A 1102782-nucleotide genomic window follows, 5' to 3' on the forward strand; every position below is an offset into this window, starting at 1 on the left:
TACATCATGATTACCAGCCCTGATGTTGAGTTTCTCGCTGTCATCATTTCTGCTACTTCTAGTTACTTTCGTTTTTCTTCGGTTTACTCTCAGTCCATATTCTGTACTCATTAGACTGTTCATTCCATTCAGCAGATCATTTTATTCTTCTTTACTTTTACTGAGTATAGCAACGTCATCACCGAATCTTATCATTGATATTCTTTAACTTTGAATTTTGATTAGAGTCTTGAACCTTTCTTTTATTTCCGTCATGGCTTCTTCGATGTATAGATTGAACAGTGGGGGCGAAATACTACATCCCCTGTCTAACACCCTTATTAATCCGAGCACCTTGTTCTCGTTGTTCAAGTATTATTGTTCCCTCTTGGCTCTTGTACACTATATTACCCTCTTTCCGTATAGCTTACTCCTATTTTTCTCAGAATTTCAAACATCTTGTATATTCTGACGTAGTCGAACGCTTTTTCCAGGCCACAAATCCTATTTAAGTCTCTTGATTTTTTTAGTCATGCTTCCATTATCAACCGCAACATTAGAACTGCTTCTCTGGTCGCTTTACTTTCCTGAGCGAAACTTCTCGTCGTCTAATACAAGGGTAATCCCAAAAGTCAGGTCTCCTATTTTTTTATAAGTACATAGACCTGTTTATTTCTACAATGGTTCACATCAGTTTACAGCTTGAACATTTAACTATTTTTCGACATAATCACCGTTTCTGTCGATGCATTTTTGTAGACGCTGTGGCAGTTTTTGTATGCCCATGTCATACCAGTTCGCCGCCATGCTGATCAGAAAGTTAGGAATCTTCTTTCACCTCGTGGTCGTAGCTCAATCGCTTGGACCACAATTAACGCTGACAGGTACTGTGAGACTCTGAAAAAACTCAAAGGGGCAATGCAGAACCGGAGAAGAGGAATGTTGAGCAAGGGCGTACACATTCTACATGACAACGCTCGCTCACACATCGCTCGGCAAACCGTTGCTCTCCTTCAGCAGTTTCAGTGGAACATAATCACCCAACCACTCTATAGTCCTGACTTGGCGCCTAGTTCCGGAAAGCCATTCAGCTCCGACGACGAGGTGAAAGAAGAAATTCATAACTGTCTGAACAGCATGGTAGCGTGCTGGTATGACATGGGCATACAAAAACTGCCACAGCGCCTACAAAAATGCATCGACAGAAACGGTGATTATGTCGAAAAATAGCTAAATGTTCTAGCTGTAAACTGGTGTAAACCATTGTAGAAATAAACAGGTCTATGTACTTACAAAAAAAATAGGAGATGTGACTTTTGGGATTACCCTTGTAGCATTCTTGCTGTAATGCAAGCCCAAGATGGATTGCCTTGAAGGGCAACGAAATGAGATGCAGAATATCGTCGATGTGCCGCTGTGCTGTAAAGGTGCTGCGGATGCGGATAACAACCAATGGGATCCTGCTATGATTGTAATGGCACCACAGACCTCACTCCTGGTTGTCAGGATGTATGGCAGGTGGCAGTCGGATTGGTATCCCACCTCTCTCCGAAGAACCTCCAGACTCGGTCTGTAATCTCACTGACTGAAGTAGAATTGTCTTCAGCGATGAGTCCCACTTCCAAATGAGCCCTGATGACTAGTGAAGATGTCTGGAGACGACCCGGCATACGGCTCGACAGCCAGGAATGACTGTCCAAAGTGCCATTTCTTTTCATAGCAGGACCTCTTTGGCTGTCATCCGCAACACCTTTACTCCACAGCGGTACGTCGACGATATTTTATGCTCTACTTCGTTGCATTTCATGACAAGCCATCCCGAACTTACATTTCAGAGAGATAATACCCGCACACACATGAGAGTTTCTACTGCTTCCTTAATGCTTGCCAAACCCTTTTTTGGCCAGAAATGTCACCGGATCTCGCCCCAACTGAGATCTTTTTGAGCACAATTGGTAGGTCCCTCCAATCATCTCGAGATTTTGACAATCTAACGCGCTATCTACATCTACATCTACGTGATTACTTTTCTATTCACAATAAAGTGTCTTGCAGATGATTCAATGAACCACCTTCAAGCTGTCTGTCTACCGTTCCACTCTCGAACGGTGCGCGGGGAAAACTAGCATTTAAATTTTTCTGTGCGAGCCCTGATTTCTCTTATTTTATCGCGATGATCATTCCTCTCTACGTAGGTGGGTGCCAACAGAATGTTTTCACAATCTGAGGAGAAAACTAGTGACTGAAATTTCATGAGAAGATCCTGTCGCAACGAAAAACGCCTTTGTTTTAATGATTGCCACTACAATTCACATATCATCTCTGTGGCACTACCTCGCCTATTTTGCGATAATACAAAACGAGCTGCCCTTCTTTGTACTTTTTCAATGTCATCCGTCAGTCCCACCTGATGCGGATCCCACACCGCACAGCAATACTCTAGAATAGGGCGGACAAGCGTGGTGTAAGCAGTCTTTTTAGTAAACCTGTTGCACCTGTCGGTTTGTTCTACCCACAACATTATCTATGTGATCGTTCCAATTTAGGTTATTTGTAATAGTAATCCCTAATTATTTGGTTGAATTTACAGCCTTCAGGTTCGTGTGACTTACAGCATAATCGAAATTTAGCGGATTTATTTTAGTACTCATGTGAATAACTTCAAATTTTTCTTTATTCAGGGTCAATTCCCACTTTTCGAACCATACAGATATCTTATCTAAATCATTTTGCAATTCGTTTCGGTCATCTGATGACTTTACAAGACGGTAAATGACAGTTTCATCTGCAAACAATCTAAGAGGGCTACTCAGATTGTCTCCTATACTGTTAATATAAATAAGGAAAAATAGAGGGCCTTTAGCACTGGTCAGATTTTGACACGTTATCTCTCAGCAGGACATCCAACAACTCTATTAATGCCAAGTCGAATAACTGACTGCGTAAGGCCTAGAGGTGGACCAACGCATTGCTCAATTTGTGATGCTCTTTCTCTTGAATTTTTCATCCAAGTTTTCTGAAACTGTAATGTGTTTGTCTATACCTGTACATCAGTTCATCCGATTTCCGTCCCATCCGTATAATTCCTTCTAGGTACTTTTTTTTATTTGCAATGGGAACAATTCTCCTGAGTGGTGCGAATATCTGCATGTACATATCTACATCCCACAAGTGTGTAGCGGAGGGTACTTGTGGTACCACTATCTGAACCCCTTTCGTGTTCCATTCACGAATGGCACGTGTGAAGAACGTGAAAGTTGCCTGTTATAATAGTCAACTTCCAAGTTACCATGTATTTCGCGTCTGTTACTCTCTTACAGTCTTTGTTACGATATCTTTGCCCACTAATCGATACCTATGTAGTCACTCTTGACCCAGCTACCATGGTTTATCTTAACTTGGAGCGAGGGGTGGCTCTGCCAATGAGAAGTGAAAGGCGCTGTGTGGACAGTATGACCAGTGGTTTAAAACCAAAGGCAACGATTTATATTCTGTTCTGGCTTCTGCTCTGTTCGTTTCTCAAATGTGCTACGATGGCTGTTCTGAATTACACTGAAGAGGAAGAATGGCTATGCATTACTGTAGACTGTGTGAGTGAGAATATAATGAGACTTGTAAAGAGCATTTGTCTATGAAGAGCGCTGGAAAACGAGGTAATATTTGATGTAAATGCGAGCTGGAATGAGAGGATAGGAAAAGAATACGCGAACTCGAAAGAGATAAATAGGCTGACTGAACAACTGAATAAGGCTCTCGATGCTCGTGATAAGCATATCGTGGACCACATAAAGGAGGAAATGGATAGAATACGAACACAAATGGGAGAACTAGATACTCAAAATAATGGATAGCCTACTAAAGCGAGTGAAGTGGACTCACAAGCACACTAGAAGAAGCTCACCGAACACTTGAAGGCCAGGTCAAAAAGATTATTAGTACTGTGGACGATTTGTCCAATAATCTAGACAAGAAAATAGCAGTAAATCGCGAGAGAGATGACCTAATGCACGACTGCCACAGGACGTGCTTGAAACACAGCAGCGTGTGGTTAGGGCAAGCCGTGAGACTAACGAAAACAGATTTAGAGCACCTAATGAAAACCCAAATACTAGTTACCGGTATGGTAACAGCCCCATTAACTCTGCACGTTACGAGATTTTAAACCGCAATCAAGCTGGCAGATACAGCCCGAGCAGTGAAGAGCGTATTGTGAGCGACAACCGCTGACGTTGCAGTGCCAATGTTGGCGTTTATAAAGCGCGAAGAGTCGTTTGTAAAACATAGACAATTCCAGACGTTCTCGGCAGAGAAAGAAACGGTAGATCCCGTAACTTTCATTAAGAGTTCTAGGAATGTACTGCCTTGTTCTTGTTCAGAGAGAGGGAAAAGGTTCCGTTTTTGATTTCTTTCATCACTGTCGATGCAGAATTGTGGGCGATGGAAATCGCCGACGTCTGTCAGAACTTTTCAGAATTCAAAAAGTTATTTCTATCACGCTTCCGATAGAAGAGTGTTCAAGAACGCTTGAGGAAGCAGGTTTAGAATCCGGACCATATAACCTTAGACAGGGAAACCTACGAAAATACTTTGAAACATATACAAGACTCGGTACTGGGATGCGACAATACTGAAAGGCAGACTGCCAAATGCTATTAAGGAAAGCTTATCCGTGAACTGAAACAGTTTATAGCCACTATTGACTCACTTGAGCTTATACAGGAGGATGCAAAGCAGCCGGCCGAAGTGGCCGTGCGGTTCTAGGCGCTGCAGTCTGGAACCGCGAGACCGCTACGGTCGCAGGTTCGAATCCTGCCTTGGGCATGGATGTGTGTGATGTCCTTAGATTAGTTAGGTTTAACTAGTTCTAAGTTCTAGGGGACTAATGACCTTAGAAGTTGAGTCCCATAGTGCTCAGAACCATTTGAACCATTTGGTGCAAAGCAAACTGAGACAGAGAACAGTGGTAGGTAATACAATAATTTTAACAAAAATACGAGGGTTGGAACTTAAATAGTAGCAACTATTTATTCACAACCGATACTAAAGAGTTACGTGTTTGCACCTGTTACTGTCCTTCAAAGTAGTCACCAGCATTATGTAGAACCTGTTGCCAGCGATGTGGAAGGCGTAGTACATCGTTAGCAGAGCCTGTTCTGTTGATGTGCGAATGGAGAGGTCTAAAGTTGTGGTGATTCTTGTGTACGACTGTGATGTTGTTATCCTAATGCTTACGTTCCTCCACGGCAGACCGTCAATGCACAGTATTACTGTTCGTTTCTGGAGCATCACCTGCGACCAGCTTTACGAAAGAAGCGGCGACACTTTCTGCGCAACCCACCCATCATTTCGCACGATAAACGGCGGGCGCGTACAGCGCAAGATGTGGCTGCTTTGTGCGGTCGATGTGACTGGGAAGTACTGTACCATCCACCATACTCCCCCGACTTAAGTTCAAATGGTTCAAATGGCTCTGAGCACTATGGGACTTAACATCTTATATTCAGTGGAAGTTAGGAATACAGCTGTATAAATCACTTGGGAATGAAAGTGATAGGAAGTGCAGATAATCAGGAAAAATGTGAAGAAATCGAAAGAGACATGATCATCGGAAAGACTGACTCAGCATATAGAAAAGTAAAAAAAAACCTCGGTGAAATTAAAAGCAAGGGTGGTAACATTAAGAGTGCAACGGGAACTCCAATGTTAAATGCAGAGAAGAGAGTGGATTGATGGAAAGAGTACACTGAAGGCCTATATGAGGAGGAAGATTTGTCTGCTGTGATAGAACGGGAGTCGATTTAGAAGAGAGAGGGGACCCAGTATTAGAGTCAGAACTCAAAAGAAGTTTGGAAGACTTGACGTCAAATAAGGCGGAAAGGTTGGACAACATTTTATCGGAATTTCTAAATTCATTGGGGGAACTGACAAGCAAACGATTATTCAGGTTGACGAGTAGAATTTGTGAGACTGGCAACGAATGATTAGTCTTCGGGAAAATATTATCTACACAAGTCTGAAGACAGCAAGGGCAGAAAAGTGCGAGATCTACCACACAGCCGGTCGGTGTGGCCGTGCGGTTCTAGGCGCTTCAGTCTGGAACCGCGTGACCGCTACGGTCGCAGGTTCGAATCCTGCCTCGGGCATGGATGTGTGTAACGTCCTTAGGTTAGTTAGGTTTAAGTAGTTCTAAGTTCTAGGGGACTGATGACCACAGATATTAAGGCCCATAGTGCTCAGAGCCATTTGAACCATTTTTGAACTACCGTACAAGCAGCTAAGACTTCCGCAAACATTCTGTGACAAGGACAATATACAGAAGAGTGGAAAAGAAAATTGAGGATCTTTTCGATAACTATACGTATGGATGTAGGTCAAAGAAGACCTTAGACGTAAGCTATTAATTATCTGGAGATAGCTGGAGGAAGTTAAAGTTAGAGCAGTAGGTCCGATACTATCAGTAGTATTGTACCATTTTAACTTGGACGTGATTCTACAAGTCGAAGCACAATGAAGAAAATGGAATAAATGTTTGGAAGTGGGACTGAAATGCAGGGTGAACCGATATCGATGATAAGTTTCACTTATGATAATTCTATCATTTGTGAAAACAAGCAAGAAATACAGGGGCTTTTGAATGGTATGAATAGTTTGCTGAGCATTGCATTTGGATTGAGAGCAAATCAAAGAAAGTATGGCGAATCAACAGAAATGATATTAGCAATAAACTTAACATCACACTTGTGCCCCAATCAGACGAAGTGCTACCGTGGAAGCAAAATAACGGATGACGAATGAAGCAAGAAAGACATAATAACCAAAGTACCACAGGTAAGGCGACCATTTCTCTTTCAAATAAATCTACTGATATCAAACATAGGCCCTAATTTGAGAGATAAATTTCTAAGAACGTAAGTCCGGAACACAGAATTGTATGCCAGTGAATAATGGCCTGGAGGAAAATCGGAAAAGAAGGGCTTTGGCGTTTTAGAAAGATGCTGAACATTAAATGGATGGGAATGGTCTGATAAAAAATGAGCTGGATTCTGCAGGATCGGCTAGGAAAAGAAAGTGATGAAAACAGTAATTAGAAGAAGGAACGGGTTGACAAAACACATGTTAAGATATCAGAGAATAACTTCCATGTATTTAGAGGGTGTTGTAGAGTGCTAAAAATTGTAGGGTAAGATGATGTATTTGGAACATAAGGACCCTTAGAGTAAATAAATAAGGACGTAAGGTTTAAGTGCCACTCCGAGATAAGCACATGGTACAGGAAACGAATTCGCGCGTGGTCGCATCAAACCAGTCAGAAGACTGATGAGATCGAGCATTGATTCTTAGTTGCCGTCGCAAATGTTTTGAGCTGCTCGTCTGCAGCACACCAGGTGGTGTTATCGTGGGTTCGGTTTCCACTCTGTTTTGCCGGCACGTCTGTAACTCCGATCGCTCCTGCCAAGTCACTGAATGACTAGCACATATTTTTTCTCTGTTGCGCAAGTCATTCAGTGAGTCACGAGGAGAGGTTCTGCAATCGCAAAGCTAGCTCCAAGGTAAGCAGCTTCACTGTTTGGCGACATAACAAAGCTCAGAGATACAAATTACAGTTTGAGGTCTCCCTATGTTTATCAGAACCCACTAATAATACAGAATCTCAAGTCCACTACTCCTGTGGTTATGCTTGTCTTCTGATAGTCGTTTGCTGTCCTGGGTTGCAGGTGAGCCGCGCGGGATTAGCCGAGCGGTCTCAGGCGCTGCAGTCATAGACTATGCGGCTGGTCCCGGCGGAGGTTCGAGTCCTCCCTCGGGCATTGGTGTGTTTGTCCTTAGGATAATTTAGGTTAAGTAGTGAGTAAGCTTAGGGAGTGATGACCTTAACAGTTGAGTCCCATAAGATTTCACACACATTTGAACATATTTTTGGGTTGCAGGTGAACGGATCTATTTTTTATTTGACGTGATCTGAACTGCGAGGTTTGGTGTTACGAAGGACGCTGATAAGAGAAGAGGTGGTTTCTCCAGAATCGACTAGGAAAAGAAAAAGTGGAAAACAGTAACTACAAGAAGGGACAGATTGGTACGAAACAAAAAAATTAGTTATTTTTGTTGATCAATGTTCGGTACAAAAACAATAATGCAAGTGAAATATCTCGCATCAGTGTTGCCACCTACATACTAGGAAAAAGCAGTATAGCGTCATCCTGAAAAGTTTGCACGTCTGCAGTTGTCAAAGTGCCTGCTTGCTACACCGCCATTATCGTGCCAAGACTCTCACAATTGCCCTCCTTCAGCTGACGCTTCTCCTTTTTTTCTGGTAGCTTCTGACGTCATACCCAAGACGTCAAACAAGCCCTACGTCAGAATTACGACATGTCTTACGCATCTACACTCCTGGAAATTGAAATAAGAACACCGTGAATTCATTGTCCCAGGAAGGGGAAACTTTATTGACACATTCCTGGGGTCAGATACATCACATGATCACACTGACAGAACCACAGGCACATAGACACAGGCAACAGAGCATGCACAATGTCGGCACTAGTACAGTGTATATCCACCTTTCGCAGCAATGCAGGCTGCTATTCTCCCATGGAGACGATCGTAGAGATGCTGGATGTAGTCCTGTGGAACGGCTTGCCATGCCATTTCCACCTGGCGCCTCAGTTGGACCAGCGTTCGTGCTGGACGTGCAGACCGCGTGAGACGACGCTTCATCCAGTCCCAAACATGCTCAGTGGGGGACAGATCCGGAGATCTTGCTGGCCAGGGTAGTTGACTTACACCTTCTAGAGCACGTTGGGTGGCACGGGATACATGCGGACGTGCATTGTCCTGTTGGAACAGCAAGTTCCCTTGCCGGTCTAGGAATGGTAGAACGATGGGTTCGATGACGGTTTGGATGTACCGTGCACTATTCAGTGTCCCCTCGACGATCACCAGTGGTGTACGGCCAGTGTAGGAGATCGCTCCCCACACCATGATGCCGGGTGTTGGCCCTGTGTGCCTCGGTCGTATGCAGTCCTGATTGTGGCGCTCACCTGCACGGCGCCAAACACGCATACGACCATCATTGGCACCAAGGCAGAAGCGACTCTCATCGCTGAAGACGACACGTCTCCATTCGTCCCTCCATTCACGCCTGTCGCGACACCACTGGAGGCGGGCTGCACGATGTTGGGGCGTGAGCGGAAGACGGCCTAACGGTGTGCGGGACCGTAGCCCAGCTTCATGGAGACGGTTGCGAATGGTCCTCGCCGATACCCCAGGAGCAACAGTGTCCCTAATTTGCTGGGAAGTGGCGGTGCGGTACCCTACGGCACTGCGTAGGATCCTACGGTCTTGGCGTGCATTCGTGCGTCGCTGCGGTCCGGTCCCAGGTCGACGGGCACGTGCACCTTCCGCCGACCACTGGCGACAACATCGATGTACTGTGGAGACCTCACGCCCCACGTGTTGAGCAATTCGGCGGTACGTCCACCCGGCCTTCCGCATGCCCACTATACGCCCTCGCTCAAAGTCCGTCAACTGCACATACGGTTCACGTCCACGCTGTCGCGGCATGCTACCAGTGTTAAAGACTGCGATGGAGCTCCGTATGCCACGGCAAACTGGCTGACACTGACGGCGGCGGTGCACAAATGCTGCGCAGCTAGCGCCATTCGACGGCCAGCACCGCGGTTCCTGGTGTGTCCGCTGTGCCGTGCGTGTGATCATTGCTTGTACAGCCCTCTCGCAGTGTCCGGAGCAAGTATGGTGGGTCTGACACACCGGTGTCAATGTGTTCTTTTTTCCATTTCCAGGAGTGTAATTAGTTTTCATGTACTTTTAAGTCATACTGATGGCCAACTACACTCCTGGAAATTGAAATAAGAACACCGTGAATTCATTGTCCCAGGAAGGGGAAACTTTATTGACACATTCCTGGGGTCAGATACATCACATGATCACACTGACAGAACCACAGGCACATAGACACAGGCAACAGAGCATGCACAATGTCGGCACTAGTACAGTGTATATCCACCTTTCGCAGCAATGCAGGCTGCTATTCTCCCATGGAGACGATCGTAGAGATGCTGGATGTAGTCCTGTGGAACGGCTTGCCATGCCAGCCCTCTCGCAGTGTCCGGAGCAAGTATGGTGGGTCTGACACACCGGTGTCAATGTGTTCTTTTTTCCATTTCCAGGAGTGTATATCGACAATTAGATGCATCTAAATGGCACTCGAAGTCTGTCGCAAACTGCCAGATCTGCTAGCCGGTAAATCGTGTTTATTATATTACGTTTAAACCGGGTACATATGGGAGTGCAAGTGCTGAAAATATACAAAAACAAAAAAAGTCAATAGAGAATTGGCAAAATAAAAATCAGTCGGAATGTTATTGTGATGTATATCAAATGATTGCGTTCAGTCAGAGGATTACGATACTGAAATTGGATTTTGTTCAAGCAAAGTATTACAAGAGTTATTTATGTTTCTTTATTAGTGTTTTTAATTAAAATATCAATTTTAAGTAAAATTAGTTATCAGAATCGCGGTACTCTTACCTCGTGCTTTGACTGAAGTAATTTAATTGCGCCAAAAGTCTTTTCTAAAAAATGTCAAACTTTAAGCAGTGCTCTCATGTCAGACTTGATAGCTTTAATTGATGAAAGTTGTCCACTACAAAACTTATCGATGTCAATGCTAGTAAAAGGTGGTTGTGACTTCCAGCACAGTAAACTTGGGGATAATTTCGAAAAAAGAAACCAAAAACGAAGAAAGCTCATAAAGCAAATACGGTCGTGACAATTTGAAGCAATTTTATGTTATGACAGAGTGTCCACTATGTTACGTAAAATTTTAGGTGATACTTTACAAACGAATCAGAGAGTGAAGAAATCGATTACGAACAGATAAACTGCTCGCAGTCGATGTCAGATTTCTGAAAAGAGTGGTGAATTCAAAAGTTTTATTTGCCAACATGAAGATCTGAGGTTGATTATAGTAAGAAATTTAACATTATGGAATTTTTATAAGCTGTTCCTCTAAATTGTCTGGACGTGTTCGGACTGGTATAATAATCTTATAAATATTACATGCGTCGAGGACCATGCGCACCTTGCCATCTGGCTTACTCACAGCCAGGATAGGTCTACAATAATGGAAAAAAAAATCCAAAGAAATATTACAGGTGGCCAAATAAATTAATAAGACATGACACTGATCCCTCATGCTACACAAAAGCATACCAAATTTAAAAGAACATAAAATTTCCAAGACTGGAGATGATTTACTGAAGTTCTAAAGTCAGTGCAGACTTCAATGTGAGATGTGTTTAATAGTCCCCACAACGAAACTCTGTCTCGATAACTCGCAAAAAAGCCAGAGAGGTAAAATACACCAGCGACGAGACAAAATCAATACCTTCGGAGGTGTTGTTGTTGTTGTTGTTGTTGTTGTGGTCTTCAGTCCTGAGACTGGTTTGATGCAGCTCTCCATGCTACTCTATCCTGTGCAAGCTTCTCCTTCTTCTCCCAGTACCTACTGCAACCTACATCCTTCTGAATCTGTTTAGTGTATTCATCTCTTGGAATCCCTCTATGATTTTTACCCTCCACGCTGCCCTCCAATACTAAATTGGTGATCCCTTGATGCCTCAGAACATGTCCTACCAACCGATCCCTTCTTCTAGTCAAACTGTGCCATGAACCTCTCCTATCCCCAATGCTATTCAATACCTCCTCATTAGCTATATGATCTACCCATCTAATCTTCAGCATTCTTCTGTAGCACCACATTTCGAAAGCTTCTATTCGCTTCTTGTCCAAACTACTTATCGTCCATGTTTCACTTCCATACATGGCTACGCGCCATACAAATACTTTCAGAAACGATCTCCTAACACTTAAATCTATACTCGATGTTAACAAATTTTTCTTCTTCAGAAACGCTTTCCTTGCCATTGCCAGTCTATATTTTATATCCTCTCTACTTCGACCACCATCAGTTATTTTGCTCCCCAAATAGCAAATCTCCTTTACTACTTTAAGTGTCTCATTTCCTAATCTAATTCCCTCAGCATCACCCTACTTAATTCGACTACATTCCATTATCCTCGTTTTGCTTTTGTTGATGTTCATCTTATATTTTCCTTACAAGACACTGTCCATTCCGTTCAACTGCTCTTCTAAGTCCTTTGCTGTCTCTGACAGAATTACAATGTCATCGGCCAACCTCAAAGTTTTTATTTCTTCTCCATGGATTTTAATACCTGCTCCGAATTTTTCTTTTGTTTCCTTCACTGCTTGCTCAATATGCAGATTGAATAACATCGGGGAGAGGCTACAACCATGTCTCACTCCCTTCCCAATCACTGCTCCCCTTTCATGTCCTCGACTCTTACAACTGCCATCTGGTTTCTGTACAAATTGTAAATAGCCTTTCGCTCCCTGTATTTTACCCCAGCCACCTTCAGAATTTGAAAGAGAGTATTCCAGTCAACATTGTCAAAAGCTTTTTCTAAGTCTACAAATGCTAGAAACGTAGGTTTCCCTTTCCTTAATCTTTCTTCTAAGATAAGTCGTAGGGTCACTATTGCCTCACGTGTTCCAACATTTCTACGGAATCCAAACTGATCTCCCCGAGGTCGGCTTCTACCAGATTTTCCATTCGTCTGTAAGGAATCCGTGTCAGTATTTTGCATCCGTGACTTATTAAACTGATTGTTCGGTAATTTTCACATCTGTCAACACCTGCTTTCTTTGGGATTGGAATTATTATATTCTTCTTGAAGTCTGAGGGTATTTCGCTTGTCTCATACATCTTGCTCACCAGATGGTAGTTTTGTCAGGACTGGCTCTCCCAAGGCCATCAGTAGTTGTAATGGAATGTTGTCTACTCCCGCAGCTTTGTTTCGACTCAGGTCTTTCAGTGCTTCACGCAGTATCGTATCTCCCATTTCATCTTCATCTACATCCTCTTCCATTTCCATAATATTGTCCTCAAGTACATCGCCCTCGTATAGACCCTCTATCTACTCCTTCCACCTTTCTGCTTTCCCTTCTTTGCTTAGAACTAGGTTTCCATCTGAGCTCTTGATATTCATACAAGTGGTTCTCTTTTCCCCAAAGGTCTCTTTAATTTTCCTGTAGGCAGTATCTATCTTACCCCTAGTGAGATAAGCCTCTACATCCCTACATTTGTCCTCTAGCCATTCCTGCTTAGCCATTTTGCACTTCCTGTCGATCTCATTTTTGAGACGTTTGTATTCCTTTTTGCCTGCTTATTTACTGCATTTTTATATTTTCTCCTTTCATTAATTAAATTCAATATTTCTTCTGTCACTCAAGGATTTCTACTAGCCCTTGTGTTTTTACCTACTTGATCCTCTGCTGCCTTCACTACTACACCTCTCAAAGCTACCCATTCTTCTTCTACTGTATTTCTTTCCCCCATTCCTGTCAGTTGTTTCCTTATGCTGCCCTGAAACTCTGTACAAACTCTGGTTTAGTCAGTCTATCCAGGTCCCATCTCCTTAAATTCCCACCTTTTTGCAGTTTCTTCAGTTTTAATCTACAGTTCATAACCAATAGATTGTGGTCAGTCCACATCTGCCCCTGGAAATGTCTTGCAATTTAAAACCTGGTTCCTAAATCTCTGTCTTGCCAATATATACTCTATCTGAAACCTGTCAGTATCTGAGGTGATAGCGCCACTAAAGTAGAGTTACTAAACACAGTTTTGCGAAATTACTTCACCAAAGAAGACGAAGTAAATATTCCAGAATTGGAATCAAGAACAGCCGCCAACGTGAGTAACTTAGAAGTAGATATACTCGGTGTAGAGAAGCAGGTTAAACCACTTAATAAAGGCAAGTCCTCCGATTCTGAGCATTTACCAATTAGCTTCGTTTCTTAGTATGCTGGTGCTATAGGTCCATGCTGAGCAATCAATCACAACCGCTCGCTCGGTGAAAGATCGGTATCTAAGGACTGGAAAGTTGCACGGGTCTCACCAATACCAAAGAAAGGAAATAGTAGTCGGCTAAATAACAAACTCATATCAGTAACGTCGATTTGCAGTAGGATTTTCGAATATATACTACATTCGAACATTATGATGTACCTCGGAGGTAAGAAACACAGCTGCTCTTTATTTACGTGAAGCAATGAGTGCTATCGAGAGGGGATCTCAGACTGATTCTATGTTTCTAGGTTTCCAGAAGGCTCTTGACACCGTTCCTCACAAGCGATCTGTAATCAGATTGTGTGTCTACGGAGTATCGTCTCACTTGTGCGACTGGATTCGTGATTTCCTGTCAAAAGGTCACAACTCGTAGTAATTGACGGAAAGTCATCGAGTAAAAGAGGAGGTTCATAGGTCCTCTGCAGTTCCTAACCTATATAAACGATTTAAAAGACAATCTGACCAGGCCTGTTAGATTGTTTGCGGATGATGCTGTCACTTATGATCAAAATCAGTTGCAGAGTGATTTAGACAAGATAACGGTTCCGTGCGAAAGTGTGAAGTCGTCCACATGAGTACTAAAAGAAATCTCACACAAATCTAAAGGCTGTGAATTCAACTAAATCGGAATGATCACATGGATAACGTTGTGGGAAAGCTAACCAAAGACTGAGTAACACTTACATGATGCAACAGATTTACTAAACAGACTGCATACACTACTCTTGTCTGTCCTTTTCCGGAAAACTGCTGCGCAGTATGGGATGCGTATCAGATAGGGCTGAAGGAGGACATTGAAAAAGTTTAAAGAAGGGCAGCTCGTTTTCTATTATCGCGAAATTGGGGAGAGAGTGTCATGGGTATGTTTGCGAGCTGGGGTGCCAATCATTAGAACAAAGGCTTTTTACGTTGCAGCACATTCTTTTCACGAAATTTCAATCACCAACTTCCTTCTCCGAATGCGAAAATATTTTGTTGTCACCTATTTACATAGGGAGAAATGATTATTGTAATAAAATAAGTCAGTTCGAACGGAAGTATTTAAGTGCTTTTTTTCCACACGCTTTTCGGGAGTGGAATGGCAAAGAAATAGCTTGGAGGGGGTTCGCTGAACCTTCTGCCACTTAATTGTGAATTGCGGAGTAGTCATGTAGATGTACTTCTGCTCCAAAGTATCCGGACACCTATTATTGGTCATTAACATGGGATGTACATCTTGGGTATTAATAACCGCTTCAGCTGTATTTAGCCCTTTATTACTGGATCACTACCGGTTTCGTGGCACTAAAAGCCACATCTTCAAGTGAACATATGTTATTAATGCCCAAGAGTGGTTGCTCCACCTTCAAGGTTGTCTGCAATACAGGGTGTGTCCACCCTCCATCTTTATAAGGCTTGAGCTCTGCTGGGGACACTTTCAATGACGTGTCTGACTGTCTGTGGAGGAACGGCAAACCATTGTTAATCAAGCACCCAAACCAGAGAAGGCAGTGATATTGGACGCTGTGGTCTGTATTTGTCAGTGTTTTCCATATATGCCTTTCCTCGTCGATTCTGCGGAGAACCTCCTTACTTTCTACCCTATCAATCTAATTTTCGACATTATTCTGTAGCACCACATCTCAGATGCTTCGATTCTCTTCTTTTTCGGTTTTCTCACAATCCCTCTTTCAGTACCATACAATTCTGTGCTCCAAATGTACATTCTCAGAAATTTCTTTTCAAATTAAGGCCTGTGTTTGATACTGGTAGACTTCTACCAGCCAGGAATGACCTTTTTACTAGTCCTAGTGTGTTTTTTATGTCTCGTTTGCTCCGTCCGTCATGGATTATTTTGATGACCCAGTAGCAGAATTCCTTAACGTCATCCACTTCGTGATCACTAATCCTCACATTAAATTTCCCGCTGTTCTCATTTCTGCTACTTCTTATTACTTTCGCCTTTCTTCGATTTTCTCTCAATATGCATTCTGTACTCATTATATTGTTCATTCCACCTAGCAGATCCCGCAATTCTCCTTCACTTTCACTGACGATAGCAATGTCATCGGCAAATCTTATCCCCCTTTCACGTTGAATTTTAATTCCACTCTTGAACCTTTCTTTTCTTTCCATCATTGCTTCTTCGATGTATAGATTGAACGTAATGGGTGAAGACTACATCCCTGTCTTGCACCCTTTTTAATCCAAGCACTTCGTTTTTGGTCTTCCCCTTCTGTCATTCCCTCTTCGCCCTTGAACATATTGTATACTACCCGTCTCTCCCTATAGCTTACTCCCATTTTTCTCAGCATTTCGAATATCTTGCCCCATGCTACATTGTCGAACACTTTTTCCAGGTCTATAGATACTACTAACGTGTCTTGATATTCCTTTAGTTTTGCTTCCAGTATCAACTGCAACGTTAGGACTGACTGTATGGTGCCCTTGTCTTTCCTAAAACCAAACTGATCATCTGACACAACAACTTTCTTTTCTATTCTTCTGTGTATTATTCTCGTCAGCAATTTGGATACGTGGGCTGTTTAGCTGATTTTTCGACAATTTCTGCACTTGTCAGCCCTTGCAATCTTCGGAATTGGGTGGATGATCTTTTTCCGAAAGTCAGATGGTAAGTAAAATTTATCTAAGCAGTCTGCGACTGCTTTTCGCATTTGTTCGTGCTCCCTAGCCTGCTATGTCGGTTCCTCTGGTTCTGCGCATGCTCTGCTGTGCGTTCTTCGTTGACCGCTGCAGTCGGGAAGACGTACCTTAACGTCCGGTAAGCTTATTTCGGTTTAGAGTTCTTTTCCTCGTTTTATGACGCCGTTTCTTATTTAATAATTTTTGTTCCCAGCGTTACGTCCTTTTGTAGCTGCACTGGGTGTTTTATACATGACGGTTGCGTACTTTATGACGCCAGTTTTGTGCATAAAGACAGAGGACTTCTGTTATTTACCCCTGTGCTGGTTTTATAGACATGTATTTAAAGGTCTGCATGCCTCACTTGGTAATCTACATTATATTAATTCGGAGCTCTTGTTTTAAGAGATATCCTATTATGATTTTTGTATCTTCTTTAGGTAATCAGTTTGTTAACTAAAATGTAACTATAACGTCGTGCTTAATAAATCATTTCGACGTAGCTCTTGCTGTTTCCATGATCTGAAGAAATTTATATATTTATTAAATTATGTAGCTGTATAACGCGTGGACAGTTAAGTAAAACTTTTTCGGTCGTCCTCTATCTTGTACCTTAAAACAGGAAAAGTTCTGTTAACGTGAAACATGTGAATTTTGCAAATGAACTGAATTTCGTCAAGGCCTTAACAATTTTACCTGTCTTGAAAAAAGAAATTTGTGTTAGTTTCCAGGAGCTTCAGTTTAAAAATGGATTTAACTTGTAACTGGTTTTTGATAATTCTTCTGCTTAATTTGATTTCATTTATGGATTAATGGTTTTTTAGTAATATCATAATGTAATAGAAATAGACTACAGCACATAAAAGGTGAATTCCATTTTTTAAATATGGAATAACAAACTATGTTAAATTTCTATTACAGGGCTGCCTAGAGGCAAAAGAATGCAAAATGTTCCAAATTATAAGTTTCCGCTACTGATACTTTAGCAAGTATCTACATCGACATTTACATCTATACTTCACAAGCCACCTTGCATTGTGTAGCGATGGGTACTTTGTGTACCACTGTTGCATCCCCCCTCCCTTCCCCCCGCCTCCCTCCCCCCCCCCCCATCCCCTCCTCTTTCCTGCTCCAGTCGCGAATAGAATGCCGGTAAGCCTCCGTGTTGGCTCGAATCCCTCTAATTTTACCTTCATGGTCTTTCGGTGAGATATACGAAGAAAGAAGTTATACACTTGTTGCCTCTTCTAGGAACGTACGTTTTCGGGACTGTAGGAATATACTACACCGTGATGCCCAACGCCTCTCTTGCACCGTCTGCCGCTGGAGCTGGTTGATCGTCTCTGACAATTTTGTAATTAGCACATGTAACGAAACACATCGCTTTTCTTTGAATCTTCTCTGTTTCTATCAATTCTAGATCCCATACTGACGAGCAGTATTCAAGTATTGGTCTAAAGAGTGTTTTTAAGCTAATTCCTTTGTTGGTGGACTGCATTTCCTGAGAACACTTTCAATGAATGGCATGTGCCTCAGCCGCCATTAATTTTATGTGGTCGTTCTATTTCACATCACTCCGTACGCATACTCTTAAATATTTTGTGGAAGTAATTGTTTCCAGTGACATTTCTGCAACTGTGTAATCATACAGTAAAGGGTCTTTCTGTCTATGTATTCGTAATACGTTACATTAGCTTACAATGAGGGTCAACTTCGACTCGACTGCCTGTACCAAGTTTCGATTCTCTGTAGGTCTTCCTGAATTTCGCTACAGCTTTCTACATATAAAAAAAAAGTTTGTATCGCCTCAGTTCCGAGAGTTCCGAACCTGTACAGAAAATTGAAATCGAGGTCAACATAAACATCATTTTAGCCCTTTTATTTGCTCAAGAAACCCACACATTGCATGTTGTACCACCATACAGCGAGACTTCAGAGTTTGTGGTCCAGATTGCTGTACACACAGGTACCTCTAATACGCAGCAGCACGTCCTCTTGTACTGATGCATGCCTGTATTCGTCGTGACATACTATCCACAAGTTCATCAAGGAACTGTTTGTCCAGATTGTACCACTCCTCAGAGTGGTTGGTGGGTCACTTCGTCCACAAACAGCGCTTTTTAATCTATCCCAGAAACGTTCGATAGGGTTCATGTCTGGAGAACATGCTGGTCACTCTAGTCGAGCGATGTCGTTATCCTGAAGGAAATCATTCACAAGATGTGGACGATGGGGGCGCGAATTGTCGTCCATGAAGACAAATGCCTCGCCAATACGCTGTCGATATGGTTGCACTATCAGTCGGAGGATGGCATTCAAGTAACGTACAGCCGTTACGGCGCCTTCCATGACCACCAGCGACCTACGTCGGCCCCACATAATGCCACCCCAAAACAGCAGGGAACCTCCACCTTGCTGCATTCGCTGGACAGTGTGTCTATGGAGTTCAGTCTGACCGGGTTGTCTCCAAACACGTCTCCGACGATTGTCTGGTTGAAGGCATATGCGACACTCACCGGTGAAGAGAACGTGATGCCAATCCTGAGCGGTCCATTCGGCATGTTGTTGGGTCCATCTGAACCGCGCTGCATGGTGTCGTGGTTGTAAAGATGGATCCCGCCATCATGCAGCCTATTGCGCACAGTTTGAGTTGTAACACGACGTTCTGTGGCTGCACGAAAAGCATTATTGAACATGGTGACGTTGCTGTCAGGGTTCCTTCGAGCCATAATCCGTAGGTAGCGGTCATCCATCGCCGTAGTAGCTCTTGGGTGGCCTGAGCGAGGCATTTCATCGACAGTTCCTGTCTCTCTGTATCTCCTCCATGTCCGAACAACATCGCTTTGGCCCACTCCGAGACGCCTGGACACTTCCCTTGTTGAGAGCCCTTCCTGTCACAAAGCAGCAATGCGGACGCGATCGTACCACGGTAGTGACCGTCTAGTCACGGTTGAACTACAGACAACACGAGCCGTGTACCTTCTTCCTGGTGGAATGACTGGAACTAATCGGGTTTCGAACCCCCCTCCGTCTAATAGGCGCTGCTGATGCATGGTTGTTTACATCATCGGGTGAGTTTAGTGACATCTCTGAACAGGCAAAGGGGCTGTGTCTGTGATACTATATCCACGGTCAACATCTATCTTCAGGAGTTCTGGGAACCGGGATGATGCATAAATTTTTTTTGACGTGTGTAGACTCCTGTGTTCCGCAAAAGTAGGTCATTTATATATATTGCAAAAACTAATGGCTCTGTAACATTTCCATGCGGCATGCCCGAAGTTTACGGCCGCAGGCTCCTGTCCGTTCAGAATGATGTGCTGTGTTCTGTTTGCTAGAAACTCTTCGGTCCAGTCATACAGCTTGTCTGATATTCCGTACGCTTGTATTTTGTCAATTAGGTGTCAGTGCGGAACTGTACCGAATGCCTTCCGGAAGTCAAGGAGCACAGTATCTACCTAGGTATAACTGCTTCTTGGATCTCTTGGACGAACAGAGCGAGCTAGGTTTCACACGATCGTTGTTTTCGGAAGCCATGTTGATTCCTACAGAGGAGATTTTCGGGCTTCATAAACGTTATAATACACGGGCATTAAACGTGTTCCAAAATTGTACAATTGATCGACGTCCGAGATAGAGGCCTACAGTTTCGTGCGTCTGTTAGACGACCCTTCTTGAAAATGGGAACGACCTGTGCTTTTTTCCAATCATTTGAAACTCTCCACTCCTCGAGAGACCTAAGGTACACTAGTGCTCGAAGAGGGGATAGTTCTTTCGCATACTCTTTGTAGAATCGTACTGGTATACCGTCAGATCCAGTGGCCTTCCCTCTATTGAGCGATTTCAGCTGCTTTTCTATGCCACGGTCACTTCTTTCAATGTTAGCCACTTTGTCTTTCGTGCGACGATTTAAAGTAGGGACTACAGTGCGACTTTCCTCCGTGGAACAGTTTTGGAAAAAGACGGTGTTTCGGCCTTTTCTCTGTCGTCCTCTGTTTCAGTGCCATTATGGCCACAGAGTATGTGGACAGACAGCCTGATTCGTTTCTTGGATTATCATAAGACCAAAACCACTTAGCGTTTTCTGTCAAGTCGGTAGACAGAATTTTACTTTCGAATTCGTTGAACGACTCGCGCATGGCACTCCCTATGGTAATTTTGGTTTGATCTGATTTCAGTTTGTGTATGATGGCTTGGCTAAGTTCAGTTTTACAGCGAAGCTCCTTGTTTCGTAGGAGTTCTCTGGCACGACTGTTGAACCACAGAGGCTCTTTCCCACCCCTCATAACTTTGCTCGACACATGCCCGTCTAAAGCCTGTTGTACAATGCTCTTTAATTTCGTCGTTAGATACTCCACGTTGTGCTATTGCTGTTAGTGCTGGAGACAAAATTTTCGTGCTGTTTGGTCAGGTAATTTTATGTCTATTTTATTAAAGCACTTGCTAAGGAGAAAGATCTTTCTGCCTTTCTTTGTATTCCTGTTTAAAGCCGTATTCAGTGTTGATGTAACGGTCTACTGATCAATGCTTCCATGTTCTAGGCTGAATCGAATAGTTCGGGTCTGTTTGTCACGAGCAGATTTAAGATGTTATCTCCACGAGTCGTTGCTGTGATTAACTGTTCAAGGTAATTTTCGGATAAACACTAAGAACAATTTCACATGATTCTCTTCCCCTCCTCCCCGTTCTAACCACTTGAGTCTCCTAGTCTATAGCTGGTAGGTGCAAATCTGCACCTAACTCTATTATACGACCAGGAAATTTACGCAAAATATTCTCCAGGTTTTCTCTCAGCTATTCTGCCGGAACTGTCGCTGAGGCAGGAGGTCTATAAAAGTTTCCAGTGACAATGTTTGATCCACCTTTAACACTTTTTCTTGACCCAAATTATTTCGCATTCAGAATCTGTACAAATCCCATTAGGTATTATCGCAATTTTTATGACTACAAACACGCCTTCCCCACTAGCATTCAACTTATCTTTGCGATATACATTCCAATCGGAAAAGAGATGCGCGTTCCCGTCCTTGTATCATATTAGTACAATAAATTTTTGAGTGTTACCAAGCGTTGGTGTGTACTCACCAATAATTTGAAGCATTTAATCATAGTACAGTTATATGAGATATGGCGAAGTGCTTCAAGGCTGAATTTTGGAATCTTTGAATTCAATATTTGGTATAACTAATGTAAAATAATAATAGCTATATTTTATTTACGTGCTAACTAGTCCACACACATTGATTTTCTATGCATAGGACTCCAACAATAATGAGCCGTGCCACGACCTATCGATATATCAAAGCACGTCTTTGAGGCAAAGTTTCTGGTGCTGAACGGGTCGGCAAGAGGTCGTGCGTGTGCTGAAAAATGGGAATTCGACAGTACAGTACGAGGCGTCGCAGAGGGAGCTGAGTGGCGATTGTTGACTGAAGCGGTGCGGTGTTAGCTCGTGGCCTTCTAGCTTCCAAGGCTCCTGGATCCCACAGGAGACCTCGTGCTCATATAATGCGCGGGACATGAAGAGTGTGACGCTCTCTGGAACGTTTGGCTGGAAAGGAGCAGAGCGCTCCGAAGAGTCTGGTCTGTCTGCAGTAGGATCGGTTGTTGGAGGTGTGCCCTGTTCGAATTATGTCCGCTGATCTTTCTGCCGCCGCCACCCACATCAACTGTCTTCAAGATAATTTCCAAGAATGATTGCCTAACGAAGTTGGAGGGCTCCATACGATACATATCGAACGTGCGATAGTAAATCGATTATGGAAGTGTCGTGGCGCGCGTTACGAGTATGTTTCAAGTTGTCATTAAAGCAACGACAAAAGAAAAGCGTTAGAGAAGCACTTGTAAACTCAAAGAAGACGACTTACCTTACTCGTCGTCGGTGTTGTCATCTTGTGACAGTCCGCGTAATGTATAAGCTACAGGGACAATTCCTTTTTTCCCGTACCCAGGGTAAACTCTGTCAATATCGCGCAGGAATATCGGCAGAGTGTTGCGTGCGTCGACTTTCCCCTGCAAACGCAAGTTGTGAAAGCATAGGTACTGGAACAAGTACAGTTCCCTCTGTCCTGGACGTCCTTCTCTTTTTATAGTAGACATGACAGACTTCCACAGCGTTCTATATTTTGGGTACGGACACTGGGGTCATCTGAAGAGACGAATGAAATTGCAATGAAGTTGCAACGGAATCTCAGTGTCCACACTCCTCTTACGAAATTTCACAGACTTCGCAGCACCACAGTCAACACAGTCCCTCCTTTCCTCGTCCGGCATAACCCATATTGGCGGCAAAAAGTCAAACATTTGCCTATGCTGGATATGCGTGAAATTAGTGTTCCATGTGAGGCAATCCGCAGAAGAAACGTGAGAAGCAGCAGACATTACACTCGCTACCATGAGAAATCGTGTCGATTTCCCAATCGAATCACAAACAATTACGGCCGGAATGTAATGTACACGGACTGAAGAAACAACGTAAAACTGATAAAAATGACGATCACAAATAATTGATCATAATGCGCGCCCCGAGACTTCCATAATCGTTTAACTATCGCACCTTCGATATGTATCATTTGGAGCCCTCCAACTTCGATAGGCAATCATTCTTGGAAATTACCGTCTTCAACGTCGACTAAGAATCCGGTGATGATATACTTAGTGTGGAATTATTCGAACTACGGTTCAGTTTTTGTGCTGCATTTAAGGGGTCGATGCAAGATTATTCGACTGCTGGTTCATGGCTCCGCGGTAACCGTTCCCGTCTGAATCATACCAGTCGCTAGTTGCACTGTCGGTAGCCTTTATTTGACGAAGTTTTATAGAGTGGTTCTGCCCGGCCTCCCTGTATTTAAAGTGTTCTCGGATTAGCGGAACTTGTGTCCACTCTGAGGCTTCTATGTATGATGGATCATTGTGCTTGTTTCCACCAGGCCGTTAACCTGCGGGTCCCGGTCGTATTAACCTTGCTGATTATTTTCTGTGGATATTGACTTTACTGTTGTATTTGTGCATCTTAAACTGAGAAACAGAGCAGGCCTACTTGGTTGGGGCCGCTGTGTCGTGTACCATGCTTCCATTTCGCGGGAAGGTAAGGTGCAAATTAGGCGGTAGAAAAGTAACGCATTCGCCCTGGGACGTGCTCGTTCAGTTTGAAAAGCAGTGTGAACGAGTCAACTTAAATTTTCTGGCACCTTCTACTACTTTTGTGCGCTCTCTCCTCCCGTGTTAAATTTTGTCGTTAGTTTAACCTGACCTCTTTCTGGAGCTCTTCCGGAGTCGTTTACTATTCGGGGGAAAGAGAGATGGATAAAATCTACATATTCATTGTGTTCTTAGCTCAATCAACTGAAGATTTTGTATCATCGATCTATCCTCAGCTGAACTCACACGCGATATTGCGGCCGGAGCCTTGAATTGTTATTTAATTGCTATGTGTATTTTTAAGAGTCGTTTGTGTGTTAGTCATGTTCTACCCCCGTGCTTAGCTTAAAGGTCAGTGCGGCGGGTCTGTTGGCCAGTCGACGCCGGACGTGATAGTATACTCCCGCCTGGGCAGCTAAGGCGGTTTGTATTATTTCTGGTTTTGGTGTATTTCTGATAACGCTGTTATTCTGTAACTGCTCTGGGTGATAAATTTTATTTTAACTTTGGTTCATCTCTTGGAACACCTGATCCTTCCCCTTTTGGGTTTCTATATACTATTGTTGATCATTCCCGTAAACTCTAAAAACTGCTTAATAATCCTTGTTAAATTGCATTCAATTTGGACGGTAGTTTGTATTAGAACTTAAGAATAATTATTAAGTTGTCGTTTCAAAGGTCTAACGAAGTCTAAATGCTTTGTTCTGTATTAATCGAAGTATCGTTGTCACTATTGAAATTGTTTTAAATACTGTACTAAAATAGCTCTTCGATCTTGTGATGTAGTTTTAAACAAATTGTCTCTTGTATTTTATGAGTGGAACTTAATTTTCATTTGGGCCCAAACCTTCCGAACCCTTGAGGAATCAATAAACCGCAAGAAGCGAACCAAATAAATGTCGAGAGTACGCATTTGCCAACATAGAAGGAAAAAAGGTATACGGGTCGTTCCACCAACAAACAGTACATTAATGCAATAGACAGTGTTACAAAGAAAGTTAACTCTCCAGTTTACATCACACTGTTGTATACAGTACACTGTATTTCAAAAACGTCATGGAACACTGTGTGTTTACTAAGAGAGTCTGGCTTTGTTTTGAACAAACAGGCTACGTTTACAAAACGGAACCAAATTACCGTTCGTGTTGAGACCATTGCAAACACTAAATTGTCGGTGCAGGTACCAAGCGCTATTTGAGCAGTGATGTCAACCCGTGTATTTAACTGCGACTGGCCCATCAGCAGTAATAACAACTGGCTGTAACCGTTCAAATACGTTCGAGATCCATGACAGGTACTTCACATTTCCAGGAGTCCCAGACTCAACCTCTTTACTGTCAGTACTGATAAACACAGATATTATATTTGGTACAAAAAATAATGATTTTGTCTGAGAGTATCGGTGAGCACGTTATTTTTCACTGTAAGTCGATGCTGACATAAACTGTTTAGTTACTATACCGGTTTCGACCCCCCATGAACCATGGACCTTGCCGTTGGTGGGGAGGCTTTGCGTGTCTCAATGATACAGATAGTCCTACCGTAGGTGCAACCACAACGGAGGGGTATCTGTTGAGAGGCCAGATTCAGTAGTGGCAGGGGCAACATTCTGGATGATTGACTGATCTCGCCTTGTAACACTAACCAAAATGACCTTGCTATTCTGGTACTGCGAACGGCTGAAAGCAAGGGGAAACTAGAGCCGTAATTTTTCCCGAGGGCATGCAGCTTCACTGTATGATTAAATGATGATGGCGTCCTCTTGTGTAAAATATTCCGGAGGTAAAATAGTCCCCCATTCGGATCTCCGGGCGGGGACTACTCAAGAGGACGTTGTTATCAGGAAAAAGAAAACTGGCGTTCTACGGATCTGAGCGTGGAATGTCAGATTCCTTAATCGGGCAGGTAGGTTAGAAAATTTAAAAAGGAAAATGGATAGGTTAAAGTTAGATATAGTGGGAATGGGTGAAGTTCGGTGGTGGGAGGAACAAGACTTTTGGTCAGGTGAATGCAGGGTTATAAATACAAAATCAAATTGGGGTGATGCAGGAGTAGGTTTAATAATGAATAAAAAAAATAGGAGTACGGGTAAGCTACTACAAACAGCGTAGTGAACGCATTATTGTGGCCAAGAAAGACACGGAGCCCACGCCTACTATAGTAGTACAAGTTGATATGCCAACTAGCTCTGCAGACGACGAAGAAATTGATGAAATGTATGATGAGTTAAAAGAAATTATTCAGGTAGTGAAGGGAGACGAAAATTTAATAGTCATGGGTGACTGGAATTCAAGAGTAGGAAAAGGGAGAGAAGGAAACATGGTAGGTGAACATGGATTGGGGCTAAGAAATGAAAGATGAAGCCGCCTGGTAGAATTTTGCGCAGAGCATAGCTAACACTTAGTTTAAGAATCATGAAAGAAGGTTGTACCTATGGAAGAAGCCTCGAGATACTAAAAGGTATCAGATAGATTATATAATGCTAAGACAGAGATTTAGGAACCAAGTTTTAAATTGTAAGCCATTTCCAGGGACAGATGTGGACTCTGACCACAATCTATTGATTATGAACTGCAGATTAAAACTGAAGAAACTGCAAAAAGGTGGGAATTTAAGGAGATGGGACCTGGATACAGCGAAAGAACCAGAGGTTGGACAGAGTTTCAGGGAGAACATTAGGGAACAATTGACAGGAATGGAGGAAAGAAATACAGTAGAAGAAGAATGGGTAGCTTTGAGGGAAAAAATAGTGAAGGCAGCAGAGGATCATATAGGTAAAAACACGAAGGCTAGTAGAAACCATTGGGTAACACAAGAAATATTGAATTTAATTGATGAAAGGAGAAAATATAAAAATGCAGTAAATGAAGCAGGCAAAAAGGAATACAAACGTCTCAAAAATGATATCGACAGGAAGAGCAAAGCGGTTAAGCAGGGATGGCTAGAGGACAAATGTAAGGATGTAGAGGCTTATCTCACTAGGGGTAAGATAGATACTGCCTACAGGAAAATTGAAGGGACATTTGGAGAAAGGAGAACCACTTGCATGAATATCAAGAGCTTTTATGGAAACCTAGTTCTAAGCAAAGAAGGGAAAGCAGAAAGGTGAAAGGAGTATATAGAGGGTCTATACAAGGGCGATGTACTTGAGGACAATATTATGGAAATGGAAGAGGATGTAGATGAAGATGAAATGGGAGATATGATACTGCGTGAAGAGTTTGACACAGCACTGAAAGACTTGAGTCGAAACAAGGCCCCCGGAGTAGACAACATTCCATTAGAGCTACTGACAGCCTTGGGAGAGCCAGTCCTGAAAAAACTCTACCATCTGGTGAGCAAGATGTATGAGACAAGCGAAATACCCTCAGACTTGAAGAAGAATACAATAATTCCAATCCCAAAGAAAGCAGGTGTTGACAGATGTGAAAATTACCGAACTATCAGTTTAATAAGTCACAGCTGCAAAATACTAACGCGAATTCTTTACAGACGAATGGAAAAACTGATAGAAGCCGACATCGGGGAAGATCAGTTTGGATTCCGTAGAAATGTTGGAGCACGTGAGGCAATACTGACCCTAAGACTTATCTTAGAAGAAAGATTAAGGAAAGGCAAGCCTACATTTCTAGCATTTGTAGACTTAGAGAAAGCTTTTGACAAAGTTGATTGGAATACTCTCTTTCAAATTCTGAAGGTGGCAGGAGTAAAATACAGGGAGCGAAAGGCTATTTACAATTTGTACAGAAAGCAGATGGCACTTATAAGAGTCGAGGGGCATGAAAGGGAAGCAGTGGTTGGGAAGGGAGTGAGACAGGGTTGTAGCCTATCCCCGATGTTATTCAATCTGTATATTGAGCAAGCAATAAAGGAAACAAAAGAGAAGTTCGGAGTAGGTATTGAAATCCATGGAGAAGAAATAAAAAGTTTGAGGTTCGCCGATGATATTGTAATTCTGTCAGAGACAGCAAAGGACTTGGAAGAGCAGTTGAATGGAATGGACAGTGTCTTGAAAGGAGGGTATCAACAAAAGCAAAACGAGGATAATGGAATGTAGTCGAATTAAGTCGGGTGATGCTGAGGGAATTAGATTAGGAAATGAGACACTTAAAGAAGTAAAGGAGTTATGCTATTTGGGGAGCAAAATAACTGATGATGGTCGAAGTAGAGAGGATATAAAATGTAGACTGGCAATGGCAAGGAAAGCGTTTCTGAAGAAGAAAAATTTGTTAACATCGAGTATAGATGTACGTGTCAGGAAGTCGTTTCTTTAAGTATTCGTATGGAGTGTAGCCATGTATGGAAGTGAAACGTGGACGATAAATAGTTTAGACAAGAAGAGAATAGAAGCTTTCGAAATGTGGTGCTACAGAAGAATGCTGAAGATTAGATGGGTACATCACATAACTAATGAGGAGGTATTGAATATAATTAGGGAGAAGAGGAGCTTGTGGCACAACTTGACTAGAAGAACTGATCGGTTGGTAGGACACGTTCTGAGACATCGAGGGATCACCAATTTTGTATTGGAGGGCAGCGTGGAGGATAAAAATCATAGAGGGAGACCAAGAGATGAATACACTAAGCAGATTCAGAAGGATGTAGGCTGCAGTGGGTACTGGGAGATGAAGAAGCCTGCACAGGATAGAGTAGCATGAGAGCTTCATCAAACCAGTCTCAGGACTGAAGACCACATCAACAACACCAGTTTCGACAGTGTTGATTATCAACCTACAATGAACAGCCGAAGAAACTGGTATAGGCACGCGTATTCAAATACAGGGATATGTAAACAGATAGAATATGGCACTACAGTCGGAATCGGCTATATAAGACAACAAGTGTCTGGCGCAATTTTTAGGTCGGTTACTGCTGCTACAATGGCAGGTTATCAAGATTTACGTGAATTTAAAAGTGATTTTGTAGTCGGCGCACGAGCAGTAGGACACAGCATCTCCAAGGTAGCGATGAAGTGGGGATTTTCCCGTACGACCATTTCACTAGTGTACTGTGAATATCAGGAACCCGGTACAACATCAAATCTCCGACGTCGCTGCTGCCGGAAAAAGGTCCTGGAAGAACGAAACCGAGGACGACTGAAGAGAATCGTTCAACGTGACAGAAGTGCAACCCTTCCGCAAATGGCAGCAGATTTCAATGCTGGGCCGTCAAGTGTCAGCGTACGAACCATCATCGATATGGGCTTTCGGGGCCGAAAGCGCACTCGTGTACCCTTTATGACCGCACGACTCAAAGCTTTACGCCTCGCCTGGGCCCCTCAACACCGACATTGCACTGCTGGTTGCTAGAAACATGTTGCCTGGTCGGACGAGTCTCGTTTCAAATACGCCTACGGGTATGGAGACAATGTCATGAATCAATGGACGGTGCATGTCAGCAGGGGACTGTTCAAGCTGTTGGAGGCTCTGTCATGAAGTGGGGCCTCTGCAGTTGGAGTGATAGGTAACCCGTGATACGTCTGCATACGAATATGGCAGGCGACACGTACTTAAGCATACTGATCGCCTGCATCCATTCATATCCATTGTGCTTTCCGACGGACTTAGGCAATTCCAGCAGGACCATGCGAGACCCCACATGTCCAGAATTGCTACAAAGTGGCTCCTCTACATCTACATCTACATCCATACTCTGCAAGCCACCTGACGGTATGTGGCGGAGGGTACCATGAGTACCTCTATCGGTTCTCCCTTCTATTCCAGTCTCGTATTATTCGTGGAAAGAAGGATTGTCGGTATGATTCTGTGTGGGCTCTAATCTCTCTGATTTTATCCTCATGGTCTCTTCGCGAGATATACGTAGGAGGTAGCAATATACTGCTTGACTCTTCGGTGAAGGTATGTTCTCGAATCTTTAACAAAAGCCCGTACCGAGCTACTGAGCGTCTCTCCTGCAGTCTTCCACTGGAGTTTATCTATCATCTCCGTAAAGCTTTCGCGATTACTAAATGATCCTGTAACGAAGCGCGCTGCTCTCCGTCGGATCTTCTCTATCTCTTCTATCAACCCTATCTGGTACGGATCCCACACTGCTGAGCAGTATTCAAGCAGTGGGCGAACAAGCGTACTGTAACCTACTTCCGTTGTTTTCGGATTGCATTTCCTTAGGATTCTTCCAATGAATCTCAGTCTGGCATCTGCTTTACCGACGATCAACTTTATATGATCATTCCATTTTAAATCACTCCTAATGCGTACTCCCAGGTAATTTACGGAATTAACTGCTTCCAGTTGCTGACCTGCTATTTTGTAGCTAAATGATATGGGATCTATCTTTCTATGTATTCGCAGCACATTACACTTGTCTACATTGAGATTCAATTGCCATTCCCTGCGCCATGCGTCAATTCGCTGCAGATCCTCCTGCATTTCAGTACAATTTTCCATTGTTACATCCTCTCGGTACACCACAGCATCATCTGCAAAAAGCCTCAGTGAACTTCCGATGTCATCCACCAGGTCATTTATGTATATTGTGAATAGCAACGGTCCTATGACACTCCCCTGCGGCACACCTGAAATCACTCTTACTTCGGAAGACTTCTCTCCATTGAGAATGACATGCTGCGTTCTATTATCTAGGAACAACTCAATCCAATCACACAATTGGTCTGATAGTCCATATGCTCTTACTTTGTTCATTAAACGACTGTGGGGAGATGTATCGAACGCCTTGCGGAAGTCAAGAAACACAGCATCTACCTGTGAACCCGTGTCAATGGCCCTCTGAGTCTCGTGGACGAATAGCGCGAGCTGGGTTTCACACGACCGTCTTTTTCGAAACCCATGCTGATTCCTACAGAGTAGATTTCTAGTCGCCAGAAAAGTCATTATACTCGAACATAATACGTATTCCAAAATTCTACAACTGATCGACGTTAGAGATACAGGTCTCTTCTGAGTTTAAATACTTCCGCTAGCCACCAAACTCTTCAGACATGAGCATTATTGAGCATATTTGGGATAACTTGTAACGTACTGTTCAGAAGAGATCTCCATTCCCTCGTACTCTTATGGATTTATGGACTGCCCTGCGGGATTCATGATGTAAATTCCCTCCAGCACTACGTCAGACATTAGTCGAGACCGTGCCACGTCGTGTTGAGGCACATCTGCGGGCTCGCAGAGACGCTACACGATTTTAGGTAAGTGTACCAGTTTCTTTGGCTCTTCAGGATATCTCTACGTATTACTTAAGTCCCGGCATCTCATTACTGCCTGTATGTGAAGAGTAATTACAGGAACGACAATAAAGGTTTTGGTACGGTTTTCTCTAATAGGTTCATTCACGAGGAAGATTTCTGTGTATAATTTATTACTGCTAAGTAATGATGGGTGTATAATATACTTGTTATTATCTATTCCACTTCTGTCTAGCGTTTGCAGTGACATCTCGTGGCCGCGATGGAAGCTAAAAAGGTCAGCTGCAGGAGAGGCCGTATATGGTGGGAAAAACGGTAAACAGCCGTCGCAACTCCAGAGAGCAGCGAAGCTAGATTGGAATCTACACATACTGCCTCTGTACATATCATAAATTAGCCTCCACTGCGAGTCGGCCGGGGTGGCCGAGCGGTTCTAGGCGCTACAGTCTGGAACCGCGCGACCGCTACGGTCGCATGTTTGACTCCTGCCTGGGGCATGGATGTGTGTGATGACCTTAGGTTAGTTAGGTTTAAGTATTTCTAAGTTCTAGGCGACTTATGACCTCAGCAGTTAAGTCCCATAGTGCACAGAGCCATTTGAACCATTTGATTTTAACCTCCACTGCGTTTTTCTGTCTGTGTGTGAAGGCAATCTAAGGAATTGTTGCCACGCGGAGTGGCAGCGTGGTTAGAGGCGCCATGTCACTGATTGCGTGGTCTCTCCGGCCGGAGGTTCGAGTCCTCCCTCGGGCATGGGTGTGTGTGTCGTTCTTAGCATAAGTTACTTTAAGTACTGTGTAAGTCTAGGGGCCGATGACCTCAGCAGTTTGGTCCCATAGGAATTCACGCACATGTGAATATTTTTTAAGGAACTGTTTTTTATACGATTTTCGCTAATGATAGATTGATTCAAGAGGACCGTTTGTGTACATAGTCTATTACCGCTACGCCAGATAAGACGTCTGACCGTAGGTGCTTAGCGCTACCCAGGCGAAAACGGAGCGGGTCGCTAAATATAAATAAAAATGTAAATGTTCCTTTTTGTCGTTAATTCACGAACGGTCTTGACCAATTGCTCTGAAATTTGACACAACTTTCCAATCTAATACAAGTGTATATATATCTTTTTGAGATTTTTTGTATCAACTTTCCCCTGTTATTAAATTTTTACAAATTACGCGTGACACACATTTAAAAATAGCTATATAAAAGCACACTCATTTTCCAGTGCAATATTGTGTCAAAATTTCAAAGCATTCGGTCAAAAAATTTCGGAAATTTGCGATTAAGAAAACGTAGTTTCTATACAAGCACAATCGTAGATGTTCGTTTATTCGGAATCTCAAATCTTTGAAAGTCTGTCACAGATTGCTTTGAAATTTTCACACAACATTGCGTTCGAATACTCATGTGTTTTTATAACCCTACTGGTTGCAGTCTGATATATACGTAGCATATATGTATTAAAAAAGGAATCGTTACAAAAATGTAAATGTTAGTTTGTTCAAAATCGTTAATCTCTGAAAGTTTTTGACTGATTGCTTTGAAATACTGACAATATTTAATTCTCATATACATATATCGAGTGTGTTTCCAAATGAACATACCGGTTTTAAGGCGTTGTGGCATATATTAGGTTCAACTTACAATTGTAAATACGAAGGTTATTCGAAAAGTAATGAACGATCGGTCGCGAAATGGAAACAGTTGTGCTGGGCAGTTGTGTTGGGCAGTGTCTTGTATGTCCGTCGATGGCTTTACGTCGTTCTTTTTAGTTCTGACCACACAGGGAGCACATAAAGATACCTAGAACAATAGTGTCTCCCGCCAAGTACGAGGGCCTTGTGAGAAATTTCGCTTGAAGCTATGCAGCCAACATTACATAACTGTCGTGCGTTTTCTTCTTCAAGACGATTCTCAGCAGCATTCTGTAGGGGCAATGAAGATGCTCCTGCATCGTTTTCATTTGGAAATGTTTGATTGCCCACAATACAACCCGTAATTGTCTCCCCCTGAGTTTCATCTCTGCTCACATGAACCGCTGGCTATGAAGACAACATTTTGGCACAGACAACGAACTGTAGGCCAGCGTGGAGAATTGGCAGAAAGCACTTGCGATTGCCTTCTATAATGAGGCTATTGGAGAGATGGTACAACGCTACGACAAACGTCTAAGTCGGATTGGCGAATATGGAGATAAGTAGCTGGAAGTTTTAGCTAACTTTTGCAAATAAAACAGTTTTGATTTTCACTGTGGTTTCCATTTCGCCAGCTATCGTTCCCTACTTTCCGAATAGCCCTCGTAATACACCAGATGAAAGAGCAACTCAAACAGTTTTGTTTGTATAACTGTATGCAGTGGGAAGAGTGTGGAATGACAAAGAGTGACTGAAAAACGTGTTTAACGAGTACGAGTCTTTCACGCTTAGCCCCAATAAATATCCCCGCGAAAAGTTTATGGGCATTTCTTTTTCGGTGAATAAACTGTAACTGATGTTTCTTATCTTGATGTGCTACAGCTATGGCCCGTGCCTCAATGGGAAGAAGCTGAACACCACATACGAGGTGCGGCTAGAAAAAAACCGGACTGATGCTGGAAAAAACATTTATTTACAATTATTTACAATTTCATGTTATCTCCTTCAATGTACTCTCCTCCTCGGTCTCTACACCACTCCATACGAATTTTCCACTGTTCATAGCAATGCTGCAGATCATTTTCGGTAAGTCCATACATTACTTCCGTCGCTTTTTCTTTTACTGCTTCAACAGTCTCAAATCTAGTTCCTTTCAAAGCTGACTTGACTTTAGGGAAAAGAAAAAAGTCACAGGGGGCCAAATCACGTGAGTAGGGTGGATGATCTAAGATGGGAATGTTGTGTTTTGCCAAAAACGTCTTCACTGACAACGCACTGTGAGCTGGGGCATTGCTTGGTGAAGGATCCATGACTTTTTTCTCCACAAATCGTTCCGTTTTCTCCGTACTCGCTCACGTAGGGTAGCCAGGACGCTAATGTAGTAATGCTGATTCACTGTTTGTCTCTCTGGTACCCAATCAATGTGTACAATCCCTTTGATGTCAAAAAAAAAAACAATCATCATTGCCTTGAATTTCGATTTTGACATTCGTGCTTTTTTTTGTCATGGAGAACCAGGAGTTTTCCAATGCATCGATTTTGTAAGAAGGTGGGATCACTTTCAATGTTTTCCAGGATGTCAGAACAAATCATTCTTCGGCGTTCCTTCTGTTCAATTGTGAGACACTTTGGAACCATTTTTGAACACACTTTGTTCATGTTGAAACTTTCATGAAGAATCTGCCTAACACTATCCTTGTCAACTCCTGTTAACTCAGACACTGCTCTGATCGTTAAACGGCGATCTTGTCGAACAAGTTTACCGATTTTTTCAATGTTTGCATCAGTTTTTGCTGACAATGGTCTGCCAGTGCGAGTGTCATCACTGGTGTCTTCGCGGTCATCTTTAAATCGTTTAAACCACTAAACACTTGTGTTCGCGATAAACAATCATCGCCGTACACTTGTTGTAACATTACAAACGTTTCACTTGCAGATTTTCCTAGTTTGAAACAAAATTTGATGTTAACACGCTGTTCTTTCTGTACACTCAACATTTTCCGACGCACAGACAAAACGTCAACTACTTAAAACAGACGCCACGGGCAGACTGAGTGCAGGAGGCAGATGAAACTCGAGCAGTAGGCGGAGCGAGAGTCACGTGACACGCCACGCGACTTTCAGCCTTATTGCATTCGTTTTATTGTTTCACCAGTACTAGTCCGGTTTTTTTCTAGCCACACCTCGTATTTATTTGGGAGCGAGATGGTGCGTCGCCTCAGTGGCATAACTCAGTACGCGACGGGTTAAACGACGTTGTATCTGACCGGTGGCCTGGGCGCAAGGGGCCGGGGGCCGGTTGACACAGCATTTTATGCATGACGTTCACGTTCGCACACGATCCGACGCGAACATGTGTCTGTGCCTCCGATACCAGCTGATCTATCCGACTTTAGAATCACTGTTATTGCAACAGTTACCCCTGACACAGTGATCAAGGCTTCGGAACAACTCGCCTATCGACTCTATGTGTGATCGGTGTTCACACTGAATAATTGTAAGAAAAAACTGTTTGTGTTTCTTTTTCATTATAATGTGAATTTACAGTAACAACAAACAAGGCTAAAGGTCAGAGAGAGGAGGAAAGAGGAGATGGACAAAGGCGTTGGAGGAAGTTGACACAGAAAACAGGAAGGAAGTGATGGACTGAAAGAGGGTGACAGAGGGGAGGCAGGAGGAGATGGAGAGTGGGGAGAAAAGAAGATGGACAGAGAGGGGAAGGACGACACGGACAAGGAAAAGGAAGAGGGAGATGACACAGACAGGGGAGAGAAGGCGATTAGAATTAGCCTATAAATATTTCCCAGCCGATGGCTGCGTCAGAGCGTTCTAGCAGTAAACATTTCATTCAGCTTCCTGTTGTTCCAATTCCTCTTGATTAGTACCGTCTCATCTCCCTTTTTCATACTTTATTACCCTTTCATGCCATCTTGTACTCTGTCGAGCTCCTCATTTTCTACATATAACGTCGGCATTTAATCTTGAACTGTTGTTGTTGGCTTGGTTTGGTTCGACTACCGCGAAAATAATCATAGCACTGAACTTTTCACAGTAACGCATATGACGGCAAGGAAAGATTAATACGGATTCGTGCGTCTATGAGAAGCGGAGTGGGGGGGGGGGGGGGGCATAATTTTGCTGAAGTAGTTAAACACTTTAAAAGAAAATGTGAATTTTCTTGCAGTAAGAGTTAAATGTTCTGTTAATTTGGTTTGAATAGTTAGTTTATGACAGCTTTTATCAGGTTCCATAAATACGCTTAACTTTATGATTTATTCCTCAATAAATTTTAATAAGTCTTTTACAATAGCAAATAATACACATAATTCAAAACTTCAGCATGACTTCAAAATCACATAAGATATTAAATTCAAATTCATATAACTATTTACAAAATCATTATATATGCCTGTTCCCTCTTACCTTTCACACCTGGTAGCATTAGTATTAGTAATATTTTGGTTGTCGTCTCTATCGGTTTATTTTATTAGTCACCTCTGGTAAATTTCATTTCATTTTTGGGATAAATTCATTTTCCATTATGACCATGCATCTTCATGCAAATCATCTTACTCGCTTTCCATTAGTAATCAAATGCTAACTAACACCCTTTTTTTTCAAACATCAACTTTTGTAACAACACTCCACAATTCCTTTACCATTTTCCAACAGGATAACACTCCCTTCTACAACAAGTTACGCCCTTCCTCCTCATTACTCTGAGCCCTTTTATTATACTCTATAATTAGTCATCTCTGTTACTTCTCCCACTACTACAAAACGTATACCTTCATATACAACATGACTACACCTCACTACTGCAAAATCACCATAACACATCATTTTATTTTTCAAATTATATCCGCCTGTCTCATTACTCTAAGTTTCTCAACTCCTTTTTCGACACGTTCATCACAACAACACCCCCTGCTAGTCCTTCTCACTTCCAATAGAGTGAAGAATATGAAAGATGACAGATAAGTTCATAAAGATAGAAGAGGAAGATTGACAACACGAAAAGAAAGTGAAGTAGTATTGTCAATAACTCGAGCACCTGCTGATCGTCGGTCACTTAGCATTGCAAAGAGTACAACGCCCAATGAGGTTTTAGTAGCCCCAGATCCTATTCTACATGATCTTTTCAGGTCAATAATATTCCGCAATCCCAACAACCTTCCTGATTTCCAATATGCCAACCTATATGCATTTGGGTGCGGCTTTCAATAACTCTGAACGGACCCATGTACTCGTCGGTAAACTTTTTAGTTTCCGAAGTTATCTTTTTGGACTTTTCTCTGGTTTTAACAAGAACTAGGTCTCCTATCTTAAAGCTTGTAGGCGGTGCCCTTGCATCATGCCTCCTCATTTGCTCTAATGCCTTCTTCTTTATCTTCTCTTGAGCTACAGTTTCCTTCTGATCCTGGGCTAAATCAACGATAGCTGGAAATTCCACAACATGGAATAATAAGTCATTAGGTCTTACACCACATATCAGTTCACAGGGAGCAAAACATGTTGCCTCATACTTCAGATGGTTTATCACTTCCTCAAAATATTGTAAATATTGTGCCCATGCACTATGCTTTCTGTGGCAATACGTTCGACACAGTCTGTTGAGCTGCTTCATAATTCGCTCACACATATTCCCCTGAGGAAAGTATGCTGAAATTTTAATATGTTTAACATTTTTACTTTCCAAACATTCATTAAATCTTTTTGACACAAACTGCTTACCATTGTCCGATAATATTGCTTTTGGTTCCCCTATTGTAACAAAATAGTCTTTCTGCAATTTACTTACTAGTATCTTTGCATTTGCTTTCCTAATTGGATAGAACTTCACAAATTTAGTAAAGCATCTACCAAAACGAACACATACTCACACCCCCCTCTAGATACAGTCAATGGTCCAAAAAGGTCCACCGTGACTAGATCTAGTCTATTCTGAGGCTCTATCGAGTACATTTCGCCTTGCACATTTCTGTTATTGGCTCGAACTTTCTGACATCGGTCACACATTTCTACTCTCTTCTGTACTCGACGCCACATGTTATTAAATATTACTGTCTCACTCAGCTTTGCTATGCACTTCTTTGCCCCATAATGTCCAAACTTTTTATGTACATAGTCAATACATAGGTCTACATGCTGCCCAATAAAACAAATTTTCCACTGACTGACTGTATTCTACTTTCTCCTAAATAGAATGCCCTTATGTACTTGGTAGTAGTGCGCTACTTTAGGTTGTGCAGGATCACCCAGATAACTCTTTACCAACTTGATATTGTCATCTTGATTCTGCTCCCTTCGTAAATTGTTACAAATCTTTTTCAACTGTCCTTCCTCATCTATTTTCGTCATAACTGCAAAATTACATTCCCCTGCCTTACTCAACATTGGACTTTCACTTTCTTTCTCATTCTCCACACTTCTAGATAATGCATCTGCTACCACATTTTCAGATCCTTCTATATATATATATATATATATATATATATATATATATATATATATATATATATATATATATATATATATATATATATATATATATATATATATATATATATATATATATATATATATATATAATTTCTATGTCAAATTGCTGTACATACATTGCCCACCGGGTTAGTCTCTGGTGCTTAACTTTACAAGTCTGTAAGTAAGTCAAAGCCCTGTGATCGCTATATACAGCCACTTTATATCCCAACAAATACTGTTGAAACTTATGCAAACAGAAAACAATAGCTAAGGTTTCTTGTTCTGAAATGCAATAATTTTTCTCAGGCTGCTGTAAGGACCTACTTGCAAACGCTATAGTCTTATGAATTTCTTCTTCTCCCTCCGAATCCACTTGAAATACCTCAACAGCAATTCCATACCCACATGCATCCGCTACTAAACAAAACGGTTTTGTAAAGTCTGGGTGGTGTAGTACTTGACTATTACATAACGCTGCTTTCAGTTCTTCGAATGCTGACTGACGCTCAGCTGTCCATTTGTACAGTACATTTTTCTTTAAAATGTTCCTTAAGTATGGAGTATTAAACAGTTGACCTGGCACAAAACGACGATAAAATCCAAATAATCCGTAGATAGCCTTCAAATCTCTTCTATTAGTAGGGGCCCTATATTCCCTAATTGCTTCCATTTTTCCAGGATCTGGAAGTATTCCTTCCCCACTAATAATATGTCCTAAGAACTTCAACTCTTTCTTCACAAATTCTGTCTTGTCCAACTTCAATTTCATTCCCCCCTTTTCAATAGCTTCTAAAACCTTGTCTACCAGCATGCAATGTTCATCCCAAGTAGATGTGGAAATCACCGCATCATCAACATATACTGTAATTTTTCTAAGCAGCTCATCACGTAAAACCTGTGACTTTGCTCTAACAAAAGCACAAACACTTATATTTAATCCGAAAGGAACGACTTTGTACAGATAACACCGGCCTTCAAACAAGAATGCCGTGCACTTCCTTGATTCTTTAGCCAGAGGCAAGTTCCACTAACCACAAGTTACGCTATTGATCTAAAGAATTTAGCTCCCTTAAATTTTTGCAGCAGTTCGTTAATGTTTTCGGGTCGGTCACTTTCCGGTAAAACCACCTTATTTAAAGCTCTCGCATCTAGTACCAACCTTACTGACTTATCCTTCTTGATCACCACAACTAATGGATTGTTAAATACACTTACTGCTTTCTCTATTATGCCCCATTTAAGCATGCTCTGTATTAAATCCCAGGATCTACCTCCACTTCTTCCCCATATTCGTTATACCCTTCCAGATCTGTTCTCTTCCTACAACATCACCTTCCCTCTTTGTAAGCTTTCTTTTCTTAGAGAAAGGCACTATAATGTTTTTCCCACACACTTCCAGGCTTATACCGTCATTTTCAAAGTCCCGCCTCCCCTTGAACTTCATTAAGAAATCAATTCCCACTAACATATCTATATTTAAGCCCTCAATAACTAGAAAGTTATGATACAACTGGTTACCGTTTATACTGATAGGCAACATCGCATCATACTTTACATGCTTCTTCACTTTTCCTGTGGCTACAATTATCTGAATACCCATGACAGGCATAATTACTAGCTCTCTTTTACTAGGCAAAGCATCTAACCAGCTGACTAACAGCACAGAAATCACTGCCACTATCAGCTAGGCACTGTACTTCTTCCCCTTGCACTAACAGATTGATTACTGGTCGAACTTTCTTTTCTTCCTTAATTGTGACTTTAACCTCCTGAAGCAAGTCGTGTACAATTTTACGCCTTTCGAAAACTTCCTTGTGCGCAGAGATTATACAAATATCTACAGGATTGCTTTCACTACTCCTACATTCTTTAGCCTATCCACTATGGATAGATTAAAACACTTCTGCAAATCTGTAGCTCCCTTTTCTACAGTAATTAGTTTCTCCACTAATTCCTCTACCTCATCATCTCCTTCTACATTATTTTTACTCGGCTGACCCCCATTCTGGTCATCACTACCATGAAATGCTTCCATAGCTTCCTCTAAGTCCCTATTTACTGACATGAATAATTCTTCTTCCCACTTCTCATCTAGCTCCTGCAATCCCTGTATATTCGTATCTCCTCCTCCTCCCTGGCAAGATTCCTCATGCGCTCTACTGTACACTTCTCCCTCACTGCTAGATTTTGCATCACTTTCAACATCTTTTCCCACGAAACAACCTGCAGCTCAGTGCTCCTTTTGTATGCTCCCATCTACGTAGCCACCTTGTAGCACGCCTATTCTATCATCCTTCGCTTTACTACTTTCAATTGAATCATTATTGTCAATAATTTGGACTTCAGTTACTTTATTCTTATTGTATACAAAAGGGATGGCCAGCGGATTCAAATTACTGCTACCCGTGCTGCAAATGCCAGCCCCTTCACAGACGGGATCTAGTTTCCCGTGCCCTGTGATTCTGCTTCATTTTTGCCTCGCATCCCCACCTGATCTCTTTCCTGAAAATCATTGTCATCATGAATTGGCGATCGCGATCTGTAAGCGTGCCCCTGATCATTATCAATTGTCCTTGGAACTGGAGCACAGCGCCAACCCCTTCCTCTCCTTCCTCGGCTATTATGTGACACACCCATTCTGTTTACATTAACGTTCTGACCTCTCTCAACTGTATTCTGAGGCCTAAAACTACGGTTTGTCTGCTCCTCTTCCTGTATAAGCTTCTCCACCCTTTCCAAATAGCTAATAAACTTATCAACATTGTCCCTAGGAGCAGCAACTATTTTATTTCTCCAGCTTAGACGCAACTTTCCATCTAACCCCATAATTATTTGCTCAAGCTCTAATTTGTTCGTCAAATATGACAAATTAGTCACCCATTTTAAAGCAAATCTTTTTATATTCTCTTTCCTGGGATTGAACTTTTCCCCAGACCAGAAACTGTTATGCAGTTCTATTTGCTTTTGCTTGCTCCAATATTCTTTGAAAAACGCTTCTTTAAACTGCTCTAACGTCTCATATTGTTCCGTTGCAGTCGTTCCCCATATCCTAGCATCACCCAAAAACTTCGATGTTACGAAACCAATCTTCTGTCGGTCACTCCACAAACTAGGCAAAACATTTTCAAAATCGTTCCAGAACTCTTTCGGATCAACATTTCCAGCTGGATAAAAACGAAGAAACTGTCTGTTTGTAATATAAGACACTTCCGCAGTTTCCGTCACCATACTACAGTTCACACCGTTAGCACCCAATCTAATATTACGTTCCACTTTGTTTAGCCTACTGTCATGCTCATTTAGTTTACGGGTTATTTGTTCAGTTTTGTTAGTGATTTGTTCTAAACCACTCCCAACCGCATTCACTCGTTCAGACACAACTTTAACACTGTCCAAACAATTTTCATTCACAGAATCAAATTTTTTATTTAAATTTCCGTGTGCAGTTTGACACATAGATTTTACTGATGCCAGATTTGACTTGACTTGACCTACTTCTTTTCTTATCTGATCTATATTCTGTTTGCTTCCAATAGCAACCTTGCTAACCAGCTCTGTTAATTCACTTTTTACATTTTCTGAAGACTTTTTACACCTACTTTCTGCATCAGAAATTCTCTTATTTACATGAGTATCAAACACCTGCAAATTCATTCTCCACATCTTCTTAAGTTCAACAGCCTGTTGTTCTATTTTCTCATTAACTTCAGCCTTAAACTGTTTCAGATAATTAGCTAGCTTGATAATACTACCAGACTGTTCTTCAACTTTCTGATCTAACTTCCCAAAATTTTGTTTTACCTCAGTGAAATTCTGATTAATATTACTGAAATTTTGATTCATATTCATCATTAAAGCTGCAAACATATCTTGTAAATTTACTGGTTTGTTTTCCTGTTGTGCAATTTTTTGTTCAGCTAATTGTACTGGCACAATACCAAATTTGGTATCTGTTCTGTCAGCCTCCTCACTCACATTAACACTACTGACATCAAAGAAACTATTAATACTGAAATCATTTAACTGACTATCGTAAAGATTTAAGCTGTCACCCATACCAGAATCGGTCGGAACATTATGTTCCACTTCCATCTTTACAACTGGAGATATCTGAGGCACACCGTTACTTAATACCTCCACATTAACGGTATCCCCTACTTGCTTTTGTTCAGGAGTACTTGCCTGACTGGCACTCACATCAAACTGATTTACGTTACCCTCTGCCACAACCACAGAATTATCATTCCCACCCATACTAGCAGGTCTGTTTACACATGCAAATAATACACTATATAAACTTATCTTATATTTCTTCGCCCGACGTCGTCGCAGCGTGCTGAAAACAGCAATCTGTCTTTGTCCCCGCGGTGTACCAGATGCAGGGCCCCCACGCGCTGCCACTCCGATGGAAGCTGCTGCGCCTTGCTGTCCGCTTACTGTGCCATCTGTTGCTCAGCGGACCAATTCTACGCTGCGCCCTCAGTCCCGTAGCATCCAGTTCGCTATAAAATCTCCGTTCCACAGGTTCTCTCCTTGTTGCATCTCAAAACGTATGTTCGTCTTCACAGCAATATCTCACTCGCACCTACAGTCACTGTTGCGAAGTTGCTTATTGACCGTTCCTCTTATCACGAATTCGGTTCCTACAGCTATATAGTTTCCCGGCCGATGCACCATGTGCGGCGCGGCACGTTACTTTTTACCGCCCTGCCAGTGTCCAGCAATGTTCATTTGTCTATCTAAAAGCTTTAGTAGAAAATACTAGACCACTACTGTCTATTGCAGGTCGCAACATACAAAGAATTGTCCGGTAAACGGGATGTGGCTAGCTACTGAAATGAAGGTTTGAACTTGGCAATGTAGATTTTCAGGTGTATTTTTACGATAAAGATCACAGTTAATACTGCCAAGTCCGTACTAAGTTGCAACACAATGCAAAGTTCACACGCACTCCACAATCACACACGTAGCCAGTTTATGGTATTTACATCCGTTACCGAAGTTAATAGAGTTCACTTTCTTGTTTAGTTATGAAAATGCTCGCTCAAATGTTGTGCACTCTGCTCTACACGTAATACCTGTTCCAGTCTTAGATCGAACAACACGCCACGCGGTTTTAACTAACAGTCAAAAGCAATAATTTTGATATTCCGTCCGAAATTGCACACAACTTCCATTTTGCCGTACTTTGTACTACTTCGCGAACTCGTAATTAGCATTTTCCCGCGATTTTACAGTACTTTCGTCTGAGCTGCTTTCAATGAGATGTTACTAGTTCGAACCCTCAGCCCCGACCCCACTAGATCACACCAAAGGCTGTGTCCCAACCATAGATTGGCGCGAGCCTGCATTTTTCTGATTGGCTGATATCACATACAGCAAATCAGGTTGCAGTATTATCCCGCGCTAACCCAAGCTTTACTTCAATGACCAATCACAGTAAAACATTTCTTTCTATGGCAATTGCTAAATAAATAAATTTAGAAAAGTATCAAATATAAAATTACTCCTTCTGAAATTACCAATTAATTTGTGTTCTACTCACGATTTATTAGTACCATAAACTGATTGCACATATAATTATAGTAAATCCCCATATAGTTTAACTGGTGCTTCGTGAATAAACAAAACATTTTTATTTACTTCTGTTCTTCTTCACTCATACAACACTCACACTGCTAATTACTACACATATAAACAATTATAATTATGCAGATACATTAAATATTAATCAAACATAACTTTACAAGATTGTTTTCACTACGACTGCTAGCACTGTCCGTCAACTGCTGACCTCTGCCGCCTAGTAGTACAACTACGTGCAGCTCTGTAACTCAGGTCCATGTCAGCTGGTGACATCTGTCGATGACTCATCCCTATAACAATATCGTCCTAACAAGTGACAGGAGCGATGCGAAGGCGCTACGCCTCACGCCCCCTGTAATTATTAAAATTGCTGAAAACAGCTTTTTATACTTTACATCACGATTGTCTCATTACTCTCAAAACAAATGTGAAATTTGAAAATTACTAATCTAAGTTACAGAATTGGCATACTAGCCTAACTAAGTCTAGTATTTTACAAAACTTTTTGTTTTTTTTTAGGGATTTCTTTTATAAAACTTTACAACTGAACTAATTAATTTTTTTCCTTCAAAACCAAACTTTCCACAAATTGTGACTTTACATTAAATAGTTCTTGTATATTACAATTAAATTTTTCGCCTTTTACCTCCTCTTATTTACATGAACTCAATATTTCATTGAATCTCCACCCGCACTTTGATTGGTGTTATGGTGTAATTTTGAAATCATTCCTACCTTACACGTTGCACTGCATAAGTGTCCTCTACCTAACGATTTTTTCTCTTAGCATGTCACAACATCTTGGTTGTTTGGCGTCCATAACATTGCACATTGGTCCACTCTCAGGCCAGTCATTGTACAGTGGTTTTTACCTACAAAACATAGTTTCGTCTAAGACTACTAATATACATAAGCGTCTCAACACATAGTATAAAATTGTTCTCCCTATGCTATACTCTTTAATTAATTATATTTTAACTATTAAAAGCAAATTAACAGAACATTTAACTCTTACTGCAAGAAAATTCGCATTTTCTTTTAAAGTGTTTAACTACTTCAGCAAAATTATGCCCCCTCCGCCCCACTCCGCATGCTTCAAGCATACATCTTCTCATAGACGCACGAATCTGTATTGATCTTTCCTTGCCGTCACATGCGTTAGCTGCACGTAGTTGTACAGGTGTCGGCCCCCGGTAGCTGAGTGGTCAGCGCGACAGACTGTCAATCCTAAGGGCCCGGACGACCAGCAATACCTGCCGCGAGTGAGGAGAATCAAGGCAAAACTCCTTCAAATAAAGAAATAGCAAATAAGAGGCGTCCTCACCAGAAGTAAAACATATGGCGAGGAGGATGAAGAGCCACTCACCATGCACCACCTAAATAGGGAAAGGGAGAGAGGCGCAGGAAAGTGCGTAAGTGAGCTTCAGGACAAGCAGGGAAAGACGCTCACGACGAAAACGGAGTTAACAAAACACATCGAGGACTATTTCCGAGACATGTTCCGTCGAGAAGCGACAGACGAAGCGGCAACTGCTGAAATCCTCCAGCAGACGAGGAGCGTGCTCACAGACGCAGACAGGGCGTTGCTGACAGAAAATGTCGACGTGGATGACAGCAAAGAAACGATGAGGACCAGCGCAAGAGGAAGAGCACCCGGCGCCGACAGCATCCCGCTCGAGTTCTACCTCGCATATTGGGACGTGCTAGGAGGGCAATTCACGGAAATGGTGAACGAGACACTCGATGGGGCGGAAATTCCACCTGGGCTGACCGAAGGGACCATAACACTCATCCCTAAGAAGAGAGCCGCCCGCCGCATTGAAGAGTTTCGTCCGATTACGCTCCTCAACGCCGACTATAAAATAATAGCGAAATGCATCGCAAACAACCTGAAATCGGCGATGAGGAAAGTCATCAGTCCGTGGCAAACATGTGCGGTACCAGGGAAAAATATAATTGACGCCACATGCACCTACAGGGACATAATGCCGGCCGAAGTGGCCGTGCGGTTAAAGGCGCTGCAGTCTGGAACCGCAAGACCGCTACGGTCGCAGGTTCGAATCCTGCCTCGGGCATGGATGTTTGTGATGTCCTTAGGTTAGTTAGGTTTAACTAGTTCTAAGTTCTAGGGGACTAATGACCTCAGTAGTTGAGTCCCATAGTGCTCAGAGCCATTTGAACAGGGACATAATAGCACAGGCAGCCACCACCATAAGCGCAGGTGCCATAATTTCGGTGGACTTCAACAAAGCCTTCGACAGGATCGACCACAAATATCTCGTAGAGACACTAAACAGACTCGAGTTTGGGCAAAAATTCATCGCAATCATCCAGAAGATACTAAGTACTGCGAGATCGACAGTAATAATCAATAGTTGGGAAACAAAACTGATAAAAATGGACAGATCCGCGAGGCAAGGCTGTCCACTGTCAATGGCTCTATTCGCTACAGCACTGGACCCGCTGCTGCGGAAACTCACAAACGACATCAGAGGCCTCTCCGTAGGAGGCAAAGCAGTAGCATGTATAGCCTACGCTGACGACCTAGGCATCTTTATTGAAGACCAGGAAGATATTGGGAGAGTAGAAACCATCATGAATACACTCCAAAAAGCGTCAGAAAAACAGTGCTACTGCCGATAGGGAATCAACGACTCAAACCAGACAGCCAGTGGTATAAAATAGCAGAAAGCCATAAAGTTCTTGGAATATATATACAGTCTTGTCCACTTAGAATGGCCGCATACAACTGGAGGGACGTGCTACACACCATAAGAGGTCTCTCCAGACAGCACGCGAACCGGAAGCTAACAATCCACCAGAAAACAGAACTGATAAACACGACGATCCTGTCGAAAGCTTGGTACCTGGCGCAAATCTTAATCATCCCGACAGAAATTGCGCGAGCACTAACGAGCGCAGTGTACTACCTGTTGTGGCGTCGAAATATATTCAAAGTGGCGCAAGCAACGTGCTCGCTGCCAACGAAAGAAGGGGGACTAGGTCTAGTTGATATAAAGACCAAATGTGCAGCCCTTCTACTGAAACGAACGCTCGCCATCCAGGACAAAAACCCTGACGGCGTCACAGCCAAGATAATTTAAGGATACAAGCCCGTATCACAAGAAGCGCCGGTCGACACGAGGCACATTCCCTTCAGAATGCGACACGTCAGGCTGCACTACGCCAACAAAAGTTACGTTCTGGACACCGTGGCGAACCCCAGCCACAGAACAGCCAAGAGAATATACTGGGCCCTCAGGGGGAAGCCGGCAAAAAACAAAATTGAACAAAAACTCCCGCAATACAATTGGAAACAAATATCGGGGAACGTCTCGGAAAACGTGTTGCCTAAACATGCGAAGGAGACATGGTACAAAATAATTAACAGAACGGTACCAACCAACCAAAGACTGGCGGAGATAAAACTCGTCGCAAGTGACAAGTGTGACGTATGTGGCATGACCGACACCCTCAAGCACCGATTCACCTGCGGGAATGCCATCAACATCTGGGAAGCGTGCCAGCAGATGGTGACCCACATCAACAGAACGGCGCTGGGAAGCATCACAGTGGAAGCAATCACCGCCCCAGACTGCAACCCATTTCCACGACCCAAGCTACCGGCGACTCTCTGGACCCTCGCTATGACGGCACACGACATCGTAGCGCGGAGGCAGACCGACCAGCTGGCCTTCCTGATGGACCTCTGGGAGGAGAACAAGACAGCCCAGCAGCACAGGCGATACCACGAGAACTTCAAAAACTTCCTACAGATTCCACTGCAGACAGCAATCGCCAGAGTCCTTCCCAGCCTGTGACCCTCAGCACCGCCACCAGCCACCTCACCACACTCACCACAAGAATAACGTGTGCAGTGATAGTGAACAAGTGCAACAAAAAAGATAAAGTGCTTTCTCTTCTCGCATCAAATAATGAAGTATAGTAGTATAAAGTGTTTCTTCTTAGTGAAATCAGTGACACAAAGTGCTCCTTAGTGGAAAGTGCCAACTACTCATTATTATTATTAGATATTTTTTTAAATGATTTCCTTTACTTTGTGCCTATAAAATTCTATTGATTACTCACACTATCCTTTCTGCTTCTCTTATGTTATATGACAAAAATTTTCTCTCTTCTTCAATTTAGGTATATTCTGTAGTATATGTAAAAAACATAGTTTCTTCCACTTCTGCTCCACCTATCATGGTGACGTTTCCTTCATACTGTCCCACTTAACAGTGTAACTAGAGGAAGAGATCAAACCAGAATACACAATGTGCCTGTGGCATCACAAGTGCATCACATACAGAAACATAGACTCAAAATTAGTGCATCGATGCCAAATATAAACTGTTATGCCTGTCCTGCAATGTCTACCCCCCTCAAAAAAAAAAAAAAAAAAAAAAAAAAAAAGACGACGACAAATGGCCATGTAAAAGGGTTTAAGGAACAAAAAATAAGAGAAAAAGGAAAATATAAAAACGAAAACGTATAAAATGAAAGTAATATTAACCATCACTAGGAATATAATAGATTAATAGAATAAAATGACTTTTTTTAAAATGTGTCGTTGTTAATATATTTAAATAAATATATATGGTTACAAAAAAAAAAGGTTCGATTCCCAGCTGGGTCGGATATGTTCTCTGTTCAGGGGCTGGGTGTTGTGTTGTCCTAATCATCATTATTTCATCCTCATCGACGCGCAAGTCGCCGAAGTGGCGTCAAATCGAAAGACTTGCACCAGGCGATCAGTCTACCCGACGGGAGGCCCTCGTCACACGACATATATATAGTTGTACTAGTAGGTGGCAGAGGTCAGCAGTTGACGGACAGTGCTAGCAGTCGTTGTCAAAACAATGTTGTAAAGTTATGTTTGATTAATATTTAATGTATCTGCATAATTATAATTGTTTATATGTGTAGTAATTAGCAGTGTGAGTGTTGTATGAGTGAAGAAGAACAGAAGTAAATGAAAAATGTTTTGTTTATTCACGAAGTACCAGTTAAACTATATGGGGATTTACTATAATTAAATGTGCAGTCAGTTTATGGTACTAATAAATCGTGAGTAGAACACAAATTAATCGGTAATTTCAGAAGGAGTAATTTTATATTTGATACTTTTCTAAATTTATTTATTTAGCAATTGCCATAGAAAGAAATGTTTTACTATGATTGGTCATTAAAGTAAAGCGTGGGTTAGCGCGGGATAATACTGCAACCTGATTTGCTGTATGTGATATCAGCCAATCAGAAAAATGCAGGCTCGCGCCAATCTATGCTGGGAACAAGGCCTTTGGTGTGATCTAGTGGGGTCGGGGCTGAGGGTTCGAACTAGTAACATCTCATTGAAAGCGGCTCAGACGAAAGTACTGTAAAATCGCGGAAAAATGCTAATTACGAGTTCGCGAAGTAGTACAAAGTACGGTAAAATGGAAGTTGTGTGCAATTTCGGACGGAATATCAAAATTATTGCTTTTGACTGTTAGTTAAAACCGCGTGGCGTGTTGTGCGATCTAAGACTGGAACAGGTATTACGTGTAGAGCAGAGTGCACAACATTTGAGCGAGCATTTTCATAACTAAACAAGAAAGTGAACTCTATTAACTTCGGTAACGGATGTAAATACCATAAACTGGCTACGTGTGTGATTGTGGAGTGCGTGTGAACTTTGCATTGTGTTGCCACTTAGTACGGACTTGGCAGTATTAACTGTGATCTTTATCGTAAAAATACACCTGCAAATCTACATTGCCAAGTTCAAACCTTCATTTCAGTAGCTAGCCACATCCCGTTTACCGGACAATTGTATGTGTGTTGCGACATGCAGTAGACAGTAGTGGTCTAGTATTTTCTACTACAGCATTTAGCTAGACAAATGAACATTGCTGGACACTGGCAGGGCGGTAAAAAGTAACGTGCCGCTCCGCAAGTGGTTCACCTTAGTGTTGTATCTTCCCACAGACATTGCCGTCAGCTTTCTTGTGCCGCAGCATTCTGGAAAAGTGCTTTGGCAATAAGACGTGACAAAAATTTTGCAGGTTAAGTTGTGCGCGTAAGTGTTTCTAAGGATTTTACATTTAATATTTTATTTTATATTTAGTTCGCTTAACAGAATTTTTCTGCATTCAATATATGTTCTACAATTTTGTTTCATATTTCCATGTCGAAATAACACGGAGGGAAGAATTGCTTGTACGATCTAATTATTAAGTACCTCCTCGTGAGAATAACGTCATTTTCGTTACATAACTGTGGTTTGGTTAAATATCTATTAGTACTTATTCTATAGGCATTTATTAAGCTTTCCTCTATCAAATTTTATTCAGTTAAATGGCTTAAGAGACATTACCTTCTCCAACACTACGCATTCTTGATATTTTGTAAATTTGATTAAAGATAAAGTTTTGAAATTTGGTGGCATATTAAGTGGCCGTCTGCTGATCGTTTCTCGAGAAGATGGCCATTAACATTTGCTCAATTTGTTTGTTTGGCCTATGTTTAACCTAAGTGGTGTTACACACCGCCTTGGTGTTTATTGGCTGCCTTTATGGCGCGTCCGCGATTACCTTAGCCTGCTGGCTCATGCTGCCTGCTAATAAATTTTAAGTTAAGTAGTGGCTATATTACTTAGTGTTTTGCTCTATATGACGTTATTCAAAGTTTTATGCAAAGTTGTACATCTCCTTTGGAATATGCTTAATGCCCATGTTATGAACTTCGGGTAGCCAAGTTTTCTCTAAACCTTCTTAAGCACAGAGTACTGTCGTGATTATTATGTTATGCAAATATTTCCAATCATTTAATCATAGTTACTGATTTAAGCCAAAATTAGGATAGTATTTGCTTCACGTGTGGACAACCTTTATCTATTTTGGCCTTTGGCACTTGATAAAATATTCAGTACATTTTATGCTGATTTTAGAAATGTGTGTGTCTTTCTTACGTTTTAGGAGCTTGTTTGATTAAAACAATTAATTAGTTTTCTGAAAATACTTTTCTTAAACCGTTTTTTTAAAGGTATCTTTGCTGTTTTCTTTTGGGCAGCTTCTTTTGTGTAGGCAAAGAAGTTTTTTTTTTTTTTAATTTGTTACCGTTTGATACTTTTTCTGGTGGTGAGTTTTGTGGCTTGTTGAGGTAAAAATCATTTGTTGAAGCTGATTATTGCTGTAAGCAACTAATTAGCCTTGCCCTGTCGCTCATAACTATTTGTGATTATTTTAATTATTTATTCACGCTATTATGTGGCGCTTAAATAAATATAGCCATTCAAACGACAAATGGTGCTGTTAGTCCGGGTTCGCCCTTCCCTGTCCGACCCCATCCTTTTTTGGGGGTTTCAACCTCGACGGCGAGTATTCTTCACAGACCAGGGTATCGTCTGGAGTGCCTCAGAGAATTGTGACAGGAACGCTATTATTCTCTAAGCACATAATTGATTTGGCGCACAGGTTTGGCAACAATCTGGGGTTCTTTGCTGATGATGCTATGCTGTACGGCAAGGTATGGAAGTTAAGTGATTGTTGGAGGTTAGAAGATGACCTCTACAAAATTTCTGGCCGGTGGGATTAATGGCAGCTAGCTCTAAATGTAGAAAAATATACGTTAAAGCAGTTGAGTAGGAAAAACAAACCCATAATGTTCGGATACAGCATTAGTAGTGTCCTGCGTGACACAGTCACGTCGCTTAAATATCTGAGCGTAACATGGTAAAGCGATACGAAATAGAAAGAATATGTGAAGACTGTGGTAGGAACGGCGAATGGTCGACTTCGGTTTATTAGGAGAACTCTAGTAAAGTGTGGTTCATCTGGAATGGAGACGGCATATAGGACGCTGGTGCGACCTATTCTGGACGCTGCTCGAATGTTTGGGATCCGTACCAGGTTGGATTAGACGAACACATCAGAGTAATTCAGAGGCGGGCTGCTAGATTTGTTGCTGGTAGATTCGAACGTGGACGGTCAGATCCCTTAATCGGGCAGGTAGGTTAGAAAATTTTTAAAAGGGAAATGGATAGGTTAAAGTTAGATATAATAGGAATTAGTGAAGTCCGGTGGCAGGAGGAACAAGACTTTTGGTCAGGCGAATACAGGGTTATAAATACAAAGTCAAATAGGGGTAATGCAGGAGTAGGTTTAATAATGAATAAAAAATAGGAATGCGGGTAAGCTATTACAAACAGCATAGTGAACGCATTATTGTGGCCAAGATAGACACGAAGCCCACGCCTACTACAGTAGTACAAGTTTATATCCCAACTAGCTCTGCAGATAACGAAGAAATTGAAGAAATGTATGATGAAATAAAAGAAATTATTCAGATAGTGAAGGGAGACGAAAATTTAATAGTCATGGGTGACTGGAATTCGGTAGCAGGAACAGGGAGAGAAGGAAACGTAGTAGGTGAATATGGATTGGGGGTAAGAAATGAAAGAGGAAGCCGCCAGGTAGAATTTTGTGCAGAGCATAACTTAATCATACCTAACACTTGGTTCAAGAATCATGAAAGAAGATTGTATACATGGAAGAACCCTGGAGATACTAAAAGGTATCAGATAGATTACATAATGGTAAGACAGAGATTTAGGAACCAGGTTTTAAATTGTAAGACATTTCCAGGGGCAGATGTGGACTCTGACCACAATCTATTGGTTATGAACTGTAGATTAAAACTGAAGAATTTAAGGAGAAGGGGCCTGGATAAACTGAAAGAACCAGAGGTTGTACAGAGTTTCAAGGAGAGGGAACGGGAACAAATGGCGGGGATGGGGAAAAGAAATACAGTAGAAGAAGAATGGGTAGCTTTGAGGGATGAAGTAGTGAAGGCAGCAGAGGACCATGTAGGTAAAAAGACGAGGGCTAGTAGAAATCCTTGGGTAACAGAAGAAATACTGAATTTAATTGACGAAAGGAGAAAATATAAAAATGCAGTAAATGAAACAGGCAAAAAGGAATACAAACGTCTCAAAAATGAGATCGACAGGAAGTGCAAAATGGCAAAGCAGGGATGGCTAGAGGATAAATGTAAGGATGTAGAGGCTTATCTCACTAGGGGTAAGATAGATACTGCCTACAGGAAAATTAAAGAGACTTTTGGAGAAAAGAGAACCACTTGTGTGAAGAGTTCGACAGAGCACTGAAAGACCTGAGTCGAAACAAGGCCCCGGGAGTAGACAACATTCCATTAGAACTACTGACGGCCTTGGGAGAGCCAGTCCTGACAAAACTTTACCATCTGGTGAGCAAGACGTATGAGGCAGGCTAAATACCCTCAGACTTCAAGAAGAATATAATAATCCCAATCCCAAAGAAAGCAGGTGTTGACAGATGTGAAAATTACCGAACTATCAGTTTAATAAGTTACAGCTGCAAAATACTAACGCGAATTCTTTACAGACGAATGGAAAAACTAGTAGAAGCTGACCTTTGGGAAGATCAGTTTGGATTCCGTAGAAATATTGGAACACGTGAGGCAATACTGACTGTACGGCTTATCTTAGAAGCTAGACTAAGGAAAGGCAAACCTACGTTACTAGCATTTGTAGACTTGGAGAAAGCTTTTGACAATGTTGACTGGAATACTCTCTTTCAAATTCTGAAGGTGGCGCGGGTAAAATATAGGGAGCGAAAAGCTATTTACAATTTGTATTGAAACCAAATGGCAGTTATAAGAGTCGAGGGGCATGAGAGGTAAGCAGTGGTTGGGAAGGGAGTGAGACAGGGTTGTAGCCTCTCCCCGATGTTATTCAATCTGTATATTGAGCAAGCAGTGAAGGAAATACAAGAAAAATTCGGAGTAGGTACTAAAATCCATGGAGAAGAAATAAAAACTTTAAGGTTCGCCGACGACATTGTAATTCTGTCAGAGACAGCAAAGGACTTGGAAGAGCAGTTGAACGGAATGGACAGTCTTTTGAAAGGAGAATATAAGATGAACATCAACAAAAGCAAAACGAGGATAATGAAATGTAGTCGAATTAAGTCGGGTGATATTGAGGGTATTAGATTAGGAAATGAGACACTTAAAGTAGTAAAGGAGTTTTGCTATTTGGGGAGCAAAATAACTGATGATGGTCGAAGTAGAGAGGATATAAAATGTAGACTGCCAATGGCAAGGAAAGCGTTTCTGAAGAAGAGAAATTTGTTAACATCGAGTATTGTTTTAAGTGTCAGGAAGTCGTTTCTGAAAGTATTTGTATGGAGTGTAGCCATGTATGGAACTGAAACATGGACGATAAGCCGGCCGCGGTGGTCTCGCGGTTCTAGGCGCGCAGTCCGGAACCGCGCGACTGCTACGGTCGCAGGTTCGAATCGTGCCTCGGGCATGGATGTGTGTGATGTCCTTAGATTAGTTAGGTTTAAGTAGTTCTAAGTTCTAGGGGACTGATGACCACAGCTGTTAAGTCCTATAGTGCTCAGAGCCATTTGAACTATTTTTGAACCATGGGCGATAGATAGTTTAGACAAGAAGAGAATAGAAGCTTTCGAAATGTGGTGCTACAGAAGAATGCTGAAGATTAAATGGGTAGATCACATAACTAATGAGGAGGTGCTGAATAGGATTTGGGAGAAGAGAAGTTTGTGGCACAATTTGACTAGAAGAAGGGATCGGTTGGTAGGACATGTTCTGAGGCATCAAGGGATCACCAATTGGAAGGCAGCGTGGAGGGTAAAAATCGTAGAGGGAGACCAAGAGATGAATACACCAAGCAGGTTCAGAAGGATGTAGGTTGCAGTAGGTACTGGTAGATGAAGAAGCTTACACACGATAGAGTAGCATGGAGAGCTGCATCAAACCAGTCTCAGGACTGAAGACCAAAACAACAACAGATTCCAACAATACGCAAGCGTTACGGAAGTGCTTCGGGGACTCAAATGGGAATCCCTGGAGGGAAGACGACGTTCTTTTCGAGGAACATTACTTTAAAAAATGTAGAGGACCGGCATTTGAAGCTGACTGCAGTACGATCTGTTGTCTCCATCATACATTGCGCATAAGATCCACGAAGATGAGATATAAGAAATTAGGGCTCATACGGAAGCATGTAGACAGTCGTTTTTCCTTCGTTCTGTTTGAGAGTGTCGGCCGCTGTGATCGAGCGGTTCTAGGCCCTTCAGTCCGGAAACGTACTGCTGCTACGGTCGCAGGTTCGAATCCTGCCTCGGACATGGATGTGTGTGATATCCTTAGGTTAGTTAGGTTTAAGTAGTTATAAGTCTAGGGGACTGAAGACCTCAGATGTTAAGTCCCATAGGACTTAGAGCCATTTTTTGTTTGAGAGTGGAACAAGAAAGAAATGACTAGTAGTAGTACGGGGTGCCCGCCGCCGCGCGCAATAAGGTGCATTGCGGAGTACCGGTGTAGATGTAGACCGTACTCTTTATCCTACCTTCCTATTCAAAAAGAACCTTACTCCCCTCATTTTCAGCTGCTGTTTTTATTATACCACATAGTCCAGCGACGATATTGCTGCGCTGTCCTCCTGTTATGGGAAACACGTGTGACCTGTAGTAAACAAGAATCAGATCCATATTTTCGACTGTCGTCTGCACTGTGCAAGTCAGTCCTTCACGAGCAGGCAATCTGCTCGGCAGAACAGCACGGCAGCTGTTGATGGTCTTCAGGTGCTCAGAGAAACACACAAGCCGACCGAAGCGCCCTCTCTGCCAGGTGTAGTAATATCGTGGTCCACTAGTGCTAGCGACTCGCCGCGGCCTCGCTGGGGTAAGCACTAACTGTACCACACGTTTGGCGTAGTGGCAATGAAGCATATAGACAAACCCTCTTCGTGAATCAGTCTATCTACACTGATGTCCAAAATTAAATCAACAAATCCTGTGTCCTGTGTCTATTTCACTACTATAATCTGTTCATCATAAGAATAAGCCTGATGTAAACATTGCGCTATATATTCTTCAGCGTTTGCTGAAATCTTTTTAGGTTTCCATTTCACGTGGGATTGCAGCCAAGCTGTCTCGAGTACTGTCAAATACGATAATAAGGGTACGTACCGTGCTTTGAGTTACGCACACATCGACTTACCGATAGTACGGGACAACAGCTTTACCGGCACATTTAATTTGGACAGCACTGGCCTGTCAGCTGGTACAGCTAGCCTGCAGTGACGTGGCCAGCTGCGGTTTACACGTGAAAAGAGACGAGCAGAGGAGCAAAGCGGCTACGAATGTCATTTAATTTTTAAGCAGAATGAAATAATACACTGAAAATCTCCCACAATACGCTCCTTAGACTACTAGACGAAAACCGCAACACGTTATAGTTTTCAGCTAACGTACTATTGTAATTACAAACAAGAACGATGAAAATTTTACTGCATAAGTTGTATGTAACGTAAGAGAGTATTGAAGGATTTCACCATATAGTTGAATATTGAAGCCACTGAGGGCATTACTTACAGTCAGTCGTCTGGTAATCTCTCAGCTGCTTCCTTATCCGAATCCAAGAAATACATTTCAGTTCTGGAAGTGTCACCTGCTACGTTGATAACGAGCCTATCAACAACAGAATCCACAAAGCCAACCAGGCGCAGCATTTTCTCTTCTTCTTTTATGACGAGCCGTTCTGTGTGCCGCCAGCGTTCGGCAGTGACGTGTGAAAAAGCTGCGTGCGTTAGTTCCAGTACGTCCGGCAGCTTAACAGTCTGCTTACTTCTCGGGCCAAATGCCATAGCTTGGCTCCAGATTAGTTCTGTTGGGTTCATATTATAATGGCACAGTAGCAAACGTAAAAATGCAGCATTTGTATGATGTGCTCGATGGTGTGAAAATGATTGTTTTTCATATTTCTAAGATATACTCTGTGGTATAAGACGATGGACATAGTCCAGATAAAGAGGATTTGGTTTTCCATTTCTGCCTTGAAAAGTTAAATTATGGTTTCTTAATTTAAGCCAGCCGCGGTGGTCTAGCGGTTCTATGCGCTCAGTCCGGAACCGCGCGACTGCTACGGTCGCAGGTTCGAATCCTGCCTCGGGCATGGATATTTGTGATGTCCTTAGGTTCGTTAGGTTTAAGTAGTTCTAAGTTCTAGGGGACTGATGACCACAGATGTTAAGTCCCATAGTGCTCAGAGCCATTTTTTTCCTAATTTAAACAACTTTTATGAACCGGAACAGTCTTTCCTAAAACATCGATAGTTAAGACTTTGTATTTGAAATGGAAACAGAGATTTCGCGTCCAATATGTAACTGGAAACAAGAAGACGTGCATTATACATAAAAATGATGATGAGTTTTATAATTACGAGATGTGGGTAATTCAAACTGAACGAGAAAAAAAAGTGATACTAAGGGGATTTGAAGCAACGCACGAGTACCCATATGCTGACTAGATGCCCACTACGCTACCACCGGCGCTACAAGTTCAATAACGTTACGTTATCAATTGCGGTATATACACTGCAGGAAAAAATTCAAAGACGATTATCATCCTAAATTTATGAAAAACGATAACAACAGCCTGTTTCTCGGCACTTTTTAACTGTGTTCCACGCGCGTGTTTCACTACGAAACAGAAAGCAACCTCAGCCAATTTCATAGTGGGCATTAACAGCGCGACAATCAGAGTACAACGCTGCAGAGGCTGTGACTGTACACTATTTTCGAACTAAAAACTACGTAGCTAAAGCGTGATTAAGAAAAACGTTGATGACTGTTAATACATTTGAATATCTTATAATTTAATTTAACGTAACTTAGTAATAAGATATCTAAAACATAAGTAGGACCTACTTTCAAGAGTGTAACAACACCAGTGTACGTGTGCTACGGTTTCTGGACAATCATCGGTTTGTGTATGTTTACATCAGGTTTATTCTTATGATGAACGAATTATAATCATAACAAAATGTCAGAAGATATACGTACGATCGTGTTCTGCACGGCAGGTGGCATTCAGGTCAACGCACAACTAAGCCAACAATGACGTCAGGGTACCTGTCAAACGGAGTAGTGTTTGTCGGGTAGACCCACATCCACAATCTCTCTGCACACAGTCATAGACGGTGCTGTACGGCACAGAAAAGACGCCTACCAGACTCTAGACAGTGGATGGCCACAGGAAGAATGGAAACAACACAGTCGAAAACTGATGTGACCTGACTGCTTATTGTGAATCCTTCTGTCGTTGCTCGGATGTTCTCAAGGCGAGGGCAGGGCCGACCACGTGTCACACCAGAAAGAGAGGACCGTTACTTGACTGTAAGGGTACGACGGTACCGCCTTAGTATTGCACGGCAACTGGCATCTGACCTCGCAGCATCCACTGGACATGCTGTATCGAGGCACAGGCTGTCCAGAAGGCGTCCACAGAGTGGCCTTCATTGTCGGAGACCTGCTGTACGAGTACCTTTGACACGTCGTCACGGAAGGGAACGACTAGAGCGCAGTCGTCAACATGCCAGCTGGACGGTCGAACAAAGGGCCAATTTTCTTTTCACAGGTGAGTCCCAATTCTGTCTGGAGAATGACTCTCGACGTATTCACATCTGGAGGAAATTTGGAACACGATTTAGAGACCCAAACATTGTGGAAAGAGACCGATATCGAGAAGGGTCCTTAAAGATGTGGGCAGGAGTTATGTCGGCCACTCGAACGCCTCTTCATGAAAATGAATCGGCAAGGTTTAACTGCTATTAGGTGTCGTGACGAGATCTTGGGATCTCACATACTGTTACTGCAAGGTGCTGTGGGATCCGACTTCGTATTGACGGACGATAATCTTCGACCTCATAGAGCATGGACTGTTGTTTTCTTGGAAACAGAAGCTATTGAACGCGTGGCGTGGCCTCCTCGCTCTTCCCATTTGAATACCATAGGGCATGTCTGGGCTGCATTAGGGAGACGGGTTGCAGTCACTCTCCAAGAGTTGCGAGCAGCTCTTCAGGAAAAATGGGCGATATTGCGTCAGCATGAGACTGATGATATCATTCACAGCATGCCCTGTCGTTGTCAGGATTGCATTAATGCCAGAGGTGGTCACCACCCATACTGAACACATTTTCAGTTGTCGGAATGTGTGTGCAAATCCATTCCGTTGGAAAACACGAAGAACGTTTTTGTCTGCCCTCATGCATGTTGCAGTTATTCATGATTTGTATGGTTTACAGTGTTTCTGCTTTACTATCACCTGTTTGTACCGTTTTGTTGCAAAATAAGCGCAACCTTGCAAAATTTCCGTTTGTTGCTTTAATTTTGTAGGTTAGGTTAGGTTAGGTTAGTGTTGTTCAACGTCCCGTCGACAACGAGGTCATTAGAGACGGAGCGCAAGCTCGGGTTAGGGAAGGATGGGGAAGGAAATCGGCCGTACCCTTTCAAAGGAACCATCCCGGGATTTGCCTGAAACGATTTAGGGAAATCACGGAAAACCTAAATAAGGATGGCTGGAGACGGGATTGAACCGTCGTCCTCCCGAATGCGAGTCCAGTGTGCTAACCACTGCGCCGCCACGCTCGGTTTTAATTTTGTACACCAGTGTATTAGTGAAAGCCTTAGCAAAACCCACACAGCAGTTCCTGAGTTTAAACTTCTCGTATACACAGAAAAACGAGACGGAGCGAGATTCGTCTGATCAGAAATGCTTTTCTTTCAACTCATTTCACTTACTCCTACTGTATTTAGATTAAGTATTTTCATTTCCCTTTTCAGACTTCTGAAATTACACGCTTCAATCCGTAAAATGTCACCCCTCCGTTGTTTTTTCAGTTTTTCTTGCTAGATTCCAAATGGCGAACTTAATCTTTTGCAATGGAGAGCTTATCATGCCCACATCCTGTCATTTTTAAGTAAAACAACAACTAAACTCGTAAACATTAGCAGAAATATGTCTATTTTCTAGCTCTCTTCTAAAGCATGTACGCTAGTGGCCATTAAAATTGCTGCACCAAGAAGAAATGTCGGTGATTAACGGCTATTCATTGGACAAATATATTATACTAGAACTGACATGTGATTACTTTTCACGCAATTTGGGTGCATAGATCCTGAGAAATCAGTACCCAGAACAACCACCTCTAGCCGTAATAATGGCCTTGATATGCCTGGGCATTGAGTCAAACAGAGCTTGGATGGCGTGTACAGGTACAGCTGCCCATGCAGCTTCAACACGATATCACAGTTCATCAAGAGTAGTGACTGGTGTATTGTGACGAGCCAGTTGTTCGGCCACCATTGACCAGACGTTGCAAGTTGGTGAGCGATCCGGAGAATGTGCTGGCCAGGGCAGCAGTTGAACATTTTCTGTACCCATAAAGGCCCGTAGAGGACCTGCAACATGCGGTCGTGCATTATCATGCTGAAATGTAGAGTTTCGCAGCGATCGAATGAAGGGTAGAGCCACGGGTCGTAACACATCTGAAATGTAGCTTCCACTGTTCAAAGTGTCATCAATGCAAACAAGAGGCGACCGAGATGTGTAACCAATGGCACCTCATACCATCACGCCGGGTGATACTCCAGTATGGCGATGACGAATACACGCTTCCAATGTCCGTTCACCGCGATGTCGCCAAACACGGATGCGACCATCATGATGCTGTAAACAGAACCTGGATTCATCCGAAATAATGACGTTTTGCCATTCGTGCACCCAGGTTCGTCGTTGAGAACACCGTCGCAGGCGCTCCTGTCTGTGATGCAGCGTCAAGGGTAACCGCAGCCATGGTCTCCGAGTTGATAGTCCATGCTGCTGCAAACGTCGTGCAAATGGTTGTTGTCTTGCAAACGTCCCCATCTGTTGACTCAGGCATTGAGACGTGGCTGCACGATCCGTTATAGCCATGCGGATAAGATGCCTGTCATCTCGACTGCTAGTGATACGAGGCCGTTGGGATCCAGCACGGCGTTCCGTATTACCCTCCTGAACCCACCGATTCCATATTCTGCTAACAGTCATTGTATCTTGACCAACGCGAGCAGCAATGTCGCGATACGATAAACCGCAATCGCGATAGGCTACAATCCGACCTTTATCAAAGTCGGAAACGTGATGGTACGTATTTTTCCTCCTTACACGAGGCATCACAACAACGGTTCACCAGGCAACTGCTGTTTGTGTATGAGAAATCGGTTGGAAACTTTCCTCATGTCAGCACGTTGTAGGTGTCGCCACCGACGCCAACCTTGTGTGAATGCTCTGAAAAGCTAATCATTTGCATATCACAGCATCTTCTTCCTGTCGGTTAAATTTCACGTCTGTAGCACGTCATCTTCGTGGTGTAGCAATTTTAATAGCCAGTAGTGTAGTATTTTAAGATCGTTAAGGTCGTTTCCTATTGCAACAATGTGTCCTGTTTCGTTTAAGTGTTTCGCTGTAGTTGACTTATTAGCTTTATGAAGTCTGAAGGAGTCAATGTGTTCTTTAGAATAGGTTTTAAAATTTCCTCCCGTTTGGCCATGTAGTGTTTGTTGCAATAACTGCTTGTGACTACATATATTCTTGATTTGCTCTTTTTCTCTGTTGGTTGTGAAATGTTGAAAGGTGGCGACACTGAGTCACAGCGCCAGAGATCGCGCCAAAGAGTTTTATTTCGCCGTCTCCACTGGCAGTGCATGTTCAGAAGTTGTGGTGGTTAGTGCTTTGCTGAGAGGATGTTGATAGCTGTATTATTTGAGGCCATGTCGTGTGCAGTTGTTTTGATGGGCTAGACAGCAGATGTTGTTCGAATGGAGATGTTGTAATGATCAGAGTGTATTTTTAGTCAATATATATGAAGGTAAAAAACATTTTTTTTTTAAATTTCCTAACTAACAATGTCTCTTGGTCACAGGTTCAGTCAACAAAGCATCTGGCTTGTGTTCATGTGTTAGAGTGTAATTCTAGTTTTTATGTGCAATTATAGTATTTCAGTTTTATTTAATTAATTCACTGTAAATGGAATTTAAAATATCTTGTCTTTATTGAGGAAGAACCGTGCCAGATGTGTACGTTGAATCACACTTCCACACACAGAACAGTTACACTTGTGCCTTGTTGTTTCGTAGCTGTCATAGTTGCTGGGGACTTAATTAATTAATTGTGTTAACGGAAATTTCCTTTCATTCTTTGTTGTTATTCTATGCAGTCAGATTGCGTACTAATACTAGTCAGGGCCAACCGGTTACGAGACTTCGTAATCGGACAGTCAGCTACTAAAATTAAAAATATTTGCATTACATTTAATTAAGCCCCCATGCAATGTCACGGAGCAGTTTCTTCCTTAAGTTGCTTTTGGTGGCAAATAGTAATCCTGATGTATGTGTTTTTAATCAGGTTGGTTATTTTATCTGAAAGGGTTCCTAATTATACAAGAAACATAGTTACGTACTTGGGTTTTTGTATGTTGCGGGGAATAGCTGTGTCGGTTTTTTTTTTTTCATTTTGTTTCTTTTTAGTGTTCCGTACTTAACCGGTAAAAACGGAATCCGTATAGGATCATTTTGATGTCCATTCATCCGTCTGTCTGTCTGTCTGTGTATCTGCCCAGCTGTTAAAAACCCTTTTTCTCAGGAACGAGTACACTTATCGAGATGAGATGTATGTCGCATACTAAGGTCTGTAGTCCCTTGGCGGTGTAATAAAAATGTAAGCTTGTAAGTGAATACAATCAAAAGATTCGTCCATTTGTTACAAATTTTGATAGTCGTAAATATACTCATTAAAGCCTATAGGGTACTTCCTCTCGACGCAGAGTCATAAAATTTGTCAAGAAGAAACATTTCACAGTACAGAAAAAAAAGAAAAGCAGAAAATTGTTAATCTGTAATTACGAGGTGGAGTTGGAAAATAAGTTTCTCCTGTCGACTGTGGGCAGAGTTGTGTGATATGGGCGAAAGACGACACGGCAGATGAAAGCGCACGTGCAAGACACCGATACGCCATTGGGTAGAGGCCGACCGCGATCAAGCAGATGGCGCTGTCGCAGTGCCTGCGCAAAGTGGAGGCCAGCCGCTCAGTCTTTTCCTGGAGCTACGGAGAGAAGGTACGTTTAGGGGTCGTGGTCAAAGGCGGAAGTGAGAGCTGTTATCTGCTATGAATGGACACGTGGAGTATCAGGCACAGAAATTCATAATGGCCTTGTTGAGGTGTATGGGTCAGGTGTGATGTCGAGCCAAATGGTGCGGAGATGGCGCCAGCAATTCAGTGATGGACGTCAGAAAGTGCGGGACATACCGAGACATGGACGGACGCGCACGGCCACTACAGATGCCAATGTCAGGAAGGTGGATGACATGATTAAAGCGAACGGGCGTATCACCGTCGATGGAGTAGCGGCAGAACTTGGAATCGGACATGAGCGAGCTCACAAGATCATCCACGACATTCTTAGATACAGGAAGGCGTCAGCACGATGGGTGCCCCGCCAACTGACCCCGACACACATGGAACAACGCATGATGTTCAACCTGGAACGGCTCGTGCGTTACCATGAATCTGGCAATGACCTTCCGTTTCGGATTGTGACGGGGGATGAAACGTGGGTCCACCATTACACGCCCGAATCGAAGGCCGCATCCATGGAGTGGAAACGTCCGTCATCACCTGTCCGAAAGAAGTTCAAAAGTACTCAGTCTGCAGGTAAAGTGGTACTCACCGTTTTCTGGGAAGCCAAAGGAGTTTTTCTGCTGGACTTTCTGGAGGATGCAACCATCAATGCTGCGCGGTACTGTGCCACTCTGTCGAAATTGAAAGAGGTGATTCGGAGAAAGCGGCCTGGCCTTCTCAGATCTGGCGTTCTGCTCTTGGATGACAATGCGAGACCACACACGGCGATGGCAACGCAAAACCATATTGCAACTCTTGGTTGGGAGCGCCTAAACCATCCGTCTTACAGTCCTGATCTCGCACCAAGTGACTTCCATCTGTTTCCTGCTTTGAAGAAGACTCTTGTCGGAAGGTGCTTTGGCAGCAATGCTATTGTCAAACAAGCCGTTCAACGCTTCTTCCGTATTTTTTCCTGGAAGGCTTTTTGAAGTTTATAAAGCGGTATGACAAATGTCCCAAAGTACTAGGAAATTATGTAGAAAAATAAAGATATGTCTTAGCTTTAATGTCTCATTCTCTTTTTTTTTCCTTTCACACACAACTCTGACCACAGTCGACAGGGGAAACTTATTTTCCAACTCCCTCTCGTACATCCGCGAAAATATTTCTTTTGTCATTTGTTATTCGACTTCAGATTTGAAATTTAAACATTGTCGAATTCTTGGAATCCCTGGGACCGGTATCTTGGCAGTACCAATGCCGATTGCAGGCAAAAATCATCGAAATTCTCGACTTCTGAAATGGATCAATTTTCTGTATACATAATTAAGTTTGTACGGACCCCTCAGTGCGTGAGTCCTACTCGCACCTTGTTTCTTATGCGTTGTGTAAGGGTATCTATTTCATGTTCATGATAGGCACATTTTCACAACACTTAAAAATAAATTTCTGATATGCGAGTGCCGAGGAGGACAGAAAGAAGTGGGCGGACGGCTAAAAATCAATCGGACAGATGATCGCACCAAATAATTGCCTTTGCACCATCTCACCAGTCGGTTTATAATGTTCCACAACTTTTTTCTTCTCTTGACGGATGTACCAAGTGATAACAAGTTTGTTTGCGTGGCCATCCTCCGCAGCAAGCACAGTAATACGTAATACTCGTTTGCTAAATAAAACCGCCTTTTCTTGCTGCAATTTATTTATTTTTCCTAGACGCGTTTCTCCTTTTTCTTACTCTAAGGTATCTGCAGTGAGGTCTAGGACGATACAGTTTCGTTATTTTTAGATTGTCAGACAGTTCACGTCGCGGTTTTTTTTTTACATAAATAAGTAATTACTTACAGTTTGTTGGCATCTGTGTTTCGGAAATGAAGCGGTAGTGTGACCTCCAGACCAGATGAGAAGAAACATAGATGCCAGCAAACTGTCAGTTATTACTTATTTACATAAAAAACGCGACGTGAAGTGTTCGACAACCTAAAAATAACAAAACTGGAGCGTTCTGGATCCCACCAAAGATTCCTTAGAGCAAGAAAAACCCGAAACGAGTCTGGTAAAAATAAATGAAGTTGCACTAAGAGAAGGCGGTTTTATTTACAAAACAAGTACAATGTGATCTTAGATTATGTATATCTACCATTAATTCTTTAGGTCCTCCTTGGCCAATAGTTCTCCATAGGCAACAAATTGCTTGAGTTATACACTTTTAGCCCATGAATGCTGCAACGGAACCGCTCTCTTTTCCCAGTTTTTTGTTTTACATTCAATATCACTTACGCGTGGATCAGTTCTTTTTTGTTGTTCATTCTCTGTCACAAACGTGGCGCTACCGCATACTCGTATGTGCACACATCTCCATATCGCGTTAACACTTTAGTGGCTCATAAATCGCCAGTTTTATATTCGGTGTAAGCAGTACTCTTGAACTCCGACCGGGCTATTTTTCTGGCGACCTAAAGGACAGAGGAAGGAAACTGGGGCTCAGAATAACGTTGTCGATCGATGAATTTATCTCGAACTTTCCGGTCCAGTGGCACCGCTGATTAAAAGAGCTGCGGCAAGCAGACATGGATTTACGGCAAGCGGTACACGCTCACAGCATTCACTGCGTTGTACTCGTGCGTGGGCCAGGCTGTGATAAACAATGTGGCGTTTAGGCATATAGAAAGACTACCAATTTTATACCGTTTAATAGTGCATTAAGCACCCTGCAAGTTAAAGTTATTTGGTTATATAAAGCCACCACATACGAAATACACAAAATAGCGAATTAAAAATAATAAAATAAGAGAAACAAGAGAGTTGCCATAATATTTGGTTTGAATAGCATCACGCAACAGAATTAAAGGAGCACTTTATCGAAGCCACTAATTGTCTCCCGTTACGACTATAAGTTTGTAATTTGGCTCAAAGGAACCTACAACTTTCCTCTGCAATGGTGCAAAAAACATGGCGCCCTGCGACATCACACTCGGGCTCGACGACGCTTGAGTCAACAAGGTGGCGACAAAAGCGAAAAAACAGCCAGAGCTCAGAAGGACTTGTAAGGTAGGTTAATGATGCCACATTGACACCAAATTTCACCACGGTTCTGCTCAAAGGCACCGTGTATCACACGATGGGAAGGCTGTCCACTCCCTCTTACTCACATTTCATCCCTTCTTTTGATGGCTCTGCGATGGAGGTCACAACGCCGACACGCAGCGTTGAAATGACGCTGTTTTTCTCATGGATGGCCCAGGAAAATATTTCAGGCAAATTGCCGCTCAGAATCGACACCGAAAGGCCTCAGTGAATGACATAAAGGACGTAACGAAAACACACCTTTCCTTGAGGAGTTGATTCCGGCGCATTTCGCGGTCGAAAATGACTGTTGGCTGTACGATGAACAACAGGGATACGTTCCTCACAAACTTTGTTGACACCCTCGGGCTTTACAACTCTAAGCTATGAACATTGTGGGGCTGCATCCCTATCGAACGCGACAGCATCCGTTTGGAGAGCAGCATGACTGCAATTTTTGCCTTTGTGTATAGGGTGGAGACTAGGGACAGTTCAAAATCATTCGATGAAATTTGAATGTGATCCAAAACAGCAAGGGTGCTAATGGCTTTTAAGCCCTCCTGTTCCACGCCCTTCTGTGCCGTGATAACAGAGGGGTGCGACATTGACACATGCGTGAATAAAAAGTCTATTAACAAGAAATAATGCTATAACAATAAATGAATCATCAGTTAAGTACTTTATCGTCCAAGCAATAACATCGACAATATTGTTATTTTCAATTTTGCTGATTCAAATAAGATATCCCTCTAAGATCTCCCAGTTCGGCAATGGTCTCAGTAGCACCCGCCCATATTTTAAAAATGTGCCTTTACAGAGAAAATTTGCAAAATATTCCTAGACACCTGCAGGCCCGCAACGCATAAGAAAGTTGTCAAATGGTTGACTGCTTCCAGGAGCCTAGAGCTACTTCGCAGGTTTTCTATGTAAAGGCACATATTTAAAATTGTCAATAAATGTGGGTGGGTGCCACAGAGGGTTTTGCTGAACTAAGGGGCTTCAGAGGGACCCTTTGCCGTTGTATTCAGCCCTGTCTCAATGTCAATGACTATGGGGATGCAACCCTACAATGTCCGTAGTGAAGGCCGGCCGGAGAGGCCGAGCGGTTCTAGGCGTTTCAGTTTGGAACCGCACGTCCGCTACGGTCGCAAGGTCGAATCCTGCCTCAGGCATGGATGTGTGTGATGTCCTTAGGTTTAAGTAGTTAGGTGACTGATGACCTCAGATGTTAGGTGACTGATGACCTCAGATGTTAAGTCCCATAGTGCTCAGAGCCATTTGAACCATTTGAGTCTTAGTGAAGGGTTGAAAATCCGGAGGGTGTCAGTAGTCTCAAAGATTGTCAAGCACATCTCGCTGCTCGTCGCATTGAGATGCGGAAATCAGCGCCCCGAGGAAAGTGCAAGGAAAGAAGCGGTTTCTCCCCCCCTCCCCCCCAAAGTCTTTTCGTGTCGACTCTGATTGTAAATGTGTCTGAATTCTTTTACTTGCCCCCGCGTCAGAGAACAACTTGATTTCAACGCTGGGTATCGCTGTTCTGACCTCCATTGCAGAGGCGCCAAAATAAGGGATGAAATGTGTGTAAGAGGGATGTGACAACCTTCCCATCATGTGACAAGGGGCGGTTTCCCATCCCCTAAAGTCTTTTCGTGTCGACTTTGATTGTAGATGTCTCCGAATTCTTCTACTTGCCCACGCGTTACAGAACAGCTTGATTTCAATGCTGGGTGTCGCTGTTCTGACCTGCATTGCAGAGGCACCAAAAGAAAGGATGAAATGTGTGTAAGATGGATGTGACGACCTTCCCATCGTGTAATACGTCCACGGTGGGGTTGGGTAAAATTACGGTGAAGTTTGATGCCAATGTGACGTCATTAACCCATCTTACATGTCACATGAAATTCTGAACTCTGGTCTTTTTTCGATGTGAAATTATAATTAAATCAAGACCCTACGCTACCGACAGGCGTTGATATACATCAACGGGGACAGTTGAAAATCTGTGCCCCGGCCGGGGCTCGAACCCGGGATCTCCTGCTCACATGGCAGACGCTCTATCCATTTGAGCCACCGAGAGCACAGAAGAGAGTGCGACTTCAGGAATTTATCCCTTGCACGCTCCCCGTGAGACACACATTCCCAACAAAATGTCCACACACTACATTCGTAGGGCCCTTGCCCGTTACACTCATTACATGTCATGTCCGAAAGAACAGATACCACCTTCATATAGTTAAGGCTAACCGGCCATCGACCTTCTTCTTCTGTGCTGGATGCACACGCATTGCTCGAACTCTTACGGGATTCGGTAAGATTGTCTTCCGCAAGTAATGAGTGTAATGGGCAGGGGCATTACGAATGTAGTGTGTGGACATTAAGTTGGGAATGTGTGTCTCACGGGGAGCGTGCAAGGGATAAATCCCTGCAGTCGCACTCTCTTCTGTGCCCTCGGTGGCTCAGATGGATCGTCGGCTCCGTAACTCAGCGTGTTCGGTCAGAGGGCTAGCTGCCCTCTGTAATAAAAAAACTGAGTTAATGCATCAACGACGAACTGAAACGGCTGTCTTGCGACGTCCGCACCGAACAAATGCAACAAACGAAAACGAACAAAGTTAGACTTAAAAAAAAAGATGGATAGAGCGTCTGCCCTCTAAGCAGAAGATCCCGGATTCGAGTTCCAGTCGGGGCACACATTTTCAGCTATCCCCGTTAATGTATATCAAAGCCTGTCGACAGCTTAGGGGCTTGATTTAATTACCGTTTCATTCTAAGAGAGCTGCTTGGTCACTGATGGTATCTGTTCTTTCGGACATGTCCGAAAGAACAGATATCATCTTCACATATTTTTTTCGATGTGTCGGTGCCTTGCTGTTTGAAGTGTCGCCGACCCCGAGGGCGAAGTCACAGAGCGCCACGATTTTCCACCAATAGAGAGGAAGGCTGTAGGCACATTCGAGGCAAAATATTAAATTACAGTCTCAATGCGTGACAACTATGGGGATTTGAAAAAGTGATCTTAATTTGCATTCCGCAGTGTATATTTAGCGAAAGAGTGTAAGCCAAATCATGGAATTCCTTCTGGTAATGACAGTAGGATTCTGTACACCTCCTATGAAGATCTTTTGCGCCTTAGTGGCTGGTGTCAAAAATAATATGAATGTACCTCGAGGAATAATCCCGACTCAGATTTTGCGTCCATCGGCTCAAATTTTCCGTTCCTTTTGGAAATCAATTGAAAATTAAATATAGCTCACTATTATAGATCGCCGTTAAAGAAGTGCTTTCCAAATGTAAATAGTTTTTCTATTTTGTACTCAATGAAAGAATTGCGCAGAATCGGTAATTATCCAATATACTTCCACACTTTTTGATCCACAGAGAATAAAAACGCAGTTTTTCTACAAATGGAATCTTATATCGAAAACAAAAATATAAAACGATGGAAACGATCCTCGATAATTTTTTTCACGAAATCACTCAGAAACATGTTATTTTAAGATTTTTCAATCATGTACAAAAGTAGAGAAAGCTAAATGAGGTGTAGATGTAACAAAAATATATTGTGTTGAGAAGAAATATTACTGTCTTTCTTGAATTATGACATTAAATAATCGTTCGATACATCGATGATATGGAAATTATAAAATAAAGGAGAAACATCGGCTTCACTCGCAAATCGAAGTCCATACTGAAGTGTGTGTCCATTTCGAAGCCTTATGTCCCATCTTTAGGTGCTTAACATTGTCGTTGATTGCGCATAACATTTTTCACTGGCCACATTACTAGGATACAGTTAGTTTGATGACGATATAATGAAGACTGAATTAATTCTTCTTCACAAAAAACACGTACTATTTTTCCGATCAATTGCACTGATTCGAGACAGTGACAAATTGAAGTAAAACGCAGTTTTCGCGCATTACAGTAGTTTTATTACATATGTCAGCACTTCGAATACCTTACAAAAATTGTAAAATGTCATAGAGTAACTATGTGTAAAATATTACATTTTTTTCTATTCAAGGACTATACTTACGATGATAGTTCCCTATGTCAGAGCTAACATATGCTTTTTCTGGTTGCAACTGATAGTATTTGTTCTTTTAGAAGCAAATAAGGCTGTAAAAATACCTTTAAAAACAGTACATTTTTAAATGAATTTACTTATTTGAAATGTTTTCGGAAAATTAGACTTTATTGGAAAATAGTTCAGACTGTACAAAAACGACTATTTCTTGCTTATACAATGAAAAGCCAAAGAAACTGGTACACCTGACTAATATCGTGTAGGGCCCCCGCGAGCAAGCAAAAGTGGCGCAACACGACGCGGTATGGAATCGACTAATGTTTGAAGTAGTGCTGGAGGGAACTGACACCATGAATCCTGCAGGGCAGTCCATAAATCCGTAAGAGTGTAAGGAGGTGCTGACCTCTTCTGAACAGCACGTTACAAGGCATCCCAGATTTGCTCAATAATGAGTTTGTTGGCCAGCGGAAGTGTTTAAACTCAGAAGACTGTTCCTGGAGCCACTCTGTATCAATTCTGGACGTGTGGGGTGTCGCATTGTCCTGCTGGAATTGCTCAAGTTCGTCGGAATGCACAATGCACGTGAAAGGATGCAGGTGATCAGACAACATTGCTTACGTACGTGTCACCTGTCAAAGTCGTATCTAGACGTATCAGGGGTCCCATGTCACTCCAACTGCACACGACCCACACCATGACAGAGCCTCCACTACCTCGAACAGTCCCCTGCTGACATGCAGGGTTCATGGATTCATGAGGTTGTCTCCATACCCGTACACGTCCATCGGCTCCCCACAATTTGAAACGAGATTCGTGCAACCATGCAACATGTTTGCAGTCATCAACAGTCCAATCTCTGTGTTGACGGACCCAAGCGAGGCGTAAAGCTTTTGTGTCACGCAGTCATCAACGGTAGGCGAGTGGGCTTTCGACTCCGAAAGATGATGTTTCGTTGAATGGTTCGCACAATGACACTTTTTGATGGCCCAGCATTGAAATCTGCAGCAATTTTCGTGAGGGTTGCGCTTCCGTCACATTGAACGGTTCTCTTCTGTCAATGGTCCCGTTCTTGCAGTATCTTTCTCCAGCTGCAGCGATGTCAGAGATTTGGTGTACATTCGTGAGATTGTCGTACGCGAAAGCCGCCATTTCATTGCTACCTCGGAGATGCTGTGTCTCCTCGATGGTGCGCCGACTGTAACACCACGTTCTTGACAACCTGCCATTGTAACAGCAGTAACCGATCTAATAGCTGCGCCAGACGCTTGTTGTCCGGTCGCAGGGCCGTATTCTGTCTGTTTATATGTTTCTGTATTTGAATACACATGCCTATACCAGTTTCTTTGGTGGTTCAATGTAGTTTCTGTGTGAACACTGGGAGTCAGTCGTGGGCTCCATTTTATATGTCTTTTTGATACATCTGGTTCGCTGCAAAATTGCACTCGTAAGGTTTGAATTGCTTAGACATGCGCGCACAGCCTCAGCAGAGAAGCTGTCCTGCACAGAGTTGAGTTTTGAGGTGTATTTATCTGTTGATCAGACAGATAGTAGAGCTTTGGTGTCAGATGTGGAAAGTGGAGTTTGGTTTAGTAGCAGTAAGCAGTAAGCAGCAAACATTGGAGATTTTTTGGGAATTACATTATGAGCAATGGAAGACTTATTGTGGAGGAGAAAAAGAGTTGATTTTACATTGGTACGACTGTAGTCCTTGTGAAGAATGGCTTGTAGGTAATGATTAAGTTTTTTTATTTTAGGCAGTGTTTTGGTAACGCAGCGTTTTTGGTTCATCAGACATCCAGATGAGGAAAATTCTTGCTTTTCATTTTTTTGTTAGGTTTTATCGATCTTTGTGCGAGAAATGGATTTATCAATTAGATTTTGGAAAGGTTATATATCTTAAATTTAACTTTCTAAATTCTTGGATTATAGTTACGTGGTTGCAGAGAAAGCTTAAGTATTATTAAAGTTTCATTAAATGTTATTAAGTGACATGAGATTGCTACTGAGTTCATTTAATCCAGAGTCATTCTCCAAAACCCTAGAGTCAATTAATTTTCAATTTATTTGGAACCATTATCAAAAATTATGAACCAAGAATGATATCAATGGTTTTACAGAAAGCATTGCACCTTTACGTAGCTCAGTACGTATCTCTTTACGTATCTGCAGCTCTTTTATCGAGAAACGCTGTAGCTACGATAGCAGTTTGCACGGCGTTATACCATACGACTTTGACCCAAATAAGCCGAACAGTGTAGAAAACAGATTCTTTCTTTAATCTAATTTCAGAGAGACGAACTTTCGTTTCAAAGTAATCAGTTTTGCATCAAAATTCATAGTCAGATTTTGTAGTAACGATAAGTTTCAGACAGGACATGAGTTATTTAGAATTCTCGCAGCTAGGTTTCTCATGCATTCTGGCAGTGCAGCTAATTTCAATATTCATTCTCGCAGTTGAATTTCGTCACCAACGGTTAGCGTTAAGCAAGCTATCAGTTTTAATGTGCGCTATGCGCACCATCCAGAGCAGGTAGCCCAAAGTTTAGGATGAAAAACACAATCAAAATTACTGGCACTAAAATAAACTTAAACAGTTAATTTTCATTGCAAAGTTTTCATAGTCGTTGAGCCTAATAGACAATTTAACATTAAAAACGTAATCAAAACTACTTTTATTAACAGAAAATTCACGTCTACTTGCTTCAGTAGTCTCTTATCATTTTTGCTAATAGGTATTTTGAGGTGGGAGTTGCAGAAATTTTCTTTGCTTTTGTACTTATTTTTCTTGCTTGCCTTGTATGCTTCTTGCATTTGTCTCTTCCAACATACCCACCCCACCCATCGCACCCCATGCTCAGGTACCACAGCTGCCAGCGTCAGATGTGACACAGGTAATGCAGATGTTTCCCTTTCAGACCCGTCAAATATCTACACTGATCAACACTCCGCAGAAGCAACTGGCCAACGCTGCATGCCAAGTGGAACAAGCAACACCTACAGCAGCTATACCGCCTTTTTGCCAGTTTCATGAACAAGAAAAGGAATGGCTCGAGTGGTTGCAACAGTTGAAACCCATGTACTTGCTCATAACGTACCAGGTACTGTCAAAAGCCGTTACTTTCTCTTAACAGTAGGAAGTGGAGTGTTCAGGCTCATAAACAAACTGTTCCCTAACGGTACTCTGATTGAACTTTCGTGTGAACAGCTTGTAGATTCGATGACCAACTATTGTGACCAATACGTTAATGCAGTAGCAGCTAGGTATCAATTCTTTAATTGTAAAAAACGGTCAGAACAGATTTACAAGGTATCTCGAAGCAAATTCAAATGTGCTTGTGGTGCTTTATATTCCAATGTTATATTGCATGATGCAATCGTGTACAATGTAACCGATGTCAAACTCAGAGAACAGCTTCTGAAACAGTCCGATCCATCATTTCAGCAGGTAGCACAAATACTAGACCAGTATGGTTCAGGTGCCCCGTCAGCCGAGAAATCTGAGCAGCCAGCAGTTCGTCCAGTTGAGTCTCTTGTTTGCGATTGGCCCATTCAGCAACAGCTTGCGCTCGTCACGCCGCATAGACACCTCTCCACACCATGTAAGCAGCTCACTAAACCGGCAGCTACACAGGTGAACAGAATTAAGTCTTGCCCTCGGTGTTATTCATGGCATAAACGCCAAGGTTGCCCCTCCTGACAAATTCAGTGTTACGCTTGTTGCAGGAAAGGACATGTACAATCCGTATTTTTGCAATGGAACAAACATAAGAATTCGGCCAACTCACAAAAATCTTGTCAACAAGGCCCATATCATTAATGCAGAATATTCGAAGTCTGCAACAGGCATTCGCAAAACTGGCATACGAGCAGTTTCTTCAGTGATACGCCAGTCCAACAAACTTTTTTTTTCATTTTCTTCTTTGTGGGAAACGTGAGAAATTTCAGTTGGACACGGGTGCGTCTGTCACATTGCTGAATCGTCACAGATATGAACTGTTAGGCTCCTAGTGCCTGTCCAAAACTAGCACGCAGCTGCCAGCTTCTAATGGACAAGACATTCCCAGTGACGGAAAATGTACTTTGCCTGCCATATAACGCTCGGATACGTGAACAGTAACTTTTGCAGCGCAAGTCACACGATAGTGAGAACATATTTGGTCTTGATTCATTTGATTTGTTTGACTTCAACATTCAGGACAATATGTTGTCAGTGTCTGCATTCCATGCAAACGACAATGTAGCTAGCTTGCTAAAAGAATTCCCAGAACTCTTTTCTGAGATTTAGGCAAGGCTAACAATTTTGTTGCACATATTACTCTGCAAGACAATTCTCAGCCGAAATTTTACCGGGCCAGAACTGTTCCCATTGCATTACGGGACAAAGTCGCTGCTGAACTTTAAGAATTGCAAATCAATGGGCAAGTCCACTGGTTTTGCTCCCCAAATCTTCAGGTCGCATTCACCTCTGTGTTGATTTTAAGTCTACAGTCAACCCACAAACTGTGATTGATACTTATCCATTGCCATGCCCTGAGGATGTCATGGACAGATTTGGCGCTGATCGCTACCTCTCAAAAATTGATTTGCGTGACGCGTATCTTCAAATGCCACTCGATGAAGAATCTCAAAAAGTATGTGTAATAAATACTCATTTGGGCTTGTTTAAAAATTTGAGTTTGCCTTTTGGCAGTGCTTTCGCACCCGCTATTTTCCAAAGGTATTTCGAACAGCTAACTGCGCAGGTACCAAACTGTTCAAATTATTTGGACAACGAAACATTGTCTCGAAATCCGGTAGAAAATCCGAAGAAATTCTGGTCGTATGTAAAGTACACAAGCGGCAAGACGCAGTCAATACCTTCGCTGCGTAGTGCCGATGGTACTGTTACCGACGACTGTGCCGCTAAAGCGGAGTTACTGAACGCAGTTTTCCGAAATTCCTTCACCAGGGAAGACGAATGGAATATTCCAGAATTTGAAACACGAACAGCTGCTAGCATGAGTTTCTTAGAAGTAGGTACCTTACAGGTTGCGAAGCAACTCAAATCGTTTGATACAGGCAAGTCTTCAGGTCCAGATTGTATACCGATTAGGTTCCTTTCAGATTACGCTGATGCAATAGCCCCCTACTTAGCAATCACATACAACCGCTCGCTCACAGATAGATCTTTACCTACAGATTAGAAAATTGCGCAGGTCGCACCAATGTTTGAGAAGGGTAGTAGAAGTAATCCATCGAACTACAGACCTATATCATTGACGTCGGTTTACAGTAGGGTTTTGGAGCATATACTGTATTCAAACATTATGAATCACCTCGAAGGGAACGATCTATTGATACGTAATCAGCATGGTTTCAGAAAACATCGTTCTTGTGCAACGCAGCTAGCTCTTTATTCGCACGAAGTAATGGCCGCTATCGACAGGGGATCTCAAGTTGATTCCGTATTTCTAGATTTCCGGAAAGCTTTCGACACCGTTCCTCACAAGTGACTTCTAATCAAGCTGCAGGCCTATGGGGCATCGTCTCAGTTGTGCGACTGGATTCGAGATTTCCTGTCAGGAAGGTCGCAGTTCGTAGTAATAGACGGCAAATCATCGAGTAAAACTGAAGTGATATCAGGTGTTCCCCAGGGAAGCGTCCTGGGACCTCTGATGTTCCTGATCTATATAAATGACGTGGGTGACAATCAGAGCAGTTCTCTTATGCTGTTCGTAGATGATGCTGTAATTTACCGTCTAGTAAGGTCATCCGAAGACCGGTATCAGTAGCAAAGCGATTTAGAAAAGATTGCTGTATGGTGTGGCAGGTGGCAGTTGACGCTAAATAACGAAAAGTGTGAGGTGATCCACATGAGTTCCAAAAGAAATCCTTTGGAATTCGATTACTCGATAAATAGTACAATTCTCAAGGCTGTCAATTCAACTAAGTACCTGGGTGTTAAAATAACGAACAACTTCAGTTGGAAAGACCACATAGATAATATTGCGGGGAAGGCGAGCCAAAGGTTGCGTTTCATTGGCAGGACACTTAGAAGATGCAACAAGTCCACTAAAGAGACAGCTTACACTACACTCGTTCGTCCTCTGTTAGAATATTGCTGCGCGGTGTGGGATCCTTACCAGGTGGGATTGACGGAAGACATCGAAAGGGTGCAAAAAAGCGCAGCTCGTTTTGTATTATCACGTAATAGGGGAGAGAGTGTGGCTGATATGATACGCGAGTTGGGATGGAAGTCATTAAAACAAAGACTTTTTTCGTAGCGGCGAGATATATTTACGAAATTTCAGTCACCAACTTTCTCTTCCGAATGCGAGAATATTTTGTTGAGCCCGAGCTACATAGGTAGGAATGATCATCAAAATAAAATGAGAGAAATCAGAGCTCCAACAGAAAGGTTTAGGTGTTCGTTTTTCCCGCGCGCTGTTTGGGAGTGGAATGGCAGAGAGATAGTATGATTGTAGTTCGATGAACCCTCCGCCAAGCACTTAAATGAGAATTGCAGAGTAATCATGTAGATGTAGATGTAGATGTAGATATTGTCTTAGCAGGTCGTTCACCTGAAGAACATATTGCAAGTTTGCGTGCTTTATTTCGTGTGTTATCTGATACAAGATTAAAGTGTAGACTGGACAAGTGTAATTTTTTTAAACCTCAGTTGCAGTGTCTAGGTCATGCCATAAACAGTCAAGGTGTACATCCTCTTCAGTGGCCCTTGTTAGCCAGACGAAATCTGACAGATCCTTGCAATGTCACAGAATTGCAATCAGTGTTAAGGGAAATGAATTATTATATTTGGTTCACACCGAATGCTGCACAAATCGCGGCTCCATTACATTGCTTGCGTCGCAAGAATGTCCCCTTTGTTTTCACATATGAGTGCCAATTAGGTTTTAAAAGACTTGCACCGCTCAGTTACCTATGCTTAGTTCACTTTGATTCTGACAAACCAGTTGTACTGCAAGTTGACACTTCCTCTTACAGAATCGGTGCAGTGCTTTCGCACAGAATTGGTAATACAGACAGGCCTATTGCTTTCGCATCAAGAGTGTTGTCCAAAGCTCAGTGTAACTATTCACAAATTGAGAAACAGGCTTTGGCTATTGTGTATGGTGTCACCAAATTCCACCATTATTTGTATGGCAGAAAATTCTACTTAGGAACGGATCACAAGCCTTTGCAGTCCTTGTTTCATCCGACGAAACCGGTTCCTGTACGAACTGCACAAAAAATGCAAAGATGGGCTTTGTTGTTGTCTCAATACCAGTACGAGCTTGTGTATCGCCTGACAGCTCAATATGGTAATGCGGACGCACTTTCACGTCTGCCGATTGGCCCTGACACAGACTTTGACGCTTCTGCTGCATCTTGTTGTCACATCGCTGTTCAGGATTCTGAAATGTTTCAATCTTTTCTGCTAAACTACAGACAAATCGCACAGGCCACGGAAGCTGATTCATATTGCTAACATACGTTTTGCTAACATACATTCGCACATCTTGGCCTCGTTCCTTGCATAGCATAAAGTATTCTGTAGTGCGCCGATACTTCAGCCGTTGGCATAGCCTCGCTATACAGAAAGGTGCGACTCTTGCTCAAAATGACAGTGGACAGTTAGGTGTGTTTGTCTCCAAAGCTTTTCAAAAAGAATTGTTGCAGTTACTTCACCAAGGACACTGGGGTATTTCACGTACGAAACAGCGCGTCAACACTGTACTTGTCAGGGTATGGAAACTCAAATAGAACAGGTGACGTCATAGTGTCATGCATGTGTGCAAAATCAGTGCACTTCGCCACAAAAATTCTCTGCTTGGCCTAAGTCGCAGTCACCTCGGCAACTCATGCAAACAGACTTTGCAGGACCTTTTTGAAACATTCGTTGGTTGATTGTGGTTGGGTCGTATTGCAAGTTTCTTCTGCTGTGCCAGTGAACTCAACAACGTCACGTGGCACAATTCAGGTGCTGTCTTCTATTTTTTTTTTTTTTCTTCGAAGATTTACCTGAAGTTATAGTGTCAGACAACGGCCCTCAGTTCACATTCCATGAATTTGAAACATTCTGTGAACGCAATAGCGTACAGCATCTAACTAGTGCACCGTTCCGTCCACAGTCAAACGTCAGAACGGAACGTTTTGTCAGAATCTTCAAGCAGCAAATGGCCAAACTCCGCTCCACACATACCATGGATCAAGCATTGCAACTGTTTCTCGTCTCCTATCGTTCACACCTACGAGATGGGCCATCGCCGATGGAATTGCTTCACGGCCGCCGCCATCGGACACTGCTCCATCTGCTCCATCCTCCTCAGCATCCGGCACCGAAGTGTTTTCCAGGCAGCAGGCGGTGGGCGCGAGGCGAGATCCTGCGCCGACTTGGCGCATGCATGTATCTCCTTTCAGGTCCAGACGGCTTGGAGCGCTGACATCACAGTCAACTTCGCCACTGTAAAGTCTAAGGTGATCCCTCTATGTCTCTTCCCCCAGATCACGGATCCAGAGGTCAGCGCGGCCACACAGCCACCAGAGGGTGTCATCACGACACCACAGGACGACCCATGGAGCCTTCGCCTCCTCCGCCTCCTCTCGTCCTACCGATGGAGCTGGATTCGCCAACACTGCAGCAGCCGGCGCCTTCCAGATCTGGTTATTGGCCTCCAGAGGTGGACGCGTACCCTTCTGGTCGTTTTCCGGGGGACGTTTTCGCCAGAGCGATGGCCGGATGGCGGGATACGACCGGAAGCTTGACGTCCCCTACAGCTACAGATTCCGGTCCGGCGATGCATCCATACTCCTGCCTCCCCTGCCGTTGTCGCGCACCCTACACGACGACGGACCATCGCTTTGAGGGGGAGGAATGTCCCGGCGTAACATCAAGCCCCGGCACCTCAGCCTGGAACGTAACAGCGGAGAAGCCTGTGAGACGACGTCAGCCAATAGTACGCTGACTAGGATCGCACCACGACAGGAGCGGCCCCTATATGAAGAAAATACAAGCGCCGCTCCGCGCTAGCCACGGACACACTAGAAGACGGGCACTAGAAGAGCCGCACTAGAAGACAGGCCGTGATCCAAACGATTTAGCCGTCACTTGTGATCTATATTAATTGCCTGCATGGAAGTTGTATATATCGAGGGACATTGGTTATTTGCATGTCGCCAATTGCTTGCGACGTATTGTCAATTTAATTTACTGTAATAAACTTCATTAATAAGATTTGCTTGAATTGTTGTCTAGCTATAGGAGAAAATAGCTTCCTAGGCACTCTAAAATAGACATGTGGGCCGGACACGATACCGAAAGCCCATGTCAATGACGTTTCGTTGAATGTTTCAACGCTGACACTTGTTGATGGCCCAGCATTGAAATCTGCAGAATTTTGTGGAAGGGTTACACTTCTGTCACATTGAACGATTCTCTTCAGTCGTCGTTGGTCCCGTTCTTACACGATCTTTTTCCGGCCGACCCATGTCGGAGATTTGATGTTTTACCAAATTCCTCGTCTTCACGGTACACTCGTGAAACGGTCGTACGGGAAAATCCCCACTTCATCGCTACCTCGGAGATGCTGTGTCCCATCCCTCGTGCGCGACTAATAAAACACCACGTTCAAACTCAGTTAAATCTTGATAACCTGCCATTGTAGCAGCAGCAATCGACCAATAACTGCGCCAGAGCCATGTTGTCTTATATAGGCGTTGCCGACCGTAACGCCATATTCAGCCTGTTTACATATCTCTGTATTTGAATACGCGTACCTATGCCGGTTTCTTTGGCGCTTCAGTGTATATAGTCTTATTATTAATACTCACATAATTAACCTGTAACGTTACATGACCTAATCTCATACCGTCCTTGTATACAATATCCTCGTCATAGCACTTGATACTGTGCCACTAGTACCTGCTGCCTTTGCCATTGTCAAAAGAACAATTCGCATCCGCTAAAATTAAGCGTGACAGGAATGTTTCCCCATTCACATCAGTTTTCTTTTTCTAGTATTTCTTCATGAAAATGAACGGTGAGCACCTAATAATACCTTTTCATCAGAATGAATTGTGAGTACCTAAAACCACGAAGAGTAAGAACAGAATTTTTCTGGAGAAAGGAGCAGACCGCATAAGAATAGAAATAGTGTGACAGGAGCTAACTACCACAGTACTGTGCCGAACAACACAATACTTCTCAGATTAGCATTGGGTTATAAACCGACAGAAATGGCGTATGTTGGAAACACAAGCAGAAATCAACAGATAATTTTTAAAGATGGATCCAGTTTTCAAGTCTAATCCCTGAACTGATTTCCACAACTCTTTCACCTGGTTTTCAGGAGCATTTGGTTTACGGTGTTAGATGTAATGAGGCTTATTACCAGATATCCTTAACGGAGGAATCTAAGCATCTCACCGCCTTCGCCACGGATTGGAGTTTATATACTACTGGCCATTAAAATTGCTACACCAAGAAGAAATGCAGATGATAAACGGGTATTCATTGGACAAATATATTATACTAGAACTGACATGTGATTACATTTTCGCGCAATTTGGGTACATAGATCCTGAGAAATCAGTACCCAGAACAACCACTTCTGGTCGTAATAACGGCCTTGATACGCCTGATCATTGAGTCAAACAGAGCTTGGATGGCGTGTACAGGAACAGCTGCCCATGCAGCTTCAACACGATACCACAGTTCGTCAAGAGTAGTAACTGGCGTATTGTGACGAGCCAGTTGCTCGGCCACCATTGACCAGACATTTTCAATTGGTGATAGATCTGGAGAATGTGCTGGCCAAGGCAGCAGTCGAACATTTTCTGTATCCAGAAAGGCCCGTACAGGACCTGCAACATGCGGTCGTGCATTATCCTGCTGAAATGTAGGGTTTCGCTGGGATCGAATGAAGGGTAGAGTCACGGGTCGTAACACATCTGAAATGTAACGTCCACTGTTCAATGTCCCGTCAATGCGAACAAGAGGTGACCGAGACGTGTAACAAATGGCACCCCATACCATAACGCCGGGTTATAAGCCAGTATGGCGATGACGAATACACGCTTCCCATGTGCGTTCACCGCGATGTCGCCAAACACGGATGGGACCATCATGATGGTGTAAACAGAACCTGGATTCATCCCAAAAATGACGTTTAGCCATTCGTGGACCCAGGTTCGTCGTTGAGTACACCATTGCAGGCGCTCCTGCCTGTGATGCAGCGTCAAGGGTAACCGCAGCCATAGTCTCCAAGATGATAGTCCATGCTGCTGCAAACGTCGTCCAACTGTTCGTGCAGATGGTTGTTGTCTTGCAAACGACCCCATCTGTTGACACAGGAATCGAGACGTTGCTGTACGATACGTTACAGCCATGCGGATAAGATGCTAGTGATACGAGGCAGTTGGGATCCAGCACGGCGTTCCGTATTACCCTCCTGAACCCACCGATTCCATATTCTGCTAACCGTCATTGGCTCTCGACCAAGGCGAGCAGCAATGTCGCGATACGATAAACGGCAATCGCGATAGGCTACAATCCGACCTTTATTCAAAGTCTGAAACGCGATGGTACGCATTCCTCCTCCTTACACGAGGCATCACAACAACGTTTCACCAGGCAACGCCGGTCAACTGCTGTTTGTGTATGAGAAATCGGTTGGAAACTTTCCTCGTGTCAGCACGTTGTAGGTGTCGCCACCGGCGCCAACCTTATGTGAATGCTCTGAAAAGCTAATCATTTGCATATCACAGCATCTTGTTCCTGTCGGTTAAATTTCGCGTCTGTGTCACTTCATCTTCGTCGTGTAGCAATTTTAATGACCGGTAGTGTATGTTCAACCAGTGCAGCAGTTTCTTCCCGTTTATTGGATAAAATTTTAGGTGGTTTAAAGTTTAATTGGGTCTTCAATTATTTGGACGATGTGGTCATATTTAGTGCCTCCTTTGAAGAGCATTTAGAGCACATCCGGAAGCTACTATCCAGACTCAGGGATGCGGGGCTGAATGTGAAACCCTAAAAGGCAACCTTGGCTTAGCGCCAGGTGTCATTTTTGGGTCACTTGGTGTCCGGAGACGGAATTAGCATTGATCAGGAATGCACTAAGGTGTTGAGGAATTTCCGCAGACACGAAATAACAGGGAGGTTGCCTGATTTGTAGGGATGGTTAACTATTTCCACAGATTTGTCCCAAACGTTGCGCAACTTGCAGCTCCGTTAAATTTGTTACTAAGAAATTATGAGAAATTCGCTTGGGCTGAAAGTCAGCAGGCAGCCTTTGAAGGAATTAAAACTGTCATTGCCAAACCAGCGGTTTTCGCGGCACCTGACTTTAAGAAAAGATTTCTGGTCCAGTCTGATGCTTCCAACACTGATGTGGCGGCAGTTCTTTTGCAGGAAGATCAAGGTATCAGGGGTCCGTTAGCATTTCCTTCCAGCCGTCTGGAGGGGCCTGAGCTCAATTACTCGGTATATGAGTGCCAAGCGTTAGCTGTATTATTTGGCCCCGAAAAATTTCAGTTGTATCTCTAACGTCTTGAATTTGACCTGGAGACGGATAATCAGGCCCTTAGTTGGGTCCTAGCTCGTCCTAAGAAGACAGGGCGATCCGCGAATGGACGGTCTGCATTTCGGCTTCCCATTTTAAGGTTCTATACGTTAAGGAATCTGATAATCAGGTTGCTAACGCCCTTAGCAGGATGTTCGAACAGCACGAGTTTGATGAGGAAACGCTGGACAGTCTCCCAGTACGTACAATCCTTACCAAGGTACCCCAACTGTTTAATAATTTGAAAAATTAACAAGACCCATTGTGGAGGTGCCTCAGGAAGCAAATACTAGATGGACAGGAATCCAGTGACTATTTTCTGAAGAACGACATTCTTTGTAACCGCAGGGGTAAGTCTGGGGAAGTTAGAATATGTCTCCCGCTAACCTTAGTTATTCCGGTTTTCCAGTACTTCCATGACTCAGTAGGAGGGAATTTAGGTCTTTATAAAACTTTAGAGAAGGTCAAGGAACAGCTGACCTGGCCGATACGTTATAAAGACATTAGAGGTTTATTCAAAGAATGCAGAGATTGTAAGAAGGGAAAACCAAGTAACTCCCCGGCGAGGGGATTGCTGCAGCCAGAATGGGAAGAGCATCCATTGGACAAATTGTTTGTATGTTATATGGGCCCGCTTCCCCGGACGAACAAGGCAATTCGTATATTCTCCTATTGGTGGACACCTTCTCCAGGTTCGTCTGGTTGATACCTAGCTGGGGTGTGACCGCTCTTATCACCATCTCTCATCTTACTAATATATTTAGGTGGTTCGGGTCACTGCGGCCGTTGGTTAAAGATAACGTTCTTGGCTTTCTGGCAAGGTGGTTTAGACAATTCTGTTTTTGCAATGGGATAAAACATGTTACCACTGAGCCGTGGTAAAATTTGCTGTTTTGAAGGGCGCGCCGCAGCGCGTAGTGTAAAGCAGTCGCCTTCAGTTTCTGGCGGTGGCGCCGCTGTGGCAATCGCAGCTTTGGTGTCTCCCTCTGGTGGGAAAGGGGAAAAGTTGCCTGTTTACGTGCATTTGAGGGATGCTATGAGCTCGGCAGATGGGGGTCAGTCTGCCAGTCTCGGCGAGTCGGTCAGTCGGGTCAGTGTGGGGCAGTCAGTGTCTGTCTGTCATCCGGAGTGCTAGTATGTGTTAGGCCGCAGTCTGCTCGAGTTGCTCAGGCGACGGTGATTGGCGGTTGGATCGATCGGTTGGTCGGTCGCGCACTGGGACACAAGATGACTTGTCCGTCTTGAGCGGCGGCGCATGTGAGGTCGCCACGTCAGTCCAGTGGGCCGCGCCGTATAGCGAGGGGTAGTGGCTTCGCGGCCAACACGAGAGCAACAGGAGCCAAACCACGACATCGGTCTGGCCGGAGCGAGCTGCGACGCCGTGAGATGGGAGATCGGCGCCCCTTCTTGCGTCCGTTGAAGCGGCTGGCAGCGGACGGTTCGGGAGAGCATTTTGAGGGTGCTGCGCCAGGTCTTCGCCAGACATCGCAGTTTATTAGAAGTTAAGTGATTCGTGATAAGTTGTTTCATTGCCTTGTTAAATTCTACTACTTTTCTTGGTCAGTCTCTCGTCACCAGCTTGCTCGTCTGTCTCCCGTCCGCATTTGTTAGGCAGTTAGTGTCCGTCTGTCGGCCTGCCGTACGTTAATAGCTGCCTCTGTCATGTTTGTCGGATTCGGTGTTAACGAATTTATTGCTTGAAGTGTAACGGCCGAATTCCTGAAATATGTTTTTAACTTGCCTATCATCTTGAGAGGCGGTATATGTGTAATGTAGAGCATGTTTGTATATTTTATATAAAACTGCATTTCATGGGTTTTCTATTTAAATTGTCATTTTAGTATATAAAGTTGCCACCCTTCTACCGTAAGAGTTTTTTTCTTTTTAAAATCAAGTTGCACCTTTGGTGGCAAGTTAATTTTTTTTATGTTAGTGTTTTGTATCATTTCCATCCCTCCTACGAGGTGCATAGTTTATGTGCTTGTGTGAGTTGTTAAAATTTTTAGTTTAAAGTAATCTGGTGCGTTGCAGAGTTGCACCAGTGTAGTCTTTCAGAGGTTGATGTGAGTGGTCGTGACTACGGCCGTGTCAAAAGGGAGCGGCAAGGTTTTCAGCCCGAAAGCTCATACTGTCAAAATTTGTTCTTTCTGCCTCTGAATAAAATTGTGACTTGATATTTAGAGAATGCTTTCTGATTATAATTTTAAATCTGTTTAAAAAAAGGGGCTTTTAGGAATAAAATTTCCATTTGTTGAAAGAAATTTAATTTGTTTTCATCAGTTACCCACTGGCGACTACTTCCACGCTCACATAGTGTGATTAAGTGAGTTAATGTTCTTGATGAATCGCTAGAAAATAAAGTAAATTCTTAAGAAAAAGTTTCGAAAGTAAATTCACGGTTTAACCACCACACCTTATTATCCTCAGGCTTCCTTTGCTGAAAGAATTAATCGCAACTTGAAGTCAGCGTAGATTATTTACCACAATAAATCGCCCAAGAAGTGGGATACCATCTTGTCCTGGTTAAACTTAGCATTTAACTCCATGTGGCATGAAGCATCCCAGGCCCCCCAAGCTAGCCTAATTCTCGCATATCCCATGAATTCCCCGCCCTCCAATTTATGGGACATAATAGATCTTTTACTTCCATCTATCGCTCCGGATGTTCTTTGGGAGAAAAGGGGGCGAGCTCCGGCAAATATTGCGAAGGTTCACGATCGTCAGGTCTAATAGAAAAAGGCGCCCCTTTCAAGGGAATATAGGGGACCTTGCCTACATCAGGAACGTTCTTGAGCGGTCTTCCCGGGATAAACGCTCAGGTAAGTTTGCCCCACGTTTCCTAGGTCCATATTCCATTGTCAAAATTTTAAGCCTGGTCAGTCTTTTGATCAGGGACCCGGGAAAGGGGAACCTCGTAAAGGTTCACCTCAGCCAGATTAAATTCCAGCAGAGTGAGGGGTTCTTAGTCCTGGGGGGAGGCTTGTCCAAGTTGGAGAGGGGGAGGTTCAGCCTTGGTGCCATTGAGTTAGCAGACTTCCGTCTGGCACCACTGGCTCAGGTGCACTATCGACTATCCACTTGACCACATTGCAAATATCTATGAGGAAGAGTTGGTATCCGTGGGTTGTGTCCTTAGAACGTCTTTGCTTGCTGATATACACACATCAAAAAAGTTTTTCATCTCCCCAGTTCCCAGAACTCCTGAAAATAGACGTTGACTGTGGATAATGTATCACAGACACATTCCATTTGACTGTTCAGAGATGTCACGAAATCCGCCCAAAGATGTAAACAACCATGCATGAGCAGCGCCTATTAGTCGGAGGGGGTCCAACAGCCAATCAGTCCCAGTCATTCCACCAGGAAGGAGGTATATGCCTCGTATTGCCTGTAGTTCAACCATGCCTAGACGGTCAATACCACGGTTCAATCGCGTCCGCATTGTTACTGTGTGCCAGGAAGGGCTCTCAACAAGGGAAGTGTCCAGGCGTCTCGGAGTGAACCAAAGCGTTGTTAAACTTCATGGGACATTAAAACTGTGTGCCGGACCGAGTCTCGAACTCGCGACCTTTTCCTTTCGCGGGCAAGTGCTCTACCATCTGAGCTACCCGAGTACGACTCACGTCCCGTCCTCACAGCTTTACTTCTGCCAGTACCTCGTCTCCTACCTTTCAAACTTTACAGAAGCTGTCCTGCGAACCTTGCAGAACCAGCACTCGTGGAAGAAAGAATATTGCGGAGACATGGCTTAGCCACAGCCTGGGGGATGTTTCCAGAATGAGATTTTCACTCTCCAGCGGAGTGTGCGCTGATATGAAACTTCCTGGCAGGCTAAAACTGTGTGCCGGACCGAGACTCGCACTCGGGACCTTTGCCTTTCTCGGGCAACTGCTCTACCATCACCCCTAGTGTCACACAATAATACAGAACTATAACGGTTACTATAAGGTTGTGCAGGTCTCGCGCCATTAACGATAGGATAAAGATTCATTATCGCGCGCCTGGCACGACCATTGCACGCATGCCACCGATAATAGTAATAATCATTTTCAATTATTCCCCATTAATAAACTGGGAAGTGTTCACGGCTAAGTGTGAGTACGTGAGCACTAAATCCACTTGATGTGATGGAAGTAGGGGCCTCTGTTTTACCTTGCTGGTTTAGACAAAACATCAAAAATCACAGCGCCTACAGCAAGGAGTAGTAACCTGAAAATAACGAGCCACCGCTTTTAAGCTCTCCAGCGATCCTTGCAGAACCAGTACTCCTGAAAGAAAGGATATTGCGGAGACATGGCTTAGCCACAGCCTGGGGGAGGTTTCCAGATGAGATTTTCACTCTGCAGCGGAGTGTGTGCTGATATGAAACTTCCTGGCAGATTAAAACTGTGTGCCGGACCGAGACTCGAACTCGGGACCTTTGCCTTTCTTGGGCAAGTGCTCTACCAACTGAGTTACCCAAGCACGACTCACGCCCGATCCTCACTGCTTTACTTCTGCCAGTATCTCGTCTCCTACCTTCCAAACTTTACAGAAGCTCTCCTGTGAACCCTGCAGAACTAGCACTCCTGAAAGAAAGCATATTGCGGAGACATGGCTTAGCCACAGCCTGGGGAATGTTTCCAGAATGAGATTTTCACTCTGCAGGGGAGTGTGCGCTGATATGAAACTTCCTGGCAGATTAAAACTGTGTGCTGGACCGAGACTCGTACTCGGGACCTTTGCCTTTAGCGGGCAAGTGTTTTTCTTTCAGGAGAGCTGGTTCTGCAAGGTTCGCAGGAGAGCTTCTGTAAAGTTTGAAAGGTAGGAGACGAGGTACTAGCAGAAGTAAAGCTGTGAGGACGGGGCGTGAGTCGTGATCGGGTAGCTCAGATGGCAGAGCATTTGCCCACGAAAGGCAAAGGTCCCGAGTTCAAGTCTCGGTCCGGCACACAGATTTAATCTGCCAGGAAGTTTCATATCAGCGCACACTCCACTGCAAAGTGAAAATCTCATTCTCAAAGCGATGTTGTTCGGACATGGAGGAGATACAGAGAGACAGAAACTGTCGATGATATGCCTTGCTCAGGCCGCCCGAGGGCTACTATTGCAGTAGATGACCGCTACCTACGGATTATGGCTCGGAGGAACCCCGACAACAACTCTACCATGTTGAATAATGCGTTTGGTGCGCCAAAGGACGTCGTTTTACAACTCAAACTGTGCGCAATAGGCTGCATGATGCGCTACTTCACTCCCGACGTCCGTGGCGAGTTCCATCTTTGCAACGACGAATGGACTGCTCAGGATTGGCATCTCGTTCTCTTCGCCCATGAGTGTTGCATGTGCCTTCAAGCAGACAATCGACGAAGACGTGCTAGGAGGCAACCCGGACAGGCTGAACGTATTAGACACACTGTCGCGAGTGCAGCAAGTGCTGCTTTGGGGTGGCGTTATGTGGGGCCGACGTATGCCGCTAGTGGTCATGGAAGGCACCGTAACAGCTGTACGATGCATGAATGCCTTCCTCCGACCAATAGTGCTACCATGCCGGCATCATACTGGCGAGACATTCATCTTCATCAACGACAATTCGCGCCTCCATCGTGCACTTCTAGTGAATGACTTCCTTTAGGATAATAATATCGCACGTTCTCCAGACATGAACGCTATCGAACATGCCTGGGATATATTGAAAAGGGCTGTTTATAGACGACTTGACCCACCAACCACTCTGAGGGATCTACGCCGAATCGCCATTGAGGAGTGGGACAATCTGGACCGACAGCGCCTTGAAGTTGTGGATGGTATGCCACGACGAATACAGGTATGCATCAATACAAGAGACCGTGCTACTGGGTATTAGAGGTACCCGTGTGTACAGCAATCTGAACCACCACGTCTGAAGGTCTCGCTGTATGGTGGTACAACACGAAATGTGTGGTTTTCATAAGTAATAAAAAGGGCGGAAACGATGTTTATGTTGATCTCTATTCCAATTTCCAGAACACGTTCCGGAACTGATAGAAAACTTTTTGTGATGTGTGTATATACGGGGTTCGATGGCCCGAGGGGGAGGCACTAAGTTTGGGGGTTGGCGGTAGTGTTGCGTCAAGAGGTGGTGACGAGGTCCGAGTGGCCATAGCCACGAGCTGCAAAGATCGCATAGTACTTCACGGGGGTCAGTGTCGGCTACAAGCAGCAGGCCAACATCCCGTCGGTTGGTTGGCAACATTCGTGTTGGACGACCGCTCGTGGCTTGGCTGCCCTCTTCTACCTGGCTTTCATCGCCACCACACAGTAACCGCTGTGATGCACCGTGGATCCATGGAACTGCTTGTTGATAAAGGGTAGTAACATTCTGTAATCCTCGTGGTGATTTGTGTCATTGTGTACATGCCCTTCTTATTGGTTCAAATGGTTCTAAGCACTATGGGACTTAACATCTGAGGTCATCAGTTCCCTAGACTTAGAACTATTTAAAACTAACTAACCTAACGACATCACACACATCCCGCTACCGTAGCAGCAGCGCGGTTCCGGACTGAAGCGCCTAGAACCGCTTGGCCACAGCGGGCGCCTACCCTCCTTATTATTTTCTGGTTTGTACCCGACCCTCAGAGTTTTACTCGGTTGGCTCTTTGATTTTAAATATAGGCCGTAGTATTGTACTAAGACACTAGCTGTCGTTTGAAAATTCGTCACGGTGTTATATTGCCTTTCCTTTCTGGTTGTACCCGACCATTAATGTTCCAATGAATCACCTCCTGGTCGTAAATACAGCTGGAACAATTGTACTAAGGCACAGTTGCCGTTAAACAAAATAGGGACCTTGTGGTTAGATTTAGATGTTAACCTGTTCAATTCTTTGATTGTAATAGCATTTCTCAGTCATTAGGTATAATCAGAACAACCTGTTGTACTAAGCTATGCGTTGCTGTGTTTGAAAGTCCGGGACATTAACGGTGTATTTTAGCTGGATCTGGTGGTTCCGCCGAGTGAGTTCTCTTGTAATAAGTGTTCACAAGTAATGTTTTAAGACGTTTCATCAGAGCGGTCTTAATATCTGACAATCAGTCTAAATTTAAAAATATTAATAGCCAACCGTCACCAGGGCGCGTTAGTCAAAATAAGATTGTCAAAAGGGACGGGTTGAGATCCAGTCGCATCATGGTTGCCGACTGAAATTAAGAGGTTGGTTGCTTTGAAGTAAGCCTTATCATTGTCATATTGTTTCCTAAACTGTTTAACCTTTAATCACGGGTGCGCATCTTAAGCCTGAACTTTTGGGCATACAGCTTTCAAATTACAAGTTACGCCGTCTGTTTTGAGTAACTGAATCATTCTTGTCATCAGTGGTGCTTCTATAGTTTTACTGTGTTGCAGAAGAGCATTTAATAAAAGAGGCTGTGTCCAGAGTGGTAGTAAAGACCGCTGTTTCACCCAATGACGCCCGGGCTGCAGGTCCGGCCGTCTTGTAATCATTGTCTATTGTTTGCTGTTTTGAATTATTTTGCAAAGGCTTATTCATCTTAAGGTTTAAGGTCAAAAGATTTTTGAAAATTTGTTCATTCTGTAAAAAATTTTTTAGTTATATATATCTTTAAATAAACAGGTTGTGTGAAAAGAAAGTTATATTAGTGGGCCTTCCTTACACGTTTTCCTTAATTCCAGTGAGTACCACGTATCAGCGGGGAACGCTTATCCCTTACGGAAATTACGTAAAGGATGTTAATATGTTGACATGAAGACTATCTCATCTTAATAATAGCAGTACGGACGTGCTTGAAAATGGCACAGTAGCCGATAACAGTGATGGTAAATAAGTACATCTAATAACAGTCCAGGGGGAATATGTCGTTTGTAAAATACTGCAGGACAGTCGACAGAAGGAACAGAAAATAATCTCTTATTGAAATATAAGTCAAATTTAATGCGATAGCTCCCGTATCGCTTTTCCCTGCTGCGTGCATTTGTGAGTTCTCCGGACAGAATGAAGGGAGGAGGTTGTTCTGGGTGAGCTATATCCTGGCCCTTACGGCTCCGCCAGGCAGCACCACGTATCGGGTGTCTAACGTCGGGAGCGTAGTAATCGAGCCGAAACGGCGCGTATCGGATTCAGCAAGTGTATACTCCTCTCAGACCAAGGTGCTTTAAAGGCAAGCTGTCTTGTGCCTCGTGCAAGTCTACATACCGCGTGCAGACGACGCGAATGCTCAGCTTTGAATACCTTTACCATCCTGAGACATGGCGGGTTGTATGAGATTTGGTCACTGCAGTGCTGGATTTGTAATGCACTTCATTTACCTCTACTAATCACGCAATATACATCTGTAATTATTTTTATTTTGAAATTTCGGCCGTAATCTTACGAGGTGCCGGGGCTAGCAGTGTGTTTAACACTAAATTCTTCTTGACTCTTCATATGGAAATGATGCTCTGAGCCCCTCCCCCCTTTTTCTAAATCCGACTTTTGCTGTTGCACATGGCTTAACAAGAAACGCGAACTGACTGTAATCGACCCTGCAAGTGGAGTAGAAAAGAGTTTGGTACCTGCAATAATTTTATTTGATAGAAATTAATTTGCTAAAGGAAAGTTTCATTGACATTGTGAGAAATGAAAGGGTTGCTCTACCGATCAACAGAATGAAAGTTCTGTCCAAAATAACTATTTGATTTATTATGACTAAACTCAAAATAATAAACAAAACACATGAAACATTTACAATCATCAAATTGGATACTCAAATAAATACTGTGAAAGTGAAGTTGTCCATAAACTAAATTATGATTTTAAGACCAAGTGGTATGTGGAACCAATTCCTTGCAATTCAAATCTTAAGAGAAACACCCAGCCAAACCAACATTAATTGCTGCCACAGTAGTGAGAACTCAGACAATGAACACCCAAGACAGAACCACATTAGAAAAGACTGGAACAGGCGCGCTCTGCTGAGCTCTGACTGTCACATAGCAAAATTCCCTGATCTGCCAGTGCTCCAGACATACATTACCAAGCTGTCTTCTTAACTGCAAGGACACGATGTGGCATACCGGAAGCGATGGCTGGTTGCTACGACGTCCCGTCGTGGTGATGATAATGTCGAGAGTATAGCCCGAAACAAATTATCCTGGTCTGGTTGTTCCAGACTGAAGACTTCCCAGCAGCTCAAATGCACCTCTGAGGGAGACGAAGAAGGCTCGCTTCACAATCACATTACAGTGATTGATTTTAACAAGCGAAGTCACACAGTAACTCCGATACAGTCAACTTTAGCCAAAACTGCTCAAGACGGACAACATAGGCTGCTTGCCAACTGTACTCGGAAAGTTACGTTGAAGTCGAAACTTCAGCAACTTCGTCAAACAGTTACAATTAAATGAAAGTATATTAGACAGCCAACGGAAGGCAGGCTGTCGAGAGCAGCGAGAGCTCAGTCTTGTAACCCACTCCGACCGAAAGGCGAGAGCCGACTCTTTAAGAGCACACATACAGACTGATCACAGAACATTACCGCCCCCACGACCATGGTCGTGGTTAAACGTGCCAATCAGCAACTCGAAAACCGGCTGAAAATTCCACTCTATTGCCGAAGCACTACTACTCCACCAATGAAGATACTTGGCGCCAAATTCTGCGCCAATTTTGCTACGTCACGGAGCAATCCCTTGAGCAAGCCAATCGCAATTATGATTTTGCAGAAAACGCGGGACTGCCTGCCAAAACTGCCCGGGAACACAAGTCATTCCCACGCCTCGTTCATAGCACGTCAGAAAGTGTTTTCACTAAGTTTCTGCAAAGTAACAGAATCTCTAACCCGAGCCTCTTCTTCTGGCCCCTGTGGGCGTGTCGCCCCTGCTCTTATGACAATGTCGGCGTCTGGAAAGCATCCACTCGACTCCCTCACACCAGTCGGCATAACCCTTTCAAGATCAGTAGAACCCGCCTGTCAGTGGACCACCCGGGTGACGAGAGACGCTGCGTGGGAAGTCCGCGTGTGAAGGAATAGCAACTTTTCACCGCATGCAATTAGAGAGGAAAACATTCATATTTTCTGAGTTTTCAATACTAGCCTTGTAATGACCATACTCGGCTATACTTCCCCAAATCGAATTACTCATGCCACCTCTCAATCTGACCATTTTCTGGCCATAACATACTTATTTAACTATCGATTCTATTCAAGATCTTGAAATGCTCCATTCTGGTATAGCTTGTGATGTAACTAACCACGTACCTATGTCTCCCAGTGAACACTCTCAATACGCTTGAAGCAACCCCTAATGCATTGTCTGCTGCCACAATTCAGCACAAATACAGATAAGTGCATCTCTGTATTGCACTAAGCAGTTCCTAACTTTAGCTGTTAAATTTTATCAGTCTAGTAGCCATTCTTCGCTTTAAAATTTCGTTTTATTATTTTTGGCCACTGCGCCGTGAAAGTGAATTTTTCAGTACAATTGCCTTTTTTCCCCACCCAGCCGGCCGCAGCAGTGTTGGGATGGCGGCGTTTGAGCTGCAGCAGTGCCACTCTGAGCCGAGCTGGAGCGGCGAGACACGGAGGAGGAATCAGCTGCAACGACCCGTAACGATTACGTAATCTGCAGGACTGTGCCACCGCCGCCATGAAACCGGTGGACAGGTCTGTGATGTGTGAGCGGGGACAAGTATCGGCGTGACAGTCGATGTTGGAATTGGAGGACTGAGTCTGGATGTGTAGGTCAGTGTGACGGGGAGATGAGTCGTGTACAACCTCAGCCAGCGCCGGAAGCCGCAGTGGTTAGTGGCGAACGAGTCATGGGGCGGCCCCGGTCCTGCTATGGGGAAATGTCTGGACTTGCTTTACGTGCGACGTGGTGGGCCCAAGTTGTGGTCGCTAGCCACAATTGGAACAAACCAGAAAGTTGGTTGGTGACCAGCAATTGACGGAAGTTACAGGCTGCAACGTGATTTGCCATGGAGCCAGGCAACCTACACAGAGTAACAGGGCGTGGCAAAGCTGTCGTCGACATCGCGTACCTGGAGGCTGGACAGTGCCTTTTCCCAGTGGCCAGAGATGACAACATACACGGCCAGAGATGTGTTACTGTTGCGATGTACAGAGAAAGTACTTTAGTTGTCGACATTCATTGGTGAGCAGCCCCCAAGCTGTCAGGCTGATGTTATTGTGTGGCAGTACTGGGCACAGTGAAGGCAGCTAGTGGCTAGTGTGTGTCTGTATACAATACATACTTTACAAGTGCCATATTGTACGGAGGTGGCCATGAGGGCGCAAGAGTGTTCATTCTATATTTTTTTTTATTTTCACACAGAGAATATGTTCAGCCTTGTACTTCATTCTGTATTGTGGTTTACAATCACGCTAAAGGAATGTTCAACTTTTGTACGTTGTTGTAGGTTTTCTGAGTTTTATGTTCGTGTTTGTTGCCCGTAGACTATGTGGTATAGTGTAGTCCCTACTGTCTGGTATAGTAGTCAGTAGCTGATGGAGGCTACTTGTAGTAGAGATGGGTTCTGAGTTGTTATGGTTGCTCGATTATAACGTATCATGGGCTGAAATTGTGAACAATGTGATTTGTATTCTGTTGTTTCCTGTTGGTGCCCGCTTATGTGACAGAGGCTGAATCAGAACTGAATCGTACACATTGTATCGTACTGAAAAATTCACATGAACCATGGACCTTGCCGTTGGTGGGGAGCCTTGCGTGCCTCAGCGATACAGATAGCCGTACCGTAGGTGCAACCACAACGGAGGGGTATATGTTGAGAGGCCAGACAAACGTGTGGTTCCTGAAGAGGGGCAGCAGCCTTTTCAGTAGTTGCAGGAGCAACAGTCTGGATGATTGACTGATCTGGCCTTGTAACAATAACCAAAACGGCATTGCTGTGCTGGTACTGCGAACGGCTGAAAGCAAGGGGAAACTACGGCCGTAATTTTTCCCGAGGGCATGCAGCTTTCCTGTATGATTAAATGATGATGGCGTCCTCTTGGGCAAAATATTCCGGAGGTAAAATAGTCCCCCATTCGGATCTCCGGTCGGGGACAACTCAAGAGGATGTCGTTATCAGGAGAAAGAAAACTGGCGTTCTACGGATCGGAGCGTGGAATGTCAGATCCCTTATTCGGGCAGGTAGGTTAGAAAATTTAAAAAGGGAAATGGATAGGTTAAAGTTAGATATAGTGGGAATGGGTGAAGTTCGGTGGTAGGAGGAACAAGACTTTTGGTCAGGTGAATGCAGGGTTATAAATACAAAATCAAATTGGGGTAATGCAAGAGTAGGTTTAATAATGAATAAAAAAATAGGAGTACGGGTAAGCTACTACAAACAGCGTAGTGAACGCATTATTGTGGCCAAGAAAGACACGAAGCCCACGCCTACTACAGTAGTACAATTTGATATGCCAACTAGCTCTGATGATGACGAAGAAATTGAAGAAATGTATGATCAAATAAAAGAAATTATTCAGATAGTGAAGGGAGACGAAAATTTAATAGTCATGGGTGACTGGAATTCGGTAGTAGGAAAAGGGAGAGAAGGAAACGTAGTAGGTGAATATGGACTGGGGCAAAGAAATGAAAGACGAAGCCGCCTGGTAGAATTTTGCACAGAGCACAACTAAATCATAGCTAACACTTGGTTCAAGAATCATAAAAGAAGGCTGTATACATGGAAGAAGCCTGGAGACACTGACAGGTTTCAGATAGATTATATAATGGTAAGACAGAGATTTAGGAACCAGGTTTTAAATTGTATGACATTTCCAGGGGCAGATGTGGACTCTGACCACAATCTATTGGTTATGACCTGTAGATTAAAACTGAAGAAACTGCAAAAAGGTGGGAATTTAAGGAGATGGGACCTGGATAAACTAAAAGAACCAGAGGTTGTACAGAGTTTCAGGGAGAGCATAAGGGAGCAATTGACAGGAATGGGGGAAAGAAATACAGTAGAAGAAGAATGGGTAGCTTTGAGGGATGAAGTAGTGAAGGCAGCAGAGGATCAAGCAGGTAAAAAGACGAGCGCTAGTAGAAATCCTTGGGTAACAGAAGAAATATTGAATTTAATTGATGAAAGGAGAAAATATAAAAATGCAATAAATGAAGCAGGCAAAAAGGAATACAGACGTCTCAAAAATGAGATCGACAGGAAGTGCAAAATGGCTAAGGAGGGATGGCTAGAGGACAAATGTAAGGATGTAGAGGCTTATCCCACTAGGGGTAAGACAGATACTGCCTACAAGAAAATTAAAGAGACCTTTGGAGATAAGAGAACCACTTGTATGAACATCAAGAGCTCAGATGGAAACCCAGTTCTAAGCAAAGAAGGGAAAGCAGAAAGGTGGAAGGAGTATATAGAGGGTCTATACAAGGGCGATGTACTTGAGGACATTATTATGGAAATGGAAGAGGATGTAGATGAAGATGAAATGGGAGATACGATACTGCGTGAAGAGTCTGACAGAGCACTGAAAGACCTGAGTCGAAGCAAGGCCCCCGGAGTAGACAACATTCCATTGGAACTACTGACGGCCTTGGGAGAGCCAGTCCTGACAAAACTCTACCATCTGGTGTGCAAGATGTATGAGACAGGCGAAATACCCTCAGACTTCAAGAATAATATAATAATTCCAATCACAAAGAAAGCAGGTGTTGACAGATGTGAAAATTATCGAACTATCAGTTTAATAAGTCACAGCTGCAAAATACTAACGCGAATTCTTTACAGACGAATGGAAAAACTGGTAGAAGCCGACCTCGGGGAAGATCAGTTTGGATTCCGTAGAAATGTTGGAACACATGAGGCAATACTGACCCTACGACTTATCTTAGAAGAAAGATTAAGGAAAGGCAAACCTACGTTTCTAGCATTTGTAGACTTAGAGAAAGCTTTTGACAATGTTGACTGGAACACTCTTTCAAATTCTTAAGGTGGCAGGGGTAAAATACAGGGAGCGAAAGACTATTTACAATTTGTACAGAAACCAGATGGCAGTTATAAAAGTCGAGGGACATGAAAGGGAAGCAGTGGTTGGGAAGGGAGTGAGACAGGGTTGTAGTCTCTCCCCGATGTTACTCAATCTGCATATTGAGCAAGCAGTAAAGGAAACAAAAGAAAAATTCGGAGTAGGTATTAAAATCCATGGAGAAGAAATAAAAACTTTGAGGTTCGCCGATGACATCGTAATTCTGTCAGAGACAGCAAAGGACTTGGAAGAGGAGTTGAACGGAATGGATAGCGTCTTGAAAGGAGGATATAAGATGAACATCAACAAAAGCAAAACGAGGATAATGGAATGTAGTCTAATTAAGTCGGGTGATGTTGAGGGAATTAGATTAGGAAATTAGACACTTAAAGTAGTAAAGGAGTTTTGCTATTTGGGGAGCAAAATAACTGATGATGGTCGAAGTAGAGAGGATATAAAATGTAGACTGGCAATGGCAAGGAAAGCGTTTCTGAAGAAGAGAAATTTGTTAACATCGAGTAGAGATTTCAGTGTCAGGAAGTCATTTCTGAAAGTATTTGTATGGAGTGTAGCCATGTATGGAAGTGAAACATGGACGATAAATAGTTTGGACAAGAAGAGAATAGAAGCTTTCGAAATATGGTGCTACAGAAGAATGCTGAAGATTAGATGGGTAGATCACATAACTAATGAGGAAGTATTGAATAGGATTGGGGAGGAGAGAAGTTTGTGGTACAACTTGACCAGAAGAAGAGATCGGTTGGTAGGACATGTTCTGAGGCATCAAGGGATCACCAATTTAGTATTGGAGGGCAGCGTGGAGGGTAAAAATCGTAGAGGGAGACCAAGAGATGACTACACTAAGCAGATTCAGAAGGATGTAGGTTGCAGTAGGTACTGGGAGAAGAAGAAGAAGCTTGCACAGGATAGAGTAGCATGGAGAGCTGCATCAAACCAGTCTCAGGACTGAAGACCACAACAACAACAGGATAAGTTACTACTCTGTTTCTAATTTTTACATAGGAAATTGTTCTGGGCATAATTCTAATGATTTATTGTTAACTACGAATCATTTCTCTTGATGTCATTGTGTTTGTGTGCTAATACGTATATTGTTAGATAAATGCTGGTGTAAAGTAAGCGATCGCTTCCACAACCCCCTGCTCAACCCCACTCCACCCAAAACCTGCGCTACACCAGTACATATACTTACAGGGTGAAGAATACAATATGTGATCAAAAATGTGTTTACAGATGGAGCAACGTTCGTGCTTGAGGGTGTCTCCATCATTCACGGTTTGCATGTTTGGAGTGAATTTAATACACACGCCAAATTTACTAGGGCTCAGCAAGTGCGGCTTCTATGAGAACGTGTGCGTCCAGGTGCTGTTGGTAATTGTTTAAATGCGCCATATCTCTCACCTTAGCCATTAAATTACAGGCATTTCATCGCCAGAGCAAAGACAGCGCATGCGGTTCCAGCATAACCGGGCGCTGGCACATTTCTGTTGTCGTATGCGTCGATTTCGGACCGACAGTTTCCAGAAAAGTGAACTGGTAAAAGGTGGTCCTGCACCATGGCCTTCACAATCCCGTGATTTGATTCGTTTTGAACTTTTTGTGAGAGGAGAGAGAGGCGCAACCCTGTTTACAAAACCTCTGTTCGATCATAAGAGGATTTGTTTGCCGGATGGTAGAAACAGCTGGAGAAATTATAGACACTCCTGCAGTTTCGGACGTGTTGGACAAAACATGAGCCGCCGGCGTAACATTTGCTTACAAGTCAATGGAGGCATTTCTGAACCTCTTCTGGAATTGAAGTAATTGTGTTGTGTCAACGTTGTAGTCTCTTGGTAATAAAAAATTAAAAATTGTGGTACTTCTTGTCTGCTATAAGTAAGATTTGATGTGCCTCAGCCGGCCGGGGTAGGCGAGCGGTTCTAGGCGCTAGTCTGGAACTGCGCGACAGGTACGGTCGCAGGTTCGAATCCTGCCTCGGGCATGGATGTGTGTGATGTCCTTAGGTTAGTTAGGTTTAAGTAGTTCTAAGTTCTAGGGGACTGATGACCACAGAAGTTAAGTTCCATAGTGCTCAGAGCCATTTGAACCATTTGATGTGCCTCACTGTTTTCAGTGTCCCGTTCATCCTCCCTCAACCGGTTCAGAAAATCTGCAAAGGAAAATATGACATTAAAGAAAAATATTTGTTTTGGTGTCACATGCAACCATGCCAGAGGTTGCCGGTATAGATAATTCATCCTGTATAATCTCTCAATTAGTGTTGCCACTAATACACTAAATTTTTTATTGTCACTAAATCATTATTACTATTATTATCATTATCATCATCAGTATTACTATTATTATTATTATTAGTAGTAGTAGTAGTAGTAGTATCATTATTATTATTGTTAGTATTATTATCATATTGTTTATAACAATAAACACAACAAATTAGTTCATTCTACTGGATATCATTAGTTTGACTCTTCGCAAGAGTGTGGGATTGCGTGTCTGCAGCTCGTGGTCGTGTGATAGCGTTCTCGCTTCCCGCGCCCGGGTTCCCGGGTTCGATTCCCGGCGGGGTCAGGGATTTTCTCTACCTCGTGATAACTGGGTGTTGTGTGATGTCCTTAGGTTAGTTCGCCGGGACGGTAGCTCAGCGTGTTCGGTCAGAGGGTTAGCGGCCCTCTGTAATAAAAAAAAAACTGAGTTAACCCATCAAAGACGAACTTAAACGGATGTCTTACGACGTCCGCCCTGAGCACATACAACGAACGAAAAACGAACAAAATGAGAATTAAAAAAAAAAAAAAAGAGGTTAGTTAGGTTTAAGTAGTTCTAAGTTCTAGGGGACTGATGACCAAAGATGTTAAGTCCCATAGTGCTCAGAGCCATTTGAACCATTTTTTTTTTTGTGGGATTGTGTGATGTATATGGATGTTCTGTCAATCCAAATGGTATTCAGTTGCGTCCTAATTTTTTTTGGCAGTGTTTCCCGTCTGCCGAGACTACCGGGACCACTTTCTCTGGTTTACACCAGAGCCGCTGTAGTACAAGTTCTCATATCTGACAAGTTTTTCAAGTTGTTTCTCGTCCATTCTGCTATCACTTGGGATGTCAATGTCAATGATCCACTCTTCCTTTTTCTATACAGCTGTGATGTCTGGTGTATTGTGTTCATGCGGCCGAGGTGTCCGAAGTCGGAAGGCGCAAAGTAATTTGGCAAGTTCATTTTCGACAACTTTTTTAAGCTCGTCATCTCTCTGGCATATAGTAATTATGGCACCCCGCGGATCATTCGTGCCACATCACTGTGCCTCCTCTCTAATCAGTCACAGTCACTCTTTTCGCAACAGCTCAAGATACGGTCAACTATTTCGTCAGTTTCTTTGCATGATCAGCATTCTGTGTCTTTCGATGACCTCTCGTTTCTAGCTTTGATGGTGTTTATTCTGATGAACAGATGCCGTACAGAAAACATCAGTCCTTCAGTTTGCTTTTTCAGCATTCCGTCGGTCAGCCAAGACCAGGCCTTTTCGTTATCTATTTTGCCTTCAATCCTCTTCCAAAACTGCCCATGCATTGCTTTCTGTGCAGGCGGTCAGTCCGCCATTGGAGTGCATCTTTCCGTTATTGATTCTTTGTTTGCTATACCTTGAGAAGATTCTTTGAAACGGTAATAATTATGGCTTCTTAATTCAGCCCGGAAGGAAAACCGGGAAGCGCTGGACCAGTGTGGATTTTGTACAATACGTTCACCGGAAGAAAACAAATTTATTTTACATAGCTTCAATCACATAGCAGCCAGTTAACCTTTTTTTAATTAATTAAGAGGCCAAGCAATGAGAAACTCATTTACAGAAAAATTTAAAGGTAATTTTAAGCTAAAAAACTTTGTATTATATAAGGCGAAGACACGCGCTATATAAAGCACAGAATGTAATAAAGCTAAAGACGCAATAAATGCAGACGTAAACCTAAACAACAGAACACGAACACACCAGAATTACCTAAATTATAAAATGATGAGAATAAAACAGGTCTTAACTTGACTGATTAAAAAAGCTAAAATAATACACAAAAACAATGAAAAACAATTTAACTCCAATACCTAGACAAGATACACAACTGGCCATTAAAATTGCTACACCTTGAACATGACGTGGTACCGACACGAAATATAACCGACAGGATGAAGATGCTGTGATATGGAAATGATAAGCTTTTCAGAGCATTCACACAAGGTTGGCGCCAGTGGCGACACCTACAACGTGCTTACTTGAGGAAAGTTTCCAACCCTTTCTCATACACAAACAGCAGTTGACTGGCGTTGCCTGGTGAAACGTTGTTGTGATGCCTCGTGTAAGGAGGAGACATGCGTACCATCACGTTTCCGACTTCGATAAAGGTCGGATTGTAGCCTAACGCGATTGCGGTTTATCGTATCGCGACATTGCTGCTCGCGTTGGTGGAGATCCAATGACTGTTAACAGAATATGGAATCGGTGGGTTCAGGAGGGTAATACGGAACGCCGTACTGGATCCCAACTGCCTCGATTGACTAGCAGTCGAGATGACAGGCATCTTATCCGCATCGGTGTAACGGATCGTGCAGCCACGTCTCGATCCCTGAGTCAACAGATCGGGACGTTTGCAAGACAACAACCATCTGCACGAACAGTTCGACGACGTTTGCAGCATCATGGACTATCAGCTCGGAGACCATGGCAGCGGTTACCCTTGACGCCGCCTCACAGACAGGAGCGCCTGCGATGATGTACTCAACGACGAACCTGGGTTCACGAATGGAAAAACGTCATTTTTTCGGATGAATCTCGGTTATGTTAACAGCATCATGATGGTCGCATCCGTGTTTGGCAACATTGCGGTGAACGCACATTGGAAGCATTGACGGCACTTTGAACAGTGGACGTTACATTTCAGATGTGCTACGACCCGTGGCTCCACCCTTCATTCGATCCCTGCGAAACCCCTGCATTTCAGCAGGATAATGGACGACCGCATGTTGCAAGTCCTGTACGGGCCTTTCTGGATACACAAAATGTTCGACTGCTGCCCTGGCCAGCACATTCTCCAGATCTCTCACCAATTGAAAACGTCTGGTCAATGGTGGCCGAGCAACTGGCTCGTCACAATACGCCAGTCACTACTGTTGATGAACTGTGGTATCGTGTTGAAGCTGCATGGGCAGCTGTACCTGTACACGCCATCCAAGCTCTGTTTGACTCAATGCCCAGGCATATCAAGGCCGTTATTACGGCCAGAGATGGTTGTGCTGGGTAATGATTTCTCAGGATGTATGCACGTAAAGTGCGTGAAAATGTAATCACATGTCAGTTCTAGTATAATATATTTGTTCAATGAATACCCGTTTATCATCTGCATTTCTTCCTCGTGTAGCAATTTTAATGCCCAGTAGTGTAAATTTAAGCCGAGGAAAACACATCAATTGAAGATTTAATACCAGTTTTTTCAATAACACAAGAATAACTAAGTTACAACGGATTAAGGTATATGTTGGGCGGCTGCAGTTGAAGGAAACAGCGCGAAAGACAAACAGCGGCGAGAGCTGCATAGTGTATGCACTCCAAATGACGTAACCAACCTGCAAAGGAAGACAACGAGGCTTAAGTTGGCCGATCCTAGGCAGCACCTAGCAGCAATGAGAACAAGAAATTACCAGCAACAATTTCTGCAGCACAAATAATTGCAATCAGACAGAATTCCAACACACAGTCTTGCATCAAATAAATACTTTTAAGGTAAAATTAATTAGTCTCAGCTCTTATCGAAACCATTATAACATATCGTCTTTTAACAAGTTAAAAATTAATTTCAGCAGTAACATAATAATATCAGAAAAATTTTCGTTTCTGCCAAACCATTACTGCATCCGCAGGGACACTCGCATGACATTCAAAACTCATCAGTACACACATTAGTCCACAGCAGTTCACAGAAAACCAATCCGTCCGGGAACAAACTAAAATTTATCTGAACCACTTAAAACAGTACAAACGCACTACATAATTTCTCAGATAACGTAGGCCTTTGGCATTAGCTTCAAAGAAACCAGAACGCAAAAGCAAATTGTAAATAGGCCAATAAAACAGCAAAACACACACACACACACATTCTGAAACGAACAATTAAACAACCGTGTAAGTGATAATAGTAAACATTTCACTGCGCCTCCAGTTGAAAATTACATGACCAATATTTACTTTAAAAATCAGAGGAATTAAGGGAAGGCGGACAAGAACAGGTAACGTATATACCGATGCACACCCCCAACTTTCGAAATAACATTTCTTCTGGAACACGGCATTTAAGACTGGCTAAAGGTCCACAAGTACCCTATATACATATGGTTAACGCGTACGAGTTATAATGAGATATCACCCAAACAAATCAGTTTAATATGTCTACCAGATCTTGCAATCACATTGCCCTTCGAATACCACCGAGACACGAAGATCCATACCCCACAACCAGCAGGAAGACATACCAAAATGACATTCACTTCTCTGACAGCTCGGCACCCTACTGATAATTCGCAGGACAAACCACGTCGTTACTCGATAATTTACACGAGATAACACCACCCCAGTATTTGGCGCCCGCCGACTGCTTTCAGCACGGCGAAGGGGCCCCATGGAAAGCTCGTTACAGCATCGTTCCCCAGATCAGTCTCCCACCAAACCGGCCACCACGCCCGGAGCAGCCGTACCAGAGGGCGTTGCGCTCCATTGGCAACATGTTACTCAAAGATCATATGAATAGTAAATAAATGTAAATGTCGTGTGACTATGGCCTCCCGTCGGGTAGACCGTTCGCCGGGTGCAAGTTTTTTCGATTTGACGCCACTTCGGCGACTTAAGCGTCGATGGGGATGAAATGATGGTGATTAGGACAACAAAACACCAAGTCCCTGACCGTATAAAAACTCCGATCCAGCCGGGAATCGAACCCGGGCCCTTAGAATTGACATTCTGTCGCGGTGACCACTCAGCTACCGGGGGCGGACATACGAATACGAATCAACCAAGTAGTGAGGGATCACCAATTCAGTATTGGAGGGCTGCGTGGAGGGTAAAAATCGTAGAGGGAGACCAAGAGATGAATACACTAAGCAGATTCAGAAGGATGTAGGCTGCAGTAGGTACTGGGAGATGAAGAAGCTTGCAGAGGATAGAGTAGCATGGAGAGCTGCATCAAACCAGTCTCAGGACTGAAGATCACAACAACAACATCGATACACTGCGAGAGAGCCGCCACGGCTCAGCCTTCCCCACCAAAGCTAATATGCCGCACCCTAGTGGGTTTAGAACTAAAACTCGTGACTTTCCTTGGCATGGCTAGCATGTACATAGGTAACGTGCCAGTCTTAAGGTTATGCACTAGTAAATTTTAGCCCAGTAACTGAAGAACCCGACAAGGGCCCACGAAGCGGGGACAATTTACCAGAAGGTTCTAACTGTGGTCCTCAGCCCATGGCTAAGTTTCGTATAAACATCTTATCACCAGTTTTAATCTTACAGGGATGTCTGCCGCGGTTATATCTGAGACGCTGCCTTCGATAGGCTAAGTCTATGTTCTTCCTTGCCTTACTCCAACTACTTGCTATAACGCCCGATTCGATCATGTCGGGCGAAATTTCATCAAGAGACCATAAATTGACCAAGGGCGAGTTAATAAGCTAAGACAACGTCGAGGAAGCTTGAGCGGCTTTAACAGATTCATGCTGAGCGATATTAAACAAAAAATTAAGCCAGGGGATAGAACTGTCCCACTTCTTCTGGGCCTAATCATGGAAGATGGTAAGCGCCGATTTAAGGTTCCTATCAACCCTCTCGGCAAAGGATCCTTGGGAATAATGAGTAGTTTTAACATGCTGAATGCCATTTTGAAAACAAAATCTTGTGAACGCCTTAGAGACAAATGCAGGAGCATTGTCGCTAACCAAGCTCTTAGGTGGGCCAAAATCAGAAAATATCGTAGATAAATGTTGAATGGTCAAGTCAGCAGTGACTCCCCGACTACGAATCAACCAAGTAAACCGGGTAAAAGTAGCTACTAGCACGAGAACATAACGATACCCATTCCTGGTACGAGGGAAGCGACCCACATAATCAATATAATTTTTGTCCATGTGGCGATCATCGCGAGTAAAATGCAAGAAACTGTTTCGAGAATTGGGGTTAGGCTTAGCTATTTTGCATTTTTGCACTCCCCCACCAAACGCCGATCTTTATACAGGAAAGCCCAGGTAACATGTTTCCTAATCTTAACAAGGATTTTGTATAGTCCCAAGTGACCCCCTATAATAAAACACGGCAGGTGTTAACTCACTAGGGAGATAAATCTTTAGTCCAATGCCTTGGCTGTCCTTACGACGAATAATGCCCTTGCTCAAAACACAAACGCTAACCTGCTCTCTCTCTTGTAAGTGGCATTTAATAGGTCGAATAACTGGGCCTCGGTCTTGCTTAAGATCAGCAAATAACTCCGGAATTTTCTTGACTACGGCTTCCGTATGCCCAGCTTTATGAACAACATCCCTTGGCTCAGTATGGCAAAATCCTTCGAACATTCTACTAAGGGCATCGGTGACTTGAATGTCAGTGACTTTAATGTGCCTAACCATAAGTTTAAATGCGAATTTTACTGGTTCCCCCCAGAACCGAGCTTAATGCCTGATAATCTGTTTCAAGCTGAAACTACCTATGCTCTAAATAAAATTTGAAATTCTCTAGGGCGAAGAGAACAGTGAGTGCTTAGCATTCACACGCTGAATATTTTAATTCGGCATGCGATAATCCTCTCGAGGCATAAGCTTAGGGCGTCGTTGCCCCTCAAACTCCTCCAAAGGTGCAGCAGTTTGAACGATAAAGGGAAGTTCAGAATTAGGAATCCCTAGAACAGGAGCGTTAGTCAGAGCTTCCTTAATGGCTTCAAAGGTGGTTTGTTGGCTTTCACCCCAAACAAAGACTTCGCCTTTCTCATGTAACTTTTCGAGCGAGGTGGCCAGCTGAGCAAAATTTGGGGTGAATTTCCGAAAAAAAATTGGCCATGCCAATAAACTTGGCCACCCCCTTCTTATTCTAAGGTGGTGGAAAGTTACACAGATCACGCGTACACCTTTATGTATTCTGATTTCATCAGCCGAAGCTAAATGACTCAGAAAGGAAACCTACGATCAGACTAAGCTGACCTCATATGCTTTGACCGGAAGATCTGCCTCTCCAAAACGAAGTAACACCTGCTGAAGATGAACCAAGTATTCATCGAAGCTCGCACATCGTCCAGATAGGACGTACTTAAATTTAATGTCCCCGAGCACGTTATCTAACAAGCGAGACAATACCGCGGCTCCTGCGGAAAGCCAGAATGAAACACGATTGAACTCGTAAGGATTCCAATCAGTACAGAAGGCGCTTGGATGTTTACAGTTCTCAGTTAAGGTTATCTGATAATGAGTCTGTTTCGAATCTAAAACAGTAAAATAATGCACCCCCGAAAACCAAGTAAAATAAATCTGTAGTTCTGGAAGAAGGAACAGACTGCAAGAAGCGAAGTCTATAATCGACAACAGCTCCGTAATCAGCTCCCTGCCTCTTGGGAACCAAACAGACAGGAGGGGCATAAAGGGAGGTGGACGCCCACGAATCATACCATTGATTATTCGACTAAGGACCTTCATAATCTATAAAGAGCTTGCGTAACAGATACGTCATCTTTCAAACGAATCTTATACTCAGTGCTACTAGTAACACAAAGTCTCTACTTTAGAACATCGGGCAAACCCTGAAGGACCTGCAACAACTACCTACTTCGGCCAATGTCCAAGTGAACAACACCGAAACCATGAGTTTGTTCGCACACCATTAACAAGAAAACAAGCGTGACAAGAGCAAAGAGCAATACGTGCACTAGGACAAAACTTGAAATAAGACATGTTATCCCCATAATCAAGAACAAGTCCGGTGCGATGTATAAAATCGCACGACAATAGTAAATTAACAGTGAGACCATCAACTACCAACAGATTAACGGGCCATGGAAACCCCAGGATACTAAGTTTCCCCCGCACTTCACTTATCAGAGGCAACATTTGCCCATTGACAGCACGACGTCCCTGATCGGAAGCACTCAAGGAGGGCAACTTGCAAGTGGCACGAAACTCAAGATACCATTGAAAATCAAGCAAGGAAAAGCTACTACCAGAGTTAAGAAGAGCACAAATAGGCTCCTGATTAAACTGCACGCAGACATAAGGAAATCTTGCGCTGTTTAGGTGGTTTAGGGGCATTATCCACGCCTCTGTTCAGCTACTTAGACGTGGACCCCGCTTGGCCGTGCAGTCTCGCACCAATTGCCCTGGATTACTACATTGATAACAGTTCCTGATCTTAGGCTGAACTTAAGGAGCTCTTTCTGAGCTCTCAAGATTCCGGCAGACACTAGGATGGGCATTCCCAGTTCAGTCACTAGTCACGGCAACTATTGGCCGACCGCATTTCTTCGGTAGAGATAAGCAAATGATCCAGTCCAGCCAGAGAAATGGGTTTAATGAAAAAAGTAAACCACAAACGGTCCTCTGGTTTCATCCCCCCCCCCCCCCCAGAACATAACGAACAATACACAACTCTGTGATCAGTAGCTCTAGGGTGGTCACGGTGGCGCAAACCCTCTCAATATAGTCTTCTAAGTTCTCATCAATAGATTGCACACTCCAAAAATATTTATTCTCAAGTTCTCTTTTAATTCGAGGGGACAATTTAAACTGTATTATTCTTTTCCTGAGTGCACTTAATGAAGCTTTATTTGAGGGTACCTCAGAAAAAATTCTAGTTAACAACCCCCAGAGGATTCGGTACTTTAGCATACTCTTCACCGACACACCCACTTGTCCGTAATTCTGCAATATCAATGGTACTCCGTGAAATGTGTCGAGTAATTCCACCCCGATCCTGAATAGCACTTCCTTCCTCTTCTAACCCAAGGAGACTAACCTTAAATTGCAACTCTTTAATTTGGCTAAGCATTTTTAGCACCGAACTATCCAGTTCTTCTTTTAGGTGTAATTATAATAAGTCCGACATTCGGTTACTCCAGTGTGCCTATCGCGCTTGCACCCAACACCACAGTCTACGAGTAGGTTGATTGTCACTAAGAAAGGCAATATTTTGAGCCAGTTCTAAACAGGCTGAAGAGTAATACATAATAGCCAAACCTAACTCAGTGATGCTGTCAGTAGCAGGACGTAAACGTGCTGCCAGTTCATTTTACATTCCCATCAGTTACATGGCCACGTGTTTTTAACTCATACTCGAGTTGCACATGGAGAAGCAGAGCTATTCCAGGACACGCTCGAGTCTCCATAGTATCTGAAACAGTACAATAATTAATACAAAGCTCGTTACAGCTTCGTTCCTCAGCTCAAACTCCTATCAAACTGGCCGCCACGCCCGGAGCTGCCACACCAGAAGGTGCTCAAACGGCAACATGTTAGTCAAACATCATATGAATAATGATATCGATACGGCCACGGCTCACTGTTGTTGATTTGAGGCCGACCTAATTCTTAGTTATCTTTCACATAGTCTGCATAGCTACATAGGACTGCACCCGTGGTCTAGGGGTAGCGTCATTGATTCAAAAAACGTCTTAAGTTCCGGGTTCGAATCCCGCCGCTGCTTAAATATTGATTAATAATCAGCATTGTCGGCTGAAGAATTCTGGCATAAGAAGTCAACCCCATTCTGCCAACAGCCTTGTCAAGGAGGGTAGTGGAGCGGACAGAGGTTCAGGGCACTCTCTTGTCCTAGGGGTGGGAAACTGCCCCTTAAAGCTGGAAGAATCACCAACTATCAACGGTATGAGGATGCAGAAGGCAATGGAAACAACTTCATTAAAGACACGTAACGCGTATCCACAGGGCGTGTGGCCTGTAATTGAAGAGGTGTCATGATAATCTCTCCATTGGCAAAAGATTCTGGAGTAGTCCCCCATTCCGATCTCCGGGAGGGGACAGCCGAGGGAGAGGTTACCAGGAGGAAAAGATTGAATATGGCTCTGAGCACTATGGGACTTGACATCTGAGGTCATCAGTCCCCTAGAACTTAGAACTACTCAAACCTAACTAACCTAAGGACAGCACAGACATCCATACCAGAGGCAGGATTCGAATCTGCGACCGTAGCGGTCGCGTGGTTCCAGACTGAAGCGCCTCGAACCGCTCGGTCACACCAGCCGGCAAAGATTGAATAATCAACGAAAGGATAACGTTCTGCGATGTGGGGCATGAAATGTGAGGAGCTTCAACGTGGTAGCGAAACTAGAAAATCTGAAAAGGGAAATGCATAGATATAGTAGTGGCCAGTGAAGTCAAGTGGAAAGAAGACAAGGGTTTCTGATCAGATGAGTATAGTGTAATATCAACAACAATAGAAAACGGTTTAAGGGGAGTAGGATTCGTTATGAATAGGAAGGTAGAACAGAGAGTATGTTACTATGAACAGTTCAGTGACAGGCTGGTTCAAATGGCTCTGAGCACTATGGGACTCAACTGCTGAGGTCATTAGTCCCCTAGAACTTAGAACTAGTTAAACCTAACTAACCTAAGGACAACACAAACATCCATGCCCGTGGCAGGATTCGAACCTGCGACCGTAGCGGTCTTGCGGTTCCAGACTGCAGCGCCTTTAACCGCACGGCCACTTCGGCCGGCAGTTCAGTGACAGGGTTGTTCTTATCAGAATCGACAGCAAACCAACAACGACTACGATAGGTATAAATGCCGACGTCGCAAGCTGAAGATGAAGAGATAGAGAAAGTGTATGAGGATATTGAAAGGGTAATACCGTATGTAAAAGGTGATGAAAATCTAATAATCATGGGGGACTGGAATACAGTTGTAGGAAAAGGCGTAGAAGAAAAGGTTTCAGAAGAATGTAGGCTTGGGACAAGGAATGAGAGAAGAGGAAGACTAATTGAGTTCTGTAACAAGTTTCAGCTATTAATAGCGAATACTCTGTTCAAGAATCACAAGAGGAGGAGGTATACTTGGAAAAGGCCGGGTGACATGGGAAGATTTCAGGTAGATTACTTCATGGTCAAACAGAGATTCCGAAATTAGATACTGGAATGAAAGGCGTACCCAGGAGCAGATACAGACTCAGATCACAATACAGGTGTGATGAAAATTAGGCTGAAGTTTAAGACATTAGTCAGGAAGAATCAATACGCAAAGAAGTGGGATATAGAAGTACTAAGAAATGACGAGATACGGTTGAGGTTCTCTAAGGCTAGAGATACAGCAAAAAGGAATAGCTCAGTAGGCAATACTGTTGAAGAGGAATGGACATCTCTAAAAAAGGCCATCACAGAAGTTGGGAAAGAAAACGTAGGTACAAAGATGCTAACTGCGAAGAAACCATGGGTAACAGAAGAAATACTTCAATTGATCGATGAAAGGAGGAAGTACAAAAAAGTTCCCGTAAACTCAGGAATACAGAAATACAAGTCGCTGAGAAATGAAATAAATAGGAAGTGCAGGGAAGCAATGACGAAATGGCTGCAGGAGAAATGTGATGACATCGGAAAAGAAATTATTGTAGGAAGGACAGAATCAGCATACAGGAAAGTCAAAAAAAACTTCGCTGACATTAAAAGCAAGGGTGACAACATTAAGAGTGCAACGGGTATTCCACTGCTAAATGCAGAGGAGAAAGAGGATAGATGGAAAGAATACATTGAAAGGCTCTATGAGGGGCAGATTTGTCTGATATGTTAGAAGAAGAAACAGGAGTCGATTTAGAAGAGACAGGGGATCCAGTAAGAATCAGAATTTAAAAGAGGTTTGGAGGATTTAAGATCAAATAAGGCCGAAGGAATAGATAACATTCCGTCAGAATTTCTAAAATCATTGGGAGAAGTGGCAACAAAACGACTATTCACGTTGGTGTGTAGAATATATAAGTCAGGCGACATGCCATCTGACTTTCTGAAAAGCATGATCTACACAATTCCGAAGACGGCAAGAGCTGACAAGTGCGAGAATTATCGCACAATCAGCTTAACAGCTCATGCATTTAAGTTGCTTACAAGAATAATGTTCGGAAGAATGGAAAAAAAATTGAGGATGCGCTAGATGACGATCAGTTTGGCTTTAGGGAAGGTAAAGGCACGAGAGAGGCAATTTTCACGTTTCGGTTAATAATGGAAGCAAAACTAAAGAAAAATCAAGACACGTTCATAGGATTTTTCGACCTGGAAAAAGCGTTCGACAATGTAAAATTGTGCAAGATGTTCGAAATTCTGACAAAAGTAGGGGTAAGCCATAGAGAGAGACGGGTCATACAGCCAAGAGGAAATAATAAGAGCGGACGACCGAGAATGAAGTGTTCGTATTAAAAAGAGTGTAAGACTAAGATGTAGCCTCTCGCCCTTACTGTTCAATCCGTACATCGGGGAAGCAATGATGGAAATAAAAGAAAGGTTCAGGAGTAGAATTAAAATTCAAGGTGAAAGGATATCAATGATACGATTCGCTGATGACATTGCTATCCTGTGTGAAAGTGAAGAAGAATTACATGATCTGCTAAACCTAATGAATAGTGTAATGAGTACAAAGTATGGGTTGAGAGTAAATCGAAGAAAGACGAAGGTAATAAGAAGTAGTAGAAATGAGAACAGCAAGAAACGTAACACCAGGATTGATGGTCACGAAGTAGATGAAGTTAAGGAATTCCGCTACCTAGGCAGCAAAACAACCAACGACGGACAGAGCAAGGAGGACATCAAAAGCAGACTAGCAATGGCAAAAAAAGCATTCCTGACCAAGAGAAGTCTACTAATATCAAATATCGGCCTTAATTTGAGGAAGAAATTTCTGAGAATGTACGTCTGGAGTACAGCATTGTATGGTAATGAAACATGGACTGTGGGAAAACCGGAACAGAAGAGAATCGAAGCATTTGAGATATGGTGCTACAGACGAATGTTGAAAATTAGTTGGACTGATAAGGTAAGGAATGAGGAGATTCTGCGTAGAATCGGAGAAGAAAGGAATATGTGGAAAAAGGCTGATAAGGAGATAAGGTTGATAGAACATCTGTTAAGACATGAGGGAATGACTTCCATGGTAGTAGAGGGCGCTGTAGAGGGCAGAAACTGTAGAGGAAGACAGAGATTGAATACGTCCCGCAAATAATTGAGGACATAGGTTGCAAGCGCTACTCTGAGATGAAGAGGTTAGCGCCGGAGAAGAATTCGTGGTAGGTCGCACGCATCAAACCAGTCAGTAGACTGATGACAAAAAAAAGTCTGCCAATGCATGTTTCTATTTTTCCACTTCCAAGAATCCTCTGCCACCTGCTTTTCTGGGCAAGCTCAACTGTCGCCTTCACTGCGAGGCCACAGCGCATGGTGCATTTTCATGAGTTTTCTTATTTTCCAGTCCGGATTATCCAGTTCTGCTTGTATCCGGTCCACAGTGCGTGCAGCTTATCTGATAAGGGGTATGGTCCAGGTAATGAGTACCTTGATGATATTTCCGCTATTAAGTTTGCTTTTCAAAATTTTCCTGCCCTTTGAGTGTTCTCTTTGCTGACCTCATTTTTACATTTTCGTGCTTGATTTTGTCCAACTGGAAAATGACTAGGTATTTGTAGGCTTCTGGCTGGAGATACATGATAGTTTGTCCACTTGGCGTTTCGATGCCTTCATTCATGAAATTTTGCACTTCATTAGTGGCAGTACGACGCACTTGTGTAAGCCGAATTCCGTGTTGATCATAGCTAAAGATTCGAACTGTATTTGTCAGCGACTGGGTTTCAGTTTCATATTTTCCACAGAGCTTCAGGTCATCCATGTACAACAAATAGGATACTAATCTTCCTGGCAGATTAAAACTGTGTGCCGGACCGAGACTCGAACTCGGGACCTTTGCCTTTCGCGGGCAAGTGCTGTACCAGAGCACACAATTTTAATCTGCCAGGAAGTTTCATACCAGCGCTCACTCCGCTGCAGAGTGAAAATTTCATTCTGGAAATGGGATACTCTCCTGAGAATTTTTCGCTGTTTGATAGCCAGGTAAGTCTTCAGTAGGATGGTTGACGTTGGAATTAAGGTGATAATGAACATCAGTTGGGACAACGAATCCTCCTCTGTAAAATGTCTCTCTTGATGTTGACTTGTCCATAATTTTCTTTTCCGACCTAGAGTTCTGTTTTCCAGTGTTCCATCGCGTTTTCTACGAAATTCCTGAATTTTTTGTTGACCCCGACGGCTTCCAGGCACCTTATGATGTAACTGTGTAGCATTGGATCAAAGGCCTTTTTGTAATCCATTCAGGTCATAAAGATATGTTTTGCGGCTTTTGCAGTGTTCCAGAATAATTTTGTCGATCAGGTGCTGATCTTTAGTTCCCCTGCCTCTTCACTTATTATTATTATTATTGTTATTTCTTTCCTTTCTCAGACGTTATGTCTGGTTAAAAATGGAAAGTGATGCGGACCTTCATCAAGCGTGACTTCCTTTCAACTGTGCGGTATGTTACATTGCATTTAGGAACTTTCGGGTAATTGAACATGTATCAATAATTACAGATTTCTGTAGTTGTATATATATGTTTGGATGTAGCTGTATTGCGTTGATGTACTGGTGGATATTGTGTGGTATGATTCCTGTAGTTGACAGTATAATTGGTACAATGTCAACTTTATCCTGATGCCACATGTCCTTGACTTCCTCAGCCAGTTGGATGTATTTTTCAATTTTTTTCTCCTGTTTTCTTCTGTATATTTGTTGTATTGGGTATGGATATTTCGATTACTTGTGTTAATTTCTTCTTTTTGTTGGTGAGTATGATGTCAGGTTTGTTATGTGGTGCTGTTTTATCTGTTATAATGGTTCTGTTCCAATATAATTGGTATTCATCATTCTCCAGTACATTTTGTGGTGCATACTTGTATGTGGGAACGTGTTGTTTTATTAGTTTATGTTGTATGGCAAGTTGTTGATGTATTATTTTTGCTACATTGTCGTGTCTTCTGGGGTATTCTGTATTTGCTTGTGATGTGATCTACTGCTTCTATTTGTTGTTTGCAAAGTCTGCATTTATCTGTTGTGGTATTGGGTTCTTCAATAATATGCTTGCTGTAATGTCTGGTGTTTATTGTTTGATCCTGTATTGCAATCATGAATCCTTCTGTCTCACTGTATATATTGCCTTTTCTTAGCCATGTGTTGGATGCGTCTTGATCAATGTGTGGCTGTGTTAGATGATACGGGTGCTTGCCGTGTAGTGTTTTCTTTTTCCAATTCACTTTCTTTGTATCTGTTGATGTTATGTGATCTAAAGAGTTGTAGAAGTGGTTATGAAATTGCAGTGGTGTAGCCGATGTATTCATATGAGTGATTGCTTAGTGTATTTTGCTAGTTTCTGCTCGTTCTATAAACAATTTTCTTAAATTATCTACCTGTCCATAATGTAGCTTTTTATGTAGATAAATCCCCTTCCTCCTTCCTTTCTGTTTAATGTGAATCTTGCTGTTGCGGAATGTATGTGATGTATTTTATATTTGTGGCATTGTGATCGTGTAAGTGTATCGAGTGCTTCTAGGTCTGTGTTACTCCATTTCACTACTCCAAATGAGTAGGTCAATAATGGTATAGCATAAGTATTTATAGCTTTTTGTCTGTATTCTAGATATTTATAGGCATCCGTTTTTTCCATCGCTTCTATGCAGTCGCTGTGGTTATCCAATATGTAATCTTCTTGTTTAGTGTGTTTTCCCTTGACTATGCTATTTTTCTTACATTTGTCTCTTCCAAAAGCCATACTTATATCATTGCTGAATCCTTCTGTTATCTTTAGTAATTGGTTGAGTTGTTGATTTGTTGCTGCCAGTAGTTTTAGATTATCCATGTATAGCAAATGTGTGATTGTGTGTTGGTATGCTCCAGTAATATTGTATCCATAATTTGTACTATTTAGCATGTTGGATAGTGGGTTCAGAGCAAGGCAGAACCAGAAAGGACTTAATGAATCTCCTTGGTATATTCCACGGTTAATCTGTATTGGCTGTGATGTGAAATTATTTGAATTTGTTTGGATATTAAGTGTGGTTTTCCAATTTTTCATTACTATGTTTAGGAACTGTATCAATTTATGATCTACTTTGTATATTTCCAATATTTGTAGTAACCATTAGTGGGGTACACTATCAAAAGCTTTTTGGTAATCAATGTATGCATAGTGTAGCGACCTTTGTTTAGTTTTAGCTTGATATGTCACCTCTGCATCTATTATCAGTTGTTCTTTACATCCTCGTGCTCCTTTGCAGCAGTCTTTTTGTTCTTCATTTATAATTTTGTTCTGTGTTGTATGTGTCATTAATTTTTATGTAATGACTGAAGTTAATATTTTGTATATTGTTGGTAGGCATGTTATGGGGCGATATTTAGCTGGGTTTGCTGTGTCTGCTTGATCTTTAGGTTTCAGATACATTATTCCATGTGTAAGTGTATCAGGGGATGTGTATGGGTCTTCAATGTAACTGTTAAATAATTTAGTTAGATGTGAATGTGTTGAGGTGAACATTTTTAGCCAGAAATTTGATATTTTATCTTTTCCAGGGGCTTTCCAACTGTGAGTGGAATTAATTGCTCGGGTGACTTCATGTTGCAAAATTATCACTTCACTTATTATTATTATTATTGTTATTATTATTAATAGAATATTATTATTATTTTAACATCGCAGGTGTTACTATAGTGAATCAGATTTCGTAATCAGTCATAACATGTAACAGTTTCAAAATAATATTGAAGACACAACTTATTTTAAAAATACCTTTATCATATCTAAAGGCTGCAGTAAATAAATAAAAGCTGAGGCTTCTCGTGCTAGACAAGACCTTGATGTTTGTGGAAGGAGACCAGACAGCGAGGTCATCAGTCTCATAGGATTGGGGAAGGACGGGAAAGGAAGTCGGCCATGCCCTTTCAAAGGAACCATCCCGGCATTTGCCTGGAGCGTTTAGGGAAATCACGGAAAACAAATCAGGATGGCCGGAGGCGGGATTGAACAGTCGTCCTCCCGAATGCGAGTCCAGTGTGTTCATGAACAAGCATTTAGAATTTCTCCTGCCTGTTCCGCATAGCATTCTTCCGATGGTGCCCTTACCAGTTGGTGCCACCATCATGCTAGTAAAGTATGGCTTCTGATAGGTTTGTGTGTTGCTGTCATTCACAAATGAAAAGTTGGCATAGTATTGCGGAGTGTACATAATATATAAATACTGGTAACTTTACAGTAGTACGTAATAACAATCATAACTAACTTGAAAATGGGAAAAGATAATGTTCCTAACAAATATGGATATCTCGACTGAATTGAGCAAAATTGACTACTTAAAGTTGTACCATTTCATACCTCCTCGCATATGCAAGGGTGACGCTTTTCTTGTCATTTATTTAGCAAAATCAGAAACTTACTGCACTAAAATATGGCACAATTTTGGTCAAGATATATGCACTCCTAAAGTTCTTTCCGACAATTAAAGCAGCCTCCAGCAACAGTTTGACAGCTCAATAACCTAATGTTTGAGACAGTATTGTATGGTCTGAATCTCTGTTTAGTTTAGAAACATCTAATTAAAGAAAATCTCTCCTCCAGATTTTTCACATAAAAACTGCGATTAACTTGCGTGACTAGGAGAAAGATAGATGCACCCTTTAGGAAAATTAAATGGGTCTGAATATCGAGAGTTCAGATGGTAAAATCAATACTAAACAAAGCAGGGAAAGCTAAAAAGTTGCAGGAGTAGTTAAGAGAATTATTTGACAGCACTGATAGATTTAAGTTGATATATGGCTCCTGCAGTACACGACATTTCCATAGAATTTCTCTCGAGAAAGCCAGCCACAACAAAACTATTCCACCAGGTGTGCAAAATATGTGAGACGGGGAAATACCTTCAGACTTCAAGAAAAAAAATTATTCCAATGCCAAAGGAGGCAGGTGCTGAATGGTGTGCATACTGTCGAAAAAGTCATGTTTACCAAAATACCATTGCACTGGTGAAGCTAATCTTGGGGAAGATCAGTTTGGGCTCCAGAAAAATATGTGAATACATGAGTTAATGTTGTCCCCAAATCTTGTCTTAGAAGATTAATATTATTTGTGCAGCTCATGCTTGTGCCCTATTTATCGTCAACATTTTTTTAACTGTTTGCCAGATATCCACTACATTTGTACCACAACCAGCCATTATTTTTTATAAATTTATAAGAAGTTAAAAAACTGTTAAATTTAAATGATATTGACTCGATTTTAGTTTAGCTATTTTCATAGGAAATTATCATTTTCAAAGATCCAGAATATCAGCATAGATATTTCAGGACTGTTTAGTAATGTGAAACATAAAATAAAAGTTTCTTGGTGAACTAAAACCTGTAGTTCTTGAGCAGAACATATGTAAATGTTAGTCATTGAAATACTTATGTTATTTAGCAGGAAATTTGACTTTTAGAACTAATTTGTTACAGTTCATATTTTACGAAATTTAATTTTGGAAATTTCTGTATTTTAGAACATTATATGTGATTAACATGTTTACGGTTACCACTGAGTGTACAGTTATGAATAAATAATTTTGTAAAAGTTTTTCTCCGTTGCACATTACATAAAATACTATTTGCTGTAACCTAAAATTGATTGCATTGTCAAAGCTTTATATACGAGATATGACTGTATAATGGCAGTTTAGCAGTTGCTAATGTTACTCATACCAAGCAATTCAATACACTTGTAAAACTTTGTTAATGGCAGTAAGCTACATTAACTATATGGAGGAGTTATCAGTTAAGCAAGCTAAAAAAATAAAATCACGTACCAAAGGGGGAGGGGGAGGGGTACCAGAGTACCTCAAAACAAGATGTGTTGTTAGACATGGTACGTGTACAGAATCAAAACTAACCACATACAATAACACAGTAATGGAAAAACAATAATCCTTTACAATTACAATGTAATCAAAAAATCTTACTTCAAGTGTGTTGGTAAAAAAAATATAAATTATTAAAACATTTTTTTTCAGCTGTGGTGTCTGTTGGTGAATACTCTCATTTCAGTCCTTATCACTGCAATATTCGCATACTGTTCTCGTTTTCGTAAGTATATGTTCATTACATGCAAAAGAATAGAAGCTGCCACATTTTATTTTACACTTCCGATCTTTTTTCTTAAGACACAGTCTGCAACGTCCAACACTAGCAATCCCTTGCAGAGGTTCCATTGAACTTTGTTATGTCACTGGGCTTGCATCTTCACCAAATAATAATTCCTTCACTACTGTTCTCGTCCTTACGGCATTCGATTCGGCTTCTACGTTCTTTGCTTCATTCGAAGCTTTATAAGTTCTTGTCCTAGATCCAACAAAAATTTTCTTCTTTTGTCGTTTGGAAGAGCCTTCCATTCAGAATTTTTTGTTTTCTAAATAACGTAGGCATTTGAGTTCAAGAATAACACAAACGGCTATTGCCTGGTAGTCCTACTGCATGAACCACCACCATTGCATCAACAGAACCTTTGTTTCTATTGTAGTACAAAATAACATCGAGTCTGAACTCATTTTCTGTTTCACAGCTGTCTTCGTGATGTTCGGAACTCAAAAGGATTACTGCATTTTTCTTTTTAGGCACGTATGACACTAAGGTTAGATTCTTACTGGATGCAAATACAGATGAAAATTGTATTTCATGGCATTGGTTGCAGTTCATGGGATTTGGGGCTTGTTTTCATTAAGAGTACCAGTCAAGGTTAGCCCTTGCTTCAAGAGCTCTTGTGCAAGTGGAACAGTCGTAAAAAAAGTTGTCCGCTGTAATACCAAATCGAGTTCCCAAAGAAGATGTAAGGTGTGTTACAACTCTAGCATCTTGATTCTTGTCCGTAGATCCTTATTTACCAGTGTATACCGGCAAGTTGAAAGCATACAGAGATTCAGCGTCACAAAGGGTCCAAATTTGTATGCCATGTCTAGCTGGTTTGGACTTCACGTAAACCCGAAACAGAAATTTCCCACGAAAAGCTACCAATTGCTCATCTACTATCAAATGACTATTTAGATAATAGTGTGCACAGCATTCGGTACAACAGTTGTAAATATTTCTCTAATGCACAAAATTTGTCCATTTGTCTCCGTTCCTCTTTAGTGGTCATGTCGCCGAATCTGATGTAAGAAAGAAGTTCAAAAAACCAATTTCTGGAAAATCAAGCAGGAAATATTTTCCTTTGGTACAAGGGGTCCGTGGGCCATCAGATACAAAATGGTTCTCTTTTAGCTTTTAGCGCTCCCGTAGTTACAAGGCGCCCTAAGAAACCGAATATTTCTGTTGTACTTGTTGGTACCCACTTATTTTCTTAGAAGGATGAGCTGCGTTTCAAAAATTATGCTTTTTAGTTAGTATATTTTACAATTTGATCCACTATTTTAGATGTAAGAAACAACATAAAAGTCTACATAATCGAACATACACTTCTGGAACTCATTGTGAGACCTCTAGATTTAGACAAAATATCCCGTTTCTGACGCCTGCATGATTGTTTGTACATTTATTGCCATATCATTCCATTTTTATGTATGTATGTATGTCTCTCTGGCAACTGAATCTCATCAATCATTACTTCACTGGACCTAACTTCAGTAAAATCTTCAACCACGTCCATCTCTTTTACACTGTCTTCTGTTTATGAACACACAGACTCCACATCACTATCTTCTGGTTCCATTCCGTTTCTGTTTTTTCTTTACTTTTCTAGACATCGTTCATTGCGTAAATCGTATTTCTTCTGCAACATTTTTTTCCGACGTATTCGTTACCAACACAACGCGATATATCAACAGAACTGAAGGAAATGACTGAACATTATTCATAGAACAATGCATTAAAATTTCAAACATTCATTTCACACTTCTGCATCTATAAATACGTGTTTTCACGTCACACGGAATTCCAGGTGGGGTACCAAAGGACCGCAATCAACACTTCAATTATTATTTATTACATAGTTAAATTTACTTAAAATTTCAACAAAGGATATATATAGTTGGGACAGTTTAACAATGACACATATTATGGAAAATCTAAACTATTTCAAAAAGCTACAAATAATCATATAGTTATCTTGGGGTTCTGGAGACCTTGCTTGATATTAAGAAGATTACATAATGTCAAATTAGTCCGTTTCAAAAAATTTGTGAATTGCAAAAATGATTCAGCGATAACAGAATTTCTGCTGTGAACCAATATGGACAACAATATGTATGCTAACGTGGAAGTTAAAAGAAATATTTCTTCTTCTAGAAAGCATATACTATTTGCAATTCGCCTCAGTTAGTAGTTGAGGCACATACGATCTAAAATCAGAATTTTTGAACTTAATCTTCTTTTACGTCTTGCTTGAGAACAGATATGTTATATCAGCGGGCGATGTGGGGACACTGAAATTAGGGCTAGCCTCACTAAATTCCCTTGTGCATCACAAATTGCTTCCATAATTCCCAAATGTGCCCCTACAGTTACGACAGAACAGGTATTCTTCTTAACACAGGTTCTCCGTCATTTCAATCCTGACGTCAACAACATAAATTACAGCAAAGCCATAACATTGTATCCTGTCCACATGGATCACAACAGCCCATCAATGGTTAAACATCAGAAAGCACCGTAGCCACAAACAGAAACAATTCAAAGTAGACAAGCTGTATCAGATGCTAATGGGATTCTAATTTTAGGCTACAGCATTTCCTACGAATTAGGTAGAGCTCTCTCTTCCTAAGGTAAGGTACTTTTATCCCAGGAGTTATCCATCCCTTATCCTTGCTACTGTTTACTTACTATTATATATTTTAGAGGGAAACAATACTTAAAAGCACTGCAAAATATTTTTTAGAAAGAATTAAATTTTACATCTACACACTCTGCTTTATATATTTCGCCCCAGCGCACTTCCCGTAATTTGTGACCTAGTTATTGCTTATAATACTGCTATTCAAGACTCTCCTCGTATGAGCTGCTCCTAATTGGTCAGTTCTAGCAGTAGTGGACACCATAAGATCTGAGGAAGATCCCAGCAGAGGGGTTGAAACGTCGATCATTTTAGTAGAAATATGACGCGGCCTAATAACCAAGAAGATTTTAACTTCAGTGTATTTTATTGTTAATATTTGACCATCATTGTCAGATAATCCACTGCTTGTTGGTTTTATAGGTAAATCACTGCATGTTATTGGTTCTAGAAACAAATTGTCAAAGGGTATTGGACTTCACACTACAACTGTCGTAGGGAATTTTATGGTGAAAATAATTTATGTTTCATCAGTACAAGCAAATCAACTTTAAGTCTCCACAAACATAATTCTCTAGTTAAGTCCGCATATCTTACTGAAACTTTCGGCTAGTGGCCTACGAAAAACTATCCTTAAGCTTGTATGTTTTCTGATCCACTACTGTGGTGTAGCGTTCAGCGATCTATTCAAGATAATATTCATTGATCTGAAGGACCGTGACTTCTTTAGTTTTTTGCATATATTGCCACTACCCCTTTCTTTTTGTTCTACAGCACTATGTTATTAGGTTGCTTTCATCAAGATAATACTGTTCAGTATCAGTGACAATTGTGTGAATATCTAATACAAACTAAAAGTTTGCTAAAATCCCATCTACCTTTTCATTTTTCTGTGTGAATATGGTAAATTCATACTTTTTATTAATGTTTCTAATATTTTGATGGAAGACGTTAAACACAGTTTGTTTAATGTTCAGGTCAGTGGCCAAGCTGTGGTAGTTTGAATTGCTACAAGCTGTTTCAGCTGTCAATATATGTATTTTTCTGCTCTGTTTTTCAGTTTAATTTACCCTGACAAAGGTCTAGGCAAAACCTTCGAAATTAGTGGAATGGGCTGTGCATTACTTTGATCATAATGGGTGCTTCTGGAAATTAGAGATGCAAATAGCCTCTTACCAGAATTATTCAGAAGCAAAGCGTCCTGTGTATGATGTGACCATGAGAGTAAATGCATCAGTCAACACCTTTCTATGTGTGTTATATTTTTAAATTACAGTGATAGACGTATTTCAGTAAGTGTATGATCTGATAGAGAAATGATTTTCTTTTTGTTATATTTTACATGGTTTTGGCCTTCATTGTTTGGAGTGGGGCATGCATTGAGTAAATGCGTTTTCTGTGAAGATTTTAAAAATGTTTAAGTTTATTCCATACAATGATAGATTTTAAATTTTTGTGGATTTTCTCATAATTTATTGCCCACTGAATATTGTTGCCGATGGTTGGTACTGCTTTGGCCTGTCAGATTTTCTGGTTGTCATTAGCTGTTGATATCACAGCTTGTTGATTTCGTGTTGTTCGTGTTAGTGACATGGTACTTTTCAGTGTTTAATCAGTAGTATATAATTGTGATCCATATGGGTAGGATAAAGCCATTCAAATCACTGGGCTTCAAAGTCAGTGATTACTTTCTCAGAGTGGTAGCAAACACTGCAGTCACTAACAGCTATCCAAACACAGACGCATTACGTTTAGTTCGCACACACTGGATGCAACACTGGCAGATATTAGTTTTACAGTTAGAACACCTAACGAAGGAAAAAAATTCACAAAGTGACTAAAATTAGTAATTATGCTGGAAATGGTGATGTTTATAATAGAATATTAAAAGCCTATACTGACTCGATACGATTATCTTAAATCAGTCAATGACTTAGAGCAAACTTCCTGGCAGAATAAAACATGCAGTAGTAAAACAGGATATAAACAAGCCAGCTCTAACTAAAGACCTGTTCCAGATAAATCTTTCCAAAGTGTGTGAGAAGTGGACTATGACGGAATTTTGACTCAGAACTTGTTAACTGCCTCTTAGTTTAGCTTTTTTAAAGGATTCTCTACAGAGAATGCGATACATCGCACAAAGTTGTCGCAGACATTTAAAAAAAAATTGTTAGGCCACTGTATGAGCTTGCCAAAGGCCTTGACTGTGTCAGTCAACAATTCTATTGGCAAGTTAAAGTATCGTGGCATAATAACAGTAATAATAATGATCATATTGTGTGTCTCAACGGGCTACTGCAAGTCTTTATTGACCGCCATTTGGCCGAGTTGTGTATGTACCACAGCAATCCTACTGGGGAGAGGGGGCCTACTGTTTAACGTGGAATCTGAATTCTTGCTGAATCTTCACATCATTGAGAGGTCAAGGTTAGATTAAAGGCCAACTGAATATTTGCAAGATCTGATGAGATTTGATTCCGTAACCATTCGTTTTCCAGGAAGGCATTTTATCAGTAGACCACGGGAGAGATATTGGGCAGCCGCTTAGATGTCTACCATGCACCAATAGAGAATCATTGGGCATTTATAACCTGTTCAAAATGGCTCTGGGCACTATGGGACTTAACATCTGAGGTCATCAGTCCCCTAGAACTTAGAACTACTTAAACCTAACTATCCTAAGGACATCACACACATCCATGCCCGAGGCTGGTTTCGAACTTGCGACCGTAGCGGTCTCGCGGTACCAAACTTTAGTGCCTAGAACCGCTCAGCCACACCGGCCGGCTTGTAACTTGTAAACTTCAAGACTTACTATTTCCGTCTGTATATGCAAAATTCGTATCCAATTTGCATTTCAAGATATAAAAAAATGTCCAGGTTCGAGCAGTACTCGTGCACTGAGGGTTCCATTCCAGGAAGCGGGAATTTCGACCATTTTTACCTGATGCGATTTTGATACTGCCAAGATATCGGTCGCACGGATTCCAAGACTTTCGAGGATGTATTAATTTCAATGATATAAATGTGACACAAAGTCATGCTGGAGGCATGGATAATAATCAGCAGTTCTGCATTCAGATGGACTGGATCGCGATGCTAAAAGTCAAACTTCAGGCAAGGAATGGCTTTACCATTCATGTGACACGTTCTGGACTTTATCCAACATCAGGTATACAGGAGCGATTACTGCACGTAGATATGGTTTTCGAACTGTATGTGAAACTTTGCTCACCTTTAACTTTTACCATTGTGACCCAATCAGTCTGAATGCAGAACTACTGATTGTTTTAATTTCATGTTTGACGATGGATAACAAATGACAAAAGAAAAATTTTTTCCTGTGATATAATTACAAATTAACAATTTTCAGATTTTTTCTTTACTTGTACTGTGAAACGTTCCTTTTTCCCATTTTTCATAATTCTAGATCAATTAGAAGTACCCCGCAGATTTTGGTGAGTGAGTTTGTGAGTATTAAAGTATGTGACATAAATGGTAGTATCTTTTGATTGCATCGACTTAGAAGCTTCAATTTTTTACACCGCCAAGGAACCATATACCTCAATATGCGAAATAAATTTTGACTTGATATTTTTCCTGAGAAAAGGGGTTTTTAACAGACAAACGATAAGACAGACAGACGGACAACAAAGCGATACTATTAAAGGTTTCTTTTTTACCGACTGAGGTACGGGGCGTTAAAAATTAATAAAATTGGACCCATCCTTTTTAATAAACCAATTTTTGCATGTATACCCGAAATTGTAACGAGAAGAGTACAACGGACGTACCATATTTTCGCATAATGTTGTGTTGGGCATCATTCTCTGTATTTTTCGCCCTAACTCAGTGCTTAGTTCACCCTAACTCAGTGCTTATTGTGTTTATATCGTCTTTGATAGTCGCTGGTAAACCCGAATCTGAATTAATTTCGAAAACTGCCGCAATCGTTGTCACAATAGGTGGGTAGGCGAAGTCCGATTGATACTACATCTTACAAAGACAGCCGGCCGGAGTGGCCGAGCGGTTCTAGGCGCTTCAGTCTGGAACCGCGCGACCGCTACAGTCGCAGGTTCGAATCCTGCCTCGCGCATGGACGTTTGTGATGTCCTTAGGTTAGTTAGGTTTAAGTAGTTCTAAGTTCTAGGGGACTGATGACCTCAGAAGTTAAGTCCCATAGTGCTCAGAGCCATTTCAACCATTTTTTGAACCCGTCGTAGAACTATTCTTATTCCAAATACAGTCATTATTTAGAACTATAAAAGTGCGAAAGTTTCCTACCTACTATATGAAATATTACTGTCACGTTCGGACGCGTGCACGTAACAGCGAGGCCCGTTCCGCCACCGTCAGCATGAATAATCGACATCTTTATCTACATACAGTCATGGAAAAAGTATTCATACAACGTTTTTCATCTAGAATACCTTTATTTATTAAAATTAAAGGTTACTACGAGAGATATTATTTGTTAAAATAACAAAATGGTTCAAATGGCTCTGAGCACTATGGGACTTAATTGCTGTGGTCATCAGTCCCCTAGAGCTTAGTACTACTTAAACCTACCTAAGGACATCACACACATCCATGCCCGAGGCAGGATTCGAACCTGCGACCGTAGCAGTCGCGCGGTTCCAGACTGTAGCGCCTAGAACCGCTCGGCCACAGCGGCCGGCGTTAAAATAACAACATGGTGTTTCCTTACTAGTCTATACCTATAAAAGCGTTAAGTGTATTAGCCTTCAGCAAAAAGTAAATACAAATTCTGTACTAGATGGCTTCACACAGTGGGGAAAAACGTGTTCATACACTACCAGATACGTAAACACAGAAACGACTAACAAACCGCTTGCAGCAACGAACGGTTTCAGGGGCAAACAGCGCTTCGTGCATGTTGGTTCTGATACGCGGTGAATGCCGTGCAACAGCAAAATGGGCCGCTAAGGGAAGGGAGCAACTGCAGAGGAAAGGCAAATAGTACCCTACCAATAAGGGAAAAATATTTTCAGACATAGCTGTTATTATTGGAAGAAGCCAGGCAACTGTGAAATTCGTAAAATCGCAGTTTAGAGAAAGAAATATTCTAATTAACAGTGAAAGAAGAGTTCGACCTCAGAAGCTAACGTGAAGAGAACGAAACATGTCAATAAGGACGGTCAAAAAAGATCCTAAATTGACAGCTTCTGCATTGTCTGCCCATGTTAATGATCAGTTCGAGAGAGAAATCACGCCTAGGCCTGTTCGCTAAATGTTAAGTGGTGCAGGTTATGGAGGTAGAGTACCTGGAAGAAACCGATACATCAGCAAGAAGAACAAGAAATTGAGACTTGAATTTGCTACAGAGCATAAGCAAAAACACAAGTTTCTAGGACAAGGTACTGTTCGCAGATGAAAGTACATTTAACGTATTTGTAAATAATGGCAGAATTTTGGTGTAGAGACTACCAATGCTGATCTGTATCCCAAACACATTCAGCTAACAGTAAAGCTCATTAGCGGATAAATAGCGATATGGGAATGTATGGTTACAGCTGGTATTGCGTAACTTGTTTCTGTTGAAGGTAACGGACAGATCCCAGCATTTAAGTATCTCAAAGAAAAATCTGCAAAAAGAGTGTCGATAGATCAGGTTTATGCCCAGATTACTACTTTCAACAAGACAACCACCATAAGCACAGTGCGAAAATCGTTCGTCTGTGGCTGTTGTACCATTCTTCCCATATTCTCAGATTTCCAGAACAGAGAGCAGATCTTAATCCAATTGAACATCTTTGGATTACGTTTGAAAGCGTGGTCAGAAAACATGAAATAGGAAGTAGGGTTTCTCTGAAACAATGCCTACAACAAAAATGCCAAATATTATCTCAGAGACTACCAAAACAATGGTTCATAGTTACCATATAGCATCTCTGGCTGTGGTATTTAGATCTGACAAATAAAATTATTCTACCTGAACCACGGGGAATGAAAACATTCTTCCATGAGTGTACATACTCCGCAAACCGTTATGAAGGGCATGGCAGAGGGTACTTCCCAATAGATCTCATACTAGAATTTCTCAAGTTCCATTAGTGTTTGGAAAGCGGGAGGAATGGCTGCTCAAATTATTGTGTGTGCCATGTAAGTACACTAATCTTGTCTTTGCGATTCTTACGGCACAGACATGTAAATGAGGAAATCGCTGTCTAGGGTCATCACGAGAATAGCCACAAATACAATATGATAAATGTCGACCAAGTTTTGGACCAGATGGTAATTTTTTTTGCTAGCTTGGACACTTCATGTTTTTCTCGCCAAACTCAGGGGCACTGATACACGGGAATTTATCGACTACCTGTCATTTCAACAGTGAAGTCTTAAATCTCACCTAAGAGTCAGATAACGATAGTCGATGCACAATTCTCAGCGTGTGATTCTCGATACATGTTAAGAATGTAAAATGACGATGAAAAAGTAAGCATTCAAGCCAGTAACACAAACACGTAACACAACAAAACAGTTGGGAAAACCATGTTAAGATACAAAGAAGGTAGACTTAAAATCTAGACTATTTCGAGATTGTATGTGTGAATTAAAAAAAGGACAAACCATAGGTTAGTGAAACTATGTTTGTTTAAGAATTTTATTCTTAATATTATTAAAATTTTTAATTGTAAGAGATTAAAATGTGTTTCGAGGAAAAAACTAAAAAAATGTGTCGTTGACTAGTAATCCAAACGTAGTGCGTTCTGGGTTCATTCCTACACACCGCTTACAATTTGAGCAAAAATCATCAGCAATGACGGCTAAAGACTTCCGTTGCAAGAAGACACCCACGCAATGCCAAAGGTATTGTCGAAAGGGGTAGAGGAGTGGAGAGAGGTTCAGAGCATTACCTTGCTCTTGGGATAATAAGGCGGAAGAACCAGCAATTATAAACGGCATGAGGACGCAGAAGGCAATGGAAACCACTGCTTAAATACACTAAACATATATCCATAGGACATGTAGCGTGTAACTGAACACGTGTGAGCCGGCCGAAGTGGCCATGCGGTTAAAGGCGCTGCAGTCTGGAACCGCAAGACCGCTACGGTCGCAGGTTCGAATCCTGCCTCGGGCATGGATGTCTGTGATGTCCTTAGGTTAGTTAGGTTTAACTAGTTCTAAGTTCTAGGGGACTAATGACCTCAGCAGTTGAGTCCCATAGTGCTCAGAGCCATTTGAACCATTTTGAACACGTGTGATATGAGCTCGCCACTGGCAGAAGATTGCGAATTAATCCCCCATCCATACCTCCGGGAGGGTCTACCAAAGGGGAGTTAACCATGAGAAAAAAATTGAATAACCAACGAAAGTATAACGTTCAACGAGTCCGGGCGTGAAATGTCAGAAATCTGTATGTGCTAGTGAAGATATATTTTGTGGGGGTCAGTGATGTCGGGAGAAGATATGAGTTTTTGATGAGACGAATAAAGGATAATACCAACATGTAACGGGAGTAGGATTTGTTACATGTAAGAAATTACAGCAGAGAGCGAGTTCCTTTGAACAATTCTGTGATAACATTATTCTCATCAGAATCTACAGCTAACCAGCGCCGACAGCAATAGTTCGCTTATACATACTAACGCCGCAAGCAGAAGATGAAGGGAGATATTGTATTAAGATATTGAACGCGTAACTCAGTGTGTAAAGGGAGATGATAATATAGTAATCATGGGTGATTGGAACGCGATAGTAGGGGAAGGAATAGATGAAACAGTTACGGGAGAATATGGGTTCGTTAGTAGGAATGAGAGAGGAAAGAAACTGAACTGAGTAATAAATTTCATCAACGAGTAGTAACAGTGAATGTGCTGTTCAGGAATCACAAGGGGAAAGGCCCGGAGACGATGGAAGATTCCAACTGGACTACATCATGGCCACACAGTGATTCCGAAATCAAATGCTGGAATGCAAGGCGCACCCTGGAGCAGAATTTAGAAATGATGAAGAGTAGCCTGAAGTTTAAGAGAATCATCACGAAGAATCAACGTGGAAGTGGGGTACTGAAGTACTGAGGAATGATGATGTGCCTTCGAAGTTCTCTCAGGCTGTAGATACGCGATAATGAATACCAGAGTAGGTGGTTCACTTGAAGAGGAATGGGCATCGTTAAAGACGGCAATCGCAGCACAAACATAGATGCAAATAAGGTAACTGAGAAGAATCCTTGGGTAACAGAAGGAATACTGCAGTTGACCGGCGAAAGAATAAGCTACAGACATGACCAGGAAAAGACAGCCGCGCGGAGTGGGCGTGCGGCTTGAGGCGTCATGCCACGGACTGCGCGGCCCCTCCCGCCGGAGGTTCGAGTCCTCCCTCGGGCATGGGTGTCTGTGTTGTTCTTAGCATAAGTTAATTTAAGTAGTGTGTAAGTCTAGGGACCGATCACCTCAGCAATTTGGTCCCTTAGGAATTCACACACATTTGAACATTTGAAAAGACAGGACTACATCAACATCAGTCATTTAGGACTGAAATAAACAGGAAGTGCAGGGAAATTAAGGCGAAATGGCTGCAGCAAAAATTTGAGGAAGAAGAGATGGTCATCGGAAGACCGATTCGGGGTACGTAAAAGTCAAAAGAGCCGTCGGTGAAATTAAAACCAAAGAAACAATATAACGAGTGCAATGGATAAACTCAGACGAGAACACAGATCGGTCGAAAGAGTACAAGCACGTCTTCTAAGAGAGGGAGGAACTCTCGGGTTACGTAATAGAAGAAGAACTGGGGGTGGTTATGGTTGATCCAGTATTACAGTCAGAGTTTAAGAGATCTTTAGGAAAAAAAATGGTTCAAATGGCTCTGAGCACTATGGGACTTAACTGATGAGGTCATCAGTCTCCTATAACTTAGAACTACTTAAACCTAACTAACCTAAGGACATTACACACATCCATGCCCAAATCAGGATTCGAAGCTGCGACCGTAGCGGTCGCGCGGTTCCACACTGTAGCGCCTAGAACCTCCCGGCCACTCCGGCCGGCGTGCTTTAGGAGACTGAAGATAAAACAAGGAGGAAGCTACATGCAAGAGTCCATCGGAATTTCTGAAATAAGTAGTAGAAGTGACAACCAAACAAGTACTCAAGTTCCTGTATACCTGCAGAATCAATCAGACTGGAAGATAGCAAGGGCAGACAAGTGCGAAAACTATCGTACATCATAATCATAGCGTGTAGGCGTCTTCAGTAATTAAAACTTCCGGGCTAAGAGGCCGTGGTCCAATAGTAGAAATAGTTCTCCCTGACGTTTCGTTGCCAGCTGCGGGCAACATCATCTGAGGTGAGTCTACGACGGACTGCTAGGCCGTGGAGGTCGTGTTTATATAGAGCGCGTAGATGGCGCCACCACTCGTCACGTGTTGTCAACAGTAAAACTATCTCTGGCTGGCGTCATTACTCTCGATCGAAGGTAATCGATTGTCACATCTTTGGTACAGAGTCGATCGCCATATCTTATCTATCTTCAAGCCTTCTTCTTTCCTGTTAAAATTATTGTAGTGTTTAAAAATCTCTACAGCCTCTCTATACATACGTGCATAATAATGCGATGTTTTAGCTAGCACGCTCGTCTCACTAAATTTTATTTCATGGTCACCCGTTTCAAAAACATGTTCCGCTACAGCCGATTTGTCCGTGTGTCCCAGTCGACAGTTCCTTTTATGTTCAGTTAGGCGGGTATTGATACTTCTTTTTGTGGTTCCAATGTAAACCTTCCCAAAACTACACGGAATCTTATAGACACCAGGAGTAGCTAGAGGGTGTCGTGCATCTTTCGCCGATCTTAAGCATTCACTAATCTTCTTGGTGGGTCTGAAGATTGTTTCAATTCTGAACTTGGCCAGCACTTTCCCGATACGGTCAGTAATATTGTGGATGAATGGAAGAAAAACTTTCCCCACCGATGGTTGTTGTTGTTGCACGTTTTCGGACATTTTTCTTCTGGGATGGAGTGCTCTATCTATCTCCTTGGCAGCGCACCCATTTTTCTGGAAAGCGGTTCGCAAGTGGTTTAATTCCTCTTGCAAATAAGCTGGCTCACAGATTTTATTGGCCCTGTCCACCAATGTCTTGATAATACCTCTCTTCTGCCTGGGATGATGGTTTGAATCCTTATGAAGATAACGATCGGTATGCGTATCTTTTCTGCAGACTTTGTGACCCAGAGTCCCATCTGCTCATTTAATTACTGAGACGTCCAAAAAATTTCAAACCATGACGCCAGCCAGAGATAGTTTTACTGTTGACAACACGTGACGAGTGGTGGCGCCCTCTACACGCTCTATATAAACAGGACCTCCACGGCCTAGCAGTCAGTCGTAGACTCACCTCAGATGATGTTGTCCGCAGCTGGCAACGAAACGTCAGGGAGAAGTATTTCTACTATTGGACCACGGCCTCTTAGCCCGGAAGTTTTAATTACTGACTATCGTACATCAGCTTAGCAACTCATGCAACCAAGTTTCTGACAAGAATAACGTGTAGAAGAATAGAAACGGAAATCGAGGATCTGTTAGCTGAGGATCAGTTTTGGTTTTAGGAAAGGTAAATGTACAGTGAGGTAGTTCTGACGTTGAGCTTGATAATGGAAGTAAAACTTGAGAAAAATCAAGACAATTTCACAGGATTTGGCGACCTGGAAAAAGCGTTCGATGATGCAAAATGGCGCAAGATGATTGAAGTTCTGAGAGAAAGAGGTATAAACTATAGGGAAAGCAGGATAATATTGATATGTATAAGAACCAAGAAGGAACAATAGAGAGGAAAACCAAGAACGAAGTACATGGATTCAATTAGGATGTAAGACAGAGATGCTGTCTCTCTCACAGAGTCGAATGTGTATTTCGAAGAAGCGATGACGAAATAATGAAAGTTAAGTACAGGAGTGGGATTAAAATCCAGGATGATGGAATATCAATGATAAGATTCTCTGATTACATTGCTATCCTCAGTGAAAGTAAAGAAAAATTACAGGACGTGATGAATGGAATGAAGAGTCTAATGAGTACAGATTATCGGCAGAGAGTAAACCGAATAAAGATGACAGTGATGAGAAGTAACAGAAATGATAACAGCGAGAAAGTGAACAACAGAACTGGCGATTGCGAAGTAGACGAAGTTCAGGAATTCTGCTACATAGGCGGCAAAATAACTCATGATGGACGAAGCAAGGAGGACATGGGAAGCAGACTAGCACTGACAAAAAGGGCATTACTAACTGAGAGAAGTCTACTAGCACCAAACATAGGCCTTCATTTCAGGAAGAAATTTCTAAGATTGTACGTTTGGAGCACAACATTGTGCGGTGGTGAATCATGGGCTTTGGGGAAACCGGAACAGGAGAGAATCAAAGCGTTTGAGATGTGATGCTACAGAAGAATGTTTGGTGGACTCATAAGGAGCGAGGGGATTCTCCGCAGAATCAGCAGAGAAATAAATAGATCGAAAACACTGACAAGAAGACAAGGAGACAGGATGGTAAGTCATGTGTTAAGATATCAGGGAGAAACTTTCACTACAGCAGTGGTTCCCAACCTGGGGACAGTTACCCCTGAGCATTGAAAACAAAATGGGTTCAGTGATTCTTTAGAGACCACTCTAAATTATTTTCTTGAAGTAATTACTGTCAGTATTACTGTAGACTCTATTATTCAGGGTCTAACAGGTATAAGTGCAGATATTTTTATAAGTGGTAGGCTACATTAACATGTGCACTTATCAGTGTGTTGGTTGTTCTTTCTCCGCGTCGAATAGTCTTCTCACAAACACGTTACCAACTTTATGCGCAGATGTTCTCTGCACAGCTGTATCTGCACCACTAAGTGGACTACTCCGCTTATCATCCACGTGTCCAGACTTCAACACCTGACCTGCTGCCCAGTAGAAAATAAGCATTAAAGACTTGCTTGCTCTTTCCACATGTAACTGTACCCAACCGTAGTGGCCGAGCGGTTCTAGGGGCTACAGTCTGGAACCGCGCGACCGCTATGGTCGCAGGTTCGATCCTGTCTCGGGCATGCATGTGTGTGATGTCCTTAGGTTAGTTAGGTTTAAGTAGTTGTAAGTTCTAGGGGACTGATGACCTCAGTAATTAAGTCCCATAGTGCTCAGAGCCATTTGAACCATTTTTAAAAACATAACACTTGTAAAAGCTATAATTATTAGTCTGAAAATGACGTAAATACTGATGTAATAGTGTTCAGTACATCGTCCTCAGTCACTAACAGAAATATCTACACTTGTACTCGATACACCCTGTATAACAGATCCTCATGAACCATTTGAGATCCATAGCTGGCTAAACGTCTGCTGTAGATATTTCCATGCATTGTTCCCTCAGTCTTCTGTTATTTCCTGGAATCCAGAAGAAACTTCTTTTGGCCATGTATCACATATCTTCTTCTATTGTCCAGTTCACATCTATTTTTCCTTTATCACTATCATAGCTATATCTTCCCTTCCAGTTCGTCCCCCAAAATAATTTATCTGGTATCCTGTCTCTCGCAGTAATTTGCAACGTGCTTATCTACATTGATCGCTGAACCACTATCAAATTTTTAAAAGGCTCCGTGTTAAGAGAACACATCTAGCTATCTTGAGTAAAAACTGGTCATACAGACCGTTTGCAAACGTCTCCTTTCATACCTTTTGAAAACCTCACTTCGAAAACTTACTTAATTTTGCAAGATCGTTCAAGTCTGTTTTTGCTTTCCCATTTATTTCTTCTGCTATCCATTCAGTGGTAGTAGTTAACTCTCGCCATCCTTAATAAATTCTAATAGAAACTATTTTTCTGATTTGGAAAGCTCAGAAGTAAGTTCTAAGACGAGATCCTGTGATTCAAAGAATATTGTGAAACGAGAGCGAAAGAAGTTTGTTGGACATTGAAAAAGCAACATGATCGAAACAGATTTTCTTGAAGAAGAATGGCAATATTTTAGCGAACGGTATGTGGTATGGAGCTATTATTATTGGAAGAACTCGTAAGGATACCGATTCCATTCGCCAGAGGTATGGAAGTAGAGCTTTGAGGACAGTAGCAACGAAAACGAAAGATGAAGAAATGAATTATATCAGTGCATGATTTACGATGTCCAAAGGTGGACACCAAAACAAATATCAAAAAAATATTGTCAGAAATAAAAATAACCAAATACCTCTTTCACTCACTATTTCCTGATGCAGTGTAAAACGTAAAAACGTAGCTAAAGCATGAGTTTTAGTTAGCATTAGCGAAGTACACTCTAAGGTAAAAAAAAATGACGCACCACGAAGTGATTGTCCGAATAGGACGGAAATCGGTAGATGTGATGTACATGAGAAGAAAAACAAAGGATCAGTTTCAAAAAAATTGGATGATTTATTCAAGAGAAAGACCTTCACGAAATGAGCACGTCATTTATGCGTTGGCCCTTATGCAAGCAGTTATTCGGCTTGGTATTGACTGACACAGTTCTTAGATGTTCTCCTCAGGAATATCGTGCCAAATTTTGTCCAATTGGCGCGTTCGGTCGTCAAAATCCCGAGCTGGTTGGAGGGCCCTGCCCAGAAATTCTCCAAACGTTCTAGACTGGGAACAGATCCAGCGACCTTGCTGGCCAAGGTATGGTTTGGTAGGCAACTCTCGTCGTGTGCGGGCGAGCACTAGTTTGCAGAAATATAAGCCCAGGATGGCTTACCATGAAGGGCAGCAAAACGTGACGTAGAATGCCGTCGGTGTGCCGCTGTAAGTGTGCCAAAAGATGGCGACCAAAGTGGTCCAGTTGTGAAAACAAATGGCACCCCTGACCATCATTTCTAGTTGTTTGGCTGTATGGCGGGCGACAGTTGGTACAGGTCGTCGCCGGTCATCGGGACTCCATTTGAAGCAGGACTCATCGCTGAAGACAATTTTACACCTGTCAACGAGATTCGAGGTCGTAGACGTGTCTGGAGACATCCCGGACAGTGGTGGATTACCAAGCTGACTGTAGCCAGCCGTAAGACCCGACAAGCGGGAGTGATGGCCTAGGGCGCCAATTCTCTTCATAGTGTGGTCCCTTCGGTTGCCATTCGCGCCTCCATTACGCCACGTCGACGATATTCTACACCCCGTTTCGTTGCCCTTCACGGCAATATATCCTGGCTTCCATTACAGCAAAATAATGCCCGCCCTCACACAACGAGAGTTTACTGGTTGTCTTTGTACTTATCAAACTCTCCCTTAGCCACCAAGGTCACGGGAAATTTCCCCAATTGAGAACGTTTGGAGCATTATGGGCAGAGTCCTCAAAACAGCGTGGGATTTTGACGATTTAACGTGCCAATTGGAGAGATGCCCTTCAGGAGAACTCTCAATAACGCTATCAATCATTGCCAGGCATAAGGGCCAGACGTAGACCAACGCGTTATTGATATGCTTAGTTTGTGTAGCTCTTTCTCTTGAATACATCATCCAATTTTTCTGAAATTGTAATAATTTATTTTTCTATAAATGCGCATCATACCTATCGATTTAAGTCCCATTCGGATAATTCCTTCGTGGTACGTCGTTTTTTCTTTTTCTTGTCTTAGACTCATATTGCCATCATTAGTCTTACTAATCAAATTTTTGGTCATTAAGTAAATAACGAAGTCACTGGAGAGTAAACCAGAAATAGAAGTAACTGTTTTGCAAATTCATGCCAACATTTATCTTTACATCTACATTTATACTCCGCAGCCCACGTTATGGCGTGTTGCAAAGCGTGTGTATCACTGTCACGAACCCCATCCGTTCTCCCTTCACTAACTGTGCCCAGTAAGGATATGGTTGATAAACCTCCATGTGAGTTCGAATCTGTCTGATGTTACCTTCACGGTCTGTTTGCGAGACATACTCGTACGTAGGAGGAGACAACGTATTGTTTGACTCATGCTCTCGAAATTTTCGTTGTAGGTAAACCGTCGCCGGAGTACTGCATCTGCCACTGGTGTTAAGTGAGCATCTCAATGACGCTTTTGCGCTGTGAGGAAGTTCGATGCTCTTCTGCGGATCTTGTTCCCACTATCAATCCTATTTGCTAGATCTCCCAGACTGACTAGCAACAACAAGTATCGATCGAACGGGGTACCTGTAAACTACCTCTCTCGTGAGTTGACTATATTTCCTAGGAATCTACCTGTGAATCCCAGTGTGGTACCTGCCTTCCCTACCGGTAGTTTAGTGGGGTCGTTCTTCTTTAGATTTCATTAGCGTAATCTCAGATATTTAACGGGTGTGAATGCATGCAGTAATTCTTTGGTAATTGTGTAATTACACAATAACGGGCCTCGTCATCTATTTACGAGCCGTTCGTTACATTTATTTCTGTTGAAGGTCAGCTGGCAATCCGTGCACCAGCCGTCCATCTCATGGAATTTAAGAGTTTATCCAATGAGTCATTCGAATGTATTCTTGAACCGTGCGCGGCTCGCGGTCATGTCGTTTATTGCCCATCATCTTGTTTTTATGGTTCGTCGTCTCTTTCTTATTCAACCTTTTTTTTGTGTCACTAAGTTGCTGGTTTGCTTGCTCGTGAATGGCAGCACCAGCGCTTATCGATAAGTGCACTGTCGTACTGTCTCTGGAGCGACCGTTAATATTTCCGGGTCGTCGTCTGTCTAGAGTTCAGTCAGGGACGGAGCGCCAGTAAGGCGTGGACAGCCAGTGCTTGCCGACCGCTGGCCACACACATGAACTGTCCGACGGAAGGAGACTGGAGCGGGAATGACCGTTGGTTGGTCGTTCGGTCGGTCGCCTCATCGGGCGACGTGTATTCGGTCTTTTGACCATTTCTTGGCCTTGTCAGTTGGTCATCTTGCCGGACGTGGGTCGATTCCTTCCTTGTGCAGAGATGTCGGGAGGCCTATGGGCAAGTGTTCCCTCTGCATGGTTGGGTCCGAGCCAGTGTGCCCGGGTCACCGTGTCTCCGAGTTCCGAACGGACATGGAGTTGAGTTGGGACTGAGCTCCATTGAGGTGCGGCCAGCCAGTACTCGCCGACCGCTTATGGAAACTCTGTGTGTGTCGACTTGTGATTCGTCCTTGTTGTTCCACAGTGATTGATTTTAGGATTCTCGGAGTTCTTGGCGCAAGTGTCTACGTGGAACTGTGTGTAGCTTGTGTGATTTCCACTGAGCAGTTATGAATGCTGTCTGCGTACTGGAGTAGGGAGTTGGTCGGGTGGGACAGAGCGGCAAATGTGTGATTCCTCGCCGTGTTGATGCTGTCCGGAGTGGCGTGTATTTCGTCAGCCTTGGTGTTAGTTCATATTTTTGAGTGGTTATTGTGCCTTGGCTGCATTTAAACGCCAATTTTGAAGATGTAGAGCTGCTGGTCTCTTCGTCCTCGCTGACGTTTTCCGTTGTCGTGCCGTTGGTCGGGCGAAAGAGGTTGATTAGGTGCTTGGTTGGTCCTTCAGCCAGCCCTGCGTCGGGTTGCGGTCCGATTATTTAATCCCACTTTTGGCTGCCTGTCTCACCTAAACTTATGTTACAGTTACCTCCTCAGGACGACCCTTGGAACACTTCTGAGCACCAGTGTTCTGTTTTTTGTGATTGTGATTTTCTTTTGTCGCAAGTACTGTGCCAGGCCTTCAGCCGTGTTTTAATTTTGTCTGTTCTATGTTCAGTATATGGCCTTCAGCCGAACCTTACGTGAAGTATTTTAAGATTAGGCCTTCAGCCGTGTTTTATTTAAAATTCTTGTTTGTTCTGTATTTAGGCCTTCAACCGCGGTTTTTTTAGAATCTGTGGCTTTCAGCCGTAATGTGTAAATTCCCGTTTGTAAGGTTTCTCTTTAATTATCTTGAATTCTTAAAGTGGCCTTCAGCCGTACTGTGTAAATGCTTATCTTATGGTTTGTCTTTAATTATTTTGAATAATTGTTTGGGGCCTTCAGCCGTCAAGATATTTCAAGTTTTCTTAAGATGGTTTTCTGCTGTACTGTGTGAATGGTCTTTAAAGGTTACCTCTTAGTATGTTGAAATGTTATTGGGCTTTCAGCCGAAGAATTAATTTAAATTTTCCTAAATATGGCTTTTAGCCGAAATTTGGAAATGCTTGCCTTTTGAAGAGTTTCCTTTGTAGACCTGAAATATTATTTGGGCCTTCAGCCGAGAAGATATTTTAATTTTACTTAAGTAAAAGATCCTTGTTGTTTTAAAGAGAAAAGTGTGCATTGTATTTTGGAGAAATAAAGTTGTGTATTCTTGTGTAACTAACAGTAACTGATCTTGGCCCCTTTCCACAACCTGATCCGCTCTGTCCTGCGAAAGCGGATTTCAATTCCTTATATTGTATTGTAACAGTAAGGTCCTATAACACTCCCTTGGAGTCTCCAAGAAGTTACTTTTAGGTCTCAAGACCTCTCTCTGTTAAAAGTGGCATGCTGTAATATATTTTTTGGGAACTCTACACTCCGGTCACAAAGCTGGGCAGATTTCAATACTCTCGTATTTCTTCATCAGGCAACAGTGCGGAATTTGGTCACGTGCTTTCCAGGATTCTATGATCACTGCATCAACCTAGATGCCGGTATGTATCGCCTTCTGAGTCTCGTGGACGAACAGAACGAGCTATGTTTGGCAACGTCGTTGTTCGCTGGAATCCATTTTGGTTCCTGTAGAAGTCTTCGGGCGGATTTGATGCGGCCCGCCACGAATTCCTCACTTGTGTCAATCTCTTCATCTCAGAATAGCACATACAGCCTACGTCCTCAGTTATTTCCTGGACGTGTTCCAGTCTCTGTCTTCCACTATAGTTTTTGCCCTCTAAAACTCCCTCTAGTACCACGGAAGTTATTCGCTGATGTCTTAATAGCTGTCCCACCGTGTTATCGCTCCTTCGTGTCAGTGTTTTCCGTACATTAACCCGTCCTTGCGAATTTGAGGAGAATTTCCTCATCAGTGCACCGAATTTTCAACAGTCCTCTGTAGCACCACATCTGAAATGCTTCGATTTTTGTCTCTCCTGGTTTTCCCACAGCGGACGTTTAACTACGATACAATGCTTTGCTCCAGACGAACATTCTCAGAAATTTCTTCCTCAAATTAAGGCCTATGTTTGACACTAGTAGACTTCTCTTCGCCAGGAATGCCCTTTTTCCCAATGCTAGTCTGTCTTTTATGTCCTCTTTGCTCCATCCGTCATTGGTTATTTTGTTGTGTTGGTAGCAGAATTTCTTGACTTCATCTACTTTGTGATCACCAATCCTGGTGTTAAGTTTCTCGCTGTTCTCATTTCTGCTATTTCTCATTACTTTCGTCTTTGTTCGATTTACTCTCAATCCGTACTGATTAGACTGTTCATTCCATTCAACAGATCCTGTAATTCTTCTTTACTTTCACTGAAGATAGCAATATCATCAGCGAATCTTAGCATTGATATCCCTTCAGCTTGAATTTTAATCCCACTCTTTAACCTTTCTTTTATTTTCATGTTTGCTTTTTAGGTGTATAGGCTGTACAGCAGGGACGAAAGTCTACGTCCCAGTCTTACACCCTTTTCAATCCGTGAACTTCTTTCTTGGTCTTACACTCTTATTGTTCTCTCTTGGCTCTTGGACATATCGTATATTACCCATCTCTTACTATAGCTTACCCTTATTTTTCTCAGAATTTCGAACACCTTGCGTCATTTGATATTTTCTAATCCTTTTTCCAATTCGACAAATCCTATGACCCTCTCGATTTTTCTTTAGTCTTGCTTCTATTACCTACCGCAACGTCAGTGCTACCTCTCTGGTACCTTTACCTTTCCTAAAGTCAAACTGATCAACATCTAACACATCCTCGATTCTCTTTTCCGTTATTCTTTTTCCAATTCGACAAATCCTATGACCCTCTCGATTTTTCTTTAGTCTTGCTTCTATTACCTACCGCAACGTCAGTGCTACCTCTCTGGTACCTTTACCTTTCCTAAAGTGAAACTGATCAACATCTAACACATCCTCGATTCTCTTTTCCGTTATTCTGTATATAATTCTTGTCAGCAACTTGAATGCATGGGCCGTTAAACTAACTGCGCGATAATTCTCGCACTTGTCTGGTCTTGCAATCTTCAAAATTGTATGGATGATGTTTTTCTGCAAGTTTAACTGTAAATCGCCAGTCTACACATTCTACACACCAACGTTTTGTTACCACATCGCCCAAGAATTTTAGAGGCTCTGGCTCTAAGCGCTATGGGACTTGAGGTCATCAGTCCCCTAGACTTAGAACTACTTAAACCTAACTAACCTAAGGACATCACACACATCCATGCCCGAAGCAGGATTCGAACCTGCGACCGTAGCAGCAGCGCGGTTCCGGACCGAAGCGCCTAGAACCGCTCGGCCACACCGCCGGCTAATTTTAGATATTCTGATACAATGTTATCTATCAAAAAAATGTGTGTGAATTCCTAAGGGACCAAACTGTTGAGGTCATCGGTCCCTAGACTTACACACTACTTAAACTAACTTATGCTAAGAACAACACACACACACCCATGCCCGAGAGAGGACTCGAACCTCCGGCGGGAGTGGTCGCGCAGTCAGCGACGTGGCGCCTCTAACCGCGCGGCCACTCCGCGCGGCTGTTATCTATCCCTTCTGCCTTGTTTGAACTGAAGTCTACCAAAGCTCTTTTAAATTATTGAAATAGTGAATCTCCTGTCTGTCTGTATCGACTCCTATTTCTTGTTCTACCACGTCATCAGACAAATCTTCCCCTCATGCATGTCTCCAATGTACTCTTTCCACCTGTTCCCTCCCTCCTCTGCATTTAGCAGCGGAACTCCCATTGCACTTTTAAGGTTACCACTCTTGCTTTTAATTTCAGCTAAAGTTGTAGTTATTTTTCTGTATACTCAGTGAGTCCTTCCGAAAATCATTTCTTTTTCGATTTCTTCACATTTTTCATGCAGTTACGTCGTCTCAGCTCCCCGCACTTCCTATTTATTTCGTTCGTAAGTGACTTGTATTTATATATTCCCGAATTTCAATGAATATGTTTGTGCTTCCTTCTTTCTTCGATCAGATGAAGTATTTCTTCTGTTACCCATGGTTTCTTCACAGTTACTATCTTTGTACCAACGCTTTTCCTTCCAACTTCGGTAATTGCCCTTTTCCCAACGGTGCGATCATGATGACACTTTTTCAATTAAAGCCAAATGTCCTGTGGCTACATATTATGTGTCTTCAATGCAGTGGTTTCCATTGCCTTCCGCATCCTCATGCCATTCATCACTACTGATTCTTCCGTCTGTAGTGGTAGTTTCCCGCCCAAGGGAAAGAGAGCACACTGAACCTCTTGCCGCTCCTCCACCCTCTTGACAAGGCCGTTGGCTAAATGTGGGTGACTTCTTAAGCCGGACGTCTTGATGATTTTTGTTCAAAATTTAGGCGGTGTCCCGGTTCGAACTCCAGACCAATGACATTTTGATTACTAAACAAAGACCTTTCCCCAGACCAAGGGTGCGTATTCGATCTCTAGAAAGGTCATAATACGCGAGCAAGAAACGTATTTTAAAAATATACAACAGACTGACGCCGGCAGTATAGACCTGTAGTTTGTGCACCTCTTCCATAAGCCTCCTTGAAGACGGGAATTACCAGGGGAATTTTCTAGTTACCAGGAATGCTTCGTTCCTCCAGGGGCCTACGGCACGTTGCTGTTAGAAGAGGAGTAAGTTCTTTCGCTCACAATATAGGCGTCTCGTTAGATGCAGTTGCGTTTCCCCTGTGTCCTGTTCTGTGATTTTAGTTGATTCTTGATTCCGCACTTGTTTCGAAATCAGTCATTCGGGCATTCGCTGAACAAATGAAGGGATGAGCCGCTAAACAATCTTCCTGTGTGTAATAAGAGTCACTGAGGCTGAGCCAAATGGAAAACGTTTAATAACGATGCGATATCCATAATTAATAAAAGAAAGTGTTACACTGATTCGTATGATCTTTGTAGCACGAATGCTGAGATTGACACGGGATAGACAGGATACAAGGTAACAAATCGTAGCTCGAAATTTTCTGAAATTAGGTCCGCAGTTGCTATGAATTTTGGCGTCCGTTCATATCTGTCTAGTACATGTCTCGCGCATTTTTGACTGGCGACAACGACGCTTCTCATCCGACCGTGTTACGTCGTGTGGTTGAGGTCTTCAGTAAGAAAACTGGTTTGATGGAATTCTCCACGCTAGTCAGTCCTGTGCCAGTCTTTTCATCTTTGCATTACTATTGCAACACACATTCTTCTGAATCTGCTTACTTTATTCATCTCTCCGTCCCCCTCTACAATTTTTACCCCCCACAGTTTACTAAATTGATGAGCCCTTATTGTCTCAGAATGTGTCCTGTCAACCGATTCTTCCTTTAGCCAAGTTGTCTCTCAAATTTCTGTTTCCCCCCGTTCGATTCAGTAACTCCTCATTGGTTACTCGATCTAACCACCTAATATTCGTGAATCTTCTGTAACACAACTGATGTGTCAGCACAGCATGTAATTCAGCCTTTTACACGACACAAGCTCACCACAATAGGTTGTGGAGTGGTAGGATTGGACCAAGTGACATATCAGCCATTCACCATCGATAGTTGCACTGAACATTTATTTGGCACATTTAAACAAGATAAATAACAAATAAAACCATAAACACATTTTTAAAATTACCACACATCTTTAAATTTACCATTTAAATGAGAGCAAGTTACTTCAAAACTTTAACATTCATAAACCACGGCGCTTATGGCCTATTACGCATTTAGTGAAATGAGTTAAAAATTATTTACTCAAAAACTATGATCAACCTGAAGAACAACTTACTAAAATTTAACGAGAAAATGTAGTCTTTTGTTACTGCAGTGATTGGTATTACCAAAGTAATTCAGAGCACAGGCAACAACAAATCATATGCCATGGCACACAACCACGTTACTTAAATGGCAGGCACCCTACAATGTAGGGAATAAAATATAAAATTTCATGTGACCAAGCAACCTCGTGGGAGTCAACAAACTACGCCCACAAGCGGACGCCCGCTCTCTCAGCTGTTTCCAATACAGGTTCGGCATGGACCCCCAAACGGGAGCAGCGACGATCACGCATAGGCACGAAAAATCCCAGAACTAGTCGATATCTACAACAGACTGACATCTGCCTTAAGTAAGCAGAAACACAATAATTCATTACAGTGCATCATCTGTAGAATTGATCATCCTATTAATGAACATCAGCTAAGCAGTACAAATCTATTACCTTATGTGCGTAAGGCCAATTATACATTAAGCCGCGAGCTGACTAGATACACGGCCAGCCGGCACTTGCGGGCAAAGTAGCGGAAAATACACAACAGCACAAGCAGGACGCCACCCAGGACCCCGCACCCGCTACCAAGACAAACAGCAGACGCCACGATAAAATTAGTAACTAGCGTGCAGGCTAACAGTATATCGAGTCCCCCCCCCGACGCAAAACACAAAGCGACTTACAGCAAATAGCCACACTAGGCTAACGGTACATCGAGTCGTCCCCCTCCCCCCCCCCCCCCCCCGACGCAAAACACAAAGCGACTTACAGCAAATAGCCACACTTCAATTTGTGATTAAATCAAAATTAATTACAATATCCATATACAGTCATTGAAGGATTTTTTTTACTTTCATTAATAGAATCAGTTTCAAACTATTTAAACACACAATAACAACTGGTCTCTCAGTAACTCGTAAGAATTTATGAAACTATTCCTTTAGAATTAGACACGTGTCTCTCAGATACACTATTACTTCAGATGGAAACGTAACAGGAATGTTATTGCAATTCACGGCAAAATATATTCCGAGGAATTTAATCCATGTATATCTATAGCAACTGGCCAGCTTAAGTCCGTCATGTGATATATATACCAGGCGGCACTTAGACAAGGAACAGCCAACCTGTTTCCAATGACGGTTAAACATTGACAGTAGCAACATACAAAAAACGCATCAGCACTCCCGGCCCTAGTAAATGTTAATCATCACATCCCATACAGCTCTCACTAGATCATTGCGTACTAAGCAAGTTGAAATTAAACATATTCGAGGACAGACTCAGTAGGAGTAGCAAAGGCCGGCCAAGAAAATGAAGTCAACAGCACTGAACCCAGTAGTCGATTCCGGCCACAATTTATAACACAAGCAAGGCCCTTACCCACTTGCTCGTTCGACGAAGCCAGCCGCCGCAGATTCCGGTGCCAGGAAACATGCAGGAAGCGAAATACACCAACGGCTTCCCAGTGACGTGACTGCTTCCACGCCGGCGATATTTCCTACGGCGCCGTCACCCGGGTAAACAGCCCCTTCTAGATGTTCTCTTCCTGTTGCCTCGCACGGCACCTGTATTGGTTCAACTGGCTGTGAGCACTATGGGACTTAACTTCTAAGGTCATCAGTCCCCTAGCACTTAGAACTACTTAAACCTAACTAACCTAAGGACATCACACACATCCATGCCCGAGGCAGGATTCGAACCTGCGACCGTAGCGGTCGCGTGGTTCCAGACTGTAACGCCTAGAACCGCTCGGCCACCCCGGCCGCGGCACCTGTACTGTCCGCCAGACTTGGCGAAGTACGTTACTACTAAGCGTCCCAAAGCACAAAGCAAAATTCCTCGCTACTTGGTAGAGCTTACACTTGCTCCCCGATCGCCCCGGTAGGTGGCTCCACCGCGCGCTCTGCGCACACCACCGGAAAGATGACCCGTACCGGCGGCGGGAATATCGCTGATTGAACCACAAGGCTAAACAACATTTCAAAATTCTCTAGTCGTCTGAAATGTTTACCGTCCACATTTCACTTTCGTACAAGTCTACACTCCAGAGAAGTACCTTCAGAAACTACTTCATAGCACCGAAATTTCTATTTATGTTAGCGAATTCCTCATTTTCAGTAATGCTTTTTGTGCTGTAGCCAGTCTGCATTTTACATCCTCTCTTCTTTGTCGATCTTCAGTTATTTTGCTGCCTAAATAGAAAAACTCATTTACTACTTGCAGTGTCTAATTTCCTAATCCAGTTCCCTCAGGATTACGTAATTTAATCAAACGGCATTCCACTACCCTTGTATTACTTTTTTGTGTTCATATTGTAATCGCCGGCCGCTGTGACCGAGCGGTTCTAGGTGCTTCAGTCTGGAACCGCGCGTCAGGTACGGTCGCAGTTTCTAATCCTGCCTCGGTTATGGATGTGTGTGATGTCCTTAGGTTAGTTAGGTTTAAGTAGTTCTAAGTTCTAGGGGACTGATGACCTTAGAAGTTAAGTCCCATAGTGCTCAGAGCCATTTGAACCAGGTACGGTCGCAGGTTCGAAACCTGCCTCGGGCATGGATGTGTGTGATGTCCTTAGGTTAATTAGGTTTAAGTAGTTCTAAGTTCTAAGGGACTGATGACCTCAGAAGTTAAGTCCCATAGTGCTCAGAGCCATTTGAGCCATTTTCATCTTGTTATCTCTTTTAAAGACACTACCCTTTCCATTCAACTGATGTCTGTGACGTAATTACAATGTCATCGGTAAACCTCAAAATTTTTATTTCTTCTTCTTGTACTTTAATTCCTATTCTAAATTTCGCCTTGTTTTCCTTTTTTGCTTGCTCAGTAGGCACAACCTTATCCTCTCTTCTTTGTCGACCTTCAGTTATTTTGCTGCCTAAATAGAAAAACTCATCTACTACTTGCAGTGTCTAATTTCCTAATCCAGTTCCCTCAGGATTACGTAATTTAATCAAACGGCATTCCACTACCCTTGTATTAATTTTTTGTGTTCATCTTGTAATCGGCGGCCGCTGTGACCGAGCGGTTCTAGGTGCTTCAGTCTGGAACCGCGCGTCAGGTACGGTCGCAGTTTCTAATCCTGCCTCGGTTATGGATGTGTGTGATGTCCTTAGGTTAGTTAGGTTTAAGTAGTTCTAAGTTCTAGGGGACTGATGACCTTAGAAGTTAAGTCCCATAGTGCTCAGAGCCATTTGAACCAGGTACGGTCGCAGGTTCGAAACCTGCCTCGGGCATGGATGTGTGTGATGTCCTTAGGTTTATTAGGTTTAAGTAGTTCTAAGTTCTAAGGGACTGATGACCTCAGAAGTTAAGTCCCATAGTGCTCAGAGCCATTTGAGCCATTTTCATCTTGTTATCTCTTTTAAAGACACTACCCTTTCCATTCAACTGATGTCTGTGACGTAATTACAATGTCATCGGTAAACCTCAAAATTTTTATTTCTTCTTCTTGTACTTTAATTCCTATTCTAAGTTTCGCCTTGTTTTCCTTTTTTGCTTGCTCAGTAGGCACAACCTTATCTCCGTCCCTTCTAAACCACTGTTTCCCTTTCATGCTCTTCGACTCTTATAACTGAGTTCTGCTTTCTGTTCAAGTTGCAAATAGCATTTCGTTCCCTGAATTTTTCCCCTGCTATCTTCAGAATTTCCATGATAGTATTCCAGTCAACATTGTCAAAAACCTTATCTAAATGTGCAAATGCAATAAACGTAGGTTTCCACTTCTTTAAGCTATTTTCTAAGAAAAGTCGTAGAGTCTGTATTCCCTAGCGTGTTTATACATTTCTTCCGAAACCCAAAGTAACATTCCTCGAGGTCGCCTTCTACCAGTCTCCTGTATATGATTTCAATCAGTACTTTGCAAGCATGACTTATTAAAATGATAGTTGGCAATATTCAGACTTGTCAGCACCTGCCTTTTTTCAAATTGTAGTTACTACATTCTTCTTTAAGTCTGATGGTATTTCGCTGTCGCATATATTTTACACTTGAGGTGTAATAGTTTTTCGTGGCTGGCTCTCCCAAGGCTGTCAGTAATTTTTAAGAAATATCGCCCACTCCAGCGGTCCTGTTTCGACTAAGGTCCTTCCAAGCAGTGTCAAATCCTTCTAGCAGTATATCTTTTAGTTCATCTTGATGTGTAGGGTGGTCCATTGATCGTGACCGGGCCAAATATCTCACGAAATAAGCGTCAAACGAAAAAACTACAAAGAACGAAACTTGTCTAGCTTGTAGGGGGGAAACCTGATGGCGCTATGGTTGGCCTGTCAGATGGCGCTGCCATAGGTCAAACGGATATCAACTGGCTTTTTCTAAGTAGGAACCCCCTTTTTTTTTTACGTGATACCACGCACTTATACGTTTGTGACTATTACAGCGCCATCCAACTAAAACATTCATATTTCTTTACGTACTACACAAACATGTAATTAAAAATGGGGATTCATATTTCAAAAAACGCAGTTGATATCCGTTTGACCTATGGAGGCGCCATCTAGAGGCCCAACGACAGAGCCATTTGGTTTCCCCCTTCAAGCTAGACGAGTTTCGTTCTTTGTAGTTTTTTCATTTGATGCTTATTTCGTGAGACATTTGGCACAGTCACTATCAATGGACAACCCTGTGTAAGGGGCAGTCAAGTGAAGCCAAGAGAGATGTATAAATGTAAAAGAAGTGGGTATTACTTTAAATGTAATAGGCGAAATATGGTTATCCCACTGCGGTCAATGCCTTCGTGGAGATATATCTGCGGTTGCTTATGGAACCATTTGAGTATTTTCTGGGAATCATCTTATGTTCATAACATGCTTCTTTCCATCATGAAGTGCAGTATTTTGAAAGCTCGCTAAAACGCTCATTTTGAATCGTGATTCCCGTGACGTCACTGGTTAGCATGCCGCTCCTGCTGTCGTATAGCTAATTCAACTTATTTTGGAATTTACTGAGCCGTGTGCAGCGCGCGGTCATGCCGTTTATTGCTCGTCATATTGTTTTTGTGGTTCTGTCGCCTCCTTCTTCTTTTAATTCGATTTACTGGAGCGACCGCTAGTACTTCCGGGTCGTCGTGTGTCTGTAGTTCAGTCGGGGACAGAGAGCCAATGAGGCGCGGACAGTCAGTACTTGCCGACCGCTGGCCGCACACATGAACTGTCCGACGGAAGGAGATTGGAGCGGGAACGACGGTCGGTTGGTCGTTCGGTTGGTCGTCTCATTGGGCGACGTGTATTTAGTCGCCGACCGCTTATGGAAACTCTGTGTGTGTGTGTGTGTGTGTGTGTGTGTGTGTGTGTGACTTGTCATTTCTCCTTCTTGCTCCACGGTGATTGGTTTTAGGATTGTCGGAATTCTTGGTGCAAGTGTTTACGTGGAACTGTGTGTAACTTCTGTGATTTCTGCTGAGCAGATTTATGCTGTCTGCGTACTATAGTAGCTGATATTTTTGTTTGTTGTCCCGTTGGTCGGGTAGAAAGGAATTGATTAGGTTGTTGGTTAGATGTTCAGCCGTCCCTAGGTCGTGCTGCCACCCAATTATTTGTGTTACGCTTGGCTGCCTGCCTCACATAAATTGTTGTTAGAGTTTCCTCCCCAGGTCGATCCATGGGACACTTCGCAGCATCACTGTTCTGTTATTTGTGATTGTGATTTTCTTTTGTCGCAAGTACTGTGCCAGGCCTTCAGCCGTGTTTTAATTTTGTCTGTTCTATGTTCAGTACATGGCCTTCAGCCGAACCTTATGTGAAGTATTTTAAGATTAGGCCTTCAGCCGTGTTTTATTTAAAATTCTTGTTTGTTCTGTATTTAGGCCTTCAACCGCGGTTTTTTTAGAATCTGTGGCTTTCAGCCGTAATGTGTAAATTCCCGTTTGTAAGGTTTCTCTTTAATTATCTTGAATTCTTAAAGTGGCCTTCAGCCGTACTGTGTAAATGCTTATCTTATGGTTTGTCTTTAATTATTTTGAATAATTGTTTGGGGCCTTCAGCCGTCAAGATATTTCAAGTTTTCTTAAGATGGTTTTCTGCTGTACTGTGTAAATGGTTCAAAAATGGTTCAAATGGCTCTGAGCACTATGGGACTTAACTTCTAAGGTCATCAGTCCCCTAGAACTTAGAACTATTTAAACCTACCTAACCTAAGGACATCACACACATCCATGCCCGAGGCAGGATTCGAACCTGCGACGGTAACGGTCGTGCGGTTCCAGACTGTAGCGCCTAGAACCGCTCAGCCACCACGGCCGGCTGTACTGTGTAAATGCTTGTCTTTAAAGGTTCCACTTTATTATGTAGAAATATTATTGGGCTTTCAGCCGAGGAATTAATTTAAATTTTCCTTAATATGGCTTTTAGCCGAAATTGGTAAATGCTTGCCTTTTAAAGAATTTCCTTTGCTGATCTGAAATAATATTTGGGCCTTTAGCCGAGAAGATATTTTAATTTTATTTAAGTAAGGCCTTCAACCGTTTGTCTAAATTCTTGTGCCTTAAAAGGAATTATTTAAGGATATTTTAATTTTACTTAAGTAAGGCCTTCTGCCGTTTATCTAAATCCTTGTGTTTTGAAAGGAATTATTTAAACTTTATTATTGAGATGTTACTTGGGCCCTCAGCCGTAAATTGATCCTTGTTGTTTTAAACAGAAAACTGTGCATTGGTTTTCGAGGAATAATGTTGTGTGTCTTGGGTAACTAACAGTAACTGGTTTCGGCCCCTTTCCACAACCTGATCCGCTCTGTCTTGAGAAACCGGATTTCATTTATGTTTCGGAAAATCTATAACAACTGCCTTGATTTGTTGTTACGACAAGATTTAGCAATTAAACGGTATCGTGGCTGACAACCTGCAGGCGCCATATACCGAGTGTTTCGTTTATTATGCAGACACTATATGGTGGCAGTTTTAGCTGGAGAGTGTTTTGAATTATGATTGAGTAAGATTACCGTTGGAGATCGAGACTGCTCTACCTGCCAACCGCAGCAAACAATTGCGCTCTAGCCACTACCAAATGCTGTGCATACTTCAATTTGCTTTGTGTTGTGTATTGCTCGTTTGTTTTCTTTTTTCTTATTTTAAACCGGTTGGTGCATAAAGGGATTCGTATGCGACTCTCACCACAACGAAAGGAATCAGCGATCCGTGTGACCGTTATGTCAGTTCTGCTTTCGTGGAAGCGCAGAACACGGACGTAGGATGCCAGCCTCCTCTCCCCTGGAACAGTCCAAATTCTCATTTGTTTACGGTCGCGGTCCACTACCAAGATGTACCGTCTTAGAGGCTTTGTAGTTTTTTTGTCGTGTGATGTGTGCAGCCAGAATATGCCCTTCACTTCCGGCACGTTATCTGTATAAAGAGTTACTGTAGGCCTGATCCCGTATGACTTGCATTGGACTGGGCCACATGTCGTGAAAAGCTTGTCTGCTGCTTCTTTCTTATCTCTAGTATGCGTTGTCAATTTAGGGACAATGCAGGTTACATATATTTTTTTTAAAAAAAGTACCTTTCCGTCATTAACCGTTTTATTCTATTTTACAGGACACCGCCTGCTGGGATATTTTTATGCGCGGTATCTCATGTACCCAGAAAAACCGCCATGTCTAAAGCAAACACATGTAGTTGCCCAAATGTGTTATTATGCTGTCTGAAAATTTGAAAATTGAGAAAAGAAGTACCGGGAAAACAGTAGTAATTGTGGCAAACATCCGCAGCAATTGGCAATCAGAATTATCTTCTGAAAAAAAAAAAGTTTCCGCTGTGTTTTACTGTGCAGGCTTTCACAAGTTGCCCTGGAAAACCTTTTCAGCATTGCTGAACGAATAATCCAGTTCCAGATTCCCTCAGTCTTAAGACGATTCTGCCATTTATTGCTGTGTCACTGTACTCCCATCCCAGTTGCTATGCAGTGCAATTGTCATCGTTCTCATTTCTGGAACACAGAAAGAACAAGGAGGTCATAAATACATCAACTTCGGAAGTTTTCCATTGTCAATCGCCACAAAATTCCTTCCCGCTGTTACGCAGAGTTTGTAAATGGATTTTGCGTCTCTAAATAACCAAACTGTTAGCAGAAAAAGTATGGAGAAACGTTAGTGACAACGGCAAATACTCGTATGACACAGATATAGTAGCACGTTTACTCGTAGCCTGTCTCTTCACCAGAGCTTAAGCAAATAACAGAGCGTTCTATATCACGTACCAAATTTAAATTTAGGGTTTTTTGAACTTAAATTACCTAAAAATAACAGATATCTTTTGAGAATACTGACCTAAAAGGCTATTCAGTGTTATAATCATTCAGAACAACAACTATCCAAACCATATTCTTAACAGAAAAAAGCAGCCTATTGTACCCAGGCGTGCACCTTTTCGTCTGTAGCAAATAGAAGGCCACGGAGGTCTTTTTTCAGCGCTCCAAAACATGGAAATCGCATGGGGAGAGACCTGGACATCCTGGGTGTGTAAGGGCTTCCCAGCGATACGGCTGCAGCGTAGTTGAAACACCCTTTGGCAACATGTGGACGGGCATTATCCTGCAACAGAATGGTGCGACATTCCTGCGCGTTTGGATTGATGACATTTTGACTACGCTCGATACGGTCCCGATACATACGATTTTTAACGCCCTGATGTAAGACATGTGGCCTATTGTGTAAATTGATGGCGAGGTGAGGGGGAGGGAGGAAAGGAAAGGGAAATAACTCATGATATCTGCATAAGGACTTCATGCAGAGTCAGCAGCATCGAGTGCAAATGTATCCCAGACCGGGATTCGAATCCAGATCTCCTACTTACTGGCAATTTCGTTAACTACTGCACTTTCCGGAGACAGTGTTTGATACAATTGCGCCGACTATCTCGGTACTCCGCCTCAGCCGATCTATACTCCCATCTAGGATCTAGGGCCACCTATTCGTAGTCCCCGCGGACTCTGAGATTCCTGCAGGAGGTCGAAAGTGATTGGGCATTCGCACTAAACGTGGTGGATTCATTGCCCATCGAGGCGACTTAATTATATGTTTGTGTGGTGTCTGCTCTTTTGGACATGCATGGAGCCCGTGGGCAGGGATTGCAGTTGTGAATGCATTGCTAATTACGTATATAAAATTTTTTCGAGATTTTCTTTAGATTTCCATTCTTTTTCTTTTGTTCATATGGGCGTTTCTAATTGTGATTATGTAACATTCTACTGTGGTTTTTAAATGTAAAGATGTAATTGTGATTATTTCGTTTGCCAATGGATAAGTATGTTTCTTGCTTTGTACCTGTGGTAAAGTTTGTAAAGTTCTCTTTTGGAATATTATTAGTTGTAAAAAATGCAGTCAATAACATTTATAAAGATTTATGTAATTTACGATAACAATATAATACCTATAGACAGGGGACAGCGATAGTGATATCGATAGTCGAAAGGTTGTTGTGTAGTAGAGGGGATGGTGGATGGTGTGTCTGTGAAGCGTGCGCGGGAAAAATGGTACTGTGTTTTATGAAAAGCATACGTAATTGTATGGACAGTCATACCGAACTATCAGATTGTTAATTCTCTTTGCCACTGCGGTATGTAATGCCATCGCCAGCAAACTTTAAGAGCAAATAAACCGAACTTCGAAAGTGCCGCTAACATTACTTTGTTGTGGCCGACACGAACTGTGCTTTAATGCGAATGAACTGTGCTGGTATTGGTTTTGGGTGGTGGAACTCTAGTATTTCACATTCTATCAAGCCGTGAATGTGAAGACTTGAATTAACTGTGCAATATAAATGACTTTCAGTGACGTAGTCGAAGTTTGAAATGCGAGGACAGAGTGGACATTGTTTTCGGTGTGCTTCACACACAAGAACAATTCTATGAACTGTGTATTTGTGGCTAAGACTATATGAATGTGACGAACTGTGTAATTATGGACGATAGCGTCACGGACAGTGCATGAAGTGTAAAACGAGCGATGTCTACGTAATGTACTTTGAAAGAAAGGCCATGTGAACAATGGTCCTAGACTGGCGTCTTTTGGTTTGTTAATCACCACGGGGTTAATGATACAGCTGTGCCGGAAGTTTATTTTCGTTTCGCCGGAGAAGATTAACCAGCGGAACTGTCTGCATCCTGCTCTCATCATCGTAACCCGCCGACATCGTGCTGCCCAACGTAACGCTTCGTATGCAACAAAAAGTTAACGAGATTTCGCCGAACGCTATACCCTGACCTAGAAACTTTCTTTCTCTATTAAAAGTATAAGAATTACAGACTCTATTTAAATAAATTCTTTGTTTAGTTTATGTTAGCTTTCTGCTAACGAAAATAAAATTACAATCAGTGAATTAAAAGTTGCCTGGTAGTCATTGTTGAAACACCAGTAAATATAAACTTCTTCCTCTCATTAGAACTAATTCTCCTTGCATGTCAAAATTATTGTAGTTATTTTATGTAGTTTTATGTATTGTTATGAGACTAGATATATGACAGTGACCAATAAGAGTATTTTGTGGCGAAATATGGCTTCGCGCGAAAATTACGGCGACCGCCATAATTGCTTGCGTTCTGACCAATAACGTAAAAGCTGCTATTCCCGTATTGGTGCATTTCCTGACGTGAGCGGAAATTATAAATGTCAGCTGTCAAATCACATAGGGACTGTTTACTCAGTAATAAAAGTTTTTGATATTGTATTGCTACGAGTCATAGTATTAAGAGACACTGGTTATACTCAAAAGTGGGTAGATGTATGGTGAAATCCCCCCAGTGTTCGTGCGATTATTAACAGTATTGTGTGTGATTCACGAAATTTTGTCACTTTTTGTAATTCGTTTCAGATACTGTCTTAGATGTCTTTGAAGTTTCAGAGAATATATGCACAATTTTGTCGGTTCAGGTTAATTTCAGAGCAGTTTCTCGTGAATATTAGAGTTTTCAGTGCATAAACAAAGTGGGATCGTGGCCAATCGAGAAGTATAACAAAGAGTGTGGTTTTCCAACTAGTACTTTGGATGACTTCACAGTTCAGATTTTGATAATTATTTTTGTTGTAGGTTGAGGTCATCACACAGTCTGGTGGTGCTAGGCGGGAGTGCGATCAGCCGAGGGGCGTACTTAGATTGTCCGCATATTAGCGGTAAACATTATGTCTGTGTGGCTCAGTGGTTAATGTAACTGCATAGTACCGGTATGAAATGAGCGTTAAGATACAAATGTGTCGATAGGGAACATTTGTTGTGAACGAGCCTTAATGTTTATTTTTTGTTTTTTTGGTTGGTATGCCAACGGTCAAAGATATTGAGTACACATCATGTCACGGAACAAACAACATCATACGTTTTCATCGTGTTAACGATATCGAATTTTGTACCAGAAAGTGATAATTTGCGGAAAGCAAAATTTTTTGTCTTCATTTGAAAAAAAGTGCTGCAGAGTCGCAACGAATGCTTGTCGAGGCATATGGTGATCATGCTCTGTCAGAAGCAACATGCAAAAGATGGTTTGAATGGTTCAGAAATAATGATTTTGATGTAAGAAATGAAGAACGTGGAAGACCACCAAAAAAGTTCGAAGACGCCGAATTGCAAGCAATAATGGACGAAGATGATACTTTGAGTCAGAAGCAAATGGCAGCAATGCTAAATGTTGCACAACAAACAATTTCTGACTGTTTAAAAGCTGTGGGAAAGATCCAAAAGTGTGGAAAATGGGTGCCACATCAATTGAATGAAAGACAGATGGAAAGCCAAAAAACCATTTGTCAAATTTTGCTTCAAAGACATGAAAGAAAATCAGTTTTGCATCGAATTGTTACTGGCGATGAAAAATGGATTTATTTTAAGAATCCTAAAGGGGAAAAATCATGAGTTAATCCGGGACAACCATCAACATCGACTGCAAACCAGATCGATTCGGCAAGAAGACAATGCCCTGTGTTTGGTGGGATCAGAAAGGTGTGGTATATCACGAGCTTCTAAAACCCAGTGAAACTGTGAATACTAATGGTTCAAATGGCTCTGAGCACTATGGGACTTAACTTCTGAGGTTATCAGTCCCCTAGAACTTAGAACTACTTAAACCTAACTAACCTAAAGACATCACATACATCTATGCCCGAGGCAGGAATCGAACCTGCGACCGTAGCGGTCGCGCGGCTCCAGACTGTAGCGCCTAGAACCGCTCGGCCACATCGGCCGGCTGTGAATACTAATCGCTTCATACAACAAATGATCAGTTTGAACTATGCATTGATCGAAAAAAGACCAGAATGGGCCATAAGACATGGCAAAGTAATGCCACGACAATGCACCTGCACACAAAGCAAAACTGATTCAGAATACTTTCAAAACACTTGGCTGGGAGCTGCTACGCCACCCGCCGTATTCACCAGACTTGACCCCTTCCGACTATCGTTTGTTTTCATCAATGGGACACGCATTGGCTGAGGAACACTTCGATTCCTAGTAAGAAGTCGAAAATTGAGTGTCTGATTGGTTTGCTTCAAATGACAAACATTTCTATTGGTGTGGTATCCACACATTGCCAGAAAGGTGGTCAAAATGTATAGAAAGCGATGGTCAGTACTTTGAATAAAATGTTTTTACTTTTCAATTCAAAATTAGTGTTTCATTTTCACAAAAAAACGCTCATTTCATATCGGTACACCTGGTGAGCAGGAGATCCTAAGTTCGAATCCCACTCCAGCACATATTTGAACTCGGCGCCGCTGATTCCGTGATAAGACCTAATGGAGCTGACGTCATGAGTTCCTTTCCTTTCCCTTCCTTTCTCTCACCTCCATCTTCAGTTTACGTAATATCTTTCACAGCTGCGATTGCCCTTTCGAAATAATACACAGTTTTTCTACATCTGTCTCGTTTTCATTTGACTGCCCCTTTTATTTCATATACCCTAGCTATAATAGTCCAAATTCTATACAGTATGAATATAACCCTTCTGCTTTCCCTTCCTTGCTTAAAAGGTGGAAGGAGTGTACAGAGGGTCTGTACAAAGGCGATGTACTTGAGGACAATATTATGGAAATGGAAGAGGATGTAGATGAAGATGAAATGGGAGATACGATACTGCGTGAAGAGTTTGACACAGCACTGAAAGACCTGAGTCGAAACAAGGCCCCGGGAGTAGACAACATTCCAATAGAACTACTGATAGCCTTGGGAGAGCCAGGCCTAACAAAACTCTACCATCTGGTGAGCAAGATGTATGAGACAGGCGAAATACGCTCAGACTTCAAAAAGAATATAATAATTCCAATCCCAAAGAAAGCAGGTGTTGACAGATGTGAAAATAACCGAACTATCAGTTTAATAAGTCACGGCTGCAAAATACTAACACGAATTCTTTACAGACGAATGGAAAAACTGGTAGAAGTCGACCTGGGGAAGATCTGTTTGGACTCCGTAGAAATGTTGGAACACGTGAGGCAATACTGACCTTATGCCTTATCTTAGAAGAAAGATTAAGGAAAGGCAAACCTACTTTTCTAGCATTTGTAGTCTTAGAGAAAGTTTTTGACAATGTTGACTGGAATACTCTCTTTCAAGTTCTAAAGGTGGCAGGGGGTAAAATACAGGGAGCGAAAGGCTATTTACAATTTTTACAGGAACTAGATGGCAGTTATAAGAGTCAAGGGGCACGAAAGGGAAGCAGTGGTTGGGAAGGGAGTGAGACAGGGTTGTAGCCTCTCCCTGATGTTATTCAATCTGTATATTGAGCAAGCAGTAAAGGAAACAAAAGAATAATTCGGAGTTGGAATTAAAATCCATGGAGAAGAAATAAAAATTTTGAGGTTCGCCGATGACATTGTAATTTTGTCAGAGACAGCAAAGGACTTGGAAGAGCAGTTGAACGGAATGGACAGTGTCTTGAAAGGAATATATAAGATGAACATAAACAAAAGCAAAACGAGAATAATGGAATGTAGTCGAATTAAGTCGGGTGATGCTGAGGGAATTATATTAGGAAATGAGGCACTTAAAGTAGTAAAGGAGTTTTGCAATTTGGGGAGCAAAATAACTGATGATGGTCGAAGTAGAGAGGATATAAAATGTAGACTGGCAATGGCAAGGAAAGCGTTTCTGAAGAAGAGGAATTTGTTGACATCTAATGTTGATTTAAGTGTCAGGAAGTCGATTCTGAAAGTATTTGTATGGAGTGTAGCCATGTGTGGAAGTGAAACATGGACGATAAATAGTTTGGACAGGAAGAGAATAGAAGCTTTCGAAATGTGGTGCTACAGAAGAATGCTGAATATTAGATGGGTCGATCACGTAACTAATGAGGAGGTATTAAATAGAATAGGGGAGGAGAGGAGTTTGTGGCTCAACTTGACTAGAAGAAGGAACCGGTTGGTAGTGTATGTTCTGAGGCATCAAGGGATCACAAATTTACCATTGGAGGGCAGCGTGGAGGGTAAAAATCATATAGGGAGACCAAGAGATGAATACATTAAGCAGATTCAGAATGATGTAGGTTGCAGTAAGTACCGGGAGATTAAAAAGCTTGCACAGGATAGAGTAGCATGGAGAGCTGCATCAAACAAGTCTCAGGACTGAAGACCACAACAACAACATGAATATAAACTAAAAATTAACAGTTCAGGCAGCAAGGAGTCACTCAAAAGAGTTACTTCAGTACTTTTGATAGAACACCAACTTCATCACACGAAGCACGGCATCCTGCGTCGGCCGAATGCCGCTGCGCGCTGGGTAGGTGATATCAGAGAAGCAGCTCGTTTGGCGGTGCTTGAGAGGGTGGGAGACCTTGCCCGAGTCGGCGCCCAATAGGTCAATAACACGGTCTCTGGCTTCCGGTCGCCCGTCTGGCACCAGCCGCACGCCCGCGCACGCGGTGCCGCAGCAGCTGCTAGATGGCAGCAGTGTGCCAAAGCGCCGCGCGCGCCATCTGCGGCCAGCCGCCGCAACCGGACGAGTACCATTCGCCATTTTTGGACGGAGTGAGCTGTGGGCGGACGCGCGGCATTTCTTCGCCGGACTCGAGCGTACTCGGGCCGGCCACGTGTGGGTGCGCGTGTGTTTTGTGTGCGCGGACGCAGCCGAGTGGGCGCTCGCAGTTTTTGGAGAGGACGCCGAGCACACGCACATCAGGAGAATGGAGTCCACCGGCGCCGCGTGCTGATCCCCGTGCCGAGGGAGGACGGCGCGTACGCCGAGCGACTGTGGTGCGGCGGAGCGCGAACACGCCTGCAGCTGCCAGCACGCCGTCGATAGAAGTCGTCATCCACTAGCAAGGTGAGCCGCCGGCCTAAATAGCGCTTAGCCCACTCGCGGGACGCTCATTGGCCCACGCCGCTCCTTAAAGCAGCAGCACGTGCGCCAACCCATTCAGGTCCAGTTAAAGAGTTTCGTTACCCTCGTTTCAGTTGCCCTCAGTACAATACATCAAAATAAACGCATGCGGCGCGTCGACTACAAATGAAAATTTTCAGATAGGGACAATTTTACATAATTTTGTTTTACTCCTTTCGAACTATCTGTTTCGGACACTGCTCCCATCATCAGTCAGTCAGTCATTCATAAATGTTGCAAAACAGTTCATACCCAACTAAAAGCAATTAGTTTGAATTACGTTCCACGTTTTGCCGTTACGATAGTACGGTGTTGCACGAAATTAGTACCGTTAGTATGTAGTTAAATAGGTAACAAACAATACCAGACAGTATGAGGATGGAGCTGAGATAATTTACAGTCCAGTAACTTCATTTTTAGACCTATATTTCCTCGCAGAAACTATGTTATAGTAAAAACATTACTCTCTGTACACTTTTTCACCCAAGGCAGACAGCTACAAAAACAAACAAATGTGCAGTCCTAAGTTTTTTTTTTTAAATGCCTTCCGCAATTGTAGTGTAGAACCACAGACACCCATATTTGCTCAAAATTAATAACCATGAATCTGTGTTTCGCTCTAGGCAGAATATTGTCATCTTCACAAATTTTTATTTCATTGTGGGTGCCGCCTTTAAAATATCAATTTCGTTACAGAGCTTTATTGTTAAGTAGTCATTTCTGGTTTTTCAGTTTGTTTGTTTTTTTTTTTTTTTTTAAATAGCATGTCACTTATCTACTCTGTAGCAAATGTGCGCATCGAATGTAACAACAAATGTCTAACAGTGGTAGAGGACATTTATTTTTATGTAGTGTACAGCTTACGCCGGGCGATAGGTTTTCTTGATTCGACAAGTGTTAACGAGCTCCAAGATTGAAACGCATTGCGAAAAATCTGCGTATATCAACGTCGCGTTTTTTTGGCGACCGTTCCGGTTGTTTCTTAGTAGATATGAGTCACTACTCTTTCTGAAAAATCATTTTCAGAAGCGTATGCGACGACATATTAATCCAATTACTTAAGTGAAACAGTAAAAAATGGAAAAAAATGGCCATGTTGAACATGTGTAAGTAGTGCAGTGTCAGTAAGTGGATAAAGATAACACACCTTTTTTAACGACCTACGACAGAGCGTATAAGTTGACTAGAACTCTGGTAGAGATAACGGCATATCAGAGCAGTTGCACAGTTTTACATCTTTCCCGTCATGAGTCACACCGTAGCCTTACACAGTCACAGTACGACGCTCGCCAGGCTTTGCCTTGGGGAAACGAGAGAAGTTGTCCATCACGTGTTATGACTGCCTTACTGATGAGTGGGCTTTCACTTACGCGCTGGTCCGTCTCTCGTACTCTCTCTGTGTCTCTCTCAGACACACACACAATTACGTAACGTATGACTCTCCCACTGCCGTCGCACGTATAGCCATCAGGTTTACTTCGATGCTGGGCACGAAAAGCTATTAGTTTCCGTGCTCATGCTTTAATTTTCACCTAGGTCGGGCAGGAGCTCCTAAAATTCCAAAAACCGAAGCAACATAAATTGAGAGCTATCGTAGTCGACATAGTCAGCCGGATTTTTACTACATTTTATCATTATTTACAGATTGTAGAGAACCAGTTAGAACTCTTTTGAATGCTTCTGCGTTATTAGTAAATGTAAACACACTGAATTTTTCCGGCGACCTAATTTACACCTGTTTTTGTGCCTTCTGAAATTGAGAAGGAAAACAAGTTTATAATTAGGCTTGTCGTCAACTTACTTCCAGTGATAAATATTCGTATTTCATCTAGATAAGTCAATCAAAGTAGATTTATTTTTGGCTAATCTTAGTGCCCCAGTTTTATCAGTGTTTTAGCGTCTACATAAATATTAGCGCCTCGGGCGAAGTGATAAGTGCTACGGTCCGAAAGACTCCGTAGTAAAGTCAAAGAGTGTTCCCTCCGTATGATTTCACACGCTGGACACGTTTCGCTCTCTTTTGAGAAATCTAATACTCCTATATTACCGTGTTCTGAGAGGAACACACTTCTTGACGATAGAACTACCTCACGTGCAAGTGCAACAATTTAAAAGAAAGATTACACCTGAATGTTCCAATGTGCACGTCGTAATACAGTAAAACGCAGTGTTTGTAATTGAACGTAGTTTTGTTATACTCCGTGTATTCTATACAGATGCAGCTCTCAGTGATGAGTGAAACTAGATCTTGCAATTACTTTCGAATGCCATAATTTCTTGCTCTGTACGCAGACCAGGATATCAGTTCAGTGAGTAACTGGTAAACCTTCCTAGGTAGGCCAAGAGTCAGTAAACCTCATCGATAAGACGAAGAGCCTTACTTAGGAATAACAAAACCCCATCCCTGTAGCAGTATTTACTTTCCTCATGCGAAAACCGTGTCTTTTAGCCGTTGAATCTCGATGTGTACTATCATCACGGATGAAAGATGGCCGGACACGCTTGGCGGCGGTTAGTTCTTGTTGACGGTGATTGTCCTGAATGAAGCTGTGTGGGCAGCTAACACAATATTCAGGCGAACGACATCTTAGCATAGCCGGTTTTTGCATTCTCGAAGCATGGACACATCTCTTACTGTCTGAATGGCCAAGATGGAGATAGGCGATCTGTTGCATTGAAACTTGGTAGTCATCATCGCAATTTATTTTGTTCGATAACTCGTTTCGATTTATAAGTAAGCCATCTGCAAATATGTGATATAAAATATTCATCTAAGAGGTACAGAACTTCAAGTCGTTAATATTGAAGTTCCGTCGCACGCTACATACCAGCCGGTGGTGTGGCCGAGCGGTTCTAGGCGCTTCAGTCCGGAACCGCGTTGCGGCTACGGTCGCAGGTGCGAATCCTGCCTCGGGCATGGATGTGTGTGATCTCCTTAAGTTAGTTAGGTTTAAGTAGTTCTAAGTCTGGGGTACTGATGACCTCAGATGTTAAGTCCCATAGTGCTTAAAGCCATTTGAACCATTTTATACACACCAACACAATGTACGCTGATTAGTCTACTGCAGGATAAATGGTCATGATTTGCGTGAGCAGACTCGTGAGTTGTGCAACCCAATGGAACAATGATGTAAAATATCCGGAATGTAAATCGTGGGCCGGCCGAAGTGGCCGTGCGGTTAAAGGCGCTGCAGTCTGGAACCACAAGACCGCTACGTCGCAGGTTCGAATCCTGCATCGGGCATGGATGTTTGTGATGTCCTTTGGTTAGTTAGATTTAAATAGTTCTAAGTTCTAGGGGACTAATGACCTCAGCAGTTGAGTCCCATAGTGCTCAGAGCCATTTGAACCATTTTGTAAATCTTCACAATAATTTTGCTGTGGAAAAATGCATAACAAAAAATTAAAGGCTAAAACTACAACTCTTACCCAGAATAATAGGTCTTCATATGAGAAGGACAGAGACAGAATCAGGCACTTTACGTACGGGGGGCGTTTGAAAAGTCCATGCAAAAATAAAAACTATTTACGTGTTTGGGATAAACCTTTTTTATTTTTCGACATAGTCTCCTTTTAGACTTATACACTTCGTCCAACGCTGTTCTAATTTGTTGATCCCTTCCGAATAATAGGAACTGTCCAAGTCTGCAAAATAGCTATAGTTGCTGCGATCACTTCCTCGTTTGAATAAAATCATTGTCCCGCCAGCCATTTCTTCAAATTGAGGAGCAAATAGTAGTCCGAGGGAGCCAAGTGTGGAGAATAGGGCGATGTGAAACGAGCTGGAATCCTATTTCCATTAATTTTGCGACCACAACTGTTGAGGTGTGTGCTGGTGCATTGTCGTGATGGAAAAGGACTTTTTTGCGGTCCAATCGCCGCCGTTTTTCTTGCAGCTCGTTTTTCAGACGGTCTAATAACGATGAATAATATGTTCCTGTAACAGTTTTACCCTTTTCCAGATAGTCGATGAGGATTATCCCTTGTGAATCCCAAAAGACAGTCGCCGTAACATTTCCGGCTGAAGGAATGGTCTTCGCCTTTTTTGGTGCAGATTCTCCCTTGGTAACCCATTGTTTAGATTGTTGTTTGGTCTCAGGAGTATAGAAATGTATCGATGTTTCATCCACAGTGACGGAAACACGCTTGAAGTCCTGCGGATTCTTCCTGAACAGCTGCAAACCATCCGTGCAACACTTCACATAATTCCGTTTTTGGTCAAGTGTGAGCAATCGTGGAACCCATCTTGCGGATAGCTTTCTCATGTCCAAATGTTTATGCAAAATACTATGTACCGGTCCATTCTAGATGCCCACACCACTAGCAATCTTACGCACCTTAATTCTTCTGTCATCCATCACCATATCGTGGATTTTATCAATGATTTCTGGAATTGTAACCTCCACAGGGCGTCCAGAACGTTCAGCATCACTTGTGCCCCTATGGCCACTCCGAAAATTTTGAAACCATTTATAAACTGTTCTAATCCAAGGTGCATAGTCACCATAATGTTTATCATTCTTCTCTTTAGTCTCCTGAGGAGTTTTGCCTTTCATAAAGTAATGTTTAATCACCACACGAAATTCTTTTTAGTCCATTTTTTTGACAATCACTCGACTTCCTTGATTCACACGAATGCCAAACACAAAGAAATAGACCAATATCGCTGAAACTTGGTGTGCGTTCTAGTCAATGATGGTACTAAATAAACGTGATAAACTCCGGTGGTGCCATCTCTCGGACTTTGCACGTACTTTTCAAATGCCGCTCGTATATGGACGCTGTGATCATATTTTTCACGTTACCTGTTCTAAAGTAATGTCAGACGTCTCACACTAGAACACAAAAATCAGGTGCCACTCATGATACAAGCGCCAGTAAACATATCTTAATGATGTCGATTAATCAATTGTTTCGTCCCACTACTCTCTCTCTCTACGTACCTTGAATAAATAAACAATGAAAACTTAATTCTTGCCAATGGTGGAAGTTCCCCGTTGTTGTGCCGTTCCCGTCGCTGGAATACCTCGGCGGTTGTTTTCGTGGTTTCCACGTCTGTAATACGTTGAACAAAAAATTAAAACAACTCTATCAATCATCTTACCATGGCACTTATACAGCAAGCGACGCGTTATATGGACTAACCGACCTTTTTCGAACAAAGCGCATTTGACAGCTCTCTTCTGCTGTGGAGAAATTTTCTTAGTTCCATCGCAGCAGAGCGCCTACAGATATCGTACAAAACCCCACCGTCGTTCTGACATAGATAAGCTATCTTCAGACTAAGGGAAGAAACACATCCTAAGCATACTATGAAACACAAACATGTTTCAGCCAGTGTATCAGGAAACACATACTTTTCAAATGTTCGAACTTTCGACTAGACAAAACGCGAAGCGTGAATAAGTAATAAAGAGGCAGTAATACACAACGTAACTGTGTCGGTCTAAAATAGTCATTCCGTTATCCGCGCAGACCAAGTTGACACAATGCACATTAGCTGATGGGAGCGACTGTAAATGGTTAATGCATTTACGGTCGCTCCCATCAGCCATTGCGCCGAGTGTCAACTTGGTTTGCGCGTAGAATTAAAGTACACATAAACTCCGTTAGCCACCATCAACTTTTAGTTTGTGGCGAAGCGAACATCGTGTACCACTATCACATTTCCCTATTCCATTCGTAACACTGTGCCAGAACGGCTGTCGGTAAGTCTCTGTGTGAACTCGGAACTTCGCGAAATACTGTGGTGGCCTTCAGTCCAAAGCCTGTTTTGATGCAGCTCTCCAGGCTACTCTTTTCTGCTTACTATATCTCTTGGGCTCTCTCTACAATCCCCCCCCCCCCCCCCAGACACACACACTTCTCTCCTATACTAAATTCATGATCCTTTCATCCTTTCGTGTCTCAGAATGTCCTATCAGCCGATACCTTCTTTTAGTCGAACGCTGTCGTAAATTTCTTTTCTCCCGAATTCTATTCAGTACCTCCTCATTGATTACATGATCTACACATCTCATCCTTAGCAGTCTTCTGTAACACCACATTTCAAAAGCTTCTGCTCTCTATTTCTATGAACTGTTTATCGTCCACGTTTAATTTCCAAACAAGGCCGCACCTTCAGAAAAGACATCCTAACACTTAAATCTGTATTCGATGTTAACAAACTTCTCTTGCTTAGAAACGCTTATCGTGTCTTTGCCAGTCTACAAACTCTACTTTACTAACCAAACAGCAAAATTCGTCTACTACTTATCAGTTCAATGATTAATTTTCTCAGCATCACCTGATTTAATGCGACCACATTCCATTGCGAAATGTATAGCCTCACTGTGCTTGAAACGTAAGCTCACAGATGTTCGGAGCGAACCAAAGCGATTTTGTTCGGGCATGGAGATACAGAGAGACAGGAACTGTCGATGACATGCGACACTCATCGGTGAAGAGAATATGATGCCAATCCTGAGCAGTTCATTCGGCATGTTGTTGGGCACGTCTGTACCGCAGTGCATGGTGTCGTGGTTGCGAAGATCGAACTCGCCATGGACGTCGGGAGTGAAGTTGCGCATCATGCAGCCTACTGCGCACGGTTTGAATCGTAACACGACGTCCAGTGGCTGCAGGAAAAGCATTATTCAACTTGGTGGCGTTGCTGTCAGGGTTCCTCCAAGCTATAATCCGTAGCTAGCGGTCATCAACTGCAGTAATAGCCCGCCGGGCTGAGCGAGGCATGTCATCGACAGTTCCCGTCTCTCTGTATCTCCTCCATGTCCGAACAAAATCGCTTTGGTTCATTCCGAGACGTCTCGAGACTCCTTGTTGAGAGCCCTTCCTGGCACAAACTAACAATGTGGACGCGATAGAACCGCGGTATTGACCGTCTAGGCACTGGTGAACTACAGACAACACGAGCCGTGTACCTCCTTCCTGGTGGAATGACTGGAACTGATCGTCTGTCGGACCCCCTTCGTCTAATAGGCGCTGCTCATGTATGGCTGTCTTTGGGCGGTGACATCTCTGAACAGACAAGGGACTGTGTCTATGATACAATGTACACGTCAATGCCTACCTGGCTGAATTCCCGTAATTGTATTAAAATAAAACGTAATCTTTGGTTCGCCTTCCCCACAACATTTCCTGAGTGTTATTTCCAATTTAAGTTGTTCGTAACTGTAATTCCTAGGTATTTAGTTACATTTACAGCCTTTAGATTTGACTAATTCATCGTGTAACCGAAGTTTAACGGATTCCTTTTAGCATTCATCTCGAAATCTCACACTTTTCATTGTTTGGGGTCAATTGCCAGGTTTCTCACCATATATCTTTATAAATCGTTTTGCAATTCGTCTGATCTTCTGATGACTTTACTAGATCGACGGCATCATCTGCAAACAACCTAATACGGCTGCTTAGGTTGCCTCCCATTTCGTTTATATAAATAAGGAATAGCAAACGGCCTATAACACTGCCTTCGGGAACACCAGAAAATACTTTCTGTTTTACTCGATGAATTCCCGTCAGTTATACGAACTCTGACAGGAAATCACGAATCCAGTCACATAACACAATCTGATAACAAGCCATTCATGAGATACAGTATCAAAAGCCTGCCGGAAATCTAGAAATACGGAACCAATTTGATATTCCTTGTCAGTAGCACTCAACACTTCGTGTGAGTCGAGAGCTAGTCATGTTTCACAAGAACGATGTTTTCCAAATCCGTATCGATTGTGTGTCAATAGACGGTTCTCTTCGCGGTAATTCGCAATGTTCGAACGCAATATATGTTTCAAAATCCTGCAGCATATCGACTTAAATGAAATGGACCTGTAATTTAGTTGATTACTCCTACTGCCTGTCTTGAGTGTTGGTGTGACCTGTGCAACTTCCCAGTCCATAGATACGGATCTTTCGGCGAGCGAGCGGTTGTATATGATTGCTCAGTATGATTGAAGTTGCTTTACTACTCAGAGGATATCTACTTATAAGTTACTCTTGTTGGCAGCTGTTCTTGGTCCGAATTCTGGAATATTTACTTCGTATTCTTTGGTGAAGGAATTTCGAAAGGCTGTTTTTAGTAACTCTGCTTTCGCAGCACTGTCGTCGATAGTATTTCCTTTCCTGTGGCGCAGAGATGGCATTGACTGTCTTGCCGCTAGCGTAGTTCAGATACGACCAGATCTCTTCGGATTTTCGACCTGGTTTCAAGATGAAGTTTCATCGTGGAAACTATTATACGCATCCCGTATTGAAAGTCCGTGCTAAATTTCGAGCTACTGTAAAATATCGCCAATCTTCGGATTTTGCGTTTGTTTAAATTTGGCATGCTTTTTTCGTTGTTTCCGCAACAGTGTTATGATGTGTTCTGTGTATCAGGCAGGGTCAGCTCCGTCGTTTGTCAGTCTACTTGGTGTAAATCTCTCAATTGACGTCGATACTATGTCTTTGAATTGAGCCACATCTTGCCTACGCGTACATTGTTAATATGAAAGGACTGGAGACTGTCGCTCAGGAAGGCGTCAAGTGAATTTTTATCTGCTTTTTTTGAGTACGTATATTTTCCGTTTATTTTTGGAGGATTCAAAAAAATGGTTCAAATGGGACTTAACATCTGAGATCATCAGTTTCCTAGAACATAGAACTACTTAAACCTAGCTAACCTAAGGACATCACACATATCCATGCCCGAGGCAGGATTCGAACCTGCGACCATAGTGGTCGCCGGTTTCAGACTGAAGCGCCTAGAACCGCTCGGTGACAGCGGCCGGCTTTGGAGAATTTGGTGGGTTGCAATATTCAATCTCGCTACGACAACCCTGTGTTCACTAATCCCTATATGCGTTTTGATGCTCGTCAATAGCTCGGATTATTTGTCGCTAAGAGGTCAAGTGTGTTCCCTCAACCGTTTACTATTCAAGTGGGCTCATGAACTAACTGTTGGATATAATTTTTAGAGAACGCGTTTAGCACAATTTCGGATGATGTTTTACGCTTAGCCGGCCGCTGGTGACCGTGCGGTTGTAGGCGCTTCAATCTGGAACCGCATGACCGCCACGGTCGCAGATTCGAATCCTGCCTCGGGCATGGATGTGTGTGATATCCTTAGGTTAGTTAGGTTTAAGTAGTTCTAAGTTCTAGGGGACTGATGACCTAAGATGTTCAGTCCCATAGTGCTCAGAGCCATTTTTTTACGCTTTCCCCCGTATTTAAATATGTATTTTTGCCAACATATCGAGGGTAAATTGAAGTCGCCACCAACTATACTTTGGTGAGTCGTGTATGTGTTTGAAATTAGACTCGTTTTCTTTGGACCTTTCACCAATTGTACCATCTGAGATGGGAGGTCAGTAAAAGGATCCAGTTATTATTCTCTCCCGGTTGCCGAGAATGACCTCTACCCATACTAACTCACAGGAACTATCTAATTCAATTTCGCTGCAAAATAACCTGCTTCCAACAGCAATAAACACGCCACCGTCAACTGTGTTTAACGTATCCTATCCGAACACCGTTAGGCAGTTCGCAAAAATTTTCTCTAACTTATCTCAGACTTTAGCCAGCTTTCAGAGCCAATAACGATTTGAGCATGAATGCTTTTAATTTTACTACATGCAGTACACGAACGAAATCGGCGCTTGGTGCGCTAAGCTGAGAGGGTCGCCAATGGTGCCCAAATGCAGTAGTTGTGTACAGAGCGTATCACAATTACTAAGCGGAAACTGATTGACAAGTGAAAGTGTATGATGGGAAAGGAGAGGGGGGAGGGCGCGCAAAGTAATAAGCTGCTTGTGTTGGAATGCTCTCGGGCCGGCCATTTATCTCTCACCGCTTGGCAGATAAAATGTTCCAATTGTACCAAATTCCCTGCTGGTGGTACCACTTTTCTGAGCAGTTTCAATACCGCTGTTTCGAGAAAAAAACTGCACCCCACATACAGGGTGTTCCGAAATTCCCGTTAGAGACTTCTAGAACTTGTAGAGAAGAGTGAGTATCATGTATTTTGAATAGGAACGCATACCCGGAAGCGTACCGTTTCCATGCTACAGCCGTTTGAAAGTATGAACTTTAATTTCAATAATGAACAGCCTCAGTGCTGTACCGGAGTTCCAGTACAGCACTCGTGGCTGCAGCATCGCGGTCTCGAAGTGGGGCCGAGGCAGTGCCAGGTAAGTTTTACAGCCTGGATTTGTAGTTTTAGCTTGACGATGTCCACTATGAACAAACGATAAATACTGTTATACTGAAGAAGGTTGGGTTGTCCCGACTGAAACCTAGGTAAATTCTAGGTAAACGGTGCAACTGAGGCTATTCGTTATTAAAATTAATGTTTATACAGTTGCTGACAGGGCCGCGAAATGTTGAAGATATTTAAGTTTGCTAAGTAGTTATGCAACAGGGTAGCCATGATTTGGGGGGGGGGGGGGAAGGGTGCTTACTCCGACTGGCTGACGTAATTTTCTCTCCTACCCCTCTGTCAGCCGATCCGAGCCTCATTCACATGTCTATGAGTGCCAAAGGTGGTGATATGGTGTGGATGGTGCTATGGTATGGATGGAGCTATGGTGGTGGTATGGATGCAGTTGTTCATACACTTATAGACGGGTCCTCTTCAATGCGAGGCAGTACGGGTTCTTTCGATTGAAGTGAGCGGTGCCACCCTGGAGCATCACAGTCACGCGTGCTGGTGGCGAGTGTACGCTATCTCGAAGCCGTTGCGTAATTAGGGCGAAAAGGGTATGTGAAGGAGTTGGACGTTGTGCATAACGATCTTGATAAAGGCGACGAGCCCCCATCTCGTGGTCGTGCGGTAGCGTTCTCGCTTTCCACGCCCGGGTTCCCGGGTTCGATTCCCGGCGGGGTCAGGGATTTTCTCTGCCTCGTGATGGCTGGGTGTTGTGTGATGTCCTTAGGTTAGTTAGGTTTAAGTAGTTCTAAGTTCTAGGGGACTGATGACCATAAATGTTAAGTCCCATAGTGCTCAGAGCCATTTGAACCAGAGAACCAAAGGCGACGAGCAGCTCTTCCATTACCGTGGGCTCCGCCATCCGGAAGGATAATGTCGATGTGTTCTGCAAACTTGTACTCAACCATGTTGCTCTAACACTCACAGACACGTGAATGAGGCTCGGACCAGGTCAGAGAAGTAGGATAGACCTCAAATGACGCTATCCAATCAGACGTAAGCACCCCAACCATGACTATGCTGTGGCAAACCTACTAAGCAAACATGTTTTCAAGCAGCCGCAGCACGGAAACGGGTTCCTATTCAAACAATTATGTACGAACTCCCCTCTACAAGTCCTAGAAGCTTGTAACGGGAATTTCTGAACATTCTGTATGTCGATACGTAAGCTAAATCTGCAACGAGGCCTACGAGAAAGACAGGCTGCGGCGCGTACGTCACGAAGGTAGTCCTGCGCTCGCTCGCTCGCTCAAATCAGCAGACAAACTACGTTTCTACAAATGTTAACTCGTAACTAGGCGTGTCCGTACAAATGAAAACTGAATCTTCTACTGGAATCCGCTATTATGGAATTCTCTAATGATGGGAAGTCCTTGGGCCTACTTATAATTTGTTTCGGCTGTACTCGCGTACAATAAAATAAAACCATGCTAAAATTATTATCAGTTGCATAAAGCACCACTTCCAGGATGTAATGAGTTCTGTTAAACAGAAGAGACTAAATGCTATAAACAAGGCGTTATACCATTTATATCGGGTATTGATTTTAAATTAAATTTTTGCTGTAGTAGTGTTAATCAGTAAGATTTCATAATAGCACATTCCAGTGGAAGATGCAATTCTTGTTAGTACTTACACGCCCAGCTGCGAGTTAACAGGTTTAGAAACGCATTTTGTCTGCTGAGCTGAGCGAGCGAGCGAGTTCAGGACTACCTTCGTGACGTATGCGCCGCGGCCTGTCTTTCTCGTGGGCCTCGATCTGCAAACACACATAGCTAACATAAGCAGTATATAGCGGACGGGCAAGCAAACTATTGCTTTGGTTCCCCCCCCCCCCCCCTTCCTATCACCGACCCCCTTACAGTTCTCCAGTTTGTTGTTTGGTTCTTACTGCCGCTTAACCTGCTTGTTTATTGAGATCAGCGCAACGTCGAGTAAACGATACACATTTCAGTACGTTTTTGTATGAAACAATGTAAGACCTGGAACAGTACATGTCCAAAGTCTCGATTCGGTTTTCATTGTTTCACAGTAGCACAACCACAATGCAAAGCCGTAACAAACAAAGCAACAATCCCAAGAATAATCTTTACACTTTCGTTGCATTTAGTCTCTTGGCATAACGACACTAGCTCCAGAGATAGCCGAGAATAAGACGCAAGCTTAGAGCTGCCATGCTTCCAGGTTTCCTTCGTCCTGAGGGATTGTTATGCATCTGTCCCAGGTAATCCCGGACCTTTTTTGTGTCTGGAGAAATTCGATTGATAGGAAATAAATAGATTTTAATAAATCTCAGTTAAAATTCATTAAATGAGGATTGGAACGTTGGTAGTTTCGATCGTGTTATCTTACGGAACTTAACCATCGACAGGCTGTAAACGTCCGGGAAAATAGCCCGGTTTGACCTATAAGTCCGGGGTTTTCCTTGTCTGGGGTCGGCAGTTTAAGTGATATGACAGTCCTAGATAAGCGTCTTCACATCAGGGAAAGAAACTGTTACCAGTTCCAGTATGAATCTCCTTGTGATTTCCTTCCACACTTCATCCGAGACTCATTTTGTACCTTCCTTTCCTTTCCCTGCTTATTCTTTTTCTTTCTTTCTTTCTTTCTTCTTCTTCATCGTCCTTTTACTAGCCGCGGTGCCCACGACACGCGCCCCTGGCTGCCAAATCCTCGTTACGCCACTGCACGTGAAGTCTAGGGATGGCGGTTATCGTAGAAACAAATGCTTTTCGGTTATATCTCTTTTTTTCACTCCAGCTCAGCCTGACTGTTAAAATCGCTTAGAATAGCCAGTTTCTCAAATAACTGATTCTCGGTTTTTTATTGGTGTTACTCCCTGTAATAATCATAGAAGTCGAACAAAGATTGAAAAGTTTTGACTCTCTCTGTTTCAGGATACATAGAAATCAAAACATTAAATTAAATACACAAACAAAAGAAATATTAGTACGTCCACCGTTCGCTGTTTTTCATGAAAAGTGGTTGAACACTACAAAAAAGGAAGACAAGGTTTCTTCTATTCTAATCTTTTGAAACTCTGCTTAAAAATCATTTCCTAATCGGGGAACATACCACTATTTAGGCATAACGAATAGCCGGTGCCCGAGCTTGAAAACTGAGGCTGAAGAACTCTGCTTTTCGTGTTGATTAGTCCGTTTTAAAGAGCTACAAGTAGATGAAGTCCTATTATGTAAGCACAAGTAGCAGCCAAGCTACTTTCTATTTTTGTATTTTCAATGAATCGTGTTGTTAAGTTTTTAATTTGTTACTGTTACCATAATTTCCTTTCTCTTTTATTATTTCATAGAAATGGAAGACAAATTTTAATCTTTTAAAGCAAATGAAGCATTGTTTACGTCACTTCGTAGAAGTATTTCCACCCCAGTGTTAGTGCCATTCTGCAGTGCAAAGGATTTCCGGCGATGGTAGCGCGAAACTACCGTGTAGTCCAGGTGTGAGCAAGTCTTATACACGGGACGTATACCGATGTTAGGCAATGAAAACCTCGTAACTTCATCCGTCTGTGAAAACTTCGTAATTACATGAACCAGTAACTCCAGCGTCAAAGACAGATTTGAAAGTGCGTGGATTTCTCTTATCTGTAAATAACTGAGCTTCTACTACGTAGCTAAACATTCAGCAACATTATCTGTGTCACTTTATATAAATATATTTTAAGAAACCATTTTAGCTTCTCCTGTAAAATTTAATAAAATGAAGTTACGAGGTTTTCATTGCCGCCATCGATACGCGTACTTTAAGCTTCGCCACACGGCAACATGGACTTAAGCAATGCTGTATCATTTCTTACGCCGTGTGTTTGTTGCCCGTTGCTGTCGGCATTATTATTAAAATAGCACGGACCGCTTCTCCTATTTTCCATAATAACGCAATATTTCAACCCAATTCAGATTTTACGTATAAAAATTACTCCATTTAAAAAAAAGTTTAGTAAAATATGAACAATTTTGGCGCTGCTGCTATGGCTAATTGACCTTCCGGCTTTACTCGGTTATTAGTAAAAAATAAAAAAATACCTGTTACGACCGACACCAACAAATACCGAAAAATACCGGTTATTCAGAACTAAAATGCCGTTATCGGTTTTAACCAGGCGGTTTTTGTCATCCTTAACGTGAACTGCAACAAGTATTTCGATTAGCGATCGAGATGGCATCGATATGTCTAAAATACACGAACGGTAGTATAAGAATTTTAATTATCAGCTCGGAAACGTAATGTTAGGCATACAGTTTTCGCTTGTTTGCAGGTACAATATATGTCATCAGTTGTAAACACTGCCGGCCAGAGTGGACGATCGGTTCTAGGCGCTACAGTCTGGAACCGCGCGACCGTTACGGTCGCAGGTTCGAATCCTGCCTCGGGCATGGTTGTGTGTGAAGTCCTTAGGTTACTTAGCTTTAAGTAGTTCTAAGTTCTAGGGGACTGATGACCTCAGAAGTTAAGTCCCATAGTGCTCAGAGCCATTTGAACCATTTCAGTTGTACACACTGAAATCTCAGCCGCAGTACCGTAGGTAGAGGAGACGAAACAAAAGAGGAGACGCAGCCGACTGATAGAGAAGATACGGGGTCCTCCGTTTCGTTTTCGCCCCAATGGTAGCTTACTTTGGTATTACGGCGATGGGGTTTAGATGTATATCGGGGCTACAGATATGTATGTACCCAAACACAAACAAAAAATTGATTACATGACTGAGTGGTGAGCGGGGCGAGGGGGGGGGGGGGGGGGTCGTTTTCTAAAGTGTCGCAAAGCTCTACGTCAGTGCATAAAACCTTAACCATTGAAAAGATTGATGGGTTTTACGGTTCCAAGGGAAAGTATAATGTCACTTAACACGGGAAAGGTGTATTTTGTACAGGGAAAAATCCGGGAATTTTTTTCTCTTGTCCGAGTATACACCTTGTCAAAAACAGTTGCTAAAAATGATGAACAGAAATCGAAATGACAAGATTGGTCTTTATTGTGGGCAGACGCGTGACGTGGTCGACATTCGGTGCTACCAACAGAAACTGCAACGTTTAGCTTCACTACGCAGTTTTCCTACATCGGCTTCAGAACAGGTTTATTCCGACAGGTAACCAATGATAAATTAAGAAAATAGCGTACGAGAAGTTAAATGGAATGAAATATTGCATGACATAGCACCATGTACACAGTTGTTGACTAACAACACAACAGTAGATCAAAAAATAATTGTAATGCAAGCCCTTCACCAGCACAAGGTCGCATGATTGACTTACAGATTTTCAAATTAAGTTTTTTTCCATCAATTTTTGCTCTGATGAGGATAGTCAGGCTGCTAGCTTGTTGATGTACAGAATATCTAATAATAAATAAATACTCAAATATAGAGCTCTAAAATCGGCAGTATATTTAAAATGTGGAGCTGATGTTTTTAAAGGCCGATATTTCGATTTTTTCCTTCGATATAGTTATACCTTTTATCGATATATCGAGAGTCGATAACGATCATTTCTAAATATTGATATACCGGATTATAGAGATTTTTAAAAATATTAACAGAACTAATTCTCAGTCGTCTTCAAAATTATTAGGACCTAACTTCGCTTATGTCCAGTTTTTTACCATCGGCAACTTTCCAAGCAAAAGTATGGTGTGATGAAAGTAGAGTTATGAGGTATAAATGCAGTGCCTGACAAAAAAAAAGTGAAACTCCAGAAGTGGAGGAGGAAACGAAACGAAACTTGATGAACTGAGCGGTATGTGATTTTACTTCAGTGAGCACAAAATCGAGTTAAATCTACAAATAACTGGGTAGTATGAGCCCAGTTATCAGTATGATTTTGGGCTCCCTCTGGCTGCGATGCATGCACTAATTCGGTTGTGAAGGGTGTCGTAAAGCCGTTGTAACCCCTCCTGAGGCAAGCTGGCTAACAACTATTGTGGTTGCTCCGTGATACCTCAGATACTGCTACTGACGAAGTTGATTTCCTACCTGGTCCCGCATATGTTTTATAGAGGACATATCTGGGGATCTTGCTGGCCACGGGAGTGTCTCAGCATCAGACACAGATTTCTTGGAGACACATGTAACTTGTGGACGAGTATTGTTCTGTTGAAAAATCGCACTATGACACTGTCTCACGAGATGTGATGCGCGAGGACACAGGATGTCTGTCGCATTCCGATGTCCCACAAAGCTGGATATTACCTGATTCGACCAGCCGGTCATATGAATACTCATAATGAGGTACGTTTCAAACTGTCAGGTGCTGACAATGCTCTCTCAAACGATTACTCAGCATCTCGGTGTCCTTCATTCTGATTATTCAACAACCGAAGCTGCTCACGCTCCTTATATACCGTAGCAGGCTTGGTAAGAAAACTAAAGACAAACAACACTAATGCTCTTTGGTTCCTTTTCTACATCTCACAGAGAATTTCAAAAGTCGTCGTGGTATAAACTATATGGAGTTACATTGGTATCAAACTATGTCTTCTATGTGCTCCACCTTTTTTTATTTTATTTTTTTTAGGCACTGTAGAAATACAGAAAACTGTGACGCATTGAGGGACATGATAGGAACGCTTTTAAGCAAAACACTTCATTATTATGAATCAGCTTGACTTACTGATGCGTAACCAACACGGATTCAGAAAATATCGTTCTTGAGTAACACAGCTAGCTCCTTATTGCCATGAAGTAATGAGTGCTGTCGACAAGGGATCTCAGATCGATTCCATGTACCTAGATTTCCAGAAGGCTTTTGATAACGTTCCTCAAATTGGGTGCATATGGAGTATCATCTCAGTTGTGTGACTGGATTCGTGATTTCCTCTCAGAGAGGTCAGCCGGCCGCGGTGGTCTCGGGATTCTAGGCGCGCAGTCCGGAACCGCGCGACTGCTACGGTTGCAGGTTCGAATCCTGCCTCGGGCATGGATGTGTGTGATGTCCTTAGGTTAGTTAGGTTTAAGTAGTTCTAAGTTCTAGGGGACTGATGACCACAGCTGTTAAGTCCCATAGTGCTCAGAGCCATTTGAACCATTTTTTTCAGAGAGGTCACAGTTCGTAGTGATAGACGGTAAATCATCGAGAAGAACAGAAGTGATATTTGGCGTTCCGCAAGGTAGTGTCATAGGCCCTCTGCTGATCCTGATTTATATAAATGACATATGTAATAATCAGAGCAGCCCCCTTAGATTGTTTGCAGATGACGCTGTAATTTACCATCTAGTAAAATCATCAGACGATCAATTCCAATTACAAAATGATCTAGAGAGAATTTTTGTATGGTGTGAAAAGTGGCAATTAGCACTAAACATAGAAACTGCGAGTTCATCCACATGGGTACTAAAAGAAATCCGATAAATTTTCGGTGTACGGTAAACCGCACAAATCTAAGGGCTGTCAATTCGACTAAATACCTAGGAATTACAATTACCAGCAACTTAAATTGGAAAGACCACATAGATACTATTGTGGGGAAGGCGAAACAAAGACTGCGGTTTGTTGGCGGAACACTTAGAAGATGCGACAAGCCCACTAAAGAGACACCCTACATTACACTTGTCCCTCCTCTGCTGGAATATTGCTGCACGGTATGAGGTCCTTACCAGGTAGGATTGACGGAGGACGTCGAAAAAATGCAAAGAAGGGCAGCTCGTTTCGTGTTATCGCGCAATAGGGGTGAGTGTCACTGATATGATACGCAAATTGGGGTGGCAGTCACTGAAACAAAGGCGGTTTTCTTTGTGACCAGATCTATTTACGAAATTTCAATCACCAACTTTAACTTTCTCTTCCGAATGGGTAAATATTTTGTTGACACCCACCTACGTAGGGAGAAATGATCATCATAATAAAATAAGAGAAGTCAGTGCTCGAACGGAAATATTTATGTGTTCCTTTTTACCACGCGCCATTTGACAGTGGAACGGTATAGAAGTAGTATGAAAATGGTTCGATGAACCCTCTGCCAGGCACTTAAGTGTGAATTGCAAAGTAACCATGTAGAGGTGGATATGCCCTATTCCGAATGGTTTCAGAGATAGAACATGTGCAATATTCGTTTGCTTTTGGGCTCGTGGCGCATACGTATGTGACTTGCCCACCCAGCGTCTTATACGTTTTGTTCTAGCTCAACCTACCTCGTTGTTTTTAACCTATTTGCTCGAGGTGTCTCTGTGCCATTAAACTAACCCCTTGAAGGCGCTGTTGTCCATGCTGTGTTGTGAATGATGAAGTGCGAAGGACTGAGAGTGTTTCAGAGAGAAGTATCGGTTAGCTGCGTTTTTACACGTCTGGTTTAAATGTCGCACATCTACACTAATGAAGAGTATGCAGATATGGTGTACGTTTACGGCTTCTGCAGTGGTAGTGATGCTGCTGCTGTCGGTCATTCGAAATAGGGGATATGTCTTTGTGCAGCTTTTTGCTTCAAATCATCGTTGTTGTCATATCCCGGACTATTGATCATTTCTGCTGTACGTACGGGGATTTTCTGAACCTGTAATTACTATAACGCCATTTTTCGGCATATTCGCACCAGATTAGGTCAACGTATTTGACCACATGTCGACTGTAATACATGCACAAAAACCAAAGAAAAATTTCCGACCAAAGTATGTTATATACCTTAAGTGAAGATCTTAGTAATATACATCGGTTGACAACACATGTTGACTAATAATACACTACTGGCCATTAAAATTGCTACACCAAGAAGAAGTGCAGATGATAAACGGGTATTCATTGGACAAATATATTATACTAGAACTGGCATGTGATTACGTTTTTCACGCAGTTTGGGTGCATAGATCCTGGGAAATCAGTACCCCGAAAACCACCTCTGGCCGTAATAACGGCCTTGATACGCCTGGGCATTGAGTCAAACAGAGCTTGGATGGCGTGTATAGGTACAGCTGCCCATGCACCTTCAACACGATACCACAGTTCATCAAGAGTAATGACTGGCGTAATGCGACGAGCCAGTTGCTCGGCCAGCACTGACCAGACGTTTTCAATTGGTGAGAGATCTGGAGAATGTGCTGGCCAGGGCAGCAGTCGAACATTTTCTGTATCCAGAAAGGCCCATACAGGACCTGCAACATGCAGTCGTGCATTATCCTGCTGAAATGTAGGGTTTCACTGGCATCGAATGAAGGGTAGAGCTACGGGTCGTAACAAATCTGAAATGTAGCGTCTAGTGTTCAAAGTGCCGTCAATGCGAACAAGAGGTGACCGAGACGTGTAACCAATGGCACCCCATACCATCACGCCGGATGATACGCCAGTAATACACGCTTCCAATGTGCGTTCACCGCGATGTCGCCAATCACGGATGCGACCGTCATGATGCTGTAAACAGAACCTGGATTCATCCGAAAAAATGACGTTTAGCCATTCGTGCACCCAGGTTCGTCGTTGAGTACACCATCGCAGGCGCTCCTGTCTGTGATGCAGCGATAAGGGTAACCGCTGCCATGGTCTCCGAGTTGATAGTCCATGCTGGTGCAAACGTCGTCGAACTGTTCGTGCAGATGGTTGTTGTCTCGCAAACGTCCCCATCTGTTGACTCAGGGATCGAGACGTGGCTGCACGATCCGTTACAGCCATGCGGATAAGATGCCTGTCATCTCGACTGCTAGTGATACGAGGCCTTTGGGATCCAGCACGGCGTTCCGTATTACTCTCGTGAACCCACCGATTCCATATTCTGCTAACAGTCATTGGATCTCGACCAAGGCGAGCAGCAATGTCGCGATACGATAAACAGCAATCGCGATAGGCTACAATCCGACGTTTATCAAAGTCGGAAACGTAAATGTACGCATTTCTCCTCCTTACACCTGGCATCACAACAACGTTTCACCAGGCAACGCCGGTCAATTGCTGTTTTTGTATGAGAAATCGGTTGGAAACTTTCCTCATGTCAGCCCGTTGTAGGTGTCGCCACGTATGAATGTTCTGAAAAACTAATCATTTGCATATCACAGCATCTTCTTTCTGTCGGCTAAATTTCGCGTCTATAGCACGTCATCTTCGTGGTGTAGCAGTTTTAATGGCCAGTAGTGTACTATATTTTTTCCTATATTTTTTTTACAAACCCAATATCCAGAATCACGCTACAGAATCATGTAACTTCTGTGTACTGTGTCTGAAGATTAGCCTGAAAAGTCTCGAAAACTACTTCATCGGGTATAAAGAAATGTTTAAAAAAACTCGCTAGTCGAAGTCTTCTTTATTTATATTCAGTACACAGTAACAGGTGCTAGAATATCCGAAATAGTAAGCTTGTTTAAAGTTATGAGGAATAAAGGCAGCCGTAAGTTTCTACATGTGATTCGTGATAGAAAAGCGAGGGAGGCAAAATGATTCCGGCGCCAGACGTTCTCTCCAGACAAAGATAGATGGCTCACGGGACCGATATATAAGGACGTCTGGTAAAGTGTTCTGTGACGGGTCACCCTTTTGTTAGTGGACGTCGCGTCGTATCGCTGGCTTGCCGGAGCCTCTCCCTCCACCGCAGGCGATATCTTTCACTGGCGCCCGAAATTCCACAGAGGGCAATGGGTACGGCTTGTTAAAGCCACAATTGCTTTGTCTGGGACACAAAAAGGAACGGAACGAATGGAAACGCTGTTATTCTTGTCGACCTCACAAACACCGTATGGCTTATCGTTGCTTGGGTTGTAGTAAGGAACCAGTTGTTGCACTTTACTGGAATGGGCAGATATGATGTCGGCCAATTTACAAGCTGTGTACCCCAGGCGGAATAAATATCCTCGCTCCTCTACGTAGTTGCCTGAGACAGAACTACACCAATTATGGGACGCCATTGAGAGAATTTGTACCAAAGATGGCTTAAGAAATCGGTCTGAATATGGCTGGCGTGGTTTTGTGACTAACGTGCGATCGCGGCGCTTCAGTTACGGAAATCCGTAACAACTATATATTTTACACAGAATGTCAAAGAGTTTAGGTTAAAGATAAACCAAAGAAAAACTAAATCCATGAAGAGATGTGGAAAGGAACTTTTCTAATTAGAAATCATCAATTTTTCGACTAGCTTGATGCTGTTCTGTGCGTCCTCTCTCTTTCCCTTCGTCACTACTACAGGACTGATAATCTGCTGTACATATTTTGATTTGCCTTCAGCTTCAATAATTCCTTGTAGTACTTTTTTGACATTTAAATTTTTGTATTCTGAAATCTTTTAGAAAGTCTCGCTGCCGTTTCATCTGCTAACCACAGACTTGCTCCCTCACACGCCAGTGATACATTTCCATTACGTATTTGTACTCACCTCACTATGAGAGTAAGAATGCTGAGAACGCTGACTGTCTGCAAACCGTAAAAATTCTGTACTGGAGTGTCAAAATATTATGATCACTTTTAAAATATTACTGCCGCCATTTGACTGTTCGTTTTTATTATTGTCGCCGGCCGGAGTGGCCGAGCGGTTCTAGGCGCTTAGTATGGAACCGCGCGACTGCTACGGTCGCAGGTTCGAATCCTGCCTCGGGCATGGATGTGTGTGATGTCCTTAGGTTATTTAGGTTTAAGTAGTTCTAAGTTCTAGGGGACTGATGATCTCAGCAGTTAAGTCCCATAGTGCTCAGATCCATTTGAACCATTTTTTTTATAATTATTGACACTGTCGATGTTTCGGCTTTTGAAGGGCCACTGGACATATGCACATAGTTATGGGCCTATATCGCTGACGTCAATCCGTTGTGGAATTATGGACTATGTTTTATGCTCACGTATTGTCATGGGTTTGGAGAACGAAAATGCCCCCCCTAAAAACTGACATGGTCAGCTCGCTCTGTCCCACCGTGAGATCCACAAGGACGTAGACATCGGCACTCATGAGGATGCCGTGTTCTCAGACCTCAGGAAAGCATTTGACACCGCAACGCACTATCGTTTCTTGAAAAATGCGAGCTTACCGAACATCAGACGAGATTTGTCACTGAATTAAAGACTTCTCTCAGAGAGAACGTAACATATCGCTCTTCACGGAACAAAATCGGCAGCTACAGAGGTAATTTCACAAGTACTCCAAGAAAATTTGACAGGACAGTTACTGTTCACAAAATACAGGGTGTCCCAAATCGTGGCTGAGCTGGCACCCAGCAGTGGGTACTCCAGATCCTGTGCGACCACTATCGGCATTTAACAGAAGCTTCCAATCCCGTTATCAACTGTAGAACACCAATGGAGTGGTAATTATATGTGATACCACAGGATAGCTGCGCAAACTTCAGTGGAGCTCTTTTCCACACCCTACTGGACTAGCACTGTGCTCCTCAAGATGAGCTCCTGTGATGTTTGGGGTAGTAGGAAAGAGACGCTGCCAGAACTGAAGCTGGGAGAGCGAATCGTGACCTGTGTCTGGATAGCTCACGTGGTTAAGATCGCAGCAGCCTGTGAAAGGCACGGGTCCACGTCTGTTAGGCAGAAAGTTTTTGATCAGACGAAACAACCGAACGATTGCGTCTTTCTTTTTATTAGGCAGTATATCGTGGCGACAGGGGGCGCTTGTATTCCAGAACCTCTAGAGGGGAGGGCAGTAGTAAAAATGCAGCAGGAAGAATGTTTGTTTCGTCATTCGGGCCTCCGAAGTCTGCGTGTATAGCAGAGATTTGTAGTAACTGCTTACTGCAGCTCTTAAATGTCCCATCCATAAAAAAATGCGAAGTCGTTTTTAAACTTTCTTTTCCTTTTTTTCCACTAAAAATTATTATCCTCTGCTCTCTAATCTGTCGTCTTATAGAAGAAAACTACCGTCGTCTCCCATTTTTAAGAAAGCTTCATGACGATAAATTTCACAATAGTTCTTGGGCCCCTGTTGGTTTCCGCGCTCTTACACCGCTGACGACGCAAGGTTCTCTTTATAAATTCTGGGTTAGGCATCAATGTAACAAAATCATAACCTTTGTTATAGAAATATCCCATTTCATCCACGTATATCTCGAATAACTGCATAATTTCTTCTGAAGCCTTCTGCTTCGTCCTCTCCACCTGCTTCACTTCAAGAGCTGCATCATCTCGTGGTCCACTGACATGTTCTGAAACGTTTAACTCCTCTCCGTACGTCGAATGCATCCTTCTCTTGATGTGATCCTTATTTCTGGCGTATTCACACCCACCTAAAAACACCTTCTTTAGAATCCAGAATGAAATTTTCACTCTGCAGCGGAGTGTGCGCTGATACGAAACTTCCTGGAAGATTAAAACTGTGTGGCGGACTGAGACTCGAACTCGGGACCTTTGCCTTTCGCGGGCAAGTGCTCTGCCAACTGAGCTACCCAAGCACGACTCACTCCCCGACCTCACAGATTTAATTCCGCCAGTACCTCGTCTCCTACCTTCCAAACTTGCAGAATCTCTCCTGCATACCTTGCAGAACTAAGTGGCTAAGCCATGTCTCCGCAATATCCTTTCTGCCAGGAGTGCTAGTTCTGCAAGCTATGCAGGAGAGCTTCTGCAAGTTTGGAAGGTAGGTGACGAGGTACTGGCGGAATTAAAGCTGTGAGGACGGCGCGTGAGTCGTGCTTGGGTAGCTCAGTTGGTAGAGCACTTGCCCGCGAAAGGCAAAGGTCCCGAGTTCGAGTCTCGGTCCGGCACACAGTTTTAATCTCCCAGGAAGTTTCTTTAGAGTCCTTCACTTTACTATAACTGTGATCACCGTGATAATCAGAAGGCCAATCCTTCGTCGTGGTAACTTCCATGCTGATGGCCACACTAGGAACTTCGGAAGCAAAGTGAGCATAAGGGCCTATGTTTCGACCTGCAGAACAGGGAGAACCGCAAGTGTCCACATTCGCAAGTGCCCAGGCACCGTTGTACACCATCGCCTCGTACCGGTTTTATACTATTTACGACGCTACGAAGCACCCCGTGTGCTTTTCTGAGCGCTATCATTTTATCCGGTGAGCTCAAATTGCTGTCCTGTAAACGTAGCTAACATATTGCTGGAAGCAAATAGCAATAAATTCCGAGGACAGAGAACCTTTACGGGCACAAGCAACAAGTCTTGTTCTTTTCTCGAGTGCTGCTGACAAGACCCTATTCCTCACGTTGTCGGGCTCGGTGTTCGGAAACTTGACATCAGATCTCGAGAGCACAGAGAACATGTTGTAATCGAGAACTCAGCTCGCGGTTCTCGTTCTGCACAACAGAACTTTTTCTCGCAAGTCCGTCGGTTTCGCAAGCAGTGGTCCTGCACTTGAGCGAGGGCGCAGTCGAGGCGTTACCTCGCCTTCATGCAAGTCAGATCCGGCGGCACGTAAATATGCAGCTGGAGGCCTTCCGGCGTCTGTTGGCGCTTCCAGCGCTTTGTCTGCGACGTCCCAACGGCAGCCGGCGGGTCGTAAAGGAGACGCGGTTTGCCCGTCGCTCTCTCTCTCTCTCTCTCTCTCTCTCTCTCTTCCGTGGCGAACACGCGAGGCCTTGTCCCCACGCTTCTGCGCATGCGCCCCTTGGTGTGCTTCCGCGCAGCTTAATGTTGAGCAGGTGTCGGATCGCATGCAGATGAAACTTCCGCCTACTGCTACCGCAGTGATTACGAGTAAAGGTCTTTGCCGCTACCTGCTTCATATGCATACACTGCATGTCATTAAAATTGCAATACTAAGAAGGGCACAGACAAAGAAATTATATTTTATAGTAGTCACGGGCACAAGCTAATGAAAACAACATATTCAGTCGGTTGTTGGAAAACAATCGATCCCGTTCTTCTGTACTTTTACGTACCGACTGAATCAGTAATTTCTTCTTTTGAGTGAAACCAGTCCACGGCAGCCTCAGAATGAAAATAATCTATAATCAGCTATAATTTTACGTATCATTCAGTCTTTTGAGTAAAACCAGTCAATGGGAGCAACCGCGTGAAAATCGATTGGGTCGTTTGTAGTTTTATGTACCTGTTCGAGATGGCGCAGTGGCTAGCACACTGGACTCGCACTCGGGAGGACGACGGTTCAATCCCGCGTCCGGCCATCCTGATACAGGTTTTCCGTGATTTCCCTAAATCCCTCCAGGCAAATACCGGGATGGTTCCTTTCAAAGGGTACGGCCGACTTCCTTCCCCGTCCTTCCCTAATCCCCTGTTCGATGATTATTCGTTCATTTCTTTCAAGTAAAATTAGTCTGTTGGAGCAAGTTTATGAGAAAAAGGAACAGTTGCAGTCGGTTAATCCCCGGAGCATCCAGTTCTGAGCGGAAACAATCGGTCGTTTTGGCAATGTTAAATGATTATTGTTGACAACATTCTGTTACCACGACGTTATGATATTTGCCTTTATTGACTGGCAATAAATATCTTTCAGTTTTTTGTACATGTTTATGAATAGTCGTTTGCTACTAGGGAACTTTGCATCTGGATCAAAATACCGAAACGATCAGTGGCAGGCAAATGCAAAAAAATATTACTGCTGGATAAAATGTGTTCCTCAAGATATATTCAATGGAATGCACGGTTTCTGTAAGGATCAGTCATATTCTGAAACTATATTAATTAAAAAACTTTCAAGACTAATGATAAATATTTCTCGCGGAAAAAATCCTTCCGACAAGCGACAGTATATACTTAAAAAGCAAGTTGTATCTTGTATACCTCCTGTTCACATCACCTCAGCATTTACCGAAAGAGAGAAACAGAGCTGTAATAAATGTGAATAAAAAGTAATCTTTAACATAACTGTATAATGCAGCACCCTTGCGGGGCAGGTCCGGCCGCCTTGGTGCAGGTTTTATTACATTCGACGCCACATTGGGCGACCTGCGCGTCGAATAGGGATGAAATGATGATAAAGACAACACCCAGTCCCTGAGTGGTGAAAATCTCCGACCCAGCCGGGAATCGAACCCAGGCCCATAGGACGGCAATTCGTCACGCTGACCACTCAGCTATCGGGGCGGACAGTACAGCAGTACAAATACCATTATATTTGTAGGTGATTTGGGGGTGTACAGAGTACAAAATTCGGTTTACAGAGATGTCACCTCTAGCACCAGCTGTTTCCCTAACCCGGCTGGGCATCAAATCGAACAGAGCTTGGACTGTAGATACGGGCACATCATTCTGCTTCTAGTCTATACCTGGATTTAACAATCGCAGTGGCTTGTCCGTTGTATCTTGCCAGTGTCTTAGCAACCTGTGACCACATTTTTCTGGGGTGAGAGATCTGGAGATCGTATTGTCCAAGGTGACAATCGAACATCCTCTGTATCGAAGTAGATCAGGAGAGCACGGGCAACGTGTGGTCTTGCGTTATCTCGTTGAAAAATGTGACGGAGACCGCGAAGGCGTGGTCTTTAAGATAGAAGAGACGCAAAGGCTGTTGTCCACATAGGGGCTGTATATACCAGAGATGTTCGAGCTGTGCGCCCAGTTGCTTTCTGCACAATGGTGCCAGATGCTGAGCGGTAATGACGATGACAGATGGTTCAAATGGCTCTGAGCACTATGGGACTTAACATCTGAGGTCATCAGTCCCCTAGAACTTAGAACTACTTAAACCTAACTAACCTAAGGACATCACACACATCCATACCCGAGGCAGGATTCGAACCTGCGACCGTGGCGGTCGCGCGGTTCCAGACTGTAGCGCCTAGAACCGCTCGGCCACCCCGGCCGGCAATGACGATGACGTTTGTTCTTCTCTGAGTCTGCACAGACACTTTTTATGGTGCAGTAAAAGCCACAGCATGACACCAGTAAATGACGACTATGGATTTTTAAATCTCAAACCAAGCATGGTAGCTTTTATTTATATTTTTTTCATTCTTGGGGTTGTTTGCTGTTTGAACCGCAGTCCTTACTATCATAATCATTCTGTCTGGCTCTTTAAAGAGGACTTCGAACCGCTAGTTACTTTGCTAGTCGTTGTTCTGATGTTTCCAAAACTTTTTCATCTTTTTTAACTTCATTCTGTTAGTTACTTGGACGCGAAATCGCTAAAGTGTGTCTTGTGTCATGTCGTTGACAGTCCAGTAGCCCATGTAGTTGGCAGAGTGTCCATAGTAACTTTCTTGCTGTCAGTTTTGGCGTCGGCTAACCATTGTACTTCGATTTTTCGGGTCCCTTTTATTATGTTTAAAAATGGTTCAAATGGCTCTGAGCACTATGGGACTTAACATCTGAGGTCATCAGCCCCTAGAACTTTACTTAAACCTAACTAACCTAAATACACCACACAAAGCCATGCCCGAGGCAGGATTAGAACCTGCGACCGTAGCAAGCGAGTGGTTCCGGAGTGGAGCGCCTAGAACCGCTCGGCCACAGTGGCCGGCTTTTATTATGTGGAAGGTCTTTTTGGCTAATGGTGGGTCGTCCATCACTGCTAGAAGTCCGTAAAATTTCAGACATCTTTTCCAAGAAATGAAACTAAGTCGTTCCGTCAGGTGATATAATTGTTCTGCAGTTCTGAACATTCGGATACAATCCTCTGTCTTGGGTCCGAATATTTTCCACAACATCTGGCGTTCCAATCTTTGTAATTTTACAGCGCCCACGTTTCGCAATCTTTATTTTCGCTAGATACTGATAAGTTGTATGTGTGTGAGTATGAGTATTCCGATTTTTGCCTCAGCGATCTAAATTTTATGTCTATATATAGCAGGGCACTCAATTCTGGTGGGCAGCAATGTGTGAACTAAGGGCAGCCTTTTCCCCAGGTGTCAGAATACAAGCTGAATATTATGACCACTGAGATGGATACGTACACGTACTGGGAAAAGTAAAACAGCGCCATCCCAGGAATTCCTATTTGCTTCACACCATCCCCCTAGCTCTTTCCCGGGAAAGAGCTCGCAGAAAGTTTAAGATAGCAAAAAAAAAAAAAAAAAAAAAGGGTTAGGGGCGTAAAAAAAAGAAAGGGCAGCAGGCTGCACTGATGCTTCAGCTACAGCTGTGAAGCTCAAATATTGGAAAGAGAGAGCGAGAGAGAGAGAGCTGGAAAGAGACGGTGAACTTCGGTAGTGAGGACGCAGAGGCGCCCCCGTCGTCCGAGTATCCTCTGGAGCGTGGCGACAGTTCACGCTCGCGGGAGCATGAAAGCTTGGGCCAGATCAGGGCTCCACTACTGCAGGAAAGGCCAGCGGAAGGCGCCGAGAAAGTGACAATGCGCCAGCGTGCTGAAACAAATGCGTCGGCAGAAGGCAGCAGCGACCGGACACCTGCCGACAAGTACAGTCGCGGGGCAGAATGCCCAGTCGGGAAGGTGTGGAGGCATACTCTGAAGACAAAAGAACTGAAGCACCCACAAGACATGGTGGGATGTCAGTGTAGCTTGGTACAAGTGATCACTATCGACAGGTGAGTAAATGATGAGAGAGTTACAATACCATGTAACACCTAGAATGGCCACCAGAGTGCATTAGTCTGTTCACGATTAGAGTTGTCGCTAGATCCGGCAGGCTATACAGGGTGGTCCATTGATCGTGACCGGGCCAAATGTCTCACGAAATAAGCGTCAAACGAAAAAAACTACAAAGAACGAAACTTGTCTAGCTTGTAGGGAGAAACCAGATGACGCTATGGTTGGCCCGGTAGATGGCGCTGCCACTGGTCAAACGGATATCAACTGCGTTTTTTAAGTAGGAACCCCCATTTTTTATTACATATTCGTGTAGTACGTAAAGAAATATGAATGTTTTAGATGGACCACTTTTTTCGCTTTGTGATAGATGGCGCTGTTAACCTGCGCAGTTAACCTGCGTACCGGTGAAACGTTGCTAATGTAACAGTAGTAAGAGCGAACAGTGTACGTGCATTTTTTTAATGTCACAGGATTTACACTTATACTACAAAAATGAAGTTTTTAGAGGAAGTCGAACCGTCACCTCATACGCGTTCGTCTTACGAAGCTCGAAAGCTAACCACTTCACCACCATGAACTCTTAACGTCTGGCACCTACTCACGGATACATCAGTTATGCGTAAAAGTTCTCTTGCGAGTTTCTCGGAATCGCCAGAGCAGTGCACCTCATTACTTGCACATTACGTTGTTTTAATGGTCTACTAAAGGTGCACAAAGTTGTAAGTAACTTCGCTTTAATAGTCCGAGCTACTCATTTAATCTTCATCTTTTTCTGTAGCACTACATTTCAAAAGTTTCTATAACCTTCTTGTCTAGACTGTTTATCGTCCACGTTTCACTTCCGTGTGAGACTATCAGTTTCTATTTCTTCTTCTTTAATTCCCTTCCCAAATTTCTGTTTTGTTTCGTGTACTGCTGCCGAGTGACATGGCGCAGTGGTTAGCACTCTGGACCCGCTCTCGGCGAGAACGTCGGTTCAAATCCGCGCCTGGTCATCCTCATTTAGGTTTGCCGTGATTTCCCAAAATCGCCCCAGATAAATGCCGGGATGGTTCTTTTCTAAGGCCACTACAGATTTCATTTCCCATCCGTGAAACATTCCTAGCCTGTGCTCCGTCTCTGATGATCGCGATGTCGACGGGACGTTAAACCCTAATCCTGCTCCCTTTTTTTTTCTTTTTTTCGTTTCCTGGTTGCTCAGTGTACAGATTGAATAACATTGGAGATAGTTACAAACCTGTCTCGCTCCCTTCCCACCTACTGCTTCCATTTGCCTTACTGGGAACTGGTTGGAGACCGGTTTCTGTACAACTTGTAGATAGCATTTTCCTGGAAAAATTGAATCTTTCAGAGTTTTCGGTTTCTGTACAACTTGTAGATAACATTTTCCTGCTAATATTGAATCTTTCAGAGTTTCAAGTAGTAGTGACTGCGCTGCCTGTAGTATAAATACTTTATGCAGTTGAAAATTACACGCGATAGGGTGAAGACCCATTGTGTAAATAAAACTGACTACATAACTCACAATTTGAGCGTTTGATTGCATAAAACTCAGTCAAGTGTTATCTGTGTTGTTACAACGTTCAGCTAACCTTATCACTATGAACGCATTTATCTGAAGATTATCTCAGTGCTATACGCCTTAACTAAGCTTCTGATTTCAGTACATTCCCTTTATCAGGTTTGTCCCATAGAGCTTTCTGGGGCAATTGAATATCTTGTTCTGTAATTAGGGCGGCGCGTGAGTGAGGGCCTATGCCCCTACAATTTTAATTAATATTGTGTTTATACTGGTTGCTGGTGAGGAGGAAAGTTAGTTATTAGTATTTTATTTATGATCTCATTCATAAACAGCCATATCACAGTCGCTCAAGAAAGTTATAATTAAGCTTTACTTGTTTAATCAGAATCGGACGATGGCTCTCCTTGTCCGCAGTCTCGATGTTTCCAAGCGATCTGCAATCCTGTGTAAATAAAATGTCTTGGTTTTCTTGCGTTGCGTAGTCAGTCGGGAAACCTCAGATCAAGTGGAAAGTTTGCTTTGATAGAGTTTAATTATCCGATGAAATAATGGAGCTCTTGGATCTAATAATTGCAGGTTCGTTTCCAATTCATCGGAAGTTCCCTTATGATTACCATCTAAACGACACCTCCGTGCAAATTTGCAATTAGAGAATACACATATAATGGAATTTCCTTACACACCTTTGATTTAAATGCTCAGTATATATTTTCTGGAGTAGCATACAATATACTTTCAATCTCTTTCTTCCAATAATCTCGATAGCAAAATTACAGTTATTCAATGTGGCTATTCGGCACGGAGAAGATCCTAGAAGTCCCCCCAACACACACCAGAGAGATTATTATAAAGAATAATTATGCGCTCATGGAATAGTAATAGTACTGTACTACTCTGCGCATCAATTCTGCGAGTATATAGATGGTCAAGTAGGAAACGTAATTCACTCATAGAATTGTGCAGCCGGCCGCGGTGGTCTAGCGGTTCTAGGCGCTCAGTCCGGAACCGCGCGACTGCTACGGAAGCAGGTTCGAATCCTGCCTCGGGCATGGATGTGTGTGATGTCCTTAGATTAGTTAGGTTTAAGTAGTTCTAAGTTCTAGGGGACTGATGACTACAGACGTTAAGTCCCATAGTGCTCAGAGCCATTTGAACCAGAATTGTGCAGGGATAATTAGTAGAATATAAAGAGATATTACACCCCGAATGTCGTCCGCCCTCTACCATTACAAATACTCCACACGGTACGTGGGCGTTCAACGTGTAATACATAATGTTACAAACCCTCCCAAAAACATCACGTGCAGTGACGAGAGCATGAGCGGCAGCGCAAGGCCAGAAACAAAGAATGGGTCGATAGTAATTAATGAATATGAAATTAGGTGACAGATTAGAGACATTTGGACGAGTAACAAACCGCTGCTCTATCCATAATTCGCTTATGAATTCTATTTTAAAATGTCTAAAGATTCAGCCCCGAATTGCAGCAGTTAAGTAATTACAGAAACGAAAGGAACCTTATAATAATAATTTTGTGCATGCAGAGGAACCGAAATCTGTAAACAGATCTCATCTGGCATCATTTTGAGAAAAAAGTAGTAAATTGTTCAAAATGGCGGCGGCCGTAAGAAAAGTTTAAACGGAGTGTCGTCTTCGCCTTGAGGCTCGCACGAACACAGAACATCCCTCCGTCCTAACGGCCGATGCTACGTCACGTCCATCTGCATCTACATCTACATCATACTCTACAAGCCGCCTCGTGGTGGTAGGAAACTTCTGGGGCTGAAAGGAGGCGGTCGGGTCTGTAGCAACTTGACAACCGGGACTGATTCTTTGAAGCGTCACTAATGTGACATGCCGACCACCTAACAAAACCCCTGAGCATCGCCGCTCCAGCCCCATCTGGAACGTCTTCTTGCAAGTTCCTCTAGGTGCCGTCTCGCCCGCGACCGCCTATTGTCCACAGGTACGCTCCACCATGCGGCGGTAAAGCTTAAAAGGTTCGTCATTTTGGGCACAGTCTAATGACGATGCTCGGACTCGATCGCCGTTTCGGCATTTTGGTGATAGCTAGTATTTCGCGATACTACGGGAGAGGAGCAGCGCCTGCCAAGCGGTAGGTTTTGTTGGCGAAACCTACCTCTTGTGGGTCAGTATTCTCTCTCCTAAGTGCTCTCAGTCAAGTTTCTGTAGCTGTGAATATATCTGTGTCAGTAGAGGCTGCCTTCGGTTAAGAGTACATTGTTCTAGTTTTAGAATATGTCTCTTAGTGCTAGTTCCGAGATCTTTTATTTGTGTTTCGATTTCTACCACCTTCCTTCAGTATCCATTCAAATCAGTGGCTCTCTGCAAGTATGGTCTTAGCTCATGGCTACCCACGATCTGATACTGAGTAGAATAATAACATCCCGATGGCCTATCAATATTTATCTCGTCCGCTAACTGGGGCAAACTCTTTTCATTCAGGCCGCCTGGGAATCGAAAACTGTGACTTTCAGTTTAGACGTGGTTGTACAAACTTGCCAACGACGAGGTCCCCGACGTTTTGAAACGCATGGCACTCGCCTGTCAACTGGAATTGGCGACTACTGTAAACTCTTTCCTCAGTTATTGTAATAACCACCAAATTTTACGAATATATGATATGAAGAGAGAAACATACTAGAGATGCTTCAATGGTGATACTGAAAAGGAAGCTTACAAACACTGTGCACAACTTGGAATAAATTCAGCAAAACAAAAAAATGGCTCTGAGCACTATGGGACTCAACTGCTGAGGTCATTAGTCCCCTAGAACTTAGAACTAGTTAAACCTAACTAACCTAAGGACATCACAAACATCCATGCCCGAGGCAGGATTCGAACCTGCGACCGTAGCGTCAGCAAAACAGACTGTCAGCATATGCGTGTAAACCAATGATACATTTTAGAATAAGATACTTTGATCACCTAAAGCACTGGAAGGTGGAAACACGTACACCACATTCGCAAACCATCTTGTGTAACATGATCATCACCCTGGCCATATAGAAACTACGGTGAGCAATGACAACAACTCGTAGACACCTAACGACCAGTTATAGCATTTTTCATTCTCAGGATACCACAAACTCCATCCTTCTTGTATTAAAATTTCCCACAATTCGTGTTTCGCGAGGGGATCGTCGCCTGATTCGACAGAAGAAAGCAAGCTGATTTCAGTTCTGTCTGCCATTGTCCGATGTATGCACCTTTTTCATTTCCAAACAAACTTTTGTTACTATCTTATGAACTTACACAGTTAATTCAACGTTGTAATCTGGGAAAGAGCTGATACGTGACACAGTTCATTGGGGCTGGGTATTAATAGAGGGCGCTAGCAGCTTGGTCCTTACTTTCTTCCCATGACTTGACGCGCCGTGCTGCTGCGTCTTGATGTTGGGAGAAGCCCGCCGTTTTGTTGTTTTGTTAAACAGTTTTTTGACCAGTGTGGTCGCCGATAATCACCGCAGTTTTTTAAAGGTAGTGTCCAATCACTGATTAAGAAATTCATAAAAAGTTCTTCATGTTTTAGTATTTCCTCATGTTGGTCCCTTTGATAAGGATTGAAACTGGGATTTCCCAGTGTGTCGCAGATGGTGGTTCGATGCATATGGTCTAGACACAAAGGAATTACAGACATTGGGCCGGCCGAGCGGTTCTAGGCGCTTCAGTCGGGAACCACGCCGCTGCTACGGTCACCGATTCGAATCCTGCCTCGGGCATGGATGTGTGTGACGTCCTTAGGTTAGTTAGGTTTAAGTAGTTTTAAGTCTGATGACCTCAGATGTTAAGACCCATAGTGCTTAGAGCCATTTTTGAACAGACATTGGCTGCAAGTGGGGATTGACTTAAGTCAGTGGGGAAAGTTGAAAATTTTTGCCGGACCGGGATTCGAGCAAGTGTCTGCTGCTTACTGGGCAGATGCTCTGACCACTGAGCTATCGGGACACAGTGGTCATCGCAACTGCATGATCTATCCAGGAAGACTGTGGTGTCACCGCCAGACACCACACTTGCTAGGTGGTAGCTTTAAATCGGCCGCGGTCCATTAGTGCATGTCGGACCCGCGTGTCGCCACTGTCAGTGATCGCAGACCGAGCGCCACCACACGGCAGGTCTCGAGAGACTTACTAGCACTCGCCCCAGTTGTACGGACGACTTAGCTAGCGATGCAACACTGACGAAGCCTCGTTTATTTGCAGAGAAGATAGTTAGAATAGCCTTCAGCTAAGTCAATGGCTACGACCTAGCAAGGCGCCATAGCAATTGATAGTTATCGTATGAAGCATGTCTCATCAAGAACGATGTATACAAATGATGGATTAAAGTTAAGTATTCCAGAAGCTACGTACTTTTCTTTATAGCATTCATTACGTGTCCTGTTTCAGACCTTACGCTAGCCTGCGTGAGTTAACGCGTGCATTCGGCCTCCTCAACCAAGTAGTGTGCGTAGTGTTGGCTACCTGCTAACACTACAAAGACCGTGACGAATAAAAACACCTACAGCCGTCCTTAAGATTTTATTTTGTTTTGTCGCTACCAGTTTCAACACTCCAGTGCGTCATCTTCAGGCTGTTTTTGATGCGGTACAGGTTGCCAGTTGGCAGTTGATGCTTGGAGTGTAACGCACCAAAAACAGACTGGAGATGATGCACCGAAGCGTTGAAACTGGTAGCGACAAAATAAAATAAAATCTTAAGGACGGCTCTAGGTGTTTTTATGTGGCACGATAGTAAACGGCCGTCGTGCCAGAGACCTCCTGCTAAAAGGATGGACATACAAAATCCTGGAAGAGCTCCAGTCAGAGCCCAATTCTCAACTTGTCCACGCACTACTGACCTAGTGCCCCTTGTCCATTATCCTGAATACTCGCGGCATTTCGCCGATCCTAGTGAGAGTTCGAACCTAGTGTGCACCTGCAGTGAAGAGATCACTGCCCGTCCTCGTATATATTTGATGACTCAACCCGCCATGTTAGCCGAGGGCACTAATGCGCTGATTCCTGGAGTCAGGTAGGTGCGCCAGCCCCGGATCGAATCTGCCCGGCGGCTTAAAGATGGAGGCCGGTGTGCCGGCCAGCCTGCATGTGGTTTTTAGGCGGTTTTCCACATCCCACTAGATGAATACCGGGCTGGACCACACGTTCCGCCTCAGTTATATGGCTCGCAGACATCTGAACCCATTCGCACTATTCCCTGGATTACACTAGACACAGACAGTTGGGGTACACTAATTCAGTCCCGAGGGGTACAGGGTGGCGGCAGGACGGGCATCCGGCCACCCCTTAAATTAACCTTGCCAATTCCGATTAACCATGCCGACCCTGCGTCATTGCGGGACCAAGGCACAAGCAAAAGAAAGAAGAAAAGAAAGTATATATTTGATGACTTATCTCTTGCAGGCAGAGAAAGGCTTAAAGTCTCATGACGTGATTGGAGTTGCGCCGAAAGGGATCGGTACGGTTCTGTTTATGAGGCTGATTATTAGTTGACTGTCGCCTGATAAACAAAGTAAGAGCCTACGGAATATCAGACCAGCTGTGTGGCTGGATTGAAGAGTTTTTAGCAAACAGAACACAGCATGTTGTTATCAATGGAGAGACGTCTACAGACGTTAAAGTAACCTCTGGCGTGCCACAGGGGAGTGTTATGAGACCATTGCTTTTCACAATATATATAAATGACCTAGTAGTTAGTGTCGGAAGTTCCATGCGGCTTTTCGCGGATGATGCTGTAGTATACAGAGAAATTCCAGCATTAGAAAATTGTAGCGAAATGCAGGAAGATCTGCAGCGGATAGGCACTTGGTGCAGGGAGTGACAACTTACCCTTAACATAGACAAATGTGGTGTATTGCGAATACATAGAAAGAAGGACCCTTTACTGTATGATTATATGATAGCGGAACAAACACTGGTAGCAGTTAATTCTGTAAAATATCTGGGAGTATGCGTGCGGAACGATTTGAAGTGGAATGATAATATAAAATTAATTGTTGATAAGGCGGGTGCCAGGTTGAGATTCATTGGAAGAGTCCTTAGAAAATGTAGTCCATCAACAAAGCAGGTGGCTTACAAAACACTCGTTGGACTTTTACTTGAGAATTGCTCATCAATGTGGGATCTATACCAGGTCGGGTTGACGGAGGAGATAGAGAAGATCCATAGAAGAGCGGCGCGTTTCGTCACAGGGTTATTTGGTAACCGTGATAGCGTTACGGAGATGTTTAGCAAACTCAAGTGGCAGAGTCTGCAAGACAGGCGCTCTGCATCGCGGTGTAGCTTGCTCCCCAGGTTTCGAGAGGGTGCGTTTCTGGATGAGGTATCGAATATATTTCTTCCCCCTACTTATACCTCCCGAGGAGATCACGAATGTAAAATTAGAAAGATTCGAACGCGCGCGGAGGGTTTCCGGCAGTCGTTCTTCCCACGAACCATACGCGACTGGAACAGGAATGAGAGGTAATGACAGAGGCACATAAAGTGCCCTCCGCCACACACCGTTGGGTGGCTTGCGGAGTATAAATGTAGATGTAGATTTAGTTTTCCAAACGTTTGCGATCGTCCGACACAAAATCCTGTGCCGATGCCGGTGCCATTTCCGAACGAACTTTTTTACTGTCTGTACCTTAGGAATACATAGTTGAAGTGACACCCACTGTTATTGAAACACCCTGTATAGAGTCACGACCCTCGTCGCAGAAAGTTCACAGACTTTCTGTAGTACTTCTTGTCTCCCCCGCCGTTTAACGAACAGCGGGTTCCATTCACTACAACAGCGTAGCGAACTTATTTGAGAAGTGCCTCGCGCCAGCTGCGACAAGCGAGCAGCTTCCTGTTCCCACACACGCGCCCTTCTGTTCGGCGGAACATTCTTGCCGTGTCAGGAGCAGTTTCCTTCCTTCCCAGCCTCTCTCTTCGCGGTCCCGGAGCCCCGCGCTGCCGAAAGAAGGGCAGTAAAACGGTCGAGCCGACGCGCGGGCTGCAGTTTGAGAAATACTTTACGGCGGCTGACGGTGGGCAAACAGAGGAGAACGGGCCGCGATTTACCGGCTGCGAAAGACGGCGGCGGCGGAGGAGGCGACGGATTTAGCCGGCGGGCGGAAGCGCGAAGCGGCCCGCTTTTAGAACAATGGCAGGCCGCGTGGCGTGGCTGACGCCGGCCCGGCGGTGCGTGCGGCCGGCGCCACGGCAATTACGCCAGCGCCACGCAGCACTCGCTCCAGACGGGGACGCTCGCTCCTACACAGAGGCGGCCGCCGCAGTGGTCAAATGGCTCTGACCACTATGGGACTTAACATCTGTGGTCATCAGTCCCCTAAACTTAGAACTACTTAAACCTCGCTAACCTAAAGACATCACACAACACCCAGTCAGCCGCAGTGGCGGTCGTGGTGGTGGTGGTGCGCGTCGTTCGCATCGCCTGCTCTCCACTTACAGAGCAACTCATCGACTCTGCTCTGCTTGCTCTATCTCTGTTGGTCCGTCATGGCGAGTGGGCATTCGCTGATAAGTACACTACTGGTCATTAAAATTGCTACACCACGAAGATGATGTGCTACAGCCGCGAAATTTAACCGACAGGAGGAAGATGCTGTGATATGCAAATGATTAGCGTTTCAGAGCATTCACGCAAGGTTGGCGCCGGTGGCGACACCTACAACGTGCTGACATGAGGAAAGTTTCCAACCGATTTCTCATACACAAACAGCAGTTGACCGGCGTTGCCTGGTGAAACGTTGTTGTGATGCCTCGTGTAAGGAGGAGAAATGCGTACCATCACGTTTCTGACTTTGATAAAGGTCGGATTGTAGCCTATCGCGATTGCGGTTTATCGTATCGCGACATTGCTGCTCGCGTTGGTCGAGATCCAATGACTGCTAGCAGAATGTGGAATCGGTGGGTTCAGGAGGGTAATACGGAACGCCGTGCTGCATCCCAACGGCCTCGTATCACTAGCAGTCCAGATGACTGGCATCTTATCCGCATGGCTGTAACGGATCGTGCAGCGACGTCTCGACCAAGAGTCAACAGTTGGGGACGATTGCGAGACAACAACCATCTGCACCAACAGTTCGACGACGTTTCCAGCAGCATAGACTAGCAGCTCGGAGACCATGGCTGCAGTTACACTTGACGCTACATCACAGACCTGAGTGCCTGTGATGGTGTACTCAACGACGAACCTGGGTGCACGAATGGCAAAACGTCATTTTTTCTGTTGAATCCAGGTTCTGTTTACAGCATCATGATGGTCGCATCCGTGTTTGGCGACATCGCGGAGAACGCACATTGGAAGCGCGTATTCGTCATCGCCATACTGGCGTATCACCCGGCGTGGTGGTATAGGGTGCCATTGGTTACACGTCTCTTGCTCGCATTGACGGCACTTTGAACAGTGGACATTACATTCAGATGTGTTACTACCCGTGGTTCTACCCTTCATTCGATGTCTGTGAAACCCTACATTTCAGCAGGATAATGCATAACCGCACGTTGCAGGTCCTGTACGGGCCTTTCTGCATACACAAAATGTTCGACTGCTGTCTTGGCCAGTACATTCTTCAGATCTCTCACCAACTGAAAACATCTGCTCAATGGTGGCCTAGCAACTGGCTCGTCACAATACGCCAGTCACTACTCTTGATGAACTGTGGTATCGTGTTGAAGCTGCATGGACAGCTGTACCTGTACACACCGTCCAATCTCTGTTTGACTCAATGCCCAGGCATATCAAAGCCGTTATTACGGCCAGAGGTGGTTGTTCAGGGTACTGATTTCTCAGGATCTATGTACCCAAATTGCGTGAAAATGTAATCACATATCAGTTCTAGTATAATATATTTGTCCAATGAATACCCGTTTATCATATGCATCTTATTGGTGTAGCAATTTTAATGGCAAGTAGTGTAAAACCTCGGCGCTGCGTTAACATTTACCGCGCTCGCAAACTGGGATAGGCGCCTTTCATTTTGCCGCCTGTGACTGCAGGAGCTGTGGAAGACAACTGGGTGAAGCAGCGCAACACGCCGTAAGTCGGCTTGCTAAGTACAGCTGTAGGTGTGGGCTACATTATCAGGACTTGCCACTTGTTCTTGGCTGTCCCTCGCTTTATTGGCTCGCCGTTAACAGGACGGCCGCTGAGACTCTGCGGCCAGGTAGGGCTGTAATGAAACCGGCTCTGCAGCGAGGTGTAAACAGAGAATAGCGGCGACGCAAGCTGCTGGCAGTGCGGGCACAGGTGGTGCGGGGGTGGCCGTTAGCCACCACCTAACGGCCAGTTTAGCGGCAGGGGCGGAGCAAGTGGCCGGCCATTGTCCGCAGTCCGAGGCAAACAGTGGCGGACCATAATAGTCAGTCCTCCAGCAAGCTGCGCGGCCGAGAGGCTTGTGACGTAACCGGGATCCAAACTGGCCACGGTCGAAGGCAGCTGAATGCATTTTTTGCTGCGGCAGGAAGTGGTTTCCTTTGATTGTTACTTTCTCTCTTTTTATATTTGTCAATCAATTTCTCTGTCGCTTTTTCGATGAAGAACTCAATAACATTAAATGAAAAGCACCAAATTCTGGATGTTGCTGAACCAGCTTACAGGGTCGTCATCAGACCATAACTACCGTCTTGGAAACTGGTAAACAACATCGTTGTTGTTGTTTTACCTTAATTTTATCCGTTGTTTTTCAGTGTTTCGTCCTCGACTGTTTTACTTTCGTAAAATGAAGAACAAACCGCTTTCAGCCACAAGTTGTGTTTATTTACTGCACTATGCATTTCGAGCTCTGGAGGCTCATTACAGGTGGGTTTTAGCGATTTACATCAGGTTTTTTTTAGTTGTTTGCCTGTTGATATTACATTTTTGTGTTACAACGTGGTATATTGTAGATATAAGTTTAACAGCTTTAATAATATCAAACTAACTTACAGTGTAACATTGTATGATGCCTGCTTCTGTTGTGCAGTTGGTATACACAATATACATCTTTCATTTTGCAGTACATACTAGGATATATACATAGTCACACACTTTTTCGTACATTGTAGTAGCAGAACGTAAACATGCCAAAGATTCTCGTTCATACAGGTGTTCTACTTCTAAATATATTTGATTTTCTTATTTCAGCCCGCATCTCGTGGTCGTGCGGTAGCGTTCTCGCTTCCCACGCCCGGGTTCCCGGGCTCGATTCCCGGCAGGGTCAGGAATTTTCTCTGCCTCGTGATGGCTGGGTGTTGTGTGCTGTCCTTGGGTTAGTTAGGTTTAAGTAGTTCTAAGTTCTAGGGGACTGATGACCATAGATGCTAAGTCCCATAGTTCTCAGAGCCATTTGAACCATTTGAATCTTATTTCAGAGAAGATAATATGATACAGTATTACTAGTACACAGATATTATTAAAATAAATCTTTGGCACCATGTTGTAGGTTGTCAGCTGTTTGTACTATTATAGATTTGATTCCTTAGGAGAAAATAAACTTTTAACGGTGTAGAAAAATTGTGGCTGTTAAACTCTGTTTGTTCATTCAACAAGTTCTCGGAATATTTTTCTTTGTGCAGCATTATTTCTAACTGTTCTAGTAGATAAAGTTTTTTACTGTTGGATTCTGTGTGAAAATGTAATATCAACAGGCAAACAACTAAAAAGAACCTTATGTAAATCACTAAAAAGCACCTGAAGATGAGCCTCCAGGGCTCGAAATGCATAGTGCAGTAAATAAACACAACATTGTTGTTGTTGTCTTCAGTCCTGAGACTGATTTGATGCAGCTCTCCATGCTACTCTATCCTGTGCAAGCTTCTTCATCTCCCAGTACCTACTGCAGCGTACATCCTTCTCAATCTGTTTAGTGTATTCATCTCTTGGTCTCCCTCTACGGTTTTTACCCTCCACGCTGCCCTCCGATAGTAAATTGGTGATCCCTTGATGCCTCGGAATATATTCTACCAACCGATCCCTCTTCTGGTCAAGTTGTCCCACAAATTTCTCTTCTCCTCAATTCTGTTCAATACCTCCTCATTAGTTATGTGATCTACCCATATAATCTTCAGCATTCTTCTGTAGCACCACATTTCGAAAGCTTCTATTCTCTTCTTGTCTAAACTATTTATCGTCCACGTTTCACTTCCGTATATGGCTACACTCCATACAAATACTTTCAGAAAATACTTCCTGACACTTAAATCTATACTCGATGTTAACAAATTTCTCTTCTTCAGAAACGATTTCCTTGCCATTGCCAGTCTACATTTTATATTCTCTCTACTTCGACCATCGTGAGTTATTTTGCTCCCCAAATAGCAAAACTTATTTGCTACTTTAAGCGTCTCATTTCCTAATCTAATTCCCGCAGCATCAATCGATTTAATTCGACTACATTCTATTATCCTCATTTTGCTTTTGTTCATATTCATCTTATATCCTCCTTTCAAGACACTGTCCATTCCGCTCAACTGCTCTTCGAGGTCCTTTGCTGTCTCTGACAGAATTACAATGTCATCGGTGAAGCTGAAAGTTTTTATTTCTTCTCCATGGATTTTAATTCCTACTCCGAGTTTTTCTTTTGTTTCCTTTACTGCTTGCTAAATATAGAGATTGAATAACATCGGGGAGAGGCTACAACCCTGTCTCACTCCCTTCCCAACCGCTGCTTCCCTTTCATGTCCATCGACTCTTATAACTGCCACCTGGTTTGTGTACAAATTGTAAATTGTCTTTCGCTCCCTGTATTTTACCCCTTCCACCTTCAGAATATGAAAGAGAGTATTCCAGTCAACATTGTGAAAAGCTTACTCCAAGTCCACAAATGCTAGAAACGTAGGCTCGCCTTTCCTTAATCTATTCTCTAAGATAAGCCGTAGGGTCAGTATTGCCTCGCCTGTTCCAACATTTCTATGGAATCCAAACTGATCTTCCCTGAGGTCGGCTTCTACCAGTTTTTCCATTCGTCTGTAAAGAATTCGTGTTAGTATTTTGCAGCCGTGCCTTATTAAACTGATAGTTTGGTAATTTTCACATCTGTCAGCACCTGCTTTCTTTGGGATTGGAATTATTATATTCATCTTGAAGTCTGAGGTATTTCGCCTGTCTCATACATCTTGCTCAACAGATGGTAGAGTTTCGTCAGGACTGGCTCTCCCAAGGCTATCAGTAATTCTAATGGAATGTTGTCTGCTCCCGGGGCCTTATTTCGACTTAGTTCTTTCAGTGCTCTGTCAAACTCTTCACGCAGTATCATATCTCCCATTTCATCTTCTTCTACCTCCTCTTCCATTTCCATAATATTGTCCTTAAGAAAGTTATTACACCTGGAGCGGTAGGTTCCTGTTCCTCCATTTTTCCGTGTATTTCTTTATTTTATTGTGATTGATATAGTCAATGCCTATGTTATGTGCGCCATAAATCTTCCCATACATCTTCCCTAAAGTAATTCTTCGAACCAGTGATCTACACTCCTGGAAATGGAAAAAAGAACACATTGACACCGGTGTGTCAGACCCACCATACTTGCTCCGGACACTGCGAGAGGGCTGTACAAGCAATGATTACACGCACGGTACAGCGGACACACCAGGAACCGCGGTGTTGGCCGTCGAATGGCGCTAGCTGCGCAGCATTTGTGCACCGCCGCCGTCAGTGTCAGCCAGTTTGCCGTGGCATACGGAGCTCCATCGCAGTCTTTAACACTGGTAGCATGCCGCGACAGCGTGGACGTGAACCGTATGTGCAGTTGACGGACTTTGAGCGAGGGCGTATAGTGGGTATGCGGGAGGCCGGGTGGACGTACCGCCGAATTGCTCAACACGTGGGGCGTGAGGTCTCCACAGTACATCGATGTTGTCGCCAGTGGTCGGCGGAATGTGCACGTGCCCGTCGACCTGGGACCGGACCGCAGCGACGCACGGATGCACGCCAAGACCGTAGGATCCTACGCAGTGCCATAGGGGACCGCACTGCCACTTCCCAGCAAATTAGGGACACTGTTGCTCCTGGGGTATCGGCGAGGACCATTCGCAACTGTCTCCATGAAGCTGGGCTACGGTCCCGCACACCGTTAGGCCGTCTTCCGCTCACGCCCCAACATCGTGCAGCCCGCCTCCAGTGGTGTCGCGACAGGCGTGAATGGAGGGACGAATGGAGACGTGTCGTCTTCAGCGATGAGAGTCGCTTCTGCCTTGGTGCCAATGATGGTCGTATGCGTGTTTGGCGCCGTGCAGGTGAGCGCCACAATCAGGACTGCATACGACCGAGGCACACAGGGCCAACACCCAGCATCATGGTGTGGGGAGCGATCTCCTACACTGGCCGTACACCACTGGTGATCGTCGAGGGGACACTGAATAGTGCACGGTACATCCAAACCGTCATCGAACCCATCGTTCTACCATTGCTAGACCGGCAAGGGAACTTGCTGTTCCAACAGGACAATGCACGTCCGCATGTATCCCGTGCCTCCCAACGTGCTCTAGAAGGTGTAAGTCAACTACCCTGGCCAGCAAGATCTCCGGATCTGTCCCCCATTGAGCATGTTTGGGACTGGATGAAGCGTCGTCTCACGCGGTCTGCACGTCCAGCACGAACGCTGGTCCAACTGAGGCGCCAGGTGGAAATGGCATGGCAAGCCGTTCCACAGGACTACATCCAGCATCTCTACGATCGTCTCCATGGGAGAATAGCAGCCTGCATTGCTGCAAAAGGTGGATATACACTGTACTAGTGCCGACATTGTGCATGCTCTGTTGCCTGTGTCTATGTGCCTGTGGTTCTGTCAGTGTGATCATGTGATGTATCTGACCCCAGGAATGTGTCAATAAAGTTTCCCCTTCCTGGGACAATGAATTCACGGTGTTCTTATTTCAATTTCCAGGAGTGTATAATTTAGCTTGTATTTTCGTATACAACTATTTCTGGATCACCTTCTATAGGTTTGTACAATATATTTTCAAGTTAATGTTTAATATTCTTGTGTTGCTTTATTCTATTCTTCTTCGTGTTCTTATTATGACTTTGTCCCACATCGGCGGAGGGGTGTCATTGTTATTTATTTGGCGTGGTTAATTAAAGGGGTGGCCGGATGCCCTTCTGGTCGTCACTGGACGGAATATGTGTACCTCAAATTGTCTGCGTGTTGTGTTATTCATGTGGAAGTGAGCGAAAGTTTTCTAAATGTCTGCAAATCGAATAACTGGCTGGGCTTGAGTACTCGCCCGGTGCTCACGTAGTGAGATGTGGGGAACCGCCTAAAACACGGATCCAGCCGCGCGGGATTAGCCGAGCGGTCTCAGGCGCTGTAGTCATGCACTGTGCGGCTGGTCCCGGCGGAGGTGCGAGTCCTGCCTCGGGCATGGGTGTGTGTGTTTGTCCTTAGGATAATTTAGGTTAAGTAGTGTGTAAGCTTAGGGACTAATGACCTTAGCAGTTAAGTCCCATTAGATTTGCCACACATTTGAACACGGATCCATATTGGCCGGCACACATACCCTCGTCGTTAATCCGCCGGGTGGATTCGATTCGTGACCGACACACCTCTCCGTCCCAAAAGCGGCGCTTAACACGCACGAATATCCGTGCGGGTTTGTATTAATTTCATTTGGCTGACACTGTTAATTTAATTTACACTGTTATACAGGTTTCTATGATCTTTTTACGACATGTACATCTTCTGTACTGTCGATTATAATTCTTTGAACGCCTTTTCCACCTTTGCCACCATGCTCGTACTGCGTACTCACACAGACGGTTTTTCTTTGCTTAGCATTATGTTTTCCATTATGTTCCCTTTACATTAATTTACTGTTTAACATTTTCAATTACGTTATTATTGCACTGTCAGAGATGTCATTTACTGTATGTTTGCACCTCATTAACAGTGTTCACCGGTACTGTTTCCTCTTTGAGGATGATAGTCAGTTAAAATCTGATGGCAGCTTTGTAAGCCGAAAACTGATTAACGAACTAATGCCATTTCAAGGCCCAAACATTTCTGCTTTTCATTAATAATTTATGTATCAGCTTCCATTGGGCTATGCTAATAAAGAGAAGTTATAAACAGAACAACTAATCAATTAATAAAACACTACATAGAAATTTCGTGAGAGAATACACGAATAAACAAAAAAACAACACGGTACAGCGAAACGTTCTCAACTACTGCGATGAACTCCTGTACAGAATAGGAGTGTGTGACAAGGAAAGCTTGCAAATTAGATTTGAATACTTGGAGTTCTTCAGTCTTTCTCATATTCTGCTGGAAGCCTATGGAAAATGAAACCAACTGAATAGTGCACACATTTCTGTATAGTATTCAGGGAAGTGTTACCCAAGTAAAAATCGGTTTTCCATGAGTGAATGTTGCACTGTCTTCTGAGTGAGCCAGTATTGTCAACAAAAAATAACATGATTGAATTTATGTACAGAGATAGCAGACTTGGAATTCTGAGACCCTTGATCAGTGGCGTTCATTAAGTCCCAAATTATCACCGCAGATCAGAGAACTTGATACCTCCAGGAAAGCTTATCATTTACCTACAGTCGTAACAGCTTAAAAATGCTCAACTTCACTGACTATTTGACCAAGTGCGGAAAGCAAGATTTCGCATTTACAAGAGTTGCGTGATAGGAACTGTATGCGTTGCGTTGTGTTACAGTTAAGCTCTAACTTGTGCCACGTGCTGTTGTCACCAATTACTCTTTTAGCTGGATCAATTACATCACGTTTTTCGCAGTAATACTTCCGGCATATTTTACGTCTGTACCTACATTTAAGCTCGGCATGCCACTTTTCGGTGTGTGGTTGTGTGTACACTTTACAATGCTGTCGCCTTACTCTAAGGACGAGCATGTAAACTTTTCTGTACCTCTCATCTCAAGGTGATCCTGAAAGGAGTCGTAGCAGTTAAAGAAAATAGTGACTGATCCAGCTAACCTTTGATATAAGTCATTTAATATACAATGACAAGAACGTTTATGATGGATGCGCGTATATTTTCGTAGTTTTCATGCTGACAGACTTCGGACCTGCTGGTGTATTGTGAAAATATGTCACCATTTAAGTACCCGACTTCGTGGACGAAATCACTATCGCACACCTGTGCGGCGGTGCTCGACTAGGAAATTAAAGAGAGCGCCAGAAAACAGGCCGTACTGCGCATGCGCAGCTATGATGACGTAGGCAGCTCGTGCTTGGTGTTTGCTCTGCTCATACTCCTTCCGTCGCATTTCTGTTTCCAATTTCGTGCGTGGTGGGACATCACGTGGCCATGTACAGCCCTGCGGCATGTTGTTGAGAGGACATAAGTAGTCGCACCTGGAGCAATTGTTTTATCATGTCCTACCCAGTTAAGGAACCCAAATAAGGTAGCAGTTCATGGCGTAATACTCATTTCAAAATTAGACCCTACAGCTCAAAGTTTCCTGACCTTTTGCTATGAGGTGACTTTAAAAGATATTTTTACTCATGTCTGCAGTATTGTTATGTAGCTTTTCCAATCAGGCTTACATCTACACAGAACTGCAAAAAGGTAGTAGGAAGAAATTTTCTTGCAGAAATAAACAGTTCCTTGGGTTACTTACACCAGAGTAAAGGACAATAAATTATTTTATGACTGTTTCAAATTGTGTAAAAAATTAACAAGGTTGTCTGTGAGGCAAAGAAACTGTACAAGTAACAGTTTATATTCTACTCTAGGAATAAATATAAAGCCATGTGGGGAGTTAAAATGATAAAACACGGTATGCTGCCAGTCTACAATTTAGCATGGAATGGCATTCCATGAATTTAAGATGTAAAAAACAGAAATTAAAATATAACGTAAAGCCTAGATGAAGTACTAGACAATTGTCCTGTGATTCAAAAACATCGTGTTTCACGGAAAGCAGATTTGTAAATTTCTACTAAAATCGTCAATATATTTGAAACGAAGTATTTAATTCAAAACTACTGTCCAAATTTGCCTGCTTAGTCAGCTTCAAGTGAATATTTACGTATATTCGTACTTATATAGCGTTAAAAGATCTTACAGTGTCATAAAAGAAACAGGACATCAGAGACTACTCCAAGAGCGTCGAAATTTCGTAAACCAAACAAAAATGCTTAATACGGCTTAAAGTGCACGTTTGTATGTCCAGATGTACACTGAAGTACCTGACATTCAGCTTTTCTATGTGTTTTCGGGATACCAATTTTCTTGGGACACCAGTGTTGTACAATCTCGTGTTTGGTTCTTTATTATGGTTTAATGCCATTCGTGCCAGAAAAAGAAAATGTGCACTTCAAACTGAACTAAGTTCAAACTAGCCAATAGTGTGAAATGAAACACTTCGTTTCAAATGAATTGACTGTCTCGGCGGAAAAGATTAATAGAAGCAAATTTCTCCAGGAAACCGACAAAAATAACTTCTTTAAGACGATTAATAGTTCATTGCTAATAATGTGGATACAATACAAAATCAGAAAATTGAAACCACTAACTTATTTTAGTCTTCCATGATTGTTGTGTTGTTGTGGTCTTCAGTCTTGAGACTGGTTTGATGCAGCTCTCCATGCTACTGTATCCTGTGCAAGCTTCTTCATCTCCCAGTACTTACTGCAACCTACATCCTTCTGAATCTGCTTAGTGTATTCATCTCTTGGTTTCCCTCTACGATTTTTACCCTCCACGCTGCCTTCCAATACTAAATTTGTGATCCCTTGATGCCTCAGAACATGTCCTACCAACCGGTCCCTTCTTCTTGTCAAGTTGTGCCACAAACTCCTCCCCAATTCTATTCAATACCTCCTCATTAGTTATGTGATCTACCCATCTAATCTTCAGCATTCTTCTGTAGCACCACTTTTCAAAAGCTTCTATTCTCTTCTTGTCCAGACTGTTTATCGTCCATGTTTCACTTCCATACATGGCTACACTCCATACAAATTTCTTCAGAAACGACTTCCTGACACTGAAATCTATACTCGATGTTAACAAACTTCTCTTCTTCAGAAACGCTTTCCTTGCCATTGCCAGTCTACATTTTATATCCTCTTTACTTCGACCATCATCAGTTATTTTGCTCCCCAAATAGGAAAACTCATTTCCTAATCTAATTCCATGGTTATGAGAATGTATATTAGTTCACTTGATGACTCCCGGTCACAGAAATCTGTTTTGTTTTAATTTGACGTGGGAGCTGTAAATGAAGAGAGAACAGCAATATCACGAAACATATGCACGGGTCACGTGGAGAATGACGCCCTACTATAACTCAGATTGTTCTGCGAATGCGCGAATGTGGCACCTTGGGCGCACCAGAAAAATGTTTCCGGTTAGTATCTGGCTACTTGCTGTTACTGCTCGTACGGCAAACAGCCACACTTCAAATAGCCAGAAGCGGGAGGCGGCATTGGTCATACGTGAAATCAGCTCTGCTCAAGCGCACGAGCCCGCTGCCAGCTGCTCAAACGAACCTTAGTCGTCAGTGTCAATAAATTCACAAACAGCAGTGTACTTTAAGGTATTGTTTTGTTTTATTCTGAAGGCAACCAGTTTCGGCAATTCATTAAGCCATCTTCAGGCCTCTACGCACAATGGCATAATGAATTGCCGATATTAGTTGCTTCAGAATAAAATAATACCTTAAAATACACGGCTGTTGGTGAATTTATTGACACTGACAATTACTTAATCAGCCGATGTCCCCTGGCCATGATAGACCAACAGAGAAAGAGGAAATTAGATGGTCGGTTGGCTGATTCGAGGTCATCGGTCCCATCAGATTAGGGAAGAATGAGGAAGGAAGTCGCCCGCGCTCTTTAACAGGAACCATCCTGGCATTCACCTGAAGCGATTTATGGAAATCACGAACAACCTAAATCAGAATAGCCGGAGGTGGGTTTGAACCGTCGTCCCCCTGAATGCGAGTCCAGTGTACTAACCACTGCGCAACCTCGCTCGGTGACTAGGAAATGTGCCGATTAGAATGCTGGCGATGGATGAGATTTTTCACTGATATAATTTGGCCGGAAAGGGGAGGTGGTGGCGTAAGGATCCAGATCACCTGTCTTTGCTCCAATGATAATTAAATTACAAAACTCACCGCAGTCCCTCCTGAATTGAGGGAAGGCGACAGTTGAGGGTGATGCGTCCGTCAGATGGGGAACTTAAGTTCGATGGACCTTTGGTGTTATTTGAGACGAGTAGGTCACGTGCCTGTAATGGGTTTCTCCCTTTGTTCATGAAGTTCGTCACTGAAAGCCTCATATGTTGCCAGTTACCTTCCGTAGATGTAACTTTGGCCTCATCTCTGCGATCAGAAGTAACAAATACACTACTGGTCATTAAAATTGCTACACCAAGAAGAAATGCAGATGATAAACGGGTATTCATTCGATAAATATATTATATTAGAACTGATATGTGATTACATTTTCAGGCAATTTGGGTGCATAGATCCTGCGAAATCAGTGCCCAGAACAACCACCTCTGGCCGTAATAACGGCCTTGATACTCCTGGGCATTGAGTCAAAGAGAGCTTGGATGGCGTGTACAGGTACAACTGCCCATTCAGCTTCAACGCGACACCACAGTTCATCAAGAGTAGTGACTGGCGTATTGTGACGAACCAGTTGCTCGGCCACCATGGACCAGACGTTTTCAATTGGTGAGAGATCTTGAGAATGTGCTGGCCAGGGCAGCAGTCGAACATTTTCTGTATCCAGAAAAGCCCTTACAGAACCTGCAACATGCGGTCGGGCATTATCCTGCTGAAATGTAGGGTTTCGCAGGGATCGAATGAAGGGTAGAGTCACGGGTCGTAACACTTCTGAAATGTAACGTCCACTGTTCAAAGTGCCGTCAATGTGAACAAGAGGTGACCGAGACGTGTAACCAATGGCACCCCATACCATCACGCCGGGTGATACGCCTGTATGGCGATGACGAATATACGCTTCCAATGTGCGTTCACAGCGATGCTGCCAAACACGAACGCGACCATCATGATGCTGTAAACACAACCTGCATTCATCTGAAAAAAATGACGTTTTGCCATTCGTGCACCCAGGTTCGTCGTCGAGTGCACCATCGCAGGCGCTCCTGTCTGTGATGCAGCGTCGAGTGTAACCTCGGCCATGGTCTCCGAGCTGATAGTCCAAGCTGCTACAAACGTCGTCGAACTGTTCGTGAAGATGGTTGTTGTCTTGCAAACGTCCCCATCTGTTGACTCAGGGACCGAGACGTGGCTGCACGATCCGTTACAGCCATGCGGATAAGATGCCTGTCATCTCGACTGCTAGTGATACGAGGTCGTTGGGATCCAGCACGGCGTTCCGTATTACCCTCCTGAACCCACCGATTCCATATTCTGCTAACAGTCATTGGATCTCGACCAACGCGAGCAGCAATGTCGCGATACGATAAACCACAATCGCGGTAGGCTACAATCAGACCTTTATAAAAGTCGGAAACGTGATGGTACGCATTTCTCTCCTTACACGAGGCATCACAACAACATTTCACCAGGCAACGCCGGTCAACTGCTGTTTGTGAATGAGAAATCGGTTGGAGACTTTCCTCATGTCAGCACGTTGTAGGTGTCGCCACCGGTGCCAACCTTGTGTGCATGCTCTGGAAAGCTAATCATTTTCATATCACTGCATCTTCTTCCCGTCGGTTACAATTCGCGTCTGTAGCACGTCATCTTCGTGGTGTAGCAATAATGGTCAGTAGTGTATATAGCATCCACTTGTACTGTTTCCAGTGATTAGCGGAGCGTACGACTTGTGTCTGAGTTTTAGATGGAAAATACACAGTCGGACTTTAGCCGATGTGATGTGGAGGCCTTGCGCTGTATGTGGGTAGGAAAAGAGCGGTTGGAGTTGCCTAGGTGTAAGGTATGGGTGGCCGCGGCTCGCCGGGACGCAGTCGAAGCGTGCACGGGCTGACTCAGGCGGGCGGAATGTCGGTCTCTCCACACATGGCTGCTTCCCCAGTCCCAGTCGCCGCTGCCCAGAGGAATTCCTCCGGCTTATCTCGTCACACAGTGGATACTTATACTCCGGCAAAGCACCGCCCAGTTCCGCCACGCAGTTTGTCAGGCGACCTCAGGCGCGGAATGTGCCGATTGAATTCTTAAACAAAATTAAGACATTGCTAGCTTTTTACGCCACCGGTATCCACGGTGTTAGCCACTTACAGGAATCGTCACCTTAGTTGGCGCAAGTAATGAGTGGAGGGGCAAATATCTATTAGGAACATTACGTATGTAGATTGTGGACAGTTGGAAATGTGAGTCTCACGGGAAGCGTGCAAGGGACAAGCCCCTGCAGTCGCGCTATTCATATGTGTCCTCGGTGTCTCAGATGGATATAGCGTCTGCCATGTAAGCAGGAGATCCCGGGCTCGAGTGCCGATCGGCGCACGCATTTTCAGCTGTCCCCATCGAGGTATATCAACAACACCTGTCGGCAGCTGAGGGTTTCAATTAATTATTATTCATTCTAGAGAAGCTGCACAGTCATCAGTGGTATCTTTTCTTTCGAGGACAGTTACTATCTTCATATATCATTCCTGGATCTCAGGTGTGCTAACTGGTCATGTCGATGACAGCACGGTCGCGTAACATAAGGAACAAACTCGGAAGGCATGGCTTCGTTGCCAAAATTGGTGACCGGCCGCTGTGGCCGAGCGTTTCTAGGCGCTTCAGTCTGTAACCACGCGGCTGCTGCGGTCGCAGGTTCGAATCCTGCCTCGGGCATGGATGTGTGTGATGTCCGAAGATTAGTTAGGTTTACATCGTTCTAAGTCTAGGGACTGATAACCTCAGATGTTATGTAGAAAATGGTTATAAGAACTACCGGACTTTTTTAAACATCTGAGGTCATCAGTCCCCTAAACTTAGAACTACTTAATCTAACTAATCTAAGGACATCACACACATCCATGCCCGAGGCAGGATTCGAACCTGCGACCGTAGCAGCAGCGCGGTTCCGGACTGTAGTCAGATGTTAAGTCCCATAGTGCTTAGAGCCATTTGAACCATTAAAAATTGGCCAAGGCGTATAAGAAAGATTATGAATGAAGTGTCTGTCTTTGCTTCTTTGGTTGACCTGAATCTTCTTCACAATGACTGCACTATCTAAAGTAAAACAATAAACTGGTAGTCAAGCTCGCAGAAATTCTTTCCGTGCCATGGAATAAAAAGAATTCCAGTGAGCTTGGCTACTAATTTATTGTTCTATAAGCATCTATATCGCTCCCACATGAGCACAATGTCCTCCCTACAAAACTACCTAAAGTGTCGCATCACTGCAGGAACAGCTGCCACGTAAACGATTTGATGTGGACGTTACTGAGGAATCGCGTAGTGCCAAACAAACAAGGAATAATGACACTGTAAACCATTTCCATGTATTTCTGATTTCTGCTTAATACTGCATCTTGTTCCGCCGAATATTAAAAACGGAATCTGAGACAACTTTTTTCTTTTTGTTACAGGTTAGTATGGCTTGGCACTAGCTTCTGAGTACGTCACGTGTCTCTATCTCCAGATAAAATCCTTCAGGTAAATGTATCATCATTATAGATTCGTAGAAGCAGTAAAATTTTATTCGATGTTATTATTTCCTCTGCTTCAGCAAGCAAACTCGAGCGGTAGTAGAACAATTATTCATTAATGTTCCTTGTGGTATTTCTTTTAATTTCTTCAATTGCTTCATTCTTCTGGTATCATGTCTTTTCGATTTTCAATTAACTTTCGAATTTTTGTTACTATAATTATCATTCTAATTCTTATTATTTCTGCTGCTGCTGCTGTTGTTGATGATGATGATGATGATGATGACAACGTTGTAATATATATTTTCGTTTTGACAGTAGCTGAAAAGGACCCGCTTCGTCAAATTTACTTGTCTTTTATTCCCTGCATTGGAAAAAATGTACAATTAATCGTCACTATTATATAGCATTTAAGTAATTCAAAATATGTTCTTACAAATTACATTCTGTGTTCTGCTTTTGGATGCGAAGACGAATAAGTTTTTTGGTTGTGCAATACGTGATCGCGCTACGTACAGCTGTCTGTGAGAGAAAATGATTCTTTTAAATTCATTCCAAAACAGTCGAATGTTTGCCTATTCTGAATTTCATAATGTGTTGTTGAACAAAATTATGTTTTGCTGCAAAAATTTTTCGTGTCACGCATTCATAGTTAAATGTTGCTGTTGTTGTGGTCTTCAGTCCTGAGACTGGTTTGATGCAGCTCTCCATGCTACTCTATCCTGTGCAAGCTTCTTCATCTCCCAGCACCTACTGCAACCTACATCCTTCTGAATCTGCTTAGTGTATTCATCTCTTGGTCTCCCTCTACGATTTTTACCCTCCACGCTGCTCTCCAATACTAAATTGGTGATCCCTTGGTGCCTCAAAACATGTCCTACCAACCGATCCCTTCTTCTAGTCAAGTTGTGCCACAAACTTCTCTTCTCCCCAATCCTATTCATTACCTCCTCATTAGTTACGTGATCTACCCATATAATCTTCAGCATTCTTCTGTAGCACCACATTTCGAAAGCTTCTATTCTCTTCTTGTCCAAACTAGTTATCGCCCATGTTTCACTTCCATACATCGCTACACTCCATACAAATACTTTCAGAAACGACTTCCTGACGCTTAAATCTATACTCGATGTTAACAAATTTCTCTTCTTCTGAAACGATTTCCTTGCCATTGCCAGTCTACATTTCATATCCTCTCTACTTCGACCATCATCAGTTATTTTACTCCCTAAATAGCAAAACTCCTTTACTACTTTAAGTGTCTCATTTCCTAATCTAATTCCCTCAGCATCACCCGATTTAATTTGACTACATTCCATAATCCTCGTTTTGCTTTTGTTGATGTTCATCTTATATCCTCCTTTCAAGACACTGTCCATTCCGTTCAACTGTTCTTCCAAGTCCTTTCCTGTCTCTGACAGAATTACAATGTCATCGGCGAACCTCAAAGTTTTTATTTCTTCTCCATGAATTTTAATACCTACTCCGAATTTTTCTTTTGTTTCCTTTACTGCTTGCTCAATATACAGGTTGAATAACATCGGGGAGAGGCTGCAACCCTGTCTCACTCCTTTCCCAACCACTGCTTCCCTTTCATGCCCCTCGACTCTCATAACTGCCATCTGGTTTCTGTACAAATTGTAAATAGCCTTTCGCTCCCTGTATTTTACCCCTGCCACCTTCAGAATTTGAAAGAGAGTATTCCAGTTAACATTGTCAGCGATGCCTATTAAGTGCGATTTAAGCAGTGGATGAAAAACAGAAAAAAATTGGACGATTATTATGCTACAATGAACTGGAGAAACGAAATACAGTATCTTTTAAGTGTGATTTTACAAGTCAGTTTCCGGTGAATATCGCGGAGTAGGATTTCAAACGTCTTAGAGCTCTGAGGCAAGCGCTTTCCTCGTTCAGGCTGCACTTCCTGCTGTTGGCCGTGAGAGACTACGTCCGTTTGTGTAAACTTACTGCCATGTTGCTGACGAAGCCCGTTGCCAGGGAGATACCATCAAAGAGAATATAGAATGGACACCCTCAAGGATCAGTATTAGCTCCACTCCTTTTTAATGTTTGCTTCAGTGACATGCCACATAGTAGTTCACGTAAATTTTGCTACGCTGACGATGGAGAGCTGGAATGACGTGGTTGCGCAAAAGACACTCATAGCGCTTACCAATGACGGTACAGGTAACAGGACCGGAAACACCTGTCTCTTCGAAAAAATATGGCCCTATGGTAAATGATGCCGTAAACCCGCACAACACAGAGACCTTGTCAGGATGAAGTGGTACTGGTTGATTTCCGTGTGGATTTTCCGTTGTCCATATTCGACAATTCTGTGTATTCACATATCCTGTCAGATGTAAGTGGGGTTCGTCTGTCCACAAAATCTTCCACGGCCAATCATTGTCCCATGCGAGTAAGAAATTCCAAAGCAAGGATCTCTCTTGCTGGCAAGTCAACAGGAAGCAACTCGTGCTTATGGCTAATTTTAAATGGTTAGCAAAGAAGGACGTTCTGTAAGATTTTAGGCACCTTGCTCACGGATATGTCCAATGTTTGGGCAATTCTCCGTGTACTACACGTTTGTCCATCACCACTCGTCTCCTCTTCCATTCCTGTGACCACTGCTTCCACTGGCGTCGAATCAATTCGTTTCCTCCACCAGGTTGCACACCAAAAGAACCTGTCTTTTCGAAATTCCGAATCATTTTCAACCAGACCCACGGCATTCATCGGACCAACGCCTTTTTTCAAACCCTTCAGTGTCCAGAACTTCTGCAAAACGTCGTGTGCACAGTCATCATTCTTGTAATAAAGCTTTACGAGCAGAGCGCAATCCTGCATTGAGACAGTCATGGCAGACGCGAAAGGAGGAAAAACCGTGTACCCGGCGTGCTTATACCAACTTCAGTGGGTCATGCGCATGACAGGTGTTTTCATTTACGTATTATGACACATACAGCGCCATATATTCATCAGTTTTCACACTGATTTTCTTTTCTTCTTCCATACGTTTTCCCCGTTCTCCGATAATATTCTGTTGCAGTTTGATGTCATTTTCACCAGTGTATTATTTCTACAGCGTTTTGAAAGTTTAATTTTAATTGTAATCACCCTATATATAACCGATTGGCAGACAAGGAACTAAACGTAACCTTTTGCGGAGAGGGAGTCAAATACAACAAATATCCCATATATATATACATATATAGGCATAGCTCTTGGCAGATCAGTTACCTTCAAAAACACCTTGGACTAGCTAGCCAGAAATTGGGAACTCGAAATAACATCATTGCGAAGTTGGTTGGTACGGTATGGGAAGCAGATGCAATTATACTACGCCCTTCAGCACAAACACTGGTCGACTCCATGGCTGAGTGCTGTGCCCTTTGTGGTGTAGGAGTATTTCTGTGAAGAAAATTGACGCCCAAGTCAATGAAACTACGAGAATAATAACAGGAAAGTTAAAGTAGACTCCACGAACTTGGCTTCATACCTGCCAAATTTTCCACCTCCAGAAATCCGAAGAGAGCTGGCAACGATCCAGGAATGACAAAACACATCCAGGCATGGCAAGATGCTGCCTGTACACCAAGTACTAGATGAATATTGCTAAACTCGCCTGAAATCAAAAGTGCCCATATGGAAAGATAGAATACTTGCCCAAGGAACTACTTATGGCAGCCGTAAATCCTGGAAAAAAAGTGGAATAACATTGACGTTAACCGAGAAGACCCTAACCAACAAGTATCGGGAACCCAGCTTCCCCGCAAAATATGGTGTCAATTAAACCGTGTAAGAACTGGAAGCGCAAAAACTAAATCCATGATGCGCAATTGGGGTACTACTCACAACCCAGTGTGTGACTGTGAAACTGCCAACAAACTTTGCTACATACAGTACAAGATTGCTCGTTGCATAGAGTCTCTGGAAAATGGGAGAGATCGTATCGAGGCCAGCCCGGCTGCTATTGAGTGGCTGTCTCGTTTGGATTTAGCTCAGCTGAAAGATAAGAAAACAAATAAATCACCAGGTCCGGATAGAATCCCGTTTAGTCCAGGAAAGAGTGAGTTTGTGACATCCAGCGGATGAAGATGTAATCCGGATATAGTTTGGAATCTATGGGCTGAAAGTTTATTCGAAACCTCAAAGAGTACTCTACGGAACTAGCTCCTTGCATTTACCGTGAATGTCTTTCTCAGCGTAAAGCCCTAACCGCGTGGGAGAAAGGGCAGGTGACTCCAGTATATATGAAGGGTAAAAGAACGGACCCGCAAAATTACAGACCAATATCCCAAACTTCGTTTTGCTGCAGAATCCTTGAACATTTTCTCAGTTCGAATACAATAAACTTCCTTGAGACTGAGAAGTTTATGACCACGAATAAGCATGAATGTAGGAAGTATCGCTCGTGCGAAACTCAGCTTGTCCTTTTCTCACATGATATACTGCGAACATAGGATGATGGGCAACAGGCAGATTCTGTATTTTTAGGTTTGCGGGAAGCATTTGACACTGTACCACATTGCAGGCCGTTAACGAAGGTACGATTGTATGGAATAAGTTCACAGATATATGAGTGGCTCGAAGACTTCTAAAGTAATAGAAATCAGCATGTTGTCCTCGACGACGAATGTTCGTCTGGGACAAGGGTGTTGTCAGGAGTGCCCCAGGGAAGGGTGATAGGACCGCTGTTATACACATAAATGATATGCTGAACATAGTGGGCAGCAATCTGCCGTTGTTTGCTGAACCGCTCGGCCACTCCGGTCGGCAATACTTGGAGGAAAGGCGAGGGTGTTACAAAAAGGTACAGCCAAACTTTCAGGAAACATTCCTCACACACAAATAAAGAAAAGATGTTATTTGGACATGTGTCCGGAAACGCTTAATTTCCATGTTAGAGCTCATTTTAATTTCGTTCTTCCACCTACGCTCAGTGGAGCACGTTATCATGATTTCATACGGGATACTCTACTTGTGCTGCTAGAACATGTGCCTTTACAAGCACGACACAACATTTGGTTCATGCACGATGGAGCTCCTGCACATTTCAGTCGAAGTGTTCGTACGCTTCTCAACAATAGATTCGGTGACCGATGGATTGGTAGAGGCGGACCAATTCCATGGCCTCCACCCTTCTGCTGACCTCAACCCTCTTGACTTTAATTTATGGGGACATTTGAATGCTCTTGTCTACGCAACCCCGGTACCAAATGTAGAGACTCTTCGTGCTCGTATTGTGGTCAGGTGTGATACAATACGCCATTCTCCAGGGCTGCATCAGCGCATCAGGAATTCCATGCGGCGGAGGGTGGATACATGTATCCTCACTAACGGAGGACATTTTGAACATTTCCTGTAACGAAGTGTTTGAAGTCACGCTGGTACGTTCTGTTGCTGTGTGTTTCCATTCCATGATAAATGTGATTTGAAGAGAAGTAATAAAATGAGCTCTAACATGGCAAGTAAGCGTTTCCGGACACATGTCCACATAACATATTTTCTTTCTTTGTGTGTGAGGAATGCTTCCTGAAAGTTTGGCCGTACCTTTTTGTAACATCCTGTATATTAGTATTTGTAATGTATCTGTGCCACATTCGAACATTATATATGAAGGGCTTTTTCCAACAGTGGTACAAGTCCATTTTTGTTCATTGTGAGATACAGAGTCCTAAAGTTAATTGAGCGCTGAAAAATCTGCAGTTGAGATACCAGAAATATTCAAACATATGGCTTCTTTCTGTTTGTTTGGATCATAAATTTCAGAAGCATTATAGGCAGAAAAGTGGAGGTAATGGACTCGTATCACTATTTAAATAAGTCCTTCATGTATTACATGCATCTGTAAGGCTATACGATAAATAAATAAATAAATTTCAAATGTGACATGTAACTTGTTTCATAAATACAGTAAATAGCGGTTTCCGGTGGAAGCTCGTGTATTTTTGATTACTCGTGCTTTTCGGTTATCCGTGCAGTGACGTGTCCGTGTTGATACCCGTATATTCGGGAAGTTACAGTAAATGTATTTCTCATTCCTGTGACGAAAGTCGGCGGGAAAAACTGTGGACGGTTGCAGCAACCGTAGACTGGAATGGTTTCGCTACGGTTCGCCAGCAAGCAAGACAACGCTGCTTGTCCCTGAATGCCTAAAAGGCGAGCGCGGCAATGTGGCGGCTTATTCATATGGCGCGCCTTCACTCTCTCTGGTCGCCTGGTACTCAGGCAGAAAATGGGTGGAGGGGTGGGGGTGTAAAAAAGAAAAGGAGCGGAATGAAAGGGGAAGTGTAGGGGCAGCGAAGCACGGCAAACCGGCGCATGTATTACCGGCGGGCCATTGATTAAATCCGCGTCGTGCTTTGGGAATCTGCAGAGTGCAGCGACGGAACAAAGGACGTAGCGGAGCCGCCACCCCCCCACCCCTTCCACCACCCCTCCTGCTCTCCCCCACTCCTCTCTCCCAGCCGCCGCCCCGCGAGATGGATCTCTCGCCTTCTCCTCTCTGGCTGCCGGAGCCGTCACAGCAGAAGCAGCTGCCTGCCTCTTTCTGCTTTCGCAGAAAGACGCGGCTCTTGATGACACGTGCTCACCCAACGCTGCCTCTGTGTCGGCAGGGAACACTTCCTCTCTGTGACGCGCGACGCCGCTCAGTTTACCGATTCCCTCTCTCAATTGTCTGCAGTGAAAGTTTTGACCAAGTTTGCGCGCGAGAATGGGAAGGCTCTTCGCAGTTGTTGCTTTCCGTAACAGTTGTTCTCCGATGCTTGTGTTTTCAGGCAAGCAACATGTAGCTAGAGAAACATCCGACATGTACACGTTGTAATGCACCTCTTTCTCCGGGGGACAAATATTAATTATTATCAGTAGTAGTATATTAAGCTACAAATTATTATTTTAAACCTGTGTGGTCTGCCTGGTGTGCCTAGTCGACCACAAGTCCCCGTCACGCTGTTCACTCTAAAGCCCGGTCCACACGCAACGATCTGTCTGCGCAGACATCGGCGCAGATGTCTGTACATGCAAAAGATCGCTGCAAATGTGGTGTGTTCACACGACACAAACTCCAATCTACTACTCGCCCGCCATCTGTCGGCGTAGAAAAGAAATATCAGTGGCAAGCGACTACGCTCCCCGTAAACGTCAAACATTTAATTCAGTGATTTTGAAATATAGAAATGGAGGAAGTTCTGTTGTGGTCTGTGTTCGCAACTTGTGTTGCAAAAAACATTCAGACCAACCGCAGGAAACAGAGAAAGCGGGCAAAATGGTGTAGACACTGGCTGCTAAATCGAAAGCAGTTTCCTCACGTAAATTTACTGAGAGAGTTGCAGGGCGAACCTAACGACTGGCGAAATTATTTGTGGATGGATGTCAAAACTTATAATTATCTCTTAAAGCTTGTAACCCTTCATATTATGAGCAAAAATACATGTATGAGAAGGGCAATTTCTGCTCATGAACGGCTGGCGGTAACATTGACACTCCAATTTCATGTTCAGTTGTACTCCTGCTTGGTCTTGGCGTTTGTTGATCACTAAGAAAGCCAAGCAGATCAAAATCCCATAACGTTGGCTGGTATACTTGATCTACTCCTTCACCAGATCTTCTAGATTTCTGAACTTTGGATAACTCTTTTCGGTAAACAGTTCGCAACGAACTTTTTTTTATTTTTTTTTTATTTTTTATTACTGCTTCTCTGTTTGCCGAGGCGTCAACTGCCCGCAGTTTTTCAATTAGAGCATTGTATGGTGCTGTCTTTTTGTCTCGGTCACTATATTCTTTACTTTTAATGTTCCACAAACATTGGTGGTTTCTACATATTTCAATGAATTCACTTACAAACTCTCGAGAACACTGACGAGTATCAGCCATTTTAATGCCCTGTGCGTACAAACACTAGATTGAGCAAACAGCAGTTTCGCGCCAGATTTGCGGCGATCTCCTGTCCACACGCTCCAACTTGTCTGCGCAGATGTGGTTTGAACCCACAGATTTGAGAGGTTTCGCTCAAGCCTCCAACTCCAACTTCCAGGTTTGCACACACCTCAGGTTGGTGCAAATCTTCTGTCCACACGCAACGATCTGTCTGCGCAGATGTGATGTGCGCAGACAGAATGTTGCGTGTGGACGGGCCTTAACAACAGAGTACATACAGGGTTGAAGACATGGAGAAAGAAAGGTATCATCACAATTTGAATTTAGAGTAATATAACTTTCTTACCTTTATTGGTCGTTGTTGCACGCTCGTGGTTCAGTGATGAATCTCGCCATCCGCTGTTTGTTAAATCAATTTGAGGTCCTGGGTGTGTATTCTGCTGCGTAAAAACTGACACATATTTAAACTTTCAGCTTTTATTTTATAAACGCTGATCGTGACGATATTCAATAATTTTAAATGTAACACCTTTTCCAATACATCATTTCGTTCCCTCTATCCTTGACCTTCTCAAAGCAAGCGTATTGCAAGACAATTTTGTCGTATGATGACATGATGGAGACCGTGGCTGTTGTTTGAAGACAAATGTTGATGGTGTTAGGACAGCAACCAGCCACAAATTTACTTTCAGTTCCTTTATTCAAAGGCTACCGTCACTGGTTTCGAATCGTTGTGATTCATCCTCAGACGGTTTACATGCTTTCTTTATGACATGTGGTGTGTTTTTTACAGATTAATTGTCGTGAAACGTCGGTTTCGAGTGTTTGTTTTCATAAAATTCATCCAGCAGATGTAAATGCATTCCCTCTGCATTCTTGTTGTTGCACACGTCAATTGTTCTCACTGAACACTTAAGATTTTGCACTGAGATGATTTCTACCACGCACCACCATTTTATGAAAACAAACACTCGAAACCGACTTTTCACGACAATTAATCTGTAAAAAGCACACCACATGTCATAAAGAAAGCATGTAAACCGTCTGAGGATGAATCACAACGATTCGAAACCGGTAACGGTAGCCTTTGAATAAAGGAACTGAAAGTAAATTTGTGGCTGGTTGCTGTCCTAACACCATCAAGTATTACAAGACGTCTCCACACCAACTGCCCATTGTCTCTACCCCCGCCAACAACCGGCTCCTGTTCACAGAGCTTACAAACTGTGCAGTACTGCCAACCTTGGTTGTATATCGATATTTTGCACATCGCACGTATACATATATGAAAACATGGTATGAAAAATGAAAAGTGTTTATAATATAGTTCTGTGGCAATATATCTCATGATTGTCCTCATATTAACAGTTTTGTAACAAAATAATAATATTTCAGTTTTTTTTTACGTAGTTAAAGTTCACTTGCACCTTCAAGTTGATTGACGGCACCGCACACCTCACCAGCCGATGGTATCGGTAGTTTCAGTAGTCCGTTACATTACAACGTGCTGCTTAGAGCATTTCGCAGGCTGAATGTTCACTCTTCAGCGGAGTGTTCGCTGTTTTGGAACTTCGTGGCAGATTTAAACGGCGTGTCGGGCTGGGATCCGAGCACGGAACATTTGCCTTCGCGGACATCTGCTCTGCCAACTGAGCTATCCAGGCGCGACACAGGGCCTGCTCTCATAGCTTTATTTCCGTCACTATATCTCCCCTCTCCAAACTCCACAGAAGTGCTCCTACAGACCTTGCGGGAGAGAGTTGTCGTGGTGGCGGTTCTTGAGTTTGGCTAGCTCAATGCCAGCACGGCAGCTCAGCGTGTACGGTCCTGGACCTAGTCACCCTCTGTAACAAAAAAAAGAGAGTGATAATCTCATCGATAGAATTTGAAAGATATCATGCCATATCCTCACAAGAACCTTATTAATTAATTAATGTTCATTAACAGTACAGAGTAACCTACAGAGTAACCCACCGCCTTGAAATCTAAAGTGGCTTGGATGCTTCTGAATCCAACAGCAAAGACTTCTCATTGTTACAATCTTAATTGGGTTGTTTTGGGGAAGGAGACCAGACAGCGAGGTCGTCGGTCTCATCGGATTAGGGAAGGACGGGGAAGGAAGTCGGCCGTGCCCTTTGAAAGGAACCATCCCGGCATTTGCCTGTAGCGATTTAGGGAAATCACGGAAAACCTAAATCAGGATGGCCGGACGCGGGATTGAACCGTCGTCCTCCCGAATGTGAGTCCAGTGTCCAACCACTGCGCCACATCGCTCGGTTTACAATCTTAATGGTAAACAATTGTTAATGCTTTTTCTAATAAGTAATATAAAGAACATAATACATAAATATTTCTCTGAGGCTACAGCGAACTGATTGCTTAACAATTGTTAAAATGGTTCCACATAATTTGTATAATGCAAATGTTAAAGAAAAAGAAAAAAAGAAAATGTAATACAATGAGTGTGGTGAAAATAATTTGTAGTGTGTAGAGGGAAGTGGTAGACTGTATTTGGATGTGTAATATAGTCTAAGTAGCATGTTGGTTGATAATCTCCTATTTCTACCTATTTCAGATGAGAAGGTCTTTGTAGAACCTCGAGCTATTCTCATCTGAAATGGTTTGTGTTAATGTATGTTTACACAGATTATACAGATTAAATACTGATTGAGCACTTCATACATGGAATACATGAATTTTAGCTCTGCATGAGAAATACACTTATGTTTGTAATTTGTTAGTAGATTAGAATGTAGTTCATTGGTACTTGAATACATTGTACCATAAATAACTTAATACATTACATTTTTAGTGTTATGCACACTTTATATAGAAAATACTTTTTATGTATAAAATTCATTTACTGTAGCTTTGAATAGAGAATAGTGTATAAGACGAGCAATACATTACTGCTTGTGTGCAGTATGTTTTAAACACTATGCAGTATGTCTTTGGGAAGGACGAGAGTCGGAATAAAAGTTCTTCGAGCCTTCTCCTCCCAAGCGACGTTGCCTTATTACTACAGTCTTAGTATGGTGCTGGTGTTTATTTGTTTTATGATTGTTATGTTGTTTGTGACCGTGTTATGGCCTGCAGTGTCATGCATTGTTGGTTTGGGTCTCTTACATGTTGATCCCTTCTGAGTCATGTTCACTTAGTGTTCCTTCCCCGGTTTCGGAATCTGTTGTCGTGCTTGTGTCCTCCCATGTGGTTTGTTGTTTGTGCTTGTCTACGCCTCCTTCCATACGAGTTTTGGCGCTTGTATTCTTCGTGCAGAGTGTTCGATACAATATCGGCTACCGCGCGGGATTAGCCGGGTGGTCTTAGGCGCTGCAGTCATGGACCGTGCGGCTGGTCGCGGCGGAGGTTCGAGTCCTCTCTCGGGCATGGGTGTGGGTGTTTGTCATTAGGATAATTTAGGTTAAGTAGTGTGTAAGCTTAGGGACTGATGACCTTAGCAGTTAAGTCCAATAAGATTTCACACACACACACACGATACCGGCTACACTATTTATTGTGTTCCAGTCATCGGGATTACGTATTATTCTGGCGATGTCATTGTCGTTCTGTATAGGTCTCACTTGTGCTAGCGTGTTGCATAGCAGTGTAACATGTTCTGGTTTCCCAGTTTCTCCGCGAACACATACTTCATCCTTAGTTAGTCCGATGCTGTTTAAGTGTACCGGATACGGCCCGTGGTCTGTCAGGGAATGTACCATCCCCCGGCTTGGGTTGACGTGTTTCAGTTGTAATCTTTCGCCCACGTGAGGAAAGAAAGCGTGCACTCGTCGACCCTTATCGGATGCACCCCTCTCTCTCTGCCATGTTTGTGTTTTGTTCATAATGTTGGTTCCCGTAATTTCGGTGACTTTATCAAGCCTGTCCTTCCTAAGTCAGCAAAGTGCAGCTCTGTAACGTATTGTTATGTCTATAGGGCAGGTTCCCCTCACAACGCAAAGTGCCTCTAGTGGTGTTGAAGGCTCCGCTTATTCTCAGGAGTACACTACGTTGACGTCGTCTTGCAATTGTCTTGTTAGTCTGTGAATGTTCAGGCTGTGAGACCAAGCACTTGCGGCGAAGCATGCGATGGATTCAAATTTATGTGGTAGGTACTTATCATCTTAACAGGTAATTTGTTCTGAGTTGTGTGTAGTCTTGCTAGTTTGTGCATAATTTTCGAGGCTTTGTTTATTGTCAATTTGATATGATGGTTGGAAGTCTGTTTTTCGTCAAGATGCAGTCCTAGATAACGTTTGGCTTGCTTCCTCTGTATGCTTTTATTGTCTAATTTTAGAATTGGATTCCCCTGTAGCGTCCCTCTGAGCAGTAAGTATACAGTTTTGCTGGGAGCTATTTCTAATTTATTTTCTTTGCACCAACTGTTAATTTTTTGAAGCAGTTGCGTGCCTTTTGTCTCTAGTGCTGCTCTAGAGTAGGCTGAAACCACTACGAGCAGGTCATCTGCGTTAGGCACCACACCTCTTACACTGTCGTCACTGCCCAGGGTGTTCAGCAAGGGCTCGATTGCGATATCCCAGAATATTGGTCCGCAGATCTAGCCCTGTGGATAGCCCTTTGCTATTCTCTTGACAACCTTCCGTGTACCAGCCCTCCACTCCGCCACTCTGCCTCTACAGTAATCGAGGAAGCTATTGTAGAGGGAACCTGATAGCCTCATTTCCCTTAACCTGGCGAAGAAGGACCTCAAGTTGTCAAAAGCCCCGGCTATGTCGATTAGTATGGCGGCCACATATTTGTCGCTGATGCTATTTGTAATTGTCAGTGCTTGGTTGAAGGCGTCTTGTATTGATCTTCCTTCCTTGAAGCAGAATTGATCGGGCGTTAGGGCGAGGAGGCGTCTGTGCGATTGTAAACGGTTACACAGCAGCCTTTCCTGTACCTTGTCGAGAGTGTTTATGAGGCAGATCGGTCGGTACGTTTTGGCGTCTGTTGGCTCTTTGTCTTGTGATTTCCTGATTATTGCTACATTAGCAGTTTTCCAGAGGTTTGGAATTCTGCCTGTTGGTAGCGCCTCGTTGAACATGTGTGTAAGAAAAGGTGTGATTTGTGTTACTGTTTGTTTTAATGTTGTCCGCAGCTCGTGGTCGTGCGGTAGCGTTCTCGCTTCCCGCGCCCGGGTTCCCGGGTTCGACTCCCGGCGGGGTCAGGGATTTTCTCTGCCCCGTGATGACTGGGTGTTGTGTGATGTCCTTAGGTTATTTAGGTTTAAGTAGTTCTAAGTTCAAGGGGACTGATGACCATTGATGTTAAGTCCCATAGTGCTCAGAGCCATTTTTTTGTTTTAATGTTTCTGAAAGTATTTTGTCTGGGCCGGGTGCTTTTCAGTTTTTAAGCCTGCTGATTGTCGTCGCGACTTCTTCTTGCGCGGCATGGTTACACTGTCACTGATGTATGATTGCCTCCTGCTCTCTCTTAGGTCAGCGTGGTGTCGCTCATCTTGTGTGAGGTCGTCACCTGGGAGCAGCCTGTCTAGGAGATATTCTGTGGTGGTTCTCCATCCTCTGGTCATTGTGCCTCAGTTTGTTGTAGTGTTGACAGAACTGTCGGTGTGCCGGCCGAAGTGGCCGTGCGGTTCTGGCGCTGCAGTCTGGAACCGCGAGACCTCTACGGTCGCAGGTTCGAATCCTGCCTCGGGCATGGATGTGTGTGATGTCCTTAGGTTAGTTAGGTTTAAGTAGTTCTAAGTTCTAGGGGACTAATGACCTCAGAAGTTGAGTCCCATAGTGCTCAGGGCCATTTGAACCATTTTTTGAACTGTCGGTGTCTTAATTCGTTCTGTTTCTATCTTGAATGGTTGTCCCCAGATGCCGTTCTGTAGCTGGGTTTTGACAAAATTGGTCCTGTAGGCTTGCCTTGTTGTGTTTAGTTGTTTTTGGTATTTCTGTTTAGCGTCGCCATGCAGAGCAAGTCTTATCTGTCTTTCAGGAGCTGTCTTTGCTTGTTGGTAGTACTTTCTTTTGTCCCGTGAATCCTTCCTTAGTCTTGCCAGTACTGTCGACCACGGTTGTTTCTCTCCCCACCCAGTTTTTGCTCGTGGTATAGTTGCTTCCTGTGCTCTTTGTAGGACAGCACATGCGTTTTGTAATCTGTACTCCCTACTCAGTATGAAGAGGTTTCATTCATTTACCACGTCAAGCACTAGCTGCCCTCTGTCGTCAATTCTATCCGAGTTTCACAAGGGGTTTTTTGGGTTGATATCAATTAGAATGATCAGCCTTTTACTTTTTGCGTGTCGTGCAAAGACTTATTTTGTCTCAGAAAGGTTCTATATCATACGAGTACTGAGCGTTAACAGGCGACATGAGACATACATCCTGTCCGTCAGTTATTTTTGCTGTGGCAATGTGTTCAGAGCAAAACTGAGTGATCTGTGTTACCACGAGGTTTTTATTAACTACTATTATCGCGACTTCCGCGTTTGGTGTTCCTGCTATTATGATGCAATGTGAGGGGAGTCCTGAAATCTTCCCGCCTCACAGGTGTTCTCTGCTTTTGTTTCTTCTAAGAGCTTACCTAGTTCCATTTTTACTAGGATACTGCCCTGGCAATTTATTTGTATTACCTTCAGAAGGGATATCTAGTGAAGGAAAAACACTTGGGTGGGGTGTCTTTAAAATCCAGAAACACGCGTCCATGTGCTCTCACGAAGTCCTTGTATCCTTTCTCTAGGTTTAGGCCCTCTCCCTTTCGCACACATGCCTCCCCTGGAACCTTACACAGCTCTTTGGGGTTCGTTGGCATATTTTCAACTCTTAGGATCATCCTGCCAGTTTGTTCTGTAGTTGGGAAGCAGTTTCTATCCCCGTTTTCATTCTTATTTTGTATTACATAGCGAAGAGCTGTTTGGAATATATCCTTGTTTTGTAGTCTGCTAAGCCATGTGTTAACTTCTAAGTTTTCGTACTATACTTAATTAACGGTATTCAGCTTGCGGTCTTTGGTTGTGTCTAGTTGGTGTTCTTGACTGTTTGTTTGTTGCTCCGATTTCGAGTAATTTTCACAAGAACCAATGACGAAACTATGACAAGCGTACATATCAAAGAGAAGGAGGGGGGGGGGGGGCGGGTGAAATCGGTTGAGCACCTCCCTCTGCAAGGCAACGCCGAAGGTTCTAGGTTCGAGTACCGGTCCAGTATACCATTTTAATCTGTCACGAAGTTTTAAACCCGTATTAAATTCGTAAATATTTGACAACCCAGAAGCATCAGATTATTTATTTGTTTCCATCGCTCGTTTTGCGATACGCCGAACCTCCAGTTATAAACGCCGATTATTATTTATTATTTGTAAGTATAAGCCGCATCAGCAGACATTCATACCGATTTGGGTTCCGTCTTGTATCAGTTTGTGCTGCAATTGTTTGTTTACTGTAGTCAGTTTCTTCAGCGATCTTACTCTGCAACCGCCTACATTTCTACAGCAGCAGGTTTTTCACTTCAGGTTGTACACTGTTTGTAGTCATTATGGCTTTACTTCCTAGAACTGATTAATGCTATGACTGATGGTCTGCCCCTGTTTGTTATGGTGTCACTCTTCCAGGCCAAAAGATTACATTGCCGAATCGGAAGTTTCGCATAACTGATCCTGTATCGGAAGACCTCCGTATTTCACAGTTTTCATTGCTATCTTGAGTCTCACATCTGTTCAATTTATGCTGTACTGTTTTTATTTTAAATACTGTGTTGATATGTTTAACTGTGTTTCTGCATCTCTCTTCGTCTAATTGTTAACTTTGTTCTGTTTTCCTAAAGTGTTAATTTGTTTGTCTATTACAAGCTCTCCTACAGACAAGTCTTTTCCCCAAGTTGTCGAGGGAGTTCCTTAATATTTTCTTGCAGGTTGCTATCAAGTCCAAGCTCTGTAGCCACTGGCCGCACCACACTAATGGAATATGACCTGATGGCCTGTGGACTGTCTCTAACGGCTGGAAATCCTCTACCGCTTTGTCCCTCTGCCAGGCCTTGAGCCATGGGCCCGAAGTGCTGTCAGAGTCATTCAGTCTGCGAGTATGGGGCATGGGCTGTTCTATCCTTGAACTTAAACTTCAGTGACGGACCTCTACATACATCTTTGAGACCCACTCTGATGCTCCCTACACAACATCTCCAGCAGCGTTTGTTCCCTGGAGGAGTCGCTCTTGTGTTGTCACACGTCTGCTGGAATGCTGTAGCCACTCTGGGCCTTGTGGAGGTCCACCTTGCAGCAGTGTGTACTGGCCCAGTGGCGGTCCACCTTGCAGCAGTGTGTACTGGCCCAGTGGAGGTCCAGCTTGCAGCAGTGCGTACTGGCCCAGTGGAGGTCCAGATTTCAGTGGCAGGAATGGTTCTGGCCGAGATCCAGGTTTCCCCAGTGGGTACGCGCCATGCAAAGCTCCAGGTTTCCCCTGCGAGTACGCACCATGCGAGCTCCAGGTTTCCTCGGCGAGAACGCGCCATGCGGAGGTCCAGGTTTCCCCGGCGAGTATGCGCCATGCGAAGGTCCAGGTTTCCCCGGCGAGTACGCGCCATGCGAAGGTCCAGGTTTCCCCGGCGAATACGCGCCATGCGAAGCTCCAGGTTTCCCCAGCGAGTATGCACCATGTGAAGGTCCAGGTTTCCCCGGCGAGTATGCGCCATGCGAAGCTCCAGGTTTCCCCAGCGAGTATGCACCATGCGAGCTCCAGGTTTCCTCGGCGAGAACGCGCCATGCGAAGGTTCAGGTTTCCCCGGCGAGTATGCACCATGCGAAGGCCCAGGTTTCCCTGGTGAGTACGCGCCATGCGAAACTCCAGGTTTCCATAGCGAGTACGCGCCATGCGAAGGTCCAGGTTTCCCCTGCGAGTACGTGCCATGCGAAGCTCCAGGTTTCCCCAGCGAGTATGCACCATGTGAAGCTCCAGGTTTCCTCAGCGAGTACGCACCATGCGAAGGTCCTGGTTTCCCCAGTGAGTATGCACCATGCAAAGCTCCAGGTTTTCCCAGTGAGTTCACACCATGCTTGGCGCATACTTGCTGGGGAAACCTGGAGCTTTGCATGGTGTGTACCCACCGGGTAAACCTGGAACATTGCATTGCGCGTACCCGCTGGGGAAACCTGGAGCTTTGCATAGCGCATACCTGCCGGGTAAACCTGGAGCTTTGCATGGCGTGTACCCGCCGGGTAAACCTGGAGCTTTGCATGACACATACAAGCCAAGTAAACCGGGAGCTTTTGATTGCGCGTTCCCACTGGGTAAACTTGGTGCTTTGCATGGTGCATACCTGCCAGGTAGAGCTGGAGCATTTCATGGCGTGTAGCTGCAGGGTAAACCTGGATCTTTGCATGGCATGTTCCCACCGAGTAAACCTGGAGCTTTGCATGGCACATACCTGCCGGGTAAACCTGGAGCTTTGCATGGCGCGGACCTGCCGGGTAAACCTGGAGCTTTACATGGCGCGTACCCACCAGGGAAACCTGGAGCTTTGCATCGCACGGACCCGCTGGGTAAACCTGGAGCTTTGCATGGCGCGTACCCATCGGGTAAACCTGGAGCTTTGTATGGCATGTACCTGCCAGGGAGACTGGACCTCCGCCAGACCCATACCTGCCACTTCAACCTGGACCTCCATTTGGCCAGTACGCGCCGCTGCAAGCTGGACATCCACTGGTCCAGTACATGCCGCTGCAAGCTGGACCTTCACTATGCCAGTACACGCCGCCACAAGCTGGACCTCTATAAGGCCCAGACTGGCCACAGCATTCCAGCAGAGGTGTGGCAACACAAGCAACTCCTCCAAGGAACAAACGCTGCTAGAGAAGCTGTGTTGGTAGCACGAGAGTGGGTTCCAAAAATGTGCATAGGGGTTCATTTCTGAGGTTGAAGGTCAAAGGTAGATCAGCGTACACTCCATACTCGCAGACTGACCTAGCCTGACAGGCCTTTGGGCTCGTGGCTCAAGGCCTGGCAGAGTGGCAAAGCGGTAGAGGAATTTCAGCCATTAGAGGCAGTAAACAGTCCGTTTGTGTGGTGCGGCCAATGGCTTCAGAGAAAGATCTACGAAGGACAACGTGTGACAGCTTCCTAGCTGGCTTGCACCAAAGGTCCAGATTCTACACCCCTCCAGAGCATGTCGCCAGAAGCAATGTGGAAGCAACGTACAGCATCGGAACACTGGGAATGGCAGCAGCGTATCAAAGGTGCATAAGCAAGTGGCGTGCCACAGGTGCTAGTTCCCAGCACCTACCGTGGCATGCGGGAGCTAGTCCCAGGCACAGCCAATGAAGAATACTACTCCACGACACAAACCAGATTCATTCCAACCTCAACGACTGGACAAGGCCACCATGATGAACGCAGCACAGGAAGCGACGTGGAGTCAACGTACGGCATCGGAACAATAACGAACATTTTATAAATAGTGTGATGCAAACTGACGAATCTAGCTTCACTCATGAACGTATTTTCAACCTCCACAACAAACATTATTGGTCGGAACACAACCCACATGTCAACCATGAAAGTGGCTTTCAGGCACGCTTTGGCCTGAACCTGTGGGCTGGAATCATGGAAGGACTGCTTTTGGCCCCGGACAAGTTGAATTCCCGCGTATCTCGTACGTGTCTTTGCAATACTTCGCCTGACAAACTAGAAAATGTTGCACTTTGTGTTCGTCGACTGCTGTGGTTTTAGTACAATGGTGCACTGCCATGAATGTGCATAACTATTTAAATGCAGCATTTCTAGGGACGTATCTTGGTCAAGGAGGTTCAATGTTCTGGCCTCCACGTTTCCCCGACCTTATTCCACTACATTTCATTTGTGGGGACACTTAAAGGAAAAATTTTATAGTACTCCGCCCACGCGTGTACATGACCTTGAACACGTTCTCTAAGGTTAACAATGCCCATATGTGTACGTACCAGCTCCGTGAAGATAAGACTCGATATCAAGTGTACAGAATATAATTATTGTGCGCAGCAATGTGCAGTCTAGTGCAGCCTGCCTATTGTGTTTTTGGTACCTCACTGGATACAGCCGATGTTACTGTTTCCACTATTACGTTCTATTCACTTTATTTGTGTCATGGACGAAACGAAGTGGTTGTTTACGCCTGTAAGAAGCTCATGTTACATCTTAATATTTGAATAAAGGTAACTGTAACAGCAAGAAATACACGAGAACCACATTGTGAAGTCTTGAATTGGATACAATTTGATGCTGTAACTGGAAAAAATGTTTGGTGTGAAGGCGACTCGAACTTCTGCGAATATGCATATCATTTCCCCCACAGCATTGCCAAACCTCACTGAGCTAACGGGGCAGCAACGGCACCGCACAGAGCTCATCGTACCTGTTCTTGGCCACGCTGCACGTCGTTACAGCGTTTCCAGAGCCCCATTTCGTAAATCGAGTTTATGTTAACCTATTGGCGGGTCCTGGTTTTACTAATTACTCTGTTTTGAACTAGGATGAGGAGTCGCGTGCCGACCGTCAGGTGCGGCATACACTACTGGCCATTAAAACTGCTGCACCAAGAAGAAATGCAGATGATAAACGAGTATTCACTGGACAAATATATTACACTAGAACTGACGTGTGATCACATTTTCACGCAGTTTGGGTGCATAGATCCTGAGAAATCAGTACCCAGAACAACCACCTCTGGCCGTAATAACGGCCTTGATACGTCTAGGCATTGAGTCAAACAGAGCTTTGATGGCGTGTACAGGTGCAGCTGCCCATGCAGCTTCAACACGATACCACCGTTCATCAAGAGTAGTGACTGGCGTATTGGGACGAGCCAGTTGCTCGGTCACCATTGACCAGACGTTTCAATTGGTGAGAGATCTGGAGAATGTATCCAGAAATGCCCGTACAGGAAGTGCAACATGCAGTCGTGAATTATCCTGCTGAAATGTAGGGTTTCACAGGGATCGAATGAAGGGTAGAGCCACGGGTCGTAACACATCTGAAATGTAACGTCCGCTGTTCAATGTGTCGTCAATGTGAACAAGAGTTGACTGAGACGTGTAACCAATGGCACCCCATGCCATCACGCCGGGTGATACACCAGAATTGCGATGACGAATACAAACTTCTAATGTGCGTTCACCGCGACGTCGCCAAAACCGGATGCGACCATCATGATGCTGTAAACAGAACCTGGATTCATCCGAAAAAATGACGTTTTGCCATTCGTGCACCCAGGTTCGTCGTTGAGTACACCATCGCAGGCGCTACTATCTGTGATGCAGCGTCAAGGGTAACCGCAGCCATGGTCTCCAAGCTGATTGTCCATGCTTCTGCAAACGGCGTCGTACTGTTCATGCAGATGGTTGTTGTCTCACAAACGTCCCCATCTGTTGACTCAGGGATCGAAACATGGCTGCACGATCCGTTACAGCCATGCAGATAAGATACCTGTCATCTCGACTGCTAGTGATACGAGGCCGTTGGGATCCAGCACAGCGTTCCGTGTTACCCTCCTGTACCCACCGATTCCATATTCTGCTAACAGTCATTGGATCTCGACCAACGCGAGCAGCAATGTCGCAATACGATACACCGCCATCTCGTTAGGCTACGATCAGATCTTTATCAAAGTCGGAAACGTGATGGTACGCATTTCTCTGAGGCATCACAACAACGTTTCACCGGGCAACGCCAGTCAACTGGTGTTTGTGTATGAGAAATCGGTTGGAAACTTTCCTCATGCCACCACGTTGTAGGTGTCGCCACCGGCGCCAACCTTGTGTGAATGGTATGAGAAACTAATCGTATGCTTATCACAGCGTCTTCTTCCTGTAGGTTAAATTTCGTGTCTGTAGCACGTCATCTTCGTGGTGCAGCAATTTTAATGGCCAGTAGTGTATTTTCTTCACCCTGTATATGCAGTAGACGGGCGACTGCAGCTGCGCATTTGCCTTTTGTCTTTCCCCTGAAAGTATGAAGAGGTTTCATTCATTTACCACGTCAAGCACTAGCTGCCCTCTGTCGTCAGTTCTATCCGAGTTTCACAAGGGGGTTTTTGGGTTGATATCAATTAGAATGATCAGCCTTTTACTTTTTGCGTGTGGTGCAATGACTTATTTTGTCTCAGAAAGGTTCTATATCATACGAGTACTGAGCGTTAACAGACGGCATGAGACATACATCCTGTCCGTCAGTTATTTTTGCTGTGGCAATGTGTTCAGAGCAAAACTGAGTGATCTGTGTTACGACGAGGTTTTTATTAACTACTATTCCGTGTTTGGTGTTCCTGCTATTATGATGCAATGTGAGGGGAGTCCTGAAATCTTCGCGCCTCACAGGTGTTCTCTGCTTTTGTTTCTTCTAAGAGCTTACCTAGTTCCATTTTTACTAGGATACTGCCCTGGCAATTTATTTGTATTACCTTCAGAAGGGATATCTAGTGAAGGAAAAACACTTGGAGGTTTAGGCCCTCTCCCCTTCGCACACATGCCTCCCCTGGAACCTTACACAGCTCTTTGGGGTTTGTTGGCATATTTTCAACTCTTAGGATCATCCTGCCAGTTTGTTCTGTAGTTGGGAAGCAGTTTTATCCCCGTTTTCATTCTTATTTTGTATTACATAGCGAAGAGGTGTTTGGAATATATCCTTGTTTTGTAGTCTGCTAAGCCGTGTGTTAACTTCTAAGTTTTCGTACTATACTTAATTAACGGTATTCAGCTTGCAGTCTTTGGTTGTGTCTAGCTGGAGTTCTTGACTGTTTGTTTGTTGCTCCGATTTCGAGTAATTTTCACAAGAACCAATTACGAAACTATGACAAGCGTACATATCAAAGAGAGGGGGGGGGGGAGGGTGAAATCGGTTGAGCACCTCCCTCTGCAAGGCAACGCCGAAGGTTCTAGGTTCTAGTACCGGTCCAGTATACCATTTTAATCTGTCACGAAGTTTTAAACCCGTATTAAATTCGTAAATATTTGACAACCCAGAAGCATCAGATTATTTATTTGTTTCCATCGCTCGTTTTGCGATACGCCAAACCTCCAGTTATAAACGCCGATTATTATTTATTATTTGTAAGTATAAGCCGCATCAGCAGACATTCATACCGATTTGGGTTCCGTCTTGTATCAGTTTGTGCTGCAATTGTTTGTTTACTGTAGTCAGTTTCTTCAGCGATCTTACTCTGCAACCGCCTACATTTCTACAGCAGCAGGTTTTTCACTTCAGGTTGTACACTGTTTGTAGTCATTATGGCTTTACTTCCTAGAACTGATTAATGCTATGACTGATGGTCTGCACCTGTTTGTTATGGTGTCACTCTTCCAGGCCGAAAGATTAATTTGCCGAATCGGAAGTTTCGCATAACTGATCCTGTATCGGAAGACCTCCGTTTTTCACAGTTTTCATTGCTATCTTGAGTCTCACATCTGTTCAATTTATTGCTGTACTGTTTTTATTTTAAATACTGTGTTGATATGTTTAACTGTGTTTCTGCATCTCTCTTCGTCTAATTGTTAACTTTGTTCTGTTTTCCTAAAGTGTTAATTTGTTTGTCTATTACAAGCTCTCCTACAGATAAGTCTTTTCCCCAAGTTGTCGAGGGAGTTCCTTAATATTTTCTTGCAGGTTGCTATCAAGTCCAAGCTCTGTAGCCACTGGCCGCACCACACTAATGGAATATGACCTGATGGCCTGTGGACTGTCTCTAACGGCTGGAAATCCTCTACCGCTTTGTCCCTCTGCCAGGCCTTGAGCCATGGGCCCGAAGTGCTGTCAGGGTCATTCAGTCTGCGAGTATGGGGCATGGGCTGTTCTATCCTTGAACTTAAACTTCAGTGACGAACCTCTACCCACATCTTTGAGACCCACTCTGATGCTCCCTACACAACATCTCCAGCAGCGTTTGTTCCCTGGAGGAGTCGCTCTTGTGTTGCCACACGTCTGCTGGAATGCTGTAGCCACTCTGGGCCTTGTGGAGGTCCACCTTGCAGCAGTGTGTACTGGCCCAGTGGCGGTCCACCTTGCAGCAGTGTGTACTGGCCCAGTGGAGGTCCAGCTTGCAGCAGAGCGTACTGGCCCAGTGGAGGTCCAGATTTCAGTGGCAGGAATGGTTCTGGCCGAGATCCAGGTTTCCCCAGTAGGTACGCGCCATCCAAAGCTCCAGGTTTCCCCTGCGAGTACGCACCATGCGAGCTCCAGGTTTCCTCGGCGAGAACGCGCCATGCGAAGGTCCAGGTTTCCCCGGCGAGTATGCGCCATGCGAAGGTCCAGGTTTCCCCGGCGAGGACGCGCCATGCGAAGGTCCAGGTTTCCCCGGCGAATACGCGCCATGCGAAGCTCCAGGTTTCCCCAGCGAGTATGCACCATGTGAAGGTCCAGCTGTCCCCGGCGAGTATGCGCCATGCGAAGCTCCAGGTTTCCCCAGCGAGTATGCACCATGCGAGCTCCAGGTTTCCTCGGCGAGAAAGCGCCATGCGAAGGTTCAGGTTTCCCCGGCGAGTACGCACCATGCAAAGGCCCAGGTTTCCCTGGCGAGTATGCACCATGCGAAACTCCAGGTTTCCCCAGCGTGTATGCGCCATGCGAAGGTCCAGGTTTCCCCGGCGAGTACGCGCCATGCAAAGCTCCAGGTTTCCCCAGTGACTACGCACCGTGTGAAGCTCCAGGTTTCCCCAGCGAGTACGCACCATGCGAAGGTCCTGTTTTCCCCAGTGAGTATGCACCATGCAAAGCTCCAGGTTTTCCCAGTGAGTTCACGCCATGCGAAGCTCCAGGTTTCCCCAGCAAGTATGCGCCAAGCTGGGGAAACCTGGAGCTTTGCATGGTGTGTACCCACCGGGTAAACCTGGAACATTGCATTGCGCGTACCCGCTGGGGAAACCTGGAGCTTTGCATAGCGCATACCTGCCTGGTAAACCTGGAGCTTTGCATGGCGTGTACCCGCCGGGTAAACCTGGAGCTTTGCATGACACATACAAGCCAAGTAAACCGGGAGCTTTTGATTGCGCGTTCCCACTGGGTAAACTTGGAGCTTTGCATGGCGCATACCTGCCAGGTAGAGCTGGAGCATTGCATGGCGTGTAGCTGCAGGGTAAACCTGGATCTTTGCATGGCATGTTCCCACTGAGTAAACCTGGAGCTTTGCATGGTGCATAACTGCCGGGTAAACCTGGAGCTTTGCATGGCGCGGACCTGCCGGGTAAACCTGGAGCTTTACATGGCGCGTACCCACCAGGGAAACCTGGAGCTTTGCATGGCACGGACCTGCTGGGTAAACCTGGAGCTTTGCGTGGCACGTACCCATCGGGTAAACCTGGAGCTTTGCATGGCATATACCTGCCAGGGAGACTGGACCTCCGCCAGACCCATACCTGCCACTTCAACCTGGACCTCCATTTGGCCAGTACGCGCCGCTGCAAGCTGGACATCCGCTGGTCCAGTACATGCCGCTGCAAGCTGGACCTTCACTATGCCAGTACACGCCGCCACAAGCTGGACCTCTATAAGGCCCAGACTGGCCACAGCATTCCAGCAGAGGTGTGGCAACACAAGCAACTCCTCCAAGGAACAAACGCTGCTAGAGAAGCTGTGTTGGTAGCACGAGAGTGGGTTCCAAAAATGTGCATAGGGGTTCATTTCTGAGGTTGAAGGTCAAAGGTAGATCAGCGTACACTCCATACTCGCAGACTGACCTAGCCTGACAGGCCTTTGGGCTCGTGGCTCAAGGCCTGGCAGAGTGGCAAAGCGGTAGAGGAATTTCAGCCATTAGAGGCAGTAAACAGTCCGTTTGTGTGGTGCGGCCAATGGCTTCAGAGAAAGATCTACGAAGGACAACGTGTGACAGCTTCCTAGCTGGCTTGCACCAAAGGTCCAGATTCTACACCCCTCCAGAGCATGTCGCCAGAAGCAATGTGGAAGCAACGTACAGCATCGGAACACTGGGAATGGCAGCAGCGTATCAAAGGTGCATAAGCAAGTGGCGTGCCACAGGTGCTAGTTCCCAGCACCTACCGTGGCATGCGGGAGCTAGTCCCAGGCACAGCCAATGAAGAATACTACTCCACGACACAAACCAGATTCATTCCAACCTCAACGACTGGACAAGGCCACCATGATGAACGCAGCACAGGAAGCGACGTGGAGTCAACGTACGGCATCGGAACAATAACGAACATTTTATAAATAGTGTGATGCAAACTGACGAATCTAGCTTCACTCATGAACGTATTTTCAACCTCCACAACAAACATTATTGGTCGGAACACAACCCACATGTCAACCATGAAAGTGGCTTTCAGGCACGCTTTGGCCTGAACCTGTGGGCTGGAATCATGGAAGGACTGCTTTTGGCCCCGGACAAGTTGAATTCCCGCGTATCTCGTACGTGTCTTTGCAATACTTCGCCTGACAAACTAGAAAATGTTGCACTTTGTGTTCGTCGACTGCTGTGGTTTTAGTACAATGGTGCACTGCCATGAATGTGCATAACTATTTAAATGCAGCATTTCTAGGGACGTATCTTGGTCAAGGAGGTTCAATGTTCTGGCCTCCACGTTTCCCCGACCTTATTCCACTACATTTCATTTGTGGGGACACTTAAAGGAAAAATTTTATAGTACTCCGCCCACGCGTGTACATGACCTTGAACACGTTCTCTAAGGTTAACAATGCCCATATGTGTACGTACCAGCTCCGTGAAGATAAGACTCGATATCAAGTGTACAGAATATAATTATTGTGCGCAGCAATGTGCAGTCTAGTGCAGCCTGCCTATTGTGTTTTTGGTACCTCACTGGATACAGCCGATGTTACTGTTTCCACTATTACGTTCTATTCACTTTATTTGTGTCATGGACGAAACGAAGTGGTCGTTTACGCCTGTAAGAAGCTCATGTTACATCTTAATATTTGAATAAAGGTAACTGCAACAGCAAGAAATACACGAGAACCACATTGTGAAGTCTTGAATTGGATACAATTTGATGCTGTAACTGGAAAAAATGTTTGGTGTGAAGGCGACTCGAACTTCTGCGAATATGCATATAATTTCCCCCACAGCATTGCCAAACCTCACTGAGCTAACGGGGCAGCAACGGCACCGCACAGAGCTCATCGTACCTGTTCTTGGCCACGCTGCACGTCGTTACAGCGTTTCCAGAGCCCCATTTCGTAAATCGAGTTTATGTTAACCTATTGGCGGGTCCTGGTTTTACTAAATACTCTGTTTTGAACTAGGATGAGGAGTCGCGTGCCGACCGTCAGGTGCGGCATACACTACTGGCCATTAAAACTGCTGCACCAAGAAGAAATGCAGATGATAAACGATTATTCACTGGACAAATATAATACACTAAAACTGACGTGTGATTACATTTTCACGCAGTTTGGGTGCATAGATCCTGAGAAATCAGTACCCAGAACAACCACCTCTGGCCGTAATAACGGCCTTGATACGTCTAGGCATTGAGTCAAACAGAGCTTGGATGGCGTGTAGAGGTACAGCTGCCCATGCAGCTACAACACGATACCACCGTTCATCAAGAGTAGTTACTGGCGTATTGTGATGAGGCAGTTGCTCGGTCACCATTGACCAGACGTTTTCAATTGGTGAGAGATCTGGAGAATGTATCCAGAAAGGCCCGTACAGGAAGTGCAACATGCAGTCGTGAATTATCCTGCTGAAATGTAAGGTTTCACAGGGATCGAATGAAGGGTAGAGCCACGGGTCGTAACACATCTGAAATGTAACGTCCGCTGTTCAATGTGTCGTCAATGTGAACAAGAGTTGACTGAGACGTGTAACCAATGGCACCCCATACCATCACGCCGGGTGATACGCCAGAATTGCGATGACGAATACAAAGTTCTAATGTGTGTTCATCGCGACGTCGCCAAAACCGGATGCGACCATCATTATGCTGTAAACAGAACCTGGATTCATCCGAAAAAATGACATTTTGCCATTCGTGCACCCAGGTTCGTCGTTGAGTACACCATCGCAGGCGCTGCTGTCTGTGATGCAGCGTCAAGGGTAACCGCAGCCATGGTCTCCGAGCTGATTGTCCATGCTTCTGCAAACGGCGTCATACTGTTCATGCAGATGGTTGTTGTCTCACAAACGTCCCCATCTGTTGACTCAGGGATCGAAACGTGGGTGCACGATCCGTTACAGCCATGCAGATAAGATACCTGTCATCTCGACTGCTAGTGATACGAGGCCGTTGGGATCCAGCACAGCGTTCCGTGTTACCCTCCTGTACCCACCGATTCCATATTCTGCTAACAGTCATTGGATCTCGACCAACGCGAGCAGCAATGTCGCAATACGATAAACCGCCATCTCGATAGGCTACGATCAGATCTTTATCAAAGTCGGAAACGTGATGGTACGCATTTCTCTGAGGCATCACAACAACGTTTCACCGGGCAACGCCAGTCAACTGGTGTTTGTGTATAAGAAATCGGTTGGAAACTTTCCTCATGTCAGCACGTTGTAGGTGTCGCCACCGGCGCCAACCTTGTGTGAATGGTATGAAAAGCTAATCGTATGCTTATCACAGCGTCTTCTTCCTGTAGGTTAAATTTCGTGTCTGTAGCACGTCATCTTCGTGGTGCAGCAATTTTAATGGCCAGTGGTGTATTTTCTTCACCCTGTATATGCAGTAGACAGGCGACTGCAGCTGCGCATTTGCCTTATGTCTTTCCCCTGAAACGCCACGCTGACGTCTTCGTGTACTGCTTACAGAAGACCTACTCTCAGTGTGTAACTACGCATCGTGGTGTCAGAAACCATCTGCGCCGCCTGTTCGTGCCGTCGTATTTAATTTATCCGCGCACTCTACGCAGGTTCCTCCTTGCCCTCCAGCTGTCAGCTCGCGGAAACGCGTGCTGCAGCAGAGATATTCCTTGATAAATGCCGACCGAGGTGAAATATGTGCTCCTTGAGCACTTCTCGTGCAGTGTCCCCGCGACTGAGACAAATGCAGAGTGTAATCTGTCGCTGTTCTGGAGAAGTGGCGGAGAGTGGATGTATGAATTGTCTGCGTGGCGGTTTTCTTTGTTCTTAGAGCACGAAATCATAGTGACGGAAAGCAGTGTTGTCACGCTCTGGAAATCTAACCACTCAGGAACAATATCGCCAAGAACTGCTGCATATATATTAATTCCAAATCGGTGTTGATGGCCTCCAACTGCGTGTGGATTTGCATCAGTCCACACATGTTCTTTGTCAAAATTGACGATTCCATCTCCATGAAATCAGCCTCACCTGCGAACGGTATCTTCGTTGTGAAAGTGGATCATCACCACATCTTTGCAAATCAATTTGGCAGAGCTGTTGATCTTACAGCATAAGGGCTTGAACACTCTAACGTAATACGGGTACAGCAACTTTTCGTGCTGGATGGCCCAGACTGGAGGATGAGTATCTACGACAGATGCTGGGATTCTACGTACACCAGCTCCAGGACCTTCTTCGACTCGTTCCAATACCCGCTCCTCCACAATAGGAGTGGGAATGGTGCGGGATCTGCAGCGATTCGTGGTTGTTGGAAATGCCTCAGCTAGAATCCGCTAGTCGCTCAAAAGACGGCTGAATAATTGTGCCGGTGGTACCCTGCGTTTCGGATATTTTTCAGCATACAGGACACGAGCGTGATTGCTGCTACCAAGTGCCAGACCGTAACAGATCATGTCTGCCACTTCCTGTGTGGAATAATTGGCTTCCATTATGCTGGGAAGTGCAAAATTAAAGCTACAAGGTACATATTAACAGAATCTTCCGCCGGGTCTTTGTAGAACAACATTATAATAAATGAAAAGCACCGGTTTGCTTTTGTTCGGCAATATTACTTTTATTGTTAACCGGTTTACGGCTTACTAGGCCATCTTCAGACATTTACGGAGTATTATCACCAAAGTAGTTAAATATTACCAAACAACATTGGAAGAGAAGTTCTGTTCTGATTGTGACAAATTTTACATTGGTCAGTCAGGCAGAGACATATCAACTAGGCTGGCTGAACATGAACGCAGCTGGAGGTTGCAGAATTCAGACTCTGCATTTGCTGAGCATGTACTGAGTGAGGGTGACAACTACCAGCCAGTGTCCCATGTACTTCATTAGCAAACAAAGGCCATAAACTCAACCTGCTGGAAGCCCTGGAAATTAACAAACATCTTGCTCACAGTCCAGATCTCATCCTAAATGACCGGACACAGCTCAACACTTCCCCTCTCCTAAATTTCATATAATCATCTTTGTTGTTCATTACTTCCCACACTCTCTCTTCCAGCATATTCCCGTTTTCCTGTATTCATTAAGTTGTTTTGTTTTGTTGAAGTTGTCTTTGTATTCCACATAGAATGTAGTTTCAATAGTTAAGGCTTTCTTTTAACTGGAACTTGTATTAATATGTTTAACACCCCTTGTAGTTGTCTCATCAAATACTGTTCATATTTTACTTTGCTCATTTATTTAATGAAAATTGTTACACAACCACTGCTTTGATTATAATGTTAATGTTAAAATACAGTACCACCACACTCTCAAACTGTAGATTCCCTCAAACACCTTCATTTTTCTACATTTATTTATTTCTGTTTATCTAATGATATTGCTTAAGTTCCTTATGTATTCTGTAGTTACATTGATAACTGTCCCTTTAATTGGTTGTGTATCGCTCTCCATGTTTCATACCTCCTGATGCAGCCTTGTCTAGTACTAATTTCATTTTGCTTTATTAGTTTTGTTTATTAATGTAGGCATGCTATTCCTATTTCGTGCTAAAGGTTTTCCTGTCTACTCCATTGTTATTTATGTACTGTTCAGTTTTTACTTTTTCATTGCAAAGATGTTACTTACTGTATGTTTCTACTTCAGTCTAGATGTGTTACTTCTCTTCCAATGTTGTTTGCTAACATTTAACTTCTTTGGTGATAATACTCAGTAAATGTGTGAAGATGGCCTAGTAAGCCGAAAACCGGTTAACAATAAAAGTAATATTGTAGAACTAAAGCAAACTGGTGCTTTTCATTTACTACATGGTACAGTTTACGGTACTGACACTAACAGATGTTCGAGTGTATGTTCGCTTGTTTGCTGCATTTTGTAGGTCGTTCGTAATCGAAAAGAGCTTGCAGTAGAAGAGATATACTTCACAATAGCGAAGAAGAACCAGATTTAGGTTTTCCGTGATTTCCCTAGATCACTTAAGACAAATGCCAAGGCTGGTTGGTTTGAAATAGCTTAACCGATTTCGTTCCTCATCCTTCCACAATCCGAGCTTACGGTCTCTTCGTGGGACTGTAAATCCAAATCTTCATGTTATATATTTTCGAGTTCGTCCTACGGAGGATTTTACATCTGCAGTAGGGATAAAAATTATGCTGTCAAGTAATCGATATGAAAATAGTAATAAATATGCCCTGTTTGGGCCATTAGTTACGTCTAAAGAATAGCAAATAAATTAGATAATATAAGTACTGACAGTAAAGGACTTAATAAATTTTCAGTCTCATAATATTACCTGCTGTTATAGTAAAGGAACCAGCAACAAACTCAACCAAGTGAGCTGCAAGGTGTTTATTTTCTATTTATCGAACGAGTCAAAAGACTGATGACCAAAAAAAGTGTTGGTGAAATCGGTTACAGTAATTTCCCCTTTATGTGTGTGTTTCCTCTGTATTAGTTAGTGTTTCATTGATCAATCTCGCGGTAACCGCTATGATGTGTCAAGTGCATAAAAAAAAGCTTAAAATTTTTCTTACCTACCTCACGCCCTTAAATGGCACAAAATACATGTATTATATCTATAGATTTGTTTCTTCTTATTCAAGAATTCATCTGTGGTATAGAGGGAGTTGTCAACGAGACTTCTTAAGTAATAGAACCCAGTACGTTGTCCTCGATGGTGAGTGTTCATCTGGAGTGCCCCAGGGAAATGTAGTAGGTCCACTGTTGTTTTCTATCTACATAAATGATCTTTTGGATAGGGTGGATAGCAATATGCGGCTGTTTGCTGATGATGCTGTGGTGTACGGGAAGGTGTCGTCGTTGAGTGACTGTAGGAGGATACAAGATGACTTGGACAGGATTTGTGATTGGTGTAAAGAATGGCGGCTAACTCAAAATATAGAAAAAGGAAATTAATGTAGATGAATAGGAAAAAGAATCCCGTAATGTTTGAATACTCCAATAGGAGTGTAGCGCTTGACACAGTCACGTCGATTAAATATTTAGGCGCAACTTTTCAGAGCGATATGAAGTGGGACAAGCATGTAATGGCAGTTGTGGGGAAGGCGGATAGTCGTCTTCGGTTCATTGGTAGAATTTTTGGGGAGGATGTGGTTCATCTGTAAAGGAGACCGCTTATGAAACACTAATACGACCTATTCTTGAGTACTGCTCGAGCATTTGGGATCCCTATCAGGTCGATTCAAATGGCTCTGAGCACTATGGGACTCAACTGCTGAGGTCATTAGTCCCCTAGAACTTAGAACTAGTTAAACCTAACTAACCTAAGGACATCACAAACATCCATGCCCGAGGCAGGATTCGAACCTGCGACCGTAGCGGTCTTGCGGTTCCAGACTGCAGCGCCTTTAACCGCACGGCCACTTCGGCCGGCCCTATCAGGTCGGATTGAGGGAGGACATAGAAGCAATTTAGAGGCGGGTTGCTAGATTTGTTACTGGTAGCTTTGATCATCACGCGAGTGTTACAGAAATGCTTCAGGAACTCGGGTGGGAGTCTCTAGAGGAAAGTAGGCGTTCTTTTCGTGAATCGCTACAGAGGAAATTTAGAGAATCAACATTTGAGGCTGACTGCAGTACAATTTTACTGCCGCCAACTTACATTTCGCGGAAAGACCACAAAGATAAGATAAGAGAGATTAGGGCTCGTACAGAGGCATGTAGGCAGTCATTTTTCCCTCGTTCGGTTTGGGAGTGGAACAGGGAGAGAAGATGCTAGTTGTGGTACGAGGTACCCTCCGCCACGCACCGTATGGTAGATAGCGGAGTATGTATGCAGATGTAGATGTAGATATGATTTCAACTTATTTTTAAAACTGTTACTGCTGTCTGTCAGACATTTTCTTTCATCTGGTAATTTATCGAAAATTTTTACAGCACCATATTTTACCCCTTTCTGTGCCAAAGATAGGTTAAGAACAGGATAGAGTAATTTTTTTTATTCTGGTATTATAATCACGAATCTCGCTATTGTTTTTAAACTGGTCCATGTTGTTGAGAACAAATTTCATTACTGTGTAAATGTACTGCGAGGTTGTTGTAAGAATTCCTGACCTTTTAAGGAGATGCCTACAATATGTGCGACTATGAGCAGTGAATACTTTTTGCCTAAGTGTTGAGTTACCCCGAAATATTATTCCGTGTCACATCAGAGAGTGAAAGTATGTTAGCTTGCTAATTTCTATATCCTCAAAATTAGCAATTCTTCTGATTACAAAAGTTGCTGAACCTAGTCGCTTTAGGAGATCCTCGTCTTGTGCTCAAAATGAAGAGAAACTAACTGCAAATAGTGTAATGGGAGCGAACAGCGAGGTAGCGGCCCAGAAATCACGGCTGCAAGCGCCAAGGTAGACTCGAGCGCTTCGAAATCATTTGTGAACATAAATCACATGCATGGCAGCACTCTCAAACAATAATAGAATATAAACTAACAAGTGATGAGATTCGCTTTATAAAGATAAATACAACTCTTAATCTTATAAAACAAATAGTTAAAGTCAAACTTAAATTAATAAACTAAGTATATATATATTGATATATTGTTGTTGCGGGCTTCAGTCCTGAGACTGGTTTGCTGCAGCTCTCCGTGCTACTCTATCCTGTGCAAGCTTCTTCATCTCCCAGTACCTGCTGCAACCTACATCCTTCTGAATCTGCTTGGTGTATTCATCTCTTGGTCTCCCTCTACGATTTTTACCCTCCACGCTGGCCTCCAATACTAAATTGGTGATCCCTCGATGTCTCAGAACATGTCCTACCAACCGATCCCTTCTTCTAGTCAAGTTGTGCCACAAGCTCCTCTTCTCCCCAATTCTATTGTATACCTCCTCATTAGTTATGTTGTCTACCCATCTAATCTTCAGCATTCTTCTGTTGCACCACATTTCGAAAGCTTCCATTCTCTTCTTGTCCAACCTGTTTATCGTCCATGTTTCACTTCCATACATGGCTACACTCCATACAAATACTTTCAGAAACGACTTCCTGACGCTTAAATCTATACTCGATGTTAACAAATTTCTCTTCTTCTGAAACGCTTTCCTTGCCATTGCCAGTCTACATATCATATCCTCTCTACTTCGACCATCATCAGCTATTTTGCTCCCCAAACAGCAATACCCTTTTTCTACTTTAAGTGTCTCATTTCCTAATCTAATTCCCTCAGCATCACCGGACTTAATTCGACTACATTCTATTATCCTCGTTTTGCTTTTGTTGTTGTTCATCTTATATCCTTCTTTCAAGGCACTGTCCATTCCGTTCAACTGCTCTTCCAAGTCCTTTGCTATCTCTGACAGAATTACAATGTCGTCGGCGAACCTCTAAGTTTTTATTTCTTCTCCGTGGATTTTAATACCTACTCCGAATTGTTCTTTTGTTTCCTTTACAGCATGCTCAATATACAGAATAACATCGGGGAGAGGCTACAACCCTGTCTCACTCCCTTCCCACCCCCTGCTTCTCTTTCATGTCCCTCGAGTCTCATAACTGCCATCTGGTTTCTGTACAAATTGTAAATACCCTTTCGCTCCCTGTATTTTACCCCTGCCACATTCAGAATTTATGCATTAAGGAAAGGCAAACCTACGTTTCAAGCATTTGTAGACTTTGAGAAAGCTTTTGACAACGTTGATAGAATGCTCTCTTTCAAATTCTGAAGGTGGCAGGGGTAAAATACAGGGAGCGAAACGCTATTTAAAATTTGTATTTGTTACTATATATATATATATATATATATATATATATATATATATATATATATATATATATATATATATATATTCGTGTGTGTGTTCAAAAATGGTTCAAATGGCTCTGAGCACTATGGGACTTAACAGCTGAGGTCATCAGTCCCCTAGAACTTAGAACTACTTAAATCTAACTAACCTAAGGACATCACGCACATCCATGCCCGAGGCAGGATTCGAACCTGCGACCGTAGCGGTCGTGCGGTTCCAGACAGAAGTGCCTAGAACCGCTCGGCCACAACGGCCGGCTGTGTGTGTGTGTGTGTGTGTGTGTGTGTGTGTGTGTGTGTGTGTGTGTGTGTGTGTAATATACACAGCCCTTCACAAGGCTTTTTTTTTAAATCAGATTGGGGGAAAATCGCTAGATTAACAGAGATAATTAGAATGGACTTTGTCGTACACAATAAATATATACGCCTCTTTCTAAATAAAATAAGCGAGTACATGTAACGGACAGGGTGCAGGTATGAACAAAGCAGTTGCAGGTAAACCCCCTAAGGCATGGCTAACTGTGCTAAAACGCCTTAAGAAAAACTAGATAGGGTGAGTTTAAGCAAAGCAGAAAATCTGGCTCAGTAGTAGCGCTACGTAATTCAGTTATGACTAACAATGTAAGATACATCAACGGAGGTTAGAATAAATACACCTTACTAAATCGCAATTAGAGTACAGAGTCGTTCCCAGTACCCGACACAGTACCGTGATATTGCTCCCGGGTACAGCGCCACTCAGCGGTGTTACCACTTGAATTCATAACATCGCACCCCAAACGGATACACACAGTTTACCAATTAACAGAATCACTTGGCTTCAAAGGAGACGCTCTAACAACCATTGGTCACTCTCAAGCAGAGGCACGCTGCAGAACAAACAAATACATGCTATTCACTGAACAAGACGCAATAATATTGCGTAAATTTTCCTTTAATCAATAAAACCACAGGGCCAGAATGTCCATAGGCAGTATGTTACGGTGCACTCTCCCCACCGTGGATTATCCTTTCAGAAGCACTCCGTCTTCAGGCCTACCGAGACCATCCGACCGCCATGTCATCCTCAGTGTAGGATGCGGTTAGAAGGGGCGTGGGGTCCGCACACCGCTCTCCCGGTCGTTATGATGGTATTCTTGACCGATGGCGCTACTAATCGGTCGAGTAGCTCCTCAATTGGCATCACGAGGCTGAGTGCACCCCGAAAAATGGCAACAGCGCATGGCGACCTGGATTGTCACCCATCCAAGTGCCGACCACGCCCGACAGCGCTTAACTTCGGCGATCTCCCGGGAACCGGTGTATCCACTGCGGCAAGGCCGTTGCCTGAATTATCCTTTCAACTCCTCTTCAGATAACAGGAGGCCCCGTCACCAGAGCTCGAGAGCATGACCTTCGTCACCTTCTTCAGCGGCTGCCCAACATTCGACATTCGGCGATCCGGCTGGGTACATGCGTTGTCGAACCCAAATCGGCTCAACCAAACCCCCCGCCAGGCACTGCTGCTCCAGCCCTCCTCCTTCCATCACGCGCTGTTTACAGCTCACTGCCCGTGCACGTCACCCAGGAAAACCAAAGATAGGTTACAGGGGAGGTGACTATCAATACCGGTTAGGCCAACAAACCAAACCGCCACGGCTCATTGGCGTTTACCATACCCAGTAATGGCCCAATTCCATGACTGAGCTCGCTAAAGTACCCTACGAAAACACAGGTCACAGTCGTGGCGTAGTTGGTTGAAATCTTAGTTACACCAGAAATTTTCATCACGAAAATATGGCTAGTAATGGGCAGAGAGACAGTGGCGTAATAACCAGACTACGAATCATGCCCCGAGTTTGATCCCAGACCTATCAGCAGTGTCCCATAGTGTGGGAACTGGTCCCAACGGAACACACTACTTTTAGGAGGAGAGCGGTTTCCCATGGGCCACAAGTGTTTTGCTGAAAACAGGAGGCACAGCTGCCGTAAAGCCGTTCACACAGTTCACTCTTCGGAGGCAGTAAACCGAACAGGTATCCACTGTTCTTGAATGCCACGGGGGAGAACTACTATACTATCAGGTCAGCGACCTTTGAAAGGATAGCCACGTTTCTACTTACCATTCTTTCAGCGTAAACGGCCCTTTGTTTTAGGAATCGTGTGTGAAAAAACTGTTCAGATAATGTTTTATTCACATTAATTGTAGTTAAACCTTTCGGATAGCGGAGTATGTATTCAGCTGTAGACTGCCATCATCAGACTCAAGAAGAAAGTAATATTTAGTATAGAATAGGCCATCAAATTTCATTTTTAATAGTTGCATGCATATGTGGAAATTTAGTTGCTGCTATGATTCAGTACAAAATCTGACATGTTATGCATTGATTATTTCACTCTCCTTAAGCCTGATGATGTCAGCCTGCCGAAATGCCAAATTTTTAATTTATGTACACCAAGTGTAGTCTAGACGCTGTTACATCGTGTAACTGCGCCATTATCGCTGACCTCTTTCAAGACTTTCTGTCTTTCATCTTCGCAGCAGAGATGGCCAACATGTGTTTCAAATGGCTCTGAGCACTATGGGACTTAACATCTGAGGTCATCAGTCCCCTAGAACTTAGAACTACTTAAACCTAACTAATCTAAGGACATCACACACATCCATGCCCGAGGCACGATTCGAACCTGCGACCGTAGAGGTCGCGCGCTTCCAGACTGAAGCGCCTAGAACGGCTCGGCCACTGCGGCCGGCGCCAATATGTGCTAGTGTGGTAGTGGTGGCGGTAAAAATTCACATGCTTGATATTTGGCTCCCAAGAAGATAATAAGGCCAACGGCCTTGCCGCAGTGGTAACACCGGTTCCCGTCAGATCACCAAAGTTAAGTACTGTCGGGCTAGGCTAGCACTTGGATGGATGACCATCTGGTACCCCGAGCGCTGCTGGCAAGCGGGGTGCACTCAGCCCTTGTGAGGCAATCTGAGGAGCTACTTGATTGAGAATTAGCGGCTCCGGTCTCGGAATCTGACATAGGCCGGGAGAGCGGTGTGCTGACCACGTGCCCCTCCGTATCCGCATCCAGTGACGTATGTGGGCTGAGGATGACATGGCGGCCAGTCGGTTCCTTTGGGCCTTCATGGCCTGTGCTGGAGGAAGGGGATAATAAGAGGTATTGCTCAGTTTGTGACTTTTAGACACAACTCCAATGACCTTTGTTAATCCTAAATCATCTCTGTGGTTTTGTAATGGGGTGAACGATTGTGGTGATTTTAATAGTGATCCTTCTGTTGAACTGGGAAGTTAACCTCGCTCATTGCTGGTGTTTGAGAAGTTCCTTTCGTGCTTATCTGTATCAATGCACAGAAGCAACAAGGATGCCAGTATTGAATTCGTACAAGCACTTCTCAGAGTTATTCATGCGAGAAAGACTCGTAGTATACACTTCATAACAGGTAGAAAGTAAAAGCTGAATACAAGGTCTCGTTGCTATATAAATCAATAAAATCCTCTCCATGTTAAAATCACACTTCAGGAATAATGAAGAACACGTCAGAGCTTTTAGTTAGCGCTGGGAGATGGTGTCTCTAAGAATCTTACCCTCAGGCCCATGCGCTACTTTCAGCTCTGTGAGCTACCCAGAATACACAAAACAAAAGTGCTCCTTACACCCATCGTGAACGCCATTGGGACGTCTTCTTATTCTGCATATGCATCGTATCAGGAATAAGGATGGTGTCATCAGCGAAATTAAGCATCTGCGTCTTGAAGAAAGATATACAGTACTCTCATTATTTACACGTGTCAAAGACAACATAGAATGCTCGCCCAGTTCTTTTATAGTACAGGATGTCCCACACAAAATCGTCACGCCTCTCGCCCGATATTCAAGTACCACTGAACTAACTAAAAAAATAGATAATAGTAACGTTAAAGAACAAGTTGTTCTTGTTTACAAGAGATGCAGGAAGTGATGCAAAAAATGTTCAAATTTGTGAAATCTTATGGGACTTTGCTGCTAAAGTCATCGGTCCCTAAGCTAAATTATCCTAAGGACGGACACACACACCCATGCCCGAGGGGGGACTCGAACCTCCGCCGGGACCAGCCGCATAGCCCATGACTGCAGCGCCCTAGACCGCTCGGCTAATCCCGCGCGGCCGGAAGTGATGCCCATGGACATTTAGGCATCGCTGGCTTCGTGTGTTGTCGTTACCAGTAGTAACACACTGTAATTCTATAGGCGTGATGCTGTTAATTTCTCTAGTAATGTTCCATTTAAGACTGTCTATTGTGGGAGGACTGTCAGCATACACTTCGCTCTTTACTCTGCCCTATGAATAAAAATCAGACGATGTTGAGTCCGCGGACATTGGCGGCCAGAGGTCTCTACTGACAAGTCTGTCTTCAGAGAACACGTTGGTGCTGTGGCTGGGTGTGTGAGCTGTTGTTCCATCTTGGTGGAATACTGCAAACTGCCTCTTTGTGAACTGTGAATAGAAAGAGTCAAAGATCGCTAGATGTCTAGCACTGTTTAAGAATTAACTGAAAAATATGGGTCTAGTAATGCGCTTGCTGGACAATGCGCACCAAACACTTAGAGAGGTTCTTTATGCAAAATATGCAATTCTGGGAGTTTACATAACCTGAAAAATGAAACCACGCCACACCTGACATGAAGAAAAGCAAGGGGTCCAAGTGACTGTTAGCAATTAATGTCAACAGCCAGTTGCAAAAATGAACTCTTTTTTTTTTTCCTGATCCTCAAATTTCAACTCTCCACTACACACACACGAGAGGCTTTTAATTTCATACCTTTAGTACACGGTGACACGATGTACGAGATACACCAATCTGCTGTGGTAACCTCCTTACCGACTTTGCGGGAACTTCTCGTAATGTCCACGTGAATTCTATTTATAGTTCCCGGGTTTCTCATTGTCGGTCGTCTTTTCCTCTGTACATTCTGAACGGATCCTACAATCCTCCATTTCTTGTGCAGATCTTGAATAGTGCTGGTCGTGGGGCATTTTCTATCAGGATCCATCGCTTCATATATTTCATCGATGGAGACGTCTTTAAGTAAGATTCAACAATATCAATTCGCTGTTCTGATCCAAGATTGCCCATTTCTTTAACAACTCAATAACACGAGCTTCTCGTAGCAACGGACGCACGAACACGCAGCTCGCCTCGACTTCCCGATAAAATGTAGTGTAGCCAACGTTCCGGGTAGCATACATTTCACGCCAGGTGAGGGGAACCCTACGTCATAGTGACGTAACCCTACGTCATCGTGAAGTAAATAAACCTAAGCCAACTTCATGAGTACGTATATCGATCTTTGCAGTTGTACTACAGAAGTTGCACCGATAACGTGAAAGCTAAATATGTGGTATGCTCATCCCAGTTAAATTATTTATTAAGCTGTAATCTCAACAATTTTGGATGTTATTGTGTGTTTCTTGGTGTAATGAATGTCTGAACGAAGGTACCATAACAATAACGAAAGCCAAAAATAGCTTCTAATCATTTTTTTAAAGAAATCCCATTAATTGTGCACAAATCATGTGGATAGAAACGTGAAACAGAGAGAAATTAGAGTGTTTCGTGTTTTTATAATAGCCAATGGATTGTACATAATTCTTCTGGGTAGAAACATTAAACTGAGTAATTAATGTGGTTCCAAAGATAATTCCAAATGTTGCTAGAATTTTAATTTTGCCTTCATGCTATAGATCAGCAAAGAAACTTTTGCTCTTCAGAAATAAATTATAGCTGTTGATTGTAATGCACTGACTTGTTATAACACGTGTCATTATTTTCCTTCATACGTTGTATATTGTGAAAAAACAGTGACATGCAAGTCACATTTACCAGCATTTTAAGCAACTGAAAGCAGTGAGTGCTATTGCCATTTTCAGCTACTTTTTGTATGACACTCTCGGCAATATGGAAATATCTATAGTAAACACCCCCAAAATTTATACCATGTCTATTGAGAGAATAAACAAACACAGTATTCCACCATCGCATATGAAACATCACTTAGAGCTGCTAAAATCTGTGGGTTGTTGAGGGTTTTTTGTCAAGTAGGTTACCCATTGTGACAGTCAGTGTTCAACATATTTGGCAACTACTAGGAAACTTACTTTTTTATAGTTGACACTCCTTAAATATTAAAATGTAACAATTGTAGACGAAATATCATTGTTTTTTCACAGTATACAGCATATAAAGAAAAATAATGACGTTTGTTATAAACAGGTTACATAATTCATTATAATCATCAGCAATAATTTATTTCTGAAGAGAAAAATTTTCTGAGTTGATCTGCAACATGAAGGCAAAATTATAATTCCAGCAACATTCGGAATTATCTTTGGAACCACATTAATTTCTCAGTTTAACGTTTCTGTCCAGAAGAATTATGTACAATTCATTGGCTTTTATAAAAATACGAAACATTTTAATTTCTCCCTATTTCACGTTTCTGTCCACATGATTTATGCACAATTAACTGGATTTTTTTAAAAAATGACTACTAGCTTTTTTTTACTTTCGTTGTGGCTATGGTTCCTTCGTTCAGATATCCGTCATGTTCATGAAACACACAATAACATCCGACATTCTTGGGACTAGAGCTTCATAATTAATTATTTCGCGTTTCCGTCGACACAATCATGCACGATTCATGGGATTTTTTTGAAATGATTACAAGCTTTGTTTGACTCTCGTTATGTTCATGAAATACCGAATAACATCCCAAATTCTTTGGATTACAACTTAATAATTAATTACTTCGAGTTCCTGTCCACATGATTTATGGACGATTCACCGGATTTAAAAAAATGACTGCCAGCGTTTCTTTTTTTCTTTCGTTATGGTTCCTTCTTTCAGACATTCATTATGTTCAAGAAACACACAATAACATCCCAAATTGTTGGGATTCCAGCTTAATAACTAACTGAACTGGACTGAACATACCACACAACTTCTGTAACTTCGTTTCTACACGTGTATTTACATTTTGCTTTCACGTTACCATGTAACCTCTGTGGTACAACTGCAAAGATCGATATACGTACTCATGAAGACGATTTAGGTTTATTTACGTCAGTATGACGTAGCGTTACGTCACTATGACGTAGGCTTCTCCTCACCTAATGTGAGATGAATTCTACCCAAACTTTACGGGCAGTGTTGCCACTTCACAAGCACTTCGAACAGAGATGTTTAACTGGCACGTGAGGCGTACAGCTGTTATGTGGGAGACCCTGTGTGTTAGTTTTCAGCACACCTTGATATCATCGCATTTTGTGTATGACAATCAGTGTTTCAGTCAGATGGAAGGCGATCCAGTCGACAGTCCGTTAGCTCCATCCGTAGCAAACCTTTTTACAGAGTAATTTTATGACTTCACCTTTGATGTGTCTCGAGCAAAACCTAATTGCTGTTATTGCTAGGTCGAGGACACATCGTTTAACTCGCCGTGTGAGCGTGAACAGAATTCATGACCGCATCACCTTTACAACACAGTAGGATACAGACGGTGCGTTGCCATTCACAAATTGATGTGTCACTCATAGTGTGCACAGGAAACCCACCGGTATGTACCAGTGGCACCGTGGCACTCATCAACATTTGAAAATCATGTAACTGTCAAATTTTCTCACACTGCAGATGTTTATTGAAGCGTCGTGTACGATAAATAAAAAATTGCTATCGCTGATTGGGGTACTCTGATTTTTTGGGGAATGTTTTTGAAATTCTGACGCTTTTCTCAGCATTTTAAAAGTGTGAACACAAAGTTTGTACTGGTAAAAAATAAATTCTGCGGTTCTGATCGTTTTTCGTCAGAGGTACAGGTACGGTGTTTCCGGCGCATATAGTCACAAATCAAACAGTTTCGGATGAAGCGTCACTGCCAAGTAGAACAGATCGATGAAATTTGGACCATACGTAGAAAGATCTATTGCAGCAGTATAGTGAAGGAGGTAACTGAAAGATATACGCAATGAGACGAACAGAAATGATGATGTATTCTTCATTCCGAAGACTGGCCAGACGCAGCTCTCCATGCTACTCTATCCTGTGCAAGCCTCTTCATCTCCGAATAATTACTGCAACCTCCATCCTTCTGAATCTGGTTACTGTATTCATCTCTTGGTCTTCCTCCACGACTTTTACCCCTCAAACTTTCTTTCAGTACTATATTGGTGAATCTTTGATGTTTCGTAATGTTTACTACCAAAGGATTCCGTCTTCTAGTCAGTTTGTGCCACAATTTCTCTTTCCAGTTCTGTTCAGTATGTCCTCGTAAGTTACGTGATATACACATTTAATCTTCATTATCCTTCTGTAGCACCGTATTTCAAAAGCCTCTGTTCTCTTGCAGCTAGAGTCCACATCTATCCCTGGAAATGTCTTACAGTTCCTAATCTCTATGCCGGCCGCAGTGGCCGTGCGGTTAAAGGCGCTGCTGTCTGGAACCGCAAGACCGCTACGGTCGCAGGTTCGAATCCTGCCTCGGGCATGGATGTTTGTGATGTCTTTAGGTTAGTTAGGTTTAACTAGTTCTAAGTTCTAGGGGACTAATGACCTCAGCAGTTGAGTCCCATAGTGCTCAGAGCCATTTGAACCACTTCAGTTCCTAATCTGGTTCCGAAATCTCTATCTTACCATTATACAATCAGTCTGAAACCCTTCGTTGTCACCAGGTCTCTTCCACATGTACATATTTCTTTCATGATTCTTAAATCAAGTGTTACCAATGATTAAATTATGCTCTGTGCAAAACTCTTCCTCTTTCATTCCTTTTCCTCAGTCCATATTCACCTAGAAGTTTTTATTCTCTTCGCTTTCCTACCATCGAATTCCTGTCCCTCTTCACTATTAAATTTTCGTCTCCTTTAACTATATGTGTGATTTCTTTTATCTCGTCACACATCTCTTCAATCTCTTCATCGCATGCGGAGCTAGTCGGCACATAAACTTGAATTACTGTGGTGGCGTCGGTTTCGTGCCTGTCTTGACAGGGTTTACTATGCTGTTCACAGTAGCGTATTTTCTTATTCATTCTTAAATGGACTCCTGCAATCCCCTATTTGATTTAGTGTTTATAACCCTGTATTCACACGATCAGAAGTCCTATTACTCCTGCCACCAAACTTCACTAATTCCTGCTATAACTAACTGTAACCTAACCACTTCCCTTTTCAAATTTTCTAACGTAGCTGCCCGATTAAGGGATATGACATTCCACGCTCTGATTCGTAGACCGCCAGTTTTGTTTCTCCTGATGACAACTTCAAAATGTTCAAATGTGTGTGAATTCCTAAGGGACCAAACTGCTGAGGTCATCGGTCGCGCTTCAGTTCGGAACCACGCGGCTGCTACGATCGCAGGTTCGAATCCTGCCTCGGGCATGGATGTGTGTGATGTCCTTAGGTTAGTTGGGTTTAAGTTGTTCTAAGTCTAGGGGACTGATGACCTCTGATGTTAAGTCCCATAGTGCTTAGAGCCATTTGAACCATGCCCGAAGGAGGAGTCGAACCTGCGGCGGGAGAGGCCGCGCAATCCGTGACATTGCGCCTCAAACAGCGCGACCACTTCGCGCTGCGATGACAACATCCGCTTGCGTTGTCCCTGCCCAGAGATCCGAATGGGGGACTGTTTTACCTCCGGAATGTTTTACCGAAGAGGACGCCATCATAATTTAACCATACAGTATTGCTGCATGCCCTTGCGAAAAATTACGGATGCAGTTTCCTCTTGCCTTCTACTGTTCGCGGCACTAGCACATCAATACCGGTTTGATTGACGTTACAAGGCCAGATAGTCAATCATCCATGCTGTTATCCTTGCAACTACTGAAAATGTTGCCGTCTCTCTGCAGGAACGACACGTTTGTCAGGCTCCCCAAACGGCAAGGTTCATCTGAACGGGACAGAAATGATTCATTGAAAGACAATAATTACACTTAAGTCACTGCGATTAATGGTGATTCCCTGGGAGTTAAAAAAAGGCGGGACATGATTCTTAGTAGCGTCTGTTATCACCACAGATGACAACGCGTGCTCTGTGACTTGCTCCCATGCTGGTCACAAGATTGGTAAGGAATTAATGAATTTTTTTTTTAATTTTTAATTTTTTTAAATTTGTCGTAAGTTCCTATGGGACTAAACTGCTGACATCATCGGTCCCTAGACTTACACACTACTTAATCTAACTTAAACTAACTTACGCTGACGACACACACAATCATGGCCGAGGGAGAACTAGAACCTCCAGCGGGGGGATCCGCGCGGGCCCTGGCAACGTTCCCTAGCCCGCACCGCTACCCCGCGCGGCGATTGGTAAGGGATTCTTGTGGTACGGCGTTCCATTATTCTTCCAGCGTGGTTGAGAAATGCTGGATGATCGTTGGTGCTTGTGGAAGTGCTACAGCACGTCTCCCCAACGCATTCCACACGTGCACGAAGTGATTTAATTTGGAGGTCCGGGTATGCCATTCCATTCCCAAAATGTCCTATTGTTCCTAGAGCCTCTGAGAAAACGCACCTGCGTCTGGAGCACAGTGTCATAATAACATTGACCGGCGAGTGTACTGTGTGCTAAGTACTGTTTACCAAATTTAACTATATTAATATCCCATCTGTTAGTAACCATTTACTTTTACCAATATAAGAACCAGGAAGTGGAAGCAGAAGTGCACAGAATTTTTTCTGAAAACACGCTAGATCCATTATGTGTTTGTGATATAATTTATCCCACATCACTCAAAAATTAACGACATTTTTCTTTTTAAATATTTTGGGATTGTTCTCCGTGTTGATAAGCACCTTCCTCGGTACTTCGTAGGAAAGAAATGATTAGTTGATAGATGAGGAAGTAGTGGACTGGTCTCGTCTGTGTGGACTGCATGGAATTGAAGTGTAGAGCTGTTCTAGGAAGAAGCATGCAAACTCTTCTGTCTTATCGATCACGTTCCTGGAATACTCTGCTGCTTCTGCGCAGCATAGGAAGATCGCGTGACGAAATGCTGTCAGCTCTCGGTAATACACGAACGACTTGATAATCTAAAGAGGAGAGATTTCCACCTACAACAGTTCTTTCTCTAATACGTCATTCGTGGCTAGATAATAGGTGCCGACATGACCTAAATATTGAACTAGAAACTCCCAGTCCTGCTTATACGGAGTGTTCAAAAAGTCCCTCCGCAGCGCCGTATGATGGTTAGCCATGCGTGCCGTATGACGCAGTGAATATACTCAGCGAAATACAAGTTATTAATTTATTGAATATTCATTTTTACTTACAAATTTTCACATTAAATGTTGAAAGTGTCTCCCCTGTTGTTGAATTCACAATTCAGTTTGTCTAATCATGTACACAAGCTGTAACATTTCTTCTGTAACATGCACAGAAAAGCAAATGGTTCTAATTTCAGAAAAATTCGATGAAATATTCTAGGGAAAGAGCTTCACGAACTGAGCAAGTCAGTAACACGTTGGTCCACCTCTGGACATTGCGCAAGCATTTATTCGGCTTCTCATTGGCTGAGTTGCTGGATGTCTTTCTGAGTGATGTGCCAACTTCTGTCCAATTGGCGCGTTATATCGTCCAATTCTCTAGCTGGTTGGAGAGCCTTGCACGTAATGCACCAAACATTCTCAATTGGGGAGAGATCCGGAGACATTGGTGGCCACGGTAGGGTTTGGCAATCACGAAGACAAGTAGTAAAAACTCTTGCCGTGTGCAGCAAGCATTATCTAGCTAAAATGTCAGCCTAGGATGGCTTGTAAGCCTAGGATAGCTTGCCATTATGGACAACAAAAGGGGCGTAGACTATCGTCTGCAAGAATGCCGCGGATGAAAACGAAAGGGGTCCTGCTATCACGTGAAGTGGTACCCCAGACCATAACTTGTGTTTATTGGGCCGTATGTCGGGCGACAGTCAGATTGGCATCCGACCGTCCTCCTGGGCGTCTCCAGATGTCTTCGCTGGTTATCGGGACTCTATGGCAAGCGGGACTGTTTACTGAAGACAATTATATTCCCGCCAATGAGATTCCAGGCGTTTTTTATATATTTTTTAATCTTATGGGACTTAACTGCTAAGGTCATCAGTCCCTGAGCTTACACACTACTTAACCTAAATTATCCTAAGGACAAACACACACACCATGCCCGAGGGGGACTCGAACCTCCGTCGGGACCAACCGCACAGTCCATGACTGCAGCGCCTAAGACCGCTCGGCTAATCCCGCGCGGCCAGGCGGTGTTACTTGCGGTTAAACTGTTATACAAAAACAAGTGTTAATTTCGAAATTCGCTTTTGATGCACCTTCACGAAAGTTATTACTTGGAGGTATCGAGGCGAGCCACTTGCGGCCCAGCGAAACACGCATCGTTGAAAAAAAAAAAAAAAAAAACACCAGATCTTGAGACGATAGGAGAAGCTTTCAGAATACATGTCGCTCACAACTCACTCGTTTACTTAAGGAAAAACAAAATAATCGACCGACTGGCGAAATACGAAATGTGCCAGAAAAAGGAATAATTAATTTCACTACTGTTTCCGATATGCCTAGCACGGAAAAGAAGATCGTAAGTGCGTATTGAGTGCCACAATTTTACTGTAATATGTGTCTGTAAACAACATTCCGAGACTTCTTGCTCTCTGCGTGGGACGTAGAGATTTCTGACTCTCGATACATGCGGGCAGCCGAGGTACAACAGTCTGTGCGAAAATCACTGTGTGCCCAGATGAGTGCCTACCACTTTTAACGTTTGTCCTTGACTCTTATTTAAAGTGATTGAGAAGACCAGTTTCCAAGGGAACTGCGAGCGTTTGAACTGGGAAGGCAACTTTGTTGGGATGATAGTTAAGCCGGCCGCAGTGGCCGGGCGGTTCTAGGCGCTTCAGTCTGGAGCCGCGCGACCGCTACGCTCGCAGGTTCGAATCCTGCCCCGGGCATGGAAGTGTGTGATGTCCTTAGGTTAGTTAGGTTTAAGTAGTTCTAAGTTCTCGGGGACTGATGACATCAGATGTTAAGTCCCATAGTGCTCAGACCCATTTGAACCATTTTTTGATGATAGTTAACTTTTATGGATGACTTTTAGTCGCGTTGCCTGTCCCATGGGAACAGTGATTTCTTTTCCAGAATAAAGGGCACCCTATGTGTTAATTCAGGGTATAGGCTATCTGCATTCCGAAGTTCATCAAAATCCGTCCAGCCGTTCCAGCGTGAAGGTGTAACAGACATACGCACAAACTCTCGCATTTATAATATATATGGGATTCCCTTCCTACATGAGGATGAGTTTAACTAAGGCGATGTTGGCCTGATATATTCGACGATGCCCTTTGGCTGCACTGACTGAAGGATTCTTAAGAAATACCGAGTTAAGATAACCTGAAGATTACTAAATAAGACGAAACGCGTCGTTGAAAAATTTAAAAATCTAAAATTGCAACCATGACTGTTTTTAACCAATACTATTAAACACTGGTTGCTGTTATGCCACATATGGACAGGAAGAATTTCTGAGGGGTGAGGTTATTGGCTCAAGGAACAAAGACATGCAGTGCAGTGCAGTTCTAGGCGAGCAGAGTGGGAAACGACTTGCGAACAAAGCCAGATCAGCATCTTCAAAGATGGTAGCGAGAACTGTCGCCGACAATGAGACCGTCTGCCGTAGCAAAAACGCCGCAGACATATCCTGATAGCGTTACCGAGCGAGGTGGCGCAGTGTTTAGCACACTGGACTCGCATTCGGAAGGACGACGGTTCAATCCCGCGTCCGGCCATCCTGATTTAGGTTTTCCGTGATTTCCCTAGATCACTCCAGGCAAATGCCGGGATGGTTCCTTTGAAAGGGCACGGCCGCCTTCCTTCTCCATCCTTCCCTAATCCGAGCTTGTGCTCCGTCTCTAATGACCTCGTTGTCGACGGGACGTTAAACACCAATATCCTCCTCCTCCTCCTGATAGCGTTTTCATTTTAGTGGCTGAAAGGTCCGTCTGGCTTCATTCTCGGAAGCAAAAGGTCGTACGCTGCACGTCCCAGTTTTATGGCAACAATAAAAAAGATGGTTGGAGCTTGGAGCGCCCTGCGATGTTGCAAGAGACAGGAAGGGAGGGAGGGTGAGAGAGAGAGAGAGAGAGAGAGAGAGAGAGAGAGAGAGATGGCTGTTTGTTCTGTTCTGTGTCTTTGAAGGCGTAGTTAATAGGCTTGGACAGGGACTGCTTGAAACGTGACTGGGACAAAACTAAGCATCCGTATCTCTGTAAGTCATGGTAGGTTACTGTCAAAGTGCCAGACTAGGGCGGCTGACGTCTGGGGATCGACACCAGGTCAGTCATCACTTCTTTCGCCACTGGCAATATTTGTCAAAGTGAAAAAAAAAAAACACCGAGATTCACCACATAAACTATAGTCCCTGAGCAAATGGCTGGGTATGTCAGTTCAATTGATCAGTTTATGTGATCGCTCTAAATTTGTTGACACCAGTGCCTACCAATTGTAATTGTATATTACAGCACTGAGGATGGTCAGTAAGTGACCGAAAATCGATTTTTCGGATAATAAAACAAAAAAAAAATACGGCCAATGCTGAGTCTCCTTCCAATTCTATCCACTATTTGGTCGTGGTGCATAGAACACTCCATGGAGTCGCCAATCAATATGTAGAAGTCATTACAGAACTGAATGTCGAACTCGCGAACACTGTCAGCATCAGGACAACATGAAGGGAGCCCCGTAAACAGGGAACTGCAGGGCGTGTTGGAAATCCAAAACCACTCACCAGTGATACAAATGCCGGTAACAGGAAAACGTGGTCCCGAAACCGTAAAACATGGATTGCGGAGCATTGGAAAAAAGTTATATGTTTAGATGAGTTATTTTTCACGCTGTTTCCAAATTCTGGACGAGTTTACATCTCAAGTGTGAAATTTTGCGCGGGTTCGGTGATGGATCGGATAACCATATCGTGGTTTTCCGTGGGTTCCAGGGATACTGTGTAAGGTCGGATTACTGTCAAAGATTATTTGACCAGTTTGGCTGATCAGGTCCATCCCATGGTACAGTTTTAATCAAGGCTGCGTAGTCAGCGACTGTTAATAAATTAGATTTAAAGCAATTACTGCCCTCAGTCACACAGTCAGAACTGTCTGTTTCTACCTGTGGTTTTATATGTATGAGCAGCCCATAGTGGCTCGCCTTCCATGTATTCTTTTTTAAATTTTTGTGACGAAGACCTTTATCGCTTGATATTTGTCTTATACGTGGCATGCCAACTTGAATATCTAGTTTCTGATGAAGGCACTCATGGAAGTGTTGAAACCTGGTCAAAAGACTTAAATTTTTGTGACCGAGGGCTGTAATTGCTTTAACTTTAATTCCATGGTACAGTGTTTATTCTCCAATAACGATGCCGTGTTTCAGGATAACAGGGCCCTTGATAACACAGCTTGAACCGTCCGGGACTAGTTTTGTGAGCACGAGGATATATCACAAGCTGCGAAATCGTCGCGAAAAAACACAGTGACTCGTATATGTAATAAGTTTCCTTTAATTTACGTCTATGGTCACAATCTTTTTTGTTTAACAGATTACCGGTTTCGGTCTTTAATGACCATCATCAGATCAGTTTCATAAAAACAAAGCCCTAATGTACTGCAGCCATAGTGGAGGAGGCTATATTGTCGCATCTGCGCTGGTCAGTCAGTCACTATATCGCAATATTATTTAGCCTTTCCGGTCTACTTCGGAGAGAAGGGGGCTTGCTCGCTATTCACCTGGATCATCGTTAGCTGAACTTGCCGCTGTTTTGCAGGAAGAATGGGAGAAGATTCACATGAAAATCTTGTAGGACCTGAATTTATCCATTCTGAGACGACTGGAAGCTTTTTTCTTACACCATATTAGCCATTATAATGTGTTGTGTTTCCATATTTTTGGTCACCTCCTGTACATTGAGAATTATTTTAAGGTGTCGGGCCCTCGTAGGCTCCCTTTCACCGTTTACTACTAGAGACGTCAGGTTGACGTACAGTGTAGGTGGCGAGCGGTATTCCCAGAACTCGCAGCGCCTCGAGGCCCCCTCCCCCCCCCCCCTCCTCCCTTTTCCAAAACTGCTCCGCCGTGGCGCCGTGTTCCTCGCGAGTTGAGGCAGGAGGTAAACGGCTTTGTGGCCCGTCGTCTTTGTCAACTCCCGGTGAAATCCACTCACAATGGAGTGGGGGCCGTGGACCTGGCGGCTGTTCTGCTCACAACTGCCGGAGCAGTTTCAAACTCAGCCAGCCCCCCCCCCCCTCGCCCCCCCCCCCCCACCCTGCTCTCTGCCTGCATTATTCTCAATCGGCAGCGGCGAAAGTTAAGCACTACTGATCGCGGCGCAGGCCTGCTAGACAAATGCAACGAACCCACCGGTAGTATTTCCTGGCGCGAACTGTGTTGGGATTGTGGAATAAGTCACGCAGAACGATCGTTACTTATCGCTATGTAACGTTGCTGAGAAAGGCGATCTCAGCTGTTCCATCGTACGACCTTTTTGCTTCAAATAAAATACTGAAATACTGGATATAAATAAGATAACTAGTAACGGCCGGAAGGTCATAGGGACGCTTAGCTCAACCTTACGAAGCAGGAATGTGATGAGGAGAGCTGTACGAATCATATTCACGTGGAAATTAGAGAGTATAGTCTTACATGGTCTATAGGCCTGGACAACTAATCAAGAACAACTGACATTATTCGAAGGAGATTTCAAGAAAAGAAGTGAGTTTAAAAAGGTCTGTAAGACTATTTTGTAAACGATAGCAGAAGTAACAACTTCAAAATGCCACGATCGCTTCGTAAAGCATTTATTCAGATTACATGGTTTCTGCAAACTATGTTGGCATCGCCGGATCTTACGAACTACACTTCAAAGTACCTCGTCCGCTTGTACAACAACTTGTGTCACATGAGAAACAGACATTCCAAAAACATGCACTGCATAGTGCATCGGTATGTCAAAACTAAAATAGTCATTATATGAAATATATTACACAGTGTACGGAATATATACTCTCATGTTCGCTTAGAAATCGCATGATTATTGGTGCTTCTTCATCTCAGCCAGTGCATGGCGAGCGCTGCTAGCTCTGGATCACAGAGTCCCTGGTTCGATTCCCGGCCGGGTTCGGGATTTCACTGCCCGAGCACTGGGTGTTTGTGTTGTCCTTATAATTCTATCATCATCATCATCATCCCTGACAATGGCTAGGTTGGATCGGGTAAAAAAAAAAGGTGTAAAAACTGAGACTTGGTACGGGCGCTGATGACCGCGCAGTTGAGCGCCCTGCAAATCAAATATCATCATCTCACCCAATGCGATATAAGACAGCATATATCAATAAAATATCAATAACAGTTACGTTTGGACACAAAATATAGAAAACAAGAGCTAATAACATCAAAACACATCGCTGTTACTAAAGGCTAATCGATGACCTTTGAAGTGTCTCTGGATGAGCCGCTTCATGATTCAGCCATAGCACTCAGCTTCATTTGTTTGCCTCTTGCACCTCAGTTGTTGGTTCAAAATGGCTCTGAGCACTATGGGACTTAACATCTGTAGTCATCAGTCCCCTAGAACTTAGAACTAATTAAACCTAATTAACCTAAGGACATCACACACATCCATGCCCGAGGCAGGATTCGAACCTGCGACCGTAGCGGTCACGCGGTTCCAAACTGAAGCGCCTAGAACCGCACGGCCACACCGACCGGCTTCAGTTGTTGGTTCAAATGGTCTGTTACCATAGATGTAAAGAAGAAAAGGGAAAAGACTGGGCAGCAGAGTGTGTTTGTGGTGGCCACAGTATATTATCCATATTTAGTTTTAATATTTCATTAGGGTATTGGTACTTGCCGGAGCTCCACACGCATGTTTGATACATTTAAGTGCCATATTTCAATGTATCTATTAATTCCTCTTCTTGTCCGATCAGTTGAATGTATGAATGAGAGTGTGCAAGGATTTCAGTGTGTACATCCTTGGAAGTGTAGTAGTTGCCACTGAATCAGAATAGCCAACTGTAGGAAACACGTATCAGGTAGTAAAGAGGTTTCTGTTTTGCCCTGGACGAACCTTTTGTGTAGTTTGGCACCACAATAGGGGCTCCTCTGTCCACTTCCATAGGTGCTGCGGCGGTTTTGGTTGGAGAGCGAATGCTTGTGGAGAGTTTCGTGGGACGCTAATCAAAGTAAATGATTCCTTTCATCGTTCATAGTTCATTATCGTGTGTGAAAAATTTTACTTGCTAATTTGCGAGTGTGAAAAGCGTTAAAATCCAGGGACGGTGTAGGCTTTTGTTCAGTTGAACTGTTAATCAAACACGTGGAGCCATGCTGAATTTATTCTGATTCAATTCATTTTGTTTAGTATCCCTTCCACGAGAACATATAGATTGCGTGTGATTTCCGTGATTTTATGGTTGAATTTTGTGGAATTCATCTCACTTGATAGCTTTCTTTGTGCACCATTTTGTTTGTGAGGACCACGTGGTCGTGATCTAATGAGGAAGTTTACAGTGCCAAGGCCACAGTGATCTTCCGCTGTAGAGCATCTGAATTTATTGTGAACCTTCATTATGCTTCATTTTTATAGCAATTCACTTTAATAGAAATTTCATTCATTTACGCCGCATGTTAAAATCAAGAGAACGGCCCCTCCTGCTACCCACGTGTGCTGTGGTAAAGGTTTTTAGTTCTTTTCCTTCTTCTAAGTCTCTCATGTGCGTGTGAATGTAAGTGTTCGTGATTAAACCATCCTTTGATCTTTCCTCTTCCATAGATCATAGACCTTGCATGGGACTCCAAAGTAAAGTTCTAGGCTTAATTAATATGCGACGTAATAGATTGCAGGCAACAGCGACCATCATATTACTCACTGTATACCACCATTAAATTTACTGATCTAATAAATGCTCTAATGCCAGAATCTTTGTTTACGCTTTCACTGCTAAAATTCCACTCCATCTTCATCCAACAGCATTCCGTTTGCGTGACAGTTGTATTGAGGCCACACTTTACCCCCCCCCCCCCCCCATACGCAGGTTAATTTTAAAGATACCCCTTAATTGTAAAGATACCTTTCATATGGCGACCCAGACCTCCGAGTACTCTCTTCCTAGGAATTTTCTGTGAAAAAGTATGTTTCCGTAGGATGTAGCAATGCATTAACATTCAAAATTTCTTCCCTTTAGCACTTGATCAATTTCTGCGTTGTTTCAAGTGACAGCGTTGTGATCTATAAAGCGTTGTTTCTTTCGTTTTATTTATGATTTTATATTTGTATTTCTGGTGTGTTAAATCGTAGTCCCATAGTAGGATCGTGTGATAATATCAATTTCCGGGGAAATATTTTATGTATTGATAATTTGTTATTGTTTTGCGTCCAAATGGTTCAAATGTCTCGGAGCACTATGGGACTTAACATCTGAGGCCATCAGTCCCCTAGAACTTAGAACTACTTAAACCTAACTAACCACACACATCCATGCCCGAGGCAGAATTCGAACCTGCAACCGTAGCGGTCACGCGGTTCCAGACTGAAGCGCCTAGAAATGCTCGGCCACTTCGGCCGGCGTTTTGCGTCCGAAAGATATTATTTGTGTTAGACAGTTTCAATCTCGTTGTCGTCTACGCGTAACGTTTAGTAATTTTGGTGCTAGGAGCGTATGAGAATTTTCGCATATCAAGCAGTAGTCTTGTATAAGTGACTGGTGAACGAAATTAGTCAGCTATACATGATGCACACGCTCTAAGAGCAACTCGAGACGTAACGAAACAGAAAATACCGTGCCTTCCGGAGAGATTTCACCTAGGGGACCGGAAAACATCGCAAACGAACTAAACAATATTTCCGCTTCCCAAAGTGGTAGCGAATCAAACGATTCGTTCTGTGCAACTGACTTCAGTAGTGTTACTGGAATATTAACCTCACAAAGTGCGAAACAGCTACTACCAGTAAGCTCTAAGGAACAATGTGCAACACAGAGCCGGCCGTTGTGGCCGGGCGGTTCTAGGCGCTTCAGTCTGGAACCGCGCTGCTGCTACGGTCGCAGTTTCGAATCCTGCCTCGGGCATGGATGTGTGTGATGTCCTCAGGTTAGTTGGGTTTAATTAGTTCTAAGTTTAGGGGACTGATGACCTCAGATGTTAAGTCCCTTAGTGCTTAGAGTCATTTGAACCATTTAGCAACCCAGAGTTTCCAAAGTGCACACAACATATTTGCTGGATCCTTCAACAGCATAGCCACGGACCAAGTGCCGTGTTTACTTGATTGGTCGCAGTTCATGGTGCGATTTGAGGCGCTAATGATCGCGAACAGTGCACACATGATTGAAAATTAAGGGACGCAGATGACTACGAATAATAAAACCAATAAGAGGCGTGGATCTCCGCTATCAATGAAGATTTAGGAGCGCAGATGATGGGGAATTCGGAGCAAATGGGTGATGTACAAGGCAAATTATGAGACGTAACAACGAACATTATGGAAGCTATCGTCTCTGAACTTGGGCCGAGATTTGAATGCATTGAACAGCGTCTCTACACAATAGAAGCGACGCAGGTATGCGTGACAAAGGCGAGCGAAGAATTCAGCAACCGAATAGAGCGGGATTTCCAGGCTTTTAAGGAATAGTGTCAAAACAAACGCTAAGTAGCGTTAGCGTTGCTGGAAAGCTGGAGGGCGGAGGACAATAGGGCCGCTGATGCCGGGATAGATAGCAAAATTTGGCTATTTCTTCACTGGAAGAGCGTTTCCTACAACTCACACTAAATTGCAAGGAGGGAATCTCTAAGGTGAAGTTTTATGTGGAGAGCGGAGTGCATCTGCGGGTGGGTAGTGGATAAACCGTGCCGACACCAGTAAACGTAACAGAGAAAGTGCGGTCCCCGTTAAGATTTCACCTAAGGCAGTGTGAAGTCAACAGGAGACAAAGAGAGGCTACTGAGGGCTTAAATGAGCGCGTATCTTTATTAGAGAACCGGCTCAAAGTTAATGAAGCGAGCGAATGATACAGGCAAAGACAGGCGATACAATGAGGACACAGACTCGGCCCGTGAGGACGACTCTGATCTCAGGCACGAAAGTGAAGTGGCGCCTGGACGAACGAAATGCGATAATTTTCGCGCGCTTTCTACGAGAGAGGAAACGTACGATTTCCACCATAAACATTTTCTCACCATCAGGCGATTTGAAGTGGTCAGAGACGATAAGAACGGAATTCATCCTCAAGCCTGGGCTCATCAATTCCAGTTTTCGTTTTCTCCCACATGGCCTCGCGCACAATAGATAAGAGTTTATGTCCGGCTATCTCGAACGAGAACCGGCATTACGAATGAGATCGGTTGCGCGAAACTGCACCACGGATTACGAGGTCTATGAGGCATTCATGCCGACTAGGCAGAAGCGGTTCAGAACAAGTGAAACATGGCATCATAGGCACTTCAAAAAAATGGCTCTGACCACTATGCGACTTAACTTCTGAGGTCATCAGTCGCCTAGAACTTAGAACTAATTAAACCTAACTAACCTAAGGACATCACACACATCCATGCCCGAGGCAGGATTCGAACCTGCGGCCGTAGCATCTAGGCGCTTCAGTCTGGCACCGCGCGACCGCTACGGTCGCAGGTTCGAATCCTGCCTAGGGCATGGGTGTGTGTGCTGTCCTTAGGTTAGTTAGATTTAAGCAGTTTTAAGTTCTGGTGGACTGATGACCTCAGATGTTAAGTCCCATAGTGCTCAGAGCCATTTTTTTGATGACCTAGAGTCTTTCAAAAACTTCCTACACGAGCTGGAGTACGACGCGAATGAGAGTGCATCAAATGGTGGGCAAGCCCCACGAAGTAATTATGGGCCGCGCCTACACGATAAGAGTCGCGAACACAGTAGGACGAGCGGAAAGAATCAGCATGACAACCGACAACAACCATACCATATCAGTTGGCAACTTAATGGTGGGAATGATCGGAATGCTGACGCGAGGAGCAATAGACGTGATGAACGAAACGCCGCAAGCGATACTAGACGCACTTACATCAATCACGACCAATTCCGCAACGAATAGGCAGGCAGCAAAATCAAAACATTTCTCCGGGACGTGACGTTGAAATAACGTCAGCTAATCCCCGCTACAATCGGCCAAACGACAGACCCCGGACGCCGCAGTGACGTTTGTTGGATGCGGAGGGCGTCGTCACCGAGCTGTCACGTGCGTAAACGACACTGGGAGTCCGTTCAATATTCTGAGATAAACGGCGTTTCAAAGATGTGAGGAGGCAGGGGAATTGCCCACTCTTCCGTTGCATGGAACGACGGAAAGAGTTTCGAAATCAGAAAACAGACTCGAATTACGAGGGTAATCCCAAAAGTAAGGTCTCCTATTTTCTTTCATAAGTTCATAGACATGTTTATTTCTACAATGGTTTACATCAGTTTACAGCTTGAACATTTTAGCTATTTTTCGACGTAAACACCATTTCCTTCTATGCATTTTTGTAGACGCTGTGGCAATTTTTGTATGCCCATATCAGACCCGTGGTCTAGGGACAGTCTGCCTTCGGCAGGGCAACAGAGCGGACGCGTACGTGTTGACTTCGTGCGGCGCGCGAGCTCGCCTTGTTTACTTTCTGACGGCCGTTGCTTAAGTGCCGGCTTACCTTGTACGATCCATGGCGAACCGTTACCGTAAATCAACACTCCGATTTACTTTCTGCAACGATTATGCCCGACCCAAAGCACTTGAGGTGGAGCGTTTTCTGCGAGAGGAAGTGAAGATCCCGGCGACCGATATTATAGGCATACATTTGTCCATCGTGAGCAGCACGGTCTATGTGAAAATCATTAACGACGCGGCGTGCGAACGCATACTACGTGAGACCAAACAGGGGCTCCGCTTCTGTCACGCTGATGGCAATGTGGGAGAGGTAACCGTCGACCACGCAGGCTTAGGTATGCGAACGATACGCATTTTCGAATTGCCATTCGAACTTCCAGCTGAGGAAGTCGTCGCGGCACTACGCCCATACGGCACAGTCCACGGCCACACCGCGGAGAAGTGGACACAGTTTCGGACGTATCCTGTCCTAAACGGGGTCCGACAGGTCACCATTGATCTCCGAAGCCACGTCCCGTCCTACTTACAGATCGGCGGATGCCGTGCCATAATTATATACGATGGCCAGCCTCGGACCTGTTCCGGGTGCGGCAAAGAAGGCCACCTTAGATCCGAATGCCTACAACGGCGTATTACGCAACTTCCAGCTGCCGAAAAACCACCCACGTCGCAACCTACAGTGCTACCGGTGACCTATGCCGCTGCTCTGGCTTCTCCTACCACTTTGCAACGTCGCCCGGTCACCACAAACGACGCCACCAACGAGCCCGACCAGACACTGACGGAGAGCGCCTCGGACGACCCGCCGCCTCGGCCGGCCATTGACGCCGCTCCGAAGATGTCGACGCAACCAGACGCTGACCCTGATCTCGGAAACACGATGGAGATCGACTCGCTCATCGTTCCTACAGCGGCCTTTCTGCCAGAACGACGTGACTCCCTTCCGTCGTCGGACACGGAGGGTCGCACAAGGAAACAACGTTCCCCGAAACGTCGCAAGCGAAGACGTCGCACCGTTTCCGGCCAAGAGGAGACGTTACAAGTCGAGGAGGACGTACCCGTCGACCAGCACGAAGCCTCAGAACCCGCTACTGCTGACGAAGACGTCATGAGCGCGGAGACATCTATCGGTGTGCCTGCGCCCCGTGCTGACGCTGAACTAAATCATGAACGTCTCACAGGCGACACGACACCACGCACAATTACAACATCTTCTGAAGACAAAATGGACGATACACCAGTTTCCGCTTCCACGGCGTGGCACGAGGAGGAGGTCACGGAGCAGGAGCCGTTACGGGACCCTGCGCCGTCACGGCCGCACCACTAATCATACTCTCCCCAGACTCCCCTGCGGCCCAGCGGGATAACGTTCCGCTGCGACGTCCACACCCTTGCGCGGACGGCGGAGTGGACCAGCCACCAGCAATCCGACACCAGGCCTACCGGATAGCAACCATCAACACCAACAACATCCGTTCCAGGGTGAAAATCCGCCTTATGCAGGAGATGTTCTGGGCTTCGGATATTGATTTCGCCCTTCTGCAGGAAGTTCACTTGGCTAGTCTCCCGGATATTAATGGCTATACCGCCCACGCCTCTGCGAGTGATCCTATAGGCCGCGGGGTGGCCATCTACGTCCGCCACGGGATTTCTGTGACCGATGTCGCCTTCCTTCCATCAGCTAGGGGCATGGCACTCACTGCCATGGGGACACGCATCATTAATGTCTACGCTCCCTCAGGCACCGAACGACGGCGTGAAAGAGCCCAGTTTTATTCCGAGGAAATCGCTCCCCTGTTTTTAGGGCGTTATGACCATTGCCTACTAGGAGGTGACTTTAACAGCGTTCTGCATCCTAAAGATCAGATTCCCCACTATACTACATGCCAGGAGCTACGTATAGTGGTGCGAGACCTCCTGCTTCACGATACCTGGGAAGTACAACACGGCGACCTTTCTGGCCATACCTTTCTTACAAGTCATTCCGCAAGCCGACTAGACAGGATATATGTCTCACAAACTCTTAGATCTGCGATACGGGGCGCCGAACGCTGGCCGCTGGCCTTTTCCGACCATTGCGCTTACATCTGTACGGTCCTCCTTCCGCCGCAATCAGTATGGCGCAGCCGTGCGCCATGGAAACTCAATACCTCACACTTGCATGACCAGGCGTGTCGCCAACAAGTCACTGACACGTGGACAGCCTGCGAACGACGCCTTCCCCGCTACCGCTCGACATTGACATGGTGGTTGGACTGCGCCAAGCCGGCGATCCGGAGGACACTGATGACATACGGGAAGGACATGGCCGACTGGCATCGCACCACTGTTGACTTCTATTACGCGATTCCCCGAGATCTGGATGCTCAACCGCCAACCCCGGACAACCAGTTGGAACGGCAAAGAACTAAGGCGAAGATAATTGCGCTGGCACGCCGGAAATTGCAAGGGGTCGTGATACGGACGCGGCGCCACGATCACGCGGATTTAGAAATTCCATCCATGCATGATATAGTGTCCGACAACCGAAGGCGTCGTCGGCAGATCATCAGCACGTTGACAACGCCTCATGGAACGCAGGTGACCACTCAGAATGACATCGTCCGCGCATTCGTCGAGCACTACCGTCGTACTTATAGCGATGACGACTCTGAAACTGCAGCAGACGACTCCATTTTGAATTACGTCACGCGCACCCTCCCCCACACGGAGGCGGATGCTTTGACAGTGGCGGTCACGCTAGACGAAGTCAACAACGCAATCGCCAAAGGTGCAGTCAACAGATCACCCGGCATTGACGGCTTACCGATTGAGTTTTACCGTACCTTTCGGGACCTCATGGCCCCACGGTGGACGACTATGTATCAAGAACTGATAACATCTGACCAAGCAATCCCACCCGCCTTTGCTGAGGGCATCATTATACCAGTCCACAAACCAGCCCGTGGCTCGATGGTCACGAGTTACAGACCGCTCACCCTCCTCAATGCCGATTACAAGATTTTCGCGCGCTTACTGGCAATGCGGCTCCGAACTACACTCCCTCATATCCTCTCGCCAGAACAAACGACGCCTGGCGGACAGATTAACATACAGACTGCCACAGGGGAATGCCGCGACTTAATTGCGATAGCGGCGGCCTGCAGGCTCCGGGCAGCGGTCGTCGCTATAGACTTCGACAGCGCCTTCGATAAAGTGCGTCATCGTTTCCTGTTTTCGGTGGCAGCCCGAATGGGCATCCCCCCTCCGTTTCTCGACGTCATCCGGCGTCTTTACGACAGTGCCGTTTCACGTGTCCAAGTCAATGGACGTATAGCAGGGCCGGTACCTATCTGCCGTTCGATACGGCAGGGGTGCCCCCTCTCTACCCTCCTGTATGCTATTGCCCTTGAGCCCCTTATTGGGGGCTTGACGACCAAGCTTTCTGGCCTCACCCTACGCCAACACACTTTTCGCTGTCGGGCATATGCTGATGACCTCCTCCTCCTCATTCGCTCCGGCTCTGAGATTCGGGATGTCCTCGACTTGATTACCCGTTATGGGGCTGCCGCTGGCAGTGCCATGAATGTCGCCAAATCTTCTGCAATGCACATTGGACGAGGCCTCCAGGAGGGTGAAGTGGCACCACTGCCGCTTGTGCGGACTTTCCGGTACCTGGGCATTACCTTTACCCCCACGGTCACACGCACGGCGGCAACGAATTTCCGTCGCCTGTTACACGTCATCCGCAACGACGTCCGCCAGAACCTCTTGCGCCGCCAGGACACACTTCAAAGGGTTGCGTTTATTAATCTTTATGTGGCATCAAAATTGGTTCACATCGCGCAAGTTCTCCCTCTGCCAACTGCAATTGGGCGCAACCTTCAGGCGGTTTTTGGCTATTACCTCACGGCTGGTTCAATGTTTAAAGTCCGTTATGAGACACTTACCCTGCCCACACGGTATGGTGGCGTCGGGCTCGTCAATGTCCGTATGCGATCTGCAGCCTTGTACATGAGTACCATGAGAAAACAGTGGATGGGCCAGGGTACATCTCTAACACGCAGCTTGCTTGAGGTCCTCCTACCAGCTTCCACCTCACCACCAGTGTCTGTCGGCCATATCGTGCCTCATTTGTCCCATCTTTCGACCTTTTTCGTCGACTACAGTTATATACATACCAGTCTCCCAGATACACGCCCACCTAGGACTAAGGATTTTTACAGCCTGTTGCTGCGCTGTGTTCCCCGGAATGTGATGGAGACCAAACACCCCTCCATCCAGTGGCCCATAGTATGGACTACCGTCCACCAGCCCTTCCTCCCTACGAACGTCCGGGCGCTGTGGTATCACATAGTCAACAGGAAATTTGCCACGAAGCAGCGCCTGCACAACATTGGCTTGTCAGAATCCCCTCTTTGTCTCCTTTGCCAGCAACTGGACACTGATGAACACCGTCTGACATGCGCCTCATCGCAAGATGTATGGCGCTTCGTGCAGCAAATCATTGCCTGCTATCTCCGGGTGCCACCAGACACAGTCGAGCCTCGAATGTTTCTATACCCGGAGGACCGACATTTTCCCGCCGCCAAATGTCATGCTATTACGTGGGTCAAAGGGTGGGCGGTCGCTTATCTCTTTAATGAGGGACCTAAATCCCGCCTCGACTTCTGGACCTATTTACGAACAGCCCATGCAGCTCTCGAAAACACGCCACGTTACCGAACATTATTTGCTAACTATCTTCGAGCGGTCCTTGTTAGACCTCCACTGAGTTGGGGGGTGCCTGGCACAGAGGGCACCCTCCCCTCCTCCCCCGGCGGTGTCTGAGTTTCAACCGCCTACGATCTATTCTACTTCTGACCTCCGCGGATGGGAGAGCGCGTCGCAGATTGCGCGGATTTTATTTCTTTTTGCTTTTCCTTTTTCCTTTCTTTTTCTTTACCTAGAATTTATATTTCTTTATCTTTCGCATATGTGTTCCCATAATTTCATGCTATTAGTGAATATTACAAAAAAAAAAAAAAAAAAAAAAAAAAAAAAGGGGGTAGCGTCTTTGACTCATAATCAAAACGTCTTCGGTCCCGGGTTCGATCCCCGCCATTGCCTAAATTTTGATAAATAATCAGCATTGGCGCCCGAAGACTTCCGGCATAAGGAGTCAGCCTCATTCTGCCAACGGCCTTGTCAAAGAGGGCGGAGGAGCGGATAGAGGTTCAGGGCACTCTCTTGTCCTAGGGGTGGGAAATTGCCCCTAAAGGCGGAAGAATCAGCAATGATCAACGACATGAGGATGCAGAAGGCAATGGAAACCACTGCATTAAAGACACGTAACGTGTATCCACAGGACATGTGGCCTGTAATTGAAGAAGTGTCATGATGATCTCTCCATTGGCAAAAGATTCCGGAATAGTGGTGGTGGTGGTTAGTGTTTAACGTCCCGTCGACAACGAGGTCATTAGAGACGGAGCGCAAGCTCGGGTTAGGGAAGGATTGGGAAGGAAATCGGCCGTGCCCTTTCAAAGGAACCATCCCGGCATTTGCCTGAAACGATTTAGGGAAATCACGGAAAACCTAAATCAGAATGGCCGGAGACGGGATTGAACCGTCGTCCTCCCGAATGCGAGTCCAGTGTGCTAACCACTGCGCCACCTCGCTCGGTCCGGAATAGTCCCCCATTCGGATCTCCGGGAGGGGACTGCCAAGGGGGAGGTTACCATGAGAAAAAGATTGAATAATCAACGAAAGGATAACGTTCTACGAGTCGGCGCGTGGAATGTCAGAAGCTTGAACGTGGTAGGGAAACTAGAAAATCTGAAAAGGGAAATGCAAAGGCTCAATCTAGATATAGTAGGGGTCTGTGAAGTGAAGTGGAAGGAAGACAAGGATTTCTGGTCAGATGAGTATCGGGTAATATTAACAGCAGCAGAAAATGGTGTAACAGATGTAGGATTTGTTATGAATAGGAAGGTAGGGCAGAGGGTGTTACTGTGAACAGTTCAGTGACCGGGTTGTTCTAATCAGAATCGACAGCAGATCAACACCGACAACGATAGTTCAGGTATACATGCCGACGTCGCAAGCTGAAGATGAACAGATAGAGAAAGTGTATGAGGATATTGAAAGGGTAATGCAGTATGTAAAGGGGGACGAAAATCTAATAGTGATGGGCGACTGGAATGCAGTTGTAGGGGAAGGAGTAAAAGAAAAGGTTACAGGAGAATGTGGGCTTGGGAAGAGGAATGAAAGAGGAGAAAGACTAATTGAGTTCTGTAACAAGTTTCAGCTAGTAATAGCGAATACCCTGTTCAAGAATCACAAGAGGAGGAGGTATACTTGGAAATGGCGGGGAGATACGGGAAGATTTCAATTAGATTACATCATGGTCAGACAGAGATTCCGAAATCAGATACTGGATTGTAAGGCGTACCCAGGAGCAGATATAGACTCAGATCACAATATAGTAGTGATGAAGAGTAGGCTGAAGTTCAAGACATTAGTCACGAAGAATCAATACGCAAAGAAGTGGTATACGGAAGTACTAAGGAATGACGAGATACGTTTGAAGTTCTCTAACGCTATAGATACAGCAATAAGGAATAGCGCAGTAGGCAGTACAGTTGAAGAGGAATGGACATCTCTAAAAAGGGCCATCACAGAAGTTGGGAATGAAAACATAGGTACAAAGAAGGTAGCTGCGAAGAAACCATGGGTAACAGAAGAAATACCTCAGTTGATTGATGAAAGGAGGAAGTACAAACATGTTCCGGGAAAATCAGGAATGCAGAAATACAAGTCGCTGAGGAATGAAATAAATAGGAAGTGCAGGGAAGCTAAGACGAAATGGCTGCTGGAAATATGTGAAGACATCGAAAAAGATATGATTGTCGGAAGGACAGACTCAGCATACAGGAAAGTCAAAACAACCTTTGGTGACATTAAAAGCAACGGTGGTAACAACGGGAATTCCACTGTTAAATGCAGAGGAGGGAGCAGATAGGTGGAAAGAATACATTGAAAGCCTCTATGAGGGTGAAGATTTGTCTGATGTGATAGAAGAAGAAACAGGAGTCGATTTAGAAGAGATAGGGGATCCAGTATTAGAATCGGAATTTAAAAGAGCTTTGAAGGACTTACGGTCAAATAAGGCAGAAGGGATAGATAACATTCCATCAGAATTTCTAAAATCATTGGGGGAAATGGCAACAAAACGACTATTCACGTTGGTGTGTAGAATATATGAGTCTGGCGATATACCATCTGACTTTCGGAAAAGCATCATCCACACAATTCCGAAGACGGCAAGAGCTGACAAGTGCGAGAATTATCGCACAATCAGCTTAACAGCTCATGCATCGAAGCTGCTTACAAGAATAATATACAGAAGAATGGAGAAGAAAATTGAGAATGCGCTAGGTGACGATCAGTTTGGCTTTAGGAAAAGTAATGGGACGAGAGAGGCAATTCTGACGTTACGGCTAATAATGGAAGCAAGGCTAAAGAAAAATCAAGACACTTTCATAGGATTTGTCGACCTGGAAAAAGCGTTCGACAATATAAAATGGTGCAAGCTGTTCGAGATTCTGAAAAAAGTAGGGGTAAGCTATAGGGAGAGACGGGTCATATACAATATGTACAACAACCAAGAGGGAATAATAAGAGTGGACGATCAAGAACGAAGTGCTCGTATTAAGAAGGGTGTAAGACAAGGCTGTAGCCTTTCGCCCCTACTCTTCAATCTGTACATCGAGGAAGCAATGATGGAAATAAAAGAAAGGTTCAGAAGTGGAATTAAAATACAAGGTGAAAGGATATCAATGATACGATTCGCTGATGACATTGCTATCCTGAGTGAAAGTGAAGAAGAATTAAATGATCTGCTGAATGGAATGAACAGTCTAATGAGTACACAGTATGGTTTGAGAGTAAATCGGAGAAAGACGAAGGTAATGAGAAGTAGTAGAAATGAGAACAGCGAGAAACTTAACATCAGGATCGATGGTCACGAAGTCAATGAAGTTAAGGAATTCTGCTACCTAGGCAGTAAAATAACCAATGACGGACGGAGCAAGGAGGACATCAAAAGCAGACTCGCTATGGCAAAAAAGGCATTTCTGGCCAAGAGAAGTCTACTAATACCAAATACCGGCATTAATTTGAGGAAGAAATTTCTGAGGATGTACGTCTGGAGTACAGCATTGTATGGTAGTGAAACATGGACTGTGGGAAAACCGGAACAGAAGAGAATCGAAGCATTTGAGATGTGGTGCTATAGACGAATGTTGAAATTTAGGTGGACTGAAGGTAAGGAATGAGGAGGTTCTACGCAGAATCGGAGAGGAAAGGAATATGTGGAAAACACTGATAAGGAGAAGGGACAGGATGATAGGGCATCTGCTAAGACATGAGGGAATGACTTCCATGGTACTAGAGGGAGCGGTAGAGGGCAAAAACTGTAGAGGAAGACAGAGATTGGAATACGTCAAGCAAATAATTGAGGACGTATGTTGCAAGTGCTACTCTGAGATGAAGAGGTTAGCACAGGAAAGGAATTCGTGACTGGCCGCATCAAACCAGTCAGTAGACTGATGACCGAAAAAAAAAAAAAAAATCATACCAGCTCGCCGCCATGCTGTTCAGAAAGTTATGAACCTCTTCTTTCACCTCGTCGTCGGAGCTGAATCGCTTTCCGGCCAAATGTTCTTTTAACCTAGGGAACATGTGTTAGTCACTGGGCTAAGTCAGGACTATAGGGTGGGTGGGTGATTGTGTTCCACCGAAACTGTTGCAGTAGAGCAACGGTTTCAAAATGGTTCAAATGGCTCTGAGCACTATTGGACTTAACATCTGAGGTCATCAGTCCTCTAGGACTTAGAACTATTTGAACCTAACTAACCTAAGGACATCAGACACATCCATGCCCGTTGCAGGCATTCGATCAATGTTTTGCCGAGCGATGTGTGGGCGAGCGTTTTCACGGAGAATGTGTACACCCTTGCTCACCATTCCTCTTCTCCGGTTCTGAATTGCCCGTTTGAGTTTTTTCAGAGTCTCACAGTACCTGTCAGCGTTAACTGTGTTCCCAACGATTCAGCTCCGACGACGAGGTGAAAGAAGGGATTCATAACTTTCTAAACAGCATGGCGGCGAGCTGGTATGACATGGGCATACAAAAACTGCCACAGCGTCTACAAAAATGCATCGACGGAAATGGTGATTATGTCGAAAAATAGCTAAATGTTCAAGCTGTAAACTGATGTAAACTATTGTAGAAATAAACAGGTCTATTTACTTATAAAAAATAGGAGACCTTACTTTTGGGAATACCCTCGTATGTTTAAGTGTCAAGGGAGAGAATTTGAATGGAATTTCTTAATCGTGCCGCTGCTTAACGTCGAAGCAATTCTGGGCACTGGTTTTATGCATGCCCACCAGGCGGTAATTGACTTGGCCGGAGGAACCTTGTCGGTTAAAATTGGGGAAGGCTCCATGATACCTTGTTTTTAATGAATGCGTCCTGCGTGACGAGTCTGAGGTAAGCTGCTTGAAATTTTGTACTCGGTCCCAATCGCGACCTGAACTGGAGATCCCTGTGTGTGTGTTTGTGTGTGTGTGTGTGTGTGTGTGTGTGTGTGTGTGTGTGTGTGTGAAATTTAATGGGACCTAACTGATAAGGTCATCAGTCCCTAAGCTTACACACTACTTAACTTAAATTATCCTAAGGACAAACACACACACCCATGCCCTAGGGAGGCCTCGAAACTTCGCCGGAGATCCTTGTCACTACGTTAGTCGGTTGAGCTATCCATTCGACGAGCCTAACAGAGATCCTGTTTTCGTGAAGATTGCGGAGAGGTGTATTGTCGACGTCGGAGCGTTGGAATTTGACCAACAGAGGCTAGAACACATTTTGCGGAGTCATTCGTGGGTATTTTCGGACGCGTCTGGCGCGATCCAAGGCTTCATATATCAATTTATGGTACATGAACACAACCCATTCTTCGTGAAGTCATACCCCATTCCACTGACGTATAACGTGCAAGTGGAAAAGGAGATTAATGACAAGCTGGACCAGGGCGTGATTGAACGAGTGCTAAGCTCGTACAATTCACCATTACTTGTAGTTTAAAAGCGTGACGGGTCTGCACGCTTAGTATTAGACTCAAGGCATGTGAATACCATTATTATACCCGAAACGGACAGACCACAGAGCTTGGACGAGTTTTACAACGGTTACATGGTATAGAAGTTTTGTCATAAATTGATTTTATGGGAACTGTTAGTAGTTCAAACGCCTATCGTTCGGGCTGAATATCTCATCAGCCGTCATTATTCGAGGTCTTAACAACATCATTCTGGAGGATCTGCGATCACGCGTTACTCTATAAGTGGACGACATGCTCGTAGCAGAAAAGTCATGGGCTGACCACAATGAAGTGGTGGACCGTTTATTGGAAGTCTTTGAAAAGGCGGGAGTGACTGAAAACTTAGACGAGTCACAATTCGATACAAAAGAGATTAAATTCATAGTACACGTATCTGCGGACGGGATACGACTCGATCCGGACAAAATTAGTGCGATTGCGGAACGCGCAAGTCCAAGTAACAAAAAACAATTAAGAAGTTTCTTAGGACTCTGCAATTTCTACAAGCCTTTTGTGATCCTAAACTTGACTTCCACACCACGTCTTTGTGCCCTGACTAGGAAGAATGCCCAGCAGGCGCAAGACGAATTTACGAAACTCAAAGAGGCACAAGTCAATGCAGCTACTTCTTGCGCACCCCGACCTATCGCAGGATTTCTGTGTCATGTCTCACAGCTCATTGTCAGGCTTGGGCGTTATTTTATCCCAGTCAGAGGATATCAAATACTCATCTTCTAGGAAAACAATTTCTCGCAAGTCGGGTGTACACTCGCTGTGAAAGAAATTAGTCGGTTACAGAATTGGAGACGCTCGCGATCGTGTGGGTGTTTACCCAATTCCAGCACTACCTTTTTGGTCGAACGAGAAGGGTGTTTACCAACCACCGGGCTCTGCAGTTTCTGCTGACCGCTAAACTGTCCCACAAGAGACTAACAAGGTGGCCGTTGCACCTCCAAGAATTCCGGTTTACGGTGGAGCATATGCAGAATATGGTGGTCCTGGAGAGAACAACTTCAGCATCCTTTATCTGAAAGGTCTGGGCCGGCCGTTGTGGCCGAGAGATTCTAGGCGCTTCAGTCCGGAACCACGCTGCTGCTACGGTCGCAGGTTCGAATGCTGCCTCGGGCATGGATGTGCGTGATGTCCGTAGGTTAGTTGGATTTAATTAGTTCTAAGTCTCTGGTAATGATGAACTCAGATGTTAAGTCCCATAGTGCTCAGAGCCATTTGAACCATTTGAAAGGGGCGGCAGGAGAAAATTCCATAACAACTTCTCTAAGGAACATCGCACACGAGCAGGACAGAGGTGAGGTGTTGAAGGATATCAAAGAAAAATGGGGCGATCTGTTTAATAAAATACGGCGTTCTATTCCAAAGACGTGGTCAGACGGTACGCGTTGGTTGCTAGCAATTCCCAATGTACTTGTGGGCAGATTAGTGTGGTACATACACCGCCGGGCATTTCGGCGCGCGGAAATGCTTCGAGAAATTGCGTGAGACCTGTTACTTTAATGACATGCTCAGGCGAATACGTCGCGTCAGTAGAGTGTGCGGGCCATGCCAGCGAGCTAAACCAGCTGCAGTGGCGTACGCTGCAGCTCTCCACCCAATAATCCCCACGAAGTTATGTGAGATTGCCGCAGTCGACTTGTTCGGGCCAGGAACCCGCACTAAATCAGGCTTTCTCTATGTACTGATGGCTGTGGAAATGACGTCCAAGTTTGTTTCCCTCAGGCCACCGAGGAGAGCAACTGGCAACACTGTGGCAAAGGCGTTCGCAAACAACTTCTTGCGAGAAGTGGGAACTGTGAAGAGGTTGATTTGCGACAATGGGCTGCAGTTTCGTTCTAATGAATGGTTACAAATGCTGAGGCGTCGGAGAGTAAAGCCTATATGCATTTTAATCTACCAAGCGAGCTGTAACCCCGCGGAACGCGTGATACGAGAACTCGTAAAGTTATGCAAAATCTATTACCGCATTAACCACAGAACGCGGGACAAGCATCTGAAGTCGTTTCAGGACATACTAAACGAACTGCCGCATTCATCGTCCAGGTTACCCCAATCTTGGTACTAAAACACATGGAACCGCCGAGTAAGATCAAAGAGGAAGTTTGCTGGCCAAACGAACGGAGACTGCGGCGTCAAATAATTGTAGACTTCCCACTAAAGAACATTAAACAGGCTGCCGAGGATAGAAAAAAGGCTTATATGAAAGTTGTTAGAACGATTGTATTTCGGATTGGATAAAAGGTCCTAGTCAGAAATGTCAAGCTCTCAAATAAACGTTCTGCCCCATGCAAAAAGTTTCTCAGTGTTTTCAGTGGACCATATGGGGTGCGGCGCATTCCACATCCCAACACACTGGAAGTGGAGACACTTCGATCCAATCGATCGAAAGGTTCGCACCACATCTCTAATGTAAGGCCAGTTCTCGAATGTGCGGAAGCGGCAGATGAGGGAATCGCCGGATGTTGGGGTGACAATAGACTTAATCACAACATTCTGTTGTCCTCATATTCTTGTACATAGTAATTAACATAGTGCAATAATAATTAATAAACAAGTTATGTATCCACATGGAGAAGCTGAAAATATGTGTACTGAATGACAAGAAAAAAAAATGTGTGTGAAATCTTTTGGGACTTAACTGCGAAGGTCATCAGTCCCTAAGCTTACACACTACTTAACCTAAATTATCCTAAGGACAAACACACACACACACACACACACACACACACACACACACACACACACACACGCCCGAGGGAGGACTCGAACCTCCGCCGGGACCAGCTGCACAGTCCATGACTGCAGCGCCCCAGACCGCTTGGCTAATCCCGCGCGGCTATGACAAGATGTTATTCCTCTTAAAATAAATTTTTTAGATAATGCTGCCACATTTCTGTCGTTCATTCACCATCTTGACGTGAACCTACGAGCATCTCGATGACCATCAAGAAGCATAGGGCCATCGTACGGAATAAGGGAGGAAGATCTATGCTTAAAGAGAACAGAGAGTATTCTAGAAGGTGTTCGATGTGGTAATATGGGTGTTGTATGTATCTGTATGCGTCATGAAGTAGTTGGGAGTAGGTAGCATGTGTTCTGTGTCGTACTGTAAGTGTGTTATGTGCCTGAGTACGTAATTAAGTAGTTGGTACTAGCCAGAGTATATGTGTAGATAGCAATATTTAGACTGGGTGAATGTTGATTGTGTGACGCCATGAACGCAAACAGCAATAAACAAATTAGATTTCTGATCTGAGGTTTTTCCGGCGTACAGAAATCAAAATTTCTCGGGTAATCAGCCGGGTAGCGTCGTCCAAAAGGCGTGATATTTCGGCAAGCCGACTTCTTGCCATCTTCAGGCGTTCAAGAACTTTTCTTTTATAAAATCGTGATGAAACTAATATTATACCACATCAAGGTAAACAGGCTCGATTAAGGTTTTTTTCCCTATTTAAAGCAACTGGGAACATTATATTTTTACACCGCATCACGGTGCTTAGACTAGATCCATTTCAATGCCCAATTGTAAAGTTTCTGGGGCAATTCATTATATTGTTTCATTAGTTCATAGGATTAATTAAGTTTTTGTTTTATCGCATTTTGTCGTCACAAGTACGGATTTCAATCTAGTTTGCAGGATCCATCTGGTGGCATATTTCTGTAAGTTTAGATCTGATATCTCGCGGCGCGGCTGCAGACAGAGGGCCAACAGCCAGCGGCGCTGTCGTCACATCATTGGAATGCAGCTTTTACCGGTTCCTGTGAATGCGGTGTCCCGCGGCCATCAGCGAGTCCACGTGAGCCGATTAGCGCCGTGGCCGCCCAGAACAAAGAGGCGCGCGACCGACCCTTCCTCTGGACAGAACACCGGACCTCACTACCTGGACGCACTTTGGCTGACCTGTAACAGACGACAGGTGACTTCACACCCAGTGTAGACTGAGCATGGCGTACTGAAGCGCCGACAACACCGCTAGGTACACCCGACCTGCACCTGACACCTGTACTACTGGCTGGCAAAATTGCTACACCACAAAGATGACGTGCTACAGACGCGAAATTTAACCGACAGGAAAAAGATGCTGTGATATGCAAATGATTAGCTTTTCAGGGCATTCACACAAGGTTGGCGCCGGTCGCGACACCTACAACGTGCTGGCATGAGGAAAGTTTTCAACCGATTTCTCATACACAAATAGCAGTTCACCGACGTTGCGTGATGAAACGTTGTTGTGATGCCTCGTGTAAGGAGGGGAAAGCGTACCATCGAGTTTCCGACTTTGATAAAGGTCGGATTGTAGCCTAACGCGATTGCGGTTTATCGTATCGCGACATTGCTGCTCTCGCTGGTCGAGATCCAATGGCTGTCAGCAGAATACGGAATCGGTGGGTTCAGGAGGGTAATACGGAACGCCGTGGTGGATCCCAACGGCCTAGTATCACTGGCAGTCGAGATGACGGGCATCTTATCCGCATGGTTGTAACGGATCGTGTAGCCACGTCTCGATCCCTAAGTCAACAGATGGGGACGTTTGAAAGACAACAACCATCTGCACGAACAGTTCGACGACGTTTGCAGCAGCATGGACTATCAGCTCGGAGACTGTGGCTGCGGTTAACCTTGACGCTGCATCACAGGCAGGAGCGCCTGCGATGGTGTACTCAACGACGAACCTGGGTGCACGAATGGCAAAACGTCATTTTTTCGGATGAATCCAGGTTCTGTTTACAGCATCGTGATGGCCGCATCCGTGTTTGGCGACAACGCGGTGAACGCACATTGGGCGCGTGTGATAGTCGTCGCCATACTGCTGTATCACCCGGCGTGATGGCATGGGATGCCACTGGTTACACGTCTCGGTCATCTCATGTTCGCATTGACGGCACTTTGAACAGTGGACGTTACATTTCAGATGTGTTACGACCCGTGGCTCTACCCTTCATTCGATCCCTGCGAAACCCTACATTTCAGCAGGATAATGCACGACCGCTTGTGCAGGTCCTGTACGGGCCTTTCTGGACACCGAAAATGTTCGACTGCTGCCCTGACCAGCACATTCTCCATATCTCCCACCAATTGAAAACGTCTGGTCAATGGTGGCCGAGCAACTGGCTCGTCGCAATATGCCAGTCACTACTCTTATGAACTGTGGTATCGTGTTGAAGCTGCATGGGCAGCTGTACCTGTACACGCCATCCAAACTCTGACTCAATGCCCAGGCATATCAAGGCCGTTATTACGGCCAGAGGTGGTTGTTGTGGGTAATGATTTCTCAGGATCTATGCATGCAAATTGCGTGAAAATGTAATCACATGTCAGTTCTCGTATAACGTATTTTTAAAATGAATACCCGTTTATCATCTGCATTTCTTCTTGGTGTAGCAATTATAATGGTCAGTAGTGTATCAAAAGCGTCGCGGGCAGTGCTTCTTCACGAGCCGGCCTCCTGCGATATCAATGGAGAAGAGTGCGCTGAAGAACAGTGTGTCACTGCAATACACGCGGTGCACGGAGAGGGTGTACTAAGCATGACTGTGGCCATTGCGAGTCGGCAAACGACGCATAATATCGCGGACAGTGGACAGAGTTCTCTGTTGCCTAGGAGGGCACGCAGAAGAGCTCTTTAGTGCCACCCTTGCATGGAAACTCGCCAGTGATCACTCATCGAGCCACGGCAACGCGAGCGTTACCTGGCACGGCTTCCATCATGGAGAGGGCGCACACGAGCCGTCGTGGAGAGGACCGCAAGATTTCAATGACAGGAGGGTCGGGTCTCGTACATAAACAGTCATGCCCATTGACATCTGCGGTGACGAACCTTCTCCTCCTCTTCCCTCGACAATGGACTCCACAGGAATGCCCCCCGACCGAGCGAGGTGGCGCAGTGGTTAGACACTGGACTCGCATTCGGGAGGACGACGGTTCAATCCCGCGTCCGGCCATCCTGATTTAGGTTTTCCGTGATTTCCCTAAATCGCTCCAGGCAAATGCCGGGATGGTTCCTTTCAAAGGGCACGGCCGACTTCCTTCCCCGTCCTTCCCTAATCCGATGAGACCGATGACCTCGCCGTCTGGTCTCCTTCCCCGAAACAACCAACCAACCAGGAATGCCCCCTGCCCCCCCCCCCCCCTTCTGCCCTATGTGCGTTGTGTTTGTGCTGTGACAGATATCAATCTCTAGTACAGCAAAACCTATATGGAAAGTGATTTTTTTAACGTAAATTATATTAATTAGGTGTATAATCTGTGTCATGAACTCACTAAAACTGAGTCTGTCAACTGTCACTGTTTCATGTATTGCTTTTTAGCGGATAATAATTTCCTTTAAAAAAGTGCAAAGAATTGCGTCTTACATAGTGGCACTTTAATATTTCTCACACTTCACTATGATTTTACAATTACGTGCTTAACCATCATTACACTTTTGTGTCATTACTCGCTACTCAGTCGATCATGTAATTGAATTTGTTTACTAGTGGCATATTATTTTTTATCACGTTACACACTATTCATTTATTACTCAGTGATTTGTGTTTCAATAGCATTTCTTTTTGTTTTATGTGTTTATTTGCTATAACTGTGACACGTTTGATCAAAAGGTTCAAATGGCTCTGAGCACTATGGGACTTAATATGTGAGGTCATCACTCCCCTAGAACTTAGAACTACTTAAACCTAACTAGCCTAAGGACATCACACACATCCATGCCCGAGGCAGGATTCGAACTTGCGACCCTAGCGGTCGCGCGGTTCCCCTCTGAAGCGTCTAGAACCGCTAGACCACACCGGCCGGCGTGACACGTTTGCACCTCATTGTTTTTTCGTAAATACAGGGTGATTCAAAAAGAATACCACAACTTTAGGAATTTAAAACTCTGCAACGACAAAAGGCAGAGCTAAGCACTATCTGTCGGCGAATTAAGAGAGCTATAAAGTTTCATTTAGTTGTACATTTGTTCGCTTGAGGCGCTGTTGACTAGGCGTCAGCGTCAGTTGATGCTAAGATGGCGACCGCTCAACAGAAAGCTTTTTGTGTTATTGAGTACGGCAGAAGTGAATCGACGACAGTTGTTCAGCGTGCATTTCGAACGAAGTATGGTGTTAAACATCCTGATAGGTGGTGTATTAAACGTTGGTATAAACAGTTTACAGAGAATGGGTGTTTGTGAAAAAGGGAAAAGTTCTGGACGCCCGAGAAAGAGTGATGAAAATGTAGCACGCATCCAGCAAGCATTTGTTCGCAGCCCAGGAAAATCGACTCGCAGAGCTAGCAAAGAGCTGCAAATTCCACAATCAACTGTATGGAGAGTCCTACGAAAAAGGTTAGTTATGAAACCTTATCGTCTGAAATTGGTTCAAGCACTGTCTGCAGCTGATAAGATTAAAAGAATCGATTTCTGTGATTTTATCCTTGCTCAAATGGAAACAGATGAATCTTTCGTTTCAAAGATTGTGTTTAGTGATGAAGCAACTTTCCACACTAACGGGAAAGTCAACCGTCACAATGTCTGTATATGGGGCACTGAGAATCCGCGGGAAACAACTCAGTATGAACGTGACTCGCCTAAGGTGAACGTTTTCTGTGGCATTTCAGCCAATAAAGTTTTTGGTCCCTTTTTCTTCGAAGGTGCTACTGTAACTGGACTACAGTATCTGGAGATGTTAGAGAATTGGCTGTTCCCTCAGCTCGAACAAGAAGCACAACAATTCATATTCCAGCAGGATGGAGCGCCACCACATTGGCACTTATCTGTCCGTAACTACCTGAACGTCAACTACCCGAGGCGATGGATCGGCCGCCAGGCAGCCTGTGACAGAGCACTTCATCACTGGCCTCCAAGAAGCCCTGATCTTACCCCCTGCGATTTTTTCTTATGGGAGTATGTTAAGGATATGGTGTTTCGGCAACCTCTCCCAGCCACCATTGATGATTTGAAACGAGAAATAACAGCAGCTATCCAAACTGTTACGCCTGATATGCTACAGAGAGTGTGGAACGAGTTGGAGTATCGGGTTGATATTCCTCGAGTGTCTGGAGGGGGCCATATTGAACATCTCTGAACTTGTTTCTGAGTGAAAAAAAACCTTTTTAAATACTCTTTGTAATGATGTATAACAGAAGGTTATATTATGTTTCCTTCATTTTAATACACATTTTTAAAGTTGTGGTATTCTTTTTGAATCACCCTGTATTTTCTGTCTTTTTTGTGACATACAGTTTTCAGTTTCATAACAAAATTCATTTAGATTTTCAAACCAGTATCACAGAAACTGATGACGAATTTGTAAAATGTTATATTTAAGTACTGTGGTGGTTGCCTGTTATCACTCTTGGTTATATTTCATACTGTTCCTGTTTCTCTTATACAACTGTTTACAATTCTCTGTCGGTGAGATGGGTTAAAGCCTGCTTGGGTGTGCCCTTGCATGGCAAAACCACTCCCTGCACAGTATTTTCTCTGGTGTGTGTGTGTGTGTGTGTGTGTGTGTGTGTGTGTGTGTGTGTGCGCGTGATAAAGAGTCCCTACATCAGCCTCTTCATGATCCTGCCATACCACACAGCTTCGTTTGTTTGCCTCTAGCACCTCAGTTGTTGGTGCAAAAGTTCTGTTATCATAGATGTAAAGAAGAAAAGGGAAAAGACTGAGCAGCTGAATGTGTTTGTGGTGGCCACAGTATACTATCCATATTTAGTTTTAACATTTCATTAGGGTATTGGTACTTGTCGGAGCCCCACACGCATGTTTGATACATGTAAGTGGCGTATTTCAGTGTATCTATTCTTTCACCTTCTTGTCCGATTAGTTGAATGTATGAATGAGAGTATGCAAGGATTTCAGTGTGAAGATCTGTGGGAGTGTAGTAGTCTGCCAATGTATCAGAACAGCCAACTGTAGGAAACACGTACCAGGCAGTAAAGAGGTTCCTGTTTGCCTTGTACGAATCTTTTGTATAGGTTGGCACCAAAATAGGGGTTCCTCTGGCCACTTTCGTAGGTACGGGGGCGGTTTTGGTTGGAGAGCGAATGCTTGTGGAGTGATTCGTGGGACGCTAGTCAAAGTAAATGATTTCTTTATTCGTTCATAGTTCATTATCGTGTGTGACAAATTTTACTTGCTAATTTGCGAGTGCTAAAAGCGTTAAAACCCAGCAACGGTGTTGGCTATTGTTCAGTTGAACTATTAATCAAACACGTGGGGCCTTGTTGAGTTTACTGTGATTCGGTTAATTTTGTTTAGTATCCCTTTCGCGAGATGATATATATTGTGTGTGTTTTCCATGATTTTATGACTGAATTTTGTTGAATTCTTCTCACTTGATAACTTTTTTTCTGCATCCTTTTGTTTGTGACGACCACGTGGTCGTGATTTAATGAGAAAGTTTACAGTGCCAACGCCACAGTGATCTTCCGCTGTAGAGCTTGTGAATGAACTGTGAATCTTTACTATGCTTCATTTTTATAGCAATTCACTTTAATACAAATTTCATTCAGTTAAAGTCAAGGGAACAGCCCCTCTTGCTACCCACGAGTTTTGTGGTGAAGGTTTTTAGGCGTAAACAGAATAAAAATGGAGTGTCCGTTTCTTTTGCACGCCTTTTGGCATTAGCCACGTGTTTTCCCACTTCATTAGCCGCGACGTCCGGAATACATGTATGGCTGCCTTCGCCTAAAACTAAGTTGTTTCTGGTGGATAGTCTTCCTCTAAACTTCTTTTTTACGTTTACGCACCGCCAATAACTTACACCTTTATTGTTGGTATAGTCCACTACATACTGGTAACTGTTATAAATCACTAGAGGCTTCCCTTTCGTTGTTGTGGTGAATTCCATCTTTAGAACAGCAGTACGAACTGCGGTGCGCTACCTGTTTGGTGTCCCTGTAAACCGCCCGCTACCTATTCGGCCGGGTCTCCTCACGACTGTCACTCCTCACAAGTGTCCCAACCCCAATGTAACATGGACTATGGGAAAACAGCAACAGAAGAGAACCGAAGCATTTGAGATTTGGTGCAACAGACGAATGTTGGAAATTAGGTAGACTGTTAAGATAAGGAATGAAGATGTTCCCAGCAGAACTGACCAGGAAAAGTAGATATAGAAAACACTGACAAGAAGAAGCGACTGGATGTCAGGACACCTGTTAAGACATCAGGCAATAACTTCCAAGGTACTAGAGGAAGGTGTCGAGGGCAAAAACTGTAGAGGGACACGGAGATTGGGATACGTCAAGCAAATAATTGAGGATGTAAGTTGCAAGTGCTACGCTGAGATGAAAGGGTTGGCATAGGAAAGAAATTAGTGGCGGGCCACACCAAACCATTCAGAAGGCTGACGACTCATAAATAAATAAAAATATAAATAAATAAAATAAAAAAGTGGTTCTCTTCTCGGTGGATCTATGGAGCAAGGAGTATATTTCATGTAATGCAACCTGTCCTTTTAACTTTTCTTTTGTCTTTTCTCTTTCATTTTGACTCACTGTCGTCAATTACTGATCACAAAGTGCAGTTCTCTTCATGTAATACAACTTAACGCTGCCAGAAGCAGGATTTCTAGGCCGCAGACAGCTGCTGTGTGACTTCCAGAGCGCGTATTGTCAGCGGCGGGAGTCGGCGCCTCCCGTGTACCGCACCAGCTGTAGGTCCTCGTCTGCGTGGCCGGGCTCCATCTCGACGCGGCCGCCAGCTAAACGGGAGGCGTTTAGCGGCGACGGCTCTAATGAAATTATCAGCGCTGCCTGCGACTGCCGCCGGCAGCCGCGTTACGCCTTATCGCGTATAAGGCGGCTCTCGCCAAACGCGACGCTCCCTAATGCCGAGCTGCGGATCTTCTCCCGGAAGCTCCGCTGTGTCTGCCAACACTGCCTTCCACCGCCGTCTCAGGATGCTCGCCAAACACTGGTACAGGACGTGCTCCGGCATTCACACACAGCGGCGTATAATAAGTATACCGTGCAGATACTAGGGACGTTCGATGAATAATGCAACACTTTTTTCCGGGAAGTAGATTTTTTTTTTTTCTACACTAGTGGCCATTAAAATTGCTACACCAAGAAGAAATGCAGATGATAAACGGGTATTCATTGGACAAATATATTGTATTAGATCTGACATGTGATTACATTTTCACGCAATTTGGGTGCAGAGATCATGAGAAATCAGTACACGGAACAACCACCTTTGCCCGTATTAACGGCTTTGATACGCCTGGGCATTGAATTAAACAGAGCTTGGATGGCGTGTACAGGTACAGCTGCCCATGCAGCTTCAACACGATACCACAGTTCATCAAGAGCAGTGACTGGCTTATTGTGACGAACCAGTTGCTCGGCCACAATTGACCAAACGTTTTCAATTGGTGAGAGATCTGGAGAATGTGCTGGCCAGGGCAGCAGTCGAACATTTTCTGTATCCAGAAAGGCCCGTACAGGACCTGCAACATGCGGTCGTGCATTATCCTCCTGAAATCTAGGGTTTCGCAGGGATCGAATGAAGGGTAGAGACACGGGTCGTAACACATCTGAAATGTAAAGTCCAAAGTAACGTTCAAAGTGCCATCAGTGGAAATAAGAGGTGACCGAGACGTGTAACAAAAACCACCTCATACCATCACGTCGGGTGATACGCCAGTATACCGATGACGAATACACGCTTCCAATGTGCGTTCACCGCGATGTCGCCGATCACGGATGCGACCATCATGATGCTGTAAACAGAACCTGGATTCATCCGAAAAAATGACGTTTTGCCATTCGTGCACCCAGGTTCGTCGTTGAGTACACCATCGCAGGCGCTACCGTCTGTGATGCAGCGTCAAGGGTAACCGCAGCCATGGTCTCCGAGCTGATAGTCCATGCTGCTGCAAACGTCGTCGAACTGTTCGTGAAGATGGTTGTTGTCTTGCAAACGTCCCCGTATGTTGACTCAGGGATCGAGACGTGGCTGCACGATCCGTTACAACCATGCGGATAAGTTGCCTTTCATCTCGACTGCTAGTGATACGAGGCCGTTGGGATCCAGCATGGCGTTCCGTATTACCCTCCTGAAACCACCGATTCCATATACTGCTAACAGTCATTCGATCTCGACCAATGCGAGCAGCTATGTCGCGATACGATAAACCGCAATCGCGATAGGCTACAATCCGACCTTTATCAAAGTCGGGTACGTGATGGTACCATTTCTCCTCCTTACACGAGGCATCACAACAACGTTTCACCAGACAATGCCGGTCGACTGCTGTTTGTGTATGAGAAATCGGTTGGAAATTTTCCTCATGTCAACACGTTGTAGGTGTCGCCACCGGCGCCAATCTTGTGTGAATGCTCTGAAAAGCTAATCATTTGCGTATCACAGCATCTTCTTTCTGTGGGTTAAATTTCGCGTCTGTAGCACGTCATTTTCGTGGTGTAGCAATTTTAAAGGCCAGTAGTGTATTAATTGTCTCGGAGTTACATTTATGTTTGGTGACAAGCTACAGTTCCAAATACGGAAATTTATTTCTGAGATTAATTCTGTCATAGGTAAAGATGAACTCCCTAGAGCGACATTTGAAAATCTGTGCAAGACCGGAACTCGTACCCACGATCTCCCAGTAAAAGCGAACGGTTGCGATCTCTTTCTCCTCGTAGATTATCAGTTCCGTCACTCGCACATCTTGTGAATATACATATGTATACATCGAAGACTGGCCTGTGACGAAATGGATAACGATAGTCTATTACTTCTCGTTCTCTTGATTCTAAAACCTGCATGAGAACCATGAGACGTGCTAGTGTAGATAAATGAATTTATAATGTATGAGAAGAAGTAGATAGCTATGTAACGTATGGAAGTTTGTGTTGGCCCGGAAGGCGTAATCGCGACAAGTGGGAAATCCTGGTTCGAGTCCCGGTCGTACAAAAATTTTCGTACATCTATACCTATTACAGTTAAGCTGAATTTCACGAATAAATTTCAAAATTTCTCGGAGAGCTCTCTAAGAAAGTTTTCATAGCGTACACCGAAAACATTTAATAAAAAAAATCAGTTGCAGAAACTTGATGGTTTTGTGAGACGAATGTGTTGTTCTTACGTCTCACGTGTTTTGGTTCTGTACGTGTATTTATGGCGTGAAATATACGTTCTTATTGATGTAGGCGCACCTTAAATGCCGCTGCACAACTCGGGCTCACGTGTTGCGATGTTTAGCCTGTTGTCATTTTCCACACAAACGGGAAACATTTTCTGCCTTGTCGGCTCTGCTCTGTTGGCCGCTCCAAAGATAGCGATGCGCGTGTTCTCACTGACGTCAGAGATAACACTCCGAGTGGCTCACTGCTTCAGGTTATTACTGAAGCTGCTGCTTTGATGCTCACACAACAGTGGGCAAATGCATCCGAAGGCTGCTGCTCGTTATTCCTTGGCGGTGCTGGCGGTGTTTCCCGTTTCTTTTCCAATGACAAACCCTCAATCGGAATAGTTCAGCTACAAGGTGCGTTTTATAAGAGTTTCTGTAGCGTAAACCTTAAAAAAAAATTGTCCTGCCCATCACAAACATCGGCTATGGGAGACTATGTGTGTGTGTGTGTGTGTGTGTGTGTGTGTGTGTGTGTTTTGGGCGCTCAACTGTGAGGTTGCCCTCGCTACAATAATCTGCGACGAATGTGGCCATAACAGATGAAATGAAGTTTGTATAGTATACACTTCTACCCATTATAACTGCGGCACTAGAAATGAAAGGAAATAACGATGTTTTACTTATCGTAAATATATAGAATAGTAGGAGGATTACGTGAATAAATTTGTTGGTGTTCCAGGAGGCGGGGCATACGGAAGTGTTTATTAAAAATGTATCACAGTTGCAGCACATATATGTTTTTGCCTATTTTCGGACCTACTGAGGCTGCATGAAAGTGCCTGATCTTAATGACAACCATCTAAAACTGTACGTGAATCACACATTGACGGTAGACAAATGTCACTATATTCGTAAGCTCATTATACAAGTGAGATTCAAGTTCGATTCGGACTTGCACAGTGAGCGTATGAATATTGTGACATTTATCGACGGTCACAGTGTGATACATCCAATGCCAGTTTTAGATGCTTGTATTAAGATCAGACACTCCATGAAATAAAAAGATTGCTAGTCCTACATCAACAAAACTTTGAAAGTGCTTAAATGTTACTAGTCACTACCCGATTTGGCCGCTAGGCTGGTGCCGATGCAGCGCCCCTGCAAATGCCTCCAACGTCTGCCTGATCGGAATGTACGTCGAGTCCCACATTATGCGCGTGAAGATGCATTTTTCTGGTTTCCAAATGGATTGAAATTATATTGGAAAGCAGCAATTACAGATGTTCAAATAAATAATGAAAACTGGCTTGATTATACAGAGAGTTCCAGAAAGATTCATACGTTTTCTCAAGACTAAACCTTGTAGATGAATGAAGACAGAAACTTGAATTTTAACTGACGCATAGAAGTACAGTATTTTTGTATTCAAACTAGCGACCTGTCTTAGCTTTGCACTGTTAGCACTAACTATGTGGGGCCGGACCACTTGTCTGGCGTAGTAGAAATAAATTTAATACACGAACCTTCCTCGTGAAACAGTCTGTTAGTGAAAACCGTAACAAAATTCACAGACAGAAAAACCAGGCAGGGGCTTTAAGTTACAATATGTATACAAGAAGAAGATACGTATAGATTCTGTCAACAATAATTTTGTATGGGTCAGTGTCGTGCTAATCTTTCAACTGCACACTACTTCGGCGACCTGTGTGTCGCTAACTCACCCCAGTTTTCGACCTGGGGAATAGGGGCCTACACTTTAACGTGAAATCCGAACCATGACCCATTTCTAGCGAGTCTCCTCATCATTGAGAAGTGAATGCTAGATTAAAGGATTGAAAAATCCGAGGTCTGAGGGGGATTCAGTCTCGCGACCTTTGGACTTGCAGGCACGTGCTTTACCGCTAGACACCAGGACCATCACGGATAGTACTCAAGCTTCGCTGCGCTCGGGACTCGTGGTGGCTGTTAATTACTGCTTTTCCTGCCAGATACTGCCACCTCTGTAGCTAACCAGTTTTTAACTCCCGTCGTTGTCACAAGATGTCACTCCACACGCGAGTTGAATGTTACAAACAACAATACACAAATTACACTCTCTTCAGTAATTAGCGGTAATAAATTGTACACACAAAGCTTCCTCATGACTCAGTCTGTCTATTAGTGAAAACCGATCTTACTTCCTACGGTAGTTCCTGATAGTATCCTTCACACGCAGACAGGAAAATGCAGCGGAGAACTTTGATTTATAGTTGTAAAGAAGAAGGGTATATATTTTACTTGCATGCCCATATGACTGGGACGTACCTTTACAATTACGCTTAGAATCAAAGTTTTTATTACCTTTGACCAATATTCAGTGTGCCTTCCGCTGGATTCACGACAAACATCCAAACAATGTCAAATTCGTATCATACTTCTGCTAGCATGATTGAAGTTGCTGCATTCATTACCAAACAGCTTTATTACCCATCTCGAATGCATTAGATTTTTTTTTAGTGTACCATACTGAGATTTGAATGTGTCAGTCACAAGAATAACTTGAAACTCCCTGGCACATTAAAACTGTGTGCCGGACCGAGACTCGAACTCGGGACCTTTGCCTTTCGCGGGCAAGGGCTCTACCAACTGAGCTACCCAGGCACGACTCACGCCCTGTCCTCAAGCTTTACTTCTGCCAGTACCTCGTCTCCTACCTTCCAAACTTTACAGAAGCTCTCCTGCGAACCTTGCAATATCCTTTCTTTCAAGAGGTTCGCAGGAGGGCTTCTGTAAAGTTTGGAAGGTGGAAGACGAGGTACTGGCAGAACTAAAACTGTGAGGACGGGGCGTGAGTCGTGCTTGGTTATCTCCGTTGGTAGAGCACGTGCCCGCGAGAGGCAAAGGTCCCGAGTTCGAGTCTCGGTCCGGCACACAGTTTTAATCTGCCAGGAAGTTTCATTCAGCGCACACTCCGCTGCAGAGTGAAAATCTCATTCAGGAAGAATAACTTGTCCAACTATCAGCGAATTTGCATGCTACAAACCGAAGGTGGTGGATCAGTGTGTCTTCAGCAGACGTGCAGGATGCCCCCGCAGACGTATGCGCGAACCATACCGTCAAATCATTAAGTTTGAAAGACGGCACGTTATTGGGATGAGAGAATATGATGCATCCACCCTGCAAATTGCTACTTTTGTGGGACAAAGTGTTTCGGTAGTGCGACAAGCGTGTGCAGAATGGTTCACGGAAGGCCGTAGAACATGACGAGATGGTCAGGTCGCACCAGTCAGACTAGCCCCCTGGAAGACTGGTACCTCACCCGAATGGCATTGCAGGATAGATCTGCGTCCTCATCGGCTCTGGCGCAACAGTGGAACACTGTAACACATCACACACAATCAGGTGCGACAGTCCGTCGCCGTTTGTTACGGCATGGTTACGCGTCGTCCACTTCGCCACTTACCTTTGACGGAGGAATATGCTAGACGGAAATGATGTATGGAACGATGTCAGGGGGGATAGGAATGGCATCAGACAGTGTTTTCGGACGAATCCAGGTCTTGTTGTTTGAAAATAATGGCCGGATTTTGGTTCGCCGCAGACGTGGGGAGCGGTGCCACAGTGATTGAAATCGAAGGAGACCTACTGCGCCAAATCACGGCCTTATGGAGCGGGGTGCTATAGGGTACAACCAAAAATCAAATTCGTACGTGCCCAGGGCACTGTGACCAGTGTGACTTCCCTAAAGACGTTTCTGCGCATCACACCAGACGTCATTTTCCAGCAGGACAATGCATGACCACAAATTGCTGCACGAACACCTGCCTTCTTGGTGTCACAGGATACCATAGTTTTGCCCTGTCCCGCCAGATCACCAGACTTTCCACCAACCGAAAATGTGTGGGATACGGTGAAACGACGGCTGCAGTGCTGTAACCCAGCGCCAACCGACATAGATGAACATTGGAACCAGCTAATGCAACATGAATGGCTGTACCATATGGCGCTACTCGTGCCTTACACACGTCGATACCACGAAGCATTGAAGTTATCGGGGCCCATGGCGACACTGTGCCCACTAGACAAAAGGACATAGGCTGAACCGAGGTGACTGAAATGTTAATCTTTCTTGTAGAACATACTACTGTACACGTCCTGTGAATGTGAACGTCCTATCTCTACTCGTTCAAGGTCTTCTATTTTTTCTGTACATGAGTGCGTAAGAAAAAAGTTATGTACGTAAAAATCAGTTCACTGTTGGTTAACAAATAAAATAAGAAGAGTGCACTTGTACGACATTGTCCAAATCATAGATGATACTGCGTTTTATCTACATCTACATACATACTCCGCAATCCACCATATGGTGCGTGGCGGAGGGTACCTCGTATCACCACTAGCATCTTCTCTCCCTGTTCCATTCCCAAACAGAACGAGGGAAAAATGACTGCCTATATGCCTCTGTACGAGCCCTAATCTTATCTTTGTGGTCTTTCCGCGAAATGTAAGTTGGCGGCAGTAAAATTGTACTGCAGTCAACCTCAAATGCTGGTGCTCTAAATTTCCTCAGTAGCGATTCACGAAAAGAACGCCTCCTTTCCTCTAGAGACTCCCACCCGAGTTCCTGAAACATTTCCGTAACACTCGCGTGATGATCAAACCTACCAGTAACAAATCTAGCAGCCCGCCTCTGAATTGCTTCTATGCCCTCCCTCAATCCGACCTGATAGCGATCCCAAACGCTCGAGCAGTACTCAAGAATAGGTCGTATTAGTGTTTTATAAGCTGTCTCCTTTACAGATGAACCACATCTTCGCAAAATTCTACCAATGAACCGAAGACGACTATCCGCCTTCCCCACAACTGCCATTACATGCTTGTCCCACTTCATATCACTCTGGAAAGTTACGCCCAAAAAAAATCGACGTGACTGTGTCAAGCGCTACACTCCTAATTGAGTATTCAAACATTACGGGATTCTTTTTCCTATTCATCTGCATTAATTTAAATTTATCTATATTTAGAGTTAGCTGCCAAATCCCGTACACCACAACATCATCAGCAAACAGCCGCACATTGCTATCCACCCTCTCCAAAAGATCATTTATGTAGATAGAAAACAATAGCGGACGTACCACACTTCCCTGGGGCACTCCAGATGATACCCTCACCTCCTATGAACACTCACAATAGAGGGCAACGTACTGGGCCTTAATCCCGCCAAGCTTGAGTAGATCTGTGTGTGGCTTGATTTTCTGTCGGGCATCTGCAAGAGGACGCTAGATCGGACGCTCCGGATTACCACTTCAACGCACAGAGCTGGGACTGACTGCGTGTGTGTTTCGCGCCACCACTGTGTAAAGCAGTGGTTCCGTGGCGGCAGCTGTTGGGCTAAAGTGTCTGAACACGGCAGGCAGGCTCCAAATAGACTGGTGGTCGCATGCTGGGGCTAGCGCGCCTGCCGAATAGCCGACAAGGCCCGCTTTGAGCAGGCGGCTGTCCGTGGGAGATTTACGGGCAGGGGTCCAGCCACAGGGCGGGCATTTAGGCGCAGGCGTCTGCACACGGCAAAGGCAGCTCCCTGTCCGTGCCCGATGGCTCGAGCGCATGCGTCAGGCGCAGCGAGTAACACTGCGGAGCTGTGTGTAAGCCAGCGACTGTGGGCTGCCCCGACAGCGGTGGAAGTACAATGCCAAGGCGAAAAAATCTTTCTGTGTGTGTGTGTGTGTGTGTGTGTGTGTGTGTGTGTGTGTCAGTCAGTGAAGTGCTGTGCTAATTGTCAAAGGTTCTTCTGAATAGAATGAACTGTCTACAGAGCACAGAATGTGGCCTGATTGTAAATCAAGAGCCGCGCGGGATTAGCCGAGCGGTCTTGGGCGCTGCAGTCATGGACTGTGCGGCTGGTCCCGGCGGAGGTTCGAGTCCTCCCTCAGGCATGGGTGTGTGTGTGTGTGTTTGTCCTTAGGATAATTTAAGTTAAGTAGCGTGTAATCCGAGCGGTCTAGGGCGCTGCAGTGATGGACTGTGCGGCTGGTCCCGGCGGAGGTTCGAGTCCTCCCTCAGGCATGGGTGTGTGTGTTTGTCCTTAGGATAATTTAAGTAGCGTGTACGCTTAGGGGCTTATGACCTTAGCAGTGAAGTCCCATAAGATTTCACACACATTGGAACATTGTAAATGTTAAAGATGAGCTTAGCACCAAAATTGTGGATTGTGAAGCGGGTAATGTGCTACTGTGGAAGCAAAATAACACGTGCCGGGCGAAGCAAAAGAGGATATCACATGCAGACGAGCACAGGCAAAAAGGGCATACCTCGCGCAAAGACCTTATTTTGAGGAAGAAAATTCTGAGAATATACGTTTGTTGTACTGCATTGTGTGTAAATGAACCGTTGACTATTGATAAGAGGAGAATCGAAGCGTTTGAGATGTAGTGTTACAGAAGGATGATGGAAATTAAGTAGACTTATAAGGAATGAAAACGTTCTCCGCAGGGTCGGAGAGAAAAAAATATGTGGAAAACAGTGACTAGAAGAAGAGATAGTACGCTGGAACAGAAGTCAAAAGCTGTAGGGCAAGACGGAAGTTAGCTTATGTATGAGTACCATCTACCTGTGGCTGAAGTAATAATAAAATTTACATAGCGGGCCCTGTGTATTCATAAGTCGATATGCCCAGTGTGTGTTATCTCTAAGAAGTTCTTCGTAATTGTAGTGTGTCTGCACTAGAGGTGAACAGAAAAACAATGATGATCGAGACAGATTTAATTTAACAGAATTACCACTTCGTTTCCGCAGTTCAAGGGACTGAAAACAAGCCCTAGGATACTAAGACTTGTTCTGGTGATACGGAGTCTGTTTGGCCGACTCCTCGTTCAATTCGGTATTTCTCACAACCCTGTTGTCGTTGGAAATAATCAGTAGCATTCAAGTCTACAGTATACATTCTCAAGTGCATATAGTATAGATTTGATTGTTGTAATTGAGTCAGCCGGCCGCTGTGGACAAGCGGTTCTAGGCGCTTCAGTCCGGAACCGCGCTGCTGCTACGGTCGCAGATTCGAACCCTGCCTCGGGCATGGATGTGTGTGATGTCGTTAGGTTAGGTAATTCTAGGGGACTAATAACCTCAGATGTTAAGTCCCATAGTGCTTAGAGCGATTTGAACCATTTTTAATTGAATCACAAAACTCTCAGAATCCGTCAGTGTCAACCAGAGTGATGATTCATACCCTACAGTCTCGTACTTTACATGAAAATGACCCATTCTGCTTTATGCACTTAGAACTACAGCCTACTAATTTGCTATATTAAAATCCTTTTTTTCTAAAATAATATCTTGATAATAACGTCATTGATAACAATGCATTATGTGAGTTGGAGAAACAAGTGTACTTTGTAAAACTCTAAATCCGCTACCTGGCTACCTATCCGCTACCCCTCCTTAAGTGCTAAGTGTAGTATAGGCAAGCTGGTTAGGATAGTTGTCCGAAGCTCGTGGTTTAGTGATTAGCGTTGCTGCCCCTGGGTCCCGGGTTCGATTCCCGGCCCGGTCGGGGATTTTCTCAGCCCGGAGACTGGATGCTTGTGTTGTCCTCCCCATTTCATCATCATTCAGGAAAATGCCGAGAATGGACAGCGAAAAGATCAGGAATTTGTACGGGCGCTGGTAACCACGCCGTTGAGCGCACCACAAACCAAAATCATCATAATTGGTCTTCTGAGTGTTCTTTCAATAAAAAACTATATTTGATTCACCTTTCTCACAACATTTTCTATGTGGTGGTTCCAATTTTAGTTGGTCGTAATTGCAATCCCTAGATATTTAGTTGAATCAACAACCTTTAAGTTTGTGTGATTTATCGTCTAAAATAAATTTTACAGAATTATTTTTAGTACTCGTTTGTAAGACCTCTCACGTTCTATTTTTTAGGTTCAAGTGCGGCTTTTCGCAACGTAAAGATATCGTGTCTAAATCGTTGTGCAGTTCGTTCTGAACTTTTGATAACTTTACTAGACGGTGAACGATATCATCTGCAACCAATCATGTCGTCTCCTAAATCGTTTGCATAGATTAAGAGCAGCAGAAGGTCTGTAACATTTCCTTTGGGAATCGCAGGTATAGCTTGCATTTCACTAGATGACATCCCGTCAGTAACTTCGAACTGTGACCTTCCTGACAGGAAAGGTCATGTCACTATAAACGAAGACTACATTCTGCTGCAGCAACATGCGCAAGTTACGAACGTTTGTGACCAGTTAACGTTGTGTGTGACACTGCTACCTGTTACGCTATTCGCACGCGTTCGTACATCTCGGTTCAAATCCCGGTCTTCACACAAAATTAAATTGTCACACGTTTTATTGCAGCAAGTCTGTCAAATAACAGAAAAATTTCCGTTGCTTATCAATTTTATTCGAGAATTCGTCTAATTTTCTCACTGTTGGTGCTTCGAACGACTGTGATTTAGTATTTCATATTTTGAGAACGAAGCTTTCTTTTCACAAGTCAATGCATTCTGCCCAAACCGAAGCAATATACTGTTTCTCCAGCTCTCGTCGATGATTGTTAGATGAAATTTCCTTAGTGTTTGAGTGGTTTCGTTAACGAAGTGTGTTGCGTATACTCTCCATTCCATGTCGTTGTCGTAGCTAAAATTTTTTCCCCGCCCCCAAGAGAGTCGAATTGTCCCGCGCCGTTTTCCGCTCCTCCGCTCTATTACTAAGCGAGCGTTTGCATACGCTAACCCAGAACTCATTCTCTCGCCGAAGCGTAGTCGGTGATAACAGGATTGCATCGCGTGAGAATGAAGCTTCGTCGGAAGGGCATCTGCCGGGTCAGATACACTAGGAAGTGCCGGAATTCAGAAGAAAAATATTCTCAGCACGAAGTTAGCTATTCACAGCATCTTCAGGAAAGGGAATGAGTCAGTATTTTACGAGAGACTTTTCCCATCTGAGCTACAAAGCAATGTACGGAAAAGTATCGCATGCAATCCAAGAAAGGAAATCGAAAAGCCAGTTTCCTAGTAAACTGTGATGAGATGCTGTGGGGTGACGCGCCTGAGCTGAATATCGTTAGATATTGGCGATATTTGAGCAACCCTTTTTTTAATTTCTGCAGTAAATGACTGCACGGCATTAATTCTACCGATGCGTATGAGCGTTTTACGCCATCTTAAGTAATTCACATCTTTCTCCAATGAGAGTTTCTCTTCTTTCACTAATCACTTTGTCGTCGAAGGGAAGTTAAACCCTAATCTCCCTTCCTTTAGTTCAAATGGCTCTGAGCTCTATGGGACTTAACATCTGAAGTCATAAGTCCCCTAGAACTTAGAACTACTTAAACCTAACTAACCTAAGGACATCACACACATCCATGCCCGAGGCAGGATTCGAACCTGCGACCGTAGCGGTCGCTCGGTTCCAGACTGAAGCGACTAGAACCGCTCGGCCACTTCGGCCGGCCTCCCTTCCTTTGTTTCCAACTGCGAATGACTAATCGTATAATAAAAATACTACATATTTTCATTTTGCTAACTGCAGAACTTCATGTATCTTTTACAAGTACAGCTTGACATTTTGAAATATTTTCACAGAGCCGATATATGAGGACTAACACTATTTTTGGGGAACAACAGTTCCTCAAACGCAAGCCATCTGCGAAAAGCCCGAGAATACAGATAGTAAAAACAACGAGGATACCATCCTAGCATTCGTGGAGCTAGAGATAATTTTCTAGACTTTATGATGAAATTAAGATTTTCACTACCCTTAGAAGGATTTGCCACATTCATTTTGTTTTATTTTATGTGAAGATCGTCGCATATGTGTTCTTAGAGTCGTAGTGTTGAGTGTTGACAACTTCATTATGAGAGCAATGTCTCTTGAAAAGCGTTGGCCAGCCGTTTTGGCCAAGCGATTCTAGGCGCGTCAGTCCGGAACCGCGCTGCTGCTACGGTCGCAGGTTCGAATCCTGCCTCCGGCATGGATGTGTGTGATGTCCTTAGGTTAGTTAGGTTAAAGTAGTTCTAATTCCAGGGGACTGATGACCTCAGATGTTAAGTCCCATAGTGCTCAGAGCCATTTGAATATGAAAAGCGTTGCTGATTTGCGTTGAGTACGATTGAAAACGGTTGGGAGCTACCAAATATTACGTAAACTTCAGGGGGATCACTGCTGTCAGCTGCAGTGGGACATAAAGCGGAATCAGCGGCGAGGAGCGAAAATGTGTACCGGACTGGGATTCGAACCCGGGATCTCCTGCTTACTAGGCAGATGCGGTAACCACTGCAACATCCGGGACAACCGTAATCGCAACTGCAAGGACTATCCCGATACCCCTCATGGCCGATGCACATCGCACGGAGCGCCACCTACCCGCACCCCTGTCCGTTGCACTCTCGTTCGCTACTTAGAGATTCCCATAGGAGGTCAGACGTATTTGTGCATTCGCACTGAAGTTATTTGCACCAGTTATTATTGGTGAAATATAGGAAGTGCTGTCTCACATCTAAAATACGTATAATATTAAACCACTTCGATATCGCCATCTGTCTATACGTATTACTAAAGTCCCCCCGCTACGTTTTAGCTTCTGTAGGTAAAGGCTGGTTACAGAAACTATTGTAAAGATTTTGATACGATTTTTACTGATAGGTAAGCGAATGCACGAGGAAGGCCTCTGTGTATGGGATAACTAGCTGCTTCCAGCCAAGCGTGGCTCTGGCTCACTCTGGCTAAATGGGAAAGAAAGAAAAGATAGAGCACCGATTTAAACTCATGGGAATTTGATAGACGGCCTAATCTTCTTCTCCCCCTTTTTCTGTCCATTTCCTCCTCTGTATCACTTTATTCATCTCTTCTTCCTTTCGCCCCCCCTCTCTCTCTCTGTCCATTTCTTCCTCACCCTCTCTGTGCCCAACTTCTCCGTTCCCATTCTGGCTATCTCCCCCTGTCCCTTCTTCCTCACCCCTCTCTGTCCATCACATCCTCCTCCATTCCATGTCCGTCTGCCCCTCACCCCTCTCCCTATCCCCTCCTTTCCACTTTCTGTTTCATTTTCCTGCCACCCTTCTGTCCATCTCCCCCCCCCCCTCTCTGACACTGAGCTTTGCTTATTCTTATTGCAAATTGAGATGCCCTGGTAGTATGGTAGTATTCTAATCATAATCCGATAAGCCATAAATTCTACTTCCCTGTTTGCTAACAACGTTTCACTATTGTATATTTTAAACATACGATGGCAGTATTAATTACGTTAGCATTACAATATTTGCCATTCACAACCACCCACCGCGACCAAACATTACAGTACACAATGTGAGAGTTAAGTCTACTCCCATGCATAAACGCCCTTGCTCTGCAGCGAAAGCTACAAAGTGGCAGATGATAAACGGGTATTCATTGGACAAATATATTGTACTGGAACTGACATGTGATTACATTTAGACGCAATTTGGGTGCATAGATTCTGAGAAATCAGTACCCAGAACAGCCACCTCTGGCCCTAATAACGACCTTGATAAGCCTGGGCACTGAGTCAAACAGAGCTTGGATGGTGTGTACAGGTACAGCTGCCCATGCAGCTTCAACACGATATCACAGTTCATCAAAAGTAGTGACTTGTGTATTGTGACGAGCCAGTTGCTCGGCCACCATTGACCAGACGTTTTCAGTTGGTTAGAGATCTGGAGAATGTGCTGGCCAGGACAGCAGTCGAACATTTTCTGTATCCAGAAAGGCCTGTACAGGACTTGCAACATGCGGTCGTGCATTATCCTACTGAAATGTAGGGTTTCGCAGGGATCGAATGAAGGGTGAGCCACGGATAGTAACACATCTGAAATGTAACGTCCACTTTTCAAAGTGTCGTTAAGGCGAACAAGAGGTGACCGAGACGTGTCACCTCTTGTTTTTAGAGTAGGATCGAACCGGTTTTGGTAATTGATATTTTGAGTTCTGAACTTCACATACCATAAAAATAAACAAATAAAAAATCCGATTACCGTGTGGTCTCTTTGCAGTTACGGAGGCGGACATCTTAGAAACCACAATAGGGATTTTGATACGGTTTTCACTGATAAATAGCTTGGTACTGAACTCTACAACAGTGGAAACGTCGAAAAGGAAGTTAGAACACAAACAGCAAAAGGCAAGAGAATGATACAGTGTTTAAATGATACTATTTGGAAAAAAACGAAAATGTCGGAAAAAATGCAAAGGCAAGATATTCACAACTATATTGAGACCAGTTATGACACACAGCTTAGACAAGACCGGAAACAACAAAAAGACTTTTGGAATGAAAATAGTGTGAAGGATTACAGGAAAGACACTGAGACATAGAGATAAAAGTGTCCGCCAGCTCGCCTACCAAACAAGCGGGCCCGGTTTCGATTCCCGGCCGGGTTGGAAATTTTCTCCTCTCGTGGACTGGGTGTTGTGTTGTCCTCATATCATTTCATCCTCATCACCGGCAGGCGAGCTGCCCAATGTGGCGTCGACTGAAATAAGACTTGCACTTGGCGGCCGAACTTCCCCGGTTGGGGCCTCCCGGCCAACGATGCCCTACGCTCATCGTCTTCATAGAGATAAATGTGAAAGCATTAGAAAAGGATGCAACTTGGAATCCATTCATGAGTGGGTATATGAGAGGAAGCATGATGCACTGAACACAAGACAGGTGAACGGAAGATTGTGAAAATCATAAGAAATAAATTACCAGGTGGTAAAAGAAATATTGATCGTCCAAGGAAAAGATGGAGCGACAACCTCAAGGTGAACCGAGGGGTACGGGAGGAGGCAGGCTTTAGGCTAGGAAAAAAGGCAAAGAAGAAGAAGAAATAGACAGAATCACGGGGAAGATAGGTGTCTATAATTTATTTCCCCTATGCCAGAAAAGTCGTCAGGCCGGCTACCGTGCGAAGCTGGGGCTAGTCGCTAGTTTAACTAAGATTTTGTTTCAGTGAGACTGAATTTCCGAATTCTGTATGTTCACTGTATTTAGATTTCCGCTCTGGTATACTTTTGTCTCTGTGTAATTTTTTTTAAGTACAACGTAACTTTAGTATATGTTTATTCAGTCTAATGAAACATGTTTCTCCGCTGTAAAACTTACTGCAACACCAGTGGTCGCTAGAGGACGTTTGTCAGCAAAACGGCAGATTCGTAGAAACAAGATATCAGTTGGTAAACAAATAAAGCTGAGTTATTAAAGTAGCTGTTGACCATAACTGCCCTAAAGCTCATTTCTGGACATGACAGACGACGCGAGTACAAGAGAACAGGAGTTGCCTGATAAGCAAGGCTGGGGATGTCCTCCTCAGGCGCGACCTTGGCCCCGGGCCAGCATCCGCCTGCAGCGTAGGAGATAAGCCCGCAGTGGACAAGCAGACAGCCCGTGCTGGCTCATTCTCCGGCAAGTCTCTTCCCGTCTCCCGTCGCCGGGTCACACACCATACTGAGTCCCAAAGACAAACAAGTCGCGATCAGTGCAGGTAAGTCGAGTGGACCGATCCTATCACTTCCTAACTTGCGTCAATATTTTCATCCCTACGCGACCACTGCATCCGTCATCCTGTCTAATCCGATTAGCATATTCTAGTCTCGGTCCGCCCCTCCACTGCTCCTTCCAGCTCCACGTTCACTATTCCTGTCCCTTCAAAAAATGGTTCAAATGGCTCTGAGCACTATGGGACCTAACATCTGTGGTCATCAGTCCCCTAGAACTACTTAAACCTAACTAACCTAAGGACATCACACACATCCATGCCCGAGGCAGGATTCGAACCTGCGACCGTAGCGGTCACGCGGCTCCAGACTGAAGCGCCTAGAATCCTGTCCCTTCCTTCGATAATGGTCGTCCACACATTTCTTTCATGACCTACTAGTACTTCTTCATTCTTCGATAGCTCCGGTGGACCATGTTCCACTTTCATACAATGCAGCGTTGTACAAGTGTAATTTTGAGGACTGCTTCCATATTCATATACACCCATGTCCACTTCTGTAGGGATCGTAATAAGGTTTTTGCTAATAGACAGACAAAATTTGTAAATACACTACTGGCCATTAAAATTGCTACACCACGAAGATAACGTGCTACAGACAAGAAATAGTTCAAATGACTCTGAGCACTATGGGACTTAACTTCTGAGGTCATCAGTCCCCTACAACTTAGAACTACTTAAACCTAACTAACCTAAGGACGTCACACACATCTATGCCCGAGGCAGGATTCGAACATGCGACCGCAGCGGTCGCGCGGTTCCAGACTGCAGCGCCTAGAACCGCTCGGCCACTCCGCCCGGCTTACAGACAAGAAATTTAACCGACAGGAAGAAGATGCTCTGATATGCAAACGGTTAGCTTTTCAGATCATTCACACAAGGTTGGCACCGGTGGCGACACCTACAACGTGCTGACATGAGGAAAGTTTCCAACCGATTTCTCACACACAAACAGCAGTTGACTGGCGTTTCCTGGTAGAACGTTGTTGTGATTCCTCGTGTACGGAGGAGAAACGCGTACCATCACGTTTCCGACTTTGATAAAGGTCGGATTGTGGCCTATCGCGATTGCGGTGTATCGTATCGCGACATTGCTGCTCGCGTTGGTCGAGATCCAATGACTGTTAGCAGAATATGGAATCGGTGGGTTCAGGAGGGTAATACGGAACGCCGTGCTGGATCCCAACGGCCTCGTATCACTAGCAGTCGAGATGGCAGGCATCTTATCCACATGGCTGTAACGGATCGTGCAGCCACGTCTCGATCCCTGAGTCAACAGATGGGGACGTTTGCAAGACAACAACCATCTGCACGAACAGTTCGACGACGTTCGTCGCAGCGTGGACTATCAGCTTGGAGACCATGGCTGCGGTTACCCTTGACGCTGCAACACAGAAAGGAACGCCTACTATGCTGTACTCAACGACGAACCTGGGTGCACGAATGGCAAAACGTCATTTTTTCGGATGAATCCAGGTTCTTTTTACAGCATCATGATGCTCCCATCCGTGTTTGGCGACATCACGGTGAACGCACATTGGAACCGTGTATTCGTTATCGCCATATTGGCGAATCACCCGGCGTGATGGTATGGGGTGCCATTGGTTACATGTCTCGGTCACCTCTTGTTCGCCTTGAAGACACTTTGAACAGTGGACGTTACATTTCAGATGTGTTACGACCCGTGGCTCTACCCTTCATTCGATCCCTGCGAAACCCTACATTTCAGCAGGATAATGCACGACCGCATGTTGCAGGTCCTGTACGGGGCTTTCTGGATACAGAAGATGTTCGACTGCTGCCCTGACCAGCACATTCTCCATATCTCTCACCAACTGAAAACGTCTGGTCAATGGTGGCCGAACAACTTGCTTGTCACAATACGCCAGTTACTACTCTTGATGAACTGAGGTATCGTGTTGAAGCTGCATAGTCAGCTGTACCTGTACACGTCATCCAAGCTCTGTTCGACTCAATCCCCATCGGTATCAAGGCTGTTATTACGGCCAGATTTGGTTGGTCTGGGTACTGATTTCTCAGGATCAATGCACCCAAATTGCGTGAAAATATAATCACACGTCAGTTCTAGTATAACATATTTGTCCAATGAATACCCGTTTACCATCTGCATTTCTTCTTGGTGTAGCAATTTTAAAGGCCAGTAGTGTACTTAGTGCAGACTGGCTGAACTATGATGAATTATTCCCCGCCCCTCTCCCCCCCCCCCCCCCCCACTCCATCTACTCGGCCACCAACGCTGTGAAAACAATGCCTTTTATATATAGCGGTGACGATCAACCACACACCGACTACAGCACCAGGCCAGCGCGAGCTATCATCGACTTCCTCAACGACTTGCGGTACAGGACATACCAGCTGTTAAGCTGATAAGGCCACATTCTTTGGAACAGAGTTTACGTTTCAGGAGAGCGAACTGGTGAAGTAGTCGGGCGAACTGGGTGGCGCGATAGAGTGGAACTCCAATCATTGCCACGAGATGTCACTCCAAATGCCAATTAAATATGGAATGGATAGCATTCGTGCCTCCTGAGACCTTTCTTTGCTTTGTGTGGAAGTGTTGATATTCAGTCACCTTACAATGTTCTCTGAAATCATAACTGTCCGCAGAGGCCTGTAAACAAAATTAGCGCTACGTAAGACAAGTCGTGTGGCCATAGATAGTTACTGCAATCCCTGTGAAGCCAGGGAGGATTGTTAGTTTCCATATAAAGATGTGAAACCAGTAGACTTTTCTTGAAGGAATCTTTCCCACTTGTGCCAGTTATTTGTAATTTCTTGTTTACTTCGTCCATTCTATACTATTCCGGATAGGACTATTGTTTAACTTCTTGCACTACTTTCTCGTCCCCAACTTTGATACTAAAGAAGCCTTTAATCTTCATTCAGCTACAATTTGTCTCCTTCGCCTTCGTTCTGTTCATCCTTAAAAAAAAATCTGTGTGAAGTATTTTGTTGCTTTCAGTATGTCTTCTAGGCCTTCCAATAAGGAAGACCCAAAAGGGATACGTCTTCTATGAACCTTAGTACTGGTATTTTACGTAATGGCCATTATAAGAGGACAGGATCATCAGGTAAGGATATTTTAATGGATTGTGCAATTCATCTGTCATCTGTTTTTATTTAATTTTAACATTCTTCCATTGCACAGCACTTGAAATGCTTTCTGTTTCTTCTTCTTCGTATTTCCGATGCTGCGCTCATTACAACAATCCACACGTTCACTTTCGAGAACTTCTTCCTCATTTCTGTACCAGTATCTGAAGCCAGTTAAGCTCTTTGTTGAAGGAACCTTTCTTTGCCTCCTCACTTTAGCCGCAGTTTAGATCCTTACACGATAGACATGAGAATCCTTTCACTTTTTCCACTACTCTGACGTTTCTAATTTTGGAGTCACTCAAGTCGTTGTTTTCCTCCCTATTGTTCTTCATTGTCTTCGGCTTTGCTTCGTTTATCGTTAAAAATAAGTTGTATGTCCGTTCCTTGCAAATGTGCTTCGTTTATCGTTAAAAAACAAGTTGTATGTCCGTTCCTTGCAAATGGTCCAAGTTTTCTTACAAGCGCGCAAAAGGTGTATGTTTTCTGTGAATCTTGGCATTGGTGACTTTTCCTCTGCCATTTTTTTTCCTCTTTGGCATTATTCTTCCACTTCCTTCATTGCTGTTGCGACGTGTAACTACAAATTTATACATGTTTTCTGGAACTGGATGAAATCAGCAACTGTATTATTAATTTATGAAGGATTTTTTACATTTTACTACACATCAACTGCAACACTGCAATATAAACACATCCAGTGAAACACATACAATCAGGCATTTACAAAATAGTGTGTAGTACATCAAAGCCATTAATATAGGTCTAACGGGGAGAGATTTGAAAAAAAAAGATATAACAGACACATAAACAGTTACCACACAATTATGCTAAACAGCAATTAGACGCTAGCGACTCATTCCAGTATATCATGAATGATCTTCATGTATCGCATAAAATGGACAAGAGACGCCAAATGGGCTTCTATGAAAAACTAGACATTTTCACCCATGATGCAGTACGTGGTAAAAGGCTGCTAAATGATAAACTACAAAGTAACAGCGTAAATTACTTCAAAAAATTCTACAATGTGAAATGCTTATTTCATTAATATAAAAAGTTAACGGAACGAATTATTCTCTTAACGTTACTCAACCACCAAGAACTACCAAACAATCATACTACTTAATATGTGCTACGAGATAAACATGCTTATATGTATATAATACAAATTGTACAGTGAAAATACAATCTTACATATTTTCATTGTTTGTACAATTTTAGCAGGTGAAGTAAGTTTGAAATTCTAGAGCAGCAATAAGTCACATGTAACTTTTCCTTTGTTTTCACAACTTTCATTCGACCAAGGCGAGCATCTTCAGAAATTACGCAGCCGAGGGCTCCGTGTGACGGCGGCGCTATACACAACCCGTTATTTGTAGCGTGTGGCCCTCGGCTACGTAATTTCCGAGAACGGTCGCATTCGTCGAGTGAAACGTGTCAAAATGAAAAAAAAAAAGTTATATGCTACTTGTGGCTGGTCTGGAATTTTAATTTATAACGGCCGGTCTTCCCTTGTTGGCAAATGCCTGCGCTGGTGAAATAAGTTTATCTTAGCAGTTCAGTCTTTGGAATGTAAACAACTAAATGTGAAAGTGCCAAGTGATGATGATTTATATAATACTGTGCTCTGTGCACCAGACAAACAAATTTCCATCGGAATTGTAGATAAATAGATTAATGAAATGATTTAAATATGCATTTCACGTAAGAAATACACTAAAATTAATCGATCTTAACTGTACAGGGTTAAATTTAGGTACATAAACTCACTAGCACATCCATGAAAAGAACCTCATCACATGTTACTTAGTGCACTTGATCATGTCGGCAGGCAAAGGCGTCGTCCTAATAAATATTAATAAAAAGTGACTGAAAAATTATTCCTTATTAACATGTTTGATAGACGTAGATTTTTCGGCAGCTATTGTACGCTTTATAGTGTAAAATACATACTGTATGTAGGTCTACACACCCGCACAGGCAATGAGAGAGAGAGAGAGATTTGAATTATTGTCTACGAAACGCGTTCATTAGCTAGGTGCTGTACAAGCTGTTTTCAAAAGTAAATAACAACGTATAAATCTCGGATTCAATCGCGACATGAATAAACAAAAACAGCATTGAATGCCGTTGACATACTGACATTTATATGGAAACTAGACAAAAGACTGAATATCATGTACAATCAGTTCAGGACTCCACTCTAGACTGAAAAAAGTAAAACATAAAAATATTCCAGTGTAACGCCCCCGAAGTATTTCAGACTACGACTAGGCAATGAGTCTTTGTACTTGGGAAAGAGACAAAAGCAGTCGAAACTGGATTTCGTACTCAATATAGCGAACAGTTAACAGACGGTTGTGCCATACCGATCATTATGTTTGCTTTAGTTATGGATGTGTGGTGGCAGCTTTATTGCTTTCTTCCTCGGCACTTCAGGGTAGCCTAGCGTTTCTCGCACCTTGTTCACACACAATGAGGGAACACTGCATGGTCTGGCCGTCTCTATACCACCGACGATTGAACGGTTGTGATCTGTTAACGGCATCTTAGCAGGGGGACAAGGCTGTTTGTGGCCGCGCTTCACTAAGTGGCCAGGGCCAGTCCATTAGCTTTGTGAAGCAAGAAGGGCAGCTCTTTTGTACTTGTGTGGTCAGGCCCAAGGTTTTTCCACTGCCATCGGTTTTGTCTGGAACTATTTGCTGACTCAGCTGCAGCGGTAACAATTTGCGAACTGCTCCTTCAGTTCAAGGGAGCCCACCTTACCGCCCACTTGGGTGCCACAACTTAACCCTGCGTTGAGCACCGAGCGAAAAGCAAAAAACGTGTATCATCCTCGGAAAAATATTTGAATCGATTTAGAAATATCACTGTAGTTTATTCGTTTATGTGAGTAAAAAGAAAAAAAACACTAAAATGCAAGAACTGCAGTCTAATGTCCACCCCTTAGCTGAGGTGTCAGCCTGTGGACGATCCGGGTTCGATTCCTGACACTGAGGGCGATTTTTTTTCTTGGCGGGAGGACTGAAAGGTTGTCCGCTCTGCCCCGCTATGTCAATCGAGGAACTACTTGACCAAGTAGTGATGTCTCCAGGTCACTAAAACTGACAAGGGCCGGGTGTGCTAATCCTGCAGCCCAACGTATCCCATTCAATGACCGCCATTGGCGGAGGATGACACGGCAGTCGGTCGGTAGCGATGGACCCAACGGGACCTGTGAATGGAGTTTACTTTCTAATATTGATGACTGAGAGACTTTAACGCTATTTGAGAGCGATGTTCAACAGTCTAAGCGGCAAAGTCATTCACAGCAGACAAATCTTCCATGTCACAGGATTCGTTCAAATCACTGCAAACCAACAAGTGTTCAGAGTCCTGCTCTGACCCACACTCACGTAGCTCGTCGCCAGATACCCGTATCTTCAAATTAGTCACCCACCTTGTCACTCCTCAGCCTCTTGATGGTCCACCAAAGCCCGAATTGGAATTGGCAGTCTAGTGATAGCTTCTTGTTGCTGCCCGTAATCCTCCAGGGGTCTTTCTTCTTCACAGCTCAGTTCGGCGGGATTCTGCTGGAGTTGGAATTGGCGCTACTGTAAGCCTACTTTTCGCTGTTTTCAGCAGGACTAAGCGCAGTGGACGGTCGACGCGTGAACGTTCAAGCTGTGTAGACATTTGAGTGATCGCTACTGTCCTCCAACAAGCAACTTTGTGACCACAGCGCTCGTGCAGGAAGCATACCTTATTCCGTTGGCAAAGACCTCACGATCCCTTCAGTGGTTTTCATTTTATAGCTTTCGGCTCGTTTATCCTGTTCTGTGTGTTGAAATTCAAAATGGGTCAAATGGCTCTGAGCACTATGTGACTTAACTTCTGAGGTCATCAGTCGCCTAGAACTTAGAACTAATTAAACCTAACTAACCTAAGGACATCACACACATCCATGCCCGAGGCAGGATTCGAACCTGCGACCGGAGCGGTCGCTCGGCTCCAGACTGTAGCGCCTAGAACCGCACGGCCACTCCGGCCGGCTGTGTTGAAATAGTGAGACGTAGTGTAATAAATAGCTATGTCGTTCTGCTGATTATTTTATTACTGCAGGCCATATATCTACAAGTACTAAATATATTAGACGCCATGGCGGTGTGCTGCCAGACAATCCACTGAATGTATACACATTTCGAGCAATTTTCACCTACGGGTAGGGCTTACACAGGTTGGTCAGTGGAGGGTGTGCTGAGAAATAGTTCTTAAGAAAAGAATTCGATACGTTGGTCCCTTCCCAAGTGATTTAGTACTGAAGTTAACCTGTCAGGTCGTTGCGGACTCAAATTCAGGCACTTGCACGCGCTAAAATGCTGTAATGCGTAGCCCATCTATGGGTTCGTGAGTTACCACTTGTTCCAGTGCTCATTACCAGTTAAAACGTGTCTTTTTCCGGAAGTGATAAATCCAAGCTAAGTGAGCGAAAGCTACATTTGTTCGGTTTGAGGAAACCAAACGAACAACAAGTTTGTCGACATTTTCTGTGGCAGGCTGCGTGAATTTGAGCACACGACGTCTTGATTGGCCAGCTTCAATGCCAAACAACGCGGAAACATATCGATATTTTTTTTCTTAACAATTATTTCGCAGCAAAACCTAGTCTGCGACACAAGCTTTTCAGACTGTTTCTGATCACCTGCGCCGGCCGCTATGGTCGAGCTGTTCTAGGCGCTTAACTGCGCTGCTGCTACGGTCGCAGGTTCGAATCCTGCCTCGGGCACGGATGTGTGTGATGTCCTTTAGGTTAAGTTAGGTTTAGGTAGTTCTAAGTCTAGGGGACTGATGACCTCAGATGTTAAGTCTCATAGTGCTCAGAGCCATTTGAACCATTTTTGATCACCTGCACACTTCAGTCCTGATTCATTACTTCCACATAATACAGACGTCCAAATCATTATGCTAATTTTAAATTAGGGAACTGTAGCATTAGTACCTATGTTAAGGTGAAGGTATAAGCACGATTAATATTTTAGCTCTCGAAAAAACGAACAAAAGTTACACATTTGGTGCCGGGAGGGTAAATGAGAAGAATTCTGTCCTTATAAATATTTAACTTCGTAATAAATGGACCATTTACTATATGTCACATCTCCAAATGTGATGTTTTTCTTCGGAATACTTCCGCTATGGCGTGGTAGTAAACAATTTCGCGACGCCACGTCAGCAAGATATAGAAAAATAGAGACTCGGCTGTACGAATAAGAATATTACAAAACCTAAAAATTAGTAGTGGCAGCCTCTTGGTTTCCTGCAGATCAGAAATGTGCGACATTTGTCACAAACAAGCAACACGCCTTTGCGTTTATCTCTCCAAAGCTGTAAGTCTGTTTCTTTCCAGACATCGAATGCCATTTACTGAGACGGCTGTGAAACGCCTGTAGAAAAGCGCAGTAGCTCTGAGCGGGACCTGTCCGTGCTAGTGACGTAATTATACGCAATATCTGCAGGACTCTTACGGACAAACCATACGCCGCATCACAGCTGCATGACTGTTGGAGTCACTGTATGTCGAGACACAAAATCTTAAATGAAACTGTGCGGTTCCAGACCTTTCCAAGTCTCAAACATCTGTGATGTATATATGCATGCTGAGGCACAAATGAAAATTTGCACCAAGGATCTGACCCGAGCCGTGCGGAGTGGCCGCGTTGTTTGAGGCTCCATGTCACGGACAGGAGGTTCGAGGTTCGAGTCCTGCCTCGGGCATGGGTGTGAGTGTTGTTCTTAGCATAGGTTCGTTTTAGTTAGTTTAAGTAGTGTTTAAGTCTAGGGACTGATGACCCAAGCAGTTTGATCCCTTAGGAATTCACACACATTTGAATCCAGGTCTCCTGTTCACCAGGCAGAAACGGTAACCACTACGCCACTGCATTCAAGGGGAATACCACGGTGGCTAAGGCGTGAATAGGAATTTGCGTTGAGTAGGGAGGCGTGCTAGTGTAGTCGATGCATTTGTGCCAAGCCATTGTGTCAGGTTGCATCTGCCTAGTGCGCAAACAGACCCGGAATCGAATCCCGGCCTCACTACAAATTTCCATTCGTCGCTTCAGTCTGCATATATACATGACAGCAGATCTGTGCTGCGCATCTTAATGCTACGAACGCTAACTTCGGTAACTCAATCTGGCAACACTACTACTCCTTAGAGATTCAAAGCCGCGCGGGATTAGCCGAGCGGTCTTGGGCGCTGCAGTCATGGATGGTGCGGCTGGTCCCAGCGGAGGTTCGAGTCCCTCCTCGGGCATGGGTGTGTGTGTTTGTTCTTAGGATAATTTAGGTTAAGCTGTGTGTAAGCTTTGGGACTGATGACCTTAGCAGTTAAGTCCCATAAGATTTCACACACATTTTTTTAGAGATTCAAAACTACTCCTTAGAGATTCAAAACTATTCGATGATGTTGACTTTTACGACAGACGGTCTGTATGGTAAATCTACCGCAGTCTGCCGTGTGCGCTCTCTCTCTCTCTCTCTCTCTCTCTCTCTCTCTCTCTCTCTCTCTCTTTCTCTTTCTGCCTCTCTCATTCTCTTAGAAGTATCGTGTCAAGCACGCATCTTAATGCTACGAACGCAGACTTCGGTAACTCAATCTGGAAACACCACTACTGCTTAGAGATTCAAAACCAATCGATGATGTTAACTTTTCCGACAGGCAGTCTCTGTAGAAAATATACCGGCACTCTCCTCTCTCTCTCTCTGTTTCTGTCTCTCTCATTCTCTTAGAAGTATAGAAGTACCAGCCGCTGCTTGGCTGTTGTGATCTGGTCTGAGCCATCGACAGCGGGAACGCGATCTGCACGCTTCTCAGGTGGCTGGCAGCTACCTGCTTCTCCCCTCCCTGCATCTCTCCTCCTGAGGCTCCTATCGACCCGGGGCGGTCATTTGTTGCTCTCGCCGTCTTCCTCGTGTCCCCCAGCGAAGGCGCGGATATCTCTAGCTGGCGGACAAACAGCCGGGGTTGCTTCCTGGCGCCCCTTCTCAAACAGTGCTAAGCCATTGCGCGCCGGCACACAAAGACACACCTCACGCACCAGTGCCACGAAAGAAAAAAAAAGGAAAAACGCTTCAGTAAATCAGCTGACTTATTCTAGGCTATTTGGCTCATTCTCATCAATATGACCACCGCCTATGTTCGACGTCAGCGTGCAATAGCAGCGTATGGTAGCACTAGCAGTGGAGGTTATATAAAGGCTGTCAGGCGGGGGAGAGGGGGGGGGGGGGGGGAGTGAACGCGACAAAAAGCAGTGGTTGTCATAACGCGGAAAAAGTAGCGACTCATCTGACTTCCAAAACGGTATGATCATAGGGTTTCGGGCGAACGATGGAAGCATTCCGGAAATGGCTAAGTTTGTAAACTGTTTTCATGGTGCCGTGATTGAAGCATACTACGTTTGGCAAAATGGCACTATCCGTTAACGGCGCCGAGGCTACTTTGGTGCAAAAATGTTCAAATGTGTGTGAATTACTAAGGGACCAAACTGCTTAGGTCATCGGTCCCTAGACTTACACACTTCGTAAACTAACTTATCCTAAGAACAACACACACACCCATGCCCGAGGGAGGACTCGAACCTCTGGCGGGAGGGGCCGCCCATTCCGTGATATGACGCCTCAACCCGCGCGGCCACTCCGCGCGGCAATTTTGTTGCACCACGGGCTTTAGGGGACGTGTAACTATTGAGCAGCTGACCATCCAGAAGACCCAAGCAGCTACCAACAGTGTCTCCTCACCGAGCGTTCAAAAATGGTTCAAATGGCTCCGAGCACTATGGTAGTTAACATCTGAGGTAATCATTCCCCTAGACTTAGAACTACTTAAACCTAACTAACCTAAGAACATCACAGACATCCATGTCCGAGGCAGGATTCGAACCTGCGACCGTAGAAGTCACGCGGTTCCGGACTGAAGCGCCTAGAACCGCTTTGCCACCGCGGCCGGCACATCAATAGTTCACCTCCTAACTATTATCTGTTACATTCTTTAGAGATTTTACAAGCTTGTCATAGCTATTAAAAATTCACAAGCACAAAATTTCAGGACTATCTTTATCTGTATGTGCCTAGACTAACATATGGTGTTACATCCCTCCCAAGAACGTCACGTACAGTGACGAGCGAGTGGACGGCCGTGCAAGGCCGGAAACAAAGGATGAGTTGAGGAGTTATTAATGGATATGAAATCAGATGACAGATTTTGGACCTTTTGATGAGGAACAAACAGCTGCTCTATGCACAATTTGCATATCAGATTCAACCACATATTAAAGCATCCAAATAATTCCAGAAACGAAAGGAACCTCGAAACAACAATTCCCTACATACAGATTTCAGCTGCCATCGTTGTTAGGGAAATTAATAAATTGTTCAGTATGTGCGGTGGCCGTTAAAATGATTGGAGCTCAAACCGAGCGTCTTCTTGATCTTGAGGCGTGCACGAACACAGAACGCCACACCGTTCCAACGGGCGACGCTGTGCCAGACTAGGAAGCTTCTGGAGCAAAAAGGAAGCGGCCATGTGTATGGCCCAGAAGGCAACAGCTAGCCGCTTGGCCACCCAGCAAGTTGGCAGCGGAACTAGTTTTCTTTTCAGCTGTAGACACACTAGTGTGAGGTGCCGACCAGCTAACAAAAGCCCAAAGCATCGCTGCTCAAGGCCGTTCTGGAACGTCTTCTTGGAAGGTCCTCTTGCTGCCGTTTCGCCCGCCACCGCCTATTGTCCACAGGTACGCTCCGCCATGCGACGGTAGGGCTTAACGATTAGCCTAATAATGGTGCTCAGGTTCTAATACCGTTGCGGTTGTTTGGCTATCGCGAGTATTCTTCAATACAACTGGAGTGCAGCAGCGCCGGCCATGCGGTAATGTTCACAGAATTCTGCCAACCAACTTCCTCCTCCCTCCCCCCCCCCCCCCCGGCCCCTTCAACCTTTTGTTGCCGAAACCCAGTTCACGCGGTTCCGTATTCTCTCTCCAAAGTGTTCTCAGTTTAACTTGTGTAGCTAGGTAAACGCTTTTTCCATATGTCATTCCGAAAATCTGTTAGTGGAGGCTGCCCTCGGTTCAAGGGAAGTTGTTATGCGGTGATTTCAGAATATCTGTCTTTGTGACATTTTCTAAATCTTTTATTTCTTTTGCGGTTTCTACCACTTTCCCCTAGTATCCATTTAAATCAATGGCGCTCTGCAAGAAGGGTCGTAGTCTGTGTCTTCGCACGGTCTGATACTGGGTGCAATAACAACATGAGATCCCGATGGCTTGTCAGCATTTATCTCACCCGCTAACTGGGACAGCTCTTTTCATTCAGAGCGCCTGGGATGCGAAAACTGTCGCAGTCTGTTTAGGTGCTGTAGCGCGCTAGGATAAATTTATTTTATACTTCGTCTGATTTAAAAATGTGTTATATTAAAAATATTTTTATTTAAATAATTATTATCTGATCTTTAGTCTTGTCTGTGCGAAACTTTAAACAATTTTTTGAGATTATTCTGTTTCTTTCACTACATGCAGTGATGGCAACGGCCTTGCCGCAGTGAATATACCGGTTCCCGTGAGATCAGCGAAGTTAAGCGCTGTCGGGCTTGGCCGGCACTTGGATGGGTGACCATCCAGGCCGCCATGTACTGTCGTCATTTTTCGGGGTGCACTCAGCCTCGTGATGCCAATTGAGGAGCTACTCCACCGAATAGTAGCGGCTTCGGGCAAGAATACCATCGTAACGACCGGGAGAGAGGTGTGCTGACCACACGCCCCTCCTATCAGCGGTCGGATGGTCACGATGGGCCTCTCGTGGCCTGAAGACGGAGTGCTTTATTTTTTTTATTATTTTTTTTTTACATACAGTGATCTGCCAGAACATTATGACCACCTACATAATAGCCGCTATGTCCACCTTTGGCAGGGTAACAGCGGCAACGCGTCGTGACATGGAAGCAATGAGGCCTTGGTAGGTCGCTGGAGGGCGCTGACGTCACATCTACACACACAAGTGACCTAATTCTAGTAAATTCCGGGTAAGGGGGCGATGAGCTCTGACGCCACGTTCAGTCACAACCCAGATGTGTTCGATCGGGTTCAGATCAGGCAAGCAGTGGGGTCCAGCACATCAATTGGAACTGGCCACTGTGTTCTGCGAACCACTCCATCATACTCGTGATCTTCTGACATGGTGCATTATCTTGTTGAAATATGCCACTGCCATAGGCAAACATGATAGTCATGAAGGAGTGTGTATGGTCAGCACCCAATGCACAAGACTCCTTGGTCGTAATGGTGCCTTTCACGAGCTTCACCGGACGCATAGAGATTTCCCAGAGCATAATGGAGCCACGGCCTGCTTGTCTCTGTCCCGCAGTACAGGTGTCAAGAAACTATTTCCCTGGAAGACGACGGAATCGCTCCCTTCCATCGGCATGACGAAGAAGATATCGGAAATCATCGGATCACGATGAAGGAGATATCGGGATTCATCAGACCATACAACGCTCTGCCACTGCGCCTGCGTGCCGTGCTGGTGATCACGTGCTCATTTCAGTCGTAGGTGCCGATGGCTTAGTGTTAGCGTTGGCACACGCATGGGTCGTCGGCTGCGGAGGCCCATGGCTAGCAGTGCTCGGTGCTCTGTTTGTTCAGACACACTTGTAGGCTGCACAGAATTAAAGTTTGATGTTAGTTCCATCACAGTTCGCCGCCCGTCCTGTTTTATCAGTCTACCCAGCCTATGACGTGCACACTTGTGCCGGCCGCGGTGGTCTCGCGGTTCTATGCGCTCAGTTCGGAACCGCGCGACTGCTACGGTCGCAGGTTCGAATCCTGCCTCGGGCATGGATGTGTGTGATGTCTTTAGGTTAGTTAGGTTTAAGTAGTTCTAAGTTCTAGGGGACTGATGACTACAGATGTTAAGTCCCACAGTGCTCAGAGCCATTCGAACCATTTTTGCACACCTGTAATGAGGGACGGCCGTCCAAACCCACATCGTCTGAATGTGGTTTCACTTTGGTTTCGCCACGTGTTGAAGACACTCACCACAAAACTCTTCGAACACCCGACAAGTCGTGCAGGTTCCGATATGCTCGTGCTGAGCCTCCGGGCCGTCACAGTCTGCCCACGGCCAAACCCTGGTAGATCGCTCGTCTCCCCATTGCCAGTACGCTCACTGATGCTACATGCATCGTGAGTATGTGTGGCCAGCAGTCATAACTCGCTAGGTGACGCTGCTATCGCCTGGACGGGTTTATATGGATAGTAGTAGGTCATTGATCATAATGTTGTGGCTGATCATTGTATTTATCGTTATAACTCCAAAAGCTTTGCCTGCGTATGCACATGTTTCATATAATACACACATCTCCTCCTCCTCCCTCCGCCCCCCCTCAAGCCGCCCACTCCTCTCTCTCTCTCTCTCTCTCTCTCTATGTGTGTGTGTGTGTGTGTGTGTGTGTGTGTGTGTGTGTGTGTCCATCCCCTCTACTCGACTCGACTCGACTCTGCTCTGCTTAACCTTTCCCATCTGCTAGCATACCGCCTGGAACGTTTTTCGATATCAGCCGAACACTCCAGTCCTGCAGGGCAACGGAGATCTCAGGCGTTACGAACCTTTTTCAGCCCCATCCTTGCCAGACAGATCGACAAGAAAGGTAGTTAATATTGCACCGTCACACAGTTCACAATTACGTACAAACTTTCAAGTCTCTAACTCAACGGGAATATGCTTTTAAATCAATTGCAAAATTTGTACCGAACATACGGGCAGACAAGAAAGCACCCTAATAAAAATGCGGTAAAATAGTCTCCAACATCCATGACGTAACTGAAAGCATCTATACAATTAATTCGACCACCCCCTTATTAAATTTAAGGTGCTGATATAAAATGATCATATTAAAAACAAACTGAAGTTATTTCTGTTTGACAGCTCTTTCTACTCCATAGATAGCATGTTTGTGACTGGCTCGTACATATAAAGTTTTGTTGCGGATTACACTTTTTTTAAAAAAAAGTTATGTAAATGGCTTGCATCTAACCATACTTTCGCATTTTCGCAAGAGAAAATGTTTGTAAACCCAATGACACAGCCCCTTCATAGCGATTGGTCCGCGGGACATGCAAAAAAATTAAACCAAACTAATCTAAACACTGCATGTTTTAAAGCAGCGTCCAGAGATTTCTGTTGTGTGACAGATCCAGTAACCGTCAGTTTTGTTCGTCCAAAACGACCGAGAGACAAAAGCTACGCACTGTAATCCTGCCAGAATTTCCACTTGAGAGTTGTTTGAGCTCTGAATTTACTTGAGTGCCAGTGTTCTGAAGACTGCTGCCGGGAATAAAATTATCCAATGTGGAGCGGATGCCACGTTATGCTACGTTGTATGTCCTGTAATAATATCGTGACCTCTGTTTCATTTCGTCTTCCTGGAAATTACAGCTCGTCGTGTTCTTTGAAAATATACATTACATTTTTACTGTAGCTGTACAGGTTTTTCAAAAGGTGACGCGAATAGTAGCAGCTTGTACGGTTCACCATTTTCCTTTTTGTGTAGTTTGCTATGTCATGTATTTAGTTATCCATATCCCGAGGTAATTATCAGATCAAGCTACTTTTTCAACCGGCAGCGCTTTCGTGAATGAGACACCGTGGATGGCTTTCATTAGAACGAATGTTGTGTCAAGCGACAGAGTGGCTTAATCTCCGGAATGGCCAACATTTCGGCGGTTTCACGAGCCGTAATTCTGCGACACTGCTTTTTCAGTCATTCACAAGCGCCGACGTTAACACGAGTGTACCAAATCAGTATTCTCCCGCGATTGCGCTCTAGATTTTCAGAAATTTACGTTTGCCTCGCTTGTGAGTTTGTGCACCACAGCCAAACACTTCCTTATCGATTATTGACGAAATTGCTTGCAATCTGCATTTTCTTTAATTGCTCCTGGTGATAATCTGATAACAAATACAGAAAGCTACAAAAACCACAGAATGTTTTGACAAAGTACATATCAAAAAAATGTTTGTCTATTTTCATATTAGTGAGTACTTTTCTTAAAACATGAAATTCTCTATATACAGATAGAAAAGGAAAATTTTTCTGTTATTTCATAGAAAGAAAGTAAGGCCCCTCCTGCCGGTGGTTTGAGTCCTCCCTCGGGCATGTGTGTGTGTGTGTGTGTGTGTGTGTGTGTGTGTGTGTGTGTGTTGTTCTTAGCATAAGTTAGTTTAAGTAGTGTGTATGTCTAGGGACCGATGACATAAGCAGTTTGGTTCCTTAGAGATTTAAACACATTTGAACATTTGAAAGAAAGTAAATCCCCGTTAATGCTGTTGTAACATCAGCGAAGCACGGCTGGTTAGAAATGAGGAAATGGAATATGGCCTTCGTATGCGAATCTAGTGCCATGATGGCGAACTTCTCGATGATTACTCGCCATTTTGACACATCGATAGAATTTGGCCCATCGAAAAAGTGCGCTTACTTCACGCTCACCGGACATCACACGCACCTTGACTAAAGGAGGCGCAATAGAGAGTACTGATGTACGAAGGACGACAGTACAACACGAAATGTAATTCTTCCTGTGCGAAAGCCGAGTCTGCGGTGCTTAGAGAAGCAGTACAGCACCAACAGATGGAAGAAACTTCTCCCTCTCTACGACGCGTGTACAGAGGGTTAATTAGGTTAATAACGTTTAACGACCTCGTTGTCGGTCGGCCGATGAAACCTAAGCAAAAAGAAGACGCGATAACGGTCGGAGGGTAAAGAGGTGGACTGAAAAAAAACAACGTGGGAAAGCGTGCTTTGGCCTTTGAGGCGAGAATCTGTTGGATAACTTACCATCAAGAGTTGTTGCGCGTGTCACTACAACTCATCGTACGCCGCACATAAAAGGTCTCGTTCGTAGAAGCTGCTATACGCGTTGACTTAGACCTGACACCTTTGTCTGCGCAGGCGCGCCATTGCAGTCTACATCTATACTCCGAAGCCAGCATACAGCGTGTTGCTGTGGGTACTTCTGTACAACTACCTGATCTCGACTACCCCGTTCCATTCACAAATGGCGCGTGGGCAGAACTGTTGTCGGTAGAGCCCCGTACGAATAAGTTTCCTGATTTTCTCGTAGTGATCATTTCGCGAGACGAGTGTAGGGGAAAGTAATATGTTGCCCGACTCTTCTCGGAATACGTGCACTTGAAATTTCAACAGTAAACTAGAGTTTGTTGAGCATATTAGAAATGCTTTCGCTCCAACTAAACGGTCCCGCGAGGAAACGCGCCGCTCTTCGTTGGGTCTTATCTGCGAGTGTCTCCCTTAACAACGTCGTTTGACAATGCATTTTTTGTTAAAGGTAAAGGGTTTTTCTTGTGTACTTTTGCGACCTGACTTCGTATAAAGTACTCAGAAAGTCAAATCGCATGCAGTTTTCACAGAAATTCAGAATTTCTGTGAGGTATGAATAATGTAGCTATTTAACCGTTGTAAAACTTTGCAGTGTTACCCGCTTCAAAAATAAATTTCATTTAACGGTCTGTAATACAGCTACCTATATCTGGTTGGTTGGTTGTTTTGGGGGAAGAGACCAAACTGCGAGGTCATCGGTCTCATCGGATTAGGAAGGAAGGGGAAGGAAGTCGGCCGTGCCCTTTCAAAGGAACCATCCCGGCATTTGCCTGGAGCGATTTAGGGAAATCACGGAAAACCTAAATGAGGATGGCCGGACGCGCGATTGAACCGTCGTCCTCCCGAATGTGAGTCCAGTGTGCTAACCACTGCGCCACCTCGCTCGGTACACCTATATATGTCGGTGACATGTAATGTTGGGCCTACATGTTTTGTGCAGGAGCCACATGTTTGAGGGAGTGCGGAAAAATTGTAAGGCTCAGTCAAATGAAAACCGAATACCCGCCACAACGGGACCATGGATCGGTTTTATTCAAAAGTAATCGCCCCAGGTTTTAAGACATTTATCGCGCTGTGAGACCAGACGATCAGTTCTTATTTCGTGGAACGCGTTCCAACGCTGACAATTCCACAACACCCACTCTTGCGATTCCTTGTCCAGCTGAAACCGAAGTGCAAGCATGTCTTTCTTCAGGTCACCAAAAGTGAGAGAATCCCAGGGTGAAAGAGCCGGGACGTAGCCTTCGCCCGATTGGGAGTGTGCCAGACTAATGAGTAGCACTGGAGCAATTGTTTTATAAGCCACTTCTTTACCGGGTGAATTACATTTCCTTACGCTTCTCTCAATGAATCAAAGTCTGGCATCTACTTTAATTGCTTTTTGTTTTGCATGTTCATACCAACTAATGTCGCTCCCTAATATTTCTCCTAGGCATTTTACAATACTTACTCTTTGCGATGATTTGTCGTTAATAGTGCAGTGTAGTCCGCTTCAAATTGGAAGGCACAGCTAAGGAAACTGCACAGGTGCGTTTATGTCGGCCGTCGACTGGAAGAAATATCTGCGGTCGTTCGAGATAACCGTCGCGGTCTTTACCATACAGACACTTTGGCGTGGACCATGTCGAAGTGTAGTGCATACGTAGATAAACTAGTGGATGGCGTCTCAAAATCATGAAGAGTGCTGGACGATCTGGTTGAAGTCTACCGTCTGGAACTAGCCTGTGGCAAATTAATTGAGAGGTATGTTACGATCGCTGGGAGAATCGAGAGGTGTGGTCAAAATTCACAGAAGAAACTGAAAGATATGGAACCTGCTGGCAGCAAACTTAAGATTGAAAACCGAGCAATATTTGAAGCAACTGCCTTAAGAAACTAATAAAAAATTACGGAAACTAGGTAACCACTAAGAGATTAGTTTGAAATATTTTAGCTAAAGGCAAGGTACATCAAGACAGTACGTTGCACGAAGCTCATGTTTTAATATCGAAAGTGATAACGAATCTCCTTCAACAAAAATGGCTCTGAGCACTATGGGACTTAACGTCTGTGGTCATCAGTCAAAAAAATGGTTCAAATGGCTCTGAGCACTATGGGACTTAACATCTGTGGTCATCAGTCCCCTAGAACTTAGAACTACTTAAACCTAACTAACCTAAGGACAGCACACAACACCCAGCCATCACGAGGCAGAGAAAATCACTGACCCCGCCGGGAATCGAACCCGGGAACCCGGGCGTGGAAAGCGGGTCATCAGTCCCCTAGAACTTAGAACTAATTAAACCTAACTAACCTAAGGACATCACACACATCCATGCCCGAGGCAGGATTCGAACCTGCGACCGTAGCAGTCGCGCGGTTCCGGACTGAGCGCCTAGAACCGCTAGACCACCGCGGCCGGCTCTCCTTCAACAGAGCGAAGTAAAATAAAATGCTTGATGTAACAATTTGATGTATGAATACGCTTGCTTTTCTTCCATCCCGTATTGACATATCGCTTTTCTTATAAGTTAAAGTTTTGGCTTTCCAGAATTTAGCTGATTATTCCCCAAGCATTGTTTGTTGAGACCACGATGCGCCAGTAAACTGACTGGTTTCGTTTGTAACGTTTGTGTGTGTGTGTGTGTGTGTGTGTGTGTGTGTGTGTGTGTGTGTGTGTGTGTGTTCACGCGACAGATGACCGGTTCTACCTGCATGTGTGGAGCCAGCGCTGACCTGTAATGTCGATAGCAAGATGCGATTTTACCCCTGGTAGTTCAGTAAGCCGGCTGCATCAGCGAACTGCGTTCCCATCGTTTGTTCTACTCCCTCTCCATACTTCCCCTGCATTGCCGTAGATCTTTGACCAACATTTCTTTTTCAATCATCGCTCTCGTTTAAGACAATGACCGTGTACACCGTCTTACTGTCTAACTGTACTAGAGATAACCGCTACTTCAGTCGAGGATATGAATTATTATTAGGCGTTCGACAATTCCTGTAGGGCAATTTTAGAATCTGCGGAGAGGACTAGGTATACAGGGGGTACAAAAAGCTTTACAGCAACGAGTTCTTGTACTTAAACAGTACAGCTTTCTTTTTCTGTCATGTAGCTGGTCTGGCTACCCAGTAACATTGCTTCCATCCGTATAACAATGGCCGATCCCGCAGTGGAACTGCACAAGGCGAAGATGCCAACGACGAAGAAGAAAAACTAAGACTTGCTTTCTGCGAATGGTCCGTGAATAATTTCACTCTGGACCCCTTAAGAGGTGTTATGTTCACTAATGAATCAGATTTCACAATTTATCGTTCAATCTGCTGTTATAATAAGCACTATTGCGTCACAGAAAATTCAAGGTGGCTACATCATGTCGATCGACAAAAGAGTAGGTCCATTAATGTGTGGTGTGAACCCTTGGACATGAAATCATCGGTCCACACTCCTTCGCACGTAATCTGACAAGTGAGATGTCGACGGTTTAGCTGCTCTCCTTGAAAATTTCGGTCTGCACATTAGAGCTATATGTGGATGGAGCACTATGGTCGCCCAGTCCATTCTGCGCGTGTTGTCACGGAAGAACTGAACGACTGATTTCCTGCGGTATGGTTAGGATGACGTGGTCCTCAGGAACGGCCCGCACCATCGCCCGATTTAATATCAGTAGATTTCGTTTTTTTTTTTTTTTGTCAGTATAGCTAAAGAATCGAACTCACAGACCGAGATGATTACAGACAGCGGATCGAGGAAGCTACTCACTCTATGACTCCCCGTAACTTCACAGTTTGTCAGCACATCGATCGAAAGGCACATTTCGTTCTGCATTCAGGAAATTGGGCACTCGTCCGAACACTTCCCTTAAGCATTGTCACCCATTCGGCACAGTCAATATATATAGCATGTTACCATCCATCCCTAAAAGTCTGAACCTCCTTAGCTCCCCAACTAAAACTGATTAATGATTTCTATTTAAATTCCCTGTATTTTTTATGTATACTTTTTAGCTTAACTCTTTCTTCTACATAACGACAGTTAAAGTAGAGTGAGCTCCAGACAGAATTGTATTCTATTATGAACACTGTTTGAATTTCCTGTACGTTTATGTATTGTTTTTTTTTCTAGCTTAAGCCATTCTTTTGCGTATGGGCAATAACTAGAGGGCATTGTTTATCCAGTATGACGTAAGCCAAGGTTAGCTGTATGGATTTGTGAACAGCATCCTTAGTTGGACTAATGCTTGTACATGCCTGACTTAGACTGGATTGCACTGATGAGCCAAAACATTATGACCACTCCCTACCGCGACGTTGGATGCCACCTGGTGGTGTTTGGGCACGTGACGCGGTAACAAAAGTATGTAAGCGGAGCAGAAAAAATGGTTCAAATGGCTCTGAGCACTATGCGACTTAACTTCTGAGGTCATCAGTCGCCTAGAACTTAGAACTACTTAAACCTAACTAACCTAAGGACATGACACACATCCATGCCAGAGGCAGGATTCGAACGTGCGACCGTAGCGGTCGCTCGGTTCCAGACTGTAGCGCCTAGAACCGCACGGCCACTCCGGCCGGCTAAGCGGAGCAGACGCGGACGGGAGATTACCCTTGTAAATATGTGAGCTGCAAATGGCGAAATCATTGAGATAATAGACTTTGACAAAGGGCTTATTACGTACAGCCTGTAAACGAGTATCTCGAAAACGGCGAAGCTGGTCGAATATTCACGTGCTACTGTCGTGAGCATCTATGGAAAGAGGTAGAACAGTGAAACTACCACTAGGCGCTAAGTGGTTGGACGTCCACCACTCTTCACAGAACTTGGGGTTTGGAGGGTTATCTGCTCTGTAAAGTAGGACAGATATGATATGTGGCACCTCTGCCGAAATAACACGTTTCTGGTTCACGCAAGAGTTTCGGAGCACACTGCTCATCGTACATTGTTGAACCTGGAGCTCCGCAGCATATTAAATGGCTCTAAGCGCTACGGGATTTAACATCTGAAGTCATCAGTCCCCTAGACTTAGAACTACTTAAACCTAACTAACCTAAGGACATCACACACATCCATGCCCGAGGCAAGATTCGAACCTGCGACCGTAGCAGCAGCGCGGTTCCGGACTGAAGCGCCTAGAACCGCTCGCCGACAGAGGCCGGCGCAGCAAATCAACCCGACGAGTTCACATGTTGACCCAACGACGATTGCAGTGGGCTCCACACCATCGGTCGATCAATGGAAACTCGTCGGCTCTCCGGGTGAATCACATTTTTGCTGCACTAGGTCGCTGGTCGTCTCCACAAACGCCGACATCGAGGTGAACGGCGGCACGAAACGTGCAGCTCGTCACGGACGCAGGCTGGTGGGAGCAGTATTATGATATGGGAGACATCCGACCTGCGCTTGCATGGGACCTGTGGTGGTAATCTAAGACACGTTGACAGCTGGGAATCACCCGCAGTCCTTCACGTTTAATACAGGGTGTTTCAAAAATGACCGGTATATTTGAAACGGCAATAAAAACTAAACGAGCAATATGCTTGGGACAACAGTACATTTTCAGGCGGACAAACTTTCGAAATTACAGTAGTTACAATTTTCAACAACAGATGGCGCTGCAAGTGATGTGAAAGATATAGAAGACAACGCAGTCTGTGGGTGCGCCATTCTGTACGTCGTCTTTCTGCTGTAAGCGTGTGCTGTTCACAACGTGCAAGTGTGCTGTGGACAACATGGTTTATTCCTTAGTACAGAGGATTTTTCTGGTGTTGGAATTCCACCGCCTAGAACACAGTGTTGTTGCAACAAGACGAAGTTTTCAACGGAGGTTTAATGTAACCAAAGGACCGAAAAGCGATACCCCAATAAAGGATCTGTTTGAAAAATTTCAACGGACTGGGAACGTGACGGATGAAAGCGCTGGAAAGGTAGGGCGACCGCGTGCGGCAACCACAGAGGGCAACGCGCAGCTAGTGCAGCAGGTGATCCAACAGCGGCCTCGGGTTTCCGTTCGCCGTGTTGCAGCTGCGGTCCAAATGACGCCAACGTCCACGTATCGTCTCATGCGCCAGAGTTTACACCTCTATCCATACAAAATTCAAACGCGGCAACCCCTCAGCGCCGCTACCATTGCTGCACGAGAGACATTCGCTAACGATATAGTGTACAGGATTGCTCACGGCGATATGCATGTGGGCAGCATTTGGTTTACTGACGAAGCTTATTTTTACCTGGACGGCTTCGTCAATAAACAGAACTGGCGCATATGGGGAACCAAAAAGCCCCATGTTGCAGTCCCATCGTCCCTGCATCCTCAAAAAGTACTGGTCTGGGCCGCCATTTCTTCCAAAGGAATCATTGGCCCATTTTTCAGATCCGAAACGATTACTGCATCACGCTATCTGGACATTCTTCGTGAATTTGTGGCGGTACAAACTGCCTTATACGACACTGCGAACACCTCGTGGCTTATGCAAGATGGTGCCCGGCCACATCGCACGGCCGACGTCTTTAATTTCCTGAATGAATATTTCGATGATCGTGTGATTGCTTTGGGCTATCCGAAACATACAGGAGGCGGCGTGGATTGGCCTCCCTATTCGCCAGACATGAACCCTTGTGACTTCTTTCTGTGGGGACACGTGAAAGACCAGGTGTACCGCCAGAATCCAGAAACAATTGAACAGCTGAAGCAGTACATCTCATCTGCATGAGAAGCCATTCCGCCAGACACGTTGTCAAAGGTTTTGGGTAATTTCATTCAGAGACTACGCCATATTATTGCTACGCATGGTGGATATGTGGAAAATATCGTACTATAGAGTTTCCCAGACCGCAGCGCCATCTGTTGTTGAAAATTGTAACTACTGTAATTTCGAAAGTTTGTCTGCCTGAAAATGTAATGTTGTCCCAAGCATATTGCAACAAACGGTGTATTTCTATCGCTGCTCGTTTAGTTTGTATTGCCGTTTCAAATATACCGGTCATTTTTGAAACATCCTGTATATTCTCCGACGGCGACATGATCTTTCTGCAGTATAATTGTCTGTGTCTCGGAACGAGAACCGTGCTACAGTAGTTTGAGGAGCATTACAGTGAACTCACGTTGATGTCTCGCCGACCATATTCGCCTTATGTGAATCCTGTGGAACTCGTTTGGGGCTGTATCGGGCGCCGTCGCAGCGTACGCCAGCCAGCGACTCGTTATTTGCAGGAATTACTTGATCGCTGCGTAGACAACTGATGCCGGATTCCTTCACAAACCTACCAAGAAACTGTCGGGTCCCTAATACGCAGAATCAGTGATGTATTTCGTTCCAAAGACGGACAAACAAGCCATTAAGCCAGTGGTCATAATGTTTTGGCTCATCAATGTATGTGTCGTCGTAATTGCGGTCAGTCAACATGATTACTTATAACGGTATGTAGTTGTGGAATTGTAATTGTGTACAACGTGATATCGCGTTCTATGTCTGAATCTGGTGTTACTTGTATGTGTAGCACTGATGGTAGATGCGCTGTCGGCTCAAGTCTAGATCTACAATGCGATAAAAAAGACAGATGACGCTACGACCGATGCCGGCCTCCTTTCTGTCCTGGACAACTGGATACTGCACGGTCGTGGGCGAGCTGGGCTCGGACTAATCAGACCTAATCAGAACTAATCAGAATACACGGATACCTCATTTGTACCTATAAAATGACCATAAGGCCAAGTTTGTGCTGCGGAGGTATGAACGACGTCCATTACAAAAAGGCAAATCATAACCGAGAGACGAATATTCATTGCGACAATCATCGCGAAATGACGCAAGAATCGTAAATGAAATTTCCAGTGTAGAGCCACTAACCACGTATTTGTAACCCCTGAAGACGTATTAGGAAGTGAATACTAAGCCGAGACGCCTCAGAGCTATGGCCGCCGACCTTAGGAAGCTTATGAGCGACCGTGCAGCATTTAAATACTCCCGTGAGCTACCAAAAGAAAGTAGGATAGCGATAAGAGCTTTTCTTTAAAAAAATCTGACAGTTGTGTATTGCCTATAAAGTTTTATTTCCAGTAAATATAAAATGAAATTCAATGAAATTTTATTCTGAAGCTATCAAATAATGACTCTGCGTCTTTAAAAACGCAGTTTTGATAAATTCACTGTGATGGTAGGGTCTCTTATTATGTGCAATAATTTTTGAAACTCAGAACGACGCTATAGTTTTTGATTTATTCTTGTCTAATAATTTTAAAAATGTTTTAGCTACCTTACCTCTCCTTCCTTAAAGCAGAATCCAGTAGGAAACTCTTTTCAATCCCTGAGTGAACACAAAGTGACGTTCGGCGTTCCCCCTCTTCCCGCCTGATACACTTACAAAGCACATTGACTTTTATCTAAGTAAAAAAAGTAATTGATTTCCCGTTCGGAATGGAAGTGATAATTGTTTTGCTTTGTAATTGAACACGCTACCATTGGAACAAACCTAGCGCAGCATCAATGCGTAAATCAAACTATCCACTTTGACAAATGTCTGAGGTACACTCTAAAAACATAACGTGCATAACCTTAGGCCTATGCAATCAGCTAGGAGGCTGACAATATAGTAGCCTTGACTGACAGTGGCAAAAAAAAAAAAAAAAAATGGTTCAAATGGCTCTGAGAACATTGGGACTTAACAGCTGTGGTCATCATTCCCCTAGAACTTAGAACTACTTAAACCTAACTAACCAAAGGACATCACACACATCCATGCCCGAGGCAGGACTCGAACCTGCGACCGTAGCAGTCGCGCGGTTCCGGACTGCGCGCCCAGAACCGCGAGACCACCGCGGCCGGCGACAGTGGCAGTTGCGTGGGAGAAACAACCAATTGTTACAATGAGACAGCGACTCTAGACAGTGGTTTTTTTCCACAGTTTCCGGGGAAAATATTTTTTGGGGGAACTGCTGGGGATACGGAAATATTGGGGAACTTTTTGAGGAATAAAATTTCGGTACCGGGAAAACTGGGGAAGTATTTCACCTGACTAGTCTACTGATATCACCTTTGATAATTTAGTTCAGACAATCCATACTTAGTTTTCTAGATATTCAGTAGATGTCACTTTCTCTTCAGATCAATAGATACAGCTTTGCTTTAGTGGGAGACGTTAGGCTCACTGTGGTTATACCCCTTCGTGACGTCACTATGACGTGAAATCCCAGTTTCGACCGTTCGGGATTTCTATCCACTTTCGCTGTACTATCGAGTTATGAGGAGATGCCGTATTGAATTTCGTCGTTTTAATTTACGGTTCTGAATACAAAATTACACCTCTTCAGGCTGCCCCCACACAAATAACAGGTTAAATGAGTAGCTAGATTCAAGATATTTTCCGATGTGGTATCATTTAGGGGAGTTTCTTACCTGATATGGGGGAATTTCGAAAACTCAGTTTGGAAACCCTGACGTTATTGTGGTCTGAGCTCAGTGAAGCAATCCAGGTTGTCCAACCTGACTGAACGTTATCGCGGTCTACCGGAAATGTCCCCGCGAGCTACTAGTAACTAGCGATCGACGGTTTCGCGTTCACTGACTTAGACCAAGTTCTAATGACCATAAAACAGAAATTGTCAAGAATGTAAATACCAGCCGTGAAAGCCTGCGTTATATGAATACCGTAAATGTTCCGTTCGACCGTTATTCCGAATAATTTGATCTCTCTGGCGCAATTACCCTGTCATCAGCAACCCTTAAGGCTTGTATTTGTCCTGTTTTAATTTCTTTCCTTACTGCAGACTACGGACTGAATCACTGCGTTATTCTCTGACAATCGCTCCTTAGGTCGTTTCTGTGTAGCGTCATATAGTTAGTATACCTCTCTCCGATCTGTTGCTGCTATTGTTCAGAGTCTGGTTTGACGATGAATCTCCCAAAACTATTCTCTGCAGATTTCTTCTTCTCTGAATAATTATTACAATCTTCGTCCGTTAAAACGTGTTTATTGTAATCAAGCCTTGATTTCCTACAATATTTACTCTGCACACTTCCCTCCACTACCAAATTAACAACGCCTTGTTCCCTTAGCATGTGTTTCATCACTCTGTCCGTTCTGTTAATCAAGTTGTGCCGTCATTTTTTTCTCGCCGATTCGATTCGGTACCTTATCCAATTTACTCATCTAATTTTCAGCATTCTTCTGTAGCTCCACATTTCAAAAGCTTCTATTCTCTTCTTGCCTGAACTGTTCATCATCCACGGTTCACTTCCATACAAGACTACACTCCGGACAAATACTTTCAGAAGAGGTATGCAAAGACATAAATTTATATTCGAAGTCAACATTTTTTTATTGGGTATTAACAACCGCTTCAGATGTATTTAGTTCTTTATTATTGGATCACTACCGGTTTCGTGGCACTAAAAGCAACGTTTTCAGGTGAACATATTAATGAAACGTTAGAGCAGGTCGCCAGTGTGCGTTTCATAACCTCGTTACTTCCGCCATAGCGCCTCCTTGTTTACAGTCAGTTCCGTTATGAAGGGGAGTGCAGGGAAATTAGTAGGTGACTGCAGTAAACAGGTTTATTTTGATGTAGTTTGCAGTGTCACAGGATAGACTTGCAGAGAGAACTGCATTAAACTAGTTTTCTTTGAACTCATCTTCCAAAGCCATTTGCGTCTTTGACAGAATTACGGCGTCATCGGGAAGCTTTAAAGGTTTTATTTCTTTCCTTTTAACTTTAACTTCCACTCCACTGTCGCTCTAGCGCCTACTTGCAGCATGCTGAACCTGAGGAGAGTCAAAGGTGCTAGAGCAGCAGCGGAACGTCACTCAGCTAAAGTGGTGTCGAAGTCCCTTTAAAGTGTTCAACAAATATGTGCGTGAGGCATTAAGGGTGGCCTATCTAGGGAATCTTAAAGGTGTCCTTTGCCGTTTTACTCACGCACGTGATCATGCCACACCAGGGCGCTAAACAGGAGGGCTCGGAAATCGATGAACACCCTTTGCTGTCTGGGTCACGATCAGATCTTGAACTGTCCCTAGTAGATCCACCCTGTACACCACCACAAAAATTGCATCACATCAATGGTGTTGCAGTTCGACAATATACTTAGAGAAGGGTTGAATCGTGCAGGAGGTGTTACCAGTGACGAATGTTGTCAAGAACGCTGTCCTATTGCTCATCGTAAACAGTCGTTTTCGACTGTGAAATGTTTGGGAATCAACATCCCAAAAGAAGAGGTGATTACATTTCCGGTCTTTGTGCAATCCAATGAGGGCGATTCTAAGTGGCGGATTGTCTGAAATGTTTTCCTCGGCTACTCATAAGAAAATCTCATGATTTCAACGCTGGGCGTCGCGGTTCTGACTTCCATCGCAATTGCACCAAAAGAAAGGATTAATCTGGGTAAGGGGGAGTGAGGGAGGAAGGGGAGATGGGTACGAACAAACTTTCTATTGCGTGACACGTCCACTGTGGCTGTGGTGAAAGTTAAATGCAGAGGTGACATCATTGGCCACGTTACACTTCACATGAACTGAGCCCTCGCCGTTTTTCCGCATTTGCCGACGCCTTGCTGTTTGAAGAGTCGCCGAATCCGACTGTGACGTCACAGGGCGCCACGCTTTTGCACCGCTATAGAGGAAGTTTTTGGGCACCTTTGAGCCAACTTTTAAACTTCTGTATTGCAATGGGAGAGTTTTTTTGAGTCATTAGTCTTCTGACTGGTTTCATGCCGCCACCACTAATTCCTCTCCTGTGCCAACCTTTTCACCTCAGATCAGCATCTGTTGCAACCAACTTTCTCAATTGTTTGCTGGATATAGTTCAATATCTGTCCTTCTCTACACTTCTATCCTATGCATCACCCTCTAGCACGACGGAAGTTATTTCCTGATGTCTTAACGGATGTCTTATAATCCTGTCCCTTCTTCTTGTGTTTCCAATGTATTACTTTCCTCGCCAACACTGCGGACAACCTTCTCAGTCCTTACATTATCAATCTAACTAATTTTCAACATCCTTCTGTAGCACCACAGAAATGATCCGATTCTCTTCTATTCCAGTTTTCCTACAGCCTATGTTTCGCTACCATACAACGCTGTGCTCCAAACGTACATTCTCAGAAATTTCTTCCTCAAATTGAGGCTTATGTTTGATACTAGTAGACTTCTCTTGGCCAGGAATGCCCTTTTCGCCACTGTTAGTCTGCCTTTTTATGTCACCCTTGTTCCGTCCGTCATTATTTTGCTGATTAGGTAGCAGAATTCCTTAACTTCGTCTACTTCGTGATCCCTAATTCTGATGTTAAGTTTCTCGTTGTTCTCAAATGGTTCAAATGGCTCTGAGCACTATGGGACTTAACATCTGAGGTCATCAGTCGCGTGGACTTAGAACTACTTAAACCTAACTAACCTAAGGACATCACACACATTCATGCCCGAGGCAGGATTCGAACCCGCGACCGTAGCAGCAGCGTGGCGCCTAGAACCTCTCGGCCACAACGGCCGGCCGTTGTTCTCATTTCTGTTACTTTTGATGACTTTCGTCTTTCTTCGGTTTACTCTCAATCCATGTTCTGTACTCATTGGATTGTACAGTCAAGAGATTCTGCAATTCTTCACTTTAAGGACCGCAGTGTGGTAAGCGAATCTTGTTATTGATATCCTTTCACCTTGAATTTTAATCACGCTCTTGAACCCTTCTTCTATTTCCCCTCATTGGTCCAACAGTAGAGGACAGATACTACATCCCTGTCTTACACCCCTTTTAATACGAGCAGTTATTGGTTTATAGTTTAATTGTGTTGCTCTGTGTAGACTGCATTGTAGAATGTTTTGCCTTTCCGTTCTGTCACGTGTGAACCGGCACCAGCGCGCGACGGAAAGCCAGACCTGGCGCTCCCGCGTTGTGCACCCCTGCAGGTGACGTCACCGGCCGTGCTCCTCTCGCAGGCAGCGGCTAGACGCCTCGTAGCGCTGGGCGCGGTTACCCTTCGCGCCGTCTGGCTGTGTCGCGGCCTCTCTGCTCCTCCCACACCTCCGCCCTCGCCGCCTGAGTTTCCCTGGCCGCTTGCTTTCATGCGCCTCTGTGCATGTGACATCTCTGCGTATTTCATCTAATAATGGACCTCACCTGTTTGTTTTTTATTACCATCTGAGTAGTTCGTATCTTTTTAAGCCTTATTACACAGGTGTTAAAAGCAGTATTTTTGATAGCTTTTGATAAAATTCGCTGTTTCCACATAAAGCACTGGCAAGTACTCTCTTTTTCGAGGCATTTATCCTGTTCTTATTCATGATATCTCAAATTTATTTTAATTTAACCTTGTGGCCAGATGCCATTTCTCTTGCCATAGCTGTCAGTGAATCGAAAGGAGGAAGTCGTGTGCCAGCCGGCCGCTGTGGATGAGCGTTTTTAGGCACTTCAGCCCGGAACCGCGCTGCTGCTACGGTTGCACGTTCGAATCCCGCCTCGGGCATGGATGTGTGTGATGTCATTAGGTTAGTTGGGTTTAAGTATTCTAAGTCTAGGGGACTGATGACCTCAGATGTTAAGTCCCATAGTGCTTAGAGCCATTTGAACCATTAGTCGTGTGCCCCGTCTGTCAATGAATAGACTGCTCTGTGCTACCATACAGGATTATTATAAACGACTGAAGCAATTCCACAGACTTCATGTACTCAAATTTTTTGACATATTCTCACAGGGCTTCGCGCACACATAGAAAAACTATTACATGTGCTCTGCCTGTGCCCCCTACTGATTCTGCAGATATCAAGTCAATAACAAAGTTCTCCCCACATTCGGCGCAGCATGTCGCTATCAATCTGCTCAAATGCTCTATTAGCGTGAGCTCGCTGTTCTCGTTAAGTTTGTTGGTAGAATAGGCATAAACATGAAATTTTTCACATAACCCACACAAAAAAAAAACGTAGTAATGAGCGTGGACGCCATGACGTGAATTGCTGATCATCAGCCCCTGGTCTTTCAATTCTCTGTTTAAGAATTCACTAACATCATTATGGAAGTGGAGTGGAGCACCACCCTGTTCGTAGATGAAGTCCATACTGTCTGTCTCCACCGTCACGGTTTAAATCCACGCCGAAGCAGGTCAGTATACCGGATATAGGGTGTTCATCCGCCGCGAGCGTAGGACCCGTATCTGCCTCAAAAATGGTTCAAATTGCTCTCGGCGCTATGGGACTTAACTGCTGAGGTTATCAGTCCCCTAGGCTTAGAACTACTTAAACCTAACTAACCTAAGGACATCACACACATCCATGCCCGAGGCAGGATTCGAACTTGCGACCGTTGCGGTCGCGCGGTTCCAGACTGAAGCGCCTAGAACCGTATCTGCCTCATCTCGCAGGCTCACAAACTAGCGTGGTACGCGTTAACTTTTGTTTCTGCCATGTAAAGGCTAGTGTCCTCGCAAGTTTATCTTCTAGCGCGTCGGTATCTACGTGATGTTTCTGATAGTGCACCGACGGTGACTATTTTACTGTCGAAATCAACAGCTGCATTAAATTAAAGATTTTTGCGAGTGACTGCTCTCGTTCTTTAAATCTGAGCAATATACTGATTGACTCAGGTGAAGAGAAACTGAAATTTATCACGTTTCTGGTATAATGTCTCCTAATCTTTGAACTGGATTGAAAATGTACATACACAGAGGACTAAAAATCAGAAAACAGTTATTTGAATGCATTTTTAATATAATACTACTTAAAACGGTCGAAAAAATGCAAAAATAACTACTCATAACCCAATGCATATAGTCTTGGAAGTTTGTGCTTAAGAATTTTTGGTAGGCTTGACACTAGCTGTCAAATTTAATACGGGAAACGCGGGGCACATGCAACAGCACTGTAGAAAAATCACACAACAGTTCTTATCATTTGCTGTGTTATGAAATTGGTGAACTATTCATGCGTCTGTTATCTATTGCATGCGCCCGACTATTTAACAAAGTACTTTTTGATTCTGAGAATCAGAATTACATAACTTTGTGCCACAAAAATACTCCTACATCAAGTACATAAATTAACACATGAGTTCACGTTAAATACAGTGGTAGCCGCCTTCACTCTTTCTGTATGAACATTGCCCGACTGCTTCTAGGTAGCTAAATACATAATGTTCCTTGCTGACCAACCAGTAAAATATGAATACTGGAGCCTCTGCCAATCTGAAAAACAGGTCGAGATGTAAGCTTACACACCAACCTCTACTGTGTTTTCAGGCATTTAATATACAGAAAGTTTTAATAAGTGGCTCCCAGCTCGGAGGTAAAGCTTAAACAGCCATTCCAGTGTCAAGTTTAAAATAGTCTTCCTAAAGCATCGAACATAGGTGACATTACCCAAACTTTCAAACCCGAGACAACCACACATACCATTCAGTTAACTAACTACAACAAATTCCTTCAAACAATCCTTAAAACAAGTGCTTAACTGCCGGCCGTTGCGGCCGAGCGGTTCTAGGCGTTTCAGTCCGGAACCCGCTGCTGCTACGGTCGCAGGTTCGAATCATGCCTCAGGCATGGATGTGTGTGATATTGTTTAACTGTTTGCAACGTGTTAAAGCATTAACTCTTTGAATCCCAGTGGTCTCTGTTGCAAACCAATTAGTTCCCTATTTCACTAACAGCTGGCACTACTTGTTATTTTTACAGAGCAGGAAAGTCCGTTTGAGGGCGTTGCTGCAGTGTATATGCAATATAGCGTTACTCCGATGCGGCTAATACATATACAAATGGCGTTCAAAATGTTTTGCATAGTCGTCTCTGTTTTTTTTTTAATTTTTTGCAGAGGGGAATCAAATTTTTTGTGAACATACTTGGAACATTTAGCTATACATTGAGCCTACTCGACGTAGCCTCCATCAGCAGTGACGCATCTGGCCCAACGTTCTTTCCGTGATGTAAATTCACCTTCGTAAAATTTTGGGGACTGACTTTTACACGATCGCTTGACGCAGGAAATAATGTCTTTTTTACTACCAAATTTTGTACAGCGCACGTGGGCCTTCAGAGGAATAAAGAGGTAAAAATGAGACGGAGCCAAGTGCGGACTGTAGGGAGAATGAGGAACAATTTTCCAAACCATTTTCCTGCGTCATAAGGGCTGCATGGGATTTGGCATTGTCATGGTGTAGTCTGATGAGCTGACCCTGAAGGTGTGGTCTGCGGGTCGTGCCGGCCAGTGTGGCTGAGAGGTTCTAGGCGCTTCAGTATGGAACCGCGCGACCGCTACGGTCGCAGGTTCGAATCCTGCCTCGGGCATGGATGTGTGTGATGTCCTTAGGTTAGTTAGGTTTAACTAGTTCTAAGTTCTAGGGGACTGATGACCTAAGATGTTAAGTCCCATAGTTCAAAATGGTTCAAATGGCTCTGAGCACTATGGGACTCAACTGCTGAGGTCATTAGTCCCGTAGAACTTAGAACTAGTTAAACCTAACTAACCTAAGGACATCACACACATCCATGCCCGAGGCTGGATTCGAACCTGCGACCGTAGCGGTCTCGCGGTTCCAGACTACAGCGCCAGAACCGCGCGGCCACTTCGGCCGGCAAGTCCCATAGTGCTCAGAGCCATTTGAACCATCTGCGGGTCGTGATGGCACGTCGCAGCTTGTCCAATGACAAACAGTGACGGTCCCGGTTAATTGTGGAGCCAGGCTCCAAAAAGCAAATGAAAATAACACCAAATTGTTCGGCCTGCTGTTCGTGAAAGTCTTGATTTCTTCATCCGAGGAGAACCCGGATGGCGCCACTTGTTGGATTGGGTTTTGCTCTCAGGTTCTGATGAAAACAACAATGTTTCATCCTGGGTAATGACGCCGTCAAAACACTATTTCCACTCTTCAGTAAAGGTCTTCATGAGACCCTCGCACACATACTTCCTCGACGTTTTCATTTCTCTTGTCAGTAATCTAGGCACCCAACGTGCACAGATTTTTCTGTACCATAGTGACTGTACTAGTGATACCACACTACCCAATGACAAACGAGTCATTTCAGCAAGCTGTCGTGCCGTCACACATCTGTCATTTTGGATGATTTGATCAATGGTCTCCTTATTCACATCACTCACTGCCGTCGGTGGTTTACCGCATCGTGGATTGTCCAGTAGAGAGAAATTACCTACTTTAAACCTCTGCAACCACCGCTGACTACTTCTGCGATCCACTGAGCAACTTCCTGTAAATTGATGTGGCAGAGTCATCGGCGGTCTTGAGAACGAACTCTACTACCGACCGTTGTCTCAACCTGACATCTACTTCACGGTGCATTACTATAAAAGAATATATCTTTTATATACCAACTTATAGCTAAATGTTCCAAGTATGTTCACAAAATATTTCGTTCTTCTCCCGCAAAAAATAAAAACCTGGCAATCGTGTCCATCCGTCTCGCATGCGGTAAATGGGAAAAAGTGCACTATGTCGATGTTGTTAGCAAACGCGTCTACAAAGGACCAACGTGCTGTTGTTCCTTTCATGGCTGCAGGAGGATGAACACCGGTAGACTTCCGTAGGCGAGTGAAGAATGTGTATGGGGCAGCATGTACGTCGAATACCACCGTTGAGGAATGGTGCGCCGCCGGCCGTAGTGGCCGAGCGGTTCTAGGCACTTCTGTCTGGAAGCGCGTGACCGCTACGGTCGCAGGTTCGAATCCTGCCTCGGGCATGGATGTGTGTGATGTCCTTAGGTTAGATCTTAAGTCCCATAGTGCTCAGAGCCAATGGTGCGCCAACTCCTGTGCTGGTCGCGATTCGACACAAGCCGGTGGTCGCATGTCATCGTACCCGAAATGTCGTAACGCAGAAGTTCCGCCAACTCAAATGGAAGGAACTCGAGTTACCGCCCTGTAGTCCAAATCTCTCCCCATGTGGTTATCAGGCTTTCATTCCTTTAAAATAGACCTTGAAAGGTGTACGATACCTGTCGGACGGGGAGGTGCAGCAGGCAGTTACAGACTTCGTTATGCAGCAGGTCACGACATTTTACCAAATGGGTACCTTCAACCAAGTGCGTTGCTGAGGTGATTGCCTCAGTGCTCAGGGCGATTTTGCCTGATTGGTATACCGATTCTGGACTGTACGGCCTTCGAACAGAAATTTTTTGATTGTCCCTTATATTAAGACACTTCAAAATGAATTATTGCTGCACCACAGAAATGGAGATACTATCGAAGACAGCAGAGTTACTAAACACAGCGTTCCGAAACGCCATCACAAAAGAAGACGAAGTAAATATTCCAGAATTTGAATCGAGAACAGCTGCCAACATGAATAACGTAGAAATAAATTGCATCGGAGAAGTGAAACAACTTAAATCACTTAACAAAATCAAGAGTTCTGGTCCAGACTGTATACTAATTAGGTTCCTTTCGGAGTATGCTGATGCATTAGCTCCATACTTAATCATATATAGCCGTTCGCTCGACGAAAGATCCGTACCGAAAGTTGCACAGGTCACACCAATATTCAAGAAATGTAGTAGGAGTAATCCACTAAATTACAGGCCCATATCGTTAACGTCGATATGCAGCAGTATTTTGGAATATATATTGTGTTCGGACATAATGAATTACCTCGAAGAAAATACTCTTATTGATACACAGTCAATATGGGTTTAAAAAACATCGTTCCTGCGAAACACAACTAGCTCTTTATTCACATGAAGTGTTGAGTGTTATTGACAAGGGATTTCAGATCGATTCCGTATTTCTGGATTTCCGGAAGGCTTTTGACACTGTACCACACAAGCGGCTCGTAGTGAAATTGCGTGCTTATGGAATATCGTCTCAGTTATATTACTGGATTTGTGATTTCCTGTCAGAGAGGTCACAGTTCGTAGTAATTGACGGAAAGTCATCGAGTAAAACAGAAGTGATTTCTGGCGTTCCCCAAGGTATTGTTATAGGGCCTTTGCTGTTCCTTATCTATAGTAACGATTTGGGAGACAATCTGAGCAGCCGTCTTCGGTTGTTTGCAGATGACGCTGTCGTTTATCGACTAATAAAGTTATCAGAAGACCAAAACAAACTGCAAAACGATTTAGAAAAGATGTCTGAATGGTGCGAAAAGTGGCAATTGACCCTAAATAACGAAACGTGTGAGGTCATCCACATGAGTGCTAAAAGGAACTAGTTAAACTTTGGTTACACGATAAATCAGTCTAATCTAAAAGCCGTAAATTCAACTAAATACCTACGTATTACTATTACGAACAACTTAAATTGGAAGGAACTCACAGAAAATGTTGTGGGGAAGGCTAACCAAAGACTGCGCTTTATTGGCAGGACACTTAGAAAATGTAACAGATCTACTAAGGAGACTGCCTACATTACGCTTGTCAGTCCTCTTTTAGAATACTACTGCGCGGTGTGGGATCCTTACCAGATAGTGCTGGCGGAGTATAGCGAAAAAGTTCAAAGAAAGGCAGCAGGTTTTGTATTATCGCGAAATATGGGAGAGAGTGTCACAGAAATGATACAGGATTTGGGCTGGCCATCATTAAAAGAAAGGCGTTTTTCGTTGCGACGGAATCTTCTCACGAAATTCCAATCACCAAATTTCTCCTCCGAATGCGAAAATATTTTTTTGACACCGACCTACATAGGAAGAAACGATCACCACGATAAAATAAGGGAAATTAGAGCTCTTACGGAAAGAAATAGGTGTTCGTTCTTTCCGCGCGCTATACGAGATTGGAATAATAGAGAATTGTGAAGGTGGTTCGATGAACCCTCTGCCAGGCACTTTAATGTGATTTGCAGAGTATCCATGTAGATGTAAGAAAGTGACAAATAAAAGAAAGAAATTTATGTGGTGTACTAAGATGGTGAACACGTGTGTGTGTGTGTGTGTGTGTGTGTGTGTGTGTGTGTGTGTGTGTGTCTGTGTGTGTGAACGTGTTGAATTTACTGTATCATTACAGACAGTAATTTTTTAATTTAATTTTTTGTGTTGCCGCCTACACACAAATGCACCCCTGCTCCTGACGAGTACACACTCAGTATCGTGTAACTTATGACCTCCCTCTGAAACGAGACGGAGTGCCCTGAAGTGAAATGCAGCATCAAATAAATAAAACAGGTTGCTGGTTCACAATTCCCTCCCCTACCGCGGCTGCTTGTGCTCCGTGAAGCGCCATTATTAATTCCGTCCCGTTATGCTGTAACGCCTGACGGCTGCTTTTATGGCAACATGCACTCGGCCTTCCTAACGTTTCGCTCGCTGCTCCGCCTTGCGCTGTGCGCCGTTTCGGTAGATTAGTTCTCACACCTGGAACGGGAAAAGTACGTTACTGTGCCGTGTACAACGGCAGACGTTACTGGAAATGTAAAATGCTGAGTTGTTATAAGTGAAGAGTCACACGAATTTGCACTCACCTGTGTATAGCATAACTGGAGTCCAGGGATACACGGAGCGGAGTCTATACGAACAACTTGTCGCAATTTTAAACATGACATGTCTATACACAGTGTTCTAACTATTACAGCTGCAAAGGAAAGGGGCGAGTAGACGAAAATGAAACAAGGAAATAATCCCAATAATCATAGGGCTGGAAAGCAATAGTTTCCCCGCAACGACTAATGCGACTCACGAGGAGACCACACAGCAATCAGGTTTTTGTATTTTTTAATATATTTATGGTACATGAAGTTCGGACTTGAAATATGTTTTCCAAAGCAGTTTGCAACTTTCGAAAATTCTCGAGAAAATAGACTTTCAGGTTGTCTGAGGATGTTTGATACCTAAAAGCAAGGTCATTTTTCGGTGGCATGTGTGGCTGTGCAGTAGAACGCTTACCTATCATTTGGGTAGGCTGGGTTCAATTGGTGGCTGTGGCAAATTTTTAAACAAAGGTGAATGTTCTATGAGCATTTATGCTAGACGTAAAATACACAGAGACGAAAAAATTGATTTGTTATGGTTTTAAAAATGTAAACAATTTTTATTAAGAATTTTTAATGAAAAAATTTTAATATTTCCATTTGGAATTAAAATCGGATTTTTGTGTGCGAAGAAAAAGACGTGTATTTTTCGTTAAAAATGACCATTTGGTATGTGTTAATGAGCGTATATGTGATGAATTTTATATTTAAACTAGCAATCTAGACAACGCTCTCTTTATCTCCACCTGTCTTCCTCTGTCCATCTCCTCCCTCCATCTCTCTGTGTCAACCCCTGTCCATCTACGTTTCCTCCCTCTCTCTGATCTCAATCGTTGTTTATCGTTATTGCAAATTAAAGATAGCCCAGTGCTAATGTAATCTCATCCCAGTAAGCTATAAATAAAACTTTCCTGTTTTTTATCAAACCGTCTGCAACGACGAAAAGAAAACAGCGTTGTGTATAAATTTTTTATTAAAAAATACATAATACGATGACAAAGAATCCGTATGGGAGAAACAATTTGTCTAATGATTTAAATACCTTGCTAACGTAGTTAAAACTGACATATAGAGAGAAATGGAAATGAGCGTTTGGCGTCATTGGCCGGGAGGCCCATTGCGGGGCAGGTCCGACCGCCTTGTTGCAGGTCTTATTACATTCGGCGGCACATTGGGAGACCTGCGCGCTGGATGGGGATGAAATGATGATGAAGACAACACCACTCCCAGTCGCTGAGCGGAGAAAATACCAGACCCAGCCGCGAATCGAACCCGAACCCGTAGGACGGCAATACGTCACGCTGACCACAATTTTTTTTAAATCTCATTTTGTTCTATTGTTCGTTGACGTTGTTGGTGGTAGGCGTTCGATGACACTCGTTCGGGTTGTTCGTTCATCCGTTCACTCAGTTTTTTATTACAGAGGCAGCTAAACCCTCTGACCGAACACGCTGAGCTACCGTGCCGGCTACAGATAGAAAGAGAGAAAACGGAATTACACATTGTCACAGCACAGTACAAAACAGCCTTCTTTTTCTGACAATTTATGGCCAATGTCTGGCCGAACGTTCGTTACAGTGTGTTGTAAAAATCTGAAGTAAATCGGTCAAGCATTTTTAGACATATTTCTAACAGAATTTCTCCTTAATTTATTAAATATATTTATGTAACACTTGTACGAGGGTTGGAACTTAAATAGTTCAAATATTTATTTACAGTTGGTTCAAAATTGATACATGTTTCAAAATTTTACTAACCTTCAATGTAGTCACCAGTATCATGTATAACCTGTTGCCAGCGATGTGGAAGTCGTATGATACTCTTAGCAGTGCCAATTGTGTTACAGTTCGAGTGGCGCAGTCTATTGCCCGACGAATTTGTAGCAGTTCTGAAGCAAATGTCGTGAAGTGTTTCCTTCAGTTTAGAAATCGAGTTGAACTCACGAGGGCTTAAGTCAGGGGAGTGCAGTAGGTAGTATAGCACTTAGGAGCCCCATCAGTGAAAGAAAGCAGTAACAGCTTGCACTGTACGTGCCTGAACATTGTCCTGCAAAATGATGGTCAGGTCCTGCAGAAAGTGTCATCACTTCTGTCTCTATGCTGTTCATTTTTGGAACACAACCTTCGACCAGCTTAGAGACAGAATTGATGACACTTTCTGGAGGATCCGACCATCATTTTGCAGGACAATGCTCAAGCACGTAGTAAAGTTACAACTCTCGTATTAAAAACACATTTAGCCTATTTCCGGCAGAACCTTTATTGGAGTATCCTGTAACAATCTGAAGTTAGTCGGTCAAGCACTTTTTGAGATTTTTGGTAACAGCTTTAAACAGCAGTAGTATGGATACAGATATGGATGACGTAACTGTTCTAACTGAACGAAAAAAGGAAGAAAATATGACCGAATGAGACTACCATTCACCATTCTCCTTTTTCTAATTTTGCACTTCACAGATATGCTGGAACACCGTACACATTTGTTAAAGAATTTGCATCAGATGGGAATGGAACCAAGGCCGCCTATATGGCTGACGAGAATTCTTCCACAGAGCTACGCTACCAATCGAAACAGCAGCTTTACTGCAGTGCGTTAAAGGCACTGAGAAAACTTCAAAGTTGGTTTTCTCGAGAATTTTGTAGAGTTGCATCAAATTGCTTTGGGGGATTGAAAGCTGGTTTGGGGATTGACATTAGAGTTTTAAACTTCCCCTTCCGTTAAGTGTAAAAAATTACAAAAATCTGCTTCCTGTTTGGACTCATTGTGACTACATGAACACCTAATAAACAGAGTCTCCGAGGATCCAATAAGCAGATTTACTCTTGAGGACAAACACATTAGAACAAGCGTTCCACGTGGCTCCACTGTTCATGTGAAGGCATCAGCACGTCTCCACTGTTTTCAGATTTTCGGAATGCAATGCCTATTTACAGAGACAGCACCCTACGAACAGGCTGAGAACTTATGAATCAAAATGTTGTCCAGTTCTATGGCTTCGACACATTTCGCTTTATTCTGACTGGCTTGCATACTGCTTTTCGGACAGTGTATTCGTGCTAACATATTGTAATCGACAACACAGAGTGCTGTCTATTTGTTACGTCATCTTGCATATTATAGAAACAATGTTTCGTTATGATTTTCGATACACGTACACGACGATCATGTTGACAGAGGAAACAAAAAATTCAGTCGACAAGTTATTTGCTGCAATAGTCAAAGTTCTCATGAGAGTTTGATTTAGTAGGTTCAGAAATCATTGACTGAATTGTAAAATCGCGCAACACGGAAACTTAATTTGTTATTGTTTGTAACATTATTCAACAGATCACATTTCAAATCGTTCCGTTTTTCGAAGGTAGCGCTACAGCCTACAGGCTCTCGATGTGTACGTAATACGACAGTCATTTGTAACGAAACTACTGTTGTTATGTGGGGAAGACAGTGAAATTTTGCTGGGGCGAAAAGTTTCAACATCGAAAAGAGACTGTTTGATTTAAACAAAAAATCTCAAAAATTGGTTGTTATTCTTTTGTTCCATAGGCATCAATACGTTTGATCATGGGGGTGTTTCTTACTGATCACATTGGCCTCCACCACTCAAAGAATTACTTTGAGACAAATGCAAATGTTTACTGCTAGAACAGTTTTAAAAACATTACACTTCAGTTATTAGTCCTGCAATGATACTTACATAGTTCAGTTGTTTTCTTATACGTATCTTAGTTCGGTGTAACTTGGAGTAATCTGCTTCCTGCTGCTGCTGCTGAAGTAGTCGTTGCCTCGGTCCATTTCATCTGCTAACTGGATCCAGTTACGTGAATTCCATGAAATAATCCAGGTACCAAGTCGTTTTATAGTGGTTTATTTATGACAGGCTGCACCATTTCTTCTTAGTGGGAGCTCACTCCACATAACAGGCTACATAGTCACTATACTGTATTAGAACAATTACATTATTGCACAGACTTGCTACACTGTGGTTGCGTCTCAAAACTGTCTCCAACTGTCCATTCTTGAGTCTTATGCTCCTCCTATTTATACGTATTTTAACAATCAAGTCAACAAAACTACAGTGTAAATTTATTAAATTAACATTTTTATGAGTAACTATCCATACGGCCTTGCTTATATTATGCTGAAACTGGCGCATACAATAGAAAAGACTTCTACATAGGATATACATCATATTATATAAAATACTGAAAAATAACAATGCTAACCTAAATTTTCTTAATTATGGCTTCATTTGTAAATGCAAAATATTACTAACATATATTGGATAAGCATGACCTACTCGTAAACTAATGGAATAACAAATTTTATGAGATTTACTGTATTACGCGAAATTACAGAACTTTCAAAACAGGAATGTAAAACAAAAGGGTTGTTTTATTTCACGTTCAATAAGAAATTCAACGCACTTTTTTTTCCTCGGCCAATTTCTGTTTAAGAAATGCGGAATGTTGTTGTGGGACTTCCGAATATTCCTGCTTCAGCCGCTGTAGTTTCAAGAAGTTCCGATATGTGGCTGTGCTACACCCAGCCTTCAAAACGGTGTCTGAAACGGAGGTGCGTTTCTTACAGCGGAAAACCAGAGCATCTGAGGTATTTAGGCGCTTGAAGAACGTCTATGGAGACACGGCAGTGAGGTAAAGGACGGGTCGTTGGGCAAGGCGTTCGCCATCATTGCAACAAGGTCGCGCAAACCTGTCCATCTCCAGCATAGCGGCTGGCCGCACACAGCCGTGATTCTTACTATGTTGGAACGTATTGACACCCTCATTCGAGGTGATCGGCGGATCACGATCAAACACCCCACTACACGACTGGACGTCTCTGTTGGCGCAGTGGTTAGCACACTGGACTCGCATTCGGGAGGACGACGGTTCAATCCCGCGTCTGGCCATCCTGATTTAGGTTTTCCGTGATTTCCCTAAATCGCTCCAGGCAAATGCCGGGATGGTTCCTGCGAAAGGGCAGGGCCGACTTCCTTCCCTAATCCGATTAGACCGATGACCTCGCTATTTGGTATCCACCCGCAAACAACCCTACCCAACACTCGTCCACCAGTTGGTGTACTCAAAGGTGTGTGTCCGCTGACTTTCAGTTTGAAGAGGAAAAATGACAATGTTATATGTAGGTAGCACCTCTATAGACTGTGTAACAAATGCAAAATTTCTAGGAATGAATGTTGATTCTCAGTTGAAGTGGTGTGAACACAAAAAGGTAATTGCAAACAGAATGTCATCAGCATGTTATGCCCTTAGAATCCTATCATCAGTGTGTAATATGCAGTGTCTTTTAGTTACATATTATGTACATTCAGATCTTAGCTACAGGAGTTCTTTTTTGGGGAACAAATGCACAAAACATGAACACAATTTTCAAACTCCAGAAAAGAGCCATAATAATAATAACCAAAAATATTCATTGTAAAGATCTGTTCAGAACACTGGGGATTTTAACTGCTCCATGTGAATGCATTTACCAGTCAGTTGTACACATCAAAAATAACATTGGTAATTACTGGAAAAACAGCTGTGTCCATAACCATGCAACAATAGATAGACTCAACTTGCATCTACCAAGAAAAAATAAACATAAAACCCAAAACAGCATTTTCTACCAAGTAATAAAACTGTACAATAAATTACCAAAAGAGATTAAAGAAATTGCCAAAATACATTTATTTAAAAAGGCAGCTAAAAAGTACCCGTTATGCAATACATTTTATACATTGAAGGATTACTTAGCTGCAACAGAGTAGAGGTTTGATAAAAAATGTTATACAAATAAATAATAATAATGATTATAAAATATCCAACATTCCACATAACACCTTCACTTTGTTTTTTTCCTACTTTTTTTCCTCTCTAGAAATACTTACCCCAAGCTATGCATAGCACAATACTAACAGCTCTTCCTCTTTCTGAGCTCAATATCTCACTCATTATAGAGGGACGCTGACTCAGTTTTTCAGGATGGCAAGTGGGAAGCTGCAGTACAGAAATGACCCAGAGATCACCAGTGTGTGTGTGTGTGTGTGTGTGTGTGTGTGTGTGTGTGTGTGTGTGTAGTGACTGATAATGAGATATGAGTGAACAATGTGGCGGTACATTATTTAATAAGTTATTTGTAAAAAAAAGTATTGTATACCAGGAATAAATCTAATGTTTTGACATGTCTTATATCCTTGTAAAAAGAGATCTACGGATGAATAAAGCAACTACTACTACAACTACTACCAGACCGTAAAGAGGAACGAGGACCACCTCAATTGAATTTCTTGCTCGTTACGAAGATGATCGTGGCACTTTTTGTACAACATCGTCAAAGGCGATGAAACATGGATTCATTACTTCGAACGGGAAAGAAAATAGCAGTCCGTAGAGTAGTGCCACACCACTTCTCCTCCGAAGAAAAAGTGCATAGCCGCACCCTCTGCCGGTAAAGTCATGGTGACGGTCTTCTGGTACTCTGAAGGGGCTGTCTGATGTCCTCCCTTATGGTGCAACGAACAACTTGCAAGAGCATTGTGCTACCCTCAGGACACTGAAGAAACGACGTCGGCGGTACGTCGCCAGAAAAATGCAAACTAACTTCATCTCCACGATAATGCAAGGCTTCACCCAGGTCTAAGCACTCGTGATGAGCTCACAAAACGTAATTGGACTGTTCTTTCTCACCCATCCTACAACCCGGATCTCTCATCTTCTGACTTCCATCTGTTTGGCCCAATGAAGGGTGCACTCCGCGAGAAGCAGTACGTGGATGACGGAGAGGTTATGGACGCAAAAAGACGCTGGCTCCGACGCCGACCAGAAGAGTGGTACCATGGGTCCACTCAGGCCTTTCCTGTAAGGTGGCGTAAGGCCGTCGCATTGAACGTAGATTACGTTAAAAAACAGGGTTTTGTAGCCAAAAGAGTGGGGAATAATATGGTGTGTTGGAAACCCGAATAAAACCAACTTCCTTTCAGAGAAAAATGTGTTGCGTTAGTTATTGGAACTCCCCTCGTACCATCGTACAAAGTCAGGAGTATAGATGGAAGTTAGAGACGCAGCTTCACCTAATTTTGGTAAATATAGAGAATGAAAACTACCATGGCCTTCTTGAACGAAACATAACGGCACTCGCCTGAAGACATTGTCCTTTACTACCTGCTGTTAGGAGACTAGTAAATATTGTACTAAAATGCAAGAAGAACAACGCCATGGTGAAACTCAGACATATTCATTCCTGTTGAACTCATTTTTCTATCAGAAATAAATTGAACTAAGAAGTTTGGAAGGTAGGAGACGAGGTACTGGCGGAATTGAAGCTGTGAGGGCGGGGCGTGAGTCGTGCTTGGGTAGCTCAGATGGTAGAGCGCTTGCCCGCGAAAGGCAAAGGTCCCGAGTTCGAGTCTCGGTCCGGCACACAGTTTTAATCTGCCAGGAAGTTCCTTATTTGGGCACACTCCGCTGCAGAGTGAAAATCTCATTCTGTAAATTGAATTAAATTGTGATAAAACTTATTTTTCACTTATGTGCTGTGAATATGAAAGCTGCCAATCTTAGCATAGCTCGTGGGCTTCAGCCTTTGGGATGGATATGCGGATCATAACACAGTGTTAAAGTAATTCACGTCCTTTTCCATTAGGCTAACGAGATGTAATACAACGCGACAGCTTGCCAAACTATACGGGACGAGCATAGCAATCCGCATAGCTTTGTACTTGTATATACCACGGATGCAGCATTCTCTGTAAATTCTGCACGCCTTCAGGATGGGCAGTCAGCATGCTGTTTGTTATTTCCGTCTGGGCATGACATCCACGTGAGCTGGAGCATCTTATAGCTCTGTTGGCGTGACGGTACGGTTGATTTTCCAGCTTTAACTCCAGGCATCTGGATCTGTACATATGATTTTGAAGCCTGTACCTGTACTTTCTCAACTCTTATCTCCTCTTCTTTTATGCTCCAACTTTTTCAGTACTTTTTCATCTTCCATCCCCTCCACCATTTTTCTCTACACTATTTCCCTCTCTTCCTCTACCGTCCAATCATTCTCTTCTTCCTATTTCCCTTCTGTCCTCCTCACCCCCCCTTTCCTCCTTCTCTTCCTCCTTCTCCGCATTATATGCCTACTCTTTTGCATGCTTCCCAACTCTGAGGACACTAAAGAAGGGAAAAGATGGAAAGCTGTGTATGATTTCTGATGTGTGGAACACGAAATTAGCGTCATCTTTCTTAACTGTGCAGCTATCGCAGCTGACACAGTACACGATGCTCGTGCTACAGGTACTCGCCGGCCGCGGTGGTCTCGCGGTTCTAGGCGCGCAGTCCGGAACCGTGCGACTGCTACAGTCGCAGGTTCGAATTCTGCCTTGGGCATGGATGTGTGTGATGTCCTTAGGTTAGTTAGGTTTAAGTAGTTCTAAGTTCTGGGGGACTGATGACCACAGCTGTTAAGTCCCATAGTGCTCAGAGCCACAGATACTCCGCAGAAATGTTCACGGCAACCGGACTGCGATGCAGCAGGTGTAGGTGATCACGTAAACCAACGCGACAGTAATAACATTAATATACTGTTATTGGGAAATGTATTGAGCTGTTTATTGATGGTATTTAGTTTACATGACGGATTTAGACATTATACAGCTCCACTTCAAACGTGCTTGTTAATGTCTGAAGACGAAACTGTATAATTTATGTATCTATCAAGTGAATTAAATACCACCGCTAAAACACTCGATTGGATTATCCGGTAGCGGTTGTTTGTCAATGAAATAACCTGAACGCGGTAAGGTTCTGAAACCACTACCAAGTGAAAATCTCCACAGAGAAGCATACTTCTGTTACCGATACGAAATAACAGCGTATCGGTAATGGAAAAAAAAATAGTTACCTTTAAATCTGCTAAATGTCTAAATTGGCAGCGTCTTCACAATCTGTGTCTCAGTTCGTACTGGTTTACATGCTGTTCTAGGTGTTCTTACAGTATTGGGATTTATGTCCGTATAAGGCTGCAAATATTAAAACTGTCAAACAGTTCGTAAACCAATTCGAGCTGAGACACACATCGTGAAGACACTGCCAATTTAGACTTCTGGCAAATTTTAAAGTAACTTTCGCGCACCTGACATCGTCAACATGAGAGCAATCTCTGAATCTGAATAATGTAATCTTCTTACTACAGAAGTTTATTTGCCCAAATCGCAATAAATATATACGAGTATATTACACAGAGAACTAGTTGCGTCAAGTTAAGTTACCATCTTCAGACGTGGAACAGTATTACAAATAAATTTTACAGTCTAGCAATCGTTATTTGTTACAAAGTAGAAATTTTAATACATCTGCATTCATAGACCATTGTGCCACTCTACGGAGTACACGGTCATTTAGTCATGGGCATATCCGGGAAAAACTGTAATGTAACTATAAACAGTTATGGAAAATCCAACGTCAAAAACATAAAATATGCACGTTGACTATTGCCCGGCAGTGTGCCTTCAGTTGTCAACAACGACACGGCAGGCAGCAACCCACGAGCCAAAAATATTAGAGCAGAAGGACTTAAGTCCGGGGAGTATGGTGGATGGTACAGTATATCCCAGTCCCATCGCCCGAACAGAGCAGCCACAACTTGCGCTATATGCGCCCGCGCATTGTCCTGCAAAATGATGGGTGGGTTGCGCAGAAAGTGTCGCCGCTTCTTTCGCAAAGCTGGTCGCAGGTGCTGCTCCAAAAACGAACAGTAATACGACTTAAGTACTTGGGACTTTGATTTGATTCCGAAGATGAAGGAACCACTTCGTGGCATTCGCTTCAGAACTGTTCCAGAGATTCGACAGGCAGTAGATCACTCCATTCGCACCATCAACAGAACAGGCTCTGCTAACGGTATACTACGCCTTCCACATCGCTGGCAACGGGTTCTACACAACGCTGGTGACTTCTTTGAAGGGCAGTAACTGGTGCAAACATGTAACTCTTTTGTAACGGTTGTGAATAAATAGTTGCCACTATTAAAGTTCCAACCGTCTTATATAAATAAGTGACTAAGTAAAGAAAAAATATCACGTTTATTCCACAGTTTCACATACTTGTTCACCACGAAAGTCGCGAGGAAGACTCAAGTGGTGTTGAATGGGCTTCCACACTTTGTCGTTACTAGTGTGTCACTTCAAAAAGAGGTACCAAGTGGTTGTGCTGTCAGGCAGCAGCGAAATCCTGCATGAGGGGCCCCTGCACGAGATGCTGCTGCAGGTGAGACGGTCCGCTGCAGTGGGCACCTCTCCCCCCCCCCTCCCCCCTCCTCTACACGCCCACCATGTCGCTGTCCATTGACCAGGTAGCGCTCTGGCGCACTGTTCGGCTTTCCAGTCACAGCGCGGGGAGGCGAACGCAGCGGAGGCGGACGGCCGCTCTGTCTGGACGTTGCTCAATCGGTCGATGGGTGGGTGGTGGGTCTCTTCCAACGGTGCGCCGCGCCGGTGTCTGCAGTTCTTTGTCGGCGCGGACATTGTTCTTGCGGCTTACATTTCGAGCTCTGTTCCCGTCCTTGAAATTACAGTGTGATCCAATAAACCTGAACTAACACATGAACGAATAACGGAACACATTCACAATTTTGGGATACATATACACATACATACATACACTGTGTGAACAAAAGTATCCGGACACCCCCAAAAACATACGCTTTTGATATTAGGTGCACTGTGGTGCCATCTTCTGCCAAGTACTCCATGTCAGCGACCTCAGTAGTCATTAGACATCTGCCGGCCTGTGTGGCCGTGCGGTTAAAGGCGCTTCAGTCTGCAACCGCGTGACCGCTACGGTCGCAGGTTGGAATCCTTCCTCGGGCATGGATGTGTGTGACGTCCTTAGGTTAGTTAGGTTTAAGTAGTTCTACGTTCTAAGGGACTGATTACCACAGAAGTTAAGTCCCATAGTGCTCAGAGCCATTTGAACCATTTTCTTAGACGTCTTGACAGAGCAGAACTCATGGAATTCGAACATGGTCAGATGATTGGGTGTCACTTGTGTCATATGCCTGTACGCGAGATTTCCACACTCCTAAACATCCCTAGGTCCACTGTTTCCGATGTGATACTGAAGTGGAAACGCGAAGGGACACGTACAGCACAAAAGCGTACAGGCCGACGTCGTCTGTTGACTGACAGAGACCGCCGACAGTCGAAGAGAGCAGTAATGTGTAATAGGCAGATAACTATCGAGACCATCACACTGGAATTCCAAACTGCATCGCGATCCACTGCAGGTACTATGACAGTTACTCAGGAGGTGAGAAAACTTGGATTTCATTTTCGATCGGCTGCTCATAAGACGCACATCACGACGGTAAGTGCCAAACGACGCCTCACTTGGTGTAAGGAGCGTAAACATTGGACGATTGAACAGTGAGAAAACGTTATGTTGAGAGACGAATCACGGTACACAGTGTGGCGATCCTATGGCAGGGTGTGGGTATGGCGAATGCCTGGTCAACGTCATATGCCAGGGTGTGTAGTTCCAACAGTAAAATTCGGAGGCGGTGTTGTTATGGTATGGTCGCGTTTTTCATGGAGGGGGCTTGTACCCCTTGTTGTCTTGCGTGGCACTGTCACAGCGCAGGCCTACATTGATGTTTTAAGCACCTTCTTGCTTCCCACTGTTGAAGAGCAATTCGGGGATGGCGATTGCATTTTTCAACACGATCGAGTACCTGTTCATAATGCACGGTCTGTGGCGGAGTGGTTACACGACAATAACATCCCTGTAATGAACTGGCCTACACAGAATCCTGACCTGAATCTTATAGCCACCTTTGGGGTGTTTTGGAATGCCGACTACATGCCAGGCCTCACCGAGCGACATCGATACCTCTCCTCAATGCTGCACTCTGTGAAGAATGGGCTGCCATTCCCGAAGAAACCTTTCAAAAAACACCTAATTAAACATACACCTGCGAGAATGAAAGCTGTCCTCACGGCTAAGGGTGGGCCAACACCATATTGAAGTCTAGCATTACCGACGGAGGGTGCCACGAACTTGTAAGTCATTTTCAGCCAGGTGTCCGTATAATTTTGATCACATAGTGTATATACAAAGCCCTCATCGCAAATGTAAGTGCCCTCCACCAGCATCGATGTACAACTATACTCGTTTCATCATATTCCGCGACGTTCTGTATCATCGCCATATTGCTTACTTCGCGTGTAATGGCTTCGCGTAGTTTTTGCAGTTGCCCGTGGTCTGTTCCTGTACACTCGGCTATTAAGATACCCTCATAACAAAAAATCTGGCGGAGGAGGGGAGGGTAGATCAGACGATCGGGACGGGGGGAGGGGGGGGAGGGCGGAGATGATTCGGTCACCAAAGAAAACTGTTACAGATCGCGTGGTAGCGTTAGACGCGTGACACCTGGCTTCATTTCGTTGGAAATAACATGACTGTAGTGTCTACTACGGTCGTATCAAAGAACATGAGGTCAGCAATTCTGTAAGCTTGAGAGGCACCCACAAGCCTTGCTCATACTGTGGCATCAAGCAGTCAGGCCTGCAAGATGAGTGGTCTGCTAAGCGAGTGGATTCATTCTTATTTATCAAGTAACATGAACTCTCGTACTCACAATTTAGTTACAAATTATCCTCCTGTATGAATAATACGCAACGGAAACACGCATCTGACTATCAGTAATTTACAGAACTCGGACTGTTCACTACGCACTGGCAATACCACATTTTCTTTCCTTTTTATTTAACGGCTTTTATCAACACGTGGCCATCGCACTGAATATGAATGGCGCACACATTATAAATTCGGGACATCATGACAACATACAATTCGAAGGAAAAGTCCACCAATCTTTTTCTTTTCACTGTCTTATTTATTCCGATAAATTCTATAACCTAAACACACAAATTCTATAACCTACAACAATAACACATGAGAAATTCCGCCCAGTGGGCATGGCTTTACATTGGTGAATCTCTATATTATGGTCTCGTAATTATTTAATGCTACAGTGCACTTTCTGGATAGGATGGTGGATCTTTTATTATACCTCACACTTCGACTCTCACAATCATCATCACGAAACTTTCCTCCAGACCGAGCGGTACCGAAGGAACAGGCATAACCCACTAATCTTTTGAAACTACCTTACTACTCTCCCACGCAAACCACACATACCCAAATTACATGACATACACCACACTACGACATGGAATACAAAACACTAAATAATCACAACATTATCACTTTCAGCTTTCCCACTTCAATTAGTATTTATCCCAGTTTCACACGACACTGCCCCACTTTGTAATTCTACTTTCCTACTATGAACTCTGGAGATATTTGCACGTCTTCCTGTGCAATGCAAGCCAAGTGGAGTTGCTGGATAGACGGCCGACTCACCTTGCTTCTCTCTCAGAGTTTGAATCCAGCGTCACACGGAATCATATCACGCAAAGTAATATTAAGAACATATTCATCACACACGCGAGTCCTCAACTGATACCATGGACGAGTACTTCTCTTTATCCTTTGTCTCATACACAGATTGAGACTCACACAGTACTCACCACGTGGAAGTACTCGTCTCTAATTTCAAGTCCTGCACACGCCATTTCTTAAATATTTCAACTTATGGTACACACGCTATTTCTTAAATATTTCAACTTATTGTACACACGCTAGTAATTCAGCTTAACTTAAGCACATGGAAGTATTTCAACTTATTGCTACACGTGGTTTCATTGTGACCGTTGGTCACTTCCGAGGATTACTACAATCCCATTAATATTACCTGCCTGACATTTAATTCTCCCCACAAAAGTTCCTGAAATAGAGAAATTATTATTTCAAACTACTCTTAAATATCCCACATGCATACCATGCCTCCACTCTTTTGTCATTACGGAGCACAACTAAAACAGGTCTTAACAGCACAAGATCCAGCGGCAGAGTGCTGAAACATAGCCGTTCTTGAGGTCCTCTCGCACCTCTGCTGAAGTGGGGGAGCACCTTGCTACCGTATTGGTCAGCCACTTTTCAGGCGCTCAAAGGTCAGGTAAATTTCATCTCTTTGGTCCCACCAAAGGTGGTCAAAGGATCGACTCAAAGATGATCATATATTCACATTCACTATCTGCAGTTAGCAGACGACCATACATTCATTCATTTCACAGATCTCACCAAACTGGATGTAGGGATTGTCTTTGTGGGAGAGCACATGTGATCAATTAAATAAATAAATTGTCATTCTTTCCCACACTGGTATCCGGCTTCGCTGTATTAATTGAAATTGAGTTATTTTACAAAAAAAAATGTGTTGTTCTGACAAAAATAATGAAGTATTTTGTACCTATTTTCAATGTCGGGCGGTACTGTACCCTATCAAGCTAAAGCCGCGCACCAAGTTAAAAAAAAAAAAAAAGGCTCTGATGAGCACTACGGAACTTAACATCTGAGGTCATCATAGAACTTAGAACTACTTAAAACTAACTAACCTAAGGACATCACACACATCCATGCCCGAGGTAGGATTCGAACCAGACTGAAGCGCCTAGAACCGCTCGGCCACACCAGCCGGCCACCTCGCTCCAACCTTTTCATCTTGCAGTTGTGTTTCGTGGATGATATGAGGGTTTACACCACCCTAATATCTGCTGTTTTGTGTTTTGATGTAACCTGACGGATGGAACCATGCCTCATCTGTAAACCACATACGGAGAGACTATCTGGACATTGAGTAAGAAACCCTTGAAATTACCGGCAGTAACGCATTCTTTTCTCATGATCTGTTTCTTGCAATGCTCGCATCGTGTGCACTCTGTAATATCGCAAAGCCGACTTCTTCACAGCTCTCTGACGTGTGTCGTACGAAACGCCTATGTCCTTGCTCAATCGACGCAACGATTTCCCCTTGGAGAGTTCTCCAAGCGTCTTCGAACGTCATCAATAACCTCTCTACTCACGATTTCTTTGTTTACTACTGTCATTGTTTAGCCCTTACAATCGATAAAATTGTTCCACACTGAATTCTCTTAGGAATGCCCGTTGTGTTGTAACCAGTGAGTCTGTCTTCCAGCATGTTTGCACAATAAAAACCCATTCTCTAAATGTGTAGAGGCATGTTTCTGCCAGAAAAAGACTGCCAACGAATCACTAATTTCTCTTTATTGTCATGCGGCCCGAACTACACACCCACAGACTTCACATATCGCGACCGACGACGCTATGAACGAAGTAACAATAGCCAGCAGGCGCGGCGCTATACCAAAGGGCGTCATGCGCAGAATCGACAATAAACTTGCCAACAACGAGCGGTACTTCTGATTCTCTCAGACCTGCTGAGGTCATTAAAGCAACTTTCCCGTTTCTACAAGATTTTGGAGGGAATTTATGACCCATTCAAGTAGTTCAGGTTTATATGGGTCGCCCTGCTTTCAGAGTGATTATGATCTGTTGAAGTACTGCAGGTTTATATAAATTGCCCCGTAAAAGTCCTTTCAGAAGTTTTAACTACAGGGTGCTTGTGAGTTAGTTATACAGAATTAACCTTTAGATGTGAGAAAGGTAAATAACTTACAGGACTGTTTGATGCAGCACTGAATGTAGTACGTCTTCGAGTTTAATTTACAAATGTTGAGTGTCGCTACCATCTGCAAAACGAAATATGTCCCGTCTGTCATGAGTTTCCTGCCAAATCCTATGAAGCAAGTCTTTATGTACAGTGGCAACTCCTTGTGTCACCCGTTATCGCAGCTCGTCGACGTTCCCCAGAACACTCTTGTCTTTAATGTAAGCTCATACACAGAAGCCCCAGGATATTCTTCCACCACGTCCATTCCAAGTCGGCACATTCCTAGGAGATACGCGGCAACTTCTCTTGATAATGTTGTTAGAAACTTAATTATATACCATATCCTGTTGCAATTGAGTCATTAGATAATGTTGAAGCATGACCAGGTACGATATGCCAGTAACAGTTAAATGGGCAGCTCGTGATCTCGCTGTCACGTTCTCGCTTCCCGAGCAGGGGGTCTCAGGTTCGATTCCGGCGGGGTCAGGGATTTTTACCTGCCTCGAGATGATGAGGTGTCTGTATTGTCCTCATAATTTCATGAAAGTGGCGGGATTGGACTGAGCAAAGGTTGGGAATTTGTACAGGCGCTGATAACCGCGCAGTTGAGCGCGCTACAAACCAAACATCATCGTCATCATCATCGGCAAAAAAAGAAACGACCGCAAACCTTGTTACAGCTTATTGTGCAAAAAAAAAAATTGACCTTATGCTAGTCCCGTATATGTTCGATTAAGTGACGTAGTATCTGCCCAATCCATATCCGAATGTTATGCCAATTCACTTTACCGCAGATACGGGAAATGGCTTCGTCACTGAACTCGATTTCATTCATTCTGCATATTGTTAAATATTTCTACACAAAACTCTTTTGTCACTTTCTCTTAAAGCTTGCAACAGTTCCTGTTTGTGCCGGCCGCGGTAGCCGAGCGGTTATGGGCGCTTCAGTCCGGAACCGCACGACTACTACAGTCGCAACTTCGAATCCTGCTTCGTGCACGGATGTGTGTGGTGTCCTAGTTTTAAGTGGTTGTGAGTTCTAGGGGACTGATGACCTCAGATGTTAAGTCCCATAGTGCTCAGAGCCATTTTTTTGAAGTTCCAGTTTCTAGCATCTGAATGACAGGCGTTTCCTAATACCTTTCACACTGTAACACTAGGCATATTCAGTTCTAAGCTGGTACATCGTTTCTGAACTACTCAAAACAGTCTGCACGCACTGCATCGCTATACTACTACATGAAGACTGTTGGAATATTCGCGCATGCCGTCTAGCGGGAACGTCGGGAACTAACAGTGTTGGGCGGAAATAAAACTTGAAGCTTAGTGTATTCATTGCTTTATCAAACATTTCCTTTCAGGTATATACTCTTTTCACAATTAAAGGTTACTTTCGTAAAATTAATTAATAAACGTTTCCAAAAATTACTGCAACAGGTCGCCTTTAGTTTTATTTTTCAAGTTTCATTTTCCATTACCGATATCGAATCGCCTATTGATTCATCGCCAGAAGGTATATAGTTTTTGGATGTTGCAGCTAGTGGTACTCCTGTAGAGTTTTTAATATCTGTCGGTTTTTACTTTTTGTAAAGTGTGTAAAGGTTGTTACCAGTGGCTAAGTTTGTGAAGTGGAAACAGAATAATGTGTGCATACGTTTAGCTCTACACGACCCCAAAATGCTGCAAACACCCAATAACTGTGTATCTTCTCATGATGAATCGCTAGGCGATTCGATACAGGCAATGGAAAATAAAAATTGAAGAATGAGACAAAAAGCGACTGGTTGCAGTAATTTCTGGAAACCTTTATCCATCACAGTTACAGTGTACCACCTCCATAATGAATAACAGTTTTAATTTATAAACACCCTGTATTCGTATAGAGAACAATGAAATAAGCAAATAATCCTAATAAACTCAAGTTCATAAATACGTGGTTTCCCCGAAACGTCGTACGCACGAACACAATATAAGAAAATCCCTGTGGATCTAAACTGCAGATATGAGTACAAACGAATCACAAGTGTTCCACATGGTCACAGTTCATGCGAAAGTAGGCTTCAGAATGTCTTCTCATCGATGCCGTACATGTTCATAAATCCCAGGCGTATTCCGAATGCATTAAGAAGCATCCACAATCTGTTCCCTGAATTAATCGACACTATCAACAGGGCTGGAACGCAAAAAAAGGTTTTAATTTATCAACACAAAAAAGTCCAATGACTTCAAGTGGATGGACGTTGGAGGATGTGGGTCGTCGGTGCACCATCGTGCGTGTACCACATACGCTACGCATTCTTTCATTATAAGGGAAACCACCCAGAAGCTGCAGCACAAACGTAGCCTTAGACATTAATAGTGCTGTAACCTTTTTGTCATGTTGTTTTACATCAAGATGTATGTAGCGCTGCAATCCAAAGTGAAATAAAGCGACAAACACCAGTGCCAAGCTGTGAAATACACTCCTGGAAATGGAAAAAAGAACACATTGACACCGGTGTGTCAGACCCACCATACTTGCTCCGGACACTGCGAGAGGGCTGTACAAGCAATGATCACACGCACGGCACAGCGGACACACCAGGAACCGCGGTGTTGGCCGTCGAATGGCGCTAGCTGCGCAGCATTTGTGCACCGCCGCCGTCAGTGTCAGCCAGTTTGCCGTGGCATACGGAGCTCCATCGCAGTCTTTAACACTGGTAGCATGCCGCGACAGCGTGGACGTGAACCGTATGTGCAGTTGACGGACTTTGAGCGAGGGCGTATAGTGGGCATGCGGGAGGCCGGGTGGACGTACCGCCGAATTGCTCAACACGTGGGGCGTGAGGTCTCCACAGTACATCGATGTTGTCGACAGTGGTCGGCGGAAGGTGCACGTGCCCGTCGACATGGGACCGGACCGCAGCGACGCACGGATGCACGCCAAGACCGTAGGATCCTACGCAGTGCCGTAGGGGACCGCACCGCCACTTCCCAGCAAATTAGGGACACTGTTGCTCCTGGGGTATCGGCGAGGACCATTCGCAACCGTCTCCATGAAGCTGGGCTACGGTCCCGCACACCGTTAGGCCGTCTTCCGCTCACGCCCCAACATCGTGCAGCCCGCCTCCAGTGGTGTCGCGACAGGCGTGAATGGAGGGACGAATGGAGACGTGTCGTCTTCAGCGATGAGAGTCGCTTCTGCCTTGGTGCCAATGATGGTCGTATGCGTGTTTGGCGCCGTGCAGGTGAGCGCCACAATCAGGACTGCATACGACCGAGGCACACAGGGCCAACACCCGGCATCATGGTGTGGGGAGCGATCTCCTACACTGGCCGTACACTACTGGTGATCGTCGAGGGGACACTGAATAGTGCACGGTACATCCAAACCGTCATCGAACCCATCGTTCTACCATTCCTAGACCGGCAAAGGAACTTGCTGTTCCAACAGGACAATGCACGTCCGCATGTATCCCGTGCCACCCAACGTGCTCTAGAAGGTGTAAGTCAACTACCCTGGCCAGCAAGATCTCCAGATCTGTCCCCCATTGAGCATGTTTGGGACTGGATGAAGCGTCGTCTCACGCGGTCTGCACGTCCAGCACGAACGCTGGTCCAACTGAGGCGCCAGGTGGAAATGGCATGGCAAGCCGTTCCACAGGACTACATCCAGCATCTCTACGATCGTCTCCATGGGAGAATAGCAGCCTGCATTGCTGCGAAAGGTGGATATACACTGTACTAGTGCCGACATTGTGCGTGCTCTGTTGCCTGTGTCTATGTGCCTGTGGTTCTGTCAGTGTGATCATGTGATGTATCTGACCCCAGGAATGTGTCAATAAAGTTTCCCCTTCCTGGGACAATGAATTCACGATGTTCTTATTTCAATTTCCAGGAGTGTACATGGATGAAGTGCAAGCAGAAGCATATGCTAGCGGGAATTGAAACGAACTGATTTTAAGTCTAGAAGCAAACAGAAATTGTAAACATAACCCATTCCAGACCAACGACGGAAGTTTTTAATGAATAAAACTAAACAGATTACGATAAGATAAAGAGCGTATTTTTTGTAGACAGGTTTGAAATACGTTTAATACATAATTGTAAAGGCCGGCCGGGGTGCCCGAGAGATTCTAGGCTCTATCGTCTGGTACCGCGCGTCCGCTACTGTCGCAGGTTCGAATCCTGCCTCGGGCATGGATGTGTGTAATGTCCTTAGGTTAGTTATGTTTAAGTAGTTCTACGTTCTAAGGGACTGATTACCTCAGACGTTAAGTCCCATAGTGCTCAGAGCCATTTGAACCATCATAATTGTAAAGGAAATTCGGACAGTATGTTCACGTAAATGAAGTATCACTCGTAGTTTTCCAAAAATAGCAACGGATAGACAACATTGGCATACCGAAGAAGGGGAAAGGAGTTGGTTCGCAGATCCAACGGTTCCGTTAGAAAAATAAATGTCGTAAATGTCGTGCGACTAGGGCCTCCCGTCGGGCAGACGGTTCGCCGAGTGCGCCACCACCACACTGTACTAGTGCCGACATTGTGCATGCTCTGTTGCCTGTGTCTATGTGCCTGTGGTTCTGTCAGTGTGATCATGTGATGTATCTGACCCCAGGAATGTGTCAATAAAGTTTCCCCTTCCTGGGACAATGAATTCACGGTGTTCTTATTTCAATTTCCAGGAGTGTATTTTTATTTTTTATATCTCATTTTGTTCGCTTTTGTTCGTTGCGTCTGTTCGGGGCGGACGTCGTAAGACATCCGCTTAAGTTCGTTGATGATCGATTAACTCAGTTTTTTTATTACAGAGGGCGCGTAACCCTCTGACCGAACACGCTGAGCTACCGTGCCGGCATCAACTCAGCTACCGTGGGCGGACACGAAAATAAATGATATTCGCAAACCTAACTCATATCTGCCCCGCATATAGACATCAATTCAATATCAGTTTGAAGAAAGCTGGAAACATGTAATACAATGCATACTTCAAGCGTGCCCGCAACTATTTTTCGTGAACAAGTCACCGTGAAGTAAATATGAGTTGGTCTCCTCTCCCTACCATCCTGGGTACACTCTTTGTACACAACGTAATTTTTGCAACGTAAACATGACGTATGTAGAGTGGACGTGAGAAGACAACGCGTGAAAAACATAATTTAAAATATAATTATCGTTGTCACATGAGAAACATAATTACAAAACAATTATCTCCGTAAGGTATCATAATACCGATGCTTCGGCAATTAGTTCCGTATCTCAAGGCCGTTGCGAGGTACAGACATCTGTTCGCTAGAATTCGTAGTCAAAAACAAAAGAGCAGGAGGCGTGAGTAGCAGCTTGTGGTGCCATTGTAGTTAAACAGACGGCACAGGCCAAGCAGTCATTTGCAGCCAACGCTAGCGGCAGCTGCGAAGGCGGCGACGGGCGGAACGGCTAACAAGCCCGCCGCGGAGCGGAATTGAGGCGAACGAACTGAGCGACGCGGAGTGTTGGCGGCCCTGCGGCGGCGCTCGCTTGTTTTTACTGGCCGAGCGGCGCGGCCACAGTGAGTCACTTGTGCTGTGCTCCGGCGGTCAAGTGACTGCGCCCTCTGGAATGCCGCCGAAGCTGCACAGCCTCACTTTCTATCTGGTACACGACACAGACCCGTCACCCGCATTAAGCTCCGTTATGGATGAACGGTCGCGGCAAACCGAGGCGATTACTTGCGCTGAAAATAGACTTCTCCGACAGTATACAGGGTGTTTCAGCCAAACTCTCCGATTATTCCTAACTCGTTTGAGATATTGTAATTGTTTCCATCCAGATGACTTTCTCAGAAGTTTTCACTATACATCGTAGATACACTAATCACAGAGAGGTCGGTATCAACTTCGTTTTTTCAAGTGAAACTATAGCAATTTCTCCTTTTAGTACTATAGTTCTAGAACAGATGAATTCGAATCGAGAACAAGTGCCAGCACGATTAACTTAGATATCCTCGGTGTAGCGAAACATCATCAAGCACGTAATAAACGCAAATCTCCCCGTCCAGATAGCACACCACAGGGTATACTTATGCAACAGCCCATACTTAGCATCATATACAACTGCTCGTTCGACCAAAGATACGTACCAAGAGACTGGAAAGTTTCACAAGTCACGCCAATAATCAAGAAAGGAAACAGGTGGTAATCCGCTGAATTACAGACCCATATCAATAACGTCGACTCGCAGTAGGATTTTGGAACAAACACTGTGTTCGATCATTATGAACTACCTCGAAGGTAACGGTCTATTGACGCACAGCACGGATCCAGAAAATATATTGTTGTGAAACACAGCTTCCCCTTTATTCGAAAAATGTTTAGGTTTCAGGAAGGCTTTTAACATCGTTCCTCAAAAGAGACTACCGATCAGTTGTGCGTGGCTATGGAGTATCACTTTAGTTGTGCGATTGGTTCCCTGATTTCCTGTCACAGAAGCCACAGTTCGTTGTGACTACAATCTGAACAGCCCTCTAAGCTTCATTGCAGGTGATGCTGTCTTTTACCGTCTAGCAAAGTCATCAGAAGATGAATACCAGGTACAAAATGACTGCAACGAAATCTGATTGGTACGGAAAGTGGCAGTTGTCTCTCGGTAAGGAAAAGTGTCAGGTCGTCTACATGAGTACAAAAAGAAATCCGTTAAATTTCGATTACACGGTAAATCACGCAAATCTGAATGCTGTTAATTTGGCTTAGTACCTAGGAATTACAGTTAGGAACAATTAAAGTTGGAACGACCACATAGTGTTGTGGGGCAAACGAAATACTACGTTTTATTGTGAGAACACTTAGGAGATGCAACAGGCCTACTAAAGAGACTGTCTGCACTATGCTTGCTCGTCTTCTACTAGAATTGCTGTGCTGTATGTGATCGTTCCCGGATAAGACTGACGAAGGACATCGAAAAAGTGCAAAGAAGGGTAGTTCGTTTTGTTTTATCGCGAAATATGGATGATAGTGTCACGGGTATGATCAGCCAGTTGAAGTGGTAATCATTTAAGGAAAGGCGTCTTCTACTAGAATTGCTGTGCTGTATGTGATCGTTCCCGGATAAGACTGACGAAGGACATCGAAAAAGTGCAAAGAAGGGTAGTTCGTTTTGTTTTATCGCGAAATATGGATGATAGTGTCACGGGTATGATCAGCCAGTTGAAGTGGTAATCATTTAAGGAAAGGCGTTTTTCGTTGCGGCGATATCTTTTCACGGAATTTCAATCACCAACTTTCTTCTCTGAATGTGGAAATATTTTGTCTCTAACCATCATAATAAAATAAGAGAAATCAGAGCTCTTACAGAATGATTTAAATGTTCATTTTTCCCGCGCTCTGTTAGAGAGTGTAACGGTAGAGAAATAGCGTGAAGGTGGTTCGAAGAACCCTTTGTCAGTCACTTAAGTGTAAATTGCAGACTAGTCATATAGCTGCAGATGAAGACGTTCCGTTCTTCAAAAAATACGATTAGTGGTTTCGGAGAAATTACAGTCTACCCGACGGGAGGCCCTAGTCACACGACATTTAAAACTTAAGGTTCATCTGTTCTGAAATCGATTGTTGGATTATGCGGAAGTTGCTGTTCGTGCCGCATCTCGCGGTCAAGTGGTTAGCGTTGCAGCATCTAGATTGCGAGGTCCTGTGTTCGCTTCTCGGGCGGGTCGGAGATTTTCTCCGCTTGGAGACAAGGTATTTGTGTTGCACTAAACATTTCTCCTCAGTTTCATCACAAATACGCGCGATTCGCCGAAGTGACGACAAACAGAAAGATTTGCACAAGGCGGCCGAACAAACCCAGATCGTGTCATCACATGTTATTATACGGATCTGTGGCGTCAGGCTGAGAGAGCGTTCTGTTTTCAAGGGCGAGGGGTTGTAGAGGGGATCTTGAGGAACAAATCAAGGGCAGAAACCTGTGTTCGGAAATGTCACCCAACAACGCAACAGAGCGTCGAAGGTGTATGGCCGGCGCCTGCCACTATGCAACACCTTCGGCAGCAAACGTGACCTTGTACACTGACGGATCATACGCGGAACGTCTAGGAATGTTGTTAATTATTCAGGGATCTCAATGATTTCCGCAATCGCCACTAGCTGCTGCATAAAAAGGTCGTGTCTCGTAAGAATGTGATGCTCTCTTGCGTAAGTGGTTGACGGTTTTGGACACGGGGTTTCATCCTCAGTTTATGTTTCTCCTGAATCCTCTAAAATCTCCAATGTTTTTCGTAATATAGGAAAAAAATAAATTGCAGATGGAAACAGGTGTCCCAAACTGTCATCCACCAAGGCAACAGAGCATCTCATTTACAGGAGACAAGACCTGTCTACGCAGAAACTAGCTCCATCTTCTCCACTGGCGATCGTGGCAATCAGTCACGACCAATGAATAACAAACAACATAGCGAGACATTCCGCCAGCGTTCCCTCAGTGTACAAAGTCACGCTTGTTACCGAAGGGATGGCCAGCGCCTATAAACTTCGACGCATGTTGCGTCGTTGGATGACGTTTCCGTACACACGCTCTTATCTTTCATTTGTTCCTCAAAGCATGCTCCACAACCCCTCGAAGTTTGTCGCGACAGTTCCAGGACAGCCTGTATGTCTGTATGTAGTTGGGCGAACACACCAACTGAAAGGCAAGGGACGTGGCATCGAAGGGAGAGTCGCCACTTTACTAAGGCAACAGTTATGATTTCTGCCAAAAACAAAGATCAACGCCAAAACTGAATGGACTAGTAAAAAAGGAGATGTATAAAAATTATGAAATAACGAGCGTTTAATGTCAACATAGACACTTAAAGCGCAAAATGACATCTGCAACAGCAACAAAACGGATATAACTTTATAAAATACTTTTATGTAATCAAATGTTAGAATTGACCACCGTCTAAGCAAGTACTGAGACGGGTATTTCCTGTAGGAAAAACCAGTAACACTTTGATAAGAAATTGTGCGTTGTTTTACTCGTTAAGATTTCTTCAGTGAAGTGAGGACCAATCACGTAGAAATCCACAATCCCATACCAAACAAACGATCATACTCCACTGGCTATGATTTCCAACCTGCCTCAGGTAGCACGAAGTTCAAGCGGTTCAAATGGTTCAAATGGCTCTGAGCACTATGGGACTTAACTGCTGAGGTCATCAGTCCCCTAGAACTTAGAACTACTTAAACCTAACTAACCTAAGGACATCACACTCATCCGTGTCCGAGGTAGGATTCGAACCTGCGACCGTAGCGGTCGCGCGGTTCCAGACTAAAGTTCAAACGGCTCTGAGCACTATGAGACTTAACTGCTGAGGTCATCAGTCCCCTAGAACTTAGAACTACTTAAACCTAACTAACCTAAGGACATCACACACATCCGTGTCCGAGGTAGGATTCGAACCTGCGACCGTAGCAGCAGCGCGGTTCCGGACCGAAGCGGCTAGAAAAATGTTCAAATGTGTGTGAAATCTTATGGGACTTAACTGCTAAGGTCATCAGTCCCTAAGTTACACACTACTTAACCTAAATTATCTGAAGGACAAACACACACACCCATGCCCGAGGGAGGACTTGAACCTCCGCCGGGATCAGCCGCACAGTCCATGACTGCAGCGCCCCTGACCGCTCGGCTAATCCCGCGCGGCGAAGCGCTTGGAACCGCTCGGCCACATCAGCCATCAGCCGGCTCAGTGCAAAGTCGCACAGGCCTAATGGTGTAATTTCTTACATTCAGCTTTCCATGATTGGTGCAGGTAGATTCGTCAGTAAAGATAATTCTTTGAAGAACGATTCTATTTTGCTAACGTCGCAACTGAAACTGAGCGACGGAATTGCATTCGTCTTCTGCAATCTAGTTGGATAATCTGCTGGTGAAGCGACACATTATGTGGACGGAAGCTGTTCGCGCGCAAAATGCGAACTATGCTGAACTGACTTACTCCAGTGGCACTCGCAATTTCTCTGGAGGTAACATACGGCTTATGAGGAACAGAAATCAGAACGTTGCCTTCGGTTGACCCGCTCATTGGAGGCTTGCTCCTTTACGGGAGGGCCATTAATTATATGAGGTTTATTTTTTAAAATTGGAACTCACCTCCCCCATTGGTGGTGTGTAGTGGAACCCCTCTCCCCACTCCCTCAAGCGAAGTGTACCCCATAGTGGGGTAAGAATAAATAAAAATCAATTTTTTTTGTTTACTTCAAGCAACGATTAAGACACTTTAATAAAAAGTTTTTTATTTAGAAAGTGCATCAAACAGCGTTTTTAACACTAGATTAAAACACTTTATTTTAAACAAGCCAACCGTGAATAGTAGTCGGACGGAGAGACGGAAAGAGACAGACGGGTGAAAAGGCTCCACGAAAATAATAGCAACCGTTTTGATGGACCCCCAAGAAACGTACCCTTTATTGTTATTTTATTTACATTAAATATCATTGAACCTCTACTTACTTTCCAGATGAAAGACAACATTGTTTGTTCCTTCGTTTGAACCATATGATACGTAGCTTCTCAGTCTTTTTAAGTATATGGCCACTAAGGCTCCTTTTACAAGATCGACTTTCTTGTTTCAATTGATCATTCCAGACAAGTGTGTCTACTGCAGCACCTCTGGCGTTCTCTTCCCGTACAGAGTCTTGTCTATTTTGAGTGGTCGTTTTCGTTTACACGTCAAAGGCATCTGAACGGTAAAAGTGAGGTTATGAGGGACTATCCTTCATACGGAAAAATAGAAATACAGTCAAAAAAATGTAGGAAGAAGCTATGACAATAGTATTTATTAATGACCAAAGCGGAAGTTCTTGTCAACAGTCGTGTGATGAATTATCTACACTCCTGAGAACTGAAAGAATAGGAAAAGTGTTATCCAAACATTTCAGTACATAAGCATGTATTTACTCGAGAAAATATCTGCAAGCAATGACATCGGACAGTATGCAGAACGTAGTAAATAGTGCCGCTTTGCATTGTCCTTTGTACCTTGTTTACTTGCTAAGTGCCAAATGATAGCGCAAATTATTTTTCTCGTCCAATGAATCTGACTTTTTCCATGTTGAAACAGTTTTGCTAAAACACCTTTACCTGTTTACATTTTTTTTTGCATAATAGAGATTTGTTTTCTCTATAAAACGTAAATACTCATTGTTTTCAGATATTTCGTCTCTCTCGTAACAGGACGCTAGTAGGAAAAAATACCAGGACCTTATGTAACTTTTCAACGTGCCGCTAGAACAAGCCAAACAACCCAATGGAGATTAAGAAGATACGGAAGAACGAAGTCAGTTTCTATGATAGGAATGAACGCCACCAGAATAGGTTATAACTTCCAGTGCTAGCAGACGCCGCTAGAGTCCCTTGTCTCTGCTCATGCGGAATGTGGAGTACACCAGGAAATAGAACTCCACACACGGCGTAATCTGTAGTAAATTGACGTCATTGACACACTCGCGGTTGGTTGCTGATTCACACGCAGACACGAAAGGCGCGTGCAAGTTAAGTAATCGATTTTGATCACAAAAGTCGTTCGATGAGAGAATTCTCGTCGGTGGACTTCAGCTTAGCTTCCTTCAAAATGGTTCACATGGCTCTGAGCACTATGGGACTTAACATCTGCGGTCATCAGTCACCTAGACGTAGAACTACTTTAACCTAACTAGCGTAAGGACACCACACACAGCCATGCCCGAGGCAGGATTCGAAACTGCGACCGTAGCAGCAGCGCGGTTCCGGACTAAAGCGCTTAGAACCGCTCGGTCACAGCGGCCGGCTCCGTACACGTCCATCCGCTCGATAAAGTTTGAAACGAGACTCGTCCGACCAGGCAACATGTTTCCAGTCATCAACAGTCCAATGTTGATGCTGACGGGCCCAGACTAGGCGTTAAGCTATGTGTCGTGCATTCATCTAGGGTACACGAGCAGGCCTTCGGCTCTGAAAGCCCATATCGATGGAGTTCCGTTGAATGGTTCGCACGCTGGCACTTGTTGATGCCCCAGGATTGAAATCTGCATCAATTTGCGGAAGGATTGCACTTCTGTCGCGTTGAATGATTCTCTTGACTCCTCGTTGGTTCCGCTCTTACAGAATCTTTCTCCGGCCGCAGCGATGTCGAAGATTTGATGTTTTACCTGATTCCTGATATTTACGGTACAGGTGGCGCAGTGGTTAGCACACTGGACTCGCATTCCGGAGGACGACGGTTCAATCCCGTCTCCAGCCATCCTGATTTAGGTTTTCCGTGATTTCGCTAAATCGTATCAGGCAAATGCCGGGATGGTTCGTTTGAAAGGGCACGGCCGATTTCCTTCCCCATCCTTCCCTACCCCGAGCTTGCGCTCCGTCCCTAATGACACCGTTGTCGACGGGACGTTAAACAACACTAACCTAACCTAACCCATTTACGGTACACTCGTCAGATGGTCGTAGAGGAAAATGCCCACTTCATCGCTACCTCGTAGATGGTGTCCCATCACTCGTGCGCCAACTAATACACCACGTTCAAACTTACTTAAATCTTGACAATCTACCATTGTAGCAGCAGTAATCCATCTAAAAACTGCGCCAGACACTTGTTGTCCTATATAGGCGTTACCGACCGCAGTGCCATATTCTGCCTCCTTACTTATCTCTGTATTTGAATATACATGCCAGTTTGATTGGCGCTGCAGTGTATTTTCGTTTGAAGCGAAGTGTACCTCTTCTTCTTCTTCTTCTTCTCATTCTGCTACTGCCTTTGTGACACATCACACGCAGGGACGGCAGGGTAATGCATGGATTTGGCATGTTAAATTTACCCCCCCCCCCCCCAGGACGGAATTAGTGTACCCCAGCTGTCTGCATCTAATGTAAACCATGAAACAGTGCAAACGTGTTTCAAATGTCTGTGAGGCGTGTAATTAAGGCGGGACATGGGGACCAGCCCAGTATTCACCTAGTGGGATGTGGGAAACCGCCTAAAACCCACATCCAGGCTGGCTGGCACACAGGCCCTAGTCGTTAATCTGCCAGGCGGATTCGATCCGGGGCAGGCGCGCCTACCTGAGTCCAGGAAGCAGTACATTAGCGCTCTCGGCTAACCTGGCGGGTATTGGAGGGTACCTCTGGTATCACTATAGTTTCCTCGCGTTCTTGTTGCAGTCTCGTACAGGGCACGGAAAGAAGTTGATTTCGAAACCTGCGTACTTCTGATTTTCGCAGTTTCCCATTTTTTTTTTTTTTTTGCGACATTTGTGACGGATGAGGCAAGGAGGACATAGTAAGCAGACTGGCACTGGTAAAAAGAGCGTTCCTGACCAAGAGAGGCCTTCTAGCATCAAATATAGGCCTTAATTTGGAGAACAGCATTGTGTGGTATTTAAACGTGGACTGTGGGAAAATCCGGAACAGAAAACAATCGAAGCATTTGAGATATTGTATAACAGAAAAATGTTGAAAATTAGGTAAGGACTGAGATTCTCCGCAGAATCGCCGAGGAAAGGAATATATGGGAGACAATGACAAGAAGGGAAGGAATGATAGGACATCTTTTATGACCTCAGGGAATAACTTGCATGGTGCTAGAGTTGCTGTAGAGGGTAAAACTGTAGAGGAAGACAGAGATTAGAATACATCCAGCAAATAATTGAGGACGTAGGCTGCAAATGCTAGTCTGAGACGAAAAGGTTGGCATAGGAGAGGAATTCGTAGTGGGCTGCATAAAACCAGTCTGAAGAATGATGCCAAAAAAAGAAAAAGAAAAAATGTGGAAGGAAGGAATATGTTTGTTGACTCTTCTTAGAACAAGCGGTCGTTCCAATAAAGCTCTCCATGATTCACAACGCTTCTCTCGTAGCTTCTGCCAATGGAGTTGGGTGAGCAACTGTGTGACGCTTTCGTTCTAAATGAAACCCGTGACGAAACGCAGTGCTCTTCTCTGAATCCTCTCTCTCTCTCTCACTCTCTCTCTCTCTCCCTCCCTCCCTCCCTCACTCCCTCCCTCTCTCTCCTTCCCTCCCCCTCTCCACCATTCCAGCTGGGTTACGTTAGTTGTTTTGAAACATGTGGAACTGCAGAAAAACACGCTGTTTTCTGAAGCAAATACATAGAAAATACGTTGCGGTACGCTCATCTGCAAAAATCCATCGGCGAGCGAAGTGCTTCGACAGTCCACTGAAAAAAAAAAAAAAAAAAAAAAAAGCAAACCAAAGCCTGTTACGCAGTCTATCAAGTTGTAGTCGACAGTCCGCGATGTTATCTGTGAAGAACGTCTCTGACAACATTAATGAACAGCTGATTGTAACTGTCAGTTTGTATATTGAGTGGTTACAGCTAACACTTACTGTGCCGTTACACGGCAAGGACAACATATATTGTATAGGGACAATTTCAAATGTGTCTTCATATGCGAAATGTTAATTTGATTTATATGCGCGTCAAATATGATGAATCATGAAATGGTTATCAACATGTAAATAGAGGAAACAGGTTATGCCGTGTTTGTAGCAAGTTTGTTATAGCAAGATTATTAACTCTTGTAATTTTAACAAATTATGTGCTTGTCCTACAATGTTTTCCACGTTGGACGTTTTTATTTAAGGTATCTAAAACTGACATAAATGGCGAATCGCACAATTAAGAATATTACAGCCTGCTACAGACTGTATGTTTCTTGAAGTTTTCCTCGCGTATCGAATATTCCATAATTTTTCGAACTTTTAAAGGAACACTCCATTCAAAACCAGTGGTACACTCGCCTTCTACATCAGAACAAAGCTGCTGTGGATGAACATTGTATTTCCAATGGCCATTCCGTGGATTACGGGAAACTTAAGATCCTGGCCACAGCCCCATCCTTTTGGGATTCAGTGGTCAAGGAAGCATACGGCCTACTGAGCCGAGACGAGGGTTTCCAGCTCGACAAATCATGGAAACCCCTCAATTTACTTCTGCGCTCTCAAAAGAAAGAATTGTTCGAGGTCTTCACTGCCTGGCATTCCAACATTACTTCGTAAGCACTGTGGATTCGCTGACTCGGCGCTTGTCCCCCCTTTTGTTTTACTGTCAGAAGTGTAAAGCTTTGTCTCTGACTGACGCTCTTATTGCCAACAGTGTTATCTTTGACGCATGCGCGTTTCTTCCACAATGTAAAGTGCTTTAAAAATCCTGTAAATGGCAGACCTTGAAGGCAGTGTACAGAAATATCAGTACAAGAGTTAATAATGGTCCTGATGTTCTCCCGAAAAATTGTGAACTATTACGGACCATATTTTTCTTTACTAAATTTTTGGAGGCTGTGGTCCCGCGAAAAAAAAGAAGCAAAAAAAAAAAAAAAACAGAAAATTATTTCGGTAAGTTCACCAGTTTCTTGTACGCCGTGATTGTGTTTGACCTTACCTCTAGCCGGGAAAATTTCACACGTTCAGAAAAAAAGGAAAAAAAAAGAAAAGTATCTCAGGCGCTAATTATAATTAAGAAATAATTTGTGACACGTTTACAAAAACCATACAGATCTAAACCATAAGCAACTGTCAGACATTTTACGTTATACTTGTAGGCGATCGCTGTGGAAAGCGGGTTAGTTAGTTCGGGTCACAAAAATGTCGCGTCTTTAGACCTTAGTTGTCAGCTAATCTTTTCTTGTCTGGGGTGTCTCGCACTTGCAGAGCCGAAGCTCTTGCGTGTGACGCTATTGGCTACTTGCCTCCAGTCGCTACGACTGCTCACCACTAGCATCTGTCATTGCTCCACGGAAAAAACAGCTAGCATAACAGAGCATCACGACCCACTTCGCTGTTGGCATGCTGCGGGCGGGAACAGCGCATACTCGTACGTATATGTAAACGCGCGAAGCCCCATCAGCGTGGAAAGCTACGCCAGGCGACGTTTCCATAGCGGCGACGCGTTGTTGTTTGCGCGTCAGCAGTTGACTCGCAACGGCTCGGATGCCGGTGGTAGCTGTCAGCTCGGGGAAAGTTGCTGCGTAGCAGACACGGATTACAGGCCCTCGCCTTGGCCTATTGGCTGTGTTTCACTACTCCTCTTAAGTCTTCTTTCCCCCGGAGCGAATGGAAGCGAATGAGCATTTGCTGACAGTTCGACAGTGATCACTAACATTCGCTTGTCTCTCACTTTACACCCGAGCACGACATGAGGGAAGAAGCATAGCGTGTCGGAACGCTGTGTTATTGCTTTTTGCTGCTACGTGGGTTTCACTCGATGCAGCACAAGCTACAATGCGACATAAAACTATGGTATTCGGATAGGAGTAGTTTGAATGGCCTGCGCTTTAATTTTGACAAAGCGAGCAAAATGGTGTGAGAAAAGATTAACTTAGTAGCCGGCCGGAGTGGCCGTGCGGTTCTAGGCGCTACAGTCTGGAGCCGCGTGACCGCTATGGTCGCAGGTTCGCATCCTGCCTCGGGCATGGATGTGTGTGTTGTCCTTAGGTTAGTTAGGTTTCAGTAGTTCTAAGTTCTAGGGGACTGATGACCTCAGAAGTTAAGTCCCATAGTGCTCAGAGCCATTTGAGCCAGAATAACTTAGCCCTATTGTTTCGATTTTTAGGCCAAGTGTGAAGCGCTTGGAGGTAAACTGCAGGTCCAACCTTGCAGCATTATTCCAGAACCTTGCACGTATCTCACTTGACGCATTTTGCTGGTTTGTCATTACAACTGAGGGGGAAATTGAAAAAAAAGAACGTCGGCCGAAGTGGCCGAGCTGTTCTATGCGCTACAGTCTGGAACCGCGCGACCGCTACAGTCGCAGATTCGAATCCTGCCTCGGGCATGGATGTGAGTGATGTTCTTAGGTTAGTTAGGTTTAAGTAGTTCTGTGTTCTAGGGGACTGATGACCTCAGAAGTTAAGTCCCATAGTGCTCAGAGCCATTTTTGAAAAGAAGAACGCAAGTAATCCACGATCATCTTTGGCGTACGGCACTTTCCACGAATGTTTCTTACACCTTCGACTGCGGTGGGCTACGGACTTAATTTAAAAGACCCTTTGCTTCAAACGATTGGATATGGACAGGAGCGATACCGCTGTTTTAGCTCTGAATAACCGTTATTTTTCGGTATTTGTCTGCTCTCGGATATGACAGGTGTTTTTTTCATTTTTTTCTGAAAAATCTTATAGAACATCTTTGGGATGTTTTGGAACGCCGACTTCGTGCCAGGCCTCACCGACCGACATCGATACCTCTCCTCACTGCCATTCCCCAAGAAACCTTCCAGCACCTGATAGAACGTATGCTTGCTAGAGTAGAAGCTGTCATCAAGACTAAGGGTGGGCCAACACCATACTGAATTGCAGCATTACCGATGGAGGGCGCCACGAACTTGTAAGTCATTTTCAACCAGGTGTCCGGATAATATTGATCACATACTATATTTCCTTAGTAAATATATTGCAGCGCGTCCGGAATTGTGTGGCTTAGCTCATCAAATATATTGTAAAATATTCTAACTCATCGCTAGGCGTTGGTGCTCATATTTACTCTTTTACCACTAAGTTTGAGTAATTGTTTGTGCGTCAGTGGGTTTCGTAATGAGGTTTGTTTGAGCGTCATTGGTTTGTGAAGTAGTTTTAGTAAGGCAGTCACTGGGGTACTGGGCTGGAGATGGTCACCTGTCGTCAGTGGTTGTTAGTTACAGTTCCTGTTAAGTGACCTTAAGACAATTCTCAGTTGTAGTGGAGGTAATGTCCGATATATCGTACATCGGAAAGTGGTGCACTTGCTGTATTTAGTTGTTGGTTCCCATATGAGGCTATATTTCAGCGCTGACCACGGTTGCGTTTCTAAGTATTTTGTAAAACACGTACAACCCCAAGCCTTGCGGAACAGTTATTGGCGTGTGGTTTAATTGCCCTATGTCAAAAATTCAGTAAAAGGCTTTTTCTTCAAATCATCGAAAAAAAATTTCGTAAAACTGCTTTAGCTGTTGATAATCTTCTGTTCTAAGAATATGGCATTTGGCATTGTCATTAGCATTGCCAGTTAAAACGGATGGTGCGTTGTCCAGAGAAAAAAAACTAAGAATGTAGGCTACAAGGCCTACAGTCCCGAATTCTTGGTTTTCTTTCTCTGGACGAATCACCGCCCATTTTAATTGGCAATGCTAATGACAATTGCCATCCGAGCGTTGGGAAACCGCACTGTTTCAATGGTCTAATGTTAAATTAGCTATAGTTTTCAGCTGAAGATGCGATAACAAAATCGCAAAGCCGGTCGTGTATAATCTTGAAACAAAGGATTGTCAACAGATGAAGCGGTGTTCTGTAGTTTTTATTTTTTTAAAGATTTCAACAACAAAATTTTAACCGGATACATATACGTTAAAATTGTTTTGCTTTTGACTAGATGCTGTATGTCAGATAGTTTTGAAGTCTACAGTGACATACGCGAAGCACTTTTAGGATTCTGTTAAAGTAAATGTAAGGAAGATAATGTCAATTTAGTACGATTAATGAAGTGTGGATGCAGAGGATGGTTCAGCTTCCCTATCACTGGGTGTTATGAAACCTGCAGCACCTTCAAAAACCACTCACAAGATTTCCGTATTGTCTCGTTCGCTACACACAGACCATGAGTCCTACAGAAAATCAATGGAACCCTTTTGTAGGAAATTTGATGTAGTCAAATTTTGTACTGGGATACATTTTCGCTGGAGGCCACGGTTTTCGAGTTATTCAAGAAAAACGCGTTTGAAGGTCTCTTTTGTACGTTTTTCTTGAATAATTCGAAAACTACCGCCTCTAGTGAAGACACATTCCAGTACACAATATAACTACGTTTCCGTCAAAAAGGTCCTGTTCATTTTGTTTCTGAGACTTATATTTTGCATGTAGCAAGTGAGAAAATATGAAAATTTTGCATGTGGTATTTGAATGTGTTGCGGGTTGCATAAAACAGAGCGGTAGGGGCTACTGAATCACCTTGTACATAGAATATGTCTCATAAGCAGCTTGATGAAATCTGCTATCAAGGTTGTTAGAGGATAGATAATGTGGTAATGGGAAAACGATGTCTATTTCCTCGGTTATTACAGTTATTCATTAGACATATAACTGTAACTTTAATCAACAACCCAATGACAATGATCAGGTCTTTTGTACACTTTTAATTTTAATCGCCGTATATTCGTACTTGTTTACTTTCAAGGAAATTTATTGGTGCTGTTGCCTTTTGAAAAAAACAAAGTTTCTGCTTATTCACTCCGTTCCCAATCATGTAAGCACTGAATTTATCATCTTATTCATCTGAATTTATCATCTTATTCATGTCTCCAGTCGGATCTTAGGGTGCTTTGGCAGTTTTATAGCTATCATATTGCTTTCTATTCGCCGTTTTTGAAGTAACTGTGACATCTATATGCTGATATTAGAAACATTACATTCTCTTCAGAATGCTCCATATCTAACGCGAGTCAACGCCAACAAGAAAAGTTCACTCTCAAAACAACAAGTGAACACATTGGTTGCGTTGTTATCGCCAAAGTACAGAAGATGTGAAATTCCTTTGATGGTTCATTCGAAGACCAACAACAAGCGAAACACAATTGCGCAACTGCCATTACGTGCCGAACAGTACGGGATGTTGTCCGCTCTCTGTCTCTCTCTCTCTCTCTACCATGCGCATATGAGAGAATTCTCTATCGCTAATGCTCGTTCTCCTGCGTTCGGTCAGGTGTAGGCCGGCCTTTAAAGTAACTAAAAGTTACGAGATTTGTACGGTTAATACTCGTAGCTTTCATAGCGACATAGTTTTTCCAAAAAAATGTTCAAATGTGTGTGAATTACTAAGGCACCAAACTGCTGAGGTCCTCGGTCCCTAGACTTACTCGCTACTTAAACTGTATTACGCTAAGAACCCCACGCACACTCATGGCCGAGGGAGGACTCGAACCTCCGGCGGGAGGGATCGCGCAATCCGTGACATAGCACCTCAAACCACGCGGCCACACAGAACGGCTAGTTTATCCACTTCAAGTTGGTAGTCGAGGCGTAACTGATTGGTCAGCTTCGCTTGCTGCGAGAGACACCGTCAAGACGCTACGTAGGTAAATTTTAGCACAGAATGCTACGAAAAACGAATACTTCACGAAATGTTGAAATCTCTATTCGTACCCCAATCATCACATTGTTGGGACGTCATCTGAGCACTGTCCGAAGTGGGCGAATAAAGTAGTACACACTTTCAGCAACTTTGGTAAACATTTTTGGAACAGTGATCAATGAAGTATTATATTTTAACTAAAGTTCAGTCTTGATCACAACACTTATGTCTCAATAACATAGGTGATCGCTTTCGGTTATATTTATATAATCATCTTCAGATCCATGGTAGGCGGAGCTCTCCTCAGCTGCTACGAAGTCAACTGATCAGTTGACTTCGTAGCAGCTGAGGAGAGCTCCGCCTACCATCCTCCAAGGAAGCCATGGGTCTGAAGATGGTTATATAAATATAATCGAAACCGGTCACCAATGTTATTGAGATATAAGTGTTGTGATCAAGACTGAACTTTAGTTAAAATATAACACACTTTCAGGTCTGATCGTTACTACAGAAGAATGGCCATAAATACGAAATCTGAAAGGACGCAAAAATGTAGACGGGTCCTCCTTTCCTGTTTCTTCAACGTTTGTGACTGTGTTTGTGCAAAGATGATGATACCTAAAAAACTTTGGTTCCAAGGATTGTATTTGGTGGTACTCCAGTAACTGCAGGTGGTGTGCTGTCGTTATCAAAGACCACAGCCTAAATTCCAAATAACAAGCGTCACTTGGAAAGTAAACATCGGCCGCGAGAGCCTGTCTTGTATGGATAGATCACTCGCAACTTTGGTAAACCAATTATTTCTCTATCTCTCTCTTTGTGCCCCCCCCCCCCCCCCCCACACACACGCAGTATCTAGAAGTCTATTAACTACAACAGTGGTGGAGGCAGAACACTATCCCACAACCTACGCTTAATAATGTAACGAGGCTGCCTTCAAATTACAATAGAGAGCGCTGTGTTCATCTACTGAGATATTGGATAACTCTCCCTTATAGAACGATACAGGTTTCTATGAACGGTTCGTGCAGCAGCTGTTTAGTTGTCGCTGTCTCTATTTAAAATAGTCCTCCCACCAAGGAAATCCGCGACAGTTGCAGGAATCGAACTCGATTCCTCCGCTTGGATGATGGCATACTGATGGTTTAGCTACGGAGACACTCCCAGCATGGGTTCATATCGTATTTGCCCTGTATCTGGAATACGTCGAAGGTTTCTGTGCGGTATCATTCTAAAGCAATCTCTAGGCTCTACGCAAATGTGTAATAGAGCTGTTGATACAGACTGAAGCAAGTGAAACTTTTGGACAGGTTTCTCGCCTTCCAGCCTGCTGTGGACTTGCTGAGTTTCGACTTTGTTTTCCTAGCGCCAGGACTCCAGCAGGCTTTGTGCCGCGGCCTTGTAGGGAATCCTATTGTCTGCAAACTCGTTCCCTTCGCGGCCCCGTTCGTGCACTGCAGGACGCTGACCCTGAGCATTCGGGATGCTGATATTAATCCCCGACCTTCAGCGGCCGCTTTGAATGAAATCCTAGGTCAACGAACGTGGGCCATCACAATCCAATGGGAAACAGTGGACAAGAAAGGCGACTGAGTATGTAAATGAAGATATACTGTACAGTAAAACGAAAAAGGAAAAGAATATTACTGTAAGGATTTAGTGAAACTACGAAAAACTTAAATCTGGTTGTCTGGTCGAGACTTGAATGTTAGTAGTCCCGAATAACTTAGGCACGGAGCTTAGTGGGTTTCTCGATACAATAAAAATTAAGGACCTCCCGTATTGTCACATCGACTTTTCGATTAGCCGTCGTCAGCATACTCCATTTGGTAGGTCGTTTCAGGAAAGAATGTGAGTGTGGTGTCACCGCCAGACACCACACTTGCTAGGTGGTAGCTTAAATCGGCCGCGGTCCCTTACTACATGTCGGACCCGCGTGTCGCCACTGTGTGATCGCAGACCGAGCGCCACCACAAGGCAGGTCTCGAGATACGGAATAGCACTCGCCCTAGTTGTACGGACGACATTGCTAGCGACTACACTCACGAAGCCTTTGTCTCATTTGCCGAGAGACAGTTAGAATAGCCTTCAGCTAAGTCAATGGGTACGACCTAGCAAGGCGCCATTAACCATTTTAAGATAGAGTCTCACTTGTATCATCAAGGAATGCTGTATTCACATGAAGGATTAAAAGTTAAGTATTAAAGCAGCTACGTACTTTTCTTGCTACCATTCATTACGTATCCTGTTTCAGACCTCTATCTAGCCTACGTGAGATAATGCGTGCCTTTCGGCTACTTCAGTGTGGCGTAGCTGTCTTGTTACGCCACAACAGTGAGTAATTATACAGGGTGTCTGCCGGAGTGGCCGTGCGGTTGTAGGCGCTACAGTCTGGAGCCGAGCGACCGATACGGTCGCAGGTTCGAATCCTGCCTCTGGCATGGATGTGTGTGATGTCCTTAGGTTAGTTAGGTTTAATTAGTTCTAAGTTCTAGGCGACTGATGACCTCAGAAGTTAAGTCGCATAATGCTCAGAGTCATTTGAACCATTTTGTCTGCTATTCCGGGTATAAACGAAAGGGGCCAAGAGAGGGCAGTGAAAGATGCATACAATCCTAATAAACATAGGCCCGTAAACGGATTTCCCCGATAGGACGTATTACGACAGACTACACGAACATCTTATAACAGAGTCATCCAGGATTCAAACTGCAGACATGGATTTAATGACAAACACATTAGAACAAGTGTTCATCTGGAGGCAGGCTTGAGCACGTCTGTTCATCGATGCCCACGCACCTTAGTGTGTCCCAGTCGTGTTCCGAATGCATTGACACACAGTGTATTCCAGAAGTTCGACAGTGTCAATAACAGTGGGATAGACCAAAGTTTTTAAATACACCCACAAAAAATGTTACGGTTTCTAGTCGGGGGACCTGGAAGGTCATGGTAGCGACGAGCCGCGGCTGTCGAAATGCTACATTCCAGTGCTGTAGTATCCGGAATCACGATAAAATCAAACGAGAGCAGTTTTGCAATTTACGCTCACTTACAGTTTTTCGAAATAAACATAACCTTGACAGTATTACAACAAAAAGAAACGACTGTACTTGTGTGTATTGAATCGGGGAAACCTTTGACATCCGGATCTGTGTTTATTGCGATATTTGCTTGTTTCATTGTCCGGTTCCCGCCTTTCGCTTGTACCTGTGACAGCCCTCTTCAGTATCTGTTTTGTTGCATGGCAACAATAACAGAATTAATGAAGTTTGGTTGATTGATTTGGGGGAGAGGACCAAATAGCGAGGTCATCGGATTAGGGCAGGAAAACGGTCGTGCCTTTCCGAGGAACCGTTCCGGCGATTTTAGTGAACCTAAATCAGGATGGCCGGACGCGGGTTTGAAGCGTCGTCCTTCCGAGCGCGAGTCCAGTGTGCTAACCGCTGCGCTACCTCGCTCGGTGAGTTAGTAATATTTTGTCTCGGGCACACATAGTTCAGTAAATTAAGTAATTGTTTCATAGTGTTTTGCAGTGCCACACCACTTAAAATTAAGGCAAAGGAAAGTCCCAGCTCGTTATTATACATCAAACGCCATGAGTAAATTATTTCTGTATATGCATAGACACGCCGGTAGAATATTGACTTTCCCGTAATGCGTTAACATTATATGGAATACAGACATTAGTAACTAATATAACTTACTTAACGAACACAATCAACGAAAAACAACCGCACTGCACTATACTGCTAGACGGGAAGCTGATTCTTAAGTCATCCTGTTCGGCATTTTTTAACGTTCTTCCAGGACGAGACACTTCAAATGGCCCTACGCGCTATGGGACTGAGGTCAGCAGTCCACTGGACTTAGAACAACTTAAACCGAGCTAACCTAAGGACATCACACACATCCATGCTCGAGGCAGGATTCGAACCTGCAACCACAGCAGCAGCACGGTACCGTACTGAAGCGCCTAGAACTGCTCGGCCACAGCTGCCGGCTGAGATACTTGCTCCACCACAAGCGTTGCTCACTATTCAATTTACATACAGGCTGTACATAGTCAGAGAATTTGTTTTAAAACGGAATGAAGTCATTTTGTTCGTTTCATCGCTTTTTTCCCTTTTCTCTGGTGCCTATCTCTAAAATTTTTGAGCAATTTGTAGTTATGTCGAAGGATCAACATATCACATCGTGATCCATGTGTCCAATTTAGGAGCTCATTATTTGCTCGCTGTTCATAACTGTCACAGAGAGTGTACCAGAATTTTTACCCAGATTTAAAGTGGTCACAGCTTTATAATTAAGATCGATAGAGACAATATTTAGCACATGCATACCCACGATCATCAAGCTGTCAGTCATACGTAATTTCATTTAATGCGCCCAAGGTGATCACTGCTGATGGCACGCAGTATAACCAAACGGTCTCCTATCTCACGCTACACTTTTTACAGCATTTGAGAGGTGATACTGTCAACAGTTTCAATGATCCATTGACGCAATGTGCACGCATTCGTTACGCGTGTGGGGTACACCTCAGACCTTACATATCCCCAAAGGCAAAAAATTCTACTGTATAATGTCTGTCGGTATTGGCGACTATAGGAATGGGCCACCCTTTACAGTCCACGTATGCAGGAAGTCTGTATCCAAGGACACGCGAGCACATCATGCCCAGTGAGGTGGTGCTCGATCTGGTTGAAACATTACATGGGGGCTGCATCTCTTGTATTTGGGTTGTAGCATATTTGATATACACAGGATGAGTAACACGTTTCATAGAATAGGAGTGGAGCGATGACCATGTAGTGCATTAGTGCACATCATACATTGGTCTTCAGTCTCGCAAGCCCTCTCTTCCTGTTTTCCGAAATACGCACGTTATATATATGAGGTGTACAACTTTGCTTCCGCCGTTTTTCCCCAACATTTGAGACTTTAATGAAGCAAATTGGTTAAACATCTATCATTCAAAGTATTTTCCATCGCTGGCCACTACTTTTTCCCATGTTCCGGGCAATGTACGAATCCCGCGTCGAAAATGTTATTCATCTTTTGAAGCGACCCACGAACCGATCCAATTTGTGACTTCTTCATGAGATCGGAAGTGTTGGTCAGCCAGACCATGCGGCATTGATCTAAACAGCTGATAGTCAGGGGGAACAATGTCTGGAGAATACGGCGGATGGGGCAGGACTCCACATTTTAGCATTTCCAAGTACTTTTTGACCTCTTTTGCGACGTGCGGTCGAGCGTTGTCGTGCTACAGAATCACTTTATCGTGCCTCTCGCTGTATTGCGGCCGTTTGTCTTTTAATGCTCTGCTCAAACGCATTAGTTACGTTCGATAACGAGCACCTGTGATTGTTTCACTTGGTTTTAACACCTCATAGCACACGACGCCGAGCTGGTCCCACCAACTGCTGAGCATGATCTTGGAGCCGTGAATATTCGGTTTGGCCGTCGACATGGAAGCGTGGCTGGGCTATATCCATGATTTTTTGCGTTTAGGGTTATCGTAATGAACCCACTTTTCGTCTGCGGTCACAATACGATGCAGAAATCCCTCAGTTTTGGCCTCTGAAGCAATTGCTCACAAACACACAAATACCCTTCAACGACTCTTGGTTTCAGGTCAGACGGGGTCCAAGTTCCGTCTTTCTGAATCATGCCCATAGCTTGAGACGTTTTGAAATGACTTGTTGTGTCACTCACACTAATCGTGCCAATTTTTCTTGAGTTTGACGCTAGTCTTCACTCAGCTATGTCTCCAATTCTGCATCTTCGAAAACATTCTCTCTTCCACCACTATGCCGGTATATTAAGTTAAAATCACCGTTCTTGAAGCGTTGAAACCACTCACGACATGTTCTTTCACTAATAGCGTCCTTATCATACGTACTTGAGAGCATTCCATGAAACTCAGTCGCTGTTTTCTTCATACTGAAACAAAACAGTAACACCTCCCGCAAATGACGAGAATTAGGCTCGTAAACTGACATTTTCAATCAAGAACATCTTTATGATGCAGACACAAATCGACTAATGTTTGAATGAGGTTATGTCGACCGAGGTCCAAGCTAACTGCCTGACGTGTGCGATCTGTTTCTTTCGACTGCTACTTACCGATGCCGCCACTTACCGGCAAATGGCGGAAGCAAAGATGTACGCCTTGTAGTTACAAAGGCACTTAAATTAAACGTTTCAGCTGAAAACGCAATTTGTTGTAACATATTTTCATCCTTTTTAATATGCAGTAGTCTCTTCGTGGTAAATTCTTGTTGTTGTTCATAATCAAGTGGTTACAGTTATTGGAAAATCTGAATTTTGTAAGCATGCCGTTGCGAACAGTTTAAGCAGCAGTCTGTGCACCGAGTTCTTCGGCGTCTGGAAGTGGAGTGACGTGATGTTCGTTTCATTGATTTGGAAGGTGGTCGTTAAACACCGTTTCCGATAAACCTTTATAGACGCTGAGGTCGGCCGCCGCTTTTGTTGTTTTTAAGTGTAGCTATATCTGTAACACTTGCAGCCAAACATTAATCAACTTGACATCTGGTGGAGGTATCCCCGTATGTTCTCAGAACTTTCGTTGCATCGTAAGTGGAAATGTCGAGACTTTGCCAAGTAGCATTGTGCTTTCTCTGCGCCAGTGCTGCTATTTTACGATTTAACATTGAACTGTTGTCATGGGTGCAGTGCCTTTCGCACGAAGCCACCAATGCCATTGCAAGACAGAGGCTTCTAGCGGTACACTGAGGTACTTCTACGAATATAGTACATTGTAACAATCACTTAACAGCGTTCAAAGTGACAGTCGACGCGGAGATTGTGCTACACGACTATAGATCCTGAGACGTGATATATATATTCACTGGGAGTAAAAGTAAGTAAATTTTGGTTTCTACTACTGCTTTTATGAGTGTTATTGGAATGAAACAAGTATGTAGCATGTTAAATTATAGATCCATTTTTGATTGTTATTGAGGACTGTAAATTGTTTTCGAAGCCGGCCAGGGTGGCCGAGCGGTTGTAGGCGCTACAGTCTGGAACCGCGCGACCGCTACGGTCGCAGGTTCGAATCCTGCCTCGGACATGGATGTGTGTGATGTCCTTAGGTTAGTTACGTTTAAGTAGTTCTAAGTTATAGGGGACTGATGACCACAGATGTTAAGTCCCATAGTGCTCAGAGCCATTTGAACCACTTTTTTGCTTTCGATGTTATGAGATAATGGAAATTTCGAGAAGGGGGAATGTGTCTAGGAAATATGCGAATTTGCTTTCAAATATCACATGAAATGATTGGTATTTGAAAACTGTAGTCTCATTGGTTCCAAAGTGGAACTGCCTCCTTAAAACAATTCATTGTTTATTTTTGCCAATGTCTTCTTGTATTCATTGCATATAAATGTGGAAGCAAAAGTCTTCTCGCAGTTAAGGTAAAGAAGTTGATTTTTTTATTACTTTCCTTTTGCCAGAGCGTTAGTGCAAATGAGTTCCCTGATAACTGGTAACAGTGAGTTCTATGTTGAGTAACTCCAGAATGTACATAAACAGATTTGATGTGTAGGCTAGTTAGATATTTCCATTTTGTAATGTTTCTAAGATTTGTTAACACAATCATACGTAATTTGATGATTTCTCTTTATGCTTGTTAGTGTTATTACATAATACTTGTTGTACAAATCTCATTGTTTGTGACTACGTCAGCAAAGGAAGGTTTTTATTTAGTAAAAAAAGGATGTAACTTTCCTGAGTAATGTAATTTCAGTTGTCAGATTTTTATAAAGCAAAACTAAACTTCGAATATAATTTCACTGTTGAAACAGTCAGTGTTAGTAATTGACATAAATTACTGCCGCCTCCCTGTCCTGGTCATATGTTTTTTAAAATTGAATTTTTCTTAAATGTTCTCGTTTATCAGCCAAAAGAATTTCAGTTATATTTCAAAGAATTACGGCCAGCATTGCACACCGCTGAGTCGGTAGCTAGTACATTTTATTCTTCTTCATGAGAGAGTAGAATATAACGCGACCCACCGTTGCTGTTTCAGAGATAAGACAATTTTATTTATTTGTTACGTGCACGGAGAGCAAAATTATCAGCTTTGAACAGGGGCTCAGGATTCAGTACCTAAGCGGCTGAATGTACAGGATGTCCACAATGAGACTCCAACATTTGAACTCATAAAATCTGAGAGGAAACACAATTTATTGACGATCAAATACAGGAAAATCATACAGCAGATCATCGAGTTTTCATACACAGGTGGACGGTTCAGTACACTAGAACATGGGCGCCATGGGTAGCGCGAAAACTCTCAAGTCTATAATCGATTTCGTGCCATGGGTTGCGGAGCATCTGTACTGTGACAGAGTTGATGACAATTCTTATGCGCTGTTTCAAGTCTTGCAGGTCCTTTACTGGTGTAGCGTATACCCGGTCTTTCACGTAACCCCAGAAGAAAAAATCAACGGGGGTTATGTCGGGCGAACGTGGCGGCCAAGGAATTGCGGGAATGTGTAATTTAAAAATTTTAGGACATCAAGGCTCCAATGGGGTGGTGCACCGTCCTGTTGAAACATCAAATTTGGCTGCAGGTCTGTTATCTGTAGCACGGCAGATTGTTCCAACATGTCCAGGTAGATGGCTCCATCCACAATCGGCTACTGAAAGAAAAACGGCCCAACAATGCGATTTATCATAAAACCACACCACACATTAACTTTAGGACTGTCGCGCTTGTGTTCCCTAGGTGCATGTGGATTTTCGGACCCCCAGATGCGCACATTTTGACGATTGACAGCCCCTGACACGTGAAAGGTTGCCTCGTCAGTAAACATCACGCGTGATAAAAATGTCTCGTCCGCGGCAATGCGATATAACATGACACACGCAAATTCTTCTCGCTTTGGTCGATCATCAGGCTTGATTTCTTGCACAACCTGCACTTTATATGTGTACATACGTAACAGCTGATGAAGCACTTTGTGCACTGTTGAACGTTTCATACGAAGTTCTCGTGCTGCCTGTCGCACTGACTTCTGTGGACTTTGTTCGAATGACCGCCGCACTTGTTCCACATGATGTTCGCTGATCCCAGGCTTACCACCACCATGCCCTTTCGCAACGCTCCCAGTAGCCAAAAACCGATCACACCATTTCTTTCTAGTTTTGAACGACGGGGGACCTTTGTTGTAAACTCGACGAAAGTTTCTTTGCACTTGGGTCGCCGATTTTGTCTCTACGTACCACCAAACCACTTGTGCTCGCTCCTTCATATCCTCCATTTTGCTGAAACAAAAGATATAGGATATTAAAATATTTGGGTCTCATTATGGACACCCTGTATTTTGCAGTGACTGTATTTCTTTATTGGTAATGGGAGTTGCATTGCCGTATCAGTTCGTATAAAGGTTTGCTAACACTAACACAGAGTAAGCACACCTCTTGCAGTTACAACATGCTACACGATAACTCCAGTTTTGTATACAACACCACTTCTTTCTAGTCTTGAACGACGGGGACCCTTTGTTGTAAACTCGACGGAAGTTTCTTTGCACTTGGGTCGCCGATTTTGTCTCTGCATACCACCAGACCACTTGTGCACGCTCCTTCATATCCTCCATTTTGCTGAAACAAAAGATATAGGATATTAAAATGTTTGAGTCTCATTATGGGCACCCTGTATTTTGCAGTGACTGTATTTCTTTATTGGTAATGGGAGTTGCATTGCCGTATCAGTTCGTATAAAGGTTTGCTAACAATAACACAGAGTAAGCACACCACTTGCAGTTACAACATGCTACACGATAACTCCAGTTTTGTATACATTCCCAGTTCAGGCATTCATTTAATTATTTCAATAATTTATAAACAACTTACAATTTTATAAGGAACGTTACGTAATTGTAAAGAAAGTTAGTCTTACAATAGCGTGATAATAGTAATAATCTTTTGAAAGTAATTTAGTTTCGTGATGAAACACAATCTAATTTTTAACGTCTCACAAGGGGAAGGCCTCAGACACGGCCAACCGATTCGGCTCAAATTTGGCAGGTCGCTTGTGTACAATCTAAAACGAAGGATTCCAGGATATTTTGGGTCAACACCCCCACAATTTTGAGAAAATCACCCCTAAAGTTTATGACAAGCAGTCGACTCAGAATTGGAGGGATCGATAGATAATTGTAAATCGAGCATTTTTCATCATCAGGTATGGGGTCCGCAAACGCAAACTTTTCCAGAAATCGTGGAAAGAAACTTTTACAACTGCCGCCTCTGTACCCACATGGTAAAAGCTTTTCGTCGACTCTTTGGAAGAAAGATTGCATTCATTACATGTTCTTGATGCCGTAAGTATATTTGTTTCGAATGGTTATATCACAAGTACCATCCATCTAGTTGTTCGCAGAAAGGTGAGGACACGTAACAGTGACTGAAAGAGCCATTGTAAAGTGACCTGGAGCACCATTTTAGTTGTTTACTATCCCAAGAGGTTTGAGAAATTTATTTGCCTACATTATTATTATCATTCCTTATTGATTTACTTACCTTATTAACCCTCCAATCCCTGTCAATTGAGACATGGAAAAATACAAACGAAAAGAAGAACATCCGGTAGGTTTCTTCGAGATTCGAACGATTGTTCTCCGATTCCCAGTCAGTTAAATTGGCTGTTGCGCTATTGGTGCTGTCGGCGAGAAGCGTTTACCATGTGGTTACAGAAAGGCAGTTGTAAAAGTTTCTTACCTCGATTTCTGGAAAAGTATGCGTTTTCGGACCCCATACCTGATGATGAAAAATGCTCTATTTACAATTATCTATCGATCCCGCCAATTTTCAGTCGATTGCTCGTCATAACCTTTAGAGGCGCTTTTCCCAAAAACGAGGGGTGTTGACTCAAAATATCTTAGATTCCTTCGTTTTAAGTTGTACACAAGCAACCTGCCAAATTTGAGCCGAATCGGTTGGCCGTGTCTGAGGCCTTCCCCTTGTGGGAAAAAATTCATTCTACCCGTAAGGAAGTATTTACCCCCAGGTTGGAAACCACTACTCTAGATTGTGATACCTGTTTAGAATCAGGGTCAAGTACAAGCAGAAACATACTCTACCCTCCAGTGTGGCGTGAAACGCCAGGAGGTGGTACAGGGAAACACGCTTGTAAGTAATGACGCCGCCCGCCGATCCATCGCGCAGCCTCTTCGCCGCCGCCGCCGCCGCCGCCGCCGCCGTCGTCCGCACAATGTGCCATTAGGCGTCGGCGGAAGCGGCGCCAGTAATGAGGTAGGCAGCCGGGGCAGCCAGACTGCTGGCACCCACCGCAGCCCAATTAGACTGGCGAGGCTCGCAGCGGCACGGCCCGGGCCACATCTCTCATTAGGCGCTTTGCTCTGCTTGTTCCAGGTGAGACAGCCGGCCCTCTGCTCTTGCTGGCAGCCGCTGCTCTGCGAAGCAACCGTCCGTCTACCTTACCTTGCGTGAGTACCGGATTAGGATTACGATTTGACACGTCTGCCGCCTCCGACGCTGGCTGGAGTGACAGCCACATCTCCTGTTTTACAAGTGCCCCCGCCCCCCCTTCCGCTCTATCGTGCCAAACTCGAGTTTGAATCGAAAATCTCAAACCTCATTATTTAGGTTGCAACGGAAATTTTTTTTGAGTGACAATAACGTGGGGCATTGCTTTAAAATATCTGTGTGTTAACGTGCCTCAGCAATGCCTCTGCGACGTCTAGGTTACCGTCTACATCTACAACTACATCCATACTCCGCAAGCCACCTGACGGTGAGTGGCGGAGGGTACCTTGAATACCTCTATCGGTTCTCCCTTCTATTCCAGTCTCGTATTGTTCGTGGAAAGAAGGATTGTCGGTATTCCTCTGCGTGGGCTCTAATCTCTCTGATTTTATCCTCGTGGTCTTTTCGCTAGATATGCGTAGGAGGGAGCAATATACTCCTTGACTCTTCGGTGAAGGTATGTTCTCGAAACTTCAACAAAAGCCCGTACCGAGCTACTGAGCGTCTCTCCTGCAGAGTGTTCCACTGGAGTTTATCTATCAACTCCGCAACGCTTTCGCGATTACTAAATGATCCTGTAACGAAGCGCGCTGCTCTCCGTTGGACGTTCTCTATCTCTTCTATCAACCCTTTCTGGTACGGATCCCACACTGCTGAGCAGTATTCAAGCAGCGGGCGAACAAGCGTACTGTAACCTACTTCCTTTGTTTTCAGATTGCATTTCCTTAGGATTCTTCCAATGAATCTCAGTCTGGCATCTGTTTTACTGACGATCAACTTTATATGATCATTCCATTTTAAATCACTCCTAATGCGTACTCCCAGATAATTTTGGCATTAACTGCTTCCAGTTACTGACCTGCTATGTTGTAGCTAAATGATAAGGGATCTTTCATTCTATGCACTCGCAGCACATTACACTTGTCTACATTGAGATTCAATTGCCATTCCCTGCACCATGCGTCAATTCGCTGCAGATCCTCCTGCATTTCAGTACAATTTTCCATTGTTACAACCTCTCGATATACCACAGCATCATCCGCAAAAAGCCTCAGTGAACTCCCGATGTCATTCACGAGGTCATTTATGTATATTGTGAATAGCAACTGTCCTACGGCACTCCCCTGCAGCACACCTGAAATCACTCTTACTTCGGAAGACTTCTCTCCATTGAGAATGACATGCTGCGTTCTGTTGTCTAGGAACTCTTCAATCCAATCACACAATTGGTCTGAGAGTCCATATGCTCTTACTTAGTTCATTAAACGACTGTGGGGGAACTGTATCGAACGCGTTGCGGTAGTCAAGAAACACGGTGAAGTGTACCTGTGTATCAGAGCTTAAAAGCAATTGATATTGACCTGGCTGGACAGTTTGATAAACAGCAATTAATTGGAGGTCCGAATGTGTTTCGTGGACTGCGTATGCAGTTCACTTGTGATGTACAAGCTGTGTTTGGAGGCTCAACATGGCTTACCTTGGCTGTTGTTTGGGGCAATCATGCAGACTATGGTGGCCTTGAAGCATTTCCAGATGCTAACATTTTGGCCTCGGAGACTTGGAGTATTGCTGAGACTATAGGACTGTTGGCTAAACAGCCTTATGCCACACTTGTTCCCAGCATGCCATTCACTTTGTCAACTAGAAGAAAGAAGAAATTAAATGCAGATGAGTACCTGTTTATTTGGGCCAAAGTGGGAAATGGTAATTGTAAAATAAAGATCAATGGTGACTGTATGTTGCATTATAGACAATAAAGTTCCTTGTCTCCTTTCCTTATCTCCTTTCTAAAAAAAAAATATTAACAATTATCATACAACTAGTGACAACATGGCCGTCGCCAGGCAGCGCTTGACCTTGAACTGCACGTAATATCTCTGACTTCGAGTATTTTATCTGTGGCGTTAAGTTCTTTGGGCAACATGGCGGCGTCCTGCGCCGTCACGGGTCTTAGTTTTACTAGGCCCGTGACGCTGGAAAATTCGCATCTGATCTTGCAACATTCCCTATTCTTAAGCATTTTGTGAGGATTCATTAATTAAATCTAAAATTTTCATATGCATATACAGGGTGTAATGGTAACAGTTGTACCGAGTGAGGTGGCGCAGTGGTTAGCACACTGGCCTCGCATTCGGGAGGACGACAGTTCAATCCCGCGTCCAGCCATCCTGATTTAGGTTTCCCGTGATTTCCCTAAATCGCTCTAGGCAAATGCCGGGATGGTTCCTTTGAAAGGGCACGGCCGATTTCCTTTCCCATCCTTCCCTAATCCGATGACCTCGCTGTTTGGTCTCTTCCCCCCCGAAAGAACCAAATATTAGTGGTGAAATGAAATGAAATGTCGTGTGACAAGGGCCTCCCGTCGGGTAGACCGTTCGCCTGGTGCAAGTCTTTCGATTTGACGCCACTTCGGCGACTTGCGCGTCGATGGGGATGAAATGATGATGATTAGGACAACATAACACCCAGTCCCTGAGTGGAGAAAATCTCCGACCCAGCCGGGAATCGAACCTGGGCCCTTTGGATTGACAGTCTGTCGCGCTGACCACTCAGCTACCGGGGGCGGACAATATTAGTGTTAATAGTTGTACCGTTACAAGTTTAACAAGTTTGTTTGTGTGGCCATTCTCCGCAGGAAGCATATAAATGCTTTTTTTGTAAATAAAACTGCCTTTTCCTGCTGCTAGTCACTTTATTTATCCCAAAGACAGGGAATAAACATAGCATACACAACAGACAATTCTATACAAAAATACACACCAAAACTGACAAAAACAGAGAAATATACCAGAAAGCACGTACATATCAGCTACAATGTAACACTTGTGAAGGCAAACAGAGAGGAGATTTGATGTCAAATACAAGGAACACATGAGAGCCTGGAAATATGGGACAAATCACTCCATATTTGCACAACACCCAAGAGAAAATGACCACAAACCAACCACTAGAGAAGATGACATGAAAATAGTTAAAATCAACAATAAAAAACACCTCTTGACCATGCAAGAAAATTACCACATACATAAAACCAATGGGCATGGATGTGTGTGATGCCCTTAGGTTAGTTAGGTTTAAGTAGTTCTAAGTTCTAGGGGACTGATGACCTTAGAAGTTAAGTCCCATAGTGCTCAGAGCTATTTTTGAGCCATAACACCAAAGCAGAGGGGAAAATCCTGTTGAATGACCAAGTACACATGCCAAACAATTCATTATTTACACTAAGAGATAAAATAATAGAATAATGTTCGCAAAAAGTATTAATATAATAATGCTGTCCAATGTAATAATAATAGGACCCAACATCTTTACACTCACTCATCCATGAACCCCTCCACAGAATATTGAAACGAAAAGTCAAAACAGCTGTTTCCAAAGTTTTCAGCCACTCGCTAACAGCTTGTAGACGTGCTACACCGCCCCCCCCCCCCCCCAAAAAAAAAAGAAAAAAAATTCGGCTCTATCCCCCTGTCTCTCTCTCTCTCACTCATACACACACACACACACGGTATAAACATCATAAATAGAAGTTAGTATCGAACATATACTTCGTTAGGTTGGCAACAAATAGGTAAACATACCAAGGAAGATGAAACACGTAATGGAGTCGCAATATTTACGCTGTGAAAGGCAGTGTACGACGAAATAGTTGTATCGAGTGACAAAAGAACAATAGTCCACCACGAAAAAGAGTGAGAAACATGGTGAACAGTGCGTGGAAGGCGAGAACACAGAGATGTGATCATATGGCAGTGATTAAAATGGTAGTGCGACCTCCAGACCAGATGTGAGGAAACGCAGATCAGTAAACCGTAAGTAATACTTTTTTACAAAAAAATCGTGAAGTTAACTGTTTAATAATCTAAAACTAACAACACTGTATCGTTATAGATCCCACTGATGATGCCTTAATGACAGGAGAAGGCGAAACGCGTATGGGAGAAATAAAGTAGCTAGCAGCAGGAAAAGTCAGTTTTATTTACAAAAAAAAGCATTACAAGTTCGTATGTGGTACTTTAATAGGTTCACACATTATTGTGTTGTTTGTTTTTCTTTGCGTCGAACAGTCTTCTCACAAGCACGTGACAAACTTTACGGTCTGATGTTTTCCGGACTGTCGTAAATGTACCGCTAAGTGGACTACACCTATCAGTTAGACTAGGCATTTTGTGTCCATGCGTCCACAGTTCAACACCTGACAATGCCCAGAGAAGTAAACATTAACGGCTTGCTCTTGCGTTATATACTTGGGGGTACTAAAGAACCTATGAACACACTAATAGGTACAATTCTTAGTCTGCAAATGAAGTAAATAACTGATGTAATGTTGTTTAGTACAGAGTCCTCAGTCGCCAACAGAAACATCCGCACTTATACCCGTTACTCCCTTTATACAATAAATTGAGTTTTATTCATTACTATTCTCAAGGAGTACATACTGACGAGTGTTTCAGTGTTATGCTGGAAAAACCTTTCATCTTATAAATGGGTAATATACTCGCTTCACTTGTACCACTATATTTGCTGGAAAGGGGCGGAAATAAAATTAATTATGCAACGAATGCCAGAAGTGAAGAGGAAAAAGGCTGTTATTCTTTGATTGTAATAATACACCCGCAATGGTAGAACATTAATATGGATGTGGCAGGAGGCCAGTGTTTGGATGCATGTGTGGAACCAGTATAATAAGACCGACGTAGCCTTCGCTACAAGCAATATTTTCTCACAAGTGATCTTTCAGAAATAATAGCGTGTTGATATTTTTACCCCGCTCACTTCCCCCGCCCGGTTCTTTTCCTGATTGACATAAGAGTCACATCCGAGGGCAGTGGGAGTTGAGTTACAATTGTAGCGCTCCTTCTATCGACTCTTATCATGTCCAGGCAGTTGGCACACGCGGTGCCGTTCGTTAAGCGGCGTCAGGTGGTACACGGGAGCTCACTCAGCCAGAATTAAACCGCTCTCATTGCCGCTAGCCGTAAAATGCCAAACGGTCTGACCCGTATGCCTGACACACACCGGTTGGCCTATCTCGCAAATAACGAAATTTTACTTCTTGTGCATATAAAAAATGTTTCGGGAAATTTAGGAATGCAGAAATATAAGTCACTTAGGAATGAAATAATAGGAAGCACAGGGAAGCTAGGACGAAATGGCTGTGTGAAAAATGTGAAGAAATATGACCACTATAAAATGCAGAGGAGAGCGCGGGTAGGTGGAAAGAGTACATTGAGGGGCTCTATGAGGGGGAATACTACCTAATGGCGTGATAGAACAAACAAGAGTCGATAGGGAAGAGAGAGGGGATCCAGTATTAGAATCAGAATTCAGAAGAGCCAGGGAAAATTTAAAATCAAATAAGGCAGAAGGGATTAAATCGGAATTTCTAAAATCACCGGGGGCCGTGGCAAAAAATCGATTATTCATGTGTGCAGAATGTATGAGATTGGCGATATACCATCAGACTTTCGGAAAAAAAACAACATCCACACAATTTCAACATAGGATTTAACAGCCAACCTGTTGCACCTAAACGGTAGGTACATTGACCTAGGTTTCGACACCTAATAGGGGTGTATTCGTCAGAATAAATGTTGCTAAATCGTAAAATTACGTTTCTAAAAAGCAATAGTCAGAATTTGGAGCAGCCATGCTCAAGTCAAAATATAGCGTTCTAGCCTTTGCCACGTGTGCTCAGCTCGGAACATCAGACTCAAACCACACAACTTCCAACACTCCAAGAACCGACAAGGGCGAGAACTATCACACGATCAGTTTAATAGCCCATGGATGCAAGTTACTGACAAGAACAGTAAACAGAGCAACGGAAAAGAAAATTGAGGAACTGGTAGATGACAATCAGTTTGGCCTTAGGAAAGGTAAAGGCAGGAGAGAGGTAATACTGACGTTGCGATTGCTAATGGAAGCAAGACTAAAAAAAAATCAAGACCCGTCCATAGGATTTGTCGACCTGAAAAAAAGTGTTCGACAATGTCAGAATGTGCAAGATGTTCACAGTTCTTAGAAAAATGGGGGAAGATGTAGCGAAAGACGGGTAATAAAAATGTACAAGAACTAAGGGCGAACAGTAGAGGAGGAAGACCGAGAAGGAATTGCACGGATTAAAAAGGGTGTAAGTCAGGTATGTAGGCTCTCTCAGCTACTGTTTAATTTACACGTCGAAGAAGCAATCACGGAGGTAGAAAAAAGGTTCAAGAGAGGAGTTAAAATTCAAGGTGAAAGGATATCAACGACAAGATCCGTTTATGATTATTCTCAGTGAATGTGAAGAAGAATTACAAGATCAGTTGAGAAAAATCTGTCTAATGGGTACAGAGTATCAACTGAGAGTAAATCGAAGGAAGACGAAAGTAAGGAGAAGTGGCAGAAATGAGAATAGCGAGAAACTTAAAATCAGTATTGGTGAACATTAAGTAGATGAAGTTGAAGAACTCTGCTACTTAGGCACCAAAATAACACATGACTGACGGAGCAAATATGACATAAAAAGCAGACTAGCTGTGGCAAAACAGGCATTTCTGGCCAAGAGAAGTCTATTAATATCAAACATAGGTCTTAATTTGAGGTAGTAATTTCTGAAAAGTACGTTTGGAGCACAGCATTGTATGTGGGAAAACCGTAACAAAAGACAGTCGAAACCTTTGAGATATGGTGCTGCAGAAGAATGTTGAAAATTAGATGGATGGTAAGGCAAGGAATGAGAACATTCTCCACAGAATCGGCGAGGAAAAGAACATATGGAAACATTGACCAGAAGAAGGGACATGTTGATAGGACGTGTGTTAAGACGTCAGGGAATAGGCTAGAGGGAGTTGTAGAGGGTACAAACTGTAGAGGAAGACAGAGATTGGAATACATCCAGGAAATAATTGAGGACGTAGGTTGTAATTGCTACTCTGAGATGAAAAAGTTGCACAGGAGAAGAATTCTTGGCAGCCCGCATCAAACCATTCATAATACTGATGACTCTAAAAGAGGTGGGGAGGGGGAGTGTAAACAGGTTACGAAATTTAGTTCACGAAGTTGCCGCCTGTGGTGGCAACAGGGGCTGTAACCGGGTTGAGAACTGAGTACAACTGGGCTTGAATGACGGATATGAGCTCGACATTCTACGCTGCTTCAGTTCTGTGCCAAACTTCAGCAGTCGTAACAGCTGGCGAGTGGTGGCGTGCCAATCTCTCGATATTCCGCGGTCAGATGGCTTCAGTGCGTGAGAGATTCGGAAAATGTGCTGGCCAGTCACATTACGTCACCTCAGCAGAGGCATAAGAAGTGACGGAACGTCTATTGTGGTCAGATCGTCGCCAATTTGAATGTGGGGGGGGGGGGGGGGGGGAAGCAGGAAACCATTTCTACATATGCCAGACAGATTCATTGGAAGAATTCTCAGGCAATTTAGTTCATGATCCAAGGAGGTAGCTTGCAAAACACGCGTTCGACCAATACTTGAATATCGCTCGTCAGTCTGGGATCCGTTATCACACAGGATTGATAGGGAAAACAGAGAAGAGGGAAAGAAGAGCTGTAACATTTTTTAGAGGTTCATTTATTACGGACGAAAGCGTCACGGAGATGCTCAGCCAAACCCAGTTGCAGACGCTGCAAGAGAGGCGTTCTGCATCACGGTATGGTTTACTGTTAAAGTTCCAAGTGCGTACCTAGCAGAATCAACCAGTATATTGCTTCCTCTTACGTATATCTCGCAAAAAGACCGTGAAGATAAAATCAGAGATTTGAGCCCACACAGAAGCTCAGCAGATATTGTTCTATCCACGAACCATTTGTGATTGGAATAGGAAAAGAGAGAAATGACACTGTTACACACAGCAGCCTCCGCCACGTGCAAGAAGATGGCTTGAGGATTGTAGATGGAGATGCAGATGCACTGGTACCGCACAGAGACAAAAGCATTGACCTACATCACATCAAGTGTTTCCCCGTGACATTTGGCCATACGTTGTGACGGTTCTCGTATTTAAGCTGATAGATTGGGTTTAACTGATAAAAGTCCAACCTCCAGTCCTCACACACTGAAGTCCATCAACAGTGTTAGTTCTGCTAACTGCTCTCGGGTGAACCGGCTTGGTAGGAGTCCAAAATAAAAATCCCCGTCCATAGCAACGGATCAAGTACATAAAGTCCTTCAAATGTAGTATATTACTATGTTTGCTGTCCAGCTTCATAGGGTAATAAAACTTCAGCTACTTAGGGTATCTAAAAATGCAAAAAGGAGTGCAAGTAAAGTCAAGGAATATACGAGACGGTCTGGAAAGTTCTCGGCCTGGTAGTGAAAACGACAATTTGTGCTTTTAAAGAAGTTTCATTTTTCACCATAATCTTTTCTAATATCAATACATTTCATCCAGCGGTACTCCAATGCCATTATGCCCTCTCTGCAGCGTTCTTCCATGAGAGCTCCAAAGTACCCATCTATAGCCGCGTCTTGAACGGACGACATGACCTCAACAGCGAGGAATTTCTTCAATTTTGAGAAGAGATGAAAGTTCGAGTGAGACAAATCTGGAGAATGAGGTGGATGTTCCAGCCCTTCGTAAAGCAAATCCCACAATTTACCCATTGCCAAGACACTTTCGTGGGCGGGTGCATTTTTCCTAATGGAAGACGATTTTTTTCCTCTGCAAGCCAGGCCTGTTTTCACTAATACTTGCGTCCAGTTTCTTTAGAAGCTGAAAGTTTTATTCTCCAGCTACAGTTTTATTTTTTTTTCAAGATAGTCGATCAACAAAATTCCTTTCGCATCCCAAACCACCGACGCCGTGATCTTTCCCGTCGATGGCACCGTCCTTGCCTTCTTCGGAGGGGAACAACCGGCTTCTACGCTTCTACATACAGTGCTGTTTCAGTGTTTGGATTCATGTGTGTTGTGATGAATCAACGTTTCATCCACTGCCACGTATCGACACAAAAGGTTACTTGTTTTTCAACGCACCAAGCTCTTTTCGAAAGTGTTGTGCGAATGCGTTTGTGATCTGCAGTGAGCAAATGCAGCACCCATCTTGCCAGAGCTTTCTCGTGTTCCGTATCTGCTGCAAGGTGTGACATACATTTTCCTTTCATATCTCTAGAGCATTTGCAATTTCACGTCTTTTATACAACGATCTTCCAAAATCATATCATGCACTTTGTCGATGATTTCCGGTGTGCGTGCATTTTTTTGGACGTCCTTCGCGTGGGACATCTTGGCCGCTACCATGGCCATATTTAAACTCGACCACCCATTTCTTCATGGTCGACACTGAAGATGAAGAGATATTATGCACATTTACAAGCTGGGAGTGAATTTCGGTGGGGGTTAAACCTCATTACACGAAGAATTTAATCAATACACGATACTCAAATTTTTCCAACACCACAACTGCTTCAAGCTACTGCCAACAGTCAACTACTCTTAGAATGACATGCAATTTTACGTGGCTTCTATTAACACGTGTTCCAATATAAGGAGCGAAAAATAACGCGAGTAGTGCTGTAATCTAAGGGAGAGCACAAGAACTTTTCAGACAACCCTCGTAAATTTCTCTGCACTTCACGTTATACTCATTCGATAATGAGAAAACTGCAGTGTACTATAATTACTCAATTTACGTCACACCGTCACTTAGTTACTCTCATCAGGTAAAAGAAAAAAAAAAAGAATTGCTCAAAAATAGTGTACCAATATATTCTTCCACACTGCGTCGCGTATCTCTTTAAGTAGCATCAGTTAAAATATGTGTCTGCTATCCTGCCTGGTGGAATAGACACTACACCAGTCGAGACTGAATACAGAAAATGGCTGCTGGTAATAAAAATTAATATAAGTGTTCTTTTATGGCGCCAGGAGCATTTGTAGTCTCCGTGCCATCCGACTATTCGTTATATTGCCACTACTGCTGACGTAACCTCTGCCAGGTGCTCTGTCCCCTGGTGGGTGGAGGTGGGTGGCGGCTCGATACTCAACATTTTCAAATAATTTTCACACACTTGCAGCCGTTATTCCATAAAACATTTCCACTGCATCATTTCAATACCACGATTTGATCTAACACTTTGCCGGGGAAAATTAATATACAACGAATGTAGTCGGAACATTACAAGGTACCGCTTAATAATTGGCTAAGATCGAAAATAGGCATTAACTTGGTTTAGTATAAAGATGTTATTCCTTTATTTCTTCGCCAACGTCAGTATGATTTAATCTTCGCAGCTTTTATTCGTCCTTAACAAGTAATCACACGTTCAAATCATTTCAGATATACAGGCAGCTCCACATGCCATATTTCAGCAGGACAACGCTCAGCCACATACGACGGGAAGTATGCAAGCCAATAGCGACGGGTACTACAGCTACTGTGGCATGCACCTTCACCTGACATGCCCCACACTGAACACGTCAGGGATATGGCTTCCCGCGCCCGGGTTCCCGGGTTCGATTCCCAGCGGGGTCAGGGATTTTCTCTGCCTCGTGATGACTGTGTGTTGTGTGATGTCCTTAGGTTAGTTAGGTTTAAGTAGTTCTAAGTTCTAGGGGACTGATGACCATAGATGTTAAGTCCCATAGTGCTCAGAGCCATTAGAACCAAGGGATATGATTGGTCGGCATGTTGTTTGTTTTGGTCCACCTGCAACCATTGTCGGTGCTTTGTGGTGCGCCTACAAACCACGTGGCAGTGTTTTCCACAGCTGCATAACCTCTCTGATTCCATGCCATGACGCCTACATTCTCTGATTTGCAGCACGTGGCAGCTTCACATTCTGCTGAATTCTGACTCAAAAAGTGCATGGAAGTTGTATTTTTCAAATCATTTGTGAATGGTCGTGCACCTAAATTGTGGAATAAATGTCATGTAATCATATGTTTCCTTCTAGGCGCTGTAATTTTCACAAACAGTAGCGTAAATCGACAATCTTGTGAACGTGTCTCGATTTTTCTTAAATCTTGCTGGAATCGTTACAACGTTAGAACTGATCGTCATGTAAAAGATACTTGTCCTAGAAGTGTGGCATTCAAAATGTACAAAATGGTTCAAATGGCTCTGAGCACTATGGGACTCAACTTCTGAGGTCATTAGTCCCCTAGAACGTAGAACTAGTTAAACCTAACTAACCTAAGGACATCACACACATCCATGCCCGAGGCAGGATTCGAACCTGCGACCGTAGCGGTCTCGCGGTTCCAGACTGCAGCGCCTAGAACCGCTCGGCCACTTCGGCCGGCAAAATGTACATATCTACGCCCTGTCTACAGCGATCTTTTTGTCGGTTGTGTATAAAATATGTACGCAGCATTTGACGTACTGATGGAGTGAAGATGCGAACACAATCAATCTATCTCATACAAATATTAACGTTAATGCTTTCTATTGAAGTTTGTCTCTCACGAGAACTACTTACGTCGGGCAATGTCGCTATAACATTAACATCAAAAGCAGAGGATACTACTCTACATAGATAATCCGCAAGCCACGGTACGATACACGTACCACTACTAGTCATTCCCTCCCCTGTTCCACTCGCAAACAGAGCGAGGGAAAAACGATTTCCTGTATTCCTCAGCATGAGCCATAATTTTTCCTACCTGATCTTTTCGGTTCTTACGTGCCTTGTATGTTGGCGACAGTAGAATCGTTTGGCAGTCATACCGGTTCTCTAAATTTTCTCAGTACGGGTCCTCGAAAAGAACGTCACCTTCCCTCCAGGGATTCCCATTTCAGATCCCGAAGCATCTCCGTAACACATGTTGTTCGAACCTACTGGTAACAAATCTAGCAGTCCGCCTCTGAATTGCTTCTATGTCTTCCTTCAATCCGACCTGCCACCGATCCCAAACACTCGAGCAGTACTCAAGACTGCGTCGCACCACCGTCCTATATGCAGTCTCCCTTTCATGTGAACCACACTTTCCTAAAATTCTCCCAATAAATCGAAGCCGACCGTTCGCCTTTCCTACCACACTTCTCACATGCTCATTCCATTTCATATCACTTTGCAATGTTACGCCCAGATATTTAAACGACTTGACGGTGTCAAGCAGGACACCAGCAAAAAGCACTCCGTCTTCAGGCCACAAGTGGCCCATCAGGACCATCCGACCGCCGTGTCATCCTCAGCTAAGGATGCGGATAGGAGGGGCGTGTGGTCAGCACACCGCTCTCCCGGTCGTTACGATGGTTTTCTGTGACTGGAGCCGCTACTATTCAGTCGAGTAGCTCCTCAGTTGGCATCACGAGGCTGAGTGCACCCCGAAAAATGACAACAGAGCATGGTAGCCCGGATGGTAACCCACCCAAGTGCCGGCCACACCCGACAGCGCTTAACTTCGGTTATCTGACGGGAACCGGTCTCTCCACTGCGGCAAGGCCGTTGCCAAGCTGGACACCGCTAATACTGTATCCGAGAATTGTTTTTCTTCCTACCCATCCACATTAAATTAGATTTTTCCACATTTACAAGTAGCTGCCACTCATCACACCAATTAGAAATTTTGTCTAAGTCGTGCTGTATTTTCCTACAATCGCTCAACTTCGACACCTTACCGTACACCACAGCACCATCAGCAAACAACCGCAGGTTGCTGCCCATCCTGTACACCAAATCATTTATGTATATAGAGACCAACAGCGGTCCTATCACACGTCCCTGGGGCACTCCTGACTATGAACACGCGCCGTCGAGAACAACATACTGGGTTCTATTACTTAAGAAGTCTTCGAGCCACTCGCATGGCCGTCAACGTGCTCCGTATGCTCGTACCTTCGTTAACAGCCTGCAACGGGGCACCGTGTCAAATGCTTTCCGGAAATCTAGAAATATGGTACCGGCCCTTTCATCCATAGTTCACAGTATATCATGTGAAAAAAGGGCAAGCTGAGTTTCGCACGAGCGATGCTTTCTAAAACCTTGCTGATTCGTGGACATAACGGTTCTCAGACGCAAGAATGTTTATTACATTCGAAACGAGAATATGTTCAAGGATTCTGCAGCAAACCGGAGCTAGGGATATTGTTCTATAATTTTGCGGCTCCTTTATTTTATCCTTCTTATATACAGGAATAAACTGCGCTTTTTGCATTCGCTTGGAACTTTGTGCCGGGCGAGAGATTTTCGATAAGTGCAAGATAGGTAAGAGGCCAAAGTCGTAGAGCACTCGTTTTAAAACCGAATAGGGGATCCATCCTGACCTGGTGATTTATTTGCTTTCAAATCCTTCAGTTTCTCTGCGCCAGGGATGCTTATTACAACGCCTTCCATACGGGTGTCTGTCCGATGGTCAGATGACGGTATGTTTGTACGATTCTCCTGTGAACAATTTCTTGAACATGAAATTTAAAACTTCGGCTTTCGTTTTACTATCTTCATCTGCCACACCAGACTGGTCAACAAGGGACTGAATCGAAGGCGTACACCCGCTTAGCGATTTTACTTACGACCAGAATTTACTCGGGCTCTGTGGCAGATCTTTTGCAAAGGTGTAACGGCGGTACTTGTCGTATGCTTCGCGTATAGACCCTGACAGATGCACGTAGGTCTCTTAACCTTCGCTTGTCGTCGTTTGTGCGTTCTCTTGTGAATCGAGAGTGCAACAGCCTCTGCTTACTCAGCATCTTCCGAATTTCGTTATTAAAACATGATAGGTCTTTTCCATACTTTATCCACTTACCAGGCACATAACTCTCCACACCAGTATTTACCTTCTACTTAAACTTTGCCCATAATTCCTCTACGACCATCTTACTGGAACTAAGTTTTGTCAGTTCACTGTCTAAGTGAGAAGCTAACAACTGCTTATCTGCTCTGTCTAGCAGAAACACTCTCCTAGACTTCTTGAGTGATTTACTAACTTTCGTTACCACAGTTGCTATAATGACATCATGATCGCTCATCCCCGTTTCTATACTGACACTGTCGTTAACGTCCGCCATTTTTGTAGCTACAAGGTCTCAGATATATCCATTGCGTGTGGACTACCGCCCTAGCTGCTCCAGACAGTCTTCAGGAAACGTGTTGAACAGTTTTCCGCACGGCTGGCTGTCTGCACTCCCCGCAGTGAATCCGTAGACATCCCAGATCTTTACTCGGTAGGCTAAAGCCGCCTCCAAGTAGTATTGCAAGAGGCGGATGCGACTGGAAATGGAGATTACTGCCTTATCGGTCAGCATTCTTACCCCCTGTGGGTTCAGACACATTTCAGCTAATATCAGTTCGTAGGCTTCCATGACCAGTGTCGTTTTCAATAAGAAATTTCTGGTATTAGGCCAAGACATTATAAAACAATAAAGCAACTATATTATCGACGTCTCGACTGAGTTATTGCAATGATCTTCAGGACTGTTAACTGTTGGATATCCTGAAGAGCACCGCAGGAAGTCGGTTGAACCGTCGGCAGTTTAGATGCTATAGTGTTTAATAACGACCCAGCCTAATAACCTTTTTTATTCAAAACAATTGACGTATTTTACGTCGCTCAAAATAGCCTCCGAAATATTAGACAGAAGGCCTATAATAATGGAACTCGCATGTGTCATATATCTGATACTTAAAATGTCAACATGAATCTGCAGCTTGCGACTGTCGGATACTATCCTTTGTTGACAGCTGATTCCACACAGTATAATAATTACTGATAAACGGAAGTTTCTTGACATCAGATGCAAAAACTGGAGGTACATTTCCATCACGTTAAGCATTGTTAATCTTTTAGCGTTTGAATATTTTGCAAAGGCAGTGAATTTCACGTAATAACATAAAAAGGGCGAAGAAGAAGATCAGCTATGCCATTAATGCTTCGCCTTTTCCCTGTAGTCTTAAGTGAATAAATCGCGTGTTAATACGATTCCATACCCATGGTACCCTCGTGCACACACATTGAATAACCTCTTCACTAGTGATTTTAACTATCCATGATTGCATCAAGTATGAAAGCCACATTGCAAAACATACATTCTTTTCTTCCCCTCTGCTCTATTTGTTTGCCTTTCACTGTCATATACTAGGTGAGGAATTTAAATTTTTCACCTCAAGTAAGTTTTGACACGTTTAGGATATCTGTAATCTCGCCTAGATTCAAGAAACTACCACGTTTTGGCAACGTCATTAATCAATAAGATACGGACATTAACTTTTTTACGATTAATGAGTATTTATAGCTTTTGTAGCGCTAGCTTCAGAGGTTGGACTAAACCTCCAAGCTGCAAAAATTAGCATAGTTCCAATAAAAAGAAAAGCAAAATTAATACCTGTATCTCGTTGATTTCTTTAAGAGCTTCTATGTGAAATAGCTTACAGATATAACGCGTTAAACTTTGTGGTGGAAATACGAGTCGTTTCTCTCCCTACAGAATCATTCAGAATAAAAGGCTTAAAAATCTGTTTCCATAATCTCAAGTCGGTTTTCCGTAAGCTTAATGGAGTTCTTCTTTTTTCGAAAGCTCACGAAAGTCACGTTTATCCTGCAGCTCTGATCTGTTACACTGCCCTCCCCTCCTCTCCCCCTCCCCCCCACCTACGATCTACGATTTTAATATATAAATTCCCAAGGAAGTTCAGTTATTGCCAGTTTACACACGTCAAAAGAATGATTCAAATGGCTCTGAGCACTATGGTACTTAACTTTTGAGGTCATCAGTCCCCTATAACTTAGAACTACTTAAACCTAACTAACCTAAGGACATCACACACATCCATGCCCGAGGCAGGATTCGAACTTGCGACCGTAGCGGTCGCGCGGTTTCAAACTGAAGCGCCTAGAACCGCTCGGCCACAGCGGCCGGCATACCTACGTCAGCTTTGTACCATTTCTTGTTACGAGTATATTGTTTTCTTCTGTATCTCTTTTCAGGTTGTACTGTGCGCTGGGAATCGTGTTCACTTCACTCACCACTTTGTCAGCTCTCGTATTTCAGCGGGTGCTACTACATGGCGCACAAAAGCAACATATCTTTTGTGTCTCTTGATCACTTCTTTAGCCTCTCTGAGTCTTCCCCTCGCAATTCATTCACCATGTCAAACGCTTTCTCAACGAGAATGAAAACAATAATGGTGTCTTTGTTCTCTCTTACTCGAATATTTTTTGCAATTGAGAATCATGACTAAAATCAATGTACCTACGGCCTTTCCGAAGGCAAACTCGATTTTCTTGAACTGCGTGTTACACCGCCTATAGCGATACCGTCATTCAATTTTCGTGTCTCTTCTGTATGTGCACAGCAAAGAATTCGTGCACGACACCGGTCACAATAAGCAAAATAAGCGTTGCGCATGCAGTGGAGCGGGGACCGCGTACATAAAAGTCAGGACCGCGATATTATATTTTGTCCTGCGGACTTTTCCATTAAACGTGTAAAACGCGGGGAAAGACTACGAAAAGAAGTTTCATTTAAATTTTGTCCGCAAACCATTAGTGCCTCTGAGAGTTCTCCAAACAGCTGGCGCGGTTTTTGTGTCTCTACCCTCCCCTACCCCCTCTCTTCAGCGGGTACAGGGCTGGCATCAGCAGACCGCAACGCAACCAAAAGTAAGCGACCCGAGGAGCCCACCCAAAGCGAGTTAAAAGCACTAACTTCCTGTACACAGACAAAATAGGCGACGCCAGCAATCAAAGGAACTGCAACAAGATTTACGGGAGCATTAAAAACAGAATACGCTGAACAAAGCTGTAGTATTTTCCGAAGGAAGTTTGAAACATGTACGTCTGAAATGGCGTAACTACAGAGCCTACAACGCACCTGTAAGAATGGGAATGGCATGCGAACGAGTATTTTATCTCGTCGCTCAAGCGCTTTGCTCTATATTGAACTTTTCTATCAGCGAGAACGTAAACTGTCAATAACTTTAAACCAAACCAAAACTGCTTGAATTTACGTAACACAAAAACTGAATCTGATGCAACGCCATTGATTTGAAATTGGCCCTGGTAATAAAACCAAACTTGAAACTTCCTGGCAGATTAAATCTGTGTGCCGGACCGAGACTCGAACTCGGGACCTTGGCCTTTAGCGGGTAAGTGCTCTACCAACTGAGCTACCCAAGCACGACTCAAGCCCTGTCCTCACAGCTTTACTTCCGCCAGTACCTCGTCTCCTACCTTCCAAACTTTACAGAAGCTCTCCTGCGAACCATGCAGGACTAGCACTCCTGAAAGAAAGGATATTGCGGAGACATGGCTTACCCACAGCCTAGAGGATGTTTCCAAAAATGGTTCAACTGGCTCTGAGCACTACGCGACTTAACTTCTGAGGTCATCAGTCGCCCAGAACTTAGAACTAATTAAATCTAACTAACCTAAGGACATCACACACATCCATGCCCGAGGCAGGATTCGAACCTGCGATCGTAGCGGTCGCTCGGCTCCAGACTGTAGCGCCTTGAACCGCACGGCCACTCCGGCCGGCCGATGTTTCCAGAATGAGATTTTCACTCTGCAGCGGAGTGAAAATCTCATTCTGGAAACCAAACTTGATCAATTTGAAAATGATGGTCTCTCTGCTTAACGAATGCTGTCCCTGAAATAATAAAATTCCTTACCTTTATCTGCGCAAAGGTAACGCTCTTCGCAATGCTCTATGTTAATCCTTTAAATTGTATAGTTAGTATACAGCTATTGTGTAAGGCTGTTGCTTAGTATACATTTTAAGTAAATCGAATATGACTGAGACAATAACTTCTCGAGAAAAAAGTTAATAAAAAACGACGTGCATCTGCGAACTAGTATTGACTTGTGGTAAGTAACAATGTCTCTAACTTGTAAACTTGTGTTTTGACTATTTGAAAATTAATAGTGCTCACAATAAACTGATTATACATCAACAATAAGCTTTACAAAATCACTGGATTTGAGCGCTATACCAGGTCTCAATCAGCACTTATGATTACACGCATTGCATTCGTAACAAAACAACTCTCAGTACCTTAATTATTTCCAGTATGGTATCTAGCAAATATAAATCATTACTGCCCCTAGGGGAGTCCTCCATACATCTCTCTACCTAAAGTTACTCATAACACTTTGAGCGAGCGATCGCTGTTGAGCAGCGACGCTACTACACAATCGATACTATATTTGCCAATCTCTGGTAGAATATAAATTTTTCTTACAAAATTTAACCTTTCAAGTTAGCTGCAGAACATGAGGCCGGCACTGAAAATTTTTGGACACTCAAAGGAGGATAAATTACAAAGATTTAAATGAATCTATCGTTTTCGAAAATATCCACGTCCAACATCAACAATATTTTTCATTTGATGACACCAGTCCTCAAAGCAGTAATGTCACTCTTCGTGAGGCACTTCAGAGACCATGGCTTTATAATGTTCCACTGCTTCATGTGACGACGAAAAGGTGATTCTGCGGATTTTCATTTTTTGGAAACAAAGGACCCCAGTCAAATTCCACATGCCCGCAAGCAGGCGCTAGAGCAGCAGCAAACACTCAAGTGAAGAGTGTTGACAAGGTTTCCTGCCCGCACGCACCTTGGAATTGGTGGAAGTTTGTCTCTGTACAGATGTATTTTTAAAGTGCTCAACAGAGACATACGGATGGCACCAAGGGTGTTGCCGTACTGGGGGGTTTTAGTGGCAAACTTTGCTGTTTTATTCACGCCCGTATCGATATCCTACAACCCCCTCCACCTTTCAAACCCTTCATCATATCACAGGCAGGGGTGAAATTGGCGGGGTGAAAGAGCATAAACATCCATTGCTGCTTCGGATCACGTTCAGATTCCGTCTGATAATTTTGAACACTCCCTAATTATTCCGCGCGGTATAACAGAGTGACAGCTGCTGTCGCACTACAAAGGGGTCAGATCAGGTTCAATGGGATTACAGACCGACAATATCCTTAGAGAAGGTTCGAATCGTCCGATAAAGCGGGGGAAGAGGGTGTCACAAGTGTTGAACGTTGTCGAAAACTTTGTCCTGCGTCCTGTTGCTCATCGGAATGTTAACTGTCGTTTTCAACGGTGAAATGTGTGTAAATGAACGTCTCGCGAGAAAGGGTGGTTTCATTAACGCCGTTTATGGCACCTCCTGAGGTCTTCTCGTGTCGATCCTGCGCAGCGGAGTGAAATGTTTTCCTCTGCCACCCATAAGAAAACGTGGTGGTTTCAGTGCTGGGCGGCGCGGATCCGACTTCCATTGCAGAAGCGTCAAACGAAGTAGTGACATGTGAGTGGGAGGGGGAATGTGACGACCTTACCATCGTGTGACATGACGACGGTGTTGTTCGCCAGGATTCTGGTGAAATTTAGTGCCGATATGACTTCACTGACCCACCTTACACCTCACATGAGCTGAGGTCTGGCCTTTTATCCACATGTGCCAACAGCTTCAGAATGGTTCAAATGGCTCTGAGCACTATGGGACTTAACATCTATGGTCATCAGTCCCCTAGAACTTAGAACTACTTAAACCTAACTAACCTAAGGACATCACACAACAACCAGTCATCACGAGGCAGAGAAAATCCCTGACCCCGCCGGGAATCGAACCCGGGCGCGGGAGCGAGAACGCTACCACACGACCACGAGATGCGGACTGCCGACAGCTGTTTGAAGCCTCGCCGAGCACAATGATGAGGTCGCAGGGCGCCACGCTTTGGCGCCATGCCATAGAACTGTATAGGTGGTTTATTGGCTGGCTCTGAGCACTATGGGACTTAACATCTATGGTCACCAGTCCCCTAGAACTTAGAACTATTTAAACCTAACTAACCTAAGGACATCACACAACACCCAGTCATCACGAGGCAGAGAAAATCCCGGTGGTTTATTCTACTGTACAATAATGATTTCCGCCTGTGGGCATTTTCAAGTGCCACAGTGTTGGGCATGGTCAGACTTCCGTAAACGAAATCGCTGTCTACATATTTTTTTTATTTCCACCAGATACTATATATATATATATATATATATATATATATATATATTGCCGCAGTGGATACACCTGTTACCGTAAGATCACCGAAGTTAAGTGCTGTCGGGCGTGGTCGGCACTTGGATGGGTGACCATCCAGGCTGCCATGCGCTGTTGCCATTTTTCGGGGTGCACTCAGCCTCGTGATGCCAATTGAGGAGCTACTCGACCGAATAGTAGCGGCTTCGGCCAAGAATACCATCATAACGACCGGGAGAGTGGTGTGCTGACCCCACGCCCCCCCTATCCGCATCCTCCATTGAGGATGGTCCCGGTAGGCCACTCGTGGCCTGAAGACGGAGTGCTTTATATATATATATATATATATATATATATATATATATATATATTGCTGTGACTGTGGCACCTGCATTATATAACAAATTTCAGCACCTTTCGATGATGACTTCTTTTATGGATGTCTGATGATGTCTGACATTGTGTTAGTTGAAAATAGCAAAAGGCCGAATTTCATGACTGTACTTTAGAACAAACGACCTATACAGTCAAATGCCGGAACTTCCATTTAAAAAGTGTTACACGACTGTGATTCGGGTGAGAACCATTGATGTAAAGGCAGATGTGGACAGGTACTAATCGTGAGTCCTACAGCGTGACAAATATTGAACTACATGGAAAATACGTAAATTAGACTCATGCTCATAAATTAAGGATAATTTCAGAATGTGATGCCACACAACATGGCACTACACGAAACTGGCGCTAATAGCATAGGCACATAGGGAACACACACGACTCAGAGCTATAAGTCCACGGAATTGATGATAAGTTGAGAAAACTGTCCCGGAACACATGTTCTAAAAAACGCCATTGTTTCTTGCGCATGTACCCCGACAACAATATGGGATATGATCACTATGCACACGTACACAGGCCGTTCAACGGGTTGGCATACTCTGGGTCAAGTCGTCGAGCAGCTGGGGTATAGTCTGCCATTCTTGCACCAGTGCCTGTCGGAGCTCCTTAAGTGTCGTAAGAATTTGAAGACGTGCATCGATACGTCGACCGAGAGTATCCCAGACGTGCTCGATGGGGTTTAGGTCTGGAGAACAGGCAGGCCACTCCATTCGCCTGATCTCTTCTGTTTCAAGGTACTCCTCCACGATGGTAGCACGGTGGGGCCGTGCGCTATCATCCATCAGGACGAAGGTGGAACCCGCTGCACCCCTGAAAAGGCGGACATACTGGCGCAAAATGAGTTCGCGATACACCTGACCTGTTACAGTTCCTCTGTCAAAGACATGCAGGGGTGTACGTGCATCAATCATAATCCCACCCCACACCATCAATCCACTACCTCCATACAGGTCCCTTTCAAGGACATTAGGGGTTCGGTATCTGGTTCCTGGTTCACGCCAGACGAGAATCACTGTTCAGACTATACCTGGACTCGTCCGTGAACATAATTTGGGACCACTGTTCCAATGACCTTGTACTGTGTTCTTGGCACCAGGCTTTACGGGCTCTCCTGTGTGCAGCAGTCAGTGGAATGCACCTTGCGGGCCTCCGGGCGAATAAACCATGTCTCTTCAGTCGTCTGTAGACTGTGTGTCTGGAGACAACTGATCCAGTGGCTGTGGTAAAGTCCCGAGCAAGGCTACCTGCAGTACTCCATGGCTGTCTGAGGGCACTGATGGTGAGATATCGGTCTTCTTGTGGTGTTGTACACTGTGGACGTCCCGTACTGTAGCGCCAGGACACGTTTCCTGTCTGCTGGAATCGTTGCCATAACCTTGAGATCACACTTTGTGGCACACGGAGGGATCGTCTACCACCTGCTGTGTTTGTCCAGCCTCCAGTCGCCCTAATATTCTGCCCCTCGTAACGTCATCAATATGTGTTCTTTGAGCCATTTTCAGCACACAGTCACCTTTAGCACGTCTGAAAATGTCTGCACACTTATTCGGTGCACCGTACTCTGACATGCACCAACACACCTCTGCGTATGTGGACTGCTGCCAGAGCCACCGTGCGACGACCGCAGGTCAAATGCATCGCATGGTCATACCCCGAGGTGATTTAAAGCCGCAAACCGCCCATCAGAGCGTTGTTTCACCATGTATCAGCATTATCCTTAATTTATGACCATGAGCGTAGTTACAAACTACGGCATCCACACGCTTTATTTAACGCATAAATGTCACTACAGATATTCGGATGTAGCTTATGACATGTTCGATATGCCTGCCACCCTTGGCGATGATGTGGCGCAGACGAATAGCGAAATTCTGAAGTGTCGGAACATCGATGCTGTCGATGGCCTCCTGAATGGCTGTTTTCAGCTCAGCAGTGGTTTTGGGGTTATTGCTGTACACCTTGTCTGTAATGTAGCTCCGCAGAATGGAGTCGCTTGTGTTCATATCCGGGGAATATGGGGGTTAGTCGAGGCCCATGCCAGTGCTGCTGGATACCCCATATCCAGAATACGGTTCCCAACGTGCTCCCCCAGGACATCACTCTCCTGCTGCGATGCGGTCGATCTCGGTCTTGCATGAACCAATCAGGGTCACTCTGGATAATGGGGATGAAATCATCTTTCTAAATCTTCAAGTACTGTTTTGTAGTCACCGTGCCATCAAGAAATACCGCACCCATTTTTCCGTGACCGGACATTGCACACCACACACTCACCCGTTGAGGGTGAAGAGAATTCTCGATCGGAAATGCGGATTCTCAGTCCCCCAAACGCACCAATTTTGCTGACTGACGAACCCATCCAAATAAAAGTAGGCTTCGTCCCTAAAGCAAACCATATTCACGTAGTAATTCCCACCGTGCCCGTCGCCCCACCGTGCAATTTCAATATCCTAACGCAAACCGTTGAGAAGTTATGACGATTTTATTTCGTATAGTTAAAGTGTCACCCTGTAACAGACGCGCGGGCCACAAGTGTTGTGCGCGTCGTGTGACGGGTAACATACCTACGCAGGCGCAAGCGCTGGTACGAAGCATGCCATGTGGCGCGTTTGGTGGGAACTTTCCGATTGAGGAATTAACGCCGACGTGCTTGGAAAAGTTGAAGTCCCTCACATTGTCAGAGTTTGCACGTATAATGGCAGTTGTACCTCAAGCGTACAATCTATTCTAGTTATCAGTGACAAGTCATGTGCAGCACGATCGAATTACGTTTAAAAAAATGCTTCGGTTTACAGTCGCCCTTTTATTTTGTCTACTGAGTACCGGTATCGGTACCAAGTACTATCATCACGTCATTTTACGATAAAAAAAAGCGCAGTGCACGGCTAAAATTGTCTTTAAGACTTCTCCTTTAGCCAAGTAGCTGTGTCACTTACTGCCGGCTGGTGTGGCCGAGCGAGACTGCATCAAAAAATAAAAATAACATGAAATATAGAATGTAAGAACGTAAATAACAAAACGAAGAACTAAACACCCCCATTACAATAAAACATTACGGCGAGGGCAAACATCTGGGTTGCTGTATTTTCATCCACAGTTTATACCTGGTGCATAACAGTGCAAAACATCCATCTGACCCTGAATTTTATAATCATATAGTAATGTGCTATTCATAGTAATAGCGTTATATACTGAAAACAAAAATTATAAATATTGAAAAGATATTCAACATCCAGAGGGAATGTTGGCGCAGTGTGGCTGTTTCTTACTCCGCAACTGTCAATTGGCGATCTTTGAGGGCATTTCCAGTATCACGTTTATCGCAGAAGTATCCGTTAGCAGGATAGAGCTGTTGGTGGCGCCACATCGCATTTCCTCCACGCCATGACGCAGTTCACCAACCCACCACCGTCGTGTACCATTTCTGGTATGCAACGTGCAGTCATGAGAGCCTGTATGGATGGGTTTTAGAATTAGGAAAAGACCACAAAGAACTAAATCAGTAATTCATACAACTGTGTCCAGACATGAGCGTTTGGCTGTTGTGGCATTTAAACCCAATACCTATGACCTAATTCTGATGGTACTTTATGGCAGTAAGTGGTAAAAACACTACATTCATAATTCTCTTTGTGGCGTCTCTTCATGAAACGCTTAGAAATTTAAGAAAGATTCTCATTTTTCAGAATAGTTCTTCGTATATAACGAAAATAACTGCATTCTACAATGTTATGATTTATCTAAAGTGTCAAGGTTGAGAGTAAGGAGCTAGCGTTCCTAGTTTGTTTCATGTTTCACTATGTGCAGGTTGTATCATAATTAATGGCGTAAGCGCATACAGTTGAAAGTACACGATAATAGAAGCAAAAAAGTCTCAGTAAACATAGGGTCGAAAATGCACACCTTAAGAGCTACGAGCAATTTTTCATCTTCGATACTGTGAAGCAAATCTCTTCCACTGCAAGCTCTTTGCTTTCCACATTTTGAGAAATGGTAGTGTGGACCAAAAGAAGAAAAAATGTCCAGTAAACATTTGCTCTAAAATGCATGCCTTAAAAGTTAGGAGCAATTGTCCATCAGAAGAGTTGTGTTTCCAAGTAGCGAAGATGAGCACGTGCTCATAGCTGTTAAGGTATGCATTTTAGAGCACATGTTTGCTGGACATTTTTTTCTTGTCTTGATCCACATTACCATTTCCCAAGATGTGGAAAGCAAAGAGCTTGCAGTAGAAGAGTTTGCTTCACGGTATCGAAGATGAAAACTTACTCGTAGCTCTTGAGGGATGCATTTTCGCCCCTATGTTTACAAAGACTTTTTTGCTTCTAGTATCGTGTACTTTCAACTGTATGTGTTTACACCATTAATTATGATACATCCTGTATAGTTATTCCCGACACTGACTCGTTCATTCTGTTCCATTCTCTTTGTCTTTACGATTACTCTATTTTGCGAATGCTGCCTTTGTTCTGATGAATGTGTCTGTTTCTTATTGAAATAACGATTGAAAAGATTCTTACAATCTTCTTTACGTCATTTCCTATCGTCTACTGTTCCGAAACATTAAAGTTAGGTGTAGCCACTGTAATTGTACTAGTCGAAGCTAGTGTGGTTTGTGTAACGTCATCAACTTATTTTAATTCTTAATAGCCAGTACTTGTATCTACCGTCCAACACGACTTTCACATAGTTTATTTGCTTTCGAAGTCCGATATTTCATTGGGTTAGGCGTCGTAGATATTTTTAAATGCAACCGCACAAGCCGAAGCTACTCAGTAACTTTGGCTTGAGCAGTAATCGGTGTGTTTTATCTTACGAAAGAAAGCAAATTTTATCCAAACATGAGTAAAAAGGAAAACATTACATGTAGTCTTTGCTAATAATTCAACGCTGATCTTAGGGATATTATTTAACTTAGGTAAACATTTCTCTCAGTTGCGACGAATTTATAGCTGATCCTCTTGAACTGTTACTGAAACATATAAAAGAAAGAGTTCATGATTTTCTTGTTCTGAGATAAATTTAGATAGTAATAGAGGCCAGTTATATCTTGTGCAGCTGCAATCTAAACCGTGAAGTCATGTGCATTTAAAATATCATGGCACTTGAGAAACGGGCTGCTTTCATCCTAGTCCATCTTCAGGTTAGTCGTTTAATAGTGGGGTACGTTAACGTAAATACCATACATGTTCATATCAAAATAGTGTGTAGTTTATGTAATGGAGGAGAAAAAGGGCGGTGGGGGGGGGGGACGAAAGCGAGTACAGCACAAGAGGCTGGGGGGAGGGGTGGGACACAGATAAATTTAGCCAAGTATAGTCAAAGATAAAACTGTGTGTTTGGGAGGGAGGGGGGGCTTATTGACAAGACCACCAAGTTATGGATCAAAAGTGTATCTAGTAATCGATAGAACGATGGTTCAAATCCCCGACTGGGCATCCAGATAATGTCGGGATGGTTCCATTGATTTTGTTGCCCATCCTTCCTAAGTTGTGTTCCATCTCTAATGGCCTCGTTATAGACGTGATGTTAAACTAATCTTCCTTCTTCTTCCTTACTCTTCGCCCATGTGCTCACTCACGAAGCGAACACAGCTGCGAATTGCTTCCATCTCATACACACACACACACACACACACACACACACACACACACACACACACACACAGATGGTAAGTAATGTTGTTTCTTTACTTGTTTACTTTGGAGCAATCAGTTGGAAGCACCGTACGCCACACCACAGTCCGTTAAACCTTACGTGATAATCGATTCGAGACTTGGCCAACGCGGCTATCGGTACTTAAAAGGCTTCTCTGGCTAATTCACACAAAATACGAACTTCGCAGCGCAAAGTACGCTGTTATATCCAGTTTCGTGTCTGTTAGTGATTAACGCATTCACAAGTCGACGTGGTAACTTGCAAATACAATGCAGATTTGTACCGATCAACTGCCGCATTGTTTTACAGCTAGGTGAAGCTGGTTCCAGAAGAAAACATAAAGGAAAGAAGACAACGCAAGAAAGCAACAGAATGGCATCTTTGCTGTTTTACGAGGGATACTCATCGTGTTTTACATATAACCTCGAGGAGTAAAGTTACACAATTAATTTTTTGCATGTGTACGAGTGCCTGTTTGGAGCCCTGTTAGTTCTTGAAATTCCCGAGCCACAGTACCGTACCACACCAGTACAGGACAAAACGGCGCAGACGACTGCTGAAGTGGAGATTGGTTCAAATGCCTCTGAGCACTATGGGACTTAACATCGGAGGTCATCTGTCCCCTAGAACTTAGAACTACTTAAACCTAACTAACCTAAGGACATCACACACATCCATGCCCGAGGCAGGATTCGAACCTGCGACCTTAGCGGTCACGCGGTTCCAGACTGAAGCGCCTAGAACCGCTCGGCCACACCGGCCGGCGAAGTGGAGATTGACTGCTCCATATATTCTCGTTTTATTTATTTCTTCTCCTCTTGCGACGCGCTACAGTACGGTGGCAAGGGTAATTCATTGTTTACTAGGACTACAGACAAACTCTAAGCAAACAAAAAATTAATTATCTAATTTAATTTTGCGAGTCGATAGTTAAAAGTTTATGAACACCATTCGTAGTAGAGGACAAAGCGCCATGAAACATATAGAAGTGGTGCACAAAATTACAAACGGGAACAAAGAGTATTAATTACCATTTTTAATTTTTAATTCTGAATGTAAAAACATTCCTCCAACTATAGCTTCTGATGCTGTCGATTGAACCAAGACGTTGACAAAATCGACACCTACTGTGCATATAAGACTTCCTTCGTTTACGTAGTTCTCAGCCTTTGTGGCCGAGGTGAAGATTTATAGCTCCTTGCGTCTGTTTAGTTCACGTTGCTGCAGTAAGTAAGGCGTGAGGTACAGGGTTGAGAGCGCAGTAGTTCTTAGTTATTCATCAGAGCATTTCACGTCAGGTACTGAAACCCGTGATTGCAGAAACTGACAAACGCCACAATGGTTCCTTTGAGAATGTCACGTCCGACTTCCTTACCGATCTCTGTCCAGTGCTAGCTTTTGCTCGGCTTCTAATGATATTGGGAAATTAAACCCTTTCTTTCATACAAGCTGTCTATGTGTTTCGAAGCTAAATCAATTACCATTCAAACGTTCTTAGACAAGAGCATACCAAAGCAATGTTATTATTCCACAAAGAATTTTGTGGGGTCGGCCGTAGGGGAAGTAGCCTGCATGAAAAGAGGATTGCTGGTGACATTGCTATCGTCAGAGAAAGTGAAGAAGAAATGTAGGAAATAATGAATAGAATGGACAGCTCAACGAGCACACACTATAGTTTGAGAGCGTACCGAGGAACGACGAAATTAATAGCAGCTTGCAAAAATCAGATCAGTGTTCAACCCAACGTCACAACTTGAGACTTCGAGGTAGAAGTGAAGGAATTCTGCTGCCTTGGAAGCTAAATAAGACATGATAGGCGAAGCAAGGTGGACGTCAAAAACAGACTCGCACGGGCAAAGAGGGCGTTCCTGTCCAAATTATGTCGGATAGTAACAAATGTCTGCTTCAATTTGAGAAAGAAATATCTTAGAATGCATGTTTCTAGCACAGCATTGTGCGAACTGAATTATTGAGTGTGCGAAAACCGGAGAAGGAGACAAGTGAAGCGTTTGAGATGTGTTGCTACAAAAGGATGTTGAAAATTAGGTAGACTGATAAGAAATAAAAAGAGTGGAACACGTGTAAAACATTGACGAGAAGAAGGGACTGTGTGAGAGGGTACGTGTTAAAAGATCAAGCAACAACTATCTTGGTCCTGGAGGGAGCTATGAAGAGAAAGGACATTGAATCAAGCGCCACTCTGAGATGAAAGGGTTGGCACAGGAGAAGAATTCGTCGCGGATTCTATCAAACCAGTCGGAAGAATGACTGAAAAATAGAAAGACTCGACTGTAAATTCCACCATACTCTGTACAACGCGCAGTACAGCAGGGTGTGTCAGTGATCATGGAGAGGGGCAAACGTATCGGTTTGAAATATGGACTCCACTGTGGTTGTAAAAAATTTTATCAGGAAAGAACTGAAACTAAAATAACGAAACCAATCGTGCTTTGAGAAAGCTTTGCCATTTGAATACAAGAACGTACTAATCGTCGTCTCTACGAGATAATATATTTATTTATTATGTTTGTAGCTGCTAACATTGACTAACACGTAGGCCTCTTTCATGAGGTATGGGGATAGAAAACGCCACTAAAAAGATCATGTACAATTCTCCTTGGCAGAAGTTCTCATTATAAAATAATAGTGAGGGTAATAAAAAACGTGCGCTACAGTTGGCTTGGTCTTCGTGTCCGTGTTCGGTTCCATCATACTGGAGCACCAGCTCACTTTGTGCACCTTGTTCATGTAAATCTGCACCAGATATACACTCAGAGGAAGAACAGGTCCATTCTCTTGACCAGTTCGTTTATCTAATCTGATACTACTGTTGTTCTTTTTCTGTGTTGCGTGATAAACGGCGTGTCTTAGAGGGTACCTGTCGAGTGGAAGAACAGCTACTGCCGTGTGTTCTTGACGCCTGTGACACTGTTCAAACAAAACCCAGTGTACAGAAGATACTACTAAAAGCTGTTACCTCCATACTACGTGCTGCGTCAACGACCTGTGGGCGGGAGTTCTGCCGTGCCTCCCAAGTTCTGCCGTGCCTCCCAAGTTGTTATATGCAACTGGATATACGATGCGATCCGTCCATTACAAAAATGATTTGGTAATGTCTAGTGGTTCGATCGGGAAATGTTGCGATAGCGAAATACGCCAAATGCGCCTAAATTTAAATTCTTCATCTGTGTGGAAAGCAGGTACGACACAAAATCATGGAAAACGTCGTTCTCCAACCACTCCCCCCCCCCCCCCCCGGTCCCTTTTTCAGCTTGTGTCCCTCTCGCTCTCTCTCTCACTCTCACTCTCCCTTCCCACATCCCTCTTCCTAGTTTATCCCTGGTACATCCTTCCGCAAGAACTTTGTGTGATGATGTCATGCCCACATGTAATGTGGGAGATGTAATTTCGAACAACTAGTATGGTGGTAGCACTTGATGCAAGTTGAGCGCGTAAATATGCATATGCTCGAATTTTTTCCAATCGTCAGCAGGGTAGCTGTAAATATGAATATCTGTCATTTTCGCATATAGCTTTCGAATCTGTTGATCCCGGACCAGGGCTTCTTGTATCAATTTGGTATTTTTGTTCTTCATCATCTCTGAAAGTCTGTAACTTCATAACGAAAACGAATCTCAGGAACTTTATGGTAACAAAAATTCGTCATCGGTTGCTTTAGATGAATTTTGGATCTTTTTGTGTTATGCTGGATACGTATCGGTTGATAAGCTCACTTTCAGCAGAGCATTACAGAAGGCAAATACGAATTTTAAAGTGTATACCGTGCTCACTGGCTTATTTTTTTCCTTATCTTACCAGACCTCCTATTTTGTTATCTTTCAAAAGCACCACATCTCGGATGCTTTCTCTTCTTTTGCCGGCCGTTGTGGCCGAGCGGTTCTAGGCGCTTCAGTCTGGAACCGCGCGACCGCTACTGTCGCAGGTTCGAATCCCGATGACCTTAGATGATAAGTCCCATAGTGCTGAGAGCCATTTGATTTTTTTCACTTCTTTTCCGGTTTTCGCACAGCCCAGGATTTACTTACGTCTGATGCGGTATTCTAAATGTAACATTCTTAGAAATTTCTTTTTCAAATTAAAGTTGATGTTTTATGCTAGTAGACTTGTTTTGGCCAGGAATACCCTCCTTGTCTGTGCTAGTGTGCTTTTTATGACTGCCTTCCCTCGTGAGTCACGTGTTATTTATTCATTTATTTATTTTGTACCTAATGTAGCACAGTTCCATGAATTCATCTAGTTCGTGGTCCCCTATTCTGATGTTATGTTTATTGCTAATCTCATTTCCGCTGCTTTCATTACTTTCGTTTTTATTTAGTTTACTGTAAGCGCATAGCGCGTGCTAATTACACCGTCATTCCATTCATCACCTCTTGTAATTCTTCCTCTCTTTCATTAACAATAACAATGTCAGCAGCGCATCTCCTCATTGATTTCATTTCACTCTGGATATTAATTCCACTCCTGAACTACTCTTTTACTCCCGTCATTGCTTCCGTGCTGTATACAGGATGTTTGACTGGTATAGGTACAAACGAAAGCCGGCCGGAGTGGCCGAGTGGTTCTAGGCGCTACAGTCTGGAACCGCGCGACCGCTACGGTAGCAGGTTCGAATTCTGCCTCGGGCATGGATGTGTGTGATGTGCTTAGTTTAGTTAGATTTAAGTAGTTCTAAGTTCTAGGGGACTGATGAACTCAGCAGTTAAGTCCCATAGCGCTCAGAGCCATTTGGACCGTTTTTCACAAACGAAAGGAACGAGTAAGGGACGGAAATACAAGGATTTGAATACCGACGTAATTTAGCAAAAGTGGTACAGAACTTAACACCGTTATATAGAATCTCACCTTTACGATGCTTCGTGCACTACCATTACAGTACTTTCACATGAATGTGAGCATACTGATACGATCAGCACTTACTCGTAGAGACGGGAGTGAGTCATTTCCTCGTGAAACAAACTGCAAACGTGAGTGCCTGAAATAAACTCAGTAAACTACAGGCGAACCTTGGTAGTAAATCATGCATAACGGGTGGAAAAGTGGGTCACTTGTAATACTAGCAAGTCACGATTCCAAAAAGCGGAAAATGAAGAGGAACTGGCTGGTAGGGTGTACCTGCTATATCATTGTGGAACAGAGTTGCTTGAGGGTGCGGCGAATTGTATGTGTACGCTGTGTGACTGGCGGCCTTCGCTTTCAACAACTGCAATGAGCTAAAGTTTTAGTTGTAATGTGTGTGCTGCTTACGTCAGCTAAATACAAGATATTTGTTCGTTGAACAGGTTTTTGTTTATTCGGTCATCACTGGAGCGACGCTAGTGCGCAGCAAGCCAAATATTACAATTATGCTTAATGAGATAGAGAGAAAGATACATCCACATGTACAGAATCTTCTTCAATAGTGGCATTAGGTGATGCATGTAAGATCGAGAGTTCAGCCCTCGTGTTATGCAACAAACACGTTAAATTACAATTTAAAAATACACTACTGGCCATTAACATTGCTGCACCAAGAAGAAATGCAGATGATAAACTGGTATTCATTGGACAAATATTATACTAGAACTGACATGTGATTACATTTTCACGCAGTTTGGGTGCATAGATCGTGAGAAATCAGTACCCAGACCAACCACCTCTGGCAGTCATAACGGCCTGATACGCCTGGGCATTGAGTCAAACAGAGTTTGGATGGCGTATACAGGTACAGCTGCCCATGCAGCTTTAGCATGACACCACATTTCATCAACAGTAGTGACTGGCGTATCGTGACGAGCCAGTTGCTCGGTCGCCATTGTCCACACGTTTTCAATTGGTGAGAGAGCTGGAGAATGTGCTGGCCAGTGCAGCAGTCGAACATTTTCTGTATCCAGAAAGGCCGGTACAGGACCTGCAACATGCGGTCGTGCATTATCCTGCTGAAATGTAGGGTTTCGCAGGGATCGAATGAAGGGTAGAGCCACGGGTCGTAACACATCTGAAATGTAACGTCCACTGTTCAAAGTGCCCTCAAAGCGAACAAGAGATGACCGAGACGTGTAACCAATGGCACCCCATACCATCACGCCGGGTGATACGCCAGTATGTCGATGACAAATACACGCTTCCAATGTGCGTTCACGGTGATGTCGGCAAACACGGATGCGACCATCATGATCCTGTAAACAGAACCTGGATTCATTCAAAAAAATGTCGTTTTGCCATTCGTGCTCCCAGGTTCGTCGTTGAGTACACCATCGCAGGCGCTCCTGACTGTGATGCACCGTCAAGGGTAACCGCAGCCATGGTCTCCGAGCTGATAGTCCATGCTGCTGCAAACGTCGTCGAACTGTTCGTGCAGATGGTTGTTGTCTTGCAAACGTCCCCATCTGTTGACTTAGGGATCGAGATGTGGCTGGACGATCCGTTACAGCCATGCAGATAAGATGCCTGTCATCTCGACTGCTAGTGATACGGGGCCGTTGGCATCCAGCACAGCGTTCGGTATTACCCTCTTGAACTCACCGATTCCATATTCTGCTAACAGTCATTGGATATCGACCAACGCGAGCAGCAATGTCGCGATACGATAAACCGCATTCTCGATAGGCTACAATCCGACCTTTATCAAAGTCGGAAACGTGATGGTACGCATTTGTCCGCCTTACACGAGGCATCACAATAACATTTCACCAGGCAACGCCGGTCAACTGCTGTTTGTGTATGAAATACCGGCCGGCCGTTGTGGCCGAGCGGTTCTAGGCGCTACAGTCTGGAACCGCGAGACCGCTACGGTCGCAGGTTCGAATGCTGCCTCGGGCATGGATGTGTTTGATGTGCTTAATTTAGTTAGGTTTAAGTAGTTCTAAGTTCTATGGGACTGATGACCTCAGATGTTAAGTCCCATAGTGCTCAGAGCCATTTGAACCATTTTTGTGATATCGGTTGGAAACTTTCCTCATGTCAGCACATTGTATTTGTCGCCACCGGCGCCAACCTTGTGTGAATGATCTGAAAAGCTAATCATTTGCATATCACAGCATCTTCTTCCCGTCGGTTAAATTTCGCGTCTGTAGCACGTCATCTTCGTGGTGTAGCAATTTTAATGGCCAGTAGTGTACATAGTATCAATCACAGTACAAAACGAAAACTGACAATATTGCAATATTGTAAGGGAAACAAAGTAAGGTATAATAACAATTAAATTGTGGTAAATGGTCGTGCTGATGAATGTGACCATTGGGACTGAGATCTGGGAGAGTGGGGCTGGTTGATTAGATCATGTGAAGCTTTATAGTGGGGACTGCTCTGCTTTAAGTGACCATTTAGAACCAGGTACTGGTTTTCAGCTAAGTGCTTCTTTACTTCAAGTGCTAGTAATAGATCTGAAGCGCTAATAATCAGCCCTTTTTTGCCTCTTTTGGCTATAGCTAGCAGTTCTGCTTTGATTTTGTATCTGTGACGTCTTTTAGCACATGCTCAGCAAAAGTGGAACCTGAGTTGCGTAATGTGCATGTCCATGTTCAATCATTCTGCTATAGCCCTGACTTTTTTTTACGGTCAGTACAATTGATTTTATAAACACCACTAGTACGTAATAAATTTGTGTTAATATTAATAAGAAACCACCACAGCTGTGCTGATTCGGAATTATTATGTCACCCCGATTTCGTTCAAAATAACATCATCTGGTTACATTGCCAGTGATCTTAATGAGAAATCCCTACTTGAGTTGTGCCAGTGTCAAGGCTTTAGAAGTGTCGTTATCTAATGTAGCATTATTCCCTACATACCTGTATAAAAGTCCGCCTCCTTAGCTGGATGGTCAATGCGTTTGACTGCCATGCTGTGGTACCGGGTTCTGTTCCCGGCCAGATCGGAGATTTGCTCCGCTCGGGGAAGGGGTGTTGTGTTTTCATCATTTCATCACCATCGACTTGCAAGTTGCCCAATGTTGTGTCAACTCAGGAGACTTGGGAGTCGGTGATCGAACTTCCCCAGGCGTGAACTCTCGTCCATCTCATTTCATATCACCTCTATAAATTTTCATTTGAAAGAAAAAATTAAAAATCATATTTTGAAGCTAGTAATGAAGTGCCTTGAATACTTTTGGGTACAAGTTGGTATGTCGTATATTTGCAACAACAGCCATTTGAGATATTGAACATTAACAACAACCCATAGAGTTTTATTTAAAACCTTGATTATACGAGTACGTTGCTATTCTGAATTTGAATTGTAGTAGAATTCGTTTATTATGGCTTATTCTGAAACCGTTACGACTGTCTGCGCTGGTGGTACACGAAATTTAAAATGTCAATTTGCATTTGGTGGAGCGTAAATCCTGGGGGATCCATCGCTCGTAAAATAAAAGCTTCAGAGTGTTAGCAGCTCATTAGAATTTCCACATCGCAATAAAAGTGAAATTAATCATTCAAAATAGTGTTGAGGTCTGGTGTTCGTATGTATTATGGCAAAGTTACGATGAATTAAATATGTATACGTAAATAATGGACACAATTGGCCACTGAAGTATTCTGGTGTTACAAATCAAAGAAACGTATGAACTGTATTTTCGAATTCAGTCGCACGTACTGCTAGTTCATTACATCAAAATGTGATTTACGTCACGTCACAGATACTACAGAATAAATAAATAATTTTCAGAACTGATTTTACCTCCTTAGGTAGCAGTAACTCTCCAAAAAATGACTGACTTTTCGTGTGTGTGTCGTGAACAAAGGCTCGAAAAGCAAGTCGCTCTAGAAGTAGCCGAAACACTCAGGAAATGGCAACACACGTCAGAGGCTTAGGTAACTTCGTGTGGAATTTGCACATTACTATCGTTTTGGTATGGCGCCAAATCGCGACACACGGCTGTAACGGTGAAAGGCACGCTCTGGAACACGATGATCATATAGACACTCCTTCGACAGGCTGGCAGAACCACGGGAAGCAGTGAGTACAGGCAACTTCGTATGCTGTGTGTTTGTGTTATCCTTGCCGTTATGGGCTATGGTGCCTCCTACATAAAGTGAAGTTTTATAGGTGCAGAATTTGAGAGTTTGGATAATTAGTTGAATGGCTTTCCTAAATACGAAATAGCACTCCACTTGATGTTAGGTACTGCAGAGGTGGCATAAAAGATGGGAAAGATCTGTCGTTGTTCCTTTTGTAGAAGTTTTCAACTAGTACAAGGCTATAGCCATTAATAGCCGCAATAAATTTGTTTCTAGTCCTATTCGGAAATCCTGTTTAGGCATTGGTAGGGACGTCAGTTGCTGGGAGTTGTTTCCTAACGATGGCCAGTAAATCGAAAAGCAACGCATCCGTAGCTGCTGAAGCTCATGACGAATAAAACACCGCTGACACCTGGAAAAACTCGGTTTTAATTGACCACGCTACCAATTTCATGCCTTACACCCATAACTTCAGTTGCAACCTCTATATTTAAGAATTTAAATAAAATTATGAACTGCATTGCATGTTTGTGCTATTAGAAACAAGTACCTACAAAAAAGGAACAATACTGAAGTCTAAAACCGATTTCGAAGTAGTAGCTAATAACGTAGTTAATGGGTGGAAATAGTGCAAGACCGTAGGTGCAAAGTGGAATAAAGTAGGCACTTCTTACGTATTTCAAACCAGACACGTAGGGCTAGGTTTTGAACGTATTGGAATAAGTAGAAATTTTTGGATACAAAAAAGGCAATACATAGTATATGTTGAATAGGACATCACAATATTCAGGCAAACTTTCATTGCTTGTACGATTGACTTTATTGTAAGGGAGCGACACAGCGTTCTTAGCCACGTGTATATTGTGACAAATCTGCTATGTGATAGTTATTATCTACCTGGGCCGTCGGTGTTTCCTGGTGAACGGTGAAGACAGGACCTACTACTCTTGCAAGCTGCGCCTTCCGTGTCTGGTTTGAGATAGGTAAGGAAGCGGCCTGCTTTGCTCTTTCTATTTTCTACATTGAAGAGCCAAGGAAACTGTTACACCAGCCTAATATCGTGTATGGCCCCCGCGAGCACGCAGAAGTGTCGCAACGCGACGTGGCATGGGCTCGACTAATGTGCTGGAGGGCATTGACACCATGAATCCTGCACGGCTGTTTATAAATCCGTCGGGTGGGGATCTCTTCTGAACACTACGTTGCAAGGAGATATGCGCAATAATGTTCATGTCTGGGGAGTTTGGTGGCCAGCGGATGTGTTTAAACTTAGAAGAGTGTTCCTGGTGCCACTCTGTAGCCTTTATGGATGTGTGGGGTGTAGTATTGTCCGGCTGGAGTTTCCGAAGTCCGTGGGAATGCGCAATGAAAGTGAATGGATGCAGGTGATCAGACAGGATGCTTACGTTTGTGTCATCTGTCAGTCGTATCTAGACGTATCAGGGGTCCCATATCACTGCCACTGCACACGCCCCACACCATTACAGAGCCTCCACCAGCTTGAACAGTCACCTGCTGACATGCAGCGTTCATGGATTCATGAGGTTGTGTCCATACCCGCACACGTGCATCCTCTCGAAACAATTTGAAATAAGACTCGTCCGACCGAGCAACATGTTTCCAGTCATCAACCGTCCATTGTCAGGTTGACGGGCCCAGGCGAGGCGTAAAACTTTGTGTTGTGCAGTCACCAAGGGTACGCGATCGGGCCTTCGGCTCCGAAAGGCCATATCGATGATGTTTCGTTGAACGGTTCGCACGCTGATACTTATTGATGGCCCAGAATTGAAATCTATAGCAGTTTGCGGAACGGTTGCACTTCTGTCACTTTAAACGATTCTCTTCAGTCGTCGTTGGTCCCGTTACTGCAGGATCTTTTTCCGGCCGGAGGGATATCGGAGATTTGCTGTTTTACCAGATTCCTTATATTCACGGTATACTCGTGGAATGGTCGTACGGGAAAATCCCTACTTCGTCTCTACCTCGATGCTGTGTCCCATTGCTCGTGCGCCTACTATAACACCACTTGCAAACTCACTTAAATCTTAATAACTTGCCATTGTAACAGCAGTAACCGAATAAACAACTGCACCAGACAGTTGTCTTATATAGGCGTTGCTGATCGCAGCGCCGTGTTCTGCCTGTTTAAATATCTCTGTATTTGAATATGTATACCTATACTAGTTTTTTTGGCGCTTCAGTGTACCTATGTTCTCGCACTATCCACCGTTCACTAAGTTATCAGCCACATTTTCGAAATCGGTTTTAGACTTCTGGATTGCCCCTTTTCTTTAGATACTTACACATGCAGTGAATGGCCGGCGGCATACCGATCCGATCCATCCACCAACGTCTTGACAGAATATTTCACGAGGCACTTCCTCAAGTATCTTTCGTTACGTCTAGTTCTTTAATCATTGGCGGTATTCACAGAATGGTAACACCTAGACTAAGAACGTTGGGTTCACCTACGACTTCTTAAAGCAATAATTTTTACGAGTATTAGTCTTCAAATAAACGTTAAATAATAGCACAAATTTGAAATATAGACGCGACTGTGAGCCGTGAAACCGGTAATTTCATCAGCTAAAACCAGTTTTTACTAATTGTCAACGGTGTTTTAATTCATCATGGATCAAAATAAACATTAGTGGAAAAAATGCGCAATTCGTTTGTTTTTCGACCTAAAATATGAAATTGTTCTACCATGTTAGTTCAATCCTTCAAAATACTCCGTATCGTCTGCCATCTGTATCATTTTGACTCCCAAAGTTCTACAGATACCTTGTAGGTGTGTATCTGATCGGAGGAAACATTCCATCGTTTGATGGAATTGCTACAATGGTAACATTGTAATCGTACCTGCGTAAGAGCGAGAGATTTTTAGTTTGACACCTACAGACGAGCTTCAGTAACGTAAACGAATGATACACAACCCAAGACAAGAAGCAAAGACGCACCACGAATGAATTATCCGAATGGCACGGAAACCGGTAGAAGTAATGTACATGTACAGACAAAGAAATCATTCCAGTTTTAGAAAAAATTATTACTTATTCAAGAAAGAGCTTCACAAATTGAGCAGATCAATAACGTGCCGGTCCACCTCCGGCTGTTACGCAAGTAGTCATTCGGCATTATTGATAGAGTTGTTGGATGACCTCCTGAAGGCTGTCGTACCAAAATCTGTCCAACTTCGCGCGCTAGATCGTCCTAATGCTCGATTGGAGAGAGATCCGGAGTCCTTGCTGCCTAAGATACGGCTTGCAAAGCTCGAAAAAAAAAAAGCACTAGAAATTCTACAGTGTGCGGGCGGGCATTTCTGTCTACATCTATATGGATACTCTGCAAATCACATTTAAGTGCCTGGCAGAGGGTTCATCAAACCACCTTCAGAATTCTCTATTATTCCAATCTCGTATAGCTCGCGGAAAGAACGAACACCTATTTCTTTCCGTAAGAGCTCTAATTTCCCTTATTTTATCGTGGTGATCGTTTCTTCCTATGTAGGTCGGTGTCAACAAAATATTTTCGCATTCGGAGGAAAAAGTTAGTGATTGGAATTTCGTGAGAAAATTCCGTCGCAACGAAGAACGCCTTTCTTTTAATGATGTCCACCCCAATTCCTGTGTCATTTCTGTGACACTCTCTCTCGTATTTCGCGATAATACAAAACGTGATGCCCTTCTTTGAACTTTTTCGATGTACTCCGTCAGTCCTATCCGGTAAGGATCCCACACCGCGCAGCAGTCTTCTAAAAGAGGACGGACAAGCGTAGTGTAGGCAGTCTCCTTAGTAGGTCTGTTACATTTTCTAAGTGTCCTCCCAATAAAACGCAGTCTTTGGTTAGCCTGACCCACAACATTTTCTATCTGTTCCTTCCAACTTAAGTTGTTCGTAATTGTAATGCCTAGGTATTTAGTTGAATTTACGGCTTAGACTGATTTATCGTATAACCAAAGCTTAACGAATTCCTTTTAGCACTCATGTGGATTACCTCAAACTTTTCGTTATTTAGGGTCAACTGCCAATTTTCGCACCATTCAGATATATTTTCTAAATCGTTTTTCAATTTGTTTTGATCTTCTGATGACTTTATTAGTCGATAAACGACAGCGTCATCTGCAAACAACCTAAGATGGCTGCTCAGATTTTCTCCCATATCGTTTATAGAGATAAGGAACAGCATAGGACCTGTAACACTACCTTGGGGAACGCCAGAAATCACTTTTGTTTTACTCGATGACTTTCCGTCAGTTTCTACGACCTGTGACCTCTCTGACAGGAAATCACAAATCCAGTTACATAACTGAGACGGTATTCCGTAAGCACGCAATTTCACTACGAGCCGCTTGTGTGGTACAGTGTCAAAAGCTGTCCGGAAATCCAGAAATACAGAATCGATCTGAAATCCCTTGTCAGCAGCCCGCATCTCGTGGTCGTGCGGTAGCGTTCTCGCTTCCCACGCCCGGGTTCCCGGGTTCGATTCCCGGCGGGGTCAGGGATTTTCTCTGCCTCGTGATGGCTGGGTGTTGTGTGCTGTCCTTAGGTTCGTTAGGTTTAAGTAGTTCTAAGTTCTAGGGGACTGATGACCATAGATGTTAAGTCCCATAGTGCTCAGAGCCATTTGAACCATTTGAACCTTGTCAGCAGCGCTCAGCACTTCATGTGAATAAAGGACTAGTTGTGTTTCACAGGAAGGGCGTTTTCTAAACCCATCTTGACTGTGTTTCAGTAGACAGTTTTCTTCGAGGTAATTCATATGTTTGAATACAATATATGTTCCAAACTCCTGTTGAATATCGAAGTTAACGATATGGGCCTGTAATTTAGTGGATTACTCCTACTACCTTTCTTGAATATTGGTGTGACCTGTGCAACTTTCCAGTCTTTGGGTACGGATCTTTTGTCGAGCGAACGATTGTACATGATTGCTAAGTATGGAGCTGATGCATCAGCATACTCTGAAAGGAACCTGATTGGTATACAGTCTGGACCAGAATACTTGCTTTTATTAAGTGATTTAAGTTTCTTCACTACCCCGAGGATATTTACTTCTACATTACTCAAGTTGGCAGCTGTTCTCGGTTCGAATTCTGGGATATTTACTTCATCTTCTTTTGTGAAAGCATTTCGGAAGGCTGTGTTTAGTAACTCTGCTTTGGCAGCACTGTCTTCGATACTATCTCCACTGCTATCGCGCAGAGAAGGCATTGATTATTTCTTGCCGCTAACATACTTCACATACGACCAAAATCTCTTTGGATTTTGTGCTAGGTTTCCAGACAAAGTTTCGTTGTGGAAACTGTTATAGGCATCTCGCATTGAAGTCCGCGCTAAATTTCGAGGTTCTGTAAAAGATCGCCATTGTTGGGGTTTTTGTGTCTGTTTAAATTTGGCATGTTTGTTTCGTTGTTTCTGCAACAGTGTTCTGACCCGTTTTGTGTACCAAGGAGGATCAGCTCCGTCGTTTGTTAATTTATTTGGTATAAATCTCTCAGTTGTTGCCGATACTATTTCTCTGAATTCAAGCTACATCTGATCTACATTTATATATTAATGTGGAATGAGTGGTTATTGTCTCTTAGGAAGGCTTTTTTTTTTTTTTTTTTTTTTTTTTTTTTGAGGATTTCGGGATTAAAATATTCAGTCTCGCTACGACAACCCTGTGTTCACTAATTCCTAAATCGGTTTTGATGCGTACTATTAACTCAGTATTATTTGTTGCTAAGCGGTCAAGTGTATTTTCACAACCGTTTACTATTCGCATGGGTTCATGAACTAACTGCTCGAAATAATTTTCAGAGAATGCTTTTAGCACAATTTCGGGTGATATTTTATGCGTACCTCCGGAATTAAACATGTATTTTCGCCAACATATCGAGGGTATATTTAAGTCACCACCATCTGTTACCGTGTCAAAAAGCTTTCTTTCAACCTTTCATCAGCTGTATCATCTGCATTATATTGATAAAATGTAAGTCCAGTATGGCTTGCCACGATGGGTAACAAAACGGGGCGTAGATATCGTCGACGTACGCTGCGCATGATAACCGAAGTGGTTCTGCTATGGAGGGAAGTGGCACCCCTGACCATCACTCCTAGTTGTGTGTGTGTGGGGGGGGGGGGGGGGGGGTATGGCGTGCGGCGCATTCAGATTGTTACCCCACCGCAGTCCAGGGCATCTCCAGACACGCCTTCGGTTGTCATCGGGGCTCAATTTGACGCGGGACGCACCACTGGAGACATTTCTTCTCCAGTCAATTAAGAGTCCAGGAACGATATTCCTCAGGAGCACATCCAACAACTCTGTCAATGAATCCCAAGCCGAGTAAGTGCTCACATAAGAGCCAGAACTGGACCAATGTGTTATTAATTTTGTGAAGCTGTTGCTTCCGAATAACTCATTTTTTTAAAGCTGTAATCATTGGTTTGTCTGTTCATGTATAGGATGATCAAAAAGTCAGTATAAATTTGAAAACTTAATAAAACACAGAATAATGTAGATAGAGAGGTAAGAATTGACACACATGCTTGGAATGACATGGGGTTTTACTAGAACCAAAAAAAGTTCACAAAATGTCCGACAGATGGCGCTGCACGGCAAAACGTCAGTAACTGCTACCGTGACGGGTGAGAGGTACGCCGATATATTACAGAATCGCATCAACCCCAGCCTGGCTGATACATACCTGCTGGAACGTACGATGTTTATGCAGGATGGCGCTCCACCCCATATTGCTAGACGCGTGAAAGATCTCTTGCGCGCGTCGTTTGTTGATGATCGTGTGCTCAGCCGTCACTTTCGTCATGCTTGGCCTCCCAGGTCCCCAGACCTCAGTCCGTGCGATTATAGGCTTTGGGGTTACCTGAAGTCGCAAGTGTATCGTGATCGACCGACATCTCTAGGGATGCTGAAAGACAACTTCCGACGCCAATGCCTCACCATAACTCCGGACATGCTTTACAGTGCTGTTCCCAACATTATTCCTCAACTACAGCTATTGTTGAGGAATGATGGTGGACATATTGCGCAATTCCTGTAAAGAACATCATCTTTGCTTTGTCTTACTTTGTTATGCTAATTATTGCTATTCTGATCAGATGAAGCGCCATCTGTCGGACATTTTTTGAAATTTTGACTTTTTTGGTTCTAATAGAACCCCATGTCATTCCAAGCATGTGTGTCAATTTGTACCTCTCTATCTACATTATTCCATGATTTATTCGGTTTTCAAATTTATACTGACTTTTTGATCACCCGGTACATCACATCTACCGATTTCCGTGCCATTCGTATAATTCCTTCGTGGTGCGTCGTTTTCGTCTTGTCTTTAGAGTGTATCTGCATTTTGCCGCCATATCTTAAACTTGAGTTGGGTTGGTGCGGCAGGCGGCAGCCGTGAAACTGCGTCATCCATCACACTGTGTCTGCGCTCTCGTTATCAGTGGAGTAGGTTTCCGGCCAGCTTTCTGGAATGCCGAGTAAATACGCGCCTCGGAAGCCTCGTCCGTCACTTTGCCGTTGACAGTATTGATGCGCCGAGGCGCTGCGCCCCAGGCGGGTTGACGCCGAGCATCTGCCGCGCCTGATGGATCTGCCCGGGGAGGACCGAGGAAGAGCCTTCCCCTGCTTTACGCCGCAGCCGATTTACATAAATGTCAAATCAGAGGTTTCTGCAAACTTGTTCGCGTTCAAGGACTCCCATCCTAGTCCTCGTAAGAGTGAGGTGCCGACTCTGGACTAAGTAGTAAAACTCTGATGTCTAGATTTGGGTTTTCCGTGGTCCTCTTTTTTAAGACGAGCGCTGCGATGGTTTCCTTAGAAAGAACGCGGTCGATCCCGTTCCCCTTTCTTTCCCAGTCAGGTCTTGGGCCTCGTCTCTAATGCCCTCGTGGTTGCGCCGGCCTGAGTGGCCAAGCGGTTCTAGGCGCTACAGTCTGGAACAGCCCGACCGCTACGGTCGCAGGTTCGAATCCTGCCTCGGGCATGGATGTGTGTGATGTCCTTAGGTTGGTTAGGTTTAAGTAGTTCTAAATTCTAGGGGACTGATGACCTCAGATGTTAAGTCCCATAGTGCTCAGAGCCATTTGAACTCTCGTGATTGAGGGAACGTTAGATTCTAATCTTCCGTTTACATCTACATCTACATGGATACCCCACAAATCACATTTAAGTGCCTGGCACAGGGTTCATCGAACCACCTTCACAATTCTCTATTATTCCAATCTCGTATAACGCGCGGAAAGAATGAACACCTGTATCTTTCCGTACGAGCTCTGATTTCCCTTATTTTATCTTGGTGATCGTTCCTCCCTATGTATGTTACCGTCGTCTGCTGACTAAATGCTTGACTGTCTGTACCAAACGTTAACTGAAACGATGAGGCACGCTGGCTGTCTAGTGGATGGAGGTTAAGCCAAAGGAACCATGCAAAGGTTCGTGCTGAAAAGCAATGCCTCCGAATTTTCATGTGAAAACTCTTAAAGCTTTTTAAATGAAACAAACTTTAGTAACATTGTACACCTTTATTCTTTATTTTATCTGCAGCCCCCTGATGCTAGAGGGCTCTGAATTGTAGCGTGTGACATGGCGCTATGTGACGTAACTATGTCGGTGTGTGAGGAACACCTATGTGCTCGAAACTCTTGGCAAGAACGGTAGTAGTTAGTACGTCTGTCGTTTGTCTATTCTTGTTCCTTTACCCTCCAGAATAAACACCTGTATCTTTCCGTACGAGCTCTGATTTCCCTTATTTTATCTTGGTGATCATTCCTCCCTATGTTTGTTACCGTCATCTGCTGACTAAATGAATGTCAACATTCATATATGTCCGACGCTGTGTATGAAACGTGTTAGTATTTTACATAATGTTCGTTGAAAGAGAACTGGACTATCTAGGCAGAGTTATTCGTATAGATAGTGCCACTAATTTTAGGTCTCTCTTAGATTACACACTTAGCTTGCTGTTTTTTTTTGTGTTTGTGTTCTGTGGCTACCGACAAAAATCAGCCACAAATCTATATTAACACCTATGTGCTCGAAACACTTGACAAGAACGGTAGTAGTTAGTACGTCTGTCGTTTGTCTATTCTTGCTCCTTTACCCTCCAGAATGAACACCTGCCAGTTTCCGTACGAACTCTGATTTCCCTTATTTTATCTTGGTGATCATTCCTCCCTATGTATGTTACCGTCGTCTGCTGACTAAATGAATGTCAACATTCATATCTGTCCGACGCCGTGTATGAAACGTGTTAGTATTTTACGTAATGTTCGTTGAAAGAGAAATGGACTATCTAGGCAGAGTTATTCGTATAGATAGTGCCACTAATTTTAGGTCTCTCTTAGATTACACACTTACCTTGCGGTTTTTTTTGTGTGTGTGTTCTGTGGCTACCGACAAAAATCGGCCACAAATCTATATTAATACAGCACCTCATTTGCCATAGAGTGACACCAGGGTAACGTCTGAATTGAATTTTTGTTTAGAGTGGCAAATTCCCCTATTTTGATTTCTACCATTGCAGTAGGTGACTCCTCCTCGGCAGTACCTGGTTAATACCTGCCTGCTAAATGTGTTGTTATTTTTATGTTCAAATTGACCTGTGAGCATCAGCAGAATATTTGCGGTTTTGGTTTGTAAAAATGTTCACTGTGGTTTGCTATTGATGGATTGTCTTGGGACTTTTAATAGCATTTACTTACATTTTCTCATTTGCTTTGGCGAAATTTAGAAATTATTTTTCAGAGACTTACATACAGTTTTCACTGCAAATGCCACAACTTCGATAAAACATGTTTGAGAATTAAATTTAAAAAAAAAATTGTGTTGTTGCGAGAAGGCGGGCGATCTTTAATTCATCACTGTATTATTAGTCTTCGACTGGTTTGATGCTACAATTTTCCCATCCTGTACTAATTTTTTCATCTCTACGTAAGTACTACATTCAGCACCTTCTATGATCAGTTTCGCGTTTTCTAATCTTTGTCTGCACCTTCCAGCTTAACTACTTCTATGTGCTGTAGCAGATGTCATGTTCGTCCTCCTGGTCCGCGTCCACCATAGACTTATTTCTCCACCTCTTATTTCATTCTTTTTTTGTACTCATCATCTTGTAGTGTGTCTGTCCAATCACGTTATAACGTTCTTCGCAAGTATTGTAATTAAAATGCTTCCAGTTTCCTCTCCGGGTTTCCGGTGGCCCATATTTCACTTCCATAGCAATGTCTAATTCCAGTCTTTTATTGAAAAGTTGTTTACCCGCCGCTGTCAGTCTACTTCTGGTGTCTTTCTTATTTTGCCATCATGAGTAATCTTGTTTCCTTGGCAGGAGGATTCTTTCTCCATTTCTATGTCTTGCTCAATTTTTATGGTGAGCAAGTCTTTATTGTCGTTTCCTTTACTCTTCTTTCCTTTCTTCCTCCCTTTGCTTATGGTTAATCGTATTCTTCGTTGCTCAACGTTTCGACCTCTCTCCTTGGATCCTCTTCAGGATTCCAGTGGCATCCCTGGATGGCCGAACCCTGACGGCAGGTAGTGGCGCATTCACTTATGAAAGAGCTATTTTCCCCGCAATTTTGTTCGAGATGTGGTGTTCCTGGGTAACTAATGCCACACACGTTTAAGACAATATGTAAAACCAGCGTTAGAAGAGCACCAGAAAAATTGCGATCAGATTATGAATTTTTAGGCCAGAGGAAGTTATGGAAGGAAAGTTCGTGAAGCAGTCGAAATAACGAAGAATGAGTCAGTTTAAACAGAGATAGACTACAGGCTTCAGTCTTCGTGGCTACCCGCTATCACTGATGTAAACACCCAGCCACGGCGAGCGAAGAATACAAACAGCTACCAGGAAATAGCCGGGGCGGCACAACAACTAATATTTTTGGGTTCCCCTCCCCTCCTCTGTCAATATCTGCTTTCAATATTTACCCGATGATGAAGGTCCGTCAATAGTACCCGGAAGATTTTTACTCACTATCTGCACTTCTTCGAAAAATGCTGGACATTAATTAGCTTTCAGCGCGCCACTGTCTGCCGACAGTGTTCAGCCATCGAGGAACACCAGTGGAATCTTGAAGAAGATCCCAGCACAGAAAACGAAAAGTCGAGCAGCGGAGAAGTTTAAAGAGGAGTATGACGCGTCGTAACGACTCAGAAGCTTTTAACATCGATGACAACGGCCACCAAAGGCTGATTTACCAGTTCATACAGTATAAGAGTACATACAGGTGTTGAAACTATTAAAATAGAAAACTGAATGAAAAGTCCAATGGTCCGCAGTAGTTTTATTTGCTGAAGTCGATTACAGACACACATATTACCAGGAGGAATGGTCACTTTTCAGGGATGTGACAGGACGATCATTGGAAGCAAAATAGTCTAGTAAACATGGGCATTAAAAAGTATACCTTAAGGAGCAAAATAAATATGTATGTCCAGTGTACATGGGCTTTGGAATACATGCCTTGACAACTATGAACACTGTTTTATCTTTGGTACTGTGGAACACGTCTCTTCTACTGAAAATATCTTAAGGTATGCATTTTAGAACCAATGTTGATCTTATTGCTTAAAATGACTGTTCCAAGGCCGGCCGAAGTGGCCGTGCGGTTAAAGGCGCTGCAGTCTGGAACCGCAAGACCGCTACGGTCGCAGGTTCGAATCCTGCCTCGGGCATGGATGTTTGTGATGTCCATAGGTTAGTTAGGTTTAACTAGTTCTAAGTTCTAGGGGACTAATGACCTCAGCAGTTGAGTCCCATAGTGCTCAGAGCCATTTGAACCATTTTTTTTTTTTGACTGTTCCAATCATATCCCGGAATACTGACCATTCCTCTGGGGACAGCCTGTAAATGCTGTCCATTTCAACAATTTTCTATGTCTTCTTAACATCCGGCTGAAAACGCTACGTTGTCTGAAAACCCTATTGTGTGTGCTTTGCAAAATGCTAATTATAAGATGACTCGGTGACTTTTGTAAGATTACTAAAATTAATGGTGTTTTTAACTCTACGCTCTTGGCTTGCCTGTTTGCTGTATGGTACGACGAAGTCTACCTGTTAATTACTAAATTTCACAGTATACCGTGTGATTTGGAAGTACAAACATTATCTACCAAAAACTTACCGAGCCAGGTGGCGCAGTGGTAAAACATGAGACGTATTCGGGGCTACGCCTGTTCAAATGTTACTCTGACCACCGTGGTTTAGGTTTTCCGTCATTTCGCTAAATGTTACGATGGTTCCTTTAAAGCTCACGGCCGATTTCCTTCCCCTTTGATTCTCCGGTGTTCTGCTTCGTTCGTATTGACCTCGTTGTGGCGGGACGTTAAACTTTAATCTTCCTTCCTTTCACCAAAAGTTGTGCCGGCCGCGGTGGTCGTGCGGTTCTAGGCGTTCCAGTCCGGAGCCGCGCTGCTGCTACGGTCGCAGGTTCGAATCCTGCCTCGAGCATGGATGTTTGTGATGTCCTTAGGTTAGTTAGGTTTAATAAGTTCTAGGGGACTGATGACCACAGCAGTTGAGTCCCATAGTGCTCAGAGCCATTTTTCGCCAAAAGTTCGATGCGCTATCAAAAATCTTATCAGAAAATTGCACCGTAATATACTGCTGACAGGTATTGGGTTTGTCAAGGAGATGCTATTCGATCACCACTTAATAGCCTGGGAAATTTTAGTTACTGTGTATTCCTCTGGGGTTAACAGTGTCCTAACTACCGAAAATGCACATTGGAATAAGACAGTCACTTCCTCTGCGGCAGTTGTTTCCAGGTTGAGAATATTGTGCAGACCGGCCGGCACGCATTCCACGGCAGCGCTGAGTGTGGCAGCGTGCCGCCCTCGCAACCCGCTACCGTGCTTAATTTATTCCGCGCTGCGGCTTGTCTGCGATAGCAGCACGTTTCGCGGCCACCACCCCGCTCAACTGCTGCACGAGTCATGGCTTTCTCGTTTCGCAGCCTTCCGCGTGGAACGGCTGCTTAAAAGGGGCCATATGTCACAGTGACCAGCCAGCGTGCTCGTTAGGTGGCCGATTTGTTGATTGTCTGCTTAAAACCAGTACACGTGACATTATTTTAGCGAACCTGTGCTGCAATTCTGTTTGAATTGTCTGCTCTTTTCATAAATCGGAGATCGATTACTCTGTCTGTTCCTAGACGAATGCTTCAGAAAGAAGGGTCTTTATTCATAATAACCTAAATTTCCACGTATTAAAAGTTAGTTCTGATGTAATGTGACACTTTTGACCTGTACATAATATTGTTTGAAACTATCCGTCTCTTTACTTATCGATATGTTTATTTTTATTTACCTTAGCACTTTTTTCACGTGGTTCACATTATCGCATTTCGTTTCTCTTTTAGAAATTACATCCAGATTTACTAACATGTATTGGAAGTCATAGACCGCCTCTTATTCACTGTGACTGGGGAACTAATCCTGCAAAGCCTGAAATGAGACCGCTACGTAACTTACTTTTCGACAGTTTCTTAGAAACGGAATTCTCGAGTAACTGCACTATCACAGTCGATATGCAATGCCGTAATACCTTGATACAAATAATTTGTTCAATTAAATCAATGTTGTAATTAAAATCAGTTATTTAAAACAGTCATATAATCCCACCAATAACTTACCAGATTTGTGATCTATGATTAAAAGTACCCGCCTCGGTAGCCGAGATCGTTATCACAACGATGGCGGTCGAGTCGGAGGGAAGCCGGTTCGATTTCTGATGTTAGATGGAACGTTTCACTGCCAGTACTTGGCCGGCAGACGGAGGCATAAAGTGACGGCATAAAGTTCCAGATCACCAGTGTTTACGTCAGTTTTCTGGTCTCAGCTCCGAACCTCTCCGCAGTGTCACAAGAGCTGTGGACCTGCAATACTGTTCAAAGTGATGTGAACGTCGGAAAGGGGAGTTAAGCTCAGTGGCCCCCTTGGTGTTATTCGAACGGAGTTGACTATGTATCGGTACTCTCTCACTTCCTTAATCATAACCATCCGACATTGCACTAACTATACACGTATCATTTCAGTCACCTACAATCCACAAATACACATGCGACACTACTCTAGAATATCCACCAGTCTGCATGGAGCACGAACACCGTTTTAGACGAGGCGGCTCAACCCATCCCGCTACACAAAATTTACTTTTAATTTTATGAATTAGAGTGCAATGCTCTGAGATAGGGCTATAGGTACAGCTATCGTTGATATTTCAGTGTCTAGGCACTTCAATGTGTTTGTTGTTTTTTCTTTATGTCTAACAGTGTTCCCGCAAACATATCGCAAAATTTACTACTTGATGTTTCCTGCAAGGTCGTAACTGCACTGCGAATTGAACCACGCCTCTCAGTATAGACTAAGCATTTTGCGCCCTGCCGGCCGCTGTGGCCTAGCGGTTATAGGCGCTTCAGTCCGGAACCGCGCTGTTGCTACGGTCGCAGGTTCGAATCCTGCCTCGGGCATGGATGTGTGTGCTGTCCTTAGGTTAGTTACGTTTAGGTAGTTCTAAGTATCCACGCTTCAATGCCTGACTTGCTACCTAGGGGAAAATAAACATTAATAGCTTGCTTGTGACATGCGTACTTCGAGGTACTAACCAACCTAAAAACGTACTTCTCGTAATACCTATAATTATTACTCTGCAAAGGAAGTAAACTCTGATGTAACTTTGTACAGTACACTTTCCTCAGTCATCAACAGAAATATCTGCACATATACCCCAAACACCCTGTATACGCGGAATAACTCCCTGTTTTCAAAAATACCTGCAAACGGAACAGTACAATTTATTCACTTCAAACTTACCATGTTAATAATCACTGGTAGTTTGTGACAGTTTTTAGAGACACTATATGTGCACACAACAAACGCCGAGACAATATTAATGCTCTTCCCGAAACTTCTGCAACACGCCGGTGGTGATAGACCCTAAAGCACCTAGGATTTGCTGCTATAGCTGTGCTAAGGATTGTGGCAGGGGTGAGACAAACACATTTTTTCTCACTGCCCAGTGAAAAAATCACAAGCGGCTTAAATCTAGTGGTGATGGCGACACATCTGCACCTCATGCCATCATCAACACGTGAATGGATAAGCCATCGCCCAACTAGGTATACTATGTGATCAAAAGTATCCGGACACCCCCAAAAACATACGTTTTTCATATTAGGTGCATTGTGCTGCCACCTACTGCCAGGTATTCCATATAAGCGACCTCAGTAGACATTAGACATCGTGGGAGAGCAGAATGGGGCGCTCCGCGGTACTCACGGACTTCGAATGTGGTCAGGTGATTGGGTGTCACTTGTGTCATACGTCTATACGCGAAATTTCCACACTCCTAAACATCCCTAGGTCCACTCTTTCCGATGTAATAGTGTAGTGGAAACGTAAAGGGGCACAAACAGCAGAAAAGCGTACAGGCCGACCTTGTCTGTTGACTGACAGAGACCGCCGGCTGTTGAAGATGGTCGTAATGCGTAATGTTCAGACATCCATCCAGACCATCACACACGAATTCCAAACAGCCTCGAGATCCACTGCAAATACTATGACAGTTAGCCGGGAGGTAAGGAACATGGATCTCATGATCGAGCGGCTGCTCATAAGCCACACATCACGTCGGTAAATGCCAAACGACGCCTCGCTTGGTGTAAGGAGCTTAAACATTGGACGATTGAACAGTGGAAAAACGTTGTGTGGGGTGACGAATCACGGTCCACAATGTGGCGATCCGATGGCACTGTGTGGGTATGGCGAATGCCATATGTCAGCGTGTGTAGTGCCAACAATAAAATTCGGAGGCGGCGGTGTTATGGTGTGGTCGTGTTTTTCATGGAGGGGGCTTGCACCCCTTGTTTTGCGTGACACTATCACAGCACAGACCTACACCTTCTTGCTTCCCACTGTTGAAGAGCAATTTGGGAATGGCGATTCCATCTTTCAACACAATCGAGCACCTATTTATAACGCACGGCCTGTGACGGAGTGGTTACACGAGAATAACATCCCTGTAATGGACTGGCCTGCACAAAGTACCGACCTGAATCCTACAGAACGCCTTTGGCATGTTTTGGAAAACCGACTTCGTGCTAGGCCTCACCGACCGACATCGATACCTGTCCTCAGTGCAGCACTCCGTGAAGAATGGGCTGTCATGCCCCAAAACACCTTCCAGCACCTGATTGAACGTATGACTGCGACAGTGGAAGTGGTCATCAAGGCAAAGAGTGGGCCAACGCCATATTGAATTGCAGCATTACCGATGGAGGGTGCCACGAACTTGTAAGTTATTTTCAACCAGGTGTCCGGATACATTTGATAACATAGTGTATATGTTTAGTGTTCCCATACAGCCACGTGGAAGCGAGGAGATGCCCCGCGTTGTTACTGGATAAAGCTTTTGGTCTTCTTACAGAAGCCACAAAGAAAGTGTGTCGCGATACCAAATACTTGTGACGGATTTATCCATGTAAAAGAAGAGGCAGTAATTCTTCTGCCTCAACACTGCGCAGAACACATTGACCTATGGCGAATCTCGAAAGAAATGGGGTTTTCTGTCCAAAAAGTGACGTTGTGCCGATCGACTTTACAATTAGTGTGAAACGTTGCTTCACCACTAAAAATTAACATCTTTGATGTGTCATTATTACTGTCTATCCCTGCCAGCATCTCGGCGCAGATGTGAAATCGTGCAGTATAATCCGCTGGAGGTAGTGCCGGCACCAACTGTAGTCTGTATGGTTTCATGCGCAAGCGTTCACGTAGGATATTGGAAACTGTTGTTTGTGGGATATGAACCACACAACTTGTTGAAAGTGTTGATTTCTGTGGACTTCACTGGAGTACTGCTCGAACGCGATCACCATTTTGCCCTGATAGAGGAGTCCAGTCAGAACTTTTGCCTTTGCAAATGCAGCATTCTTTTGAAACTGTTTGTACGAGGTGGATGACGACTGGTGAAAATGAGAGCAAAATCCTCGGTGGACAGCAGTTGCCGATTGTTTTTGCTCAAGAACGCACCATTTCTTTTGTTGTAGTGTAATTACCCTTTTCTACACTGCACTCTCTGGCGGCCGCATTGTGTAACAAAATACGTAAAAACATTTCCAGAGATGAAAGGTTAAGATTTGAAGCGAATAAATCTTGCCGTTGCGTTTTTATGGATTTCTGAAAGTGAAGTTCTTTTGTGCTCGTCCTGTAAAATTCTGCTTTTAAAAACAATGTTGTTTGTAACGGAAAACAAACAGACGCTTTCCGTCGGGCCGGCCGGAGTGGCCGTGCTGTTCTAGGCGCTGCAGTCTGGAACTGAGCGGCCGCTACGGTCGCAGGTTCGAATCCTGCTTCGGGCATGGATGTGTGTGATGTCCTTAGGTTAGTTAGGTTTAATTAGTTCTAAGTTCTAGGCGACTGATGACTTCAGAAGTTAAGTCGCATAGTGCTCAGAGCCATTTTAACCTTCCCGTCGGCTCGGCGCGTTGCGTGAAACGCGTGATGACCAGTGATTGTTTGGGCTGACTCAAATAATACATTGCAAAAGTGAAATTGGAAGTACCTGCCGAAACATCAGAAAAAATGTGCTTGACGAGCAGGGACACCCGGTTACATAAAATTTTCGAAGACTGCCGTAAATTTATTAAACAAGAATAGAACTAACGTATTTTATTTGCATTCGACGAACTTTAAGTTTTCCATCTGAATTGTGGATACCATTAAACTTTTTCCAGGAATCACTCTTGCCCTTACGGAGCAAATTTGCTGTTACACAGGGTGTCCCAGAGGGAAGGTTAATATTCACGGATATGGCAGGAACGATCATTCGAAGCAAAAACCTGAAGTAAACATAGGCTCTAAAATGCGTGCCTTAACAGCTATAAGCAGTTCTTCATCTTCGCTACTCTGATAAACACCGCTTCTACTTGTAATTTTTCCTCCTATCTACGTGATTCTGTAGCTCTCAATTCGTTCGAGCAATCAATCATTCATGATAGGAAATACAGTCATAGCTCAGTCACTCAAAATGATTCTGAAATTTTACTTGTTAGAATGAAATCAGGTGGTGATTCTTCTTCTCTGCAGGCTCGTGCTTTGCGGCAGTCTGCTAATCTGTACAAATAAAATGCCTCGTAATTTTGGGAGCGTTGTATAATCAGTCGGGAAACCTCAGATCAAGCGGATATTTGGCTTTGATGAAGTTTAACCTTCCGAAGAAGCAATGGAGCTCTTGGATTATTAAGTGCAGGTTCGTATCCAGTCTTTCGGAAGTCCCTTCTGATTAACAACTACGCAATATATCGATAAATATCATTAATTCTCAAATTTAAAATACACACCATTTACTTGAAGAAGCCATCTATATATATTTCCCTTTAATCGTACAGTTCGTATCAGTTATCTTCTGTGATAAATCTCAATAATCAGATTACAGTTCTTCTAAACCAAGCTCTGGCTAATCGGCACGAAGACAAACTCGGAAGCTCCCTTTCTTTTTTTTCTAACAACCACCAGAGAGAGTACTACAAAGAATACTTATGCGCTCATGGCATAGCTATTGTATGAGCTACTTTTCGCATGGATTCCGCGAGCATGAAGATAGAAAATTAGTAAACGGCATTCAAGGGTAGAATTGTATCTGAATAATTCATCGAATATAAAGAGATATTACATACTGAAGAAGTACTCGCTTAAGGTATGCATTTTGGTGTCCATGTTGGCCACAGAATATTTTCTTGTTTTATTCACACTACCTCCTTCCAAAATCTGGAAATCAAGAGCCTGCAGTAGAAGAGATTTGTTTCATAGTTTCGAACATGTAGTACTCATAGTTTTTAATGAACGCTTTTTAGAACCCATGACTACTAAGCTTCTCTCGCTTCCAATGAAAGTTCGTGTCATATCCCAGAACATTAATCGTTCCTCCTGGGACACGTAGTAACAGACCATCAACTAAGTTTCGTCTTACATCTCCACAATGTTTGTGACGGCTTCGTTAGAGGTCGTCTGATCCCTAGAGTCAGTTCTATTTGTCCCGCCAGCGCTAACTACAAAAGCATGATCATGCACTCAACTTCCGTGCTACGTCACGGCTGTATACTAGTGCACCCATTAGTAAAGCCGTCGGCACACGGGCAGTGCTGTCGAACGTCAACGTTGAGCGTGCCAAGTTCAACGTGCTGCTGAACGCTCAGAAATGATGCGACTTGTGCATGTGGTACGTGGGCCCCAACGTGGTATACGCGATCACAACGCACTCCAGCGGCAGTTGCGAGATGTTTCTAGCTCGTAAATCACACTGTTTACTAAACGGGCGCGCGTAAAATTCCCACATTAGCTCTATTAAAACGCACATTTCCTCCATCGTACACGAAAAGTACCATGTCCAATCAATAAGGACACATGCTTGTAAAAGTTCCACTACAAACAGTGCGATACAAATTTGCAATACTTCTCCACATAAGCAAAACATTATTTCATCATTCCCACAGTTTAGTAGAACCCCAGGGTCAGCCTTACTTGATCACTGTTCCTACCTAGTAGCAGAATCTTTGCAACATGTGAGTTACGAAGCGTAAAAGAAAAAGGAGCAAAATATCGTTATACAAGTAGATTAAACCAATCGAACAGTCACCCCTCAACAAAAAAAGGTGAACTTATATATAACATCAAATATTATAGTATATACTTATATTAAACAAAATCGCAAATGTTAGAAAAAATTTTGGAAGTGTCGAGTCGCGAACCACTACCCAAAGATTCTGCCTCATACGGCTCAGTGACGTTACCCACTTCGCTTTTTTTTTTAATAACTTTAGACCAAAATGTGGTAAAAAAAAACAGTTGGACGCGAACACGCGATTATAAGTTTCCAACACACGACGATTACCACTTTTTTCTGTGTTAGTAACAATAATATTTTATTAATTCATTTAATTTTAATGTCCCAAAAGAAAAATCATATATAAAAAAGAAGAGAAAGAAATATAGGGCTGAAGTGACATCCTCGTCACTTCACTGGGAGTACATCCTATCCCTCGAAACAACGTAAACCTGGGACTCCCCACCGCTTCGGGGGGTTATGAAACATGCTGCCTGGAAAGTTCGCAAAATGCGTTTTATATTTAGAGTGGCGTCGGATGATTTCGTGTTGTTCCAGCAGATAATGCCGATAGTCCATGCCCGATATCAAGGTCCGCGAGAGCACGTAGTGCGATGCGTGTCCTCCAATCCATCGGATTGCCGAAGTTTTTTGTGAGAGGAAAAAGACAGCGTCAGGGGAAAATAAAGCGTCCGTCGTGATCGTTAATTCGTCGGTGCGTCGGAGGAGGGCCATGATGCGTTGCGTCAGCCGCCAGACATCCTTTGCCTCACCGCACTGCAGGGAATGTTCGTCGGTGTCCTGCATGCCACATATAAGGCAGAGCGGGGAATCTACCATGCGAATGTCGTACAATCTTTGGCGGTTGACTGTCTTGCGGTTGATTAGTGTATACCATGACGATAGCGCTGCTGTGGTGAGGAGAGGTGTATGGACAGCTCGCCAAATCTGTCGCCAGTTTCGTGTTGGGTATTTAAGTTCGACAACATTGCTGCCATGATGACGCCGCAAGTATCGATATATCTCACGGGTAGTGGGGATTCTTGTAGAAGGTATCTGTAACTGAACATAACTAAAATCAACAAAAAATCGCGCTACGTGAGAAAAAGAGGGCGAGATTGTGCCTACCGCCACCGGTGGTTCAAAGGACGTGGGAAGAAGCACATCCAGGATGGCCGACGTGATGGCGTGGTGCCGTTGGTTCCAAGTGCGTAGCGTCGCTCGCAGGTATAGAGCTAGAGCCTTGTTCCGCACATCCGTGAGGTTAAGCCCTCCAGAATGGTGTGGGAGAGTTAAAGTCTCGTATTTGATCTTAAACAACATTCCTTCGCTGACATAGTATCCAAAGGCCGCCATTAATCTGTCAGCAATACCATGTGACATTGGCAGTACCTGTGCCAGGTGCGGCAGTCGCGAGGCCAGGTGAACATTAGTGTAGTCCACCCTTTGGAGCAGGTCGTGCGTTCGGACTGAATTGTTGCGTATGTGCAGTCGGACGTTCTGGAGGAGACGTCGATAGCTCGCCGCCGCTGATTGCCGTAGCGATCGGGTGAACAATACACCTAAGCATCGCAAGATGTCCACCGTCGTAAACGGACTGTGCAGAGTGTCCTGCCCTCGACCGATGTGCATGATCTTGGCTTTATTCATGTTGACCCTGCTTCCCGCAGCTACTCCGTACGTAGTATGAAGGGTAACTACCTGACTTACTTCGTTCTCCGACCGGACGAGTATCATCAAGTCGTCGGCATATGCACGACACGTGAAGGAGCACGCACGGAGTCGGACGCCTGTGAGAGTTCGTCTAAGAGTCTGCATCAATGGTTCGAGCGCTATTGTAAACAGTATCATCGACAAGGGACATCCTTGCCTAACTGAGCTGCAAACAGGAATCGTTCCTACCTCCCTGCCATTGACTCTCACCGTCGAAGGAGCGCCGCGAAGGAGGCGCATGAGGACGGTAATAAAATCCTGTGGTATCGCCATGCGTCGCGTGGTCGAGTCAAGGAAATCATGGTTGATCCTGTCAAAGGCACGATCAAAATCCACCGATACGAACGCCGCTCGCATGCGACAAGCTTCCGTCAGGGAAATTACGTCACGGTATTCGCCGAGGATAGAATGTATGTTGCTCCGAACGCCTAGACAAGCCTGGTCTGGTGGTATTGTCTTGGATACTACAGTCTTGAGCCTTGCCGCCAACATTCGCGCAAAGATCTTATAGTCAGTATTGAACATCGTGAGCGGTCTAATTTGATGGGCGCTGACACTCGCTGTCGATTTCGGTATTGGTATGAGCAGTCCCGCCATGAACTGCGACGGAACGTCCGCGTCAGGGCTCAGTAACTCATTATACATCAATACCAACTGGGACATCATTAAATCCGCAAATGCGCGATAAAATTCCAGTGTCAACCCATCTGGCCCAGGGGATTTATGCACCGCAGCCTTCGCGAGTGCGCCCCGGATGTCATCTTCCGTTAGGGGTTCCAATAGCGCTTCTGCATCCCGACCATCCACCTCCGTTTGCATCTGTCGCAAAATTTCTTCTCCTGTCCGATTGTCCGTCGGCGTCCCAGTGAAAAGGAGGCGGTAATGCTCCAGAAACTCAGCAGCAATGTCTTGTTGTGACGTCAAGGGCCGACCATCGTCATCATGGAGCACTGTGATTAGGGATCGGCGATTACGCGCATGTCCCTTGGACACATGATGCATGCCAGTACGTTCTCCATCGACGTTGTCCAAGCACCGAGCACGGATCGAAAGTCCCTCCAGTCGACGTCTCGTGATCGATAAAATACAGGCTTGAATGCGATGGACTTCCGCTTGACGCTCGGGCGATGGGGCCCTGGAGGACAGGTCGCGGAGCACCATGTAATAATAATCAAGTGTATCTCGTTGCTAAACCGACAACACTCTATAGATACTCAATCATAGCATATTACCACTCGCTGAAAACCTCAATGGTAGATATGTTACTAATTGAAATTTAATTATAACAAATTGTACCAAGAACAATGCGTTTTAGGTGGATCTTCAGTGTGTCGCTGCCTTCAGATATCATACTCTCATAATACGCAAGTTACAATAATTCTCTTGCCACGAATATGATGTTTGTCGTTATTTTATTGGAACGAATCACACAGTTAACAACGGGTTTTCCAGTGATTCTCAGTTTGTTGATGACCAGAAACGGCATATATACATACAGGCTTGAAATGAATGCCAATATGGCGCCTCACTACTCTGTACTGAAGGGAGACGGTATGCGTGTGACGTAGGTGGCGTTGTGCCACCTCATTGGTCAACGCTCAGACGCACGCTCAGAATATCAGACATGCTGGATATTGCTCTGCACTTTCGGAAAGACTCCCGAACTTGCTATTCCACGCTATGGCGTCAGAAACTCGGCACGCTCAACGCTCAACGTTGCTTAAGAGAATACTTGTCGGCGAGTCGAGGCGAACGCGAGCCACCGTTGTGAACTGCAGCGGGAAACAACGAAGGCAGTATAGCGTTGACGAAACAACGAGGCCTCGATTTCTAATGTGTGTAACCGACACTGATGGCCCTGGGAGAGCCAGTCCTGACAAAATTCTACCATCTGGTGAGCAAGATGTATGAGACAGGCGAAATACCCTCAGACTTCAAGAAGAATATAATAATTCCAATACCAAAGAAAGCAGGTGTTGACAGATGTGAAAATTACCGAACTATCAGTTTAAAAAGTCACAGCTGCAAAATACTAACGCGAATTCTTTACAGACGAATGGAAAAACCAGTAGAAGCCGACCTCGGAGAAGATCAATTTGGATTCCGTAGAAATACTGGAACACGTGAGGCAATACTGACCTTACGACTTATCTTAGAAGAAAGATTAAGGAAAGGCAAACCTACGTTTCTAGCATTTGTAGACTTAGAGAAAGCTTTTAACAATGTTGACTGGAATACTCTCTTTCAAATTCTAAAGGTGGCAGGGGTAAAATATATGGAGCGAAAGGCTATTTACAATTTGTACGGAAACCAGATGGCAGTTATAAGAGTCGAGGGACATGAAAGGGAAGCAGTGGTTGGGAATGGAGTGAGACACGGTTGTAGCCTCTCCCCCATGTCATTCAATCTGTATCTGTATCTGTGTATGCAGTGAAGGAAACAAAAGAAAAATTCGGAGTAGGTATAAAAATCCATGGAGAAGAAATAAAAACTTTGAGGTTCGCCGATGACATTGTAATTCTGTCAGAGGCAGCAAAGGACTTGGAAGAGCAGTTGAACGGAATGGACAGTGGTTTTAAAGGAGGATATAAGATGAACATGAACAAAAGCAAAACGAGGATAATGGAATGTAGTCGAATTAAGTCGGGTGATGCTGAGGGAATTAGATTAGGAAATGAGCACTTAAAGTAGTAAAGGAGTTTTGCTATTTGGGGAGCAAAATAACTGATGATGGTCGAAGTAGAGAGGATATAAAATGTAGACTGGCAATGGCAAGGTAAGTATTTCTGAAGAAGAGAAATTTGTTAACATCGAGTATAGATTTAATTGTCAGGAAGTCGTTTCTGAAAGTATTTGAATGGAGTGTAGCCATATATGGGAGTGAAATATGGACGATAAATAGTTTGGACAAGAAGAGAATAGAAGCTTTAGAAATGTGGTGCTACAGAAGAATGCTGAAGATTAGATGGGTAGATCACATAACTAATGAAGAGGTATTGAATAGCATTGGGGAGAGAATTTCATGGCACAGCTTGACTAGAAGAAGGGATCGGTTGGTAGGACATGTTCTGAGGCATCAAGGGATCACCAATTTATCATTGGAGGGGAGCGTGGAGGGTAAAAATCGTAGAGGGATACCAAGAGATGAATACACTAAACAGATTCAGAAGGCTGTAGGTTGCAGTAGGTACTGGGAGATGAAGAAGCTTGCCCAGGATAGAGTAGCATGGAGAGCTGCATCAAACCAGTCTCAGGACTGAAGACCACAACAACAAGACGTAACCGGCACTGGACTCCCTCCTGATAGTAACTCTACCTAGCGTGGTGCCCTGCCCCTGGCGGAGCCAGCCAGCTGTACCTGCAGTGAGTGACCGTGGCCGTGAGGCGTCGGGCGGCGGTTCAGAGGTGAGATGGCGGGCGCGGCCAGGTTCGGCTGCGAGGCCAGCGAACCCGCCGCGTCACCGGCTAAGTTTGGCCGCCCCGGAGCCGGGATAAAGGCCGCGGCCTGTTTGTATGCGTCACGCCTCCGCGGGGAGCGCACGGCCGCCGCGGCCGCTGCTTCCGGCACGTACCCAGTCAGGATCTCTGCCACAGGCTAAAGACCTCCAGAGCAGAAGAGCCATCGCAAATGACGAGAATCGGAGGGATTTGGTGTTACAGAAACATGCTGAAAATTACGTTGACTGATCAGAAATCAGGACGTCCTCTGCCGAATCAGTGAGGAACGTAATCTGTAGGAAACACTGACGATGAGAAGGGACAGGATGCTTGTCTCTAGCCATTCTGTTTGACCTGAAAGTATTGATATTTAATAGCAATTTTGCGTAAGGCTTATACTTAAGCAGTGCTGTTGCCAAGCGTAAAGATCGAGAGCGTGGTGTAGAAGATCACACACACTGTCGAATGCACAGGGGATGGACAAAAATACGTAATCTTCGTTAATCCATTATGGACCATGGGACGACGGCTGTCATGAACTTCTTTATGCAATAATTTACCAACAGCCGTATGATTTGCAGAAGTTTATTTTATTTTATGAACTTCTGTGTGCTACCAGTTGCGGCATTGCTGTACTGTTCAACTATCGTTGAACTCTTGAGTTGCCACTTAACTAATTTTATACTTGATGCAACATTGCATTTCCTGACGCTCAGCTAATGGGTATACGTCCGTTATTGTCTGACTTTAACTAGTCAAATACTTTGACCAGTTTTCAGGTACTGTGACATTTCGACCCATGCAGATAGTTTCTGACTCATTAAGGTCATCAGACAAAATATGATGACACTGGGTGATGTACTTAAGATCTGGATAATCATCTCATACGCTACTACACCTGCCCTTAACGCAGCCTCAGAATGATTTGACATGGTTATACGTCATACCCTTAGTCTTAGGGATTGTATACATTTCATTTTGAGATTTATCTTCATACATATAGGCGGCCTCCTATATTTCTCCTTTTCTTCCTTTCCTTCTTATTCAATCGATTCCACTTGGTATAATCCTGCATAATTGTATAGGACTTATATGTAGAGAGATAGACATTTCTTAATATGCAGAGATTGAGAAACTTCTTTGTTGCCATGACTACATGAGGCAGCTACTGGCATTGCATTAATCCACTCAGCACAATGTGGGGTTGTCCTACATAAGGGTTCTAGTGAAGTGTCTACGATGACCAGGTGTTCGATGATTTTGTAGTACGATTGCATTGGTTCACTTCGGGAATACAATTGGGTTTTAATACAAACTCTTTTATGCTTTTAATCGTTAATATTGCGGCAGCTGTTTGTCGTACCACACATAATACGACCTAGACCAGACATACGTAACTATGTATTCTGACATGGTTGTCACATTTTCTTGTATTTTAATTTATTTTATTGTTATTTATATTAGTTAATTTTTATTAGAAAATAATTCTCCCACTGTTCCACTGGACATACCAATGTATGCAGTATTATACATCTGATGTGTTGCATGGCCTATTAAAACTGTGTGTTATGGTTTTATGAATAATAGCGTACATATATGTTCATACATCATGCGTTATTTGAGTAAAACAGGGAAAACTATTAACAACAGCATGACATAGACAGAAGCATATGTGCCCTAATGTTACATATAATTTTAAAGATATACAATATATCTCTTTGAGCCACTTATAGTTAACATGATACCTGTAAATTGTTAACGTATGTTCTGTATTTTTTATAATTTTTTATATTAGTACATTTCTTCTACTCATTGTACAGGGGTCTGAAGATGGCATCAATGTAATGCCGAAACTGGTAGCACATAGAAGCTCATAAAATAGAATAAACTTCTACAAATCATACGGCTGTTGGTAAATTATTGCATCAAGAAGAAAAAAATATGTAAAGACTAAATGACACCACACATACGGGTCAGGAACAAAGTAGGCATTCAAACCAGGTTCCCGGCGTCTCGCATTACAGAAATACAGGTCATGTACACTGAGGTGAGAAACGTCATGGTGTAGCGATATGCACCTGTACAGATGGCTGTAGCATCGTGCACACAAAGTATAGAAGGACAGTGCGTTGGCGGATCTATCATTTGTACTCGGAAGATTCATGTGAAAGGGATTCCGATGTGACTATGGCCGCACAATGGGATCAATACACTTTGAACGCTGATTGGTGGTTGGAGCTAGAGGTATGGGACATTCCATTTCGGAAACTGTTACTGAATTCAGTATTCCGAGATCCACAGTGTCAAGAGTGTGTCGCCAATAGCAGACTTCAGGCATCACCTCCCTCCATGGGCAAAGCAGTGGCTGACGGCCTTCACTTAACGACAGAGCGCAGCGGCGTTTGCGTACAGTTGTCAGCAACACTGCATGAAATAACAGCAGAAATCAATGTGGGACGTACGACGAACATATCTGTTAGGGCAGTGAGGTGAAATTTGGCGTTAATTGGCTGTGGCAGCAGACGACAGACGCGAGTGCCTTTGCTAACAGCATATGGCCTGCTGCGCTTCTCGCTTGGATTCTGGGCCACAGGAAAACCGGAGCCTGGTGAGATTGAGTCCCGATTTCAGTTGGTAAGAGCTGATGGTAGGGTTCGACTGTGCCGCAGACCCAATGAAGCCGTGCACCCAAGTTGTCAACAAGGCAAGCTGGTGGTGGCTCCATAATGGCTTGGGCTGTGTTTACATGGAATGGACTCGGTCCCTGGGTCCAAATTAACACATCATTCACTGCAAATGTTCGTGTTCGGTTACTTGTAGACCATTTTCAGCCAAACAAGGACGGAATTTTTATGGATGACAATGAGTCACGTCTCCTGGCTGGTTTGAAGGCCATTCTGTACTATTCTAAGGACATGAATCCCATCGACCATTTATGGGACATAATCCAAAGGTCAGTTCGTGCACAAAATCCTGCACCGGCAACATTTTCACCTTGTAGACTGTTATAGAGGCAAGACGGCTCAAAATTTCTGCATGGCACTTCCAACGACTTGTTGAGACCATGCCACGTCGAGGTGCTACTCTACAACAGGGAAAAGAAGGTTAGGAGGTATCGCATGACTTTTGTCGCGTCGGTGTAAGGTTATCAAGGGAATCCTACACCGTTCTTTCTGCAATATATATTGTCAAGTTCAGGTAACGATTATGGAGGTGCATAGCGATCAAGCGCCCTTTTTTCCAAAGTAGACTACTAAGGCATAATAATATTGAGATCTGGAAATTGTGGTGACTTGGGGTTGTGGTAGTATATATTGCTGACATGCGAAGTTCGCCTTTTAGTATTTTGTTTACTAACAGCCGCTCACATGGTTGCAGATGACATGATGTTCGCGAAGTAAAAAACGGCAACAGAAAAAAGAGCACAGAAAATATGTCGCAAACAGCGCCAATAATTGCTTAAAGCATGCTGTAACATACAATAAATAAGGTAGTATGAAAGTATCCATAGAAAACTATGTTTCAAGAAACGAATAGTAAAAATGTAATAATGTTTTACTGTGTTTGTATAACTATGCTATTTTCTGCATCTTTTAGATTGGGATAATAAAGAAACAAACGAATAACAAGGTGTTTTGCATCAAGGCGGACTCTATTTCTGATATTACTGTTTTTTTGGCCATACAGTACTTGGCAGTAAAGTGACCTCGCAGAGTACCCAAGGGGCACATGGAACACGACGCTATATATGACCCTCCTGTTCCTGCCAGAATAATTCTTGCAAATGTTTTATGGAAGTTAGGTGGATATGTTATTTTTTGTTATTACCTATTTGGGTTTGGGGTTTAATTAATTTTTATTATCTGCACATTCAAAAATGGTTCAAATGGCTCTGAGCACTATGGGACTTAACTTCTGAGGTCATCAGTCCCCTTGAACTTAGAACTACTTAAACCTAACTAACCTAAGGACGCCACACACATCCATGGCCGAGGCAGGGTTCGAACCTGCGACCGTAGCGGTCGCGCGGCTCCAGACTGCAGCGCCTAGAACCGCTCGGACAATCCAGCCGGATATCTGCACGTTTATCAGGTTTTCGTCGAGTTGCTTTGAAGTCTGTAATTGCTTATTCTTCTGCTGCTCACATGGGAATGGTTATTGATGGTTTAATAACTGGAAATTAAAGGGCTTATATGAGTTTACTTTCTTTAGTAACTGGTCATGGTTTATGTTCTTCTGGTTATTTTTGTTTATCAAGAGTCGTATAAAGCTAACAATGACGTTCAGACAACTTCAGTGAAACAAAATGCAGGGCTATTTATAAGTTCCCTGTCGGCAGGCGACGCGGTAGCAGCCTAAGCTCGCAGGCGTTGTTTGGCGTGCTTGCTTCCCTCGTGACTTGAGTGTCCGATCGCCACACATTCATGACACCTAATGATGGACCTGTAAGCTTCGAAACCGGCCATGCAAGAACTGAAACGGCTTTGTATTCCATGAATAGGGCAATATTGCTATGTTATCCGTTAGAACTATATTCGGTACGACTATTCATGGTGAAGTCGTAATACTGCAATGTGCTAATACTGAAAAGAGTATGTTAACTGTACAGTCACTTGATATTGATTAAAAAGCCGAAATAGCGATATTGCATTCTTATGGAAGTTGAATAACATACTGCAAGGAGCGATTTGATATTTTGTGAATAACAATATTTGGCAGCCAATCTCGGCTGCGTAATATTTTTATTTGTGTTTCATTTCCCCGGTGACCGGTTTCCACAGAGTCTAGCTGTCATCTTCGGATCTTCTAGAAATAATATTGTTGCGCATGAACCGCACAAACCTAACGAGAGCACACACCACTTATAAAACAAGGGCGCCACAGTGACTGGTCAAATACAGCGTTGACGAACTCACCCCCACTCCTGAGCACGCTGTTGGTGCCATGGACTTTTTACGAGGTGTGGCTAGAAAAAAACCGGACTAGTACTGGTGAAACAATAAAACGAATGCAATAAGGCTGAAAGTCGCGTGGCCTGTCACGTGACTCTCGCTCCGCCTACTGCTCGAGTTTCATCTGCCTCCTGCACTCAGTCTGCCCGTGGCGTCTGTTTTAAGTAGTTGACGTTTTGTCTGTGCGTCGGAAAATGGTGAGTGTACAGAAAGAACAGCGTGTTAACATCAAATTTTGTTTCAAACTAGGAAAATCTGCAAGTGAAACGTTTGTTATGTTACAACGAGTGTACAGCGATGATTGTTTATCGCGAACACAAGTGTTTGAGTGGTTTAAACGATTTAAAGATGGCCGCGAAGACACCAGTGATGACACTCGCACTGGCAGACCATTGTCAGCAAAAACTGATGCAAACATTGAAAAAATCGGTAAACTTGTTCGACAAGATCGCCGTTTAACAATCAGAGCAGTGTCTGAGTTAACAGGAGTTGACAAGGAAAGTGTTAGGCAGATTCTTCATGAAAGTTTCAACATGAACAAAGTGTGTTCGAAAATGGTTCCAAAGTGTCTCACAATTGAACAGAAGGAACGCCGAAGAATGATTTGTTCTGACGTCCTGGAAAACATTGAAAGTGATCCCACCTTCTTACAAAATGTTATTACTTGCGATGAATCGTGGTTTTTTACTTACGATCCCGAAACTAAACGCCAATCGATGCATTGGAAAACTCCTGGTTCTCCACGACAAAAAAAAGCACGAATGTCAAAATCGGAATTCAAGGCAATGATGATTGTTTTTTTTTTGACATCAAAGGGATTGTGCACATTGATTGGGTACCAGAGGGACAAACAGTGAATCAGCATTACTACATTAGCGTCCTGGCTACCCTACGTGAGCGAGTACGGAGAAAACGGAACGATTTGTGGAGAAAAAAGTCATGGATCCTTCACCAAGACAATGCCTCAGCTCACAGTGCGTTGTCAGTGAAGACGTTTTTGGCAAAACACAACATTCCCATCTTAGATCATCCACCCTACTCACCTGATTTGGCCCCCTGTGACTTTTTTCTTTTCCCTAAAGTCAAGTCAGCTTTGAAAGGAACTAGATTTGAGACTGTTGAAGCAGTAAAAGAAAAAGCGACGGAAGTAATGTATGGACTTACCGAAAATGATCTGCAGCATTGCTGTGAACAGTGGAAAATTCGTATGGAGCGGTGTAGAGACCGAGGAGGAGAGTACATTGAAGGAGATAACATGAAATTGTAAATAATTGTAAATAAATGTTTTTTCCAGCATCAGTCCGGTTTTTTTCTAGCCGCACCTCGTATGTATCTGACAAGCCAATTTGGCGCCCTTTTTTTTATAAGTGGAGTGTGTTCTGGCTATGTTTGTTCGATTCATGCACAGTAATATTATTCCGAAAAGATCCGAAGAAGACAGATAGCCTTGTCAAAACCGGTCATTGGGGAAATTAAATAAAACTATAAATATTGCAACGTGTGATCTTGGCTGCCGAAAATTCTTATTTTTAATAAAATAAGTCAAATTTAGAAATGGTTATCATTTAGACATACGTAGTATGATGAGACCAGTGTCTGGGAGACAGCAGTCAATGATACGAGCTGTTTTTCGTCTCTGGATTTGTTGCAGATCGTCGTTGCCGATATAGCTGCAGAACAACCCGTTCAGCACTTCAGTATTTTTGAGGCAGCTCCCCATAGATACTGAGATCGTTAATTTTGTTGACGGTGCACTTCCCAACGTTGCCGTCGCTACTGATACGTTTCAACGCAAACTGCTTTCTGTTTAATGAATTCCTCTGCTGTTTCATAAATTTAATTCCAGCTGTGACAACTGTGTTAACCCGCCAGGAATATTATAATATGGATTGTGAAAAGCTTTTCGAGATAACGAAGCTAATAAAATATATAAATTTTGAAAGCATAATGCCCAGTGCATTCCACAGCGACAGAACGCAGCAGATGAAATGCATAGCGTATTTTGTTTTGCAGCGAGTAAATTGGGAAAGAGCATTACTTTTTTTCCAGCCGCGCAGTTGCTGATTAAGCCAGATACCGATGTGACGGAAACCAATGAATTCTGATGGACAAAAAACAATTTAAGCGAATAATAATTTGACGGTTAACGGACAGTTTCACTGGTAGATTCGAACAATAAAATGATAGAATCGCTACTGTGGATCCATTTCCGATTGTGAAGTCAGTTTTTCTGTCGACCCTTTCAGCGGTACAGAAATCGAGCTTGCGACGTGATGCAAGGAGGGTCGTAGATCAGACTCAGTTTCTTCTATCCTGTTGCAGAGTGTTAGCACGCACACATACTATATAATGTTGACTGGATTTCAGTCTTTGGAATTCTGAAATTATTATGGATAAAATAAAGGGAGAGGAAGATTATTTACTATGTGTACAGAAACCGTACTGCATCTCTAAGGGTCGGGGCAGTAGTAATTTAGGAGGCCATGAAACAGGATTGGTAGCTATTCGTCAAGGTGTTCAATCTGTACATTGAGCACGCAGTAAAATAAGTAGAAATATGGAAAAGGAATTAAAGTCCAGGAATAAGAACAACAAGTTGAGGTATGCTGATAGATTGTAATTCTGGAAAGGACTTGGAACATCAGTTGAAAGGCATGGCTTATGATCTGAAAAGAGGTTATATCGTGAACATGAATAAAGTGAAGCAAGTAATTGAATTAAGCAGGTAGTGTTGAGGAAATAAGATTGGGAAACGAACAACTAATAGTAGCACGGGAGATTTTCAACTTGGACAGCAAAATAAGTGACGATGGTAGGAAAAAAAGAGACTATAAAATACAGACTAGCAATAGCAAGGAAAGCTCTCCTTAAAATCAGAAATATCTTAAGGGTTAATATAAATTTAAGCTTTAGGAACTTTTTTGTTTTTTCGTGTAGTCCGCAAGCTTAGAAGAGAAATGCGAACGATATGCAAGATAGAAAAGAGGAGAATAGACAGGTAAGAATTCCGGTGCTACAGAAGAATGCAGAACATCACAACGATAAAAATGACTAAAACGTTGTTTTTGGGGAAACAAAAAAATGGTTCAAATGGCTCTGAGCACTATGGGACTTAACATCTGTGGTCATCACTCCCCTAGAACTTAGAACTACTTAAACGTAACTAACCTAAGGACATCACACACATCCATGCCCGAGGCAGGATTCGAACCTGCGACCGTAGCAGTCTCGCGGTTCCGGACTGAGCGCCTAGAACCGCTCGGTCACCGCGGCCGGCGAGGAAACAAAGTGGTTTGTGGCTTCACTTGAACAAATGAACGCGTACGCTATCTGGTCAAAAGTATATGTACATATCTACAGTATGTGATCAAAAGTATCAGGACACCTGGCTGGAAGTGACTTACACGTTCGTGGCGTCCTCCATCGGTAATGCTGGCATTCAGTATGGTGTTGGCCCACCCTTAGCCTTGATGACAGCTTCCACTCTCGCAGGCATACGTTCAATCAGGTGCTGGAAGGTTTCTTGGAAAATGGAAGCCCATTCTTTTACTGTTGGCACTAATACTCACTGGCAGATGGCATGTACCGGACATTCGCCATACCCAAACCGTGTCATCGGATCGCCACATAGTGTACCGTGATTCGTCACTCCACACAACGTTTTTCCACTGTTCAATCGTCCTATGTTTACGCTTCTTACACCAAGCGAGGTGTCGTTTGGCATTTACCGGCGCGATGTGTGGCTTACGAGCAGCCGCTCGATCATGAAATCAAAGTTTTGTCAGTTCCCGACTAACTGTCATAGTACTTGCAGCGGATCCTGTTGCAGTTTGGAATTCTTGTGTGATTGTCTGGATAGATGTCGGCCTATTACACATTACGACCCTGTTCAGTTGTCGGCGGTCTCTGTCACTCAGACGAGGTCGGCCTGTACGCTTTTGTGCTGTACGTGTCCCTTCATGTTTCCACTTCACTATCACATCGGAAACAGTGGACGTAGGGATGTTTAGGAGTGTGGAAATCTCGCGTACAGACGTACGACATAAGTGACACCTAATCACCTGACCACGTTCGAAGTCTGTATGTAATGCGGATTTGACCTCTAAATGTCACGAGAGGCAAACCCGGAAGAAACCATGGAATATTGTGTTGTCAGTAAAGAACCAGTAACAGCAAAATGATTTGGCCAGGAAAACTCATTGATTCGAAAGTAAACTGGTCATTGGATATCATCTGAATTTGAAATCCATCAGGGACATTTCAACTGTTCTAAAGCTGCCCAGGGCGACTGTTGATGTGATCGTGACCATGGTAAAGTAAAGGAACAATCACTGCCATATCACGACCAGAGAGACCTCATGTACCGAAGAACAGGAATCGTCGAGCATTGCGGATAGTAGTTGTAAAAATTACTCGAAATCAGCGGAAAGAATAGCCCGTGAGTTCCAAAGTGCTACTTACGGTCCAGCACGCGCAATGACTATGCGTAGGGAGTTGAAATGGTCGAGCAGCTCCTCAAAAGCCACACATTTCTGTAGTCAGTGCTAAATAATGCTTGAGGTAGTGTTAAGAGCAATGTCACTGGACAGTGGGTGAGTGGGAACGAGTGATTTGGGGTGACGAAGCAAGTTGTACTCTGTAGCAGTCTTAGTAGGGTTTGGGTTTGGCGAATGCCCGGAGAACTTTACCTGTCATCATGTGTGTTGCCAATAGTGAAGAGAACCTTACGTGTCATCATGTATATTGCCAATAGTGAAGTACGGAGGGCAGTGTTAAGGCATGGGCGTGTTTTTCGTGGTTATGATTCGATACACTTTGTGCTTAAGAAAACGACAACTGAGGAAGGACATTATCACATATCAAGGGACTGTACAGCGGAGGAAGACTTCGGAGGCGGTGAGTGATTGTTCTAGAATGGCAGGATACCCTCTGATACAGCAGCATTTATGGGACAATGCACAATAAAAATCTTGAAATGGGCTGTCTTACCCAGAGTCCCGGTCTGAACCTAATGGGACGCCTTCGCGATGAGTTACAATGTCGACCTCGCATCAGACGACATCACTACTACCTTTAGTTTCGACTCTTGACGAATTATGGGATGCCATTCCTGCACAGACGTTCATACACTATGTGACCAAAAGCATCCGGACACCCCCAAAAACATACGTTTTTCATTTTAGGTGCATTGTGCTGCCACCTACTGCCAAGTACTCCATATCAGCGCCCTCAGTAGTCATTAGACATCGTGAGAATAGGGCGCTCCGCATAACTCACGGACTTCGAACGTGGTCGGGTGATTGCCTATCACTTGTGTCATACGTCTGATCGCGAGATTTCCACACTTCTAAACATCCCTAGGTCCACTGTTTCCGATGTGATAGTGAAGAGGAAACGTGAAGGGACACGTACAGCACAAAAGCGTACAGGCCGACCTCGTCTGACTGACAGAGATCGCAGACAATTGAAGAGGGTCGTAACGTGTAGTAGGCAGACATCTATCCAGACCATCATACAAGAATTCCAAACTGCATCAGGATCCACTGAGTGTACCATGACAGTTACACAGGAGGTGAGAAAACTTGGATTTCAGCTTATAAACTGTGGTTGAAAAATTTAAAGAGAACATGTAACTGATAGGAAATCACGGTGGGAAGTATTTGTGAACAGAGCACAGTATGTCGTATAACTAGAGACGTGGAAAAAGTTCAGATATTATTTAGTATTATGTAGGGTTCATCTGAATACTCTCACTTTGCAATCGACACTTTCCAGTCGATACTTGTACTCATATTAGCACTTTAATAGCATGTATCGTATCGAGTGATCCGAGTAATGATTTATCGCATTTTTATTATTTACCCAAAGCCTTGGCCGCATGACTCAGTTATAACATATTCAACAACTGAACGCGCAAACACCAATAGGGCAACAGCGGAGGCGAGCGGTGTGCGTACGAGCGAAAGTGAGTGTACGAAAATATCCGCGGTGCTTCGCTAAACTTGGCAACGTTTCGATTGCAGTTTGTTCACGTGGAATCTCCTTGTATTCATGATTCCACTCAGTTGTTTGTTTTTATTTAGTTTTTTAGCAAAGTTGTAAGTATTACTGAATCAGCAGACAGAATGGTGCGGCCAAAAGTGAAACTTGGCAGTATTTTGAAAAACTGTTTAATAGTGAAGTGAGGTGCACAATCTCTTTCAAAACATTTGACGTCTCAGGAAAATATGGTGTTTCAAATACGAAAAATCATTTAAGAAAACACTCCACCCTACAGAAAGGTGATTTTTTTCCGAATAAGATAAGACAGTTATTAATAAGAAAGCGATTAAAACAGTCATTAGAGTATAATTACATGACCACATGGTTGAAGAAGGGCTTAAATTTAAAAAAAATGTACTATTTTCTAATAATCTGTTCAGTAAGTCCATATTTAAAGTTCAAAATATTTAAATATTGTGATTTGCAGTGAAAATAAAAACATTACTTGATTTAACGATGGTAATATTCTACTTAAACCCTGGAAAAATCAGCTGTCTCTCCCGCTATTGTTGGAAGATTTTAAAATCAGAGATGAAGATACTGGAGCCGATAGAAAGTATCTGATGTAAGACCTTTTGGTCAATATTTGAGCGGAGCGACTCCTCAAAAATTATACTGGACTTTTGTCCGAATTTTCGTAGCCAATCGAAGAGTGCGAAATGGACAAATGGGACATCAAACTGAGCATCATGAGGTCTAGTTTTGCAAAAAAAAGGTTTGTTTACTTGAAAGTACGAAGTATGATTAAGAAAAACTTAGTGATTTAGAGGAAATTGAAGTATTTCACGAACAGCTGGTGCTAGATGTGTAAATGAACTGCCAAAAAAATCGAAGCATAGCGTATATTGAAACTTAGCTACTTTCTCTTGATCTATGTACTCTTAATAATAAGAGAAGATCGATCGATAAATATATATCACATTTTCCGAACAAAACCTAGAAAAAGGACCGGTGAAATGTATTGTGAATCAGTTTCTCCTAAAGCAAGAAATGAAACTGATTAGAGAAACACTTGAATGATGCTCGAAATCAAGCACAGAAAATGAGGTGTCGATAGAGATTGCTTAACACAGAATTTTAAAAAACACTGGATGTTATTTCTGGTGGATTTTCACTTGCTGTTCTCCTCACGTAGAAGGAGTATGAGCACCTCAGCTGCTGTAGAAGCTTTCGAGCATCATTCGAAGGAGCGTCAAATGTTTCCCTCATCTGTTTTATTTATTACTTCTGTACAAATCGTTTCACAAAACAGCTAACCAGGTTTCTTAAATCTTTTTTAATCAATGATAGATATCGGTAGCATAGGGTCGATATTTTTTTTCGATGCTTCTGTGGCTAAGATGCTTTCTTATATACTTATCGTTTGACAGTTACTACACATAACGGTAGGTCGGAAGTCCACTGTTACAGAGCTGTGTAAGAAAGCCAATAAGGGACGAGTGCGTGAAAGTTAACAGCCCTGAGGAGTCGGTCGCAAAACGTTTTTGAGGCGGCGATGACAATTCGCAGCGTACCAGGAATTCTCGAGAGCGTGAGCCAACATTTCACCGAGGAAGTTGTCTTTGCAGCGTTGTTGAAGGAAGCAGTTTTGAGCATTTACTGCAAATAATGCTAGTTGGACAGCAAGAATGTTTTAAATTTTGTTTCATTTTTCCTCACTGAGTTACATTACATTCCATCTACTAATTAGAATACAAGTTGATTCACGCTCTCCGAACACTATTAAAAATTGAAATACACGGTCTTTACATTTATCATTACGGTCATTGTATCTTAGATTACCACGCAGGTACACGACTGCACTGCTGTTTGTGTAGTGCACCTTTCTTTCATAATAAACTAATGACGTTACGATATTTCTAGCGTAGCTCATTTAATAGTCAAGCTCTTCTCAGTAAACGCTGCAAAAAAATGCATCTAATTAAAGTAGATTTGCGATGGAATTTAAAGTTTCCCTGGTTCTGACGTTCCAGTTTAAGCAATTACCTTGAGCTAATTTAACCAGCAACTTCACACTTCAGCATAACGGATATCAGCTGGGACAAGTAGGGGGTAGGGGTTTAGTGAACACACATTTTCACTCGCTCTTCGCTGATTTCCTGATGTTTCGTGGACAAAACTCCTCTGAATCGACCTCTAGTTTGGTAGATTATCCTCTGTTAAACGTCTGCAACTGTCGTGTGCCCTTGTTATCAGGTTCTCTTCTGGATCGTGCATTTAAAGAACACTGAATGTACCTAGTGCCGATCGAAAAATTATATACGTCTACTACGTTTCCACAGCACAGTTATCAATTATCAGATGTTACTTACTGTAAATGTCAATCTAGCATACATAAAGTAAGGGAGAGTCGTATGACACTGTTGGCTGGGAGATCCCTAACGGGAGTTCAAACGTCTTATCTGAATGGGTTCGCTTCATCTGCGCCCAATGCGCGATTTCTTCGTGGCGCATGATAGTTGTGCAGTAAGTGTGTCTGTGTTGTAGGTGATTGTAGTGTATGTGTGCGTTGTATGGTGTCATCCGACGCCGACAAATAGAATAATCATATCGAATACACCCATATCTACATAAATCCTCCGCAAGCCGTCACAAGGACAATGGCGGAGTGTATTTTGTACGACTGCTAGTCACTCGCAAATGGAGCGGAGGAAAAAAAACTCTCTCTATGCTTCCGTACAAGCCCTAATTTCTCTTATCTTGTTTTTGCGGTCCTCAAGCGAGATATAGGTTGGTGGCAGTAGTATCGTTCTGCATTCTGCCGCAAATGCCTGTTCTCTAAACTTTCTCAGTATTGTGTAGCAAAAAGCAGTGCCTTAATTCCTTCATTGAGTCCCGGATTAGTTGGCGAAGCATCTACATTATACAGGGTGTCCCACTCAAACCTCTCTGATTTCAAGGACCCAGGAGAGAAAAACCGCAGTAGATACGACAGTGAAAAATGCACCACATTGTAGAGCATTTCAAAGAATTTATATTCACGCGTCAGAAGTGGCAAGTATCGTCGTCAGAGTGCGGCATGGTCACATGAAGTGAAAATGGCGACGCCACAGCAGCGCGCGCAAGCAGTAGCGTGCTTTGCAGAAACAAAATCGCCGATTACTGTGCAACGAAATTATCGTCGTGTGTAAGAATGTGATCCACCTGATGTGAAAACAATTATGGAATGGTATAGGAAGGTTCTGGCAACAGGAAGTGTTTTGAAACATTCTGGCGGTGCACGTCACGGAGTTTCAGAAGAGACAGTGGAGGACATCAGACAAACGTTTCTCAGAAGCCCACGTAAGTCAATTCGTCAAGCATCTAGATAGCTTGATGTACCTCGATCAACACTGTATCGTGTGGTTCACCAGCGTCTTCGTATGTGTGCTTACAAAGTGCAAATTCTGCAACATCTGACGCTGAACGACAAACCATGTCGACAACAATCTGCTGCGGTCATGATGCAGCGTAGGATGCCAGCTTCCTGGAAAGATGTTTATTCTCAGATGAGGCAACCTTTCATCTATCAGGAAGGGTTAATTGGCATAATGTTCGGATTTGGGGTTCGCAAAATCCGCACGTTGTCATTGAACGTGTTCGTGATAGCCCTAAATTAAACGTCTGGTACGGGCTAATGCACGACAGGGTTGTTCGACCGTTCTTCTTTGCGGAACAAACAGTGAATGGGTCAGTGTATCTGGACATGTTGGAGCAGTTTGTGTACCCTCAGATACAACACTTGCAACCCAACATCATTTTTCAGCAAGATGGAGCTCCGCCGCATTGGTCAACGGCTGTTTGCGAGTTCCTGGGTAGGAAATTTCCCAATCGTTGGATTGGACATGGAGGACCCACTGCCTGGCAACCACGCTCACCCGACATTACGCCGCTTGATTTCTTCATGTGGGGATTCATGAAGGACCGTGTGTATGCGACCAAAGTGGACGATATTCCTACGTTGCAACATCGTATCACTAATACAATTGCAACAATAACAGAGGAAATGTTACAATGAACGTGACAAGAAATTGAATATAGACTCTGTATTCTTCGTGCTGCAAATGGTTCACATGTAGAGGTGTACTGATGATAAATAAATAAATTCTTTGACATGCTCTGTGCTCTACAATGCGGTGCATTTTTCATTGCCGTATTTACTGCGGGTTTTTTATTTTTTATTTTTTTTCTGGGTCTTTGAAATCAGGGAGGTCTGAATGGGTACTACCGGTAAGAAGTCCATCAGCGCATCTGTACATCTGTGAATTTCTTCGCTATCTTCCTTTAATCCGGCCTGGTGAGGATTCCAAACACTTGAACAGTAGTCACGAATAATTCGAACAAATCTTTTCTATGTGCTCTCTGTTGTATCTCGGGTGATCACAACAGTAATTCTTAGACTAGGAAGCAGGAGACAGACAGGGCAGCCGGGCACACTACAGAATAACACAGACAATGCTATAACTGAATAATCAAACAAATTTACTTATCTTTTGAGAAGCAGTCATGTAAAACGTACAAGAATTTCCAATTTCTGAAGAAGTTCTTTTGTCAACCCGGCAGTTAACTATCTTTGTAGCCGCGGTGGTTCTCGCAGCCATGAGATCGGCAGACGCCGTCCCGTGGAACTGAGTTGTCGAACAGATTCCTGAGCGTCGGTGACTTCTGTACAAGCGCCAGAGAGGGCGCTGGTATCTTGTAGTCTTCCCGGAGAATGGAGATGCGGCGCCTGATTTGTGTATACTACCAGGCTGGCGCCATACGACGACACCACAATCTCTTTTTTAAATGAACTACCTCATCATCCGAAGTCGACCATTCACCCTCTCTACAACCAACTTTTCGTGTACATTCCATTTCATGTCGCTTTGCGACGTTACGCCTAGATATTAACACGAGCTGCACATCACTAATACTGTAGTGGAACATTAGACGATAGTTTTTCCTACTGATCTACATTATACGTTTTTCTACATTTAGACTAAGCTTTTATCACACCACACAACATTCAAGCCACCCAACGATAACCCGTACAGCATAGCGTCATCAACAAGTGGTCGCCGATTGCCGCTTACGCTGTTCATCGGATAGTTTAGGTACAGTTATCACAGCCATTCGTCCTCCCTTCAACCAGACTAACGTGCCCGTTTTCATGTGGCCTTACAACGTTATGCCTACACTTTTAATGGACGTGTCTGTGTCGAGCAGCATACCAGTAACACTGCAGCCGAACATCACTGAATTGTTTCTCCACTCATCTGCATTAACTTACACTTTTCTGCATTTAGAGCAAGCTGCCGTTCTTCACACCAAATAAAAATTCCGCCTAAGTCATTCAGCTTCATCTTATATCCACCTGACAACGACACCTTCACTTGAACTACAACGTCATCAACAAGCGGTCGCAAATTGTTGCTTACCCTTTGCGTCGGAATGCCAATGTAAGCCGGCCGGGGTAGGCGAGCGGCTCTAGGCGCTACAGTCGGGAACCGCGAGACCACTACGGACGCAGGTTCGAATCCTGCCTCGGGCATGGATATGTGTGATGTCCTTACGTTAGTTAGGTTTAAGTAGTTCTATGTTCTAGGGGACTGATGACCTCAGAAGTTAAGTCCCATGATGCTCAGAGCCCTTTGAACCATTTTGCCTATGTAAGAATAGAACAAGAGTGGTTCTACTACATTTCGTGAAGCACTCCTAGTGGAAAACTTTTACCTACGCGACCACCGTGCTTGACTTCCTCATTCAACGGACGGGTGACCATGAACACTGTCACACGACGTCTCTATGAGACACACTGGACAGATTCTTAATTTAGCTTCTTGCCATCGGGAAGGTTCCACAGCTGTACAAAGTTTCCTAAATAACATTATTGATTGTGCACTACAGAAAAGCTGTGATTATATGCTAGCTTGAAGCAGTAGCTGCAGTTTTTGATGACGACCGCAAAGCTGCCAGCCACGAAAATGTATTAATTGTATACATGACTACTTATAACTTTTTTTGGTCGCTCAGTAGCTGATGGATGGACAGCTTGGTGAATTATCCTCATGCCGTCAACTACCGCTTAAAAATGGCAAAGGAGCCGAAATTAGCCAACAGTGGAAAATTTGCGATAACTACAGTCGATTGCGGATGTCATTTCAGCAACATTGCAGTTTAAGCCAGGACATCGTCACAATGTTTGGTGATGAATGTCATGCCACACCTCTCTTTCCCTTGACGGCCAGATATTGAAGATGAAAATTTCCTTCACTACCTTGATGAACCAGCTGCCTACCAGTCGACCATCACGCCACAAGCGTGCTTTAGTGACTTCTCATGTCGCCGGGACAAAAATATGATCACCGATGCTCTATTTAATCGTAGCTCATACGGCATAACACTTCTTATAGTCGTATGGGGTCGACCTCATATTGTGAAGAGTGGTGCTCATTACAAACCATGTTGATTAATGTCGACAAGGATCAATTTAAGGACGTGTAACACACACTGACTGACAAAAAAAGTGAAGTACGAGGAGGAGAGGAGGACACGAAATGAAACTTCACGGATTGACAGGGTATGTGACGATATTTCAAAATCGAGTCACATTTACAAAGAACTTGGCAGTTTCAGGCCACTTACCAGTGTGATTCTGCACCCCTCTGCCTTGACGTAACCACGTTTTCGGTTGCGAACAGTGTCAAAAAGCCGTTGTGTCCTCTGATGATGTATGTTAGCCCGTATCTATTGTAAAAAGTGGTGATTGACATCTTGGATACAGACACTGGGGCGGAACTGACGTCCAAGCTGGACCCACACGTCTTCTACCGGGGACAGATCTGAGAATCATCCTGGCCACAGGGGTACCTCAGCATCACACAGGCAGTTCATAGTTCACGTGTCATGTGTGAACGGGTATGAGCATTGTCCTGTTGAAGAATTACACCTGTCGCATCAGAGACAACGCATGACGCAGTAGAACGTCTGTGACGTACCGTTGTACACTCTGAGTTCCCTCAGTCACTACCAGCCTTCATACTCGATGGCTCTCCACATCATGACCCTCTCCACACCATGACACTGCTATGTGCCTCCAAAAAATTGGAAGAATGGGACCTCTCCCAGGTCGCCACCATTCTCGCCGACGATGGTCGTCCGTAGCAGTACAGAACCACGATACAACACTGACCAAAGTGCAACGCCATTCCTCAGCACTCCAAGCTTCCTCGTCAGGCACCGCTCCAAACGCTGCCGTTTGTTTGTGTTAACGATAGGCTGTGCATGGGACGCTAATTCCGTACTCAGCTCTCCTAATATCCGACCAATGGTGCGGAATGACATGGAATGTCGAAAAGAGTCCATAGCTTGTTGTTTGATGAGAGGCGCAGATGGGAAGGGGTTACGATGTCCTTGGTGCATTATACGGCGATCATCCCCTGTGGCGGTCAGGTGTGATCAACCGGAACCTCGACGATGAGTATCCTTTCTTCACGTTCCCATGTAGTCCAACAGCGGCCCACTGTCACATCCGAATGTCCCACAAGTCTGGATATTTCATGATTCGACCACCCGGTCAAAAGGAGACCCACACTGAGGCCGCTTCCAAACACTATCAGGTGCTGATGAAGCTCTCTCACACTGGTGCACCTCTTCTCGTGTCGTTCACAGTGACCACTCAACATGTGACGTTGATCACATCTCTTATATAAACTACCAGACCTGGTAACAGCCGGCCGGAGTGGCTGAGCGGTTCTAGGCGCTACAGTCTGGAACCGCACGACCGCTACGGTCGCAGATTCGAATCCTGCCTCGGGCATGGATGTGTGTGATGTCCTTAGGTTAGTTAGGTTTAAGTAGTTCTAAGTTCTAGGGGACTGATGACCTCAGATGTTAAGTTCCATAGTGCTCAGGGCCATTTGAACCATTTTTGAACCTGGTGACAACAGTAAACACGAACAGCTATAATGTACTCTGGTGGCCGTTCTCTTTCGCACCCAAATTGCAACTCTGATCATTTATATACCCGCCGATGATGTGTAGGTCTACGAAGTTGCACGTCCACTGGGGCTCCATTTTTTTTTCTGGCAATGTGTGTGACATTTTACGACCATATTTGGCAACGGCGCAAGAGCACTGTGCATCTTTCTCATGTTCATAAAATGTAGATCGAAGTTTGAAGTTCAGCGTGCAGCAAGCTGTGCCAAGGACGGCTTGAAGTGTCATGACGCATGCCGCTGACGCAGCTGCTGCTATGCACGCGTCGTGGCTCCACCCAAGTATGGACTGTCCTTGCTGTGACCACCGAAAGAGTGAGATCATCGAGTGGTGAGTGCAGAATGCTTGATGAGGCTTGCGTGTGAGCCGGTCCGCCACGTGAGAACCTCTAAACATTTTCGTCTCATCGTTAACTAGGAAACTATCTAATTTGAAAATAATAGCATCTAGGATAAAAAATTATCTGCTTTCTGAATACGTTGAAACAGTTAAGAGTTTTGTGGCAGCCTTGGATTGGAAGCGGATTTTCTGCTTATCCCGAATTGTTCCCTGAAACGACCTTATGAGCACGCGTCTAAGACTGACGAAAAACACTGAACAGCCTAGTCACATAAATATTTCTTTAAGAAAACCGATTTGCACAGACTTCGCTGTCACCTTCACCTCTTAAAAAATCTTTTTCTTATTCATTTTAGGTTGGACCTCACCCCAAGTTGTCATGTGGGTGTTTGTTTATATGTGTATGATGCGCGTCTGCTTTCGATTTTATATGGATAATTTTTATTTGTGACTAAGCCGTATGGCTATACCACTTGGCGTGGGGTCCTATGTAAAATGAACACGTTTCATAACAAGATTTTTTAAGACCTGAAGATGACAGCAACGTCTGTCGAAACCGGTTGTCTTAAATTATGATCTAGGCTACTGAATGTTTTTAAAAAGTAAAATAGGTCGCTCCTTCGGTCTTCTCAAACTGAGAAAATTCAATAAAGCTGGCGAGTGTAGCTGTTTTCTTCCTGTTATGAATAATACTGCGTTAACTGTATTACTAAACTGAATTATCGAAAAATCATGTTATGCCACAACCAGCTACTGTGGAAACCTTTATTATTGTTAATTGTTTGGATGAGGTAAGTGGTAAGGTACTGACCCCATAAATGGCAACATCATAGCAAAAACGATAAGGTCCTCAACATAGCAGCAGTCAGCAACTATAGAACTGTGGATACAGCGGGAATCATACAACCAACCAGTTTCAAGTCAAAGATTTATTCAGACCTTCACCTAGATTTTGACAGATATAAACCTGTCTTCCGCAAAAAAAATAATAACACCTGTCTCGTACTGCGTGAAAAGGGAAACAATGTCAGAGGCTTTAGTCAACAATTAAATGATCCATATAAATGCTATGGCATAGCCAATGGCTTAGTCAACAATAAAAGTATGTTTATGTACATGTGTACATGTCAGCCTTCGATTTTATATGAATGATTTTTATTGTTAACTAAGCTACGCATATGGCTATGCCATAGCATTTACATGGATCATTGTATTGTTGACTAAGCCATACGAATTTGTTTCTCTTTTGACGCAATATGTGACACGTGTTATTACTTCACCTGAGGAGGACACGATTACATCTGCCTCAAACTAGGTAAAGGTCTAAATAAACTATTGACGTGAAACTGGTTGGGCGTATGATTCCCTCTGTATCTATTGTATAAACGATCTTTATTAAACAATAATTTTTGTTATCAAGGCACTAATCACATTAGCCCGAGGAAACAGTACTAAATTACAACAGGTCCAGACCACTGATCTTCAAGTCCACCAAAGAGTAACATACATGAATATTCCAAAATACGTGACGTGTGTCACCTAAAACAAAACGAGCATTCATTCCAACAGCATTAAAAGGTACAATTCGGTAGAATGTGACGTACGAGGTGCGACAATAAAGTAATGAGACTGATGTGAAAAAAAAAATGTTGCTTACTGTTTTAGTCAAGTTTACTGTTGTCTCCCTCAAAGTAGTTTCCTTTTTCCAGCGCTTCTGCCATTGATGGTAACATTTCTGGAACTCGTCTTTGTAATATCATCCAAGACCCTCGTCACAGCTTTTTGGACATTTTGTGTTGTTTGAAAATGGTGTCCCTTGACCGCCGTTTTGACTCTTGGAAGTAGAAAAAAGTCGCACGGAGCGATATCTGGTGAATAAGGTGGCTGTGGTAGTACTGAAATTTGTTTTGTGGTTAAAAGTTGCTGCACTGACAGAGCAGTATGGGATGGCGCATTATCGTGATCCAGAATCCAATTATAAGCAATGTTGGCACGGACACGAAGAACTCGTTTACGAAGTCTTTCTAAAATTTCTTTGTAGTAGTATTGGTTAACTGTTTGTCCAGGAGGCACCCACTCTTTATGAACAGTTCCCTTGGAATCAAAGAAGCGCACAAACATGCATTTCACATTTGACTTTCACATGCGAGATTTTTTTGGTCTGGGTGATCCCTTTGAGCGCCATTGCGAACTTTGGCGTTTTGTCTCTAGATCGTACTGAAGAAAACAACTTTCATCACCAGTGATAACACGCCCCAACAATTCTGCCACATTTTGCCGTGTTTCTCGCTGTTGTGGTGCGAGATTCTTGGAGACCGTTTTTGCACAAATCTTTCTCATACCAAGATCTTCAGTTGTTATTAGACGAACCATTTCTCGATTGATGTTCAGTTTTTCTGCAATCGTTTTCACGGATAATCTTCAATCAGATCGTACGAGTTCACGCACCCTGGTCAAGTTGACATCCGTCAGTGAGGTTTGGTCGTCCACTGCAGTCTTCATCTTCAACATTCATTCTGCCTTCACTAAACATTTTATGCCAACGAAAAACTTGAGCTCTTGACATAACCTCTCCAAGAGCCTTCTGAAGCTTACCCTAAGTTGTTGTCGCGTTCTCATCCAATTTAACGCAGAAAGAAATGGAATACCGATGCGCAATATTATGCGGTTCCATTTCCGTGACGAGAGACACAAACACGTGTTAACTTATTACAGCTCAACTCACGACTGAACAGTTGCATCGCCTGTGATGTTATGCTGTGTTCGTATCGACCCTCTGTCCATAATTATGTTGTATAAATGGAGATGATGTTTTAACTACTGATGACGCCTTTGGCACAATTGTTTTATGTATCTCCACTGCAGGATGTGATTTTAGTGTATTATACTTCTGATTAAGGTATATTTAGATATGCCGAAACCGTGCTCAAGGATTTTAATAAATCTTTATCCTGCAAGTGTTTGGCTGTTATCATTTACCGTGAAGGCATTGTTGAGTAATATCAACTCGCCATGTCCAATCGCAAAGGTAAATAACACTCACGACATGATATGCATCCTCATAGGGGTGCTACTAGCACCATTCTGATGCGACCGGCGCGAAATTTGAGTAGACATTTCTTTCAGATGTAGAAGCACACCTACCGACTTTCGTTTACGTTGCAAAACCCGTTCTTGGTGCTTCGATTTTTTTCTTCAGTGTACTACGTGCCAGTCCACCCCTCTACGTGACGTCAGGATTACAAATTGAACGCCAGAACTCAACATTCGGAATTCGAGCATTGCTCAGAGGCTGGAATGTGTCAGTATCTTTTGAAAACATGTAACACCTTGGGCCAAAATCAATTGTAGGCGTCAGAACCAGGATTGGACGTAAGGCTTTATTTCAAGCGTGAAATGTGTGTGAAATCTTATGGGACTTAACTGCTAAGGTCATCAGTCCCTAAGCTTACACACTACTTAACCTAAATTGTCCTAAGGAGAAACACACCAACACACCCATGGCCGAGGGAGGACTCGAACCCCCTCCGGGACCAGCTGTTGTTGTTGTTTCGGTAAGAAGACTAGACAGCGGGGTCATCGGTCTCATCAGATTAGGGAAGGACGGGGAAGGAAGTCGGCCGTGCCCTTTCAAAGGGACCATCCCGGCATTTGCCTAGAGCGATTTAGGGAAATCACGGAAAACCTAAATCAGGATGGCCGGACGCGGAATTGAACCGTCGTCCTCCCGAACGCGAGTCCAGTGTGCTAGCGACTGCGCCGGGACCCGCCGCACAGTTCATATTTCAAGCGTTGCAGACATCTCTTGCAAGGACACATCGACCATTAGCCGCGATAAGCTCCATCGTCAAGCACTTAGTGGTGTCATGTGAATGTCAACAACGTCGTCAAATATTAAGTGGTATAGCCGGACATCTGCTACGGCAAACGACAACAGTTAACTTGGCGTCGATAGGAGCAATGGAAATATGTAGAGGGCAGACAAAGACTAGAATGTGCAAAGTAGATTATAGTGGATGCGTATCGTTGTTGATGCGCAGATGTCAAAGCACAAGATTAGCACAGGATACGTAAAGATAAAGGACAGCATCAAATCGAGCGAGAGAATTATGAACTGAAAAAAGTAAAATTAAGCGCAACATCCTCGTCGGTTTATACGAGACGACGTCTGATTAGCTGTGGGCACTCCAGGCACTCGCCTTTGTTCTTCTTATGTGGACATATATTGCAGTGGATCGGTGGGGTGAAGAGGGCTTACACGAACAGGTAAAGTCTCCTTGCGAATATACGTGTAGTCCACGTAGAACGTGCTTCTCTTGTAGCAGCAATGCACTTTAGGTCGCTGAAACAGCGAAGCGTTTCCAGGAATTGTAGAAATACCCAGGTCGTTCCAGTTTTCAAGAATGGTCATCGAAGCAAACAGAAAACTGTAGGTTGTATCGGTGACCTCAGTCCACTGGAGAACTCAGGAATACATTTTATGCACTTGTGTTATTACATTTCAGGAGATCGAAAGTCTCCTCTGTATGAATCAACGCGGATTCAGCAAATAACGGTCTTGTGAAACCGAGTTCTCTGGTGATTGCGGTGCATAACAAGTTCATGTAGTGTTCCTTGATTTCCAGAAGGCGTTCGCTACACTCCGCCTAATGAACGAAGTATGAGTGTACAGAGTACCAGATCAGCTGTGTGATTGGATTGAGACTCTCCTAGCAAACAAAACATAGCATGTCATTCGTAACAGAGAGAAATCTTCAGACGTGAAAGTCACTCCTGTCGTGCTCCATGGGAAGACCGTTACTTTTCACAGTATACAGTCCTGGTTCTGACGCCTACCAGTGATTTTGTCCCGAGAGGTTGTATCTTTTCTGAAGATACTGACACATTCCGGCCTCTGAGCAATGTTCGAATTCCGAGTGTTGAGTTCTGGTGTACAATGTGTGATTCTGACGTCACGTAGAGGGGTGGACTGTCACGTACTGCACTGACGAAAAAAATGTTGCAACAAACTTTGACGGGTTGTAGAGGGTGTCTTCAGAAACAAACAAAGGGTAGCAACCCGTGTCTGGAAACGTCATACGACGGCGCTACAGAGCTTTGATGATAGGCCTGGCACCTGCCACTGGACCACTCCTTCGGCAGCAAACACGACTTTATACGCTACATGACCGTATTCGGAACGATTCGCATTGTCGTTTATTATTCAGTGATAGCGACTGTTTGGCACGATCGATAGTGAAGTAGATGGAGCTAGCTGCTGCGTAGATAGTCCTTTGTCTCCTGTGAATGAGACGCCTTGTTGCATTGGTCGACGACAACGTAAACTGGTTTCCATCTGCAGTTTGTTTTTCTCCTGTATACCGAGAAACGCTGGAGATTTGAGAAGGTTCCAGAAGAAAAATAAGCTGCAAATGGTAACCTTTGTCCGAAACCATCATCGAACTAGGCGACACAGCATCACATTCGTAGGAGACAAGGCTTTTCCACGCAGCAGCTTGCTTCATCCTCTCCACTGGTGATCGCGGCAGTCAGTCGCCGTCACTGAAAACAAACAACATTGCGAGACGTTGCTTTCTTCCGTTCGTTCCTCAAGGCACACCGTACAACCCCTCAAAGTTAGTCCCAAAATATCTGGGACAGCCCGTACATTATGTGTAGAAGAGTTAGTGGATAACGTCGGAAGTTGCATGAGACTTTTCGTAGCTAATACTATTGTATACACAGAAATCGCAGGGCCAGAAAACTGTATCAAAATAGTGGAAGACCTGCTGAGGATCGAAATTGGTGCACGCATTCACTCTTAACCCTGTACGTTAACAAATGTAACGTATTGCTCATTAATAAGCCGTAAGACCCAAATGGGAGCCTGCGTACGGAGTTATTTAAAGTGAAACAACTACATAAAACTAATTGTACGACAGGCAACTTCCAAACTGAGACTTACCGGTAAAATATACTGAAAGCCTGCTCCAGTGACAAGGAGGTAAAATAAAGTCCACATTTGACAAGTACTTCAGTATTGAAACTTCCTGGCAGATTAAAACTGTGTGCCGGACCGAGACTCGAACTCAGGACCTTTGCCTTTCGCGGGCAAGTGCTCTACCAACTGAGCTACCCAAGCACGACTCACGCCCTGTCCTCACAGCTCTACTTCCGCCAGTACCTCGTCTCCTACCTTCTGGAGGAGGTAGAGCTGTGAGGACGGGGCGTGAGTCGTGCTTGGGTAGCTCAGTTGGTAGAGCACTTGCCCGCGAAAGGCAAAGGTCCCGAGTTCGAGTCTCGGTCCGGCACACAGTTTTAACCTGCCAGGAAGTTTCATATCAGCGCACACTCCGCTGCAGAGTGAAAATCTCATTCTGGATACTTCAGTAGTGCTTGTCAGTATGGGAGCTGTACCAGATATTGACAAGTACTTCAGTATTGCTTGTCAGTCGGGGATCTGTACCAGATATGATTGAAAGACGAAACAGAGAAGATGCAAAGAAGAGCAGCACGTTTCGTTACAGGCTCATTTAGTAAGGGCGGAATGTGACTGAGACGCTCAGTCAACTCGACTGATAGATGCTACAAGAGAGGCGCTGACATCACGTTGTCGTTCACTGGTAAAATTCTGAGAGCGTACGTTTCTAGAGGCGGCACTCAATACATTGCTCCCTTCAACGTACATCTCGCAAAAATATCATGAACGTAAAAGTAGAGATAGTGAATATCAAGCGGAAGCTGACCAACAATCGTTCTGATATACACACTAAGATGGTATCTGTTCTTTCGGACATGTCCGAAAGAACAGATACCATCTCAGTATATATATAGTTAAGGCTCACCGGCCACTTGACCATCTTCTTCTTCTGTGCGAATGCAGAAGCAGTGCCCGAACTCTTACGGGAATCGGCAACGCGCCGTGAGTAATGAGTATAATGGGCGGGGCACTACGAATGTAGTGCGGGACAATACGTTGAGAATGTGGGTTTCGCAGGAGGCGTTGCAGAGATACATCCCTGCAGTCGCGCTATCCTCTGTGTCCTCGGTGGCTCAGATGGACGCCCTCTGTAATAAAAAAACTGAGTGAATGGATCAATAACGAACTTCCATGGGCGTCAGGTGACGTCCGCCACGAACAATTGAAACGAACAAAATGAGATTACAAAACAAAACAAAAAAAAACAAAAAAAAACAAAAAAAAGATGGATAGAGCGTCTGCCACGTAAGCAGGAAATCCCGGGTTCGAGTCCCGGTCGGGGCACACATTTTCACCTGTCCCCGTTGACGTATGTCAACGCCTGTAAGCAGCTAAAGGTGTTCATTTCATTGTAATCGTTCTGATCACATAGCACTCAAAACTGGAACAGGGGAAAAGGACGGGGTTACACAACATACCCTCCGTCACATACCATAACATGGCTTGGGGAGTGTAGATGTAGATGGGGGAGGGGTTAGAGGTAGCGTCGCGTGAGCAGTTTTACCCTTCTTGGCATGGAAGACAGCGACATCGCGAGAGAAGAATTCTCGCATCTGACAATTTGCCAGACCGCGGACCAAATGCAGCGTGGGACGAATGACCGCTGGGGGAGAAGCAGCGCCACGAGGCGACACCCACAACTGGCACAAAGAAGTGGCAGCCGGTGAAAACGCACAGCCGGCGGCGGGGGCGACGCTCAGGGCGCGCGGCTATTCCTGGAGACGCGGCATTTCCAGCTTGGACGCTCCGGGGGAGATAACACAAGGCGGGGCGCGGCGCACTCTCGCAGTTCCTGGAATGGACTCTCGCAGTGGCCGTGTTGCTGTTCGCACCCGGAATATTGAGGCGGCGACAGCATACCTTAGGGGCCTAGTCTATTGTGCGCATGGTTGTCCGGCTCAATTATCTTCTAACTAGGGATATGCTAAACTGTGACTTTCCTGTATCAGTGACTTCAGTAATTATTGTGATTTTTAGTTGCGATTTCTCACAGCGTAAAATCACGTTTCACGAATTTAGAACTTGTGTTCCGCCGCACCTCACTAACGATTCTGCGAAGTACACAATGTGATCAAAAGTATCCGGAACCCCCCCCAAAAACATACGTTTTTCATATTGGGTGCCTTGTGCTGCCACCTAATGCCAGGTACTCCATATCAGCGACCTCAGTAGTCATTAGACATCGTGAGAGAGCAGAATGGGGCGCTTCGCGGAACTCAAGGACTTGAAACGTGGTCAGGTGACTGCTCGTCATTTGTGTCATACGTCTGTACGCGACATTTCCACACCCCTAAACATCCCTAGGTCCACTGTTTCCGATGTGAAAGTGAAGTGGAAGCTTGAAGGGACACGTACAGCGCAAAAGCGTACAGGCCGACCTCTTCTGTTGACTGACAGAGACCGCCGACAGTTGAAGAGAGTCGTAAAGTGTAAGAGGCATACATCTATCCAGACAATCACACATGAATTCCAAACTCCATTAGGGTCCACTGCAAGTACTATGACAGTTAGGCGGGAGGTGAAAAAACGCATTTCAAGGTCGAGTGGCTGCTCATAAGCCACACATCTCTCCGGTAAATGCCAAACGACGCCTCGCTTGGTGTAAGGAACGTAAACATTGGACGATTGAATAGTGGAAAAACGTTGTGTGGAGTGACGAATCACTGTACACAATGTGGCGATCCGATGGCAGGGTGTGGGTATAGCGAATGCCCAGTGAACGCCATCTGCCAGCGTATATAGTGCCAACAGTAAAATTCGGAGGTGGTGGTGTTATGGTGTGGTCGTGTCTTTCATGGAGGGGGCTTGCACGCCTTGTTGTTTTGCGTGGCACTATCACAGCACAGGCATACATTAATGTTTTAGGCACCAGTACCTTACAATTTCAATTTCTATGATGAAAAGTGCGCTAAGTGTGTTTAAATATGCGGCGAACGTCAACATTAGGCTACGCTCTAGGTCCAACTGTTACCACTACCTTTATTTGGCCTTTACGTTCTTTGGCTTATGAACTCTCAACCGAATTACCACCTTTCAACGTTAGCTAGACAACCAAGATTTCGTATGTGTGTGTGTGGGGGGGGTGGGGGGGAGGGGGGAGGAGGGGGGAGGAGGGGGATGGGTCCAGTATCACGTTCTACCCCAACGTGCTGCCAAGTTAAACACCATACGTAAAATTTTTCTCAGAGCAATTTGGGTTCTTGGTTCATTTCTTCAACCACAGGTGAGTTATTCATTCATAGCGTGAGACTCAAGGTTCTTAGAATGTAGTACGTACATCAGTCAAAATATGGCACATACCACTGAATTCTGTAATCCTTAGATGCTACTTTTAGTTGCTGTTTGTGACTTCTACTTGTGACGAAATCGCAGCGAGACTCGATAGCGTGACACAATATTCTTAGAAAGAAGTACGGACTTTGACCAGCAGTTGGTAAAAAATGGTTCAAATGGCTCTGAGCACTATGGGACTTAACATCTGAGGTCATCAGTCCCCTAAAACTTAGAACTACTTAGACCTAACTAACCTAAGGACATCACACACATCCATGCCCGAGGCAGGATTCGAACCTGCGACCGTACCAGTCGCGCGGTTCGGACTGAAGCTCCTAGAAGCGCTCGGCCACCGCGGCCGGCAGCAGTTGATGCTTGGCTTTAAATGCTAACCTTCGTTGGTACTTCCTGCTTGTGGCTTCTAGCTGTGACTGAAATCGCAGCTACATACTGTAAAATTATTACTGTGAGAACTGCAGATTCTCATTTACTGTGATCTGTAACAGTAACGTGATTTTTAGCCACCCCTACATCTTGCAACGATTCTTATTTTACGTGCGTCATCTCGTACAAAATGTTACAAGAAATCATCAGCTTTGCACATGCTTACATCTCCCAAAAATTGACCAAGTGCGGTTTTTTGTTAACCCCGACACGGTGCATGTACTAAAGAGTCAGTAATACACTGCTGCTCATAGTAAAACTGCAACAGCTTGAACGCGACAGATAACAAACGCAGATTTGCACACTCTTGAATATGAAAACTACTAAACTGGCCATCAGAAAATAAGACACCACAAGGTCATTCCCGCTCCCCGCAATCTGGCGGTGCTAAGCGCTGTAATTGGCCCAACTCGTAGCTTTTTTGCTGCATGTACACTTAACAGTGTAGTACGTCAGCGTCAGGTGAATGTCCTGTGTTTCTTTGCGATTTCGTGTGTTCACATGTGGTTTCGCGATGCATGACGTGTGTTTTGTAGCGACCGAAATGAAGGAATACTGCCTACATGCGGTGCTGCTCCAGTGGGTGCGGATAAAGAGCGAAAAAAAAAATAGAAAATTTGAAATCGGTGTATCCAATTTACTGAAGCTTTTTTAATGACCTGGCTAACATTGAAGGGACCACTAATAATGTAAATTTCTTGCAAATTCATAAAATGACAACAAGGAAATTTGAAAATGTGTTATAAGATCTTACGGGACCAAACGGCTGAGGTAATCGGTCCCTAAGCTTACACACTACGTAATCTAATTTAAACTAACTTACACTACGTACAACACACACACACACACACACGCCCATGCCCGAGGGAGGACTCGAACCTCCGACTAGGGGAAGCCGGGCGATCCTTGCAGGGCGCCCAAGACCACTCGGGTACCCCGCGCGGCCAGCAACAAGGTCTTGTGGTATTATCGAATGACTGTATTTCGTATTAATAGTGCAGTAACATCGGCATAATCTCTAGATGCGACCACATGTTTTGATTCGCCAAGAAAGGGATATAAACGAAAACGGAAATCATTGGAATTTGACGTTGTCGACTAAACATTAGTGTGTAAGGCTGCACTTCGATACGACGACAGAGTATCCGACGGCTGGAAAAATCCGTGACCCCTGTGAAAAAATTGCTTATTCTAGCTTTGAAACCTCCGGCGGCTTTGTCATCTCTGCTCACTTCGGTTTTGATTCAGAAACTTTTAATGGAATGCACGTACAGTTTGCTGAGGATAATAGTCTTGTAGTATACGATAAAACGTTTTACAAAACCATATGCAAAGATATATTTTGCTCGACTTTAGCGGAAATATTGGCGCGGAAGTACCTACAGTTATTTTTGTACAGTGTATATCGGGGATATAGATGGTGGGTGCACTGACGCAGGGTCAGTAAGAGCTTCAAATCAAAAATTTTTGGAAGGTGGGGAATGTTATCTGTCGTATTAAGAAACGAAAACCCTGGCGGCTGCATACAAATACTCGCGCTTTACCACGCACTGAGTCTCTCGCAAATAAAATACGTTCATAGGTGACACGATACAGTAATTATGTCTCACGTATTACCAAAATTAATTTCATACTTTTCTTAACAACTTTCTCGCTGGAAGCTTCTAAAAGATAGAACAGAACGCAAATTCCTTTTTCATTACACAGACGAAACAGTTTCACATCTAGCACAGTATTTTATTTTTAATGTCGAAGTACTTTTCCGTTTTCACAGTAAAACATGTATCAGATGTATCTGTAAACTTCTATAGCGTTCATGTTTTACTTTTAGTCCAAGTTTGTCAGTAATTCTGTTTCCTCCACAAGTTGAAGTAAAAATAATATTTTTCTTCAGAATTTCATGTAACGTTGTCCGCAGCTCGTGGTCTAGTGGCTAGCGTTGCTGCCTCTGGTTCAGGGGGCCCCGGCGTCGATTCCTGGCCGGGTTGTGGATTTTCTCCTCATCATGTCATCATCGTTCATGAAAGTGGCGAGATTGGACTAAGTAAAGATTGGGATTTGTACGGGCGCTGATAACAGCCCAGTTGAGCGCCCCCCAAATCAATCATCAGCATCATTAATATCATCTAGTAACGTTAGTTTTTATTTGTTTATTTATTTTCTTATCAGCTGACAAGAATTTTCATTTGCGAAGTACTCCATCACATCCTAGTCTAAAATTAAATATGTCCAATATTTTTCTTGGAGTTCTCACTAACATTTGAAACCATCACTAACTGGCAATGCTTTAGGATGTTGAGATGACCATGAGGTGCTTATTTTCGTCCAGACCGCTACAGCATTCCAGTGAAACCGCACAAAGCAGGTATGCATGCCGGCATATACATTCCGTATACAAAGAAATGTTTCGCGCCGGGTTTGTCATTCAGAAACTGCACTTGTGTGAAGGTTGTGAGACGCTCGTGTTATGCCTCGTTTGAGAGGGAGAGACGTCTACTCTAGGACTTCGTCAGCGATGGTATTGTGTTCGAATCCTGGTTCGGGGTACGGCGTTGGGATGGATGTATACGGAGGCTCTCACGAGAACTATCGGTTTCAGATCGGATTTGTCATTGTTACATAGCCCAGCACCTAGTATACTCATCTCTGGATCGGATAGCCAAATTCCGACAGTAGCCGTTACATCTCTGACTTGCTAAGGCCGGTGGCTCTACCATATCTTTCGGGTCTGCTGGATATCATCTTTCAACAAGATAACGCAAGACGTACTCCAGACACGTCATGTGTTGCCAATAAACTAGCACGCCAGCACTCGCTAATCACTACGATTGATCAGGTTTGGCAAAGAGTACAAACAGCGTGGCATGACGCATCTCTGTCTGTAATCCTTGCTCAGTTCGACTGCGCCAGGAAGGTTAGAGCCATAGTTGCTGCCAGAGATGGAAGCTTTCTGTACTAAGTTCACAGTTTGTTTGTCCCCAAATCACCTACAATTCTAGTAGTGTACCATGTCGTACACGCACAATAAATAAAATATCGTTATTTGCTATCCTTCGTAGTGTTGCAGTTTTAATGACCAGCAATGGATTTACATACTAGGGGCGTTCAATGAGTAACGCAGCGCATTTTTTTCCTCGGCCGATCTCGGTTGAACAACTGCAGAATTTGTAGTGAAAAATTGTGGAATAGTCTCGCTTCAGCCCCTAAATTCCACGAAAATCCGATAGGTGGCGTAATATACGTAGCCTTCAAAATGGTATCTGTAACAGAGCTACGTTCAAAGCAGAAGCTATCATTTTACTTTATTTTGGCGAAAAACCAGAGCATCGTAGATATTCATAGGGCCTTGTAGAATGTCTACGGGGACCTGGCAGTTAACAAAAGCACGGTAAATCGTTGGGCGAAGCGTCTGTCATCATCGCAATAAGGTCACGCAAACCTGTCCGACCTTGCACCTTCCGACTGCCATCATATGTTTGGCCTAGTGAAGGATTGATTCCGCGGGAAGAAGTATGCGGTTGACAGGGACGTTTTTGTTGCAGCAACACGTTGGCTTCGCCCAGTAGAACATTACCACGGTTGGGTAGTACCATGCAGGCATACAGACCCATCCAATAAAGTGGTGTAAGGCCGTCACACTGAACGGAGATTACGCTGAAAAAAGGTCTTTCTCGCTAAACGAGTGAGACATAATGTGGTGTATTGGAATCCTGAATAAATCTAACCTGTTTTCAAAAAAAATGTATTGCATTACTTACTAAATGCCCCTCGTAGCTATTCACCCAACTATTCCAGACGAAGCACGTGTGTCCGATATTTCGATACAATATTTAGTAGCATGTTTGCAGTCGTTTGGAAGTGAGTTTTCCTGTTCATGAAGCTAAAGCTACCGACACACCTGGCATGAAGCACGCTGCCACACGCACTATTATTTAACTGTAAGTACTATCTGCAACAACTATAAGCGATCATTCAGACGGAGATCGTTATAGATGTACGCTATCAGATCTTTTACGTCCGGTGTCAAATTCTCCACACAGTCGGGCAGGAAGGAATCTAGGGTAGGGTTGTGGGAGGCTATTGCGGTCTTTTTACTTCCTCTCCTGCCCCTAGCCCTCTCCCCCGTCCAGCCGTTCCCTCGCAAAAACCATACCTTATTGTCACTCCAACTTTTAACGTAAAAAACAATAAAATATGTAAAGACATGTAACGAGTATAATGAACTTACGTTATTGCTCAGTATATCGCTTTAGCATAACTCGTAAGAATAATAATCTAAGAGAAGTGTCCACATACCATTATCGGTTTCTAACTTGGCGTTAAGGTCGAGTACACAGATGGTTCAAAATGGTTCAAAGCACTATGGGACTTAACATCTATGGTCATCAGTCCCCTAGAACTTAGAACTACTTAAACTTAACTAACCTAAGGACATAACACAACACCCAGTCATCACGAGGCAGAGAAAATCCCTGACCCCGCCGGGAATCGAACCCGGGAACCCGGGCGCGGAAGCGAGGACGCTACCGCACGACCACGAGCTGCGCACAGTACACAGATCTGCAGACTATAGTTACGTGAGTTATGAAAGAGTGTAATTAAGGGGAAGTTCCTTATTTCATTTGTTTCTGCTTACGGTCAGGAAAGTCTCTGTTTTTTTCGCATAGTGGAGGTCCCTTTGGTTTCGGTCTTGACTTACTCAGATACCTGTTGTTGTACTGCTGTGCGTCCCTTGCCATTGGTGGAATGGTCTCTGCAGACGATCAGTCCTCGACTCATAATCATGTGGGCAGGGCCTCAAGCGAGAACCTGAGAATTTATTTCGTAATTTTCCATACTTCCATACCGTTTTAGAATATTTTCATGCCACTTAATTTTCCGAAAGTTGGAGAAAGAATACTAACGCTTTTAGTAAACTTTTCTTCGGAGTGTAGTTAGTTGTGAGAGGGGCGGGGGCGTTTCTCGACTCCAGCGAGCCCTGCCCACCTCTTCGGATCCGCGCCTTCGCACATTATACGTATCTTACAAAATTTGCTTATGCAGAAGCACCTCAGCAGCGCAGCGACATTAGCAAGTGCATGTATTTGTTTGTGAGCTGTAGATGGATGAGTAGATCGCAAGTAAACAGATTCAGCAGTGGACAGTTGGCGCCCTGCCGCGCTTCCCTGTGACACTTCTCCAGCAGAAGGCGCACATCCGGTCGCGAAGCCGTACAGACCGCTTTGCTCGCTCCCTTGGGAGTCTGAGATTCGAGGAAGAAGCTCTGTGGCGGTGCTCCAAAGCGCGCTGGCTCCCGATGATTTCTCTTATCGTAACATCTGCGGCCAGTCTGCTCACCCGAAGGGATCTGCTGCGTCGCTTTTGTCGCAGTTCTTGTCGTCCCCCTCCGCTCTGCAGAGTGGGGGAGGCTGAACAGTACGGAAAACGCCGCAGCTGCTACAGCCACGAGCCCTTGCTGCCATAGCGACTCATCTGCAACAGGTCCGCATGACGCGAACAGTTAGGCGAGGAGAATGGAATGCGGATAAATCTAAAATTAGCACATCCTTGTTTTACGAAAAGAGATGGCGCTATGGGTAGTGTTAGAGTATCGCACGAGGATTCTGTAACTGCAGCGTGTAAACCCCTGCCTGTTCACCCTTAGCTGTAAACGAGAACATTTAATGAGCTCGTGTGTGACTTATGAATAGCCAATGATATTCACAAATAACTTTACCCAGTCACTTATCATACGTGTTTTGTCTCCATCAAGAGGTAGATTTGTGGATTTGACAAAGATGATTCGTTCATCGTACGTGGTTCCAACATTAAACCTCTCACCCTCCCTCCCTTCAACACACTTTCCTACTAACTACCCCATCCTTCTTCTCTTCCAGTATCCCGACAGAACTGCCTTTCTTTCGTCCTTGTCACTGTCAATACCTTCCTCCTTCTTGTACTCTCTCTCTCTCTCTCTCTCTCTCTCTCTTTTCTTACAATCTTACACACACACACACACACACACACACACACACACAAAGAGAGAGAGAGAGAGAGAGAGAGAGAGAGAGAGAGAGACGCTGGGGAAGAGAATTATGCTAGGGGTGCCATCTGGTTGTGGCAAACACTGTCCTCCGAAAACGCAAGAATTGTACATGGTGATTCAAAAGGTCGCAATACAACAAATTTTGAACAGGAACTTACGGTCCTGAAAGTAGTTATGAGCCAGTGAAAGCTTTGAAAAGTCAAGAGGAACAAGGACAATCAATGCATACGCGCCGTTAAGTTCAGAAAAGACAATGTATTTTTTACTTAACAGTGTTCCTGTGCACTCCCAACTGCTTGTCCTTAAAGCGCATTCCGTCTGTTGTCACTCCTCTAAAGTCTCGTGCATCAGTTGCTCTGTTAGTACATCTTTGTTTCATTCATGCGCTCTGAGATCGGAAGTAGGGATCGAATTATATGTCCACCCCGCTTCCCTGGCCCGACGCCCCATTTTTTTTTTTTGGGGGGGGGGGGGGGGGGGCTTATCAAAAGCGTACGTTAGACCAGTTCCCGACGGAGAAGCATTTTTCGCCAAGTTACTTGCAGCTCCTCGTGACATTAGAGCGCCGGTTGGTTTACTTCGTAGAACGCGCCAGAATTTTTTACGATATTGTCGCTGTACTGAATGTAATGGACTCCATTTTGAACACTTTCCGTAGTGTGCTGTACTGTTGATTAAACAATGCATTATCTTTTCTGAACTTGCCGGCCGGAGTGGCCGTGCGCTTCTAGGCGCTACAGTCTGGAACCGGGCGACCGCTACGGTCCCAGGTTCGAATCCTGCCTCGGGCATGGATGTGTGTGCTGTCCTTAGTTCAGTTAGGTTTAATTAGTTCTAAGTTCTAGGCGACTGATGATCTCAGAAGTTAAGTCGCATAGTGCTCAGAGCCATTTGAAATAAAAGAATGAATGAGTTAAGAAGTCAAGAGTTTCTGAAGGATCAAATAAACAGGATACACATACTGAGTAAACAATTTTACACTGGCTTCTTACTTGTGCTCTTTTCTTACATTAACTCATTGTGCTTAATCTTGGCGTAGCTTAGACCATCGAAAGTACACTGTGATCAAAAGTATTCGGACGTCCCCAAAAATATACGTTTTCATATCAGGTGCATTGTGCTGCCACCTACTGCCAGGTATTTCATCTCAGCGACCTCAGTAATCATTCGACATCGTGAGAGAGCAGAATGGGGCGCTCCGCGGAACTCGCTGACTTTGAACGTGGTCACTTTGTTGGTGTCACTTGTGTCATACGTCTGTTCTCGAGATTTCCACACTCCTAAACATCCCTAGGGCCACTGCCTCCGATGTGATAGTGAAGTGGAAACGTGAAGGGACACGTACAGCACAAAAGCGTACAGGCCGACGTCGTCTGTTGACTGACAGAGACCGCCGACAGTTGAAGAGAGTTGTAATGTGTAATAGGCAGACGTCTATCCAGACCATCACACAGAAATTCCAAACTGCATCAGGAGCCAAAGTACTATGTCAGTTAGGCAGGAGGTGAGAAAACTTGGATTTCCTGGTCGAGCGGCTTCTCATAAGCCATACATCACGCCGGTAAATGCCAAACGACGCCTCGCTTTGTGTAAGGAGCGTAAAAATTGGACGATTGGCAGGGGAAAAACGTTTTGTGGGGTGAAGAATCACGGTACACAATGTGGCTATCCGATGGCAGGGTGTGGTTATGACGACTGCCCTGTGAACGCCATCTGCCAGCATATGTACTGCAAACAGTAAAATTCTAAGGCAGAGTTGTTATGGCGCGGCGTGTTTTTCATGGAGGGGCCTTGCACCCCTTATTGTTTTGTGTGGTACTATCACAGCACAGGCCTGCATTGATGTTTTAAGCACCTTCTTGCTTCCCACTGTTGAAGAGCAATTCGGGGATGGCGATTGCACCTTTCAGCACGCTCGTGCACCTGTTCATAATGCACGGCCTGTGGTGGAGTGGTTACTCATCGATAACATCCCTGCAATGGACTGGCCTGCACAGAGTCCTGACCTGAGTCCTATAGAACACCTTTGGGATGTTTTGGAAGGCCGACTTCGTGCCAGGCCTCACCGAACGTCATCGATACCTCTCCTCAGTGCAGCCCTCCGTAAAGCATGGGCTGCCATTCCCCAAGAAACCTTCCAGCACCTGAATGAACCTATACCTGCGAGAGTGTAAGCTGTCATCGAGGCTAAGGGTGGGCCAACACCATTCTGAATTCCAGCATTACCGATCCTTAATTTATGAGCATGAGAGTAGTTCCTATGTAGAGCTCTATCCACTACGTCGTGCAACACGAATTGTGAAACAACCTCTGTGTAAAATATATGTAGAAGTATGGTGTACTACATGTCGTGAGTTGGAGTGTTTAATATTCCATCATACAATGATAAGTTTCAAAACATGCGTTGTCATTCACGAAAATAAATCGTAGTTCCAGTTGAAAACTGACCAGTCCGTTTAGTCTGTTCGCTGGACGTAGCCGCAGGGGATAGAAGCGACAATAGTTTCTGTCACTGCCAGTCAACCTGCTTGGATTGCATATCGCAGCAGACATGTCGTAACCTGTCGGTGGGGCACAAGAAATTACGATTCTTATAACGACGGTTTCTGTTGACCTCTGGGTGTAATGTGAAGTAACCTATATGGTTCAAATGGCTCTGAGCACTATGGGACTTAACATCTGTGGTCATCAGTCCCCTAGAACTTAGAACTACTTAAACCTAACTAACCTAAGGACATCACACACATCCATGCCCGAGGCAGGATTCGAACCTGCGACCGTAGCAGTCGCGCGGGAAGTAACCTATAACCAGCTTTTCTGTCGATATATCACATATATGATTCTGTAAATCAGAAGTGCCAGATTAAAGGCAACTCTTAAAGAAGACACTCTCCGTGGTTTTGAATTTTGATAATCTTGTTATCTTTATTACAGTAGCATCTAAACAACGTTAAGAAATGAATATATAACTGCTTGTATCGGTATCTGTACTACTAAACGACTAAAAGAGCTACCTTCACCTTGGTACCTGTGGGATCAGCGAGGCAGAATGCTAACCGAAGGGACGCAGGTTCTAGTCCCGTTCCAGTCGGACATTTTCTCCGCTTTTGGATTGGCTGTCGTGTTCTCCTTATCTTTGTATCGTCATGGCTGATGCGAATATCGACTGCATGGCGTCATATGCAAGTCTCAGCCTATGTAACTTCGTACCAGGCTGCGGCTTTGTCCTGATGTATGTTCTGAATTGTTGAAACACACTGTCATATCGTCTTCCCACTTGCGAGATGGCCATATGAGTCGCACCGAAAGCCAATAATAATGATGATGAGGAATAATAATAATAAAGGTGTCACACATTTTTGGATGCAGGTTGCCCATCAAATGCTGCCGTAATCTACTCATTGAGAGCGACGATCTTAAGTTCACGGTTTATCACAGTAAGTGAAGTGGTAAAGCGAGAAACAATGTAAATTTCTTGAGGCAGCTTAACTCAGAGCGTGCAAATTACCCAAACATTATTCATCCAGTGTTTGAGAATAAGCGCACTGAGCGACTTCCAACAAGCTTTACACAAAATATGAAACCTCTTCAAAACTTTCTCTCGCTCACAACCCTCACAAAATAAAGAAGTTTATCGCTTAATACATGTTTCTTGTTCATGCAGTAACAACAACGACAACAACACACCCGACGTTCTAAGTTCTTATTTCTTTACTGTTAACTCTGTTCGCTACACATTTTACAAATAGTTTCGACGAAGGTACGTGCAAAATTGTTTCATTATACGGCACGTAAACATTCAGATGTGTGAAAAACTAGCTTTTCTTAAAACAGAGTTGTTTTACATATGGGAATTCTGTTGTTTCAAACAGGGATTCCAAAAGTTTTCCTCTGACGGAACAGTTTGAGAGTACTGCTACTTTGACGGAACACTTTGTTTACTTTGAAGGTTAACAGCATATTAAAAAACGAGAAAACTTTGTTTTATTCAGTGATTGCTTCCGTTTTAAACCATAAGTAACAACACAAAGACCAGAACAAAATTTTAAAAAGTATCGTCAAAATGTCGAAACAAAAATGCCATTTCGTATTTCGCACTTACTCACTCCCCGTGGGACACCAATGTACGGCGGAACTCTAGGAAACCGCACTTTAAAGAATAGGAGGTGGGGAGTTTAGTTTCTTGTGGCCTATTTGGAGACGTAAGACTAGTGGCATTATTTTCTTTCCCTGCTCCGTAGCACGTATTTGAGGCCACCTCCACATATAAAAACATACGGTAATGAATCCGAAGGAACAAAAACTTTCCAGAGTATTCCAAATGTTTGTCATTATTTGTAGGAAGCAAGTGCTTGAAAGTCAGTCTCTTAATTTAAGGCTTGCGTGGAGGGTTTGTTGAAAGGGAACCAGAATAGAGACCCCGTAATGGCGTACTGCGGTTGAAGTACCTCGTCATAAAGAATGAAGAAAATTGATGTCGTATTCAGGAATTCTATTCGACTCTCTTTTTTTTTCCTCCATTAGGAACCCACATTGGTCTCGGGCAAGCAGCAGAAGAATGAAAAGGACTGTGAACTAAGGCTAGCTATTAGACTGTAAACCAGAGATAGCCATTGTGCCGCTAAGGTCGTTATTCGTCGCAATACACAGACCTGCTGGCGCAGACCTCAGAATTTCATCAGTGTCTCGAGTCCGGTCTACTGCCACATCAATTATTAAGTTTCAAAATCAAAAGATTAACGAAAGTATACACGAATTTCCGAACTGGCCTTTTCTGCTTTTTGTAAATGTGTTTGAAACTTGTTGCGCTACAGGCATGGTTGAAATGCTGCGCGGGAAAAAATAACAAGAAGCCTTGTAGAATTTAAAACAGTCTTTGATCACAGTTTCATTGATTTATTGACCTTTTATAACCAGGTTCGAGCTACATGATCCTCGTCAGATACGCGTGTCTTGCCAGACTGGGGTAATAATTGTAGCCAAGACAGGCATCGTCAAAAGTTTCGCTAACATTTCAACTCTAGTTCACACAATGTTAATCTTATTTGTGTTTCTCCCGATAACCTCTTCCCAGGCAATCTCCGCCTGTAGATTAGAACGGTTGACTAGTTAACCCCATAATTTTTTGGGCGCATATTAATGATCACCATAAGATTTTCCAGGTGCTGTAGAGGTACTTCCAGTCTCTGCAATCCAAAATCTTCCACAGAATTCAGAAACACAATGCTGATTCTTTCACGCTTGGAGGCAGTTTCACATTCCAAAGTCAACAGGGACCACTGAATCTCTTGGGTTGAGAAAGCCATTTCTAGAATGAAGATGCCTCCTTATACCGGAAGTCCAGCAGCTATAGTTTTTTCAGAATCCAACCAGTGGCTGGGTACGGATCAAAGATGTTTGAACCAACTGTCAAAAACCCTGCCTCATAGACTACAGTACCCGTTGTTATTAGATTGCATTTTCTGTACTCTTTTATATTTCTCTATATATTTGTTTGTGCCTTCCATTACTTCAGAAGACCAATATAACTTGAGAAGATACTTATTATATATGTTTTCCAATTCTCTACGTTCATTTTATATCCAACGTTTCCTCGTCGATGCAGAAGTTAAACTATAAGGGGCGATCAAAAAGTTCCGTTCGATGGAGTTTCTGCAGAGTATATGTAACATAGCGTGACTCCGATGCGAGTACTGAACACCGACAGTAGTGTGGCATTCGTGTCTTTACGGCGTGCGTGCGTCAACGTGAAAAAAGGGCTAACGTTATGTTATTCTTTTCGTAGCTGCCGAAGGACACACACCGGTAGACAGCCATCAGAGAACGAAAAAAATAATGCAATTAAAGTGAAACGTCCGTGAAACCTGCGACAAATAGTGCTACTGCGTCCTGATAATGCACGTCGCCATATCGCGAATATCGTTACGCAGAAGTTAGGCCAATTCGAATTGGAGACAATCAATCACCCACCCTATAGTCCTGATCTTTCCCCATGCTGTTATCAAGCCTTCGATCCCTTAAAGAAGATCCTTAAGAGTCGACGATTTCTGTCGGACGACGATGTGCAGCAGGCAGTTAAGAACTTCTTCACGCAGCAGGATTCGGTGTTTTTCCAAACGGGTATCTTCAACTTAGTGCGCTGGTGGAATGATTGCCTCAATGCTCACGGTGATTTTGCCTGATTGGCACTCAGATTCTGGACCGTACGGCCACCGAACGGCAACTTTTTGATCGCATCTTATACTGTGTTGCAAACTGCTACTTCTTTTAACAAAAGCGTGTCTCTTAGCGTCCGGTAGTCCGTCTTGGTTTGTATAGATGTGACGATTTATTCGTGTGTACGAGGAGTAGTCATAAAGCTTTAATTACTACCTCGAAAAAATCAAACTGCGGTCATGTAAGTTGTTCATAACATTTAGTCTTCCTCTACGAGGATCACTCGAAAAGAAAGAGACATTTTTTTTCAAAAATACAGCTTTTGTTCTACGTATTTGCTATTCTCGGAAGTTCAAAAATAGTTCAAATGACTCTGAGCACTATGGGACTTAACATCTGAGGTCATCAGCCCCCTAGAACTTAGAACTACTTAAACCTAACTAACCTAAAGACATCACACACATCCATGCCCGAGGCAGGATTCGAACCCGCGATCGTTGCGGTCGTGCGGTTCCAGGCTGAAGCGCCTACAATCGCTCGGCCACTGCGGCCGGCTATTCTCGGAGGTCATAGCAACATTCTACCCCTTTGTATTGAAGTTTTTGCCGCAAGTTGTGTTGTGTTTGGACTCCGCCAAGACGGCTGCTACACTTGTTCGCCTGAAGCAACGTGCCGCTATAGAGTTCCTGGGAAAACGAGATAGTGACATGCATTTACATGAGCTTGAAGATGTGTGAGGATGATACGGCTGATCACAGCCACCCCTTAGACGTTTCGCGAGCAGATTGTCTGGTGAAAGTTGGAACGCCAATACTTGGTATCTCCTGCGCAGCTGTAGATTGATCAGTGCACAGTTTCTGATAATATAGACGCGTGCTCACGCTATGATATTGGGTGTTTACATAACAGTGACCGAACTGTCGATCCAAGTGGAGATAGGGGAAACTAGTGTGTATGTGTGTGCGGAATATTGAAAGGTCACAAAACATCCACATTACAGCTCTGATCTGGCTCCATGTCATTATCACCTTGTTCGGTAAACTGAAGGAATACCTCCCTGGAACACCGCGCGAGATGGCGCAGTGGTCAGGACACTGGACTCGTATTCGGGAGGACGACGGTTCAAACCCGCGTCCGGCCATCTTCATTTACTTTTCCCGTGATTTCCCTAAATCGCTTCAGCCAAATGCCGGGATGGTTCCTTTGAAAGGGCAGAGCCGACTTCCTTCCCTAGTCCCATAGGGCTGATGACCTCGCCGTTTGGTCTTCTCCCCCAAAACGAACCAACCAACCTCCGCGGAACGAGATTTGAAGATAATCGCTCCCTTGTGAAAGCTCATAAACAGTGGCTCAAACGCGCTGATCCCGACTTCTGCCGTGCAAGTATACAGCCCTCAGTTTCACGGTGGCGTAATGTAACTGAAGGTTGCGGGTTTCATATGGAAAATGAGATTAGGTCTCTCAAGAATGTATCAACGAAGAGAATGAAACTAATGTTTTAAAAAAACGCTTGTACCTATGCGTCCTTCCTCAAATGTGACAAAAGGACATGAGGATCCAGGAGTGGAAACTACTGAGCCCATACAAGCAAATACAACAAATTTTGTTTCTCATAACAGTTGTTGTGTAACACTAGCAGTAAGTCTCTTGACCATATGAACGTGAAACAGCATATATCTCAGAGAAAACAGGAGTGCTGCTGACAAGGTGACTCTTGCATATGCCGTTATTTATACATACTTGACGATGCAGGCGCTGATTTTGTGTTTAACATTTTGGCTCCAGTATATTAGGACATGTTTTTAGAAAACAGGGCTGAAGATGGTCATCGTAGATCGAAACGGGTAGTCTGATGACAAAAAATATTTGTGACCAAAAACGTGAAGTAAAGGAAATTTATTCTATATTCGGGTCACTGTTCAATTCACGACCATGTCGCTGCTTGTGATCAGCTTTACAACTTTACATCCTGATATAAACGCGCATATATTAATTAATTCATTAATCTTTTCTTATAAGCGACACCGTTATCATCAGTTACTTAATAGGACCAGTACCAGAAGTGTTTAGTTAAATCTTTACACAACTGGGTATATTCAACATCAAAAGCTTCATTTTTACGTTGAAAACCTAAAGAGGAAGCATTGTTAAAAAAATTACCGACACAAAAATCACCATAGGCAAACTTATCAATATCTCATGAACAGTGAAGGTGAATCCATTAAACAATAAAAAAAACGTACAATAACATTTGATACACATCGTCGCAGCAACCGGGCCGCACTACTGAGACTTAGGTGGCCGGCTTAGGCCTGTACTGTGTGCCACTACTGTACAGATAGGCCGTCGCCCCTATAGAACGGACGCGTAACAGGAAGAGAATACAATTACTAAAATAGAGAAGCACCAAGCTGTTTCAAGAGTGATAACACTCTTAAAAGACACGGGACTAAAACACGCACGTATTCCGCCCACAACCTTGCCTTTTAAGCAACGACTGTAGTTAACAAACTCCTTTTGTGTACGGTGAAAATTACTGCATAGTACAATCGGTAGAGTTTTGCCCGTGCATTGAATGAGATCATCAACTACCAACTAACTGTAACTAGAATAGTTGGTAGCTGATGGCTGCAGACACATCATCCATCAGTGTTACAGCATTCTACGGAAGCCAATCCATAGATGTTGGTCACTGACTGGATCGTGAATACGACTGGGAGTTCGCCTCCTCCACGTCAGTTAAGGCCTGCAGATAGTGTACTGCATCACAGAAACTGGTTACAATATAGTAAAATAATATCAGAGCGCCGGCCGGTGTGGCAGAGCGGTTCTAGGCGCTTCAGTCTGGAACCGCGCGACCGCTACGGTCGCAGGCTCGAATCCTGCCTGGGGCATGGATGTGTGTAATGTCCTTACGTTAGTTAGGTTTAAGTAGTTCTAAGTTCTAGGGGACTGATGACCTCAGATGTTAAGTCCCATAGTGCTCAGAGCCATTTGAACCATTTTGAATATCAGAACGACGGCTGTACGTCTTTCATTTCATTAAGTAAGTGAACTCCCAAAGCCCCGCAGACCATGAGTCACAAGGATGGACATACAGAAACTTAATTACAAGAGTACAACTGTCGAGTGCAAGGATAGAAGTGCTGCGCATTTAATATTGCTGGCGGTGAGTCTCTTACCTTAAGAAAAAGTGAGCATTGATTACCCCAGAAAACACATTCATTCACAGCACGAAATGTACGGCGTAATTAAATTGATTACCAGTAAACAGCTTGCCTTACAACTACCATTAACCTTCTTTGAGACAATCAAAACAGTAATCAGTGACCCGGTGAGAAGCGCTCTCTCTTTAAAAACACTTACAGAAAAACGCCAGTGAATGGACATCGTGAAAGAATCGCCTTCAGAAGTTTAAACAATGAATAAGCCGCAATAGTTCGTAAACACAGAGTAGCACACTTAAATTACTGGCAAGGACGCAATGACAGCATTGTCATTCAGCATAACGGCCCACAACCACAAATCAGTTGACGACCAGTTAGCACAGTTCAACAACGGTGTTTACCGTTCTAAAACTGAAGTCCGTATGAGCTGGCACACCCATAGGTGAGTGACAGGGAATCCACACACACACACACACTTGCTAAATTGCGCCCAAGTGACACCACTGTCGGCGAGAATCCTTGTGTATTCGTCTAATAAGCCTTGCCCATTCACGTTGCCCGTCCTGCCTGCTGACATCACGTGGCATTCCTCCATTGGCGTCCTGGTCCGTAGCAACACTTTCCCAGTTCAGCGTGTGCACTAGCCCTCGCAAAAGCCCCCCCCCCCCCTATGCATACAGCGGTATCACTTAAAAGCGACGTACATTTCCCAACAATGGATAACTTGGCGGAGACCTTACTTGTAGAAATATATAGCTTGACTGAATAAAACGTTCTCGGTTTTCAAGCCGCGTCAATTCGAATAAAATCCTCGAGCTTTCGATGACCATCTCCACCATCATCGTCAAGAGTTAATCAGATAGACCCAATGCGGCGCGCGCGCGTAAGTCGACCCGCGCAGCTAGCAGAGCTATTGCCCGTGGCAGCACCGGTGACGTCAGGTGGCGCCAGAGGCAGGCGCCGCGTTTGAAACTGCCGCTCGCGCGTCGCGCATCTGTCTCTGATTTCTTTCGATGGTCAACTCCCGCACTCATGCCCTGCTGAGTGTGTACCCCTGGTCTCTGTTGAAATTGTTGCTGGTTAAACGAATCTCGGCCGCTTCCTTTATAAAGGAGTACCAATATGTAGATGCGTGAGCCAACACTTTTGTATTTTCGAACTGTATTTTATGTGTCCGTTTTCTAGGCAATGCTCCGCTATGGCCGACTTGTCAAGCTCCCTTTGTTTTATATGGCGCTTGTGCTCAGCACACGCTTGAAAACCGAGAACGTTTTATTCATGTATGCCGTCGCGAAAGACTCCGAGGACACATATAGCTTGATTGTTCACGAAACGTTGCACCTCGAAAACTGCCTCTTCGTTGTTCTGGAAATGCTTGTCATGAGAAAAAAATTATGTCGTGAGAATACTAAGAATGAGGCAATATTTAGCATTTAAAATTAGCAACATGTTTGACTGTGTACTGCAGAGAATGGGCTAGGGCGTCGTGGAGCAAAGACAGCCGCGTAGACAGTTTCCCACGAGACTTCGACGTGACGGCCTCCTAACATCTCAGGAGATTTTTAGTACAAAGTTCCCGTGACAGTTTGACTCTTCATCTAGCCAGTCCCATAAAAATACCCAGGATCACCTTATCCGATGATTATTGGGTCTCTATGTTTCTCATTGGCGGTGAGCCACATTTTTCCAGTGCTTTTTGTGGTCCTTTACCTTCGGATCAAGTGACACACCCAGCGTCCTATGTGATTAAGCAGCTGAAGATTTCATCTGGAATGGCTTAAGACAGCTGCAACATTTCCGCCGATAGCTCGATTGAGCAGGCTGTTTGAATGGGTGTGAGCAACCGTTGAATCCAGTGGGGGCCAACTTTGTCATGTCAAAAACGTCGTGCAAGATGTTGAAAACGACTTCATGGCTGATTTCTCACATTTTCCATTATATCGATTATAATATGCCTGATTATAGCACCAGAATCTCCACTTCTCTTGTGATTCCAGTTGTTCGTTCTTCATCAAATGGTTCAAATGGCTCTAAGCGCTATGTGATTTAACAGCTGAGGTCATCAGTCCTCTAGACTTAGTACTACTTAAAACTAACTAACCTAAGGACATCACACACATCCATGCCCGAGGCAGGATTCGAACCTTCGACCGTAGCAGCCATGTGGTTCCGGACTGATGTGCCTATAACCGTTCGGCCACCGCGGCCGGCCGTTCTTCATCATTCTGACGTGTTACGCAACACTACGTCGCATGATGATGCATTGCTGTCGCACCCTTCCACCACCTCAACAAGGATTTTTGCCCGCTGAGCTGCAGAAAATGTATTACCGCATGATATTTACACAATGGGCTGCCCAACTTTGATTATGAGGCGGCAACGGTGTTATGCGTTACTCTGGCTCGGGGATTCTAATATTTGCCATGACTGGAGGCATCTATCTGCAAACAAACAGTATATTAATTAGGTAATTTTTTATTTTTTCGAAATGATAGTTACAATTTTGTGAATATCCTTCGTAGCTGTACTTCACTGATGTCTTCCTCAGAATTCCGAACTTATAACCGTGGTATCATTCAGAGATCGCGAAGCCACAGCAAAGTCTGCAACGCAAGTCGATACCACAAACATTAGCGACGGCGCACTGCAATCAGCAACGACGTACGGAAGGCGCTCCAGAAGACCACGACTACCCTCTCGGAAACAGCGGCGCCTTCATACTGAGGTCAATACAGCGTTGAGAATACAGTTCGAGACCTCAGCTGCAGTAGTCAACATCATCACATAGGACAGTGACAAAGTTTCGGACGAAATTGCGCTGATGTAAACGTCGAACAATTTGCTACAAGAGAACAGTTTATTCATGTGTGCATCAGATGATGCTGTCACAGTCAATGAGAATCATAAATTATTAAGCAGTCATATGGCGCAGAAGTGTGTGAAAGCTAACTAAATCTTTTATTCGTTTAGGTAATAAAGTGAGCTAATATTTCATCTGTTCTAGTTTTATAAACCTTCTCCAGGAGCAGTCACTTCTACGTGAGCGTAAGGTAGTAGCGACCAGTGAGACATTTATGTTTCAAGAGGAAATTGTACGTAAACATGTGTAAATTTAAGGACGTGACAGAATGGGAAAAGGGAGAATTGTGCATGGCCGAGACCATGGCCATGCAGTACGTGAAGTTTCTATATTTGTTGGTGTAAAGAGGATATAAAGTGCAGACCGGCGGAAGCAAGGAAAGTGTTTCTGAAAAAGAGGAACTGGTTAGCATCCAGTACAAAATTGAGTGTTAGGAAGTCTTTTCTGAAGCTATTTGTCTGGAGTGTCGTCCTGTACGGAAGAGAAACGTGGACGATACGCATTTCAGACAACAAATGTGACGCTACAGAAGAATGCTGAAGATTAGACGGGTAGACCGTATTACTAACGAGGAACTGGAGAGAAAAATTTGTGGTGCGACTAACAGAAGAGACTGCTTGATACAACACATTATGAGGCATCAAGAAATTTTCAGTTTGTTGTTGGAGGGAAGTGTGTATGTGTGTTCGAGATGCGAGGGATTGGGGAGGAGGGGAGGGTGGTAAAAGCTGTAGAGGGAGACCAAGGGATGAATAGAGTAAGCACATTCATATAGCTATGGTTCACACATGGCTCTGACAAGGGAACCTCCCCATCGCACCCCCCTCAGATTTAGTTATAAGTTGGCACAGTCGATAGGCCTTGAAAAACTGAGCACAGATGAATCGAGAAAACAGGAAGAAGTTATGTGGAACTATGAAAAAAATAAACAAAATATACGAAGTGAGTAGTCCACGCGCAAGATAGGCAACATCAAGGACAAATTGAGCTCAGGAGTGCTTTGGTCCCGTGGTTAGCGTGAGCGGCTCCGAAATGAGAGGTCCTTGGTTCGAGTCTTCCCTCGAGTGAAAAGTTTACTTTTGTATTTTCAGATAATTGTTATCTGTCCGTCCGTCCGTCCGATGGATTTGACGGTCTACACACGGAAAAAATTGAAAACATTAAAAACATATGTTTTGACAGAGCACAGGGAAAACTGTGCGACTGTGAAATTGTTGCATTCATTTGTTTCAGTTTATGTGACAAACTCTCATGTTTTCATCACTTCTTTGGGAGTGATTATCACATCCACAAGAAAACCTGAATCGGAATATATATTTGTATATATGTTTATTTGTATATAGTTTGTATATTTTGCTTATTTTTTTCATAGTTCCACACAACTTCTCCCTGTTTTCTCGATTGATCTGTGTTCAGTTTTTCAAGGCCTATCCACTGTGCCAACTTATAACTACATCTGAGGGGGGTGCGATGGGGAGGTTCCCTTGTGAGTACTATGGGACTTAACTTCTGAGGTCATCAGTCCCCTAGAACTTAGAACTACTTAAACCTAACTAACCTAAGGACATCACACACATCCATGCCCGAGGCAGGATTCGGACCTGCGACCGTAGCTGTCGCGCGGTTCCGGACTGTAGCGTCTAGAACCGCTCGTCCACCCCGGCCGGCTTATAGCTATGGGTTGCAGTAGTTATTCTGAGGTGGAGATCGAGTTGTGGCTGCAAAATAACGGGACCCATGCTGTCACAGCGTAAGTAGGCATGATGGGTGACCAATAGCTTTGAAGCGTGAAGCCTTCACTCGAATGCACTGTAGACAAATCAGTGGCGCCGTGGCCTTCGTTTGTGTAAGAGCTGTTATTGTGTTTTCCCGAAATAATGATAAGTTTTAAAATAGAGCAACGAATTGCCATGAAGTTTCACATGAAACTTGGAAAAACTGCGACGAAAACCAATCTTTCGCTAAAATATGTCTATGGCGGAAACTATTTATCACGTACGTGAGTTTTTGAGCGGCTCAAGACGTTAAAGATGACTCGCGCCCCGGACACCCTTCAACATAAAAAACGGATGAAAATATCGAATAGTAAGTAATCTGATTGATCTGACCGTCGACTGAGTATTCGATCGATTGTTGAAAGTGTAGGAGCTGACAAAAAATGCGAAAGACAAATTTTACAAAACCGATGTGTGCGAAACTGATACGTGAAGCATTACTTGAAAAATGTCATCTCTTTTTTAAATACAAAAAAATATTTCAAAGTGATTTTCTTGCGCAAATGTGCGCTGTTTTCGTAAGGAAATTTTCATCTTGTCTATGGAAAATGTAATAAAAAGCGCATGGATTGTGAATTCAGCGATGTAAGAGGAACAAGCCTGTGGCTGAAACGAACCGGAGAAATTGTATTTTCAAATGTCCATAAAAAAATTAAAGCGAGGAACGAAGCTTCTATCAGCATACTGTACTCTCTTGTCTTGTCTCCACCGAATTGAGCAGACGTATTTTATGTAAGTCTCTCCCCCTCTCTCTCTCTCTCTCTCTCTCTCTCTCTCTCTCTCTCTCTCTCTCTCTCTCTCTCTCTCTCTGCTATAAGCAAAGCGCGTCCCTGAGATTATTTGCGATAATTTTGAGCAAGCACAAATTACATGTGAGCTGGCCCGTATCTCCGAACTGTGAATCTTCTGCTCTCGATTCTGTCAGATGCAGGCCCTGGCGTTAAATTACTACGTTTCGTAAATAGTAAGAACTTCAGCAGCCAATTTTGTTTTGAAATCATTGCTTTCTTTTTAGATGCGTATGAGATGCAGTAGGATGAATGCCCACGGCCGTCAACAATGACGGTTGCTCCACTGCTGAGCTGCAGTCATGGACTGTGCGGCTGGTCCCGGCGGAGGTTCGAGTCCTCCCTCGGGCATGGGTGTGTGTGTTTGTCCTTAGGATAATTTAGTCTAAGTAGTGTGTAAGCTTAGGGACTGAGACCTTAGCAGTTAAGTACCATCAGATTTCACACACATTTGAACATTTTTTTCCACTGCTGAACGTGAAAGGAACTATACTCACGTACTTACTAAGTTTTCATAAAATCTGCCATTTTATTCAAATACCGAATCAAAACAACGCCTCATGCCGAAAATTCTCACGAGCACACAAAAGAAGCTCGTGAAAACGTTTGTACTGACAATTTGAATGCCATTGAAAATCATCCTAATTCCTTGGAAAGAGTGACAACATGTGACGAATAATGGTTTATCATTACTGACACAATATCTAGGCGCCAGCCCATGCACTGTAAAGGCCCAACTTTACCAGGAGCGGAATACGCTCGAATGAGCAAATCAAGATTCAAAGAGATTATGCTTGTTTATATTCGGTGAATTGCATATCTTCACTGGGTTTCTGAAGGTCAAACTATTAATCAACATTACTTCTTCGAGGTTCTAGCTCAATGCCGTGAGAAAATAAGAAAAATAAACGACCTGAATTGTGTGAAGAACACGTTATGGGGTTTGCATCAAGACAACGCACCCGCTCATATCGCATTGTGTATTTCTAGCGAAGTACAATATCTCAATGTTAGACCATCCACCTTTTTCGCATGACTGGCACTGTGTGACTTGCTGGAGGCTTTCACTGTGCACACAACTGCCCTGAAAGTACCACGTCGGCGCTAGGCAGCCACGGGTTGTGGTAAGACGTGCTGAAGCCGCGCACCCGGGCTGTGGGGCAGAATTGGGAGCCAGCTAGCGCCAGCGTGGGTGGACTTTGAATGATGTAGCTCCGCCGGAAGCGATAAGCGAACGCCAGCGGAGGGCGCGCGAGCAAAAATTGCTCCGCTAAATGAAAACGCCGGCCCAGATAGCGCCTCCTACATCATTTATCCCTCGTAATTATCAGCCGCTTCTTCTTCCGCTAGTCTCCGAGAATACGGCACCCGCGAATGCGCTTCGCTTTGCTCCTGAGCAAGACACTGCAGGGAAAATACGCCGGAGTCTCCTTGCTAAATATCATTCTCAGAATTTTTTTTCCACCCTAGCGTTCCGTAAATACTTGAGTCATTAGGGAAGGAACATGTAGTTTTTGTAGTGAATAGGATACATTAGTTCCCAGAGAACGCTGCATGTGAAATTTGTTTAAAGAGAAACATTTAACGCAGCCTAACAAGTCTGTTGAAAGCATAGGCGATCCAATTCCATATCAGCACCGTCTGCCTCCTTTTTTTCCTGTAGAACGTATCATAGGTTGATAGTTTTGGTAATGAGGAGCACGAACAAGTACAGTAAGATGCTAAAAAATTAAAATATATAACGAAGCAAAACAGCCTCTATTTATTAAACACAACCAGACAAAAAAGCAAAATCAATAAATAAATAAACACGATCCACATAAACGTGTATCATAAAATCACAACTATGTACTGAAGTGTTAAAGTAGCATCGTTTTAAAATCGCTAGAATTGCGTATGAAGCTCAGCAAAAACAAAAAAGTAGATTTAGTGCTGCTTAAAAATGCTAAAAATTGTCTGCAGGGATACACTAATAACTACTAATGCTAAATAGAATTGGCAAGGTCAAATGTTTACTGTTGCCAGGGATAAATTGGTCCATTCCACTCACCCATGACTTCTATTACTCATGTGCTTACACTTGTCGTGGCCACCCCCCCCCCCCAACCCCTCCCTCTTTATTTCTCTCTGCTTTCCCTACCACCTTTTCCTACACCTTTTTCCCTCTGTTCTTTCTGCTTGCTTTTCCTCCTCTCTATACCTGCTCTCTCACACATTTCTTTCCCTGATCTTTCTCGTGTCTTTGCCTTCTCCTATTCCCCTCTCTCCCACCTCTCTCTCTCTCTCTCTCTCTCTCTCTCTCTCTCTCTCTCTCTCTTTCTCTCTCTCGTTTGTTTTCTCCGTCCCCTTCTTCTCTGTCAATCTTTTTTTTCTCCTTTTTCTGTAGTTCCTGCTTCATTCTCTTTTCCGTTTTCTGTCTGCTTACCTTTTGTACCTCATTTTTCTTTCTTCTACTTCTGGCTCCTTCCTCTCGCTGTTTCTTCTCTTCTGGTATCCCTAAGCCATATCTTCCTCTCTACCTAAAAATTCCTCTTTCCTTTCTCTTCCTTTTCTTCCATTAATTGGCATTTTATTCTACATCTATAGTACTTCTAACTTTCATTGAAGGTCGCTAAAATAGATTTGCATTAAATATGATACAATTACAGACATATTCAACAGAAGTTGACAGTCCTTAGTTTATAAGAAATTTTTACCGTCTGGCAAAGACAGCAAAGGTGTGTAGAGTGTCTCAGAGTTACTTATCTCCATACTATAAATTGGTTAGTGGCACAGAACATACGCTCTTGCCTTGCCCTGCTGAATACACCAGTTCCCGTCCGATCACAAAAGTTTATCAACGTCGGGCGTGGCTGGTACGTGAAAGGGTAACCACCTGGATACGCCAAGCGCTGTTGGCAGCTGTCTCTCTGAGTCCAAAAATGGCTCTGAGCGCTATGGGACTTAACATCTATAGTCATCAGTCCCCTAGAACTTAGAACTACTTAATCCTAACTAACCTAAGGACATCACACAACACCCAGTCATCACGAGGCAGAGAAAATCCCTGACCCCGCCGAGAATCGAACCCGCGAACCCGGGCGCGGGTCTCTCTGAGTTGCCGGCGAAGGAGAGGAGGGCAGGTGTTGTAGACTTGCTTATCACCAGACTTTTCGGTAACTTCCTGGATTAAATTCCAAACATTTCTGCGGTGTCTCATGAAGAGAGGGAAGTGAACTGTCCATCGGATGGAGACGGTAGGATCAGCGCCCCCTTGGTGCTATTCGAGTATTCAGGAAGAGTAGGGTATGTGTCAGCACCGTGTTTCACCCTGCCACTTCTGTCATCCAACACACACATACACACACACACACACACACACACACACACACACTCAGACACAATTGTCATTCATACGTATCAGATACACGCAGTGCACAGCAGTGACGCTTCGCAAAGGAAATGTGCACCAAGGATAGAATATTTCCAATTAGGCGATTGAACCTGTACTTGGGGGTTCCCGGCCTACAGTGCCTCACAGCTTTATTTTTTTTTAGAAGAGACATGTTGTGGACTGTGACACCATTTGCAATTACGTCGGTATTGAAACTGAGTACCTAAACGTAACACGGCCTTTCGTAATGAACCGATAGCCGTAAGTAACCTTTCCTCCCTTTATGCCCCACTCTAAGCGATGCCGTTCCTGTTATTGCCGCGCAGAAATTCTAACACGGTGGCAAATAACGAGCCCTACAAATCTGGGACGCTGCAGCAGCAAGCAAACTTCACAACTGGCCGGCACTCTCGCTTTAATTAAACCCGAACTCTGGAACGACTGTGTTCGCCCGGGCCCGTAATCTGCTTAGCGGATTGATATTCACCGAGGGCCTGCTGCACGTTGGCGCGAAATTTCTGCGGCAACACTGCAGATGGAAAATTTGTCTGTGGCTGAAAACAAGGGAAAAGTGAAATATCTTAGGAGTCCACTGTAGGACTGTTTGGAGCCTAGTTAATATTATCATAATTAATAGCGAAAACTGATGCTTATGGAACTGTAAGGTAAGAGAAACAAAACTGTTCCCGTAAACGTCGTCCGCGAGCAAGCTGTTTACGATATGACTTTAAATGTGTGATAAAGAGCCGCCACGGCCTTCAGAAGTTAGTGCAAATGTAAGATAATTAAATCGACACCCAAGCTGCAAACAGGCGTTGATATACATCATTGCGGTCATGTTGAAAATGTGTGCTCCGACCGGGACTCGAACCCGGGATCTCCTGCTTACATGGCAGACGCTCTATCCATCTGAGCCTCCGAGGGCACAGAGGATAGTGCGCCTGCAGGGTCTTATCCGTTGCACGCTCCCCGTGGGACCCACATTCCCAACGTGTCTACACCACTACATTCGTAGTGCGCCTAATAGATGTTTGCCATTAAAATACAGCGTGGTTTGACACTGGACTCGCATTCGGGAGGACGACGGTTCAATCCCGCGTCCGGCCATCCTGATTTAGGTTTCCCGTGATTTCCCTCAATCACTCCAGGCAAATGCCGGGATGGTTCCTCTGAAAGGGCACGGCCGACTTCCTTCCCCATCCTTCTCTAATCCGATGAGACCGATGACCTTGCTGTCTGATCTCCTTTCGCAAACAACCCAACCCCAACTTTATACAGTTTAAAAAAAAATACGGGGGTTAAAACTAATTAACATGAAACTGAACGAGATAATCAATGGTCCGCTGTAGCTGTATTTGGTGCAAATATCTGTACAAAAAAAGTTTTTTTTAAAATTAATGTAGTTATCTGTGGTATCCAATGATATTGAATGGCTAGACATAAATATGAAAGAAAATATTACACATCAGGTTAGGAAACTGATGTGGATCACCTACGCCCACAAGAACGGGCTTAATATACTTAGGTTGGAACTTAAATAGTGGAAACACTGCTGTGGAGAAATTATGCAATTGAGTCTACTATTGTCGCTCGTAACACACATTGTCATACCTACCTTACCTCCGAGCAATTATCATTTCATTCTAGAGAAGCGGCACGGTCATCAATGGTATCTGTTCTTTCGGGAACAGATATTACTTTCATATACAGGGTGTTACAAAAAGGTACGGCCAAACTTTCAGGAAACATTCCTCACACAGAAATAAAGAAAATATGTTATGTGGACATGTGTCCGGAAACGCTTAATTTCCATGTTAGAGCTAATTTTAGTTTCGTCCACCTACGCTCAGTGGAGCACGTTATCATGATTTCATACAGGATACTCTACCTGTGCTGTTAGAACATGTGCCTTTACAAGTACGACACAACATGTGGTCCATGCGCGATGGAGCTCCTGCACATTTCAGCCGAAGTGTTCGTACGCTTCTCAACAACAGATTCGGTGACCGATGGATTGATAGAAGCGGACCAATTCCATGGCCTCCACGCTCTCCTGACCTCAACCCTCTTGACTTTCATTTATGGGGGCATTTGAAAGCTCTTGTCTACGCAACCCCGGCACCAAATGTAGAGACTCTTCGTGCTCGTATTGTGGACGGCTGTGATACAATACGCCATTCTCCAGGGCTGCATCAGCGCATCAGGCATTCCATGAGACGGAGGGTGGATGCATGTATCCTCACTAACGGAGGGCATTTTGAACATTTCCTGTAACAAAGTGTTTGAAGTCACGCTGGTACGTTCTGTTGTTGTGTGTTTCCATTCCATGATTAATGTGATTTGAAGAGAAGTAATAAAATGAGCTCTAACATAGAAAGTAAGCGTTTCCAGACACATGTCCACATAACATATTTTCTTTCTTTGTGTGTGAGGAATGTTTCCTGAAAATTTGGCCGTACCTTTTTGTAACACCCTGTATAGTGCAAATATATTGGAAATGTAAATTTCTGGATTAAGTGCCCGTCTAATTAGACTCAAATTTCATTAATGACGTAACATAACAGGAAATACAATACTACTTCACCACGTTACATATTACCTTTTACTGTACTCTGCGACCTTATAGTGTGTGGCGGAGGATACTTTGGACAACACTATCTGTGAAATTTATGGATGTCCATCTTATGGCATGGACGAGGGACTTCAGCTGATGATATATACCAGAAAAAGCCCTTCTGCAGGTTTATCTTGAGAATTTCTTTACTGTCCCACACGACTCGTTGGAGACAACACGGTATAATAATAATGTCGTGTGACGAGGGCCTCCCGTCGGGTAGACAACTCGCCTGGAACAAGTCTTTCGATTTGACGCCACTTCAGCGACTTGCGCGTCCATGGGGATGAAATGATGATGATGATTAGGAAAACACAACATCCAGTACCTGAGCGGAGGAAATCTCCGACCCAGCCGGGAATCGAGCCCGGGCCCTTAGGATTGACAGTCTGTCGCGCTGATCACTTAGCTACCGGAGGTTAACAGACAACACGGTGTCGAGTATAGACTCTTGTTGAAAACAGCCCATGTGTGCCAAACAGGGATCCCACAGTAAATGCGCCAAGGAATCAAATACTCGTTTGGTAGTAATGAAGCCTGAGGATGACAACAATTTGCCGCCGAAACTAGTCGTGTGATAGGATATAGACCTTCTCAAGACACAGCTGTGGTGGTAGTTTTTCTCATGTACTATCTGTCAAACTTCCTGGAGGATTAAAACTGTGTGCCGAACAGCGCCTCGAGCCAGGGATCTTTGCCCTTCGCGGGCAAGTGCTCTTCCGAGATAGGAGATGAGGTACTAGTGGAAGTGAAGCAGTGAGGACGGGTTGTGAGTCGCGTTTGGATACTTCAGTCGGCAGAGTGCTTGCCCGCGAAAGGCAAATGTCTCACATTAGAGCCCCGATCCGGCATAAAGCCAGGAAGTTTCAGATCAGCGCATACTCCGCTGCAGAGAGTGAAAATTCTTTCTGGCAACATTATCTGTTCCAGTTCCAAGTCGGAACATGGACCGGAAGTTCAACTGTCGGTAAGTCTCACTATGAGCTCGAATTTTCCATATCTTCCCTTTATGGTCTTTGCGTAAGATGTGAATGGATGTTTCCTGAGTCATCTTGGTAAATATATAGTCCGTGACTCTCTTAGAATCTCTGCATTTCGGTGAAGATCTCTGTGACGCTTTGCGCTTTCTAATCGAACCCGTGACGAAACGTTCCGCTCTTCTTCGAATATTCTTTATCTATATTATTAATGTAATGGACTGTTAATATAATGATAAGGTGGTTTCCAGTGACCAGTTCGTATAGCTTAACACGCCACGCGCTAGCTTTCGATGCAGGGAGGGAAGCCAGGCCCCGACCGTTGGACTGGTACAGCTATCAGTCTGGGCGTGCTCCTAAGGCGATTTTCTACATTTGTTGGGGCAAATGCTGGACTTGCTCCTAGTCAGTAGACACGAACAGTTAAAAATACGATAACACACATATCGAAGTTTACACGATGGTACACATGTCTTCACTCCATTAGGTTGATAGACGACTGCAACAACAGAATGGGAATTTGGCCAGAATGTTAAATTAAATAAATTTGCAGAAACACGTCGGGGTAAATATAAGGAAGGAGAGACATTTGTTGAATCTCGACACAGGTCCAAGCTACCAACATACAGTTGACGTGTACTACGTGATGCAATAAGAACGTTCACGACAGTATTGTTCTGTTGTGTTCGCCCCTAATTAACTTTTATAAAGGAGTCGAGATAGAGTGGAACCTCTTTCGTTGATTAGGATTGGTGCTAGGGAACAGAAAATGATTTTTGATAGGAGTGGTGAGCTGTCAAAGTAGCAGGATGATATCAGTTCTTCACGTAAGTTATGTATTAAACATATGACCATTCAATGCACTAAGACATAAATATCAGCTGGGACGTCTTTCAGTATGAGTCTGACCTATATCAACATCAAGGAACAAGAGCAACCTGACTTATTACTCTAATCAATATTAAATTCTCTACCTGGGGTGCCTAAGAGACAAAGTCAATCATTGGCACTTGTCGTCTGCTGAAACAGTGGCCACTTAGTCTAGCTACTTATATCACTAACCCCTTGGCATAATTCTAAGGAAAGAATTATTCAGCTGTTTATTCTTACTAGCAAATGAAATCCTCTACATTAATATTTGAGACCGGGACAGACTGTCTCTCCTCAACACTACTCAACGGAACATATATCAGGAATTTGTAAGCTTACTACTTATCCACCAGTTGTAGTTGTGACACCCGAGTAAAACAGCCTCCTCATGGGTGAAGTACTATTTCTCCATCGGTGGCTATTGCTGTCCTCCAATGTCGTTGGTTCCTGCTTTGGCTTCACTGGCTGGTTACTGATTGAATACTTCGTTGGTACTCCTACTGACCATAGCCGCCATTTTGTACGCTTGTTGTAAGACAGGATGTAGTCTTCTGCCCCTACTGTTCAATATGTACATCGAAGAAGCAATAGTGGAAATAAAAGAAAGGTTCAGGAATGGAATTAAAATTCGAGGTGAAAGGATATCAGTCATACGATTCGCTGATGACATTGCTATCTTGACTGAAAGTGATGAAGAATTACATGATCTGCTGACTGGAATGAACAGTCTAATGAGTGCAGAATATATCATCATCATCATCATCATCATCATTTAAGACTGATTATGCCTTTCAGCGTTCAGTCTGGAGCATAGCCCCCTTATAAAATTCCTCCATGATCCCCTATTCAGTGCTAACATTGGTGCCTCTTCTGATGTTAAACCTATTACTTCAAAATCATCCTTAACCGAATCCAGGTACCTTCTCCTTGGTCTGCCCCGACTCCTCCTACCCTCTACTGCTGAACCCTCTACTGCATGTTTTGAGATTAAATCGAAGAAAGACGAAAGTAATGAGAGGTAGCAGAAATGAGAACAACAAGAAACTTAACATCAGGATTACTGATCACGAAGTAAATAAAGTCAAGAAACTCTGCTACCAAGGCAGCAAAATAACCAATGACGGACGGAGCAAAGCAGGACATCAAAGGCTGACTAGCACTGGCAAAAAGGGCGTTCCTGGCCAAGAGAAGTCTACTAGCGTCAAACATAGGCCTTAATTTGAGGAAGAGGTTTCTGAGAATGTACGTTGTGAGTACAGCATTGTATGGCAATGAAACATGGACTGTGGGAAATCCCGGAAGAGAATCGAAGCATTTGAGATGTGGTGCTACGGGCGAATGCTGAAAATTAGGTGGACTGCTAAAGTAAGGAGTAGGGGGAACTGCGAGAGCAAAAACTGTGGATTGGAATACGTCCATCAAAAAATTGAGGACGTCGGTTCCAAGTGCTACTCTGAGATGAAGAGGTTGACACAGGAGAAGAATTCGTGGCGCACCGCATCAGTGTAGTCAGAAGAACGATGACTAAAAAAAATTGTCTGTTCCATTCAGGTATGACTGCACACGACGCCCGTCATTATCTTTCTGGCCTGTTGGATCATTCCATCTCCATGTGCGTATTTCTATTTTCGTCTAATCGCCAAGGCTCTTAGCCTGATATTTTCTTTCATGAGCATGGCCTCAAACCTTTGCCCCTTGGCCATCTGACAGTGGTTACCACCTGCTGACCTTCAAGTGATAACTGCACCAAACGTGTTATCTTTTCTGATTACCCTGTCGTCGTTGGATCTCATATTGCACACGTGCTAATTTGATCAAAGACTTTTAGCTGAGTTCTTTTCTCTTTTTAACACGACATACGACTAAAATATTACCTACTCAAGGCACATGAGGGTTATCATGAGAGCTCATGCAAAATAACTTGTTCTATTAGCAACGCCTTTATCAGCTGTTTGTGTGCTGATTATCTTATTTAATATTATAGTCAGGAATTAGTGATCATATTGGCATTATCTGTTAATACGATCGTTTGCAGCCTCGCTAGCTGTAGCTTAGAGATAGTGTTTGTCAATAAGCCTCAGCTGTTGAACTCCACCTCCCCCCAGCGTGTAGTGGCCGCTTGCAGTGAAGCCCCACCACTACTATCATTCCCTGCCCTACCATGCCATCTGCACAAGTACAGCCCAACTGACCTAATTAGGGTTTTGAGAGCGACCTTCCTTATGGGCGAGTTACATTTCCTTAGCATTATCCAATGAATCTGAGTCTGGCGATTTTCTTTCCCACTAGTTTTCCATTTCTATTCCACATGCATAGTAATTTTTTTTCCACAGCCACAAATTTACTGAAGGACTGTGCATTTTTCACCCTAGCAGTTACTGAATCACTTTTACTTATACCATGATCAGCTGATTTCTTCTGTTAGCATACAGGAGTATGCAGTTCACAATGGCTTGCAGCTGAAGAAGCTCACTGTTGTGTAAATTACAGTGATTCTGCAACAGCCAAGGTGGAAAATGGAATTGTCCTTGAAGGCTGACGTACATTGTGGTATGCACTGCAAAAAAAAAAAAAAAAAAAAAAAAATGGAAATGAGCGTATGGCATGTCGTTGGCCGGGATGCCCCTGTTCATGGAACTTCGGCCGCCAAGTGCAAGTCTCATTTCATTCGACGCCACATTTGGCGACATTAGTTCATTAAGAAGTGAGGATGAAATGATGTGGACAACACAACGTCCAGTCCCCGAGCGGAGAAAGTCTCCAACCCAGGGGGGAATCGAACCCGGGCCCGCTTGCATGGGAGGTGAGCACGGTACCACCCAGCTAAGCAGGCGGACGGTCTGTAGTGCACATCACAAATGATGCAGTTTCGACACGTGTCATAAGATGGAAACATAACTTTTTTAAAAAAAATATTGGGAAAAACAGTCGAATGCTTTGAGAAATGGCCAAAATCAAGAAATAAAACATATTAGCAAAACATTTGATATAGTTTTGAATGATGCTCGAAATCATGCACAGCAAATGCAGTGCATCAAATGTTTCTCTAATCTATTTTCCTTTTAGAGAAGAATAAATTCGCAAAACAATTTACCTTATTTTGTTTTATTTTCAGGCCGGCCGGAGTGGCCGAGCGGTTCTAGGCGCATCAGTCTGGAACCGCGCGACCGCTACGGTCGCAGGTTCGAATCCTGCCTCGGGCATGGATGTGTGTGATGTCCTTAGGTTAGTTAGGTTTAAGTAGTTCTAAGTTCTAAGGGACTGATGACCTCAGAAGTTAAGTCCTATAGTGCTCAGATCCATGTTTTTATTTTATTTTCATATTTTGTTCATAAAGATTGCAATCTATTTAAATATCGGTCACTATACTATTATTAGTTCATTAAGAGTCAATGAATAAAGATAAGGCAGAGACGTTTCATTTTGCCCTGTATTTTGATACTTACTTTAATTTTAGAACGATTTTTATACCAAAGTTAATTTTTGAGCTTAAAATAGCTATGCCTTGGAGAGACGGACTTTTTCACACTTTATTTACATAGGTAGCAATTTTCCTTCAAACCACTAATAAATTTTTTCAGCTATTAAGTAACTGAATCTTTTGCAAAACTTGACCCCACGCTGCTCGGTGTGGTACCCCATTTGTCCACTTTCCACTCTTCGTTTGGCCACGACAATGTGGACAAAATCTGTTGTGTAGCATCCAGGCAATCTTGTTTTCGCTCCGCTCAAAAATTAGACCAAATTATTTGTTTTGATCGACACATAATATTTCATTAAGTAGGTAAAAGTACAGGTGTGCAACTGACATGATCAAACTAGCAAACTTACGCACAAAGTCGGTAAAGAATTCCTGTGCAGCAATTTAAATATAGGGAAAAGACTTGTCAATTTGTTTGCGTGTTTTCAGAAAAGTTGCTCCTTCTCTGCTTGAAGGGTGAGGACTGTCTGGTACAGTAGGGTTGAAACCGTGAGACGAGACACACACACAGAGAGATAGAGAATAGAGAGAGAGAGAGGGGGGGGGGGGGAGAGAGAGAGAGACTGGGCCGGGGTCCCTTGCCTGTAACTGCAGTCCCAATTACCGGCGTAACCGAGCAACTTCTTCCAGAGATAACGGCGGAAGGAGCGGCCAGATGGGCTGAAGAAACCCTGAGCTGGCAGCTGCTGCTGCCGGTGCTGCCACCTGTCTGCGGTGTCCGCGACTAATCCCGCGGAACGTCTTGCGGGCAATTAGCGCCGAAACTAACGGTTATTTTTATTGTCCCCGTGGCTGCGGCGGCGGCGTTAGAAGCGGAGCAGCCGCTTACCGCTCGATTCGTTCGTGGTTAGCAGCGGGCGCGGGGAAGCGGTGCAGCGGGATATTCCTCACTCGCTAATGAACTCTGGCGGCAGTCGGCAAGGCCCGTTGCATCTCCTCGGCTAAGGCCGTAGTGGAATTTCCGACGATTCGGGTCACAATGGCCAGTGCATTTCTTTTTATTAACTGCTGAAGGCGGTAGGCATGTACAACGTTCCATTGACATTCTATAAAATCATTAGGGGAGATGGCAAACAAATGACTATTGGAGTTGGTTTGCTATGAGGTTTCAGATTTTGGAAAAAAACGTTACTTAAATTATTCCAAAGATAGGAGGAGTAGATATGTGAGAGACAACCGTATAATCAGCTTAACGATTCACGCATGTAAGTTGCTGTCAAGGATAATATGCAAAAGAATGCAAAAGAAAGCTGGGGATCTGTTAAAAGACGATCAGTTCGGCTTTAGAAAAGCTACTAAAGGACCTGTGGGGCAGTTCCGACGCGAGTGATCATGAAACATAGAGTTAAAAAAGGCCAAGTGACGTTCATAGGATTTGTCGACCTATGAAAAATACAAAATGATGCAAGATGTTTGAAATTCTAAGGAAAACAGATGTATGATATACAATAAGGAAGCTGTACAATATGTAAAAAGAGACGTAGGAAGTTGTAGTTTTTCGCCCCAATTATTCAATCCGTATGTCGAAAGAAGTGATCATGAAACAGAAGAAAGTTTCAAAACAGGGATTCAAAATCAGAGTGAAACAAGATCAGTGATAAGATTCGCTGATGACACTGCTATCCTCCGATAAGGTAAGGAAGAATTTGAGAGGACCCTGCCACCTGCCATCACAGAAACAAAAAACGCATGACGAACAAAGCAAGGAGGATATAAAAAGCAGACTACCGCAGGCAAAGAGGGCATTCCTGACTATAGGCAGTCTACTAATATCGAATTTAGGCCTTAATTTCAGGAAGAAATTTCTAAGAATGTACGGTTGCAGCACAACATTGCGTGGAAATGGAACATGGACTATGGGAACAGGAAAGGACTAGAACTTAAGTATTGGACACGAGATGGTATAGTTGGATGTTGAGAATTAGATGGACTAATAATAATAATAATTTCGTGTGGCTAAGTAGCCTGGTGCAAGTATTTCTATTCCGACGCCACTTCAACGACTTGTGTATCCGTAACCTATTCCACTTACTTAACCGGGGAAGGGGACATGAAATCTGAACAGCGCGTCGTTATTGGCGAATACCTACTCGGTTCAGAGGTGAAGGCTAGTTCAACACGCAAACAGTTCGTACTCCTATTCGAGATTGAACCATTCTAGTGCTTCCATGATACTAGAGGGAGCTGCAGAGGAAGACAGAGGCTGGAATACATCCAGCAAATAATTGAGCATGTAGGTCGCAAGTGTTACTCTAAGATCGAGGGGTTGGCACAGGAGAGAAATCCATGGCAGGCCGCATCAAACTAGTCACAAGATGGCTGATTCAAAAAGTGTTCTACCCAGAGCCACTATACCTTAGAGCAGAGAAGGTTTATTCTGAATCTTACTTTCCTTCTGACAGGTATTACAAACATACAAAACTTCCAAAACGACAATACTTCCGCAATGGACTGTAATTGTCATGGATTTCGGCTGTCATGCCGTTGTGAAACAGTAGTTCACGTGCGTGAGCACAAGCCACGGAGCTGTCCAACCGCCAGCATATGCTAGACCAGGGTTTCCCAACGTGTGGTCCGCGGACCCCTTAGGGGTCCGCCGGCTCTTTCTACGGGGTCCGCGGCCACCCTTCACCAAATCGTGTAAAATAATGAGTAAAATTATTAAATAAAAATGTGAAAATCAAGTTCATCACTATTTTTTTCGTGTGAAAAAATGTGTATTTTTACTTCAGGTCGTATTCCCAAGCAGCCTTTGCGGTTCCTAAGTGAGAACGCATACACAGTTTAGTGCCGGAGGATGCGGTTTCAAAAATGGTTCAAATGGCTCTGAGCACTATGGGACTTAACAGCTGTGGTCATCAGTCCCCTAGATCTTAGAACTACTTAAACCTAACTAACCTAAGGACGTCACACACATCCATGCCCGAGGCAGGATTCGAACCTGTGACCGTAGCAGTCGCGCGGTTCCGGACTGCGCGCCTAGAACCGCGAGACCACCGCGGCCGGCAATGCGGCTTCTCTGATCGACTGTTTCGCAACAATAAGGGGGTCGTTTGTGCACCGGCTCACGGCGATAGATGCGCTGAAACCTTTTACGCGTGCGCGGAGCGAGCTTTGTTGACCAATCAAAGCACTCGCTGGCACGTATGCGTCCCCAGGCATCATTAAATGCTAAACTTGCTTTGTCAGTGCACTACCTATTTCATAAGTCGATTTTTGGCCTTCAAGTTGTTTTCATTCATTTCCAAACCAAAGACTATTGTTGATACTTCAGGGGGGGGGGGGGGGGTTATTGGGAACAGACTACGGGTCCGCCATGGATTTTCGACTGAAGAAGGGGTCCACTAGCTGAAAAGGTTGGGAAGCCCTGTGCTAAACAAATGTAACACTGTGACGAGTAGTCACGCATACAATTCGTATATTTGTAAATTTTATGATTGTCTGCCATGATGCTGGTTGCTGGTTTCTGTACTCATACACTTGAAAATAGCAGAAGATCCGAAATCGGCCAGCAGCGGAAAATGTGATTACAGCCGATTGCGGAAGGGTTGTCACATCAGTTGTTTCGCATTCTCTGTGGTAGACGGGAGCACTGTACGAAGACTAGACGACCACAATGTTATAACTCTTGACCTCTCGTGGCCGTTATTGGAAACACGCGATGACATTACAGTAAACAAGTACAGTGATGACTAAAAGAACTCATCGCATTGTTAATGATTTCAAGTCAGTTGTGCATGTACTATAAAGTGATTCAGAGTGTCCTCGTGAAATATCACGATAAAAACTCACTACAAAGCGACCGTAACACCCTCACTCCCAGGTGCAATGATATTGTGGACGACTAATGTATCAATGACGTCACACTGCATATAGATAAACATATACACCTATACTGCACTTTCGTGATTTTTATCTAGCACATATTGTCTCAGAATTAATGGTTCAAATGGCTCTGAGCACTATGGTACTTAACTTCTGAGGTCATCAGTCCCCTAGAACTTAGAACTACTTAAACCTAACTAACCTACGAACGTCACACACATCCATGCCCGTGTCTCAGAATTAAATTAAAAATCGGTGGACAGCGTAACAACTCTGCTGTTTCAATTGTATATGTAAATTAAGGTCCATGAGATTAAGATTAAGGCATTTACGGGTGCAGTTTTGCCGTCGCTCAATACGTAAGTGAAATAGAAAAGGGACGGGCTAATATGAGGTTCACTCAAATGGAACCTGGTCAGTGCGTCTACCTTCGCCTTAGATGTAAGGTGGCACCACGTAACTGCGGGTATGGTGGCACCATCTATTGGGAGAGAGACTGACGCGTGCTCACCGTTTGATGTTGCATAGCGCCAGTTTGGTTTCACGCCGAAGGTGGTCACACAAATTAGCGTCCACTACCGAACATGCAGGCGAGTAAGCAGGAACAACGAGGAGTGATTCGATTTTTGGGCGGCGGAGGGAGTTGGAGGCTGTGAAGTGTATCGACGGATGAATGCTGTGTACGGTGGGTACGGTCTGAGTCGTTCAAGTGTTTTGGAATGGCGCAAACGATTCCTTGAGGGGCGCAAGTGACTGGAAGACGACGCTCGTCCGGGGCAGGCTCATCGTGTCATCACACAGGAAATGATTGCGGAAGTGATTGCTCTAGTGTGACTTTCATGTGTTTGGACCTCTAAAACAAGCTATTCGCGAACATCAATTCGCAACGGACGACGAACTGTGTGACTGGGGCCAGGCCTGGATCCGATGATGATGATGATGATGATGATGATGATGATGATGATGTTTGGTTTGTGGGGCGCTTAACTGCGCGGTTATCAGCTCCCGTACAATTTCCCAACCTTTGCTCAGCCCAATTTCGCCACTTTCCTGGATGATGATTAAATGATCAGGACAACACAAACACCTAGTCATCTCGAGGCAGGTGAAAATCCCTGACCCAGCTGGGAATCGAATCCGGGACCCCGTACTCGCCTGGATCCGGCAGCAGCCTACTACCTTCTTCTACATCTACATCTATCTACATCTATACTCCGCGAGCCACCTTACGGTGTGTGGCGGAGGGTACTTATTGTACCACTATCTGATCCCCCCTTCCCTGTTCCATTCACGAATTGTGCGTGGGAAGAACGACTGCTTGTAAGTCTCCGTATTTGCTCTAATTTCTCGGATCTTTTCGTTGTGATCATTACGCGAGATATATGTGGGCGGTAGTAATATGTTGCCCATCTCTTCCCGGAATGTGCTCTCTCGTAATTTCGATAATAAACCTCTCCGTATTGCGTAACGCCTTTCTTGAAGTGTCCGCCACTGGAGCTTGTTCAGCATCTCCGTAACGCTCTCGCGCTGACTAAATGTCCCCATGACGAATCGCGCTGCTTTTCGCTGGATCATGTCTATCTCTTCTATTAATCCAACCTGGTAAGGGTCCCATACTGATGAGCAATACTCAAGAATCGGACGAACAAGCGTTTTGTAAGCTACCTCTTTCGTCGATGAGTCACATTTTCTTAGAATTCTTCCTATGAATCTCAACCTGGCGCCTGCTTTTCCCACTATTTGTTTTATGTGATCATTCCACTTCAGATCGCTCCGGATAGTAACTCCTAAGTATTTTACGGTCGTTACCGCTTCCAATGATTTACCACCTATGGCATAATCGTACTGGAATGGATTTCTGCCCCTATGTATGCGCATTATATTACATTTATCTACGTTTAGGGAAAGCTGCCAGCTGTCGCACCATGCATTAATCCTCTGCAGGTCCTCCTGGAGTACGTACGAGTCTTCTGATGTTGCTACTTTCTTGTAGACAACCGTGTCATCTGCAAATAGCCTCACGGAGCTACCGATGTTGTCAACTAAGTCATTTATGTATATTGTAAACAATAAAGGTCCTATCACGCTTCCCTGCGGTACTCCCAAAATTACCTCTACATCTGCAGATTTTGAACCGTTAAGAATGACATGTTGTGTTCTTTCTTCTAGGAAATCCTGAATCCAATCACAAACCTGGTCCGATATTCCGTAAGCTCGTATTTTTTTCACTAAACGTAAGTGCGGAACCGTATCAAATGCCTTCCTGAAGTCCAGGAATACGGCATCAATCTGCTCGCCAGTGTCTACGGCACTGTGAATTTCTTGGGCAAATAGGGCGAGCTGAGTTTCACATGATCTCTGTTTGCGGAATCCATGTTGGTTATGATGAAGGAGATTTGTATTATCTAAGAACGTCATAATACGAGAACACAAAACATGTTCCATTATTCTACAACAGATTGACGTAAGCGAAATAGGCCTATAATTATTCGCATCTGATTTATGACCCTTCTTGAAAATGGGAACGACCTGCGCTTTCTTCCAGTCGCTAGGTACTTTACGTTCTTCCAGCGATCTACGATAAATTGCTGATAGAAAGGGGGCAAGTTCTTTAGCATAATCACTGTAGAATCTTAAGGGTATCTCGTCTGGTCCGGATGCTTTTCCGCTACTAAGTGATAGCAGTTGTTTTTCAATTCCGATATCGTTTATTTCAATATTTTCCATTTTGGCGTCCGTGCGACGGCTGAAGTCAGGGACCGTGTTACGATTTTCCGCAGTGAAACAGTTTCGGAACACTGAATTCAGTATTTCTGCCTTTCTTCGGTCGTCCTCTGTTTCGGTGCCATCGTGGTCAACGAGTGACTGAATAGGGGATTTAGATCCGCTTACCGATTTTACATATGACCAAAACTTTTTAGGGTTCTTGTTTGGATTGTTTGCCAATGTTTTATGTTCGAATTCGTTGAATGCTTCTCTCATTGCTCTCTTTACGCTCTTTTTCGCTTCGTTCAGCTTTTCCTTATCAGCTATGATTCGACTACTCTTAAACCTATGATGAAGCTTTCTTTGTTTCCGTAGTACCTTTCGTACATGATTGTTATACCACGGTGGATCTTTCCCCTCGCTTTGGACCTTAGTCGGTACGAACTTATCTAAGGCGTACTGGACGATGTTTCTGAATTTTTTCCATTTTTGTTCCACATCCTCTTCCTCAGAAATGAACGTTTGATGGTGGTCACTCAGATATTCTGCGATTTGTGCCCTATCACTCTTGAGGTTAAGCAAATATATTTTCCTTCCTTTCTTGGCATTTCTTATTACACTTGTAGTCATTGATGCAACCACTGACTTATGATCACTGATACCCTCTTCTACATTCACGGAGTCGAAAAGTTCCGGTCTATTTGTTGCTATGAGGTCTAAAACGTTAGCTTCACGAGTTGGTTCTCTAACTATCTGCTCGAAGTAATTCTCGGACAAGGCAGTCAGGATAATGTCACAAGAGTCTCTGTCCCTGGCTCCAGTTCTGATTGTGTGACTATCCCATTCTATACCTGGTAGATTGAAGTCTCCCCCTATTACAATAGTATGATCACGAAACTTCTTCACGACGTTCTGCAGGTTCTCTCTGAGGCGCTCAACTACTACGGTTGCTGATGCAGGTGGTCTATAGAAGCATCCGACTATTATATCTGACCCACCTTTGATACTTAACTTAACCCAGATTATTTCACATTCGCATTCGCTAATAACTTCACTGGATATTATTGAATTCTTTACTGCTATAAATACTCCTCCACCATTGGCGTTTATCCTATCCTTGCGGTATATATTCCATTCTGTGTCTAGGATTTCGTTACTGTTCACTTCCGGTTTTAACCAGCTTTCCGTTCCTAATACTATATGCGCACTATTTCCTTCAATAAGAGATACTAATTCAGGAACCTTGCCCTGGATACTCCTGCAGTTTACCAATATTACGTTAACTTTCCTGTTTTTGGTCTCTGAGGACGGACGTTCTTTATCAACGATGATAATGTCCTCTCTGGTAAGCCGTCAGGATGGAATCGACCGCCTTCTGTCGCAATGGGATAAACGTGCCACAAGTTTTGGCGACAATTTTTGAGTAAGTGTACTGTGTATCACTACATTTTTAAGTTAATAAAATCGTTACCGTTAGGTTACACTAGTGACCTGGTTTCATTTGAATGCCCCTTATACTAATGTACAAGGGTTCGACACCAGCAACACAACACATTACCATGCTCAATACGACGTAGGAAAAACCTTGGCACTCAAAACAGCTTTCATTCGTCTCGGTAAATGCGCGTCCTGTATTGTTTACAAGGGGATCTTGATACCATTCTTCTTGCCAAATAATGGAAAATTCAGGTAACAATGGTGGAGGTGTAGAGCGATCACTTGCCCTTCTCTCCAAAGTACACCAAAGCCTCAGCATTATCGATGGTTGTCGTAGCCAAGGGGATGCGACATTTCATCTCGGCACCCTCAAAACCAGCCCTGGACTATGGAGCTGTGTGGACAGGAGACTTGTTGTCGTGCAGCATAGCATCGCCACTGACAAACAAACATCGTTCAGTGGGATGTAGACTTGCAGAGTAACCATGGGATCTACGGAATAAAACGACTTGGCTGCCCAGATCATCACCAAACTACCACCATTTTTACCTCTTGGGATATAAACTCAGGCCGGCTGGAGTGGCCGTGCGGTTCTAGGCGCTACAGTCTGGAACCGAGTGACCGTTACGGTCGCAGGTTCGAATCCTGCCTCGGGCATGGATGTGTGTGATGTCCTTAGGTTAGTTAGGTTTAATTAGTTCTAAGTTCTAGGTGACTGATGACCTCAGAAGTAAAGTCGCATAGTTCTCAGAGCCATTTGAACCATATAAACTCAGTCAGAAGTTGGAAACAGTGTAAAATATGATACATCCGATTAAATGAAATTCTTCCATTGCTCCATAGTCCAGGTTAAATGGTTTTAGCACCACGTTTTCCTGTTATAGGCATTTGCATCACTGATGGGTTGAAATACAGCTCGCCTTGCAGTTCGTTGCTTATGGAGCTCCCCTTGTGCTCTTTTGATACAGACATGGTTCGCGAATGCGACGGTGACTTTTGCTGCTGGCCTTCTGTTATTTTTCGTTAAAATCCTCTTCAGTGACCGTCCATTACGGTTACTCAACACAATCTTTCGCCCGCGTTGCGACTTAGCAGATGATGTTTTCCGGCTTTCCCTGCGTGCGGCGTAAGTATTCGACACGGTTCCTCTTGAAACAGTCAAACATTGCGGTTACCTTGGTTACCGAGCCCACCGTACTAGCACCAACGACTTACCGACGTTCAGACTGACTTAGTTCCGATCTAATGGACTCACAGCTACACAGAAAAAAATGGTTCAAATGGCTCTGAGCACTATGGGACTTAACTGCTAAGGTCATCACTCCCCTAGAACTTAGAACTACTTAAACCTTACTAGCTTAAGGACATCACACAGATCCATGCCCGAGGCAGGATTCGAACCTGCGACCGTAGCGGTCGCGCGGTTCCAGACTGTAGCACCTAGAACCGCTCGGCCACTCCTTCCGGCCAACCTGCAGGCTTGGCTAGCATCGGCGTACATGTTGAAACATGCATTCCTCGCGGTGTTTCCATATTTTTGTCCAAAACATGCATGTAGCATCCTCCGCCAAGCATTGTCGGTGCACTGCGGGGTATACAGGCTGATTCGGACCGATGGCCCCAGCAGTTTGGTCCCAAAAGAACCTACCACTACTACCACACGCTCATTTCGCTAAACGAGGACAAACTGTAGGATACAATCCCTGTAAGGACAAGAAACAAAAAGGGCATATTGCCGAAAATTCGTGCCAAGAAGAGATTAAAAGGCGTTTGACAGTGCAGGTTTCAATTACTACAAGCACACATTAGGACACTGCATGAAGCACTAGTGTTTTAGCTTCCCACTCAACAGGACCCTAAGCTGAACTACCATTACATAGTAACTGTGTAATCGTGTGTGTCGCCAAAGTAATTTCTTCCAGCAGGGAAGGCAGTGTCACCCTGAAAAGTGCTGATAAGCGCGCCTGTGACGCATTGTGGAAGGTCGTGTGATCGTACTGGACGGTTACCAGTAAACCCCACCCGTATACAAAGGCTGAACCGGTGTTGATGGTTCACTGCCACCATAGCACGCAGGTTCTCCATAGCCCTCAGGTGGGTGTTATGGAGGTTGACGATACCGTCTCTTGTAAATGTAGTTTCATCTATGAGTAGGAAGGATGACAGAAATGTCAGTATCGTGGGGGCCTGCGCGACGAGCCAGCAACAAAACCGGCACCCTGGAGGCAAGTCCGCAGATTCTAAGCCATGCACCTATTGTAAGTGATAACAGATAGTGGCAGTTGTCGCGAAGAATGGGTCTCCGCACTGATGAGTCACCGGCCAAGTTAGAAATATACCAAAGCCAACGTAGTAGTTACAGCATGTTTTCTGCAAGAAGCTGACACATATGCCTGACACATCAGGTACTGATACTCGTAAATTTATACTTGTATGAAACAGGGTATACTCTAGATTTAACTGATGTCTTGATGGAATTTGACATACTTTTGAGCATCTTTGAAGCTTACGTTTTAATGATTCCTTACCCCTCCGTCTTTACCGACCATCGTTATTCTCACGCAGCATTCGTGAATCGAACGGGTGGGGAGGGGAGGGTGGGTCACTAGAAGTACTCTCTGCAACACATGCCGTAAGGTGGCCTGCGAAGCACAGATGTAGAAGTGGATAACACGTACTATTAATTTATTTATTCTTAAAGAAATAATTTGAATATATTCCTTTTTACTTATCTACGACCATGCAATGTAAGAAATGTAAATGTTAATAGGCACTTGCTAATCGCTGTATTATTTTCTTTAAAAAGACCATTAATAGAACTGCGCTTTTTGCGTTGTAATGGTACTTGAATTACGTAACCACTACGGCACCTCACCTCAACCTCTCGATACCAGCAATATTCTACTGTGTTTCTGTAAAATAGTTAACATATTTCTGTGACAACATTCAGATTTGATTTCATCAATGTAGAGGTACTTCGATACATCGATATGTATATATTGCAATGATATCATTCCTATGTGTATCCTTTCTTTTGTCACTATGATCATTGACGTACTTGTAACTCTGATTTTTGGGTGCGTAAGCGGTTATTAGAGAGTCAAGCTTTGGTCGTCATGTTAAAAAGACGCAAATTGTAGTCAGTTTATGAAATGTGAACTTTAACAGTGAGGGCGATATTATCAAGTATGTTTTATATTGTGAAGTGATGTTTTGGAACGAGTTACGTGATATTGCAACAAAAGTAATAAAAAAAGAAGTGTAACTTAAATTCGGATTGCTGATTACTTTTTTACATCACCATTGTCCTAACTTGCAGAAGTTTAATCTTCAAGAATGGTTTATGAAACACATCTATAAAACTTTTGAATATCGCAGAATAACACCTGGCCTCTTTGCATCCGAGCTTGGAATCATCACTACCTAGATTTTCGACGATTGAGCCATGAGTTCACAACGAGACCAGCGTGGGAAACACGAAAAGATGAGTGCCTATTTTATCCATTATTTCAAGAAATGACTTTATTAACTGTGCTCTAACGACACCTGCCACATAATATAACTCTGTTGTTGCTCGAAAATGCAATAGTTAGCAGCGTGAGCAACACTACAATCATAATTAATTTTTGACCTTTGTTGTTAGAGCCTTTACATGTAACAACCAGCGAAGTTCGGAAAGCGACAGACGGAGTGCTGCAGCATTCTGCCCTCTCGGTATCTGCAGAAACCGGCCAAGTTTTTACGACTTCTTCCTTGCCCTCCAAACAAACCTGGCGCCAGCTGGAAGCGTACTCGAACAGGGAAGTTGCTCCTTGCACCTGGCCGGCGACATACGAAACTGCTCCAGCAATCTCTGGCGAGGTAACGCGAACAAGTAGAGCACCGAGGAAGAAAACACCGCAAGTTGCAGGGCTCGATTTCTCTTCTCCTTCGGTGCGAACCGTTCAGAGGTCTTCGCAGTTAGATCATCACCTACTCAAATGACTAAGGGACAGAAACGCAGCAGACGTTTTTATGTTTTCCTCTAGGCTTCGGTTTAGGACACCATTTTGCGGGAATCATATCGTTTCCGTTCTACTACAGTTTCAATTCAAATGTGTACCTCGTCAACGTTTGCTTAGAGCAAGAGAAACGTCTGAGTTCGCTGTCCTGCTATGCAACGAGGTAGACACGATGACGTGTACTACGTCAAACGATCCCCAGATGTCACTTATTTTCCGCTTTGCTGTGAGACCGAGTCAATACCTGTGCATCACCGATAGAAGAAACATGGTGCAGTACACGTTTGCGGAATACACAGACATGCTCCTTGTGCATGGCGAAGCTGGAGGTAACGGAAGAGCTGCTAGTCGGCTGTATCACGAACGTTTTCCACACCGTCACACTCCATCGCACGAACTGTTTGCCCAAGTTACACAACGGCTACGAGAAACGGGTACCTTCACCGCGAGGAGGCAGGACTGTGGTGCTCCACGACGACGACGCACTCCCGAATTTGAAGAAGGTGTACTGCGTCGCATTGAAGACAGCCCGTCAACGAGTTCGCGAACAATTGCGCGTGCAATGACTGTTAATCACAGAACAGTCTTGGACGTCCTAAATGAGCAACAATTACATCCGTACCACTTACAAAGGGTACACGCTATGGGTCCAGCAGACTTTCCAAATCGCGTCCCCTTCTGCACATGGTTCCTGTACCGTTGCATCGACCCACGCCTGTTTCTACGTCGAGTTCTCTTCACAGATGAATGTAGGTTCGCAAGGGATTGTGTTCTGAATGCTAGAAATAGCCATGTCTGGGCGGACGAAAACACTCATGCCACGCATGTTCAGGGGTTTCAAGACAGGTTTGGAATTAACGTGTGGACAGGTATTCTGAACGGTCATGTGATTGGACCATACCTCCTTCCATCCAAGCTCACGGGCCCCGCATACTTAGTCTTCCTACTACACGTACTGGACCCGTTCTTGGAAGCTGTGCCATTGAATGGCCGTCAGCCACCTCACTTTTCACTGGCTGTCCGGAGACATCTCAACAGACGGTATGGTGGAAGATGGATAGCCCGTGGTGGTCCAACCGTATGGCCGCCATGACCGCCGGATTTAACCCCTATGGACTACTTCTTGTGGGATCGTATGAAGAGCCTAATTTATGAGACGCCTGTAGAGACAGAGGAAGATCTGCTGGCACAAGTTCTGGCCGCTGCACAAGACATTGAAGAGACACCAGGTGGGATGGAGAGAGTGTACCAGATCATCCTTCCGAGGTACAATGTGTGTAACAGCGTTGGTTGTCGCCATATCGAGCCGCTGTTGTAATCCATCGGTACGTTGCGGCTGGTGGCGTAGATGCTGGCTTCTTGTTGTTGTCGACTAATGTAAACCATAAGGTTTAAGTTGTAATGCAAATGCATAAGTAATAACGGAACGAGTCAGTATTCTTTTCAGATGGATTGCAACAGTTGTACTGTGTCACGCCTAAGTACATTCCTCACTTGGGTGTGGATGAGATAATCACCTGCATTGAAACTGTCGTAGAACGGAAACGATACCTTTCCGGACATGGGTTGCTATTCAAAATGTTATGTACTCAATATCCTTTACATGTCCTAGAAATTTTTAACCGGAATTTCCGACAAGGTACTTCTTGTAATTCGGCAAGAACCGGGGCAGAGGTCTTTGCAGTTAGAGCATCACCTACTCAAATGACTAAAGTTGTCGGCACACGGGCTGTGCATCCGAACGTTGAGCGTGCCGAGTTTCTGACGTCATAGCGTGGAATAGCACGTTCGGGAGTCTTTCCGAACGTGCAGAGCAATATCTGGCATGACAGATATTCTGAGCGTCCTTCTGAGCGTTGACCAATGAGATGGCACAACGCCACCTACGTCACACGCACGCCGTCTCCCTTCAGTACAGAGTTGTGAGGCGCCATATTGGCATTCATTTCAAGCATATGTGTATATTTGCCGTTTCTGAGCACCAGCAAATTGAGAATCACTGGACAACCCGTTGTTAACTCTGTGATTCGTTCCAATAAAATAATGAGAAACGTCATATTCGTGGCAAAAGAATTATTCTAACTTGCATATTATGAGAGTAGGCTATTTGAAGGCAGCGACACACTGAAGATCCACCCAAAACGCATTGTTCTGGTACAATTTGTTATAATTATATTGCAATTAGTAACATGTCTACGATTAAGGCTTTCAGCAAGGTCTAGGACACTATAATAGATACAAGGGATCTGTTGTTGGTTCAGCCTAACGTCTCTGTCTTGTATTGATTAGTTTGTTGGGGCGGTGGTTCGCGTCTTCATACTTCGAAATAATTTTTCCTAACATTCGCGTTTTTTAGGTTCTGATACTTTATTATTAGTTTAATATAAGTATATACTATAATATTTGATGTTATGTAAATATAAGTTCTTGTTTTTTTATTTTTTTATTTTTATTTTTTATTTTTTTGTAAGAGGTGACTTTGTTCGATTGACTTAATCTACTGGACAGCTTGCGCTATTTGTATAAAGATATTTTGCTCCTTTTTCTTTTGCGCTTCGTAATTCATATGTTGCAAAGATTCTGCTGCTGGGCAGGAACAGTGATCAAGTAAGACTGACCTTGGGGTGTTACTAAAATGTAGTAATGACGAAATAATATTTATCTTAGGCGGAGAAGTATTCCAAATTTGTACCGCACTATTTGTAATGACACTTTTTATGAGCCTGTCTCCTTATTGATTGGACATGGTATTTTCCTTTTCTTGGACGATGGAGGAAATGTGCGTTTTACTGGAGCTAACGTGGGAATTTTACGCGCGCCCGTTGAGTAAACAGTGTGATTTACGAACTAGAAACATCCCTGAACTGCCGCTGGAGTGCGTTGCGATCGCGTATACCACGTCAGGACCCACGTACCGTATGCACAAGTCGCATCGTACCTGAGCGTTCAGCAGCACGTTGAACTTGGCACACTCAACGTTAACGTTCGACAGCAGGGTCCGTGTGCCGACGGCTTAAGGGACGGGATCCCAGCAGACGTTTTCATGTTTTCCTCTACGCTTCGGTTTAAGACACCCTTTTGCGGGAGATGTTGTATTTGTGTTGGGGCGGCCTGTAGTGTTATTTGTAGTTTACCTCTTGCTTGGTACACAAAAATAGTATAATTATTCACAGACATTCTCCTTCCTTTTTCTCCTTCCTTTTTGTCGAGACTTTATAACAGGCATACAATGAGCGACTATCACAATTTTTAGGAGCTATGTCAACAGAGCGCTTCAGTGTTTCAGTAACCGCAGTTCATTGCAAAGTAAAAATCCAGGTTTGATCTTGGAAAGATGTTACAATAGAGGAACGAAACAAACGTCAATGTCGGTGCATCACAGGCAAGAAGAGCAGGTCCTGGAACTGCGGTTTTTCCGTGCAGCAGTGAGTTGGTATTAATCTGTGCGGCCATTGTGGCAAGCCAGAGGCGTTGCATTAGAAGCGGTTGCCCGGGTCACGGGGGCGCCCTCTCGTGAAAAGCGCCAGAGTTGTCCCGCGACGCGGCCGCTGTCTGTTCCGTGGGCGCACCGCCCTCTGGTGGCCAGCAACAGGAAGAGTTCCCCGCGGGCCCGCTTTTCACATGCAAATCCGCTCGGCCACGGGGTGCCCGTATTAAACGCCTCGCGACGGCGTTTCCACGCCCGGCGGCCATGTATGGCTAAGAGGGCGCTGTAACTCACAACCTTTCCCCAAAAGCTGCTCTGGCCTTCGTACCATACATTGCATTATTTAAAATGTATGCGTCAAAGATCGATCACTTCCTGGAGCCCGATGGTACAACCTTTTTAGTGGCTACGAAGATATGGTAACAGGAAGGGAATACGCATCAGAAAAACAGCTCTGAAATTGCGACGACAAAGAATGTGCATGAACGCTCCGACCTATGGTTGGCGGTTATTGCTGAAAGAGCCGCTTTTCGATTGTTTCCCTTTTTCCACGCCAGTTTAACCTGGCTGTTAAACTCGCCCGAAATAATTAGTTCCTCAAATAACTGATTTTCGATTTTTATGCCTATTATTTGTTGTAATAAACGTAGAAATCGAACAAACATTGAAAAATTTTTCACTCTCTCTGTTTCAAAATACGTAAATAAACGAAAACTTAGTCTTTTCTCGAAAAGTGATAATTTCGATAGTAGAAGAACGTCGGATGAGTCCTCAGCGCCCCAAAAGGTATTTGGTTTGAAGATAGAGATCACCTGCGTTCACCTATTGATTCCAATATTTGAAACGCTGCTCAAAAATCACGTTGTAATCGGGTTTGATAACTTTATTTGGGCATTACGAATAGTCAGTGCTATAGAGTGAAAACTGAGGTTGAAGAACTCTTAACTTTGTGTTAATTTGTCCGTTTTCAAGGGCTTCAAGCAGATAAAGGCATATTATGTAGACACAGGCAGCAGATCAGGTACTTACTATATTTGTTGTATATTATGAATGAAATGTAAAGTTTCTAATTTGTTACTGTTACCATAATTTTCTTTCTCTTTTATTATTTCACAGAAATGGCAGACAAATCTTTAATCTTTCATAGCAAATGAAACTTTGTTGTTTATTGCTCCGTCATTTCGTAGAAATGTTTCGAAACTAGGGTTGGTGCCATTCTACGATACAACGGATGTCCGGCGACTACAGCGAGAAACTACCGTATTCACCAGATGAGGCCTAAGTCTTGCACACTGCACGTAAAGACGCACCTGAAGTCCCAAGGCACGGCAATAGTGACTTTTATTGTCTGAGCAATGCTGTACCAATTCTTATGCCATGTGTTTATTGCTCGTTCCTACCGGCATTATAATAGCACTCATTGCTTCCCATTTCCTATAGTTACGCTATATTTCAAACCAATGCAAATTTTACGAATGAAAATTAATACTTTTTTCAAAAAAGGTTTATTTAAAAACGAAAAGTTTAGCACTGCTGCTATGGGTAATTGATATTTAGTTGTTTTATTCGGTTATTACTGAAAAATAAAAGAAACCTAATATAACTGAGATCAGACAATTGCCAAAAAATACTGCTTATTCAGAACTAAAATACCGGTATCGGTTTTAAACGGTCGTTTTTTTCCCATCACTACTCTGAGCCTCACGAAAATGTACTTACAACGAAACATTAGCAGCTTGACATACTCTGAGGAGGAAAACTGACACGTGCAAGATATCAGCCCAGCAATGGATCCCGCTCAAAAATTTGGCCCAACCAACGACGTCACCTCGGCTTGGAAATCTGTCATTTGGTTGTGTGTCTGCAGGTGCGAACTAATTCAATGTGACAATATAAAGTGGACAATTGATCTACATGTTCTCCAGGAACTCTCTTTTGAGTTTAAACACTTCCCCTCGCCACCAAACTCCCCAGACATGAACATCATTGAGCATGTCTGGGATGCCTTGCAACGTGCTGTTCAGAGGAGATCTCCACCCCCTCGTACTCTTACGGATTTATGGACAGCCCTGCAGGATTCATGGTTTCAGTTCCCTCCAGCGCTACTTCAGACATTAGTCGAGCCCATGGCACGTCGTGTTGTGGCACTACTGCGTGCTCGCGGGGGCCCTACACGATATTAGGCAGGTGTACCTGTTCCTTTAGTTCTTCAGTGTATGTGAGCCGACCGAGTCGTGAAGACAAGCTGTGCGTGCGTACTTTCCAGCTAGCAAATAATACGTATACTTTGCATAAGCTTTTATAAGGAATGTAGTTAACGACAGTAGAAATTTCAGTTGAATTTCCAAAGTATTTTCTGAAATATACAAAATCAACTAAAATGCGGAATTTATGACTTCCAAACGTGCTAATAGGTTCAATGTGAAACTCAGTTTAGAACTACTATTACTACTACTTCATTTCTTGGATGCTACTATTTTCATTTTTTTTATCGTCTGAGTGGATGAGAGGGCGAGTGCTGGCTGTGTATGAACTATGATTCGTTGAAACTGCTAATAACTAAATGTCAATGAGCGTGGGAGTCACATTGTGCAACCTTTCTGTAAAGTATAGTGAAGTCGGTTGGTTGGGAGATGCCAAGTAGCCGGTTCAGCTGCCTAACTGGGAAAGTTTTTCTTATCGTTAACACACACTTCGCAGTGTGTGTGTGTGTGTGTATGTATGTGTGTGTGTGTCCACATGGTCTTACTTCATGAGGCCGCACGTACTGTACACGGGCGCTTACCTATCCAAGGCCAGGTCACTCCCGGTACGACCTTGCTTGTTACATTCGTAGGGCAACATTATTGTAACTTACACAGTTTTTCGGTACTTTGGTAACGAAAAGTTTACTTCAACCCTTTAGACGAAGGAAGATGGTGATGTCTTAAAATTTTATTTACATTTTGGAATTTATTAATTTTTGTTTTTGTGAGAACTGATTTCTGAAGCGGGATCGGTAAAAATAGGGAGATAACCGGGTCGCGAGTTGAAATAGGAAGCTGGATGCGTAGTGTTGTACTTCAACAAGAAAAGAAATCTTTGGCGCTGTTCTGACGGGATAGGATTTCGCGCGTTTCTAGAAGTCTGTGATTATGTAGGCCAGAGCGCTAATATTTTTTTCAACTTTGTCGTAAGTCTGTTATATGGGGAATCAGATTAACTCGTAACAGACTATGAGTAGTCGTGGAGGGCATTTACAGAAATTTCGAGGGGTAATTTTTTAATCGCTAACTTTCAGAGTCATGAATAGCACACTATTTGAGTGAGCACTCGAAACCATTGAACATCTTGTCTATTTACAAAAAGCTTTTTAACCGAAAATATGGTAATTCACGTACTTCCTGTTTTTGAACGGTGCGCTATAGCAACTTGGTAGCAAAATTTTTGTATTCTGATAACAGAAATGAGATTTTACTCAAAAATTTTCCTTCGTTTAGTAATTACAGCTGCACCTAATCAAATAAACACCTTTTAAAGTTAACTGAATATTCTGTCGATTCTTGGCAGAACAACATTATAATAAATGAAAAGCACTAGATTGGTTTTGTTCTACAGTATTAGTTTTATTGTGTTAACCGGTTTTCGGCTCACTAGGCCATCTTCAGACATTTACTGCGTATTGTCACCAAATGCATTGCATTACCACCACACTGTCAAAGATGTTATTTACTGTACGTTTCTGCTTCGATCTAGATATGTAATTTCTCTTCCATTGTTGTTTACAAATATTGTAACTTCTTTGGAAACAATACTCAGTAAATGTGTGAAGATAGACTTGTATGCCGAAAAACAGTTAACACAATAAAAGTAATACTATAGAACAAACTCAAACTAGCGCTTTTCACCTTTTGAGGTGACGAGACAATTAATTACATGTACTCTGTTGATATGGCCAGTGCAGCTAGTTTTGTGGCAGCTTAACTCAGCTGAAGATCGCCGGGCGTTTGTAGGCGCTTCAGTCTGGAACCGCGCTGCTGCTACGGTCGCAGGTTCGAATCCTGCTTCGGGCATGGATGTGTGTGCTGTCCTTAGGTTAGTTAGGTCTATGTAGTTCTAAGTCTAGGAGACTGATGAGCTCAGATGTTAAGTCCATAGTGCTCAGAGCCATTTGAATCATCGGCTGGAGATCACATTGCTTTCAGAAGGCCGTGCTTCCGAAGAGCTCAACAAGGTGAATAATTTCGACAGTAGAAGAACGTCGTATGAGTCCTCAGTGCCCCAAAAGGTATATTCAGCACACTTTGGTTTAAAGATAAAATAAAGAATGTGATAGTGAAGAGTACTAGAAATTGGGAACGACACAGTAGTCGAAGAAAAAGTGGTTTCGACGTCTGGTTGTAGTTTATTGTGTGCAGTATTGCAGTTTCGGCTTTGGACCCATTCGCAAGTGCACCACATCATGCCTCAGCAAATGTGGTAATTAGAAATCGATTTCCACGAAGGAATATTGATTATTTCCGTACAACAGCTGCACTGGAACAGTGGAAATGTGCACCAATGGAAACAAAAGAAAGTGAAGCTTTACTTCATTCATTGCCAGCCAGTGTGCTAGAACATTATCGTTCAGGTTCTGAGAATTTTAATCGCAGGAGCCAGTGTCTCAAGGTATCATCGGAAGAGTTCGATAAGTATTGCTTATGCGAAAACACACGTTACGCGACGGAGAAACGCAACACGTTTTTTTATCCATAATCTTGGGACGTAACTATACTACTGGCCATTAAAATTGCTACGCCAAGAAGATCATGTGCTACAGACGCGAAATTTAACCAGGAAGAAGATCCTGTGAGATGCAAATGATTAGCTTTTCAGAGCATTCACACAAGGTTGGCGCCGGTGGCGACACCTACAACGTGCTGACATGAGGAAAGTTTCCAACCGATTTCTCATACAAAAACAGCAGTTGACCGGCGTTACCTGGTGAAACGTTGTTGTGATGCCTCGTGTAAGGAGGAGAGATGCCTACCATCACGTTTCCGACTTTGTTAAGGTCGGATTGTAGCCTATCGCGATTGCGGTTTATCGTATCGCGACATTGCTGCTCGCGTTGTTCGAGATCCAATGACTGTTAGCAGAATATGGAATCGGTGTGCTCAGGAGGGTAATACGGGACGCCGTGGCGGATCCCAACGGCCTCTTATCACTAGCAGTCGAGATGACAGGCATCTTATCCGCATGGCTGTAACGGATCGTGCAGCCACGTCTCGATGGTCAACAGATGGGGACATTTGCAAGACAACAACCATCTGCACGAACAATTAACAACGTTTGCAGCAGCATGGACTATCAGCTCGGAGACCAACGACGAACCTGGGTGCACGAATGGCAAAACGTCATTTTTTCGGATGAATCCAGGTTCTGTTTACAACATCATGATTGTCGCATCCGTGTTTGGCGACATCCCGGTGAACGCACATTGGAAGCGTGTATTCTTCATCGCCATACTGGCGTATCACCCGGCGTGATGGTATGGGGTGCCATTGGTTACACGTCTCGGTCACCTCTGGTTCGCATTGACGGCACTGTGAACAGTGGACGTTACATTTCAGATGTGTTACCACCCGTGGCTCTACCCTTCATTCGATCCCTGCGAAACCCTACATTTCAGCAGGATAATGCACGACCGCATGTTGCAGGTGTGTACGGTCCTTTCTGGATACAGAAAATGTTCGACTGCTGCCCTGTCCAGCACATTCTCCAGACCTCTCACCAATTTAAAACGCCTGGTCAATTGTGACCGAGCAACTGGCTCGTCACAATACGCCAGTCACTACTGTTGATGAACTGTCGTATCGTGTTGAAACTGCATGGGCAGCTGTTCCTGTACACGCCGTCCAAGCTCTGTTTGACTCAATGCCTAGGCATATCGAGGCCGTTATTACGGCCACAGGTGGCTACACTGATTTCTCAGGATCTATGCATCCAAATTGCGTGAAAATGTAATCACATGTCAGTTCTAGTATAATATATTTGTCCAATGAATACCCGTTTATCATCTGCACTTCTTCTTGGTGTAGCAATTTTAATGGCCAGTAGTGTATGACGCACCCCGTTGGAGATCGGCTGGGCTATGCCTTGCGTGAAGGTAGCCACACAAATGAATCGGGTGGAGCTGTGGAGCTTCTCCACGCGACAGCAACACAACCGGTTCAGTAGTCCCCCAGCGCCCCTTGCGGGTCTTCGCGCACCGCAAGACAGTTGCTGCAGTAACTGATAGCGGGATCGGCGCGGAGTTGTGGAGCCTCGCAGATAAGCGATGCTTTGGCGGTCGCGCCGCGGGACACCGGGGGGAGGGAGGACACGATTAGAGCGGCTTCTATTGCCTCTACTGGCCGCCGCAGCTGCTGGAGCGCGCGCGAGCTGCTAAAGCGAGTAGTGTGCTAGTAGAGCTGCAGAGTTCCGCTCTACCACTACGTTTCGGTAGTTTTAGTGCAGTACATAAATGACGTACTAAATGATAGGATTACCGGCCGTATTGGTAGCACTGGGAGGAACAGAGATATAAATGCATTTGTCAGAGAGAAACTGGGAGCCGACGACCTTTTATTATTTGTTTGTTTGTTTTGCACATAATTAGAACCTTGCAAAAAACGGTTCAAATGGCTCTAAGCACTATCGGACTTAACATCTGAGGTCATCAGTCCCCTACACTTAGAACTACTTAAACCTAACTAACCTAAGGACATCACACACATCCATGCCCGAGGCAGGATTCGAACCTGCGACTGTAGCAGCAGCGCGGTGCCGGACTGAAGCGCCTACTACCACCGCTCGGCCACAGCGGCCGGCAGAACCTTGCATAGTTCAGAGCTAGTCCATTGTGTGTTTTATAATATAAATTGCATTTTACAAGTAATAAAAATTAGTTAATCGCGCAACTTCTACGCTTTCATGTACTTTTGATGCAAGCACAGTTTACACTCACAAACATAAAAAAATCTGTGTAATTATTGCTGTTATTTCGTACTCAACACAACGTTCTTCATCACGACCAAAGGCAGGAGTTGGCTGTTGTCAGTGACAAAAGTGGAAGTTGTTTAAGAATAACAAAAACTTACATGTTTATTTGACACTAAAATAGTGAAGCCATAGTCACAGTACATAAAACTTTTCTTTAAATATTGTGTAAGTCATGTTTCGTTTCTTGTGTTTCTATACTATATCCTGTCCTCTAGTAACAGATTGGGTTACCAGGCAACTAGAGCAATGTTATGTTAGCAAGTTAGTAGTATTGTCAGTCCTACCCGAGAGTACAGCGTATTATGAGATTCTTGTTTCGGAACATAGTAAAATTATGTGCTGCAGTCCATATGGAAGCTTGCTATGCTTGATACACTTGCGGTGAGGTTATTATATGTATTTATCTCACGGGAGTTTGCGCTATGGTGTGTGTGTGTGTGTGTGTGTGTGTGTTTAATTTTCAGGCTTGTCAATTTATATCAGCCATACGATTGTTGTGTCACAGCAGGACACATTGCAAGAATCTTTGGCAGTTTTTACCCTGATGTAGTTTTTATCTGTTCTACATTAGGACACGGAATTAACTGTTGGGAAAGAGTGATCATAACTTGTAGTTACTTGGCAGTGCTACCATTGCTTCGGTTGCCTGGTCTCATTATTCTTCGTAATTGGTGTCAGATGTATGGTCATATTTGCCATTATATATTCTCCAAATGATATTTTACATTCGAAAATAATGACGTAGTTCGTTGAAACCGGCAATGTAACTCCTATTTTTAAAAGAATAATTTTATATACTGTGACTATGGCTTCACTGTTGTAGTGTCAAATAAACATTTAACTTATGTTAGACACTCACCTTTACGACAATTATGTCGGAATATAGGTTAACAGAAACATATTCTATGTAAGTTCGACGAAGTGTTTAAACGATGTTTGATATATTTTTATTTTGTGTTATTTTTTATTTTATCTTTTATTTAGTTATTTATTTATTTATTGAGAAAATTGCATTTTATAGCGCTGTGGGATAAATGCAATTACTTTTTCTTTATTTTTACTACAACGCCCCTCTGCATGTTTACTACAGTCTCCGTCTGTTTCACATTACATATCAACAGTTTTCGTGTAAAACCTGAATTCAACATTCACAATTTAAATTTCTCTATAATACTCTTTATTTTTAAGTAACAGACACGAGGATAACTCTGTGTCACAAAAACATTCAATGGGTTACACAGCATTTTATAGAGCCTCACTCAGTTGTATAGTCACTTCACCGCTGCCAATTTCTAGGGGAATCTGCTAAGACACTGATCATATTTGTAAACAAAGTGAAAGATATAAGGTAACGCCTGATAGGTATACAACACACATAACCTAACCGGTATGACCTTAACTGACCAAGACTACTAGGAAAACTATTGCGGTCTACAGTAGTTGTACGACTCTACGTCCTAGATAATGACAGAAGCTGAAATTTGCCAGTCGGATGGTATGGCGCCACGTAAGTCTCACATGAGCCTCCGTATGAGTCTACATGTAACAGTCATGGTAGTAAAACACATGCTATTAAACGTAGTAGTATCCGCTTATGGTTGTCAAATGCTGTTTTAGTTTATTGCGGTTGGATATGTTATCTGAATGCCAAGTGGGACGTAGAAATATATTAATGTCGTGGCTTTATCTGGTTTTGTATTTACTCGTGTGTTCTGTGACCTGGTCACTGCTCGTACTCTCTTCGCGTTTGGAGTAGCGGCTCAATTTAAGTCCCTGTAAATATATGAGATATCTGCCTGAAGATGAATAATACTCGAAATTTGCGGTCTCAATAAATAACAAAGTAAATAACGTTTGACTTCCATAAATGGATTCTTCTTCTTCTCCTTCCTGGCATTTATCCCCCCCCCTCTTTGAAGAAGGTTTAGATTTTATCGAATGGTTTTGAACGGTCCCTTGCCATTCCTTCTGTATACCAGAAAAAAAATTCCTGTCGCGCTACACTCCAGTGGTGTCAGATGACGTTCGATGGGGCTGCAGCCCAACTATCTCTTTAGGAAAGGGATAAATTATATGAGCGGTGCTAGCAGTATCAAAGGTTGTCAAGAACGTCGTTATGTTGCACATCACACTGCAAACTGTTGTTTTCGAACACGAAATGTACGTAGATGAATGCCCCAAGGGAAGGACTGGATTTATTAATGACCTGCGTGCCTCCTCCAGAGGCCATTTGTGTCGATTCGGAGCACGAGAGTGTCTGCAATGTTTTCATCTGTCACTCATAAGACCGCGTTGTTTCAGTGCTCGGCGTTGCGGTTCTGACCTCCATCGCAGAGGCGTCAAGAGGATGAGATGTGGGTAAGAGGGGGGGGTGGGTTGGGGGGGGGGGGGGTGGCGACCTTTATAAAGTGTAACACGTCCACGATGGCTTTGGGCGAAATTGTGCTGATATTTGTATCAATGTGACATCATTACCCCACCTTTCACCTCACATGAACATCCGAGCTCTGGCCTTGATGTCTGAAACGTTGCCGGTCCCGAGGATGATGTTGCAGGGCGCCACGCTTTTTTTCCGTTACAGAGAAAAGTTGTAGGCACCTTAGAGACAAATTTCAAAATTCTACGTCGCAGTGGGGAAAACGAAGGCATTTCATAACAAATGACTCTTTAATTTTTTGCGCTGTGTAATATCAATAAAAATACCGGTGTCACAATTCGGCAGCTATTAACATTAAAATTTACTTGTGTACGTCATAAAACTCACCACATTGTCCGCTACAGCTTATATATATATATATATATATATATATATATATATATATATATATATATATATATATATGTGTGTGTGTGTGTGTGTGTGTGTGTGTGTTTGTGTGTGTGTGTGTGTGTTCGCATCAAACTTATGGGGATCCTAAATCATGTCATGCGGAACAACTTTTGTTAAAGAAAATTTCCTGCCGAGTTTAAGCACCCGTTGGTATTCGCCAGCCCCAGGACAACGAAATTTCATCTAACCAGCAGACTCCTCTAACCAGGTATGCTGCATTCTACATACGCGAGTAAACTGATGATGATTTTCGACAAGATAACCTTGACAATGTTTCTAAGTGGAGAAAGATATCTTAGAAGCGAATCAGGAACTTCAGTTTCGCTGAGCCTGCCCCCTTTCATGTAGACCAGATGTCTTGTTTACAGGCAACACACATGGCATACACACGCCGCAGACTGCCTCCGCTTTGTCATTTATAAGGGACATACCTAATCCAAACGGATGGCTAGGGTCGCTAGGAAGTGTCACCGAACATTTTGACTCTTAAAAAAAAGTTCCTCTCCATGACGTGTTCTATTACCCTCGACGTTTGATGCAAAGACTTTGAAATATCCTGTATTTGGCTTCGTCTGTCTTAGCTGCCTTGCCGAAGATAAGACCATAATTCATGAAGCTAAATTACGTAGATAAGATCCTAAGATGATCTGATTTCTCCTTGTAGTAATTCTGAATGATGATGAAATTGGTAACTAAAACCAGTTACTGACTTGATTTTTATAAGCGACTTTGACAAAGGACAGAAGTGCGGTTTATTATTGCCTGTGAACGAGTATCTCGAAAGCGGGGATGCTGGTCGCACTTTCACGTGCTGCTGTCGGAAAGAGGTAGAAAGAAGAACAGGGAAACTACCACTAGGCACTAAATAGTTGGATCCACGACTCTTCACAGAACGTGGTGTTCTGAGGCTTGTCTGCTCTGTAAAGGAGGACAGATCATGATCTGTGGCATCTGCGCTGGTGCACGCACAAATGTTTCGGAGCACACCATCCGCAGTAGATCACATTAGCACACTGGACTTGCATTCGGGAGAACGACGTTTCAATCCCGCATCCGGCCATCCTGATTTAGGTTTTCCGTGATTTCCCTAAATCGCTCCAGGAAAATGCCGGGATGGTTCCTTTGAAAGAGCACGGACTTACTTCCCCATCCTTCCCTAATCCGATGAGACCGATGACCTCGCTGTCTGATCTCCTGCCCCAAACAACCCCAGCCCAGTAGATCACACCTACGTGTTCACACGTTCAACAGACGACATCGTCAATTATGATTGCAGTGGACACGAGACCACCGGGATTCGACGGTCGATCATTGGAAGACATTCTTCAGCGCTTATGGTAGTGACTAAGAAACGCTGACGGCAGCGAACCACCCACATCCCTTCATACTTGATGTCTTATCCGACGGCGATGTCATCATTCAGCAATATATGAGGGGCGTTTGAAAAGTCCGTGCAAAAATAAAAACTATTTACGTGTTTGGGGCAAACCTTTTTTATTTTTCGATATAGTCTCCTTTTAGACTCATGCACTTCGTCCAACGCTATTCTAATTTGTTGATCCCTTCCGAATAATAGGAATTGTCCAAGTCTGCAAAATAACTAATAGTTGCTGCAGTCACCTCCTCGTTTGAATAAAATCTTTGTCCCGCCAGCCATTTCTTCAAATTGGGGGAGGGGGGGGGGATGTGAAACGAGTTGGAATCCTATTTCCATTAATTTTGCGACCGCAACTGCTGAGTTGTGTGCTGCTGGTGGACTGTCGTGATGGAAAAGGACATTTTTGCGGTCTAATCGCCGGCGTATTTCTTGCAGCTCGGTTTTCAATCGGTCCAATAACGATGAATAATATGCACCTGTAATAGTTTTACCCTTTTCCAGATTGTCGATTATTATCCCTTGCGAATCCAAAAGACAGTCACCATAACCTTTCCGGCCGAAGGAATGGTCTTTGCCTTTTTTGGTGCAGATTCTACCTTGGTACCCCTTGTTTAGATTGTTATTTGGTCTCAGGCGTATAGTAATGTATCCAAGTTTCATCCACAGTGACGAAACGACTAGCAATCTCACGCACCTTAACCCTTCTGTCATCCATCACGATATCATGGATTTTATCAATGATTTCTGGAGTCGTAACCTCCACAGGGCGTCCAGAACTTTCAGCATCACTTATGCCCATATGGCCACTCCGAAAATTCTCAAACCACTTATAAACTGTTCTAATCAAAGGTGCAGAGTCACCGTAATGTTTATCAAGCTTCTCTTTAGTCTCCTGAGACGTTTTGCCTTTCATAAAGTAATGTTTAATTACCAAACTAAATTCCTTTTCGTCCATTTTTTGACAATCACTCGACTTCCTTGATTCACACGAATGTCCAACACAAAGAAATAGACCAATATGGCAGAAACATGGTGCGCGTTTTTTCTAAAGATGCTACTAACTAACATGACCTCGATACACGCCAGTGGTGCCATCTCTCGGACTTTGCACGGACTTTTCAAACGCCCCTCGTATAACTGTCAGTATCTCAGAGCCAGTGGTTTGAGGAGCATAATAGTGAACTCGCGTCGATGTCTCGGCGACCAAATTCGCCTGAGTCGCTACCGGGCGCCATTACCGCGTATGTAGACAGCTAAGGCCACATAACATCCAGAAGTCTACCAACTAACTGTCGGATGCCTGATACGCAGAATCAGTGATGTATTTCGTTCCGAAGACAGACGAACAAGCTATTAAGCAGGTGGTCATAATGTTTTGGCTCATCATTTTACGTACGAGTGAGAGAAGTTCTTGAACTTGCCTTTCCGAATTATTTAAAGCTGAAACACATTTTATACGTGCGACTCTTTAAACTTCCCCAGCGGCCTGTAGTTTCTGTAAACTGCCGAGACCAATAGGCATCCCGCGAAGAAAGGGGCGAATAAATGGTGCCAGAGAGAGGCAATGCTGCAAATAAACTCCAGGGAAACAGCTCGACCCATATTGGGCTGTGGTGATTAAAAGCAATGGCGTTCACTCTCCCTGCGGCTGGATTTTCACGAGGATGAAGGGAGGACTCGTTAGATACCAGTTTCATCATAAAGGCAACAGGAAAAACCAGGTTCATTTCTCTTTGTGTTTAATTGTTTTGTGGGCTGTTATGCAGAGAATTTACAACCAGTCTTTTCCTTAAGGGACTCAAATGAACGTAGGCGCCAGGAATTATTTCTGCTTTTGCCCAAACTAAATAAGAGGAAAAGTTAGCATCAAATTTCACAGATCTTATTATGCTACTCTTCTCCTCTCCCTTTTCTTTCTCTCTTACCCGTTGAGAGGAAGGGTGGGTGCGAGAGAGGGCAGTATAATGAGATGGAGGTATGTGAAATTATTGAACTGTTACTTGTAATCTCATGGGAAACCCTCAGAGAACTATTTACACGGGGTTTTAGTTTCTATTTATGTTATTCGTGATTTGACTCTAAAAGTGACGCTACAATGTGGAAATCGCCAGCATTGCCGGGCCAGATAACCACCGTTTAGCCAGATTAAGGTAAGACCGGTTCATTATTTCCAGGCTGGAAAACACACAGTCCCCAGAAACCAAGGAACTGACGGTGGCGCTCATAACAGTAAGCCGACGGGTGCTGCCTAGAAATGATATGATACAAATTATAATTAGAAAGAGTAATTGCCGGCCGGTGTGGCCGTGCGGTTCTAGGCGCTTCAGTCTGGAACCGCGTGATCGTTACGGTCGCAGGTTCGAATCCTGCCTCGGGCATGGTTGTGTGTGATGTCCTTAGGTTAGTTAGGTTTATGTAGTTCTAAGTTCTGGGGGATTGATGACCATAGATGTTAAGTCCCATAGTGCTCAGAGCCATTTGCACCATTCGAAAGAGTAATTAATTTAACGCAGTGCAGCATTTGAAGTCCATAAAAAATAAGATGCGATGTAACGGCTGTATAAATGTAATTGAAGATAATTATAACTGAATTTTATGCCCGCCCCCGGTAGCTGAGTGGTCAGCGCGACAGAATGTCAGTCCTAAGGGCCCGGGTTCGATTTCCGGCTGAGTCGGAGATTTTCTCCGCTCAGGGACTGGGTATTGTGTTGTCCTAATCATCATCATTTCATCCCCATCGTCGCGCAAGTCGCCGAAGTGGCGTCAAATCGAAAGACTTGCACCCGGCGAACGGTCTACATGACGGGATGCCCTAGTCACACGACATTATTATTATACTGATTTTTATTCCGTATGAACTACCCACTTTGGACTAAAGATAAAGTGATTATAGTTACCCCTAATAAAATGGCTTAGTATCTGCTCTAAAATGCTGAAACCAAATAAACGATATCTCGTTCTCAAAGTAAAATTTAAATTGTGTTCATTCTTAAGGGTCATCTTACGGGCGCTTTCCTAGGTGTTACGGGCAAACAGAACAGTGGCTAGACCTGTACACACGTTGTTAGTACCTAACTGGTGGATTCGTGTAAAGTGACTTATAGCTTTTTGGCTTCCAAGCAGTGGCCATAATATGGCAGACACTGGCTGTTGTGTACAAGCTGAGCCGCAGTCCCATCAGGCTTGACGAGACGTATATCAGCAATGACTCTGCTGAACGTCGTCACAATACTAAAGTCTTAAGCGACCTTCCATCAGATGTTAAGTGTCGCACGTGACGTATTGTAGCAGAATGCCACACAGTAGGAATACATCTAAGTGTCTTTTTCCTCGCATTCTGCAAAATTCCCTCTGGTTTGAAACTTCCTGGCGGATCAAAACTGTGTGGCGGACCGAGACTGAAACTCGGGACCTTTGCCTTTTCGCGGGGAAGTGCTCTAGTGTCTGAGCTACCCAATCACGATTCACGGCCCGTTCTCACAGCTTTACTTCTGCCAGTATCTCGTCTCCTACATTCCAAGCTGTGAGGACGGACCGTGAGTTGTGATTGGGTAGCTCAGGCGGTAGAGCATTTGCCCGCGAAAGGCGAAGGACCCGAGTTCGAGTCTCGGTCCGGCACACAGTTTTGATCTGCCAGCAAGTTTCACATCAGTGCACACACCGCTGCAGAGTGAAAATCTCGTTCTGGAAACTTCGCCTTAGGTTGTTTCCTCGGTTTTGAAAGGCCAGCTCAGCTTCTTCATGTCACAAGTTGAACTATTTGATGGCGACATTTGTTGCTCTCGAGTAACACCATCTATTTTTACACAAATGAAACCACTGGCTAAAAAATATTTCATTTAAAAGTATTCCCAGAACATACAAAACTCCATGCACATTATGTCATAAATTTCCTGCTTCATGAACTGCTTCATTCGTGATCCTCTAATTTGGACACCACCAACAAGAGGAGGTTCCTCATAAAACAACAATGGAACAATGGCAAAACGGAGTGCCTGGCATTTCATTGTTTTGCACGATATTTTCATATTTACCGAAGTGTAGACACAGCAAAACATTATATGTAAGAAATGGGGTGTAGTGTCAGCAGTTAAGTTCTTGATCCACTTTGTTTCATGTAACATTATGCAAATGGCATGATATTTGTTTGCTCTACGGAACTCATTTTCTACTGAGGAAGATGTATCTTAATGACATATTTGTTATGAAACATTTTACATCTAAAATACGTTTCCTCGTTTTTGCTATGTATTGATCACCGATTACATTCTAATGCTTACTTTTCTTTTTCTTTGCAGGTTAGTAGAAATATAAAACACCGGCTTGGCGCAAGCCAATCTCTGTGCAGTCGTAAGTATTCCCATAATGACTCAAATTTTTGCTCGATTTCAATTGTTTTTGCATTTGTCAGTTAATAGGTAGTCATACTACAACATACACAAAAAATATAACTAATGAAGAGGCGAAATATTGGGCTAGCGAAAGAAAGTAGTCTAACTGGATTACTGCATAGTATTTACGTATCGAAAACAAATGTTTTATAGACAACAGCTATCGTGTAACCAAGATATTTTATTACAAAACATATTTAGATGGTAGTGTCCTTATGTTCAGTAGGACAGCTAAAGAACTGGAAAATATTGATATGCACAAAAAAGTTTCTGTCGAATATAACATACATGTTCTCATAATTTACATAGGTTTGATAACTGCATTCACGAATGGAAATTAGGTTTAAATTATATAGGATTCCTCCACAATCGATGTTTCAGTCAATAAGTCCTGGTATTCACGTAACAGCGAATACCGCTTTTACATACTCACCAGGTTGCGTAACATATCACTTAGCTTCTCTGAAGGGATTAAAGTTGTGACATCGATATAGTGTACTTAATAGTGGTGCTAAAATAAACAACAGAAGTGTAACTAGACAGTCCCCATTCACACAACACAACGAAATATGCAGTGCGCTCTCTTAGGGCGGCGTGTACGTCATTTTATATGGTGATGTGTGTATTGTGCCGTCCAGCTTGGAGGGTTAATTTATGTTAATTGCAAATAATGAATTTCAGTGCAGCAAATTGCTGTTCGAGAGACTAATTAATGTAATGCACTTGAATGCGGTATTTGCTGTCAATAAAATTAAAAGTGCAGGAATGCAATTAGGGTCCATCATCCAGGATTCACACTGCAGCGAACTGAAAACTGCTGAAATCAATACGGTTAACATCTTTTCAACGTAAACTAGGTTTAATACAGTGATACGCATATCTGTTACTGATAAGCTCACGGTCAACTGCTTGGATGTTAATTGTTAGTCACTTCGTGAATAATGGAGTAACTCCCGGCAGAGCTTTCACTGTGGAACATTTGTGTTATTCATTCCCTGTTAATCTAATCGCTTAGTGAGCAAGGCTGTTCAAAATAATAATTTTGAAACCGTTTAAGGTATAGTAACCTTGCTTGCACCCAAATAAATTGCGAGAAAATCCTCACTAAACGACTTGTAGTCTCTTTTCGTAGCTGTATTAGACTGAAGAGCCAAAGAAACCGGTACAGCTGCCCCCGCGGACACCCAGAAGTGCAGCATCACACGTGGCATGGACTCGAATAATGTCTGAAGTAATGCTGGAGAGAATTGACATCAGGAATCCTGCAGCGGTCCATAAATCCGCAAGAGCACGAGAAGGTGGAGATCTCTCGGAACAGCACGTTACAAAGCATCCCAGATACGAGGGTCACTCCAAAAGAAATGCACACTATTTTTGTAAAAATACAGTTTTCATTCTGCATGTGTGAAAGTTTTACAGTGTGTAGATACATCCTTCCCGCTTGTTTTCAAACTTAGTTCAACCTGTTCCAGTGAGTGGTGCCGTCACAGCATGTCTTCAAGATGGCTACTACACTTGAAGTTCGCCAGAAGCAACTTGCTGTCATAGAATTCCTGTGCTGTGAAAACGAGACAGCGGGAAACATCCACAAGAGGTTGTAAAAGGTATATGGAGATGCTGCTGTCGATCGCAGTACAGTTAGTCCGTGGGCAAGCAGGTTACGTGATGAAAGCGGGCACGGCAATATTGAGGATTGTCCTCGCAGCGGCAGGCCTCGTACTGCACACACTCCAGGCAATTTGCAGAGAGTCACGGATTGGTGACTGGTGACAGACGCATCACAGTGAACGAGTTCTCACGATACGTTGGGATAGGGGAAGGAAGCGTTTGCAGAAAGTGTTGGGGTTAAAAAAGGTTTGTGCCAGGTGTTTTCCCAGGATCTTGACAGTGGCTTACAAAGAAACAAGAAAAACGGTATGCAGCGAACTTTTGGAACAGTACAAGAATGGTGGAGATGAATTTTTCGGAAGCATTGTGACAGGTGATGAAACATGGCTCCATCATTTTTCACCAGAGACGAAGACGCAATCATTGGAGTGGCATCGTGCAAATTCACCCAATAAAAAAAATTCAAAACCACACCTTCTGCTGGAAATGTTATGGCTACGGTGTTTTTCGATTCCGAGGACTCTTGCTTGTGGACATCATGGCAAGTGGAACCACCATAAATTCTGATGCGTATGCGACGACACTGAAGAAACTTCAAGTTCGGCTGAGTCGTGTTCGACCACATCGGCAAAAGCAGGATGTTTTGCTGTTGCACGACAATGCACGGCCACATGTCAGTCAAAAAACCATGCAAGCGATCACAAAACTCGGATAGACAACACTGAAACACCCGCCTTACAGTCCTGACCTGGCTCCAATTGACTATCATCTCTTTGGGAACCTGAAAAGACTCTCTTCGTGGAAAAAGGTATGAAGATGATGACTCCCTTGTGCAAGTTGCCAAACAGTGGCTCTAACAGGTTGGTCCAGAATTTTACCGTGCGAGTATACAGGCGCTGGTTCCAAGATGTTGTAAGGCAGTTGAGAGGGATGGAAATTATGTGGAGAAATGAAAATATTTGTTCCTAAAGGATGTATCTACACACTATATAACTTTCAAACATGTAGAATAAAAGATGGATTTAAAAAAAATAGTGTGCATCTTTTTTGGAGTGACTCTCGTATGCCGATAATGTTCATGTCTGGGGAGTTTGGCGGCCAACGGAAGAGTTTAAACTCAATTTTTTCAAATATCTGTAATTACGATGTATAAACTAATAGTTATATGCATACAAACAGTAAAGAACATTCTTTATCTTTAACAGATGAAAAATAGAAGCCCACTGAAGATGCTGCAACTGCAGTGAAATATGTTTCGGTTGTTGTTGTTGTTGTTGTTGTTGTGGTCTTCAGTCCAGAGACTGGTTTGATGCAGCTCTCCATGCTACTCTATCCTGTGCAAGCTTCTTCATCTCCCAGTAACTACTGCAACCTACATCCTTCTGAATCTGCTTAGTGTATTCATCTCTTGGTCTCCCTCTACGATTTTTACCTTCCACGCTGCCCTCCAATACTAAATTGGTGATCCCTTGATGCCTTAGAACATGTCCTACCAACCGATCTCTTTTTCTAGTCAAGTTGTGCCACAAACTCCTCTTCTCCCCAATTCTATTCAATACCTCCTCATTAGTTATGTGATCTACCCATTTAATCTTCAGCATTCTTCTGTAGCAACACATTTCGAAAGCTTCTATTCTCTTGTTATGCAAAAAATTTAACGTCCATGTTTCACTTCCATACATGGCTACACTCCATACAAATACTTTCAGAAACGACTTCCTGACACTTAAATCTATACTCAATGTTAACAAATTTCTCTTCTTCAGAAACGCTTTCCTTGCCATTAAAAAAACAAAATTGTGTCTTGCTAAAGGCAGACTCTATCCAAAAACATACGTATTGCTAAAGCAAACACGGAAAGAAAGATCTTCAATCCCTAGTGATAAGTGGGCTCATAGTAACGAGTTGTAAATTTGACTCGATTTCGTAATCGCTTAAAAAACATCACATACCCTCAATCAGTGAAGTTTCAGTTCCTTTCCTCACTCACATCTTCGTGCTTCAATTTTTTTTTCAGGCAGTGTATTTTTGAGATATAGGGAGGTAGCTCTGCAGTGTATAGTATTCCTTACGGTGCTCGAGACCGGACGTGTCGGCTCCTTGACACTCCAGCACTGGGGCCTCGGACACAGGTGCTGTACCTGGACGCCGGCACATCCGTCGCCTCTTGCTGATGCTGCCTCACGCAGCAGCGGCCGGCCTTTGTCGCGCGAGAACAAAAGGCAGCGGCCAGGAAATTATGAGCGGCTGCGCGCCTTTCCGGACAAAAGGTGCCGGCGGATTTATCGCCGCTAATCTAATATCCGTCTCTGCCGCGATATCCGCCGCACTCGAATAAATTACTCGCGGAAGCCGGCGGGCCTCTCTCCGTAACGCCATTTCCCGTGCATAATCCGCTAACTGTTTCCACCGAGAAGGGCTGTTGTGCTGCCGAAAGGATTGACGAGCCTTCGCGGACAGGAGTCTCTCTCACTGCCGCTCTTCTTTTCCTCATTGTACTAACGTTTCTCGCTTCAAGACACCATTCCTCTTCATGTAGAGGGTATACAAAAAAAAAATGGTTCAAATGGCTCTGAGCACTATGGGACTTAACATCTTAGGTCATTAGTCCCCTAGAACTTAGAACTACTTAAACCTAACTAACCTAAGGACATCACACACATCCATGCCCGAGGCAGGATTCGAACCTGCGACCGTAGCAGTCCCGCGGTTCCAGACTGAAGCGCCCAGAACCGCACGGCCAGCACGACCGGCGAGGGTATACAATTTATCTTGTCTACCTGAAATACCTCTTTGTCAGGAAACAAAATAAAAAATTCGAGAGTCACTCCAAAAGATACGCACACTATTTTTTTTTTTAAATCCATCTTTTATTCTACATGTTTGAAAGTTGTACAGTGTGTAGATACATCCTTTAGGAACAAATATTTTCATTTCTCCACATAATTTCCATCCCTCTCAACTGCCTTACGTCATCTTGGAACCAGCGCCTGTATACCTGCACGGTAAAATTCTGGATCAACCTGTTGGAGCCACTATTTGGCAGCGTGCACAAGGGAGTCATCATCTTCAAACCTTGTTCCACGATGAGAGTCTTTCAGTTTTCCAATGTGATGGTAGTCACATGGAGCCAGGTCAAGACTGTAAGGCAGGTGTTTCAGTGGGGTCCAGCGGAGTTTTGTGATCGCCTCCATGGTTTTTTGATTGACATGTGGCCGTGTATTGTCGAGCAACAGCAAATCATCCTGCTTTTGCCGATGTGGTCGAGCACGACTCAGTCGAGCTTGAAGTTCCTTCAGTGTCGTCACATATGCATCAGAATTTACGGTGGTTCCATTTGGCACGATGTCCACAAGCAAGAGCCCTTCGGAATCGAAAAACACCGTAGCCATAACTTTTCAAGTAGAAGGTGTGGTTTTGAATTTTTTTTTCTTGAGTGAATTTGCATGATGCCACTCCACTGATTGCCTCTTCGTCTCTGGTGAAAAATGATGAAGCCATGTTTCATCACCTGTCACAATGCTTCCGAAAAATTCATCTCCACCATTCTTGTACTGTTCCAAAAGTTCGATGCATACCGTTTTTCTTGTTTCTTTGTGAGCTACTGTCATCATCCTGGGAACCCACCTGGCACAAACCTTTTTTTTTTTTTTTTTTTTTTTTTTTTTACGCCAACACTTTCAGTATTCTGCAAACACTTCCTTCCCCTATCCCAACGTAGCGTGACAATTCGTTCACTGTGGTGCGTCTGTCAGCAGTCACCAGTTCGTTAACTCTCTGCACATTGTCTGGTGTGTGAGCAGTACGAGGCCTGCCACTGCGAGGACAATCCTCAATATTACCGTGCCCGCTTTCATCACGTAACCTGTTTGCCCACCGACTAACTGTACTGCGATCGACAGCAGCATCTCCATACACCTTTTTAAACCTCTTGTGGATGTTTCCCACTGATTCGTTTTCACAGCACAGGAATTCTATGACAGCACGTTGCTTCTGACGAACGTCAAGTGTAGCAGCCATCTTGAAGACATGCTCTGACGGCGCCACTCACGGGAACAGGTCGAACTAAGTTTGAAAACAAGCGGGAAGGATGTATCTACACACTGTAAAACTTTCACACATGCAGAATGAAAACTGTATTTTTACAAAATAGTGCGCATTTCTTTTGGAGTGACCCTCGTATATCTGGAAAATGTGTGGCTGCCAGTGAGGTACTTGAAACGCCCGCTAAATCCGCTGGGCAGAACAGGTAATTACAACTGTGGAAAGGGCCAAATAAGGTTGGGGTCAGTTTCACCTTCTAATTATAATTTATTGTAATTTAATAACACATTTACAACCAAAGCGGCACATAGCTGAATCTTCACCCAACTCTTTCACGGCTGAAGGCCTCCAAACAAGAAATCAACAAGATAAAAATGCAGTTAAAATAGCAACTAAAATAATAATAAAAAATCACAGCTAGGTGGAAAACCTCAAGGTAAAGTGGATAGAACAGACATATGCAAGGTGCAATACAAATGGCTGAAGGCCACAATTAAATTTTTAAAAATATATTACCGTAATCTTTTAAAGGCAGAAGGCCGTACTATTTAAGCTCGAAAGATAATTTTCAGAATAAAGTTGCAAGGCTGCAAGCCTACTATTAATTTTCCAAATTTTAAAAAAATATAACCATAAACCTTAAATTTTAAATAACTGAAAACAGGTAGTTAAACATCGGTGGGAAAGACAATAAAGACAACGGCACTCAGAAGCCTCCAGGGAGGTCGGTCTGCCCTCGTTCACTTAGGTGAGACAGGTGGTGAGCCCAACTAGGGGATAGCCACGGACCGACCGACACAACTTCTTGCTTGCCACCAATCAGTACATGAGAAATAGAACACAAAAGGTTACGAATGTGATACCCACAAAGATGTATGTGTTAGCTGTCAAAGTTACACACCATGTTGGATAGCGACCACAGGTGAGGAAAGGACGCTGCCTAAAATTACGCTAGTGACTAGGGCAGGTAACCGGAACACTAACGGCCACAAGGCAGAAAATTACGCTGGTACACTTGAATTTGAAATACGGTAATATAGTTAAAATCATCCAAAAGGAACACTGCCTGAATTTACGTCAATGCCCAGGGCAGGTAACAGAACACTAACGGCCACAAGGCAGAACATTCCACTGGTGCACTCGAATTTTAATAAACCAATATAGTTAACTGCACCGCGTGGCGGCTAAATGTCAGCAGTGGAAACACTCGCTGTTGCTTGCTCACAGGAAAACCTCCCCAACACCGAATCACCGAAACGAACCACCACAACTTGAATGGACATGGCTTAGGTAGTTGAAAACACTACTCAACTTTGCGCTTTTGGGTGGATGAACCACGAAGCTCCTAGCAATAGGACAGCTCCACACACGCTCCGACCTCCACCGCGCGGAGATAATATCTAAAATCGTCGTCAGTGGAAATAACGCCAACTACACACACAACCGGACAAACACATGCACGAAGGCCTGAACGATACACAACAGTAACTAAGCACACGCGAAGACAAATCGGGAGTCGATGCACACACACACACAGCCAACTGATGAACGATCGGCGAGCCAAAACGCGTCGTACGGCATGACGACCGACCGACGATCCACAAAGACCGTGGCCTGGCTCAAGTGATGCGTGGCGGCAATGGTCGGGAGAGCCATGTCGACGCAGGCCTCACTGCTCCAACCCGACTGCACTAGTGCCGCATTCCAACTCAGCGACTGGCAGGTCCGGACTGTTCTCTAGACGCGTTCCAACTGACTGGCAGCCCGCACTCGAGACCCGAACTCGCAACCCGAACTGCTTACGGCAGACAACGACCGGGAAATAGTATCAGTCAAGCAAAGGTACTACGACAGGGGATATAGCAATACGCGCTGCTAGCGGCGGTCACGGGCACAGCAGCAACTCAGTGGCAGTAGTAATTTAAATTACCGTAGTGAGGTGGAAGTACGTTAAAAACAGCGTGTAAAATACATGATGGCGGGAACACGAGCCACGCACGGCTCAGCACTAACAGGCATCATTGCGTTTCTTGTAACTATTTTCATTACGAAATTATGAATAGCAATATTTTTTAAATAGCACTCTAAATTTTTTATCCGATAATCCATTTCCTCTCCTCAAGATATGTTCAAAAACCTATCACAGTGTGCTTCTCTTGTCACAACATCCACGACTGTTGTTATTTGTCGTCAGTGATCCTGTTAAAGTTGTGATCTTTATTTCCTAAACCTGGTTTCGGGACCTATGTCCCATCTTCAGGTGCGTCTGCAAAATTATGGACGAACCTCATAATCCCCATTCCAAAACTTACGAAGTCCTGACGTAATGGTGAGCCAAAAATGGCTCTGCATAAAGTTATAATGGCTGTCTTTGAAACACAGAAACAAACAATAAAGGGAATATATAGTCGGTGCATCGGACGGCATGTGTGAACACACAGTGTGACGCCTGAGTAAAGGTTGCGACTTACTAGTGCTGCATACACACCCGTTGAAATGCCGCTGGCAGAGGCCGTGCAGCCATAGCGTCAACTAGTGCACTGTTGGCGCCAACAGACTTTCAAAATCTGCGATATTATAACCGTTACGGCACAACCTGTAATCTGTAATATTAGTGCGTCTCTGCTACATGAGAGAACTTAGCTTTCACTGCATGTGATACCACCCTGCGAGTTCTTAGACCTGACTATAACGGTCATAATATCTCAATTTTGACCATCAGTTGGCGCGAGCAATGGCTTACGTTACGGCTACACGGCCTCTCCCACCGGCATTTCAGCGTTGATGTGTGCTGGGCACGGGCCTGATTGGTGTGTATGCAGCACTGGCAATTCGCAACCTTTACTCAGGGCTCATCTACATCTACATGATTACTCTGCAATTCACATTTAAGTGCTTGGCAGAGGGTTCATCGAACCACAATCATACTATCTCTCTACCATTCCAATCCCGAATAGCGCGCGGGAAAAACGAACACCTAAACCTTTCTGTTCGAGCTCTGATTTCTCTTATTTTATTTTGGTGATCATTCCTACCTATGTAAGTTGGGCTCAACAAAATGTTTTCGCATTCGGAAGAGAAAGTTGGTGACTGAAATTTCGTAAATAGATCTCGCCGCGACGGAAAACGTCTCTGTTTTAATGACTTCCATCCCAAGTCGCGTATCATATCCGCCACACTCTCTCCCCTATTACGTGATAATACAAAAAGAGCTGCCCTTCTTTGCAACCTTTCGATGTCCTCCGTCAATCCCACCTGGTAAGGATCCCACACCGCGCAGCAATATTCTAACAGAGGACGAACGAATGTAGTGTAAGCTGTCTCTTTAGTGGACTTGTTGCATCTTCTAAGTGTTCTGCCAATGAAACGCAACCTTTGGCTCGCCTTCCCCACAATATTATCTATGAGTTCTTTCCAACTGAAGTTGTTCGTAATTTTAACACCCAGGTACTTAGTTGAATTGACAGTCTTGAGAATTGTACTATTTATCGAGTAATCGAATTCCAACGGATTTCTTTGGAACTCATGTGGATCACCTCACACTTTTCGTCATTTAGCGTCAACTGCCACCTGCCACACCATACAGCAATCTTTTCTAAATCGCTTTACAACTGATACTGGTCTTCGGATGACCTTACTTGTTGTGGTCTTCAGTCCTGAGACTGGTTTGAGGCAGCTCTCCATGCTATTCAATCCTGTTCAAGCTTCCTCATCTCCCAGTACCTACTGCAGCCTACATCCTTCTGAATCTGCTTAGTCTATTCATCTCTTGGTCTCCCTCTACGATTTTTACCCTCCACGCTGCCCTCCAATACTAAATTGGTGATCCCTCGATGTCTCAGAACATGTCCTACCAACCGATCCCTTCTTCTAGTCAAGTTGTGACACAAGCCCCTCTTCTCCCCAATTCTATTCAATACCTCCTCATTAATTATGTGATCTATCCATCTAATCTTCAGCATTCTTCTGTAGCACCACATTTCGAAAGATTCTATTCTCTTCTTGTCTAAACTATTTATCGTCCACGTTTCACTTCCATACATGGCTACACTCCATACAAATACTTTCAGAAACGACTTCCTGACACTTAAATCTATACTCGATGTTAACAAATTTCTCTTCTTCAGAAACGCTTTCCTCGCCATTGTCAGTCTACATTTTATATCCTCTCTACTTCACCATCATCAGTTATTTTGATCCCCAAATAGCAAAACTCCTTTACTACTTTGTCTCATTTCCTAATCTAATTCTCTCAGCATCACCTGTTTTAATTCGACTACATTCCATTATCCTCGTTTTGCTTTTGTTGATGTTCATCTTATACCCTCCTTTCAAGACACTGTCCATTCCGTTCAACTGCTCTTCCAAGTCCTTTGCTGTCTCTGGCAGAATTACAATGTCATCGGCGAACCTCAACGTTTTTATTTCTTCTCCATGGACTTTAATATCTACTCCGAATTTTCCTTTTGTTTCCTTTACTGCTTGCTCAATATACAGATTGAATAACATCGGGGATAGGCTACAACCCTGTCTCACTCCCTTCCCAACCACTGCTTCCCTTCCATGCCCCTCGACTCTTATAACTGCCATCTGGTTTCTGTACAAATTGTAAATAGCCTTTCGCTCCCTGTATTTTACACCTGCCACCTTCAGAATTTGAAAGAGAGTATTCCAGTCGACATTGTCAAAAGCTTTCTCTAAGTCTACAAATTCTAGAAACCTGGGTTTGCCTTTTCTTAATCTTTCTTCTAAGATAAGTCTTAGGGTCAGTATTGCCTCACGTGTTCCAACATTTCTACGGAATCCAAACTGATCTTCCCCTAGGTTGGCTTCTATCAGTTTTTCCATTCGTTAGTATTTTGCAGCTGTGACTTTTTATACTCATAGTTCGGTAATTTTCACATCTGTCAACAGCTGCTTTCTTTGGGATTGGAATTATTATATTCTTCTTGAAGTCTGAAGGTATTTTGCCTGTCTCAATACATCTTGCTCACCAGATGGTAGAGTTTTGTCAGGACTGGCTCTCCCAAGGCTGTCAGTAGCTCTAGTGGAATGTTGTCTATTCCGGGGGCCTTGTTTCGACTCAGGTCTTTCAGTGCTCTGTCAAACTCTTCACGCAGTATCTTATCTCCCATTTCATCTTCATCTACATCCTCTTCCATTTCCATAATATTGTCCTCAAGTACATCGCCCTTGTATAAACCCTCTATATACTCCTTCCACCTTTCTGCTTTCCCTTCTTTGCTTAGAACTGGGTTTCCATCAAAGCTCTTGATATTCATGCAAGTGGTTTTCCTTTCTCCAAAGGTCTCTTTAATTTTCCTGTAGGCAGTATCTATCTTACCCCTAGTGAGGTAAGCCTCTACATCCTTACATTTGTCCTCTAGCCATCCCTGCTTAGCCATTTTGCACTTCCTGTCGATCTCATTTTTGAGACGTTTGTATTTCTTTTTGCCTGCTTCATTTACTGCATTTTTATATTTTCTCCTTTGATCAATCAAATTCAATATTTCTTCTGTTACCCAAGGATTTGTACTAGCCCTCGTCTTTTTACCTATTTGATCCTCTGCTGCCTTCACTATTTCATCCCTCAAAGCTACTCATTCTTCTTCTACTATTTCTTTCCCCCATTCCTGTCAATTGTTCCCTTATGCTCTCTGTGGTCAGAGTCCACATCTGCCCCTGGAAATGGGACGTGGTAGTATGGACAAAAACAAGAAAAAAATGTCCAGTACACAAGTGCTTTAAAAAGCTTGCTTCTAATGAACAAGTGCTCGTAACTTTTGAAGATGTGTGTTCCAAAATAGCGAAGAAGAACAAGTGCTCATATCTCTTAAGGTATGCATTTTAGGCCAAATGTTTACTGGACATTTTTTTCTTGTTTTGGTCCATAATACCGCTTCCCAAAATATGGAAAGCAAAGAACTTGCAGTAGAAGAGATTTATTTCACAGTATCGAAGATCAAGAACTGCTCATAGCTCTCAATGTATGCGTTTGGAGCCCACATTTATTTGACTTTTTTGTTTCGAATGGTCATTCCTTTCAGATCCAGGAACATTGACCATCGTTTCTGAAGCACCCTGTGTACATTTACATATGTAAGAATTTCAGCTTTTTGTAATACTAACGAGTTCGATTGGCATCATTGTTTGTTTATAACTTAACAGATGCACTTGAGATGAGACGCTGATCCCGAAACAGAGGTGTGCTTTCCTTTTATGAGACAAAAATTTTACATCTGTAGCGAATCTTATCGTCAATGACGAGTATCACAGTGGACCATTCACCTAAACATGACTTTATTTAACACGTAACACAAATCTCCTGTACTAACACGCAGTCAGCGTCAGCGTAACGCAACTCTTCCACTTGCTGGAGTTGGCCGTAAGCAAATGGACACACAAGGAAAATGTACACCTTTCACTCAGTCAACCGCCGTCATTGAAGGTTTGTGCGAATACTATGGACACCAACGAAGGGAAGGTAGAAGTACTATTCTTCTATGGAGAATGTAAGTTAGGAAAACAGCAATTGCAAACGTTTTCTTATTTACAATGTACAGAAATGTAAAACTTCCTGGCAGATTAAAACTGTGTGCCGGACCGAGACTCGAACTCGGGACCTTAGCCTTTCGCGGGCACGTGCTAGTTCTGCAAGGTTCGCAGGACAGCTTCTGTAATGTTTTTAAGGTTGGAGGCGAGGTACTGGCAGAAGTAAAGCTGTGACGACGGGGCGTTAGTCGTGCTTGGGTAGCTCAGGTGGATGTGTGAGCCAGTGGTCTAGTGGTAATCGTCGTGCATTCTAAACTTATGACGGCACGGTAGCTCAGCGTGTTCGGTCAGAGGGTTAGCTGACCTCTGTAATAAAAAAAAAACTGATTTAATCGATCAACAACGAACTTAAACGGATGTCTTACAACGTCCGCCCCGAGCAGATGCAACGAACGAAACTGAACAAAATGAGATTAAAAAAAAAGGTGGTAGAGCACTTGGCCGGGAAAGGCAAAGGTCCCGAGTTCGAGTCTCGGTCCGGCACACAGTTTTAATCTGCCAGGAAGGTTCATATCAGCGCACACTCCGCTGCAGAGTGAAAATCTCATTCTGGATACAGAAATGTAGTTTTTTCAGTGGTATATAGCATGTTTATCTTGCCATCATTGGAGCGCTTGATTTATTTGTTACCGGTTTCGATCTCGTGAACAGCTCATTTTTACATCTAGACTAATGCGGCAAAGCGCATTTTAACCGAAAGGATTATGACGTAATAATAAATTATAATAATCTGCTAAAAAAACCGTTTTGAATACTGCGCTAATATACTCAGAAGCATTTCATCTTTCTGACAAGGCACTCTCTGTGGGTGTATTGGAATATTACATGACCTTTCGTTTTCACGTATTGGTTTTTAGATTCGAAGGAATCTAAATAAGTGTTTTACAATGGAATGAGAATGTACTTAGTAGAATGTTTGATTCATCACTCGAAGGGCATGAAGTTTTCCTTTGAGTGAAAAACTGGTCGTAATCCGCACTTTCTCGCGTAAAGTTGCTGTAATTTCGTAACATGACACTTATTCAACTGACATTTTCTGTGTCTAGTGTACCATTTGCTTCTGTAAGTAATGCTAAATTTAGCAGGATTTTGTTTCTACTTGTTTTCTGCCTGTCTGTAAGTGTGCAATCAATTAAAATAACATAATAACATTAAGTTGCTTTCGTATTCATTTGTGTATTTAATAGTAGTTTCCTCTCTGCCTTTGTTTTCTATATGTGTATTACTTTTCTTGTAAAGTTAGCAGTTGCCTTTCACAATTTATTCAGTTTTCTTCCCCCCCCCCCCCCCCTCTCTCTCTCTCTCTCTCTCTCTCTCTCTCTCTCTCTCTCTCTCTCTCTCTCTATCTCACTCTCTTTCTCGTAGTTATATAGTTCACTCAAAAGTAATAGTAAAGACCTCTGTTGACAAGCTTCGCTTTGTAAGGCTAGTTTTAATTCTCAAGGTGATTTGTTAATGAGATCGATATCGGTAATCTGTAAATATAGTGCTCCAGAAGGTGGTTTACTTCATTATTTCGAATTAAAAATCTGTACAGTACGTCTGAAGCGCAGTTAAATTCTGCTGCAATACGTAACGTAAGCTAATTTAACCTAACCTAACTCCCTCCTGTAGCAAGGAATCGGAGTGTTACAGTGAGCCTGCGTTCTGCAGATGTATCAGTTCTTAAGTGAGTATTGTGCTTTGTGATATGAGGATACACTTCACTGAGCACATACAGAAATGTAGCTCATCCATTCTTAAGCAATTGATGTACGGCTTGACGTCCTCCACTATAAGCCCACGTAACAAGTTTTGTTGAATGCTTTTATCGTGTCGTCGTAAAATCCACGGCTTCACCCAGGCACGTTTCCTTTTTTCCTTCCGCTTCTCTTCCGCATGTGCTCACAGTGTTATTGTGGTACATGCAACTGCTGCGGTTAATAACAAGTTTTGTTGTCAGCCATCTTGAACTTTGATGAAAAATATGATGACAGTGTAGTACCCCTTTTTAGCGCCAGGTCAAAGATCTTTGTCAAATATATATGACGAATATTTGATCAAATCTTTGACCAAATCTTTGACAAAGAAATTTGATAGTGTAATACCGGCCTTACGCTTTTCGGCGATCGTTTCCGGACTCGTGCGTGATTGTTTGTCATCCTCCAGAGACTCTCCGTCATCTTTAAATCGTTTAAGGGAGGTAGGACGTTAAACGGGTTGACTTGGAGCAGGAGAGGCACCACAGGACATTTTAATTTCCACTGTCTATACTTTTACAAATAAATTCATAAAACTTTAACAGCATGGCCAGGAAGGATTCAGGATTCATACTCATAGCAGTGGAAGCTCAAAAACGTAACAAAACATTTTTTTTACATGTGAAATTTCATCATTTTTTTCACTTACTACTGGCTGCATTTGTTGCTATAGGTACACTTTTCTTTCTAAGTAAGAGAGATTCTTCGATGACTTTTGTACAGCATACAAACCATAGTTACAGGTGTATGAAACTCTAGAAGTTATTTAATTTATGAAAAAATGAATGAACTGTTACATTTTAAACTTCATTTTTAGAAAAAACCCAAGTTTTATAGTTAATTATCTCAATTTTTTTCAATAGATTTGGAAAATTCTAGAGTTTCTTACACCTGTAACTACTGTTTGTATCCTATGAAAAAATCATCGAAGAATCTCTCTTACTTAGGAACAAAAGTGTACCTATAGCAACAAATGCAGCCAGTAATAAGTGAAAAAATGATGAAATTTCACATGTAAAAAAAGGTATTTTGCTACGTTTCTGAACTTCCACTGCGATGAGTGTGAGTCCTCAATCCTTCTTCGCCATGGTGACTAAGTTTTATGAATTTATTTGTAAAAGTATAGACAGTAGAAACTAAAATGTCCTGTGGTGACTCTCCTGCTCCAAGTCGGCCCGTTTGACGTCCTACCCCCCTTAAAGCACTCATATGTTCTCGTCTGGCTCAAAACTTGCTCTCCAGAACTCTCCCTCAGCAAGGGATGGATTTCAGCTGCAGTTTAGTGGTGCTTAAAAGAAAACTTAATGCGGATCCTTTGTTTCTTCAAGTCAGCCATTTCTAAATTGGCAGAGACAGTAGAACACAGTGTAAAGAATTAGCGACAACCTTCTCACCGACGTACTCGCGATGACTCCACGTGGCAGACTGGCAGTTGAAACAACTAGAGCCCCCTAACGGCGAAAATTTGCGCAGCAATATTCAAATTCTCTGAACTTTCGCGTATCACCTCGTATCGTACCTTACGCCCTGGGGCACCCCGTTCGGAAGTAATTTGCAGCACTTGTGGGGAGGTAGGGTCCTGCAACGCAGTCAGCGAGCATCCGCCGCAGGGCTCTGCGGGACACACACAGCTGGGTTGGTGCCATCTGCCGCGCCAGCCACAGCCGCTAGCCGTAATTTGCAGACGCGACGTCTCCCCTGGGCCCTCCCCCTCCTCCCACCCCCTCCTCTCGCATATTTCCCGACTCACTCGCCCTACTGAGCGCTGCCATCCCTACTCTTCCACATCCGGCTGCGTCGACTCGCGTCGGCGTGAAATTGCGAGTCGCGGGATTCAATATCTCCGCCGGAAGCTAAGTGCGTGTAGGCAGGAATATCGCCCTCCCTTTCACGTCCACTGAATGAGGTGCGCAGCCCTTTGCTAACTGTCTTGACAACTCATAAGCTCGTCTTACTCTTCTTGCTTCACACACACACACACACACACACACAGGCTTTCGACTAATTTGGTGCCTGCCGTATGTTACTCATACCTGCCGTAGCAAAGGCATCGGTAAACTGTGGTACTTTCATGTTGCCATCTTGCTCACACCCCTCCAGTATTACGATCAGGATGAATCTGTCATGCGCCTACCAGGCCTCGTTCGAGGAACCAGGCTACTATGAAACCATTCTCACACTGGTAGCGTTTCTCTTTGCGAAGCGCACCAAACATGGTGTTGGTCATGGTTGCTGCACACGTTCTAGAACGGCCTGATACGTCTCACGGAACGTGCTCCTCATCGCGATTTGCGACCGCAAAATTGTGGTATCGATAGCTACGATGCCACAACGTAGTTCCACTCTGCTAGGTTGGCACTACGAGAGACACTGACGACAGCACACTCTAGCCGGCGCTGTCGTGGTCTACGAGCTCCGCGACTGCTTCAGCCCATTTGATCAGGTACAGCCAGCCAGGACACTTCGCTTCAGCTTCGCACCTCGTTCCAAGTTACGAAGTTCTTATTGCTTGGGTAAAGGGAATTTAAATTCATACAGCAGTACCCACGTGTTTTACCTTTTCCTGATGCGACCCACGTGCCGCCTTCCAGGCGGGATACAAAACAAATCACACAGTTTCTTAACGAAAATGGACACGCGTGAAATAGCTGCGTTAGTTATGGTAGCGATTGTCGAAGAAGAGCAGAGGAAATCGTCAAGAAGATTCTGGACTTTCAGTGGCTCGAACAATGAATTGCTCGTAGAGCGACACTACATAATTGCGTACAACGATGTGAGACCCATACTAGAAGAAGTTACTCGTTTACTCGATTGGAACTACATCTCGTTTTCGGTTTTGAAATTAATATAGTTAAAGCTAAGTGTTTAACGTCAGTTTGCGCGTGCATAATACCCATATAAAAAAAGGCTCCAAGCACTATGGGACTTAACATCTGAGGCCATCAGTCCCGTAGACTTGGAAATACTTAAACCTAACTAACCTAAGGACATCACACACATCCATGCCCTAGGCAGGATTCGAACCTGCGACAGTAGCAGCAGCGCGGTTCCAGACTGAAGCGCCTAGAACCGCTCGGTCACAGCGGCCGGCATATTACCCATATTCTCGATGTTGTGTTGACTGCCATCACCCTGAAGTAATTCACACAGGTTTCAAGATCGGGATACGATTCATAATTTCATTCGAATGGGAGAAGATCTTTTTTCGATGCTAATCAGCGTCTTTGAAAAGGATGTTTACCGGCAAGATACAAGCACGCGGCAATGCGTAAAACCAAGATAGAGGTATATATGTTTCACACAAAGTTTTATTACTGTAAAAATTTCAAGTGTGTAACTGGTGTTTACTTTCTGAGAGAGACCGACAGTCATTAAGATTTCTGGCCAATGTGGAAATTTCATGCCCAACAAAAACTCCAGCTGTAAGGTTTTCTTGACTGACGAAGGGAAATTTCGTTGAAAGGTACTTAAATCAGGGGCCATCCTGTGGAAGAGCCCTCACACAAACTGCTTCATTAACGCCAGTTTTATATATAGTGGTAGAAGCTACTTCTTTTCTGCAAAAAGTTTTTAGTCCCAGGCGCAAAATGTCTCCGATTTGACCGAACGTGTAGATGGCAATGCTTTTGCCTTGCCCAAGTACCCCACTCATAAAAATGGGCACATTCTTGTATCAAGCCTATTGTCGAAATAAAAGTCCTGTAACCAGAACTTTATTTCATGGTGAGTAAACATGATAGAAAGAAACTAAGAACAGTTTTGACATCAGCATCAAAAGTTATTTAAGAACACACATTTATTTTCAATCATATAATATCGCGGAGACTGTGTAACTAAAATGAGTATCCTGGTATGTTTCTGACGCACAGACACCACCTTAGACAATTGGCAGCGGCTAATAAACATTTGCAAAAAATGGTTCAAATGGCTCTGTGCACTATGGGACTTAACTTCTTAGGTCATCAGTCCCCTAGAACTTGAACCTGCGGTCGCGCGGTTCCAGACTGTAGCGCCTAGAACCGCTCGGCCAACCCATAAATCGATTAAGGCGAACACTCAGTTGCTTCCTTCAAGCTTGTGTTCGTTTCTGATTACGTCGTCGTCGACAGCACTGTAAACCATAATCTTGTTTATTTCATTTTCATGAATACTGATTCATCAAAATAGGTCACTGTTTATCACATATTGATATGGAGGAGTGAGCACAAGATGAATGCAGAAAGTACACGAAGTCACTGTTAAGAAGCTTTGTGGAGTGAAACGCTTGAAATTCGTTTTTATTGTCAGCTGACGTCGTGCTCGTGTGTGGCACATCATCTCTCGCGTAAACCTTGACATCCATCTCAATTATGTAGCCACACTACGTTAATAATCTGTGGCGTAATGTGAGCAGTTTCTGCCAGTTTGCTTCTGGTCACGAACACCACTATCCTTCCATCACTGAGAGCTAAATATGCACCTTTTAACTTCCCCCTTTTTATTGGAGGAAGATTCCCACTGGTGAATCACTTCTTATGTGCTAGTAACAGCCCACTCTCTATGTTCTCTCTCCTGAGCCCATATTTAGTAATTTTATAGGTAGCACAATTATTGCAATTTTTTCGATGCTTCATTTTTGGTATAGTGTGTACTACTGCTCGTTACTGTTAATTATTCTTAGCCAGTTTCCGTGCTAGGTAGTGTGTCCTTTCCAAGTAATAGCTCCTCTACAGCATTCGTAGTTTCATTCGTATGGTCAGTCTTAATTAGCATTTGCATGTGTTTCTATTATACTTTTCACTCCCCCATTCACTCGTCGTCTTAGGACTTAATCATAACGAGTACATACCTGACTTACACTATTTTTATAGGACTCTTAGTTTGTTTCAGCATCTCTTACTCTAAGCAAAATTGTGTAGTTGTTTCGTAGCAACAGTTTTATGTTGAAAATACGGATATAGTACGCATGCTGTGCCTGAATGTAACAAAAATATAGCATAACCTTTGGAATTATTGTCCTGAACATTTTGAAAAAGAAAAAAAGAACACACTACAATCCATCTAAGACGACGAGTGAGGTCGGTCTTCTGTTCATACATTTTTCGAACTATAGACGACCTGAAAGAAATACAAATTGGTATTTAGATACCACTTTGCACCACTACCCAGCCCAGAATAATGCAGTGCTCAGCACTCTGTTTTCGCTGCTTTCGTGTCAGTGACAATAACAGCTTGGAATCGGAGCTACACTTCTTAAAGGAGAGACTGAACCAACGGTTGTGATGGTCTGTCGGTAGATAGGGTCTTCTATTAATTGTTAATTATGCTAATCAGAAAGACAACGAACCGCCTTCTCACTTTACACAGTTGCTAGTCTCTTCTTCGGAAAAACGACATAAAGACCACGTATTTGGTAAGTCAAAAAAAAAAAAAGCTTTTTCCTACGCAAAATGGACGCATCTTTTCACTGCCTGAGTCTATGGCGTGGCGTGTAGCTGTGTCAAAGTGTATATAGGCAACATTGGAATGATAGTAAAAGACCATCTTAAAGACCGCAAACGACAAACGCATTTGATACAAAGTGTGAAATCTGCAGTAGCGGAATTTCAGGTAAAGTGCAGCTAGGACACAGATTTCAACAACATACCACTGAGCTTGTCAGCGCTAGTCAAGAGATGTAACACTTTAAGAAGAAAAGGCGGACAAGTGTCTGAAATATCTACCAACTTCGTTGTTTGCCGCCAACAAGGAGGGAAATACGCAGCCTTGGTGCATGGGGAATACAAACTATTTCCAAGAAGGCAATTTGTGAATCGACAGTAATACTTTGGAAAACATTCCCCTTTTCTAACCTTTCGCGGGCAAATGCTCTACCAACTGAGCTACCCAAGCACGACTCACGACCCGTCCTCACAATTTTACTTCCGCCAGTGCCTCGTCTCCTACCTTCCAAACTTCACAGAAGTTCTCCTGTGAAACTTGTAGGACTAGCACTACTGGAAGAAAGGATATTGCAGAAGTGAAATTGTGAGGAGAGGCCGTGAGTCGTGCTTGGGTAGCTCAGTTGGTAGAGCACTTGCCCGTGAAAGGCAAAGGTCTCGAGTTCGAATCTCGGTCGAGCACACAGTTTTAATCTTCCAGGAAGTTTCAAAATCAGCGCACACTCCGCTGCAGAGTGAAAATTTCATTCTGATTCCCCTTTTCTTTTTATTTCTCTGCCTGTTAACATTTCCTGTCTAATGAGATATAGCTATGGCTAAGGACATTCCAGCCAATAACTCCACTTCTTCAGAAGAAGCACAGGAGGACTCCCTTTTATACGTGAACTTGACACTGGCCTTTGTTGATGTTCAGCTAACTGTGGAAACCGGAAGGTCCTGTACAGATTCAAACAGAGAGGTAGAAACGTCGATCGAGTAGAAGAACTTAGAAGAGGAACATGATACAGCCTAACTGCCTAAAGGTCTTATCTCCAGAGACAGTGACCACAAAAACCCACAGACGTAACAGAGTATATGAGTCTTGTAACGTTAAGAACTGAATGAGAAAGCCAACTCGTAAAGAAAAGTAGGGAAGTAGCATTATGGCTCTGAGCACTATGGGACTTAACATCTATGGTCATCAGTCCCCTACAACTTAGAACTACTTAAACCAAACCTAAGGACATCACACAACACCCAATCATCACGAGGCGGAGAAAATCCCTGACCCCGCCGGGAATCGAACCCGGGAACCCGGGCGTGGGAAGCGAGAACGCTACCGCACGACCACGACAAGTAGCATTATGAAAGTGGAGTTGATGAAAGAGATAAAGTGTTATGGCATTAGAACTAATGGCATTTTCATCAAATCATTGATCATTGAAGTGTACTGTCTTATTTGAGAGCATACATTTGTCATTAAGCTATTAATTAAAATTTTCCAATTTTCACAATAATTTGGATGGTAGTTCAGAGCTAAACGATGGTATTTGTTTCAAATACCAACCGGCCCTCGATCTGCAGACAGGTACGGATACAGGGTTCAGTTTTTTGGAAGGGTCACAGTTCCTTACTTTGTCCCACGTTCCAAATATGACATTCTGTGTGACACTTGCCTAGGATGTAATAAAAATAACAACAAACTATAGAAAATGTTTCATTTTTGATAGAACAATGACAGGCTCCTTCACATCGCCATAACTGAATGGTTGGTGTCACTGCATTCGGTGCTGAAGGGTCCGGGTTCGACTTCCAATAACTTATTAGATGTGTTCGGAGTTATGAAGTCTGGGAACAGGGTCCACTCAGCCTGGTGAAGTCAGATGAGCCACTTGAATAAAGAAGCAGCAGAATCACCAGGATTCCACTGCTGGCAACAGCAGATGGATGAATTGTCGGCAGGCTTATCACATAACTCACGGTTATAGATCGCTCCTCGCACTACGTTGTGGACAGCGGTCATCAGTTGGAACAGGAATAAGGTCGAATTCGTGAGCCGGCCGGAGTGGCCGTGCGGTTCTGGGCGCTACAGTCTGGAACCGAGCGACCGCTACGGTCGCAGGTTCGAATCCTGCCTCGGGCATGGATGTGTGTGATGTCCTTAGGTTAGTTAGGTTTAATTAGTTCTAAGTTCTAGGCGTCTGATGACCTTAGAAGTTAAGTCGGATAGTTCTCAGAGCCATTTGAACCATTTTTTTCGAATTCGTGAGTGGTGTTTACGTAAGGGATTTACATTAATGCTTAGTACATTGCCCTAGCTTAACTTACAAGAGCAGTAATTAAGATGCACTCACTATTATCAGTATTTCATTTAACCCTACGAGTGCGAACATAGGTCTCCAGATTACGACTTCTAAAAGTAGTGATTAGGATGATATAAAATTTAACCATGCACTCACGATTATCAGTATCTCACTTGATAATACGATTGTGAATATATGTCTCTGGACCACAGGTACACTGGCACGTAAATAAGAGGAATGCTGTATGTTTCAGTCTTTTTATTTTTTTCTTCTTTCGTTGCCTTATTCGAGGGCCTCTGATTTGTACTTGTTATGATTGAGTCTCAAGACGACGAGTGAATGGGGCAGTGAAAAGTATAATACACAGACATGCAAATGCTAATTAAGACTGACACTACGAATGCTGTAGAGGAGCTATTACTTGTAAAGTTCACACTACCTAGCACCGAAATGGGCTGAGAAGAAATGCAGCTACGACAACAGTAACGAGCAGAAGTACAATCTATACTAAAAATGAAGTAACATCAAAGGCCAGCAGCAAGAAAAAAAATTCAACAATTTTGCTGCCAACGAAATTACTACATATGGGCTTAAGAGAGAGAACATAGAGGACAGGATGTAAATGTGCCACTTTAACAGGTTCAAATGCACGCTGCAAGCCCATCAGCGTGTTCTTCCCCTCAAACGAACAACTGAAACATGCCCTGTTTTAAACATAACTTGAATTTACTGGGAGTTCTTGCCACTTCTGAACTCTTTTCATGGCACTTTAATTTTCGAAAATTATGTATATATTGATATTGCCTTACTGGCCAAAGACTTCGCTGAGCCTTACTGGTCAAAGACTTCGCTGAGCTACTAAACTTAGTTACAGATCTTGCATTTCGCTGAGCTCCAAAACTTAGTTACAGATCTTGCATCGGAATGTCAGCTAGTTGGCTTGATCATGAACCTTTCCAAAACAAAAGTAATGTCCAACAAATGGGTCCCAGCTGGAGATGTGAAAGTCAAGGACAGTCTATTAGAAGAGGTCAGTGAATATGTCTACCTTGGCCAGATTATAAATATGAAGGGAGACATAAGGCCAGAAATCTATCGACGCATCAAGCTTGGCTGGCAAGCATTTGGGAAGAATTCAACAGTATTCAGATCAAAAATGCCAGTAAATCTGAAGAAAGCAGTATTTGATCAATGCATTCTTCCTGTGATGACGTATGGCTGCGAAACATGGACACTGAACTCATTTACAAAAGGGAAACTTAGGACCGCACAGAGAGCCATGGAGAGATGAATGCTGGGCTATACGAGAAAGGATAGGAAAAGGGCAGATGACATCCGATATGTGACGAAGGTTAATGACATCTTAGAGACAGTAGGTTCCTTGAAATGGCAGTGGGCTGGCCACGTCGCAGGAAGAAAAGACAACAGTTGGACGAAGCTAGTACTGGAGTGGAGTCCGAGAGAGCACCGGAGGCCTAGCGGAAGACTACCAGACAGGTGGGACAAAGACATCAAGAAGATCACTGGTAACACCTGGCAGAGAACTGCCAAAGACCGTCCAACTTGGAGAAGGCTGCTGAAAGCCTACCTGAATCCACGACTCGAAGAGGCCGCATCATTTAATGATTGAATTGGCTGATGATGATGATGATGATGCAGGCAACAAGGAATTGGACGTGTATAGAAATAAATAATATTTTACTAAAACGTTATTCGAACCCCTTCCCCTTGTCATCAGATACGTGCCTTTGTACACAACAATCTCACCACCTGCCTAGCTGCGCATGCGTAGTTCGGTCTCTAGGAACGCCTGCCACCGCCGCCTTGATCGTTGTACTGTCCCGCCGCACGAGCAGAGGAAAGGAGGCACAGCCTTATAGATGGGAGTGGTCTGCGCCATTGTCTGTACAGCCCAGAGGGCCGCACAAAGGCGCACCGCAGCTCCGGCACGCGACAGCCAGCCCCTCCTGCCCGGGCGTCGCCGCACCAAATGAGATCACCGCACAAAGAAGGGAGGGGCCAAACCTCTCACGCTGCAAACGAGCAATGAGCTAAAAGCCGCCGCTCGCTGATGAGTTGTGGGTGTGGTGCGCGGCGGGAAGGTGGTCTGCGCGTTTCCTTTTACGTAACAGGATCCCAAGAGGAGCTGCATCAGGAGAGACATCCTTTTCTCAGACAGTTATTAGTATGCAGTCCACACTTGACTAAATCAAAATTCTGATCAGCTGCGGCTGTGATTGCAGTTGCCGACATCAGGCGTCGTAACAGCAGCTGTGGCGAAACGTCAGAATACAACAAGCGTTCTCAGATGTATGTCGACTGGTTAGCATTACGTTTCTCCACCCACTGATTGTGTTAGGAATACTTCCTACAGCTGGTACTGGCTGAGACGCCGGGTCTGATGGTGGAGAAATTGGACCTATGATAGGAATGGGCGAAGTTCTAACACTGGCTACCCGAACTAAGTTTTCCGTGGTTTACGGAAATCTTTCAGGGGAGTAAAATGATTTTTCATTTAAAAAGACTACTATGCGTTAATAGTATATGTGGTTTGCAAATTTAGCATTTATTAAAGAAGAGGCGGCATAACAGAGTGAACAGAAGATACAGAAAAGAAATGGGCCGAAAAGAAGATGCAATATTAGAAGTTTTGCTATTTGGGGAGCAAAATAACTGATGATGGTCGAAGTAGAGAGGCTGTAGACTGGCAATGGCAAGGAAAGCGTTTCTGAAGAAGAGAAATTTGTAAACATCGAGTATAGATTTAAGTATCAGGAAGTCGTTTCTGAAAGTATTTGTATGGAGTGTAGCCATGTATGGAAGTGAAAGACGGACGATAAATAGTTTAGACAAGAAGAGAATAGAAGCTTTCGAAATGTGGTGCTACAGAAGATTAGATGGGTAGATCACATAACGAATGAGGAGGTATTTAATAGAATTTGGGAGAAGAGGAGCTTGGTGCACAACTTGACGAGAAGAAGAGACTGGCTGGTAGGACATGTTATGAGGCATCAAGGGATCACCAATTTAGCATTGGAGGGCAGCGTGTAGGGTAAAAATCGTAGAAGGAGACCAAGAGATGAATACACTAAGCAGATTCAGAAGGATGTAGGTTGCAGTAAGTACTGGGCGATGAAGAAGCTTGCACATGATAGAGTAGCATGGAGAGCTGCATCAAACCAGTCTCAGGACTGAAGACCACAACAACAACATGTGTTTAAGTCTACACGACTGTGTGTGTGTGTGTGTGTGTGTGTGTGTGTGTGTGTGTGTGTGTGTGTGTGTCAGTGTTTGGTATACAAGACACCGATCGACATTCCAAAAGACCTCGTTAGCCGTTTGGTTGAAGCTGTAGCCTTTATTCATGAAACACTCCGTTGCTGTGGATGTGTTTAGACTATCGTCAACCACTTATACATTAATGAAAATGGACATTTCCAGCAACATGACTAAAACAATATACATTACACGGCAGTTTGAACATAGTCTCTGTACATCACTATTGTCAAATGCTCAGATGACACTTTTGTCACATTAAAAAACTGTTTCTTTTTATCTCCCTTAAACAATCCAAAATTTTGCATATGTTAAGTTTTTTACACCTTTTTCACTGCCCATTGTATGGAATAGTATGCATTTTGAGTAGAACACCCCTAAAACATTAAGTGTGGTTCGAGGTGTGATGAGAGTTCCGTGATCAAATAATCAGAAACAAATAACACTGGGTTGAACCCATAGTTTTAGCGGTGACTAGCCTGACTTGTGCCAACGACCTTGCCGCAGTGGTAACACCGGTTCCCCTCAGATCACCCAAGTTAAGCGCTGTCGGGCTGGGCTAGCACTTGGATTGGTGACAATCCGGTCTGCCGAGCGCTGTTGGCAAGCGGGGTGCACTCAGCCCTTGTGAGGCAAACTGAGGAGCTACTTGATTGAGAAGTAGCGGCTCCGGTCTCCCAAAGTGACATACGGCCGGGAGAGCGGTGTGCTGACCACATGCCCCTCCATATCCGCATCCAGTGACGCCTATGGGCTGAGGATGACACGACGACTGGTCGGTACCGTTGGGCCTTCATGGCCTGTTCGAGAGGAGTTTCGGGCTGACTGGTAACAACGCTGATGACATTTGGGCGGTTTCCAATAGAAAGAGGTGACATGTCGAGCATAGCCTTGGAATGCTGTTAGCAGTTTTGATCACACATGCCACAAGTGATTTGGAAATATAACATGGTAAACAGCTTCCCTGAGATACGCATGTATCATAGGCGTTTGTTAATAAGTGTCGCCGTCTGTGTCTTAAGTCTTTTCCCGCCATAGCATGGTCAACCTTCGTTCTCACACTTTCAGCTATGTCCCCCACAGCTAAAGATAGCCACAGGTCGCTGGATTAGCGGCTGCCCTCGTGCACATGCATATCAATGCGAGACTAAGTCTAGGGCGTCCAGTTAACCAGCCACCTTTCACACGTTCTGTAACAACATTCTATTCGCTGCACATAGGTGACTCCTTATGCTTATTAATCGAATATAATGACTGCTATATGTTTGTAAAGTGCTTTTCCCTGTGTTCAGGTTCTGCGTGATCCGTTGCTCTTTTCATTCATGGTGAACTTTCTTCTCTTGGGATCCGCGGTAAATTGTCAATAGCGGTGCTGATTCACTCACAAATACTGTATAGAATTTTATAGGGACTCCATTTGGACCCTGTGACTTTTTTTTTGTATCTGGCTGTTCAGGTCCAGACCGACCGTAAAGTGAGCGAATTTTCAGGCAAACACCAGACGAGTTGGTAATTGGGCAGAGCGAGTCAGAAATGGGAATATTTTGCGAAGGGTTTTATATTCCTGGAACATCCCGGAAACCTGGCTCAAAACGAGGATGGGATCGATTTCATGTTTAATTATGGGAACAGGTGGTGAGCATACACATCAAGCCCGTGACTTTATCCTGTGTCACAAGGACGGGGAGGCAAGAAACTGGTTCAAATGGTGCAAATAGCTCTGAGCACTATAGAACTTAACTTCTGAGGTCATCAGTCCCCTAGAACTTAGAACTACTTAAACCTAACTAACCTAAGGACATCACACACATCCATGCCCGAGGCAGGATTCGAACCTGCGACCGTAGCGGTCGTGCGGCTCCAGACTGTAGCGCCTAGAACCGCCGGCCTCCCCGCCGGGCAAGAAACTGGTGGCTCGAGTGCAGGAGCTCATAAGCGAGACGACTCGAGCATACTCGTAGCGGGAGGGAAATCGTCGAAGTGTGGTAATTAATGGCCTGCAATGAATACATTATCATATGGACGATGGAACATTGAATAAACTTATTCAGTGCAACAGTCATTATAATTGTGCTCCACCCATTATTTTACTGCAGTTAATGAATACATTATTTCATCATCCTAATGCACTATAAGACAAAAAAAGAAAAACGACGCACCACGAAGGAATTATCCAAATGGAACGGAAGTCAGTACATTTGACGTACATGTAGAGACAAACAAGTGAATACAATTTCGGAAAATGTTGGTGGTTTATTCAAAAAAACGAACTTCACAAATTGGGAAAGTCAGTAACGTATTGGTCTATCACTGACCATTATGCAAAAAGTTATTCGGCTTGGCATTTATTGATATTTAAATATCTTCAACATTACGCGGCCCTGCCAGCAACTTTGTAAATATTAATTTTAATAGTTAGTAGTCTATAAAACTTATCTGGAACTGCCTCGGCCCCACTTCGCGACCGCGATGCGGCAGCCACCAGTGCTGTACTGGAACTGACCGTAGCGACATGAGGCCCGCCTAGGCGGACACGATACCTTGCGACTGTGCATAAACTGTGTGATAGTTACTTGTTGGGACAAGACGTGAACTAACCTCCTTACCTTGAATTTACTAGTAAAGTGAAATAAAAGGTATAGCTGAGGAAAAGGGCGTATATGTTAACCTGTGCAGATGTTGGCTTTATATTATCCTTCGCACTCCTAAGTTCTTTTTAGGTGATAAAACTTCGTGCTTAAGCACAAAAATTTTCCTAGGTGGGCCATACCTTGTAAGCACATGATGTCTTCCTCAGATCATGACCAATGAATACTTCATAAATGTTAAGACAATCGACCTAAGTACGTTCTGCACAGGTGAACATATACGCCCTTTTCTCAAAATGGTTCAAATGGCTCTGAGCACTATGGGACTTAACATCTGTGGTCATCAGTCCCCTAGAACTTAGAACCACTAAAACCTAACTAACCTAAGGACATCGCACACATCCATGCCCGAGGCAGGATTCGAACCTGCGACCGTAGCGGTCACGCGGGTCCAGACTGAGGCACCTAGAACCGCACTGCCACACAGGCTGGCCCCTTTTCTCAGCTATACCTTTTATTTCACTTTACTAGTAAATTCAAGGTCAGGAGTTTAGTTCACGTCTTGTCCCAACAAGTAACTATCACACAGTTTATGCGCAGGTGCAAGGTATTTTGTCCGCCTAGGCGGGCCTCATGACGCTACGGTCAGTTCCAGTACAGCACTAGTGGCTGCCGCATCGCGGTCGCGAAGTGGGGCCGATGCAGATAAGTTTTATGGTCTGACGATGATTTATGGATTTGTAGTTTTAGCTTGACGATGTTCACTATCGACAAATAGTAGTTACTGTTATTCTGAAGAATGTAGGGTTATACCGACTGAAACCTAGGTAAATTCTAGGTAAACGGTACAACTGAGGCTGTTAATTATTAACATTAAAATTTATTGATGTAGTTGTTGGGTGTTCTCCAGAGGGATATCGTACGAAACACCGTCCAATTGATGCGTTAGACCATGAAAACCCGAGCTGGTTGGAGGCTCCTACCCATAATGCTCCAAACGTTCTCGATTGACGTGATGTGTGGCGACCTTGCTAACCGAAGGTAGGGTTTGGCACACGCAAGAAAAGCAGTAGAAACTGTCGCCGTGTGCGGGCGGACAGTATCTTGCTGCATTGTAGGCCCAGGATAGCTTGCCATGAAGGGCAACAAAACGGGACGTAGAATAACGTCGACGTGCCGCTGTGCTGTTATTGGGTCATGTGGATGACAGTCGAAGGGGTCCTGCTTTGAACAGGAGTGGTACATAGTCAGGGAGGTACCCCACTGTTGTCTGCGGCTTCTCCAGACATGTCTGCAGCCTGGAATCTCACTGGCTGGAGTAGAATTGTCTTCAGTGACTAGTCCCACTCCGTATTGAGTACCGATGACAGAAAAATTGTTTGCATCGCCTCTACTTACATAAGATTTTACAAGAAAAAAAAAATCAACATTCACTGACTAATTTCTGCGCTTCCTTATTGAACTCTGGTGTCTCAAGACAGAGCGGATCAGGTTGTGGAAAGGGGCCAAGGTCAATTACTGTTATTTATACAATAACACACCCAACTTTATTCCTCAAACCAATGCACAGGTTTCTCTTTAAAACAACAAAGGTCAATTCACGGCTGAGGGCCCAAGTAACTTCTCCAGAATAAGTTTGAATGATTGATTTTAAATGGTTCAAATGGCTCTGAGCACTATGGGACTTAACATCTGAGGCCATCAGTCCCCTAGAACTTAGAACTAGTTAAACCTAACTAACCTAAGGACATCACACACATCCATGCCCGAGGCAGGATTCGAACCTGCGACCGTAGCAGTCGCGCGATTCCGGACTGAAGCGCCTAGAACCGCTCGGCCACAGCGGCCGGCGATTGATTTTAAAACACCACGATTTAAAGTAACGGCTGAAGGCCTTACTTATGCAAAATTACGATATCTTCTCGGCTAAAGTCGGAAATAATATTTCAGAGCAGCAAAGGAATTATTTAAAAGCCAAGCATTTACATATTCAGGCTAAAGGCCATATTAAGGAAATTTCAAGTTAATTCTTCTGCTGAAATCCCAATTTAAAAAAATTTTCTTTACGTAAGAAAACAGAGACTTTGAAGATAAGCTTTTCCACAGTACAACAGAAAAAAACATGTTACGAAAACTTGAAGTATCTTGTCGGCTGACGCCCCAGGCAATTACTCAAGAATAATTAAAGACAACCTTAAGATAACATTTACAAAACACGGCTAAAGGCCGTTTCAAGAATTCAAGATAATTAAAGAGAAAGGTTACAGACAAGGATTTACATATTAAAGCCACAGATTCTGAAACAAACTCGGCTGAAGGCCTAAATACAGAGCAACAAGAATTTTAAATGAAACACGGCCTAATCTTAAAGTTGTTATGAAGTTCGGCTGAAGGCCATATACTAAACATAAAACAGACAATATTGGTACATGGCTGAAGGCCTGACACAGTACCTGCGACCAAATAAAATGACAATCACAAACAACAAACAGTGGTGCTCAGAAGTGTTGCAAGGGTCAGCCTACGGAGGAAAACTCTAACCACAGTTTAGGTGAGACAGACAGCCAAACGTAACAATAAACAATCGGGTTGCAGCACGACGTACGAACCAACCAACCGCCTAATCAATTCCCTTCCACCCGACAACCAAAAGCACCAGCGAAGACGAGGATTGCAGCAGTATTATGTCTTAAGAATTGGCGTATAAACACATTCAAGGCACTACAAACACTCAAAAGAGAAAAAGAGAACAACACCAAGCTGTCGTACTATACGCTGTGCCAGACAGCATCAACACGACGAGGAAAGCACATTGCCGCAAAACTATGCTAACGACCAGGGCGGGTAACCGGAACGTTAATGGCCACAAGGCAGAAGATACAGCTGTGCACTTCACAAAAAATTATAATAATTTCACAGGTTAAACACCATTCAGGGAGACGGCTGCAAAATTTTGTCAACTCCAACACACCATCACACTGCTGCTTGCGGGGACAGCCCAGGATGCAACAACCAGCAATCAACGAAGAGATGTCACAACGGTTGAGCTTTCATGACGGGTTCACTAATTACTCAACTCCAGCATGCAGGTGCGGTGGACGACGAACTTAGCAGTTCTCGCAGCTGGTGCCACGCAACTCCGACCGCGCGTGCACGCCGCCAGCCGCCCCTGCCTGATCATATACGCCGCAGAGACTTCCTCGCTGCTCCGCCGCAACCGACCAAATGCCACACACACCATGACACGGACATATAACTGCCACACCAAAGAAGTTACAGCAGTACCAGTATCGATAAACGCTGCTGCTGCCACTGACAGAGGCAAGTGAGCAACTCGTTCAGATAGTAACTGAGGGAGGAATAAGACTCCACTCGGTGGTGACAAAATGCCCAAATGGAGAAACGGCATTAACGCGAGCCGACCACGGCTCACTTGTTTGTTCCATTCAGTGGGCCCTCGATTTCACTGAGAACAGCAGTGTCATCGATGAATTCTCGGCCGCCTCTCCTTTAAAGAATATCGATGGATGTTCTTTAAATCAGGAGCGGCTGAGAATCGGTTCAAGAGCCCTGTCCTCTCACGAGTGCCATAGCGCTCAGCCCACAGCAACTGTGAGAGATTCAGGAGGGAGAAGCTGCTAATGTGCCGCATTTAAATGGCATGCGCGTATGATATGATTTTGTATTTCGCATTTCACAACAATATAGATAACAAACAAAACAAATTTTCAGTATTATTTATTAAGCGGAAAAATTCTTCTGTCAGAGCTCAAAAGATTCGAATATGTTCTTATTTATTTAAAAGAGTCTCACTGAAAAGTGGAGGACCAGCCACCACATTCTACTTTCCTCAGCACCTTTAAAAATTTTCCCAAACATTTTGACATGTGAACTTATCAGCGCTCTTTTTAACATCCAACTCCCCTCTCAGTTCCTCAAGATCCCTTAACTGTAACTCGTTCACACCCATTAGCCTGTCGCTGTAAGTTGCTCTTACCGCACTTGCCCATTCTGACTTGCTCGTTCAGCTCAACTCATTGGCATTATCTGTTAGTGTCTCTCTAACCGCTATTATCTCCTTTGTCACTGCCAAATCTCCTTCGTCCTGTCCTACTTCTGCAGTCTCGTCTCCTCTCACAGTCGCTGTTTTCCTCTTGTTGTCTTTTACTACTACTGTCTCATTCATGTCTTCTCACTGTTGCCGTCTCTTCCCAATTTCTCTCTCTTCCTCAATGTCCTTGTCACAGATTGTGTCTCCCATTATCACTATCTATCCAGTACATCCACTTCCTCCTTCTCGTTGTTCCTTTCCCGTTGGCATTGGCTCCCCCACTGCTTTTCCAGTACGGTTCTCTTTCTGTCTATGTTCCACTGCCACTGAGTTCCTCTCTTTCTCTCACACTGCCATTGGCTCCTTCGCTCTTTCTATATCACAACCACTGTCTACTATATTCCAGTAATTATTACTTTTCTGTCTCTTTTCCAATGCCACTGTCGCCTTTTCTACCAGCCTAAAATGGTACAAATAACATTGCATGCCAAAATTTTTGGAAAATTTTTAAAGATGCCGAGGAAGGTAAAATGAGGCAAATCGTACCCAACTTTTCAGTCAGATTTTTAACAGACAGGAACATATTTGTTTTTTTGCACTCCGATAGGAGCATTTCTCCGCTAGTTCTCCTCTTTTCCTTACGATAGGAGGACATGTGACTCATATGAAAAGGACTTTGCGGGTCATTGAAATTTTAATAGTTTATTTATGTGTAACTGAAATAATGCAAAACTAATTTCACACCTCAGACTTGATTTTGCGAGCAAGAAAGGTTTTTCATATGCTTCAGTACTACAACTTGGGGTTCCCTGAACCCTTATGATGTTAACGAAGACATTTTACAGCATATTTCTCCACGCTTTGTCTATTCATAAACTACTTTATCGCCTCATACTGGATTCTACGTGCGTATTTTAGGTGTAGAAGTAAGGTAACTTTAAAGCTTTGTATCTCGGAAACATACCAAGAAAATTTTCCGTGTTGTTCGAGATCGATTCTTAGGAATATTTGGCAAGAATTACAGCCATTTGCTGTGCATAGCAGTCTTGAAATTCGCGGCTCGGTTTTGATATCCAAAACCCCAGTTCTCTGTGTGTTTCTCGATAACGGCTAAAGATCTTTAAAACGGGGTGTTGACACTTTTAGATAAATTCCTAGTGAATATGCCGTTAAAATTCGAGAAATTCGTTGCGCAATTATTTAGATTTCGTCTCATAGCGAATTTTACGTACGTATTTTATCGGTAACAGCATAACTTTGAACCGCTTTATGTCGGAAACGGATAGAGATAACTAGAAAATTTTAAAAGTTGTTCGAGATCCGAGATCTTAGGAATATATCGTACAAATTTCTGGCAATAGCTGTGCATAGCCATACTGGAATTTTCACTTCTGTTCTGGTACGAAAAAATAGTTAAAAAAACACTTTTCAGATTTTGTAAGGAATCGCGCACGAAGTAATGATGCCTCCATCTACTACATCAATTGCTAAAAGAACCAACCGTTTTGCTCCATTTGCCTAAGCTGGAGGAAGTGTTTAATATTCATTCGTTGTACTGTAGGATAGTGACAGTAAGACGGTCCTTCTGCTGGCTACCTCTCTATTACCAATAGAACAAGAACTGAGAGTTCCGGAAAAATCACGTTTTTATGCGTGGCGTTTTGGAACGTAGTGGTAAGCATGGTGTTGCAAGCGTAGCTATTATTTTTGGCACGCTGAAGACATAATATAATTTTTATCTGGTACAAACTGTCGGCATATGGACCGACACGGACAATTCCACGGATTTTCGCACTCGGCTTGTCACATAATCGTTAATTATTTCGTTTCGTAATCGATAAACGGGCGGGGACTACTCAAGAGGATGTCGTTATCAGGAGAAAGAAAACTGGCGTTCTACGGATCGGAGCGTGGAATGTCAGATCCCTTAATCGGGCAGGTAGGTTAGAAAATTTAAAAAGGGAAATGGATAGGTTGAAGTTAGATATAGTGGGAATTAGTGAAGTTCGGTGGCAGGAGGACCAAGACTTCTGGTCAGGTGACTACAGGGTTATAAACACAAAATCAAATAGGGGTAATGCAAGAGTAGGTTTAATAATGAATAGGAAAATAGGAATGCGGGTAAGCTACTACAAACAGCATAGTGAACGCATTATTGTGGCCAAGATAGATACGAAGCCCACGCCTACTACAGTAGTACAAGTTTATATGCCAACTAGCCCTGCAGATGACGAAGAAATTGAAGAAATGTATGATGAAATAAAAGAAATTATTCAGATTGTGAAGGGAGACGAAAATTTAATAGTCATGGGTGACTGGAATTCGAGTGTAGGAAAAGGGAGAGAAGGAAACATAGTAGGTGAATATGGATTGGGGGACAGAAATGAAAGAGGAAGCCGCCTGGTCGAATTTTGCACAGAGCACAACATAATCATAACTAACACTTGGTTTAAGACTCATGAAAGAAGGTTGTATACATGGAAGAACCCTGGAGATACTAAAAGGTATCAGATAGATTATATAATGGTAAGACAGAGATTTAGGAACCAGGTTTTAAATTGTAAGACATTTCCAGGGGCAGATGTGGACTCTGACCACAATCTATTGGTTATGACCTGTAGATTAAAACTGAAGAAACTGCAAAAAGGTGGGAATTTAAGGAGATGGGACCTGGATAAACTAAAAGAACCAGAGGTTGTACAGAGATTCAGGGAGAGCATAAGGGAGCAATTGACAGGAATGGGGGAAATAAATACAGTAGAAGAAGAATGGGTAGCTTTGAGGGATGAAGTAGTGAAGGCAGCAGACGATCAAGTAGATAAAAAGACGAGGGCTAGTAGAAATCCTTGGGTAACAGAAGAAATATTGAATTTAATTGATGAAATGAGAAAATATAAAAATGCAGTAAGTGAAACAGGCAAAAAGGAATACAAACGTCTCAAAAATGAGATCGACAGGAAGTGCAAAATGGCTAAGCAGGGATGGCTAGAGGACAAATGTAAGGATGTAGAGGCCTATCTCACTAGGGGTAAGATAGATACCGCCCACAGGAAAATTAAAGAGACCTTTGGAGATAAGAGAACGACTTGTATGAATATCAAGAGCTCAGATGGAAACCCAGTTCTAAGCAAAGAAGGGAAAGCAGAAAGGTGGAAGGAGTATATAGAGGGTCTATACAAGGGCGATGTACTTGAGGACAATATTATGGAAATAGAAGAGGATGTAGATGAAGATGAAATGGGAGATATGATACTGCGTGAAGAGTTTGACAGAGCACTGAAAGACCTGAGTCGAAACAAGGCCCCCGGAGTAGACAATATTCCATTGGAACTACTGACGGCCGTGGGAGAGCCAGTCCTGACAAAACTCTACCATCTGGTGAGCAAGATGTATGAAACAGGCGAAATACCCTCAGACTTCAAGAAGAATATAATAATTCCAATCCCAAAGAAAGCAGGTGTTGACAGATGTGAAAATTACCGAACTATCAGCTTAATAAGTCACAGCTGCAAAATACTAACACGAATTCTTTACAGACGAATGGAAAAACTGGTAGAAGCCAACCTCGGGGAAGATCAGTTTGGATTCCGTAGAAACACTGGAACACGTGAGGCAATACTGACCTTACGACTTACCTTAGAAGAAAGATTAAGGAAAGGCAAACCTACGTTTCTAGCATTTGTAGACTTAGAGAAAGCTTTTGACAATGTTGACTGGAATACTCTCTTTCAAATTCTAAAGGTGGCAGGGGTAAAATACAGGGAGCGAAAGGCTATTTACAATTTGTACAGAAACCAGATGGCAGTTATAAGAGTCGAGGGACATAAAAGGGAAGCAGTGGTTGGGAAGGGAGTAAGACAGGGTTGTAGCCTCTCCCCGATGTTGTTCAATCTGTATATTGAGCAAGCAGTAAAGGAAACAAAAGAAAAATTCGGAGTAGGTATTAAAATTCATGGAGAAGAAATAAAAACTTTGAGGTTCGCCGATGACATTGTAATTCTGTCAGAGACAGCAAAGGACTTGGAAGAGCAGTTGAACGGAATGGACAGTGTCTTGAAAGGAGGATATAAGATGAACATCAACAAAAGCAAAACAAGGATAATGGAATGTAGTCTAATTAATTCGAGTGATGCTGAGGGAATTAGATTAGGAAATGAGGCACTTAAAGTAGTAAAGGAGTTTTGCTATTTGGGGAGCAAAATAACTGATGATGGTCGAAGTAGAGAGGATATAAAATGTAGGCTGGCAATGGCAAGGAAAGCGTTTCTGAAGAAGAGAAATTTGTTAACATCCGGTATAGATTTAAGTGTCAGGAAGTCATTTCTGAAAGTATTCGTATGGAGTGTAGCCATGTATGGAAGTGAAACATGGACGATAAATAGTTTGGACAAGAAGAGAATAGAAGCTTTCGAAATGTGGTGCTACAGAAGAATGCTTAAGATTAGATGGGTAGATCACATAACTAATGAGGAAGTATTGAATAGGATTGGGGAGAAGAGAAGTTTGTGGCACAACTTGACCAGAAGAAGGGATCGGTTGGTAGGACATGTTCTGAGGCATCAAGGGATCACCAATTTAGTATTGGAGGGCAGCGTGGAGGGTAAAAATCGTAGAGGGAGACCAAGAGATGAATACACTAAGCAGATTCAGAAGGATGTAGGTTGCAGTAGGTACTGGGAGATGAAAAAGCTTGCACAGGATAGAGTAGCATGGAGAGCTGCATCAAACCAGTCTCAGGACTGAAGACCACAAAAACAACAACAATCGATAAAACATCTTTCACACACGTACATTGATCGAAATATTTTAGCACTTTTCAAACGTCATTATGGGACGTGGAAACTCCCCCCGAGGAATACAACCTAGAACATACTGGAAATTTTTTATGCAAACTGGGGAACAGGTGTAAGATTCGCAGTGTCCATAAAACTTTTAGGGAACTATCCTTGTAACTCTATAAAGGCCACAGTGAATCCTTCAAACCTCGCGTTTTCTGTAATGCCAGTGAACTTAGGGAATTTGACGGTGCTTGTCAGATTTTGTCCCACTCCAGAATGCATTCCATCCAAATCATAAATAAGTTTTTTAGGTCTAGAATCCATTTTGTATGTTCTAATTTTCGCTCCTATATTCCTTTTTCCTTCATAAATTCTACAATGGTGGACTTAAAACCAAAAAATCGTTCAAGTCATGCCCTTTAACTTCAATAACGTACTTGGCAATAATATACAGTCTCTATACTGTGTTCAATTCCATGGAAAACTGTTGCAATTGACAGTGTAATAATGCGCGCGACTTTAAAAAATTTACTACTCGTACCAGCAGTTTCATCGTATGGTCCATGCTTGCAAATTTAGCACAAGTTTCGACAAATCTTGTAACACTATTAGATACATGGTTTTTACAACACTGAAAGTCACATAGTGATACTGCGTAAAACTGTAATAAAAGTGGCATGGAACATTAGCTTGTCACAAATAAAATACCACATATGTAAAACGTATAATATGTTGTGCTGATGTCCCATTACATACTAATCACTTTACATCGCAATGGCGACTTCCGAGCAAATCTGTATGTGTACGAGGTGAAACAATAAATTAATGAGACTGATTTTCTTTGCAAGATGTGGCAACCCTGCAGGCTTGCGTAGGCACAATATCTTTGATCTTGGTCTATAAGCTGCTTCTAGTCCAAGCGGCACATCGATGCAACTTCTCAGTCGTGAGTTGTGCTGTAATAAGTTAACACGTGTTTGTGTCTCTCGTCACGGAAATGGAACCGCATAATTCTTTTTGCGTTAAATTGGGTGAAAACGCGACGACAACTTACGGCAAGCTTCAGAAGGCTTTTGGAGAGGAGGTTATGTCAAAGGCTCAAGTTTTTCGTTGGCATAAAACGTTTAGTGAAGGCAGAACGAATGTTTGAAGACCGTAGTGGACGACCATCAGCCTCAGGGACAGATGTCATCTTGGCCAGGGTGCGTGAACTCGTACGATCTGATTGAAGATTATCCACAAAAATGATTGCAGAAGAACTGAACATCAGGCGAGAAATGTTTCGTCTAATAATAACTGAAGATATTGGTATGAGAAAGATTTGTACAAAAATGCGCCATCCCATACTGCTCTGTCAGAACAGCAGTGCCCGCCCCCGGTAGCTGAGTGGTCAGCGCGACAGAATGTCAATCCTGAAGGCCCGGGTTCGATTCCCGGCTGTTTTGGCGATTTTTCTCCGCTCAGGGACTGGGTGTTGTGTTGTCCTAATCATCAACAGTTCATCCCCAACGACGTGCAAGTCGCCGAAGTGGCGTCAAATCGAGAGACTTGCACTCGGCGAACGGCCTACCCGACGGGAGGCCCTAGTCACACGACATTTATTTTTAGTGCAGCAATTTTTAACCTCAAAACAAATTTCAGTACTACCACATCCACCTTATTCAACAGATATCGCTCTGTGCGACTTTGTTCTATTTCCAAGAGTCAAAACGGCGGTCAAGGGACACCATTTTCAAACAACACAGGATGTCCAAAAAGCTGTGACGAGGGTCTTGGAAGATATTACAGAAGATGCGTTCCAGAAATGTTACCATCAATGGCAGAAGCGCTGGGAAAAGTGTGTGCAATCAGAAGGGAACTACTTTGAAGGAGATAACACTAAACTTGACCAAAACGGTAAGCAACATTTTTTTTCACATCAGTCTCATTACTTTACTGTCGCACCTCGTATATTTTAACCATCGTAGTTTCAAGTGCCGGCCGCTGTGGCCGAGAGGGTCTATGCGCTTCAGTCCGGAACCGCGCTGCTGCTACGGTCGCAGGTTCGAATCCTGCCTCGGGAATGGGTGTGTGTGATGTTCTTAGGTAATTTAGGTTTAAGTAGTTCTAAGTCTAGGGGACTGATGACCTCAGATGTTCCATAGAAGCACTATGGAACGTTTTCGTAGTTTCAAGTGGTTAATGGAGGGCAGGCCAAGCCGTGCCTAACTTCACGCGTGCTGGCGTATGGGGGCCAAGATCCGGCCTGCCATTCCGTTCTGCTCGGTCTTTCTCGGAGGTACTCGGAACTGCGGTGCGGCATTTTTCGGTCTGCACAACTCTGTGAGTTCGGCAGAATCTTGCTGTCAGCGCTGGTTACTCTTCACTGTTTCTTCGTGGCATGAAGGACGTTCACAGGTCCAGTGGCTATTTGCACAAAGAGAAGTGATCTAGCGCTCTATTGTCACGCTCGTTTAAAGTGAATGAAATGACAGAAGAGAGGAATGACAATTCTCAATGCGGATAAGCGACGGGTAGTGCATGTTTGCTATGAAACGACATTACAATACCACGCAGAAAGAATTTTAACTTACAGATGGAAATCAAAGAGCAAAGAATTGCAACGATCGACGGACGGGGTTCATTTTCCTGTACATCAGGAAGCACTTTGTGCTATATTTGCAGGCATGGAGCACGTTAAGAAATTGGGGCGAATAGTAAAGTTTCTGAAGTCGTCCGCATTATTCCATTGTCAACGGCTACAACTTTCAGTGCGAATTAACGAAGAATATAGAGACTTCGCATATTACTTCAAAGTGCGTTGGTCAAATCACGTGCCATGCCTGAAACGATTTTTAGGTTTAAAACTCGCTATTGTTGAATTTATAACGGAAAAGGAGTGCAATAGCGAAAATTATAAGATCTGGAAGGGACTGCAGACTTCGCATTTTATGTGTACTTGACTGCACGATGCCAACAGTAGTAATTGCAAGGTAACTTCTTCCTGATATGATGGGGATGCATTTAAAAAGAAAATCGCATTGTAGGAGGGACACAATCTGACGAAGACAATCCAGTTCCCTAAGCTCGATGGCGTTGAAGAAAACGCGAGATTTGAAGAATTCATTGTGGTCCTGAAAGAATTATAGGTATAGTTTTATAAAGGTTTCGAGGACACTGGCAGCCTCACATCTATTTCCGAGCTGTCTTCGAGACTGTTTGCTGTTTCCTGTTGAAAGCGTCCCGTGCAAGTGTAGATGTGACTGATTGTCCTGCAGAGTAATCCCAGTTTTAAATACAAGTCTTTTTACGTTGACGCTGTCTAGAACGTCTACATCGCTTTCCTCAGGTAGAGTTTCCAAGTCTCCACAATGAGATTGCGAAAGTGCTACAATATTTCGATCGACATATTTGTGTGAAAGACTTTTTTCGGTTATGAAGGTAAGTAGTCACGATTACATGGCAGCTTGAGTGTGAAACTCTGTGAAATTGTCTGCCTTTCTCCGTATGCCGACAGGTCGTACGAGACAAAAATATGTTAGGTCTTCAGCATGCCAAAGCTAATTACAGAGTGTTAAAAATTTGTTTTGCTTGTTGTCAATGTTGTAGAGAAATGTGAAATATAAAACCAAGCCGTACGAAGTGCGACTGCACTGCCATTAAACTGTGGCACTTTTGCAGTTTTCCCCTCATCCCCCTCCACTCGGCCAGACAGCGTGGCGTGGCGGTGGGGGAGGTGTGTTCTGAGGCTGGGCGCTTTGGCATCCGTACCCGGACACTGCCGCGAGACGAAATCTCGGACGGCACTGGATTGTTGTACTCTCGGACATCAGCGTAACATGCTGTATGTTTTAAATGTGTAGTATTTTATTTCTGACATGCTGATAGGCTGGCCGCTGTGGCCGAGTGGTTCCAGGCGCTTCAGTCCGGAACCGCGCTGCTACTACGGTTGCAGGTTCGAGTCCTGCCTCGGGCATGGATGTGTGTGATGTCCTTAGGTTAGTTAGATTTAAGTAGTTCTAAGTCTAGGGTACTGATGACCTCACAAGTTAACTCCCATAGTGCTTAGAGCCATTTGAACCATGCTGATAGTCCATGCCACTTTTCATTACAATTTGACGCAACGTCGCTATGTGACTTTCAGTGTTGTAAAAAGCATGTACTTTTAATAATGTTACAAGATCCAATAATGACTACATAGATCTGTCGAAACCGGTAAAAGTACTAAAAAGAATTGCTAGCGATCTTGGGAAACTTCATTCTTCGAGAATAATATCATTTTAATAAAGTTCATTTTCATTAAGACTACTATTTCTTATTGTCCTTGGTGGACGTGTTACACAATAAAAGAAAAGGCCAAATATGTTTCCACACTCTGGATTTTAAATACACTACTGGCCATTAAAATTGCTACACCACGAATATGACGAGCTACAGACGCGAAATTTAACCGACAGGAAGAAGATGCTATGATATGCAAATGATTAGCTTTTCAGAGCATTCACACAAGGTTGGCGCCGGTGGCGACACCTACAACGTGCTGACATGAGGAAAGTTTCCAACCTATTTCTCATACAAAACAGCAGTTTACTGGCGACGCCTGGTGACACGTTGTTGTGATGCCTCGTGTAAGGAGGAGAGATGCGTACCATCACGTTTCCAACTTTGATAAAGGTCGAATTGTAGCCTATCGCGATTGTGGTTTATCGTATCGCGACATTGCTGCTCACGTTGGTCGAGATCCAATGACTGTTAGCAGAATATGGAATCGGTGGGTTCAGGAGGGTAATACGGAACGCCGTGCTAGATCCCAACGGCATCGTATCACTAGCAGTCGAGATGACAGGCATCTTATCCACATGGCTGTAACGGATCGTGCAGCCACGTCTCGATCCCTGAGTCAACAGATGGGGACGTTTGCAAGACAACAACCATCTGCACGAACAATTAACAACGTTTGCAGCAGCATGGACTATCAGCTCGGAGACCATGGCTGCGGTTACCCTTGACGCTGCATCACAGGCAGGAGCGCCTGCTATGGTGTACTCAACGACGAATGGCAAAACGTCATTTGTTCGGATGAATCCAGGTTCTGTTTACAGCATCATGATGGTCGCATTCGTGTTTGGCGACATCGCGGTGAATGCACATTGGAAGCGTGTATTCGTCATCGCCATACTGGCGTATCTCCCGGCGTGATGGTATGGGGTGCCATTGGTTACACGTCTCGATCACCTCTTGTTCGCACTGACGGCTCTTTGGACAGTGGATGTTACATTTCAGATGTGTTACGACCCGTGGCTCTACCCTTCTTTCGATCCCTGCGAAACCCTACGGGCCTTTCTGGATACAGAAAATGTTCGACTGCTGCCCTGGCCAGCACATTCTCCAGATCTCTCACCAATTGAAAACGTCTGGTCAATGGTGGCCGAGCAACTGGCTCGTCACAATACGCCAGTCACTACTCTTGATGAACTGTGGCATCGTGTTGAAGCTGCATGGGCAGCTGTACCTGTACACGGCATCCAAGCTCTTTTTGACTCAATGCCCAGGCGTATCAAGTCCGTTATTACGGCCAGAGGTGGTTAATCTGAGTACTGATTTCTCAGGCTCTATGCACCCAAATTGCGTGAAAATGTAATCACATGTTAGTTCTAGTATAATATATTTGTCCAATGAATACCCGTTTATCATTTGCATTTCTTCTTGCTGCAGCAATTTTAATGGCCAGTAGTGTATGTTAAATACATTTGTTTAAAATATGTTTTTCAGTTAAGACATAGGTCCCTACCATTTCACAGTCGAAATACTGATGAAAAAAGTACCGGCGTGCGCAGTCATTTTATCGACATGCACAGTGTGAATGCCTCAGTCACTGCTGAAGTTTGGCAATTCCATCTGCTTTCGATCAGCAAAACTACTGACTGTTTCTGATCGACAGGCGCAGTCATTCTAATGACATGCGCAGCGTGAATGCCTGACCCCTTACTGAAGTTTGGCAGTGTCAACCTCCTTTTGAGCAGCAGAGGTACTGACTACCGTGCCACTCATCGCCGTGTGGAAGGCGTCGCCGTGCGGCCATCTCCCCCTCCGCGCTCCGCGTCCTCGGCAGTGTGTACTGGCGTAACAGATGCCGTGCAGCGGTGGGCGTCAGCGAGATAGGGCGGCAGCTACGCCTCGCGGACAGCTCGCTATCGGACACCTGTCGCTGCAGCCGCCACACACATCGGCGGCTCGCGTTACGTCCATCTGCGGCACGGGCGCGAAACGCACGTTACTCCAATTCTAGTACTTGCTCCACAGCATTTCAGCATTCGCATTAATAGACTCAGAGGACCCACAGGAGCTTCCAACTAGGTGCGCGAACACGTGTACAACCCTGCTCCTCCCGGATCCAAGACAAGTGTGCCGAGCACTGCTCCACTTTACTTGGTCCGACGCAGCTTAGAATGACATTTATTGTGAAAAGCATTCCAAGTGACTGTCTGCAGCGGTACACTTCACTATAAATTATATAAAAAATACTATCCAAGCTCCATTTTAAATTAAGCTCTCTTATGAAGTAGTATAACTGGGGAATGAGTTTTTATAAATAGGAAGGTAAGACAGAGATTGATTATTGTGAACAAAAAAAAATAAAATGGTTCAAATGGCTCTGAGCATTATGGGACTTAACTTCTAAGGTCATCCGTCCCTTAGAACTTAGAACTACTTAAACCTAACTAACCTAAGGACATCACACACATCCATGCCCGAGGCAGGATTCGAACCTGCGACCGTAGCGGTCGCGCGGTTCCAGACTGATGCGCCTAGAACCGCTCGGCCACTTCGGCCGTCATTACTGTGAACAGTTCAGTGATATGGTTATTCGCATCAGAATCGACAGCATACCAACACCACAGTTCAGGTATACACGCCGACGTCCGAGGCACATAGATAAAGTACACTATGTGAATCATCAAAAGTATCCGGACAGCTGGCTGAAAATGACTTAAAAGTTCGTGGCGCCCTCCATCGGTAAAGCTGGAATTCAATAAGGTGTTGGCCCACTCTTAGCCTTGATGATAGCTTTCACTCTCGCAGGCATAGGCTCAATCAGTTGCTGGAAGGTTTCTTGGGGAATGACAGCCCATTCTTCACGGAATGCTGCACTGAGGAGAGGTATGGATGCCGGTCGGTGAGGCCTGGCACGAAGTCGGCGTTCCGAAACATCCCAAAGGTGTTGTATAAGATTCAGGTCAAGACTCTGTGCAGGCCAGTCCATTACAGCGATGTTACTGTCGTCTAACCACTCCGTCACAGACCGTTGATAATGAACAAGTCTCGATCGTGTTGAAAGATGCAAACGCCATCTCTGAATTAGCTCTTCAACAATGGGAAGCAAGAAGATGCTTAAACTATCAGTGTAGGCTTGTGCTGTGATAGTGCCTCGCAAAATAACAAGGGGTGCAAACCCTCTCCATGAAAAACACAACCACACGATAACACCACCGCCTCCAAAGTTTACTGTTGTGATAGTTTGGATATATGTCTGCCTATTACACATTACGACCCTCTTCAACTATCGGCGGTCTCTGTCAATCAACAGACGAGTTCGATCTGTACGCTTCTGTGCTGTATGTGTCCCGTCACGTTTCCACTTCACTATCACATCGGAAGCAATGGACATAGGGATGTTTAGGAGTGTGGAAATCTCGCATACAGACGTATGACACAAGGGACACCCAATCACCTGACCACGTTTGAAGTCCCTGAGTTCCACGGAGTGCCCTGTTCTGCTCTTTCATGATACTGAGGTCGCTGTTATGGGGTACCTGGCAGTACGCGGCAGCACAATGTGCCTAATATGAAAAACGTATGTTTCTGGGGGTGTCGGGATACTTATGATCACATAGTGTATATGAGGACACTGAACTGGTAATTCAGTGCGCTAAGGGCGATGAAAATGTAATGGACTCGGGGAACTGAAATGCAGTTGTAGGGGAAAGAGCAGAAGCAGTGCAGTCATGGACTGTGCAGCTGGTCCCGGCGGAGGTTCGAGTCCTCCCTAGAGCATGGGTGTGTGTGTTTGTCCTTAGGATACTTTAGGTTAAGTAGTGTGTAAGCTTAGGGACTGATGACCTTAGCAGTTAAGTCTCATAAGATTTCACACACATTTGAACATTTTTGAGCAGAAGCAGTGGTTACGAGAGAACATGGAACTGGTAGTAGGAATGATAGACGACAAAGACTAATTGAGTTCTGCAATAAATTAGAGGTGGTAGTAGCGAATACTCTGATTAAGAATCACAAGAGGACAAGGTAAACTTGGAAAAGGCTGGGAGATACGGGAAGATTTCTGTTAGATTACGTCATGGTATGGCACAGACTCCGAAATCAAATACCGGATTGTAAGGCTTAGCCAGGGGCAGGTGCAGGCTCAGATCATAATTTACAAATAATAAGGCTGAAATTTAAGAGAGTAGTCAGGAAGAATAATTGCGTATAGAAGTGGGATACGTAAATAATAACGAAGAGATAAGCTTGACGTTTTCTGACGCTGTGGATACTGCGATAACGAATAGCTCAGTAGACAAATGAATTGAAAACGAAGGGACATCTCTAAAAAGAGCGATCACGGAAATTGCCATGAAAAACGTAGATTCAAGAACGGTAACAGCGAATAAACCGTGGGTAACAAAAGATATACTTCAGTCGATCGACGAAAGTAGGAAGTACATAAATGTTCATGGAAATTCTGGATTGCAGAAATACAGGTCACCTGCTTAGGAATGAAATAAATGGGAAGTACAGGGAAGAAAAGAAATGTCATTACTTCCGACTCAGCGTGCAGAAGAGTCAAAACAACATTTGGTGAAATTAAAAGCAGTGGCGGTAACATTAAGAGTGCAATGGGAATTTCACTGTTAAATGCAGAGGAGAGAGCGGATGGATGGAATGAGTACATTGAAGGTTTCTGTGAGGTGAGGATTTGTCTGACGACATGATGGAAGAAAAAACAGGCGTCGAAAGGGAAGAGATAGGGGATCCATTATTAGAGTTTAAAAGAGCTTGGAACGACTAAAGATCAAATAAGGCACAAGGGATAGATGTACATCTGAATTTCTAAAACTGTGGGGAAAGCTGCAACAAAATGGTTCTTCACGTTTGTGTGTAGAATGTTTGATTGGTGATGCCATCAGACTTCCGTAGAAACATCATCCACACAATTCCGAAGATTGCAAGAGCCCACAGGTGTGAGAATTTTCGTTAACAGCTCATGCATCGAACTTACTGACGTAAATAATATACAGAGAGTTGGAAAAGAAAACTGAGGATCTGTTAGATCAGTTCGGCTTTAGGAAAGGTAAAGGCACCAGAAAGGCAGTAGATAATGGAAGCGGTTGATAATGGATGGAAGACTCAAGAAAAACCAAGACACGCTCGTAGGATTTGTCGACTTGAAAAAAGTGTTCGATAATGTAAAATGGTGCTAGTTGGTGGAAATTCCGAGAAAAATAGAGTAAGCTATAGGGAAAGACGGTTAATATAAATATGTACAAGAACCATTAGGGACCGATAAGACAAAGTCTAAGACCGAAGTGCTGTGATTAAAAAATATGAGACGAGGATGTAATCTTTCGCCACTACTGAATCTGTACATTCTAGAAGCAATGACGGAAGTAAAAGAAAGTTTCAAGAGTGGGATTAAACTTCAGAATGAATTAAGCTGATTTTCTATGCGATAATAGAAATATTTAACTACTAGAATGTTGCAGTCGCCCCAGCAAAAACTGTGTAACTGGGGAAGTGTGTCAGAAAGTCGTTCTGCCATTGCGTAAGTGGTGACGTTGATAACCGGCTGCGACCTTGCAGCAACCTTGTAAATCGTGCGAGAGCTGCGGCTGCTAAACAGTTTTGCTGGCGCGTCAATCCGCTTTATTTCTGTCTACAGTGAGTAAGCGTCGAGATCGGAACAGCCCGCAAGTGATTTACTGTGCGCGTCAGAATCCTGTCTCGGGGGATTTCAGTTGTCACAAAGCGATCGCCATATACAAACTGTTGTGGAACGGATTCTGCACGTCCTGTGGTATTCTCGTATTCTCATCAGCAATTTGGTGTCCACTGTTGGATAACGCCTGCCTACAAATTTTCTCAGGCAGAACGAATATCGATCAAAAAGTGATGATAATCATAGGTTGTAAACTCTGAATTTTAGAAGTCAACTTGATCTATAATTTAGTTAGTAATTTGCAAAATTTTCTATTCAATATGTCGATTATACATTATTTTAGTCTTATTGTAATTAATTGTCAGATTGCTATAAAATTTCCTGTATTAAGGTCTGCTATATGTTGCCTGAGTTTATCTGCATTACAAGTTAACGGCAGAATGCCGTCAGCGAATCGAAGGTGAATCAGAAATATTGAAACAGCGCGTATTCCTTATCCTTTTTCCCAGCTTAAGGAAGTGGAAGTTTCCGCTAGGGTCCTTAGAATAGTTCTAGTGATATGATATGTCGTTACAATTAATAAAATGTTCTGAGCTTTTATGGTACCTCCTTACCTGATGTCACATTTAGTTCTGAACTTCAGTCTGTGTAGATGAAATTTGATGGAAGTTGAAACATTGATGTCTATACATGCTGAACATGAATAAAACCGACGAACTGCGGGGACAAATACCTGACTGGAAATAGAGGAAAAAAGGTCCTATGAACATTAAAATTGAAACAAATGAGCCCTCAGTCACAGTTATTTTTAGTCTTATCGACAAGGTTTCAACACTTCTAAGACTGCCTTCATCAGAATTAAACCAATTAAAATGGCCTATAACATAATTACAAATTTATAGGAAAGCCATTTTTTTATAAAAAGTGTAAGTACTGACTAACAACAAAAGACAGAGGCAGTACTTACATGTCACATATAAAATAATTAACAGGCCAGAAGGAATGCGTGAAGGCGAGCCACTATGGGCTGCTCGTACCTGTACAGCCACAGGTTGCAACCTGCAAATTACACATATGAGTGGATAGAGCATCTTTCCAAATTTTTAGCTCACATTACAGCTTCTCGACGTGGGCAACTTCTATGAAGCGGCAAATGTGAATACATGCGTGCAGTTCATTGAAATCGCTGCTGCGGGAAGGTGCAACGCTGCACGCCTTGGAAACCTGATCATTGGGGTTGCCTTTCTACAGGCGTGCATCTATTAGACTCATCAGTACGAAGCGAATTATCTGTCTACATGTTCTGACTCGCCTGTCCCCTTTAAAACTGTACCAAGGCACGTATTACGGATCTAAACTTGAAGAGATGCTATACCCACTGATATGTGTTCATTTTCTGTATGTGTTGTAGTTTTCGCACATTTGTCTTCTGAAACCATGAAGGTGCTTATGAATAACCCTATACTAGACGTGCAGTCGGGAGAGCAACAGTCCATACTTCCATCCACAATCGAAATTTAGCTTTCCTGTGGTTTCCCTAAATCAATCGGGAGGATTTCTTTGAAAAGGAAATGCCTGATTTCCTTCCGCAATCCGAGAATGTGCAACGACTGTAATGACTCCGACATCGAACCCTAACCTTCCTTGACATCTCCTCTCCCTCTATACACCCACTAACGGGAAAGTGTGGGGCAGGTGAGGAGGGCTGTACCATCGACAAGACGTACTTTCAGTGCAGTGCTTCCATCTGGCAGTAACAACGAACAACCTGAATCCGCAGGAGTAAAGAGCTCCACGTCGTTCCCCCTCGCTACCGAGGCCGTTCTGCGTTCGAAGTTGATCCGATTATGTCGACGGTAGTTAAAACTTGTAACTCACTTTATGGAAGCCAGGTGCTGAAAGCGAAGAATCGCGTAATGAAAGCCAGCAGGAATAAAAAGTGTTTGAACTTCATAACTAACGAGGTTGTTACACAGTGCTATCATCGAAGTATCCCTTTCAACTACATACATTTTATTAGATTAGAGTGTACACCTGCTACAGTATGAAATATGTTTTATGGATCCATACAACAATTTTTTCCTGCGGCATCTTTGCGGATATGTAGTTAATCTGCGAAATTTAGTAGAAGTTTTCGTGGAGTAACGTATTGTGTTATGTTGTGTGCACTACACAAGTTCGGCGCCCAACGTAAAGGTAGCGTACTTACAAGTTACATCTGTCTGATCACAGGGCAATAGGATAAATACAACAAAAACAATTATAGCAAAACGATCAATCATAAATACCAATCAGTGTTATCATCATCATGATCATTGGCAAGCAGGAAGTCGCCGAAGTGACATCAAAGGAAAAGGCCGAAAAACCCAAGATGGAATCTACCGGCCAATAATGAAATACGATCATCATCGTTTATTAAAGTAATATGCACAAATAAATGCTCAACCTCAGTTAGGTGCAAAGACGTGTCACTTACGCAGAAATTCTGAACACTGGTCTCAGGCTAGCTCATCGAACGATGGCTAGCTCATATATTTATAGTTCATTGTGGACTGCTGCGGTCAGCGAATATTAGTTGAGGCCCAGTTACCATTTCGACCCTCGGCGCTGGTTATCTGAAGACAGCTCACTGTGGCACGTTGAAAATTATTTGGCAACTGGTCGGCAGCTGGAGCTGCGACTGCTGGATTGTGTGTTTTTGTGATCGTGTTACCAAGTTACTGTTACGTTAGTGAAAATTTGTGAGCAGCGACCAAGAAAGCCAAGAGAGACACGGAAATGGAAACACCTCAGCGCATCACAACAAGACTGCTACGCCAGAAGAACAAAAATAACCACAGCATTTATGGAAATACTATGTAACATCAGTATGACCTTATTGCGGACTTGTTTTTGTACTGCCATTTAGCCTGAAGATGAGGTATTCCCTCGAAACATGTCGCTAAATAAATAAGTAATACGATAGTTAACTAAGATTGTGACTGGTAAGCACCCCGTCTTCAGGCCACAACTGGCACATCGGGACCATTCGACCGCCGTATCATCCTCAGATGAGGATGCGGATAGGAGGGGCGTGTGGTCAGCACACCGCTCTCCCGGTCGTTATGGTGGTTTTCTTTGACCGGAGCCGCTACTATTCGGTCGAGTAGCTCCTCAATTGGCATCACGAGGCTGAGTGCACCCCGAAAAATGGCAACAGCGCATGGCGGCCCGGTTGGTCACCCATCCAAATGCCGGCCATGCTCGACAGCGCTTAACTTCGGTGATCTGACAGGAACCGGTGTGTCCACTGCGGCAAGGCCGTTGCCTTTGTGACTGGTTGCGATAATTTAAAAATAAATAAATAAAAAATCCTTAACAGGCACAATCACTTATTAGCGGGAACGATTTCTGAATACACGTTGTCATGCTGACCAATACGTGTTTAATATTTTCTTCCGTAAATGTTGATCTACAGAATACACAATCGTCATCAGCAGACAGGATACATTTTGATACTAGAGATCAGAAATCAAAAAGTTAAAAAGTAAGGTGAAAGTGGTGCGAGTCCGTCAGGTCTGGCTGCAAATACAGTGCAGGTCTTCTTCTCCGCTGCACTATGACGGGAGGATGGCGGGCACATTGCCCCGAAGGATTTTTACCTCAGGGAAAGATCTCCGACGCTTGTTTGATAACAAAGGTGAGTCGCCAGCGGGGGCGTCCTGGAGGGACTGGGACAAGGAAAATTCTACATTGCATTCTGGAGCTGAACCCAGGACCTCGCGGAGGATACTCAGTACTCTGTCAGTTAGACTACAACTTCGTAAAAGAACGTTAACATATAATGCAAAAATCTTGTGCATGGTTTAGGTAATAGAAGTTCGGCTCGTGAACTACACTGAAGTGAGAAAAGCTCCTAATATCGCGTCGGACCTGGCCGGGGTTGTGCCACAACTCGACGTTGTACGGACTCAGCAAGTCGCTGGAAGTACGCTGCAGAAATACTGAGCCATGCTGCCTCTTGTAGCCGTCCATAACTGCGAAAATATTGCGGGTGGAGGATTTTGTGCAGGAGCTGATTTTTCGATTACATCCCATGCCGGGCGATCTGGATGGCCAAATCATTCACTCGAATTGTTCGGAGTGTGCTTCAAACCAGTCGCAAACAATTAAGCCCTGGTGACATGGCGCATTACCATCGATAAAAATTGCACCGTTGTTTGGGAACATGAAGGCGATGAATGCCTGGAACCGTGCTCCAAGAACGAGAACATAACCATTTTCACTCAATGAGAGGTTGAGTTGGACCAGAGGACCCAGTGGAAACGCAATCTATACCATTATGGAGCCACCACCAGCTTGCACAGTGCCTTGTAAACAACTCGGGTCCATGGTTTCGTGAGGTCTTCGCTACACTCGAACCCTACCATCAGCTCTTACCAACATCGGGACTGATCTGACCAGGGCGCAGCCCATATGGTCACCAGCCCAGGAGAGGTGATGCAGGCGATGTCGTGCCGCTAGCAAAGGCATTCGCATCCGTCGACTGCTGCCATAGCTCATCAACGCCAAATTTCACCGCAGTGTCCTATCGGATACGTTTGTCGTACATCCCACATTGATTTCTGCGGTTACTTCACTTAGTGTTGCTTGTCTGTTAGCACCGACAACACTACGCAAACGCCGCTGCTCTTGGTCATTAACTGAAGGCCGTCGGCCACTGCCTTGTCCGTGCTGAGAGGCAATGTCTGAAATTTGGTATTCTCGGCTCAGTCTCGACACTGTGGGTCTCAGAATATAGAATTCACAAACGATTTCCGGAATGGAGTATCCCAAGCGTCCAGGTCCCAACAATCATACTCCGTTCAGAATCCATTAATTCTCGTCGTGTGGCCATAATCATGTCGGAAACCTTTTCATATGAATTACCTGAATACAAATGACAGCTTCACCAATGCACTGACCTTTTATGGACTACTGGCCATTAAAATTGCTACACCACGAAGATGACGTGCTACAGACGCGAAATTTAACCGACAGGAAGAAGATGCTGTGATATGCAAATGATTAGCTTTTCAGAGCATTCACACAACGTTGGCGCCGGTTGCGACACCTACAATGTGCTGACATGAATAAAGTTTCCAACCGATTTGTCATACACAAACAGTAGTTGACCGGCGTTGCCTGGTGAAACGTTGTTGTGATGCCTCGTGTAAGGAGGAGAAATGTGTACCATCACGTTTCCGATTTTGATAAAGGTCGGATTGTAGCGTATGGCGATTGCGGGTTGATGTATCGCGACATTGCTGCTCGCGTTGGTGGAGATCCGATGAGTGTTAGCAGAATATGGAATCGGTGGGTTCAGGAGGGCAATTCAGAACGCCGTGCTGGAGCCCAACGGCCTCTTATCACTAGCAGTCGAGATGACAGGCATCTTACCCGCATGGCTGTAACGGATCGTGCAGCAACGTCTCGATCCCTGAGTCAACAGATGGCGACGTTTGCAAGACAACAACCATCTGCACGAACAGTTCGACGACGTTTGCAGCAGCACGGACTATCATCTCGGAGACCATGGCTGCGGTTACCCTGTAAGTAGGCTGTTTAGGTTTTTATATTGGTAACGCCACGTAGCGCTCTGTATGAAAATCACTGGCTGTGCTGTGTGCAGTCTGTGGCTAGTTTGCATTGTTGTCTGCCATTGTAGTGTTGGGCAGCTGGATGTTAACAGCGCGTAGCGTGGCGCAGTTGGAGGTGAGCCGCCTGCAGTAATGGATGTGGGGAGAGAAATGGTGGAGTTTTGAAATTTGTAGGGCTGGATGTCATGAACTGCTATGTATATTATGATTTTTCAACACTATTAAGGTAAATACAGTTTGTTCTCTATTAAAATCTTTCATTTGCTAACTATCCCTATCAGTAGTTAGTGCCTTCGTAGTTTGAATCTTTTATTTAGCTGGCAGTAGTAGCGCTCTCTGTATTGCAGTAGTTCCAGTAACCAAGATTTTTGTGAGGTAAGTGATTTGTGAAAGGTATAGGTTAATGTTAGTCAGGGCCATTCTTTTGTAGGGATTATGGAAAGTCAGATTGCGTTGCGGTAAAAAATATTGTGTGTCAGTATAAACACCGTCTTCTAAGGGGACGTTACAACCCTTGACGCTGCATCACAGACTAGAGAGCCTACGATGGTGTACTCAACGACGAAGCTGGGTGCACGAATGGCAAAACGTCATTTTTTCGGTTGAATCCAGGTTCTGTTTACAGCATCATGATGGTCGCATCCGTGTTTGGCGACATCGCGGTGAACGCACATTGGAAGCGTGTATCCGTCATCGCCGTACGGGTGTATCACCTGGCGTGATGGTATGGGGTGCCATTGGTTACACGTCTCGGTCACCTCTTGTTCGCATTGACGGCACTTTGAACAGCGGACGTTACATTTCAGATGTGTTACCACCCGTGGCTCTACCCTTCATTCGATCCCTGCGAAAACCTACATTTCAGGAGGATAATGGACGACCGCATGTTGAAGGTCCTGTACGGGCCTTTCTGGATACAGAAAATGTTCGACTGCTGCCCTGGCGAGCACATTCTCCAGATCTCTCACCAATTGAAAACGTCTGGTTAATGGTGGCCCAGCAACTGGCTCGTCGCAATCCGTCAGTCTCTACTGTTGACGAACTGTGGTATCGTGCTGAAGCTGCATGGGCAGTTGTACCTGTACACGCCATGCAAGCTTTGCTTGACTCAATGCCCAGGCGTTTCGAGGCCGTTATTACGGCCAGAGGTGCTTGTTCTGGGTACTGATTTGTCAGGATCTATGCACCCAAATTGCGTGAAAATGTAATCACATGTGAGTTCTAGTATAATATATTTGTCCAATGAATACCCGTTTATCATCTGCATTTCTTCTTGGTGTAGCAATTTTAATGGCCAGTAGTGTAGCTTGGTACGCGATGATACCACCAAAAGTGCATGCTCATATCGCTATCCCATGACGTTTGTCATCTCAGTGGCGATACAGCCATCAGCTGCATATCGCTATCCCCTGTTCTTTTGTCGCGACGGTGTATGGTACAGTGATGTTCAGTTCATCCTCCAGGCCGGCCACAGTTTTTCAGTCGTGGGCGACGTCATAGTGGTGTTATCTCAATATTTTCTGCGTACAGCCGTATGTGGCGTGGTTTCCAGCAATCCTGACACTTGCAGCTAACGCGCAGCTAGGCAGAGTCCCAGAATGCTGCAGGCTGCTGCGTTACCCGCGTCAGCAGGACGTGCGTTGGGCGCCTGATCCCGCGGCCGCAGCTGAGTGCGGGCTTCAAAGGCCTGCCGCGCCCGCGAACTGGCAGAGGGATCTCTTCTCCGGCCCCTTGTGCCCAGCCACGGTTCTGCGTATTACCAGGCGCACCGGTGCTACCAGGACAACCGCTTCTCATGAACTGTCAGGTCAGTTCAAAAGTCTTTTGAATGATGGAATTTCAGAGCGCTGGTTGCATATTTGTTTTACAAACAAACGGCTTCGGCCGCCTGGGCCATCATTAGTTGGTGCTTAAATTCCATTCAAATCATTCTCAGCACTTGTGAACGTCCCGTCTTCATTTTGAACATGCCACAGATTACGTTCGACACCTGCCTCTCTGTAGTCTGTCAACGAAGGTCCGAGCATACGGATTAGGTTCCCTGATGTGTGAGAGGCTTGAAGACTTCTTAAATAATAGAACCCAGTACGATATACCCGACGGCGAGTGCTCATCAGAGAGAGGAGTATCGTCAGGAGTGCCACATCGAAGTGTGATAGAACCGCGATTATGTTTATACGTAAATGGCCCGAAGGACAGTCTGAGAAGCAATCCGCGTCTATTCGCTAATGGTGGTTGAGTGATTGTAGGATGATACAGGATGACGTACCCAATATTTTTCCTTGTTGTGATGAACGGCAGCTTGTTGTAAATGAAGAAAAATTTTAATGAGGATTAGTAGGGAAATCAATCCCGTAATATTCGAATCAGCATTAGTAGCGCACTGCTTGACGCATTCACGTTGATAAAACATATAGGCGAAACGTTGTAAAGCGGTATGAAACGGAACGAGCACACAAGTACGCTAGTAGGGAAAGCGAATTGTGTCCATCGGTTTATTGGGCGAATAGTAGGAAAGTTTGGGTCATCTGTAATGAAGACTGCATACAGAACAACAGTAGGATTCATTCTTGAGTATTGCGTGAGTGTTTGGGATCCCCACCAGGACGGATTAAAGGAAGACATCCGAAGCATTTCAGAGTCGGGTTGCTAGGTTTGTTACCGGTAGATTCGATTAACACGCGAATATTACGGAGATGTTTCGGGAACTCAAATCTGAATTCTTGAAGGGAATATGACGTTCTTTTTGCGGAAAACAATTGGGAAGAATTAGACAACCGGTATTTGAAGCTGGAGGCAGAATAATTCTACTACCGCCAGCGTGTATTCTGCGCAAGGACCACGAAAATAAGATAGGAGAAACGAGGCTCGTCTCTCTTTCGCTCTATTTGCGAATGGAACGGGAAAGAAATAGTACGGATACAAGGTATCCTCCGCCACGCACCATACAGTGGTTTGCGGAGTACATATCTAGACGTACGTAATTCCTTTTGATAATTTACTGCCGAAGTAAATTGCAAAATGTCATCTTAGCGAGAGGAAAAACATTTTATTCTCTCGGTAGCGTTGTGTAGATTGATTTAAAACTTTCTGGCAGATTAAAACTGGTTGACGGACTGTGACTCGAACCAAAGACCTTTGCTTTCGTGGGCAGGTACTCCACCGACTGACCTAACCGAACACGACTCATGATCCTCCTAGAACTGTACTTCCAACTGTACCCCGTCTACTACCTTCCACACTTACCAGAAGTTAAAATATCTTGCGGACTAAAAGCTGTGATGACGGATAATAAGCCGTGCTTGGATAGGATATTTGGTGGAGCAGTTTCTTGCGAAAGGTAAACGTCCCAGGTTCGAGTCCCGGCCCGACATACAGTTTTAATCCGCCAGAAAGTTAACAATATTGTGTTTATCCGCCGACGCCGTGCAAGCTACTTTGAAGTAAAATGTCCCACCTGTACGTGAATTTACGTAATGGATGGATGAGTACAGGTTGTAGAAGAAAAGTTGACGACATGTACGGGTTTAGAGTTCCGGTCTGCCGCAAAATTTCACTGTCGTCATTCCATTCTACATTTAATGCATCATTCTCTTTCGTTATTATTTTATCTGCAGTCAGCAGTACTTTTTATTCTTTGCAAATAGTCAGAAATGGAAAATGGAAATGAGCGTTTGGCGTCATTGGCCGGGAGGTCCCTTACGGGGCAGGTCCGGCCGCCATGATGCAAGTCTTATTACATTCGACGTCACATTGGGCGACATGCGCGCTGGATGGGGATGAAATGATGATGAAGACAACACTCAGTCCCTGAGCGGAGAAAATCCCCAGCCCAACCGGGAACCGCACCGGGGCCCTTAGAACAGCAGTCCGTCACTCTTACCATTCAGCTATCGGGATGGACCTAGTCAGAAATAAATAAATACAGCTGACTGGAGAGAAAATGAATAACTTGTTTTTATTCTCTGAGTTTTGTCACTCACTTATGTTGCAATCTGCGCAGGTCGAGGCACAGACAGGGACTGCAACATTGACAGTTCAAAGCGACTATTGCGGCTCGTGCATACTTGTGCTTCGCGCTTGGAGAAAGCACGTATCCTGCAAATTACGTCTCTCACTTGCTTGCGTAGAGTTAGTAACTGCTTACAATATCGTGACAACTCGCAGCACAGCTAAATAGCTGGCTACGCTCACGTTTAATACTCGTACTGACTATAACGTTCACTGAACGCTGTCGGAGATTGCTTAACGTCAGATGCGCAGAACGGGAGAGCGTGTTTGGATTTGAACGGCCTAAGGAAGTGACGACAGAATGACGTAGCCGAGCGTCCGCGATGTATGTCGACCGACGAACACCAGTCGAGCCGGTGTGAAGGTGTCTTAGACCGTTCTCCCGGCATAGAAGGGCTTTCTGTCGACCAGGGTCCGCAGCTCGTGGTCGTGCGGTAGCGTTCTCGCTTCCCGCGCCCGGGTTCGATTCCCGACGAGGTCAGGGATTTTCTCTGCCTCGTGGTGACTGGGTGTTGTGTGCTGTCCTTAGGTTAGTTAGGTTTAAGTAATTCTAAGTTCTAGGGAACTGATGACCATAGGTGTTAAGTCCCATAGTGCTCAGAGCCATTTGAGCCATTTTTTGTCGACCAGGGAATAAAAACGTGTCCTTAGCACGTGGATAAATCATGAAGTCTTCTGTTGTAGTATTTGGATTAATTATACTGTGTCTATTCATTCATCTATGCTATATATGCCCTCCAGTTACATTTACAAAATTTTGCGTGCTCTCCGTAGCTGAATAATGAAAAGTAGAACCATTTCACGAATTCCAGAAACAGTGCATATAGAAGCCAAAAACGTATGTAACTGCTTTGGCAGAAAATAAACAAGGCAATTTGTTGCAGTGTACATATTTCAATATGATTAAGAAAGAAAAGTTTCCCTAGTGAATATCTGATATCAGCAGGTCGTTTATACCATTCATTATCACCTTATCTCCCCAGTGTATGTGCATGTGGTTCAGAACACCATTCTTGCAATTAGTTGGTCCGTATTCCCTGTCACATTCACAAAACCGAACAGACTTACGCTTGACACACAGCGCTCATACACGTAGATAATGTCGAATATTACGGGACACATTTCTCTGACATTAATAAGAAAGCGTCGCGACGTTTTAGAAACTAGAAGGTGAATAAAAAATATTTGGAAGAAACCGGCTGTAAATCATTCCGTTTATACGTTATGCTACGGAAAGCTTCAGCAAATTAAGACCGTGACTCTCGTTTTGCTGTCTAAAGGCTTTCACCGTCGATATGTGAATTACCTGACATTTGATTGTAACAAATCGTGCCAAAAAGACGTGTCTTTGATAGACCTTCCATACGCCGTTGCTTTTAAATGGCATACTTCTGTAACATGCAAACTATAATAAGAAGGCACATCAAATATGAAATACAATAAGGCGTCTCCCAAGTTTTTCAAAGCAATAATTACATGGGAAAGGGGAAGCAATCTCGAATGTTTGGCACGAGCGTTCGGCTGCGTCATTTTAATGTCATCTCCCTAGGCTGTTGGGGTGCAAAGAAGCTCTCCCGTACAGAACGAACCTGAACTCGACCGCTAGCGTTCGTGACATCATCTATTTCTACAGCTAGCGCTACATTTTTTCAACCAGTCAGGTCGACCTGCCCAGTGTAGCCAGCTCCCTGTCGCGTGGATTCTAACTACACCCGCGTGTGCCTATCTGGAGCATCCGATCCTTCGTTAAGGGTCGCAAGGAGTCCAGGAAACGCTGCCGTGCGCGGACGCATTTCTGTCAGGCGTGAGCCGCAGCAAGCGGTCGTATTGGGCATCTTGTAAAGCGTTTGCGAGAATAATCTTATTTGTATCAAACGATATGCATTCTTGTAATTTATTTGAGTGGAAATAAAGAGAGGGTGAGTCGTCTCACACTATGTGATCAGAACTTTAGTGCAAGAAGCAGGAGCCAGAGATCTGAAAGCGTACAGTTGACGTACATTCTCCGTAATGAGAACGTAATTAACCGGCTTAGATTCCTGGTGCTGCCAGGGACTTTTCCTTCGTGACAGGTCTGGAATGGGGTGTACTCAGCCTGCAACCAGATCACTCAGAATGACACGACAGTAGGCTGGGCCCGACTGGTGCGCCTGTGGCCAGAACGTCAGTGATTTTCTTTTTTGCTTTCCTTGTTTTCCTTGGCCTGGTCCTCTCGTACATCCGACCAGTTCATCCCGAAAAGCCATTTTAGCAACCACTGTTGGGTTAAGGACTCTTCTTCAACAGTCCGTCCAATATAATCATCATCTATTAGTTTTCATATTTCGTAACGGCGTCTAACAATATCGTCGTTTCGGAATTTTCTTGCCCACTGGAGTCCAGCAAAGCACTTCCTTCGTGACAGGTCTGGAATGGGGTGTACTCAGCCTGCAACCAGATCACTCAGAATGACACGACAGTAGGCTGGGCCCGACTGGTGCGCCTGTGGCCAGAACGTCAGTGATTTTCTTTTTTGCTTTCCTTGTTTTCCTTGGCCTGGTCCTCTCGTACATCCGACCAGTTCATCCCGAAAAGCCATTTTAGCAACCACTGTTGGGTTAAGGACTCTTCTTCAACAGTCCGTCCAATATAATCATCATCTATTAGTTTTCATATTTCGTAACGGCGTCTAACAATATCGTCGTTTCGGAATTTTCTTGCCCACTGGAGTCCAGCAAAGCACTTCCTTGGTCCATCAAAAATTCCGCCGACTACATGCCTCGTCCACCTGCGTTTCGTTAACGTGTCATCAAAATTATCTCTTGCAGTCAGTTACCTGGTAAATTTGGAAATTTGTGGTAAGGTCTTATGGGACCAAACTGCTGAGGTCATCGGTCCCTAAGCTTACGCACTACCTAACCTAACTTAAACTAACTTACGCCGAGGATAACACACACACCCATGCCCGAGGGAGGACTCGAACCTCCGACGGGGGAGCCACACTGACTGTGACAGGACGCCCGTTACCTGATAAATCTGTTTGTTTTCACGTCTGGCGGAGGAACCCTCAGGATTTGTAACGTTTTCGTATTAGAAGAGTCCATGTCTCGCTGCCATACACTGATGGTAAATTTTCCGCTGCAAATACACCAGAAGATTCATTTTGAAAACCATGTTTATTTACTGTGTTTATCACTATTCCTATTCAGCCAGTCAGTTAAATCAGATGATTCTAACACTTTAATGAGAACGTTTACTACTTCTTGTCGATGGCCTTTCCGCACTGGTACCACCCAAGTTAAGCGCTATCGGGCTTGGCTAGCACTTGGATGGGTCACCGTCCTGTCTGCCGAGCGCTGTTGGCAAGCGAAGTGCACTCAGCCCTTGTGAGGCCAACTGAGGAGCTACTTGATTGGGAAGTAGCGGCTACGGTCACGAAACCTGACATACCGTCTGAAGAGCGGTGTGCCCCTACTCCAATCCACAACCAGTGACGCCTGTGGTCTAAGGATAACACGGCGGTCTGTCGGTGCCGTTGAGGCTTCAAGTCCTGTTCGGACGGAGTTTAGTTTCAGTTTATTTTTTAATATTTTCTTAGCGATGTGTTGTTATACTTACTGATGATTTCAGGACATCTTCCAGATTTGCTCTGTCTATTAGTAGTCCATGGCCGCCTCCGTAGTTGGGTTGTTGGCGGAGGACCCGGGTTCGATTCCCATTACTCGCAAGGATATTTTCTTGATGGAAGGAGTTGTACTGAGTGCACTCAGCCTCTTGATGCTAACTGACAAGCTGTTTGACCGAACAGTAGCGGCTCTATGATCTGAGAAGTCTGCAAAACGGCTGAGAGAGCGGTGTGCTCACCACATGACCCCGCAGCCGGGAGGATGACAGGGCGCCCAAGAGGTCTTCACGGCCTGGTTAGGAGCCCAAGTGGCAGCACGAGCTTCCGATTACGTCCTTCGACACTTGTAACTGCAAGCTGGCTTCCGTATAAGTTGTAGTTAGCTTTTCTGTTGTTTTATTTATTTTATCGCCGACAGCTACAGAAACTGCATTACCTCCACATTCTGCAGGACACCGCGAAGTGTATGGCACAGAGTACTTCACATTTTACTCCTTACTAGTGCTCCTTCTCTTTCCATTCGCGTAATTAAACTATGATTGAAACTTCCTGGCAGATTAAAACTGTGTGCCACACCAAGACTCGAACTCGGGACCTTTGCCTTTCGCGGGCAATTGCTCTACCATCTGGACTACCCAAGCACGACTCACGCCCCGTCCTCACTGCTTTACATCTTCCAGTAATTCGTCTCCTACCTCCTGCGAACCTTGCAGAACTAGCAGTCCTGAAAGAAAGGATATTGCGTAGACATGGCTTAGCCACTTCTGCAAGGTTCGCAGGAGAGCTTCTGTAAAGTTTGGAAGGTAGAAGACTAATTACTGGCAAATGTAAAGCTGTGAGGACAGGGCGTGAGTCGTGCTTGAGTAGCTCAGATGGTAGAGCACTTGCCCGTGAAAGGCAAAGGTCCCGAGTTCGAGTCTTGGCGTGGCACACAGTTTTAATCTGCCAGCAAGTTTCATATCAGCGCACACTCCGCTGCAGAGTGAAAATCTCATTCTGTAAACTATGATTGCTTAATCGCCCCTCGCCATCTTGCGGAAGTGATACGTCCGGTATTGTAATATAGATTCATCATTTAATACTGGTTCCTGAAAACTTCGTGAGTGGGCTTTCTCGGGATAGGTCCTGTCTATCTTCAAAGGACTCTGTTCAGTTTTTTCAACACTTCTCTGACACTCTCCCATGAGTCAAACAAACATCTGACCATTCGTGATGCTCTCCTCTGAATACGTACAGTAGCCTCCCCCTACCCACCCTCACCGAAAGAAGAGACTTGATGTTTGTGGGAAATATACTGAAACATTATTCCTACTTTTATGAATTTGAGCTAGGCGAATGTAGTCGAAAATGCCGGCCGCGGTGGCCGAGCGGTTCTAGGGGCTTCAGTCCGGAACCGCACGACTGCTACGGTCGCAGGTTCGAATCCTGCCTCGGATCTGGATGTGTGTAATGTCCTTAGGTTAGTTAGGTTTAAGTAGTTCTAAGTTCTAGGGGACTGATGACCTTAGAAGTTAAGTCCCATAGTGCTCAGAGCCATTTCAATAGCTTACAGGACTCGGAACAACGCTCGGATACTTTACCCTTTTAACTCTGTGACAGGCCGCGACGGGGAAAAAAATTGGGTAAGTAAAGTTCATATCGTGTCTTCCCGACAGTTCCTCCCCCCGATCACCGTTATTGGGCAGGTCTTGGTCTGCTGGTTGCCTGCACCATAGCCCAGCGTGTTCGGTCAGAGAACTGCCCACTCTAACAAACAAAAAGTGAGTATAGATCTCGTCGACAGAACGTGAAAGATGCCATGCCGCATCCACACAGAACCACTGACGACATGAAGATGGAGAAACAAATCGAAAGAAAGAGACAGAAGTGGTTAACAACTTTGCTTCTGTATCCTGGAGTCCCAGGTTCAATTCCCGGCCGCGTCGGAGATTTTTTTTCGCTCGGGGACTAGATGTTTGTGTTGTCCTTATCATTTCATATTCATCAACGCGTGAATCGCCGGAGTGGCGTCAAATAGAAAGACTTGCATTAGGCGGCCGAACTACGCCAATATTCCAAATTTATCTCTTGGCTAATAATGCCACGCGATCATTTCGTTAGTCAGTTTGACGGGAAAGTTCCACACAAAGTTGCAGCCACTACGCAATGTGATGTGGCTTGCGGACGCTGCTTCTCTGAAGTACGTCGACGCTAACCAAACCTCATCTGCGAATGCAAATGGTGTATAGCAGCGGCTCGACGATCTAATTCAAGAAATTAGCGGAAACGAGATCGTTTCATGCTTCGTGTTGCACGTCGCTTTCCGTGGGCGGCGCGTGCCGCTTCGTATACCAACACGCAAACTCTGCTTGCGTGTGTGTAATTTGCGCGTACGTGCGGGTAAGACAGTAAAGGTCATTAGGAAAATACTGTTAGCATGTATGTGTGTATCGTTAATTCATCATCTTTAACAAAGGAGACAGAACGTTAGCATATAGTCTTTATTTAGGAAGATACGAAGAAATGGATCGTAGCTTTTCAGAAGATGAGTATTAATCATTAGTGTGCTGCAGCTGTCGGAAATCACATGCGCTCTTTAGGCGGCTTGAACTTCAAGTAAGTGGAGTGCTTCCAATTTATCTCGCTTACTGTACCGTCACACAGCCTTGTACGTTCCATGGCTTACCTAATTGCATTTCCGCGCTGCGTTTTGGCCGTAAAATTTTCATATTTTGCTACTGGCCAGTTACGACATTTCAGTCTTTGTCAAGTAACATGCAGAGAACCTCTATGTAACAAGTAGCATGAAGAAATGTGCCTGTGTACTGGTAAAGTGGTTTATTGGATAGCAGGGCACTTGGGCTGCTGGAGTGGAATGCTGACCCCATTTGATGGTACAAAAATTTATTTTCACTACGTTAATTGAAACAGAGCACTGGTAGCAACAATGACTAATTAGTATTTGCAAATTGCGATGATCTACCTGATCATTCAGTTGTATAAAGCAATCAGAATAATTCAAAAAATTTTAAAAGGAAAACAGCCTTATGGACCCAACTCTAAACTCATAAAAATTTACTTTATACAATTACAACTTCAACATAACTAATGATATGAGCTCACTAGTCAATTATCAGGTCTTGTGAATACGAAAATTTGCGAAAGTTATTACGTTTCAAAAAATACTCAAATAGCAAGATCTCATAAATACGTGAATTAACTATGATGGAAAACATTCGGCAATATGATGATTTGATAGCCTGAAAGATCTTCACAGCAACCAGCACATTCTCGACGTTTGGCGTTCACATCGGCCCCGCATCTGACAACAACAGGCAGGTGGGCCTGCGCACACGAATAACGGCTTCTAGAACACACAGACCCAGTATAAATACACAATTCACTAAAATATTAAAACCAACAGCGAAGCTCTGGGTAACGCCAAATGCAGGAAGAGATGTTAAACGTTATAGTGTGACAACCGCAGTTACTATTAAAGCATTAGTTCATTACACAATCTCCAATGACGTGAAATTTCACTTGATAAATTTATAAACCACAACTAATTCTAAGTGATAATGACCAGACAATCCGCACTTAACCTTAAATACCAAAGCACCATTTGGCGGAGCAAAATTGTTACTATTATAGTTGCCAACAAGGAAAAGGTTTGCAAATCCAATTTAAATTAGCGGCTGAAGTTTTATGCAGAGTATAAACTTTGATTTATAAAATTGACCACTTAACATATTAACAGTAATAATAAAAAGAGGAGTCGCCGAATATCGGCCACACTTGTAATTCAAGATAAATACAACGGAACCAAGGCACACCGCAGTTACATGGGCTTGCAATACCAAGTATCCTGGACCCACGTCCAAGTGGTTTTAGGAACGACTAGCGAAAAACAAAGTGGCTACACGGAGCAATCACATCCAAAAGTTCCACCACAAAACGGCTCACCTTTTAAAGTTAGTCCAGGAGCTCGCTGTTAACATGCACGCCAGAGGAATCTCCAGCGCCCTCATCAGGATTCTAGATAGACACGACTCTTAAACAGGGCCAATGTTGACCGGTGACTGCTTTCGCACTCCATTTCCGCTCGCCGCCAGACCCTGGTGCCGGAATGTCAACACCGTGCGTCCTCGCAGTACACCTACTGCCTAAAGGTCATACCTCGGAATTACGTCAGCCTTAATTTAGTCTTCTTTCGCTGCAAGGTATGGAAAATTCAATATACCGGGTGATCAAACAGTCAGTATAAATTTGAAAACTTAATAAATCACGGAATAGTGTAGATAGAGAGGTAAAAATTGACACACATGCTTGAAATGACATGGGGTTTTATTAGAAAAAAAAAAAAAACAAAGTTCACAAAATGTCCGACAGATGGCGCTGGACAGCAAAACATCAGAGACTGCGCGTGACAATCGTCATGCTTGGCCTCCCAGGTCCCCAGACATCAGTCCGTGCGATTATTGGCTTTGGTGTTACCTAAAGTCGCAAGTGTATCGTGATCGACCGACATCTCTAAGGATGCTGAAAGACAACATCCGACGCCAGTGCCTCATCATAATTCCGGACATGCTTTACAGTGCTGTTCACGACATTATTCCTCGACTACAGCTATTGTTGAGGAATGATGGTGGACATATTGAGTATTTCCTGTAAAGAAGATCATCTTTGCTTTGTCTTACTTTGTTGTGCTAATTATTGCTATTCTGATCAGATGAAGCGCAATCTGTCGGACATTTTTTTTTTAACTTTTGTATTTATTTTTTTTTTAATTTTTTTGTTTATTTATTTTTTTTGTTCTAATAAAACCCCATGTGATTCCAAGCATGTGTGTCAATTTGTTCAATTTGTACCTCTCTATCTACATTATTCCGTGATTTATTCAGTTTTCAAATTTATACTGACATTTTGATCACCCGGTATACATATTACCACCAAGCCAGGCAAGGTATGCCATTATGTCCTTATTAAAAATGAAGACGTAACTAATGAAGATTTAAGAAGGAGTTTTGTTCAGTGGATGGCGTCTTCCCGAGATACCCACAGATGAATGTTGAAAATGGACGCAAAGTGTTAACTATGTCCGATACTTTAAAAAGAAGAATATAAATAAGTAAACTGCAATGGAGGCACAATGATGGTGATTCTCAATGACTATCAGATATAGCATTCCGGTCATGTTTTACAAAGCCCGAACTTGACAGCATTTGGAATGGTGAAACATCAATATGGGCCTTATCCTTTTCTCGCATGAATATAAATGAATGTGAAAATAAGAACATGAAAGCCCAAGTTCCCCATAACTCACGTTTGTAAAACAGAGTTGGGGCGCGTTTAATTGTGCTACTGAATGAATCGTCGATCTGCAGTTAACTGCCAAAAATATTGCAATTAGCCAGCAGCATTGCCTTCGCGGAAGATTTGCAACTATAAATTACACCCAGTTGTAGCCCCCGGTCTCTTGACAGATGGAAAAACGTATATATGAATTTTGTTTCCGAAACAGTCCATACTGCTTCCTCGTAAAATTGCTTTCGACTTGGAACACTGTGTGTATATGTACCTCAAGAGTAGTAACGTACCGCGCTCCCAGCATTATATTACTTTTCTCACCAACGGAGCGTGTAACTGCGGTTCATATTCAAATTACGGGCGCAGAAAAAAGGAAACAAAGGCAGTTATGCGTGTGCGGAAGTGGCCGACATAGCGTGTGGTCCCGAAAAGCATGGCACGAGTAGCAGCAGTTGTATGTTGACGCAAAATTAAGCACGAACACCGAAGCAATTAATTTTATTGTGAGTAGGGTAATTTCCTAAATTGAAAACGAACTACGTAAACTATTTTGGAAAATGGTAGTAATGAGGCAGACGATATAGTTTAGGTATGGATTGTTTTGATAATTACCACATTTTCCAGACACTTCTAACAACAGGCCCAAGGCATTGCGAACTGAAATCGTATTATACCATTAAGAAATGCACTGATGTCTGTGTAAATGCAGCTACTAGTCTGTCCTGCAAACTTTGCTGGCTTCGTTACACGTAATTTAGTTAAAAGTCTGGAATGTCTTCAAATCATTAGAAGGAACAGTCATCTGAAAACTACGTATTAATGATTAAACCTGAAAGTAATTTGCAACAATTAAAATTTATGTAAGTCATTGTTTCTGTGGTCTTCTCCAACTTAAATCCCCTTGAACCCGCTTACTGTGTTTGAGATTTGGCCTTCCTCTACAGTTTTTATCTCTCTTTCCACTTCCCTCCACTACTAAATTAATTATTCTTAATGCCTCAGGACGCGTCGTATCAACCGATCCCTTCCTTTCTTCAGGTTGTGCCCTAAAGCACTTTTCTCCCCTATTCGATGCAGTACTACTTCATCAAATAATCCATCTACCCACATAATGAATAGCATTCTTCCTTTAAAATACATTTCAATAACCTCTATTCTTTTTTTGTTTGGTTTATGTTTTATGGTCGGCGTTTTCAGAGAAAACTTCTTAATACTTAACTTTATATACGATGATAACATATTTCAAATTTTCAGGACCATGTTTCTTACTGCAAAAACATGAGGTCAGCAGTCTGCCAGTCTGCATTTTATATCCTCTCTGCTTCAGCGATCGTCAAATATTTTACTGTCTTACTAAGAAAACTTATTTATTGCGTTTAAACCTTTATTCGGCAAAGTTGTTCTGAAGCAACATCAAAATTGCGAACTGTTTTCTGCAACATGTTGCGTGTTTTGTCCTTGGAGGGGTAATGTTAGTTGCAAGCAACATTTAAGGTCTCATACACAACTATATTCTGTTGTCTCTGGTGAAAAGTTTCTCAATGCTGTACATCTTTAGAAGACATCGAGCAAGGTTATGTGAGCGTCAGTTTGCGGTATAGCTGTTACTTCCGACTTTGTGACGCAGTTTTTCTTTTGCAACGAAAAATGCTTTTAAAATTAAAGAGGCAGTCTTGAAGGTGAGTTATTATACAAATGTGTTGGACAATTATTACATAGGACATTGCAAATAGACCTAATTTTTTAGGGAAGAGGAAGACTGACTGACTGACTGTCGGCTGGACAACGAGTTCAGAAGAAGAAGAAAACAGCGCTTCTTGTGCCAGTGAATGATGTACAGTGTGACAGTTTTGATCACTGGGTAGAGTATGTACTAATAGGGATAATGAAGGCATTGTTGTAGTTGAGGTTTTTCTCGATCCGGTCCAGTAGCAAATTTGTGGCGAAGCTACTAGTCGTTTCGCTTCAATGCTTGCACAATTTCAAATTTCAAGCGTACTCGTAGTGGCTAATAACTTCGTCGTCTGCTGGTTGCCACGTCAAAAATGTCTTTGGTCAGTAATCGGTGATTTCGCTTTTGCATATGACACAAAGCTTTGGGCTCTCTTTTGATGTGTATTCATTTCTGATAATTATTTAGCACTTGAAACAAAAGGAGTCGTTTGGAAAAAAATTTAAACAAAATATGAGTTGCCTTATATGATGCAGGAAATCACAACTATCAGTGTCTTATGGTTTTTTTTAAATTGCTTCTGGAAATCAAGCTGTGTAAACCTTCTGTGAGAGTACATAACTATTACAGTTGATCTCATTAATGAAGATGTAGTATTTTTTCTACAAAATCCCTAGAAAAATTCAACTCAACACTTTCCAGTTTTATCCTTATGTTTTATATGTCAACTCTGCCAGTCGAATGCGTGGTTCATCTGTTGTTCGAAGAATCCGATATCACCTGCGTCTGACCTAGGGTGCCAAAAACCCGTTCTTGAAGATAAGGGAACATATACTATATGATCAAAAGTACCCGGACACCTAGCTGAAAATGACTTACAAGTTCGTAGCGCCCTCCATCGGTAATCCTGGAATTCAGTATGATGTTGGCCCATCCTTAGCTTTACTGACAGCTTCCACTCTGGCAGGCATACGTTCAATCAGGTGCTGGAAGGTTTCTTGGGGAATGGCAGCCCATTCTTCACGGAGTGCTGCACTGAGGAGAGGTAGCGATGACGGTCTTTGAGGCCTGGCAGGTAGTCGGCGTTGCGAACATCCCAAACGTGTCCTATAGGATTCAGGTCAGGACTCTCTGCAGGCCAATCCATTACAGAGATGATATTGTCGTGTAACCACTTCGCCACAGTCCCTGCATTATGAGCAGGTGCTCGATCGTGTTGAAAGATGTAGTCGCCAATTGCTCTTCGACAGTGGGAAGCAGGAAGGCGCTTAAAACATCAACGTAGGCCCGTGCTGTGACAGTGCCACGTAAAAGAACAAGGGGATCAAGCCCTCTCCATGAAAAGCACGACCACACCATAACACCACCGCCTCCGAATTTTACTCTCGACTCTACACACGCTGGCAGATGACATTCACCGGCCATTCGCCATACCCACATTCTGCCATCTGATCGCCACATTGTGTACTCGTCACTCCACACAACGTTTTTCCTCTGTTCAGTTGTCCAATGTTTACGCTCCTTACACCAAGCGAGGCGTCGCCTGGCATTTTCCGGTGTGATGTGTGGCTTAATAGCAGCCGCTCGACCATGAAATCCAAGTTTTCTCATCTCCCGCCTATCTGTCATAGTACTTGCAGTGGATCCTGATGCAGTTTGCAAGTCCTGTGTGATGGTCTGGACAGATGTCTGCCTATTACAGATTACGACCGTCTTCATCTGTCGGCGGTTTCTGGCAATCAAAGGACGAGGTCGGTCTGTACGCTTTTGTGCTGTACGTGTCCCTTCACGTTTCCACTTCACTTTTTTTTTTGTCATCAGTCTACTGACTGTGCTAACCTCTTCATCTCAGAGTAGCACTTGCAACCTACGTCCTCTATTATTTACTTGACGTATTCCAATCTCTGTCTTCCTCTACAGTTTTTGCCCTCTACAGCTCCCTCTAGTACCATGGAAGTCATTCCCTCATGTCTTAGCAGATGTCCTATCATCCTGTCCCTTCTCCTTATCAGTGTTTTCCACATATTCCTTTCCTCTCTGATTCTGCGTAGAACCTCCTCATTCCTTACCTTATCAGTCCACCTAATTTTCAACATTCGTCTATAGCACCACATCTCAAATGCTTCGATTCTCTTCTGTTCCGGTTTTCCACAGTCCATGTTTCACTACCATACAATGCTGTACTCCAGACGTACATCCTCAGAAATTTCTTCCTCAAATTAAGGCCGGTATTTGATATTAGTAGACTTCTCTTGGCCAGAAATGCCTTTTTTGCCATAGCGAGTCTGCTTTTGATGTCCTCCTTGCTCCGTCCGTCATTGGTTATTTTACTGCCTAGGTAGCAGAATTCCTTAACTTCATTGACTTCGTGACCATCAATCCTGATGTTAAGTTTCTCGCTGTTCTCATTTCTACTACTTCTCATTACCTTCGTCTTCCTCCGATTTACTCTCAACCCATACTGTGTACTCATTAGACTTCACTCCGTTCAGCAGATCATTTAATTCTTTTTCACTTTCACTCAGGATAGCAACGTCATCAGCGAATCGTATCGTTGATATCCTTTCACCTTGTATTTTAATTCCACTCCTGAACCTTTCTTTTATTTCCATAATTGCTTCCTCGATGTACAGATTGAAGAGTAGGGGCGAAAGGCTACAGCCTTGTCTTACACCCTTCTTAATACGAGCACTTCGTTCTTGATCGTCCACTCTTATTATTCCCTCTTGGTTGTTGTACATATTGTATATGACCCGTCTCTCCCTATAGCTTACTCCTACTTTTTTCAGAATCTCGAACAGCTTGCACCATTTTATATTGTCGAACGCTTTTTCCAGGTCGACAAATCCTATGAAAGTGTCTTGATTTTTCTTTAGTCTTGCTTCCATTATTAGCTGTAACGTCAGAATTGCCTCTCTCGTCCCTTTACTTTTCCTAAAGCCAAACTGATCGTCACCTAGCGCATTCTCAATTTTCTTTTCCATTCTTCTGTATATTATTCTTGTAAGCAGCTTCGATGCATGAGCTGTTAAGCTGATTGTGCGATAATTCTCGCACTTGTCAGCTCTTGCCGTCTTCGGAATTGTGTGGATGATGCTTTTCCGAAAGTCAGATGGTATATCACCAGACTCATATATTCTACACACCAACGTGAATAGTCGTTTTGTTGCCACTTCCCCCAATGATTTTAGAAATTCTGATGGAATGTTATCTATCCCTTCTGCCTTATTTGACCTTAAGTCCTGCAAAGCTCTTTTAAATTCCGATTCTAATACTGGATCCCCTATCTCTTCTAAATCGACTCCTGTTTCTTCTTCTATCACATCAGACAAATCTTCACCCTCATAGAGGCTTTCAATGTATTCTTTCCACCTATCTGCTCTCTCCTCTGCATTTAGCAGTGGAATTCCCGTTGCACTCTTAATGTTACCACCGTTGCTTTTGATGTCACCAAAGGTTGTTTTGACTTTCCTGTATGCTGAGTCTGTCCTTCCGACAATCATATCTTTTTCGATGTCTTCACATTTTTCCTGCAGCCATTTCATCTTAGCTTCCCTGCAATTCCTATTTATTTCATTCCTCAGCGACTTATATTTCTGTATTCCTGATTTTCCCGGAAGATGTTTGTACTTCCTCCTTTCATCAATCAACTGAAGTATTTCTTCTGTTACCCACGGTTTCTTCGCAGCTACCTTCTTTGTACCTATGTTTTGCTTCCCAACTTCTGTGATAGCCCTTTTTAGGGATGTCCATTCCTCTTCAACTGTACTGCCTACTGCGTTATTCCTTATTGCTGTATCTATAGCGTTAGAGAACTTCAAACGTATCTCGTCATTCCTTAGTACTTCCGTATCCCACTTCTTTGCGTATTGATTCTTCCTGACTAATGTCTTGAACTTCAGCCCACTCTTCATCACTACTATATTGTGATCTGAGTCTATATCGCTATCTGCTCCTGGGTACGCCTTACAATCCAGTATCTGATTTCGGAATCTCTGTCTCACCATGATGTAATCTAATTGAAATCTTCCCGTATCTCCCGGCCTTTTCCAAGTATACGTCCTCCTCTTGTGATTCTTGAACAGGGTATTCGCTATTACTAGCTGAAACTTGTTACAGAACTCAATTAGTCTTTCTCCTCTTTCATTCCTTGTCCCAAGCCCATATTCTCCTGTAACCTTTTCTTCTACTCCTTCCCCTACAACTGCATTCCAGTCACCCATGACTATTACATTTTCGTCCCCCTTTACATACTGCATTACCCTTTCAATATCCTCATACACTTTCTCTATCTGTTCATCTCCAGCTTGCGACGTCGGCATGTATACCTGAACTATCGTTGTCGGTGTTGGTCTGCTGTCGATTCTGATTAGAACAACCCGGTCACTGAACTGTTCACAGTAACACACCCACTGCCCTACCTTCCTATTCATAACGAATCCTACACCTGTTATACCATTTTCTGCTTCTGTTGATATTACCCGATACTCATCAGACCAGAAATCCTTGTCTTCCTTCCACTTCACTTCACTGACCCCTACTATATCTAGATTGAGCCTTTGCATTTCCCTTTTCAGATTTTCTAGTTTCCCTACCACGTTCAAGCTTCTGACATTCCACGCCCCGACTCGTAGAACGTTATCCTTTCGTTGATTATTCAATCTTTTTCTCATGGTAACCTCCTCCTTGGCAGTCCCCTCCCGGAGATCCGAATGGGGGACTATTCCGGAATCTTTTGCCAACGGAGAGATCACTTCACTATCACATCGGAAACAGTGGACCTGGGGATGTTCAGGTGTGTGGAAATGTCGCGTACAGACGTATGGCACAAGTGGCACCCAATCACCTGACCACGTTCGAAGTCCGTGAGTTCCGCGGAGCGCCCCATTCTGCTCTCTCACGATGTCTAATGAGTACCGAGGTCGCTGATATGGAGTACCTCGCAGTATGTGGCAGCGCAATGCACAATGCACCTAATATTAAAAACGTTTGTTTTTGTGGGTGTCAGGATACTTTTAATTACACTGAGTAAACCAGACACAGTTACTGCAGTGTCTGTATTTGCAAGTGTCCCTTAGACTTGCATGCATTTCTGGCGGAACAGCCACTGTTGACGATTTACAGCCGTATTAAATTACGAAAAGTATTCAGAAATTGCGAGTACGATGTTACATCAGCTGTATGGTTTGACAGAGATACAGGAAAATTTGTGCTGGATCGGGACTGGAACTCGCATTTGCTTGTCGCGAGCTTGTCTGAAGGACATTTGCATCGATCTATACAGACACTTTCAAATATTGACACTACTTTAACTATATTTCTTGCTTAAAAAAAGTAAACTGACAAGAAAAGCTGTGTCCCTAAGAATGGGGCACACACACGGACGGTGTGTGAGCACTATGGGATGTACACATTATGGCATTTGAAAGTTAGGATCGGTCCGGGAGACGTGTACGGACAGCCAAAGTGGTTACGGTGACCGGTCGCGGTGAAGGGGAAATCCGGGTTTGACTCCCGGTCCGGAGCAGATATTCGTGTGTCTACAGGAAAATATACAACTTATACAATATCGTATCCTCAGTATGTGGATACATTTCGAATGCGTTTCATGAACCAAACAGTTTTTCTCCTATGTATGAAATCACTTTTCGCGTTATTTCTTTCGGGGGAGTGGTTTCTTAGTAGATTTTGTGGGGTTCAGACTATTGTAGTAAACTTGCTGAATCCGTAGCTCGAGTAGGAAAAGGAAGTAACTGAATCTATGCGAATGTCGTCTGTAAACTTGTAGTCTATACCTGTACTGATTGAATCGGATTAGGCGTCAACAGCTCTCTCTCTCTCTCTCTCTCTCTCTCTCTCTCTCTCTCTCTCTGTGTGTGTGTGTGTGTGTGTGTGTGTGTGAGAGAGAGAATATGAGCAAGCAGGGAGAATAGAGAGGTAGCATTGCCGGATTCCGTACCTCTCTTTGATTGCATTCCGGACCAGAAATCCCCATTTCTGCGACAGGCTGCCGCAAAATTTTAATTAAATCGTTTGTTCGCGTTTGGGTCGTTTTGTTTCCTCTCGATGTATTGTGTGTGCATATCGTGACCAGAGATCACGTATATCGAATATCTTCTCTGGTATTTAGATCAATCGGACGAACGCTACATCGAGAGCAAGAAAGTCGAGATGCTGCATTTTAAAAGCGTCAGACTAATGTTCCGAAACAGTATCAAAGTCTTTATTAAATTTCACTATTAGTTTCGTGTTGGTAGATCGTTTTTTAAAAAAGGTAAATTAGAAAATTGTGGTGTTGTTCTGTTCCATCCTTGTTAGTTAGCATTCCTCGGTCAGGGATTTTCTCTGCCTCGAGATGACTGGGTGTTGTGTGTCCTCCATCATCATTTCATCATCATTGACTCGCAAGTCGCCGAAGTGGCGTCAACTAAAAAGGACTGGCAATTCGGCGGCCGAACTCCCCCGCATGGTGCCTCCCGGCCAACAATGCTATACGGTTTTCTTCTTTTTTCTTTTTTCTTCTTCTGTGACAGTCGACTTGGTAATTTATTCTGAGTTTTAGAGTATAGAGAGGCTACAAAAGTCACAGGATAGCGATATGCACACATACGGATAGCGATAGTATCGTATATACGAGGTACAAAACTGCAGTGCTTCGGTGGCGCTGTCATTCGTACTGAGATGATTATTATCAGATATTTTTCGGTATACATGAGAAAAATAAAGTGCATATGGAAACTCATGTCCAAAACCTTAATCCACCATGACAAGCCGCACGGTTAGCCGCGTGGTCTTAGGCGCTTTGTGACGGTTCGCGCGGCTTCCCCCTCGGAGGTTCGAGTCTTCCCTCGGGCATGGGTGTGTGTGTTGTCCTTAGCGTAAGTTAGTGTAAGTTAGATAAAGTAGCAGTGTGTAAGCCTAGGGACCGAAGATCTCAGCAGTTCGGGTCCCATGGGACCTTAACACAAATTTCCAAAATTTCACCATGTCAACAGAGCGTTGTGTTCATAGAAGACAAGGTCTCTCTCTTCGCAGCAGCTAGAGCTTATCTACTGGCGATCATGACAATCAGTAGCAATCACTGAATAACACACAACATTGAAAGACGTTCCTCTAAGGTCCGTCAGCGAACGAGGTGACGTTTGCTGCCGAAGCGGTGGCAGGCGCCGGCGCTATGTAATGTCATTGAATGACATTTACGAACACTAGTTGCTACACTCGATTTTTTCCTCGGGACACCCTCTAAAACTTTCGAAGATTGTCACAACATTACTGGGGCACCCTGTAAACTTAGGGGACTACCTTACCGTGTTACGTGCCCACAACGCCACAAGGCGGCATTCAATCTCGTTGTAAACAGTGATCATACGTTTTGGCTCACCAGTGAATTTTCTGCTTAGTAGAATCACCGACATAGCCAAAGAAGGGGGAGAGTTCTGTGGTGCATTAAAAAACTGTAATGGTGATTCCAGGAGGGAACCAGACGCACCTACCTCACCTCTCCCCCCCGTCCTCCCCCCTCCCCCCCCCCCCCCCCCCTAGCAGAGACCTGAACCCATTTCGTCAAGTTTCCACGTTGAAGGCGTCTAAGTAACCTTTCATATTAATGAAGATAGTAGCCTCTGCACACTGTCGGTTGTCGGAATTTACCTCTGTTTTGGAGTGTTTTTGCTGCTCGCGATTGATACACTGACAGGTTGTTTCATTGTGGTGGTGAGGGTAGCTGCGAATGACACTTGATAGATGGGAATGCATCACGTGCGATCTCAAGAATGGAGAGCTGAAGCAGCAAACAGCTGTCGAGTAGCTGAAGAGAAACTAATTTTGCTGAGTGCGGATGGGCAAATGTGCGTCATGCGTCAATGCTGGAGGCTTTATTTTTCCCGGCGATGGCACGCGGAAAACAGTCACTGCGATGTTCACAGCCGGTCACTGACCTGCCGACTGAACGGAGAGCAGTGCGTCGGCGTGCAGCAGCTCGCTGTTTGCTTTGCGTGATGAAGTCTTTCAGAAACTGAATTAGGGTTTCCACTGAAACAACATCACGAGACGTACCGTTTAAAAATTTCAATTTTAGCAAAGAGCTAAGGGGCCTTTCAGGTAGAGTTGCTTCCTTCAAAAACATGACCTTATTGCTTCGGACGTGGTGTAAAGGCCAGCAATAAAGTTATCGTAAATACTAGTTATTACAGCTTTGTGACTTGACGTTTTGGGAACTATACGTATGGATTTCCTGAAGTAGCGCACTGGTGTGAATTACATGTGACAATTTCAGCATTGCACCCGATAACAGATGACGACTGCTTGCAAATGTATCGGAATCGTCGGGCGGACGGATCAGCGGTGTTGATTTATAGCACTGTCGTGAGTGTTTGAGTGTATTCGCTGTCCTATTTGGCCTTAGGATTTAAAACGATAACTGTGTCTTTATACGGTACATTTTTACATCGCCCTCCTGCGAGGCTAAATGGTTCAAATGGCTCTGAGCACTATGGGACTTAACAGCTGTGGTCATCAGTCCCCTAGAACTTAGAACTACTTAAACCTAACTAACCTAAGGACATCACACACATCCATGCCCGAGGCAGGATTCGAACCTGCGACCGTAGCAGTCGCGCGGTCCCGTACTGCGCGCCTAGAACCGCGAGACCACCGCGGCCGGCCCTCCTGCTAGGGCTGAGTCTCGACCACAGATGGCAACTCCCTTTTTCAGCTGTCCGTACAGAAGGATAAAGTACAGTGCAATCTGAACATTATAAAAGACAATTTTATAATACAAATAGTAACTAAGTGAAAAGATTGAGAGCACAGTTTAAAAATACATAGAACCAAAAACTTTGGCATTACCTAATAACATGACTCAAAAATAGATAATTCATTTGTCGGTAAATGAGCGTATTATAGAGATATAACGAATATAAGAGATTGGAAAGGAGCAAACTTAGGAAAAGGTCGTTGCCTTTTAGCAACACAGGTAAGCTTTATCGCGCAAAGTAAACGAAAATCAATTTCCTAAAAGATTAAAACTCAAAGAAAACAACGCAGGATAATCAACAGATTGGGAAAATGGATTTAGGAAAGGCTGTGAAATGAAAGAGGAGCTAACCCGCGCAGCGATCTGAGTGGAAAGAAACAGAAAACAGCGAGGATGTACAACGAAATGTGGCAGAACGGAAATCGAAAGGCGAAAGGCATAGGGAATATGATAGTGTAATAAAAAGAGAGCTTCAAAACCATAGCAATATCAAAAAGGAAACAAGCAGAGTTAACAGAATTACAACATTTAACTGATCAAAATTTAGAAGTAAAACAGAAGTAGTATCTTATACCACCTTTTTAACAGGAAAGTAAGGAGATGTCAGTCACATAATGTAATTTTTAGAAACGAAGAAGATAGTGTTGGTACAAAAAAAAAAATACTGAAAATTCCAATGTTGTAGCAAAATATGTTAATAAATTACTTAAACTGAGGGGAACTAAGAAAGATTATATTTCAGTTTAGGAAACCTAAAGTACACCAAGAAACAAGAAATACGAACTATTCTGAATCCCACGTAGACTTTTAAAGTACCAGTAAACGAAAAGGTAACAAATGAAATCTGAAAATACCGTAGAAGAGCAACACTACTGTCAATGCTTAAACCGGTGAAATAAATGTGGCAAGAATGGCTAGAAAATAGCACTAAACCAGCCACTGAACGGAAAGAGATTTGAACAACTGTATCTTTGTTACCTACAAAATATATTTTTCTGTGGTGCTTCTCAGAGAAATGGCAGGATGCAAAATTAGAATAATGTTATTCCTGATAAGGAGGGCAAGTGTTCGCTTCCGACTGACATCTACACTGAAGCTGCAGAGGAACTGGTATAGGCAAGCGTATTCGAATTCAGAGATATGTAAACAGGCAGATTACGGCGTTGTGGTCGGCAATGCCTATACAACACAAGTGTCTAGCGCAGTTGTTAGATCGGTTACTGGTGCTACAATGGCAGGTTATCAAGATTTAAGTAAGCTTGAGCGTGGTGTATTAGTCGGTGTACGAGCGATGGGACGCAGCATCTCCGAGGTAGTGATGAAGTGGGGATTTTCCCGTACGACCATTTCACGAGTGTACCGTGAATATGAGGAATCCGGTAAAACATCGGATCTCCGACATCACTCCGGCCGCAAAACGAACCTGCAAGAACGGGACCAACGACGACTGAAGAGAATCGTTCAACGTGAGAGGGGTGCAACCTTTCCCAAAATTGCTGCAGATTTCAATGCTGGGCCATTAACAAATGTCAGCGTGCGAACCATTCAACGAAACATCATCAATATGGGCTTTCGAAGCCGAGGGCCCACAAGTGTACCCTTGATGATGCACCACACAAAGCTTTACGCCTCGCCTGGGACCGTCAACGTCGACACTGCCTGGAAACATGTTGCGTGGTCCGTCGAGTCTTGTTTCAAATTGTATCGAGCAGACGGACGTGGAGGCTCTGTAATGGTATGGGGTGTGTGCAATTGGAGTGATATATGACCCCTGATACGTCTAGATACGACTCTGACAGGTGACACGTAAGTAAGCATCCTGTCTGATCACTTGCATCCATTCGCGTCCATTGTGCATTCCGACGGACTTGGGAAATTCCAGCAGAATTGCTACAGAATGCCTTCAGAAACACTATTCTCAGTTTAAACACTTCCAGTGTCAACCATACTCCCCAGACATGAACATTATTGAGCATATCTGAGATGTCTTGCAGCGTGCTGTTCAGAAGAGATCTCCACCTTCTCGTACTCTTACGGATTTAAGGACAGCCCTCCATGTTTCATAGTGTCAGTTCTCTCCAGCACTACTTCAGACATCAGTCGAGTCCGTGCCACGTCGTGTTGCGGCACTTCTGCGTACTCAAGGGGACCCTACACGATATTAGGCAGGTGTACCAGTTTCTTTGGCTCTTCAGTTTACATCCCTAGAGACAGGCAGCTGTCGTCGTTGGTAGCAATTGGACTTGGATTTATTGAAAGAACCGTCCAGGCAGCCGTCTGAAGTAATTTAGGGATCTTTCGAAGATATGGATGTGGGTAACTCTACAGAACTCTTATCCGTAACAACAGTCCACTGTGTTAACCACAGCATGTGATGTCTTCTTACTGCGACAGTTGAGTAACTCCAAGATGTACACAGGAATTGAGGAGGGAGATAATCCCACTCAGAAATTCCTGTCATCGGGAACCAAAAAGTATAACTCTACATTCGTATTACTTGTGCAATTGATATTTCTTTGGTAGTAGTTTCAGGATTTTTAATGACATTTCAAAGCTAATAGAGAATTATTTCCTGAAAACTGAAAACTGACTGTAATTATAATGTTTTTTTCTTCGTATCTTAATGTTTGTCTATACTTTTAATAATAGAATCACTGTCTATCGTGCATAATAAATAAATTGTGTGTATAACTGGGTATCTCCTGCACACGGGAAAGTCGGACCCCTAACTCAAATATACGTCATGTTTCATTTACATTTCGATTGCACGCAACATAAATACATTTAATCATGTGGATATCCGTCAGTGTATCCAGTTTTCATGTGCAGTTCTGGCTGTTGAGTACACCAGATAATACTGGAAGGCTAACAGAAGAGATATAATAGACTTTGCTGGAGACTGCTTTGTTCGCTAATCTGTTATATGTAGTGGTTTTCAAAGATCATCGCTGATTAGAGTGCTTATTTTATCGGAGACGTCACTGGGTGTCAACGGATCTAGGTACAGGTAATGGAATACAACTAAAACGTTATGTTTTAATTAATATAGCCTCACGAAGTCATAAGTTACCTCATAAACATACATCACAGAAACATTGTATTGCCAGAGCTAACCTTACTGCGTCTTAATGAAACTAAATCACATGGATCAGCAAAATATATTTTCAGTTTTGTATTCAGTAGCTGTTTTCATGTTTGAATGTCACCGACTGAGTTCAAGCAGTATATGAATCGTGGTTGTAAAAAGACTGCCATTCTGCTTACATTAGTTTTTAATCTGATCTTCAGTCAAATATAGTGCTAGTCAAAGCGACTCTTGGCTCACGGTTGATTACTTAATACTGCCTCTAAACCGTAACCCTTCAGACAGAAGCAGCAGTTCTCTCATAGGTAGCAGACATGCATCTGCAGTCATCGTGTGTAATGCTTTATCTTAATATTCAGGGTGTTACAAAAAGGTACGGGCAAACTTTTAGGAAACATTCCTCACACACAAATAAAGAAAAGATGTTATGTGGACTTGTGCCCGGAAACGCTTAATTTCCATGTTAGAGCTCATTTTAGTTTCGTCAGTATGTACTGCACTTCCTCGATTCACCGCCAGTTGGCCCAATTGAAGGAAGGTCGTATTTACTTCGGTGCTTGTGTTGACATGCGACTCATTGCTCTACAGTACTAGCATCAAGCTCATCAGTACGTAGCATCAACAGGTTAGTGTTCATCACGAACGTGGTTTTGGAGTCAGTGCAATGTTTACAAATGTGGAGTTGGCAGATGTCCATTTGATGTATGGATTAACTCGGGGCAATAGCCGTGGCGCGGTACGTTTGTATCGAGACAGATTTCCAGAACGAAGGTGTCCCGACAGGAAGACGTTCGAAGCAATTGATCGGCGTCTTAGGGAGCACGGAACATTCCAGCCTATGACTCGCGACTGGGGAAGACCTAGAACGCGAGGACACCTGCAATGGACGAGGCAATTCTTCGTGCGGTTGACGATAACCCTAATGTCAGCGTCGGAGAAGTTGCTGCTGTACAAGGTAACGTTGATCACGTCACTGTATGGAGAGTGCTACGGGAGAACCAGTTGTTTCCGTACCATGTACAGCGTGTGCAGGCACTATCAGCAGCTGATTGGCCTCCACGGGTACACTTCTGCGCATGGTTCATCCAACAATGTGTCAATCCTCATTTCAGTGCAAATGTTCTCTTTACGGATGAGGCTTCATTCCAACGTGATCAAATTGTAAATTTTCACAATCAACATGTGTGGGCTGACGAGAATCCGCACGCAGTTGTGCAATCACGTCATCAACACAGATTTTCTGTGAACGTTTGGGCAGGCATTGTTGGTGATGTCTTGATTGGGCCCCATGTTCTTCCACCTACGCTCAATGAAGCACGTTATCATGATTTCATACGGGATACTCTACCTGTGCTTCTAGAACATGTGCCTTTACAAGTACGACACACCATGTGGTTCATGCACGATGGAGCTCCTGCACATTTCAGTCGAAGTGTTCGTACACTTCTCAACAACAGATTCGGTGACCGATGGATTGGTAGAGGCGGACAAATTCCATGGCCTCCACGCTCTGCTGACCTCAACCCTCTTGACTTCCATTTATGGGGGCATTTGAAAGCTCTTGTCTACGCAACCCCGGTACCAAATGTAGAGACTCTTCGTGCTCGTATTGTGGACGGCTATGATACAATACACCATTCTCCAGGGCTGCATCAGCGCATCAGGGATTCCATGCGACGGAGGATGGATGCATGTATCCTCGCTAACGGAGGACATTTTGAACATTTCCTGTAACAAAGTGTTTGAAGTGGCGCTGGTACGTTCTGTTGCTGTGTGTTTCCATTCCATGATTAATGTGATTTGAAGAGAAGTAATAAAATGAGCTCTAACGTGGAAAGTAAGCGTTTCCCGACACATGTCCACATAACATATTTTCTTTCTTTGTGTGTGAGGAATGTTTCCTGAAAGTTTGGCCGTACCTTTTTGTAACACCCTGTATTTTAGGTTGCCGAGTGTTAGCGTTGTCAGCTTGTGCTGGAAGGCTGTGTTTGTTTCTGTGCGAACCGGCATCTGACCCTATCTTCTGGTTCTCTGTTCTGTTGAAAAGTAAAACTCTGTATGGTTTGACACAAATGTCGCCACAAATCTCGGCAGACAGACGCACAAGAAATAGTTATCTCTAGGCTGACAAGACGAGTAGATTTGTGTGAACCACGCGCTCTGCGACTTCAATTACTGCACGGGTACGATCTGTGGATTTCTTCCTCTTTAAATTTCTCTTGAAATTTCTGCTGGCATCGTCGAACACGTCGAGCTGCAGGAGTTTATGTCGTACTCGACAAAAATTCGTCACACCGAATGGCACATTCTGAAATCTAAAACGACCTATGTTGGTGTGTGATCGCCGTTTCGAGTCGACCACATTTTGTGGTGGGCGAAGGAGTAAGCTAACTGCCCCAGTGATATCCCTACCGGTTATCACTCGTACTGGTAACTTAGAACGGGGCATCAAGAGACAATTTTAGTGTCGGTGCTTTTCAAAATTTATCTAAGGTTTTATCTTCACTCATGAAGAAGATATACGCTATCTGATCCAGAGTAGCCGAACACCAGTATGGTATGCGGGACTGGCTACCAGATGACACGCCCGTATAAAAGGAGGCGAGAGTATGGTGTCGTCAGTTGAGCAATAGTAACACAGGAATGGGTCGGACAGGAGACCTCCGTCACACCTAGTCACAAATAACGAGTAGCAAATCCATGAGAGACTTCCAAAACTGTCCATTTCGACTGCTGAAGACGTGACTGTGAAGTAGAGCGCGAAGTAACAACCACAAGGTTGTAAGCAAGGCACATCTATACTTGCGGAGAGGGATCTTGGAGCACGGCGAATGGCGGTTGTAAGAAAAATCGCAATAAATGTGCGGAAGAAATCTCTCGTTAGTTCCCGAGTGGTACCAGCGCATCATCTAGCACAACGACTGTTCGTAGGGAGTACAATGACCGAGCATTTCTGTAATAAGTGCTAAGCGTCGCTTGAGGTGATCTAAAGAGCGACGCCGGTCGACGGTGGATGAGTGTAAACTTGATTTCGAGTGATGAATCAGGCTATAACCCGACGCAGCCCGATGGAAGGGTTTGCCTTTTGGCGAATGCCTGGGGAATGTTACCTGCCATCATGTGTGGTGCCAACAGAGAAGCACGGAGGAGGGAGGGAGGAGGAGATTAGTGTTTAACGTGCCGTGTATACTGGGGTCATTAGAGACAGAGCACAAGCTCGGATTAAGGAAGAATGGAGAAGGAAAGCGGCCGTGCCCCTCTGAATACATTATCCAGCATTTACTGTAAGCGATTTAGGGAAATCACGGAAAATGTAAATCAGGATGGCCAGACGCGGGTTTGAACCGTCGCCCTCCCGAATACGAGTCCAGAGTGCTAACCATTGCGCTACCCCACTCGGTAAATACACAGTAGGTGGTGTTACGGTGTAGGGTATTTTTCGTGGGGACAGTCTCGTCCTCTTATTATGCTTAAGTACAGGATAGATGTGGAAGAATATGAACACAAATGGTTCAAATGGCTCTGAGCACTATGGGACTTTACATCTGTGGTCATCAGTCCCCTAGACATAGAACTACTTAAACCTAACTAACCTAAGGACATCACACACATCCATGCCCGAGGCAGGATTCGAACCTGCGGCCGAAGCGGTCGCGCGGTTCCAGACTGTAGCGCCTACAACCGCTCGGCCACTCCGGCCGGCCACATTTTTCAGCATTGCGCACTGTGTACAGTAGGGGAACACTTAGGGGACGATGATTGTTGTATTAACATGACAATGCAGTATCTGTGATGCAATGGTTTTGAGCCGTGTGCGGCTCGCGTTCATGCCGTTTGTTCTTTGGCATTTTGTCACATCGAGTAGCGTCTTGTTTCTCCCTTACTTACTGGTGTAACGAAGTTGCTGGCTTGTCTCCTCGAGTGGCAGCAGCAGCAGCGCTTATCGATACTAGTAGTGTCATACTATCGTTGGTGTGACCGCTAGTATTTCTGGGTGGTGGTGGTCAGTCGGTTGGGATGGAGCAGCGAGGCAGTCTACGCGGCGCCTAGCTAGGCCGGGACCGTTGGCGGCGTACACGCGCTGCCGCATCGTGAGGTACTAGCTGCGAGAGCTCCGAATCTCGACGCTGAAGTCGAGTTATCAGTTAACCTGTTATCTACATCTACATCTACATTCATACTCCGCAAGCCACCTGAAGGTGTGTGGCGGAGGGTACCTTGAGTACCTCTATTGGTTCTCCCTTCTATTCCAGTCTCGTATTGTTCGTGGAAAGAAGGATTGTCGGTATGCTTCTGTGTGGGCTCTAATCTCTCTGGTTTTATCATCATGGTCTCTTCGCGAGATACACGTAGGAGGGAGCAATATACTGCTTGACTCTTCGGTGAAGGTATGTTCTCGAAACTTCAACGAAAGCCCATACCGAGCTACTGAGCGTCTCTCCTGCAGAGTCTTCCACTGGAGTTTATCTGTCATCTCCGTAACGCTTTCGCGATTACTAAATGATCCTGTAACGAAGCGCGCTGCTCTCCGTTGGATCTTCTCTATCTCTTCTATCTGGTACGGATCCCACACTGCTGAGCAGTATTCAAGCAGTGGGCGAACAAGCGACTCTAACCTACTTCCTTTGTTTTCGGATTGCATTTCCTTAGGATTCTTCCAATGAATCTCAGTCTGGCATCTGCTTTACCGACGATCAACTTTATATGATCATTCCATTTTAAATCACTCCTGATGCCTACTCCCAGATAATTTATGGAATTAACTGCTTCCAGTTGCTGACCTGCTATATTGTAGCTAAATGATAAGGTATCTTTCTTTCTATGTATTCGCAGCACATTACACTTGTCTACATTGAGATTCAATTGCCATTCCCTGCACCATGCGTCAATTCGCTGCAGATCCCCCTGCAGTTCAGTACAGTTTTCCAATGTTACAACCTCTCGATATACCACAGCATCATCCGCAAAAATCCTCAGTGAACTTCCGATGTTATCCACAAGGTCATTTATGTGTATTGTGAATAGCAACGCTTCCTACGACACTCCCATGCGGCACACCTGAAATCACTCTTACTTCGGAAGACTTCTCTCCATTGAGAATGACATGCTGCGTTCTGTTGTCTAGGAACTCTTCAATCCAATCACACAATTGGTCTGATAGTCCATATGCTCTTACTTTGTTCATTAAACGACTGTGGGGAACTGTATCGAACGTCTTGCGGAAGTCTAGAAACACGGCATCTGCCCGTGAACCCGTGTCTATGGCCCTCTGAGTCTCGTGGACGAATAGCATGAGCTGGGTTTCACATGACCGTCTTTTTCGAAACCCATGCTGATTCCTACAGAGTAGATTTCTAGTCTCCAGAAAAGTCATTATGAAACCTCAACTATTGTGACAACTCTTCGTTCATTTGCGGGTTGTTGCTCCCTGGGCCCTTCGAGCTAACAGCAACGTATGATGTGTTGGAGTGGGCGAAATCTCGCAGCCGTCTTCCTATATTGTGATTAATTATTGAACTGACTGTTGCTTGTCAGTTTAGTGTGGCCGTTAACGCCCCATTTACCTGCCCTGGTCGTTAGTGTAGTTTCCCGGCAGTGTGCCTTTCCGCGTCGTGTTGATGCTGTCTGGCACGGCGTGTAGTTAGACAGCCTTTTAAGTTGTTTGGTTCATATTTTGCTTAGAGCGGTTATTGTTCCTTTGGCTGTTTTTAGACACCAATTTCTGAAGACATAGTGCTGTTCGTATCCTCGTCCTTGGCCAATATTTTCCATCACGTGCCATTGGTCGGATGGAAGAGAATTGGTTAAATTGTTGATCGTTCCTTGGGCCTTCCCGGTTTGGGCTGCCATCCGATTACTTAACTTCAACTCTTGGCTGCCTGCCTCACCTCACCTTACGTTTGAGGTACCTTCTCAGGCCGACCCTTGGAATACTTTTGAGCACCACTTGTACTGTTTGTTTTAGACTGTGATTTTCATTTTAGCTGGAAGTATTGTGTGAGGCCTGTGTCTGTGTATTAATTGGGTTCTTTCTAAATTTTACATTTCAGCCGTGTTGAATTAAACTTTGAAGATTGATTTTATTTAAAAAAAAATATTTTTCCTTAAAATGTTCTGTCTGAAATTGTTTGTAATCCAGGCCCTAAGCCGTTACTTGTTCGATCTGTTATGTGTGGCCTTCAGCCGAGGATTTGCGTGAACCCCTCTTAATAAGGCCTTCAGCCCTGTGTGTACTTTAAAGGATAATTTTTTATAAAAAGGAAGGGGTTTTTTTTAAATTGTTTGTCTGAGTAGGTGTTCAGGCCTTCAGCCGTTGTTTCAAATTTGTTTGGGGCCTTCAGCCGTGCAATAAGTTAATATTTCATTAATTAGGCTTTCGGCTGTTCTGTTGTAAGTTTAGAAAGAAATGTCTTGGTTAGAAAAAAAAGCCGGCCGGTGTGGCCGAGCGGTTCTAGGCGCTTTAGTCTGGAACCGCGCGACCGCTACGGTCGCAGGTTCGAATCCTGCCTCGGCCATGGATGCGTGTGATGTTCTTAGGTTAGTTAGGTTTAAGTAGTTCTGTGTTCTAGGGGACTGATGACTTCAGATGTTAAGTCCCATAGTGCTCAGAGCCATTTGAACCATTTTTTTAGAAAAAAATTGTTTATTAATATGTTTTAATTATAGTTGTCCTTCAGGCGTATAGTATAGGCCTTCAGCCGCTAATTGTTTTCAATTGCATGTTGTTGTTGTTTTTTTTAAACAGTTACCTTCTATTTTTAATTGCTTTTGATTTCTGAGCCAGGCCTTAAGCCATTCTTGTTTTTGATGTGGTTTCGGGCCATCAGCCCAGAAAGCATCTCAAGTTTTCCTTAACTAGGCCTTCAGCCGTATTGTCTAATTATGATCTTTTAAAGCAATCCCTAAATAAGTGGTTCTTAGAAAAATAAAGTTGTGTGTTTGGTTGTGCAACTTGTTACTGTGTAACTGTTTAGGGCCCCATCCACAGTTGTAACCGTATCCTGTGCGCTCTCTGAGTACCTACCAACCAGGCTTCAGGTTCGTTGACAATTACATTCTTGAAATGGTGCGGTCTGCCCACAGTCCCGACCTAAACCCAACGGTTTCGCGATGAGATAGAGCGTGTATTTTTCATTCAACATTATTATTTAGGCTCTGGAGGAAGAATTAGCTGCCATTCGTCTACAGGCATTCAAAAACCTCATTGAAAGTGACCCCAGCAGAAGACGTCATAAAGATAAACGGTGGACATACCCCATATTAACGTCTACAAATAGGTGTCTGAATGCTTTTCATCCAATAGTGTAGTCTTGGGAAAGCGGATGAATCTTTTGGAAAGGACCTGCATTTTTTTTAATGTACATTACTGCGCTTGTGCCTTTCGTCAGGCTTATGACTCGGAAATGTGGCCAAGAACGCCGTAAGCTCCCAGAATGAAGCCGTTGCGCCGTAGCACAGCTTATGGAAGCACTTGCTGTACAACTTGTTTGCGCCGATCCTGAGATGTGATAGCGCCGCTGGCCCAACCGCCTCGGCCTCCCCCGCCTTGTCCCTCGCGGCGCCCGCCTCCGCCCCCGTCTTGTAGATAAGGAAGTTTCCTCCGCTGTCTCCGCCTCTTCCCTCATCGCGCCAGCTTCTCCGCAAAACAGCGACTTCTTAACAGGGCGCTGCGTGCTCTGGTTCCCAGAGCGAGATGTTTGCCGTAGTTTGCTCTCAGACCGGCTGCAAGCTGAACTCAACCGGCTACCTTCATTTGTAGAACAAGGGATGGTAAGGGGGCAGGGAAGAATCACAAGGTCAACGATTACGTGGCACGACCCTGGCTATGATAGCTCCTGAGACAAGTTGCAGGGTACAGAACTGAACACCCCCGCAGCGACAGTACCCATCACAGTACTTTGGTATCTAAAATCAGTGAAAAAGCAGTCTAGAACGCGATGGTTATTTTTAGTAAATTGAGCGGTTTCGGCCTAGTCTTAGGCTATCTTCAGAACAGCACCATCAGCTGCAGTTGACGGTGTCTAGAACAGTCAATAGACCTTAGTTGCTGAAACTTCGCGTGATACATTACCCTACTAAACCGAAAATTGGCATGGAAAATTTACCTTTCCTGCTTGCCATTGTTAATATCTTAACTATCTTTATATCAGTATCATTTAAATGTTATTGGAGTGGTGACTATATAAGTTTATCTTTCTCTGCGACGGTTGCCAACATTTGAGTAGCGAGTTTAACCTTTTCAACTTTTCCTCAGCTCGGGGCCTTTAATAACTATTGATTTTTTTCTAAGTTACTGTGATAATTCAGCAGTGCCAAAGCAGGACATTATTTTAGTGGCACGTAACCACTTCTACATTTCATTCATATTTTGCTGTAACCTTTTATATGTTTTTAGAGGATATCTGGCATTTTAAGCGACGTGTTGTTTAACCAAGTATAATTGGCAACTCCCGTGTTTTTTCCGTATCCAAATGTTACAAGTTGTCTAGATTGGTGTTTTAACGATTTAGATGCTCCATGCTCCTTTTAATTCTCTCTCTCTCTCTTTGTGTGTGTGTGTGTGTGTGTGTGTGTGTGTGTGTGTGTGTGTGTGTGTGTGTGCGTGTGTGTGTGTGTGTGTGTGTGTGTGTGTGTGTGTGTGTGTTTTACAGGCGTGCATCACTTGTTATTCTGACTAATGTAAAGATTGTTCTTACTGTTTGAAGGCTTCAGTTGGCTCCATAAGAACGAACGTGTTATCTTGTTACCTGGCTTAACGCTTATGCCAGCTCCTGTGGACCTAATTATTTCAGAGATCCGTCTGTTTCACTAAAGTATTAACCGAATTATATTTCTGTAATTGTGCCGAAGTAAGAGTTATTTAATCAGTGGAACTAGTCATTCGAAGGCCTTAGCTGTTTGTTAATATCACAAACATTATCGAACAAATGAACTAAGTAAATGTCGTTCTATTTATTTAGTAAATGATGAGATCTGATTTCAGTGTTTTAAGAAACTCTGTGTTGAGAAGTTTTGTTATTCTGCAGAGGGCCAATTAGGTTACTGAAGTTGTTTACGTAAATATCCTAGCTAAAAACTGTGCTTATTTAAGGTCTGCCACCTTACCACTCGAAGCTACCCGCTTGCTCTTCGTCAGTCTAACCACCACATGGGACTATCTCGTATTGTGTACGAAGCACGTCGTAACCCCTTCACATGTTCTCCTACCGTCCAAGAACAAGTAATGCACTCATTGCAACATTCTGTCATCTCACAACATTGATCAGAGACTAGCAAAAGTCATACTACGGAATTACCCTTTCGCGCGTAGGCTGCGCTTAATACAACACAAACGGCTGCGTCTAGAGTGATACTCTGACGGGGGAGCGACGACTACTGATGAACAGCGTTGCATTGTGTTCAGCGACGAATCGCGCTTCTGCATTACCCTGGATGACCATTGACGGCGGTCGCACGGAGTGGACGCGCGGTTTGAGGCGCCATGTACTGGTGCGCGCGACTCTCCCCGTCGGAGGTTCGAGTCCTCCCTCGGGTATGTGTGTAAGTCTAGGGACCGATGACCTCGGCAGTTTGGTCCTTTAGGAATTGACGCGCATTTAAACATTTGAACCATTGTCGGCGAGCACGGCGGCCATCTGGGAAGAGTTCCCATTCTTCCAATGTTTCGAAGCGGCAAACGTTTCATGGTGTGAGGAGAGGAGGCCAACAAGATGTGCAGGCCCTGTAACGTGCGTCACAACAAATGATACTACAGGTCTTACGACCTGCAGCATCCATCTCTGGCAGGGAGCGAGTTACTATTTCGCACCGATTAATTGCTTCGTAGTTCTACAGTTAAAAACAGTCAAGCTATCGATAACGCATGACGAAGTTGAGGACTATAGAGGGTATCCTTTCAGTCGCATACTGATTTCTCACCTGGGCCCGGATGGGGCTGGACGTTGCAGGTGTAAATCGGGCAAGACAACTAGTGTGACGTCACAAGTTCGTTGTGGGGTCCGTATTTCTCTTCGACACCAGTGATGGGACATCTGATATAACTCCAGGTCATGACTGGTAGTGATCCAGGAAACTCTGACAGCACAATAATTGGTCACAGACATCTTGTATTTTAACGTGACAGTATTGTGGTGCCATTTTTTAACCGGACACTGCTCATTCACACATCGCACTTATTTAGATGAACTGTCTATATTTCCTGTCAACAGAAAGATCCCCAGATCTGTCCCCAACAGATGTATATGACCTTCCAGGGCATCAACTCTGTCCCATTGCCAGCGTCCAGGATATCATAAGCCAGTTCCAACAACTGTGGGTCAGGCTGCCTCAAAAGATGATACAACGGCTTTATGACACCGAATCAGGCATTAATCCAGGCCAGTAGTGGTGCAGCGTCATACTGATAACTGGGTTCATATTGGTAAGTTCTTTGTAAATTTGATTCGATTTTGTAATAGCTGGAATAACAAGAGATACCCTGCCAGCTGTGATGTTTCAGTTTCATTTCCTTCTACCTTTCTGGATGATTCCTTTTTTTCCTCATACAGTGTATGTGATTTAGGCCAACGGCCTTGTCACAGTGGCAACCTCGGTTCCCGTCAGATCACCGAAGTTAAGCATTTTCGGGCTTGCCTAGCATTTTGATGGGTCACCATCCGGTTCTGCCGAGTGCTTATGGTAAGCGGGGTGCACTTAGCCCTTGCGAGGCTAACTGAGGAGCTACTTAATTGAGAAATAGCGGCACCGGTCACGAAAACTGACAACGGCTGGGAGAGCGGTGTGCTGACCACATGCCCTTCCACATCCGCATCCGGTGACGCCTTAGCGTGAAGATGACGCGGCGGCCGGTTGATACCGTTGGACATTCAAAGCCTCTTCGGACGATGTTTGTCCGTTTTACTGTGAATTGATTATGGTGCTATCTAACACTGCTATAAATTGAAAGGAAAAATAAAGTACGATATGATGAAGCACTAAAAATATCAGGTGAAAACGTAGTCTATGGAATACTCGGGTCACAAGCAGAGACAGGTTAGTGGAACATCTGCTGCAGCATCCACGAATAATTAATTTGGCTCTGGAAGGAGGAATGAAGAGGGAAACAAATAGTGGTGGCACACAAAGAATAGAGTATTCAATACACTTCAGAACGTTGGATTTATTAGTTACGCAAAGTCCGCCCCGATAGCTGAGTGGTCAGCGTGATGGATTGCCGTCCTACGGGCCCAGATTCGATTCCCGGCTGGGTCGGAGATCTTCTCTGTTCTGGGACTGCGTGTTGTGTTGTCTTCATCATCATTTCATCCCCATCTGGCGCGCAGGTCGCCCAATGTGGCGCCAAATGTAACAAGACCTACACCAAGGCGGCCGGACCTGCCCAGCAAGGCGCCTCCCGGCCAATGACGCCAAACGCCCATTTCAAGTTACGTAAAGATGAAGAGGTTAGCGGAGTATAAAAAGGAGTGCAGCATCAAAACAACTGATATGCAGGTGACTCGAATGTCACGAGACTATCTCTTCAAGTCGTCCGCTCTGTTTTCGCATTCGCTGTTCATGAGTGGCCTAAGACTAGAGGGTTGCAAATGTTGCCCAGAAAGTAATGCACCGCATTTTTTTCTTCAACAGTTCGTTGTTGAACGTAATGAGAATTAGACACACGAAATAATTGTGTTTTATCTATACATCTATTTTTCCACGTACTCTACATCCCATTCTACAGCCTTCCTACAGCGCGGAACAAGGGCTTGCATGCCCTGCCGCCACAGATCATTGTCCTGGTGGCGGAGCCAGTGCTTCACTGTGAATCACCTCCTCATCGTCCTCGAAATATCTTCCACCAATGGCGTTCTTTAATGGTCCAAACAAGTGATATTCCGAGGAGGCTGTCAGGGCTGTAGGGAGGATGGGGTGACACTGTTCAACCCAGTTTTGCGATGTGTTCAGAAGTCCTCAGACTTGGGTGGGGCCGAGTGTTATCGTGTTGCAGCAAAACATCTCCTGGCTGGCTGCGGCGCCAAAGTCGCCGGAAGCGAGTCTTGAGTTTTGTTAATGTGTTGACATACAAGGGATAGGCAAAATAATGTGGTGATAGTAATTGGGTGGTTGTGTTTGACGGTCAGCAACGCAGCCGCTGGACCGTGTGTGTTCAGTACGCACTAGGCATGATTGGAGAGTGGAAATTTGTGGTATGTTCTGTGGGATCAAACTGCTGAGGTCATTGGTCCCTGCCGGCGGGAGTGGCCGAGCGGTTCTAAGCGCTACAGTCTGGAACCGCGCGACCACTACGGTCGCAGGTTCGAATCCTGCCTCGGGCATGGGTGTGTGATGTATTTACGTTAGTTAGGTTTAAGTAGTTCTAAGTTCTAGGGGACTGATGACCTCAGAAGTTAAGTCCCATAGTGCTCAGAGCCATTTGAACCATTTTTGATCATCGGTCCCTAGGCTTACACTCTACTTAATCTACCTTAAACTAACTTACGCTAAGGATAAGACACACACCCATGCCCAAGGGAGGACTCGGACCTCCGACGGGGGAAGCTGTGCGGACCGTGGCAAGACGCCTTAGACTGCACGGCTACCCCGCGCGGTTGAGTAGAGAGTAATTACGAGTAGTACATACTTAGTATTCACATCCAGAGGCCGAGATCGACGAGCAATGGAAGACCTGACAGAGTTTCCAAGACGGCAGATTGTGGGGGCCCGGTATGCCGGAACGTGCAAGGTTCGCAGGAGAGCTTCTGTAAAGTTTGGAAGGTAGGAGACGAGACACTGGCAGAAGTAAAGCTGTGAGGACGGGGCGTGAGTCGTGCTTGGGTAGCTCAGTTGGTAGACCACTTGACCGCGAAAGGCAAAGGTCCCGATTTCGAGTCGCGGTCCGGCACACAGTTTTAATCTGCTAGGAAGTTTCATATCAGCGCACACTCCGCTCCAGAGTGAAAATCTCATTCTGGAAGCATAAAGCATGGTGTTACGAGCGTAAATCCTTTACAGCTTATCAGTGGAAACACTTCATATGGCCCGACGTGTCAACGGTTTCGTTATTTCCAACATCGGGCCGGGTTTACGTTTGGAGAACGAAAAAAGAAGCCTACAATCCTGATTGCTTGATTCCAACGGTTAAGCATGGAGGTGGAAGTGTGGTAACGTATGCGTCCATATCATGGTATTCTGTTGGTTCCATCATTGCTCTCAAAGGCCGCGTTACAGCCAGCGACTATGTGAACATTTTAATTGATCAGGTGCACCCCTGGATTCAAATGTTATCCTCCAACTATGATGCCATATTTAAGGACTACAATGCACCCATTCACACAACCAGGTATGAGGAGCAAGCAACTGAACTGCAGCGTCTTCCCTGGCCAGAACGGTCCTCTGACATGAACATTATCGAACTTATATTCAAGAAGAATATAATAATTCCAATCCCAAAGAAAGCAGGTGTTGACAGATGTGAAAATTACCGAACTATCAGTTTAATAAGTCACAGCTGCAAAATACTAACACGAATTCTTTACAGTGGAATGGAAAGACTGGTAGAAGCAGACCTCGGGGTAGATCAGTTTGGATTCCGTAGAAATGTTGGAACACGTGAGGCAATACTGACCCTACGACTTATCTTAGAAAATAGATTAAGGAAAGGCAAAACTACGTTTCTAGCATTTGTAGGCTTAGAGAAAGCTTTTGACAATGTTGACTGGACTACTCTCTTTCAAAATCTGAAGGTGGCAGGGGTAAAATACAGGGAGCGAAAGACTATTTACATTTTGTGCAGAAACCAGATGGCAGTTATAAGAGTCGAGTGGCATGAAAGGGAAGCAGTGGTTGGGAAGGGAGTGAAACAGGGTTGTACCCTATCCCCGATGTTATTCAATCTGCATATTGAGCAAGCAGTAAAGGAAACAAAAGAAAAATTCTGAGTAGGAATTAAAATCCATGGAGAAGATATGAAAACTCTGAGGTTCGCCGATGATACTGTAATTCTATCAGAGACAGCAAAGGACCTGGAAGAGCAGTTGAACGGAATGGACAGTGTCTTGAAAGGAGAATATACGATGAACATCAACAAAAGCAAAACGAGGATAATGGAATGTAGTCGAATTAAATCGGGTGATGCTGAGGGAATTAGATTAGGAAATGAGATGCTTAAACTAGTAAATGAGTTTTGCCATTTGGGGAGCAAAATAACTGATGATGGTCGAAGTAGAGAGGATATAAAATGTAGACTGGCAATGGCAAGGAAAGCGTTTCTGGAGCAATTTGTTAACATGGAGTATGGATTTAAGTGTGAGGAAGTCGTTTCTGAAAGTATTTGTATGGAGTGTGGCCATGTATGGAAGTGAAACATGGACGATAAATAGTTTGGACAAGAAGAGAATAAAAGATTTCGAAACGTGGTGCTACAGAAGAATGCTGAAGATTAGATCACATAACTAATGAGGAGGTATTGAATAGAATTAGGGAGAAGAGAAATTTGTGGCACACCTTGACTAGAAGAAGGGATCGGTTGGTAGGGCATGTTCTGAGGCATCAAGGGATCACCAATTTAGTATTGGAAGGCAGCTTGGAGGGTAAAAATCGTAGAGGGAGACCAAGATATGAATACACTAAACAGCTTCAGAAAGATGTAGGTTGCAGTATGTACTGGGAGATGAAGAAGCTTGCACAGGATAGAGTAGCATGGAGAGCTGCATCAAACCAGTCTCTGGACTGACGGCCACAACAACATCAACAACATGGGCGGTATTGGAACACAGACTCCGGAGCAGATTTCCGCCTCCCTCCCCGCTACAGGATTTCGATGAGGTTCTGATCGGAGAGTGGCATAACATTCCGCTGGAGACTATACAATCATTATGTGCTAGTAGTCCGAAAAGAATCGCAACTGAATTACGGCCACTTGGGGGTCCAATCCCTTATTAATAAACTATTTCCCAGGTAAATGCAGGTGTTCACATTATTTTGCCTATCCCCCTGTATGCTTCTGAATTAATGACACCCCCTCTTGGCCTCAAATGCATGAGAATCAGGCCTTCACAGTCCCAAAACATGGTGATCATCACTTTACCGTAGGAAGCAGGTGGTTTACATTTTTTTCTTCTGTGGGGAGTGGCTTCATCATGTGTTGCTATCCGGGACACGAAGGCCTCCCCCTCAGCTTCAGAACGTTGCAACAGCAAGACACTTTTTATTTTTATCCACCATTAGAGATCGAGGGACTCGCCTTGCACACACTTTTGAATATCCAAGAGTGGGGATAATTGCATCACACTTCCTTTGCTGATTGACAGATGCAGCGCCAACTGCCGAGTCGTAATGCGTCTGTCCTCACGAATGAAAACATCAGCTCGCTGCAGCATGTCAAGTGTGACAGTCGTTGATGGTCCCCCGACCGCTGCAAATCGTGGAGATCCGCATAACCGTCTTGTGATGACGTTATCTTCCGTGCCCAGCGACTAACTGTACTTCTGTCGACAGCAGATGCTCCATACACTTTGCACAAACGTTTGTGAATATTTCCCACAGTTTCTTTCTCTTCAGTGAGAAATTCAATGACGGAACGTTGCTCATAACGTACTTCACGTACAGACGCCATTTTGAAACTGTGCTGCAGCTACGCAGTGTCGGATGTGACACTCAGTCAGGAGACTTTAAATAATACACTACTGGTCATCAAAATTGCTACACCACGAAGATGACGTGCTATAGACGCGAAATTTAACCGACAGGAAGAAGATGCTGTGATAAATGATTAGCTTTTCAGAGCATTCACACAAGGTTGGCGCCGGTGGCGACACCTACAACGTGCTGACATGAGAAACGTTTCCAACCGATTTCTCATACACAAACAGCAGTTGACCGACGTTGCCTGCTGAAACGTTGTTGTGATGCCTCGTGTAAGGAGGAGAGATGCGTACCATCACGTTTCCGACTTTGATAAAGGTCGGATTGTAGCCTATCGCGATTGCGGTTTATCGTATCGCGACATTGCTGCTCGCGTTGTTCGAGATCCAATGACAGTTAGCAGAATATGGAATCGGTGTGTTCAGGAGGGTAATACGGGACGCCGTGGCGGATCCCAACGGCCTCGTTTCACTAGCAGTCGAGATGACAGGCATCTTATCCGCATGGCTGTAACGGATCGTGCAGCCACGTCTCGATCCCTGACTCAACAGATGGGGACGTCTGCAAGACAACAACCATCTGCATGAACAGTTCGACGGCGTTTGCGGCAGCATGGACTATCAACTCGGAGACCATGGCTGCGGTTACCCTTGACGCTGCATCACGGACAGTAGCGCCTGCGATGGTGTACTCAACGACGAGCATTGGTGCCCGAATGTCAGAACGTCATTTTTTCGGATGAATCCAGGTTCTGTTTACAGCATCATGATGGTCGCATCCGTGTTTGGCGACATCGCGGTGAACGCACATTGGAAGCGTGTATTCGTCATCGCCATACTGGCGTATCACCCGGCGTGATGGTATGGGGTGCCATTGGTTACACGTGTCGGTCACCTCTTGTTCGCATTGACGGCACTTTGAACAGTGGGCGTTACATTTCAGATGTGTTACGACCCGCGGCTCTACCGTTCATTCGATCCATGCGAAGCCCTACATTTCAGCAGGATAGTACACGACCGCATGTCCTGGGCCTTTCTGGATACAGAAAATGTTCGACTGCTGCCCTGGCCAGCACATTCTCCAGATCTCTCAGCAATTGAAAACGTCTGGTCATTGGTTGCCGAGCAACTCACTCGTCACAATACGCCAGTCACTACTCTTGATGAACTGTGTTATCGTGTTGAAGCAGCGTGGGCAGTTGTAGCTGTACCCGCCATCCAAGTTCTGTTTGACTCAATGCCCAGGCGTATCAAGGCCGTTATTACGACCAGAGGTGGTTGTCCTGGGTACTGGTTTCTCAGGATCTATGCACCCAAATTGCGTGAAAATGTAATCACATGTCAGTTCGAGTATAATATATTTGTGCAATGAATACCCTTTTATCATCTGCATTTCTTCTTGGTGTAGCAATTTTAATGGCCAGTAGTGTACATAGGTAATGTTTCACATTCGTAGCATTGTTTTCGGCTGAGCAAATCCGGCGCATTACCTTCTGGGGAACCCTCGTAATAGGGCAGAAAATCGCTAATATTGGTTTAAAGTACCCTCCGCCACGCCCTGTACAGTGATTACCGGAGTACAGACCCAGAAATGGCTCTTTCCGTACGCAGCGCCGCGGGCGACCACTTGTGGGCCGCGCCTCCCCACAAGCAGCGGCTGGCTGCGACCGGCTCTCCGCCTGAGGGAGGCTCTGTTGTGTGGCGTGTCGATACCGGGACGTGCGCCGGCAGCTCCGCCCTTGGGGCCTTCCGTAATCTGGCGCCGTATCGCGGCGCGCCGGCACGCGAGCACTGCTTCGCGGAAACTCGCAATCTGCAGAGCCGGGCCCTGCGTTCCGTACCACCCCCATTTAGATAGTTTCCATCAGGTGGCAGCCAAATCTGTTTCCCGATGCTACTTACATGAACGAAGGTGGATAAGTTGTTCCAAACCAATACCTTCAAAGAAAATACGCGTATGTAACACTTGAAGACAGCCACGAAGGAATCTTCCAAGGCGATGACTGAAAGCTAAGCGACCAAGCCTGAACTCACCGTTCAGCTTTTCTCTGCTTCAAATTTCCACCTCTCTGTGTTCAGCTAAAACTGGCCGGCCGGAGTGGCCGTGCGGTTCTAGGCGCTGCAGTCTGGAACCAAGCGACCGCTACGGTCGCAGGTTCGAGTCCCGCCTCGGGCATTGATGCGTGTGATGTCCTTAGGTTAGTTAGATTTAATTAGTTCTAAGTTCTAGGTGACTGATGACCTTGGAAGTTAGGTCGCATAGTGCTCAGAGCCATGAACCATTCCTTTTACTATATACAGTAAATTCTTTGCAGGAAAATGACGTGGAATGCACACTCCTTTACCACCCAACACGAAGATAGAAACGGACTAAAAGCTCTAACAGGCCGCACGTAAGGCCCCTTCTACCATTATTCTTCATTGCCGCATCCACATTCGTGCCACTGCCTGCCACTGTATTGCCTGGATCTCCGCCTATTCTAAATTCTGGAAATTTCTTCAAATGCTAGCAATATCAGCACTCCGCCTCTGTTTGAAAATACCGTAAACTGAGGTACTTGAGCCCTGGGGTGTAACTTGGACCCAAAACAAAAAAATGTTTTAAATCAGTACTGGGTGTGCTGTAATGAACGTACACAGCTGATTGACCATTTCGTCAACAGGTAGCATCACTAGCTAGCGTCCAGTGCCTTCTGCATTGCCTCTGGTTTTCGCACCTTCTCACGGCTAACGTTATATTGTTGTGTAGCGAAACCAAGGATTTTCGCTGGCGGAAAACTTCCACTTTCACCGCGCTTTCCACTGGAGTTGCATGCAAGGTAAAGTAAAACTGACGTTTTATACAGATTTCTTAAAAAAATAACTATTGTTCTAATTATGTAGATAAAGAACACCCAGTAAAATTGATATATTTCTGGAACAGTGTGCTTACAACCTAATAATGGGGTTACTTGGACCCCTGCCCTGCTAGAAAAATATCACAAATTTAAAAGAATTTAGGATATCGGTATAATTAATGGTTTTAGACTATCGTGTGGTACTAAATATACAAAAGTTTTCACTTCTTGGCTCCAAGTAACCTCAGTTTACGGTACACTCTTTTATGCGCAAATGTCGATTGTATTTGGTGGATTTATGGCAGGTAACCGGTCTCGACTCTAATGAGGCGTCATCATTTTACGAAAGTAAAATGTCGTCGTGTAGTGCTCGTCCTGGTCCCTCATATTGTAGTGACCAAGATGAGCGCTTGAAGGCGAAGTTTTTATTTTCTACTAAATGTGTTAGTAATAAGTGGAATACAGCGCGCGGAATTAATTTAGGGGTGACTAGACACTTCAACAAGAACAAAAAAACAACAGGATTAGCGTTGCCACAACATAACAAATAGCCTCTAGTCCCCTAATTTACATCAATGCCCTTTCCCAACTGGCCATTGTTGATTGGATAATGGAGATCGGTGCCTTCAATAACTGCTTACACAACATTACTGAGTTACGTAATTTATTAATAATAGTTCACTGAAAAACAAGTTTTAAAACACTTAGCCGGCCGTTGTGGCCGAGCGGTTGTAGGCGCTTCAGTCCGGATCCGCGCTGCTGCACTACGGTTGCAGGTTCGAATCCTGCCTCGGGCATGGATGTGTGTGATGTCCTTAGGTTAGTTAGGTTTAAGTAGGTCTTAAGTCTAGCGGACTGATGACCTCAGATGTTAAGTCGCATAGTGCTCAGAGCCATTTGAACCATATTTGAAAGGCTGGTTAAATAACTGTTCCTTTGATTAATCGGGTAATAAATTCTCAACCAATAAGAGTAGCAAACAGCATCACTTCCCAAGAAAAACGTACAGAACCGTAATGGTAGAAAGGTACCTTACAAACTTCAAAATTCACTTTCATTTATCATGCAGGTATAAACACATATCCAAAACTCACAGTTAGCATTTTTCCAAATTCCAGTATTTATAAGCCGTAGAACTACAGCGCAGAACTGACTGTTTGAAATCTGTCCAATGAGTAATTCTGATACCAGAAAATGGTTCAAATGGCTCTGAGCACTACGGGACTTAACTTCTGAGGTTATGAGTCCCCTAGAACTTTGAACTACTTAAACCTAACCAACCTAAGGACATCACACACATCCATGCCCAAGGCAGGATTCGAACCTGCGACTGTAGCGCCTAGAACCGCTCGGCCACTCCGGCCGGCAATTATGTTCACAAATAAGGCATATAATAACTTTATGACAACGCCCACCCCGCATAGGCCGCACTTTTACACAATCGTAAATTCCGTTGAAAAGTGACAGTTACTGCTCAATTTCCACACAGTTAAGTAAATTAACACCGCACAAGCCACTGAACGTTAATACACGTACGGTATTCCACTGCTTTCTTCTCCTGTATCATGACATCCTTCTTGTGGGCGAACATTCTACAGCACAGCGTGTTCAGGTTGGGCCCACTCTGTCTTGTTTATCTGCCGTGGTTAAACACCCAAGAACCACATCGGCCACAGCTCGGGGTAAATTGCGTCCATACTCGTACAGTTGCAGAGCCCACGGCTTATCGTTCCACAGCAGCGTTGAATTCCCAGGCGTCTCGGTTTCACCGTCACTTCATTACCACAGAGTGCCAAAATTATTAATGCACAATTCGGACCATCCGGACCCCAACACTCTGTCGTTTTGTCCTTCTCGCTCGGTACTCTCCAACCCTCCTCTCCTCGTCGCCAGAGGTCCACTCGCCGCCAACTCGGCGCCCCAGTATCTCTTGCGAGACCAATATCGACCTTAGCACTCGCGGCCATTACACAATCGTGCCAAAAATCGGCACAAGAGAGACGTATATTACTAAATCGCTCTCTCAGAAATCGGTTCCAGCTGCAGCTTGCCTAATGGCTACCAGGACCAACAGCGCTGTCATAATTTACTAAGAGGTATAACCTTATAGTAAATTACACAATTACACAAGTGCTACAATTACAAAGTGTGCCTTTTTTTGTGTGACACGGTAACTGACTGCGGACAAATACCCGAACCAAATTCATTCAGTATATGAGAATGAGAGCTCTTAGCGGCTTCAAACTTTAACCATAATTTAAAAACTTATCGAAATTTCTCTCGCTGACACCCCCACAAAATGACGAAAGGAATAAAAGTTTATAGTTTATAACATTTTTCACTGTTCACACAGCTATATTTCAACAACGAGCAGTGCGTTTTAATTACTTCTTTACTGCCGATTCAACTTTCAGTACACTTGCAGGCAGTATCCACGTATGCCACTGCATGTACCTGTTAAATTATACCATTGTACGACTCACAGTTCTGGAGATGTGATTTCTTAAACATTGAGATGCGTGAGTATCTAGCTTTTCCTAAATGTGGAGCGCAGATTACATAGATTATACTCATCCAGTGTTTCACAGCGAGAGCATTTAGCGAAACCCAACAAACTTTAAGTATAATTTCAAACCATCCTGAATTTTTTTCTCGTTTGCATGTTTGAAGTCAAATATTTATCTCATTAACTCAATTACGAAGCTTGAAGCTGTTTTGTGCATGAATGTTCGATTCTTTAAGGGATCGGGGTAGTAGTTGACAGCTAACGTAAGTAATTTACTAGTCGGCAACTAATATAAAACTAAGAACAAAATCCTGGTATTAAAAAGGATTATTTATTTAATCGTATGGCTAGTGCCATATGTCGTGGAAAACTTTTCATACATTATTTTAACCTCACTTCTGAAACATAGTATGATTACTCTCATTGTTTCCTCGCTGTACAGATTGAAGAGTAGGGGCGAAATTCTGCGCCTCTGTCTGACAACGTTTTTAATCCAAAAACTTCTTTCTTGATATATCGTTCTTATTGTTCCTTATCTCTTGCACGTATTCTCTACCTACAGTTAACTCCTTCGTTTCACAGGTTGCTGTTTCAAGGTGGACAAATCATATTAAGCTATCTTGGTTTTTCTTTATCCTTGTTTCCATTATCGAAAGCAGAGTCACAATTGCGTCTCCGCTACCTTTACCTTTCCGAAAGTTAAACTAATGGTCATCCAACAGATCATCAGTTTCCGTCTGACCTCATAAGTTGTAAGAAGTCACCCTAGGACAGTTTACCCGGAAACAAAAAGCATCCGCAACTCGCTACCCTACGTGCAGGTCGCAGGCAGCCAGGGCTCTCGTATTACGCGGTGCGCCTGCTCTAGCGGCTTCCGCGTGTCCGAAACCCGATACCATTAGCTGCGTCCAGAAGTTTACTTTTTCAGCGTTGGCGCCCACGTCTGTTTCTATCGCAGATACAGAGCATGTCATTCACAAGCGATTAGACACTGCTTTTTGTTTGTGATAAGATCACGCTATGCCTTGAGCCAAAATTATCAACATCTACCAGCAGGAGTTGATATTCGACAGTGGTTATTAAACACGGTTTTCCGAAGTTCCTTCACCAAAACCGGCCGGAGTGGCCGAGCAGTTCTAGACGCTGAACCGTTTTGGAATCAGGCCGGGAATTCAGGCAGGCCACCATGTCAGGAATGCTACTGAGCACAAACGATTACCTCACAGATTCTGCTTATTTGAACCATTTGAACCTTCACCAAAACAGACGAAGCAAATATTCCAGAATTCGAATCAGCAACAGCTGCCAACATCAGTTACTTGGAAGTAAATGTCTTCGGTGCAGCAAAGGCAAGTCTTAATGTCCAGGTAGCATAAGTAGGATTAAAAAAATGGTTCAAATGGCTCTGAGCACTTGTGACTTAACATCTGAGGTTATCAGTCCCCTAGAACTTAGAACTACTGAAACCTAACTAACCTAAGGACATCACTCACATTCATGCCCAAGTCGGGATTCGAACCTGCGACCGTAGCGGTCGCACACTGAAGCGCCTAGAACCGCTCGGCCTCTCCGGCAGGCAAAATAGGTTCCTTTCAGAGTATAGTGAGATAATGAGTATTATGTACAGGGGATTCAAGCTCATTATGTATTTCTATATTTCCATTTCTGTCACTTCTCGTCTGATTCTTTTTTCCATTTTTGTCTTTGTTACTTTCCTTTGAAACCACAATACAAATTGGGAAATGTGAAAGGACATCACACACATCAATGCCCAAGTCGGGATTCGAACCTGCGACCGTAGCGGTCGCAGACTGAAGCGCCTAGAACCGCTCGGCCTCTCCGGCAGGCAAAGTAGGTTCCTTTCAGAGTATAGCGAGATAATGAGTATTATGTACAGGGGATTCAAGCTAATTCCGTATTTCTAGATTTCCATTTCTGTCACTTCTCGTCTGATTCTTTTTTCCATTTTTGTATTTGTTACTTTCCTCTGAAACCACAATACAAATTGGGAAATGTGAAAGGACATCACACACATCAATGCCCAAGTCGGGATTCGAACCTGCGACCGTAGCGGTCGCAGACTGAAGCGCCTAGAACCGCTCGGCCTCTCCGGCAGGCAAAGTAGGTTCCTTTCAGAGTATAGCGAGATAATGAGTATTATGTACAGGGGATTCAAGCTAATTCCGTATTTCTAGATTTCCATTTCTGTCACTTCTCGTCTGATTCTTTTTTCCATTTTTGTCTTTGTTACTTTCCTTTGAAACCACAATACAAATTGGGAAATGTGAAAGGACATCACACACATCAATGCCCAAGTCGGGATTCGAACCTGCGACCGTAGCGGTCGCAGACTGAAGCGCCTAGAACCGCTCGGCCTCTCCGGCAGGCAAAGTAGGTTCCTTTCAGAGTATAGCGAGATAATGAGTGTTATGTACAGGGGATTCAAGCTAATTCCGTATTTCTAGATTTCCATTTTTGTCACTTCTCGTCTGATTCTTTTTTCCATTTTTGTCTTTGTTACTTTCCTTTGAAACCACAATACAAATTGGGAAATGTGAAAGGACATCACACACATCAATGCCCAAGTCGGGATTCGAACCTGCGACCGTAGCGGTCGCAGACTGAAGCGCCTAGAACCGCTCGGCCTCTCCGGCGGGCAAAGTAGGTTCCTTTCAGAGTATAGCGAGATAATGAGTATTATGTGCAGGGGATTCAAGCTAATTCCGTATTTCTAGATTTCCATTTCTGTCACTTCTCGTCTGATTCTTTTTTCCATTTTTGTATTTGTTACTTTCCTTTGAAACCACAATACAAATTGGGAAATGTGAAAGGACATCACACACATCAATGCCCAAGTCGGGATTCGAACCTGCGACCGTAGCGGTCGCAGACTGAAGCGCCTAGAACCGCTCGGCCTCTCCGGCAGGCAAAGTAGGTTCCTTTCAGAGTTTAGCGAGATAATGAGTATTATGTACAGGGGATTCAAGCTAATTCCGTATTTCTAGATTTCCATTTCTGTCACTTCTCGTCTGATTCTTTTTTCCATTTTTGTATTTGTTACTTTCCTCTGAAACCACAATACAAATTGGGAAATGTGAAAGGACATCACACACATCAATGCCCAAGTCGGGATTCGAACCTGCGACCGTAGCGGTCGCAGACTGAAGCGCCTAGAACCGCTCGGCCTCTCCGGCAGGCAAAGTAGGTTCCTTTCAGAGTATAGCGAGATAATGAGTATTATGTACAGGGGATTCAAGCTAATTCCGTATTTCTAGATTTCCATTTCTGTCACTTCTCGTCTGATTCTTTTTTCCATTTTTGTATTTGTTACTTTCCTTTGAAACCACAATACAAATTGGGAAATGTGAAAGGACATCACACACATCAATGCCCAAGTCGGGATTCGAACCTGCGACCGTAGCGGTCGCAGACTGAAGCGCCTAGAACCGCTCGGCCTCTCCGGCAGGCAAAATAGGTTCCTTTCAGAGTATAGCGAGATAATGAGTATTATGTACAGGGGATTCAAGCTAATTCCGTATTTCTAGATTTCCATTTCTGTCACTTCTCGTCTGATTCTTTTTTCCATTTTTGTCTTTGTTACTTTCCTTTGAAACCACAATACAAATTGGGAAATGTGAAAGGACATCACACACATCAATGCCCAAGTCGGGATTCGAACCTGCGACCGTAGCGGTCGCAGACTGAAGCGCCTAGAACCGCTCGGCCTCTCCGGCAGGCAAAGTAGGTTCCTTTCAGAGTATAGCGAGATAATGAGTATTATGTACAGGGGATTCAAGCTAATTCCGTATTTCTAGATTTCCATTTTTGTCACTTCTCGTCTGATTCTTTTTTCCATTTTTGTCTTTGTTACTTTCCTTTGAAACCACAATACAAATTGGGAAATGTGAAAGGACATCACACACATCAATGCCCAAGTCGGGATTCGAACCTGCGACCGTAGCGGTCGCAGACTGAAGCGCCTAGAACCGCTCGGCCTCTCCGGCAGGCAAAGTAGGTTCCTTTCAGAGTATAGCGAGATAATGAGTATTATGTGCAGGGGATTCAAGCTAATTCCGTATTTCTAGATTTCCATTTCTGTCACTTCTCGTCTGATTCTTTTTTCCATTTTTGTATTTGTTACTTTCCTTTGAAACCACAATACAAATTGGGAAATGTGAAAGGACATCACACACATCAATGCCCAAGTCGGGATTCGAACCTGCGACCGTAGCGGTCGCAGACTGAAGCGCCTAGAACCGCTCGGCCTCTCCGGCAGGCAAAGTAGGTTCCTTTCAGAGTTTAGCGAGATAATGAGTATTATGTACAGGGGATTCAAGCTAATTCCGTATTTCTAGATTTCCATTTCTGTCACTTCTCGTCTGATTCTTTTTTCCATTTTTGTATTTGTTACTTTCCTCTGAAACCACAATACAAATTGGGAAATGTGAAAGGACATCACACACATCAATGCCCAAGTCGGGATTCGAACCTGCGACCGTAGCGGTCGCAGACTGAAGCGCCTAGAACCGCTCGGCCTCTCCGGCAGGCAAAGTAGGTTCCTTTCAGAGTATAGCGAGATAATGAGTATTATGTACAGGGGATTCAAGCTCATTATGTATTTCTAGATTTCCATTTCTGTCACTTCTCGTCTGATTCTTTTTTCCATTTTTGTATTTGTTACTTTCCTTTGAAACCACAATACAAATTGGGAAATGTGAAAGGACATCACACACATCAATGCACAAGTCGGGATTCGAACCTGCGACCGTAGCGGTCGCAGACTGAAGCGCCTAGAACCGCTCGGCCTCTCCGGCAGGCAAAATAGGTTCCTTTCAGAGTATAGCGAGATAATGAGTATTATGTACAGGGGATTCAAGCTAATTCCGTATTTCTAGATTTCCAGAAGGTTTTTGATACAGTTCCTCAGGAGAGACATCTAGTCAAACTGCGTGCCTGTGGAGTATAGCTTCAGTTGTGCGACTGGATCCGTGATCTCCTTTCCGAAGAGTTACAGTACCTAGTGCTCGACGAAAAATTATCGCGTAAAACAGAAGTGATATATGGCGTTCTCGAAGGGAGTGTTATAGGCTCCCTACTCTTCCTGATTTATATAACCGATTTAGGAGATAATTTGAGCAGCCCGCTTTGATTGTCTGCAGATGATACTGTCATTTACCGTCTAGTAAAGCCATCAGGAGATAAAAACCAATTGCAAAGTGAATTAGACCCGATATCCGATTTGGTGCGAGAAGTGGAAATTGTGCCTGAATAAGGAAATGTGTGAGGTCATACACATGAGTACAAAAAGAAAGCCGCGCGGTGTAGCCGAGCGGTCTATGACGCGTTGTCACGGTCCGCGCGGCTCCCCCCGTCGGAGGCTCGTGTCCTCCCTCGAACTTGGGTATGTGGGTTGCCCTTAGCATAAGTTAATTTAAGTTAAATTAAGTAGTGCGTAAACTTAGGGACCGATGACCTCAGCAGTTTAGTCCCATAAGACCTTACCACAAATTTCCAATTTTACAGAATAAATCACTCAACCTTAAAGGCAGTCAGCTCAACTAAATTGCAATTAGAATTGACTTAAACTTGAACGATCACATTGATAATATTGTGTGGAGGGCAAACGAAAGACTGCGTTTTATTGGGTTAACACTTAGATGCAACAGGTCTACTAAAGCGACTGCCTACACTACGACCGCCCGTCCTCCGGTAGAGTGCAGCTGTACGGAAGCGAATCCAAACCAGACAAGATTGACAGAGGACTTCGAGAAGGTCCAAAGAAGGCCAGCTCGTCTTCTATCACGAAATAGGGGAGAAAGTGTCAGGGATACGATATCCGAGTTGGGGTGGCAATCGTTGAAACGAAGGAGTTCTCCCTTCGAATGAGATGTTTTCATGAAATTTCATTCAACAACCAAATGTGAAAATATGTTATTGGCGACACCCTACAAAGGAAGAAATAATCATCATAATAAAATAAGAGAAACCAGAACTCGCGTAGAAAGAAGTGTTCATTATTCCCACACGTTGCTTTCGGGAGTGGAACGGCGGAGAAATACTTTGAAGGTGGTTCATAGAACCCTCTGCCATGCTCTTAAGTGTGGATTGCACAATAGTCATGTAAATGTAGATGCAGTTGTGCCAGGTTAGTGGCCTTCCAAGACTGCAGTTTGTCGTTCCGCGATATTGCTCCTCACGTTGGTAGTGATCCCAGGACTTTCATGTGAATTTGGAATCCATAGGTTCAAGAGGGCCACGCAGGATGTCAACGGCCCCACGAGACGAACGACGAGACGAACGACCGAGACGTATTGTTCGTTCAGCCGTGCAGGATCGCACAGCTCCTTCACGTTCCTTAAGTCATAAAACTGAATTGTTTGGAGCGAGGGACGTACGAACACGGACAGTGCGAGGACGTATGAAACACCACGGACTCACAGCTCGACGACCGTTGTTGCGACTTTTCGTGGCGCTGCAGCAGAGAGAGGTGCGCCAAAAGTCGTACGCCCGAAATATTTTCACCGCGGATGATCGTCACATGGTCCCTCCTTTCAACCATTGTACGAACATCGAAATGAGGTAACGAATTGCGGAGTAGAAAAGCCGCTACAATCGCTTAGTAAAGGAGAGGCATCAGGAGCAGTTGAAATACCGTTAAGGTTTTGCATAGATTATGCGAAAGAATTTTCTCCCTATTTAGCAGCAGTTTATCGTAAAGCACTGGAGCAACGGAAGGGTACCTAGCGATTGGAAAAAGGCGCTGGTCATTCCCGTTTTCAAAAAGTGTCTAAGAACAGAGGCACGTTTTTATATACTTACATCGTTGACATCAATCTGACACACTGGACTCGCGTTCGGGAGGACGACGGTTCAATCCCGCGTCCGGCCATCCTGATTTAGGTTTTCCGTGATTTCCCTAAATCACTCCAGGCAAATGCTGGGATGGTTCCTTTGAAAGGGTACGGCCGACTTCCTTCCCCATCCTTTCCTAATCCGATGAGACCGATGACCTCGCTGTTTGGTCTCTTCCCCCACACAACCAAACCAACCATCAATCTGTTGTAGAATGATGGAGCATGTTTTGTGTTCAAGAAAAAAAAGTCCCCTGTAAAAACCAATATGGATTGTGCAAACAGATTCTTGTGAAACTCAACTCGTTCTGTTCCTCCATGAATTCCACAGCGCTGTAGACATCGGAGCTCAGGTTAATGCCGTGTTCCTTGTCTTCAGGAAGGCATTTGGCACTGTCCCGCACTGGTGTTTAGCGAAAAAAAATGCAAGTTTACCTTGTATCGGACCATATTTGCGAAAGAAATCGAGACTTCTCTGCAGACAGAACTCTCAATACGTCACACTGGTGTTTAGCGAAAAAAAAATCCAAGTTTACCTTGTATCGGACCAGATTTGCGACTGAAGTCGAGACTTCTCTGCAGACAGAACTCTCAGTACGTCGCTCTAAGCGGAACAAAATCGACAGATGCAAAGGTAATTTCCGGAGTACCCAGAGGAAGTGTGCGATGCAGTGTATGTAAATGATCCAGTAGAAAGTCGGAAACCCTTTAAGATTGTTCGAAGATGATGCTGTTGTCCGCAAGAAAGTAGAAATGTCAGAATGATATCGATTTGCTGAATAATCTGCAGAGGACAGATGAATGGCACAGGCTCTGGCAGTTGACCCTGAGCGTAAAAAAAAAGTACGATAACGCGCATACACAGGAAACGAAATCCACAACTGTACAGTTACACTGTGTTTGACAAACTGCTGCCAACGGTGTCTCCCGCAAAATATCTAGGAGTAATTATCCAGGGCGAAGTAAGTGGAATGACGATATGAAACAAATAGTAGGAAAGCAAATGCCAGACTGCGATTCAAAGGAAGAATCTTAAGGAAATGTAACTCATCCACGATGGAAGTTGCTTATAAGGCATTGTTCGACCGATTCTTGAGTATCGTTCACCTTTCTGGGATCCCTACCAGAAGATATAGAGAAGATCCAACGAAGAGCGGCGCGTTTCGTCACGGGATCGTTCAGCCGACGCGGGAGCGTTACGGCGATTTTTGGACAACATGGTTGTGGAGATGAAGCAGCGATTGGTATGATTAATCAGTTATTCGAAAACAGTCTTAATCGCATGTATTATTATTATACCGCCAACCGGTTTCAACCCGACGTAGGGGTCACCTTCTGGGGGTGTACTCCATAGGTCGACTGCTGGTGGTGTCACTCCTGTCTACATAACGGCAGGAAAGATTAAGACTGTTTTCGAATAATTAATTAATCGTTACGGCGATGCTCAACAAACACCATTGGCAGATGTAAGAAGAGAGACGTTGTGCATGAAGTAAGGATTTACTTCCTCACACGTACATCTCGTGAAATGACCACAACAAGAAAATTTGAGAAATTAAAGCTAATACAGAGGCTTACCGACGGTAATTTTTCCGACGTGCCATTCGCGAGCGGCACAGCGAAGGGAAGATAGGTTACCAGAAGTACCGTCCCCACCCACCGTCAGGCGACTTGCGGAGTTTTGATGTAGATGTATAACATCGGGCACAGGAGTGACAGGACTTTGACTTTTCAGACGAGTCCTGCTCTCCCTTCGGCATCACGGCGGTCTTATCAACGCCTGGAAGCTACGAGGAGAGCGATCATTGGTAGATTGCATTCGTTATCATTGTACGGTACAGCACCAGGCGAGATGGTATGTTGTATCGCTATGAATTATCATCTCTGATTCGTATTGCCCAGCCGGCCGCTGTGGCCGAGCGGTTCTAGGCGCTTCACTCCGGAACCTCGCTGCTGCTACAGTCGCATTTTCGAATCCTGCCTCGGGCATGGATGTGTGTGATAGGTTAATCTAGGTTTAAGTAGTTCTAAGTCTAGGCGACTGATGACCTCGATATTAAGCCCCATAGGGCTTAGAGCCATTTGAACCATTTTCGTATTGCCCGTAATTTGGACAGCAACCATTATATTGCTGACGTTAGAATTTCCTCATACATATTTACATCATCCGTAAACAGTTTGAGATTAGAACTAGTACAGTCTCGTAAATCATTAACGTGTAACGTAAGCAACAACGACCCTTACACACTCTCGTGGAGCACTCCACGGGTTTTTGCAGTGTCTACGCTAGGCAACGTTCTGCCTCAATTAAGCTTGCGGTGGGAACGGGATCATCGAGACTATCGATCAACCGGAACGCGTCATTCCGAATAATTCTGAATCACTTTTATTGTTGCGTCAGGTCTATGGTCGTGTCCGGAGACACCGTCATCCAGGCTGATGGCTGCTGCAGACATGCACTGCGCCAAGGCCGCATACCGTTGGGCGGACATTCACCTGGGCTTCCATGAAATAGTCGAAGGCGCCATGACATCTATAGGCTACGTCAACATACTGCAGCCCACCTACATCCCTTCATGCTTGTTGTCTTTCCCTAGGGTGATGGCATCTTCCAACAGGGTAACTTCCAGTGCCACAAGACCAGAACCGTACTACAGTGGTTTGAGGATCATGATAGTGAACTCAAGTTGATGTCTTTGCACCATATTCACCGATGGAACACACCAGTGCCGCTATCGTAACCCACAAACCCCCGGCCCATAACTCAAAAAAGTCGCGTGACCAGTGGTTAGACGTCTGATGTCACATACACTACTGGCCATTAGAATTGCTACACCACGAAGATGACGTGCTAAAGACGCGAAATTTAACCGACAAGAATAAGATGCTGTGATATGCAAATGTTTAGCTTTCCTGAGCATTCTCACAAGGTTAGCAGCGGTGGCGACGCCTACAACGTGCTGACATGAGGGAAGTTTCCAATCGATTTCTCATACACAAACAGCAGTTGACCGGCGTTGCCTGGTCAAACGTTGTTGTGATGCCTCGTGTAAGGAGGAGAAATGCGTATCATCATGTTTCCGACTTTGATACAGGTCGGATTGTAGCCTATCGCGATTGCGGTTTATCGTATCGCGACATTGCTGCTCCCGTTGGTCGAGATCCAATAACTGTTAGCAGAATATGGAATCGGTGGTTTCAGGAGGGTATTACGGAACGCCGTGCTGGATCCCAACGGCGTCGAATCACTAGCAGTTTAGATGACTGGCATCTTATCCGCATGGCTGTAACGGATCGTGCAGCCACGTCTCGATCCCTGAGTCAACAGATGGGGACGTCTGCAAAACAACAACCATCTGCACGAACAGTTCGACGACGTTTGCAGCAGCATGGACTATCAGCTCGGAGACCATGGCTGCTGTTACCCTTGACGCTCCATCACAGACAAGAGCGCCTGCAATGGTGTACTCAACGACAAACCTGGGTGCACGAATGGCAAAATGTCATTTTTTCGGATGAATCCAGGCTCTGTGTACAGCATCATGATGGTCGCATCCGTGTTTGACGACATCGCGGTGAACGCATATTGGAAGCTTGTGTTCGTCATCGCCATACTGGCGTATCACCCGGCGTGATGGTATGGGGTGCCACTAGTTACATGTGTCTGTCACCTCTTGTTCGCATTGACGGCACTTTGAACAGTGGACATTGCATATCAGATGTGTTACGACCCGTGGCTCTACCCTTCATTCAATCTCTGCGAAACCCTACATTTCAGCACGATAATGCACGACCGCATGTTGCAGGTCCTGTACAGGCCTTTCTGGATATAGAAAATGTTCGACTGCTGCCCTGGCCAGCACATTCTCCACATCTCTCACCAACTGAAAACGTATGGTCAATGGTGGCCGAGCAACTGGCTCGTCACAATACGCCAGTCACAACTCTTGATGAACTAGGGTGTCGTGTTGAAGCTGCATGGGCAGCTGTACCTGTACACGCCATCCAAGTTCTGTCTGACTCAATGCCCAGGCGTATCAAGGCCGTTATTACGGCCAGATGTGGTTGTTCTGGGTACTGATTTCTCAGGATCTATGCACCCAAATTGCGTGAAAATGTAATATGTTTGTCCAATGAATACCCGTTTATCATCTGCGTTTCTTCTTGGTGTAGCAATTTTAATGGCCAGTAGTGTATTTCTGGAAATCTTTGGACTTGTAGCATCTGTTCCACGCTTTATCACCGCATTGCATTCCAAAGGAGGACTAACACGCAATTAAGTAAGTGGTAACAATGTTTTCACTCATCAGTATTATGTCCTAAATATTAACTTTTGTTATTACGACACTACAGGGATTGAGGCTGGTAACTGATGTTTGAGATGCTCAATGTTTCTTAGTAACTCGGTTGACAAGATCTTCTGTTATATGCAGACAAAGAAAATGTGTGATTGAGATCCTTGTCTTCACCACAGTCGCACAGAGGAGACGGTATGATATTGGTGCGATGTAGGTGTTTTTATCGTAATGAAACTCAACGGCGTTATATTGATTAAGAATTTCAAGCCGCAGCTGAGGCCTTGGTAAATGTACCTCATTAATGAGGTACTGGAAACCACTACTTCTGTAGTGATGTTATACGCAAATGGCACATCGGCAAATAAAACTCGGCACAGCTGTGGTAAAGAACTGTGCCACGTAGCTTTGCCCCGTCGCTGTTACCGCTATTTACACAAAAGTCTTATCAGGGTCGCACTCTGTCCAGGTTTTTACGTTCTCGTGCATATACCATGTTTAAAAGATGACGGATCGGCAGGAAGCAGGAGACACTGTAGAACAGAAACGCTGTGCGGGTTGCCTAATTGCAGAAATGTAGGCGGTCGGCTGCCCGGCTTCAGCCAGTCAGAATAACGAATATGGAGAAACTTCTTCCTACCCGACAGTACTTTCTCTGACAGTGTTTGTGAAAATATGTTGAAGTCTCTGCACCAGCAATATCTATCTACAGCGTGAATATTACACTGTAAACAACACATTTTCTTTCGTTAGTCACTATTCAGCATTACTGCATGTTGTTCGTCCTTCAGCAAGGAATATCAGTTGTAGTCGCTGGCAAAAGATGCGCGAGGTCATCGGTTCGATTTCCACCTCATGGAATTGCTTATAATTGCATTTATGACTTTTTGGAAGTTTCTGGAACTTGCTTTTCTATGGAATATTGTAATTTGCTACAGCATTCTGTGTACAAGGGAAACGTTATCCCGTATCTCAATATGCGTCAGCGTCTATGAACGTGGTCCATCACTTGACAAGCTTCCTAGTTTCCTCCTGGAAAACGTCTCCACAACTTCGTCCTCCGCCGAAAACTTGGATTACGTGTTTGCATCTTTAACGGACCAGAAATGTGAAAATCACTTGGAGTTGGGTCAGCACTGTACGGTAGACGCTCCACCAGCTCAAACCAAAATTCTGAACGCACTGGATTGTTTTCCAAGCTGTATGATGGCTGTCTCGAATTATTCTGAAGCAAAATCTCACGTTCTGTAGTGATGGGAAAACAGATTGGCTTTAACAACCGACTGCTTTTTGTTCAGCGAGCGAAAAAGCCAAATGTAACTAAACTTTGGGGTTGTCTCAGCTATGCTCTTCTGGTCTGCCTGGTTTTATCTAATGTGAGACAACCGAATGTCACAAGTCTCAGACAGTTACGGCAGTTGTATGTATGTTTGCTCTCAGTCTTTGCGTATGAGTGATTTCATGTACAAACTTCTCAGCATTTTCGGTCACACATTAACCATTACTAGAAATGGACATTTTTAGAGCCAAATAACGTATCTCATTCGAAGTAGGTGTGATTATATTTCTAAAAATTAAGTGTTTCCAAATTGTATGTATGTATTTATTTAAATACCAATTTTCACGTTTCTAGCATTAAATATGGATTTTTGGTTGCTTTTAAAAGGTTGTTAACTAGCGCTACGTTCTAAATTATTCCTTAAAAATGAACAATAACTTTTTTATTTAAATTTATTGAAGCTGTCTCTGTCTCTCGCTGGTTTGCACACATCTAATTCTGTTTCGGTAAGTGCTGAGATGACGTGAATGGATAGCATATAATATACAATTTTTAAAATTATTTAGTGACTTGATTACTTGTTTTTTAGCATGTACTGCTTTTTTGTCGACAAGTATAATACTTGTCATCTTTCCTTCATTTTCGATGAATCTCTTTAACGAATATAGTTTCATAACACGAATCATCCTTTCAGATACTGTATATCGCACCGAATTTATCTTGAGGATCATTTTTATCCAGCCATATGATTTCGTACATTCCCACGTCACTGAGTGTTTCGGCATTCTGCTCCAGACACGAAGGTCACTAGTAAGAAAACGCTTATTAAGTTGTAAAGATGGACGAAAAACTGAACTAAAAGCCCTTGGCACTTAATAGAAAAAAATTACAACAACGGTGACGACAGGCGATAACACAGTCAACAATAATAATCTAACAATGGCAAGATGATCGAATGTTTCCTCTCAGAGATGAATGTGCCAGGTAGCGGACTGCGTCGATTGTTTTCAATCGGTTGCTTGCACAGATTGGTTTCACTTGAAAAAAGTTAATAAATAATAATAATAATCCGGACGGCCACATGTGGTCTCGCGGTAGCCTTCTCACTTTCCGAGCACGGGGTCCCGGGTTCGATTCCCTGCGGGGTCAGGGATATTCACCTGCCCCGAGATGACTGGGTGCTGTTGTGTCGTCATCATCATTCAGCCCATTTATGGTCGAGGAAGGCAACGGCAAACCACCTGCATTAGGACCCTGCCCAGTACGGCGATGCGGGTCGTTCCCCTACGCTCTGTCAAGAAGCATGGAACTTCATTTCCATTCCAATAATAATTCGTCTGAATTTCACTCAAAAGGATGACTGCATAATTCAATTGATGCGTACAACTACAGTCGGATGGGTCGACTGCATCGATTGTTTTCATTCGGTTGTTCCCTTCACCTACCTTTTGGAAGCTTCCTTCTCCTCTCTGTTTCGATTTTGGATTTCAGATCTTGCAGTGGCTCACAATAACTGATACTATTCACTGACTGACCTTTAGGAGTGTAATGAATCAGCGGTTGACTTTTCAGATCCTAAAACACTGTTATAATCAACTTTTCTGTAGAAGTATAGTATCACACCATTGCACTGCCGCTTAATCTGAGGCTCATAGTGGGAAATCACGTCACATCAACGATTACTGTGCGAAAGAATGTCTTCTCCTTCCTCTTCAAAAGTTCTTAAATGTAATTTTGTCATTTCTTGACGTTACTGTTTGTTTGTTGACAGTTAGCGTGATGCCCTGCAAATACAAACTTAGCGATAGTTTAGAGACTGCAGATGCTGAACCATGGCTTATGTTCAACTCATGTACAAAATCGTTACTTCTGACGCGGAGATCATAAAGAATCATTGACTCTGCTTTCTCAATATTCCTGTCCCTTTGAGTGGATGGTCTACCTGAACGCTCAGCGTCGCAGAACATTACACGTTCCCATTTATTGTGATTTATCCACTCGTAAATTCTTCGTTCGCTAATATTTTTATTACCATCGCACAACTGTATTCTGCTAATAATCTCTGTAACATTAGCCCATTCAGTATACAGAAAACAGCTCAGCTCTCTTTCTTCTATACATAACCAATACAGCAAGTTATCTTGTGTTTTATTTGAGTATACACTTGGTACACTCTGGAGGCTCTTAATATAGTCGAATACACAACAATTTACCACAGCATAATAACTCATTAAATTAGTATTATACAAAAGCGTCACAGTTTAGTATGATTATTTCATATGTTTTCATTGCCATTGTCTTGATCACAGAAATCAGTTACAAGGCTGGCCGATCTAAACTGCTAAGCAGTCACCATCAAAACTACAGAAGAACAGAAGGTACAATATGCAAATATCTCTTATAAATTATTAAATAAAAAACTACGTAATAGAGGAAACCTACCATCCACCTTGTTATGGAGAAACATACCCCAGAAAGGGCCATAAAATTCGAACTGCCTTTCGTGCTTCTGGGTCACGCTTACAACAAGGTGATAAACTCTACAAAAGTATGGACGGGTTACATCAGGTGGGACGACCAGATAAATATTAACTGGAAATGTACAAGCCAAATGACAACAGAACTCATTATCGAAAATTCAAAAAATGGTTCAAATGACTCTGAGCACTATGGGACTTAACATCTGTGGTCATCAGTCCTCTAGAACTTAGAACTACTTAAACCTAACTAACCTAAGGACACCACAAACATCCATGAACGAGGCAGGATTCGAACCTGCGATCGTAGCGGTCACGCGGTTCCAGACTGAAGCGCCTAGAACCGCACGGCCACACCGGCCGGCTCGAAAATTCATATTTTGTTTTTAACATGAGAGATATATGACAAGTAAAAATAATGTCACTGAAAAATGTATTACTAAACGCTAATAATAATGCAATTGCGGAATGGAAGGGGCCATTAACGGAAAGGCTTGAATGAATATAAGTAAAAACAGTCTTTAAAAATATAAAATATGTGAAAGAAATTGTTATTTCCCAACTTGTGCAAGGTGACCATGCTTTTGCACTCTCTGCTGGTATTTTGTATCTTCTTACGTGAATCACCAAAGCCTGTACTTTTTGGCCACTACCGTGACATGTTACTCTGTAACAAAAATTTAAAGGTTGTTTTTCCTCTAATCTGGTTTTTATCTTTTCTGCACTTTTTTATTCTGTTGAGATATTCTTGGCAGTTGAAAGCGACCAACATATTTACTGACTTCTGTGATCAAGGCCATTTCAGTGGATCTGAAGATGGCAGCTTAGTCCAGTGTACCCACATGTGATCAACGCAATAAAAACATATCTGAAGCTTTGTTTCTATTCAATTAAACCGTTTGTGAATATTAAATAGGATGCTCCATAGTCTGTGCTTAATTTTAAGTTTATTTAGTTACTCGTTGAATGCTTTTAGGTGAAACTTTGTCTACGTATTTGTACCGGAGGCTGTATATAGCGTTCGTGGGGCTTATTAAGGAGCTAGTCTCCGGATGAAATCACTTCTTACTCTGCCTATGGGGGCAAATGAAGAAAATATGCCAGAAGTTTTCTTCGGAACCACAGTTATTGTATGAAGACAGGACCATCTATGAATCGATACAGGTGTTGACGAAACTCGTTCATCTGAGGCGCGATACGATCACTTCAAAGTACTCGCTGCTATCACTTTGTCTAAAAGACGAGTGATAGGTGTTCTTGCCTGCAAGATAAGTAGCATGAAGGGGTACAACGTCGCCGGACGAAATGTTAGTCATCTCCCTAACAGAGAATTTCAGTCACTTTGTAACGCCGTAGAGCGTGCAGAACCGGTACCAGGAGTCATGTGACCCTCCAGCCATGACTAAATCATGGTAGTAAGTGAGGTGTGTGTGCCAGTTGGTTTGTTGTATGTATTCAGGGCCATAAGATGGGTTGGCGTGGGAAAACGACAGAATGGGAGCAAATGGGCTATCTTGTTTGCACGTGCCAGTGACCACACTGTCACTTCCGACTGGCCACTGTGCCTACAAGGAATGGTGTTTCACTCACAGCCGTGTCTCAGGGCGTGAATACCGTGATCGTTTAGAGGATCCTAACGAACCGGTCGTGGAGACGAGTATTGCACCTTGTCAATGAAAGTCGGCTTCATACCCGACAGAAATTGCCGCTATCAGCGAATTCTGGGCCATCCAACAAGTTCCCAAGTGTATACTGCGGAGGGAACTGTGTGCAGTGCACATTTGTGGTCGGGTACCTCGTTAAAGGCCATTACTCAAAATGCCACATCTCTCTAATCCAGGGGTAGTCAACCTTTTTTTACCTAACTTTACATTATGAAATTTACGTTATAAAATTTATAAAACAGAGCCATAGATAGTGGAAATACAGGGTGAGCACAAAGTCTTGCCCTGATTATAACCAATTGACATAATAATTTACATTTGATGCCGCTACATAGGTTAGTATTACTAGTTTTTTTTTAAGACCACGTACGTTAGTAAACTTCAACATGTGCTCCCTTGGTAGCTCGGAGAATGTCGAGGCGGTATTCCAGTTCCCACCAGGTGTTTTGTAACATGTGTTCTGTCTCAGTACCCACAGCAGCTTGTGTCCTAGCCTTCAGTTCGTCGACGTCAGCAACTGGTGTGACGAAGACTCTATCCCTGATATAGCCCCAGAAAAAAAGGTCAAGGGGTGTAATGTCTGAAGAGTGGGATGGCCAGGGTGTTGGACCGTTCCATCCGAAAATGTTTCATCCAGGAAATCACGCACTAACAAAGCCCTTTGGGGGTCGGGTGTACTCCATCTTCATGGAAAAGTATCCATGGTTGATATTCTTTCAACTGTGGGGAAATGAACTGTTGCAAAACGTTGAAGTAAATATTAGCGGTAATGGATTTTTCCGCGAAGAAAAATGGTCCAAAAACCTTGTTATGCATGAGACCCCACCAAACATTCACTTTTTCGCTGACACGCTGTAACTGTACAGTAGCATGCGGAGACTCTGAACCCCCCTCCCCATATACGGACATTATGCCTATTTACCATTCCACTGACATGAAAGGTGGATTCATCGGCGAAGCATATGCTATTTAAGTAATCGTTAGCGCCATCAATCATGTTGAGAATCTCAGTTGCAAATTCAGGACATGTCAGCAAATCATTCGGTTGCAAGGCCTGCACGATTTGCACTTTGTAAGCTTGCAACCTAAGCCTTTCATGAAGAATCGTCACCACACTTGCTTGCGGTATTTGAAGTTCACGTGATACTGGACGAGTTGATTTAGACGAACTCTGTTGAAACGATTGTCGAACACGATCAACAGTTGCATCACTCACACGAGGCCTGCCACTTCGAGGACGATCTTCAACGCTGCCTGTGTCGTTAAACTTAGAACTACTTAAACCTAACTAACCTAAGGACATCACACACATCCATGCCCAAGGCAGGATTCGGACCTGTGACGGTTGCGGTCGCGCGGTTCCAGACCGAAGCGCCTAGAACCGCTCGGCTACTCCGGCCGGCAAAACTTTTTAAAGGCGAAAATGAAGGAGAGGTGACCTCTTTCGCTTTTAGTTAAAAACAGTTGTAATAAAAAGTAAAAATCAGAAACTCAAGATTACATTTAAATACATCCAAAAAATTTTAAAAAGTTTGACGCTGAAGACTGATCTTTAAAAGAAGCACTTCACTAACTCTAAAGCTGAAAGGATCTGCTCAGAGGTACATCTTGCCTTTGAGATTCGATTCCCCCCGAAGGGAGCGGACTGGCAGCAGCTTAGTACGCCACTCTTCAGCCTACAGTATTTGTTGTAAAAAGATGAAGATAATAAATAATAAAAGCTAGCGATAAAATCGGTGACTTAAACGGTAAAATGGCGGAAAATTGTGGAACTTAAAAAATAAAACAAAGGGTTGGTGATGCTAATAAAACACACAGGAAGCAGACAGGTAAAATAATAGGCAATTAAAACACACGGCGACAGTCTGGTTTGTGTTCGCAAGAGATATAAAATTCACACTCAGCGGCAGCATGATTTCTGTTCGCAACACTTTGGAAAGACGCACAACACTGAACACTCACTTAAACACTGCACTAAAAAGTTGGCACACATATGACATACCACAGCCGATGGCAGACGGGTGGGGGGGCCTGGACAGATGATGGGAAAGAAAATGGGGGAAGGAGAGGAAAAACGAAGTGCGTGGGGGGATCCCATAAGATGAGGGGGCTGGGCAGATGCGACAGGGAGTGGGGAAAGGCAGAGGAGGTGAATGCAAAAGGACTCCTGGGGGGGGGGGGGGGGCATCTTGCTTAGTGTGTTCTTCACTTTGTAATAATACTCGATGGCTTATCAAATGAGAACAAAATGTATGATTGCAAGATTAGGCCGGTTGTCTTGTAATTATTGACAATATCATTGACAATAATGTTATTAACATTAATTCAGGCCATTATACACATTTTACAGGAATTTTATTGTATATCACTTGCACTGAAGAGCCAACACACTGACGTTCACATGATCTTACTATTTGGTGCGTTAGTGTATAGGTTTTGCTATGTAGCACAAGACATTGTAAAGTAAAGTACATAAAAGATAATAACAGTGATCTGATTACACCTAGCTTTCAGTTATGTTAAGGATTTTTTTTTTAAGTTTTAACGTTGATTTTAATTCATATTTTTCGCAGCAGGATCAGTGCATTGTTCCATTATTACAGATGGTTGCTTTACCTTCTAGTTCATTATTTTATAATACAAAATCGGTTTGAACTATTGTTTTACGCATCTGTCAGCGGATAGAAGGTGCTGTTGATCATCTATGAAGTGCACTGTGGCTGGTTGTACAAATCTGTAAACAGCAGTCCCAGTTCGAAGTAAGTTGTGTACATGCCAAGGTCGTGTAACATTTTGTTTCTACATGACTCTCTTCAAAGGACACGTCAAGTCTCCTTTTCTGTATAACTGTGATACTGACGTCGTTTTTACCAGTTACTGTATGATTCCTTCGTATTTCTTACATTTTTAGCACTGAAGACAGTTATTCTGTAGCTGATACCTAGATCTGCAATAAAGTACAGATTGAGTTGGGACTCATTGCTGACTTTCTTCCTTTTTTGGATTACATCACAGTCGTAAAGCACAATCGTTCTATTGGAATACAACTTGACAAACGAGGATGTTTGTTTCAACATTCTAGCTGCCGAAGTGTTGCTCTTTGTTGTACATCTTAATGATGATTCTGCTGCAAACAGTCACGTGTTACAAGATAGTGACAGCAGTATTCAGAGGGCTGAGTGAACACGTTCCTGGTTTTCACGATCACCTCGACTTGTCCGCGAAATCACCTGACCCCACAGAACATGTCTGGGCTTATTAGTGAGCCGTGGCTGGCTCATGTTATGCGTTGGATTAAACCTTGGTTGCTATTCTGTGTTTAGTCTCCCGCGGTTATCGCTTTTATGCTGTTATCCTCTCCCTCCGCGAGTGGAAGCAGCGGCGTGTATCGATATTCGCACCTTGTACTATCTTTGGCCTGGCGCTTATAGTTTCGGCTGTGCTGTGTGCGGGCAGTTGGTCGGTTGGCGTGGAGCAGCGAGGAAGTCTCCGTGGCGCGTAGTTTGGCCGAGGCCGCTGGCGGCGTCCACGCGCGGTCGGAGTGTGTGGTGCTGTTCCCATTGCTATGAGGTCCGTGGCTCACCGATCCTGGACACGAAAGTTGAGTTTTGACTTAATCTACCAGCAAGTCACGACTGTTCACATTGTGTCGTTTGGATTTCGTTGTCGGCTGTTCGGACATTCCCGCGAGCAACAACGTGTGTTTTCAAGTTCGCAAATTTTAGCCACCCGCCGGTGGAGTGTAACTGTACTTGGTTATTTTGAATTGAAGTGCACCAGCGGAATCTTCTACCTTGAGGCAGTGTATTTTCCGCGTCGTGTTGTAGCTGTCCAGCACGGTGTGTAGTTTGACAGCTCAGTGTATAATTGGTTGTGGGTGCCAATACTTTCTACGTTGTTCCATTGAACTCCCTCCTGTGTGCTGGTCGGGTGGAGCGGAAGTTATCTTGTCAGTGGGTCAGTTGACTGTCTGTCGGTTGGGTTGTCGTCTGATCGAGAATGGTTGGGCAGACTGCCTGTCTCACCTAAGCGAGCGTTAGTGTTTGAATTCCTGGCCGACCCTCATAAACTTCTGAGCGCCGTTGTGTGTACTGCCTTTTCTTATTTGTTCTTGTTGTCTGTATCTGTATGGCTTCTAGCCGATTTTTAGATTAAGGTTGTTTATCTCGTAAGGCGTAAGATTGTTTGGGCCTTTAGCCTAATTTAAAGAACTGTTTTAAGATAAGGCCTTTTGCCTTTTAAAAAATTCTGATTTTGGTTTGAGTCTGAAGTTATTGGCTTTCAGCCGATTTTAAATTAAAGTGGTCTTGCCCGTAAGGCACGAGATTGTATGGGGTATTCAGGTGATTATTGAGTTTCAAAAATCAATGCTGTGTTCTTTTTTTAATTTTCTTGTATCTAGTAATGTTTGGTCAAATAAATAAAGTTGTACGTTCGAGTGTAAGTGACAGCCGCTTATTTTTGACCCTTTCCATAATTTTAACTACCTGTCCTGTCTTGCTGGTTTAGCAGGGCGTCTCAGTTAGGAACAGCGGGTGATAGGTTGCAATCAATATCCCCGCAATTAGATAATGCTATGAGACCTAATCATCAATTCGTGGCTTCAGGTTTGCATACGGCATACCTGAAGAAATTTGTGGACTATCTTCCTTGCCAAATTGAGATCCTCATAAGGGCTAGAGATGGAGGTTGCAGGATACATCTCGCTAATATTTTTGCGACCAGCGTCGGTGAAAAAATGCGTAATTTGTTGTGAGACATTGTGGAATATTCCACGTTTAGCCCCTACCGTTTCATGAAGCCCTGATTGGTGGCGGCGCTGTACGTGGCCTTCAAAATGTCTTCTGTAAAGGAAGTGCGTTCCAAACAGAGAGCTGTTATCGAGTTTATTTTGGCGGAATAGCAGAGCATGACAGATATTCATAGGCGCTTGCTGAATGTCTATGGATAACTAGCAGTGAACACAAGGACGGTGATTCGTTGGGCGAAGGGTCCGTCATCTTGCAACAAGGTCGCGGAAACCTGTCCAATCTCCTGCTTGCCGGCCGCACACGCCTGGGACTCCTGCAATGTTGGAATGTATCAGCACAAAAATGCAAACGAACGTCACCTTTTCCCTGACAATGCAAGACGCCACACAAGTCCGAGCACCAAAGAAGAGCTTACAAAACTTCTTTGAATTGTTCTTCTCACCCACATTACAAACTGGATCTCGCACCTTCCGACTTCCATCTCTTTGGCCCAAAGAGGGATGCACTCCGTGGGAAGCAGTACGAGGATGACGTCGAGGTTATTGATGCAGCAGACCAGTAGAGTTCAAATGGCTCTGAGCACTATGGAACTTAACATCTGTGGTCATCAGTCCCCTAGAACTTAGAACTACTTAAACCTAACTAACCTAAGGACATCACACACATCCATGCCCGAGGCAGGATTCGAACCTGCGACCGTAGCGGTTGCGCGTTTACAGACTGTAGTGCCTAGAACCGTCGGTCACTTCGGCCGGCCCCAACCAGTGGAGTGGTACTATGGGGCCACGCAAGTCCTCCCAATAAGGTGGTTCAAGAACGTCGAATTGAACGGAAATTATATTCAAAATGGCTCTGAGCACTATGGGACTCAACATCTTAGGTCATAAGTCCCCTAGAACTTAAAACTACTTAAACCTAACTAACCTAAGGACATCACACACTTCCATGCCCGAAGCAGGATTCGAACCTGCGACCGTAGCAGTCCCGCGGTTCCAGACTGAAGCGCCTAGAACCGCACGGCCACCGCGGCCGGCTTATATTCAAAAACGGGGTTTTCTTGCCAAAGAATGGGGAATAATAAGATGTATTGAAATCCTGACAAAAACCAACTTCTTTCAGAAAGGTGTTGCAGTACTCATTGAACGCGCTTTGTGGATACCCGCACAAAATAACTGCTAACTGCATAGTGGTACTCATAGTGATACCTATTCCGCGTATAACTGTGTGTGTGTGTGAGTGTGTGTGTGTGTGTGTGTGAGAGAGGGAGAGATAGGGTGGGGGGGGGGGGGGGGCAGCGGTGGCCGCTTTGATGCGGGCGTGGCTTAATAGCCTGGAGCGTGCGCTCGACAGTCGGCACACGCGGCCGGGCTACAGTCCTCCCTGGAGAGACCACGAAGCCCCTGGGACGCCGGCGAATCAGTGTCCGGCAACCCGCGGGCATCCAATCACGGACCTGTAATTACCCGTACAGGAGCGGATGCTGATAATCTGGGTGCCTTCAAAGGCGAGCCCCCATGGTTACGTTTGTTTTCTCATTCTGTTTCCATTTCATGCAGTGGCTTCATGGTTCCGTTACAGCTCTCACAGCTACTGGAGAGAAGTGACTCGACTGACATCGGGCCGTGTAAAAGTCTTTCTGCTAATTTTGCTGTACCTGTTGTAACACCCGATCTGTTTCTTCGTCGGGCGGCAGTGGCCCCTTCGACAATACACTCTAAAACAGACAATGATGCACCATGAAGAAATTATCCGAATAGGACGGAAATCATGTAAGAGATGATTACAATTTCAAAAAAATGGATGATTTATTCATAAGAAAAAGATTCACAACTTGAGCAAGTCTGTAACGTATTGGTCCACCCCTGGCTCTTGTGAAAGCAGTTACTCGGCTTTGCATTGACTGATAGAGCTGCTGAATGTCTTCCTGAGGAATATCGTGCCAAATTCTATGTAACTGGCGCGTAAGATCGTCAGAATCCCGAGATCGTTGGAGCGCCCTGCCCACACCGCTCCAAGCATTGTCAGTGGGGGAGAGATCGGGCGACCTTACTTGTCCAGGTAGGGTTCGGCAAACAAGAAGATAAATAATAAAAACTGTCGACGTGTGCAACCGAGCATTATCGTGCTGAAATGTATGCCCAGATTGGCTTGCCATGAAGGGCAACAGAACCCGGCATAGAGTACTGTCAACGAACTGCCATCTGAAAGGGTACTGCTGGCGAAGACCAAAGCGGTCCTTCTACAAAAAGAAATGTCACCCCAGACCATCACTCATGGTTGTCCGGAGCGTCTCACACACGTCTTCGGCCATGATACCAAGCTGACTGTCGTGCACCATACGGCCCAACAAGCAGGAGTGATGGACTGGGATGCCATTTCATTTCATAGCAGCATCCTTCGGTTGTCATCCACGGCACCCTTACGGCACAGCGGTACGTCGACGCCCCGTTTTGTTGCCCTTCGTGGCAAGCCTTCCTGGACTTACATTTCAGCAAGGTAATACCATCCCCCACGTGGCGAGAGTTTCTACTGCTTGTCACGCACTACATTAGCCAGATAGATCGCCGGATCTCTCCTCAATTGAGAACGTCTGGAGCATTATGGGCAAGACCCTCCAACCAGGTCGGGGTTTTGAAGATCTAACGAGCCAGTTGGACAGAATTTGGCACTATGTTCCTCTGGAGGACACCCAACAACTATGTCAGCCACTTTCAAGCAGAAAAACTGCTTGAATAAGAGCCAGAGATGGACCAACATGATTTGCTCAATTTGTGAAGCTCTTTCTCTTTAATGAATCACATGATTTTTCTGATATTGTAATCATTTGTTTGTCTGTACATGAACGTCAAATCTACCAATTTCCGTCCAATTCGGGTGATTCCTTTGTGGTGTTCCTTTTTTCCTTAGAGGGTACTATCGCGTAAAACCACTTGTAGGAAAAGCAGATACCAAGTTCAGAATCATTGGGAGAATCCAAAGGAAATGTACACTCATGAGCTACATTATGATGATCTGCTCAGTATCGCCTTATTCCGCGTTTGCCATGCAATACAACAGTGATTCTGCTTGCCACGGAATCGATAAGACCTGTCTCGGTTTCGTGATCTATGTGCCTGCCACCAGATATCAATGCACAGGTCACACGATACTCATAACCTATAGGCCGGTGATTTGTGAGCACCCGATACAATCCAAGATACTTGGTGGCGAAGTGCTCCTCGAACCATTGTAGCACTATTTTGGCCTTGTGACGCATCCTGCTGCAGGATGCCATTGCTGTCGTGGGAAATATCAAGAATGAAGGGTCGCCGGTAGTCCGCAAAAATGTTCAAGTAGAGGTTACCTTCACAGGCCCCACAGAAGCTACTGCTAATTACGGCCCCCACGAGCCTGCGTTCGGTCAGCAGAAAGTCTAGGTGACGATGTACCCGCACTCGACCAGGCGCCTCGTTTCCATTGATCCACAGTCCAATCTCGATGGTCCTGTGCCAACCGCAATCGTAGTTGACCATGTCGCTTAGCATAGGAACACATAAAGGCCTCTTCTGCAGAGGTCCATGTTCAATAATGCGCGACCGAGCGAGGTGGCGCAGTGGTTAGCACAATGGACTCGCATTCGGGAGGTTGACGGTTCAAACCTGATTTAGGTTTTCGGCGATTTCCCTAAATCACGTCAGGCAAATGTCCGGATGGTTCATTCGAAAGGGCCTTCCTATCTTCCTCACCCCCACCCTTAAGTACCTTGGCGTCGCCCTTGACCGTCGCCTCTCTTGGACCCCCCACCTCCGGACAATCCAAGCCAAGGCACGCTCCCGCCTCCATCTCCTCAAGCTCCTTTCTGGCTGTACATGGGGTCTGGACCCCTCCACCATCCTCCATACCTATAAGTCCCTCATCTGCCCTATCCTCTGCTACGCCCACCCTGCCTGGATCTCTGCCCCTCCGACCTTTTACAACTCCCTTCAAATCCTCGAATGCCATGCTCTTCGCCTCACCTATTGCATCCGTCTCCCCTCCCCCACCCGGATCCTGTACGATCTTATTCCGTTCCCCCACCTCCTCCTTTCCCTCGAACGGATACAGATCCTCTACACCTCCCACAAACTCGATCCCCCTCACCCGCTTGTCTCTCCCATCCTCTCCCGCCCCCACCCGCTGCCGCGCCTGTATTTCCACGTCCCACCTGCTCTCCATCTCTCCACTCTCTTTACCCTCTCCCAAGGTGGCTTCCACCAGCTCCCCCTCCCTGATGATGACCTCCTCCCCTCCATCTGCCCCTCCTACCAACTTTGATACTTTCCTCCCACTTCCTGTGTTTGTTCCTATGGGCAGCCTCTCTCCCTTCTCTCCCCCTTCCCTCCCTCCTCCCTTTCTCCCCCGGGCTTCCCCTACCCCCATACCTTGATTCCTCCCACCATTTCCTCTGCCATTGGCATCTTTGCTCTCCCCTCTCCCTCCCCCACCACCTTCTTCCCCTCCTGGCAGGTCCCTGGACTCGCACACGTTAAGTGGACATTCGCGCGCCGGAGATCATCGCCATCAGTTTTTCGTGTGTGTGCCATCATGTTTGTGATTTAGTGGTTTTCGCCGCCACGCTCCTTCGTTCACATGTACCGTCTAAATCATCAGTGTTTGTGTGCAGTGCCGACAGTTTTTCTTGTTTTTTCGACGAGTGTGAGCGGCTTCATGTTTTTAATTATTATATCTACTGTTTTTTAACCACCAGTCTGTTACTTTTCTGTTTTCATTTTCTCTTTTATTGTAATGCTTGTGGCTGAAGAGCGGAGTAAAATTTTCCGCTGCCAGCCCACCTTGTATGAGGTGCAAAATAACAATAAAGAGAAAAAAAAGTCTTCGTCAGTCCTCGTTCGGCTCTCCTAAAGATGGCTGGCAGTTGTCCAGCCGAAATATCGTGGAATGAACTTTACGACGACCAGCTGCAATCCCGAAATCTCTTTGAACACTGCCTATCCTGTATCACAGAGTGGGTAAGTCTATGACCTCGACGTTCTGTGATGAGGCTTCGATATCTAGTACCGTGACACCCAATTGTTGTTTCAGCGTCCTTTGGCCGGCCGGAGTGGCCGAGCGGTTCTGGGCGCTACAATCTGGAACCGCGCGACCGCTACGGTCGCAGGTTCAAATCCTGCCTCGGGCATGGATGTGTGTGATGTCCTTAGGTTAGTTAGGTTTAAGTAGTTCTAAGTTCTAGGGGACTGACGACCTCAGAAGTTAAGTCCCATAGTGCTCAGAGCCATTTGAACCATTTTTTCAGCGTCCTTTAACCACTTTACATAGATGTTCACTCAGTAGCACTCGAATAGTTGATCTGGTTCGCCAGAGATGCTTGTTCTCAGGTGTCGGACCATAACACTTGCACGTTGTCAAAGTCGCTTGTGTTAGTGGACTGTACTAGCTGGAGACCATATTATGGCTAGAATAATACATCATTTGTCTCTTCTCCACTTGTATACTTTCTTTGCTGCGTCTGATACCTGTAACGTCAGCAAACGGCACTCAGTCTTGAAATGGGCTGTGGTCGTAATATTTTGGCTCACTGCGAAGTGACCCCAATGGAAGATTAAGCTCGAGCATATTTTGCCTTTCAGAAAGACGTACTTACCACGAATAATATCCAGGAAATGACAGTGGTAAATAATTTGTTGTTGTCACTGTCTGCTGGGATTGAACGCCAGTCGTGGAACGGTGTATTAAGTCTTGCACTCTTATTTATTAACAATACGTCAAGTTTATTCTGCGAATCAACTATCAGACCCTGAAGCAAATTTCGATTCTGTACAGGCCTTCGTGGATTTCGCTATAATTTTTTGGCACTGCGACTTCTCTTCTCCGCAAGAATAACATGCAGAGACTATCTCACAGAACCTCACATGTTAACCACCAAATCATTTACGTACACCGTCAATCTTGGAGGTCCGTCCGAAGGTAGTTTTACATCTGAAATGCTCTGGCTTATATTGTTCTCTTTGTTATGCTCAGTATTGGTCAAAAATGTTCAGACGTGGGTGAATTCCTAAGGGACCAAACTGCTGAGGTCATCGGTCCCTGGACTTACACACTAGTCAAACTAACTTATGGTAAGGACAACACACACACCCAGGCCCGAGGGAGGACGCTGACCTCGGCGGGAGGGGCCGCGCAGTCCGTGACTGCAGCGCCTTAAGTGGCACGGCCTCTCGGCACGGCTCTGTATTGCTCTTGAGCAGTTTGTTTTTTAACTTTGTTAATTATTGATTCGTTTTGTGTGCTAATAAAGTATCCCTTATAAATCCTCTATTACATTCCTACAGAACGGGTTTCTCATCTGCAAACGGAAATAAAAGTCCACGGCCAATGGAAACAAATGGGTAATAAATGGAACCCTAGGTAACACAAGCTTTTCTTACTTCATTCCTACATTTCGCTTTAGACAGTGAACAACAAAACACGTGAACACTTCAGTTTGACTGCAGTTATTGAATGTGAACTTGTCATGAAAGCTAGGAATAATAGATAATAGAAACGAAATAATATTGTTGGTTTTATTCTGGCGCCAAAAGGCAAACATAAATTTATTGCACTGCTACTATAGGCGTAACTGAGAAGGGATGGGGCAGGCTTGTATTCTGTCTACATTGTTACACAACCAGTACATTGAGCAAGCTCTGAAGAAAACTGAGGATAAATCTGGAAAGGGGATTAAGGGTGAGGGAGAAGAAATAAAAATTCTGATGCTCGCTAATGACATTGCAAATCTGTCAGAGACAGCAAAGGACTTGGAAGTGCAGCTACGAGGAATGTATAGCGTCTTGAAAACAGGTTATAAGGTGAACATTAACAAGAGCGGTACAATGGAAATGGAATGTAGTCAAAGTAGGTCAGGTAATGAAGACTAAATTAGATTAGGAAACGAGACACTGAAATTACCAAATGGATTTTGCTATTTGGGCAGCAAAATAACTCATCACGGCGGAAGTAGACAGGATATAAAATGCAGACTGGCTATAGCAAGAAATGCAATTTTGAACAAGAGGAATTCTTAGCACATAATATAAATTTAAATGTTAGGATGTCTTTTGCGAAGGTATTTGTCCAGAGTGTAGCGTTGTATGGAAGTGAAACGTGGACTGAAGGCAATTTAGAAAAGAATGGAAGCTTTTAAAGTGTGGTGGTACAGAAAAATTGGAAGGATAGGTCACATATCTAATGAGGTACTGAATTGAATAGAACTGTAGAGACAGGAAATTTGTGGCACAACCTGACTAGAATGAGGTTGATACGACACATCTTGGTAACGCAAGGCAGTCTGTGTGTAGGGGGGAGGGGGGGGGGGAAGGAGTTGGAGGGGGGGGGGGGGGGGTAAAAACTGTAGAAAGATACCAAGGCTGGAATGCAGTAAGCAGGTTCAATTGGATGTAGGCTGCGGTACTCACGCAGAGATGAAGAGGCTCGCACAGGATAGATTAGCATGGAAAGGCGCATGAAATCAGTCTTCGGACTGAAGACCATGGCAACAACAATGGCAAAACATTATAAAAATACTTTTGTTACTTTTTGTATACACGTAGCAAACATTTAAACCTTCATTGCGCAACCCATATTAATTTTTATTGCGATCTGACTGCGTAATATTAGCTACAGAATCTGCGAGATGCGACGTCTGTTCTTGAATACAGCTCTCACTTTGTAAGTGTGTCTTGATCTATCTACCATGGGTGAAGTGATGGTTTCGTGAGTATGCCAGTACTGTGTTCTTGTTTACTTACGTCGTGTCAGGGAACACTGAGTGCGTCGCTCTCATCAAGGTGGCTTCGTCGTTAACTTTTGACGTGATATTCGTGGGAAGATGATTGTCCTCTATACTTTCTCTGGCCTCCCCCCCCCCTCCCCCCCTCTCTCACACTCTTCTCTTCTCTTCTCTCCCCGCCCCCTCCCTGCGATAATGTCACCGCTCCCCAGCCACCCCGCTGGCATCCCTTCCGCACATTGTCTCCACCTACTTGTCACACACTGACCAAATATACTGTTGTGTACATAGTTCCGCATAGTCAGCGCGTACACAACTTTCCCACTAGAGCGCGCCCCGCCAAGCACAACAGCGCAGGCGCAGCGCTCGTCCGCCTCCGCACTACGAGATGGCACTGTCTTAGAGACGGACCAAATTCTGCTTCCGCCGATCCTCGTATTAATACGAGGGCAGTTCAATAAGTAATGCAACAAATTTTTTTTCTCGGCCAATTTTGGTTGAAAAAACCGGAAATTTCTTGTGGAATGTTTTCAAACATTCCCGCTTCGTCTCGTATAGTTTCATTGACTTCCAACAGGTGGCAGCGCTGTACGGAGCTGTTAAAATGGCGTCTGTAACGGATGTGCGTTGCAAACAACGGGCAGTGATCGAGTTTCTTTTGGCGGAAAATCAGGGCATCTCAGATATTCATAGGCGCTTGCAGAATGTCTACGGTGATCTGGCAGTGGACAAAAGCACGGTGAGTCGTTGGGCAAAGCGTGTGTCATCATCGCCGCAAGGTCAAGCAAGACTGTCTGATCTCCCGCGTGCGGGCCGGCCGAGCACAGCTGTGACTCCTGCAATGGCGGAGCGTGCGAACACACTCGTTCGAGATGATCGAGGGATCACCATCAAACAACTCAGTGCTCAACTTGACATCTCTGTTGGTAGTGCTGTCACAATTGTTCACCAGTTGGGAAATTCAAAGGTTTGTTCCCGCTGGGTCCCTCGTTGTCTAACCGAACACCATAAAGAGCAAAGGAGAACCATCTGTGCGGAATTGCTTGCTCGTCATGTGGCTGAGGGTGACAATTTCTTGTCAAAGATTGTTACAGGCGATGAAACATGGGTTCATCACTTCGAACCGGAAACAAAACGGCAATCAATGGAGTGGCGCCACACCCACTCCCCTACCAAGAAAATGTTTAAAGCCATACCCTCAGCCGGTAAAGTCATGGTTACAGTCTTCTGGGACACTGAAGGGGTTATTCTGTTCGATGTCCTTCCCCATTGTCAAACGCTCAATCTGAAGTGTATTGTGCTACTCTTCAGAAATTGAAGAAACGACTTCAGCGTGTTCGTAGGCACAAAAATCTGAACGAACTTCTCCTTCTTCATGACAACGCAAGACCTCACAAAAGTCTTCGCACCCGAGAGGAGCTCACAAAACTTCAGTGGACTGTTCTTCCTCATGCACCCTACAGCCCCGATCTCGCACCGTCGGATTTCCATATGTTTGGCCCAATGAAGGACGCAATCCGTGGGAGGCACTACGCGGACGATGAAGAAGTTATTGATGCAGTACGACGTTGGCTCCGACATCGACCAGTGGAATGGTACCGTGCAGGCATACAGGCCCTCATTTCAGGGTGGCGTAAGGCCGTAGCATTGAATGGAGATTACGTTGAAAAATAGTGTTGTGTAGCTAAAAGATTGGGGAATAACCTGGTGTATTTCAGTGCTGAATAAAACAACCCCTGTTTCAGAAAAAAAAATGTGTTGCATTACTTATTGAACTGCCCTCGTATGTAAAGCAGCCAATGAGATCGCTGCTAACGTAGAACCTTTTCTCCTCGTGGATCACACTGGCGCAGTGGTACCTGAACGCGCGAGGTATTATAACGAGTGTACAGACCTCCAATTAGTTACTCTGCCTTCGTCTGCATTAGTCTATAGTCAAGTTTCAGTCTGCGCCTAATAAGATTATCATATTCCTGTACATAGCCATGAAGATGAATAGACACTTCGTCAAGTATCAGAGATATGTGAGAATAAGATTAACGTATCAAGACCAAAGGAACTTCAGATTGTCAATTGTAAACAGCATCCAGAATCAAATAACGTCATGTCTATTTTTTTATTATTTTAATAAATGTGTGTGAAAATTAATCAAGTTCTGTTTAAAGTTGGTCACTGTCAATCTGCTACTCTAAGCGTGCAAGTGGCATTTCTATCGTCTCACCTAACGGCAGAAGATAAACACGCCACGATAAGACCACGAGACATATTGCTGGCACTCGCCTACTTCGTTAGAGCGACAAGTCAGATAATCTGATGGTGTGTGTACCGAAGGTCTTACAGTACGCACACCACATGTACACTACACATGGGTTCACAGTAGCAAACCGTACATGTCTGACGTGATATACTGGCAAACATTACAGTTTACTGAGCAAGTCCTTTAACTTTCACGATACTTTTATCACTAAAGAATTACATCGAATGGGAACTGAGTCCAGGAACGAAACGTGATATTAATTAACAGAGCAAAATTTTTTAAAATATGTGCGCTGTTAAAAGTATGAGGAGACATCTAACGTATTTTCATGGTTCCGTACCTCAGTGTGTGTAACCGGAACCCATGTAGGATAACTTCGTTGTCCGTCTGTCTATTCGTTTGCTGAGGACCCCTTTTTCTGAGGAACGAGTAGAAATATCAAGTCGAAATTTACATAAACTACTGACGTCTACCGTTCCTTAGCGGTGTAAAAAATTTAAGTTTCTAAGTCAGTGCTATCAACAGATACGGCTATTTATGTGACCTGTTTTTATACTCGCAGACTCACTCTTCAGAAGCTACAAGTGAAGCATTTGTATACATACACTACTGACCATTAAAATTGCTACACCACAAAGATGACGTGCTATAGCCGCGAAATGTAACCGACAGGAAGAAGATGCTGTGATATGCAAATAATTAGCTTTTCAGAGCACTCACACAAGGTTGGCGCCGGTGGCGACACCTACAAGGTGCTGACATGAGGAAAATTTCCAACCGATTTCTCATACACAAACAGCAGCTGAGCGGCGTTGCCTAGTGAAACGTTGTTGTGATGACTCTTGTAAGGAGGAGAAATGCGTAACATCACGTTTCAGACTTTGATAAAGGTCGGATTGTAGCCTATCGCGATTGCGGTTTATCGTATCGCGACATTGCTGCTCGCGTTGGTCGAGATCCAATTACTGTTAGCAGAATATGGAATCGGTGGTTTCGGGAGGGTAATACGGAACGCCGTGCTGATTCCCAACGGCCTCGTTTCACTAGCAGTCGAGATGACAGGCATCTTATCCGCATGGCTGTAACGGATCGTGCAGCCCCGTCTCGATTCCTGAGCCAACAGATGGGGACGTTTGCAGGACAACAACCATCTGCACGAACAGTTCGAAGACGTTTGCAGCAGCATGAACTATCAACTCGGAGACCATGGCTGCGGTCACCCTTGACGCTGCATCACAGACAGGAGCGCCTGCGATGGTGTACTCAACGACAAACCTGGTTGTACGAATGGCAAAACGTCATTTTTTCGGATGAATCCAGGTTCTGTTTACAGCATCATGATGGTTCAAAATGGTTCAAATGGCTCTGAGCACTATGGGACTCAACTGCTGAGGTCATTAGTCCCCTAGAACTTAGAACTAGTTAAACCTAACTAACCTAAGGACATCACAAACATCCATGCCCGAGGCAGGATTCGAACCTGCGACCGTAGCGGTCTTGCGGTTCCAGACTGCAGCGCCTTTAACCGCACGGCCACTTCGGCCGGCATCATGATGGTCGCATCCCTGTTTGACGACATCGCGGCGAACGCACATTGGAAGCGTGTATTCGTCATCGCCATACTGGCGTATCACGTGATGGTATGGGGGTGCCATTGGTTACACGTCTCGGTCACCTCTTGTTCGCATTGACGGCTCTTTGAACAGTGGACGTAACATTTCAGATGTGTTACGACCCGTGGCTCTACCCTTCATTCGATCCCTGCGAAACCCTACATTTCAGCAGGAGAATGCACGACCGCATGTTGCAGGTCCTGTACAGGCCTTTCTGGATACTGAAAATGTTCGACTGCTGCCCTGGCCAGCACATTCTCCAGACCTCTCCCCAATTGAAAATGTCTGGACAATGGTGGCCGAGCAACCGGCTCGTCACAATACGCCAGTCACTACTCTTGATGAACTGTGGTATCGTGTTGAGGCTGTACACGCAATCCAAGCTCTGTTTGACTCAATGCCCAGGCGTATCAAGGCTGTTATTACGGCCAGAGGTGGTTGTTTTGGGTACTGACTTTTCAGGATCTATGCACCCAAATTGCGTGAAAATTTAATCACATGTTAGTTCTGGTATAATATATTCGTCCAATGAATACCCGTTTATCATCTGCATTTCTTCTTGGTGTAGCAATTTTAATGGCTAGTAGTGTAGCTACGTTTGTACGGAACCCTTAGAAGTCAAGTCCTACTGACATTTGTCCGGTTTTTTATTCCTCTTTTTGCCAGAAACCCAGCATGTAGACAGGCTATCATGGGCAGTATCGTGTAGTGATGTATTATTCCCAAGTCTGATGCTAGGCTAGCGGCAGGCAGTGTATGTGCCGTCAGATGTGTGAGTGCGTTAACGCCTCCTCTCTTGTGTTGCAGGTGAGCCGCACCAGCCGCCCAGAGAACAACAGCCGCCGCAGCACAGCGGAGCGGTAAGTGGCCCTAGCCTCGCTACAAAAGCCCACCTACTGTCCGCCGCCTTTGTCTCGCACCAGCAATGGGATTGCCGGCCGTAACAACATGTAGCCACTTGCTCGGAGAAGGCAGTCAATAGCGTGTGGAATAGGGGTGCCTCTTTTTAAAGCTTTCGTTCTGTACTCCATATGGGGGGTGGGGGGGACGAGCTAGTGCAAAACATCGTGCTCTTTTCAGCCACATGATAACAATCAGCGGCTGAAACACTAGGATTCCCAATTAGGCGAACGCCACATAACCTCCCACACTTTGAAAAAGGACACACAAGCTTTGTTACTCGCCGGCTTGACTGTAGGCGAAACTTCAGTTGCTCAAAATCTTTCCGGTACTATACAGGGTGGTCCATTGATCGTAACCGGGCCAAATATCTCACGAAATAAGCGTCAAACGAAAAAACTACAAAGAACAAAACTTGTCTAGCTTGAAGGGGGAAACCAGATGATGCTATGCTTGGCCCGCTATATGGCGCTGCCATAGATCAAACGGATACCAACTGTGTTTTTTTAAATAGGAAACCCCATTTTTATTACATATTCGTGTAGTACGTAAAGAAATATGAATGTTTTAGTTGGACCACTTTTTTCGCTTTGTGATAGATGGCGCTGTAATAGTCACAAACATGTGGCTCCCAATTTTAGACGAACAGTTGGTAACAGGTAGGTTTTTTTAAATTACAATACAGAACGCAGGTACGTTTGAACATTTTATTTCGGTTGTTCCAATGTGATACATGTACCTTTGTGAACTTATCGTTTCTGAGGACGCATGCTGTTACAGCGTGATTACCTGTAAATACCACATTAATGCAATAAATGCTCTAAATGTTGTCCGTCAACCTTAATGCATTTGGCAATACGTGTAACGACATTCCTCTCAACAGCGAGTGGTTCGCCTTCCATAATGTTCGCACAAGCATTGACAACGCGCTGACGCATGTTGTCAGGCGTTGTCGGTGGATCACGATAGCAAATATCCTTCAGATTTCCCCGCAGTAAGAAATCCGGGGACGTCAGATCCGGTGAACGTGCGGGCCATGGTATGGTGCTTCGGCGACCAATCCACCTGTCATAAAATATGCTATTCAATACCGCTTGAACCGCACGCGAGCTATGTGCCGGACATCCATCATATTGGAAGTACATCGCCATTGTGTCATGCAGTGAAACATCTTGTAGTAACATCGGTAGAACATTCCGTAGGAAATCAGCGTATATTGCACCATTTAGATTGCCATTGATAAAATGGGGGCCAATTATCCTACCTCCCATAATGCCGCACCATACATTAAACCGCCAAGGTCGCTGATGTTCCACTTGTCGCAGCCATCGTGGATTTTCCGTTGCCCAATAGTGCTTATTATGCCGGTTTACGTTACCGCTTTTGGTGAATGACGCTTCGTCGCTAAATAGAACGCATGCAAAAAATCTGTCATCGTCCCGTAATTTCTCTTGTGCCCAGTGGCAGAACTGTACACGACTTTCAAAGTCGTCGCCATGCAATTCCTGGTGCATAGAAATATGGTACGGGTGCAATCGATGTTGATGTAGTATTCTCAGCAGCATCGTTATTGAGATTCCCGATTCTCGCGCAATTTGTCTGCTACTGATGTGCGGATTAGCCGCGAGAGCAGCTAAAACACCTACTTGGCCATCATCATTTGTTGCAGATCGTGATTAACGTTTCACATGTGGCTGAACACTTCCTGTTTTCTTAAATAACGTAGCTATCCGGCGAACGGTCCGGACATTTGGATGATGTCGTCCAGGATACCGAGCAGCATACATAGCACACGCCCGTTGGGCGTTTTGATCACAATAGCCATACATCAACACGATATCGACCTTGGTAAACGATCCATTTTAACACGGGTAATGTATCACGAAGCAAATACCGTCCGCACTGGCGTAATGTTACGTGATACCACGTACTTATACGTTTGTGCCTATTACAGCGCCATCTATCACAAAGCGAAAAAAGTGGTCCAACTAAAACATTCATATTTCTTTACGTACTACAGGAATATGTAATTTAAAAAAAAAAACGCAGTTGATGTCCGTTTGACCTATCGCAGCGCCAGCTAGCGGGCCAACCATAGCGCCATCTGGTTTCCCCCTTCAAGCTAGAAGAGTATCGTTCTTTATAGTTTTCTCGTTTGATGCTTATTTCGTGAGATATTTGGCCTGGTCACTATCAATGGACTCCCCTGTATAAATCAGTTACTGACTGTGTCGTTAGACAGACAGTTATACTGATTTGTATTTGATATATAGGTAGCATTAATCTATTTAGGATAAATGTGTCTGTTGTTTCGTCTAGAAGCTAATGGATTCATTTTCTGAATTGAAGATATTAGCGTAGAGGATGTATCATAATTAATAGCGGAACCTGATACGGATCAAAATAAACGATGTTTTCTCTTGCGTCTATTTTGATATTGCCCTCTTCTTCCACTGTCCTCTTCATCTCAGCGCGAATTGAATAATTAGTAAATTTCTGACCCATTGCAGGAACTCAGAGAAGGCAGTTTCAGATATTTAAGCGTATGTGAGGTATATGTCTCAATGTTACGTCCTAAACGCATGGTACAGAGTACGACTAATGTGTATAATGGTAGACTATGTGAGAAAGATGCTATTGATACATTCGTTTTACAAGCTATGACCTCCACAACACTGTCTCACGCATTAGTACTTGTGTCTGAAAAATGTTACTACAGGAGATTCGTGTAATCAATACTATAGTCTTAGAAATAGTGATAAAAGTAATGGTATTTTAAAATAAATAATTTCGTTTGGTGACCAAAACACAGTGGATCCCTTTTGTTTTCACCCCTCGGAAAGTTTCATTTTAGCCGCGCGGAGTGGCCGCGCGGTTTGAGGCGTCATGTCACGGACTGCGCTGCCCCTCCCGCCGGAGGTTCGAGTCCTCCCTCGGGCATAGGTGTGTGTGTGTTGTTTTTAGCATAAGTTGGTTTAAGTAGTGTGTAAGTCTATGGACCGATGACCTACCCTTAAGAATTCACACACATTTCAACATACTGAAAGTCTCATTTTTACCCCAAAAGGAGGAAATCACCACACGTTGGGGGAACCGCGGGACTGCTACGGTCGCAGGTTCGAATCCTGCCTCGGGCATGGATGTGTGTGATGTCCTTAGGTTACTTAGGTTTAAGTAGTTCTAAGTTCTAGGGGACTGATGAACACAGAAGGTAAGTCCCATAGTGCTCAGAGCCATTTGAACCCACGCTGGGAGCCACTAAATGGTTCAAATGGCTCTGAGCACTATGGGGTTTAAAATGGCTCTGAGCACTATGGGACTTAACTACTGTGGTCATCAGTCCCCTAGAACTCAGAACTACTTAAACCTAACTAACTTAAGGACATCACACACATCCATGCCCGAGGCAGGATTCGAACCTGCGACCGTAGCAGTCGCGCGGTTCCGGACTGCGCGCCTAGAACCGCTAGACCACCGCGGCCGGCAGCACTATGGGACTTAACATCTGTGGTCATCAGTCCCCTAGAACCTAGAAGTACTTAAACCTAACTAACCTAAGGACATCACACCTATCCATGCCCGAGGCAGGGTTCGAACCTGCGACCGTAGCGGTCAGGCGGTTCCAAACTGAAGCGCTTAGAACCGCACGGCCACACCGGCCGTGGGAGCCACTGCTGAAGTCTCATGTAACTTACCTCACATGATCATTCAGTGTAAGAGGTGGTCTATACATTTTTTCTGGAGTCTTCTTGTGAACTATAGTTGTTTTTCCAAAATTGCTATGTTAACACAATTACTGAATTACTAGTTTCGACAATATGTATTTCCATCTTCAGATCCATAGTGGTAGTTACGTCATAAATTCTTAGACGACTCTTGTCACATTAGCACTATGCAATATGCTCACGAGTCATTGTAATGCATTGTCTTTCTTTTGCATATTGTTTAGCACTAAAGTGACAGAGTAGTTTAAGCATTGTATGATGTAAGTACCACTGCCCGGTTTTATCGATATTACGGAAGTTATTCCCCGATGTCTTTCTTGTCAGGTTTTGCCATAGGCCTATGTTGCTTTGCTCACCGATTCTGCGGAGACTTTCTTCGTCCTTTGGTTTACTGTCAGTCCATACTGATTGCTCTCTAGAATGTTCCTTCCATTCAACAGGTGCTATCCGTGCGATATAGTAGAAATTTGCTAAGCTTGTTTCCTGAATTTCATCCAAGGTGCAGATGCTGTGTTCTCGGACGCCACGCAATTCACAACACAAATAGAACAGTAAACCACGGCAATAAAAGCGTCGGGTGAACAGCCCTGCAACTTCAGGCTTGCTTGCTTACATAACGATTATGTGTATTCCCCGTCTTGTTTTTGATATGGACATTCCATCTCTTGCATCATGTTTGCCTTGCTTGTGATACCTGGTTTCCAGATTAATTATGTCGTTTCTATGGCAGTCATCTCCACCACAACTTTATTGCCCTTTCCTGGTACTCAGATGCAGTTACCATCAAGGCCATGCATCAGTATTAAAGAAAAGCATATATGGGATCAGCAACAAACGTAACATCGAAATTGGAGACCAGCACAGTTCTACAAGTAAAGCAACGCTTGAATGACGAAACAAGGAAGCAGACTAGCTAGCACGGACGAAGCCGGCATTCCTCACCAAGTAACCTACAAGCTTTTTTTGTAACTGACATATTGTCAAATGGAAGTATATGACCATCATAAATGTTTATGTAACAATTTATTGTATCACGACCGCTTAAAATATGTAATATTCACATCACTGGTTTCGGCACCAAGTTGTCATTTTCAAACGTGATAAAGTATCATCAAGATACATAACAATTACAGATAAGCACTGTTAACACTTTGAAGGTTAAAATTGGTCAGTGAATGTACATCATACCGTCACTTGGTAGACACGTTAAGTGGCTAACGGTAATGTTTGTATATATTGACAATACTTTTTAGCGGATTAATTACATCTGAAGATGGCGACTTGGTGCCGAAACCGATAATGTTTAAAAATATTTAATATTAATATTACTTTTATCGGCACCATGTTGCCATTTTCAGACGTGAGTAGTACACGATCTTGAAGTAATGCTTTATTGTATTCTACTATTATCAAACGTAGCCTTAACTTGAGGAAGAAACTTTTGAGAATGTTCGTCTGGAGTACAGCATTCAGCATTGTTTGAAAATGATTAAAGAGACTGAGGTATGGTGAAACTGAAGGATCCTCAAAATTAAACTGCACAGTTAAACATGCTGACATTCTTCCCAAAATCAGTGAGAGAGGGAATATCTGGAAATCACTCATTACAAGAAGGGTCTATATAGGTTAACTCATCAAGGATTATCTTATAAGTTACTAGAGACACTAGTAGAGAGTGGTGGGGGAAGACAGATACGTAAGTACATACAACTGAGACTGAGGATGTAGGGTTTAAATGCTATTCTGAGATGAAAAGATTGGCAAATGGTAGAAAGACTAATGACCCAAAAAACAAGATATAATTCCCCCGCTTGAAATACACCATTGCCAGATTTTCGTTCTGTTTCTTTGACCTACCACCTGTTCACAGCGAAGGATTCGTGGCATACGCACAATGCAGTCTAGTGCACCGCCGCACCTTCTGCACGAATTCCCTTTGTTTTTCGTAGTAGACCGTATTATGATACCTGATCCTCGCTGTACTGCGGTACAGTAGGCGACTGAGTAATGGATGTTGGTGCACGGGAGGAATGTTTCTCCTTCTCGTCGGCATGCGGGCGCACGTGGCAGCCTGGATGGGAAACACGTGTGCGGCCGTCGGCGGCCCCTGCGCCCACGTGCGCAGACTGCCAGAGGACCGCCCGTGACGTCAGCGGCACGTAAACATCCGCCGCCGATAGAGCTGGCGCGGCCGCTGTTGCTGCTGCTGCTGCTGCCAGAATTGCTGCTCTTTTGCTAGCCGTAGTGTTATGAGGGGAGGATGTTGAGCATCGTTTCCCTGGTGTTAGCGACGCCCCTTAACCGATGTAACGCAGGCATCCCGCTATACATTTGTTATAGCTTGGGCACAGTTACGACACAAATGAGATTTCCCTGTGTGGTGAGCGTTCTGTAAGACCTTCGGTACACACACCATCAGATTATCTGACTTGTCGCTCTAACGAAGTAGGCGAGTGTCAGTAATATGTCTCGTGGTCTTATCGTGGCGTGTTTATCTTCTGCCGTTAGGTCAGACGATAGAAATGCCACTTGCACGCATACAGTAGCAGATTCACGGTGACCAACGTTAAACAGAACTTGATTAATTTTCACACACATTTATTAAAATAATAACAAGCATAAAAATTACTTAACTTGGTTCTGGATGCTATTTACAATTGACAATCTGAAGTTCCTTCGGTACTGGTACGTTAATCTTATTCTCACATATATCTCTGATACTTGACAAAAGTGTCTATACATTTATCTTCATGGCTATGTACAGGAATATGGTAATCTTATTAGGCGCAGACTGAAAGTTGACTATAGACTGGTACAGACCAATCTAGAACTCGTACAGACTGGTACAGACTGGTGCAGACAAATGCAGACTGACTGATCGGAGGTCTGTACACTCGTTATAATACCTCGCACGTTCATGTATCACTGCGCCAGTGTGATCCGCGAGGAGAATAGGTTCTATGTAAGCAGCAATCTCATTGGCTGCGTTACATATTAATACGCGGATCGGCGGAAGCAGAATTTGGTCCGTCTCTAAGGCAGCGCCATCTCGTAGTGCGGAGACGGACGAGCGCTGCGCCTGCGCTGTTGTGCTTAACGGGGCGCGCTCTAGTGGGAAAGTTGTGTACGCGCTGACTAAGCGGAACTATGTACACAATTCCCTGTGCATGTTTTCGCGGAAGTACGAGGGTAGCCCAGAAAGTGATGCATCGCTTTTTTTTCCTCAGCCGAAAACGATGCTATGTACGCGAAACGTTACGTATATATTATTTGAAGTCTCCAGAGTGAGCGTGCCAAGTTTTCGTCACTTCCGATAGATAGCGTAGCTGCAGGACAGTCTCTACGTGATGTACTTTACAAGTCACATGCCGTCATTGAATTTCTCACTGCAGAGAAAGGAACTGTGGAGTACATTCACAAACGCTTGTGCAAAGTTTGTGGAGCACCTGCCGCCGACAGAAGTACTAGTAGTCGCTGGGCACGGAGGGTGAGGTCATGAGAAGGCGGTTCGGCGGAGCTCCACGATTTGCAGCGGTCGGGAAGACCATCCACAGCTGTCACACCTGACATGCTGCAGCGAGCTGATGTTTTCATTCGTGAGGACAGACGCATTACGACTCGGCAGTTGGCGCTGCACCCATCAATCGGCAAATGAAGTTTACACAGTGAAGCACTGGCTCCACCACCAGGACAAGGATTGGTACCGACAGGCATACCTGCCCTGTCGGTACCAATAGGGCGTGTACATAAAACACCATTCTTTCGTGTGTAGTTCTCATTATTTTCAGCAAAGAATTGTTGATGAAAAAAATTCTGTGTATTACTTTTATGGCAACCGTCGTAAGCACACCGGGCAAACAATTAATCACTTCAGCAGATATCATTCCATTACTATGTACAACCGTCTCCAGTCTCGATAGTAGAGAAGTTTCTTCAGGTGTGCCTCATCCAGACAAAAGCACGTAGTGACGATTAGATCCTGTAGAGCTTCCTATTTGTACGGACGTTTATAGGTAAGTTTCACTAGCTGTCCAAAATATTACCTGACAATTTCATTAGATTACGATCGGAGCGGACCAGTCCAAGTGCCGGCCGGGGTGGCCGAGCCGTTCTAGGCGCTACAGTCCGGCACCGTGCGACCGCTACGGTCACAGGTTCGAATCCTGCCTCGGACATGGATGTGTGTGATGTCCTTAGGTTAGTTAGGTTTAAGTAGTTCTAAGTTCTAGGGGACTGATGACCTCAGAAGTTTGAACCATTTTTGACCAGTCGAAGTGCGGCACGGGTGGCTTGGCGACGTCAAACCAGGAACGTATGTCGGCAGCCCTATGGTAACGGCTGTTGTCTTATCGGAAGACGGTAGTTTCCACAGCATACTGGTCATGAAGATATGGAGGACAGAGACAACAACTGGGCAACAACTGATCACGGAGAATACTGAAATAATCGTTTGTTTCAGATTCATGGTAACCTGAATGATGAAGCCAATTCATGATAAGAAAAACCTCCGAGACAGCTCAGAACTACCGCCTGCATTCACCACGCCCTACACACATTGCTTGTTAAACAACTCATCGGGTCGTCAGTGCTACCGGCGACTAAGAAAAGAGAGAAAATCACGGCTCACTGGACTACTCTACACGCCACCTCCTGTCCAGTTCCTGTGTTATTTGGTTCATTGAAGACCTGCAGCTTTATGTGCCGCTGTAGAAAATGTTCTTTTGCGAGATACCGGACTCCAAAAATAAATTGCATGCAGTTACCTTCGCAGCGTTCACTCGGAATCTGGGAGTGATGGGCCTCCAGTCTTGGAGCTTACATCTCCACACTGAAAGTCTTGCCTTCGTCCACGAGACTCAGAGGGCCATAGACACGGATTCACAGGTAGATGCCGTGTTTCTAGACTTCCGCAAGGCGTTCGATACAGTTCCCCACAGTCGTTTAATGAACAAAGTAAGAGCTTCTGGACTATCAGACCAATTGTGTGATTGGATTGAAGAGTTCCTAGTCAACAGAACGCAGCATGTCATTCTCAATGGAGAGAAGTCTTCCGAAGTAAGAGTGATTTCAGGTGTGCCGCAGGTGAGTGTCATAGGACCGTTGCTATTCACAATATACATAAATGACCTTGTGGATGACATCGAAAGTTCACTGAGGCTTTTTGCAGATGATGCTGTGGTGTATCGAGAGGTTGTAACAATGGAAAATTGTACTGAAATGCAGGAGGATCTGCAGCGAATTGACGCATGGTGCAGGGAATGGCAATGTAGACAAGTGTAATGTACTGCGAATACATAGGAAGATAGTTCCCTTATCATTTAGCTATAAAATAGCAGGTCATCAACTGGAAGCAGTTAATTCCATAAATTATCTGGGAGTACGCATTAGGAGTGATTTAAAATGGAATGATCATATAAAGTTGATCGTCGGTAAAGCAGATGCCAGACTGAGATTCATGGGAAGAATCCTAAGGAAATGCAATCCGAAAACAAAGGAAGTAGCTTACAGTACGCTTGTTCGCCCACTTCTTGAATACTGCTCAGCAGTGTGGGATCCGTACCAGATAGAGTTGATAGAAGAGATAGAGAAGATCCAACGGAGAGCAGCGCGCTTCGTTACAGGATCATTTAGTAATCGCGAAAGCGTTACGGAGATGATAGATAAACTCCAGTGGAAGACACTGCAAGAGAGACGCTCAGTAGCTCGGTACGGGCTTTTGTTAAAGTTTCGAGAACATACCTTCAGCGAAGAGTCAAGCAGTATATTGCTCCCCCCTACGTATATCTCGCGAAGTGACCATGAGGATAAAATCAGAGAGATTAGAGCCCACACAGAAGCATACCGACAATCTGTCTTTCCACGAACAATACGAGACTGGAATAGAAGGGAGAACCGATAGAGGTACTCAGGGTACCCTCCGCCACACACCGCCAGTAGGCTTGCGGAGTATGGATGTAGATGTAGATGTTATCTAGAGGTACTTCAAGAGGCTTTGATGTTTGGAGGAAACTTTTCCTCGATTTCAGCCTAGGATGACACTGTTGATGGCCATTCAGTCGTTCCTGATCAGCAGCAACATCTCGACGAATATTTGGAAGTGCAGTGCGAGCCAGGCAGTATCTTCTCAACAGGGGTGGGTTTTAGGCATTTAGTGATTAACCTGGAAACGTCGTTCAAGGCAGAGACCACAGCCTTGCCATGCGTTGATCTATACGGCAAAGTGGATGCATTTTCTCCAGTAGAGTAGAACGAAGGCAATGGATTTGAACCCATCCGTAGCTGGGCGGTAGGCTAGCGTGACTGCAGTGTGGAGGACCTGGGTTCAATTTCTGTTGCTGACAGAGATTTTTCCCTTGCTAAGGGAAACGGACCGTGGTAACGATGATTTACTTGAAAAAGTAGGTGCTCCATACTCTTCATTTGTGTGGCCACAGTGTCAGTTCAAACGTTCAAATGTGTCCGAAATCTTATGGTAGTTAACTGCTAAGGTCATCAGTCCCTAAGCTTACACACTAATTAACCTAAATTATCCTAAGGACAAACACACACATCCATGCTCGAGGGAGGTCTCGAACCTCCGCCGGGACCAGCCGCACAGTCCATGACTGCAGCGCCCCAGACCGCACGGCTAATCCCGTGCGGCACATAGTGTCAGTAGATGCGTTACAGTTATAAGAGGTATTTAAAATCAATCTGTACAACTGTTAGAAGATATGTATTTATAAAGTCATACATAAAACATCACCAGTGGTCTGCAATGAAACATATTTACAATTTTGGCTTGCGTTCTAGATCTGAAGTATGTTTCATTACAGACAGCTGTTGACGACTAACATTGTAAGAGTTCAGATGGTGTTTCGCATTCTTGCCAAGCTGTAGTCGTTAGCGAAGTAAATCAAGTATTAGCCATAGTTAAAATGATTCTCAGTCTATTATTTTTAGGTATTTACCTGTCGCAAACTTGGTTGTAGTTACAATTCATCAGAAACCTTTTCTTTCTTCATTAACTCGCGAGATTATAAACTAAAATCGATAATTTATGTATAACTGTAGATATCAACGATAGTATCCCAATGTTACTACGTAATTTACGGGTATTATATGCTAGAATTGAGTATGCGAACTTTCACTGAGATCATGATACACAGTAAATAATGTTCTACTATCCGATACATGGCCTGATTTAGTATTGAAATATCCGATACGCAGTGTAAAGCTTTATAACATCAATAAAAGGAAACGCTTGTGGTGATATAAATACGCATTTTTTCTAGTAGTTTCACAGACAGATTTAATAAGCGGCTCTGAAATCTGGAAGACTGACAACAATCTGGAGAGCAGCGAGCTGATTACATGGCCCTTCACAAATTGTTCAAATGGCTCTGAGCACTATGGGACTTAACTTCTGAGGTCATCAGTCCCCTAGAACTTAGAACTACTTAAACGTAACTAACCTAAGCACATCACATACATCAATGCCCGAGGCAGGATTCGAACCTGCGACCGAAGCGGTCGCGCGGTTCCTGACTGTAGCGCCTAGAACCGATCGGCCACTGCGGCCGGCTGCCCCTTCACACCGCATCAAAAATGACGAGGTATGGCAAAGGATGAATACGATGGCCGGTCGCCGTTCTATGGTCGTCTGGGCCTGGTGAAGGTACTTTAGCCTCCCACGTCGTAATATTTGTTATTCTATGTGAGAATCAGTTGTAACTTCATCGTTCTGCTTCATCGCATAGTGTATATTATGTTAATGCAACTGCCGCTATTTTACCCGAAACCAGCATCCCAGAGTAATCACTAATGCCTGACATTGCTTTCAGCTTTAGTGATTGTTGTTGCTTGCACGAGTGCGGTTGGTATGGTGGTGGAGGCAATGCTAGGGGGACAGTGGAGTTCAGACGATGTGCGTGTCGGCATTGTTCCGAGGTAGTTGCTAATTTACTTTAGATATGATTATTCGTGCCGCATTTAGTTGTTAGGTCACTTGTTAGTTTTAGTTGTACAACGGTTAATATTGTACGGTGCCATGCAGAATATTTACAAAACTGAGTGTCTGTCAATGTGTTTGGAATGAGTAATGTTTCCAGTAACAAACCGTAGGGTTTTGAACCGTTAACAGTCGCCGTTCTTAATCGAACCCGTCATTATCAAACTCCTTAAACTATCATTAAATGGAACAAGTATGTTGTTAAGGGTATTATATGCTGGCAATTGATTGTGCAAACTCGGAAGAGCATAAACTGAACATCAAAAATTTATGTATAACTATAGATATTAACGGTAGTATCGCAGTGTTTACTACGTAATTTCCGGGTATTATATGCTGGAACTGAGTATGCCGGCCGCTGGTGGCCGAGCGGTTCTAGGCGCTTCAGTCTGGAACCGCGCGACCGCTACGGTCGCAGGTTCGAATCCTGCCTCGGGCATGGATGTGTGTGATGTCCTTAGGTTAGTTAGGTTTAAGTAGTTCTAAGTTCTAGATGACTGATGACCTCAGATGTTAAGTCCCATAGTACTCAGAGCCATTTTTTTTTGGAACTGAGTATACGAACATTTACTGAGAACATGATACACAGTAAATAGTATTCCGGTACACGACATGCTTCGGTACTGAAGTAACCGGTGCACCGTCTAAAGCGTTCATAACATCAATAATTCTAAATGTATATGGCGATATAAATAATTTTCTAATAGTTGCATAGACAGATTTCAAATATAATAAGCGTCTCCGAAGTCTGGAAGGCTGACAATAGTGTCGAGAACGATGTGCTCTCACCTGCCGCTCCACACAGCATGCAAATGACGCCGTATGGCAGAGGATGAACAAGGTGGCTAGTCAGTGTTATGTGCTTAATTGCATCGGTACTTTCATTTGAACGGGCAAAATTGCAAACTATACTACCACGCTGCCGCGTATTATTCTAGGAAGACAGTAAGGGAACGTAATGATGCTTCACATCGGCCTTTTCCTGCTGTTTTTATTTTTTCTCCGTTATCAGTCTTTTGACACATTTGTCTTTTTCTATTCTTTTCACCTCCACATAATTACTACGTCCAACGTCTTCTGCAATGTATTTCGAATTTCAAGTGTAGAGCTACCACCACAATGGTAAGTATTCCTGGACGCCGTAGACTAAAACAATATTCTTAGAGCGTTTCTCTATAACTGGTAACGATTTTTGAAAATGAGAAGATGGAACTTCCAGAAAAATGCATAAACAAAAATCTTTAAATTTTGAGCAATTGGTGCTGAAACGTTTTAACCAATTTTACTCAGTTCTCAAGTCTTCAGTACCTCGCGTTTACGGTGCATTTAATAAATCATGTAGGGAGGAAGACTGAGTAGTTTCGTATTGTGTATTTAAACCGGGGGCCTAGAAACGACGAGAGGCTTCGTCCCGCCGTAGCCCTCAGTGGTTCACGACGCCACAGCAGTCCACCCACCCCTCCGCCACCCCCCACACCGAACCCAGGGTTATTGTGCGGTTCGTCCCCCAGTGGAGTATATTATTTTTGATTTGCGTCTCTTTTAATCAACTATAATTTCCGCGTTCTTTCCTTGTGGAAATGTCTTGTGTATCTCTGCAACCGGTGTGGCTAGTGCACGGTTGAGTCCGCCAGATATCTCTATATCCCGTGTTTTCATGTTTTCAGTTTCTCGCCGGTACTGCTAACGTTTATGTAACGGCGGAGTTGCCGAGTCTTTCTGCACGCTAACCTCTTCAGCCACGTGTTTGTTTTGTGATTTGCTCAGCTGAATGCTGCACCGTTGTCCGTTTGAGTCACTGTTCTAATCTAAATTATATCTGACGCGATGCCTTCTTATTCAGTTTTACTTGCGAATTTTACATTTTCCACTATTCATGCGGTTGCCGTGGGAGGGTAACTTCTTTGCCTGCTGTTTGTGATTATGCAGTATGGTTCTATTCTTTCCATTCTTTTCCTCTATCTATATTGTCCTAGTGTGAATGTCGAAGTGCGTGTGTGTTCCAGTTCATTCTGCTATCCTCAGTTTGCCAACTATTTAATGTCAACGAACTATAAGGTCAGATATTTCGAGTTAATTCTGTTACTCATTTATAGTGAAGCAGACACCAGCAGCTGAGCCTAATTGCATGTTAATGTTCTTGTATCTCGTGACTTTAAATCATAAATAAAATGTTCAGTTCATGTCGAGTTTCAGTTGTAGCATCAGATATATTCCCACTTTTGCTGTGTTATATGTGTTCATCCTAAAGCTGTTTCCATGCGCGAGTTAAATCAGGCCTTTCATTCTTTTTATCAGTTTGCCACAAGCATTGCAATACCACATACTACCAAATGTGCAGAGTGTTGAATTATGAGAGCCACGTTGTTTATTAATGCTTAGTAAACGAGTAATGTTATGAGTTTCGGCTTACTGTGGCTCAAGTTAACTTTGTTACATATTCTAATTAATTTAACATAAACACGTTTTTATTTTAGGCAATAAACCTTTCCAAATCTAAGGCCATTTAACCTTGTTCCATCTTTCTATTTATTCATGGAAAACCTTTGTATAGCCGACCTCTGTGGCCGAGCGGTTCTAGGCGCTTCAGTCCGGAACCGTGGTGCTGCTGCGATCGCAGGTTCGAATCCTGCCTCGGGCATGGATGTTTGTGATGTCCTTAGGTTAGTTAGGTTTAAGTAGTTCTAAGTCTAGGGGACTGATGACCTCAGATGGTAAGTCCCATAGAGCCACTTCAACCATTTTATGTAATATACATAGATACCCTTTATTGCTATTAGTTATTTAGATATCCGCTGGTGACGGCGCTGATGACGGCAAGAAAATGATGAAAAACGCTTTTTCGGGTTTTCCAAGGAGCTTCCCTTGATCTAAATAGTGCTTCCACATAAGCCTCTTAATGCGCACTGTAGACCACATCTAATGCAAAAAACCAACAGATTTTTTCTGTTTACCTAAGCTGGAGGTATTGAAAAAATTGACCCTGTAATATAGGATGGTTACAGTAAGACGATCGTGCTGTTGGGTATACAGGTAGTCTCTAGCCCAAGGGCTATTCAAAACACTCGATCCTGCCTTTCTGTCACCAATAGAACCCGAGGAACGAGCCCCGGAAAATCACGTTTTTATGCTCTCCGCTTTGGAACTCATTGTAGCTCAGGCTGACGCATGCGTCCCGATTCCTTTCAACAGCTGTCCCCCTTGCAAACCTTACCCATGGTATGTTTATCCTGCACCTATATTCCGTCTTGTATCAATTCAGCAACGGCATTGTAGTATTCAGTCCCCGTTCTCCTGTATTGTTTATAGATTACAGCCAAATATAACAAACGAGTCAGTGAACTCCGGACTGTATCAGCAGCAGACCTCGCCCGTTATTCTCAGAATTTTCTGACCCTACTACACATTTGAATGTCGGGAACTATTTCTCGCTGAAATGCTGAATGAGGGATGGTGTTGACCACTGCGCAAGAGTGACGTTCGGGGACTCTGGAATAACAGAGGCGAGGCGTTGTTTGCCAGCTCGTCAGCCTGCGGACGTTTTGCCGCTGGCAGGTGTTTATTTACTTCTTGCTTGCTGCAGGGGTTGGTGACCGCGAAGCTGACGTATTACCCCCACCGGCCCTCGGTGGCCGTTTGCTACGAATAACACCTGTCGGCTGCCCTGTGATTGATGACTTTCTCCGTGCCACTTCTGGCGAGATATCTTCTTACACACGGAACGTCGATTCGTCACCTTAGAAGGGTGCCATTAGTCTAACGGATTGGCGTGAATGACGGAGGCCATCCCCGCTTTCTCACAGAGCCAAGTGACCGACCACCTTCGTAGGTAGCATCCCGGGTTCAATTCTCGGGGATTACATCGGGTTATACATCGTTGGAAATTTCTGAAGAAAAATCTGCAGATTCTTATAAGGGTAAATCAGGCGCTGCGCGCGTTAACGGCAGATTAGACCCACAAGCTACCACTGAAGCTTTGCACAACGCCGAGAATCACAGGATGTTTATTTACGGTGCATGGTGGTTCTAACAATACCACCACTTGCAAATTAGGTTAGAAATCAGATTAATAATGTTGCTCACGCAGCATATGTTCACTTTATCGAGCAACAACAAAGTTAATGACTGTGGATGGTATCGTCAGAATGGAAATAATGAAGTCACTGTAAAAAAAAAAAAAAGTCATTAATTTTGGCACTTATCTTGAATGGATTCCCACTTAGATTTCGTCGAAGTTGTTATGGCTCATTTTGTTGATTCTAGGGTGATTCCACTTTGACTGCTAGAAGGTCCAGATCTGTATTTTAGCAATATTTGAAGACCTAACAAATGCGTTTTTCAGGAAATTCTTAATTATCAAACAATCCCAGATCGGAACAATGGTATGGTAGAAATAATTTTTGACTTGGTGTTTACGATCCACGTTTTTATTAAGCTTCTTGTAAATTCACATATAATTCTTCTTGTCACATCATCAAGAAAACAGTTTTGTATTACTCTTCATATATTTAATTTCCAATTTAACCAAACACAAGACTTGACTGTTCTTTTACAAAGCAGAATAACAACTTAACTTCTGCAAAGTGAAAGACTGCTCTGTGCGCATTCGCGCCAAAACTGTTACAAGTAAGTCAGGGATTATGCCAGTCTCACAGAAATGAATACACACAAGAACCATATCACTGTAATATATCGATACATCGGAGTACCTATAAATTAATAAAACCAATTGTGAATATTGTCACAAAAATATGTCTGTTACTTCGCAGAAAAGTAGTACGATATTACTGGTATCGTGAACTGGGGTTGTAGTGCCGTAATGGTCACGTAAATAAAGAACCATTATATGGTCCAGGTATAAGGCCGTACACTCGTTACTAGCTGGCCTGAGGTGCATCTCAAACCCATCAAAATTTTGCTTTTCAGAGCGTGAAGCGTGACAAAGTCTCCAACGATAGTGGGATAGACATGGGTGAGGATCCCAAATATAGAAAATGAAAACGTACTGCAGCTGTTCATCGCAAACTATTTCTCGTTCAGTTATTTTTTGCGTGTCCAGAAAGTCGGTGACAATTTAATGGAATAATTGTGGTCACCTAAAGACAGGCACAGTTGCTCCAAACCGGTAATGGAATCGAAATTAAACAACGGACCTGGCCATGGGCGTCCGCAGAAACTTATCCAATAGGGGGCAAGATTCAAAAACTGTCTTTCTTACACAACTGTTCGGTGAGTTTGATGTTTCTTGCCGCGCGGGATTAGCCGAACGGTCTGGGCGCTGCAGTCATGGACTGTGCGGCTGGTCCCGGCGGAGGTTCGAGACCTCCCTCGGGCATGGGCGTGTGTGTTTGTCCTTAGGATAATTTAGGTTAAGTAGTGTGTAAGCTTAAGGACTGATGACCTTAGCAGTTAAGTCCCATAAGATTTGACACACATTTGAACTTTTTTTTTATGTTTCTTGCCCCAAGAGGAGAATACATGAAATTTATTTACTGATGAAATATAGAGCAGAGCACCTACAGAATAACACGAGTATTTGATTCAAAGTCGATTACAGTTCCTCTGCAGTATAAAAGTGAATGTCTTTGCAGCACGACCTCACATGTAAGATGGATATGTGGTGGTACAGACTGACTCTGTAAGTTTCTCTGAAGCAGGCGTCGCCATATTGGATACACCAAAACGTTGGCAGACTCTTGTGCACACAACTGTTGTTGTAACTAGTAAATGTCACATGGTATGGTGAATAACACAGTGTCAGGAAGATTTTTCTGGTATTTTTCTGCTCTTAAACTCGTATTTGATCCAGTAGGCGAATTTGGTCTCGTTAATATAACTTTGCATTTGTTTTACGTTTTGAATAAACAAGAAGAGATATATGTAAGGTGGTGTCCTAGGAAGTGGCGCCAGATTATTCGTATCCCTTTCTGCAATACGGTAAGTGGAACAAAAACAAGCGACAGAGACAAAACTGTGGATTCTTTTTCGGCAGTGTTCTGTAAAAGCCTCCTTGACTGCAAGGTAGTAATGGTAAACACCACTGCTTCAAGGTTCAAATGGTTGAGAGTCATCCTCCAGATTTGCTCCAAGCACTAATCGTCGGCAAGTCCTCCCAAATTAAAAATTTTCTAAGGACATGACCTGTTTGTGCGCAGCATCATAACTTCAGACAGGTGAGAAGAGCTACAGATAACACATGTCGCTATCAGCACCTGTTATCAAGCTATGCTGAAGCGTAGAACCAGGCCAGATTAATTATGTTCAGGGTAACAGGAACTCCTCTGACAAAGCTTCAGGGATATTTTCTGTGTATTGTGGTATAAATGACCCGTGGTCACTGGTGGACGATTTCAGAGTAATCGCATTTTCTTTGATTTCTTATCCCGATTTATTTTCATAACTGTATTGCTGAAAATACAGATGACGACGGTAATTGCTGTGTGGCTTGTATGGTAAAAAAAAAATTTAAAAAAAACTTGTTCCATTCTGCCACGGTATTTGCTATTAACAAGACTAATGCCTCCTTTGTTCTTCGCCCTCAAGCTTGCTTTCAGTACTGCTCGGTTCTGTCTCGGGTTTGTTTTTTCCGCCAGTTATCGTTGAGGGTGATACACACCGGTATGGATAGTAAAAACAAGCGGCAGAGACAAAACTGTGGATTCTTTTCCGACGATGTTCTGTAAAATCCTCCTTGACTGCAAGGTAGCACCGAAAACGCTTCTGCGCCAAGGAAACGACATAATTTCCCGTAAACAGCGTGTCTACTAGCTATGCTTAAGTTGTGTGGCCCTGTTAAATCCACAGTACTTCCCTTCGCTTCTTTCAACAACTTGCATCATGGATTAGTGCATAAAATAACACTTACTTACGATGGGGGTCATCCTCCAGGTTTGGTTCAAATGGCTCTGAGCACTATGGGACTTAACAGCTGAGGTCATCAGTCCCCTAGAACTTAGAACTAATTAAACCTAACTAACCTAAGGACATCACACACATCCATACCCTAGGTAGGATTCGAACCTGCGACCGTAGCGGTCGCGCTATTCCAGACTGAAACGCCTAGAACCGCTCGTCCACTCCAGCCGGCATCCTCCAGGTTTGCTCCAAGCTCTAATCGCCTGCAAATCCTTCTACATTAAAAATTTTGGCCAATATGCAGTGAAGGAGCGGCAAAACAACTCTATGCTGTGCTGTTCCCTCTGTGACGTCAGCCTCAGCTCAGGGCTTTTACATCTGTACGTAGGTGCCTACGATGAACCACACCCTTCTGTGTTACAAAGGAAGATCCTTTCACAGAAATAAAGGTAATTGGAGTAACAAACGGAATAAATCGCAATTACGTTGTTACCCGCTAATGGGCTACCGGAGAACAGGAGTGCTTTATAAACCAAACCACCAAGGAAATGTCCGTGAAAGCCTCCGAAAGTTTGTCGACGGAGCTGGTGTTCACCCTGTTCATTGCAAACAACATCAGTCCTATCACACTTCGCTAACCTACGCCATAGTCTACTTTCGCTTCTTGAAGGTGTATTCCCATTATGAACGAGCTAGGGGACTCGACGATCCTGTCACTCACCTCTTTCGATGTGAAGTAAACACGGATTTTGGGCGGCTGTAAGGCTATAGTGCACACAACTTGTCCCTTACAGGCACAGGCAGCGTAATAGGGGAGGGAACAATGGTAATGGTTGGGGTTCCATTGTGGGCAGCCACCACATAGTAGGGAGGTGCAGGCCAACAGCTGAAAGTTTCGGAAAAGCAACCTTGTAAGCTACAGCAAGAGTGTCTGCAAACGGTCGTGTTATACCAGTACGACCAATAATTCGACAAGTCTACCGTTGATTATTAAAAACACAATATATTAAAGGATTACGCTGAAATTACAATAGAAGGAGTGACATATTTCCGCCTTACTTGTAACCTTTCTATTTTTTCTGTCATTGCCACGCTAAAATCAGCCTTTTTTTTTTGTCAAAAGTACAGTGGAGATTAGACAATTTCACCCCCCTGACATGCTAATGCAGTTACAGTTGTGACAGAGTCCTGAAACGGGTCTGTTAGTAAACAAATAATTCAGGACAAGTCACGCCAGTTGCTTATAATAAGCTCATGCATGTTACAACAAAGATTGTGTAATTTCTTCACACGTCGGCCGCAGTGGTCTCGCGGTTCTAGGCGCTCAGTCCGGAGCCGCGCGACTGCTACGGTCGCAGGTTCGAATCCTGCCTCGGGCATGGATGTGTGTGATGTCCTTAGGTTAGTTAGGTTTAAGTAGTTCTAAGTTCTAGGGGACTGATGACCACAGATGTTAAGTCCCATAGTGCTCAGAGCCATTTAATTTCTTCACACATGTTGTTGCTAAACAATACTAATTCTCATGTCACCTGCTCTCAATGGTCCTTAAAATAATTATGTCATTTATTGAAAAAATCTGTAGTTAATCATATATCTGTGTAAATAGGAACATTTTTTATGTTAAGTATACAGCAAAACACTCTCTGATTGGTATGCTACCATTTGCCAAAAACATGTTTCGATATCTTGAACCATTTTAGAGATATGAGGGATGTTATGGCTTGGTTCAAATGGCTCTGAGCACTATGGGACTTAACTTCTGTGGTCATCAGTCCCCTAGAACTTAGAACTACTTAAACCTAACTAACCTAAGGACATCACACACATCCATGCCCGAGGCAGGATTCGAACCTGCGACTGTAGCAGTCGCGCGGTTCCGGATTGAGCGCCTTAACCGCGAGACCACCGCGGCCGGCAATGTTATGTATATCTCACTTTACCAATGAGGTGTGTGAGATTTGAGATACATATACATGTCGGAGATTTGAGATACATATACATGTCTCAGGTTGAAATAAATGCTGACTATGTTAATAGCATGTTAATAGCATTTTTTGCACAGCAATATGATACTCATGAAATGCCAACTCACGGCGACCCTTATTTTTCATTTCAAATTATTCCAGTTTCATGCAGTATATTACTTACTGTCAAAACATCACAATATTTATGGCATTAATGAAAGGCAGTTCATCATGGAGCTCATGAATGAGTCTATCAGCAGCGAGAGACTCTCTTTTTCTTTATGAGTTTATTACATGATTCGGAATCCGGACTGGGTGTAATAAACTCACTAAGACGTCCTCACAGTGCAGCTCACAATGATATATCGACATGCCAACATAGATCGACTGCGGCGTCATAGATGTAACTCGCGCGTTGTGCACGTCTCTGCCGCCGACCAACGTCTCTGGCGCATTTGCATCTGTGGCCGCAAGCGCAGTTGTGCGGTACACGAGTATAAAAGGACGTAGCGAGCACTGGAGCGGCAGTCTTGCGGCTCACTCTGAAGATGGGTGAACGTTATACAGTCGAAATATTAGAAGAAGGAGAATTCTTGCGGCTGCACACCCGAAACTTAATGGGACAGGTAACGCGTTCGGCCGCCCCTTCGGACGGGAAAGTGTTTCTGCGCAGGGACAAACTCATCGCTTGTAACTCTGTCATATCGAGCACGATGCCAAGTTCTTTGGGGAGTAGGCCATTCGGTGGGAACTGTCACAAGACAAGATCGCTAAAAGAGCATTTTATTGGATGACCGATTTCGACAGAGCTATACTCATCACGCTCATCATCGGATCTCATGTTTTAAATTTTTTTAGATTTTTAAATGGATGATACGTTGTAAGAATTTTAAAGCATCAGATGCCATGATGACAGCACTGCTCTGTCGAACCCTGTCATAAAAAGGCATTTTTTAGCGATCTTGGCTTGTGAAGTTTTCTTCGGTTTTCACCCTTTGCAGGTCGCTCACGGACTGACAATCCCATAAATGTACTATCTCCGAAATGCATATCTGAAGAGGCATGGGCACTTAATCTTCGCTGCCGCGAAACAAATATCTTTTTCTTCACATTCTTTGCCTTCCATATTTTCAGACGAAACAAAGTAAAAGATATCCATTAAACATGCACTCCAAAATGGATTCCTGAACAGCTGTGAGCACGTGTTCAATAGAAGTGACGTGTTTCACGGTAGCGAAGATAAACAAGTGTTCATAACATTTTAGACCACAAGTTTACTAGACATTTTTCTCTTGTTTCGGTCCGTAGTACCACCTCTAAAAATATGGAAACCAAGGAGCTTGCAGTAGAAGAGATTAAGAGATTTTTTTCACAATGTCGAAGACGAATAAGTAGTCATAGCTCATGCGTTTTGGAGGCCATGTTCATTCATTTGCGCCGCGTGGCGTAGCCGCGAGGTCTAGATCGTCCTGTCACGGTTCGCGCGGCTCCTACCCGTCGGAGGTTCGAGTCCTTCCTCGGGCATGGGATTAAGTGTGTGTTGTCCTTAGCGTGAGTTAGTTTAAGTAGTATATAAGTCTAGGGACCGATGATCTCAGCAGTTTGGTTCCATATAAGTTTACCACAAAAACTAATTTGCCTCGAATAATCGTTCCTGTCATATCCTTGAATATTGACCATTCCTGCGGGGACACCTTGTAGAGCGATAGGGGAAGAAGTGTAATACGGTTCAGAAATGCATGTGAATCTACATGCAAAGCATTGTGAAGTGCATTGCACAGCCCGCATCTCGTGGTCGTGCGGTAGCGTTCTCGCTTCCCACGCCCGGGTTCCCGGGTTCGATTCCCGGCGGGGTCAGGGATTTTCTCTGCCTCGTGATGGCTGGGTGTTGTGTGCTGTCCTTAGGTTAGTTAGGTTTAAGTAGTTCTAAGTTCTAGGGGACTGATGACCATAGATGTTAAGTCCCATAGTGCTCAGAGCCAGCCAGTGCATTGCACAGGATACTTAGCATGGGACGGCCGGAGTGGCCGTGCGGTTCTAGGCGCTGCAGTCTGGAACCGAGCGACCGCTACGGTCGCAGGTTCGACTTCTGCCTCGGGCATGGATGTGTGTGATGACCTTAGGTTAGTTAGGTTTAATTAGTTCTAAGTTCTAGGCGACTGATGACCTCAGATGTTAAGTCGTATAGTGCTCAGAGCCATTTTGAACCGAAACACTTGTGCCTCCCCTAACACCATTGGAGCCCGTCATCAGATTTTCCTTACTCCATCTTGGGGATTTTTTCCCTTTCTAGTCCTGTATGTAATGCCGGAAGAACAACTGCTTAAATGTCCCTGTGCGTTCTGTAACTGCTGCAAATTTGTTTTCACCGCTCCTACGGGAGCAGTATCGAATGCTTTCGAGATACGCAATTTCAATGCTTTTTCGAAATGATTATCGGACGATTTAGCACACAGAGTCGTTTATTCGCAGAAATAATGCTGCTGTTTTCGTTATCGGGTTTTGTGTGCGTGTGTGTGTGTGTGTGTGTGTGTGTGTGTGTGTGTGTGTGTGTGTGTGCGCGCGCGCGCTTGTGCTTATGTAGTGTTGCGATTTCAGTACCAAGCTCGGCGAGGAAGGAGCGTGAAAGAAAGTCGCTCGATACTGCTTTAAAGTACTTGTTGCCGGAGCGCTGAGTCGCAGGTTTGCAAATGCGCCTCGAATGCTGCTGTAGCGCAGAATCGCACCGCTCGCCGGCGTCCAGATATAAAGCGGAAGCTGCTCCGCAGGGATTACTTTTTGATTTAATTGCAGTGGCAACCTGAGTCGCCGTTGCCCGGCCGGTGCCGCTAACAAATTAATTGCCAAGGCAAACACAGAGGTGCCTGCGAATTAACTGCGCTCTGGCGCTCGCGCCGATAATTACTGTTGTCCACAAAGCGCGGCGACCCGTTCGGGCACACTCACGGGCTTACGACTGGTGTTTTTGTCTTATTTTTCGGCGCCGTGCAAAATCGGTTGAACGAGTCTGACGTACCTCAACATGCAAATTACAGCCGTAGGGGATGAGCAAAACAGTTTAGCACTGCTTCTTTCCGTACCCAGGACACAGGAAAACGAGATTGCGCAGTGACGGGTAGCACCAAGCTTTCCTACTTGTTCATCTTTTTTCTGCCGATGTACACTAACCGTTATAAATAAAATAATACCAAGGACGAAAAATGTAGACACTCTTCGACAGTTAATATCTTTACAACAGAATAAAATATCGTTACAATTTTGCGCGCTAGCGTAGTCCATCGTTTTCTAAACAGATCATGGCGCGCGTTTTCCAGCAGATGATAGTGCAGCAATGAATGAATTAACATTGTCGTTTGAGCAACGCAAGGCTGTATTGAAGTGTTACTTGAAATGCGAAAACACGTAGGCACAACGGTAATGATGTAATGTGTGCGAAACTCAGCCACCAACACGAACAACAATTTATCGTATTGGGGATAAATTTTAAGTGGACGGTACTTTTCATGATGTGCTAAAGGAAAGGCCTGGCCGACTAAAAATGTCAACAAGTCCAGCTTCCAGCGCTGCTCTGTTGGAACGTTTTAGTAGATTACGTCAAAAGTCTGTGAAACAGGGTGCACTTGAAAGCGGGGTAAACCCATCAAGCGTACGACGAATTCTGATGGCTGCAAAGTGGAAAGTGTACAACGCGAGATCGCTGCACGGTACGAACGAGCGAACGAGGACGACCCGGCTCGAAGGATCGAGTACTGCGAGTGGTTCGAAGGCATGCTTCGCGGAAATTTGAAGATTTGTGCTAAGGTCTTATGGGACCAAACTGCTGAGGTCATCGGTCCCTAAGCTTACACACTACTTAATCTAACGTAAACTAACTTACGCTAAGGACGACACACACACACACACACACACACACACACACACACACACACACACACACACACACGCCCGAGGTAGGATTCGAACCTCCGACGGGGAGAGCCGCACGGACCGTGACTAGACGCCTGAGACCGCGCGGCTACCCCGCTCGGCTGCTGCGCGGATGAACGGTTTGCAGGGATGGTTATCTGGTTTGACGAAGCGCAATGCAAAGTGAACGGTACTGTAAACCGCCACAACGGCGTGTGCTGGACTCCTGGAAATCCTCACACTCACGTGGACGAACATCTTAACCGGGTGTTAATGTGTGGTGTGATTTGTCATCCCGCGATTAGATTGGCCCAGTCTTCTTTGAAGGTACCGTAATTGGTGAGATTAATCTTCATATGCCTGCAAACATCAATTTTACTTGCGATCTGAGAGGTGTTTGGAACTGAAAGATTTTACTTACAACAACATGGCTCTCCGCCTCACTGCCACAGAAATGTCAGAGCCTACTTGGATGAAAATCTGCCTGGATGATGGATAGGTCGAAGAGGGGCTGTTGAGTACCCACCACTGTCTCCAGACCTTACCGCCTCTTGACTTCCACCTACGTGGGGACCTTTAAAAATTAAGTTTATCAACAGAAGCCAGCTACACTGATCAAGCTACGAGAACATATCGAGGCGTCCTGTCTGGCTATCACTCCGGCTACTGAACAGTCGTAGTTCGGTCAACAGTTCAGTGGCATCCACGTTGTTTGGCTGCTAATGGAGCTCACTTCGAACACACAAAAAATAGCCTCCCCCCCCCCCGCCCGTGGTTCGAACGGTTTAAATGCCTCTGAGCACTATGGGGCTTAACTGCTGTGGTCATCAGTCCCCTAGAACTTCGAACTACTTAAACCTAACTATCCTAAGGACATCACAAACACCCATGCCCGAGGCAGGATTCGAACCTGCGACCGTAGCGGTCGCGCGGTTCCAAACTGTAGCGCCTAGAACCGCTCTGTCATGCCGGCCGCCGCCCCCCCCCCCCCCCCCTGTACAAGAATTGTTACGGTATGTCATTTTGTTCCATTAATAGCGACTATCAAAGATTCTCTACAATTTTTTTGGACCAAAGGATCACCTAAACCAAGTTGCGTATCTGATGACTTCCTGAGGCTGAAAAAAATGTATTTTCACCGTTTCATATGGTAATTGACAAAAACTGAAAGTTTAAAATGCTGTCATAAGAGGTATAACCATAATACAACCACCGCTGGAGAGCGATCATTGAACTCAACGTGCCCGCAGCTCGTGGTCGTGCGGTAGCGTTCTCGCTTCACGCGCCCGGGTTCCCGGGTTCGATTCCCATCGGGTCAGGGATTTTCTCTGCCTCGTGATGACTGGGTGTTGTGTGATGTCCTTAGGTTAGTTAGGTTTAAGTAGTTCTAAATTCTAGGGGACTGATGACCATAGATGTTAAGTCCCATAGTGCTCAGAGTCATTTGAACTCAACGTAAGGAAAGCTTCAGACATGTTTTTATTGCTTCGATCGCGTGTAGGTACACTGGGTTACTGCCGGATGTCAGTAAGGATAACCGAGTAATCGTTTGCCTGACTAATAGCCGGCAGCAACCCAGACACATGTGTCACTTCCTGATGTGCCACGCTTGCATGACTGTCTTGCCATGGGGACACATTTTATAATGTTCAACCCTCGTTTATTACATGTCCGTTACGATGGTACGAAAATAAACGTGCGGTGTGGCGCAGTGTGATTTCATAACTTGTACGCTGTGGATCTGAAGATGGCAGCTTAGTTTTATCGAAACTAGTAATTCAGTGTGCCTACACGCGATCAAGGCGATATAAACTTCAGAGCTGAACCTTTCCTTACCTTAAAGTTGCAAAATGTTTTAATGTACATATGTACAGGCGCGCAAAATCGTGCGCACTATATTTATCCAATATTTGATCATGAGAGCAGTTTAGCGTCTTCCACATAATTTCAGACCTTTTAGAAAATTTTCCTCGCTGAACCCTAATCCCCCCTCCCCTCGGCTCTTCCCCCTCTCCACCTCTCCCTGAAAAACTTTATTACTTACTACATTTTGGTTGTTCATGACGTAAAACTTCAACATCGGGCATGTTGTTTTAATATACACACATCGAAAAAAGATAGACATTCACTGTGGATATTGTACCACGGACACAGTCCCTTTGAGTGTTCAGAGATGTCACTAAACCCACCAAAAGACGTAAACGACCCTGCACGAGCAGGGCCTATTAGACACAGGGGGTCCGACAGACGATGTGTTCCAGTCATTCCATCAGGAATGATGCACACGGTTCGTGTTGTCTGTAGTTCAACAATGCCTATACGGTCAATACCGCGATTCGATCGCGTCCGCATTGTTACTTTGTGCCAGGAAGGGTTCTCAACAAGGGAAGTGTCGAGGCGTCTCTAAGTGAACCAAAGCGGTGTTGTTCGGACATGGAGGAGATACTGAGAGACAGGAACTGTCCATTCGCACCATCAACAGAAAAGGCTCTGCTAACGGTATACTACGCCTCCCACATCGCTGGCAACGGGTTCTACACAACGCTGGTGACTACTTTGAAGGACAGTAACAGGTGCAAACATGTAACTCTCTTGTATCGGTTGTGAATAAATAGTTGCCACTAGTTAAGTTCCAACCCTCGTATTACATCTTGTTCAAGCTTTAATAAAGTGATCTAATATTTTATGTGTTGTAATATCAACTAGGCCTCCTACAGGAGTAAAGGTAAGAACCCACCACTGTACGGACGAGTCTTATTTCGTCCGGTACAACACCCTGTGTGACGTCACGTACATTTAGATGCGTGGGAAACAAAAGTTTCTGCATCTTCAGCTATAAAGGTTTTACTAACCTCAAATATTTACTACACCAAACCTGTAAAGTAATCAGATGCTTGAAGCCTACGTCTTCTACAGGGTTAAAAAAAAAAAAAAACAAAAAAAAAAACAGCCTGATGATAAAGTCACTGTCAGTGATAAAATCCGCTTTAGTTGCAAAAATTGTTTATTTATAAAAAGGAAATGCTTTTCTTTTCAGAAATAAATAATTTTTAAAACAGTAGATGATTTTATCATTGAAAATGAATAACAGTTGTGAAGGTCCCGCCGAGAGAAACTGATGATAAGGACTGAGGAGGGTGGGAGATGTCAAATTGAGCAAAATTATAGAAGGAACCACAGGTCGGAAAAGCACCGTTGCAGAGCAATGACCTTGAAACAACAACGAATCAGCGACGTGCATGTGGAAGTTTGCAAACGCGTTTATGTGTGTCTAGTTCACTATTTGATTTACTGGGCTTTTAGAACATAAATTTAATTATGCTTTTTGTGCATCAGTAAAAATTAAAACTGTGGCCTTTTGCACTATACAGAACCTCATCTGTATTATCTTACTGTAGTGTTGATTCTGTGGTATAGTTTATTATCTTAACGAATTAATGGCATTATAGTGCTTTCAGTGTATTTGATTTAAAAGCCAAATATCAAAGAAAATTCGCGTCCAACGTAACCAGCGATGGGTAGGAATTCAAAGTTTGCCTACCTTTGAGTGATCTGTTGACACCAGTATAGTAAGCTTCGCTCTTCAACATAACAGGTATTTGTTGGAGTAAGTTAATGTAAGTGCGCGCTCGTCGCTGATTTATTTTGGTACCTCCCCAATGCTGTATTTCCGACCTATGCTTATATGGAAAATTTTGTTCCATTCGACGTCTCCTGTCCTGCTCTAACATCGTTATCAGATTGTTTTCTCAGCTCTTTATAAACTTCCGTTAAAACTTCCGCGCTGAGAGCCTGCCGTCGGTATATAAAAGTGTTTAATGACATTTCGTCCTCACCTAACGGGCGCGGGGGGAGGGGGGGGGGGGAGAAACTTCGTCGGAGATAAAACTGCGAGCTGCGTCGAACGCTCAAGGGACTGCGAATTTATAGGCGCGTTACGAGCTGTATTACAGGGCACCGCTATCTAGACTTCGCATCAAGGAAGTCGACTACTTTTAATCGAGAATGTTATCACACAACTGGGTAACAAAAGTCACGGGATCCTTCCTAACATCGTGCCAGACCCCCTTACTCCCGGCTTTGTGCAGCAACTCCACCGGCATGACACAACAAGTCGTTGATAGTCCCCTGCAGAAATGCTGAGTCATGCTGCCTCTGTAGCCATCCGTAAAAGTGTTGCCGGTGCAGGTTTTTGTGCACTAAATGAGCTCTCGGTTATGTTCCATAAATGTTCTAGCGATCTGAGAGACCTAACCATTCCCTCGACGTGTCAAGAATGTTCTTCAAACCGGTCGCGAATAATTGTGACGAGCGCGTTGTCATCCATAAGAATTCCATCGTTGTTTGGGAACATGGAGTCCATGAATGGCTGCAGCTGGTCTCTAAGTAGTCGAACATAACCATTTCCAGTCAATGATCGGTTCGGTTGAACCAGTGGACCCAGTGAAATTCCATGTAAACACGGTCCACACCATTATGGAGCCACCATGAGCTTGCATAGTGTCTTGTTGGGTCCATGGTTTCATGGGCTCTGCGCCACACTCAGAACCTACCATCTGCTCATACCAACCGAAATCGGGATTCGTCTGACCAGACCAGGTTTCTCCAATGGTTTGGGGTACAAACAATACGGTCACGAGCCTAGGAGAGGCGATGTCGTGCTGTTCGCAAAGACTCATGCGTCGGTCGTCTGCTGCCATATCCCACTTTCGCCAAATTTCTCCGCACTGTCCTAACGGATATGTTCGACGTAGGTCCAACATTGATTTCTGCGGATATTTCATGCAGTGTTGCTTGTCTGTTAGCACTGACAGTTCTACGCAAACATCGTTGGTCTTGGTCGTTAAGCGAAGGGCGTCGGCCACAGAGATGAGAGGTAATGCCTGAACTTCTGTAATCTCGACACTGTGGATCTCAGAAATTGAATTCCCTGAAGATTTCAGAAATTAAGCGTCCCATGCTCGTCCGCTTAGACGAGCGGTCTAACGCACGGCTTCCCGGAGTGGGAAGGAGCGCCTGGTCCCCGGCACGAATCCGCCCGGCGGACTTGTGTCGAAGTCCAGTGAGCCGGCCAGTCTGTGGATGGTTTCCAGGCGGTTTTCCATCTGCCTCGGCGAATGCGGGCTGGTTCCCCCTATTCCGCCTCAGCTACACTATGTCGGCGATTGCTGCGCAAACAAGTTCTCCGCGTACGCGTACACCGCCATAACTCTACCACGCAACCATAGGGGTTACACTCCTCTGGTGTGAGATGTTCCCGGGGGGAGGGGGGGGCGGGTCACCGGGGACCAAACCGCACAATAATCCTGGTTTCGGTGTGGGGCTGGCGGAGGGGTGAAGTGGACTGCAGAAGTCGTCGTGGGGTTGTGGACGGCTGCGGCGGGGACAGAGCCCCTCCGTCGTTTCTAGGTCCCCGGTTAACATACAAGTGTGCCATGCGTCAAGCTCCAACTACTATTCCGCGACGGAGTCTGTTAATTCCCGTCGTACGACCATAATCTCGTGGGAAACCTTTTCTCGTGAATCACCTGAACAGAAATGACAGCGCCGGCAGTGCAGTGCCCTTTTATACATTGTGTACGCGATACTACCGCCGTCTGTATATTTGCATACCCCTATTCCATGAATTTGGTCTCCACAGTGTAGAATCAAATATCAGGTGATCAAATACAACAACGTGTCGAATGGTTGTGCCATATACACGGCTTTGAACCTTCGAGATAGCAGTCAGTTCTAATTATGAAGACATCTCCGGCAGATCGGGCACGATGCGCTAACAAATAGTTTTAAACGTCGTGCACGCCCTCTCTGTCCGGAAGTTGTAACAGGACTGTACACTGGCCGTTAAAGCCGTCATTGTGGTATCCTCTATAAATGGTTTGGCGTATTCTGGTCTTGTGGTCTTGGTTTTGCCTTCCTATGTTTCCTGTGCACTGCTCCTTCCAGCAACTGCTCATCTATCCATGTAGCGAGAAGTACGAAAACAAATGGTTCAAATGGCTCTGAGCACTATGGGACTTAACATCTGAGGTCATCAGTCCCCTAGAACTTAGAACTACTTAAACCTAACTAAGCTAAGGACATCACACATATCCATCCCCGAGGCAGCATTCGAACCTGCGACCGTAGCTGTCGCGCAGTTCCAGACTGAAGCGCCTAGAACCGCTCGGCCACACCGGCCGGCAGTACGAAAACATATCAGGTAGTTTCTGTAAGCTTACATCGACACATAATCAGTTTGCTCATGTCTAAATGAATATGCCTTGTAGCGTTGAAATCGATGCCAGCTACATTTGAAAACAATAAACAGTAGCCGGACGACCTCAGAAGATGTCTCCCGCAGATAGAGACGAAACGTCGGGTGGAAATTTTATACATTCACCACGGCCTCTCAGCCCGGAAGTTTCAGCTGAAAACTATAAAGAGTGTTGGACGGATATCTACAGTGGAGTGTAAAACTCTGTGTAACCGCCAAGTAACATAGCTCCATGAAACTTGGACCATACATAGAAAGAACTGCTACAGTATAATAAAGAGCGTAACTGAAAGAAATACACAATGAGATGAACAGAAGTGACATTTTTATTCAAAGACCATAATTACACTGAAGTCACAGTGATGGTCCCCTGGTCATTACAGAAGACGAGAGATGGTTCTTAATAGGGTATGTGATGAGTATACGGACGTCAGTGTATAGTCTGCAACGTGCCTCCATTCTGGCCACAAGTTTGGCAAGGAGTTCTTGTGCTAAGTCGTACCATTTCTTCACCGTGGCGGATGGCAACCTCTTCATGCGCAATGTGGCGTATTTGGACGTACTGCAATACGTCTCTCCAGCTCAGATGTGCTCGATGGGATTTAATTTGTGGGTTAGTCAACTCGCCGAAGATCCCCTCGTTTCAAGAGCTCCTAAACCTGAGCTATTCGCTGCGGTAAACATTATTGTGATACTGTACTCTTTCCCATTTGCGTCTTTTCAAAGTCCGTACGGCCCTGAATTAATTTTTATGGATGACAATGCGCAACCGCATTGAACAGCGCTGGTGGTGAGGCATATGGAAAGAGAAGATATTAGGCGAATGGAGTTACCTGACATTCCCCCCGACTTAAGTCCCATCGAGCAAGTGTGGAATGCGCTGGGAAGACCTAGTGCAACACGTTCACATGCTTCCAGCAGTTGCGACACCGCGGAGTAGCTGCGCGGTTTGAGGCGTGACGCACGGACTAGGCTGCACTCCCTCCGGTGGTTCGAGTCCTCCCTCGGGCCTGGGTGTGTGTGTTGCTCTTAGCATAACTTAGTTTAAGTAGTGTATAAGTGTAGAGACCGATGACCTCAACAGTTTGGTCCGTTAGGAATTCACACACATTTGAATATTTAGATGCGACACGCGCTGATTGAGGAGTCAAACGCCCTTGCACAATAAATCCTTAGCAACCTTATGGCCAGCGTGGGATGACGTTGGAGAACAAGCAGTACAGTTCGTGATGACGACACACACTTCGGTAGTGTCCAAGGGACAATCATAAATCGCGATGACTTCAGTTTATTATTATCTTTGAATGAAAGTGTCATTTTTGTTCGTCTCATAGCGTGTTTCTATTTATTACCTTCTGTGCTATACTGAAGCAGTTGCTTCTATGTATGGACCAAGTTTCATGGAACTATGTTACTTGGCGGTGACGTATCATGCGAAAGTTACTTTCGGCGAAAAGTTTATAAAAGGTGAGGCTGCCATTGACCCGACGGTGGCTTGAACACAATACTGCTCTCCTAAGCAAGGTGCTATTGGAAGCTGTATAATCTTGCCGTCCTCCGATCTTTTAAACAGACTTATCCATTGGAAATTCGAATCACGTTGTAACTTGGAATTTTCTCTTTAACAAGTCAATGACAGAGATGAAACAGGCGAATAAGTGACAGAAAGAAGGGAATTTTTGTAAAGGTGCTTTCCTTCTCTTTAATTGAACAAATGCAGTAGTCACGATTTCAGTACAGGTGGAGAGCTCCGCGCACGATACAAAGAATGAACCCCATTAAATAAAGAGCAAGTTCGTCGTACTGTTATGAGAAGTCCAGGAAGAGTCAAACACAAAACACAGTCCAAGCTCACAGGGCAGTCCGTGAACAAAAGGGCAGCCGGCTCGTATGTCGCAAGAATGTAGACAGAACACGAACCGGCCTGTTGTCGCTTTGCTGGCAGCTTAACCACGCCACGGGGATCACGCTACGTGACGTGACGTGGCGGAGGAATGAGTCGCTAAAATGAGTACCGTGCAACTGGCGTTCGGTTGGAATCGGTCGCTTAGGTTGTGGTGACACACTGATCCGTGGCATGGCCCGAGGTCTAGGCAAGCTTGAGAGGTGATAAATTGGTTCTGAGTTGACGAGGCCAATTAGTGTGAATGGCAATACAGGTTGGGTGAGAGACTAACTTGCAGCGTAGCAAAGCGTTTACGTTCGCGCCATGTTTAATCGATATCAGCCAAACGCCAATTATATCGTACTCATTTTAGTTGCTCGTGGTGGAGATCGTGCCTGCGGCCCGATATGTTCGGCTCCCTCCTGCTGTAGGAGCAGCTAAGTAGTCTTGCTACCTGAGTAACTGGCTACAGCAGGAAGCAGTAGTGTTTTTCTTTGAACTCTGGTCCACAATTGGTATCAATTTTTTCAGTGAATCCATAGCGTCAGCAGCTGTTTTTTTGTAAATGTTTTCCATACTGTAGTACAATGTTGGGCCAAGGCAATTTGAAGTATCTAAATACATCTACCGACTATAGGATCATCAAAAATTTGTCATGGCAAGTATTGCCATTCAGGCCCCTTGGCTGTCTTGTCCTACAGAAATAATAAATGCTTTATTGCCGTTTGGACTGCTTTAAAACAGTGTGCAAACATGCGTAGATCTGTAGTTAAACTGGCTAGGTCTCGTAGCAAATCATACAGCAGGTGAAGAACGACTTTATTGAACACGAAGAGTGCATGACGCATTTCGGTATGTCCATTTGCCGCCTTTGCAGTTGGGTTCCTAAAGATGAAGATAATTCCGAAACGTATCATGCATAAACTGCCTATTAGCTTCTGTCTCGGGTTCTTCGGCCGACGTTCATCTAATGATTTTTCTGACGTTTCGCCAGCACGAGTGGCTGGCATTTTCAAAGCTTCACCCTCCATTGCCGGTGGTGAAATCGCGAAAGCCTTAACAATTTTGTATCATGGATACTTTATGATCATTGAAGTCGTTCTACACCTATCGTACGAATTTTGATACGACCTAACCAGCTTAACTGCAAATATAAGCATGTTTACAAACTGTTTCAAAGCAGTCCAAATGGCAATAAAGCATTTATTTTCACTTGTGGTAACCGGTTGCGACCTATAAGACGATCTTCAGATGAGAGACTCTGTAATATACAGCACTTATAACGGGTCCTACGTGACGGAACTCTTCTACCTTAATAAATAACGTAAAAGCAACATTGGTTATGAAATATGATGATTTGTTACTAACGTTGCTGTTGCTAAAGTTATTGTTTAACAACACCAAACCGACGGGCTCCTATCAGCATCAAGACCTGGGAAGGAAGAGAACTGCAGCAAACGGTCGAACGAGCCATTTCTTTTATCTCGAATCGTTTTGCAGGGCACCCAGCGGCAACATCCAACTGCGAGCAGCACTACTAAACAAGAATCGTGAATATGTGTGAAAGACTCCTCATTAGCGAAATTGAAATAATTGTTTTGTTTGCTACTATTTCTTTGTTTACTTTTTCTTATCTCTTTCATTGTTCCCTTCATGCCATTACTGTGTCAAAACATTTGCATTACACAAATCGAAAATGTTGAATTAACCTTGTAGCATTCTTAACCATGTAATACCCGTAACAATAAAACCGCCAACAGGTTAATGTCCTGTAGAGCCCTTTGATGTTTAAACTAATCTTCAGCTTAATGACTGCATGACATACTTAAATAAAGTCAACTGGCTGCGGACTGCGTACGTAATGACTCGTTTCGTTACCCTGTAGCTTTGCTTTAGGTGGTCCTTCAGCGTTTAGAGCATGTTAAAGTAAGTCAGTCAATAAAATACCGATATTTTCGTGGTTGGCTTCGAGATAGCAGACGTACAGGAGTTTCGTACGTCGCCACGTCTTTACTTCTCTTTGATCATCTTTTTAATTGCCACGCAAACGTCGTGTGTTTCGGGTACAAACTGAAGGTAGGAAGCGCAGCTGTTTGACGAGAGTTTTCATATCGTAATGACGTCCCGCCAGTTGACCCGCCCTCATTTCCTGCGATGCTCATTACGGCCTCTCCATTCAGCCGACAGTACCCGCTGTGAGGCTCTAATTGGCCGCTTCGGAACACTCGTTTGGCAAAGGGGCAGCCGACGACCGAGTTCATGTATTGTAGCAGCCTCTTCCTGTAATTGCGTCAAACGTGCACGATAAAAAAAAAGAAAGAAAGAAAGCAGCGTCCGCCAGTCACAGAATAGCGGTCGATGGTTCAAATGGTTCAAATGCCTCTGAGTACTATGGGACTTAACATCTGTGGTCATCAGTCCCCTAGAACTTAGAACTACTTAAACCTAACTAACCTAAGGACATCACACACATCCAAGCCCGAGGCAGGATTCGAACCTGCGACCGTAGCGGTCACGCGGTTCCAGGCTGAAGCGCCTAGAACCACACGGCCACACCGGCCGGCGTAGCGGTCGACCGACGAGAGAGTATGGTAATTTATTCCCGCGAATTCTGCCATTCCAGGAGTTTCTGGAGTACAAACGATTGGAAACTATACCGATGCTAGAGTGAGTTGTTCACCCTGCAGCGGCGTGCGCACTGATATAAACTTGCTGGCAGATTAAAACTGTGTGTCGGACCGAGACTCGAACTCGGGACCTTTTCCTTCCACAGACAAGTGCTCTACCAGCTGAGCTATTCAAGCACGACTCACGACCCATCCTCACAGCTTTACTTCCACCAGTACCTCGTCTCCCATCTTCCAAACTTCACAGAAATGCTCCTGCGAAACTTGTGGGACCAGCACTCCTGGAAAAATGCTTTTCTGGAGTGCTAATACTGCAAGTTTCGCAGGAGAATTTTTGAGAAGTTTGGAAGGTAGGAGATGAGGTACTGGTGGAAGTAAGTCTGTGAGGACCGGTCGTGACTCGGGTTTGGGTAGCAAAGTCGGTAAAGTGCTTGTCCACGAAAGGAAAAGGTCTCGAGTTCGAGTCTCGGTCCTGTACACAGTTTTAACCCGCCTGTGCTTAGACGTCTAGTGCGACATACCTCCACAAACCTACCAACAGACTGTCTGATCCCTGATACGCAGAATCAGTTCCGTATTTCGTCCCAAAGTCAAACAAGTTATCAGGCAGGTGGTCATAGTGCTTTGGCTCATCAGTATATATTTCACATTTATTTAACAGTCAGACCTATTTGTACACATAGCGAATTTGGCTCTGCAGTTTCATTTTCATGGAGCTCAATGTTTATGACATCATATCTGCTGACCTATGTGTCGAACAATGAATCGTTTTAGCAGGTCCATTCAGCCACATATGTGAATACTCTGTGAAAAATGTGTTGCTGGCAGTAAAGAAGTAATAATTTAAAGTCCGCCCCTGGTAGCTGAGTGGTCAGCGCGACCGAATGTCGTGCCTAACGGCCCGGGTTCGATTCCCGGCGGGTCGGAGATTTTCTCCGCTCAGGGACTGGGTGTTGTGTTGTCCTTCTCATCATCATTTCATCCCCATCGACACGCAATTCGCCGACGTGGCGTCAACTCGAAAGACTTGCACCAGGCGACCGGTCTACCCGACGGGAGCTCCTAGCCACACGGCATTTCCATTTCCAATAATTTAAAACGTCGTGCTTGATAAGGCAGTTATACTGCACGGAGAGCGAAAATGTAGTAAGCGATACACTTCTTTCATTTTACCATTTTGTGGGAATATGAGCGAGAAAATGTCTCGCATATGTCTGAAATATTGGATGAGTAAAGTCTTGGTATTCGCGCGTCGTGGGTTACACTTCCTTTTCACCACCGCCACCTCTGTGATAGTTAGGTGGTTCTTACCCTCACAGGGATTATTTCTAGACATTAAGTGATATGCGTACCAAGTTAGATTGAAATCAGTCCAGTGGTTTAGGAGGAAATGCGGAACATACGTACATACAACACAAACATACAAACGTACATCCATTTTAATAATATGAATGGATTATGGTGACGTTACTTCTACCTACTCTGCATATCCTAATATGTAGTGTACTTCATGCCAGTTCATGTTTGTTTCATGCTGTCTTCATGTTGTTGCAATTTCAATAGGCAACAGTGTCGCAAGTCACGCACAACGCGGAAAGAAACGAATTTAAATAACTCACTTTTACCTCCCATTTCAAATCAGTATCCATTGTTTCATTTCAAGTATAGTAATACAAGTGGCTTTCTTTCCCACAGATCAACATTAAAGCTTTCTGAAACTGCGACTAAGGATGAACGCCATGCAGTGACCACCATATGAAAATAATATTTTACTAATTTTATTTGTGATCAAATAATTCAGGGACTCATTGCCTACAAATTAACTAATGAGGAATTTGCTTCGGCTCACGTAACTCTATAAAGTGTTAGAATCAATCATTCATTCCATTCTCCCCTACATTTCACTGTAGACAATATATTCCGGTATGCCTGGACCTTCCGGGAGCATTCTGAAATATCCAAATACCATTATTCCAAAAAACGATATTTCACTTGTAACGAGCTGGTGCGTCCAGCTCAGGAACGCCATTATACCCTTAATTGAGGTAGAGGCATGTCGGCCAATAATCGCCCGCAGGTCAGCCCTGAGAGGAATTGCCTGGATGGAAGATCAAATTATTGTTGATAGTACATTGTTCAGTTATGTGTAAACTACTTGTCGTACCTGAACATTTCTGCACTGTACTCCATGCTCTTGTTCCTCCATCTTCTGACAATATCCGTATCCTTATTCGCCTGATTTCTTACTCTCTGTCTTCATGTCTCTCTCACTCTTTCTTTCTTTGTTTCTGTTGGCTATTCAGAACGTATAATGGTTGACGAAAAGTGGGAGGGGCGTTCAATAAGTAATGCAAAACACCTTTTTTCTGAAAGCAGCTTGGTTTTATTCAGGATTGCGATACATCGTATTATTCCCTGCTCTTTGGGTTACAAAACCCTATTTTTCAACATAAAATTCGTTCATTACGACGGCTATATGCCGCCCTACCGGACGACCTGTATGCCCTCTTGGCACTACTATGCTGGTCGACGTCGGAGACAACGTCTTGCTACATCGGTAACCTCCCCATCATCCACGTACTTCTTCCTGCAGTGAGCATCCTTCATTGGGCCTAAAAGATGGCAGTCGGAAGGGCGAGAGTTGGGCTGTAGGATGGGTGAGGAATAACAGTTCAGTAAAGTATCGTGAGCTCCCCTCGGATGCACTGACACTGAGAAGGAGAAGTACGTTTGCATTTTAGTGGCGGCGAAGACGCTGAAGCCCAATACTGCAGGAATCACAGCTGTGTGCTGCCAGCCGGCATGCGGGAAATCGGACTGGGTTGCGCGAACTTGTTAAAAACGCCTCGCCCAACGACTCGCCGTGCCTTTGTTCACTGGCTTGTCTCCGTAGACATTCTGCAAGCGCCTATGTATATCTGCGATGCTCTGGCACGCCCTCAAAAGAAAATGACTGCTCTCTGCTTGGAACGCATGTCCGTTACAGAAGTCACTCCAAGGCTACATATAGTGCTGCCACCTGTCGGAACTTCATGAAACTATAGGAGCTGAAGCGGGAATATTCCACGTTGTCCCACAACATGTTCCTCTTCTTTTCAACCAAAACTGGGCTAGAAAAAATGTGTTGCATTACTTAATGGACACCTCTCGTAAGAGGCCCAGAGGTCAGAAGATATTCCAGTCAACGAGCTTAGTTACTAAATGGGAAACATCACCAACTTACCTTATATTTTAAGGACTAAAAAGTATATTACCAACATATAAGCCCCAGTAATCGACTCCGCGCGAAAATTTAGGCCATAATTTTGATAGTACGCAGTTACGACCTTCTCTAAGTACAGCTTTTAAAATTCGCCGCGTGGGTTGTTTGTCATTCTCTCCGCCCCTCTACAACTGGCTAATGCCCGAGTGCGAGGTACTGTATAGCGGAGTAATAGGTTCGTGTTGATAATGTCCGTGAACCAACTACTAAAATTGCTTTGTTCGTTGCGTCAAAGTGCGGGGTTTCAAATCTGTGGCTGTCGCTGTAGATCTCTTTGCTTTGAACACTTCTATGTTGCGATTCACAAATGCGGTTTAAATTAATGTTAAGAGTGTTATTATAGATGTGGCATAGTGCTGTTGAATCACTACCATCGCTTTTGTGTGTTGAAAATAACACTGAACTGGACTGAAAAGAGTGAAGGTTGCGTTATTCTTCAGTGTGACTCACACGATGAAATTGTAAATCGAAAATAATTAACTTCAATTCGTATCAATGCTTCAGTTACTTAGGTTTATTCATTTTCATTTTAAGGTATAGTATTAAACGTATATGTGCATCAGGTGGACATCTTACGTACTCTTTTCACATAAAACAACCAAACTATGTGTTCGCGAACAAGGTTTGGTAATACGTTCCATAATATTCCCTCGCCATCAACATCCGATCCATAGATGGGCGCCGGTTGTCACTTCGCTGAACAGTACTTGGGGCACGGGCAGGTTGTTTCAGTGGGCAGAACGAGTGACAAACAACGGATTTTTTTTTCCTTTATTGCATTTCGATTCCCCCCTCCCAGAAGGGGGGGAGGGCGGGCTGGCAGCAGCGTAATATGCTGCTCTACAGCCTACAGAAAAGTTAAAAACCATAATGAGAGTATAAACAAACAAGAAGAAGGAGACAAAACGGTGATATTATAGAAAACTGTAAAATGGCGGAAAGTTGTGGAATTTAAAATATAAAAAATATAAAAACACTGCGGTGACGATGCGGATGAAGACACATGATAAGCAGACAGGCACAGTTAAAAAAAACAAGGCCACAGTCTGGTTTCTGTTCGCAGGAGATAAAAAACACAACTAGCGACAGCATGGTGGCTGTTCGCAACACTGACAGGGGACGCACAACACTGAACACTCACGTAAAACAGCACTGCTGTACAGGTAACACGGTGGCAGACGGGGGGGGGGGGGGGGGGGAGGAGGATGGAGGATCCGGACCGATGAGGAGAAAAAGGGGGGAGGAGAGGAAAAGAAAAAAGGGGGGTGTCAGTGGAGGGAGTGGACATAGAAAAGAGGGGGGCCAGGACGGACGCGAGAAGGAGTGGGAAAGGCAGTGGAGGGGAGAGCAAAAAGGACTCGGGGGAAAGAAGGGAGGCAGAGGTAATTCCCATGAAGTAATAAGTGCTGTCGACAAGGGATCCGTCTTCCTAGATTTGTAGAAGGCTTTTGATACCGTTCCTCACAAGCGACTATTAATCATATTGCGTGCATATGGAGTATCGTCTCAGTTGTGTGACTGGATTCGTGATTTCCTCTCAGGGAGGTCACAGTTCGTAGTGATAGACGGTAAATCATCGCGTAGAACAGAAGTGATATCTGGCGTTCCGCAAGGTAGTGTCATAGGCCCTGTGCTGTTCCTGATTTACATAAATGATCTAGGTAATAATCTGAGCATCCCCTTAGATTGTTTGCAGATGACGCTGTAATTTAGTGTATAGTAAAATCATCAGACGATCAGTTCCAATTAAAAAATGATCTAGAGAGAATTTGTGTATGGTGCGAAAAGTGGCAATTAGCACTAAACAAAGAAACGTGCGAGGTCATCCACATGGGTACTAAAAGAAATTCGATAAATTTTGGGTATACGATCAATCGCATAAATTTAAAGGCTGTCAATTCGAATAAACACCTAGGAATTACAATTACGAGCAACTTAAAGTGGAAAGACCACATAGATAATATTGTGGGGAAGGCGAAACAAAGACTGCGCTTTTTTGGCAGAACACTTTTTGAAGATGCGACAACCCCACTAAAGAGACAGCCTAGATTACACTTGTCCGTCCTCTGCTGGAATATTGCTGCGCGGTGTGGGATCCTTATCAGGTAGGATTGACGGAGGACATCGAAAAAGTGCTAAGAAGGGCAACTCGTTTCGTGTTATCGCGGGGTGAGAGTGTCACTGATGTGATACGCGAGTTGGGGTGGCAGTCACTGATACAAAGGCGGTTTTCTTTGCAGCGACATCTAAACTTTTTGTTGAGGCCCACCTACGTAGAGAAAAATGATCATCATAATAAAATAAGAGAAATCAGAGCTCGAACGGAAAGATTTAGGTGTTCCTTTTTCGCACGCGCCATTCGAGAGTGGAATGCTAGAGAAGTAATATGAAAATGGTTCGATGAATCCTGTGCCAGGCACTTAAGTGTGAATTGCAGAGTAACCATGTAGATGTACCAGATGAAATGCGCCTGGAAACTCTTAGAAGGGACTCCCTGTACCTGCAGGATGTTAATAACCACACACGATGAAATTTTGTATTTGATGACCACTTAAGCTATCCGAGCACGCTCCCCGGACAGATCCAAAATTCCAAAAGTCACACTCCTATCTATTTCTTCTCATATATTATTTAATCATGTGTATAGACCGAAGCGGCGAGTGAAAATTTGTACCAAGGTCGGAAATCAAAACCGGTTCTCATGCTTAGGTGGCACGTGCGTTAGCCACTAAGACATCTTGGTACAGCGGTTCACACAACAGCACGGATTACCTGTGACGACGCGAATGCGGTTGCTTGTCATTATTTCTAAAGATAATTATTACTAAAATCCTACACATTTGTGGCACTTTTAAAAGCGGTGGCGGCGGCGAGTGATGTAGGGGGAAGTGGACAGAGTAACAAACTGCAACCGCTCCCCTCCCCCTCTCCAATAGGAAACCCTGCCATCAGCTCCCTGCCTGCCAAACTCGTGCCTGAACTCTTAAGACTAACGGCCGCCGCGCAGTCGACGGGCCCACTCGCACGTCGATTCCTCGCAGTCACATCGATCGCTGCCGTTTGGCTGGCAGCTCAGGACGCCGGGAAGGTAGCGTCGAGGTGTGACGGGATGGGGAGAAAGGGGGGGGGGGGGGGAGGGCAGCTCTCGCAGGCGCCTCCATTCGTCAGCGGGACCTTCCGCCGCCGGCCCGCCTTGTTAAAAAGCAATTATCTGCAGAACTGGCGCCTCGCTATTTGCATACCGGCCACCATTAGACGAAAGCACCTCGCCAAAATGCCTCCGGATGTTTATTGGTCGCAGGACCTTCAATTCTCCTGACAGAACGATCCGTCTTACCGCCATTTGCCGGCGCCTGCTGTGACGGGACTCCTGTCCTCTGCACGCCACCTTTCTGTAGGCGAAAAATACTGCTACGTGTGGTAAATACTTTACACCCTAGGTAACGCTGTTACATGAGATTTTCTTTCCGTATTTTGTTAACATACAGTTGTGAAAATTAAGATTACTCGCATAATGCGCCCAGTCACAGTGAAACTTCTACGACATCCACACCGATCAAAGTCTTAACTGGAATATGTCCTGCATACGCTGAGTTGTCGTGTTATTGAAACATTGTTACTGTAGGCTTAGTTTGCTTTCTTCATTTCCCCTATGACATAAGGAATTCCGCTATGTGGAAACTCACTTGGATCAAAGATTCTGTTTAAAGGCAGAAAAGGTTGCTAGATATTTGAAGGATTAACACGACGGGAATCCTCTACACTCTTATTCAAGGAAATGAATATGACGAAGGTTCCTAACATGTATATTTATCTGATGAAAGTCCATCATTCTTCTGGACTTGGGAGAGCGGCTGATAATATAAGTAATGGAAGTGGAACACCACAGCCGTATTTTCGAAGTATTTATTATTCAGACGACTAGTTTCAACGCTACATATGCGTCATCTTCAGGTCGTACTATGAACCAAGTAATTACTTCCAGTCACTGGCTCAAATGTCATAGGACTGCAGGGGTGAGAAGACGTTCGGAATATAGACTGCCGAGGAATAGCGGTCCACGGCACTTAGTTATTATATGGGTTCTATGACACATGAGCCAATGACCAGAAGTACTTAGTTGGTTTATACAAGGACCTGAAGATAACGTAGAAGTAGTCGTGTGAATAATAATGCTTAGAAAATACGGTTGTGGTGTTCCACTTTCTATTTGTATATTTGTGGTTGCCTAGTATACGATAAAGAAAAGCTTGGGTAATTTGGACCTTAGGATGTCGTTACATCATCATAAAACAAGATATAGATACGTAACTTATAAGCCATATGGCAGACTTGCAGATGTCCACAATAGTCATGAATATCTTAGTCTCAGATATTTTAACAAACTGCCTATAAACTGCCCACTCAGCGCCTTTAAAAGAACTGGAAAACATTATAGGAAAACGAGTAAAAGGTAAAGCGTTTCACTCAGTTAAGGAATTTGAAGTATGTGCAATATATGACTTGGAGTTTTGATTCTGGAGCACCGATCATGTATGAAATTGTAAACTCTAAAATTTTATAAAGTTATTGCTGTGACTTGTTGATTCTTTGTGGCATATTGTATTAGACTTCTAAGTAAAGATCAGCTTTTATAACAAAATGCGTTTCTAAACTAATAACTTAGGTAGCTACCTTCTTCTAACTTAATTATAATTGAATTAGGTTAGGACCGTGTAAGAATACTGTACTGTAACTGTAGATGGATATAAACATTATATGATGATACCAGTTGCATGTAAGCATGTTCAAAGCTGAATCAGTATACGAGGGTTATTCGGAAAGTAAGGAACGATCGGTCGCGAAATGGAAACCACAGTGAAAATCCGATGAAGTTTTGCACAGGTGTGTTGGGCAGTGTTTGTAGTATGCCCGTCGATCGTGTTACGACGTTCTTTTTAGTTCAGAGCACACAGGGAGCACATAAAGATACCTAGAACAATAGTGTCTCCCGCCAAGTACGAGGGCCTTTGAGAAATTTCGCCTGAAGCTATGCAGCCAACATTACATAACTGTCGTGCGTTTTCTTCTTCAAGACAGTTCTCAGCCGCATTCTGCAGGGGCAATGAAGATGCTCCTTTAATCGTTTTCAATTGGAAATGTTTGATTACCCACTATACAGCCCGTAATTATCTCCTTCTGAGTTTCATCTCTGCCCACATGAACCGCTGGCTATGAAGACAACATTTTGGCACAGACAACGAGCTGTAGGCCAGCATAGAGAATTGCTGGAAAGCACTGGTGGCTGCATTCTATAACGAAGGTATTGGAAAGTTGGTACAACGCTACGACAAACGTCTAAGTCGGATCGGCGACTATGGAGATAATTAGCTGGAAGTTGTAGCTAACTGTTGCAGCCGGCCGTTGTGGGCCGAGCGGTTCTACGCGCTTCAGTCTGGAACCGCGCGACCGCTACGGTTGCAGGCTCGACTCCTACCTCAGGCATGGATGTGCGCGATGTCCTTAGGTCAGTTAGGTTTAAGTAGTTCTAAATGCTAGGGGACTGATGACCTCATATGTTAAGTCCAATAGTGCTCAGAGCCATTTGAACCATTTTTAACTGTTGCAAATAAAAGTTTTGATTTTCACTGTGGTTTCCATTTCGCGACCTGTCGTTCCTTACGTTCCAAATATCCCTCGTATTATTGTTGTATTAAGTCACACTTGGCCTGTTGTTCAAAATGTTCAAGTATGTGTGAAATATTACGGGACTTAACTGCTAAGGTCATCAGTCCCTAAGCTTACACACTACTTAACCTAAATTTATCCTAAGGACAAACACACACACCCATGCATGAGGGAGGACTCGAACCTCCGCCGGCACTTCGCCTGTTGCACTAGACTTAGTTGGTCTATACAGTTTTTGCTGCTGGAAGAAATTTTCACCGCCAATATTTTGCTAGCCTGGAGAAGGCGAGTGCTTGCTGATAACGAGTCTTTGTGCCAGTGTCCTGAATTAAATTCGAATCCTTTCTGTAGACTCTCATGAAGCGAGTGCACAGTTGCTTGGTTTTTGGGTGCTTGTAGAATACCTTAGAAGAACGGACAAGATGATGTGGCACTGTGTTGGATCATCAGCGAACAAATTGCAATGTGGTAGAGGAAGCCAAAGAGGGCACAAACTGTAGGGGAGATAGCAATTAGATCGTATTCAACAAGTAATTGAGGATACAAGTGCTATTATGATATCAAAAGGTTGACATAGGAAATTAAGTCGTGACTGGCCGCATCTGACGATGATACAGCTAAGGAAAAAAAGGGAAGTATCCGCAAGTTCGACCTCTAATCAGCTAGACAACACTGAAGTGTGAAGTAAGAACTGTGCGCGTCAGTTGCAGCAGACGTCGAACTGGCCTGTGCCGAGGTCACCTGGCTGACGCACGTGCCTCCTCTCTGATCTGCCATCACAGTTCACCTACCGCCACAAGCATGTTGATGACGTGAGCGTTTTCAGGCAAGACGACGATAGTAACTGCTGCCAACTGCAGTGGAGTTTGTCGTCTAACACCTGTGTCTTCAGTGCTGTCAGTCCATTCGTTCTTTATCTAACAAGGGAAGGTCCCCAGCAGTGGTGGGACTGAATTTTTGAAACCAACTATACAGTGATGATGTAGGTGAACATCACAGGTATCAAACCCTACAGCCACTCACCCTTGTAGGCCCTCGTTTACGAGTAATTAACAAAAAAATTTTGAATTCATTTGTCACATAGTTTTAATCATTGCAGCAATTTTTTCGTTTCCTCTTAGTTTTCTTTCCTATCATTCTTTTTCCACTCGGAATAATTGTTTCAAGTAATTTTGATTAATTTTATGTATCAATTTCGATTTAATTTCTTTCACTTGTCATCTTATATTTTCGTCCATGTTGTTGCATTCATTATTTCTAGTCCTCATTTTTCTTGACTTCTGTTCTGTTTTACTTATAATCCTTTCTTTCGTTTAAATCTTCATCTGAGTTATTTTGTCCATAGTGCAACAGTAATTTGTTTTAAATGTTTATGTTTATATATTTACGTTTTAAATGTTTATATGACGATTACCACGCAAAAAATGCAAATCTTGTAACGAAAAATACGTTCCTGATATCATTTTAGTCAGTATAAATACACACATAAAAAAGGTTTTGCATCACGTCGATTCCGAGAGTTCCGGAACTTGTACAGAAAACTGGAATAGAGATCAACATAAACATCATTTCCGCCCTTTTTATTGCCTAGGAAAACCACACATTGCATGTCGGACCACCATACAGCGAGACCTTCAGAGGTGGTGGTCCAGATTGCTGTACGCACCGGTACCTGTAGTATCCAGTAGCACGTCCTCTTGCACTGATGCATGCCTATATTCGTCGTGGCACACTATCCACAAGTTCATCAAGGCACTGTTGGTCCAGATTGTCCCACTCCTCAACGGCGATTCGGCCTAGATCACTCAGAGTTGTTGGTGGGTCACGTCGTCCATAAACAGCCTTTTTCCACCTATCCCAGGCATGTTTGATAGGATAATGTCTGGAGAACATGCTAGCCACTCCAGTCGAGCAACGTCGTTATCCTGAAGGAAGTCATTCACAAGATGTGCACGATGGGGGCGCGAATGATCGTCCATGAAGACGAATGCCTCGCCAGTTTGCTGCCTATATGGTTGCACTATCGGTCGGAGGATGGCATTCACGTATCGTACAGCCGTTACGGCGCCTTCCATGACCACCAGCGATGTACGTCGGCTCCACCCCAAAACAGCTGCAATCGCGGACAGTGTCTCTAAGGGGTTCAGTCTGACCGAGTTGCCTCCAGACATGACTCGGACGATTTGCGACACTCATCGGTGAAGAGAATGTGATGCCAATCCTGAGCGGTCCATTCAGCATTTTGGTTGGACCCATGTGTACCGCGCTGCATGGTGTCGTGGATGCAAAGATGGACCTCGCCATGGACGTCGGGGGTGAAGTTGCGCATCAGGCAGCCTAAGTTGTAACACGACGTCCTATGGCTGCACGAAAAGCATTTTTCAACATGGCGTTGCTGTCAGGGTTCCTCCGAGCCATAGTCCTTAGGTAGCGGTCATCCATTGCAGTAGTAACCCTTGGGCGGCCTGAGCGAGGCATGTCATCGACAGTTCCTGTCTCTCTGTATCTCCTCCATGTCCGAGCAACATTGCTTTGGTTCACTCCGAGACGCCTGGACACTTCCGTTGTTGAGAGCCCTTACTGGCACAAAGTAACAATGCGGACGCAATCGAACCGCGGTATTGACTGTCTAGGCATGTTTGAACTACAGAAAACACGATCATAGTACCTCCTTCCTGGTGGAGTGACTGGAACTGATGGGGTGGCGGACCCCCTTCGTCTTGTAGACGCTGCTTATGTATGGTTGTTTTCATCTTTGGGCGGGTTTAGTGACATCTCTGAACAGTCAAAGGGACCGTGTCCGTGATACAATAGCCACAGACAACGTCTACCTTCAGAAGTTCCGGGAACCGGGGTGTGTGGTTTTTTTGTTTAAATATAACACTAGGCAAAGAAATACAATTAAATGCACATTCACAAAAATTCCGTGTTGAAAAATAATGATATAAAGAATAAATGAGAACAAATGAAAAAGTTTATGTGGTGACTAAAATAATATGACAAAGTAATAGAAACAAAAAATTATGTTTAAGCCATTTAATTGAATAAAAATAATGATCAGAGACATTTCGATAAAGATATAAAAATAAAAAAGAAATGTAACATCTAATGAGATTCGAACCCACAACCTTCTCCATGCGAAGTTCTTACCCTGACCTGGAAAGCTACTGCGCGTTATGCGATATTCCGATACTTTTTTCTGCGATTACTTGCAAACGAGAGCCTACGAGAGCATATGGCTACAGGATGTAACACCTGGGACCTTATCCCACACCACCGTACATACTGTTTCAAAATGTTGTTCCCACCGCTGGGGAACCTTCCTTGTAAGAATAAAGAAAGCTTTCTCCAAGTTCCAACCTCTTCATTTGATTGTAGAGCGTACACGCATCCTCCTCGTGTATTTGATGGATGTATTCCGATAAGTGTCTTCTGCTACAGTTTTTACCTTCTCCAGCCCCCTCAAGTATCACAGAAGTAATTCGATGACGTCTTTAAACATGCCACTATCTTCCCTTCCTGTTTGCGATCAGTATTTTCTCCTTATTCATTTCAAAGGCGATTCTGTGAAGGATTTCCTCACCTTATCAGTCTACTGAATTATCAGCGTCTCATCTCAAACGATTTGATTCTTTTTATCCTGTTTTCCCTCTCCACAGTACGGTCAAAGTGTTAAAAAGAAATCAAATTAGCCAGAAATTCGATAGATAAGAAAATAAGGATGAATTTTGCAGTGAGTGAGTTCAGTTACCTAGAAGACGGCTGAGACATTTCTGTCCTTGAAGAGAATCGAGTTCCGTACAAACTTCATTTTGTGTGTAGATAGTTCAACTATAAGTTCTTATGAGTGACAAAATATGTGACATAAATGGCCATATCATTTGAGTGCGTTGACTTACAATCTTAAATTTTTAACACCGCCAAGAGACCGTATCCCGTATTCAACTTGCTGCCTGTACGAGTTTCTAAGAAAAAAGGGTGTTAACAGTCTGACGCACGGACGGACAGACAGAAAACAAAATTTTTACCGATTGAGGAAAGCCCTAAAAACAGCCAATATGGTGGAGTACGCACCGACTTTTGACTCACGTGGAATTCTTCTTCTTCCTCTTCTTAACGTTAATTCTGCATAGTAGGGACTCCGCTGTAGTCGGAATTTGGCAAGTTTATTTTATGTTACTATGCGGCCGAAAGGCCTGTGTCTCGCCGAAGTCGTCAGGAAATCGTGTGCGCCGCCACCTGTGTGCGAATTGTGTAAACTTTGTTCTGCGTGTGTAGCGTATTTTCTGAGATGTAAATAGGGGATCACCCCAGCACTTGCCTAAAAGATCGTGGGAAAACGCCTAAAAACCACACTCAGATTCGCCGAAGCACCGGCCACTGTCGTTAATCTGTTCCACGGAATAGATCTTGCTCTGGCTGCGCTTCCTGTGTCTCAAGGTACCGTTACGCTCCGCAAGCTGGTCATAGGATTCACCTGGAACGAGCTAAGAAAATCTGGAGAATGCATTATCCAAATACTGGTGTACCAATAGAAATGAAATGGATGATAACCTGCACCGACGGTTAATTGTTGTGGGGCCGAGCGGTTCTAGGCGCTTCAGTCTGGAACCGCGGGACCGCTACGGTCGCAGGTTCGAATCCTGCCTCGGGCATGGATGTGTGTGATGCCCTTAGATTAGTTACGTTTAAGTAGTTCTAAGTTCTAGGAGACAGAGACCTCACATTTTAAGTCCCTTAGTGCTCAGAGCCATTTGAGCCATTTGGTTAATTGTTATCAGGACGACAGACCACACTCACCCTTGCCTACATGACGCATATACCCGCATCGGAGTTGTACTGGGATGCGTACACGCTGCAATAACGCCCTCAAACGGAAACTTTCTGACCGGCCTTTACGTAAAGCTGCAAATAAGTAACTGATTTCTGTTATTTTACCTACCGTCATTCCTTCCTTCAACAATTCAGTTTTTGCAAGAAAAGGAAACTTTAGAAGTTTTAATTTTAAGGAAGCTGCTGGTGGACAACGAAATTGGCTTACATCTGAAATTGTCCTGTCATGTAACCTGAAAGCTACGTCAGATTTCAGTTATATGCTACAAAACGTGGACCAGTACAGTTCAAGATCGATTTGAACGTCACAGCCTCAACCGAGCACAGATCTTATTGCAACGCATCTGCTGTACGTTCAAGTGCGACCGTATACTAGGATGGTAATATGAACCTTTCTGGCTGTTTTACTAACGTGTGGGACGCGGAGTCCGTAGTTGTGTAGTCGGCGCCGTCAGATGAGTCCCACGCGAGGCGCTGGCGGCGGCTAAACTGGGCACGCCCCCTAGCGGGCCGGCGCTGGCCTCGTGCGGCATCCGGCGAGTGGCTTTACAATCACGTGCGGCTCGCCAAGATTGCTGAGTTTACAGCCACGATGCTCATTAAAAAGTAAAGAAAATTCGTTTCTCCAGACTTTTTATCCCACATAATGAAAGAAAATTTGTTTTAAAACATATATTGATAATTTAGCTGTCTGTAATTGCCCTTCAAATTCAGACATGTCGTAGCACTCCACAAGTTTTCCCATACTTTCTGCATACTGAGGTGCTGTGAAGTTTGTCATCCAGTCAACAACGTGCTCCCACACGCGGATCCTGTAGGACCTGATTCCTTTCCCCCATCTGCTCCTATTCCTCGTAGAGATCCGCATACTCTACACCTTGATCCCCCTCATCCACTGGTTGCTCCTTTCCTCTCGAACCCCCGCCCTCTGCCGTACCTTCACTGTTGTGTCCCCCCAACCCTCCATCTTTACACCTTTCATCTCCTTTCTCAAGGTGGTTTCCGTCAACTCCCCCTGTAGGATGATGCCCTCTCTCCCTCCATTTATCCCTCCTATCAACTCTGATCCTCACCTCCGCCTCCTTTCCTCTGTCCTTTCCCCGGGCTCCCTCTTCCCCCCCTTCCATCCTGTTTTTTCCCCGCCTACCCTCACCTCTGCCACCCTTCCCCCCCCCCCCCCCCCCCGCCCCGAGTCCTTTTGCATTCTCCTCCTCTGCCTTTCCCCACTCACTCTCGCGTCTTCCCAGCTCCCCCCCCCCCCCCTTCTTATAAGTCCTCGTCCTCTGAGGCTCCTCCCCCACCTCCCCCCACTTCGTTTTTCCTCTCCTTCTCCCTTTTCTTTCCCATCATCCGTCCAGGTTCCCCCCATCTGCCCTCGGCTGTTTTGTGTCATATTTGTGCCAACTTTTAAGTCCAGTGTTCAAGTGCATGTTCAGTGTTGTTCGTCTTTTCCAAAGTGTTGCACCGGCCGATATGGCCGAGCGATTCTAGGCGCTTCAGTCAGGAACCGCGCGACCGCTACGGTCGCACGTTCGAATCCTGCCTCGAGCATGGATGTGTGTGATGTCCTTAAGTTAGTTAGGTTTAACTAGTTCTAAATTCTAGGGGACTGATGACCTCATATGTTAAGTCCCATAGTGCTCAGAGCCATTTGAACCAAAGTGTTGCGAACAGAAACCAGACTGTCGCCGTGTTTTTTAATTGCCTGTCTATTATTTTACCTGTCTGCTTCCTGTGTATTTCATTAGCATCGCCAACCCTTTGTTTTATGTTTTAAGTTCTATAATTTTCCGCCATTTTACCATTTAAGTCACCGACTTTGTAGCCTGCTTTTATTATTTATTATCTTCATTTTTTTTTTTTTATATTCTGTAGGCTGAAGAGCGGCGTGCTAAGCTGCTGCCAGTCCGCCCCCTTCGGGGGGGAATCGAATCTCAATAAAGGGAAAAAAACAACGTGCTCTTTCAGCCTGTCGCTTCCGTAATGCTTTCCACCAAAAAAACTCCTTCAACTTGCGAAAAATATAGTAATCACCTGCGGTCAAGTCCAGGCTATAAGGCGGTTGTTCCAAAACTTTCCATCATTCAAACTTCCGAATCAAATCCGTCAACGCAGCAGAATATGAGCGAGCGTTATGGTGAAATACTATGCTGCTGGAAGACAATTCATGCCGATTTGGACGGCGCGGCACAGTCAATGAAGGCTGTGACAGTACACTGGTGTACGAGTATTTATGTTCTCTTCTCTAGACACTAAGTCGATGACCACGACAAACTTTCGATCCCAAAACACTGTCGCCACAACACGTTTGGTGCTCAGAATTCGTGGGTTTTCTTTGGTTTTGTTGGAGATCGTTAATGATGCCGCGTTATGCCTATGCTACTTATGCTATGCTACTTACGCGATACGCAGATCTCACCAACTATACACCAGAGACGCTCAACAAATAACGCAACATATCTTTTTTTCTGGGCCAGTTTGGTTGAAAAAAATTGGAATTTATTGTAGGACAATGTGGAATATTCCCGCTTCAGCTCCTCTAGTAACATGAACTTCCGTTCGGTAGCGACGCTATACGTAGCCTTCAAAATGGCGTCTGTAACGGAGGTGCGTTCCAAGCAGAGAGCTGTCACTGAGTTTATTTTGGCGGAGAACCAGAGTATCGCAGAATGACTACCGAGACCTGGCAGTGAACAGACGCACGGTAACTCGGGTAAGTCGTTGGGCGAGGCTTCTGTTATCATGACAACTAGGTTGTGCAAATCTGTCTGATCTCACGTGTGCCGACCGGCCGCACACAGCTCTTACTCCTGCAGCGTTGGAACGTGCGGACACACTCATTCGAGGTGATCCGTTGATCACAAATACCTCTGCTGATAGTGCTGACACACTCGTCGGGTAGTTGGAGTACTTATAGGTGGGTGTCCGCTGGATTCCTCCCCGAGCAACGAAAGACCATCTGTGTAGAATTTTTTGCATGGTACAAGCCTGATCGTGACAATTTTTGTCGAATATCTTCACAGGCGAGGAAACTTGGATTCATCACTTCGGACCTGAAACAAAGCAGCATTCCACGGAGTGTTGCCATACCAGCTCTCCGCCGAACAGAAAGTTCAAAGCCGCACTGTCACCGAGTAAAGACATGGTGACGGTCTTCTGGGACGCTAATGGGGCTATTCTGCTTGACGTCCTCTTTCGTGGTGCAACGATCATGTCTGAAGTCTGTTGTGCTACTCTCAGGAGATGGAAGAAACGACTTCATTTGTTTGTCCAACCGAAGGATCCTCTCCGCGGGAAGCAGTACGTAGATCAGGGGCGGGCAAACGTTGCACGCGGCTCATGAGCATACAGCGCTGCACGTGTGCTGCTCGCGTGCAATCGTCGAACGGAGCAGTGGCGACAGCCGGCAGGTTGCCGCAGTGTAGTTCCAGGCTAAGCTGCGGACGTTGAAGCGAAGCGACCACTACGTAGTGAATTTCAGTAACCGGAAAATGCAGAGTGAATCAAGGAAACGGAGAATTGGAGATTTGCTATATTTTAAAAAGGAATGGGAGAATCATTTTTTCTCTGTGCAAAAACGTGAAAATATGAAATGTATAATATGTGACAGTATTCTCGCTGGTCAGCGGAAGTTTAATATTCAACGCCATTATAATAAATTTCAGTATGTTGCCGTTCTTAGTGCAATAAAAGTGGAATTTCTCAAGCGATTTGGCGATATATCTTACTTATCCCAAGGTTTTGAATAATTCTCGAGACAATCTGCTGTTTCTGTAGATGATATTCATCCCAGTTTGCAAATGGAATTAATAGGTCTACAGCGTAATTCTCGTCTGAGAGACAGGCTCCTTTTGGCAAGACGTGTGGTAGATTTTTATCACGACTTTCCACAGAAAGTTTCCTCGTCTCCATCGTGAAGCCGCGAAGATAATGTCAATGTTTGGCTCGACATACGTTTGTGAGAGATTTTTTTCTGTTATGAAAATTAATAAGTCTCGGTTAAGAGCAAACATCAGTAATGAAAATTTGCGTAACTGTTTGCGTTTGTCTGTATGTAGAAATTTTGTTCCAGACATTAAACGTATTGTAAACTCCACCTGTAATAATTAAATAAAACGTATCGTAGGTAATAGGTACTCTTTCAAACGATGATTACTTTCAAGCACTCCTACTACCCTTATTCCTTCATTCAATAAAGCAGGCCAGGAAACAAAACTCATTACAGAGGAAGAAGCGGAGAGACGGTATGGTGGGGAGGGGAGAGAAGCGGGTGGCCAGCTTGCCCCTGTGTGCACGCAGAACACCTGTTAGCAGCACACGTGCATGTGCACCGCACACGAGCAGAATTCCTGCCCGCCCCTGACGTAGATGGTTGGTAGGTTATTGATGCAGCAGGACGTTGGCTGCACTGTCAACCAGTAGAGTGGTACAGGCCCTCCCAGCGAGGGGGCGTATGGTCGTCGCTTTGAACGGAGATTATGTTTTGTGGCCAAAAGAGTGAGTAATAAAACAGTGCGTTGCAATCCTGAATGAAACCAGCCTGCTCTCAGAAAAGAAAAATGTGTTACATTACTTATTCTACATTTACATCTACATGGATACTCTGCAAATAACATTTAAGTACCTGGCAGAGGTTTCATCGAACCACCTTCACAATTCTCTATTATTCCAATCTCGTACAGCGCGCGGAAAGAATGAACACCTATATCTTCCCGTACGAGCCCTGTTTTCCCTTATTTTATCGTGGTGATCGCTTCTTCCTGTGTAGGCCGGTGTCAACAAAATATTTTCGCATTCGGAGGAGAAAGTTGGTGATTGGAATTTTGTGAGAAGATTCCGTCGCAACGAAAAAAAAGCCTTTCTTTTAATGATGTCCTGCCCAAATCCTGTATTATTTCTGTAACACTTTCTCCCATATTTCGCGATACTAAAAAACGTGCTCCCTTCTTTGAACTTTTTCGATGTGCTCGGTCAGTCCTATCTGGTGAGGATCCCACACCGCGCAGCAGTATTTTAAAAGAGGACAGACAAGCGTAGTGTAGGCAATCTCTTTAGTAGCACTGTTACATTTCCTAAGTGTCCTGCCGATAAAACGCAGTCTTCTTTAGCCTTCCTCACAACATTTTCTATGTGTTCCTTCCAATTTACGTTGTTCGTAATTGTAATACCTAGGTATTTAGTTGAATTTACGGCCTTTAGATTAGACTGATTTATCGTGTAACCGAAGTTTAACGAGTTCGTTTTAGCACTCATGTGGATGACCTCACACTTTTCGTTATTTAGAGTCAACTGCCACTTTTCGCACCATTCAGATATTTTTTTCTAAATCGTTTTGCAGTTTGTTTTGATCTTCTGATGTCTTTATTAGTCTATAAACGACAGCGTCATCTGCAAACAACCGCAGACGGCTGCTCAGCTTGTCTCCCAAATCGTTTTTATAGATAAGGAACAGCAAAGGGCCTACAACATTTCCATGGGGAACGCCTGAAATCACTTCTGTTTTACTCGATTACTTATTGAACACCCCTCATAATTCAAAAACTCCTCGGTTCCCTTATGATGCTTAGCGAGAAAACTCCTCTTACTCCTTGTTTTATGGCCTCATCCGTCAAAAGTCAAAGAACCTATCCGGCACACACAGCCCAAATCACGAGTAACAATTTCATGAAGAACAGCCTAAGATTTGAGGAAATCACAAGAGTGAAACGTCTGTCCTGTCGAATTTTTTCCTCGAGCCTTGATTTGAGTTGGTCAGTCACAGCTGAAGGTCGGGATGATCGTGCTGCATCATCAATATTCGTTCAGGCGCCATTAAACATGATGCATCATTTCCAAATTTGAGCTTCATGCTTCACATTTCCTTAAACGTCGATTACCTGTATGTACATTTCTACAGCGCCGAATTTTTGTATTCAGAAACCGTATTACATTACGAACCTTGCAACTGGCGATTTTGTGAAGTTATTCACACATTTTAAAACCGCACAAATACACAACAGACGCGATCTTCCTTCCTCTTGTCAAAGTAATGCTAGGGCCAACGGTTAGGAAGGTCTGTGACACGACGGTAGGGACAGAGGAAGATTTTTGCTGCTCGTCAGATCAAAACGTTCTTTACTCTCGCATGTTCGTTACCCAGTTTTACGTAAATTTTTCAGTCTTTTCACACGTTTGAACTTCGTTTTCTTATTCAGTTATGCAATCAAGAGTAATAAAATATATTTTAAAGCTCTCTTTTCGACGTCTAATCACGTCTGAATCCACTGACATCCACATAAGGCACTTTTCATCCTCGCAGCTTTCAAAATCGACGATAACGTCAGCACAGTTGTTTCACTCGTGCTAATTTGTAGAAACCAAATCCGTGTGGCTTGTGCGCGAGATGTTACTTACTTGCTGCATACACGATTCGAAAATGATTTGGGACGAGTCAGTTTACAAGATATGTATACAGGGTCAGTTGTAATATTAATGAACCCATTATTCTTTTACTCCCACTCACGCAACTACACTTAATTTTTACTCGCTACCAGTTTTAACTAGAAATTTGTCAATGGAATATAAGGTATTGACCAGGAGAAATGATTTTAAATTAGGTTTAAAACTTGCTTCGCAATCCGTCTGATATTTTGTATTAGTGGTAAATAATGAGAATTTTTTGTTGCTGCATATTCCAGTGCTTTCTGAGCCGCTGATACCTTTAACAAGAGAAATAAAGGTCATTTTTCCCTCTAGTGCTCTAGATATAGACATCACTCTTCCTCTCAAATTATGATGGAATATTTATGACTAATTTCATGGGCGAATATAGACTACGTGATCAAAAGTATCCGGACACCCCCAAAAACATATGTTTTTCATATTAGGTGCATTGTGCTGCCACCTACTCCATATCATCGACCTCAGTAGTCATTAGACATGAGCAGAATGTGGAGCTCCGCGGAACTCACGGACTTCCAACATGGTCAAGTGGTTGGGTGTCACTTGTGTCTGTATGCGAGATTTCCACACTCCTAAACATCACTAGGTCCGCTGTTTTCGATGTGATAGTGCAGTGGAAGTGTGAAGGGACACGTACAGCACAAAAGCGTACAGGCCGACCTCGTCTGTTGACTGACAGAGACCGCCGACAGTTGAAGAGGGTCGTAATGTGTAAGAGGCGTACAATTGTTCAGACCATCACACGTGAGTTACAAACTGCATCAGGATCCGCTGCACGTACTGTGACAGTTAGGCGGTAGGTGAGAAAACGGATTTCATGGTCGAGCGGCTGCTCGTAAGCCACACATCACGCCGGTAAATGCCAAACGACGCCTCGCTTGGTGTAAGGAGCGTAAATTTTGGACGATTGAACAGTAGAAAAACGTTGTGTGGAGTGACGAATCACGGTACACAATGTGGCGATCCGATGGCAGGGTGTGGGTATGGCGAATGCTCGGTGAACGTCATCTGCCAGCGCGTGCAGTGCCAACAGTAAAATTCGGAGACGATAGTGTTATAGCGTGGTCGTGTTTTTCATGGAGGGGACTTTGCACCCCTTGTTGTTTTGCGTGGCACTGTCACAGCACAGGCCTACATTGATGTTTTAAGCACCTTCTTGCTTCCCACTGTTGAAGAGCAATTCGCGGATGGCGATTGCATCTTTCAACACAATCGAGCACCTGTTAATAGTGCACGGCCTGTGGCGGAGTGGTTACACGACAATAGCACCACTGTAATGGACTGACCTGAACGCTATAGAACACCTATGGAATGTTCTGAAACACCGGCTTGGTGCCCCAGGCCTCACCGACCGACATCGATCCCTCTTCTCCGTGCAGCACTTCGTGAAGAATGGGCTGCCATTCCCCAAGAAACCTTCCTGCAGCTGATTGAACTAATGGCTGCGAGAGTGGACGCTGCCATCAAGGCTAGGGGTAGGCCAGCATTACCGATGGAGGGCGCCAAGAACTTGTAAGTCATTATCAGCCAGGTGTCCGGGTACTTTTGATCACATAGTGTATGTTATTGCGGCGGCGCCGTTAAAATATCTAGTTCCTTGAAGACGCACCTACATGACGAGCGTGGGTGAGAAGAACATATTATTCTTATTGCTCGCTTTTATACAATGTACTTCCTTTCTAAGTGACGCGTTACCCCAGAACATTGTTCATAATACATAATATGCAAAATAAGTCAGGAGGGTGATTCATTCGTTTCCCCAGCGCAAAAGTAACTGCAATTTATTGTCTGATAAGCTTAGTAATATGCTTCTTCCAGTTCGTTTTTTCAACAATATGTCTATCCAAAAAACTGGAGCATTCTACCCTCTTTACTGACAACTGCTCATGTGCTGCAACAGTTGTTGGCATGACTATTTATTGTACAGAACGGAACGTAGTATTTTTTTTTTTAGGTAGAGTCCGGTTTCAGAGTACCACTTAATAATTCTTTAGAAAACATCATTTACAAACTCTTCTGTTGCTTTCTCTCTGATTGGATTTGTTATAACACTAGTATCATCTGCAAAAAGTGCTAATTTTGCTTCTTGAATGTTAAGTGGAAGGTCATTCACACATATATAAGGAATAGGAGTGGACCCAAAACTGAATCCTGTGGGACTCCCTTTGAGATTTTTTTTTTCCACTGCATCACTAAAATTTTATATCTTTGCGATAATGAATTATTCAGCACTTCCTTTTGTATTCTGATTCTTAAGTATCATTCAAATCATCCACGTGTAAAGCCGTCAGTTTCGTAAAAGTTGAGGTTTTCTGATAGTATCATGATCTGCACAAACTGACAACTGCCTCTGGAGAGCGCCGTGGTCGTACATTACATAGATGAGCACGTCCCGTGTTGTGATCGCTTCTGAGCGATCGCCGGTCACGGTGTGCATTTCGTTTTAAATCACGCTTGGTGGTAGGAGGGCTTACGCTGAGGCAGTTTCTGTATTCAGCGCGCTTCGTCCCTTCGTATCGAAGCTGCTTATCGAAAGATATAATGCGCTAATACGTTGAGGAACAGGTTCTGGAAACGAAACAGCCGCCGCGCCTGCGTAATAGCCAGCACGAGCGGCCGCGTGCACACAGAGGCTTCCGCCCCCACTTGTGATGCTGGAGAGGTCAGCGCAGCGGCAGGCCGATAAATCTGACGGGCCGGGCATTAGCCGAGTTATGAAGTGCGGCCCGCAGGATCAGAGGGGGATTTGCCAACGGGGTCAGCCGACGCGACGCGCCGAGCCGAGCAGTGGAGCGGCTGGGCGGTTCGCCTCCGTGGCGTTTGTCTCCAGTCAGCCGCGGCTTCTCGCACACAGGGGGCAGGACGGTTCCGGAGCAGTGATTTGCGACACCATTTGCTTCACGTGCTTAGACCAGGTTTAACCAGAACAACGTCGACAAACTTTCAGAGCTGATAGTACTTATCAAAACAAGGAAAAAAGGTCTAGTATACATCAAAGTGCATGCCTTAATAGCTTTGAGCACTTGTTCATCTTCACTACTGTGAGAGACATCGCTTCCACTGACAGCTTGTTTACTTTCGGTAGGGGACTGATGACCACAGATATTACGTTCCATAGTGCTCAGAGCCATTTGAACCAAGTACGGACCTGAACAAGGAAACAAAGTCTAGTAAACATGTGCTGTAGCCCACCCGGTCAGCCGCGCGGTCTAACGCGCTGCTTCCCGAGCGGGAAGGCGTGCCGGCCGCGGCACGAATCCGCCAGGCGGAAAAATGAAATCACTGTAGAGGTCCGGTGTGCCGGCCAGCCTGTGGATGGTTCTTAAGGCGGTTTTCCATCTGCCTCGGCGAATGCGGGCAGGTTCCCTTATTCGCCTCAGTTATACTATGTCGGCGATTGCTGCCCAAACACTGTCTCCACGTACACCTACACCATAATTGCTCTACCACGCAAATATTTGGGGTTACACTCGTCTGGTATGAGACGTTTCCCCCTGGGAGGGGGGTTCCACTGGGGGCCGAACCGCACAATAACCCTGGGTTTGGGGTGGGGCGGCGGAGGGGTGGGTGGACTGCTGTGGCCTGTTGTGGGGTTGTGAACCACTGAGCGTTACGACGGGATGAAGCCTCTCGTTCCTTTCTATGTCCCCAGTTCAATACACAACACACACAGACAGGTGCTGTAAAGTGCATACCTTAACAGCTACGGATATATGTTCAGCCTGCTATTGTGAGATTTCCATATCCTTCGTCTTCTCTACTGTTTTATCTATGAACACTGTCCCTCATATCTCTCTTCGGCTTTAAAGCTCTTGCTCTTTCTCAATAGCAGGAACCTGACTCTGGAACAAACTTCCGCATTGTATTAGAGAACTAGATAAAATACCCAGATTCAGGAGACAGGTAATGACATATACACTACAGCAACAATAAGGATTAACATTGTCCCTGTACACACACGTCACCCTTGTACATCTCTGTTTCCAGTCCGATCTTCCTCATTCCCCAGTATTCTTAGCCGATGCAGTCTCTCTAAATTTGCATACCTATAAATTATTCTTATATCTGGCACTAGCACTGTTGTTATTAATGTCTCATTGTTATTATTATTATTAGTAGTAGTAGTAGCAGTATTGCCACTATTGGTGGCAGCAGCTGCATTAGTAAAAGTAACGGCAATATTAACTTTGTTAGTTATAGTCAGTGCAATTACTTGCACTGCCGCTTCAGATACTGATATTATTTCAGTACTAATTGTCATATTAAAATCGTTATTTCTTAGGTAAATTTGATGTAATAGATAATGCATGTGTGTAACCCTGGTCTGATGTAAGAAAGGGCTGATGGCCCTAATTAGACCAGGTTAAACAAACAAATAAATAAATAATACTACTACTATCTCCCAAAACACGGTAGACAAAGAGGTTGCTCTCTCTCTCTCTCTCTCTCTCTCTCTCTCTCTCTCTCTCTCTCTCTCTCTCTCTCCCTCTCCGCCTCCCCCCTCCCCTCTCGCTTATATATGTCCCATTTATTTTGACCACCCTAAATAACTGTTCGTCCAGATGCAAATTACAAAATGTTTCACCAAATATTCTTTAGCCGTCAGGGGGACATCAATCAGCATGATTGCCTTCGTTGTAGCTTTCTTTTTTTACAAACATACGAACAGCGATATGACTTTTTTTAAGAGGCATCTTGTATTTTTTATTCGGTAATTCATTTCCTCTCCTAAAGACCTGTTCAGAAATGTATCAAGTGTACTATTAAGTAACTGATACATTCACTTCATAACAAGAGACAGCATGTATGACCCATGGAAGATTAGGACATTACCCCACCCATGTAAATCATGAGTTGAGAAAGGCGATATACACTTTGGTGTGTAGGTCTTTTTTTATTTTTTTAAAAAATTCTTTATTTCCAAAAACTAATTAATTATACAATTTAACCCACTACCTTATATGATTAGTGGGCCGAAAAAGTGGTACAATAATTTCAATGGCAGCTAATCTAAGTTATATTTAAGTAACTACTTAGTATGTAAGCTACGGGATAAGTGCAATGGGCAATTAGTTATGTTAGTTAATTATATATGAAAGCAGGTAACCTAACTCTTGACTAGTTACTAATGCCTACAGCGTTACATATGTGTCAGTTGAAAGTAAAAACCTACTTATAGAGCCTTGCTCATTGAGATAACCCCAATGAGCGTGCCCCTGACACTGGGCAGGCCAAGATGTTGATCGCTGCAGGTTCCTAGAAATAGTACCTAAAAACTAAGTCCTACAACTAAACTTATTCTAAGGTCAAATCCGGTGCGTAGTCCAGATCGGTGAAATTGGACCCCACTCCCCCTAAGTCCCGAGGCGCGGCGGATTCCGGACTGAAGAAGTCGGCCTTTCCGCGCCCAGGCAGTATGGGATTAGGGTACCAGATTCTATCGGTGTTGAAGTAAATCTCTCATTATTGCTGGTTCAAGTCTCTTAGATAATCCTTTAAGACTTTTTGTGATACCACGTTAGCCAGTTTATTAATGGTCTGAAAGGTGTCGTGTTGTCTAAGTAATCTGTATGTGTCATAGTGTGGCAGTTGGTCGCGTAACATTGAAATTACATCATTGAAAAGGGGGCACTCGTGGACTACATGGTCAGGAGTACCCTCCGGAGCACCACAGTCACACGCGGGTGTTGCCTTTTTCCCGAATCGACATAAGTATGTTGTGTAGGGTCCATGTCCAGTGAGAAAGTGAAGTAGTCCCCGGGTTGGTTCGAAATATGTCATTCCCATCCGTTCCCTAATATCTGGAAGAAAATCAAAAGTTCTGCGTCCCGTTTCTTCAACTTCCCACGATTGTTGCCATAACTGGTCACCTCTTAACCTAATCTCAGCCTTGTTCCCAGCCCTGCTGCCTAAGATCTCCTCTGTTTTCTCTATATTCCCCTTCTTTGCCCAATACCAAGCGGCCTGTTCTCGAATTATGACTAACAGGGGTCCTCCCGGCGTAGTCCTGTATGCCCCCACTGATCTCATTATCATATTTCTCTGTACTCTTCTCACTGTCGTGGCAGGCACCACCCTCGTGAATCTGTGTAGGCCTTGCCCTTAAAGCCGGAATGTAGTGCCGGTGATGCGAATGTGTGTGGCTACGGAGTGCTGGGCCCGCCTGAAGAGGGGGAGGCGCCGCGGACGGCGGCTAGTCGCGGAGTCGCGTTTCCATGGCAACGCCCCGCTGTGACCCTACGACCCGGCGACGGGGCACGTTACCGTCTGCTCCCGCTGCCGCAGCCTGTGGAAAAGCCAATCCGATAGCTGCCGAGCTCCCAGAAGCCGCCTGCAATCTGCAACTCGCTGCCTGTGAGAACGAACGTCTTTCGCGAAGGCTGGAGTTCATGCCCCAGAGCGGACTCAGAGAATCATGAATCTCAAGTTGCTCTGTTAAATAGGACGACAATTTGATTCCTTCTCAATCAGTCTGTACGAGCTGTACCCTTCTGACGATAATAACCACGCCGACGATACGTTACACTCTGAATTTCTTCCTTTTCCGAAAAAAAAACTTTCAAATGGCTCTGAGCACTATAGGACTTAACATCTGAGGTCATCAGTCCCGTAGAACTTAGAACTACTAAAACCTAACTAACCTAAGGACATCACACACATCCATGCCCGAGGCAGGATTCGAACCTGCGATCGCAGCAGTCGCGCGATTCCGGACTGAAGCGCCTAGAACCGCTCGGTCACTACGACCGGCTTTCATTGTAACATTAGGTGTCGTGCTTACCACTGTTATCGAGGTAAGCCAGTTCGAATCCTGATGGTGGATGAAATTTTCATTTCTAATATTTGGTCGGCAAGGGGAGAAGTCGTGGTGACGTAAAGTTCCTGATTACCACTCCTTGTGCCAATGTTCTGGATTAAATTGAAGTACGGGCATGTGGCACTTCATGGTGATCGGTCCGTTGGTTGGAAACATTACTCTCGACGGCCCCTTTGGAGCTATTAGAGGAAAGATGGCTGTGAGCCAGGACCGGGTTTCACCCTGTATCTCCTATCATCATCATCATCATCATCATCATCGTCATCATACAATGCAGACGTGACACTACACTATACTCTTACAAGCTTCCATTACACTTACCTCCACTGTACAGATATACACGTACGACACGACTCTCACACATTCGTTAAGAAAGGGCCGATATGGGTCTTCCACTAGGCGGCTGAACCCATTCCGTGGGATGTACCAGCCAACAATGCCACGTGACAATTACAGTTTTAAGTTATAAACGGCGTAAGGCGGGGGATGCGTGCTTCACCTGTGTAGGCGTACTGAAACTGCAGTGAATAAATAAAAGAAATTTTCTGTAGCGGATTCAAATTAAAAATGATGATAATGCTATCTGCTGTAAAAATTACGAAGAATTTTACGACCTTTGAATAGTCAACAAACCAGACCAAACAAGGAAACCGATATAATGAGTCTAGAGACATGGGTAATAACTAATGACATATCAAAATCGACAACATTGTACACTGCGCAACACAATTAATGGCTGTCCCACTGCAACGCAGACAGGTGTCTGCAACTTCCCTTTGTGATGTTGAGAAAGTGTGGCGCTTGTAATGGCACTTCCTCCGACGAAAAATCAAAAAAAAGAAAAAATAGCGACCAATACCCCAAAAATTTCCCCAAAACAAGTTCCAAATTCCATGAAAAGTGAACAAGTAACTAAAGTTCCATTTAACACTATTATTTGGATAGTAACCAGTATTTGGAATGAGAACCTTATACTTAGTAATTTATCAACTTACAAAAGAAAGATAGAATCTCAGTAAACTCAAACTCAAAATCATAGTAAATCGCAAGATCATTATAATTAAAATTAGCAAAGTAGCACCAACGATCTCAAAGAATACTTCGTGTGAACACTCTTTGAGAATCGTGAGTAATGGCTAAGGAAAATTTGATCCATTGTCACTACGTTACGAGAGTTAGCCGAAGCTGGTCAGACTTGTTTGAATACTCGTATATGTAGGCGCGGTTAGATTGTTTATCGAGGACTGATAATAGCGATCTGCTATGACGCAGTGAAACCAAACATTGACTTGAACTATAACATCGTTCAGAATTCAGACAGAGGACTACCTTATATTAGACTGAAGTGAATTTTTTAATTAGATAGCTCTAGTTAGGCACTGAACAGTGATGGACAATTGACTTCATTCGTAGTTGCAAGTAGACTCTGGAACTTGGCAATGGTTTTAAGGCGGCTAATTTATAGTTTCCCCCCACCGCCTGGGAAAGCTTCTTCCTCACGGCCTTGTTAGGAAGTGATGATGTGAAATAAACCACCCTTTCGTGCCAAATTGCGCATTTATGATTCCAAATTACAAAATTGTTTGGAGACATAACTGTGATCTTTTGGGTGCTGCGATAATATTTGACTGAAGCGCTCGGCGCATGTATACAAACTCTTTGACGTTAGGAAGCAATCGCAATGTTACGACTTATCAGAGACTTGAAATTACAACAAAACTATATGGGGAGGTTTGTGTCAGTGGAACTACATTGAACTTATCATTAATTTTTTTTATACCAACTGTTAAACCATCGAATATAAACAAGTTAATTACGACGAGTAGCATAACATTGGTCACAACTGGTGAAGTAAATGTCACGCACACGTCGAGAGTTCAGTTCAGCACTGTTTTTTGTAACGTCATCTTTACCTAATAACAGTATCATCGCTCTACCGACTTCGCCGAGTTTTAGCCAGGGTCGATCAATACTAATATATCAACTACCAACTAGAAAAACCGGTGACGTCACACGCTCTGTGACGTCATCCTCGGGCTCGGCAACGCTTCAGAGTCGCAGCCAAAACTAGGCCAGAGCTCAGAAATTCATCTGAGGTCTAAGGTGGGTTGGATTGATGATGTCACAAAGGCGCCATATATCACCAACATTGTGCCCAACACTACCGCAGACGTTTCCACACCCACTCTTACCCATATTTTCCCTCTTCTGTCGACACCTCTGCGATGGAGGTCAGCACCGCGACGCCCAGCGTTTAAATCACGCGATTTTCTTATGGGTAGCCGAGAAAACCATTCCACACACACCGTCGCTGAGTATCGACACGAAAAGGCCTCTGAATATGGCATAAAGGGCGTCAATAAAGCCATATCTTGCCTTGAAGCGTTGATTTCCACTCAAAAAGATACTTCGCAGTGCAAGGAGCTGTCGCGAATGATAGAAAATAGAGATAAAACTCAAGTGAGATGTAGGCTTGGAAATTCTTGTGAGGCGGACGTGACCGGACGTGGCTTATGTGTAATGGTCACTCTGCTAACAAGAGCGGACTATGCCGCATCACGAGGCTCGAGAGCCGTCGCAAGACGCAACCCTTGGACAGCGGCGTACGGCCTGTTCATCACGTAGGCCTCTCGTGCTACCGCGTGACACACATGCAATGCTTAAAAGTACTGGCAACTTCTAGCACAAGTGGTGCCGGGTGCATTACCGCTATAAAAGCGCTATCCGCCATATTGTCGGGACAGTGCTGGGAGTGATGGATCAGCAGGTCGGTCGGTCACATATGGTTTAGCTGGAGTTCTGACGCTGTGAGATCGCAGTGCAGTACTGCGTAACTACGAGGAAACTTAGACTTATTTCCACGTAGTCAACACTTAGTCCGGCACTCCCGCGTATGGTGTATTGGGACGTAAACTCAAGGAACTGTGAGAAGTTACACTACGAAGAAGGCAGTAGTAGACTTTGTGTGTAAACCTGTATATGAAATGGATGTGACAGGGGTGCTTCCAGTGTATATATCCTGATGCACTGATTTATGATTGCATCCAGTGTGCCCAGTGATCCCGGCCAAGTTCCGTATTCTAACTCACCCTACAGCCCTCTTTTCAGTGGAGCAGGTGCACAGAAGGCAGCCCACGACCACGAGACCTCCTGTCAAGTAAGTTCTTTGATGCGCATTCCTACTACTCCCTCTCAGGAATCGTCATGGGACACCACAGAGCAAGAAGACGTTCTTGACAACCTTAGGTACTGCGGACACCCTCGGAAAATTCAACCCTTCTCTATGGAGATGGTGAGCCAGCAAACCCACTGAATGTGATCACACGCCTTTGGAGTCCAATATGACTGCAAACTTTGCTCTGGTCTGCAGGTTGGAACTACTAGGGACAGTTCAAAACCATTATACGAAATTTGACAGCAGTTCGGAGCAGCAAATGGTGCTTATGCTTTTTTCAGCCCTCCTGTGATGTGATCATTGAGGGATGTGACATTGATACATGTGTGAATAAAACGGCATAGACCTCCAGTTGTGCAGTACCCTCAGTGCCACCCACCAGCCATTATTGAGCACTTTAAACATGTACCTGTGTAGAAACAAGCTGTGACGAGTGCCCTAGGCGCCTGCAGGCAGGCTACTCTGCAGCTCTTGTGCCTGCTAGTACACATGCGGAATCTGTGGGCTGTCTAGGGATCCACATCTGTCACGAGGCCTTCATCTACGACCAAAGGTATCATAGAAGCTCAGGTGAATGTCCCCCATGGGTTCATACTGGCCCCATCAGCCTACATCAGTGGCGTGTTGCATGTTTCAAGAAGTTGTTTTCCCTGGATGATGGCCATCAGCGTGGTGTAACACAAAATATAAGTCATACAGCGTGGTTGCAAGTTCCTCACTATGAGTTTCTGTATGAAATTTAGCCCAAATTTATGTCCCACTCTACAAATAGTCACATATTACCAAAACTATGTACCTGCAAACTTTTATCAAACTTAAACTCGTGTGCTAACCTTTGACAAAAAAGAAACTAATTTGAATTGAACGGTAACTGGTCTAAATACAACTTGACTTTATATTAAATGAGCGGCTGTAGTAAAACAGTTATCTGGCCCTAATCAAAATTTCCACTTACCTCACGTCTTAACACTGTTTGACATTTCTCGAAAGCACAACAGCAAACAGCAAGCAAGCAGAGGTTAAGACAGATTTCTGTTTTTTTTAATTAAAATTTCCAAACAATATTCAAACTGTTGCATACCATATGGTGCTGTGTGATAATAGGTAATGATAAAATTTCTTTAAACAGTGGGATGGGGAGAGTAACTAATCCTATGAAATATTATTCCAAGAGAACTATTTTAGAATGAAGTATGTATTCAAAAAGACAGCGTAATACTTCACACCTAACTCTGGTCTGAACAATACAATGCTTAACAAAGAGAACAATAATTAGAAAGGGTACACTGTTAACATAGAATTTCTGTAAAAACCAAGGCGCGTAATCAACTGATATGTTAGTGAATGACTCATGGAAATGGGGTGGTCTTTCTCTCAGGTGGTCTGAGCAACTGAACTAGCTGACAATGAACATTCTCTCTGCCTTTCAATACATACATCACATTCATCCTTGCTGTCCTTTACAATAAATGTTTCTTCATTTAATAGATACAATCACAAGTCAACACAGCAATACTGAATATGTCCGTCACCTAGCACACTTCAACTAACAGTGTATTAGATTGAGCAGAGGCAAATACTGGACCACGATAAAACCAAAGATTATTTAACAGTAACATAACTTGCTCTCTCTCTGACGTGCACATCGACAATTTACAAAAATCAAAATGACATGTCCACCTTACAGGGTAACAAGCTTCCATTGATCCATGGTTCAATGCTGATGATCCTGTGCCCGATGCAGTCGCAATCAAATGTTCAAATGTGTGTGAAATCTTATGGGACTTAACTGCTAAGGTCATCAGTCCCTAAGCTTACACACTACTTAACCTAAATTATCCTAAGGACAAACACACACACCCACGCCCGAGGGAGGACTCGAACCTCCGCCAAGACTAGCCGCACAGGCAGTCACAATCGATTATATCATTGGGTCAACACTGGAACATGTCGGGTTTGTATCAGCAACTTGCATTAAACGGTGTGTTCCAAAACACTTGTGCCGGCCGGGGTGGCCTAGTGGTTCTAGGCGCTACAGTCTGGAACCGCGCGACCAGTACGGTCGCAGGTTCGAATCCTGCCTCGGGCATGGATATGTGTAATGCCCTTAGGTTAATTAGGTTTAAGTAGTTCTAAGTTGTAGGGGACTGATGACCTCAGAAGTTAAGTCCCATAGTGCTCAGAGCCATTTTGAACCGAAACACTTGTGCCTCCCCTAACACCATTGGAGCCCGTCATCAGATTTTCCTTAGTCCTATACTGCTTCACAGTACGGGAAAGCCTCCGACCTGCTCGTCCTGTACTGAGGCGTCGACATACAACAGCTTGTCCTTCAACAATTTCCATAGATGCTCAGATCTATAGCACATATTCGACCAGCTTCGCCGTAGCTAGGACGCTGTTTCCTAGGCACCGGTCCAGGCACGAATTGTCCAGACTGTATTCATCCACTGGTTGATAATGAGAACACTTGGCGACTTTCAACAAACCTAATTTCAGACCTTTTCTAAACTTTTTGCTCGCATTCATGCTTACGGTCGAATATGTAACATATTAAATTATTTGTGAGGTAATAGGTCTTTTCTAGCTAGGAATTCGGTTTCTTAAAGACTAGGGTGGGTGATGGTTTACTGGTATTTCAGAAATGATAACCATCCGGAGGAAAAGCGTATTTGCGTCGGGGCGCGGCTGTGACGCGCTATCAGCGGGCGAGAACAGGAAGCGAGTCGGGACGACACCGGATGAGCCGGCCCGCAGCGGCTCTTTCAGAGTTCCTGACGCGTGAAGCCCCTGCTGGGATAACGCCGGAGGGGAGCTCCGCCGTGTGTGTGAGGGCGCGCGTCGAAGCTGCACGCACTGCAGACCGAAGGCGCGTCTCGAGCATTAATTAAAGGCCACCTCCCACACAAAGCCGGCTGCCTTTGCTGTATACGAGCGTGGGCCGCGTCACGCTCCGCGATTCCGGATAAAAATAAACAGAACGAGCCGCGTTTGCACGCTATCCTGCACCCGTCTCAATTATGAATGCATCACGAAAACAACTCGTGAGACTTCGCCATAGAAACTGTGAACACGCTTGTGTTCATCATAGCGGTTCTTGTATCTCGGGTAATAGCTGCGGTGCTGGTTGACCGTTCTAGACTTACCATCTTTAACCCTAAATGGGGCCACTGTCAACTTCTCTGCTTCAGCAAAGAGTCTAGCAGTAACAGTAGATGAAAAATTGGACTGTGCACGTAACTCTAGTCTGCAAGAAGGCTTTATCATCGCTCTATGTCCGACAAAAATATAAACAGTTCTTCCCTCACGACCTGAAAAACAGATCTGTACAAACAAGCCGATGATACAAGTATGGCTATCACACCAAACGGACAAGAATTAAATGGTTAAATTGCAATCGATGTTTTTCAGAAAATCATTAAGTGGTTCTCTGCAAATGGGCTGTCATTAAACTTTGACAAAGCACAGTACATACAGTTCCACACAGTAAATGGAATGACACCATTAATAAATATAGACTTCGATCAGAAATCGCTAGCTGATTCAAAATTTCTAGGTGTATGCATTGATGAGGGGTTGAACTGAAGATATGGTGAGACGTTGAGTTCAGCTACTTATACCATTAGGTTCAAATGGCTCTGAGCACTATGGTACTTAACATCTGAGGTCATCAGTCCCCTAGAACTTAGAACTACTTAAACCTAACTAACCTAAGGACATCACACACATCCATGCCCGAGGCAGGATTCGAACCTGCGACCATAGCAGTCGCGCGGTTCCGGACTCAAGCGCCTAGAACCGCTTGGCCACCGCGGCCGGCCATGCTATTAGGGTCATTGCAAATTTTGGCGATATACGTCTCAGTAAATTAGCTTACCACACCTGTTTTCATTCTCTGCTTTTTTATGGCATCATATTTTAGGGTAACTCATCAGTGAGTGAAAGAGTGTTCATTGCACAAAAGCGTGTAATCAGAATAACTGCTGGAGCTCATCCAAGATCATCCTGCAGACACTTATTTATAGAGCTAGAGATCTTCACTGTAGCCTCACAATATATATATTCACTTACGAAATTTGTTATTAACAACCCAAAAGAATTCAAAATTAATAGCAGTGTACATGGCTACAGCACCAGGAGAAAGGATGATCTTCACCACTCAGGATTTAGCTGAGAAGGGGGTAAATTATGCTGCCACGAAAGTCTTTGGTCACTTACCTAAAAGCATCAAAAGTCTGACAGATAGCCATATAGCATTTAAAAGGAAATTAAAAGAATTTCTTAATGGAAACATTAGATGAATTTTTGGATATAGTAAGTGGGCAATTTCCCCAACCCCCACAAAAAAATATAAAAATATTAAGTGTCATGTAATATCTTGTATAGACACCTTTTATTAACCTGACACGTTCCACATCATTACGAAGTGTCGTATTCATGATCTATGGAACAAGTATTAATCTAATCTAATCTAATCTACTCACAGTTACAATTATTGATTACGGCGATGTTATCCTGCAAGGCCTTTCTCAGGAGCCTCACTGGGTAGCCGCGCGATCTTAGGAACCTTACGTTCGAGCCGTCCCTCGGGCATGAGTTTGTGTGTTGTTCTTAGCGTAGGTTAGTTTAAAGTAGATTAAGTAGCATGTTAGCCTAGGGACTGATAACCTCAGCAGTTTCGTCCCATAGGAACTTACCAAAAATTTCCAAAAAATTTGCTTTCTCGGGAAAGCGCACGACGGCTTGAACTGGTTATGAATACATGTGTTTTTTATACCTGTGATGTTCGATTCCTTGATCACATTTCACTATCGTACTCTGAGGTAATTGACTGCGTGCAGATAAGCGCAAAGATTTGCTTTCTCTCTGTCTTCTGTATCAATGAACACTGTCCCTCATATCTCTCCTCGGTCTTAACGCTCTTGTCTGAACAACACGGCAATACACTAACATCCGTTCTCATCATAGCAAAATCCTCTCTGTCCCAGTCCATCATTTAGCCACCTTCTCAGAGTTATTTTCAAAAGCAGAACCAGGTTCTGGAACAACCTCCCGGATTGTTTTAAAGATCTAAATAACGTCTCCAACTTCAGATGATAATTAACGACATATCTACTACAGCAACAGTAGGGAATACCATTGTCCCTGTACGCACTAGTTACTCTTGTACACCTCTCTTTCCGACCTGATCTTCGTCATTTCCCAGTACTCTTAGCTGATGCAGTCTCCTTAAGTTTCCTTTTCCCAGAAATCGCTGTATCAGAAGACATTTATTTTAGACACCTATAAATTCTATTTATATCTTCCACTACCATTATTGTTATTATTATTATTATTATTATTATTATTACTATTATCACTATTAGTGGCAGCAGCTGCCATAGTGCAAGTGGAGGTGTGTTAACTTTGTCAGTTCACAGTCAGCATAATTCACTCCTATCGCCATTTCAGACATTCAGTCATTTTAATACTAGTCGCCATATTAAAGTCATCATTTCTCAGGTAACTTTGGTGTGGTAGAAACTGTGTGTAAAACCCTGGTCCGATGTAAAAGAGGCCTGATGGCCCTAATCAGATCGTGTTAAACAAATAAATAAAATAAATGAAAAGCCTGTGACAACAATTTTTTATCGGCTCCTGCCATGAAAAGAATATTTCTTCCCAGAGGGTGGCACATATATATCCAGCATACCGAAGAATTGTTAGTAGTACACTAATGGGTCCTTAAATTGCTTCACTGTGGAGGCGATATGAAACAAGCGTAAAATTGGCATCAAATGTACTGCATCCTTGGAAATGCATATGGTTATCATTTGAGCGCAACTGGAAAAAGGAGGTATCTGTTCTGTGTCTACCAGGCGTATAAAAAATACGTGTCACATATTGCTACGTGAGGCAGTATTGATCATATCTAGAATTAAAGTTCCTACAATTGTTGCTAGGTAATAAGGGAGTGGGAGGACAGCCAACTTTTAGACCACACCTGCGGTTTCCTGAATCATGGTCTGAGTTTTTCTAGACAATAGTGAAGGCCGCCCAGCACTTCGCCGCATGCAATAAGGTTCGAAATCCCAAACAGGCGATCTTCCGCACATTGGATCACTCGATGGTACCTGCTGCAGAGCCAGTAAAACAAGCACATCCACCGACCAGGTCTAGGGCGGCGTGGTCTCTGTCAGTGATCGGTACAGGCTCAAAACCGGTGGCAGAAGAGAGTTGCTGTTATCACACCGAAGCAGGCGGCGGGCGGCTTCGTTTAGAAGGCGTCACAGAAGTGTTTTAACGTCGTACATTATGTGTGGTTTAGGGCTATTATGACAGGGATTTAGAAAATTTCAGGTAAAATCGAACTTCAAATGGTAACCCTGTTTTTTATAGTATGCACCACCAGATGTATTACTGTATGGCCACACCGATATATTATACGGGATTCCCCCAAACCCTTACTGAATTCAATCCATCTAATTTTAGCTTACTATGTAAACTACGCTGATACCATTGTTAAGGACAACATCGGAATTTAGTCGTATTATACCGACAGTAATCGCATGAAAAGCTGACAGATTACACCGGCTATAAAACTGTGTAACTCACAAACTGCACAAAATCTGGAGAAACAGGTTATCAAAGATGCGTTTCGACATTTCAGTGTTTGGTGACAAAAATCATAGAAAAAGCAGATGATGAACGGAGACATTAAGCTCCAATCAGAGCCAAGTATTTTAAGCTTGAAGGTGAGTTAAAAATAAAAAAAAGAATGGCAGTTGACGTTTATTGGAATAAGCTGCTAAGCTTGAAAGATCACCGTTGCAATTTTATTTACGAAAATCTCGAAGTAGTGATTTCATGTTACTAGTAGTTCCATAGTGAGGTAGACAGAGAATTCAGTGTTCTTAGAAATGTAAAAACAGACAAATGAAATAGTCTTAATGAAACCCTTAACAGGTAGCTACATACAAAAATGAGAATCCTAGAAAACAGCTGCTCAGTTTCAGCCTCCAATAGTGCCATGCTAAGTGCAGCGAAAAGGTGTAAAAGTAATGCTTCATCTTCTGATCATGTAACTCTATGAATGTTTTGTGTAGTGTATTATAGGTATTGTATATTATTAAAAACGAGAAATACGAGCGGCGTTTGAAAAGTCCGTGCAAAAATAAAAACTACTTACATGTTTGGGGTAAACCTTTTAGACTTATACACTTCGTACAACGCTGTTCTAATTTGTTCATCCCCTCCGAATAATAGGAATTGTCCAAGTCTGTAAAATAGCTGATTCACCTCCTCGTTTGAATAAAATCTTTGTCCTGCCAGCCACTTCTTCAAATTGGGGAACAAATACTAGTCCAAGGGAGCCAAGTCTGGAGAATAGGGGGGATATGAAACGAGTTGGAATGCGACCACAACGCTGAAGTTTGTGCTGGTGCATTGTCGTGATGGAAAAGGTCTTTTCTGAGGTCCAATCGCCAGCGTTTTTCTTGCAGCTCGGTTTTCAAACGGTCCAATAACAATAAATAATATGCACCTGTAATAATCTTACCCTTTTCCACATAGTCGATGAGGATTATCCCTTGCGAATCCCAGAGACAGTCGCCATAACCTTTCCGGCCGAAGGAATGGTCTTCGCCTTTTTTTGGTGCAGATTCTCCCTTGGTAACCCATTGTTTAGATTATTCTTTGGTCTCAGGACTATAGTAATGTATCCATGTTTCATCCATAGTGACGAAACGATGCTTGAAGTCCTGCGGATTCTTCCTGAACAGCTGCAAACCATCCTTCCAACAATTCACACGATTCTGTTTTTGGTCAAGCGTGAGCAATCGCGGGACCCATCTTGCGGATAGCTTTCTCATGTCCAAATGTTTATACAAAATATTATGTACCCGTTCATTCGAGATGCCCACAGCACTAGCAGTCTCACGCACCTTAACTCTTCCGTCATCCATCACCATATCATGGATTTTATCAATGATTTCTGGAGTCGTAACCTCCACAGGGCGGCCAGAAAGTTCAGCATCACTTGTGCCCATTTGGCCGCTCCGAAAATTTTGAAACCACTTATAAACTGTTCTGATCGAAGGTGCAGAGTCACCGTAATGTTTATCAAGCTTCTCTTTATTCTCCTGATGCGTTTTGCCTTTCATAAAGTAATGTTTAATCACCACACGAAATTCTTTTTCGTCCATTTTTTGGCAATCACTCGACTTCACAGGAGTGCCAAACACAAAGACATAGACAAATATGGCTGAATCTTGGAGTGCGTTCTTTCCAGAGATGCTACTAACTAAACATGAACCCGATACGCGCCGGTGGTGCCATCTCTCCGATTTTGCAAGGACTTTCAAACGGCCCTCGTAATACCTTGTTCTTTATTATACACACTGTATCTAGAGATTTACAGGATTTTCTACAGTGACGCACGACATCGCTCGCGCCTGAGTTCGAAAGCATCGCAATTGTGGCGACTTTTTAGAGCCGGCAGAATTATGAGTCTGGAAGGGTTCCTTGCTCGTGCTCTAGACGATAGCGTCATAGCCGCTAGATCACGGGGTCCCCGGTTCGGTTCCCAGTCGGGTGGGAAGTTTTCTTCGCTGCGGGAGTGGGTTGCGTCAAAAAGAAAAACTTACATCATGCGGTCGGACAGCCCCAGACGGAGTCGCCTGACCAATGATGCCGTATCATCATTTTCATTTAAGTCTGAAAAACAACAGCTATTGATGTGTGGCCCGTCTCACTTACGACGACTAATTTGTAATATTCGGTGGTGCAGTCAGGATTGTGAAGAGAAACGATAATACGGTAGCACAATACACAAGTGTGAACAGAAGCAAATCCTGTGCAATCAGGGAGGGGGGCATCGTAATCGGTTTATTAACAATGTATGGGGAGGTATTGTCGTTGACACGCTCATAGCGCCAGACGATGTGCCAAACATATTACACACGTGCTGCCTCCCGCCGATTTGAACGTGATGAATTACCAGCTCTGTTGGAATATCGGCTCAGTTGTGCGACTGGATTCGTGATTTCCTGTCAGAAAGGTCACAGTTCGTAGTAGTAGACGGAAAGTCGTTGAGTAAAACAGAAGTAATATCCGGCGTTCCCCAAGGAAGTGTTATTATAGGCCCCCCATTGTTCCTGATCTACATTAACGACATACGAGACAATGTGAGTAGCCGTCTTAGATTGTTTGCAGGTGATGCTTTTATTTGCCGTCTTGTAAAGTCATAAGACGACTAGAATGAATTGCAGAATGATTTAGATAAGATATCTGTATGGTGGCAATTGACCCTGAATAAACAAGCGTGTGAAGTTATTCACATGAATAATAAAAGAAATCGGCTAAATTTCGTTTACACGATAAGTCACACAAATCTGAAGGCTGTAAATTCAACTAATTAATTAGGGGTTACAATTACAAGAAACCTAAATTGGAATGATCACATAGATAATGTCGTGAGTAGAGCAAACCAAAGACTGCGAATCATTGGCAGAACACTTAGAAGGTGCAACAGGTCTACTAAAGAGACTGCTTACACCACGCTTGTCGCCCTGTTCTGGAGTATTGCTGTGCGGTGTGAGATCCGCATCAGGTGGGACTGACGGATGACATCGAAAATGTTCAGAGAAGGGCGGCTCCTTTTGTCTCATCGCGAAATAGGGGAGATAGTGCCACAGAAATGATACGTGAATGGGAGTGGCATTCATTAAAGGAAAGGCGTTTTTATTGCGACGGGATCTTCTCACGAAATTTCAATAACCAGTTTTCTCCTCCGATTGCGAAAACATTCTGTTTGCACTCGTCTACATAGGGAGAAATGATCATTACGATAAAATAAGAGAAATCAGGACACGCACAGAAAATTTTAAATGCTCGTTCTTTCCGCGCTCCGTTCGAGAGTGGAACGGTAGAGAGACAACTTGAACTTGGTTCATTGAACCCTCTGTCAGGCACTTTATTGTTAATTCCAGAGTAATCACGTAGATGTAGATGAATCCGACGGAAGGGTTTGAGTTTTGAGAATGCCTGGGGAACTTAACGTGCTATCATGCCAGCTATGAACTACAAAGGAGATAGTGTTATGGTATGGGGGAGGGGGTGATTTTAGTGGTTATTGTAACAAACGCAAAATACATCTAGTTGAAAAAGCAGATAAAAATTCGCTTAATAGCTTCCAGACAGTCAGTCTCCACACCTTCCAATACGACTATGTAAGCGTAGACCAGATGTGGTTTAAATTCAAAGAAATAGTATCGATGGCCAATGAGATATATCGCATAAATTAATAAGAGATGGTACAGATACCCCATGGTACACAAAACAGGTCAGAACATTTTCGGAGAAGCAACGAAAAATGCATTCCAATTTTAAAAGAATGCAGAATCCCCAAGATTGGCGAAGTTTTACAGAAACTAGAAATTTAGTGCGAACTTCAATATGAGAAACTTGTAATAGTTTCCACAACGAAAATCTGTCTCGAAATTTGGCAGAAAACTCAGAGAAATTGTAGCCGCAATCTCAGTTTATGAGTCTTTTCTGGTGCGAATTTCGATAGCCTCTCTAACGACGCTGTCCCAGCATTTAGATGTCAGTGCCAAGGCCCTGGTATGTTGGTAGTCGATTTCGTGATTTTCGGACAACCTCAGCGGGGCATGGGAACCAGCATTGAGTCTAATTAAAAAGACGCTCAGCAAAGGAAACGAACGGGCGACTAGCGCGGACGAGGCAATTACACCGACGCCACCACAGACGCTGACGCCAGCGTCTCACCGACCGCAGACGCACGGGCGCGGACCACGGAGAGAACGCCTCGCGAGGGGAGGGGATTTGAGACGGCCACCCGCCCTCAGGAGCTCAGTTCGTCAGTGCACCTGACGATGGCGACATGTCTTATCGCCGTAATATTGTGCCCGTTGGACACTATGGACCGACAGTACACCCGCGGACTGTTCGAGTAACTTTTATATTGCTAACAGGAGAACCAAAGTTCCATACTTTTATTGCAAAACAATGAAATGTTCAGATGTGTTTAAATTCCTAAGGGACCAAACTGCTGAGGTAATCGGTCCCTAGAATTACACACTACTTAAACTAACTTATGCTAAGAACAACACACACACCCATGCCCGAGGGAGGACTCGAACCTCGGGCGCGAGGGACCGCGCAATCCGTGACATGGCGCCCCAAACAATCGTGACACTGCAAACTAAGCAATACACAGATTGTGAACGTAGTTTTTCCATTACTTCATAATAAACTGCAGTTCACAGATAAATACTATCCTACAAAACTACTTTTACCGATGTTTCCAAGAGCATAATGACAAAATCGTTAAAGTTGTGACTCTTACATTTGCTGGTTGCTTTCTGTCAGCTTTGAAGATATATCCGTACAATATAGGAATGCATAAAGCCTTTTTTGTGCTTAGAAACACAAGAACAGGAAACATTTTCTTACTTCCCCAGGTACAATAAAAGTTATTGGAACCATAAGCATTCAACAAAATTACATTGCACAGAAACGGGGGAAGGTTTCTATATCGTGCTGCCTTTAACGATGACTATCCCAGCTGGAAAAACAAACTGCTTCACGCACTCTGAAATAAAATTGATAAAATTATTTTCTTTTTGATGCTTATTCGTTTTTTTTCTTCAAAACTTCAAAATGTTTGTCGTGGGTCTCAATATTTCTATTACCACTTTGTCTACCATGCATGGATCAATTTAACCATTGCCAGAAATCCAATGGGCTCTGGTTCAATGAACAGGGAGTCCATGCTACCGAACCTTCCATGCCAGCCGGCCGAAGTGGCCGTGCGGTTAAAGGCGCTGCAGTCTGGTTCAAATGGTTGAAATGGCTCTGAGCACTATGGGACTTAACATCTTAGGTCATCAGTCCCCTAGAACTTAGAACTAGTTAAACCTAACTAACCTAAGGACATCACACACATCCATGCCCGAGGCAGGATTCGAACCTGCGACCGTAGCAGTCGCGCGGTTCCGGACTGCGCGCCTAGAACCGCGAGACCACCGCGACCGGCCGCTGCAGTCTGGAACCGCAAGACCGCTACGGTCGCAGGTTCGAATCCTGCCTCGGGCATGGATGTTTGTGATGTCCTTAGGTTAGTTAGGTTTAACTAGTTCTAAGTTCTAGGGGACTAATGACCTCAGAAGTTGAGTCCCATAGTGCTCAGAGCCATTTGAAGAGCCTTCCATGCCAACCTGTCGCCCATGAAACATTGCTGCCATTACTTGCTGAGAATAAAGAGCTGGTTGTGTTTGACAGGAAAGGTATTTTCTGAATCCGTTTTGGCTATTTGTCAATAAATCGCTTTCTTCGAGGTGACTCATAATGTTAGAGCACAGTACCTGTATGTGTTCCAAAATCCTACTGCAACGTTTCAGTCTTTAGATACAGATCTTTCTAAGAGCTTAGAAGATGCTTGCGAGGAACGGAACGGTGTCGAAAGCCTTCTGAAAATCTAAAAATATGGGATCAGTTTGACATCCCCTATCGATAGTACTCATTACATCATGAGTATAAAGAGCTAGCTGTGTTTCACGAGAACGACGTTTCCTGAATCCGTGTTGGCTATGTCACATAATGTTCAAACACAGTATATGTTCCAAAATCCTACTGACATTCGACGTTAGCGATATGGGTCTGTAATTCAGGGGATTACTCCCATATTCCTTTTTGGGTATTGGTGTGACCTGAGGAAATTTCCAATCTTTAGGTACGGATCTTTCTATGAGCGAGCGGTTGTATATAACTGCTAAATATAGAGCTATTTCATCAGCATTCTCTGGAAGGAACGTGACTGGTATACAATTTGGACAGGAGGCCTTGGCTTTATTAAGTGATTTAAGCTGTTTTGCTACGCCGAAGATATATACTTCTATGTTTCTCATCTTGGCAGTTATTCATGATTGGAATTCAGCAATATTTACTTCGTCTTATTTGGTGAAGGAGATTCGGAAAACCGTGTTTAATAATACTGCTTTAGTGGCACTGTCATCTGTGACTTCACTGTTGTTATCGCGGAGTGAAGGTACTGATTGCGTCTTGCCACTGGTGTGCTTTATGTATGACCAGAATCTCTTTGGGTTTTCTGCCAGATTCCGAGACAGAGTTTCGTTGTGGAAATTATAAAAAGCATCTCGCATTGAAGCTCGCGCTATATTTCGAACTTACGCAAAACTTCGCCATTCTTCGGTTGCCGCAGGATAAAGCGTGATTCGACACTCGTTCCCAGTCATTCACTCTTCAGTGATGTCGCTCTTCACACCAGCTCAAGTGCCGCTTAGCGCAGACTACAGAAGCTGGGAACTTAAGAGCAGCTGCCCGACTATTTTATCCCATTATTTTGGACCCTCTAAGCAGAGCCATTCTGCTAGCTGGACTGTTCAAGTAGCACTTCGTAACTCACAAATGATTACACCCGCTTATTTTGTGCGATTTTTTTTTTTTTACAATCGTCCTTCGCATTGCTCGATGGACCCTGTCCATCATTTCTAGAGGTTTGCCTGTGGTGGTTCCTTTGTTTTTTCCCATCTCAGTCTCATCACCAACCAGTGGACGTGTCAACTTTAGAAGGACTGAAATCACCCTGGTGAATTTATTAGTCAATTGAAATCCAGCGACTGTGCCTCTCTACTGAAAAAAATACTCTCCACTTTCTTTCATACTCGCAGGTCTGCCTCTCGTGACATCTAGTTGTCAATCCCGCGTTACATAGTGGTATCCTAACAATATTGATCTGATAGTTGGTTGGTTAGTTGATTTGGGGGAGGGAACCAAACAGTGAGGTGATCGGTCCCACCGGATGTGGCAAGGATCGTGAGGTTAGTCGGCTGCGCACTTTCAAAGGAACCATCCTGGCATTTGCTCAAAGCGATTTGGGAAATCACTGAAAACCTAAATCAGGATGGTCGGACGCGGGTTCAAATGGCTCTGAGAACTATGGGACTTAACATCTGAGGTCATCAGTCCCCTAGAACTTAGAACTACTTAAACCTAACTAACCTAAGGACATCACACACATCCATGCCCGAGGCTGGATTAGAACCTGCGACCGTAGCAGTCGCGCGATTCCGGACTGAAGCGCCTAGAACCGCTCGGCCACCGCGGCCGGCTCGGACGCGAGTTTAAACCTTCGTCCTTCCGATGTGAGTCCAGTGTGCTAACCACTGCGGCACCTGACTCGATCGGGTAGTTTATGCTACGAAATACTGGGTGGCAGTATCACTGGACGAAGTACTTGTAAGCCGTGCTGTGGCTCGCGTTGGTGCTTCGTAGGCTTCCGCCCTCTGTTGGAGGCCAGACCGTGTCGTTTAGTTGGCATGGTTGCGGTTGTTTCTCTTCTTCTCGTGTTGACTGTCGGCACTCCGTTTCGCAAGCGTTGCCTGTCCGCTGGTGGCAGCAGCGGCGGTTATCAATATGTAGTAACTGTGGCCCTATCTTTTGGGTGACGTCGTGGTTCTTCCGGGTCGGGTGAGTTGGCAATTCGGATGGGGACTGAGGAGGAGCCAGGTCCGCGAAGGGAGAGACCACGCCGGGACCGCTGGCGGCCCCCATGGACTGCCGGATCGAAGGTTCAAATGGTTCAAATGGCTCTGAGCACTATGGGACTCAACTGCTGTGGTTATCAGTCCCCTAGAACTTAGAACTACTTAAACCTAACTAACCTAAGGACATCACACACATCCATGCCCGAGGCAGGATTCGAACCTGCGACCGTAGCAGTCGCACGATTCCGGACTGCGCGCCTAGAACCACGAGACCACCGCGGCCGGCCCGGATCGAAGGGCTGTGGTCACGAGGGTGCACGACCTCGTCGTAAGCCGGATGCTGCAAGCTTTAAGATGAGTGCACTTCAATCCAAGTAGAGAAACCTCCACCATTGTGACATCTCACGATTCTCCAGTAACTTGGGTTTTTGTTGCTGCTCGTAGTGTCGCCGAGGCGAAGAGCAGGGAGTAGCTTTCCTCGACTTCTTATTACTATTTACTGCGTTCAACTTGTTACAGTAAGTTCAACCAGCGGTAATTTCCAGCCTGGTGGCCGCTAATGGCAGTGTACATTTCCTCGCCTTGCCCCTGTTGTCCAGTAGGGCGTGTAGTTTTGACAGCCTCCTTGATTGTAGGCCGGTTGGTGATTTTGCTTCTCAGGTGGTAGTGATTCCTTTCTCGTTCCAGGGACTCCAAACGCAGTGTTCTGGGGACATAGTGCAGACTGCTGGTTCCGGCTTTGGGGTATTGTTCCATCGTTGCATTTGGTTTGTCGGACGTCAGGTAGCTCCAGCAAGTTATCATTAGTCATTCGTTAGACTGCCACTAGTCTGAGTTACCATCTCGTTAAGTGAATGCAACTCTTGGCTGCCTATCTCATCGCTCACGAAAGTGTTTGTTCTCAGAAGTCGATTCCTGGAGCACCGTGTTTTATTATTGTATTATTTGTTATAATACCTTGTAATGCCTACGTTAAAGGTTATGATGCCTTGTGCTGTGTTTGTGGCCACTTACCAGTAATATTTTAATATTTGTAAGTTGTAAATTGCAGCGAGTTCTTAAACATTTTTAATTTATTGCCATTCTTGGCGTATAAGGCCTTCAGCCGTGATCAAAGTGGCTTGTTTTTAAAACATTGTCTATTGTATCTGTATGTTATGGTGTTTGCTATTATTTTACACAGTTGTTCATTCCTTGATTAATAACGTGTGGTTTTTTATTTATTGTTGAGTCTGTTTTGAAATAAATGTGCAAAACTACAGAAGGCAACCAATAGTAACTGACTATGGTCCCGTCCACAATCGTAACCGAATCCTGTCTTCCCCTGACCACCCATGTTTCAACTTGGTTCTTACTGATTGGACTTATTTGTAAGCTTACCACAAGGCTCCTTTACAATCTGCATCTGCCTATATCACTTCTTCATTTTCGCAGTTTCCTACATTATTTGCGGCAAACGGTAGTATCATAACGACTTCTTCAATTCTACTTTTGTAGCCAACTGAGATAGAATGTGGCATGACTGTTGATTGTCATTCATAATTACGTTAAATCGTACTAGTTACAATCAGCAGATGACCTACCGGTACAATTTACCAGTCGAAATCTAATTAGCAAAATATCGGCATACGCCCGAGTTGACTGCGTAAGTGGTTATCAACGTTAAATTACTTAACGTGAAGCTACGAACGACGTGAGCAGTGCGACGAGACGTACCATAAACATGTAACTTCCAAATGAATGGGCATTGAGTGTAGTAACCGATTAGCTGCCGTGGTCCTCATTTGGGGATCACGTACTTCGACCCGCCTAGTGATGCCATTTGTGTTTCCAAAAGAAAATTAGGATATTTACTGCTCTCACAGGATGTTGTGTGTAGCAGCGAACGCAGAGTGAACACACACGTACTTTGTGCTAAGCGCACTTCGTCATTCTCCAGCTCCAGTCACCATATCGTATCATAAATGCGTGAGTTTTGAAAGCAGACCATACGTCGCAGGTCGTCGTTATTTTTTCTTTATGTTGTTGGGTGCTGTTTTCAATAATAGTACTTCTTCATGTCAATGTAATATGCATGGGTACAGTGGACACAAAATCCCATTTTCAGATCGGACTGACATTTGAAACTACTAAAACTGTTGTTGCAATACTTAAAAATAGGTAATTTTCTTACTACTCAGATGTAAATGAATATTAATAAAGGAAAAATTTAAAAAAGTTTGGAAGTCAGTGGATTAAAGCGTCTATAAGAAGGCAACACGCCTCTTATACTGATAAAAACATGGCGTCATGAGCTGTCGCCTAGTTATGAGTTATATTACAATTGGCAGTCCCCTTTATATAAATGCTCTCCAGCTCTTACACTGCACATCTGGTGAAACGCACGAATTGGAACCATGTTAAAGCATTGTATTTTACCTGAAGACTTGTTCCAGTTTCAGCAGTCTGTTGCTGGGCAAGACTGCGTGAGGCATCCAGTGAGGGCCCTGACCCACGACTGAAGTATTGTTTACACGTGCCGCTTGTCTCCCTCCCCCTGTTTCGCGTGGGAGTCACGTCGCGTGATCTCCGTCTGCTCCATACGTCAGCTTTAGGGCCCGTTTCAGGGCATAAAGCTTTCCCACAACGTTTGTCTTCTTTCCTTTCCAAGAGAGACTTCTTGCAAACCCAGACGACAGTCGCAACATGTGTTCGGAGGCATTCTGTGCACAGTGAGGGTGCCTATTCCTAATCTGTTAACATGCACATTGCTCCTCACCTCTCCTCTGTCATTTACGGCACATGTTTAGTTTATCATTACTCGTTTCTTATTTTATTCCACTGGAAAGTTTCCTCTACTGCTAGCGCGTTATTATTTATCATTTTCTTGGAAACTAAAGCTCTATCGCATCTTGAACCGCTTGAGAAAGTCGCAGTTTTTGCTGTTACTGCAAGAAGTGATACATTCAATGTTATATTATACATTTGCCGAGGGGTTGGTTTTCCATACAATCAGAGACGATGTTTGTAGTGGATTGTACTTGAAATGGCAACACAATAATCATAAATGAATGATGAGTAATCTACATATATCCCACGTGCCATAACTGATAATTAACTATTTATTATTTAGTGTCTTATACTACTAAAGAAAGCTTTTGACAACATTGACTGGAATACTCTCTTTCAAATTCTGAAGGTGGCAGGGGTAAAATACAGGAGCAAAACGCTATTTACAATTTGTACAGAAACCAGATGGCAGTTATAAGAGTCGAGGGGAATGAAGGGAAGCAGTGGTCGGGAAGGGAGTGAGACAGGGTTTTAGCCTATCCCCAATGTTATTCAATCTATATATTGTGCAAGCAGTAAAGGAAACAAAAGAAAAATTCGGAGTAGGAATTAAAATCCATGGAGAAGAAATAAAAACTTTGAGGTTCGCCGATGACATTGTAATTCTGTCAGAGACAGCAAAGGACGTGGAAGAGCAGCTGAACGGAATGGACAGTGTCTTGAAAGGAGGATATAAGATGAACATCAACAAAAGCAAAACGAGGATAATGGAATGTAGTTGAATTAAGTCGGTGATGCTGAGGGAATTAGATTAGGAAATGAGACACTTAAAGTAGTAAATGAGTTTTGCTATTTGGGGAGCAAAATAACTGATGATGGTCGAAGTAGAGAGGATATAAAATGTAGGCCGGCAATGGCAAGGAAAGCGTTTCTGAAGAACAGAAATTTGTTAACATCCAGTATTGATTTAAGTGTCAGGAAGTCATTTCTGAAAGTATTCGTATGGAGTGTAGCCATGTATGGAAGTGAAACATGGACGATAAATAGTTTGGACAAGAAGAGAATAGAAGCTTTTGAAATGTGGTGCTATAGAAGAATGCTGAAGATTAGAAGGGTAGATCACATAACTAATGAGGAGGTATTGAATAGAATTGGGGAGAAATTTGTGGCACAACTTGACTAGAAGAAGGGATCGGTTATTAGGACATATTCTGAGGCGTCAAGGGATCACAAATTGGATAGCTGCATCAAACCAGTCTCTGGACTGAAGACCACACACACACACACACACACACACACACACACACACACACACACACACACACACACACACACAATACTTATTATACCATGCTATCTTTATTAACATAGAAGAACTGCGTCGTCGTTATATTACCATGTCCAGCGAAGCTCAATATCAATCCATCCTGGCAGCAAGCCTTTCAGTACTTGATAAATCCGTGAGAGGAAAAGTCTCAGCATCATTAGCTGCACAGCCAGTGACGTGATTTACAATACCGGCAGAAGAACTTTGATCTGAGTTGTGAGGTTCAACATATGCTGCTCTATGAGCACATGATAAGCTAGCGGATGCCTATTATGTGCCTATTGTTACAAACCATGTTGCTTTCAAATTGATTGCAGTTTGTGGAAAATAATAAATGCAAATGTTACCACACAAAAAAATAAAAGAAAAATAAATAGTATTCATTTAGCTGTGGAGGGGGAAAATAAAGGAAGATTCAGGTCTTGGAATTCAATTTCAGGGTGAAAGGATATAGCTGATGAGATTCGCCGATAACATTGTTATTGTCAGTGAAAGGAACAATTAAAGGTTCTGTTGAACTGATTGGTCTAATGTGCATAAAACATGGATTGGGAGTAATCGAAATAAAGCAGAAAGCAATGAGGAATAGCAAAATTCGGTCTCAGATAGTAGACGAAGTGAAGGAGTTCTGTTCCCTTGGAAGCAAAGTAACATATGACAGACGAATAAAGGATATCAGAAGCAGACTGTTTAGGGAATGAGGGATTTCCTCGCTAAAAAAATGTGCTAGTATTAAACATAGGTCTTAATGTGATGAAGAAATTCCTGAGAATGTACATTCTGGAGTACAGCATTCTATGGAATTGAGTCATGGACTGTGGCGAGCACCGGTAAAGAACAGAAGGGTAGCGTTGGAGATGCGGTGTTAGTGCAGGATACTGAAAATTTCGTGGGTTGAGCATTAAAAAGTTTATTCAAAGAATCGACGAAGAAAGGAATATGCGGAAAAGACAAGGGACAGGATAAGAAGACATGTGTTAAGACAAATGGGAATAATTACTATGTTACTGCGAGTACCCATAGAGGGAAAAAACCTGAAGGAGAGAGCAGAGATAGACATAAGTCCAATGAATAATTGAGGTTTTTGAATGTAAGAGCTATTCTGACGCGAAGAATTTGGTGTAGAAAAGAAATTCGTGGCGGACTGCATCAAACTTGTCAGAACTCTGACAATCATTCGCCTCTCGTCTACCACACAGGCATCACAAAGTTAACATTACACTCACAATGAGTTTTGGTGTGCAGTTTGGTGATGTGACAGGCCACATTCACGAAGACCTGCTATTTGTCCGCATCTGACTCTGCAACCCGCACGGATTGCTCCTCTCCCTTTCACGTCAAACGCCGCTTACTCACCTGTAATGCAACGTTTGCCCCTAGCAAACACTGCAACATTCCTGCACATCGCTTTACGAGGACCGAGCTGAAAATTGTTAGTAAATCAGACTGATTAGTTTAAAAAATCTAAATTACTTTATTGTTTTTGAAAATATTTCCCTTTAACATCAGTAATTTTTTGCGTACGATTAAACCAGGTTCATCTGATGACGAAAAAATTATTCCACGCATTTTATCTGTGATTTTTGAAAGCAAAAAGGTGCTAACTCAGAGCTGCATGGTGAAGGAAAGGGAAGGGATTACTGATGTCAGCTGCATCGGGACATGACGCGGAGTCAGCGACGACGAGTGCAGCGTACCGGGTTTCGAACCCGGGATCTTCTGCTTACTAGACAGGTGCGTTAACCACTGCACATTGGTGACACAGTGTTATCGCAGTTGCACAGACTATCGCGGTCCGCCTCACGGCCGACCTAAATTCCCACCGAGCGTCACCTATTCGTAGCCTTTTTCCACTTCCTCCATGCTCACTATTCTTGAGATTCCTGCAAGAGGTCAGATGTAATTGTGCACCCGCATTGGAGAAGGTGGATCCATTGTCCATCTAGGCGAATCAGTTATATGAATGCGTGGTGTCCATTCTTTCAGATGCAACAGCGTAGTAAGCAGGAGGTCCCAGGTTCAAATCCCGGTCTTGTACACATTTTCGCTCATCGCTGCACAAACTCCTGATGCAGCTGATATCATTGTACCCTTCTTTTCCGTTCCTTTCCCCTTCCTCCTCCTCCAATTAAATCATATGTTAAACAGCTGCGGATTCAGCATAGTGTCTTTTCTTTCGGACATGTCCGAAAGAACAAACACGAGATGTTCATATAATTCGTCGGATTAGGTTCTATTCGAAAAAACACATTGAGACAACTGACTTTTCTTTTTAGGGCCATACCAGTGAATCTAAGATTCATCCCCAGTAACGATGTTTGAAAGTTAATTTGAAGTGCCACCATGGAATTTTTTTTCAGAGTTTCTCTATACTGATCAACATTTTGAGTCAAATGGTTCAAATGGCTCTAAGCACTATGGGACTTAATATCTGAGGTCATCAGTCCCCTTGACTTAGAGTGTGACTGCTACGGTCGCAGGTTCGAATCCTGCCTCGGGCATGGATGTGTGTGATGTCCTTAGGTTAGTTAGGTTTAAGTAATTCAAAGTTCCAGGGGACTGATGACCACAGCTGTTAAGTCCGATAGTGCTCAGAGCCATTTGAACCATTTTTTTGACTTAGAACTACTTAAACCTAACTAACCTAAGGACATCACACACTTCCAAGCCCGAGGCAGGATTCGAACTTGCGGCCGTAGCAGTCGTGTGGTTCCGGACTGAAGTACCTAGAACCGCTGGACCACAGCGGCCGGCTGATCGGGAGTTAGTTTATGTGGAATCCATCGATATCAAAGTTTTTTCACGTCTAACCGTTGATGTAAAACATTTTGGATCTGAGTCCGAACAAATTCGTAAGATGTCCTTCGATCTTCTTCAAGCATCTTTCGAACAGTGGCAATATTCTCATCAGTACGAGCAGTTCTTGGGCATCCTTCACGAAAATTATCACAAAGAAAAAACAATGTGTTTTTGAATTCTATATAGCAATAATTAATCATAAACTGTTGCTTCAGATGGGTTCGTCTTTTCCAAATGCGTTTCCAAGCCGATACAATTCTTAGGCGTTAATGACGATTTTAAAATCATAAAATAATCATAACTCGGGAATGTTGTCTAGTCAAAGTCATTTTTCGGTGTACACTAAATCTTTAAATGATGATAATCGACGAACTATTGGAGCAAAATCGTAGAAAGTACATGGAAATCAAATCGCAAAATAATAGAAAGTATCTGTCAAATGTCAAAAATTTTCATTTGTTTATACAATTATGGTTCTCTAAAAATGTCATTGTTTCCATCGTACGTGTCCATTACATCCAACAACATGGGACTTCTATCTCCAACCAGGTGCTATCGCCCTAGAATTCCAATTCTTTGGCGACAACAAAAAAGTAGGGCTTCCTCTTGGCAGGCAATAAAAGTCTAGTTTTACAATCGGAAATATACAACTGTTGGCGAACAGTATAGACCTCCAGAGATCTTGTTACAGGAGTGACCAAGATTTCGGCACGCGGGCCGTGCCTTGACACGAAGGCCATAGCGCTCAGCCTCGCTGCATATTTTCTCTATCACACGAACGCCGCGCCGCATTTACACGACAGTGTAGTCGCCTTTGGTTTTGTGTTTCACGTTACTCAACAACGTAGATAAGACAACAAATTTTCACTGTTATTTAATGAGTTCTGGCGCTCTGGTTACATAACATTGCCTAATTTGTATGTGGTACAAACAGTCTGCAACAGACAGACGCAGAGAATTTCAGACATTTTCGCACTGTAGTTGCCACATAATAGTGACTTACTTACTTTCATAATAAAGAAAAGGTCCTTCACACAAATATGTCGATAGAAATATTACAGCACTTTCGCAACCTCATAATGGAGACAGGGAAACTCTTCCTGAGGAAAGCAATATAGACGTCCTGAAGAGTTTTAGCGTTTAACATAAAAGGATTTGTCATTAGAATGGGAATTATCTTGCAGATCAATCAGTTCCATCTGCACATGTACAGGGACGCTTTCTGCTGAAACGGCAAACTGTGTCAAAAAGAGCTTGACAACACATGTAAGTTAACAGTGTCCTCGAAGCGTTTAGGAGACTGTCCCTGTGATTTTTTCGAGGCCACAATAAATTCTTCAAACTCGCGTTTCTTTTAACGACAGTGAGCTTAAGGAACTCGACTTTTTTGTGAAAATGTGTCTGTACTACGACGCGATTTTCTTTTTAAATCAGAAAGAAGTTATTACTCACTTGCAATGGCTTACTGTGGACAGTGTGCAGTTAACACCACTTAAAATACGAGGTCTGTTATCCATTCCCGGTGTTCTAATTTTCTCCCTCCACTTATTTATCGTTTATAAATTCAACAATAGCGAGTTTTAAATCGACAGATCGCTACAGCCAAGGCTCTTCACTTAAGGTACTTTGCAGTAATACATAAAGTCTCCACACTCTTCGTTCAGTTCCGCCGAAAACTGTTTGCAGCGGTAGCGGAATAATGTGTGTGATGTCAGCAATTTTACTATTCACACTACCAGAACTCCCCGTGCTGCATGCATGCAAATTTAGCACGAAGTGCTTCTTGATGTACGAGGGTTGGAACTTAAATAGTTTCAACTATTTATTCACAACCGACACAAAAGAGTTACATGTTTGTAACTGTCGCTGTCCTTCAAAGTAGTCACCAGCGTTGTGTAGAACCCGTTGTCAGCGATGTGGAAGGCGTAGTATACCGTTAGCAGAGCCTGTTCTGTTCATGGTGCGAATGGAGCGGTCTACTGCCCGTCGAATCTGTGGAACAGTTCTGAAGTGAATGCCATGAAGTGGGTCCTTCATGTTCGGAATCAAATCAAAGTCACAAGGAATTAAGTCCGGGGAGTATGGTGAATGATACTGCACTGCCCAGTCCCATCGACTGAACAGAGCAGCCAAGGCTTGCGCTGTATGCTCCCGTGCATTGTCGTGCAAAATGGTGGGTGGGTTGCGCAGAAAATGTCGCCCTTTCTTTCGCAAAGATGGTCGCAGGTGATGCTCCAAAAACGAACAGTAATACTGTGCATTGGCGGTCTGCCGAGGAGTAACGTAATGCGTTAGGATAACACCATCACAGTCGTGCACGACAACCATCGTAACTTTAGACCGCTCGCCGGCCGCAGTGGCCGCGCGGTTCTGGCGCTGCAGTCTGGAACCGCGAGACCGCTACGGTCGCAGGTTCGAATCCTGCCTCGGGCATGGATGTGTGTGATGTCCTTGGGTTAGTTAGGTTTAACTAGTTCTAAGTTCTAGGGGACTCATGACCTCAGCAGTTGAGTCCCATAGTGCTCAGAGCCATTTGAACCATTTTTTTAGACCGCTCCATTCGCATCACCAACAGAACAGGCTCTGCTAACGGTACACTACGCCATCCACATAGCTAGTAACGGGTTCTACACCACGCTGGTGGCTACTTTGAAGGACAGTAACAGGTGAAAGCATGTAACTCTTTCGTATCGGTTGTGAATAAATAGTTGCCACTATTTAAGTTCCAAGCTTCGTACTTAACAACGAATCTTGTCTGTCGACCGTTGTAAATGTTTGCTCTTTCATTGTCAACTACATCTTTAAATTCTTTCTACACGGTATTGTAACCTCGTTTCATAGCAAATTTGTAGTATCCATAGCTTATGCGACTGCGTATTAGCTACTAAAAATCCTCATCCACTTGTCCGCCATTCCCATTCATTTTTAAGTGTTTGTGACAATAGATCGCTCGACTACTTCTTTTTGAGCAAACATCCACTGGACCTGTGAACGTCCTTCGTACTAAGGCTGTTGATAAAATATCGATTCATAGATAAATCGATATTTTCCCCATAAATGTATCGATGTATACTGCCGGAAAACTGGTTTACCGATATATCGATATCAAATCGGCAATATAGAGCTCTAATATTTTTATTTCATATTATCTTTTGCGCTGTTTTCGGTAAATATCCGAAATTGGTTGAAGCTTTACTTTTACTGGGTGAAGAAGTCTTACTACTTTTTGTGCTTTCATCTCGTATAGTCTTTCTCTTTGACTGTGTGAAGCAAGTATAACTGGCACAACGATAAGCCCGATTGCACTGTGGGGTGGCGGTGGGAATGGAATTACAAGATTTCCGACATGAAGAAATAGCGCACCAGCTGCGTGAAAAACACTTTTAACGCGACCAGTGAGCTACACTCCTGGAAATGGAAAAAAGAACACATTGACACCGGTGTGTCAGACCCACCATACTTGCTCCGGACACTGCGAGAGGGCTGTACAAGCAATGATCACATGCACGGCACAGCGGAAACACCAGGAACCGCGGTGTTGGCCGTCGAATGGCGCTAGCTGCGCAGCATTTGTGCAGCGTCGCCGTCAGTGTCAGCCAGTTTGCCGTGGCATACGGAGCTCCATCGCAGTCTTTAACACTGGTAGCATGCCGCGACAGCGTGGACGTGAACCGTATGTGCAGTTGACGGACTTTGAGCGAGCGCGTAAAGTGGGCATGCGGGAGGCCGGGTGGACGTACCGCCGAATTGCTCAACACGTGGGGCGTGAGGTCTCCACAGTACATCGATGTTGTCGCCAATGGTCGGCGGAAGGTGCACGTGCCCGTCGACCTGGGACCGGACCGCAGCGACGCACGGATGCACGCCAAGACCGTAGGATCCTACGCAGTGCCGTAGGGGACCGCACCGCCACTTCCCAGCAAATTAGGGACACTGTTGCTCCTGGGGTATCGGCGAGGACCATTCGCAACCGTCTCCATGAAGCTGGGCTACGGTCCCGCACACCGTTAGGCCGTCTTCCGCTCATGCCCCAACATCGTGCAGCCCGCCTCCAGTGGTGTCGCGACAGGCGTGAATGGAGGGACGAATGGAGACGTGTCGTCTTCAGCGATGAGAGTCGCTTCGGCCTTGGTGCCAATGATGGTCGTATGCGTGTTTGGCACCGTGCAGGTGAGCGCCACAATCAGGACTGCATACGAGCGAGGCACACAGGGCCAACACCCGGCATCATGGTGTGGGGAGCGATCTCCTACACTGGCCGTACACCACTGGTGATCGTCGAGGGGACACTGAATAGTGCACGGTACATCCAAACCGTCATCGAACCCATCGTTCTACCATTCCTAGACCGGCAAGGGAACTTGCTGTTCCAACAGGACAATGCACGTCCGCATGTATCCCGTGCCACCCAACGTGCTCTAGAAGGTGTAAGTCAACTACCCTGGCCAGCAAGATCTCCGGATCTGTCCCCCATTGAGCATGTTTGGGACTGGATGAAGCGTCGTCTCACGCGGTCTGCACGTCCAGCACGAACGCTGGTCCAACTGAGGCGCCAGTTGGAAATGGCATGGCAAGCCGTTCCACAGGACTACATCCAGCATCTCTACGATCGTCTCCATGGGAGAATAGCAGCCTGCATTGCTGCGAAAGGTGGATATACACTGTACTAGTGCCGACATTGTGCATGCTCTGTTGCCTGTGTCTATGTGCCTGTGGTTCTGTCAGTGTGATCATGTGATGTATCTGACCCCAGGAATGTGTCAATAAAGTTTCCCCTTCCTGGGACAATGAATTCACGGTGTTCTTATTTCAATTTCCAGGAGTGTATTTCTTCACATCGGCATTTTTCAAAAACAGTTGCTAACAATGGTGAACTAAAATCTAAATGACAAGATTGATGGGCAGAGACGTGTGAGGGGAAATGCTGACGTAATCGGCGCTCGGCGCTACCAACAAGAACTGCAACGCTTAGCTTCACGCCCACAATGTTGACACTACAACTGCTAGGTCGCTGGCGTTTGCAGAAATGGAAAAGACAGGTAAGTCGACGTAAGTGTTCGGTAAAAATCCGATATGTGACGAAACCGAACGACGGACCCATCTGACACCATTTATTGTTCCAGTTGAATGCAATTACCTTTGTTAACGTAATGGTTATCGCCAAGCGTGAAAGTGCATCGTTTTCCTTTCAGTTCATGCTCTAAGAAGGATCACAAGGCTGCTAGCTTGTTGATATACAGAATATCTAATAATAAATCAGTAATTAAATATACAGCCCTAAAGCCGGCAGTATATCTCGAATGTGCAATCGATATTTCCATAAGCCGGTACATCGATACGTTTGCGTGATATATCGATAAGTGTGTACTACCATTTGACATATCGAATGCCGGTAACGACATATCTGTAATATCGATATAATAGATTTCCGATATTTTTGAAATGGTCGATAGTTTCACTTCATACCACAAACGGAGAAGAATAAACGGCAATGACACCGCGATTCGGCGGAACTGAAGAGAGTTATGTTGACCGAGAAATGCCATACCGTAATATTAAGTAAGATGTCGCACTGTGCCGGGTACGTCAAGGAAAGAATGAGAAAAGCCGAGACACGTAGCGCCTTGGCCCGTAGCGTCCCGCATACTCCGCCCGGGTGAAGTTTGGCACGCCATGGCCGGCCCTCGTGTATGAGCACCTCACTTCTCTCTCTTCAGCTATACTACCCTATCCACCCAACACACACACACACACACACACACACACACGGAACTGCTGAGGGGTGAGGATTTGGTGCAGGCCTATCGCTATGCAGCGCAGTGCGGAGTGGTCAGTGCTGGGAGCAGCCTATACGGTGTAGCAGTGGTGGTGTGGGGGAGGCCACGGAAGCAGCGATCAGGTCGGTCGATGGCCGCTATTGTTCTCTCGCCTCGGCGCTCCGCGACCTCTGCCACTTCTCGCGAGCCTCCTCTGCCTTTGCTGTTACTCGTGCTGCGGAATCAAATCCCGCCGCGCTTGCTTCCTTATAGCATTGGCGTACACGAAAACTGTATTCGCTTCCCTCATATACAGGGTGTTTGGAAAGTTGCTATGCAGTTACATGTGTTCGAAATGACATCCACGAATGACAAGTCTGATCCTGCTTAATTTTATTGGAAAACACTTAAGACCTGATTGTGACAAGCCTTTCATGTTCCCAGTTATTTGAAGTCACAAAGCCTGCCTTGGAGATTGTCATAGTCTACGAATTTTGCTGCCTCTGTTGGAGGTCTAGCGGACGAGGGGGCTATAGGGTTTTCGAGATGAATATTGTTGCCATCTTTGCGAGCAGAACCGCCATCCTGTTGAAACCATGAGTAGTTAATTTTGTCCAATGTTCTGATCTTGTCGCGGGGGTCTTGCTTTGACCACAGTCGCATGTTTTGACTGTTAACACGACCAGAGAAATGGAATCAGACCTCATCTTTATGCAGTGACCGGTCACACTAATGTGACCACCTGCCAAAAGTCTCAGTAACCACCTTCTGCAGAGCGAACCGCTGCTAGGCGTCCAGGAAGAGAATCAGTGAGATTCTGGAAGGTAATGGCCAGTTGCGCTAGAATTCTCGGCTGAGAATCCACGGCGCAAAAGGCCCGATCTAGATGGTCCCGCAGATTCTCGATTAGGTTTAAAGGTGAGTTTGGTGGTCTGGGGAGTAAGGCAAACTCATCCTGGTGTCCTCGAACTACACCTGTACACTGCGAGCTATTTCACGTGTTGTATTGTCCTGCTGGTAGATTCCATTGTGCCGAGAAAAACTGCTTGTAGGGCTGGACCTGGTCCGCAACCATAGATTCATACTTGTGTTGATCCATTATGCGTTCCAGAGTGACGCGATCGCCCAGGGAAAAAATGGTTCAAATGGCTCTGAGCACTATGAGACTTAACTTCTGAGGTCACCAGTCCCCTAGAACTTAGAACTACTTAAACCTAATTAACCTAAGGACATCACACATCACCCTGCCCGAGGCAGGATTCGAACCTGCGACCGTAGCGGTGGCGCAGTTCCAGACTGAAGCGCCTAGAACCGCTCGGTCACTGAGGCCGGCTAATCGCCCAGGGAATTCCCTTCGTGTGGACTACTCCGATGACTGTCGTAAGGTGTTTGCTTCCAGACGTTTGATGCTGAACACGCCACCAGCCATCCGCCGAGCGGAGCATAAACCTGAACTGATATGAAAAGGCCATCTGTCGTAGTGGACGTCCAGTTGCGATATTGGCATGCAAATTCCAACCTTCTTCGCCGAAGGACACCAGTAGGCGTAGGTACATGAACAAAGTGCGTGCTGTTGAGACCCACAAGGAGCAACGTTCACTTGAACGGTTGTTGCGGACACTTTTGGTTGCCCCTTGGCTCATGTGGGTGGTCATTAGCTCAACTGTTGCATGTCTATTCGCCCGTACACATTTCCGCAGCCGTCCTTCGCCCATGTCACGTATCGACTGTGATGAACCGTAGTGGCCTCGGCGCCGGTTTCGGATAGTGCCATTTTGTCACGCAGGAAATATTTTACCCACACCGGCACGCGAACAGTTTAAAATCTTAACCGTTTCGGAAATTGTTGCAGCCTCGGCCCTAAAGCGAATGATCATGCCATTTTGGACGTCACGTAAATCGCTACGTTTTCGCATTACGATTGAGCTGTTATCCGCATCTTCACCTCCTCTACCCCCCACCCCCGAGACAAGCTTCATACACTCTCCACTGCCAGTGCTGCTACCTGTCGTCTGTGTGACTAGTTATTGCACTTAGACGTCCAACTTAGGCGGTGGTCATACTAACGTGACTGGAACGAGTAGAAGACTATCGAATCCGACAGTGCTTCGCAGTTGCTAAATATGTCCTGATTAGTTCCATTCCGTAGTACTAATCTAATCATAAGCCGATGTACCGTAAATACAGCTTTCCTGTTTTCTGTTAAAACCGACTACAAGGAAGAAAACAAAACAGCACATCGTTGCGTATACAAGTATCGTTAAAAAAAAAAAAAAGAATATAAATGGAAGAAACAATCTGTCTAATAGCTTAAATGGTCTGCTAAGGTATTTAAAACTGACTGCGGGGAAGAAAACGAAACGCCCGTTTTCACAGGACAGAATTTCTTTCAAGTAGTCTGTTTTAACTGACATTACTGTTTACAAAAATACAGGGTGTCCATAAATTCAGGGAACACTTTCAGTTATTTATTGCACAAGAACTTAACGTTGTACAGATGTCATACATATTGCATTTTGAAGAGAAACTCTGAAAGTTAAAAAAAAAAAAAAAAAACATTTGATATGCGAACCATGAGTGACCCGGCAGACGTCAGTATGGTAATCCAATTGTTGCGATATCCGTCCCAGCACGGCATCGTCGACTGTGATAGTCGCTTCCCGTATTCTCTCCCGGAGCTCTGCTGCATCACGTGGTAGAGGCGGTACATACACCAGATCTTTAATGTGTCCCCTCAGAAGAAAGTCACACAGAGTGAGGTCTGGTGATCGGGGAGACCATTTCATGAAATAGCTGACGCCTTCTGTAGCACGGCTGATCCATCGATGCGGCAGCTCCGTGTTCAGGTACCTACGAACTTCACGATGAAAATGGGGTGGAGCCCCTTCCTTGTTGGTGGCTTCTTACCGTACTTGGTTCTAAACATCCGTTGAACAGCTGTAGCACACTTGTTTTTGTCAAACTCCTACGTATACAGCGCTCGCTCCGCATCTGAACTCGCCATGTTTGCGACTAGCGCTATCGGCAAATTACCAAACTACGCTGTCGCGGTATAAATGAAAAATAATTTTCAGGTTTTCTCTTCTAAATGACATATGTAAGACATCTATATAGTGTTTGATTCTTTTGCAATAAATAGTTGAAAGTGTACCTGGACTTTATGTACACCCTGTATGTAGTTCAAGTGTGGCTGAATGTTCATTAGTTTATAGTGTAAAAATTTGGTGTAAGTTGGAGAAGAATTTTTCAAGATTTTTGGTAACGAAGTTAAACAACGACTTGTCTGTATATAGTAGTGTAGATGACATCGAGAATATCAGTGGTACTCCTCTCAATAAAAAAATATGTAAACCTTTTTGTGGTAACGGATTCGCTTTATGTGATCCGTATTTTTAATTCATTCACAACTGTCATTTTATATGGGGAACAATTTCACTGACAGCCTTACGCTTTATGCGCAGTTGCAGGCCCGATATTTTTTTCTTGCGCCAACCTACGCAGTGCTTTTGCTGGGCTCTGTTGCATAGTGGCAGAAATATCTAATAACAACTTCTCCTTCAGTTTAGGTGGTCTTCCATTTCGTTCAGCGCCTAATACTGAGCCTGTCTCTCGAAATTCCTCAGTAAGTGGGCGAACTGTATTACAATGTTTCCGGGAATTGTTCAGCAAATGTCTCAATTAAATCTATAACTTTTATCGCCTTGTCGAGACTGTTCAACAAGAAAAATTCGTTCGTTAGTTGAAAGCGCCGTAAATTGAAAACTAATTGACCATATCAACACTACACATCGCGTCCGCAGCTCGTGGTCGTGCGGTAGCGTTCTCGCTTCCCGCGCCCGGGTTCCCGGGTTCGATTCCCGGCGGGGCCAGGGATTTTCTCTGCCTCGTGATGACTGGGTGTTGTGTGATGTCCTTAGGTTACTTAGGTTTAAGTAGTTCTAAGTTCTAGATGACTGATGACCATAGATGTTAAGTCCCATAGTGCTCAGAGGCATTTGAACCACTACATATCACACTCAATAGCTTTCACCATCTGAACATAGCAGTTAAGTGTTATGCAGCGTTAGAACGAATCAATCACCTATTTATGAAAAACAGTTCTGCCAACTTGTGTTCTACCAACTTTGTTTCAAACTTCCAACATAATTTACATCCGCAGTCCCGTGCACCGCGGCTTCCCGAACGCCACGACAGTTTTACATAAATTATCTGTACGTCACGCTACGAATCGACTTTGAAAGGGGGTAGTTGTTGAGAAGAGCGTAGGGACAGGACTGTAGCTGATCCCACATGTCATTCAATGTGAACGAGGAGCAGCTATAAAGTCGTAATTATCATTTCGAAAAAAATAAAAAATTGGTGATTGTCTCAATCCTTCACAAACAAACTTTCTGGGGAGGGGAACTATTGGTTCGGCCACAACGTTAATTCTGTCTGATCAAAATAGCGTCTGGCCAAGTTATCACAAGTATCGTATTTCAATAATGTATCTGAATACGTTGGCAGAAAGTTAAAAAAGAAAAATATCCGTCCAGCATTCTTTATTCCGAGGAATGTCGGTTGTAGATACAAGCATAGTGAAAAGGCTGAATGAAATAAATATACAGGCTCTGGGGTTGATGAGATTGTCTGTAATGACTGCGCCATAAATATATGTCAGACTGGGCGCAATTTTGATATACAGTTTAAAGAACACTTAATCCTCGCTGGCCTCAAATCAGCTATGCCAGCGTATCTAAAAGAAATGTTTGAATTGTTTTGCAAGAAATAATCATGGAGGCATTAAACCGAGCCGCATGTTAATTTGGCAACTGCCTAATATTCAAACACTACTCCTTCGGTAATTTTATAATATTGAGGTACTGATGTAATGCAGATTATGTTTCGTTTTACACCTACAATAAACTACGGATTTTTTAAGTTATGTTCTGCGTCTCCCAGCCTTCGGTCGTTTTCCTAGTTACGATTCCCTCCTTGCAGCTGCTCTTTCGTTTCCTTTGTTTTCCTCTTACACACGGTGACCTTCAGCCTTCCAGTGTACTGCTAGCCTCCACGGGCTGCTTACACCACACCGACTTGTTAGCAATACCGTGGAAGTGCGCGCATTACATGCGATTTTAAGTTTTACTTCATTGATTTATACGGCCGGTGTCTACGGGATCTTATATTCTGCGGGGGTATTATCCGGTAAGCTATTTTTCATATTTCTTCCATTCTCGACGTTTTGTTCCCATACTAGAGTTTTATTTTTTAAATGATACTTACCGTGTACTTACAATACTTTCCTTAAACGTTAGTTAATTTTTAGGCATTTTATCTCCTTTCACAGTAGTGTCCCGATCATGAATGGTTTTTTCCTAGCTTTTTTTCTGCGCCTGGTCCATTCAGCAGTCATGCTTTGTACATTTTGACAGGCATCTATTATGAGGACCCACTATTGTGGTTTGACACCTGACGTGGATAACCTCCCGTAATTGTCTATCTACATTGGAGAAACTATGAGTGATTGCCTTTTATTATTATTTTTTAGTGCCAGACAACACTATGGTTATATATTTCTACCATTTGAAAAAGTTAACGTATGATTTGTACTCTTGACAGGCAAACCAGAAGATGCGTTTATGCGTTTATGCTGACGCGAAACCTGTAACTGGGAATAAAACACCTTCATATGGCTATGCAGCTTTTGGAAAAACCTCATCTCTCTCGACTTTTTAATTTTTATAATTTTTATAATAATTTGAATGATTATTGAGTGTTGAGTGTTGTTATTGTTATTCACAGTCCTTCTATACTTACTCATCCCTGAGTGCGACACATTTTTACCAAGAAGACCCACCAAAGGAACATTTGTCGGAGACCTTGGTTGTAGGAATGGGTATTTTGGATTCAACATGTGTCCCGAAAACAATTCTATCTGTTCTTTCACAAAACCCAGAAAGCCGTTTTCAATGCATTCCAGAGGGCTTTCGGTACAGTTCCGCACTGCCGCCGAATGATAAAATATGAGCTCAGCGAATGTCAGACTAATTGTGTAGTTCGACTGAAGAGTTCCTAGCCAACAGACTACAGCATGCCATTCTGTGTGTGTGTCTGTGAAATCTTATGGGACTTAACCGCTAAGGTCATCAGTCCCTAAGCTTACACACTACTCAACCTAAATTATCCTAAGGACAAACACATACACCCATGCCCGAGGAAGGACTCGAACCTCCGCCAGGACCAGCCGTACAGTCCATGATTGCAGCGCCTTAGATTGAAGCCATTCTAAACGGAGAGAAATCTTGAGACGGAAAAGTAACTTCGGGCGTACCCAAATGGAGCCTTACTGGAGCATTACTTCCCACCATACACAGAATGTTCGAAAATTCCCGTTACAGACTTTTAGGCCTTGTAGAGAGGATTGAGTGTATCATATTTTGAAGGTAGCACGAGGAAAAGAGCCGTTATCAGTTGTGTACGTAACATGGAGTAGTCACGCACACAACTGGTAACTCTTGCCCTTGTGCGGCCTGTGCACTTGGATTTCTATAGTTGGCAATAATTCCGAAACGCGTCACACGTGCTTTGTTATCAATGAAGTAATTCTTCACATGCTGCATGGCTTTAATGCAACCTAGACAGCTTAACTACAGATCTACGCATAGTGGCTCGATGTGTTCCCACTGCTTGCTTTGCTCATTAGACTCCGCGGTCACAGTTATACACCTAGCACTCGTGCATGGTGATCAGGCGGCCAAAGACCTCATATAGATTGGACTGACACAGCTGCAATATTTCCTCTACTGGCGCAGTTCACCCGGCTTCGTGAATACATATCACCAGTCACGCAACGGGTGACGAAGTCATGTTCATGCGGTGTAAGCTGTTGAAACTGAGCCACGTCTGAAATCACTTTTTCCACTATGGCGCCGATAGTCGATCAGCACCGAGATCTCTCCTTGCCAGTCCTGGTTCTTCACGGACAGAGGGCCAGCTAGTTGGTTCTTTGTTACGTAGTCTTCTTTGACCACAGTGGAAGTGTCTTCGCCACCTAACCATCGCCTGATATAACAGTGCATTGTTGCCGCACGCCGGCCGAAGTGGCCGTGCGGTTCTAGGCGCTACAGTCTGGAGCTGAGCGACCGCTCCGGTCGCAGGTTCGAACCCTGCCTCGGGCATGGATGTGTGTGATGTCCTTAGGTTAGTTAGGTTTAATTAGTTCTAAGTTCTAGGCGACTGATGACCTCAGAAGTTAAGTCGCATAGTGTTCAGAGCCATTTGAACCTTTTTTTTTTTTTTTTTTGCCGCACGTTTCCAACAACTCAGCACAGTTCGTTGCAACTTTGTTGTCTTTCAAATGCAGAACACGAGTTAATGCACTGAGCTCTAGTTTATCAAAGGTCTGCGCCACTTTTTTGTCTCGCCTAGCGACGTGCTACGGTGCTGCGGCGCTGTATTTCAACGGGTACTAATCACTCAATCCAAGCTGACACTCGAAACACTGGCTGACAGCTGCGACCGCAGAGGTATTATCCATTTCCAGTCTCTTCCATCAGCCAATGGCATGTCTGTCAGATTGGATTGCATGATTAGTATTAGTACGTGGAAACAAACCTAAATTGATTGCTTTGTTTTCGAGGTCGTAATTAAAATTTTATGGCTACCACAGTACTCTGAGCAAGGAGTAAAGAAGATTAAAGAGAAATTTATAAAGGAAATTAAGGATCATGAGAAATAAATGAAAACACCAATCTATCCGTGATAAAGATGGTAGAGCTCCGTAACCGAAGATTACTTTGGGAAATATAGCAACCAGTCCCCCCCATGAACCATGGACCTTGCCGTTGGTGGGGAGGCTTGCGTGCCTCAGCGATACAGATAGCCGTACCGTAGGTGCAACCACAACGGAGGGGTATCTGTTGAGAGGCCAGACAAACGTGTTGTTCCTGAAGAGGGGCAGCAGCCTTTTCAGTAGTTGCAGGGGCAACAGTCTGGATGATTGACTGATCTGGCCTTGTAACACTAACCAAAACGGCCTTTCTGTGCTGGTACTGCGAACGGCTGAAAGCAAGAGGAAACCACGGCCGTAATTTTTCTCGAGGGAATGCAGCTTTACTATATGGTTAAATGATGATGGCGTCCTCTTGGGTAAAATATTCCGGAGGTAAAATAGTCCCCCATTCGGATCTCCGGGCGGGGACTACTGAAGAGGACGTCGTAATCAGGAGAAAAGCAGATTCAGAAGGATGTATGTTGCAGTAGTTACTGGGAGATGAAGAAGCTTGCACAGGATAGAGTAGCATGGAGAGCTGCATCAAACCAGTCTTAGGACTGAAGACCACAACAACAACAACAACAGCAACCAGTCACTTCTTATATGACTTTATTTATGCCGAGGCGCCTTTCGGACATTCACTCACCTCACCTTCAATTGGCATAATACATTTATATCTACGTCAATATTTCGTTTTCGTCGAATACATTTTGAAGGCTGGAGCTATCTTCTATCCTGTAACCTGCAGCTGAGGAGCAAAGCTTTTGGTTTGTAAGCTACTTCCTTCGTGGGTAGACAGCACTTTAAGACGTTTCTTGGAGTGACTCTCAATGTGGCATCTGCCTTTATTACGATTGGTTTTGCGTGGCCGTCCATTTGAAGTCGCTCTGCACGTATTATAAGCTGCCAGATACTTAATGGATGTGATTGTTTCCTGTGACGGTTCACCAAGTAATCGTACAGTAGTGCCTCTATCCGCCATTTTATCTCCAACACGTAGCATTTATTTATATTATGGGTCGACTTCCAATATCTGCTCCAAGCGCCGATGCCCTGCTAGTGCTCCTGCGTCTCCGTATAGTTTTCCAGTGTTGCGACTCCTCTACATGTAAGAGCATCGCGCACTGGGTCTTTTATACAAAGTGTTAGAAGGAAGTGTCACATATTCGTGCAGGAGGTAGTATTAGCCAAACCCAGAAGAACATTTCCTACATTTTTATGTTCAAATGGCTCTGCGCACTATGGGACTTGACATCTGAGGTCATCAGTCCCCTAGAACTTAGAACTACTTAAACCTAACTAACCTAAGGACATCACACACATCCAAGCCCGATGCAGGATTCAAACCTGCGACCGTAGCGTTCGCACGGTCCCAGACTGAAGCGCCTAGAACCGCTCGGCAACAACGGCCGGCACATTTATATGTCCGGAAGCCTGTTGAGATATGAGCCTTTTGCTTGCGATGAGTAATGTGCAGCATTAGGTGGTACAAATGAGGATAGATTAACAATATACTGGCGAGGGAAATCCCAGTCCTCAAGCAGTCATGGAGGTCGTACATCAGGATCGTAACTGTATTGCTTTTGAATGTAAACGTTAACTATTAAAAAATCCTCAAGTATGTGCGATGTAATTACTCCATACTAAACTTAACAAACTGTAAATTATTAATAACTGAATACAAAGATTACCTAAATAACTGCTCGCATTCGGTAGGACGACGGTTCAATCCCGTCTCCAGCCATCCTGATTTAGGTTTTCCGTGATTTCCCTAAATCGTTTCAGGCCAATGCCGGGATGGTTCCTTTGAAAGGGCACGGCCGATTTCATTCCAAATCCTTCCCTAACCCGAGCTTGCGCTCCGTCTCTAATGACCTCGTTGTCGACGGGACGTTAAACACTAACCACCACCACCACCTAAATAACTGCCTCATCAAACATAAAAAAGATTACCATGGACAATTGGGGCGTATTCAATCTCTATGCTGTTAGAAAATGCAACTTGTGTGTTGTACGAAAAGTATACAAGATGCTCACTGTTTCCTAATTCTTCCTCACAAAGTTCATCTTGTTCATACAGTTGATTATTACCTGCGTAATGGAAAACGTTGCTCTGCTCTACTCTGCTTTAAGGAATGAAACAAAACTCTTTGCTGCGTGTCCCTGAAAGAAATGAGCGGCTGATAGATTTACTGTAGCTGGTTATCAGTAAGCACTAATCTGTTACGAAGAATCAACTAGCTGTTGTGTGATAGTGCAAGGGCATGTAGCAATGTTTGGTTGACTCAGACAGAGGGAGGAAAGCTTAACCAACTAATGGCAAGGAAGTGAAAGGGTTGTTTCGACATGAAATTGTTTTGCAATATTTAAACACACGCAATTTGAATCACATAACTCGAGAACTATAATCATTCTCGGGCATTCTCACAATGGGGCTGATTCACATGGAGACTGAAAAACAGTCAATATTTAAGTTACATAAAATATTTCTGTATACTATTAACCGACAGGGGAGGGTGAAGAATCAGAGCTCTAAACACATGATAATTTTGAAATGGATACACAGATAAAAATTGTTGTTCGGAATTTCGTCCTTACATTATCTAACAGTTTGCGGAATTAATATTGATACTTAAAGCAGCAAATAAAAAAAAACTTTACCCATATTACCTCATTCCAAAATAAGTCACACCAAAAAGCATAAAGAAAAAAATCTTGTGAGCGCTATGTCCGTCATCTGGGCTGCTCATTTTCCGAGCACCTCTATGCTGTTAGAAAATGCAACTTGTGTGTTGTACGAAAAGTATACAAGATGCTCACTGTTCCCTAATTCTTCCTCACAAAGTTCAGAACGACAGTGACGTCGTCTTCTCCTAACGCAGCTTCTGTTAACCAAAGAGTTACACATCACCCATGTGGTTAGATATCCAAAGGTCCTCGCTGTGCAAACGTAACAAATGAAACACTCTTTATAATATAAAAACCTTGCACTGTGTATCACCGATTTTTGAGCGATGAATTAACAGGCGCTACTGCTCAACGCTGTCAATGCAGAAAGAAAACTGCTGTGGTTTGTGGATCACGGGGCACCACACAGTGTTCATCGGATCGTGTGACAATACCTCACCGCGTTTCATGGGCGATAGATTGATCTAGGAGATCCGGTAGCATTGACGCTCCGTCCACCGGACCTAATTGTATTGGCTTTCGGGCTTTGGAAACATTTAAAGGCATTGGTGAATGAAAGTCGCATACAAGCAACGGAAATGAGGTTTTTAAGAGCAACAAAGGGATGCTCAAGAGCCGACAGACTTAGAAATTCGGAAATTAGGGACGAGCTAAATACACTACTAGCCATTAAAATTGTTACACCAAGAAGAAATGCAGATGATAAACGGGTATTCATTGGACAAATATATTATACTAGAACTGACATATAATTACATTTTCACGCAATTTGGGTGCATAGATCCTGAGAAATCAGTACCCAGAACAATCACCTCCGGCCGTAATAAAGGCCTTGATACGCCTGGGCATTGAGTCAAACAGAGCTGGATGGCGTGTACAGGTACAGCTGCCCATGCAGCTTCCACACGATACCACAGTTCATAAAGAGTAGTGACTGGCGTATTGTGACGAGCTAGTTGCGCGGCCACCATTGACCAGACGTTTTCAGTTGCTGAGAGATCTGGAGAATCTGCTGGCCAGGGCAGCAGTCGAACATTTTCTATATGCAGAAAGGCCCGTACAGGACTTGCAACATGCGGTCGTGCATTATCCTTCTGAAATGTAGGGTTTCGCAGGGATCGAATGAAGGGTAGAGCCACGGGTCGTAACACATCTGAAATGTAACGTCCACTGTTCAAATACGAACAGGAGGTGACCGAGACGCGTAACCACTGGCACCCCATACCATCACGTCGGGTTACGCCAGTATGGCGATGACGAATACACGCTTCCAATGGGCGTTCACCGCGATGTCGCCAAACACGGATGCACCCATCATGATGCTGTAAACAGAACCTGGATTCATCCGAAAAAACTGCCTTTTGCCATTTGTGCACTCAGGTTCGTCGTTGAGTACAGTATCGCAGGCGCTCCTGTCTGTGATGCAGCGTCAAGGGCAACCGCAGCCATGGTCTCCGAGCTGACAGTCGATGCTGCTGCAAACGTCGTCGAACTGTTGGTGCAGATGGTTGTTGTCTTGCAAACGTCCCGATCTGTTGACTCAGGGATCGAGACGTGGCTGCACGATCCGTTAAAGCCATGCGGATAAGAAGCCTGTCATCTCGACTGCTAGTGATACGAGGCCGTTGGGATCCAGCACGGCGTTCCATATTAGCCTCCTGAACCCACCGATTCCATATTCTGCTAACAGTGATTGGATCTCGAGCAACGAGAGCAGCAATGTCGGGATACGATAAACTGCAATCACGATAGGCTACAATCCAATCTTTATCAAAATCGGAAACGTGATGGTACGCATTTCTCCTCCTTACACGAGGCATCACAACAACGTTTCACCAGGCAACGCCGGTCAACTGCTGTTTGTGTATGAGAGATCGGTTGGAAACTTTCCTCATGTCAGCACGTTGTAGGTGTCGCCACCGGCGCCAACCTTGTGTGAATGCTCTGAAAAGCTTATCATTTGCATATCACAGCATCTTCTTCTTGTCGGTTAAATTTCGCGTATGTAGCACGTCATCTTCGTGGTGTAGCAGTTTTAATGGGCAGTAGTGTATATTTAACATACTCCACAAAGTACAAGAAAATAGAAGAAATTGGAATTCTCGAAAGAGTGAGTGGAGAAAGAGTAGCACTCTAGATAAGAAGATTTAAGCCACTTGGAAACGAAGCCAAGGAAGACCGAGGAAGCGATGTGTACGGTAAGAGACAAAAGAAAAAATGCGTAATACGTGAAGTGAAGATGATGATGATAATGTTGTACCCCATCAACTGATTTTACAGGTGCGTTCACGTGCATGCCCTAATGCATGGGGCGCAATCCGAATGGAGCCACTTGTATTTGAAAGAGTGCGTGATTTAGTGCTAGTAGGGCTGATGAAGGTGTCAGGGTGTGTGATCAGGGTTGATTTAAGGGACAATCGGCCACTTCGGGCACCTAGTTGAGAGAGGCCTCAGAAAACATTTTTCCGATTTTTTTCTCTTTACTTTTATTGTGAAGCTTTTCTTCTTGTCAAATTTCATGATTCTAGCTCGACAGGAAGTACCTTATTGGGTTTGATGAGTAAGTTTGCGAATATCGAAATGTGACATAAATGGCCATTGTATCTTTTGACTGCATTGACTTGTAAGTTGACTATAGACCTTTATGTGTGACACCTCCACCTGTTCCTATGAAAAAGGGTTCTTAACAGTGTGACATACACTGACCACAAAGTGATCATATAAGAGGTCAGTTTTTACAGATTGGGGTATGGTATCCTAAAAACAACACATTCTCTCGTTCACTAGATTTACTCTTACAGATCCTGCCAGGAGCCCATGAAAAGATATCTGATGCCGAGGGGCAGGGTGCTTCAAATATGTGGCTTGAGTGGAGAAATGTTTTGTAACCGGCCCTGTGCGTATTAACGCCATGCAGCACTGCCTAAAGAGCCTACTTCTACGTAACCTACAAACGGAAATGAGAAGACGGATTGATCCATATCTCAGTAAGTTTTCGGACCTACAAGTATAGGAACTTTTCTTCTAGTTTTGTCCAATATGAATTTGCGACACTTTTCGTTGTGAACACCATGTACGAGGGGCGTTTGAAAAGTCTGTCCAAAGTCCGAGAGATGGCACCACCGGCGCGTATCGAGGTCATGTTTAGTTAGTAGGGTCTGTGGAAAGAACGCACACCAAGTTTCAGCCGTATGGGTCTATTTATTTGTGTTTGGCATTCGTGTGAATCAAGGAAGTCGAGTGATTGTCAGAAAATAGACGAAAAAGAATTTCGTGTGGTGATTAAATATCACTTTATGAAAGGCAAAACGCCTCAGGAGACTAAAGAGAAGCTTGATAAACATTACGGTGACTCTGCACCTCAGATTAGAACAGTTTATAAGTGGTTTCAAAATTTTCGGATTGGCCATATGGGCACAAGTGATGCTGAACGTTCTGGACGCCCTGTGGAGGTTCAGACTCCAGAAGGCATTGGCAAAATCCATGATATGGTGATGGATTACAGAAGAGTTAAGATGCTTAAGATTGCTAGTGCTGTGGGCACCTCGAATGAATGGGTACATAATATTTTGCATAAACATTTGGAGAAAGCTATCCGCGTGATGGATTCCGCGATTGCTCATACTTGACCAAACACGGTATCGTGTGAAGTGAAGCAAGCATGGTTTGCAACTCTTCAGGAAGAATCTACACGACTTTAAGCGTCGTTGCGGCACTGTGGATGAAACATGGATACATAACTACACTCCTGAGACCAAAGAACAATCTAAACAATGGGTTACCAAGTGAGAATCTGCACCAAAAAAGGCGAAGACCGTTCCTTCCGCCGGGAAGGTTATGGCGACTGTCTTTTGGGATTCGCAAGGGATAATCCTCATCGACTATCTGGATAAGGGTAAAAGCATTACAGGTGCATATTATTCATCGTTACTGGACCGTTTGAAAACCGAACTGCAAGAAAAACGCCGGCGATTGGACCTCAAAAAAGTCCTTTTCCATCATGACAATGCACCAGCACACACCTCAGCAGTTGTGGTCGCAAAATTAATGGAAATAGGATTCCAACTCGTTTCACATCCTCCCTATTCTCCAGACTTGGCTCCCTCGGACTACTATGTGTTGCCCAATTTGAAGAAATGGCTGGCGGGACAAAGATTTTATTCAAACGAGGAGGTGATTGTAGCAACTAATAGCTATTTTTCACACTTGGACAATTCCTATTATTCGGAAGGGATCAACAAATGAGAATAGCGTTGGACGAAGTGTATTAGTCGAAAAATAAAAAAGGTTTACCCCAAACATGTAAGTGGTTTTTATTTTTGCACGGACTTTTCAAACGCCCCTCGTATGTAGGATCGCAAGAGAGAGAGAGGCGATAGTCTTGCAGGAATTCGGCGGAGAGTAGTTTAGCGGTACGTGAACACGGTTCGATTTCTGCAGCCAGGAATAGCAGCATTGCAGGCAGTGTCGGTTAGGTCTGGTGCGACAGCTGTAGTCTTCCGGCCTTGCACAGTGCGGCGTGCGGGAGCGCTTACAGAATTCAGTGTGGGAGTCTATAATTGGTCCACTGGGTTGCCGGGCTGCGCCAGATCTGGACCGGCGCGCTGGCCTTCACGCCAATGAACCAGCCTGGTGAGTGCCGCCTGATGGATGGCGTGCGCCCCCCGTGCTAATCGCCTGGTCACGACGCTTTCGATCTCGGCGAATCGCGTGCAACGACATTGTCGGTGCCTCGCACTTGGAACGACGGGGGTATTCTCTCGCAGGCGTAAATGGAACACCAGTGTCTTAAATTACCTCGAAGGTGATTTATTACATTTATTGCATTTTATAGTAGTGTAAGATGATCGTTAGTTAATAAATACGAATGGGGATAGCGTCTAAGAAGACGTCTACTTCGCTGTCGTCGGGTTGCCGTTGGTTGCAAGGCCTACGCTGGAAATGGTGACTTCCTTCACTTTCATTCTCAAATAGCAACTCATATTTGACCCACCGTAAGCTTGGCAGAGTAGAACCGTGACTTCATTGAACAGCCCGCTCCATTCATAATACTGAAGACTGAAAGATACGAATGGGGATAGCGTCTACGACGGAAGAAGACGTCTACTTTGCTGTCGTCGGGTTGCTGTTGGTTGCAAGGCCTACGCTGGAAATGGTGAGTTCCTTCACTTTCATTCTCAAATAGCAACTCGTATTTGACCCACTGTAAGCTTGGCAGAGTAGAACCGTGACTTAATTGAACAGCCCGCTCCATTCATAACACTGAAGACTGAAAGCAATAATAAAGAAAAACAAATCGAATGCTTAGAAACAGTATCGTTACGATATTTATTGATAATTCGTTACGCTGGTGGTGTGCGCGCAGTAAACTAAATGAGAATACACAAGCCTTAACGGGCAACACCGATCGATCGAGATTGCTAGTTCAGTTTTGCCCAACAAAGAGACGTGGATAGTATGAATTTTCTGTTCTTCTTCGCGGATGGATCACTCAGGACCACGCGTAATCAACATTTGCTGGCCTTCCTTTCCGCCCAGTGTTCCTTCATAAGCAACAAATGGGCTAGCTTTCGTTGCGTAGACCACTTATGTCGGTTAGTTTTTCTCTTTTTTTCCTCAAAACCCCGTGTGTTTGTGATTTTTCTGGTTTCATTTCTGTCATGTAGATTTGGAGACCCTAATTCTCTCAGGTCTTTTTCCGTCTGTTTGTACCAGTTCGCTCTTGTAGTTTTGTTCTTTAAAAATGTATGGATTTTGTGCGTTAACCAGTTTGAGACCATTCTTTCTAAATCCGCCATGAATTGGGGCAATTCTTCTCATGTGCATTGTGTCTGTTATTTTGGAGATATTTTTATATATTTCTGCATTGGGTTTTGGATAATGCACACCATCTATTTTCTTGGTCCTACGATTTTCCTCATTATATTACGTTCTTTCACTTCTAATTTCCCTTTTAGTGATCTGTGTTGATGGTTTAGTGTCTAGAGGCGTAGAGAGCTTGGGTTTAATTACTGTTGTGTAGTGTCGTATTTTGCAGTTCCATGAGAGACTCTTTTTGTTGTAAACGTTTTTTGTTAACTGGAACGCTTTCTCCATTTTCTGGACTCTTGATTTGAAAGATGAATTTTCTGTATGCTTCTGAATTTTCTTTATGTTTGCGGGAGCTGAGGATCATTGTTCAAAGTAGAGTTGAGGAAAGTCATTGTTTCTAGGGAACCATTCCCATTGAGATAGTTCTTCTTATTGAACTATTTTTTCTTCTTATTGAACTATTTTTTGATGAAGTAATTAAAATGAACTATATAATTCGCATTTAATGTAAAGTACAATAAATAAGAGCAGTAAGGAAAACTCATAAACTAGTGAATTAGAGAGCAAAACATTATTGCCTACAAAAATTGAATGAGCTTTAGGAACAAACCTAATGAGCATATTGCTAAGAACGTTTTTCGTCCTGACAAAAACGAAGATTGCGTGAATCTTTTTGTTAGGTTGGCTAAGCGCTTACACTTTTAATCCTAGCGTTCTGAGTAGCGGGACCACTAAAGGTTAAATTATTGTCATTGTCCCCAAGAGCGTTATTCTGCTTCCTAGTCCTTTTTCTTATCTGACAGGATCTGCAAAAAACTAAAAACTCAAATTATTTCTAAAGATGTGCAGGAAGTATTTAGAGACGCGGTAAATAAAGTGTAAAATACAATGAAGCTTTCGCAACCTAACAACAATTACGTTACAAGTGGGGTGCAAGGGAGGGGAGGATCAGAACGGGACACTGAGTTGAACTCATGGAACGGTTTCGGTCTTCCGATGCGATGCAGTTGGAATTGGAGTCTTAAATGATCTAAGTGAACTAACGGAACGGTTTCGGTCTTCCGATAAAATTCAGTTAGGTGTTCAGAGCTATGGACGCTTAGGTCGTGGGAGTGGGAAGTTCTCAGTGGGTAGGCGTAGCGAGAAGCAAAAGGGCAACGGTTCACCAAAAGAAAGGCCGTTCCAAACAGTTCCTTTCGGGGATATTTCATATTTTGAACTAGTTCATTCACGTGATACACGTTCCTAGTTCAAACTTTAGTTTCCTAGAATACTACGACGCAGTTTCCTCCTCTTCCCCCCCCCCCCCCCCAGTCCAAAAATAAAAAAACTGAAAAATCGCTGTATATAAAATTTACTCAAAAACACTGAAATTATTTTATTTGACTAGAGGTCAGCGCTGCTCTTTATGAAAAACAGTACAATGCATGCAAGTTTAATGCCGTCAGGCTTAACAAAGGCACTTGAGAACTAGAATCACGTGCTCCACTGCACTAAAAGAAGTTGAGTGTGCATTACTGCATCCAATTTACAATAAGCGGCTAGGCTCTTGGTTCAAATGGCTCTGAGCACTATGGGACTTAATTTCTGAGGTCATCAGTCCCCTAGAACTTAGAACTACTTAAACCTAACTAACCTCAGGACGTTACACACATCCATGCCCGAGGCATGATTCGAACCTGCGACCGTAGCGGTCGCGAGGTTCCAGACTGAAGCGCCTAGAACCGCTCGGCTACAACGGCCGGCTAAAACGCAGTCTTTGGTTAGCCTTCCCCACAACATTTTCTATATGTTCCTTCCAATTTAAGTTGTTCGTAATTGTAATGCCTAGGTACTTAGTTGAATGACTGATTTATAGTGTAACCGAAGTTAAACGGATTCCTTCTAGCATTCATGTGGATGACCTCACACTTCTCATTATTTAGGGTCAACTGCTAATTTTCGCACCATTCAGGTATCTTTTCTAAATCGTTTGTTTTGATCTTCTGATGACTCAATTAGTCGATAAATGATAGCGTCATCTGCAAACTACCTAAGACGGCTGCTCAGATTGTCTCCCAAATCGTTTATGTAGATAAGCAACAGCAAAGGGCCTATAACACTACCTTAGGGAACGCCAGAAATGACTTCCATTTTAATCCATGACTTTGTGCCAGTTCCTACGAACTGTGACTCTCTGACAGGAAATCACAAATCCAGTCACGTAACTGAGACGATATTCGGTAACCACGCAATTTAACTATAAGCCGCTTGAGTGGCAGAGTATCAAAAGCTTTCCGGAAATCCAGAAATAAGGAACCGATCTCAAATTCCTTGTCAATAGCAGTCAACACTTCGTGCGAATAAAAAGCTAGTTGTGTTAAACAAGAACTATGTTTTTTAAACCCATGTTAACTGTGTGTCAATATACCGTTTTCTTCGAGATAATTCATAATGTTCGAACACAATATATGTTCTAGAATCCTGCTACATATCGACGTTAATGATATGGGCCTGTAATGAAGAGGATTACTCCTACTACCTTTCTTGAATATTGGTGTGACCTGCGCAACTTTCCTGTCTTTGGTTACGGGTCTTTCGTCCAGCGGACGGTTGTATATGATTGTCAAGTATAGAGCTAATGCATCAGCGTACTCTGAAAGGAACCTAATTGGTATACAGTGTGGACCATGACTTGCTTTTATTAAGTGATTTAAGTTTCTTCACTACTCCAAGGATATTTACTTGTATGTTTCTCATGTTGGCAGCTGTTCTTGATTCGACTTCTGGAATATTTACTTCGTCTTCTTTTGTGAAGGCATTTCGGAAGGCTCTGTTTAGTAACTCTGCTTTGGCACCACTGTCTCCGATAGTATCTCCATTGCTATCGCGCAGAGAAGGCATTGATTGTTTCTTGCTGCTAACATACTTCACATACGACCAGAATCTCTTTGGATTTTCTGCCAGGTTTCGAGACAAAGATTCGTTGTGGAAACTGTTATAAGAATCTGGCATTGAAGTCCGCGCTAAATTTCGAGCTTCTGTAAAAGATCGCCAATCTTGGGGATTTTGCGTCTGTTTAAATTTGACATGTTTGTTTCGTTATATATATATAAAAGAGAGAGAGAGAGAGAGCAGAATGGGGCGCTCCGCGGAACTCAAGGACTTCGTACGTGGTCAGTTGATTGAGTGTCAAAAATTGTTCAAATGGCTCTGAGCACATCTTAGGTCATCAGTCCCCTAGAACTTAGAATACTTAAACCTAACTAACCTAAGGAGGCAGGGTTCGAACCTGCGGCCGTAGCGGTCGCTCGGTTCCAGACTGAAGCGCCTAGAACCGCTCGGCCACTCCGGCCGGGGATTGAGTGTCACCTGTGTCATACGTCTGTACGCGAGATTTCCACACTCCTAAACATCCCTTGGTCCATTGTTTCCGATGTGAAAGTGAAGTGGAAACGTGAAGGGGCTCATACAGCAGAAACGTGTACAGGCCGAACTCGTCTGTTGACTGACAGAGACCGCCGACAGTTGAAGAGGTTGGTAATGTGTAATAGGCAGACATCTATCCAGACCATCACACAGGAATTCCAAACTGCATCAGGATCCACTGCAAGTACTATGACAGCTAGGCGGGAGGTGAGAAAACTTGGATTTAATGATCGAGCGGCTGCTCATAAACCAAACATCACGCCGGTAAATGCCAAACGAAGCCTCGCTTGGTGTAAGAAGCGTAATCATTGGACGACTGAAGTGGAAAAACGTTGTGTGGAGTGGGACACAGTGTGGCGATGTAGCAGCGTGTGGGTGTGGCGAATGCCCGGTGAACTTCATCTGCCAGCGTATGTAGTGCCAACAGTAAAATTCGGAGGCGGTGATGTTATGGTATGGTTGTGTTTTTCATGGGGGGGGGGGGGGGGGGGGCTTGCACTCCCTTGTTGTTTTGCGTGGCACTGTTACAGCACGGGCCTACATTGATGTTTTAAGCAGCGTCTTGCTTCCACTCTTGGAGGGGATAACGGCTAGTATATATAGGGCGCCGAGAGGAACAGCACAGCATTCGTCAGAAACCACCTGAAGACGGCAGCGTGTACGTCTGCCGAAATATTGTGGAGAAATTACGACGCTACCCGGTCGGATACCAGAGAATTGTTCAGACTTTGAACATAATTTCAAACCTTTACGAAACTTTTCTCGCTGATAGCTCCCACAAAATGGTGAAAGGAAAAAAGTTTATCACGTACTACATTTTCTCTGTATATGCGCTAGAACTGCCGCATGACGTTTCAATTTATTGCTTCTCTACTATTAATTGTAACAGCGACTCATTTTGAAATTCAAGTACACCACTGAATGTACCAGCAAAATAATATCATTGTACGACATATCGTTGAAGAGATAAGATGCGTGGAAAACTGCCGCATCATGCATGACGTTCTAATCTGTTGCTTACTCACTACTAACCCAATTGACAACCCGTTTCGCTAACAGTAGCCATATATGCCACTGCATATACACTCCTGGAAATTGAAATAAGAACACCGTGAATTCATTGTCCCAGGAAGGGGAAACTTTATTGACACGTTCCGGGGGTCAGATACATCACATGATCACACTGACAGTACCACAGGCACATAGACACAGGCAACAGAGCATGCACAATATCGGCACTAGTACAGTGTATATCCACCTTTCGCAGCAATGCAGGCTGCTATTCTCCCATGGCGACGATCGTAGAGATGCTGGATGTAGTCCTGGCGCCTCAGTTGGACCAGCGTTCGTGCTGGACGTGCAGACCGCGTGAGACGACGCTTCATCCAGTCCCAAACATGCTCAATGGGGGACAGATCCGGAGATCTTGCTGGCCAGGGTAGTTGACTTACACCTTCTAGAGCACGTTGGGTGGCACGGGATACATGCGGACGTGCATGGTCCTGTTGGAACAGCAAGTTCCCTTGCCGGTCTAGTAATGGTAGAACGATGGGTTCGATGACGGTTTGGATGTACCGTGCACTATTCAGTGTCCCCTCGACGATCACCAGTGGTGTACGGCCAGTGTAGGAGATCGCTCCCCACACCATGATGCCGGGTGTTGGCCCTGTGTGCCTCGGTCGTATGCAGTCCTGATTGTGGCGCTCACCTGCACGGTGCCAAGCACGCATACGACCATCATTGGCACCAAGGCAGAAGCGACTCTCATCGCTGAAGACGACACGTCTCCATTCGTCCCTCCATTCACGCCTGTCGCGACACCACTGGAGGCGGGCTGCACGATGTTGGGGCGTGAGCGGAAGACGGCCTAACGGTGTGCGGGACCGTAGCCCAGCTTCATGGAGACGGTTGCGAATGGTCCTCGCCGATACCCCAGGAGCAACAGTGTCCCTAATTTGCTGGGAAGTGGCGGTGCGGTCCCCTACGGCACTGCGTAGGATCCTACGGTCTTGGCGTGCATCCGTGCGTCGCTGCGGTCCGGTCCCAGGTCGACGGGCACGTGCACCTTCCGCCGACCACTGGCGACAACATCGATGTACTGTGGAGACCTCACGCCCCACGTGTTGAGCAATTCGGCGGTATGTCCACCCGGCCTCCCGCATGCCCACTATACGCCCTCGCTCAAAGTCCGTCAACTGCACATACGGTTCACGTCCACGCTGTCGCGGCATGCTACCAGTGTTAAAGACTGCGATGGAGCTCCGTATGCCACGGCAAACTGGCTGACACTGACGGCGGCGGTGCACAAATGCTGCGCAGCTAGCGCCATTCGACGGCCAACACCGCGGTTCCTGGTGTGTCCGCTGTGCCGTGCGTGTGATCATTGCTTGTACAGCCCTCTCGCAGTGTCCGGAGCAAGTATGGTGGGTCTGACACACCGGTGTCAATGTGTTCTTTTTTCAATTTCCAGGAGTGTACATGCAAAATTATATGACTTTACGACAAATAGTTCAGGACATACAACTTCATAAACACTGAGCAACGTGAAAATGAAACTTCATAGCGTAATGCACTAGAGATGCAGCTGAAATATGGGTACAAATACGCGTGAAATATGTTAAATATTTTTTAAATGTGTTTGACATATGCGTGCATGGGCAGAGCCACAGGTAAAAAGCTCACCCTCCACCCCTGGAATGAGTAAAACCAAATCTGGTACACATATTAGTTACGGACAGATAAAACAAAACCTTTGGGTGTAAGAACCACAAACAATTACAGAGGGGCGATAACGGGAGACAGAAACGGGGAAGGAGGAGATGGACACAGATAGAGGCAGAATGGACCAAGAGGGGAGGAGGGGGAAATGGAGAGAGAGAATAAAAGAGGAAATGGACAGAGAGAGGGGTGAGGAGAAGACAGTTCAGAAAGGACAAATGAGGCAATGGACATAGAGAGCGGAGGAGATGGACAGAGAAAGGAAAGATGGGGAGTTTGACAGAGAGAGGAGGCAGAAAGAGATCCAAAACGAGAGGGACAGGAGGAAATGGACAGGGAGAGAGGAGAGGAGGCGTTGGACAGAGTGGGGGGGGGGGGGGGTAGAGAGAGAAGGAGAAGGAGGAGACGGACTAATAGAAATATATAACGAATATAGTGCAGGGCAACAAGCTGAGAATGTAGGTCTCACGGGAGGCGTGACAGAGATAAGTCCCTGCAGTCGCACTATCCTCTGTGTCCTCGGTGGCTCAGATGGTTAGAGCGTCTACCATGTGAGCAGGAGATCCCGGGTTCGAGTCCCGATCGCTGCACACATTTTCAACTGTCCCAGTTGATTTATATCAAAGCCTGTATGCAGCCTTGGGTATTCGTTTCATTGTAATTTCATTCTAACGAGCTGTATGGTCACCGTTGGTATTTGTTCTTTCGGACATGTCAGAAAGAACAGATACCATCTTCATATATATATAGTTAAGGCTCACCAGCCATTTGACCATCTTCTTCTGTGCGGATGCACAAACGGTGCCCGAACTCTTACGGGAATCGGCAAAAAGCCGCGAGTAATGAGTATAATGGGTAGGGGCACTATGAATATAGTGCGGGATAACGAGTTGAGAATTTAGGTCTCACGGGAGGCGTGCCAGAGATAAGTCCCTGCACTCGCACTATCCTCTGTGTCCTCGGTGGCTCAGATGGATAGAGCGTCTGCCATGTAAGCAGGAGATCCCGGGTTGGAGTCCTGGACGGGGCACACATTTTCAACTGTCTCCGTTGATTTATATCAACGCCTCTATGCAGCCTTGGGTATTCATTTCATTGTAATTTCGGACTAATAGAAGATTGGAATAAAGACAGATCTGCAAAATGCCGCGTGCTCAGATAGTAATTAAATAATACTAAAGGTTTTGTTTGTGATCTATATGTGTGATATTGAGAAATATGAAATGCAAAACACACCATCAGGCCGCTTAGGATGCTTTTGCAGTTTGCCCCTCCCCCACCTCTTCTCGCTCAGAAAGCGTGGTGTAAAAGAAAGAGATCGGCCATGTCTACGAGCACCGCATGTTAGCCGAGTTTTTGGCCATCACTGGTACAGATCAAGAGGCAAGCAGAGTTACAGGATATGGGAAAGCTGACCAACTGACAAAGGACGGACTATAAAATCCATTCCAACAAGAGATCCAATTGCTGTCGTTAGGCCGAGGTGGTCTCGCGGTTCTAGGCGCGCAGTCCGGAACCGCGCGACTGCTACGGCCGCAGGTTCGAATCCTGCCTCGGGCATGGATGTGTGTGATGTCCTTAGGTTAGTTAGGTTTCAGTAGTTCTAAGTTCTAGGGGACTGATGACCTCAGATGTTAAGTCCCATAGTGCTCAGAGCCATTTGAACCATTTTTTGCTGTCGTTAGATACATGGCGTAAAGCGAATGGAACAGACCGAATATTTACACGGGTGCATCATAGGCAGACAGACATTCACATACAAGATGGAGAAACGCAGCTGGTTCATATGTTGCCTTCTATTTCTGGTTCACTGGCCGACGTTTCTGTAATGATTCTTTTGACGTTTCGTCAGCGCGAGTGGTTGGCATTGTGAAATGTTCACCCTTCATTGCTGGTGACCACTGTTGTTATTTAAGTGTTGTCGTTGAAGTCAGTGAAATGTGTGTTTTCCGTTCTTAGAAATTTGTGAACTGATGTACACAGAAGCAAAAAAAAAGTTCAAGGCAGCTGAACTGAGGATAACTCTACGGCAGCTAATAGTGCGTTCCTGGGGAATTGATTACTTATCCACTGGAACAGTGTGCAAGAGTTATTTGTACAGCACCATAACTACACTACTGGCCATTAAAATTACTACACCACGAAGATGACGTGCTACAGACGCGAAATTTAACCGATAGGAAGAAGATGCTGCGATACGCAAATGATTAGCTTTTCAGAGCATTCACACAGGGTTGGCGCCGGTGGCGACACCTACAACGTGCTGACATGAGGAAAGTTTCCAACCGATTTCTCATACACAAACAGCAGTCGACCGGCGTTACCTGGTGAAACGTTGTTGTGAGGCCTCGTGAAGAAGGAGAAATGCGTACCATCACGTTTCCGACTTTGATAAAGGTCGGATTATAGCCTATCGCGGTTGCGGTTTATCGTATCGCGGTATGGCTGCTCGCGTAGGTCGAGATCCAATGACTGCTAGCACAATATGGAATCGGTGGGTTCAGGAGGGTAATACGGAACGCTGTGCTGGATCCCAACGGCCTCGTGTCACTAGCAGTCGAGATGACAGGTATCTTATCCGCATGGCTGTAACGGATCGTGCAGCCACGTCTCGATCCCTGAGTCAACAGATGGGGACGTTTGCAAGACAACAACCATCTGCACTAACAGTTCGACGACGTTTGCAGCAGCATGGACTATCAGTGTAATCACATGTCAGTTCTAGTATAATATATTTGTCCAATGAATACCCGTTTATCATCTGCATTTCTTCTTGGTGTAGCAATTTTAATGGCCAGTAGTGTACATAGTCCGCCTCAACTTTTCATCCTTTATCGAAATAATCCGCTGTATCGTAAGTAATTTGGCACCACAAAAGTGAAATTTGCTATTTTCGAGTTACAGGTGGGTTGTCTTTCAGAGTAGAGGACCGGCTACGAAAATAACAGTCCTGCACAGTGTTTTACGGTCTGCGATCGTCCAGCTCATAAATTTGGCGTCATCGTTTAACAGTGTGTCTCAACTCTTATAAATCGTTTTCGCTTCCTCCTATCGAAATCAATAGAAGCAACTTCCATCACTTATAACGTTTTCATTGGCGCGTCCAACGTGCCTCCCGCGTTTGGAAGCCACACAGTCTAATGTAGCCAACCCGCCAGAGATTTGGAATTCGTTCTCGCGTCTCTCGCATCGGTTTTAAATAACGCCATTAAATTCCGGCGTTCTCGTCAGTTTTCCGGATCATTTGGCGGCGCTTTTCAGGCTCCTCTTTGCGCTCAGTTTCCGCTCCACCGCGGCTATTCCCATCATTCAAATTGTTCTCTTCCATCCCTCTCCTATGCTCCCCTCCCCACCCAACACCAGTGAAGGCCGCAGGTTGTGCGTGAGTGCGTGGGCGCCTGTGTGGGGCAGGAATGCGGCGCCTATCGATCCGCTTTAATGTATCCTGATTTATGGTCGGCGCCGGCCAAGATAACGCTGCTGTGTGCTTTGCGGTCGATTCGGAGCGCCCAGGCTGGGCTCGGCTTCGCTGCATGCCGCACCTCCCGGGGCCAGCTATTCAATAATTGAGCCGTCGCCTTTGAGCAGCTGCACTCGCCTTCACCGCGCCCATTGGCGGGAGCGTTCGACCGTAACGAGCGGCCGAGACGCCAGAGTCCAGAAACGACAATCTACAAAAGGGATTAACACAGGGTGACAATTATTGAACTATGTCAAATAATATCTTCATAATTTCTGAACGGTTTGCGTTAGGATGTTCAAACTGCACACTTGGCCGCGGGGCATAATGGGAATTTGAATGGTTTGCTTTAGCGTGGAAGCCCGCTTTCATTCGGATGGGTTCGTCAATAAGCAAAACTGGCGCATCTGGGGGAACTGAGAATCCGCATCTCGCGATCGAGAAGTCTCTTCACCCTTAACTGGTGACTGTTCAAATGGCTCTGAGCACTATGGGACTTAACTTCTGAGGTCATCAGTCCCCTAGAACTTAGAACTACTTAAACCTAACTAAACTAAGGACATCACACACATCCATGTCCGAGGCAGGATTCGAACCTGCGACCGTAGCGGTCGCGCGGTTCCAGACTTTAGCGCCTAGTACCGCTCCACCTGATAGAAGATATTGGTCACTTTGTACAAGACAGTACAGTCACATAACATACTTGGAGTCGGAGAACGAAATTATTGCAGCAAAACAAGTATCCACGCGGGAAGTACGACGACGTGCGGAGCGCCACGCACTGGCACGCGGCGAACTTCGTTGCTGCTTCCTCTGATGCGCCCGACAATACTGAACGCACGGGTGGCACCACTTCGTCTTTTCAGACGAGTGCCGGTTCTGCATACAGCATCACGATGAATATATTTGTGTATGGAACCTTTGAGAATAATGTACGTTGACCCATCGCATTCGTCATCGTCATATGGGTCCACCACGTGATGTGATAGCACTGAGTGCCACCGATTACACAACATGGTCGGCTGTGGTTCACATAGCAGGCAGCCTGGACAGCACGCATCATGTTTAGGCTTTTGGCTGTGCCGTCCGCAGCTCGTGGTCGTGCGGTAGCGTTCTCGCTTCCCACGCCCGGGTTCCCGGGTTCGATTCCCGGCGGGGTCAGGGATTTTCTCTGCCTCGTGATGACTGGGTGTTGTGTGATGTCTTTATGTTATTTAGGTTTAAGTAGTTCTAGGGGACTGATGACCATAGATGTTAAGTCCCATAGTGCTCACAGCCATTTGAACCATTTTTTGGCTGTGCCCTGTCTTTGCGGTCTTTGTGATGAGTTCCAACAAGGTAACAGTATGTTTCCTCGATACAGTGCTTTTTCTGTTCCCCTTGCCAGTACGTTTTCCTGATCTGTTGCCCATTGAAAGCACCTGGGCACTTCACCACTTGCTAACCACTACGATTGATATACTGCACAGAGTCCAGGCAACATGGGGTGACGTACCCGGATCTGCCATTAAAGCTCAGTTCAACTCTGTGCCCAACCGGGTTGGAGGCATTATTGCTCCCGAAGGTGGCATGGCTCTGCACTAAACTTACCACGCTATTTTCCCTATATTACCTACATTTTTAGTCGTGTAGTTTTCCTGCGGTATTGAATTGTGTGATTAAAACGGGGACCCAGAAACGACGGAGTGGCTTCGTCCCGCTGTAGCCCTCAGGGGTAATTATGGAGTACCTGTATGCGGAGATTGTGTATGTGCAGCAATCGTGGACATAGTGTAAGTGAGGTGGAATAAGCGGAACCAGCCCGCATTCACGGGGTGGATGGAAAACCGCCTTGAAAACCATCCACGGGCTGGCCGTCACACTGGACCTCGACATTAATCCGCCGGGCCGATTCATGCCGGGGATCGGCACGACTTCCTGCTCGGGAAGCAGCGCTATTCTTTGTGATGGTGCAGCTTCAATGACCAGCAGTGTTAACCTTAGATATTATAAAACCACAGACATATACAGCAGAACGTATACCGTTTAACATTAAAATAATCTGTACATTGTCCATTCACATACATGTGTTTCTTTCCGTGTGCTAATGTTACACTGTCCAGTCACATTAATGTGAGCACCTGCCAAAACCCTGAACAACCACCTTTTGCGGTGTGGACTGCTGTGAGAGGCGCAGGAAGAGTGCCAGTGACATTCTGGAAACTAGCAACAAGCGTGTGGAGCCATGCCGACGCCAATGCTGTGATCAGCTGCGTTAGGTTTCTTGGTTCAGGATCCAGGGGATGAACAGTCCAAATCTAAGTGGTCCGACAGATTCTCGAAAGCGTTTAAATCCGGGGAATGTGGTGGAGGGGACAATACGATAAACGCAATCTGTTGCTCTTCGAACCACGTACATATACTGCTAGCCTAGTGACACATTGCATTGTCCTGCATGTAGGGATGGACGTGGTCCCCATGTATATATGAATAATTGTGTGGCTCCATTGTGCTTTCCATGGAATGCCACGGAAACATTCCCTCGAGTGTAACGCATGAACGTACATTACTGGGCATTAAAATTGCTACACCAAGAGGAAATACAGATGATAAACGGGTATTCATTGGACAAATATATTATACTAGAACTGACACGTGATTACATTTTCAAGCAATTTGGGTGCATAGATCCTGGGAAATCAGTACCCAGAACCACCAACTTTGGCCGTAATAACGGCCTTGATACGCCTGGGCATTGAGTCAGACAGAGCTTGGATGGCGTGTACAGGTACAGCTGCCCTTGCAGCTTCAACGCGGTACCACAGTTCATCAAGAGTAGTGACTGGCGTATTGTGACGAGCCAGTTGCTCGGCCACCATTGACCAGACGTTTTCAATTGGTGAGAGATCTGGAGAATGTGCTGGTCAGTGCGACAGTCGAACATTTTCTGTATCCCGAAAGGCAATACAGGACTTGCAACATGTCGTCGTGCATTATCCTGCTGAAATGTAGGGTTTCGCAGGGATAGAATGAAGCGTAGAGCCACGGGTCGTAACTCATCTGAAATGTAGCGTCCTTTCTTCAAAGTGTCGTCAATGCGAACAAGAGGTGACCGAGACGTGTAACCAATGGTAATACCATCACGCCGGGTGATACGCCAGTATGGCGATGATGAATACACGCTTCCAATGTGCCTTCACCGCGATGTCACCAAAAACTGATGCGACCATCATGATGCTGTAAACAGAACCTGGATTCATCCGAAAAAATGACGTTTTGCCATTGGTGCACCCAGGTTCGTCGTCGAGTACACCATCGCAGGGGCTCCTGTCTGAGATGCAGAGTCAAGGGTAACCGCGGCCATGGTCTCCGAGCTGATAGCCCATTCTGCTGCAAACGTCGTCAAACTGTTCGTGCATATGGTTGTTGTCTTGCAAACGTCACCATCTGTTGACTCAGGGATCGAGACGTGGCTGCACGACCCGTTACAGCCATGCGGATAAGATACCTGTCATCTCGACTGCTAGTGATACGAGGCCGTTGGGATCCAGCACGGCGTTCCTTCTTACCCTCCTGAACCCACTGATTCCATATTCTGCTAACACTCATTGGATATCGACCAACGCGGGCAGTAATGTCACGATACGATAAACCGCAATCGCGATAGGCTACAATCCGACCTTTATCAAAGTCTGAAACGTGATGGTACGCATTTCTCCGCCTTACACGAGGCATCACAACAACGTTTCACCAGGCAACGCCGATCAAGTGCCGTTTGTGTATGAGAAATCGGTTGGAAACTTTCCTCATGTCAGCCACCGGCGCCAACATTGTGTGAATGCTCTGAAAAGCTATTCATTTGCATATCACAGCATCTTCTTCCTGTCGGTTAAATTTCGCGTCTGTAGCATGTCATCTTCGTGGTGTAGCAATTTTAATGACCAGTAGTGTATTTGATTTTAGACTTTTCACGCTGTACAAATTAACGAGCATCTGTCGGATGGAGCAGAAAACGTTGTTCATCTGGAAAGTCCACCTGTCACCATTCGGTGGACGTCCAGCTGCGATACTGGCGTGCAAATTCCAGCCTTCATCTTCGATGAACAGTAGTCACCAAGGGTGCACGAACCAGGCGCTGCGGGGGCCTATACGTAGCAAAGTTCGCTGAACGGTCGTTGAGCAGACACTTTGCTTCATCAGGATGGGTGGTTGCTCAACAACTGCTCGTCTATTCGCCCGTACACATCGCCGCAGCCGTCGTTCACTCCTGTCATCAATGGCCTGTGGTGCACTACAGTTACCTTGGTACCGGTTTGGGATACCGCCATTGTGCCACGCACGGCACACTTTAACCAAGGCGGCATGCGAAACTCACCCGTTTCGGATATGCTTCCACCCCTGCTCCGAAAGCCAATGAACATGCCGTTTCGGACGTCAGATAAATCGTTGCTTTTGCGTGTTGCGGCAACGACTGCGCTGCGGGTCCTGCCGCCCCCCCCCCCCCCCCCCTCTCCAACCCTTTCACCGAACGCTGACTTTAGAACATAGGCGATGGTCAAATTACTGGACCTTGTAAATTATATCGGAATTCTACGAGAGTTGCCGGAAAGCATTTCTCAGCATTTTTTTTCCTCAGCCGTAAACATGGCAACGAATGCGAAACGTTATGTATGTATTTTTTGAAGTCTCCTGAATGAGCGCTCCAAGTTTCCGTCACATTCGATAGATAGCGTAGCTGCAACATAGTTTCAAAATGGCGTCTGTAGGTGATGTGCAGTACAAGCAACGTGCCGTCATTGAATTTCTCACTGCAGAGAAAGAAAGTGTGGGGATTATTACAAACGCTTGTTCAAAGTCTAAGGAGCATCTGCTGTGGACAAAAGTACAGTTAGTCGCCGGCCGCGGAGGGTGAGGTCATCAGAAGGCGGTTCGGCAGAGCTCCACGATTTGCAGCGTTCAGGGAGACCATCCACAGCTGTCACACCTGACATGTTGCAGCGAGCTGATGTCATTCGCGAGGACAGACGTATTACGACTCGGCAATTAACGCTGCATCTGTCAATCAGCAAGCGAATTGTGGATGCAATTATCGGCACTCTTGGATATTCAAAAGTTTGTGCAGGATGGGTCCCGCTGTTGGATCACAAATAGCACAGAAAAAACGTTTGTCTTGATTTGTTGCAACGTTTTGAAGCTGAGGGGGAGGCCTTCTTGTCCCACACCGTGACAGGTTCACCAGTGTGAGCCTGAAACAAAACTACAGTCGATGGAATGGTGCCATTGCCACTCCCCACAGAGGAAAAAAACTCAAAGCAATTGCTTCCTCCGGTAAGATCATGGTCACTGTATTCTGGGACTGTGAAGGTGTGATTATCACTAATGTGATGCCTAGAGGTGGTACCATTAATTCAAAAGCGATCCTGAAGACGCGCTACCAGCGACTTCGGCGCCACAAAAACCCAGGAGATGTTTTGTTCCGACACGATAATTCTCGGCCCCACACAAGTCTGAGGACTGCTGAACACATCGCAAAACAGGGTTGGACAGTGTCACCCCATCCAGCCTACACCTTTACCTAGCACCCTCGGACTTCCACTTGTTTGGGCCATTAAAGGATGCCATTCGTGAAAGACATTTTGAGGACGAAGAGGAGAGGTTGTTCACACAGTGAAGCACTGCCTCCGCCACCAGGACACGGATTGGTACCGACGGAACGTACACGCCCTAGTTTCGCGCCGGAGGAAGGCCATAGAACGGGATGGAGATTACGTGGAAAAATAGGACGTGTAGATAAAACACCGTTCTTTCGTGTGTGTTATTCTCATTGTGTTCAATAAAGAATTGTTGAAGAAAAAATGCGGTGCATTACTTTTTGGGCAACCCTCGTAGTTTAGTTATCAAATATCACATATTTTCGTAAGACACGCAACAATACGAAATATAGCACAGCATATGCAGCACTTTAAGTGTCAGTATGTACAAATGAATAAAATAGCCAAAGTATGTCACTACCATTCCTCCCTTGATCCCGTTCGAGAATGATACGCCAAAAGAAACGCTGTCACAGACCTCTTTGTTATTTATTCGTTGTCCATACTCATTTCTTATCAGTCGTTTCTTTTAACGGTTCGGTTCTCTCTTTGTCCGGTTCGAAACAGTCCATGATCGGTTCCGTTCAGTGCTGTGTTCCTGACGTACAGCCTCGGATATTTCTCTTTTTTAAACAAAATTAATGCCTATTTTGACGCTAGTAATCTTCTCTGACTGTCCTAGACGCCACGCCTTCTCACGTACTCCTTGTTTCGTCCGTCATGCTTCCAAGATAGCGTAATTCCTTTACTTTGGTCAGTATTTTGTACGAAAGTTTGTCGCTAATCTCATTTCTACGGCCCCTCGTTACTATTGGCTTTCTTGTGTGTACTCCCAAACTATATTTTGTGATCAATAAGTTGTTCATTCCAAACAACGGATGCTGTAATCAGCCGGCCGCTGTGGCCGAGCAGTTCTAGGCGCTTCAGTCCGGAACCGCGCTGCTGCTACGGTCGCAGGTTCGAATCCTGCCGCGGCCATGGATGTGTGTGACGTCCTTAGGTTAGTTAGGTTTAAGTAGTTCTAAGTCTAGGGGACTGATGACCTCAGATGTTAAGTCCCATAGTGCTTAGAGCCATTTTTTTTGCCGTATTCCTTTCGAACTTTCCCAGAGACTGACAACTTGATGAGCGAATCCTTGTCATTGATATCCTCTCACTTTCAATTTTAATCCCACGACTGAACGTTTTATTATTCCCATGACTGCTACTTCGCCATACATCCCTCTGCCTTACGCCCTTCTTAATCAAAGCGCTTCTTCTTCCATTCTTATTGTTCTCTATTAGTTCTTTACTTCTCTATCAGTCGTTACTTGCAAGAAAACAGGGGTTCGATTCTCGCCTGGCTCCTCTTTCATTGGTACATCTTTCATAGTCTTCATGAAATATAATGGAGCTAAATAACTGATGCCTGTTTTCTCTATATGTTCAAACACAGACTGAATCGAAGCACTGATTCTCAAGGGCTGTGTGTACAGGTTGGTTTCAAACTGGGTCAAAACTTCTCTAATAATGTATAAATTCTAGACAAAGTGTTATTTCATGCTTATTGATGCACACTACAACTACTGTGACGACTCGCAAATGGGCTAGTACGCTATATCAACTTCTAAAATCCTCTTATCTCCTTTGCCTACTCAAAGTCTATTTTTTTTCTGCGACATTTGTGGTTTATTTGAGTCGCGTTACGATTATACTAGGTTGTAGTAGTGTATATATTACATTCGTTAATAGTTAACGCCATTTCTGCATCGGCACAAACTGACGATAGATTCAGCATATCTAAAACAGCTCACACTTTTTGACATCACTTCTTTAGGGATTGCAAATGTACATCAGCGATATTTATGACAAGTTACCCTTTTAACACCTATATCGGTATTATACTGTGACTGACGCTCACTGTCCGCCCGCGTTTATTTTAAAATATGGAAGCACGGTTCTCTCTAGAATAAACACAAAGAAAATTACCATACACAGAAAATCACAGTAGAAGGTAAAGGAATAATACGAGTAAAATAATATACGACGCTCTGCAATAGAACTATGTTCCCTGCTCTAAAAAAAACTAGCAGAGGATCCAGTACAAAAGCAGAAAACACACACACACAGACAGAGAGAGAGAGAGAGAGAGAGAGAGAGAGAGAGAGACGTCAGAGCCTGCTGTCGACACAGTGTTTGAGATGCTGTTTCCGTTTTATGCATATAACACCCTGAAGCAAACTGTTAATAACGTAAAAGATTTAAACAGTGTTCTCGCGAGTGTTTGTTTCTATTTTATGCGTAAAATGGAAACAAGATCTCAGCACAACACCTGGCAGCACAATATTAATCATTCGCGCCAAGGAACCCTCAGAGGTCGTTTAAGTTATGCTAGAATGTCGAGTTAACATTCTGTTACCTGACGTCGTTCTCTGAATTTTTATCATAAATCTGCGCAGTGGTCCGCAACCAAAATTACCGCTGCACAAGAAGCCTCTTCCGGCCTTAGATAGTGCTGCCTGTATGAAGTCGAGCCAGCCCTCTAGTAGCTAACAGTGACACGTTGATTGTTAGTGTAGTTTACATAGTGACATAAATAAGTGGAAGCAACAGAAAATAAGTACATACAAATTACATACATAACTCCCTCCCTACTCACCGTTTACAAAGCCAACATAAATAACAGATCCTTGCAACTTACTTCACAATCTAATACGTGAACCCAACAAACGTTGGCTAAAGAATAACAAATAACCAGTGCGGACATCAGAACGTAAAATAATGTTAGCACCATTACACTGTATAACATTAACAAATTGAATAAAGTTATAGTTTCATTTTAGTTATAACATTTCAGTAAATATAATACTTGGAAATCCTGATTGATTTCAGATGACAAACTGGAGCAAAGTATCAGCTGTAGTGCAACTGACAGGCAGTCACACAAACATCAGTATGCAATAGTAAGGTATATATTTTGTTAATAATGTCACGAATCTAAGTAGCGCAATTCCAAAACTGTATAAATAACAACGCAAACTTTTACACGTAATTTGGCACAAAATAACCCTTTGGCGATGGTGGAACTCCACCGAAACATGTTTGGTGTTAAAGAAAAGGAATTTCAGTTTGCTCGAACAGAACTGTTTTATTTCTGTAATTGTGTATTAAATGCACTCCCCTGAAACGCTGTATGTCACATTTCCCAGAGGAGACTGAGATGGAGCAAAAAGATGCAGCTGGCGATAGACGATGCTATTGGCGCCAGCGGTGGAGCATCGGACACCGCTTCCCCATCATCGACGTCGCACCAGTGAGTCGCCCTTTCAACCCCCTCTCTCCTATCCAAACACAGTCCCTGCTTGTTTATGTCTGCGTCTGCTTCCTTCTAATTATGGAAGACGCGTGGTGCTCTTTCACCCTATACGCCTTCTTTTACGGTTTATCGGAAGAAATTAAGTTTTAAAGGGGATACGAATGTCTAAACAGTTCAACAACGCCGCGGTCCCAATTAGGTCGTGAGATAGCAGAAACCTGATGGTCGAACAACTACAAGATCTCGCTTCTTCGAGAGCGCCTCGAAACGCGAAACAACAGCGTTTCCGTAGTAGAATATTTATTTCTACATCCACATCTGAGTGATTTCACTGCACCTCAGGCTCAAGTGTTCGGCGGAGAGTTGGTAGAACCCCCTTCAGGCTATTTCTGTACCGTTCCACTCTCGAGCAGCACGCGGGAATAGTGAACAACTAAATCTTTCCGCGCGAGCTCTGATTTCTCTCATTTTATTACTATGGTCATTTCTCTGTATGTAGCTGAAAGTAACAAAATTCACTACTGGCCATTAAAATTGCTACACCACGAACATGGCGTGCTACACACGCGAAATTTAACCGACAGGAAGAAGATGCTGTGATATGCAAATCTTTAGCTTTTCAGAGCATTCACACAAGGTTGGCGCCGGTGGCGACACCTGCAACGTGCTGACATGAGGAGAGTTTCCAACCGATTTCTCATACACAAACGGCAGTTGACCGGCGTTGCCTGGTGAAACGTTGTTGTGATGCCTCGGGTAAGGCGGAGATGCGTGCCATCACGTTTCAGACTTTGATAAAGCTCGCGATTGCGGTTTATCGTATCGCGACATTGCTGCTCGCGTTGGTCGAGACCCAATGACTGTTAGCAGAATATGGAATCGGTGGGTTCAGAAGGGTAGTACGGAACGCCATGCTAGATCCCAACGGCCTCGTATCACTAGCAGTCGAGGTGACAGGCATCTTATCCGCATGGCTGTAACGAATCGTGCAGCCACGTCTCGATCCCTGAGTCAACAGATGAGGAAGTTTGCAAGACAACAACCATCAGCACGAACAGTTCGACGACGTTTGCAGCAGCATGGACTATCAGCTCGGAGACGATGGCTGCGGTTACCCTTCACGCTACTTCACAGACAGGAGCGCCTGGGATGGTGTACTCAACGGCGAACCTGGGTGCACGAATGGCAAAACGTCAATTTTTCGGAAGAATCCAGGTTCTGTTTACAGCATCATGATGGTCCCATCTGTGTTTGGCGACATCGCGGTGAACGCACATTGGAAGCGTGTATTCGTCATCGCCATACTGGCGTATCACCCGGCGTGATGGTATGGGGTGCCACTGGTTACACGTCTCAGTCACCTCTTGTTCGCATTGACGGCACTTTGAACAATGGACGTTACATTTCAGATGTGTTACGACCCTCTACCCTTCATTCGATCCCTGGGAAACCCTACATTTCAGCAGGATAATGCACGACGGCATGTTGCAAGTCCTGTATTGCCTTTTGGGATACAGAAAATGTTCGACTGTCGCCCTGGCCAGCACATTCTCCGGATCTCTCACAATTGAAAACGTCTGGTCAATGGCGGCCGAGAAACTGGCTCGTCACAATACGCCAGTCACAACTCTTGATGAGTACCGTGTTGAAGCTGCATGGGCAGCTGTACCTATACACGCCATCCAAGCTCTGTTTGACTCAATGCCTAGGCGTATCAAGGTCGTTATTACGGCCAGAGGTGGTTGTTCTGGATACTGATTTCTGAGGATCTACGCACCCATAGCGTGAAAATGTAATCACATGTCAGTTCTAGTATAACATATTTGTCCAATGAATACCCGTTTATCATCTGCATTTCTTCTTGGTGTAGCAATTTTAATGGCCAGTAGTGTATTTTCACCTTAGGAGGATGAAATTGGTGATTGAAATTTCGTGAAAGGCCTACATGTACATGGCTACTCTACAAATCACATTTAAATGTCTGCCAGAGGGTTCACCGAACCACCATCACACTAATTCTGTATTATTCCACTCTCGAACGCCTTTGTTTCAATGATGACCAGCCCAGATGGTTCAAATGGCTCTGAGCACTATGGGACTTAACACCTGAGGTCATCAGCCCCCTAGAACTTAGAACTACTTAAACCTAACTAACCTAAGGATCCATGCCCGAGGCAGGATTCGAAACTACGACTGTAACGGTCGCTCGGTTCCAGACTGAAGCACCCAGAACCGGTCGGCCACCTCGGCCGGCGATGTCCACCTCAAATTATGTACCATGTCCTTGATACTCTCTCCCTATTTCTCGATTATACAAAACGTGATGCCTTTCTTCGAACTTTGTGCGTGTCCTCCGTTAATCCCATTTGGTAATGATCCGACACTGCGCAGTAGTATTCCAGAAGAGGATGTACAAGGATAGTGTTGGCAGTCTCCTTAGTAGATCCTTTAAGTGTTCTGCCAATAAAACACAGTCTTTGGTTCGCCTTCCACACAACGTTCTCTATGTGTTACTTCCAATTTAAGTCGTGCTTAATAATAATTCCCAGGTATTTAGTCGAATTTACGGCCTTTAGAGTTGATTGATTTATCGTGTAACCGAAGTTTAACGGATTCCTGCTAAGTCATGTGGATGACCTCACACTTTTCAGCATTTAGGGTAGTTCCCAATTTTCGCACCATACAGATAACTTAGTTAAATCGTTTTGCGTTTGATTTTGAACTTCTAATGACTGTATTAGCTGATACACGACAGCATCATCTGCAAACAACCTTAGACAGCTGCTCAGATTGTATCGTTTATACAGAGGGCCTATAACACTACCTTGGGGAACACCAGAAATCACTTCTATTTACTCTATGACTTTCCGTCAGTTACTACGAACTGTGACCTCTCTGATAGGGAATCACGAATCTATCGGCATAGCTGAGACGATATCCCATAAGCATGCAATTTGATTACACGGCGCTTGTGAGGTACAGTGTCAAAAGCCCTCTGAAAATCTAGAAATAAGGAATTAATTTGAAATCTCTTGTCAATAGCATTCAACACTTAGTTCTGTTTCAGAAGAACGATGTTTTCTAAACCCATGTTGACTGTGTGTCAATAGACCGTTTTCTTCGCGGTAATTCATAATTTTTGGACGCAACACATGTTCCAAAATGCTGTTGCATATCGACGTTAATGGTATGTGCCTGTATTTTAGTCAATTACCGCAATGCCTTCCTTGAATATTGGTGTGACCTGTGCAACTTTTCTGTCTTTGGGTTCGTTTGGGTTCTGATCTTTCGTTGAGCGATCGGGTGTATGTGATTGCCGCAACAAAAAACCTTTTTGTTTTAATTATTGCCACCCCAACGCGCGTATCATATCCGTGTCTGTCCCTCCCCTAATTCGCGGTAATACAAAATGAGCTGCCCTACTCCGAGCTTTTTCGATGTCCTTTGTCAGTTCCACCTAGTAAGGATCGCAAACAGTCCAGCAATACTACAGAAAAGGACTGCAGGAGTAATATAGACAATCTCTTTAGTAGATTTGTTGCATCTAGTAAGTGTTCCACTAATAAAACCCGTCTTCTATTCGCTTTTCCCACAATATTTTCTATGTGATGGTTCTTATGTAAGTTGCGCGTAATTGTAATCACATGTAGTTACACAGGAAGTATGGATAATATCTTCAGTTACATATTTTGCTGTTTTATTGAATGACACGTTGGATCGCGAACCCTGTGGGTCTATCATCATGTGCAAATCGTTTTAATAACTTGCTTGCTTCTGTGCTTGAGCGAGGTGATAAAAAGGTTCGTTCCAAGCGTAAAAATGTTAGATGTTAAGTTTCAGAATTTGCGAATCCCATAACAGGAAATATGATGAGAAACAATGGAAAATTTACCGAATGATCCAGGGATGACATTTTTAATGCTATAATTTGCCATTAACATGTGCTACAATTTTCACCGGATTTAGATACACGGATTCTGAAATACATTGCAAGATTTAATAAAAACTGTTGTCCGTCCCCATTTACCACAGTACCAGCCATATATATATATATATATGCCGAATGTTGTGTTTCTTGTTCCGTGTAATGGGCATCGGCTGCTATACGATCCAAATTTACCACTCCACAACAACATATGAATGAAAATATTTGTGACGAAATTATTTAAATACTGAAACTTCCTGGCAGATTAAAACTGTGTGCCCCGAGTTCGAGTCTCGGTCGGGCACACAGTTTTAATCTGCCAGGAAGTTTCATATCAGCGCACACTCCGCTGCAGAGTGAAAATCTCATTCGGGATATTTAAAGACTGTTTTAACGGCGTAATGCCTTCGTTTTATGAACGTTGTTCAATTACACCGTCCACGAACCATGGAAACAGGCGTTTAATTCTGTAATGTACAGACGTTGTAGCTTTAAGAAGGATTTTAAATATGTGTGAAGCCGTAATGGCACCAACATAATTAAGAATGTTTTATGATCTGAAGATGGCTAGATTGTTAACCGGAACTAGTAATCAATCCAAATAAAGCTGATTTCATATGGGATCTTGTCTTCATTGGTTTTCAATCCCTAACATAAATAAAAAATATTTAGGCACATTTTCTACGACAGAATGTAATTATTTCCAATGAAATATTTGCATTTGAATGGAGTTATAACGCTCCACCACATATTTGACAGATGAAAGATGAAATTTTTTCCCTTAAACAATCAAGACCGGAGTAAAGAGCTGATCACATTCCGCCACAATGTGGTAAAGTATCAAGAAAATTGAATAGTTTTAATTGGCCAAGAGAGAAGTGACTGGTTTAAAGGAACTTTGTTGTAGGCGAATCACACCGTATTAAAGCCGCTCGAGGCAGCCGCTCGGTCTAGGGCGCCTTGTCACGGTCCGCGCGGCTCCCCCGTCGGAAGTTCGAGTCCTCCCTCGGGCATGGCTGTGTGTGTGTGTGTCGTCCTTATCGTAAGTTAAAGTTAGATTAAGTAGTGTGTGAGCCAAGGACCAAAGACCTCAGCAGTTTGGTCCCATAGGAACTTACCACAAATTAAAAAAAAATCCGTATTAAAAATCCGATAGTATTGTGCGTAATGCGTGCGGCTCAGTAACTATTATTTTAATAGCTGATAGCAAAATTTCTCCCGTTTCTAAGACAAAAATTAATTCCAACTGTACAGTCAGAATAGGGATAGAAAAAACCGACAAGTGAAAACCGATGTCGGTATTGTAGTCCTGAATAACAGGTATTTTTCATTATTTATTTGGTCTCGTTTATAACAAGTGTTTTTAATTTTTTCCCAATAACTGAGTTAATAAAAAATCGGTGAGCCATAATGGTAGTGCTAAAATTTTTCTCTATCAAACAGACCTTCTTTAAACGAGGAGTAATATTTACTCATTAAATTTGCATTGATTTGAAAGATTGCGTTATTGTAGAAAATGGGAACTAACAACGCCAGTATTAACGAGCAACCAACACGTGGCATTAGAACTGGTACAACGTAGCTGAGACAGTAATGTCCCTGTTTCTGTGTGCCGTGGCTTAAGGTACGCGTGTGCGTGCAGTATGCAAGACCTGCCCCCACCTGTTGTCGCCGGACATCCGTTGTATAGGGCACCAACAGTGGTCTGGAAGTATTTTTACGAAGTGGCATAGCAGTTAATTTACAATGCTTCATTTCCGTTAAAAAATTAAACATCTGGCTGCCATTTCTATGAAATAAGAAAGAGGGAGGAAGTTGTGGCGACAGTAATAAATGAAAACTGAACGACAGTTTATTCATAGTACAAAAATAGAAAGTAGCTTATCAGCTGCCTATATCTACATAATATGCCTTTATCTGCTTGCAGTCCTTGAAAACAGGGAAATTAACACGAAACGTAGAGATTTTCAACCTCAGTTTTCACCCTTTGACACTGACTATTCGTAACAGTCAAGTAATTGTTTGATTCCCGACTACAATTTGATTTCTGAGCAGGGTTTCGAAAGATTAAAATGAATGGGACAAAACTTCCTGGCAGATTAAAACTGTGTGCCCGACCGAGACTCGAACTCGGGACCTTTGCCATTCGCGGGCAAGTGCTGTACCATCTGAGCTACCGAAGCACGACTCAGGCCCGGTACTCACAGCTTTACTTCTGCCAGTATCTCGTCTCCTACCTTCCAAACTTCACAGAAGCTCTCCTCCGAACCTTGCAGAACTAGCACTCCTGAAAGAAAGGATATCGCGGAGACACGGCTTAGCCACAGTCTAGGCGATGTTTCCAGAATGAGCTTTTCACTCTGCAGCGGAGTGTGCGCTGATACGAAACGTCCTGGCAGATTAAAACTGTGTGCTGGACCGAGATTCGAACTGGTAGAGCACTTGCCCGCGAAAGGAAAAGGTCCCGAGTTCGAGTCTCGGTCGGGCACACAGTTTTAATCTGCCAGGAAGTTTCATATCAGCGCACACTCCGCTGCAGAGTGAAAATCTCATTCTGGAAACATCCCCCAGGCTGTGGCTATGCCATGTCTCCGCAATATCCATTCTTTCAGGAGTGCTAGTTCTGCAAGGTTCGCAGGAGAGCTTCTGTAAAGTTTGGAAGGGAGGAGACGAGGTACTGGCAGAAGTAAAGCTGTGAGTACCGGGCGTGAGTCGTGCTTCGGTAGCTCAGTTGGTAGAGCACTTGCCCGCGAAAGGCAAAGGTCCCGAGTTCGAGTCTCGGTCGGGCACACAGTTTTAATCTGCCAGGAAGTTTCATATCAGCGCACACTCCGCTGCAGAGTGAAAATCTTATTCTGAATTGGACAATATTGGTGTCTTTTTTTTTTTTTTTGTCGTATTCAACCTCTTAGGGATTTTCGAGGAAAGCAGAGAACGATGGATGGACTAAGTTTCCTTTTATTTGCGTATTGAATTTAATATTTTGATTTTGCTTGTCTTTAAACTGAGTGAGTCAAAATAAATCTTTGTTCGATTCCTACATTGATTACGGGAAATAATAGGAATAAAAAAAATGGTTATTTCAGAAACCGGTTATTTTAAATTGATGTGGAAAATCGATTGTTTCAGCGATAAGTCATCCCTACGGCAAGACGATGCATCAAGCGCTAAACTGTGCCATGCCACTGTACCGCGCCCCACCACCTGTCTTGGCACAGCTTGTGCAACACTAATAACCATTAGCACTGCTATAGGACCACAGCCTGGAAGGGTGCTTCTGAAAGCGGCACATTGCGACAGTAACGCTATCAGAACCATGCGTTCAGCGCTTTGTAGATACGCCCTTTCCCGTTCCAGCACCCTCTCACAACGTGGAGGGTGGACAACGTGTCAGCTGTAATATGTGTGGCTGCCGGATATGTGGGCGGCAGATGTGCAGAGGGCAGCCGAGCCGCTAACGAATGCCGCCCTTTGTGAGGGCCCTTCAGCCCTTCGAGGCTGGCTGTGCGTGCGCTTCACCAAGCCCTGCACTCACTGTTTGGAGCTGGGCCACGGGACAAGGATTTTCCGCTGGCTCTAACGACGACAGTCATTGGCGCTTGTCCGGTCGGAAAATAGGGAACAATCGAACGCGCAGGAGCATCGCTGAATTCAGCTCAGGTTAGAGCAGCAGCAAGAGCAATCCGGTAGAACCATTCGGTGGCAGCGTGGCGACAACAACACAGCTAAAGGATTTGTCAGACATCCTATAGCATGGCGAAATATTGTCTAGAGTCAGACATTATCAAATCATTTTTATCATCAGTCTTATGACTGATCTTTTACGAGCCGCAACTTATCCTGTGTCAACTTTGTAAGGTTCTCGTATGTTTTCTGCTGTTAAATATAATGTACCTTTACTGTACTGGAACAAAGATGAATTCTTGACCAAACAGTGAGTAGTCGTGAATTTCAGGTCTAGTGTTAGCAAGCAGATGGTTTTCGGTGAACGGTATTAGTAATTTTACAGAGCTATTTTCTTAAAAATAGAGCAGAAATTTATTTTTCTGGATATTCCTAAATCAGACATTGCTCTTAATATTATGCAGTGTTCATAATGTACTTCGATATTGAGTTTTAGCTACATACTTTCCATTGGGCACACAATTATTTTCTTTTGGGTTTAATTAGATTAATTTTCTTTATTTCAAATTTTGCATTTCTTGGAACTTAAAATTTCATTTCACGTCACGGTTCACGCGAGCAACAGACGTCCAACCAACAGTCAGTTTTACTCAGCAATTGAATGTGATACATAAGGTACATGTGAAAAGAGATAAATGTTTTTGACATCAATATATATGCAAACAATTTTTTATAAATAGCTTCTTATTTGTAATATAAGAAAATTAAACTAGTTTCGGCGACAAATATCACCGTCATCAGTTTTTTTTTCTAATCTTATTTATTGTATGTTACAGTATGTTTTAAGCAATTATTGTCGCTGTCTGCGACATATTTCCTGTGCCGTTTTTTTTTCTGTTGCCGTTTTTTACTTAGCGAACTTTATGTCATCTGCAAGTTCGTTGGATGGTATGTAGCTGCTTTTATACACAGTAAAACAAAATTTTCGCACTCTGTTTCTGATCCAGAACATTACTAGTTTGGGAGAATAAAGAAATAAACGAATAACAAGGTATTTTGCGTCAAGGCGGACTCAGTTTTCTGATATTACTGTTTTTCTATACAAACACGGACCAAATGGAAGAGTTCAAAGATAAAATAATAGCTTCTTATCTTTAATTAAGTTTTATTATATAGATAAGAAAAATTCCGTCTTTCGCTGTCGAATTTGTTTGTATCATACATGTTTCGTCTGTTCACGCTAGGCATCTTCAGTGGTCTATAATACAATGAAATTTATGTAATTAAACATACATTGATATGAGATCTGTACTGATTTTTTGGCAGCTCGTTTTAAATCTAGCTGTTTCTATTTACAACTAGACTGATGTGTTTTTTACTTACACTCATTTCATGTCGTATTCGTGCATTCATTTCTATACATGTTAAATGTACTCAGTATAGGTTGCTCCCAGTAAACACAATACCTTACATGTATCTTATACTGCAACACAATGCACAGTGCACACTCCTCGCATGCTTGAGATCTGACTGAAAGATCATAGCAACTGTAGAAGGGGGGAACAGAGTGGGGGTGTTGGGGTGGGGATGGCGGGTACGTTGCTGGTGGCGATCTGTGTGTGTATGTGTGTGTGTGTGTGTGTTATTTTTTATTTTATTATTTTATATTTATTTTTATAGTAAATTGTGAATTAGTTTGAATATTGCCCCTCTCTTACTACTCTTTTGTTCACTGAGAACATTTTCATTTTTTATTTATGGCTTTCTTTACGAAATACTTTCCTGTAGTTTGCGTTCCCCTTCATTTATTGTTGGGAGAATAAAGAAATAAACGAATAACAAGGTATTTTGGTGCACACTACCAAGTTTGCTTTTATCCCTGTATGATACCGATTTTCATTCATTAGATGTTCTGCATATGTGGAGTGGGTATATTCACTCTTCAGTGCCCTTAAATGTTCTTTGTATCAGACGATAGAGTTTCTTGGTATCGTACAACCTATTTAGAGCTGCAGCTATTACGTATTAATTCACAGAATACCATAAAAATGAAATAATAATAAAACGAAATAACATAAGTTACACTCTCTCTCTCTCGCTCTCTCTCTCTCTCTCTCTCTCTCTCTCTCTCTCTCTCTCTCTCTCTCACACACACACACACACACACACATACAATGCCCCACCAGCCACGCTCAAGCCATCCACACCCAACTCTCCCACTCCACTCTCCCCTCCTACAGCTCCCATGATCTCTTAGTCACCTCTATAGCATGTGAGCAGCGTGCCGTGTGCTACAGTACAGAACAGATGGAAAGAAATGTTTATTTGGAGAAACCTGTACCATGAGCATTTAGCAAATGTAGAGCAACAGATGGACGCATGAATAGGACGTGAAATTAATGTAAGTAAAAACTGCATCCATATATTTGTGAACAGAAATAGCTAAATTTAAAATGAGCTGCCAAAGATATTTACTAATCTCATATCTTGTATTGTGGGCCCATGACGATGCCTAGCATGAATGGGCGAAACATGTATGGTGCACATAAATAAATTCGGTTGCAAAAGATGGAATTTTCTTATCTATATGATAAAAAATAATTGAAGTTAGTAACTGAGGGAAATGACTCTTTCATCAGCCATGCATTCTCTTTTTTCCCTTTCGTCATTTACATAGGGAGTTTGTTTTAACTTGAGACAATTAAATATCTTGAAAACGAAGTATCATATAAAAGAAATATCTAGGTGAAAAGTTATTATTAGTAAAGGGGTCATGGGTATTTGCGACAACTGGACACCTCTCAGCCAATCTCTTGCGTGGGCGGGATCAACTTCGTATTTTGAAATAGGAATCCCATTTGTATTGCACATTCGCATTCTACGTCAAAAATATGTATGGTTTACTCAAACTGTGGTTTCCCATTCATGGTGGATGGCGCTGTAATCGTCAAATAGCAAGTGTGCCTGTTTCTGCATTTAAGAACCGACGCTCAGTCTACTGACTGGTTTGATGCGGCCCGCCATGAATTCCTTTCCTGTGCTAACCTCTTCATCTCAGAGTAGCACTTGCAACCTACGTCCTCAAATATTTGCTTGACGTATTCCAATCTCTCTCTTCCTCTACAGTTTTTGCCCTCTACAGCTCCCTCTAGTACCATGGTAGTCATCTTAGCAGATGTCCTATCATCCTGTCCCTTCTCCTTATCAGTGTTTTCCACATATTCCTTTCCTCTCCGATTCTGTGTAGAACCTCCTCATTCCTTACCTTAACAGTCAACCTAATTTTCAACATTCGTCTGTAGCACCTCATCTCAAATGCTTCGTTTCTCTTCTGTTCCGGTTTTCCCACAGTCCATGTTTCACTACCATACAATGCTGTACTCCAGACGTACATCCTCAGAAATTTCTTCCTCAAATTAAGGCCGGTATTTGATATTAGTAGACTTCTCTTGGCCAGAAATGCCTTTTTTGCCATAGCGAGTCTGCTTTTGATATCCTCCTTGCTCCGTCCGTCATTGGTTATTTTACTGCCTAGGTAGCAGAATTCGTCAACTTCATTGACTTCGTGACCATCAATCCTGATGTTAAGTTTCTCGCTGTTCTCATTTCTACTACTTCTCATTACCTTCGACTTTCTCCGATTTACTCTCAAACCATACTATGTACTCATTAGACTGTTCATTCCGTTCAGCAGATCATTTAATTCTTCTTCACTTTCACTCAGGATAGCAATGTCATCAGCGAATCGTATCATTGATATTCTTTCACCTTGTATTTTAATTCCACTCCTGAACCTTTCTTTTATTTCCATCATTGCTTCCTCGATGTACAGATTGAAGAGTAGGGGCGAAAGGCTACAGCCTTGTCTTACACCCTTCTTAATACGAGAACTTCGTTCTTGATTGTCCACTCTTATTATTCCCTCTTGGTTGTTGTACATATTGTATATGACCGGTCTCTCCCTATAGCTTACCCCTACTTTTTTCAGAATCTCGAACAGCTTGCACCATTTTATATTGTCGAACGCTTTTTCCAGGTCGACAAATCCTATGTGTTGATTGTGGTGAGTCCCCAAATCAACGGAATGCTTGATTTCGGTGGCCGCCCTCGAACCTCGCCATCACGGTGACTCATTCGGCCTGTGTTTCCGTTCAGTCGCTGTAACTCTCGCGCTGGCCGCTACACAGCTAACGGCCGAATACAAACCACAGCCAGTGCAATAAGGCAAAATGTCGACGCCTGATAGTGAGAGAGGGACCTGCCATTTATACTCGGCGAAATCAACCACGTCAATGGTGTGAGGCTAGAGAACTCACAGAAATCAAGTACTCTAATGAGGGACACACATGTCAAGTAACCCGATGGGAACAGAAAACCATTACATTCACATCGTTGTTCCTGGATCACGCTAAACATAGTTTCTAACCAGACACTGAAATAGATAACCATATTTTACTGTACAGTCAAATTTAAAACACTAAAATCAGTTTCGAACATTACTATCAACCTTTAGAACATAAAGGTTTCCAGTTACATCGGAATTAAAATATGGAATCAAATGCGTCGGTTTTTAATTGCAGAAACAGGCACACTTGATATCTGTTGAATACAGCGCCGTCTATCACGAATGTGAAACAATGGTTTGAGTAAACCGTAGGTATTTTTTGGCGTAGAATCCTTATATGCAATAAAATGGGGGGGGGGGGGGGGAGTTCCCATTTGAAAGTAAAGCTGACCCCGGCCACCCGGTAGGGGTGGTTAGGAGGTGGCCAGTTGTAGCAAAGACAGATTTCCGATTACTAACATAAATTTTTCACCTAGAAATTTTTTTTCGTGAGATGAACCGTTTATGAGATATTTAGTTATTTCAAATTAAAACAACCATCCTGTATATAGGACCCCGGAATCTTGAGCGTGTGGTGTCTATTCTTTCGTACATGTTAGAAATAAGGCACCACACATATAATTATGCCAATTACTACCTAATGTGTTTACGCATATGCTGTTATCCCTACTTCTGGTCAATTCTTTCCTCATATTTCGTTCCTCACCCTTTCTGTTCAGGACTTCATTTCTTAACAGCCAACACGTCGCTAATTCTGCAATGAACCTTCTCTTTTCTTATATTATCAGTCTAGCTAACGTTGGACATCGTTCTGTTGCATCGCATCGCTGGCTCATCGATTCTCTTCTCTCTTCTTTTCCGGCCCCCCTCTCCCCCAGCCCAGTCCATGATTCACTTCAATACAATAGTGTGCTCCTTACGTACATACTCAGAAATTTCTTTCGAAAATTTAAGGCCGAATTTCTATTACAAAGGAACGTCGTACTTAACAGCTTCGTACATCCTCTTTTCCTTGTCCGTCATGTGTTATTTTACTTGCAACATACTGCATTCTTTCATTTTATCTGCTGAGAGGTCCCTAATTTTGATGTTATTTTTGTTATTAATCTTATTTATGATACTTCACATTACTTTTCTCTTTCCTTAGCTTACTCTTAGTCCATGTGTTACCGCTAAAGCCCAAAAGCCGTTAATGTGCACATTACCTACCTCGTCTGCAGATTAAATCTGCTCCGTTATCGTGCGGAATCAAGAGTTTTGTGCATTTTACCGAGGTAATGTGCACATTAACGACTTCCGTATCGCTAAGTTCAAAAGTTTGTTTCTCTCATTTCCTTTCTCTACTCCTTCCCCCCTTTCCATCAATTTTTCATTTGGTTTCGCCAGCGTCTTGTCGTCGGCGGTTGTTTTCTTTTCTTATAATTTGCGTCGGCTGGCATTTCGTCTTGAATTTGTGTCACGATTTTTTTAAAAAATAGATTAAATTAGCTTCTAGCATGCAATCAAGCACAGAACTGGTAAGCAAAATGAAGAAAATATTCTTCGCACACCTCTTCAGCGAAGGTTCAAAATATAATTGTGTGCTGATGTCAAAATGAAAGTATGATTACATAACTGAAGATGTGAAGCGAATGAAAGCTATCAAGAAAAAAGAATTATCTCAGTATTACCGAATAATTCAAAGGTATGCTGTGCTGACTGTACACGGCCGTTGTCAGATGCTTTGGACAGACCTCCGCCCTGCCCTTCAACGAGCCCTCGCTTGACAGCACTAAAGCCGCAGGTGGCGGTGGTTTAGGGTCAGTGTACTGCACGCCACAGGTTGTCTGGTGTAGGAGTTGTCCTTGAAGTAACCGATTTGGAATGGTTCGTAATGTCACTGTGGTGCCAGCTGCTGTTCAGATTGATGATGCAGATGCAGTGCGATGCGCCAGACGCATACGCCGAACGCGAAGGTCTCCCCTCTCTGTAGCGCCACGTGGCCGTCCTCAGCCCGGTCCTCTTGCAACCATACAGTCTCGTGACCACTGCGAGTGGCGTGAAATTTGAAAAGACATAATCTTTCAGATGTAGAGACACGTCTGTCAACTTTCGTTTATGTCGCAGAACTCCTTCTTGGTGCTGCAATTTCTTTTTTCTTTCCGTGTAGGTTAGATACTAATTTCTTTTGAGACTGCTGTACTAGTGGCAGGAGCTACAACGTTTTAGCACGAAGAATATACACTGAAGAGCCAAAGAAACTGGTACCCCTGCCTAATATCGTGTAGAGCCCCCGTGAGCACGCAGAAGTGCCATAACACGGCGTGGCATGGACTCGACTGATGTCTGAAGTAGTGTTGGAGGGAATTGACACAATCAATCCTGCAGGGCGGCCCATAAATCCGTAGGAGTACGAGGGGATGGAGATCTCATCTGCGCACGATGCAACGCATCCCAGTTATGCTTAGTAATGTTCTTATCTGGGGAGTGGTGTCTTATTTCTAACATGGGGAGTTTAGTGGCCAGCGTAAACGTTTAAATTCAGAAGAGTGTTCCTGGAGCCACTTTGTAGCAATTTTGGACGTGTGGGGTGTCGCATTGTCCTGCTGGAATTGCCCAAGTCCGTCGGAATGCACAACGGTCATGAATGGATGCAGGTGACCGGACAGGATATTTTACGTACGTGTCATCTGTCAGAGCCGTATCTAGGCGTATCAGGGGTCCCATACCATTCCAACTGCATGCACCCCACACCGTTATAGGGCCTCGACCAGTTTGAACAGTGCACTGCTGACATACAGGGTCCATGGGTTCATGAGGTTGTCTCCATACCCGTACACGTCCATCCGCTCGATATAATTTGAATCGAAACTCGTCCGACCAGGCAACATGTTTTCAGTTATCAACAGTCCAGGCGAGGCATAAAGCTTTGTGTTGTGCAGTCATCAAAGGCACACAAATGGGGCTTCGGTTCCGAAAGAAAAAGATCCCACAGTTGCACTAAATTACGTTTATTTTAAACCTTGACCATGTGATTCTGCTATAATAATATGACCTTCTCCAGAAGTCATACACACTAAATGAAAAATGTCTTAGCCCTGCGCCAGCGTCAAGCCGCAGAAACCATGGTCAAGGCTTAAAATAAATATAATTTAGAGCAACTGTGGGCTGTTTTTCATTCGAGACAATTTCGTAACGGTTGCTGTGGTCGCTGCCATGATGAAAATAATGGCGTATCGATGATGTTTCGTTGAATGGTTCGCACGCTGACACTAACTGATAGACCGACATTGAAATCTGCAGCAACTTGCGGAAGGTTTGCACTTCTGCCACGTTGAAATGGCGGTAGGGGAAAATCCCTACTTGATCGGTACCTCTGAGGTGCTGTGTCCCATCGCTCGTGCGGCTACTATAACACAACGTTCAAACTCAGTTAAATCTCGGTAACCTGTCATTGCAGCAGCAGTAACCGATCTAACAATAGGGATAGAGAAACGATTAAAATCGCTCAAAAGAGGAAAGGCCGCTGGACCTAATGGGATACCAGTTCAAATTTACACAGAGTACGCGAAGGAACTTGCCCGCCTTCTTGCAGCGGTGGATCGTAGGTCTCTAGAAGAGCGTAGCGTTCCAAAGGATTGGAAAAGGGCACAAGTCATCCCCGTTTTCAAGAAGGAACGTCGAACAGATGTGCAGAACTATAGACCTATATCTCTAACGTCGATCAGTCGTAGAATTTTGGAACACGTATTGTGTTCGAGTATAATGACTTTTCTGAAGACTAGAAATCTACTCTGTATGAATCAGCATGGGTTCCGAAAAAGACGATCTTGTGAAACCCAGCTCGCGCTATTCGTCCACGAGACTCAGAGGGCCATAGACACGGGTTCCCATGTAGATGGCGTGTTTCTTGACTTCCGCAAGGCGTTCGATACAGTTCCCCACAGTCGTTTAATGAACAAATTAAGAGCATATGGACTCTCAGACCAATTGTGTGATTGGATTGAAGAGTTCCTAGATAACAGAACGCAGCATGTCATTCTCAGTGGAGAGAGGTCTTTCGAAGTAAGAGTGATTTCAGGTGTGCCGCAGGGGAGTGTCGTAGGACCGTTGCTATTCACAATATACATAAATGACCTTGTGGATGACATCGGAAGTTCACTGAGGCTTTTTGCGGATGATGCTGTGGTATATCGAGAGGTTGTAACAATGGAAAATTGTACTGAAATGCAGGAGGATCTGCAGCGAATTGACGCATGGTGCAGGGAATGGCAATTGAATCTCGATGTAGACAAGTGTAATGTGCTGCGAATACATAGAAATACAGATCCCTTATCATTTAGCTACAATATAGCAGGTCATCAACTGGAAGCAGTTAATTCCATAAATTATCTGGGAGTGCGGATTAGGAATGATTTAAAATGGAATGATCATATAAAGTTGATCGTCGGTAAAGCAGATGCCAGACTGAGATTCATTGGAAGAATCCTAAGGAAATGCAATCCGAAAACAAAGGAAGTAGGTTACAAAATGGTTCAAATGGCTCTGAGCACTATGGGACTTAACATCTATGGTCATCAGTCCCCTAGAACTTAGAACTACTTAAATCTAACTAACATAAGGACATCACACAACCCCAGTCATCACGAGGCAGAGAAAATCCCTGTCTCCCCCGGGAATCGAACCCGGGAACCCGGGCGCGGAAAGCGAGAACGCTACCGCACGACCACGAGCTGCGGACTAGTAGGTTACAGTACGCTTGTTCGCCCACTGCTTGAATACTGCCCAGCAGTGTGGGATCCGTACCAGATAGGGTTGATAGAAGAGACAGAGAAGATCCAACGGAGAGCAGCGCGCTTCGTTACAGGATCATTTAGTAATAGCGAAAGCGTTACGGAGATGATAGATAAACTCCAGTGCAAGACTCTGCAGGAGAGACGCTCGGGCTTTTGTTGAAGTTTGGGGAACATACCATCACCGAGGAGTCAAGCAGTAAATTGCTCCCTCCTACGTATATCTCGCGAAGAGACCACGAGGATAAAATCAGAGAGATTAGAGACCACACAGAGACATACCGACAATCCTTTCGACGAATAATACGAGATTGGAATAGAAAGGAGGACCGATAGAGGTACTCAAAGTACCTTCCGCCACACACCGTCAGGTGGCTTGCGGAGTATGGATGTAGATGTAGATGCGCAAGACACTTGTCTTATATAGGCGATGCCGACAGCAGCACCGTATTCTGCCTGTTTACATATTTCCTATATTTGAATACGGCTGCCTATATCAGTTTCTTTGGCGCTTCAGTGTCTAGACGTTGTGATTTACTGCAAGACGTACAGAATGAAGAGAGCGCATACGAAGTCACGCACTCCACTGTAGAAGTTGCCCTGTAGAGGTTTATCCGTAATTACTATACGAGGCGGGTCGACACGACGAGTTTGCACAGCGCTGCGAAGGAGGCACCCTGATTAAGCACCGGAGCCGGTAGACAGTAGAGTCAGGGGCTCGGTTGCCGTAATGGAGCGCAGCCGCGGGGGTTCCTCTGCGCGCGTGCGACAATTCCGGCGAGTGCCTCTCCGACGGGCGGACGAAGAGATTTCCACGTCGGCGATGGGCATTTACTTCTCAGGCCGGCTTACCTACTGCGCCGGCTCGCACCCCTAGCGGGGTACGTCGCGCGACGAGGGCAGCGCCCCCTGCCCCCTCCGTAGTGTGAGTGCAGTGCTCCGTACCTCTCCCTCAGCAAGGCGCCCCTGGGATTCGCAGTTAAGGACGGCGGGGCTGGGGCCACAGAACCGGCCTTTCCTCCCAGCTGCTCCAGGCGCTAACTCCCCTCTTTCGTACTGTTCCAGGTGAGTGGCGAAGGGTGCTGACTGCCGCAGTCTCCAAGTGTTACCAGCGATCTGCTGCAAAACGTAAGTCTCCCAGCTTATTTATCCAGTGTATTTCTTCGCTTCATAGCAGTTGTACAGTGCGGCCAGAAAGTCCCTTTGCACTTGCACTAGATCCGCGTTGGTAACCTATTTAAGATTTGTACGTTCCACGTTGTCATTGATAGGGTAACTGTTCCTCATGTGAACTGGGACATAACTGTCACGTGACTGCCCGGAGAAGAGAATAAACACTCTGCGTTGACCAGATCATTGTCCCCTCTCCGTGTTTGGTGAAATACAGTGGTAGATACCAGCAACTTCACTTTGAAGATGGCCGGCCGCTGTGGCCGAGCGGTTCTAGGCGCTTCAGTCTGGAACTGCGCGTCCGCTACGGTCGCAGGTTCGAATTCTGCCCCGGGCATGGATGTGTGTGATGTGCTTAGGTTAGTTAGGTTTAAGTAGTTCTAGCCTTCATATGGTTCAAATGGCTCTGAGCACTATGGGACTTAACATCTGAGGTCATCAGTCCACTAGAACTTAGAACTACTTAATCCTAACTAACCTAAGGACACCACACACATCCTTGCCCGAGACAGGATTCGAACCTGCGGCCGTAGCGGTCGTGCGGTTCCATGCTGAAGCGCCTAGAACCGCTAGGCCACATCGGCTGGCCTAAGCACTAGGGGACTGATGACTTCAGATTGCAAGTCTGATAGTGCTCAGAGCCATTTGAACCTTTTTTTTCACTTTGAAGATGCACATAGTGACAAGTGTGTGTGGGTACATGAATGGAATGACAATGAGGCTGACGGTGGATGGGTGTTGCGAACTGTGCGGTAAGGAGCCACCAAGTCGTCAGACTTTGATCGCACGGGACAAGAAAGCTTTACGTTTGGGAGTGTTTAGGATGAATCACGTCTGATTGTATATTAACCTTGCAGGCCGACCTAAAAGCGTGCTGCAGTAGTTGGTATTAAAAGAAACACAGTGCAACTCCTCATGAAAATGGAGTTACTGCCTACAAGTATTCCGGTCACTGACCATCATCCATGAACTAACGTACAACTACTTAAACCGCCGGAGGCGTATCAAGCTGTGGGGAGGTAACGGTGGTGCACATGCGGGCGTTTTGGACAAATAAGTAGCTGTGTTATTAAAGTTACAATGAAATAACTGCACGTGTAAAACGACTTTCTGGCTATCGTGTGCGTGTGTGTGTCTGTCTGAATCAAGATGTGGTCTGAGATTTTTTTTTATTCTCTTATTGCATATGTGCGGGATGTAAAACATGTAAATGCTAGTAGGCAAACGGTCTTCTCCTGAATAATGATGTAAATAATGAAATACTGCACCGGTTACGTTTTTTCGTGCGTAGCACGACGGATTTCAGAAGTGTATTTCCAATTTCAAGTGCAGTGGGACTTTGCAGTGGTATTGGATGTGAAGATCTGCGTGTGTTGTGTTCTGCCGCTTCTTCCCTCCAGTAGTCTTTTTATAGGGTCTTAAGATATCGCACCGCCTTCATTACGCAAAGACTCACGCACATGTGACACATCATTCACGTTAAATGATTTAAAGCAACGAAATGGGTACAAAACGTTAAGACCATTTGGAAACGAGTGCTGGGAAACAGTCGCCGAACAACATACAATCAGACGTCAGAACTTACATGAATTCCCATAGCTCCTGAAATTGGAAATAAATATCTGAAGGCGTCGCGCTTTGCATGGAAAAATGTAATTGGTGTAGTTCTCTATTATTTAAATCATTGTTGACAATGTTTGGGACTTCTGAAAAACAAATACCTCTTCAGTCTTAAACCACGCGTTAAAAAAATTGCGATGTTATCTTCTGCTTGTGAAACTTTTGAAAACATCATGAAAATAAACGTAATAAAATGGCCGTAATAGTCTAATAAATGAAAAATTATGTCGAATCTGAAAACACGATAGGTACAAGTTGTCGGCACTTACGAATTACGAAAAACTACCCATAATGGTAGAAATGCCGAAATTAGTGAAAAATGATTGTCTGTATTGATGGAACCTGTGATTTGGAGCGTGATCCCGATAGGTAGAAGCAGTCAGACATTTGAATTAGCCGGTACAAACGGTTGCAGGTAATTTGGATTGAATCAATGAATTGTAAGATGTGTAGAAAATACTCCCTTAGCTGCTGTTAATCAACTCTTTGATTTCCATAATCAGTGATAACTGGTGAAAAATACGAAGGACCTAGAAGAGGAATTGGCAACATGTGACACAGTCCCAGCAGCATGCGATTTTATGCCACTGCATGTGTACCAAAGGACTCTGCATATCTGGTAGTGCAAGTTAAAGTATGCAGCTGTGGCGGAGTTTCATTTTAATACACTGAAGAAAAAAACACCGCAGCACCAAGGAGGGGTTGTGCGACGTAAACCAAAGTTGGTAGGCGTGTTTCTACATCTGAAAGATGACGTCTATTCATTTTGTGCCAGTCTCGTAAGAGTGGCGGTGAGGATGCAGATCAGATTTGCTTTAAATACATGCTGTAACAATCGTGAGCATTAGTTACCTTTGAGATTGGACGACCGGTTACGCCGCCGTTCATGTGCACCATTCCAGGGAATGTTTTTCAACGGGATAAACGTCGCCGGCCGGAGTGACCGAGCGGTTCTAGGTGCTGAAGTCTGGAACCGCGCGACCGCTACGGTCGCAGGTTCGAATCCTGCCTCGGGCATGGATGTGTGTGATGTCCTCAGGTTAGTTAGGTTTAAGTAGTCCAAAGTTCTAGGGGACTGATGACCTCAGTGCTCAGAGCCGTTTGAACCATTTGAGAAACGTCACCCACATACCGCTGTTGTAACCCAACATGCTCTACAGAATCTTGACATGTTGCCTTGGTCTGCTCTATCACTAGATCCGTCTCCAGTCGAGCATATGTGCTTAATCTTCGGAAGACTACTACATTGTCATTCATAACCACCATTAATCATCTCTGTATCAAGCGACCAAGTGGTAATTTGAAAATTTGTGGTAAGGTTCTATGAGCCAAAATGCTGAGGTCATCGGTCCCAAGGCTTACACACTAATTAGTGCAACAGGCATGGAAGTCCATCCCACAAACTGACATCCGGCGCCAGTGAAACGCATTGCATTCACGTTTCCATGCTTCCATTCAACGTTCTGGCAGTTACAATGGTTATTAACGTACAGGCCTTTCACATTTGAAATGGTGTATCTTTCACTTGCATTAACCTGTTGTCTTGAAATACTAATCAGTTACATATGTTACCTAGAAAAATGTAGTTCCGGAATTTCATTACTCTACATTATTTTTTGGTATTGCGGTTTTTTTCGTCCGCATATTAAAATATTAACACCTATGGTAGTACAATGAGGAACATGCAAGTAATCAATGAAGATACAATTACATGAGATTTTATGTCACAACATATTTATTTTATGAGGCAGCTACAATATTCGTTGAATGCCGAAAAGCGCAAAACACAGAAACGTCCAAAAACAAAACACATAACACAGAAGTTCACTTAATGTGATTCGGACCGAGAACCATACCAAGTACCAACCCCACATGGTATGCCATTTGACGTAGGACAATTGGACTATTTCCACCATACTTGCAATTTCCCGCCTTTTGAAGTATTTTTCTCGCCAAGTTTTGAATTTAGTACCACATTTACGTAGACCAAGCGACCTATTTCCGCCATCCTAAAATTAGAATGAGTGGATTATTTCCGCATTAGAAATACAGAGGAATTGAAGGTACCCGCATAAATGAAACTATTTTACGGTATATTGATAATTTTTACTTTTTGGACCGTCTGACTGCAACTGAATGAAGCACAATTTTTTTGCCATACGCGTTTCGCCTTTATTCTCTGCACGGCATCTTCTGTGGCAGGTTGCGTGGACGACTTTCTACATGTTACGTTTCTGGAGTAGCATGGAGAGCTGCATCAAACCAGTCTCAGGACTGAAGATCACAACAACAACAACAACGTTTCTGTTCCATTTTTGGTGTGATTCCTCTTCTTATAATTGCCACTTGGCGTTTTTTCCACATCTTGGTTTGTGTTGCCTACTGTCAGACCAAAACATTGCATCAAAATGAGTCTTCAATTCCTAGTGTTGTGAAATGTGGAGAAAACCTCAAGTGGCAATTATAACAAGAGGAACAGCAACAAAAATGGAACAGAAACGTAACATGTAGACAACTGTTCACGCAACATGCCACTGAAGATGCCTTGCAGAGAATAAAGGCGAAATGCGTATAGCACGGAAACTGTGTTTCATTCAGCTGTAGTCAACGGTTCAAAAAGAAAAAATTATCAGTATACCGTTATATTACACGCAACTAAGGTGGACAGGAGTACAAAAGTTGAAGATGAAACTCTTTCTTACTTGAATGAGATTTTCACTCTGCAGCGGAGTGTGCGCTGATATGAAAGTTCCTGGCAGATTAAAACTATATGCCGGACCGATCCTCGAACTGGGGACCTTTGACTTTCACGGGCAAGTGCTGTACCAACTGAGCTACCCAAGCACGACTCACGCCCCCTCCTCACAGCTTGCCAGTATCTCACTGGCTAGTATCTTACCATTCTCTCGTTCAACCATTCCTCGCTCTCTATGGGTTGGACGTAATCTCGTTTAACTTCAATGTGTTTTGATGTGTTTTCTTGTTTTAACTCCCTGTCTGGCAACGAGGTGGTTTAGAGCCAAGTCACTCAGATACGTGCGTGCATGTTATAAAACTCGTAACAGGGCTGCCTCACATTATTATCTTTAATTGCAGTATGTATGCCTATTTTAATCATATTTATTACCGATCAGGTTCTGTGACTTTCGCACGTCCCTTTATCAACAAATGAAGCTATTAGGCGAAGAAACACCTGAAGAGAGAAGTATGACGCCCTTACCATTCAAGGACTGCAGACCAGCATATGAGTGTAACTTACCCTCTGAGGGGGAAAGGCGACAGTCAGAAGAACGTATTGCCTTATCACTCAGCCAGTACAGGCCTTTCACATTTGAAATGGTGTATCTTTCACTTGCATTAACCTGTTGTCTTGAAATACTAATCAGTTACATATGTTACCTAGAAAAATGTAGTTCCGGAATTTCATTACTCTACATTATTTTTTGGTATTGCGGTTTTTTTCGTCCGCATATTAAAATATTAACACCTATGGTAGTACAATGAGGAACATGCAAGTAATCAATGAAGATACAATTACATGAGATTTTATGTCACAACATATTTATTTTATGAGGCAGCTACAATATTCGTTGAATGCCGAAAAGCGCAAAACACAGAAACGTCCAAAAACAAAACACACAACACAGAAGTTCACTTAATGTGATTCGGACCGAGAACCATACCAAGTACCAACGGACCAACGTTTACGATTTGTTGCAGAAAAAAAAAACGGTAGCTGTAATGTGTACCACTTGTTTTTAAAACATCAGTTAAGAGAAAACTCGGGGATCTAGCCTTTCGCCCCTACTGTTCAGTCTGTACATCGAAGAAGTAATGATGGAAATAAAAGAAAGGTTGAGGAGTAGAATTAAAATTCATGGTGAAAGGATATCAGTGATACGATTCGCTGATGACATTGCTATCCTTAGCGAAAGTGAAGAAGGAATACGTGATCTGCTGCTGAATGGAATGGACTTCCTAATGAGTACAGAATAAGGACTGAGAGTAAATCTAAGAAAGACGAAAGGAATGAGAAGCAGCAGAAATGAGAACAGTGAGCCACTTAACATCAGGATTGAGGGTCACAAAGTAGATCCTGCTACCTAGACAGCAAAGCAACAAATGAGGGGCGGAGCAAGGACGACATCAAAAGCAGACTACCAGTGGAGAAAAGTGTATTCCTAGTCAAGATAAGTCTTCTGGTTTTTTTTTCTTTCTTTTTTTTTTGTCATCAGTCTACTGACTGGTTTGATGCGGCCCGCCACGAATTCCTTTCCTGTGCTAACCTCTTCATCTCAGAGTAGCACTTGCAACCTACGTCCTCAATTATTTGCTTGACGTATTCCAATCTCTGTCTTCCTCTACAGTTTTTGCTCTCTACAGCTCCCTCTAGTACCATGGAAGTCATTCCCTCATGTCTTAGCAGATGTCCTATCATCCTGTCCCTTCTCCTTATCAGTGTTTTCCACATATTCCTTTCCTCTCCGATTCTGCGTAGAACCTCCTCATTCCTTACCTTATCAGTCAACCTAATTTTCAGCATTCGTCTATAGCACCACATCTCAAATGCTTCGATTCTCTTCTGTTCCGGTTTTCCCACAGTCCATGTTTCACTACCATACAATGCTGTACTCCAGACGTACATCCTCAGAAATTTCTTCCTCAAATTAAGGCCGGTATTTGATATTAGTAGACTTCTCTTGGCCAGAAATGCCTTTTTTGCTATAGCGAGTCTGCTTTTGATGCCCTCCTTGCTCCGTCCGTCATTAGTTATTTTACTGCCTAGGTAGCAGAATTCCTTAACTTCATTGACTTCGTGACCATCAATACTGATGTTAAGTTTCTCGCTGTTCTCATTTCTACTACTTCTCATTACCTTCGTCTTTCTCCGATTTACTCTCAAACCATACTGTGTTCTCATTAGACTGTTCATTCCGTTCAACAGATCATTTAATTCTTCTTCACTTTCACTCAGGATAGCAATGTCATCAGCGAATCGTATCATTGATATCCTTTCACCTTGTATTTTAATTCCACTCCTGAACCTTTCTTTTATTTCCATCATTGCTTCCTCGATGTACAGATTGAAGAGTAGGGGCGAAAGGCTACAGCCGTGTCTTACACCCTTCTTAGTACGAGCACTTCGTTCTTGATCGTCCACTCTTATTATTCCCTCTTGGTTGTTGTACATATTGTATATGATCCGTCTCTCCCTATAGCTTACCCCTACTTTTTTCAGAATCTCGAACAGCTTGCACCATTTTATATTGTCGAACGCTTTTTCCAGGTCGACAAATCCTATGAAAGTGTCTTGATTTTTCTTTAGCCTTGCTTCCATTATTAGCCGTAACGTCAGAATTGCCTCTCTCGTCCCTTTACTTTTCCTAAAGCCAAACTGATCGTCACCTAGCGCATTCTCAATTTTCTTTTCCATTCTTCTGTATATTATTCTTGTAAGCAGCTTCGATGCATGAGCTGTTAAGCTGATTGTGCGATAATTCTCGCACTTGTCAGCTCTTGCCGTCTTCGGAATTGTGTGGATGATGCTTTTCCGAAAGTCAGATGGTATACCGCCAGACTCATATATTCTACACACCAACGTGAATAGTCGTTTTGTTCCCACTTCCCCCAATGATTTTAGAAATTCTGATGGAATGTTATCTATCCCTTCTGCCTTATTTGACCGTAAGTCCTGCAAAGCTCTTTTAAATTCCGATTCTAATACTGGATCCCCTATCTCTTCTAAATCGACTCCTGTTTCTTCTTCTATCACATCAGACAAATCTTCACCCTCATAGAGGCTTTCAATGTATTCTTTCCACCTATCTGCTCTCTCCTCTGCATTTAACAGTGGAATTCCACCGTTGCTTTTAATGTCACCAAAGGTCTTCTGGTATCAAACAAAAAAATGGCTCTGAGCACTATGGGACTTAACTTCTGAAGACATCAGTCCCCTAGATCTTAGAACTACGCAAACCTAACTAACCTAAGCGCATCACACACATCCATGCCCGAGGCAGTATTCAAACCTGCGACCGTTGCGGTAGCGCGGTTCCAGACTGCAGCGCCTAGAACCGCTCGGCCACCCCGGCCCGCGGTATCAAACATAGGGCTTTTTCGAGAATGTTCGTTTGGAGCACAGCATTCTATGATAGCGAAACATGGACTGTGGGGAAACCGGAACAGAAGAGAATCGAAGTATTTGAGCTGTGGTGCTACAGACGAATGTTGAAAATTAGGTGGACTGATAAGGTAAAGAATGAGGAGGTTTTGCGCAGAATCGGAGAGGAAAGGGGTATGTGGAAAACATTGACAAGGAGATGGGACAGGATGATAGGACATCTGTTAAGATATCAGGGAATGACTTCCATGGTACTAGAGGGAGCTGCAGAGGATAGAGAGTGGAATACATCTACCAAATAATCAAGGACATAGGTTGCAAGTGCTACTCAGATGAAGGAATTAGTGGCGGGCCGCATAAAACCAGTCAGAAGACTGATGCCTCAAAAAACAGGTCACTATGAAATGAGTAATGACTCGTTTCATGGCGATGCTGCTTTGGCTGGCATAGTCCCACAGGATGTGGAAAATAAAAAATACCACATCGACAAGAGCAACACTGTATTGACGCAAGAGCCTCGAGCAACTCACGAGCCACGCCGTTGCCACCCCGCTTTTTATCAACCGCGAAGTGACTCCGCCTCGCACTTGATGTACTGCCGCAAAGCGGATAATAATCACTCGCACCGTCGTGACGTTTCGCCAGCGGCGCGCATCCATCCTCGGCGCCAGACCGGCTGTCCCCGGCGTGCCCCGCTGCCGGCTTTGATGGTCGCTGTTCCGCCGAGCTGGCGCGGCCAATAATACGACCGGCCCATTAATCAGGGTAATGGACGCCAATTTAGCGTGCAGCTGCAGGCGCGCTGCTCGTTCTTGCGTGTCGCTCCGCCAGATTTCGGCCGATAGCCGTTAATCTCGCCGCCTGGCAACTGTGTGATGCTGTGTTCGTCACAAGAATGTCCGCTGACGGGAGACGCTTCACTCGGGATAATCTCGGGGGGAAGGGAAACGCTCATAACGTGAGCCTCTCAACACCCTTGTAGGCGACGCGGGGACAAGACGTTCACAAGAGAGGTAATACACTGCTTGACAACTAGTAGGGAAAAATCGAGTCTGCTTCACGGTCGTAAAATTTACAGTGCTGTTCAGGGCGGACACGAAAGAGCTTTACATCCTCAAAAACTCACAGGCCTACAAACGAAATGATACAGTTTCTTCGCTTCAAACCTTCTCCTGTTAATACACTACTGGCCATTAACATTGCTACTCCACGAAGATGACGTGGTACAGACTTAACCGACAGGAAGAAGATGCTGTGATATGCAAATGATTAGCTTTTCAGAGCATTCACACAAGGTCGGCGCCGGTGGCGACATCTACAACGTGCTGACATGAGGAAAGTTTCCAAACGATTTCTCATACACAAACAGCAGTTGACCGTCGTTGCCTGGTGAAATGTTGTTGTGATGCCTCGTGTAAGGAGGACAAATGCGTATCATCACGTTTCCGACATCGATAAAGGTCGGATTGTAGCATATCGCGATTGCGGTTTATCGTATCGCGACATTGCTGCTCGCGTTGGTCGAGATCCAATGACTGTTAGCAGAATATGGAATCGGTGGGATCAGGAGGGTAATACGGAACGCCGTGCTGAATCCCAACGGCCTCGTATCACTAGCAGTCGAGATGACGGGCATCTTATCCGCATGGCTGTAACGGATCGTGCAGCCACGTCTCGATCCCTGAGTCAACAGGTGGGGACGTTCGCAAGACAACAACCATCTGCACGAACGGTTCGACGACGTTTGCAATAGCACGGACTATCAGCTCGGAGACCATGGCTGCGGTTACCCTTGACGCTGCAACACAGACAGGAGCGCATGCGATGGCGTACTCAACGACGAACCTGGGTGCACGAATGCCAAAACGTCATTTTTTCGGATGAAACCAGTTTCTGTCTACAGCATCATGGTGTTTGGCGACATCGCGGTGAACGCACATTGGAAGCGTGTATTCGTCATCGACATACTGGCGTATCACCCGGCGTGATGGTATGGGGTGCCACTGGTTATACGTCTCGGTCACCTCTTGTTCACATTGACGGCACTTTCAACAGTGGACGTTACATTTCAGATGCGTTACGACCCGTGGCTCTACCCTTCATTCGATCCCTGCGAAAGCCTATATTTCAGCAGGATAATGCACGATCGCATGTTGCGGGTCCTGTACGGGCCTTTCTGGATAAAGAAAATGTTCGACTGCGTCCCTGGCCAGCACATTCTCCAGATCTCTCACCAATTGAAAGCGTCTGGTCAATGGTGGTCGAGCAACTGGCTCGTCACAATACGCCAGTCACTACTCTTGATGAATTGTGGTATCGTGTTGAAGCTGCATGGGCTGTATCTGTACACGCCATCCAAGCTCTGTTTGACTGAATGCCCAGGCGTATCGAGGCCGTTATTACGGCCAGAGGTGGTTGTTCTGGGTACTGATTTCTCAGTATCTATGCACCCAAATTGCGTGAAAATGTAATCACATGTCAGTTCTAGTATAATGTATTGGTCCAATGAATACCCCTTTGTCATCTGTATTTCTTCTTGGTGTAGCAGTTGTAATGGCCAGTAGCGTAAAATATCTCTGGATCTTTTCGTGTTACAGGAGCCAGAATGATGCTCCTCGAATCACACTGCGAACGTTGAGACGAAATTTATTCCGAAACACGGGCAACATTTCTGTAACCCAGCTACGATTGGCTGCCGCAACTGTGTCAAGATTGTGTGCATAGGTGTAACATACCACAGCCCCTTTAAAAAAATCACAAGAGGTTAAATCCGGTGATAGTAGTGGCCATCTACACCATACTTCATTACCAGCACGTGCATGTCCGAGCTGTCGTCCAGACATATGTGTGTTTACGTGCTTGCATAAAGTGGAAGTGAGGAGGGGAGCCGTCTTGTTGCAAGATGAAATTGTTGGAGTTGTCTTTCAGTTGAAGCAGGTGCCACAAACAGAGCATGTCGAGATATGAAACGTCCGTCACGGTTTACTCAATGGAAAAGAAGGGCCGTAAATCTTCTCCATCGACACTGCGCAGAACACATTGACCTTTGGCGAATATCGTCCAAGATCGATGGAGAAATTGAGGTTTTGTGTTCTCTAGAAACGAATATTGTGCCTTGCAACTGTACCATTAGTGTGAGACGCTATGTCACTAAAAATTAACCCCCTTGAGGTGTTGTAATTTTTCATACTCGCCAACATCTCACAAGGAAACATCACCAACTTAAATTCACATTTTGAGGAGAAAAAAGCACATTTCCAAGATATCACCCTCAGCGTCCTATCCCGGACGAGAATTTGGGCCATAATTTTTACAGTACAAAAGTATGACATTTTTAATGTACAGTCGTGGACAGAACGAGCGAGAGCCCCGCCTTTTCGTTATACTGATCCGCACAACTTTGAAGTCTGCTACACAGCATAACAGGCAAGGTTACGAAGTGCTACCAACATATTATGCACAAGCGTGACAAACTATCCGAATTTTCTCAGACTGGGGTACTTTGTCTTACTAAAACAGTTATGTTATCCCGATAAGCTGAAATTCATTTTTATTAGTACAGTTCATACTAATTACCGTTTCTTCTTTCATTTACATCTTATACATACGTGTTGTGTTTAACGCACTAATCAGCATTAATATGGTCATACACATGATTGAAAACAGTCTGACAAAGTTCCGATAGTTTGTCAATTTCACACCTGTGCGTAGTATGTAGGTAGCACTTCGTCGCCTTGCCTGTTACGCTGTGTAGCAGACTTTAAAGCTGTGCAGATCAGCATAAGGGAAAGGCGAGGGGTCTCGCTCGTTTTGTCCACGACTGTACATAATCTTTCGCGCTCATAAGTTGTTCGTCACTCAATTCGCCCCATTGCAACCGCCAATGCCCGACCTCCTAGTACTGTACAGCGGACTGCCAACCAGAGGCCTTCTATATGCCAGATGTCGAAGACGAGGGAAGAGGAGGGGAGGAGGAGGAGATTAGTGTTTAACGTCCCGTCGACAACGAGGTCATTAGAGACGGAGCGCAAGCTCGGGTGAGGGAAGGATGGGGAAGGAAATCGGCCGTGCCCTTTCAAAGGAACCATCCCGGCATTTGCCTGAAGCTATTTAGGGAAATCACGGAAAACCTAAATCAGGATGGCCGGAGACGGGATTGAACGGTCGTCCTCCCGAATGCGAGTCCAGTGTGCTAACACGAGGGAAGAGGTGGACACGTCTGACCCTGTGTTTTGAAATCTTCAAATGGCTCTGAGCACTATGGGACTTAACATCTGAGGCCATCAGTCCCCTAGGACTTAGAACTACTTAAACATAACTAACCTAAGGACATCACACACATTCATCCCCGAGGCAGCGGTCGTAGCGGTCGCGCGGTTCCAGACTGAAGTGCCTAGAAGCGCTCGGCCACAGCGGCCCGCTGAAATCTTCCTCGAGAACATACTTTTCTACCTAAAAAATAGTGATAGGAGTCCGTAATACGGCAGGCCGTCGCACATTTACGTTCAGTCTTACTCTCAAAGACAAAAATAGATTACTATTCTAGAAGAAAAATTAATGATTTATTGAAGAGAAAGAGCTTCAGAAATTGAGGAAGTCAGTAACACTTTGGTTCACCTCTGGCCCTTATGCAAGCAGTTATTCGGCTTGGTATTGATTGATACAGCTGTTGAATGTCGTGATGGATATCGTGCCGAATTCTGCCCAATTGGCGCGTTATATCTTCAAAATCCCGAAGCGGTAGGAGATCCCTGCCCATAATGCTCCAAAATTCCTCAGTTAGACAGAGAACCGGCGACCTTTCTGGCGAAGATAGGGTCTGGAAAACAGGGAAGAAAAGCAGTAGAAACTCTCGCCTACTGAGGTCGGGCATTATCTTGCTGAAAGCTTAGGATGGCTCGCCATGAAGGGCAACAGAACAGGCGTAGAATGTCGTCGAAGTACCGCTGTGCTCTAAGAGTGGCAATCAAGTGCATTCTGCTGTGAAATGAAATGGCACTCGAGACTATCACTGCTGGTTGTCGGGCCATATGGTGTGCGGGGCGTCACAAGACACATCTTCGCTGGTCATCTGAGCTCAGTTATATGCGGGACTCATCACTGAAGACAATTCTACTCCACTCAATGAGGTCCCAGGCCGAAGACGTTTCTGCAGACGCCCCAGGCAGCATTCGGAAACCAACCTGATTGTCGCCCTCCGCGCGGCCCGACAGCCAAGTGTAATGGTCTGAGGTGCAAATTCATTTCATAGCAGTACCCCTTTGTCTTCCGCGGCCCCCATACATCACAGCGGTACCTAGACGATATTCTACACCTCGTTTTGTTGCCCTTCATAGCAAGCTATCCTGTGCTTACATTTCTACTGCTTGTCTCCATTTTTGTGAGACCCTGCCTTGACCAGCAATGTCGCCGGATCGCTACCAAATTGAGAAGCTTTGGAGCATTATGGATATGATATCCAATCAATCAATACGAAGCCGAATAACTGCTTGCATAAGAGCCCGAGGTGGACGACACTTCGTTGACTCGCCCAATTAGTGAAGCACTTTCTTTTGAAAAAAAAAATCATTGTTTTTCCGGAAGTGTAATCCTTCGTCTGTCTGTGCATGCACATCGCAGCTATCGATTTCCATCCCATCGGAAAATTTCTTCGTGGAGCATCGTTTTTAGAGGGTCTTTTAACAATATTCTCCCACTGATATTCTGCAGCTATACAGGGTGTAAATTTTAAGTTGACAAACCAGAATAATTCGAAAAATAAGCTTCACACGAAAAAAATGTGTAGAACCCAAAATTGATTATTTTCGACGGGGACATCTGCTGGTGCTAAAATTGGCCTGCCACCCCAGCCCCCTGGGGGTGGGGCGGGAGTCAACTTTAAAATTTCAAATGGGAACCCACATTTTTTATTGCAGAGTCAGATTCTACATAAAAAACAACGTACATTTTGTCTTAAACATTTGTTTTGATTCTTGTTAGTTGGGGCTGTGATTCAAGACGCTGTCGTTTATCGAGTAGTAAAGTCATCAGAAGATCAAAACAAACTGCAAAACGATTTAGAAAAAATTTCTGAATGGTTCGAAAAGTGGCAGTTGACCCTAAATAATGAAAAGTGTGAGGTCATCCACACGGGTGCTGAAAGGAACTTGCCAAACTTCGGTTACAGGATAAATCAGTCTAATCTAAAAGCCGTAAATTCAACTAAATACCTAGGTATTACAATTACGAACAACTTAAATTGGAAGGAACACATAGAAAATGTTGTGGGGAAGACTAACCAAAGACTGCGTTTCATTGGCAGGACACTTAGAAAATGTAACAGACCTACTAAGGAGACTGCCTACACTACTCTTGTCCATCCTCTTTTAGAATACTGCTGCGCGTTGTGGGATCCTTACCAGAAAGGACTGACGGAGTACATTGAAAAAGTTCAGAGAGAGGCAGCACGTTTTGTATTATCGCGAAATATGGGAGAGAGTGCCACAGAAATGATACAGGATTTGGGCTGGAAATCATTAAAAGAAAGGCGTTTTTCGTTGCGACGGAATCTTCTCACGAAATTCCAATCACCAACTTTCTCCTCCGAATGCGAAAATATTTTGTTGACCCCGACCTACATAGGGAGGAACGATCACCACGATAAAATAAGAGAAATCAGATCTCGTACGGAAAGATATAGGTGTTCATTTTTACCGCGCGCTATACGAGATTGGAATAATAGAGATTTGTGGTTCGATGAACCCTCTGCCAGGCACTTAAATGTGATTTGCAGAGTATCCATGCAGATGTAGAAGTTCGCAAACGTTTTATGCCCTGGTATCGACATACCGTCAGTTTACTGTCCTTGCCAGCTACGTGGTGAAACTGAGCTGCAGCGTCATACATTCATCCATCGGCCGCCGAAGTTTACAATTTTGCATTTTCCATCTATGCCTGTATGAATATTAATTTTCATCAATTTACCGTTTACGAGATAATTGTGATTTTGATGTTACGCTCAGCCTTTTATTTCAGTATGAAACATAGTGCTACATAACAAAATGTATTTAAAATTTACGCTTTTCGACTACGGCTTGTATAATTGGGATCAAATTTCAACTATGGTGTGTCTTCTGACCAAGATCACTTCTTTAACTCTTTACACGTTATTACAATTTACTGTTGAAGGTGGTGCTTCACTTTTTGATCTCTCGTTTGGTTGCCGTACTGCACTCTCGTCTCTGCTCGCAGTTAAGAATTCCTTCGAACAACCTCGATCACCTACTACGTCATGACAATTCGCTGCGCTTCAACCGTATTAGCACGAATGCTGTAAACTTCTGACAAGACCACAGACAAAAAATGCAAAAAACTGACGTCACGACATTTCGTATTACGTTCAAGGTGTGAAGAGTCAGCTGAAAAGCAATTTTTGTAGAATTACGGACGTGATATAAAGGACTATTATTATTATTATTATTGTAAACTGAGTGGCGTAAAATCGCGGCAAGAGCCGTTCCATTTGAAGATGTGCCGTTACGAATCTTGAATATCGCTGTTAGATGCAGCGTATGGCACAGGTTCATGCACGGTAGCTAGGCAGTTTACCACAGGCAAGTGTCTAGCGAGTATAATAGCACGTCGCAAGTTAACGGACTTTGAACGTGGGACAGTAAGCGGAGCAATATGCTTGGGTCATAACATGTTGAAGATTGCACGGGAATTCCGGTTTCCGAAGTTCAGCAGTGTCCAGGATGTATCTTAAATGTCGAAAAACACTGTTTCCACATCCGTCAACCGTCAATGAGGACAACCACAAGTGTCTGACGAAAGGAGGTTACGTCGCCTCCTCAAAGACGTAGGGTTTACTTTGAGTCATATCGCCGGCGTTTCTAATGTGGGGCGGCAGGACTCCGTATCTTCTACAACTACAGCCGAAGACCGATATCACATTCATGGCCTTCCCATGACTTTTGGCCCACCAGTGTGTCATTTTTGCCGTGTACAGGACGTGAGGTTGCGACGTTTGTGGCCGAACTGTACATTCTCTTTTTTTTCAGTTAATAGTAAAGAAAGCTCATGTTTTTTAGCAAGACACAGCGTGCAGGGATCAACAGCGGAAAGTCATTTGCAGGGTTGCCACAGCTCCAACAAGAGATATGGGTGTGAATTGTTTCGCACGAAGATAGCACTGTCAGTGCTTGGCCTCTGGTCGAATCGGCCGTAAGATCTGAGAGAGTTACAAGAGGGCCGGGCGCGGCGGCTTCATACGCCTACGTCAACCAATCACGTAACGCTATTTTGTAAACGTCTCTATGGCAACGCCTCACTGTTGTCGCAGCTCCATACGTGACTACTGTTTTCGCCTGCGGCCTTTTGCGCTTCGCAGCTGTAAGCTGACAACAGATGTCGGGATATGCCGACTCGACTCAACTATAGGAGGGAAACAGCGAGTTCTGCGAGCTAAATTAACTCGTATTCTAACACGTTGTGCATCCAGACAAGTCCCGTAATTTATCAGCTTTCAATCATTACGTTTTGCAGGTTCATTCAGACTTAGATCAGATATAAAATAATGTATAAATGCAGAAGCTACAGTCAATCGATGTGTACAGCTTAAGCACCCATAACTCCGCTACTGCGCCTCATGCAACTGGACTTTTTTTTTCTTTGAAATGTTTGGACAGTGTAGCAGAACTGGTATATTTTGATGGCGTTGTTTGCCCTCATAAATCCATGTATGGGTATCAACGAATTTGAAAGTAAAACGAATCTCTCACTCATCTTCCTCCTCCTCTCCTGGCTATCTTACCCATAATAATAAATGTATACGGGTGTGCTAACCTCTTCAAGAACATCTTATGTGACCTGGAGGGAGGTTAGAAGGTTACATGTTGACTCAGGGAAATTCTGCTTGAAGTTCATCATCGCTAATCCGCTAGGTACGAATTCACGTGAGCGACCTGTACTTGTCTTAAGCGTGGTTCTACGGAATAAACAGACCTGACAGGAACGTTTGCGAGTGTCTGCAAGCAACGAGCGAGGTTCCGAAGATACACATTTGTTTCTTATTTACTTCTGGACATTTGCCAGGCATTTACGTAGAATCAGAGGTACTGTTTTTTTTCATACATTAACGATCACTGGGGGTATCTAACCAATTCGCCGAAAGATATTTGGTCTTAACATCCACATAAATTCTTATACCCACTAATATCAATGTCAAACATATATATATATATCGCAACTGAGGATAATAGCTGCAGTATCAACAGCGTTATCGGAATTCTCTTGAAGACTACTAAAATAAAGGGATAATTCACGTGCTTATCGTCCATAAGAGGTTTGCGTGTTGAGGCTGTTTCCATGTTTCCGAGTTTTATAGCGGAGGAAGGCACGCACCCATTTCCAGCTGCTAAACAGAGCACGAGTGACAGACGGAGAGAAGGATTTTTTCTTTCCTTCTTTCCTAACTCGTTCTTTCCGCCTGCCATGTGTTGCGAGACTCCATAACTTCTGCAGTGGGGCATTTCCTTAGTTTCTCATAAGGTGTGCCACTCTCTCTGAGTAAGAATGAATGATAACGATTTTATAACTTCGGAATTTAACCGGGATTTCTTGTGACAACTCGTAGAGCTGCTATTGGCCTCAGACTTTGCAAAATGCAGTGTGTTTCAAAAAGATTCATTCTATTCCACAAGACTACATCTTTTACACGTAATATAGAAAATTGAACCAAATTTTAACTTACTTTCCAAAAGAATCGTCCGTTATGACGAGGGTATATGTTTTACATGCATGCACTTAAGATTTTCTGAAGATTTTACATCTACCTTTTAAGATTAAAGTTTTCATTTATCTTTCGCAACATGACAACAGTCAAACTCGACCCATATTTTTCCGATCCTGCCTCGAGTTACTGAGTCACTGCTGTTGCTATAAGGTGTCGCAGCTCACCAGAAGTCAGTAATTCCAGACATTTTCGGGAAGGGGAAAGTGATCCTACGTAATTTGTTTCAATGTAAAAAAAAATCTTTTGACTGCCTAAACATTTGCATAAAATTAAAATACCTTGACTAGACTAGTTTCATTTGTCAGTGCAGCCATCCTCAGTTCATTCTCTTATTAGATGCAGGATCAACAAAAACTAGATATACCGGTTATAACCATACCATACAAGAACTTGCACTTGTACAAGAGGAAAGTTCGGTGATTTTTTAACAGCACAATAACTGTGAGACTGGCTGTAGACCATAGTTAATGAAGTCGTAGTCAGGTGTAAAATATAAAACCGCTGTAGTTACACGAGGTAAGTTGTCGACAGCAAAATAAAATGTGTGAGTGTAGTCGGACTAACGTGACTAACTTGTCAAAGTATTTTCTAAATTGACCCTTCCTCAGTGACAAAATGTCCTTCACTGATCCAAAAGGACTGCAGTTTTAGATGGTGGATGAAAAACCATTTTTACCTGAACTCACGCAGGATTCTTGTTATTTTATATTGCCGAAAAAGGAAAGGAAAGCTATAGATTTTGCCAGCAAGCTCTCGCCGTTATTTACTTTCTGGTTCTTGCTTTTAGCTGATAGTACCCCCGTTAATTTGTCGAGTAGAATACTATTGCCCCTGAACGTTGTCTTTAGAGGGGGGGCGGCATTTTAGGTAAACCATCTGGACCTGGGGCTGTTGAGCTCTGTGTGCAAGAGTTTTAAGCAAGGGTGATGACAGCTCGACGCTTGTAAACACAAATCAGTGTGAGTGGGCTTTCGATAAACTGAATTCCCCAGAGAGCCATCATCCTTCTGTCTAACTAAATCGTCCAGGGACGGCTGACAACCATCTTATAAATGTAGTTAAGGTCATATAAAAGCTACATTAATTTATCTATGAAAGTGTCGTTCACATATCTTCAAAGCGGAGGTGGTTTAAGGGCCGCTGATTCAAGCGCTCTCTCCTCAAAGGCCTCCATACAAAATTTGTCTCCAGGGAGACAGAGGGCTGCACATGGTGAAACCGTCACTCTGCCCAAAATATCCCTGTTAAAAACAAAATAGATTGAGGAAAGAGCTTCCCGAAATAAAGCAGTGATGCCCACCTGAAAATTATTACCAGTTGGTGCCAAACTGTTTCCTGGACCGGAATTTGAACCTGGTACCTTTGCCTTTCGAGGGCAACTGCTTGACCGACTGAGCTATGCAAGCACGACTTCCGATCCGCCCTCATGCTGCCTCGCCTTCTACCTTCCAAACTTCTCGGCGGTTCTTAATAAGGCCATGCATGTCATGACCATCCACTTTTATTACTTCCATTTTGGGTTTTGAATCTAAGCAGGATTGTGAAGCTTGGTGGGTATGGAAGAGTTACTGGCAAATGTTAAAGCTGTTCTCGGATAAGTCTGTCTGTAGAGCACTTATCACGAAATGCAAAGGCCCTAGTTTCGTATCCCAGTTTTAGTCGGCCAGGTAGTTTCAAATATACGAACACATCGCTGCAGAGTGAAAACTTATCCAGAAACTACAGCTAATGATCGCAGCCGAAAACACTCTTCTTGCCATATGGAAGAAAGATTTAGAAGATTTAGAGAGAGGAATTGACAGAAAGCTTAAAATATGGCTTAAGGAAAAACGAAGCAAAAACGAAGGTGATGAGTGGTGGAAAGGAGCACGGCGATTCGATTAACCTCAGGACTGGGAAGGGTGCAGTGGTGGAAGAAGTGGGAAAATTATCGTATTTAGCTAGGAAGCAAGATTACACAGCAAGGGGCAGATATGTGATGCCGACCGTTGTTAGTCGATCTCGGTTATGTGTCAAATACTTTTATCTTGTGACTTCGGTTTTATATATCTGATGGAATAGAATGACCATGAGAGCAGTTGTTTTTTAATTTTTATTTCTGCGACAATGATTTTATATCAGCTGGTCTGCCTCATGTATCGTTATATCCAAATGAGGTATGCATGTTAAGCTACATTCAGATCCGATTATGACACCTTTAGTGTGTTGAAACCGTTCATCTAGTAGACAGTGTTTTAGCGATCTTGGCTTTTGAGTTCTTTATTAACCTATGAACCTATGCCCCGATGGGGCATCATCAGGATATCTCACACTTTATGCAGTGATCTTCCTGTGCTGCTACGACTATTGTCATCAACGATGATGAGATAACCTGAAAATGTTCTACACTTGAGCGAAACGCGTTGCTCACGAGTTAATAAAGAACACTGTGCAACCCACGACTGCTTTTAATATTAGCCATATCAAGGTTGCTGTACCATCACTTCACGATGATAATGTTTGCAGCAAGTAAATTAAAATGGACGTAGGCTTCAGTACCTAAACAGATGTGAAGAGGCTAATGCAAGGTAGACTTACATGAGAAGGTGTATTGAACCAGTCTCCGGACTGAAGACCACAGCAACAACGGTTTGTTGACATTAGAAAACATGGAGGAGCTACGTATTTCTGAAGACGACAAAGCGTGTATTGGTCTAGCTGAGGCATTTATCCTGCATTGAAAGTGAGACGGCTGCTGCTGATGTTGATCATCATCATCATGATAAATAGGAGAAGCTGTGACAGTAAGAATCTTCTGTAAAATAGGACATTGAGGACTTTTGCCGGAGCAGTTCTCCAGAGATGTAAAAATCAGCATAGGAGATAAATTGACATTTGTATCTGTGAGCCCGCAACTCGAAAGAAAAAAAAAATGGAGGGTTGGAAACGAGAATTTCCAGCAGTGTAGCGAAAAGCAATACGGTCCTCGCCGTGTTGCAGAATAACAGACTGGCAACTCGTCATGTATTTACACCGACCGCACATTCCTGTCAGAAGCGCCGCGGGCAGAGTTGTATATTGCTTGGGAGGTAAAAAAGATTTCCGCGACATCGGAAAACTGGGGACGTCCCGGAGGCGGTACAAGTTGCGCCGCCGTATACCACGCCGGCGTAAACACGCCTCTCCCCTCCCCTCTACTCTTCCTGTCTCTGAAAACTTTACTGTCGCACCTGCTGCAACCCGTCGTCAGCTCCTTTTCCTTCTCTCTTGCTTCGCAGCATCCTCTAGGATAACAGTACTTTCTGGGGTTGGCAAGCTGACTGCCTCTGAAGAGCTACGTCGCCATAACTGTCGCTGCATTAGTGTTCAGAGTTCTGAGTAGAGAGAGAGAGAGAGAGAGAGAGAGAGAGAGAGAGACAGACAGAGACAGAGAGAGAGAATCCTCCTCGTCAAGCGGGACAACTTGGTAGAAGGTAACCATTGAAGAAAGATTATAGTTCTACGGAGCGTACAAGAAAATTTATTCCGTGTATTGAAAGCAGAGGACTTCCGCTGGCCTGTCGTAAGATAACACTCTCTGGGAACTATAACGAGGCGAAGCGTACTGCACAGTGGCGACGAGATACAAGAAGATGAAAATGTTCATGTGTGTAAACAAGCACAGTGTTATGCCTCTTGTAAAATTTGTACATGCTGTCCACCATCGCAGAAGCAAGATCCCTATAGTACCATGGAAATTATTCTCCGATGTCTTAACATATGTCGTATCGTCCTGTCTGTTCTTATTGCCAGTGTTATCTTCACCAATTCTGAGGGGAAATTCCTCATTCCTTACCTTACCAGTCTACCTAATTTTCAACATTCTTCTGTAACATCACAACTTTGATGCTCCTCTTTCCCGGTTTTCACACTGTCCATGAGTCACTACCATACAGTGCTGTGTTCCAAATGTAGATTCTCAGAAATTGCTTTCTCAAATTAAGATCTACGTTTGATACTCGTAGACTTCCCTTCCAGGAATGCCCTTTTTGGCAGTGCTAGTCTGCTTTTGATGTCTTTGCTCCGTCCGTCATTGGTTATTTTGGTGCCAAGGTTGCAGAATTCCTTAACTTCACCTATTTTATGACCAGCAGTCCTGATACGTTTTTCGCTGTTCTCATTTCTGGTACCTTCTCCTACCTTCGTCTTTCAGAGGGTTTACTCTTAATCCATGTTCTGCACTCGTTAGACTGTTCATTCCATTCAGCAGATCATGCAATTCTTCTTGGTTTTCACTCAGGATAGCAATGTCATTAGTGAATCGTGTCATTGGTATCCATTCACTTTGAATTTTAATGCCACCCTTGAACCTTTCCTTTATTTCCGTCATTGCTGCTTCCATATACAGATTGAACAGTATGGGCGAAAGACTGCATCCCTGTCTTACCCCTTCTTAATCCGAGCTCTTCGTTGCTGCTCTTCCTCTTTATTCTTCACTCTTGTCTCTTGTACATATTGTATATTACCTGTCTTTGTCTACAGCTTACTCCTATTTTTCTTAGAATTTAAACATCTTGCACCATTTTTCACTGTCGAACGTTTTCTCCAGGTGGACAGATCCTCCGTATGCGTTTTGACTTTTTTTTAGCCTGCTTCCATTATCAACCGCAACATCAGAACTGCTTCTCTCGTGCCTTCACCTTTCCTAAAGCTGAACTGATCGTCTTCTAACACATCTCAGTTTTGTTTTCCATTCTTCTGTCTATTATTCTTGTCAGCAACTTGGATGCACCAGCTGTTAAGCTGACTGTGCGATAATTCTCGCAGTTGTCAGCTCTTGTAGTCTTCGGAATTGAGTGGATGATATTTTTCGTAAGTCAGATGATACGTCGCCAGACTCCATTCTATATTCCAACGCGAATAGTCGTTTCGTTTCAACTTCCCCCAATGATTTTAGAAATTATGATGGAATGTTATCTATCCCTTTTGCCTTATTTGATCTTAAGTCCTGAAAAGCTCTTTTAAATTCTCTTTCTAATATTGGATCCCCTGTCTCTTCTAAATCGACTTGTGTTTCTTCTTTTATAACATCAGGCAAATCTTCCCCCTCATGGAGGCCTTCAGTATACTCTTTCCAAATATCTGCTATCTCCTCTGCATTTAATAGTGGAATTACCGTTGCACTCGCAATATTACCACCCTTGCTTTTAATGTCACCGAAGGCTGTTTAGACTTTCCTGTATGCTGAGTCTGTCCTTCCGACAATCATTTCTTTTTCGATTTCTTCACATTTTTCATGCAGCAATTTCGTCTTAGCTTCCCTGCACTTTTCATTTATTTCACTCCTCAGCGACATGTATTTCTGTATTCCTGAGTGTCGCGGAACATTTTTGTACTTTCTCCTTTCATCAAAATGGCTCTGAGCACTATAGGACTTAACTTCAGAGGTCATCAGTCCGGTAGAACTTTTGGACTTAACTTCAGAGGTCATCAGTCCGGTAGAACTTAGAACTAATTAAACATAAGTAACCTAAGGACATCACAGACATCGATGGCCGAGGCAGGATTCGAACCTGCGATCGTAGCGGTCGCGCGACTCCAGGCTGTAGCGCCTAGAACCGCTCGGCCACATCGGCCGGCCTCCTTTCATCGCTCAACTGAAGTGTTTCGTCTGTTACCCAAAGTTTCTACCTAGTTACCTTCTTTGTACTTTGTGCAAAGTGGCCTTGGCGGGCAAAATGGTCATTTGGGTCATGGGGGCTGTGGTGAGGAAAATGCTGTAACATTTTCTTCATGGAAGGTCTAGCCACAGCATGAAGTCTATCGTGTTTGCTGTGCCACCCCTCAGAGCTAACAATATTTTCCTTGGATTTCAATTATCGTGATGTAAGACAAGTGGTCAGTTTGTGGAGAGTGAACGTGACTTACGTCTTTGTATGAAATTGTGTCTAAATCGTCATACCTTAACTCCATAACCTTACCTTAGTTATTGAAATTCCTCTCATGCTGTTAGACGGGCTGTACAGCTTTTGCTGTTGACCTCCGCGAGGGCGAAATGGTCATCTCCGTGGTGGCTTGTGGCCACTTTGTGCAGGGAGAAAACGAAAGGGCAGCGGCCGACGGAAGGGCTCCGTAGCGATACGTATGGCAAGAAAGAGAAATAAAATAAAGTAGAAACTTCCTGGGAGATTAAAACTGTGTGCCCGACCGAGACTCGAACTCCTGAGGATAATTGAGGATCGGCTTGAAGACTGACAACAGCCTGAAGAGCTTTCCATAACGCATCCAGTGACAGCGGATGATACGGTCCTAGCCAATGAGCTCGTCAGGGCTTGTGGACGGAGATTGCATTTACGATTATGAGCGATATTAAGTGTAATAGTTACGTACAGATGAAAGAATCAGCACATGTCAGGGAAATATGGAGGACAGTGTGTTATCATCTGAGAGACTTAAGACAAAAAAAGAAATATAAAGAAAAAAGAAAACGTAGCTGCCATCTACTGCTGTATCTCCAACGTTTGTCGCCCCTCACCTAAAATCATCATCATCAAACGTTCCTACAGGTAAAACAATTTATTTCAAAGCATCGAGGCTGACAGGAAAAAATAGCACTCAGTGAAACACAACACGCTTTGTTGCGCACAGGCTGTTTTAAAAGCAGAAGATGAATATCACCAGACGGACTCCAACGTGTTAAATGTCCAAGTGGAGAGATGTGATAATACGGCGTATCTTCACATACAAGACGTTTTATAATTCCTATTACAGGCTTCTAGGGGTTTTCGAGGGAGTTAGTGGATAAAGTTTTGATAAGGACCATATCCGGAAGTATACTATTTGGATGTGAAATAAGTTTCAAGGTCGGAACACTTTCAAATCTCCCACTTCACAGTACACACAGAGCGTTTACAATGAGCTCTGGCAGGTGTGATCTACAGGAACTGTACACAATGTTTAGAGTGCATGACGAAGGACATCCTCTTCACAGTCGAGGGCGCTTCAGGTCCGTGGAGCACCACAGTCAACCCTCCTAGTTGTGAACGTATCAGTTTCTCATAGCCGTTGTTGTTATCAGACGAAAATGGAACATGATGTAACAACTACAACGGCGACCGACGACGGCCTTCTTTTCAGTTTGTGTGCGTTACGTGAAGTGGTAGATATGACAGTGATGTGACCTTCAATATCCAATCTGTACAATTCTGCGAATGATTCCTTATCAACACTTTATCCGTTGCTTCCAAGGTTCTTGGGTATTCTGCCAGATCCAATGGTCGGAGAACACTGAGGACAATTGAGGACAAGCGTGGAAAAACGGGCTAACCCTCAAATGTAAAAACATAGAGATAAGTGTTGCGATCTGTTGCTGGGTACGGAAATTATCGAAGTTGACACTGATCTCACCCCTAAGTGATATTTAGGGTTGAGACCAACGCCAGTTTTGATAGTTCCCGTACCCAGCAACAGGTGGCAACACTTAGAGATAAGTTTTTACATTTGCGGGTTAGCCAGTTTTCCCGCGCGTGTCTTCAATTCCATCCTAGTTATTGAGATTCCAGGTGAAAGACGCGTCTTCCAGCCTGGCCATCGCCCGCCATACGGCGTGACAACCAGAGGTGATGGTGTGGGGTGTGATTTCTTTTCATTGTAGGATCCCCTTGGGTTGTCACCCTTTGGCACCCTTATAGCACAGCGGTAGGTCAGCGATGCACTACTTCCCGTTTTGTTGTACTTAATCGCAAGCCATCGCGGTCCTAAATTTCAGCGAGATAATGCCCGCCCACACGTGGCGTAAGTTTGTACCGCTTGTTTTCGTGCTTGCCAAACCCTACCTTTGCCAGCCAGGTCGTCGGATCTTTGCTTCACTGAGGAATTTAGGATTGGTGAGGCCCTTCAACCATCTCGAGATTCTGACGACCTATTGCGCCAGTTGGATAGAATTTGGCACGATATCCCTCATGTTGAGGACAGCCAATAAATCTATCAGTCAGTGCCATTGCTTGCCCAAGGGCCAGACGTTATTGACTTGCTCAATTTACGAAGCTCATTCTCTTGAATTCATCGTTTAATTTTTCTTCAATTGTAAGCATTTGTTTGTATGTACATGTATATTTAATCCATCAATTTCCGTCCCATTCGGATAATTCCTTTGTGGTGTGTCTTTTTTTTTTTTTGTCTTGGGCTGTATTTATGTGTAATACTAAAGACCAGTATGAAATATGACGAAACTTGAAGTTAGTTGCGCGGGAGATAATTGGGAGGCAGATTGTTTGGAACCGAATGGAAAATTTCAGTACTTCTCTAGGAGACGGCATACAAGGCATTTGTGCGATTGCTATTCCAACTTTTGGTGTGTTAAACAAAGTAGACGTGACAGCGGACGTCAAACGAATGCAGACGCGCTAGTAGTATCGTGACAGGTCGTTGAAGCGAATGCAAAAGTTTAACAGCGCTGCTCATCGAACTTAATGGTATTGTTTGGAACAAAGTCGACATTGTTCTCGGGAAACCCTTTGGGAAAATTTAGAGGACAGGAAGTCGAGGCAGAGAGTGTTACAGTCCTCCTTTCCCATTAACCATCGTTACTTCGCAAACTTACACCGCCATTCGGAAATTAACAGTTCCTCGTTTTATCGAATTTCCTCGCTGCACCCCGAAACACTGAATTCGCGCTGCCTTCGGTGAAAGTTTCCGCGGCAAAGGGTTCATTACTGAGAAAATTGCTGTGTGTAACTAGATTCTAGACCGCAAATGACCTATTACACAAGTAAGCAATTCCATAAAGCTAAGACGTTACGCGCTTCTGGTAGCGGCTGTGTGCGCAAATAGAATTGCAGCTAGAAAACTACCTTTGCTTTGACAATGTTTTCTCCGCAGTTCTTGGTGGTTCTGAAATACGACGTTCTTCAGATGTAGTAAAACCTTACTTATTCGTACTTCAGTAATGCGGAATTCGCGATAATTCAGACTTCCTTTTATCGCGGAATAAAACGCTAACGGGAGTTATTCGCGCCAAGCTCATTTATTGTAGAATATTGAACGGATCCTATCCCTTCCCCTGCTCTTTACTCGTGACCGATTGTGATGTGTTCTCTAAGACAAGAAACGAGTTACGGCCCTGCCCATAATACGAGGGGCATTTGAAAAGTCCGTGCAAAAATAAAAACTACTTATGTGTTTGGGGTAAACCTTTTTTATTTTTCGACTAATACACCTCGTCCATCGCTGCTCTAATTTGTCGATCCCTTCCGAATAATAGGAATTATCCAAGTCTGCAAAATAGCTATTAGTTGCTGCAATTACCTCCTCGTTTGAATAAAATCTTTGTCCCGTCAGCCATTTCTTCAAATTGCGGAACAAATAGTAGTCCGAGGGAGCCAGGTCTGGAGAATAGGGGGGATGTGAAACGCGTTGGAACCTTATTTCCATTAATTTTGCGACCACAACTGCTGAGGTGTGTGCTGGTGCATTGTCGCGATGGAAAAAGACTTATTTGCGGTCCAATCGTCGGCGTTTTTCTTGCAGCTCGGTTTCCAAACGGTCCAATAACGATGATAATATGCACCTGTAGTAATTTTACCCTTTTCCATATAGTCGATGAGGAGTATCCCTTTCGAATCCCAAAAGACACTCGCCATAACCTTTCCGGCCGAAGGAATGGTCTTCGCCTTTTTTGGTGCAGATTCTCCGTTGGTAACTCGTTGTTTCGAGTGTTGTTTGGTCTCAGGAGTATAGTAATGTATCCACAGTGACGAAACGACGGCTAAAGTCCTGCAGATTCTTCCTGAACAGCTGCAACAATCCTTGCAACACTTCACACAATTCCGTTTATGGTCAAGCGTGAGCAATCGCGAAACCCATCTTGCGGATAGCTTGCTGATGTCCAAATGTTTATGCAAAATATTATGTACCCGTTCATTCGAGATGCCCATAGCATTAGGAATCTTACGCACCTTACCTCTTCTATCATCCATCACCATATCATGGATTTTATCAATGATTTCTGGAGTCGTAACCTCCACAGGGCGTCCAGAACGTTCAGCATCACTTGTGCCCATATGACCACTCCGAAAATTTTGAACCACTTATAAACTGTTCTAATCGGAGATGCAGAGACACCGTAATGTTTATCAAGTTTCTCTTTAGTCTCCTGAGGCGTTTTGCCTTTCATAAAGTAATGTTTAATCACCACACGGAATTCTTTTCCGTCCATTTCTTGACAATCACTCGACTTCCTTGATTCACACGAATGCCAAACACAAAGAAATAGACCAATATGGCTGAAACTTGGTGTGCGTTCTTTCCAAAGATGTTACTAACTAAACATGACCTAGATACGCGATGGTGGTGCCATCTCTCGGACTTTGCACGGACTTTTCAAATGGCCCTCGTACTGCGGAGAGATCTAGCGGCCTTAATCGAAAAGATAGGATTTGACAAGCACGAAGGCAAGCAGTAGAAACTCTCCCCGTATGCGGGCCGGTATTATCTTGCTGAAGTTAAGCCCAGAATGGCCTGCGATGAAGGGCAACACAAAGGAGCGTATAATACCGTCAACGTACCGCTGTGCTGTGGGTGTGCTGCAGGTGACAACGAATGGGGTCCTGCTATGAAAAGGAATCGCACCCCTGGCGACCACTCATGGTCGTCGAGGCGTATGGCGGCCGATAGTCAGATTGATGTCCCATCGCTGTCTGGGGCGTCTCCAGACACATCTTCGCTGGTCATTCTACTCCACTCAATGAAATTCCAAGTCGGAGACGCGTTATTGACTATCTTAGGTTGTGAAGCTCTTTCTCTTGAATAAATCATCTAGTTTTTTTCTGAAATTGTAATCGTTTGTTTGTTCATGTAACTCAAATTTGTCGGATTTCCGTCCTATATGCTGCTGCGTCTTTTTTTTTTCCCAAGCGAACAACGAAGGAAAGCATAGTCAGGTCGCTTACTGAGGCTCACATGACGAGTTGTTTTAAATTCCCTTACTGTGGCCTCTTACAACTGCATTAAACTATCGCACCCTACTATACATTTACCAAGACAAGTGTGAAAAGTAAATATGAATCGGTGAGTTTAAAAGATAAAATGAGAGTGCTTAGGAATCCAACAAAAGGCGGTGCTGCCTAGACATGACAAAGAGTTTGGCATTGCGAAGTAGACTTTTTACGACACTAAGAAAAACTGAAATATGACTTACGATTTCGGGCAAAAACAGACGAACAAGCTGGAAAAATGAAACATACGGCTGAACCATTTCCGTGTTGTCATCATGAAGTAATTCAGCCAATCAGATGCCGTCTTCTGGCCATAAAAGTGAGAGCCTCGCCAGTTTCACGACAGTCAGGCTTAGCCCCTGACGGGGATGATTGCTTCTACCATCGAAAGCCCGGGATTTTATCCGAATTTGAAGCGGCAAGTAAACTCCCAGAACTTTTTATGTAAGGACTCCGTCGCGGAAGACTTCGTAGTCATACGTCACATTTGTTTATGTTTAGGATCAACTGCCTGTCCTTGCACGAAGCGTCGGTCCTCTGCAGGTCTTCCTGCATCATTTCGGTACAGTTTCCAGCGTTGCGTCATCTAATTGTACACCAATATTCGCGAAAACCCTTGTGGAAGTACCCAATTGGTTTTTTTTATGTATTGCGAAAAGTAATGGTTCTATAACACTCGCCTTAGGTACGCCCGAATTTACTTTTTGTTATATTCACGAAATACCTTGGCGTTAAACACCAGAAAGATAAACACGTACCATCGAATGTAGTGCTAGCATTCCTTGCTAGCATGCGCCAATTTTACAAAATTGGAAAATGGTTCAGATGGCTCTGAGCACTATGGGACTTAACTTATGAGGTCATCAGTCCGCTAGAACTTAGAACTACTTAAACCTAAGTCACCTGAGGACAACACACACATCCATGCCCACGGCAGGATTCAAACCTGCGACCGTAGCGGTCGCACGGTTCCAACCTGTAGCGCCTAGAACCGTTCGGCCCCTCCGGCCGGCACAAAATTGGAAATTTGTGGTAAGGACAATGGGACCAAACTGCTGAGGTCATCGGTCCCTAGGCGTACGCATTACTTAAACTAACTTACGCTAAGGACAACACAGACACACATACACCCATGCCCGAGGGAGGACTCAAACCTCCGACGGGGGGAAGCCGCGCGAACCTGACAAGACGTCTAAGACCGCAAGGCTACCCCGCGCGCAGATTCCGCATTACGACAACGACTGTGCTGTTTTCTACGTCTCCCTCCCCCTTCCCCACCTCCACACGTTCTATATGCCCGTCACAGCCAGTGCTGCCATCTGCTGCCTGTGAGTGCTTATTGGACCTTGACGTCGAACATTGGCAGTGGTAACATTACTGTCACTGGAACGTGTACATCCATCTAATTTTTATTTAACATCGAGATAAACTGCATGTTATATTTCTGAGACAGCAAAGAACTTGGAAGAGCAGTTGAACGGAATGGATGGTGTCTTGAAAGGAGGATATAAGATGAAAATCAACAAAAGCAAAACAAGGATAATGGAATGTAGTCAAATTAAGTCGGGTGATGCTGAGGGAATTAGATTAGGAAATGAGACACTTAAAGTAGTAAAGGAGTTCTGCTATTTGGGGAGCAAAATAACTGATGATGGTCGAAGTAGAGAGGATATAAAATGTAGACTGGCAATGGCAAGGAAAGCGTTTCTGAAGAAGAGAAATTTGCTACCATCGAGTATAGATTTAAGTGTCAGGAAGTCGTTTCTGAAAGTATTTGTATGGAGTGTAGCCATGTATGGAAGCGAAACATGGACGATAAATAGACAAGAACAGAATAGAAGCTTTCGAAAAGTGGTGCTACAGAAGAATGCTGAAGATTAGATGGGTAGATCACATAACTAATGAGGAAGTATTGAATAGGGTTGGGGACAAGAGAAGTTTGTGGCACAACTTGACTAGAAGAAGGGATCGGTTGGTAGGACATGTTCTGAGGCATCAAGGGATCACCAGTTTAGTATTGGAGGGCAGCGTGGAGGGTAAAAATCGTAGAGGGAGACCAAGAGATGAATACACTAAGCAGATTCAGAAGAATGTAGGTTGCAGTAGGTACTGGGAGATGAAGACGCTTGCACAGGATAGAGTAGCATGGAGAGCTGCATCAAACCGGTCTCAAGACTGAAGACCACAACAACAACATATTTCTGATATTGCTTGACATTAATTTAGGACAGATTTCTCGTATGATTTGGATTTTGAATAATTCCGGTTGGGGCTTTGTAGGGAAGCAGCCTACTCACGCCGTAATAAATTCACATCAGTCTTTCCATTGTGTGCCAGCCTAGTCCGCTGTAACTAGCTCTGACGTCATAAATGTTGCGCAATACTTTAAAAATCAAGCAAATAACCTGAAACGGTTCTAGCATGTCAGGAGTAATAGTAAATTAATATGTGTTGAATATCAGTTCGATAACTTTAACCAAATTCGAAATTTGGACGTTTTTCTGTAAAAATCATTGGCGCAACAGAAAAGAGCTAGAGACTTAAAAATTTATGTTTAGATTCCTTTTTCATAATTATTTAATAGAAACAGTCTTCTGGATCTCACAAATTAAGATTTTAGCTAAAATTCATGATTTTCTGGTTTTTCTCTTAAAAATTAAGGAAGCAAGATAGATTAAGTAGGCTAATAAATAAGGCTATATTTAAGTAGAATGGAGATCCGCTATAACCGTAAAGATGTGAGAAGTTTCATTTGAATAACTATATAACTATAGCGATAGCGTATCTCCAAAGGGCTGGTTCAGAGCTCGTCTACTGCGTGTAGTCTAATTAAATTAATTCTCTCGCCCAAAATGTTTAACTTAGCCACGTCAAACTTTTATTATGATTACTTACGTGTGTGCTGATTGCACATTTAAATTGAGAGCTTCATCGGCCATCAGCAAAAGAAGCTATGATTTATTCGATAACTTAAAGTGGTGCATTATTAGCCCAGCGGCTAGTTGGGAGAGCCGATTTGATCAAGCGTTCCCTTAGGCGTCCGCAGCGCGGCTTTATATATAAGAACGCTGCGTGAGGAAGCAAGGCCCCAGTTCTCTCCAGACGCTGAATAGCACACCATCTGTGTCGGGAGTCGCGTCGCATCGGTATCATTGCTATAAACAGCCTCGGATGCCGTAACAAGTTACTCGGGATACGCGTAACCATGAAATCATTTTCGAGTGAAGTGTTAATTCTGGGATGACTTTAATTATCTATCTTCAGTTTGCGTATGTCGTATTTTCACGTGCCGCGACGGGACAGACATTCTACCATTATTTAGCGTGACGTTTGATGAACCTAATCATCAAATTATGGCGAGCATTCGTTTAAATATTTAATTTGGACAGTTATAGTTGCATCAGCGCATTAGACTCTGAACTGCTCTGTTAGTCAGATTGTGTGGATTCTTTTTTTTTTTTTTTCATCTGTGACTTTCAGAATATACTCAACTATGTTAGAAAATCGTTTTTGATTATGAATCCCAGACAATCTCCTAATTCCTCAGAGCTATAAGCTACAGCTATAAGTGTGTTTCTCAGATGAAGTGGGCACTAGGAATTCTAATTACAGGCTTCACGTTTTGCTAATCACTTTCTGGTTGCCAATATTGTAGTTAGAGAGCCAGTGTTGAGAACGGCAAAGCAACAGCATAAATAATAGGAACACTTATATAACAATTAATTCCACCCGCCGCCGCACATGTGGTTAATCGGCCGGGAAATGCATCTTTTCTACAAACAAAACTTTTTATTGAATAACAGAAATAACTCCACCCGCCGCCCCACAAATGGTTAATCGGCCGTGAAGTGTTTCAACATTCAAACATTTATACAACAGTAAATAACTCCACCAGCCGCCCCACAGCTTGCCTCAGTTAGTTCGAATTGGCGAGGTCCGCTGCTTTTACGAGCTGTGGGGGTTTAGCTAAAGTTCTGCAACATTTGTACGCTGTTTTTTGCGCGCCGTCTGGACCCCGTAATGAATTATCAATTCGGCTGTACGTCCCAGACGCAGCGCCATCCCGGCGGAGGCGGCAGCAGCAGCGGCACACGAGCGCTCGCCGCGCCGGTCGGTTACGCTCCCCTCGGCCGGTCGCATCTGGGGAATTGCGCGCCACGTTTTGCGCGGGCTGGAGGGTCAGCGGCGCTTCGGAAAACAGTGGCGCCTGATTTGCATGTCTGCCGGGCCGACATATTCATGAGGATGCAAATGAAACGGCGCGCACCGCCTCGCCCTATCAGCCTGCGGGCCGGACGACCATCGCGCTGCGATAAGCCCGCCAGCATCTGCCGCGTGCCGCCTCTACTTTACGTCCCCTTAAGATTCACCACGGCTGCGGATTTACATTCCCACCCGCCGATTTCCGCAACAAATCAATTCCGCTGAGTAGTCAGACAGGCAGAAATTTTATCGGGCGCACTTGGAGTAATTTTATTTCGTTATGGTGCTCTCTCTGGGACTATCTGTTGAATTCACAGTACTACTACACGGTCCACTCACATAAATGTGACCATCGCCTGTGTTCGACGTTAACGTGCAATAAACACTCTGTAACAGCAGGTGGCACCACTATCAATGGTGATTATACACTGAAGCTACAAAGAAAGTGATACAGGCATGAGCATTCAAATACAGAGACATGTAAACAGGCACAATATGGCACTGCGGTCGGCAACGCCTATACAGGGTGAAAAGTATTTAAAACGACAAACTCTTGGAGATTGTAGGGGATACCAAAACAAATATTTTTCCCTAATGTCATTTTTTCCTACGAGGAGTATTTAAACCGGTAGAGGAAGATTTCTCTGGCGGCAAACTAATTACAACAACAAACAATTTTCCATTTTTTATGACCAAAAGACAACACATTAACGGAACACAATTTCAATTACAGTAGATTTTCAATTCCATTGACGCGTAAACAAAGGTTGCACCGTCGGATCATGTTCTGTCTGACACGGGCAAAAACCCCAGAAGTATCCTGAATTGTTCTTGCTGCTGCTACTATCCGGGCAACCAGATCCTCTTCTGATGCAACAGGAGTTGCGTAAACAAGGTTGCGCATCTCTCCCCACACAAGAAAGTCCAGAGGGGATCGAGCGGGCCATGGTACAGGACCACCTGTGCCAATCCACGTTTCTGGGAACCGTCGGTCCAGGAATCGACGCACACGACGGCTGAAATGTGCCGGCGCCCCGTCATGTTGGAACCATATGCGTTGTCTTGTAGGGAGCGGGACGTTTTCCAGCAATTCTGGCAATGCTCTGGCGAGAAAATTGTAATAGTGCCTGCCATTTAATGGTCTAGGTAGCAGATACGGCCCAATTAAACAGTCCCCAACAACACCGGCCTACACATTAACGAAGAACCGCACTTGATGAGCGCTAGTAACTGTGGCGTGTGGGTTATCCTCACTCCAAACATGCAAATTGTGCATGTTGAAGACTCCATCACTCCCGAACGTTGCTTCATCGGTAAACAACACAGAGGATGGAAATGTAGGATGCATTTCACACTGTTTCAGGTACCATTGCGAAAACTGTGCTCTGGGTGGATAATCAACTGGTTCCAGGTTGTGGACACGCTGTAAGTGAAATGGACGTAACAACTGCTCTCGAAGGACTGTTCTTACATCCGTCTGATTCGTCCCCATGTTACGTGCAATTGCACGAGTGCTGATTCAAGGATCCTGCTCCACATGCTGCAAGACAGCTTCCTCAAATTGCAGCGTTCTTACCGTGTGACGTCTTCGCTGTCCAGGTAATCTGCTAAATGACCCGGTCTCACGCAGACGTTGGTACACAACAGCAAAGGTCGTATGGTGCGGGATACGGCGATTAGGATATTGTTGTTGATAAACCCGCTGTGCAGCTCGTCCGTTGTGGTAAGTTACCTAGTACGCACCAACCATATCAGTGTACTCACTCCAGGTGTATCGCTCCATTAGAAAACAGAGACAATGCACTACTACACTGGTGGACAGCAGTTGTCTACAACTGAAGAGCGTAATACGCCCTCTAACAATTGAAGATCGTAATACGGCCTCTAACAACTGAAGAGCGTAATACGGCCTCCACCGGTTTAAATAATCCTTATAGGAAAAAAAAGACATTAGGGAAAAATATTTGTTTTGATGTCCCTTACAACCTCCCAGAGTTTGTCGGTTTAAATGCTTTTCACCCTGTATAAGACAGCAAGTGTCTGGCACAGTTGTTAGATCGGTTACTAATGCTACAATCGCAGGTTACCAAGATTTAAATGAGTTTGAACGTGGCGTTATAGTCGGCACGAGGGATGGGAAACAGCATCTCCAAGGTACCGTGAATATCAGGAATCCGATAAAGCCTCGAATCTCCGACATCGTTGTGCCGAAAAATATCCTCTGAGCGGAGTGGCGGCGCGGTTAGAAGCGCCATGTCACGAATCGGGCGGCCACCCCCGCTGGAGGTTCGAGTCCTCCCTCGGGCATGGGTGTGTGTGTTGTCTTTACCGTAAGTTAGTTTAAGTAGTGTGTAAGTCTAGGGACCGATGACCTCAGCAGTTTGGTCCCATAGAAATTCACACACATTTGAACATTTGGAAAATATCCCACAAGAATGGGAACAACGAGGAGACTGAAGAGAATCGTTCAACGTGAGAGAAGTGCAGCCCTTTTGCAAATTGCTGCAGATTTCAATGCTAGGCCATCAGCAAATGTCAGCGTGCGAGCCATTTTACGAAACATCATCGATATGGGCTTTCGGAGCCGAAGGCCCACTTGAGTACCCTTGAGGACTGCACGACACAAAGATTTACCCCTCGCCTGGGCCCGTCAACACCGACATTGGACTGTTGATGACAGGAAACATGTTGCCTGGCCGGACGAGTCTCGTTTCAAAATGTATCGCCGGCCGCAGTGGTCTCGCGGTTCTAGGCGCTCAGTCCGGAACCGCGCGACTGCTACGGTCGCAGGTTCGAATCCTGCCTCGGGTATGGATGTGTGTGATGTCCTTAGGTTAGTTAGGTTTAAGTAGTTCTAAGTTCTAAGGGACTGATGACCACAGATGTTAAGTCCCATAGTGCTCAGAGCCATTTGAACCATTTAGCCAAACTGTATCAAAATAAAAAAGTTCAAATGTGTGTGAAATCTTATGGGACGTAACTGCTAAGGTCATCAGTCCCTAACCTTACACACTACTTAACCTAAATTATCCTAACGACAGACACACACACACCCATGCCCGTCAAACTGTATTGACCGGATGGACGTGTACGGGTATGGAGACAAACTCATGAATCCATGGATCCGCGTATCAGGAGGGGACTATTCAAGCTGGTTGAGGCTCTGTAATGGTGTGGGGCGTCTGGAGTGAGAGTGATACGGAACCCCTGATATGTATAGATATAACTCTGACGGGGGACACGTACATAAGCTTCCTGCATCATCACCTGCACCCGTTCATGTCCATTGTGTATACCGACGGAGTTGGGTAATTCCAGCAGGACAATGCGACACCCCACACGTCCAGAATTGCTAGAGAATGGCTCCAGGAGCACTCTTCTGAGTTTGAACACTTCCGCTGGCCACCAAACTCGCCAGACATGAACATTATTGAGCATATCTAAGATGGCTTGCAAAGTGTTGTTCAGAACTCTTACACATTTATGGACAGCTCTGCAGGATTCATGGTGCCAGTTTCCTTCAGACATTAGTGGAGTGCATGCCACGTCGTATTGCGGCACTTCTGCGCGCTCGCTGGGCCCTTACACGGTATTAGGCAGGTGTACCAATTTCTTTGGCTCTTCAGTGTATAAAGCGTGTAGGGGGCACGCGGATAACAGCACTGTCATTGTCATAATGCGGAACGGGAGCGATTTGTCTGACGTCTAAATGAGCACGGTCATTGGCTTTTGGGTCAAGAATGGAAGCATTCCCGAAATTGCTAAGTTTGTAAGCCGTTCTCGTGTCGCCGTTGTTTAAGTATACCTTGCGCGGCAAAATGGCGCTATCCATAATCAGAGACAAGGCAGTTGTGGTTCATCACGGGCAATGTATGACAGGTGAACGACGGGTGCAGAGGTGTGTACAGTTGGAGGAAACGATACTGCATTGGTGTTGCCTCACGAAGACGACCATTGCGAAGTCTGTCATTCGCATTCGTCTCTCTGTACTTTCTCCACACCTCGCATGCACTACCTTGAGTGACATGTAACCGATCGCAACATCTTGCTGCGTATGACCTGGTGAAAGTGTGTTGTATGCCTCTACGTGGCACGTTACTGCATTACTGAACACAACTGAATGAAACTGTTGTTGATACTAGAGTGCTCCCTGTGTGTTGCTGCGGCAACGGTAAGTTTATATGACTAAGAAACGGCAACAAAGCATGCCAGTAGTAAACACAGTCCAGTATATGGCCTCTATCTGGATAAGGCATGAAGTGCCTAGTTGAGTGAGACCTCTGCCATCGTAAATTATATTTTACTATAGTATTCCAAATTTTTCTTGAGCAGCGTAGGATAATAACACGCAACTAGCGTTGTTCTACTACTACCTGCGCCACCAGATAACTACCTCAAAAAGCTACACTCTACGCCGTACCAAACTACGTGCGTATCATAAACTCTTTTAAAATATTACAAACAACTGATGATTTGCATAGAAAAGGCAACAAAAGGAATTCTCGGTGTTAGAGCTCACGACGTAGTTCATACAAAAGACTTTTGGATTAATACACTTAATCAAGCTCAAACTTGTTAACTACAAGTGGAAATGCTCTCGGTCACAGTGCACACACCCACACTCCTATTTGCCATCGACCAACAGCCACCACTTATCACACGACAACCACGGACTTCGTCGCTTCCACATACGGCGTCGCATCAAGCATAAAGTTACCAGTGTGCAAACGTCAGCTGCAGAAGCACTCAGATGGTGCTCCTCTTGATTTGCAGAAGCCCCTCTGTTCGCCTCGTCTGGGATCATTGCCTGTCCGGCTGGGAAAGGCACACCGACCGCTCTATCAGGCTTTTGTGTGCACACAGCAGCCACACCCCTGGCAGCCCACAGTGACATCTGGCTGACGGTACTGTAGAACACCAGTATCTCGGGGCCCTTGTCCCGTGCTCTGCCCAGATCATGCTCGTTCATCTCCGTACAGGGGCTGGACACTAACACGATGAGGCCCAGCCTCCCCATCCCCTTCAGCTGTGGGTGCATGGACCGTGCTTTCGAACGTCAACATTGAAGGTGTCGAGTTCAACGTGCTGCTAAACGCTATGAAACTACCCGACTCGTGCATCGCTGCATGTGCCTCAGCGTGGTTCACGCAATCGGTGTGCGATCCAACGGCAGTTGTGGGCTGTATGTGACCCGCACATCACACTATTTACGATATGTATGGGCACAAAATTCCTGCCTTAGCTTTATTAAAACGCACATTTGCTCCTTTGTCCATATGACAGCTATGGAGTTCTGTCTGTAGTACACATACACTATGTGATCAAAAGTATCCCAAAACTTGGCTGATAATGACTTACGAGTTTGTGGCGCCCTCCACAAGTAATGCTGGAATTCAATATGGTGTTGGCCACCCTTAGCTTTGATGACAGCTTCCACTCTCGCAGGCATACGTTCAGTCAGGTACCGGAAGGTTTCTTGGGGAATGGCAGCCCATTCTTCACCGAGTGCTGCACTGAGGAGAGGTATAAATGTCGGTTGCTGAGGCCTGCCACGAAGTAGGCGTCCCAAAACATACCAAAAGTGTTCTTTAGGATTCAGGTGAGGACTGTGCAGACCACTCCATTGCAGGGATGCTCTTTTAGTGTAACCACTCCGCTACAGGCCGTGAATTATGAACAGGTGCTCGATCTTGTTGAAAGATGCAATCGCCATCCCCGAATTGCTCTTCAACAGTGAGAATCAAGAAGGTGCTTAAAACATCGATGTAAGCATGTGCTGTGATAGTGCCACGCAAAACAACAAGGAGTGCAAGCCCCTTCCATGAAAAACACGACCATACCATAACACGACCGCCTTCGAATTTTACTCTTGGCACTACTCACGGTGGCAGATGACGTTCATCGGGCATTCGCCATACCCTCACCCTGTCATCGGATCTCCACGTTGTGTACCGTGATTCGTCACTCCACACAGCGTTTTTCCAGTGTTCCAGTGTTCAATCGTCCAATATTTAAGCTCCCTACACCAAGCTAGGCGTCGTTTGGCATTTACAGGCGTGATGTGAGGCTTATGAGAAGCCGCTCGAACGTGAAATCCAAGTTTTCTCACCTCCCGCGTAACTGTCATACTACTTGCAGTGGATCCTGATGCAGTTTGGAATTCCTGTGAGATAGTCTGGATAGATGTCTGCCTATTACACATTACGACCCTCGTCAACTGTAGGCGGTCGCTGTCAGTCAGCAGACGAGGTCGGGCTGTACGCTTTTGTGCTGTACGTGTCCCTTCACGTTTCCACGTCACTATCACATCCTCAGACTTTTAGTTATTTAGGGTCAACAGCCAATTTTCGCACCATTCAGATATTTTTTCTAAATCGTTTTTCAGTTTGTTTTGATCTTCTGGTGACTTTATTAGTCGACAATCGACAGCGTCATCTGCAGAAAACCGAAGACGGCTGCTCAGATTGACTCCCAAATCGTTTATACAGATAAGGAACAGCAAAGGGTATGTAACACTACCTTGGAGAACGCCAGAAATCACTTCCGTTTTACTCGATGACTTCCCGTCAGTTCCTACGAACTGTGACTCTCTGACAGCAAATAACAAATCCAGTCACATAACTGAGACGATATTCTGTAAGGACGCAATTTCACTACAAACCTCTTGTGTTGTACAGTGTCAAAAGCCTTCGGGAAATCCAGAAATATGGAATCGATGTGAAATCCCTTGTCAATAACACTCAATACTTCATTCGAATAAAGAGCTAGTTGTGTTAAACAAGAACGATGTTTACTAAACCCATGTTGACTGTGTGTCAATAGACCCTTTTCTTCGAGGTAATGCATAATGTTCGCACACAATATATGTTCCAGAATCCTGCTGCTTATCGACGTTAATGATATGGGCCTGCAATGAAGTGAATTACTCCTACTACCTTTCTTGAATATTGGAGTGACCTGTGCAACTTTCCAGTCTTTGGGTACAGATCTTTCGTCGAGCGAACGGTTGTATATGAATGTTAAGTATGGAGCTAATGCATCAGCATGCTCTGAAAGGAACATAATTCGTATACAGTCTGGACCAGAAGATATGCTTTTATTAAGTGATTTAAGTTGCTTCACTACCTCGAGGATATTTACTTCTACGTTACTCATGTTCGCAGCTGTTCTTGATTCGAATTCTGGAATATTTACTTCGCCTTCTTTTGTGAACGCATTTCGGAAGGCTGTGTTTAGTAACTCTGCCTTGGCAGCACTGTCTTCGACAATATCTCCATTGCTATCTCGTAGGGAAGGCGTTGATTGTTTCTTGCCACTAACATATTTCACACACGACCAGTATCTCTTTGGATTTTCTGCCAGGTTTCGAGACAAAGTTTCGTTGTGGAAACAGTTATAAGCATCTCGCATTGAAGTCCGCGCTAAATTTCGAGCTTCTGTAAAAGATCGCCAATGTTGGAGATTTTGCGTCTGTTTAAATTTGGCATGTTTGTTTCGTTGTTTCTGCAACAGTGTTCTGACCGGTTTTGTGTCCCAAGGAGGATCAGCTCCATCGTTTGTTAATTTATTTCGTATAACTCTCTCAGTTGCTGCTGATACTGTTTCTTTGAATTCAAGCCACATCTGGTCTGCACTTATATCATTAACTTGGAAGGAGTGGAGATTGTCTCTCAGGAAGGCGTCAAGTCGATTTTTATCTGCTTTTTTGAATAGGTATATTTTTCATTTATTTTTGGAGGATTTGGGGATTTCAATATTCAATCTCGCTGCGACAACCCTGTGTTCACTAATCCCTGTATCCGTTTTGATGCTCGTTATTAATTCAGGATTATTTGTTGCTAACAGGTCAAGTGTCTTTTTACAACCGTTTACTATTCACGTGGGCTCATGAACTAACTGCTCGAAATAATTGTCGGAGAATGCGTTTAGCACAATTTCGGGTGATGTTTTATGCGTACCTCCGGAATTAAACATGTATTTTCTCCAGCATATCGAAGGCAAATTAAAGTCACCACCAACTACATTCGTATGAATCGGGTACGTATTTGAAATCAAACTCAAGTTTTATTTTATCTTTTCAGCAACTGTATCATCTGAATTGGAAGGTCAGTAAAAGGGCCCAATTATTATTTTATTTCGGTTGCCAAAAATGGCCTCTGGCCATACTACCTCACAGGAACTATCTACTTCAATTTCAGGACAAGATAAACTACTTCTAAAAGCAACAAACACGCCATCGCCAACAGCGTTTAGCCTATCCTTTCGGAACACCGTTAGGTTCTTCGCAAAAATTTCGGCTGAGCTTATATCCGGCTTTAGCCAGCTTTCAGTGCCAATAACGATTTGAGCATCGGTGCTTTCTATTAGCGCTTGGAGCTCTGGCACTTTCCCAACACAGCTACGACAATTTACAACTGTTATACCGATGGTTCCTGTATCTACATTCTTCCTGTGTTCGACCTGCACCCTTTGTGACTGAAGTCCTTCTTGTGTTTTGCGGGACCCTCTAACCTAAAAATCGCCCAGTGCACGCCACACAGCCCCTGCTACCCGTGTAGCCGCCTCCTGTGTATAGTGGACACCTGACCTATTCAGCGGAACCCGAAACCCAACCACCCTTTGGCGCAAGTCGAGGAATCTGCAGCCTACACGGTCGCAGAACCGTCTGAGCTACTCGGCTCTGCACCAGAGGTCCGCAATCGGTCCTGTGGACTATGCTGCAAATGGTCAGCTCTGCTTCCATCTTGCAAGCTAGACTGGCAGCCTTCACCACTTCTGTTAGCCGCTCGATGCCAGAGAGAATCTCTTCTGATTCAAAGTGACACACATCATTGGTACCGAGGTGAGCAACCACCTGCAGATGGCTGCAGCCTGTGCTCTTCATGGCAGGCGGGAGGACCCATTCCACATCTGGAATGACTCCACCCGGTATGCACACTGAGTGCACATTGGTTTTCTTTCCCTTCTTACAGCCATGTCCCTAAGGGGCCCCATAACGCGCCTGACGCTGGAGATCTCAGCTATCAATAATCCCACCCTCTGTAACTGTCCGGATCTTGCAGGCTGAGTGGTTTCTTCTGAAACAGGACAGGCGACGGCATCTGGCTCAGCGACGGTGTCAGCCACAGACAGCACCTGGAACCTGTTTGTCAGACAAACCGAGGAGGCCTTACGCGCGGCCGCCTGGGAAGTCTTCCGCCGCCTGCTACGCCCCGGGGTGACCTCACATTCGACCACAGGTGAGGGGTCAACCTCAGTGCGAGCAGTAACTGGAGTGGCCACAGGTGAGGGCCGATCGGGGAACTCGGACATGCTGGACGTCCGTTGGATCCCCACGGCCGGCCCACAACAGTGGTACTCATCCACTACAGCCTCAAGCTGTGTAACCGAAGTCATCACAGCCTGAAGCTGAGAGCGAAGTGTCACCAACTCGGCTCGCATCCGCACACAACAATCACAGTCTATGTCCATACTAAAAGCCGTGGAAAACGAAACTATGCAGATAAACGGACTATCGGCACGTCCTACGCAACTCTGCTGTAGACCCTGACGAAAACGCGGGAACTGTGTCTAATAAATTAGATTAATACGCAGAGATTCAAAAACCTAACTACCGAAACACTCAGGTGAAACTATATACTTCGCCCCTGATTAGAGACTTGTGATATGTCACAAAATCTGTTTACTTTCCGAAACGAACGAAAACGGGAAAACTGTGGCTATTAGATACTAAATTAACGCGCAGAAACTCAAGAAAATAAACTATGAAAGCACGCAGATGGTATTATAAAATTCGCTCCTGGTTAGGAACTCGTAAAAGTCACAATATCGGCTGCTTGTGTCTCGGCCGGCTACTGCTGGAGTGTATTGTGCTATTTTCATGATACTAAAGAAACTACTTCAGAGCGTTCGTCATCACAAAAATGCAAGCGAACTCCTCCGTGACAACGCAAGGTTTCCCACACGTCTGTACACCCGAGATGAGGGCACAAAACTTCATGAAACTGTTCTTCCTGATCCATGCTACACCCCGGGTTTCTCACCTTCCTACTTCCATCTGTTTGGGCCAATGAAAGATGCATTTGATACGAAGCATTACGTGGATGACGGGAGGTTATTAATGTAGGAAGACGTTTTCTCCGATGTCGACCGTGTGAGGTAACGGGCGAGTTGTGACGCCTTGAAAATATTCTAAGTTCGGAGTTGGCGTGGCCACGCTGGAGCCTCTCGGCGGACCGCGGCTTGCCGCCGGCCGTGTGGTGACGAACTTTAGCCAGGGTCCAGGCCGACCACGTGGCTGGGAATTCCTTGGTGACGCTGAGTCGGTGAAAGAGACTTGTATGCCGAGAGTGCCAAAGATGGCGGACTTTCTGAAACAATCATGGCAGACATTTCACTGTTCGTTTAGAAATTAATAGTAGCCGGATGAATCATGATACCTCAAAAAGAAACATGTAGATTACCATTATTTGCACAACGATTCTGATGGTTTATCTTTATTAGTTTAAAGTTTAGTATCTGTCGATAAATTATACAAGTAACACTCAGCAACGAATTTCCAAAATCTAAACGGTTCATCCGATTTTGTCGTAAGACATGTCTTTAGAAAGCTATTACTGTAAACCTAAATTGGTATAAATCACAGGCATGTAACTTGAACAGTACATGAGTTATTGGAGGTCAAAGTGGCCGATTACTATCGATCGCGTCAGGCCGTAAGTACTCCACAGTTACACGAAAAAACGGTAGCAGCATGCTTATAAACATATTTATTTGTTTATATCCGATATATACTATTCATGATGAAATTGGTCAGTTATTTACTGTGTTTTAGAAAGCACAGACACATTAGGCTACTGGCCTACCTTTTGTTTCTATGCCTTTGATATATGTTTATTTGATTTGTTTATGTATTTAATAATGTGTGTCACAGCGTGTTTATGGTCCAGCAGTAGGAATGTTTATTTAATTTCAAGTTATTTAAATGTAAATCCAGTATTTCGAATGTGTTTCAGAATGTTTGTGAGTGTACGTTGGCTTGGAGACGTGACGGGAGCGCTATCGCCAGTCACAGCACTCGTTACAGAAGGTGGCGACTACCGAAGTGAATGGAGGTGGAGTTCTGAGTAGTGCGGCGCGAGGAACAGTCGCAGAGGACACGGGAGAGTGCTGGACGGTCGCAGGAACTACGTTGGTGGGGCAGTTTGCGCGTGATCGCGAGAGATATAAATATTTCGTAGTGTCGACCTGTGCACTTATGAGATTTCTGTCGCTTCTGCAGTGAAGACGTAGTATGCGTTTAGAAGTGGATATCTCGTGAGCTTATGTTGTTTTAATTACGCGAAGTAGGAATCTATTATTTCCCTCCTGTTATTCAACTTATATTTTATTTAGTTACTGGACCATCGACACCAGTAAGTGTTTTGCAGTAATAAACGGTATTCTAAATGGTACTTCTGCTATCGTACTCATCCTCTGAAAGTCGTTAAGATACTGCCTTCAGATTTTATTTAATTGCAATCTTTCATTTATAAGTACTATGTTGCGTTAAAAATTCGCAATTGCCGAGTGATAGGAACCTTCGACCATTCGATTCATGTGTCTATTCACATTGTGTACTGTAGATGCGGCAGCTACGTATCCCAGCCCCTAGAGCAGGTGTCTCCAAACTACGGCCCGCAGGCCGGCAAACCGGCCCGCCTTAGCTGGCCGGACATCCCCGGTATCCGGCCCGCCAAATATTTGAGGTGGTACCTAGACTGCCAACCATTGAGTTTCGAGGCCTATCGCGGCCAATACACCGCTACATTGTCGGAGCTCTATCTTTACAAAGCGGAAGGTCATGGTTAAACTTGTGGCTATCCACAATAAACAGACAGACCATTCTCCGATTTTCAGATTTTCCTTGTCTCTTCGAATTCAAACTTTGAATTGTCCCACACTTCGTCTTCTCACCTACTAGTACAGCCCATAAAACACTAAAAAACTCGTGAGACACTCGCAACATATCCACAATCACGCAACAGAGCTATCAAATATATGCTCTGGCTCTGCTACTCGCTACAAGACTACACAACTAAACTTATTGTTGCGCCGCTTGAAATAACAATGCGTCGACATACTCTACCTCTGTTAAGTCTTGCAATAATAGTGTTGCTAACAATGATTTTGAATTTCGTTAACTTGCTGGACGTTTTCGTGAAGAACGTGCAGTGACATACTTTTTTGTCGGTGAAATTCGCCAGAATAAAATACGCCAGAATTTCGGTCAGGTACGTCCACCGATCAAAATTATGTAATTAAATAAAAATCGTAGTTCGTTTCAGTGCTAGCTATTCCCACAATCTTAGATTTTTGCGATTTCATCTTTCCTTTAGCCTTACATTACGGTGATCATGGAGTGCTAGGGTGCTTTAATCCCACTAGGTAGATCTTGGCCCTTATGACTTCGTGTAGGAGTCAGTGTGGCCCGCAGACTAAAAAGTTTGGAGACGTCTACCCTAGACAACGAAACCAGCCAAAACTTTTAATATTTCACCTCTGAGTCAGATGGTACGTAGTTCAGGACCACCACACCCCATCTCATCATTCTTTTATTTGAGAGCTCGCAACCGGAAGAGTGGTACCTGGCGAGTATAGAGGCCCCCCTAGTAGGGGCGTCGCACCGAACGGAGGCTGTGTTTAAATGTAGCGCTTTGTAGCCGAAGAAGTGAGGAATCATGTGGTGTATTGGCATCCTGAATAAAACCGACCTGCTTTCAAAAAAAAAAAAAAAAAAAAATGGCTATGAGCACTATGGGACTCAACTCCTGAGGTCATTAGTCCCCTAGAACTTAGAACTAGTTAAACCTAACTAACCTAAGGACATCACAAACATCCATGCCCGAGGCAGGATTCGAACCTGCGGCCGTAGCGGTCTCGCGGTTCCAGACTGCAGCGCCTTTAACCGCACCGCCACTTCGGCCGGCGACCTGCTTTCAGAGAAGAAAGTGTTACATTACTTATAGAACGGCCCTCGTATGTGACATGTAAAAACTGAAAGAGGAGGTCAAGGCTCGAATACACTAGCCAGGTTCAAATGCATGTAGTCCGCATTAGACATGAAGAGGTTTCCCGCAGAATAGACCAGCGCGGAGAGCCGCATCAAACGAGTCTTCGGATTGAAGGCCAGAAAACAAGGACGGTGAGAGAGGGAATGGAAGGCGCCGTGGGCAGCAGATGTTTGCTCTGCTGGGCTGCGGGGAGCACGTATAGCGGTGCGGCTGGTGTGGGGATAGAGACGCGTCTGTGTGTTCTGGAAGCGGGTGTGGGGCACTCAGCAACAAGTGGCACAGTGCAGCGCAAACGCTCCACCGGCCAGCTAAGTCTTCGCCCTCTGGCGCACTGCAGTCTCCCCCGCTGCGGCTATCTGCGGCTTAGCCGCACAGCTTTCTGTCCAGACTCTGCCGCGAAGGTGATTGCTAACTCGGTACCTGCACATTCTCTCCTAGCAAAAAGTCACACACTATATGAAGTTACTGGATACTCACATTTATAGTGCTAAAACTACCTAGGCTGCTGTATACGGTCACAAGTAACGTACACTGCTGGCCACCGTAAACGCAACACCCTGAAGGAAGCATCCGAATCAAGTGAAATTTACACCATGGGTTTGCAACGATGAGATATGCAACTGATTAGAATTTCATCGCAGACACACATCACGTGCGCCTGTGGCGCCACCTCATAGCGCCATTTAAGGCTTGGCGATTTCGACGAGTGTACGTTCGGCACGTGTGTTTACCTTGTGGTTGTTTCACAAGACGATCAGTTATGCCTCGTAGACAACAGCGAACATCGTTTGATCAAGTATCCGAGTTCGAAAGAGGAAGGATAGTGGCTTACCGAGATTGTGGATTATCATACAGAGAAATCGCTAGTCGTGTTGGACGAAACCAAACAACTGTAATGCGGATATGTGACCGTTGGATGCAGGAGGGTACGACGGACCGACGTGGTCGATCGCATTCACCTCGGTGCACCACTGCACGTGCTGATAGGCAAATTGTGCGCATGGCAGTGACGGATCGCTCAGTGACATCCCGAACCATAGCACAGCACATTGCGTCTGTAACGCATCATTCAGTGTCTGCGCGTACCATTCGACGCCGTTTACAGCAGAGTGGTCTGTCCGCAAGACGTCCATTGCTTCGTCTACCATTGACGCAGAACCACAGACGTCTCCGTCGCCAATGGTGTGATGAAAGACGGATGTGGACGGCAGAATGGAATGACGTTGTCTTCACTGACGAGGCACGCTTCTGTCTGCAGCACCACGATAGTCGGATTCGAGTGTGGAGACACCGTGGAGAGAGGATGCTGGACAGCTGCATTATGCACCGCCACACTGGTCTTGCACCGGGTATTATGGTATGGGGCGGTATTGGATATTACTCTCGCACACCTCTAGTACGCATTGCCGGTACTTTAAATAGCCGGCGCTACATATCCGAGGTGCTGGAGCCAGTTGTCCTTCCTTACCTTCAGGGCTCGGCCACAGCCATATTTCAACAGGATAATGCGCGACCGCACGTGGTACGCATTGTCCAAAGGTTCTTCGTCAATAACCAGATTGAAGTGCTTCCCTGGCCGGCTCGCTCTCCGGATCTTTCGCCGATAGAAAACATGTGGTCCATGGTTGCTCAACGAGTGACCCAGATTACATCCCCAGCTGCCACACCAGATGATCTTTGGCAACGTGTGGAAGCTGCTTGGGCTGCTGTACCCCAGGAACACATCCAACGTCTCTTTGACTCAATGCCGAGACGTGTGGCAGCGGTGATCTCCAACAATGGCGGCTACTCTAGCTACTGATTCTGGCAGGAACCACATGTCGCAGACGGCTGTAAACGTAATCATTTGATACTTGGTCAACATGTTATCTACAAAATAAATTTTGTTGTGCTACCTCTTGTCTTTCTTGGTGTTGCATTTACGGTGGCCAGCAGTGTAGATAATGGTAGTTTCCCCAGCAGCTATGGTCAGTTACAATCGTAACCGTGTAACGTATATGTTAGGCGATCGGGAGTTACCTCGTTTCGATCGCTTTATTTGAGTATGAGATGAGTGTTTTATTACACTGAAGCGCCAGAGATACCGGTGTAGGCATGCGTATTCAAAAACAGAGATACATAAACAGGCGGGAGACCGTGCTGCGACCGGAAACGCCTATATAGGACAAGAAGTGTCTGGCGCATTTATTAGATCGGTTACTGCTGATACAGTTGCAGGTTATTAAGATTCAAGTTAGTCTGAACGTGGTGTTACAGTCGGTGCACGAGAGATGGGACACAGCACCTCCGAGTACCGATGAAGTGGGGATTTTCCCATTGCCGATTTCAGTGCTGGGCCGTCGACAAGTGTCAGCGTGCGAACCATTCAACGAAACATCATCGACATGGGAATTCTGAGCCCAAGGTCCACTCGTGCACCCTTGATGACTGCACGACACAGAGCTTTACGCCTCGCCTGGGCCCGTCAACACCGACATCGGACAGTTGATGACTGGAAACATGTTGCCTGGTCGGACGAGTCTCGTTTCAAATTGTATCGAGCTGATAGACGTGTAGGGGTAGGGTGACATTAGTCGAGTCAATACCACTTCGTGTTGCGGCTCTTCTGCATACCTGGGGGTGGGGGTGGGGGGAGGGGGCTACACGATATTAGGCAGTTGTACCAGTTTCTTTGGCTCTTCAGTGTAGATTCTCCTAAAACCCGGAAGCGGTAAACGGTCTAGAAACTGAGTGAGACTATACAAAAGGACATGTAACCTACGGAACATTTTTGTTCCACATAGTACAATCCTGTCTATTACTTACAAATAAATAGTATTTATAGCACAGTTGAATTTGTCAATATTTAATTCAGGTATTATTCGAAAATCGTTGATTTGTAACACGAAACGGAAGGTTGTAGTAGTAAAAATAGAGTTATCATACAACGTTAGTAAACACAATATTCTCAAAAGAAAGGTAAATATTTTTAAAAAATTCGTGAAACAAAAACATGTTAAAAATCGCTTTAATACTTCAATGAGCTTATATAAAGCATGCATATGTTATTCACAAACAACTTTCGCGCCTATTAGTAATAACAGGAAACTCTTGCCTTTGATCATAATGAAGAACTTTCTATTCAGTACAAAATACAACACTTGTAATACAGATTCTTTTATGTTGGTAGACGTACACTGTACTTGCATCAAAAGTAATTCCAAAAAAATGGTTCAAATGGCTCTAAGCACTATGGGACTTAACTTCTGAGGTCATCAGTCCCCTAGAACTTAGAACTTAGAACTACTTAAACCTAACTAACCTAAGGACATCACACACATCCATGCCCAAGGCAGGATTCGAACCTGCGACCGTAGCGGACGCGCGGTCCAGTCTGTAGCGCCTAGAACCGCTCGGTCACTCCGGCCGGCTAAAGTAGTTCCTTTTCTTACACAAGAGCGCAGACGTAACGCTGTCACAAATTTTTATTAATTATAAAATGCAATTTATATGTTCTAAGGATATAGAAAACACAATGAACTGACACTGAACGATGTGCAGTGCTCATTACGTGCATAATAAACAAAAAAACAAGAGGAATTCGTCGGCTCCCAGTTTTTGTCTCACACTTTCATTTATGTTTCCTCCCCTACCAAAGCTACCAATACTGTCGGTAATCCTACCATTTACTACGCCATTCATGTATTGTAGCAAAACGACCGCATCATAATTTTGGTAGAGCTCAACTGGCTACCAGATGTCACGAGAGGCGGGTCACTGGTATAAAAGGGGGAGGGGGGGATGGGGGGGGGTGAGATTTTGTTGTCAGTAGAGAAGAGGTACAACAGTATGCGTCGTTTAGAACAGCTCAGTGACTTGGAATGTGGTCTAGTCATTGGTTGTCACCTCAGTAAGAATAATCCATCAGGAACGTTTCTCCCCTTTTATAGCTGCCCAGGTTGACTGCTGGTGATGTGACTGTGAAGTCGAAGCGCGAAGCAGCAACCGGAGCTAAACCAAGATGAGGTACGCCTCATGTAGTGACGGAGAGGGATCGTCGAGCCTTATGAAGGATAGTTGTAACTAATCACTGGGAATCAGCGGCAGGAATCACTCGTGAGGTAAAAAGTGCTGCCAGCAGTCCATCTAGCACAATGACTGAGCCTAGTGAGCTAAAAAGAATAGAATACGACGGTCGAGCAACTCCTCATAACCCATACATTTCTGTAAGTCAGAGCTAAGTGAAGCTTGAGGTGGTGTAACGATGACGCCACTGGATAGTGGATGACTTGAAACGAATGATCTGGAGTGATCAATCACGCAATACTCTGTGGCAATCCTATAGAGGGGTTTGGGTTTTGTGAATGCCTGGAGAATGTTATCTGGCTTCGATTGTAGTGCCAAAAGTTAAGAGTGGACGAGATGGTGCAACGGTACGACGGTGCTTCTCATGGCTAGGATGTGGCCCCCTTAACATGCTTAAGAAACCGCTGAGTGCGGAAGTATTTGAACACATTTGCAGCCTGATTTACACGTAACGCTTTTATTTTTGCACTCTCTTTACTGTAAACTGTTCAAAATCAGTTGATCCTTTTGGTGAACACCGCTTTCGTTGCTACACGATCCACTTCATTGAACTTAGGAACCAAAGCGGCATATGTCTTCCTTTCTGGTTCAAAATGGTTCAAATGGCTCTTAGTACTATGGGACTTATCATCAGGTCATCAGTCCGTTAGAACTACTTACACTTAACTAACTTAAGGACATTACACACATCCATGGCCGAGGCAGCATTCGAACCTGCGACCGTAGCAACAGCGCGGTTTCGGACTGAAGCGCCTAGAACCGCTCGGCCAAAGCCGCCGGCTTTCTTTCTGGTCCCGGTTGCTGTAATGCTTAGATTTTAGTCGCCATAGTCAAGGAAAATTTTGGTACAGCTCTATGAACTGCGTGAAAAATTTGAGAGTCCAGTGTCGCGAGTCTGCCATTTATTTTCGCCACTATACGTACCAAACTGAACCTCTAGTGTCACCAAGAATCGACTGACAGCAGAGCTAAGTTTGAGCGATAAGACTGTCATGCGCCTGCATGCACAGACTTGTCGGCAGTCTTGTATGTACACAAAACTCGAGCCCGACAGTCTTTTGCGCCAGTGTCGAACTTCACTCATTTCATGCAAGACTGTCCAACTTCGGTCCACACGTAATGTTTTGTGTGACAAATTTGGCAGGATCAAGCAAGACTGAGACAAAACGTTACGTATAGACCAGGCTTTAGTGCATTGTGTCCTGCGTACAGTAGAGGAACGATTTCGAATTCACGACTGATTATATCAGCATGACAATGCACCTTGTCATAAAGCAGCTAATGTAAGGCATCTATTTGTAGACAGTAAGGTTCTTGAAACCGACTGTCCTGCCCAGAGACCTGACCTGAACCCAATGGAACACCTTTGAGATGAGTTTTAACGTCGACTTCTCTTCAGACCCCAGCGTCCAAGAACAATCCGGTAATGTACAGTGAGGACATTAGCTGTTCATTGGGTACGCATTCGACGTAATTTTAATTGCTGTTGAACATTCGACACCAGGTATAGCACGCCACATTACGTGATTCAAAAATCCGAGAAACGAAAACATATTTGATAATATACACCACGTGATCGTGTCTCGATTAATTGTTGACTGTGTAGTACAACGTCGAACGCCTTTGGTAAATGTAGGAAGACGCAATCTGCGTTCAGTTACATCTACTGTTTGCTCTCCTATCTTTATTCATGCCAGTATCTCGTGAGGCTTGTTGTCATTATGGGAGATATGAATCATTTGATCTGTTATTTCATGCTTAAATATTATTTATTTCACTGTGTGTGTGTGTGTGTGTCTGTGTGTGTGTGTGTCTGTTTTTGCATTTGGATGCCCATAGTGGAATACTTCATGTGCAACTGGAGGAGGACAATTGGAGCAACTCAGAATATGGGACAGTGTTACCTCAACACCCTGGGAACATCAGAGTTCATGTCCCGGTGAAATATTGGAACCGTGCTACAATATAAACTGCGACTGAGATAGAATGTACGCTGGCAGAAATAAAAAGTGTGACGCTACGAAGCATCTGTTCTGTATTTATGTGGTGATGTACGTCACGTAATGGGTATTACAAGGCTAAATTTTCATTTAATTTGGAGCTGATATCCATGCCGGCCGTTGTGACCGAGCGGTTCTAGGCGCTTCAGTCCGGAACCGCGCTGCTGCTACGGTCGCAGGTTCGAATCCTGCATCGGGCATGGATGTGTGTGATGTCCTTAGGTTAGTTAGGTTTAAGTAGTTCTAAGTTCTAGGAGACTGATGACCTCATATATTAAGCCCCATTGTGCTCAGAGCCATTTGAACAATTTGAACTGATGTCCATCATCAACATCAGTTTGAGGTATACCTTGTGGCACTCAAGCAAACAGCCTTGGAATGTTATCTTCAAGAATTTCTAGCCATATCTGAAACACGTGCAGTTCATGAAGATCGCTGGATTGAGGATAGCAGGTATTGGGACTACTTCCTACACGACGGCACAGAGTGGTACAGCAGGAGTCGTCATAGGGAAGCTGGACAGGAGTAGAAATGATTAGTGAAGACACAAGTGCCGTAGTCAGAAGTACTACTGTTGTTGCCACACATGTCTGCCGGGTCCATTGCGGCACCACTCCCTCCGCAGTCATTGCACTACAGGCAACTGTTTGTTGGTATGATGTTCCCGTGTCCCTCAGGTCAATGAATCGAACTTTCTCGAAGTCCGAAAGATGGCGCGATAGTTGCACGGAAATGCTGTACTGTGAATTATGCCTAAAAAAATTCCAGATAGTAATCATCGTGTCTTCAAACCATTCTTCCGGCAGGAATGACGCTTTTCTGTAATGAAAATTAGCTCACATAGGGGTGAAAGTTTATCTGACAGATATGGTCTATTTGGTAACCTTCGGTGTTTATGTTGTAACATCACCATTTTCATATATAGCGTCCCACCTAACTCCGAAAGTAAACATATATGAGAAACGCAATTGACTCATGTATATTTTTCTACGGTAATGTAACCTAGAGGTGCAGTTAGTGATTGCAAACGTTTCACTGTTCTAAACCGCATGCCTTCTGAAATACGTATACTCTAAAGAATTGCAACGGCACCGTAGCTTCTGCCGTAATGTGCAGAGTATGGGCTGCCCACAGTATGCTTCAGGACAGTGCAGGCAACCCGCATTACAGCGTTACGGCAGAAACAGTGGCACCATCTCCATTGTTTAAAGTCGTAGTATTCCAGAAGTTATAAGGTTTGGAGCAGTGTAACCAAGTCTGCTATCACTAATTCTATCTCTAGTTTCCATTTCGGTTGGAACAACACACACGTGCCACATAAAAAAAGGTAATTTTTAGTTGAAAGTGATATTCCTTGCCGACCGGAGTGGCCGAGTGGTTCTAGGCGCTGCAGTCTGGAATCGAGCGACCGCTACGGTCGCAGGTTCGAATCCTGCCTCGGGCATGGATGTGTGTGATCTCCTTAGGTTAGTTAGGTTTAACTAGTTCTAAGTTCTAGGGGACTGATGACCTCAGAAATTAAGTCCCATAGTGCTCAGAGAAATTTGAACTATTTTTTTGATATTTGTTTACTTATAGGGATTGTGCATTGCTACCCATTGTGTGAGCCCCTGACATCAACATTTCATATTTAGTTTCATATCGGAAGTACATGACGTTGCAAAGTTAGATAGGACACCATGTAAAATATTGTTGTTGTTGTGGTCTCCAGTCCTGAGACTGGTTTGATGCAGCTCTCCATGCTACTCTATCCTGTCCAATCTCCTTCATCTCCCAGTACCTACTGCAGCCTATATCCTTCTGAATCTGCTTAGTGTATTCATTTCTTGGTCTCCCTCTACGATTTTTACCCTCCATGCTGCCCTCCAGTTCTATATTGGTGATCCCTTGATGCCTCACAACATGCCCTACCAACCGATCCCTTCTTCTAGTGCCGGCCAGAGTGGCCGTGCGGTTCTAGGCGCTACAGTCTGGAACCGAGCGACCGCTACGGTCGCAGGTTCGAATCCTGCCTCGGGCATGGATGTGTGTGATGTCCTTAGGTTAGTTAGGTTTAAGTAGTTCTAAGTTCTAGGCGACTAATGACCTCAGAAGTTAAGTCACATAGTGCTCAGAGCCATTTGAACCTTCTTCTAGTCAAGTTGTGCCACAAACTCCTCTCCTCCCCAATTCTGTCAAATACTTCCTCATTAGTTATGTGATCTACCCATCTAATCTTCAGCATTCTTCTGTAGCACCACATTTCGAAAGCTTCTATTCTCTTCTTGTCTAAACTATTTATCGTCCACGTTTCACTTTCATAAATGGCTACACTCCATACAAATACTTTCAGAAACGACTTCCTGACACTTAAACCTATACTCGATGTTAACAAATTTCTCTTCTTCAGAAACGCTTTCCTTGCCATTGCCAGTCTACATTTTATTTCCTCTCTACTTCGACCATCATCAGTTATTTTGCTCCCCAAATAGCAAACCTCCTTTACTACTTTAAGTGTCTCATTTCCTAATCTAATTTCCTCAGCATCACCCGACTTAATTCGACTTAATATATATATAGTTCTTCAGTTAAAATGCAGTAAAGTATATATAATATATGTATATTCTTTAGGTCGTTTGGCTCATTTTCTCTGTTTTTTCGGCAGATTTTTGCTGTTTCTTGAAATGCTTAAGATTTTCATTAAAACAGCTGATGGTCAGATATACATTTCGTGAATTACTTGCCGGCTGTTAACAGTAACCTAACAAGAATGTTTATTTGCAGTTTATTTTTTTACGATGTGTATTTGGGATCATTCCAGACAATTACTGCTCATCACATCTTTCATGCGATGTCAAGTGTCGACAGAAAGCGTCGATTTATTTCCCATTACAGCCAAAATTTTTTTAAATTAGATTTTTACGTGCCCATTCGATAGAGCGACCCCAGTTTAGTCTAGTCCGATAGTAGTTTTATCGAAATGTATTAATAAGAACAACACGAAGAATAAACTGCAATACAGCAGCAACTCAACGGTGCTACGTTCTTGGCGGTAGCAGTCAGCTGGGCCAGGACAGTGCTGTCGCTACTGGAATCCTGGTTATTCTTAGGTTTTCACTGTCGCTGTTAACACACTGATAAAGCAAATGTCGTACTACACTAATCTAGAACTGTTGCAGCGAATGGGCACGTAAGACTCCGCTTTGAAAATAACTTTGTTTAATGGTGCGACTGTACCTAACAGTTCCTGCTAATGTAGTCGCTCTTCCAAACAGCATCTCAAGTGAGCAAACCAGCTGTGTCCCTACCTACGTTTCTTGTAGTGTAGGTACTTCTGCTATGCACGCCTCATTTTAAAAAGGAACAGCTTGATGTAGTCACGGGGTCGATTCGAGCACGTTTGCTTTCTTGCCCCGCAGCTAATTTGCTGAAAATACGAGTAATAAGCCGTAGCTGCGATCCTGCAGTCAAATACTCTATGTACTGGTTAGTATTCCAGTTAAAAAAATACACAGAAATAGGAAATGAAAGTTAAATGAATAATTTAATAGCAAGAGTTCTATTTTAACATCTGTCATTGATGTAATTGACAGAAGTATGTTGAATAATGTTTATTCAAGAAAGGACATATTAAATAAACGGCAAGTGGTCCTACGATCTTCAGTTAAAATACAGACAGAAAATGATGTGTCGACAGAAGTGCCGACACAGTGTGGTTTGAGGAGACCGAAATACACGCTATAAGCTCACGCAGGATGGCGTGAGGTCTGAAACAGGATAAGTAATGAATGCTATAAAGAAAAGTACGTAGCTTCTGGAATACTTAACTTTAATCCATCCTTGGTACATAGCTATTGACGATACAAGTGAGACTCTATAGTTTCAGACAATATACTGCTAATGGCGCCTTGCTAGGTCGTAGCCATTGACTTAGCTGAAGGCTATTCTAACTATCTGCTCTGCAAATGAGCGAGGCTTCGTCAGTGTGCATCGCTAGCTACGTCGTCCGTACAACTGGGGCGAGTGCTAGTAAGTCTCTCTAGACCTGCCGTGTGGTGGCGCTCGGTCTGCTATCACTGAAAGTGGCGATACGCGGTTCCGACATGTACTAATGGGCCGCGGCCGATTTAAAGCTACCACCTAGCAAGTGTGGTGTCTGGCGGTGACACCACAGAAAATACCCTTCACAAATCCAATGAAGTTACTCTGAGCATGTTACATAAATGTCGTGTGACTAGGGCCTCCCGTTGGGTAGACCGTTCGCTGGGTGCAAGTCTTTCGATTTGACGCCACTTCGGCGACTTGCGCGATGATGGGGATGAAATGATGATGATTAGGACAACACAACACCCAGTCCCTGAGCGGAGAAAGTCTCCGATCCAGCCGGGAATCGAACCTTTATTTTTGTAACCGTATATATTTATTTAAATATATTAACAACGATACATTTAAAAAAAAACTTTTCATTCTATTAACCTGTTATATTCCTAGAGTTGGTTAACATTCTACAGCTACATCTACATGGACACTCTGCTAATCACATTTAAGTGCCTGGCAGAAGGTTCATCGAACCATCTTCACAATTCTCGATTATTCCAATCTCGTATAGCGCGCAGGAAGAATGAACACATTTCCGTACGAGCTCTGATTTCTCTTATTTTATCTATGTGATCGTTCCTCCCTATGTAAGTCGGTGTCAACAAAATATTTTCGCATTCGGAGGAGAAAGTTGGTGTTTGGAATTTCGTAAGAAGATTCCGTCGCAACGAAAAACGCCTTTCTTTTAATGATATCCATCCCAAATCCTGTATCATTTCTGTGTCACTCTCTCCCATATTTCGCGATAATACAAAACGTGCTGCCTTTCTCTGAACTTTTTCAATGTACTCAGTCAGTCCTATCTGGTAAGGATCCCACACTGCGCAACGGTATTCTAAAAGAGGACGGACAAGAGTAGTGTAGGCAGTCTCCTTAGTAGGTCTGTTACATTTTCTAAGTGTCCTGCCAATGAAACGTAATCTTTGGTTAGCCTTCTCCACAACGTTTTCTATGTGTTCCTTCCAGTTTAAATTGTTCGTAATTGTAATTCATAGGTATTTAGTTGAATTTACGGCTTTTAGATTAGAGTGATTTATTGCGTAACCGAAGTTTAACGCGTTCTTTTTAGCACTCATGTGGATGACATCACACTTTTCGTTATTTAAGGACAACTGCCCCTTTTCGCACCATTTCGATATTTCTTCTAAATCGTTTTGTTGTTTGTTTTGATCTTCTGATGACTTTATTAGTCGATAAACAACAGCGTAATCTGCAAACAACCGAAGCCAGCTGTTCAGATTGTCTCCCAAATCGTTTATATATACAAGGAACAGCAAAGGGCATATAACACTACCTTGGGAAACGCCAGAAATCACTTCTGTTTTACTCGATGACTTTCCGTCAATTACAACGAACTGTGACCTCCCTGACAGGAAATCAAAGATCCGGTCACATAACTGAGACGATATTCCATAAGCACGCAATTTCACTACGAGCAGCTTGTGTGGTACAGTGGCAAAAGCCTTCCGGAAATCCCTTAAATACGGAATCGATCTGAAATCCCTTGTCAGTAGCACTCAGCACTTCATGTGAATAAAGAGCAAGTTGTGTTTCACAAGAAAGATGTTTTCTAAACTCATGTTGGCAGTGTGCCAACAGACCGTTTTCTTCGAGGTAATTCATAATGTTCGGACACAATATATGTTCCAGAATCCTGCTGCATATCGACGTTAATGATATGGATCTGTAATTTAGTGGATTACTCCTACTACCTTTCTTGAATCTTGGTGTGACCTGTGCAACTTTTCAGTCGTTGGGTACGGATCTTTCGTCGAGCGAACGATTGTGTATGATTCTTAAGTATGGAGCTAACCCATGAGCATACTACGAAAGGAACCTAACTGGTATGATGTCTGGACCAGAAGACTTGCTTTTATTAAGTGATTTAAGTTACTTGACTACTCCGAGGATATTTACTTCTACGTTACTCATGTTGGCAGCTGTTCTCGATTCGAATTCTGGAACATTTACTTCGTCTTCTTTTGTGAAGGCATTTTGGAAGGCTGTGTTTAGTAACTCTGCTTTGGCAGCAATGTCTTCGATAGTATCTCCATTGCTATCGCGCAGAGAAGGCATTGATTGTTTCTTTCCGCTAACATACTTCACATATGACCAGAATCGCTTCAGATTTTCTGCCAGGTTTCGAGACAAAGTTTCGTTGTGGAAACGGTTATAAACATCTCACATTGAAGCCCGCGCTAAATTTCGAGCTTCTGTAAAAGAACGCCAATCTTGGGGATCTTGCGTCTGTTTAAATTTGGCATGTTTGTTTCGTTGTTTCTGCAACAGTGTTCTAACCCGTTTTGTGTACCAAGGAGGATCAGCTCCGTCGTTTGTTAATTTATTTGGTATAAATCACTCAATTGCTGCCGATACTATTTCTTTGAATTTAAGCCACATCTGGTCTACACTTATATTATTAATTTGGAATGAGTGGAGATTGTCTCTCAGGAAGGCCTCGTTTTATAGGTTTTCGTTTGTATATTCTTTTCTTTTTCGTTTTCTCTTATTGTTGTTCCTTGAACCCTTTTACATGGCGATTTGTCGTCTTTTCTGGGGGGGAGGAGGGGTGGGGGTAAAACATTGCAGGACAGGCATAATAATTTATATGTAGCATCGACACATTGGTTTTGAGTTCAAATTTATGTATGTCATGCGCTTGTGATGCCACAGGCACATTGTGCATTCTGGTTTCATCCCTTCCTCTAGTTTGCACTGTTAGGTGGGACACTATGAAGGAAAACATCAGCATGATAGATGGAGTAGAAGTGGGAGAAAACTTTTTTACACATACTACAGATTGTAAAGTGTGAGTAAACAATATAAATTTTATGGGGCACATAGTAAAGGAAATCATAAAAAAAGTCATGCTTGTATCCTAGACAATATTGTACAAATAATGAAAAAATAAACACTGTTAGTACTACTGGGCATACTTTTGACACTGGTTTGGCTGCGAGCATGACAGAGGTTTGGTGAGAAGCACTTTGTATCACTGATTTCTCTAAGAAGAAACACTTTAGGATACTATACTTCACTAGGGAGGAGAAAACACTATCTTTTTTGCTGCACTTATTCACTATCACTGCGCACTTTCTTCGTGTGGTGAGTGTGGTGAAGTGGCTGGTGGCGGTGCTGAGGGTCACCAGGAAGTTTCTGAAGTTCTCGCGGTAGCGCCTGTGCTGCTGGGCCGTCTTGTTCTCGTCCCAGAGGTCCATCAGGAAGGCCAGCTGGTCATTCTGCCTCCTCGCTATGATGGCGTGTGCCGTCATGGCGAGGATCCAGAGCGTAGCCAGTAGCTTGGATCGTGGAAATGGGTTGCAATCTGGGGCGGTGATTGCTTCCACTGTGATGCTTCCCGGCGCCGTTCTGTTGATGTGGGCCACCACCTGCTGGCGCGCTTTCCATACGTTGGTCGCATTTCCGCAGGTGAATCGGTGCTCGAGGGTGTCGATCATGGCACATACGTCGCACTTGTACTTGCGACGAGTTTTATCTCCGCCAGCCTTTGGATGGTTGGTCCCGTTCTGTTAACTATTTTGTACCATGTCTCCTTCGCATGTTTAGGCAACACGTTTTCCGAGACGTTTCCCTATATTTGTTTCCAATTGTATTGCAGGAGTTTGTGTTCAGAGAGCCCAGCTAATTCTCTTGGCTGTTCTGTGGCTGGGGTTCGCCACGGTGTCCAGAACGTAACTTTTGTCGGCGTAGCGCAGCCTGACGTGTCGCATTCTGAAGGGAATGTGCCTCGTGTCGACTGGCGCTTCTTCTGATGCGGGCTTATATCCTGCAATCATCTTGGTTGTGACACTGTCAGGGTATTTGTTGTGGATGGCAAGCGTTCGTTTTAGTAGAAGGGCTGCACATTTGGTCTTTATATCAACTAGACTGAGTCCCCCTTCTTTTGTTGGCAGCGACCACGTTGCTTGCGCCACTTTGAATATATTTCGACGCCACAACAGGTAGTACACTGCGCTCGTAAGTGTTCGCGCAATTTCGGTCAACCCGGGCGCTTAGGATTGACGTTCTGTCGCGCTGACTACTGAGCTGCCGGGGGCGGACTTGAGCAGGTTACGAGAATGGTAGTAAAATCCCCAGACCAAATAGTCATCAAAGATACGAAAAAGGTATGTCCATTTCGTGATCACAGTACAGGAAATACTCACCAGCTCAAAACAGTTCGCAGTTAAATTACAACAAATTGTAGTTAAATACTGTTTAAACAACTACTTAGACCTGCTTGTTAGAAGCCTTTTTTGGCAGTCTTTTCAATAGTGGTGGACCTTTTACACCATTTGAAATGGACTGGCACTGTGATGACAACCGTGTATGATAGTGTGCTGAATTTTATCCACTTGATTTCTTGTGCGTGAGGTTCTGCGTAAAATGAATATGTTCCACAACAAAAAGATGTTAAACACCTGAAGATAACAGCAATGTCTGTTGAAACCGGTCGTCTTAAAAAAATTATGCCATCTTGGCTTTTGAATGGTTTTTAACTAATATTTATAACATTTATGTATTTAAATATTGTTGTAACATATCAGTTTAGTCCAGGAACTGGTCAAGCTTAGTCATATCATGCTTGCAGAACCTAAGCATGATGTGTTTTTGTGGGGACGGCCATCAGCCAATGGAAAACACGAAGCACAGTTTTTTTAGTAGCACTTGCAATCAACATTTAGATAAAGTTACTGGCACAATAGTAAATTTTTCATTAAGTAACCACAAAAGCACGTCAAGATGTGAGATATTCGTACGGCATTGATAACCTGTGTAACTGTGGAGAATACGATGTGCTGGCAAACATTTGCGTAATAAGAAGGATGTAATAGACATCTTAAGTCAGTAAATAAAGTAGATACAGATCAATGGCTTTCTGGAACGGTAGATATCGTGAAATGGTGTCATCTGAGATACTGTTTGTTGAAGTCGCATGAAGTGTTTACAAGTTGTTAATCCAGACGTTCACAGTGGAAATGTTTAGCTACTGTCAAATACTAACTCCTGTAGTTTTAGAGAAACTGAAAATATTGTTGTCACAGGATGCGCCTCATTTTTCTGAGATCGCAAAAGTATCCACATTTGCTTTAAAACTGGACTGTGAATTATATAGATTCTCAGAGAGTTGTAAGAAGCCATTTTTCAGCTTGTCTGACACTCCACTGTTTTTGGTGCACCTCGCGCACAAAGGCCATGCGAGCAACAGCCGTCCAAATTCCCAGCTATGGGAGTTACCCCTTTCTGGCGATGCTGCGCGCCCTGAGCCCTAGACGCGCTAGCGTTCAGCTGTAGTACAATAAGTATTTCACCTCCCCACCTACCACCTCGAGGTGGCCAAATCGCTCGCCTACATACGTGTAATGTCACAAAATGAAACAAACCGACGCTTTCTGTCGATACTCGGCGTCGCTTGAAACACGCGATGAGCACTATTTGTTTCAATTGGCTCCAGCTACAAAATGCATAAACGAATTTGCAAGTATCTGTTGAAACCCCCACAGAAAATGCGCCTGACAAATATTATAAAAGATACCTTAAAAACGTGTGTGTGTGTGTGTGTGTGTGTGTGTGTGTGTGTGTGTGTGTGTCTTGATGGTGCCATCGTCATCATCGTTATGAATCAGGAATTGAAAGTATTTTGTACATTCTCCCATGTGGAAGTTTCTCCTCTTTCCTCACCAATATTAGCAATTGACGTGAAGTGGCGGCGATGGTTGCTTGATTAGAGCGAGGCGCAACTTGCGTGTGTTTTGCTGGGCGGGCTACCATGGTGCCGACATCAAAGCAGCAGAGAGCGGAGCAGCACAGGACACTAAGAGGATGAGGCCCTGGGGCGCTGTTGAGGGTAGGGGAGGGGGGGAAGGTTCTGGCGTCCTCTCCATGCACGTCAGCGTTCCCCGGCTAAATGGAATCTTCACGCACTGGGGGACAGAGATTTCTTAGCCGTAAAAAGGACCTACGATAGAGTCTATAGGCCAAGAGGGAAGTGCTCGGCTTAAAAGGGGGCGTAAGGCAGAGGTCCAGTCTTTCTCCTTCACTATCTAACCTGTCGAAGCGACAGTGAACGGAAATAAGGTAGAAGCTCAGAAGTGGCGTTAAAATTCAAGGTTAAAATGTAAGCATTTTCTAATGACGTTGGTAATGTATACTCGTATTAGTGAGGAACAAATACACAGCAAGTTGATTGCAATAAATAATCTACTGAGTGCAAAGTAAGAATTGTGAGTAAATAAAGAAGAAAGTATTAAGGAATAACATAAATTAGATTAGCGACAAATGTAACATCGTAATTGCATATCACCTAGTAGGCGAACTGAAGAAATTCTGCTGCATTGGAAGTAAAATAACACGTGATGAACGGAACTAGAGAGATATAAGAAGCAAACCAGCACAGCAAAGAAAGCATCGCTCGTCAAACAAGTCTACTAGCATTAATTATTTGCCATAATTTGAAAAATAAATATCCGAGAAGGTACGTGTGGAGCACAGCAGTGTACGAAACTGAATCGTTGAAGGTAGTCGAAATGTCTGAAATGTGGTGTTACAGGACGCTGAAAATTAAGTGAAGTGTGTCTCAGCAGAATCAGCAAGGAAAGAATAACTTGCAAGATACTAAGTACGACATTCAGGGTGGTAGGTCACGTGTTAGATTCCCCACAAGGAACTCCGTGATCAGACCCAGAAGAACATCCGATACCGAGTGGCTGTTACGTGAAATAAGAGGCCAGTTCTCTAGCTGTACGCAAGTATTATTTCAAATCGATGAAAAACATCTGGTACAAAATATATTATAGAGGGCGTGCTGCAAGCACAATTGTTGGATCATGCGCCGTGCACAGTCTACGAAAACGACTTGCCAACGCTCCCACATTTAGAAGGCGATAAGGTCATAACGAAGAGCTGTGGACGGCTTAGGATCGCCATAAACCAGCTGCAAACTTAGTTTGATGAATTTCACGCGTGAGGACGAGAAATAAAATGAAAGTTAACGAAGAGCTGTATCTGTATTCGTGAAAAATTGATTCCCAGTAGATGACACATTTGGTACAACTGTAAAATTAAGTAGGTACACGATATTAATTTACAGCAGTCACAGAAATCATAAAACACTTTTCTGAACACGAAGAAGTGAACCACTTACATGGAACAGATCTTACGGTTTTCTGTTCATGAGTTCATACTTAAATCTTCAATGATGACTTCATAAGCATGAGCGGTTCAGTTAAATCACGGAGAACGGCTACACCAACAATGAGTTTCCGTTAACCGGCCATCTTCAAGTCACGGATGACCGTCAGGTTAATTGAAGATTCCTCGGAGTGAAGTACATATTTATTATCATTTGCAGCATGTGTCGCGTACCTGATCAATGGTATTCGGAGACATATTAGCTGACATTAATATGGCGATAACTTGAAATCTGCTGAAGACACTTTCAAGGACATGTCTGAAAATCTGCTGGGAAATGCTGCCCATTCCTTCTCTGGAGTCGAAACCAGAGGAGGTAGTAATGGACACTGAGTCCTGGAGTGAAGTCGACGTTCTAAGTCATACCAAATAAGTTACAAAGAGTGCAGGTCGGGACTCTAGCAGGCTAGTCCATTTCAGGAAAGTTGTTGTCCACAGTCCATTGTGTCACAGAAACTGCTTTACGACAGTGTTCTTGTCATGCTGATGCAGTGATCGTCTCTGAACTGTTCCTCTATTGTACGCAGTACATAAATGCTGTAGACTGTGTTCACATCCTTCCACATTTAGCTTAAACCACGAAAAACACACCCATACCGTAACGCTACCTCTTCTGTACTTCACTGTTGACACTGCTCATAATAGTAGCTAATGTCCTACAGGCATTCGCCATAGACACCGAAGTCGACCATGTAATAAAAGATCCTGCAGTCAGAGGCTATTTTATTTATACGTAGCTGAGTATCCGGCTTTACCCGAGTATGTATTTATTGTATTCCTCTATTAGACAATCTCTAACTCCTCGTCTCTGTCCATCTTCTCCACCCCCTCACTCTGCCTATTTCCCCCACCCTACTCTGGCAAACTCCTTCTGCCCTCTCCCTATTCATCCCCTCCCCTTTCCTTTCTGCGCTCATCTCCTCCTCTCCTCTCTGTCCATTTCCTTCTCTTCCTTTTCCCTGACCATCTACTCCTCTCCCCTCTCCCCCATTTCCCTCCTTCCTTATCTCTGCCCATCATCTCCTCCTCCTATGTGTGCATATCTTCTCCTTCCCCCTCATTGTGTGTTCATCTGCACCCTTCTCTCTCCACGTTATAACACTCGCCTCAGCAGGACGCTGGTGGTTCTTACCACTACAGTATTTCTTTCTTGATTGTAGCAATATTATGAGAAGGAAAGTTGCTGCCATAAGCGGAGATGCTGAGTCGCAGATAGGCACAACAAAAAGACTTCACAAACACCTCACGCACTGAGTGTGTGTGTGTGTGTGTGTGTGTGTGTGTGTGTGTTGTTGACGAAGGCTATTGGCCGAAAGCTTTAAGTATGAAAGTCTTTTTGTTGTGCCTATCTGCGACTCAGCGTCTCCGCTATATGGTGAGTAGCAAGTTTCCTTCTCATAATATTGTTACATTCTGTCCTGGATTTTCCATTGTTTGATTTCTTGATTGTAAGTAATACATGTACGAAATTTGATTGAAACTGTTTCAGGGGTTTAAGAAGAGCTGTCTACTCGTGGCTTTGCCTGCATACGCACATGTCGAACAAATTTCACAAATATTTGTACACATATTTCATCTGTATCTCTAGCGAATTTCGCTCTGTAATTTCATTTTCCCGCTGCTGAAAGTTTAGATGTCGTATCTTCTGAATTATGTGCTGTACAGTGATATCATTTTGCAGGTACATTCCGTGTTATATGCGACTACTGTCTCCGAAATATAGAGCTTAGTCAAGAATTAATAAATTTATTCATCTTGCATGATGCGTCACTTTTTTCATGCGTCTCAGTATTTGACGTCATATCTCCTAAACAATGTATTGTACTGTCAATGATATATTTCTGCAAGTTTACTCAGCGGCAGACGTGGATACTGTCAAAAAAAAAAAAATGGTTCGAATGGCTCTAAGCGCTATGGGACTTAACATCTGAGGTCATCAGTCCCCTAGAACTTAGAACTACTTAAACCTAACTAACCTAAGGACACCACACACATCCATGCCCGAGGCAGGATTCGAACCTGCGACCGTAGCAGCAGCGCGGTTCCAGATTGAAGCGCCTAGAATTGCTCGACCTCAGCAGCAGACATGTGGATACTGTGAGCAAAAAGAGTTGTGAATAGAGTTCTAAGTAAAGAAGTACTAAATTCAAACGTCCTGCATGATGTGGTAGTTCTTCACGCATTTCAGTGTTTATGACGTCATATCTCCTAAACTAAGTGTCGCACAATGCTGCAAATTTTCTGGTACATTCTATATGAATACTGACCGCAAAAAGTGTCACGAATACGGTTAGAAGTAAAGAAGTAGTAAATTAAAACGTCTTGCTTCATGTGGCAGTTTTACTGCATGAACAGCGAAAATGTAGTAAGGGAAAAACATTTTTCCTTTCGTCGTTTTGTGGGGATCGTCTTAGAGAAACACTTTCGTATAGGTTCGAAATTATGTGTAAAGTTTGTGGCAAGTTCCTAAGCGCTCTCATTCTCAAATACTAGACGACTAAACTATGTGTCGCATCGTGGGCTACACTGCTTTTCCGTCCCCACCGCCACACCTTTGATAAGTGGGTGGTTCTTTCCCCCACAGTGATTCAGACAGTAAGTGACATGTGTACATCCCAAATCACGAATCTGGCGTTGTGATGCGGGCAGTTGCCCCTGAAAAATACCATCGCCTTCAGGCAAGACATAAAGCACGAAGGGGTGCTGTTGGTCTACAATAGTGTTCACATTGTTCACAGCTGTCTGGTGCCTTTGTTACTATGACTGGTCCCCCACAGCATAATACTATGCCCACCACCCTGTGTCCACTGTGCGATGCGAGTCTCGAGTAGACTTCCACGTGGATAACGATCATCGACCTGTTGTAAAATAAAAACATAAATCATCTACCAGGCGGTACAGTTCAAAAATGGCTCAAATGGCTCTGAGCACTATGGGACTTAACATCTATGGTCATCAGTCCCCTAGAACTTAGAACTACTTAAACCTAACTAACCTAAGGACAGCACACAACACCCAGTCATCACGAGGCAGAGAAAATCCCTGACCCCACCGGGAATCCAACCCGGGAACCCGGGCGTGGGGGTACAGTTCCATTGATACACAGTCGAATCCCGATGATGCCGTGCCAACTGCAGTCGTAATTCGCGGTGACATTGCGTCAACATGGGAGTTTGTAGGAGTGCCCTGTACGGTGTGCTCCAAAACAGTTCTGCCTGCACCAGCGTTGTACTCTGCCACGGATCGGCTGCTCTCCTGCTTCACAGACCATGGAAGTCTGTGTGATAGGGCCTAGACCTCCAACACACTGTCACCTACTTGTGGTTTCATTGTCCTTCTGGCACCTTTTCAGAGATGCGCAAGATAGCAGCATAAGGATGGCCGACCAGCTTCGCCATTTCCGAGATGCTCGTTCCTAGGTGAAGGGTCACAACAATCTGCTGCTTCCCAGATTCGGTTACGTCAGTGGGTTTCACCGTTTGCCGCCCGTAGAGTCGCTATAATTATCCCCCGTACGCTTATACTCTGCTTATCTGCTTTTTCTTAGTATCTCGCGTGCCCACAAGACCACCAGGCAATATTCCATCTCGCGGTGGGCAGTGCTCATAATGTTCTGGTTTATTACTGTATTGGACGTCGTGTTTGTGATACCGAGTGCTGATCTTAAACGCTAACGGTCTGCCGCCAGAGCAATGAATATCCGATGATACTCGCGTCTGACGAGCGCGTGCGTGGGTCACAGTCTGATGATTGGTTTGATGCGGCCCGCCACGAATTTCTCTTCTGTGCCAACCTTTTCATCCGACAGTGGCAACTGCAACCTACCCTAAATTATTTTCTGGATGTATCCCAATCTCTTCCTTCCTCTACAGTTTTTACCCTCTACAGCCTACTCTGGTACCATGAAAGTTATTCCGTGATGTCTTAACAAATGTCCTATCATCCTGTCCCTTCTCCTTGTTAGTGTCATCCACATTTTTCTTTCCAATTCCGCACAGAACCTCCTCATTCCTTACCTTATCAGGCCACCTTATTTCTAACATTCGTCTGTAGCACCGCATCTCAAATGCTTCGATTCTCCTTTGTTCAGGTTTTCACACAGTCCATGTTTCACTACCATACAACGCTGTGCTCCAAAACCTACATTCTCAGAAATTTCTTCCTCAAATTAAGGCCTATGGTTGAAACTAGTAGACGTCCCTTGGCCAGCAATGCCCTTTTTGCCTGTGGTAGTCTGCTTTTGATATCCTCCTTGCACCGTCCGTCATTAGTTATTTTACTGTTTAGGTACTATAATTCCGTAACTTCATCACCTCGTGACCATCAGTCCTGGTGTTAAGTTTCTCGCTGTTCTGATTTTGCTACTTCTCATTACTTTTGTGTTTCTTCAGTTTCGTCTCGATTCGACAATACAGAGCGGTAATAGCGAATCACTTTGTGCGTGACGTATGGCTGTTTTATTTAATGTTGAGTCAAAAGTTTTCACGAAGTTTATCAATCCCAGGCGAAGTGGTAGTTCATACTCATGGCTACATTCGATAGTTCGGTTCACATGAGATGATCCATTGCGTTTTATCCGCTTCTAGAGCAATTTTTATGAGCTGCAGAAGAATGGAGAAGAAAATTAAAATGTTAGATGACGATCAATTTGGATTTAGGAAAGGTAAAGGGTAGGAAGGAAGGAAGGAAAAAAGTTTGGGTTTAACGTCCTGTCGACATCGAGGTCACTGGAGAAGGAGCACAGGCACGGATTGTGTCAAGGATGGGGCTGGAAATCGGTCGTGCCCTTTCGAAGGCGAACGCACAGGAAACACAGTTCTAATGTTTCGCTATAAGAAAAATCAAAATACATTCGTAGTGTTTCTTGATCCAGAAAAAGCGTTCGATAATGCAAAGTAGTGCAAGATGTTCAAAATCTCAGGAAAATAGTAGTAAGCTGTAGGGAAGGGTGGGTAATGTACAAAATCCAGATTTTTACAGGGAAAAGTAATAATGGAAGACCAAGAACGAAGTGCTTAGATTAGAAAAGGTGGAATACAGGAACGTAGTTTTTCGTCGTTATTGTTCAATGTGAGCATTAAAACAAGGAATGACAGAAATAAGAGAAAAGTTTACGAGTGGGATTAAAATTCGGGGTAGAAGTATACCAATGACAAGATTCACTGAAGACGTTGCTGCCCTCAGAGAAGGAGAATGGAATAAACAGTCTAACGAGCGCACGTGGTGGTTTGAGAGGAAACTTAAGTCGAAAATAATGAGGTCTCAGGAACGAGATTAGCGATAAACTTGACATCATTATTGAGGACCACGAAGTAGACGGAGTGAAGTAATGCTAGCTTGGACACAAAATAACAAACAAGTGGCTGAAGCAAAGTAACACATGGTAGGACGAAGCAAGAAGGACGTAAAAAGAAGAGTTAGTACAGGCAAAGAGGGCATTGCTGACCAAAAGAATTCCTCTAGTAGCAAGCAGGTGCCTAAGTTTGAAGAAGAAATTTCTGAGAATATGCATTTGACGCACAGCATTGAGTGGAATTGGGTGACGGAATGTGACAAAACGAGGAAAGGAGAGAACCGAAGCGTTTGAAATGTTCTGCTGCAGATGAATGTTGAAAATTAGGTACAGTGAGAAGACTAGAAGGTTCTCCGTAGAAACGACCATGAAACAAATACGTGGAAACCGCTGACAACAAGAAGGGATGGGACGATAGGAGTTTAACACATTAAGGGGTAAGTTTCATGGTACTTGAGGAGGCTGTGGAAGGTAATGGCTGTAGGGAATGACAGGCATTAGAATGTATCCAACAAATAACTGAGGACAATTTGGTTCAATTGGCTCTGAGCACTATGGGACTGAACTTCTGAGGTCATCAGTCCCCTATAACTTAGAACTACTTAAACCTAACTAACCTACGGACACCACACACATCCATGCCCGAGGCAGGATTCGAACCTGCGGCCGTAGCAGTCGCGCGGTTCCAGACTGAAGCACCTAGAACCGCTCGGCCACACCGGCTGACAACTGAGTACACTACGCTGGGATGAAGAGGTTGGTGCAGTAGAGGAATTTGTGTTAGGCCGCATCAAACCAGTAAAACTGCCGAGAGAGAGAGAGAGAGAGAGAGAGAGAGAGAGAGAGAGAGAGAGAGAGAGAGAGAAAGGGGGTGGGAAGGAGATTCAGATTTAAAACACTGTAGTAAACCTGCATCACAGGGAACAGAGTTAATCTGTAAGGGTAGAAATGGTGGAAGGTGAAGTAATGAATCAAAATTTGTGGCAATGCTGGGACTTGAACCCAAGTCTCCTGCTTGCTAGGCAAATGTGTAAACCGCTACACCATCCTGACGGTGTGGCTAACTCAGCTGGACAAAGTACCGTAATCCAGTGCCCTCTCTAACACAATACTGACGATATGAGCAGGGGAAAATCAAGATGGGCTGAGGGTATGAATTGAAGTTTGTGTTACGAAGGGCATTGGACTAGGGTAGTAAATGTACCTGTTTTAGCCGCAGTCCTAGGGTTGAGTCGTGGATAATACATCTGCCTAGTACAGAGGACACTATAATATAATAAAATAATGGAATAGATCATAATAAAATGTTGAAATGCGTGGTTTTTTAAAATGTATTAAATTAATGAGGTTAATTTTTTGGTATGAATGACAAGCACAATAAGCTGAGCTATGCCTGCAAATAAGTTCGTATTAGTTCATATTATTTTGCAGGGCGAAGTAGTTTCTTTCTCCGCTGTAGATTTGTGCTTACCATTCTTTATAATGATACGTTTCGTCGCCGTGTTCACCTTCGATGTCTTGACCGTGTTCCCATTGAGCTTATCGGATCTTCGTAATTTTCAAAAGTACACAGGTGGGCTTCAGTTTTTGTAATTATCGTACTATTTGAAATAACAACTTATACGACCTTTCTGTTAATAAAACAATACTGTATTTTTCTAAAACATATGAAATACATACTCCTCACTTAATCATAGCGACCCCAAAATGGCAGTCTACAATTATTCGCTAAAAATGGCGTGCTTCTCACTCGTTCACTAGCCGAACGCGAATCCTCCTTTCCTCATACTGGTACAAGAAAATTTCCTCTGTTTTTTAACAACTGAAAAACGAAAATACCTGACGGTAGGCATAGGCTCTATGATGGGCTACCGCTTCATCTTTTCTCTTTGCCTTTAAAGAAGACGAAAACATAAAAGAAATGCAAAAAGGTGTATCACAACACCCGGGTTCAAATCCTGGCCTTCGCAGAAATTTTGATTCATTACTTCGGCTTCTATTCTTATCGAAGGTGAAGTTGAGACTCAATATGTCTCCAGGAGAATTTAATTACATATTATCGGAGCGTTGCTATTCCGGAGACGGTGACAGTAAAGAACGCCTTCGCCATCAGTAACTGTCCCTCCGGTTGCAGTCTCTCCACGCCATGCGCTCGCGTCCTTTCTTTCTTAGCGGACGGTGCCAGTCTCTCTCTCTCTCTCTCTCTCTGTGTGTGTGTGTGTGTGTGTGTGTGTGTGTGTGTGTTGGCTCTTTATTAGGCCCCGCCCTGTAGGGCGAGCAAACAGCGCTGTCCTTTTGCCACGAGCTGTGTTTGCATCGGCCGCCACAGGACACGGCGCTTGCCGCATGTCCGCAGGCTCGCACTCTACAGAGTCGCATTGGATTCGCTCTTCTTTTTTCCGTGCTTTCAGGTTCTCTCTTTTTGTGCTTCGCTCTCGACACTGAGATATAGGGTGCTGCGAAGTGGCCGGTATGGACCTGACGAAAGCAGCCAATGAGGAAATCATCCGTGTCGCGTCGATTTGTACCTGTTTCCATTCCTTTCGCTGCACGTTATGCTTTATTCCGCTACAAGTCATATTCGTTTCACACTTGCGCGATCTTTGTGCGCCTTTCAACGACCACAGCTGTACTCCTGAGAAGATGCAAGTAGCTACAAGCACTCTGCTGTCTATTAAAACTGCATTATCATTAACGCTGCATCCAACTAACTTCCGATTGCCATGAAGTTTATTACATGCTTAGATATGACGCACTAAACATTTATGAATTTTTAAAGAATGGTTGTTTGTTTTTGTGGTTTTCAGTCCTGAGACTGGATTGATGCAGCTCCCCATGCTACTCTATCCCGTGCAAGCTTCTTCCTCTCCCAGTACCTACTGCAGCCTACATCCTTCTAATCTGCTTAGTGTATTCATCTCTTGGTCTCCCGCTACGATTATTGCCCTCCACGCTGCCCTCCAGTACTAAATTGGTGATACCTTGATGCCTCAGAACATATCCTACCAACCGATCCCTTCTTCTAGTCAAGTTGTGCCACAAACTCCTCTTCTCCCCAATTCTATTCAGTACCTTCTCATTAGTTATGTGATCCACCCATCTAATCTTCAGCATTCTTCTGTAGCACCACATTTCGAAAGCTTCTATTCTCTTCTTGTCTAAACTGTTTATCGTCCATGTTTCACTTCCATACATGGCTACACTCCAAACAAATACTTTCAGAAACGACTTCCTGACACTTAAATCAATACTCGATGTTAACAAATTTCTCTTCATCGGAAACGCTTTCCTTGCCATTACCAGTCTACATTTTATATCCTCTCTACTTCGACCATCATCAGTTATTTTGCTCCCTAAATAGCAAAACTCCTTTACTACTTTAAGTGTCTCATTCCCTAATCTAATTCCCGCAGCGTCACCCGACTTAATTCGACTACATTCCATTATCCTCGTTTTGCTTTTGTTGATGTTTATCTTATACCCTCCTTTCAAGACTCTGTCCATTCCGTTCAACTGCTCTTCCAAGTCCTTTGCTGTCTCTGACAGAATTACAATGTCATCGGCGAACCTCAAAGTTTTTATTTCTTCTCCATGGATTTTAACACCTACTCCGAACTTTTCTTTCGTTTCCTTTACTGCTTGCTCAATATACAGAGTGAATAACATCGGGAAGAGGCTACAACCCTGTCTCACTACCTTCCCGACCACTGCTTCCATTTCATACCACTCGACTCTTATAACTGCCATCTGGTTTCTGTACAAATTGTAAATAGCCTTTCGCTCCCTGTATTTTACCCCTGCCACCTTTAGAATGTGAAAGAGATTATTTCAGTCAACATTGTCAAAAGCTTTCTCTAAGTCTACAATTGCTAGAAACGTAGGTTTGCCTTTCCTTAATCTTTCTCCTAAGATAAGTCGTAGGGTCAGTATTGCTTCACGTGTTCCAACATTTCTACGGAATCCAAACTGGAATGGTATTTTACGTTTATACGGAGGCATGAAGTGAACGTGTGTTCTCCATATACTCGTATTTCTGGCTTGTTATTACTGTTCTTGACCGTCAAATTAAAGTAATTTAAAAATCCCTGTTGCTCATGTTCTTCTGTCAATATTTAGATTCTTGTGTACCTTTTTAAGGTAACGAGCAATTAATTTTCTTTTCCTCGGATCCTTGACGCACTATAGCATCGTCAACGTATCTTCCATATGTACATAGTTAGCAGTTTTCTTTAAAGAAAGCTACTCGTATGCATTCAATAAAATGTCCGCCATCTACCGTGCCACTGAATAACTCATAACTAAACCATACTCTTGTATGTAATGCTTACTATTAAAATAGTCGAACGTTAAGGCAAACTTAAATAATCCTATGAGTCTGATCTACGAGGATTGGAACTTTAATAGTGGCAACCAATTATTTACAGCTTGTACAAAATAGAAACGTGTTTCAAAGTTTCACTGACCTTCAAAGTAGTCACCAGCGTTGTGTATAACCCGTTGCCAGCGATGTGGAAGTCGTAGGATACTCTTAGCAGTGCCAGTTGTATTGACAGTTCGAGCGGCGCGGTGTATTGCCCGACGAATTTGTAGCAATTCTGAATCGAATGCCGTGAACTGTTTCCTTCAGTTTAGAAATCGAGCTGAACTCACGAGGGCTTAAGTCAGGGGAGAGCAGTATGTGGTATAGCACTTAGCAGCCCCAACAGTCAAACAAATCAGTAACAGCTTGCACTATACGTGCTTGAGCATTGTCCTGCAAAGTGATGGTCAGGTCGTGCAGAAAGTGTCATCACTTCTGTCTCTATGCTGTTCATTTTTGGAACACAACCCACGACCAGCTTAGAGACACACTGTCAACACAACTGGCACTGCTAAGGGTATCCTCTTCCACATCGCTGGCAACGGGTTATACAAAATGCTGGTGACTACTTTGAAGGTCAGGAAAACTTTGAAACACGTATCTATTTTGTACGAGCTGTAAATAAATGGTCGCCACTATTAAAGTTCCAACCCTCGTATCTCAAAGTCAGAAACGCAGTGTATACAGCTAATACAGTCCCGCTAAACCATAAAAACAAGAATTCAGAAATGAAAACACTTAAAAAAACAGCGGTAGAAAATGATTTTTTTGTAGATAGGATTGATGCAACGGTAGGAGACAGAAAACAGCAAAACGAGACAAATCCGAAGAAATATAAAGTCATGCCGTATTGAGAAATTATATAAACTGGTGAGGTTATTCAACAATAAAGGCCTCTGAATTGCTTTCCGGGCGGATAACAAACTGGAACAGACGCTGAAGCATAAGATCGACACAGGAGGCAACTGGATGAGAAAAGCGGGAATTTATTAGATAAAGAGTCGGGATTTTGAAGTACGAGGGTTGTCCAGAAAGTAAGTTCCGATCGTTCGAGAAATAGAAACCACGGTGAAAGCCAGAAACGTTTTATTTGCAACAGTTAGGTACACCTTCCAACCACTTCTCTGCATTCTCGCCGCTCCAACTTCGAGTTTTGTCGTAATGTTGTATCAACTTTCCAATATCCTCGTCATAGAAAGCAGCCGCCTGTGCTTTCGGCCAGTTATCTGCACTGGTCTGCAGCTCGTTGTCTGTAAAAAATTCTGTCTTCATAGCCAGCGGCACTTGTGAGGAGAGATGAGACTCAGAGGGAGCCAATTACGGACTGTACTGTGGGTGATCAAACACTTCTCATCGGAAACGCTGCAGAAGCGTCTTCATTGCCCCTGCAGTGCGCGGCTGAGAATTGGCATGAAGAAGGAACGGCTCGACAGTTGTGTTATGTAGGCTGCATGACACAGGTGAAATCTCTAACCAAGCCCTCATGCTTGGCGGGAGACACTACTCCCTATGCATCTTTACGTGCTCACTGTTTACTCAAAATTGAAAAGACCGACGCGACACAATCGACAGGCCTAGTAGAGACACTGCCCAACACATCTGTGAAAAGCTTTACCGGATTTTCCCAGTGGTTTCCATTTCGCGACCGATCGGAACTTACTTTCGGGACAACCGTCGTATGTGGATCGAATGGTGCGAAAGTTTAGAATAAGGGTTAAAGAGCATAATCATGAAGAGAATGGTTCATCGGCAGCGACAAACCGCCTGAAGAGCGAGCAGCATTCGTTGCGAAGCATTGCAGACAGCAAGAATGTATCGCACTTAGAAGAAAACAGTTGCTTGCTGTCAGATTTGAGGGAAATAAGAGACGTTTTTGCGGTTTAAGAGAGGAATGCGTCAACGTATTAAATAAAAAGACGTAAGTATCCAATTGGCGTATCCGCGTCCACTTTAGTGACGTGCTCGTGAGAAGTAGTAGCCAACCTAATCACCTTAGTGGGCCTTCAGTTTAATTTATTTTCGCGATGTAATGATTTGTGTATCCTTTTTTTATAGAACTTGATAATGGGGTAATGTTGTCCCAAAACATGTTGTCGCAAATAAATCACATATTTTGACAACTGCAGCTTAATATTCTCGGCACTGATCGTGACACTGTTGTACAGTGAGTTCATAGCACATTAACTGAAGTAAATACCGGCTGTGAAAACCTACAGTGACACGTAATATTAATGCACCAATATTACTGTAATCAGGAGACTTGTCTGAGACATATAAAGCACTTGGAGAAGTCAGCAACTATCGATGCAGTCGCTTACAAACAAAGAGAGCTGAATAAAATTATAATCGCGTTTCCAATCGCAGATTCGTATTGCTTATATTATTACGGGTTTGGTAATAGGCACTGGCCTGTAAGTCAATTAATCTACCTATTAATGCATTAAAATCATTTTACTCCGGCCAGCCGAGATTACTGATAGCTCACCTGAGTAGAGAACTGTCAAATACACAACACAGCGAAAAATGGCACACACGTCGTAGATACAAGGTCTTAAGTTTTACTGTCCTTCCAAATAGTCACCAGCATTGTGTATATCCCGTTGCCAGCGATGTGCATGTCATAGCACGTCCTTAGCAGCGCCAGTTGTGTTGATAATTCGAGTGGAGCGATCTATTGCCTGACGAATCTCTCTAACAGTTCTGAAGCGAATGCCATGATGTATCTCCTTCATCTCAGGAACAGAAGTCACAGGGGGTTAAGTCAGGGCAGTGTGGTGTGTGGTACTTCCCACCCCTATCGATCGAACAAATCAATCACCACTTACGACGTATGTGTCACAGCCTAGTCCAGCAAAATGATGGGCGGGATTTGCAGGAAGTCTCGCCGATTCCTCCGCTAAACTGCTCGCAGGTCGTGTTTCAAAAATGAGAAAGGAGCGGTGACTCTTTCTACAGGACCTGCCCATCATTTTGCAGGACAAGGCTCGTGCGCGTATGGTGGAAGGTGTGACTGATTTGTTCAATAGATATGGCTGGGAAGTGCTATATCACATACCACACTGCCGGTCTTCAACCTGATTCCTGAGACGAACGAAATACTTCACGGCATTCGCTTCGGAACTGTTAGAAAGATTCGTCGGGCAATAGATCGCACCACTAGAATTGTCAGCACAACTGGCGCTGCACATCAGTGGCACCGGATTATACAAAATGCTGTGGAATGAACAGTAAAACTTCGAAGCGTGTATTGTGTGAGAAAAGTAATGAGACTGATTTTTCATATAGGAAACATTTTATTTTATTTTTGTTATTTTTTTTACAACAACAATACTGTCCCATTCAAAGTAATTCCCTTCGCTCGCCATACACCGGCCAGTCTTTGTAGCAGCGCTGTAATGGTTCAAGTGTCTGTAAGCAATATGGAACTTAACATCTGAGGTCATCAGTCCCCTAGACTTAGAGCTACTTAAACCTAACTAACTTAAGGACATCACACACACGCATACCCGAGGCAGGATTCGAACCTGCGACCGTAGCAGTAGCGCGGTTCCAGACTGAAGCGCCTAGAATCTCTCAGCCACAGCAACCGGCATCGCTGAAATGGTTCAGCTGGTAGGGCAGTTAACATGACGGTCAAATTCTTAGCTCTCTTTTTTTAAGATACTTTTCAATTTCTGCAAAAGACAAAAGTCACAATGATTCAGATAAGGTGAATAGGCGGGCTGTGGAACAATAGGAATGCCTTTTCAAGTAAAAAATTCCGTGACGGAAGTAGCCGTGTGACGTGAGGCGTCGTCATGGTGCAGCATCCAGTCGTCTGCAAATTGGGGCTGTTACTTTCAAATTCAAGACACAATAACGCTGGAACATAGGAACACTGGCCCTGCCCGCGTTCGGACTGGTGCCACCACAGTGTCACCAACCTGAGTGCCAGAAGGCCTAAAACAGTAGCCATGGTTTGCATTGCCAGCCCCAGTCAAGTTGGCTACAGCGACCTTTCTCTGTCGCAGGAGGCACACAGTTGAGCTGCGACAGAGATAACTAAACTGCTGAGAGACGCTCTATCAGCCCCCTTTCGTTGTCTTTCTTAGTCAGCTTCGCCTTGTGGCTGGCAGTAGTGCAGTAGTTGCCGCCATTTTGTAGTACGTGTTTCGCCTTCCACCACCTCGGAAGCAACTATGTGCAAGTTCAGTCTTACTCAAGACTTTTCGCGATAGAATGCTCGCGGCAAGTTCGTCTCTGATTAAGATGCAATTACGTGATTTGCACCGCAAGCAACCAGCACTAAGGCTTCACCGATGTTAGACCGGTAAAATTGGTAGCACTGCTCCTGTCTGTATGATCGTATTACGTGACTCCTCCTGGCTGACTGCATTCGTTCGTGATTCCCATTTCTCAAGATTCATCTCTATTTCTCCAGTTCTCACTCTCTCTAGGAGAGTGGTTCCCAACCTGGGGGTAATTACCCCTTGATGAGTGAAATGAGATTTTCTGAGGGGTAAAATCTAAACGATTCGATTATGTTTCAGACACGAAACTAAATTATTTTCGAGAGATCATTACTATTATCACAGTTTTGTAAGACTCTAATACTGTTTACATAAGTTGTGAATAATGACTTTTTCTCAGCCGGCGTGGGTGGCGGAGCGGTTCTAGGCGCTACAGTCTGGAACCGCGCGACCGCTACGGTTGCAGGTTCGAATCCTGCCTCGGGCATGGATGTGTGTGATGTTCTTCGGTTAGTTGGGTTTAAGTAGTTCTAAGTTCTAGGGGACTGATGACCTCAGAAGTTAAGTCCCATTGTGCTCAGAGCCATTTGAACCATTTGAACTTTTTCTTAATTAGTAACATTAATGCAGTGGAGGTTACAGGTTCCCTACATAGTCTGTCTATTACATACAGTTGTTGTGCTTTGTCCCGTGCATCGCTGAGGATAAAAGTGAGACAAATACATAACAAATGCTGAATATCTCAAGAAAATGTCTTCTCTGAGTTGTAGATAGTACCTGCTGTAGCCCAGAAACTGCTTCATTACTCGCTTCGAAACAGATAATTGAATTAGTTGACATCACGACGCAGCAGAGACTGTGTAAGGGTTACTATAGTTCTCTGGACAGTGTTGCTATTATTATTGTTATTATTCTAGTGATTAGACACAAAGCATTAACAGCCTGAAGTCGTCCAGTTTCTGCCAGTTCAGTACTAAGGAGTGCAGCAATCAAGTGGTTTACAACCACTATCTGCTTGATGTTAAATGGAGTTGCAGGGTGCAGGTCGAGCAAGTGCCGCATTGGAGGGGAGTAATGCAAGGGGAACATATTTTGTAACCAGTGTCTGTCCTCACTGTTGATGGTTCAAATGCCTCTGAGCACTATGGGATTTAACATCTGAGGTCATCAGTCCCCTAGTTGGTTTGTTGGTTAGTTGGTAGTTTGGGGAAGGAGACCAGACAGCGAGGTCATCGGTCTTATCGGATGAAGGAGGGAAGTCGGCCGTGCCCTTTCACAGCAACCATCCCGGCATTTGCCTGGAGCGATTTAGGGAAATCACGGAAAAACTGAATCAGGATGGCCGGACGCGGGATTGAACCGTCGTCCTCCCGAATGCGAGTCCATTGTCCTAGCCACTGCGCCACCTCGCTCGGTATCAGTCCCTTACAACTTAGAACTATTTAAATCTAGCTAACCTAAGGACATCACACACATCCATGCCCGAGGCAGGGTTCGAACCTGCGACGGTAGCGGTCGCGCGGTTCCAGACTGAAGCGCCTAGAATCGCTCTTCCACATCGGCCGGCTCACTGTTGATAGTTAGCTTTCTTCTCTGAAAAGGAGTTGTATGTAGCACTTGCTATTCACCACGAATTCCTTCGTCATTCATTCTAAAACACGACCCGCCCTCCCCCCCCCCCCCCCCCACACACACACACACACTAAATATCATTAACTTTTCTTCATTTTAAAAATGAAGATGTAAAGTCGTTCATTCTACAGCTTATTTAGGTGCTAAAGTTGGTGATAATGTGTAGTCGGGGGTAGGGGAGAGATATGAGGGTTGCCCAGAAAGTAATGCACCACATTTTTTCCTTCAACAATTCTTTATTGAACATAATGAGAATTACTCATACGAAAGAATAGTGTTTTATCTACACACCCAATTTTTCAACGTAATCTCAATCCCGTCCTGTGGCCTTCCTCCAGTGCGAAACAAGGTTGTGTATGGCCTGTCGGTACTAATCCTTGCCCTGGTGGCGCAGCCAGTACTTCACTGCGTTAACATCCTTTTCTGATTGACAGATGCAGTGCCAACTGCCGAGTCGTAATGCGTCTGCCCTCGCGAATGACATCAGCTCGCTGCAACACGTCATGTGTGACATTCGTGGACGTTCTCCCTGGCCGCTGCAAATCGTGGAGGTCCACCGAACCGCCTTCTGGTGACCTCACCCTCTATGGGTAGCGACTGACTGTAGTTCTGCCGATAGCAGCTTTGCACAAGCGTTTGTGGATATTCCCCGCAGTTTCTTACTCTGCAGTGAGAAATTCAATGATGGTACGTTGCTTGTAACGTACACCGTTCGACCATAGATACTAGCAGACTGGCCTTGCTGTGCAGAAGCTATAGGGCTGGTGTGGCTCCAACATAAACCACGTGACTGTTGGCAAAACGTGGCGGGATTTCAAATCAGCGGTCTGCCATTCTATTTTTGTATCGTATTTTCCCCACATTTCTCAAATGACTGCCAGACGCTTCCAACAAAAATTACTTTTTTGTTTGCGAAAAATTATGCCAGAACTACATTTCACCTGGGTTTGTTCACAGTACCATTTATAAAATCTAACAAATACATCGAACGCCACTCTGGTGGGCAGTGGGACGAAATTACTATAAACTATCAATTAAAGTAAAATGTTAAAATTCTCTTAAACAGTAAGAGTGGGTTCGTGTCAAAACTTTGGATTATCCGCTTTTCGAGCTCTACTCACTTATAAAAGAAGATGGGATGTGGGAATTATGTCAACTACAGGTGCCAAAATTGTTGACTTTAGGAGCAGGTCCATTTTAGAGTAACAATTTTAGGTGCACTTCAAAGTTTCAGTTCCCACTATTTTTACAAAAGTTTAAACTATCAGTTAAAAAAATGATATTTTAGATGAAAGGTGAGACTTTGAAGTTTCAGAAAATAATTTTGGAGCCTAGGTTTAAAAATGGCAGACACTGTAAATATAAATTATACATATACATTGTAAATAATAACTAACCTATCAAAACATTTCGCGAAGTGCTTCGAGCAAAGGCGCGTATGTACAAATGGCTTAAAGTTTTTCCGTTTCAGGGCCTGCATCCAAAGCTGCCTTCGGTTTTCATCCTTAGGGAACCTATGAGTAGAAACGAGAAACAATTATACTTACTTCTGTAACCGAATTATCACAGATACTTTCCAAAATGTAATATGAGCCTGACTTTACAGGCACCACTTTCAACACTTTAATTTACGTGATACTCTATTTCAAGTATAAAAAACATATAAAAGTCACTTCAGCAGATTTCAATAAACGCATCTGCACTATCATATAAACACTTACACGTGAAATGTAATGCCATTTCCCCCGACAGAACGCTGAGTTCAGCCATAAGCGCAACACTAAACAACCATGTTTTGCCAACATTCACGTGACTTCAGCCCAGAGATGTTGAAGCCACGAAAATGACGTCAGGACCAGTCTATTACGTTTATGGTCGAAGCGTACATCACCTACAGACGCCATTTTGAAAATGTCCTGCAGCTACGCTACCTGTCAGAAGTGACGCAAACTTGGCGTGCTCACTCAGGACACTTCAAATAATACATACGTAACGTTTCGCTTTCGTAGCATTGTTTCGGGCTGAGAAAGAAAATGAGCTGCATTACTTTCCGGGCAACTCTCGTACTAGCTAATGTCTGATTGCACTCAGGGGCAATGATCTAAGAAAATTTGGGAACCACTGCTTTAGGGACTATACGAGTTATCTTTGTTCTTCGATGGTTGTGTGTCTGTTTTATGTGCCTTTAGCTTGACAACAAGCAAGCCGGCAACTCGCCATTTAAACCAGAATTCTGGGCTCACATTTAAGCATTTTTATCGAGAATATACAAAATGTGTTTGAAGAGTTCGGCGAATGGTCTCAGAAATTAAAGGAAACAATATTTACTAACGAAATATTTTTACTGGCCTTCAGCATACTTCCGACAACGGTTGCAAAGCTGTTGGAAACTGTCAGCAAACGCTTTCTGAGGTCTCACTTGAAACACAGCGGTGACGCGTTGCTGAATATACGCAGAGTCTGCGAATGTTTGTAAACAGCACTGCTTACACTTGTCTTTGCTTACCTTCAGTTCTTCTACTCTCATTCTCAAAGACAACCGCCGATCACCCGCAAGCATCTGTCGCACTCGTGCCACTGCAAAATGGAGCGCAAAATGAAGCAACACGTTATCATGAAGTTTGTCTTCTGATTACGGAAACTGGCTACAGAGACTCGTGGAATGTTAGCGCAAGTGTGGTGTGGAAGCGGTGAGTAAAAAGTTCGTGTATGAGTGGTTTAAACGCTTTAGAGATGGGAAGCATGGCATTCGGAGGAGCCGCGTTCGAGTTAACACCCACAATCGGCAGACATGGAGCGAGTGCGACGCACATTTGTGGGTGTGTTTGAGGATGAGAACAGAAGAGATGAAGATTAACAAAGACAGTGTAAGCACTATTGTTCACGAACATTCACACAAGTTACGGATATCCAAGAACACGTGGGCACGGTGCGTCAAGTGACTCCACAAGAAACATTTGCTAACAGTTTCCAGCAGCTTTACAGCTGATGTTAGAAGTGTGTTGTGACTGAAAATTCGCAATTTTTCACAAACACAACTTTTATTGATGTAAGTTGACAAAGTTGATGACTGAACAACAAACGAAAGGTAACAATAGCAATGCCAGTAAAAGTCTCCTAGTTAAGGCAAACAAAAGTTCACTTCTAATTTTCTACAAAGGTTCATGGTAAAACACACACACACACACACACACACACACACACACACACACACACACAATAGTACACTAGTAACAGGTCAATTCAGAGACGAAGACGTTATATTCAACAGTAGCAGTACACGAGGTCGACATCCGGCATGAACTGAACTTCGGGACTGGTTCTAGCCCCTAAATAACTGTCTCCAGCCAATCAGGTTTTGGCGTAGTGATACGTCCTGCAGGCCGTGGCTCGAGCTCCCCCTGCAGGAAGTAGTGCTCGGCATGTCAGTTTCCATTATCTTGTATGTAAAGAGCCGGTGTTTACCGTGGTGATTTTGGTACACCTTGGGCATAAATAACCTCGTCCTCTGTGGTGTAATATGGGTTGCCGGCCCTCAGAGGCTCCCTTGGCTCCGGTATAACAAAGTGTGCTGTAGCTAATGTGATTACTTCAAAGGCTCTTGTTTCCTTTGTTTTCTGACGTCGTTGCAGTCTAACCTAGTACTTGCTTTAAATTACAGTTATTCGCTGTTACTCAGGTCCGGTTTATGGCCCAAGCGACATAACCTGCACCAAGCTGAGAGGGGCGTCCAAGTGCAACATATATACACAGTGCGTCTCACAATTAGTAGCGGAAACCGACATGTGTGGAACTGGGGTGGAAGGCGAGGACGGCAAATGTTAAATCGCGTGTGTGGAAAAATGTCCTGCTGTTACTGGTCTACTTCCCCCGTTCCCCCCCCCCCCTCCCCCCGCCGGTTCTCTTCATTAATCAAGTCCTTTATCTCGTCAAAAGAATTTCCTGCTGTTCGTAATCTAGTCTGGTGCCTCCATGGTCAACTTTTCGATTCCGCGACTGTAGAAATCGCGTCGTTTTGAGGCGAAGAACTCGTCGAGCTATGTTCGGTGCGCAATTTCATCCGGAAAGGAAGTTCCTTGAAGGAGAGAGAGAGAGAGAGAGAGAGAGAGAGAGCGGAAAAGGTGAAAATCCGAGGGCGCAAGTTCAGATGAATAAATTGACTTCCAACCCAACACCTGTATAGCGTTGTTTGTCAGTCTAGCAGAATGCGGGCTGGCGTTATCGTGCAGTAACGTCGCTTCACGCAGTCTCCCTGGTCGTGGTTCTTGGACTGCATCTGCAAGACGTCTCAGCACCAAAAAATGGCTCTAAGCACTATGGGACTTTACATCTGAGGTCATCAGTCCCCTAGACTTAGAACTACTTAAACCTAACTAACGTAAGGACATCACACACATCCATGCCCGAGGCAGCAGTCGAACCTGCTACCGTAGCAGCAGCGCGGTTCCGAACTGAAGCGTGTAGAACCGTTCGGCCACAGAGGCCGGTACGTCTCAGCCGTTGACAGTAAATGCCAGTAGTGATAGTTCCACCTCATTGAAGCAATTCGTCGTACACCACAACGCCGTGTTCCACCAGATGCATAACGTTATCTTTTGTGGATACGAGCAGCGTGTTGCTGCTTTGTTTGTGCTCAATCATTCCTTTCTTTTCCGGACGTTAGCTTCGAGACGCTATTTCTGTTCGTCAGTAATGTTACAGCGTAGGAATGATCGGTGTTGTTCACGAGCCAACCGATGAGGAGCAAGCAGAGATGCACATACCGCATTCCGCAGATTTTTGCGATTTTGGCTTAGATCATGCGATACCCATTGCGACGGGGCGGGCGATAAGTGCGGTTGAAGAGTTCACACTAATGTGCGTGTACAAATGATCGTTAAAAAATGTTAGTGCAAATTTTGGCTCTCACGTAAGTCTCAAGGGATAATTTCCACACTTGGAGCATTAGTACACTTCCACACCCACGCATTAGTTATAGTTTTTGAATTAATATTCACTCACACATGAGTAAAATTTATGCTAGGGAAAAAAAATTAGGCGATTATTATAGCAAAATTATTTTTCGTAACACAGTTCAATTAAGTTTTTATCATAACTATTTATTGGCGTCGTTCTTTTATTTCACACAATGAAATTAGCACTGGTGAGACGCTTTACAGTTTTACTTTAATAATAATTTGACTCCGAGCGCCCAATAGCAGTAATGTAGGCTGCTATAATCGAAAGTTACTCAATCAACTCGAACAGAACCACAAGTCCCACTATCCTCTTTGTTCTAACAGTTAACCATATGTTCACTTACGCCGATGTATATCCTCGTAATTCGTACTCACAGAAATAATCGTAGCACTTCCAGTTCACCAAATATACGCTTGCACACTTGCCCAATTAAACAGTACTCTATGTCGAAATAAATCGGCGCGAAAAATTCTTAACTCAAACTACCAAATGGGCCACCCACCGGCCAACTTCGCCACCCACATGCTCACCGACTGGCGAACGACTGCCCAACGACTCACCCCTTTGGCCAAGGTGGCCGCTCGCTTGTATAGGCTCGGATGTCAACCTCCCCTGGTTATGCAAGTACCAATCTCACTAGTTAAGGTTACAAATTTTTACGCATACATCTCTCAACAGAAATAACTACACTATCGGAACCGCGCTAAAAAGTACATCTTATTCAACGTTACATTAATTTCTAGGATTATTCCTTCGCCCGTAAATCAAGTTTTAGTTCCTGCAAAATTTCGTCACTTGGCGCAAATTTGTTTGTTTACATCTGTGCTGCAAAGTTTTAACATAGAATTGCATATGGCACTGTTTTTAGACGTAATCTATAGCGATCTTCACATTGCACTGCTCAAAATTTTCATATCTATAATAATTAATTAATTATGGGCAATAAATGTTAATAATAATTTGCAAACAATGGAAACTATTGCAAGTTAAGTGTACAGTATTACTTAATTAGTTTAAAAGAAGTGTGATGCCACCCAAAATATTATATAGTGCCGTTCTTTACGTCATGAATTTTCTATTGCATTTTATAAACAATTTCCCATCAAATTTTGTTTATTGCTTTTTACGAGCCTAATTATTTATGAATCTTTACATATGACTACGGCATTCGATCCTATGACGAGACGTTTCTAATGAGCCTTCGCTCATCCCTGTAAGTTGTTATTTACTATTTTTACTAATCTTTCAGTATTTGTGATATTAAACAATTTTCAAGTTGCTATCACTTTTGCGTCTCGTGACTTAAAGATCGATCTTTCAGAAGGTGCATATTGCTGACCATAATCCACTGCCACATCACTCTTCACCGTAAGTTACATAGTTTTCGCGTAATTCGCGAAAAACCAAACAATGCCGCAATCTGCGGGCCACGTGGCCGCCCGGCGGCGGAGACATCCCACCGACACGTTGCAAATCTCGCGCGGGCGCGCCACGCACTTCCGCGAATGGCGCACCATGTCGTGCGCTCGCTCTCCACAAAGCAATCCTTTCATACCAGACCTATTCATCTAATAACGGGGGTTGGTACCGCCACACCATACTCCGGATTTTCGAACCTTCCACATCGCATGCAAATGTCGCTCGGTGGTGAGACGATCACAATTCATCACAGTTGAGATTTCTCTAGTACACTAACGTGGATCTAATGGATTAATGCGTTTACACGATCTTCATCAAATCCTGAATGCCTTCCTGAACGTGGAGAATCATTAATGCCAAATGATCCTCCTTAAAACGAGAAAACCATTTTCTTGCCGTGCTCTAACCCCATACACACTGCAAACGTTTGTGGCTGCATCCACTGCTGTCACCTCTCTATCCAATTCAAACAGAAGAATATGTCGGGAATGTTATGATTTCTCCACTTGTCACATCACTCTTTAACGTCCAAAGCTCCACTCACTATGCTCAGAAGACAAAATGACACTACGTGAACTCGAATAGCAACAGTGAACTACAAATAAAAATGACAGTCGATAAATAAACCCATGGCAACCGGTGTACCAACATACAAAACAAAGACCCTACGAACTTATGCACCAACCAATCCGACAAGAGATTAGATTAGATTAATTGTGAATTCCATAGCCCCATAAAAGAGGGAATCCTCCTAGGTGTGTAACATGTCAGATAAACACATTACAGAAATGTAATTAGAAAAACTTGAGTTCCATTAATTTTAATGATCCTCAGTCAATAAACAGTAAAATTATGTACATGAATTAAATTTAAACTTCTAATATTTACAGGTTTAATACTTACATCTGCTTTCATTAAATCCATCATGCAGACATTTGCTAGTTTCTTGGCTATTACAACCAAGTATTGTCAAAAACTAAAGTACATTATTCATTTGAGTGATCCTCAGTTAAGAACAGTCAGATTATGTACAAGATTTAAAATATAACTTCCACTATTTACAGACTTAAGACTTACATCTGCTTTCCGTACATCCATCATTCACACAGTAGGTAGTTATTTGGCTGTTACAACCAAGTGTTGTCAAAAATTAAAGTATAATAAATTTTGATTAAAATGGTCTACTGCACTTGTTGAGAAACTCTTGGATGGAATAGAAGGAGTTGGCCACCAGAAATTCTTTTTAATTATGTTTAAATTGTGCCTTGTCTGAAACTAAACTCTTAATGGTTGCTGGTAACTTATTGAAAATATGCGTTGCTGAATACTGGACTACCGTCTGGGCAAGAGTAAGTTATTTTAAATCTTTATGTATATTGTTCTTATTCCTAGTATTGATACTGTGTACTAAGCAGTTAGTTGGAAAAAGAGATGTATTATTTACAACAAACTTCATTAAGGAATAAATATACTGAGAAGCTGTGGTTAATACGCCCAATTCTTTGAACAGGTTTCGACATGATATTCTTGGGTTTACACTACTCATTACTCTTATTATACTCTGTACTCCCTGTTTGTGGAGTTACCCCAAAATATGATACCATATGACATAATGGAGTGAAAATAAGCAAAATATGCCAGTTTTTTATATTTGTATCTCCTATGTCTCACATCATTCGCATTGGAAACATAGGCTTGTTTAGGCGCTTGAGCAGTTCGTTAGTATGTTGCTCCCAACTGAATTTATTATCAAGTTGTAATCCCAAGAATTTTACACTCTCAACTTCTCCTATTTCCATGTCATCATATTTTATACACACACCAGAAGGAAATCTCTTGGAAGTTCTGAACTGCATACAGTGGGTCTTTTCAAAGTTTAATGACAGTGAATTGGCTATGAACCACTTATTAATGTCAGTAAAAATTTGATTAGCTGCTCTTTCTAAATTTATATTTCATTTACTATTTATTGCAATGTTTTTATAATCTGCAAATAAGACAAACTTGGCATCTGGTAATGTAACAGATGACAGGTCATTAATATACACAACAAACAGTAGTAGATCTAGTATGGAACCTTGGGGAACACCACATGTAATTTCTTCCCAGTAACATGATGTCTGATTGCCTACTGCTGAAGTGTTACGCAATGACGCCCTTTGTTTTCTATTAGTAAGATATGACTGAAACCACTTTGCAGTACTATCAGTGACGTCATAATATTTTAATTTACTTAAAAGAATGCTGTGATTCACACAGTCAAACGCCTTTGACAGGTCACAGAATATACCAGTTGCCTCTAATTTGCTGTCCAATGAATTAAGGACATCATATTAACAGGATCTTCCGTCGGTTCTTGGTAGAACAACATTATAATAATAAATGAAAAGCACCAGTTTGCTTTTGTTCTACAATATTACTTTTATTGCTAACCGCTTTTTGGCTTACAAGGCCATCTTCAGCAAACTGGTGCTTTTCATTTATTATTAATTAAGGACATTTTTGCTTGAAGTTTAAATAGCTTTCTCAATATCAGAACTCTTAAGAAACCCAAACTGTGACTTTGACAGTATGTTATTTTCACTAAGGTGCTTAAGTAGACGCTTGAACATAACCTTTTCAAAGATTTTTGAAAAAGCTGGCAAAAGTGAGATCGGTCGGTAATTTGACGACATTTCTCTGTCCCCTTTCTTGTGGAGAGGTATAACTTCAGCATATTTAAGCCAGTCCGGGAATGTTCCTGTGACAAGTGATTGTTTAGACAAATAACTTAAGATATGACTAAGCTCACATGAACGCTCTCTTATTAACTTTGTTGATATGTTATCGTAACCACTAGAATGCTTTGATTTCAAGGACTTTATGGTGGATTCTATTTTTTTGGGTGACGTAAGTGTCAATACTATACAGGCTTAGCAAAGCGTCCAAGATCTACCGTATTCAGGGTTGCTCCTTACTGGATAACATGAATAAACAACCATGCGTCTCTGGCACTCATCTGGTGTGGTTGTAGAGCTCCAGTTTGATCGCCATTGGGTGGAAGTCCTCCTGGAGAGTGCCCACCGTCAGCTGCCGGCCGCAGCCGGAAGCACGTGCCGGCTCGCCCACTTCCGGCCTCCTCCGCCGCAGCCACGGGCGCCCGCATCTGCGCTGCATTAGCTGCACCACGCCATCCAACTTCATCCCCCGCCGCTCGCTACTTCGACAGTTAAACGCCGCCGGAAATTACCTCGAGCGCACGTTGTTTTGTAACAGCTGTGGGTCCTAGCGTGCACATGAGAACTGAGAGCGCAACAGGCACCGATTAAAAGTACTGTACGACATTTGTAACGCGGATGAGACACGGGGTTTGGAGCTTTAATGCTGGCAACTACTTACGAGGGTCACTCCAAAAGAAATGCACACTATTTTTTTAAAATCCATCTTTTATTCTACATGTTTAGGAACAATATTTTCATTTCTCCACGTAATTTCCACCCTTCTCAACTGCCTTACGCCATCTTGGAACCAGCGCCTGTATACCCGCACGGTAAAATTCTCGACCAACCTGTTGGAGCCACTGTTTGGCAGCGTGCACAAGGGAGTCATCATCTTCAAACCTTGCTCCATGAAGAGAGTCTTTCAGTTTCCCATAGAGATGAGAGTCACATGGAGCCAGGTCAGGACTGTAAGGCGAGTGTTTCAGTGTTGTTCATCCGAGTTTTGAGATCGCTTCCACGGTTTTTTGACTGACATGTCGTGCAACAGCAAAACATCCTACTTTTGCCGATGTAATCGAACACGACTCAGTCGAGCTTGAAGTTTCTTCAGTGTCTTTACATATGCATCAGAATTTATGGTGGTTCCACTTGGCATGATGTCCACAAGCAAGAGTCCTTCGGAATCGAAAAACTGTTCCAGCAGAAAGTGTTTTTTTTATGATGCCACTCCATTGATTGCCTCTTTGTCTCTGGTGAAAAATGATGGAGCCATGTTTCATCACCTGTCACAAATCTTCCAAGAAATTCATCTCCACCATTCTCGTACTGTTCCAAAAATTCGCTGCATACTGTTTTTCTTGTTTCTTTGTGAGCCACTGTCAAGATCCTGGGAACCCACCTGGCACTAACCTTTTTTTACGCCAACACTTTCAGTATTCTGCCAGCACTTCCTTCCCCTATCCCAACGTAGCGTGACAATTCGTTCACTGTGATGTGTCTGTCAGCAGTCACCAATTCGTTAACTCTCTGCACATTGTCTGGAGTGTGTGCAGTACGAGGCCTGCCGCTGCGAGGACAATCCTCAATATTGCCGTGCCTGCTTTCATCACGTAACCTGCTTGCCCACCGACCTGCGACCGACACCAGCATCTCCATACACCTTTTTCAACCTCTTGTGGATGTTTCCCACTGTCTCGTTTTCACAGCTCAGGAATCCTATGACAGCACGTTGTTTCTGACGAACATCAGGTGTAGCATCCATCTTGAAGGCATGCTGTGACGGCGCCACTCACAGGAACAGGTTGAACTAAGTTTGAAAACAAGCGGGAAGGATGTATCTACACTCTGTAAAACTTTCACACATGCAGAGTGAAAACTGTACTTTTACAAAAATAGTGTGCATTTCTTTTGTAGTGACCCTCGTATTTACAACTTATAGAAAATAAGAGGTTTATCAGGAAAGTAATGAGACTGATGATGACACAGCGAGCGACATGGCGACGATATGTTGTTCTACTTGCGTAGACCGGTGTGTTCATCCTTTCCAGATTCGCAGTCCGAATTTCAGCTCCGTACAGACACACGTAATTTTTGAGAGCGCCAACACTGATGTTTTTTGTTCTTCGTTACGAAAATAGGACAGCGGAATTTAGAGCAATGTTGTGCAATAATTTTTTGTGTTAAACTTGTGGAATCCACGAGTGTAAACTTGAAAATTTGTAATAGGCCTATGGGGAACTTTCTATATTTAGAGCACACCGACATAGTTACGTTACACACCACCATTTTAAGCGTTGCAATTCGGGGACCTCTAGCAGTGGAGGTCTGCGAGTATGTAGATATCAAGAATAAAGATATAGAATCTTAATAAAGTTTGTTTTATTTAAAAACCTTTAGCAGTTTTCACATTAAAATTCGGAGGCATTACTTTTCAACATACACTCGCGTACAAGTGTGGCCGCTGCAAGAATTATTACAACTAATTTCGTCTCTGAGTCCACAGAGGTAAAATGCACACCGCTTTTCAAGTAGCTCCAGAGAAAGAAGTGGGGATGTCGAAAGCCAATGTATTGGTCGTCCCCTACCTATTGCTCAAAGTATGTTCTGGTTCTGCAATATGCGCTGGGGCCCCATCACGCTGGAACCGCATCCCCACATCCTCCCTCTTATACGTGTGGATACCTCTTCTAGTGGCGTCGGCGGATACCCTTGCAAGAACTCTCCCTCCACTGCCCTCCCGAGTCGAGGAGGCAACATATGGGGCGCAAGTAAACAGTCACCCACGATATAGGCCTTCAACGATGTCTGAAGACGTTAGATTTTGCTTATCTCCTTCGCCGCGGGCGTACGTACGCCTACTTACTGCTCACTGAATATACGTTTCCGACGCCCGATTTGTTTTCAAAACACATTTTTTGTGGGCTCCGTTGTAATGTATGTTATTTTGGTAACTGAATTTTGGAACACCCTGTGGTGTTCTGTGTACATTGCCAGAAGTAAAATATCGGCATACTCTTGTCAAACCACACAATTTGATACTGCTCGCACGTGCACAATGAGGCTATCGTCCGCCACGCGAACCCACTCGTATCGCCGCCTGTGGAGGACCCCTTTCGCCCTTTCGTTGACGGTCCACCTGTCTGGACGGCCGTTATGGATGGCACTCCTAAACAAAACACCAGCGCTGCCGTCGCTGATGGACACTCGCAGTCTGTGACGCGCCTCCTTGTTTGTTTTCAGGGTCATCAGTCAGCGAGTGGCCTTCTTTACGAGACAGGGCCGCTCGTTTGGCTGCCGGCTTTTTTACTGGACCAAGCATTGCGTTGGAAAAGTTTCAGAGCAGTCGACGCTTATTCACGTTTAAAAACTATCAGAAAGGTGTAACTTGCTGGGATTCAGCAGCACAGTGCGTTATGATTATCACTGCACACGAGCCATTTATTCTTATTTATTTTCTTTCTTTATGTTTTTCCGTAATTCTGTGTTTCTGTGAACTTTATGTGTAACATTTTCCCAATCTGATTTCTCAAATTAAGGCCAATTCTTTCGGTTCGCCTGGTCTGTGGCCCCCTCTTCAGATGCTTAGTTCGTTGCTAATTCCATATCTGCTACGCCTCAGTACTTTCCTCTTACTCTAAATTAGTCTTAGTCCATAATGCGTCATGAGTAGACTATTCATTCAACTGAACAAAGACTGTAATCCTGCCTCACTTTCAGTGAGGACACTAATGTCATCAGGCAATTTTATGATTAATATACTTTCGTTCTGAACTTTAATCTACTCATGAACCTTGCTTTTATTTCCATCATTGCTTCTTCAGCATACAGTTTGAACAGTACAGGAGGAGGGCAACACCCCTGCCTTACAGAATTTTTAATCTGATGACTTGATGTCTTCGTCTTCCATTCATATTGCCCCCTTTTGGTTATTGAATGTATTGTATATTAGTCGTCCCTTCATATAGCATATTTCTACTTTTCTAAGAATTTGCAACATCCTGGTCCATTTTACATTTGTCGATTTTGTAGGTTGACAAATTCTATGAAAAGCTCTTGATTTTTCTTAAGTCTTGTGCATTTGACTTTCCCAAAACCAAGGTGATCGACATCTAATAGATTCACAGTTTTCCGTTTTTCTGTGTGTTACCCATGTCAGTAATGATTAATAACAAATGTGCACACAAAATATTTTGCCCCACCGAAATGACGTTTTTAAACATCAATGAATGTGTTCATTTGAGCATAAAAATCACATTTACATCGTTTGGTTTTCAGATGACAAGCTGTCAGTGCAGGACACCTTACAGATGATATTGCAAAACTATATAACGTAAAATCAAGATAAGAACAAAAGCGAACGAAAACTGTCATTAGGCCTCATTTTGTTAGTTCAGTTACAACCTAAAATACGTTTAGTTTTAACAGTTGTTCTATAAACAAAACCCACTCATGATGGCACAGAGGTGCCGAAACATGATTGGGGATAAAAAAAAGTGTTTTGTATAAAAGGCGGAACCTATACCCAGTATTTTATACAGCATAAAGTAGATGATCATTTCGGAAGCGGTGATTATATCAGCATGACACTCACCCTGTCACAAAGCAGCATCTGTGATCCAATGGTTTGTGGACAACAACATTCCTCAAATGGACTGCAATGCCCTGCCCAGAGTTCCGCCCAACTCAGTGTAACATATTTGGAATGACTTAGAACGCTGACTCCACTCCAGACCCCAGCGTTCCACATCCCTGCCTTTCATCTGCCTTGGTAGCTGCGCGGTAAGCGCTCACATTGCTATCCAAATGGTCCCAGGTCGATTCTCCGCTTGGGAACTGGGTGTTGTATTGTCCTTACGACGTATCGTTATAAGTGACATTCCACTGCTGAAGGTGGCTTTATTGGCAGCGGGTCGGTGTGGCCGCTACGGTCGCAGGTTCGAATCCTGCCTCGGGCATAGATGTGTGTGATGTCCTTAGGTTAGTTAGGTTTAAGTAGTTCTAAGTTCGAGGGGACTGATGACCTCAGCTGTTAAGTCTCATAGTGCTCAGAGCCATTTTTTTTTATTGGCACCTCCCCAAAGCCAATAAATTAAAAAAAAAAGAAAACACCACCACCTGCTACGGAATCGGTTCTCGATAAAGAATGGGCTTCTAAAATTGAGACACGTTATTGAAACTGTCTCTAGCAGAGTGCCAGTCTCATAAAGACCAAGAGTGGACGCCTTCCTTATTGATGTGCACTGTAAACCAGTCCTAAGCAAAGAAAGGAAAGCTGAAAAGAGTATATAGCGTGTCTATATAAGGGAAATGTACTTGAAAGCAATATTACAGAAAGGGAAGTGGACGTAGATGAAGTTAACATGGGAGATCTGATACTGCGATAAGAGTTTGACAAAGCTCTGAAAGACCTAAGTCGTAACAAGGCCCCGGGAGTAGACAACATTCCGTTAGAACTACTGACAGCCTTGGGAAAGCCAGACGTGACAAAACTCTTCCATTTAGTGCGGAAGATGTGTGTGACAGGTGAAATACGCTCAGGCTTCAAGAAGAATATTGAAATTCCAAAGAAAGTAGCTGCTGGGAGTTCAAATGGCTCTGAGCACTATGGGACTCAACTGCTGTGGTCGTAAGTCCCCTAGAACTTAGAACTACTTAAAGCTAACTAACCTAAGGACATCACACACATCCATGCCCGAGGCAGGATTCGAACCTGCGACCGTAGCGGTCGTGCTGTTCCAGACTGTAGCGCCTTTAACCGCTCGGCCACTCCGGCCGGCTGCTGGGAGTTGTGAAAACTACCGAACTATCAGTGTAATAAGTCATGGTTGCAAAATACTAACACGAATTCCTTACAGAAGAATGAAGAAACTGGTAGAAGCTCACCTCGGGGAAGATCAGTTTGGATTCCAGAGAAATATAGGAACAGGCGAGGCAATACTCACCCTACAACTTACCTTAGAAGATAGGTTAAGGAAAGGCAAGCAAACGTACATTTACAGCATTTGTAGGGTTCGAGAAAGCGTTTGACAGTATTGTCTGGAACGCCATTTTTGAAATTATGAAGGTAGCAGGGCTGAAATACAGGGCGCGAAAGACTATTTACAACTTGTACAGAAACCAGATAGCAGTTATTAAGAGTCGAGGGGCATGAAAAGAAAGCAGCGGTTGGGAAGGGAGTGAGACGTTGTTGTAACCTGTCCCTGATGTTATTCAATATGTAATTGAGCAAGCTGTAAAGGAAACCAAAGAAAAATTTGTAATAGGAATTAAGCTCCAGGTAGAAGAAATTAAAACTTTGAGGTTTCCAGATGATATTTTAATTCTGTCAGAGACAGCAAAGGAGTTGAAAGAGCCGTTGTAAGAGAAGGAAGTGTCTTGAAAGGAGGACATAAGATGAATATCAACAAAAGTAAAACAAGGATAATGGAATGTAGTCGAATTAAAGCAGGTAATGCTAAGGAAATCATATCACGAAACGAGACACTTGAGTTAGTAGATGAGTTTTGCTATTTGGGCATCAAAATAACTGATGATGGCCGAAGCAGAGAAAATATAAAATGTAGACTAGCAATTGAAGGAAAAGCATTACTGAAGACGAGAAACATGTCAACCTTGAGTATAAAGTGTCAGAAAGTATTTGTCTGGAGTTTCGCCATGTATGGAAGTGAAACATGGGCGACAAACAGTTTAGACAAAAATAAAATAGGAGCTTTCGAAATGTGGTGCTATAGAAGAATGCTGAAGGTTAGATGTATCGCTCCCGTGACTAATGAAGAAGTACCAAATAGAACTAGGGTGACAAGAAATTTATGGCACGACCTGACCAAAAGAAGGGATAGATTGATAGACAATTCTGAGACATCAAGGGATCAACAGTTTAGTACTGGAGGGAAATGAGGGGGATAAAAGTCGTAGGGGGAAACCAAGAGATGAATACAGTCAGTAGGTACAAAAAGATATAGGTTGCAGGAGTTATTCTGAGATGAAGAGGCTAGCGCAGGATAGCTGGAGAGCTGCATCAAAACAGTCTTTGGATTGAAAACAACAACAACATGTGTCAGGATATGTTCGATCAGGTAGAATATAACATTCAGTAACTCAAAATGACGTTCTCGTGGCTTACCACTTTCTTCGTTCGACCGCTTCTATTGTACAGACAATATCTATTCACTTGAGCATATGTTTAACTTACCTCAGGAGAAGGGTGGAGGAGACAATAGGTTTCTGGAGTAGGGGACTCACCAGGCAGAAAATAGAAACGTATGCTCCACCCGCTCCTCCGTCAGCCAGAAAAACTGCGGGACGCGAATAGGAGCAGGTCCGCTGTCACTCTGCCATGAAAATGCATCACACATATCGCGAACGTCGCCGTCTCATTAAAATTCTCTTTGCAAGCGAGTGTAATATATTCATTGCGTGCCGCAGGCAGATTTTCCTCGGTGACACACAGCGACGTCAGCGGCCGCAGTGTCCACGTAACAGCCGCTTGTAGCGCCACGCTCCCTACGACCACAGGACGCTTGCACGCCGTGATGCATAGTAAGTGCACCTGTGATCTCAACCTTGTGTTTACATCCGAGAAAGCGAAATACTCAGTCATAAACCAGGTATGCTACGTTACTTTTGTCAAGAAGATCTTGGTCAGGTGCCTCTGTAGTATGTCATTAATGATATCTGTTGTGTGAATATCGACGTCACTGTCGGGTTGATAAAGAAATATAAAGAATACACTGATTATATTACGTCGTAAGTGTCCTTTAAATTGAGAAAAAATTGACAAAGCATCCCCAGCATACTATAACGGAATTGAATATATAAATCTTTCTCATAATTCGGTTATTGCAGATTTAAATAGTTGTGCTTCAGAAGGTGAAGATAGGTTACAGGGTTGTTTATTTTCATGTGTTGTGATCAGAACTGTTTATTTCTGGTCCGAGCTGCCGGAGTCGGCGGTGAATAGTGCGTGAGGTGTGCTAGTTTGTGTGAATGAATGCTGTGTGTTTCTCTTTCTTCTTCTGACGAAGACTGTGGCCGAAAGCTTATGTGTAAGTGTCTTTTTAATAGCGCCTGTGGCAACTTAAAGTGTCGTCTTTACGGTAAGAAGCAATGTATATTTTCCTACGTAACTGTTTATTTCTTTCTTCATTGTTTTCGCCGGCCGCTGTGGCGGAGCGGTTCTAGGCGCTTCAGTCCGGAACCGCGCGACCGCTATGGTCGCAGGTTCAAATCCTGCCTGGGATATGGATGTGTACGATGTCTTTAGGTTAGTTAGGTTTAAGTAGTTCTAAGTTCTAGGGGACTGATGGCCTTAGATGTTAAGTCCCCTAGCGCTCAGAGCCATTTTGAATCTTCACTGTTTTCAAAGGATACAACAGAATTTTTACACAACACATGCACTGGTCTTCTCTTTTGGTTTTTAGAAACCCACTTTCTCGTGAATTTCGTTCGGTTTATATGTACTCTTTTAACTCAAAAACCTTTGTTATAAGTAGCCTCACAATGTTCCACTGTGTTTGTACGCACGCATTATTTTGATTCAGTACTGTGTTACTGCCATTACTTTTTTGTTGCGATTAAGGTTCACTTTGAGAATATAATGTTTCCGTGTTCATTGTTTAAATTTCTATTCACTGTAATGTAATACTTGTCGTGTCGAGTGCAGAACCGGATAGTTAATGTGATATATTGGCTCTGAGCACTATGGGACTTAACATCTATGGTCATCAGTCCTCTAGAACTTAGAACTACTTAAACCTAACTAACCTAAGGACCAATCACAACACCCAGTCATCACGAGGCAGAGAAAATCCCTGACCCCGCCGGGAATCGAACCCGGGCGCGGGAAGCGAGAACGCCACCGCACGACCACGAGCTGCGGACAATGTGATATATTGTCATATTTCTTTCTGAAAATGTTTTCTCACTTCTTGTAATATATGAGCTGGGTATCGTTAATCGTATACCGTTGATATTGTTTGTTACGCAAAGAACAATGATGATGGTACCTCCTTAAGTACATTTTTCTAAAAATTCTTTTTCAAATGCCGTTGAAGAACGCGCCTGCATCAATATTTAGAAACATGAGCTAAAATTTAATTGCTTCTCTATTATACAAGCACATTAACGTCGATAAATTATTAAAATTAGTTTTTGTAGCTACAGTCTTCATGAAAATAACAGCATTGACCATTGTGTCATTCACAATCAAGCCTTTTGATATACTTATCACATCAAGGGACGACTTAGGGGAGAACAAATCTAACATACCGTAAAAGATACATTTTGCGGATAGATAAAAAGAACACTTTGGAGACTTCTTGTTCTTTGAAATCATCATACGCGCTTGGTCGTCAGCTCCGTCTCTTTAAACAACTATTGCGAACTTCATTGTAAATATATTTTGCTTGGGAAGGCACTGAATCAATAAATAAGTGAACTTGCTTACTGAATACCTACTTCGTGTGCACAGTTTATCAGCTGTATGTCGCTTTTTCATTTACTCTGATAGGACTGACTACTTTTGTTTAGTTATGTATTATGTTGAAGAAGGATCTCTGTCACCAACAAAATTTCGATATCTATTAGTTCCTGAAATTTGCATGGCCGTATATGAGAAACTTTGGTACTGGACCAAAACCCCCCACCTGTCCTCAGAAGTGTTGGTTGTAGTGACAGACTAATCTGTAGCGCAGCCCGTGATGTCTAGGAGGTGACAATTTGGTTGAGAGTTGGCGAAACCAACGAATGTGAAAGTGGAAAATCTTGTTGTGGTAACAAACGGGTAGGTAGCGACCCTTAATGTTTTACGTCCGCTCCTTGTTGAAAAGATGTAAGTGGGCTCCAGCACGTAAGTTTTACCGAAACTTTTTGCTATTTTACTATCATCAAATGGAAGGGTAAAACTGTCTTCTGGAAATTGTCGCCGATGCAAATACTGTATTTACAATTTCTTCGTATGTTAAAGCATGTGTTTCCAGTAACGAACACATTTTCCAAACACAGAATACCAATTTTTTCCACTCTCCTAACGAAGTACAACCACAGCAAAAACTATAGTTCTGTAAGAACAGAAAAGTTTATGTTAAATGTGTTAATGAAATTCTGTTCGCAAGGTACAACGTAGGCTTTCGAATATCTAAACAGTGCAGCGGCTATCAGAGGGGGAGTAAAACATTTAGTTCAGGCACTCTTTTTCCTGTAAGAAAGTCCCGTCCCCCCTTTTACATCGCTCTTCCTCTGTCCGAGCGAGACTGTACATTGGCAAGACCGGAAGCTCACGTGAGAGGACGCCAGTTCAAATGTCCGTCAGACCAGAGAGATTTACGTGTTCCGTAGGTTTCCTGAACCTCTTGCGGCAAATGGCAATATAGTTACTTTAAAGAAGACATAGCTGACTTACTTCCCTCATCCTTCCTCAAATCCGAAAAAATAAAGAAACAAGCCCACTTGAAACTCAAACCTGGCGGCTGAATCACTGGGCTAAGCAGACTTCAGTTCAACAAACTTCACTGCACTTTTGATTGTCGAGCATAATAAAAGTTGAACCACAACACCACCGGCAAACTTCCAGAGCTGGTACTATGAACTAAAGCAAGCAAAAAAAAAGTGTAGTAAGTACGGTCCATAAAGGGCATAGCTTAAGGTCTATGGATACTTCCTCAGCAGAAGAGAGGTTTCACTCTAGTAAAGACGAACACGTGCTCATAGCTTTTACGGTATGCACTTTAGAGCCCAAGTTTACTGTACATTTCTTTCTTATTTTGGTAGGTACTACCACTTCTGAAAGTTTGTCGGAGTCGTTCTAGTTCACCCTCTATTGGAGCGTCTTTTGTTTGTAGCCTAACATCAGACTTTATCGCTTACGGGGTTTCCTCGTACTACACGCTACTAGTACAGAGGGACCCAACAGATTTCAGTTGTTTATCCAAAATTTACATTCAAAGTTTTATGTTCGCACTGACATCAACACCAAGCGTTGCTCGAGAAGCATCGAAACGGTAGTCAGTTTCATTCGACACAAGAATCAATAGGTCCCTGTTTATTGAATAGACATCTTCAACAATTCGATTTCTCAGCTCTTGAAGAGTAATTGAGGTAGGTGAGACAAAAACCGTATTTTATGTACCCCTATAGAAAACAAAATAGTAAGGTATGAGGTCTGGTGACCTGGGAGGTCAAAGACAATGAACAAGGTCTTGTCCATCATTTCCAATTCACCATTTCTGATGGTGTAGTTAACATAACGCCGCACCTAAAGGTGACAATTTGGCGGGGCGCAGTCATGCATGAAAATGGAAATCATTGGAATGTTTTGAAGTTGAGGAAACAACCAATTTTGCAGCATGCTCAAGTGTGACATTCCTGTCAGTTTCCCCCGCAAACAAAGAAAGGTCCACAAACTTTGCGAAGAGAAACAGCACAAAACTGATTCAGTATCGATGAGTCTCTTTCATGTTCGACGCCAGGATTTCGTGCCCCCAATTTTTTCAAATATGGAGTTGTATTTTACCCGATAGATGAATCGTTCGGAAAAAGTGTCCTCTGCTATATACTGAAGAACTGAAATGCAAAATTCATATCTTCTGTTACGGTCACCGGGACGCAACAGGCGCAGTAATATAACTTGCAATTTCAGAACACATCACACCAATCTTTGAAGATCTGGCCTGCTCAGTGTGAACATATGTCGGATATGCTCGGCATTTTCGTCATACATGTGTGGCCGACCAGTCCTTTTCCCTTTACATGTGCAACCAATATTCTTAGAATGTTGTACGCAAGTCATAAATCTTCCTGTGCAGAAGCAGCTTCCTGCTTAATCGACGGCTGAATGCACGTTGCGCTTGAACAATGGGCTCACTTTGCACAAATTCCAACAAACACTAGTCACCATGTTGCTGCAAAAAAACGAGGGCGCAGTTGTGTCAAAACTTTGAACCTTCCTCTGCCCAGTGAGAGTCGCGATATTTTTCTGTCTTTCATAGTTTGCCTGTAATAAACAACTGAAATTTGTTCTTTCTTTTCGTATCACCCAGAGTAAACTTAAAGCTAAAAACGGTGCTGAGAGCAGTATAACAACCTCTCCTCCTTTCTCATCGACTATGAAAAGCTTTTAACAGTGTACGGTAGTCTTTATGAAATCACTCTTTACGATGACAAAGTAATCTGAAGTCACTTCTCTTTTAAAGTAGTTGCCGTGTCACGGCTGCTGCCCTTCTCAAGCAAAGAAAGGCCCATATTTTTGTCACTTTTTGTCGGCGCCATCTCTGCTGCGCTCTTGAACAATGGGAGGAAGCGCACACCGTTCAGAGGTCGTGAGTAGCATTGGAACACCGACCCATGGCAGCCCACTGACTGCATTAGCCTGACGTATAGTCCACCCACGTTTATAGCCTTTATTGTATTTAGAAAATTGTTTTTCACACTGTCGACTGGAATATACGCTTTGTCGTTCCGACGTTATCGGGGGTAAGAGTCGGAGGGAGGGGGGGGGGGGGGGGAAGGGAGAGAGATAGGTTGTGTAAAATCTGTACTATTAGCACAGTGCAAACTGATAATAAGGACCGTTGTTGACTATAGTAATATTAGCGCAAGGTAGGTAGGCATGTAGAGTAGTATCAAACCTAAGGAATCGTCGTTGATTTGCTTAAAGTGATCTAAGGAAACCTCATGTATCTCTAATTTCAGAGAGTTCTGCGGTGATGGTTTTTAAAATTACTGCGTGTCTGATGTGTTTAGCTGACGTGTACATAGGCCAGCCAGGTTGAAGTACGTCCGTGATGTTTACGACGAGCGGAGTAATTCTGCTTAAAACTACCTGTTTCTTATGTATCCAGTTCCGTTCGCATATCTGGCCTTCGTAGACGAATATAGGGAGGCAGCCAAATTGCATCTTACGCAGTACGGCAGTGCCGTAACTTGATTGTATACAGGCGCTTCGCTATGTGAATACTTCTGTTGACGGTTTCGTAACAGACCGCAATTCCAAAGGCCCAATTGGGTTTAGATCGTGTCGTATTCCAGTCCTTTCGCATAGTCTGATTAGGGCGATAGTTTAGTTTTAAAGCGCCATAAATCTGAACCATTTTGCTTGTATGTCAGTGCCGAGAAAGTAGAAAATGACGTATCCGGTGTCAGAACGAACTGAGGTGAGATGGGTCTGTGGAATCTTGTCAGAAGAATCAAGTATTTCGAACAGATGTTTCGTTATGCGGGCATGATTTCGCGGAGGATGTTGACGGTATGTTTGTTGTATATTTCCTGGCAATGAGTCCGTATATTCTTGAATTCTAGTCCTCCCGCGTTACAAGGTAAGGCTGTGGTTTGGAAGGATGCTTGCAAAAGTTTTTCCCGTCAAATATACCAGCGCCCTATAGCAAGAATACTTTTTGCACTCTCACTAGTCCATTGGGCAGATGAACTACATTTTAGTGTAAAGTTACCAAAACATACACTGGCACACAGAGAACAAGAAGAAATTACATTTTTAAGGGCAGAATTCTCAACATACAGGGTGTTTTGCTATCAAACAAACTAAAGGATGCGAGTAGAGGACAACGATACAAGAGAACAATACTAATAAACGTACGTCCGGCAATCAATGCTATTACGAGTTGAGTACATGAACACCTTATAGCAGTCCCAGAGCTTCCAAGCAGCAGATATGCACTTGAGGACCTACACATTACAACAGGTGTTCCCCATGGCCGCCGTTCATGAGGAGGATGGCTTCAACATGTTTCCTGATGGACGTCCGCACAGATTCAAAAATACCAGGTGTGTTCCGAATGCGTTGACAACCATCTACAATGCATTGCCAGAGTTTATCAGTACTGTCAGCACGGCTGGAATACACAAAAGCTTTTGAATATCGCCACACAAAAAAAAAAACAACGGGTTCAGGTCGGGGCACATGGTGGCCGTAGTATCGGCTAGCCACAGTCGATCCGCTTGTCGAAGATTCGTACTACACTATGGCCATTAAAACTGCTACACCAAGAAGAAATGCAGGTGATAAACGGGTATTCATTGGACAAATATATTACACTAGAACTGACATGTGATTACATTTTCACGCAGTTTGGGTGCGTAGGCCCTGAGAAATCAGTACTCAGAACAACCACCTCTGGCCGTAATAGCGGCCTTGATACACCTGGGCATTGAGTCAAACAGAGCTTGGATGGCGTGTACAGGTACAGTTGCCCATGCAGTTTCAACACGATACCACAGTTCATCAAGAGTAGTGACTGGCGTATTGTGACGAGCCAGTTGCTCGGCCACCATTGACCATACGTATTCAATTGGTGAGAGATCTGGAGAATGTGCTGACCAGGGCAGCAGTCGAACAATTTCTGTATCCAGAAAGGCCCGTACAGGACCTGCAACATGCGGTCGTGCATTGTCCTGCTGAAATGTAGGGTTTCGCGGGGATCCAATGAAGGGTAGAGCAACGGGTCGTAATACATCTGAAATGTAACGTCCATTGTTCAAAGTGCCGTCAATGCGAACAAGAGGTGACCGAGACGTGTAAGCAATGGCACACCATACCATCACGCCGGGTGGTATGCCAGTATGGCGATGACGAATACATGCTTCCAGTGTGCGCTCACCGCGATGTCGCCAAACACGAATACGACCATCATGATGCTGTAAACAGAACCTGGATTCAAGCGAAAAAATGACGTTTTGCCATTCGTGTACCCAGGTTCGTCGTTGAATACACCATCGCAGTCGCTTCTGTCTGTGATGCAGCGTCAAGGGTTTCTGCAGACATAGTCTCCGAGCTGATAGTTCATGCTGCTGCAAACGTCGTCGAACTGTTCGTACAGATGGTTATCGTCTTGCAAACGTCCCCATCTGTTGACATAGGGATCGAGATGTGGCTGCACGATCCGTTACAGCCATGCGGATAAGATGCCTGTCATCTCGACTGCTAGTGATATGAGGCCATTGGAATCCAGCACGGCGTTCCGTATTACCCTCCTGAACCCACCGATTCCATATTCTGCTAACAGTCATTGGAACTCGACCAACGCGAGCAGCAATGTCGCGATACGAGAAACCGCAATCGCAATAGGCTACGATCCGACCTTTATCAAAGTCGGAATCGTGATGGTACGCATTTCTCCTCCTCACACGAGGCATCACAACAACGTTTCACCAGGCAACGCCGGTCAACTGCTGTTTGTGTATGAGAAACTTTCCTCATGTCAGCACGTTGTATGTGTCACCACCGGCGCCAACCTTGTGTGAATGCTCAGAAAAGCTACTCATTTGCATATCACTGCATCTCCTTCCTGTCGGTTAAATTTCGCGTCGGTAACACGTCATCTTCATGCTGTAGCAATTTTAATGGCCAGTAGTGTATTTAGTTGAACTGCTTTCGGCGTACAAGCCCCGTGACCAGTTATAATTATCATCAGAGGGTGTACAGTGTTGGTGAAAAAGATTCTACACGTGTATAGTGAAGTGCAATAAACGGAGGATATGTCACCTTTGACAGTACAGTAGTAGCATAGTTGAAAACGTTAAGGCTAGACGTAAATAAATGTACAGGGAACATATCAGAAAACATTTAGCCTACATACTGTGTGTGTGTGTGTGTGTGTGTGTGTGTGTGTGTGTGTGTGTGTGCATTTATTGTCTGGTGTTCTGGGCGTGTTCTTATGTTCTTTCTTCACTCGTGTCTTAGTGCTCGTTGTTTCTGTTCCAGGTGAGTCGTCCTTCGGTGTCCAGAAGCCAGGCGCCTAACGCTCCGTCTGCAGCCGTAAGTAGTTTTTGCGGCAGCGCGCAAGCGGCTGGCGGTAGCCTTTCTTTTGTCTCGTGAATATCTTTCATGTTTATCTCTTCCGCTCTCCGATGAAAAGGCAGCTGCACCCGGTCTGCTGTCTGCACTGTGTGAATGCGGCGCTTCCATTCGCCCTTGGTTCCCTTTCGCTTTTCTCCGTTCCACAGAGTATCGTTGCCGTCTCAATGGCTCAGAGTACACGCTGCAAAGTTTAAACGAAGTGCTCTTCAGTTATCTTCCATGTGAAATAGCTTGTCTTGGTGATACTGTTTTAAAAGAGCTCTCTTAATGTTTGCAGGTTTGAAAAACCTGCATTTAAAATATTTTGCTTCACTTTCATATGTCCTTCTGCCAAAACACAGACGTGGTTTTTTGACTAGAGTAGTGCCCGATTCACTCTGAAGACGCCCTCATTCCAGAGAAAGTGCTCCTTTCGACATTATCTTTCCAGCACAGTATGTGGAACAAAACGTCTATTACACTTCCCGTTGCCAAGAAACACGTTTTGTATCCATCCCACTCCATTTTTCTCCTTTTCATTTAGTAAACATTTCCACATCATATTCAATTCCTCCCACTTTCACAGTTCGTTCCTCAATCCGTGCTTCTTCAGAACTTCTATAACGCTTCATTCTGCTTCCAACTTGCTACTGTGTCTCTATTTTCGTTACCTTAAGTCATCTGCGACACTTACGCGCTTAAATAAGATTCCCCACTGTACAGTTTTGAACATGGCTGTCTTTCAATAACCGTATATAAGTTTCAACGGAGAAATAACACAGCCGTACGGTTGCAAAAAATTGTTTCGTATACTGACCTAAATTTAGACACTTCTAAGGATGTCTTAATCAGAATGAAATTTTACAATTTGTAGAGCAGACACGATCAAGCCAAAAACTAAAAACGTTCCAACCTTCAGTTCATATAAAGTAACAGCATCTGACTGTTCTAAACTTTGGCTGTTGTCTTCTCGCAGTGTAACTTCACGAATTCCAAAATTTCATTCTGATGAAGACATCCTTGAACGTGTCGATACCTAGATCAGTGTACTAAACAATTATTTGCAACCGGTTGGGTGTGTTAGTTCTCTTCGTTGGTTCTCCAGTGTGATTCCTCTAATGATGTGTTTTACTCACAAGCTGGTTTTTTCTTTTCTCTAGAGCACGTTTCGTTTCCTGCTTGATGAAAGATACTCTTTCATCAATCTGGTGTTTTGTCGTCGTATTTTCATGTTTTTAAATTTTTGCTGAATCTCCTAATGACCCAGAAGGAAAGCTGCAATTCGTAGAGAAATTGTCATCTGAAGCAAAATGGTTCATACAGATATGGTTTCTGAGCAAAAACGCTTGGAAATCTTTTATGGAGTATCGTAATTTGTCTGGTTACTGATTTCAATCATCTCACTAGGCCCATACTTTTCCATAGTACACACGACATTTTACACACTATGCATTCATTGTAATGCAGTTTTACGCAAAAAAGGAAAGGAGGATTATGGTTTAAGGGAGGCCGACTTGGAGCAGGAGACACACCACAGGACATTTTAATTTCCACTGTTTATACTTTTACAAATAAATTCATAAAACTTTGTCAGCATGACCAGGAAGGATTCAGAATTCACACTCATAGCAGTGGAAGTTCGAAAACTTAACGAAATGATTTTTGTTACATGTGAAATTTCATCATTTTTTTTCACTTACTAATGTCAGTATTTGTTGCTATAGGTACACTTTTCTTCATAAGTAAGAGAGATTCTTCCATGAATTTTGCACAGCATACAAACCGTACTTAAAGGTGTATGAAACTGCAGAATTTTCCAAATCTATTAAAAACTGTGATAAAAATTGAGGTAATTAACTACAAAATTTGTGTTTTTTCTAAACATAAAGTTTAAAATGCAACAGCTCATTCGTTTTTTCATAAATTAAATAAATTCTAGAGTTTCATACACCTGTATGTATGGTATGTATGCTGTGCAAAATTGATCGAAGAATCTCTCTAACTTATGAAGAAAAGTGTATCTATAGCAACAAATGCAGCTATTAGGAAGTGAAAAAATGATGAAATTTCGCACGTAAAAAAATTTATTTTGTTATGTTTTCGAACTTCCACTGCAATGAGTGTGAATCCTGAATCCTTCCTGGTGATGCTGACAAAGTTTTATGAACTTATTTATAAAAGTATAGACACTGGAAATTAAAATTTCGTGTGATGCCTCCCCTGCTCCAAGTCGACCCGTTTGACGTCCTACACCCCCCTTAAGGTCTCGTCGATGACAAGATCATTAGAGATGGAGAATCAGCTCGGAGTTGGGAAGGAAGTCGACCGTGCTGTTCCAAAGGCACCATCCCGCCATTCTTCTTATGTGATTCCGGGAAATCACAGGAAATGTAAATCTGGACTGCCGAAGGTGATTTTAAAGTTCAGTGGTTTACCACTGCGACACCTTGCCCGGTTTTAGTTTTGCCCCGTTCCGACTGAGTTTTGTCGGTAGAAGCGACGCGCGAGCGGAGGGTGGAATTTTGGCATCGGCTTATCAGCCCATTCCTTCGGCTTTGACTCGCTTGTTTTGCGCATAGTATGACTATGACACAGTGTGTTGCCCTCGTTTGGCGTGCAAAGGAAAACATGACACACAGACGTGCGAATAGGATTGGTTGGTGTATCTCTATATCCTTATGGTGCAGCTATTTCTTCCGCCTTATACTTATTCTTCGCCCTTACGTCATTAGCTTGGAATGGGCGTTAGTTGAGCGTTCTGTACTTCATCACTGAAAAGCCTAACGAAAGCCGTACAAGCCCGAGTAGTATATACACAGAACATTGTGCCCACCTATCTAAAGCGTTGTCGCATGAAAGTCGTGAGGATTTGCTACTCGTAGCTCGCTGAAGGGAGTTGGGACCACATGTCACCTAAGCCCCCTAAATTCCGGGGAGGGGGCGATGATATCTGGCACCACGTTCAAAACATCGATTTGTTCGATCTGATCCTGATCTGGCGAGTTGGGGGTGCCGGAACATCAAATGGAACTCACCGCTGTGCTCCTCAAACCACTCCGTCACACTCCAGTCCTTGTGACATGACGCATTATCTTGTTGAAAAATGCCAATGTCGTCGGGAAACATGATAGTCATGAAGGGTTGTCTGCAACATGCGTGTTATACCCCTTGGCCTTCATGGTGCCTTGCACGAACTGCATTTGGCATATGGATTATTCACGTGAATGTTTCCCCAGTGCTGTTCCCCTGGAAGATGACTGATTCATGCCCTCCCATAGCCATGATGGAGAAGGTATCGGGATTAATAATATTATGCAACGCTCTGCCATTGCGCCAACGTCCAGTGCCGATGGTCACGTGCCCATTTCAGTCGTAGTTGCCGATGTCGTGGTGTTAATATTGATACATGCATAGGTCATCGGCTGCGGAGTCCCAACGGTAGGAATGTTCGGTACACTGTGTGTTCAGACACACTTGTACTCTGCCCAGCCCAGCCACAGTTCGCCGTCTGTCCTGTTTTATCAGTGCGCCCAGCCTACGACGTCCGGCTTCTTTAATGAGGGCTGACCACCCAACCCCCACGACGTCTAGATGTGATTTCACCTTGGTTTCCTCACATGTTGAAGACATCATCACAACTCACCTCGAACACTCGTGCAGTTTCCGAAATGCTCGTACTGAGCATCTGGGCCATCACAATTTGATCTCGGTCAAAGACAGATCGCGTACCTTCCCCATTCTACGCACGGACAGCACGCTCTCTGATACTAAAGGCACAATGGATGTGTCCGACTAGCAGTCATTTCTCTCCAAGTGGCGCTGCTGTCGCTTGGGCGTCTATATCGATAGCAGGTCCGTGTTTATACGCAGTGTGATTCAAAAACAAGAAGCTTACGAACTGACGTGACACATCGATCATACGACAAGGACCAGTAATCACGGTCATGAGATCGAAGCTTCACTGCGAGTGTCCTCTTCACCCATGAAGCTGCGTTCTTACTCGAGGATGTGATGAACGTTCACAACTTCCATAGGTGGACGGATGTGAACTCACGTCCGACACGTACACATGCCCGACAATGCAAATTTACTCTAACGTGTGGATACATTGGGCTGTTCATTCTCCCGGCCGAATTGACGGTCGCACTTACAAAATTACTAACGTTAATCAAGGACCTATTCGTAAAATAAGATAACTATGTTAACGAATAAACCTTATTCCTGAGAGATGTTCTGCCGGACATGATGAATGATGCTTCCATCCCTATCCGGAGCCGCATTGGATTCCAACACGACGGAACCCTGCGCATTTCATAAGACAGGTGAGGACACTTCTGCTGTCCTTTTCCAGCCGCTGGATGGATCACGGTGGGCAAGTCGCATGGCCACCACGATCACCTCATCCGTCCCCAATCGATTTTTTCCTGTGGAGGCATCTGAAGGGCCTTGTGCATGAGACACCTGTTACATCGCCGGTATCTTTGAGAGTATCCGCCACTCAATACAACATCGATGTCAGCATCTCCTGTAGTGGGCGTCCATTTGTAGCGTGTAACTAAATAACTGCAACGCCATTTAGTAGTCCGGGATGGCCTTTGCGACCCTCTTCCTACGTGATCACTGATCCTTGTTGTGTGTCCTGTGTGCCATGTCAGTTTGTAAACTTTTTTTAGTCACCCTGTATCGTACACTACGGTGCGCTGTTTTGTGTTCTTCCTCGCCCTCGGTGGTGATTTGTGATTAGAATATTACTAGGGAATCTGATTCACCTGAAACTTTGCAATTCTACCCATTCGCAGATTAAAACCATGGGAAATATTGTTGCTGTAGTTACTGTCGTCAGAGATCCTTAGGTGGAAAAGTCTCTCTCATACCCTGTATCCCGATGATCTCAGCCGATCTACACATTCATTTTGTGCGACTTTAATTTCCAGTCAAGGTTTCCTTTGCAACACCAGTAAACAAAGCTCAACATCAGAGAGAGGGAGGAAGACAAGTGGACAGAGATGGGAGAGGAAATTAAGAGGATGAGATGAATAAGGGGGGGGGGGGGTGATGGAAATTAGGACGTACGTTCCATTCCCATGTATATTTACCTATTGCGAAGCATTACCGGATTCGCTAGTATTGTTATGATACCCATCTAGCCTCTTATTTAAGTTGATCTGAATTATCGAATCACTAACTAGTTTTAGAGCCACTAAAGACTCATCGTAGATGGAAGTGTTAAAACAGATTTAAAAAACCATTGGTCGCATATAAAGTACATAAACCGTCATAGTTGTTCATAACGTTGTTAATAGATGATGATGAATATCTTCAACACTTACGTTCTTTTCCTTTCTAATCGCATAAATTCATTGCATCGTAACATCTATAGTAAAACTGTATACAGTTACACACTGAAACTGAAATTCTGCTTTATATGCTTTTAATTCGAAAATAGCTTCAAATGCAATTTTTGCAGGTTAACTGAAATTTTCGTCGGTTCAGCTCAGGGTTCTGTGGAACCTAAATATAGCTCTGTAACACACACACACACACACACACACACACACACACACACACACACACACACCAAACGGCGCAAGAACGCGTTATGGGACGCAGGGATGCGGTTCAGTTCAGTATTTGCGTTTGCAATGAACAGGAATTTGCTACTCAGTCATCAGAACAGCCACATTTTGCATTTGTGCAGCTGCCGTAACATGTTCACTAAGAGCATTCAAATGGACATATCTGCACTTTGAAAAACAATCTTCATTTTTATCTGTATCTGTAGCTCGGCCCCTAATTCTATTAAGCGGAATACTCCGTCCATTTTGCGATGTTCTGTCCCCTTTCCACGACGGCAAACCGTTACCAGTTCTGTAGAAGGAACATATATGCCGTTTCGGTTCACGTTTCAGCATGTGTTCTTCCCCATTATTTGATCACTGCTCACTGAACATTACTGTTAACCATCATATTTTCTTTTGCTACACCATTTCTTATTTGAGCACTTATCATTGATTGGACAAATAATTTTACTACATTCATCAGCCTCTTCTATGCCTATCGTAATAACGACGTATTACGACCCACAACAGGAAGGCCTCAGAAATAGCCAACCGGTGCTGCTCATACACATTTTTCCAAATAATCACTATATCAATAAGGATTTACGCGACATAAATGGAAGTTGGTAGGCGTGTCTCTACATATGAATAACGTTGTCTGTTCAGATTTTGCGCCAGTTTCGTAAGAATGGCGCTAGTAGCGCTAGTGAGGGGATGCAAATCAGATTTGCTTTAAATACTCGCTGTAACGGACATGAGTATTAGCTACCTTTGCGATTGGTCTTTGTGAGTTGTTGATAGTCAAAAAAATTTTAAGGTGACAAAAACGCCATTATCAGCACCTCACTGAGTATGAACGAAGCCGCATAACAGGGCAACGAGAATCCGGAGGTTCCTTCTGCGATATTGCAGAAAGACTTGCCATGAATGAAACCACTGCACCCGATTGCTGGCAACGGTGGGAGAATGTGCGGTCGCAAGAAGATCGGGCTCTAGTCAGCCACTTAGCACTACCAGGAGGGAAGACCATCGTCTTCGGCATATGGCTCTGTCGCACCGTACTGCATCTGAAGCTACAATCTGAGCGTCAGTTGGCACTACAGTGACAGAACGAACTGATACAAATCATTTACTTCAAGGACTCTCCGAGGCAGTCTCCCTGTAGCGTACGTTCCACTGACCGCAAACCACTACCATTGGCGACTTCAGTGGTGTCAGTAGAGCCCTAACTGGAGGACTTGGTGGAGATGTGTTTTCTGATGAAAGCTGGTTTCGCCTCGGTGCCAGTGATGGCCATGTGTTGGTTAGAACGAGGCCAGTTGAGGACCAACCTGTCCGTGTGCTAGACATACTGGACCCAGACATGGAATGACTGTCAGCGGTGCGATTTCCTATGACAGCAAGACCACTGTTCTGGTTATCCCACGCCACTCTGGTGATTAGACGTGTTGTGCTGCCATTCATGAACAGCATTCCAGAGACCGTTTTCCAGCAGCATAATTCCAGCATTTGTAGACTTAGAGAAAGCTTTTGACAATGTTGACTGGAATACTCTCTTTCAAATTCTAAAGGTGGCAGGGGTAAAATACAGGGAGCGAAAGGCTATTACAATTTGTACAGAAACCAGATGGCAGTTATGAGTCGAGGGGCATGAATTGGAAGCAGTGGTTGGGAAGGGAGTGAGACAGGGTTGTAGCCTCTCCCCGATGTTATTCAATCTGTATATTGAGCAAGCAGTAAAGGAAACAAAAGAAAAATTCGGAGTAGGTATTAAAATTCACGGAGAAGAAATAAAAACTTTGAGGTTCGCCGATGACATTGTAATTCTGTCAGAGACAGCAAAGGACTTGGAAGAGCAGTTGAATGGAATGGACAGTGTCTTGAAAGGAGGATATAAGATGAACATCAACAAAAGCAAAACAAGGATAATGGAATGTAGTCTAATTAATTCGGGTGATGCTGAGGGAATTAGATTAGGAAATGAGACACTTAAAGTAGTAAAGGAGTTTTGCTATTTGGGGAGCAAAATAACTGATGATGGTCGAAGTAGAGAGGATATAAAATGTAGGCTGGCAATGGCAAGGAAAGAGTTTCTGAAGAAGAGAAATTTGTTAACATCCGGTATAGATTTAAGTGTCAGGAAGTCATTTCTGAAAGTATTCGTATGGAGTGTAGCCATGTATGGAAGTGAAACATGGACGATAAATAGTTTGGACACGAAGAGAATAGAAGCTTTCGAAATGTGGTGCTTCAGAAGAATGCTGAAGATTAGATGGGTAGATCTCATAACTAATGAGGAGGTACTGAATAGAATTTGGGGAGGAGTTTGTGGCACAACTTGACAAGAAGAAGGGACTGGTTGGTAGGACATGTTCTGAGGCATCAGGGGATCACAAATTTAGCACTGGAGGGTAAAAATCGTAGAGCGAGACCAAGAGATGAATACACTAAGCAGATTCAGAAGGATGTAGGTTGCAGTAAGTACTGGGAGATGAAGAAGCTTGCACAGGATAGAGTAGCATGGAGAGCTGCATCAAACCAGTCTCAGGACTGAAGACCACAACAACAACAACAATTCTCGCCTACATACAGTTCCCCACAGTCGTTTAATGAACAAATTAAGAGCATATGGACTATCAGACCAATTGTGTGATTGGATTGAGGAGTTCCTAGATAACAGGACGCAGCATGTCATTCTCAATGGAGAGAAGTCTTCCGAAGTAAGAGTGATTTCAGGTGTGCCGCAGGGGAGTGTCATAGGACCGTTGCTATTCACAATATACATAAATGACCTTGTGGATGACATCGGAAGTTCACTGAGGCTTTTTGCGGATGATGCTGCCTGGTGTATCGAGAAGTTGTAACAATGGAAAATTGTACTGAAATGCAGGAGAATTTGCAGCGAATTGACGCATGGTGCAGGGAATGGCAATTGAATCTCAATGTAGACAAGTGTAATGTGCTGCGAATACACAGAAAGATAGATCCTTTATCATTTAGCTACAAAATAGCAGGTCAGCAACTGGAAGCAGTTAATACCATAAATTATCTGGGTGTACGCATTAGGAGTGATTTAAAATGGAATGATCATATAATGTTGATCGTCGGTAAAGCATATGCCAGACTGCGATTCATTGGAAGAATCCTAAGGAAATGCAATCCGAAAACAAAGGAAGTAGGTTACAGTACTCTTGTTCGCCCACTGCTTGAATACTGCTCAGCAGTGTGGAATCCGTACCAGATAGGGTTGATAGAAGATATAGAGAAGATCAAACGGAGAGCAGCGCGCTTCGTTACAGGATCATTTAGTAATCGCGAAAGCGTTACGGAGATGATAGATAAACTCCAGTGGAAAACTCTGCAGGAGAGACGCTCAGTAGCTCGGTACGGGCTTTTGTCAAAGTTTCGAGAACATACCTTCACCGAAGAGTCAAGCAGTATATTGCTCCCTCCTACGTATATCTCGCGAAGAGACCATGAGGATAAAATCAGAGAGATTAGAGCCCACACAGAGGCATACCGACAATCCTTCTTTCCACGAACAATACGAGAATGGAATAGAAGGGAGAACCGATAGAGGTACTCAAGGTACCCTCCGCCACACACCGTCAGGTGGCTTGCGGAGTATGGATGTAGATGTAGATGTTGTAACCCACCATGCTCCACAGAGTGCTCGATCACCAGATTTATCTCGACTCGAGCACGCATGGACTATCATCGGATGATAACTCTTGCGTCACCCATAACCAGCATTAACCGTCCCGATATTGATCGACCAAGTGCAACAGAGGTAGAACTCGATTCCATTAGCTGACATACGGCACCTGTACAACAAAATACATGCACGTTTGCATGCTTGCATTCAATATTCTGGCTGTTTCATGGGTTTTAGTGTAACAGCATTTCACAGTTGCAGTGGTTTATTTCGCCCTTAACCAGTGATCTTTCAGTGTTAATCACTTAAATACGTTACTTACAAGGGAACCTCCCCATCGCACCCCCCTCAGATTTACTTATAAGTTGGCATACAGGATAGGCCTTAAAAAAACTGAACACAGATCAATCGAGAAAACAGGAAGAAGTTGTGTGGAACTATGAAAAAAATAAGTAAAATATAGAAACTGAGTAGTCCATTAACAACATAGGCAACATCAAGGACAGAATGGACTTAGGAGTGCCGTGGTCCCGTGGTTAGTGCGAGCAGCTGCGGAACAAGAGGTCCTAGGTTCAAGTCTTCCCTCGAGTGAAAAATTTTTTTTACTTTATTTTCGCAAAGTTATTATCTGTCCGTTTGTTCATTGACGTCTCTGTTCACTGTAATAAGTTTAGTGTATGTGTTTTGCGACCGCACCGCAAAACCGTACGATTAGTAGACGAAAGGACGTGCCTCTCCAATAGGAACCGAAAACATTTGATCGCAAGGTCATAGGTCAACCGATTCCTCAACAAGAAAACACGTCTGATACATTCTATACGACACTGGTGACGCCATGTGCGTCACGTGACAGTAATACGTTGTCGACCCACCTAACTTGTACACTTGGCGAATGGGTAAAAAGATTCTTCTATCTTGCCCGATACTACGGCGCAGTTTACCTCGCATCGTACGGACGGACGGACAGATAATAATTGTCTGAAAATAAAAAAATTAAACTTTTCACTCGAAGGAAGACTAGAGCCAAGGACCCTTCACCCCGCAGCTGCTCACGCTAACCACGGGACCACGGCGCTCCTGAGCTCGTACTATCCTTGATGTTGCTTATGGACTACTCAGTTTCTATATTTTGCTTATTTTTTTCATAGTTCCACACAACTTCTTCCTGTTTTCTCGATTGATCTGTGTTCAGTTTTTCAAGGCCTATCCACTGTGCCAACTTATAACTAAAACTGAGGGGGGTGCGATGGGGAGGTTTCCTTGTTAGACAAATGTATTCCGGAAAGTTCATTGCTCTCCATTAATTATTCTTTGGTTTTGCCATTTTATTCGCGCAGTTCATTTGGCAGGCTGCTTGTACACAACCTAAAACGAAAGGCTCTCAGGTATTTTGGCGCAACAAGCCACCCTTTCTTGAGAAAACTACTCCTAATATTCATGACGCGTAATCGATTCGGTATCGTTAGAAAACTGTAAATTTAGCATTTTTCATCAGAGATATGGAGTGTGGAAACACACATTTTCCTAGGAATGGAGGAAAGAAAATTCTTCGACTGCCTCTTACGCACCACTGAGGCTGTTAAACGAAAGCGCAGCTGCATTAGCGGCCGAGAAATCTGGTTGCCAAACAGAGAACCCGTGTTCGATTCCCAGTTGTATTCTGCAGTTCATTTGTATTTTTTTCCGTTTCGAAATTAGTAGGCGTAGGGTGGATAATAAGGGAAGTAAATCAGTAGGAAACAATAACAACGTAGGGAAATAAATTTCTTTAACGCCTTTAATTAGTAAAGAGTTAAAATTTTAAACCTCCTTGTATGAAAACAGTGCCGTGTAAGACTGCTGCGAAGACGAGCTATCGACGCATGTTATCGCATAACGGCAAAAAAATAACCCTTCTCGCAATTTCTAGGGTACATAGAGTAATGCATTTGTTCACGGTGCAGTATTCCAGCACAGCGTCTAAAAAAATTGTTGCCTGAAGATTTCCTGTACTTATGCGAAACTAATTCCGTTCCCTTCCATTCCTTCTTTAAGCTGGAGACGAAGCCGACACTACACGAAGCGACTGGTTCATAGCAACCTGTCTGTAATGTCTCTGCGATCAATAGTGCAAGTTGTTGCTGAGCTAGGTGATACGAGTCCGCATTGATCCCAAAGGGGGCGAGAACCTTACGTAATGCGCACACGTTTGTGGCGAGGGAAGTACTGCTGATGAAGGCATTCAGTACACCACTAAAAATATAGGTTGTATCAAAAACAATCACCCGATTTGGCACGTCTATAATTCTGAAACAAGTAAACATAACCAATGATATTGTTTTTTGATGAAAAGGAAACTGAAAGTTTTATTTTTATACCTTTTCAGAGGTATTCAGTATGCCCCACTCGAGATGCACGGCATATGTCAATGCAGTATTCAAATTGTTCCCACACTGCAGCGAGCATGTCTTGAGTTACAGCTTCCACAGCTGCTGTTACGCGATGTCTTAGCTCATTCATTGTTGTTGGTAACGAAGGCACATAAACAGTTTAAGAAATAATCACAGTAAGTTAGGTCTGATGACGTTGGAGGCCAGTAATGTAAGGCTGAATCATTTGGTCCAGTGCGACCGATCCGTCGTTCAGTAATCCTTTGACTTAAAAACTCCCCACTTCCAGATGCCCAGTGTCGTTGTGCTTCAACCTGTTGGTAAATGAAGTCGTTCGAAACAGTCTTCAACTGTGGAAAAAGAAAATTCTCAAGCCTATCGAAGTATGAGCTTCCTGTAGCAGCGTTCTCGGGAAAGAAAAATGGACCATATACGTTTCCACATGAAACTGCACAAAACACGTTAAATTTTGGAGAGTTCCTCTCACGTTGTACAACTTCATGTAGTTGTTCTGTACCCCATATTTTCACATTGTGACGGTTCACCTTTCCATTTAAATGGAATGTTGTCTCGTCACTAAATACTAAACGTGAAAGATAACTTCATCCTCCATCTTGCCAAGAATGAAATTACACAACTCCACACGTTGTTGTCACCTTCATGAAGAGCTGGCAGTTGCGGAATTTTGTATGGTTTCATGTGTAAACGTCGACGCAACACACGCCAGACGGACACTGGGCGCAAGTTGAGCTGTCGAGCTGCACGGCGAACGCATTTCTACGGACTCCTTGTGAAACTATGGTGAACGCGTTCGAGGTCTGTATCAGACACTTCTGGACGACCCGGGGATTTACCTTTACAAAAACAACCTGTTCCTCGGAATTGTTCGTCCCATCGTCTAATGCTCTGTGCTGTAGGAGGATCCACACCATACCTAGTACGAAAGTCACACTGAACAGTTATTACTGAGCGACACTGCGCAAAACATGGAGTACAAAACACTTTTTGTTGTCCCGACACCATTTTTACTACAACTGAAGTGGGCGCACACTGCTGCTACCTAGCGGGAACCATGTGAAACTCGAGAGTTCGCTCTTACCAACTTTACATTATGATTATTTTTTTTTTTTTTTTAAATCGGATGGTTCATCTACATCTGCATCCATACTCCGCAAGCCACCTGACGGTGTGTGGTGGAGAGTACCTTGAGTACCTCTATCGGTTCTCCCTTCTATTCCAGTCTCGTATTGTTCGTGGAAAGAAGGATTGTCGGTATGCTTCTGTGTGGGCTCTAATCTCTCTGATTTTATCCTCATGGTCTCTTCGAGATATACGTAGGAGGGAGCAATATACTGCTTGATTCTTCGGTGAAGGTATGTTCTCGAAACTTCAACAAAAGCCCGTACCGAGCTACTGAGCGTCTGAGGTCCTTTTTGATACACCCTGTATTTTTCGTTACAAAAAATGGTTCAAATGGCTCTGAGCACTATGGGACTTAACTGCTGTGGTCGTCAGTCCCCTAGAACTTAGAACTACTTAAACCTAACTAACCTAAGGACAACACACACATCCATGCCCGAGGCAGGACTCGAACCTGCGACCGTAGCGGTCGCGCGGTTCCAGACTGTAGCGCCTAAAACCGCTCCGCCACTCCGGTCGGCTTTTTCGATAAAGATCATATGCATTACTCTAAGCATCAAACATTAACGTTTATCGTGCTGGTACCACTTCCGGGGGGGGAGAGGGGGGCACGGGGTTAGATTTCAAAGCCCCGTCCCCCCATGCAAGTTTTCAGTGATTTCCCTCAGTCGCCCGAGGCAAATGCCGCGACGATTCGTTTGAAGTGACACGGCCGATTTTCTTCCACCATACTTCGCCAGTTCTACTTTGTGCTCCGTCTTTAATGAGACCGTCTACCGGATTATAATTTTTCACACTCTCATAAGTGCACGCAATTATCAATTGTCATGCTGTTTTAATTTTCTTGAGGCATCAGTCTTCTGATTGGTTTGATTCAGCCCGCCACGAATTCCACTTCTGTGCCAACCTCTTCTTCTCAGAGTTGCGCTTGCAACCTACGTCCTCATTTATTTGCTGGATGTTTTCCAATCTCTGTCTTCCTCTACAGTTTCTGCCCTCTACAGTTCCTTCTAGTACCATGGAAGTCATTCCCTGGTATCTTAACACGTGTCCTATCATCCTGTCCCTTCTCCTTGTCAGTGTTTTCGACATATACTTTTCTGATTCTGCGTAGAACCTCCTCATTCCTTACTTTATCAGTCCACCTAGTTTTCAACATTTGTCTGTAGCACCACATGTCAAATACTTCGAGTCTCTTCTGTTCCGGTTTTCCCACAGTCCATGTTCCACTACCATACGCTGCTGTGCTTGAAGCGTACTTTGTCAGACGCTTCTTCCTCAACTTAAGGCCTATGTTTGATACTAGTAGACTTCTCTTGGCCAGGAATGCCCTTTTTTGGCAGTGCTAGTCTGCTTTTGATGTTCTTCTTACTCCATCCGTCACTGGTTATTTTGCTGCCTAAATAGTGGAATTCCTTAACTTCATCCACTTCGTGACTATCAATCCTGATGCTAAGATTCTCGGTGTTCCCATTTCTGCTGTTTCTCATTACTTTCGTCTTTCTTCGACTTACTCTCAATCCATATTCTGTACTCAGACTGTTCGTCCCATTCAGTAGATGACGTAATTCTTCGTCACTTTCACTCAGGATAGTAATGTCATTAGCGAATCGTATCATTGATATCCTTTCGCCTTGAATTTTAATTTAACTTCTGAACATTTCTTGCTTCTTCGGTGTACAGCTTTGGCGAAAGACTACATCCCTGTCATACACCCTTTATATTCCGAGCATTTCGTTCTTTATCGTCTCTTCTTATTGTTCCCTCTTGGCTCTTGTGCGTATTTTTTATTCCCCGTCTCTCCGTATAGCTTACCTCTATTTTTTATTTCAGAATTTCAAACATATTTCACCATTTTACATCTTCGAACGCTGTTTTAATGTGGTATGTTAAAAGGTGATCACAGTATCGAAAAAAGCAGGTAACCACAAACTACTGTGCTTTCCGATGCACTCGCAAATGGAGCGAGAGAAAAATGACTGTAGAACAAACCCTAATTTCTGTTACCTTGTCTTCGCGGTCTTCACACGAAATGTACGTTGGCGGCAGTAGTATCGTTCTGCAGTCAGCTACGAATACCTGTTTTCTAAATTTCCTCTATAGTGTTTCGCGAAAAGAACGTCGTCATACTTCCAGGGATCGCTGTTTGAGTTTATGAAGCATTTGTACAATACTCTCATATTGTCAGAACTCACCGGTAACCGCTACGGTCGCAGGTTCGAATCCTACCTTGGGCATGGATGTGTGTGATGTCCTTAGGTTAGTTAGGTTTAAGTAGTTCTAAGTTCTAGGGGACTGATGACCTCAGTAGATAAGTCCCATAGTGCTCAGAGCCATTTGAACCACCTGTAAGAAGTCCAGCTGTGCGCATCTGCATTGATTCGGTGTCTCCCTTTAATCGGACCTGGCGGGGATCCCAAACACTCAAGCAGTATTCTAGAAGAGGTCATCTAAGTATTAGATACGTGATCTCCTTCACAGATGAGCAACACTTGCCTAAAACTCTAGCAATAAACTGGACTTTTCGCCTTCACTACTACCTTCCTTTAATGAGCTTTTACCATTTCGTACAGCTTCGCAACGTTACGCCTAAATATTGAATCGACGTGACTGTATCAGGCAACACACCACTGATGCAGTATTCGAACATTACAGTATTGTTCTAGCTACTCGTCTTTAGCTGACATTTTTCTAACGTAAGTGCAGGCTGTCTTTCATCACACCAAATAGAAATTCTAAGTCGTCATCTATTCTCTTAACGACGACACCCTCCCGTATCTCCCCAGCGCCGTCAGGAAACAGCAGCAGATTACTGCTCACCCTGTTCGTTAGATCACTTATGTATAAAGGGCGTTCAAAAAGTTTTGAATAGTCGTCTCTAACTTTTTTTTATTTTTTGCAGGAGGAGAATGAATTTTTTTGTGAACATACTTGGAAATTTTAGCCATAAGTTGGAATATGAAAGTATTTTATTTACAGGTGAGACAAGATGGACCGTGAAGTAGATGTCAGGTTGCGACAACGGCGATGACTCTGCCACATAGATTCCCAGGAATTTGCTCCCTGTTTATGGGGAGGACACAGCGGTGTTTGCAAATGTTTAAAGTAGGTGATTTCTCTCTACTGGACAATCCACCATGCGGTAGACTATCGACGGCAGTGAGTGAAGTGAATGAGACCATTGATCAAATCATCCAAAATGACAGATATGTGACGACACGACAGTTTGCTCAAATGACTCGTTTGTCGTTGAGTAGTATGGTATCACTGGTACAGTCTCTAGGGTACAGAAAAATCTGTGCACGTTGGGTGCCTAGATTACTGACAAGAGAAATGAAAACGTCGAGGAAGTATGTGTGCGAGGGTCTCATGAAGACCTCTCCTGAAGAGTGGAAACAGTGTTTTGACGGCGTCTGTACCAAGAATGAAAGATGGTAGTTTTTGTCCGAACCTGAGAGCAAAACCCAATCCATGGGCTGGCGTCATCCCCTCGAACGAAGAAACCAAGACTTTCACGAACAGCAGGCCGAAAGGGCCTCCTCCTTCTGGGAGCAGTGTGGTGTCATTTTCATTGACTTTTTGGAATCTGGCTCCACAATTAACTGGGACTGTTACTGTTTGTCATTGGAAAAGCTGCGACGTGCCATCAAGACCCACAAGTTCAGCTCATAACACTACACCATGACAATGCCAAAGCCCATACAGCCTTTATGACGCAGGAGAAAATCCGGAAAATGCGTTGAAAAATTGTTCCTCATCCTCCCTACTATCACTCTGGTCCTCTGAAGGCCCATCTGCGTGGTAAAACATTTGATAGTGAGAAAGTCCTTATTTCCTGCATCAAGCGATGGTTTAAAAGTCAATCCCCAGAATTTTACCAAAGTGCATTTACATCATGGAAAGAGCGTTGGACCAGATGAGCCACAGCAGATGGAGGCTACACTGAGTAGGCTCAATGTATAGCTAAATATTCCAAGAATGTTCACAAAATATTTCATTCTCCTCCTGGAAAAAATAAAAAGATAAAGACGACTGTGCAAAAGTTTCTGAACGCCCTTTGTATGTAGAGAATAAGAGTGATTCTATCACACTTCCGTGGGGTGCTTCTGACGATACCCCTTGTCTCCGATAAACGCTCTCCGGCAAGGACAACTTCCTGGATTCTATTACTAACAAGTCTTCGCGCCAGTCAGGTATCAAGGAACTTATTCTGTATGATCAGACGTTCGTTAAGTCTGCGGTGGAGCGTTGTAAAACACTATCTGGAAATCGAGGAATATGGAATCTGCGTGTTGCGATTCGTCCATGTCTCGCAGGATATCGCGTGACGAAAGGGCCAGTTGAGTTTCGCACCAGCGACGCTTTCTATAACCGTTCCGATCTGTGGGCAGAAGCCGTTCTGTCTCAAGGAAATCATGTTCGCCGATGCGTCCACCTATGGCCGTGCCATGCTCGTTTTCCATTGAATGTAACTGCCTTTTCCAATGCTTATTTGCAGTTAGATTGTCTCCATATCCATCTTTGCGCTTGATGGGACCTGAAGTTGAAATCGGCCAGCAGTGCTGAACAAAATCTGTCGAAATGTTAAAGAAGGAAACAAATTCCAGGTTGCAACTTTATTGCAATCCAGGGTTTTTCCTAGATCGCATGAATGGTCGTCATTAATAAAACAACGTTCAAAAACTGCAGTAAGTAGATGAACGGACATCAAAGTTGACAAAATATCACGTATGCTTAAATGGGCTGAAAATGTGGTCACCAAATTGAGCCGAAAACATGGATTAGTAGTTTTCAGTCCAGACGCTTTCCTACATAAATTGAAATGGCACGGATTAAAACAACGAATTATGTAAGAGAGGCACTGTCTTTTAAAGTGGGTAATTTAATGATAGATCAAAACAAAACAATAATTATATGATGACGCTAGTTATACAAGCAGTCAACATTGCGTTGTAGGCTAGATTTATAAAATAGACAGAAAACTGATAGTAAAAGCGCCAGAAAGCTAATCTTTTTACGTGGAAATCTTAAGCTGTAGTTATCACGCGGAGATTAAAATGTTTTGCGATACATAACAAGTTAGTGATGTTCTTTTGTAAGAAGATATTTAGCTTTTACTATTACACAGAAGCGCCAAAGAAACTGGAGTAGGCATGCGTATTCAAATACAGAGATACGTAAACAGGCAGAATACGGCTCTGCGGTTGGCAACGCGTACGTAAGTCAACAAGTGTCTGCCGCAGTTGTTAGATCGGTTACTGCTGCTAGAATGGCAGGTTATCAAGATTTAAGTGAGTTTGAACGTGGTGTTATAGTCGGCGCACGGGCGATGGGACAAAGCAACTCCGAGGTAGCGATGAAGTGGGGCTCTTCCCGTACGACCATTTCACGAGTGTACCGTGAATATCAGGAATCCGGTAAAACATCAAATCTCCGTCATTGCTGCGGCTGGAGAAAGATCCTACAAGGACGGGACCAACGACTTCTGAAGAGAATCATTCAACGTGACAGAAGTGCAACCCTTTCGAAAATTGCTGTAGGTTTCAATGCTTGGCCATCAACAAGTGCCAGCGTGCGAATCATTCAATGAAACATCATCGACATGGGCTTCCAGAGCCGAAGGCCCACTCGTGTACCCTTGATGACTTCACGACACAAAGCATTACGCCTCGCCTGGGCCCATCGACACCAGTATTGGACTGTTGATAACTGAAAACATGTTGCCTGGTCGGACGAGTTTCGTTTCAAATTGTATCTAGCGGACGGACGTGCACTGTTCAAACTGGTGGAGGCCCTGTAATGGTGTCGGGAGCATGCAGTTGGAGTGATGTGGGACCCCTGATACGTCTAGCTACAACTCTGACTGGTGACATGTAAGTAAGCATCCTGTCTGACCACTTGCATCCATTCATATCCATTGCGCATTCCGACGAATTTGGCAATTCCAGCTGGACAATGCGACACCCTCAGACGTACAAAATTGCTGCAGTGGCTCCAGGAACACTCTTCTGAGTTTAAACACTTCCGCTGGCCACAAACTCCCCACTTCGTGTTGCGGCTCTTCTGCGTGCTACACGATGTTAGGCGAGTGTACAGTTTCTTTGGCTCTTCAGTGTAATTCCAAAAGCTCAAGAAGCTAATCTTTTTACGTTGAAATCTTAAGTAGTTATCACGTGGAGAATAGAATGAAGTGCGATATATAACAAGTTAGTGACGTTTATGTATACGAAAATATTTAGCTTTTTGCTGTTTTGCAAGGTACTAATATACACACTGCTAGGGCTCCCGAGAACCTAAAAGCCACTCCTTGTTACACCAACAGGTGTGCTTACATTGAATCGGAGTGGGAAAGAGTGGTCTAACTCTGATCCTGAAACAACACCGAAAGAGTATCTGTCTATACGAAAGTTTTTGCTCCAGATAACCGTCTGTCAGCCTCTCGGAGTATTGACCTTTCCTCCTGGGTAATGGCATCTTCGTCGACAAGAAGTTAAGCTCTAACCTTTCTCCTTCGGCGCGCGACCCGCTTGCCCTTAAAGCAAGGCGCTCTGAATAGCGGGGCGCAGCGCGTGCATCGAACGCTCGTCGGAACAAATAACAGACGAGAGCTCACCTCTTGGCGTCCGTTTGTTTATCCCACCCAGAAGCCTTCATTCTCTGCGTAGCGAACAATAGATGCGCGATACGCTACGGACGGGACATGTCGATACGTGTGCGTAGATGGTACGAACTACCGGCAGTACCAGCGAATCGACCTCGGAGATGTAACTTTCCGTTTGGGAATAAGATCCAAAAAGACAATACTGAACATTCTTGACTGAATTTAACTCGGTGGCTGATAAAGTCTCACATGAATGCACAAATGAGTACGTCACATACTTGTAAAAAAGGACGCCGGTTGGGAAGAAGGAAAAAGTGGTACCAATTACCAGCGAGTGTTCAGGAAGCTGTAAAAATGTATTACTCGATAAAGTGATCCTTGAGCCGGTCGCAGCGTGTAGCGATTCTCTTTTCTATTAATTTTGAAATGATGTGTATAACCCGAGCCAATGAAGTTTTTGTATCGCTGCACTCGGGTGAGCATTAATTAACCAGCACACACTTTGTCAGCGGACCTGGACTACGCATCTTACTACTTGAATAATGTTCAGCTCCCAGTAAATATCCGAAGAACACTCATACAACAAAGCTCTCACAGCATCACTCACTGGAATTAAAAATGGAAAATCAGGTAAATTGACTGAAAATAAGACACACATTTTTTTCATATCACTCGGTAAAAGAAACAAATGTTTGCAGAAAACAGGCAGCTATAATCTTGATTAAAGTACGCTATACGCCTCGCGTTTGTAAACTTCTGACTTTCAAAGGAATAGCTAGACCACAAAAACCCTGGCGTAATGGTAACCCTAGAAGTCCACAATGAAACAATACAATTACTGATGTTATACGATGCGTGTTTTTTAAATAAGTACCGTCTTGAAATTTAAAAAAAATGTGCTAAGATATCTAAATTTTATTTTTACATGAAAGCCTGTACCTTAATCTATCCACTGACGCCATTACAGTCTGATTGTTCCTTGTTTACGTTGTGTACTGAGTGTTTAAGATGTCTCCGATAATCGTGAGTCCCTCCGACTGTGAAGTAAGGGCTGTTATAAGATTTCTTAGTGCTAAAGGCCTAAAAGCGATCGATATTCATCGTGAGATCTGTGCAGTTTATGGAGAAAACATTATGAGTGACGGACAGGGAAGAAAGTGGGTGAGAGCATTTAAAGATGGCCGCACAAATGTGCATGATGAACAACGGGGTGGGCGTCCTTCGGTCGTTAATGAAATTTTGGTGGAGGAAGGTGAGAGAAAACACACGCCTTACGATTTCCTCCTTGCGGGATGGCTTTCCTAATGTTTCTCGTAGTGTTTTGTATGGCATTGTGACCGAGCACTTGAATTACCGAAAATTGGACGCACGTTGGGTACCGAAAATGTTGACGGCTGTGCACAAAACCAAACGTTTAGACAGTGCATTGACTTTTCTTGAGCGGTAGCACAACGACGGTGATGTTTTCTTATGCCAGATTGTTACGGGTAATGAAACATGGGTGGCCTACGTCACACCAGAATCAAAGCAACAGTCCATGGAAGTTGAGCAAGGGCATCGTTTTGCTGCAAGACAATGCCCGTCTGCATGTGGCGAATCAGACCAAAGATCTCATCACATCTTTTCGATGGGAAACTGTAGATCATCCTCCGTATAGCCCCGATCTTGCGCCCAGTGACTACCATCTGTTCCTGCACTTGAAGAAACACCTGTGCGGTCAGCGTATTCAAGACGATGACGAAGTCAAAACAGTGGTGATGCAGTGGTTAACAAGTCAGGCGACGGACTTCTATGAGGAGAGTATTCAAATACTATTACAACGTTATGAGAAGTGCATCAATAATGACGGAAATTATGTAGAAAAGTGGATTAAGATACATGCTTTCATGCAAAAATAAAATTATTGATATATCTTAGCACGTCTTTATTTAATTTCATAACCGTACTTACTTAACCCTCCTAACACCACGGGGTCTATAATGACCCCAGGCCGTAATATTCTGTAAAATATACCTTATTTCCCATTCCTAAAAATTATGAAAAATTCGGACTTTTCCTGAATTAAGCAATGAGTTCGTAATATATTAATATAACTTTTCGAAAATATTTAGTTTTGCAGAAAATCAAGAGAGAACCACTGAATACCATTGGGGTTAAATGCGACCCCATTTCTCTCTTGCAGTATTATTACCCAATAATGCTGCATTAAATCCGTAACTGTTGCTGTATTTCCTTTGTTTTATTCTTGTAAATATTGCTATAATGTGTGATTGTTGCCAACTTTATAAGCCGACAGTTATTTGTTCCATACAAGTGGAGACCACTATTGTGTGTGTTGCATTTAGTGTAAACTGTCTCGTCACCTTTCCGAAGATGAAGTGCTTGAAATATTACTGAAGAATAATCCCCTATCTGGAGAATCAAATAGTGATATCAGCGATATAGTTTCTGATGTCTCATGCAGCGATGGGGAAATTGACGTCTTAGAAGAGAATATTCCTCAATCAGACGGAAGTTCAGAAGAAGATATGGACAGCGCAGATGTCCAGCCTGAACAGGAAATAACACATGTTTCTGACTTATGTGTAAGTACACACTGTATTTTTGTAAATGTGCATTAGGGTCTAGCGCCAACATATACCCTTTGTATTTTTTATTTTTTTATTTATTGTAGGTCTAAAAACAAGAAGAATTGTGGCACAAACACAAGTTGAGAAGAGCTTTTGGAAGAGAAGAGAGATGGAACATAATGCGAGTAAAGCCAGGTCCAACAAAATTCGCAGTAAAAAATGTAGACTCCATATAATCAGCTTTTCAGTTGTTTCTTAGAAGAAACATTGTTGATGTAATTCTAAAGTGGACTAACAAAGAGGGTAGTCTTGTTTACGGTAGTAAATGGAAACCAGTACATGATATTGACCTGAAGTGCTTTATCGGTGTCTTGAGCCTAGCAGGTGCTTACAGGGTGCATAATGAAACAGTTACACATCTGTGGAACAAAGAGGATGGTAGACCCATTTTTAGTGAAGCAATGGCTAGAAATCACTTTGCGCAAATTTCAAGGTGCATCTGATTTGATGACGCAGATGTGAGACATCACAACCATGCTCCTGACAAGCTGGCTTCCATTAGAGAAATATTTGATATGTGGGTACACACATTTCAAGAAGCATGTGTTCCTACAGCAACGTAACAATTCATGAACAACTTGTGGCATTTCGTGGTAGATGTTCATTTTGGCAATATATTCCTTCAAAACCAGGAAAATATGGGTTGAAATTATGGGCTGTATGTGATAGTGAAACGTCTTAAGTTCTCAATCTCCAAGTTTACACTGGTCGACAAGAAAATGAGACTCGTGAAGTTGGTCACGGCAAGAGAGTTGCTTTAGATATGGTGAAAGGCTTAGAAAACAGTGGCAAAACTGACAACTGACAATTTTTTCACTAGCCTTAGTTTGGCGAAAGAACTTGTGAAAATCAATCTCACACTCTTACGAACAATTAGAAAAAATAAAGAAGTACCATAAGCTTTCACTCAGACCAAAGGTCGAGTCAAATATTCAACTGTTTTTGGATTCCAAGAGCATACTTCAATTGTTTCATATTGTCTGAAAAAGGGAAAAGTTGTAACTTTGCTCAGTACAGTGCATTCAAGGAAGGAAATGGAAGATCGGAAGAATGCAAGCCAGTAAAGATTCTGGATTATAATAAAACAAAATCAGGAGTAGATACCATGGACAAGCTGGTTAGAACGTACACTACAAAGAGGATGAGCAGAAGGTGGCCTATTGTGTTATTTTACAACATGATTGAAATCAGTGCACTGAATGCATTTCTCATATGGCTACATCTTACACCAGACTGGGCAGAAAGGACCAACTACAAGAGACGGGCATTTCTCATAGAATTAGGAAAGCAGCTCGTCGGAAGAAAGCCAGACAAAATTATTTCCACAGTACTTTCAACAACAGGACAGACAAAAAAAAGAGGAAGGTGTCTGCTTTGCAAAAGGCCTGAGGACAGAAAATTCACCGATAAATGTTCAAAATGTGGATGTTCTGTCTGTAAAAACCACTCTGCAATTTATTACTGTAAGTGTAATGCGTCATAAATGTCAATTCGGAATTTAATCAAACATGTTTGTAGTTTCATGAAATTGTAAATTTTGCAGAAACAAATAATTTTTAAAAAATATTCGTTTTAATTTAATGTAATGTCACTGACGTCATGTTTTAGGTTGTGGAAAAAGAAGGAATGTGATTTTATTCTACCATTATTAAAACTATCCTCAATAAAAAACAAATTCCGTTGGGGTCACTAAAGACCCCAATGGTGCTCAGTGTAACAAAAAATACTCGGTATTAGAAGAGTTAAAAAACACGCCTCGTGCAATCAATTTTCAGTGTTTGTTCTTCAAAAAACATCGGCTGGTTGTGCTCGCCGTGCCTGTTGTTTCGTAACTATTGTTCTGTCGCTCCGCCGCTTCTACATTGGTCTTCACGGTACCCCATACCCCGGGATTCGAAATTGGCTGGAGGAAGTTCTTAATTGACGAGGATATGAGACTTTTTTTCCTCGAATATTAAAAAAAGGATATTCCCCATTTGCTGTTCATCTCCCATCATTCAGAACAATATGCAATTAGTGTTCCTCCTCACTTGCATTTGATATGAACACTGGGAGTTTCAAAATTAATTTCAGCGGTTTAAGGTTTTGTAGCATTTATTACATTCAGATCGCTGCTATAAACAATACATCAAAAGGAAGAGCAATCAAACAGCTCTGTTAGTATTTCTGTCACACGTGCATGCACTGTTACTTCTGTTGTCTGTTAGAAAGCGCTACTGACTGACAAAGATGGCGACTAACGAACAGAAATATTTTGTGTTTTACACTTTGCAAGCACTGAGTCTGGTGTTCATGTACATCTACATGGATACTCTGCAAATCACATTTAAGTGCCTGGCAGAGGGTACATCGAACCACCTTCACAATTCTGTTATTCCAATTTCGTAGGCCTATAGCGGGCGGAAAAAACGAACAACTACTTTCCGTGCGAGCTCTGATTTCCCTTATTTTATTATGATGATCGTTTCTTTCTATGTAGGTCGGCGTCAACAAAATATTTTAGCATTCGAAGGAGAAAGTTAGTGAATGAAATTTCGTGAGAATATTCCGCGGCAACGAAAAACGCTTTTGTTTTGATGATGTCCACCCCAACCCCTATACCATGTTAGAGACTCTCTCTCCACTATTTTTTGGTAGTAAAAAATGTGCTGCTCTCCTTTGAACTTTCTCGATTTAGTCCGTTAATCCTATCTCATTAGGACCCCACACCGCGCAGCAGTAATCCAAAAGAGGACGGACACGCATAGTGTAACCAGACGCTTTAGTACATCTGTTGCATCTTGTAAGTGTTCTGCCGATAAAACGCTGTTTTGGGTTCGCCTACGTATTTAGTTGAATTCAACTGCGCGGTTATCAGCGCCCGTACAATCCCAACCTTTGCTCAGCCCAATTTCGCCACTTGCCTGGATGAAGATGAAACGATGAGGACACCACAAACACCCAGTCATCTCGAGGCAGGTGAAAATCCCTGACCCCGCCGGGAATCGAACCCGGGACCCCGTGCTCGGGAAGCGAGAAAGCAAGACCACGAGCTGCGGACAACTCCTATTTATGGTGTTTTGCAATGTTCACTTCATACAGATACCATTTTTCAGTTGATTTGAACTAAGGGTGACTTACTAGACAACAGCCGGCCGGAGTGGCCGAGCGGTTAAAGGCGCTACAGTCTGGAACCGCACGACCGCTACGGTCGCAGGTTCGAATCCTACCTCGGGCATGGATGTGTGTGATGTCCTTAGGTTAGTTAGGTTTAAGTAGTTCTAAGTTCTAGGGGACTTATGACCACAGCAGTTGAGTCCCATAGTGCTCAGAGCCATTTGCACCATTTGAACTAGACAACAAACGACAGTCTAAGACGGCTGCTCAGATCGTCTCCTAAAAATAAGAAACAACAGAGGGCCTATAACACTACCTTGGGGAACGCCAGAAATCTCTTTTGTTTTACTGGATGACTTTCCGTCAGTTATTACGAACTGTGACCTCTCTGACAGGAAATCACGAATCCAGTCAAATAACTGAGACGATATTCCATAAGTACGCAATTTCACTACAAGTCGCTTATGAGATACGGTGTCAAAAGCCGTCTGGAAGTATAGAAGTACGGAATCAATTTGAAATACATTCTCAGGAGCACTTAACGCTTCGTGCTTGTAAAGAGGCAGTTGTGTTTCACAAGACCGATGTTTTGGGTGGTTGGTTGGTTTGGGGGATTAAAGGGACCAGACTGCTATGGTCATCGGTCCCACCGATGTTTTCTAAACCTTTGTAATCCTCCATGTGATAAAGACATCCGTCATCTTCAGTTTTAAGACATAGGCTGTCTTTGCAAGGGATGACCAAGAGTGGATGAAGAACTTATTGGACGAGTTGGTTTCTTCAGAGTGTCGCCCTAAGAAATTAGTTCGGAAGGTTACTCCTGAATTACAGAACACACTAACAGATCAATGAATAAAGGAAGAGATCGGAAAGAAACATCACTAGGCGTGTGAGCTCCAATGAGTTGATTCTGTAACGGAACAAAACGTGAGTGGTTACGAGAAAGAAAATCTCCTTCCTCTGGCTCCCACCGTCATGTTCACATTTATCCGTCAAGTAGATACGTGTGTATGGAAAAGGTAGACAAATGTCTCCCCGTTGCCACGTCCAGCTTTTGTCGCAGCCTTGTTCGTCGGAAATTCTGGAAATTTTGTTGAGCTTCACACACCGTTCCCATGGGAACGGCAAAGTTTTGTAATTTGCAGACACGCTGTGGACTGTATATTTTGTTTGAGGAAAAGTGTCTGGAGACCTCATACAGCAACATACCGGGAAGTGGGCAGTTGAGGACTCGACTCTAAGTTGACTAACAAAGCAGAGTTCTCACCCCTTCCACCAGTTGTTTCCCGTGCTGCTGTAGAAGGCAGCAGTCTTCCGTTCCGCCGCTCAGTCTCCCCCGAGCTGAGCCAGGAGGATAGTCCTTACAAAGGCTCGTCCGACTGTCCATACGTCCCCCTAGCTTGAAACCTTGCGCTTTAATTGACCGGGAGCTCTTTCAGAACGTGCGAAAGTTTCTCCTGTTTTCGTCCCAGCTACAAGATTCAAATGGTTCAAATGGCTCTGAGCACTATGGGACTTAAGATCTGAGGTCATCAGTCCCATAGAGTTAGAACTAATTAAACCTAACTAACCGTACGGGCATCACACACATCCATGCCCGAGGCAGGATTCGAACCTGCGACCGCAGCAGCCGCGTGGTTCCGGACTGAAGCTCCTAGAACCGGCGACCGGCCCCAGCGACAAGAAGTTCCCATGGTCGAGACAGGATGCATTTAACGGAAAAACTACACTGAAGAGCCTACTGGTATACCTGCCTAACATCGCGTAGGGCCCCCGCGAGCATGCAGAAATGTCGCAACACGACGTGGCATGGACTCGACTAATGTCTGAAGTAGTGCTGGCGGGAACTGACACCATGAATTCTGCAGGGCTCTCCATAAATCCGTAAGAGTACGAGGTGGTGGAGATCTGTTCTGAACAGCACTTTGCAACGGATTCCAGATATGCTCGATAATGTTCATGTCTGGAGAGTTTGGCGGCCAGCGGAAATGTTTAAACTCAGATGAGTGCTCCTGAAGCCACTCTGTAGCAATCCTGCACGCGTGGGGTGTCGCAATGTCCTGCTGGAATTTCTCAAGTCCATCGGAATGCATAACGGACATGAATGGGTGCAGGTGATCAGACAGGATGCTTACGTACGTGTCACATGTCAGAGTCGTATCTAGTCATATCACTCCAACTGTACACGTCCCACACCATTACAGTGCCTCCACCAGCTTCAACAGTCCCCTGCTGATATGCAGGGGCCGGCCACTGTGGCCGAGCGGTTCTAGGCGCTTCAATCCAAACCGCGCTGCTACTACAGTCGCAGGTTCGAGTCCTGCCTCGGGCATGGATGTGTCGAATGTCCTTAGGTTAGTTAGGTTTAAGTAGTTGTAAGTCTAGGGGACTGATGACCTCAGATGATAAGTCCCATAGTGCTTAGTGCCATTCTTTTTTTCTTAGTGCGTGGTCCGTGAATTCATGAGGTTGTCACCCTACCCCTACACGTCAATCCGCTCTATACAATTTGAAACGATGCTCGACCGACCAGGCAACATGTTTCCAATCACCAACAGTCCAGTGTCAGTGTTGATGGGTCCAGGTGAGGCGTAGTCATCAAGGGTACACGTAAGGGCCTCTGGCTCCGAAAGCCTATATCGGATATGTTTTGTTGAATGGTTCGCACGCTGTCACTTATTGATGGCCCAGCATTTAAATCTGCGGCAATTTGCGAAAGGGTTGCACTTATAATACGTTAACTATTCTGTTAAGTCGTCGTTGGTCCCGTTCTTGCGGGATCTCTCTCCGACTGCAGCGATGTCGGGTATTTGATGTTTTACCGGATTTTTGATGTTCACGGACTCTTAAAACGGTCGTACGGGCAAATCCTCACTTCGTCGCTACATCGGAGATGCTGTGTCCACGTTCAAACTCACTTAAATCTTGATTCCATGGCATTATACCAGCAGAAACCGATCTAACAACTGCGCGAACTGTCTTGTATACGCGTTGCTGACCGCAGCATACCTCTGTATTTGAATACACATGCCTATACCAGTTTGTTTGGCACTTCATTGTACTATCATAATGAAATGTTCTATTAGATACTGAGGAGTATTACCTACGTTGTTACATGCTGCCTCTTAGCCAGTCAAATAATCAGCACGCAAAACTACACTAATGCTCATAAATTAAGGATAATTAGAGAATGTGGGTTCCACACAATGTGGCATTACACAAAACTGGCGCTAATAGCATAGCCACATAGGGGACACGCACGACACAGTTCTGTAAGTCCATGGTATTGGTGATACGTTGAGAAAACCGTCCCGAGACACATGTGGTACAAAACGCCACTGTTTCCTCCGTATGTACCCCGACATCAATATGGGATATGTTTACCATGCACACGTACACAGGCTGCACAACGGGTTGGCATACTCTGGATCAGGTGGTCGAGCAGCTGCTGGGGTATGGCCTCCCAGTCTTGAACCAGTGCCTGTCGGAGCTCCTGAAGTGTCCTAGGGGTTTGAAGACGTGCAGCGTAACTCTACCGAGGGCATCCCAGACGTGCTCGATGGGGTTTAGGTCTGGAGAACCGGCAGGCAACTCCATTCGTCTGATATCTTCTGTTTCAAGGTACTACTCCACGATGGCAGCTTGGTGGAGCCGTGCGTTATCATCCATCAGGAGGAAGGTGGGACCCACTGCATCCCTGAGAAGGCGGACATACTGGTGTAAAGTGACGTCCCGACACACCTGACCTGTTAGAGTTCCTCTGTCAGACATGCAGGGGTGTACGTGCACCACCCCACCCCACACCATCGAACCACGACCTCCATGCAGGCCCCTTTCAAGGACATTAAGGGGTTGGTATCTGGTTCGTGATTCACGCCAGATGAAATTCCGGTGAGAATCACTCTTCAGACTATACCTTCACTCGCCCGTGAACATAACCTGGGACCAATGTTTTGATGACCATGTACTGTGTTCTTGACACCAGGCTTTACGGGCTATCCCGTGACCAGGGGTCGGTGGAATGCACCTTGCAGGTCTCCGGGCGAATAACCCATTTCTGTTCAGTCGTCTGTAGACTGTGTGTCTGGAGACAACTGTTCCAGTGGCTGTGGAGAGGTCACTAGCAAGGCTACCTGCAGTACTCCGTGGCCGTCTGCGGAGTGTTTTACACTGTGGACGTCCCGTACTGTAGCGCCTGGACACGTTTCCTGTCTGCTGGACTCGTTGCCATAATCTTGAGATCACACTTTGTGCTATGACCTGCTGTATTTGACCAGCCTCCAGTCGCCCTAGTATTCTACCCCTCATAACGTCACCAATATGTGTTCTTTGAGCCATTTTCAACACACAGTCACCATTAGCACGTCTGAAAACGTCTGCACACTTACTCGCTGGACCATACTCTGACATGCACCAACACACCTCTGCGTATGTGGAGTGCTGCCAGCGCCACCGTGCGACGACCGCAGGTCAAATGCACCGCATGGTCGTACCTCGAGGTGATTTAAACCTGCAAACCGCCCACCAGAGCGTTGATTCATCATGTGCCAGCATTATCCTTAATTTATGAGCATGAGTGTAGTAAAAAGTCGACAAATAAAAACTGGATCGGGAAGTAAACGAAGCAAGAGTGTCTCGTACGCAAATTCAATTTTCAAATAGGGTAAAATGTGAGGAGAAAGACCTGAAACAGGCCGCCGCCTCACTGCTTTGTGAGGGTATGGGTATAAATGTACGCTTTCGGGTTGTTGCTTGTGGCCTCTGACCAAAGACATGTGATGATAGCGTTTGCCGGCGGTGTGCCGCCGGCCTCGTAAGTGCAGGCGGTCCCCAGGGAGCGCCCTGACGTACGCGCAGGGCGGCTGCCCCGGGCACCTCCCAGCGGGGCGGCTGATGTGTGTCCCGACATGATGGCCACCGTAAGGGGGCGTGTCGCCGGGGAGTACCCAGCTGCACCTGCAACATGCGACGTTGTCGACACGCGCCATTCTACCGCCCTTGACGTCTATTCTTATGAAAGCTCTTTCTTTTTAGTCGGTATTACCGAAAGAACATTACGTTCACTTGTGCCATGTTAAGCAGAAAGAGTTACATCAACTTCTATGCACTGCAAACCACTGTGAAATGTGTGAGAGAGGGTAATTGCTGTTATACTGTGCCCAGTGTGAGTAAAACAGAAGTGTGTTGCTTCCTCTAAATAACCGGTTGGCGAACGTGAAACTGGAAGTAAGTTTCAGAGGATAATTCTTCGTCATAATTGGAACCCAAAATATCTTGGTGTCGTCCTGGATCGTACACTATGCTTCAAACAACACCTTCTTAACTTAGCTCGAAAGTTGAGGACTCGAAACAACATCCTCCATAAGCTGTGCGGAACTACCTGGGGATCTTCAGCGACCACCCTGCGATCTTCAGCTCTGGGCTTGGTGTACTCAAGTGCTGAGTATTATGCACCTGTTTGGACGAACAGTCATTATACAAGGCTTGTTGATACCCAACTGAATATGACAATGCGCATAATATCTGGCGCAATCAGATCTACTCCAGTTTATTGGCTTCCACTGTTAACCGGTATAATGCCTCCTGGTCTACGAAGATGTACTGCCCTTTTGAGAGAATTGCACAAGATCTCCAGGAATTCTAACCTACCTGTGCATAGCGACCTGGCACTTTTAAATCGTAAGAGACTGAAATCACGCCATCCAACTCTGTGCGATGCTGCTGACATGGTTGCTAAGAATTTCAAACCTCTTGAAGAATGGAAAGGTCGGTGGGAAGCAGTAACAGATGTGCACCAGCATAACATCTTCTCAGGTGCTAAACTTCAAGGTGGTTTCGACCTACCACGGAAGACCTGGACTACTCTCAACAGAATCCGTACCGGCCATGGCCGATGCAGGGATGCTCTCTTTAGGTGGAAGAAGCTTTCTGATCCAGCCTGTGACTGCGGGGCCATACCAGACTGTTCACCACATTGTGAGTGAATGCAGGATTCGAGCCTATCACGTCGCCAAAGAGGACTTCCTGCTAACAACTCCAGATGCAGTGCGCTGGATTGAAGGACTGGATCTTCAGTTGTAAAGACGAACTTAAGTTTCTTGTGTGTCAATATGTACATATGTATATGTAATTTAATTTCATGATATGTCTGTATTACCCATACGCTAAATAAATAAATAATACTCTCGGGGAGAATTGAAAAGTGTAAATGAAAAACATTCTAAGTGCCATTTTTTTTCGAAAAATGCTTTTTCAGTGTTCTGGGTACTCCATGACATGTCTCTCGACCCGATACAGATGCTAACCCATGGAGAAAGTCTTTCAAACATACGTTAGTAGTTGACGCATGGGCTTTGTGCCGAACTGTGCGTCTCTCTGGAGTTCAGAAATTTAAAACATGTGAGAAGTGGTTTTTGTTATTTGCACTTCCACCAGTCAAAAACTTCCTCATCATCATGAACATTTCCGGATTAGACGTATTTGTCTGTTCCGAAACCAAGCTATTTAAAGCTGATCGCACCATCTGTTTTGTGTTCTTCCTGTCCTCCTCCTACGCTTCGGTCTGTAGTCATAGCCAGTTTTGGTCCATAGGTAGCAGATGGTCAGGCCCTTCCTTACTATGTCGTTGTATCTTTTGTACCGCTCATCGAACACGGAGCTCCTCTCTTGTCCCACTGTTGTTCGTTGGTCATCTGACACGTATGCTGGCAAAGAAGTTGGAAGTTTCATTTCTGCCACTATACTACTGTCATTGTTTGGTCGTTAATGTCGATACTTCGGATCCATACAGCTGTAAAGGTACAGTCATAACATTACAAAATTTAAAAGCTATCTCTTTCCTGGTTTTTTTCAGGAGCGTTCAGTTAATCGCATCTAACATGTGTAAGTAACTTTGTAGTTTCGCTTCGGGATCATTGTCATAGGCATATGAGATTATGTAGCTGAGGTAGCTAAATACATGGACTTCTTCCGATATGTTACTTTTGACTATGATTTTAGCTGTAACATGTTCTCTCCCAGAGAAGGTCATAATTAGAAACTTGTTTCTGTACACAAATAAAGCGTTGTGCCGCAGTATTAATGTCACTTGTAACAGAAGCTTTCTTCCAGTTATTTTGTCGAAAACTGACATTTTTGAGATCGTGACTGCGTACAAAAGACGATTCTTGCAAAGAAGGAAACGGCAACCAGCCACCGCTAACAAAGATATTCATTTGCGCTGTTACCGATTTAGAGCTGACAGGTTGAGTTTCAGTCGGCTGTTCAAGTTTATGTCACATTTATTGTTGTTTACAGTAGTTGCTGCAAAAAAATGAATAGCATTAGCTGGTTGCTGTTCCCTTGTCTGCAATTGGTAAAAATTTTCTTATTGTCATTTAGAATGAGTCAGTTTCCTGGTATTGGATCTTGAATGTTCTTAATAAAGTACTTAATTTTTTATTTTCTAATTTGCGTTGATATGGTAAGCAGATTAATGCTTTGATATCAGAATACATTTTCAGTTTCTTTTTCTTTGTGTATATAAATCCGTTGTGTACAAATAGAGGTACATTGTTTTTTTCATCCTTCAGACAAATTTCAGATTTAGCACTTAGAACATTTTCCATTCCACTCAACTATTGCTTAAACGCCGCTGTGTACTCCAAGTAGTGCAACATTTACACGATCCCTACGGGACCGAGATGTAGAGCGTTTCAGCGTTTCACTACATTTCTTGCACTATATTTCCTTCCTTGAAGCTAATCGAATGCTGGACGTTATTGAAGCTCATTGTTTAGCTGTGGAACTGTATATACGTGTGAAAGAATAGTCGATGTAGCAATGCTCATTTTTAGTCAGCTGCTAAAATCGCACTGACATTGAGACTGTTCTGAAAAGAACAAATTAAAAAGATTTATGTTCAGAAGTGCGACAACAGACTAAACTGTCAATTTTGTTTGTCATTAACAAAAAAACTTCAATCCAGCTGCATTGTAGGCTGTAGTGAGCAAATCGAGCAAATGAGCTAAAAACACTCGCTACAGTGATAATATAAACTGAAAGAGAAAGGAATCATAAGGTGTAATGGTGAGAAAGAGATTATCTCTATCCGGACAGTTATTCAGATAAGTAGATCATTCAAACATTTATTCGCCAATAAATTACCTGTAACTTAAATAATGAATGACATACAATGCAACTGTATTTTCTTTGCTTCTTGTACAAATTAGTCTTTTTTCCTCTGGTTCATTGCATTTTCTGTTCTATAAATAACTTATTAACGGTTTGTCCACACATGTGCGTTACGTTCGAAACTATAAAACAAAAGGCTTAGAGTTCGATCCCCGGCTGGTCCTATTATCTTCTCTGTGCTTATCACATCTTACATCTTTCACCTATAACAATGACAACAATGCTAAGTCAAGTTATACCGTATTTCGGAGCACATGTTGAAATGTAGTTGCGCCAGCTAATTGGCCGCATATGTCTGTTCAGAGGTGAAAGGACATCTCTGCTTCCAGACGCACCAGTCTTGGGTCGAGCGACTGATGACGTTGGTCCGCCCCCCCCCCCCCTCCCCCACAACCCCACAACCCCAATAAACCAACCAAGCAAAAATAGAAATCGTTTTGTCACATGCAGCCTGCAAGGTGGATGTGTAATTAGTCAGTATGTTTCTGCATCCGCATGAGCAACTTCCAGAATCTCACTGACACTCTTCCTGCACATCTGGGATGCAGAGGGTATTTACTCAGGCTTTCGACATGCGGTCACATAAATGTGACCGGACCGTGTAATAGTGAAAGAAATCGGATCACGAGTTTCGAATGACATTATGGTTTAAAAAAGTGATTTAATTGGGAATATGATTTTAGAAGTGAATTTAAGGGGGAACCACAACCAATTATTTGCCATAAACTACAGCAGAATTGATGTTTTCTCAGTGTTTGCTGAAGAAGATTGTGAGTTACAAGTCGTATATCGTTATTATGTGGCACTGGATTTTAGATTTATCTTTCATTCTTGACACTATTTATTCACAGATGACGAATAAGTCTTTTTTTTCATGTACGTGAATAATATTTCTAATGATATTTGTTATTCACAGATAATAAATAATAATAAATTAATTCGACTTTATAACATTTTACACTCAAAACAAAGAAGAAAAATGTCACCTTATGTGTATGCCCTCTCTTCAGCAATAGTTATATCTAAAACCAACTGATGTACTACTCCACGTTTAGAAAAGCTATGTGACAAATTAGTAAGAACCGTCAAAACCCTGCAGTTACAAAACTTAATTTTATGCAAGAGGCACTGCAGCCCATATCTTGTTCAACACCAAGACCAAAACAAATTTATTAAGCAACAGTGGTATTTTCAAAATCACTTGCAATGACCACAACGAACTGAACGAGTATATTGGTCAGACAGGCAGGGCCATAATAACTAGGATGATTGAACACAAACGCAGCTGGAGATTACGTAAGTCAGACTCAACGTTTGAAAAACGTGCTGAAGGAGGGATACAAATAGAAGTCCACACAGAAGTACAACATATAGCCAATAACGGAAGAAAACTAAGCCTACTGGAAGCACTTGAGGTAAACAGACATTTAGCTCAAAATCCCCATCTGGTTCTAAATGATAGATTACAGCTGACCACATATCCGCTTTTAAGTTTCACATGATGCTTTCAACCAGCCACACACCGAAAAACCGCCACGATGACACATACTGCTACACAAAATGAAAGAATAATAGAATTTCTTATTACTTACTCCACAAACTTAAACAATATAGCTTGTAATACTTTAATATTGTATATTTTAACCATGTACCGTGTTTAATATTGCCCAATGCATAAAAATATTATTTATAATGTAAAAGATATTTGTTGTTCAACGCAAGGTACTAGTGCTCAATTAGACAGTTTCAACTGATGTCACGAACTCACAAACTATGGAGTCGTAACCATACAACCTGTAATACTGTAATATTATGTATTCTAATTGTTGTGTATAATACTGTCCATTGTCTAAAGTCTAGTTTGCAATGTTAAAAAACATGTTGGTTGCACAACATACATGAAGAGTTCTCGGTTCAACAGTTTCTCAGCCAACGCCAATTCAACAAAAGAACAGGGAAATATAACAGTTTGACGTGTAATTTAGTGTAGTTTATTTATTGTGCTGAACATTGTCCATTGTGTGAAGTGTAATTTCAACGTTAAGAAATGCAGGTGATTGTATCTTCGACTATAATGTTTGGTTATCAGAACCAGTGTCCCTTCCAGACGCTTGTCAGTTGTTTCCTACAGATGGCCTAACAAGCCGAAAACTAGTTCGAAGTAAACAGAAATCAGTAAAACAAAAACAGTGAACTTGTTATTTAATCTTAAATATGAATTTGTTCTACTAAGAAGAAATGAAAGAATACATTAATAAAATTTATATCTGTATTCGTTATTTGCATAAATTTTACCTAACTCTGGTCCCAAGCGAAGCGCATGACGCATGCGCACTGTGCTAATTCGCAGCCTTTGTGCAATTGAGTGCAGGCGCGTGAAATCGACGTGACTGCAGCCAAGAGTTCATGCGGCTGTGCCAGGCCTGTGTCCAGTGTATACGCGTTCACGCGGCTGTCATTAGCATCGGTAATCTTCGACAACTTTGCGAACGATCGGTAAACGTTTTCGGACTCGCTCTCGCACTCCACAGTCGCGTGCGGCCACTCGGATTGGCCACGCGCTTCCTGGGCTCTCCTGCACTGTCCTCCTTCGTACATGTTCAGTATATGGTACGGATTCTACACACTTGAACAACATTCTCGGATAGGAAACACGAGTGTTTTCTAAGCAATCTCCTTCGTAGATTGGCTGCATTCCCCCAGCATCGTACCAATGAACCTAACTCTGCTACATGCTTTACCTACCCTACAACCGAGCATATATGACCTTCCCATTTTATATTCCTGCAAAGTTTTACACATAGGTATTTCTGACACTTGATTAACTCCAACTATGATAAATTGTTGGTGTAACCATAGGAGACAACTTTTTGGCGTATTCAGAAGGATATAATTTTGCATTTCTGAAGATAATCTTGTGAAATGTTATCAATAACTGACTGAATGTTTGTGAAGCTTTTTTATTTTTTAAGATGGTATTGAACGAAGGTTATTTTTTACCATGTCTACAATTAAAATGAAAAATGTTTTATTTGCAACACGTAGTACCAACTTTCCAGTACCGTCGTTACAGAAGGCAGCCACAAGTGCTTTCAGCCAATCCTCCACGCTTCTGCCGCTCATTCTTTGTGCAAAAATGCTGTCCTAACTAGCTTTTCATGTAAGCAAAGAGATGAAAATCAGAGGGAGCCAAGTCCGGGTTGCATGGTGACTGACCAAACACTTCCCATCGAAAACACTGTAGGAGCGCCTTTACTACAGATGCAGGGTGCATCCGAGAATTGTCATGAAGGTCAATGCTTGATGACAACATTCCTCTACGCTTGTTCTGAATTGCCCTTCGCAGACGTTGAAGACTCGTGTGTATGAGGCGGCAGCGATGGTTAGGACACATTCCGTGAATTCCAGCAACAAAACTCATTTTCGCTCCAAGAACACAGCATCCATACTCCTAGTGGAGAAGCAGTTCTTTGATTTACTCTGGGAATGAGAATGCATCCTCTGTTTGAATGCTTTCGCTTCTTCATATTCTAAATGGACCTATGTCTCGTCCCCTGTGACAATTTTGTTCCACAAATATTCTTCATGGTAGCGCTGGAGAAAAGTTATGCGGGTCTCTAATCGTTGTGTTTAGCGATTGTCGGACCAAATTTTGGGCACCCATCTCTCACGACGGTATAGAAACTTGACCGCCAAATTTCGGAAAACAAATCACTCTACGCAGAAATGTGAACCGACGGTATTCTCGAATCGCCGGATCAACCCGCTGAACAAGATCATTGTTTGAAACTCGCTCCCTTTCCTGACCGCCTGTATCATGGACCTCCGTACGTCCTGCTTCAAAGTTCTAGCACCCCCCGGCACGAAGAAATCGAATGGCAGCACCAACTTTACACTTGGTGGGAGACAGTATTGTTGGAGGAATGTTTACTAGCTCACTGCGCGCTCGGAATTGACAAGTGCCGGCCGTTGTGGACGAGTGGTTCTAGGCGCTTCAGGAGGAGGAGGAGAAGATTAGTGTTTAACGTCCCGTCGACAACGAGGTCATTAGAGACGGAGCGCAAGCTCGGGTTAGGGAAGGATGGGGAAGGAAATCGGCCGTGCCCTTTCAAAGGAACCATTCCAGCATTTGCCTGAAGCGATTTAGGGAAATCACGGAAAACCTAAATCAGGATGACCGGAGACGGGATTGAACCGTCGTCCTCCCGAATGCGAGTCCAGTGTGCTAACCACTGCGCCACCTCGCTCGGTCTAGGCGCTTCAGTCCGGAACCGCGCTGCTGCTACAGTCGCAGGTTCGAATCCTGCCTCGGGCATGGATGTGTATGCTGTCCTTAGGTTAGTTAGGTTTCAGTAGTTCTAAATCTAGGGGACTGATGACCTCAGATGTCCCATATTGCTCAGAGCCATTCGAACTGACAAGTGTAACGTGACGTCATCGACGGGCATATTGGAGACACTGCGCAACACATCGGTGCAAAACTTCGTAGGATTTTCACTGCGGTTTTAACTTCGCGGCCGATAGAACCTTCAAAAAATGATCCCCTTAAATAACTGTCGAAAAGTCGATGTTGTCTGCCAGGTCATTAATATGCTATGACGCAAGCAGATTAAAATTAATGACAGTAATGAAGCATGAATTACACCAAAAAAATACAAACATTACCTGGTTCATTCTTGCATGTTATCGTATGACAATAATAGTAATAATATATCAATGAAAATAAAACTAGTCGGTCATGCGACCAGCCGCACTCTGCTTGTTCGTACAAGCCAATCAATTTCCGTCTCTCCTCTCCTTAGCTTCCGTATTCCAGTGAACACTACGGCGACCTCGGAATAAATATTGCAGGTGAACTATCACGAAAAAAGACGTCTGTAACCAATAGTCAACAGTGCAGATGTCTAAGCCGCCGATGTAAACGGTATAGGTAACTTCGTCAGAAAGGTTTATGACATTATGTGCCTTCCAAAGTTCATACAGGTAAGTCCGTTTCTCGTTAGAGAGTCAGAGCCAACTATAACATATTTATGTGGTAACTTATGCTTAGCGTATTCTGCGAATATCGCGGTCACAATGTACCAGGCAGGAAGCTATCTGCGAGGATCATGAGACTGAAAAAAAAGTACAGATAAATTTATTATATAGTAGCCAGGTGATTCGTGTGTTTGTATCTAACTTCTTTGTCTACTGTTGTCAACAATGGCTGGTTCTAGTGACAGTAGCTTTCGAATACATTTTGGAAAAAGTTATTGTGGCATTTAGACAGTTCATGCTTTCAGCTGACAAGTGCTAGAATCCAGAATGAGATTTTCACTCTGCAGCGGAGTGTGCGCTGATATGGAACTTCCTGGCAGATTAAAACTGTGTGCCGGACCGAGCACTTGCCCGCGAAAGGCAAAGGTCCCGAGTTCGAGCCTCGGTCCGGCACACAGTTTTAATCTGCCAGGAAGTTCCAAGTGCTAGAATCTTTAGAAATTGTTTTATCTCACTTACTAGAGAAAGTCACAAAGAAGTCAGTGCGTTTCAGTACCGTACAGCAAAAAAACTCTTGTTAACAAACAGAAGCTGAATGAAAACTTTGTCGTCCATGTCGGGCTGTTGCAAGGAAGTGCGACTGTTTGACAATAAAAGTTCAAATAAAACAATAATCTGTAAGAGTCACTTCCACGGAGGGCTTTGAGAGTTCATGCACTCATCTTCAGTTGGAAACAGTTATATTGTTACATATTTGCTAGTTGGATGCAGCCAGTTGTTTGTTATGGTTTCATTTTGCTGCAAAAACGTATAATAGGCACGTGCTACAGTAATATGGCGCTAAGATTATTAATTTTAAACGGTGATAGAGCTACTTACAATCTGTTTCACGCATAGAACTGGATTGTAAGTAACTCTATCACAGTTTAAAATTTATAATCTGCACCCAATTACTTTAACAAGTTCCTGTTATACATTGTTGTAGCAAAATGAAACCACAAAAAGCAACTGGCTGCATCCAGCTCACAAATACGTATCATAATATCATTGTTCCAACTGAATTGAGAGTATGAACTCTCGAAACGCGTCGTGGAATGAAATAAAGAGAGTGACTGACACAGATACTTGTTTCATTTGAACTTTGATTAGATGAATGAAGTCAGGATGCGCGTTAGAAGTTTTCTATGAATTCACAAGTAAAATTTTACAGACAAACCTAAGAACCTTTGGTTGTACGTCAAGTCAGTTAGGTGGTCGAAATATTCCATTTAGTCGTTAGGTGACCATACTGGCACTGAAACGGAAGGTGACGGCAAGGAGACGGAAATACTGAATTCTGTCCAAAATTATTTCACTGCGGAAGTTTCTCCTTTCAATCATAGTACGAACCTTGAAATGACAAATACTGAGATATTTCATCGCGGAATTAAAAAAAAATGCTAGAATCACTCAATGGTGGAAACATATGTGGACAGATGAGCTCTATAAACCTCAGTGACATACTTTACAGTTGACAGAGAGGTTTACTGTTAAATTTCCCAGAGTTCACGCTCCAAGAAGTCAGGCAACGTACTACCACCTCGAACGTATGAAGATAGGGGAAAAAAAATGTGAGCATAGCGAGAAAAGCAGTCTCGAACATAAATGTAGATGCTAGCAAAGCCTGCAGATTACACTGTTCTATTTGACCAGGAACGGCGCCTGTGCAAGTTCCTCAACATGTTGTGTCAGTCGGGTCAGAACAGTGTTCTGAGTCGAGTTCATTATGTAACTGAATCCGAACGTGGGCAAATTTTTGGAGCTCCTATCGGGGATGCCTCTGTAACTCCGTAACTAGGGTAGCCGGAGAGTGGTGTTTCAAGAGGCATCGTATCGAAGATTTACTCCGCATACAGGGAAAGTGGAAACAAACATCATCCGCTAATTCACAACGTGGACTAAAATCCGTGTTGAGTGATCGTGACGGACGGTCATTGAAGAGGATTGTTCAAAAAATGGTTCAAATGGCTCTGAGCACTATGGGACTTAACATCTGAGGTCATCAGTCCCCCAAAACTTAGAACTACTTAAACCTAACTAACCTAAGGACATCACACACATCCATGCCCGAGGCAGGATTCGAACCTGCGACCGTAGCGGTCGCGCGGTTCCAGACTGTAGCGCCTAGAACTGCTCGGTCACGCCGGCCAGCTGAAGAGGATTGTACGAAAGATACAAAAAACAGCTGCAAAAGTCACTGCAGAACTGAATGTCGTATTCATGAAACGTGTCGCAATCGAAACAACACGAAGTGAGCTTCATAAACAAGGAATCGCAGTGGGAACTGGAATCCCACGTCAACTCGTCAGTGATGCAAATGCCCGTAACTGGAAAACGTGGTGACGAAGCTTTAAAACCTGGACCATGGAGCAATGGAAGAAAGTAATTTGATCGGATAAGTCTTCTGGAACTCTGCTTCCAACTAGAGCACGGAGAAAGGCCGAGAAACTAGAGCTCACACGGGGCTCTGCGACATTCTTGCTTCCCACATACTGCCCACATACTATTCGCAAATGGAACAAGGAAAGGGGCGTGGGGCTCAGACAGAGGCACGAGAAGTATCTTGCGCCACGAACCGTATGGTGGCTTGCTGAGTATAAAAGAAGATGCCACTCATTTTGAGTTCGTAAGACTCTGTACAAGACTGGGTTATCCCGTACTGTAGAAGTTGTTTTTGCCGACAGAACGACGTTTTCTAGTTATGTAATAAATTCATGCTGTCTGCTACACTGGCTCATTTCTACATTACTTTAGAGCTTTATAATATGAAAGTATATAAAAATTGTAATAGATAAAGCTGAAACAAAAAACGGCGTTTTAATAAATGAGTACGACAAGGGCGTTCAATATCACTCATACTCTTTATAATAGTTTTTTTTTATGAAAAGACCACGCGCAGTATCGCCGTTTGGACGGGGGGGGGGGGGGGGGGGGGGGACTTGTTGCTTGGTTCCTATCTGAACTAGGAGCTTGCGATGGAACGCTTTTCGTGTAGCTCGGTTCAGTGGCCATTTGTATAGTCGTTCGAACATCCGTCTTACTACAGCTGTGTTACAGTACATTAAGCAAGGTCCGAACGACGAACAGATCCAGTGCCTCTTCGTTAGTTAGCTGGTCTCCCATTCTAATCTTCAGCAGTCTCCTGTAGCACCACATTTCCAGAGCTGCTACTTTCTTCTTCCCTATACAGTTCACCGTCAAAGGTTCCCTACGATACGTAGTTGCTCTCTAGACAAAGAATAACAGAACATTCTTTCCTATTTGATGTTGACACACAGCTACTTTTCGTTTTCATTGAAGGTTTTTGTACTATTGAAGGCTGCATATTTATATTTCCTTTATTTCTGTTATTATGTATTTTTCTGCGCAGAATGCAAAATTAGTCTGCTAATTTGTCTCGTATGCTAATCAAATCCCCCCCCCCCCCCCCTCCCGCATCACATGCTTTAATTAGACCATAATCCTTTTTATGTTTGTGATTGTTCGTCGTGTAATTTTCAGTAATGTAGTCCACACCAAAACTTGAAGTTTAAAGAGTTCAGCAACGTCGGCCCCTGTGGCCGAGCGGTTCTAGGCGCTTCAGTCCGGAACCGTGCTGCTGCTACGGTCGCAGGTTCGAATCGTGCCTCGGGCATGGATGTGTGTGATGTCCTTTGGTTAGTTAGGTTTAAGTAGTTTTAAGGCTACGGGACTGATGACCTCAGATGTTAAGTCCCATAGTGCTTAGAGCCATTTTTGAACTTCAACACTCGGATGCTGTCTGAACTACTGTTAATGGCCAGTTCGGGCTCATACACTTCAATTCGGTACATACAAATGTGTGGCTACGCACTAAGCCTTGCAATAGTTCTAGAGTTGCAGTCCAAGTGCGGTAACCACAACACGGCACTTCACTACTGTGTGGCCAACAAGCAGTCGACGTAAGTGACAAACTAAGTAACACTCTAAAATAGCAACACAGTTTAGACAGGATATCACACTGGTCTTCAACTCGCGTAGGATCATTGTTTGTTAGAAGTGCACAGTAAGCCTTTATCCTCATTAAACAACACTGCCATTGTGGGTCATTCTTAGAGACTGACACAGCCAATGGTACCACGAATAAGTTCACATTAAAAGTATAAAAAACTACGACTCAGTTATACAGTAATAAGCGGCAGGGCACAAGACGCGTCGCTAGCTCGGTAAACATTCTTGGTTTAACGTATCCACCGGACCGACTACGGTACATTTCCATATAGACATGTCATACAGGCAGATGTACACCTTTACAAACTCAACAGAGACTGACTCTTTCGTTGTAGAGATGGGTCTTATGAACAGTCGCGTAAGAACGAACTGTTATTTTGGAAATTACAAAATTTTTTAAAAATTGGTTAGATTGGAATTTACTACTTTCGACGAACTACAAGAAGCAATGGAATATTGGATTAGAGAAAAATGTTGCTGGTTTCAAATTTAGGAAAATATAAGGACACTATTTTTCTTTTGCAATGTGAATCCCCTTGTTTACATGAACATACGCCATCCTGAAAATAATATTATTCTATAGGTCTGTATGATATTGTTAATTAAGTAATTGTTTAGTTCTGTACGCAAGGTTATTCAGGAAGTTATAGGCAACAGAAGTATGTAAGCTAAGTCCGGACTCTTACAGATGGTATTAACAGTTAGAACAGTTTACAGTGGAATGTGTCCGCCTCTTTGAACTTCAAATTGAATTAATACGGAAGATAATTAATTTCAGGAAAAATAAAATGCGTTGCTTGAAAATCGGAATATTGTGCTATATATATATTATACTGAAATGTGTATATTAGCTCATTAAAATCTGCAGAATCGTACTGTATTAATACTTCTAGTTAATGATACTTTCTAATTATACTCATGGATTCACAATAATCAGATGAATGATTTGAGTAATAAAGTTAAATTAGGGTTATTTACAGATTTGCAATTTGTGTCTCTTTGTCACACACTTTGCCAATGGCTTTATCGCCGATAAAAGAAATTTGGGGAAAAAACGTAGCATATGGGTGTCGGTACTCAGGTTGTTACGTTTCACATTCAACTGTCCTTCAACTTCTTTACTATCTCTGACAGAATTCCAATGTCATCGACAAACTTCAAAGTTATCGTTTAGTCTTCCTGAATTTAAATTCTATTTCCATGCCTGCCGTTAGTTTCCTTTAGTAGTTGCTCAGTGCACAAATCGAATAACATCGGGAATAGGCTACAACCCGGTCTCATTCTCTTCACAATAACTGCTTTCCTTTCAGTCTGTTTCCTGTTCGAGTTGCATGTAAACTTTCGCTCTCTGTATTTTATCCGTGAAAATTCAAAGAGCTGCTACTATAGGTTACGGCAACGTACTAATTTTAGCGCAGCGAGCAGATTTACCGAGATGAACCGGCACCGAATATATCTGAGGGCAGCCGTCTTTTACGAGCGCGTTAACGCTGGGTGAAAGGTTTAATCAGTGCCTGTGTTTGCCCAGCACACGGGAAACCCGGGCCGTTCGACCGTCTTTATTGCCAAGAACCGAGGTGTCTGAGGGTAATAGCAATTCTGACGTGCTAGAATTTAATTTTTTCAGAGATTTTTTTAAAAATCTTATGGAACTTAACTGCTAAGGTCATCAGTCCCTAAGCTTACACACTACTTAACCTAAATCATCCTAAGGGCAAACACACGCACCCATGCCCGAGGGAGGACTCGAACCTCCGCCGGGACCAGCCGCACAGTCCATGACTGCAGCGCCTTAGACCGCTCACTTTTCCAGAGAATGAAAGCATTGTACTGAAAGTTTGCAATTCTGAGTTACTTCAGTCAACCTCGGACACTTTCACCTGTGTGGTTTCTGTATAAAATACGCTGAGAAAAATTTGAAAGCGTTTCTCCATAAACACCTTGACCTATCGCTACCAAGGCAGTACTAAAGTATTTCAATGGCTGTGGAATATGTGGATTAAAATTTAATCCGTATGCAAGCTTATTACGAGTACAGGAAAAATCATTCCTGTGAATAAAGAATGATACATGTCTTCGTTGGCTGGTTGGTATGCGTCACGTTGCTGGACGTTTTCAGCTGAGACTCGCAACACAGTATGCAGTATTTGGAAATTTGTGGTAAGGACTATGGGACCAGACTGCTGAGGTCATCGATCGCGAGGCTTACGCACTATTTAATTTAACTTATGCTAAGGACATCATACACACCCATGCCCGAAGGAGGACTCGAACCTCCGACGGGGGGAGCCGCGCGAATCGTGCATGACGCCTCAAACCGCGCGGCTACCCCGCGCGGCCAGTGTGCAGTGCATGTACAGTTTTTTCGCCATTTTTCGAACGGAGAGAGTGGTCAAATCACTGTCATAGGGTCAAGTGAGCTTCATACTCAAAATAGTTGAAATGGCTCTGAGCACTATGGGACTTAACTGCTGTGGTCATCAGTCCCCTAGAACTTAGAACTACTTAAACCTAACTAACCTAAGGATATCACACACATCCATGCCTGAGGCAGCATTCTAACCTGCAACCGTAGACTGAAGCGCGTAGACCTGCTCGGTCACCCTGGCCGGCAGCTTCATGCTAACAGATCGCCCACACAATTGGCTGACGTCCCCATTTCTTCCAGCGCAATGGAAGCAACAAGAATGAAGTACGACGTCTCCGACTCGCGGCGTCTCTCTGGAGATGAGTGAGCATTTCTCTGTGTAACTCTCTCGCGTCAGCTAAATAAATCAGTGGTCAACTTCGGAATACTGTCTGTCATTTCCCTTATGTAATAAGTTCAGAATCGCAGTACTCTAGAATCAGTAGGCTGCATTTCACCTGTGATCTCGATGAAATCATCTGAACCTGGCGAACGAAACTGAGAAAAAGAGGCCACAAACCACTAAGGATGGAAATCGAACGTATAGGACCGCTGTATGCGGCGCAGCTTTTTCCGGCGACGTCTGCCAAACGTTACCGAAACCGCGCGTATGCAAATTAACCTGCTAAACAAAGTCACGGAAGTAGCTGAGTTATCAGAAATTTTCGATGGCGTCGAGCCACAGTCGCGAAATACTTTTGCAAAGAGTAAACCGCCATTTGACTGTGTATTATCATATTTATTTTTTCTGCCATTATGGAGTACAGTGTTAAAAGTTGTGTTAGACCATTATTAAGTCGTATTTGTTAAGGCAGTCCAAGGGAGGTAAACATGGCTAACACGTGACTGTTACATTCTAAAGACAGGTGTTTGCCTTATTTACCAGCTTGGGACTGTCTTAACAAATATGACTTAATAATGGCCTAACAGCTTTTAGCATTGTGCTTGATAACGGAATAAAGCCTAAATCAGGATAGTACAAAATATAAATAATGCACAATCAAAGGGCGAGTTACTTTTTTTCAAAAAGTGGACTCACACACTATCTTATCCAAAGTATCGGTATACTTGTCAGTGAACGTTAGTACGGGGAGTGTCCACTCTTCGGATTTGACAGCTTGAATTCTGCCGGGGATGCTTTTAACGAGGTCTCCAAATGTATGTGGAGGAATGGCAGCCCAATTTTCCTCAGGAGCTGAAACCAGAGAAGTTGGAAGCTGGGCTCTGGAACGAACTGAACATTCTACCTCTTCAACAGCTGTACCACTGGGTTCATGTCATCGCTACCTCAGAGATGCTGTGTCCCATTGGCCGTTCGCCGACCTGTTCAAACCCATTTAAATCGTGATAACCTCCCATTGTAGCAGCAGTAAACGATCTAGCAACTGCGCCAGACACTTGTTGCCATATATAGGCGTTGGGGACCGCAGCGCCGTATTCTGCCCGTCTACATATCTCTATATTTAAATACAGATGCCTATACCGGTTTCTTTGGCGCTTCAGTTATAACATTTCTGAAAGCAGTATACAGTTAGTCTGAGTAAGAAGGACGCTAAGTCATTTGAGTAGTTCTTGGATGCAATTAAAAGAACTACGGTGATAAATGAAAAAAATGTTCACTTAAAATAAATGCACATAAATAGATTTACCATAAAGGTTTTTGACATTTTAGATCAAAAAACAATAACTGATATCCCCTGACTTAAAAATACCAAAGAATCCCTCCAAACGTCTTTGGCGAAGATCTGGTACATAAAGAGATTTTTAAAACAAGACGCCTTCCAGCTTGGGACAGAGAACCGCACAGAAAACCACACATAAAGAACGAGGAGATTCTGGGCTCAAAAAAGCTAAGCTCGCTGCCAAAAGCCACAAGACTTAAAGCGGTTCTGATCGACAAAAACGAACAAATAAAATAATGAAGTTGTATGTTAATATTAGCGCTTTCTTTCGTACGATATTAATAATAGTGTTTACAATGCTCAAGCATTTGCGGATAAAGCATTTTTACGTCATAAAAATTTCGTTAGTAATCGGAAGGCATATTTGTTCGCTATCTATTTTCTTTCTCTTTTTTTAATTTCTTTGTTGGGATTCAATAATATAAAACTTTTTGAAACGCATTATCATTGGCTTTGACTATTAAAATATAGTCATGAAATAATGTAAATCAATTTTTGCTCTTTAGCCATTTTCAAGTGGTAGCTAGTGTAAAGTGCAGAACATTGTACACATTGAGATTTGAATGATTTCAGTTACTTGGTGCCATTTTGTAAACAGATGAATGACTCAGTACTGTATGTGCATTCTCTTTATGCAGTGCGCTGTACTCCAATTGAAAATGGCCAGATTGCCGAAATTGAAATTTTGGATATTTTTGTATGGTTTTAATAGTCAAAAGGGGACAATTATGTCTTTCAAGAACAGTCTACAAGTTCGGAACATGACGATCTCACCTTTCGCCCACGGGAGTGATTCATGAAACGATTAGAAACATCAGAACATGCACAACGCAGAAGACTGCAGCGATTTATTTAACAACTGCGGAAAGTTGAGCAAAAAGTCGAAGAAAGTCCGAATTATTTTAATAACTAAAATCTGTCCAACTATTCAAATAAATCTGTGGCGCACAAACAGCACCCTACATCTCTGGTAGAATAATTTTCTTAACTTGCATAGTAGTGGGAAGCAGATATTCCCATCTAAGTAAATAACTGGCCAAGGGGAAAAAAAAGGAAACTGAAATCGTCAATAAGCGGAAGTCCACTGGAGCTGACGGAATATAGTTCGATTCTAGATCGAGTATGCGAAAGAACTTGTTCCTCTTCTAGCAAGAATGTACCGTTGGTCTCTCGAGGAGCGAAGCGTTCCATATGATCGGAAAAAGCGCAGGTCATTCCCGTTTTCAACAAAGGTCACCGAACAAAGACATAGAACTTTAGGCCTCTATCTATGATGTAGGTCTGTTGTAGAATTTTGTAACGTATTTAATGTTCACGTATTATGACAATTCTAGAGACTGAAAATCTCCTCTGTATGAATTAACATTGGTTCTGAAAACAGCGATCGTGTGAAATCCAGGTCGCTTTGTTTGTCCATAAGACACAGAAAACAGTTGGCAGAGGCGCCCAGGTAGACGCCGCATTCCTTGACTTCCGGAAGGCGTCCAATACAGTTCCGCAGTGCCGCCTAATGAAAAAAATTTGAGCGTGCGGAATATCAAACCAACTGTCTGATGACGTTGAAGAGTTTCTAGCGAACAAAACACAGCCTGTCACTGTCAATGAAGAGGAGTCTTCGGCGTACTCCAAGGCAGTGTTGTAAGTCCTGTGGTGTCCGAACAAGACACAGCCAGACCAAAAGCACCACAGACGCAAAGACGCGAGCTGGTATCGGCGCCATAGAGACACGCCAGTTGCGCTGAGGATGAACATAGCGACTTCGCCTCGCCCAATTGCCGACCAAGTACAATCCACCAATGACCGGACGACAACGGACAGTAGCCTGTTCGGAAGACAGAAGAGCAGCTCTCGCCCACTTGGTTATAGATCATCTTGGAGAGTTATCTTAGACAGGGAACGTCGTTTAGTGAATTATTAGAAGTGGACAGACTTATTGTAAATCGCATTTGCTATGTACTGTGAAGTTTACCTACAATTATTTGCACTTAGCGATTGAGGGCCCTTTTTTGTATAATATTACAAGCAATGTTGCAGACTTCGTTATTCAACTAGTTGCAAAAATAAGTAAACATTTTAACTCATTTGTGTCACTTTGTTACTAATTTGTTGGAGTGTTGTAGAACCTTCGTTCTCCTATCCTGTTACCTGACCCTGGGGCATAGGAGAAATATTTTTAGCGGTGTGCTGCACCAGAAGCCGTTTCACGAACTCAGCCTATCGTAAAATAGTGGCAACTCGGTCTCCACAGTAGTAGCGACGAGGCCTTTGCAAAACTGGCGACGAGGGTCTATAAAAATAAGACTACTACTTTTCACAATATATATAAATGACCTAGTAACAACATCGAAAGTCGCATGAGGCTTTTCACGGATAATGCTGCTGTTTGCAGAGAAGTCACAAAACTAGAAAATTGTAGCGGAATACGGAAAGACCTGCAGACGATCGACGCTTGGTGCAGGAAGTGACAGTTGGCCCTCAGTAGTTGCAGAACGGTCACTGGACGCACTTAATTCCATAAAATATCTAGGAGTACGAGTACGGGAGATTTGAAATGGAACGACCACATAAAATTAATCACAGGTAAGGCATATACCAGATTGAGATTCGTTGGAAGAATCCTCAGTAAATTTACTCCGTTGTTCGGAAAACATTTCGTTACTGCCATATAAGATTGATAGAGGAAATACAGAAGATCCAAAGAAGAGAAGCACGTTTTGTTACAGTTTCATTTAGTAAGCGCGAAGTGTCACGGAGATGCTGAGCTAACTCAAGTGGCAGGTGCTGTCCGTAGAAGAACCAACAAATATACTGCTTCCTCCTATGTACATATCGCGAGAAGGCCCTGAGAATAATTAGTGTGTTTCGAATGCACATGGAGGCTTACCAACGATCGTTCCAAAGAGTAGACTGTAGTAGGAAAATGGCGAACTGACACATAAAGTACTCTCAGCCACACACTGTAAGGTGGTTTGCGGAGTATAGATGCAGTTGTAGTATAAAATAAATCATTCTTATTTGTATTTTCATGTTTAATTGGAACTTATCAGGAATAACTGAATATTTAAGTCATATTAATCACTTCTATAACGAACTGTGAGAATTTTTTACCTTTCGCGCCGTACACAAATGTTACGTCACCTTTACGCAGAACTGTTAACCAGTTCATCACGGTGTTCATTGTCACGCAGCGTAACTTCATTAGAATACATAACATGCGTTCGACCTGGCACGTGCCCACACCTAAATGCACTGTCCGCAGTAAATATTACCGTACGTGAAAAAAAAGTCAACAGTAGTCGTTCTTTCGAATAGCAGTGCAGAATAAAACAATGTTGCACGTTGTACTTCTGTCAGACAGTGTTTAGAGTGGGAGATAAAAAGCATTTCAGCAGTTTAATTTGAATCTCAACGTGCTGTGTGCTCCTCATTAACGAGCATGCAGAGTCCCCGCATTCAGCAAAAACGGAAAATGGAGACTCTTTGCATTAACAACGCACACGTATACAGTGCCTCTGAGAAACCGCGCTTCGCGATTCTGGATAGGCAGAAGCATTCGCCATTTGGCGCCTCTGCTCTTGTCTTCTTCTTAACATGAGTAATAAATGGAAGTCCCCTGCTCGCTTTTATCTGTATGTTCGTGTTAATGTCACGAGCTACTGTTGTAACTTTGGTACGATTTTCACTGTTAGGTAGAACGATTTACGTCGCTGAACTGTGACGAAGTGAAGTCAACCACCGTTATACTGTTGTGTAAACGATGTCATTGCTATCTAGCGGTCAATGGTGTAGCTGTCATCGCTAGCTGGGACTGCGCGATTGCGAGCGTCTGTTTATATCTCCACCGCTCCTTGCAGAGTTCCGATTCTCCGCTCGCTCCGACGCACCATCTTCGCGGTTCTGTGGTCTTCTGTCGTTGTCCGTTCTCGCGTTTGTATGCCCACGCATATTCATGGATCAGCCCAGTGTTGCCCATTACGGATATGAACTGGCGTCTAATTGAAAGATCTGCACTAGGCCATTGGGCCATACGAACTATTGATACCACTTTTTGTACAGCTCTATGTATCATCATCATCTTCTTCTCTTTCTCCTCTTGCTCCCCCTGTACATCTTACAAATTAAAATCGTCTTTTACTTTTTTATATCTGTATCAAACCTCAGGAACTACTGCGAAGATTTTGATAGGGTTTTCAGTAACAGGTAGACTGATCCAGGGCCAACCGGGCGGCTTAGTAGCTCACAACTGTCACCATTGCCACGAGATGTCACTCCGAACGGCAACTGCCTTCTGAGAATTCTCCTGCTGTGTGCTGCTTAAATCGTTAAGTTATGCGAAAGTGATATAATTCAGTTGTCTAACCTTGTTCTCTGGACTTTAATCACAGCTCTACGCACTGGCCCATAAATATAATTATCGCTAAGCCACACAAGTGGGCCGGCAGTAGATAGCGCTACCCCTGCCGTTCGGAGCGGCTCGGTAGTAGCCTTGCAATTGAGCTTTCCGGTTCCATGACAGCAGTTGCTAAATTGTTTGGAAATGATTCAGCACTATCCGAAGGCAACTGGTTCGAATCAGGACGATGAAAAATTTTGCATCGTAGGAGTATCCCTATCAAACGAAAAAACTATACTTCTTGCCAACGAGTACTGCAACTGCATGTTGTGTTACACTGCAAAATTATCCTCTGCGTTTTGCGGAGCGAGGAGGATATGACTAAGGAAGTACGTCTATTGGGTGGGCATGTTGAATTTATGGGTTTTTGTATTAATATTTGTTTTATTTATGCGTTATTTATTTATGCATTTATTTCAAAATGTTCAAATGTGTGTGAAATCTTATGGGACTTAACTGCTAAGGTCATTAGTCCCTAAGCTTACACACTACGTAACGTAAATTATCCTAAGGAGACACACACACACACACACACACACACACACACACACCCATGCCCGAGGGAGGACTCGAACCTCCGCCGGGACCAGCCGTAAAGTCCATGACTGCAGCGCCTCAGACCGCTCGGCTAATCCCACGCGGCGCATTTATTTCACCTAGGAACATTAGGGCCTCCAGGCCTTCTATTACATGCAACCAGACTATCTTCCTGAGGTAACGTTACAACATGTGTAGTACGTTGAGCAGTACATACAGATTATTATCATTAATAATAATAATAATAATAATAATAATAATAATAATAATTATTATTATTATTATTATTATTATTATTATTATACAGGGTGACTCAAGAAGTTTTCCCCCGGTTTCTGGAGGGTATTCCTTAGGTTATTTGGAACAGAAAATGTAAATAAAAGTAATGGGACCAGATCCATAATTAAGGAGCTACGGTAATTGAAAAACTCAGGAAAATGGCAGAAAAAGACTTTTATTGTAGGATTTCACTATCAAAAATGCACGTAATAATTAATTTTAAAAAAATTTGTAGCAGTCCCTTGCATTCAGGATGGATTTAAAGCAAGTGTTCAAAATTTCCTCCCTGCATTTGAAGGCGAAGATTTGCACGGGAGCGAACCGCTTGAGTAGAATTTTGTAATTTCACACGCTCGTTCCGGCATCGAAAATGCGTTGTATCAATCCTTCTCGTGTTTCCACCTTAACTTCGTACACGATGTCTTTCATCCACCCCCAGACGCAGTAATCCAGGGGTGTTAAATCTGAGGATCTGGCAGGCCAGTTGATAGAGCCCCTGACCTATCCATCGATGTGGGAATTGCTGATTAAGATAAGCTGTTACCATATGGTGGAAGTGTGCAGGTGCCCCATCATGTTGGACGTACACGTGGCGTCTTGTTTCCAGAGGAACATCTTCATGAAGCTGCAGTAAGTCTTCTCGTAAAAAGTTACCGTACATCTGACCATTTAAATTTTCCAGGAGAATAAACGGCCCCAGTAACTGGTCACACACAGCACCACACCAGACACTGGCATCGAATCTGCGTTGAAATTGAGATACTACTGTGGCATGGGGATTTTCGTCTGCCCAGACATGCATGTTATTGATGCCATCTCTTGTAAAGTGAACATCATGAAGCGATAGAGCTGCCGATTTCCATTTAACTAGTTACAAAAGAGCAAATTGTTGGCACAAACATGTGGCTCTAAATGGTGAACTTTCTGCACATGAAAATGATATAGCCCATTCTCATGAAGAATCCTACATACCTTTGATTGTGAAACGTTCAGTCGGGTAGCTAGGCGTCTTGTACTTGAATGAGGACTGCGCTCTACTGAATTAAGAATGTTTTCCTCTTCTTGTACGTCACGATGTGTTTCGGAGTGAATACGAATACTGGCAAGAGTACCAGTTTCTAGCAATGTTCGATGTGTTCCACTAAATGTTTTAGTATTCGGAATCCTACGATTAGGATACCGACGCTGATATTCGGCAACTGCAGCTTTCGCATTACCATCACAGAAGCCCAACATGTACACCATCTCTCCATACTCCTGCGACGAAAACTTGTACGGCATCGCAAAGTGTACTGCACACAGGAGACAATAACAGTAAGCAGTGACTGCAGTATCAACAACGTGGTTGTTTTGCAAACGTACCATTCGCTGCACTTGTCTACCTAAGACTGATTGTGTGTCCTGTGAACACAAGTGTAGCGCTCCATACACCGTGGCATGTTTTGGAACTCTTTTGCCGCTCCTCCAGCAACTTGGAGGGGGGGGGGGGGGGGAGTTACCTCGTGACTCACCCTATATGTGCAAGTCACCTAGCAATTGTGACGTGTATTTCTAATATTTCAGTTTAAATTTTTCTTGTAATCTCTGCCACAGGGTGGTTATAATTAAACTTCCGCTGCTTGAGCAATTAAGGACGGAAAACTGTTTAACTTATGGGTGCCCAACTTTATAGGAGTGCTGGACAGGCAGTGCGCTGCAAGATTGGCGTTGCTAATAGTGTTAGTGTCACGACTTGCCGCTAGGCGCCGACACTGGTACTGCGACGTAGGGTTCAAAAACAAGCACCACTGTGCATTACAGCTGCAGACAGTCAACGTGGGTCTGGACAAGATGTGCAGAGCTTTACTCGTAAAGCTGTTTTATCAACAAACTAATAACGCTGCTACTTTTCGCGAGTATCGACGCATTAAAGGAATACTGAGAAGTGCTTTTTCACCACCGGAGTTGAAGACCATGATCCAGAAGTTCGAGATAACTGGCCATTTGGGAATTGCTCCTGGGAGAGGCCGACGGCCAATTGCACCACAGGGTGTTGAAGAAGTTACTGGTGTCGTGGCTGAGAATGCTGGACGTAATGTGCGAGCTTCAGGCAGTACACGAGTTGTGTAACGACAGCCGAATATTCCGTGGACCACCGATAAAAAAAGTACTGCGAACAATTGTGAAATGGTATCTCTAGAGCGGCTACAGGCTGTCATGGATGCAGATGGTCGTCATACTGAGCAACGTGTGTAGCACGTTATCCTCTCTTGCGGAAATTAAAATATGTTTCTTTCATTGGTTTAGTCGTTACTTCTCTTCAGCATGTCGTCACAATTGTTTTCACAAACTGTCATTGTCCTAAGATCACTCGTTTTTCACGGGGGCCCTCTCAAGTAGAGAAAGTCTAATTACAACCACACTGAACAATTCACGTGGCCTACGTTATAAGTAAGATCATCGGTTAAGAAGAGGAAGTCTGTTCGCGTGGAACGTGATACGCCGACAAAATGCCCCCTACCCACCCGCTGCGGATAGCCAATAAGGAACGTGGGAGGGAAGTCATGTCATTTCTACTTGTTGCCGCATGGAGCTTCGATTTCGGACCGGAAGCTCACCGAGGCTGACTTGCGGCAGGTGACGACGTGATTCTTTTCGCAATCCTTTTTCCGGATTTTGTTCCTACATCATAATTAACTTCACCTCGTGGCCCGCCAACACGAGCTGACGGCTTCACATACCGACATTGGGGCGGCAGTCTGTATTCTGTACATTGAATATACTGTTATCAATATTTTTAACCGTCTCTTTCATTGATTAATGATGCCCTCATCCTCGCCAACCTGATCAAGTCACTTCTGCACATATACAGAAATGTCATTGCGTCATGTTATTTCCTCGTTTCGTTCTTGTCGAATGTAAATATATCTAACAGAAATGTGTGGCAGTAGTATAGGAGGAATGAATGTGGAGAAGCCAACTGGTAACAGAAATAGCCAGAAAAAATAAGATAATATTAGGAGACGAGTTGGAAGGAAGTAAACAGAAATAGAAAGGGCTGGTGAAAAACTAGATTACAGTGTCAGAGAGATGCTGGTTTCCTGAAGGACGAAAGGATACGTAGTAGGTGGTACGTACAGAAAGGAAAGCTCGCTGATGATAAAAGATAAAGGTACGAGCGTATGGATTAGATTCCCAGATATGTGAGTGGCTCGAAGACTTCTTAAGACTTGAGTAACAGGAATCAGAACATACATACATACATACATACATTAATCCTTGTTCCGTGGATCATGAATGCGACATTTCGTAATGATGTGGAACGTGTCACTTTAACATAAGTTTTTTTACACATTTTTTGTGCAATTACTGCTTTATATCTAAGAATTCATCTATTGAGTAGAAGGAGTTGTCATTCAGAAATTCTTTTAATTTGGTTTTAAATGTTGGTTGGCTATCTGTCAGACTTTGATATTATTTGGCAAAAGACCAAAGATTTTTATAGCAGCGTAATGCACCCCTTTCTGTGCCAAAGTGAGATTTAATCTAGAATAGTGAAGATCATCCTTTCTTCTAGTCATGTAGGTATGCACTTCGCTGTTATTTTTTTCACTGGGATGGATTATTTATGACAAATTTCATAAGAGTATATGTATGTATTGCGAAGATACTGTGAATATCCCGAGTTCCTTAAATAACTGTCTGCAAGGTGACCTTGGGTGGTCTCCAGCTATTATTCTGATTATACGCTTTTGTGCAATGAATACTTTCTCTCTTAATGACGACTTGCCCCAAAATATGATGCCATATCAAAGCAGTGAATCGAAATAGGCATAGTAGGCTAATTTACTGATATGTTTATCACCAAAATTTGCAATAATCCTAATAGCATAAGTAGCTGAACCTAACCCTTTCAGCAGATCATCGATGTGTTTCTTCCAATTCAATTTCTCATCAATGCACACAACCAGAAATTTTGAGTATTCTGCCGTAGCAACAGACTTGTGTTCATAGTCTATATTTATCAATGGTGTTATGCCATTTACTGTACAGAATTGTATAATCTGTGTTTTCTCAAAATTTAGTGAGAGTCCATTTGCAGACAACCACCTAATAATTTTGTGAAAGACATTATTTGCAATTTCCTCAGCTGATTCTTGCTTGTTGGGTGTGATTACTATACTTGTACCATCAGCAAAAAGAACTAGCTTTGCATCTTCATGAATATAGGGTGGCAAGTCGTTAATGTATATTAAGAACAAAAGGGACCCAAAAATGAACCCTGTGGGACACCAGTGTTGATACCTCCCCAGTTAGAGGACTCTACGGCTAATAGAAGTCAGAACGTTGTCCTCGACGACGCGTGTTCATCAGCAACAACGTTCGAGTCAGGAGTGCCCCAGGGAACTGCGTTAGGACCGCTGTTACTTTCTATACACACAAATCATCTGGCGGACAGTATCGGCAACAATCTTCGGTTGTTTGCTGACGGTGCTGGGGTGTATGAGAAAATGTGGAAGTTGAGTGACAGTAGGAGGATACAAGTGACTAAGATAAATTTCTTGGTGGTGTGGTGAATGACAGCTAGCTCTAAATGTAGAAAAATGTAAGTTCATCAGATGAGTAGGAAAATAAAGTTCGGATGCAGCATCAGTAGCGTCCTGCTTGACGCCGTAACGTCGTTTAAATATCTGGGTGTAGTGTTTCAAAGCGATATGAAACGGAACCAGCATTTGAGGATTGTGGTAAGGAAGGCGAAAAGGCCCGCCCGGTTAGCCGTGCGGTCTAACGCACTGCTTTCTGGGCAGGAAGGCGTGCAGGTCCCCGGAACGAATCCGCCCGGCGAATTAGTGTCGAGGTCCGGTGTGCCAGCCAGTCTGTGGATGGTTTTTAAAGCGGTTTTCCATCTGCCTCGTCAAATGCGGTCTGGTTCCCCTTATTCCGCCTCAGTTACACTATGTCGGCGATTGCTGCGCAAACACTTTCTCCACATACGCGTACACCATAATTACCACGCAAACATTGGGGTTACACTTGTCTGGTGTGAGACGTTCCCGGAGGAGTCCACCGGGGGACGAACCGCGCTATAACCCTGGGTTCGGTGTGGGTAGGCGGTGGGGTGGGTGGACTGCTGTGGCCTGTTGTGGGGTTGTGAACCACTGAGGGCTACGGCGGGGACGAAACCTCTCCGTCGTTTCTAGGTCCCCAGTTCAATACGGTACAAAAGGAAGGCGAATGTTTGGTGCATTGGGACAATTTTAGGAAAATGTTGTCCATCTGTGATGGATACCATAAATAGGACGCTAGTGCGACTTGTTCTTATGTACTGCTCAAGGTTCTGGTATCCCCATCAGGTCGGGTCAAAGGAAAACATCAAAGCACTGTAAGAGGCGGGGTGCTAGATTTGTGATCGATGGGTTCGTGATCGGTGTGAGTGCGCTTTTGGTAGTCACTGTGCTCGCCTATCTTCGCTCAGAGATTTCTATGGCTTCCCTGGCCGGCCGTGAGAAGGCATGGCCTGAAAAGATGATTTAAACGACTCCTCTGGGGAGGGGTAGGAAGTTGCCGACTGCAGCGCCTATGGGCAGTTTCCCTCGTGGCTGCTGGCTGGTCACAAAACCAAGAGTCGGCTTGGCCGGCGATTGCTTATGATGTTGCGCGGCGGACTGGGATGTACATAGGTGTCAGTGTTAGAGGGGCACTGATTAGATGGAATTGTCTTTCAGAAAGGAGAGTAGCGAGAACGTATGAATGTTGGTCAACTTTTGTAACAAATGTGGACTGATTGCCGCCGAGAAAAAGTTGCACATGGTTGTCACTATTGGAGGAGCAGGAGATTAGTGTTTAACGTCCCGTCGACAACGAGGTCATTAGAGACGGAGCGCAAGCTCGGGTCAGGGAAGGACGGGGAAGGAAATCGGCCGTGCCCTTTCAAAGGAACCATCCCGGCATTTGCCCGAAAGGATTTAGGGAAATCACGGAAAACCTACATCAGGATGGCTGGAGACGGGATTGAACCATCGTCCTCCCGAATGCGAGTCTAGTGTGCTAACCACTGCGCCATCTCGCTCGGTTGTCACTATTGTCTGGCCTGTAATTACAGTTATTCAGAGGGTGCTGCTGGTCGACTATTCAGACGCAGTTGATCTAATGTTACTTTAGCAGATGAGCTCGTGGAGGCTTTTGACTGACACTCAGGTGGCTCACTATAAATTTTGAACTGTCACCCATAAGCGGAAGCAATCTATGGTGACTGGATTGTGAACGTCCTTGCAATTGAAATAAAATTAATTTTACTACTTGCGCCTGTTCATGTAAAGCATCTAACATTCAGTTCACTGAAACTTGGCATTTCGCCAACTTTTTTGGCGTCTGTGCAGCTCGAGTAACCTCGCATTTCAGCGAAATTGCCGTGTATGTATATTTCCTTTAAAATAGTATTCCTTGCACAACTGCAGTTGAATAACTGTGCCTCCCATTTAATTAAGAGGCTTAAGCTGAACAGTCCTTGTGTTTTCTTTTGATTTGCTTGCCTGTTGGTTAAAATGTTTTGTTATTACGGATGCACTTTTATAAGTATGTTGTTCTCTAAACGCACTAAGTCACCTTCTCCGCAATCCTGCCAAACAGCGTTTGCATACAAATTGCTTTGCCTTCTGCTTCCTGATCGTCTCCTGCGAAACCTGTTTTGAATTTTCTTCGTTATATGTTAAAACGCCTTCTCCGTTCCCTGTTACGATTTTGGAATTTTCTCCAGTAATTGTAGAAAGGTTATCTGTTGCTATTTTGATTAAAAACTGTTGTAACTCTTTGTTAAACAGACATTGATAAATTCTTGTACAGAGGAAGGGTAAACTTCTTTTCTAGGAACACTATTCCGAAAATTCAGAGAAACGCCATCTCAGTCTGACTGCAGATTGGGTCTACTGTCGCTAACATACATTTCGTATAAGAACCGCGAAGATATGATACGAGAAATTAGGGCTCATAGGATGGCGTATTGGCAGTCGTTTTTCCCTCTCTCTATTTGCGAGTGGAACAGGAAAGGAAATGGTGGTAGTGGTACAGGGTACCCTCCGCCAAGCAACCTACGGTGGCTTGCGGAGTATGAACATAGATGCTGATTCAGTTTAAAGCTTCGTATTGAATGTAGGGTAGTACTGGACAAGAGGCGGGCTATACGGCAGTTTGTTACATAGTCATAAGACTGAAGTGGAGGAGGAAAAGGTGGAACGAGATTAAGTGGTATGCAAGTAAAGGTACAATCGAGGTGCTGGACCTGTCCGACTTGATACTGCAGTTACAGAATGATGGTATTTAATATTTAAGGAGAGGTATGTCCAAGGCTTTTTGTTTTGCTCACCATGTACATGGCTAAACGGAAACCTAAATTTGTAATCATTTTCTGTAACAGATGAGCAACGTAAATTGAAGTAACTTGGTTCATAACATCTTGCTGTTAATAAAATAATAACTAACAACAAATATTAAGATGGATTTTGTACTATTTTTCCCCATTTTTATTGGAGTGTTGCTGCATCTATAATTTTGCAACTCTGTCTCACATAGTTTGGGTTGGACACATCACATAAGACAGGAGATTTGTCACGTCAGATGTGTGTGAATCGACCCTAACAGTGTTGCCTCAGGTTTCAATACCCCTCAATGCCGGTTATTTCTTTTTGTAAGAATCACTTTCGTGCCGCCATTTATTTATGGGCTGTCTGCCGCTGTTAGCGCTGTTGTGACCGTATTCAAGAGGTCGACGTGGCAGTATCGACCTACTTCCAGTCAGTCATAGTTATTTCAGTGCAACCCAGCTGTCGATTACAAAACACGACATTCGGCTGCAGCAATCAACTACGCGCAGTTAGTTCGTTTGCAAATACTGATGCGGTGTACCTTAACAACCTTTGTGGCTCATAATGTCGACATAGTTAAGTTGCAGCATATTACTGAAATAGTCCTCAGTCTCATTAAAGTTACCTAACAGTAAATCATAATTACCGTAGTCAGCCGTTTTATGCCGGGTGCTGGATGCAAAAAGCGCCACAGTTATGCGCGCTGTACTCGTATCTAGCTAGGCCGGTGTGGGCGTAGGACTTTTTCTCCAGGGTTTTTGCTCCTAGTCCTCACGTCATGCATCCTTCTCCATACAAATAATTGTGATACAGTACTCTTAAATTTCGCCAGAGCGTGAGCAGTGCAAGAGCACTAACTTCGAGAGTTGTTCACTATCATCAATAGGGGGTGGCCGTACACCGTCGCTCTATAGACCAACAATAACATAATAATGTTCGTAATAAAACCTTATACGAGGGCGAGTCAAATGAAAACCTTGTATATTTTTTTAAATACTATTTATTGTGCAGGAGTGGTACAAAGCTGTGTCACTTTTCAACATAATCTCCCTCACGCTCAATGCAAGTCCTCCAGCGCTTACAAAGTGCATGAATTCGTTTGGGAAAAAATTCATTTGGTAGTCCGCGCAACTACTCATGCACCGCGTGGCGTACCTCTTCATCAGAACGGAACTTCTTTCCTCCCATTGCGCCTTTGAGTGGTCTAAACATATGGAAATCACTTGGTGATGAGGAATGGTGCCATTCCTTGCTCGCTCTCTTCGTTTCCGGTTGGTGGAAGTGAACCCAGGTTTCGCCCCCAGTAACGATTCTCGTAAGGAAGCCACCACCTACTCGTTCAAAGCACCGAAGAAGTTCTTCACAAGCATCAACACGTCGTTCTCTCATTTCAAGAGCCAGCTGCCGTGGCACCCATCTTGCAGACACTTTGTGAAACTGGAGCACATCATGCGCAATATGGTGTGCTGACCCATGACTAATCTGTAAACATGTTGCAATGTCACTCAGTGTCAGTCGCCGGTTTCCCTTCACTACGGCTTCAACTGCTGCAGTGTTCTGTGGAGTCACAACTCGTTGTGCCTGACCTGGACGAGGGGCATCTTCCACTGAAGTCACACCATTTGCGAACTTCCTACTCCATTCGTAAACTTGCTGTTGTGACAAACATACATCACCGTACTGAACCTTCATTCGTTGCTGAATTTCAATAGGTTTCACACCTTCACTATGCAAAAACCGAATAACAGAACGCTGTTCTTCCCTGGTGCAAGTCGCAAGTGGGGCGGCCATCTTTATACTGATACTGCGACGGTCTGTGTGCATCTGCACTATGCTGATATCTACAGGCAATTCTGCACGCTGTTTGTAGCACGCTTACCAACTTACAGGATAACGGAGCGAAATTTCCATTTGTTATTACAAATTTAAGGTTTTCATTTGACTCACCCTCGTATAACGACATTTCGGCTATTGCCATTACATCGTCGGATCTTATACCTTGTAAAACACCTTTAGTTGAGTTGACAGCCAACTTAGGCAGAGGTTTCATTCATACGACGCTGAACATTTCTTTCTTTCTTTTTTTTTCCAATTTCTACGCTTTTATCTGATGACAGTGGCTTGAACTGCGCTTAAACAGAAAGTAATAAATTAAGCGTAATTCATAACCTATGGTTTATTTAGTTGACCTCGACATTTCCAATCCACTAGCTGACAGATAACGTTGATATCAAACACTGCATGCAAATTTTCACCACTCTAGGCATGACGCTTACCATAGTTACGAACGCCATCATGGTTGAAGTGAACAATACAAACGGGAGGAAGTTTAGCACTTCAGTGCTGCACTGTATAATCCATGTACAGAACTGAACTCTGGATTTAAGAACATTGAGCCCCACTATTTGTGGACTTTGTTTACGACAGGGATGTAACTGCTGTTGCGCTAGCACTCTCCACACTCTATTCAAGTGCACATTTGACGGAAAAGTTGACGGTTGCTTATAGACGAATCTTTTTTCCACACCATCTAACACTTACTCTTCGATTTACACTGTGCAAACAGATTTTTGCTCGGAAAGTTGATCAGAATTCTGTGGTTTAAATGGCAGAGTCCCTCGTAATCTTAATGCATATCTGCAAGTTCTTCCATCTTCCACAACCGGTCATGAATTGTAAACTCTGGTAATAATTATGTGAGCGAGGCCCACTCGCATTGCTCATTTAAGACCTTGCATCGCCTGAAATTTTCATTTTCGTCTGTTAGTGCCATATTTCAGAATACTCATTCTACACTTTTTCATCAGGCTTCTGAGCTGTTTGATGTGGCCCGCAACGAATTCCTCCGCTGCGCCAACCTCATCATCTTAGAGTTGCACTGAAATTCTACGTCCTCAATTACTTGTTGGATATATTCAGACCTCTCTCCCGTAGTTTTTGCCCTCTCTATCTCCCTCTAGTACCTGTCCCTTATTCTGGTCAGTGTTTATCATATGTTCCTTTCTTCACGAATTCTGTGGAGAGCACCTCATTCCTTTCCTTATCAGACCACCTAGTTTTCAGCATCCTCCTGTACCACCACATCTCAGACCCGTCGATTCTCCTCTTTTCCCCGTTTTCCCACAGTCAATGCCTCATTGCCATACAGTGCTGTACTCTCTACCTACATTTTCAGAAATGTCCCCTTCACATTAATGCAGATGTCTGATGCTAGTGGGCTTCTTTTGACCATGAATGTGTTCTTCACCGCCTTCATATTATTCACAATGAAGCTTTAGCCCACCTCCTTTGTTTACTCACTTCTTAGCAATATTTGTTTGTGTTCCAGGTAAGCTGTCCTTTCGCGCCCAGCAGCCGTATCCAATTCCATACGTAAGTAGTTTTCGCAAGCTGTTACAAATCTGTTTTTTTCTCATGAATACTTTCCATGACAGAGATAATACTAAGTTCCTCTGGGCGCATAAAATGTTTAAACAGCAGCCGGCTTAAGTCTTAGACACCTGTACACACCCTCACTTTAAAGGAATAAATGCAACAAGAGAGCGCCGTGCAAGGAAATTCAGAACCTCGGCATGCAGAACACACACACACACACACACACACACACACACACACACACACACACGCAGAGAGAGAGAGAGAGAGAGAGAGATACCTTCTGAATGGCTCAGATTGCACGCATTCCTCATTAAAGCTAGAATTGTTATATGCGCTACCGTGCGACGCTGCAGTACTATAAACAGTAACATTTAATGAAAGCAAGTGAATATTTCATTTGTGACTCCAATAGTTTCGCCCAAGATTGCAAACATGTTATTCACTCAAAGAACTACAACTAATATTATTTTACAGCGTTCCTTTCTCACATACAATTTATTTTTGAAATAATTTATTTTAATGATTTAACATTTTAAGGCAACCTCTGTTACTTGCATCACAATAAAAAAAAACTGTATTTAATCATATAGCCGGCCGCGGTGGTCTAGCGGTTCTGGCGCTGCAGTCCGGAACCGCGGGACTGCTACGGTCGCAGGTTCGAATCCTGCCTCGGGCATGGGTGTGTGTGATGTCCTTAGGTTAGTTAGGTTTAAGTAGTTCTAAGTTCTAGGGGACTTATGACCTAAGATGTTGAGTCCCATAGTGCTCAGAGCCATTTGAACCATTTTTTTTTTAATCATATAGCATCACAATTCCACACCTGTGTGCAGCAAGCAACATGTGATGGCGCTCCTAATAACGGTTGCTTACGAACATGGTAGAGGATACTTTCGGGCACAACTATCTCGCACATGAATTCTGTGTGCAAAAAGAGAAAACTGCGACTCTAGCTGCACACAGAATTCACGTCTGAGTTAGTTGTGCCAGTAACTATTCCGTCGTTTTTCGGGAGTGCATCCGGGATATTATTAACTCTTGCTCCGTTTACCGGCTTATACTTTCAAGCTCATAGATGCTACCATCCTTCGCGAACTACGAGAATACTTAAAACTTTAGCACACAGGGCTCATGTAGTATCGGACGCTGACAACCTGCAGAGTGAACTGGTACACTTGGATGAAATATTCCGTAAGAATGGATACACAAAACATCAAATTGATATAACTTTCCAAACGAAAATGCCAGACCAACCAGAAGAAGAAAAATAAAGGTTTTATCATCGCCAACCTACATAGACAGAAATGATCGTCATAATAAAATGAGAGAAATAAGAGCACGAGCAGAAAGTGCTCATTTTTCCTAAGCACTGTTATGGAGTGGAAGGATAGAGAAATAGTCTGAAGGCGGTTCGAAGAAGCCTCTGCCAGGCATCTATGTGCGAACTGCAGAGTAGTCTTGTAAATGATGCTGAAGAAGAGAGAGATGTGAAGCCTACGGGCTTTCTACCGTACGTGGGAAATACATCTTCAAAAATCACAAGAATAATGAAAAAGAATAAAGTGGATGTGATCTTCCTTCCACAGGGAAGAATGATTTGCTTTTATGAAAGGCGGGTGTACACGAAATTTCTTCTTAGCTGTAAGTGGTACATAGGGCAAAAAATACGCAATGTAGAAGAACTTTGAATTGAACCCCAGCGATACACTCTCCTATTAGAGCCCAACAAATCTGTTGTGGCTGACCATTGTATCTCCATTGACCAGTCCATCGATTATGGGAGAGTCAAAATACTGGCGACAATCTCGTACTACAGGGATTCAGTAGTCAAGGAAGTTGGAAATATGGTTAGGAGACAAATCATGGAAACCCCTTGTTTCAAATCTGCACTCTCAAAGGAAATTTGTTCTAGGTCTTCACTGCTCGTCATTCCAAAATATGTCGTCCGTAATAACCAAACAAATACTTCGTAAGCACTGTCGGTTCACTGACTCTTCGCTTACATTGTTTTACTCGTAGTGGCGCAGAGATTTACCTGTAACTGACGCCCTTTTTACGAACAATGTTACTTCTGACGCAGGCGCGTTTACTCCACAGTATAAAGTGATTTAAAAATCTTGTAAGCGACCCATCCTGAGAATGGCTGGAGGATTGTCATCCGAATTATCGGTACAGGAGTTAATAATGTCCTGAATGCACTCCAGAAAAATGATGAAATATTCTATCCGCCGGCATAAATTCGAGAAACGTAATACGCTCTTTCAAATTCTGAAGGTGTACAGAAACCAGATGGCAGTTATAAGAGTCGAGGGACATGAAAGGGAAGCAGTGGTTGGGAAGTGTGTGAGACAGGGTTGTAGTCTCTCCCCGATGTTATTCAACCTGTATATTGAGCAAGCAGTGAAGGAAACAAAAGAAAAGTTCGGAGTAGGTATTAAAATTCATGGAGAAGAAATAAAAACTTTGAGGTTCGCCGATGACATTGTAATTCTGTCAGAGACAGCAAAGGACTTGGAAGAGCAGTTGAATAGAATGGATAGTGTCTTGAAAGGAGGGTATAAGATGAACATCAACAAAAGCAAAACGAGGATATGGAATGGAGTCGGATTAAGACGGGTGATGCTGAGGGAATTAGATTAGGAAATGAGACACTTAAAGTAGTAAAGGAGTTTTGCTATTTGGGGAGCAAAATAACTGATGATGGTCGAAGTAGAGAGGATATAAAATGTAGACGTGCAATGGCAAGGAAAGCGTTTCTGAAGAAGAGAAATTTGTTAACATCGAGTATAGATTTAAGTGTCAGGAAGTCGTTTCTGAAAGTATTTGTATGGAGTGTAGCCATGTATGGAAGTGAAACATGGACAATAAATAGTTTGGACAAGAAGAGAATAGAAGCTTTTGAAATGTGGTGCTACAGAAGAATGCTGAAGATTAGATGGGTAGATCACATAACTAATGAGGAAGTATTGAATAGGATTGGGGAGAAGAGAAGTTTGTGGCACAGTTTGGCTAAAAGAAGGGACGGTTGGTAGGACATGTGTTGAGGCATCAAGGGATCACCAATTTAGTATTGAAGGGCAGCGTGGATGGTAAAAATCGTAGAGGGCGACCAAGAGATGAATACACTAAGCAGATTCAGAAGGATGTAGGTTGAAGTAGGTAATGGGAGATGAAGAAGCTTGCACGGGATAGAGTCGCATGGAGAGCTGCATCAAACCAGTCTCAGGACTGAAGACCACAACAACAACAATAGCCTGGTAAGAAAACATCATTGAGGACGCCATCAGATGTTGCATCCTCCACACAGAGCTGTGAAATATATGAGAGGTATACTGCAAGTAAGGTAGCACACTTTACTCTCCGCAAATTTCGGTTGAAAAAGTAGGGAATTTGTTGTGGCACATCATGGAATATTCCCGCTTCAGCCCCTATAGTTTAACGAAGTTCCGATAGGTGGTGGCGCTATAAATAGCTTTCAGTTTGGCGCCTGTAATGGAGTGCGTTCCAAGCAGAGAGCGGACATTGAGTTTCTTTCGGCGAAAACCAGAGCATGGAAGATATTCAGAGTGTTTACGGAGACCTGGCAGTGAACAAAAGCACGAAGAGTCGTTGTGCGTGGGGTCTGTCATCATCGCAACAAGGTCGCGAAAACCTTTCCGATCTCCCGCGCGGAGGCCAACCGCACACACCCCCATGAAATTGAAGAAAAGACTTCAGCGTGTTTGTCGCCACAGTAATTCAAACCAACTTCTCCGAGACATCCGAAGGCCTCACAAAAATCTGCTCACCTGAGAGGCGCTCACAAAGCTTCATTGGACTGTTCTTCTCATCCACCTTAAAACCCGGACCTCGGGTCTTACATATATTTCAAAAATGAAAACAGCCTATGCAGGAAAATAACTTCCTCAAGAAATTCACAGAGGCTGTGGACCCATCTACACAAAAGTTTAATAAGTTTTGTCTTCTGTGGAAGACTATTGTAAATTTGTATCGTACTATTTGGAATACAAATTTAAGAAATGTATGTCCTTACTGGGTGGACACAGAACGTTCCTTTTTTCCGTGTATATATTTATGTATACTATAGATAAAAACATATATGGGCCATGGAGAAAATGTACATTTTATTAGAGCTACCATTACAACTTACGCGCGTCCATTTTGGTAAAAAAATGTTTGATGCGAAAGTCAGGTACACATGACAATATTTATCTTTGGAGAGTGGTGCAGTCGGAAATTACGTCGAGGAACACGTTCCGTGTGATGCAGCGGCTCGCGTGTAAGCGTGCACGTACCACGATGGAAATCGCGTCTGGTATGCTCTGAGACAGGAAACACGTCCCGTGTGAGGACGGCGTAACAAAGTGATAGGTGATGTCTCCTCGAAGAAACCAATACTTTTACTGTGTGCTTTATATAGCTTACTTCAGTCGTATTAGGTCACGTTCTACGTAAGCGATAGAAGGGACCGTCAGCACGCAACAGTTTCAGACGACGAAACACAACTGCAGATGTATTTACGGAAGTGTCCTAGTTGAACAACGTCCGCGGCGCTGCCTGTCCTCCGCTACAACTAGCGACGACATTTGAATTCGAACGTGTTGATCTAGTCGCTGCAAAGCGTGCGACAGTGAGAGCGACAGCTGTGAGTCCTCGGCAAAGCGCTGGAGCGGACGCGCCGGCTACTATGAAATACTTATCATCCAATTTTAAGAAAATTATTCGTTTAAAAACTTCTATAATTTCTCATCTTACAGCTTGATACCTTAGCTCGCCAAAGGACTGGCTTTGTTTTCGTTATTCGTCTGCAGCACGAAACTAATTAAATGGCTGCACGGAATTTTTGAGTTTTTGCAGAGTAAAAACGCACTCCGTGGACTTCGCGTATAGTACATTTTAAGTCTTACATATCTGTGTATGAAATGTAGCCCAGATATCGAAATTGTATTTAATCTCTTCATTCTTGAGATTTTGTGTTGTACACTCATGTTCAGAAAAAACAGGACATGCACATTAGTACGTACTGCAGAAGTGACTAGCATTTCAGTACGTGTCCTGATGCCTAATACGCAAATGGTCCACCATGGGCCCTGATAACTTGTTCCATGCACGATGGCACCCTGTGGTATAGCCATCCATGCTGCACTCATCTCGTTCCGTAGCCCACGCGTGGTGGTCGGTGTCGGGTCACTGCGCTGCACCCATCCTTTCACCACATCCCATACAATTTCAATCTACGACAAGTCTGGTGATCTGACAGGCCAGGGCAAAAAGCTGACGTCAAGTGTCACGTGTTCATGCAGCAACATGTGGTCGTGCGTTGTCTTGTTGAAAAACGGTGTCTGGGGTGCCGTGCATAAAGGGTACGGCTACGGGTCGCAGGATGTCATTCACGTAGGTCACACTGCCCTGGACACGCACCAACAGTAATTTGTGGTTTTACACAATAGTTGTACCTAATAACACCCCACACCATAAGGCCTTGAGTTGGTGCTGCATCTCTTCTGCGAATGCAGTCGCTGTGATACCACTGCCACTGTCTGCAGCGAACCAAAGTGCACTAGACAGAACCTGGATTCGTCCGAAATCACTGTGTTACGCCATTGCTGTTGTTCCCAGTGACGTCATTCCATACACCATTGCCATCTTGCATGTTTCTGCACTTTCGTCAGAGGTAGGCGGAGAAGTGGACGACGCGCACGTAGCCCAATATAAATTGTGTGTCCCTTTGGAAGTCAGATCTGGAAGGTGGAGAGATCTGGAGAGATTGAACAAGTGTCTCTGACTGTTCTTCTCACCGACGTCGTCTTCTAAAGTTGTGTGCCCAGTGCAGAAGACAGCTAGTCTGTCGTGGGATTTTCTTCGGTGGAGGCTGCTACTCTGTCAATATGAACCTGTGATTGTGCTTTTTGCAGGATGGTACATGCCCAGATTAGTCTCCGTATCTACAGAGAGCAAGATCTGTAGTACTGACAATGATGGTAGGCGACACTTCTCATTAATGTATCCTGTTTGGTTATTAATCAGATATTCACACATTTACCCTGTCTTTTACAACACTCGATATAGCTTTCTTAATTGTGTAGTACCTTTTCCGTCCAACTTCCGAAATACCATAACATGTCCGGCTCTCCGATGCTCCCTACATTACGCCCTATATAGAGTACAACATGTCCGGCTCTGGAGAACAACCGAAATAGAGTGACAATTACATATTTACATCTAAGTAAAGCACGATACAGAGATACGTTTCCGGTCCTCCAGAACGCTCGAAACAGAGTTACTAGCGCAGCCGAAGTACGACTCCCAGGCGCGCCACAGCAACCCGATGGTGTCCGAAGCACTTCGGTTGCAATATTGTTACTGTTATGTTTCTCAAAACCAGTGAAATTTAATAAACAAAAATGCTTGACTCGTAGGGTAACCGTGGGAGATAGTCACACTAAAAACTGGGTTAAATACAATGAAAAGTATATAAATAATTAATAAGAGAAGTAAGGCGTTTTGGCGCCTTGCACCCGAATGTGCCGACCAATCAGAAGCAAGTTCAGTACAGTTGACGGTCTCTCCCACGGGACAGGTCCATACTGTACCACCTGTCACTTGTAACTCACTCCACTTTTGTATTATATGCTACTTCACGTGTACTAAGCTGCAAGGCGAGCTTCTAGCAAAATAAAATACTGCCGGACACAGCCAGGAATATCACTCCAGGGTGTAATAAACAGCGACGGACTGTCATCCCTGGTAGTGTAAGATGTGTTACACTGCTCCAGTGTTGCGTCAGAGCCGAGGAGGACGCAGATCTGTCTTGCAATGCCAAACGGGTGTGTCGGATCTTCTCGGATGTTGGTCTGGGTGGTACCACCTGACCCATCCTGTCGTGTTCTAAGGCCTTCGCCGGCCAGGGTGGCCGAGCGGTTCTAGGCGCTTCAGTCTGGAACCGCGCGACCGCTACGGTCGCAGGTTCGAGTCCTGCCTCTGGCATGGATGTGTGTGATGTCCTTAGGCTAGTTAGGTTTAATTAGTTCTAAGTTCTAGGCGATTGATGACCTCAGAAGTTAAGTCGCATAGTGCTCAGAGCCATTTTTTTGACCTTGAACCTACAGGCCGACATGGTTCAAATGCTAATCATTTCTGCAGAACATACTAATGTACATTCCATGTGGATATGAACGTCCTATTTCTATTCGTTCAGGTTGTTCTGATTTTTCTGAACATGTGTGTATATCTGGTGGACTGGTCGAGCGCGGCGCGCCCAATTCCATCCCTGTGCATCACGTGATCGTAAAAGTCGTCATATCTGGTAAACGGTTCAAGATATCGAAAATGACAGCACGCAGAGGATGTATTTTGCTGTCTGGTTAACACTGGAAATGTTTTGTTAAACATTTAAGTGGAGCGGCTCCCCACAAATTACGCAATAGATTTTTGTCGGAATCTTACAGCGTGTGGGTCCCGGTGAGGTGCGAACAGCTGTGGCGGACAGTGGGCGTCTAGGAGGCCACGGTGGGGCGGCGTAGGCGTCGTCGTCGTCGCCGGCCATCATCCCATCAGCAGCGGCGCAGCGCGCAATCTTGACCCAGGCCGCTAGCTGCTGCCCCCGGCTGGCGACTTCCTCATCAGCGCAGCGGGCCCTCCCAGCACACGCCGTCGTCTCGGCTAGGGCCGGGCCTCGGGCAACTCGCCACCTCATTAACGCTCCCTGCATCCTCTGCTCCGCGCTACGCTGCGGGCTGAAGACGCCTCGCCACCACGTAGTCTACATTTGCATTAATGCTCCGGCGGAGGTCGACGAATAATGCGCACCGGCTGTAGCTGCAAAGGAGCACTACGGGTCTATGAAATTTCAACAATAATGGCCAAAGGCGGCCTGAAACTCTAGAGAATAAACGAGTACAGCGCGAATGGGGCGCAGTTTCACTGTTTGTCAATAAAATTGCAACAGGAAGGCTCAACTAACCAAATTTTACTTACTCTGGGTGTACAGTTTTAGCAGGATGGACAAACTTTTAGTAGCTAAGATCTCAATCAACACTTTTTATGGCTGATGGCCGGTTTCAACAACTACAAGCGGCAACCTTAGGCACCGTCCTGGATCTGCACCTTCCTTATACAGACTACTTACGTGAAGTCAAGGATCACGCAAGACAACAATGGCAGAAAATGTGGAACGTTTCTCAACAGACAAAAGGCGGTTATTACGCAGTGCTACAACCTCGGACTCCTTCACAGCTGTGGTTCATGAGGGCACATCTGGGACCGATCCACGATTTCTACCATCATAAGACTCCGCTTCAATCATGCCTCTTTCCCACAACATCTACATCGGATCAACGTTTACAGTTCACCAGCATGTGAGTATGATCCTGAGTCGGAAGCTGATGTCAACCACATCTTATTTATGTGCCCCAAATTTGACCGTGAACGGTTGGTTTTTCTGAAGACATTGCTGAGTATGGGCTACCATCTTCCTCAATCAGCTTCTTGTCTTTTGTGTACTAAAGACGTTCGTCTATATAAAGTGATAGTTAACTTCATCAAGAGTACTGGTCACAATCTGTAGGTTTTAATGGTGTACGTAAATTATAAATATGTCTTGCTGATGAAGATATTTCAGAATTGTTGTGAATTGTAAGCCAAGACACTTTTAATTATTTTCCAATTCAATTCAATTTTTAAAACATTATGTACAAAACTGTAACAGTTAAGCTTTTTATTTTTGTAAATATGCATTTCTATATTTGTTTATTCAATTATGTGTACATTGTCACTATGCCGGCCGGAGTGGCCGAGCGGTTCTAGGCGCTACAGTCTGGAACCGCGCGACCGCTGCGGTCACAGGTTCGAATCCTGCCTCGGGCATGGATGTGTGTGATGTCCTTAGGTTAGTTAGGTTTAAGTAGTTCTAAGTCTAGGGGACTGATGACCTCAGAAGTTAAGTCCCATAGTGCTCAGAGCCACAGTGTCACTATGCGTTGCCGATGGCTAAATTGAGTATACACTCAAAGGCCAAATAAATATTAAAATAAAAAAAGACTGTCATATTCTGATCTTCAAAGAACTTGTTGTTACACGTCCTGTCCCCTTATAACACGCACAGGTTTGTTAAAAATAAAGCCACGCGGAGTGGCCTCGCGGTTTGAGGCGCCATGTCACGGATTGCGCGGCCCCTTCCGCCGGAGGTTCGAGTCCTCACTCGGGCATGGGTATGTGTCTTGTTCTTACCATAAGTTAGTTTAAGTAGTGTGTAAGTCTAGGGAATGATGACCTCAGCAGTTTGGTCCATTAGGAATTCACGCACGCACGTTAAAAATAAAGACAGATTTGTCAAAAATAAAAACAATACTGTTAAAACTCACCTTGTGTAACTAGTGATGTCGACACACACAACATTCCACTGATGCTTGTATAACGTTGAATTTCATAACACTCAACATTTGTGCACATGTACACATTTACAAGACAAGTTAAATAAATCATGGATCCAAATTCTTTGAGGTACACGGTTCAACTCAGACCATGTGAATCCATGATATACTTAATTCGTCATGTACACGTAAACACGTGCACAAATTTGCACTGTTACATAGTACAAGCATCAGTGGAACGTTGTGTTTGTGGACATCCCTAGTTAAACAACTAGCTTTTTATGTGCATTGTTTTTATTTGTTGCACATGACGTGTGATACAGTGATAATGGAAGAGGACGTGTAGCAAGACGTCCTTTGAAGACAAGATGATGACAGTCTTAACTGTTAAAACCAGTTATCAGGAATAAATAGTGTCGAATGCGATCAGGGCTACTAGAAGTTTCTTCAAAGCAAATACGATCGCTCCTTCAAATCTCTAATTACAAGAAATTTGAGTAATACGATGAATACATAAATTTGTAGGTGTTTTGTCGGGTATACGGCAAAAAAAAGAGATGCCACCCCTGGTAGCAAGAACATCTACAGGGTGTTACAAAAAGGTACGGCCAAACTTTCAGGAAACATTCCTCACACACAAATAAAGAAAAGATGTTATGTGGACATGTGTCCGGAAACGCTTAATTTCCATGTTAGAGCTCATTTTAGTTTCGTCAGTATGTACTGTACTTCCTCGATTCACCGCCAGTAGGCCCAATTGAAGGAAGGTAATGTTGACTTCGGTGCTTGTGTTGACATGCGACTCATTGGTCTACAGTACTAGCATCAAGCACATCAGTACGTAGCATCAACAGGTTAGTGTTCATCACGAACGTGGTTTTGCAGTCAGTGCAATGTTTACAAATGCGGAGTTGGCAGATGCCCATTTGATGTATGGATTAGCACAGGGCAATAGCCGTGGCGCGGTACGTTTGTATCGAGACAGATTTCCAGAACGAAGGTGTCCCGACAGGAAGACGTTCGAAGCAATTGATCGGCGTCTTAGGGAGCACGGAACATTCCAGCCTATGACTCGCGACTGGGGAAGACCTAGAACGACGAGCACACCAGCAATGGACGAGGCAATTCTTCGTGCAGTTAACGATAACCCTAATGTCAGCGTCAGAGAAGTTGCTGCTGTACAAGGTAACATCGACCACGTCACTGTACGGAGAGTGCAACGGGAGAACCAGTTGTTTCCGTACCATGTACAGCGTGTGTAGGCACTATCAGCAGCTGATTGGTCTCCACGGGTACACTTCTGCAAATGGTTCATCCAACAATGTGTCAATCCTCATTTCAGTGCAAATGTTTTCTTTACGGATGAGGCTTCATTCCAACGTGATCAGCTTGTAAATTTTCACAATCAACATGTGTGGGCTGACGAGAATCCGCACGCAATTGTGAATTCACGTCATCAACACAGATTTTCTGTGAACGTTTGTGCAGGCATTGTTGGTGATGTTTCGATTGGGCCCCATGTTCTTCCACCTACGCTCAATGGAGATTTCATACGGGATACTCTACCTGTGCTGCTAGAACATGTGCCTTTACAAGTACGACACAACATGTGGTTCATGCACGATGGAGCTCCTGCACATTTCAGTCGAAGTGTTCGTACGCTTCTCAACAACAGATTCGGTGACCGATGGATTGGTAGAGGCGGACCAATTCCATGGCCTCCACGCTCTCCTGACATCAACCGACTTCCATTTATTGGGGCATTTGAAAGCTCTTGTCTACACAACCCCGCTACCAAATGTAGAGACTCTTCGTGCTCGTATTGTGGACGTCTGTGATACAATACGTCATTCTCCAGGGCTGCATCAGCACATCAGGGATTCCATGCGATGGAGGGTGGATGCATGTATCCTTGGTAACGGAGGACATTTTGAACATTTCCTGTATCAAAGTGTTTGAAGTCACGCTGGTACGTTCTGTTGCTGTGTGTTTCCATTCCATGATTAATGTGATTTGAAGAGAAGTAATAAAATGAGCTCTAACATGGAAAGTAAGCGTTTCCGGACCCATGTCCACATAACATATTTTCTTTCTTTGTGTGTGAGGAATGTTTCCTGAAAGTTTGGCCGTACCTTTTTGTAACACCCTGTATAACTCATCTGGTCACTGAGCCTGAGCTTCACATACGGTTATGTCATTGTGCTACGTAATGAATGGAAGGGCTAGGTTGAGGTGGATGTGATACTTTTCTTCAAAATACATTACACTTTTTGTCGTAAAGAAAAAGTTTCATTAAAAGGAAACAACAATATTCATAACTCACATCGAATCAGTTTAAAAGAATGTACATATATTTTGTGTAGTTAAATGGATATACCTCCACCACTTCCTCCGCGATTGCAAAATGCAGCTAGAAGAATTTATGTCACAACACCTTAATAAAACAGTTATAAATCCCTCGGTATCCATGCATTGAAAAAACGGCTACGACATGATTGGCATTAAGCGTCAATAAAGCATAAAAGAATTCTGTACATAATAAACAACCATCCATATTTGTCAACACAGTTGGTAAATGGTATATGTATTATGTGTTGTCTCATAAATAAGCTCAGAGTAAATATAGCAAATCACCAAGACTGGAGCCACCGCATTCATAAATTTAAGACAGCCAGCTTGCCTTAGGACAGCCATACCAACGGTTTTCTCAATCGCTACCATAGACTTCCTGCATAAGAAGTGGGGTCAACCAGCACTTACGCGTAGCCGGCCGTAGTGGCCGAGCGGTTCTAGGCGCTTCAGTCTGGAACCGCGCGACCGCTACGGGCGCAGGTTCGAATCCTGCCTCGGGCATGGATGTGTGTCATGTCCTTAGGTTAGTTAGGTTTAAGTAGTTCTAAGTTCTAGGGGACTGATGACCTCAGAATTTAAGTCCCATAGTGCTCAGAGCCATTTGAACCGTTTGAACTTACTATATGCAACGAGATACACATTCACGACCATTTGCACACTGGATCACTCGATGGTAGACGCCGCCATTGCCGATACGGAGCCAGCAAAGAAACATGTCCAGGGCTCTGGCGGCTGGACTCCGTCGATAGTCGCTATGGGTTCCAAGCTGGCTGCGAAAGAGAACTCGTGTAGTCACTCCACAGCAGACGGCAGCCAGCTCCGTTAAGGCGGCACAGCACTACAGTCGCACTGCTCACAGTACAGCCCAACACTGCGCGCGGAAGTTAGAACATATCGTAGCAGGCCGAGCGAGGTGGCGCGATAGTTAACACACTGGTCTCGCATTCGGAAGGACGACGGTTCAGTCCCGATTCCGGCCATGCCGATTTAGGTTTTCAGTGATTTCCGTAAATTGCTCCAGGCAAATAACGGGATGGTTACCTTGGAAGGGCACGGCCGATTTCCTACCCCGTCCTTCCATAATCCGATGAGAGCGAACTGGTATTTCTCAGCACAACCTGCCCTGCAACACCCTTACAAGCTTTTCTGGCCACCATGTATCTCGATGGTAGGACGATGATTTGAATCCTGCTACCTCTGTCATTGTCTTAGTGGATCCTTTGGACTGTCTTAAATTGACGAGGATGCAATTAGAGAACATAAATTTATGACTGCGTGTCCTTCAAAACAATCAGGGGCAAGGGAAAGGCGTAAATAAGCCAAAAGTTATTGGTCAGCTTGTCTGGGTACCATGTGGAGGCCTCTGAATTCGGTTCCTGGTACTGAATGGGTCGTTTATTAGAGGACTGGAACTGGGAGCACTGCCTTGTTTTGGTGTTTGAGGTGATACTTCAATAATAAATATCGGCTCAAAGTTCTGGAAAGCTGGCAACAGCCAGGAGAGCTGTGTTCTGACCCCACCCTCACCCTCAATATTGCATTAAAATTACGCCATTGGCAGACGATAACTTGGCGGCCAGTCGGTTGTGAACAGTCCGTTAGGGACAGAACACGGCACAGGAAAGTTACCGTATATCGTGATCACATGAAGAGTTAGAAATTAGCACATGAATACGGCTGCATATTAACTCTTCACTCATGCGTTCACATAACACTGTTTACTTAAATAACAGAAGTAAGCTTAAAATTACGTTACCCTACATAACCCGCTGGTATCTATAGCGCCTACTAAATTTCTGTTCGAATTCCCTTTTTATCTCTAAACTTTTCTGGATTAGAACATAGCTTCTCTTACCAGAGCGGTAATACAGGCGAAGGCTGTAATATTGTCTTACCCACATCGTTTTTACTGTATAAGCTGACGAACGAATGAGTTTAAATCACCTAGCAAATGTCGGCGAAAGCTCAGTCCGCAACAGACTAGATTCAACACGAAAAATGGTACACCAGTTAAATCCGGCCCCTTAAGGAACACACAGAGGAGTATTTTATAACACACATCTTTCAATGTTCTATTTGGAATGTTTCTCCGTCAGTTGGAGAGACGACATCACAGTTACAGGTAAGTTTCCTTTAATTTACGTCTGTGGTCACAAACTGTTTGATAATATTGCCGGTTTCGGTCTTTAATGACCATCATCAGATCTGTTTCATAAAAACAAAGTCCTAATGTACTGGAGCCATAGTGGCAGGGAGAAATTGTCTTATCGGTGTACTGCACCAGAAACCATTTCATGAACTCACAAACTCGGCCTACCGTAAGAACAATGGCAACTCGGCCCCCACAGCAGTAGCGACGAGGCTTCTACAAAACTGGACCACGAGGGTTTGCAATAGAAAGTATACGTATAAGCGGTGCAGAGACGAATGGGCAATGATTCTAGCGACGATACAGGCTGTGAATGGGAAAATCCACTGACATAAGAGACTTTGACAAAGGGCGGGCTTTTACGGCTCGGCGCCTCGGACCGACTAACTTTGAAATGCCGAAACTGTTTGGCTGTTCGCGTGGCCCACCAGTACAAGTTTCCCATAATGTTTGGATACTAAGTGTCTAAACTTACTATGAAGCGACTTCAGCACATACGCTGTCACATTACTGTTCACAATCGTTGCTATTCAAAAATTAATGAATTATTTATCGTTTAGTTGGGCTCATCTTCAAATCAAACACATCCGCCGACCAGTATCCGACAAAGTTTACAATATGCTGCTTCTGAGAAAATCTCATTACATCGTAAAACTGCTGCCACGCGTTGTGCTAACCTAGGTAGCAGTGTTTATGTTTCGCCTGTTGTAAACAGATTACGCGCCTCATAATATGTGTGTTACTAGCATGAAAAAGTCTGATGCAGATATGGATAAGAGCAAGGGAGATAGAGATTCGACGGCACGGAGGTGGCGAGATCTCCAGAGACGAAGCAGAAGCTCGGAGAGCATTAGGATGTTGGATGAAACAGAAACAGTTTCAAACGAAGCAAACGATCAGGTGTATTTTGTGGGAACTTGATCTCGTAAGCGAACTGGTAAATTTTGTTCAGTTCTTTCTTCAAGTCTCATTTTCATTTCAAACAGCCGCACACGCATTCTTTGAAGCAAATATTAAACTACTATTCCCTTCTAACGCCTTCTATAGTACATATTACTTCGCTTAGCATCTGCGCTTCTTTCTTTTCTGTCCGCTCTATATTGAACACTCAGTATTAGATTTAATGTCCTATCAAAAAGCGAAAGACGTGGGCCTACCACTTTATTTGTTTACCGTGCCTTGAGTTTTTTCCGATACCACGCCTTTAAATTCGCCGTTCGTTTCAGTACTGCTTATTAAATTTCTTAAAGGCGTTTTAAAAGAGGCGGCACAAACAAGACACGAAAAAAGAGGATGAGGGCTGCTTTGGCATTCAGTTCCCAGCCCTCGCCGACCCCAGCCTCTCCTGCTTTGCTCCTGATTCTTCTTCTGCTGACGATGCAGCGCTTCCGACAAAACAAAATTTGTAAGAAAGGCCCTTATCCAAGAAAACCTTTTGCAGCAAGCTTTTGATAAGAGTTCGAGGAAATGACTGCGCTAGTAACTCTGTGTGCATCTCATTGTGGAAAATAGTTTGTTAAGATAAACTACGAACTGCCGTACGTTAAAAAAAAAAAAAAAAAATACTCTTGCCCGCCATCTGACTGAATGCTTATTTCTAGTAAAATTCACAGGTGGCAATGAGTAGTCCAGTTTATTCAATTACAATTTTTTTTTTTTGGTAACAAACCATGGTTCAGCAGTCAATACGAGACCCACATCACGCTTCTTTTACAGTTCATCCATTCCCACCACTATACGGTGGCACGCCTTACTGCCTTCGCTCCCTCCCCCCCTCCCTCCTCCCGGCCATCTTACTTTTACTAAATTTATGTCAGGTTTCGTGTTAAGGGAAACAGTTCCCTTTGGAAATTATTTTCCAAAATCCATCGTACAAACGACACATTAAACAAATAAAATTCCTCTCTGGCAGTAGCAAATCCGTTTGATTGAAATAACATTTTACACGATATTCACTCAGTTTCGCTTTAACTTAGTTTACCAGTAATTTCAATTTTACACGTTCCAACTTAAAAAGTTATTCTGTGTTCGTAACCATCTTGTGGAAAATACCTCTTTAGTTCTTGTCGGACACTCTCTTGAAACAAAGTTACAAGGAATATAAAATCGGAAAAAGGAAATACTTCTTATTCGGCAACTAACAATTTGCACACGATGTCTGAAATGAACTGGGCTTAAAGCTTTGATAAGAAAAGCGGTGGGGCATACGATGTTTTTTATGAAAAAGAAAGGTTAGTCGCCGCTATTCTTCACACTTTTCATTTGGTCGCTTCCTAGTCTGTCTGTTCGGTACAAATTATGCAATTGATTTTGAACTAACGGCCCAATGAACTTAAGTTCTAAAACTTTAAACATGTCTCGGAACTCAATGACAATTCAATATTAACTTATTTTCTTGTCTGCATGTTGGGGGGGGGGGGGGGGTTTGATAACGATTGGTAACATCTGACGCAGCTGCCCTGCTGCACTGGCATGTTGTGCAGATAATATCGAAATGTGGTCCAGGCGGTATGCGAACGGACGTGTATGGCTGAACAGAGAAAGGAGGGGGGTAGGAGATGGACGGAGAGATGGGGTCGAGCAGTTGCGTACAATACATGTAACACGTTTGCATGCGCGAAGCATGCATAAAAAGCTAGCTGAGGACCCGGCATTGTCCGGGTATGTATTTATCCCAATTTTCTATGAGTCCATCTCTTCCTTCCCCCGCGCTCTTTCTCCTTCATCCCCACTCTCTGACCAGTTCTTCCACCCATCTCTCTGTCCATTGCCTCCCCCTCTAATTCCATCCCCTCAGCCCTTCTCCCTCGCTGACCATATGCTCCTCTTTCCTTTCTATGTCCATCTCCTCTTCTCCCACCTCACAGTCCATTCCATCCTCCTTCGCACTACCTTTATCCATCTCCTCTTCCTCCCCCTTCCCTCTCGTCTGTCCATCTCCTCCATCTCACGTCTCTCTCAACATCCTCACCCCACCACACTGTACACGGTAAGGGTCACCCCCACAGTATTTTCTTTACAGGTCAGTTTAATACGTGTATCAAATGTGGTTGCAACCCCTCTCATGGGCTCTTGACCACATCAATTGGACCGTAAGCGACTGAAAAATCATGGTCTGGTTAGATAAGTCCCGATTTCAGTTGAAAAGAGCTGATAGTAGGGTTAGAGTGTGGTGCAGACCCCACGAACCCATGAACTGAAGTTGTTGTCAAGGCACTGTGCAAGCCGGTGGTTGCTCCATAATAGCGTGGGCTGTGTTTACATGGGGTGGACTGGGTCCTCTGGTCCAAGTGAACTCATAATTACTGGAAATTGTTAAGTTCGGGTACTTGGAGTCGATTTTCAGCGATTCGTGGACTTCATGTCCCCAAGTATGTCACCTTTCCACACTTGTTCGGGATAGCCGTCTGGGTTGGCCGAGCGGTTCTAGGCACTTCAGTCTGGAACCGCCCGACCGCTACGGTCGCAGGTTCGAATCCTGCCTCGGGCGTGGATGTGTGTGATGTCCTTAGGTTAGTTAGGTTTAAGTAGTTCTAAGTTCTAGGGGACTGATGACCTCAGATGTTAAGTCCCATAGTGCTCAGAGCCATTTGAACCATTTTGATTTTGTTCGGGATTGGTTTAAAGAGCATTCTGGACAATTCGAGCGTATGAATAGGCCACCCAGAACACCTGACATGAATCCCATCGGTAATTTGTTGCACGTAAACGAGAAATCTTTTGTGCACATAATCCTGCACCGGCAACACTTCCGCAATAATGGACGGCTGTAGGAGCAGCATGGCTCAATATTTCTGCTTGGGACTTCAGGATTCTTGTTGAGGCGAATGTCACGTCGAGTTGCTGCACTATGCGGGGATAAAGGAAGAAGCCAGACATAATATTAGGAGGTACCCCATGACTTTCGCACCTCAGTGTATAAAATAATTTATTGTAGTCACATACAAGTCCTAACTCCACACAGGATAGTCTTGAAAATTTGTGTTTGTGAATTTTTAATAGCTGTGTCATTGCTTGTAAGATTCCTAACGAAAAACGAGGTGTGAATGAAATAGGTAGGAGGTGAACTATTCATGCATCAGTTATAAACTGCATCAACCCTGCGTTTTTCGTTAGAAAACTTACAAGTATTGTCACAGCTATTAAAAATACACAAGCACAGATTTTCACCACTATCTGTACGGGGTTAGGAATGTGTATGGGAGCTAGGAGAAATTATTTTATGCTTTTTATTTAGATTTAAAAACGTGTTATATGAAAAATATATTTTTATTTTAATAATTATTAGGCATTGTGCTGCACTTCACCGTGTTGCTGAGACTCTGCTTATGGTGCGGTGACACTGCAAAATGGCTTTTTAGTAAGCCAAAGTGAAAGTGTCCTGAAATGAATGATATACAGCAAATTAGCAATTTATCATTCTTTTATTATTATTTAGTGACGAAATTCTTTCTTTTGTACTTCTGGTGTAATCTTTGTTCATCGTTAGTGGAACTAACTGACTACACATAACCATTCATCACGTCATAAGAATTTTGTTACTATTGGAAAATAAGTACAGTGCTGTGGAAAACTTAATAATACGAAGGAAGTGATTCAGACTACCAAGTTGTATGCAAAACTTACCTGCAGTTGTATACTACTAGAAATTTGGGCACACTTAGCGCATTGCTCGATAGTTTAGCCCCACACTGCTGAATTCTTCCAGTATTTATTGGCCCATACAGTCACATAAGCAGTCCCTAGGATTTTCAGCGGTCGTGACAATTTATCTCGATACAACAATTCTTAGCAGTATAATCAAAACTTACCTTTTTAAAAAGTAACTTTTTCTGCATCGACGAATTTCCATTTCCAACCGCAACAGCAATAATTCTCCAGAAACTTAGTAATCAGTAACTGTGAGGACAGAACAAAGTGAAATATTGAATTTTCAGCTTAATGCAAGAAGGTAATATCTTCATAACAACTTCACGTGGTTCTTACAAAAGGAGACATTTTTCTTTAATGAGGAAAGAAATTTTCTGTGTCGAGGAAGGGAATTTAAAATGAATGATAAAGATAATTTTACTGTTGACATTGTAGTCATCATTTTTGTCTGGTGACTGATTCGATGCAGTGTATCCTGCGCAAGGCTCTTTGTCTGTATATTTTTTGCTAGCTATATCCATTTGAACTGCATACTGTATTCAAATCTAGGTCCTCCTACACAATTTCACCCCACGCACATCCTTCCGTTACTAAACTGACGATTCAGCACCACCTCATTACTTACTTGATCCACACATCTAATTTTCAGCATTGTTCAGTAGCACCATATTTCAGAAGGTTATATTTTCTTCTGATTTGAACTGCTTATCTTCCATGTTTTGCTTCTAAAAAAGCCTACACTCCAGAGAAATAACTTCAGAAAATACTCCCTAACATTCTAGTTTATATTCAATGTTGATAAATGTCTCTTCTTCAGCAACGCTTTTAGTGCCATTGCTGGTCTACATTTTATATCCTCCCTACTTCGGGCATCATCAATTATTTTTCTCCCCAATAGCAAAACGCATCTCCTACTTCGTTTCTCGTTTCCTAATCTAATTCCCTCAGCATCGCCTTATTTAATTCAATTACATTGCAATACCCCTTTTTTTACTTTTGTTGATGTTCACGTTACAGCCTCCTTTAAAGACACTATCAGGCTCAGTTCAATGGTTCAGTTTTACTATTGCACTCAGTTACAATCAATAAACGTTCAAATAATTCATTATTCAATATGTAATTTATATTTTAGGATATTAATTTACAGCCAGTGTGTATTTCTGTGATGATACAACTGATGTAGTTTCCAATAATCACTGATATTAAATAAGTGATATTGCACATATCAAGAAAGGGTGTATATATATAAATATATATATAAACATATATATAAACACGTTTTGCCAAGCACAGACGGACATTTCAATTTTATACGGAGCCTTCTACCAGGTTCGTCCCTGTCCTGGCGAGTGGTTGGGCTGCCGCGCTGTTGAAACCACGCGTATGGACGACCACTGCCCGCCTGCATATGCAGAGGCAGCTCCCCTCCCCCGGATTCTTGACGCACGGCCAGTGTTTTTTGTTCCGCCGCGCTCAGTGTGGCGGGGGCCGAGGTGTATGTCCGTGTTCGTGCCTCGGGCGCTTCCCACGACGACGTCCACCGCCGGTTACAGCTGTTATTGCATTCCGCGCGTCGGTCGATGCTACCCGCAGGCCGCAAAAACGACGTCGCAGCCGTTTGGGAACACCCCTCAGCCAGCACCCGGTGCCATTTTCTCCTGGACTCGCTGTGATTCACCCCCACACAGCTGCGACAAACCGTACACGGCCAAGTATAGGGACGGAGTGCTTACCATACACTCTACAGGCCATTAAAACAGCAACACTGGGAAGACTACGTGCAATAAATGTCAAACTGGCGAAAGGAGTAGTACACGCCTGGATTTTCAGTCGATTAACGTTGCAGGTGGGAGAAACACCATCTGCATCTACACTGGTCAGTCAGAACACTATGACCACCGACCTACTATCGATATAAACCAGTCCAGGAGACAGAAGCGTCACCTGTCGAGAAATGACTGCTAGTCAGACTCACGCACGGTGCTTGTGGTATCGGTGAGCGTGCTGTCCGAGTATAAAATGACGAAGGCGCGCGATCTGCACGACTTGTCGGGTGTTCCAGGAGTGCTGTGCTGAGTGTCTTGGACACGTGGAGAAACCAAGGTGAAGGCACGTAGACGTCGTGAGGTTGGGCGACCACCCGTCATTACAAATGGCGGACGTCGGAGGCTGGGCAGACTGGTAAAACAAGACAGGCGGCGAACTGTGGCGGAACTGGCATTAGACTTTAATGATGGGTAGATATAATTGTGTCTGAACACAGAGTGCACGGAGCACTTCTGACGATGGTCCGCCGCAGCCGACGACAACGGTCAAGAGGCAGAACCTCGTCCTCCAGATTTCGTGTATGCACATTACGCAGCGTCCCTGCATGTTCCTCTGTCTGATAGGAGCCATCGGCACACAAACGCGAAGGAAGGGCTTGAACTGTTGTGTGATGTGGTTGGTGTCTGTGAGAGTACTCGTTTTGATATAGCTATGCTGTCTCCCGACCGTTTCCATCTGCTTGGCCGGCATGAATACCGGGCCATTTTGCTGCTTACAGTACGCTGCGTCAATTACACAGTGTGCAACACCCAAGGAACACACGGCACATGGTCAGAGAAACTTTCATTCGTCAGCGCCATCTACCGCGGTAACGATGCATTAACGAACAGATGTTCATATGACCTCTTTTCCTTCATTTCCAGTCAGGAATTCGTTCCTGCTGCTGGTCGATTTTATTAATATTCACCCTATGCATAGGTTGTGTTAGTCACTGTTTTGGTCTCCTTCCGCGATGTCAGTTCTTTCAGGTGCTCTGGTCCAACACAGTATGCAGAAAACTTCTCTGAAATTTGCAAAGCAGGAGAGACATGCTGGCTGAAGTGAAATATCGAGAGCGAGTCGTGTCTGGATTGCTCAGTTGCTAAGGGTATTGCCGGTCAAAGTTGCGTTTTCGGTTTCGGAACTGTCTGTTTACGTGCATGTTATAGATTAAAGCCTTCCACCACTTTCTCTGCCTGTATGTGAAGGAACTACTGTAGGGTTAATGATACCAACACATGTCTTCATTTTACACAATTCGCTTCGCTACTTCAAATGGTTCAACGCACTATGGGACGTAACATCTATGGTCATCAGTCCCCTAGAACTTAGAACTACTTAAACCTAACTAACCTAAGGACATCACACAACACCCAGTCATCACGAGGCAGAGAAAATCCCTGACCCCGCCGGGAATCGAACCCGCGAACCCGGGCGTGGGAAGCGAGCTACATCGTGACATCAAAAATTGCAGTACTCCTTACAAGCGACAATTCTGATTACGGGCCACTGGGTGCAGTTACAATTATAATTCAGGGAACAACGTTAGGTAACTGAATACTAACTCCAGATTCTCCTACAACTTCAGCGATTTAAGCAGGGCACTCCCGAAAAGTTCTCCGGAGGCATGACTTAATCGAATTATATCAATATAGTTCAGCCAGTTTGCACGAAATACTTGTAAATAATATGCAGAAATTTTCCTCGTGAATCAGGCTATTAGGAAATATGGTATCATTATTTACGTGAGTTTTCAGGTGGGTCAGTACGAGGAAAGTGTCTGAATTATTTCGTTAAGCCGGCCGGTGTGGCCGTGCGGTTCTAGGCGCTTCAGTCTGGAACCGTGTGACCGCTACGGTCGCAGGTTCGAATCCTGCCTCGGGCGTGGATGTGTGTGATGTCCTTAGGTTAGTTAGGTTTAAGTAGTTCTAAGTTCTAGGGGACTGATGACCACAGATGTTGAGTCCCATAGTGCTCAGAGCCATTTTTTGATTTCGTTATTTCGCGGAAAGGCGCGCGGAATTAATTTCGAGATTTATGGTTAAACCAGCATCGTGTGCGTGGATCATAAACTTTCGTGGAGCAACGCATTGATAGGAGGACGTAAATGAAAAGGCTTCAGTGATCGGTGATTACCTGTATAATTTCGTATGGAAACGTAACATAGAAATGGTTACTATGGAATCAATGTGAAACGAGCTTAACTGTTAACACAGGGTTGGAAGAATTTAGACAAAGGACAAAAAACAAAATAATTTGGCTTGTACTGTTATTATTAGAAAGTGACAGATTTCCTTTTTTCAACTGAACCACTTCAATATATGAAAAATATAAGAGGCACTTGTCGGCACTGGATATTGGCACTAGCGTCACACAGCCGTTTCCACTCTGTGCGCGTCCTCGAGCAAGAGGAGGAAATTATCGTTGAGAACCTAAACCGTTTTGTGGTTTAAAAACATTCGTTGTTTTAAACGCCGGTTGTGATTAATTGTGAACAAATTTGTTTAAAAACAATGAAAATGTGATGATTTGCTTTGTTTCTAGAAATTTGTGACAAGTTCTATGGCACCAAACTGCTGAGGTCATCGGTCCCTAGGCTTACACACTACTTAATCTGACATATGATAAGGGTAACACACACACACCCATGCCCAAGGGAGGACTCGAACGTCCGACGGCCGCGCGAACCGTGGCAAGTCGCCCCAGACCGAACGGCTACCCCGCGCGGCTTTTGTTTCTGGCAGTCAGTTTTAACAGAAAACTGATTTACAGCGTCTTCCCGACTTATGCCGATCAGATCCAGGACGGCAGGGTTTTGAAAACAGTACACGAAGTGTTTTCTTATACTGATGATCAATTTACGGATTTCACACCCTCCGCTTTCTGACCTTGACCTGAGGTAAGAGATTTACTGTTGCTGCAGTGCTCTAGTGGTACTCTATGGAAGTCTTTGCTCCTCATTATTTGCGGCTGGTAAGCATAAGGGAAGTAATATGCAGAAATAAGGCGCACTACTGGTCACAGAATCAGAGTAACAATGTATCAGGCACTCCTCCGACAAGAATGTGGATATATCGCCATTTGCATCATAAGAATAGTGTACGTACGCTGCAATATATGATATCTAGAACGATCGAGGGTCTATAGAAAGTCCCACAGTCCCTTAAAATGAAACTTAACTGAAGCACCAGAAGTCCACGCTGTTCGACCAAAAACGGTGTTGGCAGAATACCTCTCGTACACCCGTGAGCAAATGTGATCGTGCATACGTACAATAGACTTAGTGTATATTTAACCTTGTATAGAAAAAAGCTGCCGTCTTTTGGTGTTAGTTGAAACAGTTTTGAAATTTGAAGCCATACTGCATCACAACAATGAACGGAAACACTATAAAATGTATTCCAAACTTTGAGGTACACTGACGACTGTTTTCCAATAGGTAATAAAATATTTGGTATTACAAAAATAGGATACACCGTGCTATGGGTTTCTTGAAACACTTCTGTTTATGACGTTATATCACATGGTAAAAACGTCAGGTGTAAATAGAATACTGTAGAATCGTTTTTAAAAACCCAAAATATACTTCAGCTGTCTGCTTGAAGCTTCTTTCTTTGAGCCATCATCGCACTTAAGGAACACCACAACAAGGAACACCACAACAAAATAATTCATATTTACATTGTGAAATTCTGGAAGAAAAGATATTTGATATTTTTTCCTTGGAAATCTTTAAATTCAGCTGCACAGTATTATTGTTCTGTAGTCATCAAAGCAACTACGATCTACGACATTGATTTTTGCCTCAGGTGCGGGTCAGTAGGCGGAGGGCATGAGAGAAAACAGTCTCTAAATTCAAGCCATTGCCGGTTGAAACTGACTGCGAGAAACAAAACAGACTAACACATTTTTATATCTTTGTAATTATTGTTCTTAAACAAGTTTATCTACAATCAATCACAACCAGTGTACGTAATAACAAGTGCTTTTAAACCTCAAAACAGTTTAGTTTCTCAACGATTATTTCTGTATTATTACATATAATGAAATCACCTCCGTGGCCGAGGACACGCACCGAGCGGAAATACCCATGTGTCCTTTCACTAAAGTCAGAAAAATCGAGTCTGGTAGCCACAAAAATGCGTTAACCAACGAAAGAGACAGTGGCAGGTGTGTAACTCATGTCCCCGCGACAGTACACAGTTTACATTTTATTACTGCAACGTCACAGAGTTATTACACTTGGCTGCATTCAAAGGGTAATTCCTCTTCGCTGAATAGTAACTGGGTGTAAAATGTTGTACGCTACCCAGGTAAGTCATCCAGCCGTGGATACTTAGTGCTATCCGTACGAAGGTGGGATAGGTAGCTAGTTCTGTATATTGAATACACGCTGTCAGTTCTTACACAAGTCTTTATCTGCTTCTAGTCTTCCTGGGATTCGCAACATTCCTTTAATGACTTAACGATGGTTACCCTTTCAATAACTTCTGAGTAGTTCTCTTTGTAATTTTATTCCTATTCTGAAATTTTCATACCCTTCGTTAATTGCTTAATCGACGAACAATTTAAGCACATAAAATTACACTCGGGTATGAATAACTACTCCACCAACGACCCATTCGTACTGGCGTGAATTTATTAAATACATAACACCGTCACACACTGCAGTAAATCGCGTTTGGAATCGCAGTTTCGCACTTCTGACAACGGCAGTACCCTGTGCGTTATGCTACCCAGCCACCATTGCTGTGTTGCGGGCGGCCTACGCGTGCAGGCTTAAGTGCTCCGCTGCGCGCTGTCCGACGCGGACTGCTACACAGGGAAGGGCGCGGGTGCGGTGGGGCAGCGCAGCCCGACTGCAAAGCCGCTTAGCGGGCGAGCCCGTCTGGAGAGCGCTCGGCCGCTCCCTATTGTCCCGACAGAACCTCCGCAGCTTCCAGAAAAACACAACGCAGCATAATATTTTTCCGTTTAAAAGGCCCCTCTGTGAACTGCATGTTTCTTTTCAACGTCGGTGGGAGGTCACATCACGGAACAGTATTCGGCGGTGTATTGACGGTAGGCGGAACGTCAACACCACATCACATCGTCGCACTGCCCAGAGCTGATCGATGAAAGTATCCGACAAAACGGTGAAACACACTTGCACCATTGTTGAGCTAACAGTGGTGGGAGGACTAATGGCGAAAACAAAATCGTAATGGCTGTTTTTCACAAAGGTACCTGCCGAGATACAAAAAACACAGGTCGTTATTTTTTCACGAACGGTGGTCAGAGAGATTCACGTAATTACAGATCAATATTGCTAACGTCAATCTTCATTTTTAGTGATTCAGAGATTGCTAGGTATAGGGTAAAATCGATTGCTTTTCTTTTCGCAACAGCATGAACAACTTCCAAGTTGAAGGAAGGAAAATTTTGTGGTTATGGCGTGTGTTATTGCTCCCGATTTGGCATGTTTGTCTAACGACAGATCGATTAGTCTATTAATTCAGCCTCGTAACGTACACTTCCCCGAAACTTCTTGACAAATTAAAACTAACTGTTAAGTTTAGAATGTATCAGGGAGTTAGTAGAAGCTATGAAAGCGGATCGTGAATCTCAATCTGCCCGCGAAGGGCCAGGTATTGGATTCGTGTCTCGCTCTGTAATACCTTTGTTATGAGTAGTGTTGTTTAATCCGTGTTTTGGAACTTCATCCCTTTTTCAGATGTGACAGTTACTACAACAACAACTTACTTTGCTTCCTGCCAGTCACACGAGACGTAACTGGGAGCTTAAAACTGGAAAGTTTCGTGAGGGCACACCGCGAACTTAAATGTTGTGGAGCATTCCCAAACTTCAAAGGCGGTAACAGGCATGTCAGATATGTGCTTCGTGGTGAGGAGTGCCGGCACTTTGAGGACCTTTGAAGAGAGGGGCGTTTGTGGTACGATGTCTTATAAGAAAATGATCAGAAACTAGATCTTTGTGATTAAAGACTTTTCGCTTGTCGTACTTTTTGTACCATAACATACGACTCAGATGATCCAGTTGCTGAACAGTTCAAAGAAAACTAAAATCTCATTGCAAATAGATACCCCACTCACACAGTAATAGTTGTTTGGTGGTTTGAGTCTACCCTCGACATGTTGGCGAAAATACGTGTTTAAAGTCTGTGATAGACATAAAACGTCGTCCGAAATCGTTCTGAATGTGTTCTCAAAAAATTATTTTGAACAACTAGATCAGGAAACCACTCGAAGTATAAAAGGTTGCGAAAACATATTTGAACTCTTAGCAACAAATAATCTTGAGCAAATAGGAAGCATCTTAACGGACACAGGGATTAGTGACCACAAGGTTCTTGCAGCGAAACTGAATATCGTAACATGAAAACCCACCAAAAATAAGAACAAAACAATTCTACTTTAAAAAAAGAAGATAAAAATTCGTTGGAGACCTTGCTAAGAGACAGTCTCCACTCCTTCCAATATGAATATGTAAGCGTAGACCACATGTGATTTAAATTCAAATAAATAGTACCGACAGCTATTGAGAGTCGCATACCACAAAATTAATAAGGGATAGTACTGATTTCCTCACGGTACATTAAATGGGTAAGAACACTATTGCAGAGGCAACAGAAGAAACGTGCCAACTTTACAAGAACGTAAAACCCTTAAGACAGACGAAGGCTTACAGAAGCTCGAAATGTAGCGCGAACATACTTTCCACAACGAAACTGTCTCGAGATGTGGAAGAAAATCCAGAGAGATTCTGATTATATGTCAAGTACACAAGCGGAAAGACAGTGCGCGGTAACGATGGTGATGTTACTGATGAAAGCACCGCTCAAGCAGGGTTACTAAATACAATTTTCCGAAATTTTTTGACCGAATAAGACGTAGTAAATATTCCAGAATTCGAACGAACAACAACGGCCAACATGAGTAATTTACGAGTAGATACCCCTGGTGTAGCGAAGCAGCTTAAAATACCTAAAAACGCAAGGCTTCCAGTCCAGGCGATGTACCAGTCAGGTTCCTTTCAGAGCATGCTGATACAATAGTTCCATACTTAGCAATTATATTAAAGCGCTCGCTCGTAGGAAGATCCGTAACCAGAGACTGGAAAGTTGCATAAGTCATAGTGATACCAAGAAAGGAAATAGGAGTAATCCGCTAAAGTACAGACCCATATCAAATGGCTCTGAGCACTATGCGACTTAACTTCTGAGGTCATCAGTCGCCTAGAACTTAGAACTAATTAAACCTAACTAACCTAAGGACATCACACACATCCATGCCCGAGGCAGGATTCGAACCTGCGACCGGAGCGGTCGCTCGGTTCCAGACTGTAGGGCCTAGAACCGCACGGCCACTCCGGCCGGCAGACCCATATCGCTAACGTTGATTTGCAGTAGGATTTTGGAACATATACTGTGTTCGAAGAATGCCATTTGTTGGCAAACAGCCAATATGGATTCAGAAAACGTTCTTGGGGAAACACAACTAGATCCTTATTCCCACGACGTAATGGCTGCTTTTGACAGGGGATGTGCAATTGTTTCCTGATTTCATCTCGGTTGTGCGGCTTGATTGGTGATTTACTGTCAGAAATTTCACGGAAAATCGAGTAAAACAGAAGTAATATCTACCATTATGCCGTAATAAAGAACCGAAAATGATATAATGTATTACTGGTACTCCAAGAAAATTTGCGTCGCGAGAACCACACTGAAAAGTTCAATATCAAGTTGAGGCGTACTTATTTGTGAATCTGGATATGCGAATGTGCACCTTAATCCAAGTTATGCATTTTAGTATGGCTTACGAAATTCCGAGCCGCTTTGAGTATCCTCTGATATCCTATTTCGTTTATGACGTAATGCAAGATGTCTTAATGCTACACTATGTGATTAAAAGGATCCGGAGACCCCCAAAAACAAGCGTTTTTAATATTAGGTGCATTGTGCTGCCACTTACTGCTAGGTATTCCTCGGCAGTCATTAGACATCGTGAGAGAGCACAATCCGGCGCTCCGCGGAACTCACGGACTTCGAACGTGGTCAGATGATTGGATGTCACTTGAGTAACACGTCTTTACGCGAGATTTCCATTCTCCTAAACATCCCTAGGTCCACTGTTTCCGATGTGATAGTGAAGTGGAAACGTGAAGGAACACGTACAGCACAAAAGCGTACAGGCCGACCTCGTCTGTTGATTGACAGAGAACGCCGACAGTTGAAGAGGTTCGTAATGTGTAATAGGCAGGCATCTATCCAGACCATCACACAGGAATTACTAACTGCATCAGCATCCACTGCGAGAACTATGACAGTTAGGGGGGGGGGGGGGGTGAGAAAACTTGATTTCACGGTCGTGCGGCTGCTCATAAGCCACACATCACGCCGGTAAATGCCAAACGATCCCTCGCTTGGTGTAAAGAGCGTGAACGTAGGACGACTGATCAGTGGAAAAACTTTGTGTGGAGTGACGAAGCCGGCCGGACTGGCCGAGCGAATCTAGGTGCTACAGTCTGGAACCGCGCGACCGCTACGGTCGCAGGTTCGAAACCTGCCTCGGGCATGGATGTGTGTGATGTCCTTAGGTTAGTTAGGTTTAAGTAGTTCTAAGTTCTAGGGAACTGAAGACCTCAGAAGTTAAGTCCCATAGTGCTCAGAGCCATTTGAGCCATTTGGAGTGACGAATCACGGTACACAATATGGTGATCCGATGGCAGGGTATAGGTATGGCGAAAGCCCGGTGAACGTCATCTGCCAGCGCGTGTAGTGCCAACAGTAAAATTCGGAGGCGGTGTTGTTATGGTGTGGTCGTGTTTTTCATGGAGGGGGCTTGTACCTCTTGTTGTTTTGCGTGGCACTAAAACAGCACAGGCCTACATTGATCTTTCAAGCACCCTCATGCTTCCCACTGTTGAAGAGCAATTCGGGGATGGCGATTGCATCTTTCAACACGATCGAGCACATGTTCATAATGCACGGCCTGCGGCGGAGTGTTTACACTATAATAGCATCCCCGTAATGGACTGGCCTGCGCCAAGTCCCGACCTGAATCCTATAGAACACCTTTGGGATGTTTTTGAACGCCGACTTCGTGCCAGGCCTCACCGACCGACATCAGTACCTATCCTCAGTGCAGCGGTCCGTGAAGAATGGGCTGCCATTCCCCAAGAAATCTTCCAGCACCTGATTAAACGCATGCTTCCAAGAGTGGAAGCTGTCATCAAGGCTACGGGTGGGCCAACGCCATATTCAATTCCAGCATTACTGATGGAGGGTGTGAAGAACTTGTCATTTTCAGCCAGGTGTCCGGATTATTTTGATCGCATAGTGTACATACTTGCGAACATACGTTATCATAGCTGTGCACACGCAGTAACTCGCGGGCAGTTATTGAGAACGGTGTTTGAAAAGCGTTACTTTCAACAAAAAAATTTCAAGATGAATTATGTTAGGTGTGAGAATGTGCTGCGAAGTTCTTAAATCATAGAGCGTTTGACTCTGATTTAAAGCCCAACACTTCGAGGGCCAGTCACTCAGAAGAAATTCGAACCCAAAAGACCAGACGTCTGTGTCATCATTTTTATTTTACTGGCACGTTTCATGTATCTTAAAGTGTCACACACACACACACACACACACACACACACACACACACACACACACACACAAAAGACCAATATTATATGTGGAAGCTTAGCTTTCTTGTAGCCGTACTATGCATGGTAATTTAAACCATTAACTTCCCCTGTTTTTATATGTTCGCACTACGTAACAGTGATGTTATTGGCTGTCCTATGCTCTGAATATCCGCTATCATCGGCTGGCGAGATCATCTGACATGAGCTATGATTGGTTTACAAAAGGGCATCGCAATTTCGATTCCAGTGCTTCGGAAACTAACGTGCTGTATTTGGTGGAATTCGGATATATACTTTCGGAATGCGAAAATATGCATCGTGTCGTAATAAGAAAATATGCAGCGTACACGTTGCTGCACGTCAATGATCTTTCCAAAACGCGTTTTTTTTTCTGAGTTCCTTTTTTTAAAGCGCTGGGAAGTTCTACGCCGGTGTATAAAACCTTAACCACTCAAGGGATTGATACGTTTACTGTTTCGAGGGATTATGCTGCTGTCACTTAACACGCAAAAGGTATATTTTCATCCGGGAAAACGTGTATTTTTAACCGGGAAATCCGGGAATTTTTCTCCTTGTCCGCATATACAGCCTGGATTTACATGAAAAACTGAGGAGGCAATCTGATCAACTATCTTAGATTGTTTGCAGATGATGCTGTCAATTAACGTCTTATAAATTCAAAACAAATTGCAAAACGATTTATACAAGTACGAAAAGTAGCAAATGATTTTAAATAATGAAAACTGCGAAGTCATCCTCACGAGTACCAAAAGGAATCCGTTAAATTTTGTTTACACAATAAAACACACAAATCTAAAGGCTGTAAACTCAACTAAATACTTAGGGATTAGAATTACGAAAAACTTAAGTTGGAACGATCACGTAGATAATTTTGTGGGAAAAGCAAACCAAAGACTACATTTTATTGGCAGAACACTGAGAAAATGCAACAGGTCTACTAAAGAGACTTCCTGCACTACACTTATTCACCCTCTTCTGGAGTTCTGCTGTGCGGTATGGGATCCGCATCAGATAGGATCGACGATGGACATCGCAAAAGTTCAAAGAAGGAAAGCTCCACGGATATGATAGGTCAATTAGGTTGGCAATCATTAAAGAAAAGGCGTTTTTTTGTTGCGGCAGGGTCTCGTGATGAAATTTCAATCACCATCTTTCTTCTCAGCATGTGAAAATATTTTGTTGGCGTCCACCTACATAGAGATGAATGATAATAATAAAACAAGAGAAATCAGAGCTCGCACAGAAAGATTTAAGTGTTCGTTTTTCCCGCGCGCTTTACGAGAGTGGAACGTTAGAGGAATAGCTTGAAGGTGGTTCGATTAACCCTCTGCCAGGCCATTAATTGTGAACTAAATTGCAGAATATCATGTCGATGTAGATGTTATGAAAGTATGTCGTTTCAGGGTATCATCACACTGAAATTTCATCAAAACCACGTCATTGGTATCATTTGTCATTAAATGTCAGTTAATAACATACCAGCAATTTAAGTCTTCAACATGTCGAAAGATTAAAGACAGAGTTGCATATTAACTGTGAACTATAGGATAACTGACAGATATGCTAACAGTGAGCTGATACGTTGCTAGTTCGCTTCCGCCTTTCGGCATTACTTTTTATTCTTATGTTTTCAGAAATATGTTGGGACATTGTTATTAATATAATATAAGTATGTTCGGAATATTCGATGATTTGCGTAAATAAAAGCACGCTTCATTCACGAGTGAGTTCTTTTCGATTTTGTGAACTTGTCAGGGAACATGAAACAATGAATTGCAAGAGTGCTGTCTACGTCACACGTTGATCCCTCGCATTTCAGTACGATGCGTACTACGGACAGAGTAACATGGCTACCATCTGGAGAAGGGCGGTAAATGTGCTTTTTAATAGACGCAGTAAAAGGGGAACAATGTTTTTACAACATTTAGAGTAACAACTAGCATAATAAATTTTGACGAGCCAAGGCGCTGTCACGCGTGTTTAAAAAAGTAAAGTGCGCTAGACCGGAGGTAATGACTGCATAGGAATGACAAAGCAAATTTTTAAATATGCCCAACTATTCGTAGTGTAATCCATCGACGTGTGAGCGATCTTCTTGTCTATTTTCTCTGCTAGTTTTCGACGATCACTAACAGAGCTGAAGTAGCTACTTAATGCGCGTCCATTTTTGGAAAAAAACATGGTGGCATGAGCTCTAGATATGGTGGACAACTGATGGTGGAGAACGCTATAGTGGTAAATCACTATGAAGAGCTCGTTCCGTGTTATGCACCAACTCGCGTCTGAGTGTGCACCAACCAAGGTGGAAAATCACGTGTGGCGTACTTCGCGATGAAAACACGTGCGTGTAAGGTCGTCTTTATGACAGCTTCTGACATTTGATCCCACGCATTTTGTTAATTATTGTGAAGACGAATTCACTTCTTGGCACCTCATCGAAAGAAAATTTTCGCATTGTGCTTTGCATTTTCTTCTTTTATTTGTTTATGTGCGGCACTGCGGAGATAAACGAACACGTGCTCAATAGAATTAGAGTGAAAGGTGTAATTACCATTAGGCTGTGCCACTGGAAAAACCTGATATTCCCATGAAGTGAATTTCGAAACAAGGGCTGCTCTGAGAAACTTCAGAAAATTTAAATACATGTAGCCTCAGTGTGTGAAAGCTTGTCTAAGCCTAGAATTGCTTATCTACCGCTATGCTGGTTTTGTGCAAGTTACTACCCTGTCTGTGAGGAAGGTTACGTGGCGTAACAGAATCATCTTCCCTTCGGTTCCATCTGCCCTCCACTGTCTCCCTTCCTGTTTTATTAATGAATATCGCACAAAAGTAAGATTGTCAGCACTTCTCTGTATACTTCCTAATTTCTTCAATTTTTACTGCCAGTAGGCGAAATACAGCTGGATACAGTTGTAACGATCACTAAGAATGATACTAAGGAACTTATTAAAGTTCAGTAATTTTGTTTTTTGCTTCCGTTGATCTATAGAAGCACGCTGCAAACTTCAATAAAATCGTAGCAGATAGTTCCGCAGTAGATACTTAAATTTTGATTATAAGGTCAACATTTGGATAACAATATTATCTTCGCTGTAATTAAAAAACCTGGAAGTTCTTTCATGTAGGATCTCCTCCGTGCACTCCACCAAATGATGAACTCCGTTTTCTGGCCATTCTAGCATTTAAATTTAATAAAAGACTGCTTCTTCATTGCATAAATCGAACCGTCTCACAATGTATAAATGGTCTACACGGCGACTCTTGTTGGACAAACTCGATTATCTTGCATAGTCCTGGTAGCCATTTCCGCCGTATGATGTACAACATTTTACAATGAAAGTGTTAGATGACACTGCTTGAGTTCACAGTTAATTGGACTTACAAATACAAATTACAGTATTAGAAAACTGTTCTCAAAGAAAATTTTCTGGAGTGTAAACGTTACAAAATTAATCTGGTCAACAATGTTTTTAATGTAGAGATAAAATACATTGCACCGAGCCAAGTGGCGCAGTGGTTAGACACTGGACTCGCATTCGGGAGGACGACGGTTCAATCCCGCGTCCGGCCATCCTGATTTAGGTTTTCCGTGATTTCCCTCAATCGCTCCAGGCAAATGCCGGGATGGTTCCTTACAAAGGGCACGGCCGACTTCCTTCCCCGTCCTTCCCTAATCCGATGAGACCGATGACCTCGCTGTCTGGCCTCCTTCCCCAAACCAACCAACCATAAAATACATTGCAATGAAGTAAATACGGCGTGAGTCAAAAAGGACTTTACAACTTTAGAATGATACAGAAATTTTTGAGATAACTTATAGAATCGGTAGATGTGTCTTTTGTAGCAAACAAGGTCAAGTTTGATTCACGTAGTGCATCAGTACCCCATTCAGCCTCCAGGAGCGCCAGCGTAGTGTACAGTTAAAATGTCTGCTTTCACCGCTGCGGAGCGTGTTTTCGTTTCATGAAACGAACACTGCTGTCCGTGTGTTTGTTCCTGCTCTACCAAACAATTTAGATTACCTGAAAAATGGAATCTACGCTGCCGCTTCACAAGTTACGCCTGATTTGCTGCAACGAGTGTGGAAAGAAATTGTTTAGCGGTTGGATGTTTGCCACATCACAAATGGTAGTCACATCGAACCGAAGTGACACTTGACGCTTTTACATGGAACTTGAGGTTGTTCACCACAAAATAACCTATCTACTGATTCTGTAAGTTATCTCAATAAATTTCTATATCATTTCAAATTTGTAAAGTCCTTTTTGAATCACCCTGTATACACGTTAATGATATGTTTTCGAAATTGAAGCTGAATTTTTAATCTCTTGTGACCGTTACTTTGGAAATAAAAGATCAAATTTGCTTTTGAACATACGCATGGTTGACGCTTTTCAACAGAGGCAGTAATTCAGAATAAACTGTGTTTTGCATATTTAATAAGGTTCCTGTACTTCATTACAATATCAGATGCTGACTAATAAAGTATTGAGCAGAAATTTTCGGATTGTGGTATTTACGATACGGTTTCAGTTTCTTCACTATGAGAGTTTATCGAATGTTAAACTAGAGGTATCCGTGTGGTAGAATATAGTGGCTGTGGGAGTTCAGAGAGTAAGGGTATCCACGATGCCCACAGCCCTTTCTTTTATTGTCTCCCACTGAAGCTTGTTGACCATCTGTGTTGATTAAAAAGACCCCCTGACAAGCGAAGTAGACAGTTAAACCATTAGCAGAAGGAATGATACTTTTTCCGTGTTATTTAAAACGCTTAAGGCAGCTGATGGGTTGCTTTCTTTTAAAAGGACACGGTCAACTCTTCGTTCTGCGTCCTTATCCACTCTGATTTTCTTCTCCATCTATTAAGCTCGTGACGATTCTCACAAAGCCTCTGTCTGAAACTTCTCTCTCTTCCACTGATCTTACTTGGGTAGGGTCCCTGATGCACAAACAGTACTAATGTATTGGTTGAACAAGAGTTTTGCAAGTGCTTTTATTCGTGGTTTGCATTTCCTTAATTTCTTTCCTGTAAAGATAGTTCTGGTATATACAGAGCGACCAAAATAAAACTGTCCAGAGAAAATATTTCGTGCACCTACAGCTAGGCACCCCAACTTACATAAACTCAAGTTGCAGGTAATGTATGTTGGATTACCTATCTTAACGGGCACGAAATATTTCCCATTGACAATTTTATAAGGGGCAGTCAAATGAAAACTAGACAGATCGAAAAGAATAAGTGAACTGTTTATTATTTCAAACATGATCGCCATAACTGTTAACACATTTATCCCACTGTCAGACAAGACTGTTACTGCATCCATAGGAAATATTTGCGATTGCCTGCTGAACGATAATTTCGTGCAAGGGTGTACCTCTTCGTGCGAAGCAAATCGACTTCCACAAATGTCGTTCTTAAGGGCTCCAAAAATACGGAAATCGTAAGCGTACGGAGGATGAATAGGACGTTCCTAGCGAAAATGTTGTAGCTTACTCGAAACAACCTCGGCAACGTGTGGGACCGCCCCCGAGTACGCTGCAGAATTCTTCCGCTAGTAAATCCATACACATCTTCCATGCGCCCACAAGTTGCCAAAGTTGTTTCGAGTACGCTGCAGCAGTTTCTCCGGAAAGCCTTTTACGTCTATTATACAGTTCAGATCTCTCTGCATGCGGCTTCAATATTTGTGGAGGCCTGAAGAAAGACATTCGTCGCCGTCGATTTGCTTCGAACGACGAGATGCACGCCTGGGTACAATCATGGTGCAGTAGGTAATCCCAAAAGTTTTCCGTCTATGTATTAGACTGTCTTCTTTCACAGTGGTATAAATGTATTAACAGTTGAAATAATTAACAATGTACAACTTCCTGGAAGATTGAAACTGTTTGCCGGACCGAGAGTCGAACTCGGGACATTTGCCTTTCGCGGGCAAGTGCTCTACCAACTGAGCTACCCAAGCACGACTCACGACCCGTCCTCACAGCTCTACTTCCGCCAGTACCTGTCTGCTACCTTCCAAACTTTAACAGAAACTCTCCTGCGAACCATGCAGCACTAGCACTCCTGACAGAAAGGATATTGCGGAGACATGGCTTAGCCACAGCCTAGGGGTTGTTTCCATAGTGAGATTTTCACTCTGCAGCGGAGTGTGCGCTGATATGAAACTTCCTGGCAGATTAAAAGTGTGTGCCGGACCGAGACTCGAACTTGGGACCTTTGCCTTTCGTGGGTAAGTGCTCTACCAACTGAGCTACCCAAGCACGACCCACGCCCCGTCTGTTCTGCAAGGTATGCAGGAGAGCTTCAGTGAAGTTTGGAAGGTAGGAGACGGGGTACTGACGGAATTAAAGCTGTGAGGACGGGTCGTGAGTCGTGCTTGGGTAGCTCAGTTGGTAGAGTACTTGCCCGTGAAAGGCAAAGGTCCCGAGTTCGAGTCTCGGTCCGGCACACAGTTTTAATCTACCAGGAAGTTTCATATCAGTGCACACTCCGCTGCAGAGTGAAAATCTCATTCTGGTACTTATATTTATAGAGAGAGAGAGTGACGTCAAGTATAAAAGTATAAGGTCGTTAAAGAAACCTGCTGTCTGTCTAGAAATTGTATATACTAATTAATTCTTTGGTGGGACAATCTTTAGCCGTATAACGTCTCCCTCCTTTTTCACTTTACTACCCGTTATATTTCGCCCACCCTGTACATTAGCCGCAGTAAAATCTATCCTGACAGACAAGTGGTACAACAACAAAGTTAGGAAACTACTGCGCAAGCAAAGAGAGCTCCACTCCAAGTTTAAACGCAGCCAAAACCTCTCAGACAAACAGAAGCTAAACGATGTCAAAGTTAGCGTAAGGAAGGCTATGCGTGAAGCGTTCAGTGAATTCGAAAGTAAAATTCTATGTACCGACTTGACAGAAAATCCTAGGAAGTTCTGGTCTTACGTTAAATCAGTAAGTGGCTCGAAACAGCATATCCAGACACTACGCGATGATGATGGCATTGAAACAGAGGATGACACGCGTAAAGCTGAAATACTAAACGCCTTTTTCCAAAGCTGTTTCACAGAGGAAGACCGCACTGCAGTTCCTTCTCTAAATCCTCGCACAAACGAAAAAATGGCTGACATCGAAATAAGTGTCCAAGGAACAGAAAAGCAACTGGAATCACTCAATAGAGGAAAGTCCACTGGACCTGACGGGATACCAATTCGATTCTACACAGAGTACGCGAAAGAACTTGCCCCCCTTCTAACAGCCGTGTACCGCAAGTCTCTAGAGGAACGGAGGGTTCCAAATGATTGGAAAAGAGCACAGATAGTCCCAGTCTTCAAGAAGGGTCGTCGAGAAGATGCGCAAAACTATAGACCTATATCTCTGACGTCGATCTGTTGTAGAATTTTAGAACATGTTTTTTGCTCGAGTATCATGTCGTTTTTGGAAACCCAGAATCTACTATGTAGGAATCAACATGGATTCCGGAAACAGCGATCGTGTGAGACCCAGCTCGCTTTATTTGTTCATGAGACCCAGAAAATATTAGATACAGGCTCCCAGGTAGATGCTATTTTTCTTGACTTCCGGAAGGCGTTCGATACAGTTCCGCACTGTCGCCTGATAAACAAAGTAAGAGCCTACGGAATATCAGACCAGCTGTGTGGCTGGATTGAGGAGTTTTTAGCAAACAGAACACAGCATGTTGTTACCAATGGAGAGACGTCTACAGACGTTAAAGTAACCTCTGGCGTGCCACAGGGGAGTGTTATGGGACCATTGCTTTTCACAATATATATAAATGACCTAGTAGATAGTGTCGGAAGTTCCATGCGGCTTTTCGCGGATGATGCTGTAGTATACAGAGAAGTTGCAGCATAAGAAAATTGTAGCGAAATGCAGGAAGATCTGCAGCGGATAGGCACTTGGTGCAGGGAGTGGCAACTGACCCTTAACATAGACAAATGTAATGTATTGCGAATACATAGAAAGAAGGATCCTTTATTGTATGATTATATGATAGCGGAACAAACACTGGTAGCAGTTACTTCTGTAAAATATCTGGGAGTATGCGTGCGGAACGATTTGAAGTGGAATGATCATATAAAATTAATTGTTGGTAAGGCGGGTACCAGGTTGAGATTCATTGGGAGAGTGCTTAGAAAATGTAGTCCATCAACAAAGGAGGTGGCTTACAAAACACTCGTTCGACCTATACTTGAGTATTGCTCATCAGTGTGGGATCCGTACCAGATCGGTCTGACGGAGGAGATAGAGAAGATCCAAAGAAGAGCGGCGCGTTTCGTCACAGGGTTATTTGGTAACCGTGACAGCGTTACGGAGATGTTTAATAAACTCAAGTGGCAGACTCTGCAAGAGAGGCGCTCTGCATCGCGGTGTAGCTTGCTCGCCAGGTTTCGAGAGGGTGCGTTTCTGGATGAGGTATCGAATATATTGCTTCCCCCTACTTATACCTCCCGAGGAGATCACGAATGTAAAATTAGAGAGATTAGAGCGCGCACGGAGGCTTTCAGACAGTCGTTCTTCCCGCGAACCATACGCGACTGGAACAGGAAAGGGAGGTAATGACAGTGGCACGTAAAGTGCCCTCCGCCACACACCGTTGGGTGGCTTGCGGAGTATAAATGTAGATGTAGATGTAGGTTAAAGATGGTCGTGTCTATTTTTTGAACCTCGCACTACGTTTATCCGCGTTGCTGCTAGTTGTTACATCGAACGCTGATGACCTTCATATTTTCCTGACTTCCGCTGCAGTTTTCCGTTGACGCGACCTTTCTAAAAAAAGGACCATACGGCGTTTCGAACAGCCCCTGTGAACTGGAAACTTTATCTGCCACGTGATTTGCATACGCCAGGAACAACATTTGCCCCTGTCTTGAAAAAGAACGTAGTCGTCATTTTCTGCTTTTAATGTACTCTGTACGTATTCAGTGAGCGACGTATTCACGAAGAAGAGCCCGAGCCACGAACGTGGAAAAGCTCTCGGCGTGTGTACGTGTTTGAGGGGTCTCTTTGAACACACGGACCGCCCTGCGCATGTGGCGGGCAGCCGTGCGTCCTGGTAGCGAGGCGTGCAGTGCCTTGCCGGCCATTAGCGGCTGCATAATGCACGACCGTGTGCCTGCCGAGGTGCAAGCGGCGCTGGGCGCCAGAGTGGCGTGCACCTGCTGCCCCATATAGCCCTGCCTGTAGTGCGATACGTCACGAGACGCGCCTTCACTATTCCGTGGAAGGATGCGAGCCAGGCTGTGTCGAGGTCACCTGGATGAGAATGCTGAAAGAGAATTTGCGTTGGCTCGGAGCTCGCCGTAAGCCATTTAGGGAAAGGACGTTCAATTTGGTAACACATGACTCCAACATCTTGGTCCAAGACTACCGCTGTAGTCGGATGTGTCTCTGTCGTTGGGGATGATACCTTTCAATACCGGCTCCTTGACCAGTGTTCAAGCTTTACAGCTGAGCTTCTTGCTCCCTATCAGGCTGTTCAATATATCCGCCGCCATCGTCATTCTCCCTATGCCATCTGCTCTGATTCCTTGAACGCCATTCAGAGTCTCCGTGACCATATTCGGACCAGTCTCTCGTGCAACGAATTCAACGGTCCCTTCAGTCGCTATCTGATACCGGCGCTCGTGTCCTTATTGTGTGGATTCCTGGCCACGTTGGTGTGCCTGGGAACGAAGCTGCTGATGCTGCGACCAAGGCCTCGAACAGCTTCCTTTTGTGTCCCGTCAACTGATGTTAATGGGGTTCTTTGTCGGCGCGTTTCATCATTGTGGCATGAGGCTTGGTCCTCTCTCCATGAAAATAAGCTTAGGGCCATCCAACCGACCCCGACGGCTTGGACGACCTCCTCACGCCCTTCCCGGCGAGAGGAGGTCATTTTGGCCAGTTTGCGGATTGGACATTGCCGATTTAGCCAGCGCTACCTGTTGTCCGGTGGCCCCGCCCCGCAGTGCCCCTGTGGTCATCCATTGACGGTGCGCCATGTTTTATTGTTCTGTCCCCGTTTTATTCACTCTCGTGTTGTCCTGTCTCTGCCGTCGACGTACAGGAACTTTTAGCTGCTGACGCTCGAGCAGCTGCTCGTATCCTTAGTTTTATTACATTGACGGCCCTGTCCAAAGAGATCCAAGGTGGCATACAAAACACTCGTTCGACCTATACTTGAGTATTGCTCATCAGTGTGGGATCCGTACCAGATCGGGTTGACGGAGGAGATAGAGAAGATCCAAAGAAGAGCGGCGCGTTTCGTCACAGGGTTATTTGGCAACCGTGATAGCGTTACAGATGTTTAACAAACTCAAATGGCAGACTCTGCAAGAGAGGCGCTCTGCATCGCGGTGTAGCTTGCTCGCCAGGTTTCGAGAGGGTGCGTTTCTGGATGAGGTATCGAATATATTGCTTCTCCCTACTTATACCTCCCGAGGAGATCACGAATGTAAAATTAGAGAGATTAGAGCGCGCACGGAGGCTTTCAGACAGTCGTTCTTCCCGCGAACCATACGCGACTGGAACAGGAAAGGGAGGTAATGACAGTGGCACGTAAAGTGCCCTCCGCCACACACCGTTGGGTGGCTTGCGGAGTATAAATGTAGATGTGGATGTAGAACTCTTTTATTTTGTTTATCTGCGCCTTTGTAAGTCCTTTCTGGTGTTGTCCCCTTGCGTTTTTCTACGCTACGTTTGTGACTCGGCGCTAATGACCTTAGTAGTTCAGCGCCCTAAACAAAAAAAGAAACAAAAAAAATCCAACATCTTGAACATTCTTATCGTAAGGAGGATCGAATGCAGGATGGTTTGTTTTGTTTTGTTTTAGGGCGGAAAACAACTACGGTCATCCGCTCCCCATGTCGAAAGTAAAGAACGTGAAGACAGAGAGAGGAGTTAAATATGACTACACGTGTATCCCAGCTGACGGAAGAGAAGATAGCTAAAAACAGGGACGTAGAGAAAGTCTATAAAATACGCCACAGAGGAACGGAGGTCCAGAACTAAAAATTAAACGGCCTTCGCCATGTTACTGGGACGGATAAAAAGTAAAACGCGGTCGACAGCCTGCGCGGAAATGGCGGACAGTAAAAAGCTGAGCGCAGTGTGCACAATCGGGGGAGTACCACATAACGATGATGATGAAGTCCCATACTCCTCGTCAGAGCGTAGGAGAACGATGCGGGAGACCGGCACCGCCGTACTAGGCAAGGTCCTAATGGAGGTGGTTTGCGGTTGCCCTCCTCAGGTTGTAATGGGGACGAATGATGAAGATGATGATGATGATGATGAAGACGACACAACAACACCTAGTCATCTCAGGGCGGGTGAAAATCCCTGACTCCACCGGGAATCGAACCCGGGACCCCTTGCTCGGGAAGCGAGAATGCTATCGCGAGACCACGAGCGGCGGGCACATAACAGATGGCGATGGCTGAAAAGTCGGTGCCCAATAAACAATCTAGTTAAAATGATCTCCCGGCGGGAAGGGACGAGAGGAGGTCGTCCAAGCCACTGGGAGAGGCTTAATAACCCGGAGCTTGTTTCCATGAAGGGAGGACCAGTGGTGATGCCAAAGTGACATCACCTGCTGACAGACATCAACACAGAGTTCATCGGAGAGACGAGGACTGCAACCTTGGCAGCAGCGTCAGCGGCCTCGTTTCCTGTCAGAACGGAGTGTAGATGCAATGGGCACGGACAACCATTTGAGATTTGCAAGAAGCGTGGTCACACGAGAAACAATGCTCAACTTATGATTAATTCTTGAGAAAAGACTAAAGAAAGCTCAACACACATACGAGGGGCGTTTAGTAATTAATACGACACATTTGTTTTCCTCGGCCACTTTCAGTTGAGAAAATGTGGTCTTTGTTGGGGATTATTCCCTGTTCAGCCGATACAGTTTCATGAAGTTCCAATTGCTGACGGTGCTATAGGTGGCCTACAAAATGGCGTCTGTAACGGAGGTACATTGCAAGCAGAGAGCTAACACTGAGTTTCTTTTCACGGGAAATAGTGACATCGCAGGCAACCATAGGCGCTCGCAGTATGTCTACGGAGATCTTGCAGTGAACAAAAGCACGGTGAGCCATTGGGCGAGGCATTTGTCACCATCGCAACAAGGTCGCGCAAACCTGTCCTATCTCCCGTGTGCTGGCCGGCTACACAGAGCTGTGACTCCTGCAACGTTGGCGGTGTTCGACCGATGATAAACTCAACTGGACGCCTCTGTCGGTAGTACTGACCCGCTTGTCCACCAGGTAGGGCGTTCGAAGGTGTGTGCCCCCTGGGTCCGACGCAGCCTAACAGAACACCATAAAGTGCAAAGAAGAACAATCTAGGCGGAATTTATTGTTCGTTGTGAGGCTGATCGTGACAGTGTTGTAGATCATCGTCACAGGCGGTGAAAACGGGTTCATCAGTTCGAACCGGAAACAAACAGGCAATCCATTGTGTGGCGCCACACCACCTCTCCTCCGAAGAGAAAGTTAAAAGCCGCGCTCTCAGCCGGCAAAGCCATGGCGATAGTCTTCCGGTGTTGTAAACGGATTATTCTATTTGAAGCCCTCTTTCGCCGTGCATCGATCAGCTCTGAAGTCTATCGTGTTACCCCCAGGAAACTGAATAAACGACTTCAACATGTTCGTCGCCACAAAAATGCAAACGAACTTCTTCTCCATGACAACGCAAGGCATAACGTAAGTCTGCACACCGAGAGGAGCTCAGAGCTCACAGCACTTTGTTGCACTGTTCTTTCTCATCCACCCTACAGCTCGGATCTGGCACCTTCCGATTTCCTCCTGTTTGGTCCAATGCGGATAATGGGGAGCTTATTGATGCAGCAAGATGTTGGCTCCGATGTCGACCAGCAGAGTGGTACTATGCGGTCATACAGGCCCTCCCAGTAAGGTGACGCAAGACCGTGGCATTGAACGGAGATTGTGTTGAAAAATAGGATTCTCTAGCCAAACTAAAACTAAAACTAAACTCCTCCTGAACAGGCCGTGAAGGTCCAACGGTACCGACCGGCCACCGTGTCATCCTCAGCCCATAGGCGTCACTGGATGCGGATGTGGAGGGGCACGTGGTCAGCACACCGCTCTCCCGGCCGTATGTCAGTTTACGAGACCAGAACCGCTACTTCTCAATCTTTTAGCTCCTCAGTTTTGCCTCACAAGGGCTGAGTGCACCCCGCTTGCCAACAGCGCTCGGCAGACCGGATGGTCACCCATCCAAGTGCTAGTCCGGCCCGACAGCGCTAAACTTCGGTGATCTGACAGGAACAGGTGTTACCACTGCGACAAGGCTGTGGGAAATAAGATGATGTACTGTAATCCTGAATAACACCAACCTGCCTCCAGAAGAAAATGCGTTACATCACTGATAGAATGCCTCTCGTATATTGCCTTAGTCGAGGCAGAAAAAGGGCTCGACAGCATAGACTGCTGAAACTTTTTAGATAGACAGAGAGAGAGAGAGAGAGAGAGAGAGAGAGTGAGTGAGTGAGTGAGTGAGAGAGAGAGAGAGAGGGGGGGGCGGAGGCGTTAAGTATAATGGTGTAAGGACGTTGAAGAAGCCCACTATTTCTTGACTATCCAGAACGTGTAGATACTAATTAATCCTTTGGTGGGACAATCTTTAGCCATATAACAGGGACGTAACCGCAGCTGCCAGCTTTATATTGAAGGAATACAGTGCTTAACATTCTGTACCCCGACCTCAACGCCAAGTAGTTTGAAATCCAAGAAATATTAATTGTCTTCAGTCCTAGCTGCTTTGCGGAGGAAAAATCGGCCAGATGCGAGATGGACACACGCACTGAGGACTTCGTGCAAACTTAATTATTTATATAGACAGTTCATCCATTCCGGGTTCAAATGGTTCAAATGCCTCTGAGCACTATGGGACTTCTGAGGTCATCAGTCCCCTAGAACTTAGAACTACCTAAACGTAACTAACCTAAGGACATTACACACATCCATGCCCGAGGCAGGATTCGAACCTGCGACCGTAGCGGTCGCGCAGTTCCAGACTGTAGCGCCTAGAACCGCTCGGCCACCCCGGCCGGCTCCATTCCGGGAATCGAGGATATTGACGACATTGATACTGGCAAGATATCGCTCCTGTTTTCCATAACGTGTTAATTTCAAGTTCGAAGTCGGATAACAAATGAGAAAATAAATATTTTCTTCGTGTGATATAACTATAAATGAAAAAATTATGATTTTTTACCGTTACTTGTACTGTGAAACCATTTTTCTTGCCAAATTTAATGATTATATGCCATAGTTTGGACAAGAAGAGAATAGAAGCTTTCGAAATGTGGTGCTACAGAATAATGCTGAAGATTAGATGGGTAGATCATATAACTAAAAGGAGGTATTGAATAGAATTGGGGAGAAGAGGAGTTTGTGGCACAACTTGACTAGAAGAAGGGATCGGTTGGTAGGACATGTTCTGAGGCATCAAGGGATCACCAATTTAGTATTGGAGGGCAGCGTGGAGGGTAAAAATCGTAGAGGGAGACCAGGAGATTAATACACTAAGCAGATTCAGAAGGCTGCAGTACGTACTGGGAGATGAAGCAGCTCGCAAAGGTTAGAGTAGCATGGAGAGCTGCATCTAACCAGTCTCAGGACTGAAGACCACAACAAAAACAACAACAACAATACGCCAACGGGAGGCGCCCTGCAGGTTTTCGTGAGTAAGTTTTCTAGTCTCAAAACATGTGATTAGAAGTTCCAAGTCTTGCTTCGCCGAAGGACCATACACCTTAATATGTGACAAATTTGAACGTGGTGCGTATGCTCGTTCCTGAAAAGCCAAGAACTCCTTTGAGTCGGACGACAGCAAAGCGATCCCATAAGGGTTCTGTTTTTACGGATTGAGACACGGAACCCTGAAATATGGCCAACGGAAATCTGCCAGACTTCAGATTGGCTGATGACCGATTGAATTTCCCGAAATGCTTCCAGGTAATTCTCTCTTACAGAATAAATGAGGTCAGTGATCACAGGAGGAAGGATGGCGTGCAGGTACGCACATTGGGGGAAAGTTTAACGAACTAGATTGAAATTGAGAGGTCGTTTATTTGCAGATTGGAGAATACTTTGAACTGCATTAATCACGGAAAACGTATAAAGTCCTAACACTATGGTTCCATAAGAACTAACAGAGTTAATCGTTATTATTCAGCGGGGATTGAGTGGGTCAGAGGGCGTTATGTGGCTGCACGTAACATTCACATTCAGTGTCTCATACATTCACGGAATTACTGAAGATAATGATCCCCATTTTCTCGCCACGATTTCGGGGCCCGGAATTTGTGGAAAGAGACTAATATCGAAGAGGTTTTTTGATTGTGTGCGCAGGGATTATGGTGACCACTCGAACACCTTTTCATGAAATTGTACGGGTGAATCGTCAAGGTTTAACAGCTGCCATGTATTGTCACGAGATCTTGGGACGGTTGTTGCGAGGTGCTGTGGATCGAGACTTCGTACTGATGGACGATAATGGTCAATCTCATAGAGCAAGGGTGATTGGTGTTTTCTTGGAAACGAATGATATTGCACGCATGGTGTGGCCTGCTCGCTTTCCCGATTTGAATGCACTAGGGAGACGGCCTCAATCACCTCAGCATCCACCAACCACTCTCCAAGACTGCAAGCAGCTCTGCAGGTAGAACGGGCGTTATTTCCCCAACATAAGATTGATGACATCATTCACAGCAATCCCCGTCGTTGTCAGGCCTGTATTACTGGCAGAGGTGGTCACACCCTATACTGAGCACGTTAACCAGTTGCTGGAATGTGTGTGCAAATCCGTTAAGTTTGGAGATAAAGAAGAACATTTTCTTCTATCTTTATGCATCCAGAATGAGATTTTCCCTCTGCAGCGGAGTGTGCGCTGATATGAAACTCCGCTGCAGACTGAAAATCTCATTCTGGAAACATCCCCCAGGCTGTGGCCAAGCCATGTCTCCGCAATATCCTTTCTTTCAGGAGTGCTAGTTCTGAAAGGTTCACAGGAGAGCTTCTGTAAAGTTTGGAAGGTAGGAGGCGAGGTACCGGCGGAAGTAAAGCTGTGAGGACGGGGCATGAGTCGTGCTTGGGTAACTCAATTGGTAGAGCACTTGCCCGCGAAAGGCAAAGGTCCCGAGTTCGAGTCTCGGTCCGGCACACAGTTTTTATCTTTATGCATGTTGCAGTTGTTTACGTTATGTATTCATTACATTGTTTCTACTTTACTATGATCTATTTATACTGTTTTGTAGCAAAATAAACGCAACTTTGCAAAATTTCCGTTTGTTGCTTTAATTTTGGACACCAGTGAATTTCCGGGTCTTCCCTGAAATCTGACCACTGAGCTAAGGGAACGGTCGTTCACTTGCGGTCCAAAAATATTTTTTTTAATTATCAATTATCTGACAATTGCACTTAGTCGGAAATGGATCCTTTGTCGTGACATTTGACCTCGATTTTCTTTTTCACAAATAGAAACATATTGAGCTCAAACTTTCACATAAGCAACAGTCGACTGGCCTCCGATTAGAATACCGGAAGTCAACGAAATGGTTGTCACAGCGTCGCGTCCTTGTCAGTTGTGAGTGACGCGATTGCGACTATTATTGTCAAAATGCTGGGGTCTCATGATCGGCGGTAACTGAAGAAAACTTCACAAGCCAAGATGGGTACGAAATCATTTTATTGGGTAACCGGTTTCGACAGAGCTATGCCGGCCGCGGTGGTCTCGCGGTTCTAGACGCGCAGTCTGGAACCGTGCGACTGCTACGGTCGCAGGTTCGAATCCTGCCTCGGGCATGGATGTGTGTGATGTCCTTAGGTTAGTTAGGTTTAAGTAGTTCTAAGTTCTAGGGGACTGCTGACCACAGCTGTTAAGTCCCATAGTGCTCAGAGCCATTTGAACCATTTGACAGAGCTATGTAACATCGGTTCCCGTCCGATCACCGAAATGAAGCGCCGTTGGACTTGGCTAGGACTTACATGGGTCACCGTCCAGGTCAAGCGGGTGCTTCTGGTAGACTGGGTCCAGTCAGCCCTTGTCAGGCCAATTGAGGAGCTACTTGACTGAGGAGTAGCGGCAACGGTCACGAAAGCAGACAATGGCCGGGAGAGCGGTGTGCTGACCACATGCCCCTCCGTATCCGCGTCTGCTGACGTCTGCACATCGCTCCCCATTCCGATAACGTCAGGAATACATAACGGAATAGAAACGCTCCGGTCTCTCCCTCTCCCTCTTCCTCCTCCTCTCCCACGAACTTGTAAATTCCAGTGCGATGTTGCACCATCCTGCTGAAAGATCACATGTGCACTATGTGATCAAAAGTACCCGGACACCCCAAAAACATACGTTTTTCATATTAGGTGCATTGTGCTGTCAGGTAATTCATATCAGTGACCTCAGTAGTCATAAGACATCGTGAGAGAGCAGAATGGGGCGCTCCGCGGAACTCACCGACTTCGAACTTGGTCAGGTGATTGGGTGTCACTTGTGTCATACGTCTGTACGCGAGATTTCCACACTCCTAAACATTCCTAGGTCCACTGTTTCAGATGTGATAGTGAAGTGGTGACGTCAAGGGACACGTACAGCACAAAAGTGTACAGGCCGGTCTTGTCTGTTGACTGACGGAGACCGCCGACAGTTGAGAAGGGTCGTAATGTGTAATAGGCAGAAATCTATTCAGATCATCACACAGGGATTCCAAACTACATCAGGACCCACTGCAAGTACTATGACAGTTAGGCGAGAGGTGAGAAAACTTGCATTTCATGGTCGAGCGGCTACTCATAAGCTACACATCACGCCGCTAAATGCCAGACGACGCCTCGCTTTGTCTAAGGAGCGTAAACATTGGACGATTGAACAGTGGAATAACGAATCACGATACACACAGTGCCATCCGATGGCCGGGTGTAGGAATGGCGAATGCCCGGTGAACGTCATCTGCTAGCGTGTGTAGTGCCAACAGTAAAATTCGGAGGCGGTGGTGTTACGGTGTAGTCGTGTTTTTAATGTAGGGGGCTTGTAAAATGGTTCAAATGGCTTTAAGCACTATGGAACTTAACATCTGAGGTCATCAGTCTCCTAGACTTAGAACTATTTAAGCCTAACTAACCTAAGGACATCACACACATCCATACCCGGGGCAGGATTCGAACCTGCGACCGTAGCAGCAGCGCGGTTCAGAACTGAAGCGCCTAGAACCGTTCGGTCACGGCGGCCGGCTGAGGCGGCTTTAACCCCTAGTTGTTTTGCGTGGCACTATCATAGCACAGGTCTACACTGATGTTTTAAGCACCTTCTTGCTTCCCACTCTTGAAGAGCGATTCGGGGATGGCCACTGCATCTTTCAACACAATCGAGCACCTGTTCATAATGCACAGCATGTGGCGGAGTGGTTACACGACAGTAACAACCCTTTAATGGACTGGCCTGCACAGAGATCCCTTTAATGGACTGGCCTGCACAGAGTCCTGACCGTAATCCTACAGAACATCTCTGTGATGTTCTGGAACGCCGACTTCGTGCCAGGCCTCCAGGCTTCACCGACAGACATTGATACCTCTCCTCAGTGGAGCACTCCGTGAAGAATGGGCTTTCATTCACCAAGAAACCTTCCAGCACCTTATTGAACGTATGCCTGCAAGTGGGGAAGCTGTCATCGAGGCTAAGGGTGGGCCGACACCATATTGAATTCCAGCATTACCGATGGCGGGCGCCACGAACTTGTAAGTCATTTTCAGCCAGGTGTCCGGATACTTTTGATCACATAGTGTATCTATAGGGGCAGAAACTGAGGGATAGCAATTTTATCAAGCATGTCCGGATAAACGGTACCTGTTACTGTTTGTTCGATGAAGAAAAATTTCCCAGCCAAGTTGTCTTTCATCATCGCAGACAACATTCACCGTTCCGCTGTCTCTTACTCGCTCATGAGAACTGTGGGCGTTTTCCGCACCCCAGATGCGAATTTATGCCCATTAACTTTACCATACGTGTGGAAATTTGATTCGTACGAGAAAACGACATTTCCTAGATAGGGTTTTTTCTGATCTGACAAAACATCTTAACAGCAAATTCGTGGCGAAGTTTCAAGTCGTTTCGCTTCAATGCATGCACGACTTGAATTTTGTAAGCTTGGAAGCGAAGTCGTTAATGCAGCACCTTGTGAACTTATCTGGTGGCTCCCTTTGAAGTTCACACATTAGGTTCTCGTTTCTGGTAATTTTTTGTCACCTGAAACAAAACAAAAGGAATGACTTATAAGAAAAGTTAGATAACTTTGCGAGCTGCTTTACATAATTCTGCAGACCGCCAGTGTCCAGTTAGTTACATGTTGCAAAGATCATCTGAGCGGTACTTCTATTGGAATAATGTGGAACGAGTCAGTTTGCAGGTACGTATGCTTGATTAATGTTAACATTGATGAACGTATTATGTTTTAATCCTACTCATGCAGCCGGCCGGGGTGGCTGAGCGGTTCTAGGCGCTACAGTCTGGAACCGCGCGGCCGCTACGGTCCCAGGTTCGAATCCTGCCTCAGACACGGATGTGTGTGATGTCCTTAGGTTAGTTAGGTTTAAGTAGTTCTAAGTTCTAGGGGACTGATGACCTCAGAAGTTAAGTTCCATACTGCTCAGAGCCATTTGAACCATTTTTCCTACTCATGCAAATTCACTTGCTCGTGCATGGATGGAAGGAATTGACCTGAACAAATGGCTTTAGGTTCGATTTAAAATTTACTTCGTGATCTATAAGACATTTCATGTTTTTGGGTAAACGATAAAAAATTCTTGTTGCAGAATACTGTACAGTAGTCCTTTACGAGCCAATGATAGCTTTTATAATGAATAATAAAGGCCATTTGTCCCTCTAGTGTCCCACGGCCACCACTACTCTTCTCAGATTTTGATGGATTACTTATAAGGGATTTCAAAAGATGGTTCAAACGGCTCTAAGCACTATGGGACTTAACTTCTGAGGTCATCAGTCCCCTAGAACTTAGAACTACTTAAACCTAACTAACCTAAGGACATCACACACATCCATGCTCTTGGCAGGATTCGAACCTGCGACCGTTCGAACCTGCGACCGTAGCAGCAGCGCGGCCGGCCATAAGGGATTTCATCAGCGAATATGTCTACGAGGGAGATCTGATAAGTCCGGTAAATTTCCGTGAAAGAATGGACCATTTTCGTACGTAAGCTTGATTACTCCAGGGAACATTCAAAGATTTCGACAGTGTACAGCATGCAGTTCATTGTTGACAACCGTCTGAATGATACAGAGTTCATGCGGACTCTGCACCGTCATTGAAGACCATTTGCTTTTCGAATGAAAATTCGTGAGACTGCATAATATCATGCACGGAGAGTTAGCTATGCAGAAGCTGTGTGCGAGTTGGTGCCGCGATTGCTCACAGTGGACCGTATCCATCCAGAACAACGTTTCAAGAGAACGTCAGGCGATGTTTAATCGCAATCCGCGAGACTTTTTGCGCTGATTTGTGACTGTTGATGAAACGTGAATCCCTCACTGGATCTCAGAGTCTAAATGGTAGTGAAAACAATGGACGAAGGCTCGTGAAAAAACATCGAAAAAGTGAAGACCTTTTTGCTTATAGCCTTGGGAGAGCCAGCCGTGATAATTCTCTTCCAGGCAAAATGCCCTCAGACTTCAAAAAGAATATAATAATTCCAATTGTAAAGAAAGCAGGTGCTCATAGGTGTAAAGATTACGGAACTGTCAGACTGATAAGTCACGATTGCAAAATACTAACGCGAAGATCTTCGCAGACGAATGGAAGAACTGGTAGAAGCCGACCTTGGGGAAGATCAGTTTGGATTCCGAAGAAATGTAGAACCACCCGAGGCAGTACAGATCCTATGACTTACCTTAGAAGGTAAGGTGGCATTTGAAGACTTAGAGAAAGCTCTGGAAAGTGTTCACTGTAATAGTCTCTTTGAAATATTTGAGAGTCACAGGGGAGAAATACAAGGAGAGAAAGGCTATTTACAACTTGTACGGAAACCAGATGGCGGTTATAAGAATCGAGGGGCATGAAAGGGAGGCAGCGGTTAGGAAGGGAGTGAGGCAGGCTTAGAGTCTATTCCCGACGTTATTCAAACTGTACATTGAGCAAGCATTAAAGGGAACAAAAGACAAAATTTGGAGTAGGAATGGATAAAAAATTAAAACTTCGTGGTTTGCCGATGACGCTTTAATTCTGTCAGAGGTAGCAGTGGACTTAGAAATGCAGTTGAACGGAATGGACAGTGTCTCGAAAGGAGGATATCAGATGAATATCAACAAAAGCAAAACGAGGATAATAGAATGTATTCGAATTAAATCAGGTGATGCCGAGCGAATTAGATTAGGAAATGAGTCACTTAATGTAGCAGATTAGTTTTGCTGTTTGGGCAGCAAAATAACTGACGATGGTCGAAGTAGAGAGGATATAAAATACAGACTACCAATGGTAAGAAAAGCACCTTTAAAGAAGATAAATTTGTTATCGAGTATGTAAGTGTCAGGAAGTCCTTTCTGAAAGTACTTGTACAGATTGTAGCCATGTGTGGAAGTGAAACACGGACGATGAAAAGTGTGGATAAGAAGAGAACCGAAGATTTTGAAGTCTGATGCTACAGAAAAATGCTGAAGATTAGATAGATAGATCATTTTACTAATAAGGCGGTACTGAATGGAGTTGGGGAGAAGAGAAATTTGTGATATAACCCTACTAGAATAAGGGATCGGGGGTAGTGTAGGGGGTAAAAAACGTAGAGGGAGACCAAGAGATGGGCACAATAAGCAGATTCAGAAGAATATGGGTTGCAGTAGTTGATCGCAGATGAAGAGCCTTGCACAGGATAGAGTAACATGGAGAGCTGCATCAAACTAGTCTCCGGACTGAAGATCACTACAACAAGATTTTTCTGATGGGTTGAAAAGCTGGAGGATCGCTGGACCAAGTGTATATCACTCAAAGGAGATGAGATGTTTACGAAACAAACACTCTTTTTTGCTTTTGTTTTGCCGAACCTACAATCCACCCTCGTATTGTGATGGAGCAGTTAGAATTGCTAACTCATTCAAGAGCGAAGGTGAACACCACATAATATCCTTACAGCTCGCTTTTGTGCAATCAGTAGCTCTTTTTAAGTGATGAGTAATCCTAGAAAATTACTCCTTATGGCATGACCCATTGAAATGTGCAACATTGGTTTCTTTGTTGATTTGTTTCCAAACTGGCAGTTATACAAAGAGCAAACGTCGTTGAACTTGTTTGTCTGAGAAGCTCCATAATATGTTTCTTCTACTTCAAGTTACCATCAAAATGCACACCAAAAATTTGGAGCATTCTACGCTATATACTGACTCTTGTTCATATGCTACACGAGGTGCTGGTATTACTCTGTCTCTCGAACAGAACTGAATATAGCATGAAACTTCCTGGCAGACTAAAACTGTGTGCCGGACCGAGACTCGAACTCGCGGGCAAGTGCTCTACCAAGTGAGCTACCCAAGCACGACCCACTCCCCGTCCTCACAGCTTTAATTCCGCCAGTACCTCGTCTCCTACCTTCCAAACTTCACAGAAGCTCTCCTGCGAACCTTGCAGGACTAGCACTCCTGGAAAAAAGGAATTAAAACTGTGAGGACGGGGCGTGAGTCGTGCTTGTGTAGCTCAGTTGGTAGAGGTGACGGAGATTGCATTTACAGAGAATTACTTAACAATTCTTTGAAAAACACCGTTAATAATCTCTTCTGTTGATTTATTATAACGTCAGTAGCCTCTGCAAAATGCCCGGGAAAGGCAAAAGTCCCGAGTTCGAGTCTCGGTCCGGCACACAGTTTTAATCTGCCAGGAAGTTTCATATCAGCGCACACTCCGCTGTAGAGTGAAAATTTCATTCTAGGAACATCCCACAGGCTGTGGCTAAGCCATGTCTCCGCAATATCCTTTCTTCCAGGAGTGCTAGTTCTGCAAGGTTCGCAGGAGAGCTTCTGTGAAGTTTGGAAGGTAGGAGACGAGGTACTGGCGGAATTAAAGCTGTAAGGACGGGGCGTGATTCGTGCTTGGGTAGCTCAGTTTATAGAGCACTTTCCCGGGAAAGATAAAGGTCCCGAGTTCGAGTCTCGGCACGGCACACAGTTTCAATCTGCCAGAAAGTTTTATGTCAACGTACACTCCGCTGTAGAGTGAAAATTTCATTCTGAATATAGCGCGTTTTCTCAATTTTAACGGAGAGTGCATTTACAGAGAATCACTTAACAATTCTTTGAAAAACACCATTAATAATCCCTTCTGTTGATTTATTATAACGTCTGTAGCCTCTGAAAAATGCACCAATTTTGTACGTTGTCAATTGGAAGGTCATTCAGGTATATAAAGAATAGGAGTGGACCCAAAATTGAACCCTGTGGGGCTTCCGTGGTGATTTCTCGCCACTGACCAAAATTTTCTACCTTTCCAAAATTTTTTGAATTGTTCAGCACAATATTTTGCATTCTGTTTGTTAAGTATGGTTCAAACCAGTTGTGTGTAAATCCATAAGTTTTCGTTTGAAGATGAGATAGCCTGTAGCCTAGAACACTTGCAGCCCGCCTCGCGCTGTCGTTCAGTTGGCCCCCCTGACGCGACGTGCCGCGTCTGTATTCCGTGCCGGTCCCGGTGTGGGGTGCGGTGCGGAGGCAGAAGAGCATCCGGCCGCGGGCGGCGGCACGCTGGTCACGTGGTCTGAATTACGCGCACCTGTCTCCCCTGCGGTGCTCACGCGACCCCGACGTCGCGACAGCACGTGCCGGCGCCGAAAAGCGGCGTCCTTCCCCCGCGGAGGCCAGGTTCCCGAACCCCTGCCGTACTGGAACCTCTGAACCAGCGGGAAAACTGGAGACCTCTTTCAAAGCTTCGTAGTTACGTTTAACTAAACAAAGTTGATTGTAATGTAGGATATACACTGATCAGCTAGAATATTATGACCACCGACCCACTATCGATATACGAGGGGCGTTTGAAAAGTCCGTGCAAAGTCCGAGAGATGGCACCACCGGCGCTTATCGAGGTCATGTTTAGTTAGCAGCATCTTTGGAAAGAATGCACACCACGTTTCAGCCATATTAGTCTATTTCTTTGTTTTTGGAATTCGTGTGAATCAAGGAAGTCGAGTGATTGTCAAAAAATGCGAAAGGTGAAAGGTCCCCACTGTTGTGGGTTGGCAGGGGAGCCAACACCGGGTTACTAGAGGAAGCCGAAAGGCACGCGTTTTAGCTCACGCAGGCTGGCGTGAGGTCTGGAACAGGACAAGGAAATTAGAATTTAGAAAAACGGACGTGGTTGGTGGAATACTTAACCTTAACCCAATAATGATGAGCGTCGCTCTTGACTGTACAAGATTCACAATATCAATAGTAACTTAACATGGCGCCCTGCTAGGTCGTAGCAAATGACGTAGCTGAAGGCTATGCTAACTATCGTCTCGGCAAATGAGAGCGTATTTTGTCAGTGAACCATCGCTTGCAAAGTCGGTTGTACAACTGGGGCGAGTGCTAGGAAGTGTCTCTAGACCTGCCGTGTGGCGGCGCTCGATCTGCAATCACTGATAGTGGCGACACACGGGTCCGACGAATACTAACGGACCGCGGTCGATTTAAAGGCTACCACCTAGCAAGTGTGGTGTCTGGCGGTGACACCACACCCACATGAATGACTGTGCTGATAAACCTCTTACATTATTTGCTTTTCAAACAGCTGAGCAAAACTGAACGTACTCAGACATTACTCTGTTTACTTATTCTGATCAACACTAAACTGATACACAATACTTTTAGCGCAACGCAATCTGACTTTCAAAAATCCTTACAAAAGAATGGCCCTGACTAACAATAACATATACCTTTCATGACTCACTTACCTCACAAAAATCTTCGTTACTCAAACTACTGCAATACAGCGAGCGCCAATACTGCCAGCTAAATAAAAGAAGGCACTAACTGCTGATGGAATAGTTAGCAAATGAAAGATTTTGATAAAGAGAAAACAATGTATTTACCTTAATAGTGTTCAAAAGTCATATATATATATCAGCTCATGACATTCAGTCATAAATTTACTGTCAATGATGGACACACGTCCACATCATCCGCTTTCAAAACTCCGCCATCTCTCTCCCCACATCCACCACTGCAGCGGCTCACCTCCAACTGCGCAACGCTACGCGCTGTTAACATCCAACTGCCCAACACTACAATGGCAAATATTACAACAATGCCAATCAGCCACAAACTGCACACAGCACAGTCAGTGATTTTCATATAGAGCGCTACGTGGCGTTACCAATATAAAAACCTAAACAGTCTACTTACAAATGAACGAAAAAGAATTTCGTGTAGTGATTAAACATTACTTTATGAAAGTCAAAAATTCCTCGGGAGACTAAAGAGAAGATTGATAAATATTACGGCGACTCTGCACCTTCGATTAGAACAGTTTATAAGTGGTTTCAAAATGACTCTGAGCACTCTGCGAATTAACTTCTGAGGTCATCAGTCGCCTAGAACTAATTAAACCTAACTAACCTAAGAACATCACACACATCCATGCCCGAGGCAGGATTCGAACCTGCGACCGTAGTGGCCGCTCGGTTCCAGACTGTAGCGCCTAGAACCGCACTGCCACTCCGGCCGGCTTATAAGTGGTTTCAAAATTTTCGGAGTGTCGATATGGGCACAAGTGATGCTGAACGTTCTGGACGCCCCGCGGAGGTTACGTCTCCAGAAGTCATTTCCAAAATCCATAATATGGTGATGGATGACAGAAGAGTTAAGGTGCGTGAGGTTGCTAGTGGTGTGGGCATCTCGAATGAACGGGTACATAATATTTTCCATAAACATTTGGACATGAGAAAGCTATCCGCATGATGGGTTATGTGATTGCTCACGCTTGACCAAAAACAGAATCGTGTGAAGTGTTGCAAGGATGATTTGCAGCTGTTCAGGAAGAATCCGCAGGACTTTCAGCATCGTTTCGTCACTGTGGATGAAACATGGATACATTACTATACTCCTGAGACCGAACAACAATATAAACAATGGGTTACCAAGGCAGAATCTGCACCAAAAAAGGCGAAGACCATTCCTTCGGCCGAAAGGTTATGGCAACTGTCTTTGGGGATTCGCAAGGGATAATCCTCATCGACTATCCGGAAGAGGGTAAAACTATTACAGTTGCATATTATTCATCGTTATTGGACCGTTTGAAAACCGAGTTGCAAGAAAAACGCCGGCGATTGGACCGCAAAAAGTCCTTTTCCATCACTACAATGCACTAGCACTTACCTCAGCAGTTGTGGTCGCAAAATTAATGGAAATAGGATTCCAACTTGTTTCACATCCCCCCCCCCCCCTATTCTCCAGACTTGGCTCCCTTAAACTACTATTTGTTCCACAGTTTGAAGAAATGGCTGGCGGTGCAAAGATTTTATTCAAACGGAGAGGTGATTGCAGCAACTAATAGCTATTTTGCAGACTTGGACAGTTCCTATTTTTTGAAAGGGATCAACAAATTAGAACAGCGTTGGACGAATTGTTTAAGTCTAAAAGGAGACTATGTCGAAAAATAAAAAAACTTTTACCCCAGACACGTAAGTAGTTTTTATTTCTGCACGAACTTTTCAAACGGCCCTCGTAAACCTCTCCAGGCGATAGCAGGGTCACCTGGCAAGAAATGACTGCTACTCAGACACACTCGCCGGCCGCTGTGGCCAAGCGGTTCTAGGCGCTTCAGTCCGGAACCGCGCTGCTGCTACGGTCGCAGATTCGAATCCTGCCTCGGGCATGGATGTGTGTCATGTCCTTAGGTTAGTTAGGTTTAAGTAGTTCTAAGTTCTAGGGGACTGATGACCTCCGATATTAAGTCCCATAGTCCCATAGTGCTCAGAGCCATTTTGAACCATTTTTTTTGTTAGACACACGCACGATGCATGTGTTATCAGTGAGCGTGCTGTCCCTGTGTAGAATGGGGAAGGTGTGCGATCTTATTTTGACAGAGGGCACATTGTGATGACGCGGAGGCTCAGCAAGAGCGTTTCGGACACTGCACAACTTGCCGGGTGTTCGAGGAGTGCTGTGGTGAGTGTCTTCAACACGTGACGAAACCAAGCTGAAACCACGACCACACATCGTGCGGTTGGGCGGCCAGTCCTCATTATAGATCTCGGACCTCGTACGTTGGGCATACAGGTAAAAGGCGGGACAGGCGGTGAACTGTGGCGGAACTAACATCAGACTTTAATGCTGGGCAGAGTACAAGCGTTTGTGAACACCCAGTGTACCGAACACTCCTAACAGTGCCCGTGCATGCGCCAATGTTGACACCACGACATCGGCAACTACGAGTGAAATGGATACGTGACCACCGGCACTGGACATTGGCACAGTGGCAGAGCATTGCATGGTCTGATGAACCCCGATACGTTCCTCAGCATGTCGATGGGAGGTCGCGAATTCGTCGTCTTCCAGGAGAACAGTTCCTTGACAAGTGTACCGCGAGACAAGCTGGCGGTGACTCCATTATGGTCTGAGGAACATTGTATTGGGCAACAATGGGTCCAGTGGAGCGCGTGCAAGGCACCATGACGGCCAAGGAGCATTGTACACTAGTTGCAGATCACGTACACCCTTTCATGACGGTCATGTTTCCCAACGACAGTGGCATTTCTCCACAAGATAATGCGCCATGTCACAAGACCAGGAGTGTGATGGAGTGGTTCGATTAAAACAGTGGCGAGCTGCAATTGAAGTGTCCCCCCCCCCCCCCCCCCCCCCACCTCTCAAGATCTGAACCTGATCGGAGACATCTTGGATGTGACTGAACATGGCGTTAGAGCTTACCGCCCCTCTCCGGAATTTAGGAGAATTGGCTGCCTTTTGTGTGCAGATGAGGTGCCAACTCCCTCCAGCGACCTACCAAGGTCTTGTTGCTTCCATGCCACGACGCGTCGCCGCTGTTATCCTCCCCAAATGTACTGTTAGGTGGGTGGTCATAATGTTCTGACTGATCGGCGTACGGTATACCGTCTTTAGCGACTGTAATAAAACAAGACGATGCGCGTTTCACTTTATTCAAGCTACTGTAGTGGCCACTGTAACGATGTGGTTTTTCTTACAAATTGATTTTTCCGATATCCATTCATTTCTTACTCTTCTCGCCCTTTCGCTTCCTAAACCCTCCTCCGTTGCTTTTTTATCTGACTGTATCGGGAAACCGTATATCTCATTAACTAATCTCTGATCCTCCTCCAGTTCATCTAATCTTCGATTTAATGGTTGCTGATACAAACTTTTCACACTTTCTTCTTGTAGCAGACGTATAATAAGTTTTGGATCCTCTATATCTTTAGTTCTAGTGTCGCCCCCCCTTTCTCCTCCTGTTTTATCTTGGTCTTACTCGGAAAAGAGCCGGCCCGTGTGGCCGAGCGGTTCTAGGCGCTTCAGTCTGGAATCGCGCGACCGCTACGGTCGCAGGTTCGAATCCTGCCTCGGGCATGGATGTGTGCGATGTCCTTAGGTTAGTTAGGTTTAAGTAGTTCTAAGTTCTAGGGGACTGATGACCACAGCAGTTAAGTCCCATAGTGCTCAGAGCCTTTTTTTTTTTTTTATGACTTCAGATGTTAAGTCCCATAGTGCTCAGAGCCAGTTGGACCATTTTACTCGGAAAAGAAATTTTTGGAGTAACTGTAAAATGATCGGAGACACAACCTGCTTCTGTTTGTACCACCTCAAGTACCCGCTGCTTCTACACTATTACATAGTCTATAATTGACTTTAGGTTCCTTGACGGGCTGGTCCAGGTGCATTGACGTACTTTGTGCCCGAATTGGCCATTCATAACAGTACACTTCAGAACTTTAAAGACGTTAACGAACTCCCTCCGTTATCGTTTTCTACATCCTCTCCCCATTGTCCTACAACGTCGTCATTTAAAGTTTTTCCAATTGTCGGTTAAGTCCCCCATTATTAACCTCACGTTCATATGGATATTCGTCAACCGCTTCTAGTAAGTCAACGAAGATGTCCTTTTCATGAGGCGCGTTTTGGTTAGGTCCAAACACCTCAATTTGTTTTATTCCATACATTTTTATTTTTACAGTGATTGTCCTTCGCTCCCTCCAATTAATTATTTCTTGTTTCCATTTTCTTCTTATAAGAACTGCTAATCCTGATTTTGATCTTTCATTTTTTTCCACTCCACCCCAAAATAGAAGATAACCTCCAATTACTTCTCGTCCAGAGCCTTTCTTTTTCGTGGTCGTGCAATGTCTTGCTTGAGTCGGAGGTGTATGTTTTGTGCGAGTTTAGCTACTGTGATGCCGCTCCTCCTGTCTGTGGCGAACCAAAATGCAACCATCATTTTCAAACAGACCCTGGATTCGTCAGGAAACACTATCTGGTCCCATTCCTGCCTCCAGTGACTTTGTTCCATTGCCGTCTAGCATGTTTCTGCACGTTTGTCAAAGCTTGGTGGAGAAGTGGACGACGGACACGTAACCCTTGCCGTAATAAACGGCGATGGACAATCACCCCTGCCAGCATACAATGTGAAACCCATGTCACCCGTTATAGTGTGTGATGCGTTGGACTGTTTCACTAGCGCCGAGGACGACGCGGATATATCGTGCAATGTCATTCGGATGACATGTCAATCTTCTTGGAGGATGGTCTGGGGTGGCTGCGCGGTTCTAGGCGCTACATTCTGGAGCCCAGCGACCGCTCCGGTCGCAGGTTCGATTCCTGCGTCGCGTATGGATGTGTGTGATGTCCTTAGGTTAGTTAGGTTTTAATTAGTTCTAAGTTCTAGGCGACTGATGACCTCAGAAGTTAAGTCGCATAGTGCTCAGAGCCATTTGAACCATTTGATGGTCTGTGTGGTGCGACCTGACTCACCTCGTCTTGTTCTACGGACTTCCGTGAACCATTCGGCACACACCCAAAGCACTGCCGAAACACTTCGTCGCACACGAGCAGCAGTTTCCCGGATGGATGCGTTACATTCTCTCATCCAAATAATGCGCCCTTTTTCAAATTCTCTGATTTAACGGTACGGTTCGCGCATAGTCTGCATAGCACTGTTTTTTTTCTGAACATCAGTGTATATCCAGTTCACACATATATATGCAACAGCATAGCATTTTAGTGTTCGATATTATGTACAAGAACCAAGAGGGCACAATAAAAATGGAAGTCCAAGAAAGAAATGGTCGATTAAATAGTGTGTAGGTAGAGAAGCAGTCTTTCTCCCTTACTGTTAAAGTTGTACATCGAAACAGCAATTTTCGAATAAGGATTCAGATGTGGGATTAACATTTAGGATGAAAGGATATGTGAAAGATCCGACGATGATTTGCTATCCTCATTGAATGCGAAAAAGAATTGCAAGACCTATTGCATGAAGTGAACAGTCTACTGGATTGACAGGAAACTGCAAAAAGACAGAACTTACGAGAAGTAGCAGAAATGAGAAAAGCGAGAAACTTAACATCAAAATTGTTGAGCGTTAAGTAGTTCTTAAGCTGAGGAATTCTGATACTTCGGAAGCAAATTAGCCCTTGTTAGACGATGCAAGGAGGATATAAAAAGCGGGTTAGCAGCGTAAAAAAGGCATTCCTCGGCTAAAGAAAACTTATAACATCAAACATTGGCCTTAATTTGAGGAAGGAGATTCTGTGAATGCACGTTTGCAGCACAGCACAGTATGGTAGCGAATCATGGACAGCAGAAAAAGCGGAACAGAGGAGACTCAAAGCATTTGAGATGTGGTGCTACAGGAGAATTTGAAAATTAGATGGCTGATAAGAAATGAAGAGATTCTCCTTAGAATCGGCGATGAGAGGCACATAAGAAAAACACAAAGGAATAACTTCCATGGTACTTACGGGAACTGTAGAGAGTAAAAGCTATAGGGGAAGACATTTGAGGACGTTGCATCCAAGTGCTATTCTGAAATTAAGAGGTTGACACAGGAGAGGAATTGTGGGAACGCATCAAACCAGTCAGAAGATCGCAAAACACTGTAGTCCGACGTGGCACTGAATGTGAAGGAAACGCCATGCGAAATGCGAGCTAATAGACATCAAGCACATGCTCTTGTTCACTGGTGGATCGAAACTGTTCAAAAGGAAGAGAAGAGATTATGTTGGAAACGAAGACACTGGAGTCTGATCTGGGAGGCCGGCTGTTCCAATAGCCGTTCGATCAACTAGAAGCCAGTTTTCCATGGTTCCCACAACTCGCTTAAGTCAAATGCCAGAATGGTTCCTTTGAAAATGAAACGGCCGATTCCTTTCATCTTCCTTCATTCTAGCTCGCTTCGTTCCTCAACAAATCGTTAAATATGGCTCCCACGTATATGCCGCGTTCCTTGAATTCCGTAAGGCATTCCAACTTCCGCACTAAGGTTTATAAGACCAGCTGTCTTGAGGGGATTGAAGAGAGCATCAAATAACCCTCAACGGAGAGAAATATTCAGAAGAAAGAATAACTTCAGGCATACAGTATATATTATGGTTACTTGACACTGTCAGTAGAAAAGCGATGTCTGAAGTTGAATGTCGTAGTCTTCTTACTAACGAAGTTTATTTACTCAGATCGCAATAAATATACACTGAGAGCTAGTTTCAGCGAGTTATATTGCCATTTTCAGTTCATCTGCATACATGGACCATTGTGCCATTCTTTGTTGTGCACGGTCATGTAGTTATGGACGTATTTGGGAACGGCTTGCTGATGGAGACGCTCTAGTGTGACGTTACACATCGTACAATGAAAGCATGATTAAGTCAAACGCGTACAAACGCGTCTGCCCTGATCAAATACACGTGTCTCGTAGGAATGGCAGTTGTCCATCAGCATAAACAAATGAAACGTATTTCGGTTAAATAGGAAGACACATTACTGAAATTTCCTTGCTGACTAAAACTGTGTGTCGGATCGAGACTCGAATTCGGGACCTTTACCTTCCGTGGAATAGGGCTCTACAGACCAAGCACTACTCACGATCAATCCTCACAGCTTTACTTCTGCCAGTATCTCATCTCCTACGAGTTTCATATCAGAGCACACTCCGCTGCAGAGTGAAAATTTAATTCTGGAGAGCCATTATTGTACAATTAAGCGATTGCAGAACGATCACCAGACGCATTTAATTCCATAGATTATGTAGGAGTGTTTTTACGGAGCTATTTCAAGTGGAACGAGTATGAAAAATTAATCGCGAGTAAGGCAGATGCCAGACTGAGATTTACAAAAATCCTCAGGAACGTAGTCCACCCACAAAGGAGGCAGCTTTCAAATCCCTCGTTCGACCAGTACCTGAACACCCCTCGACAGTCTCGGATGCGTGCCAGATAGGATTCATAGAGGAAATAGAGAAGATTCAAAGAAGAGCAGCACGTTTCGTTACAGGTTCGTTTAGTAAGCGCAAGAGCGTCACAGAGATGATCAGCCTACTCGGTTGGCTGCAAGAGAGGCGCTCTGCATCACGAAGTGTTTTACGGCAACAGTTCTTGAGAGTCATCGTTCGTAGAAGAGACAGCCAGTGTACTGCTTCCTCCCACGTACGTATCGCGACAATAGATAAAATTAGATTCGAGATCACACATGGCGACTGACCAGCAGTCGTTCTTCTTGCGAACGTTTCGTGACTGGAACAGGAGAAATTAGAATTAATTTTTAATACCTGCTGCTGATGGGTGTTGATATATATCAACGGGGACAGGTGAAAATGTGTGCCCCGACTGGGACTCGAACCCGGGATCTTCTGCTTACATGACAGACGCTCTATCGATTTTTTTCTCATTTTGTTCATTACTGTTCGTTGTATTTGTTCGCGGCGGACGTCTCATGACGCTTGTATAAATTTATCGTTGATCCATTAACTCAATTTTTTTATTACAGAGGACAGCTATCCCTCTTTTTTGTTGTTTTGTTTTTTTTGGTAGATCTCATTTTGTTCTATATTGTTCCTTCAATTTGTTCGGCGCGGACGTCCTATGACACCCATTCAGGTTATTCGTTGATCCGTTCACTCAGTTTTTTTATTAATCCATCTGAGCCACCGAGGGCACAGAGGATAGTGCGACTGCAGGGACTATCTCGCGCACGTCTCCCGCGAGGTCCACATTCTCACCTTGTATTTCCACACACTACATTCATACATTCATAGTGTCCCACTGCAAAACACTCATTACTCGTGGAAGACATTCTTGTTGTTCTTGTGTTGTGGTCTTCAGTCCTGAGACTGGTATGATGCAGCTCTCCATGCTATTCTGTCCTGTGCAAGATTCTTCATCTCCCAGTACCTACCGCAACCTACATCCTTCTGAATCTGCTTAGTGTATTCATCTCTTGGTCTCCCCCTACGATTTTTACCCTCCACGCTGCCCTCCAATACTAAATTGGTGATCCCCTGATGCCTCAGAACATGTCCTACCAACCGATCCCTTCTTCTGGTCAAGTTGTGCCACAAACTTCTCTTCTCCCCAATCCTTTTCAATACTTCCTCATTAGTTATGTGGTCTACCCATCTAATCTTCACCGAGCGAGGTGGCGCAGTGGTTAGCACACTGGACTCGCATTCGGGAGGACGACGGTTCAATCCCGTCTCCGGCCATCCTGATTTAGGTTTTCCGTGATTTCCCTAAATCGCTTCAGGCAAATGCCGGGGTGGTTCCTTTGAAAGGGCACGGCTGATTTCCTTCCCCATCCTTCCCTCACCCGAGCTTGCGCTCCGTCTCTAATGACCTCGTTGTCGACGGGACGTTAAACACTAATATCCTCCTCCTCATCCTTCTCCATCTAATCTTCAGCATTCTTCTGTAGCACCACATTTCGAAAGCTTCTATTCTGTTCTTGTCCAAACTATTTACCGTCCATGTTTCACTTCCATACATGGCTACACTCCATACAAATACTTTCAGAAACGACTTCCTGACACTTAAATCTATACTCGATGTTAGCAAATTTCTCTTCTTCAGAAACGCTTTCCTTGCCATTGCCAGTCTACATTTTATATCCTCTCTACTTCGACCATCATCAGTTATTTTGCTCCCCAAATAGCAAAACTCCTTGACTACTTTAAGTGTCTCATTTCCTAATCTAATACCCTCAACATCACCCGACTTAATTCGACTACATTCCATTATCCTCGTTTTGCTTTTGTTGATGTTCATCTTATATCCTCCCTTCAAGACACCATCCATTCCGTTCAACTGCTCTTCCAAGTCCTTTGCTGTCTCTGACAGAATTACAATATCATCGGCGAACCTCAAAGTTTTTATTTCTTCTCCATGAATTTTAATACCTACTCCGAATTTTTCTTTTGTTTCCTTTACTGCTTGCTCAATATACAGATTGAATAACATCGGGGATAGGCTACAACCCTGTCTTACTCCCTTCCCAACCACTGCTTCCCTTTCATGTCCCTCGACTCTTATAACTGCCATCTGGTTTCTGTACAAATTGTAGATAGCCTTTCGCTCCCTGTATTTTACCCCTGCCACCTTTAGAATTTGAAAGAGAGTATTCCAGTCAACATTGTGAAAAGCTTTCTCTAAGTCTACAAATGCTAGAAACGTAGGTTTGCCTTTCCTTAATCTTTCTTCTATGTTAAGTCGTAAGGTCAGTATTGCCTCACGTGTTCCAACATTTCAACGGAATCCAAACTGATCATCCCCGAGGTCAGCTTCTACTAGTTTTTCCATTCGTCTGTAAAGAATTCGTGGTAGTATTTTGCAGCCATGGCTTATTAAACTGATTGTTCGGTAATTTTCACATCTGTCAACACCTGCTTTCTTTGGGATTGGAATTATTATATTCTTCTTGAAGTCTGAGGATATTTCGGCTGTTTCATACATCTTGCTCACCAGATGGTAGAGTTTTGTCAGGACTGGCTCTCCCAAGGCCGTCAGTAGTTCCAATGGAATGTTGTCTACTCCGGGGGCCTTGTTTCGACTCAGGTCTTTCAGTGCTACATCTACATCTACATTTACATTTATACTCCGCAAGCCACCCAACAGTGTGTGGCGGAGGGCACTTTACGTGCCACTGTCATTACCTCCCTTTCCTGTTCCAGTCGCGAATGGTTCGCGGGAAGAACGACTGTCTGAAAGCCTCCGTGCGCGGTCTAATCTCTCTAATTTTACATTCGTGATATCCTCTGGAGGTATAAGTAGGGGGAAGCAGTATATTCGATACCTCATCCAGAAACGCACCCTCTCGAAACCTGGCGAGCAATCTACACCGCGATGCAGAGCGCCTCTCTTGCAGAGTCTGCCACTTGAGTTTATTAAACATCTCCGTAACGCTATCACGGTTACCAAATAACCCTGTGACGAAACGCGTCGCTCTTCTTTGGATCTTCTCTATCTCCTCCGTCAAACCGATCTGGTACGGATCCCACACTGATGAGCAATACTCAAGTATAGGTCGAACGAGTGTTTTGTAAACCACTTCCTTTGTTGATGGACTTCATTTTCTAAGCACTCTACCAATGAATCAACCTGGTACCCGCCTTACCAACAATTAATTTTATATGATCATTCCACTTCAAATCGTTTCGCACGCATAATCCCAGATATTTTACAGAAGTAACTGCTACCAGTGTTTGTTCCGCTATCATATAATCATACAATAAAGGATCCTTCTTTCTATGTATTCGTAATACATAATTCAAACTCTTCACGCAGTATCGTATCTCCCATTTCATCTTCATCTACATCCTCTTCCATTTCCATAATATTGTCCTCAAGTACATCACCCTTGTATAGACCCTCTATATACTATTTCCACCTTTCTGCTTTTCCTTCTTTGCTTAGAACTGGGTTTCCATCTGAGCTCTTGATGTTCATGCAAGTGGTTCTCTTATCTCCAAAGGTCTCTTTAATTTTCCTGTAGGCAGTATCTATCTTACCCCTAGTGCGATAAGCCTCTACATCCTTACATTTGCCCTTTAGCCATCCCTGCTTAGCCATTTTGCACTTCCTGTCGATCTCATTTTTGAGACGTTTGTATTCCTTTTTGCCTGCTTCATTTACTGCAATTTTTATATTTTCTCCTTTCATCAATTAAATTCAATATTTCTTCTGTTACCCAAGGATTTCTACTAGCCCTCGTCTTTTTACCTACTTGATCCTCTGCTGCCTTCACTACTTCATCCCTCAAAGCTACCCATTCTTCTTCTACTGTATTTCTTTCCCCCGTTCCTGTCAATTTTTCCCTTATGCTCTCCCTGAAACTCTGTACAACCTCTGGTTTAGTCAGCTTATCCAGGTCCCATCTCCTTAAATTCCCACCTTTTTGCAGTTTCTTCAGTTTTAATCTACAGGTCATAACCAATAGATTGTGGTCAGAGTCCACATCTGCCCCTGGAAATGTCTTACAATTTAAAACCTGGTTCCTAAATCTCTGTCTTACCATTATATAATCTATCTGATATCTTTTAGTATCTCCAGGGTTCTTCCATGTATACAACCTTCTATCATGATTCTTAAACCAAGTGTTAGCTATGATTATGTTCTGCTCTGTGCAAAATTCTACCAGGTGGCTTCCTCTTTCATTTCTTAGCCCCAATCCATATTCACCTACTATGTTTCCTTCTCTCCCTTTTCCTACACTCGAATTCCAGTCACCCATCACTATTAAATTTTCGTCTCCCTTCACTATCTGAATAATTTCTTTTATTTCATCATACATTTCTTCAATTTCTTCATCTGCAGAGCTAGTTGGCATATAAACTTGTACTACTGTAGTAGGTGTGGGCTTCGTATCTATCTTGGCCACAATAATGCGTTCACTATGCTGTTTGTAGTAGTTTACCCGCATTCCTATTTTCCTATTCATTATTAAACCTACTCCTGCCTTACCCCTATTTGACTTTTTGTTTATAACCCTGTAGTCACCTGACCAGAAGTCTTGTTCCTCCTGCCACCGAACTTCACTAATTCCCACTATATCTAACTTTAACCTATCCATTTCCCTTTTTAAATTTTCTAACCTACCTGCCCGATTAAGGGATCTGACATTCCACGCTCCGATACGTAGAACGCCAGTTTTCTTTCTCCTGATAACGACATCTTCTTGAGTAGTCCCCGTCCGGAGATCCGCATAGGGGATTATTTTACCTCCGGAATATTTTACCCAAGAGGACGCCATCATCATTTAATCATACAGTGAAGCTGCATGCCCTCGGGAAAAATTACGGCCGTAGTTTCCCCTTGCTTTCAGCCGTTCGCAGTACCAGCACAGCAAGGCCGATTTGATTAGTGTTACAAGGCCAGATCAGTCAATCATCCAGACTGTTGCCCCTGCAACTACTGAAAAGGCTGCTGCCCCTCTTCAGGAACCACACGTTTGTCTGGCCTCTCAACAGATACCCCTCCGTTGTGGTTGTACCTACGGTACGGCTATCTGTATCGCTGAGGCACGCAAGCCTCCCCACCAACGGCAAGGTCCGTGGTTCATGGGGGGAAGACATTTTTACCATTCTTACCCTACTTGGTAATACATTCTTACCAAGTCCGAAAGAACAGACACCATATCCATATAAGGAACAGGAGAAGGTGAAGTGACAGTGCAGCGCCCCGGCACACACCGTAAGGTGGCTTGCGGAGAACAACTGGAGATCTAGATATAGACGTTCTTCTATCCGAGCTTGAGCACCGCCTGTAATGACCTCCGCTAACGACCTTTTCGTCGACGTTAAACTCTCACCTTCCAATCCTTTTTAATTGCCTTAGTCCTTTAGACGCAAGGTTGTGTACGCGAGACATACATGTGGCGTGGAGTCTTGTGACATTTCTGCAGCACACCCTGCGGCCACTGCCCGAGTGTGTAAACAAACTAGTCTCTTGAGTCCCTGCGGTACGCTCTAGCGGCAGCTGCCGGGTCGCCCTGGGGCAGAGGCGACGCACGGCCGGATATTGACCCTCGAGGCAACCTCAAACCCCTCTCCACCACCACCACACCCCCCCCTACCCGCCCTTTTGCAGCACCTCCGCAGTTTTAATTTTTTCTCTGTTTTCCACGCAGCTTTAATACCGTGATTTATGTACGACCACGGGTGCCACAGGGGTGCGGTTCCAGCCCCAACCCGCCCCTCCTCTCTCTCTCTCTCTCTCTCTCTCCCCCTCCCCCCCTTCTCCCTCACCCTCTCCTTTCTTTTCCTCTACCTAGACTAATCTTCTCAGGGCATCGGGTGGTGGCAGCTGTGTGCGCTAATAGCTTCCATTGCGGTAAAATTCGTAACGGCAAGCAGAGTACGGTGTCAGAAAGACGTTCAGCTTTCTCCCCCTGCATCATTCTTGAACATGTACTAGTGGAAATTGAAAAGTGAATACCTCGAAGCAGAGCTGCCAACCACGAAGCAGGAAATTGCGGGTTCAGACGAGTATTTTCGCGTGCGGAAGTTGTTGCGTTTATGGCACCTTGTGGGTAATAATTTAATTTCAGTACAGAATTACCTTCAGTGCAATTGCTGCTGTTGGTTTTGTGTGTGTGTGTGTGTGTGTGTGTGTGTGTGTGTGTGTGTGTGTGTGTGTGGCCGGCTGTGGTGTCCGTGCGGTTCTAGGCGCTTCAGTCCGGAACCGCGAGACTACTACGGTCGCAGGTTCGAATCCTGCCTCGGGCATGGATGTGTGTGATGTCCTTAGGTTAGTTAGGTTTAAGTAGTTCTAAGTTCTAGGGGACTGATGACCTCAGATGTTAAGTCCCATAGTGCTCAGAGCCATTTGAACTATTTGTGTGTGTGTGTGTGTGTGTGTGTGTGTGTAGCGGGAGGGTGAGTTTCAGTAGGTGGGAGAACTTATCCTCGAGGTACAGCAGACCGTGTAAGCTACAGTATAAAGCAGACGGCAATATGCCTTCAAGTGATAGTAAAAGATAAGCAACTCATTAAAAAAAAGCAGATTGTAGTGGAATCCTGATTTAATCTGCAGTATTATTTGTTAAAAATAAATTCGGGAAATTTATTCGGGAGATCTCCCCGAATTTCTGGAGATAAAGAAATGAATCAAATGTTCGGTCTCAAACGGAAGTGCGCTCCGCCCGCGCAAGTGGGGAACTATAAAACGTGGACATTAAGCAGCCTGGCTCGGTGCTTGGTGATTAAACGTAACTCATCATCGAAGGAATAAATTTTAGTTTTGTAGTAAAAAGGGAAATAAATGTTTAAAGTGTTGCGGGCAACGTTTGATGCGATATTGAATGACCAAAGAAAGACACTCGTGATCGTAACATTACCATATCGGCTTTTTCTGGGTCTCAAGTGACATTGATTTTATATATCGCCAGATACGTTTTCTTATTTTGCACAATTGGACAAATAAACACGGCGGCATTCGGTTTTCTTAAATCAGAAACTTGGAATATTATTGTAGTGCCGTTAGTTGCCATCCCAATGACCACACGTTTAGTGTTGAAAACAGCTGTGTTCGCGATACCAGTAAGGACAAAGAGACATTTTCAGAAGCCATAAAGTAAAGCACGCTTGTCCTCTGTCAGCAGATCACCGAATGCAGTGGTGTGGTGTGGTGTGTTGGGGCTTATAGGCGCTCAACATCGAGGTCATCAGCGCCCTGACACACATTAAAAGGAACGAATTTGGACAGACCTAAGAAAACTAAAGCACACACTCAAACAAAGCAGGAAAAGAAGGAAAATGCTACCTAAGAAAGTAAAACCTACGGAAACGGGAAACATAGCAACAAGAATGTCACAGGAAATTGTTATTGGCTGGCCACTTACATAAAATATGGGCGAGCTTGTCACACAGTGAGCAAATTAAAATCCTCTCCCTAAAATCTTTGTAAAAACATTTGACAGGGCACAGAACTTTAAAACTTTAACCACATTCGTCCGAGTGTTGCCTAAAAGAGATGGCAGGTCCGCTGGCAAGTCAGACGCGACCCGCTGGTCAGAAAAAAAACGCAATCCAATAAAACGTGGCGCACAGTGGCCTGGACGCCGCAAGCACCACAAATTGGAGGGTCCTCTCGCCGGAGCAGGAAGCCGTGCGTCATAGGGCTGTGGCCTATTCGAAGCCGAGTGAGGAGAACCTCGTCCCGTCGATGGGGCTAAAAGGAAGTACACCACACACGCGTTGTGGGCTTGACTATACGGAGCTTATTGTCAGTCACTTCCAGCCACTCATCCTCCCACCGACGCATGACCCGTGAGCTCAACAGCGAGGTGAGTGCGTGCAAGGGGATAGCACACTGAGATACTTGTGGGGCGAGACACGCCTCCTTGGTTGTGAGATCTGCCCTTTCATTCCCAGCAATGCCAACATGCTCCGGAACCCAGCAGAAAGCTACAACCTTCCCCAGTCGCTGTAGTCGGAGGAGGGCATCCTGGATGGTCTGGACAATTTTGTCTGCCGGATACAAACGTTGCAATGCGTGAAGGGCACTGAGTGAATCGGAACAGACAAGAAATTTAGGAGAGGAAGAATGTCTCATGCGCTATGCAGACTACTGGGATTTGCTCTCGTAGTTTTTCCAGCGAAGCCGTCCATGTGCAATTTAGGGAACAACTTAACGGAGTTACCAAATTCATATGCAGAAAGGTTCCCCTTCCCAGAAATCGCTACAATGTGTCCCATTTAAATAGGAAAAATTACAAGATAAATGATTAAATGATTTTTTTTCCATGATGGATTCAAGAATGCCGCGAATATGCCGTGTGTCATTGTGGAAGGGATTGCAGCAACCAATCGCAATGTTACCAAATTTATTTTAGTGTTCTTTGCCGGTTTCTGGTGTTTCCCCACACATCTACGCGAGGTGCATGCTTAATTTATTATTTGAAACATACACTAGGCCTAATATTTACTCTTAGCAGTAGTTTGCTTTTTCTTTTCCTACTGTATTGGAAGCACAAAGGATTGTGAACACAGCTTGTGTATCTCTTACATAGCACAGTGACACAGTCTGACAGGAGTCTGGAGGTACAGTATATTTTGTTTTTCATTTACGACTTTAACAAACTTTTACCATTATATATGGCTGTAACTTGTTATTTTGGCGATTGCTTGGCTACTGCACTGTGTATAAGTTTGAGTTCAGATGCTTATGTTTACGAATAGGTGCCTGATTCGTACGCTCGCCTTCGACGGCTCATTGCATCGATAGCCACAAACAGTTCAGCAGTTAAACTGAAACATTTCTTAAGTTTACGCGCTGCAGTCAGTTCAGCTGAGGTTTCGAACGCACACACACACACACACACACACACACACACACACACACACACACACACACACACACATTATACTACGTATATATTTTTGTTTTGCTGATGTGTAGTGTGCAGAATACGAACATACTGAATATCCTACCAAATTTGTAATTGGATATAGGATTTTCTTGTAGACAAAACTCAACATGTCGTTCGTAACGGAAGAAGATCGACAGATGTAGAAGTTATTTCGGCAGCTCGTGGTCTAGTGGCTAGAGTTGCTGCCTCTGGATCACGCGGTCCCGGGTTCGATTGCCTGTCGGGTTGGGGATTATCTAGGCCCGGGGACTTGGTGTTTTTGTCGTCCTAATCATTTCATCATCATCATCATTCGTGACAATGGTTAGACTGGACTGTGTACGAAATTGGACTGTGTAAAAAATTGGGGCTTTGTACGGGTCCCACAGTTGAATGCCCCACAAGTCAAACATCATCATCATCATCGGGAGTAAGCCAAGGGAATGTTATAAGGCCGCTACTACTTCCAGTTTATATTAATAACTAGCCTTTTCTCCGCAGCTTTGCTCGCGTACTCGTTTGACACATATATTACTTAAATCTCCTCCTCTTCTTTGTGTCCACCTCTTCCTTCCCCCATCTATCTGTCCACCTCATCCTCCCCTCTTTCTCTGTCCCTTCATGTCCTCCTCCCCTCCCTTTTTCCGTCTCCTCTGGCCCCTGTCTCTGAATATATCTTCCTTCCTCTATCGTCATCCCCTTGCACTCCCTTCGTCCATTTCCTCCTCTCCCATTTTCTGCCGTTAATTCCTCCCCCATCTCTATCTCCTCCTCCTTTTCTCAGTCCATATCATCCTACGCTCTCACTATCCACTATCCACCCCCCCCTCCTCTCTCTCTCTCTCTCTCTCTCTCTCTCTCTCTCTCTCTCTCTCTCTCTCTTGCTGTGCTGGTTTCCCGGCGGGATCAGGGATTTTCTCTGCCTCGTGATGACTGGTCTTGTGTGACGTCCTTAGGTTCGTTAGGTTTAAGTAGTTCTAAGTTCTAGGGGACTTATGACCATAGATGTTAAGTCCCATAGTGCTCCGAGCCATTTGAACCATTTTTTTGCTGTGCTGGTGCTCATCTGAAATTATAGCCCCTGCCGGGCATGCTATTACTAGCCACGCAACATGCCTGTCATGCAGGTCAGCTAACATGTCCGGGATATGAAACCCCTTTTTTGCCCATATCTCCGCTTCTACATGACCTAAGGTATTCTAACCTCCACAGTACTAATTCTCATATACAAAGCAGTATGTGTGCCAACTTTGGTTGAAATTGATCCATTGCTTTAGGAGTAGTTTCTGGACATAAATAAATTCTGTTTTATATATAAAAGGATGTAGCGAATAGCACTGGAAGTCCTGTGAGGCTATCTGCAGACGATGTTGTCTATAGGAAGGCTGCAGCTACAGAAGACTAGCAAAACGCAGGAAGACAGGAAGGCACACAGAGGATCGACTGTTGGTGCAGCAATGGGAGCTTGCGAAAGTAAGTGTGATGCATTGTGCATCAATAGGCGAAGAGATGTCGCTTTTCGTGATTGGCGCCAAATTGCTATAAACACTAACTTCCATAAAATAACCTAGGAGCAACCTTTTCAAGCGACCTTAAGTCGAGTAATCACAGATAGTAGGATAAGCAGATGGTGCACAGATGTTCTTTGGGAGAATCTTCAAGAAATGTAATTCATACAAGATAGGCGACTTACAAAACACTGGTTCTACCGATTCCCTTTTATTCATTACAGTGAGACCTCAGCAAGTTGGGTTAATAGAAGAAATACACGAGGCCCAACGAAGATCTGTGTGTATAGTTATTGGATCGATTACTCGGTGCGAGAGCGTTACAGACATGCTCAACAAGCTTCACTCGCAAACGGACAAGAGAGTTGTTGTGCATGATGGGAGACGTTTACTGTTGAAATTTGTAGAGCGTGCGTTCCAAGAACAGTGGTAAAATTTACTTTCTACGATATTCGTCTTTGGAAACGATCACAAGGAGAAAATCAGAGAAATTAGATGTTATTGGGAGCTTTAGCCACAGTCATCCTTCCTACTCGCCACCCGTGAATCGAAAAGGGAAAAGGGGTAGCAGATAGTGGTATCAGAAGTATCCTCCGATACACGCCATAAGGTGGCTTTGGGTGTATAAATGTAAAAGTAGATGCTCAGCTCTTTTCTACATCATATTGTACCTTATTTTTTTATAGCTTGTACTCATACTCCGACATAATTTCACTACTGTATAGTGCATGTATCAAATTTCCAATCTTTTTTAAGCGGCATTTTCACGTACCTGGAAACAGTGTCCTCAGATATGGTGCTAATTCTCAGCTGAAGCTCGAGAGCGCTATTACAAACTTTGCTGATTTCTGTCTGCCCTTTTTGTGCATCAAAACAAGGCGTAACTAATTTTCTTCTTTGCCTTAGGAGCAAGCTGTCGTAACCATCACGACTGTTCGGAACTAACTTCCTGACATCATCTGTAATTAATTTTAGTCTCAAAATACAGTACTACTAAACAGTTTTGTGGAACTTAGTTTTCGAATAACAGCTATAGGTCAAGTCGAGAACGGATATACTTCAGTCGTTTGATGAAGACATGCCTTACGACCCTAATCTCCTTTCACAGTAAGTGGAAGAAACAGCCCGTCATCAACTAGAGTGTCAAAGTGCGTGATTTACACGTTTGCTATGAATATGCGACACGTTAAATGCACTGTAATTTGTTTGACTAAAATGTAGATGGAAATGGAACGAAATATGTTTAAATGAGAAGAAATTGGAAAGTGTCTATCTTTCCTCTAATCGGATAGGACGCTTTTAGCTATGAGACCAGCGAGCCGCCAGAAATGCGAATTACGACCTCATTCCTTGAGGCGCTGCAGAGGGACTCTAGATTTAATTCCGGATTAAAACACGAGGACTACAGATCAAAGCGCCTGCGGGAAACAGCTAATTAGCGAACTCTCCCTCTGGGGGCTTGTGGTATCCGCGTAACGTTCCCGGAAATTCTGCAGATAATTTCTGAATTGATAAAGCCAAGCGATCTTTGGGAACAGAACGAGCTGAGCCCGAAAATACATCATGTTTCAAAGAGAAAAAACTGATTTGAACCATTTATAACTAATGATGGACGTATCTTACAAAAACAGAGAGACTACACATTCTGAAGTATAGTACTCACAGGAACTTTGTTTGCTACGTTTTACTATGGTCCATAACCAGATGACAAAAAGTTACGAATTATTATTTATTTAATTGTGTGTCTTGACTACAATTGCTTTATTAACATCTTGACGTGTTTTGTGCTGTGGCGATCGTTTAAAGTACATAAAACAAAATGATACGAATTATCTCGACAACGTTGTCAGTAAAACTCATGAACACAAACTAGATCTCTCTTAACGTGAACAACAACGGTCCTGACACACCTCTCTGATGCAGCAATCGGGTTGCTTCTACATCTGTTGATGACTCTCCATCGAAGATAACGTGCTGCGTCCTTTCTTCCAAGGTACCCTCAGTCCAGCCAAAAATGTCGCTTGATAACCCATATAATCGTACATCCACAGTGTAAAACCGTCGTGTCTCTCTGAACACACTAATATTGACAACTGCTAAACGAATTTTCATGGGGTTTCTACAGGTAACGTGAGCGTAATTTGCTGCAATTATAGGCTTTATTTTATCAAAATGGGAACATGGAAAAAAAGATATCGTTAGTCAAAGTTTTATCTAAAATCGTCTGCTCAGCTCAGTAGTTCAGGTGTTTAATCATCGTGACACAATACACCAAATAACCAATAGATGGCGCTGTTAGTTGTTTTCTAGTTCAGTGACATGTAATTTTGAAAGTCTGTAACGATTACGTCTAAAGTAAGGTGTGATGTTCATGGATAATAAAGAACAGTTCTGACTGCGTATCTGATTACATGTATCTGTGTATTTACCTGACCCTGTTTCAGACAATCTGTGTACTAGCAATAAAGCCATACCAGTAAACCCAAACTAATTAAAACCTGTGCACGATAATGGCAAATTTGAGGTAATTACATTCAGATCTACTCGATCTTATTACGGCCCTGTAAATCTGAATAAGTACAAAAGTGGTCCCTGTGCGAAAATCCATAAACTGTGTGAAATAAATTTCTTACCTCGTATTGGTGTCGCCTTGGATAACGCATTGTTCTGCTCTCAGCTCTAACTACAGTTGCAAAAGCCAAAATGCAAGATATTTGACTGAGACTCATTTAGAATTTGATTCAATAAAGACGACTTGGAATTGGAAGGCGGAACATGACTGAGGAGAATGTCTATTATAGCTTACTTCAAAATCTTCCTATATTGTGAAACTGACATGCAATTGTTAAGTCATATCATAAAAATTACATTTAAGCAAACAAATGGTCTTCACAAAAAATTACAATAAAAAACTCGGGGTTACATACAAAGCTGGTCTCAATCAAATTCGTTCTACAGCCAAAGACCTTAAATACATGAATATTGATTACCTTATTGTAGATCGATGTAGCAATATGTAGAAAGATTCTTCATCAAACTTTTATTATAATATTTGTAGCAATTACTTTTACTTCAAATATTACTTCTTCCATGTATCGTTAGCAAATCATTAACAGACAACACTGAAATTATTATTGAATATTTAATACTAAGCAACTGCCCACTCAGGAGCATCGCAACAGACACTGCCAACCTCTCGCACGCTACTCCTGCTATCCTGAGTAGCCACTACTTACTAACATGAGTTCTTTGTTACACATACTCTTCCTCAGCAATAGCTGCCTCGCAGCGTTCTTTCACACGTACATCTTTGTAATCGACATATCGCTTATGCTCATGGATAATACGTTAAAATTTACAATTTTCATTATATGTACATATTTCGAGTTCATGTCATGACAGAACCAAGCAACAGTCTTATGTTGACGAATACAAAATAACAACGAACTTACTTGGCTGTGATACACAGTTCGATGATTTTTCTTCGTGTATTAAAAATTTAAACACTCTGCTTTGCTACTTTCGATAGGTTTTATTTACATCATTTGCCAGAAAAAAGGAATTTATTAAGTTTGCTTTGTGATTTGAGTGCCTATTCATTACATTTTGATTACGTCTTGTTTACGAATAAAAACGCCTAGGATATGGTTGAGTCTTTCTGAATACATCTGAAACGCTAAAAGACTGAGGGCTATGTGGTCTTAAGAATCGAAAGAAGATCGTGAGGCGAGACTTGAGTGGCTCGACAACATCAGGCTTTAACTCGCTCTTTGCAAATTCCTTCTGAAAGCGAGGAGCAACGTAACTCTGATCCAGAGCGTCATGCATTATCTCGCTTCTCAAAACCCTTCGCTCACAGAGGTTTAAAGTGACTTCCCTCCAGTGTAACATCATAGAAGCGGAAATGGTGCAGGCAGGCGAGTTTTTATACCCCAAATCCCAGTTACTCCCAAGAACTTACTGTTTCAGTTTAAAGGTGTACAATTGCCAGAGGGGTTATGTTAGCCAACGACTATAAACAAAGCACAAAGCCAGACGCTACGTGCTGCGGACGTGGACATTGGTGTCAGTTGCTTTTCGCACTACCAGTTCTACGTGACACTCTTCCCTGTTAGTGAAGCAAGCAACCTTTTTGTTCAGTCCCTAGTCATACTACACTGAAGCACCAAAGAAACTTCTATAGGCATGCCTATTCAAATACAGAGATATGTAAACAGGCAAAATTCAGAGCTGCGGTCGGCAGTGCCTATATGAGACAACAAGTGTCTGCCGCAATTGTTAGATCGGTTACTGCTGCTAAAATGGCATTTACATGGGTTTGAACGTGGTGTGATGGTCGGCGCACGAGCGACGGATCTCCGAGGTAGCGATGAAGTGGGGATTTTCACGATTTTCACGAATGTACCGTGAGTATCAGAAATTCGGTAACACATCAAATCTCCGACATCGCTGTGGCCGAAAAAGATGCAGCAACAAGGGGAGCAACGACGGCTGAAGAGTCTCGATCAACGTGACAGAAGTGCAACCCTTCTGCAAATTTCTGCAGATTTCAATGCTGGGCCATCAACAAGTGTCAGCGTGCGAACCGTTCAACGAAACATCATTGATATGGGCTTTCTTGACGACCGCACGACGTAAAGCTTTACGCCTCGCATGGGCCCGTCAACACTGACATTGGACTGTTGAGGAGTGGAAACATGTTGCCTGGCCGAACGAGTGGCGTTTCAAATCGTTTCGAGCGGGTGGACGTGTACGGGTATGGAGACAACTTCTCCGTGGGCCCTAAATGTCAGCAGTTGATGGTTCAAGCTGGTGGAGGGTCTGTAATGGTGTGAGGGCTGTGCAGCTGGAGTTATATGGAACCCCTGATACGTCTAGATACGACTCTGTACGTAAGAATCCTATCTGATCACCTATACCGTCTTGGGCAATTCCAGCAGCAAAATGCGACACCCCGCAGTCCAGGATTGCTGCAGAGTGGCTCCAGAAACATTCTTCTGAGTTTAAACACTTCCACTGGCCATCAAACTCCACAGAAATGAACATTATTGAGCATATCTGGGATGCCTTTCAACGTGCTGTTCAGAGTAGATCTCCAGCCCCTCGTACTGTTACGAATTTATGGAGAGCCCTGCAGGATTAATGGCGTCAGTTCCCTTCAGCACTACTTCAGGCATTGGTCGAGTCCATGCCACGTCGTGTTGGGGCACTTCTGCGTGCTCGTGAGGGCCCTACACGATATTAGGCAGGTGTACCAGTTTCTTTGGTTCTTCAGTGTAGTTCAAACGTTGTATACGAAGAAGCTTTATAAGTCAAAAATAAATTCCATATGTACAGAGTCTCGGGCACAGATATGAAAAATTATCCAGCAACGCCAGGTTTCTCAGCTAGTTCTTTAATAAGCGTTAGCGTAGTACTGCGTCAAATGCTTTTCAGAAGTCAGAAAGTTCTGTATGTAGCTAACTGCCTTAACACACGGCTTTTTATACAACCTAATTTGTTGAAGTCTTGCGTTATAATGTGACCGCTATTACAGGCTGCAGGTTATTCCTTTATGAAACTGTGCTCATGGGTTAGCCACCCAGGGGCATCAGCGGAATCCTGATGATCATCCCAGCAGAGGGATCGAAAGGTCGAGCAGTGAAGACGTTTGACGAAGCATTTGACGCGGTCAAACGACTGAGGAGATTTTACCATCTAACACAATGCCCATGAAAATTTAGATACTTCTGTGACCTCTGTTTCCTTATTTAAAACCACAAACTGCGTTGGATGTTAATGCAGTTTTCCTCGTCCCCTGGTCGCTGGAGTTCAGAGTGTGTGAGTGTTCGTACCTGGGCAGACAGAGAATGTCACACTTATTGTAATACAGGAGACAGAAACTCGAAAGAAGGCTCTTAGAAAAATTGATAATAAATAGGGCGATCAAAGGCAGAGGTGAATTGATAGAGGGAGTCGGGGGAGGGGGGGGGGGGGGAGGGGGAAGTTTTGCAGGCTGAGGAAGCTCGGAACATGCACGGATTACACGGGCACTTGATGGCAAGTATGTTGCTACATCTTGTGCGAGATACGGTAACATGTATTAATTCAGTCCAAAGGCTGTTGAATATCCTCGCAGTCTGCAATAATGAAGTCAGTGCACATGTAGTATTAGTTGGGCTGGACCTGATTTTCAGAGGACTTAATCATACTTGAGAACGTACACTGGCGTGGAACAGTTGTGCTTTCATTCTGAGCAGAACGAAAATTGCAATGGATTTCGAATCTCTGTTGTGGAATGTACGAGTATTATCGCCTCAGATAATCGTCAGAGTCAGTGGGTTGCAGGTGGTAATCATTAGACTGTAATCAAGAAAGGAGGCACAGTAGTTAAGATGGCATCTTAGAACAAATACTAGTTCTGATCTACATAAATACCCCAGGTATCAGATGGAAGAAGTTGTCGTTGCTGTGAAAGTAATATTGTAGCTGCTGAGAACTCCTTGCAGGCAAAACAACTGAAACCCCCGAGGAAGTTTGCAATTGGACAATATGCAACAAAGTTGCATTCACCATATTGAAAATAAATGGCATGAATTTGTTTGAAGGTGGAAAATGTCACTCTTAAATTAAATGACTACCTCTATTAATCTGCAAGAAACACACAATTTCTAGTAATGATATTGATTTTCACTTTGAAGTAATGTGAACGCACAGATGTACTTGCAAACTGAATCTCATCACCACGTCATGCCCCTGCAATCCTGTTATCAGCGTGTAACAGGCAGTGTCATCTATGTACGTTCTATTCAATTCTTAGCCAAGCTACAGAATAAGGCGCTGAGAATAACAACAAAAAGAAGCAGTCAAACTGAATGTAAATATCTCTTCAAAACATTGAGGATTGTAACTGCATAGTGTGTAGAATTACCAGTTCAGCTACGCACATCAAAAGTGATTACTGTACAACCAGTTGTGTCTACGACCATTTAATAATATCTTGACTGCATCTAAGATGAAATAATAAACTTAAAACTCAAAACATAATTTTCCACCAAGGAATGAAATTGTACTATAAAATGCCAACAAGATGAGAGAGATTACTACAATCGTTTAAAAAGGTAGTTCAAGTACCTGTTAAGCAGTGAATTCCATACAGTCAAGGATTACTTTGAAAACACATAGGGTTCGGTAAAAAAAAGTGAACCAAATAAATAATAATGATAAAACATTTCACATGACGTTTTCGCACTGTCTCATCAAGTATTGTTTTCATTTTACTCGGTTCATTTATTTAATGCAAACTGTTACACTGTCACAGTTTTGATTATAGTGTTAATGTTTTTCATGGTTGCTCATTTTGTATTTGTTTATTAATGATATTTTTTTCTTCATTTAATTGGTTTGTGTATCACTCTCCATGTTTTATACCTCATGAAGTAGCCTTGTCAAGTACTAATTTTTTATTTTATTAGTTTTGTTTATTAATAGAAACCGCTATTTAGGCATGCAGTTTCTATTTTGTGTTAAAATTTTTCCTGTCTACTCCGTTTTTATTTATTTACTGTTCAAATTTTTTACTTTTTTACATTGCACAACCACCACAATGCCAAAGATGTTACTTATTGTATGTTTCTGCTTCAATGTAGACGTGTAGCTTCTCTTCCAATGTTGTTTACAAACACTGTCACTTCTTTGGTGACAATACCCAGCAAATGTCTGAAGATGGCCTTGTAAGCCGAAAACCGGTTAACACAATAAAAGCAATACTGTAGAAAAAAGCAAACTAGTGCTTTTCATTTATTATAGTGTTGTTCCACCAAGAATCGACGGAAGAGTCAGTTAACATGATAAGTTGTTGTACTTACGAATGACCAACAGCTGAAATCTGGACCGTGTAACAATAAAATAAAAATTATAACATTCAAATGGCGGCCACATTATTCAAAAAATATCCATAATAAGTTTTCTGTTAATTACGTAAATCGATTAAGGCTGATGGTCTGTTTGAAAAAGATGCGGCCAACTTCCTTCTCCGTTTTTCCTCAATCCAAGCTTGTGTTGAGTTTCTTATGACCTCGTCGTCGACACTACAAAAAACAGTAATTTCCGCATCATCGGACTGGACGGGCAGACAGGCGAAATCGCGTGTGGGAGAACATTTAAACAAACAAGTCACTGATTGTTTTGTGCTGAAAGTAAAGGAGAACTGTCCAGGTACCCCTTTCCGAGTCTTGCAGGCTATCGATCAGAGAGTGATCTGCGAAGTAGGTATGTAGACGTGAAAAACGCGCGCGGTGCTCGCCTCGGTAAAAACGGCCGCTATTTCTGGAGAGAGTTAGCCTCTCCAGGCGCACTCCAGCTGATTACTGGAAGGGGCGCTGGCCGGCTCTTCGCAGTCAATGTCAGGCCGCCGCAAGCCTCACTTGGTCTCCTGCGCTTCTAACGCATTGTGAAACGAGAGTTTCTCACCGCGTGTAAAGTATTCAGGCAACTTATGGGCGTGCAGCAGGGTGGCGTCTTCTAGAACCGCCGGTGTTTCGACAAGTGAACAGACCGTCAGTTTAAAGGCACAAGTGCAACGAGACAGCGCTGTGCTTAGTTCGTTAGTTACCTGTCCCATAGAACATGTTAAAGATTGTTTTTTCGAAATGATGTGGAGCGCGTAAGTTTCCAGGATGTTTAGTGTTAACATTAATGAACACATTATTACGTTTAATCCAACTCATGCAAGTACAGTGTTATTCACCATCAGTTTTTAAGCGAAAATTCGTAAATGGAATAGGAGTAGTGGCCCACGAGAAATGATTTTAAATTAGCTTTAAAGCTTACGTCGTTACCTGTCAGACATTTTACGATGTTGCGAAAATGCTAAAAATATTTCTTTTTACATATTGAACTCCTGTCTGAGCCAATGACGTATAGACGTCACATACTTCCTTTAAAAAAAAAATCTCTAAGCACTATGGGACTTAACATCTGAGGTCATCAGTCTCCTAGACCTTGAACTACTTAAACCTAACTAACCTAAGGACATCACACACATCCACGCCCGAGGCAGGGTTCGAAACTGCGACCATAGCAGCAGCGCGATTCCGGACTGAAGCGCCTAGAACCGCTCGGCCACAGCGGCCGGCCTTACTTCTGAAACTGTAATGGATTATTTACGACGAATTTCATTAGCGAATATATGTATTCTGACGTCGCAGTTAATATTCCTAGCTCCTTGAAGGGATACCTACATAACGTCCGTGGGTGAAAAGTACGTACTATTCTTACTGCTCGTTTTTGTGCAGTCAGTACAGTCTTTCTAAGGGATGAGTTACCCCAGAAAATTATTCTTAAGACACTGCGTGGTAATATGCAGAATGTCAGAAGGTTCATACGTTTGTTTTCAAGGTTAGTCATTATACGAAGAGTAAAAGTATCTAAATTTTATTATTTGAGACGCTCAGTAATATGCGTCCTCCCGTTGAAGTTTTCATCATAATTTTTAATTAAAAATTTGGAATATTCTACCCTCTTCACTGCCTCCTGCTCATGTGCTGCATCAATCGTTTCTATCACTCTATTTGCTGTACAGCGTAGTATGTTCTTTTTTCTTTCAGAATTTAGGGATAGTCTGTTTTCAAAGAACTGCTGCATATTTCTTTTGAAAACATCATTTACGAACTGTTCTGCTGCTTTCTTTATAACGAGATTTTTTGTAACACTAACATTGTCTGTAAAAAGTACCAGTTTCGCTTGTTGAATGTTAAGTGGCAGGTCATTCACATAATTCACATACATTGCCGGAAAAAAATCGCAATGCTGAAGAATAAGTAATATAGAGTAATGATCTTTAGAAAATACATTTGCGTAGGTAACACATTTTAGTGAAACTTTGAAGATCACAGATTAATGTAAGTGCGAATGAAGCCACTGCAAATGTGAAATGCTGGAACGTTAGTAACAGGTACAACCGCCAGTATGTTGATGAAAGCATGCAAACGTGCATGCATTGTGTTGTACAGGTGCTGGATGTCAGTTAGTGGACTGGAGTTCCACGCCCGTTGCACTTGGTTGGTCAATACAGGGACTGTTGAAGCTGTTTGTGGATGACTCTGGAATTGTCGTCGAACGATATGCCATACGTGCTCTCCTGGAGACAAAACTGGTGATCGAACAGGCCAAGGCAACATGTCTACTCTCTATAGAGCATAATGGGCTACGTCAGCGGCATGTGAGCAAGCTTTACCCACTTGGAAAGGGATGGTTCAAATGGCTCTGAGCACTATGGGACTTAACATCTATGGTCATCAGTCCCCCAGAACTTAGAACTACTTAAACCTAACTAACCTAAGGACATCACACAACACGCAGTCATCACGAGGCAGAGAAAATCCCTGACCCCGCCGGGAATCGAACCCACTTGGAAAACAGACCCTGAAATGCTATTCACGACAACAGTTCGAATCACCGGATCGACATCCAAACTAGCAGTCAGGGCGAGTTGGATAGCAAGTGTGACATGAGTTTTGAGGATATGTTGCAGCACACGACCACGTGCACCAACAGCCGTCCAAGAGTGGTAACCGCGCTGATGAAGGAACGAAACGCCTTACCAAAAGAATCACCTGCCAACCTTGTGGCCAGCATGGGAACACATTACAGAGCATGCATTGCCTTTCGTGGTGATCTCACACCGTAATTACCATGTCCAACCTTTTGTAGTGTCCAGGGAACCATAATAAATTGCGGTGACTTCAGTGTAATTACTGTCTTTAGCTAATTTTGTAATTTTCAGAATGAGATTTTCACTCTGCAGCGGAGTGTGCGCTGATATGAAGGCAAAGGTCCCGAGTTCGAGTCTCGGCCCGGCACACTGTTTTAATCTGCAAAGAAGTTTCATATCAGCGCACACTCCGCTGCAGAGTGAAAATCTCATTCTGGAAACATCCATCAGGCTGTGGCTAAGCCATGTCTCCGCAATATTCTTTCTTTCAGGAATGTTAGTTCTGCAAGGTTCGCGGGAGAGTTTCTGTAAAGTTTGGAAAGTAGGAGACGAGGTACTGGCAGAAGTAAAGCTGTGTGGACGGTCCGTGAGTCGTGCTTGGGTAGCTCTGTTGGTAGAGCACTTGCCCGCGAAAGGCAAAGGTCCCGAGTTCGAGTCTCGGTCCGGCACACAGTTTTAATCTGCCGGGATGTTTCAATGTGTAATTTTGTTTGTCCCACTGCGTATTTCTTTCAGTTACCTTCTGCACTTCACAGGAGCAGTTCATCCCGTGTAGGTTCCAAGTTTCATCGAGCTATGTTACAAGACAATGACACATCATGCGAAAGTTACTTTCGTACTTAATTTTTGCTCACCAGTGTATTTTATTGCCTTATTTCGTGAATTACTGATATTTTGTTGGATTCGTGACGTATCATACGACAGAATTTCAGACAATCGACTTAAAAAAAGTACCGCATCCGTAATCATTTTCGTAATACAAGATAATCATAAAATCATCCGTATCTTAAGTACCAAAGAAATCTACCTGTAACAAATATTGGGTGGATAATCGTCACGTCGATAGGATATAATAAATGTTGAATGAAATTAGAATTATATTAACACCTCCAGCTGCTCACGGGCGTTGATATATATCAACGAGGACAGGTGAAAATGTGTGCCCCGACCGGGACTCGAACCCGGGATACGCTCTATCCATCCTTTTTTTTTTTTTTTTCAAGTTTGTTCGTTGTTGGTCGTTGCGGACGTCTCATGACATCCGTTCAGGTTCGTTTGTTGATTCTTCCGCTCAGTTTTCTTACTACAGAGGCCAACCAGCTCTCTGACTGCACACGCTGAGCTACCGTGCCGGCGCCCATCCGAGCCACCGAGGGCACACGCCTCCCGCGAGACCCACATTCTCACCTTGTACGTCCACACACTACATTCGTAGTGTCCCTACCCAACACTCTCAATACTCGTGGAAGACATTCTTACCAAGTCCCGGAAGAGTTCGGGGAATATGTGTGCATCCGCACAGAAGAAGAAGGTCATGGCCGGTATGCCACAACTGTCCGAAAGAACAGGCACCATATCCATATAAGTATATGATAAATGTTTGTGTCACCTACAAAATGAGTTCTTGTAGCATGAGATGTCTCGAAACTGGTGAACTTATTCATACAAAAAAATGGCAATTTTTTAGAGTCTTAAATAACCCCACCCAGTGGATAAAATTCTACTGAGGCCGCGTACGCCCATGGACCTCGAGTAATTTCTTCCCTAGGTATAGAAAAAAAGGAAAATCGACCACAGACAAATCAGCAGTGAAAGAATATTCTTCTTAACCACACACCAAAAACCTCACGTTCGCTACTAATGCGCCACGCTGCGTTTTAATTACTTGGCTATAAAAACGCATTATCCGCATGTCAACGGATGTCTGTCGCAAACAATCTGCATATTAATAGCGGATAATTTCGTCGGCGAGGACGGCAACCACACGTGTAAACAGCGCCAGCTGACAGCTGAACAAACTCCGGATGTTTTATAAAATGTCGGCGGGACGGCCATTCCGCGCTCAAATTTATTCCCGTGACACAAAACGCCAACATAATGGAAATTTGGTTATTGTCCGGTGAGCGTGTACATAATGATAGCTAACCGCGTGCCCAAATTGCGACGCATTGCACCGATCTTTCAACGAGCTCTGCAATATTGTGTGACAAAGTAACAGTGCAGTAGAACAGCCTTCTCTCTCCAAAATTTTGATGGCTAGATGGGCGGCAACTATTCACCATCGTAAATTTTAGCATCGACACCCAAATGAAACGACTATACAAACGGTCTCACTTTTGCATTTCCTCGTTGACAGAAATGCTACAACACTATAGCCCAGCTAACCAATTACTGTCAAACTGTTCCATGTTTATCACCTGTAATTTCAACTGCAGCACTGCGAATGCAAGCTGATACAAATGAAACTCCGAACCGTTCAATGCTTTGCGCATTTTTAACAACAACAAAAAATGGTGCCTCTAAACATCAGGGAATTCGGTTTCAATATGAAACATAAGACGAAAATCTGTGAATGTATCCTGAGAAATGGAAATTTTGTGTCCGATTGCGATTCGATTTCGGATCTACTGCTTATAGCGAGCAGTCGCCTTATTCGTGAGGCAATCTGAAAACGCCTTCAGGCCTGAGTCTAGATTTTCACTGTCAATCACATTTCCACCTGTTACTACCGAAGACTAACAATCAGAGGTTCTCCTATGGATCATGCGGGAATGGCACCACTAGGAAACGGAGGCCCTTAATTTACTCTGCTATAGACATATACCAACTCAATTAAATTCGCTGAAATGAATTCAATGAAATTTTCTTTTTTCACCACTTCCACTCGCATTTACAGGTTCAGAATTTCCCTTTCATTTCTCGTTGTTGCATTTCATTGGTTTCTGTCCTGGAGATTCCGTCAAATTAACTTCAGTGACTTTAATACAATAGGAACGAACGCATTTATTAATAAACCACCTGCGTCCATCGGTGTTACTCACGGTTAAAGTTATTTATAAAGAAATGTGAATGCCCAAACTGACTATCCACTCATATGCGCCATCACTAAAGTAATAGAGATATTGAGGCGCGAGGCACTTGCGGCCCAGCAAAACGCGCTTGTCATCGGAAAAAAATACATCAAATTTTGAGGCCATGGGAGAAGCTGACAGAATATATATCGCTCACAACTCACTCTTTTACTTAAGGAAAAAACTAATCTCTACGCGAAACTTAATACAATCATTTCGTAGTTAACTTTAACGGTTGACTTTTTAGTCACGTCATCCATCCCACTGGAACAGCTCACCTTTTTTTTTTTTTTTTTTTTTAATAAAAGGTAACCTTTGTGTTAATTCAGGGTATCTCCACTCCGAAGTTCATCCAGAAGTAACAAACATATTAACTCGACGAAGAAAGAAAATAAGAAGTTCCTAGTTCGGTGCAGCACAAATTGTACGTGCAACATCATCTGCTGCCACGTGTGAGCCTGTTACCAGTGGATACGCTCGCACATCATAATCAAGTCGGGCCTCACTAAAAGCCTACCACGTTCTACATGTAAATCCATGTCCTGTCTCTGCTGTACAGCATTTGATTGACACCGTCGTTGAGAGCCTTCACGCATCACAGAAGCTGTAAGATACGCCTGATGCACAGCAGCTTGTATGAAAGAGGATTGTAAAAGCATTGTGTTAATTACGTTGAATTGTATTATGTAGGACATATTAAACAATAAAAGCATTTTCACAGAAAACGATACCAGTTCAAAATTTAAAGAGTAAATAGCTTTTACTAAGAGTACTTATTGTTCCACTCTTCGTGTTATATTCTTCAGATCAATAAATATCTCGTACTACACACCTCTAAAAGAAGTCCGTTTTAATTCAATGTACAAGCTAATTCCATTCCAAATCCGTCGTGCCGTTTCAGCGTGAAGGAGTAACAAACACGCTTCCACGCAAACTTTCGCATTTATAGTATATATGGGATTTATTCCAGACAGATAAATACCCCGTGCTTAAACTCCTAGTGGTCAGGTGATCAGTCATGGGGAGAGAGAGAGAGAGAGAGAGAGAGAGAGAGAGAGAGAGAGAGAGAGAGAGAAATGTTCAAATGTGTGTGAAATCCTATGGGACTTAACTGATAAGGTCATCAGTCCCTAAGTTTACACACTACTTAACCTAAATTATCCTAAGGACAAGCACACACACCCATGCCCGAGGGAGGACTCGAACCTCCGCCGGGACCAGCTGAACAGTCCATGACCGCAGCACCCTAGACCGCTCGGCTAATCCCGCGCGGCAGAGAGAGAGAGAGAGAGAGAGAGAGAGAGAGAGACTCAAAATTCTCCCAATGTTTTTACCGTCATATGAAGCAAGGCATTACTTTTTTGCAATTCGTCATCCCTTCTAAGGATTTAAAGGTGTCCTCCCTGTTTTCCCAATATTTTCATCTCTACATAGTGTACAACTTTGCTTCCGCCGTTTTTTCCCCAACATTTGAGGCTTTAATGAAACAAATTGGTTACACATATATCATTCCAAGTACTTTCCATCGCTGGCCACTACTTTCTCCTATCTTTCGGGCAGAGTACGAATCCCGCGTCGAAAAAATTGTTCATATTTTGAAGCGATCCACGAATCGATCGGCCGCGCGGGATTAGCCGAGCGGTATTGGGCGGTGCAGTCGTGGAATGTACTGCTGGTCCCGGCGGAGGTTCGAGTCCTCCCTCGGGCATGGGTGTGTGTGTGCGTGTCTGTCCTTAGGATAATTCAGGTTAAGTAGTGTGTAAGCTTAGGAACTGATGGCCTTAGTAATTAAGTCCCATAAGATTTCACAAACACACACATCGATCCGATTTATGACTTCTTCATGAGATTGGATGCGCCATTGATCTAAACAGAGTCAGAGGGAGCAATGTCTGGAGAATACGGCGGGTGGGGTAGGACTTCCCATTTTAACGTTTCCAAGTACGTTTTGACCTCTTTTGCAACGTGGGATCGAGCGTTGTTGTGCTGCAAAATCACTTTATCGTGCCTCTCGCTGTATTGCAACCGTTTGTCTTTCAATGCTCTGCTCAAACCCATTAATTGCGTTCGATAACGAGCACCTGTCATTGTTTCAGTTGGTTTTAACACCTCATAGTACACGACGCCGAGCTGGTCCTACCAAATGCAGAGCATGACCTTGGAGCCGTGAATACTCGGTTTGGCCGTCGACGTGGAAGCATGGCCGGGATATCCCCATGATTTTTTGCGTTTAGGGTTATCGCAATGAACCCATTTTTCGTTCACGGTCACAATGGAGTGCAGAAATCCCTTACGTTTTTTCATCTGTAGCAACTGTTCACAAACATGTTAACGCCGTCCAACGTCTCTTGGTTTCAGCTCACTCGGGACCCAAGTTCCTTCTTTCTGAATCATGCCCTTAGCCTTGAGACGTTTTGAAATGGCTTGCTGTGTCATTCCCACTAATCGCCCCAATTCTTCTTGAGTTTGACGCGATTCTTCACTCAGCAATGTCTCGAATTCTGCATCTTCGAAAATATTCTCTCTTCCACCACTATGTCGGTCTACGACGTTAAAATCACCGTTCTTGAAGCCTTGAAATCACTCACGACACGTTCTTTCACCAATAGCGTCCTTACATACGTACTGGAGATCATTCGATGAGGCTCAGTCGCTGTTTTCTTCATGTTCATGACGAGAATTAGGCTCGTAAGCTGTCATTTTGAATCAAGAACAACTTTATGACGAAGACACAAATCGACTAATGTTTGAATGAGGTTATGTTGACCCATGGTCCAAGCTAACTGCCTGACGCCTGCGGTATGTTTCTTTCGACCGCTACTTACCGTTGTCGCCACCTATCGGCAAACGGCGGAAGCAAAGTTGTACACCTTTTACATACATTCTACCTCCTACATTGTCGTCGGTGTACATATCGGAGCGAAATCGTCACATGCAGACGAACATCTGGAGCACCCCAAGTGAGTGTTACAGGGTTGTTTTGTGTGTGTGTGTGTGTGTGTGTGTGTAATACGAGTATATTCAGGAGCGACATAAGACCTAAAGTGGAACAACGACATAAAACTATATGCATGAAAAGGAGATGGCAAAGTCAAGATTCGTTGGACGAATCCTAAGGAAACATGTCACGTTCAACCCCCCCCCTCCCCCTCCCCCCTCCCCCCTTTTGTCCGCATGCTAGTTCAAGTCTCTTCATCCCTGCGTAACTACTGCAAGCGACACCCATTTGAACCTGTTTACTGTAGACACTCCCTGTTCTTTCCTTACAGTTTTAACCCCGGCACTTCCCTCTATTACCAAATTAACAGTGCCTCGATGTCTCAGGATGTGTTCTATCAACAGATTCTTCCTTTAGTCAAGTTGTGCGTTCGGTTTATTTTCCCAGCGGTTCGATTCAGTACAGCTCCATCAGTTATCTATCTAATAATCTGCATCGTTCTATAGAAAAACATTTTAAAAGCTTCTATTCTCTTCTTGTCTGTAGTGTTTCTCGTACTTTCAACTTCTATATAACTACTACACTTCAGACAGACACCTTCGGAAAAGGTGACACTTCAGTTTAATTACAAGTTAACAAAATTCTCTTTATAAAAAACGCTTTCCTCGCTGTTATCAGGCTACGTACATTCTATATCTTTTCTGCTTTGGTCATCGTCAGTTATTTTGCAGCTTATATGGCAGATGTCATCCACTAATTTTAGTGTTTCATTTCTTAATCTAATTCCCTAAACATCGCCTGATTTAATTCTGGAACATTCCGTTAATCTTGTTTTTTTTTATTTATTTTTTTTCATCTTATAACTTATTTTCAAACCATTATAAAATGTATTCTGTTGAAGTTGTAGATAAGTTTTTGCTCCCTGTATTTTATTTCTCATAACTTCAGAATTTCAAACAGTGCAATCTAGTCAAAAATGTCAAGAGATTTCTCTAAATTTACAGGTGGTATAAAAGAAGGCTTACATTTCTTCAGTCTGTCTTCTGAGATAACTGGTAGAGTCAGTGTCGCCGCATGCATTCGTCCATTCTCTGTAATCTAAACTGATTTTCCCCGATGTCGGCGTCTATTAATTTTCCTATCCGCCTGCAAACAATACGTTTTAATATTTTCTAACCAAGACTTATTGAACTGATGTTTCGCTAATATTCACACCAATCAGTATCTGCCTTCTTTGGAAATAGTAACAACAGAAGCCGCTTAATGCCGTCTTCTTCTACAAACAGAGCCACTTAATGTGCGTCACGCTATCGCGGCTTTAGACTTTGTTGCCGCGCATACCTTCCGTCAGTTTGTGGTAACATAACAGAGAAATCTGTAATTGAGTAAAGAGACGAGTGTAGTAGTGGCGAAAGGCAACAAGATGCTGCGCAGGAGGGTGGCGGCTCGGTTGGCGGCTGGGGGGGGGGGGGGGGGGGGAGGGCGGTACCTGGGTGCAGCCAGCCACCGCCTTCTCAATTAGCGGCCCTAATGAAGGCTGCCGCAGTGCATAACGACGCCTCGCCAGCAGCCAAACCACTTCCTGTCGTCGCGCAGGCGCCCTGCCCTATGATGGCAACAACTGCACCTTCTATTTCTCTACAAGGTGATTCAAAAGATGGCGCACAAAATGAACTGGTGGTCCACCTCGCTTGCCCACCGCTTCAGTTACTAAATGGAACCCAATGAAGGTAATGCCATATCTTGTGGTCTTTGAAGAATCGGACTCGGCCCGATTTGCAAACGAGGGTCACTCCAAGAGAAATGCACGCTATTTTTGTAAAAATTCAGTTTTCATTCTGCATGTGTGAAAGTTTTACAGTGTGTAGATACATTCTTCCCGCTTGTTTTCAAACTTAGTTCAACCTGTTCCCGTGAGTGGCGCCGTCACAGCATGTCTTCAAGATGGCTGCTACACTTGACGTTCGTTAGGACCAACGTGCTGTCATAGAATTCCTGTGCTGTGAAAACGAGACAGTGAGAAACATCCACAAGAGGTTGAAAAAGGTGTATGGAGATGCTGCTGTCTATCACAGTACAGTTAGTCGGTGGGCAAGCAGGTTACGTGATGAAAGCGGACACGGCAATATTGAGGACTGCCCTCGCAGCGGCAGACCTCGTACTGCACACACTCCAAACAATGTGCAGAGACTTAACGAATTGGTGACTGCTGACAGACGCATATGTGACGATACTGAAGAAACTTCAAGCTCGACTGACTCGTGTTCGACCACATCAACAAAAGCAGGATGTTTTGCTGTTGCACGACAATGCACGGCCACGTGTCAGTCAAAAAACCATGGAACCGATCACGAAACTCGGATGAACAACACTGAAACACCCGCCTTACAGTCGTGACTTGGCTCCATGTGACTACCATCTCTTTAGGAAACTGAAAGACACTCTTCGTGGAACAAGGTTTGAAGATGATGAATCCCTTGTGCACGCTGCCAAATTGTGGCTCCAACAGGTTGGTCCAGAATTGTACCCTGCGGGTATACAGGCGCTGGCTCCAAGATGGCGTAAGGCAGTTGAGAGGGATGGAAATTATGTGGAGAAATGAAAATATTGTTCCTAAAGGGTGTATCTACACACTGTAAAACTTCCAAACATGTAGAATAAAAGATGGATTTAAAAAAAATAGTGTGCATTTCTTTTGGAGTGACCCTCGTACTTTTGAACATTGATTAACCGAAGCTAATCACGGGAGCCGGCCGGAGTGGCCGTGCGATTCTAGGCGGTACAGTCTGGAACCGAGTGACCGCTACGGTCGCAGGTTAGAATACTGCCTCGGGCATGGATGTGTGTGATGTACTTAGGTTAGTTAGGTTTAATTAGTTCTAAGTTCTAGGCGACTGATGACCTCAGAAGTTGAGTCGCATAGTGCTCAGAGCCATTTAATCACGGGAGTTTAGGTCAATCCGAAGGACAGTTCTACAATCATAAACAAAGGGGAAAGCTCAAATTCGACTTTTTAATTGACGAGGCAACGGAAAAAGAGTATGAAGTACTGAAATCTGGGGAAAGAGTGCACTAGCGTTCAATATCAAGTACACATTGAAATGGCAGGGAGCTAGGATGTGGAATCGGTAACGTGCTGAGCGTAAAGAAAACAATCCTTTGAATATATTTATCTTCCACAGCAAAGTGACTAATACCTTTTCCCGACAGGGGCCTAGTTTAACATCAACAATCACGAACCATTATGTTCACGGGAATAATCCAAATATAAATAAACTGATTTCAGTTCTTATAATACTTCAGAGAAATTTTTTTTTACTAAAAACAAACACTCTTTGAACTCCATAAATATCTGAAATCCGTCCCCGAGGCTCTTACTGGGTCTAACAACAATTTTGATTAATTGCAAAACGTAAAAGATCATAGGGTACATACATTTTGAGAACACATCGATTAATCAACGCAAGTAAACGGCTTGAACTCGGCCTGTGCCCCGAACTGTTGCTCGATTCAGGTCAGATTCTAGAACCCGCACGCATGAAAGACATCAGATTTACTTAACATATAAACGACAAATAGCATGCACGCTGCACACGTTGACAGGGAAAATGGGGGCTGACAGCTGAGTCCGATAGCCCTGCAAGTACTTGTGATACAGTAGGATGTAGAAACTAAAATAAATTACGACACACACATGGACCTTTTAATTTTAATTGACACTGGAAAATATTATAGATACCTAAACTTGGAGAGGAGGTGCAGGTAGCGGCGAATCTGTATAGATTAGAGTTAACTGACAGAGATTTTTCTAAAAAAATACCTAAATCTAGAAAATGTACGCACCATAGAAGAGTTAATGACAAATCTTTGGTTCAAATGGCTCTGAGCAGTATGGGACTTAACATCTGAGGTCGAGGTCATCAGTCCCCTAGAACTTAGAACTACTGAAACCTAACTAACCTAAGGACATCACACACATCCATGCCCGAGGAAGGATTCGAACCTGCGACCGTAGCGGTCGCTCGGTTCCAGACGGAAGGGCCTAGAACCGCTCGGCCACACCGGCCGGCGACAAATCTTTCTAGATCAAGGTTAACAGACAATAATTTTTAAAAGAAATTAAATATAACCAAACCTAGGAAACACACGTGCCAGTAGCTTAAGTAGAAGCGCGCCGAGAACAGGTACTCCCAAATAGCACACGGTAAAGTGGAAGCCCTCTTAAAATCCTTTTACCGGGATTTCGGCCAAAACAATGGTTAGCAGTATAAGCCTTTCAGCTTACGGCGAGAACATCAAACGAAATTCAGTAGGAAAAGCACAGGATATTTCTCGAATCGCAGCGAACACTTTACCCCACCCAAGAAATGTCACTGAGGGTTATTTTTGCGTCAGGCCAAGGAAAATCAGGGACAGTATATGGGGCAATGTCCACCAACCAAGGCAGCAGGAAACAGGCCTAGTCGAACTCCAGTAGTAGGGCCCGATGACGCACAAGTACAGGGAAGTGGCGACTCTCCAGCAGGCGTAGGCGCTCTCCACAAACTAAACATCCGCCATCCAAACACGCTGAATGGACCGTCACAGCTAGAGAGCTCAGGCTGCGATCCAGAGGTATTCCTTCCGAGACAGTCAACACCCAGCACACGGACAGCTACTGACAATAAAAGCTGTTCGCGTAGTTAAATCCCGCTCGAGGCGCTGAGAGGGTGCCAGGTAAACCGTAGCTAGGTAACGTATCCCAAAGACGCACTGCAAGCGAAGGTATCGATATCAGCGTCGTAGGCTGTAGCATGTCACCCTGGTGTGTTGACGACGTCTCCTGTGATGCACGCGGGTGCTACATGTTGACCACTCCATGACACCGACAAAAGTGTGGCTGCTAGGTCCTGTAGTGGTTAACTGTAACTTAAACTACGAGGGCCGAAGCACCAATTGCTCAATAAATACCTCGTCATATTTCCCATATAAAATGTCACGCCTGCGCAAAACGATGTGTGTTGTAAGACGATAGTTAGTTGTTTCTTACGACATAGTCAGCATTTCATTTTGTGTGTTAATATTTCTCACAATCACTATTTGTATTATACATTCTGCAATATCTAACGAGACTTTCGATCTGATTTCTAGTGTAGAAGTAGTAAGTGTGTAAGTAAGTAAGTAATTCCTGACCTAGCCATCGACACTTCGAGATCACGTTTTGGTACAATTTTCTGGTGTTGTGCCTTTCCTATATACGTCATCTTTTCAACGTTAGCCATCAGATTATCTTGATATGTAACAATAACTTTCAACAGCATCTTCGACAGACGGTCGTATTCGCCTCTGCACTTTGCGAGATGTCAGAGTTTGCAGACAGCTGTGTAGAGAGCTTGTCAAAGAAGCACGAGTTGCCTGCCGTGGTCAATACTGAGAGCAAAACTAAACATCTGTTAGCCTGAAAGCTTCAGGCGAAAATCCTGTTACCCAGTTCAATGCAAATTTTTGAAGTTATTGTGTGTCGAGGTAAGTACTTGCAGAATATAAAATTGTAAAGGCTTTATTGTACCACTTCGTGTCGTATTGCCTATTGGTTCGACCGACGGTTGTTTAATGACTTTCTGACGTTTCGCCAGCACGAGCTCCAAGGTTTATCCTCCAGTGCTGGTGGCGGACTGCAGGCGAGTGCGCGGTCAGAGTTCTATGACTGACGTTGACGCCCCGCACAGATACAAGTTTTAATAAGTGACATTGAACATTGTAAGTTCTAAGTTTTGATCTAAGATATCAGTAGCCGAAACGATGGTTCAAAGCAATTCATACACATATCAAACTCCTGTTCCCTGAATTCCTGAAGATGGATGTTGACTGTGCATATTGTATCAAAGAGACAGTCCCTTTGACTTGTCAGAGATGTCACTAAACTCGCGCAAAGATGTAAACAACCATGCATGAGCAGCGCCTATTAGACGGAGGGGGTCCGACAGCCGATCAGTTCCAGTCATTCCACCAGAAAGGAGGTACACGGCTCATGTTGTCTGTAGTTCAACCATGCCCAGATGGTCAATACCGCGGTTCGATCGCGTCCGAATTGTTGCTTTGTGCAAGGAAAGGCTCTCGGAATGAACCAAAGCGATGTTGTTCGGACATGGAGGAGATTCAGAGAGACAGGAACTGTCGATGACACACCTCGCCCAGGCCGCCTAAGGGCTACTACTGCAGTGAATGACCGCTACCCATGGATTATGGCTCGGAGGAACCCTGACAGCTACGCCACTATGTTGAATAATGCTTTTTGTGCAGCCACAGGACGTCGTGTTAGGACTCAAACTGTGCGCAATTGGTTGCCTGATGCTCAACTTCACTCGCGATGTCCATGGCGAGGTCCATATTTACAACCACGACACAATGCAGCGCGGTACAGATGGGCCCAACAACATGCCGAATGGACCGCTCAGGATTGGCATCACGTTCTCTTCACCGATAATTCCGTTGAAGTGGATTGGATATGTATAAAAAGGGCGACCTTGACGTTAACCGCAACTGTTTTACATGCACAGGAAATCCAGCAGCGCCTGTACTGCGCAAACTGCTTAGAGTGATGTTATATTGCTCTATTCTGGGAAGCGAGTTTGCTAGATGAACACGAAACGCTTTTCTAGTTGGCGTAGCTATGTTGTAGTAAGGGGGCTTCGCGTGCGCTGTGCAGACGTTCGTGTCCACACCAGAGGTGCAATCTATGGGTCACACGCAGCCCTGTGAAAATTGGCGAATTACGCTATCAGCTGAATCAGATGGTGCAGAGCTGGGGAAAGACCCCTGCACGGAATGGTTACTGCAGAGTGACGAAATCTGGATGAATTAGAAAGTTGGTAAACCAATAGTACAAAGATCAGCACTTATGATTCCCATTTCAATGGTTTTAATGTCAATTTAGGTTTCAAAACTGTAACAACGAAAATGCGACATTAATATTATGCTCATGCAATGTACTGTGTTCCGATTCTCCCCTCCATTAATGTATAAAACAGATTTACGAACTTCATAAATATCTTTAATTATTTTTAAATCAAGTGAACTTTCTTATAGTGACAAGTCACAATGAGTGAAAAAAAGGTGACTCATCGACGAAAATGTGGCTCTCTGAAAGAATAATTTTTGGTCTAGGTGGTATAATCCAGGTTTCGATTTTCGGATACGAACACATTCACTTGTGTTTGGCGACATTTGTTGTCATCCTGAGCGGTGGCTTATGGATGCGGAAAGATTCTCTCTCTAACAGTGAAGACCCACCCTAGATATTTTGAAACTTCAATTCATGTATAAACTCGCACTTACTATAACCCACCCGTCTTGTGCAGTTTTTATCGAACGCTCATTATCAGCTAACACATGACGTGCTTTTATGTTCACTAGACACCTGTCTGCAGTAGACTGCACAGATATCATGTGTAGCTCAGACACGGTCTCTCTATGTGGCGAAAAGCGGCAGTTGACCCTAAATAATGAAAAGTGTGATGTCATCCACATGACTACGTAAATCAGATATCGGTTACATGAAAAATGGCACAGCCTAAAGGCTGTAATGCGATTAAATACCGAGAAATTATAATGACGAACAACTTAAATTGGAATGATGACATAGATAACGTGGCGGGTAAGGCAGAACACTTAGAAGACGCATATCATCTGCTAAAGAAACAGCCTACACTACACCTGTCTGGAGCACTGCAGCACGAAGTGGGATCCTGATGAGATATGAGTGGCAGAGGGCGTCGAAGAAGTTGAGAGAAATATGGCTCGTTTTGTACTACCACGAAATCAGAGAGAGTGTGTCGGGTATGATACGCAAGTTGAGATGGCAATCATTAAGACGTGTTTTTCGTTGTGGCAAGACCTTTTTACGAAATTTCAATCACCAGCTTTCTTCTTCGAATGCGAAAATATCCTGTTGACGACCACTTATATAAGGAGAAATGAGCATCATAGTAAAATTAGTCAGATCTCGAGCGGTAAAATTCAAGTGCTAGTTTTTCCCGTGCGCTGTTAGAGAATGGAACGGTAGAGAAATAGTGTGGCACTGGTTCGAACCCTCTGCCAGGCACTTAAGTGTGAATTGTAGAGTAGTCATGAAGATGAAGATGTAAACATTCGTGCGTCATACACAGGGCACCACATGGGACAACCTTTCCCGTCAATTTTGACCACGCAGTTTAAATTTAGAAACATCTTTCTGTCTCGTAATATGGTCATCGGTTTTCCTGGAGCAGAAAGTAAATATTGGGAGGCGAAATTTGATTCACGTCTTTTATGTCTTCACACCGAAACTGAAGTTTTACTGAGTTCCTAAGTTTCTGAAAAACACTGGCCAGAGTTGTTTTAATTCGTGTGACTTAATTTCTCGTCTGCTCCCTTGTGACAGCTAATAATTTTATCCGGTATCCTTCTGATTTGAAATTATGTGTAGGGAAGAAATTAATAGGGTGAGGGATGGGAGGAAAATTATTTTCTTAGTGACGAACAAGCGTTGATCTACGCTGTTTGTATACATTGTGATATACTAGGAAATGTGTTAGTTATGAAACCACTAAAGTCTTGAGCAAAGAAATCCAATTATTAGAATTCAGCCGTGCTTTCGTCAAATTTAATATGTAAAATCGTTAGAAGATATTGCCTCAGATATCTGCGTCATCTCACGGCGTCCGGGAGAATGTGCAGAAGTATAATTTCCTGTGAAGAGATTTATGGAGTTTAATAACAAGGAAATCGAAGGAGTGAGCGTAATGTGGTGCCAGTAAATCTTAGGTGGGTTTATACTCGGACAGACGAGATCGTAAGTGAATTTTAAGTTAAGTATCAATCGCACTGTTTGGATAGCTGCCAGAATAGTGGCGTCTTCGAGCTGCATATTCTTCCCCTCTGCAACTCAAGTTAAGAACTCGAATGAAACTTTTCGCAGTTTATCACACGCCACCACTTACTTATTCGTGTTGGATTGTGGCTCACATCGTGGTTTTTGCGAAGTGACCATGTGGAGTGTTTCAGCATAGAAGTGTGACGAGTAGCTTCCAGAGGGAGAACAGTTGTATGTGTTTTTATCGCGTTGTTACGAAGTTCCGAGTTAAGGCTGTGAACAGCTGTGATTCAAACATTCGTCCTTCTCGAGTCAACAAACAACCTTGATGGGTAATTTCTTCGATGTCATAACGTCCAAGGCCTCGCCTAAACTAATAAAGCAGCATTCCCGCTCAAATTGCCAATAAGTGATACATAGTTCCAGTTAAATTAAAAACACTGAATGTAAGTGGTTGGAGTCATTGGCGAAAAAATCGATGACCAGGCAGTGATTCAAAGTGTCAGTGGCAGTTGTTCATAAATGACGAATCTGCAATGTAATGAATATGCTGCGATTATCAAAACCAGTAAAAGTGAAAAATAATCACAGGACCTGTTGAATAGTCTAATGAGTATAGAATATAGACTGAGGGTAAACTGAAGAGAGACGAAAATATTAGCGATAAACTTATCAAAATTGGTGACCAAGAATAAGATGGCGTGAAGGCATTCTGCTATGTTCGAAGCAAAATAAAACACAATATAGAAGCAAAGAGACAAAAATCAAACTAGCACAGGCCGAGAAGGCATTCATGGCCAAAAGAACTCTACTAGTATCGATCATCGGCCTTAATGTTTTAAGGCTGAAATTTCTGAGAATGTTCGTTTGGATCACAGTATTGCATGGAAACGAATCGTAGACTGTGAGAAAGAAGAGTCGAATCGTCAGAAATGTGTTGTAAAAGAGTGTTGAAAATTAGCCAGACTGATGAAAATGATATAACATATGAATATATTTCGATACTTCTTATTTCGCTGCTTCTGTATCTTTCATAGGCGATCTAGTTGGATTCGAGAGACGCTTGCGCGCTTTCTCATACATCACTACAGCCATTTTCATTCTAGTTGTTGTCTACTAGAAATTATAAAAGACAAATCTGCCGCTTTGTGAACCCCACTTATACGATAGCCCAGTCCTGCAATAGATCTTGCTGCGCCTTAACTTCAGCATTAGCGCTTATTGACCCGATTAATTACAATAAATATTTATACAGGGTAAAGTTCAGCCACTCATTGTGAACGTAGTTGTGTGGAATGCGTTCTAAGGTAACGTAATTGTGAAACCAATTAAAGAAGTCACAGTGTGAGCTTATTTATAACTGAATTATTTATCGATCCTTATTACTTAAGTACTTAAGAAATACTTTTAGTAAACCAACCGTGATTAATTCGAAACATAAGCGAAAGTTTATCTGGAAGACTAGGATATAAGATTCGTTATACAGACTAGTTTTTACTTTGTTGATCCGCAAGTGTCAAATTAAAACATTCAGTTTGTTCAGACTAGAGCCTGCAATAATGAGAAAGCTTAGCCAAAGCCAACACATAAGACACGTGCTACTGTCGTAATGCATGCTAGAACTCAAAAACACGCACATTTACCGCTACTTTCATAGTAGTCGTAATTTTGTAATAGTGCCTAGTAAGCACTATTATATTGTGGTGGTTCTGCGTAGAATCAGCAAGGGGAGAAACACATGGAAAGTGCTGGGAAGAAGTGACTGGAACTGTGGTTGTCAAACTGCCGCCTTACTCAAAATATTCATGCAGCCCGTGGTTGTCAGCCGTATTTTGTGATAGTACGCATCTAGCAACTAAAAGCCAAATCCAAAAGCGTTAACTAGTTAAGATTTTTTTAGGGGTGTAATTTTCCTGCTCATTAGAAAACAAAAATACTTACAGAGATAATAATTTTTCAAGATACATTTAATTTTAATTGACGTTGCTGAATTCGGCCGTGAGGTAAGTAAAGTTGGCCACTTACCTCAAAGGCTGAGGAGTTAGTAGCGCGGCGGCTGCAGTGTACTATAGGTTTTGACGCGAAAGTAATGTAGATTCGTGAATGTGCATTATAGAGGCAGTTATCATAAAATGCGATACGTATTTTCGGCAATGAATATGAAATTAAATTGAGACTGTTGTAATACAGTGCAGTGAGTAGGAGGAAGATGACAATTACAGAATTTTGTAAACGTCTGTGACCCTGTCTCTTATTTCATAGAGCAGTTAAATATAGGTACAACTACCGTTATTAACCAACTGATTATTTACTCATTCAAACAACACAACACCACTTCGTCACGCAATTAGTCTCGCAAATTTCGGGTCGCTGAGGGCGGCAGTAATGTAAAACGGAGAACAGTGGACGCGAAGTGTTCCGAAGGGTGACGACTTCTGACGGTCAGTACTTCAGGGCGGCAGCAAACTTATCGTGCAGTTACTATACAGGCTCTCTCAACGAGTCAGCCAAAGCAGACTGCTCATCACATCTTTCATGCGACGCCTAGCGTCGACCTGTTTCCCGCTACAAACAATTATTTTCAAAGCATAATTGTACGTATCCATTCGATAGAGCGGTCCCAATTAGTATAGTGCGATATTCAATTTATCGGTATCTATTACTATGGACAGAACCGCAGCAGCGATTGAGTAGCGCTGCTGCACGGTCGTAGCAGGCAGTGTAGGCCAGGGCAGTGTTTTCGTTGCTGAAGTACTCGTTATGCTTTGTGTTTTACTGTCCGTGTTAATACATACCGATGAAAAAAATATCACACCGCTTTATCGAGTGCGAGCATAAAATTCCGCTTTTAAAATTCGGTTTGCTTACAATTGTAAACCAACTGACGCTTTCCGTCGACAATGAGTGTCGCATATGTGATGTGACGAGCGCTACTTGCTTGGGCTGACTACAGTTACAAATTGCAAAAACTAATTTGCTAATGCCTGCCGAAACTTCAGAGAAAATGTACCTGACGAGTCTTTGGAGAGGCGCCTGGTATATCTAGTTTGTTGAAGGCTCATAGAATACTTATTTAAATACGTTACCAGTTAACGATAAGATCAGTATATTTGCGTTCCTAGGGCCGTTACACAACGTCAGTATTGCCTCTTGAACAAAACATTTTAACGACTACGGGACTGGTTGATAGGACGTGTGTTAAGACATCAAGGAATAACATTCATGATGAACCTTCCTGGCAGATTAAAACTGTGTGCCTTTCGCGGGCAAGTGCTGTACCAACTGAGCTACCCAAGCACGATTCACGACCCATCCTCACAGCTTTAATTCCGCCAGTACCTCGTCTCCTACCTTCCAAACTTCACAGAAGCTCTCCTGCGAACCTTGCAGACCTAGCACTCCTGGAAGAAAGATGATACTTGAGGAAGCAGCAGTGACTAGAAGCTGTAGGGAAGACGGAGATTGGTATATATGCAACTAATAGAGGACATGTGATGTAATTATTACTCTGAGATGAAAAGGTTGGCTCAGGAGAGGAAGTCGTAACGGACCTCATTAAATTACTCAGAAATCTGACGACACCTCTTCTGCACTCTGAGCAGACACCTCGTACATTAGGCTGTCTGACCTGCTTCCTGCTTGGTCCAATCTGTCAAGTCTTCTCTGCTCCTGTTTTAAGGGGCAGTCAAATGAAAACGAGACAGCTAGAAAAAATTTATTACACTATTTATTATTTCCAAGGTAATCGCCCTAACCGTCAATACATTTATCCCACTCTGAGAAAGCCGGACAATGCATTCTTGGCAAGATGTTTACTGTTATCTATGGGATCATGACTGTAGCACGCGTGCACCCCTTCGTCTGAAAAGAACCAACGGCCACAAATGTCTTCCTTTAAGGCGCCAAAAATAGGGCAATTGCATGGGGAGAGATGAGGGCATGTAAGAGTTTCCCATCGCAATTCCTGTCCGCCCCCGGTAGCTGAGTGGTCAGCGCAACAGACCGTCAATCTTAAGGGCCCGGGTTCGATTCCCGACTGGGTCGGAGATTTTCTCCGCTTAGGGACTGGGTGTTGTGTTGTCCTAGTCATCATCATTTCATCCCCATCGACGCGTCAAATCGAAAGAGTTGCACCAGGCGAGCGGTCCACCAGACGGGAGGCCCTCGTCACACGACATTATTATCGCAATTCCTGCAGCGTACGCCAAACAACCTTGGAAACATGTGGGCCCATTTCGTTGGGAACCCCTTACATAGCGCCAGATTCTGCAAGAGAGGCGACTTGTACCATGGAATGGAGTACCGTTAAAATTCCAAGCGCATGCGTTCCATGCAGACTCAACCACAATGTTCCTTTCTACCAAATAAATACCACATAAATCTGCCGGCCGAATGTGCTCGACGATTTTTTTCAGCATCAGGATTCGAAGCAGCTATCTCCTAGTCGGATCACCACCGCGCAAGCCTGCGTTCCATACCTGTGCTACGGAGGTGGGTACCGTTTTCTTTACAGAGACGGCTCGCGTTCGGTATTAGAGCTGGCATGAAACAAGTTTGTGAATCACAGAGCGCAGTGGCTGGAATCTGTGCTGACGCAGTGCAGCCAGACATGCATGACACGGCTTTGCACGTCCTTTCAAAACGGGCAACATAATGATTGGTGGGCGGTTGGCCCCTACCACTCGATTCACTCAAAAGTCAATCACAATTTAATCAAAGTTGTAGAAGTATTTGCTTTGGATCCCTGAGGTCTTCACGGAGTAATATAATCACAAAGCCAGACTGCACAAAATAACTAGGAGCCTAGCTACGGACGACACGGAAGAACACTAGACAACGGTATAGGTCGGGTGCTCATTTGTGAAAGACCACCACGTCGTAGGGGAGGTGTAGCCAGGCCGCAGACAAACGTATCTCTCACGTAACTGCTGCTAGCAAGTCTAAAAACAATGCTACTAACAGGTTATGTCAGTTTGGGTAGTAATTCATCAAATAATTTATAATTTCTTATACTATAATACTGAAAAATATCTTCTTGTCTGTCGGCCCTGCGGCATAGAATGCGTCGTCATGACATTTTTTAATGAATGTTTAGTTGGAATAGACGCCCATATTGCATCAGTGCGTAAATTGACTACTCCTTATTGGTTGCTAGGTCATTATAATCACGTAAGTTATTTGCATAGAATATTTTCGTGAAATACTTTCGACAGCCGGATAGACAGTTTATTCTGGGTGATGCTTCAGGTTTACAGTGTAATCTTTGCTAGTCAGTGATGTTAGTTGCGTTTCATTGACCTTATAATTTTGTTTCATTTGTATCTAAGGTTATCTTTTGGTTCCTGTTTACTGGGATTTTTATTCGTTCGTTTCCCAAAATGTCAGCAAAATTTTCCAGGTAACTTTATGTTTGAGATCGATTTGTTCTTCTAATTCTTCCAAGATGTTCATGAGATGACCTTTTGGTATTCTGTGTAGAATTTGTGTTTTTGAGTTTTGAGATGCAGTTGAAAGTTAGATTAATTGTTGTCGCAATTTCTTGTGTGTTCTTTGAATCGAATGTTAAAATTTCGTCCTGTGTGAGCGATATAGGATTTTGCGCAGTAGTTACACGAAATTTTCTATTTGCTCGGGTTAACAAAAGTCGCGATTTTGGTTTTTCGAGATCGAATTTTCGTTTCTAGATTGTTGTTTGTTCGGAAAGCTAGTTTTATGGTTCATTGGTTTAAGATTTGGCTTATTTTATTCGATATTTGTCCCAAGTATATCGTCGGCAGGTATGTTGTTTTTCGCTTAGTTTTGTTTTCTCTTATTAATTTTATGTCGTTCTGTGTGGTTTGGGTTTTAGGTTTAGTGTATTTCTCGTACAGTCTGTGAACTATATTCGGGTTAAATTTATTTTGTTGGGCTATATACAGGAATATTGTAAGCTCATTTGCTCTCATTTGGTGTTCTAATGGTAAATTGGTTATTCTATTGACCATTGAGTTGAAAGAGGATTTTTTTGCGATTTTGGGTGACAAGAACTTCGACTGATTATGCAGTCTGTAATAGTTGTTTTTCTGTAAATTTCAAATACTTGATGACGGTTTTGGTTACTGATGAAAATAATAAAAGCAATGAAACGCAACTAACATCACTGACTACCAAAGATTATACTATAAACATAAGGCATCACTGACAATAAGCTGTCAATCCATCTGACGAAAGTATTTTATGCAAACAAATCTTATGTGATTATAACGATCTAGCAATCAATTGACAGTCGACAGTTTATCCACTGATGCAATGTGGGCATCTATTCCAACTAGGTGTACAAATTTTATAAACGGAAGTAACTCACCAAATGTACCATCTACAGGTTTACTTGAGAATGGCAGTGCAGCCGAAACGAGCTTGTGGTCAAGAAGCATTACTAATAAAACTATTTGCAGCTTACCTCTAATTATTCATTAAAATGTCAAAAGACTGAAAAAGATACGAAGGATCAACCAAAACTAAAAGAGATGGACAACACACCTGCAGAGGGAAATCTCACAAAACAAAAAGGGTAAAAATATATTGCAGTGGGCATCACTCAATACGATCACTTAGTACGATACTGGCAATGTGAAATAAAGAACATATCGTGTGGATATTGTGTGTCAGTTCAGTGATAACCTGTTAGGCAGTACTACCTAAATTATAAAATTTCCTCCTTTGCACCTTCCCGAAGTAGTGAACCCCTGTGAAGTACTTGTAGTGATGTTTGCCTCCTCCTGTATTCCATTTATTGAGTGAGTGCACTAGTTTCTACAGTCTCCCAAAACATAGCTTTTAATACGATTTCTGCGTCTTCATTTGCCTCATCTGACAGAAGTTAATGTCGTTGCATAGAATCACATGTACCTCATATGAAGAACTTTCCCTGCACATATGGTGGGCAAAAAGTGTGGCGCCTAGAGAGACGACGATAAATGCCCGAAGTGCACACGTTGGCAGGTGACATCCAACTCGGGCGGCCACCCTACAGAAGAACGTGGTGGACTCGCCCACTGCTCACAACGAGAACGCGTTTCCGCGCCAGTGCAGAGTTATTCTGCGCGAACTCGACTTAGAGAAAGTAAGCGAACCAAATGCTTCTCATGGTCGCATAAAGGCCGCCACACACGAGCGGTCTATTTCGCCTGATGTCGTTGGGATTCAGTCCGTTTAGTCTTCGTCCAAATTAAGGGGACACTTACAAGTGGACCGTACTGATCTGCGTCATGCTGCCAGTCTGCTGTTGTTGGTGAAGTGTTTGCAGTGAACGACTGTGGCTGTAAACGAAGAGAAATTCCTTAATTTAGCTGCCGCCACTTTTGGCTTTTATATAGTGAAAAGAATATGACAGAAAAGACGGCTTTCAGCTAGAAGACAACTGGATCAAGAACTCTAGCTCGAAACTGGTGGTTGGCAAAATTATCTCCGAATGTATCAGGCTATGTAAAACAGATTACTTCAAATAGGCTACCTAATGGTCAAGAGATAAGGGTGCAATCACAACACAAGGCCTCACCTAGCCCAAGAGATTGACTGCTACGCTTCGATACATTACATGTCAGTGTATTGTGAGAAAAATTTCCAACAAACTTTTCAACTGATTTTTTGCAGGTACATGCTGATACCTATCAAACGACTCTGAGATATCTAAAAGTCTACAGCGAAATAATTGTTACAGCAACTTATCAACAGGAAAATTTACCAAAGTTTATAGGAATATCATTGGTGGGTGTTAAGAGGGAGGGATGGGATATGTGGCGGAAGAGTAGTGTGTTACACGCTTTTTCGTTGTTGGGCCCGTGTTTTCCTGCTGTTAGCTGCGCAGTTTGTTTTATCTCTCGCGACACTGTTCGGTGAGGCCGTTGCCCTGCGATCACACCCGGCGCGACGTACCGGCCTTGTTGGTAGCCATGACGCGGGGAGCCCATCGCCATCTTCGCTGCTGACGTCGTCAGGGTGCTTCTCAATTTAGATTCCCCCCCCCCCCCCCCCTTACTTTGCGTATGCGTATCCACGAGGTCCTGGAAGTAATCGTGCTTCTTGAAACTTAATAGCCTGCCGGCAATCGCGATGGTGCTCCGCCAGTGTCGATCTGTGGAGTCGCGCGTATTAGTAGCGCAGGAGCCTCATTGGACATCGCCGCGACCGGCTCGTCACTGATTCATAGAAAGTTGCCAGTTGCCAGCAAGCCGTGCAAGTCACGATCAGTCTGCCGTACAGCTCTCTCTCTCTCTCTCTCTCTCTCTCTCTCTCTCTCTCTCTCTCTCTCTCTCTCTCTCTCTTAAAACACACCGACGTTATTGCAGGGCCAATAAAATCTAGCACATGTGACCACGACGGTCTGGTGCGACATACACAAAAAGAGATATGTCGACGCACCCTCTCCTCAGCTAATTAACCATAGCCCTTCGGAAGCCCGCTGCAACTCAAGCGAAACTACTGTAAAAATTTCATAAAAGGACGCGGCTATACACCCTGAAGGAGTTTTTGGAAATTTGGGTAAGTTCCTATGGGGCCAAACTGCTGAGGTCATCGGTCCCAGGCCTTTTTTTTAATCAGTCTTCCGACTGGTTTGGTGGGTCCCACCACAAATTCCTCTCCTGTACTAACAACTTCATCACAGAGTAGCACTTGCAACCTACGTCCTCAATTATTTGCTGGTTGTATTCCAATTTCTAGCCCTCTACAGCTCCCTCTAGTAACATGGAAGTCATTCCCTCATGAATGAGATTTTCACTCTGCAGCGGAGTGTACGCTGATATGAAACTTCCTGCCAGATTAAAACTGTGTGCCAGACCGAGACTCGAACTCGAGACCTTTGCCTTTCGCGGGCAAGTGCTCTACCAACTGAGCTACCCAAGCACGACTCACGCCCCGTCCTCGCAGCTCTACTTCCGCCAGTACCTCGTCTCCTACCTTCCTTCGAGTCTCGGTCCGACACACAGTTTTAATTTGCCAGGAAGTTTCATATCAGCGTACACTTCGCTGCAGAGTGAAAATCTCATTCTGGAAACATCCCCTAGGCTTCGGCTAAGCCATGTCTCCGCAATATACTTTCTTTCAGGAGTGCTAGTCATGCATGGTTCGCAGGAGAGCTTCTGTAAAGTTTGGAAGGTAGGAGACGGGGTACTGGCAGAAGTACAGCCGTGAGGACGGGGCGTGAGTCGTGCTTGGGTAACTCAGTTGATAGAGCACTTGCCCGCGAAAGGCAAAGGTCCCGAGTTGGAGTCGCGGTCCGGCACACAGTTTTAATCTGCCAGGAAGTTTCATTCCCTCATGTCTTAACAGATGTCCTGTCATCCTGTCCCTTCTCCTTATCAGTTTTTTCCTCATATTCCTTTCCTCTCCGATTCTGCGCAGAACCTCCTCATTCATTGGCTTATCAGTCCACCTAATCTTCAACACTTGTCTGTAGCACCACATCTCAAATGCTTCGATTCTCTTATGTACCGGTTTTCCCACAGTCCATGTTTCACTACCACACAATGCTGTACTCCAGACGTACATGATCAGAAATTTCTTCCTCAAATAAAGACCGATATTTGATATTAGTAGACTTCTCTTGGCCAGGAATGCCCTTTTTACCATTGCTCCGTCCGTCATTGGTTATTTTACTGCCTAGGTAGCAGAATTCCTTATCGTCATCTACTTCGTGACCATCAATCGTAATGTTTTCTCGCTGTTCCCATGTCTACTACTTCTCATTACCTTCGTCTTTCTTTGATTTACTCTCAATCCATACTCTGTACTCATTAGACTGTTCATTCCGTTCAGCAGATCATTTAATTCTTCTTCACTTTCACAGAGGATTGCAATGTCATCACCGAATCGTCTCATTGATCCTTTCACTTTGAATTTTAATTCCGCTCCTGAACCTTTCTTTTATTTCCATCATTGTTTCCTCGATGTACAGATTGAACAGTAGGGGCGAAAGGCTGCATCCTTGTCTTACACCCTTTTTAATACGAGCACTTTATTCTTGGTAGTCCACTCTTATTATTCCTTCTTGGCTGTTCTACACATTGTATATGATCCGTCTCTCCCTATAGCTTACCCCTACTTTTTTCAGAATCTCGAACATCCTGCACCATTTTACATTGTCGAACGCTTTTTCCAGGTCGACAAATCCTATGGACATGTCTTCATTTTTCTTTAGTCTTGCTTCCATTATTAACCGCAATGTCAGAATTGCCTGTCTCGTGCCTTTACCTTTCCTAAAGCAAAATTGATCGTCATCTAGCGCATCCTCGATATTCTTTTCCATTGTTCTGTTTATTATTTTTGTAAGCAACTTGGATGCATGAGCTGTTAAGCTGATTGTGCGATAATTCTCGCACTTGTCAGCTCTTGCCGTCTTCGAATTGTGTGGATGATGTTTTTCCGAAAGTCAGATGATTTGTCGCCAGCCTCATCCATTCTACACACCAACGTGAATAGTCGTTTTGCTGCCACTTTTCCCAAGGATTTTAGAAATTCAGATGGAATGTTATCTATCCCTTCTTTCTTATTTGATTTTAAGTCCTCCAAAGCTCTTTTAAATTCTGGTTTTAATACTGGGTCCCATATCTCTTCTAAATCGACTCCTATTTCTTCTTCTATCACATCAGACAAATCTTCACCCTCATAGACGCTTTTAGTGTGTTATTTCCACCTATCCGCTGTCTCCTTTGCATTTAACAGTGGAATTCCCATTGCTCACTTAATGTTATCACCCTTGCTTTTAATGTCACCGAAGGTTGTTTTGACTTGCTTGTATGCTAAGTCTGTCCTTCCAACAAACATTTCCGTTTCGATGTCGTCACATTTTTCCTGCGGCCATTTCGTCGAAGCTTCCCAGCACTTCCTGTTTATTTCATTCCACAGCGACTTATATTTCTGTATTCCTGAGTCTCCCGGAACATTTTTGTACTTCCTCCTTTATCGATCAATTGAAGTATTTCTTCTCTTACTCATGGTTTCTTCGCAGTTACCTTCTTTGTATCTATATTTTTCTTCCCAACTTCTGTGATTGCCCTTTTTAGAGATGCTCATTCCTCTTCAACTGTACTGCCTACTGAGCTATTCCTTATTGGAGTATCTACAGCCTTAGAGAACTTCAGGCGTATCTCTTCATTCTGTAGTACTTCCATATCTCACTTCTTTATGTACTGATTCTTCCTAACTAATCTCTTAAACTTCAGCCTACTCTTCGTCACTACTATATTGTCATCTGAGTCTATATCTGCTCCTGGGTACGCCTTGAAATCCAATACCTGATTTCGGAATCTCTGTCTGACCATGATGTAATCTAACTGAAATCTTCCCGTATCACCCGACCTTTTCCAAGTACACCTCCTCCTCTTGTGATTCATGAACAAAGTATTTGCTGTTACTTGCTGAAGTTTATTACAGAACTCAAACTTTCTCCTCTCTCATTCCTCATCCCAAGCCCATATTCTCCCGTAACCTTTTCTTTTTCTCCTTCCCCTACAACTGCATTCCAGTCTCCCATGACTATTAGATTTTCTTGTCTCTTTACATACTGTATTACCCTTTTAGTATCCTAGGCTTACACAGTACTTAATCTGACTTAAACTAACTTACGCTAAGGACAAAACACACACACACACACCACACACACACACACACACACACACACACACACACACACACACACACATCCACTTTCACAATATGTCTAGATGTGTGTGCTTTTCGCGGTTTTCCTGTTCTTCGTTATTGTTAACTGAATTGATGTGTATGTAGAATGCTACGATGATTGTTTGTCACCGTTCCGGTCTAGCGGTTCTAGGCGCTCAGTCCGGAACCGCGCGACTGCTACGGTCGCAGGTTCGAATCCTGCCTCGGGCATGGATGTGTGTGATGTCGTTAGGTTAGTTAGGTTTAAGTAGTTCTAAGTTCAAGGGGACTGATGACCACAGATGTTAAGTCCCATAGTGTTCAGAGCCATTTGAACTATTTTTTTTTTATGATTGTTTCCTCGTTTGCAATTGGCGAAGCAGCAGTTGCTTGTCCAGTAGCTATCCAAAATTAGATTCTTAAATTTAGCAACTCAATCAAGAAAATTACGTCGTTTACTATTACCTGGCATTAACGCACCTTAAACTTTAACAAAGCTTGCAGTTTCTGCAACATGTCCGACACTATAATCGTGTGGTAGTTTTGGTGTTTCCACAAATAGTTCTTTTATTCGTTTCACGATTTTTTTTCTTTACTTGTGGTCGTTTGAAAAATGATGATCTTTATGAGACGGAATAGGTACTGACTGCTTGCCTGATATCTATGTAAATATGTCACTGTAGTCTTGACGCCGCCTACACGAACAATTTAGTAGACCAGATGGTAAGAACCTTCAACATCGCAGCGGGTCAGCAATCGTTGGTTAATATATTAAAAAACTAAAAACACGCCTCGATTGCCAAAAAAGGACCTAGTGTTAAGTGTTAACCCAGGTTTCGGCGGAGATAACTACACCTTCTTCAGAACAACAATAAAACCCGCAAGTGCCTAATAAGACCTTTGTCAATGATTAAAAGAACACCATAGCTATACATTTATAAACGAAAAAGAAAAGGAAAACAGTACATATGTGCAAAGTCAAAACCACTACTTAACTTAGGCTGGTGTGAGGTGGAGCGTACACCATTAAGTTAAGTAGTGGTTTTGACTTTGTACATATGTACTGTTTGTGTTTTCCTTTTTCGTTTATAAATGTGTAGCTATGGTGTTCTTTTAATCAATTACCCACGTAACTTGTATGACATAACAAGTAAAATCGCCGGCCGGTGTGGCCGTGCGGTTCTAGGCGCTTCAGTCTGGAACCGCGTGACCGCTACGGTCGCAGGTTCGAATCCTGCCTCGGGCATGGATGTGTGTGATGTCGTTAGGTTAGTTAGGTTTAAGTAGTTCTAAGTTCTAGGGGCTGATGACCACAGATATTAAGTCCCATAGTGCTCAGAGCCATTTGGACCATTTTTGAACAAGTAAAATCACGCAATATACGACCTGTTATACAACACGCGACAGGTCTTTACTTGAGAAATAAATAAATAAAAATTTCCTGATTGCATGACCGCCTTAAGCGAGCACAGCCTGACTGGTCAGGGTGACCACACCAGTTCCTGTATAGTATAGAGTATGGGAACCATGATTGAATGTTAGGCCATGGTTGACTCTAAAGACGTTAAACGCGTCTTTATCCATGGGCGTCTACATCCAGCAAAGGCTACTCATTCCTGGCGTTTCTTTCTGTAATCATTCAGCGTGAGGAAGTTAGCACAGTAAGAAGTAAGGCTGAAAGGAATGTGTACAACTGATGAAACAGACAGGGCCTAAAAAGGGAAGCCTGCAATAAATTTCTATTGGTTGTAGGCGAAAGCAGCAGGCATAATGTCGTGCATTAGTTACTGTCAAGGGGGAGGTTACCATGGGAAAAAGATTGAATAATCAACGAAAGGATAACGTTCTACGAGTCGGGGCGTGGAATGTCAGAAGCTTGAACGTGGTAGGGAAACTAGAACATCTGAAAAGGGAAATGCAAAGGCTCAATCTAGATATAGTAGGGGTCAGTGAAGTGAAGTGGAAGGAAGACAAGGATTTCTGGTCAGATGAGTATCGGGTAATATCAACAGCAGCAGAAAATGGTATAACAGGTGTAGGATTCGTTATGAATAGGAAGGTAGGGCAGAGGGTGTGTTACTGTGAATAGTTCAGTGACCGGGTTGTTCTAATCAGAATCGACAGCAGACCAACACCAACAACGATAGTTCAGGTATACATGCCGACGTCGCAAACTGAAGATGAACAGATAGACAAAGTGTATGAGGATACTGAATGGGTAATGCAGTGTGTAAAGGGGGACGAAAATCTAATAGTCATGGGCGACTGGAATGCAGTTGTAGGGGAAGGAGAAAAAGAAAAGGTTACAGGAGAATATGGGCTTGGGACGAGGAATGAGAGAGGAGAAAGTTTGAGTTCTGTAATAAACTTCAGCAAGTAACAGCAAATACTCTGTTCATGAATCACAAGAGGAGGAGGTGTACTTGGAAAAGGTCGGGTGATACGGGAAGATTTCAATTAGATTACATCATGGTCAGACAGAGATTCCGAAATCAGATACTGGACTGTAAGGCGTACCCAGGAGCAGATATAGACTCAGATGACGATATAGTAGTGATGAAGAGTAGGCTGAAGTTCAAGACATTAGTCAGGAAGAATCAATGCACAAAGAAGTGGGATACGGAAGTACTAAGGAATGACGAGATACGTTTGAAGTTCTCTAACGCTATAGATACAGCAATAAGGAATAGCCCAGTAGGCAGTACAGTTGAAGAGGAATGGACATCTCTAAAAAGGGCCATCACAGAAGTTGGGAAGGAAAACATAGGTACAAAGAAGGTAGCTGCGAAGAAACCATGGGTAACAGAACAAATACTTCAGTTGATTGATGAAAGGAGGAAGTACAAACATGTTCCGGGAAAATCAGGAATACAGAAATACAAGTCGCTGAAGAATGAAGTAAATAGGAAGTGCAGGGAAGCTAAGACGAAATGGCTGCAGGAAAAATGTGAAGACATCGAAAAAGATATGATTGTCGGAAGGACAGACTCAGCATACAGGAAAGTCAAAACAACCTTTGGTGACATTAAAAGCAACGGTGGTAACATTAAGAGTGCAACGGGAATTCCACTGTTAAATGCAGAGGAGAGAGCAGATAGGTGGAAAGAATACACTGAAAGCCTCTATGAGGGTGAAGATTTGTCTGATGTGATAGAAGAAGAAACAGGAATCGATTTAGAAGAGATAGGGGATCCAGTATTAGAATCGGAATTTAAAAGAGCTTTGGAGGACTTACGGTCAAATAAGGCAGAAGGGATAGATAACATTCCATCAGAATTTCTAAAATCATTGGGGGAAGTGGCAACAAAACGACTATTCACGTTGGTGTGTAGAATATATGAGTCTGGCGATATACCATCTGACTTTCTGAAAAGCATCATCCACACAATTCCGAAGACGGCAAGAGCTGACAAGTGCGAGAACTATCGCACAATCAGCTTAACAGCTCATGCATTGAAGCTGCTTACAAGAATAATATACAGAAGAATGGAAAAGAAAATTGAGAATGCGCTACTTGACGATCAGTTTGGCTTTAGGAAAAGTAAAGGGACGAGAGAGGCAATTCTGACGTTACGGCTAATAATGGAAGCAAGGCTAAAGAAAAATCAAGACACTTTCATAGGATTTGTCGACCTGGAAAAAGCGTTCGACAATATAAAATGGTGCAGGCTGTTCGAGATTCTGAAAAAAGTAGGGGTAAGCTATAGGGAGAGACGGGTCATATACAATATGTACAACAGCCAAGAGGGAATAATAAGAGTGGACGATCAAGAACGAAGTGTTCGTATTAAGAAGGGTGTAAGACAAGGCTGTAGCCTTTCGCCCCTACTCTTTAATCTGTACATCGAGGAAGCAATGATGGAAATAAAAGAAAGGTTCAGGAGTGGAATTAAAATACAAGGTGAAAGGATATCAATGATACGATTCGCTGATGACATTGCTATCCTGAGTGAAAGTGAAGAAGAATTAAATGATCTGCTGAACGGAATGAACAGTCTAATGAGAACACAGTATGGTTTGAGAGTAAATCGGAGAAAGACGAAGGGAATGAGAAGTAGTAGAAATGAGAACAGCGAGAAACTTAACATCTGGATTGATGGTCACGAAGTCAATGAAGTTAAGGAATTCTGCTACCTAGGCAGTAAAATAACCAATGACGGACGGAGCAAGGAGGACATCAAAAGCAGACTCGCTATGGCAAAAAAGGCATATCTGGCCAAGAGAAGTCTACTAATATCAAATATCGGCCTTAATTTGAGGAAGAAATTTCTGAGGATGTACGTCTGGAGTACAGCATTGTATGGTAGTGAAAGATGGACTGTGGGAAAACCGGAACAGAAGAGAATCGAAGCATTTGAGATGTGGTGCTATAGACGAATGTTGAAAATTAGGTGGACTGATTAGGCAAGGAATGAGGAGGTTCTACGCAGAATCGGAGAGGAAAGGAATATGTGGAAGACACTGATAAGGAGAAGGGACAGGATGATAGGACATCTGCTAAGACATGAGGGAATGACTTCCATGGTACTAGAGGGAGCTGTAGAGGGCAAAAACTGTAGAGGAAGACAGAGATTGGAATACGTCAAGCAAATAATTGAGGACGTAGGTTGCAAGTGCTACTCTGAGATGAAGAGGTTAGCACAGGAAAGGAATTCGTGGCGGGCCGCATCAAACCAGTCAGTAGACTGATGGCAAAAAAAAAGAAAAGAAAAAAAAGTTTCTGTCATTGTGTTCATAGTGGACGAGGACTTGTTTAAAGCAACACAGCAGTAAGAAATACCGAACTGACACAGCTCCTTCAGGGATGCATGAAATAGTAAAAAGCAATACGTGAAGATATGAGACCTTGCACTGAACCGCCGATCCTGTCGCAGCAACTCAGTAACGATGTCTGGAGCAGGGGAAAGAAAGGCAATCTGCAAACCAACAGGCTTCACAGCAGCCTAACCATGTACCCAATATCGACGGTCCGCCGCAGATCAAATTATAAGTTCTTTTCCCAGTTACTTGAAAAACCCATAAAGAAAAACATTAAGCTGTAGCAGGTTCAACCTAGAAGATACGGATAGACGCAGCAAAATTCACCAGTCCCTGTTGTAGACAAGTTTTCTCGTAGAAAAACATTTTTTGACCGTTCAGCAAAGTCACAGAGTTTCTATATATTCTTAGTGCGGTCTGACCCTCCTTGATATCTTCGCCAGAATAAATGGAAATTCTCCTGATTTTTCCTTAAATAATTAATTAATGTCAGTAAAGACTCAATCCTGGTCTCATTCAACGAAATATTCCGCTTTAAAACCGATCCTCCCGACCACAATCGCCGATAAAGTTTCAAAACAGAATCCTAACACACTTCGCAGTATCGATTATTTTCAAAATATCAATACGTGTCGACCTCTCACCAATAAAACTTCAAACCAGTTAACCATTGAAGATCGTTCACACTCTCGACAAAACCCTGCCAGAACCTCTCAAGAAGTCTGAATTTTAATAAAACTTGCAAATCTCACACATAAGTAATATTTACGATGCATGTCGTAACAACAGAGTCAACTGACTGTTCCAACTTCCAACTCGAAGTTTATTTAACAGTTGATAACCAATTGACATCAATTACAAACTTTATCCTTACACATTCAACAGTGAACTTCTTTTCATTTTATAAAAAAAAACAACATAAAACCTATTTTAATAATGGTCAGCATGATGTTTCAACGGTTCTTCCAGCCCCCGGTCGTCGACCACGATGCAATAGTGGTTAGCTCTCGTCGCCCGCTGCGTCTGGAGTCCCCGCTGGATCATCTAGCTGCCACGCTCGACATGAAAGAAAAGAAACAAAATCGTTTTAAATAACAAGTTCTCGCTTAACATACTACAAATAAATAAATATATATAGTAACGTTTCTTACCTGGCGTCGCTCAAGCGGTAAAGAAACGCGATGTTTCCTGATTAGACTTTCGAAACACCGCAACCTTATAATGCTATTTCTGGTGAATTTTTCCAAAAATCCAGGCCAAGAATACGAACAGATGTTGGTGCACGTTTCGGATGCGACAGCGTTTACAGATATCGTGTCACCTTGCTGTAATATAAGTAGATATCTTAAGGAACAATTCGGTGCAGTTCAAAATATTATTATGCCTTTTAGTAATATAGGAGTTCCTAATAAGGGATTTCCAGCAACAGTTCATACCTGGGCTGGACAGTCAAGTGAACTATTTGACGCTTATTGCGCATTACGTCAACACATATTCGTCTCTTGTGAATAGTTTTATTTACAACGAAATACCGTGATTAAGGAGAATGGAATGAATATTACTAAAGAAATAAAAAATGGCTATGGAACACTTCTCTGGCTATGTTGCATAAATGTTGTGTCGCTGCCAAAACATGAAAAGCTTTAGAACATCATGAACGGCTTCCTTGTGCTGCTCATTGTACTAACACTGCAAATTGTAACACTTTCGATGGTAACTTATTGTTCAGTTACGCCCCGGACACCTAGTGCAAAATGCGTTGTTCGATGCGTGAAAAAAAATGGTCTCCGTTTAAACGAAGAGTGTTGCGACATTATTCCACAAACATGGGAATGCAATACCTCATCTCGGTGGATTGCTAAGTCAGCGCCGGAAATCGAACCAGACCTCCCGAGCTATGCCAGCCAATCTGAGTGTCTCCACACACGTCGAGGTTCGGCTCGGCGCAGTACCATTTGGCTGGATGGGTCGTTTACACCTGGTGGTCTTGAGGAGCCAAAAGCTCCTTATTTCAAAACTTAGCGCACCACTTTTGACAGACGTTGCGCAATTGTTAATCCATTAAGCTTGCATTCGGAAGGAGTATCATCCAAATCCCAGCCAGGACATTGAGGCGCACATCTACTGACGATGGTTTATTTGAAAAAGACACGGCCGCTTTTTTGCTTTCCCCTCTTATGCCGTGGAGTTTGCGCTCCCTCATCTAACCTTCCTTCATTTCCTTCAGCGAACAACACAGAACAACATTTTTTTTAAAGTTTGAAGATAGCGTTGAGAGTCAGTGCTGTAAATTCTGTCTAAGCAGACTGTCGCAGGGAACTGTGTATAGAGAAGGGAAAGACGTGGTGGATGTAAAAGTTTCTGCAGTGGCTTTCCATCGCGGAGCAGCTAGCAATTTTGGAGTGAACTTGAGCACTCGTGTCGGTGTTGCCTCTTTTGTTTAAAAATGCCTGTCAAGAGGCGGCCAGCAGTCGGGAAGATACACAGCCGCCGGCAGGTGCTTGCCTTGCACTTGGCGAGTACGCGACGTGAGCCACTGGGTGGCTGAGGACACCGGAGCAGGTGCCGGCGTCCCGGGGGAAATTCACACACACACACACACACACACACACACACACACGCACCGTGCCGTGAATAAAGGATGAGCGTGGGCGGTACTTGCTCCCCAGGGAGGCTAGCGCGGCCACCGCCGCCTCGGCCCACGACATGGTGTGTGTGTGTGTGTGTGTGTGTGTGTGTGTGTGTATGCGCGCGCAACGAGGCGCCCTACGGGGCCCATTTCAACCGGCGCCCCTGTTGCTCATTCAATCACGGGCTGCAGCGCTTTCTTCGCCACCTCTCTAACTGCCGAATAGGTGCATTCGACGGCTGTTCGTAGGCGACGTCTACATTGGCAGTAGTGTTGACAAATTGAACCCAACAATTCGTAGTTTAATTCAACCTACCGATACCTCACGTCGACTTTGACCCGTGACGTGACGTGGTATGTCACGTCATACAGGCGGCGGCGTTGATCTATGTCGTAATGATATTACGGCGTCTGGCATCACACAAGCGAAAACGGAAAGGTTGATGTCTATATTATTTTTTTGGAATGTAGATGTTGATTGATGTGTATCGTACACGAGCTCTATGTTAGTTTGAAAGATGGCAAACCGGTATTGAAAAATTCAGTTAATTCAATGGTTCACCATTTCTTGTAAACATGTTGGACAATCCCGTTGATACAGCTTTAAAACAAGCAACGTCATTCGAGGTATGGTCATGGGCACGTCGAAACACGAAAGCTATTTTCTGTGATTATCCCACTTCATCAGCTTGATCCATGTTACTGTGCTGATCCGACACTACAGATTAGGTATTAGACACGACTTCGCTGCCGTCATTTACGTCAGTGGGGCAGGATCACACGGCAACATGGTTTTTCTGCGCCATCTACATCGCTGCAAAGCGACCATTGTCGTTTTGTAAGGGGTGGCTAATATTTTCTTGGGCAAGCTTATTTTCTGCATCTCTGTATACATACTTCGCTATGTGAGGACAAACTGCAGGGAGCGATCGCTGAGAGAAAAAGAAGAAAAAGACATATCGGCGTGTGGCCAGAAATGTTTTCCAGCGGAGGTACACCTGCTTGAAGGTGGAGATAAAAGATCCTGGACAGTGTAGGTTTCAACGACTGAAAGCACACATGAGACCACACCAGGCAAATGGGAATTCACTGTTTGTATTATAGTGTTTTAGCTCCAAACTGAAGAGGGCAGTGAGCTGGAGCACCAACATGTAGTAGTATCATTTACCCATCGTACCACCAAAGGCACGTCTTCCAGCAGGGGAGGCGGATCAGACGCAAGAAGTGCAGATACGCCTCGCCTGTGAGGTGTTGTGGAAGGATGACTGGTCCCAGGAGGCAGTCGTAAATAATTCCCGGCCTGACATTGAGGCTGAACCGGTGCTGATGATTCGCTGCCACCATACCATGGGATTCTTCGTAGCCCAAAAGTGGGTACTGTGAAGTTTGATGATGTAGCCTCATCTGTGTAATAGGATAAATGACAGAAATCGCAGCACCGTGGTGGCCTGTGTGTCGAAACGGTCGTCGCTGGGGAAGAGTGCAGGCAATAATGCCTGAAGGAAAAGTGGAGAGATCCGAGCTCATGCGGGGGCTTATCCAACAATCGCCAATACATGTTGTGGATGACGCTAAAGTTGTCGTCCGATGATGTCCCATACGTGCTCGCTTGGTTTCATATATTGTGATCTAGCAGGCCAAGGCAACATGTCGAAGTCTGTAGAGCATGTCGGCTTGGAACGGCGGTATGTGGACAAGCGTTATCCTGTTGAAAACCACCCCGTGAAATGGCAGCGTAACAGATCGAATCACTAGACTGACTCACAGATGTGCAGTCATGGTGCGTGGGGTAACCACGCGAGTGCTCCAGCTATTATACGAAACCACACCCCAGACCATAAGTCCAGGTGTAGGTCCAGTTTGTCTAGCACGCAGACAAGTTCGATGCAGGCCCTCAAATGGCCTCCTCTTAACCAACTCATGGCCATCACTGCCACCGAGGCGGAAGCAGCTTTAATCAAAAAGTACAACAGACCTCCACCCTCCCCTCCAATGACACCACTGAAGTGGAAAATGGCGGTGGTTGGGGGTTAGTGAACTGAACGGTACAGGGTGGTTGGCTCGGAGCTGTCCTTGAAGGAATCGATTTTTGGAAATTCGTTACGTTACTGAGGTGCTAACTGCTGCTCATATTGCTGCTACAGATGCAGTAGGGTGCTCTAGAGCCATACACCGAACACTGTGCGCCACATGGCCGTCCGGAGACGTGTTCTCTTGCGACCGTGACCTCTGCTGCCAGCATTCCTTTACAGTGGCTGCATTCCTGCCAAGTCTTAAAAAGGAACACCCAGCTTCTCGTAGCCTTATTACACCACCTCACCTTAACTCAGTGATGTGTCGATAATGGCAAATTTGTCGCCTTAAAGGGATTCTTCTCTAAGATCAACTCACCACGTCCAATGTCAAAGGTAGCTAACACTCACAACCGTTAGTGTGTGTAATTAAAGCAAATCTGATACCTGATTTGCGATCTCATAGTGGTGCAACTAGCGCCACTCTTGTGGAGTCACCCGAAATTTGAATAAACACAATCTTTCAGCAGCAGTTATGCAGAAATGCGCCAGCCAATTTTTGTTCATGTCGCACAACTCCTTGGTGTCGCGATATTTTTCCGTCATTGTAGTCTGGGTATTTGCGTGCGGCGAGTTGTCATGATGTACACAGTTTCTGACTCTAATA

General features: G+C 43.9%; 1 long non-coding RNA gene, 1 other non-coding gene and 1 pseudogene across 2 annotated transcripts; 2 read left to right on the forward strand and 1 right to left on the reverse strand.

Annotated features, from left to right (window-relative positions):
• Nucleotides 1-67613: 67613 nt before the first annotated feature.
• Trnat-ugu lies at nucleotides 67614-67688 on the reverse strand. The gene has a single exon. It is a non-coding gene; the product is annotated as a tRNA-Thr (tRNA).
• Nucleotides 67689-156739: 89051 nt separating this feature from the next.
• LOC124797973 lies at nucleotides 156740-817228 on the forward strand. Its single transcript, XR_007016905.1, has 3 exons — nucleotides 156740-157044; nucleotides 672075-672127; nucleotides 817166-817228. It is a non-coding gene; the product is annotated as an uncharacterized LOC124797973 (long non-coding RNA).
• Nucleotides 246298-246415, forward strand: LOC124799467 (annotated as a pseudogene).
• Nucleotides 817229-1102782: the final 285554 nt, after the last annotated feature.

Source organism: Schistocerca piceifrons, chromosome 5 (genome assembly GCF_021461385.2).
Source record: "Schistocerca piceifrons isolate TAMUIC-IGC-003096 chromosome 5, iqSchPice1.1, whole genome shotgun sequence".
Classification (NCBI taxonomy): domain Eukaryota; kingdom Metazoa; phylum Arthropoda; class Insecta; order Orthoptera; family Acrididae; genus Schistocerca; species Schistocerca piceifrons.